General features: G+C 35.3%; 5 protein-coding genes across 11 annotated transcripts; 1 reads left to right on the top strand and 4 right to left on the bottom strand.

Annotated features, from left to right (window-relative positions):
• The first annotated feature begins 8795 nt into the window (after positions 1-8795).
• Positions 8796-39510, top strand: PAQR3 (progestin and adipoQ receptor family member 3). 4 transcript variants are annotated; one of them, XR_004230405.1, is made up of 8 exons: positions 8796-9251; positions 13356-13518; positions 17417-17572; positions 20566-20763; positions 24582-24672; positions 25029-25177; positions 31555-31764; positions 39094-39510. XR_004230405.1 is itself a non-coding variant. In XM_031943849.1 (7 exons), exons 1-6 carry the CDS (start codon positions 8845-8847, stop codon positions 25169-25171), a joined length of 1158 nt encoding a protein of 385 aa, XP_031799709.1. In that variant the 5' UTR covers positions 8796-8844; the 3' UTR covers positions 25172-25177; positions 39094-39510. The 4 variants fall into 4 exon arrangements, 3 of the variants coding, with proteins under 3 accessions (XP_031799709.1, XP_023361545.2, XP_003773032.2); XM_031943849.1 differs by lacking the exon at positions 31555-31764; XM_023505777.2 differs by lacking the exons at positions 31555-31764; positions 39094-39510 and adding an exon at positions 35456-35584.
• BMP2K (BMP2 inducible kinase) lies at positions 33304-138079 on the bottom strand. Of its 4 annotated transcripts, none has more exons than XM_031943846.1 (17): positions 137219-137305; positions 117811-117982; positions 110615-110733; positions 101472-101577; positions 98564-98706; positions 97437-97558; positions 95693-95774; positions 88857-88989; positions 85424-85527; positions 80520-80599; positions 63097-63257; positions 60943-61124; positions 56112-56204; positions 55080-55264; positions 52753-52907; positions 44811-44921; positions 33304-36021 (listed from the first exon to the last, which is right to left on the bottom strand). In XM_031943846.1, exons 3-17 carry the CDS (start codon positions 110669-110671, stop codon positions 34571-34573), a joined length of 3165 nt encoding a protein of 1054 aa, XP_031799706.1. In that variant the 5' UTR covers positions 110672-110733; positions 117811-117982; positions 137219-137305; the 3' UTR covers positions 33304-34570. The 4 variants fall into 4 exon arrangements, with proteins under 4 accessions (XP_031799706.1, XP_031799707.1, XP_031799705.1 ...); XM_031943847.1 differs by having other exon boundaries at positions 117811-117985; positions 137219-137286; XM_031943845.1 differs by lacking the exon at positions 117811-117982 and having other exon boundaries at positions 56112-56201; positions 137219-138079.
• A 198690-nt stretch (positions 138080-336769) lies between these two features.
• ANXA3 (annexin A3) lies at positions 336770-382019 on the bottom strand. Its single transcript, XM_031943526.1, has 14 exons — positions 381996-382019; positions 379047-379360; positions 377158-377224; positions 366224-366311; positions 364712-364806; positions 362532-362645; positions 357781-357871; positions 356934-357013; positions 353736-353792; positions 352529-352622; positions 346158-346253; positions 342780-342838; positions 341629-341751; positions 336770-336829 (listed from the first exon to the last, which is right to left on the bottom strand). The coding sequence occupies exons 1-14, from the start codon at positions 382017-382019 to the stop codon at positions 336770-336772; spliced, it is 1362 nt and encodes a 453-aa protein (XP_031799386.1).
• Positions 382020-398694: 16675 nt separating this feature from the next.
• Positions 398695-882656, bottom strand: FRAS1 (Fraser extracellular matrix complex subunit 1). The gene is made up of 73 exons (XM_012552056.2): positions 881618-882656; positions 869892-869923; positions 740913-741020; positions 732525-732617; positions 722787-722946; positions 721245-721378; positions 713346-713429; positions 710206-710307; positions 709715-709906; positions 701452-701541; positions 698188-698335; positions 696462-696605; positions 689737-689871; positions 663887-664030; positions 656689-656829; positions 654192-654332; positions 652887-653060; positions 636692-636832; positions 625032-625175; positions 600286-600438; positions 599960-600106; positions 593324-593470; positions 590605-590745; positions 587516-587656; positions 585284-585424; positions 583285-583555; positions 578152-578236; positions 570234-570560; positions 547809-547962; positions 540216-540394; positions 537953-538069; positions 527128-527242; positions 526480-526617; positions 517803-517835; positions 511170-511301; positions 507939-508064; positions 506145-506392; positions 500193-500341; positions 498374-498536; positions 497001-497133; positions 491906-492096; positions 490806-490959; positions 489220-489483; positions 487787-487975; positions 486267-486386; positions 484384-484563; positions 478523-478647; positions 477066-477206; positions 476093-476320; positions 468367-468480; positions 461552-461702; positions 459363-459522; positions 457164-457332; positions 449582-449828; positions 447223-447567; positions 446761-446921; positions 446135-446282; positions 442195-442400; positions 439596-439752; positions 434670-434870; positions 432715-432902; positions 430532-430807; positions 428575-428807; positions 424161-424321; positions 422801-423015; positions 416231-416381; positions 414445-414552; positions 412710-412869; positions 410969-411085; positions 408946-409112; positions 407521-407726; positions 403198-403344; positions 398695-400283 (listed from the first exon to the last, which is right to left on the bottom strand). Exons 1-73 carry the CDS (start codon positions 881694-881696, stop codon positions 399693-399695), a joined length of 11997 nt encoding a protein of 3998 aa, XP_012407510.1. The 5' UTR covers positions 881697-882656; the 3' UTR covers positions 398695-399692.
• Positions 882657-946349: 63693 nt separating this feature from the next.
• Positions 946350-997230, bottom strand: MRPL1 (mitochondrial ribosomal protein L1). The gene is made up of 9 exons (XM_003772885.4): positions 996930-997230; positions 992733-992841; positions 980213-980474; positions 973562-973645; positions 972116-972187; positions 967096-967207; positions 958956-959062; positions 947672-947753; positions 946350-946472 (listed from the first exon to the last, which is right to left on the bottom strand). Exons 1-9 carry the CDS (start codon positions 996958-996960, stop codon positions 946351-946353), a joined length of 981 nt encoding a protein of 326 aa, XP_003772933.1. The 5' UTR covers positions 996961-997230; the 3' UTR covers position 946350.
• Positions 997231-1079490: the final 82260 nt, after the last annotated feature.

The raw sequence follows: 1079490 nt of genomic DNA on the forward strand, positions 1-1079490 counted from the left end.
AGTATAAAGCATAAACTGCAAAACACAAGATTATATAGACCCTAATACAGAAGCCCCCACCCCTCTTCTGACCTTTTCTCCCACTGGCTGAGGAATCCAGGTTCACATTCTAATTTAAACAAAGAACACCTTTACCATATTAGGTACTTAAATATAAGTACTTAATGAAAGGGGGAGGGGGAAGGATGGACAGAATGGGAATGTAAATTTATCTAAGATAGTCAAATACTTGCAAGTTTTAGCTATAGCTCAACTTGTTATTGCAAAGTCTCAAGTCATAATTAGGGAACGGGTTGAGGTCTTCCCTCAGTTTATCCAATTCATACAGATCTCCCAAAAAAGAAAAAATGAAAAATTGTGAACTGAATTAGGTTTATTTTTGAATGCCTTGTGCACTACCTTTAACCTACAATCTGCAGGCCTCTAGTCTATGTTTGTACTCTGGGAAACACCTCATGTTTCAGATATTTCCTGATCTCCCCCAGCAAAAGATAGAACTAGTATACTTGTTTTCTGTTCTATTGCTCATCTCCTTGCTCTCTGTAATAGCCAGCTAAGCTAATGAACTAATGTGGGGAAAATGTGTGTGTGTGTGTGTCTGTGTATGTGTCCATGTGCATGTGTGTGTGTGTATTCCATCTCCTATCGACATATTTCGGGGCAGCTAGGTGTTGCAGTGGATAGAGCACCAGCCCTTAAGTCAGGAGGACTTGACTTCAAATTTGACTTCAGATACTTACATTTCCTAGCTGTGTGATCCTGGGCAAAGTCACTTAACCCCAATTGCCTCAGGGGAAAAAAAATCATATTTATTTATTTCAAGCTAACAGGAACTTTCTTAATTGTTGATATTTTAACCCAAAGAAATTCCTCAAGTGGTAAGAATTTCTGGCTGAATAGACTAGCAGACATTCTGGGACAGGCAGGATTCTTAGCTCTCCTAAAAATCATCTCCTACAGATGATGAGGGTAGAACCCCAGGGAGAAAGTCTGAATTTTACAACCTAAGAAGCTCCCTGAGGCAGGCAGGGAGAAGTACTGATAATCTTCACTGTTTGATATTAATTGGGTTTTTCTGTTCTCTAAATGGGTCTTAAAGTCCTAGAGCCTTGGTTGAAGCCTCCCATAGAATTCTTAGCTGAATTCTTTGTTTTGACAAAACTATCATAGCTCCACCATTACTGCATCTAATCTGAAAGTCAAGATATGTCAACCCCTCCTTCCCCCCCAGGTTATATTATCCTTATAAAAGATCTTAACTATACTTTATCAATTTACTATCTCTTTTAAGGTAAATCCATTTTAGGAATAGCCTGTCATCTAATGGCATATCCCTAATTATATAGTTAACTCCATTTGGGGGTTAGTTCGATTGTTAAGCATCATAATAGCTAATGACTATTAGGACACTGAACTTCTTTTAGAATTAGCCCTATAATCCTTGACTTGTCACACTTTAATGCCATCTTCCTCCTTGTTTTTCCTCTTTGTTAACTGCTAAAAATCCTTTACTTACTAACTTCTCTATTGTATGTATGAACTTACACATTCTTTTGAGACAGAGATCTTGGTTCAGAGCCCCAGTATACTTTTGGGGTGACACTCCTGATCGTCAATAATACGATACCTATTTCATTATTCTATTATAAGACTTTCCTTGTGCTGAGATAAAAATGTATTTCCCTTTAATAAATAAAATAATCTTGTAAATTTCTATAAACAAAATCAAGCCTTTTCTCAAAGTTCTAAATCTTCTCCAAAAAGAGGCTACCCACATGAAATGAAAATAATCAAATAGAAAATGAGAAAGTCAGTCAACTGGTTTGTTATTTGTGACGACGGCGCTAGCACCCAGGACACCCCAGAATCAGCTGTAGTCAAGATAAGCAAAAGTCCTTAATCTTTATTCTCAGTCTCCAGCCTCGGGATTGAACAGGATAGAAGCAGAATCTCCGCAACCACGTCCCCTCCTCTACCCACAAGAATGTGTCCCTGGCTAGCTTTACTCCATCCCCTCATCCCTCCTACAACCCTCTATACACCAATCATTGAGCCAGTACGGATAGTGGAAAGGACCATTTTCCAAGCATATGCCCATAGACTATCGTCCAATCAGAAGTTAACCTCAAGTGCTTGGGCAGTCCTGATCTCAGTGCATAGTTCCAGCCCTCTACAATTATTTTATCTATTTTGGGTATAAATCAAAAATTGGTACGAAAAGTTGTCAAGAGAGACTATGGACCTCAGAATAAAATGGAAAAGTAAGCAGGTAAATAGGTAGGTAGGTAGAGGAAGGGAGGAAGGAAGGAAGGAAGGAAGGAAGAAAAGGAAGAAGGGAGGAAAGGAGGGAGGAAGGGAGGAAGGAAGGGAGGGAGGGAAAGGAATGAAGGTTAATTAATCTAAATAAGCAGCTAGGTAAATCAGTAAATAGAGGATTAAACTGAAGTCAGGAAGACCTGAATTCAAATACAACCTTTGCTGCGTAATCTTGGGCAAATCACTTACATTGCCTCAGTTTTCTCATTTGTAAAATAGTAAAAATAGTGGCACCTACCTGTTATGGGCCAGAACTTGAAACAAGGTGCTGAGTCAGTGGAATTGATAGAGACAATAATTATTTAATTTAGCATGGTTCAGTATTATTGATTTAATCCTACAAGGAGATGTTATGGGTCAGAACTTGAAACAAGATACTAAGTGGAATTAAGGAGACAATGGTTAAATCTAGTTCGACATTGATTTAATCCTACAACAAAAATGGTTTCCTAGTCATATGATTGGTATATACTCAGTGTGAGGCATATAAGCAAGAAGCTCTCAGGACCAGAGAGACAAATGCACTAAAAAGATTTCTGGGACACCCTGTATTTGTAAAGTATTATATAAATCCTTGCTATTATAAGTTTAGCAAAATGAAGGAAAGTAATATCCAAAGTATATAACTAAATTATTTTCTCTGTCAGCCTTCTTGGAAATTATTAGACTACAATTTCTACTTCTCCCAAAGAGTATCTTCTGCAGATAGATCTTGGCTGAAGGGTGCCTCTTTCCTGCTAATTGTGGTGGTATTTGTTTAGGATTCAGGACTATTGTGTGCATGATGACTCGGCTTTTATTCTCCACAGCATTATGCTTTAGAACTGTTCTAAGACACATTGATATAAATATACATATCTAAACTAAAAAGCAAATAAAAAATAAAAACAATGAAACTTTCAGATACAATAACTGAAATGTAAATTGAATGTGTTATATGAGGAAACAGATGACATTTAAGATAAAGTTGAAAAAAATGTCTGAAGCAGCTCCAAAAAATACAGACGGAAAGCAAATGGGAAGCAAAACTATTTTAAAGACACTCAAGGGTTTTTAAGATGTTCCAAAGATAGAGAGATTACAAAGTAATGGAAAAGATGATAAATAGTTACACTAAAAAGGTAATCAAGAATGTATAATGATACACGACCTACTTTATTATCTCTATATGATCTTTATAAGAATAGAGTGCCCGTACATGCTTCAGTGATAACTATGGTGAAAATATGAAAAGGAAAACATCAGGCTTTTACAAAAACAGCAGACCAGAGATTCAGAATCACACACAATTGCTAAGAAAAGTAGAAAATATAAGATTCCATTGTACTTGCTGATTAAAACAAGAAAAACATGTTACTCTAAAGAACAGAATTCTGTCTTTTTTAAACTTCTCAACATGTTTTCCACACAAATGTTAATATTATACAAGATTCCATAACAGATTTAACTGGGGAAGTAATCATGTTTCAAAGCTGCTACATATCCACATCAAATGAGATATCAAACAGGGAGACATATGATCACTCAGTACTCACCAGGATTATGGCAAACATTATAGCAAAATCCAAAGAAAATAGAAATGCTTGCAAATGATATTGCCTTTTTTTTTTCAAACTCCAGAATAGCAAACAAAATGAAGATACATCAATAAGATATACTTTTATGCAGAAGAGATTGGCCTTGTTAATATATATGAGCGCACTTGGAATATCCTAATTTTTTAAAATGCATATATTACCCAAATTAACATGTAGCTGATCAGGCAGTCTCTACTGAATTAGTGTTCCCTTATCCTCTCTCTGCCTCTCGCTCCTGTCTTTGTCTCTGTCTCCATGGATATATACATATATACCCAAATATACTATAACATTTTTTGAAAAAGGGAGGCCTTGTTTTATTATTTATTGGCCATCATGGTATTATAAAGTATGGATTGTTTTTGGTTCCTTAAAAAGCATTTTACTTTTATTGATGTGTTATGTTTTTTACATTAGAAGCATTTAGAAATTACCTCCACTCCTGTAAGGCCTCTTTTAAGAAAATAAAACAATTAAGCAAAACTAATAATATGGTAACCTTTTCTGAAAGTACATACAATACCCAATAGCTATAGCACTCCATCTACTTCTCTATTTACTTATTTTTAATAAATAAAAATCTATTTTCTCTCTTGAAAGCAGTTCAGTGACATAATTGATAGAGGGCTGGGTTTTGAGTCAGGAAGACATGTGTGATCCTGTTACTAGCTATGTGATCCTGAACAAATCACTTAATCCTGCTTGTCTGGGTTCTTCATCTGTAAAATGAGGTAGAGAAAGAAATGGCAAATAATTATGATGAAGTTTAGATTTGGGGAACCAAAATGAAATTAGGGTTTCTGGTGGTCAACGAGTTACATGATAAGGTTTAGAGGCAGATTCGGGGTTCAAGGAACCAAATGGAAAGGTTTGGCTCCCCTGCAATCCCTTGGGATCTGGCACAAAGATAGGGAGTTTTGGGGACTCCCTTCTGGTGGTGCAGAGGTTCCCCGTAAAGGAATCTACAGATCCTAAAACCTAGATTGATAAAAGGGTTTATTATAGGGATTGGAAGTAAGGTTAGAAATCCTGACAGAGGCACAAAGTCTGGTTGGAAAGTAGGTGAGGATAAAGAAAGGATGACACTGGAAAGAGTATTCCAGTGAACAGAGGCTCCTTGGGATGCCAAGCATGGAGGTGGCATGTTTGGAACCTCTGAAAAGAGAGGGTTTTAGTTTGGCTCTTTTTAAAATGAGAGCTTTAGCTGAAGGGGGCCTGTGGGTGGAGTCCCAAGTTGGCTCCTAGCTGGGTTTCAGCTTGAGCTAGAATTTGAATTGAATTCAATGAGTTTCAGGACCCAGCCCACTCCACCGAGATAACAGGGGTGAAACTGTTTGTCCCTTGGGGGCAGCGTCCCTCACTGAGGCAGAGTTGAAGGACATTTTCTCCTTTTAAGGATTTTCAGAGTTTCGGGGTCCCCCCTTCAATTACAGTATTTTTGCTAAGAAAAGTCCAAATGAGATCACAAAGAGTTGGACACCATTGAACGAGAATAGCTTTCTCTCCCTCCCAGGCCTGTTAGAAAGAAGGAAGGAGGGAAGGACACGAGGTGGCAGAGTCAGGGAGAGAGAAAGGATAAAGGAGATGAAAAACAAATTTCTTGTAACAAACATACAATCAAACAAAACTAATTACCTCACTGGTTATATACAAATACACTACATACAGAGAAGAGCAACTACCATCTCCCAGTTTATAGGGGTAATACTTTAGGTACTTACACTTCTAAAGTTATAGCATCTGACTTTTTTGTGACTTTATTTGGAATTTTCTTGGTAAAGACACTGGTGTTTAGGTTTCCCCAAATATAGGAAACCAGGCTCCCAACTCCTACACCATCACCTAATAAGAATAAAGTCTGTTTAGGGTTGCTAACCAATATTCCCCATTCATCTTGAAACTGTATCACCTGAAATAATCATTGTACTTATTATCGATAGCTGGCAAAATCTTAAATGACATAACTTTTCTTTCTTTCCTCTTAGAAATACACTGTGAGATATAACACATCTTCTGGATTCATTCTCTCAACTTACTCTGTCCTAATAGGTCAGTTCTACAGAACTACTATTAAGTATTTTTCCCTTTCTAGTCTCACCTCACCTTCAGAATTCTAAAGACAAACATTGGGGGGGAAGGGATTCTTTTAATAATGGTTCATGAGCTCTCATCCAGCTTGTCTTCTTTCCCCATATCAATCTTCCCCACCTCACCCCACAAGACAATCAGGAATAAGTGACTTCCCCAGGGTCACCAACTGGTAAGTGTCAAGTGGCTGAGAACAGCTTTGAACTCAGGTCCTCCTAATTCCAGGGCCAGTGCTCTAACTGTCCTTTCAAATCAATCAATTAGTTGATATAAATTAGCTTTTACAAAAGGATTTACTGAGAAGGTAGAGCAAGAATAGAAATTAATTTCTCCCAATCCAGGAGTACATTCCTTGCACCTCCATAGTCCCCACTATACACATAGAGTCTATGGAGAGAGAGTACAAGTGAGTACAAACTTAAAAGTATCATAGCAGTGGGATTTGATTTGTAGGGAATATAAAGGTTTGCAACATCTGATGCTGGAAGTCCATTCATTTCAAGAAAATGTTGCTATAATGAATGAATCATGCCCTTGCTCAGATGGGTTTTCTCTTTCAGAACAGGACGTCTTAGCTGATTGATTGGTCAATGTTATGGTGGACTAGATCAAACTGCTCATCTGCTATGCTGGCACTTGACTGTCACAGCTAACAGATCCAGGGGTCTCTGCCACCAACTCTGGATTGCAAAGAGACCCTAATTTGTCTTCAGACCTTTTGAAGTTTACAAGAGTGTAATCTGATCAAATATGGCTATTCATTTACCTAAGGCCAAAAAAGAATCTATATAAAAAAGACAAAAACAAACAAACAAAAAATTCACAGACAAATGGCAGACATGTGAAAAGATAAGATATCTGTTACCCTTCTCTGTAACTAGTGGCTCACTGCAGTCTTCCTCACTCAAAAGCCTCCAGGTAAGAGAGATTACAATTGGAATGGGCTCATTCAGATCTGACTCCTTCCAGTTCCTTAGTCAATCAAAAACAGTACTAAAAGCTCAGTCACATGGGGGAACAATGGAAATCCATTTCTTCTTATCCTTTCCTCTTACCCCTTTGAAATATTTCCTATCCTCAGCAAATGATACATATCCTTAATATAAAACAGTTCTCTGGGGTTTTGGAAAAGCTTAAGTATATTGTTCACTTGCTTATTTTTTGTTCTTTATTCTAAAAAAGGACCAAGACATCAGCAAGATGATGCCATGCAAGTGAATTGGATTTGAGTGCAGGAGGGCTGTGCGATGTCATCTGCCTCACTTTCCCCACAAGAGCCATCTGGGATCAAGATGACTGAAAATGATAAATGAAAATAGGAGACCTTGGCCCTTTTAAGCTAAGGTCTTCAATATGTCTGGCTTTGACTGAGGCTGTACCTATTTAGGGATTAAGGCAAGGTAGCAATTGAGGCAAGAATATCTTTAGCTTAGTCCAAAAAATCTAAATAAGTAACACAGTCAGCGTTGCACAGCTCTTATACCCTCACACATACAGAGCAAATCCGTATTGCTCCCAAATACAATTCCACAAATTCAACAAACTTTATCAGAGGTTATTGCTTGTTTAGAACTTAATTATCTATCATAGGATCCTATTGCTTAGTACTTCTTACAGTCAAGTCTGGAATCCTAAGAAGAGAAAGCATGAAAAGGGGGGTGAAGCTGTTGAGGTGTAGACCACATGTTGAGGTCTACATTTGGGGTACCTAAATGAAATTAGAGTTTAGTTAAGGTCTAGTGGCAGGTTTGGGGTACAGGGAGTCAAACAGAGTTCCCCTGCAACCCCCTTAGATTCGGCGCAAGGATACGGCGGTATATGAGGTCTAGAAGCGGGGCGGATTCCCAATAAAAGCATTTATTGGCCCAGAGAGCTAGATTAATAAAAGAGGTTTATTATTGAGTTTAGAAGTAGGAGATAGGTGAAGGTAGAGACAAGGAGGGCACTGGACAGAGGGTCCAGTGGACAGAGGGTCCTCACATGGCGACCATGTTTGGAATCTATGCCAAGAGGGGTTCCCAGTGTGGTCCTTTTAAGTCAGAGACTTAGCTCGAGGGGCTTTGGGGTGTAGCCCCAAAGTTGGCTCAGATCCGGGTGGGGCTGGGACAGGTCCGGATCTTCTATTGGAATTCAAAGGGACCAGGATTTGTGAGTCAAAGGGTAATTTACATTAGCTAGGGGGGTTGGGAATCAAAGATTGGAATCTTTCCCGCGTCATAGCTATTTCACAGCGTACTTTTAAATTTTTATATAATTAATTATTATTAATATAATTTACATAATTAATTATTATAATTATTAATTATACATATAATTAAATATAAATTAAACTTTTGTATAATACCACATTAGAGGCAACCCTTCCAAACTAGGAACCCATCCACTTTGCTCCAGTCACTAAAATCCAAGTCAGTAAGATGTCTCTGTGCAAACAGACTTCTCCGAGAAGCGTGCTTCAGATTCCGGCAGCAAAACCCACCCTCTGCAACAGAGTTGATTAGGCCTCCCTGGAGCAGCGAGGTGAGACTGGAAGCTCCCTGAGGGCAGGTGTCTTTTGCCTCCTTTTTTTTAATCTACTAGGAGAGCTGGGCCCCGAGCTCCAGGCGCATGAGCGGTAAGTGACAGAGTGATTGGATTTCACGACAGGGACCCTCCATCAGCCAGATTCTCTTCATCTTCCCGCTCTCTTCCGGGACCACCTCGGACCGGGAGAGCCAGAAGCGAGTGGGGGAGGAGGACAGCGCGCGCGCGCCCCCGGCTCCGGGCGCGCTCCCGCGTGCCGCGCACGCGCGCGCGCACGCGCCCCGCTCTAATCCCCGACCGATTGGGGAAGGCGGCAGCAGCAGCAGCCCGGTGGGCGGCGATGGCGATGGCGATGGCGCCGGGCGGGCATCCAAGCCAGCGTGATGACGTCAGCGCCGCCACGTCTGCGCAGACGAGGCGTCGGAGGCTGCGCCGGGGAACGGGGAGGGTCTCCGGCCGGCGCGTCGCCGCCCCCGCTGCCTCGGGCCGCCGCTCGCTTGGAGCCGGCGCCGGGCCCGTCCGCCCTCGGTCCGAGGAAGGGGCGGCGCTGGCGGCGGCCGCGATGCACCCGAAGCTGCTGAAGAACGCGCACTACATCGAGCTGGGGAGCTACCAGTACTGGCCTGTGTTGGTGCCGCGCGGCATCCGCCTCTACACCTACGAGCAGATCCCCGTGTCCCTCAAGGACAACCCCTACATCACGGACGGCTACCGGGCCTACCTGCCCTCGCGCCTCTGCCTCAAGAGGTAGGCGCCCCGCCCCCCGCAGCCGCGCGGCGCCTCTCCGAGTCCCCCTCCCCTTGGCCGGGCTGACCCTGGCCCCTGCTCGGGCGGGCGGGCGGGGGAGGGGCTTCGGCTTGGCCCCGCCCCCTGAGCCCGGGGAGCACCTCGTGCCCGAGGCCTGGTGGGGTGGGAGGAGGGGGACTCAGCCAGCTCTGCGCTGCTCTTCCTGGGGGGCGGGGGGGAGGTGTGTGTGTGAAACCGACCTGAGCTCCTCCCCGCATCCGAGAGCATAGCCCCGTATTCCGGCCGCTTCCGAAGGGGTCCGGTGTCTCCTAGGGCGCTGCTTTAACTCGGGACGAGCATTTATTAAGCGCCACCTACTCAGCGCTGAGGATGCTAAGAAAAGCAGATACCCTGCTCCTGCTCTCGTGGAATAAACCCGAGCGCGCCTCGGGCAGTACTTCCTATTCCCAGACCGTAAACTGGAATAGTAATATAAAATAAAGTAGCAGTTGCGTGATGCTTTACACGTAATCCTTACACGATCTCATTTGAGCCCCTCCACTGCCTAGATAGTAGATGCTGCTATTATTCCCATTTTACAGATTGAGGAAACTGAAGTGGATGGGTTAAGTGACTTGAGCCTCTCGGGATCTCGCAGCTAATGTCTAAGGCTGGATTTAAATCTTTCTGATTGTGTTGCTGTGACACGCATCAGCAAGAAAAAGAAAACAAAAGTTCTGTTCTTCACAAGTTCTACACTTTTTTGGAAAGTGATCTCTCCTGGGGATAAGATAGGCAAGCCGTTGGCTCGTTCTCACTGTGTCACTAGCCCTCTTGACTGTTTTTACGAGTTTCTCAGTAGAGATTTTGAACGGAGTGGGATGTAGTCATTCTAAATTAGTGCTGTTCTTCCAGCTTTAGTTCCTCTTCCTTGTCTTGTCTTGGTCCTTTTCTGATTCAGTTCCTCTCTCGATCTAGTTGTCTTGCTCTTAAAAAGAGCTTTTGAGTGCTGGAATTTATCTCCTTGCTTCTTCCTCCTTTGTTTGCTAATAAAAATTTTGTGGTTAATACATTATGTTCTGAAAATTGGGAAGAACTATCACAAGAAATCATAGACTTCAAGTTGGAAGGGATTTTCCTAATCTAACCCCTTCATTTTAGAAACTAGGAAACTGATATCTGTAGAGACTGAGGGAAGATGCCAAAAAGCACATACTTATCAGGCTGCACTCTTTTCAAGCACATTTTTGTAAGGTTGTAACAACTTTTAACAGGGCTTTAACTACTTGAAAGGGAAGTCTTTAGCCTAACACTGAAATTCATATCTAATAACATGGCTAACATAGTTCAGTTTAGAGAACCATTTCACAGAATGAGAGTCAGAAACTTGATGAAATCTCAAAGAATATCCCTTCAAGTGAAACTAAAGAAAGATTGTCCAAAGCCTCTTTTAAGTTCCTAGAAGAGTCAGAGTGGCAGGCTACATCCCAGATTTCCCGATTTCCAGTCAAGGCTTTCTATTACACCATTGTTGGCTTGACCATTCACATACCAATGTCTGAACATCTTTAAAAGAGTAAACAGGTTACGTAATATTATTGACTACCTTTTTTTTCACCATTTTTTCTCCCTGGATTTTTATGGCACTGCTTCTTGTGAGACTGAGTGTTCTCAGTCTTTTGTAGGAATCTCATAATTATTCCTCCCCCTTATTGTAGGTATACTCTAAGTTATAGATTGGTTTCATTTATAATTCTATGCATTTTACTTATACCTTAAAAACATTATCCTGAGAAGGGGGTCTGTAGGTTTTATCAACCTGACTAAAAGGTCTATGATAACACAAAGATGAAGAAGAAACACTTGATCTAGATGCTCTTCCCCCGTACCCTTCCCTCTATCTTACTCCCTCCAGCTTCCCCATCTCTCTTTGCTCTCTCTCCTTCCCTGACGTTTCCCTCCAGAATCATCTGGAAAAAGGAGATTTTTTGCCTCAATTGCCACCTAACCTTCATCCCTGAATGGGTGTGGCCTCAGTCAAACTGAGACCTGTTAAACACCTTAGCTTTCAAAGGCCAAGGTCTCCTATTTGTATCCAGGACCATCTCCAGTCATCCTGATCTGTTTGGCCACTAGACCCAGATAGATGGCTCTGAAGGAGAAAGTGAGGCTGGTGACCTTGCCCAGGTCTTCCTCACTTAAATCTACTTGCATGTGAAAGACAAATATCGACTGGAATGTTAAATCCAAAGCATGACATTAAAAGCTGCTAACAAGCAAATTACTTGGAGTATTTGTATCCCTTTCTGCAAATGGTCCACAGCTGATCCCAAATCAGCCCACCTGAGAACAAAAATAATTCAAACCGCCCACTTTTGTTCCATAACTTCTTGGCTTACAGTACCAGTGGTTGATGATATAGAAGTGAGATATTAACTAAAGTTTCCCTAGTTCTGCTATCATCTTTAACTATCATTCATCATCTGTCTTTCTGCTTTCTTCTTTTCCTCTCCCCTCTCTTTCCCTTTCACCTTCTTTCTATCCTTTCCTGTTTACTGCTTTGCATTTGCATTTCTGATGCTTTTAAAGTGCATTTCCTTTTCACTTCTTGGAAAATCTTGTTCCTTTCAAGGCCCATTCTCACACATACCCTAAGTTATTTACCAAATCCTGTTCCACTTGGATATCTCTTGATGTCTCATTCACATCACAACACCCCTAGATCAGGTTCTTATCACTCTTTGTGTATACTATTGTAGTAGACTCCTAATTGATCTTCCACCATCCTGCTTCCATTTAGTTAACTACACAATTTTCCAATTGTACTAGACAGTGGTTGATCATATCACTCCTTTCTTTAGAACATTAAAATAAAATCTGGCTCCGACTTCTCTTTGCCAGCTGATTACCCATCACTCCTAATGTCGCACTGTAACCTAACCAAATGGATTGTTGACTCTTCCCTCTATGAGACATCTCATCTGTTCCTTCTGCCTTTGCATAGATTGCCTCTCTCCTAGATTTGGAAAATTCTCTCCCTCTGCCTCTTGAAATTCCTAGCTTCCCTCAAGTTCCACTTCCAGAAGTTATTCTGGATTCTCTCAGGTATGCTACTTTGTAATGATGTTACTATATTTCCCCAGTGGAATGTAAACCCCTGGAAGATAGGGATTGTCTCATTTTTGTATTTGTATCCTCAGGCTCTGTCACATAAGAGCTACTTCATAAATGCCTGGTGGTTTATTTGTTAATAGGTATTAGAGGGAGAAGGGATCTTAGTCTTATCTAGTCTTATCCTCATTTTATAAATGAGAAAACAGGTCCAGAGATATTTTTCCCTAAATCACACAAGTAATATGTAGCACACCCTAGATAGAAGCTAGTTTTCCTGACTGAGTTCTTGCCACAATTCTGCCACCAAACGAGTAATTTAGGTTAAGCTATTAAACTTTTTTAGGATTTATTTTTTTCATGTGTTAAAAAAAAGGGGGGGGGGGGGGGGGGGGGTATGGGTCTTGGGACTCTTCCAATTCTGCATACCTGTGGGTCTATAAAATATTAAATTATGTCTTACCTGACCTAGGCTTAATAAACTTGTTTAGACAAGTGTAGGCTAATCATCTCTTGGTTTCAAAGTCAAATGATCAAATTTATCAGGCTGGACAGATCTCTCAAATATTTTCCAATTCATTGGTTGCTTTTCTCAAATCAAATGTGATATCTGGATTTGAACATGTAACTGAGTACAGTTGGTCTAAAAAGCAACAAGTTTTAGTAGAGTCAGATTTAATAAGATCTGTGAATAGGATCTTGGAGAATATCTTTGAACTCATTCATTTACAGATGAAGAAACTCAGATCTAGAAAGGCTTCACCTAAAGTCACTGAGTAAATCAGAGAACTGGAGTTTGAACCCAGGTCTTGATTCTAAATACAGCATCCTTTCTATTCTGCCATGCTGTTTCTAACCTTCGTATGAAAGTGGACTTGTTAAGATAATTTCACTCAGCTTGCAAACATTTTAAAAGCTTATGGTTAATAATCAAAAACTTCTCATTAACATTTGAATGCTGACAGTGTCAGACAATTGGGATCTGAAATAACTGTTTGCATGCTTGTTTTTCAGTTTGTTTATTTTATCCAATGAGACGGTAAACATATGGAGTCATCTGCTGGGCTTTTTCCTCTTCTTCACTCTGGGCATATATGACATGACTTCGGTATTACCTTCAGCCAGAGCTTCCAGAGAAGATTTTGTAATTTGTTCTATTTGTCTTTTCTGCTTTCAGGTAAGTAATTTTCTAAGCAATAATGGAGGATGGATAGTGAAGGAATTTTGAACAGGCCTACTTTAGCAGGCGATTTTTCATTGCTTCAGCCATACTGTTTGCTTAAAAGAGCACTGAAGTAAATAGGTCAAATTAAATAATTCATGCTTTACTCATTATTAATCTTCTTATAAAAAACTCATTATTTCCTTTTGGACATTTTAGATCCAGGTTGTTTCCAGGATTAAGAAACTGCAGTTTCACAGACAAAAAATTTCTTTCCCCACTTAAAAAAAAGCTCAAAGATTTCTTCACTTAATATCATTGTAAATATCTAAATGAGAACAGTGACTGTTTTTGCTTTTTCTTTGCAACCCTAGAATTTAGCACAGTGTTTGGTACATAAGTCAACATTTAATGAATGATTCTCAGTGATTTGTATTTTGTAATCAATTTTATCAGACAATGGTAGAATGTCTAATAAATTAACATAAACTTGTTGTTTTTCCTCTTTATTGTCTTGTATCAGTTGCTTCTATTTCTATTTTTCTACTTTTCAACATATTGTACTTATCTGATTTATCTGTCCTTTTTATATTTATTTCTGACTTCTTAGGGTCTGCTTAAACTCTGATCTGATTTAAGATGGTTAGGATTTGCTTTAGCTTTCAGTCTATTTCATTTATATTTGTAGCATTTTAAAATTAGTTTTATTTCTATGAATGACCTTTTGTGTAATTTCATTGTCCATTTTAAATCTTAGAGAATTTTCAGTAAATGTTGGTGTGGTTTCTAAATTTTAATAATTTGTTAATGGTATGATAAAAAATTGCATTGGAAACCTAATTTTATAATTTTAAACAATTTCTAAACATGTTTTCCAAAGAAATAAGACTTTCACTTATGGTTTATGAAATTTATGAAATTAACTTTATTAGTTTGTCCTAATTCCATCATATTTCTGATTTTGTAACAGTGGAAAATAACAATTTTATTTATTCTTTGGCTGAAATACACTGAATAAACATTAATTTATTCCTATATGCCATTTATAGATTTTCTATGAAACCTAACATGTTGTTCAACTCTTGCAATCATGTCCATTTCTTCATGTCACCATTCATGGTTTTCTTGGCAAAGATACTAGAGTGATTTGCCATTTCCTACTCCAAGAAACTGAGGCAAATAGGGTTAAGTGACACGTCCAGATTATACAGCTATTAAGTGTTTAAGATAAGATTGGAACTCAGGAAGATAAGTCTTTCTGACCCTAGGCTTGACCCTGTCCCAAACCTAAAATGCAAATTATATTTATAAAAACTACAGGGACTCTGTGAAAATGCTTACAGAAGAAAGAAACACATGTAAACCCATTATTTTCTATGTTAAGGGCCAACAGCACTAGTTTCAGTAATCCCAAGTAGTAGGTAATCATTTGTTTGACTTTGAAACAATTTTTGTTTTTCCTTTTGAGCCAGGTTCATTTTCCTAATTATATTTACTTAGTATATAGTCCCTGAATTGTTCTTGAGAGAAGAATTCGTAAAATGTGGCGACACAATGAAAGAAATATCAGGTTCTTAGTAAGTATGGATGGAGTGCTGGCCTGGAGTCAGGGAGACCTGACTTCAGATATTTACTATGTAACCCTGGGCAAGTCACTTGAGCCTTGTTTGTTCCTGGGCAAACTGTAAAATAGGACTGTTAACAGTATTCATAGCTTGGGTTGTTGTGAGGTTCAAGGGACATAATAAGAGTGCTTACTTAGCACAGTGCCTGACACATAGTAAGCTCTGTTATTGGTCATTCCTGTTTTGATTCTTCGTGATCCCTTTTGTGATTTTCTTGGCAAAGATGTTGGAATGGTTTGCCATTTCTTTCTCCAGCTTATTTGACAAATGAGGAAATAGGATTAAGTGATTTATCCAGGGTCACACAACTAGTAAGGGTCTGAAGGTGGATCTGAACTCAGGTATTCCTGGCCCAGTACTCTTATCTAGACCACCTAGCTATCCCTATAATATGTAAATGTTAATCATCATCATCATTCCAGGTAGTAAATATTAGATTTAAAATTTTATTACAATCAGTTTTATAATGAAGAGTATGTAATCCAAAAAAGTTTTGTTTTTTTTTAATTCAGTTCACTCTGTGGAATGAATTTAGTCTTTAAAATTTATCTCTAACAAATCTTTAAACTGATTCCCCTTCCCCTATTTTTTTCATTACACAATTGGAATTTTTTCTTAAAGAAGAAACATTTAACCCTGAGGATAATAAAAACAATATAATAATACTGTAAGGATACTGACATGTTACATCTAAAGGAAAAAAATCTATTAGGAAATCATATTTTATCCTTTCTAATTAAAATTATATATTTGGATGTGTGTGTATATGTATGTATGTATGCATGCATATATTTTCCCTTGCCTGAAAATGAAATTCCACGGATTTACAAATCACATAGGCTTCCCTTGGTTGTGGTTGTTTTGTGCAGAGTCAGTGTCTGATTCAAGTCTAATGAACCATTAATTCCTCTCAAGTCCAATCTGTTGGTTCCTTACCAATGCAGTCTTCTCACTCAGCAGTGAATTTAAATTTGTGTGTGTGTGTGTGTGTGTGTGTGTGTGTGTGTGTGTACACACAGAAACCACTGATTCCCCCATGGCCTTTTTAATATTTCTCTCTACAGTATCTAATTGAAAGAAAATAAGAAACTGATCAAACAAAAGTTCCAATGGTCATATCATTCACTTTACTGTCTTACTAATAATAAGCATGTTCTTGCTGGGGAGAGTGCACTTGAAGATGTGAAATGGCCATAATGAAAGGCAGGATCTGTCCTCTCTTTGAGTAGAGATACATTTTTTTGAGACCTGCAAAACTAAGAAACGCACAGAACATACCTTCTTTTCCTATCAACTAATCTCAAGGAAAAAATAGTTTCTGATGTAATATTTTAAAGTTTCTTTGAAATGTATATTTCCTTTAGGTTTATCAGAAAATTATTTTTTCTTTAAAGTTTATTCTCAAGACATTAGTAATGTTTTTATTATTTTTAATGTCAAATTTTCCTCCTCCTTTTAGAATCTAAGTCCAATTTTGTAATCAAAATTAATGAAGAACAAATCAATTTCCACAAAGTTTGTCAATAGACTCTTTAAGGTCATATCCATGCTACAGGGTAAAATATAATAATCCTTAGTAAACAAAGGTTGGAAAATATATCAAGAAAATTAAATATTCTATATATTTTAAGTTAATTAATTTTGATATTTATGCAGAAAAAGTCAGACAGCAAGACAACCAACTTCTGATTTAATCAGTTCCATAGAACCATAGATTTAGAAGGTCCCTAGAGATTGGCGCCTCCATTCACTTTATAGATAAGAAAACTAAAACTGAGGTCTACTTAGATAAATTCATACACTTAGCACCAAAACTGGGACTAGAATTAATCATTGTACCTAGCTTTCAGTTCTTCCCATTTTGCTCTTTCCCTGTTGTGTCAATTGTGGAGCCCATTGACATGATCAGATCAGATACATTGTTTTGTCAGTTGGAAGCCATAAGCTAACATATGTTAAATAATGCTGTTTTATCCTGCAGTCAAAAAAAGCCATATTTAGCTTGTGACTTTATCATGAAACTTAGTTGATTGATTAAAAGATGTGATAATTTTTTCAGAAATATAGTTAATGAATGTACTGTTACAACATTACTGTGCTTAATCATTTTAATTTAATATGGTCATATGTAGTCTTGATAACTAAATTTTAGATAATAAAGGATGACATTTTTAGATTGATAAGTTTTTTAACTTTCAGGAATTAGATTCAGTAATCTTTGCCTTGATTTGAGATTAAAATTTTTCTTTTAAATGTCACTAAGGGGTTTTTTTGTTTGTTTTTTGAAGGTTTGTATGCTTTGTTCTGTGGGCTATCACCTTTTCTCTTGCCATCGCTCAGAAAAAACCTGTCGACGATGGATGGCATTAGATTATGCAGGAATCTCTGTTGGAATACTGGGTTGTTACGTGTCAGGAGTATTTTATGCATTTTATTGTAATAATGTAAGTAATTTAAACATATTTATTGCCCTTTTAGTCTTTCATATTGATGTTTCAGTTCCTAGGACTAAAAGCTTTATAAGTATTATATATTTCTCCAGTGGAGAATAGAAAGTGTTTTGTATGGAAGTAGAATGTTTATTTATAAAAGTGATTTCTAAGATGGGAATTGAGTTCTAGAATCTTAGTCATCCTTTTCTTTTTTTTTTTTTTGGTAAACCAATTTTCTGTTCTTTCAGTGAGGAAAAATTGTGTGCCATAGGATGTAGACAATGAGTTATTGTATAGTAGTCAGTAGTATATCTACAGTGTTTAATAACATACCTTCAGTACTTTTACTCCTGTTTATGAAGATCTTGCCACGTGCCAGGCATTGGTGATACAGAGACAAAAGTGGACAATTAAATTGGGAAATAGCAAGTACATAGCAATGATATATAAAGTATTCAAAGTAGTCTCAACTGGAAATTAAGCATTAATTACCAGTTGAGACTACTTTGAATACTTTATATATTTCCTTTGAGTATTAATCACATGATTTCAGTTATTTGTTAGATATACAGAAAACCACATCTTTAAATCAGACATTTCCTCTCTTCTCTAACCCCATATCGTTGTCAGCTTTTAAAGTAAGCTTATCATCATTTTGTTTTTTATTTCTTTGAGGACCAAAGCATTACTCTTTTTTTTTTTTTTTTTTTTTTTTCCAAAGCATTACTCTCAATTGTCTAGATACAATTGAAAGTAAATGGGGCCAGGTCTCATCACAATTGAAATAAGACAAAGTTGCTTCAATATTCCAGCTTCCTTTTTCTTCATGCCTCTTCTTCTATTATTGGCACTTCCTCAAAGCTGCACTTGGAAAGATTTTTTTTTTAAATCTCCATTCTTTTATCTTATTAGCTATCCCTTCTCCACAAATGAAAGTAAACCTCTGTAGACCAATAAAGCGGACAAGAACACCATAGTGTTGGTAAAAAGAAAACTCAAGAGAGTGGGTACACACATGCTAAAAAAGAAAAGCAAGAAATAAGAATTTTTCTTCCCTTAGGTCTGTTTCATATGTTCCTTTAGAGAATGGCATAAGTGTGTATGTGTATACATATATACAAAGAAAAAAACATTGATTGGTTTTACTTAAATTGATATTAAATTCCCTGTTCTGAATTTGTAGTATAACAGATTTGTTTTTAACTTATGTCTAGAACTTCACATTTATCATGATAGTTATCTAAGTTAGATGCAGTCTGGTGCTTATGGAGATCTTTTTGAATCCTTGCTCTGTTATGTAATTCCTACCAGCTCAATATTATCCACAGACTTAATAAATATGCCTTTTGCAATTTTATCCAGATTGCTGATAAATGTAGTGAATAAGACAGCCTTGGCATAGCATTTTGGAGACCTTCTTCCAGATTGCATAAGAGTTCAATACTTTTTCTCTGTTGTATTCTTCTAACAAGATGGATTATCTCCTGCTCATCTATGGACAATAGTTTTTTTTTTTTTTCTTTGTTTCTTAACAAAACCTCCGAACTCTTCTGAGAATTTTCATCTTAGATTAGATCTTGAGCTATGGGATGTTGTTTATAAAGTCTCTTTGCACTCTTAAGCAGCTTCCTCTGTTTGCCCTGCCTCATGCTCCTTCCCTCTTCTGTGGCTGCCAAGGACTGACTTACATCTTAAGCCACATCCATACTTTGTATTTCCAGAGAGCATGGAATTAGAGCAGGATGTTCCAGAATGGCTGAAGAGAGAAATCAGAAGTTTGAGAGGAGAATTTAACAATAGATGACCTGCAGAGCAGAAGGAATTGGCAGAATAGAAAACTTGAATCTGTGATAGCAAGTCTCACCCAGAGACATGAAGAGAGAGAACAGCAGATTAGAAACGCTACCATGCCAGAGAGGTTAAAAACCAAACCATTTAAAGAACTCATCTCTGTATCAGCAAAACTTGCCCATGTCAAAGAAAAAATTCAGAAAGGAAACATGGGTCACAGATCTCCCAGAACAACATAATAGATCAAAAAATCTGAACACCATAATATAAGAAATCTACCTAGAACTTCCAAATACAGAAAACTAAGCACCAGTGGAAAGTAATTGTGTGCTTCACTTTTAAGACATAGTGGTTAAATTTTAAAGTTCCAATAAAAAAAACATTGAATTCTGCAAAAGATCAAGAGAAACCTTTGCAAATTTTAAGGAAAATAAAATGGAATAATATAAGACTATGTTGTATCCACCAGAAACCAGAGAAGGGAATGGAGTAACATTCAAAAGTAGCTTAAACTTAGTATCTCAGAGTAGCTTAAAATAGTCAAAATGATGTGGCCCACACACCTAAGTTAATCATCAATGGGAGAAGGAACATGTTAAGTAAAAGAGAATCAGTCACTTGAAGCATGCTTCCAAAGAAAATTAAATGGCTAGATCTGACTACATATCTGCAGAAGAAATCTATACTTTACATCAGAAGTGTCAAACACAGTGACAACTCTCCTGAGTGCAGCTCAAACTAAGTTAAAATGTAATTGGGAAGTATTTAGCAAAATAAATTAAAAGTACAGTAAAAACAATGTTGATTTATAATTTTCCTAAGCATTATGAGGCCCACAAGGCTCCATATTTGTGATTTGGTAGCCCCTATTTCTATTTGTTTGATACCACTGCTTTAGGCGAGAGACAAGATATCTCAAGGGAAGATATAAACAAGCATGAGAAAAATCTCATAGTACTAGCAAAAAAGAGCAATTGAAAAGACATCCATAGTAACTTACAGGCCTGCTTTTCAATTCTAAAATGGTTTGTTACGTGTATATATGAAAAATATATAATTTTTGTATATCTTTCTAAGAATTCAAAAGCTAATAGGAAATAGCTTTTAATATGAAGAAATGAAATTCTAAAAATAATTTAGATTTTAAATTCAAAAGTTATAATTTCCTTGTAATTAACTAACAAAAATTGATTTATTTTTCCTTCCCCTTGTAGTATTGGCGTCAAGTCTATCTGATTATGGTGCTTGCTATGATCCTCACCGTCTTCTTTGCTCAGATTCACCCCAATTACCTCACTCAGCAGTGGCACAGACTTCGTTCCATTATCTTTTGTTCAGTGTCTGGGTATGGAGTGATTCCTACTATTCATTGGGTCTGGCTCAATGGAGGTGTTGGTGCACCTATTGTACAGGTATGTGTTTTGTGGTCAAAGCATTTTTTATTCTGTTTTGCTATCATCTGTTTTGGCAAGTATTTCACACAGTAAGACAATACTAGGAAGGGCAATGCCATCAAGTGACCGCATGTTTACATCTATAGATCAACTGTGTTATTTTGTGAATAAAGAAAGCAGACCTTTGTTTTACTGGAGTAGAAATGTCTAAGTCCCTTTCCTTCTTTCCCATTTTTATTTTGGCAGCTGAAAAAAAAAATTTATTTAAAATCTTTTTCACTGTAAATAACTTTTCATTAAATGATTAAAAACAAGAGTGGGATGACAATTGACTGATTTCAGTCTGACACTGACTGATTTAGAGGTGGTCAGTGAGCAGGAGAAAACAAACCAAAATGTTAACAGATATTTTTGCTATTTATAATAAACTTTTTTTTTTTTTTTTTACTGTTTTTTGGGGAAGCAGGACAACAAAGTTAAACTTATTACCTTGTTCTATACAAATTTAATTTCAGAAATGTTTCAATTGAATTGCAGTTCCTAGCAATGACACTTAATATTTGATAGGATCATTTAGCAAGCTTAGGAGGCAGCCAGTAAGTATGTATTAAGCATTTGCTATGTGCCCGACACTAGGCTAGAGGTGCTGGGACACAGACAAAAACGAAATATCCCTGTTTTCAAGGTGCTTCTATCTTATTGGAAATCTGATTCCATTTCACCTCTACACAAAAAATGCAGAGAGCTATCAAGTTAATCTCCACATAAACTTTGAATTGCAACAAATAATTTTACCATGACTTCAGGATGGAGTGAAATAATTCTATATGCCATACTAACTTCAAAAACCATTCAATAGTACAGAACATTCAAACTCTAGTTCTTCATTGTGGCTGAGCTATATATTAGATTACAATGTAAAATACAATATGTCATTAAACTAACAGTAATAGCTGCATATCTAAACAAAATAGAAGGTACTGGTTTATAAAGTACATTCTTTATAACAACATTGAAAAAGTAGGTAATACAAGATCTTTTTATCCTCTTTTTTACCATTACAGACTGAGGTCCTTGGGATTGACAGAGTAGTGATCAAAATTAGTATCATGTGATTATTAAATAAAACTTAGAGGAAAGAAAGAGTCATTAAAATTGTACAACAGGTCTAAGGCTTTTCCAAAGTAATGAGAACTATGGCCAACAGAAAATATAAGAGATAGGTTTTATCAAGCTGAGAAAACATTGTTTAGTAAAAATTTTGAAACCAGATATTATATAAAATAACAAGTGTGACAGAACGAACTACCATGGCAGAGAAGAGAGCTGATAGACAAAACAGGGAATAGACTTAAGAATAGTATTTATTAGGTTGTCAAGTAAACTTTGCTGCTCCCAATCACTGACTTGTAAAATGGGACACAGAACTGTAATACATAAAAGAGAGTGAATTTAGTTCTTAAAGTCATAGATTGAGAGCTGTAGGGGACATCAGAGACCATTTGTGCCCAGTACCTTCTTTTTACAGTGAACAAATTATATAGGAAGTAAACAGGAGAGGTGAGATTTAAATCCAGGGCTTCTTGACTCCAGAGCCAGAACTCTTTCCATTACCATGCTACCTACTCTGAGTCAAGGAAATAGGAGTAATATATGACAAGAAGGAAACACAAAGAAGCATTTGTTAAGCACTTACTATGTGCCACATGTGTTTTGCTAAAGGGGTACAAATACAAGCACCCTGTTTAAAAGAAGCTTAAATTCTAATGTTGGAGACTTTTATAGGGGTGATAGTCAGGGAAGAAGATTTTTGTTTGTAAAGTTACAGGAATGGTGAATAGATTAACATATCCTTTTCAAGAACAGTGGAGTTATTGGTTTGATTATGGTGCCAAAAAGGAGGGTACAAATGCATAGGCAAGGAAGATGAAGTGAGGCATTGCTAGTTTGATATAGTGAGTTACATTTAAATCACCAATCAGAACCTCAGAGAACCCAGGATGGAAACTGTAGAGCTAAAAAGATTAAGCACTCCAAGAATTTTGATTGGACATTGCATTAATCATAGTTCTTAAGTCTTTCACAGTTGTTCCTTACAATCTTAGAATTGTAGAGCGTTCTTTTTCTGCTGTTTTCACTTTGTCTCAGTTCATACAAGTCTTGCCAATTTTCTCTAAATAGAATCCCTCTCATTTTCTACAGTGCAGTAATATCCTATTCCATTCATATACAATAATATGAATATTATTGTTCCATATTATTGAGCACACATCTTATTTCTAGTTCTTTATTATAAACTGTCTTCCATAGTAGCCTCCTTTCATTTCTGGATATCTCTCATTTTATGCAGTATCTAGCAGTGACACTTAAAACATTTATTAGGATCATTCAGCAAGCTTTTTTCATTACCTCAAGTCTAAATGTGCCCCTCCACATTTCCTACCCATATTTTTTAGTTTTTCTTTGGAATCGAGCAAAATAAATTAGATACCTCTGTTCTGGGATAGCTCCAAGTACTTATTCCCCTTCCCCTTAGATCTTGATCTCTTTTGCAGATTAAGCATCCCATGTTTCTTCAGCTGAATCAATATTGCATTATTTTGAGACCCTCAACCTTCCTGTTCATGTTTTTTCACATATTTTCCATTATTGATGTCGTTTTATAAAAGATTCTCAGAACATTTTGCTGTTTGTTCTGTGCATATTTTTCTTCTTACAAATGTCTATTTTATACCACAAAGAGAGTATTAACCAATTTATGTACTCTTATCTTTATCCTAGTCATGGCAGAGTTCTGTAGGTCTGTCATCTTCTGGTCCTGAACACTGTTTACAAGTTGCTCACAGTTCTGTCCAAGAGTTTTTTTAGCTGCCAAATCACCTTAACTCAAATTTAGCTTGTCTTCCTTATTTTTCAGATGAAATACTATATAATGGATATAGAAAAGAAGATACCACATGAGAAACTGGTTCTAAAATAATCAAAGGAAATGTAGTTGGAATAAATATAAAAACCATCATGTACTTTGGGTGGGGTGTGTAGAATCAAAAAGCTAAGTACTGCTTTAATTTGATTTTAGAAATTGGTATAAAAATGTAGGTCTTTTACACATGATCATAAACTTATGTGATGCAGTTGCCAAAAAAATTAGAAAATCCACACAGCTTACCCTTCCCTAAACAAATAAGACTCTTATTAATGGTCATTAATAGACCATTTGATTGAGGGAATTTTTCTTGAATTCTGTATTGTTTAGACCATATTGGAGTGGAGTTCTGTGTGAGCACCAGAGATTTAGGGGGACTTTTGAGAAATTGGAGCAAATGTGGAATATAACTGTGATGATGAAGAGTTGAAAAACCACAGGCTAAGGGAGCTGTATATAGTTTTTCCAACACCAGAGAGACAACCTCCAGTTGGGTAATGATGGTCTAAAGAAGGGTCATTTGTTAGAAATGTCAGACGATAGAACTAGGCCTTAAAAGTGATGTCTTTACTGGATTTGGGGGCAAATCCTACATTTGGCTCTGCTAGTTGACCTTCTAGAAGCCCTTCTGACTTGAGATTAGGTGATCAAGTCATTGTGTTCTGAATTAAACACTTTGTCATCTGGTACTTTTCTTTCCCTTCCATTGTATTCACATACCTGATATGGAAATGGGTTCTCTAGGTATTTTTTTCCCTTGGGGTTGAGTTAGTCCCAGAATTGATATCCTGTCTCATAAGATCCAGTATGTTTCCCCATGTGTAGTACTGCAATATTTTGTGCTTCAAGGGAGAATTGTTATATTTGAAGGATGAATTTATTACCATGGCTTATGTGCTTTCATTTGCAGGAGTTTGCACCTCGTGTAATTGTGATGTATGTGATTGCTCTTGTTGCTTTCCTCTTCTACATTTCCAAAGTTCCAGAAAGATACTTTCCAGGTATGTAGCTATATAAGAGTAACATAACTGCCTCCTTTGAAAAACCCATTTAAGAATTAATTGTATATCTGTTTATCATACTATGAGAACAAATTCTCCCTGTACTCCCAAGAGATAGCTTTTTTTGCATATGAGTATCTTTACTTTTTTATAAGTTAAAATAAGAAGCTGTGACTGAAGTTAAATTTTCCTTTCTCAAATTAGCCATATATCTCCTTTCAAAAACTATTAAGACTTATTAGGTAGTCTGTTAAAGTGGTTGAGGCTTTTGATCTATCCTTGCAAAGCCAAAGGTCATGTTTTTTCCAGTATCTTGAATTTGTAATTGTGCATTTTTCATCTATTTATCCTTACAGGACAACTAAACTACCTCGGATCCAGCCACCAAATATGGCATATCCTTGCAGTAGTTATGTTGTATTGGTGGCATCAGTCAACAGTTACTGTCATGCAGTACAGACACAGCAAACCTTGTCCTGACTATATTCCACATTTGTGAATGCAGGTATGGCAACCTGGTGTAGTCAAATGTCAAGCAATATTTAGATGGTGGAAATTGTATATTCTTTAGTTCAGATGTTCTGTTTTTCTTTTTGTTATCTTAAGTGTGTATCATGATTAACATTTTATGAAAGCTTAAAAAAAAACACTCAGGGGGATTTATAGTTGCCCAATAACTCATTCATTGGGCTTCACAGCTTATTTAATAGAATTAATTCAGCTTCTCATATATGCCAACTTAACACCAACAAAAAGTGTTAAACCAATCTATGTTGCTGAAAATAAGGTTATTTACTAGCTTTATTTTGCTAGGAAGCATTCAACATTACTGGAGGATGGCATGGTGATTACTGTGATTATTCTTGCAGTAACCCTTATTGTTTATAAAGGAAGATAAATCAAGTTTAAGTGCCTAATCAAGGCAATAATAGGCTGAGTTTTAAAGTTAAATACTAGAGTAGTGGACTAGAATTATCATTTTGATTTGACTTTAATTTGCAACAAGGTTTGGAGGGGGGGGGTTGGGGAGAAGGTTGTGTTGATTTTTTTTTTTTTAATACCAATTATTAAATGGTTGTTTTGTGTGTTTTCAGAACAACAACATTGTCCCTTTCAGATTTTAGAGTTTGTCAGAATAAGCTTTATGTTAACTCCTATAAATTTTAGCTCTAAAACTTGATTTTAGGCAAGCTTGGAATACATGTAGTACTTTGATTAACTCTGTGGTCATTCTCATTGGAAATTGGGTTGATTTAGCAGTGAGACTGTTCTCATTGTCAGATCAGACATAATAGCTACTTTCATCTGGCTATGCAAACCGTGAGCATTAATGCAAAGGAAGGGCTTCAGAATTCCCCAGAGTTGGAGTCATACTTTTTAGCATTTGTACATGTTACTGTTTTCGTAGAAATTGAGAATCTAAATTCATGAAAGATTGCAGTTTCATAGGTATATTGCCAAACCTTCATTTTGAAATCAGCCATGAGCTTTGGAGTAAAAGCAATGATTCTCAAATTTCTTGGTCTGCCTTAGAACACATTTACACTCTTTAAAATTGTGGATCCCAGAGTCTTTTATCTGTTGACACCTGATCTCTTAAAAGGCTTTCAGGGCCCTCCAAGCACATTTTTGAGAACCACTGGAGTCAACTAATTAATGCAATTGTCCAGTTTGATTAATTATGGTTCTTTATACTCTTAGAATCCTAGTGTTAACATTGTGCTTATATTCTAGAATTGTAGAAATAGCAAATATTTGGAGTCTTAATTCAGAAGTTAAGTTATTTCCATTTACGGACCTAAAACATGCAATTTCATGTTCTATCAAACAAGGAAATATTTTGGATGGTCTTGTTCTAACACGTACATAAGATAAAAACTTAAGGAGAAGAGGAAAGAGGATTTTGGTGGTTAAGTGTAATGCTTCAAAAATTAAATTAAAATTTCTTATTGCTAAGTTGAACAGACTTTAAAAAAATAAACTATAGCTCATGAGTTAATATGAAGAAAATTAGAATTGCTTGGCTTTCCTAAGGAATATTGAAAACACAGATTATCTGGTATAACCTTTAGAGTGCTAATTTTGCCTTCATTTATCCATCTAGAAAATGGAAATGTTAATTCTTGCCCATCTTTTGACTCAAGTGCAATATATAAGCTTTTTTTTTTTTTTTTTTTTTTTTTTTTAAGTACTGCACTTCACATTTTCTGGTGGCACTCTCACTTTGAAAATAGCTAGTTACCCCATGCCTTCAGAAACTTCCTCAAAGTACTGGCTGTATCTCCTCTCAATTATCTCATTGATTTATTGTAACATTGTTGCCTTCAATCAAATTATTTTGCCTCATGGGCAATGGAAAAGGGTAATTATAGGTAACTTAAGCATTCATCTGGGTCTGTAACCCAATTATTGTCAGATATCCTCCAAGTAGATAAGTTCTTTGCAATATTATTTGACTTTGTACTTCTACAATGCCATCAGTAAGATTTTTTTAATGGACTATACTAGTCTTGGGGAGAATTAAACAAGAAACATCTCAACACTTAAAGCCTTTATTCTTGTAAATTTTGTACTACTTGTAAATCTTAATGTACGTGGTATATTTGTTGAGGTGTTAATGAATGTAGGTTGCTAACAACTCTAAACATTTCAGTTTGTCAATATTTATTGACCACTATTTCTGTGTGAACTCCACACTAGTATTTTTAGAAATCGTCTTAGTTAACATTCAATGACTACTTACAACTTATTTTCCAAACTTGTCAGTAAAACAAGTTTAAAAGCACACTAATATTCTAGTTACAAAATAAAACGAGTTCTGCCAGGATCAGAAGCTGCTTTAAACTACAGACTAAAAACCTTTTTTTTTTAATTTGGAGCCATTTTGAGTATTGTATAGTAATTTATGGGTTCAGTCAACAAGCTTTAGTAATGAAAGTATCTTTGTGTAAAAGACAAGCTGTTAGCAACAAGTGGCAAATATTGTCACTTTCTGTTTATTCTTGAGTGCAATTTACAGTGGGCTGCATGAAAAAATGTATTCTGTAAATAAAATGGATTTATTAAAACATTTATAAGTGTCTTTTCTAAAATTGTTTTAATAAAATTTAAAAAATTTGATTTGGAAGGAGCCATGGTTTAATTCCTATACTCAAAGCATGAGCCCATTTTACAGTATCTTTACTAAATTGTCATATAATAAATACAGCTGTGTTAGCACAATCTTTCCAGTGAGGAAGAAGCACCTTTTTTACTAAGGCAATTCATTCCAATTTGGGATAGCTCTCATTAAGAGGGAATCTTTCCTCAAATGTTAAGCTAAACTCTGATTTCCTGCCAGTCATTCCAATACATACCCATCGCTTCTGTCCTGCCTCCCTATGGGACAGAGCTTCATGGTTCTAACCCAACATTTTCACTTCCCTCTTTAGGGAAAGTTCTTTGTGAGATTGCAAAATTACTCCTCTTTCATTTTATTTCTTTGAAGATATTCCTTTGGGCATATTTTTAGTTTTTTGTCTGCCACATAAATACTGACAACTAATGAGTCACTGAAGCTTCCTTTTTCTTCTATTGCCCTTAACTTTTTTTAGGTTGCTTTTTAACTCAAATATGGCATTTACCATATTAAATTTCATCTTATTATTCTAAAAATCAGTGTGGTATTTATAAAAGCAGAACTGGCTATGGAGTCAGGAAAAGATGGGTACAAGTACTGCCTCTACTAGCTGTATAACATGGGACATTACTTAGTCTCCCAAATCTTAGGGAATTTTATCTTCTCCCTATGATGCCAGCCTATCAAACATTTCAAAAATTTAAATTCTCCCTCTTATTTAATATATTTGATCCCTTTAACTTATTAACCCATAGATCTTTATCTAAGTCAGTCCAGTGGTTCTCAAGCTTTTGGTCTCAGGATCTTCTTTATACTCTCTTAAAAACTGAGGATGTCAAAAGAGTTTTTGAGTTATATTAGTTGATATTTACTACATTAGAAATTAGAAAATCTTAGTTTTGTTTTAAAATTAGTTTTGGCCCTACTATTTTGCTAATATTCAAAACCCAAAGCACTCCCCTAATCTACTAACTTAATTAGTAATCTTGTCTAAATTTTACTATTAGATCTGAGAACTATTTTAAGAAAAAATAATTACTTCTGCCCCAAGACCTTGTTCGGAGCAAAAGTGCCCTTCATGAGTAAGCAATGTGAAAATCACCTGTGGTTTAAATATAAAATTTCAGGATTTAATGTAACCCAGTACCTTCAACCTGGTAGGTATTTTACCTTTAATATAAATAAAATTCCAGCATGGTTGGTCAGCAGGTCTTGGTTAAATTCTGGTTAATTGTTCTGTCATGATTTACCAGTTTTTATTCAAAGAAACTGAAAACTATGTGAATCTAAAGTTATACAGAATACTGTTTAATTTTTGATTCAAAAGTCACTTTAAGAACTTGTGCTTCATCATCATTAAGAACATCCATTACAACATTACTAGCAAAACATGGAAGAATATCCTGGAACTATCAGGAAATTCAACTTTGTCATTTTAATTCCTCAAAGTTTACATTAGAAAAAAAACTTTAAGGGTGAACTCAAAAACACTAGTCATTGGTTGTTTGTATAGAATACAGAATCCAATTGAAATTTATTGCTTAAAAGGAAGTAGAATGGTTAGTCAAGTGATAAATACAATTAGAAAATTTTTAAATTTTCAAATAAAATGAAAGATATGTTGGCAATTTAGATAGTAGGTAGTAAACTTGTCCATTTAGAGAACATTAACTGATCACAAGCCTGTCCCAGTTTTTGAAAATTGAAGCCACTTTGGCATGTATATTTTGTAATAATCTGAAGACAAGAAATACTGTAAAGATGGTGGACTACTAGGACTTAAGTGTGTGATTGCTCCCTAAGGTCTGTCCACTTCATCTCTGGGTCTTTCTGCCTTGCAGGAGAAAAAAAATAAAAAATAAAAACAAAACCTCTTGAATGTATTGTCTTAACTAATTAGAATGTAAGTTCTGAATGAAAAGCATTGACCATTGTGGTTTTCTATTGGTATCCCTAGCGTTTAATATAGTGCTTGGCACATAGTGAGCACTTAATAAATGCTTTTCCATTTCATAAACACATATTAATTCTCGCTATTAGTCAAAAGTCGTTTAGTAGTACACAAAAACATCTTTAGGAAATTTCAAGTTAAACAACAACAGAAAAAGGACATGTAATCAAAGAAAGTGCACTTAAAGCAGTTGGCCAGCAATTTTAAAATAGCTTTAAAACAATTTACTATTTAATGGCATTTCAATCACAGAAACAACTTAGTATATAAACATTTATTTATTTTTTCCTTTCAATAGTAGCACTATTTAAAACAACAATAACAAAAAAAACCCTAACGTTACCCTTGACAGTTGCATCCTGCTTTTAAATTTAGTGGCTTTTGTTCTTTCACCAGGAACTGATTTTCTCCTAGTTATATGAAAATGATTGTTGTTGCAATGACTTAAAAAAAAAAATTCACATTAACTCTACAGTAGTAAAGTGTGATAAGTGCATGCATGTGTGTATATATTTATAAATAAAATGAGTATACAAATTTTCAGATAAACTATCAGTTATGTTCTCACAGTAAACATGTCATCTCATTCTCACAGTAGATGTGTCATTTCAATACGTGAATTTTACTAATGTGAAAAAAGTACTTCCAATAAAAAGTTTCAAAAAAAAGTGGGGAAATGAAAAGGTTATTACCATTGTATATCCATTATACACCCCAAATCTAAAATCCCTTAGAGCCAGTGCTTTTTGCTCACATTTAAAACAAATTAAGCCAAGGGATTCTAGTACCATTGTTCCTTTGACACCCAATGAGCAATACTTAATATCCTAATAAAGTCAGCAAAGTGACTGCAATAATCAAGGCCTAATGAGCATTAAAATTAAAAAACCAAAATCTTTACAGTTTTCTAATAAAGGATGACAGTTACTTAATTATTGTTAAATGGGACATGACTAATATTGCATCCATCTGTTTTCATCAGATATGGTCACACAACATTTTATACATATATACACACATACATACACAAAGCTGAGGGGAGGTGGGGGGACAGGAGAGGAAGAAAGCTGCAGTTATTTTCTGTAATGATGTTTTTTTTTTCCCTAACAAACAATAATATTAAATTAAAATTTTGATCATTCCCAATATCTTTATCTTTTTCCTTACCTGAATATACAACCAACAAACAAATGTCAATTTTTGTAAATATAATCTCTGATGCTATCAAGTTACTTCAATAAAATAATTTTAGCATGAAAATAGTTTTGGGAACAAAGTCAAGATCTGTTATTAGGGACCTCTCAGTAAGGAAACTCCTACTGATGCATGTCATCAACTGTTCAGCAAATGACAGTGCTGGGGAATTACTTGGAGGCACTGACAAGTTAAGAGCCTTGCCTCTCCATTGTTACAAGTCATGTTGTGACAGGCAGAACCTGAATCCAGTTCCTCATTCTAAGACAGGTTTTCTATTCAGTATGCTAGGCTGCTTTTATAGTGAATATGATAGAAACATTGAAGTACAGCCATCTAGGTAAATGAGTCAGTTTTTTAAAAAAAATAATGTAACAAACACCTTTCATTAAAGCTATTAAAGAACTCTTGACTAGTGAATTTTGTCAGTTTAAGAGAGACAGCATTTTGTATCCCTCAATATTGCTAAAATGCACTAGAATGTGGAGTTAAGATTATTTTCTTAATTGTTAAAGGGGTACAAGAGGGCAAAGAAAAAAGACTAAAGAAAAAATAACTTTTCTTAAGTTTCTTGCTTTAACCAAGGCCGAACTAACTCAAGAATCTGTGATTTTATCAGTGTGGAAGCTCCTTGAATTGATAAAGAGAATTGCTTGAAGCAACTACCTTACACATTATTTGTGGAACTGTTCCTAGTGGGATAATCTGCACTTAGGCCCTTTTCTGAGGGACAGAGTAGCAGGAATAAGAAGAGAGAAAACAGTGGCCAATCTGTCCTTGGAAAATGGTTAATGGCTCAACATCAAGGGAACTTGCCAGGTCTCTGAAGGTAAGTTGACCTGACTGGTAAGCCAGGTTCTCTTTAGGACAACCTTAAAAAAGAGAAAGCTCTCACTTGGGTCACACTACATTGAATATGTGTGCCAAAAAATGTTTAATGTGCTGTGTACAATATCTTTCAACATAGTTATCACACAACATGGCAAACCTAAGAGTAAGAGGTCCTCGTTACCTATTTATATTACCTAGTGTTTCCATTCAGAAAGGCAAGCAAATAAACAGGACCTAAAAATCTGAGATGATTACAAGATTTGCTCTCTATGTATTGTTCATGTAGTATTATTAAAGACACACACATCACTGCCTCTCCTCAAAAGTTAGTAACTTAAATTCTGGCATATAGCCAGCAACCAAAAAACCAAAGCTGTTATCAAAGCTGGGATGATATACATCTTGACTAATGTGTAGCTATATATATAAGGTGTTGTACCTATATATATATATGTGTGTGTGTGTGTGTGTATCTGGCCTGGCATTTTCTGTTCATCTCATGAATAACTCATGAATTTGCCAGGTGGCATAATTAATTACTGCACCTCTCACCCACTCTCATCTCAATTAGTAGGGTACATAGTTTCCCCCATTTGACTGTAAACCCCTTGCAAATTGTGTCTTAACTTTGTATTCCAGTGCCTAGCATAATGCCTTAGTGGGTATTTAATATTTGTTCAATCCAATTATTTTCACTTTTAAACAATTTCAGTATATTTTCTTTTTAACTGACATCCACTTGAAGTTGAGTTAATTATTCTAATCAACCTGAGAATTAAAAAAAAAAAAATAGGTGCAAACATATTTGCCTTTGGCACAAAGAAGAAACAAATGATAAAAATCTAATAACAAAGAAATCATGTTCAGTTCCAAGTATAAGTACTAAGTTGAATATTAGCCTCTGGCCACCCTATAAATAATTCTGTATATTGACCTTAGCACAGCTTTTAATGATTCAGCATTTTCTAGAAAACAGAAAAAAAAGAAGGAATAAGGAGATAGGTATGTAATTAAATTATATATACATTTGGCTTCTTTCCAAAGTTAGTTCATGTCTTCCCAGGAAAATTTGCATATAGGACATCCCAATGGGGTTCTACTGCCAAGAAGACTAATTACTAACAAAAATGCATTAAAAGGGTTCCAAAAGAGCTGAATTTTAAATGCAAAACAATCAAGAATTCAAACTGATTTTTTTTTTCCCCTTTTTGAATTAATAGAAATTTCTAGAAATTTTCAAGATATGTCAATCCAAGCTAAATTCAGGAAAGAGCCATTTAAATAGTCTTAAATTGTTTTCATCCACTATGACAATGGAGGAGTAGTGAGAACATTGGCGATACATATACATACTTTCACAGAGATGTTCAGTCATTCACATTTGTAATTTCTACCTTACAGACATGATGAAAATTTCTGTGAACATTTCAAGTTTCCAAGCAGGATTTGCAGTACTGAGAAAAGTAATTTGGTAACTAAGATCTCATCATAAAGTGGGTTGACACAAATTAAACTCTCAGTGCCTAATGCTTTTGCATTTTTTTTTTTTTTTTTTTTTTGTACAACTGTGTGCATCTCTTGGAAAAGAGGTACTTTAATGTGGAGGTACTTGTTGCAGGTATAGGGTCCTGCCTGTAAGGCTTTGTGGTATGCTATGAAATTGCCTGATTGAACAGGACCAGACTTATGGGAATTACCTGTACTTTGTATTCTGCTGTACCTTTTTGTTAACTGGTATCACATGTACTTCACTTCAGTGCACTTGGCAAATACTACTTTACCCTCCAAAAATAAAGTAATTTTCATATGAGCAACACATGATAGTAAACAAAATATTAAATGCAACATGATTTATATATAATTTCTGCAGTAAAATCACTCATGAAATGAATTTTTTTTTTTTTTTTACCTATACTCCCTAATTATTTATAACCTGCATAATTCTCTTTTATTTGTCCTCACTCAATGTTTTGCTCTATTATGGGGGCATTACTGAAGCACTGGATAAATCAGCCCTTCATAATTAATGGATACATTTTCAAAAGTGCTGATTATGCTAGCGGTTTTCCCTGCTAAGTTTTCCTACATTCATGCTTTTCATTTTCTTCAAAACAAAGGATTCTCCTTATCTTTAGTTTCCATTTTAGGCATTTGTGTAGTTTTTAAATATATTAATGGCACTTACTGTAAAGAATAAAAGATGTCAGGCACAAGTCAGTCACCTCTGGCTCTGCATGTACAAGTTCTGAAGCCAATGAGTTCTACATAAAGACCTATAGATTTCTAATCATTTAGGGATGTAATTTGAGTTGACTCAACTTGGGTGTACATCTAACTCCTAATGCTGGATTCTGACTGAGCCAGAGCTGTGCATCCAAGAAGCATCACTTTGTTATACATATAAAATGTTAGACCTTTTATCCATCTTCCTTTATTGGCCCAGGAGTGGAAAGGCAGCACAAAGTGCAGAAGTTAATATCTTCAAAGGCTCTAATCACTGTTTTAGTGAAATAACCTTTATTTCTGTGCCAGAAAGTTAGCAGCTAAAATGATTGTTAGGGCTCATATCTGCTACCCTTTCTCCTCTTCAGAAGAAACCCCCATATTTAGAGGGCCCCAAGTTACTACCCTGTTGAAATGCTTCCTCTTCGATTTGGTTTATACAAAATCAAATAATTTTTAATCTAAATGACCTGCAGTAATGAGTGGTACAAAGAGCTATACAAATTATCTTCTTGAAAATTCATAAAACAGACTTCACTTTTTAAAAACTGGAGTCAATGAAAAAAGTTTGTTAGAAGTATCTACTGCTTAGAAGGAAATGGAGCAGCACCAAATGGATCTAATTCTCCTTGTTGGGACTGCGGGGACTGCTGGGGTGTGACACTTTGTATCACAAGTTCTGTGAAGGGTACGGCACCAAAATCGTCCATTTTCAATCCCTCTACACTATGAAATGACCCATGTAATGAACTCTGCCTCGGTCTCCCAGGCAATGCTATACTGTGGTCCCCACGGTTATCACTCAAGCCTTGATGGGAGGGGTGCCGTATCAGATCTGGAGGATGGAAGGGTTTGGCACCAAAAGGATCCAACAGGTTCTCTTCAGCTTGCATGGCATTCCCTCTGTCTTTACTGTCAGTCAATGCCACACTGATGTTTTCCTTGGAGTCTGATATAGTTAAAAATTCATTACTACTCTGAGAATCTCGCCGACCTACTTTCTTGTGCCTGCGAGCCCTCTCTGGCGTCCGATAAGTGGGCTTGGAAGTTTTCTTGGTGCTAGTGGGAGTACCATGATGTCGTTTCCCATTACTTTTTGATACCTCCTGCTTTATGCGCCTTTGGCGGGAGGAGAGCTTCTGCAGGCTTCGCTGTTTCACTTTTTGCTGCTGCTGACACTCAGCTATCTCCTCAAAGGGCACGAGGCCAAAAAGATCCTCTTTGTTTTCACTTTCATGTGTGGATGTGGGCAGGGGCTGAAAGGGAGTACAGCCAAATATGTCTAAACTTCTGGGGCATGTGGGAAGAGTCTGTGCCTCAGACCTTGCCCCAGGGCAATCCTGCGCTGGCACCTTCTTGCTAAAGGGTGCCTTTGTGAATACATCAAAGTCATCCTGCTCTGCTGCCACATTATGAAAAACAGTTGGGGTAGACACATTTTTCTCATTTGTTTCTTTGTGCTGTAGCTGCTGAGTATGAAGCGCAAAGAAAGGGACTGAGCCAAACACATCAAATTCCTGTCTGGGAGTGACTCTTCCTCCAGCAGAAGGGTACTGGATTGGACTGGAAAGTGGCATCCCAGGAGCTCTGGCCTGACTGCTTCCAGCTTGGCCTCTGTACCTACTGAGAGAGCTCCCATCAGCATATTTTGCTTTGGTATGATCACAATCTGAATCAGAGCTATGTTTTTCTTCTTCCTCCTCATCTTCAGAATCCATAAGAAGAGGTCTATGACCCAAATTCTCCGGTTCAGTGTCATCATCATTGAAATCCCCTTGTTCTCCTTGAAGAACATCTTCATCTTCATGTTCTTCATCTTCACTGCTCTTAGGAGATGGAGGATCTGACTCAAAATCACTTTCAGATTCATCACTCCTCTTCTGCATATGCCCCCTTACTGAAGATGCATCTTCAATTTTTCTTCCATCCTGGTCTCCATTAGATATCTGGTTTGTTTTTAGATCTTTAATGGAGCTCCCTATGCTGTTTTCTTGACTGCTAGATGAATATTCAACCTTCTTTTCAGGAGAACCTGCAGGTCCAAAAAAAAAAATTAATAAAGCATTTCAAATGCATTAAAGATGTTCACATTAAGCACCAACAGTGTAAAATTTGCTATGGAACAAGCATTTGAAAATTTTTCATGCCAGTCATTTTTGGGGGGGAGAAGATTTCTTACTTATTGAGTTTTGTCATTAGATTCACAATGATTCTACACAATTTAAGTAATGGGATTATTAGCATGTAATTATGTCGACAGTCTACTAAATATGTATCTACATTTTATAAACACTGAATAAGTGTATAGGTATATTTCAAATGTATTTTGTCTCGTGCAAAAAAAAGTACAACTTTCACCACTAAGAAGATATAATGATAGAATCTTTTTCTCCCTTGTACTGACTGCACTGCCACTATAAAATTAGTTTTTTCGTTTTATAAGCCAAAGTAAATATTTCTAGACAACTGGCTAGGACTAAAGGTGTCACAAAATACAGAAAATTCTAGATTACATAATAATCCAACCTAACCTTTGCCTCACAAATAGTAAAGTGCTCAGCAACTGATCTTACTATCCATGAACTACATACACATTCTCTCTCTATGTAAACATGCATACAAACACAAAGTAGACATAAAAGAGCTCTTAGATACACATCATACTAAATCCTTAAACTTTAAAAAAAAAAGTATGTTTCAGCTGGGCATTTACAAAATAGAGTAAAAGTTCCATTCTTTATTTAACTAAATGCCATTTTTTTTTTTGTTAAAACTTAAATTATTTAAAGTCCAGCTAGTTTCTTAAAAATAATTCAAAAGGGATGTGGTGCATTTGTGTTAAGCCATCAATAGCTAAATTTTAAATCTTAATGCAGTGATACAAAATGCAAATACTTGTTCTTAAGATCATGCTGGAAGTATGCACCAGAACCACTACCATTACTACTACTACTAACTAGCTAATATTTATATAGCTATAATACACTGTGCTAAGTACTTTACAATACACTACTATATATATATATATAATGCTTTATAATACTACATATATATGTGTGTGTACACACACACACACACACACACACACACTTTATAATACTTTATAAGTATTTTTCATTGATCCTCACAACTAACCTGGGAGGTAAATGCTTTTTATTATCCTCATTTGATAGATGAAGAAAATGAAGCAAACAGGAATTAAGTGTTTTTGCCCAAGTCACACAGTTAGGAGGTGTATGAGGTCATATTTCAACTTTGATTGTCCTAACTTCAGATCCAGTGCTGCAATTACTGGGCCAACTAGCTATCCCTGTTTTGTTGATTTTTATTAGTAGATAATCAAATGACTACAATGATGTTCAGATTGGAGTGTCCTAGTTAATTATCAAATATGTCATACAAGAATTTAAAAAGAATAAAATGAATTTTATGTGTTTATTAAATCACAGATTTTCCAAGTATATAAATGCTGTGTGTATACAAAATCACCCATAGGTATAAAAATTTATACCAGGTATGTTGTCATTTTTAAGTTTAGATATTTTCTTTTTAGAATGCCATTTCATTCTTTTACACACACACACACACACACACACACACAGTAAACGTTACCTAGGAAGCCAAATGCTGCTTTGGAACTGCTAGCTCATCTCCTTATCAAATACTGCTGATTCCCAAGATTCCCAACCTAAGGCTAAACTGCTGTCTGTGCAACACATACAAATGCTTTTGGTTCTGCCACTAAAGCCAGGAAGAACAAGTCTAATCTACTTCTTTCATGTGATACTTCAAAAACCTGAAGAGTGATCACATCCTCCCTTAATCTTCCTGAATACTCTAAGCTGAATACTTCAACTTCCTTCAATCTGTCTTCATAATGTGATTTCAAAGTCCTTACTATCTAGCTTGTTCATGTCCTTCTTAAAAATATGGTGCTCCAACCATAACAATATTCTAGATGTGGTCTGAATTAGGACACAGCAGAGGGAGTCTTGCACCTCTCTTGCCCAAGTAAGATTTCTCTCTTAATGCAAACTAAAATTCCAAAAGTTTATTTGATTATTTCACACTTTGACTTATATTGATCTTACTGTTAAAAAGACCCCTGAAATCATTAATAACTGCTGTCTGGACATACCTTCTGTATCTTTTCCTTGTTAAGTTGATTTGTTTTACAAAGTACTAGACAGTACATTTATTCTGATATTTAATCTTATTAGATTCAGCCTAATGTTTATGGAACCTAATTTGTCATTTTAACATGTTAGCTATTCTTCCCAGCTTTGTACTATCAGCATTATGCATGCCATATATACTTTTATCTGAATTATTAATAGGAAAGGGATTGGACCTGATATTTCACCAATTTAAGTAAACCCCCCTTCCCAAATAACTCCAATCAGTAACTCACTTTTTTCCTCCTAACTTCATTCACTATTATGTTTGTATATTACCTCCACTTAAAAGAAAAGTTATCTGAGGCTCAGAGATAGGAGGATAAACCCCCATATTCACAAATTCAGGGGTTGAAATATGAATACAGAGTTTTCTAACTCCAAACCCATTGTGCTGTTGAATGTCAATATTCCCTGCATTCATGGTACTTAATCCTTCTTTCAGATTAGGGCTTCTTAAAATGTGGACTGACTTCATATGAATGTGCCCCCCCCCCAAAAAAAAAAAAAAAAAACACTTCTTATTTAAACAGAATTGGCTCCCTTTGTAATCCTAGGTGAAGTTTTTTGTTTTAGTTTTTGGCGAAAGGATTTTTTAATGCTTTTAAAAGATACTCTGAGAAGGGTTCATAGGCACAACCAAAGTGACAAAAGTAGAGAAATTCATCTGAGTCATGCATTTCAAGGTAGATGGAATCTTAGAAGGCATGTATTCCACCTCCTCATCTGCAGAAAAAGGAACTGAGGGCCAGGGAAGCCAAATAACACCCCAGAGAAGGTCACTTCAGAAGGCAGTCAGTCAACAAGCATGTATTAAGTGCCAAAACACTGCTAAATTGAACCCAGGTCCTTACAACTCCCAAATCAGTGATTTTTCTACTTTCCCACCCTGTTCAAAAAACTCACAGCTGCATTTTTTATGAAAATAGGAAACAGAAGGAGTCCATCAACTGGAAGAAAACTGAGAAATGGGTAGATGACCATGATGGAATGGTACTGCTCCAGAAGCAGCAGCAAATACGAAGAATTCAAGAAAATGCATCAAGACTTAAAATAATGTAGACCAAAGAAAGGAGAGCCTGTACAACAACTAAAGTAATGATCATATATGTAAAACAATGTCATCAAAATCACAATCGAAAACAATAAAATTCTGCGCTCAGATTAACTCCAAAGGGTAATGCTGGTCTTGGAGCAAAGATGAAACCTACCTACGCTTCATTGTTTGACAAGCTCATAAGCACACAATGATGCAGTGCTGCCAAATGAAGGGTTAATACTTTGTCAACTGGATTCTGCTGAGTTTTTTTGCTTTGTAATAAGGAAGGACTCAATATAGAGATCAGGGATTAATACTAGAAAATTATGATGTTAAAAACCAAAAGATTAAAAAAACCCAAAAGTTTTAAATTTAAAAGATAAAGAAGGCAGGTATCATATAACCATTAATTGATTTTAGAATGAAGAAAAAGGCTTAGCACTTCACTGGATATAGAAAAGGGAACAGAATCACATTGGAGTTTTGTTTCTTTTTAATTTTGTTCACTACTTTTCTCTATGGTCTGCCCTGCTTCTCATGCCATTAATATATTGTGAGCTAGGGAAAAAAAAAAAGATAATTAAAAGTCTATTAGTCTTAAATAATTTGACTTTGTGTTAAAATAATCTTAGGTGCCCAGAAGCATTTTTATTTAATTCTAGATTCCCAGTTATATTTTTCAGAGGATAAAGATATAAGGCAAAAATAGGAAAATCACTTGTTCCAACTCAATGTTGAAAATTATTATATTGACATATATATATATATATATATATATATATATATATATATATGTCAGCCAAAAAAAAATGTTTCTTAAGAGCTTACTATATGCTATGTCCTCTAGATACAGATGGGGTAAACCATATAAACAAATGTGTACATAAGGCACATATAGCATAAATGGGAGATAATGAGGAAAATGAGAAGAATGGAAAAGGTCTCTAGAAGAAGCATAATTTCAACTCAATCTTGAAGGAAGCCAAGAGGTAGAAATGAGGAAGGAGAGCATTTCAGATATGAAGAGTGTGAGGAACATCAAGATAGTCAAGGATGTTAGCAACATGTAAGGAAATTGGAAAGGCAATTTAAGGTTATGAAAAGAGGTTGTGAAGAGCTTTATAAAAGCCAGAGGATTTTAATATTTAATCTTGGAGGTAACCAGGAACCACTAGAGTTTACTGAAGAAGGAGGTGATATAGTCAAACTGCTCTAAGATCACTTTAGCAAATAAAGGTGGAAGAGAATAAGCATTTTTTTAAGTGCACAGAGTACCAGGTACTGTAGTAAGAATTTGACATATCTCATCTGATCTTTACAACAACTTGTGAGGTAGGTGCTATTATCATCTCCATTTTACACTTGAGGAAACTGAGGCAAACAGAGATTAAGAGATTTGCCCAAAGTCAGTAATTGTTGGATGCTGGGTGTGAACTCTAGTCTTCTTGACTTCAGGCCTAGTGTTCTCCATTCACTGCTTCACCTGATGGCCTCGAGAAAGAGAGACCAATCAAAAAGCTATAATAGTAATAGAGGTATGAAATGAGGGTCTGGGCCTCCATCAGGATGGTGGCTTTGAGTAGAGAAAAAGAGATATATACAAGAGATGTTGTGAAGGTAGATATGACAAGACTTGGCAAAAGACTGGATGAATCAAAGTGAGGAGTCAAGAATGACAGACATGTACAAATATGTCTACAGCAGCTCTCTTTGTGATGGCAAAAAACTGGAAAGCCCATCAATTAGGGAATGGCTGAACTTATTGTGGCATATGAATGTAACAGAATATTGTTCTACAAGAAATGATGAGCAGGTGGACTTCAGCCTATATAGACTTACATGAACTAATGCTGAGTGAAGTGAGCAGAACCAGGAGAACACCGTATACAATAACAGCTACACTGTGCAGATGTTCAACTTTGATAGATTTTTCTCACTTCAACAATAAAATGATATAATACATTTATAAAAGACTCATGTTGGAAAATGCTATCCACATCCAGAGAAAAAACTATGCAAATCGAAAGATACTGTTTTCACTTTTTTGTTCTTTTTTTTCTCATTATTTTTCCCTTTTGTTCTCATCGTTCTTTCATAACATGACTAATATGGAAATGTTTATTATGATTGTACATGTATAACCTATATCAAACTGACTGCTATCTTGGGGAGGAGGGAAAAGAATGGAGAAAAAATATGAAAATCAAAATCTTATAAAAATGAATGTCAAAAAGTATTTTTTTTTTCAAAAAGAGTAATACTGAGATTCAAGGCTGAGTTGCTGAGAGAATGGGAGTGGGTGCCCTTGGAACTAATAGAGAAATTCATAAAAGGTTTGGGGAGAAGGCAACAAATACTGTTTTGGACATATTGAGTTTGAGGTATCCATTGGGCAGTTGGTAATACAAGACTAGGGATCAGGCCTAGATAAATGAGAATCGTTTGTTTAAAAAAATGAAAATTGAACCTATAGAAACTGATATCACAAAGTAGAGATCAGTAAGTATAGACCTTAAGTAATTATGAAAATCTAGAGAGGGAGAAGTAGGTGATCAACAGCATCAAAAATTGCAGGAAAGTCAGGATTAGAGATGGAGAAATAGTTGATCATTAAATCTGATTAGTTAGAAGCTCTTTGGCAATTTGAGAGACATTTCAATGATGAAGTCAGAAGTCAGACTGGGTTTAGAAGAAAACCCGAGAAGAGAAGAGAAAACGAACTACAGTGGAGGAATCAAATAAAGACAGACTTCTCAGAGTTTAACCATGAAAGAAAGCGGGGAAGGGATATAAGCTAATATTACTGAGGGTTCAATCACACTGTCCCCTAAGAATGAAGGAGCTATGAACTATTTGTAGGCTGCAGAGAAGAGACAAATAGGGAGCAATTGCAAGTGAATACTAGAAGGCAATTTTTAGAAGATAGGACAGAATGGGCTCAAGGTTGTATGCACAGAAGTCGATTGGCAAGAAGCAGAGCCACATCTTGTACAAGATGCAACAATGGAGGAGATAGTGAAGGAAGACATCTGAGTTGTGTGAGATGAGGGGAATGCCAGCTCCCATGATGTCTTAGCTTCAGACTAGCATAGCCCAGACACTTTGAGGGAGGGAAGAAATGAAGCCCAGCTGGGGCCACCCCAGAAGAGGCTGTACTCCAGATCTTCACAATGCTCCAAAAACCTCTTCATTTTAGAAAATTTCTTCAAGATCTAGAATTCACAAGTATCTTGGAGCTTCCAAGACTCCTTCTAGAACCTCTTTTACAGAGAGTGCCCAGGCTATCTCTCTTCATTTGTCATCAAGCTTCAATATAGGCTTCTCCATCAAGCCTCCCCAATGATTACCTTCCTCCCTCTCCCTCACTTCCTTTAATATTATCTTCCCACATTAGAATATGAGCTCTAGAATTGAGACTATTATTTTTTTTTTGCTTATATTTGTATTCTCTGGGTTTAACACAATGCCCAGCGTAGAGTTAAATACTCGATAAAAGCTTACTGACTTGAGGTGCCCATCTCAGACACCAGAGATGATTCTAAAAATCCACCACTCTGAATGTAAAAGACATAGGAAATATAATTTTAGTGGTGAAGGCATAACCAAGCAGAACCTAAAGCCCAGTAGAGTGAAGAACCTGGCCTGGACACAAAGTCCTAAATCAGCAATTAACAATTAAATAGAACCAGAAAATCTACTTTTTTCTATATGAACAACTAGAAGAAATGATCTTGCATAAGAAAAAAATTTAAATTATGGGGGAAATTTGGAAGGTAACAGAAAAAGAGCGACAAATTTATAAAGCTGAGTGTAATAATCCTACTGGGGGAAATGAAACTTTAATGGAATTGAAAACTTTCCAGAATTTTTAGTAAAAAAAAAAAAAAAAAAAAAAAAAAAGCCAAATAAAAATTTTAAAATGCAAATATGAAAGAAAACCAGAAAGGTGAAAGTATTTGAGCAAAATTAGGAGATCCTACATAATGATATGATGCTAACATTCTAAGAAGAAACCAGAAATGCATGTTCTTTTGAACCCAGAGTTTAGAATTACATCAAACCCAAAAGGGAAACCAGGGGGAATGGAGAAGTCAAGGGGAGAAGAAATAACAGAGGAAAGGACGATTAAGAGGAAAAATACTGTTAAGCAAATAACAGCTGCAAGGAAAAACATAGTTTCTGTTGTTAAAAGGGAAAGGTAAAAAGAAAATAACTATCCAAGTAGAGAATGACTGAACACTGAATATGTGACACAAGGATGTTATACAATTTTACTGTATCATTAAAAAAATGACAAGAGTAATTACTTCAAAGAATTCTGGGTAGGAGCTGGAGAAGAATGAAGTGAGAAGAACTAAGAAAACAGTTTACAAGATAAAGCAATAATGACATATACACATACACACACACACATTTCTGGAAAGCCAAAGAAATATTTATGTTAAAATTCTCCAATATACTTCTCATATTGCTTCACTTTTAATAAGATTCCCATCCTTTAAAAGATAATTGGGTTTTTGCTGTACATGTGTACAGGTAGCACATCTCATGTAAGATTCCAATTTTAATAATTTCAAGTTACATAAACTATTTTCCCCAAATCCCTAGGCTCTGGTTCTTCAAGTCTCTAAAACTAGTCTTTATTTTCCCAGGCTACTTTAAGAATCACATCAACTAGCTTTTATTGCACACTATGTGTCAAACTTAGGAGTTCCCTATAAGCAGTATAATAAGTCCAGTTCCCCTTTAAGGAACTCAAGACACTGAGAAGTCTGAATATGCTCATTTGGATATAGCATACAAAAATATAACCATATTTTATAGCATTGTTTCTTGAAATCATAGAATATTCTTTAAAAAGTTAAAAAAAAATTTATCAATATCAATAAAGTAAATTTACTGCTTTCAGAAGATGAGATTCTATATCTCTAACATCAAAATTGCCTATTGAATAACATTAATTCAACAAGAATTTGGAAAACATCTTTTATGTCTGAGGAATATAGAAGGAAGTTATAATTTTTGGAATATAAATGATATGCAAGAAAAAGTCTCCTTCCCAAATACTAAAATTGCAAATGACACTTAATATACAAGAGGGTGACAAAAAAAACCATACAAATTAAACATAAAAAAATAAGTGAAATTTGAATGTTTCTGTAATCTGAAATGGATTAAAAAAGCCTCCCGGAAAGAAACAAGAGTTGGCTTCTTTTATGTTCAACATGGGGAATGGACTTTGGAAGGTGACACAGAGAGAAGTATCTGGCTCATTTGGTATATATAACTATCTCTAAAAACAAAAGGATGGTTTTTCCAGATATTTACTTTTCATTTTCAGCACAATTCAATAATAAGGAAAAATGAAAAAGTACAGACTCTGTTAAGTAAAATAGCATTTGATATCCCAGCAAAGGCACAATTGAATAAGTTAGTATCTCCATGGTATTCTATGTTACATGAAGAAGATTAAAATGTTAAGCTGAGAAATGTTTTTCTAATATATTTTCAGTAGTTACATATTTGACTCAATGTGAAATTGCTTTAGCTAAAATAATTAACTTATTTTTTAAAAATGGTAGTGATGTGGTTACAACTGTAACTTGCCTGGGTGAGAAATGAAAGGTACAGAACCAAAAGGATCTTCTGGAGGGTGGTTCTGTGAAGCAGAAAGTGGGTCTATATTCTTATTTGAGGATGTTCTCTCCTCGAACCTGTCTGTAAAAATAAAATGAAACAGAATAAAAAATAAAATAAAATAAAAAACAAAAACGGTGGTCCTTTTCTCAAATAAGTGCTAAGTATATACAATCAATCAACAAGTATTTATTAATATTACAATATATCAGGCACAAGGCATAAAGACATAAAAATTGATTAGTCCTATCCCTCAGGGGGCTTACATTCTACATTAGAACTCTAACAACTTAAAATGTATAAAATTTAAATTTAATTTAAAATTTAAATTTAAAATGTATAAAAATTCATTATTAAATGTTTCGGGGACAATCCTAAGGCAATTTATTTTACTGTATGTCAGACGTGTTTAATAAACAACATGTCTCACAAGAAGTCTGTTTTGTGCCTTCATTTATTCAAAGTCTCCTGATACTTTTCTTTCACAATACATTGGATTCCATTATGACAATTCATTATTACACAAATTTGGAAATACATCAAAATTAAAATACATCAAATTAAAACTCCCTCCCAGAATCATATTTATGAAAAGCACATTATATAAGAACCTATAGAATAGGTGGGTCTTGCTGGCTTTTATCTTAAACTATTTTGTACTTAAGTGACTTGATTCACTAATTCACCAATCAATAGCAAGTCATTTCACTAGTACATGTTTCACATTCTTTCAGGACAAGTATTTCGTGCATCTCTCTATCATTTGTGGCACTTAGTAAAATGATCTATATACCATGAGCACTCAGCATATGCTAATTTATAGTGCAATAATTGGCTGCTCATTCTTCCCTTTTCCTTAATATTGTGAACAAGACAGAGACCTGGGATCACGGCTTCTCTTCACATCCATGTAACAGGTTCTACTTCAGACTTCATGTATCCCTGCAAAATCCTGAAAGGGTTTAAATGCTCCTGTGGAATTAAAGTTAGCTTTTAAGCCCTGGGCTAACTGTACAATGTCCATTTATGGATTGCACAAATTATATAGGCTAATATATTTTCTAAATTTGTCCCCTAAGTATTGCTACGGAGGTACATTCAATATGCTAAAGCAGCAGATATCTGATCTCTAAGTGAGGCTGTCAAATCTCTGAGGATTCCCAACTCACTTTCAGGGAATCTGTAAGTTCAAAAGTATTTTCATAATAATACTAAGACATTATTTGCTTATTGAGCTCCTTTTACTAACTACATGTCTATGTGAGGCTAGATTTTCTCCTTATGCTTCAATCAAAGCAACACATAAAATAGCCCAAATGAAGCAGCAGACATGAGAATTCATTTGTATTCTGATCAACTGGACAACAGGTTGGGGAATGGGGAGGAGTGGGGAGGAGTATAAAAATAATGTCATTTTTCTAATTAATTATTTGTTTGGGAAAAAGGTTTATTCTTATAGGTTAATATGTAATGGGGTAATTATATTAATGAATAAAGTTTTATCATTTTTAATTTATAATAAATATTAAATAATATTAATAGATAAAGCTTACATTTAAAAAACTCTTTAGGATCCTTAATAATTTTAAGAGTGCAAAAGGATCCTTAGGTCAAAAAATATGAATACTATTATGCTAGAGAATAGTAGTTACACAATTTTCCCTTGCTCCCACCAATTTAAAAAAAAAAAAAAAACAACCCTTACCAGGTCTAAGTGTGTCATTTTTTGTTTATACAATGCTATAGAATATAATAAAAAGGGGGCAGTTTTTTCAGTTGTTTCAGAAAGTAAACTAAGATATGAGAATAACCTGTAATTTTGCTCAGTATAACTGTGATTTGCTACACGATGAAAAATAAGGCTTTGTTTAAGTTTTTGCTTTATTTAACATATTAGATTTATTTATTTAATTTACACAAGATGCAGTTTATATGGAGATAGCCTTGTAGACAAGATCTGAGTTCAAATCCTGCCTCTAACATACTGGCTATGTGAGCAAGTTTCTAGTGACTTGGGTAACTTAAAGATTGGGACTCTCAGAAGAATGGTTTTTAACACAGAAAATACATAAGATTACTAGGGAAGCCATTTGTTAAAAGATCAAAATATTTAAAAAACCAAAGTTAATGGATTATAGATTAAATTACTCAGTTGTAAGATTATGCAAATGTAGGTATTTTGTGATGGTAGAGGAAATTCTGTCAACCATATGAATTAAGACTTGGCTCCAAAAATAATAAATAATAAAATAAATGCAAATAATTGAATTGATCTTATATCATCTATACTCTGAAGTAGCAAGGTGAAGTCAAGAAGATTAGTGTTTGAATCCTACCCCTAGACACTTAAAAAAGCTCATGTTAACTTTAGCCTAGTTACTTAATCTTTCTTAACTGCAGTTTCCTCATCCGTTAACCTGGGATAACAACAGCACCAGTTTTGCAAGTATTTTATGAGGACTGAAAGAGACAATAATCATAAAGTTTTCCACAAACTTTGTAAAGTATAAAATGGTAAAGTGGTAGCAATTATTATTGGGAAGTTGAAAACTATTTCCTGCATTTTTGGTGATCAGACATTTCAGGAGTGGGGAGAAATCTGTCATCAGAGACAGACCAAACAGGAATGTGAGAGTCAAGGAAGGACTTTGGCATAAAAATGAGCCCATGGCTGCCAATGAGAAGAGGCTACCAACTCTCCACTCCTTAAAACTTCTTAAAAAGCTTACATTTATAAAGCCTTTTCAGATTTACAAACACATTATTTCAAATGATTTTAACAACTTTTTGATATAGATAATATTGAACTCATTTTACAGAAAAGGAAATGGGCTCAGATTAACTGACTAGTCCAAAGTTAACATAACTAAGTGGTGGTAGGATTCAATCACCAATCTATTGATTTAAGTCTACTACTTTTTCCATTACATGATGCTGCCTGAATTCCTGGGGGGAGGGGAAAATAATTTCATTTTGTGCCTAATTTTATAAGAGGTGATTGATAGTACAATCTAAAAACATAAATCCAAGAGTTGTTATATTTCTTAATCTGAAAACCTTCTTCCATCAGACTGTAGTGAGTCAATTTCAGTCCTAGAAACTCATCAATGTGTCAGAAGCAGCAGAAGACAGTGAGAAGAGGATCCTACCCATTCCCTCCATTCCCACTCAGGGGTGCCAATGTACAGCCTGCTCTTCTCAGGTCAATTTCCTTCTGTCCTAATCAGCTCTGAAATGGGTAGCAAGGCTTGTGAAGTTGTTAATAACTCGTCTGTGATTTCATGGTTAGAAAAAAAAAACTGGTCTGTAATTTCATGGTTAGAAACAGTCAGTCCTCTTATTGGGACCTATTTTCAGGTGTGATGGCCTCCATATTTAGGAAGAAACAAATTCATTTTAAACAATACTTATGTTCTTTTTCCTCTACTGGATTGAAAAAAGTAATGGTAGTACCGTTTTATTTCACAATACTGCAAATGGCTTACCAGCTAACTACATATACATAGATCACATAATCTAAAACAAAGATAATTTGCTTTTTGCATTAAATATTTCCTAAGACATACAAAGTTAAATTTTTGTAAATTAAATCATATTTTCTTATTTCCTGAGTTTCATGGTCCTAAGGATTTAACTATTTTCTCCTTGCCATTATATGCCTCTCTTCATCACTCTAAATTAATGTTCTAAAAATAAACTTAAAGGAATTGGGAATTTTATTTTCTCTAAATATAAGGAAACCTTCAATTAAAATCAAGGTAACTTTGTATTTGTATCTGTATTACAAAATGCCAATTCAAATCTCCCTATTTGTTTTCATAATTCTAGTTAAACTTATTAATTTCTCTGATGGATACCAGGAAATATCTCTAAGTGTATTCAGAATATATCTGAATGACAGATTTTGTCACTCTTCTCAATGAAAAAAATCATTTACTTAAAAGTTTGTACAGATATATAAAAACAACTGCTTTTCAAGATTATTTTAATTTAATAGATTATATAAAAATGCAAATATCACTTCACAAGTATTAAGATCAACATGTTCCATATTGCATGCCCAGATAATTATTAAAAAGTCAAGTTCAATGGTTTGTATATATGACCTAAACATTAAAATTAAAGTATAACTAATATTTGCAGCTATAAATACAATGTTATTTCTCAGCTACTTTAAATCTTTCTTTTCAATTTTAAAATATTTTTAACTTAAGTAACAAATTTTAATATTGGAAGGATAAAAAGATTTAGTTAATAACTGAAATTTGAAAATTTTAGCATAATTCTATTTTACTGTACATCAGTAAAAAAAAAGCCAGTCATACATAAAACTTTGAAAACTAAAAGTCCTATTCAAAAATAGCCAACTACAGATAAGCGTGTACTTGTATATGTTTATTTGTTATTTCTGTAGAAAATGCAATTATGTAATTAAATTGTTTATTTTTTAAATACCCTGTACATGTATTTTTAATTAGCCAAGTGTTTGATTATATAAGATTTAAATGTCAAAAACCAAATTCTCTACAAACAAGTGAAAAGAGAAACTAGTGTTTCTCTGTAAAATGTGTAGCTGCTCGTATGAGTTTTAAGTTAAAAAAAAAAAATTGCTTCTAAAGCATCTACCTAGCTCCTATGGAAGCCAATGCACTTGCTATTTAGCTTTGGGTTTCTGTAAAGTCACTTAATCTAAAATCCTTGAATACAAAGGCAATGAAAACACACAAACTTTTTAAAAAGAAAGTATACTAATAGGGGCAGCTAGATGGCACAGTGGATAGAACACCAGCCCTGAAGCCAGGAGGACCTGAGTTCAAATCTGGTCTCAGACAGTGAACACTGCCTAACTGTGTGAAACCTGGGCAAGTCACTTAACCCAAATGCCTCAGAAAAAAACAAAAAAAACTATAATAGTGAGATAAATTTAATTATTTTGAACTCAAGTAAGCATAGATTGTATAATTAGATATACTTAAATTAAGATAGGAAAAAAAAAAAATCAATGACAAACCCACCTTAGTATAAGAATATTAAACCAGACATAATAAAGCATTATCCTGATACATCAGGTAAGACTAGCAGTATCAGCACTTAAGTATATATTACAATTTAAAAATTTTTGCAAGCTTTAAAAACACAGTATATATACTATTTTTTCAAGGTGATATGGAATTTATAAGGTAAAAAATTAAAATGGCAATGCTACTACTCCTAAAATGAATTAAAATCTACATATAGGGTCTCAACCTAATTAGGCAATTCTTACATTTTTTTTAAACATCTAAAAGCCCTCAAAGAAAAGTTATACACAGATTAACTAGGATCTGTGATTATTATCCCATTAAAAAAGTTTTACAGTTAAAATACAAATTTCAATTTCAAGTGGTTGCTATTAATAGACTGGATACTTTTCTTCTAAAACAGGGGGGTGGGGAACTTTTTTTCTGCAAGGGCCATTTGGATATTTATAACATCATTTGTGGGCCATACAAAATTATCAACTTATAAACTCAAGCAGTGGGAGGTTGTAGTACCTAGCTTTCAGCTCACCATTGCCTGCAGCTGCCTTAGCAAATTATTTTGTGGGCCACATAAGGCCCACAGATCAAATGTTACCTATCCCTGTTCTAAAGCTATAACAAATGTGAACTTTTCTCCATGATCATCATTGATAATATTATGTAGACTACTTTAATTTTCCCCATTGCCATAACCTGCTACGTGTTTAAGATCTTTAACTCTTAATTCACTGCTTTTCAGAACTATCAATTAATAAACATGGAACCAAAGCCTGAGGTCTTCTCTTGCAGAATGAAATGTGAATGTTTTACTTTACCTTTGTTCTAAGTATCACTGAAAATAAAAGGAATTTGACCTATAGATACTTTTATTTGTAACTTAATTGCTGTCTTAATGAAAATTGAAATAGTAATTGTCTGGTCCTGACAAAAATGACTAAATATATGATTGAATTCTAGCTCTTAGATAAATATTTTAGTTGAGTTTTACACTACCAAAAAAAATTCCCTAGACATAAATGTCATGATATTGTTATTCTATCATTTCAGTCGAGTCTCTTTGTGACTTCATTTAGGGATTTCTTGGCAGAGAAACTGGAGTGGTTTGCCTTCTCCTTTTCCAGCTCTTACAGATACAGAAACTGAGGCAAACAGAGCTATGTGTCCAGAGTCACATAACTATAAAATAGGATTTTAATTCAGGTCTTCCCAATTCCAGACCTGGTATTCTATCCCAAGCCAAAATTGTTCCTAAGAAATGAATGGAGTAACTTAGTGTACAAAATTTCCCAGCAGTCTAGAAGAAGCAAAGTTATAAGATGGTGACATGGATTAATAGTACCACTTCTGCCAATCTATACTGTCAATAGAAATGTTAAAAAGCATAATGACTCCTAAAGTACAAAACACTTTTGCCAAAAAACAACAAAATCCAAGCTTACAGTGTTTTAAAGCTATTATCAGAATGCCAGAATTAAGAATTCTAATTTGATCTTTTTTTTTAAATTTTCCCCACTCGTGAAGTTTTATTTCCTTTAAAACAGGTGTTAGCAAACTGTGGATGGTACTGTTTCTGTAAAGTCAGAAAGCTAAAAAGGATTTTTACATATTGAAAAAAGTTTCATTTGATTTAAAAATGTAAAGCTCATTCTTAGCTCAAAGGCCCTAGGCCATAGTTTACCAGCCCTGATTTAAAGAATCTTTACCCATAAGTGGGGCTGTACATTTTTAAAAGTGCTTAGCATCTTTTTTTTTTTTAAAACACAAGAATTCAAAATGTTCCATGATGCTGGTTTTGCCATAGTAGTTTTGAAATTTTTGTTTTGCTGAATAGAACTAGTTTTCTCAATTGATTTTTACAATTATTTCACTGTTTTTAACCAAATAACTAGAAAATATGATACAACAAACATTTTAATCTCAAACTGTTTGTTTTAAGATGATCACTTAGTCTAGCAATTTTTGGTGCACCTATCCAATGTAATGTAGGAAACAGCTTCACCTGGAATTATGCTATGAGACACCAAAAGAAAAATAAGTAAAAACTAGGGTCTATAATCTAATCTTTTTGTTAGAAAGTTGTCCACCTGTCCGAAGATGTAAAAAAAAAAAATAAAACCATGGAAAAAATGTGTCTCCTTCTTTGTCATCTATTTAGACTCAGCTTTTTAAAAAGGAAATACTCTTCTTCCATACATGTCCTTCCTTACTCCCCCCCATAAACCTTGCCCATAAGATTATAAGTGTACACATATATATATGTATAGACACATATGTGATAAAGTAAAAAATAATGCATCAGGATTTAGAAATATAGAAATAATTGTAAGTAAAAACATTGAGATAATCTGACTTGAAGAAGAAAGGAGTTTATTTAACTATTGCCATGTCAGAACAATAAAACAGACCTTACAAGTAGCCACTCATCAAAAGGACATTACAAAACATTAACATAATGTAGTAGAACCATATTTTCTTTCAGGCATTTTCAAAGGGCATTTCACAACTTCCCCTCCCTCCTGCTCCCCCACAGAATTGCCTATTTGGATATACAATAAAAGAGAGCAGTAAATAATTAATAAAGCAAGCAACTAATTTGTGTCCTGGTAGTTTTATTTTAACACTGTTTTCATATTGAGAGATCTCATTTTAAAAACAATAATGTATAGTCTTCAGAGTTAAAAGAGCAAGGTGATTTTCTGCTACCTGAAATCGATATCAAGTGGTTGGTTTTTAGACACAACACACTTGGATGATGGACACAAAGGAGAGAAGATAGACCTAAGACTGCCCTCAAATGCTCCAAAAGAACTTTCCACACATTCCCAAGACCACAGAGACCAACCAGAGGCTCCTTTACTGGGAAGCCAAATAAGCCTTCAAGCATCCCTTACTTGATCTCAGAAGGTCAAACTCTCTGTCCAAGAGCTCCTCTTCTGTTAGCTTAGAGAAATTGTCCTCTCCAAATGGATTCCAGCCTGACATGTCAGGGGGGTTATTGAGGTTTTGATTTGGAAAAGTAGCAGCTGCCTCTGCATCAGGAACTGCCCTACAGATCAATTAAGCAAAAGGAAGGAAAAATTAAAAGTTTGAATATATATCCTCCTATCATTTAAAAGTTAAAGTTTAAAAGGGTTATAGCCAGAAACACATATGACACAGAACCACTAGGGTTTTGCCCCAAGTCATAAATATATGGCTATTTTAGAGAAAATCCGACTTTTTTCCAGAAGTTAGGCTAACAATGTAAGGCTGCAGACAGCCCCAATCATGAAGCATCCAGCACTAGAAGGGAGGGCTCCCTCTCCCCTCCTCAGAAGACAATTCTGAGGAGATAAAGAATGTGTTTTTCTCTGCCCTTCATCTTTGATCTGGCCCCGGGAAGGTCCCATTGCTGTAACTCCCATTCCCTGGGTCAACTAGTACAATATGTTCCCAGCTGGACCAGGCTGCATTTGAGACCTGGGGGATTCATACCAGAATCAAAAGCTCTCCGTTTCCCCCCTAAACCTTGAAATAATGCAAGAATTCCTAGATATACATCTGTACAAAGATAAAAGGACTGCTGACAATATAACTCTATACCAAGTCCTCAAAGTGTCTATACAGTCAAAACTATTTTCATATTACTAGTAGTACAGAAATATTAATAGATATAACTTACATAAACAAAAGTACTTTGGGCTTTTCAATAATAATTTTTTCAGGTAAGTGGTACAATGGATAGAGCACTGGACCTGGAGTCAAGAAGACCCGAATTCACATCCTACTGTGGTCATTTATTAGCTCTATGAGCCTGGGTAAGTCATTCAGCTTCTACCTGGTACAGTTTCCTCATAAAATGGGGGAAATAAAGAGTCCTTGTCTCCCAAAGTTGTCAAAGGATAAAATGAGATTATATTTATTAAAAAAAAAAAACAACCCTGCATTTCTACAAGCTTTTTGTGAGAGGAGGAAATAGAAAGGAGGGGAAAGACAAAATCAAGAGGGCAGGGGATGGGGGAAGAGGGAGAAGAGAGACTGGGGCAGTTCTTCTCCCTCTGGGTCTCAGCTGGAACTCTCCAATCACTAAGTTCTGGCTGGATTCAGTCTTGCACATCAAGGTCCAGATATGTGACTAATTATTTCAGGCAATGACAAGAAATTTCGGTGTAGTATCACCTGCCTTTATCCCTGCAAACTAACCTAAGAACCAATAATGATCCAAGACATTCAGTTTACAATTCTGATTAACTGGTTCAGCTGAGGTGACTGATCTTTCTATGACTGGAACTGTGATTGAGAGGCACATGGCCATTAGCACTGTATCCAGCAAGTTAATATGATGAGTGGGATTCAGAGTCAGATTCCTGGGCCTCAAAGACCCGGTGGCCCCCTCTCATTTCTGTAGCTACTTCAAGGGCCATCTTCTACTTCTCCTGAATTGAACTCCTTGAGGGTAAGAGCAGTTTTGTTTTTATCAATGTATCCCCATCACATCCATGAACAAATGTGCAGAGGATGTAGCATGTGTTTACTGAATTGACAGCAGTTCACTAGAGCAACTTTTCTCCCCATAGCCATTAACCTAAAATTTGTAGATACTAACAATAACTATATATTTTTTTCAATAGTGGAAAACATGCAGATAAACATATACATATGTGTGAATAAGGTCTGGAGTCAGAAACTTTTGAGAAAATATTAAAAGAAAGAGTTGGATGACAGCAGGAAAAGCCTATTTAAGTTTAATATTCAACACCAAATAAGCGTGGGTAAATATAAACTATGAGACAAAGAATTTAAAATGAACTTACCTTGAAAAATTAGGTTAAGGAATAAACAAGGTGCAATTAAATGAATAACCTATAAGTTAGGATGGAAAACAAGCATGTTTTTAACAAGTGACAGTTTTGGTTGTTGTTTAAGGTGGGTTTTTTTTTTTTTTGCTTGTATTCCATTCTCTATACCAAGTCCTCAAAGTGTCTATATAGTCAAAAAGTCTGCATTACTACAGAGTCACTTATTTATGTCTTGAATGCCAACATGGTGATAGACTGTTAATCCTTATTTACAAATACCACTCATTATTAGCAACAGACTTAAACAGGGAGGATTTAAAAAGTGAGAAAAAGAAAAGTCATATGAGATAAGCACCCTCTAGAAATTGCCTTGTATTATGCAGTAGGAGTAATATTTTAAGGTTACATTCAAATAAACTTTCTAATAGAAAAATACTTGCCTATTGGCACTGTAAGAAGAGTCTATTATGGCTCCAACCTGGGAAGGAAGGGATGATGGGCAGGAAACTAAAATTGGTAAGAACTCTTGAGGGGAGGTAAGATACTCAGGTGAATGTTGTTGCTGTGGCTGCCGCTGCTGTGCAAGCATTTGCTGCTGTAAGAAAGTCTGTTGGTACTGCTGCATCTGAAAGAAGGAAATGCTATCATAAATACACCAATACTCAATGTTAAAAAACCTTGACTAAGTCTCAGCAACATGATATTCTTCTATTACTACTTTGTGTTCACAGGATAAATGCCACACACTTACTAACCCAGGAGATCAGAACCCTCATTAGTTGTATTTGGTGAAAGTTTATTTTTGAGGGAATTCAGGGAAAAACATCAATCATAAGTGTTGCCGAGCCTGGAGTCTGAGTCAAACAGTAAAAAAAGGAACTCTTATTTAAGAGTTGGAAAACAAAATTATTCTCTGAAACAAAGACATTTCCATTTGTGTTGGTACCAAAGGATTTCAGGATCTCTTCAAAACAGCATGTGAATATGAAACAAATATAAATGTGGTCTTTTGCCACAAGAAAAGTAAAATTATACTCAACTTATTGGTTACCTCATATACAAATTCACGTGTCAAGTTCAAAAAATTAAATCAAATTTAGGGAGATGTATTTTTTTCTTTTTAAATTGTTTTTTGTTGTTTGGGGAAAAGCATCCTTGCCAAATAATTATCCTAAATTTTTTATAAAATGTTATGATCAGGGGGCTGGCTAGATGGTGCAGTGGATAGAGCAACAGTCCTGGAGTCAGGAGAACTTGAGTTTAAATCCAGTCTCAAATACTTAACACTTCCGAGCTGTATGACTCTAGGCAAGTCACTTAAACCCAACTGCTCACACACACATATGTGGACACACACATACACACATGCAAATATGGTGAATTATAAGATCTTGTTCTACATCTTTCAAAAACTATATACACTTAATTTATCGTGTCTACAAAGAATATTCTAGAAAGCACACAACACTTACCATTGCAGGGTACTGGGATACAGAAGATTGCTGTTGATACACTGAATGCATTAAAAATTGTTGTTGGACTATCTGCTGCTGCTGCATTGCCTGCTAATACCAGAGTGAAAACACAAGCAAAAATAGGCAACTGATCAATGTTTCCAAATCAATCCATCAACAAATATATTAATCATCTTGCCAGATATTATACTAGAAGCTGAAAATACAAAAACAAAATAATAATAGCTAGCATTTATACAAACCTTAAGGACAGAGCATAATATACATGTTCTTAACTGGCCTTCAACAATCCTAAAATGTAGAAGCTATTATTATTCCCTTTACCTCTCTGCCTCAGTTTTCTCATCTGCAAAGTGACTTGCCCAGGATCACACTGCTAGTGTCTGAAACAGGATTTGAAGTCTTCCTGACCTGAAATCCAGCACTCCATCAGGAGAAACATGTACATAAACACTTATAGGAAAATGGGTAAGTATCAGATCTGTGATTTAGGGAACTATCACTGAAGAGAACTTACTCTACTAACACAAATAAATACCCTCTCTGCAACCTATATTTTAATTTATAAGCTTAAAGTATAGTCTGGAGAGAACTAGGCAACTGTCTAAGAGAGTATATGGCTTAGCCAAGGTGACAGTCAGCATGTACTAGAGGTTGAATGCTACTCTTCTAAATTCAAGACTGGTCCTAAAACTTTCAAAAGGCTGCCCCACAGCACAATATCACTAGAGTACATCTGATAGTAACAAAACAGCAGAGAGTTAGAACTTAGAAAGCCTGGATTTGTCACTTTTGTTGATAAATCATTCAATTTCTAGGAGCCTACATTTCTTCCATCTATAAAACAAGGATGTTATTTTATATTTATATAATAGGACTTCTAAAATCCCTCCCAAATCTAACGCCATGCTTCTATCAAGGAGCTCTCACACTACAAAATTATATTTAAGTATATTTAACACTACCAAAATATTAGCAATAATGAATACATTAAGAATAAATTGAACATTTTTGTTGATAGGGAAAAACAATATCATGACTACCTTCTACTAAAGTCAGATATTTTATAAAAGCAACACCTACTAAGATGTACACTAATCTAGATTTTTTCTAATAATTTAATTGTCTCTGATATTTAATTAGTTCAGGATACTAAGGGTTAATTCATTGCCTTAGTTTCCTGCTCAACTAAATACAAAAAACCAGTGCAGAAACAGTAAAACATTCCTCAAATCTGATACAAGTTTATGACAAGGTATATTCCTCCCATGGCTAAGGCAAATGAAGTGAGCCTAAGCCAAAATTAATGCTGTATACTTGTTAAAAACTCTTTCCATGCCAGTGCTAGGCAAACTTTTTGTTAGATATTAACTGGTATGCTGGAAGGAAGGAGACCCCAGGGAGATGAGATGTACTGACACAGAAACCTTTCACTCTCTAGCAAGATGCTTCTTACCACATACCACAAATCTCAAGGGGAGAGAAAGCATAAGACTAATGAATTAGTGAGATTAGGAAGAAAACTGACCACAGGCATGTAGCAACTTTAAGATGTAATTGTACTTTGGGAATCTAAGAATTGTGCCAGGAAGATAATAAAAATTCAAAAAAGCTTTTGTTAAATTTAACTTTGTATTTGGAAATGATTATCTTAAGGCCCATCAGCTATGGTACAATTAGATCCTCCCTAAAGGATGTTATATGAGGATTGTCCAAGAAAAGTGCTACACTATTTAAGACTATATTTGATATTTAAAACCTGCCAAATGGCCCTTTGGCTGGATCGCTGAAGTAGGTGTCAATGGCTAAAATAGAAGTCAGTCTCTAGTCAAAGAATACAAGGATCAATATTTGGTCATGTTCTGCTGAGTACTTTTAACAATGAACTGGATAGAGAAAGAGTTGCTATGTCCATTAAGTCTGCAGATGACACAAAGCTGTGAATAATAATTTACACAAGAGATGGGAGTGGGAATCCAAAAGGATATCCTTACAGGTTAGGACAATAGGCTACACTGAGTAAGATGAATTTTACTAGGTATAAAGGTAAAGTTTGCAGTTGGGTACAAAATAAATAAATAAAGTAACTTCCCAAGAATACAATGGGGGAGGCATAGATAAAAACCAACTATAAAATGGATCTGAGGATTGTAATGGGAAGACTATATAAGCTCAATATTTGTAGGCAGTGTGATATGCTGGTCAAAAAAAGCTAATGTAATATTGGGCTGCATAGAGGCAAAGCTTCTTGGAGCAGAAATGGGACAGTATCCTCATTCTCTATCCTTATTAGACTACATCTGGAGTATTGTGTTCAGCCACAGAACCATGCTAAGAAAGATACTGATAAGTTAGAGAGTGTCTAGAAAGGAGGGCACTGAATAGCCTTGCATCCATGTCCTATGGAAAGAGATGGAAAAGAATCTGAAATTTTTAGATTGGCCCCACAGCTCAGACCAAAGTGCAGTGGAGGGAGTTTCAAAGAGGCTAGAAGACAGAAAAAACTTCCACACAGTTATTACTGTCCAAAGATACCTTGAGAAGTGGTATGCTTCCCACTTGGAGCCGTTAAATAGCAATCTGGACAACCACCTTTTGTGTAGAGGCTAGACAAGATGGATACTTTTCGACTTCCAAACTTTAGGATTTAGGTTGAGCCCTTGAATAGAAAACATCAGCAATCTCTGAACTTCCCCAAGGTCTCAGGGAATTTCCCCAAATCAAAGACATGGACAAGCATGCCAAATGTCCCAAGCTGATTTGCTGAGGAGAGTAAGCACTGAATGAATGGTAAGTGATTCCCCAATTCCCTATGATGTGTAGGGCCCAGGGATAAAACACTTGGCATTTAGGATGAGGGGAAATCAGTCAAAAAACAAGTGCCTACTACATATTAAGGATTGGAAAGATAAAGAACAAACAGTTCCTGCTCTTAAGAAGTTCAAAGTCTAAGGGGTAAGGAGAAGAGAGAATATGCAAACAGCTATGCACAGATAAAATACATAGGATATTGTCCTATCTTAAGGGACAATCTCAGAGAACAAACTTTTTGTGATATTAACTGGTATGCTAGAATGGGGGGACAATCTTAAGAGGAAATACATTAAAACTAAGATTACTAGAGAGACTTCCAAGTCCCATGAGTAGACTAGACATTTTCTCCAATCATCATGACCTCTCGAACCTGTCCAGAATACAACTTCTATATCAAAGATAAAACTTCAGAGGTTCTATGGTGTAGAATAGGGCTCCTTAAACATTTTCCACTAGAAACCTCTTTCCATCTGACAAATTTTTACACAACCCCCTCTCAAATCTAAAACCAGGTATTTCTGGCAGCATAGGTACACGCAGAGTGCAAAGTGTTCAAAACCAAAGCTGCCGTGAAGTCATTCAATGCAAAATGGAGAAGCACTGACTTTGAACTAGTTTTTGGTCATTATGTTCAGAAATTTTTTCATGCAGGCTAGACTAGTTTTTCTCTATAACTCAATGAAACTGTTCTAGAGACTTAGAAGAGTTTGGGGACTAAAGCTCAAATCACGGACTTTCTTGAATCTTTTCCCATGGCATTAAGTAAATTTCCCTTAAAAAAAAATACTAAATGTTCTTATTTCATTCCAAACTGGAATCACCAGATACAAAACCATTAAAATCCCTCCCTCCTTTTTTTTTTTTTTTGCCACACATCTGAAAAGTAAAATAATCAGAGAAAAGTATTACCTGCCTAGCACTATCCCATTTTCTTCTATATTGCTACCATGTTCTGCCTGATCCCTGAGACATTTGTTATTTGTTCATATGGATACAAGTTGGAGACTTTTGGGGGAAGTATGAGGAGAGAAGGATGGGGAAGTATGAAAAAGAACTATTAACATATATAGCCTGACAGATGCAATTAGCTCTCAAATATTCTGGATAGTGATTATTGTTATAATTCTCTCTTTTTTTTAGATATTGAAATGCAATTCTAAAATATTTCTTTTTTAATTAAAGCTTTTTACTTTCAAAACACATGCATGGATAATTTTTCAACATTGACCCTTGCAAAATATTGTGTTCCAAATTCCTTCCTTCCTTCTCATCCTCTCCCCTAGGTGACAAGTAATCCAATATATGTTAAACATCTTTAAAAAAACATATGTTAAAGCCAATATATGTATACATATTTACACAATTATCTTGCTGCACAAGAAAAATCAGATTAAAAAGGAAAAAAATTAGAAAGAAAACAAAATGCAAGCAAACAACAACAAAAAGAATAAAAATGCTATGTTGTGATCCACACTCAGTTCCCAGAGTCCTCTCTCTGGATATAGATGGCTCTCTTCATTACAAGACCACTGGAACTGGCCTCAATCATCTCATTGTATAACTCTTTCAAAATAATATATTATTTTTTCCTAGGAATCTGAGCGTTCTGCTAAGTAAGGCAGAAGATGACAAAGTACTCTGATGGACATACCATTTTAATTTTCTCTCCACAAGAAGTACATACTCCCATTTGCTAAAACATGTTTCTACTAACAACAAGATGAAGCAGGATTTTTTAATAAAAATCAGACGGCTTATAAGGATGAGAAATGTTTATTATGTCCCTCACTCCAGAAAAGCAGGTTCTAACATCAATATTCTGATAGCAGAAATTTTAAAAATAAATACAAAGAAATGCAAATTAAATGTATATTGCATTTTTAAACAACTCCCTGAGATACTAAAAGTATAAAATATTGACCAACAACTAGACAGGCACTTAACTATTCTGAACAAAATAAACCAGCTTCATAATATGTGAAAATCCTAAAATAGTAAGTTTTTTTTTTTTTACCTGCTGAACATATGCATCCTGGAATAACTGCTGTTGCTGGTATTGGTAAGGGTGATGTATATGATGAAGTTGCTGCAATCTCCAATCACCCTGCTGTAATTGCTGTAGTACTCTATGTTGCTGTGGAGGCTGCTGACCCTGAGTCAACACCATCTCTTGACTGTTTCCAAGTTTCAATGTTCCTAAAATATATTTCCAAAGGCATTTGTTAGCTAGTTTCAAATTTATATAGCCCCTCCACCTTGCCCCCACTCCTCATTTGTTGCAATTCTTGTCCTTATCTACTTTTTACTAAACTCCCATTTATTGTAGCTCCTTCTAAAGATGACTTCTACAATAACTGAGACCAACAATGGACAGACCAATAGAGAGACTCTGCTAAGTCTTCAAACTCACTAATTTTTTGAGTAAATATTTAAAACAATTTTCCCAATTGCACACTATCAAATTGCATGCCTAGTTAGTATCTCTTGGTGGCTGGAGATAAATGAGTCTCAAGTTATTGAATCACGGCTTTTGAGGATTTTCCCAAATCCCAATAACAATCAGCAAACTTCTTCAAAAGAATTAAAAAATAGATAAATAAATAAAAAAAGGGGAGAAATGAAAGGGAAATCTCACATAAACTAAACAATCTTGATCCTGGCTTCTTCTAAAATACAGTGTGTCATTGAGGTTGTTCAAGAACATAAGCTTCTGCTACTGGCAAGACCTCTTGACTCACTTTCTCAATTCTATAATCTTTCTTATGGGTCAGGGAAAAGGTAAATTATGACTAAAAACCAAAACTCCAACTCATCATTTCTAAAATATAATTTTGAAAATGCAAAAATCCTAGAGGAAATATTTTCTAAAGTCCATTTAAAAATAAATCAGAGGGAACACTTTCTTAGATATAATTCAATTCCAAAAGTATTTTCTAAAAGGCTTGTTCTGAAATTCATTATATAGTCTTGGTAACAGAATAAAATTACAGGAATTTCTGTTTACAGAAAAACAAAAGATACTAAGCTTAAATACTACTACTCTAGAAATTTTTTTTCTCAAATTAATCTCAACAGAAACTCTAGTATAGTTTCAAATAAAAAGCCAGCTGATAACTGCCACTGTACTGTCTCATAGTTATCTCCTTTTTGGAAGATAGTAGTTTTATATTTATGAATTTAAAGCCTAACTAGAGTTTTAAAAACTGACTACCAAAGGACACAATATTTTGCAATCTCCTTTTATTAGATACAAAATAATCATGATCTTCTAAATTGTCTCCCTTTATCTACTCCTCCCAAAACAAAAATATCAGTATTTATATATAATTACAGCTTAATATTTTTAATGGGAACAAATAACTGCATAAAAAACTATTTTCTGAAAAAGCAACAAGTTATTTCAGTTACAAAGTATCAGAAAAAGTGCATAGTAAAGTATGCTATTGTATAACATACAGCTTATCATACCTTTACCACTTCCTTCAATCAGCTATTGAAAAACCTGAGAAGTTATCAGCTATAGAAAACCCTGAGAACTTCGGGATGGTGACAGAATGCAACTCAAGTAAGGGAACTATGAAAGATGCCAATGCTTGCATGGCACTATTTATACTAATTGAGGAAAATGACACTTCAATTGAGGAAAATGACACTTCAATAATAGCCAAACTGTCAGATCACTTGATAGCACAATATCTAATATCCTAAATAAGGAAGGGTTTTAAAGAAAAAAAAGGTTACATTATGCTATTTAGCACATTACTATAAAACAACATTGACTACCCACTTTGTGGGGTAGTATTACATGTAACGGAATAGCATATAGATTATGAATAATTGTTTTAAGTTCTTTCAAAAAGGAATAATTTACTATTGAAAACATTTAGAAACCAATATGATTCTCCTAGCACTAGGAAATCTTTACATGTCTCTGGAGCCAAGACAGATATGAAAAAATAACAAGTACTCTGGCCAGTAGCTCTATTCTGGATCTTGTCACTACCCTAAAATATTAATGAATCTAAGTAAATAAGAACTCTTGGACAAATCTTTCAATTGTATATTTCACTTCTGCTTAAAATATAAACTCCAATACTGTATGTCTATATATGTCTAACTAAAGGGGGTATAAAATTGATTGTTCATTCACATAGGTAAAATCACATACCTTTTAGCCTATGGTTACCAATTTCACCAGGAACAGGTACTTTAACTGGTGTGGCTGAGCTCTGAATTGCTAGTACACTAGGAGTGGCAGTGCTTGAATTAGCCTTTGGTCTCTGTCTTGGGGCAATTGAGGTTTCTGTTGGTCCAATAGTATCTGTTATTCTAAAAGAGAAGAATACATTTCATTTCACACATTACAATGTGTCTGAATATTGCTAAAGTTATTATTTATTTATATATTATTCCACTAATGACAGATAACCACAAATGTCAACTAATGGGAAGACCTATTTCAGGGTTTCAATTACTGAGTTTATATTTGAAAAGGAAACTAAAATTGCATCTTTTAAACCAAGTGGCAGGACCATGGGCAAAAGAAGAAACCAAAAGACTTGTTTCTCTCTATCCTTTCCTCTTGAACTCATGAGGAATGAACATGTAGCAAGAAGACTATTACCACTGCCAGAAATGTCCTCCTCTCTGCCTCTTCTCATCATTTTTCCCCAGCCAGAGAGCCCAAAACCCATCAGCATCTTAGAGAGAAGGCAGTCATCAGTTCTATTGCTTTTCCTAAGATGATCTCACACTAGACTAGGCATTACCACCTGCCCTACATCTCCTGTTGTCTGACTGACAAAACAATATAAGCTATCCTGGGACTTGCCAACTGCCTTGATATTGGGTCTTGGGATGTTTATATCTTACACTTCAATTTTCTTTTATCTGTTGTTTCTCAGAATTAGAGGGAATTCCTTGAGGGCAAAGTTCCTAGCCTTTTCTATTTGTATCTCTGACACTTAATATACAACTTAGCAAACATTACAGGCTTAAAAAAAGTTTTGGTTTTTTTTTCATTTATCCATTACACTTCAATCTGATGCTAGGAATAGCAAAGGAAGTGTGTTCACATCAACCAATCTATCTGAAGCAACAAGATATCCTTTCAATTATTTTTTCAAGACAAGTTTCTCAGAGATCTACCTAGTGCTAATTTCTCTTCAGAACTTTCCATCTTGATATGGCAATAGCATCTCAGACTTGGTATATTCAATAAAAGGATCATCTTCTCTAAATTCTATCCTGTTCCAGATTTATCTTTTTTCTGCAGATTGTGCAAATATTATTCCCATTTTACAAAAGAGAAACAAATTAGCATGGAGAACATTTATTTATCCAGGGTCATAAAGCTATATAGTAGTAGAGTTAGGGTCTAAACTAATTTCCTGACTCCCAATTCAATGAGAAACAACTGTATAGGTACAGCTTTAGAAGAAACATTAGCTAAGATTAGCCAAGCTTAGATTGAGAAAACTGGAAACCATTCCCTAAAGAATTTTTCTGAATGTGTAGGAGATAAAGATCTACATGTATTTTACTATGCTTATTGAAATGGATAGCACAGTTCTGAAAATTCCCAAAAGTACACATTTTTTTTAACAAATCTTTTCAACAACTAGCCAAAGCTAGCCAGAATGATTTAATATCTTTGTTTAAATGTAATTTTTGTGGGATTCTTAGTTCATCAGAACATTTCTGGAGAAAACTGTAGGCAATAAGTAAAGTTCAAATTATTCAACACTGTGGAATAAAAAAATCAGTCACTCACTGGGAGACACCATAATTCAGCAGAAAATTAATGAAATGTGTAATAATCAGACATGCATTCAAACCCCAATTCTGGTATCTACTCTCTGTATGACTTTAAAAAAGAAAATAATAGGGTGGAGATAAGTGACCACTACTTTCATGTGGATCCAGACATCTCTCCTTCTAGTTACCAATTATACAATTTTAGATTCATCCTTGATTCTTGCTCCCAGTATCACAGCAATTTGTCAATTCTTTTCAGTAGGACTTCCATAGTATAGTGTTCATCCCTCTTCATCCACAGGCACCACCACAGTTTAGATGCCTATCACTTCTCACTTGGACTTACATGAAACAAATACAAATTTCTCAGCCTGGCATTTAAAGCTAGCAATAACGTGGCTTTTATAGACCCAGAATTATTGCAAATTATGTAGGATGAGTGCTAGATCCCCTTTCCCAAAGTAACTAATCAGAGACATCTTTAGGTACAAAGAGAAAACATTTATTTAGTCCCTGCAGGGAGAAAACTAGCATCTCAGGAAGGACCTCAGCTCCCAAAATGTGCTTGACCTGACAAGTCAGAAGTCTGTCAGGATTTAAATGGCAAAAGACCAAAGCCTTTTCAATTGATAAAATAAAAGGAAGTAACCACCCTTGACCAATGGTCACCAATATTGTCTGCTTCCTGTAATTTCCTGTCACTGACTTGGGGTCTGACCTTTAGAGACCTAGGCCCAGAGATCATGTGACTTCCTGCACCCCAAGGTCCAAGGCCTGATCTTCTGACTCTGGGAGTAGGGATCATGTGACTTAGGCCTAGTCTCATAAACTGAGAAAACTTCATCTGATCAGTCCCATTCAGTCCCCCTTCTTTTTCATCAATTTCAGGATTTCTCACCCTAACCCTGTTATATATTTCTTCCACTAGGGCATCTCTGTGACCTGGGCCTTCAGGTTGGTCCCTCTTCAGTACTAACTGTAATCCACCCTCTACCATTTAGAACTAATACCTGCCCATCAGTGGAAGCTTTCAGGAACCGCTTTAGCTACTCCTAAACTCGGCTAAATCTTGAATTACTCTAATGATTAAGTCCATAAGCAAGCCAGTAACAGGATATTGCTGCTTAAAGCAATGAGCAGGAATCAGACACCCGCTACCAGACTCCCACTATCTTCCTTGGAAATCCTGTCATCACAGAACAGATTGGCATTTGGCAGCCACAGAACTCCAGCACTGTGGAGGCTCAAAAGCCTCAGGGCCATTGTCACATCCTTCCCACCTCAAGCAGTCCAGACCCAATTTATATGGGACAAAAGGAAGAAGATCTCATCTTCAAGGGGCGTACAGCTGGCTCCACCTAATGGGGTCTGGACTGAAGAAGGGAGACAAGTGACTTGTAGGTGGCGGCAGCAACATCCAGTGCTGAATGTCAGAATCAGGTACCAGGTGATTTCAGGTTGACCAAGTGGTTGGAATTTCATAATTCAGAGTCTGAAAGAAGCAACTCTCACAAGTATATTAAAAATATGTATAATTTCTAAATATGAGCAGAAGAGAATCAACAAAAGTGGAATTAATATGGAGTTACTAGGGACAGAAACCAGGAACCCAACCCAGAAGACTGGAGGTGGGAGATGAGGCGGGCTATCACAAAAGCTTCTCATCCAAACAGCTTTTCCTAGGATAGATACTAAAGAATGTTTTCCCAAATTCCTGCTTTTGTTTCCTCAAAGGAGTAGGGGCAATGGGTGTCCTTCAATGAATATGATCTCCCCCAAGAGAAAGTGTAGAGCCTTACAAGGTAAGGCTTTTACCCAATTAGAACAGATGTTAACAAAACCTACAGCAGTTTGAAGCTCCTGCATGGGGCACATGTGCAGACCTTTTTAACAGTCCTGTTTCAGAAACAATCCCAGTGCTTGGGAACTATATGAGGGAATGCAGGAGTCAGGAATTGGGGAATTAAAAGTGCCATGGTGGGGGAAGGGGGGGCAAATGGGCAACTAATCTGTAAGCGTGTTTCCCTTCACCTGAAGTGAATTCCCCTTTCTTCAGTAAACTACAGAAACCTTTCTAGGTTCATGGACAGCTAGCAGTAATTGTTTCCCCTTCATACTTAATGGGGGATTGTTTGGCTGTCAAAAATCCCTGTTCTTTCCATATAATCCCCATGATCATGCAAAACATGAAAAAACACATTTGAAGTCAGTATAGATCTTTGAGAAGTAAGCAAGGGGTCTAGGATAGGGTTCCAGAGACTCCTTCCTTCCTTCAACATACAATGTAAAAACATACAATGTAGGCATATTAGTTTAGCCTTCAGGGTCCTAAAAACCTTGACCTGATCAGGGCATGCTAGGATTGCTTCCTTTCCCACTAAGCAAAAAGGAAAGTGGTAGTGGCCCCAAATACTTAGGCAAAGTAGGCAAATACTCTAGCCCCAGGACACAAAAGAGTTAAAGATTTTATAACAGCAACTACAGAATCCTTCGAGTCTAAGGTTACAAATCAAAATATCATTTATATACTTGTATTGTGCCTCATATCTTCCACTTGCTTTGATTACAAAAATTTGCTATTAAGAGGAAAAATCAGGGACATGATTTAAATAGCATCAAAACTGGTCCTTCGGGTCTTGACCTGAGAGCACATACAGTAAAAAGCATCCTTAATGCAATTTTACTTCAAGTAACTGTCCTAGTTTTTAACAATTCCACCTTAAGTCAGAGTGAAGAATAATCAGGTGGGTTCTTATCCAAAAGAACTGGGAAATTGAGTCCGAAGGATCCTACCTTAAGCAGAGACCAAGATCATCCTCCTAATTCATTCCCAGACACTAACTCCTATCTGTAACAATTTCTTCTGAGTACCTTGCAGCATATTCCTTTCAGATGGTAGATCACTGGCTTGACAAGCAGACAGTTATATCTGAATTTAAAACTCCAAATAAACATCAGCTGCAGTCTCAAGAAATTTTATCTCCAATAATTCTCATTAATCAAAGCTTCAGATGAATCTAGCTCTCAAGGATCACAGTAAGAGATTCATAATTGATTTTTCATATCTAAGTAGATAGTTAAGTTCAACATTACACTAATCGTTTTGCTTTTAAAATGCCCAATACATAGAAAAATTCTAAATTGCATATTATCCATAACAGAAACATGTTCAAAGGCAAAAACTATTATTTTCAGAGTCCTTTTAAATAATGGGCACAATTTTAAGATGACTCAATTAAAACTCATAGAGAATACAGAATATCCTAATGTTACATAAAATAACCTTATCAGAATTAACATTTTCTTCATTCTTAAAAAAAATGTTAAGTAAACTTCCTCTAATTGAGGAGTCCCTATAAACTTTTTGGATACAGCCCTATCAACTTTATCAAATCAGGTTAAAACTGCTCTAGGTACTTTAAGAAAGCTATAGATCACACCTGTTATCATATTCCTTAAACAAGGAGGCCATTATGCACTTGGATAAACATTAAATAATTTGCTGAAGACAGATGGGACACTTTAGTAGAAATAAATCGCTTTCAGAAAATTTGTGATTTCAACAAACCTCTTAGAGCAGCTATAGACTTGGAAAAATAAAAATAAAACATTCAGTTATTAACACCTCGTAAATGTAGGCTGTTCCTTTAAACGACATAAGCAATTAATGTTTCAGTCAGCAAGAGGGAGGGGAACTCCAAAGAACTAGTTTGTTAAAAAGCAGCCACACCACACCTTATTGGGGAGGGGGAAATTAGAATGTTACCTAACAAGGATCTGTTCCTCTTCCCCCACGAGACTTGGCAACCCTCCCAACTCCACTATGCTTCCTTACCCCCACTTCTCACAGCTTTTTTAGGGTGCCAAGTCCCCCAGGATCCAGTGCACCAGCTAAAGACATGCACCAAAACTTTTCCCTGGTGTGTCTTTTCCCTGGCAAATGGCAAGTTCCACTAGGAGCTTGCTCCTTTCTGTGCACCTTTTTTCTCCCCTTTTCCAACATGCTGTGCGCTTCTCTCTCTTTTTCCCCTATTTACAACGTCATTTTCTTCTCTTTCTCCTTTTTCAATCTCATACCATCTCTTCCCCTATAACACATCCCAACACACTCACACACACACACATTCTCACTCTCTCTCTCTCTCTCTCTCACTCTCTCTCTCTCTCTCTCTCTCTCTCTCTCTCCCTCCCTCCCTCCTCCTGATTCCAACATACTCTTTCCTCCTCCAAGAGGGTCTCCCTTACTCTTTCCCTTTCTCTAACATGCTCCCAAATCAACCCTTCTAACTAGATGCTCCATTCTAATTATTAATTGCTTTTGCAAATCAATCTTTCTTGTCCGTCCCTTGTTGTTAAATCATCCTTTTTTTGGTCACTTTAAACTTTTAAGATTAATAATTAAATAACTTTGGACCACATTTCATAAAACTTATATACATATCCAACACAGCTAATAAAATTTTAAGACATAACTCATAATTTTACAAATTATCCAGTATACACTTTAGAAAGCAACATACCATCTAATTAGGGGATACAAACATGGCCTCCCCTAAGGTCAGCTATGGGAACTTTGTTTTAATAACTTATATTTTAACTTAAATAAACAATAATATAAAACTGCTTTTACGCTATACCCAGAAAAAGAACTCTGGGAGATGACTAAAAACCATTACATTGAATTCCCAATCCCTATATTTATGCACACCTGCATTTTTGATTTCCTTCACAAGCTAATTGTACAATAATTCAGAGTCTGATTCTTTTTGTACAGCAAAATAATGTTTTGGTCATGTATACTTATTATGTATCTAAGTTATATTTTAATATAATTAACATCTACTGGTCATCCTGCCATTTAGGGGAGGGGGTGGGGGGGTAAGAGGTGAAAAATTGGAACAAGAGGTTTGGCAATTGTTAATGCTGTAAAGTTACCCATGTATATATCCTGTAAATAAAAGGCTATTAAATTTAAAAAAAAAAAAAAAAAAGAAAGGAAGTCAGGGAAGCTAGGAATCAGAGATGAGGAGGGAAAGCATTCTAGGAAGGGGGATGGCAGTAAAAAGGTATAGAGTATCTTGTGCTAGAAAAAGCAAAATCAATGCTGCTGAATCCTAGAGTATTTGAAGGGAAGTAAAGTATAAAAAGACTAACAAGGTAGGAAGGGGTCAGGTTGTGAAGGAGTTTAAAAGTCAAACAGAGGATTTTATATTTGCTCCTGAAAGCACTAGGGAGCCACTCAAATTTATTAAGTAAAAGAGAGCCGTGTTCACTTCTGTATTTTAGGAAGATCATTTTGACAGCTCTCTAGAGGATGGATTTAAGCAGGGAGAAACTTATAGCAGGGATTCCACCCTGCAGGCTATTTCAAGAGCTTAAGGTAACATTACAAAGGTAAATATTGACAGGACTGGTCAATATATTGAATAGGGGGAGATGAGAGCAAATGGTAAGTCAAGGATGATATTGAGCTTATGAACTGAGAGGAATGGTGGTACCCTTCACAGTAATAGGGAACTTGGGATTAAGGGAGAGTTTGAAAGGAAAATTAATAAATTCTGTTTGGAACATGTTAAGTCTGAGATACCTAATAGTTTGAGATTCGAAAGTGGAGGGCAAGAAAAAAGTTTGGATTGAACAAACAGAGCTAAAAATTATCTATATAAAGATAATTGAATCCATGGAAGTCACAATTGAACCTATTATAATAAAAAAATATAAAATCTTTTTCTGTTCTACTTTGTATAAGGAAATTCTCACTTTTATTCTGCTTAAGTTCAAAACAAAAATAAATGAAAAAAATGTGTCTAAAAAAAAAAAAAAATAAAAAAAAATAAAACTGCTTTTACTATCATATCTCAAATAACAAATTTCACTAAACTGATGGAGCATAGTTTCTTTCTCTCCCTCTGGCCCCATGTTTCCTTGATGCAATCGGGATGGGGGAAGGAGAAAAAAAGAGACTCTCTTTACTATATGCACTATCCTCCTCTAGGAGGCCCCAATTTAACATTCTTATAGCATTCGCTTTATGCTAAGCACTTTGGAATCTTAAAATGACCAGTCATTACTCTCAATAGATTTTCTCTTTTTAACAAATTCTAGCTCACAGAACAGAAATGGCAAAGACATTCTGCACAAAGACATAAACACAAATAAAAATTACATGGAAGAGACCCATCCCTTTCCTACACACAACAGGTATATCCCATCAAGTGCATTTTTTTCTTTTTCTTTTTTTTTTTTTTGCTCTGAAGATTTGAGTTGGACTGCTCCCTCTCTCCAAAGCATCCAGTTTCACAGCTTGACCTCCTGTAATACATAAAAGTCGACCCCTCGGTGACTCAGCTGATCAAGCTTGGAAGTAGTTACCTAACTTCCAAAGCCAACTACAGAGCTGTGCTGTCCTGTGGCATTAACAGAACTTTCTTCATGACTCACCCCTTAACACTGGATTATCCAAGGCTTGATGATCCCAGGGCTCACCAAGGACACGTTCTCAGACATTGCCCTTGTGGATTATGCATGCATAAGTTACCTAACTCACTCTTACCTGGGTTTTTTCATCTTTGGAGACTTGTGCTTCTGTTTGTATCTGAGTGTCTCTCCTAGGCCCATACTTCACAGAGAGAGCAGCTGAAAGTCTGATCTCAAGGACAGTCAGAGAAAACCCAACCTTGTCCCTGCCTTGAATCAGAATCCCAGCCATCTCTCTGGGAAGTCACAGATCTTGGAGGAGCCCCCATAAATGCCTCCCCTCTTCAGTCTGGACTCCACTGGGTGGGGCCAGCTATATGCCCCTTGTCAGCCTGAAGCAGCTCCAGAAGATGAGACCTTCTTCTCTTTGTCCCAAATGAATCTGAGTCTGGACTACTTGAGGTGGGAAGGATGTGACAATGGCCCTGAGGCCTTTGAGCCTCCACAGTGCTGGAGTTGTATGGCTGCCAGATGCCAATCTATTCTGTGATGACAGAGTTTCCAAGGAAGATAGTGGGAGTCTGGTAGCGGGTGTCTGATTCCTGCTCATTGCTTTAAGCACCAATATCCTGTTACCCTCTTGCTTATGCACTTAATCATTAGAGTAGCTCAAGATTTAACCGAGTTCAGGAGTAGCTAAAGTGGTTCTGAAAGTTTCCACTGATGGGCAGGTATTGGTTCTAAATGGTAGAGGGTGGATTACAATTAGTACTGAAGAGGGACCAACCTGAAGGCCCAGGTCACAGAGATGCCCTAGTGGAAGAAATATATAACAGGGTTGGGGTGAGAAATCCTAAAACTGATGAATAAGAGGGGGGACTGAATGGGACTGATTAGATGAAGTTTTCTCAGTTTATGAGACTAGGCCTAAGTCACATGATCTCTGGGCCTAGGTTTCTAAAGGTCAGACCCCAAGTCAGTGACAGGAAATTACAGGAAGTGATGTGATCCACAAGAAGCAGAAAACATTGGTGACTATTGATCAAGGCCCCAGGTATGTTTGCCTTGGGCCTCTCCCTGCAGGGACTAAATAAATGCTTTCTCTTTGTACCTGAAGATGTATCTCTGATTAGTTAAATTGGGAAAGGGCATCTTGCACCCATCCTACACCTTTAATTTATTCTTTACTCCTGACACCTAGGCCAGCGGTTCTGTAACCTTACACCTCATCACCTATCTCTATGCTTTTGGACAAGCTATCTTCAACATATGACTCCCTCTTCACTTCAGCCTCTTAAAATTGATAATACCTTTCAAGGCTCAGTGCCAAATTTTATATCTAAACACCTCAATTATAAGTACTGTCTTTTTTCATTTTTGTCTTTTACCTAAAGCTGAGATAATGTCCTGAATTGGTCATAATCACAGTATTAAAATCAGCTCTGGATCCACAAATTTGAGGAATAGAGGAGAGATTCATCCCTGGATTGACTGAAACATAAGATGGCAGCACTGCATCAAAATGAACCACAAAATCTTTTCCAATTGTAGCTTTTGATCATCTTCAACAACAATAAAGTTAAAAAAAAAAATTAACACTGCTACTTCTAATGCAATTTAGTCCTAAGCCTTTATTCTTTGCTATTTTCATGCCTCTAAAATGTGTAGCAAAATGGTTGGAATGATATATAGGCTAGAAGCTTTGGAATAAACATTTCTTTTCAGAACAATTATTACATTCAGCTTAAAGCAAAATGTCTGAAAACACCACAAGAGGGAGCTTGATTACAATGTTCTCTTGCAAAGATTAAAGACTGAAAAAGAATCACAGAACCCTAGTAATAAAATTATGTCTATAATTCTAGCTTTATACATAATTTGTTTTCAAATCTGATGCAACCTTTCACATAGAAAATCTTATGCATATTGCCACTTAGTTGTGTTTAAGGATTATCAATAATTAAATGTTTACACAGAATTATGTACTATGTTAGGTGCTATGAGTAAAAAGCACAATCAACCCCAAACCTCTCTGTGTGTGTGTGTGTGTGTGTGTGTACATTTATACACAGTATATGTTAGAAAGTTAAGAGGATGAAAATATTTCTTTACCTGACTTAGGAAAATTTTCATGCAAGAGACAGATTTGAGCTGGGCCTAAAAGAACTGATATAATTTTGACAAAAATTAAAAAGAAGATTATAACAGGTGAAGAAATAAAGGAGAGGAGGCAGGACATCTATCAGAGATAGTAAGCAGAATACTTATTATAGTAGAGGTCTTAGAGGAAAAATAGGGAAATTTACTTGAAACAAAATGGAAACAATAGCTGAAATTTAAGTATTTAAATTAAGAAATTTAAGTTACTTTAAATTCTTAAAAAAAATTTTTTTTTTAAATGAGAGCTTCTCAGAATAACCCTGATGTAGGACAGACATTATCATCCTAAATTTTACAGGTATGGCAAAGGAGATTTAGACAAATTAAGTACATTTGCCACAACCCCCAGCTAGTCAGTGAAAGAGATGAATTTGAATACAAGACTCCCAAACTTGAATATCTGGACTGCCAACTCTCATTATTCTAACAACCAGAGGAACAACGCAAAGAAAGGACCTAATACAAGAAACAAACGGAACCATTAACAGACAGAACCTAGAAAGAAACACCAGGGGAAAAGAAGGCAGCCAGACAATGAATCTCTACAATCTATGTCATACTTTCTTCTTCTTCTTCTTCTTCTTCTTTTTTTTTTTTGTATGATCTTTTCTGTGTATGGCCAGAGCTTAACCCAATTCTTGGCACATGATACTGGCCACTCCACCCTTCTCATCCTCATATTTCTCATCTTTTCTATGGGGGAAAATAATAACATTTAACCTTACAAAACTGTTAGGATAATCAAATGATACGACGTGTAAAACACTAGATGAACCTTAAAATTTCACATAAATGAGAGTTATTATTGGCTTTGGGCGCAAGATTTCCCAAATGAGTTTATGTTTAAAACAAGTATTATCTTTGGTTGCCATATTTCTTTGAGTGATATCTATTACAACCTACTTCTGGCAACTGGTTAGATTTGGTCAATGCCCTATAAAATCTACTTATGGGCCATCCCATGGCTGCTGCCTTCCTCTGGGTCAGTCCACCACAGCACTCTACCTTATGGTGTCTTTCCCCTTGCCCCGTGTCATGTGGCATCTCCCCTAACTCCACTATGCTTCTCAACCCTACTTCTCCTTACAGTTAATTAACTCTTTTAGGGTGCCAAATTCCTTTCAGGATTTAGCCTGCCAACTAAGGGCATGCCCCAACCTCATGGGATACTCCCTTTCTTTTTTTCTTTCTTTTTTTTTTTTAAGTTTTTATTTTCAAAACATATGCATGGATAATTTTTCAACACTGACCCTTGCATAGCTTTGTGTTTCAGATTTTTCCTTCTTCCCCCCCCCCTTAAGACAGCAAGCAATCCAAAATATGCTATATATGTTAAAATATATATTAAATTCAACATGTGTAAATATATTTATACAATTTTCTTGCTGCACAAGAAAAATCAGATTAAAAGAAAATAAATGAGTAAGAAAACAAAATGCAAGTGAACAACAACAAAAAGAGTGAGAATACTATGTTGTGATTCACATTCAGTTCCCACAGTCTTCTCTCTGGGTGTAGATGGCTCTCTTCATCACAAAAGCATTGGAACTTGCATCACTCATCTTATTGTTGGAAAGAGCCATTCCATCAGAATTGATCATCATATAATATTGATGTTGCTGTGTACAATGATCTCCTGGTCCTACTCATTTCACTTAGCATCAGTTCATGTAAGATTCTCCAGGCCTCTTTGAAATTATGCTGCTGATCCTTTCTTATAGAACAATAATATTCCATAACATTTTTGTACCATAATTTATTCCCAACTGATGGGTATCCCCCTCAGTTTCCAGTTTCTTGCTACTACAAAGAAAGCTACCATAAACATTTTTGCACATGTGGATCCCTTTCCCTCCTTTAAGATCTCTCTGGGATATAGGCCAATAGAAATACTGCTGGATAAAAGGGTATATATACACAGTTTGACAATTTTTGAGTGAATGGGACTGATTGGATGAAATATTTCTCAGTATTGTCCCATGATCCCTGTTTCCAGAATGAGTCCTTGGGGAGATCATTTGCTCTCTGGAAGAATGAACTTTTGAATCTGGAGATTCAGGAAGTTGCAGGAAGTGACGCGAACTTGTGGGAGGCAGCCAGCATTGGCAACCATTGGTCAAGGTTACATCCTTTTAGTCTATCCAATGAGAAGGCTCAAGTCTTTTGCTTTTAAACCCTAGACAAGCTGGAAGCTGGCCAGATTCTAGGCGCACGTGGTCGGGAGGGTGGGGGGGGGGAGGAGGCGGGTGGTTGGGGTTGAGATGGCTCCCAAGTGTATCTGGGCCTCTCCCTGCAGGGACTAAATGCTTTCTCTTTGTACTTGATGATGTCTCTGATTAGTTAATTGGATTGGGAAGGAGGTCTTGCACTTGACCTGTCCCACATATGAGCATAGCTCCAAATTGTTCTCTTGAATAGCTAGATCAGTTCACAACTCCATCAACAAGGTATCAGTGTCCCAGTTTTCCCACATCCCCTCCAACATTCTTCATTATCTTCTCCTGTCATCTTAGCCAATCTGAGAGGTGCATAGTAGTATATCAGAGTTGTTTTAATTTGCATTTCTCCATTATATACTTCAACAACAATACTATATGATGACCAATTCTGATGGACCTGGCCATCCTCAGCAATGAGATGAACCAAATCAGTTCCAATGGAGCAGTAATGAACTGAACCAGCTACGCCCAGCAAAAGAATTCTGGAAGATGACTAAAAACCATTACATTGAATTCCCAATCCCTATATTTTTGCCCACCTGCATTTTTTATTTCCTTCACAAGCTAATTGTACAATATTTCAGAGTTTGATTCTTTTTGTACAGCAAAATAACAGTTTGATCATGTATACTTTTTGTGTATCGAATTTATATTTTAATATATTTAACATCTACTGGTAATCCTGCCATCTGGGGGAGGGGATAGGGGGAAGGAGGGGAAAAAATTGGAACAAGAGGTTTAGCAATTGTCAATGCTGTAAAGTTAACCATATATATAACTTGTAAATGAAAGGCTATTAAAAAAATAAATAAAAATAATTTGCATTTCTCTGATCAATAGCGATTTAAAGCAGCTTTTCATATAACTAGAAATGGGTTTTAATTTCTTTAGCTGAAAATTTTCTCTTCATATTCTTTGAACATTTATCATTTGGAGAATGGCTTGAATGTTTATAAATTTGAGATAATTCTCTATATATTTTAGAAATGAGGCCTTTATCAGAACCCTTAAATGTAAAAATGTTTCCCCAATTTATTGCTTCCCTTCTAATCTTGTCTGCATTAGTTTTGTTTGTACAAAAACTTTTTAACTTGATATAATAAAATTATCTATTTAGTGTTCCAGTATCTATTATGAGTTCCAGTTCTTCTTTGGACACAAATTCCTTCCTTCTCCACAAATTTGAGAGGTAAATTATCCTATGTTCTTCTAATTTGCTTATAATATCACTCTTTTATGTCTAAATCATGAATCCATTTTGACTTTATCTTGGTATGTGGTATTAGGTGTGGGTTAATGCCTAGTTTCTTCCATACTAGTTTCCAATTTTCCCAGTAGGTTTTGTCAAATAGTGAGTTCTTATTCTAAAATCTGGGGTCTTTGGGTTTGTCAAACACTACATTGCTATAGTTATTGACTATTTTGTCCTGTGATCCTAACTTATTCCACTGATTTACTACTCTATTTCTTAGCCAGTATCAAATGGTTTTGATGATCGCTGCTTTATAATATAGTTTTAGGTTTGGCACAGCTAGGCCACCTTCACCAGCAATTTTTTTTTTCATTAATTCCCTTAAAATTCTTAACGTTTTGTTCATCCAGATGAACTTTGTCATTATTTTTTCTAGGTGTGAAAAAAAACTGGTATGGCACTAAATAAGTAGATTAATTTAGGTCTACTACAAGGTAATTGTGAGTTCCACTGAGGAATTTTTCTTTCATAAGCTCTCCCAACTCTATATTTCATATTTACCATTCACTGTGTCTATTATATTCCTTCATTTTGTCTATAACCTCTTCCCTAAATAAATCTACCTTTTGCTAAAGAGAATGGCCATTTTGAATTCTTCACATGACCAAACCCCAACTTTGGTGCCTGCTATATCTTGTGTCTACATTACTTACATGATTTTGGGCCTCAAATCACTTCACTGGGACTACAAAAGAAAAGCAAAAATAGTCCCCAACATCAAAGACCTCACATTATGCAATCAACTGTCTACATACAAGATATATACAGAGCACGCTGCAGGTAATTTCAAAGAGAAAGTACTAGTATTAAGGAAGATTTGAGGTAGGTGTTGAAGAAATCAGGGAAACTAGGAGAAAAAACATTCCTGGCCTGGGGGACAGTCAGGAAAAATTAGTTGGTCAGGGTTTTACAGATCAGTCTGCAAAGCAAAACAAAACAAACAAACAAAAAACCAAAACAGCTGAATTGTAGAGTGCATGCTAATAAGTAAACTGTAATGTAAGTAAAAGACAAGAGCAAGGAAAAGGTCAGATTGTGAAAGGCTTTAAAATCCAAGTATAAAATTTTTATATTTGATCCTGAAGTAACAAGGGAGTCATTATAGTTTAATGAATAGGAGAGTGATAAGGTCAGACTTGTGCTTTAGCAAAATCACTGACAGCTAAGTGGAGAACTGACTGGAGTTAAAAAGAGAACAATCGCAAGAAATTTCTTTCAATAGCCCAGGTGTGATAATAGCCTATATCAGAGTGGCAGATGTGTCCAAGGAGAGAAAGAGACTAATATAAGAGATGTTGGAAGGGAGCAACAATACTTGACTACAGATTGGATATATGGGGTGAGGATTACAAAGCAATTGAGAAATGACAACTAGAATGAGAGCCTGGGTGATTAATGGTGGGTGCTATAAATAGTAAGAGGAAACTGGGGAGGATTTAAGGAAAAAGAAAATTAGTTCAATTCTGGACAGGACAAGTACAAGATATCTGATGGGATAAACAGAGTAAAGATCTTTCATAGGAATAAGGACTTGAACTATGCCCTAATTGTTATAGCAGTCTTAAATCACAAATTGAACTATTATAGCTAAAAAGCTGCAGGTGTTTGATTGTCTTGGATGAACATTTCCCCTCTGGGTTTCACCTCACCTCTTAATTAGCATTTAAGTACTTCTTTTAAAGGTGATAATGGCTTTGGGAATTCAGGTAATAGAATTCTCTCATCCAAGAATATCTGCTTGTATAAGCAGTTCTCTAGGGAAATTTGAATTAAGAGTTTGTTATTTATCTGTATTCTTTAGTTTCTGGGAAATATTTCCCCATTTAGAGTGTAAACCCCAAACAATGGGAGAAAAGGTGGGGGTTTCTGCATTTAGGGTCTATTTAATCTTGTATTGTATAGTTTGTGCTTTGCACTCCTCTACTGACACCTTGTCTGTTGGGAATTGCCCTTTCTTGCTGGATCATCATAAATCCTTTTCTTGCTTTTTACCTTTAGAATTTCTGATTTTAACTTGGGTGTCACTGTCCCACATATATCTATGGAATATTCAATATGCTAACTGGAAATGGCTAGACTTACATTAGGATAGAAATCAAGCTGGAAAAGGTAGGGGCAAGAAGAGGGCAAAGTTAATGGAAAGAAGGCAAAAGAGAATTACTGAAGGATTTTTAAATAATATTTTTAAATATCCAAAGAAAGCAGAGGAAATTCAAAAGTTAGCTATATGCAATAGAGATTAAGGGTTTCCTAAATAACAGTCTTTTTCTGTTGTTTATGGTTGAGTTGTTTCAGTCCCTTCTGATGCTTCATGACCTTTCTTGGGAAAGATACTAGATACTGAAAGATACTAGATACTGATACTTTTCCAGTTCATTTTTCAGAGGAGGAAACTTATTCAAATAGAGTGAAGTGACTTATCCAAAACAATTCTTTTTCTTTTTTTGAAATATGAATTAATGAATATCAAAAAGAGAAAACATAGCCTTTATAAACTAGATCAAGAAAAAAAAAAAAAAAAAAGAGGAGAGAGAGCTGTACTACGAGTACAGAAGACTCATCTTCCCCTTCTAATGTGGCCTCAGACATTTCCTCCACATTTGGCTCCCATCTCCCTTTAAAGTTGGGTTGGGGAATTTTCTTTATGCCAAGGGTAATTTGGAAATTTAACCCAAGCAATGGATGGTTGTTTTACCTAGCTTTAGCTCACCATCACCAAAGATGGTTGATTATGCAAATTATTTCAAGAACTTTATAACAGCCTGCCTGGGAGTTCCCCATCTCAACTTTAATTATTACTTCATATTTTTCCCTGGGCATTCCAACCAACCTTTCCTAACTCATTATTCCCCATCATCCCCTGCATTCCCAAAGGTTATTATTTTCATCTGTAAGAGGTTCTACTCACTTTCTCAGCCAAGTTTAACAACTACTTCAAGTGCTACGTCCTCTAAAAAGTTTTCTCTAATTTTTTCTATCTAAAAGTGATCTTTCCTCCTTCTCTCTGAAGAGCTTTCTCTATTCATTTATTAAACAATTAACTTTATATTATCTCTGTAGAGCTCTCTCTACTCACTTATTACACTATTAACTTATATTACATCTCTTTGAAAACATCATATCCCCTTACTAGTAGTAGGACAGACCTTGTCTCCAAGAGCTTATAACATTTTTCACCTTTCATAACATCTTATATATCTTACAAAAATGTTTATTAAAATAAACTGAAAAGAGGTGGGAAAAAAAATCACCTCAACGCAAACCTGTGCCAAAGAGCATAATTTAAATTATTTTTTAAATTTTAATCTTTGTTTTAAAGTATGTCTATTTTAATGGTTTAATAGTTGTGTATATACAACATTGCTGTCCCTTAAAAATATCACATAAGCACTTCCTCCCTTTAAAGGAAAGGAAAAAAAAACTAACTAAAATTTTGTTTACCAGTTAAGATATTAAAAAAAAAAAAAAAATGACACAGAAGGAATCTGAGTTCCAGGCTGGCTCTCCCATGTGATTAAAGTATCAAGAGACCTTTTAAAAGGCTCATTGTACAACTAATAATAACAAACAAGGACTTCTTTGTTTCAGGGATTGATAATTTCAAAAGGGATTGATGTCAAACATTGAACTCAACATAAAACTTTATTTTATGCTTGCTAATTACAGTGACTATTCCCATCTCTAAAGAACAAAATATTTTAAGAGAAATGATAACGGAATAAAAGAGTATTGAAATCATTAGGATGAATATTACGAATGGCAAAAGCCATCATTAGTTTTGCTTACCTGGCTTTTATTTGGTTTTTCCTAGCAGCGGCCTCACTAGCAGTCAGAGGTTCAGGAAGAGACGAAGGAAGAGAAGAATTCTTGAAGGAAAAAAATAAAGCATTTTACCTTATTACATAAAGAGTATATATTTTTCAATCGTTCAAGAATTTTTAAAATTTTTTCAAACCTATATCCATTATAGCAAAATCATGTTATTATTTTTCTGAATAGTATTTTATTTTTCCAATAACATGTAAAGACAGTTTTCAACATTCATTTTTGTAAGGTTTTGTGTTCCAAATTTTTTCACTCTTCCTATCTTACCTCCCCCTCTCCAAGACAGCAAGCAATCTAATATAGGTTACATACACACACACACACACACACACACACATACACAGACACAATACATATTTCGCTTTTTGCCATGGTGGGAAAGAAACATCAGACCAAAACCGAAAAACCCACAAGAAAGACAGAGCAAACAAACAAAAACAAAAAAGGTGAAAATACTATGCTCAATCTATATTTAATATCCATACTTCTCTCTCTGGATGCTAATGGCATTTTCTATCCCAAATCTATTGGAATTATCTTGGATCACTGTTAGTGAGAAGGGCCAAATCTATCATGGTTGATCATCACATAATCTTGCTGTAACTGTGTACAATGTTCTCCTGATTCTATTCCCTTCATTCCATATCAGTTCATGTAAGTCTTCCTGGCTTTTCTGAAATCAACCTACTCATCATTTCTTACAGAACAACAGTATTCTATAAGTTATTTAGCCATTCCCCAACTGATGGGCATCCACTCAATTTCCAATTCCTTTATACTGAAGTAACAGGACTCTGTGTCCACCTGATCTTTAGGGGAGTGGACCTGAGTTGGGAAAAAACCCTGAATTTCAACTCCTCCTGGCCTCTGGGAAAATTCCTAAATGATCCCCTTCCTCCTACCTGGTTCCCAAGAGGAAACTCCCACCTCCAATGGATCTGAGAATCACTTTGGCCTGGGAAATAATCACCACCTTTATTGATTTGGAAATTAGCCCCCCAAATCAATCCCTAGCCACAAGCCATAGAAGGCTAAATAAAATCAAAACTCTGTATCCCAATCTTTGCTATCTTCTTAATTAGAAGTTCTACTGAGAGAGGTGCTGGGTGAGAATAAACCCATTTTTGCCAAACCTTGCTTGGAGACAGGGACAGAGAATTTAATAGAATTCTTTTCTATTAAAGAACAACACCTTGGAATAGAAGATCTTAGTGACTCCAAAGGTGTTTCCAATTATGAATATGAATTCTTTTGCAAAACATGTGACACCGGCCTGGGAACCCCCATTGTTGTTAGGGTATCTCCTCCCTCAACAACACCACAAAAAGAATTACTACCAACAGTTTTGCCCTCATGGGCAAATTTCTTTGGGATAATAGACCCAGTAGAGGTACTGCTGTTTCAAAGATATGCAATTTTAAAATTTGGGCATAGTTTCAAATTGCTCTCCAGAACTGCTGGATCAGTTCACAATTCCACCAACAATGCATTAATATCTCAGTCTTTCCACATCACCTCCAACATTTATCATTATCTTTTCTGTCATTTTAGCCAATCTAAAAGTGGGAAGTAGTAGCTCAGAGTTAACTTAATTTGCATTTCTCTAATCAATATTTAGAGCATTTTTAAAATCTTTAGATGGCTTTAATTTATTTTTTTCAAAATTGTCTGCTCATGTCTTTTAACCACTTATCAATTAGGGAATGACATATTCTTACACATTTGATTTCGAAGTGTACTTGGAAAATGAGGCTTTTATTAGAACCACTGGCTATAAAAATTGTTTTCCAATTCTCTGTTTCTCTTCTAATCTTAGCTGTATTTTTTGTTTTGTTTGTGCAAAAACTTTTTAATTTAATCAAGATTATCCATTTTGCATTTTATAATATTCTATGGATCTTCTTTGGTCATAAATTCCTCCCTTCTCCAAAGATCTGACAGGGGAACTATCCCTTGCTCTACTAATTTGTATTGCAACATCATTTAACTTTGGTTACCTGCATATTACATAAACAAATAAGTATGATCAAGCCTGTAGTATCTCGCCCTCTCAGTATATACAAATACTTCTTTTATATTTTGTTCTCAAAGAGTTTTAAGAAGAATTCTCGCCAAAAATAGGTAGAGGACAACAACATTTTAACCATGTCAACACAGACAGAAAAAAAAAAAAAAAAGATAATAAACAGCTAGGTAAAGGTCTGAAAAGGCAATGCCTACTCTATATCTTAATTCGATGATCTTAATTCTATATCATACAAGAATGATTTTACTTTCCTACTTGTAGAAATGGAAAAAAAAAATAAATATAAGCATTCCCTTCTATTCTCCAAAAGAGCTAAAAATCCATGGTCAAATATAAGTGAAGAAAAGTTATTTCTAGATAACAAGAAAAGCAAAAACACTAATGCAGAAGTGAGGCATGAGGGAGACAAATCAAAGTCCCTCTCTTCCATGAGTGCTTTAGTGCCACAGTATTAGGTGAAAAGTATATCAATAATAAGAGCAAATATTCAAATAGTGCTTTGTATATATTACCTAATCTGATCCTCAGAATAACCATGGAAGATAAGCACTATTTTTTACACCTTTTTTACATATGAAGAAATTAAGGCAGACCTCAGTTAAGTGGATCTCATCAGGAACACACAGCTAATGAAGTAAAGCAAGATTAGAATTGATATTTCAGATAATAAATTTGAAAATAAGCATTTATATCTAGACATACATTGATCACCTTTAAAATATTATTTCATGTGATCTTCATAACGATCCTGGGAGGTAGGTACTATTATTACCCCTATTATTACCACTGGGGGAAATGAAGCAAAGAAAGGTGAAGTAACTTGTCTGGTCACACAACTAGGAACTGAGTATGTAAAGTCAGATTTGAATTAAAGAATTCTGAGCTGAAGCCAGTGTTCTGCACCACTAATTAAGAACCTGGATTTGTTTAAATTCCTATTCTACCATTTCCCTGGGTGATGTTGGGCACATTTCTCTTGGTATTAGAATTCTTTTCTTTTAAAGAACAACACCTTGGAATAGAAGATCTTAGTGACTCCAAAGGTGTTTCCAATTATGAATCTGTAGTCCTAGAATTTAAGTTTAACAGTATAACCCGAGGAAAAAAGTCATATGGCTCATCTTGAATAAAGGTACTGTATCATATTAGAAGCAAAAACCCTTTTCAAAGAATGAAATCCTAAGAGATATCTACCAGGTAAAAAACAACCACACACATAAAAAAAAAAAATCAAAAGCATTAACATATATGAAATACATCCAAAGAGTATTAATGAGAAAATATGCAAGGTATTTAAAAAAGCCTTTATGATCAAATTATAATTAAGTATTTTTGACAAGGGGAGCCCCGAAACTCTCATATTTTGGGGAGAAAACTTGGGAAACTCTCTCAGAGAAGCTCTCCCCTGAAAAACCCACCCCAGGGAATCAAGATAAAGTGGTTTCATTCTGTTATCTGGGTAGGACTAGTTGAGTCCAGGACACATCCTACTTAGCCCAACCTAGAGATAGAGAGTTCTATTCAACTCTATTGAGTTGGAGATTAATCCAGGGACACTCATTCAATTAGAAGATTCTCTATTCTGATTCCAACTCAAACTGCTTCCAGCCCCCACCAAGAGCTACCCATATAACAAGCTTCCTTCAGCTCAATTCCTTGCAGAGAACCAAAAGCACGAATCATGCCAAGGAACCTCTCTCTCCCCTTGGAATAGCTGCAACCTCTGCCCACTGAAAAGACATTCTCTTTTCAGTGTTACTCCCTCTTTATCTCTCTCACCTATTTCCCTAACAGGACCCTACCCCTCTTTACCTCTCTGTCGGTATTTCTCTGCTAGATCTTTACTTCTCTGTCAGGACCCTGCCACTAAGGAAGTCAGACTGCAAAAGCTGACTTCTCAGTTCTAATAATAAACTTCTTTTGCCAGTTTAACTTTTCGGGTTCATAAATTCATTTACGAAGGACCTGTGCCAACTAGAAGGGGGTTCTCACAACTTCCTGCCCTGTGCCAAACCTCATCATTTCTGACTCCCTGACCAGGAATTGAGGGGAGCTGAACCTCATCATTTTTATCCAGAGTATAAGGGAAATGATAAAGAACAAAATTCAAACCAATTCAGGAAGGAGTGAGCTTTTATAAAATTTCTCTCTAAAAATGTTATCTAAAATCTAGTAAAATTAAGGGCACAAATCCTTTTAACATTCATTCAAAAGAATAAACATTAGGCAGAAAAAGAATAAAGATTCTAGAATCTAACGATCCAGATTCAAATCCTGACTCTACTACTTATAATCTATTTGCATATTCCTGTGCAAGTCATAGCCTTTCAGGTTCTCAATTTCTTGTATGTAAAAAAGAATTCTGGGCAGAATTATTTTAAAGCCCTCTTCCAACTATAACATTTCTTGATATTATTAGACTATAAAGACAGTAATCCACCTGAGGCAAAAGGTACAATTATTGGAACAAGTATGTCCATGACACACCCCTCACTACTCAACAAACTCCAATAGCCCCCATTACCACAAGGACCAAAGAGGAAGTCTTCTAATATTTATATTTATTCATAATCTTTCTAGTCTCTAACATTTATTCCCCTCAATACTCTTTTTAATGTAGTTTCACTAACCCTCCTTGCTACTCCTTGAACACAGCTTTCCTCCACCTGTTTGTAGGTGTTTCCAAACATAAAGTGACATACAGTAATGATTCCTTCAAGAACCATCTCCCACTTCTATAAAAGGTCTTACTTGGTTTCCCTGGCTGTCATTACTTGCTCTTAAGGGAACAAGAAAAGATTACTATAGGATAAGATTTAAACTTTTTAAAATTACTTACATTGATGTTAGAAACGGGACAATCCTTTTTGGCAAATTTAAAAGCAAAATAGGACACTTGGAAAATATCAGGCCTATGGTCTTGATCTGGTTCAAGCATATACCCTGCAAAAGTCAATCAAAGACTGTGTTATGCTGGAAACAAAAGTGAGCAATGACTTTTCAAAGAAAAAAAATCAAAACCTCTTTTCTTTTAATTAAGCATAAATATGTAATTAGTTTGAATACATGAATGAAAATACAACTAGATATTAATATCCAGTACTTTTTTAAAAGTCAGAAATACAACTTTAATTATATATTTAAACATCACTAAGATTACTTTAAACAATTCATTCCCGCCTCCCCCCCTCCCCAAAGCAGGTATTTACTTTATTACATTCAAATCTAAGAATGAATCAATGGGGCATTATTGATGGAAATTTCACAGATCAGTCGCTGAGTCACAAAGCCTTGTATAACTATTGAGTATAAAGAAAAAGGTCAAATCTAAGAGAGAAGGTTAAGCATGAAAGAAAGGAAGCTCTGTAGACTTATCACTAACAAAACAGCTAAGATAGTCAAACCCATTAAGAATCCTTTCACTGGCAAGGAAAGTTCAGAAAAGGGCAAGGCTCAGATTAAGTTAAATTTTATCCCTTTATGAGGAATAAAAAAAAGGAAGATAAAATTGCAAAAGACATAAAGAGCTAAATTGAGGCAGTTTCAATGATCAAAAATTGCCAACAGCAAACAAAAGTAGCACACATGTCTTGTCAGAAAAATGGTGAGATTCCTGCTCAGGTAAGAGAACTCATTACCATCTGTGCCTATTTCTCTTTAGGATAATTCTATTAGAAAGATAGTTCTCTGTAACTTCTGCCCTACTCTCTGAGTTCAATTTTTCCCTTATCCCCACTACCAATATCAACACCAACATCATTCGAAATCTCTCCTTCAAAAGAACTTGTATTTCAAAATAATATCTATAATATTTCACCTAAGAAACATCTACATTTTAGCTAAGTTTTTGCTGTTGTATCCCATGAAGCTGTATCTTGCACAAAACAGGTACCTAATTAATATTTGCTGAATTTAAAGAACAAAACTCTAAATAAACTTCCTTATATATGACCACCTTCCAAATCTTAATATTCACAGATCCGTAGAAGGAGGTTCCTTAAAGCTAGCTAGCATGTTTCATATAATCATGTAATCCTCCTTTTAGCTGATGTTTTTACAATATGGTTTCAATTCTCCTCACTATCCTGGTCATCACCCTCTTTTAGATGCACTCCAGCATATCAATGTCCTCCCTAAATGTTGTGCCAAAAACTGAACAGTTTTTATGTACTTTATATATGATCTGACCAGAGCTGAGTAAAGGGAATACAAGCCCCCACTGTTCTGGATTGTTTTTATTAATGCAGCCTAAGATGCAATAACTTTTTCTGACAACTATGCCACCCTTATTGATTCACAGTGAGATTTCATATCACTAAGTCTTAGGTCTTTTTCTTATTCACTATTGCATAGCCATGTCTTTCCTTCCACTTTCAAGTACCCTTGGGTTTTTTGAACCTTTTGTAGTTTTTTACCTTCATCACTACTAAATGCCACTTTATTATATTTGGATCACTGTTCACATCTTTTAAGAACTTAATTCTGTCAACCAATGTGAGAACTATCTGTCCCAGCTTCATATCATTTAAGAATTTCACTACCATTTCCTCTATATCTTTATAAAAGTTACTGATAAAAATACTGAGTAAAAGTTTTGCAATGGGACATTACACTGAAGTACTCTCCTCCAGCTTAATATGGATCCATTTATCACCACTCTTTTAGTGTCATCATTCAGTTTCAAATTTACTTATGATCTAATTCACATCTCTCTTTTTCTTAAGAATATCACATAGGACATTGTCGAGTGCTTTTCTAAAAATCCAGTTACATTTTATTTATGGTATTTGCTATCAGTTAAAAAGCCCTTTACTCAATATAAATATAGACTAACAAAGAAAAATTTCTTTGTTCACCTTAGTTACTGGGTTTTTAAAATTACTATATGAAGGAAAATAAAGCCTTAGCCTTAAGGAAATTATTTTTATTTAACCATCCATTTTTCACCAAGTGATGTAACAGAGAAGTATTTTATTGCGAAAAAAATAGTTCCTGACAGCTTCTCCACATGCACCCTGATTTTAACAGAAGAGTGCTATTAGCCTGAGAATAAGTTGTATTCACATTAACCAGGCTAAATTACGATATGCCTATCAATTCATCTTCATTCCACCCCACTATAACTCCTGAGACATCACACAACACAGAAGAGAGGCTTCTTCTTCACTTGAGAGACTCGAGTGAAAAGATTTGAAAAAAAAAAAAAAAGAAAAAGAAATAAAATTTACAATTTCATCTCTTAACAATCCCTGCCACCAAGGAACTAAATTTGTTAATAAGACAATATATAAATAAATAGGTTTTTTTAGGGGGGGAGAGAATGGGGGAAAAAAATGGTAGTTGTAGGGATGAGGAAGGTTTCTAGAAGATGGTTCTTGAACAGAGGTTTTATGGCCCAAGGACAAGATTTCATCTTACTGTGGGAAGAGGCAGTATAAAAAAGAAGCATGGGCTTGGACTCAGGAACCACTCAAATATCCAATTCTAACTCTGATACTAATTAGCGTGTCACTTTTATGAACCTAAATTCTATAGTTCTAAGACGATAAGTTATAAATGTGCTTTAGTTCCCACACCATTAAAATCACAAGATAACATTTAAAATACGATCCTTTTCAAAAGTTTGGAGTATATTTTTGTCTTTATGGACAGACTATACCGAGTTAAAAACAAATGGAAAGTCTGTGGAAACAGTCCTCTTCTAGAGAGAACTTTAGTAGAAAATGCTTTTTTTAGGTTACTTCATAATTTTTAAAATGTGTAAGAAAATAAATCCTAATCTAAGACTAGCTATAATTTCAAAAAGTAACTTATAAGATTAGCACAACTGGATTCAAGTAGTTTAAAATGTCTGGTACACATGAGCTAAGCATTTTAGAGCTAAAAATATTTCCTTAGAATTTCTATTTTTTTTTTTATTATGGAAAATTAGCTCTCCTAAAAATATTTATCTACATTAACAGGAACAAACCAATTCAAGCAATCAATAAATAACAATCCCTATATAAATCATAAATCCCTATAATAAATCATTTCAAGCAATCAGCAAATAATTCCTATAACAATCTTATAGCAACCTAACAAAGAAATGTTTTTTGACCTATAGTGATACAAAATTACAGCATATGAAAACTGCAAAAACAGACTTGGAACAAAAAAATACAAATAAGATTCGTTATCTTTTGGTAGGGAGATTTACTAAATATTTTAAAGCTAAGTTTCTTTATATTACTTTCATTTCTTCAGTTTTCATACCTCATCCAGATACTTACTTATTAAGCAGTGTATGTTATGAGAATAACGAGAATTGTCTGGGATAGTAAAAGTGCCATCACAAATAGCAACCTGACTCTCCCCAAAGGGAACAGTGAAGAAGCAAAGTTTATACAGTAAGCATCCCAATGCCTGTAAATAAAGAGAACAACATTATGTTTTGTCATGGGGCAAAGAATGAAATAAATCAGTGTCACTCAGAGAGAAGTCCATCTATTTCTCAAATTTAGTTGTATTAGTCTCAATTACAGTTGATAATTTCATGGAACCCAGTTTGAGCATGCTACTTCTTAAGATCAAGATAACTTAGCAACCTAATGCACTTGGTACTCAATGAAGAAAGAAAAACCTGCTGAATTTTATGTAATGGATAAATCATTCTTTTTCACAAATTCTTTAGTTATAATCCTTAACACAAAATACTTGGCCAGCTATTTCACATCTAAATTCACATACTTGACCCTCAATAAACTGTTCTGGTTTGACTTTCATAATACTAATGAAAACACCTTCTCTACATTTTTAGATGTAAAAACGGCCAGCAGATCATGGGGCTGCAAATGCTGGCAATTAAGAAAGCTATGTATTATTAAAGAATCTTACGCAAAGAATATGATGAGATATCTTCACTGTGATGGTTTCTCTTGGGTTGTGTATAAAGACTGATTTCTGATTGAGTAGAGAAATAAATTAACAATCCACAAGGAAAAGAAAACAGATAGAGAAAGAATGCAAATTGCCTATATTGACAGACAGTCACCTAAATATCCTCTCCCCCCTCCCCCACACACATACACGAGAAAGGCTGAGGGAAAAGGAAAACAACTATATCTTGACAAATAAAAACCTATTGAAAAGGCAGTACAGAAGGGTTGCAACCTGGAATAAAAGAGTTCACAGGATCATGGAGAATAAAGTGTGTGTGTGTGTGTGTGTGTGTGTGTGTGTGTGTGTGTGTAAGATGACAGATCACTAGTCTAAGAGAATCGTTAACTTACAAAATAACAATTCACTATTGTAAATTTTCCAACAGAACATGCATTTGAGTAAATACTAATGCTGTTTAGTAAATATCAACATAACATTAAATGACTTTGCTACTTTAAAAAGAAATTTGTTTTCATGGTCACTGCAGTTCTTCCCCTTCCACTGACAAAGACCACCCTTTTCTCTGCAGTTTTACTCCAAGAGTTGCTGTGGCCACAAGAAACTAATTTGTGATAAGCCTATTCCTACAGTAATTCTTGGTCAAGAAATACAGATGTCATCATATGCTCATTCTGAAATCTCTCTCTTTTTGGCAGAGCCAAATATCACATAGTTATTTATCCCATGCTAAGGCACTGGAAAGACATTTGTGCTTCTGTTCTGTTTTTATTACATATTTTTCTTTACTTACTGGTTAAGGATATATTCCATGAAGCACAGACCTATGTGTTCACTATACATATGAAATGCTGAATGAACATGACCACGGTAAAACACTGCGAAGCTTTGAGCCACAAGAAAACATAAGTGAGGCTTCATTTTCTGCTTTCATAAGAGAGATTCCTAGTCCAAAGCTACAATTTCTCCTTAGACATTCCTATTTCTATCCCCATTTGTATCAATATTCTGAAATAGGGACTCTTTCGGAACAGAGTGAAAATATTTGAAAAAAAAAATTGTGAAAACATATTAAGTTAGTTTATTGATGGATTTTGCTTTAAATTATTATAAAGGTTGACAGAAGTCTCAATAATTTCAATTTCTGCAAATTTTAGCACTTTCTTGATTAATACAGAAGGGACTTTGTTTAAACATAGGTGTGTTTACAAATCAAGCAAAAAAAGGTTTTGATGCTTCACGTTTTTGGATTCTATTACTCTTGTATACTGAACTCTATCTATCTATCTATCTATCTATATCTATATATCTACATATATATAAACACAGCATAAAATAAGGCTGGTTCTTTAGAAAACGGTTTTTGGTAGATATTAGATTAATATCTTCTCCATATATAGGCCCAATTGCCTTAATAGCATTTTCATTATGGTCATAAGTATTTGGTAAACTGTGATTCAACAAGAGATTTAAATAAAATATTTAATTACACTTAAAAGAAACAGAACATAAACAGATTAAGACATCAAAACAAATTTACCCAATTTTAACATATTTTAAGAAATGGGAACAATTAAAAACCCAAAGATCTTAAATACACTTTACACTCCAAACCGAAATATACAACACTCTTCAGTTACATAATATATAACTATACTTAGCTAGACTAAAATATTGTTTTAAGTTTATTTTATAAATGGCAAGTCAGATTTACTTCCCAATTTTTCTCACAAGCTAAATTATTAAATACAGCCAATTATTAGATAAGAATAGACAGCTGCACTTCACACTTTCAGAAAAATTATCATCTCTTGGCTATTTCTGTACAAAAAACAAATTATTTTCTGTATACTAATAAGATAAACATTAGTTTGCAACAGCTGATTCTTATAAAATAATCAAAAAATTTAAATTTCTATAAATTATAATTTGTTTTATATTTGATATATATATTTAATTGATACTAAATTAAATTAGATGATATGAGTAATTTAAGAGAGAAGAAACTGAGACCTTAAATTCAAGTAGTTCCATTTTAAAAGGAAATTCAGATCATTACTTTTCCATGAGAAAGAAATCTTCAAGAAAAAAAATAGTAAATTAAACATAGACTTCATTCGAAGAGTAATGATCAATGTAGTAAAAGCTATGAAAAGCTATGTCCAAAACTTTCCTTAATGGCATATGAGTTGTTAAAAATTATATATAAAATACTTGACTGCCAAGTTAACAAAAAATTTATATATGGACTAAATTTTAAAACTGTAAAAAATATATATGGGGTGTGTGTGTGTGTAAAGCAAGTGGAAAGTTTTGTTTCATTAAATTAATTTTCAATAATTTGCATTATTTTCCCCTATGTAGTTAAAATTTTTAAGAGCAAATAGCTCCATACACAAGTCATAGTGCAAGAGAGAGCCCAACGGGGAGAAAATTGCTTAAAAAAACACTTCAATCTAATATAGTTTTTAAAATACCAAAGAATTTTTTCCTTCATCATTTCGGCCACAGAAAAAAACCTTTGCATGACTAGGAAGAGAAAGAGGAAGATGAGCTAACTTTTAAATCTACCTAAAATTTCTTCACTATTTTTCCACATTAAAAGGCAACCTGTGGCAACTTTTTTGGATTCTTATTTTTAAAATGAACATAATTCAATATTTTTAAGACAGAAGAGTGTATTTTAAACCACAAGGTCTACAATGTAAATTTTCAACCAAAAACTTCAAAATTCCTCAAAATGCTGAATAATTATTGTAAACTTATTATCTCTACAAAATCAGGGAATGCTGCCAGCACTTGACCAGAATTCAAAATCTGATTCTGACTGATATATATGCTTCTATATGATACTATATTCAATAGTAAAAATTTAAATCTCTTCATATTGTCTCATATCCAATTCATGTAGGCCAGTCTTAAAGGTGATATTCTTTAAAGTTTTTCTTTGTTTCTTAAGCTATCTATTTTTTTTATTTATATTATGCAAAGCCACAAGTATTACAGCTGAAAGGGATCTCAGATTATTTGGTTGAATTCCATTACTTTCTAAGTAAGGTGAAGTTATTACCCTTAGGTGACATACCCCAGGTTATACACCAAGTTAAGAAGCTAAGACTAGAACCTAGTTTATTCAAATCATCGAATCATTGTTGGATGTTGCTTCTACTACACTATGCTAACTTTAAGTTATTTCACAGTAACACTCTGATTAATGTCTTGTATTAAGCCATAGAGGGTTTTTTGGCACTGTGAACAATAGTGAACAGAGTAGCAGATTCTGAACTGGGTATACATGGATATTGTCAAGCCATGGAAAATAGTTTAATGCAATTTACTTTTTACTTAATCTTTAATTAAAATATCAAAACAAAATCTAAAATGAAGTACATGATCTAAAATGCTATTAAAAGATTCATCTGCATAATCAATGACCTAATAGCATTAAAATGTTTTCTAAATTTGAAAATTGTATAATTATCTTACTATCATGCATTTGAGCTTAATATACTCTTTCTGTTTTAAAAATCATCAAAGTTATGGTGCTACTGAGCACTGGCAGACATTCAAGTAACACAGAACTCAGTCACAGTAACAGAATTTTAAGAGTTCAAGGACAATAACTGGCACTTGAACTGGCACTTATATAACATTTTAAGGTTTAAAAAGCGCTTTATAAATATTATCTCATTTAATCTTCACAATAAGCTGGGGAGACAGATATTATTATTATTATTATTATTATTATTATTACCATCCTTATTTATTGCAATCCATCTTTCATTCAGCCATCAAAATGAGTTACCTAAAGCACAGGTCTAATCATGTCATCTACTCAATAAACTCTAATTGCCTCCATTTGCCTCCAAGAACAATTTTTTTTGTTTGGCTTTGGCATTCAAAGCCTTTATAACTTGATTCCCTTCTCCCTTTTCAGTCTTCTTATATCTCCTTTCTGACATGTATTCTTCAATTCAATAAACCGTCCTCATGGCTCTTTCATGAACAAGACACTCCATCTCTAGGTTATGGGAATTTTCTTTGGCTATCTCCCATGCCTGGAATCCTTCCTCATCTCTGCATTCTAAATTCCTTGGCTTCTTTTAAGACCCAACAAAAATCTTCTACAAGAAATGCCTTCTCTCAAACAAAATGACTTGTTTCCTGTATATCCAGAATATAGTCTATTTGTACACAATTGCTTGTTTGCTATTTTCTCCACTGGATTATGAGATCCTGAAGGACAATGTCTGTCTTTTACCTCTCTTTGTGCTAGCACAGTTTCTGGCACTAATCTTACAGATGAGGAAATTGAGGCAAACAGAGGTTGAGTGACTTGCTCAAAGTCATACAGCTAATAAATAACTGAGGCCAAATTTGAACTCAGGTTTTTCTGATTCCAGGTCCTGAGTTACCAAACTCATTTATAGACTACAAAGCCGAGGAGAGCAAAGAGATTATGTACCCTGCCCCAAGTTACCCAAACAGTCGATGGCAACCAAATCTTCTGCCCCTTGGCTTGAGACATAAGATCCATTAAGTTAAATTGCCATTTTCCTGCATGCCCACAATAAAAATGTTCAGAAAGATGGTACTGAAGAAATAGTATGGGCTTGGGTGACAGGTACTAGCTGTGAGACTCGCAACCAATCACATAACCTCAGTTTTCTCATCTATAAATTGTGGACAACACTAAAACCAGGGGTGTCAAGCTCAAACAGAAACAGCAGCTACTCTTAGACACATCAGTAGTCCTGTAGGCCACATAGTGACTTACTTTTAAAATATATTTTTATTTTATTAAATATTTGACATTTAAAATTTTAATCAATTTTGGGTCACACTCAGGAATGCCGCAGGGCAAATATTTTGATACTTCTGACTTAGACTATCTATATCACAGAATATGAGTAAAATACTTTATAAGCTTTTAACTGTTACATAAATGTGAACTATAATTATTATTATTTAAATTATGCAGATTGATAGTCTAGGGATAATATTAAATTCACTAAATAACATACTTTGATTTGAGTAGATTCCATTTTAATAGTTTTAGAGCTAAAACAAAAGAAAATTCACATATTTGAAAGTCAATACAAAAAATAAATTTTCAAATAACAGTCCCTTGAAAAGTTTATTAAAATGTTTTTTCTCCCTCTATTATTAAAACTGTTGTTTATCAGAGTCTTAAAGAAGTTCTCTAAGAAGAATCAATGAGAAAACACAGATAAGAATAGACAGGGTAAGAAGGTCTAAAGAACTCACCATCTGCACTGGTGGATAAGGATACACAAAACAGTTAAATTATGGATATAACTAAGCATCCAACTCTGGCTTTTCTGATAAGTTGTGAAAGGAAGAATGGATACAAAAGATGAGAATTTATATGCAATTAAAATTTCTCATGTATATTCCAATATAAAACAAGGGAAGAGAGGAAGAAAGGCACATAAAAGCTACACATACTATTAAAGAAAGGTACATGAGTAAAATCACTTATTCTATGAATCACACTAAGTATAAACTGTGTCTACATCTCTTTCCAAAGAGGAAGAGTTCTGACAGCTACCAAACATACTAGGCTAGAAGGGGATCAAAATTTTAGAAAAGAGCAACTTAATAAAAATCAAATAGCTTCATATAACATATTCCTCATTTGTGAAATGAATCAAACTAGAAGCTTTGTAATTCCTTGTAATAAATGCTCTATGATACTATTTCTAAAAACTAAATCATATTGACAAAGAAGCTAATCTATGACATGTCTCTCAATTTTTAAAGTATCTGCATGCATAGTGAGATAATATGGATAACATTAATTTTGTTGGGTTCCATTAACTAACTTCAAAAATATTACCCAAAGTATCTCATATTTTTAATTAATCATACCCGATTTTTCTGAACCATGAATCAGCCTAAGAGCCAACAGGTCAGAAAAAAAATACAGTGAATGCAGTGATACATTTTATCAGTAAGTTAAAAAAAAAAACTTATTTAGAAATAATTTGTTTTAAGAAAATTATTATAAGCAATAAGTTCTCAATTTCAAGTTTGAGACTAAAAACATTTTTCTTAATGCTTTTAATTTCCATGAATAGAAAGAATATTGCCTTCTTTTTTCTATTCACTATAAAGTTAGTACTTTTTTCTTTATACTGAACTGGACTCTTTCATCATTTCTTATTTGACTTGACTGAAATAAATCGTGCCCTTCCCTTTTCCTTACCCAGATATCAGCCTTGGTGGTGATAGGTTTCCCTCCATAAAGGTTGATCATTTCAGGAGCTCTGTATGACAGAGTTGTATACCTGGCAGTAAATAAGTGAATTGGAATGGATATGTCAACAAAAGAAAGATACTACACTGGTTCCCCCAAAAAACAAAACTGGAAAACTATATGTCATAATAAAGTCTTATGTTTTAGGATTAAAAAAAAAATCATCAGTAATGTCCCAAGGATTAATCAACAGAAGGTACTGAAAATTTTTTTTTAATTCTGAAAATATCTCTCACTAATAAGAAAACTTTATTTCTTCTATTCAAAAAAATTTTAAATGATGGTAACAGATTGGTTCCCTTAAATTCCTTATTTAAAACTACAAAATTAATTGTAATAATTTCTTTATGAAAATATTCTTATATTTTCTAAACTTTAAATATAAACTTACATTTGATTTTTTTTTTTTTTTAAGTTACTACTTCCTCAATACGTTTACTGGAGAATTACCTTACTTAGGGAAATAAATTACCTGGTAAATTAAGCACCCATAGGAAGGGTTCTCTTTTACATTTATAAGTCTGTGTGTGAATACATAAATATTTATACAGAGATAAATAACCTAGCTGACTTCTATGTTCTTTCTATATCTGAAATCCTGTGGACTACATCTACACTGAAGAAATCCATATGCAATTATCCAATTGAAGTTATTTGGAATAAAATATGAGGTTAAACAGAAAGAAAGGAAAATTGCTGAAACCTAAAGTCTATCATGTAACATTAAAATTTTAATCAAATTTCTTTATGTGAAACAAAGTCTTTTCATGAGGCATATTTTCCTTGTGTTATCAAAAGTAATTATGAAGTAAATCTTTGTCTATGATTTTTTTTATTAATGTTTCATATATAGATAAAATAAAACTTTAAACACCTTTTTTAGGGTATCTTTGTTAAGATGGCATACTCCCAATAAGAGTAGACATATCAGAGAGTTGGGAGTTGGGACACACATTATTACATAACTAGGGTTGTAACAAACCATTATTTGTACTGTAACATTTTAAGTATACTTTGCTGAAGGTAATGAAATATAATGAAACAATTCCATTTTCCAAAGGATGAAGAAAATATAGAAAAAATGGCTATTAATGAAGCCTAGATCTTTCAAATTTTGTTAAATATATGACAAACAAAAAAGATTAAACAGATTCTTATTTTTAACCAAAGTCCTGCATAATCTAAAGATATATAATAAAATTATAGTAGCATTCAATTTTAAAAGCCTGATATTAATAATTTTCCTCAAAGAATTGCCTTCAAGGTATATAATTATCCTTAATATTAAATCGTAAGGAAAAAGATGGATTTTTAAAAAATTATTAGAACAAAGAATAATTTGCATATTATACAAGGTATCCCAATGAGGATCAATTAAAAACAAAAGTTACTAATAACATTCTATGTTCTCTTAAAACTATTTGTAATGATGTCATTTTTCCTTACTCAAACAGCAAATTTGCTTATAAATATTAGAGATTAAATAAAAACTAAATTCAAAATAGTAACAAATATTTCCTACTGTGATAGATCCAGATATAAATTAGTAACTGAAGTGTTGAAACCTGATTCACTTAATGTAATTCCTAAAATTAATTCCAAAAATTGTTATTTACAGGATTAGAAACAGATCAAAATTTACTTATATTCTTCATAAAATAAAGTATAAAGTATAAGACTCCCTCAGACTTACTTTTTAATTTCTTCTTCCACTACATTTACCCCATCTTTCTGAGGATTGAGGAATTTATTAGTTGCACTGCCAAAATCACAAAGGACATAGTTTCCACCATCATTCAACAAAATATTTTCTACCTTAAGGGGAAAAAAAACTGAATTATTTCAAATTTATCTATTCCTCAATTTACTTTTATGTTATACTTTTTTATGTATATGTTATATTTATGTAAATACACACAGGTCAGAACGTAAGTTTCTTAAGGGTAGGGCCCCTGGAGAAATAGTTGTTTAATAAATGCTCAGTAATTTGAGATGAAAGTGACTTTTAAAAATTTGAAAAGTACCAGTAAAAGAAATTTATTTAACTACTCATTCAAACTTAATGCCAACCAAGATGTCACTAAATATCAAATATATTTTCTATGTAATATATAATTTATATGAGACATACTTATATAACTTCTTCTATCTTCTCTATAAAAAACTTCAGTTTTCATTTTCCTGGATAATTCTTTAGTTCCCAAGTAAAATCAATATTTTAAAACTAATTTTCTTCTTTTATAATTCTGCATTACCATCATTAGGTTTTTGTGTATCACAGAGGAAAAAATGCACCAAGTGTAAACATTTGGACAATTATCTAAATTTAAATAATTATAATTAGTACAAATTTATATAGAGAATCATATAGCCAAAAAGAATTATAAACATTAGGCTTTCAAAATATAGCCTATATGCAATTAAATAATATTTTCCTCAAGATTTTTAATCATTTATTCTCATCTGAAATTTTTTAGAAATTTCAACTTCTGTAGAAAATCTAAGATTTACATGGCATTTATATGGCATATAAATGTTACCTAACATTTATCCAATTGAAAATAATCAAAAAACATAACAAAGAAACAAATTCCTTACTCATAAAAAATGTACTTAACAAAGAAAAATTTTAAATTCACATCAATTTGTACCAAACGTTGTTCCCTCAATTATCTTGTGGGGGTGAGTGGGAGAGATCAATAACCTTTTCACTTAAATTAATTCTAATAAGCTTGTTATTTACAGGATTAGAAACAGATTAAAATTTACTTACATTCTCATAAAATGAAGTATAAAGCATAAGACTCCCTCAAGACTTACCTTGAGGTCCCGGTGTACAATTGGAGTCTTACACTGATGCAGCCTAGCCACAGCCTCACAGGTATCACAGAATATCTGCAGCACTTCTGGCTCAGTAAAACCTGTCTGCAGCCGCTTATTCATTTGATTTACCACCTGTCCAGCTGCCAAGAGAGAAGAAAATGCTGAAAAGATGTATCTTAAAGCAAAGGAAGACTGCCCAAAGCAAAGAGGTTTTAGAACAGTGGGAAGGAGTGTGGCAGTAACAATAAAAGATCTGCAGTGAAAAGCAACTGTTCACATCATAATCTGTTACTAACTGCACTAGATCCTGTGATATTGGGCAAAATTCAACTCCCTGAATCTTAGTTTCCCTTCCTAGCTCAAATAATCTCAAAACTTCTCAAAGCTACAAATCACTATGATCATCTATTTAGGAATGTCCATTTTAAAACTAAGTATTTACTGACAATCTTCATTAAAAAAAAAAAGGTGAAATCCTATCAAGTCACCAAATTTCAAGGCTGACACTATATCAAACAAGTCACTGACATTCATTTTATTTATTATATGGACTAGACATATCTTGTTAAACAAAAAGACAAGTAATATTTTAATTAATTTTAATTTAATTAAAAGTTGCTAGAGCAAAACTCTCTCTCGAAGTCAGATTTCTAGTATATTTAACCAATTCAGACACAAAAATTGCTTCTTCACTGCAAAAGAAAAAGTTGTTATTAAGTTCGTGCATCTTTAGAAAAGGTAACTGCAGACCATCACCCACTTGATTTTGTATAGAATAAGGCGGCAGATCAATCTACAATATATATATATATATAGAAGAAAACATCAAAAGTAGAGAAAATAACTTATAAACATAGCAAATTAAGAGTTAGTACAGAAACTAAATTTCACTAGGTTCTTTGCTGATCCTTACCTTAGTAATCAAGAAAAGACATAATATTTAAATAAAAAGGCAAAGACTACATAAATTTCAAGATAATATAAATTTTTAAAATTGTGATACTTTAAACAAGGAAAAACACTCTTGCCTCAAAAGTTTCAAGTATATTGTCACCTTCCTTTTCTAGTAAATGAATGTGGAGAAGGATGTTGGGTGGGTATGTAAGAGTGGGGAGAAGGGAAAGAGTGTGAAACTCCAGCCTACAACTCATTCATTTCTTTTTTTTTTTTTTTTTTTTTTAATTTAATAGCCTTTTATTTACAGGATATATACATGGGTAACTTTACAGCATTAACAATTGCCAAACCTCTTGTTCCAATTTTTCACCTCTTACCCCCCCACCCCCTCCCCTAAATGGCAGGATGACCAGTAGATGTTAAATATATTAAAATATAACTTAGATACACAATAAGTATACATGACCAAAACATTATTTTGCTGTACAAAAAGAATCAGACTCTGAATTATTGTACAATTAGCTTGTGAAGGAAATCAAAAATGCAGGTGTGCATGAATATAGGGATTGGGAATTCAATGTAATGGTTTTTAGTCATCTCCCAGAGTACAACTCATTCATTTCAAAAACATGCACATATATATCTCACACATTTCACTTCATCATAGACACCCAGATATTTCTATTATTTTCTGGAGTGAAGAAGACTACTTCTGAACCTTAAGATATCAGGCAACACAAAAACTTTTTCATCAGGACCAGACACAATTTGGCAATATCAATTCAAAGAGCAAATAGCTTAATAGCAATGGTTCAACAAACAGTGATTTAAATTTGAGAAAACAGAAAGTAAATAAGCCCAGTCATCAGGTGAGAGGACATTTCTACAAAGCCAGTTTGCTAGGGGAAATAAAGTTATCTGGATGTAAATTACTCTACTCCCCAATCATATCAGAAATAATTTTTGTCAAATTCTGGCCTACTCAAGTTAAAGATTGGCAACAGTAATGCTGGGAAATGAAAACATGAGAGTACCCATTAAACAGCAATAAAATGCATATAACTGTGATAATATGCAAAAAGAAAAAAAAGGAAAAAAGAAAAGAAAAACTAGAAAACCATGCTCAATTAAAATATCTAAATTATTTTTTATGGTCTAAAAATCAAATTTTCACAATATCTTAACTCCTAATAGCCTATAGTTTTTGTTTTTTTAATCCTTTAATTTAGAGAAGAAAATAAATGGTTAGGGTTTTCCCCAAAATTAATGCTGTTAAGACAGTTTTTAAAACACTGTAATAGCTACCAATAATAATAAAATTGGCCCTCAATATGAACCAATTAGTGCTTCCTAGATATGCTAAGCAAGCATGGACATTTTCAGAAAGATGCTACAGTTAAATGTGGCAGGATTCTGAAGCCAACCCAATTTCTTCATGTACCTAGTATACAATAAGAAAAACATTAATCAAAAAAAGTTAAGAATCTACGGTAAATATAATACTTGTAAAATCAATACCACATGCTTAAGTTAAAATACAATTTAGTTTATGTATCCTCTGAAACTTAAGGTAACTGCACATCATTGACTACAGGCTTGAATAAACCCCAAGTCAAATCCATCAGTTAAATTTAAAAGAATTTTGATATAATTCATAACATAAAAGTTCGTCCTGTCTAAAGAAACTGCATTATCTTTTGTTTTTATTTTTCAGAATTACAGACTCCTGTGGCACCATTTTTTTTTAAATCTACTTAAACTTTCTCTATATTTTTAATTATTCATTTAAGACTATGGTGATGGCATGTCATATCCATGGTAAGTAAGACTAATTTAAAAGACTGTAATATTCTTCCTTAATTAGGCTGAGACCAAAAATTAAAACTGAAATTCTAAGTGTCTTGTATCATAAGGACAGTTGTACTAAGACAAATAGTAATTTAATTCAAAAGAATTTTCTATTTATCATTTTGCAAAATGTAAATGGAATATTTAATGGTTTACTTACCTCGACAATATTCCATTAATATGAGTACTTCCCACACATTGTCACTAACTGAATTAATAGCACAGTCCAAATAACCCACTATGTTCTTATGTCCAGAGAGCTCTTTCTGCAAAACAGATTAACAGAATTAATGGTTAAAGAACTGAATATCACATTTTAAAACTTTTATCTTCTGTAATAGCTACAAATTAATCCATAATTATAGAATAAAAATAGAAAATATGAAAATGGAATCACATCTCTTAACATACGATTTTTACTGTAAGTTAAAAGATTCTTGGCATAAATTTCACATTTTTATTTGAAAATATTTGGCATATATAGTTTATTTTCCAGGCGCCATATGTTATGGGCCATAACTCGAACTTGAAACAAGGATGCTTACAAGGTACTAAGTGGAATTGATGAGACAATGGTTATCTAGTTTAGCATAGTTCAGTATGATTGATTTAATCTTAGCATGGTTCAGTATGATTAATTAAATCTTATAACAAATAATGGTTTCCTAGTGATATAACAATTGGTTTATACTCGGTGTGGAGCAGGGACTGAGAGCCACAGAAGACAAGCACACTAGAAGCTCTCAGAACCAAGGAGACAGAAATTCATTTCACCTTACAGTCAGGCTCCTGGTGGCTGGCCTGGCCTCCTGTACTTAGCCCACTGAGACCAAGGCCAGTCTGAAAGGCTCTTCAGAAAGCTGCCTAGCCCCAGGAAGGAGATAATAAAGAATCTGGACTTTAACACCTGGCTGTTCTTGATTACTGAACTGAAACGAAGGCTGCTCCAGAGACCCAAGAAAACCGAACCAAAGAACATTACAGAAGTACTTGATAACTAATTTTTTTATGTAAATTAACCAAACCCATTAAGGATTCATTAAAATTTATAAAAGCAAGTTCAATACAATATGTGACTGGACCAATATGCTATTGTTTGGACTCACTTGAAAGTGGCAGTATGAACAATAGACAAATCTTCCTACATGGTCTTTCTCCTCTCAGTTACTAAAAAGATCTTCCTAAAATCTAAATCTGATTATATCACTCTACTCCAATTTGATAAACTCCAATGGGTCCCTATTATTATTAACTGATCTTAATGATTAATATCATTATATCATAATGATAATCATTTATAACATAAAATTCTCTATTAGAATTTTAAAGACATTTTATAACTTTTCCTTCCCTTCTAGTCTTACTTCCTTATTTATTTTACAATTCTAGGACTCAGTAGCACAAAATCACTTTGCTATTCCTATTGAAGCCACTACAATTCTCCACTGTGTGACTTTTCACTGACTATATCCTTTGCCTAGAAAGCTTTCTCACACCTGTTTTTTGGCTTCCTTCAAATATTAACTAAAATCCTATCATCTAAAAGAATTCTTTCCCAGCCAAACCTAATGTCATGCCTTCCCTTTCAGATTAGCTTTTAACATGTTTATTCTTTTTATGTACATATTTGCCAATTGTGTCTCTACTAAAATTAAATTTCTTAAGAGCAGTTATTTAGCCTTTCTTTTTATCCCCAATACTTGCACAATGCCTGGCAGGCATTAAGTATTAATAAGGTTTTGATGACTGACTGATCAAGTCCTTCATATTCCTGGATATCACTGTTCTCTTACAAAATAGAGACAGATTCACTTTCACTACCTATAGAAGAGGTTGTTCTACAATCAAAAGAAATAACAGCTGTCTATATGGCTCTGAAAATCACGAAGTATGATCTAAGTAAAGGAAAACTCTTTTACTCTCCTCTCCAAAATATTTTCATCCTTTAATAAATTATTAGAGAGGAATGACTATGAATATACTTAGGTTATCTACCTATTCAAATCATAGTCCAAGAATCTGTGATTTTGTCAGCACCTATAGTGACAAAATCTCCACCAACATGAGATCATGGCTTCTCTACGATTTGGTAAACTAATTTGAGAGCCAGTATATCTCATCACTTTGCAGACAATCTAGTCTCTCCACACCTACCTATGCTGATCTTATGACAACCACTGTTCCTAGGAATGTACCCCCAAGATGAATACAGTTTGACAGATTTTGTCATCTTCAATATTCTCTTTCCCACCTCAAAAGCCAAACCTGCAACATACTAAAACAACAAATAAACCCAGAAGTCCTGCATTTTGGGCCTTTCTACACCCCAACTCTCACCCATGTAAGCAATGAGAAAGGAAGGCTCCTTTCTATATCTATTGCCCAGTTACAAAACCAGACAGCATTCATATCCTCTACTCCCTCCACTGACATTGTTCCATGTCATCATGTACATTAGATCATCTCATTCAGAAACAATGGATAAACATCTTCCCATCACTCTTCAAATTGTAATACTTTACAAATGGTTCAGCCATTCTCTCAAATGATGGACACCAGCAGTCCTTAGTTCTATGTGTGTGTATGGTACATGAGAATATAGTGGTAGGGGACTGCATGATGATGGCACGTTAGAGGCAGCAACCCAATTGAACTCTCTCAGCATTCACTTCTAAAGTGTTGCAATCCTTACAAAGTGTTAAGTCATTAGAGTTGATAGAGATAATAATTATCTAATTTAGCATGGTTCAGTATGATTGATCTGATCTTACAAGGAGATGTTATGGGCCAGAACTTGAAACAAGGTACTAAGTAGAACTGATAGAAACAATGCATGTATTCACACCTTTAGAGAGCTCATATCAGCAAAAAGCTCTTAGGGCCAGAGAGCACTCTGGGAGGAAACCCATAATCCCACTCTCGGATCCCACAGTCCACTCTCGGAGAAGGAGCATAAATAGAGCTTCAGTGAGCCAGTCAAGGCAATTCAGAGAGAAGCCCTCTCTCCAGGAGCAGCCAGATTCATTCATCCCACTGTGGTGGTGGCTGGCCTCCTGCACTTCCCCCACTGAGACCAAGGCTGGGTTGAAAGGCTATCCAGAAAGCTGCCCAGCCCCAGGCAAGGACACAAGACTTGAAAGGAGCACTCTGAGAGATTCAGAGTCAGAAGCCCTCTTTCGGAGGCAAGAGATCCATAGGCTGGACAGGACCAGATTTCATCTCTCCAGGGAATATCTCAGTAGTTTGTACTGCATACAACTCTGTTTTTCCTAATTGCAATCTTCTTTTCCCCTCTGATTGCTTTTTGGCTAATTGATAATATCTTTCTATGGAATTTCTAAACACTCTCTGGGTGTAACTTCGGCTGCCATCTTGCCCCACCTGGGGCCCTGAAGCTGGGCCCTGCCTTTCATTTCCCTGAGAGCTCTAAAGGTGTGAACACAAGCATTGTTTCTATCAGTTCTACTTAGTACCTTGTTTCAAGTTCTGACCCATAACATCTCCTTCTAGGATCAGATCAATCATACTGAACCATGCTAAATTAGATAATTATTGTCTCTATCAACTCTAATAACTTAACACTTTGTAAGGATTCCAACACTAAAGAACTATAAAATAAAGAACCAAGAACAGGCCAAAGGGAGCCAATTTTTTCTAGTCTATGAAGACTTAGGCGGTCCAGATAGTGCATCAGCTGCATCAGGAGCACTCAGCTGAGAGACAATAAGGTCAGACAAATGGTCACAAAGAGATTACAGGGGACCCTTTTGCCGTCACTGGGTATAGCCAGTGCTAACTGGCAACTCTATTGCCCATATGCAGTTCTGAGTCACAGTTTGAGGGTAGGAAAAAATACGGATACCAATCACAAGAGAGCAGCGACCCTGATCTTAATTCCAAGAGAAAGAGAAACACTAGTGCTTGAAGCTACAGGGAAGCTAGGAGCCTGGTCACAGTTCCAGGGGAGAGAAGGGCATGAGTACTTTCAGATGCAGGGCATGAGTACTTGCAGATGCAGGAAAGCAAGAGCCATTCTGAGTAAAGATCAGAGTAGAGACCACAAGGGAAGCAGTAGTTACAAACAAAATAGTCTTTGAAGGAGGGACAGGATAAAAAGAAAGAAGAAATAGAAGAAAATGAAAGAGAAGGAAATATATAATAATCATAAATGTGAATGTAATAAGATTACTCATAAAACAGAAGCCAATAGAGTGGATTACAAATCAGAATCTAACAATATGTAGTTTCTAAGAGAGACACTTGAAAGAGAAAAAACAAAGTTAAAATAAAGGGCTGAAACAGAATCTAATATGTTTTAGCTAAATTAAAAAAAAAAAGAAGACAGGGATAACAATTTTGATCTCAAAATAAAAATAAAAATAGACCAAATTAAAAGAATCAGGGAAACTACATATTTCTTTTTTTAAAAGTTCCACAGAGAAGGACAATGAAGTTGATATCAAAAATTTTCACACGTTTCTCTGATAAAGGCCTTGTTACACAATCTCAACTAAATATGAGTATAAAACTAAACCAAATTTATAAAAATAACAGCTATTTGGCAGACAGGCAGTTTTCAGAAGAAAAAATCAAAGTTATCTATAGTCACATGAAAAATGCTCTAAATCATTGAGTAGTGAAATTCAAATGAAAATAACTGAGGTACCAACTCACACTCACTCAAAATGGCAAATGCTGGAAGGGATGAAGGAAAAATTGGGACATTAATGGACTGTTGGTAGAATGGAGAACCATCCAACCATTCTGAAGAACAATTCAGAACTAGAACCAAAGAGTTATAAAGCTGTGAACAACCCTTTGATTTAGCAATATCACTACTAGGTCTGCATTCCAAAGATATTAAAGAAGAAAAGAAAAAGGGCATATATTTTAAAAAGTATTAATAACAGCTCTTTTATGGATGACAAAGAACTGGAAATTGAGGGGATGCTCATCAACTGGAAATAGCTGATTAAGTTATGGTATATGACTGGGATGGAGTATTACTGCGCTATAAGAAATCACTGCAGGTAGGAAGGTGGTTTCAGAAAAAAACATGACAAGATCTATATGAACTAATGCAAAGTGAAGAGAGAAAAGCAAGAAGATCATTATGCACAGTAACAGCAATGTTATAAAAATGATCAACTGTTAGACTTGGCTATTCTAATAAATTCAATGAACCAAGACAATTCCAAAGGACTCATGATGAAAAAATGCTATCCCACCCTCCAGAAAGTACTGATGAACTCGAATGCAAACTTAAGTATAATTTTCTCTAGTTTTCTTAAGTATTTTTTAATATGGCTAAGACAGAAATGTTTTACATTTCACATTTATAAGATGGGGGAAAGAATTTAGAACTTAAATTTTAAAAAAGAATGCTAAAATAAATAATAGGGCAAAGGCGAGAAAAATAAACAATAGTAACATGAACAATCTTTTCTGTTGTTTGCTTGCTTTTTTTATTTCTTTCCATTGTTTTTTCCTCCTTTTTGGTACAGTATAATAATTGTGGAAATATGTATAGAAGAATTGAACATGTTTAACTTATATTGGATTACTTGTTGTCTGAGGAAGGGGGTCAGAGAAAAAGGAAAAACTTGGAAGATAGAGTTTTGCAAGAGTGAATGTTGAAAACTATTTTTGCATGTATTATGAAAATTAAAAGCAAAAACATTCAAATCAATTTTTTTCGATGGTTTTTATTTATTATCTGTTGTCCATAACAATTGAACTGCCAAAAATTATTTTATACAGCTAAAAAAATAACAACATCCATCTGCAAGAATAAAATGTCAAGAATATCAAGGGAAATAATGAAAAAGAAATACAAAGGATAGTGAACTAACAGTACCAAACCTAAAACTTCTTTATAAAGTGGCAGTCATTAAAATTATGTATGATACTGGCTAAGAAAAAGAGTAGCGGATCATGGAATAGGCACAATAATCAATGACTATAACGATCAAGTGTTTGATAAACCCCAAAACCCCAACTTCTGGGATAAGAACTCAGTATTTCATAAAAATTACTGGGAAAACTAGAAAATATTGTCAGAAACTTGATATAGACCTTTATCTCACACCCATACCAAAAAAAGATCAAAATAAGTACATGATTTATGAGTAAAGGGTATACCATAAGCAATCTGGAGATCAAGGTATAGTTTAATGATCAGAGAAAGAAGAATTTAAGGCCAAAGAATTAGAGAATGTTATGACATGCAAAATGGACAACTTTGATTACATTAAATTAAAAAGGTTTTGCACAAACAAAACCAATACAGCCAAGATTAAAAGGAAAGCAGAAAACTGGAAAAAAAAAATTTTAGTGAGTGTTCCTGATAAAGGTCTCATTTCCAAAATACATAAAGAATTGAGTCAAATGTATAAGAACACAAGTCATTCTCCAATTGATAAATGATCAAAGGATATGAATTGACAACTTTCAGATGAAGTAATTAAAGCTACCTGGAATCATATGAAAAAATGCTCTAAATCATTATTAATTATAGAAGTGCAAATTAAGACAACTCTGAGGTATCACTACACATCTTTCAGATTGGCTAAAATGATAGGAAAATATAATGATGGGATTGTGGGAAAACTGAGATACTAATGCATTTTTGGTGGAGTGTGAACTGATCCAGTTCTTCTGGAGAACAATTTAGTATTATGTCCAAAGGGCTATCAAACTGTGCATACCCAGTAAGAATTGGAAAGATTTACACCAACTAATACTAAGTGAAATGAGCAGAACCAGGAATACATTCAGGAATAGTAACAGCAAGATTGTGGAATGATCAACTATTGACAGACTTGGTGCTTTTCAGCAGTTCACTGATTCCAAGGCAATCTCAATAAACTCATGATAAAATAAGCCATCTGCATCCAGAGAAAGAACTATGGAGATTGAACACATGCTAAGTTCACTTTTTCTTTTTTTTCCCTCTGGTGGTTTTTCCCTTTTGTTTTGATTTTTCTCTCCCAACACGATTCAAAAGGAAATATTTTGTTTTGTTTTGTTTTTTACTGTACATGTATAGTTCCCCCCCCCCAAAAAAAGATGTTTTTATACGTAACTGGAAAAAAATAATTTTTAAAACTTCAAATCAGAACTGTTATTTTTCTATGAAGTTTCATTTTATTATCTGCTGTGAAATCAAAATGGTCAAATGTTTTAGTCCTTAAAAGACTATATAAATTGTAAGTATTAATTTCCAAGGTTTTGTTGTTCAATTATTTCAGTCATATCTGACTTGTTGTAACCTCACTTGGGGTTTACTTCGTAAAGATACTGGAATGATTTACCATTTGGTTTGCTAGAGAATGAGTTCATTTTACAGATGAAGAAAGAAGGCAAACAGGATTAAGTGACTTGCTGATGATCATATAGCCAAGTAAGCTGAATTTGAACTCAGGTCTTTCCAACTTCAGGTCTAGCACTCTAGCCACTATACCACCTAACTGCCCCCAATTCTCAAGTTTACCATTAAATAAATCATGTAATAATAAGTTTTATCCTATGATGAACACTATACTACACACACAGAATTCTGAACATCTAAATATTTTATAACATTGAAAACTGAGATTTTTAAAATACTTCTAATTTTGTCACACTAATTTCAGAGTTAATTAAGTAGGTAACTACCTCCTTTCAAATTTAATAAGATAGGCAACAAAATAGGATATAGCTACAATATGCCTAATCAACTCCTCAAAGTTCCCCTCCAATCAATACTCCAAATGAGGGGGAATTCTCAAAAACAGATAGAAATCTATTTTAGATAACCAATTTTTGGTACTGGTCCTGCCAACTTATACTGATTTATGAGGAAAATAAGTTTAGAGGCATGATTCTCAAAAACTTCACAAGTGATGCTTTTTTTTTTTTTTTCTGAGGCAATTAGGATTAAGTGACTTGCCCAGGATCACACAGCAAGGAAGTGTTAAGTGTCTCAGACCAGATTTGAACTCAGGTCCTCCTGACTTCAGGGCTGGTGCTCTACCCAGTGTGCCACCTAGCTGCCCCTAAAAGTGACGCATTTTTTTTTTAAATGAAGGAACTGGATACAATTGCTAAGAAATATATAACAAATAGCAGCCACCTCAAGCTGCTACTTGGACTATGCCTAAGTTTCCAGGAGTAAGGCAGGCAGATTGGAACTCCAAGCCTCAGGTTGGATAGGGGTCATGGCAGAAAAGGGATATAATGGGATCAGCCCTCCTCTCCTCACAGCTTCTCCTGCACCAGAATATACGAAATATGGCCGTTTACCATGACAAAAAGCAAAGTGTGTTTACGGAATTAGGCAGTGGAAGAGGTACATCTTCTGAGTTATTGTACAGTGTTCCAGTTTTCAGAACTGACTGTATTTAATTTGATATAATGGTTGTTGCTGTATTACTATTGCAGTTCTGGAGGAAGATCTGTGTTTTCATCGCAGACAACAAGTGGCCTGTCTATCCATGGTCACGTATCAGAAGCATGGTCTGAATTTGTTTTCCTCCAGATCTAGTTCACATTCACCATTAGCCTATGAAAGGAGGGAGGGTCAGTGTCACTAATAAACCCTCCTGTAATGATTCCTGGAGTTGTCCTTCTCTGTCAGAATCCTCTTGTGTGTGTAAAGGCCAAACCTAGATTACCAGTACCTCTCCTTAGCTAATGAGTTGCTGACCAAGGCTGGGACTAAAACTTTACATCACTCTAACTCCACAAGCACTCAACTCCTTAAGTGGGATAAGAGACCAAGGGCTGAGACTTTCAACCCAAAAACCAGAGAAAAGGAACTCTTCCCTTCCTTTTAGATCTTAAGTCACTGACCAGGCTCGCCCTTGCACTCTTGACAGCTACACGTTCATGGGCAGGACTTCCTGGGACTGGAGGCCTCAACTCAGTGCTTCAGTGACAAGGACTTTCTCTCACCATATCTGTCAGACCTTGAACAGAACCCCTGATCAGTAAGTACTAAGAACTTAGACTCCACTCCAATCTATCATCAACAAGGTGAGGCTTATGCCTTTGCCAAAACAATGTTTTTTTATAAATCTAATTATAAGCATATTGTCTGCTCTAATAGAATGTAGGTACCCTGAAAGCAGCAACTGGTCCTCAGCACAGTACCAGGCATACAGTAAGTGTTAAAAAATGCTTGTTAACATTTTCCTGCATTATTTAAACAATAATAAGAGGGCAAGATATATGTAGACACATTTTAAGAGCTTTAATGAAAGTTATTTGATGCTGCATAAGTACACAGCAAATATTTCAAAGGTTAATTATTTCCTTACTCACCATAATTGTTATTTCTCTTTTACAGATGTTCAGATCAGGCATGTTATTAACATACATTCGCTTTAATGCACATCGTATCCCACCATGTGTCCGTACCAGAAACACAGTGGAGAAACCACCTGGGGAAGAAGGGAGACAAAGTTAATTCAAAAGAAAAAAGTGGACTTTATAAACTAAAGATTATTTTTGAAAATCACATGGATTTTAAAAATAATATCTATGGGCAGGAGAAAGTGAAATAGTTGTCCTTGATATATTATCAAGAAATTAAAATTTTAACCTAAAATATAAAAAGCCAATTTACTTTCAATTTGTAACGTAGTTTAGTTAAAATTATTATTCTCTCTACAGCCATATAATATGCTAAGAATTCCTATTTAGGCACAATATCACAATTTTAAAAAAGCAAACTTTTTATAGCTATATATAAATTATGAGAATAGATAATCGTTTTTCATCTTTTTCTTTTACAATTAACAGTTTTCCCTATAAACATCCTTTTGAGGTAAGTACTGCTCAGTATTATTATCCAAATTTTATAAGCAAAGAAATATCCACAGAGGGTCTATGACTTAACCAATGTCACATATCTGTCAGCCCAAGGCAGTAGATCTGAGCTAAATCCATCAACAATGGAGGGAAGCAATTAATAGACAAATACATACAAAAGATAATATACACTGATGAAAGGGGAAATAGTAACTGGAGAAATCAGGAAAAAAAAAAAACCCTTGAAAGAGAAAACCTGAGCTCCACACTTGTGCTCCTATATAGGGTATCAAAAGTTTCTGAAAGGAGAGGTACAAATGGAGATCATTCCAGTCATGAAGGACCAGACTGAAAGTGGAGGTGAGGGAAAGGAAGAGAAGCAGCTCTTTTAAGATGCTTTAAAGTCAGTAAAGTACTTACATAAGTTATCTCAACTGATTCTGATAACAGCTGATAACAACGGATAACAGAAGATAGGCATTATTATCTCTATTTTTGACACTTGACACAAGGGAACTAAGGATAGACAAATTAGGTAATTGCCCAGATTTGAAATCAACTGTTCCTAATCTCAAATCTATCACTATCTATGAACAGTTAGAAAGTACAGTTCTAGGAGGAAAAAATTCTAGATAAGCTAGTTGTATATAGTCCTTTAAATGCCAACTAAAGGAATGTTTTACCCCAAAGGCTAAGAGTAGTCATTCAAGTTTCTTTAACATAGAAATGGTAGGCTGAGATCTTTAAGATTATCAATCTGGCAGGTATGTGGAAGATGGGTTAGACATAGAGACTAGGAGACTATTATGAAGTCCAAGAGAAAGATCAAGAGCTGAGGCAGGAATAAAGAGAAAGAACAGATGTGAGAAATGCTATAATCAGCCAGGTAGTAAGTACATAGGCAGGCAGGTATTCAAGTCAGAGGATTCGAGTTCAAAATACAATGAGACCTTTGTTTAGAAAAATCACTTTAGTGATAGAATGGAGAATGGATTGGAATGGGGAAGAGACTTAAGGCAGGCAGACCTCATAAATGTCATAAACTAGAGAAGTGGCAGTGGCAGAGAAGAGAAAGGGGCATATTCAGAAATGTTGAAAAAGCTTTGGCAACAGCTCTGATATGAGGAATAAGAGCTAGTGAGAAATCCTGGAAAGATGATGTTGCCCTATTTAGTAATAGAGAAAGGTGAAGACTGGAATTTAACATGAAAAGATAACGATCTCTGTTTCACACATACTGAGTTTAAAATGCCTACTGGACATCTAGTTCATAATGCCGAGAGGTTGCAAGAGATGAGAGATTGGAATTCAGAAAAGAAATTGAGGCAGAAAAGGTAAATTGTCAAATCATCACCATAGAGATGGGAAGTAAATCCATGGGAGCTGATGAGATCACCAAGTAAAGGAGTATAGAGATGATAAAAAGTCCCCCTGAGGGATGCATGATGTATCTAGAAGGTAATCCAACAAAGGAGACAGGAAAGTAGTCAGATAGGTAAGAGGAAAACAAGGAGATAGAAGAAAGTATCCAGGAGGAGAGAGTAATCCAGTGTCAAAGGCTGCAGAGAAATCCAAGAGAATGAGGACTGAGAGCACTGGATAATTGGTAAGTTTGTAATGATCCATTTCAGTGTTATGACACAGTCAGATGCCAGATGGTAAGAGCTTAAGAAGAGAGAAGGTAGAGGGAACAATTTTTTAAGTCCTTTTTGAGGAGTTTAGCTACAAAGGGATTTCAAACCTGAATGATTGGAAGAACAGAAGTGACCTTCAGCAAAAATCAGGAGCCATCAATTTAAGGGGGGGGGGGGCAATAAGTTTAGTTGGGGATGTGTTAATAAGCTTGCCATGCCTTTGGTATAGCCTTCACTGTGTCCTGACTTCCCCATAAATTGCAACTAAAATTTCACCTCTACATTAAATCTTTTCCAACTTTCTCAGAGATGACAAGGGAAAGCATTTCAGAAATGATGGATGACCAGAGAACCCCAAAGAGATGTAGCATTTTGTTCCTGGGACCCCAAGGAGACCACTGTCACTGGACTGAAGAGTACAAACTGGGGAATAAGGTATGAGAAGACTAGAAAGATGATAGGGCAAAGTTTAGAAGGGTTTTGAATTCCAAGCTGAGCATTTTGCGTTTGCTCCCAAAGGTGATAAAAAGCCACTTGAATTTACTGAGAAGGGGGACAAGGATTGTCAAAGTCAAACTTTAGGAAAACACACTTTGGTGGCTGAAAATGGAAGATGGATTGAGTAGAGACTTAAGGCAGGCGAACTTACCAGCATGCTATAGCAATAGCCCAAGTGTGAGGTGTGATAAGGGCCTGCATTAAAATAGCAGCAATGTCAGAGGAGAAAATGGGATATATTCAAGAGATGTTGCAAAGATTAATTCAACAGACCTTGCAACAGCTCATATATGGGGGGTGGAGGAGAGGGTGACAGTAAGAAATCCAGGATAACTCTAAATTATGAGTCTCAGGGTATAAAAGATGGTGTTGCTCTATATAGAAATAGGAAAGGGGTTAACAGGAAAGGATTTATGGAAAAGACGTTAGTTTTTGGACATGTTGGGTTTAAAATGTCCAGTGAACATCCAGTTTAGGATATCCAGCTGGATATAAGAGATTGGAAGTCAACAGAGAGATTAGAAATATTGTTATGGAAGTCAACAGAGAGGTTAGAAATATTATTATAAATGAAAAGACTCATTTATCATTGGTGTAATAGACATGTATATTTTAGAAAATTGAAAATAGTTTTAGAATAATCATTAAACAAGAGCAAATTGAATTAAAATGAAAACTTTAAAAATTTCCTTCTTGAATTTTGATGTTTGAATTAAGCATGTTTATTATGAAAAGACATGCTTACAAACCTTCTAAGAACTATTTTAACTACTTTCAAGGACTTTGGAAATTGATGACAATAAGAAAAAAGACCTTCATGAGGTAACAATAGTTGGAAGATAAACAACATCATATTAAAAGGAAGAATGCAGAGAAAGAGAAGTGAGCTATGAAGGTAAAGCTGGGAGGATTTCAACATGTACACACTCTCCATGGAGGTGGTAGGAAAAATATAGGATCATACAAAAGTCCCTCAGGAGTCCATGAGATGCTCTGTCAACTTAGATCATCTCTATCACTGTCCCAAAAAGCCTCATAAAGAAAAGAGTGGGAAATAGTGTCAAAATCTTTTGACATTCTTAAACCAGGTATTTCTAGAAATACAAGTACAGTTATATTAACATCTTTAGTAAAGCAAAAAGAGCTTCATTAAATATTTTGACTATTCCATAAAGAGTGAATATTGTAAATAGGATTGCTTTTCCAATAAAATCAACCCTATGAGTGATGAATCAGATGAATATTGGTAATACCTAGCCAGTTTTAGTAGATAAACCTGTTATACAGAAACTTCATGATATAATAAAACTTTATTAAATAAAATGGTTTTCATTAAAACTGAATTCTACCTGTAGAAGCTAAGAAGTACTAAAAATTGCTGGTTACTCCTTAAAATACAGAGAAAAGGAAAAAGGACAATTCCTCAAATATGTTACATATTATATATGTATATATATACATATACATGTTATAGGGTCCTTCTGTTCACAACAGAATACAATAAGGAACAGCTATTCTATTAAGATATTTATAAAGGCAACATTCTCCCCCCAACTTTCAACTTCTATGTGTGGTCTTCCTGCATTCAATTGTATGTAAGCTTCTCAAAAGCAAGGAATTTTTTTTTCTTATCTGTGTTCCCAGTGGCATATGGAAGATGCTTAAAAAAGGCTCCCTGCATTACATTCTTGCCCAGGAACCAGAAAGAATTGTGTGGCCTTTAACATATCATTTGAACCGACTGTCACGCAGTTATCTTACAATCTATACAGAAATTCCACTGACCTACTGAGAGATCTAGAGTTGTGAGGAAACTTGAAAGTCATTAGCATCCCCCCCCTTATTTTTTACATATGTGGAAACTGAGATCTAAATATACTGACTTGTTCAAACAGAAAGCAATTTAGTAGAGTCAGAATTTGAATTCAAGTTCAGTACTCTTTCCATTTTGTCACACTACTACCACAATGTTACCAAAGTATTCACTTTTTAACATTTCAATATTTATATTTTCTCCAAAATTAATGCATGCACAGGAACGAAGAGCAAAACCACAAATGATTTGATGACTGAAAATTCCACATTTGTCCAAAATAAGAATTATAATGGTAGAGTCTTCTGTTAAGATTATAAAACCTACCACTGTAGTAACAATGCAGTCTTTGTCACTCGTGACCATTGTATTTACTTAATATTGCTATTTTTCCCCTCAAACTCCTCCTTCTCAACTCTTTACTCTCTCACTCTCCATATTTAATCAGTTGTTCCTTTGTTCCTTTGTTCCTTTGTTACATGATTTCTTCAAAATCAATACTTCTGCACCCAAAGTCCATAATCAGTATCACCACTATCCTGGCTCAAGTCTCACAACCTACATTTTATTCACTAAAGATTTGGATCCCTGGCTAGAATTTTCCAGGGCATACTAAGTGAATATCTGTTTAAAATGATAACCTTCATCTACTGGTCTGGAATGAGGGATCAAATAGAAGGGAAGGAAGAGAGTTTCTACCAGAATTTCTACCATAAAATATATGAATCACTCCTTATCTGTGGGAATTTGCTTTATGGATTTCTGAAATATGAAAAGATGAGCAATACTCCTAGAGTTACAAGATAGACAGGCACAAATATTTTGAAAAATGCCTACAGAGCAAGAGATCCTTAGTTTAAGCATTTAAATATTTTGAACAGAGAACTACCAAACCTTAAAATCAAGATGTTTTATTTATATAAAATGTCTCACTAAATCACAGAAACTGTCTCAAAAAATAATAGCAAAATAAAAATAAGAATTTAATATAAAAGGCACACAACTTTCAAATTATCATTAAGACTGTGATAAAAAAAATAACTTGTCAAGATTTAAAGCAAATGATTACATTAGTTATATTAAAAGAAAAAACAATCATTGATGAAATCAAGTGTTTCTGTAGAATATATATATATATATATATATATATATATATATATATGAATTAAAAGCCTATTTAAAACTGCTCAAATTTTTTTTATTTGGAGGGGGGACACCAGTATATCATGGCATAATGGCAAAAACACTCAACTAGATGAAGTAGTAAGACAAAATGGTCTTTAGTCCTTGCTCTAAGACCTTGCAAATGAAGTTTCCTGCTCTACAAAACCAAAATTATCACATATTTCAAACTGGATATCCCTTGATATACAAAAAAACAAAATTCCATATCCCACCAAGACCCTTCCCTCTTCTGAATTATCCCAGAATTGTTAAAAGCAGAAGCACCTCTCCCTCCACAGCTACATCTTCAGCACCCAGAATGATAATTTGATGTCATCACTGAGACCTTGCTCTCACTTCTTCTAGGAGCCCATAATTAGAAAATCTTGTCATTTCTTACTTCACAACAACTCTCAGATCTGATCACTTCTCTCTGATGACAAAACTACCACTTAGTTCTTCGTAACTATATTACTACTGTAGTTGGTGCCTTCTAATTAAGGACCTTGCCTCAATCCTTTCCCCACTCCAGTCTATATTCTATGAAGCTTAGAAAGTCTTTAGTTTGTCATTTAAATCTCCTCATAATCCAGTTACTCCATTTCTCCACATTCTACAATCCTAAAACCCTTCTCCAATAAAAAAATAATCAAATCATATGAACAGTTTTCAAAACAAATGCAAACATGATAACCATATCAAAGAATGCTCCAAATCACCAAAGTGAGAAATGTAAACCAAACAAATGCTAGGGTTTCACTTTATACCCACAAATAGGCAAAAATAATAAAAAAAGAAAACAGTCAATTTTGGGAGGAAGAAGATAAGCACTCTAGTACCCTGTGGTGCAGCTGTAAATCAATATAACCATTCTGGAAAGCATATTTGTAGTTATGTAAGTAAAGTGATCAAAATGTTTTTTATCCCTTTAATTCAGATCCCACTATTAGGTTTATATTCCAAAAATAAAAAGAAAATTCCCAATTAAACCAAAATATTTATTGCCACATGTTTTGTGGTAGTTAAAAAAAAAAAAAAAATGGAAACAAAGGAGATGCCCAACAACCAGAAATGGTCAAACCACATAAATGTAATGAAAAATGGAATAGTATTATGCTTTGAGGGGGAGGGGTAGAATGAATGAATGAAAATGAATAAATGAAAAAGAATTTATTAAATACTCACTACATATAAATCACTGGCTAAACATTTAGTACACAAACACAAAAAAGTAAAGCAATGCCTGCTCCCAAGGAGCTCACATTCTAAGAGGTTTCAGTTGCAAGTCAAATGGAAAAGTTTCCATGGTTCTTGAGCACATGATCATGCATCTTCTTTAATGTCATTTCCACTCATCAATACTAACAGTTCCTGGTGTTGACTTTTTGAGAGTACCAAGGACCGTGGTGGCAAAAACTGTGTTGTCTGGGTCTTCAGGAGCTGTGGCCAGGCTGCATTACCACAGAAGTGCTTCCTGGAATGATAGCTGAGGGTACTGAGCTGGATGCATGGCTATTCATTAGCTCTTGGGTTTAGGGTCTGGGCTGACTCCACTAGTATCTGAGATGGTCATCAAGATGATGTTGTTTTTGACTTGCCTTGTACGTGTTGCCTTCTGTCTCTCCCCCAGGAGGCCTTGCTGCTTCAGTTAGGCTGGAGTGCCTGCCTTGTGAGCTGCAGTTGGTAGGCAGTTGGCGGAGATCTGGCCCCTTCTCCAAAGGAGATGCTCTAGGGGCTGGGCTGGAAGCAGGAACGGTAGTCTGGGGAATGCTGCTTCAAAGAAAGAAAACCAAACTATCAACAGCAATTTTTTTTAAATGTTGCAAATCAATAATAAAGAAATGCAAATTAAAGCAACTCTGAGGTCCCATCTCACATCCAAATTGGCAAAGATGTCAAAAATGAAAAACGAGAGGCTGTGGAAAAATAGGCACAGTAATGTGCTGTTGGACCACCTGTGAAATAGTAGAATTATCAGAAAGTAGTTGTGATAACCAAAAATGTCACCAAATGACCAAAAAGTCACTAAACTGTATATACTGAGTAGTTGACTTGTCAGGTATGTCTTAGTGGGAATTTCTTTGGGTTGTGGGTAAAACTAAATAGCTGCTAACAATTATCATCTTCATTATTATTATTCTCTTCCAACTCTAAAATTGTCATTACAAGCAAATGATTAACATCACTTCCAGCTCTAAATTCCTATGAATCAAAAGATGCTTTGACAAATTACTTTGCCTAAAATATTTCGGATTAGAAAAGACAATAAATTTAAATTATAATTGAAATTTACTAGAAAGAGTTTCTCAAAGTATTACTTTAACAAAATTTCGAAGACATTTTTTATAGATTGAACTTCACCATTCATTACATCACCTAACTTATTCCTACAACTAACATTAAATGTAATTAAGTCTCAATCAAGGTATCAAAATATTAGTAAAAAATGAAAATGTTACAAAAGAAATATTTTTCTTTTCAGCATTCAAAATTAGGCTAAGGTACCACCAAGAATTTCTCAAACATATTTGCCTACATGTATTCAATTTAATAACTTTTTCCTGTATACATACAATTGAATATATATATGTATATGTAGATATGTCTATATACATATATATAGATATAGAATATGAACAATATGCTATTGCTGCTTAAAGACAGTAAGAAATTATGCTTCCATTGAAGATAATAAGGACAAGAGAATATAGCAATTCTTCAATATCCAATCATATTCAAAATTTTAACTAAAACATTTTAACTAAAACCAACTATTTTATGCCAGGCAATGTAGTAGGTATACTAGAAATGCAAAGGTTAAGAAATCAATTCTGTCCTCAAAGACCTTACATCCTATCAGGAGGATAAGAAGACTACACATAATAGTGCTAATACAAAGTGCAATGGGGGCAAAGATAGGAACCTGACAAAATGCAAGATAACATGGAGATGGTACAACACAAGGTAAGAGGACAAGAAAACAAAGGATTCCAAAAGACAATGACAAAAAGAGAACACATTCCTGAGATGAAGACTGGTCTGAATAGATGTCCAGCAATACAAGAAAGATTAAAGAGGTTGGGAAGCATCAGTAATATAGTTTAGACACGGAAGATGAGATAATAATCAACTAGATAGTGGATAGAATACTGGCCTGGAATCAAGAACACCCGAGTTCAAATCCAGCCTCAAACATTTTCTAGCTGTGTTACCTCAAGCACACTCATTTAACTTCTTTTTGCCTCACTTTCCTCAACTGTGAAAACAGGTATAATATCAGACTCCACCCCTCAGGGCTGTTGTAAGGATAAAATGAAATAATATTTGTAAAGTGCTTATCATAACCTCTGTGACACCTCCATCTCTTTATTTTTTCTCTCCCTACATGTGTCATCAATAGTACATCTTTTGTTCATCTTGCTTCTTTTCTCAAGAAGATACAGAGCCTTGTTTAGGCCTTCATCACTTCTTTCCTGGATAATTTCAATAGCTTGTTTTGCCTGTCTCAAACCTCCCCACTCTCCAACTTATCCCTACCTCCCCAACATTCACCCCAGTTATTTTCCTAAAAAGACTAATTTTGCCTCCCCAATGATTATAATATTAAATATCACTTCATATTTAACCCATCCTTTTTAAATTTCTATTATGTAAGCTTTATAACATACATACTCACTGTAGAACACATAATTCATGAACAAATAAATATACATAAGAATTTTTTATCTGTAAGGTAAATGCAATGAAAAAAAAATTTCAAGATCATCAAGTCAGAATCAAAAAAGGGAAAGGGATGCTTAGGAGGTTGAGCAATGAGAAAGCACAGCTCCATACAATCAAAGTGAATAAAAGAATGATTGTCTACTATTGGGGTCCAGTTGAGGTTAAGTAAAAATTAAATGTGCTGATTGGTATAAGTTCTAACTTCCTCTAACTCCCTCCAGAAGTTTTCAGAAGTTCTGGAATAGGAACTGGGCAGACAGGTGGTGTGGCTGTTAAGGTTAAGGATTAGCCAGATATGAAGAACAGATGGACAAGGAAACCAAAAGATTAAGCAAGAAGGCAGTGCCCGATTAAAATGATTATATATAGAATCCAAATCTCAAGGGTCAAAAGAGAGGTCAGAAAGGGGATGAAAAAACTGAGAGGGCAGGAAGCAATTAAAGGGAACCAAGGATTCTATCGAGGATAAAAGACAGATTTAAGAAAGGCAAAAAGGACAAGGGACTATGATTCAGAATTCAGTCTCTTTTATGCATTAGGAAAGTAAATGATAAAGTAAAACGCGAATATTGAAAATTGAAAGATGTATATATCTTTCCATTCTGGGAAATTGCAGTAGCTCTTCCAGGCACTAGTTTTGACATTATTACATGACCATTAGTATTCCAGCATTTAAGTACAACAAACTGTAGTACACTACAGTAATAGTGTACACACATACACTAATGTTCCACAAACAAAAAACCTGCTCAGAAAAATAGCACGGAAAGACAGTCAAGCTATTCCTTCAAGGACTGATGCAAAAACCGTGGCTCAAAAAAAAAAAAAAAAAAAAAAGATATTTGAACACTCAATTTAATCACAATTTAAAAGTATATTTTACAGGGTTTCAACTGTATTTATCTTGATATTACTGAGCACACACACACACACACAAAGGAACAAACATCTCTTCTAAATAAAAAGGCCAACTTCAGTTACTTTTTCCACAATAACTAATGTTATAACTCATAGCTTTAAAGTAAATTTAACAATATGCAAAATTCATCCCAACAACCTCTCTAGATTAACAGTTTACCTCATTATGATTTACTGTTTCATGGTAAAGATCAAGAAAATGCATCAAACCCAATCAAGCTGGGCAAATCCAAGCCTGAAAAACACAGTCATATTTCTAGCCCAAGGGAATAAAGAAGACAGATAGGTCTGTGAATGCTGGAGACTAGTAAAGGGCAGAAAGAAGTGTAACATTCTTGGCTTTCAATTCACTGAAAGATAGGGGGACCCCGACCTGGTGAAGGTTAGAGGGACATGTACCAACTGACACATCTGTCATTCACCACCCAGTTGTTCTGGGTCAGTGATTCAAGACCAACTGAGAAGGCATTCAAGGATGAGAAGTGTTTGCAGGCACTAGCTATGTAACCAAGAAGCAGCAAGCTCAGAGAAGCCAAGAGTAGCTAAGTAGCTTAGACCCTAGAGAGGATATCAGGGCTTCAGTTCCAATTTCCAGTTCACTGAAACTTCAGTGGAAAACAGGGCAGCCTTAAGTTTTGTCATTTTATGCCTAAAGAGCTTTGTAGCTGGGTAATAACTGCCCAAGTCCAACAGGAATATACTAACTTTAGAAGGTATTCAAAGAGAACTAGTACCTCTCATGTGAGGATTTGCAGAGTCTCTCAGGATTGCTTATTCACTTTTGATGCCCACCCATCAACTCTCATCTATGGCTCCTATGGCTCCAAAAATCTGTGGCATGGGCAGTGGACACAACCTGGTAAATCATCTCATAAAAAAGACTAAACTAGATTGAGGATAATCAACAACCTTCAAACCTGTTGGTGAATTAGGGGGATGTCTATCCTAAGCATATGAAGACTCCCCTAGGCAAAATGGACAAATGAGAACAATTTGTTCCAATGGTCATGAAGGCAGCTGAAGCATGTGTTTTAGAATGCTTAAAGGTAGGTCACACATCAAAGACTCCCAGGTCATCTACTGCATCTCAGGTCATTGCCAGTCATCCTTACTTCTAGACTTCAATGACTGAAAGAGAGTAAGACTGATGACTTTGTACAACTCTGCCTCATTTAAATTCAATTCATGCACAAATCAAGACACCACTCCATGATGCCACTAGTCCTCTTTAAAAATTTAGAACAACACCTGAAATTTCCATGAAAGAATTAGTTCATGCGAGTGTTAAACAGATCCAAGTCAGAAATAAACAGAGCTCAGACCAGGAGGGAAGTAATCACTTTGCCCTGGATAAGACCACTAGAAAACACTGAAAACTTGCAAGTTTCTACCCTAAATTGTCCCTGAAGTTTTGGAATAACACAATGCTAAATTCCACAAGAAATTAGGAGGAGCAAAGGAAACAAAAACTCAATCCAGACTTTCTGTCCAGAAGTGCACAGAGTCTGGTTTTCTAAGTATGGAGTCAGGAACAGGTCTATGAATAGATAAGAAGACCTACTCTATAGAAGCAAGGAAGAAATCATCTTTTCCATTTTTAGATATGGGAAGAGTTCATAACAAAAAGATATAGAGGGGAGATAGATTTATTTGATTATATAAATTTTAAAGATTTTGCACAAACAAAACTAATGCAATAAAAATTGGAAAAAAACCTTTTCCAAAAATTTCTCTGATAAAGGTTTCATATCTAAGAATTAATTCAAACATAAGAACGAGCTACTCCTCGATTGATACATGGGCAAAAGCCAAGAACCAATTATTTTCAAAAGAAGAAATAAAAGTTATCAACCATTAAAAAAAATCCAAATAAATTAAATAATTAAAGAAATGCACATTAAAGCAACTAATATCCATTAAAATAGCAAAGTAAGAAAATGAATTGTTGGAGGTACTATTGGGAAATATGCACATAAACGCATCATTGATGGAGCTATGAACTGGTAATAACCATTCTTAAAACCAATTTGCAATTATGCCCCAACTCAACTCACTAAACAGTTTTGACATTTTTATTCTGCCTATATTCTCAAAGAGATCAAATAAAGAAAAAAGGAGGGAGGAAGACTGAAAGATAAAATAATAATAACAATAATAATTTACAGCACTTATTTTTGTAGTAGCAAAGAACTAGAAACTTAGGAAGGATTCATCTACCGAAGAATAAATGATAAAGTGGATGGTTTCAGAGAAATCCATGTAGACTTGGACAAACTGATGCAAAATGAAATGAACAGAATACCAAAATTGTACACAAGGTTTTCTTGGATAAGATACTAGAGAGTAGGTTGCCATTTCCAACTCCAGTGAATTAAGAAATAAAGATTAAGCAGCTTGCTCAAAGTCACAGCTAATAAGTGGATTTGAAATCAGATCTTCCTAACTCTCGGCTCAGTGATCTATCCTCTGAGCTACACCTCACTGCCTCATAATTATGCATACTATCTTCTATATACAGAAGTATTCCCTTACTCAAAAATGGGTTGTTCCAAAAGTCTGACCATAAATTGATTGTAACTCATAAAAACTTTTCCTAGAGCAATGTTATATATTCCTTGATTAACTCACACAACCCTATTTATCCTATAATAACTCTGAAAATAAATAACTAGGCATTACCATAGTACAATGAAAGAAACCCCAGGTTAAAAAATTAGCAGACAGGGCTCAAGTTTTACTTCAAGTTTACAGCGAACCATTTAATTTCTAAATTCAATTTCTTCATCTGTATACAATGCTTTAAATGTCTACCAAATATGTTATCTTGCATATCATATCTTCAGGCCCAGCATTTATTCACAGTGCCACCTATTATCCTATTTTTACAGGTGAAAATACTGAAGCTTTTGGAAGCGAACCTGGCTCTTTCCTAACTTCAAAACCAGCATTCTATTCATTGTCATGTTATTAAACACTTGCAATATATCTAATCCTATACATCAAGGAAGACAACAAACCTTAAGGAAATGACAATCTAACGGGGGAGAACAATATATACACAAATGATTATAATGCCACATGATATATTAAATACATGAGAGAGGTGATATAATATATATAATCTACCAGGTTTCTTCCACTCCTTATGAGAAGGCTTTGAGTATGACTCCTGAAACATTAAGTGTGACAAGAAAACAAATATTCGGTCTAAGAAATTCTTTAAAAACTGTATAGGGAAATTCAGCATTAACTGATGCTCTCCAAACCCAATCAAGCCTAAAGCATCCTATAAAATCCCCATCTCATTTGGGGAATCTACAGAAGGAAAAACATGGAGAAAATATGTATTATAAACTCTCAAATCAGCATCTCTAACGGCCTTTTCAGGAACTTTTATGTAGATTATTGCAGGTACGGTGAAATAGAAACTGTTGGAGTTGCTTTAGTTATTCCATATAGTTAAAACCAAACAATGCAATATAAGGAAAACTATCAACATAATTGACCATATAAATAACAACTTAATAGAAATCATATAATTATTCTATATAGGAAAAGCATTTGACTAAATATAATACCCATTCCTAATAACACTACAGAGCATAGGAATAAATGAAATCTTCCTTAAAATGGTAAGTAGCATATCTAAAACAATTAGCAAGCATTATATGTAATTGTTCATATCTTTTGATCATTTATCAATTGGGGAATGATTTACATTCTAATAAATTTAACTCAGCTCTCTATATATTTTAGAAATGAGTCAGAAACATTGACAAATGAACAGACAATTTTTAGATAAAAAAATTAAAAACATTTATAGTCACATGAAAATATACTCTAAATCATTATTGATTAGAGAAATGCAAATTAAGACAACTATGAGATACCACTTCACACCTCTCAGACTGGCTAGACAGAAAAAAATAATGATAAATGTTCAAGGGCATGTGAGAAAACTGAAGCACCAATACACAGCTAGTGGTACTTTGACTTAATCCAACTATTCTGGAGAACAATTTGGAACTATGCCCAAAGGACTATCAAACTGCACACTCTTTGATCCATCAGTGTCTTTACTGGGTCTGTATACCAAAGATTTTGATCATAAAAGAGAGAAAGGGGCCCACATGTGCAAAAATGTTTGTAGCAGCTTTTTGTGGTGACAAGGTATTAGAAATCAAATGAATGCTCATCGATTGAGGAATAATTGAATAAGTTATAGCAAATGAACATAACAGATTACTATATTGTTAAGAAAATATGAACAGGTTGATTTCACAAAAACCCAGACTTGCGTAACTGATGCTGAGTGAAGAGAGCAGAACCAAGAGAACATTGTACACAGTAATAGCAAGATTATGTGATTTAGACTTAGCTCTCCTCACCAATTTAGTGATCCAAGACAAATTCTAATAGATTGAGATGGAAAATGCCATTCCCATCCAGACAGAACTATGGAGACTGAATGTAGATTGAAGCATTGTAGTGTCATCTTTTTTAGTTTGTTTAGTTTATTTGCTTTTTCTTTTTCATGGTTTTTTCCTCTTTTGATCTGATTTTTCTTGAACAACATGATAGATATGGAAATAAACTTAAAACTATACATGTAATAACCTATATCAGATTGCTTGCTATCTTGGGGAGGGAGGAAGTAAGGGAGAGAGAGAGAAAAAATTTGGAACACAAAAATCTTACAAAAAATGTTGAAAATTATCTTTACATGTATTTGGAAAAATAAAATATTACTGAGAAAGAAAAGATGTTTTCTCTAGAGATTAAGATGAAGGAAGTTTTTGTTCTTCACCATACCAGTTCCCTTCACAATAAGGTTGTATTACCTATGAAGAAAGCACTGATAGCTTACAGTGTACTACAGTGAGCTAAACAAAATCCTCATGCTTTTAGTTATTCCTGCCTGACTAAACCAAACCAAGGCTGAGTGGTATGGGGTTAACCTCATCGATGTCTTTTTCTCTGTAGCAGTTTGCTTTTTCACCTGGGGAAAAGAACCCAGCATACTTTTATCACCCTTCCCCTGCACTATCTGAATTCTTCCTCATATGACACATTAGAATAGACAAAGACCTGAAAAATGACCTATCTTTTTAAGGACTTTGATGTACACTACTAGACTGATGACACAAAGCTGACCAAGGAAGATGAGGCCACTGTGGCAGAGACCCTCAATCAAATGATGATCTATAGAAGAGATGGAAAAAAATCAACCTTAAGAAAACACAGGATCCATATTCAGTCAAAAATGGGGAAATACAGTAGGGACAGGGAAAATCCAGGGGATTCCAGGCACAGTTGAAAATAAGTTATTGATTTTTCCCAATCAATTTTCCAAGTCTAGAGACCTACTAAACCCCTCAAGTATTGATGAACCAACATTTCCAACCTGAATATACTGATAGCCATCACCAAGTCATTTGAAAGTCTGCCTTTCAAGTAGGGCCCAGGATAGAGTATAGTCAAGAATATCTGAAGAAGGCTGTCCAGCAGACTCTCCTGTTGCGCCCTTATGACCCTGTAGGGCATGGATCATGATCATGAACAAAAGGTGTGAAAGGCACCAAGGCCTGGCCAAATAACTTTGCAACCTCTAAAGTTGCAAGTTCCCCAAAACAACCCCTCATAATACCATTTTTGAAAAGTAACTGCTTGAATGGTCACATGATCCAAACAGGATTTAAGATTAATTTTTCAAATGCTCAGGAATTCTTAAAATTCCCAATATTTAAAATTATGTGAAAAGAAATAACTATACAAATAACTGCAATTGTCTATCTAGCTCAAGTAACCATTAGAACTCAAATGAAATAAAATCCTTTTGAATTAACAGCAAAGAAATCTAATCTCTAATCCCCTAACCTGTTCACTCAGCATCCTCCTGTCCCTGCCTCTAACACTCTGCCAGAGCAGCACACCTATGCACAAAAGATCCACTCAGCAAATTGCTTCTTGATATTGATTCTACCTGCACATTCTGCTCCTGAATTTATGCCACCACGCTGTGGCAACAAGTAGCAGAACTTAAGTAGCAACCCCACATCTACCACTTCAGATAGAATAGAGGAAAAAAATAGAAGCACATACTGTTTGGAACTTAGTGCTAAACCAGATAGCTAGAAAACAGAAGGAACTGGGACGGGGTGGCAACTATGTATAGAGAAATACCACGCCTGAACTAATTGAGACAGGCACATTCATCTGGAACCATACTTTCCTCCAGAAATCACCTGGTCTGCAGACTTAGGGAAGTCCTCTCAACATGGGAGTGGGTTGAGAATGCTGTGAGTTTAAGTCTATAAGGATCCCTCTAACAATAAGAAAGGGATCAAAAAGTGAGCAATGTGGGAATATAGGGGGAAGGAAGAAAAAATTTTGATGTAGGAGGGGATTCCACTAAAGAACATTCAAAAGAAAGGAGTGAGATGTTCTTTAATGTAAGAGAGAGACTTACAGTTGGTATAATCCACAGGGATTTGTTTGTTGCTTAGCAAGATCACTGCCTTTGAGGAAATGAGTGCCTTTAAGGCATCCTGTTTCAAAATAATGGGAGGGCACGGACACAGAAAAATTTCATAAAATCTGGTAAGGAAAATGATTATATAGAGGATAAGAGTCAGAAATGGACCACATAATCAATGAAAGAGGAAAAATTTCTATCACAAAACAATCCTGTTATCCTCGCTTTCTCCTACAGGAGTTAATACTTCTAAGAGTAATACACAAGAAAAAAGAGAAAAGGCACAATATAAAAAGCAGTAACAATAGAAATTGCTTAAATGACAGAACTCAAAATAAATACTTTAGAAGAATTCCATGAGAAATGAGTCAAACAAAAAGGTTTAATATATATACAGAAAGAGAATCTTAATAAAGAGATTGAGAGAAAAATACTCAGAAAAAGGCAAAGAAATATAAAAAACAACTATCTGTTACTGAGCCCTGATTAATACTGAACAAATAACACAGGGTTGAATCATCATCTTTTTGTCCACATTTACCTACTATGGGTTCAATGATGATTCCTTTTTGAGAAAGTACATAGGAAGTACCTACTGCTAAATAAGAACAATATATTCAAAATAACATATTTTGGTACCCTCAATGGTAACTCCCTTCACAAAAAGGTGGCAACTGTGCCAGAGTTAAGCCTCAGAGCCAAGCCCTGCAATGCTGCTTCTTCCACTAACCAAATGAGTCCCTTCTCCCTACTCACATAAAAGAACCTGGTTGTTGAGGAAGAATTATTTTGTAGAATCTATCAGTAACTTCATCTTCTATGACAGGTAAATGCAAATGGGCTTCAGGAGTCACTTAGTCAGTAGTAGGAGATACACCAGGAAATGGGAGCCCTGGCAAGTCTCCTCTGTGGACAGAATTCCAGGTTTCGTGACTGGCATTTAAGAAAGCCTTAAGAGATGGGACAAAGAGATCTTACAATGCATATTGATTCCAGAGTAGTGATTACACAATTGGCCAAGTAGATGGGAGCTGGGGAAAAAATAGGATTGAGCAATCAAAGGCTTTCCACTTTGGTGTCAGGGAAAACAGAGGAACTTTGTCAATGCCTCCCCTCACTACAAACAGTTGTTTATATGGCATCAGAGATATCACATGCTAAACCAGGTAAGAATCACTATAAGAACAACATAGGTTTCAGAATGAGTTCAGGGCCAATATGGACTTTGGAGTATTGGTGTCATATTGTGTTAGGCATAGAACCATATGATTCTAAGAATAAAGCAGCTATTCCCAACCAAATGGGTTCATTGAGCATTCACCTAAGCTAAGTAACCTCAAACCTGGCAAAAAGTCACTTTCCATCTCAGGACAAGAGTATTCCCCTGCTAATCAATAGCTGTATCTTTATGCACTTGACAGCTAGATCAACAGTTCAATCTCCCTCAAGTCATAGTTGTGACAAATAGATGCCACCCTGGAAAAGGAAAGACCTTTCCACTAATGATTTCTGAGTTCCAGTCTCCAGGAAGACTTACTTGATAAGAATGGATTGTTTTTCAACAAACAATTGATTTTCTTCAGTCTTGGCTTAATTATCCTCAAAGTCCCCACAAAAGCACCACATAACCTGGGGAAATAGTTCAGATCTCTTTTATTTAATATAATTCCTTTTAATTGGAATGGCACAAAAGGGGGAAGGAGGTGGTTCAAGGAACAGCTGATTCCATTAACTTATGAAGGAAGCTTCCCTACCTAATAGCATAAGGAAAGTGAAATTTGCTATTAAGTATGATAGGGATGTATATTTACTTTGAAGGGGATCCTCCATCTAATTTAATGGTAATTCCAAGTCTTTGAAAGGGACTGTATGTATCCTGATTTAGCACTTGTGGAAGAAGGGGCAGCCCTTCTACGGAGCTTCTAAAGTGACAAAAAACATGCGTAAGTGTGATCAATACTATCTTTACAGGGAAGATTTCCGAGGAGAACATTGACTCTACACAGCATGTACTGTTCACTGGTATAAGAATTTGGAAAAGACAGGTAGGAGTGGGGCTAAAATCAGAAGACTATAGTATCATCAACTAGCAACAATTAGGGTGGGATAGTAGCAACAGGGAATCAAGACAAAAATTTTTAAAGTCATAGAAAAAAGTTCAAGTTCCTTAGGCTGACTTTTATGCTGACCCTTAACTTACCTTTCCAGTCTTATCTCCCACTATACTACCCTGACATACTGTAACTCCAGTCAAAGTGAATTGAGTTCTTTACCTGAGACACCTTGCCCCATTTCATCTCTTTCTGTAGAAACTGAACCCACTCTTCTCAAAGTTCAGGCTCAAATCCTACCTCCTCCATTAAGCCTTCTCTAGAATCTTTACTGCCACCTAGTATATGAAAATCATCTCTCCTTCTTCCAAGCTTCCAAGCACCTCATGTCTGTGATAAACTACAATGCAGGATATAATAAAAGCTGCATTTTTCATATTCCTACCTAAATTATAAATTTATTTGAAAGGATATGTCTATATTATACTTACTTATGTAGCCCCCACAGCATCCAATATAGTTAATTACACTGAAGAGAACTTCAATAAATGCTTATCAAATAAATTATTCCTACAAATTTTACATAGCTTAGAATGGAAAGTTTTTAGAGATGAAAGCAACTTTAGATAAAGTTTAGTTTAAAAGCCATTAAAGTATTTAAATGTAATTCCAAATATTTCATTTTGCTTTATTATTAGCAATTTCAAAGATGGTTTCTAACATTTTCACCTCTTAAATGACAAATATTTGACAATGCCGCCAAAAACTCGCCCATCCTCCTTCAAGTATTCTTCCTGGAAGCTAATATTGAAGGAACTCTATCTAAATATATCCCTATTATTGTTAAGTGACCCCCATTTCAAATTTGTCATTCAAATCTTACAAATCCACAAAAGTTCTTCAATTTCTTTTTTCTTTAAATTAATTGTTTTGTTATTGTATTTTTTAAATACACATTTCTTTATGAATCATGTTGGGGAGACAAAAATCAGGAAAAAAAAGGGAAAACCATGGGGGGGGGATTGAAAAAAGAAACAAAAAAAGTGAAAAATAGCATATGTTGCTTTATATTCAATCTCCATAGTTCTTTTTTTGACATTTTATAATCAAAGTTTATTGGGATTGCCATGGATCACTGAACCACTGAGAAGAACTAAATTTTTCATAGTTGATCCTCACACATCTTGCTGTTACTGTGTACAATATATATTCCTGGTTACACTTATTTCACTAAGCATTAGTTCATGTAAATCTTTCCAGGCCTTTATAAAATAAGCTTGTCACCATTTTTTTGTAGAACAATACTATTCCATATACCACTTCATATACCACAACTTATTCCTCCATTCCCCAAATGATGGGCATGTACCATTTTCCAATGCTTTGCTATCACAAAAAGCAGATCTCAAATTTCAATGTCACTCCACCTTAAAAAAGCTTACTACAGCTTCTTAAATATCTTTTTACTTCCCTACCTCATGTGCAGAGATGCCAAGATAATATGCCTCAAAAACATGGATAAAAATCCATAATCTTTACCCTTGAATTCCTACTTAGATTTCAAAGAAAAACAGAACGTTAAGAAGGATTTCAGAGGTTATCTGACCTACTCCTAAAGAGCCACCTATACAACACATTCACAAGTAAGCAACTATTTCCTTCAAGGATTCTAGTAATTCCAGACCAGTTATTCCTACCCCAACTTATAGTTGGTAAGGCATACTTTTAAAAATGATAAAAATTTACTTTTATGTATAATTCAATTTCACTTTATTAGATTCAGCCCAATGTTGTAATCTTTTTAAAATCTTGACAGCTCTTCCTGATGTGTCTGTAGCTTGAAGATTTGATAAGAAAATTTATTATTTTATCAGTCACTGAGAAAACTGTTACATGGGACAGAGGCAAACATAGACATCTAGCAAAGATCTCTAAATGTCTCTTTTCCAACCAACATCAAACCATTATTGACTACTCTTTGAATCTTGCTATTTAACCTATTCAGAAGTCATCTCATTTTATTCATCGTTATCTAATCTATAGCAATCCTGTATTAGACAAGAATAGCATGAGATGGAAATACAGTTATTTGCAGGGGTCCTCAAACTTTTTAAATAGGGGGCCAGTTCACTGTCCCTCAGACTGGTGGAGGACCAGACTATAGTAAAAACAAAAACTTTGTTTTGTGGGCCTTTAAATAAAGAAACTTCATAGCCCTGGGTGAGGGGAATAAACGTTCTCAGCTGCCGCATCTGGCCCTCGGGCCGTAGTTTGAGGACCCCTGATAAAGAAATGGTTACAGAGAAAAGCACTTCTCCATGTTGGTAGATGAGTATTAAATGAATTTTCATCCACCTTCAATGGTTCACGGACATAATCTACCTGACCAATGATTAAATGCCATCAGTAATGCTTGCAAAACATGCAGCACAACATGACAGGTGGCTTGAAAGTTCTTATCCCAGTGTCTATCTTTACAGTTAGATAAATATGTTGACATGTCAACATTCCCTGAACTATGAAAAGGTCTGAGCTGATTTTCCTAAGGGAAGCCAAATGACTCACTTAAATCTAGAAAAACAATCTTGAGATTTCCTTGGTCTCCTACTCTACTAATGCTGTCAAAAAAAGGAAATGAGTTAGTCTGGAATCTTTCTTGATCTATTCTTGATGAAGTCATACTAACTGCTTCCCTTTTCAGATATTCACCAACCATCTCTTTAAAAATATACAGAACTTTGATAGAAGTCTAGATTATGTACTAGAATTCCCCTTCCCCCCAAAAAAACCTTCCCTCAATGTTTCACCAAAAAAAAAAAAAAGAAAGTACAATGTCGGGTATTTTGACTTTTTTTGAAACTATTTCCTTTTTTTGCAAACATTCTATATAGTACTTCAGTTCTATAGCATTTATTTCATGACTTGAACTTCCATAGATTGACTTCCAATGGATAAATAATCGCTATTACCAATGCAAGAAAAAAAAGATATCCATTAAACTACTAGAATAGGAGGCAGGTACACAACACATATACTAAGTCATCACCAATACCTATAAAATGTTTATTATTTATGATGTTATCCAATAAGAAATTACTATGCCTAGTCTAGCTTTGAAGGACATATTTGGAAGAAACAAAATGACTTGGGAAAAGACTTCTTTTATACTGGGTAGCTCACCTATTGAGGATTTGGGAAAATGAAGGGGGAAAAAATTGCACAGAAAAGGAAAGCATGCTTGTATACCATTGGAAGGAGCACCAATATTGGTAAAATCATGATTGCATTTAATATCTCTAATTTATTCAAAAGTTATATTGATCAACAAGAACTAATTACAAACAAAATGCCTTAAATTTCAGCAAATATTAAAATGGGTTATTCTTGGCCATTAGAGTCACATACAACATATATTTATACATACATACATACATATATACAGTGTGTGTGTGTGTATATACATATATATACACACACACACACACACTACACATATAGTATTTTCAAACAAGCAGATCATAGGACAAACAAGTTACAATGTATACAAAGTATATGATGTTACAGAGTTGAATCATGAACAGATGAATCAGCTCCAAACATTTAGGTATGTAGTGCATTGCTATTCCATTAATGAATAATCCCTGGGGCAAGGAGGGGGAGAACACTTTTTATGTGAATTCAAAAAGGGGGGAGAAGGGGGAAATGATAGAAGCAGAGATACATTTCTCTTACAGACAACCTGCATAACAAAAATTGTTCAACTTCTAATCGCCCTAGTCCCAGCCTCTAAGGTCAGTCAAATTTCTTTCTGTATCCTTTTCCTCCTCGGAAACCCAAAGGAGCTAAGTAATTTATGTGTCCAAGGTCAGGGAAGTATAAATAGTAAGGGACAGCACCATAATATGAACTCAGGTACCCTATTACTAGAGGCATACTTGTATGTGGCTTTCCCTCAAAATGTGTGTGTGTGTGTGTGTGTGTGTGTGTGTGTGTGTGTGTGTAAAAAGAGGGAGATATTGTGGACTGAAAATCAATTAGTTCAGAGATGATATGGTTAGCAAAAATGCTAATGAATCTAAAGTCTAATTTGACTATTCTATTAATTTATAGAAATGAGTTCATTATGAATCAAGTTATAGTCCTACTGTAATCTGCCCTAGTTGGGCCAAATTCAGAGAATTGTTTGGTTCTTTCCCTCCTAAAATGTAGTGCCTAGTTCAAAGTGGGGTGAATTGCATAAAAGACTAGAAATCAAGCCACAAGACTGTTAATTGAGGGAACTGAGGAAGTTTATCCTAGATAAGAAAACACTTCATAGGGACACAATTGCGAAAATACTCGAGGGGATTATTATATAAAAGAGAAATTAGACTTGCTTTTGCTTCCTTCAACAAAATTTAAGTGACTACTCTGTGAAGATTACTGTGTAGCAACACATTGGGAAAGAAAAGAGTTTAAATGAGGTTCATGCAAGGAAAAATTTAACTTGAGAGTTGCTAAAAAGTGAAATGGACTGTTTAGGGAGTTAGCGAATTTTTCACCTTTCAGAAGACCATTTCATCCAAGATGTTATAGATGATATTCAGCTTTAGTTCATTCTGCGTCTAGGATCTCTCCAAGGGCCATTTGCACTCCAGAGATTCTGTGATTCCACATGTCACTTTAGCCACAATACAGCCTATATACACTATCCAAGAAGAACCTGAGGTGTTCTCTGATCCCAGTTCTGTTACTTGTGTAAGCAATTCACTTAATTTCCCTGGGCCTTTGTTGGTTCATGTATAAAATGAAGATATACTAAATGAAAGATTCTTAACCTGGGAACCATGAACTTGATTTTTAAGTATTTGATAACTATAATTAAAAATAATTAGTTTCTTTTTAATCCTTTATATTTTATCTTATATATTTAAAAATTTTATGCTAAAGAGTTCACAGATCGATAAAGGAATTAATGGTACACAAAAAGTTAACTCCTGCACTATAGTCTATGAGGATTAATCCTGACAGTTAAACTAATTTAATCATTTTTGTAATGCTTTGAGAAGTGAAGAAAACCAGGAAAGAGAGTGGCCAAAGGTATCTTTTCCAGGAAGATATCTCTTGATAAGGGTCTTGAAAATCTAATTCCAGGAGCCTCAAGCAACTGGTCATAGCAGACTAATGGGAGATTATGGAGCCAACAGGTGTATTTGCTACAAATCTTCCCACCTTCTCTGCCTAAAACTAACTCCCTCTCCAACCTAAATCCAGTTTCTAACTTCAAGACTACCAAATACATATTTTACAAGTGGGGTTTCTGTTGTGGTAGTAGTTTGTTTGGCCTTTTTTTTCCTGGGGGAAGAGGAGGATAATTTATGGGAGAGTGGATAAATGAATGGAAAGGGAAAAAAATTCAACATTTTTAAAGCATTTACCATGTGCCTAACACTGGAAGTACAAATGATTCCTATTCTCAAGAAGCTTATAATCTTACATGGCTCCTCCTGAGCAATGTTCCCTTCCCTCCTAACTTCCCAGGGTTTTTCTGGCACGCTAATCTTGGCATTATTTCTTTCCACAATACCCATATCCTTTGGAACTTCTGGAAAGTTTCTCTATGCTTCCTATATAATTTCTACTTGTAGTTATAAACATTCTGAAAATGTATCACTGTATCATAAGAGAAATTATATATGACACTGGTTGCAATTGTTGTACTATCCTAATTCCTTATTTACATTTTAATTTACTCTGAAACTGAATAAGATTGCAAAGGCAATCATACATGATTACTAAAACCTACAAATTTGAGGACTAACTTAATATTAAAACTTTAACAATCTGGGAGCATCATCTCAAGTTACACAAAACTTCACTTCAACTATTTAATGTAGCAGTTTTTAAAAAATATAGTAATAGTAATGCCTGAAATTAGGCTGTTTGGTAAATTTAAAGCAATGAATGTGTCAGAGTTCATCAAAAACTGTTTCGAGGAGAAAAGGGGAACTGGGACTTCCTTGATTTGGTTTTCAGGCCAAGACCTCCCATTCTTCCACCAAATATATTTCTTTTAGTTGTTTATCATTCAACTAGACACTTTATACTTTTAATCCTTCACAAAACTATTCCATATTCATCTCACTTTGATTTTAAATACCCAAATTCTTTGAGTTTCTCCTCACTACTAATCTGCTTATTATTTAAGGCATTTGAAAATATATACATAAATGAAGCACTTAATAACTATTATTTTCAAAATACATAAACTTTTCCTAAACATTTACAGAAATGAAATACCTATCTTTTATGCTCAATATTTTTTTTTTCATTTCGGTTTTGAATAAAGTATTTGTTACCACAAAGAAATATATTTAGTTCTCATGAATCTCAAACCTCTCGATTTGAATACTGTAGTTGTTCAGTCATATCTGATTCTTCCCTGACCCCATGTTGGGGGTTTCTTTGCAAAGGTCCTGGAGGGGTTTGCCATTTCTTCCTACAGCCTCTTTTACAGAAGAGGAAACAGACAAACAGGATAAAGTGACTTTTCCCGGGGTCACACAGCCAGGAAGTGGCAGAGGTCAGATTTGAACTCAGGAAGATAAATCTTCCGGACTCCAGGCCTGGCACTCAATCCACTGCGCCACCTAGCAGCTCAAATTTTAGTATTACGTTGATTTGAAATAGAATTTGCCATAATAGCAAACAACAAACCTCCAGGGCCCAGTGAAAAAAAGGAATTTAACAACATACCAAAAAGTTTCCTATAGTTTCATGGGTTTTATGAATTACAAAGCCGGAAAGCCGGTGATCACTCAAAAGAATGGAATGGGTGTTGCTGTCAAAGCGTCAAGAGTATAACATCTTTAAAATCCACTCTGCACATCGCTGCCAGTCATTTATAATAATGAGAAGCTGAGCAAAGTGCTTATTCAGTAAGGAAAAGGTTAACCTGCTCTCTTAACATCCTTTAAGAGTTACTAAGAAGCCAGTTTTAAGTGTGACCAAAATAGTGTATTCCACAAGGGCCTTACTTTAAAACCACACTCACGGTATATGTTTCATGACCGCTTCCCTAAAAAAGCAATTTTTCAAAGGGAAGAAATTGCAAGTGGAAAGCAGTTATTTCGCGTTATCACTGAACATCTGAGGTCAGTCTATGGCATCGAGATCTGCAGGAGACTGACTAGCCAAGTTTCAGGGTTAACAAACGACACAGACTAATTGATAGAGCACGCCTTCAGCATTGCTTGTTTTCCATCAGCTTTCGGGGGGAGGGGAGAGGGGGAAGGAGAGGAAGATAGCAGAGAAGACTGGTGAATTTGGGAGTCTGGACAACCTGGGCTCAAGCGCAACTTGTATCACCTTGTGCACGTCCTTTCCCAACTCTGGCCCTAGGTCTCCATGCCGGACCTTTTAAATTTAATTTCTCTGTGGTTTATTTCAACCTTGGACTGTATCTGTTACTGGTCCATAGTTGTTTGCCTGTTTTTCTCTTCCCTCCTCTTTCTCCCAATAGACGGTAAGCTCCTTGGGGGCAGACTTTGGACTTTCCTAGGTATCCAGGGGACTTAGTGGCTGGCCTGGACGGGTTGGAGGAAACCATGCGCTCTTTCACTCTTCCCAAGCCCGTGAACGCCTTGAGCATAGGAACTGTCCTTTTGCCTCTTTTTAAATCCCCAGCGTTTAAGACAGCAGAAGGCACATAGTAGGCGCTTTAATGGTAAATGGAATCACTAAACGTAGCACGGTTTGCATTCTCTTTCTCGGGAGGAAAAGGAAAGGCGCCTGGCTCGGTAAAGAAGGAGCGCTCCGACGCCGCGCTCCAGCCCGTCCCAACCCCCGCGTCCCGGGTACCTTCGGCAAGCTGCTCCTCCAGGGTGACCTGATAGCGGCCCACAGCAAACACGCGGACTCCGACGGAGGAGGCTCCGGTCCCGGCTCCGGCCCCGCCGCCGCCGCCGGGGCAGCCTGGGCCGCCCCCTCCGCCGGCCCCGCCGCTGCCGCTGCCCTCCGACTTGGGCATCCGGGAGAACTTCTTCATGGTCTCGCCGGCGCGAGGCCCCCGCGGCCCCAGGAGGCGCCGTCAGCAGGAGCCGGGAGTCTCACATTCCGCGCGAGAGCGCGCGGGGACACCGAGGCCCGCGGCTCGAGGGCCCCCAGCTGCCCCGCACCGCAAGCGGGCTCCGAGGGGTGAGGGGGGCCTAAGCGCAAAGGACAAGGAATGGAGGGATGGGAACGGACTAAGGACGCACACCCCGCGGCGGGGTTGTGGCGCTGCTGCCGCCGCCACTGAGAACGTCGGCCGGGCTGCCTTCCGCCCTCTCCGCGGGCCCCGGCAACCCGCCTGCCTGACTGCCTAGCCGCCCGCCAGCCAGCCAAGGGAAGCGCCGTCGGCGGCCGCAGCGCCGGGACTAACTGCTTCGAAGGGAGCTCCGCGCAGGCGCAGCCGCTACCGGAAGTGACGCCCCGCCTTCGCGTCACGTGGAGAAGCGGAGGAGGGGCCCGGGAGACAGAAGGAAAGGTCGCCTCGGGCTCCGCAAGGGTAGGGATGCTCCAACGGGGCGTGGTCTTCGGAGGCTCGAGTCCTTCTGGTCCGGTGTCCTGGACTTCCGGGCTCCGATTTGAGGTAGTCGTCTGGTCTGCCTTCTCTCCCGGATCCCAGAATTGGTCCCCCGAAGGCCGTGGACCTCCATCCTCATCCCAACATTTTACAAATAAGGAAACTGAGGCCCGAGGGCCCAGGCGACCCCAGCACGCTGAAACAAACAGAGTTTTGGACGAGTTTCGGAAGCCAGACAGGACCGATCCTTCTCGTTTTATTTGAGAGGAAACAGATGCAGAACACTCACGATTTCCCCCTCAGATTCCGAGTCCAGGTCTCTGTTCGCTGTGCTTTTTATAAGGCTGAGCTACCCTAAATAAAAACTTCCACTGTCCCTGACTTCTTTTATTTTCTGAATTGAATCCGGCCTTCTGCAGGAAGCCTTTCCCGATTCCCCCCAATGCCAGTGACTTACATTCGATTTATTCCGTTCTTACTTTACCTGTGCATAATTGTTCATTTGTGGTCTCTCTCCCCACCCCCACCCCCACCTCCATCCCCACCCCCACCCCCACCCCCATTAGATTGTGAGTCCTGGAGAGCAGGGATTGATTGTGTTTTTTTTTTCTTTTTGGATCCTAGAGTGTCTAGCACATAGCAGCAGGTACTCCATAAATGCTATTTGACTAACCTTAAAAGATCGCTATTCATCTATCTATCCATCCATTCATTCCTTAGATATTAAGTATCTACTAGCCTATTTATGGCCAACTAGGTATCAAAATTAATTTAGTTCTGGCCTGAAGTCGGGAAGATTGTTCTTTATGAGGCCTCAGACACTTATACTATCTATTGTCCCTGGGCAAGGCACTTCCTGTTTGCCTATTTCCTCATCGATAAAATGAACTGAAGGGTCCAGTATCTGTCAAGGAAACCCCAAAGTGGGGTCACAAGTGGTAAATGACTGAACAATTATGTCCTATTTACTAAACACTATCTGATATGAGGATTTTGCTGTAAGAAATATTTTAAAAATAAGCTTTGTAAAATAACATTTCCCATGCCAAAAATTGAACCTTAGGTCTTCCTAAGTCTGAATCTGGCTATCCTTTATGGCAGTTTCTTTTTAAGAGCTTTCCTTTTAGTTGGAAATAAGAAATGTGTAATCTGTCCTAATGTTTTCTCATCTGGAAATAATGAATTATTTATTAAGCATTTAGGGCATGGAATATTTCATTCTTTATATTTATAAATGCCTGCTGACCTTACTAGCTTATGTAGATAACTATATTTTTACAGTATCAAGTTTTGCAAAATGCTTTAACTCAGTGGTCCTCAAAGTGTAGTCCAAAGAATTGTTGGGGTCTCTGAAACCCTTTCAGAGGGTCTACAAATTCAAAATTAATTTTTATTTCTAATATAGTAAATAGCTATAAATATAACCCAGGTGACCAAAAACTTTTTGAACAGATCCTTGATAAATTTTTTTAACAACATGATACTGAAAACAAAAGTTTGAGAACCACTGCTTTAACTTACTGAATCCTCACAATATTACTGTAAGATAAGATATGTAGGTGGGAATCATAAGCATCATCTTCCTTTTACAAAAAAGGAAACAAGCCCAGTTTGAATGATTTTTATCACATGACAGTTTTTAAATTACAGAGATCATATTAGAACTCTAAGCCTTGCTTCCTCCATGTCCAATTGGACTAAATAATTTCTAATGTCCTTTCAAGATATAAAATCATATGTGGTGGATTGTACTGAGTATAGACAAATGCTGTAAGAGTTTGAAGTAGGGAGACATCGACTTGGATTTCCCAAAACTATCATTTGAATTAGGTAGATATTTGCCTCTCCCCCAATTTATAGTTCAGAAAGTTGAGAAACAGAAGTGAGAGTAAGTATTCACCCATAAGGAAGTATGGTTGAGATTTCAATGGGTAAAAGAAGGGAAGAACATTCTTTTTCAAGCAGCAGAAAAAAATAGAGGTGAAGATGTTTAAACTCAATGTTTCATTCCTCTTATTCTAGATAGTTTAAAGATGTCTGATTATAACATAATAATTTATCTTGCCTTCTAATTTCCCAAACTTATTTCCCATTTTTCCCAAAATTATTATTTTATTTCCTTTTTTTATTTGACAAAAAAAAAAAAAAAAAAAAAGTGAGATGTTTGATCTCATGATACAAATTTGGAATCATAGATCCAGAACTGGAAACAATGTTGTTGGTCATTAAGTCCTGCCCCCTTATTTTATGGATAACAAAAATGAGAACCACAGAAGGCCCAAACACAGGCAATGAATAAAAGAGCCATAAATCCACAAATTAAAATGTACTTAAGTACATATTAAGTCCCAAACATCTAGACTGATGAGGGATACAAATACAAAAAAGGAAACTATTACTCTTAGAAGTTTGCATTCCATCCCAAAAGACATATGAATATACAGAATGAATCATCATACAATTTTGTTAGGTAAGGATGAAATTTCCAAGGTAGTTGGGGAGAGATTATAAAAGTCTTCTCTGGAAGATGATGCTTCATTGTGTCTAGAAGAAAGTGACAGATTCTATAAGGTAGAAATGAGGAGGGAGCTTCCCAGGAATAGGAAGCTACCAATGCAAAAATACAGTCAGAGATGGAGTATCACATGTGGGAAACAGAGGTAAAGGCAGTTTAATTAGACTAGATCATAGAGTTAGAAAGGATAACATTGTTACAAATTATGAAGTACTTTAAATGTCAAAGAAGTTTATATTTTAAAATTTTTGTTGTTTTTTAAAGTTTGTGTTTATAACTAAGTTTCTACTTTATCCTAGAGACAGTAAATACCTCCTGAAGTTTTTTTTTTTTTAATAGGGGAATCAAAGTCAGATCACCACTTGATGAATTAAAGCCATAAACTACCCTAAAACCATCAGTAGTACCAAATTTAAAAAGAACTCTTTAATTTTCCTATAATCATGTAAATATTTTTATGAGTTATTACCACATTAATTGTTTAAATACTATAATACTGCTGTAATAATCAGTATCAACCATCTCATTATTATAAGGTCATACATTTATGTGACTGGTTTGGTTTTACTACCAAACAGGACTTTGATATGTATTATAACATTTTATTGCCCACACACCCTAGAAAGTTGGGTAGAGGTAGGTATTTACTTCTCCCCCAATTTATAGCTCAGAAAGTTGAGAAACAGAAGTGAGATTAAGTATTCCCCCATAAGGTTAAAAAAAATCTATTTTATAGAAGAATATTGTCTTGATGAGTATGGAAAAAGTCTATATAAATTCTGGTTAAGATTGTGTTGTGAACGGTACCCAGAGGAGGCTAACTCTCCATTACATCATTCAATGATGATCAAAAAGGGGAACCAGATTTTAAAAAAATAAAATTAAATTTAAAAAAGGACTAGGACACCCAGTCAGAAACATTAGTGAGCTTCATGCAACCTGGGACTGCACAAAAAAAAGACAATAAGAAGTCATAATCTTAGAAGAAAGTCCAGGAAAACCAGCATGAGCTCCCATAAATAAATGAACCAAATCACAGCAGCACTCAGACTATGCATAATCCAAGAATTTAAAGGTTGCTAACATTCTGAGCCTAAGTATGAAGGGAAAATGAAAGCCAACAAGCAGGCACCCTTGTTTCTAAGAACTGTGGAAAGAAAGGATTCTGACCTAAGTTCAGAGTCTCAAGTCAAGAACTGATTCTGGAGACCGAAATAAACAAAGCATATCAAACAATATAAGTTATAGATGAAAATACTCAAAAGATACTCAGAAGAAGAGAATAATTCCAAAAGAAGCATAAGCAGACCAAGGTGGGGAATTACAACCTACACAAGAGAACCTAAAGGACATGAGAGAAAAAAATGAAATAAGATTTCCAGAGGAAAAAAAAAACAGTATAAATATCTTAGGGGGTAAACCTTAACCAAGTGGTAAAATCTTTGAAAACTATAATAGACCACATAGAACTTAGTGACTTAGTGGGGCAACAGCAACAAAAAAAAATTAAAAACAAATCAAAAGATTTTTCTTTAAATAGAAGAAAATAGAAAGTATATTCTCTGAAAAACAACTGACTTGGAAAATGAAATAGAGAGAAATTAAGAATCATCAGACTACCTGAAAACTGACCCCTCCAAAAAGGGAAGAGAATGGGGACTGGATTTCACATTTTAAGAAGGCATAAATGAAGAATGCTTAGATTGGAGGTGGTAGCCACATATGAAACTAGAAAGAACACAGATAACCAGCTAAGAGAAACCCAAAATAAAAACCCCCAGGAAAGTCATAGTTGAAACACAAAGCTCTTGGTCAAAGTAAAAATAATGCAAATAATAAGAGAGAAATAAAGTGAGAAGAAACTCAAATGCAAACACAACAAATGCATTTGAGCAGTTAGCTGAAGTATTTACATTCTAATAGAAGAAAAAAACAAAATGATGCTTCAGAATGATATCTTCAAGGTCATAGAAGGAATTAAATGAGATAAAGGGACTGCTGTGGCTTTGTTCCTCCTTGAAAGTATAGATTGTTGGAGATATGAAAGAACATTCCTAATGCTCTCCTTGGAGGTGGTAGTTCCACAGGTATTAAATATTGCATATATTGTGATCAGCTGTACCAATTTTTTTCCTCTTTGAAATTATTTTACTTTTTAAAATGCTATTTGTTATATGAAATTGCTGTCACAAGGAGAGGAAAAGTAAGGGGGAAGACTGATACATAAGAAATAAAACATATCAAGATGTTGAAAAATAGTAAATACTTAAATTTTAACATGTTTTTCAAAAAATGGAGGAAAAGGAAAGTAGGGATTATTTCATTCTTTGTATTTCTATCCTCTGAGCCTAGCAAAGTGCCTGCCACATAGTATATGACCTTAATAAATGCTTCTTGATTAAAAGAGGGGAAAAAAAGGATAGATACAAGAATACTTTGAGGGAAAAAAGAGGAAGAAGGAAGTGAAATGTTATCTCCTTATCTCATAAATGGGATGAATGAGAAGAAGGGTTTACAAAGTTAGGGGACTAACATTTCATGAAATTCACTTTTATCTGAACTCTGCAAAAGTGAATTACAAAAATATACACATGTACACAGAGTTTGACATAGCAATATATTAAACCAAAAAAAAGAAAGGATCAGGAAATTGCAGAGAAGGTTTTAAGAAAAAGGGAAAGAATAATCTCAAGCAAAACAAACTTCAAATATATGAAGATAAAAAGGAACAAATGTTTGGGGGCAAGAAAAAAGAAAGAGCAATCAAATAAAAGATAATTCCATCTATGGATCACTAATGATCATATTCCTTCTATTGTAGCATCTACTTTTTGTTTGTTTGTTTAATGTACTCGGGATAAACGAGAGGGGAAGATATAAAAGGATAAATTCACAATTAGTAGTGATAGCCATGAAGGTAGATAAGATGAATTTATCTATAAAATGGGAGAGGATAGTATAATGGATTAGAAAGATGGATCCAACAATATCCATTAAAATATTTTTATTAATTAAAAAAATTTTAAAGGCTCTTGAAGCAAATGATGAAACAAAATTCCTTAAAACTTTTAGATACAGCCAATTTGGGAGAAAATTTACATTAGTACTTTTCACAAATAAAAGAGAAAAAGAAGAAATAACAAAATTGTGCATGCAACAACAAATCAAGAGCAAATCAACTACAGAAATAGAAATTCTGAAAATTAAAGAAATTAACCAAAAAAAAAATGAACTGACAAATCTTAGCTAATATGATAAAAGAGATGACAGTGATGACAAAAAAAAAAAAACTGATAAGAAAAAAAAGCATCAAAGAAACATTAAAAATTCAAAATTAAAGAAATCTCAGAGACAGAAAAACAGGATGATTTTAGAATTTGTTTTATGTTTTTTCACAAAATATCTGTATGAAATATAAATTTCCAATTCCACACACAACATCCCTTTTTCTTTTTTGTTTGAGGAAGTGGTCTTTTTTGTTAATCAAGTTCATAATTATAAAAGATAAAATAAAAAAGGAACTCTAGATATACCTTACATCCAGTGTCTGTTATTTTAAAACAAAATGACAGCCTACATGGTTTTAGATGGCACCTACATTGTTTTCACATTCCTATTTTTGATGACCACATATTTTAAAATCAGTCAGAGTCAGGAATTCAGGTTAAGGAAAAATCCTTGATCTTTATTCTTTGTAGAGGTGAAGGGGGATGGCGATAGGAATGTGTGCAGCCACAACAGGAACCGGGCCAGCTGTCTCTCTGCCTCTCTCCACCCGCACAAATCATCTCTACATCATTTCTTATACAACACATCAAAACTTGCACAAAGAGTGGGGGGGCCCATTCTTTCTTCAAGCATATATTAATAGAGTATCGTCCAATTGCTATTTAGACTCACGTGCTTGGGACCTCAGTGCATCAACTTGAGTTTCAGCCTATTACACCTATTTATTATTATTATTGTTCTTTTGTTTTACTTATGTCCAACCCTTTGTGATCCCATTTTGGGGGCTTTCTTGGCAAAGATATGAGTATGGTTTGCTATTTCCTTTGCCAGCTCATTTTACAGATGAGGAAACAGGCACATAGTATTGAGTGATACATTTACAAAAAAAAATTTTTATGTCAAATGATATAAACAAAAAAAATTATCAGTCACATATCCCTTTAGCTATTGCTGCTGAAGATCATGAAATTCTTTCGAGGGTGATTGCCAGTGCCAGACAACTGTTGCCAAAAGTAAAGTTATAACCCACATATCTGAATAGATACTGAATCTCATGATCGGAGAGATTCCTGCCATCAGTAATAAAGCTCTGGTCCCCTACTTCTAAACTGAATCAAGGTTGCAGAAACTCAAAGAATTCTGTCATTAAAGGAACAACCTATAGCCCAAATGGGTAAGATCTTCTATGGTTTCTTATTATTTATAAGATCATTATTATTCATCATGAATTATTAGCACAGATGATTGAATACTAAAACTATGAGTATACATATATATCCATATATATCCATATCCATATTCATATATATACACATATTCATATATATATATATATATATATAAATATATATATATATATATATATGACTTAACCAGCATCACAAAGCAAATAAATATTAAGTGTCTGTGGGTGGATTTGAACTCAAATCCTCCTGACTTCAGGGCCAGTGCTCTTTCAACTGTACCATCTACCTGACCCAATATATTATGTCTTATGTGTGATCAGCATTTAGTTGTCTGTGCTAAAGATGACTATGCATATGTAATATTTTTCTGTATATAATACATATAATATATATTATACAAATAGCATTCAGATTTGCATGCAGATACATTTATTGTCAGAATTTGATATGTGTGTATATATACATCTTATATACACACACACACACACACACACATATATATACACATACAAATACACTATATAGACCTTTGTGGGGTAGAAGACTGATTTTGACTATTTCCAAATTAGTTGAAATTAAATACTTCTATGTGCAAGAATGTTTATGGTAGCCCTTTTTGTAGTGGCCAGAAACTGGAAACTGAGTGGATGCCCATCAGTTGGAGAATGGCTGAATAAATTGTGGTATATGAATATTATGGAATATTATTGTTCTGTAAGAAATGACCAGCATGATGATTTCAGAAAGGCCTGGAGAGACTTACATGAACTGATGCTGAGTGAAATGAGCAGGACCAGAAGATCATTATATACTTCAACAATAATGCTATATGATGATCAATTCTGATGGACGTGGCCCTCTTCAACAATAAGATGAACCAAATCAGTTCCAATAGAGCAGTAATGAACTGAACCAGCTACACCCAGCAAAAGAACTCTGGGAGATGACTATGAACCACTACATAGAATTCCCAATCCTTCTATTTTTGTCCGCCTGTATTTTTTATTTCCTTCACAGGCTAATTGTACACTATTTCAAAGTCCGATTCTTTTTGTACAGCAAAATAACTTTTGGACATGTATACATATATTGTATTTAACTTATACTTTAATATATTTAACATGTTTAACTTTAACATATTTAACATGTCAACCTGCCATCTGGGGGAAGGAGTGGGGGGAAGCAGAGGAAAAGTTGGAACAAAAGATTTGCAATTGTCAATGCTGAAAAATTACCCATGCATATAGCTTGTAAATAAAAAGTTATTTAAAAAAGAAATACTTCTTCATATAGTTCACATAATATAAATTTGGAATGTTTAATTTCAGATTTGATAATTACCTTTTATGGTTTGGTGAAGTTAAGAAAGGCATTTTCAGTGGAATAGATCTCTAAAGCATCACACCTTTTTAGCTTTTAAAAAGTTACATGCCTTATCACTGCTTCACATTTCTGTTCTCTCATCTTATCTGGTGACAGCAATGAACTACTGTAAATAGGAAGATACACAGTTTTTCCTCAAGTTGGAGTAGTAGTAGTATATAATTTTAAGAGTATAAGATATTTTAAAGATAATCTAATATATAATCTTTATTTTGTAGAAACAAAAAGGATGGTTAAGTGACTTATCCCAGTAATACAACAGCTAGTGTCAGAACCAAGACCATAACTCAGATATCCTGCTATTGTCCCAATGTTCTTTTTCCAACTGTGTGGGACAGAGTACTAGACCCCCTCTTACCCAAACTGACTTCTCAGAAGCATTTCTAGATACAAACAGAAAGCTTTCATTTGATTCTTATAAGAATTGGACCTGTACACCAAATGTCCAGCATAGTGTGGTACAGTATAGAAGAAAAAAACTGGATTGTATAGCAGGTTACTGATAATAAATATGATTACTAATAATCATTTAAAGATTTCTAATACTAATCCTGATACATCTCTTCTGCTAAGGTCTCCATGTTATCCTCACCCTCTAGTTCATTCCTTTCTTCAATATTTATAGGAATCCACCTTTTGTCCTTACATCAGCAGAGGTCTTTATTGAGACCATTTTAGCCAAAGAATTTCAAACTATCCTGGTGATTAATTGTATCATACAAGATGAACATGCTGGTAGGACGATAATAACAGCCAGAACAATGAGTAAAATCTAAAGGATTTGATTCCACCAACTCCCACCAAACCAGGACCACCAGGATGCATTAAAGGGGGAGGACTTAAGTCTATACAGGGACATGAGCTAATTTTCTAATATCTTTTGTGATTTCCTTTACTGCTTTCCCATTGTCATCAATTTTCATACAGCAAGTTGACATATTTAATTTCCCACAGACCCCACCTTCTTCTGCTAGGAGATAATCTAGGACCAGTCTGTGCTTTAATAGAACTTCCTTATATTGAGTGGCTTGGTCTGCTAGTAGGTCCAAAGCTTTGGTAGTTTGATTAGTGATAATTTCAACTATAGCTTGTAAAATTATTAACTGGTTCAGAATATGTACATATTTATATCCCCAGCTTCTGTTCTGGGCCCAAGTGGCTGGTCCATATGTCTGGATTATCCTTTTAGGAGGCTAGGTATCCCCCCATCCATTTGCATCTCCCATGTTATTTCATGAGATGTACCTATGCTCTTTTTACTTCTCTTTAAGTCATAACTTAACATCGTATAACATGGCATCCTTCTTGCCCTAGTAAAAACATAAACTTGGGCCAAATTAATCTTATGTAATAGAACCCCATCCAATTGACAGGGAGTTACATGTAAGTAGTTAGGCCACAAACTCAATAATGCCCCTTCAAGGTGAGCTGCTTCTGATCAAAAATGGTCAATAGATGCCTGCTATTAACTATTGGGTAGTACTGCTGGTCCTCATAACCTAGGGGCCCTCCTACTATTACACTATCTCTTGAGAAGTTAAGTTCCACAGCTGCTACTTCACTTTCCAAGCACATTCATCAACCTCTTCTCCTGTCTCAGTCAGATTACACATACTTCAAAATGAGGTAAAATATTGACCTAAAGGAGAGTTAGGACAACTCCAACCCCAATCACTGGTTCTGTAGGTGATAAGTCTGGTTCTATTTGTACAAGGATTAGAGACCATATTTGTTGTACAGTTAATAGTTCTGTTCATTAGGAACGGTCCAACATTGGAACATTCCTACAGATCCAGCAACATTGGCTGTTCCATAGTTTGGTTCCCCCCCACCCCCCATCATCTGGCTGAGACAATATTCTCCTTTTTGATACTTTGACAGAGGCCAAAAATGTCCCTCCCAATCTTCCCAGAATCCTGTTTCATTATGTACCATTGACTCAGGATCCAAACTGGGCTCAATGAAACAGGTACGCAGGGCCATTGGAACAGCCTTTGAGGCCCCCCACAAATCCAACAGCAAGATAAATTAAAGGTTATAACTACAGTTTCTATTACCTGCTTGAAATTATTCCTCTGAGGTAACCAAGTGATGGATGCCAAGTAAACAAAAGGTGTAAGGAGAAGTATATAGACTAAAGGAATTCCCATAATGTGGTGCTAGAATTACAATTCTGAAGAAGAGGCAGAAAGGGTCCCTCAGAATTTGCAAATGAAAAGGCAAAAAATAAATACAATCAACAGAATAAAAATGACAAGAATTAAGCAACCCAATAGTTTCCACTCCCCAATTCCTCATAGATTATAGAGAGGTCACCCAGTGAGGGGATTGCATCAGAGGTGCAGTTTTAGGTACTTGGACTGCTCCGGATCGACAATCCATTCAGCCAGAGGGTCCACTGGTCCTTTCACTCTGGTGTGGTATGTCCAACCTTGCTCTTGAGTCCTTACTGCAGTGTCCAATGTCAGGAGTTCCTAGAATAGGCTTCCCAGACTTGGGCCAACTTCTCCTTTCACATCTGGATCAGGAGCCAATCTCCTGGTTTGAACTTGTGTTCCTAGGAACACAAAGGAAATCCTAGAGGGAGTGCCAGAGTCATAACCTTTAAGCTGGATTTCAAACAGATGTTTTGCCAAAGCGGCTATACATCCTTTATAAATCTATCTGTACTCTTTAAGATAGGGTCCCAGTTTTTCTCAGGAAGTCCCAGATATAGATGTCCATATAAAAGTTCATAGGGGATAATCCAATGTCCCTCTGAGGCTTTATTCTTATCCTAATAAATGCCAATGGCAAGCACTCAATTCAGGGCAACTGGGCAAGGGCCAGTTTAGCTAATTGTCTTTTGATTTCTTGATTCATTCTATCGACCTTACCAGTAGAAGGAGGATGCCAAGGAATGTGAAATTCCCAAGAATTTCTAAGGCTCACATGAGAGATTGAAGAATCTTATTAGTGAAATGCGTTCCCTGATCGGAATCTGTTCTTTCCATCATCCCATATCTGGAGATTATTGTTCTAATATGATTTTGCTGACTGCAGAAGCAGTTGCTTGAGGAAAGAGGAAGGCTTCTATCCACAAGATCAGGTGGTCCACTGTGACCAACAGATATTTGAGACCGCCTACTGGTGGCAGCTCAGTAAAGTCCACCTGGATGCTTTGAAAAGATCTAAGCTCAGAGGTCTCTCTCCTGTCAGAGCACAGTTGTTGGGCTGATTTGTCCTTTGACAAACAAGACAACCATTCATCAGCTGCTGAGCTAGGGTATACATACCTGGTGACACAAACTGTGTTAGAACTGCATTACACAGGTTTTGGACATCCCAATGGCTACCTCAGTGCAAGTGTTGCAAGACCTGTCTCACACCTGCTTTAGTCAGTACCTTTCAACCATCAGGGAGGAAACAACACCCCTGCTTGTCTTTATGGCTCCAACATTCTGAACTTTCAGTTTTTCCTCTGGAACACAGATAGGATGGAGAAAGCAGATGTGGAAGTAAAGTAGAGATTAGGATTAATATTTATTGGTCCTACTCAGATTCTTCTTCTCCCTTTTTTCTTGCTTCCTCATCAACAAAACAATTGCCTCTGGCCTCAAAAGAATTTCCTGATTGGTGTCCCCTCACATGTATAATGGCTACAGATTCTGGCAATAATAAGTTATGTGGAACCTGAGCCAGCAGTGCTAATTCTTTTCCTTTACTATTCACCATCCCCCTTTCTTCCCATATTTTCCCCAAAACATGTACCATTCCCCAAGTATAGGCTTGATAGCCTGATTCAGGGAATAAAATTCACAGGTCTGAGCAGAGCAGGCTTTAGGTAAGCTCCATGACTGAAAGAGAGAGCTCCTATCTCCATCTATACTAGCATATCCATTCAGCCTTTTCCTCTCCACCTTCTTTAAACCATTAGCTTCTCCAGGGATTAGGGATTCTTGCAATTCTTCCCTTACTTTGGTCTAGTAGTCTATCAATTCTAGACAACAATGATCTGACTGATGAGCCCCAGAGTGAGCATTAGGAAATGAATCAGAGGCAGCTAGGTGGTGCAGTGATAGAGAATCAGCCCTGAAGTTAGGAATACCTGAGTTCAAATCTGGCCTCAGACACGTAACACTTCCTAGCTGTGTAACCCTGGCCAAGTCATTTAACCCCACTTGCCAGGAAATCAGCCAGGTTGAGATTATGATCCTGGGTTAATATTACTCATCTTTTTCCCAATAATATGGCTTCATATTTCAAAATTCTGGAGTCAGTTAACCATCTGTCTGTTTTTTGATTTAGGATTGTCCTTACTTGATGCAGAACACTGAAAATTAGACTTGCTCTAAAAGTGATTTTCCTGCTTTCCTTCACTAGGAGGGCAGTAAACCACTATGGCTTGAATAGAGGTAGGCCACTCTTAGCCCACAGGTTATAACATTTTTGACAATCTAGATATCTCTGCCCTCTTCTTATTTTGCTAAAACCCCTAGCCCCACTCTTTTATCTTTGTTCACAAATAAGGGAAAAGACTTCCAGGGAGAGTAGTGCTAGCACAGAAGCTGAAATCAGGATCTCTTTCAGTTGTTCAAAATGATGTTCACTTTCCCATTGTATCTGATATGATTTTTCCTCAAGCATGTGGATGTAAAAGAGTTTAGGCAGGGTATCATATGAACCAATCCAATTTCTACAATTCCCTATTAGACCTAAGAATTTCCTTAGTTCCCTCTTAGTCCTAGGTCTGAGGTGTTTGCACTATCTTTTCTACTCAAGAAGGATCCAAGCTCTTTTTCCCTTCACTGATAAGATGGCCCAAGTACTTTATTTCTCTTTCCAAAAATTGTAATTTTTCTTTAGACACACTCAATACCTATGATCCCAAAAAGTTTAGCATCCTAATAGTGGCTGGGCTGACCACTTTCCTCTTTTCCCTAAGTTATCAACAAGCCATATACATTTTGAAGTACTCTGATCTTTGGGTTAAAGTCCTCCATGAGTTTTTCCAGAACTAGCCCAAACAAGTTAGGAGACTCTGTGTATCCCTGTGGTAAGGCACACCACCTATATTGCTATATCCCTTTGGTAAGACACACCACCTATATTGCTGTTTTTCTTTACGAATAGGGATCCTCCCACTCAAAGGAAATATATGCCAGCTGTCTGGGTTGAATGAGAAACTCCAAAAGTCATCTTTTAGGTCTACCATGCTAATCCAAGCACTGTCTTCTGGAATCCTTCCCAAAATAGGGTAGGAATCAGAAATTATTGGATGAGAGGGTGTAATGGGCTGAGGCTTGAGTTGATACATTGAGGTCCCAAGCACGTGAGGCTAAATAGTAATTGGATTATACTCTATTAATATACATGCTTGGATAAAGAATGGCCCCTGCCTACTCTCTGTGCAAGTCCTGATGTGTTGTATAGGAAATGATGATTTGGGTGGGTGGAGGCAGAGAGATAGGAAGAGAGGCTGGGAGAGATTGAGCCTGGGTTCTATGCTTGTAGCTGCTGGTCATGTGGCTGCTGGTCTAGCTAGCTATCACCCATTCTCTTCCACCTCCGATCTTTCTTCACTGAGAATAAAGATTGATGATTTTCCCTAACCTGAATTCCTGACTCTGGCTGATTTTAAAATACGCGGTCTTCACAAGAGGGCAATACTATTTTATTGATTTCCCTCAAGTCTTTCATCATCTTATATTTCCCATTTTTCTTTCTTACAGCAAATATTGAGATGCTGAATGGGGAAATGCAGGGCTCCAACAATCCTGTCATAAGAAGATGCTCTATTATTGGCTTTAATCCTTTTCTTCCCTTGAGGTAGAAAGGATACTATTTTACCTTCACTATAGTCTTTGGGTCTCTCAGTCTGATTCTGATAGGGACAATGTCCAAAATCCCAGGGTTGGAGGAGTTGGCTCAGACTTTAGGATAAATTTGATTTTTTCATCAAATTCAATCTGGTGGGAACTAATAGAGACCCCTTAGATATTAAGTTAACAGACAATTTGGCTATCAGATCTCTTCCCAATAGATTAATCCCTTCTTCTGGAACAAGGAGTAACTGTCCTGATATTTGGATATCTTGATATTTTATGATTTTTGCCATTTATCAGGACTTCCTTCTACCTTACTAGGCACCACCTCTTTCCTTGGATCACTAAGCCTTAATGAACTGGAAGTCCCAATTCAGCCTAAGGGTAGCCCAAGGGCACAGGCATTGCCTCTTACCTCCTCTGGGTTATGTACATAGGTTACCTAACTATCTTCTGGTGCACTGGTCAGACGTCTTCAGAGACTTTTTGCTTTGTTTTTACCGAGTTCCTCCACCTCAAGTTGATATTTCACAGAGAGGAAGGTTGGAAGTCCAATCTCAAGGATCATTAGAGAAAATTCTCTCAATGAATACCTATCCCCTTTATCAGAACCCCAGCTGCCTCTGGGAAGTCATGGGATCCTGGACAAGCCTCCAGAAAACTGTGTGGATTGGAGTACTTACCCAAATTGACTTCTCCAAGGTGTCTCCAGGTACAAAAAGGAAGCTTTTATTTGGTTCTTGCAAGAAGTGGGCCAGTACACCCACTGAGCAATCTAGCATGGTGTAGCACAGTACAGAGCGGAAACTGGATTATATAGCAGAAAAGACATGGGTTCACCCCTCTTCCTGTTGATTGTTAAATTCATAGGATTGACTGAATTCTTCAGGAACAAGGAAGTGGCTATCAACCAATGGACAACAACACTTTCTACTTCTTAGGGATCACATAATTTTCTGAAACTCAAGCCTAGGACTTACTCTACTTTACCCTACAGTCTCTGAGAAATCATTTATTCCATTCCATTCACAACTGTTACCTCCACACAATTAATTCTGACTGATAGTTACTCTTAATACCTCACAGTGAGCCTGAATTAGTACCAGCTAGTTTCAGAGTTGTGTAGGACCCATTCTGTGTTTATGAGAGGAATCATGAGAATTGAATGGAGTTTCCATTCAGAGTTATGAAAATTGAATTAGAGAAATGAAACCTAAGAAACAGGAGGCTAAGATGTGGAACACAGAAATAAAAATAGAAGGGGAAAATGCAACCAGGGATGGGAGATTCAGACTGTGTGGGATTAACTGAGTGAAGACCCTCTCATGGGAAGATGACTTAATTATGATGAGACCTTTTAATAATAAGATGAGCTATAGCTAGAAAGATACAGGTGTTAGATTATCTTGAATGAACATTTCCCTCCTGTTTCCCACCACCTTTAATTAGCATTTAAGTACTTCTTTTAAAGGTGATAATGGCTTTGAATTCTCTCATCTGAGGATATTTGCTTGTATAATAGTTCTCTAGGGAAATTTAAATTAAGAGTTTATTATTATTAACTTGTATTCTTTTGTTTCTGGGATAGATTTCCAGGTAGAGGGTATAAATTTGGACTTCCCCAAACAATGGCATAAAAGGTCAAGAGTGAACTTTTGTTCTATTTAATCTTGTTTTTGCAGTTTATGTTTTGCTCTCCTTTTACTGACAAACACCTTGTCAGATGAGAGATGCCTTTTCTGGAGAGATTGTAATAAACCCCTTTCTGCTTTTTCTTCCTCTGAAAGTCTCTAATTGTTTTTGTGGTCACTACTGTCCCACACAAGACTAATAAAGGGAAAATGCAATCAGGGATAGAGAATTAAGAAATAAAAATTAAAAAGAGGGAAAACGTAAGATGAAGACTTAGAACAGAAGTGCTATTGTAAGATATAATTAGAAGTGGAGAACCACTTTGGGGGGGGGGGGAATAATGATAATATCAGAGGAGGAGACTTAGCTCAAGTGAGGAAATTAGATTCTTCAGTTAGGATAGTACTCAGCCAACAGGGAATCAGGAGAAGAACTGAATTACTTCCAAATAAGGTAAACACCAAGGAAAGAGTAATGATGTAGTGAGGAGTGGGATTACACAATCCTGATAGGTTGTGACATCTGGTACTCTTAGTCAATGAGGCATCAAGGGAAGAACATGCCTTTCAGGGATTAAAAAAAAAAAAAAAAAAAAGACAAGAATTGATTTCAGTATCTCCTTTTCTATAGGATACCCACATGTATACTTGTATAATTAAAGATTTAAGACTTTTGGAAGTTATTTCTCACAGGATGATATAGTGAAAGTCAAAAAACCTGGTTTCAAATTTTTCCTCCACTACTTACTGTTAGTTTTACTTTAGCCAAATCTTTTAATTTCTCAGAGTCTTGTTTTCTTCATCTTTAAAATGAGACATGTGAATGTGAAATTCTTAAAGCTTCTTTTTAACTTTACATCGTAGGATCTCAAAATGGTAGTGTAAGTAACCCCATTTAACAAATAAAAAAAACCTTGAAATTCAAAGATATTAAGTGACTTATCCATGATCATATAGATAGAGACAGAATTCTAATCCAGTTTTGTTTACGATCTATAACTTTTTTTCACTAGATAGACAATAGATCTTGAACCCCTTATGGTACTGAAACTTGAAGCCAACCCCACAGTCATTCCATGTACATACCATCTTCAAAGTCCAGTCAGTCAACTGGAATGTTCACCAGGCCCCAGGAGAGTGTACCCTTCCTCTGTAAAGTCTTAATGGAGAGACTTCTGGACAGTATGACTACCCAAACAGAGATAGGAAGGTCAGCTCAGCTTTCCATGCCAGCAAAAAAACTAAAAATTACTTAGGACTGAATAATAATCAAGAAATCGAAAATGAAACTACATGGACTTCTTCTACCTCAAAAGTACATAAAAAGTCAGGCAGAAGTCTACAGGCAATTGTAAAAAGGTGGGGCAACTCATATGGTGAGATATTAGTCAAAGACTTAGAGCCTTCATAGCTTGTAATTGGAATCAGCAACTGTGAAGGACTTCTCTAAGTAAGAAATAGAATAACGGGAAATCCACAGTGAAGTGGACCAAAAGCAGTATCAACAAGCATGAGCCTAGCAGTGTTTAGCTCTAGTTATCTTAGACCCAGATTCATGGAGGGTTTTCAGATCCAGTTCTTTGAATCCTAAAATTTAAGGCTCACTAGTTGACCTCCCAAGTCACTGGTGACTAATTCTTCTAAAATTGCAGCAGAAGTCAGAATTTGGCCCTAGAACAATTCCTAGATTTGAAACTATGGATGAATAAATGAGTAACTAAAAATAATAAATGATCTCAACATACAAAAAAACAAACAAAAAAAAAAGAGCAACCACACAATAATTGCAACAGAGACCTAAAGGGAGAAAAAATGGAAATTCTACAAGAACTGCATGAATACTTTGAAGAAATGAAGCAAGAAATAAAAAGTTAATTAAAAGCTCTGAACAAAAGAATTGGATAACTTAGAACAGAACATATTAAACATTATCCAACTAGCAGATTCCCTAAAAATGAGTATAGACTCATTTATTAGATTTAATTTAATGATGCAACACCTAGTAAAATAAAGAAAAAGAAAGAGGAGGAAGAGGGAAAGAAAGAAGATGGAGAAGAAGAAGAAGACACAAAAGAAAAAGGAGATGCAGAAGAAGAGGAGGAGGAGGAGGAGGAATAAGAAGGAGAAGGAGAAAGAGAAGAAAAAGGAGAAGGAGAAGGAGGAGGAGGAGGAAAAGGACAAGAAGAAGAACAAGAAGATGACAAAAGAGATATTGAGGAGGGCCACTAACTCAGAGCAAAAGACTTGGGCAATTGTCACCAATGTACCCATATACTCAAAGACTGAAAAAAAATCCCAAGAAAACTTCTTCTCTTTCCCCTCTTGGTGATTCTCTATCCAAACACACAATAATATAACCTGCATTTTACCCAAACATTTCCAATAATCTGAATTTTGCCTCAACATCAAAGAAGTCAGAAGTTAAATAATGATGTGTGTGTGATTGTGTGTGTGTGTGTGTGTGTGTGTGTGTGTAAATTAATACAGTGAGCTCAATTCTATCAAAATTTAGGAATTTTCATTGTTAGGGCTCAGAACAAATGTTACTGCACTACTAACATTTCATATAAAACAAACTCCCTAAAGACACAAGTAGCTATATTGATCTGAGGGTCTATTACATTGCCCAAAGTCATATTGTGCTTAAAACAAACTAATTATTGTAACTGTTACATAAAGTATTTGCTGAAAGAAACAACTGAACTGGAAAACTAAGAATCATTATATTCTCTGAAACTCATGATTAAACAAAAAAAGAAAAAAGATTGGTCACTATGTTTCAAGAAATCATAAACAAAAATTTCTCCAATCTATTAGAGCCAGAGGACAAAATAAAAACTAGAAAGACTCTACGAACCATTTTTTAAAAGAAACTATTGCAGGAAAAGTCTCAGGAAAGTTAACCAAAGTTCAATATTTTCCTGTCAAAGAAAAAATACTCCAAGTGCCGAGAAAAAAAGAATTCAGGTATCAACAATCAAGTTCACACAAGAGCTGGCAGCCTTTATTAAAGACAGAGAAGATTTTGGAATTAGCCTATTCTCAAAGACAAAAACATTAAGCTATACAACCAAGGATAATGAATCCTACAAAAATAAATATAATCTTATAGGGAAAAAAAAATGGACTTTTTTTTTTTCCTGAGGCAATTGGGGTTAAGTGATTTGCTCAGGGTCACACATGTCTGAGGTCATATTTGAACTCAGGTCCTCCTGACTTCAGGGCTGGTGCTCTGTCCACTGCACCACCTATCTGCCCCAACAAATGGACTTTTAATGGATTTTCATGCATTAATGAAGAAGAAAAACAGAGCTGAGTAGGAAATTTTAAATGCAAACTCTCCACTCAAGAGAAACATAGAAAGGCAAATGTATTTGACTGGAAGGAGTTCTATAATGATGATGGTTGCTAATATTCTAATGGTGGAGAAAAAAATTGTGTCTTGAATGGAGAAAATTGAGAATAAGCAACAGTTAGCAGGGGAACAAGATTTGAATAATGATTGCAAGAGTTTTAGAATCACTGAAATGGGGAGCATATGAAGAGGATAGTATGCCAATTATTGAGGAATGAGTTCAGTTCAGATATCATCATCCGCAGGAGTTCAGTTTCTGGGTGAAGTTATTTCAGGGCTTTGGGCAGTTGTATATAGCTGAAAAGCTAATGAAAAGGTCAGAATCGAATGCCTTTTTTTCTTACATATGAAAGTTTAATGACCTCTCATTTTATCAGTTCAATATGAGCCATTTAAAAATAGGGATTTCCCTTTTTCCCAAGTTATTTATGCTATAGACTTTATCATACTGAGTTTTGACTTCAGTTATTTCTTTTCTTCTTTATTTAATCTGTTCCACTGATCTACTTTTATGTCATTTTTGTTGTTTAGATGTTTTAGTCATGTCCAACTCCATTGGATGACTGGGAAAAATCCAGAGCATTATCCGTTGTCCAGAACCTGTGCAAGCACACCATTATGAAATTGATATCCTATACTGATGAACTTCTCTGGGCAACCAAATTTTGACATAATTTTCCATATGCTTTCTTTCACAACTGATAATATCAAAGTTCTTGGTCAGATCTACAAATGCTATATACAGATTCCTTTCCTCCTGGCATTTTTCCCAGAGTTGTTGGTCAGTAAACACCATATTGATTGTTGCTTGCTTCTTTCTGAAGCTACACTGGCTCTCAGGTAGATGACCTTTTTCCAGGTGTGTGAAGGAAGACTTTAGAAAGAAGCTTGCCAGCAATGACTTAAGAGAGACCAACTCTCCCCATCCCTTTGTGATTGTCACAGGATAATCTTTTTCCTTTACCTTTATAAAGAAGATCAATGGAGGCATCTTTGATTGTGGACAAGTTTTCCCAGTCACCAATAGAATGAAACAAGGCTAGATGCTTGTTCCTTGCTTTTTAGAATGATGTTTTCAGTTATGTTGTCAAATGCCTTCAATGAGGATAAATATGGAATTAAAGTCATCTCCAAACTGATGATAAATTCTTCAATTTGAAAAGGCTACAAGCCAAAACTAAAGTGGAAGAAGTGCTGGTACATGATTTTTTGTTTGCAGATGATTTTGCACTCAATGTGGCCTCAGGAGTGGTGATACAACAAAGTATGGATAGATTCTCTGCTGCTTATGCTAATTTTGGCCTAACAATTAAGACCAAGAAAACACTGGTATTCCATCAGCCAGCACCACACCATTCATATGTAAAACCATCAGTTACAGCAAATGGCAAAGTTTTGAATACTGTGGATAAATTCACTTATCTTGTCACTATTCTTTCCAGGAATTAATGATAATGAGATTTACATTGCTAGAGATTTACATTGTTCAGTGTTTGGGAGAGTGTTAAGTGTGGGAGAGAAGAAATATGAGACTGATTATCAAACTGAAGATTTACAGAACCATTGTTGCTGACCTCATTGTTGCATGCCTATGAAACCTGCACCATGACAGGAAATTGAATCATTTCCATTTGAATTGTCTTAGGATGATTCTGAAGATCACCTGAAAGATAAAATACTAGACACTGACATCCTTTCTTGAACTAATCTGCCAAGTATTCCAACTCTATTGCAAAGAACACAACTTTGTTTGGCTGCCCACATTGTTCGAATGCCAAATGTACACTTGCCAAAAAAAAGATTATTTTATGGAGAACCCACACAGGGCAAGTGCTCACAAGGTGGTTAGAAAAAGCAATACAAGGACATTCTCAATCTCTCTCCTAAGAACTTTAGAATTGATTGTATGACATGGGGGACACTAGCACAGGACTGCCCCACATGACATTCCCTCATCAGAGAAAGTGCTGCATGTTCCATGAGCAAAGCAGAATTGAATTAGCTCAGAAGAAATACAAGATGCTCAAAGTTAGAGAGTCCACCCCAAATGTTCATAGGGACTATTTGTGTCTGACCTGTGGCAGAGTATCCAAGTCATACTGATCTGATCAGCCACAGCTCTGCACACTATAAATCAATTCTAACATAATGAAGTCATTATCGTCCTCTTCAAAAGCAAAGAACAATAACCAACCATGTCCAATTCTTTGTTACCCAGTTTGAGTTAAATTCTTATTTATCTCCTTCCCTCTCCACCCCACATTAGAGAAGACCACCACTTCATACACACACATTAACACACACACACACACACATAATACACACATGTAAACCCATACAGTGCATACTTCTATTTATCAGTTCTTTCTCTTGAAATGAATAGCAACTTCTTTCATAAGTCATAGGTTCATTTCATAGGTTGATGTGAGCATTTATAAATAACACTTAGAATAACTAAGTCATTCATAGTCATTCTTCAAACAATAGTGCTATTGCTGAATACTGCCTTTCCTTGGTTTTGCTCATTTCATTTCATTATTTCATGCAAGTCTTTTCATGTTTTTTTTTTTCTAAAAATCAACCTGCTCATCATTTCCTATAGCATAGTAATGTACCATCACAACCATATACCAAACTTATATAGCCATTCCCCAATTAATGGTCATCCTCGCAATTTCCAGTTTTCTTTGTGACCACAAATATTTTTCTTTATCCCTGATTGTCTTGGGAAATAGAAGTAATAGGGGTATTTTTGGATCAAAGGGTATAGGCAGTTTAATAACTTTTTGGGTATAATTCCAAATAACTCTCCAAAATGATTGGATCAGATCACAGTTCCACCAATAGTATACAATGTCTCAGTTTTTCAATATCTTCTCCAACATTTTTCATTTTCCCCTTCAATTATTTTAATCAATTTGATAGAAATATCTTGAAGCTGTCGCAATTTGCATTTCTCTAAACAACAATAATTTAAAGTATTTTTAATATGATTATAAATAGTTTTGATTTTTTTCGTTTGTTTTTTAAAATGATATTTTCTTTCAATTATATGTGCAGACAATTTTTAGCATTCATTTTTCAAGATATTGAGTTCCAAATTTTTAGTCCTTCTTTCTTCTTTTCCTGAAATAGTAGGTAATTTGATGTAGATTACACATATGTATCATGTAAAATGTATTGCCATATTAGTTACAATTGTGAAAGAAGAAATATATCAAAAGAAAAAACACAAAAAAGAATAAAGTAAAACATTTTGCTGCATAAGTCCTATGTACTTGTTTTGGCTCATTTTGTTGCTGAGAAGAGCTCAGTTACTGATACCACATAAAATGTTTTCCTGGCTCTGCTCATTTCATTTTGCCTATTTATAAAATGGTGATAATAATACCCATTATATTTGCCTTGGCTATTGTCAGGTACAAAAGAAAGAACATGCATAATATCTTTTGTATGTCTAAAAGCTTTATGTAAATGCTAGGTATTACCAGTACATTCAGGAAGAAAAAAAGAATTATGGGATTAAAAATATGTCCTTCAGAAAAACAAAGTGCTAGAAGAAATGGAGACATTGAATATTCAATATCCACATGTATGTAATAAGGAGCTATCCTATAATGATTCTTTTCTTTCTCTTTCAAGGTCAGGTAAATGGACATGGAAAGCTTTTTAAAAAGAAAAAAGCTCCAACTTTCTTGTCTGGAGATAAAGAACAATGGAAACACATTTCATTCAGTGTTCTTGAAGTTATTCCAAAATCTAAAATCACTATAGATTACATATAAAGTAGTACATCAAAGAAAGTAAACAAGCTAAAGGGAGTTATGACCCTATGTAATGGAACAATAGTCCAAGTTGATTTTTTTTTCATTTTCTAACATGTCTCTTCTTTAAGAAGAGATTTGAAAAATAACCAGTAGATACAATTCACTATTTCTCAGTTGACAAAGAAAATGTTTTTAGGATTTTTCAAGCAGGAAAAAATACGAAGGGCTGGAGTGTAGATTGTGAAGTATAAAATGACCATAAAGTGTAGTGTACTTTTTAGAGCCTCCAGATTGAGGTGCCAAAATATACTATGTTTTCTAGAGCCCCCACACTGGGGTGCCAAAATATACCATCTGGACTAGCTCTCTGGAGAATCTCAGGACTAGCCTGAGTCCTTGGTCTTAGTGGAGGAGTGAAGAAGGCAGGAGAACCACGAGGATGGTCAAAGGTGGAGTCTATTTATTTTAAGTCTTCTCAGCCCTTAAATACCTTAGTATGATTACATCATTGCAGCACACTAAGCATGTGACAATTAGAGAACCATTACATCATCACATCACACTGAGCAAGTGCTAACTATAATAGCATTACATCACCACAGCACACTGTGCAAGTGCTAACTATAAGCACTCTGCTATTGATATGTAAAAGCCTCTCTTTACTGTAAGTATCCCTTGCTTCAAGTAGAACACAGGTGGTCATGCCCTCCTTGACTTCTCAGGAAGGGTGAGAGCCCTTAGGGGAGATGGGGAACCAAACCAGACACTGTCAGCAGGTTCCTTCTGGGCTGAGAGTCTTATACCTTACCAAGAGTTCCCCCACTATCTGTGGCCCTCTACAATAAAGAACTGTTTTTTAAAGTTCTGTGACTAGAGTTTTGGCATTATATTTACAATCACAGAAGACATACAAATTAACCAAATCCTGGGTTTTGGTATTTAAACATCACAAAGAGAACAATAAAGAAAACAAAGTTGAACATCATGAAATTTATTTCCAGAATACCAATGAAAGATATGATTTTAATTTAGAAAACATGGGATGAAATCTTCAGTCACCAACATCAAAATACAATGCTTAATTGGTTGAAATAATATTTAGAAAAGAATTTTGAGCACTTAAACACCTTGGAGAAGAAATATATATTTTTTTCAAATACTTAAGTATAGTGACTAATCCTATAATGATGATGATGATGTCATTTTTATTTTTCATCAACACTACTCAAATTGAGTCAATCAGCTAGTGGTCCACTCTGCATATTTAATTGAAGTATTGTTCTATTAATGTATTGGAATTAACTAAATAACTTTCATGAAAAGACCAATATTTCTCTCTTACAGAAAGAATATAGACACATTCCAAAATGAAAATGTGGTTTCTTAATCAGAAAAAAAATGTATATTAGCAATTAGACCATCACAATAATACATCAAAATATTGTATCTCATTTCTAAAGAAATGAGAAACTAATCTCTAATTCAGCTATTCCATCCAGTTGGAATTGTTAAGCATTCTATAACCAAGCATTAACATAGCCTTGAAACACTAATTGAGGAGAAAAAAATGTCAAATGTATTAACTTATTTTGACTTAGTTATATTATTGCTCACTACATTTCCTACCAAGTATATGATCAAATTGAATTTCATATCTACATTTTATTTTTTACTTTTGAATGCAGTAAATATTGTTTACAAAATCATTTTCAAAATACTATATTATTATCTTAAAATGCCATTTTTCAATGAACAAGGACTATTCCTCCTCTGGGATGAAAAGAAGCCCCATTTTTATGAAAGAAAAGGGAAATATAGCAGATCTGTGGTCATGCATACAAGCTATGCTAAATGAACCAAGATGTTGAACCTCCAAAAAAATTGATGCACTCATCAATTTTTAAGTTTTCATTTTACAATTTAGTTTCCTTGTTAATTTTAAAACATGCTTTAGTTTTAGTTCTTGTGAATAGAAATGAATGGAAAGTGAATAGAAAGAATATTTTTTTTACTGGATGGTTATTCAATAAATGTGTGTTAAAGGAAAAATAAATAAAATTATCTGGATATGCATGATTTAATAGCACTTTGGGCATGATTCCAAATTGTTGAACAGAATGATTGAATCAGTTCACAACTCCACCAATAGTGCATTAGTACCTCAACTTTTCTATATCCTTTCCATCATTTGCCCCATTTTTCTTTTCTGTGATATTAGCTAATCTTATAGGTTTGAAATGGTATCTCAGAACTATCTTAATTTGCATTCCTCTTACACTATTTATTAGAGAAATGCAAATTAAGACAACTCTGAGGTACTACTACACACCTCTCAAATTAGCTAAGTTGACAGGAAAAGATGATAAATGTTGGAGAGAATGTGGGAAAACTGGGACACTAATACATTGTTGGTGGAGTTGTGAACTAATCCAACCATTCTGGAGAGCAATTTGGAACTGTGCCCAAAGGACTATCAAATTGTGCATATCCTTTGATCCAGCAGATCCTTTGTACTGGGTCTATATCCCAAAGAGATGACAAAAAAGGGAAAAGGACAAAAATGTTTGTAGCTGTCTTTTTTGTAGTGGCAAAGAACTGGAAACTGAGTGGATGTCCATGAGTTGGAGAATAGCTGAATAAATTATGATATATGAATATTATGGAATGTTATTATTCTATAAGAAATGATCAGTAGGATGATTTCAGAGAAGCCTGGAGAAACTAAGTAAAGTGAGTAAAACCAAGAGAACACTGTTCACAGTGGCAACAAAATTATGTGATGATTAATGATTAGCTTGGCTCTTTTCAACTGTGAGATGATTCAGGCCAATTCCAATAGACTTGTGATAGAGAGAGCCATCTCCATCCAGAAAGAAGACTATGGGGACTGAATATGGATCACAACATAGTATTTTCACTTTTTTGTTGTTGTTTGCTCATTTTTTTCTTCTTTTCCTTTTTGATCAGATATTTCTTGTGCAGCATGATAAATGTGGAAATATGTACAGAAGAATTGCACATGTTTAACATATGTTAAACTTGTTTAACTTGTTATTAACAACAACTGCTTCTTGTCTAAAGGAAGGGGTAGGGGAAGAAAGAGTGAAAAACTTGGAACACAGAATTTTGCAAGGGTGAATGTTGAAAACTGTCTTTGTAAGTATTTTGAAAATTAAGCTATTATTAAAAATAGAAGTAAATAGTGATTTAGAGCATTTTTTCATACATCTATAGCTAGCTTTGATAACTTCATCTGAAAGCTGCTTGCTTATGTCTTTTGACTATTTATCAATTAGAAAATGGCTCTTATTTTTATGAATTTGACTCAGATTTCTATATATTTGACTTTGGATTTTCTAAGACTTTATCAGTGGAGCATAGGTGCTGGCAAGTCTTTGAATATGATCCCCACAGCAGAATATCTTCTTTCCAACAGCCGGTCTTCCTAAGTATTAGCATGGCAACTCATGAAACAAAATTTCAAAATGATTGTTAGTCCTATTCTCTTCTGGTGGCAGAGTGGTAAGAAAGAGGGTAGAAGGCATTAAATATCACAGAATACTTTGTATCTTAATTTAAAAGTTACATGAAGATTGTAACTTATGTACTAGTATTTTTTTAATATTTATTTTCTTTAATTTACAAATTAATTGTACAAAAGTTAAAATGAAACATCTGATGGAAATAACTTTCAAATAAAGAACTATTATTCTTTGAATATTAAATAAGTACAAACTTAAACAATTCAGATGTAAAGCTAATGGTTGATTAATAATATTTGTTGATTTTAAGACTTCAGTAAATAAGAAATATGTTTGAAGGGTACTTTCTTTGGTCCTTCAATGAATCTGATACTTCACGATTTCTGTACTTCAAGTCCTTAGAAGAAATAAAAATTCAACTAATTCACTACATCTATCTGGTCCCAAATCCTGTATGACATATCTCTTCCAGGACATCTTGATATCTGACCTCATGTTGCTCTCTCTTCCCACCTGTAAATTTATCTATTTTTAGCACACATTGCTTTATGAATCATGTTGGAAGAGAAAAATCAGAGCAAAAGGGAAAAACAATGGGAGAGATTTTTTTTAAAAATGGAAAAAAGAAGTGTACATAATATGTGTTGATTTATATTCAGTCTCCTTAGTTCTTTTTCTGGATTTTTTCTGACATTTTCTGTCCAAAGTTTATTCGGATTGCTTTGGATTGTGCTGGCATCTCTTGCCAAGGATAAAGAAATGGAGAAATTCTATACAGAACCAAGTAAGAACATATACACTTTTTTTGTAGGTGTGTCAGCCCTCAGAAGTTTTAAAATACATTTTAGCAAGTGTTTTTTAAATTAATCTTCCTTTTTACAATCCATTCCATCCCCAGTAAATATATTTTTCTTTAAGTAGATAAACATATCTACTTAGTCTGGCAAAACAAATTCCCACAATGACCTTGTCTAAAAATGGGATTTGAGTAGAATTTATTAGGTAAAAAAATAGGTGAATTAAGGTCTTTGAAAGACAGTTTTCCCTACAATGTTATAATTGAATAAATTGTTCTAGTTCTTCTCATTTCACGTTGCATCAGTTCATAAAGATCCTTCTGGTTTCCTTTGAAATTATCCATTTTATCATGTCTTACAGTTCAATAATATTCCATCTATGTGCTACTGCTTTCCCAATAGCCTTCACATTTTGTCAGCATATGTTTTAGTATTCAATGACTTCAATAAAAGGTAGAAATAAGAGAAAACAGCAAAAAATGTGAGAAAATATGCCTCATAATAAAGTAATAAAAGAGGGTAAAAGTTACCTAGAAGCTATATATCTTTATCTCATTAAAAAAATTAAATATTTCCTCTGCCAATAAAGATTGACACTTTTTCTATAATTTAGGGAATCATCAAGTGCTTTGAGAGTATTACACAACCAGTATGTGTAACTTAAATGCATTTTTCTCATTCTGAGTCCAGCCCTCTATTAAGTCACACTATCCTAAATTTCTATACAATATTTAAGAGAAATACATTTAAGTTTTAAAGGCATCCTTGATAGAAAACATAAGAATTCCCTTCCTGAAAAACTTTTTAGATCAACTTTACCTAAAGTCCAACTTCTTCCTGTGAGGAAATTGGGAACTACAAGTTCTGGAAGGAGCCCCTAAACTCCTTTAAAATAGAAATTCAGTGTGATAAACTTAGAAAATTAGAGCAGGAACACCTTAACCCAATTAAGATTATTACTTGTCTCCACCCTTTCCTGAATTAAATGGTTTTCGAAAATGATTCTTCATGGCATGCCAAAAAGTGAAGTGACTACCAAACCATAACCTAAATTTCATTGTTGTTTTCTCCTATAGATTCTGTCTTTTTTATGGGAATATTATAAAAACTTAGCATGATGACTGGCACTTAGTGGGAGAGAGAGATTTTTGAAGGCAGGATATACTTGGCTCTCTTTGGATTTTCTCTTTTTTATAAGCACAAATACTTAGAATTAGAACCACTTAGTTAATAAAATTGTCTCTGGCAGGTTTGTGCCCCAAATTCAAAAAACAGTATTTTTCTTCTATGCCAAGAAGTTTTTAGTTTTTAGTTTTCTTTTTTAAAAAGTTAATTTATAAACTATTGCTGGCCTTAGAAATTCTTATAATTTAGAGAATATTGAAATCTTTGGAATGTTTTCATGCAAATCTCCTTTAGCATACAACTGAGAACAATAAAATATCAATATTGGGTATGCCGATTTATTTTATTTCTTTTTGACTCTATTGTCTTTTAAAAACTTCAATTCACTTAATAATTATGCTTAATTATGTATAACACAATCTAGGTAGAACATTTTAACACATTTTCCATGTAAAAATTACTTTTCTGAAAAAACCCCACAAATTTAGTCTTTGATAATCCAAATGGGGAATAGTCATGATTCATTTAACAGGATACATTCAACAGAACTATATTATCTCCTTCAATTACACAAGAGAGGGCATGGCATAGAGAGGATAAGAAAGTAGAAAGACTGATGTCCAGATCTCTACCACTAGTTAATTGTGCAACATTAAAATAATCACTCTACCTTCCTAAGTCTCAGCTTCCTTGTCTATAAAATGGAATAGATAAACTCTAAAGTTTTCCCCATTCTATAACTTTAGAAATAGATTTTAGTAATATTATTTACACATGTATGCTGCTTTTATAATTATAAATTTATTCTATGAAATCTATCCCCCTCAATATGATTAATGAACTGGAGAAGAAAATGGCAAACCACTCCAGTATCTGCCAAGAAAACCCTAAAGGGGATTCATAATATCAGATATAACTGAAATGACTTCATTACAATAATAACAAATGAATGTCTATAGCAGTAGGATCATAGATCCATTAAAATATTAATTAAGGTTATGAAAGAAATATAAAAATAAATAAGGGAACAGCCCCTGCCCTCAAGGAGCTTATGATTTAGTTCAACGTATGACATATGTACACAAATCACTATGATAGCTCATCTAGCTCTTTAATACTTATGAAATGCTTTTCATGAATTACATCATTTGTTCCTCATAATTGAGAGATAAAGGTACTATGACTATTACACTCCTTATTTTACAAATTAGGGAACTAATACAAGTTTAAGTGCCTTTCTAAAAGTCTTATTGGATAGTGTGACAGAGCCAGGTTTTGAATTCAGGTCTCCTGACTTCAAACCTGACCACATTCCATCCTCATATAAATTAGAATATGATGAGGGCTATTGAGAACTAGAAATGGCATGAGTGTTCAAAGAAGGAAAAGATTAATGCAAAAAAACTACCTCTAACTAGAGGTGTGCTGCCTAAAAGACAGGTACTTCAAAAAGTACGCATAGCATACTTTTAAATTTTATCTATATTATTAACATTTTTCTATCATTTTCTTAAGTCTGGGCAATCAACCAAACAATAAATCAAATCCTAACTTGTAGTCATTGCTGAGCTATACATGTTCATGTTGAAAATTTAATAAAGGATTCTTGTGCTAGTTTAAGCTAACTCCATTATACTCCTGCCTCTAAAAGTGAGAATATCAGACATCTGGGCAAACTCACCTAGATGGAGAAATTTGGAACCAGATGGACTTTTGGCATACTTCATTTCAGAATTTTTAGCTACCTACTCTGAAAAGAAATTAAATTAGCTTTACCCTTCCTTATGATTATGATATTTGAACTTATTACCAGGGGAACTCCAAGAAAAGACCATTTATGCTAATTACCTTTTCACTTCCTTACTTCCCACTCCTTTCTCAACCTTCTAAAATGTCACCATTCAACCAAAGCTACTCTCTTCAAGATTAGCACTGATCTCTTAATTGCTAGATTCAGTACAATGGCTTTTTCTCCATTTCCATCCTTCTTGACTGTTCCTTTGACATTGTAAAACATGCTTGCTTCATATTCTCTCTTCATTTTCCTCTTAATCTAATCACTCCTGAGTTTTCTTTAGTAGATCACCATCCATTTTCTGTCCTCCTAATTGTGGATGAGTATGAGAGCCACATATTTCCTTCTCTCTTCATTACATCAGCTACCTCAGATTTAAACACCTAGTCATAATGTTTCTCCTAAATTCCAGTTCTGTATCACCTATTGTATGTCTCCATCTCTATGTTCCTTTGGTATTTCAAACTCAGTATGTACACAAAAGAATTATTTTCTTCCCTTAACTCTCTATTCTTTCAAACTTCCCTATGTCTGTTGAGGACACTGCTATCCTGCCTAGTTACCCAAATTTGTGACTCTTCTCACTTTGACAATCTGCTCACTTACCAAATATAGTCAGTTTACAAAGTCTTTACAAAAACTCCCAAAAAACTACTTTCCTTGTGGGAAATGAACTTATCACATAGCCTCCAAGATTAACAGCAAAAACATTATGGCTATTAGACTAAGCAGTAAATCTATGGACCAAAGCCTTTTTTCTCATAATTGCAGCCATTGTATGGAAATAAGAACAACCTTTCTTTGCATAGCTGAATTTTGCTCAAAAACTGTGTAGGCTATGTGTGTGCTCATTTTTCTGCTCATTTCACTAACTGGCTCCACTAAATATACTCTCATGTTACTTAGAATAATTTTTTGTACAAATATGCAAATATAGGACCATCTCTACCCCCAAAACAGAATGTTTGGGAGTTCCCCATTTAATGGGTTCCAGTGAAGTATTCCAGCCATAGTAGGCCTCATTTTACTTCCTCAAATCCCTTTTCACTTCTCTTTTGTTGCTTACTTCTCTCTTATCTCAATCAACTTGTTTCCAAGAAACAGGGGGAGGAGGGAAAGGAAGAGTATTTTTAGAATTGTCATTTCTTTCATATTTTTAACCTTTAGAAATGCTTTTTTAAAAATACATATAATTATTTAGCTTTGAAGATATATTTTTATTCATATTGAGGAGATGTATAAGGTCTATAAAATAATATTTCATAAAGTTATCCAGGAGTATGCTGGATCCAATAAAAAAAGCAAGAAAGTCCTTTGTTAAATTTTTGCTGTAAGTTGTTACACCCCAGAAATCAGCAAGTGCTACTAATAAGGGCTTACTTCATTATTTTATTGAATTCCTAGAGTTAAGTGGTATGAACATTAATATTGTAGATTAAACTTAAAAGTGTATCCTGTATATACTGTGGAGAATTTTATTTGTTTGAGAGTCAATTGTTAATTCTTTACTAGCACAATTCTGGCATTGTCTGATAGTGTCCCAATATTCAAATAAATAAGTGATGTCATTGATTTGGAACTCCTCAAATATGTTGTATTTCATGCATTTCTCCCTATATCTACAGAATTTCCTTATTCTTATCAATATGACTGATTCATTTTCTCTTCCTATCATACAATTCATTAATGATATATTTAATGCCTGTTCTATAATCATTCATTTTCAAAATTATAGCCAATTTTCAATTACTCATACAAACATAAAAGACCTCTGTTATGAGATAATAATGACTTTTTTAATGCTTTAAGAATTAAAAAAAAAAAACCTTTTTTCTTATCCAACTGGAGCTTTCAGAGCAATAGGAGGAGTAGAGTTGTGGAGTATTTGGGATAATGGAAGGGTAGGCAGTTGAGTCAGAGACAAGGCCCTTGGCTAATTAACTTGGAGAAATTGGGATATTACTCATATTCCCATCTTCTTCCATCTTTTAGGGTCTTGGATGGGCCTCCAAGGAAGCTAACGCCTTAGTAAGATTATGATATTTGGAAGTGTCTAGATAGTAAGATAGAATAAATTAGCAATCTTTTCTATTCAGTTGCCATAATTTTTACTCACATTGAGTAATTAGGCCACATATAGACAAGTATTTCATAATATTTTTGATTAGCTGAGTCACTGTTTTCAAACTTGCTATATATCAATCACTTTTTGTTATACTTGTTTTACTTTTCTTACCCAATCCATTAGTTCATTTCACCTCTTTTACTATCCTCATTCCTCCTTCTTTTTACATCTATCATGGCCTGTGCTTAGAATATAATAGTTGCCAGTGTGGAAACTGAAGAAGTTTTTGGATCATTCCAATGGGAGACTTTATTTTTAGACTGACAAGAGTAACTTTAGTTTGTTAGTCCATACCATCTCTGAGTTTTTTTTTTTTTTACTTTAAAAATTGAATTTGAAATCTTTGAGGTTTAGTTTTCTATCTGTGGTGTTGGGGCTAATCATGTATCCCCATTTTTAAAAAAGCATTAAGAAATAGTCACTTGGGAATACCCAGACTCTATGCTTCAAGACTGCCCATGAGAAAAAAAATCTTTTTTTTTCATCTTATATTACTATCATTGTTGGAAGATTGTGAGAGGAAGACAGAATTTTTTCCTTCAAAAATGTAAAAATGTTTTTCACAGTTCTTTTTATGGTGGCAAGGAATTGGAAATTGAGTGGATGCCCATCAATTGGGAAATTGCTAAATAAGTATGGTATATGAATGTATTGTTATATAAGAAATGAGCAGGCTGATTTCAGAAAAGCCTAAAAAGATTTACTGAACTGATACTGATTGAAGTGAAAAGAACCAAGAGAACATTGTACATAGTAACTACAAGATTATCTGATGATCAACTATGATAGACTTCCCAGCAATACAACGATCCAAGACAATTCCAATAGACTTGGGATGGTAAATGCCATGCGCATCCAGAGAGAACTATACAGACAATGTGGATCAAAGCACCCTATTTTCACCTTTTTTTGTTTGCTTTTTCTTTCTTGTGGTTTTCCCTATTTTCTGATTTTTTTTCACAACATGGTTGATATGGAAATAGATTTTAAATGATTATACTTGAATAAACTATATCAGATTGCTTGCTGCCTTGGGGAGGGGGAAAGTAAGAGGGAAGGAGAAAAAAATTTGGAATGGAAAATCTTAGAAAAAATGAATGTTTCTCATGTTACTGAAAAAATAAAATACTATTGAGAAAAAAATTAGTTCAGTTTTTGGCTTATTAAGTTTCTTTCTCTCCAATTCTTGCTTTCATACTTGGGGGTATCAGAATAAATAATAATATTCTCTCAAACACCTTAACTTCTTATCTTTTTTATTTCCTGTATAATCTACTCTTCAAAACCATTTCATCTATACATAGTGATAATCAGACTATTGATCTTGTTACCACATACTTCCATGTTCATGAATTCTGAGTTCCTTTATCTGATTATTTATTATTTAGTCTTTTTCTGTGTCTTAAGATGTCTAATATGTTCTTCAAGCTCTAGATGACTCCTAATCTGTCCTTCCCTCAGTTCCTTCTTGTCTATCACCCCATGCATTGGCTACACTTTCCTCTCTTCTCTATCTTGATCTTTTGGTGAACTTGTTCAATTCTATTCTATTTTCTACTTTCAACTCTGGACTATTTTGTACTTTGTTTCCTTATTCAATTGTCAACGTCAAACCCTAGCCTTGGATTACTCTCCAAATCTGTTTCATTTGGTCAGTTATATGTATACACTGCTAAACAAAGCTGTAGAAAATCATGAAACTGTGCCAACAGGTTGTACTACAAGTTTCTATTATATAATCTCAACTAGGCCCTTACTGCAGTAAGGCAATCTTTTTACATTTCCCTAATTGATTCTCTATCCCACCCATCACAGCTGCTTTTCAAACTTTCTCATCTCTTTTCATACCTACTCATGGTTCCCTCTTCACCTTACCCCAATTTTCAGTTGAGAATTTAGCGTCATATTTCACTTTAAAAAACATTTGAAGTTATTCTCCAAAAACTCCTCTCTTTAACTCATTTGTTCTAGATATCTTTTGCCATTATGTCCTCCTTCATCCCTGGCTCACATAAAGAGGTGGCCCCTCTTCTTGACAAATCCTAGCCCTCTACATACATAAGTGATTCCATTTTATTCCATCTTCTTCCAGAAGATTGTACCCTCTATCATCCTTGCTCCTTTACTTATCTTCAATCTTTCCCTGTCTATTTGCTGCTTTTACTGCCTACAAACAAATCCATGTCTTCCTTGTTCTTAACAAACCCCCACTTGATCCATTCATCTAAGATAGCTATCATGCTATATCTTTCCTCCCTTTGTGGCTAAATAACTGGAGAAAACCATCTAAAATCAACCTTCCTTTCTTCTCATTCTCTTCTTTTCAATTGTCTACTTTCCAACACCATCATAAACAGCAAGCTTCCAACCTCACCAATCAACTGAAATTAGTTTCTCTAAAGTTATCCTTTAACTCTTAATTATTAAATTGAATGTTCTTTTCTCAGACATTATCCTTCTTGTCTGCTCTACACTTTTTAACACTGTGTACTATTTTCTTTGTGATTCTCTTCTCTCTAGGTTTTCATAATATGACTCTATCTTGTTTCTCCTCTTTATCTTACTGTTCTTTCTCAGTCTCCTTTGATGGATTTTTATCCAGTTTGTGTTTACTACTTGTGGGTGTTCCCCAAAACTCTGTCCTGGCCCTCATTTCCCTCTGTTATTCCACCTGATGATCTCTTCAGTTTCCTTGCGTTCAATTATCATCTCCATGAGTGTGATTCTCAGATATGTTTATTCACACTTTATCCTTCTTCTGAACTCTACTCTTGCATCTCCAGCTGCTTATTGGATATCTCAAATTGAATAAGACCATTGGATGTGGACATCTTAAATTTAAGAGGCCCATAATAGAACATTTTATGTTCCTCCCCAAACATCCCCTCTTCTGAACTTCCCTATTCTTCTCAAGGGCATCACCAGCTTCCCAGTCACCCAGGTTGACAACCTAGACGTTGTCTTAAACTCCTTATTCTCTCTTTCACATATCTTTCCCTACTAGTCAATCTTTCAATAATTCCTCTTGATTATATCTTTGTAACATTTTTTATATGTGCCATCTTTTGTTCTCTGATACTGTTCCCACTCTCTTGTAGACTTGCATCACCTCACATCTGAAAACTAATATAATAGCCTGCTGATTAGTCTTTCTGCTTGAAGTGTCTCCCCATTCACTCCAATCTACCCTTCACTCAGTTATTTTCTTAAAGTACAGATCTGACCATATCATACTCTACCCTCACATGGCTGTCCCTCACACCTGGAATTCTTTCCTTCCTCATCTTTGCATCTTGGCTTCCTTTAAGTCTCAGCAGTAAGCCTGTCCAAATTCCTTAATGCTACTGTCTTCCCTCTGAGATTACTTCCAATTCACCTAGCTTGTACAAAACTATTTGCATGTTGTCCCATCCATTAGACTTCTAACTCCTTGAAGACATGGGCTGTTTTTCTCTTTCTTGTTATCCCCAGTGCTTAGCCCAGCTTCCAATACATAATAGGGGCTTATTAAATGTTTATGGCCTTACTCATTTTGCATATGAGGACACTGATGCTGAGAAGTTTAACAATTTGTCCAAATAGTCATGAGTAAAGCTGGGATCTGAGTTCAAAGCTTGTGACTTGAAAACCATTCCCCACCCCCAGCCCCGCATTGTATTCTTTGTGATTATTTCTCCATGACTGGGCAGCTCTTTTTTATGAAATGAAATTTGATCAAGCACTATCTTTTCCATTCACATGTTGATTGTTGTACTTTTAAATAAGTCAAATGAACATTTATTTCCCATCATCATATCAGATGCTGTGAAGTATAGATTAGGTATATGAAATAGGGTCTCTATGAAAGCTTAAATCTAGTTAGGAATTTCAGTATACCAGGAGTAAAAAGACTTGTGTCTCTGTGTTTCTTTAAGTATCACAACACAGTTTGTTAACAGTACTAAAATAGTACAAAATTAAGTGCAAAACTGTGTTGTAGTATAGATGAGGATTCTTCCACAATTCTTCCACAAAAATTGCTTTTGGAAAAGACTTCACCACATTTTCACATTTTTCTACCTGCCTATATCCTTATCCACATGGCATACTTTATTATGCATTAGAATAAATCTTAATAAATATGTTTGAGAATTTTGTGATCATTTTGTAACATCCTTGAAATAATATATGATTTCTTCATTTGGCCTGGAAATCACATTACTAGGTAAAAAATTTTCAATGATGCTTTTTTGCTCTTTCTTTTTAAAATCCTTTTAAAAATTATGAATGAATGATTTCAACAAGTACTTATTAAACACCAGCTATATTCTAGACACTGTACAGGGCTCAGGATATGCAAAGATACAAATTAAACTGTCTTTGCCCCCAATAAATGTGCAAACTATCAGGAGAGACATATCCACATATAAGTATATCCCATAACCTCAAATTCTCATCTGTGATCTCATAAATTTCAATTTTTTTTCAATAATACAGATTCTACCTACTCCTGGTTATTCTATGTGATTCTTGTGTCCTCAAAAAAATTTCTCCTTAATATGTTGGAGGTCTTCCTTGATTTCTCCCAACATTGAGAGGGTATTGTTGGAGCACACTGGCCATCCATGTATCATTCTTTATTGTCTCCATATGATTGTCTCATCCTTTCCTTCTTTCACAAAAGTCTTAATGACATCCTTTATACCAAATTTTCTCTTAAGATTCTTGTTGATCACATGTCACAGATTTCCTATTATAAATATATACAAAATATATATATAGGGCATCTAGATGACATAGTAGGTACAGTGCTAGATGTGGAATCAGGAACAGTTGAGATCCTACCTCAGATATTTAATATCTGTGGGACCTTAGACAATTTTTTAACATCTACTAACCTTAGTTTCCTTATCTATAAAATGGGGGTAATAGTAGCATCCACTTTCACAGAGTTGTTGTGGGACCAAGTAAGATCATATATGTAAGCATATATGTAGCTTAAATGTTATCTATGAGCATCATTATTATTATTTTATAGACAAGCATCTCAACCTAATTTGGGGTGGGAGAGGCATAATAGATGGAAGAAAGTCAGGTAACACTTCATCGAGGTGATTCTTGAGTTGAGACTCAAGAAAATCAGAAATCCTAAAAGACAGGAGTGAGGAGACAATATATCCCTTTTATGGGAGACAGCCAGAGAACAGTTAACTCATATTACATATCCATAGTGCCCTCTTCACAAAGAGATGGGAAGTGAGTTTCATCATCTCTACTATGGGACAAAGTTTTCTCATTATAATTTATCTGAGTTTCATTACCATTTAATGCTGAATTTGTTTATATTATTATAATAGTGTATATTGTTCCATTTAGGTTTATATATAAACTAAATTATGATATCCATTTCAAGACTTGATTTATTTTTTAAAAATAAAAAAATCTTCAGGCCAGGAGTTCAACAGATTCCAGTTTGTACACTAGTGTTTCTGTTACAGACAAAAGAAAAAGAAAAATTTAAATTACTGTTTTGAGTTTTTTGGATCACTTGAAGATTTTCTTAGTGAAATTATATTCATTTATTATATGTATATTTATATATAATATTATATATATTTATTATATTCATATATTTAAATGGCATGTTTATCACATGTTTCTGAAAAAGCCAGCTCCAGATTAGCTTGAGAAAAGCACTGGTCAGAGAGAAGTTATGCAAATATCCCATGCTATTCATCATTTACATCTGTCAAACCTTATTTGCAAAAGGGATTTTGAGTACCTTCATGTTGCCTCCCCACAACTGTTCAGATAATGGGAGTTCTCTCTAGACTTAATATTTTATGACTTTGTAGCTTGGCCTGCATTTGAATCTGGATTGTATTGCTTTCAAGCTGTGTGGCCATTTACATCATCTAACTTTTGATTTGTAGTGATTTGGGCCACAAAAACCTTTCCAGCTCTAGCCTTCCATGTGTTTCCTTATCTGTACTTATCCATTGTGTTGTGAGGAACAAATGAGATATTGTTTATGAAGTGTATTATAACAATAAAGGATTGTAAAAATATGAGTCATTATTATTATTACTCTTCATGACACTTCACCTCCATGGAAACTTTTTTCTTATTAGGGTTAATCTTGTATCTCTGATAATCCTGTAAATTTTTACTAACTGAATAATGTAGTAAAAAATGAAAAATGAATAATAGTTTTAGTTTTTAATAGTCTCTTAATAGTCTTTAACATGAATTCCCTCTCTTCCACCCTGCTAATGTAGATCTGTGAGAAAAAAAACAGTTAAGGAATACTGACCAATATCAATAATTTCTTTTGCCATATTATACAGCATTTATACATAATCACAATCCTCTCAATTTCAGGAAAAAAAAGAGGAGTATATTTATAGCTAGTTCAATTTCACTTTACAAGATTAGGTCATTAATATCTCTATTTTTTATTCATTTGTAAATTTTATGTTCTATAGGTAATTATCCATTTCTTTTTATTGTTAACAATCACCTTTTAATATATCTATTTGAAGAAACCCTGCTAATTCTAATCTGCAATCATTTATCTAGTGTTCTGTTTGATTTCCTTGGAGAAAAAGGGCCTAAGGCTTCCTCTGCCAATTACAAAATGTTTGAAAGTATAATGGCATACAGGATGCCAAAGTGGCTTTCTCTTTTTGTGATCATATAATTTGAAACAAGTTAGATCTGCTGGTCCCTCTATGTAGGTTACTAGTGTCAAACTCCATCAAGTTAGTGATTTACCAATCTCTTTATGGACTTGAATGGTGTCATTCACTTTTATGGTAATGCATGATTCAGACATCATGGGCCACCAGGTAGAGAATATTTTGGGGGCTCACAAAGGCATTTCTCAATTTGGACAAATTATACATGATCTTCTAAGCTGTGGTTTGATGGTACCATATACCAAATAAAAATTCTCAGCCATCTTCTCAATGCTGATGATATCTATGACTCCAGCTGGGCATCAATGTAAACCTTCCCGACAGTTCTGATGAATCACTGTATTTAGATCTTTCTTACCTCATCTCCTGCTAGGATGTACTTGAGTCTATTTTGAAGGAATATGATGAGTGGGAGGCACTTTCTCAGCTTGCATGGACTTGTGAATAGTCTTGGAGCAAAAATTTTGATTAATTTATCTAACATCCAGTGCTTTGGTGATGCTATGTTTCAGGTGCTCTTTGGGACAATGGCTACATTGGTCCAAAGGTGAAGGTAAAAAAAAGTACTCAAACTCCAAGGATGTGTGTAATAGGCTGAAGCTTGAGTTGATGTATTGAGGTCCCAAGCATGTGAGGATAAATAGTAATTGGACCATACTCTATTAATATATATGCTTGGACAAAGAATGGTCCCTGCCCACTCTTTGTGCAAGTCCTGATGTGTTGTAAAGGAAATGACGATTTTGGTGGGTGGAGGCAGAGGGGCAGGAAGAGAGGCAGAGAGAGAGACTGCTGGCTGGGTTCCTCACATTGCTAATCCCTCTTCCCCTCCACAGAGAATAAAGATAGAAGATTTTCCCTTAACCTGAATTCCTGACTTCGGCTGATTTTAAAATACACGGTCATCACAGATGTGGAACTGTTACTGAATCTGTCAAAAAAAAAAAAAACCAAACAAACATTTAAATAACAGTTCTTTTTATTATTGCTCTGGTACTCCTTTACTATGGAGGATACTTTTTTTTATTATTATTATCTCATTCCCCTAGAACCTTGCCAATACTGAACTGAAAGTTTAATTTTTTTTTTGTTTTTATCTTAGAATACATAGAAAATCTAGAGAGTATTTTCTTTGTCATTTCCCATTATATTCATTTTCTTTGAGAGTAGGTTTTTAAATGCTTATAGGTATTAGGAAATTGACTAAAAATTTCACTGATTAGATATTCTTTACATCTTCATGCAATTTTCAGATTCAATAGCACAATAGATGGCATTTTTGAAATGATTGTTTTCCAAGACAAATTTGGGATAATAGCTATTTTTAAATTCTGAAAATCCAAAGTCTATTTCCTTTGAGTGTAATATTTATAAAAGATGCTGTTGTGGCTGTTGTGTGCTTCAAACCAGGATAGGTTTAGCTTAACCTGACAGACTCAATTTTTTTTAAAAAAGGAAAAAAAACTTTATAATCTAGGCTCATTGACCCTATGGCCTCCCTATTAAAAATGCCAAAAGACAAGATTCCAATTAATTTCTACTGTGATGAAAAGAGTACCCCCATTCTTCTATGAACAAGACTTAAGCCACTGAGCAATTTGCCATTAGAAAAATGCAATATTTGGCTAATGTCAGAATGAATTTGAAATTTCCAAGCCAGACTTGCATTACATTGTATTTCCCACTTTTGAGTCATCTCATCCTGCCCCAGTTATAATTGAGACCCACTAGAGCAAGACATTTATTTTCCCCATGAAAGGTTTAAATATTGTGATCTATGTGTATGTGTGTGTGTGTGTGTGTGTGTGCGCGTGTGTGTGTATGAGTATGTATTTCTATCACCTGGAGGCTTTGCTCATAGGCACTTTACAATTTAGATCTAAAATTGGAAAGACTTTAGAAGGCATTTGTTCTCTTTTTGTATATATGAGAAAACCTAAACTAAGGGAGATCACATAAGTAGTAAGTGTTGTAACATCTGGGATTTTACTTACTCCCACCATCTGATTCCTCCAAAAAAACAAAAAAAAAAAAAAACAAAAAAAACCCGAAATGTACATAGCTAAAGAGGGCAGTTTTCTGGCAATTAAAAACATGTTTTTTATAAAATTACTATTTAAACGTGTTTTATTATATTCTTCCCTCCTTGTTTCTCCTCATGCTGCTATCTACTTTTCAAACTCCTAAGTCTCAATACTGGTACTTTCTAGTAGATTTTAAAAAATTTATCAAGCTAATGTTTTCATCTGCATAACAGTTTTCATACAGAATAAATTTTTCCTCTCATAAAATTCCTGCAGAAGTCATGTGAAATTAAAACATAAATGAAACTGTATTCTAGCAACTGTGGGGAAAAATGCAATTTGGACAACAGAGTGGTAAAGCAGATTGCATTATTATGGATATTAATATTCATTAGGGAAGGAATACTCTAAATCTTTAGTTAGTAGTCACCTGGACAGTAACACTGTGAAAAAATGCAAAGTAGTATAGGATCACTAGAAGATAATACAAAGACAATGCTTCATAATGGAAAATTCCACAACTCTGAAAACACTTTCAGATCATGGGATTACTTGGTTTGCTTTTGCTTGAACCTACTTTACATCTGCATGGGCAAAATATAAAGGTGTAAATATAGTGATGCTTATTTCAGGCCCTTTTCTTTAACCTAAAAGGGCCCAGAAGTGAGAATAATTGCCAAGCAGCAATTTTAAGTTTATCCATCCAAAAGATAATAGTCTTTTTCAATCTTGGGCAGAAGATCATTGAATCATAGATTTCAAGTTGGAAGAGACCTAGGAACTCCATCTGGTTCAAATGCTCTAATTTTATAGATAGGAAACTGGAACATTCAGAGATTAAGTGACTTGGTCTGTCACATAAGTGCTAAAGTTTTAACATGATTGAAGGTCCTCAGACTCTACATATTTTACTCTTTCTATTATATTGAACTGTTCATAAAACTTTTCCTAATGGTCAATCAACATAGATCTTCCCTTAATAATATCATATTTTTGTTGTTATTACTGCTTATTCTAAGACAAGGTAATTTTAGGAAAGGATGTGTAGCACTTGGTTCTTGAGTTCCTAGCCCAAATAACCTCACTATGGTGAGTATAGTGGTCTCTCCCAAAACTGGCCTTCTAGAACAATGTTTTTGTTTGGTTGGTTTGGTTTTTGAGAATACTGGGAGAGAGAAGTCATAAGAAGTCGGTTCTCCATCTTATGGCCCATGAGTGTCACATTGAGCAGCTTGTTTTATATGTGGATAGATATTCTTCTGCCCCTTTCTTTTTTTTTTAAATATTCAAAATCTTTAATAATTAGATAAATGCTCATTAAATCTACTTTGAGGCTTCACTTCAAATCCATCAGATGGACAAAGTTTAAAAAGGAAAATGATAAATGTCAGGTACATTAATGCACTGTTTTTTAAAATAACTTTTTATTGCCAGAACCCATGCCAGGGTAATTTTTTACAACATTAGCCCTTGCACTCACTTCTGTTCCGATTTTTCCCCTCCTTCCCTCCACCTCCCTCTCCTAGATGGCAAGCAGTCCTATACATGTTAAATAGGTTACAATAGATCTTAGATACAATATATGTGTGCAGAACCGAACAGTTCTCTTGTTGCTCAGGGAGAATTGGATTCAGAAGGTATAAATAACCCAGGAGGAAAAACAAAAATCCCTACTCCTTTCTTACACAGAATGATGAAAGAGATAAATTGCCAGATATAGTGATGAGAGCTGAGAAAGATGCTCCTATCTTACTCATAGGAGCACTCAACTGAAACATCTTTCTAACTTCTTACCTCTGACCTAGACAAGGAAGCAGTTCTTCATTATCTGTCAAACACATTAGACTTCTGTCTCTTCCTCCTACCTGTGAAGGGAGAACAAGAGATCGAGTCTCTTCAGATAAGTGCTGAATTGCTTATTTTTTCCTATCTCATGAATTACTCATTTCTGCCCCCCCCCCATTTTTTTATTTCTACATTTTTATTCCACTTTAAATAAAAGAAAATCTAGCTGTTGCCAAATCTTTGTTTGGTATGAAATTAATATACACATTAGGGGAGTGTATGGGATTTCTGTAGAGGCACAACCATTTCTTTTTCAGCAAGACTGAAACATGAGTACAAGTAAGTAACTAGTGCCTCTATTTGGATGTCCCAAACAGGGTGAAAGAATATTGAAATTATATCCCTAATCAAATACAAGTTTCTATAAACATGAGAGTTGATCAGCTGATTTTATATTATATATATATATATATATATATTCATTCATACACACACACATACACACACATATATATATATATATATATATATATATATATATATAAACATACATGTCTATACACAAATATACATTTGGTTTCCTGTGTTGCTTCCCTGTTGTTATTACCAATTTCCTATTTATTACTTATGATAAGCTATTTTAGGTATCTTCTTATGCTTGGAATTATTAGTTATGGTTAAGATAGTGCTGACTTCTTGGAGTCTAGGTTATATAGTCTCATCTATAAAATTTAAAAAGAAACTCATCTATTAAAAAATACTATAAAAAGTATGAATAGTACTAAAAAAATAGTATTGTTTTCACAAGAATGTCCTGAGGATCGAATAAAATAACATATGTAAAGTGCTCTACAAATTTATATATATATATATATTTTTTTACACACACACACATATTTATTGATGTTTCTATTTTTATTATCTCAATTTTTTCAGTTTGTATCAAAAGAGTCAGTATTAATAAAAAACATTGTAAGTCTTAAAGAGCTATATAAATGTAAATAATAATAATTTTGTCTCATTTACGTTTTTGCTCCTTTATGTCTTAATTGTTTAATTATTTAATTATTTAAATATTTTTGTAGTTATTTATTCAATGTATTTTTCCAGGATGATGCTTTCAAATCCTTTAATTTTGGAAATTTTTCTATTGTACTGTTTCATGTTTGCTTTGCTTTGTTTTAATGGGCGAAATAGGACTTTGTGTCTTTCCTTTGTACATTTTATTTATCATTTAGAATTTTATTTTTTCAAATTCTGAACCTAACAAACTGAATAAAATGAAAATTTCTACATAAATAGTAGAACAGGAAAAAGAGCATTATATGTGCTACAAATCCCCATTATGCAGAACTGGCTTTTCTTTTTAAAATATATAATAAATTCAACCAGTAACTTTTTAAAAGTTTTTTATTTTCAAAACATGCAGACAGATAATTTTTCAACATTGACCCTTGCATAGCCTTGTTTCAGATTTTCCCTCCTTCCCCCCCTCTAGATGACAATCCAATACATGTTATACATGTTAAAATAGATGTTAAATCCAATGTGTAAACATATTTATATAATTCTATTGTTGCTCAAGAAAGATCAGATCAAAAAGGAAAGAAAATGAGTAAGAAAACAAAATGCCAGCAAACAGTATCAAACAGAGTGAGAATGTTATGTTATGATCCACATTCAATTCCTACAGTCTTCTCTCTGGGTGTATTTGGCTCTCTTCATCACAAGATCATTGGAAATGGCATCAATCATCTTATTGTTGGAAAGAGTCACGTTCATCAGAATTGATTGTTGTATAATCCTGTTGTTGCTGTGTATAACGATCTTCTGGTTCTCCTCCTTTCACTTCACATCAGTTCATGTAAGTCTTTCCAGACCTCTCTGAAATCATGCTCCTAATCATTTCTTATACAACAATAATATTCCATTGCTTTTATATACCACAATTTGTTCAACCATTCTCCAATTGATGGGCATCCACTCAGTTTCCAGTTTCTTTCCACTTTGAAAAGGGCTGCCACAAACATTTTTGCACATGTCAACCTGTAACTTTCAAAGCTTTCCTAGTTGATTGTAATTCTTTTGAGCCTCCCCTTTGTTCTGTTCTGTGAATTTTTTTTAAAAAGTCCATTGTTCAATAACCCTTTTTTCTTTTTAAGAAATCTTTTTTTCTTTTTTTTTCTTTCTTTCTTTCTTCCTTCCTTTCTTTCTTTCTTTCTTTCTTTCTTTCTTTCTTTCTTTCTTTCTTTCTTTCTTTCTCTCTCTCTCCCTTCCTTCCTTCCTTCCTTCCTTCCTTCCTTCCTTCCTTCCTTCCTTCCTTTCTTTCTTTCTTTCTTTCTTTCTTTCTTTCTTTCTTTCTTTCTTTCTTTCTTTCTCTCACTTGTTACTAGGCCCCTTCTGCCTTCCATCCATCCCATTCAGGGAAGTATTGGAACTATCAAGGATACATAAGACATTGAGAGTGTCATAGACAATTTTCTTTTTTTAATTTGGTCCCTTGAGCTCTTTTTTTTAGAATTCCCATGATGGCGGGGGGGGACAATGTCGTATTACATCACCCTGGCAGTATGACATCTGCCAACATTTGGCAACGAAGGCAGAAGGCTTGTCTAAACATGCTGAACCCGACCTTTCAGCCTTGACTGCTATTTTTATGCTTTGTGTTTCTTCCTCAAACATGAATGGCCGATCAATAATTTCAAGATGAAAGTGTCCAAACTTGGAGAGAGCCTCATGAATCTGAGAGATTGGAAGATGCTGGGTCTTATGGACTGATGTCCAGTTTTGACTGAAGTCAGGAAGTTTCTGCATCAAGAGAAGATATTGTGGATCTCAAGAAACATTTAAAATTTAGAAATGAAACATGATATCTTTTTCTAGACATAAAGGGAAAAGAAAGAAAATGAATATAGTAAAACTTCAGTAAAAGGAATTTTACCAATTTGAATTTGTGTAAGTATGATTGACTAAACTAACCAAAGAAAAAAAAAAGAAAATAACAATATTGGAAGGATTGAGGAAAAACAAACACTCTAATGAACTGTTAAAGTTATAAATGGATGTATCCATTCTGAAAAACAATGACCTTTTTACATGAAAAGTTACTTAGCAGTGCCTGCTCTGTGACCCAATTAGCCCAAAGAAATTTTTTTAAAAAGAGGAAAAGGACCTATTTATGTAAAAATATTTGTAGCAGCATTTTGCAAGGGAGGGACAAAAATCTTAGAAACTAAGTGATGTCCATCATTTGTGAAATGGCTGAAAAAAATGGGTATATATAAATGGAAGGGAATATTACTGTGCTGAAAAAAATGAGGGAAAAGACAGTTTCAAAAAGATATGGAAGTCTGTGTGAAAGCAGAGTGAAATGATCAGAGCCAAAACAATTTATATTTTTGGATGTGGACCAATATGGAGCTTTTTCTTGAATGAAGAATTCTTGAATTCTTGAATGAATTTTCATAATACAGGAGTATCTTTCTTTCTTTCAATTTCTCCCCATCCCACCCCAGTAGTTAAGTGGAAATAGGAATAAGGGGGGGAAACTCAAATACTTATTCATTAAATATAATGATAATATTTTTGAAAGAAAAAAATCAAGAAAAACATAACTGACTGTGCTGAAGTCTACCTTTGTACTAAAAGTTATTAAGCAAATACTAACTTCAATACTTTGAAATCAACTCATCACTTTAGTAAAGGCTTCACATGTCACTATGGATAGAAAAACTTCATTTTCTGGCTTCCCCACCGTTTCTCAGAATTAACCTGCCTTTACTCAATGAGATTGGTCCTCAGATAACAGATCCACCATCTACTCCCAGGCCCACACTCAAAATCTTTCCAGTTTGCTAGCACCTGTCATTGGAAAAGTCATTAAGAAACCAGTCATTCTTACTTCAGGATGAAGCCTCTTGAGTTGAACTTTGTGAAAATTGCTAAGCAAATAACTCATATAAGACATGTACTTAAGAAAACAAACTCTTTTCAAGCACTTTAGAATTATCCACTTACATATCAGGAAATACTGTAATTACACTCAAAGCAGAGATCAACCCTGCTTAGACTGGTACTTTGGTATGATAATTTCAAATCATTCTTATATGTTTATTCAAGGAAGAATTTCCTTAAGCAACATTTAGCCCAAATACAATTTGTACCTAAAAATAGGACAGGATGTTAGAGCTGAAAAGGACCTTGGACATTATATATATTCAATTGCCTCAATTTATAGTCTTTCCTCAATTCCCTTTATGTGAGTGCCCAAATCCTGAAATCATTTCCATCTTACATGTCTATATCTTATCAATACACCTTTCTTTCATATGTCATATGTTCCTTTAGAATGTGAACTCCTCAATTTGGGGCTATGCTTAAAAGTACATACCCTTTGGATTTAGCAATACCACTATTGGGTCTAAATCCCAAAGCTATTTAAAAAGGGGGAAAGAACTTATTTTTACAAAAATATTTAAAGCAGTTTTTTGTGAGTACAAAGAATTGGAAATTGAAGGAATACCCATCGATTTGGCAATGGTTGAACAAGTCTTAGACTATGATTATGAAAGAATATTATTATGCTAAAAAAAATAATAGCAGGTAGATTTCAGAAAAAAACCTGGAAAGACAACTGAGATTTGAACCGAGGCAAAGCAAAGTAAATAGAACCAGGAGAACATTGTATATAGTAACAGCAATACTGTATGATGATCAACTGAGAATGACTTAGCTATTCTCAGTAATACAATGATTCAAGACAATCCCGAGGTCTTATGACAAAAAATTGCTATCCACCTCCAAAGAAGGAACTAATGAAGTTTTAATACAGATCAAAAAATACTATTTTTCATTTTATGAATTTTGTATGTGTTGTTTTTTCCCTTTTAAGTCTGTGGTTTCTTTCACAATGTGACTAATGTGGTAATAATTTTTGCATGATTGAATATGTATAATGTTCAAATATCAATGTTTGATATTTGTCTTGGGGAGATGACAGGTAGAAGAGGGAAAGAAAATTTGGAACTCAATTTTTTAACTGAACATTTAAAAGTGTCTTTATATAAAACTGGGGGAAAAGAAAATCATTAAAAAAAAAGTAAGCTTCTTGAGGACAGGGTCTAGTTCTTTGTATCCTGTGTAGTTAGCATGTAATTCTTGACACATAATAGAAGACTACTCATTGCCTGTTGACTTGATGATTTTACAGAGAAGAAAATGATTTGCCAAAGAACACACAACCAAATTATGACTAAACCAGGATGAGAATACGGGATTCCAGAGGATTTTGGTTTGATTTGATTTGGTTTTTGTTCCACCACCCTACAATAATAAAATTTCATTTCTTAAGAATTCTATTATTTATACTTGATTTTGTTGATTTAATACCCTGTTTAGGAAATCCCCTTTACCAATATTGATTTTCAGACAGTCCTTTTTTAGTTTTGTCTAACTCTTCATAACCCATTTTGAGGTTTTCTTAGAAAAGACAATGGAATAGTTTGTCATTTCCTTCTCTAGATCATTTTGCAGATGAGGAAACCAAGGCAAATAGGGAGAAGTGACTTGCCTAGGAGAAGAGTCTTCCTGATTACAATTGATCAAATGTATTATAATTGAACTGATAACAATCTGAATTTGTGTCTATCCAACTGTTTTGTCCACTGAATTTTTTTTTTTAAAGTTAAAAACAAAAGTCAAAAATACTTCTTGACTGATAGTTCAATCAAGTATACATTAGGGAAGGAAACAAGGCATTTATTAAATAATACTATATTCCAAGCATACAAGATAAGCTTATTTTGTCCTTTAAAAGCAGGAGCATGATATTAAAAGCATGATGAATATATCTTAAACATAGCAAAATGATGATTATTTGTTTCAAAATTTGCCTTTAATTTCTACACATGAAGGCAATTTGAATTTGTTACATCTTTATTTTTTATATTAAATTTTGATCCAATCAGAAACATTCTACATTTTGGGTATTTATAACTAGAAGAATTAGTTAACCTTTCTCTCATTTAATCACTGAGTGTTTATTACAGATTTCCTTTTTGTTCTTATCATAGCCTCCAAAATCACTTTTCTAAACTTGTGGTCTCTTAACAGAAAGGTGACTTTCCCTAGGGGAATGACAAACACCTATGTTGCCATCAACTGAAGGAATGTCATAAAAAATCAACTGAACAAAAAAATATATTTGAATTTTAAGGAGTTCTGAAAAATCATCTCTCTGAAACAAGAATAAAATTTAAAATTCTTTCTATTAAGAGAGTCCTATAGGGGCAGCTAGTGGAGCAATGAATAGAGTATCAGACCTGGAATCAGGGGACTTATCTTTCTGAGTATAAATCTGGCCTCAAAAGCTTACTAGCTTTATGATCCTAGGAAAATCACTTAACCCTGTTTGCCTCAGCTTCCCCATCTGTAAAATGACTTAAAGAAGGAAACAGTAAACCACTTCAGTATCTTTGTCAAGAAAATCCCCAGAGTCACAAAAAACGAGGCACAACTGAACAACAGCATTGAGACAGCATGGAAGGAGAGGGAAACATTATTTCTTGTTGTTGCCATATGATACTGATAACTAAACCACAGATATAAGTGTATATGCTATCTTAAAGAAGGAAGTTTTCAAAAAATGAAACTTTTTTGTTGTATATGATATATACATTACAGAGTGGTGAATGAATACTGAGTGCTTTTTTTCAAATGACAATGCATTTTTTTTTTTACCTTTGAAAAGTTTATTCTTCATTTTACTTGCTGTCTGGGGGGAGAGGGGAAGAGAGGACAGAAGGAGAAAAATTTGGAACACAAGGTTTTACAAAATTTAATGTTGAAAGCTATCTTTCCATGTATTTTGAAAAAATAAAAAGCTATTGTTATTTTTTAAAATCAGCCACAAATACCTCTGATCAGTGGGATTTGGTTGGGGGGAATGAATCTTTCCCTGGGCTCAATGACTTGCCCAGTATTTCACAAGTAGTATGTAATAAAATCGGAATTTGACTGCAGATTTTCTAAAAATAATAGCAAACGGAGTGATTTTCCTGTCCCCAAATTAAACAAATAAATTTGTCAAAACTGTTATACAATTGCTAAAACTGTCCTCACAATGGCATGAACATTCACATGTGGCTGATTGGAGAAATCCTAACCTTATCACATCTGTGTCGTCTTTGGTCTCTTGATTCAGCAAGGGATTTCCTGACCTATGCTTCCAAACAAAAACTTTTAATAAATACATCATTTTCTTCAACCCTAACACACACACACACACACACACACACACACACAGAGCAAGAAAATGATATCAGCACACAGTTCTTTCACCTGACATCTCAAAGTGCTTTACAAATATTTTCTAATGAATTTTATTCCCTCTGCCTACTAGGTATCTATTAAGAAAGGAATGGAGGACTGACTCTGATGCTGAATAAGGCAAATGAATAATTTTTGTTTTCAATTAAGGAAAAATAAGACTGTTCAAGATTATTTTGTCTTCCCAACAGATAAATGAACAGAGAATACAAACAAATAATATTCTTTTATAAACATAATTGTGAAGTCCAGATTAGCTCCCTGGAGGCCTCAGAAGCAGCTGGAGTCAGGATAAGCAAAAGTCCTTGGTCTTTAGTGGGAGAAGTGAAGGGGATGGACAAAAGTGCCATGTGCTTTCGACCGACCTCAACTTCTCATCCTTCTCCAAAGTGACTCTGGCTTGTCTCACTCCACACGATTCTCCTACAATTCTTCTAACCCAAAGCATTGATCTAGCATTAACTGTGAGAAGAGAAATTCCAAACATGCTAATAGAGTTATTGTCCAATAGGTAATTAGACTTGAATGCTTGGTTGTCTGATTCAAGTGCACCTATTCAGAGTTTCAGACCTTTACATCAATGATTTTTTAAAATTTGAATATGGTATAAGCTGTATTCTACTTACAATACATTTGTTATAAATATAATACAGTTCTTGAAAAGTTTACTTTTAATTAGCTTGAGTAGATTTGTATTTTAAATAGACAAACCCAGTTGTTAAATTACATGATAAATTAACTGACAATTTAAAAGAAAATAATGTTGTAGTTATGAAATAATGCATTTTGTACTGAGATGAATAAAAAGTCAAATAAGTTATAAAATTATATTCAAAGCATCACATGAAGCTTAATTTGTACAAAGTTCTGTATAAATAAAAATTCACTGGAGAACAACAGAATTTGTAATTACCTAACAATTTTTTTAATTAAATATTTTTAATTGAAAAAAGCCACCAAATCACTAATAATTAGAGAAAGGCAAGTTAAAGGAGCTTTGAAAGTTCTATTTCATACTCAGATTAGCAAAAATGACAATAAAGGAATATAAAAAATGTAAGGGATATGGTGGAGGGGGAAGGACATATTACGGTATTAGTGAGCTATGAATTGGTCCTACTATTCTGGAAAGTAATTTGGAACTATGTCCCCACAGTCACTAAACTGCATGCCTTTTGATCTAGTAATACACATAGTTCAAAAAGATTAAAGAAAGAGGAAAAGAATCCATATGTATAAAAATAGTTATAGCCAAAATAACTGGAGAATTAGGGAGTACTCATCAATTGGAGAATATCTGGACAAATTACAGTATAGAAATGTGATGGAATATTATTACAGGAACAAAAGAAATGGCAAAGGAGACTCAGAGAAACTTGGGAAGACTTTATGAACTGAGAGAGTGATATTCCCTGGACCAAACGAATAATATTATAAAGAAAAACAATCTTAAAAGTCTTAAGAAACCTGACCAATGAAATTAACAGCCATGATTCCAAAGGATCACCCATGATGTGTGCTATGTATCTCTTGACAGAAAATCGATGGACTCAAGATGCAGGTTGCGACATACATCTTTGGATGTTGCCAATATGGAATTTTGTTTTACTGACTGTGTATGTTTATTGCAAAAGATTTCTTTTTCTTTCTTTTTTCAAATGGAGGAGCATGTGGGGGAGAGAGAAAGTGATTAAGGATAAGGTTCTCTCTTCTCCCCTCAAATCAGAAGAGAATAAAAACAATTATAGACAAGCAGGAAAACTTTGAAAATTACATATTGAATTTATTATAAACTTAAAAAGAAAAGCAAATTCTATGTAATAAAAATTCATAGTTTCATGTACAATTTGCCTATGATGTATATGAAAATGCTCATTTTATTTGTTGTTTGCTAAATTTAGAATAAAAAAGAAGATATAAAACATTTGAAGTTAAAAAAGAAACAAAACATTATATCTTTCCACAATACTAAATGCTTGAGCATATGCCACAAAATACTCATTAAAAATAGGGAATAAAAAATGAAAATTTTAGAAAAGCTTAATTATTTGGTGACTGTGTGTGCCTATGTAGATTATGTATATATAAATAGGTTCTCTAAATATATGTTTAAACATGGCTTCCTTGGAAGCAGGAATAAATAGAGGCAGCTAGGTGACTCATGGAATAGAGTACCAAGTATGTAATTAGGAAGATTTAAGTTCAAATCCAGCCTCAGTCTAATTTGTATATGTTACATTTTTCTTTAAAGTTTTGCTTATAGATGTTTTGGGGTAATTCTTTTCTTCTGGATTTGTGTCTTGGTCATCCCTGATACCACATTAGCTTTTAATGATGGGATTCTTTTTCTTTTCTCATACTTTCCTTTGTGTTAGTCAAGGGATATAACAAATTCAAAACAAAGCTACTTCCCTACTCTTAAAGATGGAACATTACACTAAATTTGCTTGTATCCATTGAGTTGGTCTCTTCCTTTAAAATGCTATTTACCCAAAAGAGCATCACAAATAGTATATAGTGAGTAACGCCATTTATCCTTGCAAAATAGCAAATAGAATTTGGAGAATTTCTATAGATTAGAATATAACAGAAAACACACAAAAGTGAAAGACTTCTCCAGTTTGCAGTAAAATGATTCCCTTCCAATTGAGAGAGATGACTATCTCACTCATGAGACCTTTACTGAAGTGATTGAAATGAAGAGAAAGAATTGGAAATCAAGAACATGTTGAGTAATTGCTTCTCCCTACATGGCTATAGCTTCCAAATACTTCCTCTTTTCCCTAGAATCAGTTTTGAAGAAAGAATGGGAGCACAGACATCTGCCTCAGAAACACAGTATCAGTTGTTCACAAAAAAAATCAGGGCATACTTTTATTTCTAGGTAAATTATAAAACATTGAGTAGTATGTCTATAATATTCTGGTTCTGGAAATTGAGATCAAATAAACTTTTGATTTTTAAATTTTTTTCAATTCAGTAATTTTTTTCTGTTTTATTATTCTACCCACCTCTCTAAACTGAGCAAGCAAGAAAGAAAAATAAAACTCCTGCTAGAAACATGTACAGGAAAGCAGAGAAAACTTCTTTGACCAAATACAAAAAAAATCTCATTTTTCAATTTGATTTCTTCACTTTTCCATAGGGTAGTGAATAGCTTTTTTCTTTATGGATCCTCTGGAATCATGATTATTCATTATGCTGATCAGAATTACTAAGTCTTTGAAAATTGTTTGTCTTCACCATTTTGGTCTTCCTTGAGAATGAAGGACAACAACCTTATTGTTCTCATTGCATAAACTATTTCCCTGATTCTGTATCAATTCATTCAACTCTTGCCAGGTTCCTCTGAAACCCTCTCCTTTATCTTTTCTTATAGGACACTAGTATTTATCATATTCATATTCCATAACTTATTCAGCCATTTCCCAATAGATAGATATCTCCTCAGTTTCCCATTCCTTATCACTAAAAAGAGAGCTGTGATAAATATTTTTATACATCTTTAAAGTGAGTTTTGTTTAAAACTAATCCCTCCTTTAATATGTTGTTGAATTGTTTTTCAGTTGTGTCTGATTCTTTGTGACCTTTTTAATTGGGTGCTTCCTTAGAAAAGATACTAGAGTACTTTGCTATTTCCTTCTTTGTCTCACTTTACAGATGAGGAAATTCATCTGGATTAAGTGACTTGCCCAGGGTCACACGAAGCTAGTAGCTAAGGTCAGATTTGAACTCAGGTCTTCCTGACTCCAGACCTGGTGCTCTCTCTACAATGCCACCTAGTTGCCCCTTAATTTACTCTCCCTCTTATTACTCCCTCTTTCTCTTCTCTTTTTGTTATGATTCTTACAAGGTACTAAGTCACTGGAATTAATAGAGACAATAATTATCTAATTTAGCATGGTACTTAACAGTTCCCTACTTCACTAATGTACTATTAGAGTTCCACAAGATTCACACCTTTAAGAGAGTATATATAAGGAGGAGCCCACTAAGAGACAAGCTCACTCTTGGAGGCAGAGACAGATTCATTCCATCTTCCACCTTTGTGCTGGCTGAAGGTTGAAGTTGGCAGAGGCAAAGGATTAGTGACAGGAGCTCTTAGAACCAAGGTGAGAGATAGGCCTCTAAGAAAGCTAACCGGGCCCAAGGGAAGAGACAATAAATGATTTGACCTTTAACTACTGGCTGCATTTGGGGTGATTATTACTCAGAGTTGAAACTAAGGCTGCTCCCAGAAGCTCCCCTAAGAAACCTGCTCCCAGAGAACATTATACTTTATAGAAGAACATTACATTTTGGTGCCCAAACATGGGACAGACACAATCCTTATCTCAGTGGAAAAGCCTCTGATCCTGATTTCAGTGGAAAAGTCTCCTCGATCAAGAAATTAGGGTGAGTACAAAAATAAACAAGGAAACTTTGTTAAAGGGCTAAAATAGTATTTTAGTTAAAATGGGACAGATATTTAGAAAACAGTCTTCTGTTTCTCTTCAAGGAAAATGTGTAGAGAGCATTGTCAGGGTTATGAATTTGGGAGCAGATCACTGAACTTTTAGAAACTGTACAGTACACATCTCCTTGGTTCTCTAAAGAAAAATAATTGAATCCACACGAGTGAAAATTAGTAGGAGAGCAGCTAGGTGAATATTACAATTCCAATCCAAACTCAATTTCCAAAAATACACTTTATAATGCATTTAATACAACTGCCTTTAAAAAATTATATGTGTTAGAATAAGGAAAAAGAAGAAAGAGCAGGAGGGGGAGGTGCCAACTAAACTAGGTGAAAAGGATGAAGAATCAGATAAGAATGGGGTTAAGTACAATTCTGAGTGTGATACTTCACAGCAGGAGAACTTAGATCATTACCTATCCCCTGACCTATCTCCCTCAATTAATCTTTCACGGGTGGAGGGAGAAGGAAGAGGGGGAGAGGCAGTGACACATACAGAACTACCTATTAAGCAGCTTATGACAAGATTACAAAAAAGCACTGGTTAAGGCAAAAAACAAAGGACAGGATGTATCTGATTTAATACATGCATACCCTGTGATTGAAGAGCTTGACTCTTCAAGTCAAAAAAGGAGAAGATACATTCCTTTTGATTTGGAAAAAATTAAGGATTTGTAAAAGGGTTGCACTCTTTATGGGGCTACATCATCTTATGTTAAGATGTTACTAGATAGTTTGCCTTATGAAATACTAACCATTGGTGATTGGAAATCCATAGCAAAGACATGTTTAGAACCTGGACAAAACTTATTGTGGCTTTCGGAATATCATGAATTATGTAGGATTCAAGCCCAACAAAATAGGCAAACAGGAGTTAATATACAAATCATTTTTGACCAACTAGCAGGTGAAGGTCAATATGCAGAGAATTCAGCACAAATTAATTACCCATAACAGTTTATGAACAGATTGCTTCTGCTGCAACAAAAGCTTGGGATTTTTTCCCAGAGAAAAATGGAGGTAACGCCTTCACCAAAATAGAACAAGGTCCCAACAAACCCTTTGCGGATTTTGTGGGCCGTTTGCAAACAGCTGTCACAAGTACCATTAGAGAAAATGCAGCTACAAAAATTATGATAAGACAACTGGCTAAGGAAAATACCAATGAGGTTTGTAGAAGAATTATATGGGGACTACACAAAGATGCTCCTTTAGAGGAGATCATAAGACCCTGTGCCACAGTGGGCACAAATGCTTATTATACCCAGACTATGATGAACATGGGAAGACGGGGTCCCTCTTGGCAAGGGACTTCTAGAGAAAATCTTCGATGTTTTCAGTATGGAAAGATTGGACGTCTGAGAGCCCAATGCATATATAGAAATAGAGTGGGAGGACAGGGTGAGCAAATAAAACCCAAAACCTATGTCCAAAATGCCACAAGGGCTTCCACTGGGCCTCAGAATGTAGATTGACCCAGGGAAATGAGAGGTAGGGCCCAGCTTCAAGATATACAAAAGACAGGTGGGGCATGATGGCAGCTGAGTTTACACCCAGAGAGTCTTTAGAAGGTTAGGACTCTGATGTGATCTATCAGCCAAAAAGTAATCACATGGCAGAAAAGGATTACATGATCAATCAGCCAAAAAGCCATCAGATAGCAGAAAGAGATTACAGGCTTTTTAAACCAACAGGGCAGTGTCCAGTGCAAACAGCTCCAATGTAATTGCCAAATGATGAGAAGAGATTTAGAAAGTGGTAAATAGAAGGGATTAGATAGGTTAATTGCCTGGAAGAGAGAGTTTGCTTGTATTCCTACAGATGGAGAAGGAAAGAGATGAAGAAGGAAACAGATAGGTAGTAAGGAGCACCAGGAGAGAGACAGAAAAGGAGAAAAACCTCAAAACAAAGGAGAAGATCTAAGAAACATCTGACACTAAAAGAGCATGGCTGATAATGAGACTGTTGCAGGACTTGAAAACCAGCAGGAATCATTGGATTCCCTAACAAGATGAAACTATTGCAGGATTTCAAAGCTTGCAGGAATTATTGGATTCCTGGCACATGAACTAATGGACAATAGATTCCTCTTGGACTATTTCTAGAATTTATGGACATGTATAATTCCTCATGTTGATTCATGTTATTTGTTACATCACTACTAGCCTGTGTTATGTTACTATGTGCTTATATAATTTATGTAATTATGTGTAATACCTCCCATATTGATGGATTTATGTATACCTGTTTAAAGAGTGAGCCCCTTCAGAAACCCACTAATCAGACAATAACGGATATGGACTTTAACACCTGGCTGCATTTGAGGTGATTATTACACTGAACTGAAAGGAAGGCTTGCCTCCAGAAGCCCCCCAAAAAACCTGCTCCCAGAGAACATTACATCTTTTCCCCTCTCTTTTCTTCTTCAGTAAAATGGACTTCTGTACCCAAGAGTCTCTGTGTATTCTTTCCTCCTTTGACCAATTCTATATATTTCTACTAGCACATCTTAATCTTGCTCTCCCTCCATCCATCCACCTCCCTTCATTACTTTCCTTCTCCCTTTCTATCTTTCTATCTTTTAGGATCATCAAGATATAATGAGACTACTTCTAAGTGCTCTATTTAATTACCTCTATGACTTTTGATGATGGTAGGATTCAGAGGAATATATATATACACACATACATATAGAAGTTTAGAAGTTCTTTATTTCATTAAACATCTTCTTTTTCCTCCTGTAGAATTATACTCAACTTTGTTGGGGAAGTTATATTTATACCAATATTTCTTTTTGTAATATGATAGTCCATGGTTTCTGCTCTTTTATAATAGCAGCTGCCAAATTATATGTGAACTTGATTATGGCTCCTCACTACTTGAAATCTTTCTGGCTTCTTGTAATATATTTTTCTTTGACCTGGAGCCTCTGGCTTTGCGCTATAATCCACCTGGGAGTTTTCATTTCAGAGTTTCTTTCAGGGGTGAAAAGTAGATTAAATTTTCATTCTGCCCTATGGTTCTAAGACATCTTGGTGGTTTCTTTCAAGATTTCTTGAAATATCATGCCTATGTTCTTTTTTTAAGGTAATGACCAATAATTCTTAAATGATCTCTTCTTGATCTGTTTTCAGGAAAATTGTTTTTTGCTGAAAGATACTTTACATTTCCTTCTATTTTTTCCAGTTTTTAAAAATTTGTTCAATGTTTTGAATTTGTCTTGTCTCATATAGACAGTCACTTTTAATTTCAGAACTTGGTACTTGGGCAAAATTTTGTACCTCTTGCATTAAGCTGTTTATTTCCTTTTTGATTCTTTCTTCCCATAGAAGAAATTCCTTTTCCAGCTTTTTCCTCTCATTTTTATTGTATTTGTGAGATATTTCTAAATCTTTTTTAAACTCATTTCATTTCTTCTAAAAATTCTAGTCTAATTTGTATGCAAGCTGTATTTTTCTTTATAGTTTTATTGGAGATGTTTTGAAGTCATTCTCTTCTGGGTTTGTCTTTTTTTCTCATATTTTAAATCTACTATCTGACTTTGGACTTTATGTTAGAGTCAGGCTCGGTGGATTTCTGAAGGAAATGCCTACACTCATCTTCCTACTGATTTCTTGGAGTATGAAATGTTGTATTATTCTAATATCTTAAGGACAGTTCAGACTGTTGACCTATAAACTTTCAGGGCTTTCAAATTGATCTTATCCAAGGAAAAGTAGGATTATTGCCCTCTTGTTCCAAGCTTTGCCAGTTCCTGATCTGGCTTTGGGTCTGAGGAATACACTTGTGGGCTTTCCTTGTTTGGAATTCCAGTAGATTACTGCTATAATTGGCCACTACTTGTAAAATTCTGCTGGCTCAGAGCAACAGCACTATAGGCTTTTTTTTTTTGGGGGGGGGGTCTAGGATTGCTGCCCTGATTATTCTTCTGCATGCCTCAGACTGGGCTGGAAGTTGGAATTGAGATCCTGCTCAGGTGCCTTTCTTTCCTGTAAGATCTTTGCAATTTGATTTTTTTCCTCTTATTTTCCTCTATTGCTCACTTTTTGACTTCTCAAAGTCATATCTTTCTCCCACGCTGGACAAATTATGGGTTAACTCAATGAACTAAAGAGAACCAAACTCTCACCTATAAAACATTCACTAAACATTCCCTTCCTACTAGATATATACCATGCTTTCAGCAGCAAGACTGTACAAGCCAACCCATGAGTCAACATGCACAAGCCAACCCATAGTCAACATGTACAAGCCAACCCATAGTCAACATGTACAAGCCAACTGTTGGGCCAACAAAACTGAACTTTATACCTTAACATCTTCCCCTCATCTCCCAGTGTTATGGAGTACAAAGAGCAGAAGTTTGCTCACTCTGTAACAGAAGCATGGCAGTATCCTGTGTCACAGAAGAACTTGGTCAGAGAATAAAAGAATAGCCAGATTGAAGGTAAAATAGAATAGGGGAGGTTGTGTGGCATTTCTTCTAGCCTGAAGGAAAGTGTCTATCATCTAAGTAGGCAGTTATGTCTCCCCATAAATCTCTTGAGACAGAGAGACTGAGGCTGACGAACCATGAATTGTCCAGTGTGGGAGGAGGCTAAAACTTTTTGAGAATAAGTCAGAAAGTGCACGATAGAAAAAAATAAGGAAGAAAAATATTAAAATTATTGAAGATCTCAAAAGGAAAAAAAACCTTAAAGACCTTGAGACTAAGTAGATAAACGAACAGAAAAGATATTAATAGCAGAAGGAAATATGACCCCCAGATCAAGTAAAAAATTTAAGTATTTATGAATAAGTATTGTGAGACAAAGGAAAATGAATCAATACCTAACAAGACAGAGGACTTTGTAGATTGCCAAGATTGCATGCATGGAACTATAGCAGGATGTTACTGAATAGTTTCAAAGAAAAATAAGAATTGTAAAAGCAGAATTTATGGCCTATACAGCAGAAATAGTTGGCAGAAAAGAAAAAATATGAATGCAGAGTGGCCAGTTTCACTAAAGAAACAAAAACAATAGCTGATGGGGAATGCAAACAAATGGAAGTGCTGAATCTGGGACTTCTTGCCCTGAAGGGAGAAAAAGTATTCTGGGAAATAGCCAACATATAAAGTAGTCAGCACCTTATTCATGTCACTATCTCCAGTTTGCTATACTGAAGACTTTAGGGGATTTTCCTTTGGATGAGATCTGGTACTCTCTTAGTTAAGTTGAGATAGTTTGCTCCCAACATTCATTCCCTCTGTGTATTATGTGGTGTATTCTCACCTATATATCTTCTCTGATTTCTATTTGCAGCTGACTTATAAAAATGTTCTTATTTTCTATTCATCATGTGTCTTTTGTGGAACTAGCATTTAGTGAAAAGGGAAACAAGACTTGACTATACAATTTGGGGTACTACTTCTTTGTTGAGGGATAGTGATTAGGTATGCAGCTTGAGACTAAGCTTTATTTCCCCTACTGAGGATAGCAGACAACTGTATTTTTAGCTTGGTTCTCTCTCTCTCTCTCTGAGGAGAATAGAGTTGTCTCTCACACCAACTTCCTGTTCCCCCTCCTTTCAAGAATCAAAATCTTCTTTGGAAACAAATGAATGATAAGACTCTAGAAATACCTATTCATGCCTCCCTGTGAGCCACAACTAGACAGACCAATGAAGACATATGTAATAATCTTTGTGGACAAAACATATCACATACCCGTTTCACAAAGAATAAAAAAAGAATATTACATATTAAATTGGGGGGGTTAAGGGGAAGAGAGGCAGGACTGGACCATAAGATTCCAGTTCCTAAAGCATTTGTAGATAATCCCTGCTTTGTCTCATTCCAAGATAATCAGGTAGAAACTTGCAAAGAAGGGGGCTTTGACTATGATGACTCAGGAGTAACTCTCTGTGACAAGAAAGTATTCCATTTGATTTTGGAGCTATAAGAACTGATGATTCAGGAAAATGTTAACTTGAAATGAATGTGCATGAGAAAAATGGAGCACTCACTCTTTATCTGTGATACTTTGTGAGAGAAGAATCACTCTGGTCTGGGTGAGAGAGGGAAGCTTAAATTTTCCCCTCCCTATTCCCATCTCCATTTACTATATGTATCTAAGCAACTGGTACCTCATTATTTTGATATTTATACTTTTCTGATTTGAGGATCAAAAAATATTTTGAGAAGGGAGTTCCCAGAAAATGGAGAGATTCCTTAAAGCCATCGGAGTTGATAGGAGAGTCCAATTGAGCACCTACAGGTAGAGGTAAAAGGTTAGGCTGAGATTGTGACTCCTCATGATAAAGCAAAATGCTGACTATGGATTCCAGAAAGATAGCAGTAAGCTGAGGGTTATATTTAAGAGGTGCTTCATGAGAATTCCACAAAAGCAAAAAAAAAAAAAAAAAAAAAAAAAAAAAAAGATTTCTAGGTCCAGGAATCTGAAGGTTCCTTGAAAATCTGTGTCCTCCCAGCAGGATGATTTCAGAAAGGCCTAGAGAGACTTACATGAACTGATGCTGAGTGAAATGAGCAAGACCTGAAGATCATTATATACTTCACCAACAATACTATATGATGATCAATTCTGATGGACATGGCTCTCTTCAACAATGAGATGAACCAAATCAGTTCCATTTGTTCAATAATGAATAGAATCAGCTACACCCAGGGAAAGAACTCTGGGAAATGAGTGTGAACCACTACATAGCATTTCCAATCTCTCTGTTTTTGTCTGCTTGAATTTTTTATTTCCTTCACAAGTTAATGATACATTATTTCAAAGTCCAATTCTTCTTGTGCGGCAAAATAACTGTATGGATATGTATCCATATATTGTATTTAACATATACTTTAACATAGTTAACATGTATTGGTCTATCTATCATCTGGGGGAGGGGGTGGAGGGAAGGAGGGGAAAAATTGGAACAAAAGGTTTTGCAACTGTCAATGCTGCAAAATTACCCATGCATATATCTTGTAAATAAAAGGCTATAATAAAAAAAAAATAGGCTTCAAAAAAAGGAGAAAGAACCTGTATCCTCTATAATGTCTCAGTCCTATTAAACTCCTATCAAACAAAAATCAAGCATTTTGTGTAAAGAAGGAGGGAGTATGTCCCAGTATGGAAGAATATTCTGGTTATAGCACCTTATTTGAATGTATTTTTCTAATGAATAGTTAATGTCTATTCATTGGTTGATAGTGAGAAATTACTGCTGGGTTTATGATCTGGAGGAGAAACAATTTAGGTGGAAAAGAAGGAGGCTATGTTCAGACAGCAGGCAATGACAATGAATAGAGATCAACAAACTTTTAAAAAATTGTCTGTGTATAACTGAGAAAGAAAAAAAAAACCTCACTTGTTTGGTGAGATAGAGGTTTGTGAGTACTAATATTAGAGTCACAATCTGTCCTGGTTACCCTCAGGACAGAAGAAAAATGGTGTTCTTCCCTCTGGGAAAGACCCAACTAATGGGTTATGGGAATTTGGGAAAGTTTGGGATGCCACATATGTGAATTTCTGTCTCATATAGGTATATGGGGTGGATGGATGGGTGTATACTATTAACTTCCTTCAGCCCTTTTCTTTGTATTTTCCAAATGTTTCAATGATGATTTTTCTTTCTTTGGTATAAGTATTACTAACTCTTTATACACTCCCATGAATTTTTTCCAATCCTAAATTAAAAAAAAAAAAAACTTTCCCTTGTAATGAATAAACAACAAATCCACACATTGGCGTTGTCTGAATATATCTCATTTTGTACCGCTAATCTATCACCTCTCTGTTACAAAGCATGATTCAATACTTTTCTGAAGTTGGTTTCAGTCATTACATTGATTTAAATTCTTAAGTCTTCTTATTTGCCTTTACAATTTTGTAGTTGTACAGATTGTCCTTCTGATGTTGCTCAACTAACTGTATTGGTTTATAAAATAATCTTAAGTTTCTCTGAAATAGATCTATCATTTTAATTTGTTTAGCCATCCCCCAATTGATGGATATACACTTTGTTTTTGATTCTTTGCTACAAAATGGGGGGTGGGGGTGGGAGAGAGCTTGTATGGTTATTTTTGTACATAGTTTTTTCTTTGATCTCTTTGGGTTATATTTCCAAAGTGGTATTACTGGATCAAAGGGTATTCAAGTTAAGAACTTTGAGGGCAAATTTCAAAATTACTTTGCAGAATGGTTGGAACAACATGCTAATATGCCTGTTTTGCCACATTCCCCTCCAGCATTTATCATTTTGGGGGGTCATCTTTCCCAGCTATAAAGTAGAACCTCAAAATTCTTAACTTTAATTTACAATTTCCTAACAATCAGTGATTTGGAGCATTTGTTCATATGGTTACTGATAGCTTTTTATTAAATCTGAAGCTCTGGACTTGTAGAATTACCCCATTCTGGATTTACTTCATGGACTCTTTAATCTATAATATTTCTTCATTGTGTTTTTTATATTATCTTCTCCTAGTTTCTCAGTTGGATATTGTATAAAGGCCAAATTCTGATCCTGCCTGTACTTCTGGATGGCAGGTAGACCCTTGGTTCCTGTTATCTTATAGTTTGGTCCACTGCTTTTGCATCTAGGATGGGGTCTTGACCTGTGCTGGAATCCCTGACTTCTAGGTGTGTCTCCTCATGGTCCACCACAGATTAAGGGGCAGCTGTGTTGTCTTGTGTTGACAACGTCTTTTGTGGTAACTCTAAAAATGATTGCCTTTTAGTAGGGTCTCCTAATATTGTATATGGTCTATGCAATTCTATGATCCTTTCTCTTACTGAAAATGTAATGCAGTAGGGCCTACCCTGCCAGGGTATTTTCATCCTATAATTTTTTTTATAATAGTATTTTATTTTTTCCAATTACACATAAAGACAATTTTAAACACTCATTTAAAAAATTTTTGAGTTCAAATTTTCTCCCTTCCTTCCTTCCTTCCTTCCTCCCCCCTATTTAAAACAGTAAGCAATTTGACATAGATTATATATGTGCAATCATGCAAAATATATTTCTGTATTAGTCGTAACATTCTGTAATTTCATCCAGGGGTTGAAGAGAACCAGTTACTTAGTTGATCAGGATCCCTTGATCAATGTCTATATTCCATATATGTGATGTATTTCCTTATCTATTTTCATATTCAATTCTTTCCAGTGTAAAACAAGCTCTTTGTGTAAAGGGATTGGCGCATATCTATCTTTCTGTCTTTCTGTCTCTTTTTAATCCCAACACCTTGAACAGAATCTTATACATAATTATTCATAATAAGTACTTGTGGAATCCATTCATTAATGGATGACTAAATGAACCATGTTTCCAATAGTGCAGAAAAATAGAGGCTTAGAATGAAGAGAAACTTGTTAATTATAGATTGGGATTGCAGAGGACAGAATGGAAAGAGAGCACAGGAAAGTTAGTAACTGGGCTACAGTAATTTTGAGATAGGTGGGAATGAGAGAAGGAGTAAATAGCAAGGGAAAGAGGGAGTTTGTCTTTGCATATAGCAACTCTTTATTACAAGGATTAGAAATAGAGGAAGTAGAGGGCTTCTACCCATCTTCGATCATGTGATATTTCATTGTTGGTCCATTTTCTCTCAAATAAAAGGTAAAAAGGAAGTTCACGGTAATCTGGAACAGTGAATCCTAAAAGGATTTACTGAACTCCCATTTGGTGTCAATTCCCTTGGTCCATATGATGGTAGAATTAATACATACACCGCAGGTACCTTGCAGATGGTTTCTAGTTCATGGGCCTGATGTCTGAGAATCTGGACTTGTAGTAAAATACATGCTGCTGTACTTAAACTAATTTTTAGTGATGAGAAACTTGGTGATTGTGTCTCTAGTTTTGAATAGAGATCTAATAACTATGATGGGATGGTAATAAAAATGTGAGACATTATTGCTTTTGTTACATAGTGCCAGAATGAGGATTCTTCCAAATCCGATTCTAAAGAAATATTTGTTTTAAATAATTTAGCAGTAGACAGATTTGCAGTTTAGCAATAGATAATTGAAGAACAGGTGCTCAGACAAAGACCTTGCAAGGATCATGAAAATCATATCTATGATGGGGAAAGGGAGCAGTGTGAAGAGTTAAAATGTTGTTTTCTCTCTGTTTTATATCATTACACATGTATAACCTGTCACATTACTTGTCTTCTTAATGGGAGGGAAAGAAAGGGGATAATTTGAACTCAAAATTTGAAAAACGAATGATAAAATTGTTTTTACATGTATTGGGGGGTAATAAAATATTAATTTTTAAAAATTGTTTTCTCAGACAATAGTGATAGGGAGAGTTCTGCCTTCAGGACTATATTATATAGTACTTATTACGGTGTATTCATGGTAGCCTGAGGAATCGTATTCTCAGAGAGTTTAGTGAGCCAAAATTGAGTCTTTCTTTCCTATGCATTCTAGGGTGACAAGACCTTCAAAGCCCAAGAAGAGAGGAACACAGAAAGAGAGAGACTTAGATTTCTTTTGTCTTTAGATATAGCACCATGCTAAGACTATAATAAGCATTCACTAAACACTAGTTAGAAGAAATCTAGTTAAATTTCAGGAGAAAAGAGGACAATACAGAAGACATTGCTCAGCTCCTAAGACTGATTGAATACTAAAGCAAGTTTCCAACAAATAGGGTAGAAAGCCCCAGTGGGGTAATTTAGTTAGCTCAGTAGGCATTACTTTCTATTTTTTAAACATCAGCCCTTGCTTAAGTATCTAAGGAAATTGAGCTCCACAATGAATTTAGGTGGGATTCCCCATTTTGTCATTTTTCCCCCAGGGATGCTATTGTTTACTGGGGCACTGAGATCTAGTTGGGTTAGTTGAAAGCAAAAACTAAATGACATCGTTTTCACTCAACTTTTCCATTATTTTTAAGTGCTTGCCATATCCAGGGCTCTATTCTAGGTGTTGCAGCATTCAGAAATCAATCTTACATTGTTCCTTCATAGTTTGGCTCTGTAAATTCCTTAACCTCTTTGTCTATATTTTGAAGTAACAACATATAATGCTTTGGGCACCTAGGATTGTCTAAGTAACATAATGAATCAACAAAGAACTTGAAAGAGAAAGGCACTTATGTCAAAAACAATCCAGCGTTTTTCTTTATGTATAACATTACTCAACTTGATTGGCCTTATATTTTAAAGGTCTTGGGAATCTCTAGCCTTGCCATGAGATCCTCCCTTCCCTATTCCCTGGCCTCCCACTATGGGAATGAATCTAACTATAGGAACCTCCAAGTTCTATTCATATACCCTTTTAGATTCTGCATGTAATGTTTTTAGCCATGGGGACTTGATAAAATGGGAAGAGGGAAGTCTCTGGTGACATCTCTGCAGTATATGAGTCTCAAGTGGTCTTCTAAAGATAGGAAGATTCCTCCACCAAATTAGGCATTATAAAGCATTCCACAGATGGCAGAATAGCCCTACTATCAGAGAGAAGCTTCTCAACCTTTCCAAAGCCACAATTAATAATTCAAAAAATAATTTCCACTAAAGTCCAAGCTTGAGACTGTTAAGTCCATTGGCACATAGTCTATTTGGAGACTTCATTCAGGCACAAATTATACTAAATAGACACTGAACTCCCTACCCAGCCTAAACTCTACATTTCTTAGATACTCTCCTAAAAAATATGGATTAATTCAGTGACCAAAAGGCTAATGATAAATTGTTTTCTGGAGCAATGAGTCCTATTCTGCTGAAAGGAGACTCCCTCTAGACAAGTCACTTTTTAATGCAAAACAAGTACCTCTTTGAACAAGCATTGAATTCTAGTGCATACAGAGTTATTATTCGTATTCTGTCCACATACATCAGATCTCCATCCTCTTTTACTGGCAGGGTATACATTTTTAATACCTTTCTATATATACTTGTTAAAATAAAATACTGAATCTCCCTTATTTTTTTGAACAAAACATCTGAGATACCAGAAGATCTCTACCTATTTAAACCCTGAAAAAGAATTAGACATATTATGTTTGCCAATTTCTTCAGTTGCTAGCACCCAATGTATTCAGTCTTTTTTTTTTTTTTTTTACTTGAGTCTCTTATTAAACTGGGACAGTCCTGAATAAAAGCGACAAATAAACCTTGCACCCACTTGAAATGGGCACTAGTGCTTGCCCTCATTCAAGACATTGACATTGCTCTGGGGCATGAGTGCCATAGCCCAGGTTGCCAGGTAACAGTAGTGCTCCAGAGAATGTCACTCATTTGCTGCCATTGTGTTTGTTCCATGTGTTTGACCCACCCCACCACTGTAACTCTTTCTCCCTTATCTGCCTCTTGGGATATATATATATATATATTTTTTTTTTTCTTTTTTCCAATTTGATAGCCAGCAATCATCTGTTTTCCCTTTAAACTTAAGAATCCTTCTCTCAATTTTGAAAGTCCTTCAGAATGCCTATTAGGAGCTACATGAAACTACAAACATACATACCTGCCAGAAATCCAGTGATGTAACCCTTAAGAGATTACTAAAGGACATAGAGATGGAAATCTGCCTTCTAAAAACAAGGCTTATCTTGTCCTTCATCACATCAGCAGGGCAATGGGGCAGGAAGCTGAGGTTTAACTGATAAGAAATTGCTCTTGAAGGAAAACAGTGAATGAAAAACTTGAATGTTTAAAAATCAGACTTCGGTATCTGCTTGAGCTATAAAAGAGGCTAGTTGTTTTAGGGTTTCAGCTCATCAGTATAAACAGCAGTTAGCATGAATATGTGTTCAATCAATTGTAATGGGGTTTTGGTGCATATGCAGAAAACTTGAAAGGGTGTAGGCTAGGGATCTGGTTTCCAGGAGAATTGGGGTGATAAATAAGGGAAATGTCTTGGAGAGACTGCAGAGTATGTGTAAGGTATTCTGTAACTGGTTTCAGTTAACCAATCATAGGATGACCAGGATGCTCTTTGACTCGTTATACCATGAAGATTGGTTAAAGGGAATTGTTTCCATTATTATTGGCGCATAATATGCCGCTTTTATTGTTCAATTGTTTCAGTCATGTCTGAAACTTTTGGGGGGGTTCTTGGGAAAAAATATTGGCATGGTCTGGTACTTCATCTTCCTGATCATTTTACAGAAGAAGAAAATGAGACAGATTAAGTGATTTGTCCAAAATCACAAAACTATAAATGTCTAAGATCAAATTTGAACTCAGGATGATGAGAATTAATAGAAAAAAAGATGTTCTCCAAAATACCACTGAGAACTTTTACAGGGAGATGACAACCTTGCTCTGGAGGGGAAATTTAGGTCATCTACAACACAGTGTCTATTATCTAATAGACACTTGCTGAATGTTTATTGACATTTTAAAAAATCAGCTACCAATCTGGCTGCTCCTTTTGCTCCTTTTGATGACTTCTCATGATGTACATGGTAGTGGGGCAAGTAAATGTGTACCCAGTCATTATTACAAACACCTTTGCAAACTTAGCAAGTAATACACAAAACACCACAGGGTCAAACTACAGGATATTAATCCCAGGCATTTTGAGACATTGATCCCTTCTGAGAAGACCAATCCCTGGTTATTTATGAAATGGCAAAATTTTTTGTGTGCCTTATATTTCTTAGACCCTATTAGATGAAAATTCTTCTATATAGTTATAACTGATGACCAGATGACAAAGTTAATTTTCAAATGTTCACTCATACCTTGCGGCAAGTTAGAGGGCTGCTTCCAACATTTGAAAGCTGTGGACCAGTCTCCTTAGTGACCAGTTCTCTCCCCTTTTTCATCTTTCACCAGAATTACTTTCTGATATCATCCTCTTGTATATTCATTCCCTTCTGGTGAATGGAGAAAGAATGTTACTCATAGAAGAACCTTATTTTTCTAAGAGCTCCTTTTATTCTCACCTAAGATAGAGTACTCATTTACTGGTGATAAGTCAGACTTGTTTCTTTTTCTTTCTTTCTTTTTTGTTTCTTGCTATTTTAATTATTTTAAATTTTTATTAGTTTGTTACATTTACTTTTATAAGATTTTGATTTCCATTTTTTTCTCCCTTCTTCCTTTCACACCTCCCCAAGATAGTAATCAATCTGATCTAGGTCAAACATGTACAATAATATTAAACATATTTCCATATTAGTCATGTTGTGAAAGAATAAAAGAAAAGAAAGGAAAAACTACAATAGAGGAAAAATAACCAACCAAATGTGTGAAAATAATATACTTTGATCTTCATTCAGATACTATAGTTCTTTCTCTGGATGAGGATAGAATTTTCTATCATGAATCTTTTAGAATTGTCTACATCATCATATTGCTGAGAAGAGCAAATACATATGTAGTTTCAATTAAACACTGGATCAATTAAGAATATCATTTATTATTATTATTATTTTTACAACAGTGAGCCTGCAGGGTCACAATAAAAGGAAAATCATAATTTTAGTGATAAAAATAAAGATGATTGCCGAGTTATTTTATATTATGATTACATTTTAATCAATTCAGAAAAACTCCATATGGTATATGGTAGAAAGAATTCTAGATTTGGAGCCAAAAGACTTAGGATCAAATCACAACTCCTTGTGTGATAGTGGGAAAGTTAGAGCCTCAATTTTTTCTATCTGTCAAATGGGGCTAATAATATTTTTGTCATTTTTGTCACAGGATTCTTGTGAGAATCAAATGAAAATGCTTTATATCACTAATAATAAAATGGTAAAATAGAAAAATGGTTATTGTTGGATGGGCTGCAGAAGGATAGACACGGTCAGGTACTGTTGGTGGAGCAGTGAATTGAGCCAACCATTGTGGAAAAGTTTGACATTATATTCAAATTTGCTAAACTATGTATGCCCTTTAACCCAAAAGTTTTACTTTGAGGCATAGATCCCTGAAAGAGGTCAAAGATAGAGAGATAGGACCCATATAGATGAAAACTAAATAAAAGTTCATGGTTTCATATACAACCTTTTTTTGTTCTTTGTATTTTAAAATGCTTGTATTTATAAATAATTAAGTTTATAATTAATAAATTTATTTAGATATAAATATTATATTATATACCATATTATATAATATTTAACAATTAGCTATTTATAAGATATTAATATAATATATCTATAAATATTATATATATATATAATTATGTGAAGGTCAAAAGTATTACAAGCTTTGAGAAAGATGGCGTTTTCTAATGTTTAAAGAACATCTTGGAGTATTGTGGATCTTTTAAGTTTTAAAATTACTTCAGGAAAAGTTTTATATTGTTTTTCTGAATTCCTGGCAAACAGATGACCATTTGAACATCAAACCTCATTCATTCTCTGTTTCTTCTTATCATAGCCACTCTTGGTATTACTTCTTTCTCTACCCTTTTTTTTCTTTCTGTCCCATGCAGATCAAGTTTAAAGCTACAGTTGTTTATAACTATCAGTCATTCCCCCTTTGAGCAGTTTTCAAATAAAGGTTAGTCACTCTGCATAGGGAAAAGGAAGGAAATGGAAAGGCAGAACAGAGTTTCCTCTCAGGAAATGACCCTGAAAAAAGTCAGAGCAATGCCAGGAAGAAGGAAAAGATAAAAGAAGCACTTAGCAAAAATCTAGGGACAGAACTGGGAACTGGGTCTGTTGTCAGCTTTTTTCATAAAGTACCTTTGGCCTCCTGGATTCTAATTCAGTTCTCACATCATTAGGGAAAATGATAGAATTCCAAAGTATTATCACCAAAAACTATGAAAAGGTTACCTTCTGGATGCTCTGGGCCCAAAAGGGACTTGCTATAATACACCAACTATGGACAGAGTATACTCTTCCATCTAATATTCCACTTGTGGAATAGTAAATTACTCTCACTTGGGAGTTGTCCCATAAAAACCGGTCCCAGGCTTCTTTCCAGTCCCCTAAAAGAGAGAAATCACAAAAGCAAGTCATAAATAACAGTTCCGGGTGCTGCCCAGACGGGTTCGACAAGTTTGCTTGGGCCTTCCTTTAAGAATCTTAATTCCCCAGCTTAGACTTGTAGGATATCTAGGTGCTCCTAATTCTCTGATCTTGTCTTGCTCTGAGGAGGAATATTGATCGTATTGTATTCATAGTTTTTTTTTTTTTAATTCTGGGAAGTATTATTATCATCATCATAGCTTACATTTTCTCTACTAGAGTCCTATTTGGATGTCTCTTTACAAAAGTAACTATGGATTCTTGAAGGGAAAACCAGAAGAAACTCAATCTTATATATTTGGGGACAGAGATGTATTATGTCTATTTGTTATTTATTATTATTTATTTATTATTTTTATTATTATTGTTATTGTTCAATTTCTTTTTTTTTTTAACTATTTTTTTTGTTAAGGCAAATGGGGTTAAATAACTTGCAAAAGGCAGATGTTAACTCAAATTCTCCTGACTTAAGGATCATGCTCTATCCACTGTGCTATTTAGCCACCTCTAGTTGTTCAGTTTCAGTCCTGTCTGACATTTTATGATGCCATTTGGGGTTTTCTTGGCAAAGATAATGAAGTGGTTTGCCATTTCCTTCTCCAACTCATTTTACAGAATGAGAAATGAGGACTTACTCAGGATCACACAGCCAATACATGTTTGAAGCCAGATTGAAACTCAGGAAGAGGGGTCTTCCTGGTTTCAGACCTGGCACTCTATCCACTGTGCCATGTTAGCTGCCTGCAATATTTCTGTAAATGAAAATTTCACCACCCTGCATCCAACTTGATAATTTAGGCTAGTCTTCTTCCTGTAGCTCACCCAATCCTAGTGTTTGGCCCCCAAACCAGAAGCATTCCTTCTTAGATGAGGTCAAGCCAGGAAGACATGGGCAAAGGAGAGAGATTACCCTACCCCATGAAATTTTGGGAGGAAAAAGAGAACTCAAAGAGAATATGTTTGAGTACCTTACAGCTTCAGAGTTCAGTATTCAATTTCCTCTCTTATCATTCCTTGTACTCACCAAATTCCTTTACCAAGGTTCCTTCACATAATTTGTTCTTTCCTTATCCTCACTGTAACTGCCCTGGGCTTCTAGAATTGATGTTCTTTCCCCAGTCTTGCCCATAGGTCATGCTTCTGCTTCTTCTAGTATTAACCCAAACTATGGTCCTCATGGCACCTTGGTCTAGGTGATGCTTCTTTTGCAATCCTTTCTTCTCACTTGCCTTTTTTGGCCCTGTATGAATTCTAACTGCCTTTGTGAGTCATGTACCCTTCTCATATTACCAGCCCCCAGTTGTTATTTTGGGATACATCTTCACCATTCCTCTCCCCTTCCTACTTATTTTAATGAGAAAAAACAGGACAAAATGAGAGTAAAGGTTGGACCTGGGAAAAGAAGGGAAACTACTTCTTTTTCTCCCTGTCCTTATTAATTCCACAATGAGAGGAATGAAAGAGGGGTTGCCCTGTCCCTGGAGAATGAGCCAAGGGACCAGCAATGATACTTTTAGCATCCCCAGCATGATGCTACTGAGTTATGCCTTGAATTTGAGGGAAATCATACTGAAAGACAACAAGGAAAGATAGAAGGCACAAAATTATAGGATATTGTTGTTGTTTTTTTAATTAATAGAAAACTTTTAGCAAACCTCCATAGTGCTATAGAAACACTCTACAAAAGTCTTCAAAGTTGTATAGGATTTAAGGTTTATATCAGAGATATAATTATATCACACATTCTTAAAGTACTAAAATTAGAATTTTAGCTTGATTTCAGCTAAGTAGTGCAGTGAACAGAGTGCTGGGTTTGACATTAGGGAGACTCACTTTCCTGAGTTCAAATCCAGCCTTAGACACTTATAAGCTTTGTAACCCTGAATGTCACTTAACCCTATCTGCCTCAGTTTCCTCAATTGTAAAATTTGAAAAATTTGCAAAATTGTAAAAATTTACAATTACTTATAAGAAACTGTTGGAATCTTTACAAAGTGTTAAGACATTGGAGTTGATAGAGACAATAGTTATCTGATTTGGCATGGTTCAGTATGATTGATTTGATCTTAGAAAGAGATATTTTGGGCCAGAACTTGAAACAAGGTACTAAGTGGAACTGATAGAACAATGCTTGTGTTCACACCTTTAGAGAGCTCATAAGTATCTAAGTACTCAATGGAGTTCACACATTTGGGAGAATTCAGGGCTGGCTTAATCTGAATTCACACCCCCCTTGAAGTTCTTAGGACCAGAGAGCACTCTGGGAGATAACCCATAATCCCTGCCTCAAGAAGGAGGAGTTAACCTTTGGGAGATGATATATATGGAGGAAGCTCTTAGAGCTAGGGGAGAATTTCCCCGGAACATCGACTAGGGTCAGAGACAGAGACTCTGGAAGAAAGCCTACAAACCCAATCTTCGAGGCAAGAGAGATTCATCCTATCTTCTACCTTGGTGCTGGCTGGAGGCTGAAGAAATCGGAGGCAGAAGCCAAGGACAAAGCTGCAAGAGCTCAAGCAGAGAGTTAGGCCTCAACTAACCGGGTTATTTTGGAAGGAGAAACAAACGTTTGCATTTTTACCAGCTGGCTGCGATTTTAGAGTAATTATTGATTGTAACTGAGACTAAGGTTGCCTCCAGAAAACCTTCACAAGAAACAAAGCTGAAGAAGGAAATAGCAAACCACTCCAATATCTTTGCAAAAACAGCCCCAAATAGGATCACAAAATGTAAGATATAACTGAAATAATACAACAACAATAACAAGATGTCCTTCTTGGGGTCATAAACATCTTTTTGGGCAAGTTAAATAATCCCTGACTTGGAATTGAATGTTCTAATCTTTGATTTTTAATTATATAAGCTTTAATTTAAACTGATTAAGTAGAATAACTTGAAGGGATAGACGATGTGAAAGTAGAGAGAATTTTTCAGTTTATCAAGGTTAGTGATGTAATTCTAAGACCTTCCCCCATGAAAATTTAGTTAATTTTTCCTTCAAAGGTATTGAAATGATAATTGAATGTTGGGGCTAAAGGTTTTGCTATGGACATCACTTCCAGTTTGCCTGAGCACAAAATAGCCATGAGGATCTAGAGGGGATCACTGAAACTTGGCTGATGGACCATGATGGGCAGCTTAGTCAAGGGAGCATCACTCAACTGAATTAACTTGGGATGTTTTCAGTGTCTATTCTTGTTAAATGTTCTACTATGGGAAATTTCTGAGAATCTTATTTTGTTCTAGTATTAAAATGAAACTTCCAGGGGACTGACCTCGGTTAGGTCCAATCTAGAGCAACAGAGATGAACTGTCACAACACATATTTGAAATAGATTTCATTTTAAAATTATTCTCATAAACTTCTTAGTAAGACAACTCCATTGAATTAACTATTGCAGATCAATGAAACACTTAGCTCCTTGACAGTTTTTCCCCCACTCCTGATGATGTACACCCCCATAAAAATAAATGAACCTGAAAATATTACTAGATTGGTAATTTCATGTTCAAAGTCATACAGCATTGACAATTGTCAAACCTCTTGTTCCAATTTTTCCCCTCCTTCCCCCCACCCCCTCCCCCAGATGGCAGGATAACCAGTAGATGTTAAATATATTAAAATATAAATTAGATACACAATAAGTATACATGACCAAACTGTTATTTTGCTGTACAAAAAGAATCGAACTCTGAAATATTGTATTTTTAATGAATATTTATTTTTCAGCAGACTTCTTTTGAATTTAGTCTTTAGAGAAGAGATCTGCACTAGACATAGGCTGTCTGTCTATATATATCCCATTACCATCATTGGCTATGTGTATTAGGCAACCAGAAATCAAAAAATAAGGATAATCAGTAAATATAGGTCTGTGTTTCGGGAAGATGCCATGGGAGATGCCATGTAGTATTCACTGCATATTGATACTGCATCCTTTGCTCAGCGCCAGTCCCTTCAGCATCTTTTGTGTAGTCACAAAATAAGTACAGAGACAGCTCTACAAACACAATCTCACAGCTAAAGCTTTGTCTTTCCTCAACAAAACCACCATCATCAGAACAATAAGACATTGTTAGGAGTGACTTGGGGGTGGTAAGAAGGCTGGTTGATACAATTGTCTTTTTCTGACAGCAAGTATTAGCAGTGAGATTTATAAAGCTGTTTTGATTCCTAACCAAATCTAATTTCCCTCCTCTTTAGATGACTATCCATGAAGAAACATTTTATGGTGCAGATTTATTCCACAGAGTTATACTTAAAGAATTTGATGAGTTATTAGCGCTAGAAAACATTGTCTGATAGGACAATGGTGGTAGGTATTGGAAGGCATATTCTCTCATCATGTATCCATGAGGATTATTTTATTATTCCTCATTCTGACTGTCCTTTTACACAGAGCTTATGGAACATTCCACCCTCTGTTCCCATATGGGGCTCCCACAATAACCATCTTAAGATTCAAGATATTTTGAGGGTCTGTATCTACTCAAAATCATAATTCATGAGCTCTATCTATACATTTACTTTATTTGCAGTCATCCAGATAACACACTCAGTTCAAAACAAAGGCATTTAATGAAAAAGCATAGAAAGAAAATTTACAATAAAACATTCTCATTAACCTGAGGCATTTAACCTCACAAATACACATACTATCAGTAGGGATCATGAATGGGGATCAAGCAAGAGAAGCACTAAATGTAGGGAATGAATATGTGGGGCCAGGGTACATGTTTGGAAGGGTCATGTTTGCCTTTGATATTTCCAGACCACGAATTTCTCCTAGTGATATCATTTATACTCTTACCAGGCCTATTAGGTATAATGCCTTCACTAGACATGTTGCTTTACTGGTCTTATGGTGCTTGATAGTGATTGTTGAACACATAGTTCCACATGGACCTGATCTCTACTGATCTTATGGGGCTGCTGAGCATGGAAGTTTCTCCTGTTCATTGCTCAAAGACTTATGGTAGACAAGGCTGCTGAGCCTATTAATCTCTACTAAAATAGCTAAGTGGTTCAGTGGATAAAGTACAGAGCCTGAGAAGGCATGAATTAAGTTGGGAGAACTTTTTCTATTAACTGTCTTTATCATGTTACCTGAGAATAGTAGTCACTGCCTTCTGGGAACTTGAACTACCAGTTCTAGCAGAAATTAAGGATGATGATATCTTGTTTTTCTCCTCTTCCTCTTCCTCCTTCTTTTCCTATTCCTTTTAGTAGTTAAATAAATTTGATCTAGAATAAAAGCAAAGTTTTAGAGGCAAAGTCATTGTAATGTTCTTAAGCCTCAAGTCCTACTATTATTATGCAAAGCTCCACAAATATGGTGATGTGTTTTGTCCAGTGAAAATTCTTGCTGTCTCTCAGTACACTAAATATATTGCAATGTTCTAGTTTTTATATTTGTTTACAAGGATGGGAAGGGAGACTTTTTTTTTTAAATAAATCAACTTTTTAAAAAAAAACGAGAAAAACAAAACATGCTTGCAATAAGTATGAATGGTCAAGCAAAACACATTCTTGCACTGACCATATCCAAAAATACATGTCTCACTCTGCTTATCTAAATCATCACTTCTGTGTCAGGAGGTGGGTGGGCAGCATTCTAAATGATCAGGCATCTGGAATTGTGCTTCATCATGAATTACAAAGACTTTCAAAATTGTTTGTTTTTTACAATATTGTTGTTAGAATATAAATTATTGTACTGATTCTGCTCCTTTATTCAGCATCAATTAAAAGTGAGATTCAAATGATAATTACTTCCTTTATTCCTCCTTCATTTATATAGCCTTCAATTTATACCCCCTAATTATATGAGATAATAAATCCCTCATTCATTCCTTTTTTTTCCTTTCCTAGTATCCTGTTCCCTACCCCTCACTTTTCTTCCTAGTTACAAGATCATCAAAACATACCCAAATTACTCCTTGGACTTTCATCTTACTTGAATCTCTTTATGACCCTTGCCAACAGCACAGTTCTTGAGGGGATATTTATATCACTCTCCCTTTTTTCCTATTATTTGTTTTAATTTCTTATTGTTACATGTAATTATTAACTTGTTTGGTCTCTTCTATTTTTCAGAGAATACAGTCTTGTAGGTGGTATAGAGGGTAGAGTGTTGGACCTGGAGGCAAGAAGACCTGCTGTCAATTCCCACCTCAGAAGCATAGCTATGTGATCTTAGGTAACTTCTATGTACTTCAGCTTTCAATAGCATATACCTTCTAGGGTTAATGTAAGGATCAAATAATAGAACAATTGTAAAGTGTTTAACACAGGGCTTGTCACAAAGTAAGTGCTTTATAAATGTTAGCTATTATTTGGATAAGATTTTATACCTTTAGCACTAAGCTTTTAAATTTTTTTTAATTCTCTCATCCATAGATCTTTTTCAATTCTTTCCTTTTTCATTCTCATTTCATTTGTGATATCTTAAACCATTTTTTAAACTCTTGCAGTTTCTTCCAGAAATTCTAAATTCTTGTGTGTGTGTGTGTATGTGTGTATGTGTGTGTGTGTGTGTGACCAAGTTATATTTTTCTTGTAGACTTTGTAGGTACTTGGGAATTTTCTCTTTTTCTGGAATTTTCAGTTATCTTTGGTCCCAACTAGCTCTTTATCTTTTGTTTTGTTATCTTAACAGCAATCTTCTTTGAGCAGCCCAATGTTTTTGGCTTAGCTAAGGAGTTGTTTCAAATGGCCAGAGTCCATCTGGAAGTTCCCCTATCTCTCTGCCAACTCCCTGTGCTGCCTTCTTGGGCAAGAGATTGAGTATAAGATTTGCACTGAAGAACTTTAGGTGCTCTAGTTGCTTAATCTATCTTGACTCCATATTCCAATCCTGAGTTGCTGGCCTGAGCTAACTTAATACAAAATGAATTCTGGGTGTCTCTGCTCTACAGGTCTAGGTTGGAACTTTGGGAGCTGAATCTAGAATTCTGGACCCGCTGGGAGATATCTTATTGTTGGCTAACTTCTGGATTCTCTTGCTATCTCTCTGACACTTCCTGCTTAGCCTTCTTAAAATTCCCTGCCTTGTCATTCACCATAAGCCAAATTGGTGATTTCTTTTTTTTTATTCCCTTTAACTAGTAGTCTCATTCTACTTAGATTACATTGTAGTAATTTTGGGGAAAGTTGAGCTATATTGCTTGCTTCCTCCTATTCCATCATCTTAACTAGTCTGAAGAGGTGATTTTGAAAAATGAAATCTGTTACATGGGGCCTTGATCACCTGATAATCATCCTTCTGATAGTCAGGATCTGTGTACTAAACTAGGAACAGATAATCTATTGTTTTGGTCCAGATTGTTTATTCTAGCTTCAGTAGAATCTAGTCTAATGTAAAGAGTCTTCCAGAATCCAGGGGCTATTTTTATTGCATAAAAAGGAAGAGTAATATGTTTCTATTTCCCCTCTTTTCTCTCTCTTCCTCTACTATATTTCTTTCTTTACTTCCAGTCCTTGTTGAACCATACAAACTCTTCATTTCAAATGCTTTTTATGGCATTCCTTCCATTTACCTTCAAGATTTTGGGTTTTATTCCACCTTTATTTACATGTACCCTGTAAAAGTAAATAGTCTACTTTCTGTTCTTCCTGATGATTCCATAGATGATGCCATCTTTCTCCTCATTTAAATCTACTTCCTATTTCTTGAGTGCTTAGCATTTTAGTCAATCCTAACCCTAACCCTAACCCTTAAGAAGCTCAAACCTTACAGAAGTTGTGAGAGCTTGATGAATGTTTTTAAGTAATGAAGACTCTGTCTTCATTATATTTATTACGCCCCTATATGTACCAGGCACTGTTCTAGATATTAGGAATATACAAACAAAAAATGAAACAATTCTTGCTCATAAGAACCTTACATTCTATGATAATAAAGGTATAGACAAAAGCTTCTTAAATTTATGGTTCTATGGATCACTACTGAGAATCAAGAAGTCTTTAGAGAACCACATCCTTACACTGCCTTCCATTTGCCCCTTCTCTCTCTAAACCTCAGTCTATCCCTATCTAGATGCTCCTTCCCTGTTACCCACATCCTGTAAAAAATAAAAACTCTCACTTCATCCTCTTCTCTTTTTACAATCAAATTCCTGGGAGATATCATCTATACTTATTGTCTACACTTTTTACCTTCTCTTGAAATTGTTCTTTCTAAAGTTAGCAAATATTTTCTTAATGATAAAATCCACTGGCCTTTACTTAGTCTCCATCTTTCTTGATCTTCCTGCATTTCACACAATTGATCATTCCCCCCTCCCCCTTCCAAATACTCCTTCAAGGTTTTTGTGAAAATGCTCCCTCTGGATTCTCCTCCTGTCTCTCCTATCACTTCCTTCTTAGCCTTCTTTGCTGGACCATCATTTATATTCCAGTCCTTTAATTTTGAGTATGTCCTAAAGCTCTAACTTGGGACATTTAAAAATTTCTCTATATACACTCTTGCTCCCTTATCAGGTCCCATGCATTCAATTATCATCTCTATTCAGATAACTGTAAGTTCTAGTCCTATTGTCTCTCTCAGATCCTGTTTCATATTACCAATTGTCTAATAGACATTTCAACCTGAATGTCTCAAAGGCATCTCAAATACATGTCCAAATCAGAATTATGAAATACCCTTCCCCACAAAAATCTATACAAGTGACTATGATAAACATACCATGTATGGAAGATGATTACCAAGACATTTTGATTTGTGATGAAAAACCGTATATGAAAAACTTATAATAGCACTATAACTTGCATTAGAATTGAGACAGTAATAATCAATCATTCCTTAACCCTCAAGATATCATGTGCCCACACTGTATGTTGTATAAATCTTTGTTAGCATTTTATCTTTAAAAGACAATTAAAAAGGGCTCCTATTTATGTCATACCATTTATCTGAGAACCCCAAAGTATTTATTACTTTCTCTCATTAATCTTCATAGTGTACCTGGAAGCCAAAGAGCAATACTTGAGATTTATAGCTGCTAGTATAAACAGTTCAAAGAGCTTCACATGTACTATCTCATTGAGCCCGAAAGTATGCCCTGGAGTTTCAGCTGGTAAATAGTTCACATTGAGAAATATCTTCCTTAAACTAAGGTTCAAAGAGATTAGCTGGCAAGAATGAAGTCATTTAAACCCTTGCTGAACACAAGTTAATGATCTTTCATTGCAAGAAGCAGGGACTTTATTCATTTCCACATACTTTACTGAGTGTCTCTAGACTCTGTATTTATCTTCTTTGAGTACTGGGACTGGAGCCATTATGCTACCCTTTCAAAGAGAAGGTATATGGTTTATTTTTTTAAATGGGTCTACTTAACAATGAACAATAGCAACAGCCAAAGAACAGCAAGTCAGGAGAAAAAGAAGAAAATAGTATACTTTCCACTTCAGATGTGTGGACATATGATCATTCCAGGCTAGTTTCTTCCCTCTAATCTGTTCTCAAATTGGCAGAGCTAGCTACCCAAAGAAGGACTAATCAATTATCTTAGGATCTGAGGAGTAACCTGCTATGGGGAAATATATATCCTGATTAATCACTTCAGTTCTTGGGCCCCCACTGATATATTTCCATTTATACAAATAAAACAATATCATATTGATAATATTTTAGATCTTATACATAATCGTTTATCAATAAGGAAAAATAATATCACATATTAAAGCAATTGCAGAAATAATAATAGGACATGTAAACCTTGGTCAAACTCTCCCACCCAATGCACTATGGATGAGGCAGAGTACAAAGACATTTACAGAAACCTTCCAAGGAGATATATGACTGAAGAAAACGTATGTGCTTGAGGAAAATCAGAGTGATGGCATTCTTAAATTTGATGTTCTCTTTCTTGTCAGGAACTCTACATAAAAGATCCGTAATAATAGCAGCTTCTTGTTGAACAGATGCTTCTGTGGAAATCTCTGTTGATCAGCGCTGTGCTTGGCTAACACCTCACTAGCCCTGATGTCTCAACCAAATTAGTCAATCTTGTAGTGATATTGCTGATTCTCTTCTACCAGCCTGTTTCGCTGTTCAGCTAGAGTTATTCCTCAGCAGCACCTGTAGTGTATATTGTTTCTAGCCAATATAGTTTTGAAATTATCTTGTCTCTCTCTCTCTCTTCTCTTTTATCTTTCTGAGTTCAAACTCTGGGCCCTCCCTATGAGCAACTCTTATGTCATGATCCTCTTTGAGAATGTAGGACAAACAACAACTTCAGTTTATAGTATAACTAAAATCTCTCTTCTTTTAATCTACAATCAGACAAATTATATTGTCCTTTAATCATAAAAAGATTTCTGATATCCATTGATTTTCAATGTGCTACAACTTGTCACATTAAAAATAAATAGATAAATATATGTATTCATCATAAAGAGAGTGGGCTTGAAGTTAAAGTATAAAAGTAATATACCTATATAGGCAACATATATGGCAAATGGAAACTGTAGCCTGGAACTAGGAATTCTTTATTTTTCCTTTCTGGAGTTTTAATGAATTTCTTTTAGATAAAATTCTCTGCTGGATTCTGAATATCAGAGCCTTTCTAAAATCCATAACTAGTTTTTATTTCTTTCATCAGAGCTTTCAGTCACTGAAGACTTGTAGCTATATTTCCATATCTATCTGTAGATACTTCCTCTGTCAAAACTCAAAAATTTCTGGTGGGACCTCTGATGGTCCTGCTTAGCTCAGTGGCTGGCACATAGTAAGTACATAATAAATGTTATTAATTGTTGATGGTACCACTGGATCTCTTGAACTAATAAGGCCATCTGATTGTGGGGGAAGGTAGAGAAGTAAAATTCTTTCCTCCCTATAATTTTCTCTCAGAGGTTTGGCTCATACTACAGATTGGTAGGCTGCCAGAACTCCTAGACCTGTTTTATGTACAACCTCACAGCAAGTGCCTTATTTTTTCCCCCGACAAATTGGAAGATATTTCCTTTTGACATACTCTACCTTCATCTAATAGCTCAAAGAACCTATGTTCCTACCTAGTTAACTTTTGATTGATTCAGTTAAAATATCTGGGACTTTTATGATTTGTTGGCAGACTCTCTTCCTTACATATTCAGCCTACAGGGATAGGGCTAAATGGTCAGTAAGCCGTTTAGGTTTTCCCATTTGTACAAAAAATTATTTTATTACCATGCAACTTTTTCCTTTATGAAATGGGTGGCTATCCTTCCTGGATAGCTATATCTTGTGCATAGCATTTGAGAATCACATTTCCTCCTTTAAGTTGAGATGCAGTTTATCTGTAAACTCAATTCTAGCTTCCTATTAGTTTGAAAGCTTAACCTTAAAAAAAGACACATTTGTTCTGCACAGATATCCATACATGTGGATGTGGGTGGGTTTCTTTTCATTACTGTAACTTCTTTATCAATTCCTACCATTTACTGCACTGGTAATTTAAGGCATCAGCAACTTAGTGATAAATCACATTTTTATCATGTTTAAACTTTTCCCATAGTAACTCTATGAAGAAAATTATATGTATGTTATTACTCTTATTTTGCAGACAGAGACAGAGGTTCTGACAGGTTGTTTTACTTCTGATCAAATAACTAACAAATATTTGAAGCAGGATTTAAATCCTGGTCTTATGATTCCATATCCAATGCTGTGTCTTCAAACCAACACATGAAATAACAACACCTAAAAAAGATCTTAGGTTTTGGAGTTAGATTGAGGGGGTGAGGAGGGAAATGAATAAACATTTATATAGTGTCTATTGTGTGCTAAGCAGTGTGTTAAACTCTTTTTACAAATATTATCTCTTTCAATTTCCACAAGAGGTCATTAAGTCAATGTCAATCTCTATTTCCATATTTCTATTTCTGACTCTCCTTGTGTCTATTTGTCTTTCCTTCTGTTTTTCCCTATTGAACTAAAAGAAAGCTGTAATGAGGAAGACTATCCAGAGAAGGAAAAGGACATTGAAAGAGTCTTTTTTCATTTTTTAAACAATATTTTATTTTTCCAAATACATGTAAAGATAGTTTGCAGCATTCATTTTTGTAAAATTTTGTGTTCCAAATTTTTTCTCCCTCCTTCCCTTGCCTCCCTCCTTTCCAAGATGCAAGAAAAATCAAATCAAAAGGGGAAAATGCAAGAAAGAATAACAAACAAACAAGGTGAAAATATTATGCTTTGATTTACATTCAGTCTCCATAACTCTTTCTCTCTCTAGATGCAGATATTGTTTTCCATCCCACATCTATTAGAATTATCTTGGATCACTACATTACAAGTCTATCACAGTTGATCATATCATAATCTTGTTAACTGTATACAATGTTCTCGTGGTTCTGTTCACTTTACTTATTATCAATTCATGTAAATCTCTCCAAGCCTCTCCAAAAGCATCTTGCTGATAGTTTCCTACAGAACAATAATATTTCATGATGTTCATATACCATAAATTATTCAGCCATTACCCAACAGATGTGCATACACTCAATTTCCACTTCCTTGCCACTACAAAAAAGGCTACAACAAGCATTTTTGCACATGTGGGTCCTTTTTGAAACAGTCTTGATGATGAGGCTGAGACGGGGTATATATATATAATCAAGTTTGGGAAGTATAGCTAACTATTTCTGAGATTGTACAGAAAAGACATTGGACTCTTCCACTTGAATTCTAACCATAACTCCTTTACCTACTAGCTGAAGGACCTTGGATAAGTTTATTTGAGTTATATTTCCTTCTCTATAAATAAGAATAATACCTGATTCACAGGTTTATTGCCAAAGACTGGATGAGATGATATATGAGAGTTCTTTTGAAAAGCATAAAGTTAATTATATGGTAACATATTATTGCTAAGCATGTCTCAGATATAGAGCTGATGTTTCTTTCATGTTACCACAAGTTCTTATAAATATGTTTTGTTAATTAGCAGCCAGACAATTAGTATTTAAAAAGGTTTATTTTAACAAGGCTAGTTATTACAGAAATATCCCCCAAAGTGGGGCTGCATTCTCCCCTTGAATATGCAAGGTACCTAAGGAGGCATGGGCTCAAACTTAGAGAGTACATGTAACCAAATGATGAATACATATATATGCTGGTACAGAAAATTCTTTTCTCCCTTCCCTCATAAAGTTTTCCTTAACTCTTTGGTGGGTTCCTAGGATTAATTCTTCAAGAAGTGTGTGCTTTATTTCTCTTTGGTGTCGCTGTCAGTTCCCAATTAATATTCTGCCTGCTGTTCTTAGCTCTGGTTGAAACTCTGACATAAAAGGGAAATCAGTTATTTTCCAACTTTGTAAGTGCATCTCAAACCCATTCTCTTTTCTTCAAAGGGCTTTCAAACTGCTTTCTGTAGTTCTTACTCCATGCTGTAGTACTCCAGGAACATCTTGCCCCAGACTCCTACTCAGACCCACAATCTGAGGACCTAGAATCAGAAGACAAAGTGAAAATAGAAAGAATTCACTGACCATCTCCTAAAACAAACTTTTTAATAAAAATTTCCAGGAAAGTCATAACCAAGATCTAGAGTTTCTAAGTTAAAGAAGAAATACTTCAAGTAGTCAGAAAGATTTCAATTACTGAGGAGCCATAGTTAATACTGCATAATATTTGGTGAGAATTTGGAAAATGTTATTTCAAAAGGCAAAAGATATATGCTTACAACCAAGAGTAACTTCTCCCCCAACATGTATGTATAGAAATAGATAGATAGATGCATATGTATAATTCTATGGTTGATCTTTAACGAATTAAGAGGACTTCTAAACATTATTGAAATAGATAAAAAAGGAAAATTTGAAATGCAAAAAGAATCAAGAGAAACATAAAAAGGGAAGGGTGCATAAGCAATCATAAGAGACTGAACAAGGATAAACTTTCCCCTATATTGCTCTTCTTCTTTCATCCCAGAGAGCTATTCCATATCTCAAATAATTTTGAAAGTAAAAATCAAAGAGACTTTAAAAATCAAAAAAACTGATCAATGTATCTTTCAAAGTCAGAAAATAAATTCAAAATTCTTTACCTCCTTAAATAAGCGAGCTATTATCTCTTTTGGGGAGGTATCCTTGCTCTTTGTAATTTTGCAACATTCTTTTTACATTGTGTTGAGGGCTTCTCTTTTTAAACTTATATTGTTGAGGTTAATATGTATATTGTTATCTTTGTTCTGCTTCCTTCATTCTATATCATTTCGTTTAAGTCTTGATGCTTTTCTGTTTTCACCATGTTGTTTCTTATGGCACAATAATATTCTCGTACTATAAATATTTTGGTGTATTTAGGCCCTTTCAGGAAAAAAGTCAATGATCCCATTAGAATATATACCCAGTGGAATCTTGGGTATCTTGAATCTTGAAATCATTTTAGTTATTTTATTTGCAAAATTCCAAATTGTTTTCCAAAATGGTTGTGCAAATTGACAGCTATAAACACTTGTGTACTTATATTTCCCCAACATTTCCAACTTTAGAAAAAACTATAAAGCATCTGTTAGAAATTAGGTTTAGACTAACCAACATTTCATACCACATACCAAGATAAGTTCCAAATAGATATGTGACTGAAATTTAATTTGTCCTATTATAAACATATTGGTCATATTATAAACAAATTAGAAAGGGAAAGGGAAAATTACATTTAAGATTGATGGATGGGTGATGAATTTCATTAGGGATTGAAAGATTTCATAAGGGATAGAAAGAATCACATAAGCTAAAATTGATCACTTTGATTATACGAAGTTAAAAAGGTTTTACATAAGCAAAACAATTACAATTAAAATTAAAGCAAAACAGGTAACTAGGAAAAATCTTAGCAGCAAGTTTCTTTGATAATTTTTTTTTAATCTTCAAAGACAGAGAAAGAACTAAAACTAAAATCACTTTATTCTCCTTTATGTGGGCCACCATGCATGTAAGCTATCTGCCAGACCTTATCTGACCTAGTCAATATTATGTCATTAGTACAATGGAATGCATCAATGTCCTTGGGAAGAATAGCCTCTGTATCTTTGCTTTGACGTATCAAGTCTTTTCCAAACTTTCCATGTCATGAAACTCTGCTGTGAAGAGGATTTTTAAACTGGCTCTATTGGAATGCATACTCAACAACCATATTCTGGTCTCTCACAGATCGCTATTTAAGATTCTATGACCTTCTCGGTTCTTTAATGATGAAAATGACCAGCCTCACGTTGGAAGAAAACATGTTCTGGGTAGGTACTTAGAGAGATAAATCAGAGATTCTCTTACTACTGGTGATGGATGGTTCCCAATATCTCCTCTTCACTTCTGCTCCCATTCTCTTCTCTTACATCTGAGATATATCATCAGGATTTAATACATACTCTAGCAAAACCAGAGTTGTAGACAAACTTTCTGTCTACAACCCAGTGTTCCCAGTCTCCATCAATGTCAATTCCTTACTTTATCCTGTTTCTAAGTCCATCAGCTGCCTTTACAGAATAATCTTTACCAAAATATCAAAAACTCTTTCTCTAGTTGCTAAATGTGCTTAACCAGCTTATTTTCATTTTTCTTATGCTGGTACTTTATTACTATTAGCAATAACTAGAAGGTGCTCTACTTGAAATCAGCTTTATCCTTTTTTCTCATTCTCCTTTAGTTTATACTCAGTTAATTACATCAGATCACTGGAGAGTCTTCTGTTCCATTGCCACATGGTGTCATGATTCCCCATCCTCTTCATCTTCATTGCCCTTCCCCCACATCAATCATGATGTAAGTACTATTTCAATTCAATCCTCCCTGTTACAGAAAATGTTACAGATTAGATCTAATTCAAGCTAATCTAGTAACAAATATTTGAGAATGGAATGAAAGACACTAATAGTTAACAAAAAGAGGATAACAGTCTTCTAGCATGTAAGGTACACTCAGTATAGACATAGTATTGGTTCAGGGGAGACCTGTCCCCAGTGTCTCCATATAGAAATTCATGTGATCATCAATCTCAGAGAACAGTTGGCAATCTAAAGGGCACTGACCTCTTATGGGCAGACCTCCTTTATTGCTTTAAAGTGATTTTTAAAAAGTTCCATTAATGACTTGACTCTTACAATCCGCAGACCAATCAAATTTCAGAGACTTACAGAGAAATTTTATTTACTTTTTAGGAGAAAAACCATACTGACTAACAGGGATCCTGTTACATATTGTTCCTACTTCTCAAGACCATCATGGACTCTTTCCTGCCATGGTCTAAATAATTCACTGTTTCTGAAGAAAGGGATATATCTATTTGGATGCAACCTTGGAGTTTCTAGGTAATATGTCCTACTATCTATAACAGGATGTCACTGGTATTGGCTACAGATCCAGTTCAGATTTCACTGGTTACCTAAATTAAAGTGACAGGAGAATGATAAGTGGTGAATAGTAAGGAAGGATATTTTGAAGAACAAGGAAGAAAGCAGAAGGGAAAGAAGAGTTAAATGTTTGTGTAGTCCTGGACTCCCACTGGCCATTTCTCCTCTAGCCTCAATTTGCCAGTTTTGATGTTCCTTTCTATTCCTTCCTTCTCTAAGACTCTCAGAACTTTCTTAGTCAATAGCTTCCTATGCAAGGACATCCTTCAAATGAGGCTGTGTCCTTCTGTGCTAGAAAGGTCCAAATTAGGAGTGTTCCAAAAAGAACTAGAATTGCCAGGACCCTGGAAGGAGAGCTGACAAGGCTAGTCCTGAAGCCATTTTTACCTAGTAGCTCTCCTAGACTGTCAGTCACTAAACATTTACTAAATACTTTCTATGTACTAGGAATTGCCTTGCTGTCAAAGAGCTCATATTCTAATTTTATGATAAGTTTTTAAATTTCCAGACATCTAATCCAGCTCAAAAATAGCAGGGAGAGAGGCAGCAAAGACATTGAACTCCACCCTGGGGAGTGGAGGAAATGATGAACTATCATTAGTGTTTAGATGTTGATGAGACAGTTTTTGCTAGTTGTCACAATGTTTCATGCCATTACTATCCTTTTGTCCTGATATAATTAATCTACTTTGACTGATGACAATCAGATATGTAAATGAATTATGACTGGTTTTATTCAAATGGAAGCTATTTTGGTGGGTGGGGCAGGGCCACAAATGACTAGTAATTGTAGAATTTAGTACTTATAGGAAGAAGACAAAGCCGTGGAGGCTGTAATTTTCCCTACCCAGAGAAGTAGGGAATGACATTGTGATTGTCACATTGGTGAAAACTTGTGTGAACACCATCACCACTGCCACCCTCATCCTTACTCTTACCAGGTGAATCATCAGCAATTCAGCAGTAACTTATGATCTTAAAAAATGGTCCAGAGCACCAAAACTTTCCCAATGGTTACTCTGGAAGCAAGATCCAAGGATTTAACATTCAAATCAGGTCTTTTTTGACTTTGAAGCAGCCCTCTACCTGGTAGATTCACTGCTTCTATCATTATGCAGCAAGTGTTCCTGATAGCTCTAGTCATTTAATCTGAATGGAGGAAAATAAGTGAATGAGTCAATAGGAAAATCAGAAAGTATATGCACATGTGCATTCCCCTAAATTCCAAATTTCCCTTTCCTTTGCTTTTGGAGACACTTTAAGACATATGAGCACAGGGTGTCAGAAAAAATAAAAAGTACTTTGGAGAAGTAAGATGCAGAGCTGAACAGCAGAGAAGCCTTTAAACTGACTCTTGGTTTAGTTGTAGTTCATTAATTTTCAGAGCTTCTATCTATCGAGTCTGGTACCAGCTTAAGGTGAGACCTGGAGCCAGAACAAAGATATTATATGTCTACCAGGATTATGGGAATAAGCACGTCCAGGGAGCATCAGACCTTGGGCAAAGAGATATTCTGGGGTTCCTGGTTTAATAGTTTTGAGAATTATATCACCTGATGAGACAAAGGAAGGACAGCCCTCCTCTTTTCACGATGACTTTTTTGTAAATCAATTAATATAGATCATTGCCCCCTAAACAGAGCCCCAGGCACAAGTCCTGCCACTAATCTTTCCACTGCTTACATGTATGTTTGTGTGTATACACATGTATATACATACATAAATGTGTACATACACACATGTGTATATATTTATGTGTGTATGTATACATTGTGTGTTGAGGTTGTAAACCTGAATAACTAAAATTTCTCTCTCTCTCTCTCTCTCTTTCTCTCTCTCATACACACATACACACACACACACACACACACACACACACATACACACAGTGAATTTTGAGTTTTCTAAATCTCAAAGACCAATGAGTCCAGAGGTCACCAAATTACTGCCTAAGGGATAAATCAAGTCTACCACATTCTTTTGTCAAGTCTGGAGCTCAATCTTAGAATGGTTTAAATAAAAAACTTTTTATATTATAAAATATGAAAATCATTTATCTGCAGGGACCTCCAAAAGCAGGCAGCCTCAGGCAATAGTTTTCCAACACCTGATCTAATCCATTCTATACATGAAAAAGAATCATTTTCTACATTGTCCCTAGCAAATAGGCATCCAGTCTTTGCTTAATGACTTCTAATGAGGAGGATCACATTAATTCCTAGAATAGCTCATTCCCCTTTTAAATCATTCAAATTGTTAGGAATGTCCTCTAGAACAATGTTGGAAGTTTTGGGGAAATTATTTGCATGTATTTGTGATCTCACTTGTTTCATTAATCAACAACAAAAAAAAAGGGGAATAAATGAGAAGAAAGGAGTAAAAGGCATTCATTAAATACCTACTATGTGTCATGCCCTGCTAGCCACATTGCAAACATTATCTCATTTGATATTCAAAACATCCTTGAAAGGTAGATGCCATTTTACAGCAGAATAAACTGAGACAAGCAGAGATTGTGGCTCACCCCAAGGTCCCACTGGTAGAAAGTGTCTGAATCTGTATTTGAACCCAATTTTTCTCAGATCTAGCACTCCATTTATTCCACATCCATAAGCATCTAATATACTAACTCCTATACTAAGCTCTGGTGATACATAGACAAAAGGAAATCTGCACATAGTATGGAAATATACAAAATATATACAAACAGGAATAAATACATTAGGCCAGTTTGTGAATGGATCTAAAGGTCTAAAAGCAGGGTTTATGTATGATGCTAGGGGTAAAAAGAACTACTGTAGTTTATTAAATAGGGACATAACATGGTTAGACCTGTTTTAAAGCCAACACATTGGCAGCTTTGTGGAGAATGGATTAGAGGTTTGAGTTAAGAAGACTAGTGAGAAAGCTATTGAAATAGACCAGATGAGTGGTGTTGAGAGTTTGAAGTGGGATAATGCTTATGTACACGGAGAGAAGGGAATGGATATGAGGGATAATGTGGAGATAGAAATGAGATTTGACAACCGAATGGATTTGTAGAGTGAGAGTGAAGTATCAAAGATGACACCAAAGTTGTGAAGCTGAATAACTGAAAGAATAATGCAGATCTCAAAAGAAATAAGTTAGTTTACATTGCCCATAGGATGCCGCTCCAATTCCCACTTTCAAAGATGCTTCTCAGGTCCCAGAGGAAAGTTATATCTCCCCCTTAAAGATCCTAGGGGGACACTGAGGAATTGAGAGCTGTCATCTAATGTGTTAGCTTGAACCCACATTTGTGTGTTCCCCCACAATACTCTCAGTAGAGAATCATTATTAGAAAGATTAAGTCCTTCTTAGGGGCATTTACTAAGCCAATATAGTAAGAACAATATAAAATACCTCCCATCCTCCATCCCCAAGGTAATTTGGCCAGGGAGGAGAACTAAAGACAATCAAGTATTGTATAATAATTCTGAAAAAGTAGATTTTGGGTCCATGTGTTAACAGCAAGTCCCACCATCCCCTCTTTTTAATGTCCTTTCTACTTTCCCACTACAGAGAGCCTCTAAAATTACCACTAAGGGGAAGAAAAGCTTACCAATTGATCCTGAACTCTTCTTCTCATCCTATCCTGTAAAGAAATAAGAGTTCCACAATCTCTAGCACCAGCCATCCCGATAGGTAGCCAACCCAAGGGTTGTTAGAATATTCTTCACATCATTCCCTTCCATATAATCCCTGATTCAGCTATGCTGCTCTACATGACCCATAATACTCCCATGCCTAGAGTGCTCTGTCCCCTTACCTTTTGCTTCCTTCACAAATCAGCTCAAAGCCCATCTTCTGCAAGAGACCATTCCTGATCTCCCCCAATACCTTTTCTCTGTAAACACCTCATATGTACGTAATATACATTTAGTTTTTCAGTTAATTTAAACTTAATTATTTACACATTATCTCCTTCTTTAGGATGTATACTCCCTGAGAGAAGTTTGCTTCCTTCCTTCCTCCCTCCCTCCCTTTCCTTTCCTCCTCTCCGTTTCTGTGTCTCTGCCCTTCTCTCTCCCTCCCTCTTTCCCTCCCTCCCCCCCTCTCTCTTCTTTCTTTTTTATCCTCTATATTCAACTCAGTGCCTGACCCCATAGTAGAGCTTAATAAAAGTAGAGCTTATTGACCAAGTAACAGATTATCCCCATCTTATGAGAAGGACTTAGAAGCAGATCAGTAAATATAAGGATTAACACAGTTGCTTTCCCAATGATAGGTCCCACATAGTGAGCTCATCTTATAAGCAGCTTGCTTATCTGCCACATTTGGGACTTCTAAGAATTTTAGTAACTTTAAAGCCAAAAAGCTTAAGAGTCCTTTTCATGATCATAAAAGAGCAAAGTCATCAGCATTTGGAGAGAGACCAAGAGTCCAAAAACAAAAAACAACAACAACAACAACAAAAAACCACCATGACACATTGTACATGTCTTGATGAAGTTGGAGATTTTCAGAACAGAGATGATTTCATCAACAAAAATTGTTCAGTTTGGATGATTTCTACAATGACACAATCCTAATATAACCTCAGCATATAGGTGTGTCAAATGATAAATAAGGTTAGAAATTTTGATAGATAGTTACAGATATAAATTCAATATCAGAAACTATCCCTTCTTTTCTTTCTCCCAACCTCAACAAATAGTTATTCAGATAATAGATAGTTCAGCAGTTAGAACACTGGCTTGGAGACAGAAAAGATGAGCTCAAATCCAGCTTTAGACACTTGCTAGTTGTGCAACCCTGAGCAAGGCTAACTAGCCCTGTCTGCTTCAGTGCTCTCAACCAAAAATAGTGATCACAATGAAATCTACCTCGAAGAATCGTGAGACTCATGAGATAATTGTAAAGTCTTTACCTGACACATAATAGGTTCTAAATAAATGCTTATTACAATCCCTATATTTAAATCTTTTTTTAACCTTAGAATCATTTCCCAATCTATCCTCCCCATTGAGTCTTCCCTTATAACAAAAATATTAAAACAAAATCTAAATAATAGGTGTACCCTACACCTAGCTTCCCAATTTCTTTACCCAGAGAAGAAAGATCATAGAATCATAGCTTAAAGCTAGAAGGAAACTTAGAGAGTTTGTGTTCTAATCCCTTCATTTTTTGAAGAAATTGAGATCCAGAGAGATGAAATCACTTGTTCTTTGTCACAGTAAACAAATGACAGAACTGAGATTCAAATTCGGGGCTTCTCCAAATATGCTCTTCTTTCCGCTGTATCTCATTGCTGTTTCTCTAGGGTCAAGGCTTGTTATTACAATTAATCTGAATATTTAATGAACACTTATTAAGTTCCTAGTCCTGTGTTTAGGTGAATTAAAAATTATAATCCATTTAGAGAAAAGGGATGGTTGAAAGGATATAGTTGAAAAGCTGTATAAACTCATGTGATTTCCATAACTATATTTTTTCCATTCTCTAATTTTCATGGGGAAATACATGAACCTTTTTTTTTCATTTCCCTTCTGGCCCTGACTGCAGCAACAGCTGGTCAGAGGACAAAATAGTTGTAAAAGTCCAGCACCCTTTAAAGGTTAGGTGACTGGAACTTGTTCTGTTTCTAGTAACTTTGAAAACTGCAAGTAAATAGTGGAAGAGAAAAGGCTAAAGGGCACAGAACAAAGCTTTAAGTGGAACCCACAATTTAAGCAGTAGGAAGAGAAACAAGACCAGCAAAAGACACAAAATGAAGATTGAAAAGGCAGAAGAACTAGTATAAACTAGGATAGGGACATGTAGACCAAAGAAGAGATTAAGTATCAAGAAAGAGTAAATGTTTTATGATGTCAAATACTTGCTAAAAGACAGATGGTACAGTGGATGTAATGGGCTGCAAGGGTTGACCCCAAAAAATATATTGGGGTTTCAGGCCAGTATACTGAGATGTCTAAAAAGAATTAGTAAGCTTAGACTATCTCCAAAACAACAGGCAAAGATTTTATTATGTTGTTCGCAGTTGGCTAAGTTTCAAAAGGTAGTTTAGCAAAGAAATGGGAGATTATGCCTTTGACTGAAGGGCCAAGTTCCAAAATGGAGTTATCCTTTCCATTACCAAGAAGAAAGACAGGATTAAGCTGAAACCATAAAACGGGCAAAATTTCTAACGAACTCACCATTTAAAAGGGGAAAGACACCATAAGATAGGCAAAGTTGCTAGAGAATTTACAATTAACAAGGGGAAGGGTAGGACCTTCCATAGTAAAAGAATAACTTAGGGGGTTGATAATTTGGCCTCCAGATTGGACACTGTAATTGTGACATCAAAATAAGAAATTTAACAAGACCAGAGACCCACTTAAATTCAACAGAGGCCCACTCCTGTCAATGCTCCTCCCTATGGGCCTACCATAGGACCAGGTCTTTTGCTGGAGTCTTATATTTACCCTATAGAATCAGGAAGACTAATCTAAGTTCAAATTTGATCTCAGACATTTATTAGCTGTGTGACTGGGCAAGTCATTTAACTCTGCCTCAGTTCTTCATCTATAAAATTAATGGAAAAAGGAAATGGCAAAGCACTCCAGTATCTCTGCCAAAAAAAAGAAAAAACAAAACAAAATAAACCATACCCAAATGGGGTCAGGAGAAGTCAGAAATGACTGAACAATAACAATGATAGTTAAAAAATAACAAAATCTATTTGAGAAAAAGTAAACAAACATTAATCAAGTAGTCATTCTGTGCCAGACACTGTACTAAACACTAGTAATTATAAATACAAGCAAAAATAAAGACATTGTCTAGCCTCAAAGTGCTTATATTCTAATGGGAAAATATATTATATAAAAGGAAACTGAAAGAAGGTTGGGGGGTTAGTCAAGTGTCGAATGCAGAAAGAAATCCTCAGTAAAATGAAGGCACAACTGAGGAACTGATCAGAGGAAGGTTCCACAGGTCTGGAATGAACTCCCAGGGTGAGAAGCTACTATAGTATGGTGGACAAAGAAACTGGAGAATAAGGAATGGAGCCTAGAGCTGAACAACAACAAAAATGATCCTTAATGTCAGGGTCTATTTAACTTTTGTGTTTTTATCCCATGGCTTATTGATTAACTGATTTTAGATGTAACCATTAAGTTCACTTGCTTATAACAGAATCAGAATCAAGGAATTGAAAGGGACCTCTGAACTCGAATAGGAATCACTCTGACAACATATGGAGCATGGATCTGTTTTGGAAATATCCAATTAAGGATGAAGAAATAAGCCAGAAAACAGAAGAGAAGATCACATAAGTTGGGTTAAATAAATCCTAGACTAAGATACATGAGACTGCTGACTCCATATGTGGATGTAATAGGATTGACCAATGAAGCCCCAGTTCTGCTTAGTATTCTCTGCCTAACATGTAGAAGTTTGGTGAACGTGCCTCATTAAGGGCACGATAAAGCAGCCTTTGCCTCTTTCTTTCAGAGCATCTAGACATATGCTAACTATTTCCTGTGAACTTACTGCATAGGAAAAGCCATCTTAATTGATAGCTGATCCAGAATGGAGTGTTTACAAAACATTTAAATTGACAAAAGCTCTTGATATTTCCTGTTGGCAAATGAGGCAAAAATTGCTACAAGTCTCTGGGTAAAGGAAGAAATGCAGTGGTTGAAGTGAGAGAACTCTGTTTTTTTTTCTCATCTTCAATAGCTGTCGTGTTGATAAAGTCCTGAATGATGTTTTGGACCAAGAGAAACTAAAGAATTGATCCCTAAGGCAAGCAAGCAGAAAGTTCTGATAGAGATCAGTTTAGCTCCATGTTCCCACTCTTTAGGGAGGTGGTACAGTCTGAAAACCAAATTAAGTCAAACTCCTGAGACTCACCCTCTGTAGAAATCCCAGTCATGTCCCTGAGGTTAACTTTTCCCTATAAAATGTGCTTGTGGGCCATCCCATGGCTGCTGTCTTTCTTTGGGTCAGTCTGCCATGACACTCTGCCTTGTGATGTCTTTTTCCTTATTTCTTTTCCCCCATACCATGTGCTATCTTCCCTAACTGCACTATGCTTCCCAAACTCATTTTTCCTGCTTACAGTTAACTATATCTTTTAGGATGCTGAGTCACTTTCAGGATTCAGCCTGCAAGCTAAAGACATACCCCAACCTCATGGGGTGATCCCTTTCTACTGGGTAATTGTGAGTTCCACTGAGGAACTTGTTTTTCTCCTACTCTATTTCATATTTACCATTCCCATTGTCTATTGTGTCCCTTCATTTTGTCTGTAGCCTCTTCCCTAAATAAATTTACCTTTTGCTAAAGAGAATGGTTATTGTGAATTCTTCACATGATTGAATCTCGATTTTTGGTGTTTGCCATCATCTGGTGCCAAACCCCACATCACAGATCACATTAATGTGGTCATGGATGCAAAGTGCCATCTCTGCCTTTATCTCTGAAGTATTACATTCTTTCTTAATCTTATGTGAATTGAGTAGCCAGAATTGGATCAGATCAGATCACAACCTTTTGAGCTTCAAAAGATTGGCTCAGTTATCAGAAATCTAGCAGCTAAAATCCACAGTAGAGTCAACTAATAACTGTAACAGTCCCCACCCACCCCCCAAAGGTGACTTGTCTATTGCTTGTGTTACATCCAGAAATGACTTGATAAAGGGAATATTTTGTAAACAGCACTTTAAGTAGGAGTCTTCTCTTTCCAGAGACTAAAATGATAGAGAAGAGTGGGCTCCAAATTCTGAAAGTCCTTCATTTCTTGCCATATCTTTTCAAGAAATACTTTTTTGTAAGAGCTAATTAATTAAAGATAGCTAATTGGTTTCAACTGATAATCATTAAAGGAAATATATCAGGTGGGGGGCTTATAAGTGATAGTACTAGAAAACACCTCCAGTTTCTCAAATTTACTATTAGAACCCCCAAGGAGAGTAGTTGAGCTCAAGGGACCTACGTGCTCATAGGTGTACAAAAGTTTGCCCAGAATCTTGTGGTATACAGAATTTTCCTAGGATACTCTTGAGTCATTGAAGTGAATGATACCATGATCATGTAATAGTATAGAGAGAATATACCATTCTTTATTTTGAGGGTTTTTTTTTTTTTTTTTACCTAAATCAAACCCAAATCCATCCTTATATCAGATTTCAATGTTTATATAGTGGGACTAGTTCTCTGGTATTAAGGAACAGAGAAGGAAAAAAAAACATGTATTAATATATTACGATCTTCTAGGAACTATGCCAAGCACTTTACAAATATAATCTTAGTTAATTCTCACAACAATCCTATAAGATAAAGGCTATTATTAATTTAAGAGTTGCAAAAGCTGAGGCAAATTGGAGGTTAAATTACTTACCTTGGGCCACAACTAGTAAGTCTCTAAGGCTAAATTTGAACTCAAATCTACAGATCCAGAGAAATGAGTGGAAAAAGTCTTGAACATCTATCTGTGAGAGCTCCTGAAAAGACTGGGTTTGTCACTGCCCTGGGTAAGGGGAGGGAAAGATAGTCTGTTCCTCACTTCTCTTGAAGGAATATGAGGGGGGAAATCTCAGCATGAGAAAGGAGAAGTGTCCACTGTGTGTGTGTATGTGTATGTGTGTATGTGTAGGTGTGAGCAGTGAGAATGTCTTAGTATAATAATAAAAGTTTAACATCTTAGCATAAATGTCTCCATTTTGTTTTAAGACTAATTTGTCACCTATTTCTTCTTTGGGGGAATATCTTTTTCTTTAAGATATTTTTCAAGAATAAGATAAACATCTCTGTGGTGGGACATAGTAAACAACATGTGTGTTTTTTAAAAACTGATAAACATGTGGACCCTCTAATAAGACAGACTACCAATTTAAACATATTATGAACACTTATCAGTAATATTGAAAAAACCACCAATCAAATGAGGAGGAGGCAAACAATTTAGAAACATTTGTAGTTAAAACTATGAAAATTCACCCGAGGCCGCAGTCATCAGTCTGGTCTCAGGATGTGATTCAGATTGCTTCCTGTGTTCCTAACAATTCAGACTCAAGCAGCCCATTTTGGCTTGAGGGTGGGGCTGATGTGACTTGCCAGATGACCATGTAGGAGGGAGATACAAGGCCTGTGACTAGGCAGAGGGTAAACTTTGTTGAGACAAGCAAGAAAACTAATTGGAACATTTAAAATGTCAGGGTGGTGATTTGTTTTAGAAGATAGTGCTTGATGGTATTTTCACCTTTTTTGTTATTCATGTTTACTTGGTTTTCTTCTCATATTTTTTTCTTTCATCTTTTGATATGATTTTTCTTGCATACAATGACAAATATGGCAATATGTTAAGAAGAATTGTACATGTTTAATCTATATTAGATTCCTTGCTGTTTATAGGAAGGGGTAGAGGGAGGGAGGGAGAAAAATTTGGAACATAAGGTTTTGCAAAGGTGAATGTTGAATACTATCTTTGCATATATTTGGAAAAATAAAATGTTATTAGAAGTAAAAAAAAACAAAAAAAATATTGCTTATATACTTTGACTTTAAAAGTTTGATTGCATGCACAGAGCAAGCTAAGTTTAATGACTACTTCTAAATACTTGTTAGCATATTAAAATGGCTATCCAGATATATTGTACTTTTTAAAGTGAGTGTGACTTAAGATGCTGATCCATTCAGTCCATGGATTCAGGAGAAAGAATTCAGCCTGGAAAGACTGATCAGATGCAGTGAGAGCAATAGATTACTATAGTCAACACTTCAGAAGGGTAGCACAGGTGCTGAATTTCTTCTGATAAGAGAACTCCTAAAGACCAATAACCACCTTTCTGCTCCCCCTCTACCTCCCCAGGGAGAGTATATTTTATTTCTAAAGGTAATCTCTGACCTTCACAATTACATTTATTATTTTTTAACTTGTTGGTTATATAAAGTAACCAACTGTAATTTTCTGATCTGAATGCCCCAGCTGTTGTTAAAGCAAGATAAACAGATGATAGTAGGAATCTAATCCTACAGTAGGGTCAAGACCTATACAAGAGAAAATTTATTAATTTTTAATATTTTTATTAACTCCCCAACAAAACATATAATCAGGACTTCATGGATTCTATCTAGGCCAAACAATTTAAACAGTGAATTATGGGAAAGAGGCTTGGTAAATTGGCCAATACTTATCATGAATTTTATGCTCTCAAAGTTCTTGGAGTTGGCCCCAGGGTGAGGCTTTGTATAAAGAAGGTCTGCTGTGTCTGGCTGAAGGGAGAGAGGGAGTGAGAGAGAGTGGCTCTTCCTCCAAGAAGGTAGTGCCCCACCAAGGAGAAGTACCTAATTTTCTGCTGACCTAAGCATCTGTAAAACTGTTAATTTTTTTAGCCCTCAATTTCCTTTTAAATTTTCACATAGGAGGATTGTCAAGATATCCAAGTGCTGAGCTCAGCTTGTATCCTGCAAAATTCTGCCAGTACTTTGAATAGAGTTAGTTGAATGGAGTTAGTTCCAATCAATGCTACCTCTCCAGAGATGTTTAATAGGTCTGAACACACCAGAGCTATATCTGAACACACTAGAGCTATAGATTCTACCTGGCATCCACATCTTCCCTCCTGGAAGGTAAAATGTGAAGCCATTTTGAGCCTTCATATTCCTCCTATTGTCATGCCCCCAACTACTTCAGAAGTTACTCAGTATCTTTATCCCACTGTGCAGGTATCTTTCCTCAGATATTGTGCAACTGTATCATGAAGAGTATTGCTCTTCTCTGCGGTTCCACTTTCAGCCACAGGAGTCCTGATAAGAGATTCCCCCTTCTGGCATACCTACAGTTTCATGACTTCCTTCCTTCCTTTTAATACTTAGGGGCTAAGTGATATACAATTGTTCCTTTCTTGGGACCCCCCTTCTATCACAAGATTTTGCTCTTCCATCCCCTATAGTCTACATCCTTGCCCCATGTTTCCTTCTAAGATTGTCCATGATGACAGGACAGAATTGAGGACTGAAACTATTTTCTGACCCTCCCTCCTTTCTCTATTATCTGTAGAGGGTTGGCTAGTGAAATTGTACCTTTAGAGACTTTCCTCTATCCTGTTTGACAATTGAAACTTCATAATTCCTTCCCCGTCTCTTTCTAGGAATTGTCAACTGAGAAGTACACAACTGTCCTTTATAACTTTATCCTTTTTATCCTTCTAGGGTTATGAGAAATGCTTACCGTGACTATAATCTTCCCTTGGGCTCACTTAAAGTAGAGGGTCCTTCCCTACTCTAGGGGATTACCCAACATGATCGAACCATAAGTATCCCATCTCTTTCTGGGTCCATAGGGACAGGAAGATGAAGACTGAAAAACTCAGGAAGAATGTAAGCACAATGAAATGAGCTTCCTAAGAAGTATAATGCCCCCTTAGGATTAGTTACCCAACTCACACTGGTGCTAATGAGTTGGGTCTCCAAAGTGGTACTGACTCTATGAATAACCCTGTTAGAGGCTAACTTCTTTATACTACTAGCTCACAAGACCCTGCTGGAGTGCTTCCCATTAACAGCAGGAAACTCAGTTCTTTAGCAAAACATTTACTCAAATAATATAGTTTTCGTCATCTTAAAAAAAAAAAAAAACACCTCCATCTCCACTAGCTATCCCATTTCTCTCCTGCCTTTTGTGGCTAAATTTTTTGAGAAAATTATCTTTAATCAGTACCTTCATTTCCTTTTCTCTCTCTCTCATCTCTTTTCAGTATTGCTTCCAACTTTATCATTCAATTGAAACTACTCTCACAAAAATTTCCAATGATCTCTTAATTGCCAAATCTAATAGCCTTTTTTCTTAATCCTCTTCCTTCTTGATTTCTCATTACCTTCCACAGATTCAATAATCATTTTTATGTAGATAATTCTAAGATTTATTTGTTCATCCCTTTCTCTTTACCTTCAACTGTCTATTGAACATTTTAAATTCAATGTCACATAGACATTTTAAATACTTCCTTTTCCCTGACTTTTCAATTAACAGTTGAGAGTACTACCATCCTCCCAGTCACTCAGGCTCACAATCTAGGTATCATTCTCAACTTTTCATTCTCTTTCCCTCTTTGCGTTTTATTCAGTCGGTGACCAAGAACTATCAGTTCTTAATATCTCTTCTATACATTGCTCTCTTGCTTTACTTAGGCATCCAGATAGCATAGTGGATAGAGTATTGGACCTAGAGGCAGGAATCTTAAGCTCAAAATCAGTCTCAAGTATTTTCTAGCTGTGTGATTCTGGGCAAGTCAATTAATTTTTCAATTGCCTTAATTGTAAATGGGAAAAAAAGAGAGGAAGGAAGGCAGAAAAGCACCTATCATACAGAGTTGTTGTGAAGAGCATATGAGAAAATGTCTATAAAGTACTTAGGACAGTGCTTGGCACATAGTAGGCACTTAATAAATGCTTGCTCCTTCTTCTCTTCCCTTTTAATCTGACATTGTCACCACTCTTACACAGGACTTCATCACCCTTCATTGGACTATTTCAGTATCTTTTTGGTTGGTCTCCCTAACTCAAGTCTTTTCCCTACTCTAGTACATCCTCCAGTTAGCTGTCAAATTTATCTTCCTAAAGCCTGGTCTGACCATGTCACTCACATGCAGCTACTTCTACTCAACAAACTTTTCTTATGCTTCAGATCAAATATAAAATCTTCTGTTTGGTCCCCTTTCTAGCCTTTTATATCTTACTCCCCTTTCCATTCTCTGATCCAGTGACATCAGACTCCTTACTGTTCTGTGCACAAGATATCCCATTTTCATCCAAAGCAAATGCTTATTGGCTATTCCCTATGCTTGGAATCCTCTTGCTCTCCATCTTCTGACCTCTCTGGCTTCCTTCAAGTCCCAGTTAAAATGCAATCTTCCATAAGAGATTTATTCTGATTAAGTGGTTTGCCTAAACCACTTCCCACAGATCATAAGCATTAGAGATGGGAATTGAACCAAGGACCTCTGACTTCAGAGCCAATGATCTGTATCAGAGGGATCAAACTTGCTGCAAAACTCCCCATGTGCAGCACAAATCAGACTAAAATGTAATTGAGAAATGTTCAACACAATAAAAATTTAAAAACACAATAAAACATAGATAATATTGATTTGTCATTTTCTAAGTCCACATGAAGCCCACAGAGATGCCTTTCTATTTGAGTTAAACACCACTGCTCTGTGGTATAACTGTAGAAAAAAATTTGTGTTCCAATTCCGCCCCCCCCCTTCTTTCCACTCTCTCCCCTAGTTGGCAAGTAATCCAATATATGTTAAACATGGTAACAATGTATGCAAATCAAATATAGGCATACATATTTATACAAGTATCTTGCTGATCAGAAAGGAAGAAAAATTAGAAAGAAAATAAAATTCAAGCAAACAACAACAAAAGAAATGAAAATGTTATGATCCATACTCAATTCCCACAGTCTTCTCACTGGATGTAGATGGCTGTCATCATCACAAGATCATTGGAACTGGCCTGAATTATCTCATTGTCATTTTTTAATAAAGATTTTTATTTTCAAAATCTATGCACAGATAATTTGACAACATTGGCCCTTGCATAGCCCTGTGTTTCATATTTTCTCCTCCTTCCTCTCACCTGCTCCTCTAGATGCCAAGTAATTCAATATATGTTAAAATATTAAAATATATATTAAATCCAATGTGTATAAACATTTATACAATTCTCTTGCTGCACAAGAGAAATCAAATCAAAAAAAGAAAGTAAATGAGTAAGAAAACAAAATGCAAGTGAACAACAACAAAAAGAGTGAGAATGTTATGTTGTGATCCATACTCAGTTCCTATGTCCTCTCTCTGGGTGAAGATGGCTCTCTTCATCACAAGATCATTGGAACTGGCATCAGTCATCTCATTTTTAGAAAGAGTCATGTTCATCAGAATTGATCATTGTATAATCTTGCTATTGTCATGTACAATGATCTCTTGATTCTGTTTGTTTCACTTACTATTAGTTCCTGTGAATCTCTCCAGGATTCTCTGAAATCATAGGATTTTTTCCCCCTATTGTTGTGCACCTACCAATTTGTTATATACACGGTCAATAACTTCTGATAACAACAGTATGGCTATCAATTCATGAAATATTGATCACTGACAAGAAGGCATGGCATAAAGGAAAAAGAACTAGACTTTAATAATTAAAAAAAAGCTAAAAGACTGGATTTGAGTTCACATTCTTGCATTTATCTTTAACTTTGAGTTCATCTATATGTGACAGTTTGTTCATCTACATGTGGGGAGTGATCTACTTCCTTCAACCCCAATTAATGGAACCAAGAAAAACGCTCTACTCCCTAATACTTTATCAATTAAGAACACCTCTTTGATTACTTAATTGCCAAATAAATCGAAGTATAAATTCGATATGAATCACTCCTTAATGGATTTGAGAGTTTCTGGCCAATGGATTAAATTAGATAATGCTACCTATACAGGAAATGTATATGGATTGGTTGGAAGAATTAAACACACTTATCTGCCTGTATATAAAAGAAAAAGGATTTTTAATAGGAACTACTTAAGCTGCTGGATAGTGAACAAGACTTGTACCAGAGGTTAGCCAGAAAAAGACCAGGGACTATGAATGAGCAAGCCCAGTGGAAGCATCACACTTCCCTTCTCCTTTGACCAAAGGATAATCTTGTGAACTTCAAAAAGTGGGAAAAATGGGAGTTTTCATTGTTTATTGAAGCCTATGGCAGTATCTCCCAGAGCATCAGTGGCTGATGGCAGCATTTGCCTTTGTACTGATAGAGATGTTGGAGACAAAATAGACACAGTAAGAAAAGGTAGCTTCAGAATTCTATAAGGGTACCAACTCTCAGTACTCAGCAGAAAAGACCAAAGAGAAATTTCATGAGGATTATCATGAAGAGAGGAGACAACTTCCAAAAGTCTTGAACTATGAGTTTACCCTTTGGAGATATGAGCTCTTTAAGTCTGAGAGTTAAGAATAAGCCTGTTCTCTCCAGGGATCTTGTTATGATCAAGAGGAGAGTGTATTCCCTGTTTGGGAGATGTTTCTATAACAACTGTCTTTGCTATACTTGGTTAATAAATACCCCATTTTAAAAAGATAATTACCTCTAGCTAAATAATTGGTGATCAATGGGGAATATACAAAATGGCTTGTGAATGAATGCTAGAAAAAGAGTTAACCCCTCAAGCTTACCCCTAAAGTTCTCATGAAAGAAGTAGTTAGCCCCATTACAGGGAATCAACTTTCTTGTATATCTGAAAAGAATAGCATGTACATAATAGATTTGCAGTTTCAAGTACAATGTTTTTTTTTTTTTTTTGCATTATGTAATGGAAATTCTTGTTTTATTCCATAAATTAAAAATAAAATGAGAGGAGGGGTGAAGAATAGAAAAAATCTCTCCCAATAAAAAAGAAAAGGGCTCAGGACAAGAATACTGGGCATGGCTGACACTAAGTGGAAAGGACGTGAATGGTTTTATTCAACAAAAGAAACTTAGACAAACAGAGCAGATAGAGTGGAATCTGTAGAAAAATAATAATGTAAAAACCAAATGAAGAGAAAGTATTCAGAGGGAGAATATGTTCAATAGCATTTAAAACTGCAAGGTCAGTAAAATTGAGGCCCGGAGAAAAGGTTCTGGATTTAGCAGTTAAGATATTGTGATGTCAGTAGTTAACAGTATTTAATTAATTTGATATGGATCTCTCTCTCTCTCTCTTGCTCTCGCTCTCGCTCTCTGGCTCTGTCTGCCTCTGGTTCTCTCTGGGTTTCTCTCTGGGTGTATCTGTCTCTGTCTGTCTGTCTGTCTTTCTCTGGTTCTGGCTCTCAAATTTCATTTGGTCCCATTGGTTCAAGTATCATTTCTATACAGATGGTTCATATCCATATATCTATCTATGGAAAGATAAATACTGTCTACAAATAGATGGCAAATGACTCTAGTATCTTTGCCAAGAAAACTCCAGATGGGGCCACAAAGAGTCAGATATGACTGAAATGACTGAAAAACATCATCAACAACTAGATAATAGCTAGAATCAAATAAATACTATGTAGAGATAAATGAATAGGTACACACATGCCCAAACAAAGGTATGTATGTAAGTATTCTTGCAAGTATTGCTAACCTCTCTGCTGAACTCTTAAGTATGTCTTATCAGCTGCCTCCTGGATGTCTTAATAGGTGTCTCAAATTCGTTTATTGTCTTTTCCCTTCCTTAATTTTTTTTCTATGTCTGTTGAAGGCCCCACTAGCCTCCAAATCACCTAGATTCATTGCTTTAGAATCACCTTTGACCCTTTCCTTCATTCCAATTCATTGATTCAGTTGCCAATTGTTGTCAATGATATCTCAAATACATCTGTCACATGTGGCTCCTCTCTACTCACATTATCATCAGCTGAGTGATATCTCTCATGTGGAATGTGGTAATAGCTTAACTGATCTTCCTGCTTCCAATCTTTCCCTTCTCCAATACATCTTGTCTGACCATGTTGCTTCCTCATTAAAAAAAAAAAAAAAACATTCAGTGGCTCCAGACTATCCATAGGATAACCCACTAGCCCTCCATAGTCTGCTTCATTCTTACTTTTATGGAATTATTTATGAACTCTAAAGTACAGACAAACTGGACTGTTAACTGTTCTACCAATTCAACATTGCATCTCTTACCATTTTGTTTTTGAGCAGACCACTCCATGGACTTGGAATCTGTTTTTTCTTAATTAACTCTAATTTCAGAAACCTTGGCTCAGATGATACCATTTCTATGAAATTGTTAAGCCCCTACTTGATAGCGTCCTCTTCTTCCTCATTTTTCTTTATGCTATACTTTGTTTCATCCTTTAATAGAATATAAATTCTTTGAAATCATCTTCTCTTGTTTTTATCTTCCTACCACCAATTCTTCCTTCATGGTAAATACTTAATAGATGGTTAAGTTGAATTGAAATTGCCACCATTTTGGTAATTGAAAAAAAAGTCTAGTTTCTCTGACCATAAAAGATAACTAATGAATTCATATTATATTGAAAACATATATACAGTCTTACTGTCTCTATGGAATATTCTTCCTGTGAAATCAGGAATTGTTTTAGTTTTATTTCTATCCTTGGAGACTAACACAATGACTGGTAAAATGTAGAGGCTTAATAAATGCTGGTTGATTAACAGATATTTTAGGGTATATGTATCTAATATGTAGTTGAAGGAAATATGGTCCCCAATTTTCAGGATAAGCCATTATTAAGGGATTCTGAAGAAGTAAGATGTTAGGAAAATGGTTAATTCTGAATTATCATATTTGGGTTGGTTTCAGAGAAAACTAGGAAGATTTTTATGAACTGATGCATAATGAATCAAGCAGAACCAGGGGGAAATGTACACAATGACAACACTGTAAAGATAAACAATTTTGAAACACTTAAGAACTCTTATTAAAGCAATGACCAACCATGATTTCAGAGAATCTATACTGAAGCAGGATACCCTCTCCCAGAGGAGATGGACAACAAATCCAAAATAAAGTCCTCTTTTTTTGTTGTTGCTGATAAAGTGGAAATTTGTTTTTCTTGACTATGCATTTTTGTCATATGGGTTTTTTTCTTTTTTTAAGTGGGGTCAAGTGTAGAAGGAAGAAAAAATAAAAGCTTGTTGATTGAAAAATGGGGGGAACCCTAATACTTAGCTTATCCATTGGGAAAAGTGAACTATGATATTTTAAGATGGGGTGAAATAAAGGGAATTGGGAATAAGATTTATACCTGGATAATTTAAAGAAAAGGTGTTTGTTATTGCTGATGAATTAAGGTCGCATATGGAAGCCTCATAAAGTTCCTCTGGTTACTTTAGAGCTCTCACAACAACATATTAGCTTTCCTCAACTCTCTGAGGGATATAGAGAGGCTATGGTAACCTAATGATGTGACTACAATGGATATATCATCTAATTATCAGCTTAAAGGAAAAATTTGCAAAAGAAAAAAAAGATGGTAACTTGTGGTGGTTCAGATGACTAGTGAGGCAAGTAGAGCATAGCAAAAGATGTCATGAGCCAGTGTTAGAACTTTACACCCATCTAATTGTTCCTAGCTTTGAGCAAGTTCTGAATATGCTACTTTTTAGCTTCTCCCTTGTCATAACATGTTACCCATTAGTTTCCTAAATCACTATTTGTCTCAGCTTGGTTTCTGCCTGTGCCCTTCCTCACACAGCCTCTCTTCTCTGGTAAGAAGTCACTAACTTCAATGTCACCTTTATCCCTATAAGCTATCCTCATCCTATCCTCAGTGACTTATTTGAGCAAAAAAGTCCCATTTATAACCTCCTCTCATCTGACATATAATCATTCAATCATCACTTTCATGAATATTAAACCCACAATAGTTGTTTTCCTGGCCCACCATACCCTGAGCCTATCATGGATTCAGTCCTGGCTCTGCTACTAATATGCTCTGTGAATTTAGATAAACCAATTTTCTCCAAGTCTCATTTTCCTCATTTATAGAATAGAGTTGCCTGGTTACCTTATTTGGGGTTGTGAAAATGAAATGTATAACGAATATAGAAGCCCCTTGAAAATGAAGAATGCTATAATTCTAAATCAAGTAAGCCATTTAGTCCTTGAGTCTATATTCCCAAGCACTGATGGATGGCTTTTTAGGAAAGAAGAAAGGGGAAAAAAGTTTCAATGGGATTGAGACCTGCACAGAAACTGGTGAATGAGAAACCATTTTTAACTGCTGCTCTTTCTTCCCTATTGTGTTTTCATATGTGACAGGTGTAGAACCACAAAGTTCCAGAGTCAGCTCTTCTAGAATCAGAATGGTTCTTTCTTTTTTAAAAAATAGTATTTTATTTTTCCAGATACATATAAAAATAGTTTTCAACATTCATTTTTGTAAGACTTTGTGTTCTAAATTTTTATCCCTCTCTCCTTTATCTCCCCACTCCCCAAGACAGCAAGCAATCTGATATAGATTAAATATGTGCAATCCAAGGGATGCTTCATTCTATTTCTGGTTTCTAGCTTAATATGCTAAAAGTAGGATACAGAGAAGAAAGTAAATTTCGCAATAAAATTATTGAAAGCAGTGGCCTTTTTCTCATTAGAACATGGTAGCACAGGAGTTAAATAAAATCCTTTTCTAAAGGTTATACAGAGAAAGCAATGGGAAGGACCCAAAAGCAGGTGGGAGGGGGACTAAAGTTATAACTTATTCTCATGATCTCCTAATTGAAGGCCTTGCATGCTAATGCCAAGACACAAAGCTTATTGTAAGAAAGACAGGTTTAGGAGTGTGATAGCCCAAACAGAGGAGCCAGAACCATGAAATAAAAAAATAAAAAAGGCAGGATCTGAACCAAATTATGCCCTTGGCTACCAGACAGGATGGAGACCTTGTAATAAAAAGGGACCCTCTAAAAGGAATTTCAATGAAGTGCAACTTGAACAAACACAATAACTTGCCTAGATTCCTTGGAGAGTTGTCAGATGGGCCTAGAGAGTGTAGTGCCTCTCAACCATTTTTATGCATTGAAACCAGAGAAGGACAGAACACAGACTTATTTCATAGTGATAGCAGCTCAACTTCCCACATGATCTCCTCTGGCAAATTTCCAGTGAAAATATTTGGAGTGTGCCAATCAACTTCTCTCCCCTTGTCAAACATCTCAACCCCCTTTCCCAAATCTCCCTGTGGTCATCCTTTCCCACCAAGGTCAATGTAATATCCAAGGTTTCCTATAATAGTTTTGTTGTTTCTTTTCATTTATGCTATCTTTAACAAAATACTGTGAAAGTGTTTATTGACTATTTCCCACTCTTCCGCTTTTTACTGATGCTTGAAAAATATTTCCTACTCTCCAGGTACTAAATTTCTAGTCCATCATGACTGAGGATTTAGGCTTAGAATAATCCTTGAGGGAAATCTTCTTTTCATGGAATCACCACCAAATTCTTTATAGGCTGAGTAATTGCTGATGGTCAAGTTGCTCCCTTGCTCAGTTGGGCTAGTATCTTCCAATATGTAGTGTCTTAGTTTATGTGTCAATTTACAGCTGGGCTGTATTAAGCAGGTTGTTTAGCTGCTTTGCTGGCCTCTCCCAATACCGGCTGTTGCTGCTACTAGCTTTAGTAGTTTCTCAGGAGCCATTCAATGGTTCTTCTGACCTATTAAAGGTTACAAGGTTGTTACTTAGCTCCACATCCTGATACTCATTCATCTAAAATTCAAAAAGACTAATAGAAGTAGATATCATGCTCTCAAGAACTACCCAGAACCTCTTCCTCATTCACTGGATCAGAGTAGTTCTATTTCAATAAAAAACCAATAGAGAAGACTACACAGAACCAATTAAAGTATTGGTTATGACTCATTTTGAATGTGAACTTACCCAACGAGAAAACTTTCTGCACATTGCACCAGTTACTCATGACTGGAAGTTAATTCACCAAGTCACCACATGTTGCATTAATTGGGAAGGGAATGTTATACATGCTCTAATAATCCTCCAGTAACGATGTATCCCAGAATGCTGCAAAGATTGGGCCCTTTCATTACGCAGGAAAACCTTAGTCCATACTTACTGTAGATAGAATCTGGTTACTTTAGACAAGGAAAAGTAGAGCTATGTTTGAACCCTGTCAAATTATTTTCTTTGGCAATTGCAGTGACCTAGATTAGTATCTATTCCAAGAATAGTAAATGCTATTTCCAGAGGGACTTCTTGACAGATCCTGGTTCCTGAGATTTAGATAAATAGATCTCAATGGATGTCAATTTCTCTAATGTAGAAAAAGATCTAAATATTTTCTAGAAATCTTTCCCAGACAATATGTTAAATGAGCCACTCCTTCCTCTGTGTTCCTATGGTATATATTATTTTTATATGTTGTCTTTAAATGTCCTCTTTATTCATATTTCTTTGTCTTTCTAACAAGGTTGAAAGTATTTTTTATGTATTTTGTATATTCCTTGTAGCCCTTTCCTCTGGCTCGAAATTTTGAAGGAACTCATCAAATATTTTTAGCTTAATTAAGAAAGATGTGCATCACTTCTGACAGCAGGAGGAGGAGAATTTGGCAGCGGCATCTAATACTGAATAAAGAATAATTCCTCTTCCTTTCTAAGGTAAACATGCCACCTAATTTTTCTTTTCCCTGACAACAAATGCCTTTGGTCAGATTTATGAACTGCCTTCTGCGAGTAATCAACAAAATACTGTGTTTCTTTCCCCCTAATGATTTTAATTTCTATTTCTTCTTGATTTGTTTCTCTCCCATTATAGCTTCCCTTTCTTGATTGCTTTTTAATCTTCCTTTTCTTTTGTATAATGACTGACATTTCTTCCTCCCCCTTTCTTTCTTGAAAGGAAAATTATGCTTGTCCCACTTTCAATCCTCACAGCTCCTCTCTTGTCCTTTCCCCAACTCATAAATAAGTTGAGGTAGCAACTGATTATTTCAGATATCTAAGATGAATAAAATGCCAAGCCTGGAGTCAGGAAGATTCATCTTAATGAGTTCAGATTTGGTCTCAGATAAAGTTGGGTGATCTTAGACAAGTCACTTAACCATGTTTGCCTCAGTTTTTTCATCAGTAAAATGAGCCAGAGACACTCCAGTATCCTTGCCAAGAAAATCCCAAATGGGCTTACAAAAAGTCAGACATGAATAAGAAATGATTGAACAACAAAATTGGTTATTTTTGCCCTTTAGAGTAGTTCTGTGCCACAATCTTGAACTGACTAAACCAGTTTGTTACTCAGAATAGCTTTCAACCGTACCCTTTCCAAAACAAGCTATGAACATTCTTGCTTCTACATTGTCATTTACTTTACTTCCCACTTGACTGAATCTTACTATTCCTGAAAGAAGTAACTTAGGTCCATCAGAGAGGTCAAACACATCAGTGAAATAATTTGTTTTTTTTTTCAAGGACATCAACGCTTATGAAAATTCCCCCAGACAGAAAATATGCCATTAAAAATCCTGCATATTTTCTCTTAGGGAAGGAGAGAAGATAGATCTATGTAAAGATGAAAATATCGAGTAAATGCAACACTAGATTTGCCTCTCAATCTGATCCAAATTGTACCTTTAAAAATAAACATGTTTACTTCCTCTTAGTTAACCAGTAATTTTTCTCCTAATCTCTTATACGTAAATTTAAGACCTTTTTAACCTAGTTTTTTGACTTATTCCAAAGAATTGTATCACTCAATTAAAAATTTGGTAAGCCCCATCCCCATTCCCCAATAAACTAGGTCCTACACTACAAAGACTAAAAAAATGCCATGATCTCTGTGCTCAAGAAACTTATAATCTAACAGAAAGGATAAAAATGGTTGGTTTCTGAAAAACAAACTTGATTTCAATTCATGCCCTGTTTTCTGGTATCCTTAAAGGAGTTTGGGAGGATCTAGGCTCTCTGCAAATAGTCCTAATCCCTTTTGATAATGTTTCCTCAATTGTAGGGGGTAGTATTCTCTAGTTCCATTTAGCAACTCTAGTTCCATTTTGATTCGTTTTTTTTTACAAAGGAATGCTTATTTCAAAAAGTACATACAAAACCACTACCCAACATGAGTGAAGTATAATCTCTCTCTTTTTATACCACCTCAGTCTCTAGGGAAGTGAAGAAGATTAGATTCATAGTTTAGTTTAGTTTAGTTCCTACAAGCTCAGACCCAGTTCCAAACTCCAAATCCACCTGCAAGTCTAGCTCCAAGGTTGTCATGGTTTGAACCCTTGGATCCTATTAAGATTGCTTTTGGTGGAGCCAAAGATGGTGGAGAAGACACAGGTGTCATTCTAAGTTCCTCTTCTATCCTCACTACTAATTACCAAATTCAGCCTCAGAAATAGTGCTTGGCTGGTAAAATCCACGAATATTGGGAGTACAAGAAATTACTAACCAAAGATAATCTGGAAGATCACCAGGAAAGGTTTGCCCTGATTGGCAGGAGCAGGCCAGCACAGGCAGGGTGGCAGAAGACAGAGGCTAGCACATTGAGCGGACCAGGGTAGGGCAGTCTCTGCAGGTGGAAAATTTGCATGTAGGACTCTACCACAGGTTGGGTGCTCTTGTTAGTTGCAAAGCAGTAGATCAGCAGAGAAGTTACACAAACACAAGGTAGAGTGTACTCCAAAAAAAAAAACCGTCAAAATTTAACAGGACCTGACTACACCCACCCAGCACCAGAAGTGACTCAGCACAGGCCAAAGCACAACTGTGCAGCCCCATTCTGATGTGTAAGGATTTTGCCCAGGGGAGTCATACTTCTGCACACTAGGGGGTCTCTGCCCAGGACAGCCACAAATCTGCAGAGCTGGGGAAGGGACTCTGCCTGGGGCTGTAGAACTTTCTCAGCACAGCTACGCCTCCCAGGCAGAGACACTTCCAGTGCAGGGCTCTTCCCAGGGCACTTCCGTATCTCTGCTGCTCTTTGCAGCCCATTTGTAAGACAGCTACTGTCTATATATCTATCCCTGTTCTGCAGAGGAAGCTGGTAACCTCCTTGCCTTGAAGACAGACCTTAAGGGCTTTTTTAAAAATGAGTAAAAAAGCCAAGCATACTCTAACTATTGATAACTTCTATGCAAAAAAAAGAGCAAGTTTTCAACCCCAAAGAGATTAATAGCAGACAGTCTCCAGAAAAAACCCCCAAAGGGGATGTAACTTGGTCCCCATCACACAAGGCTCTTTTAGAAGAAATTATAAAAGATCTTAAAAAAGAGCCAGAAGAAACATGGGTAAAGGAAAGAGAAGCTCTGCAAGAGAATAAAGAAAAGGAGTATAATGCATTAAGAAAAATTTGATAAAATGGGAAAAGAAAACAACTTCCAGAAATGTGAATTGGAAAAAGTAAAGAACTCCCAGGAAAATAGGATTTGTGAATTGGAAAAAGAAAATTACTCAGTAAAAAAAATTAGTGAAATGGGAAAAAATTTCATAGAGCAAAACAACTCATTTAAAAACTTTAAAAAAAAGTAAAAAAAGCTAATGAAGAAAATAATTCCTTAAAAATCAGAACTGAACAAATAGAAATGAATGATTCATTGAGACATCAAGACTCATTCAAGAAAAAGTTTTAAAATAAAAAAATAGAAAAAATATTAAACATCTACTTGGAAAAACAAAAGACCTGAAAAATAGATCTAGGAGAGATAATCTGAGGATTATTGAACTTCCTAAAAATTATGATGAAAAAAGAGCCTAGACATTATTTTACAGGAAATCATCACAGAAAACTGCCCAGATATAATAGAATCAGAAGGTAAAATAAGCATTGAAAGAATTCATCAAACACCTTCTGAAACAGACCCTAAAATAAAAGCTCCAAGGAATATTGTGGCTAAATTTCAGAACTATCAAACTAAGGAAAAAATATTACAAGCAACCAGGAAAAAAAATTCAAATACAGAGGAGCAACAATAAGCATCACTCAGGATCTAGCTGCTTCCACATTAAAGGATCGAAGGGCCTGGAATCTGATATTCTGAAAGGCAAAAGAACTTGGAATGCAGCCAAGAATAAACTACACAGCTAAGCTGAGCATTTTCGTCCCGGGAAAAAGATGGGCATTTAATGAAACAGGTGAATTCCATTTGTTTCTAATGAAAAAACCAGATATAAACAAAAAATTTGACCTCCAAATATAGGACTCAAGAGAATCAGAAAAAGGTAAAAAAGAACTCTTGAGAACTGTATTTCTATTATGGGAATACATAAAGAGTGCATGTGTAATTTGATTTTACTGATATAATATAAAAAGGGAAGTAGAAGTGGAAAGGGGATAGTACAAGAAAAAGGGAAAAGGGGAGATAAAAAAAGGGAAACTACATCCCATGAAGAGGCAAAGAAAACCTATCATATCTGAGAGGATTTAGGGAGAGGGAGGAACATTGTGTGAGTCTTACTCTCATCAGATTTTGCTTAAAGAGAAATAATTGACATATTTGGTTTACAGAGAAACTTCTCTCACCTCATTAAAAAGTGGGAGAGAAAAGGGAAAAGGAAAAGATATAAGAAAGGGGAAGGGACTCAAAGCGGGTGGAAGAGATTCTAAAGAGAGAGAGCTGCGTGAGGCAAGTGGTGCCCATAAGTTTAATACTGGGAAGAGGAGTAAGCAGGGAAAGAAAAAGAAAAGCATAATCTGGGCATAATAAGATGGCAGGAAATACAGAATTAGTAATTTTAACCATAAATGTGAATGGGATGAACTCTCCTGGAAAAAGGAGGTAGATAGCAGACTAGATCAAAAGCCAGAATCCTACAATATGTTGTTTACAGGAAGCACATTTAAAGCAGGGTGATACATACAGAGTAAAGGTAAAATGCTGGAGCAGAATCTATTTTGCTTTTTTAAATTATTATTATAATAACTTTTTATTGACAGAACCCATGCCAGGGTAATTTTTTTACATTATTCCTTGCACTTCTGTTCCGATTTTTCCCTCCCACCCTCCATCCCCTCCCCTAGATGGCAAGCAGTCCTATATATGTTGAATATGTCGTAATATATCCTAGATACAATGTATGTATGCAGATCCAAACAGTTTTCTTGTTGCACAGGGAGAATTGGATTCAGAAGGTAAAAATAACCTTCTGAGAAGAAAAACAAAAACGCAAACAGTTTACATTCATTTCCCAGTGTTTTTTCTTTGGGTGTAGCTGCTTCTGTCCATCATTGATCAATTGAAACTGAATTAGGTCTCTTTGTCAAAGAAATCCACTTCCATCAGATTACATCTTTATACAGTATCGTTGTTGACGTATATAATGATCCCTTGGTTCTGTTCATTTCACTTAGCATCAGTTCATGTATTTCTCTCCAAGCCTCTCTGTATTCATCCTGCTGGTCATTTCTTACAGAACAATAATCAGAATCTATTATGCTTCAGATGAAGTCAAGGAAGCAGAGGTAGCCATCCTTATCTCAGATCAAGCAAAGCAAAAATTGATCTAATTAAAAGAGATAAGGAAGGAAACTATATCTTGCTAAAGGGTAGCATAGACAATGAAGCAATATCAATACTAAACATATATGCACCAAGTGGTATGTCATCTAACTTCCTAAAGGAGAAGTTAAGAGAGTTTCAAGAAGAAATAGACAAAAAACCATTACATTGAACTCCCAATCCCTATATTTATGCCCACCTGCATTTTTTATTTCCTTCACAAGCTAATTGTACAATATTTCAGAGTCTGATTCTTTTTGTACAGCAAAATAATGGTTTGGTCATGTATACTTATTGTGTATCTAATTTATATTTTAATATATTTAACATCTACTGGCCATCCTGCCATCTGGGGGAGAGGATGGGGGGGGGGGTAAGAGGTGAAAAATTGGAACAAGAGGTTTGGCAATTGTTAATGCTGTAAAGTTACCCATGCATATAACCTGTAAATAAAAGGCTATTAAATAAAAATAAAGAAATAAAGAAGAAATAGACAGCAAAACTATAATGGTGGGAGATCTCAAGCTTGCACTCTCAGAATTAAATAAATCAAACCACAAAACAAATAAGAAAGAAATTAAAGAGGTAAATAGAATATTAGAAAAGAAAACTGAATGGAGACAGAAAGGAATAAACTGTCTTCTCAGCAGTTCATGGAATCTATACAAAAATTGACCATATATTAGGACATAAAGACCTCAAAATTAAATGCAGAAAGGCAGAAATAGTAAATGCATTCTTTTCAGATCACGATGCAATAAAAACTACATTCAACAAAAATCTAGGGGTAAATAGACCCAAAAGTAATTGGAAACTAAATAATCCCATCCTAAAGAATGAATGGGTGAAACGGCAAATCATAGACACAATTAATAATTTCACCCAAGAGAATGAAAACAATGAGATAACATATCAAAATTTGTGGGATGCAGCCAAAGTGATAATAAGGAGAAATGTTTATGTCTTTAGAGGCTTACTTGAATAAAATAGAGAAAGAAAAGATCAATGAATTGGGCTTGCAACCTAAAAAGCTAGGAAAAGAGCAAATTAAGAACTCCCAATCCAGTACTAAACTTGAAATTCTAAAATTAAAAGGAGAAATTGATAAAATTGAAAGTAAAAATAAACTATTGAATTAATAAATAAAACTAAGACTTGGTTTTATGAAAAACCCAATGAAATAGATAAACCTTTGGTAAATCTGATTAGAAAAATGAAAGAGGAAAATCAAATTATTAGTCTTAAAAATGAAAAGGGTGAACTTTCCACCAATGAAGAGGAAATTACAGCAATAATTAGGAGGTACTTTGCTCAACTTTATGCCAATAAATTTGATAACCTAAGTGAAATGGATGACTACCTTCAAAAATATAGGCTGCCCAGATTAACAGAGGAGGAAGTAAAGTGCTTAAATAGTCCCATTTTAGAAAAAGAAATAGAACAAGCTATTAATCAACTCCTTAAGAAAAAATCCCCAGGATCAGATGGATTTACATGTGAATTCTACCAAACATTTAAAGAACAATTAACTCCAATGTTATATAAACTATTTGAAAAAATAGGGAATGAAGGAATCCTACCAAATTCCTTTTTATGACATAGACATGGTACTGATATCTAAACCAGGTAGGTTGAAAACAGAGAAAGAAAATTATAGACCAATCTCCTTAATGAATATTGATGCTAAAATCTAAAATGAAATATTAGCAATAAGATTATTGAAAATCATCCCCAGAATAATATACCATGACCAAGTAGGACTTATACCAGGAATGTGGGGCTGGTTCAATATTAGGAAAACTATTAGCATAATTGACTATATCAATAACCAAATTAACAAAAACCATATGATCATCTCAATAGATGCAGAAAAAGCATTTGACAAAATCCAACATCCATTCCTAATAAAAACATTTGAGAGTATAGGAATCAATAGACTTTTTCTTAAAATAGTCAGGAGCATCTATTCAAAATCATCAGTAAGCATCATATATAATGGGGATGAATTGGAACCATTCCCAATAAGATCAGGAGAAAAAGTAGATTGCCCACTATAACCATTACTATTCAATAATGTATTAGAAATGCTAGCTTTGGCAATGAGTTGAGAAAGAGATTAAAGGAATTAGAGTAGGCAATGAGGAAACCAAATTATCACTCTTTGCTGATAATATGATGGTATACTTAGAGAGTAGATGGTGTACTAAAAAGTTATTAGAAATAATCCACGCCTTTAGCAAAGGTGCAGGATAAAAAATAAAACCCAATAAGTCATCAGCATTCTTATATATCACTAACAAAATCCAACAGTTAGAGTTACAAAGAGAAATTCCATTTAAAGTAAGTACTGATAGTATAAAATATTTAGGAATCTATCTGCCAAGGGAAAATCAGAAACTACAAAACGCTTTCCACACAAATTAAGTCTGATCTAACCAACTGGAAAAATATTAAATGCTCTTGGATAGGGCGAGCAAATATAATAAAGATGACAATACTACCTAAACTAATCTATTATTTAGAACTATACCAATCAAACTCCCAAAAAACTATTTTAATAACCTAGAAAAATAACTATGTTCATATGGAAAAATAAAAGATCAAGAATTTCAATGGAATTAATAAAAAAAAAAAATCAATGAAGGTGGTCTAGCTGTACCAGATCTAAGATTATATTATAAAGCAGTGGTTACCAAAACTATTTGGTATTGGCTAAGAAATAGACTAGTCGATCAATGGAATAGTTTAGGTTCAAAGGACAAAACGGCCAATAATTTTAGTAATCTAGTGTTTGACAAACCCAAAGACCCCAGCTTTTGGGATAAGAACTCACTATTTGACAAAAAATGCTGGGAAAATTGGAAATTAGTATGGCAGAAACTAGGCCTTGACCCACACTTAACACTGTACACCAAGATAAGGTCAAAATGGGTTCATGACGTAGACATAAAGAATGAGATTATCAGTAAATTGAAAGAGCATAGGATAGTTTACCTCTCAGACCTGTGGAAGAGGAAGGAATTTATAACCAAAGAAGAACTAGAGATCATTATTGATCACAAAATAGAAAATTTTGATTATATCAAATTGAAAAGTTTTTGTACAAACAAAACTAATGCAGACAACATTAGAAGGGAAGCAATAAACTGGGAAAACATTTTTACAAAGGTTCTGATAAAGGCCTTATTTCCAAAATATGTAGAGAATTGATTCTAATTTATAAGAAATCAAGCCATTCTCCAATTGATAAATGGTCAAAGGATATGAACAGACAATTCTCAGACAAAGAAATTAAAACTATTTCTAGCCATATGAAAAGACGCTCCAAGTCATTATTAATCAGAGAAATGCACATTAAGACAACTCTGAGATACCACTACACATCTGTCAGATTGACTAGAATGACAGGGAAAGATAGTGCGAAATGTTGGAGGGGATGTGGGAAAACAGGGAAATTAATACATTGTTGGTGGAATTGTGAATACATCCAGCCATTCTGGAGAGCGATTTGGAATTATGCTCAAAAAGTTAACAAACTGTGCATTTCCTTTGATCCAGCAGTGTTTCTATTGGGCTTATATCCCAAAGAAATCTTAAAGAAGGGAAAGGGACTTGTATGTGCACGAATGTTTGTGGCAGGTCTCTTTGTAGCGGTCAGAAACTGGAAACTGAGGGGATGCCAATCAACTGGAGAATGGCTGAATAAATTGTGGTATATGAATGTTTGTGGAATATTATTGTTCTGTAAGAAATGACCAGCAGGAGGATTTCAGAAAGGCCTGGAGAGACTTACATGAACTGATGCTGAGTGAAATAAGCAGGACCAGGAGATCATTATATACTTCAATGACAATACTATAAGATGTTCAATTCTGATGGACGTGGCCCTCTTCCACAATGAGATGAACCAAATCAGCTCCAATAGAGCAATAATGAATTGAACCAGCTGCACCCAGCAAAAGAACTCTGGGAGATGACTATGAACCATTACATAGAATTCCCAATCCTTATATTTTTGTCCACCTGAATTTTTGATTTCCTTCACAGGCTAATAGTACACTATTTCAAACTCCGATTCTTTTTGTACAGCAAAATAACTGTTAGGACATATATGCTTATATTGTATTTAATTTATACATTAATCTACTTAACATGTATTGATCAACCTGTCATCAGGGGAGGGAGTGGGGGGAAGGAGGGGAAAAATTGGAACAAAAAGTTTGGCAATTGTCAATGCTGTAAAATTACCCATGCATATAACTTGTAAATTAAAAGCTATATTTAAAAAAAATGCTAGCTTTGTAATAAGAGTTGAGGAAGAGATTAAAGGAATTAGAGTAGGTAATGAGGAAATCAGATTATCACTCTTTGTAGATAATATGATGGTATACTTAGAGAACTCCGGAGATTCTACTAAAAAGCTAATAGAAATAATCAACACCTTTAGCAAAGTTGCAGGATACAAAATAAAACCACATAATTCATCAGCATTCTTATATATCACTAACAAAGTCCAACAGTTAGAGTTACAAAGAAAAATTCCATTTAAAGTAACTGCTAATAGTATAAAATATTTGGGAATCTATCTGCCAAGGGAAAATCAGAAACTATATGAGCAAAACTACAAAACACTTTCCACACAAATATAGTCAGTTTTAACCAAATGGAAAAATATTACAGGGTTTTGAATAGGTCGAGCAAATATAATAAGGATGACAATACTACCTAAACTAATCTATTTATTTAGTGTTATACCAATCAAACTCCCAAAAAACTATTTTAATGACTGAGAATAAATAACAACAAAATTCATCTGGAAGAACAAAAGGTCAACACTTTCAAGGGAACTAATGAAAAAAAAATCAAATAAGGTAGCCTAGCTGTACCACATCTAAAACTATATTATAAAGCAGTGGTTACCAAAAGCATTTGGTACTGGCTAAGAAATATACTAGTTGATCAGTGGAATAGGTTAGATTCAATAACTTTAATAATCTAATGTTTGACAAATAAAGACCTCAGCTTTTGGGATAAGAATTCATTGTTTGACAAAACTGCTGGGAAAATTGGAAATCAGTATGGCAGAAACTAGGCATTGACCCACACTTAACACCGTACACCAAGACAAGGTCAAAATGGGTTCATGATTTAAGCATAAAGAATGAGATCATAAATAAATTCAAAGAACATGGAATAGTTTACCTCTAAGACCTGTGGAGAAGGAAGGAATCTGTGACCAAAGAAGACCTAGCGATCATTATTGATCACAAAATAAAAATTTTGATTATATCAAATTGAAAAGTTTTTGTACCAACAAAACTAATCCAGACAAGATTAGAAAGTAAACAATAAACTGGGAAAACATTTTCACAGTCAAAGGTTCTGATAAAGGCCTCATTTCCAAAATATATAGAGAATTGACTCTAATTTATAAGAAATCAAGTCATTCTCCTATTGATAAATGGTCAAAGGATAGAAGAGACAATTTTCTGATGAAGAAATTGAAACTATTTATAGCCATATGAAAAGATGCTCCAAGTTATTATTAATCAGAGAAAGGCAAATTAAGACAACTCTGAGATACCACCACACACCTCTCAGATTGGCTAGGATTACAGGAAAAGATAATGCTAAATGTTGGAGGGGATGTAGGAAAACTGGGACACTGATACATTGTTGATGGAATTGTGAATACATCCAGCCATTCTGAAGAGCTATTTGGAACTATGCTCAAAAAGTTATCAAACTGTGCATACCCTTTGATCCAGGAATGTTCCTACTGGGCTTATATCCCAAAGAAATCTTTAAAAAGGGAAAGGACCTGAATGTGCAAAAATGTTTGTGGCAGCCCTCTTTGTAGTGACTAGAAACTGGAAACTGAGTGGATGCCCATCAATTGGAGAATGACTGAATAAATTGTGGTATATGAATGTTTATGGAATATTATTGTTCTGTAAGAAATGACCAGCAGGATGATTTCAGAAAGACCTGGAGAGATTTACATGAAGTTATGCTCAGTGAAATGAGCAGGAGGAGGAGATCATTATATACTCCAACAACAATACTATATGATGATCAATTCTGATGGACATGGCTCTCTTCAACAGTGAGATGAACCAGGAACATAGGATAGTTTACCTCTCAGACCTGTGGAAGGGGAAGGTCTTTATGACCAAAGCAGAACTAGAGATCATTACTGATCACAAAATAGAAAATTTCGATTATACCAAACTGAAAAGTTTTTGTACAAACAAAACTATTGCAGACAAGATTAGAAGGGAAGCAATAAACTGGGAAAATATTTTTACAGTCAAAGGTTCTGATAAAGGCCTCATTTCCAAAATATATAGAGAATTAACTCTAATTTATAAAAAATCAAGCCATTCTCCAATTGAAAAATGGTCAAAGGATATGAACAGACAATTCTCAGATGAAGAAATTGAAACTATTTCTAGTCATATGAAAAGATGCTCCAAGTCATTATTAATCAGAGAAATGCAAATTAAGACAACTCTAAGATACCACTACACACCTGTCAGATTGGCTAAGATGACAGGAAAAAATAATGATGATTGTTGGAGGGGATGTGGGAAAACTGGGACATTGATTCATTGTTGGTGGAGTTGTGAACGAATCCAACCATTTTGGAGAGTAGTTTGGAACTATGCTCAAAAAGTTATCAAACTGTGCATACCCTTTGATCCAGCAGTGTTACTACTGGGATTATATCCCAAAGAGATTATAAAGAAGGGAAAGGGACCTGTATGTGCACGAATGTTTGTGGCAGCCCTTTTTGTAGTGGCTAGAAACTGGAAACTGAATGGATGTCCATCAGTTGGAGAATGGCTGAATAAATTGTGGTATATGAAAATTATGGAATATTACTGTTCTGTAAGAAATGACCAACAGGATGATTTCAGAAAGGCCTGGAGAGACTTACACGAACTGATGCTGAGTGAAATGAGCAGGACCAGGAGATCATTATATACTTCAACAACAATACTATATGATGACCAGTTCTGATGGACCAGGCCATCCTCAGCAACAAGATCAACCAAATCATTTCTAATGGAGCAGTAATGAACTGAACTAGCTATACCCAGAAAAAGAACTCTGGGAGATGACTAAAAACCATTACATTGAATTCCCAATCCCTATATTTATGCACACCTGCATTTTTGATTTCCTTCACAAGCTAATTGTACAATAATTCAGAGTCTGATTCTTTTTGTACAGCAAAATAATGTTTTGGTCATGTATACTTATTGTGTATCTAAGTTATATTTTAATATATTTAACATCTACTGGTCATCCTGACATTTAGGGGAGGGGGTGGGGGGGTAAGAGGTGAAAAATTGGAACAAGAGGTTTGGCAATTGTTAATGCTGTAAAGTTACCCATGTATATATCCTGTAAATAAAAGGCTATTAAATTAAAAAAAAAAAACAAAAAACAGTGAGATGAACCAAATCAGTTCCATTTGTTCAATAATGAATAGAACCAGCTACACCCAGTGAAAAAACTGTGGGAAATGAGTGTGAACCTCTCCATAGCATTTCCAATCCCTCTGTTTTTGTTTGCTTGCATTTTTTATTTCCTTCACAGGTTAATTGTACATTATTTCAAAGACCGATTCTTCTTGTGCAGCAAAATAACTGTGTGTGTGTATATATATATATATATATATAGTATTTATCATATGCTTTAACATATTTAACATATATTGGTCTACCTGCCATATGGGGGAGGGGAAGGGGGAAAGGAAGGGAAAAATTGGAACAAAAGGTTTTTCAAGGGTCAATGCTGAAAAATTACCCATGCATATATCTTGTAAATAAAAATCCATAATACAAAATAAATAAAATTTAAATTCTAAACTAAAAATATGTAAGTCTGGACTCCCCCAAACATTGGAAGAAAAGGACAGCCTTGGGAGATGGGGGCTTTGGGAGCTTCTGCATTCAGGCTACCTAATCTAGGTTTTAAAAGTTGTGCTTTGCACTTCTTTGCTGACAAATACCTTGTCAGATGGAAGATGTCTTTTCCCGTGAAATCATAATAAACCCCTTTTGCTTTTTCTCACTCTGAGAGTCTCTGATTGTTTTTGTAGATGCTGCTGTCCTACATGTGGTGAACATAAACCAGTTAAAAACAAATAAGGATTAGGGCAGATTAATGGTCCTCCTGAGACAGTCAGAGAAGATCTGAAGTAAGATATTAGGACAGTGGTTTGGCTCCTTTAAAGTATAAATACCTCCAGACTAGTACTGCTGAAAAAGCAAGCAGAGAGCTTTGGCTGTTAGCTAGGTTGAGTAGATTTTCCTTGCCACAGAAACTTTCAGCTTCAGAATAGTGTAGGAAGTGGGATGACTGAGTCCAGGAAGATTGAGGGAATCTCTATAGATAAGAAATGCCAAACCCAGCTATGCAAATAAGACATAGCTCTAGGCAATAAAGAGCCAACACATGTCTAGTGAGTGCCTAAGCAATGGGCCAGGAATGCTGCTGGCTTCAGGTACTTACAGAAGGGTGGCATTCTTGGTCAGAGGAGAAAATTGAAGGAGGATCTGAAGCCAGAGACATCATCCTCCTTATCCCAAGACTAGAGGTGATGACTCCCATAACCTGCTACAAAATAAGTAGGCAAAAGAGAAAGAATTCAACCACAGAAAATTGCTATGGGAATAGGGTAAAGTGGGGTTCATCTTCAGAAGAGGACACTGAAATAAAAGCCTCTCCCACCCCACAAAATAATGTCAAATATTCATTTGCCCAAAAAGAATTCATAAAAGAATTTTAAAATATTTTTTAAAATAAAATGAGAGAGACTGAAGAAAAAGTAAAAAATAAAATAAGATATATAAAGATATATTTATAATATTTAATAATATTAATAATTTTAATTAATTAATAAAATTAAATTAAATAATAAGTAAGATATATACAGTAAAAATACCCAAGAAAAACAAGATAATGTAAAGAAAAATAGAGTAATTACATTATATGAATTCAGTATGAGAGTAAGAAGTGGCACAAAAAAATTAGTTGGGAGACGAGGAGTGGTAGTTCTGGAATCCTACTCACATTGGGAATGGGTAAAAGAGGGAATAATATATATATATATATATATATATATATGTACATATATATATATAGGTATAAAGTCTTCTAAATTTATAAAGAAATAAGAGAGGAAGGGATTGAGAAAAGGGGAGGACAGGGGTGTGTAGATTAATGGTAATGGGATAAAGAGGGAGGAAAAAGGTGGGAGGAAAGAGAAGAGTGAGGATGATAATGAAGGAGAGATCCCTAAAGGAGGGGTGGATGAGTAATAGGAAGGTAAGGTAGTGGGTGGAAGTAAAGCAAAAGAGACAGCAGGGATAGGAAACAAGAGATATATACAAACATAATAATGATTATAAGGAGTGGAATTTTTTTAAAAATAGAGATAATATAGGACAAGTTAAAGTTTAAACAGAATTAATCAAAAGAGAATAGGGTACTTTAATATATCTAACATGTATTGATCTGCCTGACATCTAGAGGAAGGGATGAGGGGAAAGGAGGGGAAAAGTTGAAACAGAAGGTTTTACAAGTGTCAAAGCTGAAAAATTATCCATGCATATGTCTTGTAAATAAAAAGCTATAATAAAAAATAAAAATAAAAAATAAAATAAAAGAGAATAGAGGAAGAATCATGTACAAACAAGCTATAGACAAAATGAACTAGGGGTAGTCTTAGAGGGAAAGCATTAGCAATAAGGAGGATGAGGAAGGGTGGGATTTTGGCTAAGACTAGAAGGAAGCCAGGGAATCTAGGAGACAGAAATGAAGAGAAAGAATATTCTAGGCATAAAGGATAGACAGTGAAAATACCTGGAGTCTGGAAGTGGAAGATTATATACAAGGAACAACCAAGTAGCAATGTCACTGCATTCCAGAATCCATCAGAGGGCCAAAACCTGTCCTGGATACGATTAGAAATTATTGGGGTTTATTGAGTAGGGATGAGGGTGGGTGACTGATATGGTAGGTTAGATTTATGCTTTGACAGCTGAGTGGAGGATGAACTAGAGTATGAAGAGATTGGTGTCAGGGAGATCAATGAAAGGCCTATTGCAATAGGTTACTCCCCATATAATATATTCATCTAAGAAATACACTTTTAAGTCATTTGCTCAAACACATTGCTTTAAGTTTCTCAGGAATGGGACTATTTCTCAGTCTTCTCAAAAGAAAAAAATCCCTTCATTCAGCAAAATGTTCTCTGAAAAAATAAGTTGCATTTATTAATCTTAAGCTTTTCACCTTTCAAGTTAGGCAACAAAAATGTCCAAAGCACCAACCTGTTCTGGTACATTTTCTAAGATTAAATAAATACTTTACTTATGTGAGAGAACTGGGCACTGCTTGAAATGGAACTCCTTTCTGGCTATCCATGTTGAGAACTTGTTTACAGGAATCCTGTGTTGCCAATAGAGTCACTTGTCAAGGACAATAGATGTTGGCACAGCATTGCTATGGGATCACCGGGAGAGCTGCCAATGAATGCAAACTCTTTTGTGGCATGTTCAATGTTATGCTAGGCCATCAGTTTAAGTTTGCCATTAAAGGCCTTCTGAAAAAGGCCTTTAGCCAGTGGTAAATAAAGAAAGTGACATTAATAAGGGAAATGAACTTTTATGATAAAGCAAAAAGAAGTTTGGGTTGGAAACCAGAAGGCTTGTATTTTAACACCAACTTAGACTTTAGTTTGTGTGACTTAGGGAAAGCCAGCTTCCTGGGTCTCAAAAATCTACATGACTTCATTTATTTATTCATGCATTCATTCAACAAATATTTATAGAGAGCACACTGTGCAAAACAGTGCTTTTTTGCAATTATTTCATTTCTTTAGTGTATATATAAATGAGCATAAGAAGTTAAAGTGAGATAAGAGCTGATTCAGTTCAATTCAGCAAACACTTTTTAAAAGGCTACCATGGACAAGGCACCCTGCCAGGTTGTTAGACCATTACAACAACAACAAAAAAAGAAATGGTCCCTGATTTATCCTACAGGTATACAAAACATATTTAGATAAGGAAATAAAAGACCATAGGCAAATTCATACAAAGGAATAGAAGAGGAAGAAAATATTGGTTAAGTATAAGAAGTCAGGAAAAGCCTTATGCAGGAGGTAGAATTCAAGACATTCTTTGAAAGAAACCAAGAAGTGGGAGGAGCCAAGATGGTAGAGAGCAGTCACGACTTTCTGGAATCTCCTCTGACCTTCTCTCAAACCAATAGTAGATTAAGCCTCTAAACTTGTTTTGGAGTCAAAGAACCCACAAATATTTGTAGTACAATACATTCCCAGAAGAAGATACCTTGGAAGAACTTCAGAATAGGTCTGTTTCAAATGGTCAGGGGGACAATCTGCCAAGCCCAGACCACAGCATAGGGAGACTGGGGCAAGGAGCTGGGGTGGGGACTCAGAACATTGCAGCTTCCACACAGCACACATGCTGTTCTGTGAGCTTTGTAGACTACTCTGTCCTGGTTGCAAGCAGGTGGTTTAGCAGATTTGCTACAAAAGGCAAATTGTAAACCACTGAACCCCAGAAGAATGCAGGACCTAGCCGTGATTACCCAGCACCAAAGTCAATCAGCAGAACTGTCCCAAGGCAAACTAAACCAGTTGTTGCGCCTTTGCATTGAGCAGATCTCAAGCCTTTAAAAAAATGACAAACAAAAAATCAAAAAGAACTCACCATAGACAGTTTTTATGAAGAGAGACAACAAATGTAAAATCCTGAGATTCCTAAAGGCAAATCAACTTCAGATGAAGCCACAAAGGGAGATATGAGCTGGTTCCCATTTCACAAAGCATTCTTGGAAGATTGCATAAAGGATCTTGAAAGAGAATTAGAAGAAAAATGGGGAAAGGAAGTGAGATCAATGCAAGAAGGAATGGAAAAAGCATATAAGGCCCTTCAAAATAGATATGAAAAAGATACTAACTCATTGAAAAGCAAAATTTGTGAAATGGAAAAAAATGCAATGAACAAAGCTATTCAATTAGCCAAATACAAAAGGAGTTAAACAAGGTAACTGAAGAAAACAATACACTAAAAGTTAGAATTGAACAACTGGAAGTAAATGACTCAATAAGACTTCAAAATCAGTCAAACAAAAACAAAAAGAAAAAATTAAAAATAGAAGAAAATATGAAATACCTGCTAGGAAAAACAACTGATCTGGAAAATAGATCTAGGAGAGACAATCTAAGGATTATTGGACTTCCTGAAAGCCATAATGAGAAAAAAAAAAGAACCTAGACATTATCTTACAGGAAATTATGAAGGAAAACTGTCCTGATATTTTAGAATCAGAAGGTAAAATAGCCTCTGAAGGAATTCACCAATCACCTCCTGAAAGAGTCCCCAAAATTAAATCCCCAAGGAATATCATGTCTAAATTTCAGAACGATTGCACCAAGGAAAAATATTGCAACAGCCAGAAAGAAACAATTTAAATACCGAAGAGCCACAATTAGGATTATCCAGGACCTAATAGCTTCCACCTTCAAAGAGCAAAGGGCCTGGAATCTGATATTCCAAAAGGCAAAGGAACTTGGATTACAGCCAAGAATAAGCTATCCAGCTAAAATGAGCATTATCTTTCGGGGAAGAAGATGGACATTCAATGATATAGGTGAATTTCTCCTATTTCTAAAGAAAAGACTAAAACTGAACACAAAATTGGATCTCCAAACACAGAACAAGAAAAACATAAAAATGCAAAAAGGAAAGAACTCTTGAGAACTATATTTCTGTTGTGTGTATATTTAGAGAATGTGGATATAATTTGATTTTATTATGATAATATGAAAAAGAAACTAGAGGTGAAAAGGCAATTGTACTGGAAAAAGAGGAAAAAGGAGGTAAAATAAGGGAAATTACATCTCATAAAGAGGCAAAGAAAATCTACTATAATTGAGGGAAAGAAGGGAGAGGGATGAGCATTGTGTGACTCTTACTCTCATCAGATTTGGCTCAAAGAGAGAATATCAGGCATATTTGGTTCCATAGAGGTACTTTTCTCACCTTATAGGGGAGTGGAAGGGGAAAGGGGGAAAGAAAGGCAAATGTAACGTTCTGGTTAGCTTTCTGGAGGTCTTGGGACCAGCCTTCATTTCAGCAGAATAATCATCACAAGAATAGTCAGGAATAAAGTTCCAAGGTCTTTATTGTCTTCTTCACAGTCTGTCTCCTTCACCTGGGGCACAACTAGCTTTCTGGAGGCCCCTCAGATGGGCCTTGGTCTCAGCGGAGGAAGCAGAAGAGCCACCATGAGGCTGATGAAGATGGAATGTCTCTCCCTGAGTCCAGAGAGCTTGAGCTCCAGCCTTCAGTCCTCTGTCTTCTCTGAGTCTTTTTGAGTTTGTCTCTAGGTCTGACTCTGACCTCTTAAATACTCTATTACAATTAAATCCATTCATCATACTGAGTATAGGCCAATCATATCACTAGGGAACCATTATTTGTTGCAAGATTAATTTAATCATACCGAACTAGAAAACTATTAATCACCATGCAAAACTAAATAGCCATTGTCTTATCAATTCCACTGAGTTAACACCTTGTTGTAAGAATCCTTGTTTCAAGTACACTTCTCCAGAGTTCTGACCCATTACAAGGAAAGACTAATAGAAGGGAAAATAGAAGTATTAAGGAAAAGGTGTAAAAAGGGGGGAGGGGCTCTAAAGGGGAAGGGTAGTTTGAGGGAGGTGGCCATCAAAAGCAAAATACTGGGGAAGAGGGAAAGGAGAAAGGAAAGAGAAAAGCATAATTTTGGGTAAATAAGATGTCAGGAGATACAGAATTAGCTATTTTAACTGTGGGTGTGAATGGAATGAACTCTCCCATAAAATGGAAGCAGATAGAAGACTGGATTAAAAGCCAAAATTCTGCAATATGTTGTTTACAAGAAACACATTTAAAACATAGTGATACATACAGCGTGAAGATGCAGGGCTGGAGAAGAATCTATTATGCTTCAGATGAAGTTAAAAAAGCAAGGGTAGCAATCCTGACCTCAGATCAAGTAAAAGCAAAGATAGATCTAATTAAAAGAGATAAGGAAGGAAACTATATTTTACTAAAGGACACCATAGATAATGAAGCAATATCAATACTAAACATATATGCACCAAGTGATATAGTATCCAAATTCCTAGAACAGAAGTTAAGTGAGATGCAGGAAGAAATAGACAGCAAAACTATACTAGTGGGGGATCTCAGCCTTGCTCTCTCAGAACTAGATAAATTGAACCACATAATAAATAAGAAAGAAGTTAAGGAGGTAAACAAAATGTTAGAAAAGTTAAGTATGATAGATCTTTGGAGAAAAATTGAATGGAGACAGAAAGGAGTTTAATCTTTTCTCAGTGGTTCATGGAGCCTATACTAAAACTGACCATATATTAAGGCATTAAAAACCTCAAAATCAAATGCAAAAAGGCAGAAATAGTAAATGTATTTTTTCAGATCATGATGCAATAAAAAATACATGCAATATAAAATCAGGAAAGACCAAAAATTAATTGGAAATTAAATAATCTAATCCTAAATAATGAATGGGTGAAACAATAAATCATAAACACAATCAACAACTTCATCCAAGACAATGACAATAATGAGACAACATACCAAAATTTGTGGGATGCAGCCAAAATGGGTTATAAGGGAAAATTTTATATCTCTAGATGCTTACTTGCATAAAATAAAAAGAAGATCAATGAATTGGACTTGCAACTAAAAAAGATAGAAAATGCACAAATTTAAAACCTTCAATTAAATACCAAATTTGAAATTCTGAAAATAAAAGGGGAGATTAATAAAACTGAAAATAAGAAAATTATTGAATTAATAATTGAAACTAATAGATGCAGAAAAAGCATTTGATAAAATTCAACACCAATTCCTATTAAAAACACTAGAGAGTATAGGAATAAATGGACTTTTCCTTAAAATGAACAGTAGCATCTATTTAAAACCACCAGCAAGCATCATATATATGGCGACAAACTAGAACCATTTCCAACAAGATCAGGAGTGAAACAAGGCCGCCCACTAACAACATTACTATTCAATATTATATTAGAATTGTTAGCTTTGGCATATATAAGAGAAGAAAAAGATTAAATAAATTAGAGTAGGTAATGAGGAAACCAAATTATCACTCTTTGCAGATGATATAATGGTATACTAGAGAATCCTAGAGAATCAACTTAAAAACTACTAGAAACAATTCACAACTTTAGCAAAATTGCAGGATACAAAATGAATCCACATAAATCATCAGCATTTTTATATATTACTAATAAAGTCTAGCAGCAAGAGATACAAAAAGAAATTCTATTCAAAATAACTGTCAATAGCATAAAATATTTGGGAATCTATCTGCCAAGGGAAAGAAAGGAATTATATGAACACAACTATGAAACACAAATAAAGTGAGATCTAATCAGTTGGAAAAATATCAAGTGCTCATGGGTAGGCCGAGCAAATATAATAAAAATGACACTACAACTTAAATTAATCTACTTATTTAGAGCCATAGCAGTCAAACTACCAGAAATTATTTTATAGATCTAGAAAAAATAATAATAAAGTTCATCTGGAAGAACAAAAGGTCAAGAATTTCAAAGGAATTAATGAAAAAAATGCTAACAAAGGTGGTCTAGCTGTGCCAGACCTAAAATTATATTATAAAACAGTGTTCATCAAAACTGTTTGGTACTGGCTAAGAAACAGAGTAGTCAATCAGTGGAATAGGTTAGGATCACATGACAAAATAGTCAATAATTATAGCAATCTAGTGTTTGAGAAACCCAAAGACCCCACCTTTTGGGATAATAACTCACTATTTGGCAAAAACTGCTGGGAAAATTGGAAACTAATATGGAAGAAACTAGGCATTGATCCAGACCTAACACTACATACCAAGATAAGATTTAAATTTAGACATAAAGAGTAATATTATAAGAAAATTAGAGGAACATAGGATACTTTACCTCTCAGATCTGTGGAAAAGGAAAGAATTTGTGTCCAAAGAAGAACTGGAACTCACAATTAAACACCAGATAGATAATTTTGATTATATTAAGTTAAAAAGTTTTTGTACAAACAAAACTATTGCAGACAAGATCAGAAGGGAAGCAATAAATTGGGGAAACATTTTTACATTTCAGAGTTGCTCTAATAAAGGCCTCATTTTAAAATATATAGAGAATTGATTCAAATTTATAAGAATTCAAGCCATTCTCCAATTGATAAATGGTCAAACGATATGAATAGATGATTTTCAGATAAAGAAATTAAAACAAGTTCTAATCATATGAAAAGATGCTCTAAATCACTATTGATCAGAGAAATGTAAATTAAGACAACTCTGAGATACTACTACATACCTCTCAGATTGGCTAAGATAACAGGAAAAGGTGATGAACATTGGGGAGATGTGGGAAAACTGGAACATTAATACATTGTTGGTGGAACTGTGAATGGATCCAGCCATTCTGAAGAGCAATTTGGAAATATGCTCAAAAAGTTATCAAACTGTGCATACCCTTTGATCCAGCAGTGTTTCTATTGGGCCTATATCCCAAAGAGATCTTAAAGGAAGGAAAGGCATCCACATGTTCAAAAATGTTTGTGACAGCCCTTTTCAAAATGGCAAAAAACTGGAAAATGAGTGGATGCCCATCAATTGGAGAATGGCTGAATAAGTTATGGTATTTGAATGTTATGGAATATTATTGTTCTATAAGAAATGATCAGGAGAATGATTTTAAGGAAGTCTGGAGAGATTTACATGAACTAATATTAAATGAAATGAGTACAACCAGGAGCTCATTGTACATGGCAACAACAATATTATATAACGATCAATTATGATGAACATGAATCTTTCCAACAATGAGATGACTGATGCTAGTTCCAGTGATCTTGTGATGAAGAGAGCCATCTACAACCAGAGAGAGAACTCTGGGAACTCTGGGAAGAATATATAACATTCTCACTCTTTTTGTTGCTGTTTGCTTGCAGTTTGTTTTCTTACTCATTTACTTTCTTTTTTTTTAGTCTGATTTTTCTTGTGCAGCAAGAGAATTGTATAAATATGTTTATACATATTGGATTTAACATATACTTTAACATATTTAACATATATTGGATTGCTTGCCATCTAGGGGAGGTGATGGGGCAAGAAGGAGAAAATCTGAAATACAAGGCTATGCAAGAGTCAATGTTGTCAAATTATCTGTGCATATGTTCTGAAAATAAAAAGCTTTAAAAAGAAACTAAGAATTAAGAGACAAAGGTAAGGAAGAGTGCATACTAGACATAGACAACTATCTGGACAAAGGCAGAAAGAAGTCAAATGTATGCCTTGGGAATTATCCCACTAAGCAAGTTTAAATGAAATAAGGAGGGTATACAGAAGAATCTTGTGAAAATCAATGTAGAAAGATAGAATGGAGCTAAATTGTGAATGGCTTCAATTGCCAATCTAAAGATTGGCCAAAGAAAAATGAGAGAACATTGTGAAATCAAAACGGGTAATTTTGATTACATTAAATTTAAAAGGTTTTGCACAAAAGAAACCAATGCAGCCAAAATTAGAAGGAAAGCAGAAAGTTGGGAAACAGTTTTTATAGGCAATGTTTTGATAAAGATCTCATTTTTAAAATATAGAGAGAACTTAGTCAAATTTATAAGAATACAACTTTTTCCCCAATTGATAAGTGGTCAAATGATATGAACAGACAATTTTCAGATAAAGAAATTCAAGTTATTTGTGATTATATGGAAAAATGCTCTAAATCACTATTGATTAGAGAAATGCAAAACAAAACAACTCTGAGATCCCAATTTTTATAGCCAAGATTTAATTCCCTTTACCACCAAATGAACAAATAGCAAAAAGCTATATCCATTTATCCACAATGCTAGACAATAACAAATTGAAGGATCTCTCTCATTAGGTGTGAACTAAGTTATCTCAACCAAGAAAGACAGAGGATTCCAGACCTAGTCCAAGAAGAAATTACTTAAAGCCTCTAAAATAAATTAATTACTTTAATTAAGTAATTAAAGCTTTAATTACTTAAAGTTAAAACCAGTTAGCTGGTTATAGACATGATAGAGATTGTTAGCATCTCTCATTTTAGCTTCTTCCAAGAGTCTTTCTCTGCATTTAATGACCTTCTCAAGAAAGGTTGATGTCACATAACTTCTCTATCAAGGCTGGAAACCAGATGAACCTGAAGGGATTTGAAGAAATACATTTTTTCCCCTTTCTTATCAATTCTGCTCAGGCCCTCATGCAAATGTGAGCATTAATCTATATTCAATTCATACACAAGATTAAATGGAAATAGTTTCAGAAGACACTGGCATTTCCTTCAAATATAAAGGAAAACCACAAAAAAAAAAAAAAATAGCATCTTACAAGACAAAAGAGCTCAGGCTATTGATCAAAATAGCATACCCTCTAAACCTGAGTCTAACCAGTAATGAAAGAAGATAAATAATTCAACAAATGAAGACACTCAAAGCATTTCTGGGAAAACAAACTTGAGTAAATTATTCAACTTGCAACCCCTCACAAAAAATACAAATAAAAGAAAGGAAGACATTTTACTTGATCAGCAACCACCCCCCCAAAAAAATAAGTCCTCTAAATCAAGTTTCAATTAAAATAATTCTGAGATTCTACCTCATAGCTATCAGATTGGTAAGAATGACCAAAAAAAAATTTTAGGAGAAACTGGGAAAATAGAAACTCTTGTGTACTATGGATAGAGCTGTGAAATGTCCAGCCCTTCTGGAAAGCTATTCAGATATATGCCCCCAAAGTTACTAAATATCCCTGACCCAGTGACTAATAAGCCTCTATCCCAAAGAGATAAAAGAAGGAAAAAGACCCATATGTACAAAAATATCTATAGTAGATCTTTTTATTCCAGTGGCAAATAACTGAAAACAATGGGTGTGGCTATCAAATGGGGAATAGTTGAACAATTTATGGTATGTGAGTGTAATGGAATGCTATTGTTCCATGAGAAATGATGAAAGAGATGGTTTCACAGAAACCTGGAAAGATTTGTATGAAGTGTTACAGAGTGAAATGAATAGAGCAAGAAGAATGATTTCTATAGTAACAGCAAGATTGTAAAGAAAAACAATTCTGAAAGGCTTAAGAATTCTGGTCAATGTGGTGGCCAACCAGGATTTCAGAGAACAGAAGAAAAAGTACACTATCAACTTATTGACAAGATGGTGATAAATTTAAGATGAAGAATGAGGCTTACATTTGTCACCACTTAATGAATTTGTTTTGCATGATTGTGCTGCAACATTACAAGGACTATGTTTTTCTTTTTGTATAGGAGGATGAAGAAGTAGGTAGCATGAAGAGTCAGATGAAAGAGGGGAACTAAGGATAAAATAATCAAAAAAGAAGAAAAAAAGATCATTAATTTTTTTTTTTTAAAGAAAGAATTAAAGTCTCAAAGGGAGTACAGACAAGCAGTATAGTTTTGAAAGAATCATGTTAAATTCATTAAATACTTTTTTTTTAAGTCACCTGTATACATTAGAAATTCACTTTCCACACCCACTTTTTCTAATCTAATTTACTGGTTAATGATCTCTTTAGGGCCTAGAACAGGATCCAAGTTAAAACAGTTGAACTAAAAAATTCTTTAATGACTCTATAACTAATAACTTGTTATCTAATTATGTTAAAAATAATATTTTTCTTCTGTTAGAGAAAACCCATATGTGCAAAAAGATTTATAGTAGCTGTTTGGGTTTTGTTTTGTTTTGTTTTCAATAGCAAAGAACTGAAAACAATGATGTGGTAATCAGTTGAGGAATAATTAAACAATTTACAATATGTGAATATAATGGAATGCTATTGTGCCATGAGAAATGATGAAAGATATTACAAATTTGTTTTTGGAATGATTTGAAATCAGCACTGATACTCAGTTTATATATAATTATTATGGTATGTTAAACATCAAGTTGTAATTTATTTCACCAAAATACTATTTATATTCAACAAAAAAATTAAAACAAAGAAACAGTATGAGGTCTTAGAAAATAATAAGCATATGTGGCCTTGCTGGACTACTTTTATTTATTTTTCCAATCACTTAATTAATTAAATTTTAAAAAGCTTTTTGTTTTCAAAACATATGCATAGATAAATTTTCTTTTTTATTATAGCTTTTTATTTAGAAGTTATATGCATAGATAATTTTATAGTATTGACAACTGCCAAACCTTTTGTTCCAATTTTTCCCCTCCTTCTCCCCACCCCTCCCCCAGAAGGCAGGTTGACCAATACATGTTAAATATGTTAAAGTACAAATTAAATACAAAATAATTATACACGTCCAAACAGTTATTTTGCTGCACAAATAGAATCTATCTCTGAAATAGTGTACAATTAGTCTGTGAAGGAAATAAAAAATGCAGGTGGACAAAAATAGAGGAATTGGAAATTCTATGTAATGGTTCTTAGTCAACTGTCTCCCAGAATTATAGATAAATTTTCAACATTCACCCTGCAAAACCTTGTATTCTAATTTTTTCTCCCTCCTTTCCCCCCACACTCTTCTCTAGAAGTCAAGTAATCCAATATATGTTAAACATATGCAATTATTCTATACATATTTCTACAATTATCATGCTGCTTTTAATTTTTTATGTTTTAATAACATATGCCTGGGTAATTTTTTACAACATTATCCCTTGCACTCACTTCTATTTTGACTTTTCACTTCCCTCTCTCCACCCCTCTCCCAAACGGCAAGCAGTCTTATACATGTTAAATATATTATAGTATATCCTAGATACAATATATGTGTGCAGAACCAAACAGTTCTCTTGTTGCACAGAGAGAATTGGATTCAGAAGGTAAGAATAACCTGGGAAGAAAAACAAAAATGCAAACAGTTTCCATTCATTTCCCAGTGTTCTTTCTTTGGGTATAGCTGGTTTGTCCATCATTGATCAAATGAAACTGAATTAGATCTTCTCTTTGTCGAAGATATCCACTTCCATCAGAATATATCCTCATACAGTATCGTTGTTGAAGTACATAATGATCTTCTGGTTCTACTTATTTCACTTAGCATCAGTTCATGTAAGTCTCTCTAAGCCTCTCTGTATTCATCCTACTGGTCATTTCTTACAGAACGATAATATTCCATAACATTCATATACCACAATTTACCCACACTATTCTCCAATTGATGGGCATTCATTTTCCAGTTTCTAGCCACTTCAAAAAAGGGCTGCCACAAACATTTTGGCACATACAGGTCCCTTCCCCTTCTTTAGTATTTCTTTGGGATATAAGCCCAGTAGTGCTGCTTTTAATTCTTGCAGAATGTAAGAATTAATGTAATGTATTTTGGAGAACAATCTGGAATTATGCTCAGAGAGTTCTTAGCCTGCTTATTAATCTTTGACTCAACAATACCCCAACAACCCCAACAGCAATAACCCAATCTATTTCCAAATATGATTAAGGGAAAAGGAAAAGAATCTTTATGTATAAAATGTTTATAGTGGCTTTCTTTGTGGTGGCAAAGTACTAGAAATTGCAGGGATGCCTATCAGTTGGGAAATTACTGAACAAATTGTTGTATAATGATTGTGATGGGTATTATTACTGTGCTATAAGAAATTATGAACTTGATCTTAGAAAAAAGACGGAAAGATTCACACAAAATAATGAAGTGCAAAATAACTAGAACTGAGAGAACGTCATAATAAAAATAGTTTTAAGAGTAACTTTGAATGTTATTTTGACTATACAAATGCCCAAATTAATTTTAAAGGACATATGAAGAAAGATACATTTGCATCCAAAGAACTGATAACTCAAAAGTTTGCATAGAATACTTTTACATATATGTTTGTGTCTGTTGATGCCTATCTCTAGGGCAGGGAAGTACAGGATGGAAAAAGGGAAGAAAAAAAGGGGAAAAAAGAAATTCACTTGTTAACTTTACTGTATATTTAAAAGAAATAGCAAATTGTACATAGATTTCCAGTTTCGTGTACAATCATCTTTTTATTATACTTTGTTATGGAAATACTTATTTTATTCCACAAGTTAAAAATAAAATAAAATTTAAAAATAAACTATAAAAAATGTTTAAACATTTTTAAATATTTGGCAGAGCCAAGATGGCGGAAGGAAAGATGGTGGTGTTGAGGTGGGAGAGGAGGAGGAGAATAAACCTTACTCTCATCAGAATTGGCTCAAAGAGGGAATTACATACACAGTCAGCTGGGTATAGAAATATATCTTACCCTACAGGAAAGTAGGAGGGGAGGGGTTAAAAGGAGGGTCAAGGGGTGATAGAAAGAAGAGCAGATTAGGGGAGGGAATAGTCAGAAGCAAAAATACTTTTGAGGAGGGACAGGATAAAAGGAGAAGAATAGAAAAATGGAGATGGGAAGAATAGGATAGAGGGAAATACAGTTTGCAAAACTGTGAAAAAAAATTTTTAAATTTCACCAAAGTTTCTTTGATAAAGGCTTCATTTCTCAAACATATAGAGAACAGAGTCAAATTTATAAAAAATGAGTCATTCCCCAATTGATGAGTTATTAGAAAATATGAACAGTTCTGAGGTATTATCTAACACATTAAATTGACTAATAGGACAAAAAAGGAAAACAACAAATGGTGGCAGGGGTATGGGAAAAATGAGACATTAATGAATTCTTGGTGGAGTTCTGCTTCAACCATTCTTTAAAGCAACTTGGAACTCTGCCCCAAAGACTATAAAATCACATAGATCTTTTGACCTAGCAATACTACTATTAGGTCTCTATTCCAATGGAGATAAAAAGCAAAAAGGAAAAGGTACTATATATACAATGATATTTATAGCAGCTCTTTTCTGGGACCAAAGAATTAGAAATTGAGGGGATGCCCATCAATTGGGAAATGGCTAAATAAACTGTGGTATATGATTATGATGGAATACTATTGTGCTATAAGAAATGATAAGTAGTATATTCTCTGAAAAGCCTGGAAAGACTTATATGAACTGATGGAAAGTGAAATGTACTGTGCACAAAGTAATGGCAATATTGTAACATCATCATTTATGAGCAATTTAGCTATTCTCACCAACATAATGATCCAAGACAACTCTGAAGGACTTATGATCATAAATGCTCTATCTCTCTCAAGAAAAAGAATTTATGGTATTTGAATATAGATTGAAGCATATTTTTTTCCTTTCTTCATTTTTCTTGAGGTTTTTTTGGGGAAGGGGATTGTGGGTTTTTTTGCCAATGTTATTATTGAAATGTTTTGCATTACTACATATGTATAACCTATATAGAATTTTTTTTGTCTTCTTGATGGGCATGAAGAGTGGGGAGGGAGGAAGAGAGAGAATTTGGAATTCAAAATTTTTTTAAAACATATTTAAAATGGCTTTTACATGTAAGTGGGGGAAATAAAATGCTAGAAAGTGAAAATAAAATAAAATAATATTTTGATAATTGTACAAAAAACCGAGAATGTCCCCCCAAAAATATTTTAATTATAGTTTTATATATGTAGAGATTTCCTAATTATAAGTAAAATAAGACTACATATTTTATAGTCACAAATTATATGTTGTAAATTTCATTTGGAGTTTTTGGGGACAAAAGTTATCATGGTAGTTATTAAGAGCACTTATGGCTAAATCTAAAAAGTATGTTATGATTGGTATATTAAATTACCCTAAAAATTCACAACACTTTTTTGATGTTGTTATTGTTGAAAGTAGTTCATAAATTAAAAATCATTGGGAACCACTCTTCTAGTCTAAAAAAATAAAGAAGTTTAGTCCTGTTAAGAAATGATAAAAGCTTCATCAGAGACAAGAGGCAGTTTGAGTAAAGAAAATGGGACAGAAGAGAGAGATATTGTGCAGGTAGAATAAATGGAACTTGACAACTCATTTGATCAGAAGAGGAAAGAGTCAGGGATGAGCCTAGGTTTGAGAACCTGAATTATTGAAAGGGAAACAATAAGGAGGTTTGAAGAAAAATTAGTTTTGATGAAAATATAATAAGTCCTGTTGTAGCCACATGGAGTTTGAGATACCAAAGGGTCATCCAAGAGAAGATTTTCATCAGGAAGATGGCAAAATGGAACTGAAGTTCAGGAGAAAGATTAGAGACAAAGATATAGCTTTAAATTTGCAGCAATAAGACCTCTGTAGTGTTTTATAAAATATTAACAAAAACTGTTATTTCAGTGGCCAGGAGAAATAAAAGTATTTTACAAGAGGTAAAAACTTGCAAGCCCTTTGCTTTTTGTTTTTTTTTTTTTTTTCACATCCCCCCCACCAAATTCTTAAGGGATTACAACTTACTATTTATAATCCTTTGAGCCAATTTTCTTCTGCCAACTTTCTTTGCTGAAGGAAAGATTTCTAGATATGCAAATGAAACTCAGATTAATTAGTCCTCTTGAAAATTTTTCAAAGAAAATTTATGAATATTAATAACTCCTAAATTCTCAGAATCCTAATTCTAGTCTGATGAATCACTGCATGAAATGTAAATTCTTTTTATTAGTCCTATCAATAATCTTTGCATATAGGCAAAGATTTTGCTGGAATCACTGCTCTACAAAATAAATATATAAATTTTAAAAGGTACATGATACACTTTAAAGTTTAATTTATATTATTAGCACTTCATCAATTTCTTAAGTTTAGACAATAAAAATAAACACACCAAACCCTGATTTGTAACCTTTGTTGATTTCTGAGGTGTAAATGCTTACACTGACAAGTTAACAGTAGATTCTCCAATATATTCCTACTTATCAACCTGACTAGAGTGAAAAAAAAATGAAATAAAGTATCCCTGAATACTACTGGACAAGAAAGAAAATCAGCAGATTGTTTTACTATATTTATTATCTTCCCAAATTATCTCACTTGTTTCTAAGAAAAATAGGCTAATTTGTTCTTCCTTAATCCTTATGGTGTTCTGTGTGGACATGCCTGTGCATCTGATATTTGTGTACCTTTGTTCGAAAAAACCAGATTTGTAAGTGAAATCCAAATTGCTTGTGCAATCATTTCCTAAACCAGCTGAGCATGTCAATTAATATGAGTCAAAGAACAGTCTAGTTAGCTGTGGGTCATCCTTAAGTACCTTTGTTGTTCAGACTTGTCTGCCCCAGTGTTAGGACAATAATCTAAGGAGAAATAGAGCTTCTAACCCTTGGTGCAAAACTTTTTGGCCTTAACAAGTCACTTAGGTCCCAGAACATTGTAAATTCTGTTGACCAATATGTGTGTGTGTGTGTGTGTGTGTGTGTGTGTATTCCAATTGCCTTAAGGAAGGAAAAAAACCATTAGATCCATTAACTCTTACTTTTGATCTTTATTGAACAAACAAACAAAAACAAAAACAGGCAAAGATCCCTCATCTGTCAAGTCCTTGGAGCACTTTAGAGGACAGTAAATTTGTCATAGAATATTTTTGCATAGTAACACAGAGGATCAATAACATAGCATAAAATGCCCATGCCTTACTATTGTGCCATGTAAGAAAAGTTCAGTGGACAGCTATCAGTTTTTCAGAGGAGATAGTCCCAGTAATTCCACCATACTCACAATTCCACCAACAATGTATCAGTGTCCCACTTTTCCCACATCCTTTCCAACATTCAGCATTATCTTTTCCTGTCATCCTAGCCAATCTGAGAGGTGTGTAATGGTATCTCAGAATTGTCTTAATTTGCATTTCTCTGATTAATAATGACTTGGAGCATCTTTTCATATGGCTAGAAATAGTTTCAATTTCTTCATCTGAGAATTGTCTGTTCATATTCTTTGACCATTTATCAATTGGAGAATGGCTTGATTTCTTATAAATTAGAGTCAATTCTCTATATAATTTGGAAATGAGGCCCTTATCAGAACCTTTTTACTGTAAAAATGTTTTCCCAGTTTATTGTTCCCCTTCTAATGTTGTCTGCATTAGTTTTGTTTGTACAAAAGCTTTTCAATTTGAGATAATCAAAATTTTCTACTTTGTGATCAATAATGATCTCTAGTTCTTCTTTGGTCATAAATTCCTTCCTCCTCCACAGGTCTGAGAGGTAAACTATCCTATGTTCTTCTAATTTATTTATAATCTCATTTTTTATGCCTAGATCATGAACTCATTTTGACCTTATCTTGGTGTATGGTGTTAAGTGTGGGTCAATGCCTAGTTTCTGCTATACTAATTTCCAATTTTCCCAGCAGTTTTTGTCAAACAATTAATTTTTATCCCAAAAACTGGGGTTTGGGGTTAGTAGTAGTAGTAGTACTAACTACTAACTAGTGTTAGTAATAAACACTAGATTATTAACGTTATTGACTATTTTGTCCTGTGAACCTAACCTATTCCAATGATCAAGTAGTCTGTTTCTTAGCCAATACCAAATGGTTTTAGTGACTGCTGCTTTATAATATAGTTTTAGATCTGGTACCTTTATTTGATTTTTTTTTATTAGTTCCCTTAAAAGTCTTGACCTTTTGTTCTTCCAGATGAATTTTGTTGTTATTTTTTCTATGTCATTAAAATAGTTTTTTGGGAGTCTGATTGGGATAGCACTAAATAAATAGATTAGTTTAAGTAGTATTGTCATCTTTATTATATTCACTTTATATTTTTCCAATTAGTTAGACCTGATTTTATTTGTGTGGAAAGTGTTTTATAGTTTTGCTCATATACTTCCTGACTTTCCCTTGGCAGATAGATTCCCTAATATTTTATACTATTGATGGTAACTTTGCATGGAATTTCTCTTTGTATCTCTTACTGTTGGATTTTGTTAGTGATATATAAGAATGCTGATGATTGATGTGGGTTTTGTTTTGTATCCTGCAATTTTGCTAAAGTTGTGGATTGTTTCTAGTAGTTTTTAAGTTGATTCTCTAGGGTTTTCTAAGTATACCATTGTATCATCTGCAAAGAGTGATAATTTGGTTTCCTCATTACCTACTGTAGTTCCTTTAATCTCTTTCTAAACTCTATTGCTGACGCTAGCATTTCTAATACAATATTGAATAGTAATGGTGATAGTGGGCAAACTCTCAATTTGTTTCACTCCTGATCTTATTGGGAATGGTTCCAGTTTATCCCCCTTACATATGATGCTTACTGATGGTTTTAAATAGATGCTCCTGACTATTTTAAGAAAAAGTCCATTTATTCCTATACCCTCAAGTGTTTTTATTAGGAATGGATATTGAATTTTTATCAAATGCTTTTTCTGCATCTATTGAGATGACCATATGGTTTTTGTTAATTTGGTTATTGATATAGTCAATTATGCTAATAGTTTTCCTAATATTGAACCAGCCCCACATTCCTGGTATAAGTCCTACTTGGTCATGGTATATTATTCTGGGGATGATTTTCTATAATCTTATTGCTAATATTTCATTTTAGATTTTAGCATCAATATTCATTAAGGAGATTGGTCTATAATTTTCTTTCTCTCTTTTCAACCTACCTGGTTTAGGTATCAGTACCATGTCTGTGTCATAAAAAGGAATTTGGTAGGAGTCCTTCATTCCCTATTTTTTCAAATAGTTTATATAACATTGGAGTTAATTGTTCTTTAAATGTTTGGTAGAATTCACATGTAAATCCATCTGGTCCTGGGGATTTTTTTCTTAGGGAGTTGATTAATAGCTTATTCTATTTCTTTTTCTAAAATGGGACTACTTAAGCAATTTATTGGCATAAAGTTGGGCAAAGTAACTCCTAATTATTGCTGAAATTTCCTCTTCATTGGTGGAAAGTTCTCACTTTTCATTTTTAAAACTTACAATTTTATTTTCCTCTTTTCTTTTTCTAATCAAATTAACTAAAGGTTTATCTATTTTGTTGGGGGTTTTTTTTTCATAAAACCTACTCAGTTTTATTTACTAATTCAATAGTTTTTTTTTTATTTTCAATTTTATCAATATCTTCTTTTAATTTTAGAATTTCAAGTTTAGCATTTGATTGTGGGGTTTTAATTTGCTCTTTTTCTAGCTTTTTAAGTTGCAAGCCCAATTTATTGATCTCTTTCTCTATTTTATTCAAGTAAGCTTCTAAAGATATAAAATTTCCCCTTATTACTGCTTTGGCTGTATCCCACAAATTTTGGTATGTTGTCTCATTGTTTTCATTCTCCTGGGTGAAATTATTCTATTTACCTCTTTAATTTCTTTCTTATTTGTTTTGTGTTTTGATTTATTTAATTCTGAGAGTGCAAGGTTGAGATCTCCCACTATTATAGTTTTGTTATTTCTTCTTGCAGCTCTCTAAACTTCTCCTTTAGGAAGTTAGATGCTATATCACTTCGTGCATATATGTTTAATATTGATATTGCTTCATTGTCTATGCTACCCTTTAGCAAGATATAGTTTCCTTCCTTATCTCTTTTAATTAGATCAATTTTTGCTTTGCTTGATTGGAGATAAGGATGGCTACTCCTGCTTTCTTGACTTCACCTGAAGCATAATAGATTCTGCTCCAGCCTTTTACCTTTACTCTGTATGTATCACCCTGCTAAATGTGCTTCCTGTAAACAACATATTGTAGGAGTCTGGCTTTTGATCCAGTCTGCTATCCATCTCTGCTTTCTGGGAGAGTTCATCCCATTCACATTTATGGTTAAAATTACTAATTCTATATTTCCTGCCATCTTATTATCCCCAGATTACACTTTTCTTTTTCTTTCCCCCCTTACTCCTCTCGCCAGTATTAAACTTATGGGCACCACTTGCCTCATGCAGCTCTCTCTCTTTAAAATCTCTCCCATCCCCATTGAGTCCTTTCCCCTTTCTTACACCTTTCCCTTATTACTATTTTGTAATGGGCTGAAGCTCAAGTTGATGCACTGAGGTCCCAAGCACATGAGGCTAAATAGTAATTGGATCATACTCTATTAATAAATATGCTTGGAGAAAGAATGGTCCCGCCCACTCTTTGTGCAAGTCCTGATGTGTTGTATAGGAAATGATGATTTTGGTGGGTGGAGGCAGAGGGGCGGAGAGAGAAGCGGAAAGAGACTGCTGGCTGGGGTCTTGTTGTAGCTGCTCACATTGCTAATCCCCCTTCACCTCAAAAAGAATAAAGATTGAAGATTTTCCCTTAACCTGAATTTCTGACTCCGACTGATTTTAAAATATGCGGTCATCACACTCTTTTCCTTTTCCCTTTTACTCTCCCACTTTTTAATGAGGTGAGAGAAGTTTCTCTGTAAACCAAATATGTCAATTATTTTCTCTTTGAGCCAAATCTGATGAGAGTAAGATTTACACAATGTTCCTCCTCCTCCCTAAATTCCCTCACATATGATGGGTTTCCTTTGCCTCTTTGCGGGATGTAGTTTCCCTCTTTTTATCTCCCCTTTTCCCTTTTTCTTATATTATCCCTTTTCCACTTCTACTTCCCTTTTTTCTGTATTATTAAAGTAAAATCAAATTATATACATGCTTTTTATGTATCAGAGGCTCAATCTGGTAATTAGTAGTGAGGGTAAAGGGGGAGAATGAAGCGTGTGTACTCTCCTCCATCTTGGTTCTGCCCCCTGATGATTTCTTATAGAAATATTTCTTATATTCCATAATATTCATATGCCCAAACTTACTCAGTTATTTTCCAATTAATGAGCATACACTCGGTTTCCAGCTCTTTGCCATTACAAAAAGAGCTGTTAACAAACATTTTTTCACATGTGGGTTTTTATGGCTTTTTTTATGATTGCTTTGGAATACAGGCCCAAAAGGTTATGCACAATTTGATAGTCCTTTGGGCATAATTCTAAATTGCTCTCCAGAATGCTTGGATCAGTTCACAACTCCACCAACAATGTATTAGTGTCCAAGTTTCTCATATTCCATCCAACATTCATCATTATCTTTTTCCTGTCATCTTAATCAATCTGGGAGTTGTGTGATGGCACCTCTGAGTTGTCTTAATTTGCATTTCTCTGATCAAAAGTGATTTAGAGCATTTTTTCATGTGACTAGAAATGGTTTTAACTCCTTTATCTGATAAATGTCTGATAATCCTTTGGCCATTTATCAGTTGGAGAATGGCTTATAGTCTTATAAATTTGAGTCAATTCTCTGTGTATTTTAGAAATGAAATCTTTATCAGAACCCTTGAATGTAAAAATCTGTTTGCAGTTTTCTGCTTCCCTTCTAATTTTGTCTGAACTCATTTTGTTCATACAAAAATTTTTTAACTTAATATAATCAAAATTATCCACTTTACATTTTATAATGTACTCTAGCTCTTCCTTACATACAAATTCCTTCCTTCTCCACAGATCTGAGAGGTAGACTATCCTTTGATCTTCTAATTTGCTTGTAGTATTACTCTTTATGATGTGAATGCATTTTGATCTTATCTTGGAATAAGGTGTAGATGTTAGTCAATGACCAGTTTCTACCATAGTATTTTCCTATTTTCCTAACAATTTTTGTCAAATAGTGAGTTCTTATCCTAGAGGCTGGAGTCTTTGAATTTATCAAACATTAGATTATTATAGTCATTGACTAGCATATCTTGTGAACCTAATTTATTCCACTGATCAGTACTCTACTTCTTAGCCAGTACCAAATGCTTTTGATGAATACTGCTTTATAAAATAGTTTTAGGTCTGGTATAACAAGGTCACCTTCATTTGCATTTTTTCATTAATTATTTTGAAATTTTTGACCTTTTGTTTTTTCAGAGGAACTTTGTTATTATTTTTCTAGCTTTGTAAAGCAATTTCTTGGCAGTTTGATTGGTAAGGTACTAAATAAGTAGATTAATTTAGGCAGAATCGTCATTTTTATTATATTAAGTTTCTCTACCCATGAGCACTTGATAGTCTTTCTATTGATTAGATCTGACTTTATTTGTGTGGAAAGTGTTTTATAATTGTGTTTATATAGTTCCTGACTTTGTCTTGGCAGGTAGACTTCCAAATATTTTGTATTATCTACAGTTATTTTAAATAAAATTTTTCTTTGTATCTCTTGTTACTGGACTTTGTGGTAACATACAGAAATGCTGATGATTTATGTGAATTTATTTTGTATACTGCAAGTTTGTTAAAGTTGTTAATTGTTTCTAGTAGCTTTTAGTTGATTTTCTAAGATTCTTTAAGTATACCAGCATATCAACTGCAAATAGTGATAATTTTGCTTCCTCATTGCCTTCCTTTAATTTCTTTTTCATCTCTTATTTCTAAAGCTAACATTTCTAATACAATATTGAATAGTAATGTTGATTGTGGGCAACATTGTTTCACCCCTGATCTTAATGAGAAGGCTTCTAATTTATCCCCATTACATATGATGCTTACTGATAGTTTTATTTATTTATTTATTTTTTAATTTAATAGCCTTTTATTTACAGGATATATACATGGGTAACTTTACAGCATTAACAATTGCCAAACCTCTTGTTCCAATTTTTCACCTCTTACCTCCCCACCCCCTCCCCTAGATGGCAGGATGACCAGTAGATGTTAAATATATTAAAATATAAATTAGATACACAATAAGTATACATGACCAAAACGTTATTTTGCTGTACAAAAAGAATCAGACTCTGAAATATTGTACAATTAGCTTGTGAAGGAAATCAAAAATGCAGGTGTGCATAAATATAGGGATTGGGAATTCAATGTAATGGTTTTTAGTCATCTCCCAGAGTTCTTTTTCTGGGCATAGCTAGTTCAGTTCATTACTGCTCCATTAGAAATGATTTGGTTGATCTCGTTGCTGAGGATGGCCTGGTCCATCAGAACTGGTCATCATATAGTATTGTTGTTGAAGTATATAATGATCTCCTGGTCCTGCTCATTTCACTCAGCATCAGTTCGTGTAAGTCTCTCCAGGCCTTTCTGAAATCATCCTGTTGGTCATTTCTTACAGAACAGTAATATTCCATAATATTCATATACCACAATTTATTCAGCCATTCTCCAACTGATGGACATCCATTCAGTTTCCAGTTTCTAGCCACTACAAAAAGGGCTGCCACAAACATTCGTGCACATACAGGTCCCTTTCCCTTCTTTATAATCTCTTTGGGATATAATCCCAGTAGTAACACTGCTGGATCAAAGGGTATGCACAGTTTGATAACTTTTTGAGCATAGTTCCAAACTACTCTCCAAAATGGTTGGATTCGTTCACAACTCCACCAACAATGCATCAATGTCCCAGTTTTCCCGCATCCCCTCCAACAATCATCATTATTTTTTCCTGTCATCTTAGCCAATCTGACAGGTGTGTAGTGGTATCTTAGAGTTGTCTTAATTTGCATTTCTCTGATTAATAATGACTTGGAGCATCTTTTCATATGACTAGAAATAGTTTCAATTTCTTCATCTGAGAATTGTCTGTTCATATCCTTTGACCATTTTTCAATTGGAGAATGGCTTGATTTTTTATAAATTAGAGTTAATTCTCTATATATTTTGGAAATGAGGCCTTTATCAGAACCTTTGACTGTAAAAATATTTTCCCAATTTATTGTTTCCCTTCTAATCTTGTCTGCATTAGTTTTGTTTGTACAAAAACTTTTCTTACTGATGGTTTTAAATAGATGCTACTGATCATTTTAAGGAAAACTCCTTTTATTTTTATGCTCTCTAGTGTTTTTAATAGGAATGGGTGTTGAATTTGTCAAATGTTTTTTCTGGATCTATTGAAATAGTCATATGATTTCTGTTAATTTGGTTACTGATACAGTCAATTATGTGTAGCCTATATTTTTTGACAATTTTACCTTTTAATTAACCCCTCCCTCCAGGACCATTTGGGAAAAAAAGTAACTGAAATGTACCCTAATTGATGGCCATGTAAATGGCAGAGAAAGAAATGATGATTATAAATGAAATTAAAGTAATAGCTGATGTTGCCACTGACAACTAAATTGCTTAATAAAAGGATCTTTGATTCTGAATTTTTTATCTACAGATTTCCAAGGCCCGTTTTATGATTCAGTTGGTTCAATAAAATTCAAATTCAAAATCAAAAAAATTTCCAAAAAAAGGAAATAGTACTTCCTTGGAATGAATTGACAGCAATGGAATTTGAACTTTCTTCTGTCCTCTTAGCAAGGATAATTGAGGTTTGATTACCTTTGTAAGAAAATCAATAGAAAGGGGAGAATGAATTCAGATACTATTTTAAGATGAATGAAAGACCTGCATTTCTTTTGTTTTTCCTCTTTCTTGGCTCTGTGTCTTTAAATTTTTACTGTGCTTCCAATTTGTACTGTTCATTTGAGGCAAAAGTCCCGTTTCCTGTTTTGTCCAAGTTTCAGCAGTTTGCCCTTCCCCCTAGAGGATGTTACCAAAGTCTCCCTTCAGGATGGCTATTGCCACACCAGAGTACCTCTTGCTGAAGAATTCAGTTTTTTCTCTTCCTTCCTTTTCCCTTCAAATCCTCCCAAGAACCTTCAAAATTCTGGCACAATGACCCTGTTTCTGCTTCAACTATTTCAGTATTTGAGTGGCTTCCAAATGTATCTCAGCTCATGTTTTTATAGCTGAAATCACCCCCAAGCAAGCAGTTTGAGGTTTGTACTGCAAAATACATTAAAGCTCCTTAATTTGCCACCAAGTCTTAATTTAGATGTCACAAGATTCTTGGGGTAGGGAAGAAACTGTCCCAGTATCACCTTTCCCCAGTTAAACTGAATAGTATTATTAGTGGGGGTGGGCTGCCTTTGTACATCTTTGCTGGGACTTTCTCTTCTTAATAGTTACTACTAATTAAGGAGAACTGGGAAGATTTAAATTTCATGAAACAGATTGAGGGTTAATTAGAATCACTAACAGACATAAAAATACTTATATAAATAGGAAACCCCCTGAATGTGGTTAACACTTTTATTCTTTTCTGCAAGGAACAATAAAAGTGCCAAGTAAATATTAACCAAAAACAAAACAAAACAAAACTCACCAACTTAATAGCTGCAGCAGATAATAACAGTAATAATCTTAACTAACATTTATATAACACTGTGTTTTTTTAAGAGCAGTGCCTTACAAATATCTTGTCTTTTTGTTTTGTATCTTCCTGATTCCAGACCCAGACTCTCTCTTCTGTACCACCCAGCTTCCATTTGTGCTTCTTGGTTGATGATCTCTGATAGAAAATTAAAAACAAATACAAGTCTCTCTTAGAGAAGGGTTTTATATTAATGAAGCACATGGAGTGGGAGTTTGTTTTAGATGACCTTTAAGAATCCTTTCAGCTCTCAAGATTCTATGAATCAGAGGCAGGTTTGGATAAATGGTTAGTTACATTCTCCCAGTATGGTAGAAGTTGCTAATAGAATCACTTGGAGATAAGAGCAAAGGCTGAATTTGTCAGACAGCAAAGATTAAAGCGTTAATTTCTGCTGTCCTCATGGTTTTAAAACACGGGCCACAGAATCCTATTCCCAGTTTTATAATGTAAAATAGAATATGAGTACTGTATGGACTTCTTCCTTTTATTCCTCAGAAATCATGAAATTATTTTGGTGGCTTGATAATACAAAATCTCAAGGTTGAGCCCTCTCTGTGTCTTTTTGTCTCTGTGTCTGTGTTTCTGCCTTGTCCGCCCCCCTTCTCTTTTTTAAAGGTGTGATTACCCCAATTTTTTGTAAACAATGTCTCTTCTCTTCCCCCTGGAAATTCAAATTTCCTTTCTGACTTTATTTTGATCCCTCCCATTTCCTTTAGGAGTTTTGTCAAGTTTGTCAGATCTCTGGTGCACTATCACCAATCCATCTGTCTGAGAACATTCCTATAAATGCCATTGTTAAATGCCATAAAATATTTTTTAATTACTTTCTAGTTTTGAATTTGATTTTAAATGTAGAGAGGGCAGAGAATGAAATGCAAGCCATCCCTTTCTGTCATTTGAATTGGACCAGGAGTATTGCAGAATTGCATGTAGCTTTAAAGGATTTTCATTTTTGTTTTTGTTTTTGTTTTTTATATTATCTGGCTTACATGAGGTCATGAGAGAGAAGTGTGTTTGTAACGAGGGATAGCTAACTCAAAAGTGCTACTATTTCCCAAGTTCTTGAACTAGCCTTGTTTTCAGCCTGCAGACTTGCAAGAATAAAGATTGTGGGAGTAGGAAGTGAATGCCTGTAATGTTTGTCATTCTAAAAACTCAATTTCCATAGCTTTTGCCTTTTTGCAGCATGACTTCATCAAACTTCCACTTAGGCTAAAAGCAGGGCTTCATCATTACAAATAAAGTACAAGGAATAAGAAAGCTTCTGGGTGCAGTATGAATGATTATCTTAACAATTGTCAGTGCTGTTATGTAGGAATAAAATATAAAAAGCTATTGTGCTGATTTTTTAAATTAGGGATTTTTTTTAAAGGCAACTCAGAGGAGGTGATGAGGTGAAGTTCGATGAATTGTTGTTCAGATTATTGTAAATGATAGGCTTAATGAGCGTCCAGTGGTCAGGCTGAATTGAATTTTCCTTACATGATTAAATTATTACTCAAAGGCATGAGTCTGACAGCTTCCACCAGAATAAGGATAGTCATCTATCTAAAATGATAAAGTCATGAAGTTTCTTAAGAAGATTAGGGGACTAAATGGGATGCCCATCAATTGTAGAATGGTTCCACAAATTGTGGTATATAATTGTGATGGAATGCTATTGTGCAAATGAAAAGCAGGAGAAACCTAGGAAGACATATTAACTGATGCAATGTGAAATGAGCAGAACCAGGAGAACACAGGACAGATTAAAAGGATTAAAAGGAATGATCAAAACTTAGCTACTCTTATCAATATAATGACACAACACAATTTTAAAGTACTTCTGATGAAAAATGCTATCCACCTCCAGAGAAATAACTAGTGAACTCTGAGTGCAAATTGAGGTAATTTTTTTTTCATTTTTGTCTTGCTTTTTTTTGGTAACATAGCTAACATGGAAATAAGTTTTGCATGATTTCATATGTGTAATTGATATAGTGCTTACCTTCTCTATGGGAGGTAGAAGGGTGAGCAAGAGGGATGTGGAACTCAAATTTTTTAAATGAATGCTAGAGTTATTTTTAAAAAAGAGGAATTTGAGTTTAAGGTATAATGCCAGTAGAGACCTTCTATTTAGAGTCTGATGCCAATATCCTGTTTACTTTTTCTTTTGGATGAAATAAGGCACTTAACTATCACTGACTCTTTTAGTTAATAGGGTACGGTGATTCTTGATAAATCGGAGCTCCACCAATTTTAAAGATTTTTTATGTTCTTAGATGGCCAGTAAGCTAGGTGAGTGAAGTAGAATCTCAAAAATAGTTCCTTTTAGGAAAAAAAAAACCCTAACCTCTGTTGTAGGGTGGAGAAGAGAAGTATGGATTTGATCCAAGTAAAAGGAGAGGGAAAAGGGTGAGCATATAGACCTAGGATATGTTATAGTAGAACAAAAGTAATTATTAGTCCTACTACATCCTTTTGTCTTATGTTCTAATTAAAAGAGCATGGTTTGACCTCTGTTATACAAAGATTCCTATGTGGAAAAAGGAAGGGAAGTAATTAAGCATTTATAATAGTGCCTACTGTGTGCCACTGTGCTTGGCACTTTACAAATGTCTCATTTGATTTGGATAAAGAAGATAAATCCTATAGTCAACATAGTTAAGAATAGCCAGGAAAACTTGTTTGGTTTTCTATGTCAGGACTTTTTAAACATTTTCCACTTGTGACCCCATTTCACTTGAGAAATTTTTACACAACCTCAAATATATAGGTATATAAAAAAGGCATACAAATACATTTATTGATAAAAACCATAATTTCATAATCCTCACATTCAGTTACATAATCCATATGGAATCACAATGCATAATTTAAGAAGCTTTGTTCCATCTAATCTGAGCACATTTCTAGCAAGGAAATATGATGAGGAATAGAGAGTTAGTGGTAGCCTTTATCATTCTAAACACAATGCATATATAATTAAACATGCAAAACCTCTACTTAAATAAAAGCTAGGAGTGATGTGTGTTATACACCTAAAGCCTTTGGGTCATCAATTCCTTTTTATTACCTTATCATTTTTAGTTTGATAAAGTGTTTTGTATTCAGTTCATTTGAAAATTTTCTCTTTAAAAAAGTGCATGTAATCAGTCAAAAACCTTAGCAAATATAAAGTGATCTCAAGCCAAACCAAAACAGATTTTTTTTTACTAATTTCTATCTACTAAATACCATTGTATAAACTTGAGAATGTCAAGATAGTATTGTTCTTCATATTCTCTCAAAGGAAAAAATATTTTAGGGAATAAATTAGGCACATGCATAGACTTCTAGAGTTGGAAGAGGTATAAAAGTGATTGAGAACAAGGGCTTAGGTATTCTATCTAAGATATCAGAGGCCTTTTGAGGTTTCAAAATAATTTTTTTCCAAAGTTCTTCCTTTTAATGGTTTCACAAACTTGAGCATATGTCTTCTTTATGGGATGTAAGTTCCTCTTATGTGGGGGAAGGATGATAGATGGCATGAAGCAATGGCCAAGATGATCAGATATTTTAAAATTTAACTGCCCCACAAATACATTAACTTTTTTCACACACTCAACTCAATCAACAAACATTTATCTATTGTATTGAGAAAGACAGAGAGAAAGGAGAGAAAAAAGTAAAAAGAGGAGAGAAAAAGAGGGAGAGAAGGAAAAAGCATTTTTTGCTTATTTAGCATTTATTTTTTAAAATAATCTTTTATTTTTCTCTTGTTTACATATAAAGACAATCAGCATTCATTTTTTAAAAAATATTTTGAATTCCAAATTTTCTTTCTCCTTCCCTTACCTCCCCCTTTACTGAGATGGTAAGCAATTTGATATGTTATACATGTTCAATAATGCAAAATATATTACCATACTAAGGCATGTGAAAGGAGATGTAGAATCAAAGAAAAAAATGAAAAAAAAATACAGAAAGTGAAAAATAGTATGCATCAATCTGCATTCAGACTCCATCAGTTCTTGCTCTGGAGATAATATTTTTCATCCTTGCATTACTGAGAATAACTATGTCATTCAAAATTGATCACTGTGATGATTGTGTTAGTACCCTGGATACCTTAGAATCAGCCAGAGTCAGGATAAGCAAAAGTCCTTAGTCTTTATTATTGGTCTTTAGGGATAGGATTGAATTGGATGGAAGCAGAATCTCCACAACCTTCCTTCTTTGTCTCCCACCCAGAGAGTGACCCTGGATAGTCTTATTCCCCGCTCCCACCCAGTCTCTCCTACAATTCTCTGTATACATCAATTATTGAGCCAACACAGGAGAGTGGGAAAGGCCATTTTCCAAGTATATGCTTATAGAGTATTGTTCAATCAGTAATTAGCCTCAAGTGCTCAGTTGTCCAGCCCTCAGTGCATCAATTCAATAGTTTCAGCCCTCTACATCTCCCACTTTCTTTTGTTTTAGAACACTGGTGGTCATGCCATCCCTGACTTCTCAGGGAGGTGAGAGCCCCCAAAAAGAGGTGACCATGCCCTTCCTGACTTCTCAGGAAAGGAAGTGAAAATAATGAAAAGGTGATCACGCCCCCCCTTGACTTCTCAGGAAGGGAGGTGAAAGCACTAAAAAGGAGATGATCACGCCCTCCCTGACATCTCAGGAAAGAAGATGAAAAGCACCAAAGGGAAGTGAAGATTGCTAGTGGGTTTCTGGGCTGAAGGGTCTTATTAGAAACAGGTATGTACAAACCCATCAGCATGGGAGATATTACACAAGCACAAAGCAATAACGCACAGGCTATTAGTGATGACTCTCCCCACCACCAGTGCAGACTCAAAGTGGTCTAACAAACATGAATTGTACATACAAGTAGTGATATAATAAACAATATGAATCAACATGGTGTTGTAAATAATTTCCAGAAGTCCTAGAAGAAAGATATATAAACAACAGTCACACATACACCTTCTTCAGCAGCCAAGAGATAGTCCAAAACCAATCTATTGTCCATTGCTTCATGTGTTGGGGAATCCAATGATCCCTGCAAGTTTTTGAAGTCCTGCAACAGTCTTTTTATTTCTCAGAAAATCCAATGATTCCTGAGGGTTTTCAAGTTCTACAACAATCTTATCATGTCTCAGAGAATCCAATGATTCCTGAGAGTTTTGAAGTTCTTCAATTTTTGATATCCATGAGTCAAATGCCATAACTGCTATGCATATTCAGTGGTGCACACAGCCAGCAACGGAACCACCTGATATTTCTCGGGTCTTCTCCTTCATTTCAAGGGTCTGTTCCGTCTCTCTCCAATGGACCAGGTGAATATGGCTCATTGGCATCCATCTGATTCCTTCTCCATCTGTAGAGATACAAGCAAACCCTTTCCCCCAAGCAGTTAACCTATCACCACTTTCTGGGTCTCTCCACATCACCTGGTGATTATCTGAAGATAGTGGAGCTGTTTGCACTGGACACTGCCCTTCTGGTCGGTTTTAAAAACTGCCTGCTGGAGCCTATGCATCTTTGTCAAAAATCAAGAAGCTAATAGTATAAAGAGCTAGATTTAGAAGTTCTCTAGGGTTACCTGTGGCCCCCCCTTTCTTTTGTTTTTGGAGGAACGTCTTAATGTCTCTGTTTCTTCTCTCTACAGTTGTCTGTCCTTGAGGATTAAAGGATATGCCAGTGGTGTGTAAAATCTTATACTGTGCACAAAAGTGTGCAAAATGTTTAGAAGTATATGCAGATCCATTGTCTGTTTTTATTGCTTGTGGCACAACCATAATTGCAAATGCATGTATAAGGAATTCAGTGACCACTAGGGCTGTCTCTTTTGCTACTGGTATTGCAAAAGTGAATCCTGAAAAGGTGTCTACCACAACATGGATAAAAGACATACGACCAAAAGATTTATAATGGGTCACATCCATTTGCCAAATTTCATTGGGTCTCAAATCATGAGGGTTTTTCCCTGGAGGCAGTATAGGAGCATGGAAAGGAAGGCAAGCTGTACTGGCTTTTACTATGCTCCTTGCTTCCTCTCTTGTTATTCCCAATTGTAAATGTAAAGCTCGAGCAGTCTGATGATATTTAAAATGAGATTCTTGGGCTTCTTGAAATAAAGGAGTATTGGCCAGTATAGTTAGAAGGCTATCTGCCTTTGAATTACCATCAAAAATAGGACCTGGAAGTTTACTATGAGAGTGGATATGCAAGACCAGCATGCTTTCTCACTTGCTCTTGAAGTTCCTTAAAGAGCTGATATATATTAGAGGCTACAGATTTTATTTGGGCTTTGGCAATTCTTTGTACCACACTTACTGAATAGGTCGAATCAGATATTATATTTATATCTCCTGGATAATAAGAGCTAGAATGATTGCATATAATTCATTCTGCTGAGTGGATTGTAAAGGAGTTCTGACTACTCTCTGTATAGTTAAGTCATGAGAGTATATATATGTCTGGATGCATCTATAAAGATAGTTGGTCCTTTAAGAGGAACTTTAGAAACCTTTTCTTCAAGAATCCATCGCCAATTATGTAAAAGTCAAATATCTTTAATGGAGACCCGTGTGTAAAATTTGGAACCATGACTAATAAAATTTGCCACTCTGGGATGGTTTCACAGCATACATTAATTTGCGCATTAGTATAAAAGGTCTATATCTTGTCAGGTCTTATCCCAGATAATTGTACTGCTCGCTTAGTGGCCTTTAATAAAATTTTAGTCATTAGCAGTGGGTAAAGAGTAAGTCTTTGCTCTGGTTGTGCTGAGAGTTTCACCCACTCTATCACACTGTCTCCTTGATGAAGGACTGCTGTGGGTGGCTCTTTTGTAGCAAAAATTGATATTTCCAAGGATGTTTGAGTGACTCTTTCAACAACAATGGATAAAGCCAGTTCAACTTCTCTCAAAGCTTCTTGAGCTTCTTTTGTAAGCTGGCGTGGTGAGTTTAAAGCATTGTCTTCCCTTAAAATGTCATATAATGGTTGTAATTGATAGGTAGTCAAACCTATCCATTAGATATCTCCTATCAATTTCTGAAAGTCATTTGAGGTGTTTAGCTTCTCTGTTCTTAAGAAAAGTTTTTTTTAATGCATCTTAGGATATACTTCATATCCTAAATATTGAAAAGGAGCATATCTTTGATTTTTTTCTGTAGCTATGTGCAATTTGTAGTACTTTAGTGTTTCCATGATCTTTTGTAGACATGCTTCTAACATTTGTTCCTCAGATGCACATCCCAATATATCATCCATGTAATGTAATAACAACTTTTGGAAATGCTTTTCTTACTGGAGTAAGAGCAGCAGAAACATACATTTGACATATAGTAGGGCTGTTTTTCATTCCCTATGGCAAAACTGTCCATTCGTATCTTTTATAAGGCTCAGTTAAGTTAATGCTGGGCACTGAAAAGGCAAATCTTTTCATATCTTTCTTATCTAAAGGGATAGAATAGAAACAATCCTTAATGTCTATAACCCAAAGAGGCCATTCTCTAGGCTATTGAGTTGGAGACGGAAGTTTAGGCTGAAGAGTTCCCATAGTTTTTATCTGTTCATTTACCTTTCTTAAATCAGTCAACATCATCCATTTTCCAGATTTCTTTCTTACAACAAATACTGGGGAATTCCAAGGACTTAGAGAAGGTTGTAAGTGTCCTTGGTCAAGTTGCTCCTATACTATATCTAATAAGACCTGAATTTTATCACTAGTTAAGGACCACTGTTCTCTCCACACTGGTGTATCAGTTTTCCATTGAATAGGAACACATGAAAGTGTTGGCAGGCCTCCAACAGCAACCCTGCCTAAAAAACTGAGATACTAATTTTTAATCCTAATTGTTGTAAAATGTCTCTTCCCCACAGATTCATGGGGATTTTTCAACTATAAAAGGAGTAAAAACTCCTGTTTCACCTTCAAAAATCCATCTCAAAAGGGTAGCACTAACTTCAGCTACTATTGATCCATTGACATGTAGGTATCTGCCTTAATCTTTGGCCTGTGATTGGGCCAGTTGGCACCTCTAATGACTGTACAATCGACATCTGTGTCTACCAATCCTTCTAATGGTATGCCATATATATAGATAGTGAGCATAGGTTAGTCACAGCTACTATCCAGTATATTCCTGGATTTTGTTGCTTGGAGACAGAATCTGGGCGACTATCACCAGATTGTTTATTAGGAGTCTGTATCAGTAAACCTGATGCTATTACTTCTCCTGGGTGATATCACACATTGTCTACCTGTATTAGTGACTGGGATATTATCTACACATTCCCCAGTTTTCCACATCAGTGTATGGATGGACACTATTTTGTACGTACTCTCAGGAGGTGAAATGGTCAAGCCTACCGTGCCTGCAGGCAAGAGATCCATGGGCTGGAGAGGAACAGATTTAACTTCTCCAGGCGATATCTCAGTGGTCCCACTTGCATACAACTCTATTCTCCCCAATTTTAATCCCTTTCTCCCATCAGGTTGCTTCCTGGCTGATTGATTGTATAATTCTTTTCTCCCATCAGATTGCTTCCTGACTGATTGGTCATGTCTGAGTACTGAACTTCTAAAGATTCTCTGGGTGTAGCAGCTGCTGCCAATATGCCCCCAGTATTTTTTTTTCTTTGGGCCCTGAGGCTGGGCCCCCCATCCCATTTCCCAGAATCAATCTACATTCTGTTGCATTTTGGACATGTGGTTTTGGGTCTTGTTCTCCCACCCTGTTTTTTTGCTCTGTCTCTATGCCAACATTGAGCTTTCAGATGCCCTGCTTTACCACACTGAAAGCATTGACGAGTCTCTCTGGAAGTCCCTTGCCAAAAGGGACCCTGTCTTCCCATGTTCAGATCTTGGGAAGTCTGCATCATAGCCTGGCTATAAAAGGTATTTGTATCCACTGTGGCACAGCATCTTATGATCTCCTCTAAAGGAGCATCCTTGTGTAGTCCTAGTATAATTCTTCTACAAACCTCATTCATTTTCTTTAGCAAGTTGCCTTATCATAATGTCTGTTACTGCTTTTTCACCATTAGTTCACACAATAGCTGTCTGCAAACATCCCACAAAATCATCAAAGGGTTCATTTGGCCCTTGTGTTATTTTTGTGAAGGCCTCACCCTTGTCATTTTTACTGGGGAGAAAAGCCCATGCTCTGATAGCAGCAGCAGCAATTTGCTCATAGGCTCCTAAGGGGTAATTAATCTGTATTGAAATGTCTGCATAAGAACCTACACCTGTTCGTTGATCACAGGTGATTGGAGTATTAATTCCACTTTGACTATTTTGTTGGGCTTGTATCCCACAGAGCTCACTATATTCAGAAAGCCACAACAAGTTTTGTCCAGGTTCTAAGCATACTTGCTATAGATTTCCAATCCCTAGGGGTTAAGACTTTATGAGCCAAATTCTGTAATAACATCTTAACATAAGCTGATGTAGCCTAAAAGAGTAAAAAGTTTTTTATTCTTGAGTGTCAGGAACCAAATCCCTCCTTTAAAATCTTTTTTAGGGGTCTTCTCCCCAAAAGGAAATTGACTTTAGTTAAAAAATTTTGAAGAAGAATGCTTTTAGAGACAATGATTCCAGGGGTCCCAGGAAGAAATTAAATTACAGAGACAAGACCTGAGGGGTCCTAGGAATGAAATTAATTAAAGGACCATGGAACTTTGGAACAGAGATAATGGTTCCGTGGCAGTATAATAAAACAAGACCCTTTGATGAATAAAGTTGAGCCTGACAAATTTGTTTGGTTCTCCTCCTTTCCCTTTTCTTGGGTTCCCGCTTTTCCTCTTTTTCAAGGGGCTGGGTCCCCTTCCGAATCCCCAAAAAATGGAGCCCCTTGATTTGGGGACCCACCATAGCCCAACCGTGGGGCCTGGGTTAAGAATTTTGCCAAAGAACGGTCCCAAAAGGAATTCAAACCCCTTAGGAGGGATTTTGTAAAGGAAAGTTTGGTGGTTTTATTTTTCGTTCTGTCCTTGCTAAAATTGGGCCAAATTTCCCAAAAGGGAAAGGTACAAAGGATTAAAGCCCTAGGGAAAGAGGGAATTTAAATTAAAAAAGGTTTTTTGGGGGTTCTTTATTTTTTACCTATTATTCTTGATTTAGAATTTTTCAATTGAGGGTTTTTTTGTTTCTTGGACAGCCTCCTGTGGCTTATTCCTTCAGCAGATAAAATTTAGCCCCTTTCATTTGAATGCCTCCATTCAAAGAGAGTCCTTTTATCCCCTCTGCCCCAAGAAACCCCTCCCGATTATCCGCTGAATTTCCCTATATTTACTAAGAATTTAATGATACCCTTTGAGCCCGGGACGCGCCTTTTAGGAAGGGCGCCCAAATATAACCCCAATGGGCCCCTCTAAGGGCCAGTCCTCGCAATATCCCCCACCTTATGAGTTCGAACCTGTGCTCCCCTCTTTTCTGCCCCCTACGCCTTCCCTGCTACCCTTTTTATTGAAGCTTAAAAATCAGTTTCTCCCGGGCTTGTTAATGATCTCAAGGGAGGTCCTTGATCTCCAGCGGCAGTTTGTTCAGCTTTTACAGAACTTTTTTTCCTTGCAAAATTTGGCTTAAAGAGACTATCCTCCCCAGGCTTCAAGCCCAGCAGCCACTCCTCCTTCATTGCCTTTACAAAAGGGGCCCCTAGCAAATCTAAAGACCTGAAAAAATCAAAACCTGAAATTGACTTTTCCCTTATGACACGCTCCATAAATCCAGTGCCCTTCTCTGAATGATCCCCTGTCATCCTCCAGAGGAATGTTCTACTTCCTCTAGGGGCTCCTTTCCTTCAGATAGTGAGGGAGAAAGTGAAATGAAAAGGGAAATGAGGAGGATGATCAGGGAGAGGATGCCCTCCAGGGAAAGTTTCGTAAGTTCCCCTTTTAAAACCTTAAAGGACTTGAAATGGTTTATTAAGGCTTTACGGACCTAATGCCCCTTTTATTCTTTTGGCCCTTGAGGCCATGTCTTGGCGGCTACTTGTCCCCTGAATGGATTCTGGAGTGGCAGTTCTGTCAACGTCCAACCCCGACTTGAAGGCAGACTTTTTTGACCGCCAAGGTCCACAGTCCGCAACTTAAAATTTTACACTTCATTAAGTTTGGACGGTTGAGAAACTTAGCGGAAAGGAAATACCTTTAGAGGCCCAAACACCAAGTTTTTGGTCGGCCTTTTGGCTCAGATCACATTGCTCCCTTTGCTAGAGAACCCCTGCCTAACACGGGCTCCCTTTGCCCCCTCAACAAAATGTTCAGGGTATCCAGGAAGACTTTTCAATATGTCATTCCCACTTGAGGCTGCTGGAAAGGACCTTAGGGGCACGGGCACCAAAGTGACCAAGCTTTTTAATGCTTATATATGAGAAGAATTCGATCCTGAGGGTTGATGGCAGGTTTAGGAGATAAGACCCTTTGATGAATGTACGATGTGCCCGGATATCGACCCCTTCCACAAAATGTCGTGAGGCTGATCTTATGTGGGGTGCCCTCCATGCCAGTGGCCCTCCCAGCCCAAAACTTGCTTCCGTTGTGGGTCAAACTTGGCATTTTGCCCCCAAAGTGCCCTGCCAACGCCCCGCCATCTGCTGGATCCCCAGCCCGCCAAGCCAACCCTCCCCATTGTATGCCCCCTTGCAGGAAAGGGAAACATTGGGCCAACGGATGCCGCCCACCAGGACATTACAGGCCAGCCTTTGCCCAACCCATCAGGGAAACGGCCGAGGGGGGCCACCCCAGGCCCCCGGACCATTCCATTTGTTCGGCCTTCGGGGACCAGCCTAAAGCCTCCTTTCCCTCCTCCGAGCCACAGCAGGCAAAGTTTAGGAGTGGACCCATGTGCCTTCCCCTACAATATTAAGACCTGAGGATTTGGGCAAATTATTCCCATAGGAGTCCATGGCCTCTCCTTTTCCATTTTTTCTTATCTTAGGACGGGCCTCCTCTACCCTGAAGGGCCTTCCATCCACCCTCCTTAGTAGATAATGACTACACTGAGAAACTGGGTTGTTAGTTTCCTACTTCTAAGGCCCTGTTCACATTAGACAGGGGACTCCGCCCTGGCCCGGCGCCCTTCCCTTGATCAATGGACTACCCTCTGTCTCCCACTAAAGGGGAGTTCAACCCTGGCCCTCCGACTCCCATTGGGTTCATAAAATTCTGAGGAGCGGCCCAACCTTTAGGCTCACTATTCAGGGGAAGGTTTTTGAGGGCATTCTACCTTGACCCACTGTTACTTCAAAGGGCGGCCTTGGGCCTTTGCAGTTTATGACCCCTTGTGGCCAACTTACCCCCGCGGTAGTGAATGGGTTTTGGGGAAGGTTGGGATTGTGGGTTTTGTTGTTTGGGGCCCCAATTTTGGGGGGGGATTTTTTCGGGCCGGGGAGAGGGTGCCCGGGGGTAAACCAGCAAATGTTTTCCCGGATTTTTCCGGTTGGGATTGGGGAAGGGGGGGTGTAAAATTAATGACGTTTAAGACAGATTGGTGGGTTAGGTTTGAAGATTTTTTTTTGGGTTTGATTTTGCAACCCAGGGATAAATGGCGGGATGATTTTTGTTGGATGGATTGGGCCGGTTTTTTGGTAGCTTGGTTTGGGGGGTGGGTTAATGGTGGGGTTATGGAATTTTCGGTTTTTTGGGGCGGTTTGAAAGGGGGCGGTACGGTTAAGATTTAGGGGTTGTGGAATATTTTTTGGGGGGTATTTTTAAAGGTTTGACTTTTCTTTGTGAGGGTTTTGGGGAGCGGGAATTTTTAAAGATTGCCGGTTTTTCCGGCGATTTAGGCATTGTGCGGGGTTTTTCTTTGCCAATGGGGGTTTTTCCGGGGTGGCGGGTTTTTGGCGGGGGTGTGGGGGGATGGCGTTTGGTTGTTTTGGTTTTGGTGGTGGTTTGGTTGGTTGGGCGATATTTTCTTGCAGGTTTTCAGTTCCTTTTTTTTGGGTTAATTGGTTTTCAAAGGTTTATTTTTGGTTTAAAATGAAATGGGCCTTTTGTTATTTAGGGGAAAAACCTTTTTTCTTTGGGCCAATTGGGGATTAAAGACTTTTTTTAAAAAATTTTTTGGGTATTGGCTGTTGAGGTTTGTTTGAAAATGGGGGTTAAAATTTTTTTTATGGAAGAGGAGTTGGACCCTTTCTTTCCGGGGGAAGGGTGCGAAATTTTGGATTGGTGGTGGGGGGTATTGGCCAGTAAAGGGTTTTTAAATTTTTGGTTTTTTTACGGGCAAAGGGTTAAAAGGTTATGGGGTTTCGGCTGGAATTTTGGGCTTTTTTAGTGGCGGTAGGGGTTTTTAAAGGCCAAGGTGTTTTGGTGGTGGCGGGGGTAATGATGATGGTGCAAGTTTTATTTTTTTGGGAAAGGCGATTTGGTTTTTGCGGAAGTTGCGTTTTTCTTTGAAAAAAGTTTAAGGCGGGTGGGTTAGTTTTGGCTGATGGTTATTTTTGGGTTTGGGGTTTGTTTTATGGTGGAAGTTTGGGTTTGGTATAGTTGGTTGAGTAAATATAAAGTGGGAAAGAGGTTGGTATGGTGTTATGTAGTTTCCTTTTTAAAAGGTTTTTTGGTTTTGCCAAAAGGGTTTTTGAGAATTTTGTATTTTTTTTTGTTTTTTGCTGAAGGTTGGTTATTTTTGGTTTTGCTGGTAAAGGGTGATTGGTTACGCAAGGTAGATGGGCCATTTTTTGTTGGAGTATGCGGTTTGGTTCATTGGTTTTCCAGGGATTTTTTTTATTGGGGCGGTGGAGACAGATTGGCGGCGGGGGTTTTAAATTTTACGGGAGTAATTTTGTGGATGGTTTTGGTGACGGTGGTGGTATGGGGGCTACGGGGGGGGGGTTTGGTGTGGCGGGTTGGGGATGGTTTTGGCGGGGGTTTTGGTTGTTTTGGAAGGGCAAGTTTTAAAATGGAAAATGGGGCGGTTTTGGATATATTAGTTTTTTAAAGGGTGGGGGATGGGGGGGGTGGTATGGTTTTTGTGGGGGGGATGTTGGGGGCAAATAAAAGGGGTGGTTTTTGGGCCTGGGTAGGGGTTATGGTTTGGCAGGTATTTAAAATTTTAAAAGGGGGAAGTTTGGCGGGATTGGGATGGTAATGGCGCGATTTGGGGTTTAAATGGTGGAAAGGGGGTGGAGGTTTTTTAAATTAAATGGTGGGGTTTTGGACGGGTTTTGGTTTGGGTGGGGGGGGTGGCGGTGGGCCAGGGGCGGTGGTTTAAGGGTATTTGGATAAAATGGTAATTTTAGGGAGTTTTGGGAAATTTTTTGTGTTTTTTGAAGATGGGTTTGAATTGATATCGTTGGCATTTTTCTTTGTTTGCTGGTTTTTGCATTTTTTTGGGGTGGTTACGGTGGGGCGGGGCGGGAATTGGGAGTTGGGGCGTTTGTAGTGTGGTATGGTTTTTTTGGGGTATTTTTTTTGGCGGGGAGTTTTAACGGGGGTGGGTTTGGAAATTTTGGATTAAAATTTTTGGAGTGGGAGAGGTTTGAGGTGGGGAGATGAAGGTTTTGGGGGGGCGGTGGGGTTTTTTGGTGGGTTTTTGGTTGTTGGTTTTGGGTGGTGGCCAATTGTTTTGGCGGGAAATGTTTGGCCTTTTGGCAATGGCCTTTTACGGGTTTTTTGGAAAGGGTATTTTTTGGGGTGGGTGGTGTTGTTTATGGTTTGGAGGCGCGGTGGGGCGGCTGGTTTGGGGGGTTTTTGGGGGGTTAGGTGGGGAGTGGTGGTTTGGGCAAAATTTAAAATTCTTTTAATTGGTATTGTATAGGGGTTTAACATGAAATTTTTGGGTTTTTGGTTAAGGGAGATTGGAGTTTGTTTTCAAAATATAGTTTTTTTCTTTTTATATAGAGGATGGGAGTTTTTATTCTTTTTTTTGGCATTTGGTTTTTTTAATGTTTTGTTTATGGTTTTTAAAATTTAAGGCTTTTTGGATGGTTGTTGGTTGTTTTCTTTTATAAAGGTATGTTTTTTGGAAATTTTTATTTATAAATGATTTATTTTTACGTTGGGTATTAATGATAAGTAGGTTTTACCTTTTGGTAGGATTTTTGCTTGGGATTGTGTTTTGGGTTTCGTATTTTCTTACTTGTTGGAAGGGGATTTGGTAACAAATGGTCAAATTATTTCCTTTCATATATGTGGTAAAGTTTTAATAATTTTCTTTTGCTGTTTTCTGGTTCAATTATTTTGTAGTTTCCTTTTTATCAACAATAGGGATTATTGTGTTGAGGTTTTGTTTCCCTTTTTTAACTATTTCCATTCCAGAGGAGTTTTGGATTTTGGGAAAAGGGTACTGATTAGGTAAGAGAAAAGGAAACCCTTAAAGCTGTTACTTTGGGTTGTTTTTAGGGGGTTTGGTACAGGTAGGGTATTGTATCCCTTTGTACATCTACGAGTATGCAAGCCAAGTGCTATAGGAGACTTCCAGGAACTTCAATCTGCCTAGAGAATTCAAAGATTCAGTTGCTTCCTGGCTGAGGTAGTTCTTAAAAAAAGGAGAGAGGTTTTAATTTCTTTTCCTTAAAATAGGGGGGTCAGCCCTAAAGGAAGAATGTTGTTTCTATACTGATAAGCTTGGCCTTGTAGAAGACAGTTTGCAAAAGGTCAAAGAAAGTTTGGAAAAAAGGAAGAAAGAAAGGGAACAGAAGGAGTCTTGGTACCAAAACTGGTTCTCCACATCCCCCTGGCTTACCACCTTACTCCCCAGTCTTCTGGGGCCCCTTGTAAGTATTCTCCTTCTCCTCTCCTTTGGCCCGTGGGCCTTTAACAGATTAACTACCTTTATCAAGTCTCAGGTCGATTCTGTCCTACGGAAACCCGTTAAAGTCCTCTACCACCAGCTCAACACCAATGGATCATGTGAAGATCTCCCCCCTAGTATGGTCTTGGAGGGTCTACAATTTTCTACCCTCGCTACTGAGATCGAGACCCCGTGGTATTTAAGGATGTGGCAGTACCCCCGAAGAATGTGATTTTACTTGTGGGCTAGCGCTGTGAAAGAGCCAACAATGGGAGTATTGTGATTCCATGACTTGGATAATCATGCCCATGAAAGCTGCAGGAATACCCAATGACGGGATTATTGTGGGTCCACTCCCAGGGGGAGTGGGGGCCACCCACATAGCCTAAGACAGGGATCCTACCTTCTCTGGCCTTGCTGGTCTAGATATTCGGGTACCAAGCATGGGTGCAAGTCACATAGCCTAAGACAGGCCTTTCACCGAGCCCTCATTTTAACCTTTTGATTTAAAAGAAAAAAGGGGGACATGTCAGGAACCAACATCCCCTCCTTTAACAATCTTTGTTCAGGGGGTCTTCTCCCCTCCCCAAAGGCAACTGCACTCTTAGTTAAACACACCTGTTTGAAGAAGAATGCTTTTAGAGCACAATGATTCCAGGGGTCCCAGGAAGAACATTAACCACAGAGCACAATGACCCGAGGGGTCCTAGGATGAACATTAACTACAAGGACCATGTGAACTTTGACACAGAGATAATGGTCTCACGTAGCAGTATAGCATAAAAACAAGACCCTTTGCATGAATAAAGTTGAGCCGTGACAAAATTTGCTCGGTCTCCCTCCTCTTTCTCGCCCGTTTCTCTTTCAGGCTGGGTCCCCCTCGATCCCCCGAATAACTGAGTCCCGCTGGACGGGACATTTGAGAATTTCTATATCAAAAGGAGTGTATCTTCTACTTTCTTGACCTGAGGAGTTAAACTGTTGAATCACAGGATACATTCCTATTTTCAAATCACCTAAATTCTGCCCTTCTTCTGTGGCTTTAAATGCTGCCTTTTGCAATCTAGTCATGGGGGAAGGGTGATTGCTGGGGGAGACATGCTGGTGGTGTCACTGTCCCTCCCACTATTCCTCCCTCCATCTGGGAAGGTGGAGTTGATGGGGGTGTGTCAAGAACCAGTTCTGGTTTAGGCGGGGTTGAAGCTGCTTTGTGAGAGCAAGAATCACCGCACCCTTCACCTCGCCCTTCACCATGCCTTTCATCCTCACTTAACTCCCCATGCCCTCCAGTGATATAGCCATTAGTCTGTTCATTGTCTTCCTCTATTTCTTCACACTTCCTCATCTGGCTGTTCTTAGAATTTTTCTTTTTTCTATAATTTGCAAGATTCTTTAAGGCCAATTGTATTATGTTGTATGTATAGAATGTTTCCTTGGAAATTGAATGAGGAGCTTTATCATTGTAGTATTCACATAGTTGTTGTCGTACTAGCTTCCAATTATCTAGCCTTATTTCCTCTTCCTTTAAGAACCAAGGGGATGTGCGTTTTAATGTACCCAAGAGTCTAGCAATCTGTAACCAAGTTACAATTAAGCCTTGTCCCTTGATCAACTTAAGTATGCTTTCTATAGCATCCCCTCAGGGCTGGGGTGGGTATGGGGCTGGGGCTGGGGCTGGGGGAGAATATTTCCCTAATATCTGCCCCATTTTAGCTAGAAAAGGTTACTAGTTTAGCTCTTAACAAAGTAAGTTCCCTGTTTGTCTATTAAAATACTCACCCTATTTCCTGATCACCGGAGATGTCGTCAGTGAAATTAGGGTCCTTGGGTCCCACACTGGGCACCAAATGTGATGACCACGTTAGCACCCTCGATACCTTAGAATCAGCTAGAGTCAAAATAAGCAAAAGTCCTTAGTCTTTATTCTTGGTCTTTAGGGGTAGGATTGAATTGGATGGAAGCAGAACCTCCACAACCTTCCTTCTTTGTCTCCCTCCCTGAGAGTGACCCTGGATAGTCTTACTCCACCCCCTAGTCCATCCTACAATTCTCTGTATACACCAATTAACGAGCCAGCACAGGACAGTAGGAAGGGCCATTTTCCAAGTATATGCTTATAGAGTATTGGCCAATCAGTAATTAGCCTTAACTGCTCAGTTGTCTAGACCTCTGTGCATGAACTCAAGAATTTCAGTCCTCTACAGATCACCATATAGTATTGCTATTATTGTGTAAAGTAGTCTCCTGGTTTGGCTCATTTCACTTTGCATCAGTTCATACAAGTCTTTCCAGTTTTTTTTTTTTTTTAAGTCAGCCTGCTCATTGTTTCTTATAGCTAAGCAATATTCCTTTATAATCATATAGTACAACTTGTTCAGCCATTCCCCAATCAATGGTTCCAGTTCTTTGAAACTACAAAAAAGAGTTGCTACAAAAATTTTGTGCAAATAATTCATTTCTTCAGTTACTCATGGATAGGATGAGCCAATATGACAAAAGTGACAATTCTGCCTAAGCTAACTTATTTGTTCATTACCATATTAATCAAACTACCAAAAATATTTGATAACTAGAAAAATCACAACAAAATTCATCTGGAAGAACAAAAAGTGAAGAATATCAAGGGAATTAATGAAAAAAATTACAAAGGAAGATGGCCTAGCAATATCAGATCTTAAACTACATTGCAAAGCAGGAATTATCAAAACTATCTGATTCTGGCTAAGAAATAGAGTGGTAGATAAGTGGAATAGATTAGACACACAAAATTGTCAATGACCACAATAATTTAGTGTTTGGTAAAAAACCTTTGAGTCTTTGGGATAAGAACTCACTATTTGCCAAAAACTGCTGGGAAAACTCGAAAACAATAGGGCATGGAACTAGCTATAGATCTACATCTCACACCATAAACTTAAATAAAGTCAAAATGAGTACATGATTTAGATATAAAAGGTAACATTATTAGTAAATTAGAAAAGTAAGAAATAGTCTAACTGTCAGATCTATGGAATAGAGAAGAATTCATTACCAAACAAAATTTAGAAAGAATTATGAAATATAAAGTAGATCATTTTGATTATATTAAATTAAAAAGCTTTTGCACAAACAAAACCAATGCAAACAAGATAAGAAAGAAAGCAGAAAGATGAGAAACCATCTTTACAGCAAATATCTCTGATAAAGGCCTGATTTCTCAAAGATATAGAGAACCGAGTCAAATTTATAAGAACATAAACCATTCTCCAATTGATAAATGGTCAAAGGAGTTGGTCAATAGGCAATTTTCAGATGAAGAAACCTAAGTTATCTATAAAAATATGAAGAAATGCTCTAAATCACTTTTGATTAGAGAAATGCAAATTAAATGCAGCTCTGAGGTACTACCTCACATATATCAGATTGGCTATTATGACAAAAAAGGAAAATGATGAATGTTGGAGAGGATATGGGAAAATTGGGACATTAATATATTAATGGAATTGCAAAGTGACCTAACCATTATGGAAAGTAATTTGGAGCTATGCCCAAAGAGATACCAAATTGTGAATACCTTTTGATCTAGCAATACTACGTGGTTTGTATCCCAAAGAGATAACAACATATTTATACCAACCCTTTTTGTGGTAACAAAATAGTGGAATTTGAGGAAATGCCCATCAGTTAGAGAATGGGTATATGAATATAATAGAGTAATGCTGTGCAATAAGAAATGATGAACAGGCCAATTTCAGAAAAAAATGGAAAGATTATAGAAACTGATGCAAAATAAAAAGAGCAAAACAAAGGAAATATTGTACACAATGTCCACAAAATTGTGTGATGATCAACCATGAATGACTTAGCTCTTTTCAGTAACACAATAATTTAAAATAAATATAAAAGACTTGTGATAGAAAATGTTATTCATATCCAGATAAAGAATTGATGGATTTTGAATGTAGATCAATATATATTTTTTTCACTTACTTTATTTTTTCATGTTTTTTTTCTTTTGATCTGTTTCTTCCTTCACAATTATGACTCATATGGCGATAGGTTTTACATAATTGCACATTTATCATCTATATCAATTTGCCTACCATTTTATGGAGGGAAGAAAGAATGGAAGGGAAAGATGGAGAAAAGGAGAAAATTTGAAACTCAAAATCTTATAAAAATGAATGCTAAAAATTGTCTTGCCACATAATTAGGGAAAATAAAATACTATTTTTAAAAGTAAAAAGAAATCGATCTTTCCCCCTTTTTTTGAACTTCTTGGGATATAGACCTTGTAATGGTATTACTGAATCAAAGAATATGCACAGTTTTATAGCCTTTGGGACATAGTTCCAAATTGTTCTCCAGAATGGTGGAATCAGGTCACAACTCCATTAATAGTACATTAGTGTCCCAATTCCCAAATCTAAGAGGAAGTAACTATTAGAAAGTAATAGCAGACTAAATCATTATCTCAAAAATATGGGTAAAATAGATAAAAAGATAGACACTTCTTGCTTTTTGTAAGTGAACCACTCCTCAGTCTTCTTCATGAAAGAAATTTTTACATAATGTGAATTTGCTCCTGCTCACCCACTTCACTTAGACTATATAACAAACATACACAAAATAATATATTTATGCAAGTCACAAAATGTACTAAAATGCAAAATACTAAATACTGTAATAGGATAATAAACAGACAACAATTGAAAGGTAAAATTAATGATAAAGTATGCACAGTACTGTACAGTAAAGTTAACATAAGTAAGGGCATTTTGGTATTTCCCCATCCCGTGCACGTAGCCTTTATCATTGGTGGTTAGGTATGTGGCCTTTTTTATGAAGCTATTGAGAGATGTTCGGAGAGAGACTTTTTTTCCTCCTGTTTATCTGACAATAACAAGCAATATTATCCTCACTAGTTTTTTTAATTTTTAAAAATCTTGTATTTGGATCCACACTTTCAATACAAGAAAAAATTCACTCAAATGGGATAATGCTTCTACCAACTGTTTCATTGTGAAGCTTTTTGGTTCAACCTCAGGTTCCAGAGGTTCCCTTTCTTCTGCAATTTTAGTAACTAGAATTTTAATCAGATCTTCATTTAATGGTTTTTCATTTAATGAAACTTAATCAACTCTTCCAGATCATTCTCATTCATTTCACGTGCCAATTCTTGTGCTATCTTGCTACTCACTTCTTGAATGTTTCATTTTAATTAAATAAACAAAATTGGAATAAACTGGAGGCACACTCTTTTCTGAACTCTCTTCATACATATTTCTGTTATATATTACATCTTTTTTTTTCTTTAAGCAACTTTCTCTTTAATTCCTTTTGGGAAGTGGAAGCTCCAGACCTATTACCCCCACTGAAACATTGAACACTCTTATTTCCCTCAGTAGAATTCTTTGCATAATGTGAATTTACTTAAAGTGAGAACTTTCTGTATATGTATTTAGAAAATATGTACAAGATTAATACAAGATCATTTTTGGAGGAGGAAGATACTAGCATCTGGGAAAATCCAAAAAAGTTTCACATGGAAGGTGATAGTTGAGCTGCATCTTCAAGGAACTGACAGATTCTAAGTGATAGAAATGAGGATGTAGGGCATTGCAGCAACAAATACACCCAGTCCAGAGATACAGAAGGGAAAGATGTATGAAGAATAGCAAAAGACCTGTTTTTCTGAACCATATTCTTCATGAAGGCATGTAATGAGACTAGAAAAGCAAACTGGGTCCAGAATGTAAAGTACTTTAAATGCCACACAGAGATTTATTTGTACCTAGGGGTAATTGGGAGACACCAGAGCTTATTGAGTAGGAAAGATGGGCAAACCTACATTTCAAAAACACTTTGTTAGCTATGTGTAGGATGAATTGGGAGGCACAGACTTGAAGCAGACAAATGATGTGAGTGGCAGGAGAAAATGTAAGAACTGTTGTAGAATTCAAAATAAGAAGTGGCAACTTAATTGAATATATGCAGTAACTGACAAAAGAGAGAAAATTAGGATGACACTATGGCTGCAAACTTGGATGGGTGGTGGTATCTTGGCAGAAAGATGGAAGTTTGGAAGAGGAGAGACATTGACTTTGACTAAAACAAAGTTTGCATTAAAGTCAACAAAAGTAAGACTAAAATGGTGATTTTGTTCCAATTGACAGTGAATGCAATGGGATGATAATTTAATACTATGTACATAAACAAGATCAAATGTATTCAACATGTGTTCAATCACAACTCAAAAGTAATCTGCTACCATTAATGTCTTCCAGACATCAATCAGACTAGGCTCCTACCAGATGGTTAATGTCATTATATTGTCTGCTACATTTAAATGAGAAATTTGTAAATTCACAATTAAGAAATTTTAATGTGGAAGTTTAAAGTTCCAGAATATCTTTTTATATAAGAAACTAATTTAAAACTGAAACTTAAAATTGGAATAATTTGAGAAGAGTAATAAGTTTGAAACCTTCCACTTTTATCTTTTAAAAAGATGAGATACTATTTCTTTGTAGTGAACAAATTTATACATAACCAGTTTGAAGACAAATGTCACTGGCACAGCTGAAACTAATAAAGGCAAAAGACAATACAGACAGTTTAAGTTTCATAAATACAAATTGAGGAGCCCAATCCAGAAAATACAATGTATTATAGTTATCATTAGGATTCATCATTACTGTTATTGATGGAGAAGAAAGACTACTGTGTTTATTTTGTACAATAGCTTTGACTGCAGATGGCTTGAAACAGTACATTGACATGACATCTTAAAAGTGTACATGCAGAATATACTAGTAAGTCAAGAGAATTTTTAGAGAAAAAATAGATTATTTTAATGAGCAAAAGCAAACTCCCCTCCCATAAAAGTGTGATGTCAAAAATAGTTTGTGTCCCATAAAATTGTTCATAAAATCACTATATAAAAGACCTTATTAGATTATCCTCAGCTATTGACATAACTGAAATGATATTTAGTTAATAATAAGCAAAATAACTTCAAATGGTTCCACTTGAAGAAAATACAATGGGGAAGCAAGAATGGTAATCTGTCTGAAGAACTTTATCATAAATTAATTGAGAAATTACACCTCCAGCATCATTCCAAAAATTGTCCAAGAGTATAAATTGTTCATGAATATGAAAACTTCACCAAAAATATAGAAAAGCAAAAATAGGAAAAAATGAAACAAATAAAACCACAATATTTACTGATCACAATGCAATAAAATTGAATATAATTAGAGTGTAATCACTTTTTTTGCTTTTTTGGGGGGGGGGTTAATATGGTTAATATAGAAATATATTTTGCATGATTCCACAAGTATAATTGATATAATTTTGCTTGCATTCTCAGTGGGTGGAAGAGGGGTGAGAGGGAGAGATTTCAGAATAAATGTTTTTAAGAATGTTAAAAATATATCAATAATGAATTTATAAAACAAAGAAAAAAACAAATAAATAAAATTATAATGCTAGAAGGTCCATACACATCAGTGGCATGCTGATATATGTGGAAATGTCCCACCTAATGTTTCTGAAGAAATTGGATTTCTATTTTGTGGATAGTAGGAAGATAGCTATAACTAAGTGATTACTCTCTTGTTCTTCTACCTTTAAGAGGACATTGGGCTGAAATTAAATCTAACTATTAGATACCAGATATTTGACATCTCATAGTATGATCCTCTTAAGGTTTAGTATAAAAGCCATCTTCTTTGATTACTCTAAATTATCTTCTCTCATGTCTGCTTCTACCAAGATAGATACCAAGAGAAAAAGTGGGAGGAATAGTTTTACTGTAGATCTAGATGGTAGCAAGCAAATATATATATTTTAAAGAAAGCTGGTAAAATAGTAATTGAGAAAGCCACATCATTTAGATGATATTATACACAAAAGTTAGTGCACTGAAATCTCCACTCAATTAGGGACAGTATGATCTCACTCATTGAGTCCACTTTTAGTAGCTCCTGGGGGTATGGATACTGAAACTCCAAGATCATATTGAGATGCCAGGTTTTTTTTTTCACATACCTGATTTTGAAGAGCAGAGATATCATACATATGACTTGTGGGCCAAGATCCCCAATACCCCCAAGTATAGCCCAAACCAGATTAAAATGTAATTGGAAAATATTTAACAAAATATGAACATACTAAAAACATAGATAATATATTTTAAGACTAAGCCAATCAATATGCAGGCTACAGGGATCCTTATGTACAGATTTCTATTTAACTTTGACATCCTTGTTCTAGGGGACCCTCTATTTGCCTTTCAAAGTTCATACCTCATTTCCAACTCTCTTTCTTTACTCCTCTCTCTCAGAAGTCATTGTTCCTTGCATGAAATTGTAATACAATAATGTAAAATATGGGCTAGCTCCCTAGAGGGCCTCAGGGTCAGCCAGAGTCAAGATAATTCAAAGTCCTTGGTCTTTAGGGGGAGAAGTGAAGGAGGCAGGCAAGTTGCCACATGGCTTGCCAAAGTATCCAGGATTCTGAAGTCTGGAGTCTCTCACCTCTCTCTCCTCGTCCTGCCACCAAGTGCCTCTCACTTCTCTCCCTCTGTCCTCCAATCCTTGCCTACCAAACATTCAGTAAGTAACAAAAGTGAGGAGAACCATCATCTAAATATATGCTAATAGAGTCATTGTCTCACTTCAGATAGGTAGCCATAAGTGTTCTTTTGTCTGATTCAGAGTTTCAGCCCTCTAAATCTCCCACTTTCTTTTGTTTTAAAACACAGGTGGTCATGCCCTCCCAGACTTATCAGGGAGGTAAGAACCCCAAAAAGGAGGTGATCACACCCCACTCCACCCCCAACTTCTCAGGAAGGGAGGTGAAAGCACTAAAAAGGAGATGATCACCCCCTCCCTGACTTCTCAGGAAGAGAGATGAAAAACACCAAAGGGAAGTGGGGAGTCAAGCCAGATATTGTTGGTGAGTTTCTGGGCTGAAGGGTCTTACTAGAAACAGGTATACATAAACCCATCAGCATGGGAGGTATTACACAAGCACATAGCAATAAAGCACAGGATAGCAGTGATGACTCTCCCCACACCTGGTGCAAGCTCAATGTGGTGTAACAAACCTGAATTGTACATGCAAGTAGTGATATAACAAACAATATGAATCAACAAACAATATGGTATTGTAAAAGATTTCCAGAAGTCCTAGAAGGAGGGTATGTAAATAACAATCACACATACACCTCCTTCCCAATAACTATTATAAATGGTCAGGGGACCACTAAGTGCATTTGAGAATAAAACTAAATTCCTCCCTGGGGCTGAAGCTTTGGGCAGTCCCTTGCAAAATGTGCCTGGGGTATATTTAAAACCTGTAACTATGCAGAATAAACACACTATTCATGATTTAAACAATGGGTGATTTTCCTCACATACTACAAAATCAAACCAAGAAAGCCAAAGAAACCAACACACAGTTTACATGCATTTGACATGATGTTATACAAAAATGCATATGACCTGATAGAATAATTCAGTGACAACATTTCTAAGTTACAAACAAACAGTAAAGCTTATTTCAAAAGCAACCATCTATCCATGTGCACAGCCATTAATCATAAATGAGGAAGCATGGCTTACTAACAAAGCAAATTTAGCTAACTGTAGCAATTGCACTACTAATACATATATGTGTGCATATATATATATCACATATGTATATATATATATATATATATATATATATATATATATATATTACATAGTAGATAAATCACAGTGAATAATGGACAAACCATTAATGGACATTAGCATAGTCCATAGGATGAACATATCACAACAAAGCAAAATGAACATAATGGCAAAATAATAAATAAGCATACTGTGATGAATAAAAAGTCTGAGACCGAATTTCTAGATAATAAATCAATTTATTAATTAGACTGACAAATAATCAATAAACTGATGGTCAGAGGTCTCTCAGAAACTAAAGACAAGACCATGGAGATCCCTAAATGCTTAAAATATCTCAGGAAAAAGTGGTGCTCCTGACAAGTGAAAATCAACCCTATTTGATGAACTATTAATGAGGGGGTAGACATTTAATGAGGAGATGAGCCCAAAGTATTCAGTTTCTCCAGTTGAGAATGCACTTTGATCATGAGACTGAGCAAATTTTAAAAATTTGGACAAAGGAATCCATCTCTAGCCAGACCACTCTGATTGGGTTTCTCCTTCATAAGCTGGATCACCTAAATTCTGATGAAAAATTCCAAGGACAGGGGTTCTGTAAATAATTCACCTAAATTAGATTCTGTAGATAAAATCTTCTAGTTAGCTGGTCCCTTGCCCAAGAATGAAGAGGATGTACTCACAGCAATGTCCTTGAGAGATTGATGACCTACAAGGACTAGTCCTTGAATGAGGAAATAAAAGGAAAAAAAAAACATCAATTCTAATTTAATAATTGGTTATTCATATAATAGGAAGTAATAATTTTTCTCCTACTCATTTATATAGTAATGAACCTATGTATCAGGAACAAAATACAGTTGTATGATATGTAAGGCACATGTCACATAGGCACTCTAGTTTGTTACCTGGATATGTATGTAGCAGGTTAATCTGTAACATCTTAAATTAGTTTAGTGACTGGTTTATTGATCAATTTAAGTGATTTGTCACTTCTGTTTCTGAGAAAGCAAAGGGCTAACCATTAGGATCAATAGAAAATTGTTTTTCTCTTCCCATAGTGACAGCTGAGGCATGTTGACTAGCATTAGCTTTTTGATTTGTGGATTGTATCGATATCCCTGGAGAATCTGTAATATTTCTAGAAAAAAAGGAGCTGCCTTTGGGTTCAGTCTTCCTGCCCTATAATATTTCACATAGTATCCACTGGAAACATCACTTTCAATGTTCCCATCTGATTCATAAAATCGTTTTACAACTGCTGTCATTTTCAGAGATGAGTGTCCATCACTTTTCTCCACTATAAAGTCTAACTAACCTGTTTCTGTGAACAATAGGAGTCTGTGACATGTAGTCTTGATAGAGTCTCTTTTTAAAATAAGGCTCAGCTTTCATTCTCTCAACAGTTTTGTATAGGTTAGCTCCATCAACTTAACTTGACATAACTTGTGAGTCCCTTGAATACCAAAGTTTTTCAGCAAAACTATCTTCTTGTGGAATGTCCTGACAACTTATTTTAGTAATATGTCATTTTAGTTTTTGAGCTTCAGCCGTGAATAGTTGATGAGTCTCTTTTAGCTTTTCCTGATATGCTGAATGTAAATGGATTTATCAACTTCTTCATCTCAGGAACCAAACACTCGGAAGGTTGGCTATTATCTGAACATGAGCAAGTCTGGTATAAAATATAAAGAAAGCATTATTCCCAGGAAAATTATGTCACGTATTAGAAATGACATGTGTTGATTCCAGTGAGTTTTTTATTCTGATCTCAGAGTTCCCAATGAGTTCACAAATGAGCACCAAGAAAGCCACTGGTGGCTCAGTAAAGGGAGATGCTGAAGTCATGAAGCCCTAAATTCAAATCCTACTTCACACATTAGCTGTGTGATCACGGACAAATCATTTAACCTTAGTTTCCCTCAGTTTTTTCAACTGTAAAATGAGGATAATAACAGCACTTACTTCCCAAGGTTGTTGTGAAGATCAAATGAAATAATATTTGTGAAGCAGTTAGCACATGCCTGGCACATAGTAAGAGCTAAACAAATGCTTATTCCTTTCCTTCCCCTTTTCCAATTGAAATATTCAGGCTATGGAAAAGTTGTTATAGACTTTTTATACTTGCTAAATTCAACATTTACTAGAGTGGCTTGTTTTCAAAGTTTGTCTTAGTCAAGGTTGATTCTAGCAGGTAATCCATACACTGAAAAGTACTTTCTCATAATACTTTGACAACACTGGAAGCTTTCTGACTTCTGGTTGGATATGCTTGTGTATATCTGGTAGTCAGTCAATCAATTAAGATTTATTAAGCATCTATTTACCAGACACTGTGTTAAGTATTGGGGATTTTTAAAAGAGGCAAAAGATAATCCCATCCCTGTTCTCAAGGAGCTCTCAATCTAAGCGAGCAAACAAATATGCTGAAAGAAAATATATGTAGGAATAAGTAGGAAATAAATGAGAAAGGGAAGACACTAGAATTAAGAGATTTTGATAAAGGTTTTCTGTAAAAAGTGGAGTTTTAACTGGAATTTAAAGGAAGTTAGGGAAGACAGTAGACAGAAAAAGAGAACATTCCAGGTTTGGAGAATAGCTATAGAAAATGTCCAGAGGCAAAAGATGGAGTGTCTTATGCAAGAAATAGCCATCGGATCAAAGAGTGTGGGGAGTATAAGGAGCAAGGTATAAAAAGATTGGAAAGCAGTAGGAAGCTAGGTTATAAAAAGTTTTGAAGGATAACAGAATTTTGTATTTGGTCTTAGAAGCAATAAGGGGCCATTAAAACTTATTCAGTGGGGGGGGGGCGTGGCAAAATAGGATTTATACTTTAGGAAAATCATTTTGGTGACTAAATAAAGGATGGATTGGAGTAGGTAGAGAACTGAAGCAGGCCAACATAGCAGCAAACTACTGTAATAGTTTAGATATGAAACACTAAAGGCTTTCATCAGAATGGCAGCCATATCTGAGGAGAAGATGATGATACTAAGGTGAAATCAACAAGCTTTAACAAAATTGATGCGATATAGGAGGCAAGAGATATTGAGAGATATATTGAATTTAAGATGTCTATTGGACATCCAGTTTGAGATGTCTAAAAGGCAGTTGGAGGTGCAAGATTGGAAGTTAGCTAAGAAGTTAGAACAGGATGGGTAGACAGAAAATCATTAGCATAGGAATGGTAATTAAATCCATAGAAACTGGATTTTTTTTTTTGATGAGGTTAACAAGTTAGTATAGAGGGAAAAGAGAATAGGGTTTAGAGCAGAAAAAACCTTATGGAAATGGTCAGTTATCACTGATATCATATATTTTTGCTATTTCCTTTGTAGAGAGAGAAAGTCAATATAGAAAAAATCCAAAGGTTTATTGGTGATTAAATTCTCTGAATATGAAGTAGGAATTGATAATACTCATCTTTGCAAACATATTTGCACAATGGTAAAATCCATTTGTTACTTTTCTAGGGTCTTTTTAACTCACGTATACAAAGTTATCATATTAAATGCTGCTGACTTCTAGGCAATCCTGTACAATAGCAGTTGTTTCTCAGTTCTTTGCATGAAATCAGTGACAATCTGATACAGCATTTTATTTCATAGTTCCAACTTCTGCAATTGTCTCAGAAGCAATGTACTCCCTGCTGACCAGAATTTAAAGTTTTTAATAGCAGTTCCTTGTTTTTTAGCTTGTATCACTTCCCTTCACCAGCCATCTGTTCTCATTACCAATCATCCACAGACAGAGCCCAGGAAGACAGGTTCAATGAGCTTTACTTGCACAACTGGCCTGCTGTCTGCTCCCAAGTTCTCAGACAGACTTTAACTTGCTGTAGTCCAGTTCCTTGGGTGTGGCAGTTATCTTCTTCTGAGATCCCTACTGTTCCAGTGTCACATAGGATTATGAAAACAAGGCATCTTTCTCTACATTAGTCTTCTTAGATCAGTTTTTCCCATGCAAAGCATACATACAGTATACCTCTGATATATGTATTTATATATTTGCATTTATATGCATGTAAATATGTATACACATGAACACACCTGGGGTGTGGTCATATATACATGTGTGTATATATAATAGATAGATAGATAGATAAAGAATCCATTGATCACTTTTTATGAAAGGAAAAGTTCAAGGTATTTCATAGCCCAAATCCAGAGCTCATACATTAAAGAAAAAAATACTGCAAACATCTAGAACAAAACAGGTAAGGTATCAAGTTGGTATCATATAAGAATAGGCAGCTTCTATGATTGATAGGAGATCTCAGAGCACAATAATTCTAAAAGCAAAATGAATATGACTCCTGGGTTGTCCTGAAATTGACTCAAACGGGTTCCTATACGGTTGTTATATCTACAGTGTGAGCATCTATAACTTATAAATCAGCAAATACTACAAATTAAAGTTTGATTTATTATTTTATTGTTGCAACCTAGCCTGAATCACTGAATTGGTGTTGCCTCAGTCAAACCAAGACCCATTAAATCCCATTGCATCCAGAGCCATTTCCAATTGTCCTAATCTATATCTGGCCACTGGACTCAGATGGCTCTTAAAGAGAAAGTGAGGTAGGTGACTTTGCCCAGTCTTTCCTCACTTAAATCTAATTCACTTGTCTGTCATGACATCACCTCCCTGATGTCATGGTCCTCTTTGAGAATAAAGGATAAACAACAAGAAGAAGGAAAATAATTGTGGGGAATGAATGATCACAAGGAAAGTAAAATTCTTGATACTGAGGAAAGGGATAAGGTGGTGAGGGGGGAAAAAAGCAAAATATTAGAATCTAAGAGAGAGGAATAACTTAGATTGCTTCTTACATAATCAAAAAATAGAAGAATAAATTGTGGTATATGAAAGTGATGAAATACCATTGATGAAAAAACTATTTAAGAGAATCCTGGGTTGTATGAAATGATACAAAGTTAAGTGAATAGAGTTAAAGGAACAATTTCTATAAAGACAACAACTTTAAAGTTAAAAAACATTTTAAAAGACCTAAAAACTCTGATCAATGCAGTGTCTAACCTTATCTCCAGAAATGATGAAGCGTGTTATCTACTTCTTGACAGAGGTAGGTAATATGTATAGATAGGTACAAATGAACAAAATATGCAGAAAGAGACATATTTTTCTTAAATTTGTTTTGCATAACTGTGTTTACTTGTCACAAATTTTTTTTCTCAGCTGGAAAAAAAATTTTGTAGCCAGTGTTTCTAATAAAGGTCTCATTTCTAAAATATATGAAGAACTGACTAAAATTTAAAAGAATATAAGTCATTCCTCAATTGATAAATGGACAAAGGATATGAATAAAAAATTTTCAGATGATGAAATTAAAGCCATTTCTAATCACATGAAAAAATTCTCTAAATCACTATTGATTAAAGGAATTAAAATTAAGACAACTCTGAGGTACCTCCTCATATCTCTCAGATTGGATAATGATAAATATGGGAGGGGATGTTGGAAAATTGGAACATGAACACTTTGTTGGTAGAGTTGTGAAATGGTCCAACCATTCTGGAGAGCAATTTGGAATTATGCCCTAAGGACTATCAAACTCTGCATACCTTTTGATCCAGCAGTGCTACTACTGGGTTTCTATCCCAAAGAGATAATAGAAAAGGAAAAAGGATCCACATGTGCTAAAATGTTTGTAGCAGCTCTTTTTGTAGTGGCAAGGAACTGGAAATTGAATGGGTATCTATCAAATGGAGAATTAATAATTTTTAGTATATGAAGGTAATGGAATATTATTGGTCTATAAAAATAATGAATAGACTGATTTCAGAAAAACTTGCAAAAACCTACATGAACTAATGCTGAGTGAAGTGAGTAGAACTGTGAGAACATTGTACATTGTAACAACAGGATTATGTGATGATCAATTGAGATGGACTTGGCTCTTCTCAACAATGTGGTGATTCAAGGTAATTCCAATAGACTTGGGATTGAAGATGTCAATCACATCCAAAGAGAGAACTATAGAGACTAAATGTTGATCAAAACATAGTATTTTCATCTTTTTGTTTATTTGTTTGTTCTCTTTCTCATGTTTTTCCCCTTTTGATCTGGTTTTTCTTATACAACATGGCAAATATGGAAATATATTTAAAAGGATAGTACATTTTTAACCAGCATTAGATTGCTTGCTGTCTCGGACAGGGTAAGGGAAGGGAGAAAGGGAGAAAAATTTAGAATACAAAGTTTTATAAAAATGAATGTTGAAAACTGCATATACATATATTTGGAGAGATAAAATAATATAAAGAAAAACAATTTTTAAAAAAGAAAAGCATTTTTTTCTCTTTTTCCTGGTTTTAATAGGGGGCAAAGAAGGAAGAGTCAGCAATAGTGATGGCAAAAATAAAGCCACTCTGTCTTTCAGTGTCTTAGGTCTGGTATTTCTTTTAAATGTAAGATATATGTCTGTGTATTTGTTTTTGAGAGCACATATAAGTTATCCCCCAAGTCACAGGCAATTTTAAAATATGAAAGCTTAAAATAAAACCTTTGGCACTTTGTCTATACTGTATGTGTGTTATTATTTAATATAAAAGATGTGATTTGTGAGTGACATGATTAGATAGGACCTAAGGCAAGATTCATCTTGGCAAAGAGTAGGAAAAGGACTATGTTGTCACAATTGAGACTTCTGGGAAGTAAGGCAAGAACAGGGCCCAAGATTGGCAAGAATGGGCAAAGGCAAGATTTCAAAAAAGTCAGTAACAGAGAAGTTAAACAGATTAGAATATTCCCAAGAATAAAGAAATTTAAATTAGCTCCTTCATTAGAAATGAGATAAGGTTCTAGTTCAAATCAGAGGAAAAAATGATTTTATTGTAAGGCAGTTCATTATAATCAGTTTTTAGGGATTCAAAGTATACAATGGAGGCTCTCCTACATGTTTGATACCCTGGTACTCCAAGCTGCCATTCAAAATTCTGCACTTTATTTCTATCTTGAGCTGTTTCCCAAGATCCTGTCTCAAAGTGTATGTCCCACAAACTTAAATTCTTACTCTACTCATGAAGCATAATGGATAAATGTTAAGTCTGTCAACCAGGAGTAACATCCCTTTACATCATAAACAGCATGAGTAACAAAGCTGTTCTTTAAGAAAACCACCTGACTGTTTTAGAAGCAGGGTTAGTCAACAACAACAACATTAAACTACTTACTATATGCCAGACAATGGGCTAAATTTGGAGATATACATAGAAGCAAAAGGAAATTCTGTCTCAGCCCTCAAAAAGTTTATATTCTAATGGAGCTACAATACATAAACAGAAATGGAAAAACAATAAAAATGATGAAAAATGACAGAAGGGGAAAGTGAGGGGAGTCAGGAGCAAGAACAGAGTGATATGACTGATCTGTGTTCATTTCCTTAAAATGAAAGTTCCTGGAGGAATTGACTAATCAAAGAAAGGAGCCTCAGGGGCAGAGGATATTCCAGGATGAGAAGGAAGCTGAATCATGGTAGTGAAGGTGTTTCCTGGGACAAAGATAACTAGTGGGGAATGATGGAGAGAGATATCCAGAAAGTCAGGAGCAGGACTTAGAGAGGAGTGAAGGACTGGGAATTATATAGAGTTCTCCCAGAATTATTCTAGTGAATTCCCTATTCTCTGAAAATCCCCTTAGGAAGACCCCTTTCCTCCCTAACTTGCTCTTTCTCACACACCCTAAAATTGTTTGTTTCCAAGTCTATAAATTAATTATTTCTTCTTTGGTTTATGAACCACATAAATCCAAGAACATTATGCTTTTAACTACTAAGTTTCTTCCCTTTGTGCTATCTTTAAGGATTAAATAAAATTCTTTAGTTTTGTAAAATCCATGGTAACCAGTAAACTTTTCTCAGAGCAGAGCTGACACCAATGGATCCCATTGGCACAAGTTGATTTCTGTGGTAAAAGATCTATAGCACTCATTAAATGGTTGTTAAACAGGAACAGCGAACATGCATTTCACTTCTGTTTAGTCCCTGAAATTTGTGGGGATGGTATCAGAAGTGGGTTAAAAGATATTTCTTTGTCAAATTTCTGTTGAAGGTTGAAAGTGGAAAAATTTGGGGAAAAAATGTTGGGTACTTTCCATAGTTCATAAAATGACACAAAGTGCCATTGGCAAAGGATCAAGAGGTCCATTTTATCATCTTTCTCAACTATAAACCAAATTGCTATAAAACAGATTAAGGTGGCTTGAATTTTTTTTAATAACTAGCCTGAGCAGAAAGGCCCATACAATTTCAAGTTCTATCATATCCCCCTATTGTTCTCTTAAGATCTATTAGACATTTTTTCACTAATTTCAGAGAGAAGGGGGAAAAAAAACTTTTCTTTTTCATAAACCTTTCTAGCCATTGCTATAGGAAAAGCTATCCTAATGCAAGAATAGAGATAATTGATGTGATATTAAGAGTATTGGGGAGACAGAGGGAAAAGTACATTAAAAAATAAGGAACAAAGATTGCTAAGGATTCTTTAAAATTTCCAGGCTTCTCCCCAGCACCAAGTTTAGAGAATTCTCATTTCTCTTATCGGAATATCTTGAGTTTCATTTTTCTAGAAAGTTTTAACCTTTAGGACAATGTTCTGGTATTTCACCCTGAACTCAAACACAGCTAAAAGCTACAGATTAGTTTTGCCTTCCTTATTCACTGTGTGTCACACACATCCAGAAACATTACAGTCTTACTTAATTTTCTTTATAGGCGCTATTATTTTCATAGCAGAATTAAGTGGTTATTCCACTCCCTAAGATAGATTGCCTTCTATTTTAAGTTATGGACACTCGTAAAGTGTAGTATTTTTCCCATAAGCAAATGATAATAAGAAAGGCCAGAAATAAAGATTTTTGATTATCAAATGAAAGGGCATTCGCAGTAACAAGAAAATACTTTGAAAATTGATTTTCACTATCCATTTTACAGGCATCCTATAAGGAGGATTTCCCTAATACTCTACTTTGAGCAGTTCTGAAGCAAATAGGATTTACTAGAAAGACCTAGACTGAAAATCCACCCCTTAACTAGACCTGCCCCCTAGTGGAAGTCAGAAGCACTCTCAGACAAAATACCACATTAGAGAGTATTAGCTATTCTTATTTTTAAAAACTTTATTATGAACTTACTCAGCAAAAAACGGGTATTTCCATATATACAACAGAAACCAAAAAAGAGAATTCTTTTTAAAACTATGACTCTCCATTTCTTAGCATTTGCTTTAAAAATTAATTAATTCCACACATTTTATTCTAAACTCTTGTTTTTAGGTTACTTTATTTTCTTTTTTCTCTTTTTCTTTTAGACTACCTCTTTTACTTCCTTCTATAACCTTCCTTTTTGATGGGTCAGATGGGGTATCAATATTGTTAACTCCCTCCCTAAGTCCCTCAATTAAACATCAAGAAAAAGGAAAGGGAAAAAAAAACTTTCTAAAAATAAGCAAAATCAATCAAATATCTTTATCTATCCATTTCTATCTATACTATTTCTATTCTTATCTAATCTATTCATAGCTATCTCAAATTCTCATCATCTTATCTTTTTATCTAAATTGACCTGTCACTATTTTATCAATCTTCAATCTATCTTATCTGTTTGTGTATATTATCTATGTATTTGTCCATCTCTCTTCTCCTTTCCTCTCCTCTCATCTCTTCTTCTCCCCTCTTTTACCTCCCTCTTTCCAACCAGTTCTCTGTCAGGAAGTTGGTAACATGCTTCAGCATAAGTACTAGGGAGCCATGCTTAGTCATGATATTGGTCATCATCTTTCAGAATTTCTTTTTTTGTATAAAGTTGCTATACTTGTATAAATCATTTTCCTAGTTCTGCTCACTTCACTCTACATCAGTTCATAATATCAAGAGTATGCTGAAATAGTTTCTTTCATCACTTCTTATGATGCAGTGATATTCCATTATATTTCTATGTAATAATTTTCTTAGCCATTCCTTAATTGTTTAAATGGCAATATAAGACAAATTCTTGGATACTTTTTTTGCTATTTTTTCTCCCTTAGCTCATTTAATCCCCTATTTCAGGATCAGGAAGTTTTGCTTCCTTCTGTATAATCTTTTCACTCTTAACATTGCTCCATCCTTACTTGTTTCCCTATCAAGTCTGACATACGTCTGCCTCAAACTATATGTATGTTCAATGCTTCTTTGTTCATCTCAGATATGTGAGCTTTCATATTCATTTTCTCCATATTTGTTGCCTTTTCCCTTCACACTGAGAGATAGCAAATTCCATCCCTTTCTGAATTCATTCTACACTAGTGTATTCCTCCTTTTACCTTCACTTCAAATGCTCAGAATAGAATTAATCTCCTTCAGTTTCTTACTTAATTCCCTCAATACCCTTTGTAGGCATCAAGATTTTCAAAGGACAGTTTTTTTCTACCCCTAATAGAATGTTACATTACTTCTTCACACAATCCCTTCCAATTATTCAAATACATTTATCTTTCCATGTTTCTCTGGATTCTTGTGTTTTTATTTCAAAGTTTCTATTCAGGGCTTTTCATCAAAAATATTTCAAAGTTCTCTATTCGGTTTAAGTTACTTTTCTTTCTTTCTTTCTTTTTGCCATGAAAGATTATATGCAACTTTACAGGTCGAAGTATTCTTGGCTATAAGCATATCTCTTGCCATTTGACTTATAATCACAGAATTCCAAGCTGAAAAGACCCAAGTCATCTAATGTAATCTATTACCTAAAAATGAATATCCCTACCAACCTCTTCTTCCCGAATAGTCACATATTTAATGAAAATTCAACCAAGAAGGTAAAATCTATTCTCTCTTCTTCAAAAGAGCTTTTATTATTTGAATGTTTTTCCTCACACCAGACCTAAATTTGCTTTGTAATTCCTGCCCATTGCTCCTGTGAGTGCAGGCAGAACAATGTCAAATCCCCCTTCTCACAGCCTTTCAAGGATTTGAAAAGAAATTATATCCCACCAACCCCCTTAAATATTTTAACTTCTTCCAACCTATCTTCCCATGACATGGATTCAAAAACTTATATTATCTCAGTTCATCTTCTCAAGACAATTCCTACTTATCAACATCTTTTCTAAATCATGGGGACCCAGACTATAACAATAGTACCAGATGTGGTCTCAAACAAATGATGATAGTCCTTGTTTTTCTTGGAAAATGAGCCTTGGAAGCAGTCCAAGACTGGATTAATTTTTGTGACTGCCGCTTCATAGCAGTGACTCCTATGGAGATTTCACTGCTCTAAAACCCTCAGATTTTTTTTTCTTTCATAACAACTTCTATCTCCTCAATCTTGCATTCTTAATTGTTATGTTTTTAAGCCTGAGTGATATTTTATAGCTTGGTGGTATAATAGGTAGAGCTCAGGGCCTGGAATGAGAAAGACCTGAATTCAAATCCAATATTAGATACTTCCTATCTCTGTGATTCCAGTCAAGTCAGTTCACCCAGTTTGCCTCAGTTTCCTCATCTGTAAAATAAACTGGAGAAGGAAATGACAAACTACTCTCATATCTTTGCCAATTAATCTTATCAGATTCAGTCCAGTGTTCTAGAACATCAAAATGTCTTTGGATCCTGACTCTGGTTTTCCAATTTGTTGGCCATTTCTCCTAGCTTGTGTCAACTTCAAATATGGTGAGCATTCCATTTATGAGTTTTTCTAAGGTATTGATAAAGATGTTAAATGGCACACCCAAGTCATTATAACTGCTATTTCACTGGAGTCTTTCTCCACAAAAATACAGAAAAGATAGACCCTCAAGGAGCTTACTTCTAATGGGTGAGGTGGGGAGAGGGGAATAACATAAAAGAGAGCTGAAAAGAGAAGAAAGAGAGAGTTGAAGGTATCTGGCATGAGGCATTATAGAAAAATGTGGAGGGTCCCCTGTTGAGCAATGAAAGCCTAAATCTTCTCCATAAAAAATTAAGGTTCTAATAGAACTAGTCTATCAGGAGGAAAGATTACAGGGGTAGAAAGTACTTATTTTCACAGTGTGAAACAAACTTCCAGAATGATAAGTTTCTGGGATGTTGTACAGAAAGTCTGGGAGAGTCACTCAACCAATTCCATCAAATTATATTATTGTCTATCGCATATCTCTCCATCTTTTCCATAAGATTAGAATAAGGGATCTTACCTAATGATATGCAAAAATCTAGTTAAATTATAGACTTAGAATTCACCTGATCTACTACATTAGTAGCAACCATGTCAAAAAAAATGAAGTTTAGACTCCTATGAATTGTTTTGAGGAAGTGACACTAACCCTGTAAGTTTTTTACTTTCTTTTCTAGGTATGTATTAACCTCTTTATTAATTTCTTCTAGAATTTTGTCAGAACTGGAATAAAGTTTAGTGGCCTATAGATTATAAACTCTATTTGTGTCCCATTTTTGAAAATCAGGATTTATTTCTGTGATTTGTAGGAATTTCCTCATTCTCCACTAAGAATCATCAAAAATATTTTGTTATTATTAGCTTTCTCATTAGCCTCATCTCTTTCGAAACTTTAGCACTCTTGATCCTATTTCTACGGGACATACATTATTCATTTGATTCTTTTTTTAAATTTTATCTTTTGAAGTTTTTTATTTACAAAACATATGCATGAGTAATTTTTCAACATTGACCCTTGCAAAACTTTTTGTTCCAAATTTTTCCCTCCTTTCCCCCACCCCCTCCCCTAGGTGGCAGGCAGTCCAATACATATTAAATATGTTGAAATATAATCCATTTGATTCTTACAACAAATCTGATTAATAGGTACAATTTTTAATCCATTTGACAGAAGAGGAAACTAAAGCTGAGAGACATATTATGACTAACCCAGAATCACACAGCTAGTAAGTGTCTGAGTCAGGATTTCAACTCAGGTCTTCTTGATTTCAAGCCATTTTATTCATTGTATGACCTGATCAATTAAGATACTTCACAGTTTGCAAATTCTAAAACATTACATAAATTCTATCTTATAGTGTAAGATATACTATATAAGATATCCTATGCTATACTGTTGTATTCTTTTCTGTTATGTGTCCTTCTTCCTATCTTTTGTACATATATTTTCATGAAAATGTTGTTTCTTTTCTTCATCCATTGATCTTGACCCAAACATTGTTTATACTTCTATTCTCTGGTTTCTGGATTTCCTCACATGAGTACACACAAAGACTTCTCAATCCATTGCAATGTGACTTCACTCAGCTAAAACTCCTCTCTTCAATGTTACCAAATGTCTCTTAACTATTAATTCTAGTGATTTTCTCGAGCATTGCATCCTTTTTTAGTTTCAGAGAATTTGGACCTATTGTTTACTTCTCTTGGATACTCTCTTACCTTTTTGTGATCCTGTTTCTTCCTTTGTCTCTTTTTACTTCTCTGATCCTTCAAAATATCCTTTGCTAGATCATCATCCATGTATGGTCCTTTAAAGAGCTTTCCTGGGGACTTTTCTTCTCTATTCCTCATGTCTCTCTTCCTCACATAGGACATTTTTTTCATCTTTCAGTGCCTTTACAGAAACCTTTGGAGCTCATTAAGTCATAAAGATCAATAAATAAATTGGAAGAGCATAGGATAGTTTACCTCTCAGACCTGTGGAAGAGGAAGGAATTTATGACCAAAGAAGAACTAGAGACCACTATTGACTACAAAATTGAAAATTTTGATTATATCAAATTGAAAAGTTTTTGTACAAACAAAACTAATGCAGGCAAGATTAGAAGGGAAACAATAAACTGGGAAAACATTTTTACAGTCAAAGGTTCTGATAAAGGACTCATTTCCAAAATATATAGAGAATTGACTCTAATTTATAAGAAATCAAGCCATTCTCCAATTGATAAATGGTCAAAGGATATGAACAGACAATTTTCAGATGATGAAATTAAAACTATTACTACTCATATGAAAGAGTGTTCCAAATCACTATTGATCAGAGAAATGCAAATTAAGACAACTCTGAGATACCACTATAGACTTGTCAGATTGGCCAGAATGACAGGGAAAGATAATGCAAAATGTTGGAGGGGATGTGGGAAAACAGGGACACTGATACATTGTTGGTGGATTGTGAATACATCCAGCCATTCTGGAGAGCAAGTTGGAACTATGCCCAAAAAGTTATCAAACTGTGCATACCCTTTGATCCAGCAGTGTCTCTACTGGGCTTATATCCCAAAGAGATACTAAAAAAGGGAAAGGGACCTGTCTGTGCCAAAATGTTTGTGGCAGCCCTGTTTGTAGTGGCCAGAAGCTGGAAAATGAATGGATGCCCATCAATTGGAGAACGGTTGAGTAAATTGTGGTATATGAATGTTATGGAATATTATTGTTCTGTAAGAAATGACCAGCAGGATGAATACAGAGAGGATTGGCGAGACTTACGTGAACTGATGCTGAGCGAAATGAGCAGAACCAGGAAATCATTATATACCTCAATAGCGATACTGTATGAGGATGTATTCTGATGGAAGTGGATTTCTTCAACAAAGACAAGATCTAACTTAATTTCAATTGATCAAGGATGGACAGAAGCAGCTACACCCGAAGAAAGAACACTAGGAAATGAATGTAAACTGCTTGCATTTTTGTTCTTTTTCCCAGGTTATTTATACCTTCTAAATCCAATTCTTCCTGAGCAACAAGAAAACTGTTTGGTTCTGCACACATATATTGTATCCAAGATCTACTGTAATCTATTTAACATGTATAGGACTGCTTGCCATCTGGGGGAGAGGGTGGAGGGAGGGTGGGGAAAAATCGGAACAGAAGTGAGTGCAAGGGATAATGTTGTAAAAAATTACCCTGGCATGGGTTCTGTCAATAAAAAAGTTATTTAATTAAAAAAAAAACAAATGAGGAAAATGAAATAAAGAGAGGCTAAGTGATTGATCCAGATCACACAGCTAGTAAAAAAAAAGTCATAAAGATCAGAATACACTCTTTCAATAGTCTTCAAGCAGAGTATTGTATGCTGCTCATATAATTTTGTGCTACACATTTACATCCAAGAGTTTCCACTTGGTAAATATAATCAACATTTTTCCTACATTTTGGTCTTTCTTAGACCAACAATTAAGTTGTATCTGTGGGCTTAATCCTCCTCAGAAGGCAAATGTATACATGAGAGCACAGATAGAATTGAACTCGGAACAGGAATAGGCAACAAGAATAATAAAAACAAAAAAATCACTGGGGATGGAGGATGCAATCACATATCAAGAGAAAAATCACAGGTCAGGGGGTAGGAATAATCAAATAGTAGTCTTATCAGGTCATCTCTGGACTGGGTTGTTTTTCAGAAGGTATATTGTAGCTGATAATGTTTAGTCATGGTTTGGAGGTTGACATGAGCCAGTCTGAATTGGTTCTGTGGCACAGAAGAGGGAGTTTTAAGTTTAACATGAGAATATGGCAAGGAATTTCTGATGCCAGCTTAAAGAATGCTCAGTTTGTCTTTGGAATAGTAGGGGAGATTGAGCAAATCAAGATAGTCAGTAAAATCATAATTGTCTCAGTTCTTCAATGTTATAACAATAGAATATTGTCAATCTGGAAGTACTAACAGGACTTTCTCTAAAAAGTTTCTCAATTCCTTCTTAAATCAGTGGAATAAAATCTTTTTCAAAACTCCAAATCCTTTACTTTCAAATCCTCCATTCACATTGCTAGTCCAAACAGACTCTGATTTTCTTTAGCTTTCTATTCATTATCTTCTCATCCCTACTTGCTTAAACTTTCCCTCTTCTTTTTCTTTTATATCCCTCCAGTGAACGTTGATTAAAACCTATATTTTTTTAATTAGACACATTCTTTACTAACCACAATGCAACAAAAATTATTTTACATAAAAGGTTTCTGAAAAACAAATAAATAAATATCTAAATAAATTAAAGAGGTAGTGAGTCCAAGAATAAATCAAAGACATGATAATTTCATTAAAGAAATAACAACAATGAGAATGTATACATTCAGCGTAATCTTTAGGAAACTATGTACCTTTAACCAATTTTTTTTAAACAAAAGGGGGACACATGAGCAAATATGTTTATGACAGCCCTCTTTGTAGTGGCAAGAAACTGGAAACTGAGAGGATTCCCATCAGTTGGAGAATGGCTAAACAAGTTGTGATATATGAATATTATGGAAATAACATAAGAAATGATCAGCAGGATGATTTCAGAGAGGCCTGGAGAGATTTACATTAATTGATGCTAAATGAAATGAGCAGACCAGAAGATCATTATGCATAGCAATTGCAAGATTGTACGATGATCAATTCTGATGCACAAGGCTCTCATCAACAATGAGGTAATTCAGACCATTTCCAATGGTCTTGTGATGAAGAAAGCCATCTGTACCCAGAGAGAGGACAGTGGGAATTGAGTGTGGATCACAACATAAAATTTTTATTTTTTTCATTGTTGTTTGCTTTCATATTGTTTTCTTTCTCATTTTTTTCCCTTTTTGATCTAATTTTTTTTGTGCAGCATTTTATTTGTGGAAATATGTATAGAGGAATTGCACATGTTTAACATATATTGCCAACTGGGGGAACAGATTGGTGGAAGAGAGAAAAAAATTAGAATACAGAGTTTTGTAGGAATGAATGTTGAAAATTATCCATAAAAAACAATAATATTCCAATTTCCTAAAAAACATTAAAAAGGGGGAAAAGAGCAGATTAGTGAATTGTAAATACAAACAAATACTAGGGGAAAAAATTTGAAGCTCTAATTAAACATCAGAATAGAAATTCAGAAAGTAAAGAATATATTTGCAAAATTGAAAACAAAAATGCCAAATTAATAAAACTAGGAGCTCTTTTTTAATAGAAAAACCATTAGCTGTTTGGTTACAGTGCAAATTCATGCATTCTATTTTAAATTTTCAATAGTATTTTATTTTCCAAATACATATAAGGATAGTTTTCCAATTCACTTTTGTAAGATTTTGTGTTCCAGATTTCTCTCCCTTTCTCTATTATTTCCCCCTTCTCCAAGAGAGCAAGCAATCTGCTGTAGGTTAAATATGTTTAATTCTTATAAACATATTTTCATATTTGTCATATACAAAAAAAAACAGAGTAAAAGGGGATAAACTATGAGAAAGAAAGAAATATAAAGGTGAAAATACTATGCTTTCGTCCACATTCAATCTCCATAGTTCTCTCTCTGGATACAGATAGCATTTTCTATCACAAGTCTTTTGGAATTGCTTTGAATTATTGCATTGCTGAGAAGAGCCAAGTCTATCACATTTGATCATCATATAATCTTGTTATTGTGTAAAATGTTCTCTTGGTTCTGCTAACTTCATTCAGCAATGGGTTCATGTAAGTCTTTCTAAGCTTTTCTGAAATCAGTCTGCTCATCATTTCTTATAAAACAGTAATATTCCATTACATTCCTATACTATAACTTATTCAGCCATTCCCCAATTGATGGGCATCCACTCAATTTCCAGATCCTTGCCACTATGAAGGGAATGACTACAAACATTTTTGCACATGTGAATCATTTCCCCTCTTTTATGATAAAGCTTATAAACTTTGACACCAACTTGTCATTTTACACTCAAATTCTTCATTTCCCTTTACCTCCACTATTTTTACAAGTGCACCTCATCTTATTTTTCCAATCATATTCTAGTCTAATATTCCACAGAATCTCTTCTGTATAGATTTCCTTATATGGAATCATTTTTTTCTTCTGGAGTTTCATAATCTATTTTAATTTAGGAGTTTTAGCTATTACTTTACTTAAACAATTAAATTTTACTAGATCATTTCAAACTAGTTTCAGTTCTGTTTCTCTAAGTGAACTCACCTTCTATTGAAACACAATATAGCTATTGTCTTCCAGGAAAGGTAGAGAGGCATGTATTGTTTATACTTAATCTTAACCACAAACTTCCAAGATCCTTTGAAATGTTTTAGCAGTTACAAAAATCTTTATAATTTGGAAATTCACAGTAAAAGAAAAATGTTACATTTCAGTTACAATTTTTAGTCTCCAATTTGGGATACCATAAATTTCTACAAATTGGGAAAGCGATTTCTTGTCTTGTCTTTCTTTAACTCTCCATTCTCCAACCTGGCCAGAATCATAAAGGCAAAAGGAAAGAAAGAATATCCATTGTCGATAACCTGGAGAGCTGTTTTGAGACTCCACTCTCCTAAATTCTCTTTCTGTGCTGTATCACAGCAGTTTTGTTATGGGTGAATAAATCCTCCCTTCCAAGTTGTCCAAGGAAGAAAGACCTTATATACCCTTAAGATCTCTAAGGATCTTAAGTGGAAGTCCCATCAACTTTTCTTCACTATCTGCATTATTCCCTTTCTGGGATCCAAAATCTTTATTTTCTTCTTCTCTAATTATATCTTACAGAAATGGTTTCTTAAAAGTACCATGATCTTTTTTTTTTTTTCTTTTTATCCTTGGCTATATTTTTACAAGCTTGGTTTTTAATATGCATAGTCAGCAATAATCAAAAGTCTCATACTTATATTGTCAAATTTGTTTCCACAATTATCCAAATTGAGAATCATGCTTACAAAGAATTATCTCATGTCTGCCTCTTAGATTTCTGCTTAGTTTTTTCATGGCTCTATTCATGGGCTACATTTTATGGAAGACCTTTCTTATTTTCCTTTATCATTTGTGATTTCTTATCTTTATGCTATCGTCTATATACATTTATATCTTTATCCTCTGTATTGGTTTACATATTGTATTGCTGCCTCCCTGACAAAGATTGTAAGCTCCTTGAGGTGAGGGACTATGTTTTAATTTGCATTTGCTATTGTAGCACTTAATATAATTCCTGGCACATAGATTAATACATACTTGTTTAGTTGAAGTGATTTGAAAATGAATTAAATTCTATCTCTTCTTGTACAATTATACAAGAGCATTTTCTTTTTTGTGTGAAGATTGAGCAAATCTTTATCTAAATGGGAAAAAATGTTGTTTTAAAATTTTATTTATTTAATATTTTCCCCAGTTACATTTAAAATAATTTCACATTTGTTTTTAAAACTTTTGAGTTCCAAATTCTCTTCCTTATCCTCACTTTCAGTCCCCATTAAGAAATGACATGTGAAGTTATGCAAAACATTTCCATAAAAACCATGTTGTGAAAGAAAACATATATCTCCCACCCTAATAGGCCAAAAAAATCAAAAAATGGGTGAGGAGAGAGAGAGACAGAGAGAGAGAGAGAGACAGAGTGAGAGAGAAAGAGAGAGAGAGAGAGAGACAGAGAGAGAGAGAGAAGAAGAAGAAGAAGAAGAAGAAGAAGAAGAAGAAGAAGAAGAAGAAGAAGAAGAAGAGGAGAGGAGAGGAGAGGAGAGGAGAGGAGGAGGAGAGGAGAGAGAGGAGAGGAGGAGGAGAGGAGAGGGAGGAGAGAGAGGAGAGGAGAGGAGAGGAGAGGAGAGGAGAGGAGAGGAGGAGGAGAGGAGAGGAGAGGAGAGGAGGAGGAGAGGAGAAGAGAGGAGGAGGAGAGGAGAAGAGAGGAGGAGGAGAGGAGAGGAGGAGAGGAAGAGGAGAGGAGGAGGAGGACGAGGAGGAGGAGGAGGAGGACGAGGAGGGAGGAGGAGGAGGAGGAGGAGGAGGAGGAGGAGGAGGAGGAGGAGGGAGGAGGAGGAGGAGGAGAAGAAGAAGAAGAAGAAGAAGAAGAAGAAGAAGAAGAAGAAGAAGAAGAAGAAGAAGAAGAAGAAGAAGAAGAAGAAGAAGAAGAAGAAGAAGAAGAAGAAAAGAGGAAGGAAGGGAGAGAGAATGCCTCAATCTATACTCAGACACAATTAGTCGATCAGTTTCTTTTCTGCTACAGATAGGATTTTCATCATAAGTTCTTTAGAGTAGTCAAGGACTATTGTACTGCTGAGAATAGCAAAGTCATTTACAGTTGGTCATCCCAGAACATTGCTTTTACTTTGTTGTATATATTTCATTTCACTTTGCTTGAGTTCATGGAGGACTTTCTAGGTTTTTTTCTGAGAGCATCTGAGCATTTTCTTTATAAATAAAATTACCATTATTTGCTACAACTTCTTTAAACATGATATAATCTCCTTATTTATCTTCCATTTATTTCTGGTTTGAATTCAATTTGGTAGTCCAAAGTAATTTCAGATTCTAGTTGTAGCATGATATATTTCAATCTACCCACAAACAGCCCACATATCATTGTATATAAAGTTTTACATGAGGGAAATTATCATATAGTTATGCAATATAATGTAATATATTAAAACATTATTTTGAGATTAAAAAACATTTAAAAAGGTATTAATCAGTTTTGAAGATAAAGAGCAAGATAGAGGGATATTTGTCACCCAATAGATCTTTTATTTTAGTGAACCTTTCTTTCCTCCCCTCATAGATATGTTCTTTATAGAGATACATATTATTTTAATCTAATCTTTAATATTGTTCTCTTTTATTGATGAACTTAAGCCATTTCTATTTAATGCTACAGTTATTAATTTTAATTCATCTGGCATTATATAAATTATAACTGTAATTCTCTTCATTTTACCGTTATCCTTACCATACAAGTCATCCTAGGTTTTTCTGAAACTATTTTTATTTCACTATTTCTTATAGTGTAATTATATCCTATTACATTAATATATCTTAATTTATTTAACTATTCCTCAATTAATGGACATACTCTAGTTTTCAACTCTTCACCATCTAAAAAATAGCTATTCAAATGGGTCCTTTTCTTTCTTCTTTGATCTCTTTAGTGTATATACTCAGTAGTATCAGAGAGACAATGTGTACAATATGTTATAAGACAAATATAGTGTAGTAACTTTGTGGACACCATCCCAAATAGATTTCCAAATTGGCTGGACTGACTCACAGAACTACTATTAATAGATCAATTAATAGATTAATAAACTCACAGTTGTATGTTTTCTTTCATAACAGGACTAATATGAAATTATGTTTTGCAAGACTGCAATGTATAATCTTTATAAAATTGCTTGCCTTTTTAATAATGAGAAAAGCCAACTCAAAATTGTAAAAAAAAGATTAAGAAAAATAAAATATTAAAATTCAAAAAGAAAAACACAATTTGATATCACAAACCTTTGATATGGTGATGGTGCAAACTGTTCTATTTGATACATACATGTTTATTGACTATTTATTGACAAAATTTTCCTGTTTTCCTTTGGATGTTTCAGCATTCATCATTTTCTTTTTTAAAAAGAAATTAATTTATTTATTTTAATACACATTGCTTTATGAATCATGTTGGGACAGAAAAATCAGAACAAAAGAGAAAAACTATGAGAGAAAGGAAAAAGAAACAGAAAAAAGAAGTGAACATATCATGTATTGATTTACATTCAATTTCCATAGTTCTTTTTGTGGATGAAGAGAGCATTTTGTATCCAAATCTGCTGTGATTGCTTTGGATCACTGAAGCACTGAGAAGCATCAAGTCTTTCATAATCATCACACATTCTTGTTGCTATTGTGTACAATGTATTCCTAGTTCTACTTATTAGGTTCAGCATCAGTTCGTGTAAATCTTTCCTGGCCTCTCTAAAATTAGTTTGCTCATTATTTTTTATAGAACAATAATACACTTTTATCTTCACATACCATATCTCATTCAGTCATTCCCCATTGATGGGTATCTACTCATTTCCCAGATCTTTATTACCACAAAAAAAAGCTGCTACAAACATTTTTGCACATGTGGATCTTTTTCCCTCCTTTATGATTTCTTTGGTATACAGACGGAGTAATGGCACTGCTGGGTTAAAGGGTATGCACAATTTTATAGCTCTTTAGGCATAGTTTCAGATTGCTTTCCAAAATGGTTGGATCATTTCACAACTTCATTGATGATACATTAATGTCCCAGTTTTTCCACATCTCCTCAAACAGTTAGCATTGTCTTTTCCTGTTATCTTAGCCAATCTGAGAGGTATAAGATGGTACCTCAGAGTTTTTTAATTTGCATTTCTCTAATCAATAGTGATTTAGAGCATTTTGGCTTTAATTTCATCACCTGAAAATTGTCTGTTCATATCCTTCATTATTTTGTTAAAACACAGACACACACACACACACACATACACTTTGCCAATCTGTTGGGTGGAAGGAAGCATCTCAAGTTGCTTTAATGTGCATCTCACTAATTTATTTGCAATTTGAAGCATTTTTTTTTCATTTGGCTATTTGTAAATTGAATTTTTTCCCTTGAAACTGCTAGTTGACTATTTGTCAATTGAGAAATGACTCCTACTCTTATAAATTCAAATCAATTCCTTAGATATCTCGGAAATAAGACTTTAATCCAAGAAATTTACTTTAAAGATTTTTTCCATTTATTGGTTTCCTTTCTAATCCTAGCTACATTCATTCTACATCCTCCCTTTCAAATTCAATTTTAATTTTTCAACTGATGAGAATCTATTTTTTTCTCCTTCCTACACTTCTCTCTCAATAAAAAAAAAAAAAAAAAAAAATCCTTGTAGCCATGTACAAAAGATTATATCTCAGGCTACATCCTGAGTCCATCATCTCTGTCAAGAGGTGAGTAGTATGTTTCATCTTTTTTTAATTTTTAGATTCTGGTAGGTCATTGTATTGTTTAGAGTATTATACCTCTTTTTATAAAGAAGAGGGATTAAGAGAGGGGGTGTGCCCTTACATGATATGTATCTGCTTCTATTTCCTTGCCCCTTTTTTCTCTTTGTCTCACCTAGAGTCCAATAACAGGTTCTTATCCATTCTTTCCTTTTAAATCCCTCTTTTTGATCTACCCTCCGAGGTTAGAATTTGTTTTATTTAGGACTAATCCTTCCCTTAATCTACCCTCTCTCTCATTTCCTCTTTTGCCTTCTTCCTTTTCCCTCCTCTTTCCCTGCTAAGTGAAATATATTTCTGCATTCAATTCCATGATTATGTGTGTGGGGGGGGGGAGGAATGATATAGTTAGACCCATGCTTTATTTTTTTTTTAATTTAAAAGCCTTTTATTTACAGGATATATGCATGGGTAACTTTACAGCATTAACAATTGCCAAACCTCTTGTTCCAATTTTTTACCTCTTACCCCCCCCCCCTCCCTTAGATGGCAGGATGATCAGTAGATGTTAAATATATTAAAATATAAATTAGATACACAATAAGTATACATGACCAAAACGTTATTTTGCTGTACAAAAAGAATCAGACTCTGAAATATTGTACAATTAGCTTGTGAAGGAAATCAAAAATGCAGGTGTGCATAAATATAGGGATTGGGAATTCAATGTAATAGTTTTTAGTCATCTCCCAGAGTTCTTTTTCTGGGCATAGCTGGTTCAGTTCATTACTGCTCCATTGGAAATGATTTGGTTGATCTCGTTGCTGAGGATGGCCTGGTCCATCAGAACTGGTCATCATATAGTATTGTTGTTGAAGTATATAATGATCTCCTGGTCCTGCTCATTTCACTCAGCATCAGTTCGTGTAAGTCTCTCCAGGCCTTTCTGAAATCATCCTGTTGTAGACCCATGCTTTAGAAAAATTACTTTAGTGGTTGGTCAGGAGTTAAATTTTTTTTAAAGAAATTCAAAAAATGTGAGATGTCCCAAGGGTAAAAATCTACTGGCTTTGACAACAGATTGAATTTGGATAAGGGATGAGGTGGGTTGAGAGAGATCCTGAGGAGTCTAAAATGACTCCTAGGTTGTGATCCAGGAGGTCTAGAGGGATGATTTTGCCCTTTACAGTAATAGAGAAGGTAGGAGGTAAGGAGTTTAGGGGAAAAGATAATGAATCCTATTTTGTTTATATAATTTTTAAGATGTCTATTAGAATCCAGCTTGAGATATCTGAAAGCCAGTTGGAGATGGGAGATGGGAAATCAGCATAGTTTGGGGCAAGAGAAGTAGATTTCAGAATCATCAACATAGAGATGGTAATTAAATCCATGGGAACTTATGAAATTATAGAATGAAGAAATATAAATGGAAAAGAGAAAAAAGGCCCAGAACTAAACTCTGAGGGAAATCTACAGTTGAAAGTCATGAGCTGAAGTACGATCCGGCAAGAGACAGGAATGGTCATATAGGTAGAGGAAGAACCATGTGAGAGTAGTGTTCCAAACACCTGGGAAGAAGAAAATATCAAGGAGGAGAGGATAATCAACAATGTTAACAGTACAGAGAAATCAAGGAGAATGAGGACTGGGAGGATTAAGAAAAGGCTGTTGGATGAGGGAGGGAGAGAATTTGAAACTCAAACTGAAAAAAAAATGGTGAAAAATGTTAATAAAAATTACAACTAAAAAAGGAGAAATTAAAAAGGAGAGGTAATTGAATTTATACATAGATCATTAGTTACTTTGGAGAGAACATTTTCAGTGGAATGATAAAGTGGAAAACCAGATTACCTGACCTCTCTCATGTAAGATATTAGAGATTTAATAGGCAAACCGTTTTGCAATATTTACCTTGCTTCTTGCTTGTGTACAATATGGAGGCCCTTAAGTTCATATGATCCCCTCTCTGTTACCTTATGGAATTTGATTATAATATAACACTTCAAACTCCTAGAAAAATCCAAAGTAAAAGCTACCTGACCCTCCCCCTCTCTTTCTCTTTCTCTCTCCCTTTCCTCCCATTCTCTTCAGCTTTCTATTTCTATCATCTCTCTTACCCCTCTCATCGCCATTTCTTATAGATACCAGTGTTACAAGATGGAGAGGAAAGAGGGGTAATGCTGAGGATTCTACTACTACTATTACTACTGCTGCTGCAAAAATTAGCTAATAGTCCTTGCACTTCTGTTTTTTTCCTTCTATAGATGGTGTATCCCTTTTTGAAAACTACTGGGCATGACTCAAGTCCACCTCTCAAATCAATCATCAACATTGTCCAAATCTCTGTCTGAACTGAAAGGGAATGTTTGCACTTCTGAACTACATATCCCTATTTGGGATTTTTCTTAAATCATTAGAGATAAAGAGGGATAAAAAGAATTCTAAACTTTTATCTTGAGGGAAAGTGAGCATAAACAGCTACAATGAATGAACACATTCCTCAATGGAAACAATTAATTGCATAATTTAGACAGCTCTTGCTGAAGGTCAAATTAACATATCTCTCTACCATTCCAACATACCCACTAGCATCTTACAGGAATCAGGTTGAGCAAGATAGCCTTTCTTTTTCATGTTCATTTTTTAGCATTAATCATTTTATGACAAAAAGCTTTTTTAAAAAAAATGTTTCTAGCAGGAATAACACAACAGATTTTATAAAAGCTGAAGTAAGACACATGATCATTAGTAAAAAGGATAACTTTTATCTTCCCACTTTATAGTTAATGCTTTTCTAAATGCTGTATTTAATTCCTACTTCCCAGACAGATGGCCATTTTCAAATGATTTGATCTAATTCCTATTTTAAAACATGTTTTTGAGAAACAATTACATGATTTATGAGGTACACTAAAAAGCAAGGTTTTATTTATTATGAATCAATGAAAATTATAATTAAGAAAACAAACTATTTCCATTGGCTTATGCATTTTTGAACTTCAGAGAAAGTGATTATCAGTAGATAGTGGAGACATATCACAGGAAGATGAGAACTTCGAGATTATCTTTCCTCAGACATTTTTACCACAGATATTCACGAGGCCAGCTTCATAGCGCCCAGAAACATTTGACTGCGAGGCCTAGATGAGGTCAGATAGGAAATGAAATGGATATTAATGAATATAATGTAATGCCGGAGAAACTGAGGCAAGATAGAGATTAGAGAATATTTAATAATTTATTTAAAAGGAAAGATTTACTGAACCAAATGTGATCCGATGTGAGTTCTCAATGACCTATATACATGTGGCTCAGATTCAGGGGGTAGATTGAGGCAGAGGCAGAGTTAGGGTGCTGAGAGCCAAAAAGAGACTCTGACAGGGTGGGATGAGCACTGGAGGTGGGGATGACATAATAGAGGGAGACAGCCCGGACATGGGGAGAGGCATCTTGATAAGAGGGTATCTGACATTCTGATAGCTTGGGATGGAGAGAAGCATTCTGATATTCTAAAACATAAGATTTTTTATCCTTATCAAATATTCTGATAAAGAGGGAGGGGAGGTTTTGCAGGACAGAGAAGTAGGGAAACTGAGTCAGGACTGGGTCAGGATAATTATGGAAACTGAGAACCGTGGCATAACATTCCACACTCTCTCTCTTCTGAATATTCAAATCATTAAATTACCTTCCTCTAGAAGGTCTCAGCACTATAATTTTTGACCAATTCTATGTAAAGCAAATAAACCAAACTAAAACTAGAAAAATGCAAGGACTTATGGCAAGGACAAGTCTTTCCTTGATAACTGCCGAGTTATTATAATCAAACTGCATTCCTCATTTAGGGAGACACACAAGCCTCCCTGTTCAGGTCCTCTGCAGTTGGGGAGCATTTCAGCCAGAGATGAACAGTTTGAGATGGACAGTTCACTGTGGGTTAGGTCTGTGGTCATTTGTGCATTTCACTCAGCTCTGCTGAGTAGCAGTGCTCAAGACAGTCCTACTGCCCATCCTAAGAGGGCACCCCAAGTCAGTCAGGTACTCCAAAGGGGGAAAAAGTGGGGCCTGGAGTAACTCCACCTGTCCCCTCTGATAGAACAGGAGCTGCTTTTAGGAAACAGATTTCTGAGCAAATTATGCAGTTAGACCAAAGCAGGCGACCCCGAACTATTAGAGGCCAGATATCAATACTGCAAGATCCTTTTAAGTATGCTGAAAAAAAATTAAGGAACTGGGGTAACAGGAGCGGAGAAACAGATCAGAGAGACTGCCAGTCCCAGGACAGGTGTCTGATTTCTGGTTGTTTCTAAAAAATAATCCCCAAAACTGAGACTGCCAGAGCAATTCCAGCAGAATAAGGGATTTCAAAGTTAAAATATAACTAGCAAATCTCATAGTCCAGTAAATTTTAAGCAAGGAGTAAAAAAGAAATGTTATGCCACAGTTCCCTTTTATTGTCCTGACTCAGTTTCCATAATTATCCTGATCCAGTCCTGACTCATTTTCTCTGCTTCAGCTCAAAGCTCAGTCCTGCAAAACCTCCCCTCCCTCTTTATCAGAATATTTGATAAGGATAAAAGATCTTATGTTTTAGAATATCAGAATGCCTTTCCCCATCCCAAGCTGTAAGATTGTCAGATACCTTCTTATCAAGATTCCTCTTCCCATGTCCAGGGTGTCTCCCTCTGATTATGTCATCCCTCTCCAGAAGCTCACCCTACCCTGTCAGAGTCCTGTTCCTTCTCTCAGCACCCTGACCCCTCCCCTGCCTTACTCTACCCCCTGAGTTTGAGCCATGTGTATATGGGCCATTGAGAACTCACATTGGTCGCTGGATTCTTGGAGATGATAGTCTCATTCAGCTTTGGGACCAAACCATGGATCCATTTGGTCCCAGTAAATGTCTCCCTTTAAATAAATTATTAAATACTCTCTAATCTCTATCTTGCCTCAGTTTCTCCAGCATTACAATGATGGATATTAATAAAAGAGAATTTTCCACCCCCCAAAAATAAAAGACTAGATCTTTTGGGAAAGGTATGATTCTTCATGTATAAGAGAGACTCTTTGGCATTTGGGGGTAGTTTTTTTTTTAATAACAAAATATTTATTAGGTAAATGCATATGCCCCCATCACCTCTTCTCCTCCCCTCCACATCCTCTAAACACTGGGGATATAAAGACAAAAATAAAACAAATCTCTGCCCTCAAGAAGCTTACCTTGTGCTTCATAAATAGAACCCTAGCATGAATCAAAGGCCTATATCTGAGGGAGACTCTTTGAAAAATGCATCAACAAGGACCAATTTAGTAAACTACATGCATAATTCTGCCTTTGGAACCCCTTATTATGAGCATTTACAACCAAAGACTTTATTACAATCAATGTTAATTGCTTCATTTTATATATATGTATATTATATATATATATATATATATATATATATACTTCATTATATATACATTGCATATATATAATAGCTTCTTGGGCTATAAAGATTAAATATCCAATTCTAAAAAATAATGTTAACACAATAATTCTGTAAAATTGAGGACAAAATAATTTAATGGCATAAAAAGGTTAGAAGGGTATTTAGGAAATTTGACTTCTCATCACAACTCATATCTTCCCATACCTAGCTGTGTGCCTGGCACAGTTTATTTTAGTTCTCTGAAACTATTTTCTCATCTGTCTTACAAGGATTATACTAGATCTTTTCTAAGGTCTATTCTGGAACTGACAGATAATATACTATTATAATTCTTTGGTCATTCTTAGTTTTAATAAAGAATTGATGCTCTTTAAAATATGGGAAAGGACTCTCTATGAAGGGGGAAGACCTGGATGTTGAGCACTGCACATATTCTGACTCAACTGGTACGTTGGTTAGCTTTAATTACTTGCTTTTTTCCTCCCCTCTTTTATTTATTTATTTGTTATATGTCATGATAGAGGAACATGGAGGAATACCTTTTGAGATGAAGATTATGAAAAAATGAAAAATTTTAAAATTTTCTAATTGGAGAGAGAAGTAAGAATGAACTCTTCCCCATAGTGTCTTATGTAAGCAAATCTCTCATTCTCTTTTTTCTAAAATATCCCAAATCATTTTGGTTCTAAAATAACACTAGATTTGTTATAATGCAAGGCTTTAACTAGGAAAAAAAATCTCATCTTGGTTTGTCTTGCTTAGAAGTCCTCTGTGATTTTTATTTTATTGTATCGTAACCATTGTATGAAAATTTTATTATTTGAAGAGTTGTGTATTTGCAATACTTGAATGGAAAGAAAAAAGGAGGAAAAAGTCACTGGAAATGGGACAAGGACGAAGATGCCATAAAATCCTTAAATGTGTAAGTGGACTAGAATGACTCCCAGTAGTAGTGCACAGGTTTCTTTTGGGCAGATTCTTTGTCCATTCCTTGTCTTGTATTAGTATTTCCTTTCTACATGGTAAAGTTTCTCTTGAATTAGAAACAGCAAAGTAATTTTCTAGTATCTTGTAAAAGATAAAAGACAACAGTGGTCCTTTTGAATCAGGGTTCTAAGGAGGAAATAGAACATTAGATATGTATGTTCTTCTCCAACACCTTATGCCATTATTTATTCTTAGAAAAACATTCAATACTAGAAAAAAATTTAGTGCATTGTTGAAAGCATTCTAAGCGTGAGCAAAATTTAGAACCAACCAACTGATCAATTAGCACTTATTAAGCATTTGCTATGTGTTGGACATTGTTATAGATGTTGAAAATACAAAGCAAAAAAATTTTAAGTCTGCCTTCAACTTATTTGCATTCTATCTAGGAAAACAACATGTACACATACATAAAGGAAGCACTGAGGCAAGGTAAAAAGAAAGCTAGATTTGGAGTCAAAGGACTTAGGTTCAAATGCTTATCTTTGCAGAATCTATTCCCCAAAGTCTAAGATCACTGTTCAGTTCCTTTTCTCAAAATCCCTAATTTCTTTCAATGTTCATTTCAGGTGGCACCTCTTCCTTGAACCTTTTCCGTTAGCATCCTGCTGCTTATATACCTAATCCCATTAGTATTTCCTCCCTTCTAAAGTATCTTTGCATTTATTTATAGATTGCACCCCCCAGCTACAATTGCAACGCTTGCAGGATCATTATTCTAAGCATTCTGATAATGATGATGGCACCAACAATAATAATTATGACAATAACAACAATAATAATAGTTCTAACATATGATGATTTTAAGTTTACAAAGAATTGCGATATATTGTTATCTAAGAGTACATAAAGTACAATTTTATAAAGTATAAGAGAATGGATTTACTCTGTGCAGGCTCCAAAACATGAAAATTCTCCTTTAGAAAGAAACCCTGATAATGGCTTGCCTCTGCTCAATAGGGACTCTTTCCATTAAGTAAAGGATTCCTTAAGATGGAGTTTCAGTTCAGAAACGGAACTTTACTACTGAAAGCTCAGAGACCACAAGTTCATACATTAATATGTAGAAGAAAAATTGATTTTCTTCTCTGCAGGATTTTGAGCAGCAAGAAAAAAGCAAGGAGAGTTTCTTTATTAAAATAAAAATAAAAACAGTCAGTGAAGAAGCAGCTAAAAAATATGATGGTGACTATGACATAAATGTTAATAACAACAATAATAACAAAAAAAAGATTAAAAACTTAGTAACTTTAAATGTTAATAAAATGAAACTGCACTTCCTTACTTCTTTGGAAAGAGTAAGGAATATTGTATATTCTGTTAGATTCAGGTGATTTGTTGGACTATTTTTTCTCTAAGTGTTATTTATTCTTTATTATTATTTTTATTATTAAGAATTTTTATTCTTTATTATTAAGAATGACTCTCTAAGGAAAGGACAGATTTGAAATTAAAAATGTTGAAGAAAAATCTTAAATCCATATATCTCAAAATGTTGTTAAAAATCTCACTTTAATATCTGAATGGAGGGAGCTCCCATATTGCTTCTTGTATGCTGCTTGAATATCCAAAAGGTCATTTTCTGATCTGGAAACTATTATTCGATCCAGAGCCCATTTATCAGTTTCAGTAGCCTGTCAATAAGTACAGATGTCAGTAATGTACATATTGCTGAACAGAAGACCAACATTTTCACTCATCTGTATGGAGAAGAAATAACAAATTCTCTGTTAAGATACTGAGTCACCAAGATACCTAACTTCCATGGAACACACACCAACTCTAGAGTGAAACAACCTGAGTTCAAATCCTTCCTGTGATGTTCTCCTCAAAGCCTCTCTATAGAGGCTCAGAAGACTCAGAAGATTAGTCACCTCTCTATTTCTAACTAGCTACACTTTTTGATTTGATTCCATCATCACTGTAATTTTCCCTCAATAATTCACCTCTTAGCTTCATTTTATGTGTTGTACTCCAGTAGATTGTAAGCTCTTTGAGGGCAGGGATTATCTTGTCTTTATCTGTATTCCCAGTACTTAGCACAGTGCTATTAATGAACATTTATTGTATTTGTAATGTAATCAATACAATAATTACTGAGCCACTTCAATTAAATGGGACTCAACTAAATTTTTTCCTCTGTAAATTTAGTGGATCTGTCTGGATGGATCTTTTCCAACTCAGAATCTTTGAATGTCCCTGGCAGAGTTCACATTTATTATCACATTTTGCTGAGCAAGAAACAGCAGGGAATAATGGCCCAAATCAGAAAAGGATATATTAAAGGAAAATAAACTTTTTTATTCTTACTATATTTGAAGTATATTATTAAAAGACATTAGTTTTTATATTTATATCAATTGATACAGATATGCACATATACATATATAGATCTATATACATATATATTATATATATACACATACACACATATATACCCATATATATACACATACATTAGAACTGGGTGTAATGACTGCCCCCTCATCCCATTTCTATCTAGTAACAGATGCTATCCAAATTAACTATGGAAAAGACAATTTAATTCAAACATGAAATAAATGCAAAATTCCATCAGTAGAATTTCATATGATTATCTCTTTCTCCTTCCCTTCTTTACCCTTTTCAGGAAGCTAAGCATAGAATTAAATTAAAAACTAACCTTTAAAGCCTTATACAGTTTTTCAGCAAAAAAGGCAGCTGTGTTCTTCACGCAATTAACTGTTTTGTTATTTAAAAAAAAAAAAAAAGCAAAATAATGTTTAATTTGTAAACAAGTATAATCTATAGTAATGCTTTACCAAGACTTTTAGGGGCCAAACCTATATACAATTAGGAAAGGCCTTGAAGCCACTCTAGAATCCTAAATAGACCCATTTACTTGGACCTTCAGAACACTAATTGGCCATAATGCTCATAAGAGCATTTACCAAAGTCACTTCGACTTCCTTGAATCACTTATTATAAAGGGGATAGACTAGATCAAAGCTTCTTAAAGTGTGGGTTGTGACCCTTTATGAGGTCACATAACTGAATGGAGAGGTCACTAAAATATGATTTGTTTTTAGTAAATGTTTGAGTTGTATACCCGTTTTATATATCTATATGCCTAGGGTCATGTAAAAATTTCTCGAGAGAAATAGAGTCACAAGTAGAAAAGGTTTAAAAAGCTCTAGACCTGATGATTCAATTTTCCTTATTATTCCAAGGCATCAATCACTTGGGTTTGCTTTGATTACACTCCAAAAGGTGTCATGGTTTTCCATTAAAGCAATGTTCTTGAGACAAAAAACTACAAAAATATCCATCCAAATATCTCACTGGGCGACATATAGTAGTTATAATATATATATAATATATAATATAATAGTAGTTGAATTTAAAACCAAACTTTACATAACAACATATTTTAAATAACACAATTTGTATTTATAAAGAGAGTATAGTAATTGATAAGATCTGGAACTAATCATCTGAAAAATACCAGTCTCTATCTCTTTATTTTATTTGCAGTGGAGACAACATATGAAAAATAAAATGGACAAAAATATGAAGAAGTGAATTCCTTCTGAATAACAATGAAATCATAAGTAACATCAAATTCTGCTAGAAACAAATCCATTATTTATTACAAGACATTTTTACTCTTGAAATATTAAAAATCTGATCTGCAGAGCAGTGAATAGATTCTGTAGTTAATGAATTCTGAGGAGCAGTTCAAGATCAGGAAGCATAATTCTCTCATAATTACATGGAGAAAGTAAATATTCTGGGGAAAAAGTTAAACTTATTTTGATATTTGCAAGAGATATAAGGAAAACATGGGGAGAAAAGAGCTAAGAATTCAAATATGGGTAGGGGAAGCATGAGGTAACTATAAAATATCATAGAGTGACATGGCTTAATGGATCCCTCAAACTTATTTTGAGCAAAACTTGCAAACATTTGCTTAAAAATTAAGCCTACAGGAGACAGCTAGGTGGCACAGAGCACAAGCCCCGAGGCTAAGGAGAGGTCAAGTAAGTAAGAGAGCCTAAGAGGTCAAATCTGACTTCAAACACACTTCCTAGCTGTGTGACCATGGGCAAGTCACTTAATCCAAATTGCCTCAGCAAAAAAAAAAAAAATAATAATAATTAAGTTCACCAAAATTTGTGATGATTTAAGTCCTTAGATCATCATCTAGTCTAACCAGCTCACATGACATATAAAGAAATTGAAGTCCTGAGTGATGAAGAAACTTACCCCAAATCAAACATAGAAGAATGGATGAAGCAGTATTCAAATTTAGATCTCCTGCAACTTAATCCATTTTCTCTGAGGTTTTAAATACATGCATCACCCTTACCCCTTCTAGATAAAATAATTAGTGCAAACAGATCTAGTATGCCATGAGTTTTGACTAAGAGAGTATAAACCAATATCTACAATAGAAACAATTCTGACTTAAAATGAGATATCATCCAGATTATTCTCAAGCCTTTATTTGTCACCAGTCCTGTTCTCATTCTTTAAAAAGTATATTTCTTTTCTTTTTGTGGTTAGTGGCTATATTCTCCCATTGGCGTAGTTTGTCTTGGAGAACAGAGAAATCTGGCATTCTTTGCAGTTAATCACTAGAGTGTCTCCATTAGACCTAAGTCAAGGCATACAGATCACATGATTAGACAATCTCAAAAGTGACTTTCTGAATTCCAAAAAATTAAGAGGGTGAAGCTACTTGAATTTTAAATCAGCAATTGTAAGGTCTGTTTTTTTCCCCACAAAATTACAAACATTACAGATCCAGTATTAGTGAGCAAACTGTCTCTTTGACCCAAGACAATTTGTTATTTTGGTTAAGTTCTTTCATCAATGTGGGATGCTGGGGAAGGGCTCAGTTTCCTTATTTGTCACATGAGGAAGCCAAGTCACCACAAATTTTAGTGGTCTTAATTTTTTTTAATCAAAAACTTGCAAGTTTTGCTAAAGATAAATTTGAGGGACCTAGTAAATCATACTACTCTATGACATTTCATAGTTACCTTACCCTTCACATATCCATATTTGAATTCTTGGTTCTTTTCTTTCCATTTTTTCCTTAAAATTAAAACATTCCTAAGAATAATTTTTACTCCAGAATTCATCAACATCTCACTCTAGTCCTTTAGTCTTGCTGCTTAATAACAACAGACTAAGAAAAAAAGAGTTAAACTGTGATAAAGAATTAATAAAATATATTGGAAAAAAAATTCCCAAATAGTGGCCTGATGGAAGGACTGAATTTGTAGTCTAAGGTACTTGCTTCAAATCCAAATTTTATTTGTGTTTTCCTCGAGAGATTACTTTACCCCTCTTGCCCTTAGTTTCTTCATCCACACATGACGAGATTGACCTAGCACAGTGTCTGACACAAAGAAACCACTTAATAAATTCTTTCCTCTTTTTCTCCTCCTTCCCTTCCTTCTTCCATTTGCCCTCAATCCTGCCTTCCTTTTTTTTCTTTCCTCTATTTCTTCTTCTCTTCCTTCCTTCCAACTTCCCTACCTGCTTACCTACAAAGGCACAAGAAAAACAGAAGAAACAATCCCAGATCTTAAGATGTTTGCAATCTAAAACAAATGTTCTTAAATTAAAGTCTGTGCATTTGTTTCTAAAAGCATTTTTGATAACTGCATTTCCTTTTTAAAAATTTAATTTATTTAATTCAGCTTTATTTATTTATTTATTTTTAATTTGTGGAATAAAAGCATTTCTATAACATAGTGCAATAAAAACGATGATTGCATATGAAACTGCAAAAATACTCTGTACAGTTTGTTATTCTTTTCAAATATATAACTATTTCAATATAATTGCTTTCCTTCATAATCCTATATATTTTATTTTATACATTTAATAACATTTTTCAGAAAAGAGGTCTATAGGCTTTCCCATATTGCCATGCCACAAACAAAGCTAAGAACCCCTGCTCTTAAGGGAGAGATAAGACAAATTAAACAATTTACAAAGATAATTTAAGAATAAGTACAAAGGAGCTGGGCAGATGCCAAGAGCTTACCGATAGCCAACAATAAATCTGCTAAATGACCTGACATCTCTCTCTTAATGCTGTCCTCAATTTCTCTTTGGCTGATGATTTTATATTCTTCAAATACTAAAAAATAATAATAATAATTAATTAAGTAAACAAAAGCTAGAACACAGTAACCAATCATCACAAAAGTGAGCTAGAAAACTAGAAGATATTATCATTTTATTGAGCCTCATCAGCACCAGGCAAAGCTCATAAGCAGCCAATTGCCACAACTTTCTAAGCCATCAGCATCTACAATCATTTAACATCAGAAGGCAAAATTCTAATTACATTTTTTCAAGGAAAACACTTTCCTAAAGCTATTTACTAAAATTAAATGAAAAGTTAAAAGAAAAGTAAAATGAATAAATTTGACTTGGTGTTATTTCAAAATATAGCGCAATATCATAAGGTATTATGAGAGAGAGGAAGAGTAAAAGCATTTATATAGTACTTAGTATGAGTCAGTTAGGTGATTCAATGGATAACGTGCTGGGCTTGGAGTCAAGAATACTTATCTTCCTGAGTTCAAATCTGGCGTAGTAGTTGTATAATTCTATGCAAATTATATAATCTTGTTTGCCTCTTCATCTATATAATGGGCAGAAGAAGGACATGGCCAGCATCTGCCAAGAAAAATCTCAAAATGGGGTCATAAAGAGACTGACAGGATTGAAACAATGAACAATATGAAGAAGGCTAGTGAAAGTCTCATACCAATCTCAGTCACAAATGGAACCAAACTAGCTCTCTTTCCAAGGCAAGCCCAAATGGGATCACAAAGAGTCAGACATGAGTGAAATGACTGAATAACAACAACAAAACAATACTGTGCCAAGTCTTAAATGCTTTTACAACTGTTATCTCAAAAATTTAGGAACATAAGTTTTTGCAAGGGTAAATGTCAAAAACTATCTTTAATTGTATTTTGAAAATAAAAAGCTATTGTTAAAAAAAAACAAAAACAAATATCTCATTTGATCCTTACTATAGTACAATAAGTGCTATTATTATCCCCTTTTTGCAGATGAGAAAGCTGAGGCGGAGGTCAATTGATTTGCCTATAGTCACACACCCAATAAATAGCTTAAACTGGATTTAAATTTAAGTATTACTGAACCCAGGTCTAACTATTTACTACACTCCAGCTGCCTCACTGTATCATAAAGACATTCAAAACTAAATAGAGTTCTTCAGGTCAAGCAGATATTTCTCTCAACCAGTACATAATCATTTACATACAAGCAAAGGGAACCCGGGAAGGGATTAAACATTTATTGAGCACCTACTATATGTGAGGTGTTGTCATGCGTACTTTTGAGAAAATAAATATCTCTCTATATATGTGTATTAAAATTTTATTTCATGGTTCCCATAACCACCATATCACTTAGTATAGTAAATAATCATATTAGTTGCCAATGTAAGGTAACAATAAATAAGAAACAGGGACTAAAAATGTGAGGGGGAACATAGAAGTGACTTGCCAAAACTGCTTCCTAAATGAATTAAAGCCACAACTAAAGCCACATATTAAATTAAGAGAAGCCAACTAAAGATGACAGGAAAAGACAATGACAAATTTTGGAGGGGATGTGAGAAAACTGGGACACTGGTGCGTTGTTGGTGGAGTTGTGAACTATACTCAAAAAGTTATCAAACTGTGCATACCCTTTGATCCAGCAGTGTTATTACTGGGCTTATGTCCCAAAGAGATATTAAAGAAGGGAAAGGAACCCATATTGGCAAAAATGCTTGTGGCAGCCCTTTTCGTAGTGGCTAGAATACAGAGAGGCTTGGAGAGACATACATGAACTGATGCTAAACGAAATGAACAGAACCAGGAGATCATTATACATTTCAACAACAATACTACATGATGATCAGTTCTGATGGACGTGGCTCTCTTCAACAATGAGAGGATCCAAATCAGTTCCAATTGATCTGTAATGAATAGAATCAGCTACACCCAGAGAAAGAACACTGAGAAAAGAGTATGGACCACAACATAACATTTCCATTTTTTCTGTTACTGTTTGCTTGCATTTTTGTTTTTTCTTCTCAGGTTATTTTTACCTTCTTTCTAAATCCGATCTTTCCTATGCAACAAGATAACTATATAAATATATATACATATGTTGTATTTAACATATACTTTAACATATTTAACATGTATGGGACTGCCCACATCTAGGGGTGGGGGGAGGGGGAAGGAGGGGAAAAGTTGGAACAGAAGGTTTTTCAAGGGTCAATGTTGAAAAATTACCCATGCATATGTTTTATATATAAAAAGCTATAATAAAAATAAAGTTTTTTAAAAAAAAGAGAAGCCAGCTAAGCCCCAGTAAATGGCCCTTTGCCTAAAAACTGCAGATAAACACCAGTTTTGTTGTCATAGTTCAGTCATAACCCCATCTGGGGTTTTCTTGGCAAAGATACTGGAGTGGTTCTCCATTTACTTCTCCAGCTCATTTTATAGATGAACAAACTGAGGCAAATTGTGTCCAGGGTCACACAGCTAATAAATGTCTAAGGACTTCCTGATTTCAGATCCTCTTGTATCACTTAGGTGCTCCAGGACAAGCACCAGACCTGAACAGTAAAACCAGAAGAATGTTTTGCTAATAAGGAATTCCTAAAATGGCACTGTTAACTTTGAAATGATATGGGATACTCAAATCATAGCCCCCAAGGACTCCTATGGGTTCATGCTGCCCAAAGGGTTACAAATTCATCTGTATTTACATGACTTTATATATCACTCTCCTTCCCTCAACTCTTTCCAGTATGTCTTCTTCCCTCTCCCACCCTCTTCCCTGAGCCATTCCCATGTCATCTGCCTCTGTGCTCCCTGTGCCTTATTAAAGTGTGATTGCTGCATTATCTCCTTCTTGCTGCTTGATTTTTGCTAGTGAGTATCCAAAGAATAGAGCTTTTTGACCTAACTGGGAATTCCGTCATGGTCCCCTTTTATATCAGTTTATACTTGGGCTAGGATTTAATTTGTCAAAAGTCTTTCCTGTAAACAGGTTTGCCACTAGGAATTTACTGATAGAAAGTGAGGGCTGATAATGGAACCCTATACCCTTCCAAATAAGGCCCTCCCTTCATAGTTGGATTTAAAAGAAGAACATATTTCATAAAGTATAAGTCTTCACAAAAATCCTTGGAAGTATCTTAATGGCTTGAAAGTGGCCTCAGGTTGTTAAAGACTCTATTAACAATAACATACGCTCTTGTCAGCCCTGCCAGCTAGGAAGGCTTTAAGTATGGTCCCAATAATATGATCGGCTGTAAAGGTACTATGCTACTTAAATAAAGTTTCGCCAGAAGTTTGGCCAATAGACAATGAATTCCATCACACCATGAAGTTTCATTCATTAAATGCCTGTTCTATGCCAAGCACTATACTAGGTGCTTGGGTTATAACAGGGATGAATGAACCAGTCCCTACTCACAAGGAGCTTATAATCTAATGAGGGAGATAACAAATTCATATGAAATATAGACAGAATTAATTTAAAGTGAATATACTTATACATATATATTTGTATATATGTGTATTCACATATATTAAATATATCTACATACAGATATATTTAAACACATATAAACACACACACACACACACAGAGTAATTGAATACAAGGTGGTTTGGGAGGGATAGTACTCACAGTCATGAGGATGAAGAAATATTCCAAAAGCCTAAGCAGCATTTTAAAGGAAGGAAGGGACTTGATAAGTAGGAGGTAAAAAAAGAAATGTTTTCATTGGTAATTAAGAAATATAAAAATATTCAATGGTTTTGAGTGGAGATCTTCTGCTTCTATAAGATGGGAGCAAAGTAGTTAAAAATTTGGGGTGAGACACAGAAAAAGCTAATAATCATACTGCTCACCGATTTACAAACTCTCAGCCCCTTTCATACTTACTTCATACACAGATTCATACTGAATCTACAACTGTCAATATGTGAATCCAATTCTTTCAAACCTTCCTCCTCAATGCAACCCCACCTCCTTTCATTGTCTCACTCCAGATTTGCCCGTCCATTCTACTGAGCCTTCTGGTGTGTTTGTTTTATAAAGCTAAAATTTCCTATCATCTTCAGGTACCCAGCTCCCTTCTGAAAACACTGCTTCCCTTCCCTTTCTTTCTATTCCTAGTTATACATTCTCTCATTACTCTTTACTCACTGTCCAAAATACTTCTTCCTCCTATGAAAATATTTCTTGATCTGTTGCTACCTATGAACTCTAGCACCTTCACCAGACAAACCTCCTCTGAGTATCACAACATCTAAATTTACCATCCAAAACAGATATTGGTGCCTATTAACTATCAACTCCCAAGACATTCCTCTTCCTTCTTCAATAACTTCAGTACCAACACAATATCTCTCTTCTCATCTTCTTTTCTTCCTCATACTTACCTATTGAAACTCCTGTAAATATTCTAACTTCCAAGTTCCTCAGCTTAATTCCATGGATTTACTCTTCTATTCAGTTACAAATGAAATGGCCATGCCCTTAATCTTGCCACTACCCACAATTGTTCCACTTCCTGAATCTTTTTTCAGATCATAATTTTTTTTTGTTAGCTTAGTTGCAAGAGGTATAAAACCTCACCTAAGCAACAGAGTCCATGAAAATTAAAATGGAGTAAATAGAAGTCCATGAGACAACAAGAAATATTAAAGTCAAAGGATCCTCTGAAAGAAACTCCCAGATGAAAACATTCAGGCTTTCCTTCCAGAACTATCAGGTCAAAGAAAAAATACTACAAATCACCAGAACAAAAAAAAATTATAATTACTGAATAACCACAATCAGAATCGTATAAGATGTAAAAGCCATAACTAGAAAGAAATGAAAAAACATGGAATACTATAGGCTTCCAATCAAAAATAACTTATTTAGAAAAACTAAGTGTAATCAAACAAGGAGAAAAGAAACTTCATTCCTTTCCTAGTCCTTTTCCTTAAAAACCTCAAAACCATGCCCTTATTTTACTATTGGCTCAACAGGGCTTCATCCCATCATTCCTCTTTCAATCCTGTTCCTCACTTTTTAGACTTCAAACTCTTGCTTCCATGATGAAGACCCTTTCCCCACTCCTAGCTTTTCAGTTTACTTTCATGTGCACATTAAAATGTCAGTCCCTTCACGATAGGAACTGTCTTTCTTTTTGCTTATATTTGTATCCCCAGCACTTAGCACAGTGCCAGGCACACAGCAAGTCCTTAATAAATTTTTGTTTCCTTCCTTCCTTTCTCTCTCCCTACCTGCCTCCTTCTTTATTTTCTTTTGTTTTCCTTCATTCCATGAAAAAGAGGACTTCTAAGTATTCCTGTTGAAAAGACCAAAGCTGAACAGAAATTGCAACACAAACATAAATAGTCAATAGAAACAAATAAACAAACAAAATCTAGCTATAATTCAGGAACTGAAAGAGATTCTATAAGGGCAATGTGTTTATATTCTACAAGGAAAAATGGTACCATTTTTCCCTTGGAATCCTAAACTAATCAGGGGTCATAGAAAGAGTTTAAAAAGGCAGAGCTTCTGAGAATGATTTTGTTGTGCTGTTATGATAATTATTTTTTTAAAAAATAAAAGAGAGGAGGAAAAGAATATATTTGAGAAGAAAGAGAGAGGAAAGTTGGGAAAATGACTATCTCAGATAATCAGGGTATGGAAAATAGAAAATTATATAAATAAGAAGGAAGAAAGGGGGTACTACTTGAGCTTCATTTTCATGTAAACTGGTCAAAAGACTGTAGAATACAAGCACACCAGAGTTTAGTGTAGAAATACCTTCAGCATAGACGTGGACTTTCTTCAGATTAATTGGATGTTTAATAATTAATAATCAAATTATTATTTAGTCATGCCTCTACCCCCATCTTGTACCTACCAGAAAGGATTAAATGTTGACATATTTAAAGTTATATTAAAACAACATTAAAATCCATCAACAACTTCTTACTCCCAGAATGTGGCAAAACAAGAATAGATTAGCTCTAGGGGGGAATTCTTTATCTATTGCATCTGAGCCCTTTCTTCCTCTTTATCCTAACAGGCCACACTAAAAGAGCTGCTCTCTTATTCCAGCCTTTTCTACAGTTAGATCATCACTTAAACTATAACCTATCAATCTTTCTGGCAAATGGGGTCCTCTTGTCTTGGGTTATGGTTCCAGTTTCCTATTTTATTTTCTAAAAAATATAATCAATTAAAAATACAAGAGACCTTGGCTCTGTTTATTCACCTTCATTCAGCAATTCTGTATATGAAAAGCGAGACCCACTTAAGGATAAACATTCAAATATGGTCTAAGATGAACCAATTTCATACTTAGTCTCAGCTGAGAAAAGCTCCTTAAACACAGGATCTCAATGAATTTGTCTTCATCTGTACCCCATCTTTTCTCACCAGCTTCATAAAGAATCTATTGAAAGAGGGAGATAATCATTTCAGTACTACAATGCATATGCCAAAATATGTTGCTTTTTAAATCATTTAATCATGAATATGGGGATTGGAAGAAGGGCAGTATCATATTTTATTTATTTATTTTATTTATGGAATAAAATAAACATTTCTATAACATAGTAGAATAAAAAAGAGCACACATAAAGCTGCAAATCTATTATGTATAATTTGCTATTCCTTTTAAATATATAATGAAGTTATTATGTAAATTTATTTTTCCCTCTATGAGACACTACTAGACACAAACAAGTGTCTAACACACACAAATACATGTAAAGTGATTTTTATGTGTTTTTATTTATCAATTCATTCTCTAGATGCAAGTAGTATCTTTCTTCATATGTCCCTTATATTTAATGAGTATTTATAATAGTCAAAATGACTTATTTATTCAGTCATGTTTAAAACAATATTGCTGTTACTGTATACAACATTCTTTTGGTTCTGTTCATTTCACTCTTCCTTATTTCTTGCAAGTTTTTCCATGTTTTTCTAAGATCATTGAGCAAGAAATCATTGTGATGATTTATAAGATTTTTTATAACTACTTATAACAGTATTTATCAATATGTATATAGCATATATGATTATAGTTATATCTATAATATATAGTAATACATTTAAGTATGAAATACATAGTTTTGTAATATATAAATATATAATACATAGTAATATGTATTTAATAATATAATCATAGTAATATTCCATCACAATTTAACTATGCTTAGTTTAGCTTCTTAAAGAAATATCGGATTTTTCCAACTTCAGACCAACAACTTTCATTTTTCTTTTACTAGCCACAACTTGTAATTATTTAGAATTAGGACTTTTGCAAACTAGGATCTGTGAGACAACGAATTACAAGCCAATGCAAGTAAAGGAAGCTGCAAAACAAAGTTGAAGCTCATGCTGGGTATACTATATTCCCCAGGGTTTTTCCTTTTAGAAGAAGAGAAACCAAATCGAGCACTAACCAGTGTCACCACAAAGACAGAAATAGAAAGGATGTTAAATGATTGAAGGAAGAGTCATTATTTTAATATTTCTCCTTTCCGTGTCTGTTTCTAACCTGAGCATCCTTTTTTGCAAGACTTTTATTCACATCCAGACTTTCATCTCTTTTGCCCTTTAATAAGAAAAAAAGGGGAAAAAAGACATTCATTAAAATAGAGAAAATTCTAGGGTATCTTTACCCACAATACAACTTTTACATAGAACATGTGGTTATAAACACACTCGCTTCTAACCAGCAAGAGACCTCAGAAGATCTCCCCAGTGCCATATCTACTCAGAACACAGTCAACTGGATGGTTTGACTGATACCCTCCATGACTTGGAACCAGTTACAGTCAATTTAAATTATTTGAAATTCACCTTGTGATCTTTACTCATATATGAGTAATTCTGGTCAAGATCTCTTGGAGAGGAATGGTCCTGCTAGAATTACTCCAAACATTCTATCAAAATGACACATTCAAAAATTAATAGCTCCCACAGGAAGTGAGGTGGTGCGGTGGAAAGAACACCAGCTCTGGAATCAGAAGGATGTGAGTTCAAATTCAGACTCAGACACTTGACACTTAGGAGCTGGGTGACCCTGGATAAGTCCCTTAACCCCATTGCTTTGTCAGAGGGGGAAAAAAAACATCTAAATGATTTTGTTTCTGTTTCCAACAATGGGAGATGGGCTTGTATGGTAGGCTGATAATGAGTATGTTAGATATTTCCCTGATGTCCTGATCTTAGCTCTTCTAAAACTGAAGTTAGTTTTACTTCTGATAATTTATATTTTGGCATGTATTCTGTGCTCTGTGTGTGTGTGTGTGTGTGTGTGTGAAGAATTGAAGAGTGGACAGAGAGGTCAGTGGGGCAGAAAGCTTGGGATACGGTAACTAAAGTAGGTCTCTGATTTAGAGTATGATATGTGATTCTTCAAGAAAAGTCTCAATGTCCCCATGACTTTGCCCTTGATTTAAAAAAACAATAACAATAACATCAATAATAATTGCATTCCTTATGTGTGAGGCACCGTGCTAAATGCTTTATAATTATTATCTCATTTGGTCCTCACAACTGTGGGAGATAGGAGCTATTATTATCAACATTTTATAGTTAAGGAAACAGGCAAATAAATCACCCAAGATCTCACAGTCAGTGAATGTCCCAGTGTGTATTTGAATTCACCTCTTGAGCAAATAGAAGATTATAACTATTTTAAATGTCTTTTAATAAACATCTATTGAATGCCCACTACGTGCTGACATTGTGTCAAGTGCTGGGAATACAAAGAAAGGCAAAAGACAGTCCGTACTAGTAACAGGCTCACATTCTAATGAAGAGAAAATATATAAACAATTTTGGAATAAGACTTTTATATTTGAAATAAAACATCAAGCCAAGCATCCAAATAAAAATGCACATAAGATATATATATATATTTGCACGTGCATTTGCTATGCTGTCTTTTTCTGCCCTAAATATCGGATCCTCAATCTTTCAGTTTCACAAAAAAAACAAAAACAAAACAAAAAAAACCTAGAACCTTAAATAGGATCAGTAGCCACCAGGTGGTGCTAATACCTCAGTCATGGCTAAAAGGTCCAATCATCAAGGCTGTCAAAGAAATCATTGGACAGGCATGGATTGCACAAGTATTAGTAGATTTTTAGATCAGTTGAAGGAGGCGATATTTAATTTATTATAACTAAGCAAATGCCTGAATACTGTAAGGCAGTCTTATCTAGTAGAAAGTACCCTGGCCTGGATCATGGTATCAAGGTTTAGAGCATTTGGCATTTTTCCATTCCATGACTGTTTCTACCTGAGCATCCATCTAACCTGGGCTCTGTTGAATTTTGAATCTCAGGACCCGAGTTTGAATCCTGACTCTATGACTTATCATATAGGTAACTTTAGTCAAATCACATAACCTGCCAGGGCATTGATTTACAAGTCTATAAAGTGAAGTGTTAGAGTAGTGTAGTAGAAGTAAAGTGAGTTGGAATGACCAACTACTAAGTTCCCTTCAAGCCCTAGATCTTTGATTCTGTGATTCAATGATGAATGAAACAGTCTCAAACTTGATTTTCACATCTGCAAAATAGCGATAATAATATTTCAACTACTCATATCACAGAAGAAAGCACTTTGTAAATCGTAAAGTGCTCTATCAATAAAGAGTAATTATATCTATAAATATACTCTATAGCTATATACACATGGAATGTATATTTTCTTTTTTTATTATAGCTATTTATTGACAGAACATATGTATGGGTAATTTTTCAACATTGTCCCTTGAAATCACTTCTGTTCTAACTTTCCCCCTCCTTCCCTCCACCCCCTCCCTATATGGCAGGCAGTCTCATATATGTTAAACTATATCTTAAATACAATATATATGTACATATTTATACAGTTCTCTTGTCACACAAGAAAAATCGGATTCAGAAAAGTAAAAATAATCTAGGAAGAAAAACAAAAATGTAAGTAGTTCACATTCATTTCCCAGTGTTCTTTCTCTGGGTATGGCTGGTTCTGTTCATCACTGACAATTGGAACTGAATTGGATTTTCTCATTGCCAAAGATACCCACTTCCATCAGAATTTATCCTCATCTAATATTGTTGTTGAAGTATATAATGATCTCCTGGTCCTGCTCATTTCACTTAGCATCAGTTCATGTAAGTCTCTCCAAGCCTCTCTGTATTCATCCTGCTGGCCATTTCTTACAGAACAATAATATTCCATAACAGTCATATACCACAATTTACCCAATCATTCTTCAATTGATGGGCATCCCTTCATTTTCCAGTTTCTAGCCACTACAAAAAGGGCTGCCACAAACATTTTTGCACATGTAGGTCCCTTCCCCTCCTTTAATGTCTCTTTGATATATAAGCCCAACACACACAAAAAAAATGTCTTGTTTTTATGGCAATCAAGGTTAAATGACTTGTCCAGAGTCACACAGCTAGTTAACTGCCTGAAATTTGAAGTGAGGTCTTCCTGACTCCAGAACTAGTGCTTTTAACCACTGCACCACCTAGCTGCTCCCCATTTGGTTTTTCTTAGCAAAAACACAGAAGACATTTGCCCTTTCCTTCTCCAGTTCATTTTACAGATGAGGAAACAGAGGCAAGCAGACATAGCCAGAGTTACACAGCTAGTAAGTGTCTGAGGCCAGATTTCAACTCATTCATTCCTGAATCCCTAACCGATTCTTAATAAACGTTTTTTTAATTCATTGGCAAAGCAAAAAACTTACTTCTGTCAAAAGGATCAATGCTTTTCTGAAGTATCCAGATGTCTGTGAAGTAAGGTCATCAACAAGATTCTTCTTATATTCTAAAAACAAACATTTAATTAAGATGCTGTGAACTGAAAAAAAAAAAAGCCACCATAATGCACAGAAAACTTTCATAGTAATATAAAGACCTAATGGGAAAAAATGGTTATTTAGGTAACTGTTTGATCTTGTTTTGCCTGACAAGAGTATTAGAACTTTGTTTCTTTTTGCTTGTTTTTTTCATAATCAAAAAATAAGGAATAAAAATAGGGGGAAAAAATCTCTCTCTCTTCCCCTCTCTGAGAGAGAGGGTGTGTGTGTGTGTGTGTGTGTGTGTGTGTGTGTGTGAGAGAGAGAGAGAGAGAGAGAGAAATAAAAAGGATGGGGCCCCTGCAACAAATATACAGTCAAGCAAAATAGATGTGCTGATGTCACTTAGCTTAGAATAAGGAAGATCTGAGTTCACATGTGACCTCAGACATTTAAATAGTTAGCTGTGTGACTGAAAAAGTCACTTAATCTCTGGCTGTCTTAGTTTACTCAACTGTAAATGATTATAATAGTTTACGCGGTTGTTGTGAGGATCAAATGAGATAACACTATGAAAGTTCTAAGCATAAGGCCCAATCCATCTTATGTCTTATAAATGTGCTTATTCTTTTTTCTCCCCTTATTAACCTTATGTAACGTTTTCTGCCTCAGATAATATTCATATTTCTCTAACACATTATTTTAAATACAGTTCTCTTTCCCACAAGTAGCTTCTCTTCCAACATGTACCTGACCACTTATGCCTAAATTGTCACACAATGGAAAGCCCCATTACCTGTAAAATAGGCCTCAGAGAGCTCCTTCAGTTGTTTATTGTTCCTGGTAGTTAGAATTTCGATCAATACACTGTCATCAGTTTGAAAGCTCTGAAACAAAAGTATGAATTTTCTAAGAATGCTAATTTTGTTTTTACTGTTTTTATTTCCATCTTCACAGAAGGGAAAAGTAGTTTCCAGCAGATTAATTATATCACATATTACACTAAAATAGCTTTCTAAGCTTCAATGCATTTTGTCATTAACATAACACAAATGTTCTGAAATTGGCTATCATTAAAAAATTACCAAACTTCTGGAAAATGAAGAAAATAGGCTTTCCAAATATAGTAAAGATTGAATTGGTCATCTCATGGTACATGCTCAGAGCTTGCCATTAGTCAACTATATGGGAGTTTTCATGTATAATATGGGTCATATAAAACTCAAGCTAAAATGCTTGCACTTTAAGATGACAAAGAGTGTCATAGTATATAGAGCTGGAAAAATTGATGACTCAGCAGGGTCCTTTTAAATAACCCCCACCTTCAGCTCTTCTCTTGCTTTCTGGCTATGATCTGTATCAGTATTGCTTTGATCTTCTTCCCAAAGGGAAATTGGGGAAAATTAGTATGTTGTTCAATTCCTTTACCACCTTGGTCTCCTTGTAGCCATGAATACATGGCACTAGAACATATACCTCTTTTGAATCTATTTTCTCCTAACCTTAGGCAAACAAGTGTCCATTCTGAGATGGAGGGATTCAGGGCTGAAAACAACTTTGAAAAGTGGAGAATGTTCCTATGTTCCGTAAGGTCAGAGCTGATTGGCAATGGGAGGCTCCAATAACTACTCTAAAGATCTTGGAGAGACCAATAAGTGAAAAAATCTGACCAATTCTGATCTTTTTACCAGCCTACATGTAGTGAGAATTGTTTAGATAATGCAGGGCCAAAGTAAATTGCAAAATGCCTGATTAACAATATTAAAGGTCCATTTATTTTCTGATTATCTTTAAGTATCAGTCTCCCAGCAGATTATAAGAATACATATAAGTTAAGTTAGTGAATCTTATACTTTAACATATTTAACATGTATGAGACTGCCTACCATCTAGGGGAGGGGGTGGAAAGAAAGGAAGGGAAAAGTTGGAACAGAAGTTAGTGCAAGGGAAAATGTTGAAAAATTATCCATGCATATGTTCTGTCAATAAAAATCTATAATAAAAAATAAATAAATAAAGTTAGTGAATCTTGTTTTAAACTATTCACTTTGTATATGTAGTGTCTCTTTTATACTTAGCATTTCTTTTGGATATAGAAATAAAATATCTACCTGATTCATATTGTACACTGAGTACAATTTCCAACTTCTTTTTAAGGAAAACACAGTATTGGAGCCATAACCTAAGCTACATGTAAAAATTTTCCCTAGAAATAGCAGTCATGATTTAATGAACCCCAAAATGTGAGAAAAAAGCATGATTCCTCTCAGTAGGGGATAGTAGATGTACCTAGGCTCAGAGAAGAAGAGATCATTAGCAAAAAAAGGGATTGATGCAGTATTTCAGCTCATGTGGACAGTGGTTCTTCAAAGTTAGAAATGAATAAGTCATTTTTAAATGAAAGGACAAAGAGCCTTAAAATCAAAAATCATGGATTGTCAAGAAGAAGGGATTATATTTGTTCAGTCTAGTTCCTGGGGCCAGAACAAGGAGCAAAGGGTGGAAGAAGCAAAGAAGATGATTGAGAACTGATGTGAGAGGAAATGTGCCAAGAATTAGAGCTGTCCAATAAAGGGAAGGGGCTGCCTTAGGAGGTGGACTCTTTAAAGGTATTCAAATAGAAGGACTTTCTGGGTATGTGAAAGTGGGGATTTCTTTTATGTGTAATTGGACTGAGATGATTAATGAGATCCCTCCTAACTTTAAAATTATGTGACTCTGAGATGATCAAGCATGTAAATAATGTATACTATTTTAAAAGGATCTTGTAAAATTTAAATTAATTCCTTCTTCCAACCCTGTTGCTGTGTAGACAGACCAGTATCATAGTTCTATTATGTAGAAGGGAGATTGTCAAAGGATCAGGCGTGTTATAAGAACCAAGCCCATGGAAGCATACTATCATTCTAAGAACAATAGTCAGGAACAGGACTACTGGCTCAGGGCTGGATGGTGTAAGGCAGTGGCATCAAACTCAAAAAGAAATGAATTTTGTAGTCCCTATAGATGGCTTTGTAAATAAAGCACTGAAAGTGGAAGACCTGAGTTCAAATTCTGCCAATGACACTTATCTGTGTCATTGTGAGCCAGTCATTTTTACCTCTTTCATTCTTAGAGTTTCTCTTAATTTAACTTCCAAGTTTCCTCTTCTATAAAATAGAAATAATAGTACTTATCTAAATGAGTGATCAAATCATCTACAAAAATTTAAAAGGTTATGAAATGGTACTTGCTGCTGCTGTTGCTACTGCTACTACAAAGGTTGATTCTATTTTTACCACTATGATAAACAATACTAGTAGTATTACTACTTGCTGCTGCTGCTACTGTTGTGGTTAGTAGTACTGCTCCTATTGCTGATGCTGCTACTATTACTGCTACTGCTGCTGCTACTGCTACTATTACTGCTATTGCTACTACTATTACTGTGGCTACTGCTATGTTACTACTGCTGGTATTGCTCCTGTTACTGCTGCTGCTATTACGACTGCTGGTGCTGGTGCTACTACTGGTGCTGCTACTACAACTACTACAACTTTTATCAAGAATACCACCAAAATAACATCATGGATACTATTAGTATTAGTATAATTGCTACTACTAATGGGATTAGTACTAATACTGTCTACTACTAGTAATGGAATTACTCATACTCTTAACAATGTTATCACTGTTATTAGTGCTGCTACTACCATTAGAAGTACTATTACTAATAGTGCTAGTATTCATTCTATTATCACCAATACTAGTGATAATTCTACCATCAATAGTATTTCTACTATTATTTTTACTAATTCTGTCAGTAATATTGCTATCATCACTAATAATAGAGTAGTGGGCAGCTAGGTGGCTCAATGGATAGAGGGCTAGGTCTGGGGTCAGGAAAACTCATCTTCCTGAGTTCAAATTCAGTATCAGACAGTAGTTACCTGTATGACTCTGGGCAAGTCACTTAACTCGGTTTGTCTCACTTTCCTTAGCTATAAAAGGAAATAGCAAATGATTCCAGTATCTTTGCCAAGAAAACCCTAAATTGAGCTGAAAAGTCAGACATGATTGAAAGAAGTGAACAACAATAACATGGATACCATTATTACTGTTATTATAATTATAATATTTCCATAAGAAGTGAACAAGGAGTGATGAAAATCACTCTAGAGAAAATGAAGTAATGGCTTACATCTTGGTCTCAGATCTGAACTCTTTAATTTCATTCAATTCAACAAGCATTTAATAAATATGTACTCTGTACAGGACATATAATAGGTTTTTTTGTTTTTAAATTCAGTCCTTACCCTCAAATAGCTCTACTGATAGCAAAGCTTTTTTTCCCTGAGGCATTGGGGTTAAGTGACTTACCCAGGGTCACACAGCTAGTAAGTGTTAAGTGTCTGAGGTCAAATTTGAACTCGGGTCCTCCCAACTTCAAGGCTGGTGTGACAGCAAAGTTTTGGATAAGAAAGTATATTTGTTGATATACATTTCCTTCATGATAAAACCAAGGAGAATTTTTATTTCACTTAATAAGCTTGTAAAATTTGTGATGATAAATCCTGGAAAAGCCTTTTTCTATTGCAAATAAATAATTCACAAATGCATATGTCTCATTAGGACATAGTTCCTTAGAATGCAAATAAATAATAAAATAGAATGACAAAATAAAATGGCGCTGTGCTAAAGCCACAGTTTATTTGCCATTATTTATTATTATTATATTATATATATAATATTATTATATATATATTATTATTATTATTTATTTGCCATGAAGGATTTGAACTCAGAAAAACTCTTTGTAGGATTCTACACATTGCTACAAAACAGCAGAATAAAAGTCAAGTCCGAATCAATTAATCAATTAATGCTGGTAGTATTAATAGAAATAATATTAAAAGTACTAATGAAAGTAGGACTATCACCAGTACTGGTAATAACAGACAAATATTAGCACTATTAGTAGTAATAGTAGTACTGATGGTAGTAGTAACACTAATAATAGTGATAGCATTATTAAGAGTATGAGTGGTAATATTCATAATAATAGTAATAATGCTAATAATAGTGAGATTGAAAGTATTGTTTTTAGATTTAAAGTATTAGTATTAACTATTACAGCAGTAACAGGAGCAATATTAATAAAATATTGTTATTAGTGTTAGTACATACTATTACTAGTAGTAGATAGTTTTAGCACTAATGCTATATTAGTAGTAGCAATTGTACTAATACTAATAGTATTCCATGATGTTACTTTGATAATATTCTTGGTAAAAGTAGTAATAATTGTAGCAGCAGCAGCAGCAGTAGCAGCAATAATAAGAGCAATACCAGCAGCAGGAATAGTAGTTGATTAATTGACTCAAGTGCTAGGCTTGAGGACAAAAATTGAAAGCTGAGCAGTCCTTATCCCTAAGGAATCCACATATTATTAGCTGAGCATTTTTTCAGTGGTTAAATTTATTGATTACTTTTGCAAAGGGTCATTTCCTAAGATCATGCATATTACAAGTAGACATGTAGATGGTAATACTTCCACTGGACCCATACCTTCATGGCTTTCTTTAATTGCTTTGCATCATATGTGGCTGGTGAAGTAATAAGAGCCTTCAACAGACGTTCAAAGTTACCAGTGAGATCAGTCTTCAAGTCATCTTTCAGATCCTAAAAGAAATCCCCAAAGTAAAACATTTTAAATTCTGGACATTCCTTCTCACCTGTTGGACAAGAAGAAAAAGACAAACTTCTCTGCTTAGGATGGCACACCCTTCACTCATTCACATATCCAACTCACTTCTCAGTACTCAGTTGCTGCGGCTTAATATTAGATGAGTCCCTCCTTGATCTACTCTCAGACTAGGCTCAGAAACGGATCTCTGAAGATAAAGAACTCTGCTTAACAGCCTTCCTACATTAGGAAGGATTTGGTTTTACTACAGGACTACTTCATGTAGAAAGATTAAGGGTTTTTTTATGATATTTTTTCCAATTAATTTTCCAATTACATGTAAAATTGTTAACATTTTTTGTTTACATTTTGATTTCCAGATTCTCTTCCTCCCTCTCTCTCTCTCTTTCGTCTCTTCTCCCTTTCCCCTTCCCTTATATGGCAAGCAATTTGATATGGGTTATAAATGTGCAAAGGCTAAGGGTTTTTTTGATGGTCAAAAATAGTGCCAAAACAATTAAGGTTTACTTCTTACACACAATTAGTAATGAGGAAAATGGATTGTGGAAGGAAGGAAGGAAGGAAGAGAGGGAGGGAAGGAGGAAGAAAGGGAGGGAGTGAGGAAGGAAGAGTGGGAGGGAGGGAGGAAAAGAAGAAGGGAGGGAGGGAGGAAGGAAGGAAAAGATGGAGGAAGGGAGGGAGAGAGGGAGGGAGGAAGAGAGGGAAGGAGGAAGAGAGGGAGGAAGGGAGGAAGAGAAGAAGGGAGGGAGGAAAAGAGGGAGGGAAGGAGGAAAAGAGAGGGAGGAAGGGAGGAAGAGAGGGAGGAAGGGAGGGAGGAAGGAAGGAAAGAAGGAAGGAAGGAAGGAAGGAAGGAAGGAAGGAAGGAAGGAAGAAAGAAAGGAAGAAGGAAGGAAGCAAGGAAGTCCTTATCTGAAAACGTACAAAAGGAAGTGGAAAGCTGGGAGAAGAGGTACTCAATTCAGGTTCACAACAAAGAAACCAGCCATAAAAGTCCCAGAACCAGAGAAGAAATGAGGACATATCTGAATTGTGCCTTCTTAAATGGAGGTTTGGAGTTCACAGCCTCATTCTTCAATCAGAGACAGGAAGCAACACTAAAGTGGAGTCCCAAAGCTTATGAGATCTTGATCCCAATGAACATACTATGGTCCATGGGATCACCAAGAATCAGACATGACTGAACAACAAAAAATCATCAGCCTTGGCCCCTAGAGAGGAAATGAAAAAATGTTCCTCCTTCCTTTTGTTGGGGAGCTGAGAAGTAATGGGTATGGAATGTTATAAATGTGGCCAGACAGACACCACTAATATGTGAGTTAGAATTGCTATACTGCTTTGGAGGTTTTTGTTTGTTTTTACTGGTTAGGCTGGGAGAGGAGGTCTATTCAGAATTGAATCTGATATAAAAGTAAAAGGCTTTGATAAAACATAAATCAAATATGCAAAATAGAAATCACTGTGACACTCAACTATAGGAACTCACAAGGAGCAAAATGCCAACAAAACATCATAAAAAGAACATATCCAACATTCCACCACAGCACCTCTTGGCATTAGTATATGACATTTTAACTTATTTATGTGTATTACCCTTTCCAAAACTGTGTCAGTCAAGATTATTTTTACATACAATTCCACAGATAATTCTAGAATTATTCCTCACATTTTTTTTTAATCAAAGAGCACTCTAAAGGTTAAATGACTTGACAAATATCTCATAATTAGTAATGGTAGAATAAGAAAAGACTTCCCATCTTTGGACTTTGTCTCTTTCCCATTTTATATCAAATTAGAGATGCAGTTTTATAGGCACATCCATTCATGATCTTCCATACAGTATATGTGATCATCTTCTTTTTTTTCCTGAGCCAATTGGGGTTAAGCGACTTGGCCAGGGTCACACAGGTAGGAAGTATTAATTGTCTGAGGCCAGATTTTAACTCAGGTCCTCCTGAGTTCAGAGCTGGTGCTCTATCCCCTGCACCAACTAGCTGCCCCCAAATGATTATCTTCTTAGTCACTTCCACTAATTAAGTCTTACCTTCCCAGATATTTTACGATATTCCTTAGCAATCAACTGCCGCTGTGCATAACATCTTGCTGTGAGAATGCCGATAAGAGTTTGCTCACTGTCTCCTAATTTTGTAAAGAAAATAATTGTACAAAGCTTCAAATCAAGCTTGCTAAATATTTATCTTGAAAACAATGATAATGATTATGATATAATAAATAATGCAGAAATTTGGGCACTTCCAATTTAATCTACAGGTTCTGATCAGGTTAGCTCCATCTAGATGTTCATCTGTCTAAATTTTTTTTTATCATTGCACAAGTATAATCAAGAAAGTTATGCTTGCAATTGAGTTAAAGGAGGCATAATCTTTCACAGCCTAAGGATATAAGTAATCAGTAGGAGGAAATTAAGATTGTCTTTAATACAGAAACACCACCTCTACAGACAATTCTGGTCTCATTAATATTTTTTTACAGTGCTGTGTGAATATTTATTCCCTTTTTATAAAGCATTTTATTTTCAAAACATATGCAGTTTTCAACATTCACCTTTGCAAAACCTTGTGTTCCAATTTTTTTCTCCTTCCCTTCTCCCCACCTCCCCTAGACAGCAAGTAATCCAGTATATGTTAAACATATGCAATTCTTCTATACATATTTCCACAATTATCATGGTGCACAAGAAAAATCAGATCAAAAAGGAAAAAAAGAAAGAAAACAAAATGCAAGCAAATAACAACAACAAAAAGTGAAAATATTATGTTGTGATCCACACTCAGTCCCCAGTCTCTGGGTGCAGATGGCTCTCTCCCTCACAAGACCATTGGAACTGGCCTGAATCACCTCACTGTTTTCAACAGTGTCCATCAAAATTGAGCATCATATAATCTTATTATTACTTTGTATGATTTTCTCTTGATTCTACTCACTTCATTTAGCATCAGTTCATTAAAGCCTCTCCAGGCCTTTCTGAAATCATCTTGCTGATCATTTCTTATGGAATAATAATCTTCCATAACATTAATATACATAATTTATTCAGCCATTCTCAAACTGATGGGCATCCATTCAGTTTCCAATTCCTTACAAAAAGACTGTTACAAACATTTTTCACATATGAGTCCTTTTCCCTTCTTTATGATCTTTTTGGAATACAAGCCCAATAGAGACACTGCTGGATCAAAGAGTATGCACATTTTGAGTATAGTTCCATATTGTTCTCCAGAATGATTGGATCAGTTCACAACTCCATCAGCATCCCTTCCAACATTCATCATTATTTTTTCCTGTCATTTTAGCCAATCTGAGAGGTATGTAGCAGTACCTAAAAGTTGTCTTAATTTGCATTTCTCTGATCAATAGTGATTTAGAGCATTTTTTCATATAACTAGAAATGGTTTTAATTTCATCTGAAAATGTTCATATCTTTTGACCATTTATCAATTGGAGAATGGCTTGAATTCTTATAAATTTGAGTCAATTCTCTACTTATATTTTAGAATATTGTCAAAAATAATATGAAATGCAGAACATTGCTCACTAATTCCTTGGATACACTTCTGGATAACTTCAGCATCTGCAAATGCATTAAAGCATACACATTCTTCAGTTGTCCTTTTGATCCCAGTCTATAGGGAAACACATAAAAAAGAAACATTTTTTTAGCTGTAAAATGTCTTTCACAAACCCTCAGCCTGTGCTTAATTTGAATCCTTTAAAAAAATTGGACCAAAACTATGATTTTTATCACTGATGGGAGATCCCAGTGAGGTACTTCTATCTAAGCAAAGTATCACCCATTTTACTACTAATAACTTTAGAGAGTTGATAAAAAGATTAATTGAGTTGAAAACTTAAGTAAGTTGGCCAAGGTCACTCAGCCAGTATGTAGCAGAGATGGACCTTGAACTTAGATCTTCCTGAATCATTTTTCTATTGACTGCATTAATGGTGTCAAAATCAAATAGAAATGGAAGCCATTCAACAATTCATAAAGATCCCTACTGAAAGGATAGAAAACCACATATTAACACTGTCTGTGTTCTATTAATTATTTTGTTAAATATTTTTCAGTTATGTTTTAATATGGTTCCCATCCCACTGAGAAATTTTGGGAATTTGATACCTCTATACTACATCATGTTGCCTCTTAAATGCCTCAACCAAAGGTTAATCTATAGGATGTATCTACCACATGTTATCATGTATGTCCTAGAAGTAGAAAGCATGAATAATAATGTAATAAGCACATTTTCATTCTTTCTCCTGTATATAATTGGGATGATCAGAAGACCCTTTATTTTTTTTTGTAATAAATGTTTAGCATCATCTGAGAAATGTTCTTACAAGAGCTTTGTTGACATTGTGAATTATTTGGCATAGAGAACAAATGAGATATTTCTAAGCACCCTCCCAAATCCATGACTTAGAAAAATCTAGTCATTTGGCTCACCAAAAGAAAAAAAAATAAACATTTTAATTTTTTAAACATATATTGTTAATTTCTAAAAAGAGTAAAAAATTCAAAAGGTAGTAGTGAAGAAGCACATTCCAGGGATGGACACTCAGTTTTGTGAAAGTACAGAAGTGAGAGATGGATACTTCTCACATGCAGAAAACATTTAGTGGTTTCACTAAATAGTTTTTATGTTACAGGGATTTTGCTCAATGCATTTTTTTCTTAAAATATTTTTGTGAAGGCATTATTCCAAAATGTGTTCCAGTAGATTGAGCCATTTACTTATTGTCACCATTTAAAAATAAGTGATAGAAAAGAAGGACAAATAAACTTGAAAATGTAATATTAATGTATAGGACTGCTTGCCATCTGGGGGAGGGGGTTGAGGGAGGGAGGGGAAAAGTTGGAACAGAAGTGAGTGCAAGGAATAATGTTGTAAAAAATTACCCAGGCATGGGTTTTGTCAATAAAAAGTTATAATTATTAAAAAATATATTTTAAGTTGTGGAAAATCCCCATTTCCCCCTTCTAGCAAATTGTAACTCAGTAAAGTTCACGGTGTTAGTAATACATTGTGTCACTTTACTATAAAAGAACTGTCCGAGGTGTCCTTAGTTACTGAGGAACCTTAGACCTTATTTGTTGGTAATTGCTAGCTTCACTCAACATGCATTGTGCTCAAAAATAAATAAAAAGAAAATGTAATGTTAAAAATATATTGTTAATGATCAAGTGTGGATATTGATTGTAGAGATTAAAAAATGCATGTTTCTTACCTCTTTGTAGAGGTGGGAGGCTATGAATGTTGAACACTATATGTTCTTGACTTGACTGATAGTTTGGTTTGGCTAAAATTCTTTTCCTCATTCTTAAAATCATATCTTTTATTATAAGAAATGATGGGTTAGAGGCAGGAAGGAAGTGTATTCACAAATGAAGAGAGATATAAAATATATCAATGTTTTTTAAAAGGAAAAACAGGACACTAAGAAAAGTATACAAATGAAAATAAATATCCGTGTGATAGGTTTTCTCTATTCCTCAATTCCCTCTTCTTAGTGAGGCTGTTTTTTCATTACCATAATCAAGTTTCTTTTTAAGCTGTTATGGCTGTGACTTCCCTTTTATAAAACTCTCTTAGATTGACTGTTGTCTTGTATTAACATGACTTCATTTGGTCTCTCTTGAAGTGCTTAATATCATTCCTGTGAAAGGCTATTACCTTGTCATTTCAAAGTGAATGGAGGATTAATGTTCCCACAAAGACAAAAATGAGATACTATGTCTGCTCAGTCAATAGATTAAATTGAGCAATCTGTTTCAATACAGCCTAATTGATGAAAAACCCAAACCACTCAAATTACAAAATTTTAGCTACTAAAGTAATTATAATTACTCAACAACTGCCTGTCAAGGTGCTCTGAACAGACAACAAGCAAAAGATTGGCATTGGCAATAAAAATCACTGTGGCACACTCTTATGATTGCTCCTCATGCTTTGGTACATCTTCCCTTTGATGATGATTTCCTATAATCTCCCAGTGCTTGGGTGATTAGTTTGTCCTTCCATCTGCATGACTCAGTAATTCTCTACTTACTTAGCACAGAATGTTATTTGGTACAGGGATACAAAGCCATTATCAACTGCTGGTTATTTGAAAATTATAAAGCAATGCTTCTCTCTCTCTCTCTCTCTCTCTCTCTCTCTCTCTCTCTCTCTCTCTCTCTTTCTCTCTCTCTCTCTCTCTCTTTCTCTCTTTACTTTTTCACTGTTTTGTTTTTGTTTTTTGCTTCTTGGCCATACACTCAACATAGTGTGTACAGAGCTAAAGAATGAGGACACAGCAATTGGTTTTGCTACTTGTTAGTAGTTTTGAGATTTGCATTCCCGTGGTCCTGGCATATTATTGTGTCTTCTTCTAAAGAGCTAGAAGAAAATGTCTATAAATTGATTATGGATATAAAAGAGTATGTTAACACCATCAAAACTTCATCTGGAAGTTCCCTACTTTTTTTTTTTTTTCCTGAGGCGATTGGGGTTAAGTGACTTGCCCAGAGTCATATAGCTAGGTACTACATATTACATATGTATTACATATCTGAGACATGATTTGAACTCAGGTTCTCCTGACTTCAAGGTTGGTGGTCTAACCACTGCACTCCCTGGTACACTGATCCAATCAAGGAGGCTAGACTAATGGAGGGAAGGGGAATGAGAGAGTAGAAAGTGAATAGTTTTTGCCATCGGCCCCAAAAATCTCTTCCCTTTTAAAATTACCTTTGGGCAAGAGATAAAAGCTGGTAAGACTCAGTATCTCTGGACTGCTATTCCAGTTTTTTTTTTCTTTTTTAGCACAGTGACAAATATAGACTGAAGGTTACTTCAACACAACATATAACTAATCCACTGAGTTACTCCTATTCCATGCCTTACAGTTAAAGTGCTTAAGGTATTTCACTAAAGGCCTCTGTGAACTCTGATTAAAATCTTCAATCTTTTCACACTAAAGTAGATTGTCATATAAAAGAAAACATATTAACTACTCATTTCCTATATGATGCCATATATCTATTTGTCCATATTATATATCATGAGATGACATGGATTGTCTGCTGTATTATGCTAACAGGAGAAAAAAGAGGCCAGTGAAAGAACAATGTAGATCCTGGAAGTCTGGTTCTCCCAGTGAGCTTTTGTAATGCATCTTTGTTTCCTTATATTACAAATAAGTCTAATGCAAAAGGAAATAATGCAAACAGGTTGAAATTTCTGAGTCTATCCCTATTCTCTGCCTCTTCTCAGAAATTCCAGGACTACATTGCTCAGTGATATGACCACTCATTTACCCACTCTCTCAGATCAGCTCAAAGCAGAGGTCTTAGGTTGTGTGTCTGGATTCATGAAGAGGTCTTCTGTTATTAATAGACTTGGACTTTTTCAGTGGTATCCAATGGAAAGACCTAGAATCTAGAAAACTCATCTTTCTGAGTTCAAACCAAGCCTCAGATACTTACTAGCTGTGTAATCCTGGGCAAGTCACTTAACCCTATTTGCCTCAGCTTCCCCATCGGTAAAATGAGCTGGAGAATGAAATGGCAAACCACTATAGCATCTTTTCCTAGAAAACCCCAGATGGAGTCACAAAGAGTCAGAAATTATCCAACTACTGAACAACAACAAAATCTACAGAAGGGAGCTGCAATAGGAACAATGGACAAAATTGGCCATCACAAACACACACATCTCCTCCTCCATGAGGGCTTTCCTACCTGTACCTCACCTTCAAAATTACATTATAATCATTTTGTATATTTGTCTTCTAAAGAATGTAAGCTTCTTGAGGGAAGGGATTGTTCTAATTACAAAGTAACACAATAAAAAGGAGAAGGCTATTTTTTTCTTTTTTTTTTTTGAAATGACAGATCAGAATTGTTCATTTAATAGTTTGTTTGAAAAAGCAAGGCACTTAGAGCAATCTGGTTGGCTCTAATAAACAAAACGGATCAGTGCAGATGGGGTCAATATCCCTAATCTTTCATGATGCTAGTACTCTTCCCTACTTCCTGAAGGGGAGGGTTTTTTTTAAATCTCTCCAGGATAATGTGAAAAAACACTGCATAAATAAGTAGCTGAGTCTCTACCATGTAGCAATTAGCCTAATATAGCTATATATTATATAACTTTAATAATTTGTAACTGGATTTTCTTAGGCTACCTGTTAAAAGGTATAGCTGAATCTAGGGGCTGGATTTTATTGGTGTTTTAAAATAAAATCCCTCTTAGCTGCTCTCGCACAAAATACAATTAAGGAGGAATAAAGAACTTTTGAGAAAATAGTATATATCTTGAGAGACATTCATTTCCAGGAAATAATGACAAACCAGAAAAGCAAAATTTAAGTCGTTTTTTAAGCTGTAACTTGTCTTTTACCATACTGATGAAAAATAACAAGATTTGGTCTTTTAGAGGCAACTCACAGACCAATTATGTGTATCTGTTCTTTTCTAAATCATGTCTTTTTTTCATAATTATAACTTTTTATTGACAGAACCCATGCCTGGGTAATTTTTTACAACATTATCCCTTGCACTCACTTCTGTTCCGACTTTTCCCCTCCCTCCCTCCCCCCTCTCCCCCAGATGGCAAGCAGTCCTATACATGTTAAATAGGTCACAATATATCCTAGATACAATATATGTGGGCAGGCTATTTTTTTTCTAGAGATCCATTGGTAATGCATATGTGTGCTATCATATCTTTAGTCAGTCAAAGCATCCTTCTCTTCCTAATAGCTTCTATGTCCATCTGTCACCAGCTTCTTTTCACTCCTTTACTGCATCACCTCTTACTTGGACAAGAATCTACTTACTAACTAGTCTTCCTGCCTCAAGTATTTTCCTTCACCAACACAGCTTCCACTCAGCTGCCTAAATGATCTTAAAACTCAGATCTGATTGTCTCCCTTGGCTCATATTGAATCATATATTTAAAGCCAGAATCTTAGAGGCCATTTAGCCTATCCCCTCCATATTATAGATCAGGAACTCAAAGCCCAGAAGGGTGCTAAGAAGTGGCAGGGTCTGGTTTTAAGAATAGTTCTTCTTACTCCTAATAATCTTTCTACTTCACTGTGGTGTTCCTCTGCTTATTTCCCTAAGGATAATATACAAAATACTCAGTCTAGCACTGTAAATCCTTCCCAATCTGGCTTCTATTTTTACAGTCATTTTATATTATTTCCTTTCAAATACTTCCCATGTCAGTTAAACTTACCTACTTGCTGTTCTTTGTACATTTCAGGACATCTCCCTTTCTGCTTTTTGTTCAAGTGGTCCCTCATAAACTAGGATTTACTCTCTTCTCACTCTGTCTCATAGCTTCCCTGGTTTCTTCTCTTAAAGTACAGTTCAGATGACATCTTCTAGACCCTTAGTTCTTCAGTTATTAACATGCTAGCATGCTCTGTCTCTCTCTTTCATACTCCCCTCTTTCTTCTTCCTTCTCTCCTTTCCCCCTTCCCTCCTTTCCCCCTTCTCTCTGTCTTCTTCCCTCCCATCCTCCATTTTCCCTTTCCCTCTTTCCTTCCTTCCCTCTTTCCATCACTTCCTCCTTTCTTCTCTCTCTCCTCTCCTCTCTCTTTTTTTTGCTTTCTCTCCTGTCTCCTCTCACTCTCACCCTTTCTTCTCTTCTTCTCCCTCTCTTTTGCTCTTTCCCTCTTACCTTCTTTCTCTCCCTCTCCTTCATCTTTTACTATCCCTATTGCTTTCTTTTCTTCTCTTTCTCTCTTCTTCACTCATTTTTACCCTCCCTTCTCTTTTTCTCATCTTCTCTCTTAATCATTTTCTTTTCTCTTATATATGCATTTATTAATTTGTGTAATGTAAATGTCTCTCAATCTCCCTCAAACCCTACTTTCCCAACTATAAACATCTTGAGATCAAGGATGTTTTTGTACCTTCATAACTGCTGTTTTTAATTGAATTGAAATTTTAGGTGTTTTGAAAGGCACAAGGAAGTTGAGGAAATACAGAACAGGTAAATTTCATGGGGGTGAGGAGAGAAGACATTTGGTTATGATTTAACCTGGATATTTATGACCAGTATAATCTCTGACAAGGAGAGCAGCTCCCAAGGATGGGGATTCAGGTTATGCATGAAGGAAGAAGCCCTGAAGATAAACTTTCTCTACCTCACAATTTGATCTGCATTGACCTTTTCCATGATAAAAATTATAGAAGTGGTCTTGGGGTGTTATTACCCTACTATAGATCTATATTTAATTAAGAGAGTTAGAAACAATTTCACTTGTGTTCAATCATTATGCAGTTGTAAATCTAAGGAAAATGGTGAGGGTAACAAAAGTTACCACTCTCCCTCCTCCTGAGCTTTACCAACTCTAGTTTAAGCAGGGTAAGGGGGAGGGAAAAGGCAGAATTCAATAATAAAGCTTGATATGTGGGACTTTATTTTCAACATACTGATTTATAATAATAATTCATATTTACATGGTACTTCAAGGCTTATCAAGTGCTAAACTTGGGGAAAAAACTCATGAATCACATAGTACCAATGTTATTATCTCCACTTTACAGATGAGCAAACTGAATGAGGTACAGGGAAAACTAAATAACTTGTCCATGGTTAATATTAGGGCAAACAGATCGCTAGATTCCAACTCTCATGCTCTATATATTTGGGACTTAGAGTGAAACCAACATTCATTTATAACTGTTTCATCCCTGTTCCCCTTCTTTCCCAATGTCTTTCACTATTTCCTTTCCAACCTTGGTTTCCTTCTCTATACTGTTATATTTTTTTAAACTAACCCCACTTTATGCAGTTTCTTTAACCAATTCTCTTCCTTTATCCTTATGTTTCTTTCTCCTAAAGATAGAAATAAATGAGACTATGGGTGCCATTTAGCAAAAAGTGGAACTGAGTAGGTGCTTAGTAAATGTTAATTAACTTAAATTTATCAGCCATTCCTATATTTATCCTGCATATCCCACCTCACAGAATGAGCTTTTCTTTCTCTTTGTTTTGAAAATTACCCTCTTGGTATGTATTGAATATATTTGAATAATTTGAATTTGAATATTTGAAGTATTTTTGATTTATTATTCCCAAGAGTTTTCCTCATAGACTTCCAAGTTTATTTTTTTAAATCTGGATGGTTATGGGTGGAAACAAGAGTCAGGAAAAAATGGGATGCTTTGGCCAAAGATCTCAGACAACTTAAGCTATGAAGAAGTTTATAATCTTTGCTCACCAATAATGATGTCATGATATGCTTCTCTCTTCAAGTTGAAGACTTTCACACCTAAGAAAAATGAGAAACCCAATAAATTGTGTATAAATGCTATAATTCCAAGGTGGGTTAATCCCTACATCAATTTTTCCTCTTTATCCCCCAATAATCAGAAGACAAAATTAATGGAATTTTTTTAAGAAGACCAAAGAAAAAATGTAATTGAAATGTTAAATTATATAGATATTCATCTATTCCACACACACATTGTATAACTGCCCCATGCACAGAAGATGAAAATATGGTTTCTTGAATTTGAGGACTTTGCAGATTTTCTTTCTTCTGTAAAATTCAATTAAACTATGCTGAGTCGTTAGTTACCTTCTTGTAAGTCAAAATCTCCTCAGACCAAATAGCCCCATGTGGTCTGTTCAGACCACAGCTATGTTTACTTCGTCTCCTTTGGGTTCTAACCAGTAGTTTTCTAATTTGATTCAGAAACTTCCATTAATAATTCTCATGGTACAATAGGTATGTTTTCTGCCTCAATATCTTATTCTATAATAGCATTAAAAAGTCAGATTTTTCAGAAGGATGCTCTGTACTAGACATCACTGGACACAAAACACAAGTCCTGGAAAGGGTCCTGGCAAAGAATCCAAGGCACATTTCCCATGAGGACCCATTATTTAAATATACTTACTGGGTCATTTTCAGATCTGGTTGAGAAATTAAAATAACTCTTCCCTGATCTGGAAATTATGTTTAAATAACCAATAATGTTTTTTATTAAAGCTCTTTATTTTCAAAATATATAAACAGATAATTTTTAACATTCACCCTTGCAAAACTTTCTTTCAATTTCTTCTCCCTCCCCTAAAGGGCAAATAATCTAATATATATTAAACATGTGCAATTCTTCTATATGTATTTCCACAATTATCATGCTACACAAGAAAAATCAGATCAAATGTTGTGATCCACACTCAGTCCCCAGAATCCTCTTTCTGGATGCTCTCTTCATCGCAAAACCATTGGAACTGGCTTGAATCATCTCATTGTTGAAAAGAGCCATGTCCAGATCATCATATATTCTTGCTGTTGCCATGTACAATCATCTCCCTGGTTCTGCTCACTTCACTTTGCATCAATTCATGTAAGTCTCTCCAGACCTCTGAAATCATTTCTTATAGAACAATAATATTTATTCATATACCATAACTTATTCAGCCATTCTCCAACTGATGGGCATCCCCTCAGTTTCCAGTTTCTTGCCACTACAAAAAGGGCTGCCACAAATGTTTTTGCACATGTGGGTCCCTTTCCCTCCTTTATAATCTTTTTGGGCTAGAGGTCCAGTAGAGACATTTCTGGATCAAAGGGTATATACAGTTTGATAGCTCTTTGAGTATAGGTTCAAATTGCTCTCTGGAATGAATCAGTCCACAGCTCCACCAACAATATATTAGAGTCCATATCCAATGATGTTTAATCATAATCTCCCTATTGCCTTGGTCCCACCCCAAAAGTTAACAGAAAATAAGTTTAGAATTGAAAGGTTAAAAATAATTTTAGTTCAATGTTAATTAAACACGATGGAGCTAGATGGTACAGTGAATAGAGCACTCATCCTAGCATCAGGAAGATTCATCATCCCGAGTTCAAATCTAATTTAGATACTTACTAGCTGTGTGATTCTCTGTAAGTACTTTCATCCTGTTTGCATCAATTTTGTAATCTGTAAAATGGGCTGGAGAAGGAAAAAGCAAACCACTCCCTTTTCTTTGCAAAGGAAACCCAAGTGGGATCATGCAGAGTTGGACACTACTGAAACAATTAAGTCTAACACTATATGGCTCTTTGTTTCATTATGGAACAGATTTAATACTTATTGGCCCTGTGACCAGGAGCAAGCCATTTAACCAATGTGGAGACAATAATACTTGGGCTACTAAACTCTGAGGGATGTTGTAAAAAAGACACTTAATTGGCATGAGGGGAACAAGCATTTGTTAAGAACTTACTATATGCCAGGGATTATGCTGTGTTTTATAGATAATTCATTTGATTAGTAAATTCTAAATATAAGCAAATGTTATTATTGCCATTGCCTTGTCTGCCCCCAGGAGCAGAGGAGTAACATAATTTGATATGTTCTTTATTAAAATTAAATAAATTCTAATAAGAATTTAGTAAATGCCTACTAAGTGCAAGATTTTATGCTGGACACTAGGAATAAAAAAGACCAAGTTTAATCAGTAGAACAGATTAAGAGTTGGCTAAAGCAACAGATACAGTTCTCTCGTCACATCACCCTCCCATATTCAATTGGGCATCGTCTTGCCAATTTTACCATTCCAATTTCTCTCCTCTGATACTATCAGCACTCTAATGGATTATTGCAATAGGCTATTGGTGGATCTGTTTGCCTTGTCTCTCTCCAACTCAGTCTATCCTCTACTCTTCCTTACACATATATCTGATCAGATTGCCTTCCTATTCAATAAACTCCAGGATCTTACTTGCTGTGTGATCCTAAGCAAGTAATTTAATCCTGTTTATCTCAGTTTTTTTTTTTAATCTGTAAAATAAAGTAGAGAAAAAAATGGCCAACCAGTACAGTATCTTTACCAAGAAAATCCTATATGAGATCACCAAGAGCTGGAAAGGACTAAAAATAACTCAAAAATAACATTAGCTTGTAAAAGTCTTCATAATCTGCCCTCCCCTACACACATACTCTTTTTAGTCTTTTGAATTAGAGTATCATTGAATTATTCAGGTATCAGAACCTGAACTCAGCGAAGGCAGTAGAAATGAAAAAGATGATGGATATGGTATATATTTAAGACTGAGGATCAATAGGACTTAGTGACATTCCATGTGGAGTGAGTATAAAAAGTCAGATATGACATAGAGGCTGCTAATTAAGGTCATTAGAAGAAGAATGATGTAATCATTGTAATCAAACATTCTAGAGGAGAAATAACTTTGGAGAATGACAGTGTTTAGTATGGGACAGCTAAGTTTGAGCAACCCATGAGATGTCTCAGAAGCACCTAAAAATTCAGGTTTGAAGTTAGAGGGGAGGTAGAGATGAGGGAGTCATTCATACACATAGATATGATCTCTGAAGCTGATAAAATGAATGAGATCACCATGGGAGAGAGATAAGATGATTTGCTTACTGATAGCAAGACAGAAGGACTAAGATGTATATCAGTCAAGATTACCAGGAAAAGAGATTTAAAAAAACAAGGAACCAACATAGGTGGAAGAAGCCCGGGAAAGAGATAGAAGAGTGGCCAAAGACACATCAAGGGAACTTGGTATCCTGAAAGCCAAAAGGAGAGATAAAGAAAAGGAAAAACACACACTCACATACACATGCATACACAAATCTACTTTTTTTTTTGGGGGGGGGGAGGGGAGAGACTGGTCCACCTTTCTAGATTGGAAATTCAGTGTTTATTCACAAATCCTCTTCCAGGACTGACTGGCATGGGAACTTTGATCTGCTTCATTTCCAACCTGGATCAGTTTATCCCTCCTTGCTCTCAGGAATGTTGATGCATACAATCAATTGATTTTAGCCCTACTGTAACTCAAAATTTCCAAACTCCAGCCATCCACCATCCTCAGCCTCCCCCAGTAGCAAAAATTATGTGTGCCAAGACAATGACCAAGCTACTTTTTACGGGAAGCAAAAAGATGGGGCAGTAGGGTAAGATTTGTTTTTTGGATAGAATAGGAGGTGGTGAACAGGAGCAAAGAAGAGTAGAGAGGCTAAAGATTTTTTTTTAAAAAGACAAATTGACTAGAAAGTTTTATGGAAGAGGATGAATTGAGGACCCCGGGGGAAAAAAATCAGATTCGGTAAAGAAAAAGCACTGAATGAGGAGTCAATGCCAAGAATACCAAAAACCTTTTACTATTGAGTTTAGTGCTAGATTTAGTCAGAGGACCTAACCACTTAACTATCACATTGGACAAATTACTTTAAAAAAAATCTGTCTGGGTCTCAGTTTCCTCATTTGTACCAATAGAGAGTTGGCTTAGATGACCACTAAACCCAATCTATCTCATCACCCAGCAGAGGGACAGGTATTTCATAAATGTTGAACCAATGCACAAATGGATAAAAATCACATGGAAATACATTGAAACCATAAGCTTACCTTGCAAACTTTACTGTCTAAACAATCCTTATCAATTGTGGAATAAAGATTTAGAGTCTTTTGGCTTATTCCAAGCCAGCAAAGCTCAAATGAATTTTTTAAAAATGAAATTGGCTAAAAATTTGTATTTGATAAGTTCATGAACAGGTAATGCTGACATAAATGTGCTTTTACTTTCTCGTCCATCCTTATTTCACAACTTGTCTGGGTCAGAAAATGAGGTTTTGTGCAGGGCTTTAATTTTTTTCTCGTTAATTTAGTGTGAAAAATAAACATTCCCCTTCTGTCCCTGCTGGTTTCTCTTCAATGGGACAAAAGACTAGCCGGGGCAGGCTGAGCTGCAAGCTGCTCTGTCCCCCTTTTATTAGGTGATCTCAGGTACGGAGTTGATGCTTTCTAAGGGACATCCCTGGAGACTAAGCTTTTCCAGTCTGCCAGGAACGCAAAGGGATGTAGAGAACCTCGCTCCAGCCTGTTCCACTCCTTGACCGGCTCCAGCGCTCTCCCACAAATTCCCCCCAAACTCCATCAATTACAGTCAATTTCTCTGATTCTCCCACTCAGAAACGTCAACATCACAGGGAAATGGTAGGTGGCTGATTTTTCTGGCACTCTTTTTAAAAGTGAATTTCTCCAAAATCAAAAGGTCTTATTTCTTAGAGCATCAGCTCTAAAGTAAGGAGGACCTGAGTTCAAATCTATTCTCAGACATTTCCTAATTGTGTGACTCTGAGCAAGTCACTTAACGCCAATTGCCTCGGGGGGAAAAAAGTCTTATTTCCCAATTTCTGCCTTTTTTTTTTTTTCTTTCGTCTATATTGAAAGTTAGCAAGCACATCTATAGCTGTCTGGGCTGCGAGATTACCGGCCAATTTGCATTCTTTCTAAAGAAGAAGAATTCTACGAGTTTCTGATGCTCCTCTAACCTCGGTTTGAGCTTGGAGGTCCCCCATCCCTTCCATCCCCTAGCACTCCCACATTTTCTGGCCAGAGGCGGTGTCCCCACCGTGGCTCTCAAGTAAGAAGGAAAACTCTGTGGTCTGGGGCCCGAGGGGCAGAAACGGGAGGCTTTCAGCAGCCGGAGCCACGACCGAAGGATCGTTCTTCTTCAGAGTCCTCCCGGACTCTCGCTTACCCTTTAAAGCGTCCACCGGACTCAGGAAGTCTCTAGCAGGGAATCTGAGGCCGCGGAGATGAGATGAGCAGAAGAGGCTGGCAGCAAGCAACCTAGGCCAGTCCTTTTGAGGCCAGTGCCCCTCCTTTTCCTCTAGTCCGTCCCCTTTGGGCTCCACCTGCTTGGACCAGGAACCCGAGCCTCTCCCATCCAGTCGATTGTGGTCCTAACCACACCTCCTCCTTTTCCTTTTTACCTCTTATTCCCTGCCACACTTCTTTGCCTGGTTATCTCTGCAGCACTCTTCCCAATTAACTTTGTGCACCCTCTCTATCAATCTGGCAATTAATTAGACCTCGGGGCATTCTTATGCACGTGCTGCTTGCTAGATGTCAGGTATTCAACACCCGAGTAAAATGGTCTCTGTCCTCAAGTAAGTCAATAAAAACTTACCAAGCCCCGATATGCCAGGTACTGTGCTAAGTGCTAGGGAGAAAGAAGGAAAAGTTAAGTCCCCGCTTTCAAAAAGACTCAAATTTCAATGAGGGAGACGACATGCAAAGAACTGTGCAAAAACAAAGTACAGACAGAATAAATTAAAAATCAATACAGGGAAGGGACGAGAACTTTATATACTTTATCTTAGCATTCTTTTTTTAGAATTTTGAATTCTGGGACAGGGAAGTGGCGCAGTGGGTAGAGCACTCAAATGAGGAGGACCTGAGTTCAAATCTAATCTCAGACACTTAACACTTCCTGGCTGTGTGATCCTGGGCAAGTCATTTAATTCCAATTGCATCAGGCAAAAAAAAAAAAAAAATTAGTTCCAAATTCTTTCCCACTCATTGAGAAGGCAAGCAATATGATAACAATTATACATGGGAAGCTGTGGAAAACATCCATATATTAGCCACCTTGCTAGAAAAAATAAAATAATAATTAATAATAATAAATGAACTCTGAATGCAGACTGAAGCATACTTTTTTCCCTTATGAGTTCATCAGTTCTCTCTGGAGGTGAATAGCACTTTTCATCATGAAATTTTGAATTGCCTTGTATCATTGTATTGCTCAGAATAACCAAGTCTTTCACAATTGATCATTACAATATTGCTGCTATTATGTACAATGTTCTTCTGACCCTGTTCACTTCACTTTGTATCAGTTCATATAAGTATTCACAGGTTTTTCTGAAACCATTCTACTCATCATTTCTTATAACACAATAATATTCCATCACAGTTATGACCTGTTATCTCCCAATTGATAGATATCCCCTCAGTTTCCAATTCTTCACCACCATAAAAAAGCAGCTATAAATATTTTTGTACAAATCGGTCCTTTCCCCTTTCCTTTGATCTCTTTGGGATACAAACCTAGTAGTGGTATTGCTGAGTCAAAAGGTATGTACAGGTTTTGTAGGAATAGTTTCAAAATGCTCTGAAGAATAATTGGACTAGGTCACAATTCCATCAATGTTCCTATTTTTCCACATTCCCTTCAACATTTGTCATTTTCCTTTTCTGTCAAGTTAGCCAATCTGATAGGTATGAGATGATATCTTAGAGTTCTTTTCATTTGTGTTTCTTTAATCAATGGTGATTTGGAGCATTTTTCCATATAACTATCAATAATAAATTGATAAAGAAGGCCTTTATTAGAGAAATATGCTACAAATTCCCCCCCCCCTCAATTTCTAATATTGGCCACATGAGTTTTGTTTGTGCAAAATCTTCTTGACTTAATGTAATCAAAATTATCTATTTTATTTCTCATGATCCTCTCTATCTCTTGTTTGATCAGAAATTCTTCCCTTAACCATAGGTCTAACAGATAAACTTTTCATGCTGTCCTAATTTGCTTATGATATCATCCTTTGTGTCTAAATCATGTATCTATTTTAATCTTATCTTGTTATATACAATGTGAGATATTGATCTATACACAGTGGTCTGCCAAACTGCATTCCAGTTTTCTCAGCAATTTTTGTCAAACATTGAATCCTTGTCCAAAAAACTTGGATATCTGAGTTTGTCAAATAGAGGGTTGTTCATTTATTACTGTGTATTGTGTATCTAATCTAATCCACCAATCCACCATTTTATTTCTTAGCTAGTACCAAATTGCTTTGATTACCACTTTGTAATGTGCTTTGAAATTTTGTATTACTAGGCTACCTTTCTTCACATTTTTTTTAAAGGGAAAGCATTAGAATTAAGGAGGAAAGTAGAAGATGGGATTTTAACTGGAACTAACATTCTTTGAGGGTGATGAGTATAATGAGAAGAGTTCTTAAACTCAGAAGATGGGGCAAGCCTAACTTGACATTTACTAAGTAAATGTGGGCAAATTGCTTCATATCTTTGAGCTTCAGTTTCCAAAGCTGTAAAATCAGTGTAATTCCAAAAGAGCTCAACCTGAAAGTCAGGAGATACCTTTCTTCAAAAGTGGATCCTGGACAACTAATAATTGTAGAAGCCTGGGAAAGTCACTTAATCTCTGTAGGCCTCAATTTCATTTTCTGCAAAATGGAGAGAATACTGACTTCCCAGGATTGTCAAAAGCATCAACCAATGTGGGAAACTGAAGTTTGTGGTGAGGTACTCTCTTCATGTCTCATTCTCCCATTTTCAATCAAATTAGTGGGTGAGTTCCCCACTATGATGAATATCCCTCTCAAGAGGAGAAATGACCCCTAGAAAGACTCAGTACTATGGCCCACAAGACTCAATCTGGTATGATACCTATTGGATACTTGACATTCGACTAGGCGAAGTCTTAACATGACTGGGGTGAATATCCTTCTAACTTACCAATGGATTTGAGGGCAAAGTCATGAAGGCAGATAACGTAAGTGTTGTGGAGTGCTTAGAGTTTGTTCAGGCATTGAAGATACTAAGATGATCCACTGCATCCAGATCACTGATAACCATTTTAACTTTTGTCTTGCCACTGGACTTAGATGATTCTGGAAAAGAGTGTGAGGCTGATGATACCTCATTTATTTTTTGAAAAAAATAGCTTTTATTTTCAAAATGTATACAAAGATAGTTTTCAACATTCACCCTGACAAAACCTTGAGTTCTAAATTTTTTTCTCCTTCTCTTCCCCCCTCCCACCCTCCTCTAGAGAGCAAGTAATCCAATATATATTAAACATGAGCAATTCTTCTGTATATATTTCCACAATTATCATGCTGCACAATAAAAATCAGATAAAAAAAGGAAAAAACTGAAAGAAAACAACAAACAAACAAACAAGAATAAAAAAGTGAAAATACTATGTTGTGATCCATATTCAATCTCCACAGTCCTCTCTCTGAATGCAGATGGCTCTCTCCATCACAAGACTACTGGAATTATGATGTTATCTCATTTAAATCCAATTCACTCAAAAGTCAAGCTATCATCCTGTGATGTCATTGGTACTCTTTGAAAATGGAGAACAAATAATACTACTAGCAATCCCTTACCTATTATAAAAAGGTACAGAAGAATTGATACAAAACTATATAAGTATGGGCCTTATTCTCTCAAAAATACATAAACTTCAAAAAAAGTTTTAAAATTGTTTTAACATGTAATTGGAGTAAAAATAAAATGTATTTTTTTTAAAAAATAGAGTTCAGGAGAAAATAAGCTCAAGAGCAAATTTGACAAAGAGATAATTCAGAGCTCTTATTTTCTGAAAATCCTTTTCTATCTTTGTAGGGAACTCTTAAAAAGCTCTCCTTGGGTATGCTTAAATAAATCTCTTCTGGGCTATTAGAGTTGGTAAATTTGAAGACTCCTGAAAGTCTGCTTTTTCTTAGTGTGCCATTTTGTCCTTGGCTCCAGTGTTTTTCCATGGACAGACTATGCTACTGTTATTTATGAGAAATCCATCTCTTTTGACTTTTAAAAGTTTACAAGGTCTTTCATAGTGATAGAATTAACTCTTTTCTCCTTGACTTTCAGAGTTTCCCTTTTAGGGGCTTAGCTGGAGCTACTGGTCAAATGTTGAAATGTTAGATTCTAAATTGAATTGGTTATTTTTAACCAATCAAATTTCCTTTGTGGAAATATCTGCTCTCATTAAAATCATAAGCAGTTTACTCCTTTGATTGACTGATTCTATAACTCAATAAAGGAGGTATTATCATCTCATAAAGCTATTGGGACATAGACCATTTTATTGGCTTCCCAGGGTCACAATCAGTATGTCAGAGATGGAATCTGAACTCAGGTATCTTTCTGACCTTGAAGTTACTTTCTATCTGCTTCACCAAACCTAAAGTAATATATAAATGCTGTTTATTATTACCCACCTCAAAGTTTGTCATGAAAAAAGTACTTAAATTATTTTTTGCTTGTTTATTTTATTTTATAGTTATTAAAATTTTGTTTATATTATATTAAATTGCCTGTTCTGAAAAGTTCACTCCTCCAAAACATTAGGTACTGTCCATCAGGTTCCATATATCTCCCTGGGTTTGATACAGTCCTGGGAAGCATAATCCTTGCTTAGAGAAAGTGACGAATTCTATCTTTTGCATTAAGAGGAAACCTATTGTAAGGTCCTTATCTCTGAGCATTATATATATGCCTCCCCAATTCATCTCTATGCATTATTCTTTAAAGGCAACTTTCCATTTGCCCATTTAGGGAAGGAGAAAACTTCTATTCCCTCCCCCCATTATTTTCTCTTCTCTTAACCATGACCCCTTTGTACTTATTGAGAGATGAAGAAATTACCATACTCTCTCTGCTCACCTCCAGGCTGGGTAAAAGTTAGCATCTAGCACTTGTCTCTCTCAAATTCCCCAACAAAATATAGTGGTTCTGAGGAAAAATATGATTTTCATAATTATCAAAATGATATGCATAATAAATATACAAATAATTTAGATTTCTCAGAGCTACTTTTTCTGATTTAGAAGTCAGTCTTGCAATGTAGCTTGAAATGATTAATTAAATCTTGGCAAAGCTCTCCTGTGCATGCTAAGCAATATGAAACAAAGATTATATAACCTGTTCCCATCACAGAACTCAGGTCCTGTCCCTCCACCAAGTAACAACCCCCAATGATTTGTCACAATTATTTGCAAATTGTTTCCACAGGACTGGGTCATGCCACCATGGGCTTGTCATGGGAAACCACTCAAACCCTGAAAGTGGTTGTATAGTAATCTACCTTCCATCTCCCTTCCCACTTATGATTTGTGCATAAAATCCCTGCCTTTCCTGTTAAAGGAAGAGGTCTTCTGCCCAGAAGAACTTCCAGTCTGCAAGCTGTATTCCTCACTCTGAAAGTGATCAGTTAAACTGCTACTCAATCTCTAAAACCTGTCTATCTCTAGACTTGTTTTGTGCAGCCCCAGTTACTCACAGTTTAGAGATCAAAACAGTAAAATTTTATTAACATTAATTGGTGGCAGTGTTTTTATGAGGTGGTAGTACAAGTGAAGCCTTGAACTCTCCAGTATATGAGGGAAAAGACAAGGAAGCCATTGGACCTTTTTTACTGAATCCCAATTCTGTTTGACTAATAAGTTCAACACACTGATTCTCCCTCTACTATGAGGGCCAGTCTTTGATCAAGTCTGCCTTTCATTATAAGGAAAGTTCCAGGGACTTTTCTGGATCACTTTGGTAGGGACTGTTTTGTTTTTGCACACAAATTGGCTTTTGCATGTATCTTTTTTTCTTTTTTGATAAATGCATGTTCAGCTATGGACTTTGAGTTTTTTTCTCTCTTTTATAATTGCATGTCTGGCTATATTATGTCTGGTTTTATTTTCTGCATGCAATAAATTGACTTTTGTAAGAATTGCTTATACGGTTGGTTTTGTGTGTGGTCAAAATCAGTTGAAATTAACAGTTTCATAAAGTACTTGGTTAAATTTCTGAAAAGTTTATTTTTGTAATTTAAGTGAATTGCTAGCACACTGAATTATTTGTAATTTTGTATTGTTATATTTCTTTATAATGTACTTGTATTTGTATTCTGTGTATACCTGTTAGTTAAGTGATAACTATTAACTTTGAGTGTTCATCTTTAAAATTGGGACAGATGTGTGGTAAAGGCAAAAGAGAAGTTGAAGCAGTTCCCATCAACACACCTCCAGACAAACATGTGCTTTCAAACGAATAAGAAATATGGTTTTGACTGTTCCTGATACTGCCAAGATTGGTTTGTTGATTTGAGACTTTAGACCATAACTGTGTAATTTATCTGGATGTCTTGCTTTCTTCCCGGGAGGACCTAAAGGAAACTTTCTTAGAGGTTACAGACTTGACCAGTATACTGATAGTTCCTGCCTCAGAAATGAGAAAGGAGATTTGGTTGCTGGTTATGGCATCACAGAAGTGGTTGAAGCTTCATCACTACCTGATACCCATTCTGCATAACAAGCCAAATGAGACACTAGGCAGGGCTTGTGAATTAGGAAAAGGAAAAAGGATTAATACCTACACTGATAGTGGGTATACGTTTGGGATAGGAAAGCAGCAATTATGCCTGTGGAAATGATTTGGACAACCAAGCAGCTAAAACAGCAGCTTTAACTCCCCAAATTCCTGAGAGCACAGCTCCTATAGCAGTAGTCCCTATGGAACTTTCATTTTACCCCATAGGTAAGGCCATAGAATATCAATCTTGCCCTGAAGGCCGCCCTAAGCCTCTTAACACAGAAGAGAATGTTTATCTCAAGGCAAGAAAAACTCAAAAGGAAGGGTGTAAATTTGATAAGACTATGGGACTATGAGCTGACCCAAATGTACTTGTGGTACTCCTTAAGAACTTATCCCTCTCTATAACAGAATACTTTTATTCATCCAGCTTTTGGGGACCTGGCAAGTGGCCTGACCTTGAAAATCAAGTGAGGTTTGAAGCAGGCAACATCAGAGGTAGACAGCTGTCCTCAAGACTCCAAGATTAGAAGATGATTACAGAAGATACAGACCATCAACCCATGAAACCAGATGTGGCCTGAGATTTTCACCTTCTCTTTGAACAAAGCCTTTCCTTTCTTGCTACTACAACAGTTTCTGCCCAGCTCTTGCTGCCACAGATCTCCCTGAACAGAACTGGAGCATCACATAATACTGCAAAAGCCCTTTTATAACTCAAGGAGTGCAGAAGTCTTCTCTAACAAATTAGGCATCAAACCTCTGTCCTTTGTCCACAATAGAGGGAACTGTAAAGGCATCTATTCAGTTTCTGGTTCATGTGAGACTCCCAGGAAAGCTTCTTGATCAGAGCTAAATACACATGCCTGGAAGCACTGAACTTTGAGTTTCACTCTTTCTGTCTGGTATTCACCATCTAATATTCTTACCTTTGCTGTTGAATTGCCTCTTCCATAGGACTTCTTTTTATGTGGATCTACACTATATTATAGTCTTCCTCATTTCTGGGAAGATCTCTGTGCTTTTGTCTTTATTGTGCCCCAGTTGTGCCTATTTCACCACTCCAGGGAATCACTCCACTGAATTTACTCTCCAGTTAAAGTTGTCCCTCCATTGACAATGTCAGATATAACAATGAGGCAAACAGAGTGAAATGACTTGCCTAGATTCATACAAGTAGTAAGTGTCTGAGACCAGATTTGAACTTGAGAAGATGAGCCTTCCTAATTTCAAGTCTGGAACTCTATTCACTGGGCCACCAAGCCACCTCAAAGGGAGGTTTACCAGAGAGGGAAGAAGAATGTGTCAGTTGAGGTTCTCTATCTTAAACATCAACTTTTCTTTCTTTATAAATTCCCTATTACTTTTGAGGGAAAATAATACGGGTTTGCAACCTAGGTGTCATCCTCAATTCCCATTCTCTCTCATACTCCAATTCAAATCAATTGTCAAGGGCTGTTGCTACCCAGGTTAGGATATATCTGCCTTGCAAAATCCAGCTCAGAATGAGAGAATCTGAACATCATTTTTTTCAGGAGAGACAGACAGACAGACACACACACACACAGACAGAGACAGACTGGGAGAGACAGAGACAGAGAGACAAAGACAGAAAGGGAGAGTGACAGAGACAGAGAAAGAGAGAGAGAGACAGAGAGGGAGATAGAGACAGAGAGACAGAGAGAGAGATGGAGAGACTGAAAGAGACAAGGAAAAGGAGAGAGTGAAAAAGTGTTAAGAGATCAGACCTACAAATGGCAATGGGGGCAGGGAAGGGTTGCAATCCTTGCTTCTTCCATTTTGTTCCAATTTTTCCGCTCCTTCCCCCCATCCTCTCCCCCAGATGGCAGGTTGACCAATGCATGTTAAATACAATATATGTATACATGTCCATACCATTATTTTACTGTACAAAAAGACTTCAAAATAGTGTACAATTAACTTGTGAAGGAAATCAAAAATGCAAGTGGACAAAAATAGAGGGATTGGGAATTCTATGTAATGGTTCATAGTCATCTCCCAGAGTTCTTTTGCTGGGCGTAACTGGTTCAGTTCATTACTGCTCTATTGGAACTGGTCTGGTTCATCTCATTGTTGAAGAGGGTCACATCCATTAGAATTGATCATCATATAGTCTTGTTGTTGAAGTATATAATGATCTCCTGGTCCTGCTCTTTTCACTCAGCATCAGTTCGTGTAAGTCTCTCCAGGCCTTTCTGAAATCATCCTGCTGGTCATTTCTTAGAGAGCAATAATATTCCATAATATTCATATACCACAATTTATTCAGCCATTCTCCAATTGATGGGCATCCACTCAGTTTCCAGTTTCTGGCCACTACAAAGAGGGCTGCCACAAACATTCTTGCATATGTAGGTCCCTTTCTCTTCTTTAAAATCTCTTTGGGGTATAAGCCCAGTAGTAACACTGCTGAATCAAAGGGTATGCACAATTTGATAACTTTTTAAGCATAGTTCCAAATTGCTCTCCAGAATGGCTGGATGTGTTCACAATTCCACCAACAATGTACACCTAACAGGAGTATTGTTGGTGATGAGGTCCTCGGTCACTAGATGAGGTTGGCAGAGAAAATCTAAAATATTGTTAAGATTACTCCCTGAGGCAAGCAGGGAAGAGCACTGATGGGGATTAGTTCAGCCTAACAGTCCCAACACCTGTGGAGATCTTGGGTAACTATACTGCACTGTATCCCATCAGAAAGCCAAATTATGATGTCAGACTCGAGTTTAAATTTTCCCAATAAATCTGTCCATAGCCTATTCCATTTTTGTTGAATCCCTTTTGGGTTAGCCTGTCATGGTTTTCTGCCTCACAGTGTTCTTCTCTTCACCTCCTCCTCTATGCCTCATGGTACCTTTCTTTTTCTTATAGCTAACTAACTCTTTTATGGTGCTAAACTGCTTTGTGGATTTCACGTGTCACTTAATGACGCCCTTTCTCCTTATTAAAGGTGAGTTCCACTTAGGGAACTTGTCTTTTTTACTGTTATTTTTTAAAAACCCCTTTCCTTGCTAACTATATGCTCTCCTAAATCTATTTCATATTTACCACTCCTGCTTCCTATTCATTTTGTTTCTAACTTCTTTTCATAAATAAATGTACCTTTTGGCAAAGAGAAAGGCCACTGTGAATTTGTCACATGCCCAGGCCTACACCAATCTTAACATTTGGAATGAATTGCTCCCATCAATGAGGATGAAATGAATTAATTATTTATATGGCTATCTTTAAGCATAAAGCATAAGCATTGAGCATAAAAATAGCTTTAAGTGGAAGAGCAATCACATTTGCTTGATACGAAAGGGAAGAACTAATGGCAGTAGGTAGAGGTTACAGCAAATTTCAACTTTATTTATGGAAAATGTTTCAAATCCCAGAGCTAATAAGCAGAATGGGCTACTTCAGAGTTCCCCATCAGTGTGGGTGAAAAGCAGAGATCACTTGTTGGGGGGAAGATAACATTAGAGGGCATTTCTCTTTTTCCACTCAAAATTTCTTTTTTTATTATAACCATATCATTTACATCATATTATAAGCACATCAATTCACATAAGCTCTAAAAGAAGGACAAGAAACAAGATGTTTTAAGAAACTATGAACTTGAGTGTCTTTTTCAGTTAGTTTAGACTAGATGAGGTCCCTTTCATGTCTGAGATTCTTCAAAACTTTATTGTCATGCCTAGAAGAATTTTTTTTATCAATTTGTAATGATATCCATAAGGTATACAAGGAGTTCATTGTAAAGCTTTCTTTGGACTTTATGTCTTAGGACTAGAAAACTCTCAAATCCTATGAAAACCACAAACTCCTCCCCATCCTTCCCAAATGTTCTGAAGAAAACTGAAAACTGGAAAGAGGAATATTCCCCTATAATGTTCTTTTGTTCGGTTTTCTTGGGGTCTCTGGAAGCAGCCTTCGTTTCAGTTCAGTAATCACCACAGGAGTGGCCAGGAGTTAAAGTCTAAATCCTTTATTATCTCTTTCAAAGTTTTGTCTCCTTTCCTGGGGTCTGGTTAGCTTAAAGACCTTCTGGAGTCTTGGTTTCAGTGAAGAAACTAAAGAGGAGAGCCAGCCACCAAAGTGGTGTGAGATGAGATGAATGAACCTGAGTCCAAGGGCTTGTGCTTCAACTTCCAGTCTGCTTGTCTTTCCTGCCTGTGAATGAATGTAGGTGAGGCTCCTAGCTTATATGCACTACCCTGAATATAAACCAATCATTATATCACTAGGAAACCATTTTTTGCTGAGATTAAATCAATCATACTGAACTTAGAGAACTATTAAGCACTAGATAACCATTGTCTCATCAATTCTGCTTAGTTAGTACCTTGTAAGAATCCTTGTTTCAAGTTCAGAGTTCTGGCCCCTAACATTCCCCTAGTGTAACAACTCCTGGCATCTTAATGGGGAAGTTTAAATATTAAGTTTGATCAATTACTAACACAGGTCATTTTGCTGTAAGGGGAAAAATTAAGGATACAACATTTAGGCTAATCCAGGTCATTCAGAAGTCTATAATAATCTTGTCAGTCTTTCAATATCAATTGGTTTAGAGCCCTTTGAAGTCTCATTAATGCTAATCATCTACTGGCTTTAGTGATATGGACAAGTCACAATCTAATGATGCATTAATTACACTTTTGAGTAAATTAACTTCTTTTACATTTAAAGGCTATGGAGAAACATAAGCTACTTCAAAGACTTGTAAATTTATTTGTCAAGAACCCACATACTTTTGCATCTAGGAGATTCTCAAACAAAGTTGTGATGAAATTCTAATAGCATGCATTGAAGTTTCCTGGAATTATTGAGTTTTTAATGGGAGCTAGGAAATATTGGATTTTTTGCAATAGAATTAAATTACGTATTAGTGTTAGTGAGCTTCTTATATATAGACAAAACCAAGAGTTGTAGCAAGAATGTAGAGAGCTAAAAGGTGAAGAAAAAATTAAGAAATGTGAATCCATTAGTTAAGAGTCAGTCACATTATGCCATTATAAAAAGGTTTGTATCTTTATATTCTTCCTAAACACCAAAATTAACCATTTACAATACTCAAAAAAGTAATGTGGATTTAAGGATACTTTTGAAAACTTTGTCATAGAAACTGAGTATCTTCATTTCTGATAATAGTAATAGTATTGGAATCCTCATCATCATTAACTAGCAGACAAAAACGTCACTATTGTGGTAAATTCTTATTTTTTAATAATAAATTGCTGTTCAGTTGTGTCTGATTCTTCATGATCCTATAAACCAGACTGTCTGTGGTATTTTCTTGGCAGATATATTGAAATGTTTTGCCATTTTCTTCTCCAGTGGAGTAAACCAACAAGGTTAAGTTTCTAGTAAGTTTCTGAGGCTGGATTTAAACTCGGGTCTTCCTGACTTCAGGCCCAGCATTCTATCTACTGAACCATATCACTGCTTCTAAAAAATAGGAATCTCCACCAAAGTCTTCAGAAATTTCACTATGATAATAAAATGAGATCACCTTGAAGACAATGTATGATGTGAATCCCATCCTGCTCCTTTATCAATTCTGATCAGGTCAGGTTTCCCAAGACTGTCTAACTGGCATAACCTTAATGAGAACTGAACTTTCTCAGGTTGACTTATTACCATAAATTGAGACAGTCACAGTGAAGTCTATTAACCATAATTACTTACAAAAAGGAAGTTATCATTCCCAGACCATCTTTGGACAGGTCAGGGATCTGTCCAAATTCCATCTGGCCCCTCTTTGATCCCACCTTTATCTTTCCAACTCCTCTCTGGTTCTTCCCCTTTATTCTGTGGATCCTGCTGCCCACTCCTCTGCTCCCCTGAGACTTTAAAATATTGTGTTTTCACAATACAAATTGCTGTGTTGTTTTTTGCTTGAGCCCATGAAGCTATTAACATGAAATAAATAGCACACCTTTGTAACCTGTGATGGATGGCTTGTCATAGTTGCTTCATGTGGTGAACCAAAACCCTATTATAAATAATATTCTTTTACAACCTATTGTTCTCCTCGACATTTATTACCTCTCTCTCTTAGAAACCCTTAATCACTGGATTAGATAATTATTCTATTGAGGCTGGAATTCACAATTTCAAACTGGTTTTCTGTGTTATGCACAGGCTTAAAGGAGTGTCTGATTCTTTTGGTCAACTAAGAGATATTCCATGAATTATATAGTGTCATACAATGATCACAGCTGTTCACTCTTCCAAATTGATTAAGGATTTGTTTGAAAATAGTTTCCACTGCTTGATCCACCTAAGAAATTTATATGTACTGTTGTTTATAATAACTGGGGTAGGGGTTTCTAATCCTTTGTTGAAGAAGGATTTGGTGTTATCATTTGATTATGATTAACTTGCAGTCCTTTTTGTCCCTGCCAGAGATCCTTGTTTACCCAAACTATCTTCTGAAAAAGAAGGAAGAACTGGCAAAGAAGCTAGGATTAACCCTCATGAATCATTGAGTTAATGAACACATTTTGGGAAAAGAAAAAACTAGGATAAAAAGTTTTAATTTGGGAAGAAATAGTTTGGAGTACTTGACAGATCCCTGGACAATGGGTCCTAGACCTTGATTTAAATCCCACTTCTACCACCAGCTATGTAATCTATTCAATCTTGATTTTTTCATTTAAGAAATAGGGGATAATAATGCCTATACTACCACTCTCACAGGGTTTTTCTGTGAAGAAAATTCTTAATACACTTTAAAGTAGCTTTTTTTCCCTCACCCCTAATTCCCTATTTTAATCTTTTTTTCTTTTAGGACTTTATTGGTCCCTTTTTCATTTCTGCTTTTATTTAATTACGTTTCCTTCCCCCCCTTTTTTTTTCTTCTTAGGCAAGTAGACTCTTTCTATTCCCCTTCAGCTAGTCCTCCTGTTCATTAGTTTTAAAAATTTTTATCTTTTTGCATCCCTTTCCATCTCTCTTATCATCCAAGTTTCTTTCTGTTTACACTAAACCTTCCTTCTCTTATCTCTGACCTTTCTAATTATCTGGCCTTTTTTTTCTCTGTATCCTTTATGTAATCCCTTTTAGACTCTTTCCTTTAGGCACTTTCTGCCACTGCCTTGTAGAATTTACCACATAAATTTCCCCTTTCCAATCAATGTGCCTCACCGCCAGAACAATCTCATATTGTAGATGTCAGGGAGAACGCTGACCTGTGGGTAACTCCCCCACATAATTAGGTTCTTGTATTTCTGAGATCAGAACAATCAGATAAACTTCCCCTCATTGCTACTCCTTGATTTGACCTTAGCAAATCATTCACTTTTCTCTATAAGTTTGCCATCTCTCCCTTTTATGTACCCCCATGTTTTAATGTGGTGCCTCAAAAGAAGTATTGTAGCGCCTATAGGCAGCTCACCAGGTTCCATGATCTTCACTGTCTTTTCTGTTACCTATATCAGACTTTCTCTTTCATCCTGTCTTTTTGTAAGCATTTAGAAGGAAGTTGCTTACTGGTCTATCTCTTGCCATTATGTAGCTACCCTTGCCTCTTTTATTCACTCTTTCTAACTTTTTGAGAAGCAAATAATCTCTTCAGGTTTTGGTTTCTTTTCTTTAAGAAAAAATATTGAATATTCATCTTTTGTCCTTTATAGTTAAGTTCAGTTTTGTGAAACAGATAACCCTGGGCATCATCCAGAGCTCTATACCTCTTCAGAACACATTATTCCATTTCCTCCTCCTTTTTCTAGTTAGTATGGGATAGTCTTGTGTTATTCATATGTTCTTTTCTTTGTATTTGAAGGTCTTTTCCTGAGGGCTTGCAGAACTTGTTTCTAACATGAATTGAGCCAATTCAACAAATTTAAATGGTTAAATTTAACCATTAAATGTCTTAAAGTTTGGAGCCTTGGGTATTTTTCTGGAGATAATCAGCAAATTCTTTCAAATGGAATTTCATTTTCTCTATTCAGAAGTTCTGAACAATTCTTTTCTATTATTTCCTTCATTATGGTTTTAAGAGTTTTTGTGTTCTTCTGGGAAATTAAGATCTAACAATCTAAAGTTGTTTCTATTCATTGTCTTTTCTCATGTTTTCCTTGTTCATGATTTCTTGAAATACACTCCCTTCTCTCAAATAACCTCTCTCTGTGCTTTTCATATCATACGATGATATCTCCTAGACTTATTTTATAAGTTAGTTGTTTCAGTTTACTTTTCCAATCTTTAGATTTACAGCTTTTTTTATATTGTTGAACGTGGTTAATGGCTCTCATGAAGTTAATGATTTATGCCTCTTACTTGAGGTTTGTCCCTATTTTCTTTCCACTTCTTTCTTCTGGAGTTCCTATTTTCTTTTCTTTTTATTTTTGTTTCATATTTTTCTAGATATTCATAGTAGCTCCTGTGGAAAAAAATCTTTTGAGTCTGCCAGTTAAGAAGCATTTATTAAGCATCTTCTATATGTCAGGAACTAGATCAAGTCCATAGTTTACAAAGGCAAAAACAGTTCCTTTTCACAAGGAGCTCAAGGTCTAATAAGACAACTGTTATGTATATAAACAAGAAGTAGAGAGGATAAATTGTGAATAGTCTCAGATAGAAGGCACTAAGATTAAGAAAGACTAGGGAAGGATTTTGTAGAAGATGAAAATTTAGATGTATCTTAAGGAGGGAGAGATGAGAAGAGAAAATGTTTCAGGCCCATGAGATGGAATGTCACATATGAAAAATATCATGCAGAAATATCCCTGGATTTCAGAGTACATGTCAGAGAATAAAATGTGAGAAGACTGGAAATGTAAGAAGGGGTCTGGTTATGGAGGAACTTTGAATTTAAAACAGAGGATTTTATATTTGGTACCAGAGATAATAGAAACCCATTGACATTTAATGGATGGATGATAGACTTGACTATGACACCCAGGTGTTTGGGAAGATCAATTAAACAATTGTGTGGATGATGGACTGGAATGAAGAGAGATTTGAGGTAGATAGACCAATCAGCGGAGTGTTGTAATAGTCTAGTATGAGGCAATAAGAACCAGTATCAGCATGGCAACAACATCAGAAGAAGGGTGTGTGTGTGTGTGTGTGTGTGTGTGTGTGTGTGTGTGTGTGTGTAGATATATATAAACAGACACTATGAAAATAAAATTGGTAGGACTTAGCAACATTGTTTATAGAGGTGAAAGAGCTCTCAAGAATGATTTGGAAGGATGGTAGTACCATCAACAGTAATAGGGAAGTTAAGGAGAGAGGAGTGTTGGGAAGAATGAAAATGAATGTGTTTTGAACAGGCTGAGATTGAGTTGTCTATAGAAATCTAGTTTGAGATGTACAATAAACATATGAATATTCAAGTTAAAGGTCAGGAGAAAGTTGGAAAAATAGATTTGGGAATCATCTGCAGAGAGATAATAACTGAGTCTATGAGAATTGAGATAAGATCACCTAGTACAGGAGGAGAATAGGACCTAGGATAGATTCTTAGGGGACATTCACATTATGATAAAATTAATATCTACTAGAATCTGCCTACAACACAGCTTAGACACAACTTTTCTCCTCAACTATAATAGGCATGCCCTAAAAAGAGACAATGTGGTTTTAAGATTTGATTGACCTCTGTTCCCTGACACAACTTCCTAGTCACCTAAGGAAATAAAAGTTCCACTCCTATGCATCTGGGTCCCCTCTGATTGTCAGATTTCTGAAGACTATTAGATAGCATGTCCTGCACTGTTGACAAACTGAACTTTTATATGAATTTTTTATATGAAGTCCAAAGTGCCACTGTATCCTTGTACATCTTTGTTGTCTTAGAGAAAAGAAAACCTTTTGATATCTGTTCAGTGACTTAAACATACTTCATTTCATAACTTTTTTTTTTCTGCTCTCAGTCTCTTATGTTTAATTATACCTTCAGTTTTAGTTCCTGAATTGGGGCTTTGCCCCAGGTTCTATCACATTCTATAATTTAATGTGGATTCCTTGATCATCTGAATTCCTGGGCTAACCTCAACTTCCCAAGGTGTATCTATACTAAAATTCTAGTAGGTTTTCTGATCCCCTGAATTCTTGAGTTTGAGAATTGGACCTTTAGCCTACTCTTAGAAAAGAGCAAAATGCACCTTTATAGAACCTGGGCGTAGGTACTGTCTTATTGCTGATGCTCTTGGTTGTCAAAAGAAGTGGTAGAAAGGCATTTTTGCACATCATCCTTGACTTCTTCCTAGATCTACAGTAATATCTCTTGCCCATCAGCATTCGAGTTTTCCAACCTTTCACAATGCAAGATATAGATATGTTTAAAATTCCATATTTGCTCAAGTCCCACAGCCTGTTTGCTCTCAATCTCAGTCCATATTTCTAGTTATATGGAGCAGGGGAAACATTGTGCCTTGTGCCTGGGCAATATATGTAATGGGTATAGCCTCACTGCAACACCCTTTTCCCCAGCTCTTATCAAATCGCTATCAATTATTCTGTAAAGTTCATCCAACTCCCATACAAAATAATTCATGGAAATAAAGTGATGCACAAAATTGTTTGTACTTTAGAGTTCATTTAATATATAAGGATTTTAAGCATTTATACTTTCCTTATATTTTGGGATAATAGAGTACTAGAGAAGGTTACAAGATCCCAGAATGAGATATAGAAAGGATCTTAGAGATAATCTGGACCAACTCCCTAGATAAAGAAAATGAAGTCGAAGCTGAGGAAACTTAAATGACTTGCACAAGATCATATAGGTACCATGGCTCAGATGTATGATTTGAACTCCAGTTTTCTGACTGGAGCCAGTAAATGTTCCTTTCATTTTACTATACTTTGATTCACTGTTAGCAATCTGAGTATGAATTAGCTCCAAGCCCCCATCACTATGCCTTGAAAATGAGCTCTTCTCTACAAGAGGTTTTTCTAAGAGAACAATTTTTTAAAACCTCCCCAACCTTTTCTCTGAATTAAGAATGGCTTTGTTTCACAGAAGTGATATAATAGTGGGATAAATAAAAGGAAAACATATAGCAAACAAGCAACCAAAATGCCATTTATTAATAAAAATCCATATTATGGCATGTGCTTTTGGAGAAATCAGAAATCTGTAACATATAGATTAACAATGAAAATACAAAAATCACAAGAAATTCAAGAAATCAGGAAAAAGAGCACCACAAATGAGTTACACCATTGCCTCAGGGGTGTGGGTGAGAGGGTAATACTCCAAGTAAAAATCATGGTAGCAAGAGCAACTTCCACACAATGGGACAGAGAACCCCAGAACTAACTATACAAGGAAGTGTTGGCCACTGTTTAGCCCACAAGAAGAATTATACGAGTCCTCCAATGTGTACACAATTCAGCAAAAGGACAACAAAGGACTCCCAGGGTAAAGAGTCACCGTCTTCTTCCTTAAAGCTAGTGCAGTAACATACATGGGGAAGAACAAAGCACAGATGAGCCTTTGTTCCTAGGACCTGTGGGGTAAAATACGGAGGGATGTGCAACACAGTAATGAGAAGACAAGGGCACAGACCCAGCTGAAATCAAATACCATGAAAGTCATCAGTTGCTTGATCAAATTTCAAGTGGATAAAAAAAAAAAGCTGGCAATATTGACCAAACCAGAAAGTTCTCAGTTTCACGTCTTAATACTTTACATTCAGTGTGTCCATTTAACAGAGGAAGCTTTAGTCTTCAGTTGAGTTATGTTTTGGGAAGAAGGCAGGTAAGGATATTTAATGGGGAATGGGGTTTCTTTTCACTAAGACATTCTCCATGCCAGCTGCTAGCACATTTGGCTATATAGTATACAGTGCTTTGAACACAGTAGGTGCTTAATAAATGGTCACAAAAAGTTGTCACAAGAAAGCAAAACATGGTGGGTGTTATTAATATCTCAAACATTATGGATATGGATGCCAGGATCTATTAGTATCCTCTTTCACATTCACATGTATTTAACTGAAGAATATAAGAAGCAGAGATATCTGGACCTGTTCCATAATTTCAACCATAGCTCACAACAAGTAGACCATGATTTACTTTTTGCCCAACCCTTATTGGTACTACTGTTGGATCCAGCTAGCTGACACTGTTCGTCTTTGCTCAAATGCAAGATGATTCCATCATCTATAGAGAAAAGCATCCTCTACTTGCCTTCTTGATAACACCACATCAGTGATTAGTTTCGTTTCCTCACCATTTCCCTAAATGCCTAAAAAACTTTCATGGATAGTTCTTACTAATGCTTTTGACACAGTACTTTTTGTCCTGAAGGTTCACCCACAGTTTGGGGTCTTCCAATTACATGTAAAATCACCAGTGTTTTAAGACATGCTTGTGAGAAGTCATGCATCAAGGTAGAATTGCTCTCATACTTCTAAACCTGGATAAAAATGTTGTCTCTAATACAAAGCTGCCTCTAGCACACACATGCTTATTTATATGCCAATAAGGCTACGTCAAAAATTTTTAAAAAGCAAGTCAAGCATATGATGCACCTACAGTAGTTAAACTGACCTCTGGCCATAGCATTATATTAAAAAATCCATGATTTCTCCATGAACAGATGTGGCCAAATCATGCACCTGAGCTACCTGATAAGAAACCCCTAAAAGAAATGTTTGACTTACTCTGTCAGGAGACACCAAGGGAGGGCGGATGGATAGCAAAAGGAATCAGGATTAATCGTCCTCTGCTCAGTATTAACTGGAATCTCTCCTTGACTTTTCTGTAATTTGTCTTAATTAAATTCAATATATACATTTCCTGAAATACTAGTAGCTCTAAAATCCACATCAAGTATGAAACACAGGGTATTCTACTATTACATAGTAAATAGATAAAACCTGGGGGAGCAAGATATCATGGTAGATTTTCTAGGAAGGACTCAAGTCTAAAGTGTATCCATGACTATATGGACTGCTGTTGAATGGGAAAGCATGCAGACATTTGATGAAGAGCTTAGTGCACTGATACATCCTTTTGGATATGCGATGATTCATTCTTCTAGACCAGGGGTCCTCAAATTTTTTAAATAGGGGGCCAGTTCACTGTCCCCCAGACTGTTGGAGGGCAGGACTATAGTAAAAACAAAAACTTTGTTTTGTGGGCCCTTAAATAAAGAAACTTCATAGCCCTGGGTAAGGGGGATAAATATCCTCAGCTGCTGCATCTGGCCCATGGGACATAGTTTGAGGACCCCTATCTCTAGACAATGTCAGGATAGCATCCAAGACCTCACTCATTCTAGGCTGAAGTAACAAAGAGTGATTTGCTCCAAGATCCTGGCCAAGCCTTCAACTTTTCCAGATCTCCATTTTCTGCATTATAAAGTGGTCACTTATCTATCACTACTGGCTAACAAGTAAAACCTGAAGCTTTCTGATGGGGACTGTGGAAAAGGGCTAGAAATCATATGGAAACGTCTTAGAGAAAAGGGCACTATTGATGTAAAATATGGTATTAAATGGCAATCATGTTTGGATACAATAAGTAAATAACAAAAATTCCCAATGAAAATATATAGGTCCAAAGCCTTAGGAAAAGCAGAGGGGAACTGGAGGTGAATTCCTTCAGATCACAGAATTTGGAGCTGAAAGGTAGCACTAAAACTATCTATTCCAACTCGCTCATTTTACAGAAATTGAAGCCTAGAGAAATGGAGTAATTTCCTTTAAGTTGTACAGTGTTTAACAGTGGAACCAATTTTTGATCCCCAGTCTCCTAAACTCCGAATCCAATGTTTTTCCAATTTGTACCACACTGCCTTTTCTTTTTCTTAAATCATTATATACCCACCAATTTATAGAATAAGTCCTAGTCTCCCAAGATCACCATGATAAAGCATTCATTTGCTGATGCTGAAAAAAATGAACATGGACATCCACAGAAATACCACCTACTCAATGTTTCCTGTCCTGAGGGCCTCCCTTGGTTCTTCCCTGAATGAGGTAGCTCAGCTGTGAGTTGAAGCATGTGATGTAGAGCAGGCCACCACTCAAAGCTATAGTTTTCCCTTTTTCCACAAGATTATAAAAATACCAATAACCTTTTTTAATTATTATTATTTTTTTTTACCATTTATAAAAAGATTCTTAGAAAAAAAATACAGATGGATTACTGCCATCAAACTTCAGTTCCATCTTGTAAATTGTTATGAACTTTGACTTCCAGGTTCATTCTTTTGACTGTAACACCTTTGAATTTGTAGGCTCCCTCATTCTCACTCAATAGATTGATGTTTCGCACAGTGCAATACTGTCTGTTCATGTTCTTCTCTAGCCTATCTGGGTTTCTCTTGGATATGTCTATCTTGGTGTTCAGAGGGTATTCCTCCAAGATGTCCTCCGGAGCTCTTTTCTTTTGTTTTTGGCATTTTCTGGTGATGAAATAAGCCACCAAAAGCACTAGCAGCAATAGCATGACGGCAGCAAGGGCACTGCCAATCGACGCTCCAGTTTGGGACAAAGAAGCGGCCACCACTGACTCCTGCATCTCCAGATTCAACGATTTCATGTTGGTGCCATTCTTGATTTGGTCTCCTTCATTGTCATAGATTAGGGAATCATCAAGGGTTAGTCGTCCTGTGTGGTCCACAAAGTCCCTGCGCTTGCGCCTCACTGCTGAGGTGAGAGAACGCTGCACTCGTGGCCCGGAGAGGGTGTCAGGGCCAATGATATAGATGACCTGGAGATACCATTGGTGTCCTGCTTCCACCTGAAAGAAGAGAAGAACAAAAAACTCGTTTCAATGTAAGCAAAGGAGTAATGCTAAATTGCAGACAAAATGGCATGACAGATAAAAATATTCAAAAATGGTATAAAAGATAATAGAACAGATAAAACAGTAAAACATAATAGATGGAAGAAAAATAATAGTAACAGTAAAAAATGGTAATTTTCACAATTATTTATGGAATTGTGAATCAAATAACCCTAGCACCTAGTATTATTTTTCTGCATTAATATTTGTTAGTAGAAATATTTTTTTCCTGAATTTTTTTTTTTTTTTTAGTATTTATACTGTCTGCCTCATCACTTGTCAATTATTGTTTGTACTTCCTTTATCGGCACAGGTCATAGCCTCTTTACAATTTGGTAAATGCTCATTAAAAGTTGCCATAGCTAGGAATGGGGATGGGAGTACATTCTTATAGTCCAAGCTCTTGGAGAGACTATACCTAGTAGATCTCTTGATCTGCATTTCTGACCTGCAGTATGGGTACTAATCAATATGTTGAGTGCCAGATGAGACAACTAGGCACACCAGGCTGTCTAAGGAGAGATGAACAGGTCCTGGTTGGAAATGTCATAGGTTAAACAAAGCTCCCTTGCCCATCTGGAGAGGGATGTGGTCTATGAGTGGTTGACACACTTCCAGTCTGGATGAGATTAGAAAAGTTGCTGTGGCTAAAAAATGTCATTATCCTGCAGTCTAACTTGAAGATATAGCACGGTATAGTAAATATAATGAATACAGGACTTGGGGCTTGAATTCTTCATTATCATTCTGGCAAAGTCATTTAAAATTTCAGAATTTCAGTTTCTTCATCTGTAAAATAAGGAGATTGGACTTGATCTTTAATTCCCATTTCAGCTCCAAATCTCTGACTCCCAAACCCAGTTCAGACAACAGATATAACTATACTTGATACTTCTCCAAAGATCAGTGTTGACACTGACATTGGCATTGCCTAGGACCATCTTGCCAACATAATGAAACATTAAAATAGGACTATGGTGGAGCCACAAAAAGTATATTTTCTCATTATGACTGTTATTGTCTTATGTCTCAATACATAATTGCTACATTATCTCTATATTTTATTCATACAGAAATGTTTTTTTTTCAAAAAATCATTCTAAATTTGAGAAACCATGACTACACAGTACATATTTCAGAAAATAAAGAATTCTTGGCACTTACAAAATAATGCTGTAAAAATGATTGAACCCAACTAAAATAACCTAAGTAAACTAAAAATTTCCATATTCCATTTTTGAATTAGTAGTTGTTTCAAATCAAGCATATTTTAATAGATAGATGGACCAATGATCTCATTGATGAAGGTTCCCTCTCATATCCCTTCCATACTCTGTGAAGTTGGCCATGTCTTGCTATCAATCCTTTTTAGTGGATTCCCCAATGTAATTCCCCAATTTAGTAATTCCCCAATGTTCTAGGAGCCTTCCCCTAGCCTTCTTGATATTGCAGGCAGACCAGTAGAGCAGATGAGCTGTCCTTTGGCTAATCTTCACTCTCACTACATGGTTAGTCCACCTTCTCTTCTGGTCATTTATCTCTTTATAATATATTTTATATCAGTTTCTTGGGCAATTCTTCATAAATGATTTCATTTGATCATCACAAAAATCCTAGAATACCTGGATGGATATTAAGTGCTATTATTATTATATATTATGTATAATATATAATATACATTATATTATTATGTATTATTATTGAAAAAAACTGAGACAGATAACTGTGCCCGGGATCACACAGCTAATGTCTGAAGTCAGATTTTAACTCAAGTATTTCTGACTTTAGGACCAGTGATCTATCTAACTTCACTATCTAGTTACCCCAAATAGACTCATTTATTCAAATATTTACTGAGGAATTTATCATGTGCATAATATATCTGCAAGATGCTCTGCTAACTGAAAATTTCTTGGATCATCCCACAAGGGACAGCAACAAAGGATAGTTCTATTGACAAGACTTTTATTCCCTTTTCAACTGCCTTACTCTCCTCCTACACACACATGCCAGATGTGGGGCAGAGTCCAAGAAATGTGAGATCTGAGATTATTCAAAAATGGGGAAAATGGGATTTGGCAGTGGAGGCTCCTGTATGTTTCCCACATATCAGCTATCTCCATTTTTCCTACTGTCTGTATAAGGTCTATGTTGCCACAGAAATGTCCATCAATTCCTTTAGGAGATAAGCCTGATTCATTCACATGTCTAGATAATTGGCTGTTCAGATCAGCAGATCCAGCCCAAGGCCTGAATCACTGTAGGTTGGAAATAAATAACAATTCCAGCAAAAACGACTACTAGGTACACAACCTTGATGCAAGTAAAGACTGTGACTCAGGTTATCAAAACTACATTGAATATTGGAGCAGGAGGATACCAAAGAGAAAGTCTAGTTTCACTTCTTTATTTTATAGATGATAAATCTGAAAACCAGATAGACTGTGACTTGTTTATGTATAATGAATGGAAAAGCTGGGAATGAGTGTCACCTGACTCCACTCTACCATACTGGCTTGGCAGATGGTTTCATGAATTTCTGGGGCCAGGACTGTTCATCTTCTAGAGGCTGATCTGGAAATGTTGTGGCTCTCTATACCTAGTCAGTCTAATCACCACAGAGAGTCTGTGCCATATCTGAAGCTTTTCCAGCCTTACAGAACTTATCAAATTCTGGGCCTTGGTGATGTCTTGGGGAACTTAGGATCCCTTGCACAGAAGAATGAGACATTGCAGTAGAACTGTAGATGAAGTGTTAATATTCCTCAAAGACATTATAAAAAGAAAAAGCTCAGTGTCAATCCTAGTCCTCTACGTGGTGTTTAAAAAAAAATTAGTTCTCTGCTTTGCTATTTCTTATGAAACCTACCTTATAAAGTGCATCAACTTTCAGAGTAAATCCATCCACACCCGGCATGCTACTGACCATGTAGAAATCAGATAAATCAGAAGCAAAGTGGGCATCGAAAGGCACGTCGTGGAAGTATTTATCAACTACTTCTGGTTGACTTCGATCCTAGAATTCATAGGAGAAATGAACAGTTTGAAACAATGGAAATATTCATTCATTCATTTACCCAGTATTTATTCAGCTCTTATTTTATGCAAGACACTGTACCAGGCATACAGACTAAGAAATCAAAATGAAAACCAGTTTATAATTTCAGGGAGGCTACATCCTTTCTATGGGGAGAATACATTGAAATAAGATTAGTACAATGTAACCTAAGGGAGGAAGTGTTAACCATGAAAAGGACCATGAAGCTAAGGGTTCTAATAGGAAGAAGGGCCATGGAACAGCTCTTAAAGAATTTTAAAACATTCAGGCACATTTATTTTTTTTTCTTTATTTTTAAAGCTTTTTATTTTCAAAACATATGTATGGATAATTTTTTAGCATTGAACTTTGCATAGCCTTATGTTTCAGTTTTTCCCCTACCTACTCCCCTAGTTGGGAAGCAATCCAATATATTTTAAACATGTTAAAATACATGTTAAATTCAATATGTATAAACATATTTAAACAATTCTCTTACTGCACAAGAAAAAATCAGATCAAAAAGGAAAGTAAATGAGTAAGAAAACAAAATGCAAGTGAACAACAAAAAGAGTGAGAATGTTATGTTGTGATCCATATTCAGTTCCTACAGTCCTCTCTCTGGGTGTAGATGGCTCTGTTCATCACAAGATCATTGGGACTGGCATCAATCATCTGATTGTTGGAAAGAGCCATATCCATCAGAATTGATCGTTGTATAATATTAATGTTGCCATGTATAATGATCTCCTAGTTCTGCTCATTTCACTTAGCATCAGTTCGTGTAAGTCTCTCCAGTCCTCTCTGAAATCATCCTGCTAGTCATTTCTTATAGAAAAATAATATTCCATAACATTCATATACCATAACTTATTCAGCCATTCTCCAACTGATGGGCATCCACTCAGTTTCCAGTTTCTTGCCACTACAAAAAAGGCTGCCACAAACATTTTTGCACATGTGGTTCCCTTTCCTTCCTTTAAGATCTCTTTGGGATATAAGCCCAATAGTAACACTGCTGGATCAAAGGGTATACACAGTTTGAAAACTTTTTGAACATAGACCCAAACTGCTCTCCAGAATTGTTGGATCTGTTCACAGCTCCACCAACAATGTATTAGTGTCCTAGTTTTCCCACATCCCTTCCAACATTTGTTATTATCTTTTCCTATCATCTTAGTCCATCTGAGAGTAGTAGTATCTCAGAGTCGTCTTAATTTGCATTTCTTAATCAATAATGATTTAGGGCACCTTTTCATATGACTAGAAATGGTTTTATTTTCTTCATCTGAAAATTGTCTGTTCAAATCCTTTGACCATTTACCAATTAGAAAATAGCTTGGATTCTTATAAATTTGAGTCAATTCTCCATATACTTTTAAATGAGGCCTTTATTAGAACCCTTAAATGTAAAAATGTTTTCCCCATTTATTGCTTCCCTTCTGATCTTCTCTGCATTAGTTTTGTTTGTACAAAAACTTTTTTAACTTAGCATAATCAAAATTATCTATCTGGTGTTCAATTATGAGTTCTAGTTCTTCTTTGGACACAAGTTCCTTCTCTACAGATCTGAGAGGTAAACTATCCAATATTCTTTTAATTTGCTTATAATATCATTCTTTATGTCTAAATCATGAATCCATTTTGACCTTATCTTGATATATAGTGTTAGGTGTGGATCAATGCCTGGTTTCTTCCATACTAGTTTCCAATTTTCCTAGACATTTTTGTCAAACAGTGAGTTCTTATTCCAAAAGCTGAGGTGTTTGGGTTTGTCAATCACTAGATTGCTATAGTCATTGACTATTTTGTCCTGTGAACCTAACCTATTCCACTGATCAACTTAGCCAGTACCAAATGGTTTTGATGACTGTTGCTTTATAATATAATTTCTAGGCCACCTTCATTGGCATTTTTTTCATTAATTCCCTTGAAAACTTTGAGCTTTTGTTCTTCCAGATGAACTTTTTTTATTGGTTTTTCTAGGTCTGTAAAATAATTTCTTGGGAGTTTGATTGGTATGGCACTAAATCAGTAGATTAATTTAGATAGTATTGTCATTTTTATTATATTTACTCGGTCTACCCATGAGCACTTGATATTTTTCCAACTGATTAGATCTGACTTTATTGGGTCAAAAATGTTTTGTAGTTGTGTTCACATAGTTCCTGAATTTCCCTTGGCAGAAAGATTCCTGAATATTATATCCTGAATATTCCTGAATATACAGTTATTTTGAATAGAATTTCTTTTTGTATCTCTTGCTGCTGGACTTTGTTGGTAAAATATAAAAATGCTGATGATTTATGTGGATTTATTTTGTATTCTTCAACTTTGCTAAAATTATGAATTGTTTCTAGTAGTTTTTTTAACTACTAGATGATACTATCATATCATTTGCAAAGAGTAATAATTTGATTTCCTCATTACTTACTCTAATTCTTTTGATCTCTTTTTCCTTCTCTTATTGCCAGAGCTAACATTTCTAATACAATACTGAATAGATTTTTTTTAATGGTGATAGTGGGCAATCCTGTTTCATTTTGATCTTATTGGGAATGGTTCTAATTTGGGCACATTTATTCTCATAAATATATAATATAAACCTGATGAATAAGATCTATAGCTTGTTTAGTCACTTAAAGTGAGTTAGTATACAATTCTTTAAAAATCTAAGTTGATGAGTTTCTTGAGTATCCATATCTATTTCTCTTGACCAAAATTGTTTTTTCTATCCTTGAATAGCATTCTTGAGAATGTCCCAGCTCTTCTGGACCAGCTTCCCTGAATGAATTTTAGCCCATCTTTAGCCATCTGTCCTTTCAAATTGGATCTCCCCAAATGTAGGGCAGATATCAGAATGCCTTGCTTTAATTGAGAGTGAGAGGTGAGCATCACAGATTATAAAATGTGTCAAGAATCCCAATAATGATTTCCTCCTTACTGATGAATTATACCCGGAAAAAAGTTTGTTCTTATTGTTTTCTCCATTGTTTGAATGATAAATTTATCATTATTACAAATCAAAAAGTTATTAGCTATTTTGCCTTGTAGAGAAAAAATTCTGACTGTCCAGTATTAAATTATATTTCCATGATTGATTCACGATTTTTTTAAGATTCCTCATCCATTTTCTCTTTCTATCTAGGTGGTCTTTATTATAATCCCATGATAATATTACTTCTATATCTGCCTCTGATGAGCTTTACATATTCCTTTACCATGTTTTTCTTGCCTCACCTCTACACTTCACTCCCAATTATTGACTTTCCTTAAATGAATATACATTTTTAATATAGAATGATATTGTATTCCCTGCCTTTTGTGTATTTGAATAAACTGCAACCCATGAGAGCCATTTTCTAGACAGATATCACAAAAGAGGGAAAAGGATGCCATGTGCAAAAATATTTGTAACAGCCCTTTTCGTAGTGGCAAGGAACTGGAAACTGAGTGGATGCCCAACAGCTGTAGAATGGCTGAATAAGTTATCATATATGAATGTTAAGAAATGATGAGCAGGCTGATTTCAAGAGGCCTGGAGAGACTTACATGCTAATACTAAGAGAAATGAGTAGACCCAAGAGAACATTGTACATGGCAAAAACAAGATTATGTGATGATCAATTCTGATGGATGTGGCTCTTTTCAACATTGATGTGATTTGGCCAATTCCAATAGACTTGTGATAGAGAGAACCATTTGCATCCAGAAAAAAGGACTATGGGGACAATGTAGATTACAACATAGCATTTTCATCTTTTTGTTATTTGCTTGGTTTTTTGTTCTTTCTAAATTTTTTTTTACTTTTCTATCTGATTTTTCTTGTGCAGCACGATAAATATGGAAACATGTTTAGAAGAATTGCACATGTTTAATCTATATTGGATTACTTGGTGTGTAGGGAAGGGATGTGAAGGGAAGAGAAAAATTTGGAACACAAGGTTTTGCAAGGATGAATGTTGAAAACTAATTTTATATGTGTCTTGAAAATAAAAAAAACTATCATTTTAAAAAATAGATAATACAATGTTGAACCAAAAACATTCATTAAGTGTCTGAGGCCAGATTTGAACTCAGGTCCTCCTGACTTTAGGGCTGGTGCTCTATTCACTGCACCACCTAGCTTCCCCCCCCTTCCAATAACTTTCATACCAGTAACAGGAATCTATGCTTTAGGTGCTTATTAGGTTGAATACACCCATATTGTGGTCCTTCATTGTAGATTGTCCCAGTGGGGTCAAAGAAAGGCACGTAGCCATCTTTGCCAGTGCAGAGGTAGACTTTCTCCAGCTGCAGTTTGTAAGCTGAGTTGAGGTTCTGCTCAGGATTCCAAAGTACACGGCCATAAAGGATCTGACCTATAAAGATAGGAAGGCAGAAACAATTCAGGTCAGGATTTGGGTTTAGGAAATAAAAATGAAGAAAGGAAGGAGGTTGAGGTACAGAGGATAGAGTGATTTTAGATCTTGTACAATCCAATAGATAATGGATTTCTTCTAATGTTTTCAGAAGCTTTCACACTGAAGGAGAAAAAATGAGGCATGTATTATGATTATTACTCTAAAGCAAAGAGAGACTGAGTGATTCTCCAGAATTTACTCAGTGAGTTAATGTGAAGTTAGTTTAAGTCTTATTGCTAATCACTGCCAGGAGCTATACCAGGTCTTCTACCTTGGGTTGAATCAACAGAAAAAAAAGAATGTCTCATCAAAACTTAGTGATCAAAGATCTAGATTTGGAAGATGACTGACAAACTATCTAGTCTACAAGTTCTCAATGCATGATCCACATGCTCTTTGAGGTCCCTAATACTATTTCAGATGGTCCAAGAGATTAAAACTTTTCTCATAATAATAGATGATATTTGCCTATTAAAATTTTCTCCTCTTTCTAACTTCATATCTGTTTTTTTTTAGATTTTCCTTAGATACTTCAAACAAACCATATCATGACAAAGTCAATAAAGCAAATTTGATAATTCAGTTGCCTTTTATTAATCCAGAAATGTCATTCTTCAACTAAAATTTTTTTTATTTTGGAAAATATGATCATCTTTCATAAAAAGTTTTATCTTAACATGCAATGGGTTTGTTATATTATTGTATTGCTGATAATATTATTATATATTATAGTTTATGAATTAGCACGCATTTTAAAATGTATCAGTTTTAATTCTTAATATTAAATATCAATAGATGGGACCCATATAAATAAAAACTCTTTGGGATACTTGATCATTTTTAAGACTGCAAAGGGATCCTGAGACCAATAATTTTGGGAACAATTGTTTTAGTCCAATCCCCTCATTTTGAAAATGAGCAAACTACAGGAAAGGGAAGTTAAGTAACCTATTAGAAGTCATAAAGATCTCAGAGAAAGATGAGGTTTGAATCCAGGGTCCTTTAACTTCAGAATCAGAGTTTTTTTCCATTATCTTAATTGCTTTAGCCTCTGTAGAACCACATTTGGAGAATTTATGCTGATGATGTCAAAGTAAAAGCTGATGTGAAGAGCTGTCTTGTTTTTCTTCCTTTTTGTCCCCCTGAGAGCCAGGGAGAGGTGTATGATAGGGCTTACCTTTTGAAAAAGCTCCTTTGTAATCCATTTCTGCCAGTGACATGTCAGATGTGCTGGGATCCATCAGAAATACTTTTTCATTGTTGCATAGCTGAAATTCAGTGTTGAGTGAATAGACAACTGGCACTGGGCGGTTAGTCTGCTGGAATGCAATAGGTATCAAAAATCTAAATGAAGGAGAGAAATAAGAACTCTATGAAAGGATGGACCATGTTTCATACAATTCTGTCTTCATCAAAGCACTGAGCATGACCACTAAGACAGTGAGTTGCCTGGAGATGAAGTCTAGTAGAAGGAACTAGGGATAGTAAGAAGGGTTAACAGAAGATTTCAGGGAGAAGGAAAGGGTATAAGCATTTTTACATGTCTACAATATGTTGGGCACCTTGCTTTAGAAATATGATCTCATTTCTTTATTGCATCAACCCTGTGAAGTAGATGCTATTATTATCCTTATTTTACATTTGGGAATTTTACATTTACATTATATAACTTAGACAAGTCACTTAACCTAATTTTTAGTTTCTTCATTTTATATTTAAAGAAACTAAAAATTAGTCTAAGTTCACATAGTTAAGAATTTAAGGCTGAATTTAAATTCAGATGTTTTTGACTCCAGGCTTGGTGAAACTTAATAACTAGCTGATAACTGCTTCAAAGTTGTTGAAAGTCACTTAAGGTCTTAAATCAGATTTTAGAGGACCAGGTTATTGAGCTGATATTACTCTATAATTGAGCATGAGTCCTGAGGCAGAGTTGATTTGGATAAGGATTGATGGGTGAGTAACTTAAACATGTCTCATCACTTAAGAGCCACATCTTTTCCTGGAATTCCATCAACCCCTGCCTTGATCATTTTGACCAGTTTCCATTTCTGAGTCTGTTCCAAACAATTTTTTCCTTTAGTATTAACAATCAAATCAACATTCTCATTATTACCATGAAAGATATGAAAATCTATTTACTTATGGCTCTATTAAAAAGCCCTGGGGTTCTGAACATCAGCCATCTAGGTCAAAAATACTGTCCCTAGTCAGATGAGACAATTTGAAAATTCTTTAGTATGAAGGTGGTACATTTGTAAGTGATGGCTAGATTAAGGATATAACCATCTTTGTATGTGACTGAGGTAAGGTAGAGAAATAGCTTTTGGAAAGTGAATAGGTTGAGAAACTGAGCAGTTAAGGGTGTATGAAGGAGAGTCAATAGGTATATTGAAATCTCCTATTAGGAGAACAGGTGTTGGAGAGGAGAATAAGATGATAATCCAGGTATTAAAGTCATTGATGAAAGAAGGAGAGATCTGTAGACTCAAAATGTGAAACACAGCCCACAGGTCACATGTGGCTCATGACATTCCTGACTGTCACTTAAAGAAGATTTAAGATGTAGTTAGGAAATATTGAAAATACAACAAAACAAAGATAATGTTAACATGTGGTTTTCTAAGTAATATGTGGCCTACAGGGATTTTTAAGTAAGGTTTAATGGTCCCCATTTCTATCTAAATTGGACATCCCTACTGCAGACCATAAAATTTGGATTGAGTAGAACACATAGATTGTACGAACCTCAAAAGAAGAGAGGTTACTGAATGATAAAGAAAATCACTGGTGATCTCTGTTTTTTCATCTATTCATAAGTCTCAATCACATTATTTTCATCTACTATCTCTTCAAACTTTTCAAGCTTAACTCAAAACTCCCCATGCTTCCCTTCCCATCAATTCTTTTCTCAGGTCCTAGAGATTTTTTTGTGAGAGCATGAGAGTAACACATTGTTTGGAATCAAAAACCTTTGCCTTCCTTTTCAAATCTGAAACCTTATTTAATTAATAAATAAAACAAATTAATAAGCCTTTCTTCTTAAGTGATACCTGAATGACATCAAATTCATTCTTTAGGTCCTTTCTTCTACAGACATTTTCTCTGCAGCCTCATTCCCATGCTCAGATGCCTTATATATCTAGGTCTTGGCAGTCATGCTCTTGGCTAAAAAAGAATCAAAACAACATCAATCCCACCTTTCTGGAGCATGTGCTGTGCAGGGCAGTGGCTTGTCCCCAAGGTCGATCCATGGCTGTGTGGGCTGTACAGTACAAGGGATTAAGTAGATTGTATACTCCCCTGAGTAATCCTTCCTGGAAACAGAAAGAAGAAGCCAGAGTTTGTAAGAGAGAAGGATCTCATTGAATGAGAGTTGTGTTTGAAGAACTTATGCACAGCAAATTCTGTGGAACAAAAGCTATTGTTTTAACATTTAGGTCACCGCTGAGAAATTTGAAAATTATGCTTCTTCCACTTATTCGAGCTTCTACCACAAGAGATGAGAAAATAAAATCTTTAAAAATATGAGAGGAAAGGAAAAACACATAGACACAGACATAAGTTATGGTCATTTCTTTTAGTTCTTGGTGAAAATTCCCTCATGATTTATATTTTGTGTTTTTTATTGACTGAGAACATATTAACAGAAATGTACTGAATTGAGATCATTTATATTTACTGAACCAAATTCATGAAAACAATGACATAGAAGAAAAAGGAATAGCCACCCAGGGCAAATTCTCTCTGTCCTCACTATTGGGGGTTGGAGGGAGTGTTGAGGTCCCCCATCTATCAGTGGGCTATCCTACAACACCTCCCACCTCCCCAGAAATGAAAACAACCTAATAGGGAGACAACATGCAAATTACTATGTTGTTGTGGTTATCTCAGTTGTGTCCAACACTTTTTGACAACAAAGAATTATTTAACAAATTGTGGTTCAGTTATTTAGATTGTGTTTCATGATTCCATTTGAGACTTTCTTCGTAGAGACACTGGAGTGGTTTGCCATTTCATTTCACAGTTCATTTTATAAATAAGGAAACTGAGGAAAACAAAATTAAACGACTTGCCTGGAATCACACAGATAGTAAGTGTCTGAGGTAGATTTGAACTCATGAAGATGAGTTTTCCTGATTCTAGGCTCGTACTCTATCCACTGTACTGCCTAGCTGCCTAAACCATTATACACAAACAAGATACACACGTAATAATAATAATAATGAATTGGAGATAATCAAGAGAGAGAAGGTAGCAATGATAAGATGAATAAAGGCATCATATGAAAGGTAGGATATCTTAGCTGGACTTGAAAGAAGCCAGGGAAACCAGAAAGCAGACATGAAGAAGGAGAGAATTATAAGCATGGGGCAGCCTGCATAAATGCATGGATTATGGAGATGGAAAATTAATGCAAAGAACAACATGGAGATCAGTGTCCCTTCATCACAGAACTCTTGGGGAAGAATATACTGAAAGAAAATTAGAAAGGTGGAAAGAGGCAAGAAACTTAGTTTCTGCAAGTAACTTGCAGAATTAGTTACAAGTAACTTGCAAGTAAATTAGTTTCTTCTTGCTGTCCAGTAATTTTAGTCACGTCCAAACTTTTCATGCTCCCATTCAGGGTTTTCTTGGCAGAGACACTGGACATATACTATTTCCTTCTCTGGCTCAATTTACAGATAAGAACACCAAGACAAAAAGGATCACACTGTTAATAAGCATCTAAGAGTAGATTTGAACTCCAGAAAATGAGTGTTCCCTGACTCGAAGTCCAACACTCTATCCATTGAACCACCTTAGGCAGATTCTCTCTTTTGTCCAAAATCTTTTGCTGGAGCAATTAATTATTCAAGGAAGTCTTTTTTCAGACTTTGACAGTAAGTCTTCTTGTCCACACTCCTTAAAAACTACTGTAAACATCAGGAGTCAACTTACCTGTTATAAGAACTAGTGGCTCTCCAGAGCTGATATGGTGAATCAAAAGTCTGGGCACTCCACAGAAGTTGTAGATCAAACTCAATTCCTCCAAGGTGGTCTGGAGTCATTATAAAAGACTTCACATCTGGGAGGGTGTGGTGCTCCATGACAAAGTATCCTGCACCAAGAAGGGGGAAAAACACTTGTATTATTATGTGTCTTAGTGAGAAATATACTTTATATCATAATATACACTAGAGGCTACTATAATGGGCCCAGAACCTTATTGTAATTGTACAGCTGTGTTAAACTATTACTGCAAAACACAAATTACTAGATGGAAATCTAGTCATTTCTACTAGATGGAAAAGTGTAACATTTCACACTAGCCCATCACCCAACAAATACTGATAGTGATCTTATACCAAAGATATGAATGTGCTTCACAGAGATGCTAATGAGAAGAGTAGCTATTTGTATGCAAAATTGAGTCCCAAAACTTAAGCAAAATATCCCTAAGGAAAAATACTGCTAAAATATATTAATTTTTATTTGCTTATGATTGGCAATGTATTGATACTGATCAATATCAATATATGTTGATTTAAGAACTATTGATTGATATTGATTTTGGTGGCCAATTTTCTTAGTTATAACATTTCAGAGTACTCCTATTTCTATTCCTGAGCTTTGCAGCTCTGTGCTTATTATTTGAAATATATGGGTTGCTGGTCACTAAACTCTTTGTCATGAAGCTTGATGAGTATAAGAAATATGTGAGCAAGAGTTTCACTTAAGATATAACTATTAATCTTCACAACCCTGAAGCAAATGGTCAGGTCACTAAAGATGGTAAACTGTTAAGCCAGCCCTGAAGCTAATTACTGTCCAGTAAGACCTGCCATATTCCTCACCCCTTAACATAACATACTAGTCTGTGTTTGACAACAGGCATGAGGTTTCCTGACTTCCAGATGTACAGTATCTCAAAGACCTGTCTTCATCATCATCTCCATCTCAGATCTATTATAGGTGAAAATTTAAACCAGATCAGTCTGAACACTGCTCATTTGTCCATTTGTCTTTTCTTTATAGCTCAAGGATTATGATTGAAGTTATGGAGCTGAAGTGGACTGATAGATGTTACATCTCCTCTAGGACAATGTCATATTGGATGCTTTTTGTTTCATTTTCTGTTCTCCATCCTCACTCCCAAACTCTGGCTAGGACTCACTGTACCCACAAAAGTAAGAGGGCAGCAATTCATCTCTTGATAGCACAACTACAAAAAGAGTATCACGAGATATTGTCATATTCACAAATATAGTAGAGAGACAATATCATCATGCCTTGTTACAAAGATCAACTGGGGTGATGAGTAACACAGTTACTATTAGTATTTTTATTCTATTTGAGTTCCCATGCTTGTATGCAGCTGTGATTTGGGGGACTGCTTTAGCTCTTATTTGTATAATAATATTGGACTACCTGGTTGAAAGTCAACTCACTCCTCACCAATTTCAACTGATATTGTTCAGCTGATATTTCAATTGGTTGAAATATCAACATAATATAAGGTCTGACTCTTGGAAAGGTAAAAGCTGCTCAATAATTCCATTTTGGATTATTTATAGCTTTTGTATATAATTTCATATACTTTGTATATTAACTTTAGGTTAAAAAGGACCATTTCATACAAAGGTAAAGACAAATGGGACAAAAACCATCACTTTTAAGATACAACAGATACCACCTCTGAATTTGGCATGTGTCTTGAATTCGATGACCAGACGACCATCCTCTCTAATGTAGATCCTTATTATCTGAAGTCTTGCTGAGAGCACACTTTCTGTCTGAATTCCTAGCAAGGCAAATGATACAAAACAGAGTCAGAAGATAAAAGGGAATAAATGAAAATATTGGTCTACAGTAGTTTTTCTCAAGGAACACATATAAATTATGAAATGCTTAAGAGACAATTATTACATTTAAACCTACTGTAACATACTGTTATCTACTTAGATAATGAAGTCTCATTCATAGATGAGCTCTAAGTTAACTTTTTATTTGGTCAAGGTGAAGGTTTCCATTACTAATTATTGTTCCATTCCATATTTAACAAAATAAATAACCCAGCTAGACCTTGACAATCATAATGTCATTTTGGGCTTCTTCAAGCATGAAAGAAAAACAACAGTTTGGTTTGTCCTCAGAAACTTACTTTTGTTAATCATGGTCTCCTTACCGAATGGTAAGCCTCTAGTCTATCCCATAGTCTAAAATATCTGATTCTCTATTATAACCTAAACCATGGTAACAATTCATATACTCTATTATATTTTTCTCAGTGGCAATCCTTGAGGAGTTAATAAAAAACCTGATAGATAAATGGAGTGCTCAGACTCTCAGAGATCCAAAGAAAAGCTTGTGAAAGCCAAGGCATGTATGAGTAATAGAACATTACTAAGCTACAGCTGAATGTTGGTGAGTTGAATCATGATACACAAAAGCTTTAATAATTGAACCTGCTGAAAAAATGAGTTTTAAAATAAAAATCCGGTATAAGTCCAGGAAAACTTCCTTGGCTGAGTTCTATTTAAATGAAGTATAGTCAGCCGTGAGTGAAAGCCTACTTTAATGACTCAGTATAATGGGGAAAGGGAACCTGCCACTTGAACAGAATATAACCTCTCACAGGATTTTACTGAGATAAAATGGGTTCAAGTTCTATCCCAGAGACCCAGAAGCAGATATCTGAGGACCAGCTTAACTAAGCTAAGGGGCACATTCCCCAAATATTTACCACTAAAGGATGACTTTAGTCAGCCATGGTAACTCCTGAAATTAATTTAAGGCATAGAAAGGCAGCAATCTATACTGGTGAAAGAAAAAAAAATGCAAAGATGAAATCCCAAATCCCTGAAATTAGTGTAATTGGAGAAAAATGGAAGACTAATGCTAACACTATCAAACAGGTAGAGCTCAATGTCCATCAGCTCCTGATGTTCCAAGGGATATGGCTCCCACATGTGAGAGCAGAAGAAAACATGTTCTTGGAGATTCTTCGGCTAGGTGGGCCAGAATTCTAGCACACTTTTCAATTTTGAGATATATCTTGAGTTTTGAATACCATTCTCGTGCTCATACATCATGTTTTGTCTCCAGTTTTCAAATCATGGAGAATGATTATCTTCCCATCCAGAATGGATAAGCCTTTGCATCTAAGTGCTGAGATACTATGTATATAACAGTGAGCTTGTTATCTTGTAGCATTAGCCAGCCCTGGCATCTGGCCATTGCTTTCTTATATATCTAGCTTCTCAGCATCAATAAATGTGGATAATCTACTTTTTCATGCTCAGATGGATATATATGCTTTGTCTGTGTCTCTGGTGTACAGAACCATGGGATTATTTCCCTTGGATGATGCATTGTGTATTGAAGAGAAGGCTCTGGCCACTATTAAAAGCTGTTGGGTAAAGTCTCATTAGCATCCCTAAACTGAGGAAAATAAGGGAGTAGGAAAGAAATGGGAATACCTGTTCTCCAGAGAACAGTGTCATAGAAGAACGAGAACTCCATTTCTGTATGGTGATCCAGAGAGGCCCAGCCCCTGGGTGCTGTCACATAAATGTATGACACATACAGGGGCACATGGACTGTCAGGAATGACTGAGCAGAGTCCCTCACCTGTCAACAAAAAAGAAAGGACACTTGGTTTTGGAACAGTTGTAGAGGGTTCTGTAGAGGCTTCTGAGAAACAGAAGCATAAATTCACATCCACTGGGCACAACTAAGTTACCGGGTACCTTTTAAATGCACAGGTAATGCTTAGATTTCCTAATTTTTCTGGTCATTTTTACCCATATGGCCAAAAGGTTCAAGCAGGAAAGATACACTGAGCTACTTATAACCTTTTTGACTGCCAGCAAACCGCTTAATCAGTATTAATTAATCAATAAATATTTATTAAGCATTTATTATGCCAGTCACTGTGCTAACTAAACTCTAAGGTTTAGCTCTTTGTTTATAAAACAGGTGAATTAGATGCAATGAGTTCTGGGCCTTTTCTAGGTTTGCATCGTAAAGATGAGCTATTCTCCTTTCATGTTTAAGTTATTTCCTGATAGCTAAGTTAAGTCACACTAATCCTTTCCTCCCAAATTATGTATAAGTATGTAATATATAATATAAAGTATATAATATACAAATTACATAATTATATGTATATAGTTTTATATATGCATGTATGTATAAATATATACATATGTGTAAATATATGTGTATACACACATAGTATCTACCACATAGTATGTCAGCTCCTTTCAGACAAAAGACCATTTTATTCTTTCTCTCTATTCCCAGTGTCTGACATAGGGTTTGACATATAATATATGCTTAATAATTATGAATAGGTTTTAATAATAATAATAATAGCTAACATTTATATGGTACTTACTTTGTACAAGGCACTGTGTTCTTTACAATTATCTTACTTGATCTTTACATTAACCCTGGAAAGTAGGTGATGTCATTACCCCTATTTTACAGATGAGGAAACTGAGGCAAACACAAGGCAAATGATTTGCTCAGAGTCATACAGCAAGATCTGACCTCAGGTCTTCTTTATGTGGCTATGGGATTCAGAGTTGAAAAGGATCTACAATTTAGACTCAGACCATGAACAATCTCCTAATTTTAACAGATAAAGACGAGGAGGAACATAATGTAATTTTAACTCAGGTCCTCCAATTTCAAATCCTTTATATTAGACCATATTTTCTAATAGCTAGAAAAAAAATGAATGTCCTTACAAAGGGCCTGTATAACTTAGATCCAGAAGAAACATTTTTATTCAAGACAGAGGCCATCATGTATATAGTCTGAATCTGAATGTTGTATGTTGATGGAGTCTTCCCATTTCCCCTTTTAGGATGTGAATTTTTACATATCCCACCTAAGAAACTTTCCAAGAAAGTGTTCACTGCAGTATAGAAATAAAATGCTACGCAATTTATCTTCTTATGCCATACCTTTGGTTCAATTTTCCCATTTTATTTAAGGCAAAAAGATTCACTAATTAAGATGTGCCCCACAGAAATAATTTAATGGAGAAAAAATCCTCCATCTCCTCTAGAGGGCTCAATGAACGAGATATATTGTATTAAATGTTATCACTTGATTTTTGGCAAAGTGTTATTATATATTAATACATCAATATCTTCCATATTCTCTTGTGTCTAAAATTAGAATGAAACACTGAACATTCAGACCTCACAGAGGTACTTCCAGTGAAGATTTATAGGTCTGTTCAGTGCTTAAAGCAATAAAAGGTAGAGAGAATGAGTCCCTTGTCCCAAGACACCTTTCACAACATCCCAGGTTGCCTGGAATTTAAGATTCTAGCCTCTCCTGACTCTATATTAATTCCAAGATCCAGTTCAGAATTACTCATTTTGCTTTCCTCACACAGGCTCCAGCTTGCCTCAAGAGCCTAGTTATGTGTTTTTCTTCCCTTCCTTTCAGTAACTCACTTAGCACCAATTTCTCAGTATCTAATACAACCCCATGAGGACCATCCCAAGAGGCTTAGCCGCTACTTAACTGGCAAAACTATCGTGACCTGGCAAGTCTCTCCTCATAAACACTCTAAATTTGTTATTGCCTGGGTTAAATTTGGGTCAATTTGATTGGTTACCTCTATTTTTTAAAATATGCCTTGACTAGCTTTGTGGGGCCTTGGTGCTGGTTTATACAGTGGGGAAACTCAAAGAAGAATGTTTGGTCTTTATCATTGAGGACCTGCAACCAGATGATGTCTATCAATTATCCAAAGAATAAGAAGTATAACTTAGTTAGAAAGGGTAAGTAGTATTGATGCTGTTTAAAAAAAAAAAAAGTAAACTTAATATTACATTGGAAAAAAGCAAAGAAAGGTGAAAGTCAAAAGTTGGCAAAATAAGCTGGCTGGTGATTTACCATGAGGATACCAAGGTCAGGGCCTTTCTGGGCAGATAGCCCAATTTATAAGAATCAATAGTCCAGATAGTTTTCTATTCAATCCCCGGGGAGTCCCCTAAGTGGTCCCAAGTTATTAATGTGTTCTCTTGGACTTAGGACATAGTTTTTTATTCAATTTCTCCAATAATCAGTTGTTGACAACAAAAAGTCTTCCATCTTAGTATGTCTGAAATACATACTATATGCTATTAATAGTTGCTTCAGACAGACGAGGAAAGATCTAGTTGTTGGCTTAAGCAATCTCTTATGATACTAGTCTAATTATACTTAGTAGAATTAAATGAACGCTCCTTGTTTACTATGTGCACAGGACTGTGCTAGGGACTTAGGACACACCTATATTCCTTGTCTTCACAGAACTTATAATTTACTTCTAGTAGATACACAGAATTCTGTGGTGGACAGAGCATTAGATGGGATCAAGGTTCAAATTCTGCTTCATGTTTATGCTGTGATATGACCTCAAGCAGGTAGCAACTACTCTGTGCCTTGGTTTCCTCATCTGTAAAATAAGAGGATTAAAATCTGATGGACTCTAAGGTTCCTTTCCAGCTGTAAAACTATGTTCTTATGCAATATACTATATCACATAAAACACATAAAGCAGAACAGAACAGATCGGCATAGGTAGTCTCCAAAGGGCTACATGTAGTTGGAGGAAGAAAAGCGTATAATGACTTCTGATAGAATCTCGGTTAAATGCTAGTTCAGGGAATGAAAATTGTAAAGGGTCAAGAGGCAATGAAAACATTTTGAGTCATGAATGACATGAGCACTGTGAAGTTCATATGGATTCCAGTAGAAAGATCCATCTACAATTAGAACCGACAGCCCTTACTAAATTGGAGCCATTGATAACCACCAAGATAAGTATTTCAAAAATACCTTCATCCAGCAGCTCTGGATGAGCTTTCTGGGTATTAGCCAGGTGCATCTGAATGATAATATGAGCCAGTTTGTTCTTTGGCCAAAGACTCCACTTAGGAGGCTTAACTGTATGCAAAAAAACTAACCTGAGGCAAAAATCATTCTAAGGAGTGGTATGTTCCAAAGAAACAATATTTATGCATTCACATTTAGCAAAGTAAATAACTTTAATTAACAACCCTGAAGCTCAAATACTAGTTCACAATTTCTTTGATCTTTCAGGATGCTTCTTAGAATATTAGGAAAGATCCTTGGCTTTTGCATCCAAGGTCCCTGGGTTTGAACCCCCAACTCTGCCGCTTTGGACAAGTAATACCCTCCCTAGCTCTCAGTTTCATTATCTGTAAATTGATATAACTACTTGCACAAACATCACTTCTAAGCCTCAATCTATGATTACCAAAAATATGTACCTGATCAGTCATGCTAGTGTCAAGCTCTGTCCAGTAGAGGGCAGTGGTATACATAGAATGAGGAAAATCACAATAACAAATAAAATGTTTTATTCTAATTAAAGACACTTTTCCTAAATGATTATTGTGTAAATGACATACACATATGTGCTGCCCAAGCACATGCTCAAAATGTGCTGCCCAGCACTCTATGTGCTGCCCAAAGTCTAGATAAAAAGTGTGAACTCATACTGAGAAGCAAATAACATTTAAAAAACTCATTCTAATTACTCTGTTCAAGGATACCTTGGAAATAATCTCCCTCACATGAACCAACCAATCCCTCATTGGATCAAGATTTCTGTCTACAAAGCATATTATTGTCAAATTAATTTAATTTAGAATACTTATTAAGTGCCTACTTTGGGCAAAACCCTGGTTTAGGCACTAAAGGAGACAATAAAATAAGATGATATCTCCACTTGTATGAAGATGATCGTTTAGCAGGAGCTATGACCAACAAGAATGGCTTATAACATCAATTAAAAAATGACAGACAATGATAATATTGAGTCACCAAAGATCTCATAGTCTCCAAGATCACTATACTTGGAGATCTACACTAAAGACTAGAATGTGCCGCTTCTTAATTCTATGATTCTGGCTGTGCAAATCATTTTACGCAGGTTTCAGTTTCTTCATCTATAAGATGAGGATTGACATTTGTTCTTTTGATCTCATAGAACTGACAGGAAAGTATGTTGTAAATTGTAACTATTCTGTAAATTCTGGCCAAAAATGGCCAGATAAATGTAAGTGATTATAAGATGCACAAATGTATATGGTGGATTTTTTCCCTTTACTTGGAGGAAGTGGCTAAACATTGATTAAACACCTACTATGTGTCAGGCACTGTGCTAATCTCTATATAAATATATCATTCAATCTTCACAACAACCCTGTGAGGCAGAAGATTAAATTATACACTCATTTTATAGTTGAAGAAACTGAGATAGACTTAAGTGACTTGCTCAGGATCATAGAGGTAGTGAAAAAGGCAAAATCTGGACCCCCATGTGGCACTCTATGCATTATGGCACCACCGAGAGGGCCTCTGGGATAGGAGAGTACTGTTGATGGGAGGTGTTTACTTTTTAAAACTTTTCTATTTTTTATGAGATTTAGCAACATGGAAAATAATGTGCTGTAACCATTTTCTCTCTCTAACACTCAGTTAATATAAAGTATAAATTTTCAGAATGAGAGTGTGACCCATAATAATTCAAAAAGAATTTATTAAACACTTACTATGTACCCCATTCTGTATAATATATACATACACACAGAGAAGTACACACACATATATATATACACACATGTATGTATAGGTATACATACATACACATACAAAAAATAAATAAAAGACAATATATGAAGGAGGCATTGGCAGCTAGAGGACCAGCTTCATGTAGGAGCTAGTGCTTTAAAGAAAGCAAAGGGAAGGAAGAAGGAAAGAGGAAGGGGAGGGGAGGGGAGGAGAGAGAAAAAGGGAGAGGGAGAAAGAGGGAAAAGGAGAGCAGAGAGGGAAAGGGAGAGGGAGAAAAAAAAAGAAAAAGGGAAGAAGGAAGGGAAAGAGGGAAGAAAGAAGGGAGAAAGGGAGGAAGAGAGAAAGAAAAGAAAGGAGGGAGAGAGGAAGAAAGGGAAGGAGTGAGGGAAGAAGAGAGGGAAGAAAGGAGGAAGGAAGGAGTGAGGGAGGGATAAAAGAAGGAAAGAAGGAAGTGAAGGGAGGGAGGAAAGAAGAGAGGAGGGAAAGAGAGAGGAAGGAAAGAAAAGAGGGAGGAAGGAAGAGAGGAAGAACATTCCAGAGAAGGGAGGATAGCCTGGGTAAAGAACTTTTTTATATGGAAGTTGCTAAAAAGAACAAACATTGGTTCAATGTTGACAAAACCTTCCTTTTTTCTTACTAAAGGTGTCCCACAGGGGATAGGCTGGCTCGAGAGCTAGTAGGTTCCTCCTTCTTGGAGATCTTTAGCAGAGGCTGGCCAGGTGTGCTACAGGAGTGATGTATTCAAGGGTATGTGACCACTGAGATTGTGGCCAACTCTCAAATTCTGTAACTTTGTGTACTGAACTAGAGAGACTGCCTTTTCTGGTCTTCCTTTAGGAGGGGAGGGCCATTGATTGCCCTTAGTCCAAGAAACTCAGACTTATGGCACCGGAAAGAGATCTTATAGATATCTCAGTTAGTCCCATTCATTTAAAGCTGACGAATTTGTAGTCTAGGCTGCTGCAGTGATAACCAAATGGTAAACTTGAATCTTGGTCTAACACTCATTCCTATATTTTACTGCTCCCCATTCAGAAAATCTGCCCTTGCTTGCCTTTCCTTCTTTCCTCCCTCCCTTTCTTCTTCCTTCCTTCCTCTCTGTCCCTCTATCATCACAAAATTCATACTCAGCTCTTCTTCACTCCAAGGTGAGCTCTGTATCCACTGCACCACATTTCCTCTCAAACATTTTATGAAACATAAAAAATGATGGCAACAACTTATCCATCTACTTAATTTGGTAGCTCTGGTTCATTTTATAAGTGATGTTCCCACATGCATTACCAGCAAGGGAATATTATTCAGCCAGGGAAGAAGGAGCCAAAGTATCTGAAGCATGTAAGGTGCTAACTTAGGTGCCCTATCATCAGACCTGATGTTTGTCTGAAAAGATGGTTGTGGAGAGAAAATGAGAGGACAGAGAGAGAACAGTGGAAGCACACCTGGAAGTCGGCGGTTACAGATCCCCCACAGACATCAATCAGTTCAGTCATGTCATAATAAGCATCAAATGTCCAGGTGCAGCTCTTCAGGTTCAAGTGCTTGTAGAGTTGGATGGTCTTAGCCTCCCTCACTGTGGGATCAAACTGATAAGGACGGTCATAGCCCGGGCCCAGGGCAATGTTGTCATAGATGACTTCATCCAAGAATCCTGCTTCTGGGGACAAGAAAAGGAGTTTTCACTGATCCAAGGGAGCTTTATTAAGCAACGGTGTCATATGGGACCGCTCAAGTCTTTCCTCCTCTATCTGGGTGACTATTAATAGCACAATGTGTGTACTTCAAACTACTGAGATAATGATATGCAAGCCTTGTTAAGTGCCCATTGCCATGTGTTAAATGCAGCGCTTGCTGCCAAAATAAACACTGGATTGGCTCATTTAATCCTCTAAGAGACAGCAGGAAGCTGGGAAGAAATAAGCTTGGGTAGAAGTCAAAATTGGTAGCCGAATATGCAAAAAGAAAAAAAGTTTTTTAAAAAAATTGTCTCTCTCCTAACACCCAGCTGCCTACCCTAAGAGGTCAGATGTGTGACATTATACCTCATGACTCAGTTACTAGGCAACAAAATGACGGCAGAGGAAATGCATCCATGCAGTAATTCTCAAATTTTTAAACATTGAATTTTTTAAAGAAAAAAAAACAATAGTGTAAAGAACAAGCAAAATGCCCTTTTTTGCATCAACTTTTATAATTTTGAATACATTAAAGAAAACTCAGAACTTACTGAATTTCAGAAATAGAAAAGATATTATCAAGTCAAATTTGCACAAAAATGGCTTTATGACATCATAACCATCAGAAAGGAAGGAAACAAGTATTTGTTAAGCATCTATTGTATACCAGGCATGGTACTTAATGTTTTATAATTATAATCTCATTTTATCTTCATAATAATAGCACAACAACCCTAGGAGGCAGATGCTATTATTCTCCCCATTTTACAGTTGGAAAAACTGAGGCAGACCAAAGTTAAATGACCCAAGGCCATATTTGAAATCAGGTCTTAATAGATTGTAGACCTAATGTTCTTTCTCTACACTGTGCTGACATCAGCTTTTGAAGACCTTTAGTGAAGGGTAACTAATGCATGGTCTTCCAGTGCAGCCTCCTCAATTACCGATAACTCATATTGTTAAGAAAATTTTTTTTCTTACATCTAGGCTATATTTACTGCTTTACAGGTAAGCACCACCTTTTACACACAGTTTTCTTTTCTGGAACCAAGAAGAATAAGCTTAATCTCCTCTAGCCTTTAGTCTTGAGTCACGCAAGCAGGATATTGGCATTCTCTAGGCTTACCTGAGATACCTTTCAGATCCCCAATGGTGATGAGATTAGAGCAGACGTGTTGATGTCTGTAGATGGACTCCGATAAAAGAAAATGCACATTGTGTAATGGCATTGTCGAGATAAGAGGCAGCATGCCATCTTGGTGTGGGATCTGGACTGAGATGTGGATTCTGGGGAGGAATCAATATGGATTAGGCTAAAGTCCAAGTTTACCTTAGTTATAGTTAACAAGTAGCCTAACAGACTTACTTCTCATAACCACCTTTTTCTTTCCCTTAATGTCAAAAATGATCCCTAGCTATAATATTTAAAGCTGGGTTTCATGTATAAAGGTAAGGCTATAATATGGAATTCAGGTTTTTTGTTTTTTTTTTAAGTATTCTCAACTTTGGATTTATAACACCATGAAATACAAAGTTGGTTTGTTTTTCTTTTACTTTATTGGATGAAATTATTTCAATTTTTTCTTTCCTATTAGAATTGCCTTCCTTATAAGTTCAAGTTATTATGTCCATTCTATTCATTATGACATCAAAAACTGAGAGCTAGAAGAGCTCTCAGGGAACATTCAATCTTCTCTCATTTTGCAGAAAACCAAGATTCCAGAAACTACCTGATATCTGATAACCTTCGGGTAGCACATATCAGAGGTAGTATTTGAACCCTGGTCATATGAGCAAAAGCTAGCACTCTTTCCACTGTACTAGGCTGGCTTATATTTATAAAGAGTCTGTTTTGTTCATTTGTCTCTTCCTCCCTTTATCTGCCTCCCTCTGTGTGTATCTTCCCTCCCTCCCTCTCTCTGCCCCCTCCTCTGTCTCTCCCTTTTCCACCCTGTCATTCTCTGTCTCTTACTTTCTCTATTTTCCTCTCTCTCTATTTCCCTCCCTACCCCTCTCCTTTCCTCCCTCTTTATCACTTTCTCTCTTCCATCCACTCCTGTCTCTGTCCATTCCTCCTTTCTCTCTCTTCTCTTCTTTCTCTCTCTCTCTCCCCCTGTGTCCTTTGATCCTTCCTCTTTCTTTCTCTGTACATTCCTCTCTTTCCCCTTTCTTCCCTCCCTCTCTGTCTCTCTCTCCCTCCTCCTCCCTCTCTTTCCCTCCCTTCCCCTCTCCCTCCCCCCTCTCTCTCCTCCTCCTCCTCCTCTCCCTTTCCCTGTCCCTCTCTATGAATTTTAGGATGCCACCTAGCTCCTATATTGTAAATTCAGTCTTCTGCTACATATCTCATCTGGTCGAACTGCTGATCTTTTACTCATCCTCTTCTCCCTCTCTGAAATGATCTCATACTTCTCTTCTACTGCACCATGGCCTGTTCTTCAAGGCTTATTTCAACTTTGATGAAATAAATATCAACACTGCCTTGTATCAGGAGGTTAGGATGCCATGTGGCCAAGAGTATATAAAAGAAAAATAAGTATGTTCTAGAAGCCAAAAGGGAATGTATGTGCCTGGAATTCCAAGGGGATATTTTATAGTAGCTTGAAGCAACCCCAGAGCTACCATTTGTCAGGAGGAGAAGGAACTAGCCTGGGAACAGTTATCAAAAGAACACAGAGAAAGATGACTGATAGTTGAAAAGATAACGTTTGATGAAATGGAAGAGTGAGCCAGATATGGTAATGATGAGTTCACTGTGAGAATTGTTTCCTACTCTGAATAAGGAAATGTCCAAAAAGGCCATTCATTAATTTATGCCAGGACAAATTTGGAATTGGAAAGCCCCCATGAGGGGCAGGGTCTTCTTGTAAGAAAGGCCATGTGCAGGGGCTGAGCTGTGACCCTGATTGCTAGTGTTCCCGTCTCTCTACCAACATATAGTACATATATAGAGTGTTCAGGATAGTTAGCACTTTTGGTGTGAGACTTTACTGAGCCCTATTTTAGGGCTATTTAATCCACATTTTGAGTTCATCTGATTCACCCAACCTGTGGCTCCTAGAAGTTATAAAATATGAAGTGAGCACAGTCTTAAAAACCATCTCAGCAAATAGCTAAACTGACAGGTCTCAAACCAGTAGGTGAGTTAGATAGGATGTCTGCCCCAAATACTTGAACATTTTCCCCAGTGGAATGGCTGGATGAGAATAATTTGTTCTAACATCTATGGAAGTGGCTGAAGCAGGCTCTATGGAGCTTTTGGAGCTTGATCAAGCAGAGAGGAGCCCACAGTCATTCACTGTATCCTGGGCCATCATCAGCCACCTAGACTTCTGTCCTAGCACTGAACATCAAAGACTCAGGAAGAGTGAAGTTGACAACTTTGCACAATTTTTCACTTGAATCCAATTCATGCAAAAGTCAAAATGTCACCTATAATGTCACTGTCCTCTTTGAAAATGAAGGATGAATAATATGTAATACCAAGGTGATGTGAGTGCTGAGGATAATTATAAGAGCAGGTATTATCTGGTAGCATATCTGAATTGAGGGCTTTAGGGCTTTTCCTGGTTTTTGTTTGGGAGATGAGGAGAGGCTACAGGCATTATGACATATTGCTTTGAGCATTTTCATACAGCAATTGTTGTTAAGTCATTTTAGTCATATCTGACTCTTCATGACCATATCTAGGGTTTCCTTGGCAAATACAATGAAATGGTTTGCCATTTCTTTCTCTAACATAGCATTTGTATTAGAGCATAGCTCATTTGATTTTAAAATTCTTGTTGTTTCTCATGTTTACAAACAAACTGTTTATAACAAACTGTCACTGTTTATTTTGTCATTTGGCTTGATTATAAGCTCTTGAAAACAGATGAACATTCCTTCAATAGGGTCCCCAGAACAATACAGCATAAAACTGTTTAATTCTGTGCAGCACAATATTTACCACTCTGTACTGCAACAGGCTAACCCAAAGAGGCTAAAACCCTATAATTTTAGATATTGAAGGAATCTCAAAGGCCTTCTGGTGTAAACCCTCATTTCATGGATAAGGGAACAACAGCCTTGGAGAGATGAAAGCACAGAGTAGAAGTAAAAATATAGGTCATCAAACTCTGGATCCTTTCTCTAGCAGAGTTGCCTCAATTGTTTGTTTATTTGTTTGTTTTTGCTAAGGCAATTAATTTGGGGGTTAAGTGACTTGCCCAGAGTCGCACAGCCTCGGTTCTTTTTTTTTTTTTTTTTTTAAAGAAAATGCTTTCTGAGATAAATGAAAATCAAAAGGAAATTGTCTTTTTGGTTTATATTAATTTTTGGTCACTGGTTTTCTGTGACCAAATACAAAATCTGAGCATGCTTCCCCAGATCAGCAGAAACTTTAGGTTTAGCCTAACTTCTTCATCTGGTAGAAATGTTAATGTAATAGTTGCTGGGATGTTTTCCCTTTATCCTTCTTTTTCTACCTTGAGTAACTGGGGGAATAAACAGTGTTTGGTGGAAGTTACACATGGCTGTAGGTATTTTCATAACTAATGGGGCTTCTGGAGGTTTTGCTCTCATCTTTCATGGAGAAGATGGCACCAAAAGTTTAGACCAAGTTTACATCTTTATTCTTAACTTAGAAACTAGTGGACCTGGAGAGGTATTTATATAAAACTATATGGAATAGCAGGAAGTTAGGGAGAAAAAATTCCCATCTCCTTTCTTCATTTCAACCATCAGGAGGCAGAAGGGCCAAGACAGGGCTGGTGATAGGAAGAGAAAACCTCTACTAGATAAAGAGGGAAGGAATATAATATTGGGGTACCCTCTCCTTCTAGCATTTCCTATAGCTTAGATATCTGACTCAAGTGGTTATCAGACAAGTAAAGGCAAATTTATTTTTTGATTTTGTACTATTTAATGATATCTTTCTCAGGTAAGATGAAAACAAAAACTCCACAGTCCCTTTGTTCCTCTTGATTGCCACCACCCTTCTCTTCCTTTGGCTCTTTTCTTTGTTTTTTGCAGTTTATCACTTGACAGGCCCACCCATTCACATGAAGATCTTGCAGTGGACATCTGCCATTTTTTTAAAATAGGAAAGAACAAGCTTTGTCTTTAGGTAGGCTTGAAACAGCTACAATTTCGTAGGATGCTGCTGATAATGCTCTGCCACTAAAGTCATGTTTTTTCCCTTCTGTTAGGAATATGGATCAGAGGAGTTTGAGTGTCCTTGGTACCTAGACTAATTCCAGTACCGAGAAACATCATAGTAGAAAGGAAAGTATTAGAATCAGAAGATCTGTCTTGGTACTATACGTCCCTCTGAGTATAAAAGTATACAGGCTAGCCAAACTTATTCTCTGTTCCTCACGCATGACACTCCTTCCCTCTCATCACCAAGCTCATTCCAGGGCTTGTCCCTATCTGAGATATATTCTTTCCTCTCCTCAGCCTCTCAGAATCTCTAATTCCTTTCAAAGTTCAGCTCAAATACCATCTCCTACATAAGGCTTTTCCCAATCCATATGGCACTTATCAGGTGACATCTGGCTGACCTGTTGGGATGCTCCTTATGTTTGACATCAAGGTATTTCAGGGTAGCAATGAAGGACTGAGCTTGGAAGCCTCTGGCGGTCCCAGCCACAACAGGGGTGTGACAGATAGCACTGTCTGTCCCTATGGTCACAATGTTACTTCTCAGGGGGGTCCCCAAATGCCCCGCTTTGTCCACAGCCTTTGCCACACAGCGCACGTGGAACCTCCTGCTGAAGTAGATACTGTCCAGGACCTGTAAAGGAACAAGAGGGGAGATAAATCAGATTTGCTGAACCATGCTGAAATCACAACCAGCTCTATACCCTGTAGTTGCAGGTCTTATCCTGGCTAATCTTTGTTAACTTCAGAAACTCCTAGAATTGATAGAGTTGGTGATTTCAGCTACTGTGTACAACATAAGAGTTTCTTAAAGCTTCATACCAGTGACAGGGGACAGTGGCCAAAGTCCACTGTTGTCATGGACATATTAACCATAAACCTTGCAGGAATGGGAACAATGTTTATATCTGAAATTCAGGATGTAGCTGTTGACTCCCTTTTTTTCGTCAGGTCACTTTATTAGGTCTATCTGAATTTCTTGGCAAACATACTCCAGGACATGTCTTTTTTGTGTGTCCTGGACCCTTTGATGTTGTTACGTATAGAATCATGGATACTTTAGTATGCCTATATAAAGGCAACTATTTACACTGAAACATAGGTATCAAATATTTTAAAAAACAAGTTCATGCTAAGAATCTCTGCTCTAGGAAGAAAAAACCTCATGTTTTTTGTGAACTACAGACAAATTTTAAAGTCTTTGCTGAGATTCATTAAAGACTATTGATTTGTTCATTTAAAAAGGATCAACTGTTCCCTTGCTTCAAGATGGCAGACTAAACCACAAATTCCATTTGTTGCCCTATAATAATGAACCAAATTTGGTGAAAAGCAGTCTAAACTTCTTTGAAAGTTATTACAGAACAGAGAGAAATGTGAAATGTGCTGCATGTAAATTCTGATGCAAGTTGAAAGAGATAGGTTACCAGCCCATAATAGAAAATGAGCAAAATGCAGCTAAGCTTATAGAAAAAATTACATCCTTACTCTAGTACTAGAAATCAAAGCTCGGGAGAGGTTTTAATATAGCATTTATGTGGCGACTCACAATTCTGGGAGGTTGGTGTTATTGCTATAATCATTTTATAGATGTGGAAACTGAGGCGAACAGAGTTTAACTGACTTGATCAAAGAAAGTCCCACAACTAATAAAGTATCTGCAATCAAATCTGAACTCAGGGTTTTCTGATTCGACCCAGTGCTCTGACCACTGTACCACCTTACTGCCTTCTTTGTATTGGAGAAGGCTAGATCCAAATCAAGATAGTTCCAAACAAGCACAGTGTTCTCTGAACTGCTACCTATTTCCTTCAGCTTGCTTTTTGAGAGAAAGTGACAGAAAAGACCGTGTTTCATTAATGTAAGGAAGTCATCTCTGTTGTTTATTATTCTTCAGTTGTTTACCCAACTAGTCTTGCTTTCCCCACAATGACTCTATTTTACCCTTCTTTTTTTATTTTTCATGTTTTCTCAAATGGAAAAGGCTCCCAATAGAGATCAGTAATGCATATTTATTAAATGGGAAAAGTAAATAAAAGACTGTATACATATGCATGTGTTTAACCCCTCATGCTACGTGGGACAGAATTAAATCTAGGTACCTTATTTCAGCTAATGGCTCAGTTGGACTTTAAGCAAATCACTTAATTTCTATTTGCCTTGAGAAGGAAATGGCAACCCCACTCCAGCATTTTTGCCAAGAAAACCTTATGTAGAGTATTATTGTGTTGTTATTCATGAGGTCACATGGAATCAGCTACAACTAACACAATTAAAACAAATTTATCTCAGAGCTTTCCAAAGGAAAAATGGAAGCAAGTCTGCGCTTACTCATTCCATCATGGCCATCATACATACCATGTGGTTGACACTGGTAAAGGGTGTGTTGTCCGTGATGGTCTCAAAGGGAGATCTTGCCCCATTGCCATCTGTGGGCGTTGCTACTTCCCAGCTAAAACGCACCGAAGTTTGATTGATGCCAGCCTCCACACACCGTTCCTTCATAATGGAATACTTGGGGAAGTGAGGGTCACAAGGGGTGACGCAGACCAGTGGATACCCTGGGGAGGGAGATTTTTTGACTCCTTCCTTGGTCACTTCTTCCACATGGTCATAATCAGCAAGCATGACCACCTGCAAAACAATGAAAGCAATGAAGCTTCAGGGAAGTTCAAGCAGCAAGGCTGAGAGCTGGACCTTGCCTCCCACAAGCATCGCATAAATGACATTATTGTAGCATCTGCCTAACTTTGAAATCTAATAGAAACCTGTGAAAAGAGGCAGCCCTGAGAAAACAACACAGAACAATAGGTGGTGAAATGTATCTGAACTTGAGCCTTTTCACATTTGTAAGCCAATTATTAAATTATCCATCAAGTAGTGGAGAGAGGGCTAGATTCAGAGTCAGGAAGACCTTTATTAAAATCCAACCCAGGACTCATACTGGCTGTGTGACTCTGGGCAAATTACTTAACCTGTCAGCTCCACAGGCAGCTCTCTAAGACTGTCAGTAAGTAGAAAGGATGGCAATTTACATGAGTGGAAGGAATTCCCTCACCAGGCACTAGGTAAATGATATCACAAATCCAGTCCAAAAAAAGTCCCCCCAAAACAATAATGCAAAACCATTAAATGATTAGCTCCATTATAAATAAGAACACAGAAACATACCATTATAAATAACTGGTTTTGCACATATAAGCATATACAAAATAAATATAAGGAAACCATGAGGGAAGAATCAGCTGGGAAAGAGGGATCAGAAAAGGTTTTGCATAGTAGAAAGTACCTGGGATGAACTAGAAGAAAACAAAGGATATTAAGGAAAGGAGATAAAAAGAAAGTACTTTCTGGATAGCTGGAGATATCTGAAGGGAATGAGAATGGGAGTTTGAGTGCTGCATTTAAGGAATGGCAGAAGACAGAACTAAAGAATGCTTAATGTTTACTGCAAGGCTTCATGTCTTTGTGCTGGTGATCACAGAGGTAAATAAAAAGAAAATGACAAAATTACTGACCTCACCTAACATCTCTTCTTTATACCAAGAACAAAGATTTACCTTTTAGGGCAGTCATCTCAGTTCTCTCTCTCTCTTTCCTGAGTCTATTTCTCCCCCCACCCATCCCAATTTATTCCACTTTCTTTCTTCTTCTCTCCCTCCTATCATGGAATGAGAAAAAAATCCACATCAATTCTCCAAATAACTCCAAATAACAATAATAATATTCTACTAGTTCATATTATCCTGATAAAGAAATTCAGAGTGCAAGAAAAGTTATTTCTTGTGATTTATTCTTGTTTCTGATGGAGTTAATAATTTTAATGGGTTTTTGAACCAGATTTGCTCTAGTAAGGAAATTTCTTCCACTTGACATAGATTGCTACTTTCTCTACTAATTATAGTCCTAAAGCCTGAGGAGCTATGAAGTGAAGACAAATGTAAGTTTGCTGAGAGTAGGGACTTTTTTCTTTTTGTTTTTATAAACCCAGCACCTAGGACTTGTCCAGAGTGGGGATGAAATAAATACTTGTTGATAAATTTACTAAATTTAAGTTAATTGAAGAGGTAGGATTTACTCCCACATTTCTTTATTAAATGCCAAGGTTATCATAGCATCCCTTTACTAGTTCCAGTTTCACACTGTTCACTTATCATGTTCAGTCCTAAAGTTAGAAATATACTTTACAAACAGGAAGTTCTGTGAGTGTTTATAAATCTGTAGGGTAATATCCAGAAAGTATCTTCTGATCTTATCTTCTTTTTGGGGCAGTGGGGGACAATTAAGGTTAAGTGGCTTTCACACAGTAAGTATCTGAGGCCATACTTGAAATCAGGGTCTCCTGCCTCCAGAGTCAATGCTCTATCCACTGCACTACCTATTACCTCCCATTTTTACAAGATTCTTTCCCTTTTTGCCTTTATCAAACAGAGGGCTCCACTGACTTCTGCAGTAACTCAAAGGATTTTCACCTTCCAAGGTTTCCCTTCCTTCACGTATTCCTCTGGGAAAGAATGCTTTCTTTCAGTTGAGTCACTTACAATGGGTGGTGCAGGTAATATGAGACTCCCAGCAGCCTCCTGGTCCAGGATTGTCACCGTTGCAGTGGTTATCTCACCGAGGACTGCTTCCACTGGGTCATCAGGGCCAAGGACCAGGGAGAAGGACTCATGCCATTCCCGATCTTCATTAGACAGAATCTCTACTTTAAACAGGATGTGGTCCACACCTGTATCGTGGTAACAAAGAGAAAGTTGAAAAGACCTGAGATGATTCTGGGGTGAGCTGTTTTATACATACTTGCCTTTTTGCTAATTGCCTTACTGCTATTTAAAATGAACAGAATCCATTTGACAGACAAAATTCCACTGTGATAGAAGCTCGGGAACATTCACCTGCAGATGTATTATTCAACACCATATGAGGATTAATGAGGCTTTTCTGATGATAGTTGGATGTAATAAAAATCTATGACTCGAAATAGATTCTACCTTGGCGACATGTCTTCATTTAATTCTTTCTCTCTTTTACTAAAATACATACTCACATCCATCCCCTAAAGAGCATCAACTCTATGAGCTACAAGATTGGACTACCCCAAAAGAAAAACCGGGTGATGTTGTAGGAACCTCACAGCAGTTCTAGCTCAAGACTTAGAAAGGTATATTTTTATTTTCAAGGCAAAGCAAGATCTTCCTTTCCTCTAAGCTTTGCCTTGTCTTGATAAGAAGGATTATTGAAGCTTTTCTATAGCACTGCTGCCCATTCCTACTGCTCTACAAGTTTTGGCAGCATTGACACCAAGTGGAAAATATCCAGTCCTCTTTATTAAATGATCCTAATGAGTAATTTTAAACCAGTTAATTTGGCCAGTTATAACTGTTGCGTTATATGTGTATAAATATACATATGTACACACACAGTTGGGCTATCATTCTTTCTACCTTGATCCTACCCATTCTTTTCCTTCCTTCAGCTTCAGTCTCTATCTTGGCCTTCTGTGATAAATAGTGTGTAGAAAACCTGCAATGTGATAACTCCTAACATCATAGCTCATATTTCTTTGTAAACCCTAGAGGACAACAAATCTTTGTGTGTTCTTTTATTGTTCATTAAAATTATATGATCACGAAACTGTACACTTGACCAAAATTTATATATATATATATATATACACATATATATGAATATATATAAAACTAAATGTGTGTGCACACACATACCCATGTGTTTATGTGTAAATATACACATGTATGTGTGATTGCAAATGTACAATTTTAACTATTAGTATAATTTCAGTAGCACATAATTTTATTGAACAATTACTAAACATTAAAACATGCTCTGTTTTTGACAAAGAGACCTAACTCAGTTTCAATTGATCAATGATGGACAGAAGCAGCTACACCCAAAGAAAGAACACTGGGAAACGAATGTAAACTGTTTGCATTTTTATTTTTCTTCCCAGGTTATTTTTACCTTCTGAATCCAATTCTCCCTGTGCAACAAGAGAACTGTTTGGTTCTGCACACATATATTGTATCTAGGATATACTGCGACATATTTAACATATATAGGACTGCTTGCCATCTAGGGGAGAGGGGAAAAATCGGAACAGAAGGGAGTGCAAGGGATAATGTTGTAAAAAATTATCCTGGCATGGGCTCTGTCAATAAAAAGTTATAATAATAATAAAAAAACATGTTCTGTGAGTGTATATAGATATATAGATACACATATACATACATACATACACACACATATACATGCAGAGAGAATGAGAAAGAAAGAAAGCACATGTTTTAATTCAATGGCCCTAAAAAAACCCTTCCTCATTATTTTTGTTAAATAACTATTGAAATTTTTCTACATAAACAAATGTTTTTTAGATATAATTTCTCTCAATTTCCTTCCTTTACTTAATCCCTTTTCCCAATGGCAAATATATGCTTCTCCAATGAATAAATCCCCCATCTTGGAGTTTCTTTTTCATTACCAGGACTGAATTTCAAGACACGGCTCTTTGGGTAATAATCCACACCAGACTGGGCAGAACCATCTCGAGTACTGCAGCGGACCCTGGAAGTCCTATTCTGGTCTCCTCTCCGGATTACTTTGATGTTCAGAATTGCAAGAGCATCTGGCCCCGCAGGTTCCCGGACCTGGTATGCAGCCTCTTCAAATTCAATAGTTGGAGCTAAAAACAACAAGTTTGGGGTAAAAAGAATCACAATCTCAGTTGGAAGATCACTGAATCCAAATCACATGAACATGACTTCTCCATCTCCATCCCCACCAACATGCCAATCTTTGCTTGAAGACCTCCAGTAAGAGGAAATCTATTACTTTCCATCACAGCCCACCCTCCTTTGGGACAGTTTGATAGTCAGGAACTTTTCCCCAACATTAAGCCTATATTCATTCTTCCCAATTCTCATCCATTCTCCCTGCTTCTTCCCTATGATATCAAAAAAGAATTTTCCACATGAAAGCTTTTCAAATATTTCCTAACAACTATCGCATATTCCTAATACTTTCTTTTGGCCAGACTTAGCATTCCAAGCTCTTTCAACCATACCTCGGATGGCACTAGTACGAAGTCCTCAACATCCTGGATACTCTATTTCATGCTCTCTAGATTTTCAATGAATCTTCTGGAATTTGGTTCCCAGAGTTGAATACAATATTTTAGATGCATTCTGAGTAGGGCAGGGTATAGCAGGATTGCCATCTCTATAGGCTTGCACTTAAATTAGGTTTTTTGACTGTCAGACAGTGCCGTTTTCTCATATCAAATTCATACTCTACTATACTCAAATATCTTTTATCTAGCCATGATTTCATCATCTTGTCCTTGTAAAGCTGATTTTGTTGAACTCAAATGTGAGACTTTAAATTCATTCCTATTCAATTTTGTCTTATTAGATTCAGTCCAACACCCCTGCCTACTAAGGCCTTTTTTAGATTCCGATTTTGTCATTCACAGTGTTAGCAATTCTTTCCAGTTTTATGCCCTCTACAAATTTGATGAGCCTTCATTATGTACTTCTCTCCAAGTCACTGATAAAAATGTTAAACAGGACAGGGCCAAGTACAAATTACTAGGGCAAAGGTTCCCAAATTTCTCAGTTCATAGTATCCTTAATGTCTCAGTAATTTTTTTCAAAATGCCCCTTGGTCAAAAGAGATTCCTAACCATTTGTATTTTTGTGTTTCTCTTAGAAATTAAAAACACACCATGGTGTCCCTGGAAGTTTCCAATACTTGCAGCACATAATTTGGGAGCTGTGCCTGAAGAGCATCCAATAGAGAACTGGAAAGAATGATAGATTCTGAGTGTGAGATCTTTGGGTTCAAATTACAGTTTTGTTACTCACTACCTCCATGGCAAGTCACTTACAAGAGGGTGAATCTCTCTGCTTCAAGTCTCTCTCCACTTCAATCCATTCTCCAATCAGCCACTAAATTGACTTTCTTAACGCTTGTGTCCGACCAGGTCACATACACATATACCCCAACTCAAAAAATGCCACTGGTTCCTTATACCCCCAGGATTAAATATAAAATTGTCTTCTTAGATCTCTATAATTGAGCTCCTTCCTAACATCCCAGTCTTCTCATGCTTTATTGCAACGGTTTGATCCAGTGAGCAAGACACTCCATTTCTCAACTGCGGACATTTTCTTTGGCAGTCCTTCATGCCCAGAAAGCTCTCCTTCCTCAAAAGATGATTCCTATTGCTTTTCCTAGTTTCCTTTAAATCTCAACTAAAATCCTATCTTCTTTAGAAAAACTTTCCCAACCCCTATTAATTCTAGTTCTTTCTTTTTAGCTAATTATTTCCTATCTTTCATATTGCTTGTTTGTACATATTTATTTATTTGTTGTCTCCTTAGATTTTAAGTTCCTTGAGGGCAAGGATTACTCTGCTTCTTCAACTTGTTTTGGACTATCTAACTAACACCAATTAGCCCACACCCCTCTTTCTTGACCACAAGAAAAGGAAAGACTCAAAAAATTTAAGTATAGCATTGTCCCCAACTAATAGGAACCATATCCAAAAAAAGGGGGAAATATGATTAATCTATTCTTGATGAAGTCACATTGGCTCTTTGTCATCACCAAGGATACTGTGATCACCAAGATGTACTAATCGGATGATGTATAATTTGGACCAAGAATTGAAATCAGTCTCAGTGACTTTTTCAGATTGCAGTTGTTTTTTGTTCTTGGAAATTGGGACATTTGCCTTTCTCTAATGTTCTGAGACCTCACCTTTTCCCCATGGATTTTTCAAAGATCACTCATCTTTGCTAGCTCCTTCAAAACACCAAAATGCCGTTCATTTGGGTTGAGTGACTTGAAATCATTCGGGCTTAATGTTCTCTTACTATCTTCCTCATTATCTTAGGCATTGATTCCCTAACAATCCATTTTGTTCTATCTTTTCCAGTCCAAAGATCACAGAAAAAAAGAAAAGCAAAATAAGAGATGTGGCCAAGGAGATTGAGAATCTAACAAACAGACATCTTAACTTGTCATTTGAGGTACTCCAAAACTTGATTCAATCTACCATTCTAGCCCTATCTTATATTACTTATCCTCACATATTCTATACTATAAACAAATGCATAAATCCCTATCTACCAAATGCACCTCAAAGTTTCTCAATTCAAAAACTTTGTTTGTGTTGTTCCTTATTCTTGGAATGTCCTCCCTTCCCCATCTCTGCCTATTGCTTTTCTACAAGTTCTTCAAGATCTGGTTCAAAGGTCATTATTTCTGTGAGCCCTTTCTAGACCTCTATAGATCTGTAGCCTGTAGGCTTGTTTAATAAAAAAAAGTGACAACTGTACTTCAATATAATTGGCTTTATATATATGTATATATTCAAAAATAAAATCCTGAGAAGGGGTCTACAAACTTTACCATTCTGCCAAAGAGGTCTGTGAAGCACAATAAAATATTAAGAACTTCTGACATGGATGTAAAGTTAATTCTCCCTCATTTTATCTCATAATCCATTTATATATTTTACATTGGGTATGTGTCTATACTGATGCAAAGTGAAACAAGTAGGAGCAGAAGAACATCATATATGATAAAAGCAATATTTTAATGGAAATATGTTTAGAAGAATTGTACATGTTTCGCCTATATCAGATTGCTTGCTGTCCTGGGGAGGTGCAAGGAGAGGGAGAAATATTTGGAACATAATGTTTTGCGAAGGTGAATGTTGAAAACTATTTTTGCATTTATTTGAAAAAATAAAGATAATTTTAAAAAAAGCAATATTCTACAATGATCAACTGTGAATGACTTTGCTATGCTGAACAATACAATGATCTGAGACAACTTTGAAGGACTTATAATGAAAAATATTCTCCATCCCCAGAGAAAGAACTGATGGAGTCTAAATATAGGATGGAAACACACTTTTTCACTTTATTTTTTGGGAGTATTTCAATCTATGTTTTCTTTTACAACATAACTAACAGAGAAATATGTCTTGCATGATTACACATAAACCATATCAAATTGCTTGCTTTCTCAATGTGGGGAATCGGAAGAGAGGGAGAAAATTTGGAACTCAAAATTTTAAAAATGAATGTTAATTGTTTTTATATGTAATTGGGGAAAATACTAAATAATTTTTTAAAAGAATATGCGTTTGTGTCTTGGGAATTAGCTCCTTGAAGGAGTGTTTGATTCAATCTTTTTTGTCTTCCTCAACCATTGAAAAGTGCATAATATTTAGGAAGCATTAAATGTTTGTTGAATGAATGATCTTCCCTAGCACTCATAAAGTCTACATAGGAAGCATTTAATATTTGTTGAGTGAATAACACAAAAGGTTGATTATACATAAAATTATATAGAACCAAAGGTGAAAGAGAAATCTATCTTTACTACAACTGACTAGATGTTATAATTCAAGTTTGAAAGAATAATCTAATCAAGAACTATGAAGGAGAAAGTAAAAGACATCTTCTCTAGAAGTTTCTTTTCAGTTTTCTATCTGCTATAATGTCATGGTTTTCAACCAGGAGAATATAACCAATAATTCAAAGGAAAATACTTTCTTTATCCAATAAGAACCCAGGATTAATCTCTCTCAAGTTCTCAAACTATTTTGCTTTTAGAGAGGATGAAGGTTAGATTGAGGATTAAAGCATGGTTCTCCCCTACTAAAGGGAAGTCTGTTGAAGGCAAGAACCACAAATTATTCATCCATTCATCAATTCATCTTTCTCAGTATTTAGCACAGTACTTTTCCCACAGTATACACTTAATAAATATTTATTACTAAAGTATCCTTTGAACTCTGTTTTTTTCCTGATTTTCCCCAACATCTAAATCTTTCCTTATAGGTAACTACTCCTTCAACATTTCCTTTCCCTACCCAGTACTAGGGGTATTAAGTGATAATTATGCCCCATATGTATCAGTACAGTAGTAACTTAAACAATTTATTTTTAAGTCATTAAATAAACCAATTTGAATAAGGAAAACTAATAAATTACATAAGACTCTTTCCAGGAAAGTGATGAATCTTTCAAAGCAAAGGATATACTGGTAGGTGAATTCTATTTTCAGGAATCTGACAATTATCATATATTTGGAATATGTCCATTTCTCTCTCTGTGGTCCAGTTTTTTCAGGAGTTAAAGATGCTGTAACATACTCAGTGTTTATCAGGAACATGGTGAAGATGGATTAGGTTAATAGCTACCAAGTTCTTTGAATTCTTTTTAGTAATTTAGAACCCATCTTCACAAAGGTATCATTTGTTGCTCCAAGTTATATAAACATACGGTTGGTAAGTATTTCCAAAAAAACCTTGATTCAAAAGCACTTCTAATTTTTAATTATGTAAGCACCTGTTCAAGTCACCATTCACTAAGGCACTTTTTAAACTTACCATCTTCATCATTGGATATGGTGATGGTGGCCATGTTACCCTTTCCTATTCTTGCTCCACTCCAATGATTTCCAAGAGGATGGCCAAGATAGACCCTGAACTGTTCCTCTGGTTCAAAAATCGAGTCATCATTAATATAGACAGTGCAGTTCTTCACCTATATCAAACACAAAGATTTAGATGTGAAAATAAAGTTCAACAATTTCCTAGATGTCTTTGGAAAGATTATTCTATTTTGTAGATAACTGAAGTATCATAGAAATAGATCTAAAGAAGTACACCAGTGAGAGCCAAATGCATCTTTTTTTTTTTTTTTTTTTGGAGTTTTTTGCTGAGGCAATTGGAACTAAGTGATTTGCCCAAGGTCACACAGCTAGTGTGCTAACTAAGCTAACAGGAAGCGTTAAGTGTCTGAGGCCAGATTTGAACTTAGGTCTTCCTGACTTCAGGGCCAGTGCTCTAACCAATGCGCCACGTAGCTGCTCCCAAATGCATCTATTTGTAAAGGAGAACATACAAATATTCTTTGGTATAATTCTTACTTCAGAGACTCAATGATAGACTCTTTCCTGTTCAAATCCAGAGAAGCTTTAAAGCAGAAAAGGACCCAGAGAGGCCTTCTGATCTTAACTCCCTCATTTTCTAAATGAGGAAACTAGGGTCATGGAGGTTGAAAGACTTGACTTCCCCCGCTCCCCCAAATCATGTAGGTAGAATACAAATAGAAAGCATTGGAGCAGGTGATTTGAAGCCAGATTCTAACTACTGATGATTTGGGCAGCTAGATGACACAATGGATAGAGTCCCAGACCTAGAGTCATTTCTAATCTGGCTTCAAATACTTACTAGGTATGCAACCCTGAATAAGTTAATTAACCTTTGTCTACCTCAGTTTCTCCATCAGTAAAATGGGTAATAATAGCACCTATTTCTCATAGTTGTTATGAGGCTGAAATGAAATAAGAATTGTAATGCACTTACTTATTATAGTGTCTGGCACATAGTAATAACAATATAAACGTTGGCTATGATGATGATGATTTTTCATTTTTAGCTCTGTCATAAATAAAGAACAAAGAAGGAAGGAATGGAACAAATATTTATTAAGCATCTACTGAGATGTATATTCATATCCATTTCACAATTGAGGAAACTGAGACAGATGGGTGAAGTGACTTGCTCAGAATCATATAGCTAGAAAATAAGTATCTGAAGTTGTATTTGAATGCAGGTCTTCCTGACTACAGGCCTAGCCCTCAAGCTATTGTTGCCTCTAGGTACCTTTTAGAAAGGGAAAGACTACAAGATATTCCGTCCTTAACATTTTTAAAAAGATAGAATGCATGAATGAAAAAAGTATTTATTAATCATTTACTATGTATAAAGCATCATGCTTAGTTTACAAACAGAAAAGCAAAATGGTTCCTGTTCCTATTGTCAGCAAACTAACATTCAAATGGAGGAGACAACCCAGAAGAAGGGATTCCTATTAAAGCTGAAATCAACAGTTCTCAGTGATGTGGAGTGGCCCAAAAGGTCCCTCCACATTTGACCTGGTTGATTTGGACACTGGTAGAGGTTTGCTGAAGGTGTAGGTCTCTGTACACAAGACATAACATATTCATTAGCTTGCTTAGAAAACTAAATAATTACTTTTATTTTCTATCAGTTGAGGATTTTCACAGCTAAGAGAAAAGACTTCTTTTGAATTTAAAAATGACTTCAGATGGGAATGGAGAAATTCAACCCAAATACTTTCTAAGTCATACTGGCTATAGACGAGAACACAGCTTAGATTTCTTCCATTATCATTCTCACTGCCCAAAAACATCATGAATCTCTCCCTAAATACTGGGAGAGAAGCAGAATTGCAGTAGCTCAAAAGAAACACAAGATATGCAAATTTAGAGATATTTTTACTCCAAATGTTCATATATGGGCTATTTGTGCCTAATCGGTACGAGAGCATTCGAAGTTCCTATTGGTCTTATCCACCAGTCAACACATGAATCTTGATTCCAAAACAGTAGTGTCATTTTGGTTCTCTTCAAGGACAAAGGACAATCACCAATCCACAGAATAAAATGGTATCCTTTCTGCTGGGTACAAACATGTCTAAGTCGCTTCTGTCTCTCAGTATATCCTGCCATGACCACATAGCTCTCATCCCACACATCTCTAACCCTTCTCAGCTCGACTCATTGAAGAAGCTGGCTACATTCAAAGCCTTTGCTCCCTCTTGCTCCCTCTCTTCTAAACTATAGTATGGTTTATGACTCATTACTCAACTGAAACTATTTTCCTTAAGCTACCAAGTCTCTAAATTGCTGAATATTGGATGTGGACTTTTTCTCAAGCATCTTGATTTCTCTGTTGCCCTTGACACTGGATATTCTGGATTTGACAAAAATCCAGAAATGCTTTACAATTCTTATTTCATTTCTCCACCAAAGCCTTAGGCTCTATAACTATACTAACCACTTGTTTCATATTATGAATAAGTATTAACTCTTAGAGTGTTGAGAATTTGTCAAAATTACCAACTTGACCAAAGTCAGTATACCAAGGCTGAGAGGAGTATCTCATGTAATGTACTCACCTTCTCCCCTTTCAAAAATGTGATACGTGAATCATCCGTATTCCTTCTCTCCTCGAAGTCCGCCATAACTTGGGCTGTTTGGCTCTGGCTATAGCATCTCACTGAAGATTCATAGCTCAGGTCTCCGCTTCGAATGATGGGAATATGCAGAATGCCATCCTTTTCCTTCACCAGGTACAAATCCTTAGCAAACTGCATGCTGGGCACTAGAAGGATGGAAGGAAGAACAATGTCCTCATTAGTTTCCCAGGAGTTTCTCTGTGGCCATAGTACTCAACTACAGAACCACTGACTGAAGAAAGAACTCATCAGCTGCACAGTGGGACAGCAACAATGAAAACTCATATAAGCAACATGGGACACACTACATCTGGTCCTCAAGGCAGAGTTTTTGTTCTTGCAATGAGGAACATTTTATCCTGGAATAAAATGGGGCAAGAAAAACATGTGGTTTCTAAAGAACATGGGGCTCTTAGAGGAAATGGGCTTCCGTCATGGGGTGGATTGTATTCCACATTTACATGGAGTTTAAAGGAAAGCTGATGTATATTTTGTATAAATAATAATAGCTTGCATTTATATATTACTTTTAGGGTTTGCAAAGTGTTTTACAAACATTATCTCAATTTATCCTCACAAAAACTCTAAGAGAAAGGTACTGTTATTATCCTCATTTTACAGATAAAGAAACTAAGACTGAGAAAAGGCTAAATGACAGTCTCTAGTGCAACACTCTAATCACTATGCAACCTTAGCTGCCCACAAATATCTCAGTGCAGATATTCCCAGTATTTTCATGATGACATATTTTCACTTGTTTGTCTGCTCCTTGGAAGTGGAAAGGCTTCTTTTCTGCCTAACAATACCTACTACAAAGTTTTTTGATTTTAGGACCATAGATCTGGGTGTGTCCAAGACTGCATCAAATAGAAGATTTTCATTTTACCGAGGAGAAAAAAGTGGACCAGAGAATGGACATGACTTATCTAAGCCAGGAGGAGAACCAGGACTAGATTCTGAACCAGGATTCTGTCTCCAAGTCCAGCTTTCATGACCACATTGCCTATCCCTCAATTCTGATGGGTAACTGATATGCTGTTGACTCCTAGCTACTTTCTGAATTTGAATTCTGAGTTTTGATAAAAATCATCACTAGCCCCTAGGAGTGCTTAGGGCACCACAAGGATTGCCAGGCAAACAAACAGTAACATGCCCTATGTCCAGTCTAGTCTCTAGAGCTATAGGAAATCCTCTTATTTGCTCCCATTATGGCCTCTTGAGACTGCTAAACCTGGAAATGGGAGTTGAGGAAGGAAGGTCCAAACAACACCTAATCCTGTGATGTTCAGAAGCATTGGGAAGATGACTTGATTTACCTAAAACGTGTATTACCCATGACTTCTGATATTAATAAAAAGTATACATTCATTATCTAACTTAAACCTAGCAAACTAAATTCCTAAAAGCATTCAAAAGACTCTTCTTCAAAGAACACCATTATCTAAAGAAAATTATAATGGTTTTAGCTATTATTAGTAGCACATTCAAGTCAATAAATTAAGGTTGTGACACATATTAAAATAGCATGTAGGATGAAAGGCTTGTGATGATGATGTCTAACTTCTACCTTAAAAGAGATGAAAAAATAGCTCCAGGTCCTGGATGAAATGAAACTCAAACCCTCACAGAATGAGACTTGCTCTCAACAATTTTCCTAGGATTCTAGTTGTTGTGAAGTTGAGTCAGCTGGTATCAAATCAGAGACAAGAGCAAAGGAAAGTGATAATGTTGATGGTGTTTAATCAATGGGCCAACTAGATGGTGGGACTTGTCCTTAAAATTCTTGCTGTCTACTAAAGAATTGAGACAGTGTATTGTATACAGTAGGAGCTCATTCAATCAATAATTTGTTGATCTTCTTAATAATATTCTGAGTCAACTTCAACTCCAGTGCCTGTGGTAATATTGAAACATGTAAGATTGTGTAAGGTTAGTAAGTAAGATATGAAAGGACACTTTCAAAGTTCCTTCTAGTTTAGGAAGACGGCAAATGGTATGGTTGTATAAACAGGAGTATGATCATCCATAGGAACTCTGAGGTTATTATATTACTTAATACCTGACATACCAGAACTCGGATACTATCAGCAGCTAAGTGGAAAAGTGGATAGAGTTCATGGAGTTGAAGTCCAGAAGACCTGAATTCAAATTCTACCTTAGCCACTATTGTGTGACTCCAGCTAAGTCATTTTAATTTCTAACAGTCTCAGTTTCCTCATTTGCAAAATGAGATAAATAATGTCAGGGTCATTGTAAGGATCAAACAAGATGATATTTTAAAGTGCTCTGTAAACTTTAAAACGCCATACAAATGCTGACTATCATCATTATCATTATTATTGTTGTTGTTGCTCCTTCCAGTTTTGGACTCTACAGTAAAAAGCCAGTCTAAGAAAGTCAAGAAGATGATTTAAGGATTTGGAGCCTATGGATGAAGATGAAGAGGAAATGAGGTTTAATCTGGAGGCAACTCTAGTGGCTTTTACGTGTTTCAGAACTCACTATATTGAGAGCAATGGTGGAGCAACAAAAGAGCCAGATTTGGGGTGAGAAGGACCCTGGGTTTAAGTTCTGACTCTAGCATCTGGCTAAGCGACTCAGCCAGAATATACTTGCGTATTGCCTAAATGTGTAATACATGTTACATTTTGCTATGCAGATATATGTCATACATATGCGCCAATATGTCTTATCATATGCACGTGTTTAGTTTATATTCAATGCATATATATGTATGTCGATATGTGTATATGCATTATATGAATACTTTTGTGTAGTTGCATATATTTGTATTGCTAATATTATGAATATTATATATGTGTATGTTTGAAATGTCAGTGATGATGATGATAATGATAATGAGGACCATGATAACAATCAGGGGTTCTCCACCTCCAGTGAGAATTGGTCAGAAAATGGACTAAAATGGGATCATTTTAGGTTTAGATTTTAAATTTAAGATTCAAGTTAGCTAAAATAAAGAATTTTGCAGATTATTGTCATAAAATACAATATTAGTATTATAGATTATTGACATTTAAAGAAGTTGCAGAATGTCCTTCTCTGAAGGCCCCTAAAATTGTAGATTCATTTATGTTGAGAAATTGATGTAATTTGTCCTGAAGCTTAGAACACAAATCATATTCAATTCAGTACTTCAATAAACATGAAGCACATGCTGTGTACAAAGCACCATGTAAGCTAGGTGCTGAAGACAAATCCAGGGACAAATAAAACAAGGTCTCTATCCTTGAATTGTTTATAATTTGGGTTCTTCTGACCCTATGATTCCATGAAACTCCAACATCAATACTCAATAGAACATGAAAAAACAATTAAAGAGCATTTGCTGTGTATATTAAACACCAAGACAGGGAAGGGAGAAAAAAAGGTAGTAGGAGAGAAGAGGACAGAGAAGGAAAAAAGAATTGAGAGGGAAAGAGAGAGAGAAGCTATAATAGCATTAGTGGGCATATATTACAAGCACTATTATCTAGGAAGCACCAGATTGACTACTAATTTGTAGCAAAAGATAAAAATAAAAGGAGGTAAAGAAAAGGGAAATGAAAGGAAGAAGAATTTCCCTTACTGCAAATGACAATGTTTAAATCCTCCATGAAATGAAAAAAAAAATCCAGTTTTATCTCCTTCTCTTCCATGTAATCTTCAATCCTGAGAAAGCAAGGCCTTTTACTACAGTTATTGCTCCATAAAAATACTGTGTTCATGGATTTTTAAACATAGTTACAATGTGAGTTTTTTTTTTTCCACTGAATGAAACCATTTCCCCATCTCATTCAGTCTCTCAAAGAAGAAAACTGAAGGAAATATGGAAATACAATCAGATTCACCACTTGAGAAAGCTCATCCTAGATCTTACCATCTTGAAATGTATCATTGATGGCAATGATAGCTTGGAAAGGTTTGGTCATCTCTGCTCCTTGTGCTGAGCTCAAGAAAACCACAAATGTTTCTAATCCTTCAATCGCAGGATACTGAGCATCATCCAAAATGACCAATGGGCAGTGCTAGAAAAAGATAAAAACAAAATTTATCAAAGACCTAGAATACACTTGTTTGGTAAACCAAAAGCCAGGTGATAGAGTTTATCTGTGGGTGCTCTTTGATCTTAAACTGAAAACACTGTTTTCTTTATTATACCCATCCCAGTGTTCTGTTTTCAGGACTTTATATAAATACATCTGTTTTCAGGGCTTCATATGTAAAAACACGAAGTAAATACTTTATATGTAAATATATCAGCTATCCCTAGAGGGGAAGTACAGCTCTAAGACACCAGAACATTAATGATGTGTTATGGAAATTCTCCCAGGAAGTTTTTGTGAATAAAGTACAGAATGCAAGGATGCAAAATGACATCATGGTTGCTGAGCAAAAAGATAACCCAAAAGATAAATGATGCTTTCGTTAATTATTTAACAATTATGTCATCACGGTTCTCCATCCTTCTGACTTTATACTCTGGTGATCTTTGCACCCCCTTACCTGTTCAGTGTCACCAGGCCGAAATTCCACTTTTTTAGAGCTTGGAATATAGTCAACTCCTGGAGTAGCAGAAGGTGGGTCAGAAGGACGGGTCGCACACCACACTGATGTAAAAGTGGAGAGATCGGTACCATGTCGGATAACAGGGATCTCCACTGTGCCTGTAATGAAAGCAACACAGAGTTTTGGTAATCACCTTGAGACTGAAATATTTTTTCCTCCTAAGAGAATAAAGGTTTTATTCTCAAGTAGTAAGGAAATGGCAAACTACTGTAGTATCTTTACCAAGAAAATCTAAAAATGGGGGCACAAAAAGTTGGACATGATTAAAACAACTGAACAATAACAACATATCATACTAGAGAAGTTCATTACTTGCTCTCATGGCCACTTATAATGGTAAGAAAAAAGGAATGGGAATGGAGGGGGCAGAAGGAGGTAGTAGGATTTTGCATTATTTACCTGCATCTTCACTGACAGTGTATGCTGTGCTGCCCAGGGACACTGTGGAAGCATCATTGGGGCCCCCAATGAATACTTTGGCTGAAGCTACACTTCCAATTCGGGCATTGTCAGAAGCATCTGCCAGCGCAATCTCAAATTCCTCTTCTTCCTCATACTCGCTATCATCAATCAGCATGACATCACAGGTGGAAGTAGTGACCCCAGGTCCAAATATTACACGATTCTCAGATGACATTCCCCTTGATTTAAAATCAGATCCCGATTCGAGAGCATAGAGACTGCTTCCCCTGGCTGATTTGGGGATGGTGTAGCAAATGGCAGATATGATACTGCTGGAATCTCCTGAAATGGAAAGATTGGGAAAACGAAAATATGAGGATGAATATTTCTTAAATATTCACGTGAATCTTTGATAACTTTTATATGTCTGCAACCCTTTGGATGTCTTCCTTCCATAGTGAATTCCTTCAAAGATCTGCTGGGAAATTTCCTAAATTGTAGCTTCTTTTAAGGTCAAATGACCTTAAACCACCTGAGGATTCAACTAGTTTGCCCAACTGCTAGAGATGGATTTCCCATTGAGTGCTCTGTTAATTCACAAGACTCATTACCTAAGCCCCCTACCTCCCATCAACAAACACAGTGCTTGGAGAGATAAGGGACATATTCATTGCTTTAAAAGAGGCAAAGTAGTTGTCTCCTGAAGGTAGTTCTCAGTTCACAGGTTTTATGAATCTACTTCTGCAGTTAAACTCCCATAAAGGAATGAGCTTGCAAAAAAAAATGCATGTTTGTAGAAACAATTTTACTTATCTTCTCTACTGTTTCTCTTTTATCAGCCCATGATCAAGTCTGGGTTGTCACCCAAAGAAATCAATGAACCCAACTTGTTCACCAAATGGCAACATTGTGGTTTTATGGAGCATACAATATTTGCTACATTAATTTCTAGTCAGCAGATTTAATAATGAACTTAACAACCATTTAAAGAAAAATACTCATTCTCTTGGCATCCCCATGGCTTTTAAGGGGATTTAATTCCTAAGAGTCTTTATTTTATAACATCGTAAAATCATAAATCCCCATAATTTTTGTTTTGATTTTTACCTTGAATGGTTCACTACAAAAGGGCAGGCAACATGGTGCTGTGGAAAGAATGCTAGATCTCAAATCAAGTCGACCAGTGTTAGACTCCTGCCTTTAACATTATGAGCTCTGTGACTTTGGGTAAATCACTATATCTTTCTGACCCTAGGGTTAGACGTCAGCAAACAGGGCCAAATCTGGCTATAATCAATTTATGTAAGCCTCAGAAAATATAAATTTATATTTATTTTAAAATATAATTCTGAAATGGAAAATAGACATTCTTAGTTTGAAAGTCATACAAAATTAGGCAGTGACAACCTACGGAGCATAATTTTCTGACCTTTGCTCTTAAGCAACCTTTTAAGATCAATCTTTGAGAACTGTTGTAATCTTTATATTTGCAACAGAGATCCCAAACTGATGAAGCCAGTCTTGGACACAAGGTTGACACTATTCTCGATTCTACTTTTCTCTTCACCAAGCTGTCTCACAGAGTTATCTTAGAATGCATTCTTTACCTCGGAGCACCAGAGGGTCAGGTCAGCCTGATAAATAGGTCCTTCCTTTTTCAGAACAAGGCAGAAACAATCTTTTGAGTCAGGTTGCTGATAAAGAGTAGATTCTATTGATTTTCCTATTTATCATGGTGGGGGAAGAGGGGTGGAAAGCTTGTATGTATGTTTTGTAGCTACTCATCCAGTGTAGCTTGTCTATTAGGCTGAATTAATGGAAGCCTTCTGCATACTGCTTATTCTATTAAGGGGAAATAACCAAAGAAAGAATGACATTTTTGGAGCTCAACACTTTTATTCTCTATTATGTATCATTCAGGCTCTTTTATTTAAGAGTCTGAAAGGTTAGAATGGAACATCATTATGCTACTGAGATAGGCAGGTGATAAATATTTTCTGTGCTATTTTAAAGATTGAGAAACTGGGACACTGAAAACTCTGCTCTTCTCTTTAATGACATTACTCCTCATTAGTAGACACTGAAGGAAGCAACACTGACTCACTCCTATTAGATAATATGAGTCCTCCTTGAGTCCACTAAGGGGAGTATCTGGGAATAGCTTCACTAAAGTGAATATGCTTTGCTAAGTTCCAGATTAACTTCTCAGAAACAACTTTGGCATAGGAGAAAATCTGGCTTAATAAAATAGACTTGGCCAGGGCCACCCAGAGAAGTAGGAATAAATCTGAAATTCCAGTACTCCACTCTTAAGCTTTAAGCTCCCACATAATAGCAAGAATGCTCATGAACTGACCTTTTCTTTCAATAGGTGCAAACAGAAATCCAGCACTCTCATTGACCCGATAGATCTTCTTATCAAACTGTAATGTAGGTTCGTCTTCAGTATCATTGATAATGACCTTGGCCTGGGTGAACTCTCCCAACAAGGCATAAGCTGGCATGCTGAGCTCCACAGTGAAGAATTCAATGTTTTCGAATATATCATCATCATTAATTACAATGGTACAGGATTTTGTATCTTCTCGCTCATCAAACTGTACCTGTCATTAAGAGAATAATAAGAGGTCCACATCAGAAGTTTATGACAGCTGGTCCCTAGTAACAAGCATCCCCTGTTTCTGATTCTGTCCAGGTTCTCCAGGTTGATGTATACCTGAAAAAGAGTCCTATGAGATAAGGCACCAAATCCAGAAAGAAAGTGAATTCTAACTCAACCTCTCACACCAACTTACCTGGTATTGATAAAAGGGTTTCTATTTCCAAATCTCAGTTGCTACATCTGAAAAATGGGAGCTGCTTTAAAAGGACCACCTATTCTTTGTTATGTAATATATGAGAATTTTCAAATTATGAAAAAGTCAGAAGATATCTTGTAATCCTGAAGTTATAAGAATATAAAATTTTATTTTCCAATCCTCAAGTTATGAAAATACATAAAATTAACTACCACCTTGCTCTTTGATGAGCACCTTGGGCATTTTTTTGGTCTAGAAATTTTCCCTCTTGCTCTAAAATAACTAGTTCTACTTATATAAACATCAGATTCAAAGGCAGGTTTCTTTTTTCTTTCCCAAATTCAATATCAGACTTGTCTATCTTTAGCATTGAAAAGAAAAGGAGAATGGAGCATGAGCTTACAAAAATGAATTTGCATAAAATGGGCTGAATATTCAGCTAATTTTTCACTATTAAAATAAGCTGAATCTAAAATAGCTGGAATACAATTGGAACAAACTTGGGAATTTCCTACAGTGAACATATGGGAGGAGCTAATTATCATGTAACCAACAAGATAATAAATGAGACATTTTCCACAGCCTCCCACTCCCAAACTCTCAAAAACTCCTAAAAAGATGGGGAGAAGAGATAGATAATTGTCAATTAATAATTGTCAATTGTCAATTAAAAAATATCAGTCCTTGATCAGCTATTATGTTCCTAGGAAAGATGCGGAGTACAATACAAGGCATCCCAACAAGGCCTAGAACTCTCTCTGAGATCCTTCTCACCTTGTCCCACCCCAATGGCAATAAACAACCAACAATGATTCTGACTAGGGGAAATTTTGTAAGGGAGAAGGAGCATGCATTTTCTGCATTGGGCACACCAAAGTAAAAAACCTGCCAAAACTACAGAAATTCTTTCCAGAGTACCTTTTTTAATTCTGCAAAAAATGGCAAATGCCAATTGATTGATAGTCAAGGGAAAAATTAGATCAGGGTGGGTCACAGTGAATGGCTACTTAAGGAAGAGGACTGAACTCTGGAGCCAGTCCTTCCCTACCCTTCAATGACTATATAGTATAATTTGGTTACCCAGAAATCCCACAAGATGGAAGGAGAGTAAAGAAATACTTTAGACTACTGCAAGAGGATTGTACCCACTAGCAATTTGGGGAGAAGATAAATAATGAGTGATAGGTGAATGTGATAAAAAGTTGAAATATAAAGACTAAAAGAAAAAGTAAAGTAAAAACCCAGAGAACAAGATAAATCAACAGAAAAGATCATACAACTAGAAGAAAAGCACTCAATCCTTAAAGAAATTACAAAGTCATCTTTAAAAATATTCTAAGACAAAGAAAACTGAATTAATGCCAAATAAAACTGAGAACTCTGTGGATTTACATAAGAAAACATGAAACAAAAAGAAGGTATTTCAAGGTATTATTATAAAGGATATAAGAGAAAAGAAATTCATAAGGTAAAAAATTAGGAAGGAGCAAAAGTTGGAATTGACTGCTCTCGAAATAGAAATAATTAGTAAAATAGAAAAAAACTAAATCTTCCAAAGAAGTAGTAGATGAAAAAATCTGGAATATAAAAATATTGAAGTAAAGAGAAATCTTGCAAAAGAGAAACAAAAGACAGCAACGTTTAAAAACAAAAACCATATACCTCATAAAATTCAAAAGTCACTAATCTTGAATATAGAATATTCAAAAACAATATAAAGAGCATATATCTCTCAAAAGAACATGAGAAATTGAAAAATCTGAAAATCATAATGTATACCTAGAATTTTTGAATACAGAAAAATATACCAATAGAAAGAATCCACAAATCACTTCTGGACAGGGGGAAGGAACTTTTGACCATTATTCAAGATATAGAGTGATTATATTTAACAATTCTAATGATCAAAAAATTCTGCCAAGTGGCTAAGAAAAAGACCTTCAAATATAAAGGAAACGAAAATCAAAGAACCCAACATTTATTTATGCTAAATTTCTCTCCCTCTCCCTCCTTCCTTTCTTGCATCTCTCCTTCTCTCTTCCTTACTCCCTTCTGCCCTCTCCCTCCCTCACATGTGCTTGCTTGCATGCTCTGTCTCTGTCTCTCTCACTCCTTGTATATAATTTATACATATATATACACACACACACACATACATATATATATACACACATAATTTATATATATATATATATATATGCTGGGTAGGTATGTATATGTATATATATATATATATTTGTGTGTTTATGTATTTGTATATTTATAATAATTAAAAAGTATCTATCTGAAACCAAGAGCTATCTATCATTATATACCTTAAAAAAAAAAAACACTGGAAGCTTTCCCAATAAATAAAGAAATAAAGCAAGGAAGTTCCCTCATATTCTTTGAGACATTCTAGAAGTGCTAGCAAAAGCAGTTAAGATAAAAGCATTAAAATGTCAGTTGTTAAATCTTGGTCTTTCTAACTTCATGTCATTTATATACAATCACTTTTTGTATTCACTGAGGAATCATCCTATTTCATGCTTTTATCACCTCTCAATAGACTTCTAATTGATTTCTCTGATCCCACTCCAATTTCATCCTTAGCACCAGTGATGTTGAACTCAAAAAAGCCCTGATACCTATGGCCTGCATATTGACTTTAAAAAAATCACAAATTAACATTATCTATATTTTTTGCCTATTTCTTTTATTTTGTTTTGTTATTTATTTTGTTAAATATTTCTTAATTATATTTTAATACAGATCTTTGGTTCATGGTTGCCTGAAGGAGGCCACTAGCTGGGCCCTTTTGCTTTTCACAACTGACAAAGAGATTTACTTAAATCTCTTTGGACTACCCATGTCATCACTGGCTCTCTATTAACTGTGAAGAGCAGATAAAAAGTTCTTTAATTGTCATGCAAATTTCTTCATAATCTGGTCTCTTCTTATCACTTTAATCTCCTTACATTTTACTCCCTTTAATGTAATTTATAATTCCATACTGGTCTACTTGCTGTGCTTTCCACATGATAACCTATCTTCTTTGTTGGCACCTTTAAATGCCTGGAATCCCATGCCTGAAATATTTTGCCTTCTTTCCTTTTTGGAATTCCCAGCATTCTTTAAGACATTTCAAATGGCACTTTCAAGAGAAGACTTTTGAGGCTGCTAATGACTTCCTCTCTAAAGTTACATTCCACTGACTCTGCCTGTATCTTGTATATACCTAATTATTTATTGACATCTCCCCAATTCAATAGTCCTTGGAGAAAAAAGATCTATTGTTGCCCTTTTTGGTAATCTATGAACCTTGCATAGTACCTGGCACCTAGTGACTACTAGATAAAAACTTATTGTTTGATGAAGAGAGGCAAAAATATCTCTTTTTGGTTATGATATAATGTTTTAGTTAGAAAATCCTAAGGAATCAGCAAAAAAAAAAAAAAAAAAGCCAATTGAGATTGTAGCTTCAATAATGTTGCAAGGTTACATGCAAAATAATCCAGAAAATTAAATAGCATTTCTATATAGCAATGGCAAAAAACAGGGGATCAATAATAGAAAGGAAAATCCTATTCAAAATAAATACAAAAATGTATGAAATATTTAGTAGTCATTCAACCTACCAAAGCATATGCAATTTTTGTATGGGCACATTTACAAAATGCTTCTTAAAAAATTCAAATACTGGCAGGAATATTTAGTGTTCATTGACTGACCACAGCAGAATAATAAAAATGACAAAGCTACCAAAATTAACTTAAAGATTTAATCCTATACCAAACTACTCAGGAATATTTTACAAAGCAAAACAAAATAATAACAAAATAAAAACAAAATAAAAATTCATTTAGAGAAAAAAGAATATCAGGAAAATAATGAAAAAAGATAGGAAGGAAGAGGGAATGAAACTTCTAGACCTAAAACTAAATCATGAAGCAGTGAATTTATGAAAACATTGGCAGTTGTTTTAAAAAAAAATAGAAAAGTTGATCAATGGAACAAAGTGGACAAGGAAGAATCATAAATAATGGAATTTAGTAATAGCATTTCATAAACTTGAAAAAATCACCTATGAAAGAACTTTCTAGGAACTTCCCTAGGAAAACTGAAAAGAAATTTGGATAAAATTAATGTTAGACAAATATTTTCTAGCACAATGGACATATGAGCTGAATAATAAACATGAAAAAGATCATAAAGTTAGAAGAGTAGCAAGTCATATGCTATGCAAATACAATAGTAGGGGGTGAATTTTTTAACCAAATAAGGGACATAGGAAATTTCAAAAGATGATATATAAAATTTTGATTATATAAAATGAAAAGCTTTTGAACAAAATTAATGTATTTTTTCTCTTTTTTTGCAACATGACTTATGTGGAAATAATTTTCACATGACTTCTTATGTATAATGGATATTATATTTCTTTGGGAGGAAGTCCAGGGAAAGAGAATTTGGAACTGAAAATAAAACATTTTAAATTTTAAAAAATAATGTGCTTATGAGAAGAAGGGAAATGATCAACTGGAAAAGCTTATGCATGAAATATATTAGGACAATCTGATAGTTAAAATACATATTCGACAAATGGAAATATAGGAGACCAAAATCCATTACCCAGTGAGTAAGTGCTCAAAGGATATAAACAAACATATCCCAAAAGAAGAATTGCAAATATTAATAGAAATTTCTTTTTCTTTTCTTCCCACCATGTACCCCATTAGGAAAGAAATTCCTTGTAACATTTCTTATAACAAATATGCATAGTAAGCAAGCGAAATGAATTTCTTTATTGGACATGTTCAAAAAATATACTATTTCTCATCCTGCATCTGAATAATTTTCCTCTCTATCAGCAGGTGGATAATGCTGTCAAAATTATTCCCTTTTTAATACTGAAGTATTATAAGATTTTTTTCCTTGTTCTGCTCATTTCATCCTGTTATCAGATCATACAAATCATTCCAAATCTCTCTGAAATCATCTATTTCCTCATTTCTTAGATTACAATTCTTAAAGCATGGTATTATACTACATTCCTATTATTAACAATCATAAGAAAGAATGTTACACATCATTAATAATAGAAATGCAAAAATGAAAACAACCTTGAAGTTTGACAGACAGAGATTGCAAAAGATAGGAGCAGTTTATATTGGAGGAATTGTGGAAAGACAGGCAAACCAAAAATATCAGCTAGATAGTACAATGGATTGGGTGCCAAGACCTGGAGAAAGGAACACTCATTTTCCTGAATTTAAAAGTGGTCTCAGATACTTACTGGAACAATCACTTAATCATGTTTGTGCCTTTGTTTCCTCATCTCTAAAATGAGATGCATAAGGAAACAGAAAACTATTCCAACATCTTTGCCAAGAAAACTGGGGTGACAAAGAATCAAACATGCCTGAAATTACTCAACACCAACAAGACACATTGAAGCATTGTTGCTAGAGTTCTGAACTGGTTCACACATTCTGGGAATCAATTTGTAATTATACAAAGAAATTGATTTTTAAAATGCCTCTTCTCCTTGATTTAATGATTTCAATGCTAGGCAATATACTCTAATGGAGAAGGTAGATGGTACAGTGGACTGGGAACTGGGTCTGGAGTCAGGAAGCCTCATCTTTCTGAGTTCAAATCTGGTCTCAGACACTTACTAGCTGTATGACCTTGGCAAGTCACTTAACAGTTTGAACTAAGAAGTAAGGTCTATAAAATGAGCCAGAGAAGAAAATAGCAAACTACATCAGTGCCTTTGCCAAGGATACCCTAAATGGGGTCTCAAAGAGTCAGACATCATGGCTGAACAACAATGTATTTATTTATAAAATAAAATGACAAAATTTCACGGTTTTATTCCAGTTTTACTTTTGAGTAGAAAACTAAAATCTACATATGAAGATGAGGATCTTCATGAATAAAAATGGAGAGAAATAGGGAAATGGGTTTTGCTTGGCTTTGATATAAACTGAAACATATTTAGTTTATATGGTTATAGTCAAAGACTTTTAGAGTCATTTAAAATCTATAAAACAAATTATTTTTATTTAAAAAAAAACCCTCAAAATTATAACAATTCACAGCAAGTTGTTTCTCTTCCAAAACATTTCCTCTTTCAAAGAAAACAAAAATCTGCCTGTCTAAATGTGAGGTCTATATTTAATTGGTTTTTTGCCTTTCTTTTTAAAAGTTGTGACCCATTTTGGGGTCGAAAAAGATTTGATCATGAATCTTTAGGGAGCATGTATATTTGGCTTAAGCCATCTTCTCTTCATTTAAGAATCATGCATAAAGGAAAGTCAATGGCATTAAAAAATACTTCAATGAAACATGAGCCCAGGGCCTTTTAGAAGGATGTGTATTGATTAGAATAACTCATTATACTCAACAGAAAGAGTGACTCTTTTCAATCTTCAAAAAAATTCAAAATTCCTCAGGAAGGCTGTTAACACATTATGACATAGAATATTATTGTTCTATGGGAAATGATGAGCAAGATGCTCTCAGAAAAAAAAAAACAACCTGGAAAATATTCCATGAACTCAAGAGCAAAGTGAAATGTATTGTAAATAAAGTAACAGCAATTTCGGGGATGACTAGCTGTAAATGACTTTGCTATTCTCAGCAGTGCAATGATCCATGATTACTCTGAAGAATTTATGATGAAAAATCCTATCCATATCCAGTCAAGAAACTGATATTGTTTGAATACAGATTGAAGCATACTCTCACTCTCTTTTTTAACCTTTATTTTTTCTTGATTTTTTTTTAAAGCAGGGCAAGAGATCTGTTTTCTTTCACAACATTACTTTTATGGAAATGTTTTGCATAATTGTACATGTGGTTTTTTAATGGGGCTGGGAGTGGGAATAAGGGAGAGAATCTGAAACTCAAAAGTTTTAAAAACAAATATAAAACAAATGTTAAAAATAAAAGAAAAACACCTTATGACATCAATTATAAACTAACAATCTAGTAAATGATTACCGGAGAGTGAAGAAGGAGAACAGGAAAAGATGGAAGATACCAGGAGAGAGCAGGAGTGTCAGAAAGAAAATGGAGAAAGGGACCAATGATGGTGAGGACCACTCTTGCAGCTCAAGATCAAGAATGAGATTCTTGCCATCCTTATACACTCACCTGGCCAGCATACTCCACATAGTCTTGGTGTCCATGTTTTGAGCCTGGGTTGGAACTAGAGATGGCTGTCCCCTGTTCAGTGCGACACAGGACAATGGCATATTGATTGAGGTTCCCAGTTCTCTTCACGGTGACACTGACAGAGCCAGCCTTCTCACTGACATTGTAACTTGAAACACAAGAAAAACTGGCCATAAATTTCATTACATATTGTCATTACACACATCTGTTTAAGAATCATGCACATTCTGAATTTTTTTAGTTGGACCTGTGATGATATTGGTACAGGCAGCTAGGTGGCCCAGTGGATAAAATGCTGGTTCTGGAGTCAGAAAGTTTCATCTTCCTGAGTTCAAATCTGGCCTCAGACAAATTACTTGCTATGTGACTCTGGGTAAGTAATTTAACCCTGGTTACCTCAGTTTCCTCATCAGAAAAATGAACTGGAGAAAGGAATAGCAAATCACTCAAGCATTTTTGTCAAGAAAAACCCAAATGGGGTTGAAAAGAGTCATATATGACTGATGTTACTGAACAACAAAATGCAGAGATGTTATAAACCTCTATACTTAAAGGAGATTAGCAGAAAGTTAGCACACGTGCGCTTGTCAGTCTGCACACTGAAGATTATCTGACCCGAGCAAAAAATGTGTCATAGGGAGAGCCCAGAAAATAGTGAGAAGTATTAAGAAGACAAATAAAATATGTTTTCTCTGATTCATATATGGAATAGCATGGAGCAGGCCAGGAATAAGCTGTGGAAAGGTCCTAGACTTGGGGAAAAGTAAAGTTGAATTGTTTAATAGCCCAAATATTTAGATGGCTGGAGATTTATAACAAAATTTTAAGTAGTGACTTTTAAACGTTTTTATAACAGACTTATTACTTATAATATTTATTATTAGTTATATTATTTTAAAAGATAAAAGTTAAAATGAAAAAGGTGCTGTATCTTCATTTTTTACATTAGAGATCTGCAGCAAAGATCAGTACATGGATCAAATATTTTCCATCTGCTTCTTTCATATTTACCCCTGAGGATGACCTGAGAAATGGTTTCAGGAGATTCTGAATATTGCTACAGGATTCACCTGATGGACAGTGACCTAGAAATCAAACTCTGGGGGGATTCATTCACCTCCTCAGGATGATTATTACAACTCCTACCATTGTTTAGCCATGCAAAATGCTCCAATTGTTGTTATTTCTCCAAATGACCAATTTTATCTAATTCAGGACAGGGAAAATTATTTTAGAGAAACACAACAAAGGGTCAAATTACCTCACAATATTGCAGAGTTTCAATTATAGATTTTATTGCAAGTTGCTCTTCTGTAAGTGCACATGGATGAAGGATATAGGCCATATCTGGAGTCCATGGTATTAATTATTCTGCAAGTTTCATTTCCTTACATTCTGATTTCACACTTAGTGCTTACAAGTACATTTTCAACACTATTCCCACAAAATGATTCAAACATCACAATCTCTTATTCACTCTGAAAGATTTGGATTATACCTGATATACATTAATCAGCATACCTCTACTTTCTCCTGTTGTCATAATAAGGGAAATCTGCAGCCTCAAAATTCATCCCCGTTTCACAAATCCTCTTGAAAAACTCAGCACCAAGGACAGAGGAATGGGAAGGACACAAATATGTTGGGCTTTTAACCCCATAGGCTAATGCTTATGTTTAGGTTATGAAATTTTTTTGAAACCAGCTTTAAAAGATTAATTCTAACCAAAACCTGTATGTTCGTGTGCATATGTGCATTCATTTCAGTCAGATATGACTCTTTGTGACCCTTATCTGGGTGTTTTGTTTTTTTTTGGCACAGATAACTGGAATAGTTTGCCATCTCCTTCTCCAATTCATTTTACAGATGAGAAACTTAGACAAATAGGATTAAATGACTTGCCCACTGCTAGTAAGTACCTTAGGCCAGATTTGAACTCAGGAAAATGAGACTTTCTGACTTTAGGCCTGGCACTCTATCCATGAGCCACCAAAACCTATATACATGTGAACAAAAATTCCATGAATGTCACATGAATGGAATGGCCCTCAGAAAACTTAGCAGAGTACATGGAACAGAATAGGCTCTTAATAAATACTGATTAATTGTTTGGCTTAAGGTTGATTTCCAAGGCTCCCTGAGATTCCTCCATTTGGGGAAACAAAATAATAATTGTACCTGGTATGTTTAAAGCTGATCAGGGACCACTGGATATGGAAGACATTGTCACTGACCACATTGGGTTTGCTATCTTTAACTAGGAACTGAAAGCTGTCCATTGTCTCGTGCATCTTCTCCTCATGTAACACATAACGTATCAAACCCAAATTCACGTCCTCTGTGGGGAAAAGACCATCCATGAGTCAGTTCAAGCATTGTTCAACTCTATTTCTTTGAATGACTTGCAAAAAGTATTGTGGTACAAAAGGTCAGCGGTTCTTAAAAAGAAAGTATTCTATAGAATTTTAAAATCAAAATAAAATAGCTTAGGCAAGAGGGGTCTCAGCTAATAGTGATAGGGAATCACAGAACCTGGAAAAAAGAAGAAAATAGCATACAACAGGAGTTATTAGCTCTATACAAGCAGCTCCAACTTGACCAGCCTCCATTTCCATCTTCACCCTTGCTCCAAGATACAGGAAGATGATACTTTTTGGTTCCCCGAATTCCCCACACTATCTTCTTCCACCAACCATTCCACTTTACCTTTTCCAAATGGAAAAAATTCTTCAATTTCTCAAATTTTCCTAGAGTATTTCATTTGTACCTTTGACCACGTACATACTATATCCACTTTAAATGTAAGTTCCTTGAGAGCAAGGACCATGTTATGTTTTCATCCTAATATTCTCAGCACTTAACATATAGCATGGTTGTTTAACTGAATATATTTAGTGGAAATAATTAAGAACATCAAAATATTTCCGGTGAGTGAATAATAAAGAGTGATTGTCACATGCTTTTCTTAAAAACTAAAAAATTGATATTTTAAAAGGGTTACTGAAAAAGTGTTTTTTAAGAAATTATAAAATGCTTTTCTTAGTTTTTTCACAACAGCATTTTGTTTTTCCAGTTACATGTAAAGGTAGTTTTCAACATTTATTTTTGTAAGATTTTAAGTTTCAAATTTTGTCTCCCTCTCTCCCTTTCCTCCTCTCTCCCCAAGACAGCAAGCAATCTGATATAGGTTATACATGTACAGTCATTTTAAACATAAAAATATGCTTTTCTTAAAAGTAAAAAACACTATTTATATTTTTAAAAAGTATTATGATTTTAAGAAGGTTATAAAAATGCTTTTCTTAGAATTTAGAAAATTCCACATAATTTCTATGCCTTGCACATTGTAAGTACACACTTAATCTTTGTTGAATTAATATTTTAAAGCATTCTTTAAAAGCATTATTCTTAATTTTTAAAATGTGTATAACAAAATATTATCTACCTCTAGAGAGAACTGATGAACTCTAATTACAAACTGAAGTATAACTTTTCCCCTTTATTTTTCTTAGGTTTTTTTTTTCCCCATGGCTAATATGGATGTAGATTTTACATGATTTCACATGTAGAATATATCATACTACTTGCCTTCTCAATGGCTGGTGAGGAAGGGAGAAAATTTTAAAAATTAATATTACAAATAAAAATTTAAAAATATTGTTTCTAAAGAGATTATAAAATACCTTAAAATTAAAAAATTTAAAACCCCAAAATTATTTGTGTTTTTAGGAGGTTTTTAAAAAAAATTATTGTGATTTTATAAAAATGCTTTTCTTAGGAATGGAAAAAACCCACATCATTTGTGTTTTTGGTAGGCAGAAAAGTAACCCTCTTGGGAGAACAAAAATATCTTTAAATCAGGCCACGGTAAACAAAGGAAAAGATGTAAAAGATGAATGTGAAAGAAATAAATTCCCAAAGCCCTGTTATCAGGCCCTTGATGCATACATTGAAACTTCTTCATGTTTTGTGTATCTTGGCTCCTTTGGCTACAGGGGCTACTGGAGAAGACTATAAGTCCCTTCTTAATATAATGCTTTTAAATACATAAAACAAAATATAGACAACTGTAAAGGAAATTACTTCTATTAAAATACAGTTAGCCATTTTTTAAAAGTTTATGGAGTCTAGTGTAAGAATACCCATGATGTAAAAGCAGCTAGGAAAGAGAGGAAGGAGGATATTAGGTCACAGGTAAAGATTACAGGAGAAATGGAAATATTAAAAATACATAAACTGGCTCATCAGAAGCTCAGAAATGAATATATGGTCAATAGGCTACTAGACGTATAGATGGAAAAAGTCCTTGGATCAGGAGAAGTCCTAAGGCTGGGGGACATGGAGCTTCTTGACCTCCAGTTGCCTACCCTGGGTAAAAGTTGTGGCAGCTTGGCCAGGGTGAAGTTTATTCTCCACATAGCCATGTCTGGGTCCAGTTGTTATCTCATAGACAAGATGTTTATCCTCCGTATCTGGGTCCATTGTCAGTAGTTCTTTCTTGGTGATCAAGTTGGTTGCCTAGAATACAAACCCCAAAAATTTCATTCTTGTAAAGAAAATTAAATAGGCTTCTTGTCTCCTTTTTTAAGGCATCCAGATGGAACATCTGGATAGAATACTAGGCCTAAAGTCAAGAGGTCCTGAGTTGAAATTCAGGGTCAGAAACATATTAGCTGTAGGATCAGTCTAAGTCACTTGACTGCTGTCTGCCTCCATTTCCCCATTTGTAAAGTGGAAATAATAATAGCACCCCCAAAATTGTTGTGAAGATTGAATATCATACATGCAAAGCACCTGGTATACAGTAGAAACTTAATAATCCTCCCTTCTTTCTTCCAGGCTACTCAATGGATGGCTCTTTACCCAGCTACCCATTATTAATGGTAGAATTTTAGGGTCCGAAAGAATTTCAGAAATCATAGAATTTAAAGACAATTGATGTATGAAACCCTCTTACAATGTCTCTGTTAACTTGAAATGAAGACCTTGCTTCTAGATGGAAATTAGCTCATTAAGGTAACCCATTTCATTTTCAGATATTTCTAATTCTCAGGCTATTGCCCTTGGTGGTGCAACTTAGGTGGTGCAGAGATATAATGCTAGGCCTGGAATCAGGAGAATCTGAGTTCAAATCCAGCCCCAAAGACTTACTAGTTGTGTAACCCTGGGCAAGTCACTTAACTTTGTTTGCCCCATCTGTAAACAAGCTGGAGACAGAGATGACAAGTCACTTTAGTATCTTTGCCAAGAAAACCCTAAATGGGGTTATGAAGACTTGGACATGACTGAAACGACTGAACAATGACAAAATGAACTCTTAGGCAAAAGGTTCATCTTATATTGAGATAAATATCCTTCTTTAATTTTTACCCACTACTCCTGGTTTTGTTCTCTGTAGTCACAGAGAATAAGTCTAAATCCTCTTCTATTCTTTTGAAAATTTTATATAGGAAAAACTGAAGCAAAATCATTTGACAGAATCCATGATAGCAGAGTCAGTTCTCCTTCAGATAACATACATACATAATAAATTAAATACACATGCATGCAGATGTGTGTATATTTTATGCACACTACACATATACACATATTTATTTCCTTCAATTCTTTTTCATGTAACATGAGTTTAAAGAACAAATGAGATAATGTTTGTAAAGTAATTAGTAAATATCTGTTCTTTTCCTTTTCCCCCCATAATACACTCCAGTTTGCCATGGTCTCTCTTAAAGTTCAGTGTCTAGAAGCAAACTTAAAACTCTGGTTGTGATATGAACAGGCAGAGTAATAGTGATGAGGACAAAGAAGTTGAAAATTCTCAGACAGTATCTTAAAATGTACAAGGAGCTTTCTAAACAGCAATTGTGTGGGGTAAAGAATGCCAAACTAAGGCTTAACAAAAGTGAAAAATGTGTCCAAGTTCCTTTATCAAATGAATAGCATGTTGCCTTGTCACTTCTCTTCCATCTTGGGTTTGTACAACTGACTTTTTGAACTTGTGAAGGATTTTACATTATATGTGTATATTATACGCATATTAAATTTCATCTTTTTAGACTTGGCCCATTCTCCATATTATGTGTGTGTGTATATATATATATATATATATATATATATATAAACATTCACACACATTAAATTTCATCTTCTTACACTTAAAAATCATTCTCCATCCTATATATACATATTATATATAAACACATACATACATTAAATTTCATCTTCTTAAACAGAACCCATTTTCCATTACACATGCATTCACATATTAAATTTCTTTTTCTTAGATTTAATCCATTCTCCTATAGTCTATAAGGATCTCTATTGATCCTAATTTTGTCCTTCACAGTAATGTCAATTTCTTGCAGCTCTGTCACCTAAGTATTCATTGAACACAGTTTCTCTATCTTTAGAAATCCACTTAATAGTAACATACATTATTCATAGTATGCTTCTTTACCCTCTCTACAAATATATTGTGAGAGCCTTAGCTAAATGCTTTCCTGAAATCCATCTAGATGGTATCTACTACAATCTCTTTATCAAGAAGTCTTTAATCTTCCCAAGAAAAAAAAAAAAGGAAACAACATTTGTCCACCATGACTTGTTCTTGTGAAGCCAGCCAAGTATACTGGGTCAGTGTGACTATAGCTTCTCCCTCAAAGTAGTAGGGTTGGAACAGTGTCAAAATTGTTGTCTACAGTTTCCAGAATCTAACTTCTTGCTTTCTGAAATTTTAATTAGGACACCTGCCCACTGTATCTTCAGTCTTCCAAAGCTTTTCCTTTCCCCACAATTCTGAAAAGATTACTGAAAGTAGTTCAGTGATCACATCTGCAAGTTCTTTTGGTATCCTGGGGAGAATTTGTCTGGGCTAGAAGATTTGAATTCATTTCAAGCACCCAGGGGCTCTCTTCTAACTCTTCACCTAAACTAGGCTTCAATTTCCCCTTAACCATTTTTGTTCTGCCCTTTCCAGTCAGAAGATCATTCTCTTTGACAGGAAAGACAAAATAAAAATGAGAACTGAGTAGTTTCCTTTTCTTTCCCATCTATTAACATTACACTACTGGCCCCAAGCTAGTGGTTCATTTCCTCTTTGTTCTTTCACCTATTTCAAACATAGTTTATAAATGTTTTATTGTGAAACAGAAAATGATCAACAAAAAGAACATTTCCAAGTACAAAAAAGTGAAAAAAAGATTTTATAAAAAAACCATCATTCTATTACATACAATATACACACATCCATGTGCGTGTATGTATACACATGTGCATATACATATATACACATAGCACTATACACACACATATATGTTAAACTTAACATAGTAGTAACATCCACAATGGTTTGCTTGTTTTCTGAACTTTTTTCTGTATATTTTTAAATATTTCATTGATATTATTTTTCTTTCTTTCTTTTGTTTTTGGATTACTGCTACTATCCCCAAACTCCTCTCTTCTCACCTTCAAAGAAAACTTTCCATGGTAACTTTGAGGACCAAGCCCTTGGTCTTTTACCTTTGAAGATCAAGCCCTTTTGGGGGTTTGAGGAAGATATCCAGGACCTAAGTAGAAATCCTGGGAATTCCAAGCCTGGAGAGATAGATTTCTTTTCTCCCCATCCTAAGAAAGACAGAGAGAGACAGAGAGAGACAGAGAGACAGAGACAGATAGAGAGAGACAGAGACAGAGAAAGACAGAAAGATAGAAATAGAAATAGAGACACAAAAAGGAGCTCTGAGTTGGGAGCCCACATTACTGGGAGGAGGAGCTTTTGCTTTAAGCTTTGAAGAAGTATGGATAGAGGGACTCTGATGGAAGAGAAGAAAGAAAACATTGTGAACAGGAAGACAAGGGTGTTCCCTGCTAACAGGTATGGATAAATTTTTTTCTCCAAGACACTGAGAAAACCAGTGAAGTGTTTTAATTCCCTTTTTCTGCACCTTTTACTTCTATCTTGTAGTTATTTAGTTGAAAGTCTCCCAGTTCTTTCAGTCTGTTTGACTGATTTAATTTTGATTTAATTCACATCTTTAAAAGTGAGATAAAGATAGTTACATAAAACTATAATCAGTCATCAGGCTTGGCCAGGGCTGTATGACTGCTGCAAAACCCACCTATGTAGCTTTCCCTCAGCCACAGTGAAGGGAATGGATGGCAAGAATGATCTGGATTCAGGCCCTGAACAATGCTCTCTGACAGCCTGGGAGGGCCTGTTAAATTATTTTCATCTCAGACATACACTAGGATGAATAGGATGAATGCAGACTCAACCCCTATATGTTCCATTTGATCCACCAAAAAACTCCTTTCAGACAATGATCATCATTATTCATCTTCTACACCTATATCTATCTGCCAATACCCTCTCTGCATATTCTCTCCAGTATCCTTCACTCATTGACCTGAACAAAACCTCCACTCCCCACGCTCTCATCCACATCCTCCTCCTCAGCCCTCCCAACTCATGAACCATGTCCCATCCTTTCCAAAATGCCCTTTGGGAGCACCACATCATAGCAAACAAGATTCCCTTCATTTTAAAGATCTTTCGCTTGGTTTTTTCCATCTAGCTTTCATTGAGACCATACTCCCTACTCACAATCCAGCATTCCTGGTCATTTTCTTTAGACTTGGACATGCTCATAGCCCATGACTGGTCCTGGAAGAAGAGGCAAACCTACCTTTAGCATCATCACTCAGCAACCACCTCTTCCTTTGATGTTCATTCAATTAAAGATATTTTTTAGCCCATCAAGATAAAAAGTAGTTTTATGTATTGGCTCCATATCATAAATTATGAATTCTTGAGACATAATCCCCAGACTTTTTTTAATCATAGTCTTCAGGGAGTCTAATGAATCTTAAATTATCTTTCCTTAATCTGTGGTAAAGACATTTATGAGCCACAAATGACATGACCACTATAATAGTCATAGAGTTTCTAATAAAAGATATGATCTTTATATCTGGATAGATATAGTCACTAGGACTACAATAAGAACTCAAAACACTTACTAAATTGATACCATTAATGACCAGCAAGTATAGAATATTTTAAGAGTATCTATAGTAACTGGCACTGTATAAATATCCTTATTGAAGAAAATCCCTTCTTTATGCATCTTTGTGAGTTGAACCTTAGTTAGGTTTTTCTAAAAAATAACATGAGCCAGAGTTTGCACTTTAGTCAAAACAAAAAAAAAAAACTTCAAGTAGAGCCATTAACTGTATAAAAAATTTAAGCTTGGATGTATGGTTGTGTGTTCCAAAGGAACAATGTTTATCTATTCATAAAATCCTTGTCAAAAATTCTTTTTTATTTTCTTTGAGTCTTTGCTTTGGGTTGCAATTGTTAGATCTGTAATAACCATTACCCATCCAGAGCAAATGCTTAATTTCATAAAGGATAAAATTAAAGCTCAGAAAAAAAACCCAGAATGGCAAAACTGAGATTCAACAGATCTTTTGACTCCAAATACAATAATCTTCCCATTCCAGTATCTTATTCTTTTGGGGGGAGTTGTATTATTAAGTACAAACATATCACCACTATTAAAAATAAAACTACTCAACATTCACATTATTGATGGGTCTAGGAGTGTCACTTTCTCCCCCAAAGAATGATAGATTTACATCTGGAAGATCTATGAGAACATATAGTTCAATTCTTATCTCTTTCCTCCATTTTAGATGAGGAAACTAAAGCCCAGTGGCTTTAATTTGCCTGAGATTATATAAGCAGCACATGTAAAAACAGATCTGAACTCAGGTTTTCAGATTCCAGAGTTTTTTTCCCTGTACCTTATTAGATTGTAAGCTCTTTGAGGACAGGAACTATCTTTTTGTCTTTTTTTTTTTTTTTTTTGGTATCTCCAGAGCTAAGCCTGGTCTAGAATAGGTGCTTAATAAATATGTATTCATTGATAACCACTGCCCAGAACCAAGCATCTACCTCACTTTCCAGCCACCAGTTCCAAATCATGTTGTCATGTACAACTTTCTTCCATTCCTTCTCAACTCCCTTTCATGTAACCTGTTTTTCCAGTTTATGGCACATGTCCGATTCTCTTTTTTCACTAACATGTCCTCTCAACAATTCTCTGGATTCCCTTCATCAAACAGGTTCTCTCCCTTCTAAGCTGATTACTAAATTCACTTATCTACTTCTTTTGCCTCCTGAGAGATAAATTTGCTTGAAAGTTAAGATCTGATTGACCTAAGAGAAGACAGAAGATAGAACTCAGAGAAACCAAAAATTGGAAGGATCCTAGTCCAATCCATACACAATTTCAAAACAACCAGGATTACACAACTATGGCACGGAGACCAAGTGGTTGGTCATCCAGTGTGTGTTTGAAGACTTTTAAAGATGGAAAAACCTGCTATCTCTCAAGACAGCCCATTTTGGGGGCAGCACTACCCAGTGCTCTGTCCACTACCCCAAATGGGGCCATGGAGAGTTGGACATGACTAAATCAACAACATGCATCTTCCTTTCTTACTAAAGACTCTCTTTAATCCTTCTCTAATGCCATAAAGAATGCCTTATTTTATCATCCAATTTCATGTGAAATGGATCACAGTCACTAGAACTTAAAAGTTTCTGAAGGCTGTCAAATAATTTAAAAGGACTGCATATTTGGGGAGACATGTGCCCCTATGCAGACTGTCCCTAGCTATTAAAAATCTTCTTACAACATAGATACTTGTCCTTATTGTCTTATGGGGGAGAAGAGAATGCTTTTTTCCCATGACATTCCAATTCCAAACCCTGCAGGAAATACCACATTCCTCTCCTACAGGTCAAGGGGTTCAGCATTTCTTCATCTTCTATATCATGGTCTCATTATTTGACCCTAGATTTGATTTTCCTGTCTCTTCAAAGTCTTTCACCTCTTGGAGTCTTTCTTCTATCTATCTAGGAGAACTTTATTTTCCTCTAATAAATCATGGAGAGAAGTAATTTTTCATATCCTTTAACTTTCTCCTTAAGTAGGACAACAAGGATTTAAGTTGTTCACCAGATGTTCATTTTCAGGAGAACATACATTTTTGATGAGTTGGGTAGGCTTCACACCTGTATACCCAGAAGTCACTCTTTGCATAGTAAAGTAGCTACTAAAGGAAAGAAAAAGTAACTCAAGTAAATTAAGTTAAGCACACAGAGCTAGGAAGGGCTTACCTGTCCATCCATATACTCCAGCCACTGCAAACCCAAATTGGTGACAATTCTTGGGGTACCATCATCCACTGGAAGGATGTCCACTCTAAATCGCTGGGGTGCTGCTGTCACAATCTAAAGGAAGGAAGCCATCATTCATAGGCACCAAAAACATTGCATAGTCAAGATGGGAGAAAAGTGGGACTCTTGAAATGGAGCTTTGGGAACAGAAAATAGAACTAAGATTACCAGCTTGCATTCTGTAATGAAGACAATAGCAAATTTGGGACAAGAAGAACCAAAGATACATATTCATGGGGTTTCCATTTTCATTGAAGTTTTTAACCATCGGATTTTTTTGCGTGGTTTTTAGTATCATTCAAGGATATTAAATATTTCCCTTTTTTATAGATCACAATATCCTCTCATAAGAAGTTAACCGGAACTATTATTAATACTTAAAGGTCCAAGCATATCAATAAATGTAAAAATATTGCAATTTTACTTTATTCTACTATCCCTATATATTAAAAATGCCCTAAATCAATTGACAATGCTTCAAGATATTCTTAAATTCTAGTCTTTCTAGTATTGAAAAAACAATGTAAAATTTCTTTGAGGAAATCTTTCTTTTTCCCCCTGAAATAAGCTTTTTCTTGTCTCTAAAAAAAAAGATCTATCTTTATATGACCAACAAAGCCCAGCAGCAAGAGAAAGGAAGAGAAATTCCATTTAAAATAACTGTAAACAATATAAAGTATTTGAGAATTTACCTGTCAAGACAAGCCCAGGAACTATATGAACACAATAACAAAATACTTTTCACACAAATAAAATCAGACCTAAACAACTGGAAGAACTATCAATTGCTCAAGGGTAGGCCATGCTGATATAATAAAAATGACAATTCTGCCTACACTAATTTACTTATTTAGTGCCATACCAATCAAACTACCAAAAATTATTTCCTAGAGCTAGAAAAATAATGACAAAATTCACCTGGAAGAAAAAAATAATCAAGAACATTAAAGTAATTAATGAAAAAAATAAATATAAAGGAAGGTGGCCAGATCTCATCATCAAAACTATCTAGTACTGGCAAAGAAAGAGAATGGTTGATCTGTGGAATAGACCAGATACAAAAGACACAATAGTCAATGACCATAGAAGCTTAGTGTTTGATAACGCCAAAGACCCTAGCCTTTAGGATAATAACTCACTATTTGACAAAAACTGTTAGGAAAACTAGAAAACAGCAGGGCACAAACTATATATAGACCAGCATTTCATACCATACCATAAGGTCAAAATGGATACATGATTTAGACATAAAAGGTGACATCATAACTAAATTAGAAGATCAAATTTCTAAGAGCTAGAAAGCATTATGAAATATAAAATAAATCATTTTGATTATGTTAAATTAAAAATGTTTTGTCCAAACAAAGCCAATGCAATCAAGAATGGAAGGAATGCAGAAAACCAGGAAAAGTCTCATTTTTCAAATATATAGAGAATAGACTTAAATTTATAAGAATACAATCTATTTCTCAGTTGTTAAATAGTCAAAGGATATAGGCAAGCAATTTTCAGATGAAGTCAAAGCTATCTATAGCTACACGATAAAATGTTCTAAATTATTTTTGATTAGAGAAATGAAAATTAAAACAATTCTGAATACCACCTCACATCTATCAGATTGGCCAACGTGACAAAAAAGGAAAGTCATAAATGTTGGCGAGGATATGGAAAAGTTGAGACACTAATGCACTCATAGTGGAGTTGTGAATTGATCTAACTATTCTGGAGAGCAATTTGGAACTTTGCCCAAAGGGCAACCAAACTGTGCCTCTTATCATTTCTACCTATGTGACCTCAGGTAAGCCACTTAACTTTCCCCAGCCTTTCTATCGAGATTGCCTCTGAGGCTTCCCTTCCAACTCTAGATTTCAGTATTAAAAAGCTCATTCATCACTATTGGGATGCCTATAACAACTTAAGGAACAAAAAAAATACAAAAAAGATCCTCAATTTAGGTCAATGAAAGAGCAGTGGAAAGGAGGATAACAGATTACTAAGAATCCCATAATTTTTTTGACCTTGAATAAACACTTAGTTATTCGGAGTCCAATAGGTGATCCATGTTCATTGATCAATGAGTAGACACTACTAGGGTAACTGAATCACATCAGTCTTGACATTCTCATTAAATGATGATTTCTGTTTCCAATATTTAGTTGGAAATAGAAGACAAAATGAACTTGAAGCTAAATGGAAAGATGACTCATACGGTCTATGAGTAGGACCACAGATTTGAAGGAATAAAAAAAATTACTGATAATTTTGTATATCAATTTTACATAAAATCATTTTTAATCTTACTATGTTAATGGAAATGGTTGTTTTATTCTATCAATAAAAATAAAATAAAATAAATTGATTTGGAGATAGAAGAAGCCTCAGAGACCATCAAAGTTTTATGTCCTACTATTGCAAATATGGAAAATGAGTTAAGAGAAATAAGTTATGAGGCAACTAGATAGTGCAGTAGACAGAGTGCTGGCCCTGAAGTTAGGTGGACCTGACTTCAAATCTGACCTCAGACACTTAATACTTCCTAGCTGTGTGACCCTGGGCAAGTCACTTAACCCCAATTGCTGCAGGATAAAAAAGAGAGAGAAATAATTTACTTGTCCAAATAGTAAATGGCAGAGCCAAGATTTGATTCCACATTCTCTGTTTTTAAAACTAGAGATATTTCCCTGACTCATGATGTTTCCATGTTGGTGGGCTTGGTTTTTAGCACATATCCAGTGGTGACAAGAAACATCAACTGGTAGCACACTTGGTCATTTTGACTTGTAGGACTAAAAATGATGAAACATAAACCAATATGTATTATAGGAAAAAAATGGAGAAATTCGTTAAAAATAAAACCTTGATAAAACCCTCTAAATCAAATCTCTATATATATTTTTCTCCTTGGAAACTTCAATACAAAAGTAGCTACAGGAGAGGCTGGTGAAAAGTGCTTTGAAAATAGCTATAAGCATAAAAAAATGGGAGAACACAAAAGCTTGGAGGTTATACATAGGCTTTATTTCTTTGCTAGGAATATTTTCTTTAAGAAATGGTCAGCAAGCCAACACTGAACAGGGTGATAACACAGCACACTAAAAAAATGAAACTTTTATAGCACACAGAAAATGATACTGAGTGGCTGTTACTTCTGAATCAACTATCTGTGTACAAACAGACCAATGACTTGTCAAAAGCAGAGAAGGGGAAAACGAAGCAAATATATGTTTATATAGTACCTACAATCTGCCAGGCACCATGCTCAGTGTTTTACAAATCCTAACAACTACCTTGGGAGGTAGCTGCTATTATTATCCCCATTTTACAGAGGAAGGAATTGCTCAGGATCATACAGCTAAGAAGTATCTAAGGCCAAATTTAAACTTAGCTCTTTCTGACTCCAGGACCAGATCACTCTGCTACCAGCTGCCATCAATTATTACCAAATTATAAGAAAGAATAAAAATGAGAAGAAGATATATGGAACAGAAGTAACTCTTACCTGACCTATTTAAATAAGCTATTGATGATAAATAACGAAAAATGGATAGAAAGAAATGAAACCTATTATTAACAATTTCCTAAGGAATTGTAATGATTGCAAATCAACTGCTAAAAAAGAGGAAGAATAAGGAAAGGTGAGCATATAGAAAGTTTGCAGAAATACAACTAATCTAGATTATTCTGAAGGCATTTGAGAATGACACTGAAAAAGAGGTAGTAAAAAGTGGAAAAATTGAAAAGGATCTGTGAAGAATTCTATAATGAACTCTTTTCTCCATCAAGAAGAGTTAAAGCCATTTGAACATTATCATTCCCAATGTGGTGCATAAGGAAGTATAAATGGTACTCAAAAAATAAAAATTAAAAAAAAAGAGTATGACTAGAACAAGTAAATATGTCTACGCTGATTGCAATTCAATTTTAAGAGCCCTGAGGAAATGAATCTCAAAATAACTGAAAGAAGAGGCCTGAATGTATTAAAAAAAAAAGATTATTACTGACAAAATAATCAAGAAAATATCATATGGCGGCTAGCCTATATTTATAAAATTTTAATGAGCATAATCTACACATACATTGGGAGTCTCCTTTATGAAGATATGAAAAGGGGCAAGGACATAGCTGTGAAACCACACAATTGATCAAAAGGCAATCTACGTGATCTTACAATGCTTATAGTCTGATGATGATATAAAAGCATTTGATTCAGTAAACAAAATGATGTCTTAAAAATCCTTCAAGCACGTTTCTTTTGCATATATTAAGATCATACAAGATTCCTTAAACAATAAAGATGACTTTATTCAATCATCTTTTAATTAGTATCATGAAGACCATAAAAGATGAAGATGTGTTTTTCAGTGTCATGGAAGAGATCTGGGCTAGAAACTGTGGCTGATGGTGAACTGGATTCAAAATGAATAGGAGGAGAGTGGGCTTGATTACATTTAGGAAAACTGCACAGAAGTTTTAATAAGTTCCATTATTCATCCAGTGATACTGCATAGTTATGAGCAATAGCACACCACAGTGTGAAAAACATTAAAGTTGTAAGTCACACAAAGGGCAACATAGCAAGGTCTATGACAAGAGTAAATAGGCTATAGTATATTAACTAAGATTTGTATAGGAGAAATGACATAAAGTATATCAGTAGGGAGATGAAGGACTGAAAAGGTCATGGACAAGAGATCTAGAAAGAATCTTTTTTGCCTTTTTTTGTACCCCCAGTGCTTAGCACAGTGCCTGGAACATAGTAGGTGCCAAATGCTTATTGACTTCACGGGATCAGCCCGAGAGCTCCAATGATAGATACATAATTTGAAGAGATCTAAAGAAAGACCCATGGCATGACAGATGAACATGGACTAGAGTCATTCACACAGGATGAGAAAATGGAAATGGACTGTGAGTGAACAACCGCACTGAGGAAATCAGAGATAGATTCAGGTATCAAAGTATGCTAAAAATGATAGGATTATAAGCTGCATAGAATGACTTCTTCTGTGGTCATGTCGAACAGTCAAATTTTTAATTTTCACTCTTTCTCATCTCTCAGAATCACCCAGGAAACCCACTGAATTCCCCTTGCTAACCAGAGGAAAATAGACCCCTTATTGCCACATACTGAGTCATTCTAGTATTTTGAAAAACAAACCAACTGAGGAAAAACTGCAAACTAGGAAAGAAAGGAAAATGAAACCAGTGATTGATCAGTAATGACAATGCAGGTGTTCAAATAGCAGAGAGAATCCCAGGAGATTTTACTGGAACACAAGGTTAACTTAGTATAACCCATTCCCAGGCTGATTGCTCTACAGAAGATATAGCAGGTGTTCCTTCTCTTGCATGTCAAATGCAGATTAATTTAACACATACACATTCTTTCTCTCTGCCTCTCTTTCTCTGTGTCTCTTTCTTTATCTCTCTCTCTGTCTCTGTCTCTGTGTGTGTGTATGTCTTCTATCTGTCTGTCTGTCTCTCTCTTCAAAAAAGCACTTATCAGGGCAAGGCATTGTGCTTTGTGTTGTGGACGCAAACACAAGAAAAAATGATGCATCTGTTTAGCTTATTATTTAGCTTATGTTCTCTTAAGATTCAACAGCACTTAGTGTAATGCATGGTACATAGTAAGTGCTTAATAAATGCTTGTGAAGTTGTCATGTCATTGAAAAAGCAAATATAAGATATGGTGAGGAAGGGGGAAAGACTAATTGCTAAGGGAGTTAAAAAGGGGGGATCAGAGATGGTTGCACCTGAGTTGAGCCTTAAAGAACGAGAAACACTCGAAAAGTAGAGATGAGAAGGAATTTAAAAACTCAAAGAGAGATAGAACACAGAGTTTGGGGAACAGTGAATAGGCCAATTTGGCTTGAACACAGAGCACATAAAGAGTATGATATAAGATAATCCTGCCATGGCTCTTCTTGCCCATAAGCTGAGGAATGGTTGCACAAGTTGTAGTACATGATTGCCATAGAATATTACTGTGCTATAAGAAATAATGAGCAGCATGATTTCAGAAAAACCTGGAACTATTTACATGAACTGATACAAAGTAAAGTGAACAGGACCAGGAGAATATTGTACACAGTAATAGTAAAAATGTAAGATGATCAACCCTGAATGACTTACCTATTCTCAGCAATACAATGATCAAAGAATAATGATAAAATATGCTATCCACCTCCAGAGAAGGAAGAATTGAGAAAAGACTAAAATATCATTTTAAAAAAGATAAGTTTTTCATGCTCTGGAAAAGTTATTTGCTCCAATGAATCCAATGTTTTTCTTATAGTCAGAAAATATATATATATATATATATTTTTTTTTTTCAGACAATATATATACCCTATATTCTCAGCACCTTGGTCTATTTCCAATGCTCTCCAGCAGTGGGTTAATAAAAACTTGTTGACTTTGACTGGAAAAGTGGGCTGAAGCCAGACTGTGGCAGGCTTTAGAGATCAAGCTAGATTTTCTTCTATAACAACTGAGAGTTTCTTGAGGAGTAGAGGGACAAAGTCAGACCTGTGCTTGATGGAAATTATTTTGACAGTTTTGCTAGATGAGAGAAGGAGAGAAGGCAACAGAGAGACCAGTTAGGAAGTTACTACAATAATTTAAGTGAGACATTGACTGAAATGGCGTGTTGGCTGCCTGAATTCAGGGAAAGATACAGATGTCAGGTAATTTGTAGAAGGAGAATCAACAAAACTTGGCAACTGATGAGGCAAAAAGTGAAGGAAATGCATCGGGATGACTGTAAGGTTGTAAATCTGGGTGACTGGTGTTCTCAACAAAAATAGAGAAAGTTAGGGAAGGTAGAGGTTTAATGAGGAAGATGACAATTCCCATTTTTGATAAGCTGAACTTGAGAAGACTCAGGGGACATCAGTAGAAATACAATAAGTAGATGGTGATATAGAATTAGAATGTGGGAGAGAGGTACATGAGTCATATGCATAGAGATAATTAACCACTGATGGTGATGAACTTACTAAGAGAGACATTTTAAAAAGAGAAAAACAGGGACAGACAGAGAATTAAGAGATAGGAAAAGGATGATAATAAACCAATAAACCTGAGGAGGAAGAACAGACAGGAAGGAGAAACAGGAAGGGCACCGTCATGTAAGCAAGGTAGAAGTATATCCAAGAGAAAGGGGCCGTTGTTGACAATGTCAAAAGCCAAAGAGATTATAAGAATGAAACAAAGTCATTCATTCTGGACTATGCTGAAGAACAGCCAAAAAAGTCATCTTTTCTTCTTGGTGGCATTGTAGAAAATGTACCTGGGAATTAGTAATATTGCTTCTTCTATGTTATATCCAGAAATGCAAAGAGGGAAGAATGATGGTCTCATAGAAGATAAAGAAAGAGTGAAGGCTTATGGGGCACCCAATAATTTCTGCTGAAAAACTAGCTATTCAGACAAAATAATCCATTAAAGGAAGGAAATTTGCTAGTTTCATACTTATAACTTAATCCACTAATTTTAGAAGATATGTTCTGGCAATGCAAACTATTTATACAGCTGAAGGATTGCTCCAGAGGGGCAAGAGAGGGTCACAAGAAAGGGAAACATTGGCCATAAGGAAGGAAACGGAGAGGGGAAAGCCCTGAATCAGTCCTTAGCATCCATAATCAGACTTTTTTCTTCTTACCTCTTTTCCTGCTTCCTCAACAATGAAAAAGGGATTGCTCCCATCAGAAACAGTAAAGGTAAAACGGTCTTTGAGGGAGTTGCTGCCATCGTGGCTGTAACTGATCTTATTCTGGTAGATGTCTTCCATGGTGAAGGTAGAGGTCTGACGGTAATGTTGTCCATTGCTGATATGTTCAATAGTGCCATGTCGTGGGGGCTGAACCACAGTAAATGTGACAGACTCTGCCTGTGGAGACAGAAAGGGAGAGGGAAAGAGAAATGGAGCCCAGGAAAGTGGAGAGATAATGTTGTTTTACCTGAGTTATACGAAGAATAAAAAAAAAATCCTTGGGTCTTTATCAAATAAACATTGAGATTTCCTTATAGGTATAAAAGGGGAAAGCAAGAAAAAATGGCTTTAACTACTTTCCCCTTTAATAATGAATTTATAATCCTTTAATTGACTTTTCCTCATAAGACTATTATGTACCAGACACTGTGCTAAGAGCTAGAGAAGGAAAGAAAACTAAAAGATGATCCCTGATCTCAAGGAGCTCACAATCTTAAATATTTAAAGGAGCTACCACAACTCTCCCAAATCTTCTCCTTTCCAGTCTCTCATTCCCAGGTTCTGCAAGACATCACTTTGAAGCCTACTAACATCCTGGGTCACCTCTAGTTTATAATATCCTTCCTCAAATGTTTATTGAATGTGTTTACTTTTCATGCTTTCCAAAAAAAATAAGAGAAATAATGAAATAATTAGTTTTGGTCACATATTTGTAACTTCCTGATTGAAAATTATAACTATAAATTTAATGATTTTTAACCTGAAAAGTGAGTACCACCAGCTCCCTTTTCTCTCTTGACTCCCTTGACTCTCCCCAAACACAGACATAGGCAAACACAAAACAACATACATGTGCATGCACAAATACATACACACATATACGTCATCTCTCTCAGCATCACAAGACAAGATTTGACCTTACCTCTGTGTCAGCATCAACGGCTTTAAGCTCAAATTCTGTAATTGTTTTTCTCACCCCTTCCTGCACTCGAATTCCTGTGTTTTGTACAATGGGTAGTGAGTCATCCACAGGGTTAATGGTGATATGAAAAGTTTGACTCACCTAAAATGAGGAGGAAAGCATAGGGCATTTTTTTTCTTCTCTCACCCTTTTCTTCCCCCCCCACCCCTCCTTCCCAACCCATCATAGGGATTCTACCATAATTAATAGGACAAGGAACTTAGGAAGAAGGAACACAAGAAAACTCACTATGCATAAGCCCACAAAGAAGTTTTTAAAGGCAGTCTTCATGGCTCAATCTGCCCATTCTCAGGGAGAATTCACTATGGATCCAGAAGAAGCTAAAGAAAATGGTCTTTTATCACTCACCACCTTTCACTAAGGCACTAATATAGTGTTTTTTTTGTGGGTAGTCCTTGTGGTATGAAGGTAATCCTGGGTTTTCATTTGTGTTTATTTCCCTTCCTCCTTCCCTTCCCTCTCTTCCTCCTTCTCTCCCCTTCTCTGTCTGTCTCTCTCTTTCTCCTTCCCTCCCTCTTCCTATCTTTTCCCTCTCTCCTTCTGTCTGTCTTTCTAAATCTCTCTGTGTCTCTCTGAATCAATCTCTGAATATCTCTGTCTCTGTCTTCCTCTATCTGTCTCTCTGAATCTCTCTCTGATTCAATTTCTAAATATCTCTGTCGGTCTCTGTCTCTTCTTATTTTGCTCAGGTTGAAAGTACAGTGTCTGCTCATAGGTCCCATCCCACTCCTAATCAGCATTCATTTCTCCAAAAGAAGCTGATCCACCCCTCTTTAAACAATCTGATGCCCCCTCAGGTATTTACCTACCACCTTGGTGCCATATTTAAAGCATTTAAAAATGCCCACTGTAGCTCAGAACTCTCAAACTCAAGCAAACTGCCAACTGCAGCCTTCTAGCAGCAGGTACTACAGATTATAGTGATAATAATATTAACAATAATAATAGTTAACATTCATACAGCACCTATTATGTGCCAGTCACTGTGTTAAGTTCTACAATTATTATCTCATTTGACCCTTACAATAACCCTGGGATATAGTACTATTATTATTCCTATTCAGAGTTGCATAGCTAGTAAGTGTCTGCAGTTCAATTTGAACTCCGGTCTCCCAGATTCCAGGCTCAACACTCTATTCACTCTCCCACCATGCCCAATAATCCTGGGTTCTTAAAGCCTATTCCAGTAGAGCACAAGTCCTGTTTTATTAATCTGTAAAGACAGCAATTTCAGTCTTGAAAATGGAATTTGAACCAGATATGAATATTCTGGCTGTAGCTGCTTGTGAAACTGTTCTTGCAGAGAATGCGCACCTGAATCCAGTAAAATGTTGAGCAGAAAAATGTGGCTGGTGAAACTACTTATGCTTTAAGAGAGAAAGAATTCCGTCACTCACTAGATTGGTTCCATCGGAGATTGTGAAGGTAAAGGCATCATTGTGTTTTTCCACCTCGCTGGTGTGGATGTATTGGATGCTTCGAGCAGTTAGGTCTGCTTGAGTGAAGGAACTAATCTGGATGCCTGGCAAAAAGGGACAAGAACACTAAATAATCAAGAGTGAAGACAAAGCAAAAGAAAGAAAAAGAACTGATAAGAGAAATGATGGTCAACACCTCCCCACACTCCAGAAATTAAGATAAGAGAATATCTCATTAATAATTTATATTATGTGACAGTCTTCCATTTGGACTGCAGACATATGGGCAAGGTGAGACAGAATTTCTGAGCTGAAAGAGACCTCAGAGTTCAAATCACATCCGAACAAGAAATAATAATTATAACAATTTAAAAGAACATTCTAAGGTTTGCAAAGTTCTTTACACAGGTTATCTCATTTGATTCTCACAACTACCCTGAGAGAAAGGTTCTATTATTATCCCCATTTCACAGCAAAAAAAAAAAAAAAACCTGAGGCACAAAGAAATAAAATGACATGTAGGGTCACAGCTATTAAGTGACTGAAGCAGAATTTGAACTCAGGCTTTCCTGACTTCAAGTCATTGTAGTTTGTGATATGTGCCCCCTAGCTTTTTCCTTCTATAATTTTCTTAACAAGTGGGGTCCTACCTTTCTTTGAAAACCTCCAGTGAGGAGAAAATCGTTATTTCCCAAGGCAAACCATTTCACTTTAGAAAAGCTCAATATGCAAGGAATTTTTCTTCCTTTATTCCTTCCTTCCTTCTTTTCTTATGTTAGATTCAAATCTGTCTTTTTAAACCTTCTGTGCTTTCATTCTAATCCTCCTCTGTGGCAAAGCAGAAAAATGCAAGCTCCCTTGTAAGTGAGAACCCTTCCAATACCTGAGCAGCTACCATTCTCCCTTTGGACTTCTCTTTGATAACGATCCTCAGTTCTTTCTGATTTTACTCATAAGACACTCTTCCTTCCCCATCCTGGCTTCCCTTCTCTAGAATGTCCCAGCTTGGCGATGCCTTCTTGGGCACAAAACTCCAGACATGATTTGACCTGGGCAGTGTGTCAAGGGACCATAATCTACTTCATATTAGAACCTTCACACTTCTCATTGTAATCCAAGCTCATAACACATTTTTCTTCTTGCTGTGGCTGACTGCTCTTGAACTTGACACACAGGTGACAAATCAGTCTGGGAGTCAAGATGGATAGTTCTAGGTGATATTGAAAGATGCATTGTTCAAAAAGAGAAATTGAACGTTGGGCTAATGATGGGTCATTAGACTAGCAACTTAGAGACCCGTCTCCTAACTCGGATACCAACTGGTCATGTTTGACTTTTTGTCAGGTTTCCCATGCCAGGAACACCTGTCTTTTTACTATGAGACACCATGTTTTCCAGAGCTAAAACCCAATAAGGAAGCTGTGCTTAGTATAACAACAATTCTTTGCACAAATCCACTGCAAGAACTCGGCCATGGCAAAATCCCCAAACTATTTTTTGCACCCACACCAGGAGATCCCTGGGCTCAAACACCTGCAGGAACCATATTCTAGTTATGAAACCCTACTATGAATCAAATCTGTCTCATTTTTGCTGTTATCTTATACTGTCAAAGCTACATTGTTACATGCATTAATATCTAGACTCACTAAAACGGATCTATGTATTCTATTTGTTCTTTTTTTATTTAAAAATATGTTAAAATAATAATGTGAATAAATAATAATGAATAATAATAATTTATTTTTTATTTTCAAAATGTATCATGAATAATTTTTCAACATTGACCCTTGCAAAATTTTGTTTCAAATTTTCCCCTCCTTCCCCCCCGCCTCTTCCCCTAGAAGGCATATGTCCAATATATGTTAAACATGTTTAAATGTTAAATCCAATATATGTATACATATTTATACAATTATCTTGCTGCACAAGAAAAATCAGATCAAAAAGGGGAAAAAAGTGAGAAAGAAAACAAAATGCAAGCAAACAACAATGAAAAGAGTGAGAATGCTATGTTGTGATTGGCAGATATATTTGATTCTAATATTCTTCACATGTTCTATGTTTCAGCAGACTGGACTACAAATTACTGATTAATCTTATTTTGCTATCTATAAAGAAAGCTTTTTGCTTATGATTGCTGTTAACCCTTTGGTTTTATTTTATTTTTATTCGATTTCATTTCTTTGAGTTGTGATAACCTGTGTGAATTCTTTGGTATTTTCAGAGTTAACTACAACTGCATAAGTTCTATGACTTTTGGTCATTTATTTTCAGACTTGACATTCATTCAATAAGTCATTTCCTATCTCTGGGCTTTGGAATCATTTATAAAATAAGGGGCTTCTCCCAGATGATCCCTAAGATCTTCTAGCTCTAACATTCTAAACTTCAAAAACATTGGAAGTCTCAATGCTGTCAGGCTGATGTTATTACATTTTCTAAGAGACATAGAGCTTTGCCCTGCAGGGTTAGACAGAAATCTATAAGATAGACCATTTCAGTTCCAGCCTGTTAAGAGCTGATGCTGCAAACACAAAAAATATAAAATGCCTCATCGGGAAGCTAATGCCCCAGCAGAGCAAGAGGCTGCTCTATCTTCTTAAGAAATGGTTAATGACAAGTAGAGATGTGAATATAAACTGTTTTGTGGTGGTGTTTTTTGTTTCTTTAATGATAAAAAGAACTGCTGCTGATGTTAGAATCATATAGGGAACATTTAAATCAACAGGACTTCCTTTGCTTTTTATGAAAGAGCTAAGTTGGGTTTTTTGCTGACATCAACAAGGGCAAATAATCCAATCCCAAAAAATGCCTTAGCAACATCTGAGCTCCAGTTTAGGGATGGATTTTAATGGATTTAGGGCACCCACAGGCACAAATGGAAAATACATTTGTTCCATAAAGAATAAAAAGAGGCACTTTTGATTTGGTGTTGGCTAACTCAGAAAAAATGAGCTTAAGATGGAAAATCACTGAAACTGAAAAGATGCAGACAACATCAACTGATCTCCCTAATAATATGCATCCTGCAATGTCATCATAACACATTTTATACACTCTGCATGTAATGTGATTCCTGGCTTCAGGATTACTTTTAATCATATAAATGTTATCTAATAAAAAGCCATACTTTTTTGCTAAAATATTCAAAGGAAGATTGAGTTTTCTCTATGAGATGACTCCCAGATCTCTGTTTTCAGTCCCACCTTGTTTCTCTCCCTAGCTCAAGGCCCTTGTCACTATATACTGAACATTTCAAAATGAATAAACATCACATATGCATGTCCAAAACACAACTAATTATCTGTTCCCAAAAACCTAACTAGTTAGTCTAAATTTCCTTGTCAAGGGAATCATTATCCTTCCAGTCTCCCATCATCATCATGGATTCTGCAGTCTCCCTCCTCTCATCATATCTAATCAATTGCCAGATTATATCATTTCTGCCTCCATAATATCTTTTGGATTTGACCTCTTCTGTCTCCTCAGAAAGTCTCCCCATGCAGGTCATCATCGTTTCTCACCTGAACTATTACAGTTCATCAAGTTGCCAAAGTTATATGCATGAAATACACGTTTGGCTCTCTCAATCCCTACTCAACAAACTCCAGAGACCTCTCATTGGGACAAAATAGAAACTTTTCTGTTTGATATCTGGAGTCCTTCACTGTCTAGAGCCAAAATCTGTCTTTCCAAAATTATTATATGTGACTCTCCTTTCCATGTTTTGACTTACATTTTGCTGTTTCTCATACATGACACTTAAATCCTATCATTTGAAAGAATGGTGAATGAGAAGAGAAAACTCTTGTCTTAAAGCTGTCACATAGAGGGATTAGGCTTGAACTAGAATGGTCTGAATGACTAGAGAGACCTGAAGTTTCCTCTTCCTTGGAGGAGGTTCAGAAGAAGCTGAACCATATTACAGTAGGAGTCCATGGCTAGGACTGGAAGCCCCAACAGTCTCTCTCAATAGTCAAATTCTATGATTCTCTGATCTCCTATTGTTATGTCTTTGAATTAGCTGAGTGTAATGCCTGGAATTCATTCCCTGCTCATGTATACCTCTTAGAATTCCTAATTTTCTTTATGATTCAGTGCAAATATCACCTTATCCTGAAACTTCAGGATATTTACCAGATATCCACAGGGCCATCCCTTCAAAAAATACCTTGTATTTATTTTATACAGACATACATAACATACATATATACAGAAATATGTATATATATCTAGAGAGATTGTGTACATATATATATATGCATATACATACACATATAAATACATATATATGTATATACATACATATATATGTACATTGGTTCCCTCAATAGAATATAAATTCCTTATGGACTAGAATTCTGTGTGTGTGAGTATATGTGTATGTATAGCTACATATACACACATACATATATACATACACAAACTTTTTAAAAATTCTCCCAATCTCTAGTACTGTTCAAGGTAATAAGAGGTGCATAATAAGCTGAATGGACTTCAAGTCCCAGTTAAAACCCCACCTTCTACAAGCAGCCTTTCCCAATGCCTGTTATAAGGCTAATGAACTCTATATATGTACCTGTCATTAATTCTGTCTATACCTTCTTATATAGCTGATTGTATAATATCTCCCCATCAGACTGGGAGTTCTTTGGGAGCAGGCACTATCTTTTGCCTTTCTTTGTGTCCCAAACATTTACTTACCACAATTCCTGGCACACAGTGATTACTTAATAAGTGACAGTTGAGTGACTGACTAATAAATGTTTGTTGAGTGAATGATTCTAGGATTATTTTAAAATTTAGACTAGGATGATTCCACAAATCATATAGTCAAGGAGGCTGCATGAATGACTAATTAACTAAGCTGGTATCACAGACCTTAAAAGTAAGAAAGGGATTTTGAAATCTCAATTTCATGGTCTTTAATTCATAAGCAGATTAAATCATGGAGGCCAGAGAGCAATGAGCTTGGAAACAAGCTAGTGGCTTTTACCTCAAATGCCATTGTCAAATTATCATTTAAGGTAAAATGCCAGATTTTATTTCTCTCTCTTTTGCTTTGTATTTTGGATTAAATTCCATTAACTTTTTAATTTCTGATTTAATGCTAATTCTGAAATATTTGGTAGGTAAGCCATGTCCATAGTCCCTTGGATCCTGGAGTCAATAACTCTCACAAATCATAGACTGTTTTCTTAACCAAAAAAGAACTAAGGTGGCAAATGAATGGAGAAACACATTTGCTTATATTTGAAACAGAAACACAGCTGAAATGAAGCAATAATGTGACTCTATTTAAGACTATAATCTCTGGAGACAAGGTGGCTCTCTCTTGGACACTGTTGGATCCTGGGATTGTGGGCTAGTAGGATGGAATATCATTTAGGCCAATCCACTTATTTTACACATATAAACTTGTCCAAAGACACACAAAGGCATTAAATCCTGAGCACTCTCCTCTACACTATCTCCAAGAGAAAGTTCTTTTCAGTATAACAACCTACTGCCTCCAGGCCTTTCTTTGAGACTCCAGGGATAAGAAAGAACACAAAAATGATTATAAAATTTCACCATAACATAACAGCAAAAAATATAACAGCAAAGAAATGACTTGTTATAGTTTTGCTCATTCACACCCACTCTCATTCTTTCTTGTGATCTAAAATCAAAAGGTAGCAATAAAAATGAATTTCATGTTTTTTCACTTAAAAGGTAATAACAATTTTTAACATTCTTTTTAAAATTTTTGAATAACAAATTATCTCCTTTTCCTCTCTCCTCCTTGAGAAAACAAACAATAAAAAATATGTATTTAAAAAAAGCAAGAGGAGAACCTGGTGATGCTGCATGTTCCAAGTATCCCAGCTGGGGCTGCCTTGTTATCCTGTAGATTAGCTCCCCAGGCTCATTGTCCTGGTCAGTGGCTGATAGCTGCAGAGTTGTGATTTTCTTTACTGAGTTTTCATCCAGGACCAGTCCTTTGTTAGCTATGATGGTGGGTGGGAATCTGTCTTCTGAGAACATTGGGAACAAAGTCACAAGAATTAAAAGCCTGTTTTGACCTTTTCTCTGCCTATGTATTAAATATTTATGCCAAAATTATTACTATATTTAGACTGCCATTTCCACAGCATACTAAATGTGTAATACATTGGATAGATTGCTATACCTGGAGTCAAGAAGATCTGAGTTCAAATACAGCCACAGGCACTTATTAGCTGTGTGACCCTGGGCAAGTCACGTAACTCTATCTGTTTCCTCATCTGTAAAATGAACTGGAGAAGGAAATAGCAAACCACTCCAGTATCTTTGCCAGGAAAACCCCAAATGGGGTCATGAAGAGTTAGAAGTGACTAAACAATAACAAATGACCAGCACTTTTCTGATATATATATATATATATATATATATATATATATTCACATCTATGGATTTGTATTTGTGTACCTATTTATAGGTGTATAGTTCTACACATGTGTATATGCATCCCTATGAATAAACATGTATGTATATAACATGTACATATATACCTCTGTATGTATATGTGTGTCTAATTGGATAATGATTTCCTTGGAAAGGAAACATTCTCCTCCAATGCAGACCAGCAATTCCTTTACAATTTAGTCTTAGAAAGAGACTAAGTGACTTATCCAACGTGACAAGGGCAGGGTATGACAGATCTTCTTGATTTTGCAATACTTCTGTCTATCCAAGATGTCACACTACCTTTCATTCCTGATAATAATCATGCTAACAGTTTATGCTAAGATTTGCAAAGTACTTTAATCACAACTGTAGAAGATAGGCGACTGAGGCAGATAGGCAGTTTACAAAGTATTATTCTAGCTCTGCCATCAGGAAGGCTTGAATTTAAATATAGCTTTAAATACCTCACTAACTGTGTGATTTCTCTCTGTCTCACTTTCTGTAAAATGGGGAGAACAATATCATCTATCTCCTAGATTCGTTGTGAAAATAAACTGAGATAATACTTGTAAAGTGCCTTGCAAACTTTAAAACACAATATAAAAGCTAACTATTATCAAGGTAGTATGAATATTGTTATCCCCATTATAGAGATTAGAAAATTTGTTCAGCAAAGGAAACTAATTTTTCTAGGATTAAGTAGTTAAGTGTAATAAGATAATAAATTTATTCTCTCACAAGCAAAGTCTAATAAGTAATAGTTAAGTGTAAATATTAATGTAATAAGAGGAGACAATCATGCTTCTGATGTTTTGGAGACAGGTGGTGAGAAGTGATTGTGTCTTCCAGGCTCTAAATGCAGTGGCCATTCACAAATGGTTAATATAGATGAACATGGAAGTTTTAAGCTATTCCTTTAATTACCTGGGCTGGCTGCCACTCCTTATGTAATTTAGTAGCCTTCCATTCCTGGGGGTTCACCATATGGTGCTAGACTTAATGTGAACACCTGATCAGTTTTAGCCCAGCTGTAGCTTAGTTCTCCCAAGCCCTAGCGATCTATCAGCCTCGGTCTCCCCAGAAATCCACAAAAGCTACATACAAACAGGCCCCTCCAAACCTAGCTGCAGGAAAGAGTATGTCTGCAATTCCCTCAGAGGAAAAGAAATGATTCAGGTTTCATAGTATATATTTCCCACCATAAATCAAGGGGCTGCCAAAAGTACTCAGTAAGTACTAGATAACTTCGTTAAACAATCTGTCTTTCAGAAACCCAATACCTTCTTTTTACCTAGGACACTGATGGAGAAGGACTGGTCAGTCAGCTTGTTGCCATCAGCATCAACTACATCAAATTTAAAAGCAAAACTGCCACCGGATTCTCCCTTCTCATGTCTGTATTCGACCCATCCTGCAAAGAAGAGGAAAGGCATTGGAGAGTAAATAAAGATTTGCCATTAGTGTTCCTCTTACTTCAAAAATCTGACAAGAGAATCATTCTTAAGTTTCCCCCTCAATTTTACAAAGCACCTTAGACTAAGCGTGCCTCACTCCTGAGAGGGGAGCTTTTAATGGAGAGGAATAAAATTCTCAATGTCCACTACTTATTTTTTATTCTCTCACAAGCAAAGTCATTCCCATAACAAAGTCAAATGTTCCCAGATGTCAAAAAACCTGAAACTTGTTAACGTGTTATCTCCCCAGATAAAATTTAGGCTCATTGAGAAAAAGCTGGGTCTTTCTTTTGATAAAAATGGCTTTGTAGAAACTTTGCAGCCTTATTTTTACCTCTATGACCAAATTTCTGTCAGGAAGTGACCATATTCAAACTGAGTGATAAAGCACTGCCCATGCTTAGCCCTTCCTTGTTTCCATCCTTTTGACCTAGAGCTCGGTCCAATCCGGTGTAACCAACATGGATGAAGCCATTCCTGAGTGCAGAATGCTGGTGCAAAATCCCATTGCACAGGGAACAATCCCTGAAGAAAGATCCTGTCCCATTCCCTCTCCCTCCCCCAGGGATACAGCCACTTCTACACTCAGCCTGTCATTAGCACGAAGTCTTACCATCCTGACCCTACCTTCCCTCCTCAACTGAACTTTTAAAAAATGTTGGAGAGCACTGCTTAGTAACAGGGTAGCATTTAACATTTATACTTTCACATTGCATCAGCATTTCCTAACAGAACCAGGTAATTTCCCCTAGGCAGCTCTGATTTATGTCCTTCCATTTTGCTTAGTTCATTAACTTGTACTCTTTGGGGAGCAGGAAAGATACAAATTGCCCACCTAAGGAAGACATCATTTTCACCTTAATGTGTCCCCTCATCTCACGTATCTCTATCTCTCTTGCTCTCTCTCTCGCTTTCTCTCTCTAATACACACACACACACACACACACACACACACACACACACAAACTTTTTAACCTCTTTCCTCTCCATAATAAACCGGAATTCTATCAGTGATGTTGCTAAAGCATTAAGTAAATTCCAGATAGAAAGAAGACAATTTTGTTTTTTTAAGGAAAAGCAAACAACCTTAAGGAGAATTCTCCCACATAAGTAAGATTTTCTTTTAAAAGAAGGAGGGAAAACAACTACGGAAGAAAATAAAGACATAAGCTTGAACACAAAATAGAAATGACAATATCAGGGACATACTGCTCATTATCATGAGGTAAGGAGGATTCCCAGGCTTCTATAATTGTAAATGAGATACAAAGAAATCTAGCCTTTTGACCCAGAGGACTGCAGGGGAAAAGGGGAAGAGAAGGTAAGAGATGAGATAGATGGAACTGAACTGGCTCACCTTGGCTGATGTCATCTTGGGTGAAACTCTTGACAGGTCCCTTGACAGAGATTTGCTCCAGATTGTCATTCCTTGCCAGCTGCAAGCGCCCCACACTGGGATCCTTCTTCATGACGTACATAACTTTCAGGTCATCCAAAATGGTACCTGCCACTTTTAAGTGTTGATCTGTGATCCGGCCTATGGAACCTGAGGAAGAAAAAAATGACTAAGATGCTTCCAATCACTTGAGCTTAGAGCTCACAGGTCATTTAGCTAATTCCCTCATTTTTCAAATAAATTAACTGCCTAATCCAAGGTTACAAAACTAGCTGGTCACAGAATATAAAACAAGAATCCAGGCATATTTGTAGCTAGCCAGTTATCTTCACATTATGCTGCCTTTCTAAACTAGAGGTCCATCAATTCAGTTGCTTGCCAAATTAATTCTGGGGACCAGGAAAAACATTATTATTTACAAATCATCAAACCATACGTGCCAAGGAAGGTCACTGTTGATCATGAGTGCCCATGAACCAAAATTTAATTTCTCCAGGCATTAAACAGGTCAATACCTTCCTAATTGGATAATTATCCCCTAGGAAGATTTTCCTTCCTTTGATAATAATAAAAATGTAGATGATAATAATACTAGCTGACATTTACATGATGTTATCAGTCTTGCAAGTTACTCAAAATACATTACCTCATTGAAAATCACAGCAACCTTGTGAGGTGTGAATAAAGATTTATATCTCCATTTCAGAGTTAAGGAAACTGGGTCCCAGAGAGGCTTATTTCTTCTGAAATAGTGTTTGTTGAAAAGAATTCTCTTCATAAATTAAAATTCACAAATTTTGAACATTTTGTCCTAATGCCAGTAGGTTAAAAGAGTCTATCAGACCCCTTCCCCCACCTTCCACTCCCCAAGAAGACATTTTACACCCAAGTGAGGAAAGGGTAAGGAATTAGGGCCATCCAATTCCAATGATCTTGTGATGAAGAGAGCCATCCACACTCAGAGAGAGGACTATAGTAACAACATAGTATTTTCACTTCTTTTGTTGTTGTTTGTTTGAATTTTATTTTCTTCCTCAAATTTTCCTTTTTGATCTGATTTTTCTTGTGCAGCAAGATAATCGTATAAATATGTATGCTTATATTGAATTTACATATGTATTTACCATGTGTAACATATATTGGATTATATGCCATCTAGGGGCGAGGGTAGAAGGAAGGGGTAGAAATTGGAACACAAGATTTTGCAAGGGTCAGTGGTGAAAAATTATCCTTGTATATGTTTTGAAAATAAAAAAAGCTTTCATAAAAAAAGAAATCTGCTTTGATTTGCCCATTGTAATAAAAGCTATTGACAGATTAAAAAAATAAAGGAATTAGGGCCATCACTACAATTTCTCTATCTTGTAACTGCTTGGTCCCCCTTCCCTTGGTACCTGCTGACAGCTGCAGGCCTCGGTTTACAGCCAGTTGGGGAGGTTTGCTTTTGGGGATCTCCATGGAGAACTCCACCCTCCCTGTTTCAGTGTACAGGCCGTCTGTGAGGGAGAAACGGAACTCATCCAGAGTCACACCAGGACCACCAGGGGTATAGACAATCAAGCCATCCAGAATATCCTGGTAGGTGAAGGAGGATCCCTGAGATAAGATCCGGCCACTCTCAAGGGGCTCTGAGGAGAACTGTCTTCGATGTAGATAACCTGAGGCAGAAAAGAAGTTATTTTTTTTAAGAATCTGTAGGTCACCAAAGTTAAGTGACTCCTGGAAACTCTTACCAAAAGCAGCATTTAATGATACAAACCTTTCTGGGACTATGCATCAATTCAATGATAAGGTAGCTTTTCCAAATAATATTCTTCTCACCATGGCCTCATCACTAAGATCCATTATCTCTGCAGCCCAGGTTAAAATCTCTTAAGATACAAATAGATATGACCATTCAGCAGCCCAAGAACTGCCCTATGAGTTTTACTGCTAAATCTTGGTTTCTTCCTATTCTAAATGGGGGTGATACCATTTAATTCTGCCCTTAGAAGATACCTGTGAAAAGTGCTCTGAGTTCCTTTGTAAATCAGATGGATATTTAGTTTTATTATACTTAAAATGTTTTTTTATTCTCATTGCACCTATTTTTAATATATTCTTTATTTTCCTCCAATTAAATATTTTTAAATATTTTTAAAGTTTTGAGTTCTGAATTCTCTTTTTCCCTCCCTCCTTGAGATGGTAAACAATCAGATAGAAATTGGCATGTATTTCAATAAACAATTTACTCAAGTAAGTTATAAGTACAACTAATTTGGTAGTGTAGGAACCAGCACCACTGACAGTTACAATATTGGCTCTATCTATAAGATTAAAAGCTTTTAATTTTTCTTATTTTCCTGCTTTTGGGGATCAATAAATTAAGAATTATTTATTAAATACCTGTATTGATCTGAGCATTGAATCAGACCAATCTGTACCTGAGGATTCAGAACCTACAAAAAGATGATCTCTGCCCTCAAGGAGCTTACATTGAATTTTTCTTGGTAGCTCCCATAAAAGCATGAAAATTTCTCATTAAGGAAATCAAATCTACAGATTTGTTTCTGTTTTCTTCCTTAATAAGGTATTTTCTTTTGCCAGATTTTTAATTTTGATAATGTAAGACACTCTTGATATAAAAAAATAAAAATAAAAACAAAAACAAAAAACTATCCTTCTAGCATCTACTCTGGAGCTTAGTCTTAGTTGCCTAGGGAAAGCTGAGAAAGCTGTAGCCTTTGCCCCAATTAAATAGCCAAAATGTTTCTGAGAAGCAGACTTGACTACAGGTACTGAAGGCAACTCTCCATTCATTACCCACCCAATTTATCAGAAAATATGAGGTGTCTGTAGATTTGATTTCTTTAATGCGAAAATTTTCATGCCCTTATGGGAGCTGCCAAGAAGAATTCAAGTCATACTTTTAGAACTAACATTAATAGCATCAAGGAACTTCTATTAAGAAGAAATAAGCTGAAAAAAGTACATGTCTTACCATGTTCTGGTTTCTTTGTTAGTACAAAAATCAGTTCATTATCAGGAGTGTCTAGGTCCTGCAGACTCAAAGAAGTATTTTTGATCACCACTCCTGAGCGCTCTTGCACTCTGATGGGCTGGATGGTCATCTTGGGAGACTCATCATTTCTCTTCTAATTAAAGTAGGAAACAACATGCCACATATGTATCAATTCAAAACTAGAGGAAAAAACACACTACTCAAAGTATCATGCTAGCCATTCACAGCCTTGGAATTTTATTTATAACTAATTACAATGATCAAACACAGCTTGAGAGTAACATATACATAAAATATACTTTAGTTTAAAAAAAAAGAAAAAGTAATGTTGGATAAACAGGATCAGAAGATTTTGAGTTGAAAGGGACTTTACATGGCATTTAGTTCAAAAGCTTAAGTGGATTACCCAAAGTCACAAAAGGATTGAGAAGATGGGAGTATTCAAACCCATATCCATTGACTCAAAAGCTCTCTCAATTGGATTATACTGAATTCCAATATTCCACCAAAGTTTTTCTTCAGATGTCACTTATAAGAAGCAGGTTTTAATTTCACAATTAAATACTAAAACTATTAAATGCTTATTGTTATGGATTTGTGTATTGGAAGAGATGAGGAAAGATCTTTAATTCTTTCTCATATATTTTTGTGTATGGTACAGAGAGTGGGTCTATGCAAAAAAGCAAAGTGATGTGATTGAAAGAGTTCTGCTTATGGAATCAAAGCTCCTCGGTTTGAATTCTTTCCACCACACAAGAACTGTCAGGTAAAACAAGAAAACATATCTTTTCCAACGTAACCTTATCTAAAACCATTAGCAACCATTATCTGTAATAGGGCTAAGCTAGAACCCTTCCCAATAAAATCAGAGGTGAAACAAGGATGCTCATTATCACCAATATTATTCAATACTATATTGGAAATCCTATCAATAGCAACAAGAGAAGAAAAGAAATAGAAGGAAATGGGGTCATAAAACTATCTCTTTTTGAAGATATGATGAATTATTTGGAACATCTGAAAGACTCAACTAAAAAGTTAGTGAAATAATAATTTAGACAACCTCTTAATGTCTTTACCTCAATGGTGACGTTGATGCTGTAAATTTCTGAACGGCCAGATCCATCACTCACATAGAAACTAAAGATATCATTTGTTGGTTCAATGCTCTCATGAACACTCTGAAAGTAGTATATGTGATTTTCTAGAATATCCTGAAAAGGGAAGGATGCTTCCAAGTCACTGCTGCCTCCTGGGCCAAAACGACTGCCTACATGACAGGAGAGAGATGTTAAACCTTGCTTAGCAATTCCTACTTATTAAACTAAGCTGGAAAGAAAGCATAGTGATCAAAAAGGGCCAAATAAGCATTTAAAGAGAGACAATAAGTCATAGTGGAAAGAACTAAGAACTATGTAACTAGATGGCATAGTGGATAGAAAGAGGGGTAAGGGAACAAGCATCTATTAAATGCCAAGTATTGTGCCAGGTATTGTGGCAAGGAAGGAGAAGGGAAGAAAAAAAGGATTTACATGATAACTATTAGATATTTAAAAGGAATAGCAAGTCACACACAATAGGCTTGTAATTTCATGTGAATCATCTTTTTTTAATCATACAATGTTATGGAAATGTTTGTTTTATTCCATACATCAAAAAATAAATAATTTTTAAAAAGAAAAATCAACACAAAAGACTTATTTTCTTTGCACCTTTCTTTTTATTTGATGACTATTATTATTTATTATATATTTATGTGATATAGTTTATTCTTAATATAAATTATTGATTCTCACATATGATAAATACATTCATATTTGTAAAGAGTATACAAATATTATCTTATAGGATGTTGGATCTGGAATCAGAAAGATCCAAATTCAAATCCTGCCTCATACACTTGCTGTATAACTGTGAGCAAGACACTTCACCTCTATTTGCCTCAGTTTCCTCACTTTAAAATGAGGGTAATAATAACATTGACCTTCTGGGGTTGTTATGAGGATCAAATTAGATAAGGTTTGCAAACCTTGAAGTACCATATAAGTACTATTCTCATCAACATCATCATTATTATTATTAAAAATCAGAATTTCTAATTAGTTCTCCTAACCTAATCAGGTGGCTCAAAGCATGTCCTTTAGCTCTCTCTGTCAGTGTCCTTAATTATAGGATGCATATGTTGTTGATATACACATTCACAGATACTGTCAAATAGGATAATATTTACAAAAGCTCTCGAGCCTTACAAAGATAAGAGATTCTGTTCTTAGTATGACTGATGTGCTTTAGAAGAGCTCAGCATTTAAGTGGATAAACGGCATAATCTTTTATTAGGAAGACCTCAACCAACCTCAGTTATTCACTAATTGTGTGACTGAGCAAAGAATTTCCCTTCTTCCTGCCTTAGTTTCCTGTTCTGTAAAATGGGAATAATAATAGCATTTGCCTCCCAGGATTGTTGTAAAACAAAAGGAGAGATTATTTGTAATGCACTTTACAAATCTTAAAGCTCGATATAAATAACAGATATGTTTTGCATATAATTCTTACTGTCTCAGCTACTGTGGATAATGGCAAATCAAAATATGACAGTTTTCCATGGGCCATGACATGATATAAATAATCACTCATAAGCAGAAGGATAATTGAATGAATAAAACAACATTTATTAAATGCTTACTCTATGCAAAGCACTCTTTTAAATGCTGGATATATAAATGGGAAAGCAAGACATTCCCTGTTCTTCAGGAGTTCACATTCTAATGGAGGAATGGATTATACCAGATGCTAGCTTGGTACCGAGACAGCTGGGTGAGTCAGTGGTTAAAGCACTGAACTTAGAGTCAGGAATATCTGCATTCACTTACTAGTGACATCACTTAACCAGTTTGCCTTAATCCACTGGAGAGTCAAATGGAAGACCACTCCAGTATCTTTGCCAAGAAAGCCATAATCTATGGAGTCACAACGAGTCAAACATAACTTAATAAGAACAATAGTTACAACCCGCTATAGTTGGTATATTCAAGAACTCTGTCCCTTCCCTTGCCTTAGAAATAGTCCACTGCACAACTTGCAGTCATCCATAAGGAACAAGGAGACATTTCCTCAAGCCTTGAAACCCCTTCTCCCCCATTCACCTCCATCAATCTCAGGAGACTACCTAGCTATATGTCCCCAGAAGTACCTCAGGGTGGGTGCAACTGAGGTTCTGGGAAGTCTGACTTCTACAAATGGCCTGAGAATGCATGGTTGAGCCCCTTAGTTTACAAAGACCAGTCTCCCATTGCATCAGGGCCAGCTCCAGTTGCCCTGATCTATATCGGGCCATTGGGTGGTCTCTGGAGGGGAAAGTAAGGCAGGTGGCCTTGCCCAGCCCTCCATCGCTTAAATCCAATTCACTTGCATGCCATGGAATCCCATTCCTGATGTTATGGCCCTCCTTGAGAATGAGAGACAAGACAATAAACATGGCTGAGAAACAGAGAAGGAAAAGAAAAGAGAAACATTCTGTTTTACTTGGTTTGTATCCCAAATTCAAATTTTCCAGTTGATCGATTTCAAATTGTCCTTTACAGTTTTAGCCACTAAGGAGAAGAGATGAACAAAGACCCCCCTTACTTAAATGTCTATTGGCTGCAAATCCCAAGACAATAGGACGGACCTAGCTACACACTCCATGGACTACTAATCATGGAAATCTTTGCTGGATGTTGGACACAAAGACTGGGAGATGAGAAATCCTTAAATTCCATTCATGTGGAATAAATACTTTCCCTTTCATTGATATATGGCTGAAATTGTGTGATATTCCTCTCCCCTATTCCTCCTCCTAGGAGACTGAGAAAAATTGGCTGTTGTGAACCATCTCTCTTTAGATTATGGAGACATAGCCAGAGGATTATGGATTTCCCAGAGGAGGATGAGCAGAATAGCTGCCCAAACCCTTATCTCGTGTCTTCACCAATCTTAAAAAAAAGAGAAAGTGAGCCTTCTTTGTAACAGCTCAACTATATTAAATGAACACAGCAGAGATTTGGGGGACCTGATATACAAGAAAATGAAATACTCTCTCTACTTAGCATTTCAACAATCAACCAACATTTACTAACTGGGTTATTGCCAAGCATTTTGACTTATGTCTTGCCACAGAGACTCCAATAATTTTGGAAGAAAGAGTGAGGCTGATGACTTTGCATACCTCTGTCTCACTTAAATTCGATTTACTTGTAAGTCTAGACATCACCCTCCTGATGTCATTGGTCCTCTTTAAGAACAACCAACAATAGCAAACACTTACTAACCAGGTGTAGCCATTACTATATATTAAGCATTGTACATACCAGAGATGCAAAAACAAGAATGACTGCCCTCAAGGAGCTTACATTCAATTAGAAGAGAGAGCATGCATATAATAAACATATATAAAAAGAAATACAAGATAAACTTTTTTTTAAAGGGAGTGAGGGCACCCCTAGGGGGACAGGAAAGGCTTCTTAGAGAAGTATTACTTCAGTGGTATGAAGTGAGATTTCCCTAGGAGAGCAAATTATAAGGTGAAAACTACTGATACCAAGAAGAAAAAAAGCTTATAACTTGTTAGTAAGAAAGAAGATAGAAAAGCTATGAAAATAGACACAACAAGAAAAAGTGAAACCTCTTGGGGTCATTTAGCATGAGGACAAGCAAGAATATAGTTTTATTTAAGAAGATTTTCATCAAATCAAAAGGTAAAATTCTGAAATTTAAAGAAATTTGGTAAAGATATAAACCAGTTATATGAAAAATTCATTTCTATAAATCAATAATAATAATAAATGAGACAGTATGTCCCTAGCTGAGCCTAGCACAAAGCAGACACACTTGCTTGCTTGATTGATTTTATATCCAGCTCTAGTCTGTCTTCACAACTTCAGGTGTACATCTCCAACTGCCTATTGGATATTGTGAACCTGGATTTCCCATAGCCATCTCAACCTCATTGCATACCAAATAGAAACTCATTCTCTTATCTCATGCCAAACAATTCCTTCCTCTTCCCCCATTTCAGCTAGAATTTATACATTACTTTAAGATTTGCAAAGTGCTGTACACATATTATCTCACTTGAGTCTCAAAATCCTATAAGGTAGGGTACTATTATTATCTCTATTTTACTGACAAGGAAACTGAGGCTAAGGAAGGTTAATTGGCTTGCTCAGGTCAAATAGCTAGTGAATATCTGAGGTTTTCCCGACTCCTGATTCAGCATTCTTAACCACCACACCATCTAGCTGTCTATTGCTGTTGAAGTAATCTTACCATGTCCATTTTTGTCTCTTCCCTCTCCCTCATCCCACATATCCAAATAGTTTCCAGATTTTATCCTTTTTCCATCTCCATTTCTTTTTTTGCACTTGGCCATCACTCTAGCTCAGACCCTCACCATCTCTTGTCTGAACTTCTGCAATAGCCTCCTAATTCGTTTTTGTCCCAAGACTCTCCCTTCTTCATGTTTATCCTCCACAAAGCTAAAGTGGACACATAAGGGAAAGACACAGAACAGCTGGAGATGATCAGATTTCCATCCCAGAAATTACACCAGCTACAGACTGTTCAGGTAACTGCCTCTTCGTGGGAGCTGTTAGCACATACTCCAAATATTGCCAAGTTCTTGAGAGTGCCAATCATCAGTCTTGCTTGCTAGCAAACATTCCAATTATTGCCAAGTTGGGATATAACAGTTAGGCACACTTATCTCTATCCATCATTGAACATCAGAAAGCTACTATAGAAAAGGAAAGAGCCTGAGGTCAACAAAAAAAAGAGTCTGAGGTCAATCTTTCTAAGTGCCTTCTTATCAATGATAACCATCTCCAACTGAAGCACTAGAGGAGACAAGGACTGGAAGAAGCAGGGAGGAGATCAGAGGATATCCCCAAGAGATCATTATGTCTTTCTATTTGGGTCATACTCTCAGGAAGACCTGGGAGATACCTGAGTAATGACCCCTAATCAGAAGAGTTTCTTGGTAATAGAACAAAAGTCCTGATTTCACTGACACAGTCAGTTCAGAAATTTCACCAAGATAGCTTAATTCAGGCTCCAATTACATGAACACAATGCCTTCTCCCTTCTCACTACTGAAAAATGAACTAATAAAGATCCATGAGTCAAAAAGCTCTTAAGTACCTGTCCTGGTATTCTCGATGAAGCCATATGTAGGCAAAGTGCTTATTTTGACTTCTGTATCTCTCTGGAGATTCCCAGGATCCACAGCCAGGAAATGGTGAAATGTGAGTGGTGCTCTCCCTCCTTCATCAACCTAAGTAAGAGAAAAAGGAAAAAGAACACCTTGGATTGGCTTATGTGCTGGAAAAAAAGACACTTATTTGGAAAGTGCTGCTTGGGGTGATCTTGCAGCAAAAGCTGAATTAGACCTACTGTGGGCTTGAGGAGGTACATCTAGGTACCTGAAAATTTTAAATGCATTTTCCCCAAGTTTTTTCCAAGTCACAATTAAACAGATGATGTATGATACAGTCAGTGCTTCTCTGCAAACCCAGGTCATGCTACAAAATAAAGCTAATTCTAAAATCATCAGACTCTCCAGTCTACATCCATCTTTCTGCAATTGTTTTAGTTAAAAAAAACTGTATCTCATCCAAAAAGTGACTGTCTAACCTTGCTTCCTTGGGATTCTGAGAAAAGGGGCTCAAGTTTCTATCTTTACTGATTCTAGTATAAAAATTCTGTGCCTTGTAAAATGTCAGGATAAAAAAGAAAAAATTGTTCATATCAGGCCTTAAGCCTGAGAGGGAGAGGGGAATAAATACAGTCCTCAAATTAAATTCCTTCTTTGTACCCCAAATTATAAGAACTTAGCTTAACCAGCATATAGTAGGTGCTATATAAATGTTTATTCTCTTCCTTCTTCCATAGACCAGTATGTGTTTTCTTACTCTCTTCCCAGCAATACTCTGGGACAAGCTACTACAGTGTGATCAATCAATTTATTAAGCACTATGTGCTTAATATTGATGTTAAACTACTATGTACTAAGTACTGGGGATACAAAAAAAGGCAAAAGGAAGTCCCTGATCTCAAGAAGCTACAAAAATGGTCTCCTAGTCTTCCTGCAGAATGGCCTGAAGCTTTAAGTCAGAGGTTCACACTAAGGAATCATGAAGGTTGCCAAGGAAGGAAGAATAGCCAAGAAATTCAGGAGAAAACTAGAAGAGGAACTTGAAACTTGTAGAACTTATGAGTATATTTGGATATGCTTTCTGAATTTTCATTTGATGGCTCACATCTACTAGTCACTCCAAGTTCTTTCACCATAGTACTTGAAGAAAGAAGCGTCAATCTTGTCTCAATAGAGAGTAACAGTGATTGCCCCTTCCTGACAAGAGATAACAAACCACTGTCAAAAAAACAGCTATTATCATGGGACTGCTCAGGAAAGAAGAAGGAATAGGGCTTATTCAGCCAGAAAATGATTCATTTATGTATGTCTATTCTGAAGGCTACTAATAGCACTGTCCATTGTTCTGAAAATTACTTACAGTGATAAGGTCAGCAAAAGTGAAAATGGGAGGCAGAGTCTGGACAGGTGTTATAATGACAGTAAATTTCTGATTGTTCAGTTGGTTGTTGTCAGCATCAGAGACAGAGAATTGGAAAATGTCAGTGATTGGTTGACTTTTTGCCTCAAATGAAGTTGAGTACCTATATAGGTCAAAATAAGAATAAAATTAGCAAGTCACATGAAGAGACAGGTAAAAGAATTATACTCAGGTTTAAAAAATGTCCCCAGTCAGAGTATTCTTTAAAGGAATAAGCAGCTTGTTATTTAATTATTCATTCAGGACAGGCAAGTCAGTTTATGGAAGAAGCAGAACACCTTGAATGAGAGGGAGGAGATAGCATGTGCCCAGAAATTAGACCACAGACATCTTGGTCTCCAGTTCATGGTTCTTTTCAGGACTTAAAACCAAGAGACTGGGGAATATTAATGCTTCCAATCCAAAGCTCCTGATATCATCCCAGGAATAGCCTCTAAAGAAATGAATCCCAGCACCTGCTCCAAGAGGTTCTATAGCGTCATAGCTACTGACTACCTAGAACAGAACATTCTTGCCACTTGGGATGTATCACAACTGACAAAGATTTCAATTTACACCAAAAAGAAAAAGTTTTCCATGAGTAAAGGGATAAAATATACATATATTATACACACATATGCCTGAAAGGTTTAACAAAAATTATGAATTTGTATTATCTTTCCTTTCTTTTTTTTTTTTTTAAGTTGAGTAGGAATAGTTGGTACTGTCAAAATAGCTCAACAGTAGAAACTGATTTCATTTTGTCAGTGGAAAAGACTTTAAAGAAGAAGCATTAAAATCTGCTTTATTGATACATCCTATGGACTATATCATTTTTGTTCACCCAAGTCTGACTATTTGTGACTCTATTTGGGGGGTTTCTTGGCAAAGATAATGAACTGGTTTGTTATTTCCTTCCCAGCTCATTTATAGATGAGGAAACTGAGCTAAACAGGATTAAGTCATTACCATGGTCACATAGCTAGGGAGTGTTTGACTCTTTGCTCAGTGCTCTATCCACTTTGCCACCTAGCCTATCATGTAACCTTTCCATTCAATTTGCAGCTTAAATATTTTGTATGTGTTGTCTCTTTAGTGGAGTATAAGCTGTTCAAGAGTTTTTCTATTTTTATTCCTACTGCTTTGCACAAAGCAAATGTTTTGTATACACAGAAAGTTGCCAGGGGCACTGAGGAATTAAATTATGTGCCAACTCTGTGGCCAACTTGTAAAATCCCTAGGAATAGGTCCTTTTTCTTCTGAATCATGTGTACCCTAGTATGATATAAATTAATTCGCTGATGAATTCAACCCTGAATTCAATGATGAATGAATATGTGAATGAGTAAATGAATGAATAGCACATCAACTATTTATAAGAGGAGAACTGGCCTGGAATTAGGGAATTGGATTCAAATCCTGATTTTAACACCTTATACTACTTTTGTGATCTTCCACCTTCACTTTCCTTCTCTGGCCTTCAGTTTCTTCTGCAAAATGAAAGGACTGACAGATGACGTATGTCAGATTTCTCCTTCCTCTCCACTGAAATTAAAGTTACTATTTCCAAAAGGGTAATTTATGAGCGATAGCACTCAAACTTGAAGTGGAAATAAGTGTGTAATACTTCTCACTCCCAGAACTGCCTCAATTTCTGGCTCTTTGTTGCAGAACAAAGAGGAAGAAGAACAGAGTATGTAAGAGTCTTAGCAGTGATGAAAAATTAAACAAATTTTTTTAAAATTAGCAGCAAAATCTGTCAAGGAAATAAATGGGTTACCTGATTTTCTGATTGTTGATGTCTTCCATAGTAAAGTTAGAAATCTCTGAGAGTTCTTCTACCATTAGTCCTGATGTTCTTGTGAGAGTCCCATATGTTGGTACAGAAAATAAATGAATCCATATCTTTGAGTCAGGGGAAGAATTATCCTAATAAAGTTTTCAAAAAAATAAAGAAAGAAAAGATAACACATGAATCCTTTCATGTCAAACCTTTTGTCAAACCTTTCAAGCAGATGTGTGGGTGTGTGTAATATATGTATATTTTCTCCCTTACTCACTGAAAAGTTGTTTGTTTTGGTAAAAACTGAAATCTTTGTGAGCTGTGATATGTCCTAAATTGTCCTTCCTAGAATGCTTAACTGAAAATGCTCTGGGTCCTCCATGCTCTCTTAGTCAAAGTTACGAAGTGAAGTAAAATTTGCATAAGAGATGTAAAATAGATTCTGACATCCACAGAACATCCTACTTGCTACTCAAACTTTCTGACCAATAGAAGGCAGAAGACTGGAGTCATTTATCTCTAGAAACAAATGCCAGTTCTTTGCAGGAATGCCAGAAGGAATCTTACTGTCTGATTACTATTCAAATTCTATCATAGCAAATAAAATGTGATAGAAACATGTATCAAAAATTGTCAATATTAACTAGATAATGACAAACCACTTAATCAATTTAATACCCTATGTGACAAAATTTTAGCACAATGAAGAATTTACTTCCAACTCCAAATTTTGCCAAGTTATCTCTCTGATGCATAGTTCTGACCATGTTATTCTTATTAAAAAATCTTCCAGAAGAATCTAACAAATAAACTCATGATTTTGTCATTCAAGATGCCTCCACAATCTGGTTCCAAATTCTATTTCCAGGCTTATATTATTTCTTTTCATCAGTAATGCCTTCCATTAATAAATATCTCTTGAATTTAATTGATTCATGTTTCCATCAAATTAATTATTCATTTCCAATTTGCATTCTACTCTCTACAGACCATTTGCTTGTATTACCTCTTACTTCATTCTTAGAGTTCCCTTTCTTTTACTCGGCCTCCTTCATTCTCCATTTGATGAGAATCCAATGAGATAATAAAGTGATCTAGAAATCTTACCAAAAGATTTCTGCTACATTTATGTGGCTATCATAATTGTTACTATTATTCTTTCAAGACTCAAATCAAGGGACAATTCCAGTTTCATGAAAGCCTTCCCTGTCACCTCTTTCCCTTTTGAACTGATCCCCTTCTTGTATTTTTAAAATTACACTCTTCTCTGATTTCAATCACATTTTCTCTGATATTTCATGGTCTTTTGTGTATATTTTCCCCTTTCTTAATGGATTTTAAGCTTCCTGAGAACAAAGGCTACGTCTGGCCTATTTTTGCATTCTAAGCATTTTGCTTAAAAAGTTTGATTATGGTTATCAGACCGCAATTATTATCATTTGTTGAATTGAACTGAATCCATACCTTTTACAGTTACTATTAATTAACCTTCAGTCAGGTTTTGGCCAAACTACACTCCTATACATTCATTAACTTGATGGAACCTTTTCCATCCCTATACCTTTGGTCATGCTCTCTGTAATTACCAGGCCTTATCAAATGAATCTGACTCTTCAAGGTCCAGCTCAGATTCTACCTTCTGATTTCCAGAGAGGTCTTCCTTCAGTGAACCATGATGAATATTTTGTTTCTATCTCTAGCATACATATATTTACCTTGGTTCATATGTATTTATGCACTTGCTTTATGAACTGGTAGACTTTAAAGATCTCAACCACTTCCTTTTATCAGTGGAGAAATTCAGACCCAGAGAAGGAAGTTACACATTTTAAGTAATGTTTCCAGCTAATGGCAAAGCCAAAAAGGAGACTCAGTGAGCTAGAAGGTCTCAGAGGCCATCTAGACCAACCCTTTTATTTTAGGTGAGAAACTGAGGTCAGAGAAATTATATACTTTATCAAGTATTAAAACAGGTAAGGTGATCTTACTCCAAAGTCAATGGAAAGCTCCATATTATTTTCACTGTATTCTGCTCTCTTTAAGCATCTTAATTCCAGTGTCAGGTCTTTTCCAACACAATCCAGCTCCCATTCATTTCCCATCTAGAGAAAAAAACTCACTGCCCTTTCTTTCTCTATGTCCGTTCAGGATATACTTTGGATCTCTTAAGTATCTTTTAGATACTTAATATATACTTTTGGTTAATTGAATTGGATACAACCATTGCCTTCTGCCTCTTTCCTTGCATGCTTGTATCATTCCATGTGCCTGATACTATATTGACATATCATGAGTTGTCCCCATCCCAAATCATTCTCTGCTTCAATTAAAGCCTATTCTGTTACAGAATGACTTTCCCCACCTTGCTGCATATTCTTTGCAGGCCCACTACAGAGCAGTTCTGGAAAGAGTTTCCCATGAGACAAGAGTCCCCAGCAGCTGTCAAGCTAAGTTGTTATATTATAACTTTAAATAAGTCTTTAGCATATATGCTATGGCTACACCAGCCTGAAATAGTTCTTTTAAATTTCTCTGCTCTGCTGGGCAAATTCACATTCAATCAATTTCTTAAAACCAGTATTAAGTGCCCAATAGAGCTGCATTTTGATATGCAGGGTAGAATGTGTGGTTAATGGGCAGGAACTGCTCCTGGAGAGAAGCTTTGGGTTTTCAAACAATGACTTTTTGAGGCTTGGCGGTCTATTGATTAAATTTGTATTCAAATGTCATTATGGATTCATGAGTTTCATAAGAGTCAATAGGCCAGAATTTATGGCAAAAATCACCTGTCAATTAGAAAATCAGAAAATGAAAGCTACTTTTGAGTTGTAAGAGGCCCATGAATAGTGTCAGAGGGGAGCGATTTCCCATAACATTAAAAAACAATTGGGGAATAAAATCTGCAGGAGAGAAATTGTTCCCAGGCCAACACTTTATTTCCCTTCTTCCTGTTCAGAACTAGATATTATAGTTAAGCTATAAATGTATTTAAAACATATGGATGATTTTTTTAAAGTGTCAGATCATTACTGATTATGGTTTCAAATTTGGGAAGAAAAATCTAAGTACTCAAAGAACTAACATTTAGGTAATCATGAATCATCTTTTACTTTAAAATCATCTCTAATTATACAGGAAAATGTATAGACATATAAACATAAGTATATATATGCACATATATTCTATATAAATGAACACATTTTTATTAATACACATACATGTGTGTATTTAATTAACATGTATGTATATATTTGTAAAAGCTACAAAATTAAAGCAGCAATAACCAAGTCAGTCACAGAGTGACAATTCAAATGTAGACTTCTATCTACGTTATTTCCCTTGACAAAAAAAATTAGCTATCTAGCCTTGGAAACACTAAGAACACCACAACAAAAGCGTTTGTATGTATCTGCACATATATACATGTATATCTGGGCATGTAAAATACACCCTGAAAGAAAATAATAATGTTATTACATATAAATAATTTTGTTTCTAGGTTACAGATTTGCAAAGAAAGTGGAAATTAAAACAAAAAAAAGAAGTTTTAAAATTCCTTTTATGTTCCTAATTGATTGACTGATTGATGATAATTTGAGAAAGATCTATACCCTAAAAATGGCTATAATATTTCCTATTTAAAAGAAAAAAATAACTAGACCAAGAGAAAAACCATACTGTCTATTGGCTTCAGATATGCTGTATCTCTTAATTAAAGGCTAGGTAAACCAAAATCTTGCATAGCTTTGCCTCTAGTAGGAAGTAGTAATTCTATGATTCTTGGTCCTGCTTTTGCCTCCTTCTCCCCTTTCTCTCAAATTCTGATGCCTTTGGCTGCAATATTAACTACATTGACCACTCAAAGGAGAAGCCTCAGCTTCAATCCCTCCCCCCCCCAAAAAGCCATTTTATATATATATATATATATATAATTTAATTTATATTAAAATTATAAAGGTGGACAGCTGAATAAAAAGGTGGACAGCTAATAAATTCACTTTACCTTGAAATCAGAGTGTGACTTAGAAGGTGTGGTTTGGCTAACCAGAAAGCAGCAAAGTAAATTGTTATGTGACTCCTTCTATTCCTCAAAATTGTGGTATGTGTTGCTTGACAAAGAAACAGAGCCAGTACTATATTTCTGTCTATCAGAGTATGGTATTTGTGGGACACTTCAATGTCTCATTAAAAGCACAAAAGTTGCTGTCCTTTGAAAAATAAACAATCTTCTGAAGGATAAATAATTTTTGATAAAAGGGGACCTTGGAAAAGCTAGAGAAGGACTTGAATCTGAAATCTTCACAACCTGGCTCCTTCCTACCTTTCCAGTCTTTCTATATCTTCCTTCTTGTCACACATTCTACAATCCATTGACATTGGATTCCTTGACATTCCTTGAATATATCCTATCCCCTGACTTTATGCTGGTTCTCTGGTTGCTCCTAAGTCTGGAAGGTTCTCCTTCCTCATTCCCACCTTCTTGCTTCCTTCATCTCAGCTCAAATCTCACTTTCTACAAGGAGACTTTCTTGGTCCCCCTTAATGTTAGTGCCTTCTCCCTTCCATATTTTCTGAATAGATCTTATCTGTAAATACTTCTTTATACATTGTCTCTCCCAAAAGAATGTCAGTCCCTTGAAAGTAGGGATTTGAACAAGTTTCTCTCATAAAGAACTCATTTCTCAAATGAGAATGGAGTTAAATATATAGAAATAAGAGCCATTCCTCAATCAGATAAAGTAATTAAAGCTATCTATAGCCATATGAAAAAATGCTTTAAATCTCTATTGACGGGAGACATGCAAATTAAAAGAATTCTAAGGTACTATCTCATACCTATTAAATTGGTTGATAGGCCAGAAAAATAAAATGACCAATGATGCAGGAGATGTGGAAAAAATGAGACATTAATATACTGCTAGTGTAGTTTGAACTGATTTGACCATTCTTTAGATCAATTGGAACTATGCCCAAAGGGCTATAAAATCATAGAAGTACTCTGACTTAACAATACCACTACTAAGTTTGTAACCCAAAGGAGATGATAAAACAAAAAGAAAAAGAACCTCTATGTGCAAAAATAAATATATACATACACACACATATATATACATAAATACATGTAAATATATAAAAATATATATAGTAGCTCTTTTCTGGTGGCAAAAAATTGGGAAATTGAAGGTATACTCATCAAGTGGCAAATGGCTAAACAAACCATACTATGTGCTTGTGATAGAATATTATTGTGCTATAAGATATAGGAAACTCAAAAAAATCTGAGAAAGATTTCTATGAGCTGATACAAAGTGAAATGTATTGTGTACCAAGTAACAACAATATTACAAGATGATTAGCTATGAATGACTTAGTCATTCTCAGCAACACAGTGATCCAAGACAATCCAAAAGTACTTATGATGAAAAATACTATTCATCCCCAAAGAAGGAACTAATGGTGTCTGTATACATATTGAAGCATATTTGTTTTTACTTTCTTTGTTTTTTTAAGATTTAGGGAAATGTTTTGCATGAGTAGAATTGCTTGCCTTCTCAACAAGGGAGATGGGGAGTTTGGAATTCAAACTTAAAAACAAATGTTAAAAATGTTTTTGCATGTAATTGAGGGGGAAATAAAATAGTAATTTTTAAAAAGCCTACAATCAAAGAAACAGTACCAAAATTTTTTTTATATTTTTATTTTATCCCTAGTATTTAGTACAGTGTTTGGCAAATAATAAGTGCTTGATAAATGCTTGTTGACTGATTGACTGAGGGAAGTACTCCAGAAGGGAAAGGCTCTATCAAAGAGGAGTAGAATGTATCTGAGTAGAATCAGAAAATAAGTTTTCAAGATCAGAGATAGTCAGCCCTGGCCATTGCTGTAGATTCTGCTGTTTAAGGTCAGTCATTCAGATCAATGATGAATAGGGTGATTATAAGAACTTACCACATAAGCAAGGTGTGATCTAGTAAGAGTAACGGAACTTTTGCTGGGGACAGTGGCAGTCAGCAAGGAGCCTGTGGCCATTCGGGGACCACTGCGATCGACCCATGACACCTCCACATTCACTAAGGTAGTTGCTGTGGCAATGCCATCAGTGACGGAGATCTCCATGCTGTCTTCCAAGGCTGATGAGCCATCGTGAACATACTGTAGTGCATTCTGTGTGATGTCCTCGTAGGTGAAGGGGTCACCTTCCAAAAACAAACAGAGCACACATCTTTAGATCCAAGATTCCAAAGCAGGTGACACATTTAGAACTTGTTTTCCTAAGGAGACTGAATCAAAGCATAGTATTTTCACCTTTTTATTTGTTTCTTTCTTTCCTGTGGCTTTTTCCCCCTTTGGTCTAATTTTTCTTGCACAACATGACAAATATGGAAATATGTTTAAAAGGACTGTACATATTTAACCTATATCAGGTTGTTTGCTGTCTTGAGGAAGGCGGGGGCGGGGCAGGGAAAGGAGAAAAAAATTGAGAACACAAATTTTACAAAAATGAAAGTTGAAAACTATTTTTACATGTATTTGAAAAAAATATTGATAAAAAGAAAGAATTTGTTCCCTTCTATTTTCAAAAGAAAATGAGAAAAAAATTGATACTTGGAAATCTTTTTTCTAAGCAAGGAAGTCAAATTATTTTGGGGTATAAGTGTTTAAAAATAAAAGATCTAAAACTTGGGGGAAATGACAGGGCTCCATCAAAGGTATTGCAAGGAAGCCTGAACTTCTCTTTCTGGGCAACCAGACTCATGTAAGAAGGACTTTGATTTGTCTCTCATGCTAGTTGGTCAAAGGCTATTGAAGTCACCTCTCAATAAGCTTAAATAAATCACAATACATTTTTCTCTGGACTCATGAGTATGAGCACTCATTTTCTGTGTGGTAACATAAAGCTGTGTGGAAGTAGAGAAGCTGGGTTCAAATCCTACCTCTAAAGTCAATGAGCTGTGTAACCTTAGGAGGGTGACTTAAGTTCCATGGTTCTCAATTTCCTCATTGATAAAAGAAAGGGGTTGGATTAGAGAGCCTTCAAGTGTCTCTCCCAAGTCTATGTGTTCCACAATGATGCCAATTGGTGCTGAGGGCTATTTGAGGATAATTGTGGAGAACAGCCTTGGAAGTCAAGTAGCCCCTTAAATTCTATTGTAGCAGCCCAACTTCTGAGCACAGACCAAAAGGACTTAAGTTTTACCACCTATGATCTCTAGAAGGATATAGGGATAGCCTTAGGAAGATATGAGATGATACCTCAGACTTGGCAATTCTGAAAATGTGTGTGTGTATGTGAGGGGGGACCTTAGTCTGGCCTGGACTAAAACATTGGGAATATCTGGAAATATATATATATATATATATATATATATATATATATATATACACACACATCTATGAATATATATAAAGGTATACACACATACACACATTTATATACATATATACATCTACACATATATTTATGTGTATATATACATAATTTAAATAAGCCAATTTCACTTGAATTAGGAAAATATCTTAAAAATTTTTGTAGAGAGGGAAGTAACACAAATCCAAGCTAAGCAACTATGGCAAAATTGGCTTTCAAATAGCCCATTTTTCAAGCACCTCCAAACAGCTATTCTGAAGGATCTCATCAACTATCCCTCTATGCCTTGGAAGTATACAAGATTTGATTTATGATTTTTTCTGTAATAATTTCCACCCAACAGGTCAAGGGAAGAAGAGGAGAAGAACTCCTACCTGTGTTCATAGGCCCTTGGAACTCAGCTGTGTTCCTGAAGAGTGCACCATGCAAGGGTGGCTTCACTAGCTCAAAGGAAAGGTTTTCAGGAGCCATGCTGGTATCACTCATTGCAAGCTGAATCCCTATAGAGAGAGGGATAATGAGGACATGATGTTTCCAAAGAGTCTTAACATGTAAAGTTTCCTCTGTAATACATAACCCATTGGATGGTACCCAAGCTATGTCAGATTATATTCCTATCCACCAAAAAAAAATGGCATTCTATCTATTTTTTCTTGTGTCACATGATAACTGTGGAAATATGTATAGAAGAATTGCCCATATTTAATACATATTGGATTACTTGCCGTCTAGGGAAGGGTGTGGGGAAGGGAAAAAAATTTGGGACACAAGGTTTTGAAAGGGTGAGTGTTGGAAATCATCCATGTATATGTTTTGAAAATAAAAAGCTTTAATAAAAAATTAAATTAAAAATGGTATCATAGATAAAAAACACACATCACTTGTGTGATGATAATTTTGATATATCTACCCAACTTAATCAACATTTATTCAGTTAATTGTGACTTGATGATATTGATGATTGTCTTAGTGAATTAAGCAGAATAGAATTAAGAGTAGGGTAATTATATAAGTTAATGCTATTAGGGTAAGAGTTATGATTAATTAAATAGATGATTATATTTGATTTATCAGATAGATTAGCTATCAATAGGATCAGTATATCAGCAGTATGTTGCACATATACACACACATTTCCAAGGACAAAGTGCTCATAATAAGGATCATTTGCTTCTCCCTCTTTAGGAATCATTTCATCCCACTTTCTAGTGATCTTTGCTTCAAATCCACAATTTCCTTGATCCATAAGATACTGTTGGTCAAACATTAGTGTTTGATGGCCTTTAAAAAGCCCAAAATCTTGATGCAGGGATCATATGATCTGTGGAAGACCCTGAAATATTGCTGATAGAATCTTATGACCTTTGCAAAGAGACTGCTAAACTGCTCTGCAGTTGATGGACTTTAGTTGTTGACCTGTATTTAATAACCTATGAAAGGCCTATTTACAAGGTGATTATGATTGATGGGCATTGCCCTTAGCAAACCATAAGATTTCACCAATTCTGGAATTGGTCAATCATGGAATTGTGCCATCTCATACTATTTTGATACTTCCTCAATGGCTATGAAAGTAGCTTTTCCCCAAGCAGAAGGGTCCCTGACTGTGAGAAAAATCTTAGAATTAATTAATTAGGGACCACCAGCATCCATAATAAATTGAATATGCTCAGGGCTCTGTCTTAATGAGTTTCACTACAGATTGGAATTATATGGTCCACACCTAGAGTCCAGAAGACTTAAGATTCAAATACTGTCCCAAATACTTAGCAACTCAGTGATCTTTCTTGACCACAAGGAGAGTCATTTAAGTTCTTTTGGCCTCAGTTTCCCAATTGATAAAAAGAAAGGATGGGGAGCCATGAGCTCTAAGTTTCCTTCAATTTCTAAAGCTATAATCCTAGAATCCTATATAGGCAGCCTTCAACTTAGTCAATAAGTCAAATTCCAAAAACTCAAATTGCAACCCCAAATATCTAGAATTCAGAAAACATTCTCTTACACGCACAAAAAATGTGTTGGTTAAGTTCCCAGGTTTCTCTCAAAACCCATTCAGTCCAAAATGTAGTTGAACCATGTCAGTAGCAATATCTCTTTGATTGCAACATCTTAGAAGTATGAGGCCACATGATACAAATAAGGGAGAAGGAAGGAATGGATATAGCAGACGAAGAGGGGAAAGTCAGGAAGGGAGGGATGGAAAGAAGGTAGAGAAATTACTACACAGAGAAAAGATTTCATTCAGTTTCTTGGTTTCTTCTCTCTGGTGCTCTCTAAGGCCCAAATTATGAAACTGATAGCTAGCATTTATTTAGTACTTTAAGTTTTGCAAAGCATTTTACAAATGTCCCATTTTATCCCCACAACATTCCTGGATGTTATTATTAACTCCATTTTGCATATGAGAAAACAAAAGCAGACAGAGATGAAAGTTTTGGCCCAGGGTCACATAGTAAGTTGACAAATGTCACATTTGAACTCTGGTCTTACTGACTGCTGTTCTATCTACTGCTCCTCCTAGCTGCCTAAAGATAGACTTACCTTACACCAACCAAGTATTCTATGCTTCAAAATCACACCTTCACCTCAGAGGGCAATTAGTTAATTTACATTAATTAGGAAGAAAAATCTTACTGCATTAATTCACTAATTAGTTCTCTAATTAACCACTATAATTTAATTCCTTATCTTTCAAGAAGTAACTACAATTTTAAAAGAAGTTACATCTTAACTAAAATAAAACTTTATCTTCTGGAAACTCATGGATTGTTAAAAGTCAAATGAAAGAATTCTGAGTTCTGGACAATATAGGAGAAGATATTTTGAGGTGACCAACCTTGATTCCTTCAAATCAGCTTCCCTTTGCATTTTCCTTTGTTTTCCCCTTCTTTCTCTCTTGAGCCCACAGATTCTCTACTACCTTCATTTTCCCCCCTTTTAACTCTCTTAGCAATGAGGCTTCCATGAGTGGGCATGATAGTATTGGGTCAACCATGCTTGCAGTAGTTATAAGCTATTTCTAAGTCAAGGGTAAGTACTGGGGACAGCTGCTACATATTCCAAAAGACAGCTGATGAGACACATTTCCCAGCTCATTATGCTTATCGCCTTATTACTAAAATGCATTCCCACAAAAGAAAATAAACTCCTAATGACAAACATTGTCAAATATGAATTTGATGAGGGCTCTGGTCCCCTTGACACTTATAGTCTCCTAAATTACTCTTTCTCCCATCTAGACTTTTCTGACTTTGCTGAAAAGAAAACAAGAATGTTTCATAGTGAAATTTTCTCTCATCTCTGCTCTCTTTGGTTTTAGAGACAGCAATAAATCAAATAACTGGAAACTCGGAAATACATTCTATGTTGTCTTGCGTCAGTGAGAGTTGCCCTCTGAAGGGTTTATTTCCATCCCATTTATATGTATATGGGAAAGTGGAGGGCCAAAGGGGAGAACAAACCATTGCCTATATCTTCTGAAAGGAGATAGTTATAGTTTCTTGGTGCCAGTTGGGACAGGCTCAATCCATCCAGAGGGATCAGTGTCGTAATAGAGCTGCATTTCAACAACCACTTCTCTCCACAACCCAATTGATCTTCCTTACCCACATTAGCTTGACCTCCTCGGCTGACCTCAAGAAATGGAACTGTGATCTGGAACAGCGGGGCTTGCTGATGAATGGGAAGTAAGTGGATGATAAACATCATTTCTTCTGTTGTGTGCTCTCCATTTGAAACTGGAAGGGATGAAAAGCCCATATATATAAATCAACTAGTAGTCTGATGGTATATAGGTTGTTTCTATGTGTACATATCCCATATCTTTTTGAAAGAACTGCAATACTTTCAAAAGATCTTAACAAATCAGGAAAGTACTACATGCTGAACCAAACTAGCAAAGCTTTTTAAACTGGGTAAGAAATAGCTAAAAAGATCACAATGACACAATCAGACCAGCCTGTTAGTTCTAAAATGCGGTGATTCTGATAAATGTTTATGAAAAAATTTTAACATAAATTATTCTCTCACTGAAGAGGTGAGAAAAGGCATTTATTTACTTATTCAAAGAATTCTTTTGGATTGGTTCATTCTTCTGCATCTCTAGAGATGAGTTTTGATTCATAGAGTCTGTTTAAATCATGCAGGTGCTTCCATAATGGAGGGAAGCTTTGTTCCAACAAAAATAATAACAAAAACTCTACATTTATAACAAAGATGGAGTGTATGTGCACACAAGAATAATTATGATGTCATTTTGAAGACAAGAAAATGGAGATGATGTGATTTTCATTTATCATGCTCTATAAACTGCATAAAGAATGTTATAGCATCTAATTTTCCTAGGTTATTTGAAAAGCAAGTAACTCTTAATCTCCTGGATTACTAGCACCTTCTTTCTCCTGCTTATCAAAAGCATATACTTTTCTTCAAGCAAGTAAACAAGAACTTATTAAGCACCTGCTATGCATCAGAACCTATGCTAAGCACTTTACAAATATTTCATTTGATCCTCACAACCATCCCACAAGGTAGGTGCAAAAATCTCAAGAAAACTGAGGCAAGGAAAGTTTAAGTGATTTTTCTTAGGTCACACAGCTGTTAAGTGTCTGAGATTAGATCTGGACAGAGATCTCATTAAGTCTTGGGCTAACACTCTATCCACTGTCCCATCTAGCTGTGGGTGAACTAGAAAATTATCAACAAATATAAATTTTTCCATATATAAAAAATGCAACAAAGAGGATTATATATAAGCAGCAATATGTACAGCTTGTTTTATCTGTGTATAAATATAGATATGTATATATTTATATATGTATATGAAAATTTAATTTTGTAATCCCAACACTGCCCTTCATGCTTTTCTAAAAGGTAGATTTTGTGCATGTTGAAATAACTTCTTTTTAAAGAATATTTATAAGTACTTGAGAACAAGGTAGGTTGCATTTAGGAAGATGAACATTTTCATTGATTCAAAGCTTCTCCTTTGGATAAAAACCCATTTTTGTTAAGACCAATATTCTAGTGATTCTCAATGGCTAAAAAGCACTTCATACAACAATTTCTGAAGAATCAAAATGGTGGCTGAATCAAAAAGCAATAGAGAACCATACATATGCCAACATTAATATATATATATATATATAATCCATTATCACCATGGTACATGTGACACAAATAATGATATAAAGATATATTGTAGGGATGATCAGAAAAGGAGGTAGATAGATTTTATAGAAAGTTAAGGCAGATAAAGTTCAAGTGCTACAATGGTATCCACATATTGGTAAAAGACCAGCATGCTGGGAGCTCCAATGTTAGATATAGGGGAGGACAGAGATAAACATAAGATGAGTAGACCCTAATGGACTTCATTGATATATGGATACAGGATCGTGTACTTCTTTATGACTATGGAGAAAACTATTGTTAAACATTCAAGATGTCCTATGCTGACAAATAAATAGTATTTTGAGAAATAGATGAATGGATTCATGTGCATAGAAAGTTAGTTTTAAAATTTTTCTCTTATGCAACAAACTTGGGACAGGTGGGTAATCAGGAGGATCTGAGTTCAAATCCAGTCTCAGACCCTTACTAGCTATGTGATCCTGGACAAATCATTTAACCCTGTTTATCTCAGTTTCTTCATCTATGAAATAAACTGGAGAAGGAAATGGCAGACTACTTCAGTATCTCTGCCAAGAAAACCCCAAATGGGGTCATGGCATGACTGAACAACAAGATGCAGGACTTTGTGCAAAACACTGGAGATACAAAAAGAGAAAAGAAAGAGCTTAAAGGGAGACATATTGTACCTATATAGGGATATAAAAACAGATGAAATATATTCACAATAATGGGAGAAGCAACATGAGAGGCACAAAAAAATTATGAGATCAGGCAAAGATTCATGTAGAGATTGGGACTTGATTGGATCCAGGACTAAACAATGCTTTTTAAGAAGTGGAGGTGAGGAGAGAGTGAATTTTGATGCAAAGAAAGGTACAGAGGAGAGACAGAATGCCATGGATGAGCAACAGTAAGAAAAGTGTGATTGGGCAATGTACAGGAAGAGAGTTAAGTAAGAAAGATTAAAACCAGGCTCTGAAGGGCTTTAGATCCCAAACAAATGCAAGTTTTTGCATTTCCTCTCAGAAATATAGTAACAATTTAAAATCAAACTGATTTGTTTGCTGCATGTAATTGATGTTATCTTTCAGTTGTGTCCAACTTTTTGTGACACCATTTGGGTTTTTATGGCTTTTGTTATTGTTGTTTTTCTTTTTCTTTTTTTTTTGACAAAGATAATGGAGTAATTTGCTATCTCCTTCTCTAGCTCATTTTACAGATGAGAAACTGAGGCAAACAGAGTTAAGTGACTTGTCCAGACTTGCCTCGGTAGTTAATGTCTGAAGCCAGATTTCTTCTCAGGATGATGACTCTTCTTGATTTCAGACCTGTATCATATCTACTGCAGCTCTATTTGGCATCTGATAAGTCCATAATAAATGCATATTTATTAATTGAAATTACTTAGGAAGAGAATAGGAAAAGTTATTACTCTTATACTAAACATGAGCTCCTATGTTTGATTTTAAAACCTTGTTCTGAGTGTTATTCTTCTGATAATTTATTGAGAAGCCCAAGAATAGTGTTTCCCATTTACTTAGAGAGGCAGTGAAGGATAAAGGAATGGGTCTGGTTCTATCCCTTTGTTCACAGGCAGAGGAGAAAGTAACAGGTCTAGAATCAGGAGGACTCATCATCCTAAGTTCAAATCTAGCCTCAGACTAGACTGGACAACACCAGACAAGTCATTCAATCCTATTTGCCTCATTTTCCTCATTTGTAAAATGAGCTGGAAAGGTATACGCCAAACTATTCCAGTGTCTTTGCCAAAAAAACAAAACAAAACAAATGGAGTTGCAGAGGATCTGACAATTAAAACTACTGAACAAAAACATGACCAAAACTTTGGTCATATCCCAGAATCTCAGTTCTAGTTTTCTCATCAAGAAATAACATTAAACTAGATTACATTTAACATACCTTCCAACTCTAAATTTTTCTGGTTCTGAGAACATCACATAAGCTACAGTTCAACAATAAATGATTTAATTTCCTTGAGTTCTTTAGAGGTCTACTCAGCATAAAATACTTGCTACTAAGGATGCAAGAACACCAGTGTAGTTGATCCAAGCAAATCGTGAGCATTGACTCATATCAGAACATCATTACATATTACTCACATACAGTGAAGATAATATCCCAATAAGTTTTCTCCAAAGGTATTAAATGAAAAGCTAACACAGATATATTATGGTTCCAGTATTAAGTCACTACTAGACACTTAAGACTATCATTGTAGCTGATTATTATTATAGTCCAGAAGAAGCAAGCTCATTCCTGTATTGACCTCTGGAGTAATCCTGACTTTGACCTGCTTTTTTTTGCTAGTTGATGGCTTTCAACTATTAGGGAAGGGGATCAGCTGCTAAGACCACACCAACACAGTTCTCTTCATTGAACTCTACTTCACATCCTCAAAGTTTGTTCTTCCCTACTGCCATATGGTAGGAGTAAACATCTTGTGCTTTATTTCTTTAGACTTTATGATAACACATAGGAACAGTGTTTAGAATTTATGATAACCATAAAACATAAAAATGACAGGTAAAAGAGAAAAAAAGGAATCATGAATTTTGAGGTAAGTTGTCCTTTTTTTAATCTTTTTTCTTCATTTTTTAACTTAAATGTCATCTTAACTTCAACTTCAACTTAATTAACTTTAACTTCAAAAACTGTTCCATTTTGCTATAATTTATGTAGTTCCTAAAGTTGGTGTTAGTTTGTTCTATTCCTAAATGGCCATAATTTGTTGCTCCCTTTGCCAAGAAAACCCCAAATAGGATGATGATGGAGAGTGTGACACAATTAAAACTACTTAACAACACCACCACCCTTGGGAGAGAGGGACAGTGATGATAAGAATGGGTCCTGTTCTGATGCTGCTTACTATGTTCAACCAAAGAGACCATGATACTAAGCACCCCAAATATCAATTTCATACATTTCCTTCTCTCCCCAGCAACCTTTCTTTTTGTAACTTTATTTACATGAACATTGTCGTATTTGAAGACCCTAAACCAAATTTAAGCAATTCTATAGGAAAACAAAAACTCTGATCTACTGAAATCATCCCTAATTCTCTTCTGTTAATGTACACGTTTTCTCAATGATCATCCTTGGTTTTACTGTAGCATTTGACACTAGTGATGATCATCTTTTCCTTGATATTTTATTATTATTATTATTATTATTATTATTATTATTATTATTATTATTATTAAATTTCCATGACACTCCTTTCTCTTGGCTCTTTTCCTACCTGTCTGAAAACTCATTCTCGGTCTCCTTTGCTGGATCTTCATCCATCAATCCCTCAAGGATTTATCATGGACCTTTTCCTCTTTTTCTAAACTATTTCCCTTACTGATCTCATTAATTCCCATTAGTTCAATTATTATCTTTGATGATTCCCTGATCTATACATCTTTGCCTAACCTCTCTTTTGACGCTAACTTCAGTATCAATTGCTTCTTGGATCTCTCAAATTGCTTATCCCACAGGATCTCAAACTCACCATGTCCAAAACTGAACCCATATTCCTCCCAAATTCTCCCTCTTTCCAACTTTTTTATTACTGCTGAAGGTACCATCCACCTTGTATTGGGTGGTCTCACAATTTAGTGTCATCATTGATTCCTCACACTCACCCCATTATCCAATGTTGCCAAATCGTGTAATTTCTACCTTCCTAATATGTACATACATATCTCTATCTATCAATCTATCTATCTATCTATCTATTTAACATTCTCTCCACTCACACAGCCACTAAAGAATTTTATCACCTTTTACCTGAACTATTACAAAAGCCTTCTCATTCTCCCTGCTTCTTATCTGTTCCTATTCCAAACCATCCTCCACTCAGATGCCAAAGTAATTTTCCTAAGGCAGACATCTGACCATGTCACCGTCTTCCCATTCCCCAAGTTTCCTATTTCCTCCAGGATCAAACAGAAAAAATTTCTATTTGGCAGTGACACTGACCTTAATATTCCTCACATATAACATTTAATTTGCTGGTCTTATGGCTTTGCATTGATTGTACCCTCCATATTACCCCACACACACAACTAAAGTATACACTCATTCTCTTCATCTCTTTCCCCTTCCCTCTCTCCCTCTTTCCTTCTATTTCTAGTCCACCATGTTAATATATTATAGTCTGCCCAGACATTTTTATATTGTTGTACAACAGGGATATTATGAACACTTTTGTATAAATTAATATTTTTAGATTATTCTTTGTTGTACATTCCCCCAAATTGTATTTCTGAGACAAAGGAATGAATAGTAGGACAGTTTGTATCACACATTGCCAGACTATTCTTCAGAAAGACAGATCCAATTATAGCATCACCATGATAAACAAGCCTATGTGTCTCTCCCCATCACCACCAATATCAGGCCTCGCCTGTTCTTTGGGTGAATAGTTTTTTGGTGTATGATGGTACCACATGGTTTTTAATCTGTATATGCAACAACTTCCTCAGCTACCAAAATAAAGATTATGTACTAATTGGCCTAATCAAACCATCAAGACTGGATTGATGGTCAGTTTAAGTTAGTTTGGTTTTATCCTTCTACTTTATTTCACCATCATGAGAATCTGTGTCTATGATGGGAGCACGTTTCTCTGCAGAAACACTTAGTCTGCCTTAGCTTTGAGATATGGAGAAATAGAATCAAGTGGGCTTAGTCAGCAAGAGGTGACAGTAATAAATAGGGCAGAGTCCAATGTAAAACCATTGGGCCAAAGAGAATTTTTGCATGCCTCATGGGTTTTGAAGAATAAAACTACAAACTATTAGTTAGATGAAGCTTATTATACAATTTTTTTTTGCTGTTGAAAGCCAACAAAATCAAGCATAAACAAAATAGACTCATAGGTTCTTAAATTGGTTTACTTTGTTTCATGCATATTAATTTACACCTAAAACAACAGTTTTAGAACTGTTAGATATCTAAAAGACCTACTTGCTAAATGGTTTTTATATAAGTTCTAGAAAACAGTCTTAGGTGGGAGACAAGGGAGAAAAAGAAAGAGCAGGCTAGGAGGGGGCAAAGAAAAGGGCATCATCTAACAAAAGGAGCAGTGGTTCACATACCTGTGAAACGAAAGTTCACGGATTCTGGAAGACCTGAAAAAACAAGGATATGGACGTAAGTGTTGATATCACTTCTGACTGGGATGGGACATGAATTAAGGAGTCAGGATGAGGGTATCTTGGGAAAACTGGAGCAGATAGGTGGGGAGAAGTAAAAGCTATCCTAAAATTTCACAATCATTTGCATTTATATCATGACAGTTACAGTGATTTACAACACATCCTTTCAGACTCCATTTTATCAGTACATAAAATCCTACAAGCTAGGGAATAACATATTAATGACAAAGGTATCAGATGGGCCAGTTTCACTAGAGAATTGAATGATCCCTGAGAATTTGACTTATTCCCTAAATTAACAAGAGGAGATTTAACACATGGCATTTACTTCCAAGATAATTTAGGTTCTGTTGTCTCCAAGTTACAGCATGGAATAATGAGCAGAGGAGTATACTTAGAGTCAGCAAGCCCTGGAGGTTCAAGTCCCAGGGCTGTCTTTTAATAGCTATCTCTTCATAGGTAAGTGATTTGGCTTTCCTGAAGCTCTTGAATTTTCTCAGCTGTAATTACTGTGGGGTAAAAATGCTTATAAAATCTATCTCACAGACATAGTGAGAGTCAAATTAGAAAATGCATATGCAAAAGCCCTTTAAGAACTTGTTATAAATGCCAGGTACAAATATCTCTCATTTTTCTTCTCCTGTTTAGCTGAGGCTTGGATAGAAAGATTCAGAGGATGAGTCCCTATCCTGCTATTCTTTCTTATTGAATGTTTTGTGCACTACAGCTCAAGCAGATGCTTTTTATACCTAAATAAAAGTATGCTCATCCTCTTGTCCTTCATTTTGAAGAGAACCAATGACTTCACAAGGTGACATCTTGATTTGAGTGTGAATTGATTTAAGTAAGGCAGAATTGCACAAAGCGTGATTTTCTCTCTTTCAGAGATTTGCACACAGTTTAGAGAAAGCATTCTCAATGCATTTCCCATAGAACACAGTAAACAAGGTATTAGTCTTATCTCAACCTGTTTCCATCTAGCTCTAAATTCCAATGCTGGGTCTCTGTTTTTTAATATATATTTTTTAATTTTTAAAGCTTTTTTTTTCAAAAGATATGAATAGTTTTCAACATTCAAGCTTGCAAAACCTTGTGTTTCAAATTTTTTCCTCCCTTCTCCCCACTCCTTTCCCTAGATGGCAAGCAATCCAATATATGTTAAACATGTGCAATTCTTTTATACAAATTTCCACAATTATCATGCTGCACAAGAAAAATCATATCAAAAAGAAAAGAAAATGAGAAAGAAAACAAAATGCAAGCAAACAACAACAAAAAAGATGAAAATTTTGTGATATGCACTCAGTTCCCACAGTCCTCTCTCTGTATAGATGGCTCTCTTCATCACAAGTCCATTTGAAATGACCTGAATCACCTCGTTGTTGACGAGAGCCATGTAATCAGAATTGATCATCGACTAATATTATTGTTGCCATATACAACGATCTCCTGATATTATTCACTTCACTTAGTTCATTAAAGTCTCTCCCAGCCTCTCTGAATCGTCCTACTGATCATTTCTTACAGAACAATAATATTCCATAACATTCATATACCACAATTTATTCAGCCATTCTCCAATTGATGGGCATCCACTCAATTTCCAGTTTCTTGCCACAACAAAAAGGGCTGCCACAAACACTTTTGCACATGTGGGCCCCTTTCCCTCCTTTATAATCTCTTTGTGATACAGGCACAGAAGAAACACTGACAAACCAAGGGTATGTACAGTTTGATAACCCTTTGGGCATAGTTCCAAATTGCGCTCCAGAATGGATGGATCAGTTTACAATTCCACCAACAATGTATTAGTGTCCCAGATTTCCCACATCCCCTCTAACATTTATCATTATCTTTTCCTGTCATTTTGTCCAATCTGAGAGGTGTGTGGTGGTAGATATCTAGGGTTGGAGATGACTCTCCATCTTCCATCTGAAAATCAGCTTGGTTTAAACTCCACGAAATAAGATGTTCCCTCATCCAGTATCCTCTTATGTTCCCAACTGCCTTTCCATCTTCCTTTATGCATCTACCCTTTAGATTGTAAGATCCTTGAGAGTAAGGACTGTTTTCCTTTTGTAGCCTCAGTGCTTAGCACAATGCCTGGCACCTAGTAAATGCTTCACAAATGTATACTAAATTGAATTGACTATATATAAGCATTATCCCTGGGTAGTTATAGGAATACATCTTTTTATAAGGGTTTTCCATTCTAGTTTGATGTATTTGTTGAATTCTCAAGGATATTTGAAGGTTTGTATTCATAAGAAAGGGAAATTTGACATATGCAAGTTTAAAAACTACAATGAATTTTTGTGGTATAATTCTCACCATCAATCATGGCTTGCTAAATATTTGACAGATGCAAAATTTTTGCAATCTTCAGGAATATTTTTCATGACTTGCATTATTTTTCTGCATCATTAGTAATGATATTTAAGACCAAGTTCCTTAAGAATAATCTTTTTTGTCATTTCTGGTGGCAATGACCTGATCCTGAATCATGATCTTAACTCCCTTCATTTCTATAAATAAATCTATATGATTCAATTATTTGTTTCTTGGTCCTTAATAAATATACTGCTGATTAAATTCATGTGAATATTATCCATTAAGTACCTTGTAATTCCTCCCTGGGATCTTTGACATTTCATAGACGCTCCATGAAGATAAACCACTTTCAATAACAGTCAACAAATCCAGCAGCATATACCTGTTGTCAAGCTTTACAATTGCTTCAAGAAATCACATCTGTTGCAAAATTATTTCTAAAAAATTTTGGCCCTTTTATAGGTTTTTATCTCCTCACAGAAAAATAAAGGATTCAAAGTTTAGAATGAAACATATTTTTTTGGCCCTGCCAACATGGCAATTTGTTTTGTTTAACCATTCAAATTTTATTACAAGGATTTTAGTTTTTTTTTAATTTTAATTTAATTAAAAATATTGTAGGGGTTGTTGGGGGTTTTTTTTGAATGCCCTTTGCCTCTAATGTTGTACATATTGTTGAGCGAAGAATATATGTTGACTCAATTTATATAATATTAATTGTTCTAAATATGATCATTCCATTGGGCTTTCATTTCAATATGCCAGTAAGTATATTAACACACATAATGAGAATATCTTCAATATCCCTATATTTACTGTGCTTTGCCTAAAGAGGAACATAGTATTTTATTCATTGATTCATATTTAAGTTCAAATTCTTCAATTTCTATTCTTGTTTGGGGAACATTAAGAATTGTATATTTATCAAGTCTAAATAACATTAGATCAAGTTCTGACAAGATATAATAAGGGTTTAACAAGCTTTTCAGTTGAGCTATGTAATGATGTCATTCATGTAGATGAAATAATTTATATAATATTTTGGTAGTATTGCCTTTTTCATTTGCAAACTATATTTAGTTCTATTCATGAATGATGTTAGTGATTTAATGTGATGCAGCAAAACCATAGCGGCTTAAATGATCTTTTTGGAAGATGTAATACTTACATCAATTATTCTTAACATTAGTATGTTTATAGCGTATTTAAATAGAGAATCATTTTCCATGTGGACATCAACTGTCCTAGAGTTCTCACTAAGTTTAGATATATTTTGTATATTTGCAGTAGCTGATTAAGCCACGAATGTGCAAATAAGTCAAAGGCTTTGTGACATTTGACAAAAGGAAGCACAAATGTCACTTAGCTTTCTGGTACCTCGTTCAATAACCACAGAATTGATAATGAGTTTTTCTTTATAAAACAAATATTTTGGCTTACTATTTTTGTTCCTCAATTTGTTTTCTTGTATTTATGTATTTGTTGTATGATAAAATCCAATAATGTTTGATATAAAGTATATTTGATATAAATATTCAGTTGGCTTCTACCTAGAGGAAGTCCTTAATATTCTCACTTTTTTATAATAAATGAGATGTTTTCTATTAATAAAGATGGGATCAGAACTATAATTGACTTAGCTCTTCTCAGCAATACAATGATTCAAGACAATTCCAAAAGATTCATAATGGAAAATGCAATCCACCTCCAGAGGAAGAACTGATGGAGTCTGAATGCAGATTGATGCACACTAATTTTCACTTATTCTTTTCCTTTTTGTTTCTTCTTTCACAACATGACTAATATGGAAATAAATTTTATATAATTGGTCCTATATAAGTCATTTCAAATTGCTTACCATCTTAGGGAGAATGAAGGAGAAACAGGAAGTAAAAAATAAAGAAAGATAGGATCAGACTTGCAACAAAGAGGAAGCTGGTAATTAACATGCCACTGTGCAGTGCTTAAGCCAACGATTATTGATCTTATCTGGCTCCATCAATTTCCAGTTCTAGAGAACCTTCCAAAATCATTTCCTTTGATATAACCATTGTATTGTTCATTATTTAATGATACACAAGCCTTCTGTGTTTCCCCTCATCCAATTTGTGCTTTCATTATGCTGGACTTCTTTCAAGCTTATAAACAAGAAAAAATTTTCCATATTCTTCTTTGAGGCATCTTTCTCACCTCTTTGACTCTAAAACATATATAGGTTTAGCTTTTGAGTGATGTTCAATTATTTTGTGTTATTGTGCCACTTTGATTCCTAATACACCTTCACCTTTTAGTTGTCACTTTTAATTAATTGTTAATTAAAAGTATCAAGAATTTGATTTTTTTTCCCCAGATCCCACTCTGCATTTCTTCTCTACTGCCTTTAATCAGACAATATGGTGTTCACATATTCTTTTGTGTGTACCAGCTAGATATTGATATAGTTTTTCAATTTCTTTCCACAGGTCTTCAATAGTTTTCTCAAAGAGATTTTTCTATGATAGTATTTCATGTTTGCCCTTGGGAAAATTCCTCAATAGCTTCTTTCATCCTATGGTCCTTGCCATGGCAACAGCCACAGCATGTCCTGTTATGTACAAATGTTTGTCAAATACAATGTCAAATTTTGTGAGCATATGCTCATCCATAATCATTCTGACAGAGAAATAATCTATTTTAGTATTTAATATATTAATTTTGAACAACTATGTAACACAGTGGATAGAATGCTGGCTCTGGAGTCAGGAAACATGAGTTCAAATATGACCAGTCTCAGATATTTTCTAGCTGTGTGATCCTGGCCAAGTCACTTATCCCTGTTTGTCTCACTTTCCTTATCTATACAATGAGCTGAAGAAGGAAATATCAAATTACTCTTGTATCTTTGCCAAGAAAATCCCAAATGGGATTACAAGGAGTCAGCCATGGCTGAAATGTCTGAACAACTACAAGTTTATTAATTAGATTTATTGAATCAAACTTGACTGGAGTCATTTTTACTATCCAGATCATTATGAGGCAGCCCTTCTAGAATTTATATTAAAAGTAAATTTTCAGTAATTTCAGGATCTCCTGCTCTTCCCTCTTGAAATTTAAGTAACACTTCAATTTTTGCCTTTCTTTTTATCTAATTTGGGCCGGAGAAGGAAGTTTCTGAAAGTAACTATAATGATCATGATTTAGCTGTACCTTCGATTTCATTGGTGTAGTAAATTCTTAGTAAGGAAATTCCAAATAACACCACTGTTAAGTCCTTCCTGCAAAATTTATAGTCCTAGAGACTGAGTATCTGGGATAATGAGAAGATAAATAATTTATCCAGCCACACAGTCAGAAAACCAGCTGTCCCCACACATGTACCACTCCATTCCAGAAGTGGAACATTATACAAGAAACTCTTTACATTTGTGTAGACTACAAGGGAACAGGACTGGAAAGTTTCTCATAAAGACTACAAGGAAACGGTATTGGAAAGCTTCAGATTTGCTCTAAATCACAGAACTAAACATGAGTGAGAACTCACAACTGCTACCCTTTAAATTCAGCTGAAAACTCTCTTTTCCTTCTTTTTTATTTTCTTCCTGGAATTCTTACTCATGCCAGGACATCTTTTGAACACAGAATGTAAGGAAATTTTAAAAGTACCTATTACACTGGGTACTGTTCTAAGGACTTTACAAATACTATCTCGTTTGATCATCTTAACACCCCTGCAAAATAGATGGTGTTATTGGCCCCATATTACAGCTGAGGAAACTGTGACAGAGATTGTGACATATCCAGGGTCTTCCTGACTCCAAACAGAATGCTCCATCCAGCTATCTACCTCTGGATAGCCTATAGGCTTCAAGGTTTATTGTTTAGAATATCTATATTAGCTTTAAAAACTGCACAGAAAGCATAATAAATGTTTAGAAATATGTTTAGAAGAACTACACATGTTTAACATATATTGAATTACTTGTTATCTGACTAGCAGGCTGATTTCAGAGAGGCCTGAAGAGACTTAGGTGAACTGATGCTAAGTGAAATGAGCAAGACAAGAAGATCATTATACACGGCAACAAGAAGACCATACAATAATCAATTCTGATGCACGTAGCTCTCTTCAACAATGAGATGTAAAGAGAGTCATCTACACCTAGCATCCAGAAAGAGGACTGTGGGAACAGAGTGTGGACCATAACATAGCATTCTCACTCTCTCTGTTGTTGTTTGCTTGCATTTTGTTTTCTTTCTCATTTTTCTTCCTTCTTAATCTGATTTTTCTTATGCAGCAAGATAACTATATATATATATATTGGATTTAACATATATTTTAACAAATTCAACATGTATTGGACTACCTGCCAGTTAAAAGAGGGGGTGAGGAGGAGAGGAAAATTTGGAACAAAAGGTTTTGCAAGAGTCAATGTTTAAAAATCATCTATGCATATGTTTTGTAAATAAAAAACTTTAATAAATAAAAATGTAAAAAAAAAGAATTACTTGTTATCTAGGGGAGGGGATAGGGGAAGAGAGGGAGAAAAAATATGGAACACAAGAGTGTTTTGCAAGAGTGAATGCTGGAAACTATTCATATGTCTTGAAAATAAAAAGCTTTTAAAAATGCATTAAAAACATAAGAAACACAGCATTGGAGTTCACAGTCAGATGGAAACAGGTTGAGGGCAAGTAACCTATGTTAGATTACTTGCTGTCTAGGGAAGGAGGATAGGAGAAAGGAAAGAGAACAAAATTGGAACACAAGGTTTTGCAAGGGTGAATGCTGAAAACTATCTTTGCATGTATTTTGAAAAATAAAAAGATATTAGTGTAAAAAATATTGAAAAAAGGCTTGTGAAAAAGCCTAAAAATCCTCCTTTCTAGTGGGTTGATGTTTCTACACATCTAAAAAAGCAATCACAGAAGATACTGTTTTATTGTAAGGTAGAGAAAAGAATTGTTTATTATGTTTTTGTTTGTTTGTTTGACATTGAATTTATGAATCAAAATAAAACACAGTTCCTATTATTATAGAAGAATGGAGAATATAAACTAAACTTAGACAAGTTGAGAATGATTTCAATAAATAGCTGACTTTCTTTGTGAGAAAGTTTATGCTGCTTCATTTAGGGAATAAAAGATCCCTAAGATACAGAAAAAATATCATGAATAACCAACAGAGCAGAATTTACAGCAAAAATAGGTCCTGTGGCTATAACAGAATTAATAATAGAGAATTTTTTTCCCTTAAAAGTCAGATTTACCCTTTGATCCAGCAATGCTACTACTGGGCTTATATCCCAAAGAGATCTTAAAGAAGGGAAAGGGATCTGTATGTGCAAGAATGTTTGTGGCAGCCCTCTTTGTAGTGGCCAGAAACTGGAAACTGAGTAGATGCCCATCAATTGGAGAACGGCTGAATAAATTATTGTATACAAATATTATGGAATATTATTATTCTGTAAGAAATGACCAGCAGGATGATTTCAAAAAGGCCTGGAGAGACTTACATGAACTGATGCTGAGTGCAATGAGCAGGAGGAGGTGATCATTATATCCTTCAACAACAATACTATATGATGATCAATTCTGATGCACCTGGCCATCCTCAGCAATGAGATGAACCAAATCAGTTCCAATAGAGCAGTAATGAATTGAACCAGTTACACCCAGTGAAAGAACTCTGGAAGATGACTATGAACCACTACATAGAATTCCCAATCCCTCTATTTTTGTCTGCCTGCATTTTTGATTTCCTTCAGAGGTTAATTGTACACTATTTCAAAGTCCAATTCTTCTTGTGCAGCAAAATAACTATATGGATATGTGTACATATATTGCATTTAACATATATTTTAATATATTTAACATACATTGGTCAACCTGCCATCTAGGGGAGGAGGTAGGGGGAAGAAGGGGAAAAACTGGAACAAAAGGTTTGGCAATTATCAATGCTGAAAAATTACCCATGCATATAACTTGTAAATAAAAAGCTATAATAACAAAAAAAGTCAGCTTTATATTGAAAGTGTTAAACAGATCAACCCTACTGGTACCTTTACTGTTGAGGCTATGCAGATAATGCTATGACAATACAGATCTCCCTCATTTCAGTTGAAAAATGGAGAATGTGTAGAGTTCAGAGATGAATAGTGATCTTAATTAAAAGAAAGGAAAATGGGTCCTAAGGAAAAAAATACATAAAAATGGCACAGAAGGGGCTAAGGGAAAGATCAGAATAAGCTTATCACTGGCAATAATGAGATATTTTGTTTTCTACTGGGAAGAAGGGCAAGTACATTACCAGCAAAGGAGAAAGCCATGATCTCTTGGAGATGGGGAGCCGCCGTGGGAGGCCGGTACAAGATTTTTCCTTGGTTAACATCTGCCTGAGTGAAATACTGAATGGGGAAATGAGGTCTGTCTTTGTGCTCGATGATACCTGAAAGAGATTGTACGAAGCTGCATCAGCACCAACGCTGCTGCTTGATGGGAAGATTACCATCATCTCAGGATGGGCACAGAGCCTCCTGACCAGGACAATGGCCTTGATTCTCCAGTGACATATCTAAGGTCACAGAGGGGACCATCTGACTAAGTCTAAATGCTTCAGCCTCTCATCTAGGAGATGGCAGACTCTCTGAACATAAGCAGCAGAGAAATGGCAGAAAGGGAAGCTCTTCCCAACAAGGGAAGCTCCTTCCCTAGCTGAGCTTTATCTCAGAAGTGGAGCCCACAATCACTACTTCCTCTGTCGGCCCTCTTCTCTGTACAAAAGCTTAGCTATCAACATTTTTTTTAGTGGAAACAAGAACAAGATAACCAGACATGAGTTTCTCTCTGGATATAGAGCTAACACTTTAGACATCACAATGGGGGCTAAGCCATAATCCAGCAGCACCTGGACCTCACAGGATATTTTTGGATCAGGTCCATTTCCTGCAACACTTGCCTTCATTTGGACGCAAAGGAACAGTGATATTATATACAATCTTTCCACTTGGACTCATGGAGTCGACAAAAGAAAGATGGTGGGGCTGTATCACACTCAGCCGATCTTCCTGAACCTAGAACACAGAGAACAGAATATAAGGATTTTAATGAAAATCAAAACCAGAACAGAAATGAGGGAAAGACATCACTATTCATATAATGCCTACTTTAATGCCAGGAACCGTGCTATGGGCTTTCATAAATATTATTTAATTTAATCCTCACAATAACCCTGGGAAGGGGGTGTTGTTATTATCCTGATTTTACAGATGAGGAAATTGTAGACTGTAGTCTCCGATGCTATGATGAGGACATTAAACTAATTTCTAATTTTAGGCCTAATTAACTCTAATTTATTTGCTTACCACTTGATTCCATACTTTGATGGATCCTTACTTTTTAACAGTGTGCATACCCCCCTCCCTTGATGCAAATTGCATTTTCTCCTCATTTTATATAATTCACGTTTTATGTCTTCCCATAAATTATGCTCCAACTAACTGCCCAATGTGCTTGTTCTTGCTCTGATTCCCTTAAAATCTCAAAGGTACAAATATTTAACTTTCGTTCTCATTTCATGGCTGGCCCACATCTTTTTCAAGACATCCATTTCCTCAACGATGGCTTTTATTGTACTTTTTGTCCACAAATTGTTGATGGATTCCAGTTAACAGAAGTATAAATGAACAGCCACAATTCTTATCCCTCTATATGGTGCCTCTGATTTCTCCTTTGGATTTCTGCTGGTGTCCACTCCAGGGAGGCATATTTTTGATCAGCTATTACCTACATAAAGCTCAGACCACTAAGAAGTGTGTAAATAAGACTTAGCAATGGATCACAACAACTCAGCTATTATTAATTAGCCTTTGAAGGCCCTGGAGAACCCAGCTCTATGAGGACTGAAATACTGGAGAGCTCAGTCTTTACCAATATCCTTTTATTTGCAAAATTACAGTCTAGCAAATATCAATAAATGAATATGTCCATACAAAAAGAGAGTTGAATATAAAATTTATTACATAAAGATAGTCTATTTATTAGATTATTTCTTTAACACATAAATTAAGTTTAATATGGTAGTACTAACACTGTCCTATTTGTCTGTGTTCCAGAAGCATAGGTGGATAGCAGCAAATAGAGCCCTGGACCAATCTAGAGAATTTCTGTTCATATCCAGCCTCAAATCCTTCCTACCAAGTAACAACCATTTCCTTCAGTTTCCTCAATTGTAAAATGGGGGTAAAAACAGCAGCTCCCTCGGAGTTGCTGAAGATCAAAAATAATATTTGTAAAGCACTTAGCACGATACTTGGTATATAGTGGGCACTTTATAAATATTGACTATTATCATTACTTTTTTCTAAATGTTTCACTCACACTCTCTATCCCTCTGCCTCTGTCTGTCCCTCCCTCCTCGCTGCCTCTTTCCCTCCCTTCCCCCCCACCTCTCTCTACCCCAAACTCTATCACTGCTCCATTGGCTCCCCTCTAGCTTTTCTACTTGGAAATTTAATTACTTGTGGTTTTACTGTGAAAACCAGGCAAACTGCCCCTAACTACAAAATCAGACTCACTGCACTTCCACACTTCAGGGATTCTTTGGCAAATCGGATTTTTTTAAAAAAACCCACTTATAATAGCTAAATTTTTTTATCATCTCCAGCCCCTTCCCACCTCCTTCAAATTTTTACAAATTTTTAAATATAAAAGGAACTAAAAACTGTCATCTTTCTACAGCAATCTCTATTAACCCTTAATTGTTTTTATACAGGGAATTGGAAGGATTCCAGTTAGGTGGAAGTCTTTAATTGAGTAGTCCAGAAAGCCAAGTCCTTTTTGCCTTAGCTAACTGTGGCAAACCTTCCTTTAACCAAAAGCAGTTTCATCATCCTTTGCAGCTCAGCCCTCTCTATTCTTCATCTCTCCACTTCACAAAATTATGAATTCCTATAGCAAATTTAAACGCTGGAAGAGGAAGTAATTACCTGTGGGGGGAGTGAGGAGGGGTGAGGGAAGGTTACAAATTAGTAGAGAAAAACAAATAAAACCAGCCCATGCAAGGGTTCTCTCTTCAACTACTCAAACTGCCTTGGGGTGGAAGAAGGGGAAACAATTCCAAACTTTTCTAATCCCACCATATAGGTGAACAAGACAGACTCCTTTCCACTTTAAAACTCAGCTTCATTTAGAAGGAATTTGCCCATTCTTAAGGATTAAGTTGGGCTCAGTCATACTGAAGGAGGAGAGGGGCTATAGTCTATTAGAAAAGACTGATTGCTCTAGCTGCTTTGGAACTGCCTCTAAGGCACACTTGTCCCTGGAAGAAACATCTTTTGCAGGTTAGGACAAATTCCCTTTAGTAAAGGGTCATATTTCAGGTTGTTGGAATGTAATGAGCTAGGAAAATCAACAAAGTAAATAGTAGCTAGTGCTTCATCCCCAAAGCAGTCAAGTAACAAAAACAAATTTTAAAAATGCATGTACAGGGCTGTGATTAGCCGTATAATGTCCAATGAACCACCTACTCCAGCAGCTTTAGCTACTCCTTGTACCACCTTTTCTTGTCCAGATAACTAAAAATCTTAAATGCCCTCAGTTAAAAACCCAAGTGACTTTAGGAAAGCCTTCAGGGCACAGTGAAGAAAATGTGGAATGAAAAATCAATAGGAACTGGTCCTGAATCCTGACTTCCACATTTTTATAAGGGTATATAATGGCAAGTCACTAAATCTGAGTTTTCATTTCCTCATCTATAAAAGGGAATAATAAGATAATAAGCATCTATCTCACAAAGTTATTGGGAGGCACAAATGACTTAACGTTCATATTAAATGCCTACTATGTGCCAATGTAGTGAAAATAAGTCATGGTACCTTAATAAAATAGTAGGAATACCTAGCAACTTAGCATGATTAATTCCATTTTGTTTTATGTCTCCTTTTTGTAACAGTTGTTTTGAGTAATTTGTTTTTCTATATATTATTTTTTCAATACTGAAACAAGCAGTTATATGATATTGTAATGCTAAAAAATAACTAGCATTTATATAATATGACAGTGAACCACATATGTGTTCTTGAACAATAAATGTATGTAGATCCTCTGATAAGAGATAACAATAGAAAAATATTACAAACAACTTGATTAGTAGTCTATCAATAAAATTATGAGGTAAGTAATTTAAGAATACACATAACTAAAAATATGTTTAAAATTCCATTAAAGGCCCACAACCATCAGTCTGTTCCAAGGGCACAATAAGAACTGGTTAGGGGAAGACTATTATCCACACTTGAGATTCAGGCAGCCCATGTTCATTGGAGGAGAGCACTATTTGATGAAGACTTTTCAGATAACCATCTTGGAGGAAGGACTCTTCAGAAAAATGTAAGCAGCAAATGGAATGAGAACTAGGATGGCGTAGTGGAAAGGGAATTGGATTTGAGATTCAGGAAAACATGGGTTCAAATAACATTCTAGACATTGTGTGTCCTTGGCCAATCTGCCTAATCACAGGATGAGACAAACTGGGTGGAGGGATCTCCAAAGTCCTTCTAAGTAGCTTATCTTCATCTACATGGCACTGATTTCTTGTGCTGGGTCTTTATGTTTTTAAAGCTTTCCATTCCCCACAGTTGGGAGATTATTGAGTATTCAGTATGGCAATATTTATGTTTTTATACTGTTCTTAAATTTGTAAAAATCAATTTTATGTTCAGGTAATTGGGCAACAATTCTGTCAGTATAAACGATTTGTTTCAATGTAGTTTATTTGCTGAATTCTCAAAGGGTTTTAGTATCCCTTTGTTAGTTGGTCAAGAGTAACAAGCTTCCATTATATCTTAATGTAGACTCAGAAAGGTTCAGGATATCAAGATTCAATGCAAGGTAACATGGAGCCTACAAAACAGAAAAGCAAGTTGGCTTTATTGAAATCTATTCATATGAACAAGGGAAGTTAGGGAGAATAGAAAGAACAGGCCAAACCCACTAGGCTTGAGGAAATGGGGTACACCCCAATCACAGTAACCTTCTTACCTAGATTTGGGAAAGGGAGCAGGAGCCTGGAACTTGGGTTGATTAATGCTAGTGAAGGGCATGACTTCCCCAGAAAAGCTGTTCTTATTCTGACATGGTGGCTCAGTCTTGAGCTTTACTTTTTTGTTGGTTTTTTTTTCTTTCTTGGAGTTTCTTCATTTAGCAGGGTGAGGGGGTTAATGGGACCATTACAGAGTATATAATTCTAGCCCCTGATCATGTCTTTCTGGACAATGGAGAGTTAAATTTCTGCGACCTGCCTTGACACGTAGCTTATTTTCTACCACCAAGTCATTGTATAATCTATAAAGATCAAAATGTCTTGGTTCTTTGAGCACAGCCTTTCTATAATTTCTGGTGGCAATGATATGATGCTAAATCTTTATTATAAACCTCTTCATTTCTATAAACAAATCTACATGACTCAGTCATTTGTTTGATGCTGGTTTATCCAACTGTTGTCTGAGTTCATGTGGCTCCTACCCATAAAGGCTCATACCCTTTTGATTTTTCTCTTGAATCCTGGCTATTTCACAGGGTCCCCATGGAGATAAACATTTTTCGGTAAAATTCAACAAATTATCTCAAATGCCAGATATCTTGGCCTTTCTGCAACACTTGATGCTGTTGATCTCTTTCTGGATACTTGCTTCTTTTTTGTGTTTTCATGATCTCTCTCTCTCCCTCCCACTCTCCCTCTCTTTTCTTTCCTCCCTCCCTCCCTCTTCCCTTCTTTCTCTGTCTCTCTCTCTCTCTCTCGCTCTTTTTCTGTGTCTCTTTGTGTCTCTGTGTGTCTGTCTGTCTGTCTTTCTCTGTCTCTGTCTCTCTCTCCCTTCCTTCTTTCTCTTTCTCCTTCTCTCTGTCTCTTTGTCTCTATCTGTGTGTCTGCTGTTTTTCTCTCTGTCTCCCTCTCACCATCTGTTTTTGTCTCTCTTGTCTGTCTGTCTGTCTGTCTGTCTCTCTCTCTGTCATTTTTTAGTGTTCATCTCTGGATATTTATACATGTCATGCATGACCACTAACCTAGGAGAAAGCCTAGGTTCTCCTCTGTTTTCTCTCTATAACCTCTCACCTAGTGATCTTGAACCAACTTCCCTGAACTCAATTAGAATCTCTGCAGATGATTCCAAATTCTCTAGAGCCAGCTTTGATTTGTTCTTAAGTACCAGTCCCATATCACAGACTGCCTATGGAACATGTTGAACTAGAGGTCCCAAAGGTTTCTCAAACTCAGAAACAATACTCAAATTCTCAAAATAAAACTCATGATCTTTCTTCTGAAAATCACCTCTCCTCCAAATGCCCTTCTTACTATTGAAGGCACTTCTGTCCTTCTCATCACTCAGGCCTGTCATTCTTGACTCCTCTCACAGAATTTGATAAGGGAGGAATCATAATAACAAATTATTTGTGTATATATTACAATTGCTGGTCCAGACCTGTGATTCCATATGGTAGGAAAACTCCAGAGAGGAAACTACCTCTATCCAATGCAGGTTATCAACTACTATGCAGCTTATAGCCTCAGAAAAGAGATTCTTATCTTGGAGTCCACAGATCATGGATTTGCAAATAAATTTCAGGGAGTTTGTTAATCAATCAATAAATAAACATTTATTAAGTATCTGCTATAGGTTAGGCCCTGTGCTAGGTTCATGAGTCTCTAAACTTTGGATGGGAAAATATTAATATCTTTATTGTCACTAACATCTCAAAAATTAGCATTTCCTTCCATTTAAAAAAAAAAAAACCAAACATTATTCTGAGAAGGAATCCAAAGACTTCATCAGACTTTAAAAAAGCAATAACCAAAACATAATAATTCTTGTCATGCCATTTCAATAGACTTGTAAAGGAAAGAACTAGCTGTATCTAACTAGAGAGAGGAGTATGGAGACTGAATGTGGATCAAGCATAGTATTTTCACTTTTTTATTGTTGTTGCTATTGTTTGTTTACTTGTTCTTTTTCTTTCTTATTTCTCCCTTTTGATCTGATTTTTCTTGCATGGCATGATAAATATGGAAATATGTTTTAAGAACTGTACATATTTAACTGATGTTAGATTATTTGCTATTTACAGGAAGGTGGAGGTGAGAAATGAGGAAGAAACTTCTGAAAAAAATGTTTTTGAAAAATTTTGAAAAAAATGAATGGCTATTATTTTTTAAAAGAATTTTTAAAATATACTTAAATAAAAAAAAAGAATTTTTATCTTGGAGTGTTGACCAAAGTTTAAATGGCATGTCCAAGTTAAGATAACTAGTATAGATCAGGGTCAAAATTGGAACTCAGATCTGGTGCTCCAACTACACCATCTCATTATGCACACAATGCATACATATGTACATAATATGATATGCAGAAATATAACCAGAGTAGTCCCAAATTGCATGAATGTAATGCAGATGAAAAGAATGAAAAACATTTATTAAGAACTTACTAAGCATCAGGCACCATCCTAAATTTTTGAATCACTTATGAGACAAGTAAAACTGCTATCAAATATGTTTTATGCTTAACAATAAACAAATTATATTTAAAATAATATCCCACAAAACATTTAAAAATAGAGTATAAATTCTAATTGAAAAATTAAAGATAATTGTTCTTAACCTCAGTCTATATACTTGGACACACACGTATACTGATCTCTGCACTTCATTTACTCAGGATCCTAGGAGGTCACTTTAAAAACCTGGCAAGATTCAGAAAATGTAGCTAATTTCAATGATTCCTAATCTAGTCTCATTTAAACCCCAAATAAGACTATTTATTGTAATTTAGGCAAGCACTGTACCCATATGTGTATGTACATAGTTTATGTGTTTATGAGTATATGTACATACATAGATGCCTATGTGTATGAATGTAATTTACATTCATACACATAGGCATCTATGTATGTACATATACTCATATAAATAGATACATAGATGTATATGTTTGAGTTTTTTTTTAATCAATCCAAGTTCCTCTAGCCAGAATGATAAATTATGAATTTTATAGCGCTGATGAATTATGATTTTTATATTATTATTTACAGTGTGAATAAGAACATTAACTATTCATTAAAAACACTCTACTTTTCCTCTTTTTGTCTCTGTCTTGTATAAAACCCATCATTTCTGAAGTGATGGTTGTTCTCTTTGTTGTGGTTCAAATCTGCAAGCTTGTAGTTCAATTATGTACGAATACGGGGCACCAACTAAAAGGGCATCCTGTTGGAAGGCATCCTGCTTATACATTTAGCAAGACAGCATTATCATTAACGAGAGCCCCATGCACTCTGGGGCTTAACAAGAGTCAGCATCTGCCAAAGAGTAAAAGGTTATAATATTCCAGAGTAGGAGGATCACATTAGAAGGAAGGCTTTCTCTTCAAAGACAGTCGGCACTTTTCTGATCTCATCCATCCATTTTACCCTGAAAACATAATGATAGGATCCTACCTGTCATGGAATACTCAGGGGCAGTGTAGTCACCAGGAAAAGCTGGAGAATGACTAGCCACTAAGTGGTCCAAGGAGGACTTCTCAGAAGTGCTGGACTTTGAGCTATTGGCGATGATGAATGCAAGGTTATGTACAACAGCTATCAAAGATCATTTATGGGTTTTTCCTTCTTATTTATGGTGACAGGCTACTTTAGGAACAAGATTTAGGAGCAGGGGAGAAGAACTAAAGGCTAAGATTACATTTCTTTTTTTAAAAAAATTTTACACTACTGTCATATTCCGAAATACTCCTTCAATTTTTGGACTATCCAAGCCACTATCATCACTGAATTCATCTTTATAAGCAAGAGAGAGTTTAGTAAAGTTGACGGACAACAAGGATGCCATATTGGTAGCATGTGCACAATTCTAGATCCCATAGTCCCCCCTCTCTAGAGAAAGAAGATAAGTGACTTTTATCATTTTTCTTTCAGAATAACCAAAATGAGTTATTCTAATGAATCCATGTTCAGCTGCTTTTTAGTGCTGTTTTCATTGAAATTATGGTTTTTGTACTGATAATCTATTTATTTCACTCTGTGTTGATATACAGAAGTTTTCTAAGTCTATTCTATTCGAAGTCTATAATATTCTATATTCTATTTCTATTTTCTAAGTCTAATCTAAGTCTATTTTCTTTTTTGTTAAATCTATTTTCTTATCTATCCTAAGTCTATAAGTCTTATAGTCTATATAAGTCTAAGACTTATATAGTCTATATTTCAATACACTATACAATATACTATATGTACCAATTGTCATATATAGAATACTATAAAAATCTAGAAATAGAATAGAGTAGATTATATAGTGAATAAATTCCTGGGCCTGGGATGCTTATTACCTATGAGATCCTGGCATTTAACCTTTGCTTGTCTCAATTTCCTCAATTATAAAATGGGGATAATGATAGCATCTATCCTCCAGGATTACTATGAAGAGCTTATAAGGTAATAATTGTAAAAATTCTACCCACTGCCTGGCATTCAGTAGGCACTGTATAGTTAGTTATTATTATTCCTCCAAGACTCAATGGATCTGTGAGTTTATTGATTGGAGAATTCCCTCCAATGGTGCAAACTCCAACAACATAATACAAAAGCGCTAATCTTATCTATGTCTCCCCATAAACTTGCATGGGGGTCTGGGCAACTTGAATGGACACCACTTGAGCAATAGGGGTGCATCCCAATAATCCACTTGCCTTTCCTCATCTTCTCTTACTATCATACAATTCTTCAGTATTTTATAACTTCAATATTTTTGGAGTTCCTCATTGATTATATGTCCCAGTCTGTTCATACTTATCATGTGGCTCTCCATTGCTTCTATGATACTCATTTTAAATGTACTGAAGATAAATGTATTCCAGGTCTCACCGTAAAACAAGGCTGGTAAAATATTAGTGGTGAAAGGATGAGGCATGCTTTCATGAAAAGCTTAGCTCATAAAAGAAGCTTTACAATTTCCCCAAGTAATTCAATCAACTCTTCTATTTATAAAGCAACTTCCAAGGTTTCTCTGACTTTCTTGTATTCATTGCTCTCTATAGCACAACAGTATTCATTTAGGTCAGGAGAGTACCTAAGTTTTAAGTCATTCAAAGAAGTTCATTTTTATAATACTTATATAATAGTGGTTCTGCACACCTTATTCCACATCAGTTTATAAAAAACTTTTTATGCCTCACAGAAATGATCTTTTTTTCCCCTTATTTTTATGGCACAATACTATTTCATCATGTTCAGATACCATAATTTGTTCAGTCATTTCCCAACGATGGGCATCCCAACACACAAAGAGTTGCTATAAACATTTTTGTACATATAGGTCCCTTTTCTCTTTCTCTGATCTTTTTTGGAAACAAATGTGGCAGCCCCGATCAAGGGCATGCATTCTTTAATAACATTTCACGCAAAATTCCAAATGTTTTAGACTCATTCACAGAACATCAATATGCTACTTTCCCATAGCTCCTTCATGACAAATACAAGGAACACAGTAACCTTTCTGGTGTGATTCTGAATCGTCTCCCAGAATAGACTTAAGCTACTCTTTTACTGTTATTTTTCCCCTTCTTATTCAGTCTCCATCTCTCTGGCTTTCTTCCTCTCAATACCAGTCAGATCTGAATGTGTGTTCTCAGTCAATCTCCTTCTTTCTTTCCTGATATCAGCAGGAGGTACCAAAGGAAAGCAACAGTCTTGTTATATCCCATGCTGAGAAGACAATATCTAGAATATTTGAGTATTATGTTCATTTCCTGATGCCTCTCTGTTCCTGGCTATGTCCTTAGTCAGCAGCTGTGAATTACATCCTATTATCATTTCAGTAAGGCAAAGTCATAATATTCTTGTGGACAAAAAAAAAAAAAAAGAAATGTAAGATGAATAACAGCATTCAGGTGGATTTTAACTGGGCAAAAAATCCTTATCCACAGAGTGTTTATTAATATCAATACAGAGCAAGGATTCTAATAATAATCCTAATCATAATGCATATATGCATAAACATATACACAAAAATATCTGACTATATACACATAAATGCATAAACAAAGAATATTTTATGAATAGCAAAGCACTCTGTCCTTCAAGGCTCTGTACTAGCTTAGATAAAGACCTGCTTATCAAACTGCAGAAGATGCAAACCCAGAGAACAAAATCCTTTGATTAAAAACCAGGATTCAAAAGTATGTCAAAAGGCTGAAACAATGGGCGAAAACAAAAACCCCCAGGCATTTTATAGGTACAAATATGAAATATGACATTTAAGAAGATCTCAGCAGTCTAAATATGCAAAAAGAAAGACATCCCATGGTTTAATAGTCACATGAAGGGATTAACTCCAGAGGACAGAAAGAACCAAGAGCAATGGGAAAATGTTTTAGAGGTAGGATTTATTTAGGCTTGACATGCAGAGAAATGTTCTAAAAATAAAATAAGTTGTCTCGTGAGTTAATGGGTTCCAATATCACGAGAATATTCAACATAAAGGCTAGATAACCACCTATTAGACAAGTTATTGAGGAATTCTTATACATTCTACATAATGACTTCTATGCTTTGAGATCCATGATCCCTACAGTGAGTGGAAAATATGTGGATACCATTAATGAGAAAGGGATGATAAATGCAATTACTGTGAAGTCAGGAGTTCACCTGGTTTGAAGGAAGGAACATGTTCATTCCCACTGCATTATTTCTCCTGTCTAAAGGAATGACAGGGAAACCTCTTAGACCGAACTCACAGTCATATGCAGATTGGCTCCCAGGAAAAGTTTTGGTGGCTCAGGTGTTTTTGGCAAGATGGCAATGTTGAATACTTGGTTCTCCAGATGGGCTTGGGGGGCAATTGTACTGGATACCTGCAAGGGTAGGACAGAGGAGTTAAGACTCTAATCTGTATTTAGATCCATACATTCACCCTGAGAGATATTCAAGACCAGCCTAGACTTCTTGTAATACTTCACACACTTGAGCATCTAGGTGACACAATGGATAGAGTTTTGAGGTACCTGGATGGTGCAGTGGAAAAAATATTAGTTCTGGACTCAGATAGAACTGAGTTTAAATATAGGTTCAGACATTTTGTAGTAGTGTGATCCTGAGAAAATTATTTAAACTTTCTGCCTCAGTTTCCTCAACTGAAAACCTCCCAGAGTTGTTGAGGATAAAATGAGATAATATTAGTGAAATACATAGCATTCTGAGTCTGATATACAGTAGGTTAGCAATATTTATCAAACCCAGGTCCAGGCAGATTCTACATCCTTGTTCTGCATCCTCTAGAGATCCCAGTAGCTTCCTTATTATCAAAGATGAATGAATCAGTCCTCTAAGTAAGTCACGGTGTCTTTTACTGGAGCACACATTACAGAAATTCTGAGTCTTAATATACAAAACTAACAGATGGAATGTATTGATAGCTCATGACAGCATTTCAGAAAGAAAACAGAATTAAATCTGCAGAGCTCAGCTGATCTCATTTAGTACATAAAGCAAACAAAAAGGTGAAAGAAAAGGGCAGGAGCAAATAAAAGCACAACATTTATCTCATTTTAAATCTATTTAATACCTCTAAAGTGGTGAATGGAAAATGACTGGCCACTTGTACAGGCCCACATTCATACAAACTATTATAGGAAAGTCGGTTTAATAAATAAAACAAAGTCCGATGCCTTTACAACAACATTCATGAAATTCATATGTTTCAATGAGCTCTGTTCCTTTCAGACATATCCTATGGAAAGCTCAGTATTTCTTGCAGTGATCCTGCCATTACACAAGGCATTTTTATAGATCTACCTTAGTGAAGATGTATAGAATATCAAGGTCCATGTCCACAAAAGACAAATCCATTTCCTCTATTTTGTTAGGGACCTAAAGCTAGTTTTATCTTAGCCAAAGTCCTCTCAAATACAAGTTTGCATCTAATGGCAAAAAGACACATGACTTGCCATCTGTAGGGAAAAGGAAAGGAAGAACCATTTCTTAAGTATCTACAATGTGCTATGCATATACTAAGCATTTTACAAATATTACCTTCACAATAACCCTGGGAGGGAAATCCTGTTATGATCCCCATTTTACATATGTGAAAATTGAGGCAAACATAGATGAAGTGAAAGGATCACAAAGCTGGTAAGAGTCTGAGACCACATTGAACTTGGATATTGTGTTCTTCTCACTGTATTACCTAGCTGCCTACCAAAGCTAATCATAAGAATGTAATACAAATTTTGAAAGAAATTCCAAAGAAGAACATTTCCAAAAATGTCTTTGAGTATTTTGGAGTCATTTGAACAAGTATTTTGCCTCCCAAGATGAATAATTTAAAGACTAAATTAATTTGGATAAATTAAATTGGGCATGTTTAAAAAAAAATCATCCATGTTACTTCATATTCAGATCTTGTACAGTAATAGTTGATTAATTATTGGGTGACAGGGTATAATTGCAGAGTCATCTCTGGCATTCTCTGTACCTATAGCTAACTTTTTTTCTGCCAGAACTTATACTTTACTGGTCCAGTCTTCAAGAACCTCAATTCTCCTTTATACCACATGGAGACAATGGAAGAAGACTTTAGTAGAGGAAATGGTTTGTTTCATATATTGCCATGAAAACTGGATGGAAAATCCTTGGTCCTTGATATGTATACCTGCTTCAACTATAGCTTGGGATAGTACATCCTATATTTTTCTTGATATGTTGAAATAAATCTGTCCTATAAACATTTCTAGAAAAAAAATGAAGAGTTATTTGTTCCTATGGATCTATTCTTACTTAGATAACTATAGCTTTAAATCTCTTGGAAAGAACATTTTGAATTGGCAAATGAAGCTACCTATCTTACGGGTTTATAAGAGTGTGTGCTTTCATTATGACATCAATATAAAATTACCCACAGTCCTTTTTTATATTTGATGCTTTGATGTATCATTTATCTACATATACACACATTACTATCAGAGTTATGCTTCAAGGTACTGAGATAATGAGCTAGAGTACCTGAAAGCTGAAGGAATCACTTTGTGTCTGGGAACCCGAGTGCTTGTACCACACAACGCCCTCATTGATATCCTGCTGGGTGAAGGTATTGGTGGGTGTCGCCATTCTCCCATCAGGCAGGTGCTGCCTCCCATCCATTGGACTGCCCGCGGGCATGTTCATCAAAAGAACCAACTCCCCTGTAGAAGCAGAGCACAATTACAAGAGGCAGACGGGCTGTTTAACTCTTTATAGAGGCATAGTTTCTAAAAAATACTTGTGAATGTTCTGCCAGGAGTTTCTATTCTTACACCAGAAAGGAGTTGCTGCCCATATAGCTGACTATAGATATGTTTCATCCAAAGCACTTCATTCCCTGGAAAAGCAGCCTTTTCACTTTTTAATTTGTAATTTTTCTTTTTAATTTTCTTACCATCTAGCAAGGATAAGGTATACAAAAAGGTAAATCATTATGAAATCTTAGATATCATTTACAAATCTAAAGCAGTTCTAACCATCTCTGCAAATAGCACCAAAGTTACATATGAAACAAGTGACTTATATCCACTAAAATCGCATTAGAAAATTAAAGGGTTTTGGTGTGGGGTAGGATTAATTGATAATGGACTAGTTTCTAAGACAGAAAACTCTGGGATCAAATTCTTCTTTGGACACATTCTGAATCTGGTCCAGGCAAATCACTTAATCCTTCAGAGTTCTAAAGCATGGCTTCTTAAACTTTTTCCACTTGCAACCCCTTTACCATGAGAAATTTTTTTTCCAAGAAATTATCTTTTTAAAAAAAAACTTTTTATTTTCAAAACATATGCATAGATAATTTTTAACATTCACCCTTGAAAAACCTTGTATTCCAAAATTTTTTCTCCCTCCCTTTCACCCACCTCCCCTAGTGGCAAGTAATCCAATATATGTTAAACATGTGCAATTCAAAAGCTTTTTATATTCAAAACATGTACATAGATAATTTTCAACATTCACCCTTGCAAAAGTGCTCCAAATTTTTTCTCTCTCCTTTCCCCCTATCCCCTCCTTTATATGGCAAGAAATGCAATATATGTTAAACACGTGCAATTCTTCTCTACATATTTCCACAATTATCATATGGTACAAGAAAAATCAGATAAAAAAAGAAAACAATGAGGAAGAAAACAAAATGCAAGCAAACAACACAAAAAGAGTTGTACTATGTTGTGATCTAGACTTAGTTCCCACAGTCCTCTCACCATGAGAAATTTTTACACAAATCTGAGTATACGGATATATAAAATAGGTATGCAAATCAAATATTCATAAAAAATTTATTTTAAAACAATTTTTTGGTATACATACAATTTTGCCATTTATTAAAGATGAAAGCAAATTTACATACCAATGAGATGGATGTGCTTGTTTATTTTTACATAAATTTACACTGGACCCAGATGATAATAAAAGGGAAAGTGAGACAGGTGACCTTACCCAGCCCTCCCTCACTCAAATCCAATTCACTTGCACATCATGGCATCAACTCCTTGATATCAAAGTATTTCTCGAGAACAAAAGACAAATAAAAATATAACAAATTAAATCTTGGTGGAATATTTGATACCTATTACTGTTGCCAAATTTTTCACAACTCCCACATTCAGTTATACAACCCCATATGGGATGATGATCCACAGTTTAAAATTTTTTGTTCTGGGCAATATTCTTTTTTTTTTTTTTTTTTTTTTTTTTTTTGCTATTGGAGTTTGGGGAGGATTTTTGATAGGCAATTGATCTTAAATGACTTGTTGACTTGTTCAAGGTCACCCAGCTAATAGTGTGTTAAGTACCTGAGGTCACATTTGAACTTAGCTCCTCCTGTCTCCAGGGTCCACCCTCAGGTAGCTACTGACCCTCTAGACAATTCTTAAGACTATATTGAAGTTTCAAAGCCACTCCCATCAGTGGAAGGAGTTTTCTCATCTCACAGTTGTTGCCTCTATCACTTAAATCATAGATCTAGTCCTTATCTCCAATGATGCAGCATGCAAATGAGAATAGAGAGATTTTGAAAATTAATGTGGTATTATGAGGTGATCAACTTTTACCAGAAAAAAAATGTCCTAGAAGGTAGATTTGCTAGGTAAGTAAATAGAGAAAAATTTTCCCCTAAAAAGGAGAGGTTATTTCCCTTTTGATCTGATTTTTTGTGTGCAACATGATAAATGTGGAACTATGTTTAGAAGAATTGCACATGTTTAACCTATGCTGGATTAATTTCTGTCTAGGGGAGAGGAGAGGAAGAAAAATTTGGCACACAAGGTTTTGCAAGGATGAATGTTGAAAACTATTTTTGCATGTATTTTGAAAAATAAAAAGTTATTATTATATTAAAAAGGAAAGGTTAAACCAAAACTTACACAAAATTTGATTGGAGAAAAACTCAAGAAAATCTATTTTTAAAGAATTAAGTTTGCATTATAGATTTTCTGAGATCTGCAGATTACAGCAATATTTAGGTTTTTTGTATAATTTCTAAATCTTCCTTTATAGTGAATTTCTTTGACCCTTTTTTGAAATGAAAACAGAATATTTTCATCTTTAAATAAAACATTGACTCTTGTTACTCATTCTCCACCTGAAACTATTGGTCTCTTAAAAAAAAAGTCAATTTTATCCTATTTTCAGCTCTGAATTTTCTCCATATTATCATTTTAATAGAGATGATGATTACTATCAATAAATTGGAAACAACAAAACATAATAAGTAGTGTATTATTCCATCCTGTAAAGAATAATGAGAAGCTGTGTATAGACTACTAGACAATGCTGAAATTGGAGTCAGAAAAACCTGAATTCAAGTCCCACCCCCCAATTCAGTTTCTTTATCCATAAAATGGGATCGTAGAAGTAGCACAGTGGATAGATCATCATCTTAGAGTCAGGGTCTGAGTTCAAATTAAGCCTCAGACATTTACTAGCTGTTCCAGCCAAGTCATTTAGTTCTATTTACCTCAGTTTCCTCATTTGAAAGAAGAGCTAGATAAGGAAATGGAAAACCATTTCAATATCTCTGCCAAGAAAACCCCAAATGAGATCACAGAGAGCCAGACATGACAAAAATGTCTCAATAAGAAAATATCTATTATAACATTCTCATAATAACTCTGAGTGACTCAAATGTAAGAGAAAGAGAAGAGAAGAGAAGAAGAGAAGAAGAGAAGAGAAGAGAAGAGAAGAGAAGAGAAGAGAAGAGAAGAGAAGAGAAGAGAAGAGAAGAGAAGAGAAAGAGAAGAGAGAGAAGAGAGACAGAGAGAGTCAGAGTAATAGAGAGAGAGAAAGACAGACGGGGTTGGGGGGGCAGAGACAGGCAGTGACAGATAATCGGAGACAGACAGAGACAGAGAGGGAGGGGCAGAGGAGAGGGAGAGAAAAAGAGAGAGGAATGAAAGGATGGAGAGATGGAGGGAGAGACAGAGAAAGAAAGAGAGTGACAGAGAGATACAAAAAGAGACAAGGAGGGAGGGAGAGACAGAGAAAGGGGGATAGAGAGAAATACAGTGACAGAGAAACACAAAGACAAAGTGACAGAGACAGAAAGAGAGGGACAGAGAGACAAAGAAAGAGTAATAGAGAGAGAGAAAAAGAGAGAGAAAGAGAGACAGTGACAGATAGAAAAGAGACAAAGACACAAAGACAAAGAAAAAAGAGACAGAGAGGGAGAAAGACAGAGAGACATAGAAACAGACATATATTATATATATATATATATATATATTATATATATATAGTATATATGTGTCACTAACAAATCATCCTCTCATACAAATGTATTTATCAATAGATAAAGAAGAAATCTAATCAAATCAAATGATCTATTTATACAAATAGGCATGCATACAAATATGTACAAAGAGGCATGTATTCTCTGATATATGGTCATATCTTACCTAAATGGAATTATTCCATGGCTGTCAGCCAGAACCAACACAGGGTACGGTTTTTTGTTTTTTGTTTTACACTACACATTTCTTTTAACACTAGACATTTTTAGCCCTTCTTCAACTAAACATAGGTTAGGAATGCCTTCAAAAAGGTGGAAGGAACATTTTTTCATTTCTTATCTGTTTATATCCATTTTCAGTATGCATAAATTATGACTTCTTCACAAAAGAATTTGGACTTTGAGTTAGAACTTGAAAGATAGTATATCTATATGTTAAGAATGGAGGAGAAGGAAGTTAGAGATAAGTTAGTTAATGTTGGGCTAAAGAGTTTAAATATTATTAAATAAGCAACAGAAAACTAGTGAAGATTCTTGAATAGATACAGAGTGACATGATTAAGTCTAACCATGCAAAAGTGTGCAGGATGAATGAGACAGGGAGAAATGAGAGGGCAGGACACCAGAGGGAATAATATTTGAATGACATTTGCAGTGTTAAGGAATGTAATTTATCAATTTTAACAAAAAATATAAATGTTTCCAGAGGCAGTATGAAATGGCAGATAGATAGAGACTGGATCTCAGTCAGGAAGTTCAAGCCTTATCTCAGATATTACTAGTACTGGATACTAATTGTGTGACCATGAGCAAGTCCCTTAAGCCCTTAATACCCTAGACCAGTGGTATAAAACTCAATTAGAAAAGGTGGGACAAGGAGAGGGAAAAATAACGTAGAAAACACAAATAAACATAATCTAGGTTGTACTGTATTTTTATTTATCTTGTTGAATATTTCCCAATTATAGTTTAATCTGCTTTTGGCTCCATAGGAGTTTTTACAGGTTGCATGTAGTCCTCTAGGAGTTTGATATCTCTTCCCTTGATACCCCCCAAAGCCTAAAAGTGTCAAAGAAAGTGCCCAATCTTAATTGGTAAATAGTTTCTTCATTAGTGATGCTCCATACAAATGAAATCATGGGTCCAAACAAAAAATTTATTCACATCACACTTTCTCTTTCTCCCTCCCTCTCTCTCTTTTCCCCCTCTCCCCGCTTCTTCTCCCTCTCTCTCCCCTCCCTCCTTCCGTGTGTCGGTCTCCATCTCTCTGTCTCTGTCTCTCTCCTTCTCTCTGCATATAATATATATATATATGTATATGTAGATATGACATACTTATTTATATAAACATGCATATACATATAGAGACACACACAATTTTATGTGTACATGCATATAGACATATGTATTTGTGCTTGAATGTATATGCATGTATTATACATATGTACCATAAAAGCATATATATGTGTATTCAAATTCAGTTCTCTTAACAAGATGTGGTGAATAGAAAACTCAATCATTCCCAGAAGTGAGTTTGAAACATGATAATAGTTGATGGAAATGCTATCACCAGGCAAATTTATCCAATCTATTTGAATTCAATTCAATTGATTCAAGTTAATCAGCTTAAATGCCTTATCCTACTGGTTCCCTCCACCATTTTTATTCAAGTGGTTCTTCTAGTAATAATTTGATTTGATTATGAATAATAGGAGCATTAAGCATATTAAAATTAGAATGGTATAAAATAAAAATAATTTTTGTTTTTATTGTTTACTTGTTTTTAATAGTCTTTGACTCTTTGTGATCCCTTTTAAGGTTTTCTTGGCAAACATAATGAAGTAGATTGTCATTTTCTTTTCCAGCTTATTTTATAGGTGAGGAAACTGAGGCAAATAGAATTTCATGATTAGCCCAGTGTTACACAGCTCTGAGGCCAGGTTTTTGAACTAAGGATGATGAGTCATTTGATTCCAGCCCTGGATCTCTATAGTGTTTTAAGTAGCAGACTGCTTTACATGGGATGTCTTATTTGATCTTTAAACAACCTTAAGTGCTACTATTTACAGTTTTTGATGAAAAATACAGGTTGTTGTTTTTTTTTATAGTTGATGAAACTGAGGCAAATAGATTAAGTGACTTGACCAGGGTCATAAGGCTAGTATTCTGCTACAGCAACATTTAAATTAAAGTCTTCACATTTCCAAGTGCAGCACTATCCACTGATTTACCTATGAGCCTGGAAATTAGGAAATTAAGGAATGGAAGAAAGAAATTAAGAGATTAATAGTCAAGGATAACAATAACACTAAAAAACAACTATTATGATCTTGAGATAATAGGATAGGTCTTCAGATATTAATAAATGTTCCATTGATATTTATTAAAGATTTAGATATTCAGGATACAGAAAGTTGTACAAAGTAATGAATAGTTTATTGGATTATATACATCTTAGAATAGGTTGTGCTTAATTTGGGGATGGTCAGTTATCAGCTAAGATAAACATAATTGATATTTTAATGTATCACTTTTAATAAATTCACCGTAAGATAAAAGTACCGGCATAATTTCATTAGTTTAGGCTTATTGTACTGTGGCATAGCCTCTTAAATCCTTAAATAGGATGTCATAGAAATTCAATTGTCTTCTTCACACAAAAGATATACAAAAACCATGACAGTAAGACAGAAAACTAAAGAAATAAGGATTCTGAAAAGTTTTCCTATATGAAAGGTTCAAAGCTTAATCAAGAAAAGCGTAGACCAATGGAAAAATACCAATCATGGGCCAAGTTCAAGGAGGTATTTAGAGATTTTCAAAAATTGTGCTTTAGTTGGGTTCCTAACAGTCCCATATATGTAGAATTAGGACTGAATTTGGACAAATAATGCATTCTATGAACTAGGCACATGTACTCAAATTTATACTATTCAAATTTGGGATTATGTAAAATATTGTCATTGGTTCCAATCCAATGGAACATGCAGTTTCAGAGCTGAATAATGTAATCACTTCATAGGAGTCATTATTTACATTAATCTGGACCTAGCTCTGTCTCTGTCTCTCTTTGCCTCTTGTATGTGTCTCAGTTCTGCCAAATAAAAAGTTGTTTTATTGAAGAAACAAAACAATTAACCCTATTTACCCATTTCTTAATGTGAACAAAAATAAGAGAGATATCATCAGTAAAGCCTAAGTTGGTAAAAGCATTACAAATTATGAAGCAGTGGTATATAAGAGGAAAAAAATACCAAAATGGATTTCAGGAAACCTCAGGTTTAATGTCATATTCTACTTACAATGAGGTCTTGGGAAAGCAATTTAATTTGTGATCCTTAATTTCTTCATCTGCAAAATGGAAATAAGAATGCCTGTCCTGTCTCCCTCAAACAGTCATTGTGAGGATTAAAGGAGGTATGGTATAATAAAGAATTCTGGAAACCATAAAGTGGTCTGCATATAGTAATGGTATCCTTCTTTTGGTTGTTAGAAGTTGGCTAACACAGTGGATCAAGCACTGGGTTTGGAGTAAGGAAAATGAGTTCCTATACAGATTCAGGTTCTTACTAGCTATGTGACTTTGGGAAAACCATTTAATCTCAGTTTTCTTAACTGTAAAATAAATGTAAAATAGAAACATCTATTTTGCAGAATAGTTGTGAGGATCAAATGAGATAATATCTGTCAAATGCTTAACACAGTGTCTAGCACTTGGTAGGTACTATATAAATGCTAGCTATTTAGCCTTGGTATTGGTGCAATTAACACCATACTAATATGAATGATCTGAAGGATTCAGGATAAACCATCTCTATCATCTCAAAGCGGGAAAATAACATTACCAAATCTTGGATGGTCTTTGGCAATCGTGTAGATGATTTCAGAGTCTCTGGCACCCAGCACTTCAGCCCGTAAGATCCTGTTGGTGATTGGCAGCATTCCTCCCTCTGGAACCCATACCAGTGAGTTAGCCACTAGTTGAAGGTCTCCTTCAATCTATGAGGGAGAAAAAGGCATGTTGAGTGTAGAGGTAACTGAGCAGAACCCTCCTTTAGGGTCACAGTTCCAGAAGATGTCAATACTATATAACTTGTCAAAGACTTTGATCAAGAAAGAGTAGACCTAGATTCAAAATCACAGACGGCTTTCCCTTTAATTGGGCAGAACACAAAATTTCAGGTTTTATAAGTCAATTGGATTCAACTAAATAAGTGTTTTTTATTAATATTCCTTCAGTTATACACAGTGAGAGTTGTATTAGGTCTTCCTTAGGGCCCTTCAAGTTCTTTATGACTTCATGAACCCAATATTTGATTCTAAGTGATAAAATTGTACAAGATACCAAACTGGTTGCCAGGATAAAAAGTGGAAAAACAAAAAGTTTACAATCTATTGAAGGAAAAGATTTGATTTAAAATATAATATTTTACATTTTTCAGAAACTGAACTAGTGAAATTATTGGTGCTCTGGTTTTCGATTTTTCCATATATTAAAAAAATAACTAGATATAATTTTAAAGAAGGCTTTTATTTCAAGAGGGATTTTAATCTATATTATTATCACTACTATCAGATACACAGATAGCTAAAATAAAGCCAAGAACATTCACAAGGGGATAGCGACGTGAAAGAGAGACAAGGCACCACTTTCTAGTCATACCATATTTGGTATGGTCCTTTCCCAACAGGCAATTATGACTATTCGTATTACACAAATCAGGCAAGTGAGTCACTTAGTGGGCTGGTGGAATTCAGCATTGGGGAGCTGGAAGAAAACCTGGGAAAATAAATGTCTAATGCCTAGACTATAGAACTATACAGAGTTCTATATTTACTAATATTGTGAGAAAAAATACTGAGGAATTTCATATTTTCCAAATTACTATATCATCTTATTTACAACAGTATTAAAAGATATATCAGCATATAGGTAAAGTAACTACTACAATGATGTCAAAGGCACTGCAATTTCCTGAACCTTGCAAAATACATTACCCTTGCTCCTAACTTCCTGATTTAATATAATCCATTCTTATACTTGCAGCAGCCTGAGCTATATTGATTATAGGATGTTCATCCTCAGGCACATTATTGGGCAGCATCTCTCTCCTCTCTGGTCCTTTCCATTATCTCCCCCTCCTTCTTCCTTTTTTCTCCCTAATTATCTCTCCAGCCTCTCATTCCATCTGTTGGTCTCCGTTGCTCTGATTCTGGCTTTGGTTCTGGCTCTGGCTCTCTGTCCTTCTGACTCTGTGTCTGTCTGTCTATTTGTCTCTCTCTGTCTCTGTCGCTTTCTGTCTCTGTGTGTGTGTGTCTCTCTCACCCCCCTCTCTGTATCTGTCTTTCTTTCCAAATCCCTGAATTTAAGTAACATACATACAAATATATATATATATATATATATATATATATATATAAAAGAATTACACATACATGCATATAAATACATATACGCAACTATCTCTAAGGATAATTTAAATTCAGAACTTTGAATGACTCACAAAAAACCTTTATCCCAACTTAGCCATAATGTGCACCTCCATTCCCAGGGAGACTGCCGTGTGCTGTTAAGGAAGATGGCCCCTTAGAATGAGTACCCACAGGGTACCAGACAACCTTTCTGCTGCAGAGAAAAGATTCTCCGGATAACAGATTTAGACCTAAACAGGACCTCAGCAGCCATCTAGAATAATCAACCTCATTTTACAAATAAGGAATCTGAGGATCAGATAAGCTGAGCTGATTGAGGAATTGTGAACATCTTCACTAGACTCCATCATTCCTTACAGTGGTCTGAAAGTTCTCCTTTTCTCAGTCAAATGCTTTAAAAAAAACTCGGAAACTGGAGGATAAAAGAATGAGCTGATCCCTTCTATTCTAATGGGGAAAGCAATGAGAACGTATGTAATTATGTTGTTGTTGTTATTCAGACACTTCAATATTTCTGATTCTTCATGAACCCCTGTGGAGTTTTCTTGGCAAAGATACTGGACTGGATTCTCATTTTCTTCTCTAACTCATTTTACACATGAGGAAACTGAGGAAGACACGATTAAGGAACTTGACCAGGGTCATCAACTAAAGTGAATAAGGCCATATTTGAATTCAGGTCTTCCTGACTCCAGGCCAGCATTTTTTTATCCACTTGATCACTTAGTAGCCCTATTTAAAGCAAATTTGGAGTGCTCCTGTATGGGGGCTGGCAATGCCATGGAGAAGTAACACCATTTTGTCAGAGAGTCAAGAAAAGGGGAATAGAGTAACAGACAAGGTTAAGGGATTTAAAGATGAAGAAAACAGTAGAAGAGGGAGTTCACATTTAAACCTTCTTTTTCTGAATAAAGAAGCATAATTTATTCATTTCCCCCCCCCAAATAATGGTTCTAATACTTTGATACAATAAAGAGTTCAGTTAGAAATATCACTGCACATGCAGATCCTTGTGCTTTTTCTGGAATCTCATTTTTCCATATGCTTTACAGTGATAATGTTGGGTAGCTACAGATCAGTGACTTGGGGGGGTTATAATTCCAAATCACTTTCTGCAACACCAGACCCAATTCATAGCTCACCCACAAATGTGTTAATGTGCCTGTCTTCCCACACTCACTCCACAAATTGCTATTTTCATTTTTTTGTCATCATTGCCAATTTGATGTGCATGAGGCAGAACCTCCTAATTACTTTGATTTGCATTTCTCTTGCTAGGAGTTATTTGGGCCATTTTAAAGATCTACTAATACCTTGGATTTCTCCCCTTATGAATTTCCTTTTTAGAGTGGATAGAATCAGGATGATGAACCATTTTTCTAGCCGAAGAAAACTTCAGAGGGAGGTATGAGGTGCTTGTGATACTGGACTGGAAACCTATTTTGAGCCCACACACAAAGTATCAGCAATAGCAGCCATAGTAGCAACAGCAGCAATTTCAGTAACTAACTCTCAGCCCATAGATGGTAAATGGCCATTCTGCTGCTCATATGAAGTTCTGGGTCACAGTTCCAAGACAAAGAGAATACTAGCACTTGTGGTTGCCATGGACCAAGACCTTTCTTGGATAAAGGCTAAAGGTAGTGACCATACTCTCCCACGATCATACCATACTGGAACTTACAGACCTACCAGAATAAACAACATGGAAAAAGCCAGAACCTTGAGACAATGCCTCCCCATCTCCAGGTAAGTAGAGTTCAACTTTCACATAAATTTGAATCAAGAAATATGTTACAAAAATGAGCAAACAACAGCAACAAAACTGACCATAAAAAGTTACTGCCCAAGACATAAACACAAAAGACAACAATGTAAAAAGAGTTACAAATAAAAATGTTAACTATACCCAAGAACAACAAGAATTCCTGGAAGAGTCGAAGAAAAAAACCAAAAGTGGTAAAGAAAATTTTGGGAAAAGAAATGAGAATGATACAAGCAAATTATGAAAGGGAAATTAACAATTTGGTAAAAAGAAGCACAAAAATAATGGAAAAAGTACTTTTAAAAAATAGAATTGGCCTAATAGTAAAAGCAGCACAAAAATTCACTGAAGAAAAGAACTCCTAAAAACAGAATTGACAAAATGGAAAAAGTTAAGATTCCTGAAAAGTTAGATTTGGACAAGTAGAAACTAATAACTCTATGAAACATCATTCAACAATAAAGTCAAAGTGATGAGGGGAGCCCTGAAACTCTTTCTCTTTCTCTCTCTCTCTGACTTTGAGAATGAGCCAGGAGGTAGAGCACTTGAGAAGCTCCTTGAAGGAGAAATTTTCCTTGAACCCTGCCTCTGTGAGACCTGCCTCAGGGAATCATGATAAATGTAGTTTATCTAGATTGGGCTAGTTGAGTCAGGAGCTGTAGAATTCCAACCTTATTGAATTAAAGATTAGTTGAGAAAGATTCATTCAGTTCTATTCAATTCCAGCTCAAGCCCACCCAGCCCCCATCAAGAGCAAATCCCAGCTTGTAGCCAAGGCTTCTATTATAAAAAGAGCCAATTTATTTATTTATTATAAAAAGAAACAAGCTCAGTCTTTGCAGAGGACCTAATATGCCATGTCACGGAAACTCTCTCTCTCCATGGCATAGCAGCAAATCTCTGCCTGCTGAAATGATATTCTCTTTCAGTGTAACCCTCTCTTTATCCTCACCTGTTTTCCTAACAAGACTTTATACCTCTCTGTTGAGATTTCTCCATTAGAACCTTTATATCTCTCTGCCAGAACCTTGCACTAAGGAATTCAGTCTTTCTATTCATGCATAGCAAAGGCTGACTTTCCAATGTCAATAATAAACTTCTTTTACCAGTCTAGCTTTTCAGGTTCATAAATTCCTTTACAAAGGACCTCTGCATCTCCAAAAGGGGGTTCCCACAACTCCTTACCTTGCACCAAATCCTAAGGGGATTTAGGGGAGCCAAACCTCTTCATTTGGTTCTCTGAACCCCGAACCTGCCACTAACCTCATCATTTAACTCTCTGACCACCGGAACCCTAACCGCATCATTTGGTTCCCTCACTGGGAACCCCAAAATCTAATAAATCTAGATCTCATCAAAAGGAATGAAAAAGTAAAAGAAAATGTGAAATAACTGACCTAGAAAATAGACCAGAGAGAGATGATTTCAGTATTATTGAAAGCCATGACCATAGAAAGAGCCCGGGTATCATATTTCAAGAAATTATAAAGGAAAACTGCCCCAATATCTTAGATCTAGAGGGTAAAATAGAAATTAAAAGAATCAACCAATTGCCTCCTGAAAAAGATCCCAAAATGAAAACTCCTGGGAATAGTACAGCCCACTACAGAACTCCTCAGATCAAGCAGAAAATACTTCAAACAGTCAAAAAGAAATAATTGAAATATTGTGGTATCACTCAGAATCACACAAAACTTAGAACTTCCATATTAAAGAAGAAGAATGCTTGGAATATATTCCAGAAAGCAAAGAACCTAGCATTACAACCAAAAATAATCTGATAAAACTGAGTGTAATCCTACAGGGAGATGGATATTTAATGAAATCAAGGACTTTCATATATCCCTGATTAAAGACCAGAGTTGAATAGAAAATCTGATATTTAAACAGAAGACTCAAGAGACAGATAAAAAAGATAAATATGAAAGAGTAATCTCAGTAAAAATGAATTTTTTACATTCCTATATGAGAATATAATACATGTAACTTCTAAGGATTTTATCATTATTATGGCAGTTAAAAGGAGTTTACCTACACAAAGGGTATAGATGTGAGTCCATTATGTTTGAATGATTTACAAAAAACAGATGATGAGAAAGAGTGATGCAATGAGAAAAAAAAAAGTAGAATGGGGAAGATTTTTCTCACATAAAATAGACATGCACAGAAAATCTTTTATAATGGAAGAGGAAACAGTGGAGGGAGACAGGTAATGCTTAAACCTCACTCTCCTAAAGAAATGTAAACTTACCCCAAGTAGGAGAAAAAGATAAAAGAAAAGGTGATAGGGGTGATTAAACGAAGGATAGAATAAGAAAGGCAGTGATTAGAAGCAAAATAGACTTTTGAAAAGGGACACAATAAAGAGAGAAGAAACAGAAGAAAATGAAATGGTAGGAAATATACAAATAGTAATCAAAATAGTGAATGTCAAGAGAAATTATTAATAACCAATGATTTGGGAAGATAGATTTCTTCCTTTTCCTTTTATCACTATTTCAAGACCTCATCTCTGAAGATTAAGCTAACCTGCATTAGTCAAACCTCACTCAATTGGGAAAACTATTGTTCTCCACTAAGGTTTGGTTGAGAAAAAATTCTTTGAATAGATTCCCCAAAGCTGGGGATAATTTAGAATTAAATGACACAATCCAAGCTCATTTGAATAGGTTCAACCCCTCAACATAATATTCATTTTCATCATTTATTAACCAAATATCATTCTCAGAAACATCCCTCTTTCAATGGTCATATACACAGTAGTAAGTCTGCTATCATGGCTGTCTTTGGTCTAAGTGAGAGATAGCCAAATGATCATCCTTTTATTAAAATAATGGCATTACTAATAAAATGGTTAAATTACTTAGAATTATGTTTCTTTAAACTTTTTAAATGAGAATGAGATGTACTCACCCATAAAATGAGAACAGATAGTATGATGAATTAAAAAACAGAATATAACCATATGTTGTTTAGACTTGAAACAGAAAGACACACACAGAGTTAAAATAAATAGTTGGAACAGAATCTAATATGCTATGACTGAATTTTTTTAAGAGATGATGTAGCAAGCATGATTTTAGATAAAGCAAAACCAAAAAAAAAACCAACCTTAATTAAAGGGAATAATCAAGGAGACTATTTTGCTAAAAGGCTGTAGATAATGAAGTAATATCAAAAAAATCTTAAAGCAGGCTTCTCTGATAAAGACCTCATTTCTCAAATATATACCAAGTATAGAATTGAGTTAAATTTATAAAAACAAGAACCATTCCCCAAATGATTACTGGTCAAAGGATATAAACAGGGAGTTTTCAATAGAAGAAATCCAAACTACCCATATTCATATGAAAAAGTATTCTATTGATTAGACAAATGCAATTTAAAACAACTGTTCTAGGAATTCTTGTTGGTTTTGGTTACAGTTAGCATTTTTGTTTGTAGCTATTTTTACATTGTTGCCTTTTGAGTTTTTGTCTTGGGCTTCCCTGTCATTGTAATACCTTTTTTATGATCAATTTTCTTGTAAGTACACTAGTGAATTATTGGTGGACTAGCAAAATAGTCTGACCATTCTATACTATAATTTGGAATTATGCCCAGGGGGCAATCAAACTGTGTATACCCTTTAAACATCAATAGAATTTCAAGTTTGGTATCCCAAAAAGATCATAGAAAAAGGAAAAAGGCCATGTATAAAATAATATTCACATCAGCTCCTTTGGTGGCAACAAAGAATTGAAAATCAAGGTGAGTTTCATCAACTGGGAAATGACTGAACAAGTAGTGGTTTATAATTGTGATGGAATATTATTGTGCTATAAGAAATGACAAGAGGGTGGCTTCAGCAAAACATGGCAAGACCCATGTGGACTGACACAAAATACAGTAAGAAAAATTGAGAGATTATTGTGAATTGCACAAAATCAGCAATATTGTAATGATGATCAATTGTGAAAGACTTGGCTACTGTGATCAATACAATAATCCAAGATAATTCCAAAGGGCTCATGGTGAAAAATGCTTTCCACTTCCAGAGAAACTGAGGCACTCTGATTACAAACTGAAGTATAATTTTCTCACACTTTTTGAAAATATGACTAATATGGACAGAATATATGTTGTGCATGAGTTCACAAATATAAATGATATTCTATTGGTTGCCTTCTTAATTAGAAGTGAGAGACAAAGGGAAAAAATGTGGCACTCAAAATTTAAGAAGAAAAGAATGCTAACAATAAATTTTTAAATGTCTTTTTTTTTTTTTTTTGCTGAGGCAATTGGGGTTAAGTGACTTGTCCAGAGTCACACAGCTAGAAAGTGTTAAGTGTCTGAGACCAGATTTAAACTCAAGTCCTCCTGACTTCAGGGCTGGTGTTCTATCCACTGCACTACTAGCTATCCCCTGAAATGTCTTTTTTTTTTTTTTTTTAAAGAACTGCTTGTTCATATCCTTTGACCTAGCAATGCAATTACCAGGCATATGAATTAATAATATCTTTATCTATTAGGGGAGATAGGTCTTGCTCTTATATATGTATCAATTCCCTATATCTTAAGTAACAGCTTTCTAGAGAAACATGTCAACAAAGATTTTTTTTTTCTTTGACATTTTAACTATTTCCTTTCTAATTTTTTTGAGGGGGAGGCAACTGAGGTTAAGTGACTAAGGATTGATTTGAATTCATATCTTCCTGATTTCATGGCTAGTGTTCTATCTACTGAACCACCCAGCTTCTCGCTTACCTTCTAATTCTAATGAAATTGATTTTATTTTATTTTTATTTTCTTCATTGAAGCTTTTTATTTTCAAAACATATGAAAGGATAATTTTCCAGCATTGACCATTGCAAAACCTTGTGTTCCAATTTTTCCTCCCCATCCCACATCCCTCCCCTAGATGGAAAGTAATCCAATATATGTTAAACATGGTAAAATACATATATATGTAAATTGAATATAGGTATACCATATTTACACAATTATCTTGCTGCACGAGATAAATCTCATCAAAAAGGAAGAAAAAATTAAAAAGAAAATAAAATTCAAGCAAACAATAATAAAAGAAGTGAAAATGCTATATTGTGATCCACACTCAGTTCCCACAGTCCTCTCTGTGTGTAGATAGCACTCATCATTACAAGATCATTGGAACTGGCCTGGTTTATCTCATTATTGAGAAGAGCCACGTCCATCAGAACTGATCATTATATAATCTTGTTGTTGCCATGTACAATGATCTTCTGGTTCTGCTCATTTCTCTTAGCATCAATTCATGTAAGTCTCTCCAGGCCTCTCTAAAATCATCCTCCTAATAGTTTCTTACAGAACTATATATAATGTAATTATATATAATGTAATGGAATATAAAATATATTCCATTACATTCGAAGACCATAACTTATTCATCCATTCTCCAATTCATGGGCATCCACTCAGTTTCCAGTTTCTAGCCACTACAAAGAAGGCTGCCACAAACAATTTTGCACATGTGGGTCCCTTTCCCCCTTTAAGATCTCTTTGGGATATAAGCCCGGTAGTAACACTCCTGGATCAAAGGGTATGCACAGTTTGATAACCCTTTGGGGATAGTTCCAAATTGCTCTCCAGAGTGATTGGATCAGTTCACAACTCCACCAATAATGTATCAGTGTCCCAATTTTCCCACATCCCCTCCAACATTTGTCATTATCTTTTCCTGTCATCTTAGCCAATCTGAGAGGTGTGTAGTGGTACCTCAGAGTTGTCTTAATTTGCATTTCTCTGATCAATAGTGATTTAGATGATTTTTTCATGACTAGAAATGGTTAATTGATTTTATTTTTACAGAAGCTTTTCAATGTTATTTAATAAAAATGGTCTATTAATTTTTCTATGATCTTCTCTATAACTTGTTTAAATACTTTCCTTATCAATATCTCTAGTTGTGAACAAGATCTCATTCTATGTTCTTTAAATATTTTTAATAATATGACCTTTTTTATCTAAGTCATCAATATTAATTTGGAGCTTAGTGAGGTATGGAATATGAGATCTCAGTCTACAACTAATTTCTGTTAGACATCTAAATCTTTGTCCAAGTCACGTATCAAAATAAGAAGGTCAGTGAAGCATTTAAAAAACATGCAAAGCAGAGAAAAAAACATGAGATTTGTAGGGATATAGCAAAGCTGAAAAGTTAAAACTAACAAGATGAATTTATTATTTGCTTTATGAAAAAAACAATCTGTTAGTAAGAGAGGCACATGGTTTCATGTATAATCCCTGTTTCCTATTCTTTGCATATGGAAATGTTTGTGTTAGTTAAGGTTTGTCAGGTACAGAATAATAAAATGTAACAACATAATTTCATAAGAGGTCAGAGTTGCACCTTATCAAACCAATTTTAAATGAGTTTAGATTTACCACTGTTTAAATTATTATCAAAAGTCCTTAACATGAGGGTTTTTTTTTCCAGCTTGCTACTGCTATCAGATTATAATACAGAAGATGCTTATTAAGCACTTACTGTGTGCTAGACACCATGAGGATAAAAATATAAGCAAAAAAACCCAATAGATATCAAGAAGCTCTCATTCTAACAGATGAAGACAACATGTAAATGAGGTACTGGGGGGTGGGGGGAGGAGTGGGACACAGAGGGAGAAAGTAGTTTAGATAGGAAGAGAGATGGAATATTAATGAACATGGTAGTATGGGGACTTCCTCAAATGGAGGTTTGGAAGAATTCATTGATCAGAGAAGGAGGCCATTGAGAGGTTCATTGACTCCAACTCCCCCATTTTACAAATAAGGAAACTGAGGCAGGTAACTAAGTGATTCACCCAGCATCACACAGCTAGTAAGCAGGCAACTAAATGGCCCAGTAGATAGAGTGTCTGGGTTTCAAGAAAGTCTCAAGTCACTCATTAACTGTGTGACCCTAATCCTATTTGCCTCAGTTTTCTCATCTGTAAAATAAGCTGGAAAAGGAAATGGCAAACTGCTCTAGTATCCAAGTGAAGAAAATCCCAAATGGGATCACAAAGAATCAGATATGACTGAAATGACTCAATAACGAAAATACAGTTTTTGTGGGAGGAACGAACTCAGATTTTCCTAAGTCTCATGTCTAGTTTCTATTTACTACATTATACTAACTAATAGAAGGAGAAGGCAAGGCAGAGTCCCCCAGGAAATAATATTGAGCTCCATTTCCTTCCATGCATATTCTTTCTTTTCTTCCATCTCTTTTTTAATAGAGTCAAGACTTAAGTTTTGTTTTTGTGAAGATCTCATAACAAATAATATCTTTATTTCATTAGGTTTTCTCCTTAAATTTGACCATTTTTTTCCATTCTCCCCCCTAGGGAAACATCCTCGCATTTTTGCTATTTCTTCCAAATTTCTCTTGTTTCTGTAATTATTGGTTCTGTAATTACAGGTTAGGAGCAGGGCTGAAAATGGAGAGAATGCATATTCTTCATGCTGAAGAAGGCTGGTAGGCAAGTGCTGCTGGTTTCTAGACCTTTTCTCTTTGATAGTTCTGACTGCATCAGATTCTGAACCATATAAAAGCAATCTCCAAACCACTCTCTGCATAGGTTCACATGGGGCAGAGTTTAAGCCAGCAAAAGGGGAACCAAAAGAATTTTTCCCTTCAAGCATAATCCTGAAAGCGGACACCAGCTGGCCAAAAGGTCCTCCAGACCCTTCACACTGACCAGATGGACTTAGTAGTGATCTGTGCTGACAGTGTGGCTTGTTGTTCAGTGATTAGTGCAGAGTGATTGTATTAGGGGAATTTATTTTCCTTCATCTGTTCTCTTTGTTGATCTTTAGTTTTGCTTAGCAATTTTTTATTTTCTTGAGATATTTCTAGAATAAAATGCAAATAGTATGAAAACTTTCAGGTCTGGGGTTTTTGAGAATTTCCATTATCTTTTTTATGCCCTTTTTTTTTTTTACATCTAAGTCAATGATTCTGTGTACATCCACATTAGTATCTGTAGACATCTCTTCCTTTTCTTCAGTCATTTTTATGGTCATCAGAATTTCACTTTTGAAACTGAGATCCCAGCCCTCTTAAAACCAAAAACCTTGTTTAAAACACTTTGCTGTTTAGAATACTGGCCATGAAATCCCATCTATCCTTTTTTTGGAGCTTTTTGAAATGAATTCTCAGAAATTCTTGGATTGAAATGCCTACTAGAGGTATCCAAAGAAAGATGATACCATGCACAAGAGAGACCTCTGAGCACTGTTTCCATTGTCTGTGCTGGACTGGAAAGATGTAAGAAATTAATTTGGAAAAATTAGATGAGATTGGGTTACAAAAAGACAAGGAGGAAACTTCACAAAACTTCACAAAAAGACAAAATCAGGAGCACTTTGGCTTATCAGTCACGCCTGTACCCTGGAAAGACTCAACTTTGGACATGGATCATCTATTCTATTATATGGTATCACTCACTTAGCAGAGGATGAGAACTAGACAAAATGAGTCATTAAGGATGCCCCTCCACTTGCAAGGTGAGGAGTACTCAGAATTAGTATTTAGATGACTACATTATCATGTACCTCAACTACAGGAACCAATCAGTTGGTTCCAAAGCAAATACCAAAAAATGCCACAAAATGCAACAAAAAAAAATTTGAAAGCCTTCTTTATTGTGTATCTCACCAATCTGATCATAAAACCATGTGAACCATTTTCAAGTCCCCCACCCCCAATCAAATAAAAGTTTGGAAAAGACACAACACATTTTGTCTTCTTAATTGTACACACAAGTACACTCATGTGACCATTCTTTCAAAAGTTATACAACATCAATGAAAAGCTATAGGATGAGATGTTTATTCCTCTAGGTAAAGACTCTAGCACCCTTTCCTCCTACTACAAAAAGTAGAAGGGCATTTGCTTCCTCTCACGAGCATTTGTTAAAAATCAGTGAGTATTCAGATTAAAAAAGACTATATAACTATATATAATAAAAATACTAGAGACTATATGACCAAGGGAGAAGACCAACAGAACTCCATTATCCCCCAAATACAGGACACAACAACACAGTGACCATAAAGTCACCTATAATACCCTATAGCTATTTGAATTCTGCCAATTCTCCTTCCTAGTTCTACAGTCTCAGTATAGTAAATAATCTCATTACATTGAAGCAGGCAGAGTGATAATCAAGAAGGCTTGATTTTTACCATGGATGGATAAATGAATGAATGAAAAGGCAAGCAATTACTATGTGCTAGGCAATGAACTAGATGCTGGTGATACTAATACAAAAATAAGAAAATTCCTATTCTCAAGGTACTTCTAACACTAATAGAAGGAATGTCCAGGGAGTATTAGTCTGGAAGTTTCAGTAATTTATTGTACTGGTGTGCTTTTTAAAAAAATTTATTTAACTTAAGAAATTTTGCTTACTATTTCCATTACATAGTAGAATAGGGGAAAAGGATAATTGTACATGAAATTGCAAATCCATTATGAACTTACTATTTCTTTTAAAATAATAAATTTTTTGTAACTTTCTTTTTCCTTCTTTTTTCATTCCTCCCCTCCCCAGAGATGGCTATCATTAGGCACAAATATGTCTGTATGTATGTTATATATGTAAAAACCATATAACAACTTTGAGTGACTAAGTCATTTTGACTATTCTAAATACCTAAATTAACTACAAAGGACCTATAAAGGAAGATGCTATCTGCATGAAGAGAAAGAACTGATAAACAGAAATGTCCTTTCAGATGCAATTATCATACTGATTTGATTATAATTTCCAAAGAAAGGGCTAGAAAATCAGGTTAAGAGATGGCTAATGCAAGAGACAGATGCTATAGGAATGGGTAAGGAGTACACTTGAAAGATGAAACATATTTTGTCCCACTAAAGTAGTTATATAAAAAGCTGGCTCATATCTTGTGTTATCAGTACCAAATATCAGATAAAGGAAAAACAACATTCCCCAGGAAAAACAGTGGGAGTGGTACAATTCAACAAAATCAAGGAAACTAGCTACACAATAACCAGGACCAAATAGTCAGGGATTATTTCCAGCAACCCAGGAATTTTCCATCCAGTCAATGACATGGAATTTATTGGCTTTTTGATATCAAAAGTACCCAAGAGTTATCAGCTCGAAATAAAAACCAAAAAAAAGAAAAAAAAAGGGATCATTAAAGATTATCAGGTTTCTTGCCAAAGAGAAACATGTGAAGGAGGCAAGATTTCTAAAATAACATCCATTTACTTAAATAAAGAATATTATTTAAATAAAGAATATGATCTAGCTTCTCTCTGGCCACATTCTAACTCTTGTTAGATACTGAATAGCTTTACAGAAATATCTCAGCATTTTTTTTCACTTAGTAATCCATCCAATTAATCAAACATTCAGAAAAGCTCTCTTCATCAATCCTTAATCTTGAGGATTTATTTTGTTTCCCCTGCTCCATACCTCAATTAGATATGATTGGTTGCTAGTTGGAAACTTGTTTTTCATAAATGTTCCAACAAAAGTCTTCAGGGTGATATTTAACAGTGCTTGCATCCAGAACAAGAAGAAAAAATGGCATTTTTATGAATTCAGATTTAGAAGTTGGAAGAGAAGAGGGACAGGGCTGGCAGGTATGGGGAATATCTCTTCCTTTGGTTCTAAAATGGGCATCATATGGGCAGCCAGTTCCCCACCTGACAAGTGTCTGTTCTGATCAGGATGGTTGCATAGCACAAATTCCATGTTCACACAATCCTTGTTCTTTCTGCCCACAATGACAGTTGAGAATCTATTTTGAATGTTATCGGCAGTGGTGTAGACAGCCACTCACAAGGGATTAGGCAGAAAGCACTCTAACATCATACTGAAGTTACCAGGCAGACAATAGTCATCAAACAAGTCTGAACAGGAATGTTTAGTTTAATGTAGATAGTCTCATGTCCCATATTCACATATGGTCATTCAAAACAAAACCAAGACAAATCCTCCAAGATGGGCTACATGTCTCCTTGAAACTACAGGGAAGTTGTTTTCTTTGCTCATCAGACATTTGCATTTATAATAACTTCAGCAAAGGAGCCAAAAAGGACTGTTCAAAGGAAATCAAAGGCCATAGGCTTAGTTTGATCATAGCTGAAAAACAAATCACTTCATCCCTTAGTCTTCCTTCCCTCAACTCCTTTTTTGGTGAAAAAGACAAAAACAGAAATGCATAAAAGAAGATTCTAAATAAATTTCAATTATTATTGTCATTATTATATTATGTACTATTATCATCAGATTAGGATTGTTATTAGCATTAATTAATTAGTATTAGCATCCAGCACATACTAATAGACCTAAATGCCGAGATCAATGATCTAAATGTCTACAAGGGAAGCAAGGATGACATGACACTGAGAAAGGTAAACAGAAATAGTGTCCCAAAGATAAATCAGATCACCTCAAAGATAAAGGCAACATTACTAAGGTTAATGGGCCCAGTGCTCAAGAAGTAAAAGAAGATTCAAACTTAACAGCTCAAGGAAGGTACATTGATCATATAAGCCAAAATAAGCCCTACTACATGAATACATCTATAAGAAGCAAGAGTTCCAGTGCTTAAGCCAACTTGTACCAAGTTATGAACACTGATTTTTAAATGTTCTGTTTGCTTAGATTGTTAAATTTACATCTTGGAAATCAGCAAATGCTTAAAAAAAATGCTGACTGATGGCTTAAGAAAGTTATGGAGAAACCATTAATGAGGTAGGTTAAGGGTGTTATAGACACATTTATTTTAGAGAGCTGGTTGTTAAACATATACAAGCATACTCTTGAGTCTAGGAAAACCAAAGACTGCTCCACAGGCAACTCCATCCATACTTCTAACTCTGCTTCCTCTTCTAACTCCTGATGAGTACTAAAATAACCAACTGTCTGTCCCTGAGGATTCTGAAAGAATTCAGCTACTTGATAAAGGAAAGAGATTCATCATCTTCCACTTGGATAAAAGTGATGGGCAAGGCTTTTTAATGCTTGCCCAGAGAAGACAGTCAGTTTCTTTTCTCCCTGAAAATACAGGCAATATTCACACAGAAGGAATAGAACGAAAGATACTTAGCCAGAATGAGAAGATTTAAGGGAGATATAACTACGGTTATCAAGGATCTAAAACGCTGCCAAAGAATAGAGATTAATACTAAAAACTTGCATTTATATAGTGCTTTAAGGTTTCCAAAATACTTTACAGGTGTCCCATAGGGAAGAGTCTGTTTTCTGGGATTCTTTCAAGTAGACTCTATAAACTAATGCTGACAGCCACATTTAAGCTTCATGATTCTTATCACCAAGCCCCTGTCTTGGCTTTGTCTATGAGCTCAGTGATTTGTATAGGTAAGCTTGGGCTAGGGGATTATACCGACACTAAATCAGGGGAAAGAATCCTGTGCCCTTCAGCAGTAGGAGGGACCCCAGATGATGATCCTGATACTCGAGAGCAGCAACATTCTACTTTGCTCCTTTGGGAGGGTTGAAAAGGCCAAACTTTAGGCTTTCAACTTCAGGAGTTCAAGTGGGAGAAAACTCTTACATCCTCAAAATTCCTTGTTTAAGTACTTCACCAAGAATGAATTTTCTAATAGGGGTCTGAGTATAAATACTTCCTTATTTCCTCCGAATCTTAATAGGTGGGTAACTTTAAGCAAATCATTAGCCACTCCCTGCCTCAGTTCCTCTTTCATAAAAGAGAGAAAGTGCTAATACCCAGGTTCACTGTGTGGATAAAATAATATTCCTGGCTTCCCCTGGACTTAAAGAATACTAACCATGGGAGTAGATGGATGTCAAGAGGAGTGTCAGCCAGGTGAGTAATACCACTCTACTTCTAAATGACCTTATGGTTCACTAGCCATTGACTTCAATGGACCTTGACATTGAGGAAAAAGGGACTTGTAGGGACAACTCCAAGTTACTTCTTAGGAGCTATATCTTTGACTTCCCATCTTCCCTCCGTATCCATAGGCATTCTCTTATAGATGAAAACATCATTATTTCTTCCTGGGACAGCCAACTCAGCTGAAATCCCAGAACTAACCTTAAACATCATGTGCATCCCATCCAATTATTCAGCAATGCACTGTAATGAGCTCTCTGTGCAGAAATTAGAACACTGGGTAAGAAAGCCTTGGAGTCTGGAGTTACACCGAAACATTTCCTAATAACCTCTGGAGGAGAACCAGAAAGGAAGAGAAGAAATATCCTTCTCTGGGATTAGACAGACTTCTTTGAAAATCACCTTCTCTTAAAGGTTCTTCTCCCAAGGCAATTGCAGGAAGGTGATAATAAGGATGAAAGGGAGACTGGGTATCTGCCAACTTCATCTCCCTGTATTACTGTCTATATTATGCTACCATCGACATTCTCAGTGCTGGCAAAAAAAGATTTTTTAAAATAAAGAGAGACAAGAGATTAAGAAACTGGCTAATAAACCACCATAAATTCAGTTTTCTAGCTTCATTATTCTCTCTTGCAAGATATAAATGATCTTTTGGGGGGATAATGATTAGTGACTTCTAACACATCTTCAGCAACTCAACATTTCTTCCTGCTCATCAGGAATGAGTCAGTAGGCACTTATCAGGGAGTAAAAAATGCCAATGGAATGAATTTTTTTCTATCTTGTGAGAATAGGAAAGAGACTTCTCTGCTTCATGTAGGTCAGGAAATCCTCAACTATCACCAAGTAAAACCAGTCCCTTAGCTTTCATTCACTTTCCCCAAATGGAATCCAGGAAGATTTACTTCAATATGGAATCCAGTTTCCCAACTGCTACCTTATACCTGACTTAGCTTTTCCAATGATTTTTAACTGGATCATAAAATGAATTCCATTCCCCTATTCCTGCCTGGCTCACTGAATAGTTTTGATGTATGTCTAAGCTATGAACTTCACATTTTATATGCCATTTCAGAGAGGCAGATAAAATTTTTTGTGACCAGGGCAAAAGGTGAAAGAACTGGGAGAAAATGAAGCAATTCAGCCTCAATATTTTCAACAACAGCCACAAAAAAAAAGATGCTTTGTTTTCTGAAACTAGAGCAGAAGCAATTTTCTAAACCCACAATATTTATATTGCCACATGTAATGAAACAATAAATGAAAAACGGCTTCATTGTAGAGTTAAGACAATTGAGAAAGGCATATCCCCTCTTAGCCTACTTCTTTCATATAAATGGAAAAGTCTAATAAACCCCAGATCAGTAACTGCAAAAGAACCTTTAGTCATGATTCAAATCATCTCTCAAATAAGGCACTTTCTCAATTCTCTCTACCTTGTCTATATGTTTTAGTTATTTGGTGGTGATGTTTCCTCCAAGGAAAATAGAAGCTCCTTGAAGGCAAGAATTATTTCTTTTTTTGTTTGTTTAGTTTTTTTGCTGAGGCAATTGGGGTAAAGTGACTTGCCCAGGGTCACCCAGCTAGGAAGTGTTAAGTGTTTGAGGCTAGATTTGAACACAGGTCCTCCTGACTTCCGGGCTGATGCTTGATCCATTGTATCACTTAGCGAAGGCAAGAATTATTTCATTCTTGTGTTCCCATTCTTAGCTCTTCATAAGGTACTTGGAACACAGTGGATTTTAATAAATCCGTGTTGATGGAATATGGTTTGCATAACTGAACACATATAACCTATACCAAATTGCTTCCCTTTTCAATGAGAGGAAGTAGAGAGGGAAGGAGAGAATTTGTAACTGAAAATTTGAAAAAAAAAAAACAAATGTTAAAAATTATTTTTACATGTAAGTGGAGGAAAATATTAAATATATAATTTAAAAAATAAATCCTTGTTGAATGGAAATTAACTTGACAATAAGTATTTAATAAAAAGAAAGTCAAGACATAAAGAGTGGTGCTATAAGCAAATGAGGAGAACAAGAGATAGTCTGTCTTTCAGATCTGTGGAGAAGGAAGGAATTTAGGATCAAAAAAGAACTAGACATTATAAAATGCAAAATGGATAATTTTTATTATATTAAATTTAAAAGGTTTTGTAAAAACAAACCAATACAGCCAAGATTAAAAGGGAAGCAGAAAACTGGAGGGGGGAAATTTTACATCCAAGGATTCTGATAAAGGCCTCATTTTTAAAAGATATAGAGAATTGACTCAAATTTATAAGGATACAAGCCATTCTCCAATGGAAAAATGGTCAAAAGATATGAACAGACAATTTTCAGAAGAAATAAAGCCATTTCTAGTCATATGAAAAATGCTCTAAATCACTGTTGATTAGAGAAATACAAATTAAGACAACTCTGGGGTATCACTTCATATCTCTCAAATGACAGGAAAAGATAATGACAAATGATAAAGGAAATATGGGGAAATTGGGACACTAATGCAATTGGTGGAGTTGTGAACTGATACAACCATTCTGTAGAGCAATTTGGAACTGTCCCCAAAGGGCTATCAAACTGTGCATATGTTTTGATCCAGCAGGTTATTACTGGGTTTATATCCCAAAGAGATCTTAAAGGAGGGAAAGGGACCCACATGTGCAAAAATGCCTCTTTGTAGTGGCAAAGAACTGGAAACTGATTAGATGCCCATCATTTGGGGATTGGCTGAATAAATTATGGTATATGAATGTAATGGAATATTATTGTTCTATTAAAAATTATAAGCAGGATGATTTCAGAAAGACCTGGAGAGACTTACATGAACTGATGCTAAATGAAGTGAGTAGAACCAAGAGAACATTGTACACAGCAACAGCAACATGATGATCAATTCTGATGGACATGACTCTTTTTAACTGTGAGGTGATTTAAGTCAATTTCAATAGATTTGTGATGCAGAGAGTTATCTGCATCTAGAGAGAGGACTCTAGGGACTGACTGTGGATACCATTGTCACCTTTGTTTTTGTAGTTGTTGGCTGGCTTGTTTTTTCTCTCTCATTCCCCTTTTTTTCTAAATTTTCTTGTGTAGCATGATAAATGTGGAAATATGCATAGAGGAATTGCCCATGTTTGAATTTTATATTGCATTATGTGCTATCTAGGGGAGGGAAGAGATAGGGAGATAGAAAGAAAAATATGAAACACAAGGTTTTGCAAGGATGAAGGTTGAAAATTATCTTTGCATATATTTTGAAAAGTAAGAAGCTATTTTTTAAAAAAAGTAAGTAAAGAAATGACTTGGGGAAAAAACTGATCTGGAATAGGTAAGGGGAATGGTGGAGAATGGGAAAGGAAAGAAAGGAAGGACGTTTTAAAAAAAAGTATTTTGAGCATAAATTACTAATAACTATTTGAAGGGGGGAAAGTTTCATAAGTTTTATTTTTTATTTTTCTCATAAGAGAGAAATGTAAATTAAAATAACCCTGAGACTAAGGGATAGTGAGGAAAAGATTATGTCCCTTACCCCCAGTGATGAAGGGAAATGTTAGTATGTCTGCTGTTACTATACTTTTGAAGTAAATATCCCTCTGTAAAAACTAATTTGATTGTTAAATGGTGGTTAAGTAGTGTTTAAATAGGACTGGAGTACTTGGGGCTCTAAGATTAGAGGGATAAGTCAGGGGGCTTGGCCGATGTTGGAGCCAAGTCCTCCTCGATCCTTTAAGGATACTGTGAAGGTACCCCCAGGGTGCAGGGTGAGGGCAAGGTGGAAATGTAACACCTGGTTTTCAGGCAGAAGGGGCCAGGATAATGACTTCCATTCTGTCATCAAGCTAGACAAAATTCCAGAAGGGGGAAAACTGATGACTAAGGAGGCTGTGGGGAAGGAGGCATAGAAAGACACTGCTGTGACTTGGTTCCAACATGCTGGAAAATAAAATGGAATGATGCAAATAAAACTACTCACCTGTTTATATCCTCTGACCTACTGAACATATAATCCGAGGAATTTATTGCCAGATAGAACATACCCATATATACCAAACTTTCCAAAGAAAAAATATGTGAAACCAGTCAAAAAAAAAGCTGAAAAATAATATGTGTTTCTCCTTCCCCATGAGGAATGGTTCAACAAATTATAGGGGGTGGGGGAAATTGGCCCTGGAATTTCATCAGAATAAAGAACACTGGAGAAATGACCTCCAATCCTATTCAACCACGCAACAGCTGGATTCCTTTTTATAGGGGAACATTTAGTTCAAAGATAATAACAGGAACAAATGTACAAATACCTCCCTCCAATACCTAGAAGGGACACAATTCTCTCTATCCCCTTCAATGTCTGAATTGTTTTCATTCAATTCACATTTTTCTAATTATTAGTTCTGTATATTCTTTTTTAAACCTGCCCCCTGAACCATGAAGAATAACAATTATTCTGCAATATGTAATTGTATATCATATATAAGATATATAATATATATCATGTATAAGATATAATATACAAAACATAACATATAATATATGTTATATATAATTCCGGTATTTTTTCAAGCTCTGTCCAAGATCACATTATTAAAATTGGGATTCAGACCCAAGTCCCATGAGCTCTTTCCTATCAATGCTCAAGCATTTCTTAGGTGTCTCATATGCACTCAGCAATGTGCATTGTTGATAAAAGGAGAAGGAAAAGGAAGAGGAAGAGGAGGAAGAGGAGAAGAATCTGGCATTCCTAAAAATCTGGCTAAAATAATTTCTATTCTTTCTTATAAATTACCAAGAGCTCTCTATGAAGGTTCAGCCACCCATCCAGAAATCTTTTTTTTTTAATTATTCATTCATTCACATTGCTTTATGAATCATGTTGGGAGAGAAAAATCAGAGCAAAAGGGAAAAACTCTGGGAGAGATAAAAAAAAAAAAACAGAAAAAGAAGTAAATGTAGCATGTGTTGATTTACATTCAGTTTCCCTAGTTCTTTTTCTGGATGCAGATGGCATTTTCTGTCCGAAGTTTATTGGGATTGCTTTGGATCTCTGAACCACTAAGAAGAACAAAGCCTTTCATAGTTGATCATCTCACATTCTTGCTGTGTACAATGTAATCCTGGTTCTGTTTGTTTCATTCACTGTTTCACTCACTATCAGTTCATGTAAATCTTTCCAGACCTTTTTAAAATCAGTTTGTTCATCATTTTTATAAAACAATAATATTCCATTACCTTCATATACCACAACTTGTTCAGCCAATTCTGTTACTACAAAAAGGCCTGCCACTAACATTTTTGTACATGTGGGTCCTTTTCTCTCTTTTTTGATTTCCTTGGGATACAGACCTAGTAGTGACACTGCTAGATCAAAAGGTATGCACAGTTTTATAACCCTTTGGGCACAGGTCAAACTGCTCTCCAGAATGGTTGAATCCGTTCACAACTCCACCAACAATGTTATCAGTGTCCCAGTTTTCCCACATCTCCTCCAACATCCATCATTATCTTTTCCTGTCATCTTAGTCAATCTGAGCAGTGTGAGATAATAGGAAGCAATCATTTTCAACCAAGTTGCTCCTTGGCTTGTTCTGTCATGATCTCCATAGAATTCAAGTTGATATTCAATGGGATATTCACAGGGACGACAGATGGTCCCCAGTGACATCAAACTCCATTTCCCTTTGCTGGTACTGTTCCCTCAAACTGCAATGTCATCCCTTCCTTCCTCCATCTATCCAAATTCTAGCCAATGTCCTATCACCTGCTTGGAACTGGGGGACTAGATGATACAGATGTCTTCCTCTTTACTAAATTTTCCATAAAATCTGTATCACACAAGTTAGAATTTTATTAAATCCTTTTGGTATTCTCTGCTTTAAGCGAGGTCCTTTTTCTCCAAATAAATACTAATACTATTAAGAATATTACACTTTGGGGCTGCTAGGTGGTGCAGTAGATAGAGCACCTGAGGACCTGAGTTCAAATTTGACCTCAGATACTTAACACTTCCTAGCTGTGTGACCCTAGGCCCAATTGCCTCAGCAAAAAAAAAAAAAAAATTACACTTCTTTTCTGGGCACACAATAGGGACATGATAAAATATTTGTTGTGTACTCATTAGCCTGAATACAAGATTTCATTATTATCAACATCAGCTTTCTAGCTTTAAAGTCACAGTGCACAATAGCCTTGAGGTGGATGCTTACCTTTGGCACGATCTGTACTTTGAACAGTATATTCTGGAAGAAGTATCCATCACTAGCTTGTAGGAGAATGGCATCAGAGGTCCTGGCTGAGCCACCATGTGTGTAATAGAGAAGGCCCCTGGCCAGGTCATCCAGCTGAAACCGATGGACCAGAGCCCCTGGATCACGTAGTGGCTGGAGGAGCCGGCCATAACTAGGCGCGTTTACCACCTCCACTACCACATCTTGTGGATTGTCATCATCCCGGATGTCCAGCAGCTGGGTAGTGATGGGGGCACTTTGTCCTGTGCTGATGCGAAGAGCTTCATTCTTCAGCAGATAAGGGGCCTGCAAAGGGAAGAGAAATGACTTAGTGGATTTATGAGTCAAAATGTCACAAGGAAAATATTGCCGGTTCAAGAGTGATGACCAAATATATCGCAAGCTGCCAAACCATATTTCTCAGAAAAGTCTCAAGTCAAAGAGAAGACTGAACTGAATCCGGATGGCTGTTCTTATTGAATGGCCACCAAGCTTTTACCTATACCTTGGAAACCCAGAGGTTTCCCCAAGATGGGTCAAATTTACAGCTTAAATATCAAGGGGTATTCTATGAGCACATGTTCTATTGGAATGAAACTGGTTCAGCTGCTTGGAATAACCCTGTGAAGTGGGCTTCCTAGCCAACTGTATTAACAGTTCTAGCAAATGATGGAAGAAATGGCAAGTTTAGAAGTATGACTTTTGAGGGTAAGGGATTCCATTTGGTCATTCAACATTATTTATTCCAAGAATTCTGAATTGAAACTGATAAAATCATAAGTATTAATGGGAAAAAAAAGAAATCTCAGTAGTGAATTTACATATTTCCAAACATCCTCTTCCTCAACCCAGCATCATTCCTGGAAAGGACACGTCCCACCCCATCATCACTCTCAATAACTTCCTATGGCTGCCTATCATTCTAGGAACAAGTACAAAATACCTTTCCAGTCTTCCTACACCTGCTCCCCGAGAGTGATCCATTTTAAGTCCCTTTTTAAGTCCCAAATAAAATCCCACCTTCTATAGGAAGTTGTCTTTAATCTCTTAATTTTAGTGTTTTCCCTCTTTTATTATTTCCCATTTATACTGTTATCTGCTTGTTTCAAATATGGTTTGTTTGTGTGCTGCCTCCCCCATTAGACTGTAAGCTCCTTAAGAACAAGGACTGTCTTTCATTTCCTCTTGTATCTCCAATATTTAGCATCATTCCTAACCCCTAGTTCTAAAGAAATATTTGTTGATTGACTAAAAGAGACTTTTGGGAGAATAGCAAAACTTGACATGCTATATTTTCCCCTTAAAATATTACTTTTAGGCTGAATGACTGAAGTCATCACAGAATTCATGGGTTTGGATTATTAGCACTTCAAGGGCAGTGCCTTTGTCCTCTCTGTAATTTGTTTCTCCCACAACACCTATTACAGGGTTCTCTTCACAGCAAGGGACACTTAGAAAACATTGACTGTCACATGAGGAAGACTAAGAAAGTGAGAGAGAAAAAAATGGGATGAGGTTTATTGAATTATGATAAGTGCTTTAATGCAATTAATTATCTCATAGAAGGAAAACCTCACTCCTCAGCTCCCTAGGGTAAAACTTGTGTTAAATAGGTCAGTCATGTTTCTACACAGCTGAGGATTTGACCCCTTAAGCTTCTCAAATACTTCAAGGATACATGTTTCAATCAGAATCAGAGAATCTCCTAATTGGAAAGAACTATAACTGGAAAGGTGAATGAACTTATCTAATACCTGATCACAACTTCCTGTACCATTTCACTGCCACAGGGCCACTGTAAATTACAATTCTTCTGTGACAAAGTAGATGGTCATAGGGAGGTAAGGTGACCCACAATACACATCATTTCTTAGCCAACCTGGTGATGAGTACCTTGACAACAAATTGACAAGTTCATCCCAGTATCGATAGTGCTATATGAAAAAATATTGACCATTCAGAATGGGAATCTTTTTAATGCATTATCTACATCCTGCCTTCTTATTCAGAATATATATTTTAAATGTTCACATTTTCTCACTTCCTTAGGATCAGATCATTATTATGAACCCCAAATATTTTATATTTGATAATACATACAATGCTGGGATCTACTGAGAGGTGTGTTTGATCCCATGGTAAATGACCTTAGTGATTTTTGAGCCCTTGAATCTTATTTTTATAATTTTTACATCTTTTCTTCTTGCTTTTTACTTTTTGCTTCAATAAGTAGACCTGTCTGTAGCAGTCATGCTTCCTCTATATAATTTGTTGCCACTAATCCGCTATGGGCTGGAAAACTAGCTAACAGCTTATTAGAATTTTGTGTTAAAATAAGAGTAAACAGAGTCTGGGAGTGGGGAAGACAGGAGCTTGCCTAGTTTCACCTTGAATAAGATATTTTAAAAGAAATATCTTTCCTCAATCATTTGGATGTAGATTAGTGTATTAACTTAATGGCTTCTGCTCAGATGCCATTTTTGTTTGCTTCTTTCTTTTTCTCTAATACATTCAAGATAGTTGTATACTTTGATCAGGCAAAATGTTACTCTACTAATCATTCATTATCTCTCGAAATGTCCTAGACACCTACTAATCCATGGAGCAAATCTATGATAACTGGGCAAAAATCTTTCATCTGGGAAGTAATGATTACTTTTGTCTACCCATACTGTCATGCACACATACAAAAAAAATCGATGATTACATGATTATGAACCTTTAATTTTCCTTTTATACTGGATTCAGTCACAATCCCATGGGAAACAATCCAGAGCTTGGCTTAAATGAAATTCAGGACATCTTAGAAGCAGTCAACTTCACTGAACCCTGAGTGTGATAAAGAACTGCTAAGGGCCATTAGAGGTATATGTATGATGGGGAACTGAAAAGGGTGGCAGTGGAAGAAATAATGGTAGGAAAGGCAGTTTTTCCCTCAGGATCATACATCAAGTGCTAGAAGAGATCTCAGAGGCTTTTGAATCTGGTAGCTAAGGGGTACAGTGAAATCAGGAAAACTTAAGTTCAAATCCAACCTCAGACATTTTATTTCTCTTTGTGTCCTTGAGTTTCCTTATCTATTAAAAAAGAGAGAGGGGGGGAATAATAAAAGCATTTATCTCCCAGGACTATTAGCAAATAAAATCTGTAGAGTATTTTGCAAACTTTAAGGTACTGTGTAAATGCTAGCTGTTCTTATCTTTATTATCATAGCCCAATCCCTTCATTTTAGAGTTGAGGGAACTGCTCAAAATGCTTGATTGATGTGTCCAAGATGAAACAGGTAGTAATGCACCAGTGGTAAGATTCAAACCCATGTTCTCTGACACTAAAACCAAGGTTCTTTTGCCAGTCCTCCCCTAATTCAGTGTCTACCTATTTCAAGGGGATTCAGCAATGATACACCTACCTTCCATGAGTGGGTCATACTATTAATTCTCTGGGTTTTCTGTTAAGTTCTCTGAATAAATAATAATGATAACAACAATAACAACAATCTGAATAGGGTTCTACCTCCATCTGAGTTAAGAAACTTGATAAAATCATGCCCTAAAGTAAGAAGAAGGAGATAGGCCATCAAGCACCAGGCCTGGTGAATTCACCAGATATATTATTAAAAAATATATTCTCTTCAGGGTTAACTCATATCCTTAACATATTGTAAACATGATCATAAGTGTTCTTTCAATATGAGACTTAAATAATTAAAACAGTAAAAATCTCATCAAAAAGCCAAGGCCAGGAGCCAAGGAAAACATCTATATCCTTTGAAACAGAAATATGTTATTTTCTTTACAACCTACTTTTTTAAATCCAAATCTCTTTCTTAGAAACCACATGAGTGCTCCCCACCTCTACAAAATACACTCCCCATTAAAGTGGTATTAGTGCTGTCTGATTGATGCAGCATTACCACAGTCATGTGATGTGAAGCTTGGGGATTATCTATCTCCTAAAAGACCAGCTGGAAAAGTCCAAAGCTGATAGTTTCTGTGCACGGGAATGACCCTGGCAGACCATAACATAGGCAGCAGAGGCCTTTAGCCAGTATTAAGACATAAAAGTGGAAATGGCCAAATTGATTTACGTGATGATGTCTCAGAGAAACTCCGAAGACTGCCAGAGAAAGAAGAGATCAAAAACCAGAAGCAATAAAAAATCATTAACTCAGTAACCTCCTATCCCCCAAATCCCATCTTTAGAAAATGTCACCCGCATAAAACATTCTCACCAATTGGTACTTGAGTTTCTGGGAACACCAACTCCATATTTTAAAAGTACTTTGGGTTCCAACTCAGGTCAGAAAGTTTTTTTCCAGCACTAATCCTAATCCTTTGGCTCACTTAGTGGAAATTATTTTGTCAAAAACAGTGAAAATGGAGAAAAAAATGTTAGCAATCAGTGAATGAGGTCCTTTGAGCTCATCTTTATATTAAAACTATGTCATATTTTAATTACATACATAAGAAATACCTTATCTTGGCTCAAAACCATATGGTTTGAAATGTTTATGGAATAGATTTCAAATGAAATTAGTTTGCAACTAATTAATTATAATTTAATTACTATGTCATCCCTAACATGGACCAATTTTATGTCTGATCACCAATCATTTTTGTAGCCACTAAGATCTTCTGTTAGAGCTCATAGTTGTTCCTGGGCTGTGCTTCCTTATTCTATGTTACTGCAATGACATTTCATGTGTATGAGGCTCAATGAATTAAGCTTCTACCACAAATATTTATGCCAGCCATATAAATGCAATTTGTCAGAGATGAACTAGGAGAATATAATGCTGTTACTCTGAATTTTACAATATTCACCTGCACTGATCTTATGTTATGTTATAACCCTGTCTTTTATGCATACCATTGCCCTCTTCAAGCTATGGGAAAATCTGGCCTGTAAGCAAAAAAATGATTTTTACACTTTTAAATAACATTTTATTGCACAAGTTTTAAAACTGGTTAAAGAAAAATACTCTCTGCTTGGGGCCCTACAAAAACAGGTGGTTTGGGCCTTATATTTTTCCAATTCCTGCCCTATATTAATGAAATCACAGATCTGCTCTAAAAAGTAGATTCATATATTTGCTTCAGTGATTCCACAAAGTCCCAGTGAGAAATTTCAACAAACCATGAATATCTGCCCCTAGTCTGCAATTTATAGTCTTACAGAGTTGTTCAGTAGTATTAAGAGATCAAGGGACTTGGTGACAGTCATATGTCCAGTATGAGTCAGAAACAAGAATAGAACCCTAATCTTCCCAATGAAATATCATCTTCCTCTCCATTATATAACATTATCATTATACTAGATACATACAGAGATATATAGATATATATATATATATAATTATATGTTTATGTATATACATGTATACAGATTTATATAGAGAGTAGGATGGTCATTTATCAAGGCTGAGGGATGACAAAGAAACAATCTGCCTGCTATATTTTTTAGGTAATCTAAATTATGTAAAGGAAATACTCTACTATAATCATAGATCTTCTTTGGAAGTCTGACAGGAGAATGTGAAGCAGAATTACACAGGATAAAAGTAGATCTTCTATGGACATTTAATAGGAGAATGGGGACTAGAATAACACAGGACAAGGGTACATCCTCTATGGAAGTCTAATGGGAGAATGTGGACGAAAATTATACAGGATAAGGGTTGCTCTTCTAGGTAAATCTAATGGGAGAATGTGGACCAGAATTACATGGGATAAGAGTAGGTCTCTATGGAAGTCTAATGGGAGAACGTGGACCATAATTAAACAGGATAAGATTGGATCTTCTATGGAAGTCTAAAGGGAGAACGTGGACCAAAAATTACACAGGATAAGGTAGATGTTCTATAGAAGTCTAATGGGAGATGGTGGACCAGAATTAAACAGGATAAGGGGACATTTTCTATGGAAATCTAATGGGAGAATGTAGATCAAAATTATATAGGAGAAAGGAGATCTCTCGAAGTCTAATGGGAGAATGTGGACCAGCATTACATAAAACAAAGGTATATATTCTATGGAAGTCTAATGGGAGAATGTAGACCATAATTAAACAGGATAAGTTTGGATCTTCTATGGAAGTCTAAAGGGAGAACATGGACCAAAATTATACAGGATAAGGGTAGACGTTCTATAGAAGTCTAATAGGAGAATGTGGATCAGAATTACATAGTACAAAAGTAGATATTCTATGGAAATCTAATGGGAGAATGTGAACCAGAATAACACAGGATAAAGGTAGATCTTATATAGGAGTCTAATGGGAGACTGTGGACCAGAAATACACAGGATAAGAAGGTGTGGCAGAGGTTTGTATTGTCATCCTGAGGGGAATAGACTTTCCAAAAAATCCTTTTCTCCACTAAAGTTATTGATAAAAGATGCAATATTATCTTCTTAAAATAGGCAAAACTGGAAAAACACCAATGAACTAAAAAAATGAATACTCTAGTACTATTAGACTACAAACAAGTTATACCAAATACACTTATACAGACAAGGAAAGCCCATACCCATTTCCATCTACCCAGCCCACCAAGCGGACCTCAACCCAACTCCAAAAGAAAAAACAACAATATAAAAGATGATGCTGGGGAATAAAAACAACACTGGAGTGAGATTCAGGACACTTGGGTTCTAGTTCCATTTCTTCTACTCTGTAGGTAATCACAGGACCAAACATGAGACCATTTCTGGTCCTCTGTGTCCCCATCTATAAAAAGAAGGTCTTGGGCTAAGGATTCTTAATTATTTTGAGCTTTAGACTCCTTTGGCAGACTAGTGAATCCAACTGAGAGAAATGATTTATAATTTGGGGAGATTTAGATTTGCTCTTTTCTTTTTTCCTCATTTCAAGACCTCAATCTCTGAAGGTTGAGCTAACCTTCTCCTCTATCCAGACCCATCCAAGTCTGGTAACCATTGTGTTCTATAGATTGCCCAAGAGTAGGAGTAATTTAAGATTAAGTAATTTAATTAAATTTGAGGTCCACTCCTTGTTGTAATATTCATTTTCTCATTAACTATTAACCAATTAGACTTGATTGCCAATCTCTTGAACACTCCACTTTCAAAGGAGCATATAAGTTGTGAGCTACCACCATATTTGCCATTGCTCTAAAAGAGAGATGGCCAAATAATTATTCTTTTATTAAAATGATGACATTATTAATAACATGAGTAAATTACTCAGAAATTATGCTTCTCAAACATTTTTAAATGTCATATCATGAACCCCTTCTCCAAATAATGTTATTTTTAAATGCATACCAAAATATATAGAATTACAAAGGAAACCAATCTTACTAACATAGATTTATCAAGATAATAAAAAAACAAGTTAAAAGATTCTGGATTGGACAAGACAAACATCATGAAACAGTACATCATGTGGAATCCCCTAGTAGCACAGCCATTGACATCTGATATCTTGCAAGTTCAGAAGAGTTGACAATAATAACTACTAATATCGGTCAAGTTCTGCAAAGGTATGTCTAGCATACTTAGTATAAAGTTAGCACTGATAGTAGAAAGCCTGGTCTGCAACTGAAGTTTTATTATCTCATTTGGTATTCATAAAATTCCTTTGGAAGAGGCAGAGTGGGTATGTTACAGACAAAGAAACTGAGCTCAGGCAGGTGAATGGTCAAGGGCAGAATGGAAAATTCAAGTTTTCTGATTTTGACTTGAGCGCTAGTTTTGTTTTCCTCCATGACCTTACAATAATACAAATTATCCTCACTATCCTTTTCTTCGGAAAAAAAATGAAGGCAGCAGGAATTTTGGTACAATTCTTTATGAACTCATTAACAGAAATTTTGCTTCGCCCTTGCAATTTCCCAAACAAACTGACTTAAGAAATCTACATTAAGGTTTATCATTACCTGTGTGGAAAACGCTTGGACGTTGATCAGTTGTGGTTCAGAGAAGAATTGCTGGTCACTCACTCTCAGGGAAAAATGGCCTTTCCTAAACAAATATCCAAAAAAAGAAACAAAAATTAATGTTATAAAGATAGTCTTTGAACAAGATCATAATGAATCTATTTGTGTTGTACAAGTCAGGATTTGGATTAAAGATTAATTATGGAATGAATGAGTTTGAGAGAAGTTAGGGGTAGAGATTGGGGGGAAAGGGACATGGAAACTCCATATTGGGAAACTTACACTATCAGTAAGAGGCAATATATGATTCATCTTAGGAAATTGCCTGGCCGTAGAGCAATTAAGTCACATAGTACCTATGTACAGTGTTGGACACTGTTGTTGACTTGGAGCAGGGTAGCCTTCCTAACCTCAAGGTGATTCTCAGTCCATTATACCAAAGCTTCTTTTACTATAGATCATGACTTTATACGGGGTTGCATAACTGAGTGTGAGAGCTGCGAAATTATGATTTTATTATCAATAAGTGTTTGATGTGCAAACCTATATACCTATGGTCACATAAAAATTTCTCAGGTGAAAAGGGGTCAAAGTGGAAAATTTTTAAGAAGCCTTTCACCATACCACACTCTCTCTTTATCTATTAGAAATTAAAGCTTAAGACTCATAATTATCCAAGGTAAAGTAACCATAAAAATATTGCCCACAATTAAACCATCTGATTGCATAACACCTATATGACATTCCAGTTTCTTACATTAAGTTTCTAAAATTCATAAAGAGAATATAATGGAATGTTATTGTATAATAAGAAATGATTAAACAAACAATTTTAGAGGACACTAGGAAGGCTTTTTTCTATGCAAATAGATGCAAAGAAAAGTGAGCAAAACTAGGAACAAGTTATACCATTATTACTTTAAAGGAGAAATATTACTTTGAAAGATTTTAAAATTCAGATCAACAAACTGAAAAATAAGTCCAAAAGAATGAAGAAGAAGCATGTCATTTACTTCCTGACAGAAAAGTAAGGAACTTAAAATGCAGAAAGAGAAATACATTTTTAAGATCTGGTTAACCTGATTAATGTGGAATTTGTTTTGTCAGATTATGCATGCAAATATTAAAGGATCGGGGGTTTGGATTTATTTATTTGTTTTCCCATTCAAAATCTCTTTTCACCTGAGAAATTTTATGTGATCCCGGATATATAGGTATATAAAAAAAGGGATACAAATCAAATATTTACTGACAATAAATCATAATTTCATGACCCCTATGTTCAGTTGTATGATACCATATGGGGTCACAACCACCATTTAAGAAGTTCTGGTATCCAGCAGAAGAGGTAGTGGCAGGAACATTGATTTTAAACAAGTATTAGTCACCTAAGTGACACCATCTCTATCCAGACATAAAATTGATAATTCAAGTATTAAATAATTTTACTTACATACACCTATTTGTTTCTAAAGTTAGTCATCTCTAAGTTGGGGACAGGTAGAGAGAAGAATAAAAGAGGGGAAAAAAAGAAACAAATTTACAGGATAGCTTTATTAAATAATTTAAAGGAATAGCAAATTGTACATAATGAAAATTTTCAGTTTTGTGTACAAGCATCTTTTTATTATACTATGTTATAGAAATGCTGTTTTATTCTATAAATAAAAAAAGAAAAACAAAAATATCAAACTAAAAATATTCATGAATATATCAGAGTTAAAGAATTAGATGTCAGATTTTGGCCTACTTGACCTAAAACATGACTATATTTGTTTAGACAAATACAGTAGTGCTGGGGATGGGGAAGTTTGATGTAAATAAAGGCAGTGAAATATGTAGAAATACTTCCAAAAACGTGAATAAAAGAATGTCTGAGTAATTATTTAAATTCTATTATATTCTATTAAAGAGTCAGTCATGATGTAGCTCACCTAGTTGTAGTTGACCTAGGAAGCAATATGAATGGGAGAACCGGGGAAGTCCTGATGGTGGATGCTCCTAAATAAGTCATTTAACCTCTTAGTGCAACAGACAACTCCACGTCTATAAGTTCCAATTAATCAGTAAGCACATAAGAGCTTGTTATTTGCTATGTACCAAGCAATGAGCTAAAAATTGGGGATAAAAAGAAAATTCAGAAATGGTTCCTGCTTTCATTCTATTACATGATGAGCTTCTCAAGGGAAAGGATTGTTTTTTGCCTTTCCTTGCACACCCAAAACTCAGTCCCTGATAAAAAGGAGGTACTTAATATTTACTGACGGACTAATTCAAGGAAATTATAAGAAGGAAATTACACAGACACAGTCACACATACACATACACACTCACACATATATGAATCTTCCTCATGGAGTGAGAAGAAGGCAACTTTAGAAGGGAAAGCACTAGAAATTAGTGGTGAGTGTGGGTGAGGTTTCCTGCAAAAGGTAGTATTTGAGTTGAGTCTTGAAGGAAACCATGATGCTAAAAGACAGAAGTGAAAAAAGAGGCCTTCTAGGCAGTGAGCTGACTGATTTTAGTAAAAGGAATTTTTTCATTAGGACTTCCCTATGAAATCACAGATCTAGCAGGAAAAAAAATTGTGCTTATTTCAATATTTGCTCTATTCTTATTCTAACAGCCTCCTTCACTCAATAAACTCTACTGGCTCCCTATTACCTTTAAGATAAAATATAAACTCTGTTTTGTTTTTAAAGTCCTCCTAAACTTAATTCCAACCTATTTTCCAGCTTTGTTATGCATTATTCCCCTTTCCATCTGCTTTGGAATCAGTCAAATTGATCTTCTGTCTATGCTGAACACAGTGTACTTCATCCATGACCTATCTCTGAGTCTTTAATTTCTTTCCTCAACACTTGGAATATATTTTCTTTTTTCACCCCCTCCTCTTAGAATCCCTTACTTAAAGATACAGTTTAAGATAAAAATTTTAAAAACAAATGTTAAAAACTATTTTTAACATGCACTTGGGGAAAAATAAAATACCAAATAAATAAAGTTTTAAAAGATACAGTTCAAGAATCACTTTTTAAATGTAGGTTTTGTTCATCCTTATCCCTCAAATACTAATGTCTTCCTTTATTAAATATATTTTATTTCCTTGATATTTGGGGTATATATATATATGTATATATACATATATATATATATATATATATATAAATGTGCATACACATGTATATGTTGTCTCCAAGATAAAATGAATTGGTGAATCTGCAGATTCTGCAATTTCTCCTCATAATGTTGTTTGGCCTCCTTCAGGATTGAGGCACATTTATTACTCTTGCTATGATTACAGTTAACATTGAACTTATTTTGAGGTTACCAGTACTGTCAGAAATGAGCTAATATAAAAAGAAGGCTCCATATTTACCTACCTCACAATTTTGCCTGTCCCTTTTGTGGCAGAATGAGAATGACAAACATTCAATCTGAGAATAAGTAAATATATCCACATAAATATTCAACTAATTTCCTTTCTATGCCTTTAACTCTAGATGCCTATTTGCACCTAGAATAAACTTAAAATGGTTTGTCATGTGGAAGAAAAGCAGTGTGATGGATAATCCAAAATAAGGGCTTATCTAAATGATAAGATGTTCTTCCTTCCTTCTTTCCTCTCTCCCTTCCTTCTTTCCTCTCTCCCTTCCTTCTTTCCTCTCTCCCTTCCTTTTTTTCTTCCTTCCTCCATCCTTCCTGCATTTCCTTCCTTCTACCTTTCTTCTCCTCCTTCTTTTTTTCCTTCCTTCTATTCTTTCTTTCTCCCTTCTCTTAGTCTTCCTATTGAGAGAAATGATTATTTCTCTCTTTACTAGGGACCAAGGTTTTCCCCCATTTCTATTTTCCTATCCAAAAATCAACCAATGTGGGAAATTTTGAACAAAGACTTGCACAGGCTAAAAATCTAATCAAATTCAGTAAAAGAAATTCTAAGTTTAGATTAAGAGCACATTCCTGATTATTGTGTTTACTCAGAGAGGTCTGGGAAATGTGGATTCTCTTTTTTGTCAGACAGATGATATGGAAATTGCTAAGTTTCTTTTACCAAGATTTGGATAATCTAAGTCACATACCTCAAGACCTTCACTGGAATATAATCTAGCCCCTCCTCTTTTGTAATATGAGGGGTCTCTGGCATTTGAGAATGCTATTGACCTCTTTTTTATTAATATACATGCTAACTTTATTAATAAAATCATTACATTTCCCAAAAACTGTCTCCCAAACTTTAGATGTCACACTATATTATCCAGGTCAGAAGTACAAGGACTACAAGGACTACTCATCAGTCCAACCTCACTACTGCTCAACATGGAAGCTTTAACCTATTCAGTTTTCAGACTGGGTCTGTTCATTCTTCTTACTTACTAGACCCATTATTTCCAAAAGCCCACCTTTCTGATGCTGAATTTAGTGAGAACATCTGATTTGCTTTGTACCCTACAGCTCAGAAATTCCAAACTCAAGGGATTTGTGAGCTTCAGCCTACCTGGTAGCTAAAATTATAGGCATGTACTTATTTAATTTAACTATCAAAATATGCTTGATTTCACCTAATGCTGAATCACTCTGCATTCACAGGATATACACTGTCTGTGGTAGGAGGAGGAGGAGATTTTCGGGAGTGTGCTGAGTGGCAGCAGAAATATGGATCAGTTGAAAAATTAGCCTCAATTAATCCACAGACTCAATAATTAAGAGTTGACTGTACTTTCAGGTCTCATTTTTAATATTTCCAGAAATTAATAATTCCTATCAGAGCATGTTTCATGATAATATGATAAATAAAATATTCATTCTAATAGATGGAGACAGAACAGCTGGGGCAGCTGTGTCTATGATAGATTCAGTTTCTATTGGACTTCACAGCTATGTAATTGTGCTAGGAACTTTCCTGTCACATCAGAGAATTACCCATAATTATGTGATAAAGTGAAAATGTCTGTAACGGAAGCATATTTCCTGAGCAGTTACAAGGAGATGGCGGCAGTCGGATGAAACTGCCTTGTATTTAGGCAATATCTATCATCCCAAGAAACTGAGAGGCTGCTCTTTGAGAGGTGAGATTGAGAGGAAGGAAAGGAAGAGGAAGCAGGGGATAAAAATAACAATTCTATGCCGAATCACCTGGGCTTGTCTTTGCTGTGCACAAAGCGTACTCTCTTCTCTGTCAGGTCTTCCCAGTTAAAATGGTCAGTTGCCCCCAGAGGGACCTCTTTTCCATTCACAAGGAGCACCAACTGGCCGTTAGTAGGGATGCTGGCAACATGGAACAGGAGCTCTGTGCCTCTGTCTTCTACCGCATGAACATCCAGCAAGGAGAAATCCAGGGGCTTCACCGAGCCGATCCCCAGGGCAAGGGAAGCATTCATCTTAAGGAGGTGGGTATAGGTGCTGCCTAGAAAACAACACAAAACTAGCAAGGTCAGACACAGATGTTCCCCGATTCTTTGTCATATAATCCAAGCTTGGATGTTTATACAAAACTACTTTGGATGAAAATCCAGGTGAACATGATGGGAAGGGCTAGACCTGACATCAAGAAAGTGAGGAATTTGAATTCTGCCTCAGGTATTTGAGAACTCATTTACTCTCTCTGGATCCCAGTTTCCTTCTCTATTTATGATTTCTATGGTCAAGCCTTCAAATCTATGTCCCTTCTTCTACCTTTAAAATCTATGCCCCAAGCCACCTGTACATAAATCTCATTTTTTTTGGTAGTTGTTGCTTTTTTGGGGAGGGAGCTAATTAGGGTTAAGTGATTTGCCTAGAGTCACATAGCTAGTAAGTGTCAAGTACCTAAGACTGGGTGGCCAGGCATCTATCTCCTGTGCATACAGATTCTTAACCTAGGATCAATGAGCATTAAAAAAATTATAATTATGTTGCAATACAATAATTTTCTTTTAATAGTATGTTCTTTTTTTTGGTGCATTTAAAAACATTATGAGAAGTCCAGGGGTTTCACCAGACTTGCCAAAGGGGTCCATGACAAAATAGTATATGATTCTCTGCATTAAGAATAAAAAGTAAGAGAAATATCTGATTGCAATCAAAAACAGATTTTTCTAAAACGGTTTTTTTGATATAAGGATTTATGAGTAGAAATTTATTTATTCTTATAATAATAATAATAAATCTTATTTATTCACTTCTTGGATTTGACTTCTGACATTTGTTAAGATGCAAAATGAACCCAGGCTCAGAAAACCTAAAATATTGTTCATCACTAGGAAAGAAATATCCCTGTTAAAGATGCTGTAATACAGGGATGCAATATCCCTATCTCAAACTATAATACTTGGAATTAAATGGCTAGAGCTCCCTCCTACACCTAAATCACAAAGGACAGCTTTGGAATGCTGAATTTTAGTGTGAACTATTATATTGTAAATCTACTCTAGAGTACCAGGCACAGAGTAGGTACTTAAGGAATGATTATTAATTGATGGCAATGTAATTAACTTTCACAGGATGATTTCTCCACTACATGCCAAGAAGAGTAAGCTGAATTCTCAATTGCTATGGGATTTACACAAATAGGAGAGCATTTTACCCAAGAATGATAAAAATTAACGACAATAACAAAATAACTTCAGAGATTTGCTCACTTTAAAGTGCTTTGTATTCAAGTGTCAGTTTTAATTTAAATGAACTCTTTCTTGATAATGTATATCATTAATTTATGCATTTGGAGAGACTACCCTCTAGTTGCTTTGGAGCACTGATAATGGAAAGGAGGTTGACTTCTCAGTCTTTCAGAAATGTGCACATAATGGACATTCATTCATACCACATCTGCCTGCATTCTATTCTCCATATAGATACAATCATATCTCAAACGATGGTTCTATATGTTGACACTTTGGGGTGTTGTAAATGGGTTATTATTTTCTCCCATTAAAAAAAGTTTATGATATTCTGGCTCAGCTATCATGCTTTGCCAAATCCGCGAGAAGCCCTTTGTTCCCGAGCAACTCAAGATGTCCACACAAAAGTGGGAATACTGTAAGTGATAGCTCTTTAACAAATGGAGCCTTTCCTGCTGACTACACAGCCTGCCCATTGAGAAAGTGTAGGTGAATTCCCAAGACTGTCAGATGAGAATCCCTCGGCGGGCACTCACCGTGACACGTTCCATTCTGGAGGTGCCCAGAGAAGCCAGGAGCACAGCTGGAAACACAAAGCCCATTCTTGAGAGACATGCCATGATCACAGAGATGGCACTGTTCCTCGTGGCTGCACTCCAAACACCCAGGGGGACAGGCTGTCAGGAACAGGAAACAATGAAGGCAGCCCCGTTAGTCCTGTCAGAGGTTCCCCCAAATCTCCAGCCAACAGAAAAAAAAACTTCATAGCCAACATGAAATAACTTCTGATCACAGAAAAGTCAATCAAATCAGAAATCAAAAAAGATGGAATTTCATAGCCTATGATAGTATATATTCAGCATTCATACAGCAAGCATTTGCTGCAACTTACTAAACTTAATTGTGCTAGACACATGCAAGAAAGGGAAATATAACAGTCGGATAAGATATGAGTCTTGCCCTCATGCTGTGTGTCTAGCACACAGAAGAACAAAATAAACAATGCTGTACAGTAAATATAAATATTTTATAATATGTTGTATTATATGCTGTAATTATAAATAATATATTAAATTATCAATGTTTATATATATATATATGCATATTATATGTTTATATATTTAAACATATGTATGATTTATATTTAATATTCATTATTTATAGCCTATATTTGCAAATTTGTCTGTGTGCTAAATTTTTTATCAATGCTTGCCATGATTTTATGATCATTCATGGACATGTGCAGGGCAACAAAAAATTTGGGTCACTTGAAATACTTGTTCCTAACTGAAGATGAAGGATGCTGTACCTTGTTCTTTTAGTTTTTATACTGTAAACAAGAGTCCTTATTGGTATATTTAGTGTCAAGTTTTTCACATTTTTGTGCTTTTTGTTAATGACTGGATTGGAGGGATGACCCCCCAAGTATCTGAAGTCTAGTTTTTCTGAGTACAAAAAAATGGAGATGTCTTATAAAGAAAAAAAAGTATATTAAATAAGTTGTATTCAATCATGACGTAGTGTGCTGTTGGCCATGAGTTCAATGTTAATGAATAAATATGGTATATTCAGAAAAAGGAAGAGGTAATTTGCCAGTTTATATATGAGGTCATATACAATGATAATGCATGATTATGATATGATAAAGTTAATTAGAGACTCACAGGAATGTAACCCTGTATTTCCCCTAGAAGCAAATAATTCAGTATTCAGTATTTGCTAATTCAGTGTTCAGAGCAACTTCATACCCCCTAACTATTATAAGTGACAAGAATTTACTATATATGCACACATATAGAGAGAGATATAGATTTCTCTTTTTTATTATTATTAGATTATTATATTATTAGATATATTATATTATTGTTTATTATTATATTTTATTATTAATAATATAATATTATTATTTTTATCAATTATTAACAATTAATTATTAATAATGTCTAATATGCATTATATAATATAATATATTATTATATTATTTTATTATTATATTATTTTATTATATTATTAGATAAGAGAATTAGTGGACTGGGAAGTACAAAGGGGAAAGTTACTACAAACTTTGGGAAATCAGAAAAAGCTAATATAAGCTGCCCTTTGAGAAAATTCCCAAGGTTGTCAGAGATAGATGATGGAGATAATATTTGGGTTGAGCTTTGAAGAATAAGTAGGAAAAATATTCTGTCATATTTTTGTTCACTGGATCCTTTTATATCTTTTCCGGGATCTATTTATTGTAGTGAATGAACCATTTGGTTAAATAGAAACTTTTGGGGATGGGGGGGTAAGATTGTAAAGCAAAAATCACCTCTAATTTATAAATTCTGATTTTGATGCAGAGAGGCTTATCTAAATTTAGCTGCATAACAATCTCACATTTCTAATCACTATATTTAAACAGTCCAAAAGACCATAAGCTTTGGTGTCCTTGGCCCTTCTTCCTATCACTTTTCCATCTCAACATTGCCCTCTCAACAGAAAACTTAGTGCACTCTTTCTGTTCCATTAAATGTTAGTAATTCTTCCTAAAGAACTTTAAGGGCAGAAATGATTTATATAAAAGTTAATTATTGGCTTGGATTTTTATCAACACTCTAGTCTGGTAATTAACAAATTTACATAGGAAACTGTCAGTTACTTTAGATGATTCCCCAAGATTGCCCATCCCTGTATCACGAAAGCTAGTGGTTCCCTGGAAATCAGCACACCAAATACAGATATTCTCCCCCACCCTCAGAACTTTGGCTTCCTCAAACAAACCTTACCTATGCATCTCTGTGTCCTGGTGTCTACATAATGTCTCTTGCCACATTTCTGAGTACACTGGGCTTCAAGGAGGAGAAATGGTTCTTCACAGTGAGTACATTCATGGGGACCCAGACACTCAAGACAATGATCACCACAGCCTAAAAAACAAAGTTAAAAGAAACAATAATTGGAAGAGTTAAAATCTATTTTTTTAAAAATGGGTCATATTATTAATTCCCAAAAGAAAGAATCAAGGTACAGCGATTTCTATTGATCCACATCTCTATTTTTATATGTCTACAAAATCTCTGCAAGAATAACCTGGTTTGAGACAGTTAGAGAGGCTTTCATATGCAGAACACAATATTTAATATAAAAATGTTGATTGATTAGATTAAAATTATACCCTAAACATTCTCCTCCAACAAGGTATGCCCCATATGTGTATAAGATATGATATATAACAATTATATATAATTTAACATGTAATCATATGTATGAGTATATAAGTATATATAATAGAATATAAAATAAAAGAACTTTGATGGCTCTTATCATTATTATTTAATTATATAAAACAAATTATATATAGCATATTATTTAAAATATAAATTATATTATATATAAAATAATAAAAACTATTATTAAAATAGTACTATTAATTAAATATTATTATAAATGTACCCAAATGGAAAGATCTATATGTTCACCAAAAGTATGTCACTGACTTAGGGACCAGGACAGAAATAAAAAATAGGATGAATTTTTTAAAGGTGATGGAATGTTCCAAGTGTTCCTGTTCATGAATGAGAATGTGCTGAGTGTATTAAGCCCTGGAACAGAGCTTTTGTCAATCACATAATACATCCATAGTCTGTCTGTCTGTGTCTGTGTCTGTGTCTGTCTGTCTCTCTCTCTCTCTCTCTCTCTCTCTCTCTCTCTCCTCTCTCTCTCTCTCTCTCACACACACACACACACACACACACACACACACACACACGAGAACTTATGCCACAGAGAACACATCAAATGAAGTGTGTCTATTGTTCAGACTATGAAAGACAGTACAAAAATCTAGTCCACAGTTCATATAGCTTTTGTTATTCAATTGTTTCAGTCATATCCAACTCTTTATGACTTCATTTGTGGTTTTCTTGACCAAAAAAAACTGAAGTAGTTTGCCATTTCCTTCTCTAGCTCATTTTGCAGATGAGGAAACTGAGGCAAAAATGAGTCAGTGACTTTCAAATCTGACCCACATATAACAGATATTGATATTAGATATTAATTATTAGATTAATTAATTATATATCAATTGATATTAGATATAACAAATAGAGATTATAAGCCAAGCCCAAAATTGAAAAAAGGTGGAAAATACTCTTTAATGCTTCTTGAAACACAAGCTCATTTTTTTTTAAACATCAGTATTCTTCCAGTGAAGGTTTAGGGATGATCATCATGAAAGACAGTCTCTTAGAAATTAAAATATTGGGGTTTACTCAAAAAGGAAGCAGAAGTAGTCATGAGTAAGCTTTGACTCATTATTAATTGAGAACTACTCTAGGAGATCTGTAGATGGCAGGAAGCAGAGATGGCTAGAACTCATGTATCTGTTCATATAGCTAGAGTGAGAGATAACTTTGGACTGTCTAGGCACTACACCGATATACATGCCATGTTAGGAAATCAGGAGATCAGAGAAGCACTCATCCCTTCCCCCAAAGCTTAGAGAGACCCCCAGTAGAAAATTTATGAGGGGATATGGAAAAGGAGATACAAAGGCTGCATGATACACTGTTAGAAGTACTTCTATCAGTCTACATTTTTGAAGTACCTACTACATACTTTGTGCTCATATTTGAGGAATATATAAGACAGATATGTTGCCTAACCTCAAAGAGTTTGATATGTAATTTTTAAATAGACTACTAGAAAACTGACCCTAGAAGATTAGAGCCGATGATCATATCAAGTCTTAATTAAAATTATGATAGATACACATCTGACTTACCTATGTCATCATTTCATTGACACATAAATTTTCACTAACTCTTCCTATAAACAGTTATACTCTTAGGGAACCTGGTCTCAAGGTATTCTTTTATACCCCTTACTGCAAGTGGCATTTTCTGAGCAATGCAATATATATGAAAGTCACCAGCTATTAGTGGACATTGAGTATGCTTAATCTAAGTGATCTTTACTTAAGAAAAAAGGGAGAAAAAATAAAATAAAAAATAAGCAAAACAACAACAACAACAACAACAAAAAGAACAAAAGGAGAGAAGAAAAAATTAGAAGTGGCTGGAGGGCAAAAGATGGGTGTGAAGACAAGCAGAAGGACCTGCCCTGCCACAAGCTCTTGAATATTTAATAATACAGCAGAACCGTATTTGAACAGTGAAAGCAACATGATAAAGAAAAACAATTTCAAAAGACTTTAGAATTCTGATCAATGAAATGATAAACCACTGTTCCAGAAGACTGAAGGTGACTCACATTACCTGTCTCCTGCCAGAGAGGTGATAGGCTTAAATGTACCATGAATGATAATTGTAGAAATAAATATAGAAGAATTGCACATGTTTAACATATATTGGATTACTTGCCATCTAGGAGAAGGTGTGGGAGGAAGGGGAGGAAATTTGGAACACAAGGTTTTACAAGGTTCAATGTTGAAAATTTATCCATGTATATATTTTGAAAATAAAAAGCTTTAATAAAAGAAAATAAAATTTAATGTACCATGAAAAAATGGGAATTTTATTCCCTGGACTATGTGCATCCTTATCATCAGTATTTTCTTTTTTCTTTCTTTTTTTTTTAAATTGTTCAATATGTGGAGGGAGTAATGAAATAGAAAATTAATAAATTCTCATTTTTAAAAATCTGTTTCTCAGTCAATAAACATTTATTAAGGACTAACTATGTGCCAAACATTGAGATAAGTGCTAGCCTCAAAAGAAAGGGAAAAGACAGTTTCTACCCTCAATCACACTCAAATTTATAAAGATTTTGCCCTTTTGACAGTATCTGAGGTCTGTGGGAGGACAATCATAGTGGTTAAAATGTAGAAGCCAGGGTTAGGTAAATAGAGACTTACTCTTGCAATGGTCTGCATCCCTGTAAAAGGAAAGTGAACACTGCTCCACACAGATGCTATTCTGAAGTACATAGCCATCCATGCACTGCAGGCAGTCTGTGCTCAGTGGACCCTGGCACGAATTACAGCTCCAGTCACATTCTGGGGGAAAAAAAAAAAGACAAATCCAAGCATGATTAGCTGCAATTCCTGTACACGTGGAGCCAGAGTGTTTAAGACTTAATAAATGTTTATTGACTGAGAAACTTGATTTTTCAGTGTTTCAGGTTCCAGTGCACTTATCCTTATATTATAAGCTCTAAAACAAGCATACAATTAATTATAGTCCCTATTCTCACACAAACGTTTTGTTGTTCTTACTTTCCAAGAAATTTACCTGGGATGTCAACAGCAACCAAAAATATGGTTTCTGTCGTTTTGAGAATCTTTAGCACTTAATAAAGATTGGATATTGGCTACTTTTGGGAAGAGAAGAGATCATGTAGAATTTATCTCCACATAAAGACAAGTATTCACAAGATGTAACAAATCCATCACTTTAAGCAGCAAAATTAACTATTCCAAATTGACTCCATGAGTGTCCACTATATGCATAGCACTGAGCTAGGCACTAGGGAAATGCAAACAAACAAACAAAAAACCCATCGGATTTGAGAGGATTTCAGCATGAATCCAATCTCATTTCTTTGTCTGTAAAATGAAAAAATTATATTAGATGTGTTCTGTCCTAGTGCCTCTTCTCTTATACTCTCTTGGTAATTTTATCAATGGGTTTACTTATCATTTCTACACAAATGCTTCAAATTTATATGTTAATCCCCAGCCTTTTTCCTGAGCTTCAGTCTCACACAAACAATTGCCTTTTGGCATGGAGACAATGCTTGTCCAAAACAGAATTCATCTCCCTCCACTGTGAACTTTTTTCTGATCCAAACTTCCCCATTTTCCCCACATTTCTTAGTCTCCCAGGTCCATGACCTTGCCATTATATCTGGTTCCTAATCATCTGAACTCAGACCTCTATCTCTCAAAGACCTTGTTTTTTATTTTTCTTCAGTGGTTCAGTTGTGTCTGAGTCTTTGTGACCTCATGAATCATAATGTCTATGGAGTTTTCTTAGCAAAAATACTAGAGTGGTTTGCCATTTGTTTCTCCAGCATTTTAATTACTTTGAATTTATTCTGTATATACTTTTGCACACACTTCTCTTCTAAACTCTCATATAAATTCCTTTAGAAATTACTTATTTCAGAGCCCAGCAAAATGTTTGGCACATAGAAGCTATTTAATAAATGTTTGCTGATTGATCACTCAAACTCCAAATCCCAGGATCACATAATATGTGGCCTCTTTTTATCTTTTACAGTGGGTGATGAGAAGGTAAAAAACATTCATAAAACAGCTAATAAATAATTACAGGTAATGGAAAAGAAAGTACTTATCCTCAGCTTTGTCCAGCCCTTATTCCAAATAGAGCAAATCAACCATTATCTACCTTTCCTTTTGTCCAGAATCCAATATTTCTAAGTCTCCAAGAAGCCAGTAACCATGCAAGACTGTACTTGTGCTCCAAAAAAGATTTAGAATGTTAATCTCATTCATTTATTTGGTTAATCTAGACCTAAGGGCCATAGCAGAGGTAGGAAAGCACAGGATTTAATCAGTAAACCAAATCCTTTAACAAATTTTCCAGGTCAGTTACAAAATTATTTACAAGGGAAAAGCTTTGCATTCATCTTGGCTGTTCAGCCAGCAGTGGGGAGGAAGGAAATGGAAAAGCTGCTCTTGATTGAAGGACAACAGACCTCCTAAGTTGATAATGAAAGTATCCAAGAGGTAGAATTATCACACATTTGTGAATTTTTAAAGTATCCCACATTTTCCCACCTGCTTAATACCAAAAGCTCCAGCTCTTCTCCTAAAATAGAGGGTGAGGGGGAAGACAGAAAAGAAGGAATAAAGGAACCTTTCAGAAGCAAGCTCAGAAGAGTAAAATACTGATAGAATACACATAGCTACTCATTCCTTATTCCCTTCATTCTTTCTAAAAGGCACAAATTATAGAATTTGTGGAGATAACTGGGGCAAATGGATAAAAACAGAAAACATTTTTTTGATGGCACAAGATCTCTCAGTATTGCCTATGTTTTTCAAAAACATAAAGGCACAAGAAACTAAGCCCATTATGATGAGCTCAGCCTTGGAGGGGAAGTAGTAAGCACCTATTTACATCACTTGCATATAGACACATACTTCAAAAAGACCTTTGTTAGTAATGATGAAGGTTGCTTCTTTTCACTTCTTAGCAGAATAAGGTATATGTTTACACATAACAAAGGTATGAATTTATTTTGCTTGGATGTACTTATTACAAGGCTGGGATTTTTTTTTATGAGAGAAGAGAGTGGAAAGGGAAGAAAGATAATAATAGAGATTCAAAATGAAGAAAAAAGTAAAAATAATATCAATGAAACATTAAAAAATACAAAGGAGAGTGCAAAAGAAAGATCAAAAGGGGACAAAGATAAATAGGACTGTTTGACACCATTATGTTAAATATACATTTTTTTCAATCTCTATGTAACAGAGGTTTACCATTTCAAGTAGAGTCTGCTTTTTCTGCTCTTCTCTGTATATGAAAATGATCATGTTTATTCACATTTGTCAAGTTAACAATTTTAAAAAGAAAATTTGGGGAGAAAAAAAAACCTTTGGTTACCTTTGCATGTCTTGGTAGACAGGTCGAGGTAGTATTGCTGTGCACAGCTCTCATACTGACATTCTCCAAAGAGAAGGACCTTACTTGAGTCCCTGCAAGAGGTACATCTTGATGGGGAATCACAACTCCAGCACTGGGTATTGCATGCTGAGCAGACAGAGAGGAAGACCAAATGATTACAACACAAAGTATCAAACACTAGTCTACTTGTACAATAGGGTAAGGTGCTATCCCTAAAGATATGAAAAAAAACCATGCTGAAATTTTTAATCATTATTTTCATTCATAATATTCCCTTAGGAGAGACAAAGAAGAGACATCCCAGAAAAAGCACTGGGATTGGAATCACAAACATTTTCATAAGGGTCAGGTGCATCAACTATAGACCCTGGGTTTTCCATAAGTTTCATTTCCCTCACCTGTCAAATGGGCTTCAATAATACAAGATGATAGTATCTCTTGGATAAAAACTACATGGGAATATATGAGCAACTCTCAAGAGAGAAATTTGGAAGACATAAAAGAAAACAACTACAAAAAAAGAAGAAAAAATGGGCAATGTCTGGATAAACCAATGAGGATATACCAAAAACTCAATAATCACTTAATTTAATATAAATACATAGGTTCTCAACAATGAGATGATTTATAGGCTCTCAACACTGAGATGATTCAGGGCATTTCCAATGGTCTTGTGATGAAGAAAGCCGTCTACACCAGAGAAAGGACAGTGGGAACTGAATGTGGACCACGACATAGTATTTTCACTCTCTTTGTTGTTATTTGCTTGCATTTTGTTTTCATATTTTTCCTTTTTAATCTGATTTTTCTTGTGCAGCATGATTTTTGTAGAAATATTTATAGAATTGCACATGTTTAACATATACTAGAACACCTGTCATCTAGGGAAGAGGGTGGGGGGAAAGGATGGAAAAAATTAGAACACAAGGTTTTGTAAGGCTAAATATTGAAAATCATCCATGTAAATATTTTGAAAATAAAAAGCTTCAATTAAAAAATAAAAAAGGAAAAAATATACATGGTACTAAAGCTGAAAGAAAGATCAGGTAAAGAAAGATCAATTTAAAAGTGTGACATATTATAAAGGTAATGTCCAGGATGCTAAAGTTAAAAAAAAAAAATGAAGCTGACTACAAAAGCTAAGGATGACAACAACAAAAAGTTTAGTTTAATTTGGTTTTTAACTGTATTGAGGAAAAGAAAAGGTTCAAAAACTAGGCAGGAACCATTAATGCTCAAGGATAACTGAACAACACAGATAGGATAAAACAATTAAATTCTATTTTGTTTCTGTTTTGCCTGCTAACAAGAATGACCTTCCCACTCAAAATAACAAAACTAAAATGGCCAATAAGGAATTGATAGCCAAGATAAGTAAAGAGATAGTATGAGAGTATCTAATTGTCTTTGATGAATTCAAGAACTTTGACCCAAATAAACAGGATTTTTGGAATACCAAAATGGTAGGTGTGATTATGAGTCACTATTGGTAATAACTGGCAAAACATGGAAAACAGAAGAGGTACGGTAGGCCTGTAAAAGAGCAAACACTGTCTCAATGTTCAAAAAAAAAAAGGTTAGAGATCATTGGTGAGCATCTAGAGGAAAAAAAGAAATGATTACAAGGATCCAGCTTGGCTTCCTCCAAACCAGATTATATCAGGCTAATGTTACTTCCTTTTTTAATAGGATTACTAGGTTTTAGAGAATTCTGAAATTATAGGAAAGCATTTGATAAAGTATCAAATATTTTTGTGGAAAAGAGGGAGGAGGGGGGGAAGAGAAAGAGAGAGAAAAATGGAGAAAAAGACAAACTATGTAATAAAAAATTCAGAATTGACTGAATAATTGGATTTATGGAATAGTCATCAATGGCTGGATGACAACAAGAGATCTCCTTAGTGGAACATCCCAAGTAACTCTCCTTGGTCCTTAAACTATTATATTTATTAATGACATGGAGAAATTAATCAATAGTATACTCATCAAATGTACAGATGGCAAAAAGCTTAGAAGTAATAGTAACATTAGATTGCCAGAATCAAGATCCAAAAGAATTTTGCTGGGGTTAGAGCACTTGGCTCAATAATTAAATGAAATTCAATAGGGATGAATGTACTACCTTATACTTGAGGTCAAAAAGAATCAACTTTTAATGTAAAAGATGAAGTTGACTGAAAGCACAATGTGCACAATCTGTATAATATGACAGCCAAAAAGACACAAAACCAAAAACCTAATGAGACTTTGAGCTATATTAAAAGAGAAATAAGGAAGTGACAGTCCCACTTTATCAGTCTAATGCTGGAATTTTGTGTATAGGACTTAACACCACAATTAATAAGTTGGGGTATACTGGAAGGAAAAATTTCATGGTTTGGATCCTTGAGTTTATGCTATAAGAACAGCTATTGAAAGAATGGGGACGGTTAGAAATGGAGAATAGAAGATTTAAGGGCGGGAAAGAGTAAGAAGGGGAGGGACCAAAAAAATTTTATTCAAGACTTTGAAAAGCTATTAGATAACTTGAGGGTTGGAAACTGTTATGTTTGGTGCCGGGGGGGGGGGGGGGGGGAAGAAACAGAAGCTATGAGTAACAGATGAAAAGAAATAAATTTAGACTTGATGTCAGGAGAAACTTTCCACCAATAAGAGCTGTTAAGAACTATACACAAAACTCCAAAGTTAGACTATCACTTTCTTATTCCTGAAAACTTTGCCTTTCTTAATGTAGTTCAAAGTCTCATTAGGTTTTGGGTTTGGGGTCTTTTTGGCTGTCATATTATATACAGATCATGCACATTGAGCTTTCAGTCCTCTTCATCTTGTACATTGAAAGTTGATTCTTTGACCTCAAGTATAAGGCAGTACACATTCAGAGGTGGTCACTTCTCCTTCATGAGCTCTTCAAATGGAAACTGGATATTCACCTGATGCATATATTCATACATGTATGGATTCTTTGGGGTATTGAAATAGATTTTTCCTAAAACATATTACAATAGAAGAATTCTGAAGAACAACTGGAATAAAATATGAAATAATGGAAATACAGTTAGGGTACTGAATAGTGAGAATAATGAACCACATAAAGTAGGCACATCATTTGAATTTGCGCTGCATGTTTCCTTTCTGCTAACCAGTTACCATATTTTACATAATCATGTTTTGAGTAATGCAAATTTTAATGATGCAACAGTTACTCCAGGGGGATCCATTACTCAAACTAATTGGGACTAACTGTATATGAAAAAAATAAAAAGATGGTCCGGTCATAAGGTGAGAGTGAGTGCCAACTAGTGGACAGCCTGAATTTCCCACTGTTATCCTATTAATAGCAAGAGAAATCATGCAAGGCCTCTAGTGTTTTGGATGAATATCACTGTAGTGAAATTAAAAAACAGTATATGGGAAAGTGTAACCCAGGATAAATAGACATGGATGAGTTAATGCCAACATTATTATTCAGTCATGTCTGAATCCTTGTGATCTCATTTGGGATTTTTTTGGCAGAAATACTAGAATAGTTTGCCATTTGCTTCTCCAGCTTATTTTACAGATAAGGAGACTGAGAAAGGCAAGATTAAATGACTTGCACAGAGTCACACAGCTAGGAAGTATTTGAGGCTGGATTTGAACACAGGTAGATAAGTTTTTTAGATGCTCTCATGTTGTCTCCTTACTTATTTTGGCTATCAATTCCTTATTGGCCATTTTAGTTTTGTTATTTTGAGTGTGAAGGTCATTCTTGTTGGCAGGCATATATATTTCCAGATCTGGCACTTTACTGGGCCACCTAATGCCAGTATTACTGAAGGGAAATCAAATGACATGAAGTTTGAATACTGGAGTATATTTGGAGATGGACAATGATAAATTAGTGTCTAGATGAATTTAGACAGGAGACTAAGGGCTCTGGGAATAATATTAGAGAAGGAATGGCTGAAGTAAAAGTAAGGGGAAAAGGGATATGTCTTCAAATGCTTAGAAGGATTTCACAAAAGATTAGACTCATTCTGTGGTGCTCTTTATGATAAATTGTAGAAAAGATAAATTGAAGAAGGGGAGGAATACTTCATGAGGATTATAATCTCAATTACTAGAGATCACAAGATCATAAATCTAGAGAAAGAATGGATTTAAGGGTCATTGAGTCCAACTCCCACATTTTATAGACAAATGAGGTCTCGAGAACAAAATATCCAAAGTCACACAGCAACCTGAATATGAACTGAACCTGGATCCTCAAAGTAGAAAACTAGAGTTTTTCCCAATGAATCTTTATGCCTTTTGTTGAAAGGCTAGATAACGGTCTGTCAGGAATGCTTTAGCAAGGATCTCTTACCAGATAGAAACTTGGGCCGGATGCCTTCTGGGGCCCAGAGCTCTGAAACACATTCTTAGATTCACTTGTTTCTTAGTTCTCATCACAACCATAATCAATAATTTTAAAAAGCATTACATTAGTGTTGAATTCCTAAAGAGTTCCATACTGTGGAATATTACTGTTCTGTAAGAAATGACCAACAGGATGATTTCAGAAAGGCCTGGAGAGACTTACACGAACTGATGCTGAGTGAAATGAGCAGGACCAGGAGATCATTACATACTTCAACAACAATACTAGATGATGACCAGTTCTGATGGATCAGGCCATCCTCAGCAACGAGATCAACCAAATCATTTCTAATGGAGCAGTAATGAACTGAACTAGCTATACCCAGAAAAAGAACTCTGGGAGATGACTAAAAACCATTACATTGAATTCCCAATCCCTATATTTATGCACACCTGCATTTTTGATTTCCTTCACAAGCTAATTGTACAATAATTCAGAGTCTGATTCTTTTTGTACAGCAAAATAATGTTTTGGTCATGTATACTTATTATGTATCTAAGTTATATTTTAATATATTTAACATCTACTGGTCATCCTGCCATTTAGGGGAGGGAGTGGGGGGGGGTAAGAGGTGAAAAATTGGAACAAGAGGTTTGGCAATTGTTAATGCTGTAAAGTTACCCATGTATATATCCTGTAAATAAAAGGCTATTAAATAAAAAAATAATAATAATAATAAAAGAGTTCCATACTGACAGAGTAAAGCAGTAGACTACTCTTAAAAAAATCACCATCAAAAGAATGTCTCAAAGGGAGACAGACTCTCAGTTCTCATGTCCTTCAATAGAGGGGATAGAAGTACCCCTCAGAGATATCAGGGATGAGTGATATCCCTCTACGTGATAATGAATCCATTAAATTGGCTCAGACTGCAATCGTCTCTACATGTCAGAATCACAAAATGGAATTATAGATTATCAGTATAGCATGCACACAGACACACACACACTCCAATTTCCCAATCCACAGCCATACTTTCCCATTCCCTAAGAAAATGACACTTAATTTTTAGGAAAGGACCCAAGATGGAAGATTATCCCATATAAAATGCATAGCCCTAACTTATGTGATAGTACTTGAAACATACTTGACTTGTGCAGGGGTCACATTGAACATAAAAAGAAGCTTCCCAGAGGAAAATGACTTTAATATAGTTCATTTTTATCATCCACTCTACAGCAGGGGCTCTATCTTTTTCCTTTCCATTTTTTGTTCCCACAATACCACTACTGGGAAGACATACATCCCCATTACTATTTCTCTGCTAAGGCATCTTTGTTTATGTGTTGAACATTCATGTACATTCATCTTTGTTTTTACAGAATTTAAGAGTTCCCCAGACTACTAGAGATAATCAAACAATATGTGTTCCCAACCAGATCCTAGGAAATGGCCCAAATAATAGCACTTTAGCTCAGAGGTCAAAGATGAACAAAAACAGTCTTCAACTTCTCTAATTTCCCAGTCATGCTTATTGTAATTATTTAATAAAGAAAAAATGGAATAGCTTTAAAAAAAACAAACAGCACCTTATTTGAAATAATATAACGAAAAAACAACTTATTAGCAGTGATTTGCTTGTCTTCTATCTTTACTCTGGTGCAAAACTATTCACACATATTAAGGAGAACTAGATTACCTTTTCAAGTTATTGCTTTGATCTTTTAAAAAAATTATATTTCATTTATAATTTATTTAAAAATTATAATTTATAAATATGTGATATTTCACAACATATGTGTATGCAAATAAAATGTAAATTTACATTGGTTCTTCATAAAATTAACCCTGCTATGGTCTCCTCATCTTGTGTCCTTTCCTATTTTCTGGTGGCCCTTCCAATCTGGAGAGCCATCAAGTACAAGTGCAATAACATAATAAGTACGTAACAGTTGTTGGGGAATTGGTTTGAAGGGGCTCACACACCAGGATGCATCCTTTTGTCCATAGAAATTCTAAAAATAAATCTCCCTAGTCATGGAGGAGATGCAATCAGCAGTGGTAAATGGAATATCCACCATTAACAAGATCAAAGATTCCTGACATAATAGAGCAAGTATAAAGCTAAGGGGGGAGTGGGGCACTGGAGAGTTGACAATATCAAAGGAAGGTTGTTGATTAAAGAGAAATAAATTCAAGTTCTAGAGCCATCCTCCACCACCATACAATGTACTAGATAAGAAGGAAAGCAGAGAGCAGATTAGTGTAGAACATACGTTGGCAGGTATTGTTTTCATCCAGATAGTGCCCTGGGAAACAGGTGCTGGTACACAAGCCATTGTGAGACAGGACAAGGTCAGCTTCACACGATGAGCAGGAGGAGGGGCCGTAGCTATGGCAAGTTTTACAGGATGAATGACACCCTTGGGGGAAAAAAAAGAAATATTTGAGATCAAACTTTCCAAAGATCAAGCCCAGGTGACCCCAAAAACATAACGCTTCCTTTCTCCATTGTTGGATACAGAGAGGGGCTCAAATTTCCAGAAGATACCTCTGGCACCTTTGCAGGTGTCTCCAGCTTTGGGGTCCAGTGGCTACTTACGTTTACAAGCTCCATTCTCTGGATAGTATCCAGTGGGACAACTAGAAACACAGTGGTCCCCTAGCAGCAAGTATCGGGCATTCTGACACCTGAGGCAGATGCTGCCAGTGTTGTGGAGGTCGGCTACACATTGTTGACATAGAGGATGGCAGTCTGGGAAGCAAAAATAATAATAATAATATTTAATTAATATAAGAATATTAATAATATGATTATAATATACAATGTATTATATATAAATATATAGTGTAATATAATAAAAACAAAGAATATAAAATTATATACAATGTATGAATATATTATATATGCATAATATAACAATTGATAATGATGTAATATAATAATATAAAAATTAAACAATGATGATGATGATGATGATTATATGTAATCACGTTACACAGAAGTCTCAGATGGTCCTGTGGACACAGTTTGGATCACGGCAGCCTGGTATAATAGAAAGGGTATATATATAGGATTTGGAACACTTGATTCAGAAAACCTCACTTACTGCTTATGTGAACTCAAGCAGGTCAGTTTACCTCTGCTTACCTGTAAAATGATAGACAAGATGAAAGGGTAGAGAACTATGCATTTTTATTAAGTATCTACCATGGGCCAGGCACTGTGCTAAGCAATATAACAAATACTACTGTTAATAGCAGAACCTCACAGATCCAGAGAGTGCCCACCATCACTCAGGAGAATGATTCTGAGCTCTCCTTCGTAAAGATTCTAAAATTCTATCCTTCCTGAAGGATCGGGAAGCCTATGATCTAAAGTCTTTGGACTTATATGTTTGGTTAACTTCAGTAAATAGAAAATTAATTAATTTATTAATTAAGTAGAAAAAAGGGGAGAAAACATCTTCTTTGCAGATGCAGAGCCCTAGGGATATGGAAAACTTCATACATCATCATATTTCAGCAAGTTTTGCTGAGTTGATCTTTTAAATTTTTCTTTTTTTGTTGTTTGTTACAAGGGATGGGTAAAGAATGGGGAGTATATTTGGAAATGAAAGTGATGAAAAACTAAGAGATATAAATAAACATTTTTTTCTTAAACAGAAGCAAAGTCCCATGACACTAAATACCATTTTAAAAAGCATTAGTGTAGGAAAGCTTTTTCCATGTTCTAGTAGGCAGGGTCCCCTATCCCATCACAATAATAATGTCCTATTGATCTGATTATAATTAATTCTATGGACAAAGACCTCTGTACGAGCAAGAGCCATTCTATTCCTTGCCCACACAACAGTCATTTTCTATAATGGAAAAAATAATTATTGTAGTTTGTTTTTATTGTAGCTGAGGGCTCTCTATACTTCTAGTTTGTCTTAAAGTTGTGATTATCTGCAACTCATCTCAGACTTTCATATGACAAACACCTCAGCTTGGGAACAGAAACCACTTAAACTCAGAAAACATTAATCCATACAAGACCAGTGAGGTCCAAGTGCTAGGAGAAAGGAGGATTCTCAGTATTTCTTTTTTTCTTCTTTCTTTTGTGGATTCAAAGCACTGATGTACAATTCAATTAATAGAACCTCATCTTTAATTCTATCATCAACTCTAGTTCTCAAAGACTGAGAATATAATTTCTAACAATACTCTCATTGTTTTAAAATTCCATTGCAACAAGATATTTCATAAGATTTCATATTAGGTAACTATAATGGGATATTTCTTAGCCAAACATATATCCTGCTTTCCTCATTCCTGAGCCACAAAAAACATTATCTCAAAAACTGATCCCCTTTTCTTCCAAAAGATTCAAAATTCCTTTTCCCACAGGAGAGAAGTTTCCAGATTTTCCTGCCAATCCAGAAGGAGATTTATGAGTGTCCATCTCAGAAGCATTAAGACATAATTCATAAACTTGTTTTTCAACATTAAAAAACCAATGACTCCTGGCCTTCCTCTGAACTTGGAGAGTTTAAGAAGATTTTACAAGCAGTCTTTTGTCAGCCTCTAGGAACAATGAAGGATATCCTGTGAATCAAATTAATCCTCATTATAGTAATTCAGCAAATTATAAGGGGAAATAATAATGAGGCTACCTTCCATCTGGCAGATTGTCAATTAAAAAAAAAAAGTCAAAACAAAACAAAAGATCTTGCTTTTCTCTGCCTATTTTCTTTTTATGGAAGCGCAGAAGTGCACTTGTCAGAAGTGCAAATGCAAGGTGCCCATATGCAAACCAATTACACTATTTATATAACAGTTCATGAAAGTAAGGAGGCCAGTGTTTCATGCCTTTAAATTGTGAATGAATATAGAGTCCTGAAAAGACTTCTGTTTTGAGGATTTAGGAATAATTATTCTGAAAATACTCTATCTCCTGTTCCCTAAGGACATGCCCTTCTAGTTAAGAAGTAGCTTAGAAGGTATTAGGACCCATCAGTACCTAATTGGTGCTTTTTCCATAATATAATCAGGAGAATTAAATACATTCTCTAAAATGAATAAAAAAGGTGGGGAGGTCTTTCTAGAAAGAAAATGGACAATTAGGAAATATCCTGAGTTGTTCAGTCTGGGTACAGCTATTATCCTCTATTTATAGAGGCAATGTTTCACATTAATAAAAATACCATAGAGATATCATGTAATTTTAAATTATAGATAGATAATGGCAGAGAGCTGCCTCATCTACCAGTGAGATCAGAATTAAGTAGACCAAAATCTTAAGACCCATCTCCTATAATTCTGTGATTTTCTATGTGTGCCCTCAAGGAAAGCATGACACACAGATGATAATAAGTAGGGGGACTTATTGAAGAGATGATCAATTGATCAATACAGAGTCCCACAAAAATCCCAAACCATCCCATAGAAGCTGCTTCAGGAAAACATTTAGTCCCCTTATGTACAGAATATTCCAAATACCTTATTCCGCACATCACATTCTTATCCAACCACTGTTTACCCATTCTTTGAAATTAGAAAATATATCATTTTCTACTCTGATTTCCTGAGCATATTCAAAGAGAAAGGAAAAATATCATGGTTCATTTACCCAACCCATTCATTCAAACCTAAGCTTCCCAATGTCATAGTATATAATAAGTTTTCAAATTAAAAAAAGGCTACTGAGATGTAAAACAAAACATGCTCTAATGTTCCCAGCTTCCATTGATGGAGAGGTTTCCAATTAGTACAACTCTTATTTTTAGTGATTACAGTTTTTTGTTGAGTAGAGTTTAAGTGGGGAGGAATGAAAAAGAAAAGGAATGAGCAAAATCAAAAGTGGACAGGGTTAGCAGGAGGGTCTATCCACCAGAGAAAACGAGATGAAAGATAGAGAAGTATATTATGAAAGATCTGGACAATCTCTCCTGAAGGATTCAGTTTGGGGTCTGGTTTGGGCTATGAGAAGCTTGGTAATTCTTTGTTGATTCAGGTAGGTTTAGGTAGAATTTTTGGTCCTCAGCTTCTAAAGGAGCTGGACTAAATGCATTGGGTAGGGAAAAAACAGCAATGAGAAAACTCCTTTCTTCTATCTTTATCCTATAGCACCTAAGTTAGGTTTTGCCTCACTTAAAAAAAAGTAAATGCCTAAAACTAGAACAATATCTTTTTTCATAGAGATGGACCCCAAAATCAAACTTTCTTTGAAAATCTCATTCTTCTTGTTATATCTTAACTTGAGTAACAATGTGAAACATAGTCAAAATTAAGATAAAAGTTGTTTGGGCTTTGTTCTTGGGTCCCTTACATCTTACGATAACCTGCTTCCAGGGCTGTGACTCCAGGTTGACATTTTTCAGAGTCTTATTGCTATGTAACCTTTACTGGGGTCTTCCATCATTGATGTCCCCACAATGTTGCACCCAAAGCAAATTAAATTGAACATTGAGGGAGGTATAGTAAGCAAGAGGATAGCCTATCCCTGTTAAACGAATCTCAATTTCTGTGTTTGGAGGGAGGGAGGGAAAAAGGGAAGGACTGGGAGAAGGAGAGATGGGGGGGGGGAAGAGAAAGAGAGAGAAAGAGAGAGAGAGAAAGAGAGAGAGAGAGAGAGAGAGAGAGAGAGAGAGAGAGAGTGAGAGTCTGTGTGTGTTACTAATGGGTAGATAAATCAACTGAGTATATACACCATAAATACACTATCCCCAAAGTCTTAGAGCAGTTTTAAAATTTAATTGTTTGAAACAGCTTAAAACTTCCCTAAGACTCTGTATACATCATATATGGTGTTAATTCATACAAAGTAATCAAATACAAGGTAGTTTGAGGTGGAAGACACTAGCAATTGGAGCAGACCAGGAAAGGTCAAATGCAGATGCTGCATTTGCAGGAAGACAGAGATTCTCTGAGACAGAGGTAAGGAAAGAGTGCATCTCAAACATGAGAGAGAGCTGGGGCAAAGACCAGAGGTGGAACATTATAAATTAAGCACAGGGAGAAGGCTATTTTGGCTGGAGCACAGTGTGGGAGGGAGACTAATGTCCAATAAGACCAGAAATATAGACTGGGGCCAGGCTATGTAGAGGAGTTAATAGATAGATATTCTAGAATATCCTAGAATAAATATCTTAGAGAGATACTAGATTTTTGTAAGGGAAGTGCCATGGGAAGAGCTTTGCTTAAGAAAACTTACTCTGGTAGCAGTACGTAGGATGAATTAAAGTGGAAAGAAATGGAGAGACTTATTAGGATTGTAATGTTTCAGGTGAGGTGATGAAGGGTTTGGTGAGTAGAGAGAAGGGCATTGGATGAGATAAGTGTGAATGTAGAAATGGCAATATTTGGCAACTGATTGGCTATGAGGGATAAGGAGTTATGTACAATGTGAAGTTCATGCAGCTCAGAGGCTAGAAAGATAGTGGTTCCTCCAAAAAGTGAAGTAAGGAAGAAGAAAGGCTTTAGGATGGGAGGGATGAGTTTAATTCAAACATGTCAAATTTGTTCTGATTTAAAATGTTCAACAGGCAAGATTGAAACTCACGTAAGAATGTGATTAAATATATCTCTATTTATAGGTGAATAGCTTTGGCTATTCCAGCTGAATGGATCTAAAAGCATTCTCCATGTCTAATCATTTATACTATTTAATAGTAATCAAGAGATCAGAAAAATCCAATGGAAATCCAACATCCATTTATTGTGCCATTATGACTATCATACAATTGCAATAATCAGTAAAAACTAAACCATAAATATCAGAAAAACATAATGAAGGAATGACTGCTCTATCAACTATATCCACTCAAATCACAATCATATGTTTTACTATAGCCAGGATATGACTCTGGCTTCTCAGAGGCTTTGCCAGAAGGGTTCAGGCTTTGAGATTAGCCTCCATGATAAAAAATTTTTTATTACATAAATTCACAAAAGGGAAGGAGAGGGAGGAGGGGGAGAAGGAGAAAAAGAAAAAAATTACACAACTGTACAAATGTTGATCTCAAAAGCTAAGTGAATGATCCCCAGATTCCTAATTCATTAAATAGATTCTGGATATTTTCTAAACTTTGCATTTTGAGTGAAATTATTTGAGTTTGCCCCATTGTTTAAGAGGGAAAATTTAAAAAAGAGAGAGAATGCATTTTAACAGACCATAATATATTATCTTGGAAAGGGAAAGATTTGTAGTTCTGCTAAATAAACATGTCCACTGACTAACAGGCACCATGAATTAGCACTATAAACTAATAAATGCATAAACAAACAATTGGGGGAATCATGAATTATATCAAAAGATCTAGCTGAAATACACCTCTTTCTTATAAACAAGCCAACAATTACTATTTGTTTCCCCAAATACAAAAAATGTGGGTATCTGATAACAGTTTAAATAGGTTAAAAAAATATTTAACAGCAGCAATATCTAACAATCTATAATACTGTAGCTGGCAAGGAAATGGTTTGTGGTCACACTGAAATCATAGTTCCTTCTTTGAATCTCCAAGGCTGACTTCAAAGATCAGTATGGATGGACAAGAGCTTGTTTTGGTCCAAACTCTTTTTTCTAAGCTTTTGATACCAAATCAAGAAATCTCAAAGATATTAGTGCAAAGGTGTAATGAGAGAGCCTTAGATGCTTGTATTTAAAGGGTAATAATTCCTTAACTGACAAATGATAATCTGCTTAGGCAAAATTATGCAACAATGGATTTTATTGATGGTGTACTAGTAAATTAAGTTTCTAAAATAATCAAATTGAATGTTTCCAGACTATTAAGGCAATTTACAAAAGATTATTGGTTCTCCCCAAAGCACCTCTGTCAGGTCCCTTTGGTAGAATGTAAACTCCTTGAGGGCAGGGAGTGTTTCATGTTATTGTGTCTTTAATCAGACACTATAGTGTTGAAAGTATTATGTCTTTAAAAAAAAAACCCTAAATGAATAAAATCAAAATATCAGATCCAATATCTTTTTTACAAAGGTGATGTAATTCTGTATTTCTCTATGAAAAAAATGAGTACTGGAAGAATGCAAAAAGGGATGCAATGGTGGTAAAGTGGATAGATCATTATACCTGGAGGTCTCCTCCAATTACAAATTCAGTCTCAGTCACTTTCCTAGCTAGTGACAATAGGTAAATCGCTTAACTTCTGTTTACCTGTCTCAGTTTCCTCAAAAATAAAATTAGAATAATAGTACCAAACTCCCAGAGTTATTATGAGACTCAAAGGAGATCGTATTTGTAAAGTACTTAGCACCTGGCATGTAGTAAGCATTTGATAAATGTTTGCTCCTTTCTTGGTTGACTGGTAGTTTGGGATTCCTGCTTGATGGATTCCCATATCCTCAGCTATGTTTGTTTCATTCTTTAAAAAATATTCTTGTCCCAATTTATAACCTTTTTTGTATTTCTTTGAATCCATATCACTAAGTACACAGTAGATACTTAGTAAAAACCTGTTAACTGGATGTCCATATAATACATAACCTGGGTATAAATTTGGTACAGTAATTACCAATCAATTTGATACTATGTGCCAGTGTGCTGCAAATATCTTACGGATCACAACACTAAGAAATGGGCATCATGGGCAGGCTGGCACCATCACAGCCATTTCTGCCCATGAATCCTGTTCTCTTCTCTCATTTCCCCATAAATCTGAAGCCCAACTCAGGGTTCACCATGGGCACACACTACATACAGCCAGTCACAGTCAATAAGTATTTATTAAGTGCCTACCACGGGCTATCACTTTTGCAAAAGTCCATGTTTTCTCAGTAATTTACTGCATTCTGTAGGTATGTCCCAACACACTAAGAAATCTACATGCATGCTGCAGAAAGGCTGACTTCGAAATCCTGTCATCCTGAGAGCACATTCAGCAGTTTCTTTTTTGCATGAAAATGCTATTAGGAAGCAGCTCGGCTTAGAGTTATAATTTAAGAATAAAAGATTTTTGGACCAGAAAAGAGCTTTGGAGATCTTGTCCATTCTTACATTATAAATGAGGAAATGGAGAACCAGAGTCCAATGACGGTCTTCTGGGAAGGAGCAGAATCAAGATTGACAGCCAAGGCCTCTGACTCCAATCCAGGTACCAAGTCACTTTCTAGTTATAGGCCTTTGGGCATACTGATTAAACTTTCTAAAGCTTGGTTTCCTTATCTACAAAATACTCCCACTTTCCTTATCTACAACATACTCCCACTGCTACAGTAGGATTATTGCAAATGCACTTCTTTAAAGATACTAAAGTCAGATATAAATGTAGACTTTCTGTTGTTATTGTTCAGACCTGAGATGTCATCAGTGAAGGAGACTCTGGTATGGAAGCTCCTTCATCAGTGTCAACTGGTAACCTGTCCACAAGTGAATGGGTATCTCCAGATCACGGATTTGAAATTAGAAGTGTCCTTAAACAGAAACAGGGCTGGAGCTAGTTCAAAAAGGCTGATGAGAGCCAATTATTCTGTTTTTCAATATGTATATTTACATCTCAAAAATCAACAACTTTAAGCTCAAGATTTGATTTATTGTTTTAAGGATTATCTAGACTTAGGAAAGCATTAATAATGCTGATTAAACTTAAAAATATGTGGGCAAACTTTCTTTATAAAAATCACATACAAGAGGAAAATGCAAATTCTTTCCTTTAAAAAAAAATGTTCTATTTTAAATTAAGGTCACAACTTCCATTTTTAAAAAATTCAGAAATAAATGGATGCTTTGAAACATTCAGGCTGTCTTCAGTAGAAAGAGGAGCCTCTGAAATGAAATATAAGCTACACGAACAGAGCTGAGACCATCAATGAAGGTACCAGAGAGAGCACGGGAATGCAAATCATCTTTCAAATAACAGAAGGGAGGATAACAAGCAGAAGAGTCAAAATAAGAAAATAGATGTGAGGGAGGAAAGACCACAATAAAGAGAACAAAGGGGAAGAAAACAGAACAGAGAAGAGAGAAAAATAAATGTGGAAAGAAAAGAATAACCTGAGGGAAAGAAGAGAAATTAAAAGGCAACGGATAATTAAATGGGAAGTAAAAGAGAGAAGGAAAACTAATAATAAAGAGTTAAGAGAAAGAAATAACATCATCATGGCATAATTATTATAACAAAGTGCAATGGAGAGGATTGCATAGGAGATCAAACCCTGGATTCTACTTTTGTCGCTAATCCTGAACTAACATGGATTAGTGACAAAAGGTTAGATTCTAGGTTAGAATCCATGGACCCATGATTCAAGTTTCTCCAGTTTCAAATCTAAAAGCACTTGGTATCTCTGAACTTTGATCTTGAATTTGCAAAATAGGAATTAGCAAATCTCATGTGCGCGCACACACACACACACACACACACACATCCTTCCATTATTTCTTATTGAGAGATGCTATTTGTGAGTGTTTGGAAAAACACTACGCAAACTACATATGTAAAAGGTAGTAGTGATAATAATATAATACCAATAATAACACACAAATTATATTTATAAACTAGACAGATGTCAGATAGATAAACTGAAAGAAAAAGGGGTTGGGAGGTAAAGAGGCGGGGGAGAGAGGGAAGCAGTGAGACAAAAAGAAAGGAAGGAAGGGAGGAAAGGAAGGAGAGAAGCAGGGAAGGAAGGAAACAAGGAGGGAGGGAGGGAAGGAAACAAGGAGGAAGGGAGGGAGGGAAGAAAGGAGTGAAGGAAGGAAGGAAGGAGGAGAGAGAGAGAGAGAAAGAAAGAGAGAGAGAGAAAGAAAAAGAGATGTTTGCCAAATATATCCTGACTATAAAAACAGTAGCACCTGTTAAAAGTCATCCTGTGTCCTTTATAAGGTGGGAAAGGAGTAAAAGGCTCAAGTATTTGTAAACATATATTCCTAAAGAAGTGAGAGATGGTTTCCTTTTTCTCTGCAGATAGTCCCTTAAATATCTAACCTCCCTTCTTTAAGTCATTCATTCAGTACCTACTATATGTCCAGGAGCAGATTAAGTTAACTTTAGGAGTACTGCAGTGAAAGGGAAGAAAAAAGGCGAAGGGTAAAGAAAGCAGGTTTTCAGGGAGGATTATCTTAATAGAATTAGGCAAAGAAAAAAAGATGTAAGTTATGACATTCAAGCTGAGCTGTGACCTCAGTTACATTAAAAAAAACTCTGTGTTCTATTATTTCATTCATTTTGAAGTTTTTGTGTTTTGCTTTCTTTCTAGGAGGTTTCTAGGAAAACCTGCTTTGAAAAAAAAAAAAAAACTCGTATCCACTAACCAAAGGGAAAAAGAATTTGTCTCCCACATAGGTCAGCCCATTCTATTTTGTTTCTATGTTCAATTTGGTAGCCGCTTAATGTTTTGCCTTCCATTGGATTTCGATGAATCTTCCATAAAAGGAAGAAAAAACACACATGTGATAAGTTTTTTTTTCAATTTGGTATCTTTTTAAAAAGAGAAAATCATAAGTATTACATTTCAACATGTTATTTTTATTTTTTGAATATTTAATATTTATTTTGGAATATTATTTGGAATAAATATTTAATAATTAATAATCCACTAAGCATTTCATACAGCAATCTGAGAAGATTTTTCAAAGCTGAGCAGAAAGGGAATTCAAAATATAATTAGGAGGGGTTTTCAAAGGAAAGGAAAGAAAGGTTATTGCAGGAGGGGTAACATTTGGTTCACCAACTGAAGAAGTCAAAATACACTATTCATAGATGAGCTTCTAAAATAAGTCAGAGATCACAAGGGACTCTTGTAATCATCTGATCCAGCCAGTGCTTTCATAGATGAGAAAATTCAAGTCCAATGAGGCTACATGACTTGTATAAGATGACATACTTGTATAAGGTAAGTAGCTCAGTTGAGATTTCCATGTGGTTTGACTCTAAAATCAGCATTTCTTCCATCATACAAGTCCTCCTCCAGTAACACTAGGCAATAAATGGTACTCACCAAGTAAGGGGAAATAGGCAATGTTAGACCTTACAGAACTGGAGCCAACATTTGCATCTTGGCAACTTCGAGTAACAATTGCTCTTATATTTTCCCTCTGTAGCTAGACACAATAAATCCAATTCTTCTACATTTTAATCTTTCAAACATTTGAAAGACCTTCCAGATCTCCTCACAAGCATTTACTTTCCCAAGTAATCATCCTCAATTTTTCCCATGAAAGAGACCTCAGAGATCACATAGCCCATTTCTCCTTTCTCATTGTCCATTCTTTGAAGAGGACCAATGACAATTCAGGGTAACAATGTGACTTGCACATGAATTGGATTTAGTTAAGTAAGGCAGGGTTACATATTCAGCAGTCTCACTCTCTTCTCGGGTCATCAAAATCCAGTGGCTGAACAAAAATCAAGATAACTGGCAACGGCCCCGGACGCAGTGGATGCCCTTGGCATTTTCCATGCCCAACCAAGTTCCAAGCACTCCACAGAGCCGGCTACAGCCACCTTCAGAGCTTCTGGAACAAATTGTCCTCATCCACCCAATCTGCCAGAGAAAGCCTGCATATGCTTCGGTAGGCATCCCCCCTAGTTCAATGATGGATCAGAAATTTGTTGTTATTCTCAGCCAGGTTTAACCTATCTGCCAAGACAATTTTAGCAGTGTGTGGTCGCAGTGTACAAGTTAGAGTTAGGTGACAAGTGGATACCAAAGGTGCATGAGGAGCCCTGAAAAAGGTCTGGTAAGCTCTCACATCTGAGGTGCTAGTCCTCCTGAACAGCTCCCACATCACTGACTCCCTCTGCAATACACCTGACAAGCAATCATCATTCTCTTCTTGGAGACTTCCACGAAAGGGAACTTCTCAAGTCCCCAAAACAGCCCATTCTACTTTCAGACACCTCTCATTATGAAAAATGTTTTCTTTATATGGAGCCAATACTTGCTTCTTTGTATTTTATGTCAAAAATTGCTCCAGCGTGGCTCTTTTCAACAATGAAGTGATTCAGCCCAATTCCAATAGAATTGTGATGGAGAAAACCACCTGTATCCAGAAAGGGGACTGAGTGTGGGTCACAACATAGTATTTTCATCATTTTTATTGTTGTTTGCTTGTTTCCTTTCTCGTTTTTTTTTTCCTTTTTGATCTGATTTTTCTTGTGCAGCACGATAATTGTGAAAATATGTATAGAAGAATTGCATGTTTTAACATATATTGGATTACCTGCTGTCTAGGGGAGAGAGTGGAGGGAAGGAAAAGAGAAAAAAATTGGAACACAAGGTTTTACAAAGGTGAATGTCGAAAAATTATCTTTGCAAAATGGAAACTGAGTGGATGCCAGCCAGTAGGAGAATGACTGAATAAGTTATGGTATATGAATGTTATGGAATATTACAATTCTATAAGAAATGATCATTAGGATGACTTCAGAGAGGCCTGGAGAGATTTACATGAAATGAGCAGAACCAGAAGACCATTGTACACAACAACAACAAGATTATGTAGAGATCAATTCTGATGGACGTGGCTCTTTTCAACAATGAGATGATTCAAATCATTTCCAGTGATCTTGTGATGAAAAGAGCCATCTTTACCCAGATAGAGGACTGTGGGGACTGAGTGTAGATCATAACACAGTATTTTCACTCTTTTTGTTGTTGTTTGATTGCATTTTGTTTTCTTTCTTATATTTTTTCTTTTTGATCTGATTTTTCTTGCACAATACAATAATTGTATAAATATGTATACATATATTGGATTTAGCATTTTTAAACATGTTTAACATACACACACAAATATAAATATATATCCCCCTGAGGCAACTGGGGTTAAGCGACTTGCCCAGGGTCACACAGCCAGGAAGTATTAAATGTCTGAATTTAGATTTGAACTCAGGTCCTCCTGACTTCAAGCCTGGTGCTCTATCTACTACACCAACTAGCTGCTCCAACATATATTTTTGAATATGTTCAACATATACTTGCCATCTAAGGGAGGGGGTGGGGAGGAAGGGGGAAAAATCTGAAACACAAGTTTTTGCAAGGGTCAATGTTGAAAAATTATCCATGCATATGTTTTGAAAATAAAAAGTTTTAATAAATAAATGAATAAAGAAAAAAGAAAAGAAAATTATCTTTGAATGTGTTTTGAAATTTAAAAGTTATTGTTGTCAAAAATAAATTAAAATAAATCCATGCATATCCTTTGACCAAAAAAAAAAAAATTGCTCCTATACAGAGGCAATTAAGTGGCAAAATACCCTAGGCAAGTCCTTTTATCTCTATCTGCCTCAGCTTCCTCAACTGTAAAATGGAAATGATAACAACACCCACCTCACAGAGTTATTGTGAAGATTAAATGAGATAATAGTTCTGAAGTATTTAGCATAGTGCCTAGTACATAGTAGGTGCTTAATAAATGCTTATTTTCTTCTTTCCTATTTCTGTCCTCTGGGATCAAGTAGCACAAGACTAATCCCTCTTCCATATGAAAGTCATTCAAATTCTTGAAAATGAAACCATCAGCTTCCCTCCTCCCCCAAATTTTACCTTCCTCAGTTTAAACATTGCCAGTCCTTTGGTCAATCAGTGGATTGCCACAGTATGGCTTATGAAGGGGTGGTCTTTTCACCATCCTGGTTGATCTGGATGTCCTATAAATTGTCCTTCTTTAAAGCTTTTTTATTTAGAAAACACATGCATGGATAATTTTTCAACATTGATCTTTGCAAAACCTTTTGTTCCAAATTTTTCCCTCCTTCCCCCCGACACCCTAAAGTCCTTCTTAAAATGAATTTAACTCTATTTACATATTATGTCTTTTCAGAGAAATGAGAGATCACTGTGGTTGGAAACAACCATCAGAGAAGAGACAGTATTCCAGCTGGGTCTTACAGAATAGGATTAGTAGAATTACAATGTCCCATCCATAATGGCTGCCATCATCATTCTTCATATTTCTCCACTCATCATTATCTCAGACTAAAATCATAAAATTTTATGGATGACAAGGTCCTGACAAACCTACATGTCAAACTCTCTTGTTTTATAAATGAGAAATTTGGAGCTTATGAGGTGAAATGACGTTTACCCATGATTCTACCCATGAGTGAACTGGTGACAGTTGAGACTAGAGTCCAGATCTCTTGCCTTTCAGTTCATTGTTGTCTCCATGACATAGCAAGATGGTGGTCTATAGCAAGATGGTGATCCAGTACTATTCATAACTTGGCTCATAGCTGGCCATATCTAATGGCAGAGAAATACAATTTGAGGTCTCTCCAAGTTTTTTCTAAAATTTAATAAATTCAATAAATATTTATTGAGTCCTTTCTATGAAAAGGGCATTGTGAGAGACACTGAAGGGGATACAGAGATGAATGAGACAGCCCTGGGCTCCAAGGAGCTGATATCACAATCTTGTTGCAAGGGCAAGACAGAGACACGAATAACAATGATACACAGCAGAATATTATTCATTACTTGGTGGTGTTATAAAAACATGATTAGTTTTACTTCAGTCTCTCATCACCTCTCATGGGGTCTATTTCAAAAGCTTCCTAATAGGTCTCCCTGCTTCCATTTTCTTCCTTTCCTCCACAGAGATGACAAATAGATATCCTGAAACCCAGATATTACCTGTCATACTCAAAAATCATCAGGGGCTTGTTTTGTCTTTAGAACAAAATGCAGGTACAATTGGTAGAGCAGAAGCCCTGAGTTCAAATCTAGTCTGAGACCTTGGAGGCAAGTTCCTTAACACTAATCTCCTCCAAAAATAAATAAATAAGATAGATTTAAATTTTTGGCATAAAATTACTGGTAAATTGGCTCTCACAGACCTCTCTTGTCTTATTTCAACATATTGTGTTTCCATCAAACTAGACTTCTAGCTCTTCCTCCAAATACTCATTCCAAATACTCCAGACATTTGTCCAAAAATCTGCCATTCCTGGAATGTCCTCCTTTCTGTCTCATCTCCATCTTCATCCACTCCCTAGCTTCTTTCAAAGTACAACTCAGCCACCACCTCCCCCATAAGATCTCCTCTGCCCCTTGGAATTATCAGCATACTCCCTCTTGTATAGACTTTGTATATACTTTGCACTCACTGCACAAGCTTAATCTTTCCCAGTAAAATGTAAACTCCCTTCAGGGCAGAAAATGTTGGATTGTTATCACTGTATCCTCAAAGCCAAGAACAGTGGCTTGTACAAAGTAATACACGTCTGTTAATTCTCTGTACAATCTATCTCACTTACAAACAAAAATAGGAAAGGTAAAAACAAAAAACAGGGAGAAAAAAGGAGAACTCTTTCCCAAATCCAATTTTGACCACTAATAAACACCTCTAATTGTCTCTAATAAATTTCTCTTGTACCTACATTTTCCAGGCTCTTTCTTTTTAAAAAAACACTGACAACAATATATTGGAAGGGAAAATCAACATGAGACTCTAAAAGGTGTTTATGGATGAAATACATTTGTTAACAAGATTCTTAAATAGGAAATGCATGGCTCTCAAGACAATCTAACATCATTTATTCTTCCTCAGTTCACAGAACTTTCTCACAAGGGAAGGGCATTCATACTGCCTTATGATTCGGGAGCTGTCCTCAGTACTCCTGCATGGGAAGTCACAGTAAGGTGTAGTGTTCTCTTCTTTTCTGAAATATAACAGTTCTCTGGGAGGAGGTTTCTTGGGGAGCTTCTGGAGGCAGCCTTAGTTTCAGTTCCAAGCAATAATCACCTTAAATGCAGCCAGGTGTTAAAAGTTTAAATCCTTTATTGTCGCCTTCAAAATAGCCCAGTTAGTTTCCTTAGAGGCCTATCTCCCTCCTTGGTTTCAAGAGCTTTTTCAGCTTGTCTGCCAGCTTCAGCCTCCAGCTCTCCCTGAATCTTGGCTCTAGTCTTCTCAACTGACTCCTGCTTTCTCCATCTCTTCAACTGACTCCTGACTGAAGCTCTAAATGTTTCTTATATATGATCTCTTAAAGGTGTGCCCAAAGGTTGACTTCTCCTCTGAGAGAGTGGGATTGTGGAAGGTGTAAACTTGTGAATCTCATACTGAATCCTGAAATCTCCCAAACTTGTGAACTAACGTGTGAGCTAATGTGTGAACTCTCAAAGGTGTAAACTTAAGCATTGTTTCTATCAATTCCATTGAGTTAACATTTTGTAAGGATTCTAACAGAAAGGGATGCTTCTTTAGAGATGCAGATTCGAGAAGTCACAGTAAGGGATGCTTCTTTAGAGAGACAGATTTGGTATATCACAGAAAGGGATACTTCTTTAGAGACAGATTCGAGAAGTCACATAAGGGATACTTCTTTAGAGAGACAGAATTGGGATATGACAGAAAGGGATATTTCTTTAGAGTCACAGATCTGGGAAGTCACAGTAAGGGATACTTCTTTAGAGAGACAGATCTGGGAAGTTACAGTAAGGGATACTTCTTTAGAGATAGATCTGGGAAGTCACAGTAAGGGATGCTTCTTTAGAGAGACAGATTTGGTATATCACAGAAAGGGATAATTCTTTAGAGGGTTAGATCTGGGAAGTCACATTAAGGAATACCTCTTTAGAGGTACCAATCTGGTAAGTCACAGTAAGGGATACTTCTTTAGAGATAGATCTGGAAAGTCGCAGCAAGGGATGCTTCTTTAGAGGCACAGATCTGGTTATGTCCTTCCATTCCTTTTACTCCCAAACTTTCCAGGATCCCTTCACGCACATGAGGTAAAGCCCAAACTCCTTTGGCCTGAGGGTTCAAAGGCCTCCATATCCACAGTTTTTTTCTTGTTACTCCACTACGTATTACTCTCTACTTGAACCTAATTAGATTATTCATCATTCCCACACATGACCCACTTGTGGTTACTTCTATATGTCCACTCATGATGTTTTCTACAGTTGGGCTGCTACCATCTCTGCTTATTCATCTTAAAAGCCATATCTGCCAGGTGACCCTTCCTAATACTCCTATCCAAAAATGATCACTTTCTCCTTGTGAAGCACTTAATTTCAACTTTTCAGCAACTCTCTAATGGATTATTTTGAACTGCAGAAATTTGCACCAGTCACATATCCCATGACTAGTCCCAAGAGAGCAGGGCACCATGTTTTATTTGTAAATTTCAAACTTTATCCAGGAGCTGCCTCAGAGCTCTACACAAGGCAGACATTTAACAAATAGTTACAAAAGAAATTTCCCAACACATGCAGTTCCCTTTTTTCCCTTTTCTTGTTTTTTTTTCATCTTATGATTTTTCCCTTTTGTTCTGATTTTCTTCTTCCAACCCAACATGATTCAGAAAGGAATATGTACTAAAAAATTTAATGTACATGTATAAACAGAAAAAATAAAACAATAAAAATATATAGAAACAAAGTATAAACAGGATAAAGAAAGAAAAAAAGAAATTTCCCCAAAAGTCCATTTCTTCAATCATGAGCATTATTCTCCCTTACCCTTGTCTATGTTTTCTTCTTTAATTTTCACTCTTTTCTAGGAGGAGAAATAATATGATAGTTGCAAGACCAAAGTAGTAATAACCCAAGGCTTTGGAATATTTTGATGATTGCTAGGAGCAAAGAGATAATTTATTTTATAAAAAAACTATAAAGAGAATATTCATACTGAGTAAATGAAAGCATTTCAATGGCTGCATTTATTATTATGTCTGTTGCATTTTCCCTCCTTTTTGGAATCATTTGTCTTTGTTGGGATTTTTTTCAGTCTTGGCCTAAGCTTCACAAAATAAAATTTTTGCTCGATACATCTTGGTATATAACAGAGTAGAAGGGGGGGGGGGGGCTAAAGAATGAGTACATTGCAGTAAGATGTCATATCCATAGGGAAAAAAAGTACAATGAAATCACTGGACATCCTCCCAAGAATGTTGACATTATTTGCGTGATAAATTAAATGTAATATATTCCTTTTTAAACAGTTAAAAGCAATGAAGAAGTCTCTGAAAAATAGCATTTCATATAGCATTTAAGGAGTTATAATTCTATGAATAAGTTATTTTCCAACATACTAGAAAGACATAATGATGAACATTCTATTTTTCAAGATCTGAACAAGCCCCAATGACAGAAAAAAGTATATTGTACTAATAGCCCTCCAGGAGCTGAACTATTCTCTCGTGTGTCTTCAACAGAGGCATTTGGTGGAACACTGAATAGAGCATGGGACCTGAGTTCAAATCCAGTCTCAAATACTTATTTCACTTAACCACTCTTTATTTTAGTTTCCTCAACCTGAAAAAATGGAAATACTACTTGTGAACTGATTTTGGAGGACAATCTGAAATTATTTCCAAAGAGCTATTAAATTGCCTATATTATCTGATCCAGCAATACCACTATTAAATCTATTTTACAAAGATGACTAGCAGAAAAGAAAAAAACCCAAAAGTTCTAAAATATGTATAGTACTACTCTCTGATGGCAAAGAACTGGTAATAAAAGGGATGCCCATCAATTAGGGAATAGGTGAATAAGTTGTGGAACGTGATCATGATGAAATTCTATTGGATTATAACAAATGAAGAGCTGGTTGATTTTTTTTAAAAAACACAGATAAATTTGCATAAAATAATGAAAAATGAAATGAGCAGAACCAAAAGAGTTTTGTATACAGTAACAATGAATTAAAAAAAAAACCACTGAGCAACTAAGTCATATGACATATGAAGATGTAATCTCCATCAAGAAAAAGAATTTGTAAATAGAAGTGTATATAGAATGATTTATATATGTGTATGTGTGTGTAAAATCATTCTGTATATACTCTTCTATAATATATATGTATATATATATATATATATACATACATTTCATACATATACACATCTCAGGCTAACTTTAGCATATATTTTATAAAAATAACAAGTTGTACATAATAGATTTACAGTTTCATATTACATTATATAATGGAAATGCTTGTTCTATCTCATAAATTAAAAATAAAATAAATATATAATTTTTTTAAAGTGCAGTGCGCCTGACACATAGTAGGTGCTCTGTAAATGTTTATTCCCTTCTCTATCAAAATATGGTACTTCTTAGGATGCTTATAAATAAAAAGATTTTAAATTTTTTTTGGCTTACCATGTATCTAACTGAGCCAGCATCTCTTATAAAAAGGAGGTTTGAGAATCCTAGACATTGGGGAAGGGAAGCACTAAAAAAAGGACTCATCTTTTGAAATTCTTCTACATAATAAAAAAGCATGGTACCAAGGACAGGGGCAAGAATATGGTTAAAGGGGAATTACTTGAATGGGAAAACATATTTGGGGGAGTCAATGAGTTCCTAGGAAAGGTCAATGAAAAGAATTATAAGTCAAATCCCACCACAACAAAAAAGACTACAATAATATCTGTACAAGAAAATTATTTCTGAGCCCTAGGCAGAGAGCTCCAAAGTCCAAACCAGAACTGAATACAACAAATCTCCAGAAACACGAGAGTATGTTCAGTCCTTTGAACTGTGACTGGATTTTACTCATATAAGACTAGAGTTTCATTTAATTTAGCCCTACAATTCTCTATATTCCTGACCTCCAGCAACCTCAGAGACAAAATGACTCCTCCAATCCCCTAATTGATGGAGAAAGGAGCAAATTGCATAGCATATAATAAGTACTACAGAAATGTTAGATATTATTATCCTCATTTTATCATTATTTTGAAACTTTAATTTCCCTTTCTCCCTACATAAAAATTCTATATACTGCTTCATAAAAATTACCTCACATATTTGGTAAATACATTAAAATATATGCATTTTGATTGTGCATGTATAACTGATATCAGATTGCTTGCTATCTTGGGGAGAGAGTAGGAAAGGGAAGGATGGAGAAAAATTTAGAACTCAAAATCTTAGAAAAATGAATGTTGAAAACTATCTTTAAGATTATAAAAAGGGAAAAGGACCCACATGTTTGACACAGTCCTCTTTGTAGTGTCAAGGAACTGGACATTGAATGGACGCCCCTCGGTTCAGGAATGGCTGAACAATTTATAGGATATGAATGAATTGGAATATTATTGTTCTATAAGAAATGAACAGCAGGATGACTTTAGAGAGATCTGGAGAGACTTACATGAACTGATGCTAAGTAAAGGGAGTAACAAGAGACTGTACCAAGAGAACATTATGCACAGAAACAAGATTATGTGATGATCAATTCTGATGCATTTGGCTTTTTTCAACAATGAGGTGATTCAGACCAATGCCAATAGACTTGTAATGGAGACGAGCTATCTGTATACAGAAAAAGGATTGAGGCAACTGAATGTGGATCACAACATAGTATTTTCACCTTTTTTCTGTTGTTTGCTTGCTTTTTTTTCATTTTTTCCTTTTTGATCTGATTTTTCTTGTGCAGCATAATAAATGTAGAAATATGTTTAGAAAAAATTATCTTTACATGTAATCTAAAAAAATACTATTAAGTGCAAAAAAGTATGTATTTGCAGCACAGAATGGATTTCAAATGGAAAAATCTACATTAAAGATATGAGAAGGGATAGGCCATCACTTTACTTCAGGAACTTACTATCTCACCCAACAAACAGATGAGCTGATGCATTTTAACTGGTTTCCCCCTTCTGATCACCTATTATTGTCTCTATCCATCTTCCCTACCTCTACCAGATTCATCTTTCTGAAACAGAATATTCACTATGATACTCCTTTGCTCAAAAACCATGTGACATGGGCATTCCCACCCAATGTTATAACTCACACTATTCTTTTAGCCTAGAATACCCTCTCCCATCTTCCCTGCACATACATTCTTATAACATTTGTGAATTAATAATGACGATAATAATAGCCAACATTTACAAAATGCTTTGAGGTTTTTTATCTCAAAATAATTAATATCATTTTCTTTCATCTTCAAACAATCCTGAGAAGTAGTGATAATAATGATATTTCAGACAAGGAAACTGAAACAGACAGAAGTTAAGTTCCTTGTACAAGTATCTGAAGCCATACTTGAATGCAGGTTTTCTTGATCCCAGGTCCAGACTGCTATTTACTGTACTATCTAGGGGCACCAAGTCCAGTAAGACACATTGTTTTCTCTCAACAATCTTTATAATATAACTGTCAGAAATAAACCAAACTCAAACAAATATAATCATAATCACTTAAGAACTCTGATCAGCGCAAGAATCAGTCCTGATTGCAGATGATGAAGGATGGGCAGCATTCCCACTTTGTGATACAAAGATGATAATTTAAATGGAGAAAGAAAAACACATTCTTTGGATGTGGCTGAAATAGAAATTCATTCTGCTTGACTATACTTATTTATTACAAGGATTTTATATTCCTTTTCCCCTTGTGACAGTAAGAGAGATGTAGGAGGGAGAAAAAATGAATAAAAATGAAAAAAAAACTATTTTTTAACCATAATTCCAATCTTTAAAAAGTTCCCATTGCCTTAATGCCTTACCCAGAAGATAAATTCCTGAGGGGAAGGCACTGTTCTTTGTTTCTCTATATCTTCCATATTATTTAATAGCACAATGTTAAATATATGTTGGCATTCAAAGAACCTTCTTCTGATTGAATGAAAGAAGGAAATAAGTATTTATTAAGTACTTACTGTGAGCCAAGTCTCCTATGCTGTGTGCTTTACAAATATTATCTCATTAAATCATGACAATCACCCTATAAGGAGGTGTTATTAGTATCTCCAGTTTACAGAGGCAAACAGAAGGTGATTTGCCCAGATAATAAATGCCTAAAATTGGATTAAATCAGGCATTCCTGGCTCCAAGCCCAGTGGTCTATCCACTGCCCCATCACCACTATCTTCAGATTGCAACACTTCCAACATGCCAAAATTATCATCAGTTGAAGGCAGGCACTCATTTATTGTTCATTTTTGTATCTCCAGTGTCTACAGGACACATAATAGGTACATTACATATGTTGCTGAATGATTGATTAGAAGTTAGAAAACTGTTGTAAGATTCTCCTCTTATTGTCTCCAAAGTGGGGGGCATTGAATCTCTGTACACAATCTCAAAGGGTAATCTATTAAAGTGGAAAGATGGTACCTATCTCACTCTCCCCAAGATAGCCAATCATGGGGCTTGTCTCCAGTTTAACTTCATCACCACCCCCCTTCACCCACTGTCCCATAAAAAAAAATCTCCAAATCTGTCCTCTCCCACAAGCAGCTTCCCAGACTACATATATTCGTAATCTTTTTAGTTTGGGAGGAATAGACCCCCTCACTTTGGTGAAGTGTCACACTGAAATGTGACCTAGACACACACACCATCAGGGCTGCGAAAGCAAAATTCCACTCCTGTCTCCTGTGTATCATACCCTGTAATCCTAGTCCCCTCATAACAGGTAGGTTATGGTTCTTAGATGGGTAGACTTTGGAGTTCTTTCTGAAGTCCATCTCCTCTTTTCATTTTTGTTGGGACAAAGTGAGCTGCACAGGATTAGTAGACATTGGTGGGTTGCAATCTGCATTGCACATCTCACTCCATTATTCTTCCCCACAAATCCACCTCTTTCCAAACTTGCATCAAGGGTACTTCATCCTTTCATTCTGTTCAGTTCTCAATTTCTATGTTCCACTTTACTAAAACTGTTTCTTTCCCCAAAGTTAACAATGATCAGATAGGAACAGACAGGACCCAGAGCCAAGATTCTTGAGGAAAGCACTGTTTCCTAAAGCAACAGACTTACTTCCTGTCCAGTTCTATAACTGTAATTAAGCAGAGAAATCATTGGGAAGGGGATGGGGTTTCACCTACATTATCAGCTTGGACTGACCAACTGCACAAAGAGGGATATAGGAATAGGAGCTCTGGGAGTGGGAGCTCCCCTCAGACCACTGGTCCTCTTCCAAACTGACCCTCACAGCCATCATCTGGGGAAGTTACCCTGATAGAGAAGGGGGCAACCATATTCACCAACTATTACTCACAGAACAGGCTAAAGAAGCAGATTATGATGAGGAAGCAAAATGAGCTGCAGAAGTCAAACCATCCAATCTCTTTGACCATCATCTCCCCTTAGAACACATTGGAGAAGGCCTGGAGTCCTGAATCCAGAAGCCTTGGAAATAGCAATGCTTTTGGCCCAGTGCCGTGAGCCATCATCCCCATGGAAGTACAGCCTACCAAATGCTCTACAGATGCAAAAACTATAGCTACCTAAAACCCAGGAAAGAAAGTTCTTGCCACCAAAGTTCTTAGTACTATTAAAGGGTTCAACACCAAAAAAACTGATATAATTTATCAATGAAAATAAAGAAAAGATGCTAACATCTGTTTTGCCTTTGTACCCTAAGGACCATGGAACCTTTCTATTTGACTTATAACTAAAACTTTGCACATGTTAATTACTCTATTAGAAGGTTAGTTCTTTGGGGAAGAAACTGACTTTTCTATTTGCACAAAGTGTTCATTAAATGCTTTATTCATCCATTCATCTCAAAAGTGCCAAATCAGATGGTTTTTGCTCAAGCCTCATCCTTGTTGACATTCGTGAAATATCTGGCACCTTCTCTTTCTAAATACTTGTTCTTCTTGGGCTAGCAAAAAACAATTTTAATATGTCATCTGTACAGACTCTCCTTCCTGCACTTTTTAAAAGCTTAGAGAGAGAATTTTTTAACCTGTTTTAAAAATCTTTCAAATGAAGTTTCAGTTGGTTTTCAACTCAGTTAAATATATTTGTACATGTATGTATGTGTGTAAACATGATACCTTCCAATTAGTTGGATTTCATCTGGATCCATCTTGGATCCATCTGGATCTCTAGGAAAGTATTTTTTCAACTCTAACAAGTTTTAAAACTTAACATCAAAATAAACTGAACTTAGAAACTGACCCTTGAACCTATATCATAAAATATTAGAACATTATTTCTAAAAATAATGAAGCATATTCAATCATACTCTGTTTACTAACATATCACCACTATTATTTAGTGATATTTTAGTAAATGTTTCCTATTAAAAAGAAAATATTATTTTAATGTATTATTTCATTTCTCCTCTATCCATTTTAATGTCTGTTTGTGTACATGTTTTATAATATTAATGATCATTCACATAGTAGTACATGTATATAACATAAATAAGTAAATATGCACACATTGGGACACATTCTCAAAAAATTTTAATAGGAATAAAAATAGTTTGGAGACCCCTGACAAGGTCAAGGAAGAGGGATAAATGTGACAATTAATAAAGGGGCTTTGTCATTATTTGTATTTGCTACATTTCTCCTACTTATCTTTTGGAAATCTGAGTTTAAAGAAAGAGGAAAGCCACTAGTTTTTGTAGTAGCTGATTCTCTTTTGGCACAAACATACAGCATAGTAACTGATGGAAAGAAGTTAATGATTCTAACAATCAAGGAGCAAATATTGTTGTACAAATCAGTTACCAGACAACCAAGAAGCATTTATTAAATGCCTACCATATTCCAAAGCACTGTGTTAAGAGCTGGAGATGAGAACAATGATGGCAACAACTATGGTGATAATAATAATGATAGTAATAATAACAACAATAACAATAATAATAGAATTTATATAGTACTTTAAGGTTTGCAAATCATGTTATGTTATTACATTTAATCTTCACAACAACACTGGGAGGTAAGGTATTATTATTGTTCCCCATTTTATAGATAGGAACTGAGGCATGTTTTTTAAGTGACATGCTCAGAATCACACACAATGTCTGAGATAGAATTAAAAAGCAGGTCTTCCTTCCTAACTTGAAATCCAGTGTTCTACCTACCTAATTCTCATGAAAAGAAAGCAAAACAAAACAAACAAACAAAAACCAGTTCTTGTTTCCAAGAAGCTCACAGTCTAATAGAGGACACAAAATCCAAACAATTATAACAAAATAAGATATATACAGTATAAAATGGAGCTAATCAATAGAAGTAAGGCATTAATATTCAGGAAATTTGAAGAAATGCATAGTGAACTTTCCTGAAGAAAGATATCACCTTAGATGTGAAATTTTGCCTTATAGCTTTCCCAACAGGCAGTACTCTTCCTCTCAAATTACCTTGTATTTATTTGCATTTATTCCATTTCTATTTTATCCAATACATATTTAACAAAGATACTTTGTTAAATATTAGAAAACAAGGTCCCTGTAAATAGAAATTGCAATAATCTTTGTGCTTCTAAATCTAATGGCCAATGTGGATGCTCCATATATCCTTGCTGATAAATATGTGTTGCCATTATTGTCATTAAAATGGAGTAAACAGCTTAATCTTCTCTCAGAAGTATCAGAATGTTGTTGGCAGATGAGTAAGAAAGATGGGATCTCCTGACCTAGAGCAGCGATGGATTCTCCCAGCTCCCATAAGTAAGGCTTTGACTCACCCACACAGTAGCCCACAAGGTTCAGGTACTGTTCTTCTTTACAGCTGGTCCTGCAGGTTCCACTCACAAGAAGAGCATGGGGATGGCAAGTGATACAGTCAGAATCCGTAGGACCACGGCATTGTCTACATGAAGGATGGCACACTTGGAGAAAGGAAAATTCCAAGGTTAATGTAGGTATTATACAAATGAAAGAAACACCATTACTAGACAAGTCAAAAATACTCCTAAGAATATTTAACAACAATGATGGGCAGCACATTTTCTGACCACTTAAAGATTTCTGAGGACCCTTGGACAAGCAAGAATCATATTGGATCCACTCACTGGACTATTTCTCATTCCTCATATTCATGAGGCTGGTCTCCTCCAAACAGAATATTAAAGCAAAAAGATATAGCTAAATTGCTTAGCATTCAATCAATCAATCAAAAATATTTATTGCTGGGATAACATGCAATAAATGAAACGATCCTTACTTTCAGGAAGCTTACATTTTAACCAGGGAGACAACAACATTATAATTAAATATAAACTGAATAAATCTAAAGGAGTTAATTACAAAGCAATTGGGGGGTATTACCACTTGAGGGGATATGAAATAGCGCTTCTTAAACTGAGGCCCTAAAACCACTTAGGAGTCCAATAATAGATTCCAGAGTATCCCAGAACAGGGAAAAATGCTACGTGGAGGAAAATATGTCCTTAATTTCACTAACCCTTAAGTTAATATTCCATCAATTATTTAGAAACATTATTCTGAGAAACCCAAAGGCTTCACCAAATCATTTTGTGAATCTGTGACACCAAAATAGGCTAAGAACCCCTGCCACAGAAGATAGCCCTTGAGCTGCATTTCAGCACTTACATGCTCATCTTGTGAATAAGGAAACTTTGCTAGATTTATATCATTTCTATTCTATTCTCAAGGAGATAGAGCAGGCAGTCAGCAGACCAATCTCATACACCATTGTCCCTTCACCATCTCCATAAGCCAAGTTCTATGATCTACCCATAACATACCCTGGACCTGAGAAAACATTGCCAAAAGAGGCAAGCAACAAAAGCAGTCATATATAAGTGAGGTATTACACAAGAGAGATTCTTAAACATTATTTATATAATATACTTCTTTAAATGCAAGAAAATTCTATTGTCTGTGACAGAAAATCAGAAACAGCAGAAGGCTAGGAAATAATAAAAAACTTTCTTCTGCTCAAATGTCTGTGATACTTATAAGCCCAAATTTGCCCCATTGTATCAGAATCTATAGTTCCTCTTGTTAGACATCTAAACTTCAAGCATTTGGGTATGCATCATCAAATGACTCTGTGTGTGTGAGAGAGAGAGAGAAAGAGAGAGAGAGAGATCAAATGCATGCAAAATATATATATATGACCAAATATATGTAAAATTAGTACATATATGATCAAATGTATGTAAAATAGATATGACCAAATAGATATAATATATATGTGACTAAATGTACGTAAAAATATGTATAACAAAACATATGTAAAATACTCTTTGAACCTTAAAGTGTCATATAAATATTAGCCATTGTTGTTGCTCTTATTACTACCTCTATTCTTATTTCCTGTGGATTTCTGGTATCTCAACTATCATTTTCCTTCACTCAGCCCAGTCTCTATAGTATATAATTTTAGGGGATAAACACAGGCAGTCTTCCTCATCCTTTTCAGTTTCAAGCTGTACTGATTGGATTGGCAATTCCACATATTTCCTGAGACACAATATATAAATATATACTTGATATATACAATATATCAATTGTGTGTATATATACGTATATATATATATATACACACAATATACAATATTGACACAATATAAACTTGATATATTGTACAATATCTAGAAATCCACCTTCTTGGCCCAGATGCTGCTTTGTTAGAAGATGGTTAAGAAGGCAGAGTATGGGGGCAGTGGACTCTAGGACTATATACCAAGAGAACTAAGAAGAGAAACCCAGAAGTAGGATCCAGAAGATGGATCCATCCCCAAATATTCCAAATAAGATTTATCTGGATTGTATGTTAGAGACTCTCCCTTTGTGAATCGGGAGCATCTATGTGTAAAAGTGTTATTATTACTCAATTTTCTCTGTTATTTACTTTACCATTCTGTATTGGTTTCATAATTTCTCTGTTGATTCTATTAGCTCCTACCAAAGTTTGTGGTACTAGATGTACTATAGTATGCTAGATGAATTCTTAAGTTATATTTCTGATTGTATTTACTCCAAATCTGAAGGTCTGAAGGTACAACAGAGTCATTATATCCTTATATTTAAGAAGCACAAATACCTTGTCCTAGCTCTGACAGAAACTTTCTGAGACTCACAAACCAACTCACATAAAGCAGAACAGAAAAAAAACTTCTCCCACCTACCACCCCACATTGGTACCTGAATCTGAAATTCAATTCCTCCAGCAAAATGTATGAGATCGTTTATCTTTCCCTTCACTTGACACACACCAAGCTGATGAGACATTTTGTATTTTTTTAAGAAAATTCACCTTAGGGTGTGAGCAATAACAAAAGGGGGGCAGCAGTGCCTAAAAGGAGAATGCATCTGCAGGAGTACCTCCTGCTGCCAAGGCAGACAGCAGGTACTGATCTCAGGGAGAAAATGGGAGGATCTCTTAGCCAAGGGCAGGGGAGGTCTAAGTAAGTCTGACACTGAGGGGGAGGTGGAAGGAAGGAATGAGACTCTGAGTAGAATGGGTCCTTTGGCTGGCAGGAAGCTTGTGGAAAGCAAAAGCAGTGATTTCAGGTAAACTCAATTGCTTCTCCTCTGGGCAAGGAGCCAAGAGAAGTACAGCAAGGCAAGAAAACCAAATGGAACACTGATTAAAAAGCTAGCAACAGTAACAACCATCACTCACTCTGCATTCCTGAGAATGGAACTTGGAAGTGGCTAATCTACCAGATACCATTCTTCCCAAGATGAACTTTACAATCTGTTTCCTCCCCTTTACCAAGGATCTCAGAAGTGATCCATGGTACCATCTGCCAGGATGCGTTTGGGTGGGGAGAAGATGGATAACACAAAAACTTGTGCTAGAAGCATCCTGATTTCGGTTTCAAACAAAATTTAATTACAATAGAAAGAAAGCAAACAAATTTTGGGGGGGAAATAACCAAAGACTGATAGTTTTGAACATATATAAAAATTTAGAAACAGAGGGGTTATATTTTTCCCCTGCTAAGCCTATATAAAGATGAAATAATCCACCTGGAGAATAAATATCTTTTTAAAAGCTTTGGTTAAAAATGTTTTGTAAGAAAAAGTTCTGGAGGGAAATAATACTCAGATTATATTTAATAGGATAAAACAAGATTTCACAAATCACTGTGGATCAGGATCACTTTGGGGCATGAAATATATTGGTGGAAACTACAAATGCTGGTCTAAAAAGCCTGGGAGCATATAACATATATATTAAATGGAAAATGAGAGTTAGGGAGAGACGGGAGCAAAAAGGAAGAAAGTAAGGTTATTTCCCTTTGGATGCTTTGCTGTATATAATACTTTCATAATCTTATAAGAGTAGGAAAATGTCATTAGCATCAATATTTTTTTACAATACTCATTCACATCACATGGAATTCTAGGGTTTTGAGGAACACAGATTTGTAAATAAAATTTAAAAACCAAGATATGTAAACTGCTAAGACACAAAAGATCAAATTTTCACCACCAGATCAAATATTGCTATATAATTTGCAGAATCTCAAAAGTGAAAGAGATTATCTATTCTTACCAGGGTCTACTACTAAATATTTTACTATCAGCACTCCAGATATTAGAGGGGGATGCCAGAGGAAATTTAGCAGGACATACTTCTAAGTAGATTACATGTTATGTTATGTTATATTATATCACACAATATCATATATCATATAACATTATGTTTAGTATATCACATCATATACTATGTTATGTTATAATATAATATAGTATATATTACTTTATAACATTTTCCAGATCGCTTTCTTATATCTAAACAATCAACAAAACAAAGACCTAATTTGTGGCATTTGCTGATTTCTGAGGATATTTTGGATGACATTGTAAATACTCACAATGAAAATTTAACAATCAACTCTCATGAGCTGGTACAAACTGGCTCCTGCTCACTCCTTATTTTAAACCATGCCTGAACAAGAATTACCCTGTCCCTCTGCCAGAACGCACCCAATAAGTCATCACTCAGTTTTCACTTGAAAACCCTCCAATAAGGTAAAGTACAGTATCTCCCAAGCTATCCTTTGGATAGCTCTTATGTATCTAACATCAAACCTATAATTGCCTCTGAAAATTCTGCCTAGTTCTATACTCTGGAGACAACAAATTTGAGTGTTATCTCTTTGTGAAAATTATTCTAGAATTTGAAGACAAATGATCCTGTCATCCCTAAGTCATCTCTTATTTGAAAGAAACATTCCCAATTCCTTCAACCAGTCCTCATGGGACATGAACTCAAAACCCTTCACCATGTTAGTCACCTGCTTCTGGAACTTTATAGCTCTTGAGCATCTTTCCTGAAATGTGATCACAGGAACTGAATGCAATGGTTCAAATCTAGTCTAAGCACAAAAAAGTATAGTCAGACTTCCCCTGCTTAGTTCATTGGGACTCCTAATGCCTCCAACGGTCATGTTAGTTTTAAGTCTCATAATGAACTTGTGGTTCACTAAAACTACCAGGTCCTCTTCAAATTAACAATCGCCCACCTGATCTTGCATTTTAACCCAAGAATAAGGCTTCCCATTTACATTTATTGTATTTCATCTTATTCAATGCTCCAACTAATTAAGATCTCTGGTATATATTTATCCCATATTCCAAAGTGTTAGCTTTGCATCCTCTGAAGATATCCTAGTCATCAATTTAAGACTCTCTAGAACCAGGTTTAACCTCAATGACTCCCTAGTAAGAAGATGCCTTCCAACCACCCTGCATGAGCTGTTCCTATTTCTGGTTCTTCCTGCCTCAGCAACCACAAGATGCTCCCATTTTTGTGCTCAGGAAGTCATGACTTGCAAACAGCTTATACTTCTTATCTATTTGGACCAGAATATAAAAAACCTGGGATGCTGAAACCAATGTGGATAGGGTTGGAAAATTGTCTTCCAACCACCCAGCTGTCTAATAAAAGACACTGAGCAACCTGACGCCTTGACCAGAATGGGCTTCTGATTCTACCACAGTGTCAAAGAGCACAGGGCTATGCAGAGACTCCTGGAGCACCTCATCCTAGACTAATACCAAAGTCATCATAGCTCCCTAATTCTAAAATCATTTTCTCATCATATCTAATTCACATATTTCTCTCTTTTCCACAGCACTGATAAGTAAGCCCCTTAAGAATAGGGATACTTTTTCCTTGTATCCCCAGTTCTTAGCACAGCTTGACACATAACAAGCATTTTTTAAAATGTATATTAATGTTTGTAACAGGATTTAGGTTTTTTGCTTTCTTAAGGGGGAGATAATATGACCTCGAAAACAAAATAAAATGAAAATTTTAAAAAGCATCTAAACTAAATTGAAAGCCTTTCCAAGTCCTTCCTAAAAATCTAGGTAGATTTTATCATACATTTCTCAGGTCTACCTGTTTCTACCCTATCTACAATGAAATAGTATCACAAAAGGAAGTAAGGTTAATCCGACATGGCCAGTCATTCATAAAGCCAGACTACTTCTTTCTAGTCACCTCTGTCTCCTTTTTCTAGTTATTTTTAACCATTCATTTAACCTTCTGATATAATGTCCCATTCCCCAATACCTTCTGGTATGGATGTGTTGGTATGAAGCAGTATGGAGAAAGGGATGTGTATCATATCCCAATACCTTGTGCTATATGTGATATACCAGCCTTCAATACCTGCTAGTATATATAATATACCAGTCTCTAATAACTTCAGACATATGTACCAGCCTCCAATATCTTCTGGTGTATATATATCAGTCCCCAATACCTTCTGCCATATGTGATATGATAGCCCTCAGTACCTTCTAGTACATATAATTTACCTGTCTCTAATACCTTCAGACATATGTAATATACCAAATTCCATATATATATATATCAGGCATATGTAATACACTAGCCTCTATACCTTCTGGTATAATCTACCATCCCCAAATAGCCTCTGAAATTTTTCTGGAAATCCCTCAAGCCCAACAAAACTGTTTTTAAATTTTCTATTCTCTTACTTCTTTTTAAATTGGACATTTGATCTTTCTCCCATTCTGTGACTTGACTGAAACAACTAGGTAGCACTATGGCTAGCAAGTGTTAACAAGTCCTGAGTTCAAATACAGTCTGTGACCTTTAACCACTTAATTTAGATCTGCTCCAATTTTACCATATGTAAATTGGGGGTGATAATGGAACCTACCTCCCAGAGCTGTTATGATAACATTTGTAAAATATTTAGTAAAGTGACATATGGTACCACCATATAAATACTTATTCCTTTACTGGTGGTACTTTGAGCATTCTTTATAATCTGCTAAAGCAAAGGTAAGAAACCTATGGCCCACAAATACTCCTGAACACAGCCTGAGCCAGAATAAAATGTAATTCCTACCAGAATTTAGTGTGTTGGTATATTAATTTTTTTAAAAAATGTTTAAGCATTGCTTTTTTTCTATTTTGATCTGATTTTTCTTGTGCGGCATGATAAATGTGGACATATGTTTAGAAGAATTGCATATGTTTAACCTATATTGGATTACTTGCTATCTGGGGAGGGGGGATGTGAGCGGAAGGAAGGGAAAAAAAATTTGGAATGCAAGGTTTTGCAAGGGTGAATGTTGAAAACTATTTTTGCATGTATTCTGAAAATAAAAAGATATAATTTTAAAAATTTTAATGTTTAAGCATGTGTTATTTTCTAAGTCACTATGGGACCACAGAGATCCTTGAGTATAGTTTAATGAGCTTCATTTTTATTGGAGTAGAACACCCTCTGTTCTAAAGCAAACCCATTTGGCAGTTCTCTTACTACCCATAGGCTAGATGTCTCAGACTCATCAAGGGCAGCTACTATAGATGTTCACTTACTATGTATCTCCTTGCATTTCATGGGTATTTATTCCCTATTTGATTTGCTCCTTCTAATGCAAGGATCATTCTCCTTAAAACATAATAAATCAAAAGCAGAAGAAAGATTAAAAATGGCAGAAGTCTGTCCTCTCTATCTGCCATTAATATTCCATAGATCCTTAACAATCTTGTCCTTTTTCGGATCCTCCTCTTTTTCTTAATAATGATTTTTTAGATATTCCTCTCTAAGTTTTCCTTGCCAAGTTTGACCCATCAGCATTATTGACAGTATTCTTTTAAGTGGGCACCAGGATAAATCAAATTGCTTACAATTCAGTGGAGCTTGGGGAAAGAGGAAAAGGGAAGACATGGACATAAAAGACCATGACATCAGAAAAAGTGTGACAAGGGCAAAAATGATACTTAAGCAAAGAATCTTCAGGAGGAAGAGATCACTTTCAGCTATAGGGAAGGAAGAATTCATGGAGGATCTATTCTTAAAGGGCTATTCCATGCTTTTCTATTCATCCTATTATTTCTATTTTATGTATATGTCCTTTAAAATCCAATTAGATGGCTAAGTATTCTGTTCCATATCAGTCATAAACCATGAATGAGGCTGAGGACTTTGTGCAGCTCGGTTTGATTTAAATCCAATTTATGCATAAGCCAATTCACATCACTCTCATGACATCATTGGTCCTCTTTTAGAACAAAGGATGAACAACAACTATACCATTCTCTTTAGACAATACTTCCCTTTTCTTCCTTGTTGGAGGAAAATAAATGTTGTTCTTGCATCCTCAGAATTTCATTCTTGGAGTTCCTATCCTTTTTTTTTTAACCTAACTTCTACAGGAACTTAGATCATGGGATTCTTCCTCTGTATTCCTGGAAATGAGCTCACCCAAAAACGGGGGAAGGATCAGACTCCTTAGTTTTTTCCTCTTCTAACAAAAATTCAAAAACAAGGCAGTCATTCTCCTACAAGATCCCCATCATTTCTACTCCAGCAGTCAATGTTTCCAGCTCAACAAAAATCAACCTCAGAAAAATAATTGCTTCATGTTGCTTCTACTTTTCGAAGGATGAAATAATCATTAAGGCAACTTCAATTTTATCTGCTCTCCTTTTGTGAAATCAGCAGATGTCTGGATACCTGAAGCCTAATTCCATCATATATGATGTCACTATTTCAGGTTTGAGATCTATTTCTCATAATTCTTATCAATTTCTTTTTTTCCCCAGACAGTCTAGAATATGCTTTTATGACAATAACAAAAATCTTTTGTTTACTGGTCTTTACCCAATGACTCTCTAATATATTTTCCCCCTCCAGTTCTTGGATTTTCTCACGTGGACATGTATTCTTCATATGTAATGTTATCCTGCTTCCTGTGAATAAATTATACCCTTCCAAAATCATATTTCTGTCATGAGTCTCAGTGATACCTAATAGGATATATTTGCCTACTTGTGTTAGACTGTCTAGTTCATCTTGTTTGCTAACTGTACTATGTTGTTTTTTTATCATTTTATTATTATTTTAATTAAGCAAGCATTTTTTTGGCTCTCTGTCCCATTCTGTTTTGTGCATCTGTGTGAGGAGAGTCAAAGTCACAGGTCTTATTACTTAAAATCAGATTTAAAGAATATTTGATCTTGTTTCTTGTGAGTTTCAGGTTATCTTTACTGGTACAAGATTACAGCATCTGAAATTTAAAGTTAGAAGCCAATCTTCTTACTTATATGTAAGGAAGTTGAGACACAAAGGTTATATGACTTGTCCAAGATCACACAGTTGGAGGCTGTCAGGATTTGAAATTATGTCTTCTTGAATGTAAGTTTCACATGTTTTTCACTATCATGTTATCTCTCTATATTTCATTTTCCTACAGTGTAGCTACTCATTCTCTCCAGAGTATGGTTATTATCCACTAGCAATTATATCTTTCTCCCTTCCTTTTCGATTTAAAGACCTTTGGATTATTTTTGTAGGATTCTAGGTAATTACCAGTCCTTGTAAGATGTATCCTGTCTAAGGCTAAGAGCCTTTAATTCCTATATGTTAAACATGGATCAGAAATCCATCTCCATCTTCTTAACCACCTTGTTCATCTTCCAAATTGATCTTTCTCTTCTAAAACCCTTGTCTTTGTTAGGCAGCAAAAATTAAGATGCTACCTTGTGTCCCTCAGGCTGCAATATGTTGGTAAATGCTTAATAAGCAGCTTTCTAGGAGGGAAAATTTACATTTATGCAGGGCACAGTTTTAAAAAGTATAATCTGCATTATTATCATTTTCTCCATCGCTTCCTTAAATCTAAAACAAATTAAGTTATTTTACAGGGGTTCTTGGTATCCAAGGTGTAAATGCTCACACACTGAAAAATTAACAAGTGGATCTTGAAAGCCAATTGGAACTAACTCCTACACACCTTTGCCTTAAGGTCTTGAGTTTCTTGCCCAGGATTTCACAACTTTTAGTAATGCTTTCTAGGTTCCTTCTGGCAATAACATTCGGGCTCACATGAATCACCAAAAGTAAGTATTAATCATCTAGTTTGACAAGCCTTGGTAGGTTCAGTGGGTAACAGAAGAAATAATTTACCTTACTTACCCTCAGTAGGAATTAACAATCACTGCTATGAACCTCTACTGCCTCTGACCCTTCCTGGGTGATTGCTCATCTGAGAGAACCTATCAATATACCTCATTCCTCAGACAGCAAGGAGCTGCTTCCCTTCAGAGCACATGGCTCTATTTTCTTCAAAAACAGCTTCATTTTTGTTTCTTAGCTACAAGTGTTCACCATTTCTATTTTTTCCCTTTGTTCACAGAGTAACCTTCTTCTATCTTCCAACCTCTCAACACACAGTAGTTACTCCTTGACCCACTGGAATCCTTTTTCTTCTTATTTTTCATATTGAGCTTTTTCTCTATTATTAATCAATTTAATATTTCATTCTTTCTTATAGGTCTCTCATCTCATGAGGGATTAACACCTAGAAAAGCCACATCCAACTTTCTTTCCTTTTTCTTTGTCAACTAACAAGCAAGAACACATATTTTTCTCTAAACCAAAGGTTCTTAACATGGGACATATGAACTTGTCTTTTTCGGTTATCTTAATAATTATTTCAATATAACTGGTTTCCTTTAAAATCTATGTATTTTATTTTATACATTTAAAAGCATTATTCTGAAAAAGGATGGATAAACATAAAAAATAAAGAATCCCTTCCCCTAAATCCTTAATTTTGTCAAACTCCCCACCTTCCCATTCTTAGAACATTCCTTCATTTTCTCTCCTCCTCTTCACTCCATATTTCCCTTAAGTCCCCAAAGTTCAATGACTCTAATCTCCTTTTCCATTTTAAAAGATTTGCTATAAACAACACCAAACATCAATATAATCAATTAGGTTTGCATTATGTGAATTAGTCCCTGTCTTTATTTACACAAGCAGGATCATAGTTCTGGCCTTTATCACCTCCCAGCTGAACTTTTGTAAAAACTATCTTAATTGTTCTCCCTGCCTTGAGCCTGTTCTCTAATTCAAGCATCACTCAACCAATAAAATTAACTTCTTAGAACACAGCTTTCTATGAAACTCAAAAATATTCAATGGTTATCTATTGTTTCAAAGCCTTACATTTAAGGTGCTCCAAAATCTGCCTCCCATCTTTCCAATCATATTTGTCATTACTCTTCTTCAAATATTATATGCTCCAGCAAACTAGAGTTAGCTTTTCCCTAAAACTAGTATTAAAATTCCTATCTCCTTGAATTTACCCATTCCTTAGGCTTAAAATGTGCTCTCTCCCTCAGTCCAATTTCTAGACCCTGTTTCCTTCAAGATTGTCTTCAGGGGCTCCCTCTCATTTGATGCTTTTGCAGGGCCCTCCAGCTAATACTGTTCATTCCCTTTCCAATGCCTAATTTGAATACATATGGACTATTTGTGCTCACTCAGAAGTTGAATCTTCTGACCTTGTACTGATCTAGTCAGACACAGTCAGACATACGGCACTTTGCCCCCAAGATAGCAATGCCATTTTGCTCCTTTTCAAGAATGAAGGACCACAACCATAATACTTGTCGGACATATTGGATCTTCTCCCTCCAGTCTTTTGCATATATAGTCATTATAAAAGCAAGGTATATTTCCCTGTTCTCTTTATAGCACAATATTCTTGCAGAGTACCTTATGTATAGTAAATGTATAATCAATGCATGTTAGATTGAATGTCTGCATGTGTACAAATTTTCATCCTGTCAAAACATTTGCTGAACTCTTTGCAAGATAAGGAAAGGGGGCATTAGAGAGCGTGTTTCCAAAGTAAATAAACTTTCATATCCTTTCACCCATCCATCCTACTACCAGGCAAAAAAGTTAAAGATATAAAGCACAGACCAAAATATTCACAGCATCATTTTTGAGTATCAAAGAACTAGAAGCAAAAGGAGGTACCCATTAACTGAGTCATAATGGAAAAAAAGATAGCAAGTGAATGGAATAGAAAAATGTCACGTCATACAAATAAAAGAATGTGAAGAATTCAGAGCAATACTTACTGGAGCAGTTACCCTTCTGGTTGAAAGATCCATGTGGGCAGTGGGGAAAGCATCGACCATCAAAGAGCACCTGAGATGATTTACAGGATGTGCAATTGTCTGGGCTCTTCCCTTGGCATGCCAAACAGGAATCATGACAAGCTGGAGAAACACAAAGCAAGAGTTGGTGATTAACAAGGACAGAGAAATAAAAAATAAATAAATAGCTTTTACTCTTCTGAAGTGAAATAACTTAAATCAGCCTCTTTCTCAAAGCACCTCTGTCTCTCCTACTTCAACAATTGGATAGCAAATCTTACTGATTTTGCCTCCATATTTTTTCTCTTATCTTATCTCCTTCAGTTTAATCATATAGCCAAAAGCCAAGGTCCTCTTCACTTTCACTTTGTCTACTTGAACAGTCACCCAATTGTTCTCCTTCCCTCTCCAATTCATTCTTCCAGAGAAATTAAAATACATTGCAAAGTGAGTATCTGTAGAACATGGGTTACATATAGAGTAAAAATGTAAAAAAAAAGGATTTATAATTAAAATGATGATATAGTTATATGTCTATATTTATATAACAATATAGTTATATATATAAAACTATTTATATTGATGACCATTTTAACAGATCCAGAAAGTAATACAACAATATAGTTATATATATATATATATATATATATATATATATATATATAGTTAAAATGGTCATGGTATCTCCAAAATATACTCTTGCAAAGATCTAAAAATGAAGTTTCTCATCTGGGAAATCAATGGGAGTTCAGGTGAGCAGGTCTGAAACCAGCCAGCAGACAGGATGCCTGCCAGCACACTATAACTAAACACTTCATCTAAGAATACTGAAGAAAACAAAGCCCAGCACTAGCACAAAGTCTCAAACTAGGAATTATGGCTAAAGACAAGAAGAAAATATAAAATGCCATTAAGAAATCATATGGGTTAAGAGACACCCAAAGTCAAGCCAGAAGAAATATATAACTCCACAAATGCTAGAGTAGGAGATAGGGGAAGGGAAGGGATGGATAGGTCATGAGGGATACAAAAATACTAGAAGAAATAAGTAAAAGGTAAAAGTGAACAAAGAATGCTTAAGAAAAAATGGAAGAAAAATTAAAAGGGTAGGTTTAATTTGCACAATATATCAGAAACTGATTGGAATTTATAAGAAAAAAGGCATTCTCCAAGTGAAAATGGGTTAAGGATAAGAATAAATCATTTTCAAGAGAAGAAATCAAAGTTCTGTATATGAAAATATGCTTCAAATCACTACTAGAGAAATACAAATTAGAGTAATTCTGAGGTTCTACTTGAAACCTTCAGAATAGCAAAGATGATTTAAAAAAGGAAAATGATAAATGTTGAGGGAGCTGTAGGAAAAAATGGGAACTTTGATGCATTGTTTATGGACCTGTGAATGAGAACAACAATTTTTTTTTTTGGGGGGGAGGGTGGAATGGAATCATATGCAAATGATGAACTCTGTGAAAAACAGAATGGAGCAAAAAAAGCATTCAGTGAGCCCAAAAAAGATTTAGAAGTGTTAAAACATAACCAAAAGATTGAAAAAAAAATAAGAAAATATAAGTATCTCTTATCAAAAACAGATTGAAGAGAGAGAACTTAAAAACACTGATCATTCTAAAAACTATGACCAAACAATGTTTTTCTAGCACTTTCTAGAATTTTCTAGCACTTCAGGGTTTGCAAAATGCTTTACCCATATTATCTTATTTGATTCTCACAACAATCCTACAAGATATTATCATCATCCCCATTTACAGTTAGAGAAACTGAAGCTGATTATTTGTCGTGTCACACAACTAGTAAGTATCTGAAGCTGGATTTGAACTCTTAAGTCCATCACTCTAACCACTCTGGCACTTAGTTGTCTAAACCAAAAAAAAAATGTAGATACCATATTTTAAGACAGCTTGGAATAAAACTGGTCAAATATATCAGAACCTGAGGATAAAATAAAAATGGGAAGAATATACCTTCCAAAAGAAACTTTTAATTTAAATTTTTTTAAAACATTAAGAAATGGCAGGCAGAATCCAATGCTTCCACATCAAAGGAAAAAAAATACTATAAACAACCAAAAAAAAGTTCAAATACCAGGGAGTCACAATCTGAACAAAATAAAACTTAGCAGCAACTACTATATAATACAGGAAAGAAAATCTTTTAAAAGGCAAACAAAGGCTTACAACCATAAATAACTCTGCAAGACAGAGCATAATCCTATAGAGAAAGAAACACAGGACTCCAATAGAATAAAGGACTTTCAAAGATTGCTAATGAAAATGCCAGAGCTTAGTTGGAACTCTGAAATGTAAACAAAGGAATCAAGAAAAACCTAGAAAGATAAATACATTTGAGCTGATGGAAAGAACAGAAGGGTAAAGAAATGTTTACCTTCTGAAAGAAGAGAAAAGGCAAGTGGCTATTTAGAACTCCACTGTCTTTGATTACATAAAATCAAGTTTTTGCACACAAAAAACCCCAAAGCAGACAAAGCTTTTAGGGAAAAAAAAAGTAAGAAACTGGGATGGGAGATGCAGTAAGTTTCTCTGAGAATGGTCTCATTCCTCAAATATATAGAGAATTGAACCAAATGTATATGTTTTTAAAAGGACCTATGACTCAATGATAAATAGCCAACAGATACGAACAAGAACTTTTCAGAAGAAAAAGTAAACCTATCAACAGTCATATAAAAATGCTCTAAATTATCAAGAAATGCTAATTTCTAAGAGAAATGCTAATTGAAACAACTCTGAAGTACCACTTAATGACCATAAAATTGGCTAACCTGAAAAAAGGAAATGTTGGAAGGGATGTTAAACACACTAATATACTGTTGTTAGAGCTAAGAACTAGTTCAACTATTCTGAAGAACAATTTGGAATTATAACAAAAAGGCTATAAAACCATTTTGCAAAACTACTACATGGTCTATATGATAAAGGGATTTAAAAAAAAATTCAAAAGGACCCATATGCAGGAAAATATTTATAGCAAAAAAGCTGATTCACAAAAAAAAAGTTTAAATGAGTACAGGAACAGAATTTATTAAATCTAAGACAATTTTTTTAAATGCTTAGAGCAGCAAACCTAATTTTACACAAGGCAAAAATAAAAATACACACAAAGTTTTAAAAGATAAGCAAGAGATCTGTGTACTGTTTAAAAGTACCATGGACAGTGAATCTATGCAAAGGAAAAAAAAAAACCTAATCAAATTGAAGGGAGAAACTGACAACAAAGCTATAATCATATCAACACAGCACAAGAAAAAAAGTTAAAAATCCAAACGGACATTTAGAAAAGTTAAATATCAGAATTCTGGTGATTGTTGAATGGAAATTTAAAAGAATATGCATATTTCTCAGTTGTTTATTGTTCTTTTACAAAAACTGTGTACACATGTTAAAACATAAAAACCTAATACAAAAAAGCAAAAATATCAAATATATTCAATTAAGGTCAATGAACATTTCACAAAATATTAAAACTGAAAATGGAGATTAAATAATTTGATCCAAAAGTATTTGTGGGTCAAAAGCCAAATCAAAGAAACAACATATAATTAAAAAGAAAAAGAAAACAAATAAGACAACATACCAAAAATTTGGGGATACAGAGAAAGAAATACTTAGGAAATTTTTTCTATCTCTTAACACTTTCATTAAGGAAAAAAGAGAAAGATCAATGAAAATAACTAGAAAAATATCAATTAAAAAAAGCTCAACCTTTAAGTAGAAATTTTGAAAAAAATCAAATAGTGTAATAAAAAAAATCAAGCGATGAAGTGAGCAACATTTTTAAATACATAAAATAAAGAGATAATCTGATTTTTATGAAAAGAAAAAAATCAGAAATAAAAAAGTAGAAATCATAAAAGAGGGGGAAAAGAGGAAATTTTCCCCCAAAAAAACCATGATAATTTAGATGAAATAAATAGCTATTTGTACATACACACACACACACACACAGAGAGAGAGAGAGAGAGAGAGAGAGAGAGAGAGAGGGAGAGAGAGAGAGAGAGAGAGAGAGCGAGCGCAGGAAATACAGACTTTAATTTACCCAATTTTATATAAGGAAATTGAACAAGTCATAAAGAAACTCCCAAAGAAAAAGCTGCAAGATTACATGAATTTACAGTGAATTCTATCAAATAAACAAGAACAAATAATACCAACTTTACATAAATAAGGAATTCTCAAATTTTTACTTTAACAAATACAATCTTAATATATAAATCAGGCATCGATGAAAGAGAGGAAAAGACCTAAACGAAAATAATAATGACTATCAAAATAAACACTGAATAAAATATTGGCAAAAAGGGTTAGATTTATATCAGGAATTCAGAAGCACAAGAGAAGACTAATAAAAAATTTAATAACTTTATTATATAAACAGAAAGAAAGAGAAGAGGCTTTTGACAAAATTCAATATCTATTTATATTAAAAAACATAAAGAAGCGAAGGAATAAATGGATCTTTTATTAATCTGGAATCTAAAACACATAAATCTAAGATCTAACATAACCTTTAAGGAAGAAACTGAGGCCTTTCCAATAAGAATAAATGTAAAGTAAAGAGGTCCCTTTTAATATTATTTGACAATTCTCTAGCAATAAGACAAAAAAAAAAAAAGAAATTGAATAAATGGCTGTAAATAAAAAGGAAACACAATTATTGCTTTTTGCATATAGTTTATTTAGAAAATTCAGTTAAAATTAATTGAAACAATAATTCAACAAAGTAGCAGGATTATAAATTAAACCCACAAAGTCATCAATTTCTGTACATTATCCACAAAACCCAGAAAGAAAAGTTTTTTTAAATCAATTTCAAATAGCTATAGAATATATAAAATATATAACTACATAACTAAATATATAAAATATATAACTATAAAACATATATCCAAAAATGAATAGGAATTATATGAATACCATTATAAAACCCCAAAATAAAGGCAAACAAATAAATGTCAACTGTGCATGATTTCGACATACTAAAATAAAGGGTGACATAATTACAAGAAATGACAAATTAAAAGCCATACCAATCAAATGCCAAGAATTATTTTATACAACAATCAAGGGGAAAAAATTATCCTGAGGAGAAAGATAAATATTAAAAAGTAAACATTTTAAGGGAAACAATGAAAAAAATTTAAAAAGAAAACTATACCAGTTCCAGATATCAAACTATACTACAAAGCAATAATTATAAAAACAGTTTGATATTGGTTAAAAATAGGAAAAGCAAATCAGTGTTACAGTTAAATTATACAAAATCCTGAACTAAAGCAAAATAGTGCTCCAAAAATCCAAGGACACTAATTACTATGACAAAGATTCATTCAACAAAAAGTCATAGGGGGGAAATATAAAGTAATCTGGCAGAAATTAAATTTAAACCAAGATCTCATACCATATACCACACAATGAAGTTGAAACGGAAACATGATATAGATATAAATGTTCATGTCATAAACAAATTAAAGAATTAGAAAAAGACATAACTTTTACATAGAAGAGTTCAACAAAACAAGCTTAAGAATATAGGAGATAAAATGGACAATTTTGATTTCATAAAATTAAAAAGTTTTCACACAAATAAAATCTACTTACATCCACACAGAAACAAATACTCCAAATCAAAAGTAATGAGAGAAAAGCAAATTAAAACAACTCTGAGATTCCACCTCATATATTTTAGATTGGCAAAGACAACGAAAAAAAAAAGGAAATGACAATTATTGGAGAGACTGGGGAAGGACAGACATACAAATATACTGTTGTGAGAGTTGTGAATTAGTCCATTCATTTAGGAAAGCAATTTGGAACCACATCCATTTGGCTTATATGCCCAAAGGATTAAGGAATGAGGAAAAAGTATAGCATCAGTTTTTTTTTTTAATTGCAAGTAAATGAAAACTTAAAAAGTACCTTTCAACTGAAAAATAATTAAAAAACTAAATGGAATGGAATATTAACATCACAAATACATCACAAAAACAATGCAAAATGGATGAATTCAATCAACTCAAGAAAGACTTGCATAAATTGATACTTAAGGAAATGAGTAAAATCTAGAGGACAAGTTATACAGTGACTACAACACTGTAAATGAAAAGAACTTTTAAACTTTTAAATATTTTTATCAAAACAATGACCAAACTCAACACCAAAACCTTTGATAGTGATGTTAATGTGTGGATTCCATATGCTTGCCTATGTACGCTTATTTGTTACATGGGATTACTTTTGGAAGAAAGGGAGAATTGTGGAAGAATAGGTAAAAGTGGTAGTAATAAAGATGACTTTTTTAAATCTTCAATTAAATGCTTAAAAAACACAAAGTCGAGGCTAGGGGAAAATTCAGAGGGAGACAGAAACAAGCAGGACAATTCTGGAACTAACATACTGAATTTGTATGCACTTGATAAAAAAAAAAAAAGAAAAGAAACTACATGTAACAGATTAGTTTAATATACAGTACATATGGTTTAATATACAATCTTTTTTTTCTCTTTGTCTACAGTAATGTTCATGTTTGGTGATGCGTGACACGTTCAAAATATTAAAAAACAATTTTCTTTAAATGAAAAAAAGTTTTCAAAGTCATATTATACATGGCTATTCTCAGATTCTGAAACATATTTCTTCGAGAAAGACTAAACATGTAAAATTTCTTCATTTTTTCAGAATGGTCCAAGTATTTAATCAAGTAAAAAATATAAGCTCATGAAAGAACAGAAAATGTTTTTCATTTTTTTTGTCCTTGCATTTCTGGCACAGTTCTAGCCTTATTGATAATATAACTGATTCTATGCTTCCCATAAAATCAAGGCCCATCTTTTCAATGCAATCACTTCCCTGGCATTGCAACATAACAGTAAGAATTGGAATACCACTGCTGCTCAAGAATTAAAGATGGCCATCACAGAAAGCAATGGTGAATATGTGTGTATGAGTATATATTATATGTATGTATACATATGTGTGTTTATACATGTGTGCACACACATGTACATATGCATTGTATATTCACAAGTGTATATGTACATACATATGCATGAGTATGTGTATATATATGTATGACATCAAGCTACACAAAAGACATTCCAATTTATTCAATTCACCTCTCTATAGTTCAGCTGGGGCCCTCCTTCCATAGTCCCCACATTCCCTTGAGCTGCCATAACCACTTTCATGGCTTCCAGCATGTCCATGGATGTTTAATTATAGTACAAATGTATTTTAAATGACTGGATTTAAAACTGCAAGACTCCATATAGTCCATAGGACTGTATGATTCTTTTCATAAAAATGTTTTTCTATCTTTAACTTTTTGGTAAATTAAATATATATATATATATTACTATCTTTCATCTTTATAATACCTTCATTTCTAAAATATATTCTTTTCCCAAGAGATTCTATGATGACACTAGCATATCCATTTATAACTAACTAAAACAAAAACACAAAGAAATTCAAAACACTGTAGAGGTTTTCAAAATGTCTGTCACAATTCTGCTCTCTTAGGGAAATCAAGATTATACCGCAATGACTCCTTCATATATCCTATATTTTCAGAAATTGGCTGGGAAGTACATGATTAAATGTAACTTTAAAAAAACATATTGTATTGCTGAAGCAGAATTTTAACTGATTCTAAGCCTATACAGAATGAAAATGCTTCTCTAATAAATTCCTGACTCTCTTAAAGATTCTAACTAATCTATCCATTATTCACTTGCTTCCATCCTCTCCTTTTAAATATTCAGTAAGATTCCATAATCTTCATTTTTTTTGTTAATGATTCTAAAGAAAAAAGGTTTAATATCTTCACATTCAAACCATATCAGTTATGTTTCCTGGCTCTCCATATCAAAAACAGTGATTTTAGTCATTTGCTCATCTCATACTGGACTTGTGATTTCCTAGGAAAAATCCCTTTACCTATATAGACTGAGACCTACTATTAAAAGTTTAAAAAGTCTTAGAAAGTGTTATTAGTATTAGAAAGTTAAAGGCTCAGAAAGACTGCTGATCCATCAATCAATCAGGACTTTTGAATGGCCAGATATGACAGGGAATACAAAGAATTCTGTCCTCATGGAGCTAGCATTGTAATAGAGGAGATAACAAGGAATAAATAGGTTAATATAAGATAAATTTAGAATAAATGGAAGATAACAGATGGGAAAGGATGTCTCCAGACGTTAGCATTTCAGTTGAGTCTTAAAGGAAGCCAGAGGGCAGAAATGAAGAGGGAAAGAATTTTAGGGAGGAGGGACAGTCAATGTGGGGGCATTTGTCTGTTGTTATAGAATTACTACTTGTTAAAGACAATATTAAAACTCAAGAGCTCCTGAGTAAAAGTCCAGCACTCTCCCCAATCCCCTTAATTGAAATATTTTGATTTATACTATAAAACGATACAAATAGAATGAGGAATGAAAATGAAAGGGATAAAGTCCAACAAAATTTATCATAGAAGAACAAAAAGAATACCACCACCATAGCAAGGATGTGTTCATAGAATGATAAAAGTTTAAAGGGGGTATGAGAAATCAGGTCAGAAAGAAAAAGAGCTGAAAGAAACTTGATATTAACAAGTTATAAAACTGTAGGTTATATAAAATAATAGGATGGATGAAAAAGAAGAACAGCTGAGAGCTGAAAACAGACTCAACAGATAAGAAAAGATGAGAAATATCGGGATTTAAAAGATTGCAAAATGAAGAACGAGAGACAAAAATTGGACTTTCCTAAAGTTGTTAGTACTTCTTATCCCAAGGCTGAAGAGTTAAAATGCAGTTATTTCTCTTGAAATCCATCTTTCTTAACGATGCATATTTTAGATCTTTTATGTAACATAAAGGTGAGGTATATCAACCTACCCAGGTAAGTGGCTACACATTCCCTTCTGGGCTGGCTGTCTCCTTTGATTTCTATAATTAAAACTCTGCCCAGAGGCCCTCATTGCGTCCTAGCAACACTGAAGTAGATCAAAATACCCAGAATTTACTCTGGTGCTTCCCTCTTACCTAAAGCAAATTAATTTATTTACAAAAACATCTGTTAAATTACATGTTTTTTTAAAAAAGGAAATGGGGCCAAACCTGTAGCTACTTCAACCAACCGCACCCCACAAAACAAGATTCAGCTTGAGAAGGCAATACTGACTTAGAGGGAGGAGGTGACTAGATGACTCTTTATAGCTGAAAACTGGGTAATGCTTACCTGAACCAAATTCCATGATCACTCGAAAAAAACGAGTTTGTACAGAGTTGAGAGACTAAGTCTCTTATTTTCTCTCCATTTACCTTTTAAACCCAATGCCTCTTCTAAAATCAGGAATGAAAAAGGAGACACACAAAACTGTTTTTTCTTCTTTAATTTAGGAATTTTTTAATATAAAATACAGTGTTGGAAGCTCTTCAAAACTTTGACAATGTGAATTCATCAAGCTCTCATTTGGAAAGTATAAGTCTGTATCACTAAATGGACACTGAATTGTGCCAATTAAATTGAATTAAACAATTCAATTTAGGTTCTTTATACAGGAAAGAACATGTCTGGGTGAATATGAGGTAAGAGAGGGGACGAGTTATGTTCCCTCAAAGAACTGCTGATTTTCTAAGCATTATTCAACAGTTTAAAACAGCAAGTGAGGTTTCTACAAGGTTTCTAGAGATATTGAATGAATGACATGAGGCTCATCAGATGTCACACTCAATATTCAAGGAAAATTAAAGACAACAGAGTTTTGAGAACTAAGAAGATAAAAGAAAGAATAGTTGAGTTCCCTGAAGGGTCTTAGGCAACTCAATTACTTGATTTCCTCAGCATTCACAACACTTGTAAATGGATCATCATAATTTACTCAATTACCTATGGGGAGGTCAGCAGGAAGGCAGCAAGGATTTCTAATAAGTCCCTGTTAGGTAACCAGGGATCATGGTAAATAATGATTTGTCCAGCCAAGAATCACAGGGTGATAAGGGAAAACAAGAGGTCAATATCTTCCAATGAAATTTCCTTATTGTTTAGCCTAAAGATAAGAAGATTCCCAAAATATCCCTTTATTTACTTCAGTAAAATATCACTATGTACCTAATTAAAGTCCTAATGCTATAATATACTCATGATTAAGATCATAGGAGCATAGATTTAGTGATAGAAAGGAACTTAGGAGCATTCTAATCCAACAACCTCTTCATATTGTAAACAGAGACACTGAGGTCCAAAGAGGTAGAGGTGGTGTAATGCAAAAAGGTATAGGTAGCAAATGAAAAAACCTAGGATTGGAATCCAGTACCTCTAATTCCAAATTCTGCCCTCTTTTCTACTCATATTTATCCACTCCACAGGTTAGAAGGTCAAGCAATTATTAAGTACTTACTGTGCATCATAGGTAAGATGGAAAAATATTATCTATATATAAATATGTATATACATATAAACACACATGTATATGTGTGGATATGCTATGAAGGGGTATATATGTATGATAGGAGCATCACATATACTCACTGTGTATAGGAGACATATATCTGTGTGTACATATGCCTATATGCACATGTGTATATGTATGTGTGCACATATATTTGTTTGGGTTTTTATTTGCTAATTTTAAATTTCACCAATTTAACTTTTTTTTCTTCAAAGTGAATTATACCAGCATTATTGATTTAAGCTCTTTGACATTATTTTCGAACATTTGGGTCTTTTATTCTCTCTGAATCAATGTCAAATTCCAGACAAATTCTTTAGAAGAACCACCCAGAATTAATCTAAGAGCTATTAATAAGAAGTAGATTATATTTTTATTCGTATGGACTATATTATATTCACAAGAAAAAATAGAATTTGCTTGGCCATAAAGGGAAACATTTCTATCAAAGGTTTTCAACCTGTTCTCTGCCAGGGTTTCAACCCAGCATCTCTAAGATTCCATTACAAGGCAAGTTTGTACTTGAGAATCAGGTATAATTTCTATTAGATCTGCTCTGTCACCTAAGGGTAACACAAAAGTTCCACAGACACAGAATGCTGTTTCTTGTGAATGCTATTGGATTTTTTTTAGCTGTCAATATATTTCAGAGTAATAACAATAAAATTTTTAAAAATATATCTTTTCTGAAATAAAAGCCTTTTTTAGGAAGGAAGGAGACAATTATTTATTTAGCACCTCATATGTACTAGGAACTGTGCTAAACCTTGATTATCTCAGCCCTGGAATTATTGCATTTTTTAATTGAGAAAACTGAGGTGGGCAGCTACTCACATAGCTGATAAATGTGGAAGAATTTGATTTCAGAACCAACATTCCATTTACTGTGTCATTTACCTACCTTTAAAACGAGATTTGGATTTATATTTTTAATACATTAAAAACAAACTGAAAAGCAATATACCAATAGCTTCACTGATCTAAATCAAATGTGATATTTGTGTGCAGGGATTAGTACGTGTGTGTGTGTGTGTGTGTGTGTGTGTGTGTGTGTGTGTGTGTGTTTTGCCAGAAACAGAATATCTGCTCTGTGAAGTCAACAGTACCATAATCTGTTACTATAATGATGTTAGGCAGAACAGTTAAACTAGGGCAATCCTGATGAAAAAGACTAAAGTCCAATAGAAACTCTGAAATGCAAATGCAAGAGTTAAGACAAGCATTAAAAATGTTTGAGCAATCAATGAAGTATTAACATTCTAATAGGAAGAAAAGAAACAAGTGTCCCATCCCACTCAAAAGTCTTGAAGGTCATAGAAGTAAATATAACAACCCGCCCTCAAAAAAAAAAAAGTAAGACAAAAAATACAAAAATAGTTTTATTTAATTGCAATTATTTCTTTAAATAAGAAACATAAGAAAATTAAAGAAGAAAAGAACAGACTAAAGAAGAAAGGGAAAGAAAATTAGAAATGAAAGCTACTATTAAATACAATAGGGCTTTACAAAAAGAAGCTTATAAAAAAAGGTGTGCATCACTTATTCATTCCATTCATCTAAACTTGTCAAAGGGAAGCTAAAATACATATTGCTAGCACTTAGCATACTCTGTTACCATTCTCCATTGTAAAGAGAATGGGAAGAGGAAGATAAGAGAGGAAGAATAGGAAAAGAATACAGTGAAATGCACAATTAATGATCACAAATTTAAGTATAAAGGAGATTATCTTACCCATAAAATGTAAGATGACAGAGGACAATTCAAAAAATATATTTATATCAAACACATTTGAAAAATAAAGATTCCCATAGCTAAAATAATGGGCTTGAACAATATCTTATGCCACAGCTAAGCTCATTAAATTAAACATAGCAATCTGCATCTCAGATAGGAAGCCTCTAAAATAAGCTTAATTGAAAGGGATAAACAAGGAACCTATATTATGCTTAAAGGTACTATAGACAATGGATTAATATCAATACTTAATATTTTCACCAAATGACATAATACCTAAATATCTAAGGAAAAGTTAAATGAATTAGAAGAAAAATAGGCAGTAAAATGATAATAGTTGCTAATCTCAATGTATCCTTCTTATACACTGGCAAATTTAATTTTTAAAAAATTAAAAGTTATGCACCTGAAAAGAAATTTAGAGAAGCTAATAATAACTTTCTGGCAATTACTGAATAGAAAAAAGGAAAGAATATGTATCTGTGTGTGTATTCTCATCATTACATAGCATTCATATTGAAACATAAAAACTTCATATATAAATTTAGAAAACTTGATGTATCAAACATACCTTTTAATAATTATGATGGAATAGAAATTATACTAAATAAAGAGGTATTGAAGAAATTTTTTAATGAATTAGGGACTATATAAAATAATCCTGAAGAACTGGGGTGGGAACAAAAAAGAAATCAAAGAACAACAGCAATAATTGTAACAATGAGACAACATACTAAAATACTTGGGATGTGGCCAAATTCAGTATGTCGTGGAAATTTTCTGTCTCTAATCCTTTTCAACAATAAGAGAAAGACAAAAATGAGGTGATTCAGGACAATTCCAACAGATTTGTGATGGAGAGAGCCATCTGCATGTAAAAAGAAGACTATTGGGACTGAATTTGTTATTGTTTGCTTGCTTATTTTCCTTTCTTATTTTTCCCCTTTTGATCTGATTTTTCTTGTGGAACATGATAAATATGTTTAAAAGAATTGTACATGTTTAATCTATATTGGTTTATTTGCTGTCTAGGGGAGAAGAGAGATGGGGAGGAGAGGGAGAAAAAAATGGAACATAAGGTTTTTTTGCAGGTTGCAAATATATATTTGCATATAGTTTGAAAAAAATTTCTTATTATAAAAAGCAATAAGAGAAAGAAAGAACACATAAATGAACTCAGCACACAATTTTTTAAAAATCTAGAAAACAAATTAAAAACTCCAATTAAACACCAAAATGGAGAATAATCAAACTCGGACTTCTTGGAGGACAAAAACTCAATACTCAGTGTTTTCATTTGCTTTCCTCTCATTTCCTAATGCTTTACAAATATCATTATTCTAACCTTATTAGTCAACTGATACTGTTCTAAATTTACCATTGAGCTTTCTACCTGCAAAATCTGATGGTCTTCTAAAAATATCTGCTCCATTCAACAATGCTGATCACTTTCTCTTCAGAAATTCTCTCTCCTAGGGGAAGCTAGGTGGTGTAGGGGATAGAGCACCATCCCTGAAGTCAAAAGGACCTGAGTTCAAATTTGATCTCAGACACTTAACTAGCTATGTGGCCCCTGGGCAAGTCGCTTAACCCCAGCTGCCTCGGGGAAAAAAAAATACTCTCTTCTCATGGGGTTTTGTGTCCTTCAACCAGTCTGACCATTCTTCCATCTTCTTTGCTAGTTCATAATTCACATCCCATTGTCTAAGTGTGCTAAGGCTCTATCCTGAGCCACCTTCCGTTTCTTCTACATGTCTTCTCTTGGTGATATCATTTTACATGCATCCTAGCTCCAGTCCTTCCTGAATTCCAGGTCTGAATGACCAACTTCTTGTTAGACACTCGTTGTCCTGAAGACCGTTAAAACTCAGCATGTCCAAAATTGAATGTATTATTTTTCAAAAAAAAAAAATTCTTGTCACTACTTCTTCCCTGTTTCTATCAAGGGCAACACCATTCTTCCAGGTACCTAGGGTCATGACCTCCATATTATCCTATATTCCTTATTCTCTTTCTTTCAGTCCACATATCCAGTTTCCAGACATTACCATTTTTAACTCGACATCTCTTGCATCTGTCCCATTCATGCAATTCATGTAGCTACTACCTTATTTCAGACCTTCCTCACCTCCTTCTTAGATTATTGAAATGGCTTCCCTAAGTGGTTCTCCAGACTAAATGTCTCTCTGTCTATAATCTATCCTCAGCAAGAATGCCAGTAATTTTCCTTAAATACAGGTCTCTCCATGTCTCTTCCCCTATTTCAGTGTGTCCCTATTGCCTCCACTATGAAATATAAAATCTTTCATTTGGCTTTTAAAGCCTTTCACAATCTGATTCCAACCTAATTCAGCCTCCATATTATATTACTCCCTCTCTTACACATTAATGATCCAGCCAAAATGTACATCACTTTCTCTTCTTTATTTATGATATTCTAGTTCCCTTCTCCAGGCCACTGTACCATCTGTCTCTAGATTTGGAAATCAATCTCTCTCTCTCTCTCTCTCTCTCTCTCTCTCTCTCTTTCTCTCTCTCTCTCTCTCTCTCTCCACTCTATCCCTCTCTGTCTCTCTCTACTCCCCATCTCCCTTCTCTCCCTCTCCATCTCTCCGTCTCTCTTTCTCTGTGCATCTCTGTCTGTCTCTCTTCTGTCTTTTTCTCTCTTTCTATCTCTCACTGTCTCTCTCTCTGAATCTCTCTCTCTTTTCCCTCCCTCCCTCTCTCCTTCTTTCTCCTCTCTCCCTAACTCTCTGTCTTGTTCTTTTTCTCTCTTTCCTTCCTCCCTCTCCCTCTTTTCTTCCTTCTCTCCTTCTCCTTCTTCCTCTCCTTCTCTTTCTCCCCCTGAATCTTCCCTCTCTGTCTCTCCCTCCTTCTTTCTATTTTTCTCTTCTTGCCCCTTGGCTTTCGCCTTACAGAACCTTATGATCTTTCAAGATTCACCTTAAGTACCACTTTCCACACAAAGCCTTTCTTGATCCCTCAAATGCTAGTGCATTCTCCCCACATGTATTTATTATTTTGTATGGTTATTATGTGTGTACATCCTGTTTCCCCATCGGGATCATTTTTTGTCTTTGTAGCCCATCATTTAAAACAGTGGTTGGCCATTTTAAGATGTTAAAAAAAGCCTGTTGATTGATTTGGGAGATATAAAAAAAATCACTTTCTAGAGTGGCTTGTGAACTAAATGAAGATGAAAGAATAGACTACTTCTCACTTTCTGGGGTACTGGCCCTTCCAGTATGTGATTTTGACATGAGTCCATATTTTTGCTTAAAAGTACTAATTTGTATAAAGGCAATTAGAACTAAAAGGCAATTAGAAGACACAGCAACTGAGTTTACATAATAAACTATGTGATTTATTCCAGCTGCTAACTCTATTGCTTTCTGGGGAAAAAAATATCTACATAATATTTGACTAACCATGTTTAAGAAACTGACTAAAGCTATTCCTGTTCTTGGTGACTTTAATGAAAAAAAGGTCAGGGGCAAAGAATTTTAAGTAGTCTTTTTGGCCTCCAGTGGAAAGTGGAAAGGGGCTGCTGTTTCATTTTCATTTTTCACTCCATTACTTTTCTGTGCTTTCTCTTTTTATCTTAGTTCCCCACTCACTTAACTACCCAATTTTCTAAGACAATAACAATTGACATAATGCATTCTGAGAGATTTCAACAAAACAGCCTAATAATATGCAAAGAACAAACATTAATATCTTCCTTTTACAGATAAGAAACTAAGACTCAAGTATTAAGTGATTTTTCTCAAAGTTTCAAAACCAGTATATGTGTCAGAACTGGTACTCAAACTAGAACCTCCAAAATCCGTCCTCTTTTCATTATACCATATTTCCTCTATCACAGATCTAACCAGAATCTGGGAGCATTCCAGTAGAATCCCAGCAAACTTGAGCCTACTAGTGTACCTGTTCAGAGCCCCTGCCCCCACATATTCTTAGATTGCTTACCTTCACAGAATCCAGTGTTCTCCAAGTAAAAATGGTCTTTGCACCGGGACACACATGTGCCAGAAAGGATTTCCTCAAATGTCTTATCAGCCTGCACCCCTTCCTCTGGTTTCCTGCACTGGGTGCAATTAGAAGGCTCTGGACCAACACAATTCAGGCATGAAGGATGACAAGCTGCAACCAAGAATAACAATACTGTATAAAAAGTAATACACAGGTATTTTTTCTCAGCAAAGGAGAAAATCCATCATGAACCAAAGCAACTAGAAAAGTCCATTGGATGAATCCACTTTTTAATGCAATCCCTCCCAAAAGTTTCTTTATTAACAGTCTCTTGTGATATCCAAATTGCCACTAATTCTAATGAGATTTTTTTTTTCAGTGAGCAAAAATACCTGATATCCAATGCTCATTTTAAAGTCATTTTTGCCCAAATAAGAGCCTGTTATTAAAAATTCCACTTGCTTATGAATGTCATTGACCACTTATTCCTTGAAGGAAAACAAAATGGAAACTAATAACTAATTGAGATGCTTTGTTGGGCAAATGAGGAAAAAACCAAACAAAAACAGATTTAACCCTGGTAAAGAAAATATCCATTTTCTAATATTTCACATGATTGCACACATACAGCCTATATCTGGTTTCTTACCAACTGAGGGAAGGAAGAGAGGAAGAAAGGAGAGATAGAATTTGGAACTCAAAAATTTTTTAAAGTTTTAAAAATTGTTTTAATGTGTGATTTGGGGGAGAAAATAAAATATATTGGTTTTTTAAGAAAATATTAATTCTTCTGTACATGGGCAGAAAAATCATGACATACTATGTCAGCCTGCAAATGGTCTATGTTGTCCATGGACAAAACTAAAAACCACCTGCTTTACAGTCAAAAATGCACACTAGTTATTTGTGTTGTCAACCAGGTAACTCAAGTTTGGAAAAGACAAATTTACTTAATAACAGTCACACTGTTTTTTTGTTTTTTTTTAACTTATACTTTTAGTTACACTGAAAAATAATAATAAAAGTTAGTCATCATAGCTAACAAATTAAGTGCTATGGTTTACAAAGTATTTAACATAGGTTCTTTCTTTCAGTTCTTTCAACAACTTCACTCTAATCTCATTTACAGATGAGGAAACTGAGCCTGAGAGAGAGAGGACATGCAGAGGGTCATATGATTTGAAAATACCTGAAGCAAATTCAGGGACCACATATCCATCAAACTGTAAAAGAAAATCCCCAGAAGAAAAATAATGACATTTTGTAGGAGTTTATAAGTCAAGGTAAAAATTCTCCCGATACCTTTGCAGATGCCGCGGTCAGGATAAAAACTCTGTCCACAGTCAGGGAGACATTGGTTTTGGTGCAACACCCAAGAATGGGAACAGGAGGTACACTGAGCAGCTGAGGGGCCTTTGCAGCTGGCACAGGAAACATGACAACCTAAAGAAAGCAACATAAGGGAAATTAATATAACAGGATGTGAGTTAGCTATGAACAAGTAAAGATGGCTAGCTGCTTTGCCCCCTGTTCATGATACACAGAAAAGACAAAGATTCATCACTCCCTTAGCATTCATAGAATATCTCCCCTAAATGCACCTCTCTGTGGATACAAAGTTTGACTCCCCTTCATCAATGGTATACTTCAGCTGAACACAAGCACTTTAATGTCATGTATTGCTATAGGTGCTTAGAATGCAAAGACAAAAAGTAATCAGTTCCTGTCTTCAAGGATCTCAATCACATTGGGGGGAGAAGCAAGCACATATAATATAAATACAAATACATAGGAGGGGAGGCACTAACATTTGGGGAAATCAGAAGAGGTCTCAACACATAGAAGGTAAAAGCTTGAGCGAAGCTTTGAAGGAAACAGCATTTTAAGAGAATGGAGTACAAAGAGACCTTTAAATTTTTTTTTTCAAGTAGCAAAAATGTATTTTCTCTCCCTCCTGCCTTCTTCTACATCATAAAAATAAAAAAAAAGAAAATTCTTGTAACAATAATATATGATCAAGCAAAACACATTCCCACATTAACCATATGTCTTATTAGAGTGCAAGGAGACTTATCAGAAGATGACAAGCATTCATGAATATTGGAAGGGCATAGGACCAATACTGAGTAATTTAATACCATTTTCTTTTAAGAATTACATTTCCTAAATATACAGATGGGTCCCAACTTTGAAATGGATTATGTTGTAAAAGTCAGTTTGCAAGTTAGATGTTGGTAATTAGGAAAACATTTTCTAACTGAAATAAAGTTATACATATTAGTGACTTTCCTAGGTCTACCCACAAGAACCTGTTAGCCCTATAATCTACCTGAATATGGGGTAGGTAGATGGTTCAATGAATACAGCACTGTCACTAGAGTCAAAAAGCTCATCTTTATGCATTCAAATTTGACCTTCAACATTTACTAATGTGTGCATCCCTGAACAAGTTACTTAAGACGGTCTCAGTTTCCTCATCTGTAAAATGATCTAGAAAAGGAAATGGCAAAGAACTCCAGTATTTTTGCCAAGAAAACGCCAAATGAGGATTACAAAAAGTTAAACATCACTAAAATGATGTGGAGGATCTCAATTTATTAGCAGAGACAAGAGGGAGAATGATTGAGGTTAGTAATCAGATATCAAAGATAAAAAGGCAGGAAGAAGCATTTAAGTAGATAGAAGGATAAGTTTTTCCTTCCTTCCCCCTTTTGATATAGTCAACCAATTGCATTTAAAAGGTGTTTCCTTCTCTCTGCCCTCTTGACACTATCACCCATTTTACCACAGTTATCCTGCTCCCAACACAATGGAATTATGTGAGAAACTGGCATAAGGGTAGAAAGGTGGGTTGTATAAGGGTCAGAAAAGTGAGAAGAAAGGAAGGGAAAGAAATCTATAAGTGGAAGGAGGGGAAATTAATTCCTGAGGAATCTGGTCAGAGCAGTAATTAATTTGCAAAAGTGTCTTAAGAGAGGCTTCATAAATTAGACCTGTTCTGAGCTTTTGGAAAATATTTGGGTCATGCATAGATTTAACCTTTTAGTTTTGAATCTTAAATAAACTTTGCTACTTCTACACTTATATTCATTCCTATATAGGGTTTAGAAATCTTATTTCTAAATGGTACATAAAAGTAGATATGAAATTTCTCAGTTCATAATGATAGAGGTTTATAATTTTAGTAACTACAGGTCATAATTTACATTTATATATAGCTAAAAGATTATTGTGTGTATTATATATAGTTATATATTCGTGTGTCATACATTATATATAACATATATGTAATATATACCATATACAAAATATTAACATAATACATATCATGTATATTATTATATATAACATATATTATCAATGAGATGATGGAAAGGAAAATTGATACATTTTTCAAAAATGTTTAAATATTTGCTTTGGATTTTAATATACTCTAGATATACCAGAAATAAAGTTTAAGTTTAAATGTGTATAAGGACTTTAGGGAAGATATAACTTTAGTTTTTGGTGAAACAATTTATCTCTTGAGAGGATATATATGCTTAGAATTATTTTAAATCACTTGAATTCTCCTCACGTACACACATAGACAAATTCAGATTTTACAGACAAAATTCCAAAGTAAAGGGGAACAAAATCCCCTCTCATCTAAAATGTTCCATTTCCGTCCAGGGATCCTGAAGCAGTAAGATCATTCATTCACAGAAGGGCATAGCACAGAGCACCTCAAAGAGTCCTCATTAATGCTTTCTCACAACGATGTTAATGACAATGACAAGAATAAATCAACAAGGCTTACCTGAACATCTGCCAGTGCCATCAGGATAGTGCCCAGGAGGGCATTCTGGAAAGCACTCGCCTTCATGCCATACGGTATTCTTAGCACATGTCAGACAGCGAGGACTCTCTGGACCGCAGCTCTCACAGGATGAGTCGCAAGCTAAAGAGGGAGAAAAATCCATAAAGGAAACTCAACAGCAGAACAGATTCTTTATAATTGCAACAGTCCCTCTCCATACAACAAACTCATTCTCTTGGGCAGCTGGGCCAGATTCTACTTATTGGATCCCAGCCTTTCAGAGAATTTTGCTGATTCAATTTATCAGGATTGAAGGAGAAACAAACAGTTACTAATTAAAGAATAACTAGTAATAATACCAATATTGCTAATCCAGTAAATATCTATTAAGCCCCTACTGTATGCCATTATGCTAAATACTGGAGATACCATTAAAAAAAAAAAAACAGTTCCTTCCCTCAAAAAACTTACAATTTAATTGGGGAGAAGGGAAGAGACAACACATAAAAAGAAACAGAGAGAGATGGGACACTAGGACATATACAGCACAGGTGGGGTAAGTAGAAAGTGGGGAAACCAGGTAGAATATCAGAAAAAAAATGGAATGAGCCGAGAGTCCAGGTCCTGTACTCTATAAAGGAAGGCATTGGGAAGAATTTGGTATTCTACCCTCCTATTCTCCAATCAGCAGGGAGATAAGGCTGAGGGATGTGCTTTCCAACAAGACTTGAATTAGAAGTGGTGAGTTTAGAAGTGAGCTTATCCTGGGACTGCCATCTTGTTCCCTGGAGTTGAAAATAGGATGGCAGATATAAAAGTGTAGCATTTATGTAGTACTTTAAGTTCTGTAAAGCACATTACAAATATTCCCATTTAATCTTCACAATAACCCTGGGAGATGGATATGCTTGTTATCTTCATTTTATAGATAAAGGAAACCAAGACAGGCAGAGACTTTGTGATCTGCCCAAGCTTACATAGCAAGTAAGAATATGAAGCCAGATTTCAATTCAGGTTTTCCAGAATGCCGGTCTAGGGCTCTAGTTACACCAGAGATACACCTAAATTAATATGATACCCATACAATATGCTCTGTTGGAAACAAAGCAAGGTTTCTCCCTCCAAATTCAATCTATTTTACTTAAATTATGTTCACAATGATGAATTTCACAAAGGATTCTGAATCTCAAAAACAACTTCCATTAACTCTTAGAAAACCACCCTTTCCACAAAAAGATCATTTGTTCATTCATTCCAAAAATGTTTACTTGAGCCCCTTTACTGAGTAGTGGAAAGGAAGCATGATTCTAATAGGCAACTGCCTTAATTTATAGTCCATGGACCTGGGTGAAGTTTTGCCATCACTAACCAGCTATGTTAAGCTGGCAAGTGACTTCTCTGAAATTCAGTTTCCTCATCTGTAAGTTGGAAAAAATATCTACCATGCAGTAGGAGCAATATGTGGATGCTACAAAGAGGCAAATTTAGACTTAAAGTAGGAAAAATTCTAATTGTTAAAACTCTCCAAAAATAAGCTGCTTTGGGGTGAAGAGGATTCTATCTCACTCAAAGGCTTAAAGTTGGAGTACAGGGTTTCAAGTCAGACAGAGAGAAATTTTTGTTTTGATAAGGGTCAGATGTTGCTTTCTAAGGTCTCTTCAAGCCCTTAAATTCTATGTTTCTAATGCCATTCTTTCAACAGGCTATTGAAATCCCTCATATTTATTTGATTTTGCTGCAGATATCAATTATTCTCTTGTAACCTATTATCCATTGTATTTCTGTCTCTGATACCATTCATCAGAATAAAGCCCAGAAACTGTGGGTAATAATTATTACTAATAATCAATATGATGATAATTAATAATTAATAAAATAATAATAAATAATAATTGCTAATAAAAATAATTAATATGGCATAACAGATAGAGAGAAGGCCTCAGAAGCAGGAAGCCCTGGATTCAGATGCCTGTTATTCTACCTCAGTTTCTTTTTCTTGTGTATTAGATTGTTATAGTCCATATATGGAAGATCCAGAAGTTGAATTTGGAAAGGAAGCATTTGGGGAAAATTAGAGAAATTTTTCTAAAGGAAAATTTTTTTAAGTCCAAAATCTGGACCAGAGTTTAGTTTTAGGTAGAAATGGAACCAGGATCAGGACCAGTTAAGAAGACTATCAAAAGATAAAGAAGTACTATGTATGATTAAGAAAGATGAGGGAGTAGACTGTGGAGGGAATCGGTGTTTTGAGCAAACTGGTGAAACAGACAAAAGATTGATGGAGTATGAATCCAGAGCTCTTGAGATTAAGAAAAGGAAGCTATAGGACTGTCAAGTTATTAAGAGGTGGCTATAAAAGTGTTAAATCAGATGCTTAAGACTAACTTATAAATACCAACAACAGTCAAAAAATTCCAAGGCTGAAAATCTCAGCCATTGTGAATGATAGAGAATTAAGCAGTGTCCTGCACCTAGCATGGACTATTTCTTTTTCTGCCTTGGTTAAGTGACTATTAAGTTCTAAGTGAAACCTGATCTCCATCCTGGAAAAAGCAAAGGTCCCTTCTGCATATTCCAGGTTGTTGGATATTAATATTAAATATTTCTTAAGAAAAAAATACCCAGAAACAAAAGTTTTACTGAAGGAGAAAAGATTTACAATCTGAAAGAACTGAACCTTATGAAGATGTTAGAAAATGGAAGCGTTTCACACATAGGAGAAAAATGTATACACAAATACAATTTTCAAAACCAAATTATACTTGATGAGGTATAGATTTGGGGAACCCAAATGAAATTAGGGTTTCTGGTGATCAGGGAGTTAAATGATAAGGTCTAGTTGCAGGTTCGGGATTCAGGGAACCAAATGGATAGGTTTGGCTCCCCTGCTCCCTCTTGGGATTTGGAGCAAGAGTAGGGAGTTTTGGAGAATCCCTTCTGGGGGCACAGAGGTTCTCTGTAAAGGAATTTAGAGACCCAAAAATCTAAATTGATAAAAGAGGTTTATTATGGGGACTGGAAGCATAAAGTCTGGTTAGGGGAAAAGGTGCAGGTAAAGAGAGGATGGCACTGGAAAGAGTATTCCAGGGGATTGAGGCTCCTTGGGATGCCAAGCATGGTATAGCTGGCATATTTGGAACCTCTGCAAAGAGGATTTTAGTTTGACTCTTTTTATAACAAGAGATTTAGCTAAAGGGGGCCCGTGGGTGGACTCCCAAGTTGGCTCCTCGCTGGGTTTCAGCTTGAGCTTATTACTCAGGCAAGTTAAGGGATGATACACTAGTGATGGGGAATTTCAGTTATTCATAAATGTTCTAGAACAAGAGTCTTTGAACACCCCAATAATTCCTTAATTTGCCTGAGTAATAATGTTATCCTTCAAAAGATAGAGAAACAAAGGGAAATTCTAATCCGTCTGATTCTTACTAAGAAGAATGAGTGTTAGGGTTAGAAATGATGGGAACCTTGGGGAGAAGTGAACTCTTCCTACTAGAGTTGTGACAAGGGGGTGAAATGGTAGCATAGTTTGACATGTACTTTAGATTTTCTCAAAGCAGATTTCAGAATTCAGAGAAAAGAAAAAACTCTAGGAGTGCAACATTTCCCCAGGGCCCAGGAAGAATGGGAAATGCATAAGAATGAAACTGATACACAAAGGAAAAACACTTTCAATAAGAAAGAAAAATGGTACTTCTCAAGGCATAAAGAATGCACCCCTACCACCTTAGATTTTAAAATAAAAGTTTTAAAGATATCGGCAATACCAAATAATAAGAGATGAATCTAAATATCAAAATACTATCAAAATAGTCAAGAACACTAAAGCTCAGAATGGGCTGCAGCTGGAAAGAGATGCTAAAACCTTATATAGTTACTAATAATTATTATTGATATAACACTCTCAAATTAAAGAAAACAAAATTCAAGAAATTAAGCTAGTGGAGAAGAGAAGAAGGGGGGAAAGGAGGGGGAAAAGAGAGAGAAGAAAAATATTCTCTCTTGAGGAGGGAAATATAGGTCAAATAGACTCCTTTGCTTAGGGTGGCTGAGAAAATCATGGACCACAAAGATAAGGCAGATGTTAGAAAATCTATAGTGCTGCAAAGATCTTTACACAGGAAATAAGAGAGCAAAATTAACATAATGTCTTAGATGTCTAAGTTAAGAGGGGAGATTGAAAGAAAGCACCTCATAGCTCTAAATAACTTCAAGTAACCTGACTAGATGAACTCTATTCTTAGGTTTCTTTTTTTAAAAATGGCTGTTAGGAGTAATGTGAAAGATTATAGAAAAACCAGAAGGATACCATAAGATTAGAGAAAAAATGTTCCAGTTTTCAAGAAAGAGAGGAATACCAAGTCTGCAACCTTCATATCAAGGAATTTAACTGTATTAATTATAAAAAACTGAAGGATCATTATTAAGCAAGTAGGTGGGACAGGTAAGTGATACAAAGGATAGAATGCCAGGCCTGAAGTCAAGAAGACTTGAGATTAAATATGGCCTCAGATACTACCAGTGTGGCCTCAGAGAAATCATTAACCCTATTCTTCATCTGTAAAAGGAGCTGGAAAAGAAAATGGCAAACGATTCCAGTATCTTTATCAAGAAAACCCCAAATGGGGTCATGAAGAGTCAAGAACAATTTACAACAAAGTTGGCAAAGATATAGAAAAGGAAGGGATGATAAAAAGAGCCAATAAGGCTTCATCAAAAACAAGTAATGTCAAATTCACCCCATTTCCCCTTTTGACAGAATTAACTGTGGATATAGTTTGTCTAGATCTTAGCAAATCATCAGCTAAAGCAATGTGTCAAACTCAATTAGAAACAAGAAGTTGCTAATCCACACATAAGGATCCATGTAGACTGTATAATTGACTTAGTTTTAACATGTAATGTTCTCTCTAGCTTATTCTATTTTTATTTGTTTTATTAAATATTTCCAAATTACATTTTAATCTCATTCAGGTTTCACTCAGCAGTGTTGTAGAACACCTCTGCGCTAAATAAAGTAACTCTTATTATTATTAGAGAAGACAGAGAGATGTAGATGAGATATAAATACAATTATACTCAGAATTCAGGAGTCAGGCACAGTTGCTTGGTGGGATTGAAAGGACAATTGTTAATGGTTCCACATCACATTGACAAGATATCCCTGGAACTATATTTCTCCCAGTGCTATTGAACATTTTTTTCCCAGAGATTTGGATAAGGGCATAAATAGAACACTCATCAAATTTGTAAAAAGCATAAAGCTGGGAGAAGGCACTCACATACTAGATAAGATTTGAGATCCACAAGGCTCTGAATCAGCGAGAACCCTAAGCTGAACTTAATAAGATGAAATTCAATGGGGTTAAATATAAAATCTTACAAAAAAATACAAAAGGTCAAATTCACAAACACTAGTTGGAGGATTAGACAGCAATTGTTCTGAAATTGATTCTGGGGGTTTTAGTGGACGACAAGCTCAATGAATCAGCAGTTGATGTAGAATGAGGAGAAAGGCAGTCTCAGCACTCTGCCTGAGCCAGATATTAACTAGATTATTAAATTCAGTTCTGAGAACCACGGTTTAAGAAGTTCATTGATAAACTGGAAAATGCCCAGAGTAAGAAAACCAGGACAATGAAAGACCTTGAGTTCATGTAATAAACAGATAGGTTGACAGAACTAGGCCTGTTTAGCCTGGAGAAAAGAAGCCTCAGAGGAGATGATCTGACAGCTATCTCCATGTATATGAAGGGCTATTGTGAAGGAGGAATTGGACTTCTGTTTGATCCCAGCAGGCAGAAACAGGAACTGGATTTTCAGAGGTGAATTTTAAATTGATGTGAGGAAAAACTACCTAAATTAAAGCTATCGTAAAAGGTGGTAGTTTACCCCATTCCTACAAAACCTTCATCCTGGGGCTGGATGACCATTGGTTGAGAATTGTACATTGGAAATTCCTCTTGTACGATATACTGTAGCATGAAGGTATCAGACACCACATGTGACCAAAAACAATCTCAAGTGTGGTCCAAACCAAACTAAAATGCAATTAAGGAAATGCAAAATCAACAAAATAAATTTTTGCTGTTTGGTCATTTCAGTCATATGTGCCTCTTTGTGACCCATTGGGTTTTTCTTGGCAAAGATACTGGAATTGTTTGTCATTTCTTTTTCTGAATCATTTTACAGATGAGGAAACTGAGGAAACAAGGTTACGTGATTTGCCCAGGATTATATAGCTAGTAAGTGTCTGAGATCAAATTTGAATTCAAATTTTCTTGACTCCAAGCCCAGTGATGTATGCAGTAACTGCCCCAACAAAATAAAAAAATACAATAAAACAAAGAATTGTTGATGTGCAGTTTTCTAAATCAATATGAATCCACAAGGATCCTTATATCTGGTTTAGTGGCCCCCATTCCTATCTGCATTTGACATCACTGTAGTAGACAGGGCACCAGCCTTGAAGCCATCTCAAATCAAAGACTTTGTGACAAACCCTAATTCTAAGAACATAGAGAAGATAACACCAACCTGCACAGTGAAAGAAGGTTCCACTCCTTGTGCCAGAGATATCACAGCTCTGGTCCCTTTCATGTAGAAGCTGAACTAGAAGCCCCCTAAAATCTCTTCCAACTCAGCCCAAAACTTTGGAAGCAGGAAGCCTGAATCCTTCTTCAGATACTTACTTGGATGTGTGACCCTGAGCCAAGTTTCTTAGCTACTGTTATACCTCAGTTTCCTCAGTAAAATGGTGGTAAGAGCACCTACCTCTCAGGGTTGTTATTAAAGCCAAATGAATTAACACATGTAAAGTACAGTATAGATCTTAAATGCTATTATTATTATCATCATCATTAATACTCTAAGACCAGCTCTCTATCCATTATGCTCTACTACTTCTCTTGGAATCATATGGAATTATGTTATATTAGTTCAGTATTTTCAATTTTAGAAATACCTATTTTCTTTCTTTTTGGCACTGAGAGCTTATTTATTCATGTACTTAAAGTGTTGTTGGTGCCTTATGTTAGGTATCAATCAATAGCACTGTTACCCACCCCCATCCCCCCCCCTTCCTGGGGAACTTAACCTCATCTCAGTCTTTCAATGCATTTATAAGTTTGGGTGAAAGGGAAAGAAGGCAAAGGAAAAGAGGGGAAGCAGGCACAAACGATATTGGCTACCACATCCTTACCATCACACACTCCATTCTTCTTGTAAAACCCCTGACCACAACTGTCCTCACAAGAACCTTCTTTGAGCACTTGTGATTGATCCTGGCAAGACAAGCAGTTCTTCTCAGTTGGTCCCCAGCACGTAGCACAGGATTTATGGCAACCTGAAGGCAAAACACACAATGACTGAACAGCATATGACACAAAAGTTTTTGTTTTAAAGGTGTAGAATTGTCCCTAGGATACTGACATCTTTGCTCCTCACATGTTGAGAAGGGGCAAAGCGTAAGAGAAAATGAACTGCATCTAGTGTCCAAAAACCTGTATCTTAGTCCAGGCTTTGACGTTTACTAGTCATATTAACTAGAAAAAGGAGCTCGGTTTCCTCATCTACTTAAAAAAAAATCACAGAATGCCAGAGCTGAAAAGAGCCTTGGAGCGCTCATCCAATTCCTTCATTTGAAAGATGAGGAACCTGAGGTCCAAGAGAAATGTTGCCCAAGATCTCACACTTGCCAAAGATGGAATTAAAATTCAGGATTCCTAATCACTTCAGCGAAACAGTAAATTGTGATATAAATTGAATTTTTATCATTACTTCTAAGGAGAGCATACAAAAGAAAGGAAGTGCACAAAACAGTTAAGATGACCAGGAATCCAAAACGGACACCAAAAAAGTTATTATATTCAAGCAAAAACCAAAGACTATTGGAAAACACTGTGTGGCAAAATCAGTTAAAAAGAACTAATAAGAAAATTCTAGCTTTAGGGGGAAAAACTTTCTAAAACTGAAACTCTATTTCAGAAGATGATATATGGTGGCTCCCCCACTACCAGACACTCAAGCAGTTTTATCAAGTGCTTCTCAAGCAGAAAAGGGCAGAGGAGATCAAATGATGATGAGAGAGGGTCAAACTCCAAAGTGACTTCACCTGACCTTGATACATCAGTTTGAGAGACCAAACTATATCAATAGGAATCTAAAATTAGCAGCCTAAGCTATGTGAGTTACTTTTACATGATGCTGATTTTTTAAAATAACTAAAAATTTTACAAATAAAAAGTATAAGAAATATCACACTTGTGGGATTTCCGTACAGCACAACAGGTAATTATGGAACCAAACATAATGCTTTAATGATAAATTATAACATATATTTGTACTTTCCTTGTTTCTGTCTTTTTTCTACTGAAAAAATTTTATCAGTTTATGAAATATTTATATATGTATATGTGTGTTATTGATATCTTTGCATACAGATTTTTTATGTGTGAGCTATATATTTTGTTGCCTGTTTGATGTTATTATGTATATATGTATACACAGAAAAAATGATAAGGATGGTCATGAATAGAAATGCTAGCTTTTGCTCATATATTGTTTGGAGAGAGAAAGATTTATACTGTGATGATCTAACATAAAATGTGTTAGTAATGTAAAATATTTTATCTTTTTGTAGCTAAATGATGTTGCAGACCCCTCCTATCCTGAAATTTGATTGTAAATGTTCATCATGGGGATGATATAAGATATATCACCCCTTTAAATCCAATTTAGTGATGAAAAGGCAAGGAAAAAGTATTTTGGGGGTAAGGAAGAGATTTACATTAATTGCCAAAGGATAAAAATTAACTATCATTGTTATAGATAAACATTTTAATAGCTAATAGCAATAGAAAAATTAATAAAAACCATACAAATATATTCATCTGTGTGTGGAGAAATAACTGCATATATTACTATGTGCACAAAGAAATAATTTCAGGTGGGATTTGAAGAGTTTGGGTGTAAACTGTGAAATAAAGACTCAATTTTCTTGTAGGAAAAACATATTTTAAGAGGCATATAAAGATCTTTTCTTAATTAAAAGTGGGGAAAATGAGTGTAAAGAAAGAGTTTCAAGGACACTGAACAAATGGAAAACTATTGAACTCTTCACAGCTTCTTGGAGTCACAGGTGAGAGTCAGGTCACAGGTAGACACCAAAGATGGATGAGCAGCCCTGAAAAGCGCTCAGCAAGCCCTCACCAGAAATGCTAGCAAATGTGAACATTCTGCATACCCCACACTGTGAGTAAAGAAGTAGTTTTCAAAGTTGCAGCTATTCCTGAATAGACAAAGACCATACAAGCCTCCAGTTCAAAGCTCTGAGTTATTCCTCCCCTATGGTATCTAGACAGGTTCTTATGAGTGTGTGCCCACTTTTCATTATAAATATTGAAAACATTGGTGGGAGAGTGATTAAGGCAGGGGGGAGGGGGAGAAAGTGCAGGTGAAATCTCTGCAGAAAGACGGAAACTCCAAATAAATCTCAAGGATTTGGATTGGTTTATTCATCTGCAGAACCTAGAGACTAGAAAAAGGAGTACTGAGTGAGTATATTATGAATAATAGCTCTCCTCTGTTACCTTATTTGGCCTCTTGCTTTCTTGTCCTATATATTCATGTATAATTGATCTATTTCTGGCACTTTAGTCTTCTTTGAAGTGGTGGCAGAATGTTGGTTGAGGTTTTTTTAAGAGTTAATGGGGACCAGAGGAAAAATGTATTAGTCCAACTTATTGACTACATGACTCAGAAGTCAATAACATAAAATCTTGATCCTCTTCCCCATACACACACCTCCAGCACCCCAATCTCAGTCTCAAATGACTGTATTCCATATGTTCAGGTCTCTCTTATCAGTTAAAAAAGGCACTTTTCCCTCACCTCCAGGAGCCACTTCATTACTAAATAAAGATATTCTCCCTTGCTCATTTCAAAGAACATTGATTTTTTTCTGTGTTCATTTTCTTTGAGGCCATTTGTCAAAGCTGACCCAACCCTTCCTCCTCAAACCTTCCCCTCCCTTGGTTTTAAAAACATTGAATTTTTCTACCTCGTTGGCAACTTTTCTATCCTATTCTTCTAACCATCCCCTCACTTAATCAGCAGATATATTAAGCATCTATTATGTGCTAGATCCTAAGGAATACATAAATAATAGTGAGTCCCTGCCCTCAAGGAGCTGACTTTCCTAGAACTCAAGATTATATCTAAAACCATATTTGTTCCCTTCTCTACATTCTCAAATTCTCAAGTATATTAAGCATCTATTATATGCTAGGTCCTGAGGAATACATAAATAAAAGTGAGAGTCTCTGCCCTCAAGGAGCTGACCTTTCTGGAACTCAAGATTGTATCTTAAACCATATTTGTTCTCATCTCTACATTCTTAAATTCTCAAATATATTAAGCATCTATTATGTGATAGGTCCTGAGGAATACATAAATGATAGTGAGTCTCTGCTCTCAAGGAGCTGACCTTCCTGGAACTCAAGATTGTATCTTAAACCATGTTTGTGCCCATCTCTATATTCTCAAATTCTCAAGTATATTAAGCATCTATTATGTGATGGGTCCTGAGGAATACATAAATAATGATGAGAGTCTCTGCCCATAGGGAGCTGACTTTCCTAAAACTCGACTGAATCTTAGACCACATCTGTTCACATCTCTACATTCTCAAACTCTCTCTCTCTCTTTATGTCTCCCTGTTTCTCTCTGTGTGTCTCTTTCCATGCCCCTGTTCCTTCTTTTTCTCACTCTCTCTCCCTCTCTTCAGCATTTTCTTTTATTTTTACATTATTTCATGAGGACTAAAACATGACACAGATTTAATTATTGTTCTCTCTATTTCTTATGTTGACTATACAATAAATATTCCTAACTATGGACTAATATTGATTTCACCAATATGGACAGTTAGATGATACAGAGCACCAGACCTAGAGTCCCAAAGACCTGAAATCAATTCCAGCCTCAGACATTTACTAGCTTTATGACCCTCGCCAAGTCATTTACCTTTACCTTGGTTTCCTCATCTGTAAAATGGGGATAATAATGGCACCTACTTCCAAGATTCAAATGAGGTATTTGTAAAGTGATTAGCAGAATTGCCTGGCACATAGTATATAAATGTTAGTTATTATTGTTAATATGGTTATTTATTCCAGTGATATGCATGATGATCAAACCATATCTTAAGACTGTTGTTTCTTGAGTTTCTGTAGCCACAAAAAAGGAGTCCATCACCCAATGGCCAATCTCCAAGTAATAAACTACTCCAAACTTAACTAAACTGATATTTTTTTGAGGACCCATTCTTAAATCCTTTCCAGGATTTAAATCTTTCCAGTACCTGTGAGAACCAGAGCTCTACCAGCATGGCCTCCCAGAAGCTAATGCCACTTTTGCTCCACAAAGAGGCATCAGAACAGTGTTTGAGTTGAATACTGATAAGAATAGCTCATTTTTATATAGACTGTTAAGGTTTACAGAGAGGAATAACAAAGAGAGAAGTGGCCATAGAATTAAAAATATCTCAGCTCCAGTCCTGCCTATGAAGCATACTATCTGCTTCAGCCTAGAAAGTCACAATCCCTACACTTATAGCATCTCAACCACCTCCTTAAAAACTACAGTTTGCAGACATTTCCTGATCTGTATAAACAGATAGGGATTTCCTCAGTAGGAGTTCTCTATACTTTATGCATTTATATATGCATTACCTCAAATAGGCAACCACAAAAATTGAGAGGATGCCCACTGAGAAGTAGTTGTATAAATTGTGGTTTATGAATGTAATAGAATGCTACTGTGTAATAAGAAATGATGAGCAGGTGGATTTCAGAAAAAAACCTAGAAATACTTATATGAATTGATGCTGAGAAAAGTGAGCAGAACCAGAAGAACACTGTACACAAAGGAACAGCAATATTTTATGAGGATGAATTATGAATGACTTCGCTATTCTGAGCAATACAATGATCTAAAACAATTCTGAAGGATGTATGATTAAAAAATGCTATTGATCTCCAGAGAAAGAATAAATGATGTTTGAATGCAAATCAAACATACCTTTTCTTTATTTGTTTTAGGGTTTTTATGTGTCTGTGTTTTTCTTAAACAAACAATACAATAACTGCTTCATTAAAACAACTGCCTCTCAAAATATCCCCCAGTTTTACTGAATTATTAATGATCATTTCTTTTTTTCTTTTTTTATTCTATTCTCTTCTGCCAAATACATGCAAAGATAGTTTTCAACATTTACAAAACCTTATGTTCCAATTTTTTCTCCCTCTCCCTTTTTCTTCTCCCTCCCCCAAGACAGCAAGTAAGCAGATACAGGTTAAATACGGTCAATTCTTCTAAACATATATCTGTATTTGAATGACCATTTCTTAAGAGTGAAAATGTACTGCAGCAGAATATCCCTTCTGCTGGCTCATGTTACATATGACAACCATTAAATTTGGTTATTTTTTATATCTTACTTCTTAGATCATACATAATTATAAATTTAAAAATATACACATAATAATAGCTAGCATTTATAAAGCATTTTAAAGTTGTCAAAGTACTTTACAAATATCTCATTTGATCCTCCAAACAACTCTGGGATGAAGACGCTCTTATTATCTCCATTTTACAGCTGCCTATAAATCATGGTTCTAAAAAGGAGTGGGACTTCTTTTTTCTAAATAGTTGGGACAGTTAGGTGGCACAGACAATGGAGAGCTAGACTTGGAGTCAGGGAGATCAAAGTTCAAATCTGGTCTCATACACTTCCTGTCTGACCCTGAATGATGATTGAACAACAGTAACAAAAATATCAATGCTTTATCTAAAAGGATCACTATTTGAGGTGGGTTAGAATGGAAAGACTGGCTTTGAAGACAAAGGAAATATGGGCTCAAATCTCAACTCTGTCACCTTCTTGTGTGACCATGAGCAAATCAAGGACAATTTCCTCATCTGTAAAATGAGATTGAGTGAAATATATTCTGAAGTCTCTTCCAACTCTCTAGAGCTAAGATTTGTCATAAAGACCAACTCGCTTCAGTTCTAAAAAGAAATTATATCAATATATATCAATTTTACATATACCTACACACATACACACCCACACCTCTCACACTAAAATCTGCCTTCAAAGGAAAGATAACGGTTTTGTCTTTGTAATCTAAAAGCAGAAACATCAGACCCGGAATTTCTCTTACAAAAGGATAAATGAAACATTTCTCTAGTGAAATTTCTAAAGCTTCTCTCCTAGGCAGCATCTAACTTTCATGACAAATTCTTATGAACCAAGGGAACAACCACTGGTGTACTCTGTCTTATTCTTCTGTTCAAAGTTCTTCCACTCAGATAAGAGACAAAAAAAAGTCCCAGGGACTTGTTTTCTGGTCAATCTGCTTCTTAGAACAGATTTCCCTGCCATTATGACAGCATTAGTTCACTGTCTCAGTAAAAGAATTACTGCTTTCATATTTGATCAGTAATTACTTATTTCAAATTTTTAAATGACCAAAACAGTTTTGTTTATAAAAATGTACCAATGACCCAAATTGCATAAACCTGTTTGTGATCTGCCCCCCCCACAACCTTTCAAGTCTTCTTGCACCATATTCCCCTTATATATACTCTGTGATCCAATGATACTGGCCTCCTGGATCTTCTTCCCATATATTCCATCTCTGAACTGCTGACATTATCTCTGGTGGTCTATCAGGCCTAGAATTTTCTTCATCTTCATCTCTTCCACCTCTTAGCCTCCTTCAAATCTTAGTTTAAAATCCTACCTTCTGAAAGATTCTTTTTCCCAGGCCTCAATTTTAGTGCCTTCCCTCTGAGACTAGATCCAACTCACCCTGCTATCTTATTTCTATATAATCATTTGTATGTTGTCTTCCCCCATTAGACTATAAGTTCCTTGAAAGCAGTGTCTATTTTTGTAGTTGTTTATTTTTAAATTTTCTTTCTATCCTTCACTTTTAGCACAGTCCCTGGCACATGATAATGAGGGAAATGGTTGATTTAGACCTGTATTTTATTCCAAATTTATCTCCAATCAGTATTAATGAACTTAGTGTGATTTCACAGGGGTAATCACTGTTGGCATTTATTAGTATTATATTATCTACTAATATACATTTAATCAGTTAAGTCAATTAACATGAGTGTAGGATTTATGTATATTAATACATATTTTATATATATATTAGAAGAATAATTAAATAAGGTTAGATGGATTTCTTTCTTTCTTATATTATGTCTCAAACTTTAAATTACAATCAATAAGTTCACTAATTTCTTATAAAGCCCATTGGTTGCTACAAAGTTCACTTCCTAACTACAAAAATACTTACTAGAAGACCTCTACTCTTTTGAGTGAAGACTGCATGATTATTCCCAGTTTTGACATGATATGAAAAGTAACCTGACATATTTTTATATCTATAGACCACTCTGTCTTGCCCAATATGAGAAGGAGACCATCTTAAGACCACTACATTGGCGGAGATGATCTTTGCTTTGTCAAAATCAAGATCAATCAAAAAAATTTTTATATCTTACTTTGCCTCTTCTAAGTGTCTGGGAACTATAAAAATAAGGCCATGGGGAAAGGGATCCTCAAATCATGAGAAAGATCTAAGGTCTCATTTATGAAAAAGGATCTGGTTCCTTTAATAAATGATTATTGGCTCAGACTTCTACCTCAGTGATTTTTCTTGCACAATAGACAATTTTGGACTTCAAAGTAGGTGCCTAGCTTATCAATGTGACTCAATGTACAACACAAAAAACCTCTTTCATCTTTATCCTTCACCCATTTTGTTGTACTAGCCTTCTTTATTATTTTCTGCTCACAAATTAAAATGAAAGTACTGTGTAAAAAAATGCCATCCACTAACTTTCCATCATATAGCTATTGTAGAATGAAACTCGACAAGTAGCTCAACTAGGAAATCATTAAGTAACAGATTTCTTGAAAAATGTGAATATTTGTCCCACGAGATGTTTATACATAGTGATATAAAAACAAAGGTTAACAATATTAAAGTGATCTTTAATCTTTTTCCAACCTCTATCAATTATCTACTGATTTCCTAGTTGGTTACCAAATCTTGCAGCTTCTATCTCCACCAGATCTCTTGAATCTTCCCTCTTCTCACACAGCCACCACATTAGGTCAGACATTCAACATCTCTCATCTAGACTACTGTGAGGACCTCAAGTTTCTGCCATTCCACTCCGTCCTACATACTGCTGCCAAAATGATTTTCTGAAATGGACACCTGATCATGATATTCCCCACCCAACAGATTCTACTGGTTCCTTATTCCTTCCTGGAAAATAGATCATTTCTTCTGTGGGGTTTTAAATGCCCTCTCCAACAGGTTACCACCTATTTTCCAACCCTATTATTCATTATTTCTCCTCCTGCACTGTGAAAAGCCAAATAACTTCTCTTTTGTCCATCCCCAGTCTCTGTACTACCCATCCCCTATGCCTGGATAGTGCACTTCTGACATTGTGTCAACTGCTTTAGAGAGCATCTCCACAATGAGGATGTTGGGGAGAATTATAAAAACATAGTATAATAAAGACTTGAATAGTCATTGAAGTATTCAAAGACTTTCTGTAACTGGAAGGCTAATCCTATGGTGAAGAAGAGGCTCTTTGACTAAACGTGGAAGCATTTGAAAAGGACTCTCAGCATCAGACATTTCCTCTTTGTCTTAACAAAAAGAGCCTTGATGACTCTCTCAGCTTCTGGTGACTAGTGACTTGAGTAAAACCTCAGAACTTGTGAGTTTGAGAGGCCTGGAATAGCTTCAGCTTTCTGGCACTCTGGAGTCTGGTTTGCAGCCAGGATAGCATCAGTACTCCATGGAACATGACGTGACCTTCAGAAATGAGCTTTAGAATGTGACCCAGTGGTGGATGAAACAGAGACTCGGGGATACTTTTGGATATGAACATGGTAGAATCCGTGTACAAAAGAACTAAGATCATTATGTCCATAAGGTATCAAAGGAATTAGTTCTTGACATATTTTTGAAATGGAAAGAGAGAGAGAGAGAGAGAGAGAGAGAGAGAGAGAATATGAAAATATGAACATGCATTGAAAAGCCCTGCTAACATAAGTGAGGCTCCCTACAAGCTGAGCTAAATGCCAAAGGCCTGTCTATTATCCATTTCTCAATCATAGCTGAAACATTTTGATATTCATGTTTGTTAAGAACTAGATATGCCTGGGGAAAAAAATTCTCTTTTTTGTGAGGGGATTTCTATACTGATTTATGAATGAATTAATGAATGACTGAGTGTGTGAATGAGTGAGTAAGTGAATGAATTTATTAATCATTTACTAAGTACCAAGAAGCATGCTAAGTGCTACGAGGCTATGGATTCTGTCCTTCTGTCTTTTGGCTCACACAGCAAGGATCTATAAACAGCCCAGACAAATACCTAATCCTGCCAGCCTCCTGCTAAAGCAAAGATGCTGGGCCAAAACTCCTACCACATCCTTTACATTTCTCTTCCTCTCTTTACTCTAAATCCAAATGCCAAATATAGCAGGAAATTGAACAAGATAAATATATCAAAGGGTAATCCAGATGCTCTGCCCCTGGTGTGGAACTCAAGAAGTTAACTTGTCAATGCCCAATAATGGTGGCATTGTGATATATTCTTAGTTTTCTTCACAACCTCTCAGTGAGCACTGTTTAATTTTTAAATTTTTAATCGTCTATCTGTAGTCATTTTATAACATGTAGCCATTCTGAAAGACAGGAAGAAAGATCAAATACAAGGCAAAAGAGAGTGAGATTCCACATTTTGCTGTAAGCTACCTATTATTATTACAAGGAGTACATGGCCCAAGGACAACTACACACCAGTATCCTGTCTCCTCCAAGCCATGGTTGATAACATCAATCAATCAAGAATTGATTACTCAATGTCTCCTATGTGCTTAGCATTATATTTATACTAAAGACTTTGGGGAATCCAAAAGAACTCTAAGGGACCATTTCAGTTCTCACTGAGTTTATAATCTAATTGGAAAGAAAAGACCAAACCCCAAATAGTCAAATTTCAAAAATAGAGCATTAAATGTCAATTGTGTAATGCAGTTAAACTACAAAAGTTCAGAGAAAATTGAAATCAATCAATCAGAAAACATTTATTAAACACTTACTATATTCCCAGGGATTCTATGTAAGAGCTGGGAATAAAAGGATAAAGAAGGAAATAATTCATCATCATAATAAGCATTTGTTCAAATGAGAGGCAGGCAGAAGGGAAAGGGAAGATATTTCAAATAAAGAGACAGGATAAGTGAAGGCATAGAATAGTCATAGACATGGCCTCTTTAGGAGACTGTGAGAAAACTAGATTATTAAAATCCCAACTGGTACCCTAGGGTTTCTGACATTTCCAAATATGCCCTTTTAGAACAAGTTCAGTCATAGAATTAAACACCATACTGCAATTCAATGCAATGTCCCATTAAGACTTCCTTCTGCCATACTCAGTACTCCAGAGTCAACAGCTCCATGTCTTCAGACAGCTGGGCTTCTCCAATCAACAATTAGTTCCAGGGAACAGGTAATGCTAGGATTCCCTTTGCTAAAAGCAAAGTCCCTAAATCTCAATCTCATCAGTAGGACCCTGTTGGACACTTAATATGCTTCCAGATGGTAACCTTTTACTTCTAAACATAAGCACTAGGTTGGGTAAGAAAGCTATAACTCTAAACCCTCCCTTTATAGTAAATTTGACCCACTTGAAAGAATTTTGAATAAATTGTGAATAATAAAATGAAATATATTTCAGTACATTTATCTCATTATGAAGATAAAAAATATAGGCCTGCTTAGCATTTATTTTATGTTTAGTAGTACAGGTTTAGTAGTACAGATAAAAATTTAAAAAGCTTTCCCCCTCATATTAGCTAAGGGCACCCTCCAAGAAAAGTTTTTTTAAAGATATAACTCCATTTTACTTAAGCCTTTATCAATTTATTATAGTCAATCAATAAAAATGTATTCAATTACAATAATATTCAATATCATATTAATCAGTAATGAACATTTTATCAATAAACACATTTAGTACATGCCAGTCACTGTGCTAAGCTTTAGGGATACAATAAAAGGTCTAAAAATAGCCCTTATTTTCAATGAGGTAGATATTTCTCCAATGAGAGAGGCAAACTGCAGTGTCCAACAAGACACAGACAAAAGGAAATAGAGGCTATCTTAGAGGGAAGACACTAAGATTAAAGACTGAGAAAGGCTTTTAGAGACTTTTGGAGACTTTAGCAGGGATTTGAAGGAAGTCAAGGAAGTCAAGGAAGCCAAGAGGTGAAAATGAAGAGGGACAGTATTACACACATGGGGAATGGCCAAGGAAATCACCCCAAAACAGGAAATGGGACATCTGGTGTAGGATACAGCAAAATGAGGGACAATATTACAGACATGGAGAATAGCCAAGGAAATCACCTGAAAACAGGAGATGGGACATCTGGTACAGGATACAGCAAGAAGAGGGACAATATTACAGACATGGGGAGTGGCCAAGGAAATCACCCAAAGATAGGAGATGGGACATCTGGTGCAAGGTACAGCAAAAGTCCAGAGTCACTCACAGAATACATGGGGAAGAAAGGGAGTGTGTGTGTCTGTGTGTGTGTGTGTGTGTGTGTATGTATAAATATATATAAGAGATATCAATGAAGGTGAAATAGACAGACTTTCAGATCAGATTGGATTTGACACTTAAGAAAGAAAAAGGAACTCAAGAATGAATGGATGGCTGGGAGGATGATGGTGACCTGGACAGTAATGGAGAAGTTCAAAAACATTTATTATGTACCTATTAAGTGCCAAGAATAGAACTGCATGCACAGTGAAACAATCACTATTCCCAAATGTTGACTTCCTAAATTAAGATTTCCTAATCTTTTTTGTTTAACAGACGGATACCACCTATTAAATTTTGAGTCATCCCCTTCTCACAATGTTTTTGAATGAATAAAATAAAATACATTGGATTTCAAAGCAAACCACTGAAATAGTTATCAAAATATTATTTTTAATTCACAAGAGTTCAGATTGAAAACCCAGTTCTGAATGCTTTCATGACCCAAAATTTGAGAGCCTTCTGGCATGCATGACCTTGAACTGTTTTTATAAAAAGAGGTCAAAGTCCTATCTAAAGTCACAGAATACAAGGAGGTAGGAATCCAGTGTTCTTGGTCCAGCTTCATGGCTAAATAGCAAGGAACTATGAGCAAAGTTCCTTCTCCCTCACTACAAAATTTATTGTCTAGCACAGGTTCTTAAACATTTTCCACTCACAACCCTTCTTCACCCAAGCTACTTTTACATGACCCCGGCATATAGATATATTTTTAAAAGATATAAATCAAACATTTACTGATAATAAATCATAATTTCATGACCTTCACATTTAGTTACAAGATCCCATATGGGGTGATGACCCAGTTTAAGAAGTTGAGATCTTGAGGATAGGGAAAGAGAGGAACACAGAGATTCCCAGGTAGGAGAAGCTTTAACAGGATGACTTGGCAAGCAACTTCATTTCCTCTTGACAAAAAAAAGAATTGGATGAATGTAAAAAATATTTGTTTGGAAATTCATCCCTACATCAGTTCAATGGATCCCTCCACCAAAGACCTTCCTGTTACAAGGGTTTCCTATTTTGATACACACACACACACACACACACACACACACACACACACACATCCATACACGGGGAGTGGGGGGTGGGGGGAAGGAGGGATCTACTCGGTACCAGTTCTGTGCCTCAAATTCGTTTCACTTCTCCTCACAGGTTGTAGAATGTAGCATTTTCTCAATGTCCTTTAAAAAAACATGTTAATTAAAATAAAAGTAAAAAAAAATTAAATTGTGGACCTTTTGCAGCATAGCACATGAGAGTCAGCTTCTTTTTTCTCTCCTCATGTTTATTTACACCTCCTCTCTTACAAAGAATACTGCATGACACAGCAATGCCTTTTATTCTTCAATTTATTCTCTATATAAAAAGGTACTCATGGCCAGTAATTATGCAAATAAATGCTAGGAATCAGTATCCTTGGCACTGTGTTCATTTTTGTTTTGCTTTGATGGATCAATAAGTGACAAATTATATTGAATGTAAATCAGCCAAGGAATATTTTGGGGAGGGCTGTCTCTGATTTCATCAATATGGGTAACTCCTGATATGAAATTCACTCCATCAATATAAAACAGCAACTCATATACATCTTTTAATCTCAGCAAATTGCCTGGGACAGCAGCAAATCAAGTGTCTCAGTGATACAATATGTGGAAGAGGGCAAGAACTCATATGATCATAAATCTGAAGTTGGATGGGATCTCCCACCATTTCACAGATGAAGAAACAGAGAAGTGAAGAAGTGTGCTCAAGTCATACTGGTAGTATCAGATGTAAGATTTGAACCCACAACATCTGCCCTCAAAGTTAGTGGACTTTCCACAGTGCCATATTCCTAGGACTTCCTGAAAGCTAACCCTCTCTGTACCATACAATGGTCACTTTCCATTAAAAGAACTCCATCCAAGAACATTGTTATTTATCTAATTAAGACAGACTTCTTTCCCTTTTTTAAGTTAAAAATACATTGGCAGATTCCCAGTATCTCATTATGAAAAAATCACAAGGAAGTTCAGATCCTCAAACATTTTTCAGTTAACCTTTTTTCCAGCTAAAAGAGGAAGCCAGAACTATTAAGTTTTTAAAAGGGGATAATCTATGAAAAATTAATATAGGTTTATTCTGAGTTTCTGAAGCTTTCTTTCCCTCCCCTCTTGGTCTTATTTTTTTTAACAGAAAAAAATGCAACCAAGCTGAACTAAAGCAAATTGGTTTAATTCCTTTGAGGAAACAAGAACAAATTTTCCCAACAACTTTCTACTTCAGGCACGCACACGTGAGCTCTTGGATGGAATGTACAAGCAATTAACTACCTCCGTCTGGTATCAAACAAAACACTAGCTTTTTGAGAGTATAATACCATCGGGCAAAAAGCTGGTCATAGATTATAAAAACGTGGCAAAGCAAAATGAACAAGAAGGTGAAGGAAGGTCTGGAAAAATTAATGACCCTTTGAAGGCAAAATTGCTCCCAGGGGTGTTTATAGGATATCTACTTGAAGAGAAGGAAAGAGGCAGCAAAGAGCAATTTAAGTAACTTTTATCAAATTGGAATTTAGGCAGTTTACTAGAATTACCCAAATCTCAGAAAAAATACATGTGTCTACTTAAATGAAACAGGTTTATGACTCATTTTGCTGAGAATATCTACAGGAATGACATTCCAACAAAGGTTCCAAAACTAAATACCCAAGACAAAGTTATATATTTCACAGTACTTAACACAATCCTGAATCCTTACAATTCACTAATAATAAATACCACCATAATTGTCACTTGTCAATATCATTCCCAGAAAGCCATTACACATAAATTAAACATTTATGGTTTCTGAAAGTACAAATATCTGCTAACTGAAGTAGCAGGTTATTCTTTAACATGAGCCTTTTCTATAATCAAAATCGTTAATCAAAAGCATTAATACCCCTTCCTTCCCTCAAGTCACCCACAATATTCTCCCACTGTTCTCCCATGACATTAGATTAAGAGAATGGCAAATATATTCATTATCCCCTTCAACTACACATAACCTCATCCCACATACACAAAAAAAAAATCTGTATAAATCTCATAAAATGAGATTTTCTCACATGAAGGAGAAAAAAGTAGCAATTTGGGGGGGAACAAGAAAAAATGATAACCAGGATTTCATAGAAATTAGAGGCAAATTATTGATGTTATGGTGACAAAGAAGTGTCCTTTCAAGAATCTGTAATGGAGATGTAAGAGAAAGCCATGCAAACTCCCTAGATTCAGGAAAAGCAAATTTCAAAGGGTTCAGAGCAAAGGTAGTTGAACTAAAAGTTTAACCTGGGCAAACTCAGCCCAGGAGGAATGAGAGATGTTCAAGAATAAAATTCTGAAGACACAAAGGGAAAAAATTCCAATATGAAATTTAAAATGGAGGCCTATGTGGATACACAGGGAACTCACCAACCAACCTAGATTTTAAAAAAGGAAATTGTATAGAAGATTCAAGAAACAGAAGATGCAAGAAACAGAATGCAAAAGTTCACAATGAGCTAAGGCTAGTAAAATGTTTTGTTTTATTTTATTTTATATTAGTTCTACTGAGGAAAAAAAAAACCTTCAAGCAAAGATAGCTTTTGCTTTAAATGGATGGGACTATGATAACTTACAAAAGAGAAAAGCAGAGGCACTTGACTTTTATGTTGTTTGTTTTCTCTGCCACAAAATTCCTTTACACTGGAAAGAACAAAATCAAAATTATAACAGTGAGTTGAAACCAAAACTAAATCAAGAAAACCTTCTCATTGCATTTATATAATGCCTACTATGTGCTATCATTACTTGGTTTTACGAATGTTACCTCATTTGATGCACAGATCAGTCTTGGAAGATAGGTACTATTTAAAATAACTACTCTGAATTTACAGATGAGGAATCTAAGGCAGATGGAGATTTAAGTGACCAACTATCTGAGAATGGATTTGAATTCACATTTTTCTGACTTAGTACTCTATACCCTGTGCCACACAGCTTTCCAAATAAATAAGAAAGAATAAGAAAGTACAGAACTGATCTTGATGAATTCAAGTTACTTGTCCTGAAAGGACTCAAAGATGTCTCTATTAAACCAGTTGCCAATGAGATTTGAAAGATCAAAATAGATGAAGTACAAGACTAGAAAAAAGCAAATGTTTCAATTTTCAAAAATGAGAAGATAAGAGTTTATGATTCCTGAGGAAATTCTAGAACATGAATCAGGTGAAATAAGTATATCTAGAAAAAGAATTTATTATTATATCAAAAGCCAGCAATGCTTAGTTGGCAACAGATCATGCTAAACTAACCTGTACAGAGATATGATTACCTAAATCTTAGTAAAGTCTTTAAAAAAGAATCTCATACTATTCTTATGCCTTGTCTTTGAGAATATCCTCAATTTCTTCACAAGCTTGGGATACATAGCCCCTTAAGTCATCAAAATGTTTAAGGCCAGTTGATAACTCTCAACCTGAGACAATTTTACCATGATGTGGCTGTTGGACATTCTATAGCTTCTGGGAGCTGCAAGTGAAAGACAAACACCAAAGGTAATTGAGCAGCCCAAAAAAGGGCTCAGCAAGCCCTACTCCAACCAAGAAGTAAAGACTTCTCTGGGCAGAATAGGCTGATGAGAATAATTGGTTCCAACAGTCATGACAGTGACTAAAGTAAGCACTATGGAATTTAGAGCTTGGTCAGTTATGGAAGACTTAGTGCTAAGTCCAGGTCATTTACTGTATGATGGAGCAGTTTTGGTTTTTTGAGCTTCCACTCCACTTCAATGACTCTGGAAGAGACTATGCATCTCAGCTTCCCTTAAATTCAATTCACATGCAAATCAAAATATGATCCACAATGTCACTGGATCTCTTTGAAAAAGAAGTACAAGCAATATTTCTGAGTCTGATTCTTTTTGTACAGCAAAATAACGTTTTGGTCATGTATACTTATTGTGTATCTAATTTATATTTTAATATATTTAACATCTACTGGTCATCCTGCCATCTAGGGGGGGGGGGGGGTAAGAGGTGAAAAATTGGAACAAGAGGTTTGGCAATTGTTAATGCTGTAAAGTTACCCATGTATATATCCTGTAAATAAAAGGCTATTAAATAAAAATAAAAAAATAAAAAAAAATAAAAAAAGAAACTGGAAACTGAATCCATCAGTTGGAGAATGGAAACTGAGTCCATCAGTTGGAGAATGGCTGAATAAATTGTGGTATATGAATATTATGGAATATTATTGTTCTGTAAGAAATGACCTACAGGATGATTTCAGAAAGGCCTGCAGAGACTTACATGAACTGATGCTGAGTGAAATGAGCAGGACCAGGAGATCATTATATACTTCAACAACAATACTGTATGATGACCAGTTCTGATGGACCAGGCCATCCTTAGCAACGAGATCAACCAAATCATTTCCAATGGAGCAGTAATGAACTGAACCAGCTACGCCCAGAGAAAGAACCCTGGGTGATGACTAAAAACCATTACATTGAATTCCCAATCCCTATATTTATGCACACCTGCATTTTTTATTTCCTTCACAAGCTAATTGTACAATATTTCAGAGTCTGATTCTTTTTGTACAGCAAAATAACGGTTTAGTCATGTATACTTATTGTGTATCTAATTTATATTTTAATGTATTTAACAATCTACTGGTCATCCTGCCATCTGGGGGAGGGGGTGGGGGGGTAAGAGGTGAAAAATTGGAACAAGAGGTTTGGCAATTGTTAACGCTGTAAAAGTTACCCATGCATATAACCTGTAAATAAAAGGCTATTTTAAAAAAAAAAAAAGAAAGAAACTGGTCAATTCCATTTATTTTGGATGAAAAGACCAGAACTACACAAAAAAAATGACCTTCAAATAAAAGACTCAAGAGAAAAATAAAAAGATAAAATGAAAAAAAACTCTTGAAAACTGTGTTTCTGTTATGGGTATACATTGAGAGTACATGTATAATTTAATTTTACTGTTATAATATTAAAAAGAAACTAGAGATGAAAATGGGATTGTAACAGAATAAAAGAAGAAAGTGAAGGTAAAATGAGGAAAATTACATCTCAGGAAGATACAAAGAAAACATTATAATTGAGGGAAAGAAGGAAGGGTGGCAAATTCTGTGTGAATCTTACTCTCATCAGATTTGGCCCAAAGAAAGAATATTAGATATGTTTGGTTTCACTGAGAAACATCTCTCATCTTATAGAAAGGTGGGAGGAGAAAGGGGAAAAGGGAAGGAATAGTCTAAATAGAAGGGAAAAGAGAAATAGTAGGGAAAAGGTATAAGAAAGGGGAAAGGTCTCTAAAGGGGGAGTACTACTTGAGGCAAGTAATGCTCATAAGTAAAATGCTGGGGAGGAATGAAAGGGGAAAAGGAAAGTATAATTTGGGGTTAATAAAATGGCAAGAAATACAGAATTAGTAGTTTTAACTATACATGTGAATGGGGTGAACTTTCCCATAAAATGTAAGAGGATAGCAGATTGGATTAAAAGTCAGAATCCTACAATATGTTGTTTCAAAGAAACATATTTAAAGCAGAATGATATATACATAGTAAAGGTAAAAGCCTGGAGCAGAATCTATTATGCTTCAAGTAAAAAAAAAAAAAAATAGCAAGGGTAGCTATCCTGATCTCAGACCAAGCAAAAGCAAAAATTAATCTAATTAAAAGAGATAAGGAAGTACACTATATTTTGCTAAAGGGTACCATAGATAATGAAGCAATATCAATATTAAATATATATGTACCAAGTGACGTAACATATAAATTCCTAAAGGAGAAGTTAAAGAGAGTTGCAAGAAGAAATAGAAAGCAAAACTTTAATGGTGGGAGATCTCAGCCTTATACTCTCAGAATTAGATAAATCATACCACAAAATAAATAAGAAAGAAGTTAAGGAGGTAAATAGAATACTAGAAAAACTAGATATGATAGATCTTTGGAGAAAATTGAATAGAAACAGAAAGGAGTACACTTTCTTCTTAGCATATCATGAAACCTATACAAAAATTGACCATATATTAGGACATAAAGACTTCAAAATCAAATATAGAAAGGCAAAAATAGTAAATGCATTTTTTTCACATCATGATACAATAAAAATTACATTCAATAAAGAGCCAAGGAAAAATAGACTAAAAAGAAATTGGAAACTAAATTATCTCATCCTAAAGAATGAATGGGTGAAACAGTAAATAATAGTCAAAATCAATAATTTCATCCAAGAGAATGACAATAATGAGACAGCATACCAAAATTTGTGTGATGCAGCTAAAGCAGTAAGAAGGGAAAATTTTATATCTCTAGAGGCCTACTTGCATAAAATAGAGAAAGAGAAGGTCAGTGAATTGGGCTTGTAAACTAAAAAAACCTAGAAAAAGAACAAATTAAAAACCCCCAGTTAAACATTAAACCTGAAATTCTAAAAATAAAAGGAGAAATTAATAAAATTGAAAGTAAAAAAAAAAACTATTGAATTAATAAATAAAACTAAGTTTTGGTTTTTTGAAAAGACCAACAAAATAAATAAACCCTTAGTAAATTTGATTTAAAAAAGGAAAGAGGAAAATCAAATTGTTAGTCTTAAAAATGAAAAGGGAGAACTCGCCACTAATGACAAGGAAATTAGAGCAATAATTGGGAGTTACTTTGCCCAACTTTATGCCAATAAATTCGATGACTTAAATGAAATGGAAGAATACCTTTAAAAATATAGCTTGTCCAGATTAACAGAGGAAAAAGTAAATTTGTTAAACAGTCCCATTTTTTTAATTATAGCTTTTTATTGACAGAACATATGCATGGGTAATTTTTACAACATTGTCCCTTGCACTCACTTCTGTTCCAACTTTTCCCTTTCATCCCTCCACCCCCTCCTCTAGATGGCAGGCAGTCTTATACATGTTAAAGTATATCCTAGATACAATATATGTGTTCAGATCCATATAGTTCTCTTGTTGCACAAGAAAAATTGGATTCAGAAGGTAAAAATAACCTGGGTAGAAAAACAAAAATATAAGAAGATCACATTCATTTCTGTGTTCCTTTTCTGGGTGTAGCTGATTCTATTCATCAATTGGAACTGAATTAGATCTTCTCTTTGTCAAAGATATCCACTTTCATTAGAATACATCCCCATACAATACTGTTGTTGAAGTGTATAATGATCTCCTGATTCTACTCATTTCACTCGGCATCAGTTCATGTAAGTCTCTCCAAGCCTCTCTGTATTCATCCTGCTGGTCATTTCTTACAGAACAATAATATTCTATAACATTCATATACCACAATTTACCCAATCATTCTCCAATTGATGGGCATCCCATTAATTTTCCAGTTTCTAGTCACTACAAAAAGGGCTGCCACAAACATTTTAGCACACATAGGTCCCTTTCCCTTCTTTAGTATCTCTTTGGGGTGTAAGCCCAGTAGTAACACTGCTAGATCAAAGGGTATGCATAGTTTGATAATTTTTTGAGCATTATTCCAAACTGCTCTCCAGAATGCCTGGATCCATTCACAACTCCACCAGCAATGCATCAGTGTTCCAGTTTTCCTGCATCCCCTCCAATATTTGTCTTTATCTTTTCCTGTCATCTTAGCCAATCTGACAGGTGTGTAATGGTATCTCAGAGTTGTCTTAATTTGCATTTCTCTGATCAGTAGTGATTTGGAACACCCTTACATATGAGTAGAAATAGTTTCAATTTCATCATCTGAAAATTGCCTGTTCATATCCTGTTACCATTTATCAATTGGAAAATGGCTTGATTTCTTATAAATTAGAGTCAATTCTCTATATATTTTGGAAATGAGGCCTTTATCAGAACCTTTAACTGTTAAAAAAAAAAAAGTCTCATTTTAGAAAAAGAAATAGAACAAGCTATTAATCATTTTCCTAAGAAAAAATCCCCAGGGCCAGATGGATTAATATGTAAATTCTACCAAACATTTAAAGAACAATTAACTCCAATGCTATATAAACTATTTGAAAAAATAGGGAATGAAGGACTCCTACCAAATTCCTTTTATGACACAGACATGGTACTGATACTAAAACAGGTAGGTTGAAAACAGAGAAAGAAAATTATAGACCAATCTCCCTAATGAATATTGATGCAAAAATCATAAAATATTAGCAAAAAGATTACAGCAAATCATATCCAGGATAATACACCATGACCAAGTAAGATTTATACCAGGAATGCAGCACTGATTCAATATTAGGAAAACTATTAGCATAATTGACTATATAAATAACCAAATTAACAAAAACCACATGATCATCTCAATAGATACAGAAAAAGCATTTGATAAAATCCAGCATCCATTCCTATTAAAAACACTATAGCATATGTTAAGAGACAGGTCAATTCTTGGAGAGCCTCCACAGCTGTGGATCATACCATCTGAAGGAGTTCCAGGGCAACCTTTGCTGACATAGGTGTTACAAAGTGGGAATGATATAAATTGGAGGCAAAAAAGGAGAAAGGTCAAACAACACAAGGGTCTCTCAGTCAGAAAAGTCAGAGAACAGCAACTGCCTCTCAGTCTCCTTGTATCATCTTCTCACAAGAGGAGATCCATTCTGGGTTGGATCTCCAGCAGCCACTGTCAGGTGGCTCCCTTGTATTCCTATAGCTCTCCCATGTTTTCTAACAAGAGTATAGGAATACAAGGACTTTTCCTTAAAATAGTCAGTAGCATCTATTTAAAACCATCAGCAAGCATCATATTCAATGGGGATAAACAAGAATCATTCTCAATACAATCACGGGTGAAACAAGTTGCCCACCATCACCATTGCTATTCATTATTGTATTAGAAATGCTAGCCTTGGCAATAAGAGAAGAAAAAGAGATTAAAGGAATTAGAGTAGGTAACGAGGAAACCAAATTATCATTCTTTGCAGATGATATGATGGTATACTTAGAGAACCCCTGAGAATCAACTAAAAAGCTATTAGAAATAATCCATAACGGAATATTACTGTTCTATAAGAAATAACCAACAGGATGATTTCAGAAAGGCCTGGAGAGACTTACACGAACTGATGCTGAGTGAAATGAGTAGGACCAGGAGATCATTATATACTTCAACAACAATACTATATGATGACCAGTTCTGATGGACCTGGCCATCCTCAGCAACGAGATCAACCAAATCATTTCCAATGGAGCAGTAATGAACTGAACCAGCTATGCCCAGAAAAAGAACTCTGGGAGATGACTAAAAACCATTACATTGAATTCCCAATCCCTATATTTATGCCCACCTGCATTTTTGATTTCCTTCACAAGCTAACTGTACAATATTTCAGAGTCTGATTCTTTTTGTACAGCAAAATAACGTTTTGGTCATGTATACTTATTGTGTATCTAATTTATATTTTAATATATTTAACATCTACTGGTCATCCTGCCATCTGGGGGAAGGGGTGGGGGGGTAAGAGGTGAAAAATTGGAACAAGAGGTTTGGGAATTGTTAACGCTGTAAAGTTACCCATGCATATAACCTGTAAATAAAAGGCTATTTAAAAAAAAGAAATAATCCATAACTTTAGCAAAGTTGCAGAATACAAAATAAATCCACACAAATCCTTAGCATTCTTATACATCACTAACAAAATCCAACAGCAAGAGATATAAAGAGAAATTCCATTTAAAAATAACTGTTGATAATAAAAAAAATATTAGGGAATTTATCTGCCAAGGGAAAGTCAGGAACTATATAAGCAAAACTACAAAACACTTTCCATACAAATAAAGTCAGATCCAACCAATTGAAAAAAATATCAAGTGCTTGTGGATAGGTCAAGCAAATATAATAAAGATGACAATACTCCCTAAACTGATCTATTTATTTAGTGTTGTACCAATCAAGCTCTCAAGAAACTATTTTACTGAACTAGAAAAAATAACAACAAAATTCATCTGGAAGAACAAAAGGTCAAGAATTTCAAAGGAATCAGTGAAGCAAAAAGCAAATGAAGGTGGCCTAGCTCTACCAGATCTAAAACTAGATTATAAAGGGAAGTGGTCATCAAAACCATTTGGTACTGGCTAAGAAATAGAGAAGTTGATCAGTGAAATAGGTTAGATTCACAGAACAAAATAGCTAATGACGATAACAATCTAGTATTTGACAAACCCAAAGGCCCCACCTTTTGGGATAAGAATTCATTATTTGACAAAAACTGCTGGGGAAACTGGAAACTAGTATGGCAGAAAGTAGGCATAGACCTACACCTAATACCATATACCAAGATCAGGTCAAAATGGGTTCCTGATCTAGACATAAAGAATGATACTATAAACAAATTAGAAGAATATAGGATAGTTGACCTCTCAGATTTGTGGAGGAGGAAGGAATTTGTGACCAAAGAAAAACTAATCATTATTGGTCATAAAATAGATAATTTTGATTATATCAAGTTCAAAAGTTTTTATACAAACAAAACTAATGCAGACAAGAGTGGTTTGCCATTTCCTTCTCCGGCTCATTTTACAGATGAGGAAACTGAGGCAATTTGGGTTAAATGATTTGCTTAGGGTCACATAACTAAAAAGTGTCTGAGACCAAATTTGAACTCAGGAATATGAGTCTTCTTGACTCCAGCCCAGTACCTTAGCAACTGTACCATACAGCTGCTTAGAATCATGCTGCCTCTCATCAACTGAACAGCTACTACATGGAAGCAGGATTACATTTATTCTATTTGGCTCTTAAGGGCAGAACTAGAAATAAATGGAAAGGCTTTCAAGGCTCAGCTAAAGTCCCACCTTCTCAAAGCAGTCAACTGGTAAAAACTTTTTACAACCAAGAGTTCAAATACTCATTTCTAAAAGATATAGAGAATTGACTCAAACTTATAAGAATATAAGGCATTCTTCAATTGATAAATGGGCAAAGGATATGAATAGACAATTTTCAGATGGAGAAATTAAAACCATTTCTAGTCATATGAAAAAATTCTAGTCATATGAAAAAATAAATCACTACTGATCAGAGAAATACACATTAAGACAGCTCTGAGATACCACTACATAACTCTCAAATTAACTAAGATGACAGGAAAAGAAATGATGAGTGTTGGAAGGAATGTGGGAAACCTGGGACGCTAATACATTGTTGTAGAATTGTCAAATGATCCAACCATTGTGGAGAACAATTTGGAATTATGCCCAAAGGGCTATTAAACTGTACATACCCTTTGATCTAGCAGTGTTTCTACTGGGCCTATATCCCGAGGAGATCATTAAAAAATAGAAAAGGATCCACATGTGCAAAAACATTTATAGCAGCCCTTTTGGTAGTAGCAAGAAACTGGAAACTGAGTGGATGCCCATCGGTTGGAGAATGGCTGAATAAGTTATGGTATATAAATTTTATGGAATATTATTGTTCTTTAAGAAATTATGAGCAGGATGATTTTGGAGAGGCCTGGAGAGACTTATATGAACTGATGCTAAGCGAAGTGATTAGAATCAGGAGGTCATTATACACGGCAACAACAAGATTATATGATGATCAATTCTGACAGACATGGCTATTTTCAACAATAAGATGATTGAGGCCAGTTCCAATGAACTTGTGATGAAGAGAGCCATCTGTACCCAGAGAGAGAACTGTGGGAACTAAGTGTGGATTACAACATAGCATTTTCATACTTTTTGTTGTTGTTTGCTTGCATTTTATTTTCTTTCTCATTTTTTTCCTTTTTAATCTGATTTTTCTTGTGCAGCAAGATAATTATATAAATATATACTCATATATTGGGTTAATATATATTTTTATCATATTTAACATATATTGGATTATTTGCTATCTAGGAAAGGGGGAAGAACTAGAATACGAGATTTTGTAAGGGTCAATGTGGAAAAGTTATCTATGCATATATTTTGAAAATAAAAGGCTTTAATAAAAAAAAGAGTGAACAATATATGGATGTTTTGAATATAAAAAGCTTTAAAAATAAAGTCACACCTATTAGAAGCCTTTCTCAATCCTCCTTAATCTTAACGCCTTCCTTCTGAGACTACCCCCTATTTATCCTCCCTACACCTCACATTTTGTTTACCCATTAGACTGAACATCTTAAGACAAGGGACTGTTTATTTTTATTTTTTGCCTTTCTTCCTATCTCCAATGCTTAGCATAGTGACTGGCACATAGCAGGTGCTTTATAAATGATAGTAACTTGGCCCTTCCCAGTCTTTTCCAAGAATATCCTGACCTAATTCTCATTCAGTGGGTTGAGGTCACTTGAGCTAGTACTTATAACTAAGGCTTGTTGATATTTGAAAGGCAATGACGTGAACTAGGAGGGAAGATCATTGCAGGCAGAAAACTTGGATTTAGAAGGTCTGATTTTGAGTCCCAGTTTCACCGTGGATTATTTCTATAACCATAGACAAGTCAATAAATGAATTAGACTTCAGTTTTCTCATCTGCAGAATAGAGATGATATTCCTAAAATGTGAAGAAACCTTAGGGATCAGAACATCAAAATCACTCATTGAATGTGAGTCCCAGGAAATCTCAGTGACTTGACACACATGAACTGAAGCACCAATCCAAGAACAAGATCCAGTGTCATGGCATCTGCAGAGAGGGCTTCCCTCCCAGCTCAGCAGGACCTGTCAGTGCTTGCTCAGCTGGCAAAGCTTGTCAGGAACCTAGTTTCCTGTCACAGCACAATATGGCACAAGGGACAGGGGCAAAGGAAAAATAATTCCCATGTGGACAACAGTCTGCAGAATACAAAGCACTTCCCTCACACTGAGTTAAGGAAGAGATATGTCCTGTTGTGGGTGGTGATTATTAGTATTCATTTTGTCTGTTTCCCTGGACTGTTCTTTTTCAATCCTTATTTTTTATTTTGCCATATATTTTAGTAAAATATATTTAGTAAAAATGATTTTTGCTCCCAATATTCTATTGTTATTTAAACACAATGTATCACATTCCTCAGGAATGTGCCAAACAACCAAATGATAGACTTGAACCAAAAGTATGCTTAATTAAATAGTATTCATATGCCTGGAGGCATATACAGAATGACTTATACAAATATTAAAGGTGCATTTCATTGCGTTATTATTTTTTAGTCTATAAAACAGTAAAAAGCCTACCTTGGCCATACCTTTCCCCAAAAATTTCTACTCTTTCATCTTTTGGAATTCCCTTTGCATCTTTTCTTATTAATCTCAAAAAAAACTAGAAGGAGCTGATATTAAACCACATTAGCAAGACTGGTGTTTGTTATTATATACAAACCTTCTTCCCTGCCAGTTATTACCTAAACAGTAGTGATGATCCTGGTAGAATCCTTCCCCGCAGGCAATCACACACTGCCTTTCTTTCATCAGTAAGGACGGCTGGCATGAGGTGCATTCAAACTCATTGGTGCACGTGGCACACTCCTGCCGACAGGCTGTTCAGTCCATGATAACAAAGGAAAAAAAAAGGAAAAACATCCAGTTAGCTCAAAGATTTCATCCCACTGACTATCCATGTATACCTCTAGATTGTGTCGTATTCCATGTAGACATCCACTAAACATAGCCCTATCCAACACAGGAACTATCTGCTCAACCTCCATCTATATCCACCTCCACACCTTCAGTTCCACATTTTGTTCTTGCTCCAGAAACAATAATCAAATCAATAATATTATTATAACTGAAAAGAAAATGACAATTTATCATTTTATGGATCTAATCACTATCCCTGTCACTAACCAGACCAAAACTATTCTTCCTGGCCATTATTGCAAAATGTATTACATTCTCCTATTAGAATGTAAGTATCCTTGGGAACTGAGTCTGGATCACAACATAACATTTTCACTCTTTTTATTATTGTTTGCTTGTATTGTGTTTTCTTTCTCATTTTTTTCCTTTTTAATCTGATGTTTCTTGTGCAGCAATATAATTGTATAAATATGTACACATATATTGAATTTAACATATATTTATTATTATTATCATAGCTTTTTATTTACAAAACACATGCATGGGTAATTTTTCAACATTGACCCTTGCAAAACCTTCTGTTCCAAATTTTCCTCTCCCTCCCTCATCCCCTTCCCTAGATGACAGGTAGTCCAATCCATATTAAATATGTAACATATTTTAACATGTTTAACATATTTTGGATTACTTGCAATTTAGGGGAGAAAGTGAGGGGAAGGGGGAAAATTTGAGGCACAAAGTTCTGCAAAAGTCAATATTGAAAAATTATCCATGCATATGTTTTGAAAATAAAAAGCTTTAATAAAAAAATGTAAGCATCTTGAAAGCCGGAGCTGAATTTCTCTTGTACATTTCTGGTCTAGTTACTGCTATGCAATGGGAACTTAATAAATGCTTGTTAATTCACTGATTGGTTATGTCACTTTCTGATTATTTGTGGTCACAGAAAAACGAGAAATTAGAAATACTTTTTAAAAAATGACTTTATCTTAGCAAACAATATCAGATTTTGTTCTACTAAACTTCCATGCAACAGAAGAAACAAATTTGAATTTTTCCTCTTAGTCCTTTTTTCCATCATTTCCTAGCAGGGATGCTTCAGAAAGAAAGGGAAAAGAACTAATAGTGGTGTTCAAAAATTTTAAAAATGAAGAAAAGAAGGAACAAATATTTCTTAAGCATCTACTACATGCCAGGCATCATGCCAAACGCTTTCTTTTCTTATTGCTAAACCTAATATTCCTAGTATAATATTGAATAGTAATGGTGATAATGGGCATCCTTGTTTCACCTTTGATCTTACTGGGAATACTTCTAGTTTATCCATTTGGTCAATGGGGTATTATCCTGATGATAACTTTCTATAGTCTCTCGGCTATTATTTATTTAAAATTCTTACATCAACCAGAGAGGACTGTGGGAACTGAGTATGGATCAAAACAGTATTTTCATTCTATTTGTTGTTGTTTACTTGCATTTTGTTTTCTTTCCTATTTTTTTCCTTTTTGATTTTATTTTTCTTGTGCAGCATGATATTTGTGGAAAAAATGCACATGTTTAACATATATTGGATTACATGTTGTCTAGGGGAGAAGATGGGGGAAGGGAGGGGAAAAAATTGGAACACAAGGTTTTGCAAGGGTGAATGTTAAAAATTATCCATGCACATATTTTGAAAATAAAAAGATTAAATTTTTTAAAAGATTTTTCCATCAATATTCATTAGGGAAATTGGTCTATAATCTTCTTTCTCTGTTTTGGCCCTTCCTAGTTTAGATATCAAGATTTTTCCATCAACATTCATTAGGGAAATTGGTCTATAATCTTCTTTCTCTGTTTTGGCCCTTCCTGGTTTAGATATAAGAACCATATCTGAATCATAAAAGTAATTTGGTAGCACTCCTTTTCTCCCTGTTTTTCCAAATAGTTTATACAGTAGCCAAATGCTTTCTTATTTGATCACCCCAGCCATCCTGGGAAGAATGATATTAACCCCGTTTTCAGATGAAATAACTGCCTCAGTACTCCAGGCCCAACATTCAAACTCTTCTGAAGGAGAATAGAAGAATCTGGAAAATATACAAACTGGAAACAATGGGGCAGGGACAAGGACTGAGAATCAATCACCAATTTAGGTATTCACTTTATTTATGCAGATAATAATTCATTATTGCCTTCTCTTCCCATGTGATTCTCATTCTTTTCTTCCCATAGATGTTTTAAAGAAAAAGCACCCATTTAGCCAATGCACTTGTTTTTATATCTTGCTAGTAATTTCTACTGTATCATGACTGTTTGTTGTCCACTGATCTTGATACATGAACAACCGACCTTAATTCATTGCTATCCATTACCTCAATTATTTTCCTTACTGCGAGTAATCGGGAGTCTGTGATATGTTGCCAGCTACTCACACTTTCCACACATCTCTTCACTGCCCTTTAGAGAATTCATAACTTTGATTCCTCAGAATCCACTATGTTCCAAAATTCATACATATATGGCATCACACCAAGAGAATGTTCTCTAAAAAATGGTGAGCTTTTGTGCCAAAGAACAGTTTTGGAACATGGAAAAGCCAGACAAAATTCCCTAAGCATGCCAATTTAATTTCACTTATTCTTTTCTGGGTCCAATTCACTGCCTTTGAGTTTGTCCTAGATAGAGAAATAGATGAATAAATGGAAGGAAGGATGGATGAATAAATAATTCTGTCTATGATATAGACAGACAGACAGATAAGAAGGAAAATTCAGAAGGAAAATTGCTCATCCACTTTTCTGGACAATGGGCAATATTTACCCTTTTCTTTCTTCCTGTATTGATTACTATGTAGGTCATTCTCTTTTGTAAGCATAGATCATGCTGAGGAAGTCACATAATGCTCTGAGCTAGCTCCATACAAACAGAAAAATGCTATCTGCAAATGAGAAAACATTTGGAAGAATCTCTCTTCTATTTGAACTCTGCAGGCAACTTATTCTGTATCCACTTTCCACATACATCCATCTCTGTTTTATGCCTCATTTGATGTTAATAGTCAGAGGGTCATTGAACAAAGTTGTCTCTGTGGTTATATCTACAAAGCAATCTTGCCTGATGTTAACATACTCAAGAAAGACTCTTTGTTAGAAAATGTTAAATCTCCATTTTGCTATGTCAAAATTAAGGGGAGAAGGGGCTTGTGATAAGAAACCAAAAATAAGCACAATGATTCTATATGCTCTATTACTTCTACTCAGGATTGTGACTATAAAGATGAGGTCCACTGTAGAGAATTGTGAAAATCTATCTGTTCCCTTCATATAGAGTAATTAAAGATAAATGACTTATGATTATTATAAAGATTTTTATAAGAAAATGAACAGATGAACCTGCAGTTATTTAAGGCTTTTCAAATACCTTTTTAAAAATTAGTATGTTTATGATTCATTTTCTGTTTTTTCCCTCTTTCTAAGACATCCTATGAAATGATCTGTCAATACCTTTTGTATGAATATCTTTAGTGTGTGTTTGTTACAGTCCATTGGCTCCTACCATCTTTGTTGACTTACCTAGAGATACTTGATCAAATTCATACATGTCACAACTAGCAGGCCTGGCATTTGATTCCAGATGTTCTTACTCCAAATATAGCAATCTTGTTGCTTCATGATGCTATTAATTACCGCTATTTGCTAAGACCAGTTTCACCTGAAGAGATGATGTATAGTTCTCTCCATGGTTAATGTCATTCTACTCTGTTCTCGAAATAAAATTCTAATATATAGAGCTGAAGGTTCTGAATAGTATACAAATATTGAGCTTTTTTTATTTCTTAAACTTAACTATGTTTTCCAAAGGACTTTTTGCCATCCTTTCTTGCTTTCACATTTACAATGAATTTTCTCACTACTTAACCCAATATATGTTGGCTTAGAGAATCTTGTCAAATTCTTCAGAGTTTTTCTGTACTTCTTCATACTACATTAGTGCATAAGCTGCAATTATCTTTCCAGGGATCTTCTTGCTTTTGCTTCATTAACCATCTTCATTGCCTTATTAGCACTTTAAGAAGAGATGACCATCTGTCATATGAATGATTTCTTACTGTCTTTGGTGCATGATGAAGTCAACTTTGCCACATCGTTTGTTGTTGTTGTTTTGAAAACCTGCAAGCTATCATTCTATTTAGTTTTGGGTGTTTTGCATTTTTTGTTCTGGAGAGAGTGTAAATATTAATATGCTCCATTTCTTCTAAGAATACATTTTATTATATGACTGCAATTGGGTCAGTTCATATGAAGTGGATTATACATAAGGCAAGTCAAGATATCTGGCAAGCTCCTGACCTGCTTCCAACTTATGAGCTGTGGGACATTTTGACAAGTTATTTAAATCTCTCAAGTTCAATTTCATCAACTATAACTGGCCTAGAAAATCTCTAAGGTCCCTTCCAACTCTAAAAATTAAGTTGGAAAACCTATAAGAGTAATGTTTTAATGTAGAAGATCCAATGCCCTGAATGTAATTTATCTGTTCTTTGTTGCTGTTGTCATTGTTCAGTCATTTTAATCATGTCCATCTCTTCTTAATTCCATTTGAGATTTTCTTGGCAAAAAAATTGCAGTGGTTTGCCATTTTCTGCTCCAATTCATTTTACAGAAGAGGAAACTAAGGCAAATAGGGTTAAGTGACTTGCCCAGAATCATACAGCTAGTAAGTATCTAAAGCCAAATTTGAACTCATTTCAGACTTGGCACTTTATCCACTGGGCCAAGTAGCTGCCAATACACAATCGCAATCTTCATATTATTGTCTGATAGGGATAGGGATGGGAACTTAGGATTTATTTATAATGCAAAGAAGTCCTAGATGAGGAAATTCACTCTTCCAATGCAGATCAGCACTTTCTCTGCTTCCTGTGGCCTTAGGTAGTGGCTGAAAGCACTGGGGGGGGATAAATGATGTGGTCACAAAGCTAGTATGTAACATACATGGAACTCATATCTCCCCAGCTCACAGGTAAATTCTATCCACTAGGACATACTGCTTCATCATTAAAAGTGATAATCAATTAGATGATTAGACTAATATTCTTGGTCTTTGTCAAATCGTCAGAAGGAAAGGCATGATTGGGATAGACGTGGTCAGTTTATCACTTTCTTATATTCAACAAGAGTAGGGGGGCTGTGAGAGGGATAACGCTAAAATCTCCCCCAATCCCAATGGGTGAACATGTGTCATGACCCACTACATTAAGGTGAGTTCCAATCAGGCTGCACTTAGTCCCCTGTGAGCTCACCATCTACTCTGCTACAGTAGGTGAAGCATTCTTCCAAATCGGCTTCTAAACAATGGAATTACAATCAAATCAATTTGGCCACTACAACTGAAAGGGTACATCAATCGACTCATCATCTCTGTGATTGTCTGAAACAAAACACCACTCCTCATGTAAAATGAGGAAAATTAATATTACTATTATATTTAATATTATACATAATATTGTTGTACTAATTAATGTTATTATACTAATATCAGACTGATATAGTTATTATATCAATATATTGTATTATATTAATATTCTATTATTTATTTTATTATATTAGTAACTAATTATTAATTATGATCCACTTTTCTATCTATTTTTTGTAAAGGCCCAAATCCTGTTAAGGTCAGTCTCTGACCTTATGTATATGGTTGATTAGTGGATTATTCCAAGCCCTCAAGGTACATGTTCATCAATTTTGGATGGAACCCCACCCAACTAGTAATCTTAATTTCTGTTTATAGTGGATAAACAGAATCCTGTCTGGGTGAGCTCTTATCCAGAGGGAAGGAACCCAAGTTCTTGGTCTCTTCCATCAGAGCGTAGCATGATCCAGTTCTTGAAGGAGAAAAATAGCCAGAGAGGTTCAAATGGAAATAGCTTCTATTAGGATTGTTAGAGGCTGCTGAATCTGGTGATGAAGCCAAGTTCTCAGCAGAAATGTCAACACAATGTCAAACCTGTAAGCCATCATTCTATTTAGCTACAAATGTTTTTGATGTTTTGCATTTTTGGTTCTGGAGAGGATGTCACAAAATAAGTTCAAATTTGGCTTTAGATACTTACAAGCTATGTGACTCTGGACAAATTACTTAACCCTGTGACCCTCAATTTTCTATCAATATTTTTTGTTTATTGATAAAAAAAAATCAAGGTTGATTATCACTTGTAAGGGAGTCTTTGGTTACCAAGAGAAACTATTTGTTATCAATTTATTAATGCAGCTAGCCTAATTAAAAAATGATTATTAATTACCCAGGAACTCTGTCTCTTGGGGATTTTCATCCATCTCACCCTCCAATATATGTTATATATTATTTCCCCTATGTAAGCTCACTGAAAGCAGGAACTGTCTCGCCTTGAAGATTTGTTTTTGGGGAGAAGGTTTTGTCTTCTTACTTGTAACCTTTTAATAAGTGATTATTCTTTCATTGATTTATCCATCCACTCAGTCCTAATAACCTTCCAGGTGAGTTAATGCCCAGATGTGAGAAGTATTAGCCAGCAATTCAATCATACCTAAACAAAGGCCAGCACTCTGGTAGAATCCTAGGTCACAGCTATGCACACAACGCCCGCTCTGCAGATGCTTCCTGGGATCTCGGCAAAGGTCACAATGGTCTGGAGACTGAGAACAAGTCAGGCAGTCTTGGTCACAAGGGACTAGAATTAAGGACAAAGAAAAGGAAGTATAAGTGGAAGGCATTTGACCTAGCTCTCCAGGCAGGAGGAACGTCCAGAAGGTAAATATGAAAAAAAGCAAAAGTGACAAAAATTCATTGATAGAGAAAAATTTCAGAGTTTCTCTTCTGTCTTATTATCCCCTAAAAGCCATTAAGAGCATTAAAGTCATCCAGAGAAAGCAGATAATACTAACTGCATATTGCTTTGTCTGACTGATATGATAGTGAACTAAGAATGACCAGCCTTCAAACAGATATGATTTTCAAGTCATTTATAATTTTATTTTGGTTTAAACGTTCTTAAGCTTTGAGTTTACAGGAAACTTGTGTATTTAATATCAAAACCCATTTTACATAATTTGCATTCATTGAATTTATATCACTATCTATAAACGAGTTTCTTTGGATCTGGAAATTAACAAGTACTTGATTATCAATATAATGATGATGGTGGTGGTGGTGGTGGTGGTGGTATAAGGAGGGAATAAATTAAGAAGAGAGGAGAAAGAGGACAATAGTTGGTACTATAAAGCAGTTTCTGTTTGAAAAAACATTTTAAATATATATCTCACCTGAACTTCACAACAATCCAGTAAGGTGAATGCTATAAATTTCATCAAACCTATTTTGACAACAAATAAGTAATTTAGGCAGGATTGGAATCCAGCCCTTCCAGACTCCAAATTCAGTGTTCTGTGCAACATAGCAGAGTGCCTCTCTAAAATAATTATATGATAAGCACACTAGTGTGTGTTTTTATGGGCAAGCCCACTTGATATATATTTCTGAAAGCAACAGAATTAAACCATAAAATCACTTTCCCTTTTCCATGTTATATTAAATGACACACTACAATTTACCACAATAAGTTAAACACAACAAGAACAGATGCCAATATAAAAAATTAGTACCTACAGATGAAAACTATTAATTGTGAAAGGCAAATCGAAAATGCCACTTATCCACACATGAGCAAAATGCTGTGCAGAGAATGCTACTCTAAAGATTGCTAACAATCATTTGCAATATAATAACAAATTATACACTGTTTAACATAAACAACCCTCCCAAAATATTTTTGGGATTTCGTTTTGTTTTGTTGGTTTGTGTGGTCTATACCTGTTATTTCAGCAGCATGGGAAACTCCTAATGTGTTAATTATCATTAACTAATTAACTGATTCAGCTCCTAGTGAATTGAAAGCAGAAGTGAAGAACAAATAGGTACAGTATTTGGGGAGAAATAAACCTTTATTTTAAAAAAAAAAACCTAATTTATAAGGGTCCCCCAAATAAATCATTTTTGTTTAATTGCTCACCTTAAAAGAGCAACTAAAGACTGAGCAGTCATTTCGGCATCTTCAAAAAAAGAAAAACGCTTTGTTATGCTAGTTTAATTTAATTACACAAGACTACAACTCGAGAAAAAAATCGAGAAAAATAAAATGGTAGAATGAAACATTAAGGAAACAAGAACAGAAAAAGAGCCCAAAGGACTAACTTCCTTTGGATTTTCTTAGCATGACCATTGCTTTCTGGCAATAAAATCTAAATTTTACCTACCTGATTTACATACTGGACAGCACTGTCCCAGGACTTTCACTGCCAATGTACCCACTGGGCATGGGGAGCAGGAGGCTTGATAACAGATTACTTGGGCATCTCGGCACTCACACATTTTGCATGGACCATCATTCCACCTTTCTCCCTCCTACGTGAGAATAAAGGAATGAATGAGTTACCAGAAGACTTTCAGTGCTTGCCTGATTTGCCTAGGAAATTAGGTACAGACTAAAAGGGTTTATATGAGTATCTACAAACAAACCATAATTGTATGCCAAGTGTCATCATCTAGAAGTAGGATTCTTAACCTAGGATGAGCAAACTTGTAGAGAGACAGACAGAAATAGAGAGGTAGAGAAAAGGAAGAAAGGAAGGAGGGAAAGAAGGAAGGAAGGAATGGAAGTGAGGGAGAAAGGAAGGAAGACTAGAAAGAGGGAGGAAGGGAAGAAGAAAAAAGAGGGAGAAAAGGAAGTGAAGAAGACAGAAAGGCAGAAATAAAACTGCATTTCAATATAATTGGATTCCTTCTATGTATTTTATTTTATACATTTAAAAAACGTGATTCTAAGAAGGAATCCAGAGGTATGGCCACATTGCCAACGGTGTCATGACACAAAAAAACTACCCCTGGTCTGGAGCCATCACAGATGCCTCTTTACAAGCAAAAAACACTTGAACATGACTCTCAACCTGTTCAACTGGAAAGCACAATAAGCATACTCTCCAGTAGTAATTAAGGGGAATTTCATTAGGGAATTTCCCCAGTTTTGCTAGGACATTAAGCCTCTGTGCTCTTAAAGCAAATGCTTTTCCAGGTGTGGTTTTTGCCATATGACATGTGTCATATGCCAAGAACTTTCCAACTCTGACATATTCTCTGTGTTCAAAAAGATTCTGCCCTAGGATCCAAAGCACTTTTCAAAGATGATTTCACTTATCCTCACAATACCTCTGTGAGAATGGGAGGGGCAAAGATTGTGAATAGGATGCATGAGAGCAAAATTTTAATTAAATGATTTCAAATTCTCTACTGAACTAATCAATCTGACATACCATAGTTAATGACATTATTCTGGTCTCCTAGACAAAAAATAAAAATTGCCCTTCAAAAAGAAACTTTTTTAAAAAGTCAATTTCCAGGTGAAGCAGGATATATCTACCATCTCCTAATCTCCTTCATGCTTTCATTTCCCAATTATTCTACAAATGTGTACTCAAATGAACTCAGCATATACCTCGCATCTACACACAAATACACAGAGCACACAAACACAGTACACACACATATACACCCTCTTGTATTTCCTCAGGTAATGTAGAGTTTGCCAAAATAAGAAAAGTACGTAAATAAATCCCCATCACATAGAAAAAAGTGAGAAATAAGGAGTTTCAGTTTCAATAGCATGATGGAGTTTGATATGACCAAAATAATACATCAACAATTGAACAAAGAGAAGAGGCAATGTCTAATGTATTCAGTCTAAATTATCTTGCTTTTCTTTCATTCCCTTGCAAAAAAAGTTTCATCAAAACTGATCATATATTAAAACTTTTGGTAATCCCAAGATATCCCATACTACTATATAATTTTGTCTAAATTTGGACAAATTTCTATGTATATGTTAAAATACAAATTGTTCTGAAACCTGTTTGGTGTTACTTAAATTTGAGAAAACTATCAACATAAAGAGAAGAAAACAGTATCACTAAAAAGTTCACCAAACAAATCATTTTTACAGCTAACAAGCCAAAGACAAGAACGTAAGTCATTTTTATTCAAATAAAATAAGACTGCTTGTGACAAACATATAAACCCAAAAAAATCACATTTTGAGGAAAATCTTAGCAGAAGATATCTAAATGGTAATTCCCACTATAAAAATTTATTTTTCCCCCTATGAAATCAAGGTAAGGTCAAATATTCTAAAATCACATGACAAAAATAGAATGCTAGAGAAAGTAGTGTTCATGTTTGTTTAAAATGTTTCTATAGACAATCTTAGTATTCTTATCTTACTAAAGGACTTAGGGTCCTATGGATATCCCAAAGTCCTATGGATCTTCAAAACTTCTTTAGAAACAGACATGACTCAAAAGTTAATTATTCATGATAATGGAATTTTTTCCCCCTTCTTATTTGTCCATTTCCTTGTCCTTCCTTAACTGAGAGAATTGTCTTTGGAATTTTTTAGTGATTTCTATTCTTTCCTATCTTTGTACTTATTTAATTAAGGGTATTTTCCCTTAGTGGGGTAGAGGAAGGGTAGATCAACACCTTCATGACTTCTATCTTTTCTCTTTACTTTTATCCTTCATTTTGCCTTTTTTCTTCCCTCAGTGCCTCTTTGTCTTTATCTCTTTTTCTGAGATTGAAACTGAAAATAAAGCTTGTCCTGTATTTATTCAATGAAGAAAAAGAAATGAAATGAAATAGATGTCATTAACCCCCTACAAGTGCACTGGGAGACAAACAGAATCATCATCAGAGAGGAATTAGGGAATCTGCCCCAATCTGAAAAGAGTCTTAAAAAATATTGTTCTAGAAATCAGACACTCTCATCCTAACTTTCATGTCATCAAAGGCATCCTCTTGTTAGTCCTGGAGCAATACAGAGTGTTCTACAGTCCAAATCAGAACATATTACAGTCTCAATTTTGCCATGATTTTGCCAGCTTTGTGATGAGGTGGGCTACTCTGAACCCCAGTGTGGTGTAGACAAAACAACAATGCATTAGGAGATGACCTGAATTCAAATGCAAGTTTGGCTTTTATTTCCCAATCTATAAAATGTGAGTGCTGAATTAAGTGATCTACATGGTTCCAGTCAGCTATAAAACTAAGATTCTAAGAATAATGCTTTATGATTATATACTTTATAAGATGGTAAAGAAAGAACTTCATAAACACTGGAATGTTATAAAGATGTACTCTACCATTACTATTTTTTATTATTATTCTTGATGGGTCAGCAAAGCATTTTTTTGATGCTTGCTAAATCTTAACTAATAAATCTCACTTAATTTATCAAACGTGCCAGAAAAACCCACCTTACTAGAAAAAGGTGATATAATAGAATCAATAAATATTTGAAAAAGTTAAATATCTTTTCATTTTTTCCTCTTGTGCAATAAAATATAAGTGTAGTAAAATAAAATTTAAATAGTTTTTCCCACTGTTAAATAATGATCACTGTCATTTTTAATTAAATTATTTCTGTAAATATTGGGGATAAAATCAATTCTCAGTTTTGTTCTAATACTCACATCTTTTATCTGTTCTTCATAAAGACAGTGTTGATGTCTTGAAACACATTCAGGACAGCATTTTCCATCTAAGTGAATTAATTCTTCATCCTATAAAGAGGAGAACGAGGTACTTATCAAAATAACAACTCGGTGGCAAAAAAAGAGAAGCAAATTGATTTGGACAAATTATTCCATATCTGAATTTTTCCATGATCTATTTGACTGGACTTTGGCACTAGTGTTAACGGGTACCAGGAGTGAAATTTATGCTTATTCATTCATTCATTTGAAAAGAAGTTTTTTATTATAGGTCTATGATGAATAAAACATAATGTCAGGCTCTGTATATATAGGGACAAAATGAAATGGCCTCTATCCTCAATGAAGTATAAGGATAATTCAATACAAAGGATATTCAAAGTAACTTCTACAGATATGTGCAGCAATGGTAGAGATCAGGAATGGTGTCAGCTGAGTTGAGAACTGAAGACAATCTGGGAATGCAGAGAAAAAGCATTCTAAGCACGAATAACAATCTGTACAGAGACACAAAGATGGTGTGTCCTGGGAAGAAGTCAAAAGACAGTGTAGATATAAATGAAAGGATGTAATTCTATCTTTCAGATCATTTGAGCATCTTCCTCTAGACCAATCCCAGATGTTGAAATGGCTATTCTCACCAACATCTACTACTACATACCCACTAGTTGTAAACTGATTCAAAGACTCTGTTAAGCAATTTGTAATTGTGACCAAAGGGCTATAAAACCACACATATCCTTTGACCTAATAAGACCTCTTCTGGATATGTATCCCAAAAGAGAGTTTTAAAAAAAAAGGAAAAGGACCTACATGTACCAAAATATTTAAAACAGCTCTTTATTCAGGGCAAAGAATTTGAAATTGAAGGAGTGACCACTAATTGAGGAATGATTGAATAAACTGTGGTATGTGATTATGATGGAATACTATTGTGCAATAAGAAATGATGAGCAAAATGCTTTCAAAAAACATGGAAAAACTTCCATGAGCTCATGCAAAGTAAAATGTACTGTGGACAAAGTAACAGCAATATCATAAGGTGATCAGCTGTGAATAACTTAGCTATTCTCAGCAATACAATGATTCAAGACCTCTCTGAAGGACCCATGAGAAAAAATACAGTCCATACCCAAAGAGGGAACTGATTATGCCTGAATGCAGATTGAAGAATACTTTTTAAAAATTGATTTTTCTTGAAGTTGCATTGGGGGGGAGATGGGAATCTATGTTTTCTTTACAACATAACTTCACATGTGCCTTCTCAATGAATTGGAGAAGGAAGAAGGATGAGACTCTGGAGCTCAGTTTTAAAAACAAACGTAAAAAAATTGTTTTACATGTAACTGAAAAAATTAAATATTAAATAAATTTAAAATTAATATACATAATAATACCTGCTCCCATGTTTTCAGGCTGCATGTTTCTAGGACATCCTAATTGTGAATCAGACCTTATCTATTAGCCTGTTTGCTGCTGCTAGCAAACATCTCTCAGATTTCCACAAAGCTTAAAAAACCTTTGACCTGACCAAAAAATCCCCATACCATATCTGTCTTTCTTTTCACACAGTGAACTCCTACAAAAAAACTGCCTCCTCTCCTTGCTTTCACCTTCCTTCCCTCCTATACAGACTCCCCTCTACTTTTATCTCTCTTCCTTGAGGTTCATGCTATCAAAATGTATCATTTAATTTGGGTCCCAACAGCCATTATCTATCAAACCCCAATTCATTCTTCTTTCCTCAGTGACTTCCACGCATGATTCATGTTCTTTCTCTCTACCACAACCCTTACCCACAAACTAGGAGCCTTCAATATACAAACCATATACACAGATTTGGCAATTAAGAGATCATAGTTCACAATTTTAGTTGAGTGATGAGGTTGGAGACCAGACAACTGAGAGTTTAGAAATGAATAAGAAGTTAGGAAGTAGATGTACCTGTGTGGTCTTCTGTCTCAACTCTCTCCCTGCTATAATCTATCTTCTAGTGAGCTTCCTCAAACTCACATCTCACCATTCCAACTTCAATAAACTCAACTCAATATGCTCAATTCCAGTAACTCCCTATTTTCCCTAAGATTCTATAAAAACATTTTGTTTGGCATTTCAAGTCCTGCACAACCTAAATCTTCTACCTTTTCAGTCTCCACACACCCCTCAGTGTAACTACAATGGCTTAACTTACTTGGTGCTCCATCTCCCAATACCATACATTTTAACTGGCTGCCCCCATATATAAAACTGGCTCCTTCCTCATCTCTGCCTCCTAACTACTCCCCTGGTTTTCTTAAGACTCAGATCAAATTGTATATGGCAACAAAAAGATTATGTGATCATCAATTCTGATGGACATGGCTCTCTTCAACAATGAGACGATTCAGGCCAGTTTCAATGGTCTTGTGATAAAGAGAGCCATGTGTATCCAGAGAGAGGACTGTGGGAACTGAGTGGGGATCACAGCATAATATGTTTACCCTTTTTTTTATTTGCTTGCATTTTGTTTTCTTTCTCATTCTTTTCCTTTTTGATCTGATTTTTCTTGTGTAGCATATTTGTGGAAATACATATAGAAGAATTGCACATGTTTAACACATATTGATATACTTGCCATCTAGAGGAGGGGATGAAGAGAAAGGAGAGAAAAATTTAGAACACAAGATTTTGTAAGAGGGAATGTTAAAAATTATCCATGTATATATGTTGAAAATAAAAAGCTTTAATTTGAAAAAAGACTCAGATAAAGTCCTTGTCTTCCCCAAAAGCTTTTTTGTCACTAGTTCATTCTTTCTAAGGATACTTTCCATAAAAACTGTATATGTCTTGTACATAGTTATTTACATGTTGTCTCTCCCACTAGAATATGAGCACTTTGAAAGTGGGGATCATGTTTTTGCCTTTCCTTATCTCTCCAATGCATACACAGAACAGTACCAAAGCACAGGATAAAAACATTTAATAAATGCTCTTTATGGACTTCTTAAGCCCTTGAAATCTGCCTTCCATCCTCACTACTTCACAGAAACTGCTCTTTATTAAAAATGCCAATGGTTTTTTCCAAGTCATCCATCTGAAGGGAGCCATCACCAGTTGTGACCTACGTCTTCCCAATGAACTCAGATGCCTCTGGGGGAGCTAATGAGGCTGCAAACTTTGCATAGCTCTGTCTCACTTAAATTCAATTCATTTGCACCCTCCTGATGTCATTGGTCCCCGTCGAGGAATAAGGGACGAACAATATTCTTCTGAACATCTCTGACACTATCAATTATCCCTTCCTTCTGGACCTCTCTTCTCTATAATCCATCCTCCATCAAATTATCTTATTAATATTTCCAAAGTATACAAATGAGCTCCTTTTCATTACTCCTCTGTTCAAGAAGCATCAATAATTCCCTGATGTCTCTAGGATAAATTTCTCTGTTTGGAGCCCTACATGACTGTGCACCCAGTCTATCTTTCCAGGCTGATTACACATTCCAAGCTGATTACTACTCTTCACATTAGCAGTTTGATGGCTGAGTGGATAGCTCTAGGCTTGGATCAGAAAAATTCATCTTTGTTAGTTCTGCCTGGCCTCTGACATTGACTTTCTGTGTGATCCTGAGTAAGTTACTTAATCCTATTTGTCTCAGTTTCCTCCTCTGTAAAATGAGCTGGAGAAAGAAATCTAGTATCTTGGCCAAGAAAACTAAAAATGTGATCACAAAGAGTTGGACATGATTGAAATAATTCAACAACAACCCTGTCAACATACTCTATATGCTCCCTCACCTGCCCTCCCCAAGAAACAATAAATGTCCGTTAACTGACTACTCCAACAAAATGAAGCTATTTGCTGCTTCCCATATTCCAAATGCCTTCATCTTTGCACTGGCTATCCCCAAATGCCTACAATGGTCTCTCTCCTCATCTCTACATCTTCCAACCCTTCATTCCTTTCAAATTCCAACTCAAATGCTACCTGAAAGGTCTTTCCTGTTTCTGAAGGCTGTTAGTATTCCCACCACTACTATGCTTATTTTGAATACACTTTGTATTTATGAATCTGTCAATTCACTTTGTGAATAACAGCTTTCTAGAAAAATCAAACTATCTTCACTTTTATATTTTGATCTCTAATATTTAACCTAGAAAGAGGCATGCAGCTGGTGCTTTATAAATACTTATTAATTCATTGACTGAATATGCTTAGAAAGGTAGATTGGAGCCTGATTGAAAGGTTTTTTAAAAGCTAGTCTTCTAAAGAGGAAGCCATAGAAGATTCTTGAGGGAAAGAAACTTGGCAACTATGAAGTAAAACATTAAAAACATGTATGGGGTGTTCAAGGATGTGAAATAACTGGAAGTATGGGTCTGTGCTCAACAGAAATAAGGAAATGAGAAAGATTAGCTTCTATTCGGGGGATACTGAGTCTGACAAGTCAATGGGACATCAAGGTAAAGAGACTGAACAAGCAGATGGTGATGTGTAACTGGAATTCAACAGAGAAATGTGGATAGACTTATAGATTTTGTATGCATCTGATTATAGAGGATCATGCTAGTTGATGAACTGACAAAAAAGGTAGAAAAAGGAGAGAAGGTCCAAGACAGAATATATCCACACATTAGGAGTAGGATGGGGATGATGATCCTGGAAAGGAGCATGGAAAGGGATTGACGAGACAGGTAGAAAGATAATCAAGAGAAATAAATGTCAGGAACACTAGTAGAGAAAAGAATAACCAGAAGGAATGAATAGCTATGAGTGACAAATTCCTGTAAACCCACTAAAAAACAGATATACTTTTATCTTCATCTGGGAAACAAATGAAATAAATGACCCCAATTATCAGTCCAGTCTGAAGCCTTGGAATAGAGTGAAATGCATAGGACTGTTTAGAAATTGAATTTGTGACCTTATTCCCATTACCAAAGGGCTTTGATTAGACTGAGTTAACTACCATAATTTTCCTCTGAATGTTTTGAATGCATTCAGGCATTTGGGATAATAATTTGGACCTATTATTTAATTAGACATTATTATTATATATCTTTAAGTACATAATTTGATCCTAAATAACACTAAGAAAAACCAATATTCCTATCAGCCACAGCTCTGATTCTTGTTGTCCAACCATTTCAAGCCACTTCAAGGTCAAAGACGGGACCAGAAAGGAATCTATTGTTCAAACTACAATCAACTTAGTTCTCCAGTGCTGCTATCCATCTGTGTGAATCATCTAAATCAAAATACATGCATTTTATAAACAAAGACCTTAATTTTGCAATTCCATGACCTTGGAACTTTATTTAAAAAGGCATGAGTAAAACATATATTTTTTAGAGGTCTTGAAAACCAGTTTCAGGAAGGGGAGGGGAAGAGTTTTTCTTATGGACCATTATAATTAATGTTGAGAAGTGATTAGAGGGTTTTTTGCAATGAGTGATGTGGAAAGGACAGCCATTTGTATGTAAAGTGTCTTACAGAAAACGTGTACCACACCTGAAAACTATTCAGATACATTTGGAAGAGAGCATTAGCAAAGTCCAATATGCATGAAACCAAAATCTCTTTTTAAAAAGGAGATTTTCTTGTGCCTCAATAACAAGAAGCAACATGGCTCTTCTCATTCCTCAAAAATTGACTATAGCCACAACAGACTCCAGTCCTAGAGAACACTGCCAACTCAGTCCTGGTGAGATAGGAATCCTTAAATAGGAAAGCTATTTATAGTAAAAGTGCCTGAATGCCCCAGACTTCTGCGTCAGTACCCTGCTAGATGGAGAGTGTGGCTCGGATTACAAGAAGCCTCTTACAAGAACTTGCTCTATAAAACAAAATTAAATCTCTCTGCTATAAATGGATATCTGCTGAAGAGCCTAGGATAGTCCCCCTAACCCTTTGCCCCCATCTTCCACTCTTACCCACTTCACACAAAGCTTTCTCTCCTTCAGAAACTCCCACAGGGAAATCAACAGCACTTCTCTGAGGGAAATTCCCTCTCTCAACTCATGCCCTTCTCCCCCCATCAATCCAATTTGGTTTTGATACACATCACTCATAGTTTTTCCTGAAATATTATAATCAATTCAATAATTCATTCAGTGAGCTTTTATAAAACCCTTATTATAGGTCAGGCTCTGTTCTAAACACCAGAGATATAAACAGATTTTGAGATGTAAATATATACTAAATATATTCAATACATTTATTATTTTTTAATTGTATTATTATTTATTCTATTTATTTTACTGTAATGACAACTAGTATTCCTACAACACTTAAAGATTTAAAAAGCATTTTATTCTTCACAACCATTCTGAGAGGTACTATTATTACTTCAGTTTTACATATGAGGAAACTGATGCAGGTAGTGATGAAGTGATTTGTCTAGGGTCATACAAGTAATAAATATCTGAGTTTGGACTTGAACTCAGGTCCTTCTGATTGCAGGATCAGTATTCAGCCCATTACAACATATAGCTGCCTCATCTGAGTTAGCAGAAATATATTAAATATAATAAAATATATTAATATAAATATGCTATCTTAAGTGAAGCAATATTAGTAAAAAAAAATTTATCCTTAAAGCACTATATAAATGTTAGCTATATTATTAAATATATATAAAAATAAAATATGATATTGAGGGGAGACACATATATCAACTAGAAGGAATCATTCATGAGAGGAGATAGCATTAAGCTGAGCTCTGAATACTGTCTATTCGATAATACAAGTATGAATATTAGGTTTTTTTTCTAAGTTAACATCATTCTCTCCTTTCCCTTAGAATTTATGTTAAAAGTAAATTTTAAGAAAAAAAAACAAAACCATCATGCTATATTATGCATATAGATTAGTTTTGCTTACGTGATTAAGAATGATAAGGAGTGTTCTGAATTGGGCAAGTACTCAAGAATAAGAACTCTGCTTTAAAAATTAACCAGTACAAGAAATTAGAAACTGATGGAACTCCATCAGTTGGAGAATGGCTAAATAAGTTATAGCATATGAATGATATGGAATATTATTGTTCTATAAGAAATGATTAGCAGGTTGATTTCAGAAAGCCCTGGAGAGGCTTATAAGAACTGATGCTAAATGAAATGAGCAGAACCAGGAGATCATTATAAATGGCAACACAAGATCATACAATGATCAATGCTGATACACGTGGCTCTCTTCAACAATGAGATGATTCAGACCAGTCCCAATGACCTTGTGATGAAGAGAGCCATCTACATCCGGAGAGAGGACTGTGGGAACTGAATGTGGTTCACAACATAGCATTTTCACTCTTTTTGTTGCTGTTTGCTTTCATTTTATTTTTTCTCATTTTTTTCCTGTTTGATTTTATTTTTATTGTGCCAGATAACTATAAAAATATGTATGCATATATTAGATTTAACATATATTTCTACTATGTTTAACATACATTGAATTACTTGCCATCTAGGAAAGGGAATGGGGGAAGGGAGAGACTGGAACATAAGGTTTTGTAAGGGTTAACGTTGAAAAATTATCCATGCGTATGTTTTGAAAATAAAAAGTTTTAATAAAAATAATAAGCCAGTAGAGAAAGAAAGTGCTGAGTTGCTTCTGACATTGCAGGGCACAGATGCCTTATTATTGGGAATTTTATCATAGGCCCTTCCCATGATATAAAACAGGCTGGCCTTCTGGGACATGCTGGAATCTATTTTGCTACCAGGAAGGATATAGCTTTCTTAGGGTCTTTCCCTGTAGCTCATGTGATGGTCTATTCATCTATACCTTCACTGGATGAAATACAATGGGGAACAAAAGGGAGGTAATAGTCCCAGTGTGTTCTGACTTCTCTGCTACCATATTGCTATTGGTACTATAAGTAAACTGGTAACAGAAACTGAGCCCAGCACATTTATGCATCTATTTGGACAAGCAACAGCAATAATGTCCGATTGCTTTACCTAACTGGTAACCCTTCAGAATCATCTCACCCTGTCTTGTATTTTGCCCAAGTTTCTCATCTGACCAAATTCTCCAGGAGCTCATCACAATTTTAGGCCTATTTCAACCTAGTATGAACAAGTAATAAATAGCCTGGTCTGAACCTCAGTGATTGATTCCTTGGAATAGACAGGACCCTAAAGGTTCAACAAATCCATCCTCCTATCTCTGGTATATTCAATCCATCCCAGATAAATTTCTATATTTACTATCTATAAAAGTCACTTATACTCCTAAAGTAAAAAAACCTTAGTTTCTCACCTGGGTACATTTCACACTGGCACACTCTCCAATATGGCAAGTCACCTGACCTTGATCACAGGTACAAAATTCACAAGTAGAGCCCTTCCACATTTCATCATGATACCTAAGAATCCCATTATATAAGCAGTTTCCTGTAGATGACATGCATTTGTCACAGCATTCTCTGGGATGGTGTACTTTGTTCTGACCCTAGAATAATAAGAAAGGAAACACAACTGAAAATCATTGATCAAGAAATGAGGGTTAGAGGAAGAATCAAAATCATCAACACTGTCAAAATGTTCCAAGGTGCCAAAATTGTAAGCTACTCATTTCCCATTTCCAGTTTAACTGACACAAGCAATCTTCCCTCATCTCTGAGTAAACACATCTGCACCAAGATGATGAAAAAAAGATATTCTTAACTCCTTTGTAGATTATATTGGCTATGTCCTAGCATCTCTTAAATTAATAGCATTATCAGGATAAAACCATGCTCCTTCAAATACCTTTTCACAGGTGAGAGAAGGACACACATGTTCGTGACATCTGGTCTCTCCCTTGTCACATATACATGTAGTACAAGCATTTTCAGTCCACTGTTCACCATCCTGTGTAAAAGATGGAAAAGGAAAATCATTGGGTAAACATCAAACAGAGGGGAAACCCAAGAGGACAATGGACTAGCTGGCAGAAGCCTGTCTCCCTCAGAAGCAAAACTTGTTCTCAAGGACAAAATGTCCTTTACCTAAATATATTTTAATGTTGAGCAACCAAGGGAAAAATGAGAAAATGCACCTCCTTCCCTTCTTGGCAAAAGTGAGGACCTATACTACAGAAACTTGCATATTTTGTTGGACTTGGTTGATGTACTAGCTAGATTTTAGAACTTTTAAGGGATGTCCCATGGAGTAAGGGGGAAATATATATAGTCAGAAATTAAGGTGATATTGAAAAAATCAATTAAAATTTATGTGCATACACACACACACATATATATATGTATCTATATGTACTGATAGACAGACAGACATAGCAATAGATGGCATATAGATGATAGATAAGTATATATATATATATATATAATCTAACAGATATATATATACACTTATCTATCATCTATCTCTATGTATCTATTGCTATGTCTGTCAGTCTATCAGTCTATATATATGTGGTGTGTATATATATATATATATATATATATATGTGTGTGTGTGTGTGTGTGTACACACACAAAGATAGATGGATGAATGGATGGATGGGTGGATATAGATGACAGATGAATAGAAAGAGATAGATACCTATATAGATATAGAAAGATTATAGGGATGAAAAAGAGATAGAGGATACATATAGATAATAGATATGCATAGATGCATACACAGATACAGATGAGAGATAGATAAATAAATAAAAAGAAAGAAAGAAAGAAAGAAGGGGAGGGAGGGGAGGAAGAGAGAAGGGAAGGGAGGGAGGGAGGAAGAAGGGAAGGGAGGAAGGAGGGAAGGGAGAGAGGGAGGAAGGAGGGAAGGGAGAGAAGGAGGAAGGAGGGAAGGGAGGGAGGAGGGAATGGAGGAAAGGGAGGGAGGGAGGAAGGAGGGAAGGGAGGGAAGAGAGGAAGAAAGAAAAGAGGAAAGAGAGGAAGGAGGGAAAGAGAGAAAGAGGGAAGGGAGGGAAGGAGGGAAGGAAGGAAGGGAAGAGAGGAAGAAAGAAAAGAGGAAAGAGAGGAAGGAGGGAAAGAGAGAAAGAGGGAAGGGAGGGAAGGAGGGAAGGGAGGGAAGGAGGGAAGGAAGGAAGGAGGGAAGGAGGGAAGGAAGGAAGGAAGGAAAAGAACTTAAAAGATTTAGATTCTCAAGAAAATGTCACTGTTTATTTTCTTCTCATGTCCCTGAAGAGACAAAACTCAGCAAAAATTTCTCCCAACTATCCAAAGCATTTATAAGGTGACACACCAACTCCAGCCCATCTCTCCAGATGACTGGGGAAAGGTAACTACAAAATTAGCTGCTTAGGTGGGAAAAGTGTCCTACATGGAGGAATTAAGGAAATGAAGCTAGTCATGAGTGCGGAAGAAAATATCACTCAAAATCCCTTTGCAAAGTTACACAAAATTTGCTGGAAATGCTAAATAGCATAAACACTGGATGTCCTAAGCTGATAAAAAAAATTGTTTGGGGGTAGGAATTTACTTTATTTCATTAATATGGAGAATAAGTGAGAGGGAGCTATCACTGCATTTCAAACAGGAATTCTCTCTACCCACAGAGATCTGAAGCTGAGTTGCTTGGGGACAATGAGAGGTTAAGTTACTGTCACACAATCACACAGTCAGGATATGTGCGAAGTAGGTTTTGAACCCCGTCTTCCTGGCTCCAAAGCTCCAAAGCTCCATTACACTACAGTTAACTCAAAGATATTTGCTTAATAAAACATTAAGGAAGCTGCTTCTAGACAATGGTTAGCTGAGGTAACATCAGCTTCTAGAATGAAGGTAAACAAATGTTCAAAGGAAATGTTAAGAGTCAAATGAAGATATTACCTTCCCATCATTTTCAAAATACTTTATGTCCATACAAAGCAAAAGCATTTCTGAAAACACCTCCCAATGGGTTTCACTGATCTAGCTCTTAGTCTACTGCCCTGAGGGCTAGTACCAGACAAAATTAAACCTCTGACTTATTAATTTATTTGAATAAATTTGTTACATATTAATCAATTATCCAGATGTTCAAGGGAAAGAATATTCCTTCATTATTCAATTCATTTGACCAAAATTTTATGAATACCTATATAATACAAGGCACTGGGATAGACAGAAAAAATATACCCTCTACATCTCCACATACTTTCACTGATAGGGCAATAGGGCCTCTAAATACTACTCATGCATATATGTGAAAGATATGTGATTGTATGAACAACAAAATATGTATGTACAAAATAAATATGTACAATCATTTTCAATTATATCCGACTCTTCATGACCCCAGTTTTCTTAGCAAAAATACTGGAGTGGTTTGCCATTTCCTTTCCAGCTCATTTTTCAGATGAGAAAACTGAGGCAGAGAGTTAGCTGACTTGTCCAGGGTAACACAGCTAGCAACAGGATATAATATTCATATTTTGAATTAAGAAGATGATTCCTCTTGATTCCAAGTTTAACACTCTATCCACTGTGCCACCCAGTTGCCTCCTTAATTTTCATATAGCTTTACCTATATAGATATACTATTTACTTAAGTATCTAGATTATCTATATAAATATTTGTATCCATATATGCACAGATAGAAATATATAAACGCATATATATTTGGCCCAAATCCCAGGAAATATAAAGAAAGCAATTCATAAGGTGATTATTAACAGTAATATTTTATTTCCTGATTCAAAATGTGAGCAATAAATATCTCATCTACTCACACGTGGAACTAGGGGGCACATGCCAGAACATTCCTTTATATTTCTAATCCCCTGCAACTTTTTCCCCCATAAAAAAGTTTCCATGAAGTAAAAAAGCTGCTTCTGTAGGAATTATTAATGCTAGCAAAAAGTCAGCCAAGAGAACTGGAAAGGGTTAGAGAAGGTTCATGGGAAGAGTGTGAGAATACATGTCAAGCTACCCTGGCAGGTATACCAAAGACTGATTACCTGATACACTTTTCCAGCTGAAGAGCAAGATCTTGGAAGACACTGAGGGCAACATTTCCCAGGAAGGCGAGCCGCTTCTTCATCCTAAATACCCAAGATGGGAAAATAGCAAAGGAGAAGTTAGAAATTAATAAAATCTCAGTCAAGTCAATGGCCATTTATTAAGTACCGACTACATGCCAAGCACTGTAAAAAAAAAAAAAGGGGGGGGGAGAGGAAGCACTTTATCCACTGTACTATTAACTTAAGCTTTTATTGAAACAAGCACTATCAAGTTATAGTAGTTCAGGATCCTAGTTCTTTGAGCTAGGAGCAAGCTCAGAAGCCACTGGGCCAATCCTTTAATTTAAACATAATCTTATCTGTTTTCTTTCACAACATGACTTTTATGGAAATGTTTTTCGTAACTTCACATGAGTGTGGTTTCTTTATAGGGATTGGGGGTGGGGAGAAGAGGAGAATCTAGAACTCAAAAGTTCTTTAAAAATGTATACAATTGTTTTGAATGTAATGAGAAAATATTAAAGAAATAAAGATTAAAAGGGGAAAAAAGAAAAATAAAGATGATCTTAAAAAGGCACAGAAAGACTTCAATGAAATGATGAAGAGCAAAGGAAGCAAAAACCAAGAGAACATCAGATAGAGTAACAACAATATTGTCTTAAGAACAACTTTTGGCAACTAAGTCATTTTGACAATCAGAAGGACCAAAATTAAAAATAAAAAAAAAAATAAAAGACATATGAAGAAAGATACTATTTGTATACAGAGAAAGAACTGATAAATAGAAGTATGTATAAGATAATTTTGCATAGATGTACCTATTTATGTCTAATGGTAGCCATCTCTAGGATGGTGGAGGGAGGAGAGGCAAGAAAATAAAAAGGGGAAAAAAAGAAATTTACATGATAACTTTGTTGTATGTTTGGAGGGAACAGCTAGTTATGGTAAATTTGCAGTTTTGTGTGTAATCACCTCTTTTATTGTATTGTGTTACATAAATGCTTGCTTCATTCTATGAATCAATAAAAAAATAATAAAAGAAAGGAAAATGTATTAAAGATCAGTTCCATCTATAAAAGTGGTCTGAAAACCCCAACTCCAGTCCCGTGTTGTTCTATTTGCTAAATTCAGAACACCAGCTCTCATGAGATTTATTGCTGAGCCCAGGAATGGGAATGCAGCTCTTTAACTGAATCATTCCAGTTTTCCCTGGCCTTTTCCTCTAAATGTATGTTTTCATATGTGAATCTGGAGGTGATCCCTCAGGCATTTATAAATCAACCATAAAAGTAATCCCTAATTATAAACAAGGGAAAGGGGGTTGAAGAGTCAAAAGACTATGTCTAAATCACTTAAATCTCAGTTATATACATACTTTAAGAAATAAATTCTCAGGAATTATGTTGCTTAATACAGTTTTCAGGATAAAACCACACAACCCCCCCCAAAAGGTGTTATATTTAAATTCAAATAATACCTAGAAAGGTTGCTACTTAGTCAAATTCAATCAATAAACATTTATTAAGCACCTATTATGTTCCAGGCATTGTGCTATAAGGAGGTCCCTCCAGGAGGAGAAAGGCAAGACATCTTTTTTTTTTTTTAAGAGTATAAAGGATCCTTCACTTTTTTTCATATCTTTCATACCACCTGTGTGGACTTATCCAATTTCCATAATGATATCACTTCTGACTTAATTTCTTTTACCAGTATAGGGGTGGGAAAGCCAGAAGCACAGAGCTAAAAGTTCTTTCTCTACATCCGTCTTTCAACCCCAATCAAGTTCTTCCTTAAATAAAGATAGGGGCAGAAATTTATGATAGCAGATTTAGGTAATCTATCCCGTCTGCCTCTCATCATTCCCAATCCCCGACCTGGTACTACCTTCCTATAAGTAAGGACAATGCCCAAAATAAGGAAGAATGGGACCTGATAATCAATCAGAAAAATTCTCTCAAGATAAATATTTAAAAACAAAAGGAGAGAAAAGGAAAAAAGATAAGCTTTTTGGTGATGGAGATACAAGGAAGCCTATCTGCAAAGAAAGCTATAATCAGAGTAATCACCAAGTTGAAAAGAGAAATCCAGAGATTTTCTCTTAAAAGTATGTCAAAAAAGAATTTGTCTCAGTGGAACCATACTGGGAAGATGTTTTTATCTCTCCGTCTTGACTCGAGCTGTCTCCTTTACCTGGTATAGGTACCCCCATTTACAATCAATCAACAAGTATTTATTAAATTCTTGCTCAATGCCAGTTAGTGTGCTGAGCCCTGAGGATACAAATACAAACTACAGAATCTTCAAGTCACAAAGAACTGACATTCTATTGGAGGAGACAATAAGTACTATAAAAATATCAATATCATAAATATAAAGTGAATATGTACAAACATATATTGAGTACACAAGATAGTTTGGGAGAAGGGCAGTTGTATTTGGGAAGGGGAGATCAGCAAGTAAAAGCTGAGGCTTTAGCTGCATTTTAAAGGAAATGGAGACCTCATGGGAGTAGATAGTCATAGAGACAGAAATTGAAGTGGAATTTTGAGGAATATTTAGATTTTGTTTTTTGTTTTTGTTTTTGTTTTTGTTTTTAAACTAACAGAGAGAAAGCAGATTCCCAGAGTTTAGAAGGAGAAGGAACTTCTTAGCCTCCTTAGAAGGAGGCTTGAGTTTAGCCAATAAGGCTAAAATAGGTTTGGACAAGGTTATGAAAATGTCAAAGATAACCAAAGGAGTTTATGGTTTTATCCTAGAGATAATAGGAAACAAGAGGAATTGGTTGAGTAGGGGAATCACGTGGTCATATCAGTTTTTACAAAAAATGACTTTGGCAGTGATCCATGTACTATAAACAGACTTATGCCAAAGAGACCCTTCTGCAAAACATTGTCATAATCCAGGTAAAAACTGAATTAAAAAGGTGATTGTACAAGTGGGGAGGACCTTAAAGCAAGAGATGTGAAGACAGAAAAGGCAAGATTTGGCCATTGATTGTATATATAGTGAGGAAGAATAGTAGGTCGGAGTTAATGCTGATATTACAAACTTGAGAGTTAGAAACATGGCAGTGACTTTGACAAAGTAGGGAAACTCCGATGACAGGAGGGTTTGAGAAGTAGAAATAGAGTTTTGTTTCAAGCTTGCTAAGTATGAGGTGTCTGCTTGACATCCAAAATTAAAATGACTCCTGAAACTCAGGGGAAGAGATGGAGTTGAACAGATTGTTCTGGGAATCATGTTTAATTCCAATTCAAACACCACTTTCCATGAGTTCTTCCCTGACCCCCAATCAGCTAAACTAAATCACCAACTCCTAAAATATTATGTATTTGGTATATATCTATTTTGGGAATGCATGTTGAGTTTTATTGAAAAGCACACATTAGACAATAAGAGAAAGAATGGATTTCAACCTGTAGAGACTGGAAGAAGGTAAGAAGGAAATTTCATTCAAATCATGGAAATTGGAGCAAGATGAGAAAAGATAATAGTCAATAGTGCCCTTCTGTTATATTATAATGGGATGACAAATACAATGAGCCTTATAAAAATGATTATTACCCAGCTTCTCCTTAATGTTCCTTTAAATTTGGCTTTCTTAAGACTGGGGTAGGAAATATAAAGAGTAAGGGAAAAGATGCAGACATAGCTAGGAGTAGGGTAATAGTATTAGTACACTATGGGTGAATTCAACTAGTTTTCAGGATAAGATCAAGGTTTTTACACATAAATTGCTTTCTTAATCTATTTAACAAGCAAGAATAAATGACCCCTCTTTGTCCAAAGCCATTCTGACCCAGGAACCCTCCTGCTTTACCTCATCAGTGATCCAGGATAGACAGCTTCATTTCTAAGGCAAGACCCTGATAAGCTCCCTGTTTCATTTAGAGTAATCTTTACAAATCACTTGGCACAAGTCCATAGGATAACAAACACGCATACAAATGCCAGGAAATAAAACAAGGCCAAAAGGTAGGTGTTATCTGTCAATACCTAAGCCTGTTCAATTCTTCCCCACCCTGGCATCTAATCATTTGTCTCTTTGGTCCTTAGGGGAATTTTTCAGACAAAAATCTTCTGGATTGGCAGATCAGACAGACTAGTTCCCACCTTTTCTTAGCTTTGGCATTTTCAGGAGCTCCTAGGAAGACAGATAATACTTTAAAAAGGGTGTTAAGAGTAGGAGGATAGTATTAAGGATATATAGCTTAGAGACTAGAGAGACCATTCCTCAGGAAGAAAGAGCTTCCTTTCTTATCTCAGAAGAAGTGGGTTTCTTCACATATCATGGTGGGTGCTTTTTAAACACTGTATCAACACAGAAGTTCACTAATTTTTAAAACAGGACTTTGACCCAGAAGACCATGAACCCCACTGGATGAAATATATAATTTTTTTTCTGAGGCAATAGGAGTTAAATGGCTTGCCCCAGGTCACACAGCCAGGAATTGTTAAGTGTCTGAGACCAGATTTCAACTCAGGTTCTCCTGGCTTTAGGGCTGGTGCTCTATCCACTACATTAACTAGCTGCCCCTGGATGAAATATTTATTATTCAGCTAAGACAGACTTTAGATATCTAAGGCATTGCAGTTAAAACTGTTTGTTTTTTTGCTTTCAGACAATTTGCTTGGTTTCTCAATATTTCTATAGAAAAATGGGATCATGGTATTTCTAATACCCTTGGAGGTTTTTAGCTTCAAGGTACACTGTACAGTGTCTTAGAGGCAGGAATAATGGAATGTCTTTCACCATGTTATACTTTGACAAAAATATATAGCATATTTCTAATCTGTAGTCTTCAATGGAACCACAGAATTATTATCATTGGTAATAATAATAAGCTAGCATTAATAGAATGCCTACTATGCACCGCTTTTTTTTTACAACTATTATTTCATTTGATTCTCACAACAACCTTGTAAGCTATTGTTATCCCCATTTTACAGTGGAGAAAATTAAAGCAATCAGCAATGAAATGAATTGTCTAAATATCTGAGCATCTGAACTTAGACTTGAGTCACTTAGCTGTTCTAATAATAATAAGAAGTAAATTGAGTGAGTTCTATGTTAAATTAGGATCTGGTGGCAAGATTTCAAAGTCCTGAATCACTAGACTACTGCCCTGGCTATAGAATTGTTACAAACGTTGCCCTGCATAGAACCAACCAAGGAGACTAAGAAAAGAATTGCATACTATGGAAGTTGACACTGGTGGACTGTCTGGATATGAGAATTCTGAACTGCAGCCTGGCAAAAATCAGGCCAGGTATATGCACCAAGGTTGATACTAATGTTGAGCCCTAAGGAGCAGAGATACCAGGCTATCTAAAGTGAGCAAACCTGACCAGATTATAAATGGAGCAGCTCAAATTTCCACATTGTTCAGCAGTGGGCTTGGCACATGAGTGACCACTGTACTTCCAGAATGGGCAAAATAGGATGTCCAGACTCAGAAAAATAAACAGGTGTAAGGATGGATGAATGGACAAAGACAGACAGGTAAGTAGATGCATAGGTATTTATTTAATAGAGATAAAGACAGACACATAGCCATAAAAAGATAGATAATAGTAGATAGATAAGATGAACTAATATTACTAGTGTGCTGTAGTTCTCAGTCATTTCAACACATGGTGTTCTCATTGGAAATTAAATGTTAGCAAAACCCCAAGTAAAAGATTGACAACAGGGATTTGCTGCATGCACACACACACACACACACACACACACACCATACACACACACACACATACACACAAACACAAACAGTAGAAATTTGCTTAATTATCCCTCATACATCAAACAGTTTGAAACCTCAGGCTTAAGTCTGGAATGTGTTTAATAAGCATAAATGGGAACAAGTGCCCAAAGAACTGAAGGCATACTATAAAGGACAATGAGCATCCCACCAAGTGACTCATGTATTACTTTGCAGCTGGGTCCACTCTGTAAGAAACAAGGAAATGTTGCACATAGACCAGCTGGCAGGATATAAACACCATTCAGCATTCCAATAGATCCATCTCCCTTGCCATTTGGCATTTAGCATCTCATTTAATTGCCTTTTGTCTGTCTTTGAAAATATTGCCTAATTGTCACTCTGTAAAACACAAATTGATTTTTTTTGTATCTGACAAAGAAAGGGGCTTTGTATCAACTGAATGTTGGCTTTGAGCTATTTAAAGTACAGCTACAAATGCTGAGATGGTAGGTAAGTTCCTGGGCTAGCTCTCTCCTGACTTTAAGGACTACAGTTTTAAAGAGATGGTTATTTGGGGAGGGGACAAATTTGTTGTTGTTGTACAGTCAATTAATCATGTTTGATTCTTCCTGACTCTATTTTGGATTTTCCTGGCAAAGAGTAGTTTGCCATTTCCTTTTCCAGTTCATTTTACAGAAACAGAAACTGAGGCCAACAGGGCTAAGTAACTTGTCTAAAGTCACATAGCTGAGGAAGAAAGAGGAAATGCTAGCTATGAAATATTAGTTCTTTATATCTTCAACATGTACCTCAGTGCCTGACACACAGAAGGGTACTTAGGTACTTAATAAATACTATGAGATTGACTGATTCCCTTAAGAGTAGGGTGAAAAGAATCCAGGTTTAAATTAGTTAGGTTATTTATACCCTATGTTGGCTTCTGTTTTCTCATCTACAAAATGAAGGTATCAAACTGGATGGCTCACACGAAACGTATGATCTGATGAACCAGGAAATAATAAACAGTTACCCTTCTACATCACAACTTTCCCTGTTGCAATTTCAATATTTCATGGGTCAGTGTAAGAAATTAAATGGGAATTTTTGAGGAGTTTTACAGAAACTGAAAAGCCAGAAGACAACACAGAAAAAATTTAGAAATTCAGAAATGAACAAAATACATGTACAGTATTATATAATATCAATCCAAATTTTACAATAAGGGGTTATAAACACTCTATAAAAGAAAAAAATATCAGATTTCTTCTCTGATATGAAAGGTCAAAAAATTTTATGTAGATTTTCCAGATCATGGGGGCACTGCACTCTTAAAGGAAAACTATTTCAAGAATTAAAGAATCCCATAATCTCATTGACAGCCAGGTGGCACAATGGATAGAGCACTGGACCTGAAGTCAGGAAGACTTAAATTCAAATCCAGTTTCAGTCTTCTTCGCTATGTGATATAGCTCTCCAAATAGGGACAATAATAACACCTTATCTTGCAGGTTGGGGTGGAGATTAAATGTGAAAAATTTGTTTTTTTAAAGAATGTGGTCCATTGCATGGCATACAGCAAGCATTGGATAAATGCCTATTCTCTTTTTTCCTTTCTATGTTAAAAAATTTAAATAAAATCACCTACAAAGTTATCCATGTTACAAGTGTTCGCACAATGTATCTTAAAGCTAGACAATAGTTACAACGAAGCAGGGTCAAACTAGAAACCAATATTCCCAACACTGCAAGATTATCTTTGTGTGATCCTGAATTTCACCAACTTGTTGGTTATTTCTGTATCTACTCAAGCAAGACAAGTATTGTAGAGAAAACAAAAGCCCCTAGATTGTAGAGAGAAAATTTGACTCTGTCAGAAATGAACTGTGTGACTCTATTTTCCTCATTTAAATGAGGAAATTGCACAAGGAGATTGCATTTCTAGTCTTTAAGCTCTCAAAATCCATGATTCCCAAGACCCAGTCTCACAATGTAACAATTAGCACTAGACCTATTTTTTAAAGTTATTAAGGGTAAAAGAAATGTCACAGATAAAAAGAGTTTTGTTTTTACCAACAATATAATTTTTCTTTAAAGATAAGTTTATATTTTTTTTCTAGTCATTCCATGGCCCACAAACATTTTAAAATGAAACTGACTCCTTCAACATCTTTGTTAGATGGCTCCCACTTACCTGGCCACAGAGCAACGGCTGACATTGAGCAGTGAAGCACTGGGTAGTCCCATTTCTGCACACACATTTAGAACATTGGCTCAGCTGCCATTCTTCACCATCCAGAAGCAAACGACCATCAAAGGAACAGTGCTCTAGAGGATATAAGTATCATGTTTTATGGGTATGATCCTGCCTCCTCCCCCACATTCCCCTCATTCAGGCAATCCTTCCTTTCTCTGTAATGTCTGCAGTTCAAATAATGTAGCCCTGAAGCAATGTCCTACCTACCTATTCCCTTCCTTTCATGTTCCCAAAATATTAATCTCTCATATGTGGCCAAGAAAAAAAATATGTCTAAAGCACTAAGAATTGGGAAAAAACTAAGATAAATTCAAAATTCTCCAATGTTTCCAGAAGCATCCTTCCTTTCAAATGTTATTCACCTATGCCCATTGACAATCACTTTCAGTGGACTGAAAATGAAAGCATCTAAGAAGTATCCTTTTACAACTTTCTGAATATTTTCCCAAATTTGTGGGATGGGGCTGAAAGCTGAAAAAATCTTATGAGGAGCAAAAATACTCAGCCCTGGAATGGTAAAGAAAATGCAAATTTAAATTAAATTGAATTTAAAAATTAATTATTGAATTTAAAAAAGCAGGTCTGTCTTCAAAAAATAAAGAAAAAGAACTGAATGGTTAGAAAGTCTATAAGGCATAAGAGTGGAGAATATTGTCAAAATTTCATCAAAGAAGGAAAAGTACAGAGGATGGGAAAGGAAAAAGCAGTCCTATTCTGCCCATTATATTGCTGAATACTCCATTTTGGTAGGCTGATTTCTCTACGTAACAAAAAAATAAATGAGATCCTCTGCCACGTATATCTTACAGAAAGTTGTGCAATTAAAGCACTAATCACCAGGGCTAAAAAGGCATCTGCATAGAAAATGGATATATTTCCCCAAGTGTATCTCCAGCCTAGAAGTTTGGCATAAAATTCCCAGAGCTAGTATCATGCTAGGGTTAAGAAGGTTAAGAGAACTATATTAATAATTGTCCTCTAGTCCGATTCTTTTTGTACAGCAAAATAATGGTTTGGTCATGTATATTTATTGTGTATTTAATTTATATTTTAATATATTTAACATCTACTGGTCATCCTGCCATCTAGGGGAGGGGGTGGGGGGAAGGAGGGGAAAAATTGGAACAAAAAGTTTGGTAATTGTCAATGCTGTAAAATTACCCATGCATATAACTTGTAAATAAAAAGCTATTAAAAAAAAAAAAAAAGAATTGTCCTCATGATTTATTTGGTATTAACCATGCCCATCAGGTCCCTTATCAGAATATTTGCCTTTTGACCTTCTTTATCTATAAAGGGAGGACATTCAGGATGCCAGTACAGTGAAAGAGAACTATTTAAGGAAATGTTTAGTTGCACATTGGCTCCAGTAATGAGTCAGAGTTAGGAAAACTCATCATAAGGGAAGGCAATAAAGGAAGACAAAAGATCACAAATCTTACTCATGTTCCTTAATAATGATATTTAAGAAATACTCACTTCCAGGACCCATGCATTTTGGACAGCAGGCATTTTCAGGGATGGATTCCAGCTCTTCAGGCCCACATGAAAGACTTGGACATGACCTACGGGTGCATCTAACTTCTCCATGACTGCAAGAGCAAATGGTGCATTGAGAGGTTGTCCACTCTGTCCCATGCTGCAAGAAAAGAAGAAAGAAAATTTAGGCCAAGATTATAGATTTTCAATAAACCAAACAACCAGAATCCTATTATTATTATATTATAATCCCTATATTAATTATTTCATTATACATATATGTGTGTGTATGTGTGTGTGTGTGTATATATATATATATATATATATATATATATATATATATTTCTATTAATTAAAGTAAATTTCTTCCTTTGGAAAAGGATAAATTCAGTTTTCTCATTGAACTAGAGAAATCAACATTCTGCTTTAGAAAACAAAATTAAGGCTTCCCAAAACAGATAACTAAAATATAAAAAACAGATATTAAAATTAATTCACCTCTTCTTTCTATATTGAATAGTATGTTCATGAATGTCTTTCATTTTTACTTTTCTTAATTTTTATTCAGCACTATTATTATGGAGGGGAGCAGAAGTAGTAAGGCATTTGGGGTTATGTGGCTTGCCCTGGGTCGCACAGCTAGTAAGTATCAACTGTCTGAGGCCACATTTGAACTTGGGTCCTCTTGACTCCAGGGCCAGTACTCTATCGCTGTACCACCCAACTGCCCCCAATACTACAAATTTTAACATTTAGTAAGCATGTGCAGATTGCAAGGCACTGTGATCTTGACATAAAGATCTGTATTTGCTTTTTCAGCAGCCTTTTCCTCTAGGAGAAGTTAGGTGATATGATTGGCAAAAGCACTAAACTTGGGAATCAAAAAGACCTGAGTTCAAATCCTGCCTCAGATATTTACTAGAAGGATGAGCCTGAGTAAGTCATATAATCTTTTCCACACTCAATTTCTATATCTATAAAATGGGGATAAACAAGGTTATTGTAAGGATCAAATGAGGAAATACATATATATGTGTGTGTGTATAAAAACACTTTACAAATAATAAAACATTATATAAATGTTAGCTATATTGTGCACCTAGGAATATTGTGGGACAGCTAGGTGATGCCATAGTGCAGACCTAAAGATTTATCTTCAGTTCAAATCTAACTTTCTCAGACACTTCTAGCTTTGTAACACTGAGCAGTCACTTAATTCTGTTTGTCTCAGTTTCCTCATCTGCAAAATGAGTTGAAAAGGAAATGGCAAACCACTCAAGTATCTTTGCCAAGAAAACTCCAAACAAAGAATTAGATATGACTTTTTGCTTATATTTGTATCCCTCTCTTTAAGTACAGTGCTCAGCACATAGTAGGTGCTTAATAAATAACTTTCTGAATTATATCCTTCTTTTTAGCTATACTATGTCTTTTTCTTTACTTCTTTTAAACTTTAATTTTTTTTTCTTTTTTGGTATGACTTAAAAGATAAAATAAAATTAGCTTTTACATACACTTGTTTAACAAGAAGACTACATGAAACTACAAATCTCATATACAGCTTGCTTTTCTTTTAAAGGTTATATTTATTTAGTTTATTTTAAATCAAAAAGACTAGCTATAGTTCCAATGGTAGTTTCTGTCCTAGCATAATGATTTCTGCTATAAATAACTTTAAAATTTGTAAAATGATTAAAAAAGGAATTTCATGATGCATAGTTTTAATAAAAGATATTTCTCAAACAATGACATTTTCTGGTCATATACAAATAAAAACAAAACTCTTGGATTTTAAACAGCATTTTGAAAATCTAAATAACAACCCACAGTTCTTAAAAAACCCAAATCTAAAAATTCACCAAAACAAAATAACCTACAGCATAAGCGAGGGACAAGCTCATAACTTGGCCCTAATCAGCATTTGGTAATAACAGTTTGAATGCATTACAACAAAACCCTATCTTTAAGTCAGAGGCATTCAGCTGTAAAGACAATCAGGATGCTACTTGATAAAAAGTGATAAATTCATCCAATCAGAAAATGCTTGCTGGGTAAATCTATAGTAATGTCAGCAAATCATCACTGGTACCCTATGAGTGGTGGATAGTGGAATGCCCAATTAATCAGAAAAATGATTTCCAGGATGGACAGGGACCAATGACTATTTCTAGGTCATGAGATAACAACATATATATCAATGGGACATGAAGGCTGTCTGTCAGTAACCCCACACATGTCCTTTTTTTTTCCCCTTGATGTACAAGTTTTCCCTTTTTTTCTTTGGATTTAATTTTTAAGAAACAAATAAAATATGCTTTTACATATGCATTATAGAACAAAAGAAAATTATGCATAAAACTACAAATCTATCATGTGCAACTTGCTTTTCCTTTTAAATATAATAAATTGAATCAATAACTTTCAAATTTGTACTTGCTTTTCTGTTATTTCTTCTAGGCTGCCTTCTCTGTTCTTCCTATACTTAAAGGGGGGACCATAAGCCTACTTTGACCTTTCCTCTCATCTTCTCCCTCTTCAAGTCTTTTTTTTAGCCAATTATGAATCTCTGATGCCATCTTTTACAATCAATTTATATGTGATTATTATTTGATAATGTTAAAAACTCAATTATGTTCATTTTATGTCTTCTAGGTAATGTGGATTTTTCTGAGATGGTAGTGTTCCATAATACGCAGCTTCACAGCATCACCAGAAGACTATTGTCAAGCAATAAACTAGCATTTATCCAGACAGCAATAAAACAACTATGCATGTACTAGATAAAGACAGAATAAATTGGAGATAGTCTGAAAAGGAAGGCATTTAGATTAAAAAGGACCAGGAGAAGCTTTCACAAGGTAAAATTTTAGCTAAGACCTAAAGAAATAGAGAAGGGGACAGTGGAAGAAGAAGAGGAAAAAAGTTTCAAGCAAGAGGGATAACCCAAGAAAATGTTTGGTGTCTGGAGATGGAATGCCATATTGACTCTTATCTGCACATTGCATTTCAACTGACTTGTAAGAATGAAGCTAAGATTTTACATGGAAATTTATGTTTTAAATGACTGTTGCCCTTAGCTACCATCTATCTCTTCACTTGGCAAGGAAACCAAGTGCCTATTGGTTTCTATGCCTTTTTTTTTTTTTTTTTTTTTGGCTTCCACATAGTGGTAACTGATTTATACTAGTTAAACTGTCTTAGAAATGGTAACTCAATTTCGTTCCATAAACATTGTTTTAAGAACGTGCTAAACACAACACAGTATACGAGGTACTAGGGATTCAAAAATAAAACAAAAACAAGAAGTTATATTTTAATGGGGTAAGAAAGAGGGGGAAATAAAACAATTTAAGAGATAAATACAACACAACTTGGAAAAGTAATAACAATACATGGATAGGATAAAGAGGGAGGAAAGGAGCAATAGGGAACTTAACGCTATCAACTCTTCCTTTTTCCATGTTCAATTTTTTACTATTCATTGGGATGGAGGTTAGGAACTGGACCTTTGATTATACTCTATAGAGAAACTTAGGGTGAAGATATTCCCTCTATCAGTGTAACATGACACCTTCTTTGCAATGTAGAATTGCCTAAAGCACAGATAGGCTAAAGAGTGACCTATCCGGGATTAACAAAGTCACTATGTGTCATATGAGTTTTAATGGTATTAACTGGTTCAGGATTGTTGTTTGGCCTCAAGTTGTATTTTTCTAGAACTAATTAATAATCTCAGGTAAGGAATTTTAGTAATTCCTGAAAACTTAAGACTACTGCTTCCAAATATCTTGGCATTTCACTTTATTAAAATAAGGACTTACAAGAAATTCTTGTGAGAAGGAATTATAGTCATTTGTAAACCATTTGTAATTCATACCAACTTTCATCAAAGAGATCATAAAAATTAATTACAATGGCAAATTGTTGGCAATTAACTGTCAATCCTAAGGAAACTCAAGAGACATAAGTCTAAACAGTGTTCTCCCTACATGATAAGCCTCAGATTTATGGAAAATTTAGCGCATTCCACAGAGGAAAGGTACTGTTAAATGTCAAAATTATTGCAAAAATGATGCTTAGGAAATTGCACAGAGAAGGTAAGTAAGCCTGGATCCCTTACATGCACTGATATTAACCATGCACGTGACCTTGATGCAACCAGTGTAACGCCTGCTTTTCATAGGATCAGACTAGTCCCTGACACTGGTATCCTGAGAACCAGTACAATTTATTAAGCACCATACTTTGAGTTCAAGGGGCACTACATATAGAAGATGTTGTTTTTAATTTTTCAGTGTTTTATAAGAAATTGTCATAAGAGCTGTGGGTTGTTATTTAGATTTTCAAAATGTTGTTCAAACATCTTTTGTGAAAGTTAGTACAACAGAGGTAGATTTCGGTGGAGGATGGGTAGGGAATTAGTAAATAACAGAGCAAAGATTCCAAGAACACAAGATATTTTGGGTGACATCTTGATTCCATTCACTTTTTTAAAATGGGGAAGGGTAAGCTTTCGCTATATAAAAGCAAGTGTGGCTAAACAATGTTCATCTCTATAAAGATCCCATGAGCTGAGTTGGCTCTCAACACACATCTAAAGGAAAGATAAAAGTATTTGTCTCACTTACTGGAATTAAGAAAAATAACTTTTCTTTGCATAATTCCCTACAGTTATTAAGTTGTAGATCAAGAATACTAATGAGGAACTAAGAATGCTGTATATTAAAGTCTCCACTTTAAGAGGAACAGGCCCACAGAATTCATATTCATTTCTTTCCTCACATACATAAATCCAGTTGCCTTTTAACCTCCCAGGCAAGCAGAGGGAACAGACCACACCCAAATTCCTATATTCTAGCAGATGAGGCTATCACCACTTGTCATATTTTTTTTCTTTCAGCAAAACTTTCAGAGCTATCTTTCCAGACGCGATGTTATCTGGTGCTAGGATTAAATTAGCACTGAGAAAAAAAGAGAATTAATGGCCCTTGTGGCCCTGCCTTCCACAAGAATATGTGTGCACAGAGAGCAAGAAAAAGCCTGCCAAGGTTCTTTAAACAAACACTCTGGGGCTTGTCTCCATCACCTCCTTGGCAATGGTGCACCATTTCCTCCCTATCTCACATTGGGCACCTGTCCAAAAGTTAATTTGGAGGGATAGCTGGGGGTCGGTCAGGTATGAAACAATCCTCCCAATCAAGAACATCAGAGAATCTCAAGTGGCCCTGGAGCCAGCCAAGTAGTTCAGGTGTCCCCTTGACTTGTAGAAGGTACTCACGCAAGGAAGGATTTGTCTTGACTTGACAATGCTTATTCTGAAAGCAACTGTGGTCCTTGTATAAAATTTAGGTGAAGTTTTACATGGATCAATGCAGCATTTTATTTTATTTTAATTTCAATTAAAAAAATATTTATTTTCTCCCTCCTACCCATTCCCCAGCTAGAAAGAAAAAGAAAACTCTTATAACAAATACGCATGGTAGAATAAAACCATTTCCCACGTTGGCCACATTCAAAAATATTTGTCTTATTCTGGACCCTGAATCCATCACCTTTCTATTGTCAGATGGATTCATCATCAGTTTTCTGAAGTCATGGTGGTTTCCTGTATTGATCAAAGATCTTAAGTTTTTCAAAGTTGTTTGTCTTTACGAACAGTAACAGTATTGTTGTCTTTTTATAAATTGCTCTCCTGGATTCTGTTTACTTCATTTTTCATCAGTTCATATGTGTTTTCTCTGAGCCTATTTCTTTTGTCATTTCTTGTAGCAAAATAGCATTCTGTTACATTCATATACCATAACTTATTTCCAATCATTGGGCATATCTTTAATTTTTAGTTCTTTGCCACCATAAAATAAGGAGCTATTATAAATATATTTGTATCCATGAGTCCATTCCCTTGTTTTAAAAAAGTCTCTTTCACATGTAGCCCTTTTAGTGGGTCAAAAGGTATACATAGCTTAGTAACTTTGGAAGCATAACTTCAAATTATGCTGGGCCAAACAATTCACAGTTATTAAAATACTAGTTTTACCAAAGCCCCTAAAATAATGAATTTTAGGATATGTTCTCTTAATAGAATGATATCCATAAATATTTTATAAGATAGAAGTCAAAGGTAATAAAGGAAGAATCAGTAATGTTTAGAAATAAGAGAATTTTATTTTGATTTCTGTTTTCTGAATATGCTAAAAAGGAAAAGATTCGGGAGAAATATGGTATGCCAGGGGCATGGTGAGCTATAAACCAAACTGAGATGTGAACTTAAGCCACTTAACAGAAACTAGAGCAAATCTAAGAAGAAAAAAGTGACAGCATTTGGTAATAGCCCCAGAAAATAAATTTAAAAAGAGAAAAACAGTCTAAAAATCACCAGCATTGAAATGAGGGTACTCCAACAAATTATTTCTCTCAAGACAGTACTCCACTGATTATTAGACAGTTACAGAGTACAGTGGATAAAGCACTGGACCTAGAGTCAGGAATATGCGAGTTCAAATCCAGTGTCACACAAGTTTCTTCAAATTCTCCCTCCTTGACAGTTAACTCATTCTGTCTTTCAGAAAAGAAGTCCTCCTTAATCCTTTCTTGTCACTGACTCAGACTCTTGTTACTTTACTCCAGAATAAGTTAAGTTAAAACTCCTCAAGAAGTTCTTAATTGTACATGTTTAACATATTGAATTACTTGCTATCTAGGAGAAGGGATGGGGGGAAGGGAGGGAAAAAATTTGGAATACAAGATTTTGCAAGAATGAATGTTGACAACTATCTTTGCATATACTTTGAAAATAAAAAGCTAGCATTTTTTTAAAATTTCTAATTTATGGAATAAAACAAGCATTTCCATAACAGTATAATTTTTAAAAGATGATTGTACATAAAACTGCAAATCCCTTTATATACAACTTGCTATTCCATTTAAATATATAATAAAATTATCCGGTTAAAAAAAATCTCTTCTTCCTTACAGATATAGTATCAATATCTGTAGTCCCTGTGGAAAGGGCAAGTAATGTAAGTTTATGCATCTAGGAGTAAGTTTCTGCCCCTCTGGGGCAGTAGAAAACATTCTACAATCATCTACTATGTAGTTCAGAATTGCTTTTTTCTCCCTATTATCTGTATAAGCTGTAATTGTCTAACTCTTTAGCACCATCTGATTGAATGATATTAGGACATTTTGCTGCATTCCCATAGGAGGGTGAAGGGCTTCTTCACTCACACTATTTGGTAATTTTATCACCACCATACCACTGAAGGTATGTGGTCCCAAGAAATAAGCAGGGGGTCTTGGCATTTTGTTTATGCTTTTCTATTTTAGGTGCAATCTGGCCCAAAAGCAAGAACAAAGATTCAAAAGCAGCAAAAATCTCCTGTGCTGTGACAGGCTGGGATAAAACCCCAGATAGTTCCAGTTATACAGTCAATGAGAAGGAAAAGGCTCCCACTAATGATATTTTACATGATAAACCAACACAAAATTCCAATTCATGCCAGTTCTCCAATCTCCCAAAAAGAGGTCTCCAGTATTGTCCACAGGAAAGATACCACTTTCAGTGGTCCAGGAATGCACCAAAAGCCCTCTTTCACTTGAACCCATATTTTGATCATCAAAAAATAAGAAGATTCTTCTCATGAGTTATTTTTCCCATTCTGTTCACATGAAGAACCTCTATGATTTTGTGAATCTACAATCCTACTTGTAACAGACTATAAGCCTTATCATATACAAGGCAACATGATCTTCCCAAATTCCCAACAAACACACAGCATTGACGTTTCCTCTGGTATTATCCTCTAGAAGCTGGAAAACTAGCATGTAGAACCATTACCAAACACCAAGGTTTCAACTCAGGCCCTCAAGTAAATGTATATTATAACTCCTAAGTTTCAGGTTAAAGAGTAGCCTGGAGCAGACATAGCAGACTAACTAGTCTAAGCCCTCACCTTTATCATTATCAGAAAGTAAGGCATTAACCCAAACTACAGTCTTTTTATGCTGTACTGAATTTCAATTCTTATCCTACCATGCCTGCAGTATGGTCAAGTGTGCAAGAAAATGATAGATCCATATTATTCCCTTTATTAATTTGTATAGCTCTTTTCTTATTTTATATCCCCTTTATTTCCAAACACAGCCCTTCCCATTTCCCATGCTCAAAAAGCTAGTCCTCATAACAGAAAATTTAAAAAAGACAAAAAAGCAATTTAGTAAAAGTAACCAACACATCAATCAAGTCTGACAATACATGTAACAGTCCATGACCTGACCAGGCCTGGAATCAGGAAGATCTAAATCTGAATCCAGTCTCCAACATCCGCTAGATATTTGACACTGAGAAAGTTACTTAATCCCTATTTGCCTCATTTGTAAAATGGGAATTCTGAAGAAGGAAATGCACATACTGCTCCAGTATCTTTGTCAAATCTGTGGGGATGTGGGTATGTATACATGAATCTGTGTGTGTGTGTACATTAAGTGCTTTCCATGTTTCATGCACTATAGAAATACAATTATAAGCAAATGAGATGGTCTCTACCCTCAAAGAATTTATATCCAACTGATGAAGACAAGACATGGAGAAGAGCTGAGAAGGGGTGGGGGAGGTGGAAATATACTCACACGTGTTCTGAAATGGTTTGAAGATGGCCAGGAATTAAGCCAGAGGCCTGACTAACCTAACAGAATCTAAGAGGGAGTCCAAGTTGGGGCAAGAAGAAAAGGGAAGAAAAAATGGCTGAAGGTTTGGTATCATGGTTTGGAGATAGCCAGGAAGCTGTGGTTTTGTTTTTTTAATCCATTTATATACTATTATAGTCACTGTTTTCCTAGTTCTATTGAATTTATTATTCATCAGTTTATATAAGTCTTCCTATGCATCTCTGAACTTCTCATATTCATTACACTTTACAGTTCTATAAAATTCTATTACATTCATGACCACAGTTTGTTGAGCCATTCCACACTTGATGGGCTAGTTTTTTACAACTATAAAAAGTGCCAATGTGAATACTTTGGCATATGTGAGGACTTTCTGTTTCTGATCTTCTTGGGGTATATGCCTAGTAATGAAGGATCCATTCCATTTATATGTGATTTTTACTGTAGGCTCTTAGAAAGGCCCTTCTTTCATTTTTTACATTTCTAAAATTGCATCCAAAAGGGCCTGCTATAAAAGAATAAAAGATAAAAAATCCTGGGACGACATCCAAGCAACTTCAAACATCATAGCCTCTTCCCCATTGATGGTCCCAGACCACCTGCTAGCCAACTTGGAAGCATTGATAAAAAAAAATGCCAATAGAATAAACAAAACAGTATGATTCTGAAGACTTTTCTCAAGAAACCTGAAAACCCAGTCTGGAAATGCAAGTTTTGAACTGATGCCCCATTATGTAGCCAACAATGAAAGCTACCCTCATCAACAAAATAAAAATTCACAATTACATAATGCCTTAAAGGTCTGGAAAGTGCTATCTGCTGACAATCTGAGGAGACAAGCACCATTATTATTATTATCCCATTCCCCAGATGAGAAAAATCAGGAACAGAGAAGTTTAAGAATTTGACTCAATTCATAAGAAGTAGAATTCCAATCTAAATCTTCTGAAAATATGCTTAGCAATTTTTGACCTGCACCAGAGCACCTTCATGAAGTCCACAAGAACATCTCTGTCTTGCCATGATGAACAATAAAATCAGAAAATAACCCAACTGCCGGAAAGCACTTACCCCATGGGTCTTCCCCTCATGATGGCACAATCCTGTGGTTCTCAAGACACATTCTGGGCAGCACTGGTTGGCAGCTATTTGAAGCACTTCTCCCTAAGTATTTTTAAAAAACATGAATTAATTTTTTAATTTAAAAATAAGGAGGCAGAACTCTTCACTGAACCTTGTGTCAACAAGTATACACTCAATCTTGTATGAACTTTCACCAAGTAATGAAATGGATCTTTCCTTTCTAAGGTGAGCCTTACAGAAAAAATAGACTGCCTCATTAGGTTCTTCCCTTAAAAACACATAAACTCTACGGACAATATTGCTGGTCTATTGCATTTCATATTAACCTGCCCTTACAGTCAGAATTTGTAAGCATCCAGTCTGCTGCTTATGGGACATAAAGGGCAAAGAAAACAAATATGTCTTTTAAGATTAAATGACTTGCCTCATACTCATTTATATACCCAACCAAAAGGTGAGACAGGAAGCAAGAAAAACCAATGATGTCACAAGATTCTGCCTGAGCCAAAAGTTTCTCACATGCCTGCATGATAAAGGCCAAAACAAAAAGCATTTAACAGAAGCATAAATTTAATTTTAAAAACCATTTTTACTACTTTTTTATATTTCTTTGAAAATGAATAGGGATGATTTCAGAAAGGCCTGGAGAGATTTACATGAACTGATGCTAAGTGAAGTGAATAGAACAAAGAGAACCCTGGACACAGTAACAAGAAAATTATGTGATGACCAACTCTGATGGAAGTGACTCTTTTCAACAATTCAGGCCAGTTCCAATGGTCTTATGATGGCAACAGTCATTTTCACCCAAAAAGAGGACTATGGAGACTGAGTGTGGATCACAACATTTTTGTTGCTGTTGCTATTTGCTTGCTTTTTGTTTTCTTTCTCACTTTTTTCCTTTTTGATCTGATTTTTCTTGTGCTGCATGATAATTATGGAAATATGTATACAAGAAGTGCAAGTGTTTAACATATACTGGATTACTTGCCATCTAGGGGACTTATTGAAGGAAGAAAGGGGAAAAAAATTTGGAACACAGGATTTTGCCAGGATGAATGTTGAAAACTATCTATGCGTGCATTTTGAAAATAAAAGCTTTATTCAAAAAAAAAGATAGTCTATGGCTCTGAAGTATTGACACTCATGGTGCTTTCAGAATTTGGCAATTATATTCCAAACAAAAGAAAGTTATAATCCCAAATTTTTGGATGGACAGACACCTAGTGAGACTATCATAGAAAGTAATGGTTTCTCTTTTTTTAAAAAAATTGCAGAGGACTAGAAGGCTAGAGTGACTTAAGTATATCCCTAGGTATACTTTGCTATAGCAAAAACAAAAGGTATAGCATGGTTATGGAAATCAGGTGATGGGCATGGGGTGGGGAAGGCATAACTAGGTGACACAATGGAAAGAACACTGAGCCTGTAGTCAGGAACACTAGAGATGAAATTCTATTTCTGATACTTCCCAGTTGTGTGACCTTAGGCAAGTCTTCCTCAGTTTCCTCATCTGTAAAATGGAGATAATAATCACTCTTACTTCCCAGGATTATTAGGAAGATTAAATGTGATAATTGCAAAGCATCTAGTATGGTGCTAGCTATTGGCCATTATCATATAATAAATGAAAAGAGAATATGAAAAGACATAAACTAATGAAAAATACTCTACAAGAGGTTCTGTCTTAGACATGAAACCATATCTACCTCAGAAATCATGGACTTATCCACAATTCAAGGAAATTAAGAAAGGAAACATCTCTCCTGGTACAGGAAAAAAACTTAGAAAACTGATGAATTACAGATACAGAAACATATCAATTCTTGCTACCTGCAAAGGTAACAAGATAGTATGCATGCTCTGGGCTCTAGTGTATCAGATCCCAATATGTTAATGCAGCATCAGCACCAATTCCACTTTATTCAAGATATTAATAGAATATAGAAAGAACTCAATATTTGCACATTTTGACCATCCATATGTCCCATGCAGAGTCAAGGGATGATAGAGAAAAGCATAAGACACTGGTTCCGACTTCCAGGGATTGAGCCAAGATGGCAGAGACGACATACGTTTCTCTCTGACTTTCTCTATAACCCTCACACTAATTAAGAAATCTAGCCTCCAAATTAGCACTAGACCAGGAGAACCCACAAATATTGGGTGTGCAACAAATTGTCAGCAGAAGATAATTTCAAAGATCACCAGAAAAGGTCTGTTTCAATTAGAAATGGGAGGGAGGCAAACAGGGCAACTAGTATAAATGTCATCAAAGAAAGCGCAGAGTCCCAGGGTGGTACTCTAAATCACTATTAATCAGAGAAATGCAAATTAAGACAATTCTGAGATACCACTACACACCTGTCAGATTAGCTAAGATGACAGGAAAAGATAATGATGAATGTTGGAGGGGATATGGGAAAACTGGGACATTAATGAATTGTTGATAGAATAGTGAATCAATCCAGCCATTCTGGAGAGCAATTTGGAACTATGCTCAAAAAGTTATCCAGCAGTGTTACTATTAGGCTTATATCCCAAAGAGATCTTAAAGCAGGGAAAGGGACCCACATGTGCAAAAATGTTTTGTAGTGGCAAGAAACTGGAAACTGAGTGGATGCCCATCAATTGGAGAATAACTGAATAAATTATGGAATATGAATGCTATGGAATACTATAGTTCTGTAAGAAACGACCAGCAGGATGATTTCAGAGAGATTTGGAGAGACTTACATGAACTGATGCTAAGTGAAATGCGCAGAACTAGGAGATACATGGCAACAACAAGACTATAGGAAGATCAATTCTTGTAAAGAGCAGGAACTCTGTATGATTGAGTGGAGTTGATAAGACAATGGTTATCTAGTTTAGCATGTGAGTTCTCTAGTTCAGTATGATTGATTTAATCCTAAAACAAGGTGTTAACTCAGTAGAATTAAGATAATAATTCCCTAGTACTTAGTGTAGTTGTATAAGTTGACACCTATTCAGAGAAGATTGACACCTGCATTGATGTACTTATAATAGAGCATGTAAGTGCTAAGAAATCTGGGAGGGGAGACAGATTTCAAGATAGAGATCGCCCTAGTGGCTTTCCTGCCTCCTGCACTTTTTCACTAAAACCAAGACCCATTTCAGAAGGCCTCCAGAAAGCTAGACTGGCCCCAGGGGAAGGAGACAGTCTATGGAGACAATGAAGTCAGGGACTTTATCCCTGACTGGTGATTATTCTATTGAAAACAAGGCTGGTCCTGAGACCTCCAGAAAACTAACAATGGCATTATAAATTCTGATGGACTTGGCTTTCTTCAACATTGAGATTATTCAAACCAGTTCCACTTGTGCAGTGATGAAGAGAGCCATATATACCCAGAGAGAGGAACCATGGGAACAGAGTGTGGAACACAACATAGCATTTTTATTCTCTCTGTTGTTATTTGCTTACCTTTTGTTTTCTTTCTCAGTTTTTTTTCTTCCTTCTTGATCTGATTTTTCTTGTGCAACAAGATAACTGTATAAATATATATATGTATGTATGTATGTATACATATATATATATATTGGATCTAACATGTATTGAATTACCTTACAACTAGAGGAGGGGTGGGGGGAAGAAGAGGAAAATTTGGAACAAAAGGTTATGTAAAGGTCAATGTTGGAAAAATTACCCATGCATATGCTTTGTAAATAAAAAGCTTTAATAATAATAATAATAAAAGAGCACTGGTTCCTCAACTTCTGAAATAGCTCCTAAGGATATTTGATTTGGGGGATTCCCCAGAAATAGAAAAAGTGATGATGGCAGAAACTCAGCAAGTGAATAAATGTGTTTTCACTTCAAGAGTGGAAGGTTCCTTAGTTGCAACTCACAAGATCCAGCTTGTAATTCTATATCATTCCGAAAACAATCTCAGAAAAATTATTTTGCAATGGATAAAAAAAAATATCTTTCAGGAAGCTGTTGCCTAATAGCATCAATAGAGTCCAATAATCCCATATGCATGTTGCATAGTAGTAATCCTGAAGAAGAAAAGAACAACAAATATGTGTCAACCAAAGTTGTCAAACACACATATTTGGGCTGCATGTAGTACACCACTTCCAAGTGCTGTCCAAACCAGATTAAAATACAACTGGGAAATATTTAACAAATTAAATATATAACAGAATATAGATGTTAACATGTGGTTTTCTAAGTCAATGTGCAGTTCACAGTGAGATATATATATATATATATATATATATATATATATATATGGCTTTGTAGTCCTCATTTCTAATTGAGTTTAACACAACTAGTGTAGATTATTAGACTTTGAATCAGTATATTATGCCTAGAGTTCAAGACATCTTTAATTATCTGGTAGACAGCCAGTGGTTCTCAGAATTACATAAGGACTATCTCCAGATTATTATGACAGAGAAAGATAAGAAGACTGCTTTGATTTGCCCAGAAAGATTTCATTAGTTTAAGAACATGCTCCAAGACATCAGGGAGGTATCAGCTACTAGAATCCTATGATCCTAGAATAGAGAAAGAAATTAAACATGAAGTACCTGTAAAGTTGGCATACCTTAAAGATATTGTCTCTGGGGAAAGGCTGGAAAAACATGAGTAAATACTAATGAAAGTATTGAATTGACTAAGAGAAAATGACCTAAACTTCCAAGTGCAGTGCCTTTTATATAAAGCCTCTGTTAAATACATGGGTAACAGAATCTCAAGGAAATGTGAGTATTGACTATGTGTTCTTTAAGATATCAGGATTTTTCTGAAATTTGATAGTTATTATTGAAAATTTGTCAAGAATTATAGCACTAAGGGTAGCTAGGTGGTGCAGTGAGCACCACCCTGAAGTCAAAAGGACTGGAGTTCAAACCTGACCTCAGACACTTAACACAGCATAGCTGTGTGACCCTAGGTAAGTTATTTAACTCCAATTGCCTCAGCCAAAAAAAAAATGTTTAAAAAAAAGAATTATGGCACTATTCTAAACCATCAGGTGTTATCATTCAAGCATGAGTGACTGAAGAGAAACAGGAGCTGAAAGGGCAAGAAATGCAAAATTGTCTTAAAACCAAAAAAGCACTTTGGAGACAAGTAGAGAGAGAGATTTGGCCATTTGCCTCATACATGCACCTGTGCTAGTCTATAAAAATCAAAACAAACTCTTTGTCTTATATACAAGCAAATGACAGGTTGGAAAGCTTGGGAACAGTGTTATACTAAGAGAATGATGGTTGCCAGAAACCTGCTGAATGTGCCTGAAAGGTGCCTATATCACTTCGATATATATATACTGAAATTCTTTGTTTTGAAATGAGTAGTCAGTGACAAATTAAAAGACAAAGTATACAAGGTGAAGTTGCAAGTATGGGCCAACAACAATCCACTGACCTGAACAATATCCAGGCTTGCAACAACCAGTTGGCAACACCATCTTACTATGAATTCTAGCATACAGGGTTAGATCTAAAAAGGTCAGAATGATACCAAAGCTAAGGTGATAATTAAGAAGAAATAAAAGCCTCATATAACACTCAAAGTGGTGGGTTATAAGCAGATATTAGGTACAGCTGAAAGCCTAGGACTTCTGCTAAACTACATACCTGCAGCATATGTGAATCATACTTCCCTGAACCAAATTCATCTGTCTCAATGAACCAATCTCAGTTGTCTGAAGATGACTGAATAGACAGAGAAAGAGTAAAGGAGTATAAGAACTGATACTAGCCAAAAAATGAGAGAGAGATACCAAAAGATACCAGTCTCTTGAAGACACTTTTATGTTGAAAGGTAAAATGAAATAGGATATTGTAACATTAATATCACACATGGTACCAAGAAGCAACTGGTACTTGCAAACTGCTTAGTTCCATGAAAGCTTTACAGACTGGTCTTTTGATTCATTCGCAGTTCTTTGATCACACTTTGATCCCTTACTTCACTATGCAATAACTTACCAGAAGGATCTCAGATTAAACGTTTGGAACAGTCCCACCAAAGTTGACACAGGTCTTAGATTCATCTCCCAGAGCATATCCAGTCTTGCTGCCCATTGCCCCATCATCAGTTTTTTGCACAACATATTTTCAAAGAAGCTTTAAGCCCTGCTACAATCCTTGTCTAAAGTCCCACTTGGTGCTACCAGTTTTAATGAAGTGAAGAAACACTAGAACATCTTTAAACTTTGGAATTTTATTTTTACTTTCTTCATCATTGATATGTTCAACATGGAAGCTGGATATGCCTAGAACCTTACTGTTGTATTAACTAGGAATCTCTTTTTTTATGGGAAGCAATTGGGGTTAAGTGGCTTGCATACAACTAGTATGTGATCATACAGCTAGTTAGTGTTAAGTGTTCTGAAGCTGGATTTGAGCTTCTGACTTCAGGGCCAATACTCAATTCACTATACCTTCTAGTTGCCCCCTGAGAGTCTTTTAAAAGGTGTCATTAAACAATTTAAACTAGAGTGTAGGTAAGAACCATATTTGTGAAAGAAAGAGAAGCATTTAAAAAAAAGACACTTCACATATTTAAAATCAGACACAATATAGTTTTACTTTAAAAAAATAAAAAGGTTATTAGAAAAAATATATTCCCTCAATATTGACATGTAGGAGACTGGGGTAGGAAATGAGAATTACATAATTTGCATGAAACTGGAACAAATGGAAGTTTTCTGAAAACAGATAAAGTAACTGCAGTATTTCTACTTGGCTTAGTTTGACAACCTCAAAACAATATTGGTACAACCCAAACTAATATACTATCTAAAGGTCTTTAGAAAGTCAAATCACATTTTCTATTCAATGGAGATTTGAAAAAAAACACCTCATATTTAAGAGATATATATCTTATCTGGAACTTCAAAGTTCTAGTTTCTGAGAGTTATGTTTAATAATAGCAACATAAACATAAGAAGATTGAGTCTTTAAGATATGAGGAAGGTGAATATGATTTAGTCCTGCACTTAGTTGATTTAATCTTAGGATTTACTAAAAATGATTAAAGTTATTAAAACTATATTAAGTAGTGACAAGATATTAAAGCTAACTAAAATTTTGGTCACCTCTCTATAAAATCTAGACATGTTTTTATAGAATTAAGGGGAATTCTTTTAGTAGGTCTTTTCAGGGCTTTTAATAGCTAAGACCCAGAAAGAGTGCCAGGGTATCCAGGAGTGGAATCACTTTGTAGAAGAGAACTTTTCAGGGTTCTTAGAGGAAATTTTTCCCTGATTGGCTTGATTGGCCATCGTGTTAACTTGCCTAAAAGGATTCACTTCGTCTAAAACTTAAGAGTTCAAGACTTATTTGAGGGAACAAAGATATAAATATCAAGCAGTGAAAGGAAAAATTTTCGTGGAGAAGGAAAATCTGAGCACCAGGACCACTGATAATATATAATATAGGTGTCTATAAAGCAGAGTAGAACCTTTGAACCCAACTGTAAAACTTATCCAAGTGAAACATTGTACCGGCTAATGCTTTCTAGGACTCTTCAGAAAGTTTAAAAAAAAACTTTCAAGAAACAGGAATATAGAATTACCTTTACTATATATACATTCTACACATGTGTCATGACTACTTACTCTTAAGTTTGAGTTCATTTTTCCTACATGTAGTATATATTCCAAAAAGAAAGCATCTCAGGTGTATGGGAGGAATATTTTGTAGCTATTATTTGTTACCAAATCAATACAGTACATTTCAATGCTGCACACTAATTTTGGCTGTTAGCTGACTCTTAATAAGAAGCATAATGGAAGAGGGTCCTATACTAGTAATACCCCCCAGAAACTACCAATACCACCATTCAATCTGCAAACTTGCAAGTGATAAGTGGAGAATAGTTGTAAAGAGCTGTTACAAAAATAGAAACACAGAGTCAACATATAAATCTTAGGAAACCAGTTGACTGATATCAAACTCTTCAAAATAGTGGTTCAAAGAACAGAATTGGCTTGGGTGGTAAGCATCTTTAATGGTTTACAAGAGAGTATGTTTACAAGAGAATTTACAAGAATAACATTCCAAGAGGCTGTTAGATTTTAACAGGGTCTCCTCATCAATAGGAAAGATATTTTGTTGATTCTTTAAGATAACAAGCAATGGTCAAAGACAAACGTTTATTGCTGCAAAGGCCATTGAGAGTTCTAAAAGTGACTGTGGGTTCACCATGCCTTGAAAATCACTAAATCATACAAGAACTGGAATTGAAAAAAAAATTAGCAGTGTTGCACAACATCACCATACAAAGTAGTCAGAAATTGACTGGGGGCTTAAAAGATTCTTAACCACCAAAAAGATCCAGTAAAAAATACTGATGTTTCATACAGTATTTTAAATATAAGGTGAAGATCTTACCTTCTCAAAGTCACACTGAGGGTTTTTGCAAACAACAGGCTTGCAGACAACAATGTCACCATGGCAACGACAATCCTGGCATGAATCAGGCTTCCAAACAGTGTCATCCTGCAAAGAAACATAAGTTCTGAATTTAAAACCAATCATTCAGAGTATAGGTACAGCAGGAGTTACAGGAGGGACTGACTAAATTAAAAGGCAAAAAGTAACAATAAATCATAAGCACTTGTGATATTTGTTCAGCAGTGATTAACTTCCTACCAAATCAATAAAATCAGTAATCCATCTCAGGAAAGTTAGGTCTTAGAGAAAAAAATCAGCAAAACTAATCAATACATCAATAAAGGTGAAGATATGGAGAAAATACAATACCGTGCACTTTCCACTTCTACAAAAGGAGTAGGGTAAGAGGTATGTGACTTTTAAGTGAGAAAGAGATAGTGATTCTAAGAAACAAAGTTATTCATATTCCCTTCAAATATCACAGAATTTGGAATATGATCAATGACTTGTACAGGGACCAATTTTTTGCATTATGAAATCAACAGTGTCCTTGAGTCACTAAAAAACTCAAATGAAGGGAACATGTTGTCTTGAAAATTAGCTTTATGTGTATGACACCCTTTCTATTTTCTTCTCTCACTATATAGCATATATTCTTGCATCAGGAGTTCTTTTCTGATATCTATGAACTCATTTATCTTTTTATATTTTTATAACTTTCAGTGTAATTGGTTTTCTCTATAACTCTATGCCTTCAAAAATATTATACTTCGCTGGATCTGACAGCAATAGCTTGCAACTTCTATTACCAGTGAGAATAAGGCTGGTGCATTACTTGAGTTTGGGAGTTCTAATCTAAATTATAGTTCAAGCTGATTAGGCATGCACAGTAAGCCTGATCACCAATAGGTTAAGTCCCTAAGAGTAGGGGACCACCAAGTTGCCTAAGTAGAAATAATCTTATCCACATCAGAAACTGAGTAGGTCGAAGCTTCCACACACTGACCAACATTAAGATGGGTCCCATATGTACCTGTTTTACTTTCACCCTGGGTTAGATATGATACAGTTTCCAAAAACATCTGGGAAGGGTTACAAAAATTTTGGCCAGATTGTCAAAGGGGTCAGGTCCATGGAACATAAATGTTTATGAACCTTCAACCTATATTGTTTTGATTTATCATCTTCTGTCTGCTTTTGTCGTGTCTTTACAAATAAAAATTTTGGACTTAGAATCCATAAGCCCTCAATTCCAATCCTGCCACAGACAATTATTAGCTGAGTACCCTGGGAAGTCAATTGCTCTGTGCCTCAGTTTCCTCAAGTGTAAAAATAGGCTATAAATAGTACCTATTTCCCAGAATTATTGTAAGGATAAAAATGAGATATTTTTTACAAACTGACTGATACTTTATATCATTATAGAACATTATAGAAATGCTAGTTTTTCTGTATAAATATGTATACAAATATTGTATTTAACATAAACTATAACATATTTAACATGTATGGGAGTATCTGCCATAGGGGAGGGGATGGAGGGAAGGAGGGGAAAAGTTGAAACAGAGGTTTTTGCAAGGGTCAATGTTCAAAAATTACCCATGCATATGTTTTGTATATAAAAAGCTATAATTAAAAAAAAGAAATGCTACTTATTTTTGTTGTTATATCACTAAGATGAAAAAAAGTAAAAACAAAACAAAACAACCAAAGTTTAATCTTTAAACATTGTCCCAAGTCTATCTTGAAACAGAATATTTTCTGTTAACTTAACTATAGCCCACCCCTCATCTCCTGAGAAAAACTCGAATCAAAGATGAAAGCACCAGATGAAGTAAATATGATCAGTAGGGGGAGTATATGAGCAAGCCCCAAGTCCTCTAGTGTCTAAAGGACAGAAGGCATCTCAACACATGGACGGATCATTCCTCCTCTGCTCAGGCCAGGTTTTCAACATCAATCCGGCATCCAAAAGCAAAAGTAGCAAGTTCTTTTCCCACAGTCTACAGCTTGGGGACTCTTTTATCCTCCACACAAATCAATAAAAAGAAATATGTAGAGTTCAAATAATTTTTAATATGTAACTAATAAATTATAAATTACATAGACAATCTCTTTATAAGTAGTTCTCACTCCCCACCTTTCACCATTTCCCTTTCCATGTTTTACCCTTGTTTTTCTCAAATAAAAAATCTTCCCAAAAAATTAGCAACATAGCAGCACATGAAGCAAGTAAAGTCAGGTAGTACTGAAGTCCTGGCATGAGGGTGAGGATAGAATAGATTACTACCACATCATTCTACCCAACACAGGTAATATCACTGCCCTAAAAATTGGAGATATATATAAAGAATGTGCTCATTTTAAGGTAAAAATGTTTAAATAAAGATTTATTAGTGTAACATGCTAGGTATACAAAATAAGAAACATATAACAAAGTAGAATAGTGTTCAATAAATCTAAAGACCCTAGTTAGTGGGTTAAGGACTCCCTATTAAACAGTTAGGAAAAATAGAAATATGATAGAATTATGTTCACACCAACAATTTATATCATAAACCAAAATAAATTCCAAATGGAAACATGACTTAGATATAAAACATTACATTACAAAAATATTAAAGAAGTAAGGAAGAAAATACCTTTAAGATATACAAATATGGGGTAAGGAAAATCAGAGAGAAAAAAAGACCAATTTTTATTACCAAAAAATATTTACATAACCCAAAGCAGCTAAAACAAGAGAAAATGGGTAACTAGGAAAAATCTTTGCAGTGAGTTTCAAAAAAAGTCTACATACAAGACATATGAATAAGAGCCATCTCCCAATTGATAAATGGTTGAAAGATATAAGGGCAGTTTTTCTAAGGAAATCTAAATTATTAATAGCTGTATGAGAGAGAAAATGCTTCAAATCACTAATAATTATATGAGAAATGCAAAAATGAAGCAACATTGTAGCTTTCCTTCATGTTTATTACATTATCAAAGTTGACCAAAAAAAGAAAATTACAAATATTGAAGGGTTATGGGGAAGACAGATCTATTGATGCACAGTGAGTGCAGTTAAGAATTAATTGGTCTACTACACACCTGTCAGATTGGCTAAGAGGACAGGAAAAAATAATGATGAATGTTGGAGGGGATGCAGGAAAACTGGGACATTGATGCAGTGGAGTGGTGGATGAATCCAACCATTTTGGAGAACAATTTGGAACTATCTCAAAAAGTTATCAAACTGTGCATACCCTTTGATCCAGCAGTGCTACTATGGGGCTTATACCCCAAAGAGATACTTAAGAAGGGAAAGGGACCTGTATGTGCCAAAATGTTTGTGGCAGCCCTTTTTATAGTGGCTAGAAACTAGAAAATGAATGGATGCCCATCAATTGGAGAATAGTTAGGCAAATTGTGGTACATGAATGTTATGGAATAGTATTGTTCTGTAAGAAACGACCAACAGGATGAATACAGAGAGGCTTGGAGAGACTTGCATGAACTGATGCTGAGTGAAATGAGCAGAACCAGGAGATCATTATATACTTCAACAACAATACTGTATGAGAATGTATTCTGATGGATGTGGATTTCTTCAACAAAGAGAAGATCTAATTCAGTTCCAATTGATCTATGATGGAAAGAATCAACTACACCCAGAGAAGGAACACTGGGAAATGAGTGTGAACTGTGTGCATTTTTTGTTTTTCTTTCCAGGTTATTTTTACTTTCTGAATCCAATTCTTCTTGTGCAACAAGAAAACTGTATGGTTCTGAACACATATATTGTATCTAGGATATACTATAACATATTTAATATGTGTAAGATTGCCTGTCATCTAGGGGAGGGAGTGGAGGGAGGGAAGGGAAAAGTTGGACAGAAGTGAGTGCAAGGGATAATGCTGTAAAAAATTACCCATGCATATGTTCTGTCAATAAAAAGTTATAACAATATTTTTTTAAAAAAGAATTAATTGGTCTAGTCATTCTGGGAAGCAATCCCCAAAAGTAACTCAACTGTGTGTATGATCTGACCCAATTATACCAATAACCTAGTGACACTCCAAAGAAATCAAAGAAAGAAAAAAAGGACCCATGTGCGAAAAATATTTATAGCAGCTCTTTTGTCTATTAAAGAACTAAGGACTTATCCATAAATTGGAGTATATGAACAGATTAAGGTATATGTAAGTAATACAATACTAATGGCATAAGAAATGATGAAAAAGATGGTTTCAAAGAACCCTAGGGAAAGTTCATTTTGAAAGTCTTAAGAACTCTGATCAGTTCAGTGGTCAATCATGATTCCAGAAGTCTGGTGAAGAAGAATGCTAACCATATCCTAACACAAGTGATAGATTAAATAAACAGAATGGGACATATAACCAACATGGGGATTTGTTCCATTTGACTATTTGTATGAAAGTTTCATCTTTCTTTCCCCCCCCCAATGTGGAAGAAGGGAAAGTGGGGAGGAGAAAAAAATAAATTCTTAATAACTTTTAAAAATAAGATATAATTTTGGAAAAAAGAAAAATGCTCCAAATTGTTAATTATTAGAGAAATATAAATTAAAGCAATTCTGAAGTGGCATCTCACACCTATCAGATTTTCAAAGACAACAAATAAGAAAAAGAACAATTGCTGGAAGGATTTGAGGAAAATTGGCACAAAATTGTAACTGTTGGTGAAGCTGTCAATTGATCCAACCATTCTAGAGAATATTTCTCCAAAATCTAAATTCTATATAGCCTTTAACCTAATAATATCATTACCAAATAATATATTATAGTGGGATCAAAGAAAAAGATCTTAGAAACAGATATTGGAAAGAAATCAAAGAAAAATCTTAGAAATAAGGTCAAAAAATGAAAAAAATTACATAAGCACAAAAATAATTAAAATTCTTTTGTTAGTATAAAAAAATCTGTGGACTAAGGGGGTACACATAAGTGAGGAATGACTGAACAAATTATGGTATGTTAATGTAATGGAATATTATTGTACCATAATGACAAAAAGGATGGCTTCTGAGAAGCCAGGCAAGACTTTGTGAACTGATACAGAATTAGGTGGGCAGAACCAGGATAATAATGTATATATAAAAACAACAATGTGGCAAAGTCTTGAGCACTTATCAATGCAAAATCCAGCTATAATTCCACACAGGATAGGGCATGATACCTACCTCTTGACAGAAAGGTGATGGACTTATATTACACAATAAGACATAAAATTTTCAAATGTAGACAAGATAGAAATTTGTTTTGACTATATACATAATGTAGATTTATGATTTCATCCTCTCTGGCACATATTTGGCATTTGTTAAATTCAGAATTATTAAAAGAGAGAAAATATATAAAAAAGAAGGAAGGAGATATGGCAATGCAGAGAATTTGTGTTACTATCATATTAAATTTTATACATACTTTTTAAAATTACCTAACAGAAGTTCACACTATATAAAATCCTTTTTTTGTTCTTCATATCATTAAATACTCATGTTGTTTGTTATTTTAAAAAATTAAGGAAAATAAGATCAGTTTGGCATAATATCAAATTAACACATGCATTGAAAAAGCATTATTTTTTCTTCTCAGATCTCACAAGTATAGAATAACTCACCTATAAAATGTTCTGGTTAACCTAGACAATTTACTGGGAGCAGTGAGTTTAGGGAAAGAGAAATGATGCCTTTGAATGATACACACTGTGTATCTAATCTCTTCAGAGTGTAAAGGGATATCCAAGAAAATTGTCCCAATCTGCTATAACAGGACAACTTCTCATGGAACTAAGCATATGTTCTTTGTATCTAAAGGAAGAGATGTGTTCTCATTACATGTTTAAGGTCTTATCCTTTGAAATAATGAAGTAAAGGTATCCATGGTCCCTGTAACTGCCTATTGTGTTCAAAACAATTAGCAACTAGGAGAAACTTTTGTTCTCAATCTCTTCCTCTATTTTCAGTGTCTTATTTAGGTTTCTACCATCTCTATCTAGGACTACCAGTGCAGAGAGGGAATCTCTTCCACACACATACACCTGTTTGAAAGCAATATACATATGATAGCTGAAAAATGTAATTGCCTATGTGAGCTTCTAGCATAACCTCAAGTCCCAGCTACCTCTCCTTTATGTGACTTCTCAGCAAAGACAACCAAGTATCAGTCCTAAGATGGATGTTGACAATCCTGGCAGCTACTCCATTAGCTCAAGATGTCCAAGTCAATGAGAGACGTTAGCAAAATGTGGTTACTACAGCTTTTGGGGTATAGGGGCGGGTGCAGAGAAGACTAGTATCTCTAGGTGAGAGCTGCCAAATCCTCTACAGGGCTGTTTTCCACTTTTGGTGTCTGTCTGATCCACCTAACACTCACCTTTGACTCCAAATAGCTGTAACATACATAGCTGCACACCTGATTAAACTATTTCAGCAGATGGGCTAAACTAAGTTGAAAGTAACTAAGAGGTCTCAGTTGCAATGGTGAGTTGGGGAGGGGTGTCTATCCCCAGCATATGAAGACTTTTCCTGATGGAATGGGTAGATAAAAATAATTTGTTCTAACAGTCACAAAAACATGTGGAACAGGTGCTGTGACGCAATTAGAGCTTGATAAGCAAAGTCATCCACTGCATCTCGAATCATCACCAGTTGTCTTGACTCTGGGTCAAAACAGTAGCAAACTTCAAGATTGATTTGATGAAAATGATGGGGAAATTCAGAAGCTGATAAATGAAAAATAAGAACTCTACAGAGTACCAGCAGGGCAGTTCATCCATCTCTAAGAAGGAAACATTCAATTCTATCAAAAATAAAGTACAATCAAAACTGAGATGCAGGATTTTTGGTTCGGTAAGAAAGCAGATGAAATTCAATTTTATGCTGAGAGTAACAATTCAAAGCATTTTTATGATGCACTGAAAGCTATTTATGAACCAAAGACCTATGCTGTCATCAACTACTCAGAGCTGATGGTGACACATTAATTAGTGATAAGGACATGATTCTAGAGAGATGGGCTGAACACTTGCAAAGTGTTCTCAACAGACAATTGTTCTCATCAATCAATTGTGAAGCTATTGACTATTTATCTCAAGTTGAAATCAATTACTCTCTAACTGAAGTTCCAACTAAAGGAGATATTGAATGCCATTAGAATACTTTCATGTGGTAAAGCACCAGGTACTGATTCTATTTCAGCTAATATTTACAAGGTAGGGTGGGTCTATTGCTCATACAAAAGCTGACTGAAATTTTCTAGATTATATGGCAAGAAGAAGTTATGCTCCAGGAGTTCAAGGATGGCTCCACCATCAATCTCTAAAAAGAGAAAGGGAATAGATTGTCCTGTAACAATCACAGGAGTGTTTCTCTCTCAGTTGTTGCTGGAAAGATTCTTACCAGAGTCCTCCTTAATATTCCTCCTACATCTGGAAGAAGGTCATCTACCTAAGAACCAATGTGGCTTCAGAAAGGGTTGAGGAACAGTGGATATGGTATTTGCTGCCTGACAAGTCCAGGAGAAATTCCAGGAAACAGATCCAAGGCCTTTGACATTGTCAGTTGTAAGGGCTTATGGAAAATTATGTCAAAATTTGATTGTCCAGAGAAGTTCAAATTCACGATGGCATGCTTGTTAAGGTTCTTGACAATTGTCTTAGGAAGATTCTGAAGATCACCTGACATGATAAGATACCAACACTGATGTCTTTTCTCAAATTAAACTGCCAAGCATTCCAACTCTACTGCAGAGAGCACAACTCTACGGGACTAGCCACATTGTTCAAATACCAAATGTATGCTTGTTAAAAAGACTATTTTATGGAGAATTCATAGGGCAAGCCCTCACAAGGTGGTCAGGAAAAAATGACACAAAGATATTCTCAACATGTCTCTTAAGAACTTAAGAATTGATTGCATGACATGGGAGAACTGGTACAGGACTGCCCAGCATGGCACGCCCTTGTAAGAGTAAGAGCTGTGTTCTATGAGCCAAGCAGAATTGAATTAGAGCATAAGAAATGAAAAATGTGAAAAGTTAGAGAACCCACCTTAAATATTCATAAAGACCATTTATTTCCAGTCTATGGCAGAGAATTCTGAGCTCTTATTGGTCTGATCAGCTACAGTTGGACACACTAATTTAACTCTAACATAGTGATGTCATTTTGATCCTCTTGGAGAACAAAAGTCAGAAACTAACCAACTATAGCTCTGCAGAATTCTACAAATTGACAAATGAGCCCTGCCTACCTGATTGGCCAAAACATACAGATCCTGAGTGAGCTATTCAGATAGACTGTACAAATCTGAGGTCAAAGTAAAATGTTTACTCAGCAGAAGCACAAGTCAGCTAGGGGGTCTTTCCTATATCTAAAGAAAGAGTAGGATTAATGGCTATGTGATGTTTTAAGTATCTGTTAAAGTGCACATTATTTTTTGTGTGTGTTGTCAGTATTCCTTTCGCAATAGAAAAAAAATTATTCTATATCTGATATCTGCTACTTTATACATTAAATAACTTTTCTAGAACAGATTCTGTTCATCTTTTTAGAAGAAATCTTAGCCAATGCTTAAGCTTTGTTTAAGAGATTTTCCCAATAGTTTTTTCTACTCTGGGTTGTAAATGTAATAAATCAGAAAGTATGTGAAGAGCCTGATCCACTCATTTGGAGAGAGTGGTCAGCTCTACACAGGAAATATATTTGGGAGACCCCAATCTAAGTGAGCCCATAATTAGAGTCTTCAGAGAGTAATAGGTTCATTCTCTGAATCCTGACTGGTAACAGATATTTGAATAATATTTCATATATTCCATTCTTGTTCTCATTTTACTGAAGTAATCTCAAATACCTATGCTCATTTCAAAGTGTATCTATCTATTTGTTGTACCTCTTTGATTAAACTGCAAATTCTCAATAATTTTAATTGTATTTACAATACTATTTCATTGTTCAAATAAATTTTACTTGAAAAAAATATTTCTCCATTTGGGCACTGACTGACAAAAACATTCTTCAACTTACTGTCATCATACAAGCTAATGATCTAATGTTAATTTTAAAGAAAATAAACTGCTTTTCTGCTGAGTGAACAACCAAATATTTTCTAAGACAGTATGGAAATTTTACAAATCTTTTTCTAACTGCATAACACTGCTTCATAAGAGACACAAACACTAGATTTCCTCAATAGGCAAAATTTTACAAACAAGTTATATTCTTTTTTTGGTTCCTACATTTTATTTTATTTTATTTTTATAATCTTTTTATTTTTCAAAATACGTGCAAAGATAGTTTTCAACATTCATCCTTGCAAAACTTTTTGTTCCAAATTTTCTCTCTCCTCCACCTTGCCCCACCCTAAACAACAAGCAACCTAATATATATTAAACATGTACAATTCTTCTAAACATATTTCCACATTTATCATGGTGCACAAGAAAAATCAGATCAAAAGCAGGGAGGAATGAGAAAAGAAAAAACACGCAAGCAAACAACAAAAAAGGATGAAAATACCTTTTGTGATCCACATTCAGTCCCCATAATTCTCTTTCTAGATGGAGGTGGCTCTCTCCAGCACAGATCTATAGAATTGGCCTGAATCACCTCATTGTTGAAAAGAGCCACATCCATCAGAATTAATTGTCGTATAATCTTGTGGTTGCTGTGTGGTTTCTGAAATCTTTCTACTAATTATTTCTTACAGAACCATAATATTCCATATCATTCATATACAATAACTTATTCCACCATTCCCCAACTGATGGGCATCCATTCAGTTTCCAGTTTCTTGCCACTTACAAAAAGGGCTACTACAAACATTTTTGCACATGTGGGAGGTTTACCTCCTTTATGATTTCTTTGGGATACAGACTCAATGGAGACACTGCTGGATCAAAGGATATGCACAGTTTTATAGCCTTTTGGACATAGTTCCAAATTGCTCTCCACAATGGCGGATCATTTCACAACTCCACCAATAATATATTAGTGTCCTAGTTTTCTCCACATCTCCACAAACATTTATCATTATCTTTTCCTGTCATCTTAGCCAATATGAGAGATGTGAAGTGGCACCACAGAGTTGCCTTAATTTGTATTTCTCTAATCAATAGTGATTTAGAGCATTTTTTCATATGACTAGATTATGGCTTTAATTTCTTCATCTTAAAATTGTCTGTTTATATCCTTTGACCATTTATCAATTGGGGAAGGGCTTGTATTCTTTTTTTCCCTTTTTTGAATTGACAGAACATATGCATGGGTAATTTTTAAATATTAGACACTTCTGTTCCAACTTTTTGGAAGGGCTTGTATTCTTATAAATTTGAGTTGGTTCTCTATATAGATGTAAATTCCCTTCCCCCCCCCCCAGTTTTCTGCTTTCCTTCTAATCTTGGCTACATTGGTTTTGTCTGTACAAAACTTTATTTTTATATTTTTATTTTGTTTCAATATTATGTATATAATCAAATATTTAATATAATCAAAATTACCTATTTTGCATTTCATAATGTTCTCTAGTTCTTCTTTGGCCACAAATTCCTTCAGAAGTTATATTCTGTATGTTATTACTACAGTTTGGTCACTTCATCCTATCTCCAAAATAAAAACATTTTAGTAAAATTCATCTTCCTAAGAAAGCCTTCAAATGAAGTACTAATTAAGGAATTCAACTGAGAAAATCATGATAAATAATGAAAATATGATCTGTATCAAATTTCTCTTTAATAAAAATTAATTAAATCTACTTAAGCATTGCATGTTCATATCAATATATACATATCTGACAACAACAATATCCCCACTACCAACAACAAAAAGTGCAAACTAAATTAGGTATAGTATAAAGACTGCTAAACTTGGGAGTTCTAATCCCACCTATGACTAGATATATAACAAGGCACTGAATAGAGGGGCACAATGGCTTCACTTTTGTCATTTACAAAATAGGGATGACCTTTTTTGTAGCTGTCAAATGATATCACCCATATAAAATGCCTTCACAACTTCTACATATTATATTCATGTCAATTATTTTGAAACCAACTAAAAGCCTTTCAATTTGCCTTCCCAAAATAAGTGCTCAATGTAACACTTAATTAGTACTATGCAGTAAATAATTTATGAATTCTTCCCTCAGGAAGAATTTTGGGGGGAAATAAAGCATCATTTTCAAAGCCGCTGTATTAACTGTCACTACATATTATTTCAACTGAACAGTGTAATAACTGTACTTTAAATATTGATTAAATGTATAATTTTAGCTCTCAGGGCTTCTCAGACTACAAATGAAAGAGAAAGTTACACTCTTTAAAAACTCCTGGGACTTTATTTCTGTCCATAGTTTTAGTAAAAATCACATTCTCTCCAAAAGAAAAAAGAGGAGGTGAGATTTATAGAACTCAATTACTCTCCATGCAAAGAATAAAATTGGGAGCCCAATGGTGAGAAGTAATATACAAATATAGTCTATCAATTAGCATTTTAGGTACCTACTGTATGTAATGGATATAAAGTAGTTCAGTGGATAGATCACAAGGCTTACAATCAAAAAGACTCATCTTTCCAAGTTCAAATACAGCCTCAGATACTCACTAGCTTTGTGACCCTAGTCAAGTCACTTTACCCCGGTTGGCTCAGTAAAATGAGATAGAGAAAAAAATGGCAAACAAATCCAGTATCTTTGACAAGAAAACCTCCACAAAGAGTAAGACACTGAAATAAAATAAATCACTTTAGAACTTTAAAAGAGAGGGGGGGATGGTTATTAATCCTGCATAAATTCTCTCCTTTTAAGAATATTAACCATATATTAAATGCCAACTAAAAGAGAGCAAATCATCAATTAGAGATGTGATTAAACTACTTCCTTCTGCCACATAATTGCCTTCATTGAGTAACCTGCCTTTTGACCCACTAAACAGTCTAAGTGATCATCCAGAACGATCAGCTCCCCCAGCTCTCTAATATGATGAACCTGGGGCAGCAAGATTATCATCTTTGAAAAGAGAGCCAGCAGGAGTTACAGATCAGACAGCTGCTGTATATAATTCAAAGCTACTTTGCTTTGTTGAATGACAGGGGACTGAAAAAATGGGCTGAATTCATCAGCATCACGGCTAAATGCGAGTGTATGCATGTATGAACGGGTGCACTGAGGCACGTACATCATAGACAGTAAGATGGAAAGGGGAAGGTCAGAATAGAATCTCCGACCTAATAATACTCTGTAAACTCAGGGTGCACTCAGACTGATATCTTCCAACAACCTATAAAATGAGGTGGCTTAGGTCTTTTATCTATATTTCAACAAATGTGATTGAGTCACAGAAAGAGATTAAGTCACTCAGATAAAATTGTTTATTACTAAAACTGCCTGGTTTGGGGAGGACTGGGGGGTGATTTTTGGCACCTCACATTCAAAGATTTGTTTTGCTCAGTCCTAAAACACAGAGCTAGGAACAATAGCAGAAGGTAGATTGTGGTTTGAGGGGAAGATGGCATTTCCTAAAACTTGGAGGACTCCAAATGTAAAAGGAACAGACTCATGAAGTAGTTTCTGAAAGCCAAAGGTCTTCAAGTATAAGGTTATGTGATAGAGTAGAGAGCGTACTGAACCTGGAGCCAGGCAGCCCTGAGGTCAAATCTAATTTCGTACATTTACTTGTTATAGGGCAAATCATCATACCTTTGGCTGTCCCAGTTTTCTCATCTATAAAATGGGTGGAAAATATCATTACATACTGGGTTGTTGGGAGGACTAAATGAAATCACATCACTAAAAGAGCTTGCAAAAAGTAAAATGCTGTAGCATTATTATAGACTAAGTAACCTTCACACACTCAAGCCTAACTTTGAAGGCCTTTCTTAAAATGGTTCCAATCTACAAATGGAACTTTTTTCTGAATCATTTTCATAGACTAACTCCTGATCATCCAGCCAACACTGGCTACCCCAGTATTCCCCAAAGTTTTTATCCCATTCCTCACTTTCACACATTTATGCCCTCCCTATAATGCTCTCCCTCCATATTCCAAATGCCAATGCCCAATCCTCCCTCCAATCTAACCCTAACTTTAATTTTGCATTTAATTACTTTGAATATATTTGTATTTCTTTATATTTCTGCTGCATATAGTTTAAATGTTATTATCTCTCCCATTAGAAAATCAGTTTCTTATGAAGAAGAATGAATGAATCTTTCATTCTTTATGCTTGGATTCCCAGGTACTAACACAGTACTTAGCACATAGTAGGTGCTTAAACAACACCTAAGGAATGGTTGAGTGTTCAGCTTAAACTCCATGAAGCTTATCCTAAGGCCAACCACAATTCTCTTTATATTGCCTTGGATTACCCAAAGAAAATAGGAATTCCATATTTTGCTTTTGTCTTTATGGTCTCAAAGTGTCTTCAAATAATGCCTTCCACTAAACAATATATGATTAATAAATGTTTGCTGATTTGAAAACTCAATATAAAATTTTTTGTATGTGGTGAGAAATTTGTTTCGGGTGAGAAAGGATTTTTGATTATTAAAAAATAAAAGTGTTTTTTTTTTTGCAAAATACTAAACATTAGGTAACAAACAGTTCCTCTCAAGAGTCAAACAGAAGGCCTCTTTTTATTGACATTGCTACATAGGTATCTTCTCTAAGCAATACATGATTAATAAATGTTTGCTGATTTGAAGACTAGATTTAAGGGTTTTTTTGTATGTGGTCAGAAATTTGTTTTACTAGACTATGAACGTCTGTAATAGAAATTTTAGGATTTTTTTATTTTCATTGGAGTGAGAAAGGATTTTTGCTTATTAAAAATAAAAACATGTTTTGAAAAATACTAGACATGAGGTAGCAGTTACTCTGAAGGGTCAAACAGAATGTCTCTTTTTTAGTAACACAGCTAACAAAGGTATTTGGAAATCACAAGAGACTAGGCCAGGACAAAGTATCTGCTTGGCAATTCCCCAATATACTTTGTTTCATGAGTTGCCATAACTCGTGGGACAGACTACTGATTATAAACCTATCAGTCAGCACAGTTTATGATGATGTCTTCTGTGGTAGATATAGACTATTGCCAGAACCATTCCTGGAGTTTTTCTAACATTATAGAAACAACCAGAATTTATACGCTTCAGTTTAAGTATATAGAATCCAATGTCCATGAAAGGGCATCTAGATGGTATAACAGAGTACTGGGCCTGGAATCAAAACGAAGTACTTTCCAAGTTCAAATCCAGCTTCAGACACACAAAACTAGCTTGTGACACTGAGTAACAGACTTAACTTTTTGCCTCAGTTTCCTCATTTGTATAGTGAGCTGGAGAAGAAAATTGCAAGAAAATCCCAAATGACTGACAAAAAATGACAACTCAAAAAACAACCTAGAATTACCCAGTCAAGAAAAGAGATGAGAGTAGTAAATACTTTCAAAGAAATATAATATGGATTGCAAAATTGTTTGAGTGATCCTTCACTTTTCTATATCTCACTTTCCCAATAGTTCTAACATAATTTTGCCATCTCAAACCAAGAATTCTCCAAAACAAACAAAAAAAAATACTCATAAGTTTTCAGAAATGTAATTAAGGATAATGTGACAGAAGTAATAGTCTGCTTCATATTTCTACCTTATGCAATTCAGATATTGGGAAAGTTCCAAATAGAAAATTTTTCAATTATTTCTTTTCCTCTGTCAATTTACAAATGGTATTTAAAAATTATGCTTGACACCCTCTGCTTCCTTTTCTACCACTTTGTCACCATCTCTGCAGAAGTAATAAGAGTCCACTAGGATTCTGTGCTGTTTTGCATTTTCCTTTGTTTCATAAGTTATCATGTCAAAAAATCCATCATCAAATGGCCAGCCTACTGGGACTGAGCTTCTCTATCTTAAGCTACACTTCTTCCTGGGAAATACTCAAGCTTTTGCTGGGACAAAAAGCAGGTTCTATCCATTTTGGACCTCTCCCTTCTTCTCCTAGCCAGCAATAATTATCTCCTAACCAGGTCCTTCAGAGAAAAGCACACACCACAACCTGGGGGAGCACTGTCTCTGGGTCTGATTTATTCTGATTTGTGGAAATCTCATTATGTAGCTGGCCTTAAATCATACTTCATGCCTGTCTTAAGAAAAAGATAGGAAAAAAATGCTAAGGATTGGTCTCAGAGCCTCTCTTCCCCCATCCTGCCTACTTTTACCCTTCTTCCTTATTTGTTGGTTTTTTTAGCCATTTTTCAATTATGCCCAATTTTGTGAGAACTCGTGTGGGAGTTTTCTTAGCAAAATTACTGGAGTACTTTGCCATTTCTTTCTCCAGCTCATTTTAATTAAGTGATTTGCCTAGGGTTATACAGCTAGTAAATGTCTGAGATAAGATTTGAACTCAGGAAGATATATATTCCTGACTTCAATCCTGGAAGTCTTTCTACTACATCTTCTCCTGCCCCCGCTTTCCCTTAAAAGTGGTCAAACCACAAATCATTATCCTAATGCTATTCGAACCATGACTAGGCTAAAAAAAAAAAGTTTTAATCCCCAAAATAACATCAGTTTCCTTAGTCCCTCATCCAAGTCCATGAACTCCACCCATTTGCTTAATACAAAAAAAAGCTTTCTGGAACCCCATGGCATCAGACCAGCCTACTGGCTACTTCAAGAATCACCATACAGATACTCTTGAAAATCCTTCCTTCTCCTTCACCTCTTATACTTCTAATGGATAAGCCTCTAATTTTGATCATATCACTCCTCCAATGAATAAATCTCAATAAAGAGCTGTGATAATTTTTTAAAGCACTGTATTGCTCTGATATCTCTCATATCAGAACAAGTCCTAAGCCAAAAAAAAATAAGTAAAATAAAAATAGCACCCTGTTCAGCCATCCTTCAGCACCCGAAGGATTTTGTTATTTGTCTTGCTAACGTATCACTTTCCATATCCACTTTGAGAATAGAATGAAATCAGTACTCCCATACCTACTGGGAAAGGATTTGATAATTTGATAATTAAACTACTCTACAACTCTATTCAATATCAGTGATTCCTTAGACAAAAACTCCCCTATGGTCTAAAGCCTCAATTAGAATATAAACTCCTTCCAAGGAAATCATAAAGGAGGGGAAAGGGCCCACACATGCAAAAATGTTTGTAGCAGCTCTTTTTGTGGTAGTAAAGAATTGAAAAATAAGTAGATGCCCATCAATTGGGGAATGGCTAAAGAAGTTGTATGAAGATAATGGAATATTGTTGTTCTATAAAAATGATGAAAAAGCTGATTTTAGAAAGGCCTGGAAAGATTTACATGAACTAATACTGAGCAAAACAAGCAGAACCAAGAATATGAGGTCCATACAACAACAAGAAAGTGTGATGATCAACTATAAAAGACTTGATTCTTCTCAGCAGTTCAGTGATCCAAAGTAAACCCAATAAACTTTGGACAGAAAAAGCCATCTGCATCCAGAAAAAGAACTAAGGAGACTGAATGTAAATCAACACATGTTACGTTGACTTCTTTTTACTGTTTTTTTCTCTCCCATGGTTTTTCCCTTTTGTTCTGATTTTGCTCTCCTAGATGATTCATAAATAAATTTATTTATTTTTATTTAAATAACTGAATTAAGTAATTAAATACTTTTTGAGTATTTTAGTTAATTAATTAAAGCAACCAAAAAAAAAAAACAAGACTGTAAGTTCCTTGAGGGAGAAATGGTCTCACTTTTTGTATTTTGTCTTCTCAGTACCTATCACAGCTCCTGGGGCACAATAGATATTAAATAAGTGACTACTTACCAATTCATTTATTCATTCATTTCAGCAAAATAGAGCTTGCCAGAACTTGTGTTCTGCTGGCAGAAACCTCAAAAATCTAGGGATAATTCCATGCCATCTTGAGACATCAGAAGAATGCAGCTGTCATTTTATTTCACTTCTCAAAAACAAAGTAAGCACTTAACTCAAAACTTCCACCAATTAAAATGATCTATCACCCTTGTCATTTAGGAAATTTCTATCCTTCACGGGAAGATGAAAAGACAGCTATGTGTTCAACAGTCTTGTTGGATGCCTTTGGTATATAACTACTGTAGCTATTTTGAGAACCTTGCATCATTTGTGATTATGTCTCCTTGGCTCCAAGAAGCTTCCCTATCTCTGACTAAATGCTAGGCTGTCTGGTCTGAGTTTATCATTAGCACAACTACCAATCAATTGGTCAACAAGTATTTATTAAGTGCTTTCTATATACCAGGCAGACTGAAAGAGTAAGGGTATTCCAAGAAAGGTGAACCTGACTGCTTACTATAGAGGGGAGGAAGGGGAGGAAAGGGAGGGGAAAAAATTTGTAACACAAGGTTTTGCAAGGGTGTTCACCCTTTGAACACAAAGGTGTTCAAAACTGTCTTCAATATTTTGAAAATAAAAAACTATTATTTAAAAAAAAAAGTAAAGAAAAGACGAACATGAGCAAGGACAAAGAGGCAGAAAGGACTATTTGTAGGGAATCAGAAACCAGTCAGCTACATGCTATGGTGCAACTCTGTTGGCCAACTTGACTACATCAAGAATCCAATTCAATGATGGCTTTTGGCTCTGGATTATGGAGGAAAACCTATGTGTGAGTTTCATAAATAGTACCAGAACATTAGTGCTATTCCTAATGCTCTCAAAAATGATAGGTTGGGGATGTCATAAGCTTACAGGAAAGCCAGCTTTTATATTGGGATATCTTCAAAGATGATAGGTTGGTTTTTTTTTCAAGGTTGAAATTTAAATAAGTCATTGAACAATCATAAACCTAAACATAAAATCACAGCTTCTCTTTCAAAACGCCCTTGCATCCTGTGATTTGCTGATCTCAAAAGCTTATCTATTTAGGCAGCCCTTTTTTAAGCATGATTGTCTGCTAAGCAATGAATAGCAACATGACAAAAGGACAGACTGCCTAGGAACAGGAAGCCCTGATGCAGACATCACTGATCAAAATTCACCTAAGAAAATAAGTGATATAGTTTACTTCCAAATACAGACAGACCCTTTTTTTGAATATCCACTTGAATCCAGTCCAATAGGACTAGAGTCATGAATACAAAATCAGATCCTGCCTCAGTCAGAGCAGGATGTAACCTTTGGGGGCAAGTCATTTTAATCTCTCTGTGTCTCACTTTTCTCAGCTGTAAAATGGGTATAACAACAGCACTTATTTCACAGAGTTGTGAAGATTTGTTGAAATAACATCTATAATGCCAGTTCCAATGATCTTATGATGAAGAAACCATTTACACCAGAGATAGAACTGTAGGAACTGAATATAATCACAATATAACATTCTCATTCTTTTTGTTGTTGTTTGCTTGCATTTTGTTTTCTTACTCATTTACTTTCTCTTTTTTTAATCTGATTTCTCTTGTGCAGCAGGAGAATTGTGTAAATATGTTTATATGTATTGGATTTAACATATATTTTAACATGTTTAACATATATTGAATTGCTTGCCATCTAGGAGACGGGTGAGGGGAAGGAGAGGAAAATCTTAAACACAAGGCTATACAAATGTCAATGTTGTCAAATTATCCATGCATATGTTTTGAAAATAAAAAGCTTTAGAAAAAAAGTAATAGCATCTATAAAGTGCTTTGTAAACTTTAATATTATTTAATAATTAAAATTAATATTTAATATCATTCTGCAAATTAGCAAACTGAGGCAGGGAAATTCTCAAAGATAGGATTTAAAACCCAGATTTAAATCTGCTTCTAGAAACATTAAGGAGACTTTCCAGCGTACCACATTTCTCCTAAAGCTCTTTTACATAACACCACTTTTTCCTCTAGTCATAAGCATTCTCCCAGAAGAGCCTCTGTATCATCTTTATTTTTAAGAATACTTTGAGTGGAATGTAGCATCTATACTCCAAGGACTGTGGATCTCACCCCATTGCAAACAAAGAAAAAAGAATCCAGTGTTGATGAGAATAGCATATCAATTAAGTCTTTACAACACCCCCCAATCCACTTCTGGGCTAGACAATCCCAGTATTTCCTAACAACACAAGCATTTTGATTGGCCATACTTCTAGCAAAACTCTGCCAGGAAGTTGCTGAAGAAAAGCAGCGATTGACGATCTCAGAGAAAGACCACTACTAGGCCTCTTTGTTAAATTCCAAGTCTGAACTCCAAGCAATTACACTTCTGGTACAATTACTGGCATCACCCACTCCCTGCCAAGCACAGAGACTTGGCAGCTGAAGAATACAGCTTTCATTTTATATTTCCAGTCCAATTAGCTGACAGTACCAGTCAATTGGCAGAATGATAAAAAGTTCAGGCCAAATTGAAAGGTTTCTGGGTGGTTTGCAGAGCTGGGCCTTTGTGCAAACAAAAATGAGATGAAAGAGACTAAAAGGAGAATTAAAGAGTGTCGCCTACCCCCAAAAGAGCCACAGATTGAATTTAGAATCGAAACTGTGTATAAGATTTATTGAAGACTTTAAAAGGAAATCATCCTACCCTCCAGGTTTGTTTTATTAACAGTTGGGGAATTAAGGTATTGTTCCTTCACTATTATCATGGTCTAGACAGGTCTTATTAACACGTACATACTATATAGAGATGATAGAAAATGACTTGTAAGAGCATCTAATTCATTCACTGTCATTCTTTAATCAATGACATTTACTGAACAACCACAGGGTTTGTGGCACTGAATTTGATGCTGGAATAAAGGACACTGTGGAAATGTGAAAGACAGAAAAACAGATAGCAAAAACAAAATAATAGCAATAGTATTTAATAATGTAATAAATAATAGCATAAAGAACTGACTACTTGAGAAATGAATACAAACATAAAAAAATAAAATTAGACCAGTCAAATACAAAGGGCAAGACAAAGAAACAATCCTCAATCCTCTTCTTTTTTTCCTCTCCAAATTAGAATTACTAGGAAAAAGAAATAAAGAATTAGTTACCCTGTAACTGCTACTGATCTTAGTGGCTTTCTACACACACACACACACACACACACACACACACACACACACACACACAAAATGACCTTTTCTGGCCTTGCTCCTCTATATGTATTGTCTTCCTGTATCATAATGCTTAAGCTCTTTGAGGGCAAGAACTGTCATGCTTTTTTTTTATTTATATCTCAAGTGCCTAGCACAGTATAAATGCCTGGCATATTTTATGCACTTAATAGATAGTTTTTCATTTGTACTATGACCTATAGCTTGAATCCTAGTGAGGTTCTTCAGAAAATCAATCAAAAAGTATATTCAATAAACAGAGTTAGGCACTAGGGAAACAAAACAAAAAAATAAGATAAAATAAAATAGCTCTAACCATCAAGGAATTTATGTGGAATTGCTATTATCAACCATAATGGGAACTGTTTTCCCAGACTGTCTTGTTAGCATTTTTAAGACAGTCTCTACATCTCATTACACAACCTTGTTACTCCCTAGATCCCACCTTTATTTCCCCTCTCCTCCCTCTGAGCTATAAAAAGTCACGTTCCCCCCGAAAAAAAGCAAGTTGATTAATTACCTGACTCTGACTTGCTTAGTTGTGGATGACAGAATCCATGAGCTATTTCATGTACTAAATGCAAACCTTTGTAACTTGTGATGGATGTCCATGTCATGGGTGTTCCATGTCACTAACCCCTACATCCTCCCAAATCTATTTTATATTTCTACCCAAAGCTACCACTTCTTGTGCCTTTATTTTCACTTCAATGTCATTATAATATTAATCATAATAACTAATATCTATATCACCCTTAGCAAGTTAGAGACTGTTAAGCACTTTACAATTAATATCTCATCTGATCCTCAAAACAATCCTGGGAGGTAGATGATATTATCCCCTTTTTACAGATGAGGAAACTAAGACAAACAAAAATTAAGTTGACTTGCTCAGGACAACACAGCTAGGAAGCCTCTGGGGGCCAATTTAAATTCAGACCTTCCTGACTTCAGGCCCAGCACTATCCACTATGCCAGCTAGCCATCCCAGGCCAAAATTATATTGCTTTTCTCTCACTTAAATCCAATTCACTTACATGTCATGGCATCCCTCTCTCCAATGTCATGATACTCTCAGACAATACAGAGCTTTCAAACTGTGCATAGCCTTTGATCTATCAGTGTCTCTACTGAGCTGATATCCCTAAGGACCCACATGCGTAAGAGTAGCCATTCTATTTCTGGCAGCAAAGAACTGGAAAATGAGCAGATCCCCATCCATTTGGGAATGACTGAATAATTTATGATATATGAAAATAATGGAATATTATTTTTTGTAAGAAATGATGAACAGGCTGATTTCAGAAAATCCTGGAAAGATTTCTATTAACTGATGCTGAAAGAAGCAAGCAGAACCAGGAAAACACTTTACACAGCAACAGCAAGATCGTAAAATGATTAATTATGACATCATTTTCTTTTTAAAAAAAGATTTATTGATGACTTTTGTTTTTATATCATGTTCCTTTTTTAAATGTCCAGTCTTTTCTTCCCCTCCATACTTCCCTTATAACAAGGAATTTTTAAAAAAACAAACATACATTCAGTAAAATAAACCAAAAATTCTATATGAGAGTATAAGCAATACTATGCTTATTCCCCTAACAATACTCTTTATTCTCTTGTTCTTTACAATTTCACCATATAGACATTTGTTTTAAATTTTTTTGGATCTGCTCAGTATCAATTCTTTGATGTCTTGATATGTTTCTTTGAATTTTTCACATTCCTCGTTTTCTACATTACAATAATATCTCTTGGTATTCATTCACTCATTTAGTTGGTCTCTAATCAATAGACATTTATTTTTGTATTTGCTGCTGTAAAAAGTTCTTCTAGGAATATTTTGTATGCCTGGGACCCTTCTTTTCTGCATTTGATTTCCACCCAGCACTGAGATTTGAGAGTCAAATTCTAGTCATTTTGTCTCAAACAATTCCAAATTATTCTCCAGAACAGATGAACCAATTCATGGGCTCACTATCAATTTATCAAAGTATCTACCTGTCTTCCTGAAGCCCCTACAATATGACCTGTTTCCATTTTCTATAATTTTTACCAATTCACAGAATAGAAAATAAGAGCTCAGTTATTTCAAATGGCATTTCTCTTTCTATTAGAGAGATGGGGAGCAATCTTTCATATGATATCTTATAGAAGCAAGTTTTTTTTCCAAAATTAAAAGCAATATACTCTCTTGCAGATACTGAGTTAAGCTATTTTTACATGCTAAATAACAGCAAAAATAGCATGCAAGCAAGCCAAAAATATTGTAATATATACAGGAAATTTATTATATTGTATTATTAACATTATTATTATTACATTAACTATTATGTATTTCCTTGGATTTACTTGAAACTAGTCCCTAAAATTGTATATCATCATAATTTCTATAGATGCATCTTTACAGGTTAAGGGCAATGGATTCTTCCACTTTGGGAACTTCCACATAGGGAAATTCCCTCTACCAATACAGGTCAGCAGCCAACTTATGAATCTTTAAAAAATCACTCTGAGAGGTTGAATGATATGGCTACATTAAGACAGACCAGATATGTCAAAGGTGTGACTTGAACTCAAGTTTTCCTGGCTCCAAGCCCAGTTCTCTTAATAACTAAGGCAGGCTGCCACAAGAAATAACAGTTTTCAGAAGAAAAAACCTAGTCATGAAACTGCCAAAAGAAGTTGACAACTGGAGATACTTTTAAAATGAAAAAAAATCCATACATAAAATTGTTCTTTTTCTCCTGAGGATGAGTTTTTAGTCCCCTTAAGGAAATATTTTCCCTTTTATTTGAAATTGTAGCATAATGAATTCATAAGTAAACTGCAAAGATCTGAGATTTTCCCACCAAATCAAATAGAATAGTTATCAAAAAAGCAGAAAAAGATTCAGAACTCCAAAATAATGAGCTTTAAAATATCCCACCAGTAGAGAGTAGCCTGATGAATTTTGCTTTGTTGATCCATTATTGCCTTAGCTCTAATATTCTAGAATTGAGTGTAATGTTCTACAGCTTTGGCCACTTTATAAATTTGCTAGATAGCATGGCCTAATAAAAATACAATGAAAGCTTGCTTTCCTAGCAGTTTTTTCCCAGGTACTAAAATATCCTCAACTCCAGATAGAATATTAGAATACAGAGCATTTCAGAAGAGTTGTCAAGTCCTTCCATGACTTTTTAAAAATAGAGCAACAGAGAGAAATTTTAAAAGACATACAAGAAGGCATCAAAGTGCATGTGGGCAAGGATCACACAAGATTAAACAACATGAATAGATTCTAATCCATACTACATTTGATCCACTAAATATATAAAGAATATCAAAGACCCAAGACTTTTCTGCTAAGGTTGGAGGGAATTCTCACACTGGAAATCCCTGTACTTTTCCGTCCCAGGAAGTACCCAGATTACCCAAATTCTCTCTTCACTACAGTCCTGACCTCCAGATTTTCCCACTATTTTAGTAAATGTTCAATAGTGTCCCCTACAACATCCATTATTTCTGATTACTGATCTGTGAACCTGTAGAGAAAATCCCAGCTACTGCTCCTTGTCCTTGAGCACAAAGACAAGGGTCCATAACATTTTTTTGAATCATGGATATCTTTGGCATTCTGATGAAACCTATGGGTTCATTTTCAGAATAAATTTATTTTCTTTCCAGGGATCCTATTTACATACATAAAACAAAATGCATAGAATTATCAAGGAAATCAATTACAATGAAATAATTATTTTTAAAAATTTTAAGTTGCCTTATTCCAGTTTAAGAACTGTTACCTACTATAATAACATATTATGTATACATTAACCTAGTTACTTGCAAAGCAATATGAATGAATAGATCCAAACAATCAATAAATCATTAAACATTTATTAAGCACCTAATATGTGCCAAAAGGCACTTAGATGGCTCAATGGATAGAGCACTAGGTCTGGAATCAAGAATAGTGGAGTTCAAATCCAATCTCAGGCACTTAACTAATTGTATTGATCCTGGGAAAGTTATTTAACCTGTCTGCCTTAATCCACTAAAGAGGAAAATGACGACCACTCCAGTATCTTTGCCAACAAAACTCTATGGACCAAGTAAAAATTATGAACAGTAATAACAGACTATGGTCCATGGAGTCACAAAGAATCAGACATAGCTGAGCAACAATAACAATGTGCCAGGCATTGAGTTAAATGCTTGTGATATAAGAGACAAAAGTTAATCCTTACCCTCAAAAAATTTACAATCTAATGGGAGAACAATATGCAAATACACACACACACATACACCATAAGGAAAGCTATATAAAATATAAATAGAGAATTATTCAAAAAGAAAAATGAAATGAGGTTAGGGAAGGCTTCCTATAAAAGGTATGACTTTAGTTGCGATTTAAAGGAAACCAGGATTCCAAAATTTGAGCATCAATAACCAATTTCTCTTTTTCTTTAATTATAGCTTTTTATTTACAAGTTATATGCATGGGTAATTTTACAGCATTGACAACTGCCAAACCTTTTGTTCCAATTTTTCCCCTCCTTCTCCCCACCCTCTCCTCGAGATGGCAGGTTGACCAATATATGTTAAATATGTTAAAGTCTAAATTAAATGCAATATATGAATACATGTCCAACCAGTTATTTTGCTGTACAAAAAGAATCAGACTTTGAAATAGTGTACAATTAGCCTGTGAAGGAAATCAAAAATGCAGGCGGACAAAAATAGAGGGATTGGAAATGCTATGTAATGATTCATATCATCTCTCAGAGTTCTTCCTCTGGGTGTAGTTGGTTCAATTCATTACTGCTCTATTGGAACTGATTTGACAACCAACTTCTCTTAAAGTTTGGCTGCTGGGATGTTTGCATCTCTGTTCCTACAGCCTTCTCATCCTGGTGACCCCTGTGTTTCTCCATACCGTAGAAGTTTCTCCTCTAATTGGTAAGTTTCTTGCTAGGACCACTTTTGCAGGAAGTGTCCAGATTATCCAAACTCTTTTCACTCCAGTCCTGACCTCCAGATTTGCCCACTATTTTAGTAAATGTTCAAGAGCTTCCCCTCCAACACTCATCATTTCTTTCTACTGATTTGTGAACCACCCTGAAGAGAAAATCCTAGCCAGTGCCCTTGTCCTTGAGCTGTGCTAGAAGTTAGGAAACATAAAGGCTGCCATCCAATCTGTCAGTGAGATGGGTCTCATTATCTGATCCTAGTCTAGAAAGAAAAAGCACCCAATTTGGACTCCTGCCTATCATTAAATGACTCTTATGAGAGAAAACAATGGCAACTAATGAGTTGCCATCGCAAATGCAATGCAAAAATCTTCAACAAATATCCAAGGTATGGCAAAACAAGCTCAACCAAATATAATCTCCAAATAAAATGATGCAGCTAAAGGTAATCACTTGTGGCAAATCCAACAGACTTTAGAAAAAGTTGGAGAAATTTAACTTTTTTGCCAAAGTTTACTATGGTTACAGGAGGATCAGGGAAAAAAATTTTTTACAAGTTCAATTCAATAGGCACCTCTGAAGCATCTATTATATTCAATTCAATTGGGCACTTATGAGATATCTCCTATATCTGAGGCACTGTCTAAATACATTCTCTCTAACATAATTAATGATCTAATCAATTTCTAAACTTTCAAATTCTGCTTTTCAAAAGAAAAAGAATGTGAAAAGAATGAAAAATATATTGCTTATAAGTTAGGTAATACACATATTATCATCCCCATTACTTCTTTACTTTGCTGTTTTGTTTTAAACAAATAAGCAAATTGACACCCAGAAAGGATTTCCTTAGGTCATAAAGCTAGTAAGAATCAGTCTTGACACAAATTTAAATCTTTTAGAGGTCCTGTATCCAAGTGCATCCTTGTTTCCACAAAACCTTATAAAAGTTCATTTGCTAACAATATTTACTGACTATATGTAATATCCTTTACACAGATTTTCAAGGAAATCTTTTTATGTCTGTTTCTATTCATTGGAAACTCTCACCCTTTCTAAATATAAAAGATCATTAATATTCAATGTAAGGTAACCAAAACACACAAAAATGCTGAATTAAGTATTCAGTTTCTTGGACAAAATAGTTTACTGGCATTCTTATCCATACTGCCACAAGCACTGGAGAAGGTTAAATTCCAGTTAAATAAACTATTGCTATCATGGCAAATATCTATAAAAAGAGGCAATCAGTATTGGGTAAACAGAATAGGATTCTGAAGAAGGGCCTCTATGGACACTGCCATAAAATTAGGAGAAATGACTTATAAAAACTTTCTTAATCTAGAATATAAACAACCACTGAATTTTAGGGAGACAAGCCATGCGGAAGGAGCAACATTTACTCTAAATAGATCAGGTTAGTTTTTTCTTAAAAGGCAATGAAACTATTCATGCATTAATTAATCAAAGGGACTATGGCATAAACTTATGATAGAAGTTCCTGTTTCCCCAGCACAAGAGTCAGAAATTCTCAGGCTTGCCTACTGACCAGGGTAGACCACCATAGCAAATACAAAGGCAAGGGAATCAGTCATATTCATCTGAACTGAGGTCATTTCCTTGCTGAATATCCTTTCTATGTGAATGGCCTATGAGTGTCTCCCTCAATCCAAAGGCTGAACAAATGGCCTGGGATGGCTCAGGCCTTGTCCAGAAGAAAGGAAAAGGATGGATATGAAGACAGGCTCTATTGGCAGAACAAAAATGCTCTTTCTTACAACCATTACCTCTGACACTTCTTTTGTTTTAAATCTAAGTGAAGACATATTTATATAATATAAACCTGAAGTATCACTTGCACTTCTACCAATTCACAATCCCTTCTACAAGCACATTTTATTGTCCCAAGTCAGTGCATTCATCCACTCAACAACTAATTATTGAGTATCTTCTATGAGCAAGGGAGGATGAGAGAATATGGGGCAATTTGAAATAAGCTGGAAGGAGCAGATTCACAGCTAGGGTTCTTTTTTTTCTTTAGAATGATAAAGGCTAGAAAACCAAGATTTTCATTTCACATCCTTTGGGGGAAAACAAATGCAGAAAAGTTGTAAAGGAGCTTTTTTTTCATTAAAGTTTTTTTTATTTTCGAAACATATGCATGAATAATTTTTCAATATCAACCCTTGAAAAACCTTGTGTTCCAAATTTTCCCTCTTTCCCCACCCTTTTCCTTATATGGCAAGTAATCCAGTATATGTTAAACATGTTAAAAATATATGTTAAATCCAATATATGTACATATATTTATACAATTATCTAGGTGCACAAGAAAAATCAGCAAAAATGGAAAAAATGATAAAGCAAACAAAATGTATGCAACCAACAACAGAAAGCACTCAGTTCCCAGAATCCTCTCTCTGGGTGTAAATGGCTGTCTTCATCCCAAGATCATTGGAATTGGCTTCAATCATCTCATTGTTGAAAAAAGACACACCCATCAGAATTAATCATCACAAAATCTTCCTGTTGCCTGTACAATGATCTGATTCTGCTCATTTCACTTAGCATCAGTTCATGTATGTCTCTCCAAACCTCTCTGAAAGCATCTTACTGATCGTTTCTTATAGAAAAATAATATTCCATAACATTTATATACCATAATTTATTCAAACATTCTCCAATTGATCGGCATCCATTCAGTTTCCAACTCCTTGCCACTACAAAAAGGGCTGCCTCGAACATTTTTGCACATGTGGGTCCCTTTCCCTCCTTGAGGATCTCTTTGGAATATAAGCCCAGTAGAAACACTGCTGGATCAAAGGATATGCACATTTTGATAGCCCTTTGAGTATATGGAACTCAAAATCTTATAAAAACGAATGTTGAAAACTATCTTTATATGCAGTTGGAAAAATAAAATACTACTTAATTCAGAAAGAAAAAAAAGAAACCTAAAGCTCATCTCATTAGTTAAAAGATTTTTTCATCAAAAAAATCACAGATTATGGGCTATTCCATTCCATCAGCTACTATGAAAAAAATAAGTCATTACTTATTGGTGATAAATTTTCCCTCTTTAATGATGTTTGAGCCAAAACAACAACTAAAGAATACAGATGTTTGACCAAAATACTACTACTAGAGATATTTACCAAAGAGGTCAAGGAGAGAAGAAAAAAAATTTATATATAAAAAAATATTTAGAGCAAGCCTTTTCCTCATAGCAAAGAAATAGAAACAAATTGAGTGTCAATCAACTGGAAAATGTCTAAACCAATTATGGTATATGAAAATAATGGAATATTATAGTACCCAAAGAAAAGAAAAATATGAAAGATTCAGAAAAAACTGAAAAAGACATATCAATTGATGCAGAGCAAAATGAGCAGAATCAGAAGAATAAGTAACAGTGGGTCTCTACTTCCAAGATCAAACTCTTTCACAACTTGGCCCATTCTTACCTTTATAATCTTTTAATGCCTGTTTTATAGTCACATCCATCTCTTAGTGACTTCTCTTGGAGTTTTCTTGGCAAAGATACTGAAATGATCTGCAATTTTTTCTCCAGCTCATTTTATAAATAAGGAAACTGAATCAAACAGGGATAAATGACTTACCTAGGATCACACAACGGACAAGTATCTGAGGCTGGATTTGAACTCAGGAGAAGTTCTCCTGACTCCTGGCCCAATACTTTATGCACAAGGATACTACCTTGCTGTCCCTCTCCCTTATTTCCCTCCATATTCTTCAGCCCAGTAAGACTAGTTTCTTTTCTATTCCTAACAAGACATTCTTTTTCCAAATCCTAGGTATTGTCTCTCACCTAGAATGCTTTTCTTCCTCCTCTCTGCCTCCTGGATTCCTTCAAGTATCAGCAAAAGTCCCACCTTCTGCAAGAACATCTTCCATAATCCTAGTGCCTTCCCTCCGAAACCTTCTTTACTCTGTTCTGTATCTATCTTGTTTGTACATAGTTTTTAGATGTGTGTCCCCCTTGAATTGTGAGCTATTTGAGAATATGGATTGCTTTTTTGCCTTTCTTTGCATCTCTTACACTTAGCATAATGACTGACAGAGAAGACATTTAATAAGTTTCACAATAACATAAAAGAAAACAACTTTTAAAATTTTCTGAATATAAATTCCTGCACAGTAACTGCCCATGATTTTAGAAATCTGGTGAAGAAACAAGTCTCCTACTCCTTGCTAGAGAAGTGATATACTCTGTAGAGTACATACAGAAGAAAGCAGAAGAGAGAAGTAAGGAAGGTGAATTAGTGGATAGTGACAGAGATGCCAAAAAAAGGAAGGGGAAGGGGAAGAGAAGGGGGGAAAGAAAAGGAAAAGGGAAGAGGAAGAGGAAGGGGAGGGAATAGAAGATCCCACCTTTTAAAATGTCCAGAAGAAAACAAGAATTCAAAAGGCAACCACAACAAGCAATTTTGTTGCTACCTTTTCACATTTTCTTTTTCTAAAAAAAGCCTGCATGTAACAGGATCAAGATTAATGTATCCTATTTTTGTTCTTCTTTATGCATCTAATTTTATGTGTTTGTTGATAATTACAAAATTCATAATGAAGAATATTTTTAAACTACAACATATGCATGGGTTTGAAGTTTAGACAAATAAAACATTTGTCTAAAAGGCGGGGTAGGGTTTTAAAAAATAGTAACTGGAAAGGAGGAAAAGGAGATAGAAGGAATAACTTAAACAAAAGAAGAGGCAAAAGAGGAGTTTCCTTTGGCTTTCTTAAAGACAGTACCATAGAAAATTAGCATAAAGGAACCTAAGATTTCATGATTCCAATTTTCTCATTATGAGGATGAGGATGTGGAAACTTTGGCCCAGAAAAATCAAGTGGCTTGGGTCAAAACTGATTTAGGTCAGTTGCCTCCAGACCCTTTATTCTAGGGTCTTTCTAGGGAGCCCTATGCCATCCCTAAGTCCAGAACACCTAAATCCTGTCCTATTTTCTCCACACAAGAGCTTTCTCCAGAGCTTGGGGACTCAGACCAGAAATGTCAGCTCTTGTCTTCCATCCAAACACCCCTCAGGCCACACCTTTATCTGAGAAAGTCTTCTCTCAGGATATATTTTTACCTGCCACAAGATTGCCAACAGTGGAAGGATAAAACACCAGACCTGCCGTCAGTTCCAAATGCAATCTTCAGAGCATAATTAGCTATGTAACCCCAGGCACCTGTCTCAGTTTTCTCCACTATAAAATGGGAATAGCAATAGCATCTACCTTCCAGGGTTATTGTAAAGGATCAAATGAGATGATGGTTATAAAGCCTTTTTACAGTGCTTGACAAATAATAGGTACTTATTAAATGTTTGTTTTCTTCCTCCCTTGTTGTTTCTGCCTTCATAACAACGTTTGCATATATCCCCTTCTCTCCATCACACAGCTGCCACTCTGTCATAGACACTTCACTACCTCATTCCTAGGTTGTTGCAATAGCCCTCGGTTGTCCCTTCTTGATTTAACAGCCAAATTGTCATAAAGTATGAGTTTAAATACACCACACCCTCTACTCAATAAACTCCAATGATTACCTATTACTTCCAATATCAAATATAGAACACTCTATTTGGCATTTAAAAATCATAAGCTGATCCTTTCCTGCCTTTCCAGCCCCTCTATTTATTATAAATTTTATTGCCCTCTACATGTTCTATGTTCCAATAACATGAGACTTTCTTATTGTTCCTAAAACAACTCTCAACTCAATGCATTTCCAGGGACACTCTATCACAGATTCCTGAAATGCTCTCCCTCATCTGCACCTCCTGATTCGCCTGGCTTCCTTCAAGACTTGCTCAAATACTGCTTTCCAGGTGTCTGTCTCTCTCTCTCTCTCTCTCTCTCTCTCTCTCTCTCTCTCTTTCTCTTTTAGAATACTTTCTATTTACACTGTATATCTCTTGCACATACATAGCTATTTACATGGTGTCTCCTTCCACTAGAATGAGAGCTTTTGAGGTGGAGGGACTATGTTTTTGTTTTTCTTTACATCCCCAATGTTTAGCACAATACTTGGCACATCTTCAGTTGTTTAATCTATGCCTCTGACTCTGTGCCCCATTTTACAGATTAGCTCATTTTACAGATGAGGAAATGGAGGTAAACAGGATTAAGTGACTTGCCCAGAGTTAGATAACTAGTAAATATCTAAGACCATATTTGAACTCAGGTCTTCCTGACTCCAGGACTCTATCCACTCTATCCACTACATCACCTACCTGCCCTTGGCACACAGAAGCACCTAAGAACTCATTGCTAATTATTGGTAATATATTGAAAATATATTTTTACTGTCTACCCAATAAAGCAGCAAAAACAAAAAAAAACCCAAGATAAGTGAAATGTCTCCTTACTCTCAGACCATCATTCTTTCCATGAAAGCAGAATAACAGGAGACTTTAAATAAAAGGTCAAAGAATTTGGACTTTGTTCTACAGGCAATTCTATGAAAGAGAAACACAAATAAAGAACTCTAAGTAATGAACCTGAAACAGTATTAAAGTCATTCATGCATGTCTGATCTCTAACAATGATGCTCATGAATGTTTCCAACTTCGAAAGTTCCCCTGAGTTTATGGACAATTAACTTTTAACCTTGGAAAGCCACTGAGTGGGGCTGGTAGAAGAAAATGAATTAAAGAGAGAGAGAAAGGGACTTAATACTCACAAAGGAAGAATGCATTAATAGGTAGCTCTCAGCAATGGTCTAACTGTTCTCTACTTTCTGTAGTCCTTATATTAAATTGGATGATGCTGTTAAAATCATCTAACATTTAGAAACACATGTTCTTCTTCCAATCAATCTTATCTATTCAAAAAAGAAACAATGGCTATAACTATTAGATGTTAGTTATTAATATAGCTAGCAGAGCTTCATCGAGAATAGGTTAGGTCAGATTTGATTTCTCCAAAATTATCAATAATCCTTTTTTCTAACGTCATATTTTTATTATTTTTAAAAATTGATTTTTACCGTTAATTTTTGTTTTTCCATCACCTATAGTTTTCCTTATGTCTCTTTCTCACCCCTTTCTCAGAGAGCCATATTTTAAAATAAAGAATTTTTTATAAAAGAAAAAGAGGAAGAAGAGACAAATAAATCAGGAAAACTAATCAATATATCCCCCAAAAAAACAAAAAACTGACATCATGCTCAATGTTCCACAACTGTCGACTCTTTACCTTTACAAATGGGGGAGGAGAATTTCTTCTTCTATCTCTTCTTTGGAGCTTATTTTTTTTCCTAGACAATATATTTTTATTTTCTTTTTATTTCAGTAGTATTTTATTTTCCAAATACACAAAAAGATTTTTTCATATTTTCATGTTTTCAACAATCATTTCTATAAGACTTTGTGTTCCAGATTTTTCTCCTTCCCTCTCTTACCTTCTGCCTTCCCAAGATCACAAGCAATCTGATATAGGTTAAATATGTGCAATTCTTTCAAATGTATTTCCATATTTGTCATGCTGTGCAAGAAAAATCAGATGAAAAGGAGAAAATCCATGAAAAAGACAAAAAGGTGAAAACACTATTCTTTGATCCACATTTAGTCACCATAGTTCTCTCTCTGGATGCAGATGGCATTTTCTATCCCAAGTCTATTTGGAATTGCCTTGAATCACCTCATTTTTGAAAATAGCTAAGTCTATCACAGTTGAACATCACATAATCTTCTTGTTGCTTGTACAGTGTTCTCATGCTTCTGCTCACTTCATTCAGCATCAGTTCATGTAAGTCTTTCCAGACTTTTCTGAAATCAGCCTATTCATCATTTCTTATAAGACCGTAATATTCCATTACATTTATATATCATAACTTATTCAGCCATTCCCCAGCTGGTGTGCCTTCATTCAATTTCCTGTTCCTTGACACTACAAAAAAAGCTGCTACAAATATGTCTGCACATGTGGGTCTTTTTTCCTCTTTTATATTCTCTTTGAAAAGTAGACCCAGTAGTGAGATTGCTGGGTCAAAAGGTGTGTGCAATCCTATAGCCCTTTGGGCTATATTATTCATCCTAATTTTGCAACATTCACTTTCAGTTATTTTGTTGTGCTGGTTCTTTCATTCTTATAGTCGCTACATATAATCAATGAGCATTTAACTGCCAAATTTGATAGTTTCTTTTCAGGCTTCCTCATTCTCAGTTTGTACATTAGCTGCATTTGGCACTGTGAACCACACCCTCTCCTTCTGAATACTCCACATTTTATAGAGTTTTGTGACACTCCTCTCTCATGATTCTCCTACCTTTCCTTCTCCATCCACTTTTCTGGTTCATCCATATCGTGCCATTTCTACCTTCCTAACATCTCTCACATCCAACTTTTTCTCCTTACTCACATTATTCACTTCTCACAGAGATTATTAGAACAGTCCTCCAATTGGCCACCTTCATTCCAACTCATTCTCCAAAGCTGCCAAATTGATTTTTCTTAAAGATATGATCAAATCACTTCTCTGCTATCTCTAAGATAGATAAAATCCCACTTCCTCTATTAGCTTTAATTTTAAAGCCTAAGACCTAGCTCCAACCTGTCTCTCCAGTCTCATTGGACAGTATTTCCCTGTAACAATGCTATCTAGTCAATCTGGCTCTCTCTATTCCTTCACATTCCTTCTCTCATCAACATAACCTTTGAACTGTCCATCTCCTCCAGCCTGGAATGCGCTCCCTTTTCATCCCTCCTTGCTTTTAGATGCAACAGCTAAAGTAACTTGATACCTTTCCTGGTCCCCCAACTGCTAATACCCTTCCTTTCTCCCAGTTTACTTTGTGGTTGTTTTTGTTTATTTTTTAAATCATCCCCTTACTTACAGATGCTCATAAAAGCATATTTTTTCTCCTTTGCCCCTCCAAATCTTCCCAAGACAGCTTGTATTTACTGGCTAGATCTCTTTCTTAACAACCAGACCTTAAACCAAAAACCAATCTGATTCTAATTGGCCACCAATAGGTCCCAAGCCAAGCCCCACTTAGTCACTGTTTGGGTCCTGATGGACTTGGATTGAATGTAAATAGAAGTCACTTTTTCTTTGCCCAGAAAGTTCAGATGACTTCAGATCTTCTCCTCCCAGATTCATTTATTTATTTGTTTAGATTTTCTGGATGGGATTAAAGAAAAGATTGTTTGTCCCAATCGCTACCTAGCCTTAATCATTGAATGGGTGCAGCCTCAAACTGAGACCTGTTGAAGACCTTAGCTTACAAAGGCCAAGGTCTCCCCTTGCATCCAGTGCCATCTCCAGTGGTCCTGATCTACACCTGGTCACTGCACCCAGATGGCTCTGGAGGTGAAAAGAAGGCACACCTCTCCCTCACTTAAATCTAACTCACTTGCATCTCGTGGCATCACCTCCCTGATGTCATGGTCCTCTTCCAGAATGAAATACAAAAAACAACAACAACCTTATTTTTATTACTTTATAGATATTTGTATTTATGCTGAATATAATAATATATACTGGTTGTTTCCCCCTTTAGGGTATAAGCTCCTATGAAAGCTGGTTTATTCTTTATACTTACATGTCCAGGGTCTGACATATAATGACACTAAATAAACGCTTGCTAACTGATTTACTGCCTAATTTCCTCTTTCAAAAGATTTATAAACCAGTAGAACAGAGGAAAGTTACTGATGTTTTCTTTGACTTTAGCATAGCAGAAATTAAATATCTTCTACCATTCTTACCCAGCAAGTAGAAAGATGCAGATTAGATGATAAAATACAATTAGATTGATGTGGATGAGACTGCAAACTTTTTTGGATGTCACATAATAGTTTGATGTCAACTTGGTAAGAGATCTCGAGTGTAGTTCAAACATGGCCCCAGACACTAGCTATATAACTCTAGGGAAGTCATAGTCTCTGTTGGTCTCAGTTTCCTCAACTGTTAAGTGGGGATAATAACAGTACCTACCTCCCAAGGTTGTTGGGGGAAAAAAATCAGATAATGTTGTTAAGTGCAAAGTGTAGTTCATAGTAAGTATTATATAAATGCTAAATAGTAAGAGTAGGAATGATGGTAATGGTTGTGGTGGTGATGGTGGTGGTAACAGTAATGGTCCAGATTACTGTTTGATTATTTAAGATTTTTATCAATGACTTTCACCAACACTATGTTCATCATTCTGCAGATGACACCAAATGAGGTCAAAGTAGTCAGAACTCAAAAGGATCTTAACCATCCTAGAGCATGAGAATGCATCTAGTAAGATCAAATTCAATACAGAAAAATAAAATTTTACACTCAGTTTCAAAAACTCAATTTCCCAAGTATAGGATGAGGAGAACACAGCCAGCAGTAACGAAAAAGCTTTAGGAGGTGGGAGAAGAGAAGGAGGTCCAATAGCCATAAGACTATGCAATTCAGACTGCATTAAAAGAAGCATAGTTCCCTGATAAGGAAGTAAGAATCCTTTTGTTTTCTGCCCCAGTAAGAACAAGTCTCAGTGTTTTCTGTTCTGTGCTAGGTACCACAATTTAAATAAAGACATTGATAAAGACATCTTGGCCAATGGGATCCCATATGGTCATATTTGCTAACATTTCTGAGGCTAAGGAGGGTCTCATGGATGAAAACTAATCTCATTCCCAGACTGCCCAATGTTCACTTGCCATCCTAAGAAAATTCTTCTGGCATCATGAGCCAGTCTGGGCTCAGTTAATAAATCAATCCCACGACTCAGGCCAAGGACGCAATGAAATATGGATGAAAACCCAAATTCAACAAAAATACATATAATTACATTGACAGATTTAAAAATATTAATCTTAATTAAAGCACTTGTTCCTCTACCAGACTCAAGCACAACAGCAAAAGTGGGTCAAAAGAATTCCACCAAACCTCAGAAACACAAACTCCCCATAGGCTGAGAAATTTAGGGTTTAGACAATATGGAGGCCTAGCCAAAGGTTTAAACCCTAGCCTTCTGTAACAATCAAATCCTCAGAAGAGTTTCCTTGACCCCTTAAAGAGAAAACTGTCCCAGCTAAGGAAAGCCAGATCATACTCCCAGCCTAGCTGCCCAACACACAAGACTTCCCCAGAGACACACAGAATGAAAGGACATACAGTGGAGATCACCCTGCAATAACAGCTCCCCCAAAAGCCATACTTTTTCTCTCATTCAAAGACCTGACTTAGTTCTCCTTCTCTTTTTCAAGGATAATAAGACTTCTTTTTAGACTAAACATATTTGAAATCATTTCAAGCTGTCTTCCTATGACCTGAAATAAAACCATCAAACTCTGAATTTGTCCATGACAACCAACTCAATTCCTTTTTGTGCTGCTGATTTACTTCTGACATTCTTCCCACATTCCATTTCAAAGACTAGGAAAGAAGATCACTTAGTGATTAATAGCAAAATGAGCCTATTTGGGTACTAGAAGAACACTAGCTGGAATGGAGCTTTTAAAAATCAAACAAAATCATACTTCCCACCTCATCCCTCTTTTTGAAAGTCCATCATCTGGCTGGTTGGTTAATTGCTTGCTTTTGACAGTGTCATGAAAAATATATTAAGTCCTGGACTTATTATCCAGAGAAAGACTGATACACAGATATATAGGATAATTTTACGTGTGTGTGTGTGTGTGTATGTGTGTAAAATTATCCTATATATCTGTGTATCAGCCTTGTATATACTTACACACACATACACAACTATTTATGTCTAAGAATAGCCCTCTCTGGGGTGGAGGGAGGGGAGAAAAAAGAGAAAAAAAATGTATATGGTAACTTTATTATATATTTAAAAGGAATATCAATTGTACATAAGAAATTTTTTGTCCAATCATCTTTTTATCATATTATGGCTTGTTTCACAAATTAAAAATAAAATAAGTAAATGTTAAAAAAAAAAAAAAATTGTATTGGATATCCAGGCAAACATTTCAGTAGAGTTGGGGATTTGTGACCCTGGGAAAATTTCAATGCCTCACTGAATATCAGAGTTTCCTTATCTATAAAATGAGAGAGTTGAACTTAATGACCTCAAAGTTTCCTTCCAGCTCAAAATCTCTTATTCTATAATCCTGTGACCCACCAAACCGGAAAAAGGACAAAGATAGCCTTTTAGGCAGGGGAGCCTGTGCTTCACTTGAACCACACCCCACCTTCATAAGCATATTCTTCCCTCCTGCACACTAGTTTCCTCTGGGAAACTGTTCTTACAGATCTTTAGGAGACCCATGTAACAAAATCGATCTGAGGGTCCTCCTGATCACCAGTTCCTACTGTCCCACTCTCTTTTCCTGATCATTCCTTTATTTCACTAGTAAGCTCTAAAGTTCTTAGAGGCAGCCAGTCAAATGAAGGTCTTGAAGGTAACTTTTGATTGTACTGTTTGTGTGAAGCTAAACAAATTTCACCTCTGGTCCTCAATTCCTTCATAAGGGATTGAATTAGATTATCTAGAGACAAGACACAAATCTCTATTAAGTACTTACTATGTGCCAAGCACTGTGCTAAAATCTGGGAATACAACTCCAAAAAGAAAGAATGTAGACCCCCCCCTGCCCTCAAAGAGCTTACATATTAATGGGAATTGAAAAGTGATAGAGAGGTGAGGAATGAGAGAGAATTCCAAAAGGACTTGGTGGCAAAATTCAGGAAGTCAAAAAAGCAAAGCCAGAAGAGAAATAAAGGATAACTCTCCTGGGTTTCTGCTTAAAATAAAGGACCTGCTAACGGAAAAGGGAGATGGCCCAGCAGACAGATGTTCAGTGTAGTCCAAAGAATTGTTGGGGTCTCTGAAACCCTTTCAGAGGGTCTATAAATTCAAAATTATTTTTTATTTCTAATATAGTAAATAGCTATAAATATAACCCATGTGAACAAAAACTCTTTGAACAGATCCTCGATAGTTTTTTAAAAACATGAAGATACTGAGAACAAAAGTTTGAGAACCACTCTTCTAAGGTAAGGAGATTGTAGATGTTTGAGACCGAGAAGTCTCCAGCAGCAAAGTCTAAAAATTATAAATAAAACTAGGGGAAGAGAGAGGCACCTCTTCAGACTCTAAATTCTATATTTCCCACCCCCACATTAATTCATCAAGTTAACTTACCTGGGAACATAAAAAAGGAGTTTCTGCTGAGGTAGAGGGGAAATGAGAAAAAAGAGATGAGAATAAAAGAAACAAGAAGACCCTGGAAAGACAGGCTCCCTTAATGTCTTTTTAAGGAACAGTATGAAAACTGGAAGTATATAGAGGGAAGCACTCAAAAGGAAGCTACAAGGTAGCAAAGAGGGAGGAAGCACATTTTCCCTAGTAGAGTTTCATCTCCATGCCCTCTTCCCGCCACACTGTTATCAACAAATCCCAATGACACATTGAAAGGAGATATTTCAGAGGCAGGCAGCCTTAAACCATTTTAGGACCAGACCTATATTTGCCTGCCTGATTTATACAATTCCAAAATTTGAAATTTTTGTGGAACTGACTTTGAAAACTAAACTTGCCACAATAATTTCAGCTCAGGAGGATGCACAACAATAGCTTTTAATCTTACTGCCATTCCCACCCCACCCCCAACCAGGAAAGGCAATATTGGCCACCATCCTTGCAGAAGAATGAATCTAGAGTGCTGAAAGGAAGCTGCTTGTTTCTGCTTGAGGCAGTGATCTTTGGGTGAGCAGTACTGACTCAGTGACATACTAACTACCAGGACATATGAAAAGAAATAGGAGCTTTATACTTTTCCTAAGGCTCAGCCACGGAAACTGTGGGTGTCAGTTTTTATGAACTGATGATACTGGGTTTCTGCTGAGATGAAAGAAAAGGGGGTAGGAGGGAGGGGGAAAGAGATAAAAAGAGGAAGGGAAGGAGGGAGGAAAGAAGGGAAAGAGGGAGGGAAGGAAGGAGGGAGGAAAGAAGGGAAAGAGGAAGGGAAGGAGGGAGGGAGGGTAGAAAGAAGGGAGAAAGGAAAGGAGGGAGGGAAAAAAGGGAATGAGGGAGGGAGGGAGGGAAGGAAGGAGGAGAAAAACAAGATTTCCATCCATTTCTAGAGTTATATACAGAAAATGCATAGAAATGGGGAACTAAGTTAGAGACTAGGTACATGAAATCAAGTAACTTGAGGAAAGGAAGAAAAAAAACATTTATTGACCATTATGTGTTGGGCATTGTGCTAAGCACTTTAAAAATGTAATCTCATTTGATCTTCACAAAAACCCTAGGAGACAGGTAGGATTATTTTCTCATTTTACCGTCAAGTAGTCCGAGGAGGCAAACAAAGGTCAAATGATTTGCCCAGTAAGTTGTCTGAGCTGATTTTGGACTAAAGTCTTTCTGACTCCATGCCCAGCACTCAATTCACAGAGCCACTCGGATGCCTCTCAGAAAGAGGCCTGCATAAACTTAATCCTTTGTAAGATTACATCCTAAGTCATTTTTTGCTTTTTAAGGTTAATCTGAATATTAAATGTCATACCACTAAAAAATTAAAAGAAAGATTAGATACTTTCCTAGCTATGGCCAAGGGTTGAATTCTTAGCCAAACAAGAAATGGAGCAGTCACAAAAGGCAAAGTGTAGAATTTTAATTACATGAAGTTGAAAAGCTTTTGCATGAACAAACTTAATGTAGCTGAGATGAGATAAGAAGGTAATTATTAATAGTGGGAAATCTTTCTATCAAATCTCTCTGGTAAGGGTCTGTAAAAGCATGATATATAAGTAACAAACAGAAATATATTAACACCAAAAAACATTCACCAATCAATAAGAATAAAAAGATATGAAAAATAACAACCATATTGAATATTACTACAAATCACTAATAATAAAAGAAATGCAAAAATGTTAATACTGGAGTTTCACCTAACATCCAGCAAATTGACAAAGGTATCAAAAATTTGAAGAATTAATGTTAAAGAGGTTGTGGAAAGATAGGCACACTAATGAAATAACCTCAGAAATGTGAGTGAATTTATACCACCTTTCTAGGAAGTAATTTAGAAGGGACTAAGGAAAGAACCAAAATTTATTAACTGATTTATACAATATTCTTAAGTATTATTGTATCTCAGAGAACAGGGAGGTCCAAGGAGACAGAGAGATAAGAGAATAGCTGGTCAGTGAAAGAGAACATAAACTATTTATCAATTAAGTTTGCCATCTTATGTGGCATTGTTCATGGTATCCAAAAACAAGTACAATAGTAACATTAAAGATCATTGATCACAGATCATTATTACAAATATACTAAGAAAAAAATTGAAACAGTGCGAGAATTACCAAAATATAATTGTAATGATAAACTCATTTGACAGAGAGTAGTCACAAATTCAATTTGTCTTTAAAAAGAAGAAAAAGAAACCTGCAGTAAGTGTAATGCATAATAAAGTTACCTGTAGAAACAAAGTAGCTTCTCACACATTCAGGAAATGACAAAACAGACTATGTGAAATGAATATAATGGAATATTACTCTGCTTTAGAAATGAATGCTGAAAAGCTTTGGGAAGACTTGTGAACTGACTGAAGATGAAACAAGCAGAAGAAAGGACATAAAAACTGCAACAATAAAAAGGAAAGAATAACAAAACAATCAAAACTGAATATTGTGATATTACAAAGACCAAACCTCTGCCCAAAGAGACATGAAAATGACTTTCTCATCCATTCTAGAGTACAAAAGACACAACTTTTCCAATATATTGGTCTGCCCCATTAAACTGATTAGATTTTTTAAATTATTTGTTAAAAGCTTTTTCTAGGAGAAAGAGAAAGATATATTTGGAAATGTAGGGGATATAGAAAGAGATCAGCAATTGTTTAAAAGTAGTTTCTTTCAAAACTGAGCTCAAGGACCAACTTACACATAAGACTTTTCCCTATATGCTAAAGACTTCTTTCTTTTCTCATATATGTACACAGATATTCATGGTAGCTCCCCCCTCAATAAAATATTAGCTACTTAAAAGAAGAAATGATTTTATTTTCCCTATGTATTTCTAGTACTTGGCACATAGTAGGTACTTAATGTATGTTGATTAACTGTTTAATAAGGGTGATGAGGTAAAACAAAGAAGTGAATTGAGATGATAAAAAATTAACTAAATACTAATATATTGTAAATATATTAAAATAATGATGCAACTAAATAATGGTGTAAGCCTGTAAGATATGCTGCCTGAAAAGTTAATGTAACATAAAATGTATAAAAATTGAACACACAATTTTAAAAATTCTTTTTCACTTAATAGTATTTTTTCATATTACATGTAAAGATAATTTTCAGCAATCACTTTTATAAGATTTTGAGTTCCAAATTCTTTTCCTTCTTCCCTCCCTCACCTCCTTCCTCATAAGAGCAAGCAATATGATGCAGATTACACATGTACCATCATCATATTTCCACATTAATCATGTTTTGAAAAAAGAATCAGAACAAAAGGGAAAAAAACAAAAAAGGGTGAAAATAGTATGTTTGGATTTGCATCCAGACTCTATAGTTCTTTCTCTGGATGTAGATAGCATTTTCCATCATGAGATTTTCAGAATTCTCTTGGATCAATATATGGCTGAGAAGAACTAAGTCAATCATAGTTGATCGTTGCACAATGTTGCTGTTACTGTATACCATGTTCTGGTTCTGCTCACTTCACTCAGCATCAGTTCATGTAAATCTTTTCAAGTTTTATATGATCTTTTTAGGATATAGATCTAGTGGTGGCATTGCTATATCAAAGGGTACATACAGTTTTATAACCTTTTGAGTATAGTTCCGAATTACTCTTCAGAATGGATAGATCAATTCATAACCTCACCAACAATGCATTAGTGTTCCAGTTCTCCCACATTTTCTCCAACATTTATCATTATCTTTTCCTGTCCTCTTAGCCAATCTGAGAGGTGTGAGATGATACTTCAGAGTTGTTTTAATTTGCATTTCTCTAATCAATAGTGATTAGAGCATTTTTCATATGACTATAGGTTTAATCTCTTCACCTGAAATTGCCTGTTCATATCCTTTCACCATTTTCAACTGGGGAATTATTTATAGTTTTATAAATTAACTCAAGTCTATACATATTTGAGAAATGATACCTTTATCAGAGATACTTGTTTCCCAGATGTTTTCTTTCTAATCTTGGCTTCATTGGTTCTGTTTGTGCCAAAAGGTTTTATTTAATATAATCAAGATTATCCTTTTTGTATTTCATAATACTCTCTATCTCTTCTTTGGTCACAAAGTCTTCCCTTCTCCATAAATATGACAGGTAACTATTTTTTGCCCTCTCAATTAAGCACACAATTTTCAAAAAGCTGTCCTACAGCACATAAGATAAAATAAGTCCTTGTTACTTTTCTGACTTATTCAGAATCAAATCCTGAAAAAAAAATAGTCTTAAAGCAGGAAAAAGTCTTAAGAGACCAATTAGCCCCACCTTCTTACTTCACAGAGGAAGAAATTGAAGCTCAACAAAGCTACATGCCTTGCTCAAAGTCACATAGCTGGTTTAAAAAAAAAGCAAAATTTGAATCCAGGTACATTGACTCCAAAATCAGTAGTCTTCCCACCGAACTATACTGCCCATCTTCCTCCACTCCTTAAGCAACACGAATCCTGCTGATATAAATTCTATAATTTCTATAGAAAAAAATTAAGTGGAAAAATTGGTGAAGAAGTAAGATTTGTAATCTAGCAAAGAGAAGATAGCTCACTGTCATAAAGTATATGAAAGGTTGCTATGTCACAATCCCAATAGATGGATTCCACTTGTTCTCTTTGGTTCCAAAGAGACAAAGAGGTGAATTTAACTTTAACATAAAAAAAAACTTCCTGATGATGAGCATCATTCACTACATGTAGCATGCTCAAAATGTGATGGATTGCCTTCACTACAGGTCTTCAAGCAAAAGTTGGATGATTACAAGTCAAGCACATTTTAAATAGGATTTAAGTTCAAGAACAAGTTGGAAAGCTATTCTCTGAAAGCACTTTGAACTTTGAGATTCTGGTATTCTAGAAACCAGCATTGTCCATGACTGCAGAGAGAGCTGAGTACTAGTAAGTTAAGTAAATCTCTTGGGGTCCTTTTAGCCTTCCCATTTCACTTGTGACAAGCATTTTATTTCAAATTTTTTATAAGCAATCACGGTTAAATGACTCCTGACTCCAATATTTCCCCCATCAACTAAATTTGTGCAGGGAATGCTGAAGGTCATTGCCTTTTCTTTTTCCATTTTCCACTTCTTTGGCAAAAATGATTTATTTGGAATAGGCAAGTTTTAAAGGCTCTCCAACATCTGAAAATATAATCAAATGGAATCAGGACTGGTTGCATTGTTAGATAGTTGTTAATGGCTCAATGTCAACTTGGCAGGAGGATTCAATTGAGGGACCCAAAATTTAATATTTTTATTAATGACTTCAGTAAAGGTATAGATGACATTTTCAACAAATCTGCCTGTAGAAAAAAGTTGGGAGGGAGAGTTAACACACTGGGTGACAATCAGGGTCTGTGAAGATCTTGACAGGCTGAACAGAATTTCAGATAATAAGATGAAATTCAGTAGGAATAAATGCAAAGTCTTTCACTTGCATACAAAAAGTCCATTTTACTAGCATAAAATAGCAAAAATAGAAGACAACAATTGTTCCTAAAAATGTCAGGAAGTATTCAGTTTAATATGATCTAGCAGTGTGACATGGAAACACAAAAAAAGCTAACAAAATCTTGGATTACAAGCACCACAATTTAATACTGTTGTGCTATAAGAAACAATGAAAGGGACAATTCCAGAGATAGCTGAGAAGACTGCAATGAACTGATACAGAAAGAGATGAACACAACCAGGATTTCTTTATGTTATTTATACAAAAACAATGTTTGTTATTTTATATAATAATCAACATGTATAACAAAATATACAATAAAATATATGTTTACATAAATAGCTTTTACATTTACAAATATGTTTACATAATTTATATTTATTATTATTATTTATATAACAACAATATTATAAAGACAAAAAAATTCTGAAAGACAAGAATTCTGAGCAATGCAATGAGTCAAGATTCTATAGGACTTGGAATGACACTTGCTGCCCAGCTCTTGACAGTGACGGATAAGAGAAAGTAAAAAGATTAAGGCATAGATTTGTTCTGTTTTGGACACAGCTAATGCAAGAATTTTTTTAATTTAATTTCTTAATATGAGAATGTTTTGCTTGACTATCTGCTCTAAGGGGTTTTTTATTCTTGCTTTTCTATGGGGATGGAGAAAAAGTAGATTTTCATACCACTGAAAAACAATGAAATAAAATTTAATTTTTTAAGAAGGGTTACTAATGGCTTAGTAATCTGGAGAAAAGATTTTTGCTGTTTTTAAGCATTTGAAGGACTGTGTTGTATTCTAGTTATCCAACAGTACAATGGCTTGACCTAAGGGGTAGTGGGTTACCCCTTCTTTAAGCTGAAGCTGAACTAAACAATCACTTACTTGTTGGGTATGTTTTAGTAAGTATTCCTTTTGTGCATGGTTTGGACTAGTTGGCTGATGAGGTCCTTTGCAATTTTCAAATTCTTTGATTTTCATCTGATCCTCAAATACTTTTTGTATATCTGTGACAGCAGTGTAGAAGAAAAGGAAAAGCCTGAATCAGCCTCTAGTTTGAGAGTGTGGCAATTGGCGGGCAGGTTTTGATCTCTGCCGTGTTCCCATCACTCCCCCCTCACAGAACCCTGCCATTCAAGAAAAGAAAACATTTTAATTGAGCTCATTTAAAGTATTTCATCTAATTTCCAGGCTTTGCCATGATGAGTAAGATTAGATTATAGGACTTAATGTGCACTGAGAGAAAAGATCCTTTCATTTTACTCTGGGATCCAGTTTAAAAACTTAATGAACACGATGTGGGAGTTTTTGCTGATAAATACATATTTGATGAAAAACTAGTCCCTAGCTGGAATTCTGTTACTTCACAAAGGTTGTCTGACTCCCTTAGCTGGTAGGTAGCAAGGGAGGAACCTTCACAGAATATAAGGGATACCAACAGAAAAATGTGAAACCATAAAAAGGTGATCCAAGTAAGCCGTAAGAGAGCAAGGAGTCAACCAGTAGACACAAGGGGCCACTGATCCCCACTGGTCTCCATGTGAGGGCAAGAAAGCACTAAAAATTATCTACTCTTGCAGGTGGATCACCTGAGGAAGAATGATGGGAAAACATGAACAAAAGTGAAACAGGGACAAGAGAAAATGCAGAGGGAAAGAGAAGAAAAAAGGAGAAGGTAATAAAGATGCATGAAGCACGTACTATACGCCAGGCACTCTGCTAAAATACATTCAAAAAATATTATCTCATTTGATCCTCACAATAGCTCTGGGAGGGAGATACCATTATTATCCCCAAATTGAGGAAACTGGGGCAAATATATGGGAAGTGACTCACATAGCTAATAAGTATTTAAAGTAAGTTTGAACCCAGTTCTTTGTGACTCCAAGTCCAGTGCCCTATACAAATGAACTACTTATCTGCTTCCAGAGTGTATACCCACATTGATGAGATGAAAAGTCTTTCAAAGAACTAATATGAACCATGTGCAGATGTGCCCAATATTGTGCTGGTAATTGTTTGTCTTCATTCTCAAAGAGCACCATGATATGCAAGTGAATTGGATTGAAGTGAGGGAGAACTGTACAAGGTCACCTGCCTCCCTTTCCCCTCCGGAGGCATCTGGGTCCAGTGACCAGATATAGATCAGGCTGACTGGAAATGGCCCTAATGCAATGGGAGACTTTGGTCTTTTTAAATTAAGGTCTCTAACAGGTCTCAGTTTGACTAAGGCAAAATTCAGTAATTAAGTCTAAGTAGCAACTGAGGTTAAGATAAAGTAGGAAATATAGGAGGAGAGAGGATTACATACATAGCTCTTCCTTATTTCTTTTTTTCTCTTTTTCCTTAAAAAGAGACTGAATAAGAAGGCTGAACTTAGACTACTCTACAAGTATGTTGTGAGTCCATTTCCATTCTTCCTATTGCTATTTGTGGGAGAGTAAAATCCAGAATAGTAAGTAAGAGGAATGTTTTGCTTGTGGTCCATGAGCTCTAGTTTTAGGAGTTCAGACCCAACAGAGACACCTCTGGGAACCTCACCTCCAACTCACAAGTGACACTTAGAGAGAGGTAGTCCAGAGGATGTCCTAAATATGTAATAATAGAAAAATGGATTGGGATGGGTTACTCATGGCTTTAAAGGCCAAACAAAAGCATATCTATTTGATCCTAAAAGTGACAGAGAGTCAATATTGTGTATTGAGTAGAGGAGGCAAATGGTCATACCCACTCTTTTAGAAAATCACTTTACTAGCTGTGTAGAGCACCGTTTGTAATGGGAAGAGACTTGAGGTAGGGAGGCTAATTACAGGCCAGGCCTAAAGCCCCAAAAGGTTCAACAGCATCTAACTTGTATGGCTCAGATTAATTAAAATAAAATAATTCACCCAGGAAATGAAATTAAATCTTTCAGAAAATCATTTCTGTTTGAAAATAGAAACTGGCTGACCCAAACGAATTCTAATTGATGAGATGCCTGGGTGAGATAGATGCTTTTCAGCTTGTTCAGCCTAATCCATGTTCTTTTAATCACACCCCATACCCAGCAGTTTACAAAATAAAAGCAGCTTGCCTGTGTGTATAATGTTTTCATCACCACAATCCTGAGACATAGGTAGGACAATATTGGGGAGAGGGGGGATGTTTGTTTTTAAACTTGCCCAGAGTCAAACTAATAAGTGTCTGAATCTGGATTTGAACTTGGTTCCTCCTGACTCCAAGTCTGGTGATCTATCCACTGTTTCACCTAACTACTCCAATAAGACAATATTTGTAAAGTGCATTTCAAATTTTTAAGCATTATGTAAATACTAAGTATTATTATTATCCATCAAAATCTTTTCAGTCAATGGTTTTCAGGTGTTGTGTGGTCTCAAAGCTGGAAAGGACCTCTGCAAATCAATAAATTCAACTCATTCTGGATCAAGAATCCTTTCCATAATATCATATACAAGGAGGGATCTTCTACCTCCAAAGGCAGCCCATTCTAACATCCATTTGGACAGATTTTATTACATTTTTCTCATATCAAACTTAAAACTGCCTCTATAACTTTCATTCATTTCTTTTTGTTATGTTCTCCAGGAACAAGTAGAACAAATATAGTCCCTCCTCTATAGGACAGTTTCCCAAATATTTAAGACTAGCCTTCATGGCCTCCCATTCCAGTCTATTCTTTTACAGGTTAAACATTCCCAGCTATTTAAAACAGTTTTCAAACTATTTCTTTGTACCTAATCCTTTCCATAGTGTCTCCCTCGTTACATTGTGAGTTCTTCCAGGACAGGGCTGTATTTTGTACTTCTTTGTATCCCCACACCTAAGGACCACACCTAAGTGTGAATGGACAGGTCAATTCTCTGAAAGCTCCCACAGCTCAGCCTTTACTGACGCAGATGTTGCTTGTGGATTGGGAATGAAATAAATTGGAGGCCAGAGGGAAAAGGAAAAGATCAGAGAATGCAACTGCCTCTCAGTTCTTGTATCGTTATCATTCTCTCACATGAAGGGATCCATTCTGCTGGTCATAACTGGATCCCCAGCAGCCACTAGCAGGTTGCTCCCATAACACCCAAGACTTATCACAGTGCCTGATATAGTAGGCACTTTGTAATTTTTTTTTACCATTTTTTGACTGTGTATACACTTCTGCCTTGCTGAAATGAGGCACCCAAAACTAAAGAAAATATTCCACAGGGAGCCTGATTAGCACAAACTACATACCAAGTCTAACATTTCCCACGGCCAGGTAACAGAATTAATTTTCTTGGCCACTGTAATGCTTTGAGCATTCAGTGTGCTAAAATTCCCTGACTGTTTTCATAAAATTATTATCTAGTCATACCTCTCCCATATGAAGATGATTGTTTGAACCCAAGTATATTGCATTTATTCCTATTATATTTCATCTTATTAAATTTAAGACCCCTTTGGCAGTTTAGGAAACCCTTCCTCTTGGTCACTGAATGAACAAAGCCTCAGATAAACTGAGACTTGGGGAAATATCTTAATTTAGAAAGGACAAGATCATCCACTGCATCCTGGACCATCACCAGTCATCTTGACTTTTGCCTTGCCACTAGACTTTGATGATTCTGGAGGAGAGAGTAAGGCTGATGACTTTATATGCAATCATGCACAAGTCAATTCATCATCCTCGTGATGTCACTGTGGTCCTCTTCAAGAACGAAAAACCAACTAAAGACCCTTCCTTTCTCAGAATAATGGTTTTTAAATGTGTAACATAAAAATCATAAAATGACAAAGGAAATGTATTATATCAAATATAATTATCAAAAAAAATTTTAATTCATGGGCTTCTCTAAGAACCTAGTCAATCAAAATAGGTTTGAATAGAGACAAGTTATTGATCCTTCTCAGTTTTATGTCATCTGTAAAAGTGACAAGCATGTCACCCAAGTCAACTGTAAAAATTATGATTAGCACAAGGCCAAGTGTGGACTTCTTAGGCACACAATTACATACTATTCTTCAAATTCAGTATGGCTCTAGAGTCCAATTCAACAGATCAAATTCTAGCTTTGCCAATTATGTCATTTGAGACAAGTCACTTGAACCTCATTGGAGGTTCAACTAAATTAACTAAATCTCTTCCATAGAAAATACTTTCAGAATTTTGTCTTTTCTGTCTGTTTTGGCTTTTGTCAAAGTTAATGGCTTATAGTATTGTCAAATTCCTTCATTTTTACTTTTGGCAGGGAAGTTACCACAACCTTTATCCTTTTCTAGGTATATAGCATCTTTCCAATTCCAAGAGGAACACTCACATCTGCCTGTTTTAAATCATTTCCTGGGATACAGCAAACTTGGAAGCATCTGAAATCCAGAATCAAAAATCTTTCCCATGATAAAGTTCTCTTACATAAGTTTTTCCTAAAGTAGAGCATACTTACTATATATACCATGTCAAGGAATGAGTTCTTAATCTATTATTTTTCTTTAGAAATGGGCTATATCAGGAATAACTTCGAAAAGCAGACACAGCTCAAAAAAGTTCATTCTACTGATATATAACCAAATAAGCAGAACCAAGCAATTAATATAATAAAAACAATACTGTAGAGATAAGCAAATTTGAAAGACCTAAGATCTCTGATCCATGCAGTAGACTAGCCATAATTCCAGAGCCCCTACCTAAGGACAGATAGGTGATGGACTCAGGGTATAGAGTGAGAAACATACGTTTTCGAACGTAGCCAATGTGAATATATGTTATCCTCGACTTTGCAGACTTTCTATGAGGGCATTTTTACTTTATTTTAAAAAACAAAAGGTGGGGACCAGATGAGTTAGAACAGTTGGCCAAAAAAATGAATAAGGGAAATCAGAAAAACCTGTAAAGTCTTACATGAACTGATCTGAAGTGAAGTAAGAAGAACCAGGAGAATATTGCATAGGTAACAGCAATATTGTGAGATGAACAACTAGGAATGATTAACTCAGCAATTTAATGATCTAAGACAACTCCAAAAGACTAACAATAAAAAATGCTATAGAGAAATAACTGATGAAGTCTGAATGCAGATCAAAGCATGTCTTTTTAAAACTTTATTTTTGTTTTGTTTTGGGCTTTTTTTCTAACGTGACTAATATGGAAATATGTTCTGTATAATCTATTTTAAATTGCTAGCTTTCTCAAGAAGTGTGGAGTGAGGAAAGGAGAGAATTTAGAACTTAAAATTTTAAAAACTGTACGTTAGAAATTTTTTATATCTGAGAAAAATAAAATATAAAAATTTTCATATAAAAAAGAGTAACTGAAATATTTCTAAATGCATAGAAAAGCATAGAAGAAAACACAAAGAGGTTCATTTTAAAGGTCACAGGTTTAAATTATTATAATCTAAAGAGAAAGGAAGCTGTACTTAAGAGAGATTCTCCATCTCATATATAATCTCACTATGGAAATAATAATTTAATTTGGCATACATAATATACAAAATTTATTAGATATTCAATATGCAATTTCGTTCATAACCTTAAAATTAAATATATAAACTTTTATGAGTATTTAAACATATATATATATATATATATACATATGTCAAGCTTTCATGATTTACTTCCATAACAAAAAAAACTTTTATTCTTTTCCTTGCAAACACTGGATTAAATTTTAAAAGGCATCATACTCCCAAGGGGTGAAGAATCCCCAGAGCATCACGCTCTCTGCATTGTGACTGCAGAATGGATCACATAAAGAAGGCCAGGATAAGACTTTATTATATAGCAACTGTAAGTAGAAGGCTGCCCAAAATTCAGCACAGGAACTTATACAGGTTTCTGAAAACAAATCAAATGACTTTTAAATCTCCTGGATGATTATACCTCTCAAGCCCCTCTTTATTCTAATCTACCTCATTCCCATAGTGAGCTTTGATCTTCATCTACAGTCATGGGAATAGTCATTAGAACACAACTTCAGGGAGCTTCATTCATTTCATTGCAGCTCTGATGCTTCTTCACGGCTTCCTATCCTATCAGCTCAGAGCATCAATCCCCAAAACCAGCTTTTATCCTGTGGCTTACCACCTTCTCAGGTCTATCTTTTTACAAATATAAATTATCCCATGCTGAAATGAAGACTGGAGAAGGTAAAAAAAATCATCCTATGAGGCAGAATCTCCTGATGAACACAGGGCTGACCTCAGATTGGGAGGTGGGATTAAGGCCCACCTCCAACAATCACTAGCTCTGGGATCTTGGGAAAGTCACCTAATTTCACAGAGTATCCCCAGTACAACTCCCAAAGAATATAAACTACAGAGAAAAGCCAAATTCATTCCCCATAGAAATTCTCTATATCAAAAAAATCACAGGAGTGATTTTTTAATTATTAAATTATTTTATTTTTAAATTAAACTAATCTTTTAAAATATTTTTAAATTTTTTAAATTATTAAATTAAATTTAAATTATAGCTAGGTGGTATAGTGCATACAGCATTGAGCTTGGAATCACAAAAATTCATCTTCATGTGTTCAAATCCAGTCTGTCAACTATATGATCCTGAGCAAGCCACTTAATTGTCTGCCTTAGTTTCATCTATAAAATAAGCTGGAAAAAGAAATGGCAGACCATCCTAATATATTTGCCAAGAAAACTCCAAATGAGATCACAAAGAATTGGATGTGACTGAATAAAAACAACAATTTTTAGTGCTCTAGCATGACTTGACTGAATTTGGATACATCAACACTCAAATCATATTTCCTAACAAATGTCATTTGATCTAGAGGTCTAATGAAAGTGTGGTGGACAGAGAGAAGTCTCTTCCTCCTCCCCACTGCAATATTTTTATACAAGTGAATTTAGATTTAAAACAACAAAGAGGGCCTTGAAGGAGAAAGAGGTCATAAAAAGGCAGTTCACAGGCTGAGGGATGATATATGTGGATATGGGAAAAAGCCTAAGACATAGGCTAAGTTTTTCCAAAAAACATTTACTTAGTAACTAATGGGGGAAAGATCAAATAAAGAAGAATGCAAAAATGAAAGCACTGAGCATTGAAAATCCTCCCCTAAGATAGCTTCAGTTTAGCTTGGATGGCAGCACATCTTGCCTCAACCTTGCCTGAGCAAAACTTCCCACTTCAGACCCAAAGAAGGCCCCCAGGCTTCATGTTTCCCTTACTAGCTTCCAAAATCACAAGTCTGATCATGTCACCCCCTACTCAGCTAACTCCTTTGCCTTCCTCACCACCTGGCCACAATCAACCTTTCAAGCCTTGTTATACATTATTGGACTCCTCTCTCACTCTACAATCCAGTCAAACTGGTCTTGCTTCCTGACAAGCCATCTCCCGCCTCCAAGCTTTTGTACTTGTTATCCTCCCATGCTTAAAATACATTCCATCCTCTACCTCTTGTCTCTTAGAATCTCTTACTGTCTTCAAAACTCAACCTAAGGTACCTTCGGAATAAAATCTGGATCCCCCAGCTACTAGTGCTTTCTCCCACAAAATAACCTAGTATTTATTTTGTACATGCTTATTATATGTATGTGCTGCTTGTCTATTAGAATGTGAGCTCCTGTATGACAGAAACATGTCTGCCTTTGTATCCCCATTGCCTATCAGGGTGCTTGGTTTCTAGTAGGTGTTTAATAAGCATCGGCTGATTGACTGATCAACCTTTCATATCATTCATTATCTTCTTGAGCTGGGATCTCCAAATGTGGCCATGAAATGGCTTGGAAGGATGAATGATTAACCAGAGGGTAACAAGACGGGTCATACCAGCCCCTTTAACAGTGACTCCTGTCTCTTCATCCTTATCTTGATGGCCTGTTTTATGTGATTATACCAGATTTGGGGATTATGCTCTTCAAAGCTAGAAGGAGATAAACATAATCAAATCTGATCAATCCAACCTAGATTGAATTTCCATCATCATCATCACTACCTCCTCCCAAAATGCCCACACTGTCCCTAAGCAGTAGCCACTAAGTAACACACATACACACACACACACACACACACACACACACACACACACACACACACATATACTCTTATACTTTTATTTTTCCTCTGGGAATGAGTAACAGAAGCATTAATGGATTTTAATTCTGTTATTTTCTCCAAAATCTACTGCCCTCTTGTAAATGTCTCTATTTTAGGGCAGGGAAACACTGTTCTTTCAGTTTCCCATGTATTCAACTTGACTCTTAAACTTAATTCCTTATTCAATTGAACCTACTCTCTTCAAACTATCAATAATTTCATAATTACGAAGTCTAATGGCCTTCTCTCAGCAGCATTTAAAACTATTGACTTTTCCTCTCTGGATTCTTCTGACAATTGTTCTCTTCTTCTTCAATATGTCTGACAGAGGGTTATCTCCAGTCTTTCTGATCTATATCTTGCCACTGGAACCAGATGGCTCAAACTCAGACCTGTTAAAGACCATAGCTTAAAAGGCCACGTTCTTCCACTACCTCCAGGGCTATTTCCAGTCATTTTAATCTAAATCTTGCCGTCAGACCCAGATGATTCTGGAGGAGAAAGTGAGCCTGGTGACTTTGCACAGCCCTTCCTTGCCTAAATCCAATTCACTCTCAAGTCATGGCATGCATTCTTCATGAAAGTTATCTTCAAGAACAAAAGACAAATAATAATAACTTGTCTGACAGACCCTTCTTAATCTCTTTCAACATGACATCAGAGACAGGTAGGTGACATAGTAGATGATGTGCTGGACTTGGAGACCTAAATTCTCTATATCTTATCCTTGAAAAAAATCTCATTATAGGATCTTGCATTAAAAAAAAAAAGAAAAATCTGAATAAAATTGTTTAAGGCCCCAGTGACTCCATATGCATTTAACCACCCTTCTATACTAAAAAGTAAAATTCTTAACTGTATGTTGAGAAGTCCAAAAACTCTTTAGATAATTATGAATTATGCCTAAATTTTAATTCAAAGCAGGTAAATGCTCCTCCTGTGTAAACTGAAGGGATAGAGCTAAATCTTTAGGAGTTCTTCATGCTCTAATGGTCTCGCTGTGAGCCCATTTGGTTAACTCATCAACTGTTACCTCCATGCAATGAATCTCAGGTTTAGAGAGCCTAGTCTCTCTCCTGAGTTGTAAGATCCATATCACCCACTGTTTAATGGACATTTGTTCAAACTGGAATTCTTTTAGACATCTCAAATCAATATGTCCAAAACAGAATTGATTATCCTTTCCCTAAAAGCTATCCCTCTTGCCTTTATTACCATAAAGGGTACCACCATCCTTCAAGTTTCCAGGTATGTGATCTCAATAGCATCTTCATGTTCCTTTCTTTAAATTACTCTGCAGAACAATCAGCTGCTAAATTTCAATTATAGTTTCTTCCTCTATGGCTTCTTTTGTATATGTCTCCTCTTCATTAAAGAAAACTTCATCTTAGTTCAAGCCCTCATCAATTCTTTTTTGGACTATTCCAATAGCCTCTAAATGGACTTTGTATGCTGGATTTTCTCCCCACTCACTCCAGTCCATCTTCCACCCATTGCTGAAATGATTTTCCTGAAGCATAGATTGGGTGACAATATTCCTCTCCCCAATAAACATCGATGGTTTCTCACTACCTTTCAAACAATATATAAACTCTGACATAGAATGCTCTTTACAGCCTGTTCCCTCCTGTCTTCCCAGGTTTTTAATATTATTAGGTCTTTCAGACTCCAGGTCCTGGGCTCTATGCACTATGGCACTATCCAGCTATCTCTTTCTGTGGGCAAAATTATTTCTCCTTCAATAAAGACAAATGCAAGATAGTGCATTTATATTCATTATTGCCTATCTGTGACCAAACATAAGTCATAATTTTTATTCATTTTTAATTAAATTTTATTTCATTTCCTAATTGACATTCTCTCCCTCCAACTGTCCGCCTACCCCCTATCCTCTACCCCAATAAAAAAGCAAGAAAAGCAATATTTTAATTACAAACACGTAAAGTCAAGCAAAACAAATTCCCACATTGCTTATGTGCAGAAAAAAAATCAGGCAGTGAGAATCTATTTCTTTTCAGTAAGTATCAACTTCTCCCTAGGAAGTAAATCTACTTGAAAATATAAAAGAAAACTCTGTTGACAAACTGAATAAAGAACTAGAAATGGAATTTTACTTAAAAAAAAAGTTTCATCAAGCTGCTAAGTCACTGGACTTTCTGAAAAATCTACTTGTAGAAGTCAAGACTAGGACTTTCCTAAACAGATAGATCATCATCAATATTGCAGCAAACAATTAGAAATTGCTCTCCATGTGTTTTTTTCCATGATTAATACAGAGTTTTGTCACTCAAGACTTCCTTGGTTTCATATTAACCACAAATACTATTTCAAGACAACCATGTCATGGATTGAACATGACAAGAGCGTAGCCTTATCTGTCTGCAGCTCCACATTGCTGATGTATTGAGGGAGGAAACAAAGACCGCTTATTCCCATGACTGAGACTTAAGTCTGGAGCTGTGCATATTATATTATGCTCCAAAAAGTTTTTCTCATTTTTGTGGTCACTTAGAAACAACTCAGAACAAAAATAAGAAATGGGTTATTTAGAGGCATGCAGGTACACATCAATAAAGCTGCCATCTTTCTACCACTCCTAAATCCAATTCCAGACTTATACTTCCAAAATTCCACATTACTTTAACTTTATCCTACAGACAGACAGGATTAGCATTTGTCCTGTATCCCTAAGGGAAAGACCTTCTCATCCCTTCTGCCCTAAACTCCTAGAGTGCTTTGAAATGGACAAAGTGCTTTCCCCACAACAACTCTGTAAGATAAACTGCAAATATATTACTATCCCATTTTACATAAGAAAAATCAGAGGTTTAGAGAGGAGTAATTTGCTCGATAGCAACGCAGCAATATTTAAATCAGAAGATCTTTCATGGGTCATAGATTCCCTATTGGCCGTCTTGTAAAGTCTATGGGTTCCTTGTCAGAATAAGGTTTTTTAAATGTCTAAAATACATAGGATAAAATACATGTAATACTATGTTACAAAAGAAACTATATTAAAATAGTTACCAGAAAATTTTTAGAATAAACCAGTTCTTACTCTCATACTAAGAACTCTTGAAAGTCAAAAGACATCAAATCAAAAGCATTTAAAGTACTGAGCTGGTAAATAAAACTAGCAACTGTTTGTTTGGTTTTTTTTGAAAAATTAAATAAAAAAACAATTAACTAGTTTCACTTTAAAAGAAGAAAACAAAACTGTCAGCAACAAAAGGAAAATGAAGAATTCTGAACAATTGAAGATGAAGGAAACTATCAGAATGATTTTGTCAAATTATATGAAAACAAAACATAAATGAATTATATAAATATTTATAAAAATATAAGATAGTCATTAATCAGAAGACAAAATGGAAAATTTAAATAATACCTTTCTAGGAGGAAAAAACTAAAAATCATAAATGAGGATCCAATGAATTTATAAGTGACTTCTATCGAACAAAAAACAATTCCCAATATTTACCTAACCTATTTGCAAAAATAGGTCAAGAAGGGATCTCTACCAGATTCCTTCTATCATATAGTTATAATAAGCTAGGGAGAGATGAAACAATGAAAGAAAATTATGGTCCAGTATCTTTACTGAATAATATAAAATTCAGTATCAGTAGGCAAAGAGATCATACACACCACCACATCATATACTTCTGATTATACATTATGAGACCATGTTGAATTTATATCAAGAATAAAGGGTTAGGTCAATAAAAAACTATAAATATATCATATTAATAACAATAATACTTAAAATTACATGACTATGTAAACAGATGTTGATCAAGTTTTGGATAAAATTCAACAAACATGGTTTTTTAAAAAAAAGTATAAAGCAAAGGAATAAATAGAGCTTTCCTTATTAAGGTAATTAGCATCTATGTAAACCTAAGAACTACAATTCTATATAATGGAAAATCCTGGCATCCAAAGTAACACAAGGATATTCATTATCACTCCTATTATTTGATATATTGAAAGAATGCCAGCTATCTCAATAAAACCAGGGGCAAAAATAGAGGTAATAAGTCTAGGTTAAAAGGGGGGAAAATCTTTCTTTTTTTGCAAATGTTGTGACAGTCTATTTATAAAACCCTTAAGCAGAAGCTAAAATTCTAATTGAAATAATTAATAACTTCCAACAAAGTTACAAGATACAAAATACAGGGACATAAATCAGTATTTCCATCTATTAAAAACAAAACCCAGCATGAAAAGATAGGAAGATAAATTTTACTCAAAATAATTACAGAATGGATAAAGTATTTGAGAATCTACCTTAATAAGTCCCTCATAGGAATCAAATAAACACAACTATAAAATATTATTTATAGAAACAGATAAAAAACTAAATATTTGGAGAAATTGCTCCTGGGTAGGCTGTCATTATGTTAAGATGACAATTCTATCTAAATCAATTTATTTATTATGTTATATCAAATTACCAATAAATAACTTTATGGAGTTAGAAAAATAATAAAATTTGTCTGGAAAAGGAATAGTTTGGAAACCCCAAGATAAAATGAAAAAATAAAATAAAAAGGAAGAAGACAGTCTATTAAGTAGTAATTCTCAAAATTATTTGGTATGGATTAAAAAATAGAAAGGGCAACTATGTGGTACAATAGATACAGCGCCAGGCCTAAAATCAGAAAAATTCATCTTCCTAAGGTCAAATCCAATCTCAAACACTTACTAGTTGTGTGACCTTGGGCAAGTCATTTCACCCTGTTTGCCTCAGTTTCCCCATCTGTAAAATGAACTGGAAAAAGAAATGGCAAAGCATTTCAGTATCTTTACCACAAAAACCCTAAATGGGGTTATGAAGAATCAGACATAACTGAAATGACTAAATAACAACAACAATATATTTAGATAAACAGGAGAGATTAGATACATAACATAAAGAAAACTAGCAAAGTATTTCACAAATACAATTACTCCAGCTTTTTGCAATGAGTTTCTTTGAAAAAACTCATGTGTTTGTTCCAAATTTTCCCCTCCTTCAAAAAAAAAAAAAGAAAAAGAAAAAAGTCATGTGTCTAAGACCTCTTTCCATGTTTTTTTTAATGTTTCATTGGTTACTATGTTTCTTTGCTTCTTTTTTTTGAAATCATTATCACAATCCAGCAACTCTCTTACCCCAGAATAGAAGCTAATCCTTGTAATAAATAAGCAGTTAAGCAAAACAAATTAATAAAAGGTCTATGTCTGAAAATTATCTCTTTCTATACCTTTTGTCCAATACCTTTCTGCCAACAAGTGGTAAACATAATGCATCACTAGATTTCTGCAATCAGTGAATTGATCAGAATTCTGCAGTCTTTTAAAATTGGGATCATCATATACATTATACACCTACTTCTGCTCAATTCACCCTGTATTGGTAAGTCTTCCTATATTTATCTGAATCCATCACCTCTTAAAGTCCAATGATATTTCATTAAATTCATAATCCTTAATTTGTTTTACTATTATTCAGCTGATGGACACCCAAATTTAGAGTTTTCAAGTCTACTTTACATTAATTAACTCATTTGATCCTAAGGAAAATCTTGTGAGTTAAACAGAGCAGGTAATATTGTCCATGCTCAAGTAGTTAAGTTATTTAGTAAATGGAAGAACCTGAATTACACCCTGTCTTTCCCAACAGATCATACAGTGAACTAGAGCCAAAAGATACTAATAGTGAAAATTTTTACTTTCATCCTGGGAAAGGAGCTGCTCAGTTGTGCATTTTCATTACAAATATGGTAGTCTTCCTAACGGATAAGCTGTGTTTTGTTTACTCAGTTAAAGACACAAAATGTGTTGTTTTTAATAAGATACCATGATGAGCTTTTTGATTTCACAACAACCATACATATTGCAATGGGATATTTTTCAATACACAATCCAAAAATACCAGGCTTTAAATCTTTAAAAAACAAAAAAGGAAGAGAACTTTATTGAAGATCCTTCTTCACCTAATGTTTCCTACTCAAATGAAATTGAGAGAAATACAGCAATATAGGAAGAGCAAACTATCCACCTCCTCTCCCACCCCACCTATGCCCCCCATCAACAGGTAGTCATGACTTCACAAAATTTAATGGAAAAATTAGATTTATTACAGTAGAAATGAAGATGCATGTGGAACTGAAAACCAGAGCAAAGAGCTTATAATTCATACAAAAGTGTACATATTTATAACAGCAGGACAAAAGGAGGAAAAGACACCAGGAAGAAGCGTACCATGGGACAGGGAAAATGTGCACAGTAAAAGTGGAGAAAGAACAAAAACCTTCCCAAAAAAGAGGAACAATTCAATAGCAAAAGCTTCATTCTTTTACCTTGTGGAACTATTACACTATGAAAATAGGGTGGTCTTCTTATCTTATGTGAAGTGCGCACGTCTAGTGTAGCCTCTAGGGAACCTATCTTGACTTCCAAGGACACACAAGAAGCCTAGCTTGGAATACAAACACCCCATTATGTCTGCTGGTGGGGGAAGGGGTTCATTCTTGACACATTCAAGGTCTCCTACATGCTCTAGCTCTAGTGTTTCTGGAAAATATAGCAACTTAAAAAAAAACAAGTTCAAGAGACCTCTTAACAGTCCTCAACACCCCTCAAAACATACCATCATCCTGGCTTCCAGTCCAAGCCCACAGCATCATGCATATGGTACCAAGCAACTGTCTCTGCAGGAGCGTCCTCAACCCAGACTCCTCAGCAGCCAGAATTACTTTAAATAATGTTTTTTTTAAGAATTCTTATCACCAAGCAAAGAACTGGAAAATGAGCGGATGTTCATCAACTGGGGAATGGCTGAACAAGTTGTGGTCTATGAAGATAATGAAATATTACTGTTCTATATAAAAAATGATAAACCAGCTGATTTTAGAAAAGTCTGGAAAGATTTACACAAACTGATACTTAGTGAAACAAGCAGAACCAGAAATACATTGTTCACAATAATAGCAAGAATATGTGACTGTGAAACTATGTAAGACTTGGTTCTTCTCAGCACTTCAGTGATCCAAAGTAATCCCAATAGACTTTGGACAGAACATACCATCTGCATCCAGAAAAAGTACTAAGGAGCCTGAATGTCAATCAACACATCCTATGTTCACGTCTTTTTTTCTGCTTTTTCTCTCTCCCATGATTTTTTCCTTTTGCTCAGATTTTTCTCTCCCAACATGATTCATAAAGCAATATGCATTAAAAATAAAATTTAAAATTAATTAATTAATTTTTAAGAAAGAATTATTACCACCAAAATGGTTCAACATCTGAAGCAGTTATGTTAGTGGAAATGACCCTAAAGAAGGTGGATTACCTTTGTACCTTACCATCATATTCTAAGGACCACTAAGCCTTTCTAGTTGGTTTCCAACTGATAAATATGTGCATCATCCTACCCCCACTCTCCATTGGAATGAATTAATCTATTCCCAGCACTGAACACATTGATTTCCACATAATAAGCATTTAATTGGTACCTGACTCTTAGAGCATGTCCAGATTGCCTAACATGGAGGTATCCTGTGTCTCACCATATGGGTGCCTAACTGAAACTGGTTTCATCTTTAAAGCTGATGAGACAGCCTCTCTTTCTGGGTCATGCTTTTTTATCTATGGGCTCTGTCCTGCTTAGAAGACCACATTTCATCCATCTCATAGATGCCATGAATGAAATGCTAAGACTACCATACTTTATGTTGGTTTTGTGAAATGGGCCAGTAAGTGTCTGTTTCTATTCTGTGTAATTTGTCCTTCTCAGTTTCAGGCACCAGTAGCAGTAACTTCCACCAGATACAGGTGACCTTGAAGTAGGATGCTACAACCAACTAGCTTGGCAGGGAAAGCTCAAGAAACCAAGGTACTTGAGACTCAGGTCCAATGGGATTTTTTTGGACTGGGAACTGGGACTGTGCTCTACAGGAACTGAGGTTAAATTGTAAACCTAATAATCTACCCCTTCCTCAGAAACTAAAGTCTAACTATGATAGGAAGGGAATTATGCTTTCCACGTGAGAGGAGTAAGTTTATATGTTTGTGATTATCTTTTGGAAGTAAATATTTCTTTATAAAAGCCAGTGTTAATAGCTAAATGGAAGTACACAGAAGACAACCTTACAAGTGTTTGGGAGACTGACATCTGGAAGGGCTGAAAACATTTGCAGAAAACCTATACATCCTAAACCCCTTAAGGATATTGAAGAACTCTTGGGGAAAGGAGTAAAAATAAAACATGTGGCCTTCAGACCAGGTAGTCTGTCTTGCATAATAAATGCTTTCTATTCCATTCAAGAGGGCCACCTGATAGCCCAGAATGAAAGCGTTCTATATAAACTTAATTCTTCGGGCACAATATCAGACATAAATTACAAGATGTCAAAATCTTTTTAAAACATTGATGATGAATAAAAATTCTTCCCTTAGACTCGAAATCATTTTATTCTAAAAAAAATTAAAATATTGCCAAAGTTAGAGTGACAAGGGATACTTCATATTCCCTAAATCTCAACAATACTGTTTTAATAATAGCTTTCAATATTTTAATAATGTCCTTCAGAATTAATTCTCTGCAAACAACACATTTTTCTGTTATTTTGTTATTGCTATATCTACGTAGCCAGAGGAAGAAAGAGGCTTTAATTAACCAGATTACTAGAGATAGAAGTATTCTGGATAATAAAGACTCCAGGCTAATCCAAAAACTTTTCTATCTCAAACTCTGGTAATAGAAATTTTCCTAAAATACATTTGAAAATTTTCCTGCTTTATAATACAAAGCATACTATACTGAATACAATCACTGTTTGATCCTTTAGTGCCACAGATCATATGCTAATATTTCTTCTAGTATAGTATTATAGAAGTAGAAAATTTAACATACTCTAAAACTTAAGGAACTTGTATTTGCTTGTCTATTTCTGTAGAAAACAAGTCACCAGCTCCTGGGGAAAAGTTACTTTACCCTGATGGTCTTGCTAAGTGAAGTAAAGATGAATTTGCATGGCTCCACAGAAAGGCATGAAGGAAAAGTAATACTCTCACCCCAACCAAAATAGCAGATAGACTGGAAAAAAATTGCAGCTGAGTAACAATACAAGGCAAGTTCTAAGGATACACCTGAAACTTAATGTCTAACTTGGCTGGCAAGTGGTGGCTAGGTACTGACAGATTCAAATGCCTGTCTGTGGAGAAGAGGCCATCTACCAGCTGAAAATGAGAAGAGGATCAGCAGATAGCTGCTCAGGGGATAAACAGAAAATGGCAACAGAGCCAGCTTGGTTCAGCAGAGCCAGCAGGTTGAAGTGCAGTTAGGAAAATAGCCCAGAAGATGACACCAGCTGTTTATAGCTCAATGGGGAAAGTAATTCAAATTTTCAGTGAAGAAAGTAGCCCCCCAAACAACCTCAGAAGGCCAGAAAATAACACCAGCAGTTCTTTGGGGAAGTAGCAAACAATGGCTTCAAAGGAAAATATGGGATTTGGCAATGATACAAACCTAGAACAAGAGCTTCCATAACTACAAGTCCTGTTACTTATGTTCCTTCTCTTACCAGCAGCAAGGAAATCTGGAAGAATAATACTCCCTAGTACATGAGGGAGCATTTTTTTATTATTTATCTTGCTATTGGCTAATTACTTTTTTCTTTGAATTAATGTGTCTTTTGCCCTGTTCTAATTTTTAAAAAATGTTGGTGAGGGCTCACAAGCTGTGGTTTTGAATAGATGCTAACTCAAGCATGCCTTAAACTTGGGTGTAGCTGTGAGGCAATAGTTCCACATTTAACAGGGGGACAGGAGGGAGGACTGGCTGAGTTAAATAGCTCATGAGTCTTTTTTTCTTATTCAAAAAATGTTTATCTGACACCTAATCTCAGGGTTGAAAGAAATTTTAAGGTTCAATTCATAGCTGAACAATAATCTCCTCTGCTTTAAGACTTTTGAGAAGGGAAAGCTCCTACATCCCAAGAAAATGCATTCAACTTTAAAGCTCAAACTGCTAGGAATGTTTTTCTCTTCTATCACACCAAAAATATATTTCTCTGAAACTACCTCCCATTGCTCTTATTTATTTCTTCTGGGGTCAAAAAGGACACAATTAATTCCTCTGCCCATGAAACACTCAGAGACGACATTCCCATCCACATCCCCCACAAGCATTTTCTTTTCTAAGCAAAATACCTTCAGGTTGCTTCAATCATTCCTCTCATATAGATGATCTCAAGCCCTTTACCATTATCCAGGCTGCCCTCCTGTAAAGGTCAGCAGATTCATGTATAAAGTGCTGCTGCTTTCATTTGTGAACAGTTTGGTGTTCAAAGTGACAGAAAAAAAAAGAACTTTGTGTATGAAAAACTGGTAAAAATCCACTTGCAAAAAAGGAAAAAAAGTCTTATAGAAAAAAACATGGAGAGGCACAGACTGTGAAGAGGATAAAATAGAGAACAGCCCCCAGATTAATGGACCTGTTTGAAGACAGAGAAATGATTGAGCCTACTATAGTCCATCTGCCTATTTGCATGTGACTGTTTTTAACTAAAGTTATAACTGACAAGATTATAAATCAAGTAACTTTAGAAACTATGGAAAGATTAAAGATCTGACAGAAAGGTGTATTTCAGAAAGTTTGCATCATAAGAGAAAGATGAATTACTATCCGCCTGATCTGATTTCAGGCGCTGACAATGTAAAAGAGCCAGCAATGAAGGTATTGATTATGAAGACACCAGTAGGACAGGCAGCCCAAAGGGAGACTTCAACTACTGTGTTGGAAGCCCTCAGGATACTTTCCCCATTGAGCCTGAAAAAAAGGCAGCAGAAGTTCCAGTACAAGAAAGCTGATCTCTTACCACTACACACCTGTCAGATTGGCTAAGATGACAGGAAAAAATTATGATGATTGTTGGAGGGGATGCGGGAAAACTGGGACATTGATGCATTGTTGGTGGAGTTGTGAACGAATCCAACCATTTTGGAGAGTAGTTTGGAACTATGCTCAAAAAGTTATCAAACTGTGCATACCCTTTGATCCAGCAGTGTTACTACTGGGATTATATCCCAAAGAGATTATAAAGAAGGGAAAGGGACCTGTATGTGCACGAATGTTTGTGGCAGCCCTTTTTGTAGTGGCTAAAAACTGGAAACTGAATGGATGTCCATCAGTTGGAGAATGGCTGAATAAATTGTGGTATATGAAAATTATGGAATATTACTGTTCTGTAAGAAATGACCAACAGGATGATTTCAGAAAGGCCTGGAGAGACTTACACGAACTGATGCTGAGTGAAATGAGCAGGACCAGGAGATCATTATATACTTCAACAACAATACTATATGATGACCAGTTCTGATGGACCAGGCCATCCTCAGCAACGAGATCAACCAAATCATTTCTAATGGAGCAGTAATGAACTGAACTAGCTATGCCCAGAAAAAGAACTCTGGGAGATGACTAAAACATTACATTGAATTCCCAATCCCTATATTTATGCACACCTGCATTTTTTATTTCCTTCACAAGCTAATTGTACAATATTTCAGAGTCTGATTCTTTTTCTACAGCAAAATAACGTTTTGGTCATGTATACTTATTGTGTATCTAATTTATATTTTAATATATTTAACATCTACTGGTCATCCTGCCATCTAGGGGAGGGGGTGGGGGGTAAGAGGTGAAAAATTGGAACAAGAGGTTTGGCAATTGTCAATGCTGTAAAGTTACCCATGTATATATCCTGTAAATAAAAGGCTATTAAATTAAAAAAAAAAGAAAGAAAGCTGATCTCTGCTGTCAGGATGGACTACTGCCCTCTGACACCATCTATAGCATCTCTCTATTTCACTATCTGGTATGAAAGGGGCAAACAGGATGAAAGGTTTTTCATCTGGTTAGCATAGCTTCATAGGAGCAGCAGGAGGGTTCAATGGATAGAATGCCATTCCCCATTCCTGGAAAACCTCAGCTATTTATTGGCTGTATGACTCTAGACACTTAACTCTGCCTCTGTTCCCTTCTCTGAAAAAAATGAGCTGTATTAGTAAATGGCAAACTACTTTAATATCCTAGCCAAGAGGTGACTCAAATGAGATCATGAAGAGTGAGACGCGGCTGACACCATTGTTGCAGAAGCATATGGGTTTTCCCCACTGAACATCGTGTGGAAAGGATGATTTGAATTTTGGATGGTTTGTGATATTTTAATCATTACTAATTTTAAGTTATAACTGTGACTATTTTATGTTTAAATGTTATAGTGTCCAAATCTGGCCTCAAACACTTAACACTGCCTAATTGTGTGACCCTAGGCAAGTCACTTGACCCCAATTACCTAAGGAAAATAAAAAGAGTTACAGTGTCATGATGATTTATTTTGAGTAAATGGGATACTCACTAGTTGGAGCTCGGGAGCTAGTGTGGTAAGGAATAAGAGTGTATACACTCCACAAAAGAGTTACCCACAGGAACCTATGGAAGAATACTTTTCTTTCACTAGGAATCCAAGAACTACCAGTGTGAGGATAGGATGTCATGAGTAAGACAGCCCATAGAGCAAGAGTAAAGGCTTTCTCCAAGCACTAGAACTGACAAATGACCTTCCTAAAATGTTAACTCTCAAAATGAATATTCCATCAAGACCTGAGCAGGTCATCAAGACTATCACGTCCCTCAATCTGAACTTAGTGACTCTAACTTAATTTAGCCTAAAATCACATTAATTTTTGGCTATGCTATCACAGTTCAGAGTGCTCCAAGGATAGGAAGCTTTCAAAAGAAAAATTATAAATTATTGAATATGAAAACAAACTCCAAATCATTAATAGTAAGAGAAATAGTCATCAAAATAATGCTGAGATTTCACATGCATGCAAATTGGCAAAGATGACAAAAGATGAAAAAATCAGTACTAGAGAGGGTTATGATAAAGACAACCATGTTCATATACTAATGATGGCACTATAAAGTGGCCCAACTATCATATATATCAATTTGGAATTATTCAAATAAAGGTCAACCTTTGGCCCTATAATCCTACCGCGTAGTATATACCCCAAGAAAATCAAAGAGAGAAAAAAAAGTCCAATATATACCAAAATAGTCATAACAGCATTTTTGTCATACCAAAGAACCAGAAACTAAGTAGTTGTCCATCAATTGTGGAATATATGAAAAATCTATGGTACATGAAAATGAAGAAATATTATTGTGCAGTAAAGACAATAATATTTCTTCAGAGTAATCCAAGAGACTCGGGGAAAAAATGTGCAAAGAGAAATATACACTTACATAGAGAAAAATAAAGCAGGATCATGAAAATAAGACACATAATGATTTTTTAAAAAATAAAATTAATAGGTTTCTAAAGGGAAGGCAAATTCTAAGTAACAGAAAACTAAAAAAAAAAGATTTTATAGAACAAGTGATAAAACACAACTCTCCCATCTTCCAAATATTATATATGTGGTAAAATATTATATATGTGGTCAGATGTAGTCACTATATCAGATGTTTTAATTATTTTTCTTTAACATATTACAGGTTCAATGAGATAATGACTTGTTGAAATAATTATGACAATAAGAAAATCATCAGTAAAAAGTGTTGTTAAATAAAACATATGGTTGACTTATGTTGGCTTTACAATTCCCTAAATAACTTCATCTTTTGCTATCTAGTTATATGTCTTCCTACCTCCCACTTTCTTATACCTGAGTTTAAAAAATCCCCCTCTCATTGAAACTTTCAAGCAGAGTCTGGATATCTATGTTAGGTATGGTAGAGTAGAAATCTTTTCTGCTCTGGGTTGTAATTAACAGTTGCTGAAGTTCCTTCCAATTCTATAATTCTGTAATTGTGGAATATGAAGTATGTGATTGATGAGTATCTCTCCCATTCTGAATAGTCTTGCAAAGATCACTAAAAGTGGCTCACTGCCTTTCGGGGAGCCCAAACCACTTAGGAACAACCAAAGCAAATCCAACACCTTGGCCATGTCTGCAAATGGATAATTCATTCTGCACCACTATCCAAATACTCCTTGCCATCAGTCCTCTAGAAAATCATGACTGGTGTCTCTATTGGGCTTATACCCCAAAGAGATACTAAAAAAAGGAAAGGGACCTGTATGTGCCAAAATGTTTGTGGCAGACCTGTTTGTAGTGGCCAGAAGCTGGGAAATGAATGGATGCCCATCAATTGGAGAATGGTTGAGTAAATTGTGGTATATGAATGTTATGGAATATTATTGCTCTGTAAGAAACGACCAGCAGGATGAATACAGAGAGGATTGGCGAGACCTACATGAACTGATGCTGAGCGAAATGAGCAGAACCAGGAAATCATTATATACCTACCTCAACAACAATACTGTATGAGGATGTATTCTGATGGAAGTGGATTTCTTCAACAAAGACAAGATCTAACTTAGTTTCAATTGATCAAGGATGGACAGAAGCAGCTACACCCAAAGAAAGAACACTAGGAAATGAATGTAAACTGCTTGCATTTTTGTTATTCTTCCCAGGTTATTTATACCTTCAAAATCCAATTCTCCCTGAGCAACAAGAAAACTGTTCGGTTCTGAACACATATATTGTATCCAAGATCTACTGTAATCTATTTAACATGTATAGGACTGCTTGACATCTTGGAGAGAGGGTGGAGGGAGGGAGGGGAAAAATCGGAACAGAAGTGAGTGCAAGGGATAATGTTGTAAAAAATTACCCTGGCATGGGTTCTGTCAATAAAAAGTTATTTAAAAAAATAAAAATAAAAATAAACCTACCAACAAAAAAAAAAAAGAAAGAAAAAGAAAATCATGACTGGTCACTGTATTAATCTTAGGAAGTTTTTTCCTGACATTAAGACCAAGCGTCTCTCTTTTCAGTTTTGCCCTCTATGGCTAAACCCAAGCCAAAGCCCTCTTCCATGAGATACTTGAAGATGTATAATCATGTTGAACTCACAATGAAGAGTGAGATATACACTTTTAAATAAGGCCAACATGTGAAATTTGTTTTGCTTGACTTTAAATATTTGAGATTTGAGGTCTTAATTTTTCTCTTTTTATGCGGGGGAAAGGGGAGAATGAGGAAGAGGAAAAAAGACAGAGAAAAAGTGATGAACAGTCAGAAATCATGGAAGCAAATTGCTGCCATGTACTCCTGAATCTTCTTCAGTTTAAATAACCCCCATGTCTTCAAAATATCTTCACATAAAATGGATTCAATACCCTTCACCTTTCTTTCCCATTATTGTCCTGTGGATAATTTGCAACTTATAAATGCCTTACTAAAAATGCACTCCAAAATGAACATAATGCTCAGAATGTAATCTGATTCTAATAAGAATAGAGTTCAGAGACTATTGCCTCCTTATTCCTGGAAGCAATGCCTTTCTTAATGCAATTCAAGATCAAATGAAACTTTCTGGCATAAGCTTAAAGTTCAATAAAACTCTTACATACAGTTATCCCTTCCACATCACTGAGGTTAGGGACCTGGCACTTCGCCACCACCACAATCTGGAAAATCTGTTTAAAAATTTTGGGCCCTCCCTTTGAACTAGAGAAAAAGTGTGAATTTTTTCTTTTTCTTTTATGGAGTATTTACAATACCTTATTTTAAAATTTATGTTAATTTGGTCATAGGCTATATGTAGATGATGCTAAGTAAAAACACTTTTTGTGTCATCTGCTAGCCTTTGTAAAACTCCCCAAAATTTTTCATTTCATTTCTTTAAGTTTACCATGATATATTGAAACCTGAAATCATGATGGGGAAAGTCAGGATGTGGAAGGGATAATTGTATTTTTCAAAGTGCTGTCTCCCCACATTTTCCCCCATCTTATATTTATAAGATTGATTTCTTGAGCCCCAAGTATAATACTTTACATTTAATCTTATATTTTACTACCTCGATACTTATTTGATATTTCAATTATCTTTTCTCCATATATACTCGGTCATTTCTAAGCCAAAGATCATTCTTCTTGGCAGAGAAAATGAAATTGTCCATGATCCCATCCATCCTGACCAATGATCCTTTTTTTGATCCTCTTTTTTTTAAATCCATTATACCTGAGAAAAATCAATTTTAGGTTGTCCTTAATATTTCTTTCCATCACTACTTCATCCTGAGATTTAGAACTCCTGACACCATTCTGACAGCAATGCTCATTGCTTCTATGTTCATTCTTTGTTTATGTAAGAGAAGGGGCTTCTCACTTACACACACGAACACCTAAGTCAGGGTGGTTATGTAAAGCCAAGAATTAAATTGTAAAGTGAGAACAGGGTATATAGATGAATCTATTCACTGATACCTTTATGAAATGCAAATAAATTCCTTTCTGATTGAATCAAGAAGAAAACAATATATCTGACCAAGAAGATAAATAAGTCATCCTTCTAGAAGTTTCAAATAGCTAAGCCCAAAAGTTGGGAGAGATAGGAATGATTTTAAGCCAGGTACAGCCTGGAAAGAAAAGAGGAGTGGCTAGGATGGAAAGAACAATAAAACTGCGCCTGCTTTGAAATAAATTTTGTTCTTTGGTCTATATATACATATACTGAAAGTATAGGGAAATAAATGGAATTTTTTCCATCATCCATATCATTCTTTAAAAGTTTCTTCTTACTACTAGAATGGCTTCTGATGTTTAATTTTAATTCATGAGATGAATGAATGTTATGAATGAATGTGAGCATTTATTCAACAGCTAATGTTAAGACATTATACCAGAAACACAAATTAAAATGCCAAATAGTTCCTGCCTCAAAATGTTTAAAGGGAAAAGACATCATGCATACATTTAGGGATTTACAAAATAAATCCACAACCAATACAAAATAACTTTGTTGGAAACAGAGAGGAAAGAATCTAGTTTCTAGAGGAGCAGTCTGGCAGTTACATCAAATCATAAAATCAGGTCCCTTAAAAGTCAATTAGTGTCAATAAGCTATTTATTCACTTCTTTTCACTTAACATTTATCTGCCTATAGATAGGCAATGGACTAATACAGTATTATCATTTAATGTTTTGTGTACTTTGAAGCATTTTTAGAGGCTTAACTATTTGAGGCTTCTAGAAGAATGACTTATTTTCTTGGCCAGTTGTATTGCTGCCTTCTTGATTCAAACAGGAAGGTAATTATTTGTATATCATAAAGGTATCAGTGAAAAGATTCATCTAGGTACCCTGTTGACACAATTTCATTCTTGGCTTTCCATGACTACATTTAGCATTTTACACTGACAAAATATCTGTTTCTTAATCATATCTTATAAACAGTTATCCCTTATGTAGGAAGAAAATACATATGCATAGTGCGAAGCTCATAGGAGGCACATGAAAAATATTTTTCTCATATTTATTTGTTTATGGAATAGAGCAAGCATTTCATAATATCAGGTAATAAATAGATAACTGCATATGAAACTGCAGAGCTATTAAGTACCACTTATTATTCCTTTTAAATATGTAATAACTATCCGATTGATACTTGTTGATTGATGTCACCCAAAACCTACCAGTAAAGAACCGATTTATTAATGATTGAACTCAAAATACATTCTCTATGAGAAATACAAGAACTCATTCATTTACCTACATTTCCCTTCTCTGATAGAAAAGTGCCCAACTTATATACAAAAATGATTTTCCATCAAAAGAATACATCACCTCTTATAACATATCCCAATACCATTTCTCTCCTCATCCAATTGTTGAACTTGGTACACTCACATTACTTTAAAAACTGACCTGAGTGCCTTTTAATCAATAACTGTCTTCACTGCCCATGGGCAAGACCTGAAAAGTGAAGCAATTTTTGAAAGGTCATATGGCAATTTTAGGAAGGAATCTTCTCTAAACCCTGATATTTATGGGTCTCCATCTACTTATCCAATCTCAGGTTGTTTAAGTAAATGGGTAAACGCAGAACTTGCTGAAAATGACTGCAGATTCCTCAACAATTCAAGTCCATATTAGTTACAGAACAAGAGGATACAGTTTAACAACCTTATGTAGAAAGACAGACTTCTAAAATTCTCCTAGAATTAGGTGCCACGGTCAAAATTGGATCTTAATTTGCATCTCAATTTCCCAATTAAGAGTTGCCAACATGTAATTTGACACCAGCTAATTCATTATTTATTCCATCTTCCACTAATAGCCCCAGTCATCTTGCTCACAAAGGATTCTCACAAAATCCAACAATGAGCAGAATTAACAAGATACAATGGCTCCACAGAGGAGGAAGACCAACCTCTAAGAATCTTTTAGTGCCTGTTGACTTTCTTTATTGGGAATTCTCTTCAAAATCAGCAGGGGCTTGATATACAAGAGATGGGAAAATCGGGACCTAGACAGACCCCCCTATTGGAGAGGAAAGATCATGACAAAAGAAAAGGTTTAGTAAAAGACAAATTATATTTTAAGAGAAATTACAATTCTCTCTGCTGAAAATTCTAAATCCTGGAAGTCCTCGACAAAACATAACTTTTCACTTAAGAAAATAAGTCTAATTGATTCAATAAATTTATACATAGCAATAAAAATAAATTAATGCAATGTAATTTTAATGACCAAAGTTGGCACTAAAGAAAAGCCTCTGTCCCTGCAGAGGTATGAGATAACAGGAGTTAAGTACAGGAGAATTTATTCAACCCAATGGATGGATTTGTTAGTTATGCTAAACTTTTTTTTCTTCTTTTTTTAGGGGGGTGAGTTACAAGGAATGAGTCACTAGGCAGAGGTGAAGGGAGGGATATATTCTGAAATAAAGGTGATATAAAAGTCAAAGGTAATAAATATTTTAAAACAATATATTCATACCCACATGATGATGATAAATGTAATCACATGCATGATCCTTCAATACTCTATGGGAAGGGGGAATGAGAGAGGTAGGTAGGGAAACCGACCAATAAGATGGAACTCAAACTGGAAGAGCTTCAAGTAAGAATCTAGCTGCTGACTCTTCCATCATCCAAAGATCCTTCTACTAAATCTGGAGATAAAGATTATCATATGATGATTTTTTTCAACCACAAGAATTCACAAAGACTGCCCACTAAGGTGAAGAAGAATTTTAAGTTGAGTCAACAGTAGGAGTGCCACACAGTTATTCTTTGGGATCATGGATTTCTGAACTAGTAAAGGATACACCATAGAAACCATGAGGGTTCATTCATATGAGAAGGCCACAGATGAAACCATTTTTCATTCCCAGATCTTCCTGTAGGAAGTTGGGGGAGACAGGAATGTGGTGGTGTACCCTATTAAACAGCCTGGATGCAACAACTTCAAGATAACAGCAACAAAATCCAATCCAATATAGTGTCATAGACAAGAACAGCTAAAAAATTCTATATGCAACAGTGGGGACAGCTAGATGGCACAAAGGATAGAGGACTGGTCTATGCTTGCTCTGAAGTAGAAAGTAAGAGAGTTCTTCTAACACACAAGCCTGAAAGCAGATGATAATTCCCCAGTTTTCAGGTGTTTCAATGAAAATACCGGCTGAGCATTCCTTACTTAAGAGAACACCTAAGGTGTTTACCTAGTTTTGCTCATTTTGCTCAGCATCAGTTCATTAAATGATTTCCAGGCTTTTCTGAAATCAGCCTACTCATTCAGATCATCTTAAATGAAATTGTCAAATGATCCTAAAGAACTAGGAAGATTTAGTGGTGTCTACAAACTAGAAACTATTGCACTTTTCTGAATCCCTAGAATGCATAAAGAGAAATAAGTTTTTTCAGAGAATAAGAAAAAAAATTGATTAGTTCTCTATTTGTATCTCATTATAGGAAAAAGGCACATAAAAGATGTACCTGGTTTGGAAATTCAAAAAAGTAAAGGGGAAAAAATATGCTAGAAAGCATGTCATTCAATCAAAAAAAAGGTAACTATTAAGTTCCTACTATTTGCCAGGCATATTGGTGGTAGAAACCTATAAGAGTGAGGAAACAAAAGTAGAAACTGTTTTGTTCTCATGTTTTTGTTTACCTAGGGCTTAGTATAGTTCCCAGCATATAAAAAGCAATTAATAACAACCATCCAGATCCAAGAACTACCTGTGTTTTTTCTTACAGAGAAAACAAATGGTGAAATGGTGACAAATATGTGTGTGGCTTGGGCCTATTTTTTCACATTTAAGGAGTGACTTAGAATTCTCCATGGAAAACAAAACTTCATTGCCAGAAACATGGGGTCTTCCCTAAACCACTCACCTCCTCATTTTCACCCATTCCGAATCAAATATACTTTTGACCCAGTAAGATAGAAAATCTGTCATAGGATTTTTTTAAAGGAAAAAAAATCTCTCAAGAGAAGCATAAACAGAACAGCTTTAAAAGTAACATATATAACTTTTTTTTTAAGCAAAGGCATGGAGATTCATAGAGAATATTGTGTTCTGGGATGGATATGTGTATGTATGCATGAATACATCTGTAAAAAGGCGCTATTTGAGTATTTCAGTTCAGGAAAAACAGCAATTAAAAAAAACAAGAGAAAATATATTTGCTTTTTAAAAAGTGAGTGTTTTATATTTCTACCATATTTAAAATCTATTTGACTGCTTACCATCTAGGGGAGGGGGAAGGAAGGAAAAAACTGGAACAAAAAGTTTTGCAAGGGTTATTGTCACAGAATTATCCATGCATGTGTTTTGAAAAATAAAAAGCTTTAATAAAATAGAGAAAAAAATTTTAAAATAAAAAATTTTTGTTTAGACTCACTTCTTACTCAAAAAAGTTTCATTGTGTTCCTATATACAGAATAGTTTGCTCAAACTCAACATGGGGGAAAAAATGATGTCTAACAGTTCTCTCTCCCCTATAGGAAAAATCCTCTCTCCATATTTCAGAGGGAAACAGCTCGATAAAAAGTCTCCAGAGAAATAACCTGGGCCTCAGAATGTATCAGATAAAAGCAAAACATTCACCTATCAGGCATTGAGAGAACTGAGATCGACACACTTAGAATGACAAAGGTAGCTGAGGGAAACATATAGGATTTCGGTACTCAAGAGCCCATAGACAAGATGATTTGTGTTTCTGCAATCATTTAAAGCACATCTTCCCCAAATGAACCCATTGTACACATCTTCATTTAGCAGAGTGAAACAGAGCTCTATGCTCCCTGTGAATGGACAGGTGTTGGACAATAACACTTGATTCCTATCAAACAAAAAAAAAAGAAAGGCAACAAGTTTGTGTTCTGGGGTTTGTTTGAGGTTTGGAATGCCTACCCTAAATTAAAATAGTCTGGGAGAATTATGACAAATTGAGAATTAATCTAATTTATCTACTTGGTAATTTACATCAACTTATGACTTAGTACTTGGATCCTAGATTCTTTTGAACTCAAATGTTCAATAATCTATGTGGAGACTGTTAGCCAGGATAGTAGATAGAGAATAAGCCCTGAAGCCTTCAATTCAAATTCAGCCTCAGAAATTTACTGACTGTGTGTGACTTGAGCAAACCATCAACCTCAGTTTTTTCATCTATAGAGAAGAATATAGAACTTGCCTCCACCGGTTTTATAAGGATAAATTAGGTAATATTTTTAAGTGTTTTATAAACTTTAAGGTACTATATTAATGCTATAATAATAATAATAATGTTATTATTATTATTATCCTAAGACAAAGATATAATCATAGCTTTATGATGATATATGGCATCTCCCAAGGATAACTGTGTTCCAAGGAAGACAAGTGAAAAAATCGTTCTTTTTGAAGCATTCCAAACATCTTAGTAAAAATTGTTTATTCATTCCCTCACCCACCCAAGTTAAATAATTATTCAAAAAAATTAGGAAAATTAAATAGTCAAAAGATATGTGAAATAATATTTGATCACAAATTGGATTAGGACTTTGTAATGACCTTCAAGCAGACACAAAGGATCATTGCCCACAACCCAACTATCAGCTAATCAAAACGGATGAACATCACCAGATAGGCATGTTAAAAACTAGATGGTTTCCATGATGGAGAGTTAGAAGTAGTCAGCAATTCTTTCAGCCTTTGGGACAAAACACAGCCAGAACATAGCATTGGAACTGTTGAACAAAGAGATGATCAGAAGGAAGAATCATTGTCACTTAGAGGTCTGGTAGTAGCTCAGCTCACTCAGGACAGGGACTTCTGAGTTTCCCCACGGTGGTGCTTTCCAATAGCATTGGGAAGAAGCAGGTTAGCAGGAAAGCTCCCCTCCCCTCCATCTTTATCAGGCCTACCTGATCAAGTTACACTCCTCAAGAACAAATCATAAATGTCAATTCAGTAAAAAATAAATCAGTATTTGTCATGTCTCAAAACTAACTATAGAACTGTAAGTTATATGCATTTGAACAGAGGCTCCGGATGGAAATAATAACTATCATAACTCTCTTTATCACTTATTATTTACCTTTGCAGTATCTACTAAGAATTTAATAGTTCCTTGAAAAATTTTCTCAGCAATATAAGGAAAAATCTAAAAAATTCAAGATTTCCTATAAGTCATTTAATCCTTGCCCTTGGCTTCAAGTGGAAATGCAATTTAATCATCCAGATTGATAACATCATCCTGGGCTCAAGTCACTCACATTTTCCCAGTGATTCTTGTCTCAGTAACTGCTGTTAGTGATCAACTTTGATCATTACTGGACATTCAAAATCAGATCACAAGTCTTACTTATATCTCATATCAAGAAAAATGCAACTTCAAACATTCTGCAACAAGAAATCTGAAAACAGAGGCAGTAATAATACAAAAATGTACAAGCAAACTGAGATCCAACTAACAAAATCCATCTTTCTATAAAAGAATGGAGATTTAAAAAAAAATAATAATTTATGGTAAAAATTAAAGGGGAAGTTATCTGGGAAGATATTTTCAACAAATTAATCAAGGTATAATATTCAAATTATATGGGAAATTTTTACAAATATAATATGAATAAAAGCCACCTTCCAATAGATCAATGGTTAAAAGATATAAAAAGTCACTTTTGAAAAGAAAAAAGGCAAGCTATCCACAATTAAGAAAAAAGTGTTACAAAACATTAATAAGAGAAAACAAATCAAAACAATGCTGATGTTCCATCTTTTATATTCATCATAGTGACAAAGAAGCAAAAAAGTTGAAAAAATTTAGCATTGGAGGTAGAACTATAGAATGACAGGCCCACTAATATATAGTTGGTCCAATTATTCTAGAAAACAATTCAGAACTGTTCAAAATAATTCACTAGACGATGCATACCTCTTTGACCTGGCTTTGACCACTACTTGGTATATACCTCAAAATGTCAAAGATAAAGAGGAAGAACCCATGGGTGAATGTTTTATTTAATTCAATATTTTTTATTATAGAAAAAAAACTGAAATCAAAGTAGATATCCATCAATGAGGAAGTGATTGATCAAATGTGCTTAAAATGATAATGAATTAAAAAATATAATTGCCCCATAGGAAATTACCAAAGGGATAGAGACAGCAAAATCTAGGAATACCTGTATGAAAGGAAATAGGGCAAAGTGAACAGAAAACTGAGAACAATCGATACAATATATATCGTGTTATAAAAGGAACTTTGAAAAACTTAAGAACCCTGATCAATGTAATGGCCAATCATGACTCTAGAAGACTGAACATACTTCCCACTATTAGCAAAGGAGTCCCCCAGTTTTTGCACTGACTATCTTGGTGTCTATAATCCAATTCCTGCTTTCCTCTCAATCTCACAGAAGCACTCTGTTCCTTCAAGCACCATCTTCTATATGCAGTCTTTCCTGATCCTCACTTGCCAGTTCCCTCCTTCCTTAAATACCATACATTTACTTGGTATATATATTTGTATGCATGTTCTCCTTATTACCTAAGTGACAAGAGGCAAGGAACAATTTCTATGAGCCTCAGTTTCCCCATTTATAAAATGAAGCATTTTACCTTACATAACCTTTAAGATTCCTTACAGCTTTAAATAAATGATTTTATGGATTTTAATGGAAGTCAATCAGTTCTTTGCAAATGTCACCTTCTGTCAATGTCACCCCTCATTCAACGGGTGGAAATGAGGTGGAAAGTTCCCCCGTACCTATGAAATACAACACGGTGTATAAAGGATACTAGGAAGTGCCAAGACTCCTGAGTTCTAATTCAAGACATATTGCTCATAATAATGATCGCCCAAATTCCATGGGTATTTTATTTATAAATCTGTTATACATCTTATCTTATTTATAGATATTTGACTTTGAATTAGCCATTTTATCTTTCAAAGTCCCAATAAGGAAATTAAAATGTAGGGTTCTTTCAGCTCCAAGATTCTACAAAATAACACTCTCACATTCAGAGCTAAGAGAAAATAGCAAAGTACAGAAAAAGCTGGACTAGAAAGATCTACTAGAGATGTGGTCAGGCAAAGAGACAGAGAGACATCTTATACTCCACAGTAGTGATAAAGGAGGATTTGTGTGGAAGTGCAAAGAATAAAGTATCAGTAAAAACCTGAAAGGATCTACTGCATGGAAATATAAGCAGAAACAATGAAATATGGTGGTTAAATAACTTTAGTGACAACTAACAAGATGAGCTGAAATCACTGACTAGTTTTTATTCTTATTCCAAAGTGGCTGGCAATACATGGGAATGAATCCACTCTTCTGGAAACTGAGGTCATTTTTAGATGGCTAAAAATAAACACACTATCTTTTTTTGGTATCTTACCTAAACCATTGCTTCTTTAAGGAATCTCACACTTCAAATGAACCCACATGTCCTCAAGCAGAGAAAAAATGCCCAATGACTGACCATGCTGGAATAATGATATCACAAAGTCATAAGAAGACTATATCTAGACTGCCAAAAAGGCCATTTTCAAATGAGGCAGATCAATACCAAGCTGTTGAAGAAGCACTTCATCCCTTTTTGGTTCATTTGAGAAGTTGGCACTAAACAAACAAAAAGGCTTAATCTTAAGTGATATAAATGTTTTTTGAAAAAGGAATAGGCTGTGATATTTCTGCAGGAAAATTTTCTAAAATGTCACCGTTCGATTCAACTAATGATATAAGATGTAATGATATAAGAATTCAGATGGCTACCCAAAGCTTATTCAAACCCTAACCTGTTAATTTAAGAGTACCCAACTAAATGTGATAAATCTTACATAGAAGCATCTTCCACTTTCTAGTTCTATATAAATCTGTAAATACAAAGTCTTCTCTCTTTCTATGCTTTCAGTCCCACCAGAGGAAAAATGTTTGAATGGATCTGAAATCCAGAAACAGCTTTAGGCAAAGGCATCAGTGGATTTTTGGTTTTAAATGGGTTTGCCAGCCGGCAGCATGATAAGCAAAAAGGGAGAGAGTACTACATGAAAGAATTATGTTGTTTGTTGGGTTTTGCGTATTTTTTTAAAACTCCACTTGGCAACCATCCTAGATCACGGCTTTGGGGAAGTAATGTATCTCCCTGATGAAAAATGAGCTAACAGAGATTCCATTGATACTCCACTCATCAGCTTTGTACATGTACTCAGGTTTTACCCTACACAAGAAATTGAACACAAATTGATTTCCTGAACTTCAAAAAAAATAAAAAGAGAGAAGGGGGTGGGGAACAAGGAATAATTTTGTTCAGATGTATGCTACCATGGTACAAGCAGGATAACATTTCATCCTGACAATTTTAAGCCTAACTACCAACTGTTTTAAATGCATAATTGAGCTTTTCCTTCGTGAATATAAAGTAATCTTTTGAGGCAGGTTATAAATAAGTCATCAGAATGCCACACCAAGTTTCTATATTGAAAAACACCACTGACGGCTTCATCAGTTAGCATGAAGAAAAGGTCAGACTGAAATAGCATTTTTAAAAAATAGCTTTCTCCTTTAGTCAATCCTCCCTGATATTTATAGGGCAGTCAGTCAATAAACATTTATTGAGTGCCTACTATATGCCAATCCCTGTGCCAAGTATTCAGATACAAAGAAATTCAAAAGAAGGTCCCTGCCCTTAAGAAGCTTGCAATCTAACAGGGAAGATAAACAAGTATGTAAAAAATGAGTTATATACAACGATACTGTATGAAGATGTATTCTGATGGAAGTGGATTTCTTAACAAAGAGGTCTAATTCAGTTTCAATTGATCAGTGATGGACAGAAGCAGTTACACCCAAAGAAAAAACACTGGGAAATGAATGTAACCTGTTTGCATTTTTGTTTTTCTTCCCAGGTTATTTTTATCTTCTGAATCCAATTCTTCCTGTGCAACAAGAGAACTGTTCGGTTCTGCACATATATTGTATCTAGGATATACTGTGCCATATTTAACATATATAGGACTGCTTGCCATCTGGGGGAGGGGGTGGAGGAAGGGAGGAAAAAGTCAGAACAGAAGTGAGTGCAAGGGATAATGTTGTAAAAAAAAATACCCTGGCATGGGTTCTGTCAATAAAAAGTTATAATTATGAAAAAAAAGAAAAAGAAAAAGAGAGAAAAACCACAAGAGAAAAAGAAAATAGATTTTAAAAAAGAAAAAAATGAGTTATATAAAAAATAAATAGAAAATAATCAAAAAGGGAAGGGGCAAAGGAGATCAAGAAGAAGTAGTCAATAGAATGACAGAAATGAGATGGAGCTGTTATGATGTACAAAGAACCCATTTTAAGCCCTTGGAGGAGGTAACTAAAAAGCAGAAGTTTGAGTGGGATCTTGGAACCTCACAGATCTTCAAAGCATAGCCCCCAAGACAAGCTCTTGGTTTGAGGATTCAGAGGTCAGTAAATTCACCAACATGATGATGAAAGTAGGAAACAAAATACAGACTAGATCCCAGAACCCTCAGGAGAAAGCAATGCAAAAAAAGTACCATGCAGCCACAGCCAAGGAACCAAGGCCCCTGAGTGTAAACCATATACCATTGGTCCTATTGAACTGTCAGCCTGTCCTTGGCCCAGACCCACTTAGTGAGTTACTGGGGCTCCCCAGCCATGAAACTGATGATTCAAGAATGTCGGATAAAATAAGTCCTGTAGGATGTTGACATCAGAAAAGCTGTCTCATGAATTAATTACTAGAGACCTTCCACAACTAAAACCCAGAGGTCAAGAGGAAGCCTGACCTGCACAAGATGGCAGAGACTTACAGGGCCTTTGCCCCCACTAATGGGATACCGGGCAGGAAAGGTAGAGCCATAAGAAGAGAGTCTGGGACCATTACTCGGTTTCCTTCCCTCCTGCCACTGGGTAGGTCAACCTGAGCAGGAAGAAAATCATTCCTTTTCATCATTTGGAAGATGGGACATCAGCAGTGTAGCTTTCAGGTAGGAGAGCAATTGGAACTTTAGAGTCCTCTCATCACTTTGCCACTATCGACTGGTCTTACCACAAATTATAGTAAAGCATCCATTTATACATTTTGGTAACATCCAGGTAAAATGTAGGGGGGAGGCATCTGAATAGCACATTTCTCAAGCTGAGTCAGCCTATGTGAGCCACCCCACCACCTCCCACTCCCCAGCCTGTCCCAATTTCTTCTTGTGCAGGGAAGCAGAGGAAACAATACAGGTTGGCTTCTGCAGATGAGCTGAGCAAGGCTACATTTCCTTTGCCTTAATTTTAGCCAAACCTTTGGCTGCAAAAAGAAGCAGTATTCAATTTAGAAAAAGTTTATGAAAAAGTCCTATGTTATTTCATAATAAATTACATGTGTGTTTATGTGTGTGCATGTGTCTACATATATACATATACAACATTTATTTTTGTGTATTATGTTTGTAGGTAGATTTTTTTAATCCAACATTAAAGCAATGTTTTGCTCAACAGCTCATTAAAACTAGCCTGGCTAAGATAGCTTTGTTTCCCAAATCAGTTTTGAACAAAATTTATGAAAAGCAATAACCCAGTCTCTAGCACTTAAAAAAAAAAAAAGCAGGGGGCTTAGGGGAGATACTAGATTTAAGAGATATTGGGAAAGGCTTTCTGTAAAAGGTGAAGAAAGTCAGGAGACAGACATGAGGATGGAGAGCCTTCTAGGCATGGGGGTTAGCCAGAAAAAAAATGCCTAAAGAGATGGGAGTATGTTGTTGTATAACTGGGTTTTTATTTTTTTTCTTTTTATAATTTATCCTCCTCTTTTACCCTTGGCATTAAAATTACACTAGTCAGCTTCAATTTCTGGTTCTTAGTTTAGGGTTTTAAGAAACAAAAAAGGCCTGGAGACAGGAAAGTCTATATTCAAATTTTACCTCAGATACTAACTAGCTGTGTAACTTGGTATATTTAACTTCTGCCTGCATTAGTTTCCTCACCTGTCAAATAGGGAATCTACCTCTCATAGCTATTATGAAGATCAAATGAGATAAAGTTTGGAAAGCACTTAAAATAGGGCCAGACACACAGTAAGTAACTGCTTGTTCCCTTTCTCCTCTTATAAAAAATTTTAATTATCCATTATGTTCTTCTTTATCTGAGTTTTCCCCTCCAAAAAAATTAATAAAAATAAGGTACCCTTTTGTTTCCTTATAATTATAATGAAAAATAATTGAAAATTGCATGAGTTGTATACCTATTGTGTATCTAATTTATATTTTAATGTATTTAACATCTACTGGTCATCCTGCCATCTGGGGGAGGGGGTGGGGGGTAAGAGGTGAAAAATTGGAACAAGAGGTTTGGCAATTGTTAACGGTGTAAAGTTATCCACGCATATAACCTGTAAATAAAAGGCTATTAAATTAAAAAAAAAAAAAAGAAAATTGCATGAGAAGAAATAAGATCTAAGTGGCTTGTGCAGGGTCACACAACTAATAAGTGTCTGAGGCAGGATTTGACCTCAAATCTTTTTATTAGGCTCCAGAACACAAAGATTAAGTCACTCACACTGTTCTATGACTACCCACACCTCAGGCCTGCTCTTTTAGATGCTAGGTCGGCTATAAAAAGGAGCACAGTGGGAAGAAACACTAGGGTAGAGATGATCCTGAACTCCAGTGAATAAACTACTTTTGAACAAACAGAACTATATTTAATTCAAAACAAATTAAGGAGCATGCTGAAACACAAGGGCACTGCAGATATCATTTTTAGACTAGGATTTATTTTTTAGTTTTTAATTATGTTATGCTCTTCCTTATCTGGGTTGCTTATTTTTGCATTTTTCCCAAAGAGATAAAAATAGATGCCCTTTTGTTTCCTTATAATGAAAAATACTTGAAAATAGTCATGAGAATAATTTCATCTACATAATCAGAACATATTATGAAAAAAAATTAGTCACTAAACCTAAAGGAAATTTGCAACATTCTTGTTTTTTTTTTCTATTTCTATTCTTGGCTGTTTCTCTAGGAAATTTGTGTTTAATGAATACTGAATGTATCTCTAATAATGCCATAAACTCATGCATGATCATAAGAGAAACTAGATAAAAAACTACAGCAATTTCAGGCCATGTCCATTACTGTTCATTAATGAGAGAGAAGCAGGCTGATGATGGGGTCATTACTATCACCTTTCTGTAGAATCCGGGACAATATATTTCTTTATGCAAACAGGTATTTGAAGTTTCTTATTCTCATAAAATAGGGACCAATATTAGCAAAGGAAGACAAAAGGACCCCTAAACATGAAGACCAATGCAAATTTTATAAGCTACTAAAATCTTTACTGGCTCCAAAATTATTAGATTGTACAGATAGCTTAAATCCAGCATTCTATCCTATCCTGTTGGGCAAGAAATATCTCCAAATAACATGATATCCATAAATCCTTGTTGAGGAGCCTTATATAAATGCTATAGTTTCCAATGTCATTAAATAATCAAGGAAATAGTCTTAAGAAACAAGGAATAAAGATTAAAGAGAGATTGCACTATATAATCAAATTAAATTTATTTTTAGAAGGAAATAGAAACTATATGAAACTGTCGTTCGATACAGGATCCTTTTTTGTGTACTATTTATGAAAATTCTGTGTGTGTGTGTGTGTGTGTGCTCAGAATAAAACAAAAATGTCACATATGAAACAAGCAAAAAGATAATGAAAAGAGTGTACACCAGTGGCAGCTCATGAGATAGAATCTCTTAAAACCTCAAGTGTCACCTCTGCAATCTTTAGAGTAGTTAGCTACCCTCTGGATACCCAAATTACCAGTGAGAGAGGAAACTGGGAGAATATCTTTAGAGGGGATATTTCATTAAGTCAATGTCCAGCACACACCAAGTACTTAGCAAATGCTTGTTGACTAATTGATGATAACCTAAATTAAGGCACATCCAAAAGTTCATTCAGCCAGAAGACTTAATCAAAGGTTAAATGAGAGAGCTAAGTCTTTCACTTACCTGAACTAGTACCTTGGTCAAGTAAATCTCAATATGCCTCAGTTACTTCACTAGCAACAAAGGGAAGGGGAAGGGAACTATAATAAGGAATTTGTTTTAATTGATTATGAATATCTATTATTGGATGGGCATTGTTGTTTTTTTCCCCAAATTAGAAGGTGAAGTTAATTGTGTAGGAGGATTTATGGTATGGCTATTATTTTGTTTTTTGCCTATATAGTCCATGATGTCCACATGCACCTATCTAAAGGTGTTTCACAAGGAAGCACGAGTAAATATCTCTATCATCTTCTTCTCTAGGACAGAGTCTGATTCCTGTCAAGAAGGGACATAAAAGGTTGGGGCAGACATTGGCCACTTTGATCTCCTCAAAAACAGGGAATACTAGGTTAGAATTATATCTATATTATTATTATTAGACTATGGGAAGTAATTTTCACTGTTCCTTATTGAAGAATAATCCAAGTTTTATAGCCAAGACATGAACACTTTCCCATCAAATACTAATTCTATAATTTAAAAATATAGTAAATAATATCATTTATCCAAAATCAAAATAGAAATCATATGAAATATCAGAGAAAATATACCAGAAAATAAATAAAAGCATACTCCCCTTGGGAGCAAGAGCTCAACCAAGTCCTAAACCTTACAGAAGAGGAAATTCTCCCAAAGTCTCTAGAGTGGTAAGATAGAGACAGGAACATGATAAGAGATAGCCAGTGTCTCTACATGTTGGCTTCTTCCCAGAGTCTTTCCCTAGAGAGGCTGGAATGGCACATCTTCTCTCTCATAGAAGCCAAAAGAGGCTGGACTTATGTCTCCAGCTCTCACAAATCTGCCTAACTCTCATGCAGGAACAGGGTATTGAGTAATCCATGTCCCCCACTGAGAAGATAGTCCCATACAACTAGCCCTTTGAGCCAAGGGTTGTCATAAAAAAAAAAGAAAATTTAATTAAAAAATTAAAATTAAACATTAAACACAATTCACATGGAACTCAGTGGAATGGAGCCATTGATAAGCACTTCAGAAGAGCATTATTCATATTAATAGTAAAAGAAACTGATTATAAGCAAAGTTAACATGCAAATGGAAATTTCAACCTTTGCAAATGATGGCTTTGACATGAATATCCATAATTTGCAGTGTCAATAGTGCTAAAATTATACGCCTTAAAACAGGACATAGAATTTTCAAGAACAGTTAGATGGCACAGTATAGAGTCATGTTTCTGAGTTCAAATCTGGCCTCAGACACTAACTATGTGACACTGGGCAAATTATTTAACCCTATTTGTCCCAATTCCTCATCTATAAAATGAAATGAAGAAGGAAATGGTAATATACCCAAGTCTTAGCCAGGAAAACACCAAATGGGATCATGAAGAGTCAAATGTGACTGAAATAACTGAACGGCAAAAGACAATCTTCCCAGTAGATACATAATTCACTTGGAGTATGATTTGATCATTTCAAAGGAATTAAGAACACTACATTAAGAAGAATTTTCTTTCCTTCTCAACAGAGATTAATCAATCAAAAAGGATGTATTAAGGATATACAATAGATAGAGCTCCAGCCCTGGATTCAGGAGGTTTAATTCAGTCTCAGACACTTCACACTTACTAGCTATGTAACCCTGGACAAATAATTTAACCCTGATTGCTACACACACACACATACACACACGCACACCAGGAACTACGCTAAGTGCTGAGGACACAAAGACAAAAATGAAAGTTCCTGCTTCCAGTGACTTTACCTAGAGAAATAACACATATACATATATGCATGGAATGTATGGAAAATAAAGAGTAATCTGAGAAGAGATGCTAGCATCTAGATCATCAGGAAAGGGCTTATGTAGGAGAAGCAGCAGATAGCATTTGAACTGAATAAACACTGAAGGAAGCTAGAAATTTTAAAAATGTGTAAGTGAGGAAGGAATGCATTTCAGGGATGGGGAACAACCTGTGCAAAGGTGTGGAAGTAGGAAATTAATTATTGTAATATAATCAGCTTGGCCAAACTATGAAGTGCATGGAAGGGAATAATCTAAAATATCAAACAAATGAGCTTATATTTTTTATCAAGATGTAAAGGTGTGGAGGTATTATTATATAATCAGCTTGGCCAAACTATGAAGTGCATGGAAGGGAATGATCTAAAATATCAAACTAATGAGCTTATATTTGATGTCAAGAGAGACACTGGAGTTTATCACTGGACTGGAGAGAGAAGAGACATGAAGCAGGTATATGACATAGTAGGCTATTGAAATCATAGACCAAGAAGTGAGGAGGCATGGAGAGGAGTGAAAAGGTCATCTAAGCTTCTTTCTATAAAAATAACCAAATTTCACTGATCTATATTCACTGACCTGAGAGAAGTTTTCAGTTTCTTGAAGCAGTTTTGAGAAACATACATGTGACAAATGATCTGACTATATTTTAGTTTCTAAATCAAAGGATCTAGGTAGAATCCTAAACAAAAACTTAAAACTTCCATTAGGTACCAAATAAAAATCACTTAAGAAAGATTCATGTGAATAAAGCTCCTATAAAAACAATATCATTTGACATTTCACTTTCATCGCCTCTTTTCGTCCCTCACTACAAACCTGTAATTTATTTATATGGGGAGGGGGGCAACCAGGATTGACCAGGATCACACAGCTAGTGAGTGTTGAGTGTCTAAGGCCGGATATAACGAGGGGAACAAATTCAAGAACTTCTTTTGGGGGTACCGGGTTCTATTAGCACACCAGCATGAAAGCCTCCATGGAAAAATTCTAAAGAATAGAAGCTTCAGAACTACATGACTGGCCTTGGCCTCTTGTGAAAGGCAATACATTGTTTAAAAGGAGGGAAAATATTTAAGCAGTGGGTGTCCCTAAGATAAATAATGTTTAAAAAGGCTCCAATGCAATATCAGATTGCCAGATGCAAACATCTTTTCTGCATTCACATCATAAATCACTTCTCATGGCAAACGCAGTCTCAAGTTCCTAGTTAATCATTTGGCTATTACAAACAGTATAACTGAGAATTTTCCCAAGCTTTAGGGAAACAGCTTATACTTCCACTATGAGGTTTCCTTGTCCTTAGAATCTCCAAACTCTGCTTTCATTGACCTCAGGTTCACATAAATGATGAATCTAGTCTCTAACTATTTTTCTATATTTAACAAAAAAAAGCAACAACATAAAATACTATTTTAGAGAGACTATAAATTGTCCAGTTCATTGATGAGTTAATTCAAGCATAGAAATGTAAAATGAGTTGCTAAAATTCGCATAGCTACTTAGTAGGAGAATCAAAAAGACCATAAGCCAAGTTTCCCAGTTTCTAGTCCAATGGCCTGACACTTGCATGCACTGGGGTAAAATTTTTTTTTTTTTGAGATGGGGAGAGGCAATCTAACCAATAGCAATAAACTGGATTACAGAACTCCCTTTCTGGGAGACATGTGGTCCATCTCCTTGCTAAGCAAAAAAAGCAACCAAAAGTTCATGGATGATCCTTTGGTTGCCATGATGAAGGATGGGAGAACTGTATCAAAAGCATTCGGTGAAGAAATCACAAAAAAGGGAAAAGGCCCCACATATGCAAAAATGTTTGTTGCAGCGCTTTTTGTAGTGGCAAGGAACTATAAACTGAGTGGATGCCCATCAGTTGGAAAATGGCTGAATAAGTTATGGTGTATGAATGCTATGAAATATTATTGTTCTGTAAGAAAAGATCAGCAGAATGATTACAGAAAGGTTTGGAGAGACCTCCATATGCTAAGTAAAATGAGCAGAACCAGGAAATCATTGTACACATCAACAACAAGATTATGCAATGATCAATTCTAATGGACAGGGCTCTTTTCAAGAATGAGATGATTCAGACCAGTTCCAATGATCTGATGAAGAGAGCCATCTCTTCAGAAAGAGGACTTCAGAAAGTGGGAACTGAGTATGGCTCACAACATAGCATTTTCATGCTTTTTGTTGTTGTTTGCTTGCATTTATTTTCTTTCTCATTTTTCTCCTTTTTGATTTAATTTTTTCTTGTGCAGCAAGATAATTATATAAATAGTATGCATATATTGGATTTAACATAAATATTTACCATGTTTAACATATATTGGATTACTTGCTATCTAGAGGAAGGGGTTGGGGGAAAGGGAAGGAACAATTTGAACACAAGGTTTTGCAAGGATTAATGCTGAAAAATTATCCATGTATATCTTTTGAAAATTAAAAAGCTTTAATAAAAAAGGCTTAAAAGAAAAGAAAAGAAACAAGCAGCAGGATGATTTCAGAAAGGCCTGAAAAGACTTACATAAAGTGATACTAAGTGAAGTGAGTAGAACAAGAGAACATTATACACTGCAACAGCAAGATTATACAGTGATCAATTCTGATGGATATGACTCTTTTCAACAATAAGGCAATTCAGGCCAGTCTCACTGGTCTTGTGATGGAGAGAGCCATCTGCATCCAAAGAGAGGACTTGCAGGGAGACTTGCAGGGAGTGAGTGAGGGTGGATTATAAAATAGGTTTTTACCTTTTTTGTTGTTGTTTGCTTGCATCTTGTTTTCTTTCTCTTTTTTTCATTTTTGATCTGATTTTTCTTATGTAGCATAATAATTGTGGAAATATGTATAGAAGAATTGCACATTTGACATATATTAGATTAAACTTGCTGTCTAGGGAAGGGTAGGAGAAGGAAGGGAGAAAAAATTGGACTACAACGTCTTGCAAGAATTAATGTTGAAATCTAGCTATACATATGTTTTGAAAATAACCACCCCCAGTCCTACTCACATCCCCAGTCTTCAGCAGACATTCAATAAGTCAACAAATATTTATTAAACACATACTATGTGCCAGGAACTGTGTGCCAGGCTCTAAGGATTTTTTTTTAAATAAGCATGGTTTTTGCCCTGAGGAAGCCCTCAAGAAGAAGGAAACATGCCCCAAAATTGTATGTATGTATATATATATATATATATATGCATATATGTACATAATATACATAGATACACAATATATACAAGGTAAACAGAAAGTAATCTCAGAAACAAAGCACTGAGGCAAGGGGGAGAGAAGACTAAAAAAGGGCTCCTGCAGAAAATGAGATCTGAGCTTTGCCTTGAGATGGGAAAGCCAACAAAATAACAATAATAATGATGATAGCTAATATTCATTAATATTTGCCAGTTACTGTGCTCAGCACTTTGCAATGATTATCTCATTCTATCCTTATAACAAACCTAGAGCATGGGTGCTATTATTCTTCCCGTTTTTACCATTTTATAAACTGAGGCAAGCCTAAAGCAGAGATGAAGAACAAGACCATTCCAGGAATGGATGATAGCCAATGAAAATGCATATGGTGCAATAATGGAGTATAATGTTTGAAGCAAGTAGGGTAGTATCAAAGAGTTGGAGACAGGGGAAAGGCAAGTGAGTATAAGAAAACTGGAGAGAAAGGAGCTAAGGTGTAAATGGTTTTAAATGCCAGATAGAAGATTTTGTATTTGACACTCAAGATAACTGGGAGCTAATGGAGTTTGTTAAGTGGGGATGCCCCAAGGGAGACAGCCTGGCCACAACTGTGCTTTAGGAAAACCACTTTGGCATACAGCTACAGAATGGATTGGAGTGGGGAGAGACTTGAGACAAGACCAACCAAATGCTACTGCAGTAATCCACAAGAGAAGTGATAAGGGCCCATTCAAAGATGTATAAATAAAAAGAAAGAAATGAATAAAGAGAGAAATCAATTGGTCAGGGGTGACACCATGATGGAAAGCCTACATGTCTGAGAAGATAATAGAATCCCTGACATTTATAGGTAAATTATGAATGGGGGGGGGTTGCAGGAAAGATGAAGAATTCTGTTTTGTAACTATTGAGTTTGAGATGTTTCTAAGACATCCAGTTTGAGATACCCAAGAGAGAATTAATAATGTGGGATTGGAACTCAGTAAATAGGTCAGGGCTGGATATTTAGACTTAGCAATTATTGAATAATTGGGAGCTGTTGAGAATATGAAATAACAAAGTAGAAGGAAAAGAGAAGAGGATACAGGATGGAGTCAAGGAATAAAATACAATTAAGAGACTATGAGGTAGGTGAAGATTCACCAATGAAGCCAGAGGCAATATCCAGTCTTTTGGGATGGCAAAGAATGGCTGGGAAGACTCTGGGGCAAATACCAGACTCTCCAAGAGGCAGATGGAGCCTATGCTAGTTAAACTTTAAAAAGAAGGGAAGACATAGGTATCCAGGATCTTAGCTGGCCCAGGATCCAAGAGAAAGTTCTTAGGGTAAGTCTGAAACACTGAGAAAACCCAAAGATGAAGATAAAAAAGACAGGAACCTGGCACCAGTGAGATCTACAAAAAAGGCAACAAGAAGGCACTAAGGCTAAGACTGAGGTTTGAATTCCAGCTTTTGCAGGTTGTTGGGAAGGCCTTGAGATTAATCTGATAATTAGATGAATTGGGGGAGGGAACACACCTACCACAAAAAAAAGTATTTACTGAGCACCCACTACAAAAAAAGGGCATTTATTGAATACCTGCTATGAAAAAGCATTTATTGAGCATATATCCTGCACTATGTACAGGACCCAATGCTAAGACCTAGAGACAAATAAAAAAGTCAGACAATCCCTCTCTCGGGAAGCTACATCTTAATGGGGAGGCAACACAAGGGTTCAATTGCAAGTCAGATGGAAAGATCCCATGGTGCTTAGGGTACAACAGCAAAGTAAATAGTAATGATTCCACTGATAAAATGACCCATTTCTGACATTAAACCATTTGGCAGTTCCAAAGTCTTTTTCTTCTGGATCTTCAGCAGCTGTGAGTGCAACCTTCACAAAAAAGTTGCCAAGATTTTTATGCCCAGGAATTGTTTTCAAAAATGATGGATTTGAGGGCTGAGCAAGAAGTATGACTTGGGGGGATCTAAGAGGTATCCAGTGGCAGCAGTGGTTCAGCAGCTAGATGGTTGCTAAATATTGCTGTTTCTAACTCTTGACTATCTCTTGAATCCAACACTTCACCCCTGCTGCTGCCATCTTTGTTCAAGCTCTAATTACCTCTTGCTTGGATTTTGGCAAGAGCCACCTAATTGGTCAAGTCTCTCACCACTCTAATACTTGTCAAAATAATCTTCCTTGATTCCTCTAGAATAAAATATAAATTCTTCTGGTTAGATTTGAAAGCCTTCAAACCTGGCCCCAACCTGTTCTTCCAAAGTCACCATATAGCACTCCTTCACATACACTCTATATTCCAGCCAAAGATACTCTCAGTTCCTCTCCTCTTTCAAGACACAGCTCAAGGATCTTCTGTATGAATTCTTTCCTTTACCCTCCAACAATACTAATGTTCTCTATCCCAAACTACTTTATACTTTATCTTCTATTTTTGTATTTTGTATGTATATATGTGCATACACACACAGAGTACAGACTTATATGAGAAGCACCTACCATTCTACCTGACACAAAGTAGATACTTAATAAAGGCTTGCTGACTGATTTGCCCTGTCTCTCTGTGAATTCCTTAAATCTCACTTTCCACATCTTGTTTTTTCTCTGAGAATAATAATCAAATCAATCGTATCATGACTACAGGGTGGAAAAATCATGATAATGTATTCACTCTGTGGCTCCACTCACAAAACTTCCTTCTCTGGCCACCATTTGCCTATAGCTATTATAGCCCATCCACACACACACACACACACACACACACACACACACACACTAGAAAGAAAAGACGAGTGAAATGAGCAGGACCAGGAGATCATTATACTTCAACAACAATACTATATGATGATTACATCTTCAACAATGAGATGAACCAAATCAGTTCCAATGGAGCAGTAATGAATTGAACCAGCCACACCCAGGGAAAGAACTCTGGGAGGGGACTATGAACCACTACATAGAATTCCCAATCCCTCTATTTTTGTCCTCCTGCATTTTTGATTTCCTTCACAGGCTAATTGTACATTATTTCAGAATCCTATTCTTTTTGTACAGCAAAACAACTGTTTGGACATGTATACATATATTGTATTTAATTTATATTTTAACATATTTAACATGTATTGGTCAACCTGCCATGGGGGGGGGGGGGAGAAGGAGGGGAAAAATTGGAACAGAAGGTTTGGCAATTGTCAGTCAATGCTGTAAAATTACCCATGCATATAACTTGTAAATAAAAAGCTATAATAAAAAAATTTTTAAAGAAAGTAAAGCACCTTAAAAGTAGGGACTATCTTATTTCTTTCTTTAAATCACAAACTCCTACTATAGTTCCTGGAACACAGGAGACATTTCACATATTTACTAGTGTAAGTCTTGGTCGCTGTGGATAGGGAAGGGAATGAAGACAAGGGAATAATTCTTAGAATTTATTACTGTAGCACCTTCACATAAAATCAGTCACCATGACACCATTAACTTCTAACCATAAAACATTTATCAAATGATAAGGCAAAAGGAAGAATAATCATAGCATTTACTCATCAGTAGAAGAAATCAAGAATGATCTTAACATGTACTGATCAGTATACAAATAATGGCATTTAATCAATAGAAAACAAAAACAACAATAATAAAACATCACAGGTACCAACAGATAATCAGAGGCAGGAAAAATCCTCCATACATGGGACCTGGATCATACTTTTCACCAATATATACAATATCCATGGAGAAAAGGGGATATACATTTACAGAAATGTACAGGGAGATAAATAAGTGAGGAAATCTGTGGCCAGGACAACTCACAACTCTGTACTGAAGGCTTAAATGTATTGGTCCCTTTATGGTCAATCTGTACCATACAAGACCACTTCACTACTGGATACTTCCTTTTGGATCAGCACCACACTTCTGCTGGACAGAACTATTCCTTTTTTTCTCTATGAAGCAGGAGCAAGCTGGTTTTGTTTCTAGCCACCCTCACAAGGGAGCTAAAAATGTTACACTCTTTCAGTGGCAAGCATTTGCCTTATGCCAAGTTCATCAGATATACAAAAAGCAGGGCATTCTGCTTTAACCCATCCACTCATTTTACTAATTAGTTCACAATAAAATAGATGTAAACTCTCTTTCTCCATCTTTTTATCCCTTCTTAAAGAAAAAGAGAGAAGGAAGGGCAGGGTAATCCAGCCACCTCTGAAAGGTTTTCCCTCTCTCTGGCTTCAGATGGCACCAGAGATCAACAAGATCAATAGCTCTTTCCGCAGCTACAGGATTCATTTCTCAGCCAATGAACTTCCAGGAGCTACTCTGGCCTTTTCCCAGATACTCAGCAAGGTCCTAGCAAAGCAACTGGAGCATCATCTGTCCCAGCCAGAAGGCTTTACTCCTGTGTTCAGTTTCCTGTACCTTCTTCCAACACAGTACTGCACAACATTGACTTCGGAGTCAGGAAACTCTGAATTCAAATCCTGTCTTGGATATTTACTAGCCTGTGTTACCTTGGATAAGCTGCCTCACTCAGTTTTTTCATCTATAAATGAGAATAATAATAACATTTATTTCCCAGGATTATCGTGAGGAGCAAACAAGATTAACAGTTTTAAAATATTTTGCAAACCTTAGTGTATTATATAATTTCTAGCTATTAGTATTAGTATTAATATAGAAAGTTAAATAAAAGAGCCAATATATTTCACACAGTGCATGTATCCAGGTAATATGAACAAAACTATTGTATGCCAAAAAAAAATTCCTAGGAAATATGGTAGAAAGTTGTAAGTACCCCAAAGAATGTAACTGTAAAATAAATCAATTATTATTTACTAAATACATACTATGTGCCATGAACTGTGTTAGGAGAAAAGAGATAGGTCAACTTACGAATGCAAAAGTGAGCAAGTCTCTGCCCTCAGAGAGATTACATTCTACTTGAAGATAAAATATGTTCACATATAAAAAAAACAGGAAAGATGTAAATGAAAATTAATACAAAGTAATAGGAGAGGGAAGGAAAGGTTGGCTAATAACAGAAAATCAGGATGGGGCTCTGGAAGTAGGGGACATAAACTGAGTCTACATGGGACCTAGGGTTTCTGAAAGGCAGAAATTAGAGTACTACAGTCATTGGTGATGAAGCCTTTACAAAAGGAAAGAAGACAGAATGTCAAGTATGTGAAATAATATGAAGGCCAGTTTCACTGGTGAGTAGATTGTGTAAGGAAGAGTAATGTGCAAACACCTGGAAAGATAGTCTGAAACAAGATTATAAAAGGAGTTAAATGCCAAAGAGAGACATAAAAGAAAGCTGTGAGGAAATGATTCCTCCCAAGAACAGCAAAAAACAGTTCCAAATGATAAACCATATTAACAGAAGTGTTCTACGTGAGAATGTGTATCCTGGGGAGAATAAAGACATGGATAAATAAATAAAATCAATTAACAATTGTTAATGGATTGATTGCTCCTAAGATCCTAATTAGCCCCTCCAATGGCAAGTAGTTAAGGTAAGGGCTAAGATTTATAATAATCCAAATGTTAATTTAATATTATCCCCACAAAAGGTGGCTAATCAGCTAAATATTTTTAATCTTGTAAGAAGAGCTCAATTACTGCAACTGAACAATTACTGTAACTATATGGTAAGCTCTGACGAATGAAGCTAAAAAAATCCAGTTGATATTACAGAACTAATTATTCATAAATTCCCCAATGCTGAGTTTTACAAGCATAGGGAACTCCTGGTGAGGATACTAGACCAATAAAGAGCAACATTCACACTGAAATTCAAAGTTTTAGAAAGTTGCTTGGAAAGTTCAAAATTTTTAAAAACTGGGGAGGGAAGAAGTGTCTGGGGTAATGAGTGGTTAAGTAAGTTGTCCAGCATCACAAACCGAATATATAACAGAGGAAGAATTTAAACCCAGGCCTTCATAAATCCACCCTGGAACACTATCCATTAGATTTTCTCTCTCCCTCTCCTCTTCTCCCTCCCCCTCGTCCCCCCCTTTCCTCCCTCTCTCTCTCTCTCTCTCCTTCCTTCTTTCTGTCTTTCTCTCTATATCTCCCTCTGTGTGTGTCTCTGTGTCTGTCTCTCTTTGTGTATGCCTGTGTATGCCTGTGTATGGGTATCTGTCTCTGTGTCTCTTTCTCTTTATTCTTCCCTCTCTCTTCCCCTTTATTCACTCTCTCCTCTCTAATTAATAGTGAGTCACAATATGGGAAATTATATTAAAACCTGGGAGAATAAGGGTGTAGATTTCAGCACATCCCCAAAATCTGTACTGAGATAAAATAGGATTTACTAAAGAAGACAGTATTAAGTTTTTCATCTGTCAACAGTATTGCCATTCAGACTAATAAAGCTAATACTAATGGCATGGCTATTACCAATCACACAAGTAATGGAATTTGATAGTATTCCCTTGCTGGTTGAAAAGGGGTTTCATATTAATCATTACAGTGACAAAATTAGTAGCAAGCAAGATTGAGAATGTGCTGGCAAAATTTAATGAGAAAATAGCTACATGAACTGTAGTTCCAGTGTGAGCTAGATTTCCATCTGGAAACAAATTCCAATCCTGCATTTACAGTCAAAGAGACTCAAGTAAAATAAATCATGGGAAGAAAAGTTCAAAAAAAAAACTCTCCAGTTATTCAATAAAAGACTGAATCAGGGTCTCTGATCACTAGACATATAAATTAAATACAAAATCTCCTGTTAGGACTATAAAAATTATTACAAGTGTCTATAGTTATTAGTTAGAATCATCATTTCTATTATTGTCTCTCCAAATAGAGATACTTGTCCTACCTCAGCTAAGATTAGTATAGAGCCAACTGTTCTTTCTTCTGCACCAAATAATAAATAAAATTGTCAAAAATCTAATTAAGAAATATTAATTTAGCTTAATTAATGTGTTTGACTTGTGTTCCTGTGAAATAAATTGGCTCTTTACAAAAAAAGGTCTAGAAGAGTTAACACCCGCTTGACCTTTTGAAAAGCTTTGTTTAATCTAATCTCTCCTGGAAGTGTAGTTCAAATTGTGAGGAAGAAAAAAAAATTGGCTCCGGAAAAAAAGGGAAGAAAGATTTTTTATCCATAAAACAAGGAAATTAATTTTGCATGTGAAAACCCATTTGCCAAAAGCTATTGTACTAGCTCAAAATGAGTAGGGAAGAGATGAATTATTATCTCCTTCCTATCCTTTCCAAAAAGCTAGTGAGTAGGATGACCATTAATAATAATGATACTGCCAAGGAAAGCTAAGGAGGCTGATTGGACCAATCAATCAGCAAATATTTGGGTGTCTACCATGTACCTGGGTTTAAATCAAATTTCCAACACTTCCTAGCTATGTGATCTAGAATCACTTTCCTTTTGTTTGCCTCAGTTTCCTCAACTGAAATATGGAGATAATAGCACTACCTACCTCCCAGGGTTATTATAAGGAACAAATGAGATATTTGCAAAGCACTTACTCGGTGCTTGACATACAGTATGCACTAAATAAATGCTAAAGATTATTATTACAAAGTACTAGACTAGGTTCAAGGCAGCTAAGTGATACAATAAATAGAATGCTGGTCCTATAGTCAGAACTTATCTTCCTGAGTCCAAATCTGGCCTCAGATACTTACTAGCTGTGTAGTTCTGAGCAAATCACTTAACTCTATTTGCCTCAGTTGCCTCATCTATAAAATAAACTGAAAAAGGAAATGACAAATTGCTCCAGTATCTTTGCTAAGAAAACCCCAAATGGGATCATGACAAGTTAGACGTGAGTAAAATCACTGAACAACAACAGACTAGGGTTTGTAGATTCAAGGACAAAACTGTCTCTGCTCTCGAGGAAATCGCATTCTATGATATTATAAACAAATTAGAAGCACATAGGATAGTTTACCTCTCAGATTTGTGGAAGAGGAATGAATTTGTGACCAATGAAGAACTAGAGATCATTATTGATCATAAAATAGATAATTTTGATTATATTAAGTTAAAAAGTTTTTGTACAAACATAAATAATGCAGACAAAATTTGAAAGGAAGCAATAAACTGAGAAAACATTTTTACATCCAAAGGATATAATAAAGGTCTCATTTCTAAAATATATAGAGAACTCACTCAAATTTATAACAGTGCAAGCCATTCTCTAATTGATAAATGGTCAAAGGATATGAACAGACAATTTTCAGATGAAGAAATTGAAACTATTTGTAGCCACATGAAAAGGTGCTCCAAATCACTATTGATCAGAGAAATGCAAATTAAGACAATGCTGAAATACCACTATATACCTCTCAGATTGGCTAAGATGACAGGAAAAGATAATGATGAATGTTGGAGGGGATGTGAGAAAACTGGAACACTAATACATTGTTAGTGGAACTGTGAATGTATCCAACCATTCTGGAGAGCAATTTGGAACTATGCTCAAAAAGTTATTGAACTGCTCATACCTTTGATCCAGCAGTGTTACTACTGGGATTATATCCCAAAGAGATGTTAAAGGAGGGAAAAGGATCTACATGTGCCAAAATGTTTGTGGCAGTCCTCTTTATAGTGTCAAGAAAGTGGAAACTGAATGGATGCCCAATCAGTTGGAGAATGGGTGAATAAATTATGAATACTGTGGAATACTATTGTTCTGTAAGAAACAACCAGCAGGATGATTTCAGAGAATCTTAGAGAGATCTACATGAACTGATGCTAAGTGAAATGAACAGATCCAGGAGATCATTATACATAGCAACAGCAAGACTATATGATGATCAATTCTGATGGACGTGGCTCTCTTCAACAATAAGATTATTCAAATCAGTTCCACTTGTGCAGTGATAAAGAGAGCCATCTACACCCAGAGAGAGAACCATGGGAACAGAATATGGAACACAACATGGCACTCTCACTCTCTCTGTTGCTTTTTGCTTGCATTTTGTTTTCTTTCTCAGTTTTTCTTCCTTCTTGATCTGATTTTTCTTGTGCAACAAGATAACTGTATAAATATGTGTACATATATTGGATCTAATATGTATTTCAACAATATTTAGCATATATTGGACTACCTGCCAGCTAGGGAAGGGGATGGGAAGAAGGAGGGGAAAATTTGCAACAAAAGGTTATATATACAAGAGTCAATGTTGGAAAAATTATCCATGCATATGCTCTGTAAATAAAAAGCTTTAATAAAAAAATCACATTCTACTAGGGCACACCACCAATTAACAAAGATGTATTTAAGTGTCTACTACTTGCCAGTTTTTAGGGATATAAGACAAAAAATGAAATAATCCATACTCTTTGGAGTCTGCATTCTTATGGGTTTATCAAGTAAATATATAAGCATATACAAAATAAGAAAAAAAAACAAAAAAATAGAAGAAAGTTAATGAAGGGGGGCCCTATAAATTGAGGGGACCAAGATAGGCTTCATGTAGAAAGTAGGATTTAGGCTGAGCCTCCAAAAAAAAGAGTTTAAAAGGCAAAAGTAAGAAGGGAGTTTAACTTGGGGACAATAGCAAATTTAGAAGGATTAGGAAGCTGTAGTTGGAAATATAAATTGGAACCAAGAGAAGGGCTTCAAAAGCTAAAGAGAGGAGTTTATATTTGATACTATGGGCAACAGGAAATCAATGGAGTTTATGGAGTAGGAGAAAATTCTTGACTGGATTTAGCTTAGACTGCTGTTGCCCCTGCCCCCAGCTTAAATTCAATATTAAATTAAAACAATACGCTAAGGACATTCAGTGGTTAAAGAAAAGAAGTTTTATGTAATATGAGGAGAGAAAGATATTCAACAAGAATATGCACTGAGGACATCTTGATTTGACTGAGCTAAAGAAAGCTTGCCTATCTCCAAGTTGCCCATGGTTGTCCATGATCCGTAGTGGTCCAATATGTATCTGCTTTGTGTTCAGGCAACTGATCTCAGAGCCATGGAAATGAGAAATAAAGCATCTTATTGAGGAACAAAAAGATGACAAGTTTGGCTGGAACATAGAGTGTCAGAAAGAGAATAATGAATGTCCGATGAGGCTAGAAAAATAGGCTGGGGCCAGATCATGCAGAGTTTGAAAAACTAAACAATTTTTTCCTTTCTCTAAAGAAAAGAGAAAGCCAGTGACATTGATAAATTAGGAGAGTGACATGGTCAGCTCTTAGTTTGAGGAAAATTAAAATAGGGTAATTTTTCCAGCAGATAACTAAAATACTGAGACTTAAGGGAGAAAGACCAATTAGTACACTGTTGCAAAATGTAATGAAAACCTGAACTAAGGTGGTAGTTCAAAGCAAATGATAATAATGAGACAACATCCCAAAATTTTTGGAATGCTGCCAAAGCAGTCTTGAGGGGAAATTTTATATCTCTAAATACTTTCATTAACAAAAAAAGAGAGAGAGATTAAGGATTGCTCATGAATTGGGCATGTAATAAAAAAAACTAAAGAAGCATCAAATTTTAAAATATGAGCTAAATATCAAAATTGATATTTTGAAAATCAATTGGAGTATGATCTCAGACAAAATAAAAGCAAAAATAGCTCTAACTACAAGAGATAATAAGGGAACTAGTTTGCTAAAAGGTACCATAGACAATGACATAATATCAAAAATTTTTAACAGAAAATGTCTGATAGAGTCTTCATTTCTCAAATATATACTAGGGTATAGAACAAAGTTAAATTTTAAAAGAATTCTCAATTGATAGTCAAAAGATATGAAAAGGTAGTTTAAAAAAAAGCATTCAAGGCTATCCATATTCCTATGAAAAATGTTCTGAATTACTACTGATTACAGAAATTTAAACTAAAATACCCCACACATATCTGATGGGTTAACATGACAAAAAATAAAAATGACAAATGCTGGTAGGAATGTGGAAAAACAGGGACATGAATTCACTGTTGGTAGAGGTGTGAAGTGATCCAACTCGTCTGGAGAACATTTTGGAAATATGGCCAAAGAACTATAAACATGTGCATGACTTTTGATCTAGCAATAGCACTAGTAGGGAGAAGGACCTTTATGTACAAAAATATTTACAGCAGCTTTTTTTTATATGGTGGCAAAGATTTGGAAATTAAGAGAATGTCCATCGATTAGAAAATGGCTGAACAAGTTTTGATGTATGATTGTGATAGAACACTGTTGTGCTATAAGAAATTACAAAAGTGATGGTTTCAGAAAAAAAAGGGAAGACCCATCTCAACTGATGCAAAATAAAGTGAGCAGAAACAGGAAATCATAGTAAACTGTAACAGCAATAATGTAACAATGATCAACTATGAAAGACTTAGCTACTCCGATCAATATAATAATCTAACACAATTCCAAAAGATTCATGATGAAAAATGCTACCCACCTCCAGAAAAAGAATTAATGAACTCTGAGTGAAGAGTAAAATATAATTTTTTCACTTTATTTTTCTTGCTTTTTGTGATATGGCTAATATGTAAGTATGTATTGCATGATTTTGCATATATAATTGATACCATATTGCTTGCCTTCTCAAAGGGAGGAGGAGCTGGAGAGAAAGAGAAAATTTGAAATCTGATTTTTTTTTTACAAAAAAAAAAAGAATGCTAAAAGTAAAAAATAAATTTTAAGTATTTTTTTTAAAAAAAGAAAATCAACTAGATTAAGAAAAATATAGGGAAAAACTAGAGGATTAAAAAAAACCTTGAGTCTGGTGTTTTGAAGGGGAAAAAAAAATCACCAGTAACCAAAGTGGAAAAAAAGTAGAAATCACAACAGAGAAAAAAAAAAAAAAGATTCTTAGAAACTATTTTGTATAAATATGTATAGACAAAACTGACAATTTAAATGAAATGAATGAATATCTACCCAAAAACCCATATTAGCATAACAAGAAATAGTTATTTTAAATTACTCAATCTTAAAAATAAACAAAGTGAACAAATAACCTATGAACTTGGTGAATTTACCAGAGTGAATCAACCAGGTGAATCAACAGTCAGAGAGGAGGCATCAATTAAGCATTGATTTACGTATTGTGTTAAGCACTGGGAATACAAAGAAAAAGGAAAGCTAGTCTTTTCCCTCAAACAACTTGCATTCAAATGAAAATGCATAAAATAGAGCTGAAAGGGGGGAAAAGGAGAGATTTGAAGAATAAGCAGAAGAAGGAGGAGGAGAAGGAAGAAGAGGAGGAGGAGAGATTGTATTGAATTCTTTCTATGATACAAATATAGTTTTTACATTTAAATGAGGGCAAGATAACTCAGAGAAAACTATAAACCAAAACCTCTAATGAATATTGAGTCAAAAATTTTAAATAATACTTTTAGCAAATATTTGGTCCTTGAGTCACAGTTGCCTGATCCTCGCCCTAACTCATCAGAAAGATTTTAGGTTCTAAACAAGTAGGATTTATGCCAGAAATGAAAAGTTCATTTTTTTAAATGAAAACTTACATAAGTGGTCATTATTGACAATAACAAACATCCAAAAACATCTTATAATAGATAACATTCATATTGCACTTATTGTGACATTGCAGCAAGTGTTCTATAATTATCTCATTTGATCTTCACAGCTCTGGCAGGTGGGTGTTATTATTACCTCCATTTTAAAGTTAAGGAAACCGAGATAAACAGAGATTTCGACTTGCCCAAGCACACAGCTAGTAAGTGACTAAAACTAGATTTGAATTCCAGGGCTCTACTCTATTCATTACACCATCTCCATACTCAACTCAATTGCAAGTAAAAACATTTAAGAAGCACAGGAATTTTCCTTAATATGATAAATACTAGCTATCTAAAATAAAACTCTTTTCCTTAATATGGTAAATACTAGCTATCTAAAATAAGAGCCACTTTATTTAATGGAGATAAAAATAAAGGCTTTAAAAAAATTAAGGTTTTCCAATAGAATCAAAGTAAAATAAGGGTTTTCATTATCACATTACTATTTGACACACTGCTAGACATGCTCATTAAAGAAAATAAGACAAGAAAAAAATTGAGGGAAGAAATATAAACAAAAAAGAAGCAAAATTATCACTTTTGCAGAATATGTATCATATTGACAATAATATTATATATTAATAATATATGATAGTATATATCTATCTAAACATGCACATAGTGGAGTCACTAAGAGTTGAACATGACTGACTGACTGAAAAAATAGACACACACATATATGCACACACATAAAATATGGTCTACTTAAAGAACTCGAGTCAGCTCGAGTCTTTAATAGTTAAGAATGGTTTTTATGTTTAAAAATGTGAATTCTATTCTTATCTCATAGGCCAGACCAGATTTGGTCTTCAGGCCATAGTTTGCCAACTCCCATCCTAAGGGGTCACTAAAAAATTATTTGAAATAATTGATTTAGCAAAGTAGCAGGATGCAAAATCCTGCTATCCAAACAAATTGCAACATTTCTGGATATAACAAACAAAATTCAGAAAGAAGATATAGGAAAAAGAAATTCCCTTTGAAATAATATAGATTGTATAAAACATTAAGAAAGCTACTGACCGAGAAACATATAGGATTAAATGAATAAAACTACAAACACTCTTTACAAAAAGACATCCATAAAGAAGTGGAGGGATAGCAATTATTAATGGTGACTCTGTGCCAATATAGTCAAAAATGACCATAATACTTAAATTAATTTACTTGTTCAGTGCCATACCAAAGAATTACTTTATAGAGTTAGCAGAAAGTAACAAATTTATATGAAAGAACAAATGGTCAAAATTTAAGAAAAATAATGAAAAATACATGGGAAGGAGCTTTGTCAGTACCAGATATCAAACTATATTATATTATTTAAAAATAATCAAAACCATTTAGTACCAGTTAAAAAGAGAGATTGATCAGTAGGAAAGATTAAGTATACAACATAAAGAAGTAAATAAACCATATAATCTAATATTTAATGACTTACAAGTCCCTAAGTTATTGACAAAATTACAGAGAAACCTGGAAAGCATTTTGGCAAAAATTAGGTTTAGATGAACATATCATATCACATACCACAATAAGCTCCAAATGGATACATGAATTCACTATAAAAGGTCATACATTCACATGAGTACTTGTGACTTGACTTATATAGTGCCTCAGAGTATCTAGCACAGAGTAAGTGCTTAATAAATGTTTATTGATTATTGAATGACTAATTGACTCTGTATCCTCAGAAAACTCCCTACCTAGGCAAACGCCTTATACATCATAAGAGCTTACTAACTATTTGATAGAAATAAATATATTTGGCTTGTTTTTCTGATTTTATTTAGATTTTGCCTTACATATTACTCTCATTTTTTTCTACAACTAAATTGTTTATCCAGAAAGTAAAACCTCCCTCTTAAGAATGGTATCTGTCATCCTAACTTGGAGAATTAGAATTAATTTGTGGAATTGTTTTCTAAAGTAAACACTCAAGGTGATAATGATCTTGACCAACATTCACAAAATAAATCAGATTAGTATGTAGAGTCCATTCATTTAATATTTAGTGGCAATTTGATAACTAAAGAAATCAGCCATTAACATGCTCTGGTTACAACCTGTCTGACAGATTCTGGGCACTCAGCTCTTTTAGAGCATTTTTTTTTTCACATGTTAAATGAGAAATTGTGATGGGGCTTCTCTGGTGCTATAATTTTCTTTAACAGAATCATTCAAACCTGGTGGTTGTTTGTACACCATTTTCTCAAAAAGTCAACAGAGAGGCACATTGAACTGCATAGCTTAAATGAGATAATCTATGTAAAATACCTTGAAAACCTTAAATCACTATATAAAAGCTATTACCTACTATCACTCATAATCTCTACTATTATCATATAGAAAAAACAGCTAAAATTTATTCCATTTACATTGGCCTTTTGCTCCAGAAGTTGGATGGTTCAGAAAGCTTTGAAAAGATCAAGTATAATATTAACTCATTAATAAAATAAGCTTATATTCATTAAATTTGAGGATAGTGACTGTGATGAAAAATATAAGTAGCCATGGATTTAAGTTGCTTGAAGGTAATTTTTTTCCTTTTGCTTTTAAAAAATTTTATAGTCAACTTGAGAAGGAAAGAGGCATCTCAATCCTATTTATTGTCATGAAATGCTTTGCCGTTTCCCATGACAAGCTTCCTCCATCATATTAGGGAATTTAACCTTTGTAGTCCATGCTGTTAAAATCTATAGATATGTCAATCTATCATTTAACTAATAAACATTTATTTAAAAAACCTATTTGTGTTTATTAAAGCACCTACAATGTGTGAGACAGTAAAGCTCTGAGGATATAAAAAGAGGCAAAAGACAGTTCCAATCCTCAAAAAATTTACAATCTAATTTAACCTGACACTCCCTCTTCCTCTCCCTTTCTCCTTCAACTTCTTACCTTTCAAATCAGAATCTATGCTTGGTAGACCAAAAGATAGATCCAAGACCAGAAATTCTTGATCCTCAGGCTTTCTCTTAAACTGTTCATTTTCTTTACATGTAACTCAAAGGCCAATTATGATTCTTAATATCTTAGGCCCACCAAAGAACTAATATATTAGCATGTTCTTGGTTAAGAGATGTCAAAACAAAGCATATCATTAAAAATAATTAAATAAAACTTTTCATACAAACAAAAATAAAAGGGCAGATAATCGCATTGGTATTCATAAAATATTAAAAGACCTAGAGAAAGTTAAAGGATTCCACAGTATTGAGTACATATGCTAGGGAGAATTTACAGAAGGGTATAGACAAAAATCCTTATAATATGGGATAGCCACAATTACTAGAATGAAATCACAGATCCATCTGTCAGTTACTTAATAAATAAACATTTATTAAGAACCTACTTTATGTCAAGCACAATTGTAAGGATACAAAGGCAAAAAAAAAATCCATATGTAGAATATTTAAAATAGCATCCAAAAATTATATTTCTTTTTATTAAAAGAGTTTCTTGAGAAAAAGGTGAAAAGAGAATTGTCTTTGACTGTCCTAAAGAAGTGTGTTACATCTTTGTCATATTAGGAATAATTAGAAATAGAAATTTAAAATAATTACAAAACAGCCCTCTTTGGACCAAATTGAAGAGCATAAGACAGACAAATCCGGAGAAAGAAATACTGGCAGTCTCCACTTACACATGTTCCTTCCCCATTATGCTTACCCACTTTTCTGTGATAAAAATCACCCATGTCAGGAGGATTATCATGAAAAAAGTCTTAGCACTTTTGTAAATTCAATTGAAACAGGCTAAGGAGGATGGAGCCCTTTGGCAGGTAGGCCAGGTCTACTTTTCTTAGCAGAAATGATGTTGTGTGGGGTTTAAGAGAACATGAGGAGCTACGGGACAAGGCCTACCAATAAGGAAATGTAAGTCAAAAGTCAAACTTTCCCTATTTTGAAATTTGTCTCAAGCTAAGTGGCACAGTGGATAGTACATTAGACTAGGAACCAGAAAAAAAAATCATCCTCTTGAGTTCAAATCTAGCCTCAGAAACTTACTGTATGACCCTGTTTAAATCACTTAATCCTGCTCACCCTCAGTTTCCTCATCTGTAAAATGAGATATCTTGTTCCATTTGGCTTGTCATTTTCACTGGCACCGACATAAATCAACTTGACAATTCAGATTTCCACTCCTGAATATACTGTACTTCAGGATTCCACCTCATAGAGTTTCCAGAGTGTAATTCCCAAAATGAGCTGGAAAAGGAAATGGCCAATCTCTCCAGTGTCTTTGCCAAGAAAAATCCAAATGGAACCACAAAGAGCCAGACAAACTGAACAACAATAATTTTAAAAATTCCTCCTCATTCTGCCAGGATGCAAAATTACTATGCATCAGGCCCATTAAAAGTCCTGGAATACCAAGTCCAAAATGAAAATTCACCTTAAGTACCACAATTCAAATGCATCTCTTTTACTGTCTCTTGTGCTATCAACAAGAAGATTATGTGATGATCAACTGTGATGGATGTAGCTCTTTTCAACAATGAGGTGATTTAGGTCAGTCCCAATGGTCTTGTGATGGATGGAAAGAGCCATCTACAACCAGAGAGAGGACTATGGGGACTGAATAGAAATCACAATATAGTATTTTCACTTTTTTATTGCTGTTTGCTTGCATTTTGTTTTCTTTTCATTTTTTTCCCTTTTTGATCTTATTTTTCTTGTGCAGCTTAATAATTGTGGAAATACATATAGAAAAATTACACGTGTTTAACCTACTTTGGATTATTTACTGTGTAGGAGAGGGAGAAAAATTTGGAAGACAAGATTTTGCCAGAGTGAATGTCAAAAACTATCCTTGCATGTATTTTGAAAAATAAAAAATCTATTATGGGACTCAATAGAGGTCAGAGGCTTTAGGCAAGGATGATCTTGATGCTATGGTATAAATTCTTGGAGGTAATCATGGGGCTCCACATCTCCAGAGATAAACTATCAATGGAAAAGACTGTCTGGATAACACATTCCTCATCTTTAAATGAGGCTTTCTCGGTGTCTTAACACTTAACCAAGGAGGAACTTATTAGTTCATTTAAGGGTATATGATTTCTCTTTGGAAAGGCTTCAACACTTTTCCAATTCAAAATAAAAGGTGGGTTTTTTCTGCTCAATTAGAAAGACGTTATACAAGTTGCTTTATTTACAGATATTCCCACGGAATTGTAATTAGGAGAAATCATTCTTCTACATGTTTGCTCTTGCCAAATACATGCTATGAGATTCATGCTGAGGCCTTCCCTTCAATAAGCAAGCTAGTTAAACTAATACAGGTTTGCCTGGAAATCAAAGAAATTTATTTAATCAAATTGTTTTTATAGTTAATTTGCAACTGATAAATGATCAGCCTGCTAACTGCACTTAATAAATCCTCTGCCAAAACATCACATCTTCAAAACTGACAATGGTGAACATCAAATGTCATTTCATTACTATGAGGAGGAGGAAAAAATGTGTGTATGTATATGTGTATATATGTGTGTGTGTGTATATATATAAATATACACACACACACATATATATATACACATACACACATATGAGTTCATGGTTCTGTTATAAAGAAACATCATTTCATAAAAAAAGGGGAAAGGACTTACATGTGCAAAAATGTTTTGCAGCCTTTTTTTGTAGTGGCAAGGAACAGAAAATTGAGTAGATGCCCATAAGTTGGGGAAGCCTGAATAAGTTAAAGTATATAAATGTAGTGGAATATTATTGTTCTATAAGAAATGAGGAGCAAGATGATTTCAGAGAGTCCTGGAGAGACTTATATGAACTGATGCCAAGTGAAGTAGTAGAACCAAAAGAACATTGTACAAGGCAACAAGATTACATGATGATCAACTCTGACGGACTTAGCTGTTTTCAACAATGAGGTAATTCAATGAAAAGGGCCATTCACATACAAGGAAAGAACTGTAGAGAGTAAATATTGATCAAAGCCTAGTATTTTCAGCTTTTTTGTTATTTTTGTTGTATTGTTTGCTTTTTTCCATTTTTTCCTTTTGATCTGATTTTTCTCGTGCAGCATAATGAGTATGGAAATATGTTTAGAAGAATTACACATGTTTAACCGGGGCAGGGGGGAAATGGGAGAAGAATTTGAAATACAAGATTTTCCAAAGGTGAATACTGAAAGCCATCTTTGCATGTATTTGGAAAAGTAAAAAGCTGTTATAAAAAATAAAATTAAAAAAATAAAATAAGGACAGCTAAATGTTGTAGTGATTGACCACCAGTCCTGAAGTCATGAAGATCTGAGTTCAAATTTGACCTCAGATACTTAACACTTACTACTTGTGTAGCTCTGGGCAAGTCACTTAAGCACAATTGCTTTGAGAAAAAAAAATCATTAAAGTAAGTAGTATTATTTATTACTTGGTCAATTCAACAAGAATTTACTAAGCATTTGCTAAAAACGCTAAGAGCCTCAGATACAAAGAAAGGGAAAAACATGGACCTTGCCCCCAAAGTGTTCATAGTCTAGAAGATAACATGTAAATAATTATTTACAAAAAAAAGAGATCCATACTAAAAACAAAAGGTAGTTTCAGAGAGAGTAAGAGAGAAGAGGAGGAAGAATGGAAAGGTCCCCCAAATTAGGTAGAACTTGAGTTTAATCTTAAAGGAAGCCAAAAATGCTTCTTTTTTTGACTTGAGAATGAAGGGGCCACTGTTTGTAGTGGCTAGAAACTGGAAAATGAATGGATGCCCATCAATTGGAGAATGGTTGGGTAAATTGTGGTATATGAATGTTATGGAATATTATTTTTCTGTAAGAAATGACCAGCAGGATGAATAGAGAGGCTTGGAGAGACTTACATGAACTGATGCTAAGTGAAATGAGCAGAACCAAGAGATCATTATATACCTCAACAACGATACTGTATGAGGATGTATTCTGATGGAAGTGGATTTCTTTGACAAAGAGACCTAATTCAGTTTCAATTGATCAATGATGGACAGAAGCAGCTACACCCAAAGAAAAAACACTGGGAAATGAATGTAAACTGTTTGCATTTTTGTTTTTCTTCCTGGGTTATTTTTACCTTCTGAATCCAATTCTCCCTGTGCAACAAGAAAACTGTTTGGTTCTGCACACATATATTGTATCTACGATATACTACGACATATTCAACATATATAGGACTGCTTGCCATCTAGGGGAAGGAGTGGAGGGTGGGAGGAAAAAATCGGAACAGAAGTGAGTGCAAGGGATAATGTTGTAAAAAAATTACCCTGGCATGGGTACTGTCAATAAAAAGTTATTATAATTTTAAAAATGCAAAAATAAGAGAATGAAGGGGCCAGATAAATCTTAACTGTTCAATAATTTGTGAGTGCCTTATGTCATCATACCAATATGGAACCTGACCTAGGAAAGTACCAACATTAAAGCTGCGCTCTCTGACAGGAAGAAGATGCTAATTTGTGGAGGACTTTTAAGGTCAAACAGAACATTTTCTATCTGACCCTGGAGGTCATAGGGAGCCCCTGCAGTTTACTAAGTAAGAAAAGCAATATGGAAAAGCTTTGAAAGTTGAATGGAATTCTGGAGAGCAATTTGGAACTATGCCAAAGGGCTATAAAACTGTGCATACTCTTTAACCCAGAAGTATCACTACTGGGCTCATATCCCAAAGAACCATATAGGAGGGAAAAGGATCCACATGTGCAAAAATGTTTGTGGCAGCTTTTTGTGGTAGCAAAGAATTGGAAAATAAGCAGATTCCCATCAATTGGGGAATGGCTGAAGAAACTGTGGTATATGAAGTTAATGGAATATTATTATTCTGTTAAAAAAGAAAGGATGAAAAAGCTGAATTTAGAAAGGCCTGGAAAGATTTACACGAACTGATGCTAAACAAAAGAAGCAGAATCAGGAATATATTGTACACAATAACAGCAAGAATGTACAATGATCAACTATGAAAGACCTGTATCTTCTCAGTGGTTTAGTGATCCAAAGCAATCCCAATAAACTTTGGACAGAAAATGCCATCTGCATCCAGAAAAAGAAGTAAGGAGACTGAATAAAAATCAGCACATGCTATGTTCACTTCTTTTTGTTTGTTTGTTTTTTTTACTCTCTCCCATGGTTTTTCCCTTTTACTCTGATTTTTCTCTCCCAGCATAATTCATAAAGCAAAGTAGGTTAAAAATAAATACATTTACTAGGAAAAAAAGTTGAATGGAAGATGGATTCCAGTGGAAAGAAACTTGAGGCAGAGGGACCAATCTACTACCGCAATAGTTCAGTTGTGAGGATATATGGGGTGGAACCCAAGGGCCAACTATGAGCAAAGAGAAAGGGATACTGTACCCAGAAGAAACAATAAGACGGGAATCTTTATGGCTTTAGTTACAAATTCACTCTAAGTGTCATTCATTTGGAAGTATTGACTCAGCTTAGATTTGTGCTCCAAAATCCAATACCATTTAGACTGACACAATAGTTTAATGAAGACAGAGTGAAAAGAAGGCGCTGCTGCTCAAAGATCCCTTTCAACCAGACCAGGGATTAGGGGGAATATAGGCCTGTGAGTTACAGGTGTAAGGAATGGCTAAGATCTCAGACTCAGAAACTTTGTCTTTTATTATGTTAGTAAAGAATATAGCTCATCTACATCTTTTTTATTTGCCAGGTTAAATGTGTGTGTGTGTGTGTGTGTGTGTGTGTGTGTAAACATATATATATTATCACAAGAGAAGAGTTTTTGCATCAGAGGACTAATAATAACAATAATTACCATATTTATAAGTACCAACTGTGTATTGTGTACTATCCTAAGTTATTTTACAATTATTATCTCATTTATTTTCACATAAGCCTGGGATATATATGCTATTATTATCTTCATTTTACAAATAGGGAGTTCAAAGTCACACAGTTAGTAAGTATCTGAAACCATATTTGAACTAAAATCCTCATGACTCCTGGTTCAGCGTTCTATTTACCATGCTACCTAACTACCTTGACTTAAACAAAATTGGCAAAGGTAGTAGTAGGCTATTCCTCCATGCTGCTGAATTAATAAAATGAGAAGAATAAAATTCATTCAGATATATACAAGTATTTATGTAAAGTACTTGCCTAATTGCTCTGCAACAAAACAATTATGTATATAATTAAATACGTGTTGGAATAGTTTAGTGTTAAATTGATTACAATGGCAGAGTCCATATACTCCATGCTCATCCCATAACAATCCAATTCTGCAAACATCTTAATAAATCTTAATACCTGGAATGACTATGAAAGGCCTTGTGCTTGGGGTGAGAATACAAGGATGAAATTAAAACATTCTTCCAGGCCCTTCGAAGCTTATTATAATCTAAGAGAACTGGGAGGAGATATATACCAATAACTATAATACAATAATGTCTCCTAATTTGTTGTATACATAATAGCCTAATCACCAACCCCAAACTAAACATTGCTCCCAAGATGAATATAATGAGTTCCCTGTTTCTGGTTGAATTCAAACAAGGTAACTTGACTTTTTTTTTTAATATAACTACTAGAGGTCATCTTTTTTAAGGCTTTTTTTTAAGGCTGATTTCAGAAAAGCCTGGAAAGACTTACATGACTTGATGCCGACTGGAGTGAGTAGAACCAGAACATTGTACACAAGATTATGTGATGGATTTGACTCTGCTCAACAATGTGATGATTCAAGGAGATCCCAATAGACTTGGGATGGAAAATGCCATTTGCATCTAAAGTAAGAACTATGGAGACTGAATGTGAATGGAAGGATAGTATTTGCACCTTTTTTCTCATGGTTTTTTCCCTTTTTGGTCTGATTTTTCTTGCACACCATGAAAAATATGGAACTATATTTTAAAAGATTGCACATCTTCAATCTATATCAGATTGCTTGATGTCTTAGGGAGGAGGGAGATGAAGAAGGGAGAGAGAAAAATTGAGAACACAGTCTTACAAAAATGAATGTTGAAAACTATCTTTACATATATTTGGGAAAATAAAAATTTTTTTAATATTTTTAAAGTGCTCACAGTAAACAATGAATCTGTAAGACTAAAATTATGAACTTAAATCAAAGAAATTTGCCTCTCTTGATTTCTCCAAAATCATTGCTGATTTTGGATGTGAAATTTTGTTCAATTTCACTACACATTCATATCACTTCCAAGGCCTACCATCAAGCCATATGCATCCTGATTATTGGCCAAATCCTCATATTTCCCATTTAGATCCTAAATACTTTTGGATGGAGAAAGCATATAAAGCTTTTCTGCATCTTCCTCAGAATCTATAATATGGTAGATATTTGATAGATATTTGGTAATTAATTTATATTATCTGTCATGATATTAAGAATCCTGGACTGAATAAGTTTAATGTGATATATATATGTATAATCTATGTCAGATTGCTTGCCCCTTGGGGAAGAGAGGGAGGAAAAGAAAATTTAAGAACTCAAAATCTTATATATATTGAATGCTGAATGTTGAAAATAAACCTATCTTTTATAAGTACTTGGAAAAAAATAAAATACTATTAAGGAAAAAATAAATAAGGTAAGGTTAATATATAAAAAAAAATTCTGCATTGGAATAAGGGAACCTGGTTTTTTATCTTCAATTATTGTTCCTAGAAAATAACCACTTTAGCAAAGCACTATTTGAATGAAAAGCTATTCTTAATAATAATCTAATAATATATCTGTTGGTAAACTACACAAAAGCCATTTTCTCTGACATCATTATTTTTCTTCCCATCTAAAAATATGAATGTTATATTAAATAAAATGCTTTGAAAATATAACTAACATAAATTTAATTCAACAAGTTATTTGATGTTTTAGGCAGTGTGAACAGAAAGATTTTTTTAAGGCCCTAGCTTCAAGGCATCTACATTATGTTATAGGAAAACATGTATACCAAAGTAAAAATAAAATGTATGCTAAGGTAATCTCCAGAAAAAGGGCACAGGTCTAATATAAAAAGCAATTTGTTCACAATATCAAAAATAGGAGATTTCAGGGGGGATAATAAAAGAAAGTGCAAGAGTGGTATGGGAGTAATGGAATAGGCGTGGTAAGGGAGTTAGGATTATTCCTGGATGCATCTTTTATATCTGCAGAAAAACTATTTTGGGCAAGTTAAATGCCTTATTTTTCCTCTCATTTCCATATATTTGTAAATGTCATACTTATTTCCAAGTAGCCATCATGACCTCAGGAAGAGATGATATTTAGGTTTCATTTTCATCAAGTGTAGCATAATAATAATGCATATTAAAAACAATCCTTAATATTCTACAGTAACCACTGAGAAAACACTCAAAATAGCCACCATGTAAACAAAAACCTTCTAAACAGGAAATTTCAGGAAGTGTTGATAGAGGAATCAAAGGGTGTTTTTTTTTTTTAATGTTATCTTCCTAGATTTCTTCATAATTTTTTTGTGTTCAGATGCCAATTCCTCCTCTACCAACAAAATTAATGGGCACCAGCTGATGGCAGATGGTTCCTTAAAAGAGTTTAAAAAGTTGGAAACCAGCTGTTCAGGTCCATCAAACTATCTGCTATTTTTGTTCAAATAAAAATAATGTTGATCTTGGTAACTTAATCCTTTGCTCTACAGAAATCTTAAGATTTTTATGGCTATCAGCATTAAACATAATCAGTTGCCAAAGCAGAGTGACCATTGTTTTTCTTTTTCGGCATAAGGACCATACCTTAAAACGAGCAGCTGTAAAAAGAGATTTACTCCAATTTACTTAGTCCTTTCTAACTTGACTCTTAGACATTAGGGGGTGACTTTCTGCTATTACTGCTTTGTTTATTTTTTTTTATGGTCTGTGCACAAGCATTTGAACATTCTAGGTCAGTACCTGTGGTATTTTTCCATTTTGAAATTACTTTATCATATCACTAAAATTTTTTAATTATATACAAGACTTTGCTGAAGGAAAAAGTGACTTCCATTTTCTGTACTGATCCTACAACACAACAATTATGTGACCAAAGGCTTAAGCTAAAGAGATTTTGGCCTGAGTCAGTGGTGTATGACAGTTAAACAAATGGGAACCTGAATTACAGTCTCCTATAACTCACCATCATCTTCTGCAGACAATTTAGTTACATAAACACACACAAAAAAGAGAAACCTGCAAAATCTCACCCTTTCTCAGAATTAGCACTAATATGAAAGTTTGCTCTTACAACCATATCTACTGGATAATGGACAGAGTTTATCCAGAATATCAGTGGAAAGGAACTATGTTCACTTTTCATCGATCCTTAGAGAATCCTCCATATTTACAATAGTCATAAAAATCTTTTGCAAGTCTTTTGAAGCACTCACCTCTCCCCCAAGTCACCTGGTAGCTCTGAGTTCTTAGGGAACATAGGGCTTATAATACCATATATCATGGGATCACAGGACATCTCTGAAGGCCCCCCCATAAAAGCCATGTAAACTTTGGTCTTCGTAACTCAAGAATTTAAGTATATGCACTTTAATTATTCAAACCAAAGTATTTTTCAAGGGTACCCAAAGCCTCTCCACTGGAAATACAATAGCCTCTGACAGGATTATCTTTCTCTGGCTAGGAAGATGTTTATTTTGTAACTGTGGGGTAGGAGATTAAGAAATAATTGACTTGATCTCTTAGAACTGATAATAGAAACCTAAAATATTCCAATCTAATACTTTGGGTCCAATGTTCTAGAAAATTAGAAAGTCAATTAACTTGACACTTCCTTTTTCAATGTCATACATAGGAAAGAAAAGGGGGAAAAGCCTTTATTAAGCTTCTACTATGTACTAGACACTAGGCTAATTGAGCACCCTATAAATATCTTATTTGATCCTCACAATTACCCTGGGAAATAGATGCTTTTATTATCCCCATTGCAGGTGAGGAAACTGAGGCAGGTATAAATTAAGTGACTTGCACAGGCTCACACAGACAGGAAGTGTCAGAGATCTTCCTGACTCCAGCAGGGTACATAGGATAATGATGTTTTGGGATAGTCAGCGGTCTCAGATTAAAGCTCTCCTCAAAGAAAAGGCAAAATGGAATGTAGAAGGAGCTTAGGCGGAATATGTCTGATCCTCAAAATAATACTTGTGTACAGTGCCTCGAACATAGATGGAATATAATAGTCATTAATAAATGCATATTCCCTTCCCTGTATATGAAATAGCCCATCATCTTAAATAAAAAACCCTCTCTTCCTCTAAGTCAAGGGATTTCAATCACTGCTTCTTTTTTTTTTCTAAAATGGTTTCTTTCAAAGCTCAGTCCAAGGTCTAAGTCCTTCATGCATAAAGCCTTTGGGGGAGCTCTCTCCCCCTGAAAAAAAATTATCTTTTATTTATAAATAAAATATATTAGCATGTACTATGAAACAGGCACTGTACTAAGCACGGAGTATATAAATACAAATAAAAAGACAGTCCTCAATAAGCTTACATACTAAAAGGGGAAGAAAATGCATTAAAAAGGAGCTGAAAAATGGGGTATCCACACAGGCATATCCTGTAGAGCCAAAAGAGGAAAAAAGGTTGGCCAGCCTGGATCTAATGGAGATTCCAATCCAACTAAAATGCAAACATATGCTTTCTTTTGTTTGCTATTTTTATTTTTAACTTGTGGAATAAAGTATTTTCATGAAATAGCATAAGAATAAAAATGATTGCATATGGAATTGCAAATCTACTATGCACAACTTGCTATTCCTTTCAAATAATACAACAAAATTATCACACAAAAATTTTTCCCCTCTCCCCAGAGATGGCCACCAATAGACACAAATAGGTATGTGTGTGTGTGTAGGTATATGTGTGTGTGTGTGTGTGTGTGTAGATATATACACACACACATATATAAAGTTAATTCTATTTATCAGTTCTTTCTCTGGCTGCAGATAGCATCTTTCCTCATATGTCATTTAGAATTAATTTGGGTATTTATAATAATCCCAAAACAACTTAGACATTCAAAGCTGTTCTTAAAATAATATTCCTATTACTGTACTCAATACTTTTTGATTCTTTTCTCATTTTACTCTTCATTATTTTATGCAAGTAAACACATCTTCTGGTGATATATAATCCACTAAAACAGAATCTACACTTCATTTTTTTTATATGTGTGTGTTGTCTCCTCCTGTAGAATATAAGCTTCTTGAGGGCAGGGACTAATTCATTTTTGTTTCTAGGCATACCTGGCACATAGTAAGTATTTAGTAAATGTTTCTTGACATAATAACAATAACAGTTGACATAGCTACAGTCAGATCAAGGGTCACATAGCCCTTTTGCAGATCTTATATCTACAACAACCATATGAGGTAGTTTTATTCTAGATCCAAGTCCAAAGTAATTTTTTTTTCCTTCTCCATCCATAACTAGAAAGCCCAGATGCATAATGGGGCAGCAAGAAAAGAGAAAGCAGAGGTTGCTCAAAAGTGGAATATCTTCTAAAACACTTGACTGTGGTCCAGAATGCAAATTTGTACCACTGACACAGAAGAGTATATCAACGGTCACACCTAAAAGCAAACTTTAAACCCTTAAAAAAAAAATCTTTAATTGCTGAGGCCCCAATTCAATTTATTTTGAAGAGTACCATTATTTCAAGTTTTACTGCGCTTTGGACTTTGCTTGAATATTAATATCAGTGATTTAGGAACTGCAGATTTCTTTTATGCCTCATATAATTATAATCCTGACATTTTCAAAATTATGTCCCTCTTACAAGTTTTATATGCAAAAATTATGCTAAGCTCATACACAAAAGGAAAAGGAAGTCATCTTTTCAATGACACCATTTAAAATCAATCAACCAACAGGTATTTATTAAGTACCTACTTTGTAGTGGGCATAGTACTAGGCACCTGGGATACAAGTGCAAAGAATGAAAAAATCTCTATTCAGAGATTGTATTCTCTATCTAGGGGCTTCTAACAGAGAAGATAGGTACCCATGTGCAGCATACAGTTAAAAAAATATAAATCCAACACATGCTCTGTTCACTTCTTTTTTCCGTTTTTTTTTTCTCTCCCATGGTTTTTCCCTTTTGTTCTCATTTTTCTCTTCCAACATGATTCATAAAGCAATGTGCATTAAAATAAATAAATTTGTTAAATATATATATATATATATATATAAACTCCATACAAAATAATTAAATACAAAGTGCTGATATTGTTGCTATTTGTCCTTTGTTTTCTAAGACGTACAATGTCTTGAAATATGTGGATGACTTGGACTTAAGTGAGGCAGAGTTGCACAGTCATGCAGAATCACTGAAATCCAGTGGCAAAACAAGAGTCAAGATGATTGGTAATGGTCCAGGATGCAGCGGATGACCTTGGGATCTTTAATGTATAACCAAGCTCTAAGATCAGGGGTCCTCAAACTACGGCCCCGGGAGCCAGATGCACAGCTGAGGACGATTATCCCCCTCACACAAGGCTATGAAGTTTCTTTATTTAAAGGCCCACAAAACAAAGTTTTTGTTTTTACTATAGTCGGGCCTTCCAATAGTCTGAGGGACAGTGAACTGGCCCCCTATTTAAAAAGTTTGAGGACCCCTGCTAAGTATTCCACAGTGCCTGCTTCAGCCAACTCCATGATTGTTGGAATACAATGAAATAAATATTATTAGCTCATTCCACCAGAGGAAGTCTTCCCATGTTCAGGTAGACATCCCCCTAACTCACCGATGGATCTGAGGCTTGTCGATTATCTTCACTCTGGTTTTAGCCTATCTGGCAAAGCAGCCTGCCACGGTTTGGCCACTGTTCTTGCTACTGCTTCCTGGAGTCACAAGTGAGAACTGAGTTCCAGCCAAGCACCAAAGGTGAGTGAGCAGCTCTGAAAAAGGCTAGGAAGCCCTCATAGCAGAGGTGCTAGTCCTACTTGAAGACCCTTGATACTCCTTAAGGTTTAAGGTGTAAGATTGTAAAGGGAAGAGGGCACCAGTAGGAGGGAAAGGGAAATCATAAAAGGCTTCAGGCAGAAACTGGTATTTAAGCAAAGTGGTAAAGAAAGAGACAATGGTATAGTGTCCTATAAGAAATGCTAAGCAGGGAGACTTCAGAAAAACCTGGAAAGACTTACATGAACTGAGGCTGAGTAAAGTGAGCAGAACCAGGAAAATATTGTACATGGTGACAGCAATATTACATGATGATCAACTATGACAGACTTAGTTCTTCTCAGCAATACTTTGATCCAAGACAATTCTAATAGACTTGGGAAGGAAAATGTCATTCACATCCGGAGAAAGAACAATGGAGACTGAATGAGATCAAAGCATACTCTTTTCACTTTTTTGTTTTTTTCTTTCTCGTGGGGTTTTTCCCTTTTGCTCTAATCTTTCTTTTATGACATGACTAATATGGAAATATGATTAAAATAAAATAAAATGCTTGCTGTCTTGGGAAAGGGGGAAGAAAGGGAGAGGAGAAGAAAAAAAATGGAACTCAAAAGCTTACCAAAATGAACATTGAAAACAACTTTACATGTAATTGGAAAATATAAAATACTATTAAGTGGGGGGAAAAGGAGAGAGAGGGACTCTACTAGGCAGACATAAGGAAAAAGTGCATTCCAGACTTGGATGGCCATGCCAAGACATAGAGTTGGAATATCATGTGTGAGGAACATTAAAGACTCCTTTTTGATTGAAACACAGAGAGTAGGAGGCAATATGATGTCCACTGATGCTGGAAAGACAGGCAGCAGCAAAGCACAGTATATCTTAATTTTAGAGGCTATAGGAAACCCCTGGAATTAATAGAGTACATCAATTACCCCTAGAATTAATGGAGTATATCAATTATGCCAATTATGTTGCCCCAATTGTAACCCAAAGCAGATTAAGATGTAATTGGGTAACATTTAACAGAATAAATTTTAAAAACAGTAAAATAACAGTAATATTATATTTTCAAGTTAAATCAATATTCAGCCCATAGAGATCCTTACTTATGGATAAATACCCTTGTTTTTATTTGAATAGGCCACCAATAGAACAGAATTACATATGCAGATCTACAGTGAAAGAAAATTACTTTGGCAACAGTAAGTAGGACTGACTGGAATGAAGATAGGTTTGAGGCAGGAAAACCAATTACAATGTTTAATGACAATCTAAGCAGGAAGGAATGGGGCTTGAACTAGATGGTAGTCATGTGAGATTTGAGATATAAAAAAGTAGAAAAGGTTGGAGCAGCCAGGTGGCACAGTGGATAGAGCACCAGCCCTGAATTCAGGAGGACCTGAATTCAAATCTGTCTCAGACATTTAACACTTCCTAGCTGTGTGACTCTGGGCAAGTCACTTAACCCCAAATGCCTCAGCCAAAAAAAATATATATATATAAAAGGCAAGATCTGATTGGATATGTGTGGGCAGAATAAAGAGAAAAAGAATAATCCCAAGGTCATAAACCTGATGAACAAGAAGAATGCCAGTGCTTTCTACAGAAATAGGAAAGTTTGGAACTAGGGAAGTATGTTTTAGGAATAAAGGTAATAAGTTTTGACTGTTTTAGATATTTTAAATTTAAGATATCTAGAGGGAAGTTAGATGGCAAAGTGGGTAAGATTCTGGCCCTAGAATATTTACTTACTAGGTATGTGATCCTGGACCAGTCAATCCCAATTGTTTCCCTAAATAAACAAATGAATGAATAAATGGAGTCACCAGGACATGAAGGAGGAAATGTCCAATAAGCAATTGGTGATGTATCTGCATATAATTCCTTAATCCTGATAAGGTTACCAAAGGAAGGAATATGGAAGGAGAAAAGATAGGGATCTAAAACAGAATTCTAGGGAACACATACAGATAAGAGTGAGTGTATTATAGATGATGAACCAGCAAAAGAGACTCAGTAGCAGTCACCCAGGTAACAGGTAAATCAGAAGAAAGTCATAAGATGAAAACCCAGGAAAGAGAAGAGTCTCCAAGAGGAAAGGGTGGTTAAAAAAAAAAAAGTATCAATGAAATGGAGAGGACTGAGATAGAAAAGACCACTGGAAAAAAAGATCACTGGTAACTCTGAAGAGAACAGTTTCAGATAAGGAGTGAAGTCAGAAGTCAAACCACACAGCGTTGAGGAACAAGTAAAAGGAAAAGGAAGCAAAGTCAGTGAGTATATTCAGCTTTTTCAAGAAGTTTAACTAAGAAAAGAAGAAGAGACATAGATCTGTGTATTAGCTTGGAGGGGATGATTAGGTCTGGTGATTTCAGGAGGTAGATTTTAAAGAATGTTGGAGACTTAGGACTATTTGAAAGCAGAAAGCAGTTGAGAGGAAGAAGTTGGAGGGGTGGAAAGAAGAGTTTATCAAGGTTGCAATCTGGAGAAAAAGTGGGAGATAACAACCAGAGCAAATGTAGAAAGATTGGTCTTAGCCAGAAGATGAGGAGTGGGAGAAAAGGAAACTGGGGCAAATGATGTTGAAAAGGTTAGAGATAAAGAGAATGAGAGAAAAAGGCCAAAAGGTTTCAGGTTTTTTTCCAGTAAAGTAAGAAAAGTTCTCAGAGGAGAGAAGGGAAGGAGAAATATGAAGACATGGAGGGAAGAAGAGAAGGTCTGGAATAGCTTCTGTTGGGATTGAGATTAATTAAGAATGAATTTTTAAAAATTACCTCAATGCAGACCCAACTGTGATTAGAAAATATAAATTTGTAAAGCCCCTAATCAATATAGTTCTGAGACTTGCTGACACTTCGTCCATGACTTGGAAATAGGATTGGAGGAAGTGGATGGTAAGAATAAATCAGATTGGAGGCTAAGCAAGAGAACAATAACTGGACAGCAAGCCAAGAAATTCAAGAGCAGAGGACATTATAGAGCTAAAATGATACACTACTAGGTTAATATTTAAAAGGGAAAAAAATTGAAGTAATAGTGGGCTGAGAAAAAGCTGATGGTCAGGGAATTGTGAGGCTAAAGTGGGAGTAAAAAGAGGTATAGGCAGGATTAAGTACAGAGATAGAGGGCTATGATGGTCAGAAAGAGGAATGTTAAAGTTTCTAGTTAGAAAAATGGAGCGCTTAAGATGCGGTGTGTGTTCATCCCTACACAAGACTAAGGTAACTGAAATTATAAATCATGGAATGTCAATTAGTTGAGGAAATGGGATAGTATATGACAAATACAATTATCTATCTATCTAGAGAGGGTAAACAAATTTACTAATTTACATTTTCAAAAAAAGAAAAGGTTAGAGTGAATACAGAGGGGAAAATCTGGAAGTGATCATGGGGAGCAAAGTATCATTTTCCTTTCCATAATCAGTGTGATGAGGGTAGGGAAAAACTATAACAAGTATTTGAGATAAAGATGAAATTCTTCAGCTTTTGTTCCTTGAAAGAAGATCTCAGGACATTTGGGCAAGTAAGCTGTTCTTCATTGCTATCACTCAATTATAGCTTTCAGGACACCATGTAAATGAACCCACACATCATTTCCTGTTTGGTGGCTTGTATAAATGCTGTCAGCTAAACTCTCAAAAAATCACTCTATCAAAGAGTATCAAGATTTACTGGATCTTTATCTAGAGCTGGAAGGTCAACTAGTTGACCTGTGCAGTTTCTTGTGACTTTAGATATATAATAAGACTAAGACCAGAGAGATAATGTCATTTGCCCAAGGTCCCACAGACACCATCAGAGGCAGGATTTGAACATTAGGTACTCTGAAAGTGAAGCAAACAAAGATTAAATTATTTGCCAGGGTCACACAGTTAGTGAGTGAATGAGATCAAATCTGAACTCAGGTTTTCCTGGCCCTGGCTCCAGAACTCTCTCTGTACCACTTGTACTGTACCACTAAGCTCAAAAACAACCTCTACATGCCAAATGATGGATCAGTCTTAAAAAATCAAACTGAATAGATGAAAATATATTGGATTGTAATTATTAAGTTCACAAATATAGCATGAGGAAGGCATGGTTCATTCCCCAATTTTTAAATGGTCAAAGGATTTGAACAAGCAGTTTTCAGAAAAAGAAATCAAACCTATCTATAATGATACTTTTTAATTCTCTAAATCATTATTAAGTAGAGAAATGAGAATTAAAATAATTATGAGGTACCACCTCATACCTATCAAATTGGCTAATATGACAGAAAAGGAAAATGACAAATGTTGGAGGGGGATTGGGAAAATTGGAACACTAATGCATTGTTAGTTCAATTGTGAACTGATCCATTTTGGAGAACTATTTGGAACTAGGTTAAAAGGGTTATAAAACTGTGCACACCTGTGTCCTAGTAATACCACTCCTAGATCTATATCCCCCAAAAAATTTTTAAGTCAAAATGGGAAGGGTGTATGTGTATGTACAAACATATTTATAGATCTCTTTTAGTGGTGGCAAGGAAATGGAAATTAGGGAGATACCCATTAATTGGGGAATGGGTAAACAAGCTGTGACATATGATTGTGATAGAATATCACATGTGCTATAACAAATGATGAGCAGGATGCTTTCAGAAAAACCTGAAAAGACTTACATGAACTAATGTAAAATGAAATGAATAGAACCAAGAGAAAACTGTATACAGTAACAGCAATATTATATCATGATCATCTGTCTGTGAACAACTAACTATTCTGAGTAATACAATGATCTAAGACAATTCCAAAGGATTTACGATGAAAAATGTTATCCATCTCCAGAGAAAGAACTGATTGACTCTGAGTGGTAGATCAAAGCATATTATTTTTCATTTTCTTTATTTTTCTTAAAGGGTTTTCAGGGGGAAGGTGTTGTGCTTTCTTTAACAACACAAATAACATGGAAATGTGTTTTACACATGGGGAAAGAAGAAAGATTTGGAACTCAAAATTTGGGGGGGAATGAATGTTAAAAGTTATTATTACATATATTTGGAAAAAAATAAAATATAAAAATTTCCAAAATGAAAAAAGGGTATGGCTCAATAATAGTTCCTTTAAGTATTTCAGTTTCTCTGAAAAAGATCTAGTAAAAAAAAAAAAAGTATCAACTTCAGAAGATATATTGACAGAGCAGAATTGATACTACACCATGTCAAATTTTAAATAATTTAAATTTAGTATACTTGAAATAATAAGCCATCTCTTTAAACATCATAGATTCATAGCTTCATATTCAGTCCTCTTTTCTTGCCATTCTTTGAAACATCCCTACTTGTGGATGTTTGTTTATTTCAAAATCAAAACATAAAATTCGAAAGAAAAAAAAAATCTAAGAATGCTGATGGAACTCCCTTTGAAAGGACAGAATAACATGGCAGGCCCCTCACCTCATCCTCTCCCCCAAGAAAAGTTTACACTATCCTGAATTGTTTTAAGAAAGGCATAGGGTCCAGCCACCATATTCTGCCAAGGTTAAGTTAGTTCTGAAAAAAACTATATTTCTGATACTCCATATTCAATTCTAGGTACTATATTTTAGGAAAGACATAGACAAGCTGGAATATGAACAAAAGATGACAAGAATGATAAAAGGTCTTAAAAAAAAAACAAAAAGAAAGTCATCCAAACTGGCTGAAAGAATTAAGATAGTTATCCTGAAAAAGAAAATTCAGGGGAATATGACTATTTTGAAGGATTTGAAGGGTTGTAGAGAGAGTAGATTACAATCTCACCTTGGCATCAGAAGGCTAAACTAGAAATGATGTATAAACATCATAGACTTCAAGAGTTAGATTTGATGTCAGAAGTATCCTAATCATGAGAGCCATGCAAAAAGCAATGGATTTCCTTGGGAGGCAATGGATGTCTTCATGTAAGAGCTATGCTGTGGACAGACTAGATATGCTCTGAGATCTCTCTTTTTGCTGTTAAATCATTTTTCAGTTATGTCAGAATTTCCTTGGCCTCATTTGGGGTTTTCTTGGCAGAGATACTGGAATGGTTTGATATTTCCATCTTCAGCTCTTAGATCCTGTCTAATACCATTCCAGGTTAATACTACTCTCTATTCACTCTATCTCTGTCTATCTGTCTCTGGATGTATATGTGTGTGTCTATCTCTCTCTTTCTGTTTCTCTCTCCTTTTTCCTCTCCCTGTTTCCCTCCCTGCTCTTTATGTGTGTGTGTGTGTGTGTGTGTGTGTGTGTGTGTCTCTCTCTCTCTCTTTTCTCTCCTCTCTCCTCTCTCTCTCCTTCCTTCTTCTCTCTCTCTCTCCTCTCTTCTCTCTTCTCTCTCCTTTCTTTCTCTCTCTCTCACACACACATTTTCTCTCTCCCTCTCTCTCTCTTTCCATCTCTCTCACCTCTCTGTCTCTCTATTTCTCTTTCTTTTTCTCTCTCCCTCTCTTCCCCCTTGTCTCCCTCCCTCTCTCTCTCCCCTATACCTCATACTCCACTCCATCCTATAGACAGAGCTCTTCCACTAGATACTACAATCCAATTCTTCATTTCACTATAAAGCACTAATGAGAACAGTCTAAACAATTCTTTCAAGCTTACAAAACCAATTCAAGAATGCAAGTTAAAAGGAATGGTGACCCTTCCTCACAAGTAGATTAGTCTCACCCCAATCCAATCAATATCCCTGTGGAACAAAGGTATGACATTAATTTCATAAATGAAAAATCTTGGACTCTGTCAAGAAAGAATGTGCAGGTCACTCTTAAATCTAGTATTTCTGCTTGCTATCATCAGTGAACTATTACTCATTGTGCATGTAAGCTTCCCTCCCACACAGATCCCATCTCTCCTCTTCCTTTCCATTATTATACAGGGGCCATAGGTCTTCCCATGAATGCTACAATAGAATTTCAGAGATCCTGAGAAACGATTGCTAAAAATATGAATTTAGCCAGAATACCAAAATCCTTATCCTTATTTTGGACAAATTTGCTAAGGATCACATGCACACATGCATGAATAGTTTGCATGTCAATTTAATATCTGTCCAAAAAGCAATTACCACATTTTCAGTCCTAGTTCAGCACTCTCTCTGAATCAAAATGCCACTCATGAAATTTTCAAATCCATTCCTTGTACAAGGGAGACCTTCTTTAGGTAGTTCTCATTAAAATTCTAAAAACTAGGCAGCGTGGGGAATGGGGAAAGCATTGATTTGGGAACTGAGAACATAGATGGGAATACTGGTTCTACTTGTGCAGTATTAAGCACATCATCTGAGCCTCAGTTTTAAAGAAGGCTAGATAAATTTCAGGGAGTCTATAAACTTGAATGAGGAAAAAAATCTTTATTTTCATTAACCTTTACTTTCCTTTGTAAGTCTATGTATTTAGTTGCATGCATTTAAAAACATTATCCTAATGAAGGGTCCATGGACATCACCAGACTGCCAGAAGGAATTCATGACACAAGAAAGATAAGAGAGAATCTTTGGACCAAATAATCACTAAGATCCATTCCAGCTCAAATACTGTCTCCTATGACCTTAAAAAATTTCCTTGTTGAGCTTATAATTAAATTATTATCAACAACATATAATATCTGAGATACTAAATGTATGTTTAAAAGTAAATTTAAAAAGTAAATAAAACATGGTAAACATTCATGTAAGTAAATGCCTTCAAAAGAGAGGAAAAACCACAGGACATTAAGGTACAGGACTATTTTCTAGGGAAACTGAACCTGGAAGAAATGTTAACAGACTAAAAAAAGGCTAGCGCACAGCTTGAGAAGAAAACTAACATTCATGTTCATGAAAAGCACAGCGTAAGTAATTAATACAGCTTGCTGCCTGGGAAGCATCTTCTAATTCCACAACAAAAAGATAAGAAATTTATTAGGTAGCTTGAAACATCTGCTTCTAACACTGAAAAATGGACAAAAATAAAAACTCATTAAAATTCAAGCATTATTTGCAAAAGAAGACACAAAATCTTTTGCCTTTCTCTTCTCTTTCAAATTATTTCAAAATCTGGGTACCCAATAGGAGATTAGAGCATATGACTCATGTAGGATGTATGAAATACATGGACAAGCCAAACCACCTGAGGTTCACAGTGCCTACTTCCCTCCATCTGGATCTACATGTTGCCAAAAAATGTGCCAGGCTAAGATCCTTTCAAGGAGCATTCCTGGGGCAGAGTGAGTAGGGCAAAGAGGGCAGAAAGAAAAAAGGAGCTATATTCAGTCAGTCTCATCTAGGCTTGAAGAAGTTTTTCTTATACACAACAACTATGCATTATTGCCTTTAGAAAAGAAAAATCATGATAACTTAGTGATAATTTTCTAACTGTGATTCTCAACATTCTCTGACATTCTGTGATCTTCCCTAGAGAAGCAAAAGAAAGAGTAGGACTGAGGACAATTTTAAATTTTTCTTTGTTTCATAAACAGGTTATCCTCACACTAAACAACTTAGTCTAAGCACCCACATAGGAAAAAAAAATCTCATTGTTCAGCGTGTGATATTCAGTTGAATGAAAAAATGGGAAATCTCATTCATTAGTATCACTATATGGTTATTCTTCATGGAATTCAACAGTCTCTGAAATGGTGGAATTAGGGATTACTCAAAAGGGCAATGGAAAACAGTGATATGGACACACTATAACACTCAAGGAATCACAAAGAAAAAGCAATATAAAGGAAGCCATCAAGGAAATAAACAAAGGAAAATAAAAATGAGATTGGTCATATGGTGACCATGGTTAGAACAAAAGACACCATTAGAATCTCCTCTACTCCCTATACCCCAATATTTAGCCAGTCAAATAAAACCAAGAAACACCTCAACTACTTGAGTAAGTGGGCCATGTGGGGCAAACAATGGACAACATGAAGAAAAAATATGTAAGATATATAGACAGTACTCCTTTCCCCCATCCGAGCTACTATTTCCTGGTTCAGAATATCACATCTACCTTGTGGAGCTTCATTCAGGATTTTTCTCATACCTGGAATTAGCTTGTATTTAATTTTCATATTGTGTTCTTTCAATAGAAACTTAAGTCCTTTAGGACAAGGATTTTTTTTTTAGTTCCTTTGGTGCCTAGCACATAGTAGTTGATTGATAACTACCTAATTGATAAATTATTAAACAAAAAGACCCAGATCAGTTAAGTTTATTAATTGGTTTAAAATTCTGATGACTTGGAAAAATCCACCAATTCATTCTCAAGTTTTCCAACTTTATACATTTTCTTCTGTTCAATATCTCCTTTAAGTGAAGGAGCCCTTTACTGCATCCCTATGATAAAATGAGATCATAAAATGGTCATGTAATGTAATAAATGTTTCTTCCCTTCCCTTTCTCACCAAGTAAACCTGACTATCTCAAAAATAACATCTATGTGATTAATATAGCAATGTCATTTTGCATGACTATACATGTATAACCTATATTAAATTGCTTTCTCACTGAGGACAATTTCAACAAATGTTGAAGAGTGTTTTTCTATGTAAGTAGGAGGGAAATATTTTTTTAAAATCAAATATGTCTATGTAAGTATAAAACTTAATAATTATGCATTATCATGCAAATAGGTAGAAAGACTCTCTACATTGCTAATATTTTGACCCTAAGAAACCAAAGTCCATATTTGTAGTAGCAAGGATTGATCTTTTTTCTTAAATCTTATTTTCAAAAGGTAATGTTTTCTCTCTCTCCCACAGTCCCCCTCCCATAACTAAAATCAAGAAAACCAAACTCCTATTATACACATAAGAGTCAAGCAAAACAAATTCTCACATTAGCCATATCCAGAAAAATTTCTCAATCTAAAATCTGAGTCCATTGTCTCTATGAAGAGACAAGGTTTTCTCATGGGTGGGTTGGCAACACTGGGGCAGCAATGGAAGTGTGTTTCATCATGAATCCTGTGGAATGATAGCTAGTCACGGTTTTGATCCGAGTTCCTATTTCTCTTTCCACAAGACCAAAAAGAATATAGCACTTCCTCTCTTCATCCTAAGTTGTTTTGGATAATATACAGTTGCCCTTCTGTGGGATTTATTATCCTTGGAAAATCTCCTTTTCAACTTTATCTAGACACAACACCTACTAGGCTTGATCACTTGCTTTGTTGATATGCCAAATAACCTCATCACTTTCCCCTTAGCACGAAGCCTTCATCCCAGACAGAGTCCTTTGAAAAACAACATTTAATCACCTCCCCTGCTCTAGGGAAGGTTTGAGAGACAGAATCTTGACTCAAGATGTTTTGTACATAATAAACACATGATACATGTCTGCTGACTTGAATTGAAGGTGGTCCTTCAAATTAGTCTTTAAAAATAAGCTGTCTATTCCCAACACAGATTAAGTTTCAGAGAAAATTTGAAAAGAGGCCAAAATAGGGGGAAATGACTCCCTTCCCCAACCCCTTTATTAACTTCTGCTGAATCAAATCTTAATGCCATGGTTCCTTTGTTTTATGTAAATGCAATACCCAGAAAAAACATTAACTCCCATGTTCAAACATACAAAAATATATTCCCAAAGTAAAACATAAAAGACAGTCAAAAAGCTTTCATTCAATGCTAAAAACAAAGTATATGACTTAAAGCAATTTTCTTTATATCTGAGACTCGGTTTCCTTCTTTGTAAGACAGTTAAAAGAAGACAAATTCTTCTACTCATATATCCATCAATTAGCACAGTGCTTAGCATATTAAATCTTTAATAAATGCTTTTCTTTCATTCATTTATAATCTCCATCCCCAGAGAAATTATTACATTGTGTAAAGTTTAACTCCAAGAATATTGCTAGTTTTTTCTAGGCTCTTAGATGTAAAATATTCTACCCAAATAGAAAATATTCTATTCCAACACCAAAGATGATTTAAAATGTAACATTTTAAAAAATCAATAGTAACATTTGAAATGACTAATATTTTACCTAGTATTTCAGATCAACTTTATTACAGTTTCAGAAGACAAAAGTAACAGTGATCCGCAACATGGTTTATTATTATTCACACTTAATTTAGTCTAGTATATTATTAATGGGAACAAATGCACCAGATTTCCCAGAAGAAGATTTGAGCACAAATTTTTCTTTAGTTACTTTGTGATCATGGACAAGTCAGAAGCTCTCTCAGCCTCAATTTGCTCTTCTATAAAGTGGGAATTCTCACAAGACTGTGAGGATTGGATAAGGTTATATTTAAAGTGCCATGTGAATGATAGCTTTTATTTTTTATTATTATTTGATCCAAATCATTGTTACTAGATTCTCTATGAATAACGCTCTAGATAGCAAAGTTTCCAAAGTATAAAATTAATATTTGTAGATAAGACTTTAGGACTATTAATAGCAAGTCTGGAATCAGAAAGACTCATCTTCATGAGTTCTAACATGGCTTCAGACACTTCCTAGCTATATCACCTTGGTCAATTTATGTAATCTCAGTATCCTCATCTGTAAAATGTAAAATCACTTTAATTTCTTTGCAAATAAAAAAAAAAAAACAAATAGGGTCACAAAAAGTTGGACATAACTGAAAAACAACTGAACAAATGTACCACCACAAAACTTTATGATATAGTCCCTAAAATCCTCCAAATCTTGACAATTTCAATGTTCCATTTCAAAAAGGATCAGTCAGCAACTATCTATTAAGCATCTCCTAAAGTCAAATAGATATATATTTTTTTTTAATTTTAAGGCAATCAGGATTAACTGACTTGCCAGAAGCTGGATTTGAACTCAGGCTCTCCTTATTTCAGGGCCAGTGCTCTAACTACCACTGACACAAGATCGCTCAGTATGGCATGCTCTCATCAGAGAAGGTGCTGTGCTCTATGAGCAAAGCAGAATTGAATTGGTTCAGAAGAAACACGAGATGCATAAAGTTAGAGAATCTGCCCTGGTGCTCATGAGACTATGTCCAATCTGTGGCAGAGCATTCCAACTCATATTGGTCTGATCAGCCACAGTGGGACATCATATCTTGAATGTAACACATTAATGTCATTTTGGTATTCTTTCAGAACAAATCAATAACAACCACCATTAAGCATCTCCCATATACTAGTCATTATGCAAAATGCTAAGGGTACAAAAAGGGGGGGAACAGAAACAGTCCCTACTTTTGAGGAACTCACAATCTAATGGGTAAATAAGCAAACAAATATATCCAAACAAATAGGGACAAGTAGGAGATAATAAACAAAAGGCACTAGAATTAAAAGAGACTGGGAAGGTACTAGAATGAGAATGGATGGGGAAATACCAATCCAACTGGAGGGTGAACAAATTGTACCCTAATTTGAATCTGACATCAATATGAGGATTTTATTTCCTCTATGTGACTGAAAGAATGCAACATGGCCACTTTAGAATGCAAAGAAAAAAAGGGCAGTGAATTTCATTTCCAGTGGATTGTATTCCCTAGGGAAATGAGTATGAATGTGTCGGGATAGCAGATAATATTCAAACAGCAGATGAAAATATGCATATTAAGAAGGTCAACTGTTTCACCGACTAGCCTTCAGAAATTATTTTACTCACAAAATAAACAGACCAAGTATATTAAAAATGACCTACCAAAAACAATGAGCCCTGGAAGACACAAGCACCTGTTGGATAAAAACAAAACAAAGAATTAAAAGATATGCATTACATAGCAACAGACACTGCATCAGCACAGAATACAGAGAATTAATGGGTTTGATAGTAAACTCTTTCCTCTGGAGCCATACCTTCTTACTATCTTCTACTTCCACATATCTTGACCCCTACAAAATTGTCATTAAAATTCATTTTTCACATTTTTCAACAAGTTCATTTATAATAGCATGCCATAAATACACTATAAAATTTCCTCTGTATTAATTCAGAAAAGCTGCCAAGACTGGCTCCCAGCCTACCTTGCCAGCCTCGTGTCTCATTACTTGTACACAAGAACACTACTCTGGAAACCAGAGATTTAATAGACTCTCCATCCCCTAAATATATCCTTGAACCTTTCCCTTGAACCTCACTAAGGTCATTCCTAAAGCCTAGAATGGTCTTCCCTTCCTCCAATTTAAATATGATCCTCTACCTCCATTCCCCAATAACAGGCCACTGGCATTCTCCTCTAAATTCAACAATCCATTGGTGATTACTCACCATTTTTTGCAGTATTTCATATCATTTCTATATTCCCCATGCATGTCTTATCTCTGCAACTATAAAATAAGCAACTTAAGAGCAGGGACTGTATCAAATATGACTATAAAGTGGCACAATGGATGGAGTAATGGAGTCAAAAAGATTTAAACTCAAATCCTATCTCAGATATGAGTTGTGTGGCACTGTGTAAGTCATTTCATTTTTCTCTGCCTCAGTTGCCTTGTTCATAAAATGGGGAGAATAAGAACACCAAGGATGATTTTGAGAATAAAAGAGACAATATTTATAAGCCATTTAGCAAATCTCAAAGTGCCATTAAATGCTGACTTTATTATTATTATTATTATTATCATCATCATCATCTTCATTGTTATTTACTTCTTGGTATTTCCCCACAGTGTCTACTAAAGAGCTTCACACAATAAATATTTTAAATGCATTTTGCTTATATCTCTTGTCATTTCTCACTCACTCCTCAGAATGAGTTCTCCCTTGTGACAAAGGAAAACAATTAAACAAAAACATCCCAAGTGGACATGGGATTATGCCCAAAATCCAAGCTCCTAGAGAGACTAAATCTGGCCCATCTCTTGAGATCGAGAGTTCTTGAATTGCAAGTGGGCTCTGATAACTGGATATCTACACTTGGTCTGGTATCAATATGGTAATTCCTGGGAGCAAGATGCTGTCAGATTGCCTAAGGAAGGGCAAATGGACTCAGCTCAAAAACTGAGTAGGTCAGAGCACCCAAGCCAATTAGGAGAGGGATTCAACAGGTAAAGAAATCTAGACTCACTGAATAATTTGTTTGAAGGCCTCTAAGACAATAGAAGACAGAGCTGGGATGCAAACCTAAAGCTCCTGACTACAGAAACTTAGTGTATTTTCTGAGATTTTTGTCAAACACTCTCCCTAACACAAAAAGAAATTCATTATGTATATTCAGCTCATACCAGAACAGATTTTATCTCTGGATAAATAAAATTAAAAGAGAAAGGTATCTTTTGTATATAAAAACAATGTAACTATTTTCAAAAGAAACAGTCATTTGTATTCATATATTTTCCAAGCACATATGCACTAGCTTCCTAATTGGTCCCTCTCCAATTCAATTCTCACAAAACCACTATACTAATACTTCTAAAGCTCAAATTTGACTATTTCATTCTCCTGCTCCAGAATTTCCAATGGCTCCCTATTAATAGTCCTTAATATAAAATATAAAATCCTGTGTTTGGATTTAAAGCTGTCCACAAACAATACGGTTCCACTCTACCACTCCAAGTTCATACATTTTACATTACGCATACAGTCTACATTCCAAAGAAAATGACCAACTTGCTATTCCCTCAAAGGAAAGCAGTAAGTCCTATCTTAGTGTCTTTGCAGAGACTATCCATGTACAGAATGAATTTATTCATTTCCATCTAGCCTCTTTCAATGCTCAACTCATACCCCCTCCTACAGGAAGTCTATCATAATTTGTCCCATTCCCCACTCCATTGTTGAATGGACCCCCCTCTTTCAATCCCTTACACTTAGCACAGTGCCTGACACAGAAGAGGCACTGAATCAAATACTTATTGAGTGAATGAGTGATTAACTATCACTGGCTTTGTCCTCCTTGGAGAGAGAAATGAGAAGACATTCATCTTATGTACATCTGTTTCATTCCCCCTTCCTCTCTCTACAATAGAATGTGAGCTCTTTCATGGTATGAATTGTTCCACTTTTGTCCTTTTATCCTTAGTTCCCAGTATTGTAAACATAACTAATCAGAGTACTTTTAACCCTGACCTTAGGAAGGACCTATATTTAGAAGCCAAGGAGATGGGAAGCATAAGACTTGACATTGGAGAATATGGAGAAAATGATAGTTGTTGGAACCAGAACCCCATAATACATACTTGATAAATGCTTGCTGATGTCTATAACCTAATTTCTTCTCCCTTGATAAGTCTTTTAGTATATTACCTAAATTACATAAAACATTTATCAAGATTCAAGTCAAAATTCAGGACAGAAGGCAGAAAAGAACAATTCTCCCATAGTTTCTACCTTATTAACCTAAAGTATCTGCTTGTGCTCAACCAAAAGACTTGTGGAAAGAGAAAGGAGACTTTTCCCAGTGTTTTCATAAACTCTTAAGGGATTTTCAGACTTAAAGTGAAAACATCACTAATCAGAGTACCTTTAACCCTGACCTTGGGAAGGACCTGTTTTAGAAGCCAAGAAGGAGATAGGAAAGATAAGAAGATTTAACATCAATAGATGTGAAGAGAATGATGGTGGTTGGAGCCAAAACAGCATCCCAGCTGGACCTTCCACACCTCTGCCCTTGTGGGTTCTGTACAATCACTGCAGTTTCCCCATGACAATGGAGAGCCATAAAAAACCATGGACATGCTCCAAGAACCATCTGAGATGATGGAATGGAATTGGTGATATCAACATGGAGATTTCTTCCATTTTACTTTTTCTCTAATAGAAAGATGGACCAAGAGGATGCTAGCCATGCTGCTTCTCCACCCCACGCCTACAAATAATGGACTGTGCCTACTTTTAGACTTGCTATTTCTGTCTCATTTTGTGCTACTTTAAGCGTTCCTCAGTATATTTAAGACAATGTATTAACATTCCAATAGTCATTCAAAGCTGTAGCAATCCTGTTCAGTCCAATGTTGATGGTTAGATCAGAAATGAAACGAGGAAGAGAATTTGAAGCATTGTTATTCTACAAACTTAATTTGTATAAATTGGCTGCAGGTTTGAGGCATACTTTTTTTTTGAGAATAAAATGCAATATTCAGAACCCAGGACATTTAGGGGCAGGAACGTCAGATCTGGCATCAGTTTTTCATTCATTGATTTATGTCAAGGCAACAAGCACCTGTTAAGTGCTGAGCCCTGAAGATATAAATACAAACAGAAAAAGAGTCCCTGCTTCAAAAAGCTTTTGCTCTAATGGAGGAAGATTCATAAAAGGAAGTTTAGGAGGTAGTTAGATGGTGCAGTGAATAGAGTAGCAGTCATAGAGTCAAGAGATCCTAAATTCAAATCCTCCTAAAATACTTATTTTCTAACTGTGTGACCTAAGCAAGTTATTTAAACCCAATTGACCCACCTCAAAGAAAAAAAAAGAATTCTGAAGGGAGGTGTAGAGGGATGGTAGAGAAGATACTAAACAGGAGTTATTGAAGAAAAAATCCAGAAAATCAGGAAAGAAGGCATGGATGGCTTGGATGCCTTCCTTAAAGTGAGGTTCTGGGAGGAACTAGCAAATCAGAGGAGAGGCTGCATTAAGACTTACAGCATATTAAGGCAAAAAAAATAAAATCACTTTATTTGGAGTCAAATTTTGACTTGGGTTTGCTGTTTCTTTCTTGTGTGACTTTGAACAAGACCCAAATTCACTGGCCCTGTTTCTTCGTGAATAAAACAGAGAGGTTGGAGATTTCTTTCCACCCCTAAGATGCCCTTTATTCCCTTATCCTCATACTCATTTTCTTGATTACACTCCTCCACCAATGTAAAGGATATGGTCTCTTTCTGAAGTTAGGTCTTTCTACCTTTGTATAACCTTGAGGGTAAAAGGGAAGGACAAAAGAGAGTTATTACAGATTGTACACATATATACATATGTATATATACATATATAAGTACACACACATACATATATACATATATTTAAATACATATTTGTGTCTAATGGTAACCATCTTTAGAGTGAGGTGAGGAAAGAAAAATAGAAGAAAAATGAAATTTTCATGATAACTTTATTATATATTTAAAAGGAAGAGCAAATTGTACATAAGAGATTTGCAGTTTCATGAGCAATCATCTTTTTTATTATACTATGTTATGGAAAGTCTTGTTTTATTCCATATATTAAAAATAAAATAGAATAAATTTTTTAAAAAAAATTTTGCAGAGCAAAATGAAAAATGAAACTTCCTCAAAAGAAAAGGAGAAAGAGAGATGCAAATAGAGGGCTTTTTAAAGACAGTAATGGCAGAAAATTCAAGTGACCTCAGGAAGTAACCTTACATTTTGTATATACTTTGCAAAAGCAGCATCCTCACCAGCTAATGAAGTTGCTTCTCTGAGACTTGCTGCACAGGCTTTTGACAAGTTTTCCTCCCCAAAGTTTTCCTTCAGAGAAACATCCATATTTATGAATGGAAGGCTCCATCGTAATAGCAATCCATGAGCCAACCAATACAGAAGTAATCTCCCTCTCAGTCCTAGCAACTCTACCTCATTCATCAACTAACAAGAAAGTAACCTGAATAGCTAACTACATTCTTCAGAGCAATTGTGCATGAATCTTCATTTAAGCTTTTTTTTAAAAAACCATGAAATTAAAAAACAAAAGTTCATAGCACCAGAAATTCAGAACTAGAAGAAACTCTGAGATCAGAGAGGTGACTTCCAACATGACTTGGGAATTAATAAAATGTAGTGAAAGCAATATTCTAATCCCTTTTCTTTTCTTAAAAGGTGCTGAAATCATCCTCAAGACATGATTGCTCTGGCGATTGAAGACTCAGACATTGACAACACTTCTTGGTCACTTGAGTACAAAATAGCCATGAGGAACTCCAGGCATGTTTTGATACTTGGCTTGGTGGACCATGATGAACAATTCAAACAAGGAAAATTCTTTCAGCTTAAGCAACTCAGAGATGGCCTTGCTACTAATCCTGATGGAATATTTTCCTGCTATAACTCACTAAATCTTCTTCTGTTTCTGTTGAATGAACTAGAAGCATCTCATTTTGTTTTAATATCAAAACTAAACTACCAGTGTATTGACCTTAGTCAAGCTCAGTACAGAACATAGAAGCAAGATCTAAATTCAGACTTTGACTCCAAAGCTTACCCTCTTTCCACTGGATCAAGCTGCTTCTCAATGGCATATCAAAACTCCCTTGAGGAATGGTCTCATGAGGAAGAGACAACACTGACTCTTCACCTAATTCAATCTCCTTGATCCCAACTGGCTCGGCCTTCTTAAAATGAATTGTCAAATTTTTGGTCTCTTAAAAATTATTAAAAACTTGCCCCCATAAAGAACTTTTATTTGTGTTGGTTTTATCTATCAACAGTTATAGTATTGGAAATTTAAATATCTTAATATTGTAATGAAAATCTCATGGCCTCCTTTAAAAAGACCTCAAAGAATCCTCAAATCACGATTTAAGAATTGCTACTTAAGCCATTCTCCAATTGAAAAATGGTCAAAGGATATGAACAGACAATTCTCAGATGAAGAAATTGAAACTATTTCTAATCATATGAAAAGATGCTCCAAGTCATTATTAATCAGAGAAATGCAAATTAAGACAACTCTAGGATACCACTACACACCTGTCAGATTGGCTAAGATGACAGGAAAAAATAATGATGATTGTTGGAGGGGATGTGGGAAAACTGGGACATTGATGCACTGTTGGTGGAGTTGTGAACGAATCCAACCATTTTGGAGAGTAGTTTGGAACTATGCTCAAAAAGTTATCAAACTGTGCATACCCTTTGATCCAGCAGTGTTACTACTGGGCTTATATCCCAAAGAGATTATAAAGAAGGGAAAGGGACCTGTATGTGCACGAATGTTTGTGGCAGCCCTTTTTGTAGTGGCTAGAAACTGGAAACTGAATGGATGTCTATCAGTTGGAGAATGGCTGAATAAATTGTGGTATATTTATTGTGGTATATTCAAACTCTATCTATACCACAATCAACAGGATGATTTCAGAAAGGCCTGGAGAGACTTACACGAACTGATGCTGAGTGAAATGAGCAGGACCAGGAGATCATTATATACTTCAACAACAATACTATATGATGACCAGTTCTGATGGACCAGGCCATCCTCAGCAACGAGATCAACCAAATCATTTCCAATGGAGCAGTAATGAACTGAACCAGCTATGCCCAGAGAAAGAACTCGGAGATGACTAAAAACCATTACATTGAATTCCCAATCCCTATATCTATGCCCACCTGCATTTTTGATTTCCTTCACAAGCTAATTATACAATATTTCAAAGTCTGATTCTTTTTGTAAAGCAAAATAACGTTTTGGTCATGTATACTTATTGTGTATCTAATTTATATTTTAATGTATTTAACATCTACTGGTCATCCTGCCATCTAGGGGAGGGGATGGGAGGGTAAGAGGTGAAAAATTGGAACAAGAGGTTTGGTAATTGTTAATGCTGTAAAGTTACCCATGCATATAACCTGTAAATAAAAGGCTATTAAATTAAAAAAAAAAAAAAAAGAATTGCTACTTATCCTAAAGATTTCGGGAATCTACAGACAACCACCTTTCCTTCCTTTTGTTTTAAGGCAAGGGAACAAGACATTTCTCAGTAGAATGGCTAGGATTGAAGTTTTAGCGTTATAGAGGCAAATCAAGTTTACCAGTGGAATCCTCCTTATGAGATATCATTAACTTTTCACAAGCTAGTACTAAATTAGTTTCGCAATCTAGAGTAATGTGAAAGAACATTGACTAAGTATTTGCTTTTAGAAATGCACTTTTTCTTTAAAATGAAGATATAATTTAGAATGAGAAAGTTGCAATTACCTATAAATTACAATGCTATAGAAGATTAGTGTAATTTTTATGCTGCAACTGAGCTTAATGTAATAGAATATGATAGAGTATCATTATAAAATATAAATATGGCATTCTCCATTTTCAAGTAGCCCACGGGGCTATTTGTAAGACTTGAAAAAGCTTTTACTTCTGTCTTTAATTTTTGGCATTTTTATATTCTTATTCTTAACCTTGCTCTTGTGGGGCTAAGGAGGGCAGGGAGGCAGTGAGATTAGGAATTTAGTTGCTAGTTTTTTCAAAGAAAATGATAGAATGATATGGAAATTTACATCACCTGTTAAAGGATAGACTGAGTGACTGCACCCAGTTACCTTTAAGTATACTAAGATTTGGACTTCAAACTCTAGATATCACTGTGTTCAGGCAATAGGAAATATGAAAAATATTTTGAAAATAAGGGACAGTGATAAGAATTTAATTGGTTCTGCTCAATATTACAAGGGATTAGACTTCTTCCTTGGTCTGAGGAAGCAACAACAACAACAACAACAAAGATCCATAGGACCAATGAGTGAAAGCTACGGGGAGATAGAATTCAGTTTAATACAAAAAAATATATATTCTAACAACCAACTCTAGCTTATTTGCATCTCCCAATAATAGGTGCCACTTTAAACCCCATTTTACAGGGGAAGAAAATAAACTCAAAGAAGTGACTCTCAGTGTCACAAAATGGGCTGCTTTGAAAAGTAAAGAGTTCCCCATCCCTAGAAGTCTTTGAAAGGAGGTTAATGTTGCCAGCTTCAGGCTCTATTTTCTTTTTTCCCTGAGGCAATTGGGAATAAGTGACTTGCCCAGGGTCACACAGCTAGGAAGTGTTAAATGTCTGAAACCAGATTTGAACTCTGGTCCTACTGACTTCAGGGCTGGTGCTCTATCCACTGCACCACTAGCTGGCCCTTGTTCCAGGGAGTGTGGTGTTGATTTCTTAACCCCTTACACCTTTATAATTCTATCATTCTATATTTCTCAGATGAATTCATGGCTAGCATTCATTTTCTTTCCAGGTAGAGTAGGTTTCCAAAGAATCTTATAAAAAAGAAATATAATTCTGGAAGATCCCAAAGACCTATTAAATCTGGCAATATTAACTCTGCACAAAATATACACTCTCTTGTTGGGCAGAGGTTTTAGAGGATCCTAAGTGCTGCAAAGAAGACAGCACTAAACTTAGACTTTAAAGATCTGGCTTTAAATGTATTCCTGCCATTTATTACCATATATTTCTTAAGCAAGTCATTTCTCTTTAAGCCTCAGTTTCCCCATCTGTAAAATGAAGAAAATCATATTGCACAACAGATCCTATATTTCTGCTAATAATAATAATAATAATAGCTAACATTTATATAGAATTTACTATGTGTCAGGCAATTGTGCCTCATTTGACCTCACAACCATCCTGGGAGGTAGATGCTATTATTATGAGTGCCAAAAAAGAAAAAAGGAAAAAAAAAAAAACCAGCTGACATAACATAGTAAGAAACACAAGACTTACAGATGGAAACCACCTTGGAGATCAATTAGTCCAACCCCATCATTTTGCAGTTAATTAAGAACAACCACTTGCCCTTCTAGAAACCTTCAAAGGTTTTAAAAGCATTCACTTCATAACAGCCTTAAGAGAGTTAGTACCAATATGATTAGCCCCATTTTACAGATGAGGACACAGATGGGGTTTAGAGAACTTGTCTATGGAAGTGTTAGGGTCTGGTGTTCCTACCAGTACTGTCAGTAAACATTCATTAAAAACCTATTATTTCCCAAGCTCTGTACTAAGCTTTGAAGATGCACCAGTCATGCTGTAAAGTTACCCATGCATATATCCTGTAAATAAAAGGCTATTAAATAAAAAAAAAAAAAAATAAAAAAAATAAAAAAAAAGAAGAAGAAGATGCACAGTCAGGCAAAAAAAAAAAAAAAAAAAAAAATCCCTTACCTCCAGGAGCTCACAATCTAATGGGGGAAGATAACATGCAAACAGTAAATATTAACAAGTTATATACAAAATAAATTGGAAATAATCCCCAGAATGCACTAGAACTTTTCCCCCCAGGAGGAAAACGGGATTAAGTGACTCGTCCAGGATTGAGAATTTGCTCAGCTAGTAAATGTCTGGGGTCGAATTTGAATTCAGGTTCTCCTGACTCCAGAGCTGGTGCTCTACTCACTTGTATCACCTAGCTGACCTAGTACTAGAATTAAGGAGGATTGGGAAAGGCTTTCTGTGTGTTTTTGCTGGAACAAAAAGGAAACCAGGAGGCTGAGATAAGGAGGGAGAAGATTTTTGGTGGGGGTGAGAAAGGGGGGAAATAGTCCAATGACCAAAGGTTGAAAGACATTGTGATATTCCTACGTTTGATTCTAAAGATAAGTTGTCACTATGAGTAAAATCCAAAATTACACTTTGCTCCTAGTATCTTCTATAATTACATTTTCATCTTTGGAGTGCCTCCTTTGTCACAGCAAATGCCCAACTCAACAGCTCGATGTTTAAGTGAATCAATTTCATTCCCTCTAAACACCGAAAAGCTATTTCTTCAGGAAAAAGCAACCTAAAGAAACTAATGGAAGCCTCTAAGTAAAGGCCCGAGGGCAGTAAAAATGGAGGCGGCTTCTCCAGAACAGAAGCAGGATTTGCATTCCAGAAACAAGTCATTTAAGCTTGGGGTTGGGGGGTGGGGGAGGAATTGAGGAGTTCCCAAAGAAAAGGAATCCAGGTTGGTGAAATGCTGATCCTTCAACGCACCCCGACAAAAAGAAATTACTTTCTAGACTAAGTGGGTGTGTCTAAAATAACAGGTCTCGGAGTAATTTCTCTTCCTTCAAAGTATTGGATTTTTTTTTAATCCTTGTTAAAATGTAAAAGCTCCAGGAGGGCAGATTAGTTTTATATACACCCCAGTACCTAGCAAATAATAAATGTTTAATGACTGATGTTTCATATGGTCGAAAGGGGGCTTAATTCACTTCTAGTGGGCATCTGTAAAATGGGGGTGGGGGTTGCGTTGGACTAAATGGCACGTGAAGTCTATAACAACAGATCTATAATCCTGTGATCCAAAGAAGGGGTCATTTCTCATCCACCCGGAACTCCCTTTATTCACATGAGTGTTCTGCCCGAGCCCTGGTTATTGATTGGGGCTGGGTAATGAATGACCTAAAGAAAAGCTTGCAGTGACTCGCCGCCGAGTAAGACTAGAATAATAACACGTCCACTTACTTCTCCATGGCCATTTAAATGTTTGCGATTCTGTTTAACTAAAGGTCCAAGAATTCCGCCCTGACTCCCCCAGACCTTCTCCACTTCCTACCCTCCAGCCGGCCTCTGACCCAGTGACCTTACTACAAGTGACTGTTCCTTTCCCCCAGCCCGGCTCAGCTCAGGGGGTTACATTCGAGAGCCCAAGAAGGGGGCTTTACTTGCACCACCTGTAGAAGTGCTGAAGACCCCGCCTCTGGGGTGGCCCGGTTCCACCTGCCCGGGTTAGCCCCCTCCGTGGCACCAGCAGGTGAATTCCCCGCCCGCCCGCAGCAGAATGAATAATGAATGGGAAGCCCGGGAGCTAAGGAATTCAGCTTGCAAAGCCGCCTGCTCCCATCCCCCTCTTCCCAAGTGCAAGCACTCCCCGAGCTTGGAGAAGCCGGTTTGGCTAAGTTTCTGCCAGCTCGACCACCCCATCGACCAGCTCTCCTTACCCGCCCTCTCCCCCCAACCGCGGCTCAGTCTTTATTTCTCCAGCAGGGAGTGGAAAGCTTTTGATATCTCGGGACACTATTCCCCGCGCAGGGTTAGGCTCTCCCTCACCCGCACAGCCTAGGGGACCGCCGCCTCGAGGCTGGAAATCAGACGCCTAGGCTAGACACCCCGAGCCCAAGCGGAGAAAGGGGATCTAAGTCTACTCCGACCCACCCCGGCTGCGGGAACAGAGGGTCGAGCTAGGTCTGCCCTTGGGCAGTTTTTAAGATTTTTCTAATTGTTCTGGACCCGCGCCTGAACTCTAAAAGAAAAGGAAACCAGGTATCTGCTTAATAGGTGGAATCTGCGGAAGCGCTCCTCTGACAACTCTACGAGCATTTCATAGGCAGGTATTATGCGCCTTCTAGGTACCAACTATCGGGCTAGGTGCGAGAGACACCAAGACAAAAGTGAAAAGGCTCCTGTCTTCAAGGAGCTTCCATTCAGAATAGTGCAGTTTCAAGGATCCCTTTCTTGCCACCAGTGTGATTATTTCACAAGAGCATCCCCCCACTAACACCAGCCCTCTCCCCATCTTTAAGCTTCCTTTCAGGGGAGAAGGGAAGGTGCCAAATTACTGAGCAACCTCCCCACCCGTCCAAAATGCACGCGGGGCTTTTTTCGGGGAGCGTGATGAGAATGCAGAAGCAGCAGGGAAAAGGTTTTTCAGTGTAAGGGAGCTCCCTCCAGGCCCACCTCTACCCCTCCCCAAAAACACCCCCTATCCGTCGCCAGCCTCAACCTCTTCCAACTCATTCAGGGTGGTTTAGCGGGGGAGCCCCCCGCACTCACCTCCAGTGCGCACGGAAGGCAAGGGAGTGAATTCCGCCAAGGCGAACGAAACGCCGAGCCACACTCGCAGGTACTCCATGGCTAGGGCGGCCGGAGCCCGTGCTGACGCCCGGCAAGGAGGGAGAGAGAGCTCGGGGGGCGCGGAGCCCTTCGGGGTGCAGGCAACCGAGCTGCTCCAAGGAGCCGGGGATGTCCGCAGCCTCACGGGGACGCTTAGAGCCGGGCTCGCAGACCAAAGGCTGCCATCGATCCCGCGCCCCTGCTGCAGCTCCGCGAGCCGGGAGTTGAGCCTCAGCCGCGGTTCATCTCCAGCCGGGGAGAGTCGCCCTGCCTTCTCCTCTCCGCTTCGCTCCCGCTGGCGATGGAGATCCCCCGGCTGCGCCGCGCCGCTCTCCTGCGGGCTAGCTTTTTAAACTTCGCTTGACACCCTACGTGGGCGCTACGTAGAGCGAGCAAGCGAGGGAGGGAGAGGGGGAGGCTGCGCGAAGACCGCAGCCCGCGGCAGCCCAGCAGGCTGGAGAGCGAACGAAGTAGCGAGCCCCGGGAGCTGGGGAGACAGCCACGCCGCCCCGGCTGGTTGCAAACTTTCTCCTGCAGCCGCGGGCGGCTCCCGAGCTCCAACTAAAACCCCCCGCCGCCACCGGCTTCCCAGTTCCTGGAGAACCTGGGGGAGGTGCTCCTGGCTACCTCCGGGGGGGCCCCCTCCCACGCGCGCGTGCGTGCGCTCCCACACTCACGCGCACACACTCTTCAAGCTGGCACCCCAGTCTTGCCCCAGCTGTACGTGCTGTGGAAGGGCTGGGGCGGCGCGACCCGCTCCCCCAGCTCCTCCAGGACAGTGCCGCACAGAAACCACCGCCGAGTTTCAGCCACCTCCACTGCTGAGTGGATCTAGAGGCAGTACGGGAGCCATAATTTTTAAATGCACATGGGGGAAGATTTACAAAGGCAAAGAGAAGCCCAGAGAGTGAGCGCCATCTAGGAAGTCTAGCGCGCTTGGGAACGCGCTGCCCAAAAAGACGTGTAGATGTCGAACCATCTACATTTCCCACTTTGGAAGACAGTCTCTCTTTCTCCCTCCTCTTCTTCCCCTCCTCCTTCTCTCTTTCTTTTCTCTCCCTCTCCTTCCTCTTCTTTCCCTTTCTTCCTTCCCCCCTCCCCTTTTTTTCCTCCCTTAGTGTGAAAATGGACTCAGGACTCAAAGAGCTTTGGCCAAGATTCCAGAGTCACGTGAGGGGAAAAGAAGAGGGAGGCAGGATGGGAGCGAGAGAAAGAAAATCAGCAATCTGATCCCCTTATTCATTCTGTAGTTTAACCTTGGCTTTCCTCTAAGATTGGATCAAAACGAGTCCCACCGAGAGAAAAAAGAGGAAGGTAGCATGTTCTTTACTATTAAGCCTACTGACTTCCTGGCAGAAAGTGCAGCAAAGATACACAAAAGCTTGGTCTGTGCCCCACACAGTCCCAGGACTTTAGAGAGTTTGGGGGTCAAGAGTATGACCTTAAGGACCTGCCACCTCCCCTCTTCACTGATGCTGAGAAAATGAGAGTGTTTTTAGCTGCACTGAATTTCTCCCCCACATTTGACCTAAATAATAGGTAAATCCATATGATTTTTCTGCATAGAGAAAAATTCCATTGCTCAAATTTAGTTTTACCAACCAGGATATTTAAAAAGTTGGCTTTTTATTGTGTTAAACCATCTAAGGCAAATTCATCTTTTACTTCATCTGAGGGGGAAAAAAGTCACTGGAATAGGATATTATCCCAAGAAGGAGATCTCTGCCTATAACATAAATGCCAAGTTTTAAGAAAAAAAATATTTGGGCATAGGCAATCTGAGCCACTTATTTTCAAAACAACAGGGTTTAATCCCACACCAGTGTTGAATTATGGCTGCTCTGTTAATTATGCCAAATGAGAGATCTGAGCTTAATCATTTTATGTAATTGAAGTTGGAGAATCAGAATGACTTCTGATTGGCCTAAACCCTAGAGCATAGACTTATTGTAGATTTCTGCTAATTAGCAATCAACTTGCCTATAATGCTGTTAGCATTTTTTTAGTAGTGCTATAGACTAAGCTAGTAAATAAATCAACTCAATCTGACTAGCTGTCCAGCTTTATTTTATAACTATTGACAAATCCTGGGGAGGTTTATTATTTCTGACTGATCCAAATACTACTTGGAATTGTTCATTTTAAAAATATGCAATTTGTATCTGTAGCTATGCCGGGCCATATAAAGTAGCATGTTTTCTGATCAGCTCTTCCTAGGTTGGGCAATGAGTACATTCTAATTGGAATTAGGGTTAAGAGGGGGAAGTCTGAATATCTAGGTCCTATTCTTATATATGAGTAGGTAGGTGGTGACTTGAATAGTTAGACCTGGAGTTAAGGACATCTGAGTTAAAATGTGGCCTCAGATACCTACAAGCCATGTGACCCTGGGCAAGTCACTTAAACTTGTTTGCCTCAGTTTCCTCATCTGTAAAATGGGCTGGAGTAGGTGATAGCACATTGCTCCATTATCTTTGCCAAGAAAACCCCAAATGGAATCACAAAGTCTCAGACATGATTGTAATGACTAAACCAAAAGGTATATAGTACTAGTTCAAGGGATGTTATATACAAAAGTTACTTCCTTTCATTAGGGGAAGCAATATGTATCAGTGAAAAGAATAATAAACTTGAAGTTATAGGCCCTACCTTGGCTTAACCTCTTTGGGACTCAGAGAAATTTTTATAGTACTCTGGGTTGACTCTTCCAACTCCCATTGACACTGGCAATTTCTGAACTGCAAAGGAGTAAATGTTACTACTTTCAGTGTTCTAATGGTAACCTGCTAGGTGACTATCCTCCTAGCACCAACTCACAAACTCCCATTGGTATTCATCTCCTTAAGAATCAGTCATAATATTCCATAATTCAGCAAAGGCAATTATTCAAATGGCAGAGCAAGAATAATACTTATAAAGCATTTCCTAGATCACACTTTTCTACAAATATACACAAAAAGGGTGGGAAGAAGAATGGGCATGAGTTTAAAATACAGTAACAATGAGATGTGTAAAGGGAATACACATAACCCGAGTAACTCTAGAATGCAGGGTCTTAGCATTATGTTTCTCCAGAAGATTCTCACATTTGTTAGGAAAATGGTATCAATGATTCCATTGCTTAGTTGAGTGCAATTATCCAAAGGCATAGTACCCCAGGTCAATCTATTGGCTGGAACAAAGTAGGTCAGTTAACTGCTACTAAATTATACTGACCAGACTATATAACCACTGGACTTCTCTGGCTCCAGCCTAAGTCAAGACAGGTCATTCAACCAATGATGGACTGGACCAGGTAGATTATTCAGCTGTTGGTCAGCTGCAATAAAACCCACCTGATTACTTGGCAGTCACAATCTTCATAGGCCTTAATATCTCTGCACGATGGATCAATACACCAGACTCCCTAGCTTCATTCTTTGATGGACATCTCTAATCTGTCACCACATTTGGCTTCTGGCTTAGCTTTGTGATGCTGAACTCTCCTAGGCTGAAGTGTTGCCATGTTCTTACCAACTAAAGTACTACTGTGTACTTCCAACTAGGGCAATGAGAATAATATAAAAATAGTAGAAATCTTTTCTCCTTGACTCCCACAGAGCCTCAGTATTGAAGTTCCAGGTATGAGGTAAAAAAAATGTAATATCTTTTCTGATCAATGATCCTTCCTAATTTAAAGCAAGTTCACTCAGAAAGGCACTCCATTTTCCTTAGGGTGAATCAGTCCCAGTTCAGTCACTTGCACACTTCCCAGAATCCTTTAGGGAATCTTATGCAGATGAATAGCTAGAGACATTTTATATACATATACATACATACACACACACACACACACACACACCACACACACACACATACACACACACACACACACACATATATATATATATATATATATATATATATATATATATATATGTCTGAAGGCATTCCTCTTTACATTATTGTCTCTTCCATTAGCCTCTCCCAATCTCCAACTCTTGCTGGAGTTTATCTGGAGAACCCTATGTCATATATATGACTACATTGCATAAAATGATCTAAGATCCAACTCTTGATTTAGAGAAATTTTTGACTCTGATATTTTGATGTGAGAGATTTTGTATTATCTCATCGAGGTAGGAAGGAATAAGTAATTTTTTTTTATTTAATAGCCTTTTATTTACAGGATATATACATGGGTAACTTTACAGCATTAACAATTGCCAAACCTCTTGTTCCAATTTTTCACCTCTTACCCCCCCCCCTCCCCTAGATGGCAGGATGACCAGTAGATGTTAAATATATTAAAATATAAATTAGATACACAATAAGTATACATGACCAAAACGTTATTTTGCTGTACAAAAAGAATCAGACTCTGAAATATTGTACAATTAGCTTGTGAAGGAAATCAAAAATGCAGGTGGGCATAAATATAGGGATTGGGAATTCAATGTAATGGTTTTTAGTCATCTCCCAGAGTTCTTTTTCTGGGCATAGCTAGTTCAGTTCATTACTGCTCCATTAGAAATGATTTGGTTGATCTCGTTGCTGAGGATGGCCTGGTCCATCAGAACTGGTCATCATATAGTATTGTTGTTGAAGTATATAATGATCTCCTGGTCCTGCTCATTTCACTCAGCATCAGTTCGTGTAAGTCTCTCCAGGCCTTTCTGAAATCATCCTGTTGGTCATTTCTTACAGAACAGTAATATTCCATAATATTCATATACCACAATTTATTCAGCCATTCTCCAACTGATGGACATCCATTCAGTTTCCAGTTTCTAGCCACTACAAAAAGGGCTGCCACAAACATTCGTGCACATACAGGTCCCTTTCCCTTCTTTATAATCTCTTTGGGATATAATCCCAGTAGTAACACTGCTGGATCAAAGGGTATGCACAGTTTGATAACTTTTTGAGCATAGTTCCAAACTACTCTCCAAAATGGTTGGATTCGTTCACAACTCCACCAACAATGCATCAATGTCCCAGTTTTCCGCATCCCCTCCAACAATCATCATTATTTTTTCCTGTCATCTTAGCCAATCTGACAGGTGTGTAGTGGTATCTTAGAGTTGTCTTAATTTGCATTTCTCTGATTAATAATGACTTGGAGCATCTTTTCATATGACTAGAAATAGTTTCAATTTCTTCATCTGAGAATTGTCTATTCATATCCTTTGACCATTTTTCAATTGGAGAATGGCTTGATTTTTTATAAATTAGAGTTAATTCTCTATATATTTTGGAAATGAGGCCTTTATCAGAACCTTTGACTGTAAAAATATTTTCCCAGTTTATTGCTTCCCTTCTAATCTTGTCTGCATTAGTTTTGTTTGTACAAAAACTTTTCAGTTTGGTATAATCGAAATTTTCTATTTTGTGATCAGTAATGATCTCTAGTTCTGCTTTGGTCATAAAGACCTTCCGGAAGGAATAAGTAATTGAAAGTACCTTTGGAAATTAGCCTCATTTTAATCATTTATTAAGTGCCTACTTTGGGTCAAGCACCAGGCTAGATTTGGGAGATACAAAAACAAAAATCAGATATGGTCTCTGCCTTCAAGCAGCTTCTTTTCGATAGAGGAAATAATCCGGTAGATAAATTATGATTACCACATTAATATAAATGTAATGAATATACTAGTAATTTAGTTTTTCAGAGCTATGATTTTCCCAACAGGTTCTAACTTGGGAATCAGAGTCTCACAATGAAGCTTAAAGTTATCAATCAATTCTTGACAATGTTCTCACAATTACACTACATTCCTATACCTGTATATGCTAAGTGAAATGAATCAAAGACTGCAGAATCTGTTCCTGTTACAGAACTCTGATTCTGTGCCCCCACCAGGTAATGATCCCCAAGATCTAAAACAATCACTTAAAAACTGTTTCCACAGGACTTGAGAATGCCTCTATTGTTCCATAGTGGGTTTGCTGTAGAAAATCACTGAGACATTGGAAATGATTGTGTTGTAATCCATTTCCCCTCTCCCTTCCCACTTATGCTTTTTGTATATAAACTGTGTCTTCATTCCAGCATGAGGGGCTCTCTTCCTCAGGACAACTTCAAAGATCCACAAAAATTTCCCCCTCTGAATGTAATTAATTAAAGCACTATCTATTTTCCTGGCACTCCTGTCTTTGTATGACTCCTGCTACTCCCAAGTTAGAGACGTGGCCAGGGCTACATTTAAAATTCTCTTAACAAAATATATTGTAACACCTACTCTCAGGCACCTCCTCTCAACCTATACCAAACTCACAGATTGGTCCATAGAGAGCTGAATACTACTACTATCCTAGTGCTCTAGTGGTAACTCTTAAGGAACTCAACTTTTAACACAGTACATATTCTGATCCCCCACTGATGTGCTCCCCACCAACAACCAGCTAGTAGCCTCAATTTGTTTTTAGCAAAAGCATTTATTTATATGGCATAGTATAAAAAAGAGTTAGTATAAAAATTCTCCCCATCACAAAAAAAAAAAAAAAAGGTCTGGAGCACACTCGCCCACATATACACTCAGAGACCATGAAGTAAAGAGTAGACATGAACTTTGAATATAATAGTAGTGAAGCACACATGTAGAGAACATATGTGACAAAAAGATGTAAAAATGTAGAAAAGCCATTTGATCTTACTGTATCTTTAGCATAAGAATAAGGATATTATAAGATTATTGAAAAGAGCTGAACAAGTTTTAGAAAAATGTAAAGTTATAATTAGCAGGGCAAGATCAGAAGAAAGTAGAGTATTTTGCAAATTATCAGGCTCAGTTGTTCACTCAAAAATTCCTGAGAAAGTAACAGTAGGGGAGAGTATATGAAAATTGAACTCTAAATCACCCTCCAAGGAGGAGGCGGAGTTAATTTAAAAACTGGAAGATTTCATGCACAGAGAAGGTTTGCCAGTGGGAAAATTCAGAGGTATACTTAAAACAGAGAAAGATGCTTCACATATAACTCATACTGAATATAGATTTTCTATATCACAGGATTATCACAAGCTCAAGTAAGTATTCTTATTGGGACAGGACTCCTGTCTTTGGGGGGAAATCATCAGTTCTTTGGACAGGGCATGCTATATAGTATGACTAAAATGCTAGAAGGCAACTGAGCTAGATAAAATGTTTAATTTAGTGGAAAGATTCAGAGGATATGCTTTTGAATGTGTGAGGTCTGTTAGAACAGAGAAACCTGAAATCACACATCAAGAAAGTTTGCAAGTGCTGGAATAATGCTGAGGGACTGGCCTCCCCGTAAAAATGACATCTACAAAGCTCAACAAAAACAATCAGCACAAGAAAAAATAGCATCCAAATTTGTGGTGTGAATGATTAGCCTGCTTTCTAAATTGGTATAACTATATAGCCAGGGATGATCAGAGATGTCTAGTAAATGTCATATTGGAAAATAAACATTTAAACTGAATTCAATTACTAGAATAATTAAAAATTAAAAGACAAAAGTTTAGGGGCAGCTAGGTGGTCCAGTGGATAGAGCACCAGACCTAAAGTCAGGAGAACCTGAGTTCAAATATGGTCTCAGACACTTCATATACCTCCTGGCTGTGTGACCCTGGGCAAGTCACTTAACCCCAATTGTCTCCGCAAAAAAAAAAAAAGGACAAAAGTTTATAGTAGCATGTTTGAAAAAAGTAGGAACATTGACAAGTTCATGCTATTTGTGAAGAGAACAGAGGTTACAACATTGACGCAAATTACCACCAATACAATATTAATAGAAAAAAAAGCAGGATTTTTAAAAATTTCACATCTGTTCAAGATGGACAAATGAGTGGTAAATGCTCTCAAAAGAGAATGCAGAGTAGGTATTAGAGAAGCTGGAATGCAAATAATAAGTATTGATTTGAAAAGGATAGAATTAGAGACAGTTTGCTGGATTTTGCAAACAGCAAACAGCAATCAATTCATAATAATTTGATTCAAAAACACCACAATCAAGATATAATCAGAGTAGCAGGACTTTTGGCCAAGTATAGAGCCTGTTCCTTAGAATATATACAATGTCCTGACTATAAGCAAATCCATGTGTCATCTTGATGAGCCTGCTTGGGGTATGGCTTTGACTCTTATTTCATAGCACTTGTTGATATCATCTGATTGATTCCTGTTGTCTTGCTGCATAGTAATGAAATGTTTTTAACTGTCTGCTGATCCAATCAGGAAAAAGAAATACTGTAGATCTCCATGTGAGAAAAGCTGCAGTGGCCACAGTATTAATCTTCCACAGCTGCTTTATCTCCACACCCAGCTGCTGGGTGGTCATGAATATATGGTACTTCTATTTCTTGAGGAGGAGGAGGAAGTGTTGAAACCTTCCTGATCTTAGATAAATGAATTTCAGAGATGGAATATACCAGCTTATAACTTGATGTGCTTTAAAAGGTAATTGTTATCAAAGGTCCCTACAATAGCCACAGCCAAGAGCAGCAGTGGCTAAGTCTGGTGAGGAAACAGCCCTGAAGATTCTTGGTTGATCCATCCTGGCACTGAAACAGCATAGAAGCCTAAACACCTACAAGCCAAGGAGTGATATACCAAACATAGAAGTGAACTTCTTGGAGGTTCCTGAAAAGGAGAAAAGGATTTTCTTGATCAGAAAGTACCCTCCCCTATTTGGCAGGGATTGGGAGCAAGGGAATATTTAATAGCAACCACTTTAACTCTGTTTTCACCATCCCCAGACACAAAGCAGATGTGTAGAGGGAAGGATGTGCTTCAAAACTTAGGAGGGTGTTGTTACACTTTGGTCCTTGCTATGTTTTCCCTTTGTTAAAGCTAACTGATATTAACTGGTAGGGATGTTAACTGATCTATTGATATGGAGGGAACAAACAAGATAGGGGCTCTCTTCTTCTTCATGGTAGTGGCTGCCAAATCATCTGTAGTTCTTACTGTGGATCCTCTATATTTGAATTCTTCAATTATAGCTGCTTGAATATATTTTTTGACCTGGAAACTCTGGATTGGGGGATTCAGTGTTCCAAGGAACAAGGGCTGAAGAATAAATGATGATGTTAGGCCCAAGTCTGTGATCAAGAATTGAAGCGAAACAATTTTTTAAAATAAATCTTTGAAGTTCAGAGAATGTAAGAGAGATTTGAAAAAAAAACTAAATAAAGGTGATAAAAATATAGAAAAAGTTGAACACAAAATATCTCAGATGAAAAACAAACATACATCTGGCAACATAAATTTTTACATTTAGATTTATAAGAGTGGGGAACTTTTTTTCTACAAAGGATCACTTCCATCATTCACAGGATTTACAAAATTATCAACTTAAAGAATTCAAACAATAGCAAGTTGTTGCTGCCTGTAGCTGCCTTCGCAGAGACAGACCAAATGATTTCACGTGCATATGAGCCATACCTTTCCCACCTCTGATTTAGAAGAACTGAAGATACTAATATTGTAATTATAAAGAGACATCTAGAAACTGAAAAAAAAAATCATTACCTTGATATGAAATAACAAAACTGTATCGAAGAAAACTGATACATTGAAACAATAGCTCAAAAAATATTGAAGCAAAAAATATTTAAGCAAAAACATAGAGATAAAAGAGGAAAGGATGAGAAAGGAGGCATGAAAAGTTGTTCAGTTTGGTTCAAATGTAGAACATCTACATAGAAATGTGGCCAAAAAAGACAGATTAGAACCTGATTCACAGCATTGTAGTATGCAGAGAGAGGAAATGTAAGGCAGAAAATAGGTGCTTTCTTTAGGGAGCACTTGGGAAAATTATGAGCAACATTTTATAGATACAATCATAAAAGTTACCCTCCTATGACCCTCCCCCCAAATAAAAGAAGAAATAAAAGGAAAAAATTATCCTCATAAGAAAAAATTATCTGATTTCTAGAGTACATGGATGTATGAAAGATTCTCAATTATGGCCATTCCAGGAACATGTTTGGTAGCAACTTCTGAGGATTCTAGAGATAGGGAGACTCAGTACTTGGACCTTTTGTGATTGATGAATTTCATGACTGCTTTCAGACATGTGTAGACGCAGCAAGAATTTATCACTTCAGTATGACATAGCAGATCCTGAGTGGCCCTTTAGTCCCCCTGGGAGTGCTACATCTGAGAAAGAGAGAGAGAGAGAGAGAGAAAGAGAGAGAGAGAGAGAGAGAGAGAGAGAGAGAGAGAGAGAGAGAGAGAGAGTGTGTTTCTAGTTCAATTTCTTCTTTCAGCCTTCTGTGTGGCAAGATATATATAGCTCCTAGACTATTAAGGAGAGGTGAGAAGAACAAGTTCTTTCTTTACTCCGGCTTTTTGGCAATCTCAACCTGTGGCAACTATGTTAGGGGTACTCTACTGAGAAAACTTGTACCTGAAACCCAAGCTGATTTTTCTGTTTTTATATCTGTTCTTTTCTAATCTTGGGTGGATTATATCCAAGATGAACATATTTAGACTTGGAGGCACCACTCTGAGTTCAAGTGATCTGGAAATGTCCTTTCTCAAAGAAGATGGTTACTTCCAATCGTAAGAGGATTGGCCAAGTTTGAATCCTTTTACTAGCAGACCTTTATTGGAAATTGTTTAGATAGCACAGAAGTAAGGTAAAATGTAAGAGGTCTCATCAGTAATCACACAAATTGCTTTATGCTTTGATGAGATTCACGCATCAGCCTTCGAATAAATGTAACAGTAGTTATAAGTTAAGCTCTACTGAAGTTTCTTTCAATTTGTTTTTTTTTTTCTTCAAATACTCATTTGGAAGTGTTCTGTATTTAGCATTCCTTTTGTGTGTAAGGAAAAGAGATACTTTCCCATAATTAATTCATATTGTGGTTAAGTGCCTTTTTGGAAGTCATTCCCTTTTAGAAAACTCAAAATAGGAGTCTAAATCTAAACTTTATATAAATCATTGCTTCAGCACTTGGGTTAGGGTTTAGTTAAAGGGAAAGTGGGAGAAAAAGGAGTCTATTCCCCTTCTTATTAGAGACTGGGCTCCTCTAGAACTGAATTCAGTCTGGATTGCATGTCTGGTTCACAACAAAGAGAAGGGAATAGCATAGAATTCCAGTTTCTGATGGCCCCAAAGTGGTTAATTGTAGTTAAATATATCACACAGAACTATCTGATTTGTTTGTAGAATTGATGATTGTCTTGATTATATAGGAATAAATTTTTACTTTGAAAAAAATCTTTTTCATTTGAACGCACACTTCATTAAAAAATTAATCTTGCATAAAGCATGGTATGTAGTTTGACTCAGCAATACCTGCTGATATGCTGTAATTAGAGAAAAACCTTATAGGATAACACACACCTTAATATGTAGAAGTCAACTCAGGGAATCTTGGAATTATAAATAAATATTCCCCCACATTTTACTTGTTTCATAGATTCTCAAGAAGATTTCTAGTACTCAAATGTTCAAAAGATAAAGGAATGAGATATTTTGGTTGATTGCTTTTTAACTCTTTTTTTTCCCTTGAATTCTATAAGATAAATTTTTCTACATGCTAAAAGTGACAGCTTGTTCCAGTCTGCCTGTCTACTGGGGCTGCCAAGACAAAAAGAAAGAAAAATGAATAGTTTAGTACAGGAAGTACTATTCCTTACAAATTAGAATGGCCCAAATAGAAATCTGTGATTCTATTCAATAACATTCTTGCCAGATAGATCAGAAATGAATAAAAACAAAGGAGTCAAGAGAAATATAGAAATAGAAATACAAATTTGAGGAAATAGATAGGGTTATTTGATGATGAAGGACACGAGTTATTTTTTTTAAACAATTAATTATTTTATTCTGAATTTAAGAAATAAAGCATTTCCATAGTATAGTAAAGTAGGGGGGGAAAGATGATGGCACATGAAATTACAAATCTATTATTTACAACTTACTATTCTTTTAAATCAGATAATAGTTATCATGTAACTTTTTTCTTTTTTTCTTCCCTTCCTCTCCCTGCTCTGGCATTAAACACAAATATGCATATACATGTAAAATCATTCTATACATACTTCTATTTATTAGTTCTATCTCTAGATGTAGATAGGATCTTTCTTCATGGGTCCTTTTTAGTTAATTTGGTTATTTATAATAATCAAAGTGACTTAGTTATTGAAAGTTGTTCTTAAAACAATATTGTTACTATATACAGTATTTTCTTGATTTTATTCATTTTGCTGTTCATTATTTCAAGTAAGCCTATCCATGTTTTCCTAACATCATTGAGCTCATCATTTCTTATAGCACAGTAGTATTCCATTATGGCTTGTTTAACCATTTTCCAATTAATAGGCACCCCAGAAATTTTCAGTTCTTTGCCACCATAAAGAGAGCTGCCATAAATGTTTTAGAACATATAGGCTCTTTTCCCTTTTTTCTAATCATCTCGGGAAACAAACCTAGTAGTGGTATTGCTGGGTCACAGGGTATAAGCAGTTTAATAATCTTTAGGCATAATTCTAGATTATTCTCCAAAATGGCTGGATCAGTTCACTGTTCCACTAACAGTGAATTAGTGTCCCAATTTTTCAGGTCCCCTCCAACATTTATTGCTTCCCCCTTCAATCATGTTAGCCTATGTGATAGGTATAAAATGCTATCTCAAAGTTGTTTTAATTTGCCTTTCTCTAATCAATAATGATTTAGAGCATTTTTTCATATGACTATAAATTGTTTTAATTTCTTCATTGGAAAACTGCCTGTTCATATCTTTTGACCATTTTTCAATTGAAGAAATGACTAGTATTATAGATCTGATAAAATTCTCTATATATTTGAGATATGAAGCCTTTATTTGAGAATCTGTGTAAAAATTTTCTCCCCAATTTTCTGCTTTCCTGCTTATCTTGATTACATTTGTTTTATTTGTACAAAAAAATTAATTTAATGTATTAGACATTACCCATTTTACACCTCACACTGTTTTCTATCTCTTGCATATAAGGGCTTATATATTAATAGAAATATCAAGTTTCCCATCAGAACTTTAGTAGTGTCAAATGTAATAGAGATCTTAAATTTAGTCCTCTTTAATGATAAAGACATTCTTGATCCAACTCATCTTATTAAAGATATCATCTTTCACCACCCAACCCGTAATAAAAGAACTGGTCAGAAGGTGATTGTATGACCCTGCCTCATTCACTAGTAAGAGTAGGCAAGCAACTACTTTTCAGAAGTGATAGAGAGTGTGAGGCTTCTGGAAGTTTGCATTACAGAAATCCAATGATTGTCTAGTTAACCTGATGTGCCCGCCAAAAGCTCTATTTGACTTGGTTATTATGGACAGGGACCTCTAAAAAGAGAACCTGAAGGATCATAAGGACCCTCAGGGAAGAGACTGCAGAATGGCTACTTTAGGTCTTCCAGGGATACAGCCATTTCTCAGCCCCACTCTCAAAAAAGACAGATGACTTAGATAAATGAGGGCTGTTGGGCTATCAAGAAAGGAATGTGGATTTTCTAAAACCAAGCATCCAATTAGCCTCTGGGCTTCCTATTTAGAATAAAGAGAAATGAGAACCATTTTGGAGAGTAGTTTGGAACTATGCTCAAAAAGTTATCAAACTGTGCATACCCTTTGATCCAGCAGTGTTACTACTGGGATTATATCCCAAAGAGATTATAAAGAAGGGAAAGGGACCTGTATGTGCACGAATGTTTGTGGCAGCCCTTTTTGTAGTGGCTAGAAACTGGAAACTGAATGGATGTTCATCAGTTGGAGAATGGCTGAATAAATTGTGGTATATGAAAATTATGGAATATTACTGTTCTGTAAGAAATGACCAACAGGATGATTTCAGAAAGGCCTGGAGAGACTTACACGAACTGATGCTAAGTGAAATGAGCAGGACCAGGAGATCATTATATACTTCAACAACAATACTAGATGATGACTAGTCCTGATGGATCAGGCCATCCTCAGCAACAAGATCAACCAAATCATTTCTAATGGAGCAGTAATGAACTGAACTAACTATACCCAGAAAAAGAACTCTGGGAGATGACTAAAACCATTACATTGAATTCCTCAGTCCCTATATTTATGCACACCTGCATCTTTGATTTCCTTCACAAGCTAATTGTACAATAATTCAGAGTCTGATTCTTTTTGTACAGCAAAATAATGTTTTGGTCATGTATACTTATTGTGTATCTAAGTTATATTTTAATATATTTAACATCTACTGGTCATCCTGCCATTTAGGGGAGGGGGTGGGGGGGGGGGTAAGAGGTGAAAAATTGGAACAAGAGGTTTGGCAATTGTTAATGCTGTAAAGTTACCCATGTATATATCCTGTAAATTAAAGGCTATTAAATAAAAAAAAAAAAAAAAGAGAAATGAGAGTCAACAACTTATTCTGAACCATGTCCAGAATCATTTGGATTCTCCCTACTCATTATATTATACCCTTTTTATCAGTCAAAATCATATCTAAGGCTGCTGCAACATGGCTTCATCCAATCTAGTTGACACTATGTCATTATTATAGTGGTGTACATCAGTGACCCTAGGAAATGGGGAGGGGGAAACTGTCCCACAGAATATTTCAGCATGAGGGAAAGTTCAAATAGTTGGAAGACCAACAAGAGTATGCAGGTGAAAGCTGGCTACTTCTGATAAACCTTAGTAACAAGAATAAACAAAAAGGCATTAATGAGGGAGACAGACCCTTACCACTTACCAAGAAACTGAGCAACCTGGTCCATGTCATTACCATGATCTAAAATAGCTGCAGAATTGAGCACAGTAACCTTGTTCATCTCCCTTTAGTCCACTGAAAATCACCGGTTAATAATAATGACTAATATTTATGTTGGATATTGTTTTATATAGTAAATGTTTTCTTATAGTTATTATATAGTAAATGTTTTATAATTATTATAACTATTATATTTATTTCTTCCCAATAACACAGGGAGGTAGTTATCACCTGAAGAAACAAATTAAGTGACTTACCCAGGATCACATAACAAAAGTATCTGAGGCCAGATTTAAACTTATTTTCCTGATTCCAAGTTAGGAGTTTTATTTTAGACTGGCACCTACTGTCAGTCTTGTCATCTGCCTTTCTTACAAGCTACACAGGGCAATAGGTATAGCAAAGTACTCTGGTCTTTATCATCATCTTTAGGAAGGAATACCTTTTACCTCCCTTGGGACCCAATGTTGTTTTGTATTAACCATAAAAGATAACTACAGAAGCTTTATGGTTTCCCATTTGGCCCTACAATAACTTTGATAAAAGTTGCCAAAAGATCTTATGCAAATACAAATTCCAAATAGATCATTATATCCTTTCTATTTGTGGGACATCTTCAAAGTCTGGGGAGCTTCACTTTTCATAGATTGTCCTCTTATGTCTTTAGGCAACTAAAGAGATACTTAAATCTTAGACAGCTGTGCCAATCAAGTCTAAAGACAGCTTCCTTGACTTTTAGGGGAAAACTGAATTCTAGTTTCTGTGACATGAGCCCTGCTAGACATTGTTCCTAACACAACAATTATGAAAATAATTGCCTCTCCAGAGAAAAAACTATGGATACTGAATGCAGATTATTGAAGCATACTATTTTCACCTTTTTTTTTTTTGCTTTGATTTTTCTTTCTCATGGTTTTCTCCTTTTGTGCCAATTTTTCATTCACATGGCTAATATGAAAATATATTTAAAATGATTACATGTATAACCTTATCAGAATACTTGCTGTCTCAGGGAGAGAGGAGGTAAGGGAGAGAGGAAGAAAAAAATTTGAAACTCAAAATTTTATAAAATTGAATATTGAAAATTATCTTTACATATAACTGGAAAAAAATAAAATATTGTTATGTGATTTTTAAAAAAGTAAATAATTGCCTCTTATGTACAAGTTTTGTTGGCTGAGGATCAAGTCTAAAAATTGTATACCAAAAATCTGCCAAATAAAGGATGATATGATAAACAAATTAGGAGAGCAGGAGATAATTTGCCTATCAGATCTTTGGAGAAGGGAGAAATTTATGACCAAAGAAGAACTAAAAAACATTATGAGAGGCAAAACTAACAACTTTAATTACATTACATAAAAAAGGTTTTGCACAAACAAAACCAATAGAAACAAGATTAAAAGGGAAGTACAAAGCTGGTGGGGGAGGGGAATCTTTACAGCCAAATGTTTCTTAGAAAGGTCTCATTTCTAAAATATATAAAGAACTGTGCCAAATTTAAAAGAAGACAAGTCATTCTCCAATTGATAAATGATCAAAGGATATGACTATAAAATTTTCAAATGAAGAAATTAAATCCATTTATAGGCATATGAAAAATATGCTTTAAACCACTATTGATTGGAGAAATGCAAATTAAAACAACTCACCTCAAGTTTGGCTACGATAACAAGAAAAGATAATAATAAATATTAGAGGGGATATGGGAAAATTGGAATACTAATGCATTGCTAGTGGAATTCTGAAATGATCCAACCTTTCTGGAAAGAAGTTTGGAACTATGCCCAAAGGGCTGTAAAACTGTGCGTACCCTTTGACCCAGCAGTGCCACTACTGTATCCCAAGGAAATCATAAAGGAGGAAAAATATCTACATATGCAAAAATGTTTGTAGCAGCTCTTTTTGTGGTAACAAAGAATTGGAGAATGAGTAGATGCCCATCAATTGGGGAATGGCTGAATAAGCTGTGGTGTATGAAAGTAATGGAATATAATTGTTCTATTAAAAAATTATGAACAAACTGATTTTAGAAAAGCCTGGAAAGATTTACATGAATTGATGCTGAGTGAAATAAGCAGAACAAGGAATATGTTGTACACAATAACAGCAAAAATGGGCAATGATCAACTATGAAAGACTTGGTTCTTCTCAGTGGTTCAGTGTTCCAAAACAATCCCAACAGACTTTGGACAGAAAATGCCATCTGCATCCAGAAAAAGAACTATGGAGATTGAATGTAGATCAACACATGCTATGTTCACTTCTTTTTTCTGGTTTTTTTTTTCTCTCCCATGTTTTTTCCCTTTTGTTCTGACTTTTCTCTCCCAATCTGATTCATAAAGCAATGTGTATCAAAATAGACAAATTTTAAAAAATAAACTGAAAGTAATAAAAAAAATTGCCAAGATCCTTCATATTAAATCAACATATATTCGGATACTTGGTGACTTCAATGCAAAGGTGGGAAAAAGTGAGGAAAGAGAAATATGTAGGACTCTATGATTAGGAAGAAAGAGGCCAATAACTTGTAAATTTCATGTATTTAGATAATGAGCATTTTCAGGAAAACAATAGGTAGGCACCGATCATGGCAAGCAAGAAATAACACACATATATTTTACTTTACACATTATTTAGAATGGCATCAGTTGCTTTAAACATTGGTTATAGCAATAGTGTAGTAAGATGATTTGCTGAGCATTGTTAGCAGTGAAGTAAAGCTTTCAGTTGTTCTTATTTGCTCCTTATCTTTTTTTTTTTTTTTTTTTTTGGTAGTCTAAACTTATTCTTGCCTTTTTGTGTGTCTTTCTCTCCATCTTCTTCCTTGTAGCCCCACCTCTCTGAATGACTTTTCTTTCAAACCAAATGAGGAAAAATGGAGGAAGCGCCATTGCAGTGCTAGCCCAATTACTAAGAAATTATTTTAAAAAACAACAAACAAACAAAAAAAAAAAAAAAAACACGAATAGCTCTCTCTCCCTAAGTCAAAGACGGTATTTTGACAAAATGCTACTGTTTAATAACTGCTTCTTGTAGGATAAGAGCTTCAGAATTCTAAGTGAATTTAGAGATGGCTTAATTTGTCCCTTTCAGATTTCCCTAAATCACCTTCTCCCAACTGTATCCCCAAAATAATAACCACATGTTTGCAACGGTGGTGGTTAGTAGCTCGCCTTATGGCCCCCAACTCCCTCCTACCCTCCTACCCTCCATCAGCCCTCACCTTCTCACCCCCACAATTGCTCACCTTAGGAAAAATTAACATTAGGTAAAGTAAATATTCAAATACAAACACGTATTCAAAACAAACAAAAAATAAGAAAATTCTTTCAAGAAACAGTAAGCCTTTTGGTCTATGATTTCTTTCACAATGTGACTAATATGGAAATATGTTTTGCATGATTGCACATGTATAACCTTTATCAAATTGCTTTACTGGCTCAGGGAGAGGGAAAGTAAGGGAGAGAGGAAGGGAGAAAATTTAGAATTAAAAAAAATTTAAATGAATGTTTAAAAATCTCTTTACATGTAATTGGGGAAAAGATTAAAAAAAAAAGAATCAGAATAAGAGGAAAGACTGAGAAGGATGGCATTTGTTGACTTTAATCTGCTGTTCTAACCCCTAGCTTCTTAAACTATGATTCATAATCCCATGTAGGATATTCTAGTTGAAAGTGGGAGTCATGAAATTCAAATTTATTGTCAGTGAATGTTTGATTTGTGAGCCTGTTTTATATACCTATATACCTAGGGTCATGTCAAGAGAGTCTATTCTGTCTCCTATATGATTTGATCAAAGTGCTTCGATTTCAGAAATCCCATTTCCTCATGACAACTGCTTTTCTCCATGTTCCAGGCATAATAGTATAGTCATATCAACCTCTTCTTTCAGTTGCAAAATCAAGACAAAATTACCTGGGAGTCAAAAAAAGAAGAGCTTGGAAAATTTCTACCCAGACAGCAGACTTTCATATCTAGTGTTCTCATCCTTTTTGTTGCATCTAGAAGGGATATGGCAAAGGCACCATTACAGAGTCATTCCATAAGGGATGAATTTGTGCACATGACTTTCTTCTAGAGAACAATGGCTTATTAGAATTACGCTTCATAGAATAAGCCTTAAAGTAAAACAAAAAGAGATTTGGAATCAGAATAGATAGATTGGATTCCCAACTTTTCTACATACTTCCTATGTGATCTTGGAAAGGGAAGGGAAGGAAAGAAGTATTTATCTAGTGTCTACTATGTATGTGTCAGGCCCAATGCTAAGCAAATTTTACAAATATTGTATCATTTGATCCTCAAAACAACACTGTGAGGAAGTTGCTATTATTATTATCATTTTATAGTGGGAGTAACAGGCCCAGAGAAAGGTTAAGTGATATACACAGGGTCACACAGCTAGTGTCTGAAGCCAAATTTGAATGCAGGTCTTTCTAATTCTATGTCTAGCACTCTATCCACACTGGTGCCTCTTGGATAAGTCAGTTCTCTAGGCCTCAGTTCTTTAAAGTGTAACATAAAAGGTTGGACTAAACCATCTCTAACTTTCCTTTAAATTCTGAAGCTTTTATCCTACAAGATGTCATTCTTTTATGCCATGTGAAGCCATGACAGTGGTATTCTGCCATGCTCCTCCATAACATTTTAATAAAAACATTTTTGTAAAAACTTTTAGAGAATCAGCATCTTCCAAACTCCATTATAAATCCTCCAGCTATAAATGTACTATGAATTAATTTTTAAAACTAACTCATTAATGTCCACAATGTGAAAGAATAATTAGTAATTTCATTAATTGTACTATTTACACTTCTATTTTAAAGGCTGGTTTTCTATCAGTTTAATTTAAGAAGCACTTTAATCCTGATTATCCCATTATTATAAATGTATAAAAAAATTTCATGCATGAAATTTTAAAAAATTTAAAATTCAGGCTCTCTTTCATATATGACAAAAGGGTTTTTAAATAGTGGTGAAATTATAAATAAAAATATACTTTAATCTCTCATTAATCACAAAAGAATTATTAAAATTTGCACTTCAGATATCCATTGATCTAGAACTAATTACCATTTCATATAATTATATGAACAAATTCAAATATATGTGACTACTTCCTGGGATTCACTATTGGCACTGACCAGGACCTAGCCATAGACATAAGCCAAAGCTGTGCAAGTTATGTTTGTGGGTGTGCATGAGACTATATAGAAATATGGACCTATGTGAAACATTAACCCTCAGTTTCTCTTTTGTGCCTTTTTATTTCCAAGGCTATATTAGAATCTACTTCTTCCTAACTTCTCATTAAGAGAATTTACAAGTCAGAGGGGAAGCTAGAAATGGAAATTATAAGAAGAAGGAAAAAAGACAAAATAAAATTTACATGATAACTTTGTTGTATATTTAAAAGGAAGAGTAACATGTATATAGTAAATTTGTAGTTTCATATTCAATTATCATGTAAATTTCTTTTTTCCCTTTTTTCTTTCCCCTTTCCCACTGTAAAGATGGCTACCATTAGACATAAATATTTACAAATATGTAAAATCATCCTACATACTTCTATTTATCTGTTCTTTCTCTGGATGCAGATAGCATCTTTCTTTATATATCCTTTGTAGTTAATTGGGATATTTATAATTGTCAAAACTACTTCCTTGTTCAAAGTCATTCTTAAACAATATTGCTATTACTGTCAAAATTACTTACTTGTTCAAAGCCATTCTTAAAACAACATTCCTGTTACTGTATAAATGTTCTCTTGATTCAGCTCATTCTGCTTTTCATAAGTTTGTAAAAGTCTATTCATATATTTTTCTAAAATCAATGAGTAAGTATTTCTGACTCCAACCCCAAACGCCATTGGATCACATTGTATAGGAATAAAGATTCAAGCCTTACTACATAACCTGGTTGTATAAACATAGGCATGTTATGAAACCTCTCAGTACCTGGAAGCTGTAATTTCTAGAGGAGATATAGTCTGCATGGATAGAAGGACCCTCCACACCAGGAGTTTCCTAAATTTCAAAAATCTTAGATCTAAACCAAAGGCAAAACAAAACCAAGCTCTACTAAAGGCTTCCAAGGATGTCTTCTTTGTTAGTGATATATTTCTTATTGCTTTCAAAATTATTATTATCATTTTAGTTTTGAGTAAAGAAAATTCTAAATAAAATATGTATGAAAGAACTGCAAGTATTTAACTTGTATTGGATTGCTTGCTGTCTAGGGAAGGGGAATGGGGAGAAAGGGGGGAGATAAATTGAAATGCAAGGTTTTGTAAAGGTGAATGTTGAAAGCTATCTTTGCAAAGATTTTGAAAATTAAAAGCTATTATTAAAAATACCAAAAAAAATCCTAAATAAAAGTGAAGCACGATTTTCTTTGGGAATCTTAAGGGACTTGGTATTTGTGTCACACACAACAGCAGATGTGATTATAAACCACAGGAAGACTTGTGAAACTCAAGAACAGCTGTGAATTCATCATAAAGTATGTCAACACCATCAATACTGATGTTGTTCTGTGGGATTGACAGGGTCATGTGTGATTAATATACAATCTGTGCTTTGGAGATCAGATTCCACATCTAAATGAATCAGGAAGAGTTCATAGGACTTTTATAAGTGTATAGTAGAGCAGCTAGTGGATGGAACATAGTGGATAGAGCATTGATTCTGGAGTTATAAGCACCTGAGCTCAAATCTGGCCTCAGAAACTTGATATTTACTAGTTGTGTGACCCTGGACGAGTCACTTCACCCCAATTTCCTTGTCAAAAAAAGGGATAGTAAAAATTCTAAGAGTCTTCTATGATATTATTGGAAGTCATTTTAAGACCACAGCAGTGAAATGAAAATATATCCTATATCTCAAATAGTATTTATGTTGATAGGAATATGGATTCTCAGTCTTGATAAGCATGGATTTAATTACATCCAGTATTTTCTAAAGCAATTTAGAGATGACCTGAAAATTATTTCTGACTCCTAGACTCAACAGTCTATTATGTCAACATATAGCCTATGTCCCAGAGAGAAAATGTTCAAAGCCTGGCCCCAATCCAGACAGTGTAGAGCATTACTACACTTTCAAAATTTCTCACTACAAATATTGAACTGCAATGTTCAAAATTGTTGGAAGGAAAAATTTCTCTCTACTTCACAGAGTCATAAAATCATACATGGTCCAGGATCATATAAGTTAGAGAGTAAGCTAGAAATGAAAATTATAAAAGGGGAAAGGGGAAAAGAAAGAAATTTACATGATAACTATTATATATTTAAAAGGAAGAGCAAATTGTATATAGAATATTTGCAATCATTTTTTCTGTTATGTTTTTATGGAAAAGCTTATTTTATTCCATAGATTAAAAATAAAATAGAACAGAACAGAATGAAGTATAAATAGGGGAAAACCTGAAAAAAAATGATCTCTGAAACAGTAAGACATAATTGTGAGATTACCTAGGTTATTGTTAGCAATTCACATAGTAGAAATCTCTGGTAATGCATGAATGAATGAATGCAGCTGAATGAATGAGTAAATGAACTCACTTAGTTTACAAACAAACCAAATCATAACCAATTCAGTTAAAACTAAGATAGGCTAAGAAATTAGATGCAGTTGTAGTCATAGGAATCTTCTAAAGGCAGAAAACTAAATGCTTTTGTTGCACGACCAACCATCATAACTTCAGTGGAATAGGGATGAGAGAAAATAGACTCTTTGAGTCTCTTAGATATGAAAAGTGGGGTTGAAAAGAATCATAGCATCAGAGGATTTAAAACTAGAAGAGATCCTAGAGGAATAAAAAATGGACAGGCACATAATAAGGTGAAAATGATTTTCTTAGGAAAGCATTTTCAAGCTTCACACCAGCAGTGCTCAAATCCAGAAACCCAGAGGTGTATATGTGTATGAGCAAAAAGAATGTTAAGAAAACTGAGAGGATACCAGAGGATTTAGAGCCAAAACTTCCCATCCCTTACCAAGGTTTCTAAGCTAGATGAATAAAAATAGATTTGCTGTACATCTTTTCAGTCAGTTGTCTTTCGAAGGGGGAGTGGGGAAATTGTAGATGATAGTATCAAAATGAAAGCTCTATCCTCCAAACAAGAAAGCTACAAATTGAATCTAGAAAAAAGTTTAGTTAAAAGAAAATTGTCAAGGAGAGTTCAAAATTGTAGTGGTCAACAAAACATTCATTGCTTTTGTTTTCTTTCTTTTTTTTTTTTTTTAAGGCAATCAAGTTAAGTGACTTGCTCAGGATTACATAGCTAGCAAGTGTCCAAAGCCAAATTTAAACTCAGGTTCTCCTGACTCCAGGGCCAGTGCTCTATCCACTTTGTCACCTAGCTACTTCACATCTTTGGACTTAGAAGACTTAAACTAAAATCCCAACTCTGTTTCTTGCTACCTCTTTGATCTTGGATAAGTTATTTCACTATTCTAGACCCAGTTTTCTCATCTATAAAGCAAGGGTATTGGATTATATGATCCTCGAGTCTCTTTCTGGTGGTATAAATTTATACTAAACATTTTTCAGCTTCCCTAAACTGAAAATATCAACTTATCCATCCTTGCTTTTTTCCACACACACCCCAGTCCCACCCCCCACTCATGATCTTATATCTAAGAAATCTAAGAAAGTTGGAGTTAGAAGGGACTGTAAAGATCACCTAGCTCTATTTTTTAGATGAAAGCATTAACTATGACCCAGCAACTCACACATAGTAGGCCTATAATGAATATTTATTAAATTGAATTAAGTACTTTGGGAATCAAGATGGTACAGTGGATAGAGCCCCTAGCTTGGAGTCAGAACCACAGAACCACCTGAGTTCAAATCCACATCAAACCTCAGGCAGTTACTAGCTGTGTGACTCTGGACAAGTCATTTAATCTTGTTTGCCTCAGTTTCCTCATCTGTAAAAAATGAGCTGGAAAGAGGAATGGTACACCATTCCAGTATCTTTACAAATGGAGTCACAAAGAGTTAGGCATGACTTTGCTGAATGTCAGACGATTAATTAACAGCATGAGAGAGACTCAGATACAGGTTTCATAAACTTTCAGCCTAGAGCTCATTCTGCTTCATACTAGTAAGAAGACATTTGTGATACAAAGTTTTCTTCCTCCTTGTTTCAATAGCAGAGGTATCCTATTTAGGAAAAAAAACAATACTTAGATATCAGTAAGAAGCACTTTTAGTTTAATCTACTTTATGATATGAGACAGAACTCTTTCTCAGTGTTATAGAGGCAGTTTCCCTCCTTGTAATAAGTGGTTTTCACTAGGAACATTGCTATAATTATAACGGCTTCTGTGTACTCATCTCATAACACTATGGCTTTTAATTAAAGTGCTGTGATTGTTCTATACACCTACATATAACCAGCATATTATTTTATTCAAAGGGATATGGGGTAGCTACCACTTTCACCAGCATTCTTCTGAGATTAATGGCACAAATTTGGACACCTTATAGAATGTTTAGCTAGTGTAATGAAGTAGAGACTGGCTAGTTAAGAGCCCAGTCCTTAGTACATGCTCAGATTTGCCCTTCCTGATTGGTTATACAACACATGAGGAGGTTATTTCCTGCCTGGTTCTAATCCAATATATCCATCCAAGTTCTGGAATTCTGTTTTTGGTCATGTATGTAACAATTCCTGTTAAGGGTTTGGTTAGCCACAAAACCTCCTGGGATTTGTACTTTTCCCAGTTTGGGAAGAGAGGGAACTAAGAACTCTAGACAGAAGGTGAAAAGTTCTTATGAGATGGTGGCAGAGATTTGTGGGACTCTTTGGGAGAACAAGGGGAAAAGGAAAGGTGAAAGTCATCCTAAGGCACCAACATAACCATTATATTAATTGGTGTCTTCTATATCTGCAATTCCATTCCTTAGGCCATGAAAGATTATTTATAAATGAATAAACTGTGAAGTGGAATAACTAGATAGCACAATGGATATAGCATGGGGTCTGGAAGAAAGCCTCAGACATTTACAGCTATGTGACCCATGGCCAAGTCACTGACCCTGTTTGGCTCAATTTCCTCATCTGTAAAATATGCTGGAAAAGAATGGGAAACCATTCTCAGTATCTTTGACAAGAAAACCCCAAAAGGAAACATGAAGAATCAGAAAAAAACTGACAATAACATATGAAGTCTGTGACCATGCCGTGGTTGTTGTTATTTTAATTGCAGGCATTAGCCCCAATAGTAGTCAGTGCTGAGAGAAAAAAGCTAGCCAGAGGAAGGAATGGACAGGACCCATCAGAAGTCCCATGGAAGCAACTGCCTTGGGAACAGGAGATGGCTGATGATAGAGAACACTGATGAAGATTATGTGGAAAGGTTGTTAGCAGAAGATGGTGGCTTCAAGCATAATGATCCCTCATGATAGATGGACAAAGGGTCGGCTCTAAACAAATGGCATCCATTTTTTGAGTCAACAGATAGCTACACGTAAGAGCTCCACAATTTCTTAAAATGATGAGCTCAATATAGAAAATCCAGGAAAGATTTGCACAAAATAATGAAGAACAAAATGAGTAGAACCAAGCAATCATTATATACAGTAATAGCAATATTGTTTTAAGAATGACTTTGATGTTTGCAGTAACTCTTTTTGTAGTGATAAGGAACTGGAAAGTACATAGATGCCCATGAATTGAGGAATGGCTAAATAAGTTGTGGTATATGAATGTAATATTGTTGTATAAGACATGATAAGCAAGCTGATTTCAGAAAAGTCTGGGAAAACTTACATGAACTGATGCTGAGTGAAGTGAGCAGAACCAGAATATTGTATACAGTAACAACAACAGTTGATGTGATAGTCAACTGTCAGACTTAGCTCTTTCTAGCAATGTAGTGATTCAAGACAGTTCCAATAGGCTTGAGATGGAAAATGCCATCCACATCCAGAGAGAAAACTATGGAGACTGGATATGTTTCATTATTTTTGTTTGTTTGCTTGCTTGCTTCCTTGTTTTTTTTTTCCATTTTGGTCTGATTTTTCTTGCACAATATGACAAAATGGATATGTTTAAAAGGATTGTTCATATGTAATTTATATTAGATTGCTTGCTGTTTGGGTGGAGGGAAAAATAAGACAGGGAGGGAGAAAAATTTGAAACATAAAATCTTACAAAAATGATAGATGATTATAAATATCCATATTAACTATAAAGAACACATGAAGAAAGATAGTGTTTGCATCCAGTGAAAGAACTAAAAATAAAAGTATATATAGAATAATTTTACATATATATGCTTATTTATGTCTAGCATGGAAGGGATAAGAAAGAAAAAAGAGGGAAAAGGAAATTTACATGGTAACTGTATATTTAAAAGCAATAGAAACTTGTACATTGTAGATTTGCAGTTTCATGTGCAATCATTTTTTAAAATGATACTATGTCATGGAAATACTTGTTTTACTCCAAAAATTAAAAATAAAATAAATTTTTAAAAAGACTTCTAGAGCAGAAATTAGGAAGTCCCTGTCAGCCCTATATAAATCTCTATATGTGATGCTCGCTGTTATGGTTCTGATGTTCGAACCTACTTTCTCCATAGACTTTGCATCTTCAAGGGAAGAAGTGTTTACAATTTGGGGAAATTGTTTTGTAACTTATTGTTGTCTGTTACAATGTTTCTTATATCTGCAGTAGACAGCGAGGGAAGGGCACCTTGGAATATATCTTCCCTGGTGAAAGTGAGACATGACTCATTATGGCAAGGGATGGATTTAGACATTGTTTCTCACTCTCAAATTCCCTATTTATCTTATAGGAGCCTGAATCCTTCCACGGATCCATCTTCTGGAGCCAGTAGGATGATAGGCTTTTGGAGCAAGAAGGACATTTCAGATATTTATTATAAGCCTTTCATTTTTTCAAATGAGGAAATTGAGTCTCACAGAGTTTATCCAAGTTTATACAGTACAAGTGTTCTAAATCCAAATTTAATGTTCTCTCGAACATTAGAAGCATGAGCCTAAAGAAACATAAAAGGACAAGCTATTATGATGGACACTTTTCTTAATAGTCAGAAAATTCCAAAAAGGAAGTTATTAGGATTTGAAGATGAGAATACAAGAAGAGAAAGCTATTATTTACTGATTATATCTTTCACTCTACATTTTTGTCAGCTGTGTTCCAGTCAGCATTAATCTTTCACACGTTGGAGCTTATGTTGTGGGGAATATTCTAATAAATGCATTTCACTTGGCTTGAGCCCCTAACCCACCAAAAAAACAAAACAAAATTGGGAGCCTCTAAAGTCAAACTTAGATTTCCCCATCATACAATATTCTTGATATTTAAATTCTGTTTTACTTAAACTTTCTCATACCTGGGCTTACTTTCATACTATAGCATTAAATTTAAGTTTCTCTTTGCATATTTACCCCTTTGTAAGAATTTCTACCGGAAACTATTAACTTCTTAAAATTATTGAATCTTAGATCTAAAAGGGGTTTTTGTGATCATCTAGTCCAGTTACTGTATTTTACAGATGAAGAAAGGTAAAGTTATTTGCCACAAATTACATATCTAATGAACAGCCAAACTAGGATTAGAAACCTGGGCTTCCTAACTCCGGGATTATTTCCTCTTTCCATGACACCCATTGCCTTCTACTTTTCAACAAAACTCCTGAGGAACTTCTCGGAGAGGGTAGAAATATGGCAGACTAATTGGGAACATAAATTGAGTTTATTTTCACAAGATTAATAAAAACTACAATTCTTGATATCTTCTGGATAGTTCACAAGTTCCTTGGATCTTTTTGGTCCTTCAGGATTATTTTCCCCCAATTTAAAAATAAATTTAATTGGTTGGTCATCGTGCTCCCCCTGGTGGAAAAATTTGTGAACTACCGAAAACGGAATGATCCTTTTTATCAAAATCGTGTCAGATACACCTTTAAGCAAATAAAATGAGTAGGAATCATTATCCTTTATCTGAACTAGATTTTGTAATTTTGAAACCAACACATATAAAATAATGAGAGTAAATAACAAGACCATTTTCCAAAAAAAAAGTTATTGAGAAATTAGGAGCATGCTTAGTGTGCTAGATTTAAAAAAAAAAAAAAAAAAGATAAAGGATGATTATTGCCCACTTGAAATTTATATTCTATTTGTATTCCCCTCCCCTACACTAGAGTCTTAGCTCCTGAAGAGAAATAATTGAATTTTATATGTATTTTATCACTAGAGAAAATCTGTCCAATTATCTGGCTCCAACAGATAGTAATCTCACGTTCATTCTTGAAGTTGTGTGGGTGCTCCATTCAACACCAATGTCATGGTTTGTTTTTTAAGACTCATTTTTAAAAATACTGTTTTTTTAAAAGTCTTATTGAATAGAGCAGGAAGCAGCTTCCTAGCTGTGTGACTGTGGACAAGTCACTTAAGCCCAATTGCCTCATTAAAAAAAAAAGTCTTTTTTATTTGTATGAATTGATGCTAAGTGAAGAGGGTAGAATATAAAGAACATTGCACATAGCAATAAGATTATACATCGTGGTTCTTTTCAACAATTAGATGGTTCAGGCCAATTCTAATAGACTAATAGAGAGCCATTGACTTCCAGAGAAAAGACTGAGTGTGGATAATAACATAGTATTTTCACTTTTTGTTATTGATGGTTTTTGCTTGATTTTTGTTTTTTTGTTTTTCATTTTTTTTCCCTTTTGGATCTGATTTTTCTTGTGCAGTATGATAATTGTGGAAATAAATATAAAAGAATTATACATGTTTAACATATATTACTTTACTTGCTGTCTAGAGAAGAGGATGGGGGAAGGGAAGAAGAAAAAATTGGAACACAAGGTTTTATAAGGATGAATGTTGAAAATTATGTATATGTTTTGAAAATAAGCAATTATTTTAAAAAATAAAATAAAATGGCTCAAACTTTGGATACAAAGTTTAGATACAAATCAATTGCTTATTTTCAAAACAAAAATGGGAAATGGACAACAAAAATGATATCAACACTAATTATAATCATTCTATCCAGAAGTTTATTCAATGAAAATTAATTTTCATAACCAAAAGAGACTAAAAAGTACCTATCTGACTTACTTGACAAATTAAGAGCTATGATTGTTGCTAAAGTCAGCACTGGTTTAGGATATGAACTCATTTGTAAAACCTAATGAAGGATGATGAAAAATTATGAGCATTTGTTCATAAAGCAGAGATGTAACAGGAGCAATGTGTATGAAGGAAACATTATTTATTCAGGTCCTTGTCATGAGAGATGCATTTTGCCGGGTGCCATGGAGAATAAAATAAGGAGAAGCCATTGACCTTGTCCTCAATTATATCCTACAATTTAATTGGAAAATCAGAACTAACATGAAGTATTCAGAGTAGTTAGCAATATTTAATTTGATTTATCTGTGCACACTAAAAAAAATCAGTAAGTATTCATTGAGTATCTAATATTATATTTGATACTCTAAAATGTAATAAAAGTTTAGAATCTCAAAAAGAAGCAGGCAAGAGGAAAATCCCAAACCATGGAGTTTGTTCTATCTGTGTTGAAATGGAGGCTGTTCTAAAATAGAAGGACTCGATTCAAGAGGAAAAACAAAAGGGTTCTTCTCTTTAACTATTCCATAGTGGGATGGAGAAAACCAACTTTCTATGGTTTAGAGAGCTTTCATTTCAACTCTTTCTCATTGAGAATGGTTGTAATTCACCTCATTAGCCTGAGGGGTGGAGTAGTTATTGTGTTCTTATTAAAGTGAAATCTTGGCTCGAGGCCCTAACCACAAAAAAATTCAATCTTCCTCCTTGGTCTTCTGCATTTCAGCAGATTCTGATCACATGAAAAAACATAATGGATTCAGCTCTAAATATAATTTCATTGTGTTTTTTATTCATGGCCAAAGAAGTAAAAGAAATGAAATGAAAAGTATAATAGTATATTTCCTATGTGACCCCTGTAGCTGACTCTTCTCAGAACTAGTGAGTCCCACACTAATTGCTTCCCTTACTATTTTTGCCTCTTACTAACTGCTCTGCTCTGGACACACCTACATCCATTCCAGCCTTATCCCTTACCTCATTATCCTGGTTCTTCTCAAAAGTTTAGCCTCACTCTTATAGTCTCATTATAGAAAAAAACCGACTTTAGGGCCAGAAGAGATAGGGGTCTTTCCATATTGCTGCCATCTTGTCTTCTGTTAGCTCTTCTTTCTTCTTCCCACAGTTTGTGTTCTGATTGCCCTTATGTCACTTAAATTCTAGGTTTTTAATTTTTTGTGTATTAGCTGAAACATTATGGGACTGACTCAAAATATAAATAGGACCTTGTCAGAGGTGTGATGGAGCCAGTTCAAACCAATTTGCAAGAGTCATAGTTTCAGTGAGAGCATTTATATTTTGGAAATCAGCAAATGCTCTAAATCAGGGCTTTATTGTTTTGTTGATTTGTAGACTTAATAAAATGATGAAGAAAATATTAATAGTGCAGATTAAGTTTAAAAGTGTGTTTATATATATTCCCCCCCCCCCGAAGAAGTGGTTGTTAAAACTGGTCGCTTCTCATCAGAGAGATCCTGTGAAATCTATTTTTATTTTCCACAGCACCCAATTGGTAGATGTTCTTTCCCTGTGTTAATTCATATAATATCTATCTGGTAAGGCCTTAGGGAACAAGGGGGAGAATTGTTCTGAGGTGATTTGCTTTGTAATGACAAAGGAGAAAGGAAATTGTCTTTTCAAAATAGTAAATATGAAATTGTCTAAAAGAAAGCAAATTCTTTAGCAGACTTGGTGGCAATTTTGAGTCTTTGGATTGAAATGAGGAGGAATCTTCATCTATCCTTTCTTAAAATGTTGTTTTTTCTGATTTTTTGTGATCCCTTTTGGCAGTTTCTTGGCAAAGATGGTTTGGCATCTCCTTCTCCAGTTTTTTGAGGAAATAAACGAGGTTAAGTTACTTGCCCCTGGTCACAGAGCTACTGAGTATTTGAGCTCAGATTTGAAGTCAGGATAATGAGTCTTCCTGACTTCAGGCCCATGTTCTAGCCATTGCACTAATTAGCTGCCCTGATAAGAGAAGTGGGCAGCCTCTATGTAGAGGTCTCTAAATGGGCAAAGATTCAGTAATTGGAATCCTAAGGAGGAGAGATTTTGGCTGGTGGACCAGAGACAATTGAGTAGATGGTGATATGAGGCTCATTTTGGTTTTGACTCAAGCTTGGTGACAGATTATAGGGAGGGGGCTTATAACTTCTTAACTGTTGTATCTTATTACAGATTACTTTAGCCTCTGATGAGGATTGATAATTGTTAAAGTGTCATCATCGGTTGTGAGGGCCTGATTGCTGGCACTGCTTCTGTCAAGCATCACTGATTGGCATCAGGAACTCCACAGAAAATTGTCCCTGATGTCACTCACCCTGCATACTTTTTAAAGACATTTTATATTTTTTGATGCTTTTAGCTTTTTGGTGACAGAACTCCCTCCTTTAGTGATATTTATGTTATCTTTCTAGAGTCCCCTAGGTCAGAGTTGTTTAGTAATGGTCATAAGGTCACATAAGTGGTAGATGGTCCCATAGAAGATTTTTGAGAATTTGCTACCAAGGGCAAAAGGTTTGATAATAGCAGCATCTGTTTCATATAGGCTGGACTGGTTTCCCTTTAAGGAAAGAAGACCATCCTTGGGTTTGATCTGGAGACCTAGGGCTTAAATCATTAAAATAACTTCCTTATCTCCCAAAAAATAAGTGTTTTGGAAGTGTTTTGGAAGTCTTTAGGAAGAATTAGTGTTTTGGAAGTTTCGTGGAATTCCCACATCTTCTCCACCCAGCATAACTATCATAGTAATGTAGAAGTTCAAGAAAGCTAAATTTATTTGAATTGGTAATTGTCTGATTGTTAATCTTTGTTGAAATTTTGTTTTTAAAATTTTATTGTCCATGAGTATTTTTTTGCTTTCCAATCTAGATATGCTTTACATGGGTCACCCTTATTGATTATAAATTTTATTATACTTTAGTTGGTAAAGAAATGTGTTCAATATCTCTGCTTTTTTTCATTTGCTTATATTTTTTTTGCTCTTCCATTTAGTTTTTATAAAGGTGTCATACAAAGATTAGAAATATGTATGTTTCTTATGGCTTTCATTTAGTGATTGCCAGCCCTATCCTAAATAGCTTTCCTTTCCATTCTATCTTATTTAGTTCCTCAACTCCTTTCTTGATTATATTTTCTAGGACTGAAAAGGGTACATTGAAGTCTTCAATTATTATTTTTTGCTGCCTGTGAAGTTCAATTAGTTTTTCTTTTAAGTATTTTATATGCTAGGTTATATAGTATGTGTCTGTAGGTGGATGTATATATGTGCATGTGTGTGCATACATATACATATACACACATATATACATATATAATACACACACACATATATATATAGGCTTTTATATTGTTTCATTATGTATAATGATTTTAAACATAATTTTGCTTCCCATCTTCTCATTTTGGAACCTGGGTCTCCCTATGTAGTTCAGGCTGGTAGTATAGTAGCTACTCACAGGCCCAATTGCAATACTAAATGTCATGGAATCTCTGATTTGCTCTGTTTCTAATCTAAAACAGTTAGTTCCTCCTTAGGGAGCCTGGATAGGTCATGGATTTCACTATAGTGATACCAAACTTAGTGAGGACATCTTTTTAGCTTAACTATATTTCAGAACTCCCAAGCTCAAGAGATCCTCAATCTTTCGCCTACCTAGTAAGAGGGAGAATAAATATGTATCCTCACACTGTCTCGTAACTATTTTTTAATAACATGAGTAACAAAGATTTCAAGATTTAGCTTCCATTGGAGAAAAGTGTAGGGAGGTTTAGACATAAAATAATTAAACAAAAATAATATTAAAGAAATAATGTAGGTGTCTTGGAGGGTTTGGTTCTGGTAATGTAGGTGGAAATTAAGAGGAAAAATTTGCCAAGACTTGAGAGAAATGGGAAAAAAATTGAAGAAAAAAGAATTTATAGGCCGAGATACTAATCTAGATTCTAAATAATAATAATAGCTAACATTTCTACAATGTTAACTATGTCCCAGGCACTGCACTAAGGACTTTGAACTTATTATCTCCTTTGATACAACTAAAGCAGATTTTAATATTTTTCATTCCTGCTTTAGGGGGTAATTGTGTTTTGCTTTGAATCGGCTTTACTTAGCATGTGTCTTGCATTCTTCTTGATTACCCAGAACCATCATTTGGGTCATCTGGCAGTAGATGTAAAATATGGGTTAGTCCTGGTGGGACTATACCACAGTGGGACATTTATGCCACATGGTATAGTTAGGAATTCAAGATGTCTATCCCAACCCTAGGTCATGGTAATAGGATATAAGACCCAGAATGAGAAGAGAGGTAGTATCATAACAGTGTACTGTTTCTTAGAAATATGTAGCTTAACATGACTAACATGGAAATATGTATCCATGTATAATCTATAGAAGTTACTTTCTTTCTCAATGTGGAGGGGGGGAAGATTTGAAACTCAAAAATTTAAAAAAAAATGTTAAAAATGAATAAAATGGGGGGAAAGAATTAAATATTAAAATTTTTTGGTTTTTTAATTAATTTTTAAAAATTGAAGCTTTTTTATTTTCAAAACATATTTATAAATAATTTTCAACATTTATCTTTGCAAAACCTTATGTTCCAAATTTTTTCTCTCTCCCTACCTCCCCTAGATGGCAAGTAATTCAATATACATAAAACATGTACAATTCTTCTAAACATATTTCCACAATTATCATGGTGCACAAGAAAAAACAGATTAAAAAAGGAAAAAATGAGAAAGAAAACAAATTATAAGCAAACAATAACAAAAAAAGGTGGAAATACTATGTTGTTATCCACACTCAGTCCCCAAAGTCCTCTCTCTAGATGCAGATGGCTCTCTCCATCACAAGTCTATTAGAATTGTCCTGAATCACTTTGCTGTTGCTGTCCAACAGAATTGATCATCACATAATCTTGTTGTTACTGTGTACAATGTTCTCCTGGTTCTGCTCACTTCACTTAGCATCAGTTCAAGCAAATCTCTCCAAGTCTCTCTGAAATCATCCTGCTGATCGTTTCTTATAGAACAATAAGAAACATTAATTTTTTTAAAGAAAGAAATCTGTAGCTTACTATATTTCCAAACTAGGTCATAGAAGAGTGACTGCTTTGATGATGAGTATAAGTGTACTGAGTGTTCACCTTTGGTGACATGAAAAATCTGAGTAAACTAGTATCAAGAAGAGAGTATAGCTCATTAGACATCATGGACTCATTATTCCTAGACAAACTATTGCTATTTTTGACCTGGGATCATCTCATGAGGAAGGGAGTTACCTGGAAAGCTGTGCTCATCAATCAGATGAAGTCATCACATGTTCTTGTTAAATATCTGACTGTATTTTTGCTATCTTTATCTAGTATTGTTCTTGCTGTTGCTGTTGTCATGTCTCATTGATTCATTTCCATCAAATCCTAGTTCTGTACTGAGGACTAATATAGTTTGCACCAAGCTAAATGCAATGGCTTCAGTGTCATTAATGAAGAAAAGAGTTTTAATATAGATCTTACTGGTATTTTCTATTTTCCTTCTGTTCATTGCCATTCTGGTTTTATTGTTAAATGCTTTCAGCCTGATCTAACTTAATTGGGTCCAACACCAAATTTTCTGTAGATTTAATTTTCTCTCTATGCTTTTCAGTGTTTTATGAGATTGTGTTGTTTTTATAAGCTTCCAATGTCCTCTTCATACAATTTTATAAACAAGTTTATATTCAAAACTGGTATTATCCTTAACTGTTATATCTCTCCACTTGGAAAAAGTTTAATACAGTACAAGCTGAAATAGTTCTCAAGTTTTTGTTGTTGTTGTGATGTGGCAATTAATTTATAAAAGTTAAAATTCCTTAGAAAATGATGGCAATTTATTTTTATATCTGTTCTTTTATTCATTTCTTATTTTTCATCATCAATAATATATTCACCCTATCTGGCACATCTTGATTCTCTTCTCAAAGAAAATATTCATGATATATAGGTTCTAGGTTTCTATATAATTTATAACCTATTAGTCTATCTTTTCTTACTTCTGAAACATACTTGCCAATATATTTTTCACCTATATAATTGGGTCGGATGTGGGGGGGGGGAGCTAAGTGGTGCACTGGATAGAGTGCAAGACCTGGAGTCAAGAAAATTCATCTTCCTAAATTCAAATCTGGCCTCAAACACCTGGGCAAGTCACTTAATCCTGTTTGCCTCAGTTTCCTCATCTATAAAATGTGCTAGAGAAGGAAATGGCAAAACATTCCAAATATCTTTGCCAAGAAAACCCCAAATGGAATCATGTTAAGTCATACTTGACAGAAACAATCAAACGACAGCAATAAGCTAGTAAATAGAACAATAAGCCTTAACTCTCAAAAAGAACTGAGTTCAAATTTAGCATCAAAAACTTATTAACTATATCAGAAAAGGCCCTTAACCTCTCTCTGCCTTAGTTTTTCAAATATAAAATGGGGATTATAGTACCTACCAACCAGGGTGGTTAGTCAGGATCAAATGAGATTTTTTTAAAAAATGTTTAGCACAGTACCTGACACATAATTGGTGCTCAATAAGTGCTTGTTCCCCTTCCGATCTTCTCTTCCCTCCATTCTTCCATATGATTACTTATACAGTGAAGTCACTGAATACTAAAATTTTCATAGACTTAATTTGGAGAGTCTTATTGAGTTTTTTATTTTCTGCAACAACTGGCATTTTAATAGTTTTCATTGTGGTCTTTTTGTAGACACAATTTGAGATGGCCAAGTGCCCAATGAAATGACACTCTCATTTCTTTTGAAGGCAAATTACCTGACTGTGACACATAATTTATTTACTTCTCCATGGAGAACCTGTGACATTCATTTAGCTGCAGCTTCTTTTTGTCTTCTAGTTTCATTTACAAGAACTTCATGATGAACACATTTCCCTTCATGGTGTCACGGTGAATAGAACTCCTGACCTGAAGTCAGAAACACCCGAGTTTAAATCTGGCTTCAAAAACTCACTGTCTGTGTGATCCTAGGCAAGTCACTTCACTTCTGTTTTACCTCACTTTGCTTACCTGGGAATAACAATAGCATCATTATGAAGATCAAATGAAACAGTATTTGCAAAAACACTTTGCAAAGTACCTAGTACATAGTAAATACTAAATAAATGTTTACTACCTTCCACTAACTTTCTCCTCCTTCCCCCTTCAAAAGGATATCTATTAGAAAAGGATCTCACACTGAGAAATAGCAGTGAGGAAACAAGGTGATTCTTGGCTCCACTTTGAATGACTTCAGGTCTTCAGCCTCCATTGAAACAGAAAGCAGTCAGGCTATTTTTTCTTGTTGTGTATTTATCTTCATTTGACTCTGGAAATGCCATAGTTGAAGAATTCATCCTCAAGTGGCCAATCAGTGATGAACCTTTCCCTAATTAGCCAAACCTTAGAAAACAGATACAGTAAACCTTTATAGTGTAGTTACAGGGGTCCTCAAACTTTTTAAATAGGGGGCCAGTTCACTGTCCATCAAACTGTTGGAAGGCCAGATTATAGTAAAAACAAAAAGTTTGTTTTGTGGGCCTTTAAATAAAGAAACTTCATAGCCCTGGGTGAGGGGGATAATCGTCCTCAGCTGCCGCATCTGGCCCGCGGCCGTAGTTTGAGTACCCCCGGACCATAGAATCAATGTTATGCTCCATGTCACAGTTTTCTAGAACTCAGGGCCCCCTCCACCCCACAATGAGACATCAAAGAGTAGGGGATTTTAGGGAGGCACTAGAACAAACATTTGTGAAATGATCACCTTTCTTATTTATAAAAACTTTTAGAAAAAATAGAGATGGAGTTTGTCTTTGACTCTTCTGCTCAGGAAGAATGTGGTCCCAAAACTTCATCTTCTTCTGATAAATCACATAAATTGGATCTCTTGTGAGGGTGCTGCCTACCTTACTGATGAGCTATTGGGGAGGAAAACCAGAATGACTATTTGCAAATATAGTATAGCCAGGGGGGCATTATGGACCTGATTGAACAGTATCTGTTTGTCATTTCTCCACTGCTCATCTAACTGCCACTGTTGACTTTCATAATTTAAAGGTTGGATGTTGTCAAATTATCTATTACCTATTATGAAGTGTTTTCCTCCGCAATAGTAACAACAAAAAAGGAAGAAATCAAGTCAATTAAAATCGTTCTGAAAGAGAAAAATCATCACATATTTCCAAAGTAGATTGGTCTCACGTGGAAAGAAGCTATTGTGTACCTTAGCTTTAAAAAAAACAAAGACAAACAAAAAAACCCAACTTTTTTTTGCAAAGACATGATAGAAGAGAGCAAAACAAAACACCTTTTTTTCAGCTTTGAAACAAGAATTTCTATTTAACTTTCACTATTTAACTTAATATTCCCTTAAATTGGTCTTTAAACTTAAAAAATAGCTAAGTGCTTTAATTGTCTGGGTTGTTTTTCTGAATCAGTAAAAAAATTCAAGTTTTGTCTATTTTGAACTAGTTAGTATTTTGAATTTTTCGGCACAACTCAGATTTGCTTATTAAAGTTATATTTTAGCAAGGTTTCTTTTTGGGTCACTAACTTTTTGAACAATTTAGAACTTGCCTGGAGGTCTGGCTTGGATTAGTCCTACAAGGCTAATTTCTTGGAACTATAAGTATTTGAAGGGTAGCATTAAAGGATCCAAGGAAGTTCACTCATCCAGTCAATTTTTCTTGCCTCTTTTCTTTACTAAGCCTATCATATGCCAGGCACCAGAGATACAAAGACAAAATGGAACCATATCTGTCTTCAAGAAGCTTACATTCTATCGTGAGGACAAAAGGCTTCTCATAGGAGGTCAGACTTAAGCTGAATTTTAAAGGGGATCAGCAGAGTAGTGAAGTGTATAGAGTGCCCAGTCCTGGAATCAAGAGGATGTGATCAAATCAAATGTGATTTATAATAGTTGTATAACTCTGCACATGTCACTTACCCCCGTTTGGCTCAGTTTCCTCCTCTGTAAAATGAGCTGGAGAAGGGAATGACAAACCGCTTCAGTATCTTTGTCAAGAAACACCCCCCAAAAAAGGGGTCACAATAAGTCACACATGTTTGAAAAATAACAACAACAAAAATTGAAGAGGCAGTGATGAAATGGGAATGGATGGGGAAAAGTTTGGGAAAGCATGAATAAAGGAAATGGAGTGTTAATTGGGAGAAAATTTATTTTGGATTTGTAGTCTACTTGACTATAGAATATATAAAGTTCAGTAATGTTTGATGAATCTAGAAAATTAGTTCCAACTAATTTTTGCTTATGGTTTTGCTTTGGTTATGAATTGCTTAAAATATAAAATAGAGGAGTTAGTGATTGATACCAGAGTAATTAGAGTAGATCATAATCAAAGAAAACACATTTTACAAATGATGGAGCATCTCTTCAATCTCTCCATGTGTGGAGATGCTATCTGAGGCATGTGCACCAAATCTATTACACAAATAGACCATGTTACTAACAAGAATAACAAAAACCATGATTATACAAATAGAAGCAGAAAATTGTTTTGACAAAGTAGAACACTCATTTCTGTTAAGACACTAGAAAACAAAATAAATAGACCTTTCCTTAATGTGGTAAGTATTGTTATTTAGTAGTTTTTGTCATATCTTCTTGGCCCCAATCTTCTTGGCAAAGATTCTGGAGGAGTTTGCCATTGCCTTCTCTTGCTCATTTTACATGTAGATAAAGAAACTGAGGCACACAGGATTTAGTGACTTGGCCAGGAATATACAGCTAAGAAATATCTGAGGTCAAATTTGAACTCAGGTCTTGTGCTCTAACCACTGCAGTGCTACTTAACTGCTCCTAATAACAAGAATGAAAAAATCCATAATTATATAAAGTAGAAAATTACTTTGACAAAGGATAAAACCTATTTCTGTTAAAGACACAACATAAGAACAAATAGACCTTTCCTTCATGTGATAAGTAATATATATTTAAAATCAAGAGCCAATAGTTAAATGAAATAAGCATCAAGTCTAAGCCTTTCCAGTAAGATAAAGGGGAAAGTAAGGATGCCTATTATCACTGCTATTATTCGATTTCATGTAAAGCTCTAGCAATACAATAAGGAACTACAATAAGAAAATAAGTAGAAGCAATGAGAAAACTAAATTATTGCCTTTTGCTGATGAAATGATGCTTTATTTATAGAAAGAGATTTAACTAAAATTAATTGAAACAATAACTTTAGCAAAATTTCACAATATCAAATAAATCCACATAAATTATCAGCATTGTGTATATTGCCCACAAAGCAAACAGAAAAATAGAAAGAGAAATTATATTTAAAGTAACACAGAATTTATTAAAATACTTGGAAGTTTACCTTCCAAGACACACATAGGTATTATATGAATATTACCACAATATTACTGTTCTTCAGAAGTAAAAATTCAGGCATAAATAAGTGGAAAAATATTAATTAATCTGGGATTGGCCATGCTAGTATAAAAATGACAATGCTACCTAAATTAATTTATTTAATACTATAATCAACTTACTAAAGGATTACTTTATAGAGCTAGGAAAAATAATAATTCATCTGGAGAAAAAAGATCAATAATCTCAAGGAAAATATGAAAAAAGTGATTTAAAAAAAGAGGCTTTAATAAAACCAGATTTGAGACTGTACTGCATAGAAATAATTATCAAAATAATTTATTACAAGTTAAAAGAGAGATTAATTAAAGGAATTAATAAGGAATATAACATAAAAAGAAGCAAACAAATTTAGTTTCTGAGTGTTTGATAAACCCAGAAATTCCACCTACTAGAGTAAAGATTCATTATTCCATAAAAATTGCTAGGGAACATGGAAAAGAACATGGTAGTAATGTAGGTTTTGACCAGGAGTGTTTTGGAGCCATCTCAAAACAGCTTGAGATAATCAAATAGTAATTTTTCAGAGTGAGTATTTTATACCTTGGAAATTGACAAATGCTACAAATCTGGGTTTGATTTATTACTTTGTAAATTGACTAGACTTACGGAAATATTGCAGAAAATATAAATAATGTAAATTAAACCTAAAAGTGTTTAGTGTGAATTTTTTTTCTTAAAGAGTTGGTTTATTAAACATTTGCCAACATACCATTGGTTTAGACAAGCCACAGGAAGGAAGCTTGGATGGAGACTCAAAAGAATAGGACAGAATTGGAATTACATGATAAATTTGTTATATAATTTTTAAAATATTGTACATAATTGAGGTTTTCCTTTCATATGCTATTGTTTTATTCCCTTTTTAATATGAAAATTTTAATATTTGATGATTTCTGTCAATTCCCTAACTTTTCTTTCTTCCTTCTTTCCCTACTTCCCTCCTTCCTTATTTTTTCTTTCATTCCTCCTGCTTTTCTATCTACTTTATTTCCTTCCTTTCTTTTTCTTTTTTCTTTCTTTTCTTCTTCCTTTTTTTCTTTTTAACATTCTTTTCTTTTTAAATTTGGAGTTCCAGATTTTTTCTGATTCCTCCCTCACCTACTGAGAATAGGTGATTTTTATATAGGTGATTTATATATATATTTAATATACATATTAATATTATATCATAAATATATAAAATAAAAATATATGTTTATATGGGTGATATAATATCAAATAATATGATATTAATTATATATGTGAAATCATACAAAACATATTCCTATATTAGTCATATTACAAAACAAAGCAAAATAACAATGAAAATGAGAAAATTACAGTTCAATTTATATTCAGAGTTCATGCTGGCTTCTCTCTGAAATTCTATAATTTTAAAAATACACAAAAAAAGAAATAATGAAACTACCCTAGGTCTTGTTTTTGCCTTTCTTAACTTCTTATACAACTTTTCCACAGCAGAGTTCTGAAAGTAGGTTTATGTGTGTCTTGGGAGAAAAGCAATTCATAAGCATTCTATCTGTTCTAATTGCTTGAATAACTTTACCTTCCTTGGTTTCTCTTGATGGTTATGTTTATGTTCCAAAGTTTTTGTTCCATATATTGGACTACTTGCCATCTAGGGGAGTGTGTGGGGAAAGGAAGGAAAATTGGAACACAAGATTTTGCAAAGGCCAATGTTGAAGAATTGTCAACACATATGTTTTGAAAAATAAAAAGCTTTAATAAAGAAAAAAAAAGGTTTTGTTCAGCTCTGGTCTTTTCATTAAGAAGGATTATAAATCCTAACTCAGTATAAGTTATTTGAGGTTGTTTGTCTTTTGCCTTTTGGAATATCATCTTTCAAGATATATTGTCCTCTATTATAGTTGTAGCAATAGGGTTATTGTGATCCTGACTGTAGCTCCTTAGTATATGAGCTCTTTCTATATGACTGTTTGCTATATTTTCTCATTAAAGGGCAAGTTCTGGATTTTGATCATGTTATTTTTACCCTGAAACTTTATTTGTATTTAATTGTGAAATTATTTTCTTATTATGGCTTTACCTCTTGGCCTTTACTAACCCACTGTATTTCTTCATTATATTCTTGCGTTTCCTTCTCTTTATGCATATTTCCTATTTCAGTTAATAGTTTGGGACTTTGTGTCAGAAAAAGATTCCACACACTCCTTCTCATATTCCTGGATTGGTTAACCAGGTCACGCTTGCTCCTGATTCTGATTATCTGTACTCCTGTCACTGGCTTCCTCTCTTTGTCATAGATACTTAGAATACTTCAGGTCCCTACAAAATGTCCCTAGTCAGAGATGCAAGCTTAGAAACTCTTCCAACCCCAGAACGTTCTTCATCATAATGCTTAAGATTTCTGGCACCTAAAGTAGAGTCCCTGGTCAGACTGCTTCAGACCTTCCTGGAGCATTCCTAATCAGGGCACTATTTAGGTCTCTGGCAAGATCCTTTCCCTGGCACCCATAGGCAGAATTCTGTCTGTCTCTACAGAGTACCAATCTTGATTTAATGGCATCAGGTGGTGCAAAGGAAAGAGTGCTGGCTGAGCCTTGTGAAGATCGTGTATTTTTAAATCAGCAGGAGTCAGGAATTCAGGTTAGGGGAAAATCGTCAGTCTTTATTCTCAGTGAAGAAGGATCGGAGGTGGAAGAGAATCGGCGATAGCAATGTGTGCAGCTGAGTCAAGAAGCTAGCTCGACCAGCAGCCACACAACCAGCAGCTCGGAGTCTCGAACCCAGATCCAGTCTCTCCCAGCTTCTCTTCCTGTCTCTCTCTCTGCCTCCACCCACCAAAATCGTCATTTCCTATACAACACATCAGGACTTGCACGGAGAGTGGGCAGGGACCATTCTTTATCCAATCATGTATATTAATAGAGTATAGCCCAATTACTATTTAGCCTCACGTACTTGGGACCTCAGTGCATCAACTCAAACCTCAGCCCATTACAGAGCCTAGTGTCAGAAAGCTCTGAGTTCAAATCTTATCTCAGACACTAACTAGCTATGTGCCCCTGAATAAGATACTTCATCTCTGTCTTCCTCAGTTTCCTCATCTGCAAAATAAAGATGATAAACAGTACCTATCTCCCAGGATTCTTGAGAGGATCAAACAAGATAATAATTGTAAAATGCCTGGCATATAGCAGGCATTATATAAATATTATCTATTCTTGATAGAGCTTATTATTATTACTCTTTGAATTTCTTGAAAATTATTCTATCTCATGACCTTCTAAGATATTTTGTTAAATTATACATGGGAAAGCTAGGCTCCTTTATAACCATGATATTGCCACCTTAATAGTAGCTCTATTAAATTTATTCTTGTTGATTTCAGTTCAGCATTCTAAGTAATGAAGATCTTTCAAAATTTCAATTCTACCATCTAACATACTAACTAACCCCCCATGTTTATGTCATTTTTAGACTTAATAACTTTGCTCTCTGCTTTTTCAATCCAAGTTGTTGATTATAAAATTATTGAACAAATACCTAATACAAGCTTTATGACTTTTGGCAACTTATTCTCCCTCACTTGATCTCAGTTTCCTCATCTATAAAATGAGAAGACAACTCTAAGATGTACTTTTCAAACAAGTTGCCAATCTGCCTCCATCTTGGAGCAATAAAATCAAAAGTTTAGCCTCCCCAAAAAATAAATAAGGAAGTTGTGTACTAGATCTATGGTATCAAACTTAAATGAAAATAAGAATCATATACCTAAGGAACACTGGAGGCTATATACCTGACACCTTTTAAAATGTGATTTATTTTTAATTTTTAAAATTTATTTTGTTAAATATTTCCCAATTATGTTTTGATCTAGTTTCATCCACACTGGGGATGTATTGGGGGACACACACAGGCCATTAGTTCCATGTTTGACATCTCTGACCTACATGATGTGTACAGTTCCTTCCAATTCCCTTTACTCCTTACAAAAAAAAGACACATTAATACATTATTAGTGGAGCTGTGAAATGGTATAATCATTTTGGAAAGCAATCTGGAATTGTACAAATATAGTGACTAAAATGTCCATACCCTTTTGAATCAGAGGAGCCATTCCTAAATTTATAACCCCAATAAACCATTCATAAGAAGAAAGCACAGTGTCTGCTTTGTTCTATGTACATGATAGATGCACCTAATAAGATATAAACTGCTATGCTGATTTTTCTTTGTATTTTTAAGTATTCACCTTCATTTCCATCTGGAAATGTATCTAGTCACTAAGTCAGCAGGATGTAATGCCTAAGACCCATGTGGTCTGAGAGACCCAGACTATAAATGAACAGTATTTTTATATCCCTTGAGATGACCAGGACACTAGGTGAGGGATGGTGATGCAAAGAGGCCTCAGAGACAACTTTGTCTTCTTCCATGGAAAGTTTCACCATGTGGAGGATGGGAGGAAAATGCTTCAGGAAAATGATGATCCTATCATTGAAAAGGGGGTAGGAGGGTGTCAGCCCATCTCAGAGCAGTCTCTATTCTTCTGGATCAGAAGCAAAGAGAAGCACAGGAATGGCAGTCATGTTTGAAAGATTCAAAAATCTACATCAACTCTGTAATTTCACAAATAATAAAACTGAGTCTCATAGAGGTTGAACTGTCCAACTCAGCAGGTTCTGATTCAAAAGCCAGAATTCTTCCAGTGTACCACACTGTAGTTAAATATTAGCATTAATTATTCCTGGAATTCTTTCTAGTAAAACTTTCTTTTTAAAAACAAGAATGGGTAAAAAACAAACAAAACTGATTTCAACAAATGGAAATGTTTCATGCATTCCTGTCAGGATCTTATTCCTTGTATGATTTCCTTGACCTTAACTGCAGGGATCCCTTCTCAGGAACAAAGGCTGGGCTATACATTTCACCCTCAACTCCACCTGTCCAGCTGTCATATGCCTAGTAGTCTTCACTTCCCAGGAGAGAACAAATGAATTATAAAGTGGACAGACAGAGCAAAGATCCAAAAATGGAAAAGAAAATAATAAGAACTTTCCACTTCTCAAAAAAAAAAAAAAAAGATTTCATTAAAAAAAAAAAAAATTGTACCTGTATGTCCAGAAACATAATTGTTTTCTCAAGTAATTATGGTAAATACCAAAAATGACTGCAGAAATATCAAAGATAAAAGTAGAAAATTGGGGGGAAATTTTGTGCATAATTTTTCAGGTAAAAATCTCATAGCTCAAATATATAAAAATTTTATCAAATCTGTAAAAATATGAATTGTTCCCCAATTGTTAATGGACAAAGGATATGAACAGGAAATTTTCCAATGAAGAAATCAAAATAATTTACAGCCATATAAAAAATGGTCTAAATCATTATTGATTAGAGAAATGCAAATTAAAAGAACCTTGAAATATCATTTTACACTATCAGAATGGTTAACATTCTAGAAGGGGAAAGTGATAAATGTTGGAGGAAAAGTGGAAAACTGGAACACTATTTCACTATTAGTGGAACTGTGAAGTGATCCAACTATTTTGGAGAACAATCTAGAATTAAGCCCAAAGAGTATTAAAACTGCTTATATCTTTTGACGCAGAAATATACTCCTAGCTCTACTTCCAAAGTGATCAGGGAAAAAGGAAAAGAGCCTATATGTTCTAAAATATTTACAACATCTCCCTTTGTGGTGGCAAAGAACTGGAAATTGAGGGGATGCCCAACAATTGGAGAATGGCTAAACAAGTTGTGGTATATGATCATGATGAAATTCTATTATTCTATAAGAAATGATGAGCTGCAAAAAGTTATCAAACTGTGCATACCCTTTGATCCAGCAGTGTTACTACTGGGCTTATATCCCAAAGAGATCATAAAGAAGGGAAAGGGACCTGTATGTGCACGAATGTTTGTGGCAGCCCTTTTTGTAGTGGCTAGAAACTGGAAACTGAGTGGATGCCCCTCAATTGGAGAATGGCTGAATAAATTGTGGTATATGAATATTATGGAATATTATTGTTCTATAAGAAATGACCAACAGGATGATTTCAGAAAGGCCTGGAGAGACTTACACGAGCTGATGCTGAGTGAAATGAGCAGGACCAGGAGATCATTATATACTTCAACAACAATACTATATGATGACCAGTTCTGATGGACCTGGCCATCTTCAGCAATGAGATCAACCAAATAATTTCCAATGGAGCAGTAATTAACTGAACCAGCTACGCCCAGAGAAAGCACTCTGGGAGATGACTAAAAACCATTACATTGAATTCCCAATCCCTATATTTATGCCCACCTGCATTTTTTATTTCCTTCACAAGCTAATTGTACAATATTTCAGAGTCTGATTCTTTTTGTACAGCAAAATAACAGTTTGGTCATGTATACTTATTGTGTATCTAATTTATATTTTAATATATTTAACATCTACTGGTCATCCTGCCATCTGGGGGAGGGGGTGGGGGGTAAGAGGTGAAAAATTGGAACAAGAGGTTTGGCAATTGTTAATGCTGTAAAGTTACCCATGCATATAACCTGTAAATAAAAGGCTATTAAATAATAAAAAAAAAGAAATGATGAGCTGATTGATTTTAGAAAAAAATTATTTAGAAAAACATGGAAAGATATGCATGAAATGAATACGTGCATGAAATAAAATGAAAAGTGAAATGAGCAGGACCATTGTATACAGTAACAGAAAAATTGTTTTAAGAACAACTTTGACCCAACATGATTCATAAAAAAATGTGTATTTTAAAAAATTAATGTACATATATAACCAGGAAAAAATATTTTCACAAGAACAGCTTTGAGCAACTATCATTTTGAATATCACCAATACCCAAATTAACTATAAAAAACATGTAAAGGAAGATGCTATCCATGTCCAGAGAAAGAACTGATAAGTAGAAGTATGTATAGTATGGATTTAAATATATATATATATATATATATATATATACACATACATGTGTGTATATATTATTATATGCACATACATATTTGCATCTAATGGTAGCCATGTCTAGGGAAGAGTGGGGAGGGAAAGAAAAAATATAAAAAGTTCACAGCAGAGAATAAAAGAAAAAATAGGGAAAAAACATAGAAAGAAGAGTAGCTTTGAAAACAGCATATAGTACTTATATATACATATTTTTTTCCAAAAAAGTAAACAATGTGAAATATAAATTCATGTTTTTTGAGTGAATCCTCTTTTTATGTTGTGCTATGTATATGGAAATTTTTTTTGTCTTAATGTATTCAAGTTCAAAATGATTTTTTTAAAGAAGGCAATGCTCTTACCACAAAGGCTTAATGTCACTTTTATTAATTATACGGGGAGAGAGATAAGTACTGAGGTACAAATTGAAATCTGGGTTCTGGTTTTAGCTCTGTTAATAACTCGCTGCAAAAACTGGAACAAAATCTATGGAAGCTTCATTTTCCTTCTTTTAATTGTTTGCTTGTTTTTTTGTTTTTTTTTTTTTTCAGTCCTGACTCTTTATTGCCCTAATTTGAGTGGAATGGTTTGTCATTTCCTTCTCCAGCTTATTTTACAGATGAGGAAACTGAGGTAGATAAGATTAAGTGACTTGTTACAGGTCACACAGCAAGTAATTGTATGAGGTCATATGTAAATCTTTCCCACTCCTTGCAATCTTAGACTATCCACTATGCCACGTAGCTGCCTTTGTTATTATTGTATGAATATTGTAGTTACTATATTAATAAAATGTATTAACTATTATGTAAGTATTAATGTGGTAATGCTGACTACCTGTAGAATCCACTTAATGTCCCTACACCTGTTTCCCTTTTTTCTAAAATTAGAGAGTTGGACTAGCTAACTTCTGAGTCTCCTTCCAACTCTAAATTGATGATTACTATCTATGTTGTTTATTAAAATGGGTGATTATTTTTTCTATTTTAAAGTATTTTATTATGAATTATTTTTAAATTTTAAAAAACATATTGTTTATAATCACATCCTTCACTTATTATTATTTTATTAGGTAACATTATTGTTTTATAGGGTAGCTAGGTGATATAGTAAATAGAGCCCAGGCCTGAAGTCAAGATGACCTGAATTCAAATTCTGTCTCAGATACTTCTAACTGTGTGACCCTGTGCAAGTCACTTAACCCTGTCTGCCTCAGTTTCCTCATTTGTAAAGTGAACTGGAGAAAGAAATGGCAAACCACTCCAAGAAAATCCTACATGGAGTTACAAAAAGCCAAACATGACTGAACAACCAAAATTATTTTGTTATTAAATTATATTTTAAAAAATTAAACATTTTATTATTTTACCTTTTAATTTATCTTATACATTATCTTTTACATTATATTACATTGTTTTTACATTACAAATTTTATTATAATATTACATGTTTATGTTACAATATTATGTTGTATATAAATATATTAAATAATTTTAAAAGATTTATTATAAAAGTCTATGCAATTTTCAAATGGGTAATAAGTATTTCCTATTTTAAAATATTTGTAGCATAACTAGTCACTATGATGACATAGTATAATTATGCTATGTATATACATACATACACGTGTATATATAAATGTGATATAATTATAGACACATATCATAGCTATGGAATAAAATTGCTTTCAGAAAAGTTAAAAAAGCCTTATTTCAGATGAGAAAGTTGAGGCAATATATATCTAGTTCACTATTCTGCACTTGCTGTAATGGATTCCTCAAAGAATAAATACTGACGAACATCATGAATCCTAGGGTCTGGTCCTAATAACCTGCTGTTAGAACAAAATCTATGGAAACTTTATTTTCCTCTTTTATTGTAGATGCAGTCCTTAAAGTGCAGCTCAGAGAGATAAAAACATCAAAACTCACATGTGCAAAAATGTTTGCTGCAGCCCATTTTGTAGTGATGAGGAACTAGAAACAGTGGATGCCCATCAGTTGAAGAATGGCTGAATAAATTATGGTATATGAATGTTATGGAATATTATTTTTCTGTAAGAAACGATCAACAGGATGATTTCAGAGAGATCTGGAGAGACTTACTTGAACTGATGTTAGGTGACATGAGTAGAACCAAGAGATCACTGTACACAGCAACAACAAGATTATATAACGATCAATTCTGATGGACATGGCTCTTTTCAATAATGAGGTGATTCAGGCCAGTTCCATCAGACTTGTGATGGAGAGAGCCATCTGTTCCCAAGAGAGGGAGGGGACTGAATGTGAATGTAAACATAGTATTTTCATCTGTTGTTATTTTTGTTTATTTGAGGTTTTTTTCTTGTGGTTTTTTCACTCTTTTGAATGTGGAAATATGTTCAGAAGAATTGCACATGCCTAACCTATATTAAATTGCTTGCTATCTAGGGGAAGAGGGAAGAAGAAAAATTTGGAAAACAAGATTTTGTGAAAGTGAATGTTAAAAACTATCTTTGCATGCATTTGATAAAATAAAAAGCTATTATAAAGTATAAAATTAAAAGAAAAAAATAAGAACATCAAAGATACTTATTTTTGTAATCTTGATTTAAGCAAGGAAGTTCCAGGGGGTTTCATGAACTTCCTTACAAAATCCTAAAAACCTCTTATATCTTGCTTTGCAACAACCTTTGAAGGAGTGCTGGGCGGATAGTTGAGGTAAGGGATGAGAGTGAGGAAAGAATGAATTTTAATTCACTCTTTAATTCCACCAGTATCTTAACCTACAACATTCCTCCTCCTTACTCTGGTCACTAATATCACAGATGTCCCCTCTAGAGACATAAACAACAGTTCTTCCCTAATCAATTTAATAAAATTTATGCTGTTTATAGCTTGTTTGTATCTATGGCTGTTTGCCTGTTTCCTCCCTCATTAGTCTGTGAGCTCAAGAACAGGGACTCTTTTTTGTACCTTCTCTTTGTATCCTTAAAATTTAGCACAGTGCCAGACACATAGTAGATGCTTAATAAATGCTTATTAACTGACTGACTGACTGATGACTTTATCATCATACTTCTGATTATTAGGATTGGGTGGAAGCTGTGTCTTGAAGAAGAGAAAGAAAGATGGGTGGATCACAACATAGAATTTTCACCTTTTTTATTGTTGGTTTTTTTTTTTTCTTTCTCATTTTTTCCCTTTTGATCTGATTTTTCTTGTATAGCATGATAAAGATGGAAATAAGTTTAGAAGAATTGCACATGCTTCATTTATATTGGATTACTTGCTGTCTAGGGGAGGGAGGAGGTCAAGAATAGGGAGAAAATTTGGAATACAAAGTTTTGCAAGGGTGAATGTTGAAAACTATCTTTGCATGTATTTTGAAAAATAAAAAGCTGTTACTGTTGTGGGAGGGAAAGAAAGTTGGATGTTAATTTCAGAAAGTACTATGGAAAAGCTATAGTGTTGATGCAAGAAGAGAGAATATAAATTGTTTTGAAGGGTTAAGCCATTAGAGGTGAGGTAAAAGAGCTTTCAATTGTTAAAACGCACAATCATGTTTTGGAGTCCAGGGACCACCTAATGTATTTGTTGACCTCAGAGGTGAAGAGATCCATGTTAAAAGATTAATACAAGAGGAAAATAGGCTTTTTGATTCAGAAATTTCTCTGAGAATCCTTGAGGTATGATGTGTTAGTACAGACCTGCAATCTCAGCTAGTAGGATGGCTTAAGCTGACAGATCTCTTGAGCTCAGCATTAAAAATAATAATAAATTATTATTATATAAATAATAATTTATATAGTATTTACTACATGCTAGGCATTGTGCTAAGCACTTTACAAATACCTCTTTTAATCCTCACCACTATTATTATTAATTCCCATTTTACAGATGAAAAAACAGAAGCAAATAGAGGTCAAATGACTTGCTTAGGGTCTACTCAGCAACTCAAATCTTCTTTGACAGATAGGCAAAGAAGTCTGTCCATTATACCTCCTAGCTATCCCTATTCAACCTACTTGATATTTTTCTCTATTCTTTGTTCTCAGACATACAAGTCTTTCTGTTATGGTCTGACTCTGTTATGATCTTTTGTAATGATTCCTTCTAGATTAAGCTTTCCTGACCTTTTTTTAGTATCTATAGATTTTTGACTGTCTGGCAATTCTATAGTTTCCTTCTTATAATAAGGTGTTAGAGTTCATAAAATAAAATATATAGGATTATTAAGGAAGACAAATATATTGAAGTGCTGCTATCAAAATATTTAAAATCAAGAGCCCTAAATTAAAATGCCCTTGCCCTAGGGTTAGGGTTAAAGCTTTTTAACAGAAAGATTTGGGGAAGGAGAGGTGACTGGAAGTCATATATGCCTTAATTAGCACATTTCTAGAGTGCAGATATGGGGTTTGGTTTATTTTTAACATTTCTAGAAATTCTAGAATTTTAAAAATACTTGTAGCATGGGAAGGAGTTTGCCAAACATATAAGAGGCTAGTAGGCGGGTAAATCACAATTATACCATGGGACCTTTAATAACTTCATAGGGATACCCTTTGTTACTAGTAATTCAATAATTTTTCATCAATTCATTAATTATTAATAAACATTCACCATGCTCCAGGTACTGTGCTAAGTACTAAGGATACAAGAACAAAGAATGAAACAATTGATCCCCATTCAGAAATGTACATTCTAATGGTGAACACAAGTGGGACAAGCCATTCTTGCATTAGGAGGAAGTGAGTGGAAGACTCTGCTTAGGTTTCACTTATAGTGGCTGATCAGGAATCGCATCTGTGAAAATGATAACATGAATTCTTGGAAACCAATATCTGTTTGAGTGCTTAAGTAGCTTTAAAGCTGGTTATTGTGAGTCAGGATAAAAGGAAGCCCTTAGAGTTTCCTGAATGATCATGTGTAGTTAATATTAAGTAATGTCGGATTTGGGAGTTGTGTGTGAAAGAGATTTCCTCTCTACTAAGGAAGAAAAAAGAGGCTAGAGTTTTCTATTATACAAATTTCCTTTTTAATCACTCTGTGTAGCCATTGAAGAAGGTAAATGGTATCTGGAAATGAACAGTAAACTGCAGGGAGTTGGATTGTACCAATTAATGCAATCATTCCTGATCTTATTGGTGCAGTGGACCGGATAACAGAGTCCTCAGAAGAGTGGTTTGGAGTTATTGATCTCACCAAAGATGCCTCCTTCTCCATCTTTGTAGGGACAATTTTGTTTTTATCTGAGGAGAAGATCAGTATGTTTTCACTGTTCTTCCTCAGAGTTATTGGAACTCACTTTCATATTCTTACACTTCCTAAGAACACGGATGTCCACCACTATACTGATGATGACATAAATGTTGACTGCTCCATGGTAACAAAAGTCAGCATATGAGAGATGAAACATGGGCAATTAACTTCATTAAAAAATCAGGATCCAAAACACTTGCATTAAGTTTTTAGGAATGCATTGAATGGGAAGAATCCACATGATTCTAGATGTATCAGCCAACAATTGATATTTACTTCCTCACAGACTAAGAAAAAAGTTCAACAGATTATTGGTCTCTTTAAATTTAGAGAATTCATATTCCACCTCTGGGAATTTTAGTGGCTTCTATTTATCAGGTTATTCACAAATCTGCCCCTTTTGAAAAAATAGGGACTAGAACAAAATGAAGGTTTGGAAGATTTATTGTCCAGCAATGTCTCCCTTTGGCTTTTATATAATCCCATAGGGTCTATATTACAGAAAGTTTCTATTCATTAAGCCCAGGCTTAGTGGAACTTTTGGCAGACAGCAAGATATGACTAGATTAAATGATACTTAGATTTCTAGAGTCATGAATTTCCCCAAAGGAGTAACCATAATGTGTTTGAGAAATAATTGTTTTCATGTTATTTTGCCCTAGTTACCACTGAATAATTTCATACAGAGCCATATGATTGTCCTTCATCTAGAAATCTCCTATGTGAGTTGAATAATGCAAAATGGGTCCTCTAACAAGATGGGTAGAGCATAAGAGAGCTTATTTATCAAATAGTCCAAGGCTTCTTAAGCTTTTTGTACTCATGACCTCTTTTCTTTTTTCTTTTTTTTTTTTAAATTTTATTTTTTTATTTAATAGCCTTTTATTTACAGGTTATATGCATGGGTAACTTTACAGCATTAACAATTGCCAAACCTCTTGTTCCAATTTTTCACCTCTTACCTCCCACCCCCTCCCTTAGATGGCAGGATGACCAGTAGATATTAAATACATTAAAATATAAATTAGATACACAATAAGTATACATGACCAAAACATTATTTTGCTGTACAAAAAGAATCAGACTTTGAAATATTGTACAATTAGCTTGTGAAGGAAATCAAAAATGCAGGTGGGCATAAATATAGGGATTGGGAGTTCAATGTAATGGTTTTTAGTCATCTCCCAGAGTTCTTTCTCTGGGCGTAGCTGGTTCAGTTCATTACTTCTCCATTGGAAATGATTTGGTTGATCTTGTTGCTGAGGATGGCCAGGTCTATCAGAACTGGCATGACCTCTTTTCTTCCAAGAAATTTTTACATGACCCCAATCATAAGGTATATAAAAATAGGTTTACAAATCAAATATTTATTGGTAATAAATAATGAAGGAATTTATTTTTAAACAATTCTTTGGTATACATAAAATTTTACTATTTATTAAGGATGAGAGCAAATTGGCATACATGGTTGTGTTTGTTTATTTTTACATAAAGAATTAAATGTTGGTGGAATATCAGATACCTTTTACTATTGCAAAGTTTTTGGCAATACCCATATTCAATTATGCAATCCCAAATGGGGTTGCAACCCAACCCCATTGCAACAGTTGGGGTTGCGACAGTTTAAGAATCTGTGGAATACTGCATTTAAGATCATGCTTAGTTGAGTCTTTCAGGTATAAGTAATATGCTTGAATAATTTGTCATGGAAGGCTTAAAACTCCATTAACATGTATTCTATATAATATGCTCACACCCTCCTCCTTATAGAAACTAATTTTTTATTCTGATCTTCAGTACCCAAAATATGAGCATTTTAAAATGGATAGCATAAAACACACACGCAAGATTATGTATAAAACCATGAATTTCCACTTCATGCCACTTAAATTTAAAAATACATGATTATTTTCAAAATTGTCCTGCTTTTGTTTCCTTCTAAACTTCCTTATATGCATTTTAAAATTGTTTCAATGACTTTTTTTTGCATCATTAATACTATAATCTTTATCCCTAATTCCCTGCTCTCAATTAAAAAAGCAAAATATTCTACTTATTTTTAATATTATAATAAATAAACATATCAAGCCAAAAAAGTATACAAAAATACCAAGTCAGAAATCTCTCTTTTTCCTCCTTGAGTCTACCATTTCTCTGCCAAGAGGTAGCATGCTTCATCATTGGTCCTCTGGAGACATGGTTGGTCCGTAGTCTTAGAGTTCTTGAGACTTTCAATATTGTTTTTCTTTATAATATCACAATTTTTATAGAAATTGATTCTGCCCACTTCCCTTTGTATCAATACTATCCAAGATTCTCTGAAATAATTTCATTTTTATGGTGCAATAATGATATTACACTCATATAGTATAATTAGTTTAGCTATTTCCCAATAAGCACCCCTTAGAAAATATTTTTACAGTCAAAGGTTCTGATAAAGGCCTCATTTCCAAAATATATAGAGAATTAACTCTAATTCATAAAAAATCAAGCCATCCTCCAATTGAAAAATGGTCAAAGGATATGAACAGACAATTCTCAGATGAAGAAATTGAAACTATTTCTAGTCATATGAAAAGATGCTCCAAGTCATTATTAATCAAAGAAATGCAAATTAAGACAACTCTAGGATACCACTACACACCTGTCAGATTGGCTAAGATGACAGGAAAAAATAATGATGATTGCTGGAGGGGATGCGGGAAAACTGGGACATTGATGCATTGTTGGTGGAGTTGTGAACGAATCCAACCATTCTGGAGAGTAGTTTGGAACTATGCTCAAAAAGTTATCAAACTGTGCATACCCTTTGATCCAGCAATGTTACTACTGGGCTTATATCCCAAAGAGATCATAAAGAAGGGAAAGGGACCTGTATGTGCACGAATGTTTGTGGCAGCCCTTTTTGTAGTGGCTAGAAACTGGAAACTGAATGGATGCCCATCAGTTGGAGAATGGCTGAATAAATTGTGGTATATGAATATTATGGAATATTACTGTTCTGTAAGAAATGACCAACAGGATGATTTCAGAAAGGCCTGGGGAGACTTACACAAACTGATGCTGAGTGAAATGAGCAGGACCAGGAGATCATTATATACTTCAACAACAATACTATATGATGACCAGTTCTGATGGGCCAGGCCATCCTCAACAACGAGATCAACCAAATCATTTCCAATGGAGCAGTAATGAACTGAACCAGCTATGCCCAGAGGAAGAACTCTGGGAGATGACTAAAAACCATTACATTGAATTCCCAATCCCTATATTTATGCCCACCTGCATTTTTGATTTCCTTCACAAGCTAATTGTACAATATTTCAGAGTCTGATTCTTTTTGTACAGCAAAATAACGGTTTTGTCCTGTATACTTATTGTGTGTCTAATTTATATTTTAATATATTTAACATCTACTGGTCATCCTGCCATCTGGGGGAGGGGGTGGGAGGTAAGAGGTGAAAAATTGGAACAAGAGGTTTGGCAATCATTAATGCTGTAAAGTTACCCATGCATATAACCTGTAAATAAAAGGCTATTAAATTAAAAAAAAAAAAAGCACCCCTTAGATTCTAATTTTTTACTTATCTTTTTTTTTTTTTTCAGAATCAAGAAGCCTTTTGCTTGGGACTTTTCTCTCCTTCTTAACCTTTCCCTCCTCCACCCATGCTTATTTCTTTTTGTGTGCCTAATGTATTTCTACACTGAACTGTTCATATGTATTCTTCCTCATTTTGTCTCTTTTTTCTGACTGGAGTTTTGTCTGACTTGAGTTTCACCTGATATCTACTCCCCTAAATCCTTCTTCTATGTTCTTTTTATGCAACCCAATTATTTGTCCTTTCCACATTACTGTATTCCTTTTAATCCTCCTCTTTTCCTTCTTCAAACAGCTACAATAGAACTAATCCACCCTCAGATTCTGTTTTTCAGAATTAACCCTTTCAGTTCCACTTTCCATTGTTCAGTCATGTCTGGCTCTTCATGACCCCATATGAGGTTTCTTGGAAAAGATAGTACCATTTTGAAAACATGACAGGTCATTTCTTTCTTCTCCATCTACTAGATTTTTAGTGCTACATTACCATACAATTCTTTCCAATTGCTTAAATACATTGATCTTTCTAGTTTTGTATTCTTGTGTTTGCATTTCAAAGTTTTTATTCACCTCTGTTGTTGTTTTTTTCATCTGAAATGCTTCATAGTTCTCCCTTCCATTAAAAGTGGATTTATCTCACACTAACTAATAATAATGGCTGTACTTCTATAGTGCTTTAAAGAATTGGAAAGCATTTGTAAAAGCATTATCTCATTTTTATTCTCACATGTTGTTCATTTTGAGTTTTCTAAGAGGATTAATATCATGGAGTCATATCTTGATTTGCACATGAACTGGATTTAGGGGAATCAGAATTGCACAAAGTCAGCTGTACTCTCTCTTCCAGAGTCATTGAAATCCAGTGACAAGACAAAAGTCAAGATTACTGGCAATGGTCCAGGATGCAGTGGCTGACGTTGGCATCTTTGATGTCTTGCCAGATTCTAAGTGATCTATAACACCTGTTTCAGGTGCCTTCTGGGCTGTTGGAACAAATTGTTCTTGTGTGTTCATTCTGCAAGTAGAAATCTTTATCTGCTGAGGATAGATGCCCTTCTATCCACAGGCTGTTGATTACTGTCAATATGGTTTATATATATATATATATATATATATATATATACCAGATGGACACCAAAGATGCAACCCAGAAGAGGGCTAATCCAGAGGTACTGGTCCTCCCTGAATATTCCATATGCCCTACTCTTAGAACAACCCTGGGAGGTAGCTGTTATTACCATCTCCATTTTACTTTAAAAGATTAAGGCAAACAAGTTAATCGATTTGCCCAGGGTCACATAGCTATAAAGTGTTTGAGTCTGGATTTGAACTCAGATTTACTCCTAACTTCTGGGTCAGTGCACTATTCATATTACCACCTAGAAGATTACATTCAGTTTTGTAAGGTACATTATTCTTGGCTGTGAATCTACCTTTTTTCCTTTATTCAAAGGAAAAACTGCCAGGTTTTCCTGTGTCCTGGTTATAGTCCCTTATTGCTTCAATGAATTTCTTCTGGATACTTGAAGGGATTTTTTCTTTGACCTTGGATTTTGGTTGTAATATTCCTGGTGACTTTTTCTTTTGGGTTTACTTCAGGTTATTGGAAATTTCTTTGTAACTTTACTTCTTACTTAGCTCCTCACAGGCTTGAGTTTTAATTTATGATAAATTGAATATAGTGTCTAGGAGTTTGTTTTTTCCAGGGATAGGAAGGAAGGAAGGAAGGAAGGAAGGAAGGAAGGAAGGAAGGAAGGAAGGAAGGAAGGAAGGAAGGAGAGAGGGAGGGAGGGAGGAAGGAAGAAAGGAGGGAGGAAGGGAGGGAGGAAGGAAGGAAGGAGAGAGGGAGGAAGGAGGGAGGAAGGAAGGAAAGAGAGAGGGAGGGAGGAAGGAAGAAAGGAGAGAGGGAGGAAGGGAGGGAGGAAGGAAGGAAAGAGAGAGGGGGAGGAAGGAAGAAAGGAGAGAGGGAGGGAGGAAGGAAGGAAGGAAGGAGGGAGGGAGGAAGGAAGGAAGGAAGGAAGGAAGGAAGGAAGGGAGGGAGGGAGGAGGGAGGGAGGAAGGAAGGAGGGAAGGAGGGAGGGAGGGAGGGAGGGAGGAAGGAAGGAAGGAGGGAGGGAGGGAGGGAGGGAGGGAAGGAAGGAAGGAAGAAAGGAAGGAGGGAAGGAGGGAAGGAGAGAAGGAGGGAAGGAGGGAGGAGTCTAGATAGTCATCTTGACTGAAGATCTTCATCTACATTAATATTTAATTAAAATGACTAAAAGAACTATAGAATGAGTAGAGAAGTAATAATGATGATGATGATAAAATAAACTAAAAAACAAATGACCTTTGTAGCACTGTATTATTTCTACATATTCACCTGAAAAATCAAGGTAATAGTGAGAAAACAATGACCATTTCTAAAGAAAGATCACCACCTGCTGGTTATCTAAATGAGTGAATGTTAAAAAAAAAAAAAAAAAAAGAGGCCATATAATATAGAATTAGCCAAGTGTTATAATTGTCAATTAAGCTTTTATCCATGCAAATGGATTTTTATTTTTTTAAGAAAAAAATGGTATTTTGCAAAAGGGATATTATATTTACAGTTCATGTTACATTTAACTTATAAAACTGAACACAAAAGTAGTTTCCAAATTAGTGCCTACTTCCTACATACTATATAAATATGACTTCACAGAATACTAGAACTACAGTACTCTTTAAAAATTATCTAGCCCAATGCTTTCTGGCATGAACAATGAAAAAACAGATCAAGTGTGGTGAATTAATTTGCCCAAATCATAGCAAGTCAATGGCAGAATTGAAGCTAGAGACTGTATTCTGTTCACATTCTAAACCCACACTTCCTCTACCTCCATCACATTGCTTATCTAAGCCCCCTCATTTTTGAGATGAAGCTCAGAAAGATTATTATTTGCCTAGAGTTATGCATCAAGTTAAGGGCAGAAGCCATGAGAATTCACAGTTGTTTTCTGACTCATGGTCTCTCCTGCCTTCTCAGTTACATAATTGGCTAAAGAGGCCAAAACATAGAAAATTTATAATGCTAAAAATGGAGATTTTTAAAAACTATAATAGTATATAAATAAAATATTTGGCATCAAAATTATAAAGTTTTTTTTTAACAGTTGCAAGGGATGGTGAGGAAAAAATCACTTGAGTGATCATAAATTTCAAATGTTTATCATGCAATCTAGATAATTGACATGCTTTTTCAGATTTCACTTTTGTTATCAAACAAAATGAATGTATAATTTTTTTCTCCTTATAAAACATTATCATTTCATAAGGCTTTTTAAAAAATGCTATAAACATGTTTGGGATGATTTACTATTCCTGTACAAAAGTTCTGTCTAGCTAATGAGATAATCTTGCCATGGTATATAAAAAGCCAGCCTGGAAGCAAGAAAACGAGTTCCAATTCCACTTCAGATGCATATAGGCTATGTGACCCATTGTAATTGATTTAAGCCTTTCAGAGTTCTATACAAAAAACTGATGACCTAAATTAATGGAAGTTTCCTCACTGGCGAGGCCCAACAAATCAGAGGTCTAGATTCTAACCTTATCTCTTATCTCATAAACAAAATTATGTTCTAATAAAAGAAGAAGAACCTCTTGTCTGGGGATTAGAAGTTGCTCGGACTCCATGTTATTTCTTTGGGAATAATTTCTATTCCTTGGGCTGCTCTGGTTGCTCTATTTACAGGGAGAACCCCTGAAGTTTTGCAGATTAGAGGAATTTTCAAATAACAGTAAATCAGCTGATTTATATCTCAAAAAGACAAGATAAAAAGACCTAATACTAAAGCCTACAGCCTATTTCCCTGTCCCCTTTTCTACTGAACTATTCTATCATTTTACCAAACTCATCACTTCCATTAGACTTTCTTAAAATGGGCATAATATAGAATTTAGAGGTGTTTTTGTATAGCTGTAATTTGATAAATTGTATTCAGTGGATTAGATTTTAAGTTCTTATAAAAAACAAGTGAATTAAACATGTTATATCTATGTAAGAAAAAGATATATTGTATGAAACCTCTAATATTTTTCTATTACTCAACAGGTACTCCCTAATCCCATTTTATCAGTATATTCATTTATTTGAATTATATCTGATGCTAAGTAAAATGAATAGAACCAGGAGATCATTGTACACAACAATAACAAGATTATACAATGATGAATTCTGATGGACGTGACTCTTTTCAAAAATGAGATGATTGATACCAGTTCCAATGATCTTGTGATGAAGAGAATCATCTACACCCAGAGAGAAGACTGTGGGAACTGAGGGTAGATTACAACAACAGCATTTTCACTTTTTTTATTGTGGTTTGTTTGAATTTTCTTTTCTAATTTTTTTTTTACTTTTTGATATAATTTTTTTTGTACAGCAAAATAATTATAGAAATATGTATGCCTAATTGGATTTAATATATATATTTTACCATGTTTAACATATATTGGATTACATGCCATCTAGGGGAGGAGTTGGGGGAAAAAGGGTAAATTGGAACACAAAGTTTTTCAAGGATCAATGTTGAAAAATTATCCTTGCATGTTTTGAAAATAAAAAACTTCAATAAAAAAAATTATATCTGAAAAGGGCCATAGATTCCAACACAAAGTTTTCAAGGATCAATGTTGAAAAATTATCCTTGCATGTTTTGAAAATAAAAAACTTCAATAAAAAAAATTATATCTGAAAAGGGCCATAGATTCCAACACAAAGTTTTTCAAGGATCAATGTTGAAAAATTATCCTTGCATGTTTTGAAAATAAAAAACTTCAATAAAAAAAATTATATCTGAAAAGGGCCATAGATTCCAACTCTTTAATTACTTCTTCTTCTCCTCTACCTCCTACTTCTTCTTTATGAAAGTCAAGTAAGTCTTCTAATTACAAATCCAGAATTCCAATCTGCTGCAAGTTTCCATAAAATTGCCACAAATTTAGCTTTTAAGAAAATGGAGGTATGAGGAGGGAAGCAGCATGCTTCTTGGGGCATTGACTTCAAACTTTATATAACAGATCTATACTGAGTAAGAAAAGTTTTGGATAAGTTAAGAGACAGAAGGTATTATGTACTGTGCTCTTTCTAGCCAATACATACCATTGGAAGCCCCGATGGCAAAATGGCTTTTTTTTTTTTGTCCAATCCACTCTCTTTCCCATCTACTTGTGTGTGTACAGGGAACAGAGTCCAGGGTCATTCTGGAATTGGTATCATGGTAAGACCGAAGAGCCCCAACTCATTTCCCAGCTCCAATGAGTATTGCTTGATGTGTAGACTTCTTTGCAAATTGTTGGAATAGTAAACTGAGTAAGTACATGAGCATAAAGACCAAACTTATTTCTCTATTCTTGAGAAAATGTTTTCGAGTTATTGGATCTCAAAATAAAGATTCATCTACTCCCAATTTACCACTATAATAGCTTATAACTGCTCCAAGATCTTTGGAATAATTTGTATACTAAAAATACTATTTCTGAAAATCAAAAATAAACATCTTAAAGTCTCTAAAAATCCATATTACATTGCTCTTAATTGTTGTCATTCTCTTAGCAATGTTTAATAATTAATCCTAAAGAACCAAAATAAATGTAACCATTTGCCAAGAGCTCTGTCCTCTTTTCCTCATCTCAGAGCACACTTTCACTTTAGGTAGCCCTTCCCCTTGTTTTCTTCAATGGATTTCTACCACTATGTGCATTTTCTCTCTAGTGACTTCAAACGAGCCCACGTTTTCTCCATGCTCAAAAAACTTTTACTTGAGCTTAGGAATCCTTACTACCTCACTATAATGTATTTCCCAATTAAGAAGAGTCATCTACACTCACTGTTTACCTTCTTTCCTCTTCTTCACTCCTTAATCCTGGGTAATCTTCAATTAATCTTTGCCCTCTCCAAAATTGGTAACGATTTCTTAATTTCCAAATTTAATGGTCTTTTCTGTGCTAATCCTTTGACCTCTGCGTCATTTGACACTGTTGATCACCTCCTCCTGAATTCTCTGTGTCATCATATGAGAGACTCAGCCTAAATTTTGCCTTCTTCAAGAAGGCAATTTTGGTTTCTCCACCTAAATACTAGTATCAATTTACACACATCATGTGTATCCTTGGTTTATTTAGTTGCTTCCCTGCCTTCAAATGTGAATTCTTTTAGAGATTGTTTTTGCCTTACTTTATAACTCCAGAATTTAGTATAGTGCTTGGAACTTAGTAAGCACTTAATTCATTGAATGACTGGTTCCTAATAAGTCTATTAAGACAAAAATTTCTGCTGCAGACACTCAGCTATGCTGAGACCCATAGCTCACATTGATTTTACAATTATTAAAGTAAAAAAGTAACAAGAGGTTAAAATTGGATTTAAGATACAAAGGAGAGAATTTTCTTTATTAGAAATATGCTGTTTGCCATCTGGGGGAAGGGGTGGAGGGAGAGAGGGAAAAAGTCGGAACAGAAGTAAGTGCAAGGGATAATGTTGTAAAAAATTACCCAGGCATGGGTCCTGTCAATAAAAAGTTATAATTTAAAAAATATATATACTACAAAAAAATCAAATAAAATCAGGCAGAAAGGGTAAAAAAAAAATGCCTATTTAAAGTTTTTTTTTTAATTATAAATCAGATACAAACCTAATTTCTGAAAGTTATCTAGTTTTCTATTTATCATTTAGGGAGTTCTTTCCCAATTAATTTGTTTTCTGATTTAGCCAACATTAGATCATTGAAGTCCATTGTTGCTGTTTTATTTAGTCTATTTCTTAGGTTTTCAACTAATATCAAATGGTTTTGATAACTGATCCTTAATAATATAGTTTGTGGTCTGGAAGTTACATTCTCTTTCATTAATTCCTGTATTATTTCCCTAAAAATTCTAGGTCTTTTGCTTCTCCAAATGGACTTTATTATTTTATTGAGTTTATTTCTTTGAGTTTGATTAGTAAAACATTTTGATTAGTATAGCATAAAAACTATAAATCAATAGTATTACCATTTAATTTTATTGGCATAGCTATTTAAGCTATTTATATGAACCCTTTGTAATTGAATCTATACAATTACTTTGCATGACCATCAATTTTAATTTTTGTCATCTTTGCTAAGATGAAACTCCAGAATTATTTTCCTTTTTTATTTCTCTTATTACTGATTCCAAACTATGCTATTTTGTACATAATCCTCTCATGTCTAAGAAATAATAGCTAGCATTTAATAATTAGAATTTACAAAGCACTTCACAAATAATAGCTTTTTAAAATCTTCACAATAACCCTGGTAGGTGCTATTATTATCTTTGTTTTACATTTTATAGAAGTGAAGCACAGATTAAATGACTTGGCCAGTCACAAAACTGGTGTCCAATGCCAAATTTGCTCAGGTCTACTAGTCTGTCCAATGTGCAACCTTGTGACCATTAGAATATAAGTTCCTGTGTACTCTCTTATATTTGTATACCTAGCACTTCATATAGTTCCCTGCATACAGTAAACTCTTAATAAATGTTGCTTCAACTGCAGGGCATGATTACCATGGAAAGGGGATCAAAGCTGCAGTGATAAAGCCAGTAATGGACTCTGGAAAGCCAAGGAGTTTCTTGATTGTTTTAAGATGATGACTCCATTTCACCTTCCATCAATCTCCCTTCCTCCCAGGGAGAGCATATATTTGTTCCAAAACTTATTTCTGGGTTGTTGTTTTTTAAGTTTAAATTCTTGTCACCTATTCTATAAAGGTCAGAATAGAGATAATACTAAGGTTAACACTTACAAAAAAACAAAATAAGTGCTGCTTCATTAACAGTGATTTAAAACATTTCTTTCCTACATGATTGTTAAGTTGCATTTCTTCTATTGTAAAGTATTTGCTACGGCCATTTATTGGGGGATTGCTCTTATTTTTATACATTTCTCTCAATTTCCTATATATCTTAAGCATTAAATCTTTATCAGAAAATTTTGCTTTGAAAGTTCTTTTAATCAATTAACTTTCCCTTCAAGTTACAACCAGCACTTTTATTTGTGCAGAAAATTAAATTTTAAGTAATAAAAATTGCACTCTCTTGTGATCCTTTCTCCTTTGTTCAAGTGTTCTTTCTCTATTCTCCTGCTTCCCAATTTGTTTATATGTGACCTTTCATATAGCTATGTCATATATGTACTTCGAACTTAACACAATAAAGCATATGCTGTAAGACTAAACCTAAATTCTGCTAGATTATATGCCATTTTTCCAGAAGGTTTATGGAATTTAGTTTAGTACTCTAATATTTGAAGTCTTTGAGCATGTCAGTTTATTTCCATAAATATAATTGTGTACCAAATCATTTCACTGATCAACTTTCCTATTTCTTAACCAGTATGAAATTGTTTCAATGATTATTGCTTTGCAGTATAATTTAAGATGTTAATATTAAGCCCCTGCAGTTCAAAAAGGTAATCCTTTGGTAATATGATTAGTTCAGGATGGAATTTTGTAAATTACTTCAGGTAGTATAGTCATAATTATTATATCTTATCCAATCACAAGCAAATAAATTCCTCTTCTAATATTTAAAACTTCCTTTATTTAATAATTTTAGTTTTAGTCATATAATTTTTACATGTCTTGGTAAATTAATAGCTATATAGTTCATATGTTCTAAAGTAATTTGTAATGAAATTTATTTTTTTCTCTGTTGGATTTTCTTTTGGGGGTAACTAATGATTTTCAAAACTCTGCTACGTGACTTAAATATATTGTTTCTATTAATTTTTTTAGTTATATCTCTAGGAGCATATAAACTATTGTATGATCTGCAAAAAGCAGATAATTTTGTTATTTTTTTTACCTACTTTCAATTTCTTTTTCTTGTCTTAGGACTAGTATCTCTAGAACTGTATGAAAGAACAAGTGATAATGGGCAACCTTTTCTTTACCTCTCATTGACTACAAAAGGTCTCTAGTGATACTCTTTTTTAGAATATATTTGCTATAAGTTTTAGATAGCACTTACCATGTTATGAAAAAGTCCATTTAGGTCTATTTTTTATAATGTTATGACTATAAAGAAATTTGTATATTTTGTCAAAATTTTTCTGCATCTTTTGATTTAGTCATGTGATTTGTTATTTTTTAACTTAATTTAATTTTAATTTAATCTAATTAAATTTAATACTGACTCAATCCTACCCTCCTGCTATAGGAATACAAGAACTTGGGCATAGTGTAAAATGTTTTTAATATGTAGCTACAGCATCTTTGCTAATATTTTCTTCAATATGTTTCCATTGAAATCCATTGAAGATATTGGCTTATAGTTTTTTTTCTCTGACTTCAATCTCACTGATTTAGATATTGGGCTCTCTTATAGAAGGAATTGGGGATTTCCTAATTTTACAATCTGGATAAAAATGGAGTCAAATAGTTTTCTGATTGTTTAATAGTATTAATTTGTAAGCTCAACTAATCCTGAGTTCCTTCAAGTCTTATTCAATTTCTTTTTCTGAGACTGAATTATTTAAATGCATTATTACTTCTGATGATGATCTGGGTAATAAAATTTATTTTCAAGCATGAAAATAAGTAATTTATTTTGAAAACATGAGGACTTATGTCATCTGCTAATTATTAAATCCAATAAGAGTCGTTTCACAAGATGGAATTTGTTATATAGTTTCTTTAATACTCTCTTCTGCTTTTACTTTTTCCTGAGGTAGTAAGTGCTCAGTCTTTAGTAATAATCCTTCACTTGTTGAACTACGAAGAAATGCACGTACCACAAAAGGTCCTAGAAACAAATAAAACAAAATTTGTATTATATTCAATGTACAATACCTGTTATCTACATGCTGACACACAATAAGCAACATTTACTACCAAACTGTATTGAACGAAAGGTATTGATATTTACTGAATTGTTTATAATTCTAAATAATTTTTTAAAGTCTTAAAACAAAGACTTCCCTTTTAGCATACAAGATAAACTCGCTTTTTACTTTAAAAAAAAAAAAGTGTCCTTAAATGTCCTTCCATCTCTCCAAGCAATTCATCTCTTTCCCAGATGATATTCACCCAAATTTCATTTTATTACAAAGATAATATAAAAGGGAGCAGGTGGTGATATTCACATTAAGTGAAAAGACAGTAAATATTTATTTAAACATTCAGCACAGCTGCTACTTTGCCACCACTTAGTGAGATTCCCTGAAAATAGATAAATTGAAATGTGATCAACCAAGTGGTAGCTTCCTTTAAAAATGACATTTTCCCCCTCAAAAGAAACAATTGATTTCAGGTCAGCATAAGCTGGCCACAAGTGTATTGCTAGTTTAAATAAATGACATCATTCAAGAAATGCCAAATTGGGGGGGGGGGGGGGGGGGGGAGGGGAAGAAAGAGCTGGTCAAGTGGCCAAACTTATGGATAATTATTGGATGGCCCTGGCACTCTGATTATTATTAATTTCTGAATTTATGAAACCAAGAGAAAGTGAGGAAGGGTCATGGGAATTTTGCTGGGCTACCAAAGGTAAATTTATGAGAGTATAAACATGAGTCCCATAGCACCAGTGGGTTGTTACAGGGAATACCACATATCTCTGTCTTTCAACAAGAACATGTTACAAAAAAATTGCATAATGAGAAGGTGAAGGAGATGAACAAAGACCCTGAAATTACCAAGGGATCTTTTGTAGAATTCAAGCCATGTATTATTGAAGCCCACCAAAAACTCAATTCTACTAGGACTATTATTCACTATTCTTCAATGTATTCATATTATTGAGACTAGTCCAGATTGCAAACCACCCAAGTTTTTTCAATCTGGATGACTCCTCATCATGTACTTCCATGGATCCTTCACAAACATCCACCTAATGTGCTTCTTTATGACACTGTCATGACTTTAAGAAATTCTGGTAATCTTATTTAAATTTTCAGTATGTATATAATATCACAAGGTCAAATTATCACATATCAAAGAACGTACCACTACTCTGTGGTTTGTGCCTGCAGACATCAGTGAAAACAGCTTGCAGATTAGCAATTATTTCATTATTTGGCATATCCAGCTGAAAGGAAATGATAAAATTATAAACAATATAGAAACATGTATTGTAAATCAATATTCAAATTAGCAAAGACATAAAATAGTTTTTTTAAAAATTGTGGGAAGACAAGAACACATTTGGTTTAGTTGTGAATGATTCAAATATTCTGGGAAATGATTTGGAGTTAAAAAAAATGACTAAATAATTCATTCTTCCCTTCAATCTAATTATCCTATAATTAGGTTTAAATATCAGAGTAGTCAACAGGAAGAAGAGTCCCATAGATATCAAAATAATCATGGCAGCACTATTTCTAGTAACAAGAATCTGGAAATAATTCTGTGCTTTACACAAGTGATTACACTTGGGGAATGGCTAAACAAACTAAACTATAGTAGATATATAAATAAAATTGAATACTACAACACTTGAGGAATAAATAATTCAAAGAAATAAGGCAAAACTTTAATGAGCTAATACAGAACAAGAAAGCAGAATCAAAATAATATGAACAACTATAACAATATAAATAAAAACATTAAAAGACAGTAGAATTCAGATCAAATATAGTAGGCAATGTTGATTCCATATGACTGATGTTAACTACATTTCCTTTCAGTTAAGAAATCATAGACTAAGAGTAGAAAGTGACATGCTGCCAACTTCAATTACTATATTAAATAGTTTTATAAAGCTTCTTTTTTTGGTAAGGAAAGATGCTATTAGAGTATTTATTGGAAAACCATATCCAAACAAAATGTATCAAAATAAAATGTGAATGAGAAAATAAGAAACAGAAAGATAGCAGATGATTGGGAAAACATTGATTAGAAAAGAAATTTATATAGTATTATTTTTTTTAACAGTTCTCTGGCAAAAAAAGAGTCCCTCTCTTGGGAAGATGTGGGATTTTCTTGCTTTCTCCAACTAGGCTCACAGTCAGTGCCCTACTTTCCCAATTGGTTAAGGCCTTGTCTGGGCACCCAGTTTGGATCAAAGGGAAGACCTTCTGGGGCAGCCAGAGACCTCAATGAGTTCAGGTGCTGAAAATAACATGTGAAAAGCAATGGAGTTTAGTTTAATGAAAACTTTTGTTACAAGTAATGGGGAAGAGGAGGAAAGAGTGTCCAATACATAATTCAGGCAGATCCATCAACATAAGAATATAACATATAAGGGCAGCGCTGTGTTAGGGAACACAGTCACAGACCCAGACAGCAGGAAAAAGGTTCTCCAAGAGAAAGATGTGCTCCTGCTAGAAGAGAGAATGTTCTCCAAAGGCCTTTTCTACTCTACTTTTGGATGCTTCCCCTAGCACATAAATGTTTGTTATCAAGAAGTAAAAATGAGATAGTGGTTAACAAAAATACCATCTTAGGGGATATTGCTCATTAGGGGAATAACAAGCTTGTGGTAGACAACATTATTTGGGGGACACAGCTGCACTAATCTTTGAAAATATTATTGTCAGTATTCTTCCATGAGTATGTTCCATGAAGTACAGTCTCACTTAAAGGAAGACTGTCATGGTGGTTGCAAGAACACAATCTTGTAACAAACATTGAACTCTTATGAACCTGAAATGACTTCCACATAAATCTTATTCTGACATTCATTTTCAGGCCACATGAATGAGATGTATACATAGGATCACACTAACTTTACATAATCTACATAATTCTGAAATTTTTCAACTTTACATTCTTTGTCTTCAAATCAATTTCTCCAAAGTCCTTACTTCAACAACACAAGAAATACCCCTGGGAATTAGTTATGTCAAAATCAATCAGTTTCTTGGTGTGTTTTTAAAATAATGGGGGAAAAAACTCTCATTTTCAGGCAGTGAATCCCTCCACAAAAAGACTTGGATTTATCCATACTATCACACTATATACAAAATCACACATTCTCATCATGTTTTGCTTAACCTTCCCATATTGCAAACACCACAAACAAAACAAGGAACACCTTGCAATTTAGTAAATACCAACCAGAAAAACAAGCAAGGAATATGTCCTGTTTATAAAGCTAAAAAACAAACCAAATTTGTAAGTCTTTTGTTTGACATTCAAATAGGAAGGTCTTTTGTAAAGATACCAAATAATTTAAGCCCATTGAATTCAAAGAATTGAAAAATGAAGTCATCTAAGAAAAAAAGAACATTTCTAAAATCAAGTTATAGTCAACCAAATGGCAAAATTGCCAGTTAAGAGAGCAAAAGTTCATATAATACATCTATCATAAATTCCTCTGAGATCTTTGTGGACAATTTATATTGGACAGACAAAAATCCGAGGGCCAGGTGTTACTACTCTGCACTAATAATCGTCCAGAGGATTCTTTTAAGATTCCTCTACTAGTACCTTCTTTTGAGACTGGAAACTATAACTTTTGGCAATATGGCATCTTTTTAAATTTTCTGTTTGTTTCTTTAAAAATTGAACAATTAATCTGGTTCCTAAATCCTTTTTCTTGGAATGCAGTGGTGATTGATGGTGAGTGAAGTGTGTGTATGTGTATAGGAAGAGGGCATGGTAGGAAACTATAGGCTCCTTAAGAATTACAAGAACCTGAAGAATTTCTGCCAGCATTTACCACAAGTTTATGTAGGAGAACTCAGACTATGCTTGAATGGATTCAGTGGAAAAGCCTGAAGACATCCTAATGAGGCTCCATTGCTAATACACTCAATGATACTGTTGGGCGGTTTCAAATTTTTATGACAAAAAGCAAGACCATGGACTCTAACAGATTCTTTCCCACTAAACTGTAAGCTCCTTGAGGAAATTAACAAACATTAATGAAGTTTTTCATCAGCACACAGTAGTGTTTAATTATAACATATTGACTAACTGAATACTTATTTGCTGGAAGAATAAAATTCCATTTCTTTGGTAAAGTCACACTAAAAATACCTGTATCATGATGCTAGGTATCATATTAGCCAGAATTTAGCAAGATTTGTATATATATCATATCTATTTTGATAATATTTATCAAATTGCCTTGGGGGGAAATGATTAGGGGTAGCTTGGTTTTAAGGCTATAATCTAAATTGACTTAGAACAATTTTTAAAGATAGAAATAGATTACAGGCATTCTGTATCTTTCTAGGTATCCAGAAATCTTTTATTTCTTCCGGCTTTTGAGAGACAAAATGGAATCTCCTCATAATGCTAGTGTTGAAATAGAGAATAACAATAGTTCCCAATGACAAAGTGACTTCCTCAAAGCAGCCTTAAGAGAAAGTATCATATCACTGGAAATAGTAAATTTAGAAAACAAAGAATTAACTTCCTTTCAGGAATATCTTGTTTTTTTCACTACCATAAAGTATCTGATTCTTTAAAATAAAAGTTAAAAAAGAAAAGACATGTTCCCATTAGCCCAACAACTGGCAAATATAATTCTTCACCATGTGACACATAAATAGAATTTGTGTTCTGTGGTGAATTCTGATAAGTGGAATGTCAATGCCACAAGGAAAGGAACGTGTTAGTTTTTGCCTTGGTATTCTGAGGGCCTTGTTCATTAAGTAGGTGCTTAATACATTCTTATAAAATTTAATTTATTGAAGCATTTTCTTGGGGGAAAACGAGGGGATGACATCAAAAAATTTTAAAAATGCATTATCTACCAGTCTCAATAAGTATTGAAAATAAGTTTTGCTTCCAAGCTAAAAGGAAGTTATACTTCCTATCCTCAGATATTCTGGGAAATCCCCAGTGGTCTGATGGAAACTGGCAATAAGAATAAAGCATTTTTGTCACTCTTCTAACTTCTATAGCCGAATTACTTTGCTTTATGCTAATGAGTACTGGCAGAATTGTTCTGGAGTGTTTTTTTCACTCCTTAATTTTTAAATTTTCCGGGCAGCTAGGTGGCACAGTGGATAAACACCAGCCCTCTGGTTCAATATGACCTCAGACACTTAACACTTTCTAACTGTGTGACCCTGGGCAAGTCACTTAACTCCAACGGCCTCAGTAAGAAAAAAAAAATTTAATTTTCCTTTAAGATTATTTTCTTGAAATTCAAACATATTAAACTGTAGAATTAAAAGAAAAACAAATTTTTTATCATTAATTTAAAGGAGTAAGAAGATTAATTAAACTGCTATGTTTTTTAATTGAATTTAGTCATATATTGCCTTTAGGCTATGTTTTTTTAATGTATCAATCAGTATTCCAGAAAAAGCCTTCAAAAACTTATCTAAATTCCAATAGACTTGGGATGAAAAATTCCATCTGCATCCAGAGAGAGAACTACGGAGACTGGATACACATTGAAGCATACTATTTTCATCTTTTTTTGTTGTTTGCTTTTTCTTTCACAACATGACTAATATGTAAATGTGTTTGAAATGATTGTACATATACAATCTATATCAGATTGCTTGATGTCTTGGAGAAAGAAAAGATAAGGGAAAAAAATTCAGAAATCAAAATTTTACAAAAATGAATAATGAAAACTATCTTTACATGTAATTGAAAAAATAAAATACTACTAAAAAAAACCTGTCTATAATATATATATATATCTTGTAGTTTTTCTGAACTCTAAATACAGACGTGTTTTTCCTGTTCTAGCACATTCACTAAAACCAAAGGCATTTAGATTTCAACATATAACATGCTTATATTCACTTGCCTGCATTTCTGTATTTTTGTTACAACATATATTTCAACTTTTATTAAATGCTAGGCTGACAATTTTCTGGCAGAAAATGTCAACATGCTATTTATTACATAAGCAAAATGCAATAGAGAGACTGATGTTTACTGCTTTTGGAAGAAATGGAACACATGGGAGACAGGCATATATAAAAGTTTCAAACAGATTAAAAAATGGTTATAAGACCAGTTAAATGAGGTCCCAGCATGTCTGTTTGTACTTGAATCCCTGTCTAAAAAGATCTGGTTTTATATCAATTGTTTTCTATCTTAGGAAGGAAAAGGAGGATGAGGAAAGGGAGAAAAAAAATATGGAAATCAAAATCTTATAAAAGTAAATGTTGAAAAATACATTTATATGTAATTGGAAAAAATAAAATACTACTAAGTAGAAAAAAATTTAAAAAGCAAATAAATAAAAAGATCTGGTTAGATAACTCCAGTATTTCTCAAAAGCTCAATATTTACAAAGTCAGAAAACAGTTTAAGATATCCTGCATGCTGAATGATATCTATCCAAAAACCATGGGGCTGAAAAGTATACGTACTTGAACACAAAGCTACACAAAGCAATGTAATTACTCAGACTTTAATAGCCTTATATATAAAAATTATTTGGATTTATTGATTGTTAAATTCAATCTTACATATGATTTTTAGAGACTTTATAAATTAATCCCTTTATAAACTAGAATGGCATGGCACAATGATGTTTTTGCTTATGTAAGCAATGCCTTTGGAGGAAGAAGGCCTGGGTTTAAAGATCATTTTAACTGTAAAAAAATGAAATTGTTTAACATAACACATGTGGCAGGCTAGGGCTGACCAGGATCATTTTGGTACTACAAGTTCAACAATGAAATAAAATTAAACTTTCATAAAAGATCTGACAGTTTTGTAGTTTGGAAAAAAAACAAGAAAAAAACAAAACTTAAGTTCTTAAGTTCCTGTCTCCCCTTCTGCCATGAGAGAATTGTTTCAGAGCCTTTATGTGGAGAAGGGCCTCTGCCCTTTCCTAATTCAGCCAACATGCCCCTGAGCCATTGCCCTCTTGTTCCCCCTCACCTTTTATATAAAATAAAATCTCTTTCAGAGAAGAGCAGCCAGATGACCCAGTGGACAGAGTACTGAGCTCGGAGTTAGGAACTCAAATCAGGTCTCAAGCCACTTTCTATCTATGTGACTGGGCAAGTCACTTTCCCCTGTCTGCCTCAGTTCCTCATCTGTAAAAATGAGCTGGAGAAGGAAATGACAGATCATTTCAGTGTCTTTGCCAAGAAAACCCCAAATGGGGTCATGAAGAGTGGGAAGGGGACTGCCTGCATCTTTCTTCCATCATAGCTCCTGCACTGAGAGGACTGAATGGAGAGAGGGGAAGGGGCTGTGGTTCTGGAAAGCTCTGGGTCCCTGGACTGCTTGTGGAGGGTTTTTAAAACATCAAGGTCTAGGGAAAGCTTCATGGACTCTGGCAATCAGGAAGTCCCACTGAGCCTCTTTCCCCTGAACCACTTAAACCTCAGGGTATCAGGATACTTCTCCCACCACAAAGAGTAAAAAGCTTTTTTTTTAAATTGCTGGTCGGGCTGATTAAATAATAAGTCATCTTTACTGTATTCTCCCACTCATGTCCTCATGTGGTGACATTACAATTTGGAAATGACGACCAAATTTGAAATATTTCCAAGATCAGAGCCAGCCAAAAGTCGGTTACTGTTCACCCTCATTCCTAACCAAAGTGCCCCAGAGGAGTCATCAACCCTAGTAAATGCAAAACTGGCATCATCGCTGCCCACTTTCATATGAAAAGAGCTGTTACTAGTTCTGGCTTATGAAGAAGTTTTTAAAATAAAAAAAACTAAGGCAGTCATTACATACCATACTGGGACTGAGAGGTGATCCCTTTAATGAAATTTTTTTTGACTGTTTTAATGATTTCTTTAAGGCTCAGGTGCAGAAGATATTATCTAGAGTGGCAAAGTAAACATGGCAGCATTCATGAAGCAACACAATCAGACCTAAATGCCAAACCTTTCATTGTTAGTCTGACAGCTTCTCCTGGAAAAATGGATCATATGGGACTGTTCTGGGAAGAGGAGATCAGGAAGAGAAGCTGTAGGAGAGGAAGAAATTGCTGCTTCCCAGAGTTCTCAGAAAAGGATATCCATATAACAAATCATTACAGAAATGTGAACCAGTCTAGTGTGTGAAAAACTCAAAGACCCCAGCTTCTGGTGTAAGAACTCACTATTTGACTTTTAAAAATGCTGGAAAAACTGGAAAATAGTATGGCAGAAACTAGGCAGTGACCAACACCTAATTCCCTATTCAAAGATAAGGTCAAAATGGGTTCATGATTTAATCATAAAGGGTTATACTATAAGCAAATTAGGAGAACAAGGGATAGTCTATCTCTCCACTCTGTGAAGAAAGAATTTTATGACCAAAGAAAAATTAGAGAACATTATGAAATGCAAAATGAATAATTTTGAGCATATTAAATTTAAAAGACTTTGCATAATCAAAACTAATGCAGCCAAGATTAGAAGAAAAGCAGAAAGTTAGGAAAAAAATTTTTACATCCAGTGTTTCTAATAAAGGCCTCATTTCTAAGATATATAGAGAGAACTGTGGTAACAAAATTATGTGATGATCAACTCTGATGGACTTGGTTCTTTTCAACAATGGAGATTGATTCAGGCCTATTCCAATAGACTTGTGATGGAGAGAGCCTTTCACATCTAGAGAGAGAACTATGGAGACTAAATGTGGATCAAAGCATAGTATTTTCACCTTTTCGGGGAGGGGTTATTATGGTTTATTTGCTTTTTTTCCTTTCTTATATATTTTTTCTTTTTGATCTGATTTTTTCTTGAGCAGCATGGTAAATATGGAATTTAGAAGAACTGCACATTTAACCTATATTGGATTGCTTGTTATCTAGGGGTGGAAGGAGAGGGGAAAGTTGGGAGAAAAATATGGAGCACAGTTTTGCAAAACTGAATGTTGAAAACTGTTGTAATATGGGAGCCACCTGCCAGTGGCTGCTGGAGATCTAACTCAGACCTGTTGAATCTCTTCATGTGAAAGGATGATGATGATATAAGGAGACTGAGAGGTTGCTGTTCTCTGACTTCTCTCCTGAGAGGCTGTCTCATCTGACCTCTCTCATCTTCCTTCTGTCTCCAATTTATTTCATTCCCTGTCCACAAGCAACATTTGTATCAGCAAAGGCTGCTTTGCAACTCCTTCAAGTGTTATGGTTCACAGCTGTGGAGTTGCCCCTTCATTTAGGCATGGTACTTAACAGAAAACCATCTTTGCATGTATTTGGAAAAAACAAAAAACTATTATTTTTTTAAAAAAGTGAACCACAAGCAGCCAGTGCCCATATAACTAGCCATCCTTACCTTATCAGTTTACCATACACAACTACCTGACTGATGCTGCTCTTCTAGTCCAGAAGGAAGCTGCAGGTGATATTTGAAATGTCCTTAAATTCAAATTTCACCTGAATGTCCATCACAAAGATTTTGTTTCATTTTTTAAAAAAGCATCAGAGAATGGTGTCCTTCCCCTAGGAGAGGCCACTTCTCTTCTTTCTGACCAGCATTGGCTTTGGTACTAAATACTCAACATTCAGTTTTGATTGTTTTCTGGTTGTTTCTTCTGTTTATATTGCTGCAGCCATTGTACACATTGTTTTCCTGATTCTATTATTTTGGTTTTTTCTGAGTTGGTATAAACCCATCTGTGCTACTCTATGTGGATCATGTTAATGGTTTCTTGCAGCACAAGAACATTTTATTCCATTTCCTACTACAGTTTGTTAGGCCATTCCCAATGCCAAGACATATCTTTGTTTCCAATTCTCTGCTACCATCATACAAAAAACAACTGTGAAAGACCTAAAGAATTGTTATCAATGCAATAATCAATGCTAACTCCAGAAGACTGGTGCGAGATCACACTTCCCATATAGGGGCAAAATGGTCTCAATGGGCAAATGTGCCAATGTGTGGGTTGGCTTTGACTAATCCTATTTGTTGAAAGGCAAGTTTTTTGTTTTTTAATTCTGGGTAGAAACTATAATAGGGAGTAATAAGAATACCAAAAAGCCCTCCCCCCTCACCAACCCCCCCCCCAAAAAAAACAAACAAACCTAGAAAAGAATAATAATGTAATGTTTACAAAACAACATAATAGAGAAAAACAAATTTAGAATGGGACACATAAGCAACGAAGTGTTAGAACTAGCATGTTAAATTTAATGTATACTTTCTAAAGTTACAACAGAGATCCTCTTTACTTTTTTATGTAAGGAACCATTTCCTATTTGTTGCCTGTCAAGTTCAAAATAATAAGAAAAACTAAAAAGAAAATAGATAAAGATTATTTCCTTACATCTATGATTTGGGAGTGAGTTTTTAACTTAATTGATCAAGATCACGAAAGATATAACAAATACTTTCAATTACATAAAATTGAAAATCTTTTGCACACACAAAATAAATGCAGCTAAGATGAATGAAAAAATTGTTGACTGAGGAAAAAAAGATCTTTGCATCAAATAAATATGACCATTAAGGGTCTGGTATCCAAGATAATAGGAAATGAAAACAAATATGGAAAACCAAAAGACATTGACCAATAGAAAGATGCTTGAAGGAAACAAACAGTCTCAAAAAGGACTGCAAACTATTAATAGCCATAGGAAAAAGATCTGATTCCATACAAACAAAATGTCACCTTCAAGGATCTCTCCCAAAAGAGTATATACTACCCATAGATAAAAATAACACCATAACAACAACCTCTGATCATAAATTGCTCTGAAAACAATGAAACAGAAGACACACAATCAACAAAGATGTTTTCCACTACCATGGAGGAGATACTACAAAACAGTCCCGCTAAAGACCATGACAAGATCCTCTAGAAGATTCAATATTCAGATAATGCTGCAATAAGCCCAGAACTTTTCAGAGCCTCCTGAGATATAAAGCTCTTAGAAAGAACTTAGCCTGCTCATTCACACAAGAAAGACCACGTGGATAAGATTATAAGATACATCTGCATGGACACCCTACAGAACCTGCGCACCAACATTTACACCTCAGACAGATAGTACAAATGGAGACTAAGTTGGGCCCAGAATTGAATGGAGGGCAGGTTGGATTACCTTTGGGAAACTGCAATGATCCTTCAGTGACAACCAAGCTTCCTTGTGAAAGTTAAATTTGGTTATTTTTTTTTTTAAATCTCAAGACTGCATTGTTGTTACTCTGTGGCCATGAGAAATGGAACACAGCAGTAACCAAAAAACTGGAAATAACTAACACATCAAGGCTGCACCATACAACCAACAAGCAACTTCTGAGAACCGAAATGAGAGGTATCATAAGGTAAATGTACAATAGAAAGAAAATTGAGGGAGGCTTCTAACATGTTAAGGTAAACTGACAGTGGGTCATGGATCTAAGTCACACCGGACAGGCTGGAATGTGTAATAGTGGGGGGTGGGGGGAAATTCCTCTTTGATTATATCATACATTTTTTTTGAATAATGAGAATGAAATAATGTTTCAAATTATTAATAATGTGAGAAATACATATCAAAACAATTCTGATCTTTTGTTTCATCACCTGCAAATTGGAAAAGATGATGATGAAAGATGCAAATGTTGATGCTGGAGGACCTACAAGAAGGCATACTTACTAATACAAGGTTTCATTGCTGATCATTGATCCAATCACTATGGGAAGCAATTTGAAGTATTCTGTTTTGGAAATCACATTTTAGGAAGGCATCTATAAACTAAAAGTGTAGAGAAAAGGACAACTAGGATAAAAATGGATTTCATGTTCAAACAACAGTAGAAGATGTTTGAGGTATTTAGGCAGTAGTCTTCAAAATGTCTTCAAGGTTTGTCTTATAAAAGAGGAGCAGACACTTCTGCTAGGCCCCAGAAGAAAGCCTGAACAGTAAGACTAGAAGCTGCTTTGTGACAAATCCAAGAAAAATGTTACTAACAATTAAAACTATTTAAAAGTGGAATGGTCTGCCTAAGGAAGTAGGTTCTCCTTCTTTACCACAGTCTAATTCTGTGGATTCAATAATTTATTTAAATTAACACCTACTGTGTCCAGAAAATGGTCCTTATCAATAGGAGAGAGAGAGAGACATATAATCCCTTGTGGAACTTACCAATCAAATCTGAACGTAGAGAAAAGAGAGAGAGAGAGAGAGAGAGAGAGAGAGAGAGAGAGCGCGCACAGGTGTGAAAGCATAAGCTCTCCCTTAAAAAGCTAACCATTTCACAATGATGACAAAATATACCTAATCTATGCCAAAAAGATACATAGTAGAAGATACTATAATTATTATTAAGGTATAATTCCAAAGTAAGGAGGACAAACACAAAGGATATGGAAATTTATAGACATTGTAATTCAGAAGCACAAATGCAAGGGACACATCTATCAAAGGTAAATTATTCTCCACATACATAAAAAGGAACATTATATTCCAATAACTTCCACTGCAACTTACCACTGCTACTTGGGTCTTTAGAAAGTTCCCTCTTTCCTCATCTACTGCAATCTCATGTGCAGTTTTAAAGAATTCAAGCATTTTCACGATGTCATGACTCATGGAATCTGGTGTGAGAAATAAAAAATTTCATGTTTATCAGATGCAAAACAAAAATCACAAAATATTAGAATTGGAAGCAGCCTCTATGCAAAGAATCCTCAGCCCAATGTTCTTGACAAGTTATTACCAGCCTAAAAGATTCTCAACCAGGGGAATGCCCTGCCTCCCGAAGCAGCTCATTCTCTCTCAGGACAGCTCTAACTGTTAAGTTTTTCTTGACTTCAAGTCTTTGTACCACCTGTTGCTAATGGTCTGCCCTCTTTAGACATTACAGAGCAGTTGCAATACCTCTTTTATCTGACTCAGCAACTATCTACTAGACATCTCAAATGGGCAAAGGAACCTCAAATTTATGTCTAAAACTAATTTATTCAATTACTAGATCTCTTGGTCTTCTGTACAAACAATATCCCATCTCCTATCTCTGTTCCTTTGTACCGGTACTCCCTCATTCTGAAAGCCCTTTCACCTTCACCTTTACCTCCGCCTCTGCCTCCACCTCTGCCTCCACCTCTACAGACAGGGAACTACTAAAAGTGTATTAAGCAGTGGGGTAACATGATCAGACCTAATTTTCAGGGAAACAAATCTGACAACATAATGGAGGATGTGGCAGGCAGACCAACCAGAAGGCTACTTCAATAGTCCAGGTATAAGAAGATGGACATGTGACAGGAAGGTGGCAATGTCAGGGAACCAGATACGTGTAATAGATGATATAAAAGTAAAACTGACAAACCTTGGCAAAAGACTGAATACGGGGAGTGAAAGTATGAGTAAGAAGACTGACAATGATATAGACTGTAACTAGAAGGATACTCTACCCATGACAGTAAGAGGAAAGTTAGGAAGAGGAGAGGATTTGAAGAAAAAAATGAGTTCAGTTTTGTTAAGTTTGACATGTCCAACAGGCAGCTAGAGATGGGGTGAGCTGAAAAGTAGGGTTGGATGAGTAGATTTGAGAATCAGAAGCACAGGGAAAAAAAATGAATATATGAGAACTGGAGAGACCACCAAATGAACTATTACAGAGGGAGGCCAGGACAGAGCCCTGAAGGACACACCTATGCGTGGGAAAGGATCCAATAGAAGAAGCACACAGATGATAAGGGAAAAAAACAGAAGAAGTGGTGCCCCCAAAACTAGAGAGAAGAAAAGGATCAAGGAGAAGAGGGTGATGGATAGTGCCAAAGGCTGCAAAGAAGTCAAAAAGTATGAAGACTGAGAAAAGGTTATAAAATCTGGTAATGAAGAGAAATCATTAACAACTCTGGAGAGAGTGGTTTTGTTTAAATAATGGATAGACTTTAAATTATATTATATTATACTATACTATATTATATTATATTATATTATATGACATTTAAATAATGTCAGACTGCACAACATTAAGAAAAGAGTGAGAGGTTTAGGGGGTGGAACCAAGATGGCAAAGAGTAGACAGGACATTGCCCGAGCTCTCCCCCGAGTCCTCCCTTAGAAACAACATTAGATCAAGCCTCTGAGTGGATTCTGGAGTGACAAAACCCATAGACATTTGGAGTATAATAATTTTCCAGCCTAAGATATCTTGGAAGGACTTCAGGAAAGGCCTATCTCAATTGGGCAAGGGGGAAAGCGGCCCAGAAAAGGCACAGTGTAGGGAGGCCCAGCATGGGTAGACCCAACATGGAGAACTTAGTGGGAGGCTCTTAGCCAGAGGGTCAGCAGACCACCAATGCAACTTCCAAAAGCAAATGGTGAGCCCCCAGACTCCAGAGCAAGAGGCAGGCCTTGGGCAGGCTCACTGGCACAGAGGGGAAGCCTGCAGCAGCACCTGTCCCAGCACAGTCAGTGAAAAGCCTCTATCACCCTGCAGAAGAAGCTTGGGAAAGTCTCCCCTGTCCCCTAGGAGCAGACCTTAATCTTAAAATATGAGCAAAAAAAGCAAAAAGAGCTTTGCCCAGAGATCTACTATGGAGACAGGGAAGATCAGAAGACAAACCCAGAAGATGTGAAAGGCAAAATGACTTTAGCTAAAGCCTGGAAGTGGGATATGAACTGGTCTCCAGCTCAAAAGACACTCTTAGATGAATGTTAAAAGAATCTTAAAAGAGAGAAGAAAAATAGGGAAAATAAATGAGTTTTGCAAGAGGGTTATGACAAGCTGGAGAAAAAAGTCAGCAGCTTAACTGAAGAAAACAACTCCTTAAAAAATTTGGCAAAATGGAAAAAATTCTACTGAACAAAAAACAACTCTTTAAGAATACAATTGAGCAAATGTAAAAGGAAGTAAAAAAGTTAATTGAAGAAAATAATGCATTAAAAATTAGAATTGGATAAATGAAAGTGAATGATTCAGTGAGACATCAAGAATCAGTCAAACATTTCAAGGCAATCCTAATAAACTTTAGATAGAAAATGCTATGGCATGAAGAAAAGGAACTATGGAGATTGAAAGTAGATCAGAATGTTATATCCACTTCTTTTTTCTGTATTGTTTTCCTCTCCCATGGTTTTTCTCTTTTGTTTTGATTTTTCTCTCCGAAAATGATTCATAAAGCAATGGGTATTAAAAATTTTTTTAATAAAAAAAAAAGATTTTATTTGTAGAACACAGTACAGTATAAGATAAACATGGTATAAATGCACCTCGTTATTCAGATCTTGTCTCCCCCATTAGAAAATAAGCATCTTGAGGGCAGAGACTGTTTTTGCTTTTTTTATACTTCCAGTGCCTGACACAGTGCCTGAATGCTTAAGAAATATTTGTTGACATGACTCAACAGAACCCATGACAAAAAAAAAAGATTCCTACCTCCTGGCAGTTTTGTTGGTGGAACTGTGAACAGATCCAACCATTCTGAAGAGCAATTTGGAACTATGCTCAAAAAGTTATTGAAATGCCCATACTCTTTGATCCAGCAATGTTTCTACTGGGACTATATCCCAAAGAGATCTTAAAGGAGGGAAAGGGACCCACATGTGCAAAAAATGTTTGTGGCAGCTCTTTTTTTGTTTTTGTTTTGTTTTAATAACTTTTTATTGACAGAACCCATGCCAGGGTAATTTTTTACAACATTATCCCTTGCACTCACTTCTGTTCCAACTTCTCCCCCCTCCTCCACCCCTTCCCCCAGATGGCAAGCAGTCTTATACATGTTAAATATGTCACAGTATCTCTTAGATTCAACATATGTGTGCAGAACCAAACAGTTCTCTTGTTGCACAGGGAGAATTGGATTTAGAAAGTAAAAATAACCCGGGAAGAAAAACAAAAATGCAAACAGTTTACAATCATTTCCCAGGGTTCTTTCTTTGGGTGTAGCTGCTTCTGTCCATCATTGAGCAACTGAAACTGAGTTAGGTCTTCTCTTTGTCAAAGAAATCCACTTCCATCAGAATACATCCTCATACAGTATCATTGTTGAAGTATATAATGATCTCTTGGTTCTGCTCATTTCACTCAGCATCAGTTCATGTAAGTCTATCCAAGCCTCTCTGTATTCATCCTGCTGGTCATTTCTTACAGAACAATAATTTCCATAACATTCATATACCACAATTTATCCAACCATTCTCCAATTGATGGGCATCCATTCATTTTCCAGTTTTTAGCCACTACAAAAAGAGCTGCCACAAACATTTTGGCACATACAGGTCCCTTTCCCTTCTTTAGTATCTCTTTGGGGCATAAGCCCAGTAGTAACACTGCTGGATCAAAGGATATGCACAGTTTGATAACTTTTGGGGCACAATGCCAGATTGCTCTCCAGAATGGTTGGATTCGTTCACAACTCCACCAATAATACAGCAATGTCCCAGTTTTCCCACATCCCCTCCAACATTCATCATTATTTTTTCCTGTCATCTTAGCCAATCTGACAGGTGTGTAGTGGTATCTCAGAGTTGTCTTAATTTGCATTTCTCTGATCAATAGTAATTTGGAACACTTTCATATGAGTGTAAATAGTTTCAATTTTATCATCTGAAAATTGTTCATATCCTTTGACCAAAATTTATCAATTGGAGAATGGCTTGATTTCTTATAAATTGGAGTCAATTCTCTATAATATTTTGGAAATGAGAAATTATCAGAACCTTTAACTGTGAAAATGTTTTCCCAGTTTGTTGCTTCCCTTCTAATCTTGTTTACATTAGTTTCGTTTACAAAGTTTTCGTTTACAAAGGCTTTTTAATTTGATATAATCAAAATTTTCTATTTTGTGATCAATAATGGTTTCTAGTTCATCTTTGGTCACAAATTTCTTCCTCCTCCACAAGTCTATGTTCCTCTAATTTATTTATAATCTCGTTCTTTATGCCTAAATCATGAATCCATTTTGATCTTATCTTGGCATATAGTGTTAAGTGTGGGTCCATGTGGCAGCTCTTTTTATAGTGGCAAGGAACTGGAAACTGTATGTATCCCAGCAAGGAGAAAGGCCTTTTCATGTGAGCCAGGGATGAAAGCAGAGATAACCCAGAAGCTATCTGGGATTTGTGAGCTGAGGATACAAGTTTCAAATCTATATCAAAATGAGGGTTCCATTACTTGGTTCTTTTCAACAATGAGGTGATTCAAAGCAATTCTAATAGACTTGTGATGGAAAGAGCCATCTGCATCCAGAAAGAAGACTTTGGAGACAATGTAGATCATAGCATAATATTTTCACCTTTTTTGTTGTTTGTTTGCTTGTTTTTTTTCTTTTCTCATTTTCCCCCCTTCTGATCTGATTTTTCTTGTGCAGTATGAAAATGTGGAAATATGTTTAGAAGAACTGCACATTTTTAATCTATACTGAATTACTTGCTGTCCAGGGGAAGAAGAAGGTATGGAGGGAGGGAGAAAAATTTGAAACACAAGGCTTTGCAAAGGTGAATGTTGAAAACTTTTTGCATATATTTTAAAAATAAAAAGCTATTGTTTAATAAATGAATGGAGGAATGAAAGAATGATGAGTGGCAATAGAAAGAAATGATGCCAAATGAAGTGAGCAGAACTAGGAGACTACAGTACACATTTAAGCAGGAATGCTATGTGATGGGATTAACTGTGATAAATTTAGTTCTCCTCAGCAATACACTGATCCAAGATATTTCCAATAGACTCAGGATGGAAAATGCCTTCTGCATTCTGAGACTGAATCAAAGCATACTACTTTCATTTTTTTGTTGTTTCCTCTTTTTCCTTATCATTTTTCTCTTTTGTTAATGATTTTTATTTCACAACATGACTAATATGGAAATGTGTTTAAAATGATTGTACATGTATAACATATATTGCTTGCTGTCTTGGGAAGCAGGGAGGTAAAGAAGGAAGGAATAAAAAAAATTTGGAATTCAAATCTTACAAAAATGAATGTTGAAAATTATTTTTACATGTAATTGGAAAAATAAAATTGAAATTAAAAAAAATAAGGGGCAAGTTATTTTTATATAGTTTCATATATGATTCCCCTTTTTTTCCTGTTCTTTGTATGTGGAAATGACCACATTGTTAAATGTTTATTAAGTAAAGAATTTTAAAAAGTAATTTTAAAAGAATTAATAGATTTCTTTTGGTACTTAAATCATCACCAAACACACACATACACGCATGGGAAAAGAGTCCATTAAGTGATATGTGGCTCATTTCTTTCAGAGCAACACTCAGTAAATATCAAATAATATGCATGGGAAACAAAGTAAAACATAAGGTGTGAACAAAGTGAATCTAATTTAGAAATTAAAGGAGTTCAGAGTACAGATGTGCATCTATGCCAATATATATATATAGGTAGCTGAAATTCAGAATGAAAATGAATTTTACCTATCAAAGTTATTTAGTTTTAAAGGTTTTTTTTTTCAGTTGAACATAATGTACTCAAAAAACAGGATAAAAACATAAGATTTTTGACTGCTATGTAAGTAAATAGCTAATATAATTGTAGCATTTAATGCCCTATAGAATGTGCCATTTCATTTCATTCTACTCACTATCTTCAGCACTATCAAGCTAAACAAGAAAAAGAAAATGATGGTCTCAGATGCAGAGAGTTGTTTTTTTTTCATTTCACCCACTTGTTCAAAATGTAATTTATGTTTTGTCTTTAACGCTTTTGCTAGATAGGAGGAATCAAATGTTTCTAAACTAGGAAATGAATAAGTTCTGAAAATGCCTATTACAGGGTCATTTGTTCCAATGTATTCTAATATTTTTGATAGGTTAATCATTTGTTTGGCACACATAAGCAGCAAATGTTTTGCTTGTGCTATTAACTACATCATGGTTAATGTGTAAAATGAAAAATTTAAAAGGAGGGAAAAGATGTATTTTTCAATGGTCAAATTACTGCTCATTATGAAAATAAAAAACAAACCAAGGCTCATTAATGAAAGCATATAGTTTAAAGAACAGCTTTCATTGTTTGAGGGGAGAGAAAAATCCCTTGAAAAGATTCTGTTCTCAAAAAATGAAAGAGCACTCACCCTGAGGTGAGAATGCTCATCAAAAATTAAAGGAACAAGTAAAGAAGTCAAAACTATTAGTGAATAGACAAAGCAGTGAAAACAACAACATAGCATTAATAAAACTATTATCCTGGAGAGCAAGTTAAAAATGCCTTTTGTGATTCAGTTCAAATTTCTATCCAATTCCATGTGACAAAACTTGATATACATTTAGTCTTGTACTGACTCAAATTAATTTTGGTTTGAATTAGTTAAAACACAAAAGATGCTATTTGATCATATTTTACTTCTTGTTCAAAAATCACAAAATAATAATCTAAGCTCAATTCTCAGTCCAGAAATACAGAACAAATTCCTTCAGTCAATTAGCACTTATTAAACATCTACCACGTGCCAAGAACTATACTGAGATACATAGAAAGACAAAACACAGAGCCCCTGCCCTTGAGGACTTCCCAGTATAATGGGGGAATAAACATGCAACCATATATAAACTAGCTGCCTGCAGGATAAATTGGGACAAATACCAACAACACAGAAGTTATCTAACAGAAAGATGTGTATATTTTGCTAGTCTCAATTTCCTATTTTCTTCAGATACAGAGATAACAAAATATTCCAGTGTAACAGAAAATAGGTAAATTTATTGAAAATTTATTATATCTTGGTTTGTCTTTAAAATTAAAAGAAATATTCACCAAAAAATAAGATTAACAGAAGAAAACTGCACATTTTTTAGGTAGTTTACTGTTTGTTCTAAAATACTAACAAATTCTAATATAGAAATATGTTTTATATGGTTGTACATGTATAGCCTATATATATTACATACTGCTTGCCATCTTAGGAAAGAGAGGGAAAAAAATTTGGAATTCAAAATCTTTCAAGAAATGAATGTTGAAAATTGTCTACATATAATTGGAAAAAAATAAAACACTATTAGATTTTAAAAAATAAATCACTGTCAAATCAAGTTAAAATTTGAAAATGGAAAATGTGCCAATACTATATAATAAACCAAGTTTTAAATGATAATCAATAGCTAACAAGTAAAATTTATTCACTTTAAAAGATTACTGGGGCAGCTAGGTGGCAGAGTAGATAGAGCACCAGCCCTGAAGTTAGGAGAACCTGAATTCAAATCTGATCTCAAGACACTTAACACTTCCTGGCTGTGTGATCCTGGGCAAGTCACTTAACCCCAATTGCCTCGGGGGGGAAAAAAGATTACTATGAAACTGGTAAATTTTAAAAGTGTAGTGGGTCACGGACAACAAAACTGCTGGAAATTGAGTTAAATATTGCACAAAATGGGCAGTTAGGTAGCACAGTGGCACCAGCCCTAGAATAGGGAGGATCTGCATTCAAAAGCAGTATCAGACACTTGATACTTACTAGCTGTGTAATGCTGAGCTAGACAGCCTCAATGGCCTCACCAAAATAAATGAATAGATAGATAGATAGATAGATAGATAGATATGGCAAAAAATGCCTATCAGTAGGTATATCTTATATTACACATTTTAGCACTTCTATCTTTACAATTAAATAAACCATATCTGAAGTTACTGAGATTATATAAAATATTAAGAAAAAATTATCTTACTTTGCAAAAGCCTTGGAAATTTTTTTTTTAGTTTCCTTCTTAATGGCTGAATTGCTGGCATCATTTCTGGAACAGTTACATAAAAATCTGCCTGGATTTCATCACCCAAAATCTGAAAATCACAATAAAATCACATTATATAGAAATCTACAGCCTAATGAATCTAGTAAAGTTTTCAATATATTCTAGGACTTTTATAAGCAATTTAGAAGAGGAACACTAAACACAATTTCTTTTCATATGATAATACAAATAAGTTTGTTAATTATGTATATTATCCCTGGAAAAAATACATTTCTACTATCTTTTTAAAAATATATTAAAATAGATTTTTAAATTTAAAAAAAGTCTTTTTATTAGGAAGACCCTCAATGGGCCTAAATGTTTTGAAGCTCAAATAAATTCAGATACATGGGCCTTAATTAGGCAAAGGTATTATATAACCAGGGCAATGTACTGATTTTTTTGGGGGGGAGGGGGGAAGGAGGGAGCACATGCACCTAAAGTATAATCTAAAAAGTTTAATTTCTAAGCATGTCCCAAAATGTAAGAATCAAGCGTATTATTTAATAGATCACAAGTAAAACTTAATACATACTGCAAAGTTCATCTAAGATGATACCAGTATTGAGAACACCAAATGTACTGAATCTGTAATTATTCTCACAAAGATCAGAAAAGCAAAATATTCTACCACAATACTTGATAAGTTTACATTTTATTTATTTTGGGGGAGGGGGAGTGAGGCAATTGGTACTGAGTGACTTGCCCAGTGTCACACAGCTAGACAATGTCTGAGGCTGGATTTGAACTCAGGTCCTCCTAACGCCAAGGTTGATGTATCACTGTGCCATCTAGATGCTCCAATAAATTTATATTTTTAAAAGGACTAAGTTCAAGTTTACTTTCAGACAATTCTTCTCTTTAATATTATAGATAGAACAAAAATATTAACATGTTCACTAAAAAAAAGGACAAAATTAATCTAGGTAGCTAATTAACACAGGACCGTTAGGAGGTTCATTGGACAGATTGTTGGACTAGAGTTAGGAAGACTCATGTCTGAGTTCAAATCTAGTCTTAGACATTGACTAGCTATGTGACCATGAGCAAGTCACTTAACCCTGGTTGCCTCAGTTTCTCCAACTATAAAAATAAGCTAGAGAAGGAAACAACAAACCACTCCATCATTTTTGTCAAGAAAACCCCAAATGGGGTCACAAAGAACTGGACCCACCTGAAAAACAACTCAAGAGTTACTTTAAAAAATGATCATATTACAATGTATCCCACTTAATTACCTTTAAAATTATCTTTTAAATGTTACTTTTTAATGTGTTATCTTTTAAATGTACAAGAAGAAATTATTTGTTTAAAAGGTATTGGCTGGGAAGCAGATGTAATTTTCAAGCTGCTAATGCTGAGTACTATTTATGTCAGTACACATTTCAAATCTCTGACCTTTAAAAAATGGGACAAAACCACATTCACTCGAACACTCATTTAGACAATAATTACCAACTTTTGGGGTTGTCATACCATCAAAACTGGACCCTCAACAAGTGCATGTTCTTAAAGTAGATTAAAATTGTTTTCTGAGAATTTTGTTACTTATATTGATACTCTAAAGTATAATCTAAAAATATAGCAAAAGCAAGAAATATGAACCCTGCATCCTAGGGACAGCTGCTCTTCCAGATCACCTGCTGCTACAGGTCTGAGAACACAATTCCCAAGGAGAGAAGAGATCAACAGCCTCCTAAAGTCTGAATGCTCAAAGGGTTATGCAATATTCATTGGGTAAAACTGATAGGCTTCAGATGTAGGGGAGAAAAAATGGGCGAATGGAAAGGAAAGAGAAAATGGAAGAGAATAAAAAAGAAAGGAACAACTGAGAAAGAAAGAAAAAAGAGAAGTATATATGATAGGAAAAAGTAAAGTACCACAAACTATAGCCCCAAGTATTACTTCACAGAGTGGTAATATATATTTCTTACCCTTGGGCCTTTTATTATCTATTCCTTCCCTATTCAAATATAATTGAGTTCAATTCAGTCAGCATAAAGATCTCTTTAATTGGACCTCAGGATGAAATATATACTTCTGCTAATGCCATTCTATGCTAATACCTTTTAAATATCCCAAGTAGTCTTATTGAACAGAAACAGGAATACCAAACAAAACATTTTTAATTTTAAACTCTTGTGAACTGTACAGAGTATTAGAATTAAACGTCAAAAGATCTAATTCCAAGTACTGGTTCAAAACTGTAGGCAAGTCACTTAATCTCAATAATTCTCAGTTTACTATCTATAAAATGGAAATAATATTTGCCTTATCTTCTTCAAAGGACAATTTATAAACCATAAAGTGCTGTCTACTAGCTATTGTTGGCTCTCAAAAAACCAAACATATTATGTTTGCCACATTTTAACTCAAAACAAGTTTAGTGATATTAAATTATTCATGATTAAATGAAAGATAATATCTGAAAAAAGAAGCAGTTTTGGCAGAGTAGACAGCTAAATGAATTTGGCATTGGGAAGACCTGTGTTTAGGAACCACCTGATACACATGGTGTAACTCTATCAAGTTTCCTAAATTCTCAATACTTTGCACTAGTAGAGTGTGTTTGCCCACCTGGGAGTTCTCTATGCCAATGAAATAACAGATGCAGGTCCTAACCTTATCTTCTAATTTCTGAAAAGGAAAATTTACTAATATTGATAGTTTAAAAGGATGAATTCAAACAGTAATTAAGCTAGTTATAACCAGCTAGAGGCAAAATTAACTTGTATCCTCCTAGTGAGTTAAAATAATAATTTAATTTATTCAATTGTCTAACTTAGAAGAAAGAAGGAATGTCCATGGAGAACTGGAAGAAGGGGAAGAAATGATTTGCAAGATTCTCCTTTAATTCAAGCAATTAGAAGAAATTAGAAGAAATGTGAAAATGAAAAGAATGGTTAGAGACTGCATCAGAAATGCCCAGCAAACACCTTCCCTCTGGCAAGATACCTCACTGCAACCCTGGGCAGTAATCACTAATGGTCCTACAAAATACTATTGTTCCTAGGTGACATTATTTGTCAAAATATTTCTTCTGTGGAATGAAAAGCTCCAGTGTGCTTTCAGCCTTAATGCATCCTTACTTTACTGTGGTGGACACTAAACCCTAATGAGTGGACTGTGCATATTAAAATCTCTTTGTGCCTATAATCATGCAGCAGAATATGCTATTTCATAAATTCAAATTCTGTTTACAGAATTAGCTGCTATCCCTGACATAAAGCCCAAGGGGCACATGTGGTTTGTTCTTATTGTGAATTTAACTATAACTAAACACAAACATTACAAGATTTCCAAAGGAAGGAAAATGTACAGTAAATTGTGAATTGTGAAATATGTAGTTTTTTGTAAAATATTAGATATATTAAATGAGACAATAATAAAACTGCTACATAATTTCCTTTCTGAACTTTTCTTTTGCTGTACACTTTTTACAATGCTTTTTTTAATGGCTTAAACTACTCTAATCCACCTCTTCCCACTAAGCAGAAGCCATTCTTTACAACAAAAAGGCAAAATCAAAGAAAACAAATCAATGAATTGATCATGTATAAGCTCATGTTTCATTCTCCACACTGTGGTTTTAAAAAACAATGGTTTTCTATCTTTCAATTCCTTAACCCAACTATTATCTTGGCAATTAACCTTAAAAATAAAGAGTTCACATCAAACCCACAATACGTCAGAAAAACATGCTGAAGTGAGTGAAATGCTATGCTTTCTCTAGTTTTAAGAACTGTCCCTATTTCTCAAAGGATAAATCCTTGCCTAAGAGAGGTAACTGAAGCTTGGGAATGATGAAATTTCAAGACTTTTTCCTCTTAAATCAGAGAATACTTCATATACCATTAGCTAAATTCTCACAATGAAAGATTTTGTTCCTCTAGCAAATAAATGCGAAGATATCTTCTATTATAAAATTCAAGTGACATTTTTTTTTCTTATTTCTAACAACTCATTCTCTTCTCAACCACAGGTTAATAATAAAAGTCAAATAAAATGATAATTTAAAACTACTGTAATTTAAAATTTCCTGCCTCTAAAAAATATAAATTGATGCTACTGTCTAGAAAGGAGTCAAAGGTATTTTGTCAATTCTACAAGAGTAAAATGGCAGGCATCAATCAGCCACTTTATTAATGAGTACTCTCATGATTTTAAACTCTAGTCAAACACAAAATCCAACGTTTGCCATAAGGATAACAGTACAGAACTCAAATTCTAAAATCTGTTTCTTTACCATATATTTCTTGTTGTTTTTTAGTCTTTTCAGTTTGTCTGACTGTGACCCCAGATAGTTTTCTTGACATAAAATACTGGAGTGATTTGCTCTTTCCTTCTCCAGCTCATTTTATAGATGAGGAAACTGAGGCAAATAGAGGTGAGATGACTTGCCCAGAGTCACTCAATTAGTCAGCCTTCCTGACTCAGTCCCAGCGTTCTGCCCACTGTACCACCTAACTGCTTCTTCCAGGCAGTTTTTCCTTTTCGTCCGAGTCATTCTTCCTACTCTATCAGTGAAAACTTTGCTTATCTTTGTTCTTTTTGCCCAATAGAAATACTGAGTTTTTATTATGTTCCATCAATGCTTCTGGGAATTTTTTGAACCCTCAAGGCAGATGGATATCTTCTGTGCTAACTGTGGTCATCTTTGGTCAGCCCTGCAGTTCACATTCCCTAAAGACCTGTGGAGGCAGGGATGGAAGGGTTTTGTAGTGACCTGCTCTCCCGCTTTAGGGAATGAGAGCCAAGACCTCATCATACAAAATATATACAAAATAAGTGAAGTTAAAAAGGTTACAGACTTAAGCACCCGGTGCTTAGTCTCACCTAAGTCTATGAACAGGAAACATTTTGTTTACGTCTCACCAACTACCAAGAATAAATCATAAACTCAATGGGAAGCTTCATAATCAACCAGTAACTACTGGACATGGAAGCAAAGCAGCACCTTCTGAATCAGTGCAGATCCTCCTGCAAACGCAGCTCCATTTTCTTCTGCGATTTTAATATCTGAATCTTTCTAGGGGGGGAAAAAAAAACAGAAAAGTTTGTCTCAAACTAATGTTTCTATGTAATGTTTCTTATAGATCATGAAGGTAGTAATGTCATCCATTTAAACCAAATCTAAAAATTAATGACATACACAGAAGCTAAATATTGTGCCCTTTTTTCAACTCTGAATCAAAGCAATGGCATTTCATGGTAGGATTTTGCTCACAGATCCCCACAGCTGTCTTCCTAGGCTGTTCACACCAAGCCTACTGTATGGCTTGAACTAAGTCTCAAAAACCATCCCAACATGATTTTCCAGAAGGAATATAGATTTTAAATATCTTATTTAATTTGTTCTCTTAAATGTTAACTTCTTTTAAGCTAAGTTGTTCTGTAATAATTAGACAAAAAACTTCCAAGGAGTTCTGTCACATAAACTTGAGCAAAAAAATCACATAGTAATGTCAGAAAACGTTGGGATAAATTAAGAAATTTAAAGCACAAAACTAACACATTTGGTTTTTAATTTGGTTTAAGATTGGTATTTAAGACACACTATTACTTGATAACATAAAACTTTATTTCAACACTTTGCAAGTAATCAGAACCTGTGATTTTGTCAGTGGCTAGTCCCTTCACTGATACAGAACACAACTCCTTTTATTCCTTAGCCAGTGCTATTCCTTAGCCAGAGCCTAGCCTCTTTAAGAGGTGCTTCAGCCCCCACCTTTCTACTGTCTCCCTATCCCATCACCAAGGAGGTATCTGGAAGGTGAATCTGAGAGCCCCAGATATTAAGGCCTGGGCACAGTACTACTCCAAAGCCCAAGATCTCTCCATGCCATGGTGAAATGCAGCTGCAGGATTTTAATGGAGAGAAGCTATACAAAATAATGAAAAGCTGAAAAATGTCTATCACCATAAAAGCCTTTAATATTCAAATATGTAAGAAAATTATTTTTCTGGAGTAAAATAAATTGCTAAAGTCTATTCTCTAATTTTCTACCTTTAGATAACAAAGGACAACAAGTTCAAATGTACTAAAGAGAAAAAGAAGCTGAGTATATAAGTTTTGGATGTAATAGGGCATTAAGGATTTAAAAAATCCAAATCACATGACAGTGGTTTCAAATTGAAATAATTTCTCCAATTATTGTAAGTAGTGTCTGTCTCATATCTGTACTATGGTATTGAACTGAAGATTTTTTTAAAAATCTAATTCATAAATGTAAATTTTTAATGTTTCTATATATTTTGGTACCCTAAAATTAAAAAAAAACAACTCCTAATATACCTACTAGTCCTTGGAAATACAGTTTCATCACTTACGAATAAACCAGACTAAATAATTAGATAGCTGTAAAACATTGTTTTACATAAAAGATTTATAAAGTTTACCTACCTCTGTAAACACCAGAATTTTATTCATATTTGAAGTAAATGGATATGGGAAGTTAATAGCACTGACAAATGGCTCCACCTTTTTCTAAAATGCAAAAAATGAAAAAAAAATTAAAGATTAAAAAAAAAACTGTATAAATCCACAACTAACATGTTCTATTACATACCCTATCTTCCCCAGTTACCCCACTGGTCTATCAGTAAGTGTGCTACATAATCATGGAGTAAAGGAGGAAGAGAGAAAGTAATGTCCTTCCCAAAAAAACTCAAATTGCAAAGATTATCTAAAATTGTGGTATTTTCCTGAAGCATGATGGGGACGGGGAGGGGACAGTTCAATGAACTATCATATTTAAATTAATAACTAAAAAACAATTTGTCCCAAATTGTATACAGATAATACCAGAGGTCACTTCTAGTTTAAATTCTTGATTCCAATGAAGTCACATTGTGCAAATTACAGTGTTTTGTTGGAGAAGGTATGTAGGAACGGTAGTATGTCTCCCATTCAGGCAGCCATGGCAGATTCTGTAAAAGATTTATGGGAAGAAACAGCCAATAGTCACAAAGGATAAGAAGGTATGGATGACTGACAATTTGCACCAATGGAGGGTATATACCCTTTTATTAGATATATTAAATTAGTGAAGTGACTTTTCTAATACGCCTATATAAAATCCAAGAAGTTGGCTATTATCTTTACAAATAAGGGAAAGAGAAAAATTAACAGAGGAAGAAAAGCATATACTTCCATTCTTATATCCAGAATATATGTATGCTGTTCCTATATAACATTTTCCTACTGGTATCTGGAGAAAAGAAATATCCAAAAAATGCTATGTTACTATTCTTATAGACCAGTTATAATTTTCCCTCTCTGAAACACAGGACATTCCACTTACATCCTTATTATATAGTAGGGGACAATCCTGACCTCTCAAAGGCCATGCCAGCAGAACAGACACTGGAAAGGCTGAATCATCTAAAGATACATCACTAGGTGATGAATTTTTCAGCCACATAAATTTCTGAAGACCATATGTAGCTGGGTTGAAATCAATATGAGTGGCCAGAAGTGCCCTCAGCAACAAAAATCACAGATTCTTTAAGTACTAAAGAAATAAAACAGAAAACTGGAAGAAAAACAGGTTAAGACAAGAAGTATTGATATGCAACAGGAGCTATTAATCAACTCCCAAGTATTTATTAAGTAGCTACTAAATACCAAGGGGAAGCAGTTAGATGGCACAATGAAGTCAGGAAAATTCTACTTTCAGAGTTCAGATCCAGCCTCACACACACAATTCTATTTGCCTCAATTTCCTCATCTGTAAATGAGCTGAAGAAGGAAATAGCAAACTATTCCAGTATCTTTGTCAAGAAAACCCCATAAGAATCACAGAATTGGACAAAACTGAAAAAATGAAACAAAAAAGGACCATGCACAGTCATAGGGCAGCTGGGAGACAAAGACAAAGAAACAAATCCTACCAACAAGGAACTAACGTTTTAATGGGAGGTCTGAGAAATGTTGTGAAGGTAACAACAGCACTGACTTTGTGGGGTAAGACTGAGGACTGAAGAATGTCAACGTTATGACTTTGGGGTCCCTATGACAGAAACAGGCAGGTTTAGAAAGCGGCTGTATTTTGGAGGAAAAATAATGAGTTTGCAGTGTCTCTGGGTCAACCAGGCAGCTGGTGTTATGGGATTAAAGCTTAGAGAAAAGAGTGGGACTGGACATTTATAGACAGACAGAATTAGATATATCTAGGAGTCATCCACACAGACAGCCATCTGTCTGGGAGATGTGTATGTGTGTGTGTGTGTGTGTGTGTGTGTCTATATTTTATAAAGATAAACACATGGAGATGGAGGAATGGGGGAGTAATCTAATGGAAATACTAGTTATGCCCACAGACACTCATGAAATTACCAAGACAGAGAATGGAAGAGGGTCCTGTGAAACTGAAAACTGATTTTAATTCTATTTTTAAGACAAATCAAGCTGGCATGAATTTAATACTCTCCCACACCTTCAAAGTCCAAACTCCTTAGCTTTGTAACTTTACTCTGCACTCTGGAGAAACTTGTCAAACTTCAGTCTTATAATTATTTCCACTCAGGACTCAAATTTATTGTGAGCCCAGTCTCTATCCCAATTTCAGGTTGATTCAACTGGAGTCCCAACAGACTACACTCATGACTACAGACTAATGCTACCACCAAAACATCACTCCCATCTCCCATGGAAGAAGTTATGGGGACTCAACTCACCTGCTTGTTAAAATGTTGACTAATTGGGATTATTGTAATATAATGCCAGGACAGTCAGAAGAGATTTTGCCTGTCGTCAATGACTCAATTTATTGGCTACTGCTATCCTACCTAACAAATTTATGCTATTATTATCTACCTTATCTCTCAGTTTACCCTAACTGCAATAATGAGAGTCCCATAAAGAATTGTGGGCAAAACTTAATAGGTGGAAGAGTGATATATGGACAATGAGTGGTTGGACAGGTAGGAGGTGAACGAGAAAGGCAGTGTCACAAAAACCCAGAGAAAAAAGTTCATCCAGGATCAGAGACAGTCAACAATGTAAAAGCAGGAAGGCCAAGGAAAAAAGGTACTGAGAAAGGGCCAAGTGGCTTGTAATTGAGGCATCACAGCTAACTTTGAAGATGGCAGTCAGTTCCAGACCAGTGATAAGGCAAAAACTAGAGTGCAAAGGGAGAGTGGGAGGAGAGGAAACACAAATGATGAGGGGAGTTTGGCTGCAGCACTCTGGGAGAAGCACTTTTTGAGAGAGACATGCAGCAAGTTTGGGAGAAGCAGGAGCAAATCTAATAAAGGCTTTTTAGGGATCAGAGAGATCGAAGCATGTTTGAAAACAGTAGCAAAGGAACCAGTTAATGGAGAAAGGTTTGTAAGAGATGTAGAAGACCCTTACCCAAAATGACTACTGAGAGATTATTCAGTAAAAAGCAGAAAAGTTGTTTATTGAAAACCTCAGGAGGATGAGCTGTCCCATCACGAGATAAGAAAGAGAAAGCTTGTGTGGTAGGAGGGCTAAAGTAGTAATAAAGATACACAGCTTTAATATAAGAGATTACATCACAAGTAAGAGAGCATTGAGAAGGGGAGGGGAAAACATTTAATTGGTTGTTGCTATTTGGAGAGATTGGAATGGAGGGTTTCAGGGAAATCTCCTGATTTCTAGGAAACAGAAAATCAGGCCTTCAGGCTTAATCAAGCAGACAGTGGTCAAGCTAATAGACTAAATATCGATAAATGTCAAATACTGATAAATTTCATCAGCTCAGGTTAAGTAAATATGTTTCTAGCTGGCCAAGGTTCAAATAAATATGGGCCTGCACATATTATACAGGTCATAGGGGAAATACAAAAATAATGAAAATAAAATACAGAAAAAGAATTCATACATTCCTGTAAGCTCTTCATCTTATCTCTCTATTCCATACATGTTGAAGAAGAATAAAGAGTGAGTTATAACTGTAAAACCAGAGAGAGCTGATGTGCTGGTAAACACAGCTGGGGGGGAGGGGGAGATGGGACAAGTGCTTATATGTACAGGAATTTAGAATAAATGTTGCCATTATAAAGGATGTATAGCAAATAATTTACAAGTACTCTTTATGGTAAATTCCACACAACCAAATGATTCTCACAGAATGCTTTTATGGATTTTCGCCACTTTTGTATCCATAACCAATCTACAGTTTCAATTCAATCATGATTTGACAAATGAGTTAGATTTCACTTTGTGAACCGAAAAGTTCCAATAAATATTTTTTCATTAAATCTGAAATGTGATCTAATATTAACTCTCACATCTATGAAATTGATATTCATTAAATTGAAGCTTCTTTCAGAGCCAGCTCTACAATTGTGATCTTTTTTGGTTTTGTACTTGGTTGCAGGACTTGGAACATTATTTGAGTCTACATTATTATTGATAAAATTCAGAAAATTGTTTCAATAGATTTTATTTTTAAAAATTTTATTCAATATAATTTTTTCATTAGCTACTACTCATGGTGAAGTTAGTTTTCATAAGGCTAGTTCTAATAGTTCTAATAAATCAAAATAATTAAAAATGCTGTTTCTAGCTGATAAAAAACATGAGCTCATGTGATGAATTATATTTTCTAGTATCACATTCCTAGGAAGAGCATTAAAGTCAATTTTTATTAAGTGAAATGCCTTTAAATTTAACTGGCAATCAAATCTTTAACTTGAGTTTCATGTTTTCCAGTAACACTCTTTAAATTTTCTAGAGTTCTTATGATACATTTATTTGTTATACTCTATGAATATTTGTTGATATTGCCTGCAAGGTGATGGAAATGCAAGAATCAAGAATGCAAGAAATTAATGATATTTAATCTCTATGGAAAAACAGAATAAGACTGAGAAAAATTGAAAATGCATATAAAATGTAGAATATATGCATGAGTAGCAGCTCATAAACTACATGCTGCCTATTTCAATCCTAGTACTCAACTAATCTGAACAATTTCAATGACAATAATGATTTAATGATTTGTAATTTATTAAATTAGTGATAAGTAAAATAAATTTTAGATATCAAATCATCCAGTGATCACTGCAGGTTGGTTTTTTTTTTTTTGGGGGGGGGGGAAGATGCAGGGGGGGAGCAATTAGATGTGTCTGACTCTTTGTGACACCATTTGGGGTTTTCTTGGCAAAGACCCGCCATTTCCTTCTCAGCTTATCTTACAGATGAGGAAACTGAGGCAAATATAGGCATGAGTGACTTGCCCAGGGTCACACAGTAAGGAGGTGTATGAAGTCCAATTTGAACTCAGATCTTCCAGATTACAGAACCAAAATTTTACCTAGCTATAATAGATGACTTATACATTGCTAGAAGATTTTTGGAAATTTTTAAAACAATTTTCTTAGCTCAATAAAGCTATTCCAGACTTTCTTCAGAGCACTTTATTAGAACCATTAAAATAAAATGCAATAAGTTTGCTTTCAAATATTCATTAATAAAGCCATAATCACTTAAAGTAGACAATAATGAAATGAAAATTCACTTTTCTATATTTGATACCAATTCCTTTAAAGGAAGAAATATCATTACCAGTGCATAAACTAATTGACCCATGTAATGTCTTGCATTTAACATTTGGATCCCAAAATTTCTGAAAATTTAACAACTGCCCCCCATAAATCACTTGGAGAGGGGATGGGATCAAATCAGGTTGTCTTAGCAAGGAGAAAACCCTTTCTTTATTAGAAACTGGGGAAAAGGAGAAAGGAATAAAGGATAATTTCAAGTGACTCTGAAATGAAAAGAATAAAGAGCTCACATCAAATGGCTTCACTTTTCTCAACAGAGTAAGAAGTAATATCCTCAGCTGAGAAAGGAAAGGAGGAGGTATGGGGAGGGATAAAAAGAAAAGAGGTTTGAAATAAATTCTGTAGGGAGCAAGATGGGAAATGAAATTGCATTGCTGCAGTAAAGGCCCCATTAAAGTTGGCTAACATAAATTTAATATATATATTTACTCCACACAGTTGTGAGCTTCTTTCTAGCTTCATCCAGAAGCCTGTGTATAGGACACACAGCCGCAGCACTGTAGGAGCAATGGAGGTTTGTTAAGAGATGAGTGGCAACAGGGCAAGTAGGTAAAGGATTCAAATACAGAAAACAAGAAGGTACTGAGAGATAGAGGAGTTGGATATCTCCATAAGGTTGAAAAATAGTTTTAGGAAGTGTTAATGAAGTGCAAGGAAATGTCAAATGATAGATGGTGAATTTCTAATTAACAAAGTGGAACACTTATGGGCTCAGAGAGAAATGGTGAATGACTGTGTGGCCAAAATGAAGTAAACCAATAGGATTTAAGGAAATTAAAGAATTGAGTGGGAGTTTGAAAATATATTACTATGAGGACAGAAGTTCCCTAATATAAGAACAGGAGATAATAAAAAAAATAAATAAATAAAAAAGAAAGAAAGAAAGAAAGAAAGATAAGGAGATCGAGCCTGACTGCCTTGAGAAAGGAGATGGGATGACTTAAGAACAAGGGATATTACACCCACCATAGGTAAAAATTTTCAGTTCAAAGAAGGAAAGGTTTCTGAGTGAACTAGATAAGGAAAGAATGCAGAAGTGAAAGTGAGAAGGAAAGTATATTCCAACTCTTCCTCCCATCTCCCCAGGGCCAAGGGAGTCTAAGAAAAGATAGAACTGGTACTGGAGAAGACATTATAAACAGAGCATCATCAAAGGGAGCCAGGTTTCAATGAAAGCTAATAGATGGAAAAAGTGACTGAGAAAGAGGATCAGACAAGGGGAAATTTGTTTATCTATATAAATATTGTCTATTTATATTAATATACAGTAGAGATAATGATGGACTTTGTAAGCAGTTCCAAAATAAAAATGGAACACTACAACTGAGCTATCAAAAGCCATTGTTAGATGTGGTTAAAATGTATGTTATCTTGTTCCTTCTATTTGCCAAAATAATATTTCCTTAAAAAAAGGTTTTTTGCTAATAAACCTTTGAACAATATCAATAATAATAACCATTTAATTATACTTTAACCTCTTGTTCACATGCACTCAGTTACTTTAAATAATAATTCATACCTTCTTCTTCTCCAGTGACATATCCAGTGTCAAATCAAGATAAACACCTTGCTTTGGGTTAGAGTAGTCCAGAATTTGAAATTTTTTTAGTAAATCAATTGCTTTATTCACTTCATAAATCTGCCTTGGGTATAAGCGTTTTAAGTAAACATCATCCTCAGGCTCACCCTCCATATAAGTATAGGTCTTTATTTTTTCTATATCATCTGTTTTTGCATTTGAAGTTTGTACTTTGGAGCCTTTTTTCTCCTTTTTTGCAGGTCTATGGGAAAAAAATACATATTGAAGATTAGCTATCACTATGTATTTTAAAAGATCTAGAAAAAAAAACATAAAAAATACATGACAGGAAAAGGAGCAATAAAAAATTTGGACATAAGCTTAGGAAGTTTTGAGACTGCTCAGTAATTCACAAAAAAACAAAAAATACATTTTTAAAACAGTGAAATTTCACCAAAATAAAATTCCCTTCTGGACAGCTGCACTACAATTGAAATTTACATGGAATAAATTACATAATTTTTGTTTTGAGAAGACTCAAAGTAGAATCCATTAGAAAATTCCATATTCTACATACCTTTATCACAATAAATATTTATGTTTACTGCTAAGGTTCTTTCCATAAAATAAGCAATTCAACAGAAGTGTTAAAAATAGACTCTTATGATTTCTAATTGTCCATTTGTGTCCTTTGGATGTCTAAGTAAAATGCCTAAGTAGAGGAGTATAAGTGTTTCTGCATCTACTTTGTTTCCTTCAAAATATTTAAACATCCAGCCTGAGAAAAAAATTTTTTTCTGGGAAAATATTTTAATTTTTAACTCAGTACAGGAATAATTGGGTTAGTAAAAAATGGGACCTAAAATATCTGTGCTTCAAAAATTATCTGTTGATTTTTCTTTCATATTTGTAAACTCTTAAGTGTTACATAAGTGTAGAAAAATTAAATTGACAAAACTATTTAGTTTTCACAGTAATACTACTAAATTCATTTTAATAAATGTTTTCTAGGTGTCTACTCTACTGTGTGAAACACTGTAAAGAAACACAAATATGAAACTGGACATAGCCCATGCTCTCTTGGATTGTTCTAAAAGCATGATAAAGAAAAAAATATTAAGTTATACTATGATCAGTACTGTGGAGAAAAGGTTAGCAGAGAAATTATACTGAACCATTGATAATATACTTGGAATCCATTCAAATTCATCTCATTATATGTCATGCCTCTCAACTTTTCTATAAGCATGAGGTATTTTAGTGATTTGCCAGAATCTAGGTAAATTATTTCATATTTAATAATTTGGTAAGCCTTGACAAACAAAGGAAACAACCCGTTCTCAGTGAAGCCATGCTTGCTCTCTGAAATCACTATTTCCTTTCTAGATATTCACTAACCATCTCTAAGAATTTAGTCTAGAACTGATTGGCCCAGGAATCAGTGGCTTAACAGTCATATCCACTAGTTCTTTCTGCACTAGAGAATCGAGTTCATCTAAGTAAAATGATCTAAATTTTCAAAGGTAGCCTCCTCTTCTCTGTGTATTTACCTTAGATATGAACCTTTGCCAATTATCATTCTTCTCTCTTAAGCAGTCCTATTCCATCTTTGAGACACCTTTTTGGCCAATACAGCTTTTTTTTTTTTAAATTCAATTGAAAATACTATCCACAGCTAGAGAAAAAACTGAAGGAGTCTAAATGCAGATCTAAGCATATTGTTTTCACTTTGTTTCTTTTTTCTTTGTTTTTTGTTTTGTTTTGTTTTGTTTTTTTACAACATGATTAATGTAGAAATATGTTTGACATGATTATACATGTATAACCTATATTCAATTGCTTGCCCTCTTGGGGAGGAAAAAAATTTTGGAACTCAAAATTTTATTTAAAAAATGAATGCTAGGACCAGGAGATCATTATATACTTCAACAACAATACTATATGATGACCAGTTCTGATGGACCTGGCCATCCTCAGCAACGAGATCAACCAAATCATTTCCAATGGAGCAGTAATGAACTGAACCAGCTATGCCCAGAAAAAGAACTCTGGGAGATGACTAAAAACCATTACATTGAATTCCCAATCCCTATATTTATGCACACCTGCATTTTTGATTTCCTTCACAAGCTAATTGTACAATATTTCAGAGTCTGATTCTTTTTGTACAGCAAAATAACGTTTTGGTCATGTATACTTATTGTGTATCTAATTTATATTTTAATATATTTAACATCTACTGGTCATCCTGCCATCTAGGGGAGGGGGTGGGGGGGTAAGAGGTGAAAAATTGGAACAAGAGGTTTGGCAATTGTTAATGCTGTAAAGTTACCCATGCATATATCCTGTAAATAAAAGGCTATTAAATAAAAAAATAATAATAAATAAATAAATAAATAAATAAAAATAAAAAATGAATGCTAAAATTGTCTTCCTATATAATTAGAAAAAATAAAATGCTATTTACATTAAAAAATAATAATAATTTAAATCCCTTTTTTGTTATCCTTGAATTCCCTTGTCTGCTTCTGCTCATTTTTAGGTTTAATACTCTCTGATTATTTTTATAAGAGCATGTCAAACTAGATTTATTCTTTGTTAGGGGACAACTGCTATTCTTTCTCTATAGCTACTATCTAGAGTATATAACTTGGTAGATATAAATTGGGAGTATTTTCTTCCTTCCCCTTTCTTTTTAGTTAAAGCCTTTTTGAGTGGATTTGCCAACAAACCCAGAGTTCAAGAGCCCAAAGAATTGCAGTGCTCCCCAAACTACCAGTCTTGCTTCCAGCCCAGCACCCAAGTCATCACTGAAGGGAGCAAACCTAGTAGTAAAGAGAATTCACTTTCTATACTCCAACCATTAATAAGCTATTAAACCAAAAAGCACCAATAAACCATGGCCATTGCTGAAGGAAGCAACTCCTCTAGAGACATAACCTGTAGAGTGCTACTAAGACACCAAAGTCATAGCTACTGACGAGGTGGAAAATGAAGACTTTGTCTTACAAAAGTATGTTGGAAACTATCTCTGTGTATTTGGAAAATAAAATACTATTGAAAAATTTTAAAAAGATTTTGTGTTCCAAATTTTTCTTCCTCCCTCTCTTATCTCCTCCTTCCCCATGACAGCAAGCAATCTGATATAGGTTAAATATATACAATCCTCTTAAACATATTTCCATATTTGTCATCTTGGGAAAGAAAAATCAGACCAAAAGGGAAAAGACCATGAGAAAGAAAAATCAAACAAAGAAAAGGTAAAAATATATCATTTTATACACATTCCATTTCCATTCTCTCTCTAGATGTGAAAGACATGGAAAATCAAAGTTCTAGCCAACAAAATCTTTAGCATTTTCATATGATTCAGCATCAGGAACAGATGTGATGTTACCAATGGTAATTATATTAAACAAAATGTACTGCTTTATGCTTTAAAACTGTGCCTCTAGTACTACTGGACTTTTCCATAGACACAGTGCTAACATGTCTTACAGGTGTTGTCTCCCCTATTAGGACAGGAAGTCCCTGAAACAGATGTCCTGCTGACTTTTTTACTTTTATCCCCAATGTATAGCATCAATGCTTTGTACACAATACTTAATGAATGCATCTCCATTTATTCATCCCATCACCATTCTTTACAAAAGTGGCTCAGTGGTAGAATACTGGGTCTGGAGTCAGGAAAGACCAAGTTTAAATGTGGTCTTAGACATGTACTAGCTGTGTGACTCTTGACAAATTATTTAACACTGTATTTTTGTCTTAGTTTCCTCATATGTAAAATACAGGTAAGAATAGCATCTAACCTCACAGGTGTGTTATGAGGATCAAATGAGATATTTGTAAAAATACACATAATAAATGCTTATTCCCTTCCCTTCTCTCTCTGTCTCTGTCTGTGTGTGTGTATGTGTGTGTGTGTGTGTGTGTGTGTGTATGTATATATATATATATATATATATATGAAATATGTATGTATATGTTCCTTTCCCTAATCCTATATCCAAAGCTTTACCTCATATTAAAGAATGAAAAAGAGAGGAAAAAGTTAATCAAAAATAATATATCAACCAAGTCTGACTGTACAATTTGGTGTGCAATAGTTAATTGAAACAAAGTAAAACAATTTGACTCATACAATCAAAGTTCTAACTCTTCACATCTTAAATTTTTTTTATCATGCAAAATGTACTCTTTTGCTGAAATTACTTGTCTTACAACTTGTAATTGATTCAGACTCTTTTTGACACCTTTTTGAATTCATCAGGAAAACACAATTTTATGACATAGAATAATAAATGTACTTTTGACAAACTCATTTTTCTCAAATTTTAGCTCTGGACAAGACACAGACTTTTTTTTTTTTTTTTTTTTTTTTTTTGGCAAGACAGTTGGGGGGTCATACAATTAGGGAGACTGCATTTGAACTCAGGTCCTTCTTACTCAAGGGCCAATACTCTGTCCACTACACATAGATTTTCAATGAGTTAGTAAATGCTGCTTATATCTATCTTTTGACCATAGCACAGTAGTTTATGTCCGTTTTGGAATTTCTGCAATTCTGAAACAATGCTACTTCTTGTATACAGGCTTGAAAAGGACAGGTCCTTTACAGAACAGGTTAACACAGGTTCCAGGTTTGGCCTTAGCTTGCCACTTGACTCATCATTTTATTTATTTATACATGTATTTTTAACTTGCTGAAATCTATAGGGAATGAGTGGTATGTAGTGACAATTTATTTCTCATTAATAAACCCGTAATCTCTTTTTTCATTAAATATTGTTCAATGAACTAGAAACTTGAAAACTGGCTAAGAAGTCACATCTGAGAGTGGGAGTTAGACTTCAGAATCACCACTTTAAAGTACAGGAATGACAGGCTCTTGGTCAAGGGTGGAAGTGTACTTAACTAAAGTAAGCATGACTGATTCACCTCAGGGCAGTCAAAAACATAAAGAAAAGTATACTGTACGCTCAAATGAAATGGAAAAGGATAGCTGAATGAATATACACATACACACACACACACACACATACACGCACGCACTTAAAAAGTTTACCATAGAAATATATCATATTTAACATTTAAGCAGAAACTTTGGGAGATTTAAAAAGGAGAATAATGTGGAGGAGTAAATAGTTACAAGCAAAACACACTTTCAGTTTCTGAAGAGAAAATTAAAGGGGGAAAATAAAAGTAAAGAACCTGAATCCAAAGGAGTATCTTAAATTGCTCCTTAGATAATTGGGGAACAGCTGGACAAATTATAGTATATGAATGAAACAGATTGCACTATAAGAAACAGTGAGGCAATTTCAGAGAATCCTGGGTAGTATCAACTGACATAGAATGAAGTTGTCAAAAACAGGATAACAATTTAAACAAAGATTGCAACATCCTAAAGAAAATTAACTCTAAGAGACTTAAGAACTCTAATCAATGCAATGACCAATCATATATCAAGAATCTATAATGAATTATGCTACCCATCAGATAGGTGATAGATACAAGGTACCAAAATATACATTTATGGACATGAGCACTGTGAATCATTTTCTTTGATTTTGCTTGTCACGAGAATGACTAAAAGTGATGTTTCCAAAAGGAAATTCAAAATGTCATTTTTTAATGCATACAAGAAAACAGAAAAAAGTTTGGAAGGCCACACACACAGTAAGAGTTTTCAAAATAATGTGTAAAATTTACACAATCTTTTTCACAATATTAAATAGAGATGTTCAGCTTTATATTAAAACTTCTGATATGTATAAAAATACTATTTTTCAATGCCTAAGTTCATAATTAATTTTTTTTTCAAAATGTTTTCAAATAAACAAATGACACCAGGGGAAAATGTCTAAGGAAAGAATTATTATTAGATGCAATAAAAACTACAATGCAATGAAAAATTAAAAGTTCATTATAATTTTTGTAGACCTAAATAAAATTTACTAGAAATTCTGATAAATATATTTTTATTTAGATGTTTCAGATAAAGGCTACTTATTAATATCCTAATAGCAAAAAAAAAAGATTACAGACTGCCCTCAAAAGACATGACAAATTCCTAAAAGGAAATCTTTTTGAAAAGGAAGGGAAAAAATTGGTACTACTGAAAAAGAAAAGTGATTTTTAAATTTATTTGTTTATTTATTTATTTAAATGCATATACACACACACACACATATATATTAATTACACAAGCTAGATTTGAAGAAATTTTTCTATACTATAACTTGCTTGTGTCTAAATCACTATGTTGATTTTGAACTGAGGTTGTAGAATTCTTCTAATGGAAAAATTATTTCATTTAGTGAAGCAAAATATTATACGCAACTACTCAGAAGTATTAGCTAGATGCTTCTTATGTGAAACTCTTAAAGATTCACACACACTCATGGAATAAAAAATTGGGTATGTCATGAAATAATATAGGACCAGCAGGGCTCTGGTTCTCAGCCTGATAATGAAATCCAGGAAAATCAATGTTGGGCAACAACCACACAAGGACCAGGGACAAAGCACTGATACTGCTATACAGTCTCACTGCAACAGGTCAGCCATCCAGGGGCAGCAGTAAAAGAGAGAGAAAAGGGCTAAGACTCTCCAGCAGCTTTCCTCCCCTGGTGATGCATAGAGAAATTCCATCCCATGAGGAGCTGCGGTCCCTTCTCCCTGTCCTGGTATCCCACCTCCTCTTGACATGAAGAATGTAAACTCCTTGAGAGAAGGAACTATCTTGTTTGCTGGAACCTGCATCCCCAGCATGGCCTACTCTAAGTTTGTAATAAATGTTCTACCTATAAATCTCTTGCAAACTGTCATCAGCTGTTACCTTAGGATTTAAAATTCAAGAAAAAAAAATTTATTCCATAAGACTTACATGTTTGACTCAATTTAATAAATTTCCTGAAGGACCATTACATACTAAGCACTGTGTCGGGTGATCTAATGAGGGAGAGGGCATGAAGAATTCACTGAAGGTAAGAGAAGAGGCAGGAAAAGTCTTATGAAGGGAGTGAGAGATACCCAGAAATGAGTAAAGGGCAACAGGAGTGGCAGGGAGAATCCCATACCAAAGCAGGGAAGCAGAGAATCTAGAGACAGGGAACACCTAGCAGCAGCCCAGTTTAACCAGGAGGTAAGATGGGAAAAGTAGATGGGATTCAGCTTGTATAGGGATTTAACTGTCAAGGTGAGGATTCTCTATTTTATCTTAGAACAGGAAGCTCCTGAATAGCTCTAAGTAGGAAGTCAGATCATCAGATCCTCTTTTTTGGAAAATACGTTTGGCAACTACATGAAGGATGGATTATGGAGGGGAGAAACTGGAAGCCAAGAAAACAAGGAGGCTACCAAAGGAAAAGAAGCTGAAATAAATCCAGAGAAGTGAACAGGAGAAAAATGTGTGAATTGAATGGAGAGAATGGAGAGGAAAGCTAACTTTCTTAGTAAATTCCTAAGTAAATGGTGCTTAGTAAATTCAGAGCCAAAAAGGACTTCAAATATCACCAGATATGATTCCCCCTGTCCCAGGGGAAGAAACTGAAAATCCCAGGGAAGTGATACTATTTGTTCCAACTTGGGCAGCTTGTTACCAGCAATGAAGGAATTGGACCCAAGGCCCTTGGCCTGTGATCTTTTCATTTTATCCCATTTATAATCTACTCCAAATCAAATCTGTACCCTAATTATACATTTTGTAAATGCCACTTAGAAAATACAGTAGGAAGGACCCACATGTGCAAAAATGTTTGTAACAACCCTTTTTGTAGTATCAAGGAACTAGAAACTGAGTGGATATCCATTAGTGGGGGAATGGCTGAATAAATTATGGTATATGAATGTTATGAAATATTATTGTTCTATAAGAAATGATCAGCAGGATGATTTCAGAGAGACCTGGAGAGACTTAAATGAGCTGATGAAATGCTAAGTGAAACGAGCAGAACCAGAACATTGTACACACTAACAGAAAGATTACATGATGATCAACTCTGACAGATTTGGATCTGCTCAGCACTGCTCAGATCTGCAGTGATCTAAGACAACTGCAAAAGACTTGTGATAAAAAATGCCATCTGCATCCTCAGAGAGAACTATGGAGACTAAAAGTAGATTAAAGCACCATGTTTTCACCTTTTTGTTTGTTTGTTTGTTTGTTTTTGGGGGAGGGTTCTTTTTTCATGGTTTTGGTCTGATTTTTCTTGCACAACATGACAAATATGGAAATATGTTTAAAAGGATTGTACATGTATAATCTATATCAGATTGCTTGCTGTCTTGGGGAGAGGAGAGAGTAAGGAACAGAGAAAAAATTTGCAATACAAAATCTTACAAAATGTTGAAAACTATCTTTACATATATTTTGAAAAATAAAATACTGTCAAGAAAAAAAGAAAAAGAAAAGAAAATATAATGGGACCAACTTTAATCTCTGGTTTTAATGCCTAAATTTAGGATTTTAGCAAAGACAAAAATGGTTGAGAAAAAGGAAGGTTTGAAAGAAAAGATGTGGAAGCTAATCCTGTCTCATAATTGTGACACTAGATTGAAGGGGAAAGAAGAAAATTAATTCAAGAACAAAGTTGCTCAAAATAGCAGTATAAGTTTAAAGAACCAAAACTGTTCTACTCTTAATTATTTTGGTAAAAGGAAATTCTGCCCATTCCATAATTCTCTAAAGTCTGGCTTCTGACCTCATAATTAAACTGAAAATGCTCTCTTCAAAGTAATTTTTTATTAATTTTTAATATTTGATTAAAAATACACATAATTTTTAATTTGTGTAAAGCTAAATAACAAATCGTTCTACCTGGGATATTATTTGCTGAGACATTATATAAACAGGCCATTTTCTCAATTCACAATCTTAAACTACCAACCTTAACCTAAAGAAGGACTCCTCAAGACCCATTAAAATACCCTACATTTCATCTTATATGCTGTCTCATTGAGGAAAATTATTACCACTAGGCTATATGTAAAATGGGAATTAAGTGGGGATGTGAAGAGTTTTATTTCAACTCCCTAGGAGTCACTGAGTAAATTTACTCTTGGACAAATATGATATAGATATGTGTTGCTTTTTTTCCTTAAAGAGCAAAGGCTCTGGTGAAATGAAAAGAGACAGAGAATCTGAGTTCAAATCCCACTTTTTATTTAAATTTTTTAAAAATTTCACATTCATTTGTATTTGTACATTCTCTTATTTATCCTTCCTTCTAGCCCCTCCCCTACTCGTTGAGAAGGCAAGCAATATGATACTCATTATACCTTTTAAGTTATACAAAACATTTATAGTCATGTAGCAAAAAAAGAAAAAAGAAAAGCAAGAAAAATCAATAAAGGGGGAAAAATATGCTTCAATCTGCTCTCAGTTCTCTCTTTGGAGGTGGGTAGGCAGTGTTCATTAAAAGTCCTCAATAAGTGTTATAGATCACTGCATTAATTATGGTAGTGAAGTCTTCAGTTGACCATCATTACATACCGTTATTAAAGTATTCTCCTAGTTCTGCTCATTTCACTTTGTATCACTTCATTTAAGTCTTTACGAGTTTTTAAAAAATCATTCTTCACTTCATTTAAGTCTTTACGAGTTTTTAAAAAATCATTCTTCTAGTTATTTCTTGTAATACAAAAGTTCAGGCATTCCCCAATTGATGGGCATCCCTTCAATTTCCAATTCTTTCTCACCACAAAAAGAACTGCTATAAATATTTTTGTACATCTAGATCCTTTTTCTTTTTCTTTGATCTCAGAACTACAAACTAATTTCTTAGTGGCCAAATCCAATGGTCTTTCCTCAATCCTCATTCTGACCTTTCTTCAGACTTTGACAGAATCAGACTCTCTTTTTCTCCCCCAGGAATATGTGACACTGCTCTCTCCTGATTTTCCTTCTACCTGTCTGATTGTTCTTTCTGAATCTCCTCTGCTAAATTTTCATCAAGGTTAGCATTAGGGTTTTTCCTGAGCCCTCTTCTCTTCTTTCTCTATACTATTTCAATTAGTGATCTAATTCATGCCCATGGACTTTAAAAGTATTATCTTGATGCTGATGATTCCCAAATCTACATATCCAGACCTCCAATTCAACATTTACTAAGTATCTGATACATGCCAGGGCCAAAGAAAAAGAGACCAAAAAAAAAAAAAAAAAAAAAGTCAGTTTCTGCATTCCAATGAAAATGCTAAATTAGCTATCAAACTCATCATCTTTTCCCTCAAATTTCCCTGTCATTATAGAGAACAAACCAACCATTGCAGGTCCTCAAACTCACAATCATGTGTCATCCTCCACTCCTCACTCTCTTCCTCTCCCACATCCAATCTGTCGAGAAAGCCTGGTTATTCCACCTCTCCAACATCTACTGTATACATCCCCTTCTCTCCTCTGACACTGGCACAGGCCTTCATCACCTCATGCCTGGACCACTGCTGCAACATGGAGGTAGGGGTCCTGAGCTCAGTCTCTCCCCAGTGCAGTCTTTCCTCCACTAACATGACAAATTGATCTTTTAAAGCTCAAGTCCAATCATGTGACAATCATACCTTCTCCCACCCTCCATTCGATACCCTTTGGTGTCTCCCCTATCATCTCCAGGATCAAATATACATTCCTACTTTTCCAGTCTTCCATATTCAATATCACTGACACTTTGCTATTCTTTGTACAAGATAGCTATTTCCCAACTCCGTGCATTTCCTCCGATTATCCCTTATGCCACAAGTTCTTTCCTATCTCATGTTTTTTGGTTCCCTGACTTGCTCCACAATCCAGATAACCACCCTACCTTCTGAAAGAAGCACTTCCAGGCCCCCCCCTTAATGCTGGTGCCTTCTCCCCAAGATCATCTCCAGTTTATCCTATATAAGTCTTGTATACTGTCTCTCCTACTACACTGTGAGCACCTTGAAAGCAGGAACTTTTTCCATTTCCCTTTATCTCCCCCTATATACTTTTGGTTTCTCTACCCAGCATCTCATGAGCACTTTTTTTTTTTTTTAAATAGTATTGTATTGGGGCAGCTAGTTGGTGTAGTAGATAGAGTACCAACCCTGAAGTCAGGAGTACCCAAGTTCAAATCTAGCCTTAGTCACTAAACTGTTGGAACTGTTGGAACACTAAACTGTTGCAACCCTGGGCAAGTCACTCAATTCCAATTTCCTCAGAAAAAAAAAAAAGCATTTTATTTTACCAAATACATACAAGGATAGTTTTCAACATTCACCTTTGCAAAATCTTATGTTCCAAATGTTTCTTCTGCTCTACCCCCCTCCATTCACCAAATCAGTAAGCATTCTGATATAGGTTAAACATGTGCACTTCTTCTAAACATATTTCCATATTCATCATGCTACACAAGAAAAATCAGATCAAAAGGGGAAAAAAACACGAGAAAGAAAAAAAATCAAGGAAACAAACAGCAACAAAAGGTAAAAATACTATGCTTTGATTTACATTCAGTCTCCATAGTTCTGTCTCTAGATGCAGATAGCTCTTTCCATCAGAAGTTTATGGAAACTGCCTAGTATCAAGTACTTATTAAATGTTTAATGAATCTTGGTGACTTGGAAACAAGGGACTACTGGAAGTGGCTTGTTCCTCCCCTCAAACACAAATTATGTCTATTACTTACAAAGTCTATTACTAATATAGCATGTACTAGGCACTGCTTAGTTACTTGGGCACAGAGCCCATCACTCTGTGACACTATTACTTCCTGGAGGGCAGAGATCCTGTCTTAGATATCTGTGTATTCTCTGCACTGCTTGGTACAGCATCTCACTTATGATAGGAGATAAGTAAGTCTGTTCACCTCAATAAACGTTAAAAGCCTACTATGTGTCCAGCACTATGCTAGGCAAATAGAAATTTAAATTTTATTGGAAGGAAACAACCTGTATGTAGATAAGCAAATACATAAGACATACAGGTAAATATAGAGGGATCTGGGACTTCAGGAAAGACCTCAAGCATTAGATGGGAGCTAAGCTGAGCTCTGGAGGGAGCTGGGGATTCCAAAGACTCAAGGGGGAAGTGAGAAAGTTCCAGCCTACTTATGAAAAGGTGCCTGGTGAGAATGCAGAGTTCTATGGAGGTAATGTGAGTCAGCATAAAAAGACAGGGGTAGTCAGATTGTGAGGAATTCTAAATATTGGAAAAGTCAGTATTTTATCTTAGAGGCAAGAAGGATCCATTAAAAGCTTCTTGAGCAAAGGAGGGGGGACAAGATGAGGTGGTGATGTGTTTGTTCAAGACAAGAGAGAGAGAAGCAGAATATTTCCCATATTCCAGCCTTTCAATTTGGTATCATGGAAATAAAATTATTTGGGTGATGTAGTGTTTAAAAGAGATATCACCCCAAGGAGAGACTCCTGATAGCCTCCGTACAGAATTCCCTTCCCTCTACCAATGTTGCCCTAACATACAAACCCTCATAATGAAAACCAATCAATAATCATTAAAATGAATAAATGAAATAATTTTTTAAAAGAAAACACTTACTTTGCAGCAGCATAATGTCGTTTGGCTGCATGAACATTTACAAAACAAGATGCAACAGATGTATTATAAGTGATCCTGGAGAAACACTGCCTCTGGTACTGAAGGAAAACTGAAAAACAGGAAAACATGAGAAACATTAAAGTGTCAAATAATCCTTATCATATTTTCAATGTAAAAATGGATTAGTACTTTGCAAAAAATTTTATTTTGGTGGGGGGAAAAAAAAAGAAAGCAGGTCTCAACAACAACAAAAAACTGCTTTCCTTGGATATAGTCCTGATTTCAATACCGCTTATGAGTAATGGTATCCATTCCATTCCATCATGGTATCTCATTTCGTTTGTGTAATTCCCATCTGTCATTTCCTAGACATCCTGCACAAAGACTCTTGCACTAGGTTCTAAAGCCCAGCCTCTTCAATTTTTAGTTATCTGGGGAACCAGTGCTACTGGGTGAGGTGACCTTTTTCCATAAGGCCCTAGATAATATGATTTATTCCATTCTCCTGGAGCAAAGAAAATAGATCTTTGTATCAATGGGCAGTTTGAGATTACAGGCAACACTGAAACTTTCCAAATTCAATACAATTCAATTTCTTCCCCATGCAATTCCAGGATTAGCTCATTAATCATCTGCAGTTTACCCAAGAAATAAATAATGAAAGATTAACAAGCCTGATTGTTGGCTCAAATTTATGTCATAGTATCTTGTTACTATTGTCAATTACTTTACAACAGTGCAATAATACCTTCATTAAATTATTATTATATGTGGTGTTCTTTTTTATAATATATGATGGTTCTCTCTGAGAGCAGGTTTCTTGGGGAGGTTTTCTGGAGGCAGCCATAGTTTTTGGTTCAGAGTAATAATCACCCCAAACACAGCCAGCTGATAAAATCCAAACGTTTATTTTCTCCTTCCAAGTCTTGTCTCCTTGTCTGGGGCTGGGCAGCTTTCTGGAGAGCCTTTCAGACCAGCCTTGGCCTCAGTGGGGGAAGTGCAGGAGGCCAGTCACCAAGGTGGTGTGAGATGAAGTGAATGAATCTAGTTCCGCCTCCGAGGATGGGCTTCTTCTGAACTGACTTTCACTCTGTCAATCTTCCAAAGTGACTTCTGGCTCTTTTTATGTTCGGTTAAAAGGTTGACTCCTCCGAGAGTGGGATTGTGGGTTTCTGACTTGTGAATCTCATACTGAATACTGACTTGTGAATCTCCCAAAAATGTGAAAATGAGTACTTAAATACATTAGTGACCTAGAGAATTTGCTAAGTATCATGCTAAATTAGGCAACTGACTTATCACTTTGTAAGGATTCTAACAATTATAAAACAAATTTATATTCATTTATATACCAGATACAGGAAGAACAGGTAAGTACATTATTATTTTAAAGCATAAACTTATGTACTGCAGGATTTTCAAATAAATGACTTATCAAATACTGTACAATAATAAAAATAAAATAAACAAATAAAACAAAAAGCATAAAAAATACAAGTTGGTGGCTAAGATGACAGAAAAAGTTAATGATAAATGTTGGATGGGATATGGGAAAACTGGGACACAAATGACTGTTGGTAGAGTTGTGAACAGATCCAGCCATTCTGGAGAGCAATTTGGAACTATGTCCAAAGGGCTGTAAAACTGCGCATACCTTTTAATTCAGCAGTATCACTACTGAGCCTGTATCCCAAAGAGAATATAAAAGAGGGGAAAGGACCCACATGTGCAAAAATGTTTGTGGTAGTCCTTTTTGAAGTGGCAAGAAACTGGAAACTGAGTGGATGTCCATCAATTGGAGAATGGCTGAATAAGTTATGAATGTTATGGAATATTATTGTTCTATAAAAAACGATCAACAGGATGGTTTCAGAAAGGCCTGGAGAGACTTAACGTGAACTGATTCTAAGTGAAATGAGAAGAACTAGGAGAACATTGTTCTCAACAAGATGTAATGATCAACTCTGATGTACCTGGCTCTTTTCAAGAGTGAGTTATTCAAGCCAATTCCAATAGACTTGTGATGGAGACAGAAAGAGGACTATGAGGACTGAATTTTGGATCACAACACAATATTTTCATCTTTTTTTGTTGTTATTTGCTTGGGGTTTTTTTTCCTGATTTTTCTTGTGCAGCATGATAAATGTGGAAATATGTTTAAAAGAACTGCATATGTTTAAACTATACAGAGAGGGAGAAAAATAAGATTTTGCATGAGTGAATGTTGAAAACTATCTTTGCATGTATTTTGAAAATCAAAAGCTATTATTAAAAAAATAAAATACGGATGATAATACTTGCAGTGCTTATCTTAATCATTAGATTATTTTGAGGATCAAAAGAGAAACTATATAAGTCATTAATTATATAATGGTCAGTTATTAAGAGCTGTATCATGGCATCTGTGTTTTTGAGCTGGAGAAATATAACTCTACAAACAAAATATTCCAAGTATGCACCTATTTCCTGACTTTATTTAAATTCTAATCCATTACAATATAAGAAATAAAATTAACTTGGTATATTAGCGACAATATACTAAAAGTTGCAACAAACAATTGGAAACAATTGCCTTGGTTTTCAAAAGAGCCCCTCCCTAGACTAAACAGAGCATAGGTTCAAGTGAGATAACACAAATAAAGCCACAACTAATAATTTTATAAAGCATTAATTTTTACAAGAATTAACATGTAAGCTGACTTTTTTTTTCATGTAAGTCTCTTCAGGCCTTTCTGAAATCAGCTTGCTCATCATTTCTTCTAGAACAATAATATTCCATAACATTCATATATCATATCTTTTTCAGCCATTCCCCAATTAATGGGCATCCACTCAGTTTCAAGTTTCTTGCTACTACAAAAAGGGCTGTTACAAACATTTTTGCACATGTTGACCCTTTTCCCTTTTTTTATGAATTCTTTGGGATAGAGGCCCACTAGGAAGACTGCTGGATCAAAAAGTATGAACAATTTTATAGCCCTTTGGGCATAGTTCCAAATTGCTTTCCAGAATCAAACCAACAATGTATTAGTGTCCCAATTTTTCCACATCCCCTCCAATATTCATCATTATTTTTTCCCTAACAGGCATTTACTATTTAATAGCAGGTTCCAGTTGAGCAATGGAAATAAAAAGAAAAAGAAAGGCTCAAGCAACATTTGATCCCCACAATAGCAGGTTCCAGTTGAGCAATGGAAATAAAAAGAAAAAGAAAGGCTCAAGCAACATCTGATCCCCACAATAATCCAACGAGGTAGGTACTATTATTTCCAATTTACAAGGAAAAAACAGAAGCAGAATGACTTGCCCCAAGTCACAGAACTACTAAGTGTCTAAGGCAAGATTTGAACTCTCCCTATATTGGAAACTCCTTAAAAGCAAAAACTGTTTTCTGCCTCTCTCTCTCCCCCTCCCCCCTGCCTTGTCCTGCACTTAGTACAGCTCCTGGCACATAGTAGGCATTTAATAAATGTTGAATGAATTGAATTGAACTCGGGTCCTTTTAGCTTTGGATCCAGAGGGTCATACACGGGGACCAGTTAGCCATATATTGTTACTAAACTAAGGTGACATTACGGTTAGTGGGAACATAGGCTGTCATGACAAGTTCAGTCTGTCAGTTACAAGCATTTATTAGGCAGATAGCTGGCAGGCCCTGTGCCTCATGAGCACTGAGCACGCAAAAAGGCAAAAGACAGCTCCTGCCTCCAAGGAGGTCACAATTTAATGGGGAGAGAGGAGCGAGAGCACAAGCTAAGAAACATACAGAAAGCAAGTGATGTACAGTATAAACAAGAAATAATTAAGAGGAAGGCTTTCTAGGGATTCAGGTTAAGATAAGTAAGAAAGCTGTAATTAACAGAGGGGACCTAGGTTACACCACTGGCTTTGAACAAATAGAGGATTGTGTGTCTGACCCCGGGGGCAATAGGGAGCCACTGAAAGTTACTTAGTCGGGAGACGTAAGGAGTGACAGGAGACGTAAGGAGTGACGGGAGACGTAAGGAGTGACGGGAGACGTAAGGAGTGACGTGATCCGCCTCACGCTTAGAGAAAACCACGTGGAGTGAGGAGAGACTACAACCTATTACAGTAGTCCAAGTGTGAGGTGACCGGGGCCTGACCGGAAGCAGGACGATGAGAAGCGTCGCTCCGGCCCGGGGACAACAAAAAGTCCACGCTCTCGCCCTTCCTTACCTCTCCCGAAGCAGCTTGTGGCCGCCGCCATCTTGACAGAGGAAGGTTACGCGAGGTCAAAAGTAGTCCCCGCAGCTACTAGAACAGGCGGACGAAAGGTTCCGGCTGGAGAGAGGCGGAGGGCGGGGACCGAAAAGAGCTAAGGACCAAGTAGGAACGGCGAACAGACTGCCTCACCCCGCCCCTTCCGTGGTAGTGACACTTTCTGTCTTCCCCCTTAGCCTCACCCCTTCGGGTTCCGCTTTTGTCAGTGTCCAGACCCTGAACACAAAGCCTTGGCGACGCGAGTAGAAAACAGAAGCACGCCGGAAGCGTCAGAGCGTTGCACGAGTGCTGGGCGTGCGTATGGAGCCCGAGCCAATCGGAGGCCTCCAGAAGAACACGTGGTCTGAAAGAGGCCGCATCCCTTCTCCCGAGATAACTTAACCTTGGAGTACTTCTATCGTTAACTTTTGTTGTCGTTCGCTTCTCTAAGCGCTTTTGATCTTCCTTTTCGCGATCCATTTAGTTAATCATTTAAACACTAATTAAGCTGTAATTATTTTGTGCTCTTGGGTTTTTTTTGTTTGTTTTGTTTTTTACAGAATTGAAGTTTACAAGGACAAAAATGAAACAGTTCCTGCCCTCATGGTGCTTTCATTAGCAAAGACATTATGTGCAAATTAATTACCGTGATTATAAACAAATAAAAATAATCTGGCAATACGAACACCTGAATTGTTTTATGATTAAGATGTAATTTCTGTGATGATATATGCAAATGAAAGAAAACAAGAATCTGGTTACTAACTAATTAAATTGTTTTACTAGTGATTATACGCAAATTAAAGAAAAGGAGAACCTGGTTACTTTTTCAAAGGGAAACTTAAACCCAAAAGAAAAGGGAAAGGTCAAAGGACACATTTCAAAAGTGCATCATCCACGCTTGAAGTGATGGATATTTTAGTTGCTGCTGAAAAGAACAAAGGTTCTTTTTTTTTTTTTTTTTTAATAGCCTTTTATTTACAGGATATATACATAGGTAACTTTACAGCATTAACAATTGCCAAACCTCTTGTTCCAATTTTTCACCTCTTACCCCCCCACCCCCTCCCCTAAATGTCAGGATGACCAGTAGATGTTAAAATATATTAAAATATAACTTAGATACACAATAAGTATACATGACCAAAACATTATTTTGCTGTACAAAAAGAATCAGACTCTGAATTATTGTACAATTAGCTTGTGAAGGAAATCAAAAATGCAGGTGTGCATAAATATAGGGATTGGGAATTCAATGTAATGGTTTTTAGTCATCTCCCAGAGTTCTTTTTCTGGGTATAGCTAGTTCAGTTCATTACTGCTCCATTAGAAATGATTTGGTTGATCTCGTTGCTGAGGATGGCCTGATCCATCAGAACTGGTCATCATCTAGTATTGTTGTTGAAGTATATAATGATCTCCTGGTCCTGCTCATTTCACTCAGCATCAGTTCGTGTAAGTCTCTCCAGGCCTTTCTGAAATCATCCTGTTGGTCATTTCTTACAGAACAGTAATATTCCATAATTTTCATATACCACAATTTATTCAGCCATTCTCCAACTGATGGACATCCATTCAGTTTCCAGTTTCTAGCCACTACAAAAAGGGCTGCCACAAACATTCGTGCACATACAGGTCCCTTTCCCTTCTTTATAATCTCTTTGGGATATAATCCCAGTAGTAACACTGCTGGATCAAAGGGTATGCACAGTTTGATAACTTTTTGAGCATAGTTCCAAACTACTCTCCAAAATGGTTGGATTCGTTCACAACTCCACCAACAATGCATCAATGTCCCAGTTTTCCCGCATCCCCTCCAACAATCATCATTATTTTTTCCTGTCATCTTAGCCAATCTGACAGGTGTGTAGTGGTATCTTAGAGTTGTCTTAATTTGCATTTCTCTGATTAATAATGACTTGGAGCATCTTTTCATATGACTAGAAATAGTTTCAATTTCTTCATCTGAGAATTGTCTGTTCATATCCTTTGACCATTTTTCAATTGGAGAATGGCTTGATTTTTTATAAATTAGAGTTAATTCTCTATATATTTTGGAAATGAGGCCTTTATCAGAACCTTTGACTGTAAAAATATTTTCCCAGTTTATTGCTTCCCTTCTAATCTTGTCTGCATTAGTTTTGTTTGTACAAAAACTTTTCAGTTTGGTATAATCGAAATTTTCTATTTTGTGATCAGTAATGATCTCTAGTTCTGCTTTGGTCATAAAGACCTTCCCCTTCCACAGGTCTGAGAGGTAAACTATCCTATGTTCCTCTAATTTATTAATAATTTCATTCTTTATGCCTAGGTCATGAACCCATTTTGACCTTATCTTGGTGTACGGCGTTAAGTATGGATCAATGCCTAGTTTCTGCCATATTAGTTTCCAATTTTCCCAGCAATTTTTATCAAACAGTAAGTTCTTATCCCAAAAGCTGGGATCTTTGGGTTTGTCAAAGACTAGGTTGCTATATTTGTTGACTGTTTTATCCCTTGAACCTAATCTATTCCACTGATCAACTAATCTATTCCTTAGCCAATACCAAATAGTTTTGGTAACTGCTGCTCTATAATATAATTTTAGATCTGGTACAGCTAAGCCACCATCATTTGATTTTTTTTTCATTAATTCCCTTGAAATTCTTGACCTTTTGTTTTTCCATATGAACTTTGTTGTTATTTTTTCTAGGTCATTAAAATAGTTTTTTGGGAGTCTGATTGGTATAGCGCTAAATAAATAGATTAGTTTAGGTAATATTGTCATCTTTATTATATTTGCTCGCCCTATCCAAGAGCATTTAATATTTTTCCAATTGGTTAGATCAGACTTAATTTGTGTGAAAAGTGGTCTGTAATTTTGCTCATAAAGTTTCTGATTTTCCCTTGGCAGATAGATTCCTAAATATTTTATATTATCAGTAGTTACTTTAAATGGAATTTCTCTTTGTAACTCTGACTGTTGGATTTTGTTAGTGATATATAAGAATGCTGATGACTTATGTGGGTTTATTTTATAACCAGCAACTTTGCTAAAGTTGTGGATTATTTCTAATAACTTTTTAGCAGAATCTCTGGGGTTCTCTAAGTATACCATCATGTCATCGGCAAAGAGTGATAATTTGGCTTCCTCATTGCCTATTCTTATTCCTTTAATCTCTTTCTCAGCTCTTATTGCTATAGCTAGCGTTTCTAATACAATATTAAATAGTAACGGTGATAGTGGGCAACCTTGTTTCACTCCAGATCTTATTGGGAATGGTTGCAGTTTGTCTCCATTACATATGATGCTTACTGATGGTTTTAAATAGATGCTGCTGATTATTTTAAGGAAAACCATTTATTCCTATACTCTCAAGTGTTTTTAATAGGAATGGATGTTGGATTTTATCAAATGCTTTTTCTGCATCTATTGAGATGATCATATGGTTTTTGTTAATTTGGTTATTAACATGGCCAATTATATTGATAGTTTTCCTAATATTGAACCAGCCCTGCATTCCTGGTATAAATCCTACTTGATCATAGTGTATTATCTTGGAGATGATTTTCTGTAGTCTTTTTGCTAATATCTTATTTAAGATTTTAGCATCAATATTCATTAGGGAGATTGGTCTATAATTTTCTTTCTCTGTTTTCAGCCTACCTGGTTTAGGTATCAGTACCATGTCTGTGTCATAGAAGGAATTTGGTAGGACTCCTTCATTCCCTATTTTATCAAATAATTTATATAGCATTGGGGCCAATTAAGAACAAAGGTTCTGCAGAAAAATCAAAGAAGTCACTCAGTAGATGGATTAATTTATCCGACGGGGTGTCTTGTGAGGCTAATCAGAGCACAGATGCATTGTTTAGCAGTAGAATCATTTATTCTACACAAAAGCAGTTTCTCACAGAACCTTTAGGGTTAGTGAAACAGATCACTGAAATCTACAACCAGAATTACCCTGACCACATTGATAGTCACTTTTCCTGTGCCTCTTGGCCCATGGGCCTACTCTACACATTCGAAGTGCGTTAGTGAGACTGACCAACACACTCCCACCGCAGGACTATATTAGAACCCCTGAGTCACTACAGTATTGCTTTTCATTTACAGAGAATCAGTTACCAGTGACATCAATAATTGTTAAACATAAAACATTTATTAAATGATAATATAAAAGCATTAATAATGATAACACTCAACAGAAGACGAAACCAGGAACAATCACAATAAATCTATCCACCATAAACCTAAGTTACACTTTCCCACCATTTTCATGTAGCTTACTGGCAAGAGTATGGGCACACACATAAAAACCTAAGGGAAGCACATTATAGGGAAAACTCATTTGTCCAGGGAAATTTACAATTCTGGGCTATAGATTTTGATGTCTTCCTTCAACAAGAATTTATCACACAAAGTCCTGGTCCACCGATTTTTTTTTTTCTGGTCAGTTTCTTCTTTGCTGTTTGTTGAGGCTATTAGACAGACTCTTCACATTTAGAGCCATCCTTTAAGAGAACTGAAAAGAGGAAGAGATTCTGCTTCAAAGTCTCATCTCATCTCACAGTCATCTCACAGTCTAAAGCCTGTACTTGCTAAATGTTTCTCCCTCTTAACCAGAGTTAGTGGAGTGGAAGGAACTTCTTCATTTGTGAGAGGTTTCTCTCTCTCAGCTGTAGGTGGTGCTAAAGAGCAAGAAGCCAGCAGCAACTTAGGATGCAGGTTGCTTCCTTTGAGTTTCTACCAGACTTTATCCCATCAGTCAGCAAAATCATGCTGCTCTTCTAATGAGCAAACTCCCAGCATAGCAGTCTTGGCTGGAAGTTTTCTATGACTTCTTATGAGTCTTCCTTTGCTCAGCTCACTCTGCTTCTTCTTTGTAACTTCTTTTTATGAGGTACAACTCAAAAAAAAAAAAAAACTAGTTTTCTATCAGATATGAATCCAACAATCTTTGTAAAATCTTTCTGAAATTCCCAGGTATTCGATTCATAGTTTGTCACAAATCTTAAAACTCTAAATATAGGAGGCAGTTGGTGGTGGAGTGGATAGGAATCAGAAAAACATGAATTCAAATCCATCCTCAGATATTTAATAGTTATGAGAACTTGGGCAAGTTACCTAGACTACACTTTCAGTTTCCTTCTCCCTAAAATGGGGATAATAATAGCATTACTTCCCAGGGCTATTGTGAGGATCAAATGAGATGATATTTATAAGTGTTTTTACAGTGTCTAGTACATAGAAGGTGCTATATAAATGCCTACTATATAACTTCCCTTTGCTCAAAATCAGTTCAGTGCAAATGAATTGTTAGATCAAAATGCCTTACAGCCATCATTACCTTAATCAGCTCTACCATCTAAGGAAGATGTTCTCCCAATACATTCATCTGAAAAAACAGTTCTATGTGTTATTTCAAAATAGTCTTGTCTCCTGGACATTTTATTTTACTGACTTTCTTCATACATGCATCATATCAGTTAATTTTATATAAGTATTCTCTCTCTGCCTTTTAAGCATCCAAATTGTTCCTATACAAATACATACATCTTATAGTCATTTTACATTTCCCCTAGTCTCTATAATGTTCAAACAATTCCTTTATGGTCTGTGTCTTCTGGAAACAAGGCCAGGTTTTGATTCATTTTTCTATCGTTTGCTCTTTTTATCTCCAATAAATAATATATGATCTTTACTTTCAGATATTGGAGGACCAAAGGATCATTCAGGGCTTACTATGTTATCCCAAAGCAACAAGTCCTATAGATGTAGTAACACCTTTCCTCAGAAAAGGCCAGGACAACTCAGCACAATCCTGTCATTCACTAGAAGCCTTCTTAAATTCTTTCCACCCCCACTCCTTTTCATCAGAGAAATTTTTACACAACTCCAGGGATATAGGTATATAAAATATATATTTACTTAAAACAAATCATAAAGAATTCTTTGGTATACATATTTTACCATTTATTAAAGAGGAAAGCAAATTTGTATACTGAGATGGATGTGCTTGTTTACTTCTCTCTTTTTAAAATTAACTACTATTATTAATATTATTATTAATTTTTTTTTTTTTTTTTTTTTGCTGAGACTATTGGAGTTAAATGACTTGCCCAGGATCACACAGCTAGGAAGTGTTAAGTGTCTGAGATCACATTTGAACTCAGGTCCTTCTGACTTCAGGGCTGGTGCGCTCAAAAAATTAAATCTTGGTGGAATATTTGATACCTTTTACTGTTGCCAAATTTTTCATGACACCACATTCACTTAAGCAACCCCGCAGTGTTCCACCAGAACAAACTCCAAAATCTGAAATAGTTTTGAAAGAAATTTATTATGTCATTTGGTAGAGAAAAAGCCTGAAAGGTATGGCTCCCTTCTGAAGTTCTCCTGAAGTTTCTCCATACAGAATTTAGATAAGGGAATAAGGACATTTGCCTCTTTAGATGCACAAAGGCAGGAGGTAATAACCATAACAAGGACAATTTGAGATATCATATCAGCGGGTAAGTCAATCAAATACAAAAATTGGGTAGACCTAAGACAAGTATTGGATAGAAACTAAATCCTTAAACCAGCAGCTTTTTCAGCTTTCTCTCTGAGTTTGGTATCAACTCTCCAGTAAGCTTTTGAGTTAGACAATAGCCTAGCCATATAAAACTAGATTCAAACAATATTCATACATGATAAATAAATGATAAATATCTACTCCACAATCCCAACACATGCTCTATGAGATACAACTTTCATTACATTCTTTCTTTGGTTAAACATTTTCTGCAAATAAACTGGGGTTTGATTGGCATGTTTATCCTTATTCCAATTCTAGAAGCTTAAGGAGGCTCGAGCATCATCATTTCATGTGCCTTCCTCAGTGACTTGTTCTAAAGAGTCTCAAATAGTTCATTAAACTTAGTTCTTTTTAAAACTCCCATATTAAAAGCCTTTTGAGAGGACTCAGAGTTCCCATAATTGGTGGGCCCAGAGATTATATTCACCTTCTGTAGTAGGACTAGGAATCCCTTTATTCTTATAGTAGTGTAATGCCGGAGAAACTGAGCAAGACAGAGATTAGAGACCAATTTAATAGTTTATTAAATGGAGAGATATATTGGGACCAAATGGATCTTGGTCTCTGGGCTGGAGGAGACTATCACCTCAAAGAATCCAGCATTGAGCATTAGACAGCAAGACTCTTTTGATGACAAGAACAATGACATAATGGGGGAGGTACCTGGATGGAGATAACCTAATGGGGGGAAGGCACCTAGAATGACTTAATGGGAGGTAGTGGAGAGGTTACTGATATTCTAATGATGTCTAAAATGGATAAACCTTAATCCTGTCAAACATTTAAGAAGGAATGATTATAATCTAAAGATATAAAACCTTTATCTTATAAAACATTAAGAGGGAAAGGTTATAACCTGAGGCAGAGTGATTATATAAGACAATTAGGGAAACTAGGTCAGGGCATCAAAAGGGAATTGTGGCATAACAATAGGGGGTAATCTTCCCTAAAAATCAACAAAGATATCCCTAGGATTTGATTATTGCCATTTCCCTTGTCACTTGTATGAAAAGTCTTATCCACATACAGTTGAATCTCCTACTAATTTGGTGGATTTCCAAACATCACCAAAGTCACCATGTCCTGCCCTGATGATTAGACAAATTTCCAAAAGGAGATTAGAGTGGCAGATCCAGGAAAGCTAATTAATACTATATTCTATATTTGCTATTAGGGTAAAATAAACATCCTTTTGTTAACTGATCAATGATTTTTCAGGTGCCTTACTGAACCTGAACAAAGAATTCCAGGAGTAGAGCTGCTTACTACAATCCCCAAAATGCAAACTTCTGAAATTTTCACAAGTACATAACATTTAATAGAGCTTATTATGAGAGGTTAATACCTGTTTTGTCCTTATAAAGGGTCTGTCCTAATCTAAAAAATAAAAAAATTCAAAATTTTTAAAGATAAATAAAATAAAATAAAAGTGAAAAGTAGGACAAAGTAAAAAAAAAGAATCCAGTTTTCTCCTTTCCTTCAGGGAAAAATTCACTAATCCCAAATAGGTTCTGAAAATGTATAGAACTTTCCCAAAAGAAATTAGGGACATGAGATCCCCAAATTGACCTGAGTATAAATTCCTCTAAGATTCTGAAGTACCCAAGATACCTTAAATTTCTTCAGACAACTGAAATGCATACTATAATCCAATTGAAGAGTCAAACATTTCTTTTGAATTCCTGCAACAAACATATACAGCACCCAAAATTTGGAATTTGCCTAATGGAGAGATTGCTCCAATGGTGGAGATGGTGAAGATAGAAAATTGCTTTTAGCCATATGTGACTCAAGGAATTGCCATGTATAATCTCCTATCTGGCTGCAGAGCTGAAGATGCTAGTGACTCAAGGGACCTATTAATAGAAGAGACAATTTCATGAAGTAAAATATTCAGACTCAGTTTTAGGCCAAAGAATCCTTCTTGGACCAAGAATATGGCTTTCTAGGTAAATCTAGAAAACCATTGAAGAAGAATTTACAAAAATGGGTCTAAGATCCTGACAGATTCTGATCCCTCTCCAGTCTATCCACATTTGTACAAATCAAAAAAGTAAACACAAAAGAACAATAAAAGAGTATTTTGTCCTGGGATCATTTGTATCTTATCTAAATCAAAAAACTAAAAAGGCAACAATACTATAGAGAAAAATATTCAAATTCCAGCCATTGCATGTATTTTGTGTTTAATTGTGTTTTATTTGTAATCAAATAAGTGTAGCCCTTTGGGAAATTGGGAAGGTCTTCTATTCCCCTGAGCAGTTCTGCTGAGTTGAATCAAATCTAGGTGTCTTCCATGTCTATCCTTGTTAAATATTCTCTTGCTATAGCTAAGTAAATCTCCTTTTGAATGACCTATGAGTGGCTCATTTGTTTAGAGATATTAACCATAAACTGGCTTGAGTCAGAGACAACAGCATTCCATTTTATGTTGAAGATCAATTAGTTCTGTTCAGATTGAGTGAATTAATTGCATTCCATTTTATGTTGAAGATCAATTAGTTCTGTTCAGATTGAGTGAATTAATTGCTGGACCATAGTTTCAGTAACAGAGCTTCCTCCAGGAATCTAGAAACACAGAAAATTTTTGCTGTTTTGTTACTCCTTCCCATTTTCCTTACTGGTCCTTTTACCATGGAGAGTTAGCTTTGTATAGTTAACTGTACTTTTGATTTGGAGCCAAGGTCAAATAGGACCACTGATTCTTACTGGGTGGTGGACCTCCAGAAAATCACCTAATCTTACCCTTATTTTTCCTCATTGGTTAAAAAAAAAAGGAGAAAATAATATCTCCTACAGATATTGCGAGGCTCAAATGAGATAATATATATTAAAATGCTTGGCAAACCTTAAGATCGTATTATCTGTTAGCCTTTAAAAACATCGTACTCCAAGAAACTTTGTAATAATTGGATTTTGAAGTACCTAAAAAATTAGATTCCTTTAAATGAAATTCCTAACTTTATTATTTCTACTTTTTTTTTTTTGTTTAAAAAATAAAAAGGGAGACATCTACTAGGACAGTGTAGAGAATGCTGGGCCTGAAATCAGGAAAACTTGATTTCAAATCCAGCCTCAGATACTTCCTCATTCCTTTAAGTCGCCCTTAGCTTTAATTTTCTCAGTTATAAAATAGAAATACTAAATGGCACTTACCTCTCAAAATTTTGTTTCTAAGATATAGAGGGAACTGAGGCAAAATTATAAAAATACAAGTCATTCTTCAATTTATAAATGGTCAAAGTATAGGAACAGACAATTTTCAGATGAAGAAATTAAAACCTCATTTTCAGATGAAGAAATTAAAATATTTTTTATGAAAAAGGTGCTCTAAATCACTATTGATCAGAGAATTGCAAATTAAGACAACTCTGAGGTACCTTTACACACCTGTCAGATTGGGTAAGATAACAGGAAAAGATAATGATAAATGTTGGAGGGGATGTGGGAGAACTGGGACACTTAATATATTATTGGTGGAGTTGTGAACTGATCCAGTCATTCTGGAGAATAATTTAGAACTATACCCAAAGAGCTATCAAACTGCTTATCCTTTGATCTAGCAGTGCTACTATTGGGTCTGTATCCCAAAGAGAAAATAAAAGAAGGAAAAGAATATACACGTGCAAAAATGTTTGTAGTAGTTCTTACCATTGTGGCAAGGTATTAGAAATTGGATGGATACCCATCAATTGGTTGGGGAATGGCTGAATAAGTTATGGTATATGAATGTAATGGAATATTATTGTCCAATAATAATCAGCAGGATGATTACAGAAAGACCTAGAGAAACTTACCTGAGCTAATGCTGAGTCAAGTGAACAGAAATAGGAGAACATTGTACATAGCAACAACAAGATAGTATGATGATAAACTATGATAGACTTAGCTTTTATCAGCAATACATTGATTAATTCCAATAGATTCAGGATGGAAAATGCTACCTGCATCCAAGGAGGTGAATGGCATCTATTGAGGCATACTATTTTCAACTTTTTGTTTTGTTTTTTTCTTTCTCAAGGTTTTTCCCTTTTGTTCTGATTTTTCTTTTACAACATGACTAGTACAAAAATATGTTTAAGATGATTGTACATGTATGATCTATATCAGATTGCTTGTTATATTGGGGAGGGGAAGGTAAGAGAGGGAGAAAAATATTTGGAACTCAAAATCATATAAAAATGAATGCTGAAAACTATCTATATATGTAATTGGAAAAATAATACACCCTTAAAGTTTAAAAAAAAAAAAACTAAATCCTCATAGTTCCTAGAAAATAGTAGGTACTACAACAGGATGATTTCAGAAAGGCCTGGAGAGACTTACACGAACTGATGCTGAGTGAAATGAGCAGGACCAGGAGATCATTATATACTTCAACAACAATACTAGATGATGACCAGTTCTGATGGATCAGGCCATCCTCAGCAACGAGATCAACCAAATCATTTCTAATGGAGCAGTAATGAACTGAACTAGCTATACCCAGAAAAAGAACTCTGGGAGATGACTAAAAACCATTACATTGAATTCCCAATCCCTATATTTATGCACACCTGCATTTTTGATTTCCTTCACAAGCTAATTGTACAATAATTCAGAGTCTGATTCTTTTTGTACAGCAAAATAATGTTTTGGTCATGTATACTTATTGTGTATCTAAGTTATATTTTAATATATTTAACATCTACTGGTCATCCTGCCATTTAGGGGAGGGGGTGGGGGGGTAAGAGGTGAAAAATTGGAACAAGAGGTTTGGCAATTGTTAATGCTGTAAAGTTACCCATGTATATATCCTGTAAATAAAAGGCTATTAAATTAAAAAAAAAAAAAAAAAAGAAAGAAAATAGTAGGTACTATATAAATGCTTATTTCCTCCTTATTCCCCTTTTTTCTGGATAAGAATTTCCGTTCACCCTGAAGATAGAGTTCATGAATACTACCACAAAATAATGACCAACAGAGATTATACAATCATTTGAGTAGTATCCAGTAGCAACCATGAGATCAGAAGACCAGAAAGAAACAGACCCAGTAGAAACAGCACAATGATCTTAATGGAAGATGTAGTCCATCCATGAGTGTTTCCTAAATGTAAACCTCACAACCTACAGCTTTAGAAATTCATGTTTACTACATGTGTGCCCTTGTCACATGTGTTACATCCACTTCTCTCCCTTAAGCAATGTATATTTGGCCTGGATTTGAGGTGAGATGGTTGGATATGTTTTATTGCTACTGTTCTAATTGTTTCATTTCATTAATTGTCTTAATTTTTAATGACTATTATACACATCTGGGGATTTTAGAGCTGTGGTTTTAGGGGATACAAATAGATAAGAGTATCTGAGAGTACAGCTAGTCCAGATCTAACTTACCACCAATTCAAGGAATGACAGTGAGTTCCCTCAATACTATAATTTTTGAATTTTATTTTATTTTGGAGAAAATCAGGTTAAGTGACTTACCCAGTTTCACAGACCTAGTAAGTGTCTGAATCTGGATTTGAACTCAGGTTCTCTTAACTCCAGGACAAGTACTCTGTGCCATCTAGCTGCCCCATTTAATTTTAGATATTAAACATTAAGGATTCCCTTAAAGACGGATTTCTAGCATCATTTGAAAAAATAGGTTTGTTATTTTCTCAGATTCTTCATAACTCGATGTAATTTTCAGATATTTTATTCATTTTACAGCTTCCCCTTCTTGCATCACTCTGCTCTGACAAATCAGGCAGATGGTTCCATTTCAGTGGTGTTAAAGAAAAGCTGGTTATCATCTCCCAGGAGCAAAGTCAGAGGAGAGACAGCGTGACAACCATCACCCCAGCATCTAATCTTAATTGCTTCTACCACACACCGAATTTCAGCTATCTCGGAGAGGCTATTCTATAGTCTCTTAGAAATAGTGATGAAAACAAGATCCTCAAGTCTTTGGACAAGGCTGAGTTTATTCACTTTCCAGGACTACAAAGCTCTTGGAAGACAGCTCAGAGCTTTGTGAATAATTCATCCCTTCCATGAATATCCAGAGGAAGTTCCTGCAGCTGTGGATGGAGGGCTGTGGAGGGGACTGACTGCCTATCCTAGTATTACTTCTGCTGCAATGAAGCATAATGGCTGGGGCATCAGATTGGTCAGTCCACGGGCAGAGCTTGTTGGGATCAGGGTAGGGATGGGGGGTATTATAGTAAGAACTGTGAAATTTTAAGTCAAGAGAGATCTGGGTTCCAAGCCTGTCTTTGATGTTTACTAGGAGAATATCCACCCTCTATACCTGGTTTACCTAATCTGTAAAACAGGTTAACTACTTCAGCATCTCCATCCCAAAGTCTTTAGAAGGAAAGGAACACACGTGATGACTGTTAAATACTGTCATGACCAATCTTCCATTGAATTTTCTTCATCTGCAGGTTTCAACATGTCATCTCTTTGGTTCATTGCTAGAAATGATCTTTGGGGATTATATCAACCTCAGAGGTAGTTTCTATCCCCAGTCTTCACTGCCAAATAAGATCATTCTTTTACTCTACAGAACTGACTGAGTTTGTATTTAGCCAGAGACACTAATACAGAAGAAACAGGAAAAGGAAGAAAACATTCTGTGGGTCAGGAGTACTGACTCTTTTATAATTTTCCTTGTTACCTTCCAAAGGAAAAAGGATATTTCTCTTCCAGGAGCAGAACCTTCTTTTTAAGGATTGTGCTTTTCCACCTTCATAGTTTTTCCATCTTCATCGTTCCATAGTTCCAGGCTTTTCATCTTCATAGTTCATAGTATCATAGCTTTGGGGATGATAGGGGCCTTAGAGAGCATTTAGTCCAGTCCTTATTTTATAAATTGGGAAACTGAGGCTCAGAAAACTTAAATGATTTACCCAAACTCATTCAGATTCAGATCTCTGACCCCAAATCTAGCTCTATTGGATTACTTAAAGTTTTCTAGGTTGTCTTTAACAAGCTATGGGTGAAGCAGTGTTTCTACTGGGCTTATGTCCCAAAGAGATTTTAAAGAAGGGAAAGGGACCTGTATGTACAAAAATGTTTGTGGCAGCCCTGTTTGTAGTGGCCAGAAACTGGAAACTGAGTGGATGCTGATCAATTGGAGAATGGCTGAATAAATTGTGGTATATGAATATTATGGAATATTACTGTTCTGTAAGAAATGACCAGCAGGATGATTTCAGAAAGGCTTGGAGAGACTTACATGAACTGATGCTGAGTGAAATGAGCAGGGCCAGGAAGTCATTATATACTTCAACAACAACACTATATGATGATCAATTCTGATGGACCTGGCCATCCTCAGCAATGAGATGAACCAAATCAGTTCCAATGGAGCAGTAATGAACTGAACCAGCTACACACAGCAAAAAAATTTTGGGAGATGACTAAGAACCATTATATTGAATTCACAATCCCTATATCTTTGTCTGCCTGCATTTTTGATTTCCTTCACAGGCTAATTGTACAATATTTCAGAGTCTGATTCTTTTTGTACAGCAAAATAACGGTTTGGTCATGTATACTTATTGTGTTTCTAATTTATACTTTAATATATTTAACATCTACTGGTCATCCTGCTATCTAGGGTAGGAGGTGGGGGAAAGGAGGGGAAAAATTGGAACAAAAGGTTTGGCAATTGTCAGTGCTGTAAAATTACCCATACATATACTTGTAAATAAAAAGCTATTAAAAAAAAAAAAAAAAACAAGCTATGGGTGACTTGGTGCTGGCCACTTATACATAAGAAATATAGGACTTTTTGGAACAAAGGATTGAAAGTGGAAGATGATGCCTTCGTGAAAGGAGAGGAGATTTGCTATACAAAATTAAGAGAAATTATATCAGGCATTTTCCTCTATAGCTAATCCTGAACCCAGAACAAGAGTAGAGATCCACTATCTATGATAGGGCTGAAGAGCCCCAGTAAAAAAGACTCAGAGGTTCCTGCAGTTAAGCCCACTTTCCTCAGCTAGGAGTTGATCTGTAAGGAACCTTTGCTCCTTACTGGCTGCAGTAGGCTGTTGTAGAAGAAAGCCTGGGACTTGTAGCAGAAATGCATGGTCACCAACTTTTCCACCTGGATGAAGAGGGGCCATTTTCCTTGCTTTAACAATTCTAGTATGTGAGTTAGCAAGCAGTGTCATTTATGGACACCCAGGACTATAAATGTCATCTAGGTTAATTGTTCCAATGGCTTTTATAAGAAATAGGTTACGAATGACATTGTTAAAAACATTCTACATTAGATGCTTGTTATAAAATATTTGCATCCTGTAATGATGTAAATTACTGTTTTTGAATGCTAAATTACTGAAAATATATATCCCTCATCTGTGCATTAGAAAAGCTATCCAGAATTTAACTCACAAATGACTAATTCTCAGATAATTTTGATTAATTCTCCATTTATCTCCTGAACCCATTGAATGCAATATCCAGAATTCTCTTAAGAGATGATTTTGGGGGTAGGAATTTCAAGCACCATGGCAAGCTGAAAGCTTAAGTTATTTTTAGTTAGGCAGATTGGAGTGTGTGTGTGTGTGTGTGTGTGTGTGTGTGTGTGTGTGTTTTGCAGCTGTGAAACCATACCAGAAAGGCAGCTGTCAAGCTTCTCTAGGCCAGCCATCAAGGCCAGACATAAGAGGCCTAAATGTCTTGGTTGGAAGAATCCTTAATAAAATTTATCACCTCCTTTTTGAAAGAAAGAAATGCCCCCACTATTAACCAAATAAATAAAGAACCTTATTTAGTCATGCTGCTAGAATCCTCTTCATTGTAAGGACTCCTGGATATTCTTGGCTATAAATTCAGTTCTAATTCCTGAATTGTGGTCTTTCAGAAGTAAAACAACAAACCATCTAAATTATTACAGTGATGGAAGGAATGTTTGTTCCCTTGAGGTCCTTGTTGTGTTTCTTTGGAAGATTGGAAGGAGGCAAAATCCTGATAAGCATAAGCAAGGTCAAATTTTACCAGGAATACAGAGTGCTTCATTGGCTGAAGAAACGGCTTTCTGCAGGGAGTCCTTGCATGTTTCTCCTTGCTGTTATCAAATGAAGATATAATTATACTGAGAATGTAATTTGAGAATGGGAAAATAGGGAAGTTCAGGGACAGCTTACGGAGCATCAGGAGCCTTAAGTCTGAACATGGATTTTGACAGAAAGTTGCTGAAATCACCTGTTTTAATTGTCTCTGACAGAGATTGCTATAATATGTGCCAAACAAGATTTTACAGTTATGAACTTGGACCATTTGTGACCATAAATAAACATTATTCATTGCTCTGAATATTTGTGGTGCATTATTGAAGCTCAGAATAACAGAATCTGAGACTTAGAAGAGACCTCAATCATCATTTATAAAGTCCATCTATACACAAAGAGCATAATACCCATTTTATTATACACATCATAAAAATTATATCTATTATAACATGCCCAAAAAAGTGGTTGTCCAGCCTTTGCTTAAAGACTTCTAATTGTAATGTAGCTGAGGAAAAAATAAAATACTATTAAATATTTTTAAAAATAAAAAAGACTTCCTAGGGAGAGGTAGGGAGAGGCACAGTAGTACTGTGAATAAAGTATTGAGCTTAGTGTCAGGAGGACCTGAATTCGAATCTGAACTTAAATACTCACTGGATGTATGACTTAGGGCAAGTAATTTAACTTTGACTGCTTCCAAAAATAAACAAAAATAAAAATTTCCTAGGAGAGAAAAAATCCACCATCTCTCAAGAAAATCTTTTATACTTGTTGGCTTCTCTTATTAGTAGACAAAGCTTATATTTGTTTCTTTGCAACTTCCAATCATTGTTCCTGATTCTGCCCTTTGTATCCAAATTTGAATAAGTCAAATCCCTCCTTCCTCAAGTCTTTTCTATTCCAGGCTAACATGCCCACTGCTTTCAGACAATCCTCATATATCATAGATTTGCAGCAAAACTTTTCACTGGTTTGGCTGCCCTTTTCTGGACATTTTGTCTTTATCAACATCCTTAACTTGTACCACCCAGAATCAAACACAATACTGCAGTATGACCCAGGCATAATGCCAAGGGACCGTTGCCTCTGTATTCCTGGAAATTATGGTCCTCTTTACATAGTCCAAGAAGACATCAACCTGTTTGACTAGTCCATCACATTAAACCTAGAATTTATAATCCTCCTAATCTGGATGTTTTTCAGGAAGATTCCTTCTAATTATGCCTTTTTCTTCTTGTAGTTGTGAAAGTGATTTTTAAATTCAATTGTAAAAAAATTGCATTTTCCTTATTGATTTCATCTAATTAAATTCAACTCAAGATTCTAGCCAAGATCATGGTGGATCTTGAAGCTAACATTCAATGTGTGTTAGCTATTTCTCCCAACTTTATATCATCTAAAAATTTGATGAGAATGCCATCTATACCTCATTCAAAACAGTGATTAAAATGTTAATTGGCAGAGATCTCTGGACATTTCAGTGAAATGTTAATATGTAACCATTTAACCAATTCTGAATTCATTTTCTTGAAATATGACCTAGTCTCCATCTTTCTCTCTTTACTGTTGTTCAGGAATTTGTGTCCAATTCTTTGAGATCCCATTTAGGATTTTCTTGGAAAAGAAACTAAAGTCGTTTGCCATTTCCTTCTCCAGCTCATTTTACAAGTGGGGAAGCTGAGATAAACAGGGTAAATGACTTGCCTACTTTCATACGGCTAGAAAGTTTCTATGGCCACATTTGAACTAAAGATGAAACTTCTTGACTCCAGGCCCAGCACTCTATGTGCTGCACAACTTAACTCTCCTTTTAGCTTTATTACTAAATATTATAAGATCTTTTATCAAATTTTTTGCTAAAATATAAACTGTATCTATAGTATCCGATTAATATACTAGTTACTAACATTGTCAAAGAAGAAATAAAGTTAATTTGATAGGCTTTGTTTCTGAAGCCACACTGGCTCTTGGCAATCACCACTTTCTTTTCAAGATGTTGACTAATCATTTCTGTTAGAATTTTCCCAGGAAACAAAGTCAAACTCATTAACCTATTCTCTTCAAACTATAAGATTCTCTTCTCTTATCTGTTTTGAAAACAGGGACACTTGTTCTGCTCTAATCCTGTAATATTTCTCATCTTGTTCATGATCTTTCAAATATCATCAACAGTGTTCCAGAAGTTGCTTGTCAATTCTTTTTTTTTAAATTTTTTATGAAAGCTTTTTATTTACAAAACATATATATGGATAATTTTTCACCATTGATCCTTGCAAAACCCATTTGCCAATTCTTGTAGTTCATGAGGATGTAGTTTATCAGGAACATGTCACTTGAATTGATCAAGGCCAATTGGATCCCCTAAAAATTAATTTTTCCAAATACATGTAAATATATTTTTCAACATTCATTTTTGTAATACTTTGTGTTCCAAATTTTTCTCCCTTTCCCTTATCTCCCCCTCCCCAAAATAGCAAGCAATAGATTAAATATTTGCAATCCTTTTAAACATATTTCCACATTTGTCATCTTGGAAAAGAAAAATCAGACCAAAAGGGAAAAAACTATGTGAAATAAAAAACAAAGAGACAAACCAAAAAAGGCAAAAATAGTATGTTTTGATCCACATTCAGTCTTCATCGTTCTCTCTCTCTCTAGATGTATATAGTATTTTCTATATCATATCTATTGGAATTGTCTTGAATCACTGCATTACTAAGAAGAGATGATTTGAGAGAGAATCATCACAGTTAGTCTTGCTGTTACTGTGTACAATGTTCTTCTGGTTCTGCTCACTTCACTCAGTATGAGTTTATGTAAATCTTTCCAGCCTGATGATCATTTATCATGTATTATATAATAATATTCCATTACATTCATTTATCAAAACTTATTCAGCCATTCCCCAACTGATGAGCATCTATTCATTATGAAAATCTCTGAAATTTCCAGTGCAAAGATCATTGGACTTCATAAAGAAAACAGAAACAAACTAAAAGGAAATGAATCATAACTTCTTCACTATACAGATCAGAATATTGTACACATTGTCAGGCATCTAAATAAAGCAGGCATTTTCTCTTTTCTGGGACTTTTATCACTTACTTCTTTTTAATGTTCTTTTGTTTATATTATGGTAGTCATATAGATTTGTCTCATTTGTATGTATTTGACTTTGCATTGATGCCTGCAAAATTTCCCATATTTCTCTAAATTCTTTATATTCTTCATTTCTGAGTATTTCACTATATTCACATGCTATAGAATTTTTTTCCAGCTAATCCCCAATTCATGCAATCCACTTTATTTCTAATTCTTTGCTGCCATAAAAAGTGTTATTATAAATATTTTGGGGGGAAAATTGGGAGGGGGTAGTTAGGTGGTACAGTGGATTGAGCATAAACTCTTCAGATCAATGAACCACTTGAAAAGAACCAAATCTTTCATAGTTGATAATCATACATTCTCGCTGTTATTGTGTACAATGTATTTCTGATTCTGCTTATTTCCGTATCTGGACTTTTGCAAAAATCTGCTGATGAGTATCCTTGCTACCAGTTTCTCTCCACATCAATGTATCTTCCATTTGGCCACCATTTAAAAAAAAAAACTGGTCAGACCATGTCATTCTGTAACTCTCCCGGCTCCCTTCACCCCCAGGATTAAATACAAAATGCTCTGTTTGTTATTCACAACCTGACCCTCTTCTTCCTTTCCAGTCTTACTCTTAGATCCAGTGATTAGCTTCTTGGCTGTTCTACAAACAAGATATTCCAGTTCTAGACTCTGGACATTTTGTTTGACCTCATATCTGGCATCTCTACCTACTGATTTTTCTGGCTTCCTTTAAGTTCCAACTAAAATTTCATCTTATACAGAAAATCCTCCCTGAGTCCTATTAATGCTGGAGTTATTTTTTTTTTCTAATTTATCCTGTATGTATGAGTATAAATAATAATTATTTTCAGTCTTTGCCTCCCAGATTGATACTTTGGGGGTGGCAAAGTTTCCAATGATCCAGGGGAGAGGGGCTGGCTGGAAGGGGGGGGCAGAAGAGAAAGATAGAACTGATGGCCCTTATAGGATGAACGTATGTATACTCTTCAAAGTATGATGTTACCCAGGGGAATGAATGATTGGAGGAAAAAACTGGCAACAGCATACCTAAAAAATGAGCAGCTGAGGCTTCCATAGGGAGCTACTACTGACCATTCAATGAAAGCCAGAATGATTTGGGTTTAAAGACCTAGTCAAATAGCTCCAACTAAATTTTTGTTTTATAAGAAATGATCAACAAGATGACTTTAGAAAGGCTAGAGAGACTTGTGTGAACTGATGCTAAGTGAAGTGAGTAGAACTAGGAGAACATTGTACACAATAACAAGATTATATATATATGATGATCAACTGCAATGAACTTGCTGTATTCAACATTAAGATGATTCAGGCCATTTCTAATAGACTTGTGATGGAGAGAACCATTTGCATCCAGAAAGGAATATGGGGACTAAATGTGTATCACAACATAGTATTTTTAATGTTGTTATTGTTGTTTGCTTATTTTTTTCTCTCATTTTTTTTTCCTTTTTGATCTGATTTTTCTAATGCAGCATGATAAATATGGAAATTTTATGTTTGGAAGAATTGCACATGTTTAATCTGTGTTGTATTACTTGCGGTCTAGGGAAGGAGAAAGGTGGGAGGAAGGAAGAACAATATGGAATACAAGGTTTTGCATGAATGAATTTTGAAAGCTATCTTTGCATGTATTTTGAAAAATTTTGAAATATATAAAAATTATTATTACAAATAGCTCCAATTATCTCAATTCTTACTATTCCTTAGTATTTAAATGAAACTTATCTCAGACAAATTGAGACCTGGGAAAGACCTTAATTTAGAAAGATCAAGGTTACCCACTGCAACCTGAACCATCATCAGTAAGCCTGAGTCTTGCCACTGGCTCTAAAAGAGAAAATGAGGCTGGTCACTACAGAACCTCCTGATAAGGGCCAAGTTTCCCCTACTATATTTCAGATTTTTTTTCACATTAAAGTCTTGCTTCCATTTTTTTTCATGGAATATCTCATCATTTTTGACAAATTGGAATCTGATTGCCTTTATTTCTACAAGGAAGATTATCCTCTACTTGGAACAGTTGCTTGACTATGGTGAGGAATGTTGTCCACTCAGTTTGTCAGTACAAAATGTATCCCATTCTCCATAGTGACTAAAGGTTTTAGCCTTTTAAAAATTACTTAAGTGTGTTTATATTTCATCCCTCAATACCTCAATAAGCCCTTTAAAAGTCTTAGTAACTCAGTTGTTTCTATCAACGTTCTATCTCTTTCACTATGTATTCTATCAATTTGCTTTACCTACCAATTTGTTCTATTTACCCCTTACCTTAACAACAACTTCCTAATTTTTCTTCAAACCCTAATTCTTAATTCTCTTGTTATCAAAAGACTCAGTGGGACTCAGCCGGGTTGGGAAGTAAGCCCAGGACAAGTTGCCACTGCTTCCCCAGTTGCAAGCTGATCCAAGGAATAGTGTTTCAACCAACACTCTTAAAATAAGAGAACAACAATTCTAAGAAGCCTTTGTGCTCACTGGTGAGACATACCCCCAAATGCAGGATGCATCTTTATGTGCAGGAGCAATCTTTATACTATTAGTTTGATTTCTTACCCCTCCCTTCAAGGATCAGATTGGTCAGATTTACAGTCAAAATTAGTTACAATTGGTCTGATTTACAATCTGAATTACAATTAGATCAGCTTTTCAATCGGAGTTTGGATTTACCATTCTCTTTACTGGTCCATTCCATATGTCCAAAGGCTTGTGTCCTGCCATTGGCCCTAGCCAGTTTGGGTTCATTTAAGCCTGGGATCCTTTGTCAGGAATTTTGTTATTTGAACTGTTCCTTGACTCACAAGGTGATTGATTAGAGAAATCTTAACAAACTACTTCACCCCTCCTTTCATCCTGTTTTGAAAATATCTGTGGAAACCTAATTTCTCAAACTCCTCACACTCTTGTGTCATGGAAACTAGAAATAGAATCTAAACCTGGAGATTGTTCTTTTTTTTCAAACCAAACTCAATTTCTCTAAAATTTTTGCTAAATTTCTCTTTAATTCAATGTGTGGCCTTTTCCAGAAGTCCAAATCTTTCTAAATAATGAATAAAATTTCCTTTTTCTGTTCATCAGAGCTAACTGCTCAAACCTTCATATAAAAAGGACCCAATAAACTGCCTTTTGGACTCCTAGAATAGGATGGATTTATAACTTATAAATAAGACATCGGTAGGAAAAAAGGCTCTCTCAGAACAGTAGTGAATAATTTTAGAGGGTAAAGGGTGCTGATTCTGATGGGTTGGTTAGTATCTTATCATAATTGCTTCTTATTGATGTATCATGTTTTCTTTTCACTTTAGATTTTGGTAACTCTATTTGTAGATTAAGAGCTTAAGACTAAAGGAAGTTCCTCCATCCTGAAATCAATGACTATTGTCCCAGAGTTCCACTTTGAGCTATGTTTCTGACATACTTTTACAGCATTTGGCCATTCAAGAGGAGTCATTGGATACAGGATATGATGCAAAGAGAATGATATTGAGAGAATCTAAAAAAGTATAATACTTTTGTGGTTATGAAAAAATATATTTAATAGGCCTTTATGTAAAGGGTATATGTGTGTGTCCCCATGAATATGACATAAAATATGAATGGAATATCTAAATATGGCTCCCATTGTTAAGTACAATCTGAGGTTTGAATTGCCCTGGAGAGAGGTGGAGAGCCAATTTGAGAGATGGGAGTGGTGATGGTAAAGTGGAAAAAAGGTAGAGGGGAGTAGAAGGGGGAACAAACCACTGGAACATAATAAGGCTGGGCATTTTTCCTTCAATCTTCACTGGGGGTGGGAGAAAAGGGAGGAGGGTATGTGTGCCAGATAATCTGTTATATCTCTCTGTTCCTCAAATGTTTCAAGCTTAGGAATACATCATCAGGTTTAAGATAAAACTGCTTCTCTGTTCACAATCCTTCAAATCGGGGTTATTCCAAGCTTATACTTTCAGGCTTAACTCCTTCCCACCTTATACTCGTTTCACAAAAGACTATCACAAAGGGTGAATAGAGAATAAGCCTATTTAGAGATAACAAACAGAAATCAGAGAAGTTATACAGAAAATACAGAAGAGGACTGAATGAGTTCTTTAGATGGGAGTGATTTGAGATCTCAGCTCAATTACGGGAAAGCTCCAATCTCACCTAGGGGGAAAATCATCAAAATCTTTAGGGAGACACTCTGAGAAGCAGGAACATATTGGGAGCCAGCTTTCTCTACAGTATCCAGAAGTCTTTCTCTCTGTATTGTATAGGATATGTCTGGTATCAACTGCTTCCTTTTTTAAGAAGTAATGTCTCCTGATTCAGACCAGTTCCAATTGTTTAGTGAGAAAGAGAGTCATCTACACCCAGAGAAGGACTGTGGGAGCTGAGTTCAGTTCACAATATAGCATTTTTCACTCTTTTTGTTGTTTGCTTGCATTTTATTTTGCTTCTCATTTTTTTCCTGATTTGATTTGATTTTTCTTGTGCAACAAGATAATTGTATAAATATGTATGCATATATTGGATTTAACATATATTTCTACCATGTTTAATATACATTGGACTACTTGGCTTCTTGGGGAGGGTGTGGGGGAAGTGGGGGAAAATTAGAACACAAGGTTTTGCAAGGGCAGATGTTGAATAATTGTCCATGAATATGTTTTGGAAAATAAAAAGCTTTAATAAAAGGAAAAAAATTAAAAATAAAAAAGAAGTAAAGTCTCCTCTCTTCCAAAGTTTTCATACCAACTTTGCCTTTTCATATAGATACACAGTCTTACATCAATACCATCTGTATCTATTTGGTATAATGTCTAAACAGCAACATTCAAAACCTTTTAGGAAAAAACACATATACCCATATATGTTTGTATAAATATATACACAAATAAATTGAAATCTTACTTCAATTTCTGAGACTCCAGGAGAATGAAGAGCATATATAACAACAAAATCACAGATATTGTTAATTTCCAACAAAATGCCACAAATGTAATTCTTAAAATTCTTCAATCAGTTAGTAAACTTGCATTAGATTTCTATTCTGTGTCAGAGACTGTACTAGGTGCTATAAATAGAAATATAAAAGTAAGACAATTCCATTCCTCTAGGAGTTTGCATGCCACGAGAGGAATTCAACACATAAGAGGTTCAATATAAAGAAGGAATTTTTTATCTAACTGGTCATAGTCATTATGAGAAGAGCCACAGGACAGTAAATTGTCCTGTCTTTTTCAATAGCAATTATATAATGAGATCTGGAAGTGACCTCAAAAATCATCAATACTCTTAATATTTCAGATGAAGAGATTGAAGCCATTCTGGACTAGGCCTGACTCAAGCCAGTCCCTTGGCAGTTTAAGTTTGGTATAGGAGCAGAATGAAACACTCCTAGGTCATTTAGCCATCAAAGATTTGCCTAGCCACAGCCAAAGACCGATTTTTGAATTAAACACTGGGAAGCCATGTCACCAGCTGGATCCTCTAGAATTTGATGATTCTTCTGTAATTCTTTCCTTAACAAGAGTAACCTGAAAGATTTTCTCATTTAATTGTAGTGATGAACACTTTTATTTATGGGATACTTATCTGTAAAGCATTCAACATGTATTTTTCCTTTAAATCCTCACAACAACTAAGGAGGTGGATGCTAGAGGTGTTATTTAACCCACCCAATTTATACTTTTTGATCTGTGGAGAGTACAAACTAAATGTGAATAAGTATGTAATTAATTTAAAAAGATTATCGAATGTTGCCCACTAGATAAAGGGCAGATGATGTCTCATAGGAAATATCTCGTGATTAGTTGAGAGGATCAGGTTGTGTACCTCTTAAGCTGTGTATAAAAACAGGAAATACCATCAACCTGTTAAGAGGCAATTAGTTCTATTGAAGGGGAACTTTATTAGGATTCTACAAATGAAGAAGACAACTTCCAGTAACCAGGAGTTATTACTCCTTTACCACATGTCTCATTATTTTGTATTTAGCATTTTTGCCTAATTTCCCCACAAATATCGTGTACTTGTGGAGAAGTGTATACCAAATTTTTTTGAGGGAGAGGAGATATTTTCATATCAAACATTCTTACTAAAAATTTTTTAATAAATATCTTTGCTTAAAAAAAACTAATCCGGACTTATTGTCAGTATGATGCATACTAGAGGGGCTCATGAGCAAAAGTACTAGAAAGAAACACTTAGGGATTACTCTTAGAATCATGAAAGTAGTAGTAGCTGTACTGATTGGGAACGCTAAACTTTGAGTCTAAGTGTTCAAATCCAGGGAGTAGCCTTATAGAAGGGGAAGAATGATGAGGAAAAGATGAAAAAACAGAGTCAGAGTTTAATGACTTATATCCACACAGGTTGTAAGTGTCAGAGGTAGAATTTAGATTCAGATTTTTCTGTTTCCAAGTCCATGGTGCTATACTACCTATATTCATTTTTGTTCACCCTCTTTTAAAAGGCAAATTCTCATTTTATTACTAATTAGTAACATAATAATAATATGTACTTTGTTTCTTCCTTCTAGGAATTTATCTAGGGTACATCAATAGACTAATTGTACCCACTAAAGAAATAGGATCCTAGACACAAAGTCCCTGACTCTCCTGTCCCTGCTTGTCATCCCTTAATCTCACTAGATGCTAAAGATGGGAGAGGAACTAGTTGCGTGATGGAATGCAATATCACTCCCTGTGGTCTTTAAGCTCCTCTTCAGTTTCACAGTGTTCCCATCTACACTGGCTATCTGCCAGGTGGAGATGGGGCCAGGCTTACCATTCTGAAATGTTTACAGAACACATGTAGGATGGAGTTTTCCCCTTCGATTCTCTTATTCTTAATACAGAAAAACCTGAGGTAGGAAGATTACAGTCAGGAAATAAAGATTTGCATCTCATAGCAAATGAATGACTCTTTCAAGAGCATCACTGAGGTATACAATCATTCCTCAAAATTTCTTCTTCCTTGCAAGTCAAAACTTAAGATCAAGGCTGAGGATTGACTGCGATATTCTGATTTCATTGCTTCCTGGGGACAGCTGTTCTGGCTGCTGGATTCTCCAGTTCTTGATGCAGTATCATCTCCCATAGGCACTCTAAGCTTCCCATTCCATATGCTCTTATTTATAACCAGGGGTATTCATCCTCCTTCCAGGAAAAAGGAACAAGACCGTGCCATCAAGTCTCCAGCTTGTTTAGGAGAACAGCAGTAACGTCATTTCTTCACTTCCCAGAATTTGTTCCCTAACCTGAACATCCCTCAAACTGAGAGAACTGTACTTTCCAGCTAAATTACGGACAATCAAAACCTACCTGAACGCATTTCTCAATGATTAAGGAACTCTTCTCTTGTCATATTTTCTCTGACCCAATACTTCTAATTATTGTTATTTAAGCCTAATTTTCCATCCCCTGATGACCCAATCTCTAATTTCCATTCCTCTCAATCTTCACTCTAAATGTCCCATACCAAAAATACTCAATCTTGCTTTTTGGAACTAAGGCTCCATTTGCAACAAACTAAATTTCATCTTCAGTGTTTTCCTTTCCTATTGCTTCCATCTTCTGGCTCTCAATGACACCTGGCTCCCTCCTAATAACAGTTTCCCTGGCCATCCTTTTTCAGCACTGGTTGTATTATCATTCATTTCCCCCACCCCCAACTCACTGACAAAGATGGGTGAGTTGAAATACTTCTTGCTCCTCATAGTCACTTCCCAATTTTCCCCCCACCACTATCTTCCTTTAAAGTTGAGTCAATCCATATCTCCCACCCAATCAAAATACTTCATCTAGTTGCAAGTGGGAGAAGGAAAATAACATGTTTTTTGTATAATTTTTAAACTTTAAACCCAACATTACTCATCACAAACATTAACAAAATACTCATGTAAGTCAATTTTAATCTTTAATGAATTATAAAATGTTTTTTAAAAACTTCTTTTCAGGATCAGTACAAAAATAGATACATTAAAGTCATTTTCAAGGCTAAAAAAAAATAACAATGATAACAGAGCAATTCACACAATAAAATGTTTTTTTTTTCCCCTCCAACTTCCTGATCTGGAAGAGTATACTATATTCATGGACCTGTAATGTTCACCAATGTAATTAAATAAATGACAAATTTGTTTAAACATATATGAAAAAATCATGAATGACTGTCATACTTCCCCTCTTTTGCACTTTGGTATTGTGTTTTTTGTTTGTTTGTTTGTTTATTTCCCAGACTTTCGAGAAGAACTTTTGAGTTCTTGTACCTCATCTCTATGGGTTCCCATATTTATGAGACTAGGAAAAACTTAAGCCTCAGCCCTTCATCAGACTTCCAGCCTTAGAAACAATAGACTACTTGTCTAACTTTAGCATTTCCTTTCTCTTGGCTTTTGGGAACAGGAACCCAAGGGGGATTTTTGTCCTGGCTTATTTCTTATTTTTATCTGAAGGTTACTGAAACACTGTTACAATGGCATTATTTCTTTTCCTAGATATTTTTATATCAGCTACCACCTTTGTCATTTCTGTTATGATTGTTTTCAAGCATTCAACCAACATCAAGTCCCTAATATGAGCCAAACAGTGGTCTGGGAGCTAGAAACAATAGTTAAATTTGAGAAGGGTATAAGGGGTGTTCAGGGGGGAATAATGTCTCTGGTCTGAGGACCTGCTGAGAGCTTTTTAGGGCTGCTCATTCACTTTTGGTTTCTACCTATTATTACCCAGCTATCATACTAGGTATGATACTGGGGCTCCAAGAAGCTGTAGAATGCATAATGACCAAACTGTGATAAAACCTTCTTGGCAGATGGGCAATACTAGCTTAAGAGCAATAGACAGGTCTCAAATCTGTTGGTGAATTAGGGGGATGTTTGTCCCAAGTATGTGAAAACTTTCCCTAGGGGAATGGATAGATAAGACTAGTGGAGAGTTTAGAGCTTGGTCAAACATCAAAAACACCAAGGTGATGGACTGCACTCCTTGCCATTGCTAGTCATCTTGACTTTTGTCTTGCCACAGGACCTTCATGACTCTGAAAGAGAGAGTGAAGTTTTCTTCAATTCTATCTCACTTAAAGTCAATTCATTTTCAAAACATCACCCTGTTACATGGTTGGTCCTCTTAGAAAAAGAAGAAGGAAAAACCAGGTTAGCAAGACATTTTCTAGGAAATACAAATATTACTTGTTCCCATTTTATAGATATGGAAACAACATCAGAAATGTTTTGCTCTTCTTTTCGGATTCTTCCTACACATCTTCCAAAAGGTCAGATTGTAGGAGGAAAGAGGGGAACAGATCTATTTTTGATATAAATAGCATTTTGGTGATATGTATAGTTAGAAAAGAATACTTTTCTCCAGTATAATATAAGATTCTGGAGGACAGTACTTTGTCCTTTTTGTTTCTTAGTATACACATTTCCCAGAACACTGTTTTCCATATAGTATAGATTTACTAAATATTGATTCTTTAACTAAAAAGGAGGTTTAAGGTCAAAGTCAAGTTTTTCATATATATTAAGAACAGAAGAATTTGTTTACCACTCAGTGCTTATTTTTTCAGCTGAAAAAAATGTGAACGATAATACCTGTGTTATAAACTACCAAATTTGGGAATGCAGAAAAAATGGTAGGAAAGATAGCAAAGTAAGGGGAAAGAATTTTAAGTTAATAGAAAGGGTTTTTAGAGGAAGAAGAAATAATTGTCTCTCTTAGAAATAATCTAGTATCTCAGGCAAGACTTCATAAATCAAGAGCTTGTTGGACAGTTTAAGCAGATTAAAACCTGAAAGACAAACAAGACTTCTCAGTCAAAGGGGAAAGAATTCATGTTTGAAATAAATTGGACTGAAGTGTACAAACGGAGGAAGATCTATAAACAAGACATCTACTAAAAGACATCTCCTAAAATGATACTGGTAGATTAGGACTTTGGGAAAAGAAAAAGAAATAAGCAGGTTGTGTGATATATGTCCAAGGAAAATATCACATGAGGGTAAAACAAGCTATAAAAGTTATTAGAGTTCATCCTATATGAACCTGGTCATGTAACGCAAAACTATGGTTCTGAGCCCCAGTTTATAAATTATTTGTTACCACATAAATCCTTCCCTGTCACTTGTATTCAAGAAGTCTGTTTTAGCCCAAGTTGTTGTTATGACTACAGACTACAAAGATTGGATAGGAGCAGGTCCTATTCAATGAGCACTCATTACATGAAAATCCTTTGGTCTATTTCAGGTAAGATGAGCTACTAAAATGTTGCTCAACTACCAAGGCTTATTATTAGTTCCTCCTGGAACTATTGAAAAATTTCCATAATCTCTTTGAGCCTAAATAATCATCAGCAGTATTTTTGTGACTTACTGTTTAATCTTCTATTCTAGATCAATAATGAAAATGTCAATGACCTGACTTTCCAGTTGATTTCCAATTAATCTCTTTCATCTGAATGTTAATTATTTTTTAATTAGTCAAATAATTTCAACACTTAGATTCCTAAAGCTTCAAGTTCTTAATCCTCAAAAAAGTTTAACTACTTCATTCCATGATTATAAAATTTATTTAATAGTTCTGGAAAAAAACCTTATTTTAAAAGACTTTAAAAATTGAAATACATTATATTCATTGGTTGGTTTTCCTTCATCATTTATTTTAGTCACTGAAAAAATTTAAGCAAATAGAGAGAAATTATTTAGTCTTATAGAAAAATGGTTTCAGCTGTTTTTATAGGCAAGGAGGAAAATTTGACCTAATAGATATTGAGATTTGGTAGTATAAGAAATGTGACTGGAATATGACTTTGGAAATGGAATGAAGGACTCAATTATAGCACTAGAGAAGAAGAAAGGAGAAAACATCAAAAGTTAAATCAACAAGTATTAAAAACTTAATAGATGATGGGCACAAACCTTATGTTAAAGAACTGAAAATATAAATACAAACACAAAGAAGGAAAGTACCTGCTCTTTACACATAAAAGAAAGCCCAAAAGTGGAGGGGAAGAGAGAAAGGGAGAAAGGGGGAATGAGGAGGAGGAGGAGGAAGAAGAGGAGGAGAAGGAGAGAGAGATGGAGAGAGAGAGAGAGAGAGAGAGAGAGAAAGAGAGAGAGAGAGAGAGAGATAGTATTCATATTAGAGTATGGTAGAACTAGAAATCAAGTCTTCAGATGAACTTTGGAGATAAATGAAGATATGGGAGGTCTTGGTGGATTTCTTTAAAATGGAAGCTCTGAGAGAAACCAGAGGAAGGGAGCCACAGAGGCAGTATACAAAATAAATGTATTAAGTGATGTTCTTTCCAGCTGACTGAAGACAGATTGAGGTCATGATCTCAATCATGGCCTCAAGATTGTGACAGCTGCTCCAAAAAAAGATTTTCCAGTTCTCCCTTGTATACAGGTTTCCAATACAGGTTATTGAGATATGCAGAGGATGTAGCATTGGGCTTGTCTGGTACCCATAGTCCATAGGAGAGTCTGGAGAGCTTGCTTCCATGAATGCCTAGATGGCATGGAATAAAATTGGCTTGGAGACACCATGGAGCATAAGTAGACAGGTGGGAGTGTCTTCGGTTTGCTAATCATGTGGTTGGGGGAAACCTTTTTCAAATGACTTCATAACCAGAACTTCAAAAAGCCCTCCTTTGGTCTCAGACATTCTATTTGCTCTTGATGTTTTGACTCTTTTGCTGACAAGGTCCAGGGAGAGACAGTATGAGAAGGGGAAAGCCTAGAAGGAGCTTTCTCCACATTGATGACTCCTAGAAAGAGACATTGGTCTTCAGGTTCCATTTGCTCTTTTTTATTCTAAATGAAGGTTGAAGTCTCCAACCTTGCTTCAAAAAACCAAGAAAACAGGCACCTGGGCTTTGTAGTCTGCCCAATATTGTTGTTCAGATGAGCAAGAAGGGAACTTCAGAAGCCACCCTGATGGCAACTGAATCTAGGATTTATGCAGAATCAAATAGACTTGACCTTAGCCAGAGCAGTGTTATGAGGAACTGCACTGTTTCATCTCTCTTTAGAGACTGAAGTGGGATAGAGGAAAGTGATCACCTAAAGTGTTGTTCTTTGTTCTTGCTATATCTTTAAAGAAAAAAAAAATCCCTCTTTAAAAATCAATTTATGTTAATTGGTTAAATGAAATTGAGGTGCTAGTCACTAGTAACTAATAATAGGAGGCAGTTAGTAGGGGTTCAAGCTCATGGCAGTAGAAAAGAGATGCCCCAAAACTTCTCAAGGGACATTAGGAGGGAGGTGGAGCCAAAATGACTTTGGAAAGTGAGCCAAAGCTAGCCACATTGGAAAAGTTCTTTTTCCTCCACTTGAGATTTTTCCTTATGAAAGGAGCAGTACCCTACCCCAAAGAGAACTTTTGAGAAGACTGTTTTTGAACTAGTCTAAAGGACTAAGGATGGTACCACTAACATTCTTTCCTTGCTACCTGAGTCCAAAAAGGGCCAGAAGTAGAGCGGGAAGAACTCCAGCTGCTCCCTTAGGCTTCTGAGCCTATCTATATTTATGCACCCACCCAGCCAAGAAAGTTACATCCCAATCTTGTGGAATATTATTTCCATTCTAAGGCTAAGTTAACTTCCTTCTGTAAACTGCCAAAAGTTCTGTTAGTGTTTATTTTGTTCCAATCTCAAATCTATGATTTGCCAATTAGATAATGCCAGGTCTATTACATCCCTCCTATTTAGGGGTTCCAGATAGGTGGTAATTGGGGGGGATTCTGCTGCAGAATCTCACATTTTGCGATCTTTGAGTACAGTAACTAGTTAAAGTTGGAAAGAGACTATTTAATCAATGTTAGGTAACAAGGGGGAATGGGAAAGATCTTACTTATGATCCTAGGTGCTTCCTATGGGGCTATTCAATCTGAGATGGATAGTTATCTATGAAGTTATAATTGGGGAAACAGGAGGACATCTTCTCAGCTGATTATGGTATGTAAGGTATTATTAGGTGTGTAAGCAAAAGAAAATGAGAAACAATTAAAACTAAGTAGGCATATAGAATAATGCCCATTAACATTGGTCTGAGTCTTCCCAGGAATTTCAGGGGGAATGATGGAGGATGACCTTGGGTCATTTTCTCAAGAATGCTAACTCAGATTCTATAATGGGAATATAGAACATATTTCTAATATACAAGTATATTAATAAGGAGAAAAGGTCTTCCTGATTAAAAATAGTCTTGTATAAATGTACACAACATATATTTTTTTTCTTTCAAGTGCTATCAGTTCATTTGCATTCCCCAGAGGAAGGTTGTCAGTTTGGGGTACACAATTCTAAGAAGCAAAAATATCCTTATAGACTTCATTAAAAAGATTGTGGAAATCACAAACCAGATACTATGAAATTGTAATGTCAAAAGAAACTGAGCAAGACAAAGATTAGAGACCAATTCAATAATTTATTAAATGGAGAGAAATACTGGGACCAATGGATCTCAGGGCTAAACGAGAGTATCATCTCAAAAAGTCTAGCCCCGAGTATCAGGACAGCAAGCCTTTTATGGTATAACAAGAACAATGACATAATGCAGAGACCTAGGTAGTGATAGCCTCATAGATGGAGGTTACTGATATTCTAATGACATTAAGGAATGTCTGTAACACCTTTATCTCAACCATTAAGAGGGGACGGTCATAACCTTAAGGCAGAATACAGAATAGGACAAATGGAGGAACTGGTCATCCCATTAAAAGTGACCTTTGGCATTACAAAATGAGTCATGACAATGATAGTTTCATGATCCTTCTACAGAAGGTTTATTCAAAAGAAAACAAGCTCAAAAAGGGGAGACAAAATAGATATACTCATGAAGAAATCTAGAAAATGAAGAAAAGGGAGGAGAAAAAGGAGAGAAACATGAGGGAAAATATTTGGGTAACACTACCAAAATATCATCAGAAGTATTTCAGACTATTCAAACAGAAAGAAGAAATGAGTAAGGAATCTGGGAAACAAATCAATCACAAGCTTGGCAGGGTAACACAATATAATACTGAGGTTAGACCTCAATTAACTGGGTTCTACTGGAGCCCTCTCTGACAAAAGCAGAACAGTGACAGTTTCTTGACTTACCCTAATGATACTTTTATCCTTGAAAAGGTGGAGGAAGTAGCAAGGGAAAATTCTATTCTGGATCTACTTCTCAGAAATAAGGAAAAAAGTGTTCAGTGAAATGGAAATGATGGGAATCTTAAGAGAAAGTGACTACTTTGTACTTTATCTTAGATCTTGTAACAGAGGAGCAAAGTGAAGTTATGCAAGGTTACATGCATTCTAAATATTGGGAAGGGAGATTTCAAAGCATTCACACAGCCAGGGAGGAACTTCTGGACTATACTTATTTATAAGATAAGGAGAAATGGAAAACTCACAAGATGTACCCAAAGAGAAACAATTCTGATTAAGAGGAAAAGGAGATTTTATAGGATCATAAATTTAGAACTTTGGACTTCTCAGATGTTCTAGTTCAATCCCTCATTTTCAAGATGAGGAAATTAAGGCACAGAGAAGCTTAGTGATTTGTGTGAGATCAATGTACATCAACTCCAATTTTCTTTCCATTGTTTCCAATCACTCTGCTCAACTATACCATAGAATTTCATGAAGAGACAAACATGGCTCCACAATAAAATTACCAACCAACTTATATTTTTTAAAAAAATACAAAGAAGGTGGAAATATTTAAAGGATAAATGCCAAAAACAAAAACCCAACAACTTTGGCACTCTTTTTGAAAAAATGTAATACCTACTTGTTTTTAACATTATTTTTCTTTTTAAATTTTGAGTTCCAAATTCTCGCATTTCTTCTCTCACCCACTGAGAAAGCAAGCAATATGATGTCAATTATATATGTGAATTCATGCAAAACATATTTCTATATTAGCTTTAAAAAGCAAGAAAAATAAAGTGAGAAAATTATACTTTAATTTGCATTTAGTTCATTAATTCTCTCTTTTTTTCATCATGGCTCCTTTGGAATTGCCTGGGATCACTGAACTGATCAGAGTGGTTGAGTCTTTCACAATTGATCATTATTATAATATTGCTATTACTGTGCACAGTGATCTCCCAGTTCTTTCACCTTACTTTACAACAGTTCATATAGATCTTGCCATGTTATTTTTCTGAAACCATTTCTCTAGTCATTTTTTTAATAGTACAATAGTACTCCATCACAATCATATGCCACAATTTGTTCAATCGCTCCCCATTTGATGAGCATCCCCAGAATTCATTTTGCACTCTACTTTTTAAATATTATCAGGAAGGATAAATTACAACAAAAAGGGCTTGTATATGATTTTTTAGAAGTCATATAAAATTAAAAATAATAAAAACAGATAGGCTTACTAGTTGAAATGAATGAAATGATAACATTTAGGCATTTCAAACTCTTTGTGACCTCATTTGGGGTTTTCTTTTGACAAAGATACTGGAATGGTTCAACAATTCCTTCTCTAGCTCATTTTACAAATGAGGGACTGAGGCAATCAGGATTAAGGCCAGATCTTAACTTGAGAAGAAGTCTAGATCCAGCATTGGATCCAATGAGTCATGTATTTCTCCTAGATAATAATAGAAGATAGATATAGCTATTTGACCTGATTTTGCTTCTTATTTTCTGCCAAAAAGAAGAACTTTTAACTGGAGATGGCAAAACAAAAAATGGTCAACAGAGATTTGATGCTTAATTGAGGAGGTATGATAGTTAGAGAGCACCTAGAGGCCCTTGATGCATTCAAGTCACCAGATCCAAGGTACTGAAAGAATGGTAGTTATGATTATGATAATGGCAGTTTGTGATGTTTGAAGGATTGTAGATGACAGGAGTGGTTCCATAAGATAAATATCCAATGAGCTTAACTTTGATTCCTGAGAAAATTCTAAAAACACATTATTAAAAGGGATGGTTATTGATGTGGTACTTATAAGGAACCAAAATGGCTTTATAAAAAACAAGTCATAAGTGAAACAAAGAGCAGAGAGGATCATAGAAAATGGACAACTTTGATTATGTAAAAGGGAGACGTTTTTGTACGAACAAAATCAATGCAATAAAAATTAATAGAGAATCAGATAAAATGGAGGGGGGAAATTTTTTCTGATAAAAGTTGTATTTCTAAGATATTCAAGGAATTTACTCAATTTTTAAAAAAAGAATAGCAATTCCTCTAAATCAAAGAATATTAATAGGTTATATAATAGTTTTCAAAGGAAGAAATTCAAGCTGTTAATAATCAGATTAAGATGCTCTTAATCACTAATCATTAGACTCTGAGATTTTTGTCTCACCCCTATCTGATTGGCAAAGGTGACAAAAAGGAAAGTGACAAATATTGGAGGGGCTATGAGAAAACAGATATGTGAGTGCACCATTTGGGGAGTTGTAAAGTGGTTCAGCCATTCTGGAAAACAATTTGGAAATGCACAGAAACAATCATTAAATTGTATATATCCTTTTTTACTTAGGTTTATCATTACTAGGTTTATATTTCTAAAGAAGTCAGAGAAAGAAGTCACAAGGAAAAGATCCTTTTAATATGTTGGGTAAAGGGAGAAATCTTGACTAAACCAATAGAGATGGTCACAAAAGATCAAATGGACAATTTTGGTTACCTAAAATTGAAAAAATTCTGAAAAAAACAAAATCAATGCAGTTAGAATTAGAAAGAAAATAGTTAATTAGGAAAAATCTTTGTAAGAAATTTCTCTCATAATATCTGATAAGCAAGATATATAGAAAACTGATGAAATTATATAAAAACAAGAATCATCCTCCCTAGCTATGTGGTTAAAGGATATTAAAAGACAGAGTTAAAAACATGCACATGCTCAATAATTATAGGAAAAAAAATCCCCCAAATCACCAATAAAAAAGTAAATGCAAATTAAAACTCTTATATGCTACTTCATAATTATAACAGTATGACAAAAATGTAAATAGCAGTGCTTATAAGGACTATACAAGAGCAGGCACTCTAATATAATTTCAATACAGCTGCTAAAATAGCTTACCCATCTTGGAAAGTAATTTGGAATTTTTCTGTTTGACTAGAAGTCAATAAATTAAAATGATTTACTGGAAGATAAAATAATTATCATCCGCTGGTGAATAGTCAATCCTGTCAGAATATTCCGGTGGGGCAGGAATTCTTTCTGATAGAATCAGGCTAGTTCATCTTGTTGAGTAAAATGCAGCCTGATGGTCTAAATCTTTTAGCAGGATTTTATAAGTTCTCTTTCTGTGATTACTAAGATTACTTTTTCTGAGAATATGTTTATCCAAAACTCCACACTCAGCCAATAAACATTTAAAAAGTGCCTATTATGTGCCAAGTACTATGCCAAAAACTGGACATATATTTCTGATGAGGTATGGATCGTGGCAGGAATATGGGTTGTTCTAGTTCTCCAAAACACCAGGTTAGGGTGGGCTCGAAGTGAGAAATTCGCTAACACAAAAGACTGTGATAAGAAAAGACTTTTATTATGAGAAAGACACCAATATAATGCTCTCAGGGTGGGCAATATCAAGTGATTTGCAAAGCGACATCTTCAATCTAGGGACTTATTTTATACAGGAACAGAACAATAGAAGGGAATAGGCAAAGCCACTTAAGTTTCGCATCTTAGATAATCTTTCTTCCTGCTTCTAAAGGGTATGGGACCATATGTTTGTGTATGAAAGGAGTCTTTCCCTAGAGTTTCTTCCAGAGAATGTAAATCCACTTAAGTTTGTTTGCATCTGGTTTTGTCCTCATCATCTCCACAGAACAATACCCCCAAAGTCACCAAACTGTGTATGTCTTTTACCTACCAATACAAATTAGACATATAAAAGATCAGAGATTGAGGAATAGAACCTTTGTTGTATACAAATGTAAAAAAATGTAGTAGCAAAAAAGTAGAAACAAATTGACTGCATAACAATACATGAACTTAATTGGATTGTTATTGTGCTCGTCAATGGGACCAGAACCAGCTTCTAACCTGTGGGTGGCTGCAGCTGAACAAAACGGGCTAGAGAAGGGAAAGTCAGGAATTAAACAGAAGTTTAATTTCCAAATGACAGAAATGGCTTTCAAGCAAGGACAAAACTGCCAGAGCCTTGCTCCTAATGGGAGGGACCCCTTTGTGTGGGGAGATCTCTATCTTTATCTGTTTATGGCTACACAGTGAGCTGTAGCCCTGACAATGAGGGTTAACAGCAATAATGTGACAAGTTTGATTCACAGCAAGGTTTCATGATTAGAAACAATTCTGGGATTTGGCTGAGATCATCCAGAGGGCGTGCAAAGAATTGTTGTTATGCTAAACTCAGGGCACAGCCTGCTTGCTGGATCCTAGTTCTGGAAAACAATGTCTCCTCATATCTTGATGTGCCATAAAAAAACAAAAAAGATACATATGCTTCTGATGGACCAAAAGTGCAAAATGAGCTAGTCAATGTAGCCTCAATCAAAAGTGTGAATTTGTTTTGCTTTGCAGGAGAGAGTAAATTAATTATTAATAGTAATACCAAAAAAGAAAGAAAGAAATCAATGAAGATTTTAAAGAATACACAGAAAACACTAGAAAGAAGTTCAAATGAGTACACAAATAAACATGGCGCTTATGACATTATGATGCTAAATTAAATATACACTTAAAAAATCAAATTGTGAAATATACCATTTTAGTTTTTTCTTTTTTTTTAAATTAAAGCTTTTTTATTTTTGAAAACATATGCATGGACAATTCTTTAACATTAGCCCTTGAAAAGCCTTGTATTCCAATTTTCCCTCCCTTTTCCACACCCTGCCCTAGATGGTAAGTAGTCCAATATCTGTTAAACATGGTAAAAATATATATTAAATCCAATATATGCATACATATTTATACAATTATTGTTCTGCACAAGAAAAATCAAATCAAACTAATAGAAGAAGAAAATGCAAGCAAACAACAACAGAAAGAGTCAAAATGCTATGTTGTGGTCCTCACTCAGTTCCCACAGTCCTCTCTCTGAGTGTAGATGACTCTCTTCATCACTGACCAATTGGAACTGGTTTGGACCTTTCATTGTTGAAGAGAGCCACATCCATCAAAAATGATCATCATATAGTCTTGTTGTTGCCATGTATAATGATCTCCTGGTTCTGCTCATTTCACTCAGCATCAGTTCCTGTAAGTCTCTCCAGGCCTCTCTGAAATCATCCTATTGATCATTTCTTACAGAACAATAATATTCCATAATATTCATATACCACAATTTATTCAGCCATTCTCCAACTGATGGGCTTCCAGTTTCTTGCCATTGCAAAAAGAGCTGCCAAATACATTTTTGCACATATGGGTCCCTATTCCTTATCTGTTTGGGATATAAATCCAGTAGAAACACTGCTGGGTCAAAGGGTATGCACAGTTTGATAACTCTGAGCATAGTTCCAAATTGCTCTCCAGAATGGCTGGATCCATTCACTGCCAACAATGTATTAGTGCCCCATTTTTCCCAAATCCCCTCCAACATTCGTCATTATCTTTTCCTGTCATCTTAGCCAATCTGAGAGGTGTGTAGCAGTATCTCAGAATAGTCTTAATTTGAATTTCTTTGATCAGTAGTGATTTTGCTGCACCTTTTCATATGACTAAAGATAGTTTCAGTTTCTTCATTTGAAAATTGTCTGTTCATATCCTTGGACTACTTATCAATTGGAGAATGGCTTGGATTCTTATAAAATTGAGTCAATTCTCTATATATTTTAGAAATAAGGCCTTTCTCAGAACCTTTGAATGTAAAAATGCTTTCTCATTTGTTTCCCTTCTAATCTTGTCTGCATTAGTTTTGTTCGTGTTAAAAAGTTTTTTTGTAATATAATAAAAATTATTAATATAATCAAAATCACGTCTTCCTTGTCTTCCCTATTAGAGTAGGACAGGTAGTCTGTAGATAGAACACTGGCCCTAGAGTCAGGAAACCTGAGTCCAAATCTTGCCTTATGCACTTACTGGTTGTGGGATCTTGGGCAATTGTTTCCCCCTCTCCTCAAAAAAAAGAATTACCCAGCCCCTTCAAGATAGGGACTGTTTTTTCCTCTTTTTTGAATCCCTAGGTTAGCCTGGCACCTAATAGGTGTTTATTAAATGGTTATGGATTAAGTGAATAAAAAAATTTATTTGCCATGCTCAGACTGCAAATGGAGTATTCTATTCAATACTGGGTGCCACATTTTATGAAAGATACTGATTAAATGATTAACATTCTTCTAGTGTTTAGAAGAGAGCTACTAGGATGTTAATAGGTTTTGAATTCATATCATATGAAGATCACCTGAAAGAACTTTATTTTTCAGATCCAAAGAGAAGACTCAGAAGACATTATTAAGAAAATCAATTTGCCAGTAGAATTTGAGTAGAAAAAGGAAAAACGAAGATAGGCTGCTTTCAAGTATTTGAAGAGCTGCCATAGTGTATGTATTCAGTTTGTCTCAAGTGATAGAGCCAGAAGCAATGGGTAGAGGTAACAAGTGATTACTTTTAAGTTTGATTTAAATTTAGTAGAGATTAGAAGTAGGAGAACAAACCATTCTCTTTATGGTCTTCACTCTCTCATAGATAAAACTTCTATTTCCCAAATCCTTCCTTCAAAATTTCAGTTGATTGATCCCTATAGATGTGAATTTTCAATTCCTCATTCCATCAGTAAGATGATTTCAGAAAGACTTAGAGAGACTTACAAGAATTGATGCCAAGTGAAGTGAGTAGAACTAAGAGAACATGAAACAGCAAGATTATACAATGATCAGTTCTGATGGTTATGGCTCTTTTCAACATCAAGATGATACAGGCCATTTTCAACAGTCTATTATGATGGAGAAAACCAAGTGCACTTAAAGAACTGTGGGGACTGAGTGTGGATTACAATATAGTATTTTCACTTTTTTTGTTGTTTGTTTGCATTTTGTTTTCTTTCTCGTTTTTTTCCTCTTTGACTTTTGTTTGTGTGTGTGTGTGCAGGATGATATTTGTGAAAATCTGTATGGAAGAATTGCACATGGTTAACATATATTGGATTACTTGTTGCCTAGAGGAGGGGATAAAGGGAAGGGAGGGGGGAAATTTGGAACACAAGTTTTTGCAAAGGTGAACGTTGAAAACTATTTATGCATGTGTTTTAAAAATAAAATGCTTTTAAATGAAATGAGCAAAACCAAGAGATCAAATCCCAATAACAAGATTATATGAAGATCAAAAAAAAAAAATAAAAAAAAAAAAGATTATATGAAGATCAAATCTGATGATCAATCACAATGAAGTGATTCAGGCCAGTCTCAATGATCTTGTGATGATGAGAGTCATCTACACCTACACAGAGTACTATGTGAACTAAGGGTAAATCACAACACAGCATTTTCACTTTTTTGCTGTTGTTTGCTTGCATTTTGTTTTCTTTCTCATTTTTTCCCTTTTTGATGTGATTTTTCTTGTGCAGCACAATAATTGTAGAAATAGGTTTAGAATAATTGCACATGTTTAACATATATTGGATCACTTGCCATCTAGGGAAGAAGTGGAGAGAAAAATTTGGAACACAAAGTTTTGCAAGGGTCAATATTAAAAAATTATCCATGTATTATGTTTTAAAAATAAAAAGCTTTAATTAAAAAAAAAAAAAAAGAAAAAAAACATTAAAAAAACAGAAAAGGGGTTAGTTGGTGTAGTGAGTAGAGCACCAGTCCTGAAGTCAGGAGGATCTGAGTTCAAATCTGGCCTCAGATACTTAACACCTTCCTGGCTGTGTGATCCTGGACAAGTCAGTTAACTCCAATCACGCCCGCAAAAAAAAAAAAAAAGAAAAAAAATTAAAAATTAAAAACACAAAAAGAAAAAATAAGACTTATAAAGTTCTTTACATATGTTATCTAATTTGATTTTCACAAGAACCTTGTGAGGTAGGTGTTGTTATTATATTATATGTTATTATAACATATATGAAATATGTATTATACATATATAATAGACAAGGAAACTAAGGTTCAGAAAGGTTGTGTGCACTCTTTAACTTATTGCAGCATGAATGACACCTTAGAAAAACTTGTGGGTTTTTTTCCCCCAACACATTTACTAAATACAGAAAAATGACCTAATCCTACGCAAATTGGAGATATAAGTCCAGCTTGAGTCAGTGTTTCCAGTTCCATTATCAGCAAACAGAGCAACTACAGCCCCCTTCTCCCACATCTTCCCCACAGTGTAGCCAGTCTTTTTCTAGCACCCACTCCCAGGCAGTAGTGGCTGTAGGAGTAGCAGCAGTTCTGGGCAGCCTGCCAGAGTAGGCAGAAGTCTTGCTCTGTCTCAGCTGCACTTCACTTGAAGTAGTCTGAGCAATGAGGCTAGGGCATCCCAGTTGGAGGTACTTGACAGGAGCAGGTGGCAGCTTCCCTGCCTCCCACCCCACTGCAGCTACTTTCTTTCCCCTTGTTGTAGTGGTCCACATTCTCCCAGCTCCTGAGGACTTGCCCTTCTATAATAAATTACAAAGTATTTTAAGGTCTGCAAAGTTATTTACAAATATTCTCTCATTTTATCTTCATAATCCTTTAAGGTAGATGCTATTAGTATCCCCATTCTATAAATAAGGAAGTTGAAGCAAAAGTTAAGTGATTTTCCTAAACTCACTCAAAGTCTTGAAACTATTAAGTATCTCATTTAATCTGTTTTGAGACTAGATTTTAACTCTGGCTTTTCTGGCTTTAGGAACTCTCCCTACTGATTGGTACAGGTGGTGCAATGAAACCTGGAGGGTCTCTGAAATCTTTTCAGAGGGTCTACAAATTCAAAATTAGTTTTTTTTTTTCTATTTATGATAAATATCTATTAAGTAACCCATATAAATAAAAACTCTTTGGACATATTCTCAATAGTTGTTAATACTGTAAAGATACTGAGAAAAAGAGTTTGAGAACCACTGATATAAGCTTTACCTTCTCAGATCAAGAAGTATAACCACAAAATAGGGAAAGTAGCCAGTTTGTTGGTGAAAAGGGCACTTCAAAAGTGTAGGCTGTAGACATGACTTTATGGAGTTTAAAATGCCAGATAAATTTTTCCTAAAACACTTCCTTGACATTGATGAATATTTCAGGGATTTAAGTCATGTCCCTATAATTAGTGGGACCATGAGGTGCAACTTGGTGTATGTCCAAAGAAGTTTTGATATGCTTTGGGGAAAGTCATCAACTTCACCTCTGAACCACCAGCTAAATTTGTTCAATGTTCAATTTGTTCAATTATCTGGTTATTGGAGCTTTTTGCATATACTGTGTCTTGTCTGTTTTATATTTTAGAAATGCTGGACATGGTAAATAGAAATATGTATAGAAGAATTGCACATGTTTAACATATATTGGATTACTTACTGTCTAGGAGGGAATGGGAAGAAGGGAAGGAGACAAATTTGAAACACAAAGTTTTGCAAGAGTGAATGTTAAAAACTATCTTTGCATGTATTTTGAAGGTAAAAATCTATTATAATTATAATTATTTGCTGAGGCATTTGGAGTTAAGTGATTTACCCAGGCTTACACAGCTAGGAAGTATTAAGTATCTGAGATCACATTTGAACTCAGATCCCCCTGACTTCAGGGCTGGTGCTCTATCCACTGTGCCACCTAGCTACCCCCTAAAACTCTGTTATTTAAAAAAAAAAAAAAAAAAAAAAAAAAAAGACAACTCCTCCCACCCCAGTAAGGAAAAGAAATACTAGACAGTCATTACAGTTCTGACCACTAGACCTAACATCTATCCCTGGGATGCGCAATATTGTTTGAATTGCTATTTGACTTATGAAGGGCAAAATACTTAAATTATGCCAGCACAGAATTTAAACAAAGTATTGTGAATGTGTGAAATGTTCAAGGAGGAGATACACTGATTTTTAATTGGTAATTTATTTTTATATATTAATGACAGTTCAGAGAAGTGATTGTATATTATTAAACAGCCAGAACAGCCAGTTTCCAAATCTATTCTATTTGTTAGAAAACCCAAGAAATTTTATTATTTTCTGATAATCTTATTTCGTAGAATTTACATTTTTGTTTCAAGAACTTTTGTACTGCTGTTACTAACAAGCAGTCAAAATTGGAACATTGTGGTAATTTTGCTGAGATGAACAATATAACAAAAGGCCAAAAACCATTTCCCCTGAGCTGTCTGTCCCACTCTTACAGATTTCTTTTCTGTCACCCTTATCAGAAACAATTTCTTTTAACATATTCTGAAGACTATGACATCTGCTTTTGAAGTTTCTGATTCAAAATGCTTAAAATAAAGGCTGTCTCTTTATGGAGGTGGGGAAAGAAAGACAGAGGGAGAGGGAAGAAAAGAGAGAAGGAGAAGGAAACAGCGGAGGTGTGAAGGGAGAAAGAGGAAGATAAAGAGGAAGAAAGGCAAAAAGAAAAGAAGAGAGGGAGAGAAAGGGAGAGAGTCCCAGTTCCTATAGTTTTTGGAGCAGAATATGCTGAGAATTTGAGGCCTGTCCTATAGGTATACATCTTAGTTGAACTGCAACTCTGGCTGAAGGGATGCTATCTAAAAAAAAAAAAATTCCTGACATAAAAGTGGGATGAGCTGCCTAAAAACTTAGTAGTTTCACAGTCAAGGAAAACACCTGTTGGAGGTCTTTAGGAAAAAGCTGGGTGATCACCTGCCAGGCATCGTATAGAAGGAATCAGTTGGATAGATAGAACTCTGAGGTCCTTTTTTTATTTTGAGGTTCTGTGATTCTCTATTTCACAGGCTGTAAGCTCTTTATAATCATTTTTCTTTTCCAGCAGATTTTTTTTAGAATAAATTTTCTCATTTCCATAATCTTTTAATTTACTGGTAATTTCAGGGTTTTTTAATGATAGTTTTTTAATAACTTTGATGATAAAAATCTGAAACAAGAAGTAAACAATTTGGTATATTAAATATTAAATATTTATAAACATGCAATGTAAAGTCATATCTATATGTTAAAGAACAGATTAGATTTCTACAACAGTAACAAGTATATATTAATATAGAAAACATTAGTTATTTATAGATCATATATTACACATATAGATAATAAATTATATCTATGTATTAAAGGATATTTTATGTTGTATGTAATACTTTAAAAGTACATATTTATATGTAACATTAATAGATCATATATTAAATAGTAATACATATTATTATTTAATTATATTAATTATATTATTATAATATTAACATTATATATATAACATTATATATATATATATAACAATATAACATTAATTATATTATTATATTAATAATAAATTAAATTATGTAAAATATATTTAAATTATATTTATAATATATTTATATGACTATAAAGATTTATTCAATAGTAAAAGTATTGATTAATATATATTACATATTTGTATATAATATATTAAATATGTATGGATTATTAATCTATACTTATATATAAAAGAATAACATATATTTATATATGATAGCTTAGAAGTATATTTATGTATTACCAATAAGTTCTATTAAATGTTAACAGATGTTAAATTACATATTAAAGGGTAATATAGGTTCACATAATAATAAAAGTATTTATAACTATATATGACAGATGAATGTCAGAAATTTTAAATAATTTAGATTTGAATGATATTAAATTATATCATCATATGAAAGACTAGTTTGCTTCCCTTTGTTTCTAATTTACCATCATCAAAGTTTTGAAAAGTAGCTGGCATTTGTGCTTTCCCTCTTTTAATTATTTATTATTTATCTCCTATCAAGCTTGTTTTCTATATATTTATTTCTGTCTTGTCTCCCCCGTTAGATTATAAACTTCCTTAGGGTTGGGACTGTTTTTGCTTTTTCTGTATCTCCAGCACTTAGCACATAGTAGGCACTTAATGTTTACTAAATGAATCAATGAATGTAGTCCATGTAGCATAGAGATGTATTGTTTTGTGACATTCTGTTACATTTGATTCTAGCATCATTATCAGAAGATGTTGGCATTTTGTTCAGTCTGCACATATAAATATTTAAATGTGGCAAGAAACTATATATATATATAGGCAAATGGCAAGAGTAAAGTTACGTACTAAGCAAACTCCATAACATGTAACATTCCTTTATGAATGCCTTTATGCTGTAAGTCATGATTTCAAAATGCAGAGCCCTTGGCTTAAAGTATACATCTGCATATTATTTTGAACAAATCTTCAGTTATGTTCAAGAGGGACTAATTCAAAGTATGTTTTTTTTTTTTTTTTTTTTTTTAAGCTGTTTAGCTTTGTATTGTGCAACTCAGTTAAATTGTATTCACCACTTCCTTCCTTCTCTCTACCTGACACTGGCTGGTTGAGTACTGTGGTGCAAAAGAGTTATTACTCTATGGTCCTTTATAATGTTTGCAAGGTTCATATCACAATAAAAGTATTAATGCTTTCCAATAAAGCTCTATCCTTAAAATCAGAGGTCCCACAAAAGACCTCCAGATTTTCCCATGAGACCCACCCAGCTCAGATCCTAGTGCTTTTAAACATCTCAGAAATCATGAAACACTTTATATTAACAATTCTCAAATGGCCCTTATGCATCATGAAAAAATTACCATGTTCATCAGCTTACCTAGTTCTTTTTAGAACATTAAGAAAATACAAACAAGAAAAAAAAAATATATTGAGATTTCTTAGCTTTGACCCAGATTCTTCAAAAACAGTCTTGGTCTCTTTCCATTTTCTTGTCTCTCTTGCCCACCTCCTACAATGACCCTCTCCCTCTCACATGTTACAGAACAGTTCAGTACTTTTCCACTGTAGTAATAGTCTGCATCTTTCCCAAATGTTGATATCAGATTTTTTTTTTTTTTTAATTTAAGCTCCTTTTCAACAATGAGATGATTCAGGCCAGTTCAATGGTGAAGAGAATTCATCTGTACCCAGAGAGAGGACTGAGTGTAGATCACAACATAGCATTTTCACTATTTTTGTTGTTGTTGCTTTGTATTTTGTTTTCTTTCTCATTTTTTTCCCTTTTTGATCTGATTTTTCTTGTGCAGCATGATATTTGTGGAAATATGCATGGAAGAATTGCACATGTTTAACATATATTGGATTACTTACCATCTAGGAGAGGGGGTGGGTGAAAGGGAAAGAAAAACTTGGAAAACAAAATATGCATATGTTTTGAAAATAAAAAGCTTTAATAAAAAAGTTTTTTTATTTTTATTTTTAAGTTTAACTCATCTGAGAGTTAGATCTTAAGCTAGAGATCAGGGAATTATTACAAGGTTAAGAATTAGTCCTTCTTCATTATCCTGTTCTAGGATATCAATGAATTCTTTGCTTTTTGTTCTCTGGCTAATAAGATCACATTTAATAATAAAACCAATAGATAGATAGATAGGATAGATAGGTCCTGGAAAAACTTCCCCTCAGATGCTTATTAGCTATGTGATTTTATGTGATTTTAGGCAAGTCACTTCATCTCTAGATCAATGTCCTTATCTATAAAATGGGAACAATAACAGCACTACCTCCCAGCTGTGCTGAAAGGATGAAATGAGATGCTCTTTGTGAAGTGCTTAGTACAGTACCTGGCACATAGTAGGCTCTTAATAAATGCTTGTTTCCTTTCTCATTCTGCTGCCAGAAACCTGAGGATATAGCTCAACCCTCTCACAGTCATCTCAGCACATTTTGTTCAGTTCAGAATCATCTCTGGTCTCTGGAAAAAGCTGATTCTTAAGCTTTTGTAATTTGAACTTTCATTTCCAGGAACATATCTTCTATTTATAATATTGTTGCTATGGAACTATTTACCCACTGCCACACAGTTACCTAAAGTAACTGTGATAATGAACTAATTTATAAAAAGAGAATCAGACTTACAAAATATCATCAGTAGCATCAACAGTAGATAAAATAGACCTCGTTGGGCTTTTTGTTTTGTTTTGTTTGCTTTTTTTTTTTTTTAATCAAAACAGAAGAGGCAGGGAAGAGAGGAAGAGAGAGATGACCCTCAATTACTGCAGCTGGGGAGGAAAATCTACTATAACCCCAACCTCTCAGTTGGGATGTTCCAATCTGGTTGTATCTGCTACCAAAAATGATGTTGGCTGAACCCAAGGAAGGCTGGTGGCTTTCCACTTTATTCAACAGTCTTTCCCCTGGTTCTTGATCTACAAAAGCCTCAGATGGCTTTATCAAATCTGATTATATTCATCTTCCTTTTTCTAGTGCTCTAGCTTCCAGCTGGGGTAATATCTCATCTTATCTCTACCAAACCCTAAACATGGTCTACCATGAGCAAATAATATTTCTCCAATTATTAACACTTGTCTTTATTTTAGCAAAACAAAAATTGGGGGGAGGGGATTTTATTTTTTTCGAATTACATGAAAAGATAGTTTTCAATATTCATATTTATTTTTGCAAGATTTTGAGTTCCAATTCTTTTCTTTTTCCATCCCTCCCTTGATTCTGCTTTCCCTAAAATAGCATTTCACAATATTCTCTATTTCTTGTTTGGTCATAAATTCCTCCTTTTTCCAAAGAGATGACAAATAAACTATTCCTTGCTTTCCTGATTTGTTTTCACCCTTTATGTTTAAATCACGTATCCATTTTGATCTTATCTTGGTATAAGTGTGAGATGTTGATTTATGCTTAGTTTCTGCCATACTATATTCCAGTTTTCCTAGAAGTTCTTGTCAAATAACTAGTTCTTATCCCAGAGGCGGGAGTCTTTGGGTTTATCAAACAGCAGATTACTATAGTCATATATCACTTTGGCTTGTGTAGCTAACCTATTTTATTGATTTACCATTTTAATTTTTGGGCAGTACCAAATCATTTTAATTATTATCATTTTATAATATGATTTTAAACATAATTCTGTATGAGGCATGTTGGGGAAAAAAATCAAAACAAAAAGGAAAAACCATGAAAAAAAAAAAGGAAAAGGAAAAAAAAAGGGGGGAAATAATATACTTTAATCTGTGTTTAGACTCCATAATTCTCTCTCTGAATGTAGAAGACATTTTCCATCCAAAATTATTGGAATTGCCTTGGATCACTGAATTACTGAAAAGAGCAAAGTTTATCATGGTTGATCATCACACAATTTTGCTGTTACTATGTATAATATTTTCCACAGGATGAATGAAAGCTTCAGCTCTGTTCCTGAGATAGAGAAAAAAAAAAATGTAAAGACAGACTTTTTGGCTACATAACTAATGGAAAGAGGCTATTCTTCCCCTCTTGTAGGGAAATTCAGAATATCTTCTTCTAGAATCAGGTATCTGTTGCCTCCCATATGGACGCTTCCATCTTAAGTAAAGCCTTGCTACATATAATTTAATATTTTTCTTCACTAAACTCTGTGTATATACACAAACTTTCTTTGTCTAGTTCCTCCATATTTGTATGATTATTTTCTTTCCCACCTTGATTATATGAAACAGTAAGTTTCACTTGGGTCTTTATTCTTTCCTCCACAGTATGTTCCTTTTTCCCCTTCCACAGAACAAAATGCAACCCAAGCCCTGTATGTTCCTTGAAAAACTAGATTTCTGAAGGGATATTTGTTTTTTTTTTCCCTTCTCTTAAAATATAGACTCTTTCCTCACATAGCTCCTTCCAACTACCCTACTGCATTTATTTTTCTAAGTTTCTCTTAACTGCTATGTTTGCATTTCAAAATTTTTCAATTCATTTTTTTGTCTTTTTATTAGTAAAAGATATGATCCTTTGTGTAAGAGAGTGACAGTTTATTTATTTGGGGCATGGGTTTACTCAAGAGTTCTAAGAGAAACAGTTTATTCTGACTTGGAGTTCCAAAATAGCAATAGCTCATTTCTGAATGAAGCACATAACATTCCAGCTCCTAGATCAGGGGCATTTTCATTGACTTATCCCCATATCTGGAATTCTCTAGTTCCTCATCTCTGCTTACTGGCTTCTCTAGCTTTCTTTATAGTCTTACTAAATATTCATCAGGAAGAAGTCTTTCCTGATCTTTCTTAATAGCAGCACCTTTCCTCAGTTCATTATTTACAATTTATAACATATCTAACTTGTTTGTGTGTAGTTGTTTGCATGTTGTTTACAATATTAAGTAAATGGCTATTTTAAAAATATATTCTGATATCATTATGAATGGGTAGGTTTGTATAAATGTCAGACATTTGTTGGAGCACTAAAGTGCTGATATTGGGGAATATATTTTCTCCACAGTATGGTTACCTCTAGAATTCTTGAGAAAATGTAATTGTACTTGTGATCATTCTATGGGAGTCTATACCTGTCCATGGGAAAATGGAGAAAGCCCTGGGTGAGAGGTATGAAATCCTACTCTGTGGAGAGAGATATCCTATACATATCCATTTATTTTTCCTGTAGGATTATACTTGTTTTTCCAAATGTGTTATCCTTTATCTTTTGCTTTTTGAAATATCATCTTCCAAACTTTTTTTCTTTATAGTGATATCTATTAAATTTTGTGGATTCTTGAATTCTGTCTTTTTGGCTACTCAGTTTTTTTTCCCCTTTAATCTGAAAGTGCAGGATTTGGACTATGAATTTTCTTAGAGTTTTCATTTTGGAGTTTCTTTCATGAAATGATCAGTAGATGAATTCAATTTTCTTTTTCCCCTCTAGTTTGAATAGTTCTAATGGGTCTGATCATTTTTCAGGTATGACTCCTTGAAATATAACATTCAGGCCAAATTTTTTTTCTGGTTGTGGTTTTCAGGAAGTCCGATGAATTATTTTCCAGGTGTTTTTCATAGGGGATATCTTTTGATATGGGGCGATGAGCTTATAGGTATAGAGTGCTCAGCCAATGCAATCCCCAATTGGATTTTGGAACATGTGCAGACTTTCTGTAACTGGTTCCAGTCCTCTGAGTACATATGAAGTGGGCTCTTTTTGACTGACTTTGAAGCTAGAACTGGGATGCACACTAATCAATGTGGACCTTTTCTATTTTGGTCTTTTTGGTTTTCTTGTGCTTTATCATTTCCTCATTTAGGTATTAAGATTATTTTTTATCTCAAAAAATAGAGTTTCATAGAATGCTTTCTTTCTCAGTTTTTGTGAATAACTTAGTATATCTACTAATTTGTTTTTTTTATTTGAAATAATATTCCTGTGAATCCACAAAGTTCAGGAGTTTTTTTCCTCCCCTCTGGTAGTTCCTTTATAGCTAGTTCTAGTTCTTTTTTCTGAGAATGGATTGTTTGGTCTATATGGTCTTTTGTTAATTTGGGTATTTTATATTTTTGAAGATATTGTTTGTATATATTTTTATATGTACTGGCTTACATCTTCCCTCTAGAATGCAAGGTCATTGTGAGAAAAACATTTCTTTGTTTTTGTATTCCCAGAATTTAGCATAGAACCTGACACACAGTAGGCATTTAATAAATTTTATTGATTCATTGATTTGAAACATGCATATTAATATAGTAATGGTGGAGCTATGAATTACCAACCATTATATAAAGTAGTTTTATGCTATTCTCAAAAGTCACTAAATTGCATATCATTTGAATCAATGATACCACTACCAGGATCATGCTCCAAAGAAATTTAAAGAAAAAAAAGAGGGCATTATGGACCAAGTATTTATAGCAAATTTTATAGTAGTAGCAAATAATTAGGAAGCTAGGAAGTATTTGTCAATTGGGAGATGCCTGAACAATTTGTTTTAGGTGAATGAATATAATAGAATATCATTTCATTATAAGAAATAATAAGAGAGATGGGTTCATAGACCTCAGAAGGACTTGAATAAAATGATGCAAGAACAAGTGAACAGAATAAGAACAATTTATACAGTAATAACAATATTGTAAAGTCAAACAAATTTGAAAGACTTAAGAATTCTTATCTGATAACTCAGAAAAGCTTATGATAATCTGACTAGAGATGATGCAGAATAAAATTTTTGGATATAATTTATGAAAGATTTTGCTTTGCTTGACTCATCCATCATATTTGTTAACAAGCATTTTGTTTTTCCATTTTTTTCCCAGTTGGAAATGAAGAAGAAAAAATAAATTTTCATCATTTACTTTTGTAAGATAAATTTTTTCCTCCCTCCCTTTATCCCTCTTCTTTCCCCTCCCTAAGATGGCAAACAATCTGATATAATCATATTAAACATAATTACATATTATTTATGTTGTGAAAGAAGAATCAGAACAAAAGGGAAAAACCATAGAAAGAAAACAACAAAAACAAAACAAAACAGAAAGTGAAAATACTATTCTTTGATGTGCTATTCAATAGTTCTTTCTTTGGATGTGGATAGCATTTCCTATAAGAAGTCTTCGGGAATTATCTTAGATTATTGTATTACTAAGAAAAGCTAAGTCTATCAAAGATGGTCCTTGCAAAAAAAAAAAAAAAAAATTCCCTATCACAACTCGACAGAGATTTTCAGTTCTGTGGCAGAACAGCATTTTCATCAAACTATTAAATATATTTCTTCCTCTTCTAGTGTAGTGACTAACAGTAGCTGCTGCTGGGATCCAAAGAGATTCAGCTTACAAGAAGGGTTTAGGGTTCTCTTTACCCAGAATACAGGGTTTTTTACATCTATATTAAATTCATTGCTGAGAAGAACCTGACTTTTCAAAAGAGAAAATAAGCTCATCACCATCATATCAGGTCTGGGGAAAAGTTGCTAGCTATAGTTACTAATTCTAAAAATAGTTATAGGTTTGAAAGTCTAAGGGGTTTCCCCAGAAAGGAAACAAGTAAAAGAGGTATCTCATGTATCATATGAATCAAGTATAGGGCAGTTCATTGTATTCCCACACACAGAGAGGAACAATACGCGTAAGAGCATGATTAGAATAGAATTCAATAGCTTACCTTATGACTCCTGGTATAGTTAAGTATAATATTTAAGTATAAGTATTATTATAATATATAAGTATATAAATATAATATATAGTATATAAGTATAATATTAAAGTATAATTCAGATATAAACCATTTTCACAGAATTAGCCAAATTATGTTTCATTTTTCATTGTCCATGCTTGACATGTGGCTTCTTTCTAATGCTGATTTCTCTTTGGCTCCAGCCCATTTATGATGCAGGGGCTTTTCCATGTTCTCAGTTCAAGGGATATCACTACTTCTGCCTTACTGATGGGAGATGTCGCCATAGCAATTGCAGATCTCCACACTTTCAGGTTCTGGTAAGGAAAAGAGACACAAAAAAGTAAATCCATTCCAGGTACCTGTCTGCCTACATGAGGCTAGGTGGGGATTAAGCAATTGCCCTTCTCCTACCTGACCCTTTAGTCTTCTGGATAGTTCAGTGTCATCCTCATGATTCAAAGTAGAAGAGAAGAGAGTGATTATGGGGTAAGTTGTCCCTTTAGAATAAACATGGAATTTTGGCTCAGCAGGCATTCAGTGCATTCAACCCATCACTAAGTCCCACAGAGCCAAACGATGGCCCTAAAGTTCCCATGAGATCCACTGGAAGGGAATCTGGGTGTTCATGCTGCTCCACCTTGTTTCTTTATCTGAACTTTTGTGCAAGAAAAGTAGTTGATTTTTTATTTTTATTTATATTATTATTATTATTGCTGAGGCGACTGGTGTTGTGTGACTTGCCCAGGATCACACAGCTAGGATTTTTCTTGTTTTTTCTAAGTGGATTTTGACATTAAACAGAAGGTTTTAGGGAATTTCATTTGAAATTCCTTCATTTAATCAAACTGTTGCTTTATAAGCTACATGTAAGAGGAATTATTCCATAATAAAAAATTGGATGAATATTATAAAATAGACATTAGTAAATGCTCTATGGTGTATCTGAATCAGATAACTTGTATATAAATCCTTGTTCTGCCACTTATTACTTGTGAGCAAGTGTCTCAATTTCTTTAGACTAAGGGAAAAACAGAAAGATAGACAAAGAAGTTAATTGAGGCTAGAAATTACTGGTGAAGATTCCTTATGGGCATGGATTGGACTATATGGAGAGTGGGGTCTCTTCCAACTTTTATATTTTGTGACTCTGTGAGCTTTAAAAGAGAAAAACAGAGAAAACGGAAAGGACATTTATGTCATAAAAAGAACTTGAAACCAACAGAGATTAGTCAAAAGCTGTAATTTCTGCAGTATTAGTGTCAGCCAGCCACCTGCTCCCTGTGCTTAGACTGGGATAAGTACCAGGCAGTATGGCATTAACTAGTACTTATGTGTTCATACCCTGTATTCTAGAAATTGCTTGGCTATGTAAATAAACAGTTTCTAAAATAATTGAGCAATGAACTGTGATTTCCTTATTCAGATGAATAAGAAATAAGAAAAATGCCATTTATATTGTTAATAATGAAGAGAGAGCCTTTGGTAGATGCTCAGTATTAATTGTTGTTGATAGCTTAAAATTAAGTAAAAGTAATTTCTGCAAATGAGAAAGGTAAGCCCTAAAGTATTTTGAAAAACTGATGAAAAAATTCAAAGAAAAAAATAAACAAAGAAAAAAATAACAGAAATAATAAAGTCAACATATTAGGGAACATGTTATGAATTTATTGATCCAGAGAATAAAGATTTCCTTTATTTTTGTATGAATGAGTTAAAAAAATATGCTTACTATGCTAAGTTCTGAGCATGCAAACAGAAAAGTGGAGAAACTGTTCTTTCAGAGGAAACAAAACATGTTTTGCCTTTGTGTATCTCTAGCACCTAGTATTTACTAGGTGCTTAATAAATGTTTTCAGATTGATTGATTGATTAATTACAATTGGTTGTTCACTGTATTATTAGGGGATAATCCCTATAGCCAAGAAGCTTATATCCTAATGGGAAGGACAAATACATATACAAGTTATACATTATATTTATTGAAGTTTAATTGCACTAGGATTTTGGAAGCACTGTATAAATATATGTAGCAAAAACCTAAAGCTAATAAATCAAATACATTAAAAATAGTTAAATAAAAGGTAGTTGGAGAGGTGTCATTAGTGGTTGGGTAGGAGCAGGAAGGACTTTGTGCAGAAGATGGTACTTCAGCTGCTTATTAAAGGAGGAACGAGACACTATGAGGCAATGATGAAAAGGGAGTGCAAGTGCAAAAACAAAGTGATGGGAGATGGGTATTATAAGTGAGATCAGAGAGGACTGTATTGCTGGACTGCACAGTGTGCTCTAGGGGTGGTGATGTACAATAGAAATATAAGCTGGAGACAGGTTGGGCCCAATGAGCCCGTGGTGCCCTTATTCAGATAAATTCACATACTCCCTTGAGGATATAGGAAACTACTGGAGTCAATGAGTAGAATTCACTGACAGTCAGATCGGTACTTAAGAAGAATTGTGTTAATAGCAAAGCAGTGTGTACAGAATGGTTTGGAATGGAGACTTGGGGCAGGAAAAGCTATTTGGAGGCTGTTGCCATAATGTAGATGAAAGATGATCAGGCCCTGAATGAAGGTGGTAACTATGCAAGTGAGAGAAGGATTCAAATTTGAAGGATGCTGGGAAAGGGAAAATTGCCAGATTTGGCAATTGAATAGATGGATGAAATCAGGCAGAGTGAGACAGCTAGGATAATGCTAAGATGATGAACCTAGGAAATTTGAAAGATTACAGTGCCTGTGATAGAGGGAAGTTTGTAAAATGGAAAGATTTCATGGAAAAGATAAAGGATTCAATTTTAGACATACTGAATTTAAGATGTGTCCAAGAATCCTGTTCTGAAATATCAAATAGGATATTTCCTGAGGCAGATCTGAAGATCTGGGAGTCTTCGGCACAGAGATGACATTTAAACCCATTGAATCTGAGTCATTATTTCCATTCATTAATGCTGCAAGTTTATTATGTAACTCTTTCTCTGATGGAGGACTGTGAACCAATTTTAAAATACTATTTCCTACCTAATTTTTTTCAGGTATTCTCAATTATTCATAAGACTGGTTATTCACAGAGCATATCATTAGTAGGTACTTCTGACCTCACTCCCATATTTATTTCTTTATAGTCTTCCAATTCCAGTAATGACTAGGGGGGGAGTGAATAGAAAGGACAGGCTAGCTCTCACATGGAAGAGACTTTTAGAAATGCATGATGATACATTAAGAAAGTACTTTGGGACCCACACTTAACACCGTATACCAAGATAAGATCAAAATGGGTCCATGATTTAGGCATAAAGAACAAGATTATAAATAAATTAGAGGAACATAGAATAGTTTACCTCTCAGATTTGTGGAGGAAGAAGAAATTTGTAACCAAAGATTAACTAGAGATCATTATTGATCACAAAATAGAAAATTTTGATTATATCAAATTAAAAAGCCTTTGTACAAACAAAACTAATGCAAACAAGATTAGAAGGGAAGCAACAAACTGGGAAAACATTTTCATAGTTAAAGATTCTGATAAAGGTCTCATTTCCAAAATATATAGAGAATTGACTCTAATTTATAAGAAACCAAGCCATTCTCCAATTGATAAAGGGTCAAAGGATATGAACAGACAATTTTCAGATGATGAAATTAAAACTATTACCACTCATATGAAAGAGTGTTCCAAATCATTATTGATCAGAGAAATGCAAATTAAGACAACTCTGAGATACCACTACATACTTGTCAGATTGGCTAGAATGACAGGAAAAAATAATGATGAATGTTGGAGGGGATGTGGGAAAACAGGGACACTGATACACTGTTGGTGGAACTGTGAATGAATCCAACCATTCTGGAGAGCCCAAAAAGTTATCAATCTGTGAATACCCCTTGATCCAGCAGTGCTACTACTGGGCTTATATCCCAAAGAGATACTAAAGAAGGGAAAGGGACCAGTATGTGCCGAAATGTTTGTGGCAGCCCTGTTTGTAGTGGCTAGAAACTGGAAAATGAGTGGATGCCCATCAATTGGAGAATGATTGGGTAAATTGTGGTATATGAATGTTATGGAAATTATTGTTCTGTAAGAAATGACTAACAGGATGATTTCAGAGAGGCCTGGAGAGACTTTACATGAACTGATGCCGAGTGAAATGAGCAGAACCAGGAGATCATGATATACATCAACAACAATACTGTATGAGGATGTATTCTGATGGAAGTGGATTTCTTTGACAAAAAGAAGATGTAATTCAGTTTCAATTGATCAATTATGGACAGAAGTAGCTACACCCAAAGAAAGAACACTGGGAAATGAATGTAAACTGTTTGCATTTTGGTTTTTCTTCCCAGGTTATTTTTACCTTCTGAATCAATTCTCCCTGTGCAACAAGAGAACTGTTTGGTTCTGTACACATATATTGTATCTAGGATATACTGTAACATATTTAACATGTATAAGACTGCTTGCCATCTGGGGGAGGAGGTGGAGAAAGGGAGGGGAAAAGTCGGAACAGAAGTGAGTGCAAGGGATAATGTTGTAAAAAAAAAAAAATTACCCAGGCATGGGTTCTGTCCATAAAAAGTTATAATTATTAAAAAAATTTTAAAAATTAAAAAATTAAAAAAAGAAAGTACTCTGCTCCCTAGTTTGGAGCACAATTCCCCAAACAACTGGTTCCAGTCTGCTGACCACAAAATGAGTCAGACAGTTGATTGGCTACATGGCCAAAAAGTACTAGCCTGCCAAAGCATGACCCGCTATTTGAATGATCTTCACCCCACTCCACCCCCAAGCTGTATTTTAGAGAGAGAATCAGTGATGAAGAGGTAAGGCCTTTAGCGCCCCCAACTCATTTCCTTACTGGGCTTCCTTCCTCATCATCCAATCAATTGCTGAGTCCTGTTGTTTCTACCTTCCTAATATCTGCAATATTCCCATCTGTCCCCCCCCCCCCCATCTCCCACTTTCTTCTCCCCTTCCTCTTCTTCTGTCCATGTAGGGAATCATATCCTTACATGAATGCTCTGTCCAAAGGAATATAAATTTTGATCATTTGAACTTCATAAGGTGTCTTGGGGCTTGGAAAGGGGGTGAGAACTAGATTTTTTTTTCTTACTTCCTCATTTATTTGTTCTGTCATTTTTTCAAAAAACTGGGACATTTATTTCATGTAATTTTTATTTGTGATCTCTTGGAAAACGTCTCTGAAAATTCAGGCTTTGATAAAGCTCATTGTGATCTAAATTAAGCTACTTAATTATATCTTTAAATCCAAATCATTCTGTACTCTCTGATTGGCCAGTAAAGGACCCAAGTCCAAGCCTCACATGTTCTTTGGGTTTTGATGGCTCAGTGTGAGTGTAAATAGTAACTATTTCTGTTTTGGTCAGAAATTCTGAGGGTGTTTCCCTTTCCAGATTGATTCCTTTTCTTTTCTTTTCTTTTCTTTTGGACCAGGTTAAAGAGGTCATTCTTTGCCTCATTTTTTTCCTCACCTAGCCATAATCACTAAATGGATTGTTGCCTTAATCAAAACAAGACCTTTTAAAGACGTTAGTTTACAAAGGTCAAAATCTCCCATTGCATCCGGGGCCATCTCGTCATCCTGATCTGTATCTGGGCACTGGATCCAGTTGGCTTTGGAGGACAACTGAGGCAGGTGACCTTGCACAGCCCTCTCTCCCTTCAATCCAATTTATTTGCAAGTCATGGTATTATCTCCCTGATATCAAGGGAGATATCTCTGAGAAGGATGATATATCTTGTGAAAACAAAAGACAAACAACAATAACAACAACTCAGCTTTTAAATTTTTGAATGATCTTGGGAAAGGCCTTGGTTCACTAAGGCCTGAGTCTCTCACTGCCTCAGGGCCATCACCTGTTGATTTAGGGCTTGCCACTATACTCCAAAGATGAAGAGAGAGGCTGAAGACTGCAAAAGTTCTGCCTCACTGAAATCCAATTCTCTTTCTTTCTTTCTTTTTTAATTAAAGCTTTTTAGTTTCAAAACATATGCATAGGTAATTTTTCAACATTAATCCTTGCAAAACTTTGTGTTCCAATTTCCCCCCTTTCCAATCCCTCCCCTAGATGGCAGGTAGTCCAGTATATGTTAAACATGGTAAAATATATGTTAAATCCAATATATGCATATATATTTATACAATTATCTTGCTATACAAGAAAAATCAAACCAAAGAGGGAAAAAATGAGAAAGAAATGCAAGCAAACAACAATAAAAAGAGTGAAAATGCTGTTGTCATCTCCACTCAGTTCCCATAATCCTCTCTCTGAGTGTAGATAGCTCTTTATCACTAGATCATTGGAACTGGGCTCAATCATCTCATTGTTGAAAAGAGACACACCCATCAAAATTGATCCTCATTTCACTCAGCATCAGTTCATGTAGGTCTCTCCGGCCTCTCTATTCATCCTGCTGGTCATTTTTTACAGAACAATTATATTCCATAGCATTCATATACCACAATTTATTCAGCCATTCTCCAATTGATGGGCATCTATTCAGTTTCCAGTTCCTTGCCACTAGAAAGAGGGCCCCACAAACATTCTTGCACATACAGGTCCCTTTCCCTTCTTTAATATCTCTTTGGAATATAATCCCAGTAGAAACACTGCTAGACCAAAAAGTATGCACAGTTTGATAACTTTTTGAGCATAGTTCCAAATGACTCTCCAGAATGGTTGGATCAATTCACAATTCCACCAGCATTGTATCAGTGTCCCAATTTTCCCACATCCCCTCCAACATTCATCATTATCATTTCCTGTCATCTTAGCCAATCTGGGAAGTATGTAGTGGTATCTCAGAATTGTTTTAATTTGCATTTCTTTGATCAATAGTGATTTAGAACACCTCCTCATATGATTAGAAATAGTTTTAATATATTCATCTGAAAATTGTTCATATCCTTTGACCATTTATCAACTGGAGAATGGCTTGGATTCTTACAAATTTAAGTCAGTTCTCTGTATATTTTAGAAATGAGGCCTTTATCAGAACCCTTAAATGTAAAAATGATTTCCCATTTTGTTGCTTCCCTTCTGATCTTGTCTGCATTAGTTTTTAACTTAATATAATCAATATAATCAAAAATTTTTTAACTTAATATAATCAAAATTATCTATCTGGTGTTCAATTATGAGTTTCAGTTCTTCTTTGGACACAAATACCTTTCTTTTCCACAGATCTGAGAGATAAATTATCCTATGTTCCTCTAATTTGCTTATAATTTCACTCTTTATGTCTAAATCATGAACCCATTTAGGTTTTATTTTGGTATGTGGTGCTAAGTGTGGGTCGAGTCTTAATTTCTTCCATACTAATTTCCAATTTTCCCAACAGTTTTTGTTAAATAGTGAGTTTTTAAGAACTCCCCAAAAGTTGGAATTACCAGATTTCTATAGTTATATATACTATAGTTATTTATATAGTTATATTTTGTCCTGTGATTCTAACCCATTCCACTAATTGACTACTCTATTTCTGAGCCAGTACCAAATGGTTTTGATGACTGCTGCTTTATAATTTAGTTTCAGGTCTGGCATACCTAGGCCACCTTTATTAGCATTTTTTTCATTAATTCCCTTGAAATTCTTGATCTTTTGTTCTTCTAGATGAACTTTGTTACTATTTTTTTCTCGATCTATAAAATAATTTCTTGGGAGTTTGATTGGTATGGCACTAAATAAGTAGATTAATTTAGGTAGAATTGTCATTTTTATTGTATTTGCTCGGCCTACCCATGAGCACTTGATATATTTCCTACTGATTAGGTCTGACTTTATTTGTGTGGAAAGTGATTTGTAGTTGTGTTTGTATAGTTACTGACTTTCCTTTGATAGAAAGATTTCCAAATATTGTATGCTATTGACAGTTATTTTGAATGGAATTTTTTTTTGTATCTTTTGCTGCTGGACTTTGTTGGTAATATATAAAATGCTGATGGTTTATGTGGATTTATTTTATATCTTGCAACTTTGTTAAAGTTGTGAATTGTTTCTAGTAATTTTTTAGTTGATTCTCTAGGGTTCTCTAAGTATACTATCATATCATCTGCAAAGAGCAATAATTTGGTTTCCTTGTGACTTACTCTAATTCCTTTAATCTCTTTTTCATCTTTATTGCCAAAGCTAGCATTTCTAATACAATAATGAAAAGTAATGGTGATAGTGGGCAACCTTGTTTCACCCCTGATCTTATCGGGAATGGTTCTAATTTGTCCCACTACATATGATACTTGACGATGGTTTTAAATAGATGTTACTGACTATTTTAAGGAAAAGTCCATTTATTCCTATACTCTCTAGTGTTTTTAATAATTATGGGTGTTGGAGTTTATCAAATGCTTTTTCTGTATCTATTGAGATAATCATATGATTTTTGTTAGTCTGGTTATTGACATAATTGATTATGCTAATAGTTTTCCTAATATTGAACCAGTCTTGCATTCTTGGTATATAAATCCTATTTGGTCATAATGTATTATCCTGAGGATGACTTTCTGTAATCTCATTGCTAATATTTTACTTAAGATTTTTGCATCAATGTTCATTAGGGAAATCGGTCTATAAGCTTCTTTCTCTGTTTTCAACTTAGCTGGTTTAGCTATCAGCACCCTATCTGTATAATAAAAGGAATTTGGTAGGACTCCTTCTTTCTCTATTTTTCAAATAGTTTTCATAGTATCCAATTCATTTTCAAGTCTAGAAATCACTCTCATGGTTTTCTTTTAGAAAGAAGGACTAACAAGAGCTTACACTCCTTATCTTTTTTGACATTGTCACCACCCCGGTGCAGGTCCTTATGATTTACATCTCGATTACTGGTATAGCTTACTGATGAGTTTCCCTGCCTTGAGTCTCTTTCTTTACAATTCATCTTCTGCCCAACTCTGACCATGGTCCTCTTCTATTCAATTGACTTTACTTGCCCTCTATCACCTTCAGGATCATATAAGATCTCTGTGGTTTTTAAAGTTCTTCACAAGCTGGCCCTCTCCTACCTTTCCAGCCTTCCTTCTATCTTCCTCCCCAGCCAAGGAGAATACCAGCCATGTATTCTGTATGACAGTGATAGAGACCACCTTGCTGTTCCCTGATATCTCCCAATCTGGAATTCTTTCCCTGCCTCCTAGATCCTCTGTATGCCTTTCAAGTTTCAACAAAATTCCCAACTTCTATAAGAAGCTGTTTCCAGAATCCTCAATAATCTTGTTACTTTACTTCTGAAATTATCTCCAACTTAATGCTGTCTGTATTTAAATGTTGTCTCCCCTTAGATAATAAGCTTTTTTTTTTTTCTGTATCCTTTGTCCTAGTCACTTAATACAGGAGTCACTTAAATGTCTATTGACTTGTCTTGGTGTTTGGCCTGTGAATAAAGGCCTGGGTTCTTTGCCTCTCAGACTTACTTCTTTCCTGTTCTGAGGAAGGAGATTAACAATGGCTGTGACCTTGGGAGCTTTGGAAGGTCAGGAGGCTGAGCCAGCAGAGTATGAAAACTATAGTCCAAACCAGGATTTGCTGGCAGCCAGATGGTGAGGAGTGAAGTCCCAAGTGATTTCCTTTCAAGTAACTAACTCAGCAGTAGCAAAGAGTAGACTCACCAACATGACGGGGCAAATTCTATTACTTAAGGTCCTGAGGAAGGGAAGGTTTGGCTCTAAGTGTTGGAGGGAGAAAAGTGGGGGAGGCAGTTATGATTGTACTTTAGTTCTTGCTGTAACTCTGTAGTTAATAGCCTCTTGTGAAAGTTAATTGATATTAATTGTTTAAATGTAATTAGGGTGTTATTCACTGGTGGTTGAAAATAGTAGAGAACATACAAGAATAGGGACTTGAGCTGGTAGCACTCAAGAAGAAAAGGGACAATTCTTCAGGGTTAACCCTAGAATGCTGGGGGAAAGATGCTGAAAGATGTTGCCAACCTTTCTCTGCTCCGGAATAAGCATTTATATAGCACCTCTTGTGTTCCAGGAACACTGTTAAGTGCTTTTTAATTTTTATTTATTTATTCATTTATTTGGGGTTTTTTGTTTGTTCATTTATTTTACAGATATTGTCTCATTTGATTTGAGGTGCTATTATTATCCCCATTTTTACAGAGAAAACAGAGGTTAGGTTATTTGCCCAGAATCACACAGCTAGTGTCTGTGAGATCACATTTGGTTCAGGTTTCCCTGACTCCATATGGAGCATTCTAACCACTGTACACCTGGAAAAGTAGAGAGATGACTAGCCTCCTTCTTTCTCGTAATGTCAGATCATCATTCACTTTGCTTCCATAGTACTTGATAATTTTTTTTCCCCTCGATAATTTCTTAACCCAAAGATCCCCCCAGGAAAGTACTCTTCCAATTTGTTCTGTTTGACTGTTATTGTTCAATCGTCTTTACCCTTACTTACCCATTTGGGGTTTTCTTTGCAAAGACATTGAAGTGGTTTGTCATTTATTTCTGCAGCTCATTTTATAAAAGATGGGGGAACTGAGGCAAGCAGGGTGAGGTGACTTGTCCAGGTTTCAGAGGTCAGATTTGAACTCAGATTCATCTTTCTGACTCCAGGCCCAGTATTCTATTGATTGTGCCCCCTCATTGCCGAATCTATTTGACTAGAGCTCAATAAATCAAAAGGCAAAACGACAAGAAAAAAAATGTTTAATTAGCATCAACTGATAAGATGTTGCTGGGAGGATAGCCATGTCCCAAATAAAAGGAGATATACATCTAGAGGATTTTACATAGCCATAGGGCAATGGTGCTGATTGCGAGAGGAATCCCTCTAGTAAAACTATTCTGCCATTTTTCTAGGAAAATAGAATAACAGGTACTGGATAGGAGAAAATTAACACTGGGATTAGAACATGTTAACCCTGACCTCTCAGGAGTTGTCCCAGATCAGGCTTGTTCCAGTGGGTTCTAGTTAATTGTATCTGAATATCTTGGTGGGGCAGGAAATGCCTTATGACAGTGGAGGTTTCCTTCCAGATAGAATCATAGTCCTGTTTATGTTTTTTAATATAATACAGCTGGAGGGTCTCTCTATTTACAGAAGGAATCTATAAGTTCTGTTTTTTTGACCTTTACAATTACATCTTGTCTATGTAACTGATCCAGGCAGAAGATATTTTCTCCAAACTTTCTTCCACAATATATAGTTTCTATTTCATATTTTATTGGTACCTTTTTTTTTTACTTCCACAAAATCACAATATTTTTAAATACTATACTCACAGTTTCATAGTGTCAGTCCAAAATGCTACTGTGACTTATTTCCCCAAAAGGTAATACCCAAAATGAATAAACAATTTGATCAATTCTAACAGGCCAAATGAGAAATAATAATAGTAGTATAAACCATAGTTATGATTAGATTAGGGCAATTATACAATAGTGTTCTTTTAGTCACATAATAAAACTAAACTTCTTAGAATAAAAACACTTAAAAAATAAGATTAAAATTTTATACCTGACCAAAAATGTAGGAAATCCTTTGTAAAAAGAAACAAAACCAAAAAAAGAACATTGCCCAGTATTTACATTTCTACCTGACAAAAAGGAAAAGAAAGGGAAAAAACAATTATTCTGGACAAGGTTCCCACTTGCTATGTAGTTACTACCACAATTCCTATCTACATTGACATATTGGGTCCTAGAATTTGGTGGCTATTGTCTCTTTTGGGTTCTAGGAAACTGAGGGGTTGTGGTCATCTTTCTAATGTGGTTAACCAGTCTCTACCAGTGTGCTTCCTCAAAGATTATGGATTGATAGCAATTAGTCAACTAGACTGAATTAGTTTTTTGGAAGGGGTGTTTATTAAGGTGGCATAGGAAAAACAATCGATACAAAATATTTCCCCAAATGTCTGTGACATAGTCTCCCACCAGTAAACCTTGACTCCAGGGGAAGGATAAAACCATAACTCCCTTTCATGGGTTACTCTTAAGCAAAGTACAGCTTTCCTTCTAGGTTCTCTGTAGAGTCCTGAAGTGCATTTCCTCAGTTTGTCTTCAACTCCTAATGCTGCCAGGTCTGGGAAACTGCTGGAATTATAATGTCAAAGTCCAAATCCTCCTGTCCTCTGTGGTCCACAAGGTCTTCCTTCAGTCAAGGAAAACTGGGAAGTAGGAAGGAGTAGAGGGAAAAAGAGAACAACGCTTTCCCTTTTCTGTTGCCACTGAAACTTCCTGGGTTGCAAATTTTATAATAAATTCATCTATTTTATGCAAATCCAACCACGCATGATAGAGCTGTTTCATAGTTCAACATGTTCACATTGTAAATGGATTTGATATTACCAGGTACCCTTTTTAACTAATGAGCTGAACAGACACACAAATGAATTTCCTCAGTTGGGGAACCTCCCACAAAAGTACTGAAGCTAAAGCTTTCAATATGGTCCCAATTTCCTAGTGTTCAAGATATTGCTATTAACGGTTCCCAAATGTGAATTTTATGGCACCCTGTGTTCAGTGTTTCCAATGGAGAACTTTTTAGGTCTCTCTAATCAAATATAGGGTGCCCAAACCTTCTTTATCCGATAGGTAAACTTTATAGGGTAGGTAGGCTATTTATCACACACATTCTATTATTGTCTGCTTGTAACACTGAAATGTACAATTCAGGCAATCACAGAATTCTGCCCAAGCAATCTGCCACGTCTACGAGACTGACCAAGGCTATCTATATGATTATAGGTGAGTCACTTAACCTGTTTCCTCAACTAAAATGAGCTGGGCAAACCACTCCTGTATGTTTGTCAAGAAAATATGACACTGAATGAATGACACAAATGAAAGGACTGATCAACAAAGCCCAATACAGTAGGTGGATGATAGAGAGATGGAGTCATAGTTATATAGTAAGGTATTCTTGCCTACAAGGAGCTGGGAAGCTATTAGTATTGTATATTAATATTGCAAAGGTGGGTTTCACAATGCCAAAGAAGCAACTTTGCTCTTTACCTTGCATGAGCTAAGAAGGTTCTGTTATCTGAATGTTCTATAAGGTGAATTCTTGCTGTTTGTCCTTTGTTCTTGAAGAGGACCAATGACATGGGGAGGGTGATGTCTTGACTTGCAAGTGAATTGGATTTAAGTGAGTTAAGGTTGTGCAGAGTCATCAGTCTCATTCTCTCCTCCAGAGTCCTCAGAGTCCAGCAGTAAGACATGGGTCAAGACAACTGGCAATGGCCAATGGTTGCAGGGGGAGAGTGAATAGATAAATACCAATGTTTGAAAAGACCAGTTAGATGTTGTAATAGCCTCTGGGAAAAACGATAACAATTCAGTTCCATAGTAACCTGGGGAAGCCACTCAATGATTACTGACCCTCAGGACACCTGGCCTTGAATTCTCATCCCTCAGGGGAGTTATGAGTTTGATGATGGGTGGCTGGGAACTGTCTTGAGCTTAATGCTCCTGATGTGGACATTTCCCCTTAAGTGGATCATTTGATAGATGACCATCTGGAGGGAAGAAGTCTTTTAGCTGAGCATGTGGGGTTTGGCCCTGAAAAGCTCCACGGACACTGGGAAACCAGCTTTGCCTCTTCTAACTAGGCTACTGAGTGCACCCCCCTGCAGACAATGAAAGAAGGCAAGCATTCTTTATATATATATATATATATATATATATATATATATATATATGTATCTTTATGTATCTTTGTGCCCCTGTTTAGGTAAAATCCTGCTGGATTGTATACTTAGAAGTGGTGCTTAATTGTACTAGAACAGAGGGGATTTTGAATTGTGATCCCCAGAATAACAGCTGTGCAGGGATTCTTAGCCATTAACTGTCCAAGAGAGACTGATATTCAAGAACACTCTACTTTACAATGCTGCATGAGTGATAGTCTTCCAAAACCACACGGGGAAGGCAATATAAAATTATAATTTTAATGTCTATTTTAGCTTTTCGGGTCTAGGTGGGAAAGAATACAGTTATCCCTTCCACATCTCGACTTTCTCATTGGGGTTCTAATATATTGCAGTTCAGCATAAGCAGTTAAATAAGAATTTTTGAGGAGTTTTGCAGAAGGTGCAGCCAACATGCAAAGGCCAGCAGCCTATGACCAAATACTTAAAAAAAAGAAATGCATAAAGAAAAAAGAAACAATTCAGAATTTTTCTCTGGTAGGGAGGGAGGATCAAATTTTTTAGGTGGATTTTCCAGATCAAGAAGGAGGGGATTGTGTCCATAAGGAATAACAACACCTTGCTGTTTTACTCTGATCTTGTCTATGTAACTGATCCAGCCATTTTGGAGAACATTTTAAAACTATTTCCAAATAGCTATAAAACTGTATATGCCCTTTGACTCAGCAATATCACTATTAGATCTGTGTCCCAAAGAAATGAAAGACAAAGAAAAAGACATTATGTATAAAAATATTTCGAGCAGCTCTTTTTGTGGTATAAAAGAATTGGAAAGTGAGGAGATGCCCACCAATGAACAAGTTGTGGTATATGATTGTGATGGAATACTACTGTGCTATATGAAATGACAATCAAGATAGTTTCAGAAAAATCTGGGGAGACTTACATGAACTGATACAAAGTGAAGTGAGCAGAATCAGGAGAACATTGTATATATAGCAATATTATCAGGAAACTCAATTATGAAAGATTTAGTTACTGTGATCAAGACAATAATCCAAAATAATTCCAAAGGATCCATGATGAAAAATACTATCCATCTTTAGAGAAAGAACAGATAAATACTGAATTTAAGCATACTTTTCTTAAATTTTATTTTTCTTATTTCATTTGTATTTTCTTTTGCAACATGGGAAATATATTTTCTATGACTTTACATGTATAATTGATATCAAAATGTTCACCTTCTCAATAGAGGAGAAGAAACAATAGAGAATTTAAAACTCAGAATTTTAAAAAATAAATATCAAAATTATATTTATGTGCAATTGGGAAATATTTAACAAAATAAAAAATATATCAGTGGCAAGTAACTGAAAATTGAGTGAATACCCAACAGTTGAGGAATGGCGAATAAGTTATGATACGTATATAAATGCTATGGAATATTATTGTTCTATAAGAAAGATAAGCAGGCTTATTTCAGAAAAGCCTGGAAAGACCTACATGAACTGATGCTAAGTGAAGTGAATTGAACTAAAATTACATTGTACACAGAAACAACAATATTATACGATGATCAACTGTGATGGATTTGGCTTTTTTCAACAATGAGGTGATTCAAGGCAATTTCCATAGACTTGTGATGGAAAGTGCTATTTGCATCTAAAGAGAGAGAAAAATTATGGAGACTGTGAATCAAAGCATAATATTTTCACCTTTTTGTTGTTTGTTTGCTTGCTTTTTTTTTCTTTCTTGTGTTTTTTATGTGGATTTTGATCTGATATTTCTTGCTCTGTATGACAAATGTAAAAATATGTTCAGAAGAATCACACATGTTTACCCTATATTGGATTACCTGCTGACTAGGGGGAGAGAGGAAGGAGGGAGAGTAGGGGAAAAAATTGAAACATAAGATTTTGGGAAGGTAATACTGAAAAAATACTAAAAGAAGGATATCTTTGCACATATTTGGAAAAATAAAATACTATTAAAATATATTGGGGAAAACAACCCCTCCAAACAAACAAAGAGAAAACTGCTTGTTTATATTCTTTGACCATTTATCAATTGGACAGTGGCACATAGTTTTATAAATTTTACTAAGTTCCCTATGTATAAATTAGAATATACAATCAGATGGGGCAACCTATGGAGTTATTTCATTAGGATGCACAGTCTAGTCAGAGGCTCTGTTGGGAGAATGAACTGGACCTAAATTTGTAGAAGATAAGATTTTGCTATATTACGTCTGGAAAATTGCATAGTGCTCTTTAAAAATTAAATTTTTATTCTGAATTCAATTATCAAATAAAATGGATATTGGGCATAGCTGTAGTAGAACAAGAAAAGAGGATTATGCAAGAAACTGTAGATTTCTATTATATATAGCTTGTTTTTCAATTGCATAGTGTTTTGAATAATCCCTATCTGGAAAAGAGAGATGAATAGCAGCAATACCACATATGTACTGATATACACATCAGTCAACAAAGTTTTATTATTACTCACTGGAGGAGGAGAATAACAGAAGCCAATGGGGAATGGTTCAGTGTGTGGTTTCTAGAGTCTTTAGTCAAAGGGTATTACATAATGGGAGTAATTTGCAGTAGTATTTGCCCTCTAGGAAAAGGCCCAGAGTCCTTCAGGACTCAAACTTATACAGCATTTTAGACGAAGAGCCCAAATAATACAAATAAAAGGCTGTCCCACCATATATGGGGAAGATAGAGACATAGTTGGGGCCAGTGAAATGAGAGTATTTTCTAAATTGCCTGATATGAAATGAGGAGTCAGAGGTCTGGAACCCAGGAAACTTATCTCTTAGTGTGCCATTCAAAAAGAGGCTGGGGTGGGGCAATGTTTAGTATCTGGGCTTTTTAGGGGAGCTGAGGTCAGACCAGTCAAACCAGTGTTCATTGGCTATCGACCCCAAACTGTGAGCTTCCACAAAACTTAGCTTTCTTTGTGTAATGCACTATTGCTACAAATCATAACTACTAGGATGTTGTAAGAATGTGAACTGCATATTGACCAAAAGGGCAATGGAAAGACATACAGTACATTTAGTAGAGTTGTTATAATATTATAAAACATGATGATTTTGTATAATAAATGCCATAAAAATACCTTCAAGGATATTTAAGAGTAGAAAGGGAAGTGGGATAGTCATGTATCAAGAGTCAAGCATAAAAGGACAGTGAAAATGCTTATACTCATCTCAAAATAATATTAGTATCAAATTTGAAATGATGTTAATATATTAAAATAATATTACAGTTCTAAATATCTGCTCATACTTCCAAAGAAGAATTATAGAAGGATATAAGTAAGATCTGTGCTCCAGTGGAGAGAGGCTCTATATCAGAGACAAGTCCATCCACGTGGTCCTCTCATATGGTTCTGATAAAAAGGAGGAGGACTAAAATACAATTGCTTTATCTGAACCTTCTTGGGGAACTATCTCTTCATCACTAGCAATATCACCAGTAATCTTTAAATTTAGTGATTATCTGTGTGTTTTTTGAGAAACTGACTGAAAAAAAGAGATCTCTTCTCACTGGTCTCTTGTGCATTAGATCACATCACACCATGTTCCTGACAACCCAGTATGTCAACAAGCTAAACTTTAGAAGGCTGTTCATGGTGTAGCTTTCACCAGATACCAGAGTTTGAGGAGTCATAAGACCTGGTCTCTAAGAGAGATCCACAGAATTATTTCATTTTGTAATAAGCTCAGTTTTAAAGAATGAAACTTGCATCAAATCGCCTGAGTTCTTTAGCAGCAATGCCAAATATAATGTATTATGTTAATAACCATGCTAATAAATGCTGAAGTGAATGTATGCTGCAGATATATTCCACTGAAACTGAATTAAGACATGTATTACAAAATTTGAAAAGATGACATCTTAAAGAGTGCCTTCTTCTTAACTTCTCACCCATAAAAAAAGTGAATGATTCTAAAAAATAAATAAAAGTAACAAAACAATGTATTTTCACATGATTAGCACATGGATTGGGGTGAAATTTAGAATAACAAGTTGGTTTATATAAACTATTTACATATAAATATCAAATGCATACTTGAATTATATATATATATATATGTATGCACACATATATACATACATATATGGATACATACAAATAGAGAGAGAGAAAGAAAAGGGGTAAGGTTTGAAGCTCAGTCTCCCCAAGGATAGCTAGATGGCACAGAGGATCAAAAGCTGGGGCTTACAGTCAGAAAGACATCTTTTATAGTTCAAATCCAGCATCAGTACTTAGTAGTTGTGTGACCCTGGATAAATCACTTCATCCTGTCTGTCTCAGTTTCCTCATGAGCTGGAGAGGAAAATGATGAGCCACTCCAATATTTTTGCCAAGAAAACCCCAGTGGGTCACCAAGAGTTGGATACGACTGAACAACAATGAATTCTCTAATATCCACTCATGTTCTTTCTGTTGGCCCCAGCTTCATCTGAACATGAGAGAATTAGTACCAGGGGTCCTCAAACTTTTTAAATAGGGGGCCAGTTCACTGTCCCTCAGACTGTTGGAGGGCCGGACTATAGTAAAAACAAAAACTTTGTTTTGTGGGCCTTTAAATAAAGAAACTTCATAGCCCTTGGTGAGGGGAATAATCAGCTGCCGCATCTGGCCCACGGGCTGTAGTTTGAGGATCCCTGGTTAAACTAACTGATATCTAATGTCTGATCCAGCTCTGAATTTATGATCTTAATTGATGATTTATTTTGGTAGAAAGAGCAAAGACCAGTAGACTTGATCATGTATCCTGGCTTTTGCCATATAGCTTTGGGGGAGTAACTTTGCTGGACCTCAGTTTCCTTAGCTGTAAAATGAGAGAATTGGATCAATTAATTCTTAAGTCCCCCTTCAGGTGTGAAATTCTACAATTTTAATTTGGTGGGTGAGTATTCAGGCATCTTCCTGGACTACTCACTGAACAGAACTTTGATCTGGCATTGACAATATTTCCCTATACAAAGGATAAAAATCCTCAGTGCTATCCACCAAGGATAAGAGCTTCCCCTCTCCCCAATCATTGTAGATGGCTCTGTATGTGAGGCAAAAACAACTAGAATCTCATCTGAGCATGACTAATGTACCTAAGCTAAATTTTCCAAGATGGTATTCAAAAGGCTGAATAGATACAGACCCAGATAAAAAGAACCAGATCAGTGAGATTAAGACAAGAAAAGGGCTCCAGAGATTTTGATTTGAGATATTGGAATTGTTAAGCAGGAGTCCTAATATGGAAGAGCAAGGGACAGAGCCATAAGATGGAGGAGAAAATACAGACTTTGTTCTGCACTGATATTGTGTATTATGAGGATTATGCGTATCTAAAATAAATGTGTCACCATCATGGTGTTCCCTAGTTCTATTTTCTATATGACAAAAGCCGCTCTAAAACCTGAGCAGTCCTTGAGACAGGTGGGGCTCACTAGAGTTCCCCACTGAGATTATGTTGCAATTCCATCACATTTTTAAGTGGAGGGATTAAAGAAAAAATCATTCTACTTGCTTAAAAAATGTATAAAAAATGCATATATTTTACACATTATTTCCTAAACTGCCCTGTCTATCTAAATGGACCTTCCCTCTAAACTTTCTTCTGTTCTCTTCTATGATTTAAAAAATATATAACAGTGTTCTCTTTTTATTTTTGGCATCACTATTGCTAACACTCTCTCCCCTCAATTAAAAATAAGTAGGAAAAAAAAAAGAATTAAAAAATACTTGTAACAAATAAGTATAGTCAAGCAAAATGAATCCACACAATGGCCTTGTCAAAAATGTATGTCTGCACCACATATCCATCATCATTTTTATTAAGAGAAGCTTAACATGCTTCATTCTTTGTCCTCTAGAGACATGTGGTCATTACTCTGGTAAAAATTCAAAGCTGTTTTTCTTTATATTGCTGCTGGCCATGCATAAATTCTTCTCCCCATTCTGCTGTTCGCGGAGTCATTTCATACTATTCAAGGCTCTCCAAAATGATTTCTTTATCATTTCAACCGGCATAATAACTATCTAAAACATTAATAATGTACATACAACTCCTCCAATTATTTACAGGCAATCTGTGGGCTCTTTCTTCCTCCACTTTTAAACCCTCAGTCCAGATCAAGAAGATTGTTTTCCTTGAGATTATTACCTCCCTCTGAATATGTCTCTGTGTATCTTCAACCCTCCTTTGTCCAGTGTGAAGTTCATTTGAAGGCCACTCTTCAGATTTTCCTCTATATTTATATGTTCTTTTCATAAGAGATAGTAAACCTTACACCCCTCTTCCTTCTTCATATATCAGTGCATTTCTCCTTGTACCCTTCTTTATCTTTCCTTAAGAAATAATCTACCCTTAGGACTTCAGCCAAATCCCAAAATGACACATTGTTATGGGATAAAAATGAGGAGTTAACACTATGTACAAAGCCCTGGCAATATTCTTGGAAGAACTGTACTTTCTTTTGGTTTTTCACATATCCAACTCTACAAGTTTTGTGCGCACAGAAAATTCTCTCCTCGGCAAAGTAAAATCTAAATCACTTTGTTTCTCCTTTGGGATGGGGAGCAAACATAGGTAGGCCAGAACTACTTCATGTGCTTGGGATGCCACAGGACACACACAAAGCATCAGTTCTTTGGTCTAAGGACCCTGCCTCAAGCCAACAAGGGTGAGAAATATTTAAAAAATATGAATAGACTTTTATGAAGTAGTGAAAAATGAAAGTAAAAAAAAAAAAAAGCCATACCAATTGAATGGAATAGCTCTATGATCATATAAAAAGCAACCTGAAGGAAGAATAGATATTTGTTTCCTCAAACACAGCTGCTTTTCTCCTCACCCATTTAAAATCTATTGACCCAGTAAGTCAGGGAGTGGCTGGAGAGAATGAGTCCTTGGAGTCACTTGTCACTGACCTCCTATGTAGGAACACCTTGGGAGGAACTTATTTTTTCTCACTTGACACTGGCCTCCTAGGTAGGAACACCTTGGGAGGGACTTATTTTTTCTCCTGGACTGTGGTGATTTGCATCTCACCACACAGCTCCTTTTAATTATTGAGATACACTTGCCTTTTTAGATTTTTCTAGGCTCTTGTTTTTGTATTTCAAAGTTCCCACTCAACACATCTTTTCATCAGAAATGAAATGGATCTTCTTATTTTTACTTAGTTCCATTAAAGATCCAGTTCCCTTATGGGATTAACCCATCTTTGTAGAATAAATATTTTGTTTGAAACCTTTACTTTTTTGCCTTTTGGAATATTGCATTTCCAGATATCCTCTTATTTATGAACCATTTTTTTTTTTTTTTTTGCTGAGGCAATTGGGATTAAATGACTTACCCAGGGTCACACAGCTAGGAAGTGTTAAGTGTCTGAGACCAGATTTGAAATCAGGTCCTCCTGACTTCAGGACTGGTGCTCTTATCCACTGCACCACTTAGCTTCTCCTACGACCCATTCTTGTCAAATCTTACTCTACTTAGACTATAATTCTTTGATACTTGAACTGCTTTTTTCCTAGTCTTCTTATTTTCTTGTTCTTATTTAGTTCCTTTATGGGATTAACCCAACTTTGTAGAATAAATGCTTTGCTTGAAACCTATACTTTTTGCCTTTTGGAATACTGCATTCCCAGATCTCCTCTTATTTATGACCCACTCTGTCAAATCTTGTTCTGCTTAGACTATAATACTTGAGTTGCTTTTTTCCCTAGATATTTGCACTATTATTTCTTTAATGTAGGGGTTCCTATGGCTCTGACAATTTCTTTGATTTTTCTTTGTCATGACCCTTTCAGGTGGTGATTAGTATATTCTCACACCTTTAACTTGCTCTCTGGTTCTCAGTAGTTCTGAATAGTTTTCATTTGTGATTTTGTGATAAAGATAATAAAAAAGTCTTTGTAAAAATTTTTAGTAAGCTAGGCAAATTATGTCTATAGTATTACCCTGATATATCATTCCAGTTATCCTATTTAAAAAAAAAAAAAAAAAGGAAATAAACTTAGTTTAGTGTGAACTGTTTTTTGTAAAAAAATGTTTTTTTAAGTTTATTATGGAAGATCACAGCTAACTAAACTTAATTGGTAACAGTTCACTTTAGAATTAACTTGAATGCATAAAGCATTATGACAACTTTTTTTTTTCTTTTTAAAAATTTTATTATAGCTTTTTATTTACAAGTTACATGCATGGGTAATTTTACAGCACTGACAATTGCCAAACCTTTTGTTCCAATTTTTCCTCTCCTTCCCCCCATCCCTTCCCTCTGATGGGAGGTTGACCAATACATGTTAAATATGTTAAAGTATAAATTAAGTACGATATAAGTATACATGTCCTGACAGTTATTTTGCTGTACAAAAAGAATTGGACTTTGAAATAGTATACTATTAGCCTGTGAAGGAAATAAAAAATGCAGGCAGACAAAAATATAGGGATTGGGAATTCTATGTAATAGTTCATAGTATTATGACAACTTTTGATTTACTTTTCCTAAATTCCCATCAAAAATTTTTGTCTATTTATCCTTCAAGTTTCTTCTTATGTGATCATAGAGCTATTCCATTCAATTGGTATGGTTTTTTCTTTTATTTTTCACTATTTCATAAAGGTCTATTCATATTTTTAAAAATATTTCTCACATTTGTGGCATCCTAATACCTAATTAGATTAGTGTACCTCAATTTATTTCACAATCCGTTCATGATTATATCATGTTAGATCATGTGGATATAGCCTTTTCTAGGTATAGCTGTTGCTTCAGTCCAAATTGTCTCTCCCCTAGAATCATTATCATGTAGACTTGTTGGGATAGAATTGTCTGCTTGTGGGTGATTTTCCAAGTGTTTTTGGTATTTGGCCCCAGAAGAATTTCTTTTTTAAAAATTATTATTTTTTACTAAAGCTTTTTATTTTGAAAACATAAGCATAGATAATTTTTCAACATTCATCTTTGTAAAACCTTGTGTTCTAAAATTTTTCCCTCCCTTCCCCCATCTGTCCCTTAGACAGCAAGTAATCCAATATATGTTAAATATGTGCAATTCTTCTATACATATTTCTACAATTATCAAGCTGCGCCAGAAAAATCAAATCAAAAAGGATAAAAATGAGAAAGAAAAAACTGCAAGAAAACAACAATAAAAAAAGTGAAAATACTATGTTGTGATCCACACTCAGTTCCCACAATCCTCTCTGTGGGTGCAGATGGCTCTCTCCATTATAACACTATTAGAACTGGCCTGAATCACCTTGATGTTGAAAAGAGCCACATCCATCAGAATTGATCATCATATAATCCTGTTGTTGCCGTGTATTCTTGTTCTGCTTGCTTCACTTACCATCAGTTCATGTAAGTCTCTCCAGGCCTCTCTGAAATCATCCTGCTGGTCATTTCTTATAGAACATTAATATTCCATAACATTTATAGACCATGACTTATTCAGCCCTTCTCCAACTGATGGGCACCCACTCAGTGTCCAGTTCCTTGCCACGACAAAAAGGGCCGCCACAAACATTTTTGCACATGTGGGTCCTTCAGAAAGAATTTCCATAGAGAAGTGGCAATCACAAAAGCAAGCACAAGTTGGGCAGGACTAATGTAGGGTCAGGACAGAGTGCTATCTGTCCAGACTTCATTATGGACTGTCTACATGAAAAGCTCAGTAATGTCCTGAAAGGTATAACTGAAGAAAATGGGGGCCAAGAGTAGGTAGTGGAGATGTCTCAGAGTGGAAGGCCTAGGACTAGAAAAAGGGACTCAGAGCTAATAGGGCTGATAAGGGACCAGTGAGATGCAAGAACTCAATCTATGATACCTTCTCTGGCAGTCTTTAGGGAGCCATTTTGATCACTTCTCATTTTTCCCTCTCTGAGAATTGTAGGCAAGAGGTAAAAAGCTATTCACTCCCTTTGGCCTGAAAGAATTTTTCCATTAATATGTGTTCCATTTCTATGCAGTTTGAAATGGGTGCATATTTAAAAAAAACAAAAAACAAATCCAAACCTAGATGGATATCTGACTTGAGTTTGTCTAACTATAAATGAGTGAAGCAAGTTTATGAAAAGCCAAACCTAACATGAGAGGAAATTTTCCCCAGTCTAGGCTGGGTGAGGGGCAGAGTCATAGGGAGAACATTTGTTATTAATATTAATTTTCCAGAGAACATTAATATATGTGCAGCTTATTAAACCAAACCTTTTCCCTTTGAACTTGGAGACAGAAAGACTTAAAAGGAATGAGCCAAAAAGCTGTGTAGGGTAGGGGCGGGGGATTGTGAAGTTTTTGCCTAAAGGTATTTTGGCACTGATTTGATTGTGGCTAGTTAGCAATGTTTGGGATTGACCCTTGGAACATACTCTCATAATGTGGCTCCTTTCCCATAGATCTCAACCTGCTTGGGGTATGTTTTACCTCAACCTGGGACCGGCATTTAGTAATTATCTCTTTTTTAAAATTTAAAGATTTTTATTTTCAAAATATATACATGGATAATTTTCAATATTTATCTTTACAAAAATCTTGTGTTCTAATTTTTTCCCTCCCTTTCTCCACCCATTCCCTTAGACAGCAAGTGATCCAATATGTTAAACATATGCAATTCTTCTATATATATTTCCACAAATTTGCTATACAAGCAAAATCAGATCAAAAAGTAAAAAAAAAAAACAAAAACAAAATGCAAGCAACCAACTAACAAAAAGAGTGAAAATACTATGCTGTGATCCATATTAGTAACCATCTCTTTAATAACAGGTAGTGGAATACTGCAAAGATTTGAAGTCAAGATCACTGTCTTACAGTTTATAGGGTTTATTTTTTACTCTTAACTAGAGGTTGTATAATGCTAACTTACTCTACTTTTTCTGTTCTTTCACAGGCAGTTTTCATTCTCTTAATCCATGAATGCTTTCTATGTTTAATACTCACCTGCCTTTGTCTGCTTCATTTTCTTAGCACCAGTCTTAACTTTTAGATATTCTCAGTGCTTCTACTTCTTTTCAAAGTGAGCTTTGAATTTTGCACTTCTAAAAAAAAATTGCTTTCCTGGAGCCTTTCCTTTGATTGTCTTTCAAGTTTGCATTTTTCCTGTTTCTTTCAAGTTTTATAGTACTGCATGTTGCTCATTCTTTAACTTTTTGGATAGTATCCAATCCTAGGTTTGGACTGGGAGGAATGCAGTAAATATTTTATTAATAAAAGGAGAACCATTTGCCAATTTAAAAAGAAAAGAAAAGAAAAAAGTTATGAGATACGATGATAAAGTCAAACTTTCCAAACTCAAGTCATATAGCAAATATCTAATAAAGCTGAAATATATAATGTACATATTATTTTGAACCAAGAGTCTTAGGTTCTTGAAGGCAAAGTTAATGAAGCAGAAACTCTTGCAGGTTTTCTCTGGCTAGAAAGGTAACAAAGGTTTTATTATGAATTAGAGCCTCATTAAAAAATGAACATATACAAACAAGGCCAGAAATAGAGGCTTGTAAATGATAGACCTAAAGTATCTTACTTAACACTGTTCCCTTCTGAACTTTAGATTTCTCATGTATTTTTAAAATGTTTTATTGATAACACTTTTCTTTCTTTCTTCATTTCTCTAATAACAAATAAGTATAATCAAGTAAAACAATTTTATTTTATATTGGTCTTGTCTGAAAATGTATTTCACATGCTGCACTGAGAATATATTACCTTTCTACCAAAAGGGGAATCTAGACTTGGCACAGGAAGCCACTGTAGTTTCTTGAAGAGAGTGCAGTTCAACTAAGTGTTTCTTTATGAAGATTAATCTGATGAATATGATTACTAATGCTTTAAAGTTTATAAAATGTTTTTCTCACAATAAATCTTTTGAGGCAAGCAATTTGAGCACAAATACCAATGAAGAACCTTGGTCTGAAAGAGACCAAAAACATCCACTCAATTACAGAAAGAATTTTTAATTCTTACAGAAATGGTGAGGAGAGTTATTTGGTGACAATTCTTTGGAACTTGAACTGCCTTTTTCTAGATGACTGCAATATTTTTTTGTTTATGTGGGAATTCTAAACCATGAGCAAATAATCTAACCTCTGTTGACTCAGTTTGCTCATCTATAAAATGGAGGCAGTAACTGCACATACCTTCCAGGATTGTGAGGATCAAATGAGATAATATTCAAAAAGTGCTTAATATAGTGGCTGGCATAGAGTGCTTATATAAATGATAGCTAATATTATTTCACAGGGAAGAAATTAAGTCCCAGAGAATAACCTATTGATGTTTCCATAGCCAGCAAATGATTGTTTAAAGCTGTATTTAATCCCAAGTGTCTGGATTCCAAGCCCAGTAATCCATCATCATTATGTCGTAATTTAATCATATGTCCCAGCAGATGATATAGTGAAATTCTAAAGAGAATTTGCCAAAGTAATAATAGCTGACATCTATATAGTGCACATTTGGCCTGTTTATACGAGGAAAAATTTCTTACAATTAGAGACATTCCAAAGTGGAATAGTCTACCTAGGGAAATGGTAGATTTTCCTTCTCTCAAAGTCTTCACTCAAAATCTTGATGGCTACCACTTGTTAGGCAGGTTACAGAAGGATTTTTTGAAAGGTCCTTTGAAGAGGAATATAAAACATTGTATGTATACACACTCTTTGTCTTATAGTTCTAGGCACAATGCTCAATACACATAAGCTGGCTAAATAAGTGATTGAGCCCAGGATTCCTTAAAAAAAACCCTCAAGTACATGAAAAATGAGATATCATTGAATATTTTCTCAGTCTGAATCCTCAAGATTCAAACTATATTCCCTGGAAATCTCTTTATATTTGATTCATTACTATGTAATGTTTAGTCTGTCCTTCCATCCATCCATTCATCCAGACAGCCAAGTATCTTGTAAGAACAGTTAATATGAGTGAAACTATATTGTTCTCCAGAGTCCTAGTGGAAGCTGAAGGGAATTTATGTATAGATGTGAAAATCTCAGAGAACTCTTTTCTCATGGGAATTAATTCTTTGACTCCCGAAAAAGTTAAACTAACTCTGAGGTTATGGAATAGGTTCCCCAAAAGATCAATCAACAACAGCAGCTTCAATTATTGGAAAACCAGGAGACAGAAATAGCAGTTCAGCAGAGAAGAGGTAAAGGGTAGAACAGCAGAGATAGCAACTTAGTTAATGACTCCAGCACTTCACAGCTTACTGGAGAAAGCAGCCCAGTAGTGATAGTAGACAGGCAGATAATAAGAGCAGCTATGCAGAGAATTAGGAAGCAGCTGCTTTGAAATAAGACAAATGTTCCAAATCAGGAACACAGGACTCAGTCCTGAAACAGTGCATTGTTCACACTATGTGTTTTCCTCTCGATGGTAGAATGGGAATCTGCGGCACAATATCCCCCTCGCTTGTGTATGGGGATTTTCCTTATTTTTTTTTTCTTTATGTGATAGAGTGGAAAAAACACAGATCCTGGGTTTAAATCTTTCAAATCTCTGTGTGACCTTGGGCAAATAACTTAGCTTGGTCTCAGTCTTCTCATCTGCAAAATGAGGGGGTTGGATGAGATGATCTCTGAAGTCCCTTACATTTTTGGATCTACAAACTCATGAACTTATTCCACAGCTTCATGCTTGGAACACACTTTCTCCTCATCCCGACTTATTGTAATTTGGTTTCTTTCATGAAAAACTTTCTACAAGGAACTTTTTCTAATCCTCTTAGCTCCAAATGATCTCCTCCCTTCCAAATCACCTTTTGTGAATTTTGTGTATGCCTATTTATGTATGCTTTGTTTCTTCCAGTAAAATGTATGCTCCTTGAAGGCAAGGGATATTTCATTTGTTATATTCCCAGTCTCCTGCCTGACTGGACTGGAAGTTCTCTATGCCAAAGGAATCACAGATCTGTTATCCTATCTACTTGGTAGTTGATTTGTTTATAGTTTTTTGTTGTTGTTGTTACTAAAAATATCTTCATTTATAAATAAACATTTTATTGTATGTAAATAGTTATTTTACAAATAGACTAATAACAATAATTCACATTTTACATAAAGCTTTACCAAGGACCCTTCCAATAACTCTGTGAAATAGGCTGAGCAAAAATTACGGCAAATCAGGTAGGGCTTACCCTAGTCACTGAAATTTATAAGACAAAAATTGTAAATAATTTTAAAGAATTGTACAATTTAAAAATGCTTACATTTATGTTTTGACACCATTTGCACTGTTCTAACGGTGGATAAACAAATGAGTTTAACATCTAATTAGCAAAAATAAAATAGGAAGGTAGCAGATCGTGTGTTTCTTTTCTCTAGGTATCTATATCCTAGTGAGTTCCTCCTCTGTCTCAATCTTGGGTATTAGCCACTTCATCTAATTCTATCTCAAGGTCTCTGTCTTCCCCCATCCTTTCCCTTTACCTAATCGCCCAGTTTCCCAGGATCATTTCCTACATTAAGCCTTGTGTCTTGGGGTTTTCCCCTATGCCTAAAATTCTTCTTTCTGCTCCAATAAATTTGTCTTATTTGGATGTGTGTGTGTGTGTGTGTGTGTGTGTGTGTGTGTATATCATTTTCATATCATGAATTACAGAGTTAACCTAAGGGTGCCTTTCATGCACTTATCCTTAGGGGCCAAGATTGACAGTAATGGTCATGGCAATAGGTAGTGAAATAGGTCTTTATAACCATTTTTACAAAGGTTGAAAACTGAGGCTCAGGAAGCTAATTGGTTTGACCCATAGGGGTTAAAAGTTTAGTAAAGTCAGGTTGTCTGATTCCAAATTCAGTGCTATTTGTATGAACACTAAATTACCTCAAAGGTCTACTTAAAAGAGAAGGCCCTAAAATAATGTGGTAGCAAAAACTAGGCAAATACATTCTTTAAAAAAATAAAATAATATACCTTAATAATATACTTCTCTTCCTTTTGTCTAGTTTGTGCTCTCCAGCTCTATGACCTTGGGACTTTTGGGACACCCCATACAGCCAGTAGCCAAGAAGAAAATATTGTCAACAACAATATCAAAAATAACAAAAATGGTTATATATTGCTTTAAAGTTTAACAGGTGTTTCATAAATACTTGATCGAACCCTCTGCTATCATGCTTGGTATGGTACTTGAAGAAAAAAACAACAAAAAATTCATGTGGTTTTCTTATCCTCTTTCATGGCACATTGAGGAAGTAAGCACATTATTTGGCAGGCAGAAGACCTGAGTCTGGTCTCTATTTATCATGTGTCCTTAGCCAAATTCCTCAACTTCTGGAGAACTCAAGTTTCTTCATTTGAAAAAGGGGGGGGGGGGGAGGATTGATCTCTACATTTCTTCTAATTTTAAAATTATATTAATTTAGTTACAATAAAAAGAATAGTCTAGTCTACCTTGAAAAAGAGAACAAAACAGGATGACATCTACCTTGTCCTTCCCCTTATTTTCTACTTCCTCTTACCCCTAACCACTGGTTTCCCTAACACAAACACTTCAAGTGTAGGCAGAAGGACTTCATATAGTTAGGAAATGGTTCGGTTTTTTTATTATAATTTTTTTTTCAAAACATATGCATGGATAATTTTTCAACATTAACCCTTGCAAATGCTTGTGTTCCAGATTTTTCCCTCTCTTCCTTCCACCCTCTCTTCTAGATGGCACATAATCCAATTTATGTTAAACATGTTAAAATATGTTATATACTTTAATATATTTAACATGTATGACATGTATAACCTGACATCTAGGGGAGGGGGTGGAGGGAAGGAGGGGAAAAGTTGAAACAAGTTTTTGCAAGGGTCAATGTTGAAAAATTACCCATGCATATATTTTGTCAATAAAAAGCTATAATAAAAATAAAATAAAATAAAATGTTAAATTCAATATGTGTATACATGTTGATACAAATCTTGCTGCACAAGAAAAATCAGATCAAAAAGGGAAAAAAATAGAAAGAAAACAAAATACAAACAAATAACAACAGAAAGAATGAAAATGCTAAGTTGTGATCCACACTCAATCCCCACGGTTTTCCCTCTAGGTGCAGATGGCTCTCTTCATCACAAGATCATTGGAAATGGCCTGAATCATTTCATTATTGTACAGAGAAATGGCTCATTTTTGAAGCTCAGTGATCCCTCCTTTTTAACATTCTTACACCACACCTCAGCTGTCCATCCTATGGACCACTCCCAGAAGTGTGGTAAGATTGACAAAGTAGGGAGGATGAGATACAGGTTTTATATCTTTAGGTTATAATCATTCCTTCTTAATGTTTGACAGGATAAAGGTCTATCCATTTTAGATATCATTAGAATACCAGGAGCCTCTCCAGTACCTCCCATTATGTCATTCTAGGTGCCTCTCCCTTATCCCCATCCAGGTACCTCCCCCATTATGTCATTGTTTTTGTTATCCTATAAAAACCTTGCTGTCCGGATACTCAGGGCTGGATTCTTTGAGATGATGGTCTCCTTCAACCCTGCGATCAACCATGGATCCATTTGGTCCCAGTATATCTCTCCAATTATAAACTATTAAATTGTTCTCTAATCTCTGTCTTGCTCAGTTTCTCTGGCATTACAACCACAGCAGATGGATGCTTCTGGGTGAGCTCGAAAGAACATGTGCAGACATTCTCTGGCTCCGGCCCATTACATGGCCCTCTGGGGGCCTGTCCTGAGCACGTACAACTAAGAATCCACATGGTCAGTTCTTCACACTCAGAATGTGATTAGGGGACATTTTTCATCACACGACACACATAAGGCATGTAAACACACACAAATGTATACATACACATATACACACAAATATGCCTTAGGAATACAAAGATAAAACACTTCTTGTCCTGATGGAGCTCAAATTATGTACAAACTAGCTACATATAGGACAAAGCAGAAATAATCAACAGATTATTACAGTCCCCTTCTTTCTTCTGTTGCTCTTTGTGAGTGAGGAGAGTTTGCTATTCCTCATCAGCCAAGTGGGAGAAAGGATGCTCTCCTATATTGGTGATTGTGAGCACAGGGCCAGCTCCATCACTTTGGAGCTGCTTTTTCTGATCTGAGGTAAACCAATATCCCAAGATACTAGTTCTTGTGAGCTCGGAAAGCTCTGGAAGTCTGCAGCTATGGTGGCCATAGTGGTATCGATGGGGCCTATCGAGGGCTGAATTCAGAAGAGCTTTCCGAACTGGGATAGTGAGACACACTACGGACTCACAGATTCAGGAAAGATGACTACTCTTGGTATAGAGAATTGCTGGTTCTAAACTTGAGAAAAGCC

Source organism: Sarcophilus harrisii, chromosome 6 (genome assembly GCF_902635505.1).
Source record: "Sarcophilus harrisii chromosome 6, mSarHar1.11, whole genome shotgun sequence".
Classification (NCBI taxonomy): Eukaryota; Metazoa; Chordata; class Mammalia; order Dasyuromorphia; family Dasyuridae; genus Sarcophilus; species Sarcophilus harrisii.

Excerpts from the sequence above, each read along its gene's own strand:
- ANXA3 (XM_031943526.1), bottom strand. The coding sequence starts at position 382,019 with ATGACTTTGCCCTCAAATCCATTG. Across the intron at positions 377,225-379,046 it reads ACCGCCTCTGGCCAGAAAAT|GATACCAAGTTCCCTTGATG; the intron begins GTGGGAGTGCTA and ends TTTGGCTTTCAG. Across the intron at positions 366,312-377,157 it reads CCCGGGCTTCTTCCACCTAT|ACTGGGATCAAAAGGACAAC; the intron begins GTTGGTTCCTTG and ends GTTTCCCTATAG.
- FRAS1 (XM_012552056.2), bottom strand. The coding sequence starts at position 881,696 with ATGGAGTACCTGCGAGTGTGGCTCGGCGTTTCGTTCGCCTTGGCGGAA. Across the intron at positions 540,395-547,808 it reads CAAAGACCATCCAAGATTTG|GGGAGTTGGTTCTTTTGATG; the intron begins GTAATGTTATTT and ends CTGCTTCTACAG. Across the intron at positions 527,243-537,952 it reads GAGCCAATCTGCATATGACT|GTTCAGGAAGATCGGCTGAG; the intron begins GTGAGTTCGGTC and ends TCTGTGTTCTAG.
- PAQR3 (XM_031943849.1), top strand. The coding sequence starts at position 8,845 with ATGGCGATGGCGATGGCGCCGGGCGGGCATCCAAGCCAGCGTGATGAC. Across the intron at positions 9,252-13,355 it reads TCGCGCCTCTGCCTCAAGAG|TTTGTTTATTTTATCCAATG; the intron begins GTAGGCGCCCCG and ends CTTGTTTTTCAG. Across the intron at positions 20,764-24,581 it reads TTGGTGCACCTATTGTACAG|GAGTTTGCACCTCGTGTAAT; the intron begins GTATGTGTTTTG and ends TTTCATTTGCAG.
- MRPL1 (XM_003772885.4), bottom strand. The coding sequence starts at position 996,960 with ATGGCGGCGGCCACAAGCTGCTTCGGGAGAG. Across the intron at positions 992,842-996,929 it reads CACAAGCTGCTTCGGGAGAG|TTTTCCTTCAGTACCAGAGG; the intron begins GTAAGGAAGGGC and ends CCTGTTTTTCAG. Across the intron at positions 980,475-992,732 it reads CGACATTATGCTGCTGCAAA|ACCTGCAAAAAAGGAGAAAA; the intron begins GTAAGTGTTTTC and ends TTTTTCCCATAG.
- BMP2K (XM_031943844.1), bottom strand. The coding sequence starts at position 137,405 with ATGAAGAAGTTCTCCCGGATGCCCAAGTCGGAGGGCAGCGGCAGCGGC. Across the intron at positions 101,578-110,614 it reads AAAGAGAAATAACAATTATG|AAAGAGCTCTCTGGACATAA; the intron begins GTGAGTAAGGAA and ends TCTGTTTTGCAG. Across the intron at positions 80,600-85,423 it reads GTCCCGTTTCTAACATCAAT|AATTCTTCTCTTCCTTCGTC; the intron begins GTAAGTAATTTT and ends TTTTCCTTCAAG.